General features: G+C 37.1%; 158 protein-coding genes, 3 long non-coding RNA genes, 7 other non-coding genes and 10 pseudogenes across 264 annotated transcripts; 89 read left to right on the forward strand and 89 right to left on the reverse strand.

The window, feature by feature from the left end:
• Positions 1–924: 924 nt before the first annotated feature.
• On the reverse strand, positions 925–6,334 carry LOC120007567 (probable xyloglucan glycosyltransferase 6). The gene is made up of 5 exons (XM_038857877.1): positions 5,486–6,334; positions 4,211–4,519; positions 3,043–3,333; positions 2,847–2,960; positions 925–2,000 (listed from the first exon to the last, which is right to left on the reverse strand). The coding sequence occupies exons 1-5, from the start codon at positions 6,170–6,172 to the stop codon at positions 1,362–1,364; spliced, it is 2,040 nt and encodes a 679-aa protein (XP_038713805.1). The 5' UTR covers positions 6,173–6,334; the 3' UTR covers positions 925–1,361.
• Positions 6,335–15,441: 9,107 nt separating this feature from the next.
• LOC120006902 (transcription factor bHLH62-like) lies at positions 15,442–18,193 on the reverse strand. The gene is made up of 8 exons (XM_038857020.1): positions 17,156–18,193; positions 16,883–17,059; positions 16,724–16,789; positions 16,555–16,623; positions 16,368–16,439; positions 16,058–16,267; positions 15,851–15,950; positions 15,442–15,758 (listed from the first exon to the last, which is right to left on the reverse strand). Exons 1-8 carry the CDS (start codon positions 18,017–18,019, stop codon positions 15,721–15,723), a joined length of 1,596 nt encoding a protein of 531 aa, XP_038712948.1. The 5' UTR covers positions 18,020–18,193; the 3' UTR covers positions 15,442–15,720.
• A 7,956-nt stretch (positions 18,194–26,149) lies between these two features.
• On the forward strand, positions 26,150–27,760 carry LOC120006919. Its single transcript, XM_038857043.1, has one exon. It carries the CDS (start codon positions 26,696–26,698, stop codon positions 27,563–27,565), a length of 870 nt encoding a protein of 289 aa, XP_038712971.1. The 5' UTR covers positions 26,150–26,695; the 3' UTR covers positions 27,566–27,760.
• A 6,665-nt stretch (positions 27,761–34,425) lies between these two features.
• Positions 34,426–37,172, forward strand: LOC120006857 (U-box domain-containing protein 9-like). The gene is made up of 2 exons (XM_038856965.1): positions 34,426–34,942; positions 35,887–37,172. Exons 1-2 carry the CDS (start codon positions 34,661–34,663, stop codon positions 36,958–36,960), a joined length of 1,356 nt encoding a protein of 451 aa, XP_038712893.1. The 5' UTR covers positions 34,426–34,660; the 3' UTR covers positions 36,961–37,172.
• Positions 37,173–39,406: 2,234 nt separating this feature from the next.
• LOC120007061 (E3 ubiquitin-protein ligase CHIP-like) lies at positions 39,407–43,700 on the reverse strand. Its single transcript, XM_038857226.1, has 8 exons — positions 43,324–43,700; positions 43,159–43,226; positions 42,969–43,032; positions 41,880–41,951; positions 40,472–40,605; positions 40,206–40,356; positions 39,961–40,071; positions 39,407–39,876 (listed from the first exon to the last, which is right to left on the reverse strand). Exons 1-8 carry the CDS (start codon positions 43,420–43,422, stop codon positions 39,751–39,753), a joined length of 825 nt encoding a protein of 274 aa, XP_038713154.1. The 5' UTR covers positions 43,423–43,700; the 3' UTR covers positions 39,407–39,750.
• Positions 43,701–50,600: 6,900 nt separating this feature from the next.
• On the forward strand, positions 50,601–52,183 carry LOC120007594 (serine/threonine-protein kinase OXI1-like). The gene is made up of 2 exons (XM_038857925.1): positions 50,601–51,105; positions 51,210–52,183. The coding sequence occupies exons 1-2, from the start codon at positions 50,726–50,728 to the stop codon at positions 52,039–52,041; spliced, it is 1,212 nt and encodes a 403-aa protein (XP_038713853.1). The 5' UTR covers positions 50,601–50,725; the 3' UTR covers positions 52,042–52,183.
• A 5,112-nt stretch (positions 52,184–57,295) lies between these two features.
• On the reverse strand, positions 57,296–59,689 carry LOC120007597 (60S ribosomal protein L32-1-like). Its single transcript, XM_038857928.1, has 4 exons — positions 59,572–59,689; positions 58,684–58,779; positions 57,769–57,950; positions 57,296–57,660 (listed from the first exon to the last, which is right to left on the reverse strand). Exons 2-4 carry the CDS (start codon positions 58,771–58,773, stop codon positions 57,531–57,533), a joined length of 402 nt encoding a protein of 133 aa, XP_038713856.1. The 5' UTR covers positions 58,774–58,779; positions 59,572–59,689; the 3' UTR covers positions 57,296–57,530.
• Positions 59,690–60,614: 925 nt separating this feature from the next.
• LOC120007595 (cysteine-rich repeat secretory protein 55) lies at positions 60,615–61,587 on the forward strand. The gene has a single exon (XM_038857926.1). The coding sequence runs from the start codon at positions 60,654–60,656 to the stop codon at positions 61,419–61,421; it is 768 nt and encodes a 255-aa protein (XP_038713854.1). The 5' UTR covers positions 60,615–60,653; the 3' UTR covers positions 61,422–61,587.
• On the reverse strand, positions 61,234–63,959 carry LOC120008042 (annotated as a pseudogene).
• A 4,220-nt stretch (positions 63,960–68,179) lies between these two features.
• Positions 68,180–70,206, forward strand: LOC120007596 (ylmG homolog protein 1-2, chloroplastic-like). The gene is made up of 2 exons (XM_038857927.1): positions 68,180–68,995; positions 69,828–70,206. Exon 1 carries the CDS (start codon positions 68,251–68,253, stop codon positions 68,968–68,970), a length of 720 nt encoding a protein of 239 aa, XP_038713855.1. The 5' UTR covers positions 68,180–68,250; the 3' UTR covers positions 68,971–68,995; positions 69,828–70,206.
• A 369-nt stretch (positions 70,207–70,575) lies between these two features.
• LOC120007593 (abasic site processing protein HMCES) lies at positions 70,576–75,640 on the reverse strand. 2 transcript variants are annotated; one of them, XM_038857924.1, is made up of 9 exons: positions 75,482–75,640; positions 75,065–75,221; positions 74,092–74,177; positions 73,220–73,332; positions 72,835–72,900; positions 72,451–72,560; positions 72,284–72,349; positions 71,443–71,697; positions 70,576–71,301 (listed from the first exon to the last, which is right to left on the reverse strand). In XM_038857924.1, exons 1-9 carry the CDS (start codon positions 75,574–75,576, stop codon positions 70,900–70,902), a joined length of 1,350 nt encoding a protein of 449 aa, XP_038713852.1. In that variant the 5' UTR covers positions 75,577–75,640; the 3' UTR covers positions 70,576–70,899. The 2 variants fall into 2 exon arrangements, with proteins under 2 accessions (XP_038713852.1, XP_038713850.1); XM_038857922.1 differs by having other exon boundaries at positions 70,576–71,697.
• A 1,157-nt stretch (positions 75,641–76,797) lies between these two features.
• LOC120007527 lies at positions 76,798–79,662 on the forward strand. Its single transcript, XM_038857802.1, has 5 exons — positions 76,798–77,206; positions 77,388–77,548; positions 77,913–77,943; positions 78,466–78,568; positions 79,221–79,662. Exons 1-5 carry the CDS (start codon positions 76,898–76,900, stop codon positions 79,316–79,318), a joined length of 702 nt encoding a protein of 233 aa, XP_038713730.1. The 5' UTR covers positions 76,798–76,897; the 3' UTR covers positions 79,319–79,662.
• A 173-nt stretch (positions 79,663–79,835) lies between these two features.
• On the forward strand, positions 79,836–92,559 carry LOC120007526 (AUGMIN subunit 3-like). Of its 4 annotated transcripts, none has more exons than XM_038857799.1 (19): positions 79,836–80,010; positions 80,279–80,496; positions 80,824–80,860; positions 81,347–81,450; positions 81,925–82,120; positions 82,877–82,943; positions 83,556–83,659; positions 84,132–84,216; positions 84,965–85,022; positions 86,334–86,465; positions 86,666–86,735; positions 88,418–88,475; positions 88,565–88,620; positions 89,379–89,531; positions 89,977–90,088; positions 90,186–90,327; positions 90,823–90,898; positions 91,575–91,670; positions 92,127–92,559. In XM_038857799.1, the coding sequence occupies exons 2-19, from the start codon at positions 80,321–80,323 to the stop codon at positions 92,256–92,258; spliced, it is 1,854 nt and encodes a 617-aa protein (XP_038713727.1). In that variant the 5' UTR covers positions 79,836–80,010; positions 80,279–80,320; the 3' UTR covers positions 92,259–92,559. The 4 variants fall into 4 exon arrangements, with proteins under 4 accessions (XP_038713727.1, XP_038713726.1, XP_038713729.1 ...); XM_038857798.1 differs by having other exon boundaries at positions 79,836–79,977; XM_038857801.1 differs by having other exon boundaries at positions 79,836–79,977; positions 84,968–85,022.
• A 157-nt stretch (positions 92,560–92,716) lies between these two features.
• Positions 92,717–93,244, reverse strand: LOC120007528. Its single transcript, XM_038857803.1, has 2 exons — positions 93,217–93,244; positions 92,717–93,043 (listed from the first exon to the last, which is right to left on the reverse strand). The coding sequence occupies exons 1-2, from the start codon at positions 93,225–93,227 to the stop codon at positions 92,737–92,739; spliced, it is 318 nt and encodes a 105-aa protein (XP_038713731.1). The 5' UTR covers positions 93,228–93,244; the 3' UTR covers positions 92,717–92,736.
• A 1,622-nt stretch (positions 93,245–94,866) lies between these two features.
• On the reverse strand, positions 94,867–97,223 carry LOC120007963. The gene is made up of 4 exons (XM_038858456.1): positions 96,941–97,223; positions 96,642–96,857; positions 95,372–95,530; positions 94,867–95,186 (listed from the first exon to the last, which is right to left on the reverse strand). Exons 1-4 carry the CDS (start codon positions 96,944–96,946, stop codon positions 95,133–95,135), a joined length of 435 nt encoding a protein of 144 aa, XP_038714384.1. The 5' UTR covers positions 96,947–97,223; the 3' UTR covers positions 94,867–95,132.
• Positions 97,224–99,731: 2,508 nt separating this feature from the next.
• LOC120007066 (uncharacterized protein At5g48480-like) lies at positions 99,732–101,023 on the reverse strand. The gene is made up of 2 exons (XM_038857230.1): positions 100,676–101,023; positions 99,732–100,081 (listed from the first exon to the last, which is right to left on the reverse strand). The coding sequence occupies exons 1-2, from the start codon at positions 100,945–100,947 to the stop codon at positions 99,862–99,864; spliced, it is 492 nt and encodes a 163-aa protein (XP_038713158.1). The 5' UTR covers positions 100,948–101,023; the 3' UTR covers positions 99,732–99,861.
• Positions 101,024–102,290: 1,267 nt separating this feature from the next.
• LOC120007097 (protein PEP-RELATED DEVELOPMENT ARRESTED 1, chloroplastic-like) lies at positions 102,291–108,342 on the forward strand. Its single transcript, XM_038857277.1, has 10 exons — positions 102,291–102,737; positions 103,679–103,834; positions 104,849–104,917; positions 105,024–105,194; positions 106,419–106,562; positions 106,704–106,862; positions 106,953–107,018; positions 107,255–107,314; positions 107,637–107,940; positions 108,062–108,342. The coding sequence occupies exons 1-9, from the start codon at positions 102,390–102,392 to the stop codon at positions 107,679–107,681; spliced, it is 1,218 nt and encodes a 405-aa protein (XP_038713205.1). The 5' UTR covers positions 102,291–102,389; the 3' UTR covers positions 107,682–107,940; positions 108,062–108,342.
• A 3,149-nt stretch (positions 108,343–111,491) lies between these two features.
• Positions 111,492–112,521, forward strand: LOC120007098 (transcription factor IBH1-like). Its single transcript, XM_038857280.1, has one exon. It carries the CDS (start codon positions 111,804–111,806, stop codon positions 112,269–112,271), a length of 468 nt encoding a protein of 155 aa, XP_038713208.1. The 5' UTR covers positions 111,492–111,803; the 3' UTR covers positions 112,272–112,521.
• A 2,818-nt stretch (positions 112,522–115,339) lies between these two features.
• Positions 115,340–118,340, reverse strand: LOC120007099 (probable sodium/metabolite cotransporter BASS3, chloroplastic). Its single transcript, XM_038857281.1, has 5 exons — positions 117,793–118,340; positions 117,292–117,387; positions 116,895–117,201; positions 116,547–116,794; positions 115,340–115,850 (listed from the first exon to the last, which is right to left on the reverse strand). The coding sequence occupies exons 1-5, from the start codon at positions 118,182–118,184 to the stop codon at positions 115,613–115,615; spliced, it is 1,281 nt and encodes a 426-aa protein (XP_038713209.1). The 5' UTR covers positions 118,185–118,340; the 3' UTR covers positions 115,340–115,612.
• A 4,271-nt stretch (positions 118,341–122,611) lies between these two features.
• LOC120007100 lies at positions 122,612–124,191 on the reverse strand. Its single transcript, XM_038857282.1, has 2 exons — positions 123,540–124,191; positions 122,612–123,154 (listed from the first exon to the last, which is right to left on the reverse strand). Exons 1-2 carry the CDS (start codon positions 124,020–124,022, stop codon positions 123,092–123,094), a joined length of 546 nt encoding a protein of 181 aa, XP_038713210.1. The 5' UTR covers positions 124,023–124,191; the 3' UTR covers positions 122,612–123,091.
• A 1,980-nt stretch (positions 124,192–126,171) lies between these two features.
• On the forward strand, positions 126,172–129,840 carry LOC120006789 (poly(A)-specific ribonuclease PARN-like). Of its 2 annotated transcripts, XM_038856876.1 has the most exons (8): positions 126,174–126,577; positions 126,820–126,950; positions 127,188–127,376; positions 127,464–127,576; positions 127,714–127,830; positions 127,910–128,024; positions 128,127–128,342; positions 128,622–129,840. In XM_038856876.1, the coding sequence occupies exons 1-8, from the start codon at positions 126,213–126,215 to the stop codon at positions 129,251–129,253; spliced, it is 1,878 nt and encodes a 625-aa protein (XP_038712804.1). In that variant the 5' UTR covers positions 126,174–126,212; the 3' UTR covers positions 129,254–129,840. The 2 variants fall into 2 exon arrangements, with proteins under 2 accessions (XP_038712802.1, XP_038712804.1); XM_038856874.1 differs by having other exon boundaries at positions 126,172–126,577; positions 127,188–127,576.
• Positions 129,841–130,729: 889 nt separating this feature from the next.
• Positions 130,730–140,144, forward strand: LOC120007790. 6 transcript variants are annotated; one of them, XR_005470250.1, is made up of 6 exons: positions 130,730–131,532; positions 131,626–131,706; positions 132,193–132,351; positions 132,469–133,004; positions 135,769–135,935; positions 136,356–136,627. XR_005470250.1 is itself a non-coding variant. In XM_038858245.1 (5 exons), the coding sequence occupies exons 1-5, from the start codon at positions 131,472–131,474 to the stop codon at positions 132,818–132,820; spliced, it is 456 nt and encodes a 151-aa protein (XP_038714173.1). In that variant the 5' UTR covers positions 130,730–131,471; the 3' UTR covers positions 132,821–133,097. The 6 variants fall into 6 exon arrangements, 1 of the variants encoding a protein (XP_038714173.1); XR_005470248.1 differs by lacking the exons at positions 135,769–135,935; positions 136,356–136,627 and adding an exon at positions 139,964–140,144; XR_005470247.1 differs by having other exon boundaries at positions 135,769–136,627.
• Positions 133,344–139,970, reverse strand: LOC120007789 (linoleate 9S-lipoxygenase A-like). Of its 2 annotated transcripts, XM_038858243.1 has the most exons (9): positions 138,985–139,970; positions 138,197–138,477; positions 137,885–138,125; positions 137,395–137,733; positions 137,146–137,231; positions 136,626–136,715; positions 135,303–135,607; positions 134,881–135,144; positions 133,344–134,397 (listed from the first exon to the last, which is right to left on the reverse strand). In XM_038858243.1, exons 1-9 carry the CDS (start codon positions 139,172–139,174, stop codon positions 133,629–133,631), a joined length of 2,565 nt encoding a protein of 854 aa, XP_038714171.1. In that variant the 5' UTR covers positions 139,175–139,970; the 3' UTR covers positions 133,344–133,628. The 2 variants fall into 2 exon arrangements, with proteins under 2 accessions (XP_038714171.1, XP_038714172.1); XM_038858244.1 differs by lacking the exon at positions 136,626–136,715.
• Positions 140,145–141,859: 1,715 nt separating the features above from the next.
• On the forward strand, positions 141,860–142,649 carry LOC120007836. The gene has a single exon (XM_038858299.1). It carries the CDS (start codon positions 141,946–141,948, stop codon positions 142,423–142,425), a length of 480 nt encoding a protein of 159 aa, XP_038714227.1. The 5' UTR covers positions 141,860–141,945; the 3' UTR covers positions 142,426–142,649.
• A 2,036-nt stretch (positions 142,650–144,685) lies between these two features.
• Positions 144,686–145,710, forward strand: LOC120007874 (calmodulin-like protein 3). The gene has a single exon (XM_038858346.1). The coding sequence runs from the start codon at positions 144,970–144,972 to the stop codon at positions 145,423–145,425; it is 456 nt and encodes a 151-aa protein (XP_038714274.1). The 5' UTR covers positions 144,686–144,969; the 3' UTR covers positions 145,426–145,710.
• A 488-nt stretch (positions 145,711–146,198) lies between these two features.
• On the reverse strand, positions 146,199–149,133 carry LOC120006904 (protein FAR1-RELATED SEQUENCE 12-like). Of its 2 annotated transcripts, none has more exons than XM_038857024.1 (3): positions 148,985–149,133; positions 147,559–148,156; positions 146,199–146,976 (listed from the first exon to the last, which is right to left on the reverse strand). In XM_038857024.1, the coding sequence occupies exons 2-3, from the start codon at positions 148,108–148,110 to the stop codon at positions 146,761–146,763; spliced, it is 768 nt and encodes a 255-aa protein (XP_038712952.1). In that variant the 5' UTR covers positions 148,111–148,156; positions 148,985–149,133; the 3' UTR covers positions 146,199–146,760. The 2 variants fall into 2 exon arrangements, with proteins under 2 accessions (XP_038712952.1, XP_038712951.1); XM_038857023.1 differs by having other exon boundaries at positions 147,559–148,208; positions 148,985–149,132.
• A 714-nt stretch (positions 149,134–149,847) lies between these two features.
• Positions 149,848–152,749, reverse strand: LOC120006836 (protein FAR-RED IMPAIRED RESPONSE 1-like). The gene is made up of 3 exons (XM_038856941.1): positions 152,575–152,749; positions 151,538–151,995; positions 149,848–150,287 (listed from the first exon to the last, which is right to left on the reverse strand). The coding sequence occupies exons 1-3, from the start codon at positions 152,576–152,578 to the stop codon at positions 150,084–150,086; spliced, it is 666 nt and encodes a 221-aa protein (XP_038712869.1). The 5' UTR covers positions 152,579–152,749; the 3' UTR covers positions 149,848–150,083.
• Positions 152,750–153,896: 1,147 nt separating this feature from the next.
• On the forward strand, positions 153,897–157,019 carry LOC120008043. Its single transcript, XM_038858547.1, has 8 exons — positions 153,897–154,457; positions 154,535–154,681; positions 154,807–155,016; positions 155,118–155,426; positions 155,601–156,161; positions 156,244–156,339; positions 156,421–156,794; positions 156,878–157,019. The coding sequence occupies exons 1-8, from the start codon at positions 153,897–153,899 to the stop codon at positions 157,017–157,019; spliced, it is 2,400 nt and encodes a 799-aa protein (XP_038714475.1).
• A 280-nt stretch (positions 157,020–157,299) lies between these two features.
• On the reverse strand, positions 157,300–159,186 carry LOC120008044. The gene is made up of 2 exons (XM_038858548.1): positions 157,474–159,186; positions 157,300–157,428 (listed from the first exon to the last, which is right to left on the reverse strand). Exons 1-2 carry the CDS (start codon positions 159,184–159,186, stop codon positions 157,300–157,302), a joined length of 1,842 nt encoding a protein of 613 aa, XP_038714476.1.
• Positions 159,187–160,731: 1,545 nt separating this feature from the next.
• LOC120006837 (protein FAR1-RELATED SEQUENCE 5-like) lies at positions 160,732–163,379 on the forward strand. Its single transcript, XM_038856942.1, has 3 exons — positions 160,732–160,889; positions 161,542–162,002; positions 163,127–163,379. Coding segments are annotated over exons 1-3 (660 nt in total). The 5' UTR covers positions 160,732–160,888; the 3' UTR covers positions 163,325–163,379.
• A 2,221-nt stretch (positions 163,380–165,600) lies between these two features.
• Positions 165,601–166,717, reverse strand: LOC120007056. Its single transcript, XM_038857220.1, has 2 exons — positions 166,534–166,717; positions 165,601–166,410 (listed from the first exon to the last, which is right to left on the reverse strand). The coding sequence occupies exons 1-2, from the start codon at positions 166,539–166,541 to the stop codon at positions 165,831–165,833; spliced, it is 588 nt and encodes a 195-aa protein (XP_038713148.1). The 5' UTR covers positions 166,542–166,717; the 3' UTR covers positions 165,601–165,830.
• A 1,397-nt stretch (positions 166,718–168,114) lies between these two features.
• LOC120007658 (glutamate receptor 1.2-like) lies at positions 168,115–175,646 on the reverse strand. The gene is given in 7 exon segments (XM_038858041.1): positions 168,115–168,593; positions 168,739–169,121; positions 169,246–169,546; positions 169,708–171,044; positions 171,808–173,577; positions 173,656–174,358; positions 175,357–175,646. Coding segments are annotated over 5 exon segments (2,673 nt in total). The 5' UTR covers positions 172,091–173,577; positions 173,656–174,358; positions 175,357–175,646; the 3' UTR covers positions 168,115–168,224.
• Positions 175,647–175,671: 25 nt separating this feature from the next.
• Positions 175,672–176,528, reverse strand: LOC120007659 (ubiquitin-like-conjugating enzyme ATG10). Its single transcript, XM_038858042.1, has 3 exons — positions 176,190–176,528; positions 176,060–176,110; positions 175,672–175,981 (listed from the first exon to the last, which is right to left on the reverse strand). Exons 1-3 carry the CDS (start codon positions 176,340–176,342, stop codon positions 175,832–175,834), a joined length of 354 nt encoding a protein of 117 aa, XP_038713970.1. The 5' UTR covers positions 176,343–176,528; the 3' UTR covers positions 175,672–175,831.
• A 1,455-nt stretch (positions 176,529–177,983) lies between these two features.
• Positions 177,984–184,321, reverse strand: LOC120007187 (FRIGIDA-like protein 3). Of its 3 annotated transcripts, XM_038857380.1 has the most exons (5): positions 184,131–184,286; positions 183,860–183,926; positions 180,846–181,897; positions 179,073–179,245; positions 177,984–178,627 (listed from the first exon to the last, which is right to left on the reverse strand). In XM_038857380.1, the coding sequence occupies exons 3-5, from the start codon at positions 181,885–181,887 to the stop codon at positions 178,211–178,213; spliced, it is 1,632 nt and encodes a 543-aa protein (XP_038713308.1). In that variant the 5' UTR covers positions 181,888–181,897; positions 183,860–183,926; positions 184,131–184,286; the 3' UTR covers positions 177,984–178,210. The 3 variants fall into 3 exon arrangements, with proteins under 3 accessions (XP_038713308.1, XP_038713309.1, XP_038713307.1); XM_038857381.1 differs by lacking the exon at positions 183,860–183,926 and having other exon boundaries at positions 184,131–184,321; XM_038857379.1 differs by lacking the exons at positions 183,860–183,926; positions 184,131–184,286 and adding an exon at positions 182,419–182,459.
• Positions 184,322–186,396: 2,075 nt separating this feature from the next.
• Positions 186,397–189,478, forward strand: LOC120007509 (probably inactive leucine-rich repeat receptor-like protein kinase At5g48380). Of its 2 annotated transcripts, none has more exons than XM_038857776.1 (3): positions 186,397–186,722; positions 187,009–187,971; positions 188,132–189,478. In XM_038857776.1, exons 2-3 carry the CDS (start codon positions 187,132–187,134, stop codon positions 189,173–189,175), a joined length of 1,884 nt encoding a protein of 627 aa, XP_038713704.1. In that variant the 5' UTR covers positions 186,397–186,722; positions 187,009–187,131; the 3' UTR covers positions 189,176–189,478. The 2 variants fall into 2 exon arrangements, with proteins under 2 accessions (XP_038713704.1, XP_038713703.1); XM_038857775.1 differs by lacking the exon at positions 186,397–186,722 and adding an exon at positions 186,754–186,881 and having other exon boundaries at positions 188,132–189,175.
• A 1,792-nt stretch (positions 189,479–191,270) lies between these two features.
• LOC120007016 (UDP-glycosyltransferase 74G1-like) lies at positions 191,271–192,945 on the reverse strand. Of its 2 annotated transcripts, none has more exons than XM_038857163.1 (2): positions 192,173–192,945; positions 191,271–192,063 (listed from the first exon to the last, which is right to left on the reverse strand). In XM_038857163.1, the coding sequence occupies exons 1-2, from the start codon at positions 192,809–192,811 to the stop codon at positions 191,344–191,346; spliced, it is 1,359 nt and encodes a 452-aa protein (XP_038713091.1). In that variant the 5' UTR covers positions 192,812–192,945; the 3' UTR covers positions 191,271–191,343. The 2 variants fall into 2 exon arrangements, with proteins under 2 accessions (XP_038713091.1, XP_038713090.1); XM_038857162.1 differs by having other exon boundaries at positions 191,271–192,066.
• A 61-nt stretch (positions 192,946–193,006) lies between these two features.
• Positions 193,007–195,661, reverse strand: LOC120007015 (L-type lectin-domain containing receptor kinase IX.1-like). Its single transcript, XM_038857161.1, has 2 exons — positions 193,586–195,661; positions 193,007–193,483 (listed from the first exon to the last, which is right to left on the reverse strand). Exons 1-2 carry the CDS (start codon positions 195,257–195,259, stop codon positions 193,142–193,144), a joined length of 2,016 nt encoding a protein of 671 aa, XP_038713089.1. The 5' UTR covers positions 195,260–195,661; the 3' UTR covers positions 193,007–193,141.
• A 1,632-nt stretch (positions 195,662–197,293) lies between these two features.
• LOC120007018 lies at positions 197,294–198,774 on the reverse strand (annotated as a pseudogene).
• A 377-nt stretch (positions 198,775–199,151) lies between these two features.
• LOC120008046 (L-type lectin-domain containing receptor kinase IX.1-like) lies at positions 199,152–201,284 on the reverse strand. Its single transcript, XM_038858550.1, has 2 exons — positions 199,620–201,284; positions 199,152–199,516 (listed from the first exon to the last, which is right to left on the reverse strand). The coding sequence occupies exons 1-2, from the start codon at positions 201,282–201,284 to the stop codon at positions 199,178–199,180; spliced, it is 2,004 nt and encodes a 667-aa protein (XP_038714478.1). The 3' UTR covers positions 199,152–199,177.
• Positions 201,285–203,362: 2,078 nt separating this feature from the next.
• On the reverse strand, positions 203,363–212,145 carry LOC120007017 (L-type lectin-domain containing receptor kinase IX.1-like). Of its 6 annotated transcripts, XR_005470123.1 has the most exons (7): positions 207,411–207,517; positions 206,614–206,776; positions 205,443–206,501; positions 204,799–205,340; positions 204,247–204,334; positions 204,022–204,157; positions 203,363–203,918 (listed from the first exon to the last, which is right to left on the reverse strand). XR_005470123.1 is itself a non-coding variant. In XM_038857165.1 (4 exons), the coding sequence occupies exons 3-4, from the start codon at positions 206,337–206,339 to the stop codon at positions 205,005–205,007; spliced, it is 1,233 nt and encodes a 410-aa protein (XP_038713093.1). In that variant the 5' UTR covers positions 206,340–206,501; positions 206,614–206,776; positions 211,691–212,145; the 3' UTR covers positions 204,611–205,004. The 6 variants fall into 6 exon arrangements, 5 of the variants coding, with proteins under 5 accessions (XP_038713093.1, XP_038713095.1, XP_038713094.1 ...); XM_038857165.1 differs by lacking the exons at positions 203,363–203,918; positions 204,022–204,157; positions 204,247–204,334; positions 207,411–207,517 and adding an exon at positions 211,691–212,145 and having other exon boundaries at positions 204,611–205,340; XM_038857167.1 differs by lacking the exons at positions 203,363–203,918; positions 204,022–204,157; positions 204,247–204,334 and having other exon boundaries at positions 204,611–205,340; positions 205,443–206,425.
• Positions 212,146–212,551: 406 nt separating this feature from the next.
• TRNAK-CUU lies at positions 212,552–212,624 on the forward strand. Its single transcript has one exon. It is a non-coding gene; the product is annotated as a tRNA-Lys (tRNA).
• A 167-nt stretch (positions 212,625–212,791) lies between these two features.
• Positions 212,792–212,864, forward strand: TRNAK-CUU. The gene has a single exon. It is a non-coding gene; the product is annotated as a tRNA-Lys (tRNA).
• A 205-nt stretch (positions 212,865–213,069) lies between these two features.
• LOC120007480 (formin-like protein 1) lies at positions 213,070–217,840 on the reverse strand. The gene is made up of 4 exons (XM_038857730.1): positions 215,827–217,840; positions 215,485–215,681; positions 214,529–214,773; positions 213,070–214,129 (listed from the first exon to the last, which is right to left on the reverse strand). The coding sequence occupies exons 1-4, from the start codon at positions 217,713–217,715 to the stop codon at positions 213,311–213,313; spliced, it is 3,150 nt and encodes a 1,049-aa protein (XP_038713658.1). The 5' UTR covers positions 217,716–217,840; the 3' UTR covers positions 213,070–213,310.
• A 6,978-nt stretch (positions 217,841–224,818) lies between these two features.
• LOC120007852 (mediator of RNA polymerase II transcription subunit 19a-like) lies at positions 224,819–232,125 on the reverse strand. Of its 2 annotated transcripts, XM_038858316.1 has the most exons (7): positions 231,659–232,125; positions 228,666–228,729; positions 227,095–227,384; positions 226,677–226,904; positions 226,351–226,410; positions 226,051–226,190; positions 224,819–225,452 (listed from the first exon to the last, which is right to left on the reverse strand). In XM_038858316.1, the coding sequence occupies exons 2-6, from the start codon at positions 228,694–228,696 to the stop codon at positions 226,140–226,142; spliced, it is 660 nt and encodes a 219-aa protein (XP_038714244.1). In that variant the 5' UTR covers positions 228,697–228,729; positions 231,659–232,125; the 3' UTR covers positions 224,819–225,452; positions 226,051–226,139. The 2 variants fall into 2 exon arrangements, with proteins under 2 accessions (XP_038714244.1, XP_038714245.1); XM_038858317.1 differs by lacking the exon at positions 224,819–225,452 and having other exon boundaries at positions 226,057–226,190; positions 226,356–226,410.
• Positions 232,126–234,929: 2,804 nt separating this feature from the next.
• LOC120007882 (ribonuclease 2-like) lies at positions 234,930–241,538 on the forward strand. The gene is made up of 9 exons (XM_038858355.1): positions 234,930–235,167; positions 236,138–236,166; positions 236,641–236,714; positions 237,649–237,750; positions 237,871–237,874; positions 238,437–238,528; positions 239,158–239,319; positions 239,746–239,845; positions 241,320–241,538. The coding sequence occupies exons 1-9, from the start codon at positions 234,962–234,964 to the stop codon at positions 241,358–241,360; spliced, it is 810 nt and encodes a 269-aa protein (XP_038714283.1). The 5' UTR covers positions 234,930–234,961; the 3' UTR covers positions 241,361–241,538.
• Positions 241,539–242,166: 628 nt separating this feature from the next.
• LOC120007729 (peroxisomal membrane protein 13-like) lies at positions 242,167–245,721 on the reverse strand. The gene is made up of 5 exons (XM_038858129.1): positions 245,564–245,721; positions 244,174–244,404; positions 243,694–244,007; positions 242,899–242,991; positions 242,167–242,751 (listed from the first exon to the last, which is right to left on the reverse strand). Exons 1-5 carry the CDS (start codon positions 245,586–245,588, stop codon positions 242,542–242,544), a joined length of 873 nt encoding a protein of 290 aa, XP_038714057.1. The 5' UTR covers positions 245,589–245,721; the 3' UTR covers positions 242,167–242,541.
• A 946-nt stretch (positions 245,722–246,667) lies between these two features.
• Positions 246,668–251,101, forward strand: LOC120007069. The gene is made up of 7 exons (XM_038857235.1): positions 246,668–246,947; positions 247,576–247,675; positions 247,829–247,894; positions 248,606–248,723; positions 250,088–250,170; positions 250,321–250,382; positions 250,715–251,101. The coding sequence occupies exons 1-7, from the start codon at positions 246,727–246,729 to the stop codon at positions 250,803–250,805; spliced, it is 741 nt and encodes a 246-aa protein (XP_038713163.1). The 5' UTR covers positions 246,668–246,726; the 3' UTR covers positions 250,806–251,101.
• A 689-nt stretch (positions 251,102–251,790) lies between these two features.
• On the reverse strand, positions 251,791–263,408 carry LOC120006853 (probable transcription factor PosF21). Its single transcript, XM_038856959.1, has 6 exons — positions 263,188–263,408; positions 262,100–262,239; positions 261,720–262,017; positions 254,071–254,203; positions 253,817–253,901; positions 251,791–252,436 (listed from the first exon to the last, which is right to left on the reverse strand). The coding sequence occupies exons 2-6, from the start codon at positions 262,227–262,229 to the stop codon at positions 252,081–252,083; spliced, it is 1,002 nt and encodes a 333-aa protein (XP_038712887.1). The 5' UTR covers positions 262,230–262,239; positions 263,188–263,408; the 3' UTR covers positions 251,791–252,080.
• Positions 263,409–264,789: 1,381 nt separating this feature from the next.
• LOC120007772 (cytochrome b561 and DOMON domain-containing protein At3g07570-like) lies at positions 264,790–267,171 on the reverse strand. The gene is made up of 4 exons (XM_038858204.1): positions 266,844–267,171; positions 266,353–266,752; positions 265,251–265,540; positions 264,790–265,126 (listed from the first exon to the last, which is right to left on the reverse strand). The coding sequence occupies exons 1-4, from the start codon at positions 267,018–267,020 to the stop codon at positions 264,896–264,898; spliced, it is 1,098 nt and encodes a 365-aa protein (XP_038714132.1). The 5' UTR covers positions 267,021–267,171; the 3' UTR covers positions 264,790–264,895.
• A 3,938-nt stretch (positions 267,172–271,109) lies between these two features.
• On the forward strand, positions 271,110–280,718 carry LOC120007415 (auxilin-related protein 2-like). 2 transcript variants are annotated; one of them, XM_038857616.1, is made up of 9 exons: positions 271,110–271,287; positions 271,464–272,100; positions 274,095–275,775; positions 275,860–275,995; positions 276,096–276,193; positions 276,347–276,412; positions 278,393–278,482; positions 279,904–280,080; positions 280,198–280,718. In XM_038857616.1, the coding sequence occupies exons 2-9, from the start codon at positions 271,535–271,537 to the stop codon at positions 280,234–280,236; spliced, it is 2,853 nt and encodes a 950-aa protein (XP_038713544.1). In that variant the 5' UTR covers positions 271,110–271,287; positions 271,464–271,534; the 3' UTR covers positions 280,237–280,718. The 2 variants fall into 2 exon arrangements, with proteins under 2 accessions (XP_038713544.1, XP_038713543.1); XM_038857615.1 differs by having other exon boundaries at positions 271,110–272,100.
• Positions 280,719–281,981: 1,263 nt separating this feature from the next.
• LOC120007411 (homeobox-DDT domain protein RLT3-like) lies at positions 281,982–293,768 on the forward strand. The gene is made up of 18 exons (XM_038857607.1): positions 281,982–282,114; positions 282,329–282,459; positions 282,731–283,039; positions 284,437–284,495; positions 284,590–284,799; positions 284,915–284,977; positions 285,062–285,281; positions 285,454–285,554; positions 286,665–286,751; positions 286,883–287,014; positions 287,655–287,795; positions 288,047–288,169; positions 288,277–288,729; positions 289,711–290,127; positions 290,306–290,917; positions 292,175–292,279; positions 292,408–292,633; positions 293,307–293,768. Exons 2-18 carry the CDS (start codon positions 282,402–282,404, stop codon positions 293,327–293,329), a joined length of 3,339 nt encoding a protein of 1,112 aa, XP_038713535.1. The 5' UTR covers positions 281,982–282,114; positions 282,329–282,401; the 3' UTR covers positions 293,330–293,768.
• Positions 293,769–294,447: 679 nt separating this feature from the next.
• On the forward strand, positions 294,448–299,248 carry LOC120007412 (adenine DNA glycosylase). Of its 2 annotated transcripts, XM_038857608.1 has the most exons (8): positions 294,448–294,979; positions 295,110–295,169; positions 296,235–296,354; positions 296,438–296,535; positions 297,156–297,697; positions 297,901–298,007; positions 298,874–299,129; positions 299,214–299,248. In XM_038857608.1, exons 1-7 carry the CDS (start codon positions 294,452–294,454, stop codon positions 298,973–298,975), a joined length of 1,557 nt encoding a protein of 518 aa, XP_038713536.1. In that variant the 5' UTR covers positions 294,448–294,451; the 3' UTR covers positions 298,976–299,129; positions 299,214–299,248. The 2 variants fall into 2 exon arrangements, with proteins under 2 accessions (XP_038713536.1, XP_038713537.1); XM_038857609.1 differs by lacking the exon at positions 299,214–299,248 and having other exon boundaries at positions 298,860–298,984.
• Positions 299,249–299,700: 452 nt separating this feature from the next.
• LOC120007413 lies at positions 299,701–301,043 on the forward strand. 2 transcript variants are annotated; one of them, XM_038857611.1, is made up of 5 exons: positions 299,701–300,059; positions 300,159–300,243; positions 300,334–300,533; positions 300,653–300,725; positions 300,812–301,043. In XM_038857611.1, exons 1-5 carry the CDS (start codon positions 299,943–299,945, stop codon positions 300,964–300,966), a joined length of 630 nt encoding a protein of 209 aa, XP_038713539.1. In that variant the 5' UTR covers positions 299,701–299,942; the 3' UTR covers positions 300,967–301,043. The 2 variants fall into 2 exon arrangements, with proteins under 2 accessions (XP_038713539.1, XP_038713538.1); XM_038857610.1 differs by having other exon boundaries at positions 299,702–300,059; positions 300,156–300,243.
• Positions 301,044–301,075: 32 nt separating this feature from the next.
• Positions 301,076–305,049, reverse strand: LOC120007414. 2 transcript variants are annotated; one of them, XM_038857613.1, is made up of 6 exons: positions 304,912–305,049; positions 304,768–304,799; positions 303,850–303,999; positions 303,074–303,124; positions 301,668–301,732; positions 301,076–301,214 (listed from the first exon to the last, which is right to left on the reverse strand). In XM_038857613.1, the coding sequence occupies exons 1-6, from the start codon at positions 304,983–304,985 to the stop codon at positions 301,212–301,214; spliced, it is 375 nt and encodes a 124-aa protein (XP_038713541.1). In that variant the 5' UTR covers positions 304,986–305,049; the 3' UTR covers positions 301,076–301,211. The 2 variants fall into 2 exon arrangements, with proteins under 2 accessions (XP_038713541.1, XP_038713540.1); XM_038857612.1 differs by lacking the exon at positions 301,076–301,214 and adding an exon at positions 301,290–301,589.
• Positions 305,050–305,604: 555 nt separating this feature from the next.
• On the reverse strand, positions 305,605–308,251 carry LOC120007003 (secretion-regulating guanine nucleotide exchange factor). Its single transcript, XM_038857142.1, has 4 exons — positions 307,872–308,251; positions 307,305–307,521; positions 306,725–307,043; positions 305,605–306,567 (listed from the first exon to the last, which is right to left on the reverse strand). The coding sequence occupies exons 1-4, from the start codon at positions 308,198–308,200 to the stop codon at positions 306,083–306,085; spliced, it is 1,350 nt and encodes a 449-aa protein (XP_038713070.1). The 5' UTR covers positions 308,201–308,251; the 3' UTR covers positions 305,605–306,082.
• A 2,225-nt stretch (positions 308,252–310,476) lies between these two features.
• On the forward strand, positions 310,477–311,892 carry LOC120008085 (annotated as a pseudogene).
• Positions 311,893–312,016: 124 nt separating this feature from the next.
• LOC120007035 (elongation factor Ts, mitochondrial) lies at positions 312,017–316,234 on the reverse strand. Its single transcript, XM_038857189.1, has 9 exons — positions 316,075–316,234; positions 315,645–315,955; positions 315,395–315,567; positions 315,180–315,266; positions 313,894–314,068; positions 313,547–313,731; positions 312,930–313,055; positions 312,631–312,719; positions 312,017–312,383 (listed from the first exon to the last, which is right to left on the reverse strand). The coding sequence occupies exons 2-9, from the start codon at positions 315,913–315,915 to the stop codon at positions 312,338–312,340; spliced, it is 1,152 nt and encodes a 383-aa protein (XP_038713117.1). The 5' UTR covers positions 315,916–315,955; positions 316,075–316,234; the 3' UTR covers positions 312,017–312,337.
• Positions 316,235–317,472: 1,238 nt separating this feature from the next.
• LOC120007429 (transmembrane 9 superfamily member 12) lies at positions 317,473–320,674 on the forward strand. The gene is made up of 2 exons (XM_038857647.1): positions 317,473–317,707; positions 318,245–320,674. The coding sequence occupies exon 2, from the start codon at positions 318,313–318,315 to the stop codon at positions 320,299–320,301; it is 1,989 nt and encodes a 662-aa protein (XP_038713575.1). The 5' UTR covers positions 317,473–317,707; positions 318,245–318,312; the 3' UTR covers positions 320,302–320,674.
• Positions 320,675–321,579: 905 nt separating this feature from the next.
• On the reverse strand, positions 321,580–329,283 carry LOC120007637 (flowering time control protein FPA). The gene is made up of 4 exons (XM_038858002.1): positions 329,073–329,283; positions 328,671–328,985; positions 324,168–325,378; positions 321,580–323,304 (listed from the first exon to the last, which is right to left on the reverse strand). The coding sequence occupies exons 1-4, from the start codon at positions 329,073–329,075 to the stop codon at positions 322,089–322,091; spliced, it is 2,745 nt and encodes a 914-aa protein (XP_038713930.1). The 5' UTR covers positions 329,076–329,283; the 3' UTR covers positions 321,580–322,088.
• Positions 329,284–331,977: 2,694 nt separating this feature from the next.
• LOC120007934 (probable glycosyltransferase At5g03795) lies at positions 331,978–335,109 on the reverse strand. Its single transcript, XM_038858426.1, has 3 exons — positions 334,576–335,109; positions 333,922–334,270; positions 331,978–332,796 (listed from the first exon to the last, which is right to left on the reverse strand). Exons 1-3 carry the CDS (start codon positions 335,091–335,093, stop codon positions 332,110–332,112), a joined length of 1,554 nt encoding a protein of 517 aa, XP_038714354.1. The 5' UTR covers positions 335,094–335,109; the 3' UTR covers positions 331,978–332,109.
• Positions 335,110–343,192: 8,083 nt separating this feature from the next.
• On the forward strand, positions 343,193–353,073 carry LOC120008049 (annotated as a pseudogene).
• Positions 353,074–354,081: 1,008 nt separating this feature from the next.
• LOC120007922 (zinc finger protein CONSTANS-LIKE 9-like) lies at positions 354,082–358,553 on the forward strand. Of its 3 annotated transcripts, none has more exons than XM_038858407.1 (5): positions 354,082–354,230; positions 355,436–356,048; positions 356,963–357,187; positions 357,758–358,059; positions 358,299–358,553. In XM_038858407.1, exons 2-5 carry the CDS (start codon positions 355,464–355,466, stop codon positions 358,390–358,392), a joined length of 1,206 nt encoding a protein of 401 aa, XP_038714335.1. In that variant the 5' UTR covers positions 354,082–354,230; positions 355,436–355,463; the 3' UTR covers positions 358,393–358,553. The 3 variants fall into 3 exon arrangements, with proteins under 3 accessions (XP_038714335.1, XP_038714336.1, XP_038714337.1); XM_038858408.1 differs by having other exon boundaries at positions 354,083–354,230; positions 355,337–356,048; XM_038858409.1 differs by lacking the exon at positions 354,082–354,230 and adding an exon at positions 354,304–354,399.
• A 1,242-nt stretch (positions 358,554–359,795) lies between these two features.
• On the forward strand, positions 359,796–361,520 carry LOC120007039 (probable E3 ubiquitin-protein ligase XERICO). 3 transcript variants are annotated; one of them, XM_038857200.1, is made up of 2 exons: positions 359,796–359,951; positions 360,575–361,520. In XM_038857200.1, exon 2 carries the CDS (start codon positions 360,710–360,712, stop codon positions 361,172–361,174), a length of 465 nt encoding a protein of 154 aa, XP_038713128.1. In that variant the 5' UTR covers positions 359,796–359,951; positions 360,575–360,709; the 3' UTR covers positions 361,175–361,520. The 3 variants fall into 3 exon arrangements, with proteins under 3 accessions (XP_038713128.1, XP_038713129.1, XP_038713130.1); XM_038857201.1 differs by having other exon boundaries at positions 359,803–359,951; positions 360,535–361,520; XM_038857202.1 differs by lacking the exon at positions 359,796–359,951 and adding an exon at positions 359,991–360,021.
• A 1,397-nt stretch (positions 361,521–362,917) lies between these two features.
• On the reverse strand, positions 362,918–365,926 carry LOC120008008 (U-box domain-containing protein 15-like). Its single transcript, XM_038858511.1, has 2 exons — positions 365,497–365,926; positions 362,918–364,212 (listed from the first exon to the last, which is right to left on the reverse strand). Exons 1-2 carry the CDS (start codon positions 365,826–365,828, stop codon positions 363,387–363,389), a joined length of 1,158 nt encoding a protein of 385 aa, XP_038714439.1. The 5' UTR covers positions 365,829–365,926; the 3' UTR covers positions 362,918–363,386.
• A 2,304-nt stretch (positions 365,927–368,230) lies between these two features.
• Positions 368,231–378,321, reverse strand: LOC120007144 (GBF-interacting protein 1-like). Of its 2 annotated transcripts, none has more exons than XM_038857337.1 (10): positions 377,955–378,321; positions 376,217–376,260; positions 375,264–375,369; positions 374,892–374,991; positions 374,206–374,756; positions 372,912–373,299; positions 371,977–372,271; positions 371,563–371,691; positions 370,087–370,581; positions 368,231–369,115 (listed from the first exon to the last, which is right to left on the reverse strand). In XM_038857337.1, the coding sequence occupies exons 1-10, from the start codon at positions 378,115–378,117 to the stop codon at positions 368,819–368,821; spliced, it is 2,568 nt and encodes an 855-aa protein (XP_038713265.1). In that variant the 5' UTR covers positions 378,118–378,321; the 3' UTR covers positions 368,231–368,818. The 2 variants fall into 2 exon arrangements, with proteins under 2 accessions (XP_038713265.1, XP_038713264.1); XM_038857336.1 differs by having other exon boundaries at positions 371,977–372,274.
• A 2,441-nt stretch (positions 378,322–380,762) lies between these two features.
• Positions 380,763–384,475, forward strand: LOC120007145. 3 transcript variants are annotated; one of them, XM_038857338.1, is made up of 4 exons: positions 380,763–380,917; positions 382,267–382,540; positions 383,419–383,607; positions 384,179–384,475. In XM_038857338.1, the coding sequence occupies exons 2-4, from the start codon at positions 382,295–382,297 to the stop codon at positions 384,260–384,262; spliced, it is 519 nt and encodes a 172-aa protein (XP_038713266.1). In that variant the 5' UTR covers positions 380,763–380,917; positions 382,267–382,294; the 3' UTR covers positions 384,263–384,475. The 3 variants fall into 3 exon arrangements, with proteins under 3 accessions (XP_038713266.1, XP_038713268.1, XP_038713267.1); XM_038857340.1 differs by having other exon boundaries at positions 380,767–380,917; positions 382,276–382,540; XM_038857339.1 differs by having other exon boundaries at positions 380,776–380,917; positions 382,190–382,540.
• Positions 384,476–385,345: 870 nt separating this feature from the next.
• LOC120007647 (long chain acyl-CoA synthetase 8-like) lies at positions 385,346–390,851 on the forward strand. The gene is made up of 12 exons (XM_038858022.1): positions 385,346–385,688; positions 386,197–386,790; positions 386,883–386,963; positions 387,087–387,359; positions 387,668–387,799; positions 387,874–388,047; positions 388,188–388,417; positions 388,849–388,966; positions 389,130–389,261; positions 389,368–389,502; positions 389,610–389,816; positions 390,466–390,851. Exons 2-12 carry the CDS (start codon positions 386,248–386,250, stop codon positions 390,628–390,630), a joined length of 2,190 nt encoding a protein of 729 aa, XP_038713950.1. The 5' UTR covers positions 385,346–385,688; positions 386,197–386,247; the 3' UTR covers positions 390,631–390,851.
• A 338-nt stretch (positions 390,852–391,189) lies between these two features.
• LOC120007648 (indole-3-glycerol phosphate synthase, chloroplastic-like) lies at positions 391,190–395,248 on the forward strand. Its single transcript, XM_038858023.1, has 11 exons — positions 391,190–391,349; positions 391,460–391,806; positions 392,142–392,402; positions 392,501–392,677; positions 393,348–393,422; positions 393,540–393,584; positions 393,670–393,834; positions 394,215–394,293; positions 394,454–394,536; positions 394,647–394,715; positions 394,970–395,248. The coding sequence occupies exons 2-11, from the start codon at positions 391,642–391,644 to the stop codon at positions 395,051–395,053; spliced, it is 1,203 nt and encodes a 400-aa protein (XP_038713951.1). The 5' UTR covers positions 391,190–391,349; positions 391,460–391,641; the 3' UTR covers positions 395,054–395,248.
• Positions 395,249–395,848: 600 nt separating this feature from the next.
• On the forward strand, positions 395,849–399,446 carry LOC120008082. The gene is made up of 6 exons (XM_038858591.1): positions 395,849–396,301; positions 396,710–396,964; positions 397,171–397,252; positions 397,636–397,939; positions 398,105–398,183; positions 398,955–399,446. The coding sequence occupies exons 1-6, from the start codon at positions 395,999–396,001 to the stop codon at positions 399,156–399,158; spliced, it is 1,227 nt and encodes a 408-aa protein (XP_038714519.1). The 5' UTR covers positions 395,849–395,998; the 3' UTR covers positions 399,159–399,446.
• Positions 399,447–400,030: 584 nt separating this feature from the next.
• On the forward strand, positions 400,031–401,212 carry LOC120007221 (annotated as a pseudogene).
• Positions 401,213–401,353: 141 nt separating this feature from the next.
• LOC120008083 (protein NOI4-like) lies at positions 401,354–404,478 on the reverse strand. The gene is made up of 3 exons (XM_038858592.1): positions 404,348–404,478; positions 402,377–402,559; positions 401,354–401,686 (listed from the first exon to the last, which is right to left on the reverse strand). Exons 1-3 carry the CDS (start codon positions 404,351–404,353, stop codon positions 401,645–401,647), a joined length of 231 nt encoding a protein of 76 aa, XP_038714520.1. The 5' UTR covers positions 404,354–404,478; the 3' UTR covers positions 401,354–401,644.
• A 996-nt stretch (positions 404,479–405,474) lies between these two features.
• Positions 405,475–411,497, reverse strand: LOC120006968 (acetyl-CoA acetyltransferase, cytosolic 1). The gene is made up of 15 exons (XM_038857093.1): positions 411,356–411,497; positions 410,376–410,438; positions 409,850–409,948; positions 409,569–409,742; positions 409,357–409,462; positions 409,147–409,285; positions 408,785–408,862; positions 408,639–408,704; positions 407,735–407,820; positions 407,257–407,356; positions 407,006–407,116; positions 406,866–406,907; positions 406,590–406,676; positions 406,340–406,444; positions 405,475–405,723 (listed from the first exon to the last, which is right to left on the reverse strand). The coding sequence occupies exons 2-14, from the start codon at positions 410,413–410,415 to the stop codon at positions 406,355–406,357; spliced, it is 1,218 nt and encodes a 405-aa protein (XP_038713021.1). The 5' UTR covers positions 410,416–410,438; positions 411,356–411,497; the 3' UTR covers positions 405,475–405,723; positions 406,340–406,354.
• Positions 411,498–414,219: 2,722 nt separating this feature from the next.
• Positions 414,220–420,461, reverse strand: LOC120006806 (protein ACTIVITY OF BC1 COMPLEX KINASE 7, chloroplastic). The gene is made up of 18 exons (XM_038856896.1): positions 420,151–420,461; positions 419,288–419,915; positions 418,993–419,136; positions 418,681–418,806; positions 418,166–418,253; positions 417,522–417,615; positions 417,124–417,217; positions 416,853–416,907; positions 416,616–416,707; positions 416,292–416,462; positions 416,032–416,088; positions 415,810–415,893; positions 415,624–415,708; positions 415,320–415,381; positions 415,151–415,225; positions 414,892–414,996; positions 414,667–414,808; positions 414,220–414,564 (listed from the first exon to the last, which is right to left on the reverse strand). Exons 2-18 carry the CDS (start codon positions 419,897–419,899, stop codon positions 414,491–414,493), a joined length of 2,160 nt encoding a protein of 719 aa, XP_038712824.1. The 5' UTR covers positions 419,900–419,915; positions 420,151–420,461; the 3' UTR covers positions 414,220–414,490.
• A 2,618-nt stretch (positions 420,462–423,079) lies between these two features.
• On the forward strand, positions 423,080–425,837 carry LOC120007800 (nudix hydrolase 2-like). Its single transcript, XM_038858253.1, has 9 exons — positions 423,080–423,262; positions 423,673–423,896; positions 423,980–424,045; positions 424,236–424,373; positions 424,824–424,901; positions 424,976–425,026; positions 425,143–425,177; positions 425,307–425,415; positions 425,641–425,837. The coding sequence occupies exons 1-9, from the start codon at positions 423,130–423,132 to the stop codon at positions 425,827–425,829; spliced, it is 1,023 nt and encodes a 340-aa protein (XP_038714181.1). The 5' UTR covers positions 423,080–423,129; the 3' UTR covers positions 425,830–425,837.
• Positions 425,838–426,455: 618 nt separating this feature from the next.
• Positions 426,456–427,979, forward strand: LOC120006865 (nitrile-specifier protein 5). The gene is made up of 2 exons (XM_038856980.1): positions 426,456–426,615; positions 426,876–427,979. The coding sequence occupies exons 1-2, from the start codon at positions 426,586–426,588 to the stop codon at positions 427,833–427,835; spliced, it is 990 nt and encodes a 329-aa protein (XP_038712908.1). The 5' UTR covers positions 426,456–426,585; the 3' UTR covers positions 427,836–427,979.
• Positions 427,980–429,782: 1,803 nt separating this feature from the next.
• Positions 429,783–430,922, reverse strand: LOC120007136 (nuclear transcription factor Y subunit B-3-like). The gene has a single exon (XM_038857326.1). It carries the CDS (start codon positions 430,750–430,752, stop codon positions 430,174–430,176), a length of 579 nt encoding a protein of 192 aa, XP_038713254.1. The 5' UTR covers positions 430,753–430,922; the 3' UTR covers positions 429,783–430,173.
• A 1,616-nt stretch (positions 430,923–432,538) lies between these two features.
• LOC120007173 lies at positions 432,539–434,389 on the reverse strand. Its single transcript, XM_038857366.1, has one exon. It carries the CDS (start codon positions 433,509–433,511, stop codon positions 432,720–432,722), a length of 792 nt encoding a protein of 263 aa, XP_038713294.1. The 5' UTR covers positions 433,512–434,389; the 3' UTR covers positions 432,539–432,719.
• A 5,398-nt stretch (positions 434,390–439,787) lies between these two features.
• Positions 439,788–443,463, forward strand: LOC120007954 (SNF1-related protein kinase regulatory subunit beta-2-like). Of its 2 annotated transcripts, XM_038858447.1 has the most exons (5): positions 439,788–439,876; positions 440,082–440,284; positions 441,013–441,194; positions 441,286–441,448; positions 442,960–443,463. In XM_038858447.1, exons 2-5 carry the CDS (start codon positions 440,084–440,086, stop codon positions 443,281–443,283), a joined length of 870 nt encoding a protein of 289 aa, XP_038714375.1. In that variant the 5' UTR covers positions 439,788–439,876; positions 440,082–440,083; the 3' UTR covers positions 443,284–443,463. The 2 variants fall into 2 exon arrangements, with proteins under 2 accessions (XP_038714375.1, XP_038714374.1); XM_038858446.1 differs by lacking the exon at positions 439,788–439,876 and having other exon boundaries at positions 439,997–440,284.
• Positions 443,464–443,863: 400 nt separating this feature from the next.
• On the reverse strand, positions 443,864–444,685 carry LOC120007988. The gene is made up of 3 exons (XM_038858484.1): positions 444,433–444,685; positions 444,017–444,340; positions 443,864–443,961 (listed from the first exon to the last, which is right to left on the reverse strand). The coding sequence occupies exons 1-2, from the start codon at positions 444,581–444,583 to the stop codon at positions 444,120–444,122; spliced, it is 372 nt and encodes a 123-aa protein (XP_038714412.1). The 5' UTR covers positions 444,584–444,685; the 3' UTR covers positions 443,864–443,961; positions 444,017–444,119.
• A 1,762-nt stretch (positions 444,686–446,447) lies between these two features.
• LOC120007639 (alpha-1,6-mannosyl-glycoprotein 2-beta-N-acetylglucosaminyltransferase-like) lies at positions 446,448–450,943 on the forward strand. Of its 6 annotated transcripts, none has more exons than XR_005470205.1 (3): positions 446,448–448,327; positions 449,006–449,087; positions 450,248–450,943. XR_005470205.1 is itself a non-coding variant. In XM_038858005.1 (2 exons), the coding sequence occupies exon 1, from the start codon at positions 446,978–446,980 to the stop codon at positions 448,280–448,282; it is 1,305 nt and encodes a 434-aa protein (XP_038713933.1). In that variant the 5' UTR covers positions 446,448–446,977; the 3' UTR covers positions 448,283–448,327; positions 450,248–450,943. The 6 variants fall into 6 exon arrangements, 4 of the variants coding, with proteins under 4 accessions (XP_038713933.1, XP_038713932.1, XP_038713934.1 ...); XR_005470206.1 differs by lacking the exon at positions 450,248–450,943 and adding an exon at positions 449,174–449,370 and having other exon boundaries at positions 449,006–449,078; XM_038858005.1 differs by lacking the exon at positions 449,006–449,087.
• Positions 450,944–451,954: 1,011 nt separating this feature from the next.
• LOC120006985 (phytochrome C) lies at positions 451,955–458,146 on the forward strand. Of its 2 annotated transcripts, none has more exons than XM_038857113.1 (5): positions 451,955–452,162; positions 452,314–454,674; positions 455,082–455,898; positions 456,638–456,934; positions 457,536–458,146. In XM_038857113.1, exons 2-5 carry the CDS (start codon positions 452,607–452,609, stop codon positions 457,735–457,737), a joined length of 3,384 nt encoding a protein of 1,127 aa, XP_038713041.1. In that variant the 5' UTR covers positions 451,955–452,162; positions 452,314–452,606; the 3' UTR covers positions 457,738–458,146. The 2 variants fall into 2 exon arrangements, with proteins under 2 accessions (XP_038713041.1, XP_038713042.1); XM_038857114.1 differs by having other exon boundaries at positions 452,318–454,674.
• A 447-nt stretch (positions 458,147–458,593) lies between these two features.
• Positions 458,594–462,899, forward strand: LOC120007771 (putative protein FAR1-RELATED SEQUENCE 10). Of its 2 annotated transcripts, XM_038858203.1 has the most exons (6): positions 458,594–458,695; positions 458,847–458,894; positions 460,207–461,292; positions 461,375–461,818; positions 461,899–462,142; positions 462,482–462,899. In XM_038858203.1, exons 3-6 carry the CDS (start codon positions 460,267–460,269, stop codon positions 462,502–462,504), a joined length of 1,737 nt encoding a protein of 578 aa, XP_038714131.1. In that variant the 5' UTR covers positions 458,594–458,695; positions 458,847–458,894; positions 460,207–460,266; the 3' UTR covers positions 462,505–462,899. The 2 variants fall into 2 exon arrangements, with proteins under 2 accessions (XP_038714131.1, XP_038714130.1); XM_038858202.1 differs by having other exon boundaries at positions 461,899–462,899.
• A 1,602-nt stretch (positions 462,900–464,501) lies between these two features.
• Positions 464,502–467,904, reverse strand: LOC120007222 (transcriptional regulator STERILE APETALA). The gene is made up of 2 exons (XM_038857432.1): positions 467,389–467,904; positions 464,502–465,836 (listed from the first exon to the last, which is right to left on the reverse strand). Exons 1-2 carry the CDS (start codon positions 467,590–467,592, stop codon positions 464,697–464,699), a joined length of 1,344 nt encoding a protein of 447 aa, XP_038713360.1. The 5' UTR covers positions 467,593–467,904; the 3' UTR covers positions 464,502–464,696.
• A 6,395-nt stretch (positions 467,905–474,299) lies between these two features.
• On the forward strand, positions 474,300–475,519 carry LOC120007741 (F-box protein SNE-like). The gene has a single exon (XM_038858154.1). It carries the CDS (start codon positions 474,914–474,916, stop codon positions 475,427–475,429), a length of 516 nt encoding a protein of 171 aa, XP_038714082.1. The 5' UTR covers positions 474,300–474,913; the 3' UTR covers positions 475,430–475,519.
• A 588-nt stretch (positions 475,520–476,107) lies between these two features.
• On the reverse strand, positions 476,108–480,923 carry LOC120007925 (zinc finger CCCH domain-containing protein 18-like). Of its 2 annotated transcripts, none has more exons than XM_038858415.1 (8): positions 480,671–480,923; positions 478,539–479,500; positions 478,285–478,452; positions 478,012–478,191; positions 477,214–477,290; positions 476,931–477,101; positions 476,695–476,803; positions 476,108–476,609 (listed from the first exon to the last, which is right to left on the reverse strand). In XM_038858415.1, the coding sequence occupies exons 2-8, from the start codon at positions 479,483–479,485 to the stop codon at positions 476,537–476,539; spliced, it is 1,725 nt and encodes a 574-aa protein (XP_038714343.1). In that variant the 5' UTR covers positions 479,486–479,500; positions 480,671–480,923; the 3' UTR covers positions 476,108–476,536. The 2 variants fall into 2 exon arrangements, with proteins under 2 accessions (XP_038714343.1, XP_038714342.1); XM_038858414.1 differs by having other exon boundaries at positions 476,695–476,812; positions 480,671–480,919.
• Positions 480,924–486,653: 5,730 nt separating this feature from the next.
• LOC120007927 (vacuolar protein-sorting-associated protein 11 homolog) lies at positions 486,654–491,364 on the forward strand. Its single transcript, XM_038858417.1, has 5 exons — positions 486,654–487,026; positions 487,504–487,677; positions 487,810–488,139; positions 488,256–490,028; positions 490,432–491,364. The coding sequence occupies exons 1-5, from the start codon at positions 486,805–486,807 to the stop codon at positions 490,795–490,797; spliced, it is 2,865 nt and encodes a 954-aa protein (XP_038714345.1). The 5' UTR covers positions 486,654–486,804; the 3' UTR covers positions 490,798–491,364.
• A 42-nt stretch (positions 491,365–491,406) lies between these two features.
• On the forward strand, positions 491,407–499,968 carry LOC120007928. 2 transcript variants are annotated; one of them, XM_038858419.1, is made up of 7 exons: positions 491,407–491,550; positions 491,829–491,937; positions 493,830–494,103; positions 494,327–494,405; positions 498,367–498,559; positions 499,522–499,669; positions 499,834–499,968. In XM_038858419.1, exons 4-6 carry the CDS (start codon positions 494,352–494,354, stop codon positions 499,650–499,652), a joined length of 378 nt encoding a protein of 125 aa, XP_038714347.1. In that variant the 5' UTR covers positions 491,407–491,550; positions 491,829–491,937; positions 493,830–494,103; positions 494,327–494,351; the 3' UTR covers positions 499,653–499,669; positions 499,834–499,968. The 2 variants fall into 2 exon arrangements, with proteins under 2 accessions (XP_038714347.1, XP_038714346.1); XM_038858418.1 differs by lacking the exon at positions 499,834–499,968 and having other exon boundaries at positions 499,522–499,817.
• A 1,020-nt stretch (positions 499,969–500,988) lies between these two features.
• LOC120007560 (nuclear pore complex protein NUP133) lies at positions 500,989–509,445 on the forward strand. 2 transcript variants are annotated; one of them, XM_038857869.1, is made up of 8 exons: positions 500,989–501,325; positions 501,806–501,930; positions 502,024–503,841; positions 504,870–505,588; positions 505,669–505,821; positions 507,751–508,087; positions 508,626–508,696; positions 508,794–509,445. In XM_038857869.1, exons 1-8 carry the CDS (start codon positions 501,132–501,134, stop codon positions 509,334–509,336), a joined length of 3,960 nt encoding a protein of 1,319 aa, XP_038713797.1. In that variant the 5' UTR covers positions 500,989–501,131; the 3' UTR covers positions 509,337–509,445. The 2 variants fall into 2 exon arrangements, with proteins under 2 accessions (XP_038713797.1, XP_038713798.1); XM_038857870.1 differs by having other exon boundaries at positions 508,629–508,696.
• A 1,353-nt stretch (positions 509,446–510,798) lies between these two features.
• LOC120006903 (chlorophyll a-b binding protein 5, chloroplastic-like) lies at positions 510,799–511,848 on the forward strand. Its single transcript, XM_038857021.1, has 2 exons — positions 510,799–511,001; positions 511,081–511,848. Exons 1-2 carry the CDS (start codon positions 510,856–510,858, stop codon positions 511,730–511,732), a joined length of 798 nt encoding a protein of 265 aa, XP_038712949.1. The 5' UTR covers positions 510,799–510,855; the 3' UTR covers positions 511,733–511,848.
• Positions 511,849–513,152: 1,304 nt separating this feature from the next.
• LOC120007611 (pentatricopeptide repeat-containing protein At5g65560-like) lies at positions 513,153–519,402 on the forward strand. Of its 7 annotated transcripts, none has more exons than XM_038857953.1 (3): positions 513,153–516,179; positions 516,285–516,394; positions 519,004–519,402. In XM_038857953.1, exon 1 carries the CDS (start codon positions 513,287–513,289, stop codon positions 515,927–515,929), a length of 2,643 nt encoding a protein of 880 aa, XP_038713881.1. In that variant the 5' UTR covers positions 513,153–513,286; the 3' UTR covers positions 515,930–516,179; positions 516,285–516,394; positions 519,004–519,402. The 7 variants fall into 7 exon arrangements, with proteins under 7 accessions (XP_038713881.1, XP_038713882.1, XP_038713878.1 ...); XM_038857954.1 differs by having other exon boundaries at positions 519,028–519,402; XM_038857950.1 differs by having other exon boundaries at positions 513,153–516,158.
• Positions 519,403–522,922: 3,520 nt separating this feature from the next.
• On the forward strand, positions 522,923–527,085 carry LOC120007539 (OBERON-like protein). 3 transcript variants are annotated; one of them, XM_038857834.1, is made up of 3 exons: positions 522,923–523,106; positions 524,163–525,315; positions 526,246–527,085. In XM_038857834.1, the coding sequence occupies exons 2-3, from the start codon at positions 524,187–524,189 to the stop codon at positions 526,866–526,868; spliced, it is 1,752 nt and encodes a 583-aa protein (XP_038713762.1). In that variant the 5' UTR covers positions 522,923–523,106; positions 524,163–524,186; the 3' UTR covers positions 526,869–527,085. The 3 variants fall into 3 exon arrangements, with proteins under 3 accessions (XP_038713762.1, XP_038713763.1, XP_038713760.1); XM_038857835.1 differs by having other exon boundaries at positions 524,322–525,315; XM_038857832.1 differs by lacking the exon at positions 522,923–523,106 and adding an exon at positions 523,625–523,690.
• Positions 527,086–531,788: 4,703 nt separating this feature from the next.
• LOC120007405 (histidine kinase 2-like) lies at positions 531,789–540,389 on the forward strand. Its single transcript, XM_038857595.1, has 13 exons — positions 531,789–532,753; positions 533,492–533,980; positions 534,395–534,670; positions 535,426–535,595; positions 535,726–535,938; positions 536,025–536,211; positions 536,406–536,457; positions 536,543–536,772; positions 536,891–536,989; positions 537,153–537,808; positions 538,296–538,790; positions 539,094–539,526; positions 539,865–540,389. Exons 1-12 carry the CDS (start codon positions 532,475–532,477, stop codon positions 539,338–539,340), a joined length of 3,393 nt encoding a protein of 1,130 aa, XP_038713523.1. The 5' UTR covers positions 531,789–532,474; the 3' UTR covers positions 539,341–539,526; positions 539,865–540,389.
• Positions 540,390–541,122: 733 nt separating this feature from the next.
• LOC120008109 (exopolygalacturonase-like) lies at positions 541,123–542,708 on the reverse strand. The gene is made up of 3 exons (XM_038858627.1): positions 542,283–542,708; positions 541,671–542,186; positions 541,123–541,554 (listed from the first exon to the last, which is right to left on the reverse strand). The coding sequence occupies exons 1-3, from the start codon at positions 542,706–542,708 to the stop codon at positions 541,300–541,302; spliced, it is 1,197 nt and encodes a 398-aa protein (XP_038714555.1). The 3' UTR covers positions 541,123–541,299.
• A 2,405-nt stretch (positions 542,709–545,113) lies between these two features.
• LOC120008027 (cytochrome b561 and DOMON domain-containing protein At5g35735-like) lies at positions 545,114–547,243 on the reverse strand. The gene is made up of 3 exons (XM_038858534.1): positions 546,429–547,243; positions 546,069–546,323; positions 545,114–545,706 (listed from the first exon to the last, which is right to left on the reverse strand). Exons 1-3 carry the CDS (start codon positions 547,050–547,052, stop codon positions 545,395–545,397), a joined length of 1,191 nt encoding a protein of 396 aa, XP_038714462.1. The 5' UTR covers positions 547,053–547,243; the 3' UTR covers positions 545,114–545,394.
• A 2,045-nt stretch (positions 547,244–549,288) lies between these two features.
• Positions 549,289–553,440, reverse strand: LOC120007940. Of its 2 annotated transcripts, XR_005470270.1 has the most exons (4): positions 553,235–553,440; positions 552,845–553,058; positions 550,367–550,481; positions 549,289–549,495 (listed from the first exon to the last, which is right to left on the reverse strand). It is a non-coding gene; the product is annotated as an uncharacterized LOC120007940 (long non-coding RNA). The 2 variants fall into 2 exon arrangements; XR_005470269.1 differs by lacking the exon at positions 549,289–549,495 and having other exon boundaries at positions 549,576–550,481.
• On the forward strand, positions 551,760–552,854 carry LOC120007939 (cytochrome b561 and DOMON domain-containing protein At5g47530-like). Its single transcript, XM_038858430.1, has one exon. It carries the CDS (start codon positions 551,807–551,809, stop codon positions 552,371–552,373), a length of 567 nt encoding a protein of 188 aa, XP_038714358.1. The 5' UTR covers positions 551,760–551,806; the 3' UTR covers positions 552,374–552,854.
• A 1,474-nt stretch (positions 553,441–554,914) lies between the features above and the next one.
• Positions 554,915–560,117, reverse strand: LOC120007646 (heterogeneous nuclear ribonucleoprotein 1-like). The gene is made up of 5 exons (XM_038858021.1): positions 559,849–560,117; positions 559,601–559,725; positions 559,073–559,299; positions 557,523–558,723; positions 554,915–555,451 (listed from the first exon to the last, which is right to left on the reverse strand). The coding sequence occupies exons 3-5, from the start codon at positions 559,295–559,297 to the stop codon at positions 555,438–555,440; spliced, it is 1,440 nt and encodes a 479-aa protein (XP_038713949.1). The 5' UTR covers positions 559,298–559,299; positions 559,601–559,725; positions 559,849–560,117; the 3' UTR covers positions 554,915–555,437.
• A 3,009-nt stretch (positions 560,118–563,126) lies between these two features.
• LOC120007878 (splicing factor ESS-2 homolog) lies at positions 563,127–565,096 on the reverse strand. Its single transcript, XM_038858352.1, has one exon. It carries the CDS (start codon positions 564,894–564,896, stop codon positions 563,379–563,381), a length of 1,518 nt encoding a protein of 505 aa, XP_038714280.1. The 5' UTR covers positions 564,897–565,096; the 3' UTR covers positions 563,127–563,378.
• A 1,311-nt stretch (positions 565,097–566,407) lies between these two features.
• LOC120007806 (WRKY transcription factor 1-like) lies at positions 566,408–570,228 on the forward strand. Its single transcript, XM_038858260.1, has 5 exons — positions 566,408–566,583; positions 567,590–568,317; positions 568,421–568,571; positions 568,659–568,817; positions 569,237–570,228. Exons 2-5 carry the CDS (start codon positions 567,696–567,698, stop codon positions 569,799–569,801), a joined length of 1,497 nt encoding a protein of 498 aa, XP_038714188.1. The 5' UTR covers positions 566,408–566,583; positions 567,590–567,695; the 3' UTR covers positions 569,802–570,228.
• A 577-nt stretch (positions 570,229–570,805) lies between these two features.
• On the reverse strand, positions 570,806–572,134 carry LOC120007223 (F-box protein At3g07870-like). Its single transcript, XM_038857433.1, has one exon. It carries the CDS (start codon positions 571,958–571,960, stop codon positions 570,806–570,808), a length of 1,155 nt encoding a protein of 384 aa, XP_038713361.1. The 5' UTR covers positions 571,961–572,134.
• Positions 572,135–572,377: 243 nt separating this feature from the next.
• On the reverse strand, positions 572,378–576,194 carry LOC120007846 (F-box/kelch-repeat protein At3g23880-like). The gene is made up of 2 exons (XM_038858308.1): positions 576,096–576,194; positions 572,378–574,474 (listed from the first exon to the last, which is right to left on the reverse strand). Exon 2 carries the CDS (start codon positions 573,926–573,928, stop codon positions 572,723–572,725), a length of 1,206 nt encoding a protein of 401 aa, XP_038714236.1. The 5' UTR covers positions 573,929–574,474; positions 576,096–576,194; the 3' UTR covers positions 572,378–572,722.
• Positions 576,195–593,032: 16,838 nt separating this feature from the next.
• LOC120007742 (F-box protein At3g07870-like) lies at positions 593,033–595,709 on the forward strand. The gene is made up of 2 exons (XM_038858155.1): positions 593,033–593,277; positions 593,354–595,709. Exon 2 carries the CDS (start codon positions 593,493–593,495, stop codon positions 594,630–594,632), a length of 1,140 nt encoding a protein of 379 aa, XP_038714083.1. The 5' UTR covers positions 593,033–593,277; positions 593,354–593,492; the 3' UTR covers positions 594,633–595,709.
• A 1,270-nt stretch (positions 595,710–596,979) lies between these two features.
• On the forward strand, positions 596,980–598,990 carry LOC120007691 (F-box protein At3g07870-like). The gene is made up of 2 exons (XM_038858084.1): positions 596,980–598,449; positions 598,525–598,990. The coding sequence occupies exon 1, from the start codon at positions 597,195–597,197 to the stop codon at positions 598,431–598,433; it is 1,239 nt and encodes a 412-aa protein (XP_038714012.1). The 5' UTR covers positions 596,980–597,194; the 3' UTR covers positions 598,434–598,449; positions 598,525–598,990.
• A 613-nt stretch (positions 598,991–599,603) lies between these two features.
• On the reverse strand, positions 599,604–600,853 carry LOC120006812. Its single transcript, XM_038856901.1, has 2 exons — positions 600,539–600,853; positions 599,604–599,778 (listed from the first exon to the last, which is right to left on the reverse strand). The coding sequence occupies exons 1-2, from the start codon at positions 600,828–600,830 to the stop codon at positions 599,726–599,728; spliced, it is 345 nt and encodes a 114-aa protein (XP_038712829.1). The 5' UTR covers positions 600,831–600,853; the 3' UTR covers positions 599,604–599,725.
• A 216-nt stretch (positions 600,854–601,069) lies between these two features.
• LOC120007108 (F-box protein At3g07870-like) lies at positions 601,070–604,251 on the reverse strand. Of its 2 annotated transcripts, XM_038857290.1 has the most exons (3): positions 604,036–604,251; positions 603,511–603,599; positions 601,070–602,770 (listed from the first exon to the last, which is right to left on the reverse strand). In XM_038857290.1, the coding sequence occupies exon 3, from the start codon at positions 602,476–602,478 to the stop codon at positions 601,282–601,284; it is 1,197 nt and encodes a 398-aa protein (XP_038713218.1). In that variant the 5' UTR covers positions 602,479–602,770; positions 603,511–603,599; positions 604,036–604,251; the 3' UTR covers positions 601,070–601,281. The 2 variants fall into 2 exon arrangements, with proteins under 2 accessions (XP_038713218.1, XP_038713217.1); XM_038857289.1 differs by lacking the exon at positions 603,511–603,599.
• Positions 604,252–605,971: 1,720 nt separating this feature from the next.
• On the reverse strand, positions 605,972–606,995 carry LOC120007051 (cytochrome c1-like). The gene is made up of 2 exons (XM_038857216.1): positions 606,835–606,995; positions 605,972–606,665 (listed from the first exon to the last, which is right to left on the reverse strand). Exons 1-2 carry the CDS (start codon positions 606,847–606,849, stop codon positions 606,204–606,206), a joined length of 477 nt encoding a protein of 158 aa, XP_038713144.1. The 5' UTR covers positions 606,850–606,995; the 3' UTR covers positions 605,972–606,203.
• A 4,385-nt stretch (positions 606,996–611,380) lies between these two features.
• On the reverse strand, positions 611,381–616,465 carry LOC120007827. Of its 2 annotated transcripts, none has more exons than XM_038858288.1 (10): positions 616,286–616,465; positions 616,044–616,165; positions 615,040–615,591; positions 613,591–614,955; positions 613,173–613,491; positions 612,829–613,084; positions 612,526–612,742; positions 612,060–612,424; positions 611,825–611,947; positions 611,381–611,608 (listed from the first exon to the last, which is right to left on the reverse strand). In XM_038858288.1, the coding sequence occupies exons 2-10, from the start codon at positions 616,146–616,148 to the stop codon at positions 611,587–611,589; spliced, it is 3,324 nt and encodes a 1,107-aa protein (XP_038714216.1). In that variant the 5' UTR covers positions 616,149–616,165; positions 616,286–616,465; the 3' UTR covers positions 611,381–611,586. The 2 variants fall into 2 exon arrangements, with proteins under 2 accessions (XP_038714216.1, XP_038714217.1); XM_038858289.1 differs by having other exon boundaries at positions 616,311–616,457.
• A 6,878-nt stretch (positions 616,466–623,343) lies between these two features.
• On the forward strand, positions 623,344–625,130 carry LOC120008092 (fasciclin-like arabinogalactan protein 7). Its single transcript, XM_038858606.1, has 2 exons — positions 623,344–623,503; positions 624,175–625,130. The coding sequence occupies exon 2, from the start codon at positions 624,216–624,218 to the stop codon at positions 624,984–624,986; it is 771 nt and encodes a 256-aa protein (XP_038714534.1). The 5' UTR covers positions 623,344–623,503; positions 624,175–624,215; the 3' UTR covers positions 624,987–625,130.
• Positions 625,131–625,736: 606 nt separating this feature from the next.
• Positions 625,737–625,810, forward strand: TRNAI-AAU. Its single transcript has one exon. It is a non-coding gene; the product is annotated as a tRNA-Ile (tRNA).
• A 1,864-nt stretch (positions 625,811–627,674) lies between these two features.
• Positions 627,675–633,373, forward strand: LOC120006825 (fimbrin-5-like). 2 transcript variants are annotated; one of them, XM_038856921.1, is made up of 15 exons: positions 627,675–627,917; positions 628,224–628,322; positions 628,443–628,613; positions 628,870–629,108; positions 629,196–629,367; positions 629,469–629,507; positions 629,636–629,704; positions 629,790–629,906; positions 630,401–630,612; positions 631,054–631,209; positions 631,287–631,486; positions 631,843–632,000; positions 632,097–632,193; positions 632,435–632,526; positions 632,905–633,373. In XM_038856921.1, the coding sequence occupies exons 2-15, from the start codon at positions 628,236–628,238 to the stop codon at positions 633,100–633,102; spliced, it is 2,007 nt and encodes a 668-aa protein (XP_038712849.1). In that variant the 5' UTR covers positions 627,675–627,917; positions 628,224–628,235; the 3' UTR covers positions 633,103–633,373. The 2 variants fall into 2 exon arrangements, with proteins under 2 accessions (XP_038712849.1, XP_038712851.1); XM_038856923.1 differs by having other exon boundaries at positions 627,675–628,322.
• Positions 633,374–634,045: 672 nt separating this feature from the next.
• Positions 634,046–638,777, reverse strand: LOC120007765 (growth hormone-regulated TBC protein 1-like). The gene is made up of 7 exons (XM_038858192.1): positions 637,639–638,777; positions 636,452–636,568; positions 635,491–635,669; positions 635,329–635,422; positions 635,145–635,222; positions 634,938–635,039; positions 634,046–634,558 (listed from the first exon to the last, which is right to left on the reverse strand). The coding sequence occupies exons 1-7, from the start codon at positions 638,128–638,130 to the stop codon at positions 634,412–634,414; spliced, it is 1,209 nt and encodes a 402-aa protein (XP_038714120.1). The 5' UTR covers positions 638,131–638,777; the 3' UTR covers positions 634,046–634,411.
• A 3,385-nt stretch (positions 638,778–642,162) lies between these two features.
• On the reverse strand, positions 642,163–643,047 carry LOC120008090 (glycine-rich cell wall structural protein-like). Its single transcript, XM_038858604.1, has 2 exons — positions 642,892–643,047; positions 642,163–642,474 (listed from the first exon to the last, which is right to left on the reverse strand). Exons 1-2 carry the CDS (start codon positions 643,001–643,003, stop codon positions 642,164–642,166), a joined length of 423 nt encoding a protein of 140 aa, XP_038714532.1. The 5' UTR covers positions 643,004–643,047; the 3' UTR covers position 642,163.
• A 4,765-nt stretch (positions 643,048–647,812) lies between these two features.
• LOC120007220 (protein-tyrosine-phosphatase IBR5-like) lies at positions 647,813–652,561 on the forward strand. Its single transcript, XM_038857431.1, has 5 exons — positions 647,813–648,340; positions 649,892–649,991; positions 650,773–650,830; positions 651,126–651,232; positions 651,995–652,561. Exons 1-5 carry the CDS (start codon positions 648,104–648,106, stop codon positions 652,303–652,305), a joined length of 813 nt encoding a protein of 270 aa, XP_038713359.1. The 5' UTR covers positions 647,813–648,103; the 3' UTR covers positions 652,306–652,561.
• A 197-nt stretch (positions 652,562–652,758) lies between these two features.
• Positions 652,759–657,326, reverse strand: LOC120007219. Of its 3 annotated transcripts, none has more exons than XM_038857428.1 (11): positions 657,175–657,326; positions 656,396–656,644; positions 655,996–656,205; positions 655,207–655,287; positions 655,030–655,116; positions 654,842–654,937; positions 654,681–654,734; positions 653,692–654,608; positions 653,423–653,471; positions 653,298–653,337; positions 652,759–653,038 (listed from the first exon to the last, which is right to left on the reverse strand). In XM_038857428.1, exons 2-11 carry the CDS (start codon positions 656,636–656,638, stop codon positions 652,887–652,889), a joined length of 1,929 nt encoding a protein of 642 aa, XP_038713356.1. In that variant the 5' UTR covers positions 656,639–656,644; positions 657,175–657,326; the 3' UTR covers positions 652,759–652,886. The 3 variants fall into 3 exon arrangements, with proteins under 3 accessions (XP_038713356.1, XP_038713357.1, XP_038713358.1); XM_038857429.1 differs by having other exon boundaries at positions 656,396–656,641; positions 657,192–657,324; XM_038857430.1 differs by having other exon boundaries at positions 652,824–653,038; positions 657,192–657,314.
• Positions 657,327–658,682: 1,356 nt separating this feature from the next.
• Positions 658,683–662,701, reverse strand: LOC120007004 (probable lipid-A-disaccharide synthase, mitochondrial). 2 transcript variants are annotated; one of them, XM_038857144.1, is made up of 8 exons: positions 662,392–662,525; positions 662,152–662,270; positions 661,951–662,056; positions 661,623–661,846; positions 661,208–661,286; positions 660,093–660,331; positions 659,473–659,699; positions 658,683–659,258 (listed from the first exon to the last, which is right to left on the reverse strand). In XM_038857144.1, the coding sequence occupies exons 2-8, from the start codon at positions 662,242–662,244 to the stop codon at positions 659,075–659,077; spliced, it is 1,152 nt and encodes a 383-aa protein (XP_038713072.1). In that variant the 5' UTR covers positions 662,245–662,270; positions 662,392–662,525; the 3' UTR covers positions 658,683–659,074. The 2 variants fall into 2 exon arrangements, with proteins under 2 accessions (XP_038713072.1, XP_038713071.1); XM_038857143.1 differs by having other exon boundaries at positions 658,684–659,258; positions 662,152–662,251; positions 662,392–662,701.
• Positions 662,702–664,077: 1,376 nt separating this feature from the next.
• LOC120007224 (GDSL esterase/lipase At2g04570-like) lies at positions 664,078–667,510 on the forward strand. The gene is made up of 5 exons (XM_038857434.1): positions 664,078–664,174; positions 664,366–664,551; positions 665,050–665,516; positions 665,784–666,273; positions 666,900–667,510. Exons 1-5 carry the CDS (start codon positions 664,078–664,080, stop codon positions 667,094–667,096), a joined length of 1,437 nt encoding a protein of 478 aa, XP_038713362.1. The 3' UTR covers positions 667,097–667,510.
• LOC120006829 (protein disulfide isomerase-like 2-3) lies at positions 667,296–672,307 on the reverse strand. The gene is made up of 9 exons (XM_038856927.1): positions 672,041–672,307; positions 671,000–671,158; positions 670,216–670,329; positions 669,287–669,444; positions 669,015–669,114; positions 668,399–668,575; positions 668,165–668,310; positions 667,773–667,919; positions 667,296–667,690 (listed from the first exon to the last, which is right to left on the reverse strand). Exons 1-9 carry the CDS (start codon positions 672,167–672,169, stop codon positions 667,522–667,524), a joined length of 1,299 nt encoding a protein of 432 aa, XP_038712855.1. The 5' UTR covers positions 672,170–672,307; the 3' UTR covers positions 667,296–667,521.
• A 924-nt stretch (positions 672,308–673,231) lies between these two features.
• On the reverse strand, positions 673,232–675,548 carry LOC120007723 (triacylglycerol lipase 2-like). The gene is made up of 9 exons (XM_038858124.1): positions 675,019–675,548; positions 674,831–674,941; positions 674,612–674,752; positions 674,420–674,530; positions 674,181–674,324; positions 674,051–674,091; positions 673,900–673,979; positions 673,720–673,815; positions 673,232–673,571 (listed from the first exon to the last, which is right to left on the reverse strand). The coding sequence occupies exons 1-9, from the start codon at positions 675,199–675,201 to the stop codon at positions 673,249–673,251; spliced, it is 1,230 nt and encodes a 409-aa protein (XP_038714052.1). The 5' UTR covers positions 675,202–675,548; the 3' UTR covers positions 673,232–673,248.
• LOC120007724 lies at positions 675,545–677,078 on the forward strand. Its single transcript, XR_005470242.1, has 2 exons — positions 675,545–675,932; positions 676,508–677,078. It is a non-coding gene; the product is annotated as an uncharacterized LOC120007724 (long non-coding RNA).
• Positions 676,948–682,086, reverse strand: LOC120007722 (annotated as a pseudogene).
• Positions 682,087–688,740: 6,654 nt separating this feature from the next.
• Positions 688,741–698,286, forward strand: LOC120007654 (E3 ubiquitin-protein ligase COP1-like). Of its 3 annotated transcripts, none has more exons than XR_005470213.1 (13): positions 688,741–689,244; positions 690,476–690,550; positions 690,694–690,849; positions 691,072–691,428; positions 691,850–692,007; positions 692,121–692,186; positions 693,531–693,609; positions 694,281–694,436; positions 694,555–694,653; positions 695,476–695,580; positions 695,912–695,994; positions 696,134–696,174; positions 697,547–697,645. XR_005470213.1 is itself a non-coding variant. In XM_038858034.1 (13 exons), the coding sequence occupies exons 1-13, from the start codon at positions 688,918–688,920 to the stop codon at positions 697,916–697,918; spliced, it is 2,040 nt and encodes a 679-aa protein (XP_038713962.1). In that variant the 5' UTR covers positions 688,744–688,917; the 3' UTR covers positions 697,919–698,286. The 3 variants fall into 3 exon arrangements, 1 of the variants encoding a protein (XP_038713962.1); XR_005470212.1 differs by lacking the exon at positions 695,912–695,994 and adding an exon at positions 697,748–698,066 and having other exon boundaries at positions 688,742–689,244; positions 695,995–696,174; positions 696,391–697,657; XM_038858034.1 differs by lacking the exon at positions 695,912–695,994 and adding an exon at positions 697,748–698,286 and having other exon boundaries at positions 688,744–689,244; positions 695,995–696,174; positions 697,547–697,657.
• Positions 698,287–710,105: 11,819 nt separating this feature from the next.
• LOC120008100 (tyrosine-protein phosphatase DSP1-like) lies at positions 710,106–713,706 on the forward strand. Its single transcript, XM_038858614.1, has 5 exons — positions 710,106–710,651; positions 710,760–710,853; positions 712,705–712,762; positions 712,865–712,908; positions 713,055–713,706. Exons 1-5 carry the CDS (start codon positions 710,332–710,334, stop codon positions 713,235–713,237), a joined length of 699 nt encoding a protein of 232 aa, XP_038714542.1. The 5' UTR covers positions 710,106–710,331; the 3' UTR covers positions 713,238–713,706.
• A 999-nt stretch (positions 713,707–714,705) lies between these two features.
• Positions 714,706–716,469, reverse strand: LOC120008095 (1-aminocyclopropane-1-carboxylate oxidase). The gene is made up of 3 exons (XM_038858609.1): positions 716,263–716,469; positions 715,932–716,158; positions 714,706–715,624 (listed from the first exon to the last, which is right to left on the reverse strand). The coding sequence occupies exons 1-3, from the start codon at positions 716,362–716,364 to the stop codon at positions 714,973–714,975; spliced, it is 981 nt and encodes a 326-aa protein (XP_038714537.1). The 5' UTR covers positions 716,365–716,469; the 3' UTR covers positions 714,706–714,972.
• Positions 716,470–720,950: 4,481 nt separating this feature from the next.
• On the reverse strand, positions 720,951–721,945 carry LOC120007679. Of its 2 annotated transcripts, none has more exons than XM_038858070.1 (2): positions 721,788–721,945; positions 720,951–721,697 (listed from the first exon to the last, which is right to left on the reverse strand). In XM_038858070.1, the coding sequence occupies exon 2, from the start codon at positions 721,665–721,667 to the stop codon at positions 721,122–721,124; it is 546 nt and encodes a 181-aa protein (XP_038713998.1). In that variant the 5' UTR covers positions 721,668–721,697; positions 721,788–721,945; the 3' UTR covers positions 720,951–721,121. The 2 variants fall into 2 exon arrangements, with proteins under 2 accessions (XP_038713998.1, XP_038713997.1); XM_038858069.1 differs by having other exon boundaries at positions 720,951–721,707; positions 721,788–721,938.
• Positions 721,946–722,866: 921 nt separating this feature from the next.
• LOC120007971 lies at positions 722,867–724,726 on the reverse strand. Of its 4 annotated transcripts, none has more exons than XR_005470276.1 (4): positions 724,128–724,726; positions 723,705–723,955; positions 723,511–723,593; positions 722,867–723,192 (listed from the first exon to the last, which is right to left on the reverse strand). XR_005470276.1 is itself a non-coding variant. In XM_038858465.1 (4 exons), the coding sequence occupies exons 2-4, from the start codon at positions 724,254–724,256 to the stop codon at positions 723,563–723,565; spliced, it is 411 nt and encodes a 136-aa protein (XP_038714393.1). In that variant the 5' UTR covers positions 724,257–724,277; positions 724,365–724,726; the 3' UTR covers positions 722,867–723,562. The 4 variants fall into 4 exon arrangements, 2 of the variants coding, with proteins under 2 accessions (XP_038714393.1, XP_038714392.1); XM_038858465.1 differs by having other exon boundaries at positions 722,867–723,593; positions 724,128–724,277; positions 724,365–724,726; XR_005470277.1 differs by having other exon boundaries at positions 722,867–723,593; positions 723,695–723,955.
• Positions 724,727–725,614: 888 nt separating this feature from the next.
• Positions 725,615–731,152, reverse strand: LOC120007613 (RNA-dependent RNA polymerase 6-like). The gene is made up of 3 exons (XM_038857957.1): positions 730,771–731,152; positions 727,509–730,258; positions 725,615–726,621 (listed from the first exon to the last, which is right to left on the reverse strand). The coding sequence occupies exons 2-3, from the start codon at positions 730,233–730,235 to the stop codon at positions 725,746–725,748; spliced, it is 3,603 nt and encodes a 1,200-aa protein (XP_038713885.1). The 5' UTR covers positions 730,236–730,258; positions 730,771–731,152; the 3' UTR covers positions 725,615–725,745.
• A 5,504-nt stretch (positions 731,153–736,656) lies between these two features.
• LOC120008087 (glucan endo-1,3-beta-glucosidase 3-like) lies at positions 736,657–738,626 on the reverse strand. Its single transcript, XM_038858598.1, has 3 exons — positions 738,470–738,626; positions 737,059–738,378; positions 736,657–736,893 (listed from the first exon to the last, which is right to left on the reverse strand). Exons 1-3 carry the CDS (start codon positions 738,525–738,527, stop codon positions 736,859–736,861), a joined length of 1,413 nt encoding a protein of 470 aa, XP_038714526.1. The 5' UTR covers positions 738,528–738,626; the 3' UTR covers positions 736,657–736,858.
• A 1,618-nt stretch (positions 738,627–740,244) lies between these two features.
• Positions 740,245–742,480, forward strand: LOC120006875 (small ubiquitin-related modifier 1-like). The gene is made up of 3 exons (XM_038856992.1): positions 740,245–740,570; positions 741,933–742,082; positions 742,200–742,480. Exons 1-3 carry the CDS (start codon positions 740,484–740,486, stop codon positions 742,284–742,286), a joined length of 324 nt encoding a protein of 107 aa, XP_038712920.1. The 5' UTR covers positions 740,245–740,483; the 3' UTR covers positions 742,287–742,480.
• Positions 742,420–746,625, reverse strand: LOC120006874 (AUGMIN subunit 2-like). The gene is made up of 6 exons (XM_038856991.1): positions 746,312–746,625; positions 745,614–745,733; positions 745,395–745,499; positions 744,451–744,519; positions 743,363–743,476; positions 742,420–742,911 (listed from the first exon to the last, which is right to left on the reverse strand). The coding sequence occupies exons 1-6, from the start codon at positions 746,432–746,434 to the stop codon at positions 742,549–742,551; spliced, it is 894 nt and encodes a 297-aa protein (XP_038712919.1). The 5' UTR covers positions 746,435–746,625; the 3' UTR covers positions 742,420–742,548.
• A 416-nt stretch (positions 746,626–747,041) lies between these two features.
• Positions 747,042–752,968, reverse strand: LOC120007131 (nucleobase-ascorbate transporter 1-like). 2 transcript variants are annotated; one of them, XM_038857321.1, is made up of 14 exons: positions 752,766–752,968; positions 751,255–751,352; positions 750,676–750,852; positions 750,046–750,146; positions 749,883–749,958; positions 749,382–749,441; positions 749,107–749,294; positions 748,924–749,020; positions 748,718–748,804; positions 748,225–748,283; positions 748,043–748,134; positions 747,859–747,936; positions 747,612–747,706; positions 747,042–747,539 (listed from the first exon to the last, which is right to left on the reverse strand). In XM_038857321.1, the coding sequence occupies exons 1-14, from the start codon at positions 752,839–752,841 to the stop codon at positions 747,327–747,329; spliced, it is 1,497 nt and encodes a 498-aa protein (XP_038713249.1). In that variant the 5' UTR covers positions 752,842–752,968; the 3' UTR covers positions 747,042–747,326. The 2 variants fall into 2 exon arrangements, with proteins under 2 accessions (XP_038713249.1, XP_038713248.1); XM_038857320.1 differs by having other exon boundaries at positions 747,612–747,772; positions 752,766–752,841.
• A 1,361-nt stretch (positions 752,969–754,329) lies between these two features.
• On the reverse strand, positions 754,330–760,148 carry LOC120008050. The gene is made up of 10 exons (XM_038858554.1): positions 759,800–760,148; positions 759,281–759,434; positions 758,219–758,393; positions 757,481–757,596; positions 757,325–757,384; positions 756,421–756,571; positions 756,162–756,228; positions 755,591–755,662; positions 755,371–755,436; positions 754,330–754,547 (listed from the first exon to the last, which is right to left on the reverse strand). The coding sequence occupies exons 1-10, from the start codon at positions 759,977–759,979 to the stop codon at positions 754,413–754,415; spliced, it is 1,176 nt and encodes a 391-aa protein (XP_038714482.1). The 5' UTR covers positions 759,980–760,148; the 3' UTR covers positions 754,330–754,412.
• A 151-nt stretch (positions 760,149–760,299) lies between these two features.
• Positions 760,300–761,445, forward strand: LOC120007900 (glycine-rich RNA-binding protein 4, mitochondrial). Its single transcript, XM_038858381.1, has 4 exons — positions 760,300–760,437; positions 760,544–760,612; positions 760,935–761,041; positions 761,156–761,445. The coding sequence occupies exons 1-4, from the start codon at positions 760,344–760,346 to the stop codon at positions 761,267–761,269; spliced, it is 384 nt and encodes a 127-aa protein (XP_038714309.1). The 5' UTR covers positions 760,300–760,343; the 3' UTR covers positions 761,270–761,445.
• A 1,178-nt stretch (positions 761,446–762,623) lies between these two features.
• On the forward strand, positions 762,624–765,742 carry LOC120007797 (plant UBX domain-containing protein 4). The gene is made up of 4 exons (XM_038858250.1): positions 762,624–763,178; positions 764,087–764,372; positions 765,019–765,114; positions 765,200–765,742. Exons 1-4 carry the CDS (start codon positions 762,691–762,693, stop codon positions 765,584–765,586), a joined length of 1,257 nt encoding a protein of 418 aa, XP_038714178.1. The 5' UTR covers positions 762,624–762,690; the 3' UTR covers positions 765,587–765,742.
• Positions 765,743–776,630: 10,888 nt separating this feature from the next.
• Positions 776,631–778,837, forward strand: LOC120008045 (homeobox protein SBH1-like). Its single transcript, XM_038858549.1, has 4 exons — positions 776,631–776,986; positions 777,105–777,363; positions 778,124–778,374; positions 778,530–778,837. The coding sequence occupies exons 1-4, from the start codon at positions 776,747–776,749 to the stop codon at positions 778,716–778,718; spliced, it is 939 nt and encodes a 312-aa protein (XP_038714477.1). The 5' UTR covers positions 776,631–776,746; the 3' UTR covers positions 778,719–778,837.
• Positions 778,838–779,916: 1,079 nt separating this feature from the next.
• On the forward strand, positions 779,917–783,030 carry LOC120007120 (chromatin remodeling protein EBS-like). 2 transcript variants are annotated; one of them, XR_005470147.1, is made up of 5 exons: positions 779,917–780,140; positions 780,293–780,635; positions 780,716–780,784; positions 781,972–782,126; positions 782,710–783,030. XR_005470147.1 is itself a non-coding variant. In XM_038857303.1 (5 exons), the coding sequence occupies exons 1-5, from the start codon at positions 780,068–780,070 to the stop codon at positions 782,743–782,745; spliced, it is 660 nt and encodes a 219-aa protein (XP_038713231.1). In that variant the 5' UTR covers positions 779,917–780,067; the 3' UTR covers positions 782,746–783,030. The 2 variants fall into 2 exon arrangements, 1 of the variants encoding a protein (XP_038713231.1); XM_038857303.1 differs by having other exon boundaries at positions 781,988–782,126.
• A 2,000-nt stretch (positions 783,031–785,030) lies between these two features.
• LOC120007213 (serine/threonine protein phosphatase 2A 59 kDa regulatory subunit B' gamma isoform-like) lies at positions 785,031–789,464 on the forward strand. 2 transcript variants are annotated; one of them, XM_038857421.1, is made up of 3 exons: positions 785,031–785,422; positions 785,508–786,945; positions 788,650–789,464. In XM_038857421.1, exons 2-3 carry the CDS (start codon positions 785,695–785,697, stop codon positions 789,034–789,036), a joined length of 1,638 nt encoding a protein of 545 aa, XP_038713349.1. In that variant the 5' UTR covers positions 785,031–785,422; positions 785,508–785,694; the 3' UTR covers positions 789,037–789,464. The 2 variants fall into 2 exon arrangements, with proteins under 2 accessions (XP_038713349.1, XP_038713348.1); XM_038857420.1 differs by having other exon boundaries at positions 785,031–786,945.
• A 104-nt stretch (positions 789,465–789,568) lies between these two features.
• On the reverse strand, positions 789,569–791,346 carry LOC120007214. 2 transcript variants are annotated; one of them, XM_038857423.1, is made up of 2 exons: positions 791,246–791,346; positions 789,569–790,428 (listed from the first exon to the last, which is right to left on the reverse strand). In XM_038857423.1, exon 2 carries the CDS (start codon positions 790,420–790,422, stop codon positions 789,994–789,996), a length of 429 nt encoding a protein of 142 aa, XP_038713351.1. In that variant the 5' UTR covers positions 790,423–790,428; positions 791,246–791,346; the 3' UTR covers positions 789,569–789,993. The 2 variants fall into 2 exon arrangements, with proteins under 2 accessions (XP_038713351.1, XP_038713350.1); XM_038857422.1 differs by lacking the exon at positions 791,246–791,346 and adding an exon at positions 791,076–791,210.
• A 125-nt stretch (positions 791,347–791,471) lies between these two features.
• On the forward strand, positions 791,472–798,126 carry LOC120007979. Its single transcript, XM_038858475.1, has 18 exons — positions 791,472–791,740; positions 792,007–792,124; positions 792,227–792,414; positions 792,567–792,674; positions 793,026–793,090; positions 793,463–793,568; positions 794,256–794,339; positions 794,763–794,909; positions 795,004–795,132; positions 795,563–795,630; positions 795,838–795,871; positions 795,954–796,038; positions 796,344–796,411; positions 796,488–796,601; positions 796,704–796,739; positions 796,834–796,920; positions 797,578–797,669; positions 797,842–798,126. Exons 1-18 carry the CDS (start codon positions 791,612–791,614, stop codon positions 797,936–797,938), a joined length of 1,755 nt encoding a protein of 584 aa, XP_038714403.1. The 5' UTR covers positions 791,472–791,611; the 3' UTR covers positions 797,939–798,126.
• Positions 797,978–800,569, reverse strand: LOC120007980. The gene is made up of 5 exons (XM_038858476.1): positions 800,117–800,569; positions 799,907–800,031; positions 798,836–798,927; positions 798,393–798,479; positions 797,978–798,304 (listed from the first exon to the last, which is right to left on the reverse strand). Exons 1-5 carry the CDS (start codon positions 800,476–800,478, stop codon positions 798,197–798,199), a joined length of 774 nt encoding a protein of 257 aa, XP_038714404.1. The 5' UTR covers positions 800,479–800,569; the 3' UTR covers positions 797,978–798,196.
• Positions 800,570–815,997: 15,428 nt separating this feature from the next.
• LOC120007109 (ribonuclease 3-like protein 3) lies at positions 815,998–818,820 on the forward strand. Its single transcript, XM_038857291.1, has 3 exons — positions 815,998–816,625; positions 817,136–817,279; positions 818,375–818,820. Exons 1-3 carry the CDS (start codon positions 816,191–816,193, stop codon positions 818,648–818,650), a joined length of 855 nt encoding a protein of 284 aa, XP_038713219.1. The 5' UTR covers positions 815,998–816,190; the 3' UTR covers positions 818,651–818,820.
• A 9,415-nt stretch (positions 818,821–828,235) lies between these two features.
• LOC120007690 lies at positions 828,236–832,100 on the forward strand. Its single transcript, XM_038858083.1, has 3 exons — positions 828,236–828,621; positions 829,343–830,641; positions 831,430–832,100. The coding sequence occupies exons 1-3, from the start codon at positions 828,439–828,441 to the stop codon at positions 831,655–831,657; spliced, it is 1,710 nt and encodes a 569-aa protein (XP_038714011.1). The 5' UTR covers positions 828,236–828,438; the 3' UTR covers positions 831,658–832,100.
• Positions 832,101–833,457: 1,357 nt separating this feature from the next.
• On the forward strand, positions 833,458–841,772 carry LOC120007524 (CSC1-like protein At3g21620). Of its 2 annotated transcripts, XM_038857794.1 has the most exons (12): positions 833,458–833,758; positions 834,518–834,855; positions 835,190–835,336; positions 836,004–836,139; positions 837,089–837,190; positions 837,655–837,774; positions 837,871–837,951; positions 838,486–838,826; positions 839,448–839,693; positions 840,151–840,475; positions 840,833–841,066; positions 841,218–841,772. In XM_038857794.1, exons 2-12 carry the CDS (start codon positions 834,548–834,550, stop codon positions 841,467–841,469), a joined length of 2,292 nt encoding a protein of 763 aa, XP_038713722.1. In that variant the 5' UTR covers positions 833,458–833,758; positions 834,518–834,547; the 3' UTR covers positions 841,470–841,772. The 2 variants fall into 2 exon arrangements, with proteins under 2 accessions (XP_038713722.1, XP_038713723.1); XM_038857795.1 differs by lacking the exons at positions 833,458–833,758; positions 834,518–834,855 and adding an exon at positions 835,768–835,852 and having other exon boundaries at positions 835,269–835,336.
• A 719-nt stretch (positions 841,773–842,491) lies between these two features.
• On the reverse strand, positions 842,492–846,881 carry LOC120007150 (CCR4-NOT transcription complex subunit 9-like). Of its 2 annotated transcripts, none has more exons than XM_038857346.1 (9): positions 846,757–846,881; positions 846,040–846,237; positions 844,783–844,857; positions 844,480–844,569; positions 844,158–844,200; positions 843,654–843,760; positions 843,331–843,432; positions 842,990–843,183; positions 842,492–842,888 (listed from the first exon to the last, which is right to left on the reverse strand). In XM_038857346.1, exons 2-9 carry the CDS (start codon positions 846,217–846,219, stop codon positions 842,798–842,800), a joined length of 882 nt encoding a protein of 293 aa, XP_038713274.1. In that variant the 5' UTR covers positions 846,220–846,237; positions 846,757–846,881; the 3' UTR covers positions 842,492–842,797. The 2 variants fall into 2 exon arrangements, with proteins under 2 accessions (XP_038713274.1, XP_038713273.1); XM_038857345.1 differs by lacking the exon at positions 846,757–846,881 and adding an exon at positions 846,346–846,484.
• Positions 846,882–847,064: 183 nt separating this feature from the next.
• On the reverse strand, positions 847,065–848,518 carry LOC120007226 (annotated as a pseudogene).
• Positions 848,519–849,642: 1,124 nt separating this feature from the next.
• On the forward strand, positions 849,643–853,167 carry LOC120007002 (protein usf-like). The gene is made up of 5 exons (XM_038857141.1): positions 849,643–849,816; positions 849,918–850,060; positions 850,163–850,292; positions 851,438–851,629; positions 852,682–853,167. The coding sequence occupies exons 1-5, from the start codon at positions 849,670–849,672 to the stop codon at positions 852,889–852,891; spliced, it is 822 nt and encodes a 273-aa protein (XP_038713069.1). The 5' UTR covers positions 849,643–849,669; the 3' UTR covers positions 852,892–853,167.
• Positions 853,168–860,348: 7,181 nt separating this feature from the next.
• On the forward strand, positions 860,349–862,920 carry LOC120007746 (probable WRKY transcription factor 31). Its single transcript, XM_038858159.1, has 5 exons — positions 860,349–860,821; positions 860,904–861,005; positions 861,217–861,726; positions 861,809–861,922; positions 862,031–862,920. The coding sequence occupies exons 1-5, from the start codon at positions 860,612–860,614 to the stop codon at positions 862,727–862,729; spliced, it is 1,635 nt and encodes a 544-aa protein (XP_038714087.1). The 5' UTR covers positions 860,349–860,611; the 3' UTR covers positions 862,730–862,920.
• Positions 862,921–865,034: 2,114 nt separating this feature from the next.
• On the forward strand, positions 865,035–870,581 carry LOC120007996 (aspartic proteinase-like). Of its 2 annotated transcripts, none has more exons than XM_038858497.1 (14): positions 865,035–865,190; positions 865,777–866,144; positions 866,272–866,332; positions 866,851–866,945; positions 867,025–867,137; positions 867,242–867,410; positions 867,514–867,553; positions 867,669–867,733; positions 868,580–868,693; positions 868,870–868,934; positions 869,073–869,229; positions 869,329–869,448; positions 869,611–869,699; positions 870,214–870,581. In XM_038858497.1, exons 2-14 carry the CDS (start codon positions 865,785–865,787, stop codon positions 870,296–870,298), a joined length of 1,533 nt encoding a protein of 510 aa, XP_038714425.1. In that variant the 5' UTR covers positions 865,035–865,190; positions 865,777–865,784; the 3' UTR covers positions 870,299–870,581. The 2 variants fall into 2 exon arrangements, with proteins under 2 accessions (XP_038714425.1, XP_038714426.1); XM_038858498.1 differs by lacking the exon at positions 865,035–865,190 and adding an exon at positions 865,246–865,516.
• Positions 870,582–874,465: 3,884 nt separating this feature from the next.
• Positions 874,466–876,565, forward strand: LOC120007826 (mitogen-activated protein kinase kinase kinase 18-like). The gene has a single exon (XM_038858287.1). The coding sequence runs from the start codon at positions 875,204–875,206 to the stop codon at positions 876,428–876,430; it is 1,227 nt and encodes a 408-aa protein (XP_038714215.1). The 5' UTR covers positions 874,466–875,203; the 3' UTR covers positions 876,431–876,565.
• Positions 876,566–881,348: 4,783 nt separating this feature from the next.
• LOC120007825 (dihydrolipoyllysine-residue succinyltransferase component of 2-oxoglutarate dehydrogenase complex 2, mitochondrial-like) lies at positions 881,349–887,621 on the forward strand. Of its 2 annotated transcripts, none has more exons than XM_038858286.1 (15): positions 881,349–881,529; positions 882,137–882,190; positions 882,309–882,383; positions 882,672–882,732; positions 882,820–882,847; positions 883,352–883,422; positions 883,703–883,783; positions 884,346–884,401; positions 884,518–884,562; positions 884,687–884,965; positions 885,125–885,219; positions 885,921–886,011; positions 886,132–886,242; positions 886,838–887,032; positions 887,125–887,621. In XM_038858286.1, exons 2-15 carry the CDS (start codon positions 882,155–882,157, stop codon positions 887,314–887,316), a joined length of 1,416 nt encoding a protein of 471 aa, XP_038714214.1. In that variant the 5' UTR covers positions 881,349–881,529; positions 882,137–882,154; the 3' UTR covers positions 887,317–887,621. The 2 variants fall into 2 exon arrangements, with proteins under 2 accessions (XP_038714214.1, XP_038714213.1); XM_038858285.1 differs by having other exon boundaries at positions 882,141–882,190.
• A 796-nt stretch (positions 887,622–888,417) lies between these two features.
• LOC120007227 (glycine-rich cell wall structural protein 1-like) lies at positions 888,418–889,542 on the reverse strand. The gene is made up of 2 exons (XM_038857435.1): positions 888,879–889,542; positions 888,418–888,740 (listed from the first exon to the last, which is right to left on the reverse strand). Exons 1-2 carry the CDS (start codon positions 889,540–889,542, stop codon positions 888,418–888,420), a joined length of 987 nt encoding a protein of 328 aa, XP_038713363.1.
• A 1,484-nt stretch (positions 889,543–891,026) lies between these two features.
• Positions 891,027–893,245, reverse strand: LOC120007036 (L-ascorbate oxidase homolog). 7 transcript variants are annotated; one of them, XM_038857192.1, is made up of 5 exons: positions 893,139–893,245; positions 892,971–893,056; positions 892,828–892,838; positions 891,695–891,974; positions 891,027–891,481 (listed from the first exon to the last, which is right to left on the reverse strand). In XM_038857192.1, exons 2-5 carry the CDS (start codon positions 892,971–892,973, stop codon positions 891,299–891,301), a joined length of 477 nt encoding a protein of 158 aa, XP_038713120.1. In that variant the 5' UTR covers positions 892,974–893,056; positions 893,139–893,245; the 3' UTR covers positions 891,027–891,298. The 7 variants fall into 7 exon arrangements, with proteins under 7 accessions (XP_038713120.1, XP_038713123.1, XP_038713122.1 ...); XM_038857195.1 differs by lacking the exons at positions 892,828–892,838; positions 892,971–893,056 and adding an exon at positions 892,280–892,423; XM_038857194.1 differs by lacking the exons at positions 892,828–892,838; positions 892,971–893,056 and adding an exon at positions 892,052–892,423.
• Positions 893,246–893,603: 358 nt separating this feature from the next.
• LOC120008041 lies at positions 893,604–894,505 on the forward strand (annotated as a pseudogene).
• A 77-nt stretch (positions 894,506–894,582) lies between these two features.
• LOC120007228 lies at positions 894,583–896,265 on the forward strand (annotated as a pseudogene).
• LOC120007753 lies at positions 896,240–897,695 on the reverse strand. Its single transcript, XM_038858170.1, has 3 exons — positions 897,483–897,695; positions 897,210–897,382; positions 896,240–896,710 (listed from the first exon to the last, which is right to left on the reverse strand). The coding sequence occupies exons 1-3, from the start codon at positions 897,576–897,578 to the stop codon at positions 896,575–896,577; spliced, it is 405 nt and encodes a 134-aa protein (XP_038714098.1). The 5' UTR covers positions 897,579–897,695; the 3' UTR covers positions 896,240–896,574.
• Positions 897,696–898,601: 906 nt separating this feature from the next.
• Positions 898,602–904,722, reverse strand: LOC120007720 (arogenate dehydratase/prephenate dehydratase 1, chloroplastic-like). Of its 3 annotated transcripts, none has more exons than XM_038858120.1 (11): positions 904,239–904,720; positions 903,264–903,313; positions 903,046–903,138; positions 902,572–902,772; positions 901,801–901,881; positions 901,624–901,719; positions 901,271–901,348; positions 901,108–901,197; positions 900,934–901,001; positions 899,716–899,797; positions 898,602–899,114 (listed from the first exon to the last, which is right to left on the reverse strand). In XM_038858120.1, exons 1-11 carry the CDS (start codon positions 904,489–904,491, stop codon positions 899,058–899,060), a joined length of 1,149 nt encoding a protein of 382 aa, XP_038714048.1. In that variant the 5' UTR covers positions 904,492–904,720; the 3' UTR covers positions 898,602–899,057. The 3 variants fall into 3 exon arrangements, with proteins under 3 accessions (XP_038714048.1, XP_038714047.1, XP_038714049.1); XM_038858119.1 differs by having other exon boundaries at positions 903,246–903,313; positions 904,239–904,718; XM_038858121.1 differs by lacking the exons at positions 898,602–899,114; positions 899,716–899,797 and adding an exon at positions 899,804–900,151 and having other exon boundaries at positions 903,246–903,313; positions 904,239–904,722.
• Positions 904,723–910,136: 5,414 nt separating this feature from the next.
• LOC120007167 lies at positions 910,137–911,972 on the forward strand. Of its 2 annotated transcripts, none has more exons than XR_005470156.1 (2): positions 910,137–910,549; positions 911,482–911,972. It is a non-coding gene; the product is annotated as an uncharacterized LOC120007167 (long non-coding RNA). The 2 variants fall into 2 exon arrangements; XR_005470157.1 differs by having other exon boundaries at positions 911,527–911,972.
• Positions 911,973–915,653: 3,681 nt separating this feature from the next.
• Positions 915,654–917,457, forward strand: LOC120006989 (membrane metalloprotease ARASP, chloroplastic-like). Its single transcript, XM_038857120.1, has one exon. The coding sequence runs from the start codon at positions 915,807–915,809 to the stop codon at positions 917,172–917,174; it is 1,368 nt and encodes a 455-aa protein (XP_038713048.1). The 5' UTR covers positions 915,654–915,806; the 3' UTR covers positions 917,175–917,457.
• A 3,609-nt stretch (positions 917,458–921,066) lies between these two features.
• LOC120007229 (transcription factor MYB101-like) lies at positions 921,067–922,876 on the forward strand. Its single transcript, XM_038857437.1, has 3 exons — positions 921,067–921,422; positions 921,543–922,416; positions 922,695–922,876. Exons 1-3 carry the CDS (start codon positions 921,069–921,071, stop codon positions 922,874–922,876), a joined length of 1,410 nt encoding a protein of 469 aa, XP_038713365.1. The 5' UTR covers positions 921,067–921,068.
• Positions 922,877–931,594: 8,718 nt separating this feature from the next.
• On the reverse strand, positions 931,595–933,204 carry LOC120007230 (probable protein S-acyltransferase 7). Its single transcript, XM_038857438.1, has 5 exons — positions 932,908–933,204; positions 932,616–932,790; positions 932,279–932,544; positions 931,965–932,198; positions 931,595–931,889 (listed from the first exon to the last, which is right to left on the reverse strand). The coding sequence occupies exons 1-5, from the start codon at positions 933,202–933,204 to the stop codon at positions 931,734–931,736; spliced, it is 1,128 nt and encodes a 375-aa protein (XP_038713366.1). The 3' UTR covers positions 931,595–931,733.
• Positions 933,205–934,568: 1,364 nt separating this feature from the next.
• Positions 934,569–934,961, reverse strand: LOC120007231. The gene has a single exon (XM_038857439.1). It carries the CDS (start codon positions 934,959–934,961, stop codon positions 934,569–934,571), a length of 393 nt encoding a protein of 130 aa, XP_038713367.1.
• A 19,054-nt stretch (positions 934,962–954,015) lies between these two features.
• LOC120007462 (protein DETOXIFICATION 40-like) lies at positions 954,016–957,912 on the forward strand. Its single transcript, XM_038857702.1, has 7 exons — positions 954,016–954,402; positions 954,675–955,306; positions 955,852–955,908; positions 956,718–956,956; positions 957,243–957,361; positions 957,449–957,535; positions 957,639–957,912. Exons 1-7 carry the CDS (start codon positions 954,082–954,084, stop codon positions 957,699–957,701), a joined length of 1,518 nt encoding a protein of 505 aa, XP_038713630.1. The 5' UTR covers positions 954,016–954,081; the 3' UTR covers positions 957,702–957,912.
• LOC120007464 (50S ribosomal protein L6, chloroplastic-like) lies at positions 957,719–960,994 on the reverse strand. The gene is made up of 3 exons (XM_038857703.1): positions 960,841–960,994; positions 959,450–959,758; positions 957,719–958,246 (listed from the first exon to the last, which is right to left on the reverse strand). Exons 1-3 carry the CDS (start codon positions 960,873–960,875, stop codon positions 957,910–957,912), a joined length of 681 nt encoding a protein of 226 aa, XP_038713631.1. The 5' UTR covers positions 960,876–960,994; the 3' UTR covers positions 957,719–957,909.
• A 4,255-nt stretch (positions 960,995–965,249) lies between these two features.
• Positions 965,250–972,431, forward strand: LOC120007461 (glutamate receptor 3.4-like). Of its 2 annotated transcripts, XM_038857700.1 has the most exons (8): positions 965,250–965,401; positions 965,839–966,205; positions 966,894–968,242; positions 968,349–968,626; positions 969,068–969,099; positions 969,205–969,320; positions 971,075–971,368; positions 971,661–972,431. In XM_038857700.1, exons 2-8 carry the CDS (start codon positions 965,914–965,916, stop codon positions 972,111–972,113), a joined length of 2,814 nt encoding a protein of 937 aa, XP_038713628.1. In that variant the 5' UTR covers positions 965,250–965,401; positions 965,839–965,913; the 3' UTR covers positions 972,114–972,431. The 2 variants fall into 2 exon arrangements, with proteins under 2 accessions (XP_038713628.1, XP_038713629.1); XM_038857701.1 differs by lacking the exons at positions 965,250–965,401; positions 965,839–966,205 and adding an exon at positions 966,629–966,781.
• On the reverse strand, positions 969,442–971,060 carry LOC120007465. Of its 2 annotated transcripts, XM_038857705.1 has the most exons (3): positions 970,575–971,060; positions 970,047–970,446; positions 969,442–969,961 (listed from the first exon to the last, which is right to left on the reverse strand). In XM_038857705.1, exons 2-3 carry the CDS (start codon positions 970,212–970,214, stop codon positions 969,584–969,586), a joined length of 546 nt encoding a protein of 181 aa, XP_038713633.1. In that variant the 5' UTR covers positions 970,215–970,446; positions 970,575–971,060; the 3' UTR covers positions 969,442–969,583. The 2 variants fall into 2 exon arrangements, with proteins under 2 accessions (XP_038713633.1, XP_038713632.1); XM_038857704.1 differs by lacking the exon at positions 970,575–971,060 and having other exon boundaries at positions 970,047–970,536.
• A 1,744-nt stretch (positions 972,432–974,175) lies between the features above and the next one.
• Positions 974,176–977,075, forward strand: LOC120007968 (septum-promoting GTP-binding protein 1-like). Its single transcript, XM_038858461.1, has 6 exons — positions 974,176–974,855; positions 974,985–975,111; positions 975,246–975,342; positions 975,742–975,781; positions 976,208–976,291; positions 976,728–977,075. The coding sequence occupies exons 1-6, from the start codon at positions 974,559–974,561 to the stop codon at positions 976,890–976,892; spliced, it is 810 nt and encodes a 269-aa protein (XP_038714389.1). The 5' UTR covers positions 974,176–974,558; the 3' UTR covers positions 976,893–977,075.
• Positions 977,076–980,966: 3,891 nt separating this feature from the next.
• On the reverse strand, positions 980,967–996,006 carry LOC120007232 (annotated as a pseudogene).
• A 5,866-nt stretch (positions 996,007–1,001,872) lies between these two features.
• LOC120006950 lies at positions 1,001,873–1,004,618 on the forward strand. The gene is made up of 3 exons (XM_038857076.1): positions 1,001,873–1,002,038; positions 1,003,147–1,003,226; positions 1,004,336–1,004,618. The coding sequence occupies exons 1-3, from the start codon at positions 1,001,925–1,001,927 to the stop codon at positions 1,004,403–1,004,405; spliced, it is 264 nt and encodes an 87-aa protein (XP_038713004.1). The 5' UTR covers positions 1,001,873–1,001,924; the 3' UTR covers positions 1,004,406–1,004,618.
• Positions 1,004,619–1,005,830: 1,212 nt separating this feature from the next.
• On the reverse strand, positions 1,005,831–1,010,943 carry LOC120007160 (homeobox-leucine zipper protein HDG2). 3 transcript variants are annotated; one of them, XM_038857355.1, is made up of 13 exons: positions 1,010,729–1,010,943; positions 1,010,249–1,010,642; positions 1,009,671–1,009,910; positions 1,009,472–1,009,589; positions 1,008,991–1,009,179; positions 1,008,447–1,008,890; positions 1,008,234–1,008,335; positions 1,007,786–1,007,986; positions 1,007,528–1,007,702; positions 1,007,141–1,007,412; positions 1,006,838–1,006,933; positions 1,006,354–1,006,747; positions 1,005,831–1,006,250 (listed from the first exon to the last, which is right to left on the reverse strand). In XM_038857355.1, the coding sequence occupies exons 2-12, from the start codon at positions 1,010,296–1,010,298 to the stop codon at positions 1,006,376–1,006,378; spliced, it is 2,259 nt and encodes a 752-aa protein (XP_038713283.1). In that variant the 5' UTR covers positions 1,010,299–1,010,642; positions 1,010,729–1,010,943; the 3' UTR covers positions 1,005,831–1,006,250; positions 1,006,354–1,006,375. The 3 variants fall into 3 exon arrangements, with proteins under 3 accessions (XP_038713283.1, XP_038713282.1, XP_038713284.1); XM_038857354.1 differs by having other exon boundaries at positions 1,009,671–1,009,891; positions 1,010,729–1,010,942; XM_038857356.1 differs by having other exon boundaries at positions 1,009,671–1,009,965; positions 1,010,729–1,010,942.
• A 19,488-nt stretch (positions 1,010,944–1,030,431) lies between these two features.
• On the reverse strand, positions 1,030,432–1,031,592 carry LOC120006861 (MYB-like transcription factor ETC1). Its single transcript, XM_038856970.1, has 3 exons — positions 1,031,451–1,031,592; positions 1,030,970–1,031,054; positions 1,030,432–1,030,858 (listed from the first exon to the last, which is right to left on the reverse strand). Exons 1-3 carry the CDS (start codon positions 1,031,500–1,031,502, stop codon positions 1,030,771–1,030,773), a joined length of 225 nt encoding a protein of 74 aa, XP_038712898.1. The 5' UTR covers positions 1,031,503–1,031,592; the 3' UTR covers positions 1,030,432–1,030,770.
• Positions 1,031,593–1,032,088: 496 nt separating this feature from the next.
• Positions 1,032,089–1,034,838, reverse strand: LOC120006860 (protein translation factor SUI1 homolog). The gene is made up of 5 exons (XM_038856969.1): positions 1,034,681–1,034,838; positions 1,033,175–1,033,287; positions 1,032,852–1,033,057; positions 1,032,491–1,032,544; positions 1,032,089–1,032,403 (listed from the first exon to the last, which is right to left on the reverse strand). Exons 2-5 carry the CDS (start codon positions 1,033,209–1,033,211, stop codon positions 1,032,359–1,032,361), a joined length of 342 nt encoding a protein of 113 aa, XP_038712897.1. The 5' UTR covers positions 1,033,212–1,033,287; positions 1,034,681–1,034,838; the 3' UTR covers positions 1,032,089–1,032,358.
• A 528-nt stretch (positions 1,034,839–1,035,366) lies between these two features.
• On the forward strand, positions 1,035,367–1,035,467 carry LOC120008333. Its single transcript, XR_005470452.1, has one exon. It is a non-coding gene; the product is annotated as a small nucleolar RNA Z157/R69/R10 (small nucleolar RNA).
• Positions 1,035,468–1,035,544: 77 nt separating this feature from the next.
• On the forward strand, positions 1,035,545–1,035,634 carry LOC120008334. Its single transcript, XR_005470453.1, has one exon. It is a non-coding gene; the product is annotated as a small nucleolar RNA R11/Z151 (small nucleolar RNA).
• Positions 1,035,635–1,035,714: 80 nt separating this feature from the next.
• On the forward strand, positions 1,035,715–1,035,822 carry LOC120008335. Its single transcript, XR_005470454.1, has one exon. It is a non-coding gene; the product is annotated as a small nucleolar RNA Z152/R70/R12 (small nucleolar RNA).
• Positions 1,035,823–1,035,871: 49 nt separating this feature from the next.
• On the forward strand, positions 1,035,872–1,036,002 carry LOC120008339. The gene has a single exon (XR_005470458.1). It is a non-coding gene; the product is annotated as a small nucleolar RNA snoR80 (small nucleolar RNA).
• Positions 1,036,003–1,036,906: 904 nt separating this feature from the next.
• LOC120007586 (histone-lysine N-methyltransferase ATXR2) lies at positions 1,036,907–1,043,063 on the reverse strand. Of its 3 annotated transcripts, none has more exons than XM_038857915.1 (15): positions 1,042,692–1,043,062; positions 1,042,533–1,042,608; positions 1,042,155–1,042,240; positions 1,041,689–1,042,056; positions 1,040,798–1,040,910; positions 1,040,666–1,040,697; positions 1,039,781–1,039,929; positions 1,039,379–1,039,466; positions 1,038,992–1,039,031; positions 1,038,811–1,038,865; positions 1,038,568–1,038,637; positions 1,038,417–1,038,486; positions 1,038,196–1,038,272; positions 1,037,408–1,037,464; positions 1,036,907–1,037,272 (listed from the first exon to the last, which is right to left on the reverse strand). In XM_038857915.1, the coding sequence occupies exons 1-15, from the start codon at positions 1,042,776–1,042,778 to the stop codon at positions 1,037,162–1,037,164; spliced, it is 1,479 nt and encodes a 492-aa protein (XP_038713843.1). In that variant the 5' UTR covers positions 1,042,779–1,043,062; the 3' UTR covers positions 1,036,907–1,037,161. The 3 variants fall into 3 exon arrangements, 2 of the variants coding, with proteins under 2 accessions (XP_038713843.1, XP_038713842.1); XM_038857914.1 differs by having other exon boundaries at positions 1,038,992–1,039,040; positions 1,042,692–1,043,061; XR_005470197.1 differs by lacking the exon at positions 1,036,907–1,037,272 and having other exon boundaries at positions 1,037,406–1,037,464; positions 1,038,379–1,038,486; positions 1,038,992–1,039,040; positions 1,042,692–1,043,063.
• Positions 1,043,064–1,043,261: 198 nt separating this feature from the next.
• Positions 1,043,262–1,047,160, reverse strand: LOC120007587 (peroxisome biogenesis protein 22-like). Its single transcript, XM_038857916.1, has 8 exons — positions 1,046,888–1,047,160; positions 1,045,878–1,046,114; positions 1,045,738–1,045,785; positions 1,044,425–1,044,481; positions 1,044,233–1,044,334; positions 1,044,047–1,044,112; positions 1,043,773–1,043,874; positions 1,043,262–1,043,664 (listed from the first exon to the last, which is right to left on the reverse strand). Exons 1-8 carry the CDS (start codon positions 1,046,990–1,046,992, stop codon positions 1,043,560–1,043,562), a joined length of 822 nt encoding a protein of 273 aa, XP_038713844.1. The 5' UTR covers positions 1,046,993–1,047,160; the 3' UTR covers positions 1,043,262–1,043,559.
• A 2,491-nt stretch (positions 1,047,161–1,049,651) lies between these two features.
• LOC120007739 (SPX and EXS domain-containing protein 1-like) lies at positions 1,049,652–1,057,368 on the reverse strand. 7 transcript variants are annotated; one of them, XM_038858146.1, is made up of 14 exons: positions 1,057,167–1,057,368; positions 1,056,103–1,056,239; positions 1,055,863–1,055,993; positions 1,055,497–1,055,535; positions 1,055,310–1,055,402; positions 1,055,100–1,055,216; positions 1,054,098–1,054,193; positions 1,053,384–1,053,497; positions 1,052,643–1,052,696; positions 1,052,221–1,052,268; positions 1,051,901–1,052,051; positions 1,051,074–1,051,239; positions 1,050,735–1,050,804; positions 1,049,652–1,050,377 (listed from the first exon to the last, which is right to left on the reverse strand). In XM_038858146.1, the coding sequence occupies exons 2-14, from the start codon at positions 1,056,182–1,056,184 to the stop codon at positions 1,050,123–1,050,125; spliced, it is 1,416 nt and encodes a 471-aa protein (XP_038714074.1). In that variant the 5' UTR covers positions 1,056,185–1,056,239; positions 1,057,167–1,057,368; the 3' UTR covers positions 1,049,652–1,050,122. The 7 variants fall into 7 exon arrangements, with proteins under 7 accessions (XP_038714074.1, XP_038714077.1, XP_038714075.1 ...); XM_038858149.1 differs by having other exon boundaries at positions 1,056,103–1,056,256; XM_038858147.1 differs by having other exon boundaries at positions 1,057,044–1,057,368.
• Positions 1,057,369–1,058,808: 1,440 nt separating this feature from the next.
• On the forward strand, positions 1,058,809–1,063,678 carry LOC120007011 (zinc finger protein CONSTANS-LIKE 12-like). 3 transcript variants are annotated; one of them, XM_038857152.1, is made up of 5 exons: positions 1,058,809–1,059,519; positions 1,059,652–1,059,879; positions 1,060,485–1,060,834; positions 1,061,193–1,062,573; positions 1,062,665–1,063,678. In XM_038857152.1, exons 1-4 carry the CDS (start codon positions 1,058,929–1,058,931, stop codon positions 1,061,317–1,061,319), a joined length of 1,296 nt encoding a protein of 431 aa, XP_038713080.1. In that variant the 5' UTR covers positions 1,058,809–1,058,928; the 3' UTR covers positions 1,061,320–1,062,573; positions 1,062,665–1,063,678. The 3 variants fall into 3 exon arrangements, with proteins under 3 accessions (XP_038713080.1, XP_038713081.1, XP_038713082.1); XM_038857153.1 differs by having other exon boundaries at positions 1,061,193–1,062,548; XM_038857154.1 differs by having other exon boundaries at positions 1,059,655–1,059,879.
• The last annotated feature ends 9,843 nt before the right edge of the window (positions 1,063,679–1,073,521 follow it).

The raw sequence follows: 1,073,521 nt of genomic DNA on the forward strand, positions 1-1,073,521 counted from the left end.
TTAAAATGATGTTTTAGTGATTGCACTTTTTTACAATTAAGTATAATCTAGTGTACCGGCCTCCAAAAGTCCCTAAAAATTTTGGGTTGCGATTAATAAGGGGTGTCTTTAGTAAAAATCGGGTTGTGCCTAACCCTAACTGATAAGCCTCCCTCTAGCCCACAAACAACCCTATCATGGGCCGAAATAGCAACAATGTCAGGGAAGATGAATTATGAATCAATTAAGCATCGTCGGAAATGGAAACTACAGCCTTATCCTGATGAATGAATGAAGTACCCAACAATTAATATAAAAATCATATTTTATTTTATAAAAGAAAGAAAATGTCGACTACAATTTGTCATGGAAACAAGCTCGAACACCTAATACTACTTAATACATCCGATAATTTAGTTGGTGTTTTCTTTTTTATAAGTAGCTCAAACTCTCGCTCTCCTACCTCACTATTACCTAAAATCCATCCTTTTATATAAACCCTAGTCTCCTACATCACTTTGAAGATTGAAGATTGAAGATTTGAAGATTTGAAGATGGAAGATGGAAGATTGAACATTGAACATTGAAGATTGAAGATGGTGTGCAAGTGCAACAAGAAGGGAAAGGGAAAATGAATTTTTAGTATTTTAATTACTTTGAAAGTTGAATAACTTGAATTTGAGTTATTTATGATGATAGATTAATAGAGATTACTTCTAAATATTAGATATTTTTATTTTGACATAAAAGCTCTGACATTTCATAAGGAATTGAGCGGAGCCTGAGCTCAATTTTTCGAGCTAGACAAAAATATGGCAAGCCAAACCTTAGCATGCCAAAACCAAGCTTGGCTATTTACACCCCCTACATGAGATCATTGGAATTTTTAAAACATGTCCTTATCCCTTCAGAGATTGTTTTTCTGTCAAATTAGTACGCCATGGAGACAGATCGCAAAGTGCGAGGACAAAATTTAAACCAAGTCTTTAGTCTCTTTGAAATAATTTTAAAGAATGAAACTAATAATTTAACAATGCCTAGCCCTTCATCTGTCACAAATATACAGTTAACTAGTATTACAGCAAACAAGCCCTCTCATGGAGGTACTGATATCGTACCTTTGTGTCAAAGGCATAACAATCTCATAAACGCCTCCTCAGACGGCTTTACATTAGCCGAAAAGCACATTGCCTGATCAGTAATTCGGAGATGACAAATATGTGCCCAGGATAAATGAATGAACCACCACCAAGAATCACAATGAGAAAGTATAACTGAAAAGGCTCAAATCTGCAAACCGGGATGAAGACAGAGCAGCGACACTGTTCCCGGCTCCAGCATCCTAGGACTAAAACTCAGGGAGATATATTAGAATCCAACAGTCAGCTCACCTGTTCACCAATCAGATCGAGACCAACAACTAAGAAGCTGATGCCTTGAAATAAGAGGAAGTAGAAGTGAATTCCTTGGGCTGATAACAAGCTTCTCACTGAGGCAGTTAACAAAATAAATGCCAGAGTAAGTTCCTTCCTGTACAAACGATTTCTTTTTGTTTTCCCAGCCTTTTTAGTTATCTCTAGTTTACTCAGCTCATCGAGGATGGGCTCTGAGGAGGACCGGAGCAGATTTGTAGCTTCTGATAATGGTTCAGATTCCTTTTCTGCAAAGGCAACTAGGTCTGCCTCTGAAGATCTTCCCAATTTCTTCGTAACTATCCATTCGTACGAACTACCAAATCGAAACAATCCTGATATCATAGCGTTGAATTTGGTAACTGACATTGTATTTTCAAATAAAAGGAAGGGAACAATAAATGGGAATGACCGTGGAGCTGGAAGGATATTCAAGATTGACATGAAGCCAGGTATGTAACAAACAACCCAAGCCGGTAACTGTGCTTCCGGCAGGAACATGCTCAGAGGGAGGATGATGCAGAAGAGTGTGAAGGAATAGAAAGGCAGGATAAGCTTCCGCAGCAGAAAGAAAAGAAATATCATATTGGCTTTCTTGGCCACACTTACCTGGGAATTTGAGGGAGAGAAGTTAGCAAGAGCATAATCCAAACTTCAAACTGAACTAGAACAATCCTAGCATCCATTGGGGCCAAAAGATGGCAAGATCAACAAAATTGCAGGTAAACATTTAGATGAAATATGATTAAATTTTGTCTCAATGTCAGTGAATTGTTGTCTGTTCTTACGCTTTCCGGTGTCCACAATAAGATTACAGGTTATTCACTGTCTTGCTGCTTTTTTACTAGCAAGGAAACCGCTAAATTCACTATATGATACGTTAAAGTAATACTTTCAAATTCAGAAAATAAACCAATTCATATCCACAAAATTCAAATTTCAGCTTAACTTTCCTCAATAGGAGAAATAAGGGTGAAAGTTGACACTATTTGGTCCACTTAGTAGCTGCAACTCCTTTGCAACCTCTAAAACATAAAAACAACTCCAATCAACAGAATGGGCAAGTGGCAAGTTTATTGAGTTGCTCAAATGCCAAAGAGGCGAATGTATTCTGAAACACTTCTTACTAAACTAAGTCCAACTTTTCAGTCATATTTTACAACTTTAAAAGTCAAGTCTATTCTCCCAAGTTCTGTTTAACCGTTCGATTTCCAGAGTGACATATTCCACACTACTATTGTTGCCAATGATTACTATAAGTTATCAAACATAATATTCTAGTATTAGTAAGTCTCTTGGGGAAAAAAATATTTCAAGTGAGTGAGTGACCACACGTAGGAATTTTTTTCTATTTAGGTACCACTGCACGTTTTCGGTTCTGTTTTTAATTTTCAAATAGAAATTCCAAGATAGGAATCCAATTGACTGCAAACAAATTTATATGAAATTCCTTACCTTCGAACGAAGTACGTCAGTGAAGCACAATCTGAACAATTGCATGGGCCCTGAGTGCCAGCGATGCTGCTGTTTTTTGTATGCCTCATAAGATTCAGGGAGTTCACAAAGACACTGCAACAAGAGTTATTTATCAATTTTAACACCGATTTTCCAGAATGCGATGAAAATTTAAGTAGCGAAATAAGCTACACACCGTGACATCGTTCAGGTATATGAACTTCCATCCACAAAGGTGAGCACGGACAGCAACATCCATGTCCTCAACGGTTGTTCGTTCTAACCAACCACCACATTCCTCAAGAGCTTTAATCCTCCATACACCCGCAGTTCCATTAAAACCAAAGAAGTTGATAAATATTCCATTGACCTGTTGCTCAACCTCAAAGTGGAAGGACAAGTTTATGTTTTGCAATCTTGTAAGCAAATTCTCATCCTTGTTCACAAAGGCCCACCTTGTTTGTACCAATGCTAGATCGTCATTTCCCTTCCATTTGAAATCCAAAGAAAAAGGGGGAGAAAAAAAAGGGATTGGTTTCAAGTTAGAAATGACTAACAGGTAACAAAAAAATGTAGGTTAAGCGTAACAAAAATAAAAAATGAACGCAAACAAAGTAAACTCTTTCCTCTCTAATTCTCACTCCCCCCACTTTTTATGCTACATGCCATCACCACATATTGTATCTTTGAATAAGTCATGTCAAGTTTACATTTTTCAATTAGTAATGTTCTTCAAATAAATGCTACCTTTTCAAGACCAACCAAAACATCAACCATCAACGGTGATTAACCAATATTGCATTAATCACAATTTCTTTCAGGAAAGATAACATTGGTGATGACTGATGACCAACTGCAGGATCATCATCCAGGAATGGTGTTCAACTTAAAATATTTTGAAATTTGCATATATAGAGTTCAATTTTACTTGCACAACTGCAATCTATTCAATGCTGACATAGAATGTAATGATTGATAGAGCTTTTAGCATTAATAATCTGATAAAGCCTACCCAGAAATTTAATTCCAATGATGAGAAAATCTTTACAACCAAATACATTTTTCTGCATGCACCCATGTGCTGAGTCTGCGGACTTGTGCATTCATTTTTAAAAAAAGTGTAGTGGAGAAACCACGATTCTAAACATATATGTTAAATGTTACATAACAAAGATAAATCAAAGAAATAGCAGCAAACCTAGAAATAGACTAACATAATCATGTCTATGCAATGCCTGTCAGCAAACTGTGGCATGTCCTCATGCATATAAATTCACGATACACCAAAATTTTATGAATCTTAGAATATATGTACAGAGGAAAAATATCATAGGCCAATGGTTTAAATAGGATTTGAGAGTCACCTTGAAGTAAGGAATAGTTTTCTTCAAGAAATCTGGTCCCGGCTGAAAATCTGCATCAAATATTGCCACAAACTCATAATCTTTCACATAATCACAGCTCATTGCAGATTTAAGGTTTCCTGCCTTATAGCCTGTGCGTATAAGACGATGTCTGTACAATATGCGGACACCCCTTTGTTGCCATTTCTGCACTTCCGCCTTGATGAGGAGTTGAACATCCAATTCATCGGAGTCATCCAAAACCTGTACAAGCATTCTCTCCTTGGGCCAGTCTTGAATACAAACAGCTGCAATAGATTGGTGGTAGACCTGCAAGATACGTAATTCATACAGATGGTTACTAACCAAGAAAGTGAAAACAGCAATGCAAAAAAAGTTATAAACTGTCCTGGTAGTTCGCAAAGACACATAATCAAAGACATGAAGATAACAAAAGGACAAGTAAATTCCCATGTAACATACAAATGGATAGTTCTCAGTTTTCATTTCCCAAGGAAATCATAACTGAAATGAAATATGGGGAAATTCAAACATTCAGAAACTTTACGGAAACTTCATTCCATTTATCTTGCGACTTCTTTTAGCATTTTCAGGTAGAAATTCTGCCACCTTCAGAATCCATGCAACCTATATCTTTAATCCCACAGAAAGTGACACCATTTTAATTGATATTCTACCTTAGAACTTCATTTGGCATTTTCTGGTATAATTTACTCCAGTTTCAGCACATAAATATCTAGTGTTCATTTATGATCAATTTTAGTGTTCTAACATTCTATTTTAATGAGTTTAACTAACCATAATCGTGTTAGATTAGACAAATCAACTATTAGAGTTAGGATTTCTTTTCACGCACCAAACAAAATTGAAAACAACATGAAGCTAGAATAACAGAATATGGCCACACTAAAACGAACTATATTGCTCCTTGGGTTCTTCTTAAGCTTTCTGACTCAACTAACATGAATTAGTGACTAATTCAAACTAAATATTGACTAAATCAAACTAAATGTTGAATAGCTACCCTGCAAATACTCAGTTATTACAAATCACCAGAAGAAACAGATAGGGTATACCTACACTAAAAACCTACAGATCGAGTGATTCTTGAAACTATTTAATGCATATATATTACTGAATCGTTTGAATTCAAAAAATTAATAATTAGAAACCTACGATTCTACTGTTCATTCTGACTAATTGACGCCTTGGCCGAATAAGTTGGATCTGAATAACTAAATTTAAAAAGGAGATCAGAAACCTACATCTGCTTACCTCCCTCTCATTGCACATAGGGATCTGCACGAGCACCATCGGATACTCATCCACATTGTCCCCCGTGTACTCCACTGTAGCCACCGGCCTCAACCGCCGGAATTTTATCCAGAAACACCCTAAAACCAAGGCGATACGATCCACCGACTGTATCAGGAACAATATGATGCACACATTGGTCAATATCTGCAGCGGCGGCGCCAAGTACCCCGCCCTAATTTCTAGCCACTTGGCATAAATAAGCTCCACCATAGCCTCCGCCGCGTCCGGCGAGGGTGGACTGAAATGCCATCCCTTAAAATACGCAACTAACTCGAAACAAAGTAACAAAATAACTAAAATCAGGAAGAATTTGATCACACGGTATAGCCGCGACGATGACGAATCTGTCGGCGAAGCGGAAATCCTACGATTGGCGGTGCGGAGGAGGTGAACGAACGCGTTAGCAAGCCACGCAAGAGAGCTCGCAAGTTGCTGGCACCTCAATAGGCACACCCAGGACAACTGTCTAGCGCTTCGGGATCGTGAACGCTCCCTCTGGACCGTCGGATCTAGAGTCGGAGTATGGATCTCGACGGTCAAGAAGCCAGTGTTATCCGATTTCTCTAACAAGAGTTCGTGATCGTGATTCTTCTCTCTTTGCTTGTTCCACCATTCTTGAAACTCGTAATTAGGAGCTCGAGACATACAGAAATGTAAATTACAGGTAGAAATACACAGATCACTGTCTCTCCCTCTCTCTCTCTCTCTTGGAATTTTGTGTTCGTTCTGGTCGTCGGGAATGTGGAGCGAGAGAGTTGAGCACTATATTTAAGAAAGAGAGAGAAGAGAGCGGCCAAATATAGCGGAGGGTTTTGTCTGCGTGTGTTGAATTGAATTTACAAAGGGTTTTGTTCGAAAAAGCAGATAGCAGGCCATGTCTGTTCTTCACGCGCTAATCACGGTGGACCCCTTGGCTTTCGTGGATTATAATAGCAACTCTAGTGGTAAAAAATATATCAAGCACTTCAAAATCATTCTCTCTCTTCTACTCTCTCCTACGTGGCATAACTTAATTGGGTGAATGGGTCCCATACTATACACTATTCATCAACACTTCATACTTTTCAACACTTCATACTCATCTTCTTTATTTTCTCTCTCTTACTTTTTATCATCTTTTTCTTACTTTTCATCATCTCTCTTCCTTTTCATCACCTCTCTCTTCCTTTTTATCATCTCTTTTTTCCTTTTCATCATCTCTCTATTCACTATTCATCAACTATATACATACTTCATATTTCAAGTGTCATTTTTAACAACAACCTATATTTCAAGTGTCATTATCAAGAAAGTGTGTTTTCAAGTGTTCATTTTCTTCCATTGTAGAACTCCATCACTCTAAATTTTTCATAAAGTTCACTTTTCAACACTTGAAAATATGTTATCAAGTGTCCATTGGACATGCTCTAAGTTTATAACAAGAGACCCGGGGCGCGTGTTGTGGAACCGTCAGGCAAGGTCGTCGTTTGAACTTTTATTTTATATGCTCACTAGGTGATCGAACTCGTACTTATTGAGATGAAGGAAAAACTTTTAACAGTCGAACAAAATCTGTGTCTGGAAATATTGGCCAATGATATGTGTTTTGATGTTCTGTTGACCAATCAACCCATCATAGACATTATTAATTAGCAAGTAACAAAATGGTAAACAACATAAGATTTACGTGATTCGACAAAAGCCTACGTCCACGAACAGTAGAGATCCAGTATTCACTATTTGAAAAAGATTACAGGAGAGGGACTCACCAATTATAAAAAAATAAGCTCACTCTAAATGTTATCTTACTCTTTCAAGCATTCTCTCTAGAAACAAATATGGAGAAGATTACAAAGAGGAGAGCTCACCCAATACATGACAATCGAAACCCAAGAGTTGCTCTCTCGCCTACCTCTTGGATCCCTTCACTCTCTCTCGGTGTGTTTCTCTCATGTGGCTTCTCTCTCTCCTTCTCCTCTAGGCGGCGCTATAAGGTATTGCAAAAGCAAATACACCAAATTTAGGTATGTTTTCGTCCTAATAAAAAAAGAACTCGTGATTGCTACAGTATATTAATTGATCGGCTAGCTCTCTTGTGATTCTCATGCATGACTTGCTTACAACCCTCTTCGGACGTCTACTATTTACTGTTTGGACGGCTAATTCACTGCCAAAGTGAGTTTTTGAGCAAAACTCAACAAATCTTCACCTTGGCGAAAAAACGAGCCAACATCTAAATGCATTTGAAACAAGTTCCACCTCGGTGAACAACTGGATCAACTCTCACAAATCTTTACCTTGGCGAGAAACGAGCCAACGCCTTAATACGCTCTAAACAAGCGCCACTAAGTGAGAACATGGGACAAGTCAAGTCTATCAAGCCACCAAACAAACAATGCTAATCAAGTTGAGCCAACACAAATCTCCACTTTGACGAAAGTGAATGAGTCAACATATACACTCACTCCAAACAAACTCCACCAAGAGAGAATAATACAAACAAGCCAAACGAGACTCCAACAAGCAAGAATCAACTCCAACCAAACAAGCAAACAAATTCAAATTTATTACCTCCGAAATCCCACAATGATCCCACTCATTTCAAATCCTAGCTACGTCCCTGCTTGTAGCCACGCGTTACCTCAACAAGAAGTGTTGCGTGTAAGAGTTGTTTGGTTGTGCAGAGTAAGTGAAAGTGGAGCCTCCCCTTATGAGTTAGTTGATCTTCCCAGGTTGGACAATTGCAATACCCTACCAGGCATTGAGTGGACGTGTTCCTCCACGTTATCCAAACCTAAAAGGCCCTATTACTGCATTTATAACTTAACCCCCCACAAAGGCCCAAATTACTGCATTTACAACTTAACCCCTCACAAAGGCCCAAAGACTATTGGGCCCAATTTCGCTTCTTTGATGCGGCCCACATGGATATTCTACCCAAGATAGCCTCGCTTGGATAAAGATAAAGTCGTCGTGTTTGTTTTTAATTGTTAAAAAAATTTCAAAGAATCAAGGGCAGTTATTGTTAGGTGAACCTTTAAATTACGAGTTTTTTAAAAAAAAATTACGAGTTTTGAAATGTTTTGGAGGCATCTATGTGAGATATTCCAAACCCATAATAAGAGATTCTTCATGTCCATATCCATATCCATATTATTATTACAATCATAAGAAATTAATGATATTATAACCTACCCCAAGCATGCACATAAAACACATTTCTTATTCAAACCCTCCATCTGGCAGGTTGAAAGTAAATGTGGATGTTGCCTGGTCTCTTTCAAATTCCAAAGCTAGAGTCGGGGCTGTTATTAAGGACTCTTTGGGCAGAATTTTAGCCTCAAGTTATAAGAATATTCCTTCGGCATGAGGGAGCTTTTCTTTTTGCCATAGAACTTGCTATTGCTATGCATCAATCTTCAAGATTTCATTGTAGAACAGGATGTTATGATTATTGTTTTAGATTTGCAAGCCGAAAGGATTGCCTTGGCTCCATATGGAATGTTTGTGGAATCAGATGTTCATCTCATACAGGGTTTTGGGTGTGAGGTGGTTCATGCCCCAAGGATCAATAACCAATTAGCCGATTCTCTAGCTCGTGTATCGTAATGAAATCTAGTGCTACGGTTATGTTTGTAGGACAAGTTCCTAATGTTTGTTTCGACATTACCGTATCTGAATCTTTGGTTTAATATAACTTGTAGTCACAAAAATATTGATTATGTTCCAATTCATAAATCGAATGTTGAAACGTTCCAACTTGGTAACATAAAGTTCAATTTTATTCCATATCGAGTTACGTGACGAGTTGACCGTTAATTTTAGGGTGAAAATAACTTTATTTTTCAATTATAGAAGATTTAAAATGTTTTGCCCTCAAATTTTTTACCCTCATCTCAAACCACATTTAGCTGGCCATCGAATATTTACGGTGTTCTATATATATATTTATGATAAGTTGAGGGTCTCTAGTATTACTTGTATTATATATAGAATCATAGAAAGAAATCAAAAGGGGGAAAAGAGAAGAAAACACAAATGGAGCAGTCTTGGTGTGGTTGGCAGCTGTTAACATTATGAAAAATGATAGGGAGTAACTTCCCACTACAACAGACATGACCTTAATTTGTCCAAATCAACGAGGGTTTTGTCATGCCTAACAGATGGAAGAGTACAACCATTTAATTTGGTAGGTTTTAGTTTACCATTTTTGAATGCCCAATTGAGTCAAAGTGCAACACAATGGTCAATGGTGTATTTTTATTGGCTCAAATTTGTTGGGACCAACATGGGAAAATGAAGTTTATCATACTCTCATGTTTGCTATCTGCGTGGATCTCACCCTAACACACTCTCATTTATATCAAAATCAATATTAAATCTCACATCTATAACGTAAAAAATAAAATCAATAAATTTATATTATTATACTAATACAATTTATTGACTCAATCACATCAATAAAAATAAAACATGTGTTTCAATATATTTTATTGTTTTCAACAAAAAAATTATCATTGTAAATGCTACAAAAGGGGAAAAAAAAAGATTTTGGGTGATTTGGACTTCGCAAAACTAAAAATACCCAATAATTATTTTCCAATTCCGTTGACTTTCGTTTGCTAATAAAATTAGGCTGACCGACTCCATTTGGTGAAATGTCAAAAATAAAGTGTAGGTTCTACTCCATCATAATATCATGAAAAAAAAATTCACTCAACTGATCGCAATCAAATGGTCCAGATCACTTGCTGATAATTCTGGGACCCACGACGTGTCTCACGAGTTGCAAAATCTCAAAAAGCCAAAACCCAAAAAAAAAAAAGGAAAAAAGAAAGCGAAAAGCAGCATATTGTTCCCTTGACTGTGTATATGTCACATTCATTACGCACAGAGCACTATAAAATGGTCAAAAAAGAAAATCACCAACCTTATTGTCAAACTAATAAAAACAAGTATCATGATATATATATATATATATATATATATATATGGATGTGATTTTCTGCACGATCCATGCGTCAACAGTTAGAGTTCAGGCTATGACATAGATGGTGAATCTCCAACTTACAAGAATGAAAATGAGCAGCCTTTGCGGCTCGTAGACACTCCGACGTTCAAGTCAGTATTCTTGAGAGAGAGAATCAAAATAATCAAAGTAGTGAATTCTTAGTTCGTACCTTGGGTTGACCTCAACCTTTTTATAGGGGTCAACAAGTGATGAGATAAGGCATGTCCATGGTTGTTAATATTATCATTTTTGAGGTGTCATTGTAAAATCAAATGTCTTGATCTGATCCCTTGACGTTCTTGAACGTTGGTTCGAGCGTGGTTGAAATATACTCTGAGGGCTAAGAGTAATTTCTCCCAACTATTTATTCCTAACATGGCTTCCAGAAAGCTACAGTACGTAACTTCTTCTTCTTAGTGTCACATATTGTGTTGATTTGGCATGATTCATTTTATTTATCTACAATATATATATATTGTTAAGTAAATTGATGGAAACAGCCTTTGAAATGTAGGAAAATGAAAACACTGTTACAGTTGGAGAGCATGACAATACTGCAAGTCTGGTGAAGCAAATGATGGGTTTTTTCTCCTCCTCCTCCCCCTACAAGGCTACAAAGCAAAATCACCGACATATACATTGTGTGTGTGTGTGTATATAGGTTAAAACTAACCAAACTTAAAAAGACTCCCCAAAAAAAAAAGCTCTCTGAAGTTGTAAAAGAGGACCTAATTGAAGTGGGCGTGACAGAACAACAGTGCCAGTTTATACTTTATAGGGCTCCTACCCTAATCATCATTATATATTACCCTACAAAACAAAAACAACCTTGTGGTTCTTGCAAGTCATTGTTTCTTCTTTGTTTGTTGGGTAGGGCCTCATTTCTTGTCGTTTTGATGGAAAATAAAAGAAAAACTTGAAGTTGATCACTATGGACTTACCTAAAACCCTTTTCTCCTTTTATTAAGGACAGACTCTTGGATTTCAGGATCTGATTATGACCATTCACCAATAAATTCCGCTACCAACGGCAACTTGTAATACAGTAGTGTTAGGAAGATCATATGGTGGTAACTCATGGAAGCACAAGTCTCTTAAATGAAATTTTAAAACGTTTTAACTCTCAAAATACATGTTAGATTTTAAAAAAAAATTAAAAACTCTTTCTAACAAGAGCCATTGTCGATGAGTTTTATTGAGTAAATCTTAATTCCATTGTTTTTTCAATGGAATTTCTTAATTCCATTGTTTTTTTCAATGGAATTTCAAAAACAAATGAATTCAGAACTAAAACAATGAATTTTAGACTGTGCTTTAAAAAACAATAGAATCTATATTAAAACAATAAATGACACCAGATTATAGCAGGATTGTTCAATTGATTGTGGCAAGATTACAAACCCCACTACAACGAACAAGAGTTCCAATTGTGGCGAGGTTAAAAACCCCACTATGGAGAATGATAATGGTCAATTCACCACCCTGGTTGCCACACCAAGGATACAGACTCAATTCCTTAGGAGAAGTTGTCCAAGGAAGAGAAAAGAAGACAAAGTTAAACTTTGTATGGTAAGTAAACTAATATTTCTGAATCTCATAACAATTACACGAGAGGCCTATTTAAAGGCATGGAAGAATTCTAAACTAACTAGGAATAGAACTAAGCAATTTAACTAGGAATAGAACTAACCAAATAACTTCTAAATAAAATAAAAGTTAAACTAAAATAGTAATCCAAATCATCCTAGAATTTTAGGACAAGTTTTTCGTGTCGATAAATTTTGGACAATGAATTATGAGATAAAAGAGTGGAAATAAAACTATTTCATTGATTTAATCAATGGAATAAACCTATTGGGCTCCCATGAACTACCAAACTGATGAGCTACACAAGCACAGAGTCTATATATATATATATATCATTAATATCATTGTTTTCTCCAGGAAAAATTAATAGTAACATTAGTGAAAAAGAACATCATATTAGACTCTCAATTCTCTTAAATTTTACCTGATAAGACGAGTGCAGAAATTTTTGACCGTTAGAACTTTTCCGATACTAAAAGAGCATTCAACTACTAATTCAACCCAATAGGTTGACGGATATGGGGTTCTAGAATTCGAAGAAAATTCTAGAGTATGAAATTCTTTCATATGCAGCTGCGTCAATTAATCTATGAGAAATTTCACATAAGAATAAAAATTAAAAATTGTATTCTAACAACAAAGACAACTCAAAAAAATTAAGACAAAAAAAAGACAAAATCTATAAATTTACCAAAATGTCCCTATATATATTAAAAACACTTTGCTTCTACTTCGTGCTCGTGCTCATTCTCTTTCTCTTCTTCTTCTTTGATGCTGCCGAACAAAAGTTGGTCATCCGACCATCGTTTTCGATGAACAAACCACCGAACGAAGCTTTAGATAAACCCAACCAAAGCCAGTCATCACTGACAGGCGATTATCACTTGTGTCGCATAAAATGTTTCGTGAAATCGCGGCCACCGTTATGAAAAGAGCTTGATTCGGTCAATACAACCAACACATGCGATCATCAACACCGCCAATCAACTTCACGAAAAATGCGCATCACATTTGATGTTTTATCACTTCTTGTACTCTCTATTTTTACCTCCTGAATTTGGATCTGAATCTAAAATATTATATCTTTTGCAGTATATGTTATCTGTTTTGCTTCTGCTGATATTATATCTTATTTGTTTTCCCACAATGTTATATGTTTCATCGTATCTATTTGCCAGAAATATATGATGTATATTAGAAACTTATAACAAATGGTCCATAAGATATATTTTTGGCTAATGTGTAAGAACATGTAACCATAGCATTGAATCAATGGTCCATGTTGAAGAATTCCAAACTCTAGAGTTTTCTACGAATTCTAGAGTCCATAATCCTAAGGTTAACTTGTTAGGCGATAACAATATATCATGTCGGTGTATAGAATTCAATTCCGAATCAAATCTCGATCTATAAAGTTGAGAAGAATATAGCATAGCTAAATAGGTGAACTTCACCTTCAAGCATTAAATTAAAATTGTTTCTTATACGACAAGAAAGACTGATTTATTTGAAAGGAGGTGATTTTAGAATTTGAAAAAGACTGCATTTGGATACCAGCGAAGCCTAGACTGACTTATGTTGTCTTCTTTTGGCCAATAACGAGGGGTGAAAAAAAAATTGGTCACGGGGTGATGACAACATCATGTATTTACGAAATATTTAAATATTCGGATCTTGACTCATATTGGATTTCGAATGTACTTAATTAACCAAACCCGGATTGATTTAAATTCACACAAGCAAATCGGATAATAACCTAATCCAAGTTAGAGTCTAGACAAGTAAATCGAGGCAAGATTTATGTATTTGGATCAAGACTCAATTTTAAACTGGACAAAAAATTTATGTCACATGAACAGTCTATTATTATTATCAATAATTAATCCAATCTAACAATTTACACCACATTCAAAGCATCTTCTTTAATTTAATTTATTTTTTTCTAATTAATCTGTAGACCAATTATAGACCCTTCAATAAAATAACATTAAAGCCTGACAGTGCTGGAAATCTTTTGTTAAACCCTAGAAACTGGATTTTACTAACCACCTCTCATGAAGGAAAATATTAGTCTATTTATTTAATTATATTATAAGCCATAGGGTATCTTTTCCATACCTGAATTCCACTACATTATTAACTCTCCTTTTTTTAATATTGAAAGTTGGTGAGTGGTGATATTTATAAAAAAATTCTTTTGATTCATTGGTTGTGGTCAGAATCTTCAACATGGGATTCTTTAATTTCATCCTTTTTATTAATTAATTAATTAATTAGAGGAGTGGTTCCAACTTCCAATCTTTGCTTAATTGACTGATTTTGTTCTGCTTGCACAGTTAAAAAAGGGTACAGAAGCTTCTGTCCATGGGATTGTTATCGGACGAGAGGGCCTTAGAGTAGAAGTAACTGCAGTGGTCATCATAGACATTTCGTCTACTTATTAAAATTATGTGGACCCTACATTGATAAATAGATTTGACGTCAGTGATTAAAAATGCAACGACTTCTACTGCAATGACCCTTAACCCAAATTCGAACGAGGGTTCCTGCATTATAAGTCACTACAATGATCATCATAGATATCCAGTTTGTTTATCAAATTCAAAAAAATATGTAAACTCTCCAGTGTAAACAAACTGGACGTCTGTACTAAAACTGTTATTGGAGTAAATAAGGTTGTTAGGTTGCTGCCACTGAAGTTGCTATTATTTACAAGTTTTATCAGCGAGTAGAAATCATTTTAGTGGGCTTGAAAATGGTTGGGCTAAATTGGTGACGTTTTGACAAACATTATCCGAATTCGATGAAATTTGACTGTCTGAAACAAACTCCGTTATGATATTTTTGTAATTTCACATTTTACGTTTTAGCTCTTATTATGGTTGTAGCTAACTCTAGTGGTCATTATCTTTTCATTTATCAAAAATATCAAAATCCTATAAAGTTTTCTCTCAATTTTTTAACGGATTTCAATGTGTTTGTTTTTTATCAGACGTAGGTTCGATTCTTTCATTGTTTTGTCTGCGTCAAAAATTTCCGAAAAAGTATAGTAACTTCCAATGCGCGCCCATAATCCGGATTGTTAATGCCACAAATTGTGGTGTTTGACTCCAGCTAACCACTTCAGACAATCCAATGTCTTAATCACTCCAATTAGACTTTTTAAAGAGACATTTACAGCTGGTTACAACAAAACTTACCAATCAAATCCACCAGATTATGCGATCTTCCAATTAATTGATGTGACCCCAAAAATAAGTAATCAAGAAAAGGATTTGTTGAAATGATTCAGTGATAGAAAATTTAAATTAAACTACCCAAACCAGGGAAAATGAGATGTGAAGAAAAACTCTTCATTGATTAATTAATTAATTAGCACTAATATCTTACATATGTGGGTGCTAAATTACTTTTGCACCCAAAATACAGAATTGGCACTACAATTTTACAGTGAATAAGAGAAGGATTAGTAGGCAAAATCATGGAGAAAATAATAATAATAATAAAAAGAAAAAGAAAGAGGAAAAAAGTCCTCATCATTTTCCTAATTCAATATATATACAGCAGCTTTTCCTCTCCTTCTGGACCTTCAATTCAGACTGTAAAAACTGTGAATTTAGAACTCAGTTTTCATGTTGGATGCTTGGTTTGAATCTGCAATATCACAAACCCTTCTGATTATAAACAACACAATTGATGATAAAATGTGTTCTTAACCAAGACAGTGTTCAATCCTTAGTCCATACCAAGGAAGCTTTGTGAGAGCAATGTAGATTCCTTATTAGGGTTCTGGCCAAAACCCATTTGCACAATTGTTTGCAAGTCATCCTCACTGAATGTTGAAAACTGAAGATCATAAAAAACAGAGTGATTGTTTTATACATATATGGTAAGATTGGAAACAAAATTATATGATTCATTGTGAAGCACCGTTGATTTAAGATGATGATTACCTGCGCTCCGCTATCATTAAATCCATCAAGTGATGTTAATTGCATGTTAATATTTCTGCATAATGCAGAATCAAGTGGGGACATTGTCCCATTAGAGATGTTGGTGTTATGCAGAGCTGCTACTGTTGGATTCTGTTGGTCGAAAAAGGCCGATGCCGAGGAATCTAATGGGAATATAGGGTTTAGCAAACAAGTGTTTGATTTGAATACCTGAAATTAAAAATTTAAAAAAATAAAAAAATCCATATGGATACAAACTTGCAGGATAAAAAATAGTAAGGACATTTTCTAAAGATCTATACAGACTTACATCCATTGACAATATGCTATCCATATTAACATCCACCCTGGTATCGACAGACGCTAACTTCATCGAAAGGAACTGCCAAATTTAAAAACAACAAAAGCATAATATGATTAGGAAGATAAATTAAAGAAACAAAAGAGTTTTAAAAATCTCCATCATTAGTCATGATCATAGATATTAATTTTTTTACCTCAACTTTTCTTTGCAGTGATTGGACATAGTTTATAATCTCATCAAGCATAAGAGCTTTCCCAGTGACCTATAATGGAACACACATATATAGTCATATAAGCAAATTGAGTCCATGATGAAGGAAATACGAGTCCAGAATTTTCTCCAATTCAAGAAATTTGACTAACCTTGTTGCAACCTGGAACAAGATCTTGAAGAAGCTTCATTCTTTCACTAATTTTCTCTCTGCGAACCTAATCGAGAAACACAATTATGCAAATGTTGATTAAAAAAAAGCTAAATTTGGCCTAAATTGAATGATCACTGAATTGGGTTGTGATTCTTACTCTTTCTGCAAGACTATGACTATCAGTGGCTTGACCTCTTCTTGCTCTAACATGAATATAGTCCTTAGGAGGCTCTGCAGACTTTGTCTGCTTATCCTCCTCCTCTGCTTTAGCATTACCATTGCCTTCATTGGTCTTGATTCGCTTTGAATTGGACTCATTATTGGCTTCAGTCACCTGAATTGAGTTTTTTTACCAGTTTAACAGATATTCTGTACAGAATCAAAAAGGGAAATTGGGTTTTCTTGAACAAATAGTTTTGACAAACTTTACCTTTGAAGCATTGTTTGATGGGGATTGCGAAGGTTCCTTCGCTTTTCCTTTTGGAGCTGCTTTTCTTTTCCTGGAATTGGAATCATTGGTGGCCTTAAGCCCACTTTCCCCAATCGGAGCCTGCTCGGAGACTGTCGAGGCTTCAGGGGAGGAAGTATTTCTCGACTCAATTCCATCGTGTGGTGACGAATTCTTGTTTCCCAATTGAGATCCGACTGCGTTGAGTGAAGGACTGCTCAAAACCCGCGGTAGTTTAATGTTCACTGCAATTGGATTGGGAATAGATCTAGAGGCTAATTCGGTTTTGTTTAGCCCTAATTGGGTTGTTCTGCCATTGAAGCTTCTGCTACCAAAGCAAGAGAACTTGGCAGCTCTCTCAGCGAACCCAGGGTCAGCTGTGAAACCTGCAATTGTAGAATTCAACACCATGGGTTTTGCCAAACTGGGTATGTTCTCAGTTGGCAAATTGAGCTTTGGAGGGGAATTCAATGGCGTACTGTAACATGAAGTGTTGGTACTGTTATTACCCATATATGCCAAAGGGGGCTGTGAATGTGGTGAGATCTCACTAGAATTCCCTCCAATGTTACCCAATTTCCCAATCAATTCCCTGATCACAAAGCTCTCATTGGAGAGATTATTGGAATTGGACGCAGCTGGTGATGACACCATTGAACTCAAAGCAGACTCAAAATGGAGAAAGTAATCAGGAACCGCCTCTGTTGAGCAATTCAGCTCTGTAGCTTGCATTTCCATGGCAGATGACAATGACTGCCAATTGGGCATTTGGGTTGCTGAAGATGCCCCAAACTGCAATGGCACTGATGGTGGGATTCCTGCATTTATAAAGTACTCATTCTCCATAACTACACACTAATAGCAATTGGAGATTGCTTCAAATTGATTGTATTCCAAATGAAAAAAGAGAGAGAGAGGGAGAGAGTGGGTATATGAAGGAAACTTTGTTTGGTAAATAAAAGCTAAATAAAAAGTTAAAAGAGACCTGAGAGAGAAAGTGAGGCAGGGGGAAGGGTATAGGTTGGGTTGTGCACTGGTTTTATAGATGAATAAACAAGAAAGTTCACATTTTTTTTCAATTTTTTTTTATACAAATAGAGAGCCACAAAGGCACAAAACCACCTCCATCTTTCTCCGCAAAAGACGGGGATAGGTTGTTGCCGGGCCTCGAACGTCAAAGCACCTAAGAACTCTGCATTTTCTGGTTCCTCTTTTGAAACCCGGGAAAAATTAGGGTTTACTTACTGAAAGATACATGATATTTCCAATTTACTCACCCAAAGATTTTCATTTTCAACCACAATGCGAGCAAATCACTTGGGTGATAGTCTAATTGATAAATCTCTCCAATGTCAAAATGCATGCATTCGATTCCCATTAGAAACAATTTTTTTGTAACGATGCGTTGGGTTTTGACCTAACTTATATTTTTGTTATGTAAAAAACTTATGCGAGAGATATCGGATGTTCAGATGATAAGTTTTTATGTTGTTAGTATTGTAATCAGTTACCAAAGAAATTATATGTTTTAACGGTCAAATTGACGGAGTGATCATATTCTAGGGTTTTTCAAGTTTTAGATGATCAAATTGCAAATGAAAACCTAATTTTTGTGTGCCATGAAAACCTAATTATTATTATTTTCTTTTACAAATGTTGGATTTGCTTTACACATTGAAAGGAATTGAACAAATCCCACCATGTGAGCACCAAAAACAATCACAAAACATACCCAATAATGGTTAGTGGGTTTGTGTTGATTAGTCATATTAACACTAACTACTACTATGCTTTGTTGTTTTACATTAATATTCTATATGTGTAGCTTTCAATCATACCAATCAAACAAACAAACACGAGTAGTACAAAAGCATGAGAAATAATAAAATTGTATCATCTATAATTTGAATCCAATGATTTGAGAAATGTGTCACATCACACTACTTTTTTAGATTTTTTTAAAAAAAAAAACTTGAGTAATTTGATTTGAATTGTCGACTCTAAGGAATTGAGAAACCCTATATCCGACTTGGGATATGTCCATTTTGTACCAATTTTGAATTTACTTCTACCAAGACAATATTATGTATGGCTCCTTAAATTATCAACCATATGATTTTTTTTATTAATTGAGTAGTATATAAGGGAAAAAAAAAAAGGAGTTTTTTATATGACAATGATTGGAGTCAACTTGATGGTTTGTTTGGGTTAAAAGTCAAAGTAAATTAAAAACTCGTAAGTTCATTGGCCAGTTAATTTTCTACCTAATATTTTTTCACCATTAAATTATTTAAGAATTGTCAGAATTATAAAATAAAATTAATGTCAGAAGGGTTTATTGGGTTTTGCTTAAAAAATAAATAAATTATGTAACGTGTTTGAGCGCCAGTCAATGATTGCATTAAATTCCCAACTTAAACCGGCTTTGGTCGGGTTCACAACTTCTCATGCCAGACCGACTAACTCTCAATTACTCTTCTCTCCTTATAAAGTAATTTATTTGACCAGAAAATTATTTTTTTTATTTATAGATATTTTAATTTTTTTTACTGGTTTCGAGGAAAGGAAGAACAAGTTTCCTGCTACAATGTTATAATTTTATTTTCTGATTAGTGGGATTTGGTTTTGTTTATTAATAGAAATTAATTAATGGCATTTGGTCCATATCAATTCCAAATACTTAGATCGCCCTATTTGATCTAACCAAGTACCTAATCAGTCGTAGAGTGTTGATATAGAGAGTTGAACTTGAATCGTCCAGTTAGAAGAAATTATTCATCCCCAACCAACTTGGCCAACCTGCATAGCTCTTTGTTTATAATTTATTGGGTTAAATATTAGGTTAGGGAAATCTCACATAATTTCATTGTCATCTCCTTATAATTTATTGGGCATCGGTTCTTCACTTTCCACCTAGATTCGGAAAAAATATATATGTTTTTAAGTAAAGAAAGCAAGAAAATTGATCAATGTCAAATTATGAACATATATTGAATGATTGATTATGTAAATTTCAAGTGGTAAATATAAGGTGGTTACAGTTAATTATGATTATAAAGATGATTAATTAATCTAGTGCAATCATTTCATCCCCCACCCAACACCCAAATATAAAAGAAAAAATAAAAGAAAAAAAATTGAATTCTAAACATAATGTGTATAGTTTTTTTAAAGGGTGTATTTAATTAAATAAAATATAGTTATTTATATTATGCAATTAATATTTCACACCCTTTAATCTTCTTGATATATGGTGAAACTGTTTTCAAAAATTAAACCTATAAACTCTAAGTTGCATCACCAGCAATCTTGGTCATAATCAGCCATCACACCGATTACTTAATTACATAATAAAAGCCAACCAAATGATCAGTGAAAAATCTAAATTTGAAAATAATGAAATAAAATCATAAGAGTTCCATCGTTGAAATTTAGACTAAGCAATAATTCGAACCATAATCCAATTAAACAAATGCACATTTGAAATTTAGATTAAGGAATAATTTAAACCATATCCAATCAAACAAATGCACATTACTTTCAGTGGTTGGATCTTTGAAGATGTTTTAGACGAGGGTCCACACAATTATTTATTTGAATTTGATAAACAAACTGGACATATGTGATGGCCACTACCGTGATTTCTGTTACAAGACCCTCGTCCGATATTGAAGCTTGGTGGGTATGCCAGCCGCAATTTCTTGATTCACAATAAGATCAAAAGAGCAGGTAATTTATGCAACATCTTCATTGCAAGACCATACATGGCATATATAGATAGACAGTAATAGACCACAAACCACCATAGTGTGCATGCATTGTGCCATTTTGGACTGTTTTTATAATTTAGGTAGACAAAAGAGAGAGGTAGATACAACTGAACCAAAGTTTTTGTGTCATGTTTCTTTCAATTTATGCAAAATTCGATCATTTGTGGACTTTGATTTTCAAACAAAACTGCTTGCCTGATGGGGCATTGCTTTGCTTGATTTCAAGTCACTTTCTCATGGAAAATTCTTGCAGGTTCTTGATATAGAAGATGAGCAATGATGATCAGCTTCATTCGCTGACCATTATCAGCAGCCTTGCCCATTTATATATTTCATACTATACCCAAATCAATTCTATATATGCACTACTGGCACTGATCAGATTCATCAAAATGGTCCAAACTTTGAACCGTCATTAAATCTATTACAGGGGGGAATTCAATGAAAATGAGCAGAGAAGGAAGAAATGTTCACATCACGAGAATTCCATGGTTGCAAGCTTATTAAATATACATACATACATACATACATACATACATATATATATATATATACACATGTATATGTATGTATGCACACACACACACGGGACTAGGTTGAATGCTTGATGATTGTGTAGTGGTGGTTGAGGGAATTGTTAGCCTTGACTCTCTCTCTCTCTGACTTCCTGGTCAAAATTCAACAATTCTAGGCCAATCTATTAATTACTTGCACTCCATGGCATGCTAATGTGGATAGGATGACCCCTACAGTTTTGGAGAAACATGATCCGGGTGAAAAAAAGGATGCAACGATCATCAAGGCAATTGTTGACGGTGTCGGATTGAACTGAAAATTGTACCAATTGACTTGATACTCACCCGTTGATTTTTGGCCAAATTTCATCGTTTTGGTATTCGTATCATCAATTTTATGTTATTTTCAGTATTTGTTGGAAGCCGCCATTTTTTTCCAAACTCTTGGTATTCATTGATTCAACAAGGTGTTGGCAACTCAATCTTAGCATTCATGGTTTGACTCATCAGGTTCAAGTAGAGCATTTATTTGTGACATTGCCATGCATGAGATGCCCTGTTGGACGATTTCCACTCCCTTTCTCTGTTTTACTATTTGGTCTACTATGTGTCTGTCCATTTGTTTTTTGTTATGCAAAAGACAATAATTAGGTGGGGAATCATCATATTAATTACATGAAAATTAAGTGTATTACTTCTTTTAAATTTTAATGCTCATGGATGTTCGAAGCACACGCATATCCACAATTTGTGGAACTTCTAGCTACCGTTTTTCATTGTCCTATTTAACCTACATAAGTTCCATAATATATATATATATATATATATATATATATATATATATATATATATATATATCAATTTGAGGACTATCATGATCCAAAAACAAATATAATGAAATCATGGGCTTCAATGTAAGCAAATTAACTAAAGCCAACGACGGACATGGGGGCTCCAATTAAGAGCACGACCAATTGGGATCAAAAGTAGTTATTGTTCGTTTCAATTTTTACAGATGAACATACGTTTGACTCAATTGTAGAATTGCAGAAAGATGTTCCTGATCGATCACAACTCATTACAAGAATGTTGTGTACGAGAGTTGTTTACTTTGACATTATTTTTAAAAAAAATGTTACATCATTGTTTAAATTTCGCATAAATCTTGTCCCTAATAAGACCAATGCTTCTATCACGTTCGTACATATATGCAAACACGGTTTTGCTTGCATGTTGTGTAGTTTTCTGTTTTGTTGGTCTGTTTCTTGTCTTCTACTTGGCACTACATGTCAGTATGTTAATTAATTTTTTATAATAAAAAAGGTACCACTATTATTATAAAAAAAATAAAAATTAAATGTACTCTACGACACCCAATAGAGGGAGAGAGTCTTATTTTAACCTTTTTTTTGGGGCTTAAAGGGAATGCTGGTGGAGTGCTTTTCTGTGACTTTCCACATAAATAATGTTGTTTGATTAATTTATCATGAAAAAAAATTAAAAAATTATTTTGATTTATTTTATTTTTATTCCTTTTATTAGATTAATTTACAAGTAATAATTTTTTAAAAATTTTTTTGGTCGGTGCATTGTCCTAAGCGATAGGTTTGCAAAACTAACGGCTTAAGGATGTTGTGAACCGGTGGGTTACTGACGGTCAGGCTGACTACCTCACAGACCAATCAAATCGAGGATTTATGGAGGGAGAAGGTTTTATGAAGCTTTAGCCGCCCACATGCAATAAAATAGTGAGTCGACCGCTTTGTGTCAATACTCAATAGTCGCTGCCATTTCGGTGAAGTCTGAAACATGTGCAACCACGGTAGTCTATTGGTTTCGTAATGGGCTGGGCTTTAAATATGTCCACAAAATTGAGGTTCTTTAGTAACGGGCTGGGCTTTAAATATGTCCACTTAATTGAGGTTCTTTCGTAATGGATTGGGCCTAGATCTTAGTAAACGGGTTGGGTTTGGAGTCAAACATCCATGAATTGTCTTGCAGAACGGAGTGACGGACCATGGGTGGCAGGTGGCAGGTGGCTAGTGGCTACCCCAGTTTGTATTCAAAGCCCATGATTGGTTTCACTATAGGCTTGAGGCTTGACTGCTTGAGCTTCAAAATTTTGTAGTAATATGTTTGGGCCATTAACTTTGTTTCAACTTGAACTCTTTTAGTCTCTAAGATCTGGGCCTGAATTTTAACATGGGCGCAGGCTTTGGTAAAAGCCCATCGTCGTAAAATCCCAAGTAGCCATGCCTCGCCCCAATTTGCCATACGTTCTCGGGAAATAAAATAGATATATTTTAGAGGTGTTAGGAAGCGAAAATAATAATAGAGCAATATTTTAAGATGAAACCATTAAAATTTTAAAAGGAAGCACTACATATCCATAATTTTTATGTTCATAATATAGGTGGCATGAGGAGAAGTATGGGGGATTATTTTGTATTAGATGTCTCCACACTTATCCTCATGCCACCTAGATTATAGACACTTATAAACACCAAAATTATGGATACATATCGTTTTGGAATTTTAAAAACACCAACAATGCTAATTTTTGGTGAATGGTGATGTTTTTGGAACTCCAATTTTTTTAATTATATTTATATCGGAGGAATTTCAAGCCAGAATCATTTACATCCACCTCAGCAAAGTAAACTCGGACTTGTGCACTACACCTTCAAAGTTTTTGTCAATCCGAAAATCTACCATCAATGAAATGTTGATCGAGGCCTTCAACAATCCCTCAAGATCACACTAAAGATAGATTATGAAGCTTGGACACCAGTGTGGTGTCGATAATGGAAGTTCGAATGGTCAAGTTAGTTGATTGTAGGGAGAATTGTAGAGAGAGAAGTGAAAGATTTTTAGAGATAGAGGGAGAGCATGATACCTCAAGCAGTTGAGAGAATTAATGAGGTTAGGACCTCATGTATTTATAGTGATCTTTATCACATGCGAAAGTTGTGAGTTCTGACTTGATGCCTCTTGGACTTTGATCGAGCCATGGGCCTATGAAGGAGCTTCATGGCAACGTGGGCTTTGGGCCTTGTAGAGTGGACATTCTCTTTTTGTAGATGTCGTTAGATATGACTCTCATGGGCCTTATTATAGATCGTCTAAGCTCTCATGGGCCTGTTGGACATGGCTTAAGAATCTCATGAGTCTTTGTTGAGCTTGACTAAGACTCATGTGGGTTTAGTTATCAATTTGTTCAGGCCTTGGGCCTGTTGAGCTCGACTAAGACTCTCTTAAGTCTAGCATTGTCGATTGAGTCTCTCGTGGGTTTTGTAGTGTAGATTTGTATGTAGACGTTTTTTGACCCATATATATTTTTTTCCTACACGAGATCATGATATCTCGCTGACATTTTACCAGGGGTGTGTGGCCAAAGGGTTGGCGAAATGTTTTGAACCTAGCCACCTAGGGTCAATATGTTTCATGGAATGCCAGAAACCAACTCGGTCAACAATCCAGAGAAAAAAAAAAAGAATCAAAATTTTAAATAATAATATAATAGATCTTTCTCGTGCTCATCACACCAAGCAATTAAAAAAAAGGATTGCCAAGACTCGAAACTTACTTATCTGCCATTAATTCAGAACAACTTGCTTATCAACAACAAGGCTAGCTCATAAAGTCTTTCCGCACTAATTGTGGAAAGCCAACTAGTATGAAATATGAATAATGAATCAGTCCATTAACAGATTACCCAAAACTTGTAAAAATTAGCAAACCAGAACTCGAGAGTTAATTAAATCACATAACGCAATGTTGTACTTGATGCTATATCCAGACATCATACAACTAATAAAGATGCATGGGTAATTTTTGAGTCTTTCTCGAGCGAATACATCTAATATTGTCTATATAGCACCGTTCTATATATATCTACACTATGATCTAATGTCTAAATGAGGCACAATAACTGATTTTTTTGAACGACGCAGCAAAGACATCCCACTAAACCCAAACTTGGAATGGGCTAGACACACACAAACCCGCTCGACATGTTAGTTGGGCGAGGCCCATTGCAAAACCACTTGGAAATAGTTACGCCATCTTAGAATCGAACTACGAACCTCGAACGAGCTTCTTTATAGCCTAAGCTCATAAATAACCATCTAGACCTCAAACAACTATACTTTACACCTACATTTGTATTCAATCAATATTTGTTATCTACTTGCATTTATATAGTAAAAAGAAAAAGTAGTGCTAGGTAAGTCATATATAGTAATAGCCCATAAAGCTATTGCATAAAGTTTTTTCTAACAAGATTCATTGTCGATGAGTTTTATCGGGTAAATCTTAATTCTATTATTTTTTTCAATGAAATTTCAAAAACAAATGAATTCAGAACTAAAATAATGTATTCTAAATTATGCTTTAAAAAACAATAGAATTTATATTAAAACAATAAATTTTGAACAATGAATTCTGAGATAAAAAAATGAAAATAAAACTATTCTATTGATAACCTGTTGGGTTTTCATGAACTACCAAATAAATGCGTTACATGTCATTTTCGGAAAAAAAAATAATACTGATTTGATAGGAACTTCTTGCTAATTATGATTAGATAGAGTAGTAGTTCGAGTTTTATAAGATTCTGTGAAATTACAAAATCTTATCCAATCTGATTTTTATTTAATATCATAATCAAACTTTTGTCAAATCAGTCTCCAATTGCATGTCGAAACTCCACAATATTCATCCTTCCCATTCACGAAGAGGCAACCCTAAAGCAGGAGTAGGACCCTTTCATATCTCCCAATGAACACATGACACATTATCACCAGAAACAACCAGGTGCCTGTCCAGGAAACAACCCGACCCCACTAACCTTATTACACTTGGCAAATCATATCCGTTCACGTCACCTAACGGGCCACCGAATAAACCCTCAGGTGCCGTCGGATATGCTGCCACGTGTGAAAGCCCAGTCGGATACTTAATACTATCCGGGTATATCCTCTTCCACGGGTTTCAGCTTAAACTTCTCGGATATCTAAAACCACAATTACTTCCAGCGAATATTCCAAATTAAATTCCCCTAAAAAAATAAATATTATTATTTTTCGACTCCATTAAAGCTGCTTCTAAGATATTCCTTTGTTCTTCCATATCTTTAAATACAATCATAACCAGAAAGCATATATATATATATATGTCCACAGCTTCTTGAAGAAGCAAGCATCATATAGAGTTTAGTTACACATACCAGTGAATTAATGGCGGGTTTCAGGAGAGCCAAGCGAGTCACAGATCCGCTGGACGACAACGCAAGAGCTCGGATCTTCGGCGGCCAAGGCCAACTCAGTTCGGTGAGCAGCGGAAGTGAACACTCCGGGGACGACGATACTCCATGCCTGTCTGAACTCGTTCACGGTTTTCTTGAAGAAGATGCAGATTCTGAAAAACCGGGCTACGATTCGAGCTCGGACCGAGTTGACTCTGTAACCGACTGTGTGGAATCGGTGCTGGACATTCTAAAATCGACTACTAACAGCGATGTGGATTCTTACAAGAATTTGCTTTCCAATCATGTCATGAAAGCGATGGAAGTGTTTTCGTGTTTGCGATCAGAGAAACCGATGCTAAGGCGTAACGTGATGAGTTTTCTTCGAGAACTCGGCCACAATGCCGCGATCTGCAAGTCTAAATGGGACTCTTCAGGCGGAATTACTGCAGGGAGCTACGAGTATCTCGACGTGGTAGTCCAATCTAAGACTAGCTCGAAGAAGCAAAATCGGTACACCATAGACCTCGATTTTGCTTCCGAGTTTGAGATCGCGAGGCCTACGAGTCAGTACTCGAGGCTGATGCAGTCACTGCCAGTGGTGTTTGTAGGGAGGAGCGAGGATTTGAAGAGGATCGTGAGGGCTATGTGTGATGCGACGAGGAGATCACTGAAGAGCAGAGATCTGTCTGTGCCTCCATGGAGAAAGAATCGCTACATGCAGAACAAGTGGTTCAGCCCTTACCGGAGGACAACTAACCTTGTACCGGCGAATACATTCACGCCGGCCAACGTCGTCAAATGTCGATTTGTAGGGTTTGACGACGCCGTTAGCGGCCGTTTGTTTGTTCGTACCAGATGATGAGAATGACCTGACGTGGATTTATGACGAAAAATTACAATATCCTTTGAAAGAATAGTAGTTATTATTATCCTGAATAGTTTGTGTTTTATTGTTCAAAAATGATAAAAAAAATCCCGGTTGTTAGTATCCAATCAGAGGTCTTGCTACTCGTGCAATTAATTCCAGTTATTAACGTGTATAAGCTATTCGTCACAGTGATCCCAATTGCCGAGGTCCTAATTATTTTAATTATTGAGGTGTACGAGTTAATTGTTTCAATGATCTCAATTGTTGAGGTGTATGAATCAAATTTAAAGTACATGTGGAGCCCATCACATACTCTTTAAATTTGGTCTATACACCTCAATAATTGAGATTATTGATACGTATATCATATTCAATCTAGTTATTTCAGCTAATGAATAGTTACTCTTTTATTATTCAAAAACGATAAAAACATCCGTTGTTGGACGTATATCATTTTCAATCTAGTTATTTCAGCTAATGAATAGTTACTCTTTTATTATTCAAAAATGATAAAAACATCCGTTGTTAGTAACCAATTTATTCTGGCTAATGAGTTAGATGTATATAATTCAAATGAGTTCGTAGATTCTAGATATTCTACATGATGTCAATAAATATTATGCGTACAACTCAATAATGGAGAAAATTCGGATAACTACAATTCTGTAGCCAGGATAAACACTGGGATACTATCGTTATTGTTTATTGTTTGTTTCCTTAATTTGTCAATAATTATTCAAACAAAATGGAAATCCGTGAACTGATGTACGCGGAAAATGCACATCGTGAGTTTTGCAGCGTCTAGCGGTTGCGTTTCTCGTGGAACAGAAACGTTAAAAGCGTGACATGGCAATTTTTGGACTATGTTGGTCGACCTTTTTGACTAATATGCATCGTTGATTAATAATTATTAGTTTGTATATTAATCTGGTCCGCACAAACATTTTGCCGTTTAGCGAAACGTATTGATGGCTTGTAATGAGTTTGGAGACGACGTGGCGGTGTAAACGTGGGGTACAGTCGTTGGCGTGTAGGTACAGCGTGGGTGCAGCAGATATCTGCAGGAATACACACAGTGATGAGGAGGAGCAGAAGATACGGAGCCAGTATTGGATGTGGATAAGGTTCTTTGAATATTTTGTTCTTGAAAAAGACAAGTGGATAAGGGAGAGGGAGGAAGGAAGCTTTGGCGTTGAGTCATAGTCCTACACTTGAGGGCAGTTTTGCTTTGTCCTTTGGAGGGTTTTTTTGATGTGGCCCAATGCTAAGTGGATAGGGCAGAAACTACTTTGGACTTGTAAAGGACACATGCATACCTAAAGCGTCTTTTCGTGGCAGGGTCATCCCTTTCCCTCATGGACCTGAATCTTAATATTGTACATGTTCCTATGCAACAGTGGCGTGTATGAGTTTTCGAGCATCTTGAACTAACTTTAAAAAATGAACACTCTTAAAAAAATAGTGTTTGTCGTATGTTATTAAATGAGTTTGGATTATTAAACACTGATATTTCTTCAAAAATGTGGGGCTTTGGAGATTCGGAGACCCGGAACGGTGGCCCATGTCGCTCCACTCCAAAATATCTCTATTATGTAATCATAGAAAAATAAAAGTATGTTTTATTATACATCCATACACATATCTCATATGTGGTGTTAAATTTATGTTATGAGTTAAGTCCCACCTCGATTGGACAATGCCCAACCAATGGATTAATGAAGCCAAAGCCCATCCTTAATATGTAACAATGCATTTTTCTTAGTCAAAGTGAGTTGGGCTTTGTCCCATGAGCTTCTACTCTTAGTAGTTGGGTTAAGGAAAAACAAAGTCGTGTGAATTTGATGTATCATCAAGAATCGGATAATTCAAAGTGGATACTATTATTGACATGTAGGGGGAGGGAGGAGAATAATGACACTGATTAAAAGTTAAAACATGCATAGGATCACGTGATGAACGAAAGGACAAGTTTTTAAATGGGCCAGCACAATTTAATATATGCACTATTTGGGTAGATAGTAGATACTAGAGATGCCTAGACAAGGCCCTTAAGAATCGGGCCGTTGAGTAATTGTTAGGCCCCGAACTTCACCAAAGTATAGATATAAATGCTGGGCCTTTGGCTGCTTGGGCCTCCAGTTTTTTTCTTCATATAGCAACAAACCAACAAGGGGGAAAAAAAGCCGCTAACGAGGGCCGAGCCCTAAGTAAGTGATGATGGGGAGGAACGTGGCGTTGATCCATGCAAATATCCTAGAGCGATAAGATCCATGCAAAATTTGCATGTGCTGTCAATTAGGATTCCAGGTCACGTGACACAATTATTTGCCATTATTCCAAGGATAATACATCGCAGACACGTTAGAAGTAGCAGGGCTGGGCTGGCTGGACACGTGAGACAAGTCCCCACTAGTATGGACAGAAATCCTAGTTGTCACTGAAGCTTATGTGTCGCAATGGACGGGACCCACATCCACCTCATACGAGTGAAGCAACGAGAGCAACCGATCCTCCTCATTAACCACCAAAAAAGGCAATTATATAAAAAAAATTGTGCCATAAATATATATATATATATATATAATAATTATAAAAAGACGGGATGAAAATTGCATCAACCCCTTTTGGGATAATTGTATTTAATTTTTTTTACCGAAAAAAAATATAATAATCTTGCGCCCTTTTTCTTTATTTATTATTACTTGGTTGAAGTTATCGATAAGTCATGCCAGTTACAATTGAATTGAACGATGATTAGATCTTGGTCGAAATTATGATGCCCATGTGAAATATTAGTTATTCTAAAAACTTAAATTATAAGACAAATTAATAAATTGCAAGGGTAAAAATGCCATAAAAAATTAGAGAACATTTTTAGTTGACACTAATCAAATTAAGGCTCCTATATAATTGGAAGTTATAATTGGAAGAAATTAGAGAGAAGTAGAAGAAGGATGTAAGAGAAATGTTTTGGACCAAACAACACTTTAGATATCGTCCCCACTTTGGGCTCAAGGGTTCGTGTAATTTTGTTCTTCTAAAAGGTTCTTCAAGTGTTATTATGTTGAACAATGTTTATAAACCACATTGCTTGTCTTTCAACAAATGATGTTGGACTTTTGTCTTCACATTTTCTCGCACTTGTTGGGTCTTGTGGGTTCGGTTATGCGAGACCCAACAAATGCATTATATAAAAACATGTGGAGGTGGATCGAGTATACCAAATTATAATTTGACCAAATTCAATTCACTTGAGATATTGTTCACTTTGAATCTAAGACCCGCACATTTTTGTTTTTCATGAAAAGAGGCCTCAAATGTTATGAATGTGCCGTCCTTAAAAGTTATAAACCACATGTGGTTTGGCTTTATGAAACCAATGTGGGATATGTACAAAAAATTAAAACCAAAGTTGTTGGAAAGCGTTGATCACTAATGACTAAACCAATGAGGCAAATGGTTTTAGGAAAAAGTAATTATAGTTGGAGGGTCTCAATCACTAATGGAAAACATGGGAATCTTCTTTTAAAATACACTATAAAGTCTAAAAGCATACGTTGAATGGTTACTTTTAGTTAGGATAGTTATTAACTTAGTGCCTAACTTCATAATTAAGTTGATCAATTTTGGCGTCCATGACTTGATGACTATATATATATATATAATTCCAAAAAGTACTGGTAAATAGTTTTCGCATGGTGATGTTTCTATGGAGATCACTTGTCTTAAAACTCTTGAAGATGATTGTTGGTGGTTCCCAGCAATGCATTCATTAATTGCATTTGACGTTTCGCACAATTTTGTGGAAAACTAGCCAAGGACTGCACCATAAACAACCTTAGAAAAAAACCTAGATTGGGCTTCCATTGGGGGTGTAAGCCGATTGATCGGTCGGCTGGTTATTTTGATTATTTTGATCGGTTATAAGTAATTCTCAAAATAATTAATAAATCGATCGGTTTGATAGTCAATTCAATTTTGATGATTTTTTAACACCCTTAGTTTTTCATGCGTGAACGCACCAATTTTATTGACCAAATACATAGAATCATGGGTTTGTTTAATTAAGAAATACTATACAAATTTGTTATTTTGAACATTTAATACAATATTAAATTCATATTGTCAGCTCTGTAAACACAGAAATTCTTCACCCAAATTGTTTGGTGAAAGCAAGTGCCCACAAGAGTAACAAGATTAATATAAGTTGAATTTCATACATGCGGCAACACATAATATGCATGGTAGTATAGGACAGGAGAGAATATCATACGTAGCACTAAAAGCCTAAAGCTCTAGTAAGAAAATAGAAACAATAATATATTTATCTCACATAATTTCCAACCATAAAAAAGAAAATATTTTTTATATCGAAAATGACATATAATTCAAGGTTTGGGTAATACAAGGGAGTCCAAGTCTAGGTGACATGTCCAATCAACAATCCTATGTAGATAAATTTTGAATTTTGAAAATTAAACACAAATAGTCAAATACTCACTCTCTCCCCTTCTATTCACCTTCACTCTCTCTCTTTCCCTCGTATTTTTTCCTCTCACTGCCAGAACCAAGGCTGACCATTCTGTCACTGACCTACCGATTTAAAGCGTCGGAGTTTTATGACTCATCCCCAACCTTTGTTTGTTGTCGACAACCACCTATTTCGTCAGAATCTCGTCTTGAAGTCATTATCAACTAAACTTTTGGAGCCTGATCCGGCAACCATAGGTCATCCATCCACTAACCACCACCACCGTTGAACTTGCCTTGACGAGCTCTACTTGTTTCAAGCCTTGGATGATTCAGACTCTATTGATTTTGATGTCATTCCATTGTTTTTAATGTGAGACAGATGATTATTCTCTTATTTTTTATGGTTATTCCATTGGTTTTAATCTCAGGCAAATTGTTATTCCATTGTTTTTAATATCAAACAGATTGTTGTTCCATTGATTTTGATGTCATTCCACTCTTTTTCCATTGATTTGAAACAATGATTTAGTTATTTTTTGTTTTTAATTTAATTTCATTGATTTTGAGTGTTGATAAATGATTTTTTATGGATTTTAGTTACTATATAGTAATTAATAATAAAGACATTAAATTGGGGAATGAATGAGGTCATTGATTGTTTGAATAACAACTACATTTAGGTGGTTGAACAAATAAACAATGTAATGCAAATAAATTTCAATGAATTTCAAGTAAAAAAATAATGATTAAGTTGTTCCAGTATTTCAATTCAATAAAATAAACATTGGGCTTAAACAAAATTAATGGAATTAGTTATTCCACTGTTTTAATACAATGAAATAACCATTGGTTTTAGACGAATTTGAAAGGAATTAGTTATTCCACTATTTTAATTCAATGGAATAATCATAGATCTGAGATGAAATTCAATGGAACTTAGTTATTTTACTGTTTTAATTCATGGAATAAACATACGTTTGAGTCGAAATTCATTGTTTTTTGAAAACACAATCTAGAATTCATTATTTTTTAAAAGTACAATTCAAATCCATTATTTTTTGAAAACACAGTGTAGTTTTTACTTCAAAATCTATTTTTTAAAAAACACAACCATAAATCTATTATTTTTAGTCTAGAATCTATTATTTTTAATTTTATTATTTTAAAAAACAATAAAATTAAGATCCACTCGATAAAACTTATCAATAATGAATCTTGTTAGAAATAACTATATGCGTTGATTCCAAATATGTAATTTTTGTTTTGGTATTTTGAGAATTAAAACGTTTTAAAATTTCGTATAAGAAAGAGAAAAATTAAAAAACTGTGATATTATCATGAATTTTGAACATGTAAATGGAGATATTTTTATCCCAAAAAATCATATTTCAAAATTGTCAAGTCAGATGACGAGTCAACATTCCCACATAAAACCAAGGAGATATGACTCGGTTGGCAATCGATTGGGTTGGACATATATATGCCACCTTCTATTCTAATGAAAAATAATTTCTCAGCTGTATTTTTTTTAAAAAAAATCCCACTTATACTACTGTTTTTTTATATTTCTAGTCGGAGACGTGTACTGGAGTGGAGTGGAGTGAAGTGAAGAAAGCTACCCACGCGGCATGCCAGCTGTTCAGCCCATGGATTTCTATGATTCTCTACATCTTGGACCACGTGGGCCCTTACTCTCCACCGCACACTTAATTTGATTTTGTTAGCATCTTATATGATATCACCATCATATTAGAATTTTGCATCCCAACATTTTTGGACAATATTCACTTCCTATAAACCAAATATGGCCGACGCTTTCAATTTATAACCCTCATTTTATCCACAATTCTTCGGGGGTGTTCGATGAAGGTGCTAAGATTCTACATTGAGAAGAATGAGGGAGAAGCGATAATAAATAAGGAGAACCTCACGGCCTAACCCATTAAAACTAATTTTTCGAGCCTAGGCGAGGACGTTGAGCTTGTAGGGGAAAAAAATCCATGTGGACCTTAGCCCAAAACATATAATATCTTAATCTGTTTGGACTTGTGAGCACTTCAAGTTTATATAGAATCCAATCCAACTCTTATGAAAAGCGAAAGGTCTTCATTGGGAGACCGAAACTTTCTATTTATAGCCCTCATTTTTTCCAATTCATGTAGACTGTTGATGTTAAGTAAACTTTATATATGTATTTATAATCAATAATTATTACACATACAGCATATAATTAAGAATATAGTGAGAGTCATAAATTCAGGCTCTCTAGAATTACTAGAGCATAAATCAAAGTATGAAACAATGTATTTAATTTATTTAGTGGAGATTAATCATGAATTATTTATTGGGGTAAATATTAGTTGGTTCCTTTCCGTCCCCTTCCATTAAGGGAAAAAAAACACTGAACCAGAGTAGATGGTATAAGAAGACTGGAAGAGTATGAGAGAAGGGAGAGAATACTAAATTCACTGGAGAGAGAGAATAGTATTTCCTGCTTAATCCTTACAGAATTACTCCCAAGAAATTGCGAAATAGAGAGAATGAATCACAGCCTTCTCATTCTCCTTCGTTTCTAGATGTCATCCCCAACCGACATTCTTGATTCACCGATTCATGGCTAAAACCGGCGTCTTCAATTCGGATTCGACGGCCATGGAAAAGGTTACGGAATTGATCAAGACGGAATTGATGAAACTGGTGAATTCAATCGTTCAAGATGAGAATTGCAGTGTCGAAACCATCGATCAAGCACAAGATAAGCTTTATGCTCTCAAGGAACTACAGTTGTGTAAGAAATCGCTTTCTTCTTTAAAGTTGAAAGAATGTCCGCAGGAGTTCCGCTGCCCGATTTCCAAAGATTTGATGAAAGATCCCTGTGTTGTCGCTACTGGACAGGTTAGTTACTGAATTACTGATTCGTTGGAATGGTATTCTACTTTGTTTATATTTCAGAGAAAACGAAAGAAATGTGAAAGAAAGGAAACGTAATATGAGTATTCGAGTGTTGTGCTTCTACGTTCTGTACAGCATTTTTATTCCTAACATTTTGTTAAATGGTACTTGTACCAGCTGTAATTTTGGTTGCGATTAACTATGGTCTTCGTGGTATTTGCTCATTTTTTGGTGTTTTACTGCGGGACTTATCTTCTTATCCGTATATATGTTTGGAGTTTGTGTATTCTTTGTGCCGTCTTTGGTACTGAGAGAATGGCGAGGAGAAAGTACAAAATAGGGTGTATCTTCCCTATAACGCTCATCTCTTCAGGTTATCCTATTTTAGGAATTCTTATGTCTTTTTTCAACTCATTTTGTATACAGAATTCTTGAGAATCTTTATCTAGTGAGAAGGAGCCCAAGGTATTTTAATACCTTGCGAGGTGTTTGGATATCTGGGATTGGTGGAACAAAGTTATGAAAAATTTTATGCAGTTTGTAAAAAGTAGCAGTTTTTTGGCAGGGTGAATCTGGACATTTCTAGTTGATGTTCTTTTTTTTTTGGGTTATCATCTCACCTTACGTTTTTTTCTTGGAACTGAAAATGAGTCTCTTTCGGATGATATAGTTTGAATGACACTAATCATCGGAATAAGCAATCATGCTAGCATCACAATAAGAAAGAGCTTTTGGTAAATTTGTTGTGCTGTCAAGGCGACGCTACTCTTCGCGTAGAGTATGTAGTAATATTAAGTTTTTTCTTAAACATTGTTCTCTGGTTGGTTAGTAAACGTTACTTCAAGATTGGTAATAATTTAAACTCATTGAAAATGCTGCATTTATCAATGTTTCTACTTTCTTGTAATGAGTTTCTCAATCTTGATCTTTTTGTGTCTGTTGTGCAGACTTATGACAGACCCTTTATCCAGAATTGGCTGAAAGCAGGCAATCGAACATGCCCGCGAACTGAAGAAGTGTTGTCACACATAATACTTACTCCTAATCATGTAATGAGGGAACTGATAACAAAATGGTGTAAGAGCCAAGGAATAGAATTGCCTGACCCTGCTCAATATATTAATGAACTACCAGTGACGGAACATGGTCATGAACGATTTCTTTCTCTGCTTAAGAGTTTGTCCTCAACTATTTCTGAACAAAAAGAAGCTGCAAAGGAGCTCCGCTTATTGACAAAGAGGATGCCATCATTTCGGGCACTTTTTGGTGAGTCTGTTGAATTCATTCATCAATTGCTTGGCCCACTCAATCAGATAGAGTTTCATCCTGATCTCCAAGAAGACGTGATCAGTACACTATTAAATGTTTCTATCCATGAGGACAATAAGAAACTTGTTGCTGAAATCCCAGAGGTTATTACACTACTTATGGAATCTTTAAAATCAGGAACAATTGAGACAAGGAGTAATGCAGCTGCAGCTCTTTTCACATTATCTGCTGTTGACTCTAATAAGGTTCTTATTGGTAAATCGGGTGCTTTAGGACCTCTCATTGATCTTCTAGAAGAGGGATATCCATTGGCAATGAAAGATGTTGCTTCTGCAATTTTTAGCCTGTGTCTTTTACATGAGAACAAGGCAAGAGCTGTGCGTGATGGTGCAGTGAGGGTCATAGTGAAGAAGATAATGAATGGTGAGTATGTTGATGAGTTACTGGCTATTCTCGCAATGCTTTCTAGTCATAGAAGGGCTGTTGAAGAAATGGGAGAGCTCGGAGCGGTGCCTGTCTTGCTTAGCATCATTAGGGAGAGCACTTGTGGAATGAATAAGGAGAACTCCATTGCAATCCTCCACAGTATCTGCTTCAACGATCGAACCAAGTGGAAGGAAGTTAGGGAAGAGGAGAAAGAAAATGCAACAATCTCTAAACTTGCTCAAGATGGAACTTCAAGGGCCAAAAGGAAAGCTAGTGGTATTCTCGAGAGACTTAACAGGGCTGTCAATTTTACACACACAGCTTAATGAAACGGTTTCTGCAGAAAGTATGAATTTCAACCATGTGTACATTCTATCTCTGTATTCAGGCATTTTGATCATCAAGTCAACTCAGGCATGTTACATCCTCATCTCCCTTTGCAAATTCTCTTCACAATACTTTTCAATTTCAGGTCACTGTGAATAAACATATTACAGTCAGCATTACTAATAAGATTTTGTCTTGAGCTTTTGTACAATAATTCCTTCCAACACATGTTCTGGTTTTTAGATGAGTGGATTTGAATAGCTTGCTTGAATGTCTGCTAATAATGATTCTTTGGTCCCACTAGAATTTCACATGTTTTTTGATTCATGAGTTGTGCTGCAACTCCTTTTTTTTTAATATTTCTTGTGCTGCTTCTGCTTCTCATTGTTTTTATTGTTATTATTGTGCTGATGGCTTTTCGACTGAGTTGTCCTGGCTGGGAATATTCACATGACAATGAATGAATGATATGGTTGTATGGATGAGTGAGTATTTTAGGGGAACTGTTGATTTCTGGCTTTATGCTCCAAGATGCTCCCTTCCCTTCCCTTCCCTTTTGTGAAAGTCTTCAATTGAACAGTTGATGCCTAACTTTATCCTGTCAACAATAATAAGATATTGATACACTTTTTCATGAATTCAGAGACTAATAAATGGTTTCTTGTCTCATTGTTGAATAATGTAACACTTGCATTTTACTGTTTACAGGCCTAAACATTTCCTGCAATTTGCCATTTAAGATCACAATCATATAGAACAAGTAAGGAGTAAGGTGAATCATTGAGTTATCAATTATGGGTCTACCATTTGGCACTGGCACTAACCATATAAGCAAAAGTACAGGGTCTAGTCTTATCCAGTTCTATGTATTTCCAACAAATGCCAGGGGTGGGGTGGGATGGGGTGGGGATGTGATCTCTCCACTACTAAGTGTAATAACAGCAGCTTCTTCTTTACTACAAATATATATGAGTGTCTTATATTCTGCATCAGGAAAATAAATAGTGATATTTAGTGGTGTACATGAATGATTATGGGTTTGATGTGAAATCATCATATCATATACATATAGCTCCCAATAATTGGTGTGTGCTGGACATTTTTGGTGGAGCTCAAATGTGACACAACACCATTTCTTAACCATGGAATTGCAGCAGCACAAATGCATGCATGTGGACTGGCATTTGAAGTGGGGCCCAATAAGGACCCCAACCCAATGGCCCAACACATCAAAACCTTAGTAAGGTTTGTTCATCACTACATAAGCTAAGTAGCTAACAGGCCGATCAAGTATCTCCACTAATAGGTCCTCAACAAATATAAAATACTCTACTCCTTATGTTTGTAGCCTGTATTTGTAGGGCAGTAATCTTTTATTTTTTAAACGGAGGAGGGGATTCGAACGAACCCTAATTAATAGGGTGATACAAATCATCATTATCACTCCAACTAATAGCTACTAATGGTTGGAGATTTTAAAACTTATTACCACATCTATGATGTGAAGGAGTGAATACATGTCGCAATTGGGACCTCAAGAGGACACACTTATCACATATATTAGCATAATCCAACTTTTAATATATGTATTGTGGTATTAATGCTAATTATTTTAAAATTGTAGTTGGTTTACACGTTTCATAAGAATTAGTAAGAAAGTAAAAAAGCCATTTATTCATCCAAGGTATACATGAACAATCTCTATGAATTGTAGGAGTTTAATTTTAATGTGTAGAATCAAATAAAAGTAATTGAAGTTCCAAGCGATTATAAATATTCATATCATTGAAATTAGGTTTCTTGTGAGCACAACTCAATAACTAACAAATTTAAAACAAAAGATGGATTTATATAAATACCAAGAGTTGAAGACGCAGGCTCTGTTTTGAAAATCAAAAAAGTTGGTTATGGGCTCAAAATAACCCACTTAGTCAATAGCCTCATTGCTAACTTTAGAAAGATTCAATGTTTTAAAATGCCGGATTTTGAATCGTACCAATTAAGCCACCAACAACCAGTTAACTTTTTAGTTTCGAGTTTTTTTCAAACCGAACAACCGGTTTTCATATCAGCATACAATTAAACCGATATTTCATTAATATTTTATTAAATCAGACCAGTAACCCCTCATACTCTCAGCAAGTGCATACCATCAGAACTAAAAAAAAAAAGGACTACTCCACTCTCCTTCTCATCACTGGACATGTCTATTCCAACTAGTCAAGGTCCTTTTAGGCCCCCTCCTATTCTAGTACTGAAAATTTTCTATCATCACTTCATCAGTCTTCTTCCCAAAGAGTTTGAGGTCAGCAACATGGATCGAATAAGAGAAAATCGGTTTGAATAAATTCTCTGAAGATACATTAAAATATAATTATCAACGGTGCAGTAAAAAAGACCTATCATCAAACTAATCAAGAACAAATAACATTTGGGGCAGCCTAATGATCTTGGAAAACAAGATAAGAAACCAAACATTAATTACTGTAAGCAGTTGTTCATAGCAATCAATCTCTTACTAAATAAATCCTTCAATTGACACTTTGAAGGCAATAATATGTACAAGCTTTAAGTGAAAAAAAAGAGTTACATAAGATACCTGTACAATTCAAAACATAATGCCGCCTTTCTCTTATTGAATGCTTGCATCACGACGCATCAAAGCCTACACAAACAAATGCAAAAAGAGGCTGACCAGTCCCTTACAAAATGCAGAACAAGGCGTTAGTCTAAACGAACAGTGCACTGCCCATTTTCGTCCATCAAATATTGTCTGCAAGTTTCGGCTTTCAGTCCATCTTGTAAGCCCAAGCATGTTTGTCTAGAAATGCCTCCACTGCTTCCTTTATTGCCAAATTTGGTACTAGCTGGGATAGTTCAAGTGGTTCACGTGTGGTTGGATCGAAATTACCCACCTACAATGTGGTTGATGATCAATGAACTACATTAACGAAAAACAAGAGACCTAAATTTCAATGTGCCAACTCACAACATGTCACCTTCTCAAGATGATCCATGATCACTGCTCTTTCATACGTAATCCCACTGGGAGCTATGACAGGATCGCGGAAAATATCGAGACTGATTTTACAACACAGGTAATCCGGCACCTAAAATTCCAATGAGTATCTCCACAGTATGATTGAATGCAGAATGATAATTAATGGAAAGAAAAAAGGAAGAGAAAATAAACAGAATCATATAAGTTACTAAAAATCAGCATAAAAAATACACAGATACTAACATCAGATGGAGTGTCATCTTCGGCAGCCTTCTGGAATACTTGTTCCAGAGCTTCAAACTGCTTCAAATGTTCAGCAGCAACTTCATCCCCAAACTCCTCTGCCAGATTATCTAAGAAATTTCTTTCTGTAAGAGCTGACTCACAAGCTTCTCTGAGATAGGAAAAACTGAATTAATTAGCCGAATAAGCAAGCAAATTGTTAGCAAACTTTTAAAGCAGAACACCTCATCCAAAAATAAGATTTAAAACTCACTAGGAGCACCTACTTCAAGATTTTTAATTCCCATGACCGCTTAGTAGATGAAAGCTCCCATTCCATGTATTTTGCTTTTGCAAGCTCCTGCCAAATCTCCTCTACCATGTAACCCTTTGGGTTTGGACCCCTCCCAAGATCCAAAGCCTGTAAGTGAAAAACATAATTCACATGTCATAAAGCATAATGACTATGATCACAAACTCAAAATCATCAAGATCTTCCATCCATGTAACAGCAAGTAACTGCAGATCATTCGCACAGGAAGAACATGATGTATCATGCTGAAAAAACTGCAATGCACCAGTTAACTCTGCTTCTTAGACAAAAGCAAGATGCAGAGCTGCAGTAAAAATTTAGAGCAAAGCAATACAATTTCTGACTGATCATTAAGAAATTGTACACAGAACTAGAAGAGTAATGGAGAAATATTGTGAAATATAGTGAATAGATTTCCTTTTTTATGTAAAATATTAACACCTTCAATAGGCTTCTCCATTATTGGGGTATCTTCTAAGAAAATCATGTCACCATGACGACATTTGTGTCTGCTTCAGGGAGAAAGAAATTATTCGATAATTTCAAAATTAAAAAGACCTCGTGCCACTGATTACTGGATTGACCTCTAGACCTTATTCAATTATTTCGGTATTAACTTTGTCTATTCTTAGAAAAAATTCAAGAGTTGATCAGAAGAATTGTTGGCAACTCCACCAGATAAGTAATTTGTCTGAAAATCTCATTGACGAACCTTGTGAGATGCATGCGTTTGAATGCAAAAATCCCATGCAGAGAACATCTCGCTAAGAAAAGACTGGAACAAAATGATTCCCCCCCCCCCTCCAATTTTTTTTTTTAAAGTTGACTACATAGAAAAAGGTGAGTTGAAAAGGACGTCACTTACACTGTAAAACATAAATTGATAACAAATAGATTGATTATATAAAGCATAAATTCAGGATAAAAATAACCAAGCATTAGTGTATGACCAATGTTTATCAATAGGTTCATAGTAAAAGGTACCATCACAAGTCCTGAATAAACAAACACATTAAGCATTTTACCCTCTAAATCTAATTAAGCGAAATAGATGCTTTATTCATGGAATCAGAAATTCATCATTTATTCCTTCTAGTTGGAAACTAAAAACGAACATGAAAACATGTTTGACAAGCAAAAGCGAAAATTGTTATTTAGAAAATGTGTCTCAAAGTGAGGGAATCAGAAACTTCCCAAAAGTACTTTTCAAACCTGAAACTAAATGGAGCAGAATAAATTGTGAAACGCATTTCAATTGCGCTGGCCGCAGAAAAAGCCACATATGCATCACAGACACACAAACATTTGAGCGAGTACACACAGGTACAGGGGGGAGAGAGAGAGATGACCAATGTCCATCCAAGATACATATCATCCCATACCTCTTTCAATTGCTGGACTCCTTCAGCATATTTTTCCATCTGTAATAAGGCAAGTCCCAACATATAATGGGCCTGTAAAACAGGCGAACAAGTGAGATTATATTTGAAATAAAAGACATAGACCATGGCAGAAGCTTCAAATCATAGAACAAAGCACATTATTTCTGTTAATAAGAAACAAGACAGATATAGAGCATCATATCCAGAGTATAAAAATAGTCAAAAGAGCTGTCTGCCCTGACAAAGCAAGTGGCAGATTTTGAAAACTTCCGAAGTACTGAGAGATCATACAGAATGCACGCAAAATCATTAAATAAATTTGACTACTTTATCCAAGGTTTAACAATGAAGGATAAAACAATGACAAGATAACTGACACTGCTTTTTATTCTCCACTGATGGGGGCAAAAATACAACGCAGTTATGTGAACTCACCACCAAGATCTAACAACAAGATTCCGACACACTACTATCACAGTATCATGTATGTTTCTCCGGCAAAAATGTGGACACTTTTGCGATTGACGTCAACCATGTCCAGCCTACCAACGATGAAAAGTTCAAGCCTTCTACGGTTCTACCTCCAAAATCTCATACTGAGTAACAAACACTAACCATTCACCACCAGAACAGGAAAGCTAACTGGGGCCTAAAGTAAAATCCTCCTCAAATACACCTCGGAAAAGAGGAAGTTCTACTCCTCTTAGAATCACAATCACAGCCTCAAGGTTTTTCAATTTCACTCCAACGTTTAACTCTCTACAACTCGTTCCAACACTCAGTACCTCATAGGTCATGTTCAGAGAGGAATCTAGACTAGATATGTAGCCTGATGGTCCATCAAGTCTTTAACTAGTCAATTATTGATCCCTATGAGTCTTTCGCAATAGTAAACATTGGGTGTCATTGGAGATTTTATTTATTTTTCCCTTATCGGCACTCGGAACTTGGAAAGATATCAAACTTACCTCTAAACAGATCAATTGGGAAAAGAAAATTAGTATCCACACTGATCAAGTTTCATCATCAATAAGCAAAATGCACCATCGAGTTCAGAGAAAGAAACTGAAGAATAGAAACCATCGTTACCTTGACAGAATTGTGGTCCAGATGAATGGCTTTGCGACAATCTGCTTCAACTTTTTCCCAATCACTATAACAGCAAAACCAAATGAAAGCGAGAACCCCATACTTCAATCCACCAAATATATAAGGATATAACCAAAAAGAAACAAATAAAGAAACAAAGGGAGACAGTACGGTTAGTTCAGGTACATACTTCCGTTTCCGATGACAGAGAGCACGATTGGTCCAATAAGGCGCGACATTTGGACACAGCGTGATTGCCTACAAATCAAACAACGGAGGTGACAAAAAACATTAACCCTAATTTCCCCATGAAAAACCCAATTTTCCTTGTAAGAGACTGAATGTAAGTACGCACCTCAGTGTAGGCATCGATTGCTGCACCAAATCGACCTTTTGAGAAGTAAAGATTCCCATCTTGCCTTAGTAGCTCCGCTTGTTTCGAACCCGGTCCCATTCTCTCTATTTCTGCGTCAACGGATCCTTCAACTCTCTCCCCTGCCTTGATTCCTAGGACTCTTTCTCTCAATAATCTCAATCTGTCTTTATCTTTATTCTCCCTCTATTCTAATACAAAAACTGTTCGTATACTTATAAGGCGTGAATCGTAAGTATACGACAGTGAATTCACGGCCGCGCCTGTGGATTGTTCGCGAGAATACAAAAGTCGATGGCGACCCGAATGCGGAAGCAAAATCGCAGGGAAAACGAGAGGGAGGACGGAATATATAACGACTGAACGACGACCCCTGTGAAGTTTTTGTCGTTTTGTCTTTTTCTTATTGATTCGCGATTGGCCAGTCGTCCAATTATTAACGTACGGATTGTAGAATGAGCAACCCCCTTGGGAAGTTATCTCGTTTTGTCTTTTTCTTGTTTGATTTTAATGAGTCGTGATTGGCCAGTCAGCCCTTTATATGCGGAAAATGTCATTTTAATACACACTTGACAAATGTTGCACACATAAGTCAAACAAAAATTATTTTTTCTATACAAATAACTTTTTTTCCACATAAATACCTCTTTTAAAAATTAAAAATTACATAATCCTACATTTACCTTTTTCTCTAATAGACATGAATTTTTTTTTTAAAAAAAACCAATATCTAAGACACTTAGAGCATCCACAATGGTGCTATATTTAACATTGTTAACAATACTTTTTGGATAAATATAGTGTTATACCATCACAATGGGTATAATGGTGTGTATTTCAAGTACTTGAAATGTTACTTTTTTGATAAATATAGCGCTACATGCACACAATGGGTGAAAAATGACACTTGAAAATTTAGTTGTGGAAAAAGGATACTTGAGAGTTGGAGTATATATATAGTTGATGAATAGTGAAAAGAGATGATGAAAATGAAGAGAGAAGTGATGAAAATGAAGAAAGAGAAGATTAAAAGAAAGAGAGAGTTGATGAAAAAAAAAAGAGACAAGATGAAAAGAAAGGGAGAGATGATGAAAAGGAATAGAGAGAAAATAGAGAAAATGAATATAGAGTGTTGAAATTTATGGAGTGTTGATGAATAGTATTTATTATGGGACCCACTCATCCAATTAAATTGTGCCACATAGGAAAGAGGAGAAGAGAGAGAATGATTTTGAAGTACTGTATTATATTACTACTATTGTGGATGCTCTTACTCTCCATCTCCACCATTGTCATTTTTGTCTCCATCTCTACCACTGTCACTGTCCGCCTCTATCTCCACCGCCGCCGCAGCAACCACAACCACCACCATCACCGTCGCTCCTCCACCACCATCGCATATCCATAATCATCTTCTTCGTTTTTTTATTATCCTTCCTATATTTATTAGTTTTCGTCTTTATCTTGTTAGATCTAAGATTGCAATATGAGTTCAGATCTGAGACCATAAAAATCTGAGATCGTATGTTACTGTTTGAAATAATAACATTACACGAAAAAAATGTACAAGCTTCGGGTCTTCCTTTTCAGTGCCCATTTTGGACAAAATTTGACTGGGCATTGTGTATATCAGTAAGGAAAGTCTAACGACCATTGTGATGTAGTGAACCGTCTACGAAATCTTCTGAATTTGAGACTTTCTTTCATGTTTCTGTTTCAAACAATAACATCATGTTATTGTTGTAAAAAATAATATTATATTAATATTTACCTATATTATCATGTTAATATATTGATGTTGCAATGTAGAACCATGTACTATAGAGTGAGTATTTTTTAAGGTCATTTGCTCCAGTAAGAAATATGACAAGAGTTTTGTTTATTATGAAATAGTAACATGAACATATCTGAATGATTTTACGGAACTTGACAGATTAATTATTTCAAATCTAGCACTTATAAACTCAATGAAATCCTTAACGAAAATTATGTACCCAATATCTACACCTAAATAAAAGTAAGGAAGAATAAAAATAATATATCTAAAGTTTTTCAAGCTTTAAATTGTGAAAAAAAATAAAAAAAAAATATATATAGAGAGAGAGAGGGAGAGGAGGGTGGACAAGAATAAGAATAAAAAGAAGAAAGAGAAAGAGAGAGACGAAGAAAAAAAAAGAGACGAAGAAGAACAAGAGAGAGAAGAGAGAGAAAAATAAGAAATAGAGATGGAGAAAAAAGAAAGAAAATAAAGACTAAAGAGGTTAGGGTATAAAGTTAAATGATCATCATATGAGTACTTTATGTCCATGTGTCTTTTTGTTTTACGTAAATATTCAAAAGTATGCTAATAGGCAAATGAGCCATTGGTTGAGTGGCAATGACTTTGCATGTCCCTGACTGAGGTCATGGGTTCTAGTCTCACCTCCTCCGAATATTTACAAGGAAGTGTGTGGGCTTCGTCTGCCCCTATGTGGGCTTGATAGTCTGCCCCTGCGTGGGCTTGATTTGTGCCTCCTCCGTTGGGCCTGTTGACACCTGTACTTTCAGAGGCTTGATCTGGTGGTGTGTCGTATATTGTGTTTGTACTTGTACTCAAAAAAAAAAAAAAAAAAAAAAAAAAAAAAGTATGCTAATAGATACCGGCTTAACATTGTCCCAATTATATGTAAAACGGGCCCAGGCCCATTGGTTAGGTTGGCCCGTTGACCCAGGTCTTGGTGCTATGCGAGGCCCGTCCCAGCACCTCCTAATGGGTTGCGCTGGGTTTCAGGACCTAAACGCAATAGCGTGGTTGATTCCCATCGCCAGAACTCAGTTGATCGTCCAAAGCAGAACAGCAATTCGAGATTGATGCTGGGGTCTGGCGGGAAACCGAACCCGAAGCTATAGGGCAGCGATGGGAGCAGACAGCAGAGAAGCTATAAGGCCGGGTTAATTCTTGGGCCTCCTGGAAAAGGCTCGTGTTATACTGGGCCTTGAGAATTTACTACACTTTGATCTCTTTAATACAAACGAGTTCGGCCCACCATTAAGCATTTTTGCCATCGTCATTTGATACCATTTGAGATTTTGAGACTACGTGGTAGGTGGAACCATGAAGTTCTCTACGTCAATGTCTTGCCTAGTCCAAAACTTTGTCTTTTTTAATTTAATAAAGGTGTCCTAAGATTAGTTGACAAAGATGCTAGGAATATTATCAATTCATACTATTTATTATTCCAATTTTTTTTTTGATAAGCTTATTATATTTCAATTTCAATTACTTTCTATAACGTCTATCACATTTTTAATAAAAAAACAATTCTTTCATTTTTGGTCAAATGTCATTTTTGACCCAGTCTCTTGCCCACCTTGATAAGTCATTTTTTTTGGTCAAATATAATTGTAGCATAGCATCTATAAAAGGCCTTTGACCCATCCCAACCCAGGTGTAATTGTAGTCCAATGACTTCGGTCTCTTCTGTTCTTCCTGTCGTCTCTCTCTTTGTCAGTCCCAAGAAATCAAACATGGGTTACGACTTGCTGGTTCATCGGAAGAATGGCTTGCCATGCGAGTGCCGGGGCTCTGTTGTAATAAAATTACAACAGGCCCCGTTGTAATACCTATTTTATGGTAAATTTTTTTTATTTTATTTTAAAAAAATTATAGATGTGTGGTTTATGATCTAATGAATCTAACGATATATTTTTTGTTCAAAACAAAAATCATATGTTACATGAAAAATGCTTAACAATTTTAGACCGTTTGATATAAACTTAAAACATTCGGTGTCTGGATCGCGATGAATTTGATTTTTGTTTTGAACAAAAAATATATCGTTGAATTCGTTAAATCATAAACTACACATCTATAATTTTTTCAAAATAAAATAAAAAATTATTGTGATTCAAATCACCAACAGCGGGGTCTGCTGTAGTAAAAACTACATAAGACCCTTGGCACCCCTTGCTATGCGCGTATTATATATGAAATTTAAAGTTTGCTCTCTCTTACCTCTATCTCTCTTGTGATGCTAAGTCAAACGAAAGGTGTCTATCTACTGATTTCGGCCCCTTTGTCCCTCTCATTTCTTTGTCTATCTGGTTGTACTTTTTTTAAATACATGAGAAGGAGTGTGGGGAAACTCGAACTCGAGACTTTTATGAGATGTCATACATATAATTGTCATCGGAACTTAGTTCATTATAAATATAATCCAACATTTTGGTATTTTTTACTCTATAAATTGTCACACTCTCATAACTTATTGATAGTCCTCTCCGAAAAAAATTAATTACCAACCATTTGCTGGCGTGGCTACATATATAAGGTGGCATATTGCATACAAAACGTTAATATTGCTGGCTAAGCAGTCGCCTTCCAGATTATAAAAATGGCCTCCCCAATTATATTATGCCGCTGACATTATTATTTATTTATTTTTCTTAGGGGGATGGGTTAACATTTTATCTTAACCTCACCTAGTGCTGGTCCTGTTCTGATTAAACCCGATTCTTTGACGGATAATCCGAATATGCTGTTCTTCCTAAAAATAACACATAGTACAAGCATTCACAATGGTTTCTGTTAGAGAAGTGAAAGGATATGTTAGAGAAGTAAAAGATCTGTATTTCACTATATGTTGATTGTGTACAACATGCCTTTATATAGGCGTTAGAAAGGAAAAGTAAGAAAAATAATGTCAATAAAGTAAATCAAAGATGTTTATTGATATCTTTGACAAATTCAAAGATTTTGTTGATTTGTCAAAGATATCATTGATATTTTGTAGATATCTTTGACAAATTCAAAGATTTTGTTCATTTGTCAAAGATATCAAAGATTTTGTTGATATCTTTGACATCCCCACTCAAACTCAAGTTGGTGCAGTAGAAGTAAGCTTGAGTTTGGAAACTAAGTCTCTGAAACGACCTGGCAGGAGTGGCTTGGTGAAGAGATCAGCAAGTTGGTCAAGAGTGGATATTGTCAAAGATAAATTTCAAAGATATCAAAGATTTTGTTGATATCTTTGACAGAATTGAATAGAAAGAAACCAACAAACCGAGAAGCCAAAAAAGGAGCAGTCCAGCGACACGCACCAAAACCCAAACACAAAAGGATGGGGATCCAGCTCTGAGAATCGAGGCTACCAAAAAGCAAGAAAAAATCCACATGGGAACCCAAGAGAGCAGACAAAGGAACACCAAGACTGCACGCAGAAATCCGGAATGGGACCAAAGAGGGCAAATAGTAAGATTAACAGCAGCAAAACTCCGAGAAGGGACCCATCTCTAGAGAAACCTTAAAAACGCAGTAAAAGGACTCCAAGAGAGGACCGAGATCTTAGCACCAAGAGCGATGGTAGAAACAGCAGGGAAAAGCAGCCAGAAACATGGACACCACCATACGGCAGCAGGAGGCCAAAGGAATGAACTGCGAGGAACCATGCTCAAACTGATGAAAAGGCAGAAGAAGCAATCGGGTCTAGCTAGGGGTCCGAGCAAAGGAGTACACCTGGAAGAGCACGACTAACGGCGGAAGGAGCACCGCCACGGAGGACACCAAAACTCAAGAAAAGAGAAGAACATCTCAAAGGAGACCGCAACCGACTTGGGACGGACCCAAAACCAAGATCCCACCTAAGGAGTGTTGGACCAAGGCTGTAATAATATGTGTTGTATCAATGATAGTACGTACACTACTCTGGAGTGCCTCAACAGGAGTGGCTCCGATACCATGTTAGAGAAGTGAAATGATATGTTAGATAAGTAAAAGATCTGTATTTCACTATATGTTGATTGTGTACAACATGCCTTTATATAGGCGTTAGAAAGGAAAAGTAAGAAAAATAATGTCAATAAAGTAAATCAAAGATGTTTGTTGATATCTTTGACAAATTCAAAGATTTTGTTGATTTGTCAAAGATATCATTGATATTTTGTAGATATCTTTGACAAATTCAAAGATTTTGTTCATTTGTCAAAGATATCAAAGATTTTGTTGATATCTTTGACAGTTTCTATACAATATGTTGAGGATGTAAAATGGAGCTTGAAAATTACATATTTGAAGAAAGGACAATGTTGGAGACCCCCAAAAATCCCCCAAATCTATGTGGCATTAAAATAGACATTGATTAAAAACACACATGTAGGGCTCACTTCACATCCAACACCCCATATTAAATGGGAGTTTTTTAGGGGTCACCTGTTGAAAGTCTCAAGCATTATCCTTGAAAAAATTACCTCTTGCATATAAGTATATGAGCTGAGTCTGTATAATTCGGACCAGCTTAACTCATGCGCTACTTCCTTCGCACAATATGTCGATCTATAAAACATTCACTCCGTCTCGACTTCTCGCTCTCCTACGCATGCGTATATACACATATGTAGTGTGATATAATTTATTGCGAGCAATTCAAGTCAGATAACTCAATCGCGACACAATGGACAATATTGTCATAAGCCAAAACATTAGGCCCCGTTTGGTGCAGCGTATCTCATAGCAGGGATGCTATTATTGCGATTTGTGTCATAAGTTTCGAAATGAAGTTTATGGGATAGCGTTTCTTTTTTTTTTTGGTTTTAAATAATAAGTTTAAACTTTTACAGATAATGTTATATAATATCATAAAAAAAATTAAATAATGATTTCAAACTTAAAATTAATAATAAATGGTCATTTATACTTATAGTAAATGTAATTTATACTTATGATAAATTATACTTATAAATATATCAATATAATTATATATATATATATTTAAAAGAAATTAAAAATTATAAACAAAATAGACTTTCTACCTCTTATAATTTAGAATGAACTATAAATTTTACCAAATACCTGACAATTTATAATTTACATCTTATAAATTAGCATTGAAAATGACAAAATAAATTCAACCAAACGGAATCATTAAATTCTGCTGCCAATTTGACCTCCAACACCGAAATCGCGAATTAGATCTGTCGTCCTAGGATTCGTATTCCCAGCACAATCGACAATTCGCCAAGAACAACCACTGGCCATTAATTTGAAGGAATCAACGCCCGCGCGCTCTTAAAGACACGGAATTCCTTAATTTCTTAATGCTCACGGCTTCTAGAACCGCCTGACCTCTACAGTATAAGTCAGTAATAAACATTTCCAGTATTGGCTCCATTAAAACGCGCCAGATCACGCCACCTAATCCCGAAATCCTCACAAGACACGTGAGGATTTGGCTCAACTTCTGATTGGTCGCAATTGACCTTTTGAATCGTCCTCTCCAAGAAAGCAAGCAGAGACCACCATCTCACCACCTACCAGTATAAAAGTTGGATCCAAGCAAGTGTTTTCCGGGAATCAAGGATCCATCTGTAAGTAATCGTTTGCTTCCATTTTTTTCCGGTAACCTCTACCATGAACGACGATGAAGAACAAAAATTAGACATTCAGGAGCTGAAGCTTGAGCGCGTGAAGGTGATATCGGTGCTAGGGCGTGGAGCCAAAGGCGTGGTGTTTCTAGTCAGGGATAATGAGACGGGGGAGTTATGGGCTATGAAGGCGATATCGAGACACTTCGTGGAGGAGAAGATTCATGACGGAAGGAGCGAGTATCGAAGAGTTTGTTTTGAACAGAGAGTTTTGAGCAGTTTTGATCATCTGCTTCTGCCGAGACTACACAGAGTTTTGGTTACAGATAAGATTGTTGGTTACGCCATTGATTATTGTCCAGGGCGTGATCTCAATTACTTGAGGAAGAAACAGAGCGAGAAAATGTTTGCCGACGACCTTATAAGGTAATTTAACTTTTGCGTTGTTTGGTTACTGAGAAAGTTCAAGAAAATAAAATTAATTAAGGCGGAATGTTTTATCCATAGACTTGTTTCTCTTCTCTGTGCAGATTTTACGCGGCTGAAATGGTTCTTGCGTTGGAGTATCTGCACAATCAAGGGATCGTTTACAGAGACTTGAAGCCGGAGAATATTATGATTCAAGAGAACGGACATATAATGCTTGTTGATTTCGATCTATCCACCAAACTTTCTTCCAAATCAGGACAAAGCTCTCCGAATCACAGCTCCGTCAATACTACACCTGACTCACCGAGACAAAAACATTTATCCGTCCACTGCAACTCGGTCATCTCGCCCGGTGACTCAACCTCTTGCTCCGGACGCAGTTCCAATTACTCAGCGAGGGCAGACTGGGACCTGGCGGAGAAATCAAACTCATTCGTCGGAACAGAAGAGTACGTAGCTCCGGAGATCATATTAGGCAACGGTCACGATTTCGCCGTCGATTGGTGGTCGCTAGGAGTCGTATTATACGAAATGCTGTACGGAACGACACCGTTCAGGGGTTCCAATAGGAACGACACGTTCTCAAGGATCTTGAAGAAACAGCCGGACCTAGTCGGTGAAGCGACGCCGTTGAGAGACTTGATACGGAAGTTACTGGAAAAAGACCCGAAGCAGAGAATAGGACTGGATAGAATCAAGGGTCACGATTTCTTCAGAAGAGTTGATTGGGATAGGGTGGTGGAGATCTCCAGACCACCTTACATTCCTCTGGACGACGAAGTAGAAGAACAGGGTGGGGATACAGACGGAATTCACCAAATAGATGTGGAGTTATTTGTCCAAGGCTTGTTCGCGGGTGACGTGGTTGAAAATATCAAGGTTAATGACAAAATTACTGATAATCACGAAACAGAGACATTTTTGGTTTTCTAACTTAACTTATTCATTTTTTTCTTCTATGTATAATTTGGTAAAATATGTTGGATTAGGCAAAACTTGTCTGGGAATAGGGTTGATATGTTGAATATTATTACCAAGATTACAATAGAAAAATCTTTGATTTAATTTGTTCTTTGATCAAAAAGTTAAATTATTTATTGTCCTGCATAATGAATTGTTTACCATGCGACAGATCATGGGTAGTCAATACGCGGATTTGTGACTCCACAATTCTCCTTTAATTATTGAATTTGAAATTATCATTGAATGACTTATAAAATTTCAATCTTTGAGATCCAACCGTTGTTGTTGTAAATCTGCAAATAAAAAAAATACTATAAATGTATGAAATATCCCTTGTGAAGCAGATTTGCTAAAAACAAGCGTTACATACTTAGGTACTGACCGCTAGATGAAATTTGAGAGGCCTTGGATCCGCCAATTGATTTAATGTTACGTTCTACTTATTAGGTCTCATCTATTAGAAGACAATGAACATGGGGTAGTTGCAAATTGATGAGAATCTCACATCCGAAGATAGTAGATTTGGAGTCAGTTTATAAGGAAGACAAACCTCCTATTATCAACCTCAGTTTTCAATAGAGAGTTAGGCCCAAACTTATGATGCTAGACTTAGTCCCCCATTCCTTGTGACGGGTATTCATCATTGGTGCTTTCGTTGAGAGTGCGCATGCCTACATACAGGCCTGTGGGCTGACATTATCGTAAGCGGGTCTACCCCAGAGCTCATCCATTGTGAAGTTGGGTTAGCAGACAATGGGACAAAGTCTTGATCCACTGGATTGGCAAGGCTATGTAATCCTGACTCGTAAGGCTTAGGGCGGTAAATGAGCCGATGGTCGAAATGGTCCAGCCTTAGTCATGCACGAGGACGTGCATACTACTAGGGGGAGGATTGATGAGAATCCCACATCGGAAAATAATGGATTTTGAGTCTAGCTTATAAGGGAGGACAAACCTCCTATTGTTAACCTGAGTTTTCCATAGAGAGTTAGACCCAAACTTATGATGATAGACTTGGGTCTCCATCTCGTGTGGCGGGTATTCATCACAAATTAATAACTCGGAAGGGAAGAGACTTCTCTAAAACATGTTGAAATCAATCACCCAATATAGATATTATAATAGTCCATATCTTATTGTGGAAGAAATGGATATTTTAATGGACTTGGAGTTCCAAATTTTGAATCTTAAACCACCTAATCACCTGTCAACTTCCTAATAACTCAACATTGCCACCACGACACAACAATAACACATATCTAGAGGTTCTCACATACGAACATTCGTAAGAACTCCTGTTTACCATTTAATCTCAACTATTAGATCTGATCAACGATTGAGATAAGAATTTGTTTTCTACATTTCCCTTTTTCCTTTTTCTAATCTCTGGTCGCACATTATTATCACCTTTTTTTAAAGCAAAACCAAAGTGACTATGTCTTCATCTCGATTGGACTTATGATTTTACAATTCAAGATCAGTAAATATTTGAATAATCTCGTACTTAAAAAAGTTTTTAACTCATTTCAACTTCAATGATATTTTTATAACTCACATCTTCTAATTCTCCTCATCTCTCGTTAACTCCATATTTTCCCAAAACAAGTTTACTATCATCTCATTAACTCTCCCCACATAACTCTACTTCACAAACTCTAACTTCACTCGACTCACCCCCTTTTTTTTTTTTTTCCTTCAATCCAACCATGGCCTCAAGTATATTTGAGTTTTTATTATTTATGGTACTAAAATTGACCCAAGATTGCGTATGGATTTTGCAAAAATTGATAGAGATGGATCACTTGGGCAAGCGGCCTATGACCACAAACACCATCATTTTCAGTAGTTGGCCCTGCCATATGTGCCCATCATCATCATTCGGCCTTCTATATAACAACACCCAAGACTTTCTGCTGCCCACAGCTGTATTTTTCTATGATCCTCAAATTTCCATCTTTCTCAGTCAACACAATGATACAAGGGTCACATAACACTTAACGACTAAAGCAACCTCATCACTAATTAGAGCAACTCCATTGGTAAAAACTATATCAAGCACTTCAAAATCATTCTCTCTCTTCTACTATCTCCTACGTGACATAACTTAATTGGGTGAGTGGATCCCACAATATATACTATTCATCAACACTTCATACTCATATTCTTTATTTTCTCTCTCTTACTTTTTATAATCTCTTTCTTACTTTTCATCATCTCTCTTCCTTTTCATCAACTCTCTCTTCTTGTTTATCATCGCTGTTCCTTTTCATCATCTCTCTTCAATATTCATCAACTATATACATACTTCATATTTCAAGTGTCATTTTTAACAACAACCTATATTTCAAGTGTCATTATCAAGAAAGTGTGTTTTCAAGTGTTCATTTTCTTCCATTGTAGAACTCCAGCACTCTAAATTTTCCATAAAGTTCACTTTCCAACACTTGAAAATGTGTTATCAAGTGTCCATTGGACATGCTCTTAACTAATCTAAAATTGACATCATGGACTCTTATGGGCCTTCAAGAGATTCTTCTTGCTATAAAGCCAATGACGAATAGACAATAATTATGATAGGGATCCCAGCAATTGATATCTTAATTATCCCAGTTGTTGAGTTGTAGAGCTCACGAATTCATTTGGATTCCGTGCATCCGACTTAACAGATGGGATAACTGAAATCCCAATTGGTGGGATGTTTATCATTTTCAAATAGACAAACCCATTTTAACATTTATTGAACAGGACAAGTTTATAGTTTTGTGCCAGTTGGTTCATCAAATGTGGGGGGCAAAAATGAGAGCTTGTGCTGGAAAATGAGAGAGGAGAGAATTAGTTCATGAGGTTGAGCTTTATGAGTTGATTGAGACCATGTGATAATGGCAAGAAAAGGTGGAGGGGTGGTTGAATCATGAACCATAGTAGGTGATATTTATTATGTCACAGTTGAGAAAGTCACCAAATTAGTAATTAAGAGTCTTCATCATCTAGAAATAAAAACAAAATTGCTTTTTCATGTAGTGATGTCAACAACGATTGTGTTCCCAATTTTTTTTCCTACCACTCCATTTCAGTACAGATCGCTCTCCAGCTAACCTAATCTTACAACGTTGGCATCTTCACCACCCAAGAAACAGCAGGATAGTAAAAACCACAGATTTGGACCCAAATTGAATGCGACGCCACCTAATTAGCCAAAACTCAAAATTGTCCCTTCTTCCCTAACTGAATGTATACCATTACATTTACATGTCAAAAAGATTGCTCAACTGCAATAAAATATAACCAATATTCATTGGTTTTGTGCCTTGTGTCGCGGTTTGAAATTTCGCCTATGGCCATGTTTGGATACGCTAGGAGGAGATGCTAGCATAACCAAACTGGGATACGCTAACAGGAGACACTGCACCAAATGGGGGGAGGTGAGGTGACAAGACTAGCATAACCGAACTGGGATACACTAACGGGAGAAACTGCACCAAACAAGGGGGTGGGAGACACCTCACCAAATGGGGGAGGTCACACTAGCATAACCAAACTGGGAAAAGCTAAGGGAAGAAACTGCACCCAACAAGGAGGTGACGCAAGCTAATCGAATAGGGATACGCTTAGGGCTGTTACTGGTATGATAAATTATCTATTGGTATACCATTACAGACGAATTAGTTACCGAAAATAGCAAAAGATTGGTATACCGTTATCAATTGTTCGGTACGGTAAATTTACCGATGATTTCGGTAACGGTAACGGTAAGCAAAGTTCAAAACCGGTAAATTTCCCGATTACTGACATATATATTAAATATATATTAATATTATTTTTAGTTTTAGTTTTATTTAATTATGACCATTAGATTGATCTAATTTAATCTAGACCATTGATTATTTTTAGGGTTATCATTTATATATCACTCGTAGCAATTTCATTAACTTTAAAGCAGTGTTTGTTACATAACAAAATGTTTTGTTGATATTGATTACATGTTTTTCTTCTCCCTTTCCATTATGGTCTTTTATCTTTATTTATCTTGTTTCTTTTAGCTTTCCTACTATGGAGTTTAAAACACTTCGGATACTAAAAATATTAGAAATTAATGGAATAAAAGATTTTCCGTTATAAATTGTTAGAATAATATTATGTGAATTCTCCTTTCTTTTTTTCTCCGATTGATAGGTATTTTCTCTTATTTACATGTAACACAATGATCCTTCTCATTACTCTATCATTTCTATTATTGGTATTGTAGGCAAGATGAAAGTGTTGCAGTCTCATACAATGATTATTAAGCACGATGCTACTTCATGCATTTTTTTTCTTCTCTTTTTTAAAATAGGTTTTAAGAATTGATAAATTTACCAATTACCGACTTACCATTATCGATCGATCAGTATACCGACCATCGATATACCGACTCTTCCGGTAATGGTAACATTTTTTGAGTTACCGAAAGAATTAGTATGGTAACGACATTTCGTGTTTGGTAACGGTAACCGTATCAATAACAGCCCTACGCTAACAGGAGAAATTGCACCAAACTAGGAGGTGACGCTAGCATAACCACAATGTATAAGCTAGCATACCATGCAACAAGTACGGAATGGTCAACATATCTCAATAAATGATGCCCTAGATTTGCCGAACTCTACAGCCAAGCACGGGGAACTGAAACCGTATCCAACAACTAAAAGACATCTTATGACAACACCAACATGCCCAATGCATAAACCTTCAACATGGGTGTGGTGCTTATCACTTTGTAGACAATAATCTTAAATGATTCACCAGTAGTAAGAATTTATTCCCTTTAGAAAAGGTCTCTTCTGCGTAACAAAACTTACAAAATGATAATCAAAATAAGGAGAAAAACACATTATATCATTAATATGGGAATCTACACAAAAGACAGAAGACCAATTGTTTCACAACCTAAAAAGTAGATCTAAGCAAGGGAAGAAGACGGTGAAGGCCATCAATGCTGAGTGAAAGACTACTTATTGTACACCACATGGAAAATAGAAAATCAAAGCCCAAAACATCCTTCATGTTACAAGAAAACCAACACCAGTACCAAAAATTATCAGAATAGCTGCTTCCTATTTCCCATTAGGTCCCAAAAGTCTTCTCCTTGTCTATATCCCGAGGTTCTTTAAAAAAAATTAAACTGAGAAAACTAGCATCATCCATCAATATCATCAGCAAAACGACATCAGCAATTACAACATAATTGAAAGAGAAGAAGCTAAGCAAAGCTACATAAAAAATAAATGGGAAATAAGGGGGGAACCTTTGTGGTTTCAAACAAGTCTGAAGTAGCGATTCGTCTAGAGTTGAAAGTGAAGCCATAAAACAAGATAGAACAAGAATCTTGAACATAACCAAAGTTAACAACATAATTAGCACAACTCCCTTAAGAACAGAGAGAAAGCAAAAGTAACACAACATAATCTAGCACTTCATGTTTACTCATCCTCCTGGCTGCGCAACCTGGCCAATTTGTTGGTGACAACAATGTCCAACTGTGACGCACGCTCAACAATCTCCTTCCTCTTCCGGGTGGAAATATCATGAGCAATCTCAGCACAGTAAGTCCTGAGACAAATTAGTAAGCAGCAGTCAAAGACGTACACTAACAAATATCCAAAATAGACTAATTATTACATGGAACAAAAATAATGAACGTAATGAAGGATACTGCACCTGTTGTGCATCATCAAAAGCTCCAATTCTTTGACATTGTGCACAACAAATTTCTTAAATCCATTGGGGAGATAGTGTCTCGTCTTCTTGTCTGAACCATAACCGATATTGGGCATGAGAGTGACTCCCTTAAACTTCCTCCTGACACGCGAGTCAATACCCTTTGGCCTTCGCCAGTTTGTCTGCCAACAAATAGTTCGTGCACTCAAAATTAGATAAAAATAAAAAGCCATAGAACATCATTATATATAGAACTAGCACCCAAATGCCATCTTTAAACCAAATCTAAATATCAGAACAAACATTATATCAATCACGGCTACATAAATTATTAATAGTCCACTAAGATGGACCAAATTCCAAAAACAACGCTTCAGTACCCCAGCATAATTCCAAACAAGTATATATTTCATTCAAAGCCTTGCCTACATCTCTGACTCTCCTTTTTTTTTTATGATCACACCAACTTTCATAACGACAACAAGTATTACCATTGACAGATTCAAACTACAACAATAAAAAGTCACAACTAATCACATTTCTAGTATCGAAGATCTCCACAAGGCAATTAAAACCAGGTCAAATGGACATGAAGGAATTCAAATAAGGGTTCATCTACAGATTCTTAAGTCTTAACCCAGCTGGAAAAGATGAAAAAGAGCACATACACTCCACATCCTGAGATGCCATGGAGAGAACTCAACCAAGTGAAAATCTCAAACAAAAATTCTCATTGAAACAGCAGAAAACACTCAAAGGTAGATCTATTACCAAAGCAATGGTACCACTAACCAAAAATTGATGCAAAGTTAGTAAGTTACACTCAAAATTGACACCAAAAAAAGGATAGAGATGATTATGAATCAAAGATTGAAAAAAAAAGAAGCTAAACAGAATAAATGCAGAGATATGTACCTTAACAGATATCTTGCGGTCACTTTGAGGCCTCTTGAACTTCTTGACACGCTTTTTCACTATTTTCTTGTCAAGCAAAGGAGCAGCCATTTTTCTCTATGATACAAAAACAAGACAAAGCCCAAGGGCAGCATTGGATAGGTTTGTGTGTACTATATAAATCCAAACTAAATGTAAATACATTTGAGAGAGATAAATTAATGGACCACACGAGAAAAACTAGAGAAACAATTCAAGCAACCAAGCAGCTCTACTTCTGTGAATACAGCAGACACAATAACATAAGTTCACAAGAATTAATTACCATACCATAATCATTTCCACCATTTGCATAAAACGATCCACATAAAATCAAAACTAGGAGCTGTAATTTTTTTCTAGCATAACTGATGTCTCAAAAACAATACAATGAGCATGCCAAAGTAGATAACAAATTGAAATGTTAGAAAGTTCGAGCTTCCTGAATTCCGTGAAAAATTCTCCGCACTATCCTTAACGATTGTCGCATGAAATTGCAAGCCATGACAATGCTATACTAACGAAAATCACTGAAAACACATTTCATCCAGATAAACAAACACGCATCTATTAAATCCTCAAATTTTCCACCACTTTAAGTAAATGTGAGATGTTCCCCATCATTACATCATTGCAATAACATACTGGACAAATCCTAAATCTACAAACTTAAGAAATCCCCAAGATATATCAACTGGAAGACTAAGAGAACATGATTATGCAGGACATCAACAAAATCCGTAACCCTAAACCTTACGGTCACAGATCGCAAGCCAAATGACACAAAATCAAGCGTACAAACAACGACGTAAGTATATATCGTACAAAAAAATGCTCCTAAATCTAAAGAGGGAGTAGTGTGTCACGGACCTTCCTTGGATCTTCACGCGGTGAGGAGGCTGTAAACCCTGACAAAGGGAAGAGGATAGAAAGCAACTTTAGGGTTTTAAGCGACTATATATATGGTGTAGTTCTAATCCGGTGTTTCGGTACCAGCTTAAAAGAAAAGGCCCCTCTTTGGGCCGATAGATCCATCAGCCTCAAAACTATTGATCTTGAGGCCCAACTGGATTGATAACAAAAGGCCCAAGTTATAAAAACTATTAGGGTAGCTTTAGTCATACCCCGATTTTTTCTAAAGACACCCCGTCAATTGATTTTTACAAGAGATTGTCAACTTAGATTGGGGTATCTTTAAAAAAAACCGGAGTATGACTAAAGCTACCCAAACTATTATTTGTTTCAAGTTCAACTCAGTGATTCACTGATCCATCAGTCAATTAGCATTCAAATTCAATTGACTAGGCTGGGCTTGATACGGGCCGGACTCGCAGTAGGATAGGCTTGATCGTCCAGCCCAACCATACACTTAGTCAACATTGGCCCAAACTTTTTTTTTTTTTCCAAATTGGGCAATTTGGCAAAACGAGCCCGTCCAAAAGTATACACGACAGTATTCAATACTCTCTCGGCGTTTAGTCAACTTTCATGGCGGTACCCAAGATTAGGCCAAAAAGAATTCGTCACTCAAGAAATTAAAGCAAAGAAAGCCCCAAGTCAAGCATCACACAAAGCTTCATGTGACACTGTTTTCTCAGACCGAGAGTGACTGGAGACGGAAAATTCTTGAGACCCCCAATTTTCCCTGCATATTAAATGAGTCTTATATGTGTATTTGAACCTAAGAAATCACACACGTCACATAAGATTAACCCTAAAATAGGAGGGTCATAAATTGAGTCCCTATAGTATTGTAGTATGCAAGAATGAATCTAAAGTGGGAAGACTTTCTAGAAAATCAGTGCTCCATTTTCTCCACTGACTTAGTTGGAATGTTCCACCAAGTCAATAATGTCTGCTCTGCTATCCCCACAACCCACTAACTAAACCTCCACTTCATTTTAAGAGCAACCTCTAGCAAGCATCAATAATCAATTACAAACAAAACCCATATGGCTTTCTCATACTACATTTTGCTCTTACTATTCTTGTGCACTTGCAGTTGCAGAGCAGATCGTTTGGGAGAGTTTTGTAATAAAGACACTAACATAAGTGGCAATACCCATATATCAGCAAATATTGATGCCTTGTTGGCTAAATTAGTTTCTGGGACTGCTTCATCTGGCTATATTGCTACTTCCTATGGAAAAGATCAAGATAAAGTCTATGGACTGTCACAATGCAGGGGAGATGTGAGCAGCAAAGACTGCTCCAATTGTATCCAAGATGCGTCGAAGCAAATCCGGCAACTCTGTCCAGACCAGGCTGATGCCAGGATTTGGTTTGATTACTGCTTTCTACGCTACAACGACAAGAATTTCATCGGTAATATTGATACATCCTTTGCTATATTCTATTTTAATGTTGAGAACGTGACGGATCCTGAAGAATTTAATAAACAACTTGGAGCACTGATAGACCAAATTAGAGCACAAGCTGTAGAGCCTAAGAATCAAGGGCTAGGAAAAGGAGAGACAAAGTTATCACCACTAGTGACACTATATGCATTGGTGCAGTGCACAAGGGATTTACCTCAGATAGATTGTGCTCAGTGCCTGGCTATTGCAGTTGGAAACTTCCCAAACTTCTGTGACAACCGGAAGGGTTGTCGAGCTCTGTATAGCAGTTGTTATGTTCGCTATGAGCTCTATCCATTTTTCTTTCCAATTGACTCGAACAAAAGGATGGCTGAAACTTCAATGGTAGTGGTTCACCAATAATTCCTGGGACAACTTTATTTCAATGTATGATTTCCCTTCTATATGCAATCAATGTATGCATGAGATAAAAATATATACCTGTTATGCAACAAGCATGACTGCTATATACCGGCCAACCTCTCTTCAGGGGTGAGGTCGTGTGCCTGTCATGCAACTGTCTTCTTCATTTTCTTTCTTATTCTTCAGTTCATCCTAAAGCTCCATCTTCTGGAGTGTAGTTTGTGCCAGAGCTTGTTTAGTAGTTGGCTTTGCCAAAACTTCGACGAGAGGGAATAACATCCCTGACATCAATGAGACCAGTGATGAAGCGAACCATAAGGTCAAACCCAGAACTGAATCCGGAGTGCCTGACAGTCCCATGCCTGCTAAGATCTAAATGTCATTCATACTATCGAAAGCCTGATTCATACGGATATTAGCCTGGTTTTTATTCCAATTTTATAGGAAAGCATGGATAGCTTACAACTATAGGATAACGTCACGAAGAAAACAAACATCATATCAAACAAAGAAGACATTAAACACTATTAGCAACTTCAAGGGGAGTTTCAAGATGTATTCCTAAACAAAGAAGCGATTAAACACTAGGAAAGACACCACTAATCCAATCAGATCCACTTAGCCAAAAGTTCCACCACTAGGAAGTCGAGAGAAGTACAAGGGAAAAAAGTGTAGCAGGTGTTTTCTGCCATGAAAGTATAACATGAAACTCCCACAGTAGTTTATAACTTTCCAAGTTTCGCAGCTAAGTAGCCTACTCCTTAAGACTTGAGCCAGGAGGCCCAGGATGGGGTTTGAGTCCCTTCTTACGCAAATAATATAAAACGAAAATATGACCAAAAAAAAAAAAGTTAGGCGGTTGAGTGTTTTAACCTGTTGATGTGGTTAAATTAATGAATTTAAAACCTCAAAGTTTCAAAGTGGGACCAAATCAGTGTAGAGAGCTTTCAAAGCCAGAATTTGGCCTTGCATAAGAGTATGCCGCTTCAATGCTTACAGGATAAGGGATTCCAAGTGCCGCTAAGTAGATAGGGGTCAAGTGGAAAAGGCAAGTTTGTGGTTTATACAGAAATATTCCAATATATGTGGAGGTCAACATTTGATTTATTGATCTGATTCTTTATCTTTTTAGTACCTTCTAGAAACACGATAGATTGGAGCACAGCAAGGAGCGCATTACCTTGTCTCTAGAGACTAGCACATTGATGCATTCAGCGTTCCTCATTCTGGCTACCTGTTACCAATGTTTCCACCTGTAAATATACACCATGCGACACAAAGAATGTAAATTAAGCTTGGATTGGAAGGTTAGAAACCTTTTCAAATTATAATTTGTTTAAAGAGGCAATTCACCTCCAAATATAGTTAGAGCTCACTCACCTTTGTCACAATCATATCAAATGCCGCTACTGTTTTACCATCAGCATTGATGCATACGTAAAATGGCTTTGTTCTTTTTGTATAATTGTATATAATTCAACGCCTCTTATAGATCTCATCCTCCAAATAGCTGTCACTGAATGAATAGAAACAAGCAATGACATTAAAAGGCATCATTTATTCATCTCCTCTCATCATGAACATTGGCGTATCCAGTGCAATAAACACCACAATGTTCATACCTTAGATGTTCTGGTGTCAGCACGACACCACCCGAGTTATGTCTCTAATATCTTACCTGTAATCTGATTGGAAAAATAAAAAACATGAAGGACACAAAGTACAAGAGACAAATACGCCTGCCACAATAATATGTTGAAGGGACATGTAGTGTTGATTTACCTTTTTCAAAGCATCCACTGCTTCCATGTAAGAGATTTTCTCAAACAAACTCGATATCATTGATTCAAGATGATCAATGCTCATTTTGTCAATATGTTTTCATACAAAATTCATATCTTCTGCACAATTTTCTAACACCCATTTGCAGATGAACTTGAGATAGTCTTCTTCACAGTTTATGGCATCCTGAAAAGTCCACCAAGGTTATTAGTGCATTCAAAAGGCTCCGGAAAATGGTAGTAAACTAATAACCTTACATATAAAAATCAATGTTGATGATCATACATGAAAAAACCCAAGTCGTACCTGCAATTGTGAAAATGCCATTTCAATCCCAACCATCCGCGTTTCTTTTGTAGAAACTGTTCTATCTGCACGAAATCTGGGTCCGACCAAAAGAATAAACATTTCCAAGTTCATATGCATAGCTCTCCAGATGAAGGCGACAAGAGACAGTTAGATAAGTCTGGCTAGAGAAGAAATCCTCAGGGAATTTGACAGGATCAGTCTTCAATGAAGTTCGTTTTCTTGACTTTTCTCTGGCTTCTAACTATGATGCTAATTCATTTGCTTTCCTTAAAACCTGAACTGCAGCAATCAGTGCTTCCTTATTGCGGTCACTTCTTTTTTTAGTTCTTCAACTAGACTACTTTTTTCCTTCAAGACTGACAACTTCGGTATCCTTGGCTTTTGGCTCTTCCAGTTTACCCGCTTTTCCCAAAAGAGTTGTAACCTGAAACTTTTCGCTGATCCATCGCAATCAGTGCTTGTAATAATAGGTACTTGCACAAAAAGAAATTCATTGTTTTGGAAGAATGTATAACTTGCAGAAGTCAGAGCACTACAGATTTGCATAACAGATGCCACCAGCATGGTAAAAACGTCTCAACGATAAGAAAAAGAAAAAGAAAAATTCAATTTGAAGCAATATTTGCCTGATTAAGAGACTAAAGTCCGATATGAAGGGTTCTAAATAAAGATCCATAGATGTGAAGATAATTTTTTCTAAAATTCGTGAACGTCAATTCAGAAATGTAGAACCACTAGCAATATATGTTAAGACTACCACAAGTTATAATTGCTGGGTCCAGAAGTTATAATGTGGCTGGAACTTTTCGACCATCACTATGATCCTTAAATGCTCAAGTGCATGAAACAGGATTAATGATGTTATTTAATGGTACTGAATTGTAACAAAAGCAATAATTTGTTGATTCTAAATTGACATTAGCTAATACCAACAAGTTTGGAAATTCTACATCACAATTCCAGGTATCCAGTATTAAAGATAAGATGGGTGGGACAAAAAAAAGAGATGACAGAACAGGAATAGGCGTAGAAACTACCGTAGTAAAAAAAGGGAACAGTCTCTTAGGGATTCCAATGGTATTCGTTTCTTTGATAGCGGATACTTATCTTGATCAACTGTCCCTATATGAAGAACTTTCTCTGGTTTAAGTTATATAGCATGTTTTCCCGGCGCAGTTGGCTGCCTAATTACACCTTCCACTAAAATACACGTTCCAGTAGGCATGATCTGGCTTGGGGAAGCCAAAGATGAGTCCACCACAACCTGAAAAACATGAGCACAAGTCAGCAAGAGCAGCAATGAACTCGTACTTGAAGGCCCAAACATCATAAATTACATAACATCCATCTTAATAACCATTGTTTCAATGGTGACAAAAACATTAAAATTAAGGAAGCATATCATCAAACAGTTAAAGTGCACTGCATTCTCATAGCCAAGCATGAAAATAAAATTTAGTGAACTGCACCTGCCATCACTAACAACCAACAGACAATTGAAGGAGGAGGTGCTTTAGAAGTCTTCAGCCTCACAGCCTCCAACTTCTTCCGAATTGGATAATGAGCAGAACCACCTAAAAGCTTCATTATTTATAGACCAGATAAACGGAATCCGAGACTGAAGAATCTTCACACAGATCACATATTTAGGTGATGCCGGATCAGCTCTCTCATTACTCACTCAGCTTGACTATCCTTTCTTTGGACCATCATTAGAGTACTTGAACCGAGCCACCGGTATGGCGGTGCCAACTGACAACAGGTTCTTTAGATTTCTCTCCGGCAGAAAAACAAGAGGCCTTGCTTTCATGGGTCTAGACTCTTTAACTTTCGGCCCGATATTTGGCCCAACAATGGTCAGTTGGGCCTAAAGTAACAGATCTGATAAGAAGTAAGAACTATAGAGTAAAGCCCGTACTATAGCCTCCTCAAAGTGGGCCTAATTAAGTTTATGGCCCAAAAATATGGTGATTCAAATTCAAAGTTGTAAGATGCAAGATGAGACATGGAGAGAAGACATGTCTCTTCTTGCTTGTTCATGTTTTTCACCATTGGATGGGGAAACTTTAGAGTTCTCCCTAAAATAGGTCTAGTGAAGAAAACAAATATATATAGTGTAATGTGACATACGTCTCAAATTATTAGATCATAAAAAATGTACGAGAATTCTATACTCTTGGAATTGCAGAACCCCATATCCCATTAAATAATTAAAAAAAATTGAAAAACCTTTTTAACCCATGAAAATAACAGGGGCAATCTAATGAATTAGACATGTGGATATGGGCATATTTGTAATCAGGCAAGTCGATTGAGTTGCTAAATTGGTTTGATATTAGTCTTTAGCAGACAAATATTCTGTCACTTTGCAGATAAATATTGGGACAGGCTATCTCTTATGGTCATCAATTGACCCTCTCTTCTCTATTCATTTCTAGTCTCTCCTCTCCTCTTTTATCCTTCAAACATCAAATACATTTCTTATCAAGAAATGGCTAACATCAGACTATGCAACTTAATATTCTTCTAACTTCCTGTGCTCGAAATTGCTCCTGTTACATTCTTATCCTTACAAGTATTACTTCCCAACTCTCGAAGTTCCTCTCAAGCAGAACAAGATTCACATTTTCAGGTAATTGTTGAGTATAGTGTGTAGACGGATTTACAATTCATGATGTGTCGATAGGGGCTACCAGCAACCTGTAAAGAGTAGAGAGATAAGACAATTGTGACTGCACTTTAGACTGGAATAGTGTCGCGCGGTGAGTTAACTTTCGACGGTTAAGTTAGCAAAGAGTTGTTAAAAGATAAACAAAGAACAAATGAAAGTGGTGGAGTAAGTTGGTAGAGTTCACTGTGATCGTTGTAGTGAGCGTGGTGGGAAGTGCTCTAATGAGTGCTTCCGTGATGGTTGATGGCAGTCATGCAATGGACATAAACTGAGAGGGAAAATTTGTGGAGCGATAGAGAGAGTAAATGCTTATCAAAGTGAGTGTCCTCCCATGCCTATTTATAGATGCTTGAGAGATCTATTGGACGGATACTAGGATGACCTCAGCCCTCCTCGAATCTCGGATGCTGCAGACCGTTGTTAGAGGCAAATTGAGTGAGCGGCTAGAGGTCGACTATTGCACGCCGTGTCAAAGGCAAGTTAGGTGAGCGGCTTGAGATATGTTTGAGATAGTGGGCTTGGCGCTGGGCCAAACCTTTGATCCTGCAGAACCCAATAAAGTTTGTGAGCTTGTTAACACCTGGGCTTAGAGTGTGTTCGGATTGAGCACAATAATCCGTTTGTCTGAATTGGTTTCAGTCGCAAAACTCTAACGACACCTTTATTTTTTGGGACTTTTGGAGGCCGGTACACTAGATTATACTTAATTGTAAAAAAGTGCAATCACTAAAACATCTTTTTAAAAAAGTACACTGGGATAATCTTTTACCAAAATAACCTCAAATTTGATTTTCTCTCTCCACGAATTGTGATACAATAGTGATACTTTTAAATAGAAGATCCAATTTAATGTTCAATTTATATCTTTTGCTCATAAAATGATGATATAAATGTTAGAATGTAAATTTGATTGCATTACATGTCTTTCTAGTTTAATTATGTCATTTTAGTGGATTTTTGGTGTTGGTGATACTATAGTGATACATCTCTGCAGCTGTAAATGTTTTTCCAAAACGAGCAAGAGATGTACAAACTAAGAAAAGAAAACCAAGAAAGGAAAAGTAATTAGGAAGAAGAAGTATGCATACAGGTTCAATTATATCATTTTAATGAATTTTTGGTGTTCGTGATACTATAGTGATACATCTCTGCACTTGTAAATGTTTTTCCAAAACGAACAAGAGAGGTAACCAAGAAAAGAAAATCAAGAAAGGAAAAGTAATTAGGAAGATGAAGTATGCATACTGGTTTAATTGTATCATTTTAGTGGTTTTTTGGTGCTGATGATACTATAGTGATACTATATTGATACTATATTGATACTATAGTGATACATCTCTGCAAAAAACGAATCAGAGTCCAGATCTGCAAAAAAATGAAGCACAACTCATATTGAACAACGAAGCATAGTCCAGATCTGTCAAAAACGAAGCAGAGCAACTCGACGCAGTCCAGATTGAGCAACGACGAAGAAGGCGATGAAGAGAGGAGAAACTCGGCCAAAAACGGAGAAGAATGCAACGAAGAACAAATTCAAATTGAGAACCAGAAGAAGAAGAAGAAGAAGAAGAAGAAGAAGGAGGAGGAGAGAAAGAAGGAGATAACTTTTAGTAGAGAAGAATGAGAGAAAGAGATGACACACTAGAGTTAGATAGTTGGAGGGAGAAGAAGAAGAAGAAGAAGAAGAAGAAGAAGGGTATTGTAGGAATAAATTAAAAAATATCTTAAGTCAGTTGACCACATTACCCTTAAATTGTACTTTTTTACAATTTTAAAAATGTTCATGACCTTTTTACAATTAAGTTGTCCAAAGTGCTCTTACTCCCAATTGTCCCTTATTTTTTTGAGATATTCATACTGGGCCTAAATGGCCCAACAAGAGGCTTGGCGGGCTCATGTGCTGGGCTTAAGGAACCTAAGCGACCACACTCATGGGCCTTAGCCCTTAGCGGATAACCCAACAACATACTTATCCAAGAAGTCGACAGTCGACAGTCGCCATTCGCACTTTCCGGAAAAACCACACCTGTAGACGCTTCTCCGACAGTCACAGAATAACAAAGAAAGATGGCTTCCACGGTGTCCATGACCGCCCCCGCCGTTGCCCCGTTGTCTCGTGCCAGCTATCCAAGCCTCCTCCGGACACCCTTTGTCGCACTTCCGAAATCCCTCGCCGGCAGAAACTCTCCTATCCAGCCCAAACCCATCTCTCTCATTCCTTTCTCCTCCAAATCATCTAGGGTCAGGGTTTCTGCTTCCTCGTTTACCCCTCAAATTTCATCTCGGTCCCCTTCCTCCACACTAATAGCGGAGTCAACTCGGACCGTCTCGACCATCTTAGCGCTCGGGTTCTCCCTGTCTCGCTTATTACCTCATTTGATTCAAAAAGTGGCACTCTCAATCAGTGGAATCGTGGACCTTGCGGCGATTCAGTCTTTCCAGCAGAACAGCAATCTGGTGCACACTGTTGGCCCCGCCTTTTTCGCAGCGATGCGGCCAAGCGGGTACTTGAACACGCCGCTAACGGTGGTGGCGGCGGGTCTCGCGAAGTGGCTAGATATTTACAGTGGAGTTTTGATGGTTAGGGTTTTGTTGAGTTGGTTCCCCAACATACCATGGGAACGGCAGCCTCTATCAGCAATCAGGGACCTCTGCGATCCCTATCTTAATCTGTTCAGGAATATAATCCCTCCTATCTTCGATACTTTGGATGTTAGTCCGTTGCTTGCTTTCGCAGTTTTAGGGACGCTTGGGTCGATTCTCAACAACAGCAGGGGAGCGTATTGAAGATGATAAAAGATTTGGTCTTTTGGTAAGGGATTGTTTATTTTTAGGTATTTTGAGCTTTATGTTTTAAATGTTTTTAGGTGGACATGTGTGTCTGGTTAAGGTACTGAATTGCATTACTGGTTCACACCTTCACAGTTTCTTAGTGGGTTTAAATAAGGGGTTGTAGGTAAGTGATTGGAGAGGATACATTGATTTTTCTATGTAACTCATTTTTTTTTTTGAATTTCATGGCTTCAGAGGATTATTTGACATTCTAAATCTTGCAAGTATTAGGGCCGGGGTATGTTCTTCACATTCTTGTGCCTACATTGATATGTAAGGAGTTAGTGAACTCATTTCAAAAAAAATATAGAAGAAAAGAATTAAGTGAACATTAGTGCGCTTGATAAACTAAGTCAGATCGTCATGGTAGCCAAATGCAGAAACAAGAGAACCCCAGGCCTACCATAAAAGTCCTCTGACTTGGGTTTGGATATTTGCTGTATCTTGGTTGAACTTATACTGGTGGTTTTAGAGAGGTTCCATTTAAAAAACATGTCATTGTTATCAAAACTAGAGCTGAACCTCGCCAGTTGGCCACATTACTGTATTTGTTGATCTAATCTGGTAACTTGTACCAATCATGCAGGTTATCCAGTTGGTATTATGTCCGTATAAGAATCTCATATAGCAGAATGATAAATATCTAGATTACCGATTGCACATTTATTCATAAGTTACATTATTCCCTAGATAATAAACTCTCTTTGGAGAGAAGTTTATATATGGGATGTAGCATACATTTTTTGTTTCTACTTTTCTGAGTCCAGCAAATTTCTTTTGGTATAATTGGATCAGTATTTTTGGTTTTTCAGATAAATCTCAGTGCTTTTATGACGGAAAACAGCCCTGGACAGTCAATCCTTTGAGTTCAGCTAGGTGGAGCTATGCGCCTATGTCATCCTCAATTTTTTTTTTTCTAGGAGAGACAATGTCTTTTGGAAATTATAAAATTATTTGATGAGGTTCAAGCCTGAAAGTATGAAATGTCTTAGATGTATAATGGTTGTTATAGATGACACAAATTTGTCGTCCATGGCATTGATGCTTTGAGGTTATCAGTGACATCAATATCATGATGCCAACTCATATAATCTTGTGCAGCTTTTATATGATATCATTCTATATCTATAGTATTGTTCTTGAAGTCCCATGGACGTTGTTTTCAGATAATCTTATCATTGATGTGCCTTACGTGCATGCTCCTTGGTAAAGAGAGAGTATAATATTTTTGAATCTGTTTGATTCATTGAATGTTTCAGTTGGTGGTTATGATTGATGAGAACCTCATAGTTTGCTATGACCATTCTGAGTTTGATTTTCGAACAGAGATAATACCGATGTAGTCTTTCAAACTTTCCTTGGTGAAGAACCTTTTTTCTACTGCTTGTTGCTTCTGTTCCAGTGAAGATGTTCTTGTGCTGATACTGATGAGACAACTTTGCAAAGATTGTTTGATATAACTGTTTGCTTTTATCGTGGTCTACGCTGGTAATTGCTGATTCGTAAGGGTTCTAACGTTTGCATGGTTCTATCCTTGTGCAATGAATCTGCTGGAGTAAATTCCAATATAAAACCTGCCATTGTGTTTCAATGTAAGCACCGATCCATTCTAATGGAAGCTTAGTTTACACACCTGTTAACGTGGATAGAGTGCCTCAAATAGCAAAAAGCACCATATCGACATATTGTATACAAATATGCCTAAAAGCCTAACTTACAGAAAAATTGTCGATTAAGTATGCTAGAACCGTGAACTGTGCACTAATATGCACACTGACAAAATCCGTCAAGATTTCAGAAGAAAACTTGCAAGCTACAAGTTCCATATTAACCCGTGTACTACAAAAACCACCATCAAGACGTAGCAGAACTGAGAATGAACTATTACTCTGAAGTGTTCGCCTTCTTGAAGAATGAATGCAGCGTTGACTGTTTATCACCAGCATTCTTAATGCTTGCCTTCTTCCTTGCTGGGCTTGTGCTTGGCTTACTAATGTCAACTTTCACGAGCTTCGAATCAGTTGAAAGCTCCTCATAGTTCCGCTTAGTTAGGCACTTCGACCCTTCGTGAGCACTAGTATTCGAGTCGGGATCTTCTTTTGCAGTGAAGGCTAGTTTTTCCTCATCCACTTCAGTTTTGGGTTCCTCTTTCATACTTTTGTCCAAAAGCTCCTCATCGTTCCGCTTAGTTAGGCACTTCGACCCTTCGTGAGCACTAGTATTCGAGTCGGGATCTTCTTTTGCAGTGAAGGCTAGTTTTTCCTCATCCACTTCAGTTTTGGGTTCCTCTTTCATACTTTTGTCCAAAAGCTCCTCATAGTTCCGCTTAGTTAGGCACTTCGACCCTTCGTGAGCGCTAGTATTCGAGTCGGGATCTTCTTTTGCAGTGAAGGCTAGTTTTTCCTCATCCACTTCAGTTTTGGGTTCCTCTTTCATACTTTTGTCCAGCTTCGTCTCGACAGATCCACATCCATCACAAGAATAATTTCCCTTCGGGCTCGATTCTTGCTCTTTCTTGCATTCCTCCATTGATCCGTCCTCCATGTTAAAGCTAAACTCTTGCTCTCTTTTAATTTCCTTTATTGGGCTTCTTTCCACTATTTTTGCTTCTTGCTCTTTCTTAATTTCCTTTGTTGAGAAAAAATTTGATATTGTGGTCTTATTCTCCACCTTAAGTGGTATCTGCAACCATAGTGGAAATTGGTTTTTATGCAACAATATATATTCCAGGAAACAAAAAATATATATATAAAAGGCATCGTAGAGATGGCCTTAAGAGACACCACATACATAGAAAAACAGCAAAAGGGATAAAAACTACCAGCCTTGAGCACATGAAGAGCAAGGCCAAAAAGACATATTAAGAGTGATTGGAAGAAATGAACTAGGAGTGGCATGGTTGATAAACAATCCATTCACACCCAATTTCCAGAATACCATTGTGGAAATTGTTGATGGCTGATTCTTGTGAAAGATTAAATTTTGGAGCAAAGATGACTATCCCTATAGCTACGATTTGCTTAATCATATTGCAACTCTCAAGCCTTCACTCAACATCGCTTCAACAGATACACCACCATGTCATCATTTTCCTTCTATGTACAGCCTCTTTCACTTCAGTCAACTAAAACTATGGTATGGCAATGAACAATGTCTCGAGTCAATCATCTTAAAAAAGAATCAAGCTAAAATTAGCAGCTCCGTTCAAACTATGACAATGTTTTATTCATATTAAGGCACTTGATAATGGAAAGCCAATTTGTCTCACCTCTTTAATGCAGTCTGGTCCATCAAAAGATGTCTTACCCATTGCAGGAGTCACTGGATACCAGGCCTGAACATTAAAAAAAATCAGCACTCAAAAAAACCAATCTAGAATGTCTCACATTTTACTAAAATATGCCATGCATCTTGTTGTATTTTAAAGATGCTTACCAAATCTGAATCTGTATATGGTTTAAGGACCATATCAAGTTTGGAAGTTGACGGCCCGTTTAGCCATAGATCAGTTGATTCCTTGTCACCCAGAATAACAGGCATCCTGTCTATAATAATAGATCAATTAGTGCTGGTTCAAAGTTATCTCCAACTTATGTGTCCCAAATTGTCAATATTTTTTTTGTGGATACCCAATGGAATGAAACTCAGACACATTAATATCTAGTGATTCCAAGTTAAACTAGTTGAGATCAAAAACATCAAGTACAAAGTGGTCCAACAACTTATGATCACAAAATTTGCCTTTTTGCCCATTAAATAATCAAGCAATATGTTTTTTCTTCATCAGCAATATAAATGCATATAAAAAAGTACACTAACCGTGTAGCCACTCCAAAGTTGGTGATGAGGAAGTTGTTATTATGGTAAAGGTGTAAAGTTTTTCTCCTGGAAGAATGAATTCAATTGCATTATTGACTGAAGCAACTACAAAATGAGTAAAGCCTTTAATCTAAGAAGAAAAGAATAAGTGATATCAATTAACCATCAACATTCACAACTAATCCCTGACAATTAGTAACACAACAATGAATGCAGGACATGGATAAGGACCACTATTCTTATTTTTTTTCACCGACCAGTTTTATCAAATCAGTTTCTATAGTTAAAGTACTTGAACACAGATCAACCCAAAAATTAAAAATTTATCGATTAGTGGATATTGTGGGATAAAAAATTATACTATACTTATAAAGAAAATACCCACCTTCAGAGTTCTCCCAAGAATCATACAGAGCAGCAAAAACGAGAGGCCTACCATCCCTAAAATGAACATAGTAGGGCTGCTTTTTAGATCCATCCTTTTTCCACTCATAGAATCTGTGAAATGGTGAAGTCATGTGACATTAGAGCATTATTCAGAAATATTATATATAATTGAAAAAAATGCTAAAGATACGCAAAAGTTGAAATCAGGAAAACCTCACCGAAATATTGGGAGCTTGCTCTCATAAAGGGTTGGTTACGACTCCATGAATGTGAAGAATGTATAAATGTATAATTATAGTTTCATATCATACTCACAAGTAGTGGAAATGGACCATATCTTATTCTAAAACTTTAGGCTCACTATGAGACCAACGCCCAATATAATAGAAATAACGGAAGAGCTCTGACCCCCATGATTGCCGTTGGAATAAACATCGTTTGGGTATCCTCTTGAGCAAACAGAGAAAATCCAAGGAAAACAAAGGTGAAACTTTTTAAGTGCATCAACCCTTCTAACTTCTAAGTGAGATCTGAAGCATAAGATAAAACATTTTTGCTATAATTTTCCAGATGAGATATCTTTACATTGATTAAGATACACATATTTCTGTAATATCATATTCATATCTACCGCACAACAAACATCTAATTGTGGTGTTATACAAAAATGTCCAAAAGAAAATATTTGAATCATAATTGCAGATTATCTACCAAAATTGTATTATCGCAAAGCATCTAAAATACTTCCAGAAAATGGCAAACATTTAACTAATGTAATTCTAGAAGAAATGAAAATAAATTCGTATAGTCAAATGTAAGTATTGCCTGACAAGAAATAACCCCATAACCAAACAAAGGTATCACACATACCCTTCTACGGCTACAAGGCATCGATTTTTAGGAACAAGACGACGAAAGGAAGCCTTTTCCCGCATTGACTCTGATCTAGCATTAAACTGCAATTATTGCAATGCGTATCAAAAAGTGAAATTAGTAATTACACAAAGTTGCTGAATAGGAAAGTCTAATTTGACAGTATGTTTGTACAACTTGACACCACCAATGCTTTAGGGTTACATACACCAGGCATCAAAGAACTAAAATGTTAAATTTGCAATCCTATAAGTTAGTTCTACAAATTTTTAAAAAAATTATTGCAAACCACAAAATATTTAGCAAAACAAGAAGCAGAAACTAGCCTGTGAAAGCAAACCCCTAGGTACTTCTAAAAGCTTATAATAAGTAATACGTAGAAGTGGCCTTTCACAAACTCCATCCAAAAGTTTTACCGAACCCCATTTCCCATGAGAACATGGACAATCACTAGGTGCTTCTTTAAGCAGTTTCCATAAGCACAATCAGCGCCAAACTAAGTCACTATATTATCTTGTCAAAGGCAATCGGTTCTATATTTAATTCCCACATCATTTAAATTTCTTAGGAGCCACCCCCATGGACCAAAGTCTTGTAATTGCCGGGTGCGTGTGGGTCTGTGGGACAGGAGACTTACTTGCCCGGGGTTTACCATGTATGGTGGGGTCGAACGTGGATTACCCAGTAATTCTAGAATAAAGACTGTGTAAACAGGTGCAACCAAGTAATCAGTACGATAATAGCACTAACGGAACAATTCAAGGCTAAAGCCCCCGAAACATAACGGTATGTTCATACATTCATGCCTAAGAAGTAGTAGTCACATAATAACAGATAAATCAACAGTAAAAAGCTTTGAACCCTAGGTGCGGTTACGGTCAAATAAATACTAACCAAAAAAAAAATGAAAATCAACTAATTGACGTGAAAGTATTATGAAGACCAAGAAATTTCGGAAATCAGGAATTACCATCTTGAAGAAATCAGGCTTTTCAGTTTTCTTAGTAAAACTAGGAACCAAACCCCATTTCATGCACTGGAGAACCACAGCTTCGTCACTGGAACCATCGTCTCTACGAACAACCGGTAAATCCCTTCCCGGTGAAACATTATATGCTGGGCGATACCTATATTTACTCACAACCTTTCAATTAGCAAAGGATCGTCACTCAATAAAGTCAAAACCATTATTCATTAAAATAAGCTCTTCAAACTCAAATAAAAACTAATAGCAATCCACGCCTTTAAGATTCTTCTTTAAGCCAACACCGATAAATCAAAAACTGATGCTAAACTGTCAACAGATATGGAGTTATTCACAACATCCGAGCCTGTCTGTGTTCGGCATATGATTATCCGCAAGTGTAGAGATGGAAAAACAGCCTACCGGTCCATGTCAACAGTACGGACGGAGGAACCGCCTCGATGGCAAGCCCTAGCGGCGTCGTCGGATCTTAGAGTACAACGAGCTCTCCCGCACATCTTTCTCTGCCTTCGTCGTCTTCGATTCTCTTCGTTTCCCTGACCCAAATAACGGCGGGAAGCCGGTGCGGTTTACTTTATCTAGTGCAACTTCACCTGTTTTGGAAATCACGTGAAAACCGTCGGATTTCGTGTTGCCTTGAGATTAGAGCTCCAGAATGTCCTGGATTTTGACACGTATCCAAAATAATAAATCATGCGTAATTTTTTTTTTATCAAGAGGGAAATTTTATTTACACACCATTAAACTACTATCTCTACACTACTCTTTACACATGATAAATTTACACCATAAATTTATAAATCTACACACAAATTTATAGTGAACAAATCAAATTACCCTTATTTTATACCATATTAGAAATATTAGTATTAAGTTTACACACATTCAAACTTCAAGTCTCTTATCGATTTTCCCATGTTGGGACTTCAGTTGCCACTGATTTCTCACGCCTAAATCAATATCCAAAACTGTGCAAGTAGACGATCAAAAATTTATCATTATCAACATAAAAAAACTTTAAAGGAGAGGTGAGGTATTGTGAATTATCCCTTAAATATTTATATATCTAATGAAATCTCTCAAATTGAACATGTGGGTTTGTCGATTTCTGTATATAGCATGAGTGAGTGTGTAGTTGTTAAACGTTGGGCAATTTCTAGTCAGAATATGGCTGAATAAAAATCGGCACACCATGTCTGTTGCTAGGGTTATAAAACAGTATCATCATGTTGTTTATCTGTTAAAAAAATGACACCATCCGTCGTTTTTCTTCTAAAAAAAGACAGCATCTGTTGATTTGTAATCTCTCTAGAAATCGATAGGGTCGTGTTATTTTTCTATCAGAAAAACGACAACACGGCCTGTCATTTTTCTAGAAGAAAAACAATACGCTCCTACAATATCCTATTGTTTTTTTTTTTCCCTTCGAAAAATTCGAATGCAAACTTAGTAATCTCTAATTAAATATATAAAAATTATTTATTTTAAAATTTTAATTCAAGGGTTAGTATGTCATTGTATATAAAGATATTTAAGTAAACTATAAAAATTTAAAAAGTGATGTAAAGATATTAAGATAGTAGATTAGTGATATGTAGCTAAAATTTCCCAAAATCATGTCCTAGGTATTTTTACTGGACCAAAACGGGCCCATATGTTCAGTCACGGGGTTATGGGAAAAGCCCAGTTCTCATTTCGAGTCGAAGTCATAACTCATGACCGAGTGGCTGGTACTGAGCTGGGTTTTATCACCGTCGCCGGATTCCCTTCTCCATTCTAAAAGATTCAAGGCATCTTCGTCTCTCTCTCTCTAAATCTATGCTTTCACGGGCAACAAAGCGACTACAGACCATAAGCCCATGCCTTTGGTCGGCGACGCACCAGCTGCGGTTCGTTCGAACCGAAGCTGGTCAGGGAAGGCGGCGTTCTAAGCCTCTGGCGTTCAACAAAAAGAAGACAGATGAAAGTTCAGAGTGGTGGGTAGTCGATGGAGAGATGCATGAGATCGGTGATAACGTGCCGCTGCGTGAGCGCTTCGTAATCCCAAGAGACAACATCCCCAACAGGCGTCGGAAGCAGCTTCGGGAACAGTTTATGCGCCGCACTCGCCTTGTGCTCAAGGAATCGGTTGAAACTCCGCTCTAGCTTTTCGTTTTTTTGGTCTACAATTAATTTGAATTCTGTTTGATCCTGTTAGTTTATTTGTTTCGGGACAATGTGCTTGTTGAGCTAATTGAATTGGGAAGGGCTTGAATTGAATGTATTGCACATATAACTGATCTGGTTTGTCCATTTGTGCTCACTGAAGGAGCACGAGCCTTGGAGCAAAAGGTATATGGAACTCTATAATGAGCTTAGAGAAAACTGGGAGAGGCTGTACTGGGATGAGGGCTACTCTAAGAAACTTGCGCAAGATCATGCTAACTATGAATCTGCTGAGGAAGATGATCAAGATTTTAACCCATACAGGTTTGCCCAACCTAGTTTCTCTCCTTCATGCTGTATTAGTTCTCTCCTATGCATATTAAGTGTTTCACCAATTTCTAGATTGCTTTATTGATTTTACTAAGCTAAATTCTTCTCTTTTTTCTTTGTTTTCTTTCTCCACTTTCTTTACATCTGTGGGTTGGAGGGGAGGTGTTTGGTTGTGGGTGACTTGGTCATCTACCACTCTCAGTGTGTTGTTGGAATTTTTTTAACGTATTCATTATGTTATTTTATCTTCATTGTTTTCTTCATTGATGATTAATTTGGGCTTAAAGGCTTTACAATTACATTATGGGATTTTTGACTTGTTGATGACTAATTATAGTGTATTATGAATCTGCCACAGGAGTAGGCGATCCGCCAGTGAACCCATGAAGGTACGGATTTAGTAAACATTATAGATACATATGATAACTTTATTTTTTTACTGGCGAAAGACAAGAATCACTCATTATATAAATCAAGGAAGCTTATGGGAACACAGAAGTGCAATGTCAATCTATCATTCTTGTTCATAGTTCTATAATTGCTTACTTCACCAGTCAACATTTGGCAACTATACATTGTTTTGTTACTATCGTGAATGTAACGTTTTAATGCATCAGCTATCAAGATTATACTTTGGCCTATACTGAATCTCTTGCAGGAAGTCTTATGTTAGTAATAGCTTTGAGTGTTTGGTGAATGGTTAATGGTTACTTTCCTGCTTCATGCATCTTTCCTGGGAGCAATATTGCGACTTCCGCAAGTTTTATCAGATAATGAAACTAAAAGCAATCTTTGTCATCGGCAACACAGTGGATCATGCCTAGTCGTACTTTAATACCTTCTGGTGTGTTTTTATTCTGGACATGTTTTACATGTGATCTCACAACATGTATGACTGAATTTGAATGCAGGACCAGAGCTATGGTAGAAACAGACAAGGTGATATGTGGGAAAAAGTCAGCCACATTCGTGACAAATTTGAATCTGACAGAGAGAAAAGAATGAAAGAAAAAGGTTAGTTGAATCTATTATGAAAATCACTTGCATGATGCATTTGCACAATGTTGTCATCAACTTAGGATTTGATTTTAAAGGGTGCTAAGTATAACATTTAATAGCATGGGTAACCTTTACAAAAATACCAGTATACCACATATGTATTAGGGATTCTCTGTTCTTCAAAAACTTGGAATCTGTCCTGCTTGTTGTTTTTACAAAAACTAGACACAATAGTCAATTTTTTCAGTGAGGTAGTGCGAGCTCATTGTTTACTCATGAGCTGATCTCCGTGGTAATTAGGATATTGACCCTAAATTGTTTTCATGCCAAATATATTTTGTTACTGTGCATCGACGACTGATCAAGTTATATGCTATTGACTGACTCATCTGCTATAGCATGTTGCGTAGCCAACTCTAGAACATTTGTGTATTGTATTTTCACATTTGAAGCTAATAAATCAAGGTACCTGATCAAACCTAAGATCCCCACAAACTAGTTCATGACCGAAATTGCTGCTTTCTTTTGAGCTTTGCAATGATCTTGCTATTGAATGAGCTCTATACAAATGGGCTCTGGTTTTTGTTGTTATCTTTTTATTGATAATCAATTATCAATGATCTTCACTTTCACACAGTTCTCATGTAATGTGTGAATTTCAATGTAGCATTTGCGCCAATGAATGGTGGTGGGGAATCAATGGACTTGCAAGATTCAAGGTTCCAGAACCGGGGTTTTGATCCCAAGAGATACTTTTCAGACTGAAAGGTACTTAATGAAGAGAATCCGGAGACTGGCTTCGATCATTGTCTCACTATGAAGTTTCTGAGTTGTGCGGGACTAGCATGATACGCTCTTGTTCTCAGTATTATATCCGACGAGGTTCTTGACAGGATTCACCTATTTGGATTGGCAGACGATATTACAAGTTCAGTGTGGGTTCAGCTTATGCTATCTTGGTTGAGGAAAGGTTACAAAGTTTGTTAGAAGAAAGAGTTATTTATAGTCAGATAAGAATTGTGCCTTTGGTTTTGCAAATGAGAACGGTTTACAGTCTTCTTTTTTTTTAAAGTAACAAAGCAAACGGTTGCTAAGAGGCAATTTTTCGCCGTTTGCTTTTATTGGGCCTGGCCCATTATAAACTCTGTTGCCAGGAAAAAGAAAAGGAAACGGTTTAAAATTTAAAGTTCAAACGGGAAGAAATAGTTTCCTAATACCGTTCGTAGACCTCAAATTTGAAATCGAGTTTATTTAACGAAAAACAACGCCTTCCCATCCACCTGATCACCAATCAAAAATTCAAAATCGTTCAAACGGCCGGCTCAGTCCCGTTCAATTCACTGTTATCAGACTTCAGTACTCTTCGATCACTCATCGTTGATTCAATACCTATCGTTTAACCGAATCCACGACGGTTATTCACGGTGAGGATTATGTTTTCAAATTGCATATGGTAGGTAATTCTCGATTTCTTGTTTTGGAGTTTTTTTTTTTTTTTTTTTTTCTGATTTTTTGTTGTGTTTTCTGGAATTTTGTTCATAATAATTGTTGACTGAAATATATGGGAAATTCTTTGGCAAATTAATCCGGTCTCACTTGTCTCAGGAAAACCTAATGAGCTGGTGGTGGTGGGATTTACGAGTATTATGCAATCGATTTGTTCATAGTAATTGTTAAGCCGGCTTTAGGTTTTCTGACTTATCAGTTATCACCCTGTGTTTTTAGATGAATCATCCTTGAATTGAGAAATCAAAGAAGGAGAGGAAGATGAGCGGGGCTCGATTGTGTGCATTATTGGGTGAATTGGGGTATCAAGGGGCTGAGGCATTGGATCCGGACAGTTTTGAGTGGCCTTTCCAGTACGACGACGCGCGCCCCATTCTCGAGTGGATCTGCTCCAGCCTTCGTCCCTCAAATATACTCTCTCTCTCCGAGCTCTCCCAGTTAAATCTCTCTGTCTCTCTCACTCTCTGGATTTGGATTTTGGTTTATGTTTGGCTCACGAGAAAGTAAACTAGATGGGAGGGAAACTTGAATTTCTGAATGGGTCATCGTGAAGCTACAGTTATGCTTCTGTTCTTGTCGCTGGAAACTGAACTTACTACTTTAAACTAAAACAACTTACTGTTTAATAGGATTGTTGTACTCTATATGAACTACATGGCTATGTTTTTCTTACAATGGCAATCCACTTTCCTTTTTCTTTGACATTATCTTAATGTGAATGGATTAGTTTTTAACAAGGGAATGATTCTTTTGTTGGTGTCCAGGTGCGAGCAATTTCTTCAGGAAGGGAAGTTATTGGAGGTATGATTCTTGTGCACGTTCTTTTCATATATCTCTTTGTTAACTTTGATGTACCAGTTCTTTGAAACGGTAGTCTCCTGTTGATAAGAAACATACTAAGCGACATGGCAACGAGATCTGAAATTTCTGAACAATATTAAAGCTTCACAACAAGTCTTGTGAATCTAGAGGACAAGAATATTAATTTGAACTAAATTGATTGGCCTGATGGTTGATGGAGATTGAGATGGGGCAAAAAGCTTTTACAGCTGGTAAAGATGGGAATTCGACTGATGAAAGAAGGAAGATAAGGGATGGAACAGGAAGACAGCTTCTGTTGCCCAAAAAGTGAAATATCTTCCCATATGAGAAAACACAAGATTACAGCCGGTTACCTAGTTGTGATTAGATAATCCTTGATGCTTTATTAATCATCTATGGCTGCGATTTTGCAGTATATTCAAAACAAGTAATCTGTATAAATAACCTGAATTTATCTCTCAACAGGGAGAAGATCTGGACTTTGCTTATGATAGCATTTCAGCCTTCTCTACCAGGAGAGACAATCAAGAGGCAGTTTTTGGAGCTGAAGAAGGTATAAAAGATATAAGGTAAGGTATACATTTAGCAAAATGGGGGTTTTATCCATCAGTTTCTAAACTATCAATAGCAAAACATTGCATTTATGAGGTATGTTTGATGATTTCACATATGCTTGTACATATGAAGTTGCTATTGAGATCATTTGAGTTGATCTTAGCACATCTGCTTTTGATGCAAGTGGTAGGAGGGTGTTGTGAGGCCAAGAACTGGGTTGGATGCAGTGTCCTATTCTGCTTTTATGGGAGATATTCTCAGTGGATTCTAGGGTTTTCTAGATCGAGCTTTGTTTGAAGTTCATCATCAAGTAGAACAATTAATTTATTACCTCTAGGCCGCAGTGTCAGATTAGTAGTAGTCAGTGCCTGTAAAAATGGTTTGCTGCTTGGTTGCATGTGTCCCTGTGAGGATAAGATTCCTTTGGGCTAGTAATGGTGCTTCTTGCATACTACCTACACTATCTTAATGATTTATATATGTTTTAGAGATGCTACGCTGGCATATAAAGCTGAAGCTTTAGAGCTGCAGAGACAGCTCGGGCATTTGCAGTCAAAATTTGACATGCTCACAGACCAGGCTTCAGCTTTAATACAAGGGAGAAGGGCTCGAGTTGCCGCAACATCCACAGTCAATGGACACCTCACAACTATTGATGATAGCATTTCAGCAAGAAATCTGCAGGTACACAAGTTAATGTAATGGCAAAATATCTTTTGATGGCTATTATCCTTGAGTTTTATTCTTTTTAAACGGGCCATATGTATTAATCCTAAATGTTCGTGAATATAAGTATTGTCTTTTGTACAAATGTGAGCATATCAATACTCATATCCATATATTAAGACATGGAGGCAAATTTAAAGCACATGATATGCTAGTAAGGTTAGCATGTTCAGTTCTTATGTTATTTTCCTTCCATATCTTTTCCATTTTTTCGCCTTTATCTTTCTATAAATAATTTGTTTTGTGGACAAACCTGACCTTGTCTTTCAATTGAAGGAAGATAATATTTTCGAATAGGAGATGGAGAAAAAAGGAGGAACGAGACTGTGGGATATGTATGGAATCTTACATAGATACATAGCAGTATGCATTGAAGTTGTGAAAGTTTGTGTAACCTCACAGAAATATGTATGCAACTTGTTCGGAGGAAAATAGGCTTCTTCCTTTTCATCTCTTTCATTGTGACATTACCGTAGCTCTGCATACCTCTTTTGTGTTCTTAGTCCATTAAGTTGCAATATCGGCGATATTTATGCACTGTTTATACTTGTTTAGATGCCATGGTGTCAATGTTTCTATTCTGACTTTCTTTTATGGGGTTGAAAGTGAGTTTCATAGTGCTTTCTCAATTCTAAGGCATGCATCTTTTCCTAGGAAACTTTTTACAGCAGCTTGATTGGTTCTTGACTGATTGAATTTTTTATTCCAACTTAGATGAATGAAGTTCTTGGAAGGATTGGTTCTACAGCACAGGCATTGGCCTATTATCATTCTGGTGATGGTATGGGTCTCTTTTTGATTTGTGTTTCTATTGTTGGCTATTTAAAACAAAAATTTTAAGAACACTTGATGTCAAGGCTTATCTTATTGTTTTTCTTGAAAACTAAGAAGAAGATTTCCTTTCCCAACAATAATAGTTCTAGCTTAAACGACTAGTTCTGAATGATTATTATTTATTACTCATTACTTAATAATTGGGGCATATGGATTTGTGTTACACTTTTGATGCTGATCAAGCTGAATTTAATCTTGTTGCTACTTTCACGTATTTTTTGTAGATTTAACTTTAAATTATATTAGTCCTAAACAAATGGAACTTAAAATTAAAATCAAAGTTGGCCATGTATAATGATCAGTGTTTGGCACTTCAAGTTGAAGTAGTTTTTTTTTTCTCCCTCCTTTTTTTGTAGAGAAAACCTTTAAATTCTCTTTTACAAATTAGATGCTTCTTTTACAGTTATATATGTTATTCTGATGACACTAAACATGGCGAATAAATGATGTTGATCCATCTTGACCCCGCAAAAAAATATCAACAGTAACTGGTTAGTTGTTCTTAGTATTTTATGCTGCTTATGTCCTTCTGATGGATTATTCACATATGTATATGCAGAGGAGGGCATCCACTTGGCTTACTCTGACTTCCATTCGTACTTACTTGGGGATTCATCTTGTATAACAGAACTTAACCAGTGGTTTACTAAGCAATTGGACACGGTATGTAGTAGAAGAACTGATAATGTTCATTTACAAGGTTGGTAGGACCTTCAAAACAACTATATGTATCAAGGCACTGACAGGACCTGAATTTGCAGAACTTGAGAGTGCGAGAACACTCATTTTTGTACCTCCAATGTAACATGCTTTTGTGGATAGATATAATTTCTTTTGGATGTGCATCATTTTAAAGGAGTCCAAGTGGTGGCGATATGTACAAATATGATAATATTATGGCATTTTTCAGTGCAGATAATGCATGTTTAAGCAAAATAGGATCTGCCATATAATGATAGATATTCCATGGCATAGCTCTTCTTCCTAGCCTATTAGTTATGAGAAAACCTTATTTGGTCGACTATTTTGTTTTTGATGAATAATTCATGAGCAGCTCGATTGTTGTTAGGTACATTTGAATATGTTGGATATTATTGTACGACTTTTAATAGTTTACATATGTTATTTTAAATAGGGTCCTTTCCGCTTAGTTGCTGAGGAGGGCAAGTCTAAATGTTCATGGGTGAGTCTTGATGACACTTCAAATATTATTGTACAAGGTATCCTTCGCAATTGCTTCTAGATGTTGACTCCATACTCTTTTTCTTGCCATATGTTAAAGTTTTTTCAACATGAATACGTGATTATCTGTTTGTCTTGTCTTGTTTTCCATGTTTGCACTCAAGTTTAAATAAAGTTTTGCATGTGTTTTGGGTATGCTGCCATACTTTCTAGTTTCCATTTGAGAGGATAAATAGAAGCATATTAAGTGCTGCAAATAAGCCGAAATCCTTGGACTGAGCCTGGAGTAGATCTTGATTTGGTTTGTTTACATATGTTGACAAGCCATATCCATGTTGTGGTCGAGCATGGTATAATAAATAATCATTGTTAGAATATACTCAGTCTTGGTTTGTTTGGCTTGCTAGATGGTTCATCCCGTTCATAGAAATTCGTAGTAAAGTAGCAGCACTGGGGGAAATTTTATGAGGTTCAAACTTGTGCCAATTTTTTGCCGAACGCGATTCAGTCTTTTTAGGCCACTTCACTGTCTTTCAATTTTACCTGTTTAGGGTTCGATTAAATATATTTGTGATGTAATCGACTATCTTTGATATTGAAAAATTTGCCCCCGTTCCCATGGATGTAAATTCCCGTGTCTGTTTCTCTTGTTTGCTCTTTATGTTCATTCGCTTATCTATGTTTCACCACTTTGCCTAATATGTATTGGCATTTTCGGACTGTGACATCATGTGTTTCTCAAGATTGACGAAATTTGACTTGGATTTCTTGTCTTCCCTTTTGTAGCAGATTTAGAGACGTCTCATCAGCAACGTGTATCAGAGTTGCAACGGTTACGCTCTATGTATGTATTTGTCCTGTATTTTTGCAACCTCTTCCTTTTGTTTTGGTTTCTTTACATGTTTTCATCCTAAAATTTTTCATAGTTTTCTTTTTTCGTCAAGTTTCTAAGTCTACCAATGACCAGATTGATAAAGGTTTTAAGTTTTCATGGAGCAGCTCAATTTGTCAAGGAAAGAATCAGATATTTATGTCGACATATATAAATATTAGGCGATGTATGTTAACATGACAACAGAGATAGAGAGGTCATTTTGATTATTATTGTGATTCATTTCAATTACAAAGCTTCTCTTTTGGTTGCCTATGAAAAGATGCTGGTACCAGTGGGACAAGTTTCAAAGGATGTTTGTTTGCATCTCGCATTTGTATTTGAATAATGATACGTTAATCAGAAAGGGTAGGCTTCTGTGCTACAAGTTTTATCTTATGATCTGTTCTCGCTTCCACTTCCTTCTCTTTCCCCACCATTGCCACTTATGCCAACATGCACAAGCCACTATGAGTCTGGTGTCTGATTCCATTTTTCCCCAGTCCCCTTCCACTCACCCTCCCTGTCAAAGAAATTCTGGCATGAATGCCCACCTACAAACCAGGCATGATGTGATTCTTATAATTGGAAATTACATTTTAGATTTTGTCTTTTATTAGACTTAATTTCTGCTGCAAAAATTCTTTTTATTCGAATTTGTGAACTGTTCCTAGAATATTCCTCCTTTTTGGGTAAGGAGAAGTTGGAGGTTACTTTGGGTTTTTTTGGTGGCATATTTTTCTACTTTTTCTTGGACACAACATACGAATGCATGGTCTAGTGGTACAATTGCAGTGGTACAACCTAGAGGTCATATGTTCAATTCCTGGAAATAGCCTCTCCACATATTATATGGGGGTATGGTCTGCGTACGTCTTGCATGTCCCCAATCCCACTCACCGTGGAAGCCTTGTGCACAAGAGTTGTTTACCTTTTTATTTTTTTGGAGGCATTAATAGAGTTGTATGGGTACAACCTAGAGGTCACAAGTTCAATTCCTGGAAACAACCTCTCCACATATTATGTGGGAGTAAGATCTGCCTACACCCTGTGTGTCCCCGATCCTGCCCACTGCAGGAGCTTTGTGCATGAGAGTTGTTTATCCTCTTTATCCTGGATGTTGTTTGATCTAGTTTGAAGCTTCTCTTTGCATATGCAAGGGACAGCATCTTGAAGCAGGCTACCTGTTTGTGTGTGTGAATTTTGGTCAATATGTTTTTGCTTCCAAGAGGTTCTTTTGTGAAAGTGAATTTTCTTATGTTAGGTTTTTAACTGATTTGACAGATTTGGGACAAGTGAAAGGCAGTGGGTTGAAGCCCAGGTTGAGAATGCTAAGCAGCAAGCTATTCTCATGGCCCTTAAATCGCAGATAACATCAGATGAGGCACACATTCATCTTGATCTTCATTCCCTTAGGTACGAGATTTGCATTCTACTAGTCAATTCATCCTTTTCCATTGTTTTCTAGCTCTTTATTTGTAGGATCCTCATCAATATACGTGGCAGTTGTTTTAGTTTGTGCTCAAGTAGTGTACAAATGAATTTTGGAATCTCATATAATGTGTTTGCTTCGACTATTGCACCGTATAAGATTAATTTGTCTCATTCATGAATAGGAGAAAGCATTCAGAATTGGTTGGAGAGCTTGCAAATCTTTATCACAAAGAGGAGAAGTTGTTATCTGAGGTTTGTATTCATATATATTCCTTTTTTTTTCGTAAGCTTCTCAATGTCAAGAGTTACTTTACGACCGTGGAAAGGGGTTGCCATATTAGCAAAAGAAGTTTCTCGCAGTAGCTCAGGGCTGTGCATAACAGGGTGCCCTTGACAAGTATTGTGGAAGTTAAGGTTTTTTATTTATTTATTGTTGAATGATATTAGAATAAATTATAGGGATGAAGAATCTAGAATTAGATGAGTGTTTTAAGATATAATAGTCTTGAGTTGCTCGCGCTAGAAGTTTGCTAATCTTGGAAAGATAACTTCTACTATTTTTCTTTCTTTTCATTATGGAGGATTCCTTCTATGCCTATGTAGAAAAGTAACAGGTCTCAATCCCAAAAGAAATTAGATTTCCTAATTTCTAAACAATTCTTAGACCAAAACTTCATGGGAATATAATTTTGCGAGAAAACTAAATAATAATGCAAATACATGAGAATAAAATTCATCTCGCTTGCTACTACACTGTAAACTAAATAGATAGGACTCCAGATCTGGAAATTACAAAGTAACCTTAGCTACTGAATTATATGATTATCGAGACCAATAAAAATATCCCTGATTAATTAGTGAAAAAAAAATAGTGAAGTTGTTTGAATTTGGTTCTTACATCAATATGTTGTGCATAGTTGCTCAGTGCGAACATAGGTGCTTATATTTTGATCTGGTTTTGGCTGATTCATTAGAAGGGATTGCACTCTCAGTTAGATGTTGATAATGATTCTTGTCTGCTGCTTTCTAAGTTCAAAGAATTTGAGGATTTATCTTGTTGGGATATCAGTGTTCATGCATCTTCTATTCCCATGATGAGCTTAACTGATACTTAGGGACTGTTGCTGTTGGTTATCTATTTGCGTGTTAAATATGGAAAATGAATGAATGATGCCTAGGCATCATGCAAACTAGTACTGACATATCAATTTGGATCTATCAACTCATGATGCTTGATCAAACAGCATTGACATAGTTTAACATCTGACAGTTTTTTACTATTTTTTACTAGGCTGAAAGAGACTTTTAAAGTCTAATAAGCTTTAAGCCTACTAGCTAATGCAAAGGTCAAGTCTTGGAAATTCACACGGGAATCCTAGGTTTGTTAAATTGAGAGAGGAAGGGACATAGAGTTAGATGAATCAGTGTTGGGATTGTTTGGCATAAGTGCCTAACAACTGTTGTCATATTGCCTCTTAGCTTACCAGGGAATATGGAGCCAAGGTAAGCAAGCATTCATAAAGGTGGGTGGCAGTCGAGCTTTTGTTAAGTTCAAGATGGTCTAGTGATTTGGTTGCTATTTGTTGAGTGACAGTGACAGCTATAAAGTCTATCATTTCAAGGAGACAATCTTAGGGGATGTTTGGTTGCACTGGTTCTGGTGATGATGGTGATTAGTTGGTGATATATATTGTGGGATAGTGGCATTGTTGGTTGTTTGGTAGTTTAAATTTAGTGTGTAGCCTACACATTGGGTTCTTGGTGGAAGCAAAATGGTGCTGTACTGCGTTTTGAAGATAGGGTTTGAGTGGTGGTCACAAGAAGTGGGATAGTATCTATAGGTATAAAGTAACTTAAACTTAGGTGCATCATATGTGTTGAAGTTTCTTGTCATGGTACCTATCTATCCTCTAATACATTTTCTGTCTTTGCAGACCATTCCAGATCTTTGTTGGGAGTTGGCTCAACTTCAAGACACATATATTTTGCAAGGTGCTTGAGAAGTAGCTATTCAAAGAACAGTTGTGGAAGTAAAGACTTTACCATTTTATGGTTCTGATTGTTTTTGTGTGAATTTGTAGGTGATTATGATCTAAAGGTCATGCGTCAGGAACAGTATGTAAATCGACAAAAAGCGGTATGTTACATTTTTGGAGATTCTTTTAAGATGTTAATGAAACCATAAGGTGTTACACTGATAAAGATAGGGAATATGAAAAGTTTTTCAGGTGATCAGTATTATAATTCAACACTTCATTTTAGAGTGTTGATACTCAATTGCAGCCCAGAATGCTATATTTAAGAAATAAAAAAGTGACAAAAGCATTCAAACTCCTTACTGCTGTAAAATATGGAAATGAGAATCTTTTTTCGTTTTTATTATTTAGTAAGCTTTGGACTTGTTGACTCCCTCGAGGTCACTCGATATTTTTTATTGTTAATATTTGAAACAGTGACAATTTGTGCAGGCAGTCTGGCACCTATTGTATTGGTCCCATCATTAACAATTCTTTAAAATTAGACTAGCCAATGAATCTGTTTGCTACAACTTTTTAATATTCAACCGGATCAATTCCCAGTAGATCAGTTCATGTAATATGAAACTAAATTATTGAAAATGGCTTTGTTCATAATGGTTCTTACCAATTTGGATTTTTAATCTGTGTACACTTTTGAAGCAATGGCTAATCTTTGATTAAACATTATACTGTCTGATGCTTTAATGGTTCTTACTGATTTGGATTTTTGATCTGTGTACACTTTTGAAGCAATGGCTAATCTTTGATCAAACATTATACTGACTGTTAGCATCAGTGAAAGGCGCAATTTGGCCCACTACTTCTATAGTTCTATTAGTGCTTTGGTTTTCACAATTCTTGTTTCTTTTTTCTGCAGTTCATAAACCATCTAATCACTCATCTTGTAAGGCATCAGCTCTTAAAAATAGCTTGTCAGCTGGAAAAGAAGAACATGCTTGGAGCATATTCATTGCTTAAAGTTATTGAGTCAGAGCTTCAAGGGTACCTGACAGCAACCCGAGGCCGAGTGGTATAGGCGCTTTGTTTTCTGTTTGACCTTTTCCTTTTGGTGATTTGCACGTAATCCTTGTTTCATTCCTATCATGCATAAGAACATTACTGAAAATACCATCCCAAAGCCAACCACTTATGAAGGTGCATTTTGAAGTTCATGGACTCGATAAAAAACTAGCACATGCAATTTTCATCTAGGTTGATAGTAAATATCTTTCTGCATGCTTTGGAGTTAAACTGAACGCAGTGATATTTATTTTGGACTCTTGTGGTGTTTCTTCAACCATGCAGACTTCTGTAGTCTGTCTCTTGGTCAATCAGATCTAGATTTGATTCTTCTAGTGCACTCTTCAATCATTGACCAAGTGTTTTTCCCCCTCCACCCCTCATTAACCTGATTTGCATAAGCAACCTTCTTTCAATTGCTTACCACCCTTCTGATTTTTTTTGTGATCATCTAGGGGCGTTGTTTGGCACTGATTCAAGCTGCATCAGATGTCCAAGAACAAGGAGCAGTCGATGACCGGGATACATTTCTACATGGTGTTAGAGACCTTTTGAGTATCCATTCAAGTAAGAAGCCAACATCTTTTTTTGGTGTGTGTACAATAAGATTTGTCATTTAATTGATGAGTATATGTTGATTTTCCCTATTGAACTTTGGTGTTAGATTCTCAAGCTGGGTTATCGACATATGTATCTGCTCCTGGCATTGTTCAGCAGATTTCTGCTCTTCATTCAGATTTGGTGACTCTTCAGTCTGATCTTGAAAATTCGCTTCCAGAGGACAGGAATAGATGCATCAATGAGTTGTAAGTATTAAAATCACCAATTGTTAACTGTTAATATGGATTTCCGTACATGATATGATGTGTACGGCTGTGCACCTTGTTAACTAGCCACAACTATATTTCTCTAGAACAGTGTTCTGATGGTGCAAGATGAGTATCTAGTTATTCTTTCATTCAATTGCAAAACTACTTTGAATTTTGCAAATACAGTTTAATGGGGAATAAGAACTAGGATGCGAGGTGCATATATGATTGATGATGAGCAAATCAGCTTCTTGGATTCTTGATTCAACTTTAGCCTAGATGGCCAAACTCTAAAATTAATGCCGTACAAGTGTAAAAATATGAGACTAAGAACCAGCATTTGAACCATGACATGAGTAATTTGCTTGAAGTTCTTGGTGTCTTTCGACTTTATATAAGTGACATTATCGTTTGGGAGGACGGATAGTAGTGGTTAAGTTGATTGTTGAGTGAAACAATGTATCTTACGTTAATTTTGTTTGCTTGTGTTAGATGCACTCTCATTCAAAGTTTACAGCAGTTGCTGTTTGCATCATCAACAACTGCACAACCCATACTGACACCACGGGTACAATCTTTGTCACTGCTCTGATAATTTTTTTTGTTGTTTTTCTCTTCAGTTGTTTGGCCTTTTTTCCCCCTAGAAGAGATATTTATTTAGCACTTCATACAATGCTTGATGCAGTGTGGAGAACAGTAGGACCTACAGTATATTCACCCAATATTTTCTTGAAAGAAACTATAGAGTGGAACTGTTACCAGTGCTTATTTGCTTAAATAAATGGTTATGCATGCAATGCCACGGAATTTGATGTGATATTTAAATTGAGAATTGAGATTAGCCACTTTGGATCCATAACTGTTTATGCAGCTGTCTTTTAGTTAGACCATTTCACAAGTGACCATTGCCGTGCTTCGTGCTCAATGCAACTAATGCACTTGTCTTGGAGAGGTAGGTTTGGTAGGGTATGATGTCTGGCACCTGCATCTGTTGTCGGAATTTTTTTCTAAAGTTAGCAAACAACAACAGCTTTTACAGATAAAGATGTTCTGTTAATTTATCAACCCCTTACCGCTTTAAAATGGTGCCAGAGCATCCATGATGACATTTGAACCCCCCCCCCCCCCCCTCCTTCTCCTATTATCTCCAGTCAACTTGGTGGCTATCATTGACGATAGGTTTAGGCTATTCTTTTGTTTACATTTGACGTATCTGCTTTTGGTGATTTTGATTCCTGCTTCAGCCATTAATGAAAGAACTCGATGAAATCGAGAAGATTAATGCAAAACTCTCTGCTGCGGTTGAAGAGGTGACACTTGAGCACTGCAAGAAGAATGAGGTGATCCCAGTTTCATACTCTATTATTAGCTCTATAATTTTATCTTGGATAATTGTTTATGTTCTTGTTTATCTTTTTCTGTGGTGTGTCTGTTAAACCCTTATGGTATGCAACAATTTATGTGCTTTTCTTTGTAACATATTTGGAAGGACTTGTTGGTCCCCTTTGAAACCCTTTCCATGATCCCACCACATGTTAACCCCTCACTTTAGAAGTACACCAAATCCCAATTCCTCCATGCTTGCCTTACGGGACATACCCTGTTAAGATTGCCATCATAGAACCATATTTCCACACAACCATGAATTTTGATTTCAATGGTAACTACACATTTGAGAAGATATAATATGGCAGGTATCAATAGAATATGCAATACTATATAATGCATTACGTATCATGGAAGCTATAGTCACAACCTTGTTTGATCCATTCAAAAAACATATTTGCATCATGCAGATTGTGAAGCATCATTCACAAGAGGTTGCTCTTCAAAGGCGTGTTTTTGTCGACTTTTTTTGCAATCCTGAGCGTTTGCGAAGCCAAGTTAGAGAACTGACTGCACGAGTGAGAGCACTGCAGGTTTCTTAACCTACGTATACATATAGTTGATGTATCAGCATCACATTATTTTCTATATGGTGAAGCAGTTACTGTCAGAGTATCCCAATTCCAAAATGGCATTCTGCTTCTTATGGATGTCAGGCTCTGTGGACACATTGTTTTACTGTATTCCCAACTTGTAGAGTCTTTGGCATGTGTGTGCATATTTATGCACTGAACACCAAATGGAGAAGTCATATTGTTTTGTGCTCTCTCTCTATGAAACCTAGTGTTTTTCAGATTTTGAGAAAGGATTTCGATTATTGAGAAAATAAACAATCTTTCTTCCTGATTATGGTAGATCAGAGATAATTTTGTCATGTCGGTGAATAGGATTTACATTGGAATTTAGTCTCCATTGACAATGAGTGAAATGTTCATTAACAAAAAATTCAAATGACCATGTCAACTTCTGCTATTTTTACAATTTAGAACAGAGAATCCCAACTCAAAAATAAGAAGGGGGTCACTCTACAGCTAGTGCCTGGCTCTTATGGGGGCTTCGAGCAGAGACAGCCCTACCAAACCTGGAAAGCCCAGGCTTACCATCATCAAGCATGGAGCTTTTGTTGTCCTGTACAGCCCATAAAGGTTTTTGGGTTGTTCGATGGAGGTGACATCTAAAGGAGCCAGCGTGGTTGGTTGGAGCACAAATGCAAGCCTTTCTGGGTGGTGGGTTCTTGGCCATGTTCGCCTCTGCAATCTTCTTCTTTTGCATTGCCTTCTTGGCTAGCTCCTCTACTTGACTCAATGGCCTGTTTACTTTGGAAAGCCTGATAATAAGCACTAAAGAGTGAAACAGACAATGAAACTGAGTAATATTCTTAATTAACATTAAAAAAATGGCACAAGAATAAACTTTCCCAAGGAATTCAATTTCCCCAACCAAGAAAAACTAAAGCAGCAGCAGAAGAGGAAAGAAGATGAGTGATTGATTAAGGAATACCGGGCAGCCATGGCTCCTCCATTATTGCACCCAGAAAAATATCTCAGAAAATGGAGTATGAAAGCAAGGTTAGGTCAGGTATAGGGTGATAAGATTGGCGCAAGAATCGCTCAATTAGTTAAACCTCCCATGACCCATCCCAACTAACACTAGAATACTCGCATCTGAGTTTCTTATATCCAAAACTAAATTTGATACTATCAACGATTCACCGTGCAGAGATAGGATTGAAATGAAAAGATAATTCAACATAAATGTCATATTATCATGCCATCTAATAGTTTTTTTCTTCTTCTTTTTTGACAATGGAACCAACCAAAAGTATAACCCATCGAATTCCACCTCAACGGGTAAATCCACGGGCCACATGTAAATACTCGTAAACTACATAGATCAAGTAAGTTCTGGGCCGAAATCCAATGCAAAAATAACACCAAATCATGCCAGAGTGAATATTAAAACATACAATCTCCCATGCACATTCAGTAAGAGGTTAAAACAGCTAGCTTAATCATATGAACTAACGATTTTTTTTGTTCCATCTAATAGATCCATAATACGTTAACGCATAAACACTCAACACATAAGTCAAACTTTTGGGCACTCAAAAATTGTATACGTGGCATCGAATACAGTCAAAGTTTCAATTTACCATTTAATTTTGTAGGAAATTCAGGCCCATAAACTTTTAAAGGTATTGTCCGCTCTAAACCATATGTTCGAACAGATTTATTGTTCATGGATTATCGTCATTGGTTTTTAGGTGATTGGCCAAGAAAATGCGTATTTGTGAGAGGCGCAAAGCCTGTACTATACTTATCGGTTGGGTTATGTCATTTTAATATGAAATATTAGTCTTGACAAATTTAGCGATACTTCTTTCAAAATGTGTGTGAAAGAATTAATTAAGCGCATATGAATTCCACGCTTGTTTCAAAAATTATAACCGTAATTTTGAATTCAAATATCAAATTATTTTTTTTTTTATCAATCAAATCAAGTGATCAACTAAATCAACCAAATTGTTGCTTAACTAATAAATCTGTTTTAAATGGTATAGAAATTGAATTAGGTTTTGATGTAGGATTTAATTTTAAGCTTTCCAATAACCACCTTTATACAAAAAAATTTACCTCAATAATCCTTTGGCACCATTAAAGAAAGAAAAATGATAATGAGTACTATCATGGCACTAGATAAAAATGAAAAAGATGTATTGAAATATAAAAAAGATATGTAGTTTACATTCAAAAAATTAGATGAGAAAGTATTATCACACAAGGGATATTATGTTATGCTATAGTCAAATCTTAACAAGTGCTCTTAGGACACCCGTTATCAATACCTTGAAATATCAGTCAAAGATTTGTTAGGGAGAATCACCAAGCATACAAAAGCATTGCCATGTACTTTGCTTGTGGATTCAGGCTTAGGTCCATTATTCTACTTTGCAAAAAGAAAAACAAGAAAAAGATGTCCCAAGCCAAGAGGGAGGACAAAGCTTTCTTTCCAAAAGGGAAAAAATTGGAAAGATGGGAGTCCTGGCTTACTAAAGAGGAACACATCAACACAATGTATTTAGTGCTTCTCCTTTAATTTGGTTTCAAAATGTAAAAAGAGAATATGCATTAATACATTAACCCATGATGATGGACCAACCCTTCTTTATCTTCTCCTTTCACAAGCATCTTTTGTTCCCATGCATCTCTGTGGGAACCATAACAGCCTAAACAAAGACCTCTCAAGCCATAATTAATCACCAAATTAATTAACATAATGGATTTTTTTAGGGCAAATTAACAATATTCCATCATTTCTATATATATATATATATATATAGAGAGAGAGAGAGAGAGAGAGAGAGAGAGAGAGGTGAACGACATAATAGGTTTTTTATTAAAAGATTCCCAAAAGCTTCAAGTAGCACAAGTTGGCATCAAGCAGCTTGAAAGGAAACCCAATCCTCTCTTCTGCAAAAAAAAATTAATGAAAGAAAGAAAGAGAGACATTTAACACTTTTGTGGAAGTCAAAAAGAGAGGAGCTATTGCTTAGTTTACATCACCAATAAAACATAAAGTAAGGCTTAATCAAAATGCGCACACACACACACACACACACATATTGTGTGTGTGTGTGGAGCTAGGCAGTGTGTACCTCTCTGGACTTCATGTCTGGTGATGTAGTGTACAAATCTTCATCAACAGGTTTAGGTGTTGGCCTGTTCATGATAATGGCAGTGGGGCTTGGTGGTGCCTCCCCCTCTTTCACAACCCAGTTACTTGCCTTTTCTTCTTTCACATGACGTACTTTTGCCTGAAACACATCAAATTAAATTCTCACTCCCCAGTACCTGTCAATACTAGTGTCATATAAGGAAATACACAACACAGACATGTTTTCTAGGCTTAAAAACCAACAATAATAGTTGAAGAACAAATTTATGCTGCCTTGTGAGCCTAAAACGAACAATATCTGTTAATGTGTTTGGATTCAAAATTTCTAACATAATATCAGAGCAAAGAATCTGTCCAGTTGAACGTGACTTATACATGTCCATTTGTTGAGTCCGAGATAACCCAACTCATAAGGGTGGAAGAGTGTCAACACTAGTATCCCACATTAGATATGATTGGTATAACTTTCTGGTTCCAAGAACCAATAACGACTGTTGAAGAAAAACAAATCCGTACAAGTCATGGATCCGTAATATTTGTTGATGTGTTTGAAGTTGTAATTAATTTCTAGCCCTAGCAACCATTTTTGTCGTCATCAGATCGTTAGATGCGTCATAATATATATGTCATGTAGTCATGTATCCTAGCTAGCTAGGTGTGTACCCATGCCATGCCTACCCCCCTACATCATGCATGATGCATCATCACCTATGAAAGGCACACGTATGACTATGAAAGGCCATTGGAGAAGAAGAATCAACTTTTGTTTTCTTTTATTTTTTATAAATTGAAAAAGCTTGTGAAAGCTAAATTGCTCTATCTTTTTACAAATTGTGTATGCAATGGAATTTATTTTCTCCTTTTATTGTTGAACTACTACTGCTTTTTTTTTATGAGAGCTGTTTCTTTTTTACATCTTTTCGTGACAATTTTATGTAAATCATCAAAAGATTGGAGTATGTACATCGTAAAGACTTCGTCCCAAATCAAATTAACATAACTTAACTGAGTGACATATAAGCCTCCCGCTCCTCTGACCAATGTGTTTCATTTTCTAACCGTAAACCCTAAACAAAGTCGAGCTATCTTTTGGCCCGAAGTGAATTATATGAATTTATAGTGTTTGAGCTAAATTTTCTTACAAAGTGCCCACCCTACATTTTTTTTGAGTTTAATTGAAGTACAAAAAAACTAAAGAGAAATCAAATCAGGAAAAACAGAAGATTAAAGAAAAAAACGGTGTCGCTTACGCTTCGGCGAGGAACAACAATGACGGCAGATTCAACGACGTCGTTCTGGTACAAATCACCGGCGACGTAGAGATCACGGTCTTCAGAGTAACCGAACTGAGCCTGAGCCTGAGCCTGAGGCTGCCTAGCTGACTCGAAACACTGAGTGAAAGGAAGATCATTGTTCCAATCCCAGCTACCAAATGCCGGCACATAACTCCTCTTGTAATAATAATCCTACACAAAACCCAAGTTAATCCCACATCAAAAAAAATTTCATAACCAAAGAATCCCAGATAGTAAAACTGCAAAAAACTTACTTCCATCCTTGTTTACGAGTTCGAAGTGTCCACAACTCAAAATGGGCTTAGCTTTTGAGAAAAAACAAAGTGGAAGAAGACTGACTATATAAAAGCTAAACCAGAGTGGGAGAAGACTGACTATATAGGCACAAATAGGCTACAGATACACACAGAGAGACACACAGGTAAGACAAAGTGATGGGGTTAGGCTACTTTGACTCTTTTCCAGGCAAAGAATACTACTATTGGAGTCTTTACTTCCCCACACGCGTAGCAGACTGTGCTCTGTGCTCTGTGCCATTACAGGACATCAAAGTAAGAGAAGAAGAGAGAAAAATAATTAATTGGCTGATTGATGACGAGGTCAACAGTCTCTCAATACACATGGAATTGCACATAAAGTCATGGTCTTTTGCTTTCAAAATTAGTGATTAGTGTCGCGTGCGTGTGTGTGTTGTTTTGGAATTCACTCAAGTCGTTCTGTTGGAGCTTGAAAAATAGAGCAAATGTAGAACAACTAATAAGATAGGGCCCACAAGGTACCCTCCATTTGTTTTTGTTTTGATACTCCACAACAACGATATCATACAAATTTATCATTTAAACATTTAATATACGCGTCGGAATAATTTTTAAAAAAATGATACGGCTACCAAATTTATTTTTTAAAAAATGATATGGCTACCAAATTTTCATTTTTCTATATTCAGCACCATGACATTCTAATTCTACATAATAATAGTAAAATGGATCGAATGTGAAATCTAGTGGGCTTGTAAGGAGGACTTTTGAATGGGTTGTACTTAATAAACTAAGCCCATATCCATACAATAGTATTTGTGAGGAGGGACGAGCCTTCACCAGCCCAATGGCCCCAAACACAAAATTGTAAGAGACTCAAGGTTCCAAAAATTTGACAGGCCAGTTGACCGTGGACCGACATTATATTCGGTCTGGACTACGACATATAAATAGAAATAAAAATTATAAATATTCGAACAGTTAATATTCGAGTTATTCATCCACTGTGGTCAGGTTGATCAAGTTGTCTGTCCAAGACTTTGAGGTTCAAGGTTCCATTCTCATCAGGAGATTGAGATTTGAGTAGTTTTTATCAATTGTGGTCTTCATGCCCGTCAGACATGACTTAGCGTGTGTGTGGCATACGAGTCTTTCAAAAAAAATATCTGAGTTATCCAGCTATAGAGTTGAACGCAAAAACTGGACTGGCCGATTGACTGTGGATTCACATTATATTTGGTTTGGACTATGACATATAAATCGAAATGAAAATTATAAATATTCGAGCAGTTAATATCCGAGTTATCCAGCCGTAGAGTTAAATGCAAAAAGATTCACGCGGATTCGTAAATTCTACATATCTCACATGATTCACATAAAATTCTGTGTGTACAACTCAACAGTTGGGATAATTGTTAGGATCCCTATCATGACTGAAATCTGAAAGTGAAAGAAAGAACCAGTCTCTTTTGAGAATCGTCAGCCATCCATTGCAAGCCATGAATGTTTTATAATCCACGTGGCATCATCTTAATGAAGCGAATATAAACACCCAAAATAAAAACCAATGGCCAACGCAACATCCAAACGTGGGCCAACCTTGCTTGCCCGTGACTCTGCATCATGACAATTCTCCTTCACGGACTACAATTTTGTGGCTCCTATCAACTTATATGATCTCAATAATACACTATATATAAAGCCCAAACCAGAGTGAGTTCAGTGTCCAGACTGAACTGATCAAACCAGTATAACCAGCAAGTGTGTGTGTTATCCATATCCATGGCAAGAAAGTTAGCTCTGTTAGTGGCAATGTTGGTGGTGATGGTTGCAGGATTCGACAGTTCAAGGGCACTGACCTTGTGCAACATAAGCGAAGATGGACTAATGACTTGCAAGCCATCAGTGACCAAACCCAACCCAGTGGACCCATCGAAGGAATGTTGCCAGGCTCTTTCAGTGGCTGACTTGAATTGTTTATGTTCTTATAGGAATTCACTTTTCTTGCCTTCTCTTGGGATTGATCCTGATCTTGCACTTGCACTGCCTGTCAAATGCAACCTCACTACTCCTGCCAATTGTTGAGGTCTTCTATGCCTTAAAACTTTTAACATTATTTCATTATTTGTGGTTGTTTCTGACAAATGTATTGATTCGTGTTACTTCCTTCTTTCAGGTTTCAGAGGTTATATGAAGAGGCTCTGCGCATGTCTTCTACTGTTTTTAGTTGGATATGTATGTACCTTTGAGTTTTTAATTTGTGTGAAACAAAACTATATTCCCATTACCAGACTTCTGTAATTTGGGATACCATGCCCCAGGAAATTTGGATTCTGTGACCTTATCCATCACAGCAAACCATATAATGGGCTTGGTTTAAATTTCTGATTTGGCTTCTAAATGTTTGACGGAGCAGTGCATTACGGTATTTCGAAGTTATAGGAAACTGATCAAAACCTAGTTGATCGTATCTTCAACATCAAAACACAACATATTCCCAAAAGGACCTTGGACCCATTTTGAAGTTTCAAGAAACTACTCAAAACCCAATTGACCATATCATCGACATCAAAACACAACATATTCCCAAAAGGACCCTAGACCCGTAAAAAGAGATTCAAGTTTTTACCAAAATCAACTAACCAACATGAACAATATTTAATACGAGGTCCTATACCCTATTGATTATCTATTCCTAACAACTAGAGAGTTTTTACCAATGAGTGATGACTCGATTGACAATCAATTGAGTTAGGCATATATGTATCAAATGTTCGATTTGAGGAGCAAATTTCTTAAAAAAAAAAAAAAAAAAACACAGCTAGAGAACTTTCTTTTCTTGCCAGATGACTCACCATTAAGGCACTAACCCATTCAAAATATATATCAGGGGTCAGGATTGATCAATCAAACGATACCTATGCTTCTACAGTAGCACACTTCTTGGTAGACGAGCAAATGAGCCAAACGAAGCCATAAGGATCCTTCACCTTTCCCACGCGTCCACCACAGCACGCGTCTTGACCGTCCGCAATACCCCCCTCTGCAACAGCTCCGGCGGCAACGGCCTTGGCGATGGCAGCTTCCACATCTTCAGTCTCCAGGCATAGCACACATCCAGATCCCCCAGTCTTCAGCCTGATCAAAACATATAGATCAGATATATGACATTCGCCTCTCCAAAAGAGAGCAGAAACCTAAACCGGGCAAAAAGAGAAGAATACTCCAAGGCTAAAGCTAGTGACCAGTAGTAATTACGAATCACTGACTAAGGCCAAGTTTGCAAGTCCACAAGTAAAACCAGAGATACACCAAATTATAATATAAGAGTTAAAATAAGAAATAGGAAAGATCTAACAGAAGGAAAATTAAAAAAAAATGAAGAACAAATAAAATCCTGGTCAGACAAATATTAAAATAATACTGACAGAGGCATAAACACGATTAAGATGGAAAAATACTTGAGAGAAAGCATGACATATAATGCATTATAAAAATCGTTTCAAAAGAAAATTGATCCAAACTCCAAAGCCATTAGTAACATTAACGGGAGAAAATCGGAAACAATATATATATATATACGCGTAAATAGAAACATTATGAAGATAAAACATGCAGAAAATCACTTGCACTGCTAGATCTGAAAGTACAGAAGCCACATAAACTATGAAAACATAAGTGGAAGTATGTGTATGAACTATCGTGACTAAGCGAGAAATAGAAGGGGCATACGTAGCATCAGAGTCCGCATCAACGTCAGAGACGACGAAGGTGGAGCCGGCGAGCTGGAGCTGGGCCGACAGGATGAGAGGGAGCTCCTGCTCAGCCTTGCGCTTCGACTGGGAAGTGCGGTCCAGCTCCACCACACCAAAAGCAGCTTTGTAGAACAGAACAGCGTCGTTCGCCTTGGGTGCTTCCACCAGCAACTGCGGCTTCAACGTAGTGAATGCCACAGCCGCTGCTGCCTTCTCAGAGCCTCCGTTCTTAACCTCCTCTTGCGCCATTGATGAATCTTCGAGAGAAAAGTAAAAGAAAATTTCAGGAAGCGGAAAAGACTCAAACCCTGAGTAACGAAAATGAAAATGGCATGCGCTTGGGGGGCAATTTATAGAAGCGGGGAAGCGGAAACGTTGTCACGTTGCAAGGACAAAACGGGTACTAAGAACATTTGTTAGGTTAAACATTACCCTTCATTTTGGACATTATTTACGAGTTATAGCCCATGAAATGCCAAAAAGACAAAAAGTCCCCTAGTCCATTCTATCACCAAAAGTTTCTTGCCCTAACCCATACGCAAAGTCGTCCCTCACAATAGGGGTGGGAAATTTATTTGACCGTATTAAATCAAGTTTGTCGAATTTATTTGACTTGAAAAGTTTAGATATAAATTATAGGTTCAAAATCTGGATTTAAATATAATATAGGAGATGATTTTGAGTTGTTTTGAAGTTGATTTGGGTTAATTTGGAGCTGATTTGAGGAAAATAAAAAGTTAGAGTTAATTACTATTTGTATCAGTTAGTAGAAATCATTTTGAGAGTGTGGTTGCAGAATTGGAAAATTTGCAAACGTTGTACGTTTTTTATGAAATTTAACCGGCTGAAGCGAAACGGCGTTTTGAACCGAACCAAGTGCCTTTGGCTCTTGGCCCCACCCTAGTTTTGTAAAATTCCATTGTTTATGGCCTCAAATTAAGTAATTTCTGCTTTACGGGTGTTTTTACAACTTTTCATATTTTATGTTTTACTTCATATTAGGTATGTAGCCGGCCCTAGAGGTCATTATCTCTTATTCTATCAAATATATGAAAACCCTAGAGAGTTTTTTTCAAATTCTGGTGGATTCCAGTGTGTTTTTACGTCAAACGTTGGCATGCCACCTAATTACGGACATGTTATGGATGCACATTTTATGGACTTATTGTGCTTCCGTTAAAACTAAATATAAGTTTCAACACTTAAATCTTGTGTGAACCGTAACTCAGATTATGTTATTGTTCAAATTACTAGTTCGGATTTAAACCAATCTATATTTTGTCAATTAAATACGTTCGAAATACAATGACAATCCAAGTGTTTAAACATATAAATATTTCATAAACATGTGCTCTTGTTTGACCATGAATCGATTTGTTGTCATCCCTACTAGCATTGGCAGTAACCGACCAGTTCGCTTTTTATAGGTGATTATTTTTGTTAAAAACAATGTTAGAGACCTCAAAATATGATCAAAAGTCTCTCAAATCTATGTAACATTAAAATAATTATTAATTAAAAACAGAAATATAGAGTCCATTTCATCTCCAATAGTAGACATCGTTTTTGGGCTTAGCGACACATTCTAGATCGGAACACATCGAACAACTCCCGGGACTCAAGTCTCATTCGTCGCCGGCAATGCATTAGCCAAAACCCAAAGCCACAGTGGACGATTCCGTCAACAAAAAATGTTGCAGAGCACCTTCAATTTCTTGCCCTCAAATCTGACCAGTACATCTGCTCCTGATCTTCTCTCGCTCCCTCCACTCTCCTTCACATCAAAACCCTCCTCTTGCTGCCAGCATTACCAGTGTCGGCTAAAACAACCCCAGAAAAGGGGGCGGTTGTTGGCACTATGTTCCAGTTATGCGGTTGGTGGTGGATTCCCAGATGAGGAATTGGATATGCGAGACAGAGCAAATGGCAGCAGTAGAACCCCAGAACAAAAGGGCCAGAAAATAGACCCTACCCAGTATGAAGCTATTCTTAAAGGAGGTGAACAGGTCACTTCTGTTCTTGAAGAGATGATCACCCTTGTAAGTTCTTCACTCCTCTTCCTGTTAATTATTTGTTCTTCTTTTGTCCGTATGTTATCAACCTGATTTTTTGAAGAATGCGGAATAAATGTGGTTTGGACTTTCTGGGAATCTTTCTTGGTCCCTTTTGAGTGTCCCAAGTTGTATATTATTGACATTGTTGGCGTGAGATAGTGATTTTAGTTTTCTGTGTGTCGGCAGCAATCCTGATATTTATGCAATATGTTGATTCTGAGTCCTGCTATGCGGTCATGACGGATATGAATTCTGTACTGTAATTGGGAAATGCCCTAAAAATCTCATTCCGGATTATAACTTGTCCTTTGATATGAATATTGGTACATGTTTCTGTGAAAATTTATTCATCAGTGTTTCATGTGTTCTCCATATATACTCGTTGTATCCTTTTCAATTTCATCAATGTCAGACCTTATCCTTCGCCTAATAGTCTTCAAGTCGCAAAGTTTATGAGACTAATTGTGGTCTTTTGTTTCTAACGGATCCGTCTGTTTTGCCGGGGATCTATGAGATGTGAGGAATTAGCATTCTTCTTTCAACCTTTAGTTTGCAAAATACCTTCTTTCTCCTACAATTATTTCCATGTTTTTTGGTGATAATCTCTAATACGTTTATTTGACATATAGGTTAAGCTTTGTTTTCCTTAGAATCACGAAACAAGTGGTGCCTCCTGGTTTGATGCGTACTGCATCTTAGAATTCGCCTTTTTATTTTGGCAATTCCAATTTCGTTTTGTTTTTCAGGTGTTGCATTTCACTTTATGTGGCTTTTCTATTAGTAGTCTGCAGCTCTGTGGTTCTGCTTTTCTCACTTTATTTGGCTTCATTGCTTGGGCTTTTGATTGAAAAATCAAATCTATTCAGGGGTCAAATAGCCCCTTTGTGCTTCTAACATGCTTATCAAATCTATATCTGTGGCTGCAGTTGGAAGAAACAAACACGGATGAAGCGTCTGAGGAGGTGGCAGTGCAATTGGCTGCACATGGAGTCATTGGGAAAAGAGTGGATGAAATGGAATCAGGGTTTATGATGGCACTAGATTATATGATTCAAATTGCTGAAAGGGATCAGGATGACAAGGTAAAGTTGCCAAAGACTCTTCTTCATCAAGATATTGCTTTAAGTAAATTTCTAGCAGACTTTGTTTCAAGAAGGCATTTATAGAAAGATTTCATAAATGGAAAACTGAAATGAACACTCAATGATATTGGATCCTATAAACAATAATCTGAAACTGCAATTTGACATTTGTCGGCGCAAAAGAAAGATGGAATTTTGTTACGTTGCACTATATTCATGTTCGTTCTTATTGGATGGCAATCATTGACGTAGAGTTTAACTTGGTAATCTGGTGCTTATCTTAACCATAATAACACAAGAAATTTGTTGGAAACATCAAAACTAATATAGAAATTGGGACTTCAAACGGTGTTATTAGTTATTACCTTTGATTGTTTATAGGTAAATTTATTGGATTGCATCAGCCTGCTTGAAGGGCACACAAGTTTATTGGTGCCTTTTACTTCTTATAATATTACTGAGCTTAAACACATGTAGACACTAGCAAGGATATGAATGTTACTCATTCCTTTTTTGAGGAAATCCATTGACGACTTATAGTGATGCATTTCCCACTTATGCTGTTCTGTTGCTTTCTGGCTGTGTAAGGCTATTGTCAAGATCTTCTCATGTTGAGACTGTAATCCTTGGAAACATGTCAGTTCCTATGTAGTGAAGGATTATGATTAACATTATAAAAGATCAATAGAATATGAATTATCATTACCTATCCAGAGAATCGAAGAAAAGAGAAGTTACGAAACTTTGTTCATTGCTGCAGCTTATGCCATACCCATGCATGATTTTAGTTGTGTTTGCTTGCTATTTTTTTTATCTTCGTAGTTTCAAATAATTCCTATAATTGGACATAGCATCCACTATTGTATAAATTTTTCCAATGTAAGAGCTTAATATGTTTCCTCATGAAAATTTCTTAAGATGCAGCTTTCTTTCATGATTTGCTTTCTTTACATGACTAGTTTACCGTGAGATCTGTGAATGGATTTTGAATATTTATATATGGTTTGTTTTCAGCGGAAGTCATTATTGGAAGTGATCAAGGAGACTGTACTATCTCATCTTGCAAAAAAATGCCCCCCACATGTGAGTATTCTTATTTATTCAAACTTTGGTTAAAAAGCTAGAGTTCTAACTTCTAAGTGTAACCATGCATCAAAGCATTAATATATTATCCATTTTTGAGTTTTAGGTTCAAGTGGTTGGTTTGCTCTGTAGAACTCCTGAGAAAGAAAGCAGACAAGAACTACTTCGTCGAGTGGCTGCTGGTGGAGGTGTTTTTGGAAACAAGAATGACACCAAAGTCCATCTTCCTGGAGCAAATCTTAATGACATAGCTAATCAGGCTGATGATTTACTTGAAGTAATTGATCGAAATATCCTTCATGCCTTTCCCTTTCTGATTGTTACTGTTCAGAATGTATAATTATCCACTGTGTTTATGCATGTACATCAGTAAGGGGCAATTTGCTGACTAGCCAGCAAGGTTTGGATAGGGAAGGCCTAAGGGATATGGAAAGGGGGCTAAGAGTTTTAGATCCCCTTAAATACTGAGAGCAGCAGTTCATGGTGATTGTTGAATAGCCAGCCTTAGGCTCAATGTAAATCCATAAATATTCAACCTGTCTCTCGGCAATGGCTTCGGCATTAGGGTTCCTTTAAATGTGGCACTGGATTTAGGTTGATGCCAGTGAATACCTCTCTCTAGCATCGTTATGGCACTTTTATCTTTATCTTCAGATCATCTTTAGCACTAAATCTGACTGGCTCAGCTTGGAAAATCTAGCAACCACTTAGGCTGACAGAATAACTTTCATCTTTTTCTGCAGTAGTCTCCAGAAGAAAGCACTGCTGAGGCAGCAAAGCCAAGATCACCTTATGCATAGCTTCTGAGTAGGGCTAATATTTCTCTGATTTTTCAAGGATAGGTTTCTTATTTATGTGCTATTTTGATTATACAAATGAAAAACGTGATTCTGTTATTGGAGCCAGTCAAAATTCAGTCCGTTTTGTCTCTGCAAACCAGAAAGCTATTACTTACCCACCTTACATTTAAATCTCTTAAGATTACATCTGGTATTATAAACATGGAAAGGAAATCTACAATAGGCTTTGCAGAAGCAGCAAGATCATGATGTTACTTTGTTAACAGGTCTTTCAATCATAAGAACATATTGTGTGGTTTAATAGATTAGACTGACTTGTTTTCGTGATCTCATGTTTCATCTGATAAAAACAAAGATGGATGTTGTTTCTTCTCTCTTGAAATTTCAAGTTTGAACCAACTTTTTATGGTAATCTATAAAAGTCACTCTGTCAAACTAGATGGAGGTTTCTTGTAATAGTCTTCCATAAATTCATTCTAAGCATTTTCCATTGTGCAACCCAATTATAAGCGTTTGACAGGTTTTTTGTACTTTTGGTTAAATCACTGTGAATTAGCTGTTTGATTTTCCTAGACAACACAACTAAGTGGAAAAGTTCACTGAATTTATTTGGGTGAATAGGCCATTTAGACTGCACTTTTGTTTCCTCTTTTACTTTTGTGGGTCATTTAATCATTCAACATTCATCAATACATTTCCAGTCCATGGAAACTCAGCCTGTTGTTCCAGATCGGAGACTGCTGGCAAGGCTTGTTTTGATCAGAGAGGAAGCTCGAAATATGATGGGAGGTGGAATACTGGATGAGAGAAATGATCGCGGCTTCAATACACTTCCTGAATCAGAGGTACGCAACAATTTATGGGATTCAACAATTTAAAGAAGTGTACCAAAATTTTGTTATCACTGTCATCAATTTTTTTTACATCCTCATCATTTTCGGCATCTGCCAATTGAGGGTTGTTCGCTATCCTTTTTGTCTGTGCAGGTGAATTTCTTGACCAAATTGGTAGCTTTGAAACCTGGGAAAACTGTCCAGGAAATGATAAGAAATGTAATGCTGGGGAAGGATGAAGGTGCTGACAATTCTGGCAGTGAGGAGGATAAAACTGTGGGCAAACAGGTTTCTGGTGGAATCGCTGGAAGAGTGAGTTAGTTGAAAGCTCAAATAAATTTGCTTCTTGTGATATCACTATTTATGAATGATATGTTTACAGACTCTTCAAAAAATATGCAGGCAAGTGTTACAGGACGAACGCCACGTCCTGTACGCCCTGGCATGTTTCTTGAGACTGTCTCCAAGGTATAATTTTCTTGTTTTATGCCGTTACTTCTCTGTTGTTCTGAATGGATTGGTACACTTCATATTAAGATGGGCTACACGCGGAAAAATGGGAAGGGAGAGCACTTAACTGACGATTTTGTTCGTGCCCTCTTAGCTTTCATGAATTCACAGTCCTTTGATTTCCTCTTAATGAAATAGCAGTAAACTGCAATGACACTTAAATCAATGCTAATGTTATATTCTTGGATTTGTAGGTCTTAGGTGGTATATACTCTGGAAATGTCTCTGGGATTACAGCACAACATCTGGAATGGGTAAATCTGACTTGCCTGAAAATGTTCTGAGAACCGTCTCTCTCTGTCTCTTCCCCTCTGTGAAAATTTAATGAGCATAAGCAAATTAGTTTCCATACCAGATTGATTATCAAGATTTGGCTAGTATAATTAGAAAACAATAGTTCTCTGCTGCATCATGTTTCCTTCAGCCAAAGATTTAGTGCCTTTGTTGCATTTGGCATTGTGTGTAAGTGGCTTTTGTTAAATTGCATCCCATACTAAAATCTCTTTGCTTTTCAGTTGTATTCCTTGTCATTTTTCCAGTTGCGCACTCATTCTTTTTCACTTGCCATGCATCCAGGTTCATCAAAAGACGCTTCAAGTTCTTCAGGAAATAGCATTTTAGTTTTGCTTGTGGCAGGTGATACATATCCCCCTCAGCACTAGCCCATTTTTTATCAACTGTGTGCCGGTGTTAGGAAATGACTCGTCAGGTTCCCAAAATATCAAATGTCTAGTTCTATATTATTGGCCCCGGTCCTATTTTTGTATACATGTTGAATAGAACAAATTCTGCAGAATGATTTAGATTGCAGCAGTCTTTGCAGCCTGAACTTGAAAGTAATAGATGAAAAGACATGCAGTTGATGCACGTGTTTGAAAAGGTAAAAATGGTGATTTCTGCAGAATCAATACTTTTGTTTAATATATATTATGGTTGCTGGATTAGAATTTAAAGGATTTAAACCAAGTAGGACTAAAACAAAATACGATCACATTTTTCAGGTGAATCAAAAGACGATTCTTACATTGACGGCAAGTATAATCTACTGGTGTCTGAAACATCCTGTTGAAGAGAAACCGTCCGGAATTTCAGATAATGAGAGTGGTAGCCAAGTGAACTCTGCCTCAGAGTCATCAATAGAAGATGGTTAGTGTATAGGTTGTGAATAACAGAGTGTTTTGAAACTCTGATCCTCATTTTTTATTTTTCTGTTTAAAGTTTTGTTCTTCTGTAATCAAATTCTCTTGTTTAGCAGCCAGTAATTGATGATTTTATTCACCGAGGTCCTCTTTACTCCTTTTTTTCCCAACCTAGAAACTTTTCTCCTATGCTTTGACCTTCATGATGATTTTCTTTTCACACAGAAAAGTTTGACCTTCATGTCACCTAATTGGACTTCTCAATTATCTCAAGTATTAGGTATTTTTTCTTGGCTGGCAAGCTAAATCATCTTCAGCATTGAAGAGAAGAAAAGGGGGGAATATGCTTGGTGTATTCCAAGAACCCTATCGAGCGGATCTGGGAGCTCTACGATTCCCGAGGTGTATAATTCCTATACAATTCTCATCTAAGGGTTTGAGAGTTTGTTCCACATCATACCACATTAATCATTGGATGAAAATTGTAGACTATGGGGATTTCAAGGTTTGAGAATTGTGTCATATCATACCATACTTTTGTATTTTTTTCACCAGACTTATTATCCCTCATCCCATTGAACGGATCGGATCTGGGAGTTCTGCAATATCCAAAGTGTATAATTCCTATACAATTCTCATCTAATTGTTTGAGAGGTGTGTCACATCATACCGCACTTTTATTTGTCTCCACTGAAGTTATTTTCCATCATTGAATGAGAACTATAGACTTTGGGAAATTTCAAGAGTTCCCTCATCCCCATTGAACTACAGGGGAGAGCCATCATTTTCTCAGCATAAATGCTAAATGTTGATGACAACATACAAAAAAACAAAAGAGTTTGTCAGCTGGAACCTGCAACATAACTCATTATTCTAAACACAATGGACCCTTCAAGTTACTAAGAAACAGAGAGTTGCAACTAATTATAATAAGCTATACCTAATATGTCACTAACACCCATAGCATCACACTTGTTAATTGGCCCAAAAACAAGGATTGACACTTTGCTTGCTGAGTCAGAAGCACAAATTCATGAGTGGTCCTTTCTATTTTCTAAAGAAGAACAAACATGCATGTGGATCCCTGCTTATCAAATACACTAACCATAATTATGAGGGTTGGTTAAGGAGTCTAATTCTAGAAACCCTTTGTTGTATATCAGTATATGTGTCAATCAAACTATGGGCAAGCATGGCCCACACCCATGTTCTCCTTCCCTTATTGATTCTAATCAATTGCTTAGGAGATGAATTTTGTGGGTTTTGACTTGCTTGTCTTGTTCATTTTTCTTCCCTTTCTAGTTTGCTTATGACCATGGCACTAACAATAATTTACTCAAATTGTAACCATCATTTTCACACTGAAGAAAAAAAACAGAAACATATATATATATATATGTAGTCATATTACTTCACATTTCAAAAGCAACTAATCTTTTTCAGTTCCTAATTATGTTTCCTAGTTTAGTAATTGATATAGATAAAAGTGATAGTCTAGTTGGTTATCTCTTCGTACTTACGGTACCCAAGGTCGGGAGTTCGAATCAACCAATTGTAATATTTTCTTGTGAAATCTTATTGGTTCCGTGGGCTTGTCCCACCTCTGGGCCCCTATCTGCATGGATATTGGCCCAATCTTACTTGTTGTCGGAGTGGTGTGGGTTGTTCTGACAGGCCGAAGGATATGTTGGACCGGGTGGTTATTCGGTTACCCAAAAAAAAGGCTTGATATGGATAAATCCACAACAACCTATATGAAAGGCTACACTTTTAACATGACCGAGCCACCAGTTGAAGTGGTAAAGAATAAAGATGATGTGTACATATCACCCTGTTGATGAGGGTTCGAATCCCCCTCCCCATTTCATAAATGCTACATTTTATTTACCGTAACTAGTATATATAATTGAGTAATTGACTGTGGTCCCTGATTAATTACTTCTTTTGATTCCAAATTAGATGTTTTTTCTTAATTGTCTTAGAGTACAAAGCAAGGTAGCTAGGTTTTCCACCAAATCCAGAAATCCTCACATTTATAAGGCAAAGGAATAGGTTGGTTTAGATTATGATATATATCTATAATAATAGGGTTCCAGGCTGTGGCACTAGAGTCTATAGACATATATGGATGCATTCACTGTTTTGATTTCTTTTATATCTAAACAAACCCTAATTCAACAAACTTTTTTCCAACCTCTCCAACAAATTAGGATAAGCTTAAATGATATTAAATAAAATAAAATGTTACTATCCATTCAAGCTGTCATTAACTACAATTCTTGAGCATGCATGCAAGTTGTCAATTTTTTTTTTGAATTTAATTTTTAAATTTTCAAACACATGGGCACATGATTGTGGTCCTAAAGAAAACCATGAGTCTTGTCTATGTGGAAATATTTTCTTCTTTGATTAATTATATATATAATTGGCATAATGCAGACAACATTGAAAATTGACTCTTAATTAAGTGGAGTGGAGAGAAATTAAAGCTATGGCTCTGGCCGTTTTGGTGTGTAAGTTAGGAATGATCAATGCTAGCTTAAGTTTGTATAATAATATAAGACAAGAGTCACCAGCAAGCCTTAGCATAGCTATATATCATTAGGGTTTAGGAATAAGTAGCGAGCTAGCTAGCTAGCTAGGGAAGTATTGTTGATGGTGATAAGAGGTCAAGACTTCTTACCCCATTTTCATCAAACATATCATGCAATATAACAAAAATGAAGACTAAAGAAACAAAAATACTTATAATATAGCTCTTGTGACACCAAATCACATAGCAAGCTACATATATACACCAAATGTGACATTTACTTACACCCTTCCGTACTAGTAATACTTTGACCGCTTTGGGTTGGCTTATATTAGTCTGCACGACTTTGTCTTCTCAGGCCCAACACCAGCCCATACTAGTTTGAGCCTAGGAAAAATGTTTGTTACTAGTTAGGAATTAAGTTTGACATATTATATAATGTACTTCACATCTTCTCGTGGGCAATGTGAGACAAGATACTTAACTCATTCCTCACTCGGTAATTCGTTCGACACCACTAAGCTTGCACTGTAGAGATTTGTAGCCCCGCCCACTCGAGTCGGGTATTACACCAAATTAATGACCTATCAAAGCTATATATATGAATGGAAATAAAAGCAGAAGGAAGAAATGGGAGGAAAGGAGAGAATAAAGAGGTCCCACAATACAAGTGGGAAAAAAGGAGTAGGAATCATGTGCGATCATATGGTGGTTGGGTTGTTTGCGGTATATGCCTGCCCCCACTCACTCACTCACTCACTCACTCATATATTCCCCCAAACTCCTCTTCTTTCCCTTCCTCTTTACATCTCTCTCTCTCCCTCTCTCTCTGGTTTTTGTAGATTTTGTGTGTCAGAAACTGAATTCTTCTTTTGTCCTTCGCAGATCTCTCTCTGCAGCTCCCCCTTTTTCTGTGTGTCAGAAAAACATAATCTTTCTGTCAGAAACTGTTCTTTCCTTGTCTCTCTTCATCCCAATATCATCCTTCTAATTTCCAAATCCCACACAACCCACTTATTATATATACCCACATCTGGTTCCTCCCAAAGAAAAACCCAGAAAATAGTCTCCATGAATTCATATTCCTCTTCAAGTACATTAAGATCTAGGTTCACTACCAGGTTCCTTCAAGCTCTGGTGAAGATAAATAATGGGCAAGAAAGAGAAGCTAACCCTGCTTCTCCTCGCCAAGTCCATAGGCGATATCGGAGGGTCAGGATTGCAGCTGATAAATCCTTGGCTTTGGCTGTTGGGTCAAGGAGATCATGGAGTAGGACATTGCTTTGCAAGATCAGAACCCAAAAACGACACCGTTGGGCTTTGACAAGAAGGAATACTCAAAGACACCATAAGAATAATATTAATGGAGAGAGTGATTTGGGTTTGAGAGGTCAGTCAAGAGAGTTACAGAAGCTGGTGCCAGGGAGTGAAGGTATGGATTTGTGTAGTTTGTTGGATGAGACTGCTCACTACATCAACTGCCTTGCCACACAAGTACAGGTCATGAGATGTATTGCAAGTTCTTGCAACTCTACCTGAACCCCCATATATATACATAAATACATACATATATGTGTATATATGTGTGTGTGGATATATATATATATAAACTTATATATGTTATGGCATGATGTGTAGTTTGTATTTTGTGTATGGAAATTGTCGTCTATATATTTGGATAAATAGTGCTGTAATTAATCAGATTTATGTAATATTGTAAGTTATTATATATGTATCACATCTATATATATGATTTGAAGCTTCGAATGTAGATTCATTTTCCTTCTTTTTTCCTCTCATAAAAAGTTACTGAAATTTTTTGAAATAACCAGTATAATGCACATTCATGGTGCTCTCTCTAATCTTAGTTTATGAAAAAGTTCTGTTCTTCTTTTTTTTTTTCTTTTTTTTTTGAATATAGGGAAGAGCGATGTGAGGAGACTCGAACTCGAGATTTATATGAGATACCACACACATGAGTGTCATCTGAGCTACTCATGACTCTCTCTTTTTAGCTTTTTGGGTTAGGGTTATTAGGTTTATGTTGGTAGACATATATAATTAAGGGTTCAAAAAATTTAATTGGTAATAGCTAGTTTTGTACCTTTTTGTGTTTACTGTTTATCCATGGAAATTAGCCAAAACCCATCTCCAGTTTCCTCTGATTAATCTTCTTACTTGGGATTGTCATCCATCCAATTAATTGCTTCAAAAGTGTCAATTAACCTATTGATTCCTTTATCATATCTTTGGCTATGAGACTATACAGGAATATATCTTATCCCTTGTTTAGTTGAATTTTGGCCATTAATCCCATGCCCTACTGTACTTGTGTCTAACTAATTATCACAATCAATTATATATATATATATATAATTATATATATATACGCGTTTCTGTACAATGAAGCCAGAAAATGTTCATTTCAAATTTCTTACTGATTTTTATATATATATAAGTGGACGTGATGGAATAGGTGCTACAACAAATAATTAAGTACATATACTTACGGTTATAATCGCGGGAGTACATATAAAAATCGCAGGTGTATTCTATTCCCGCGGTTGGATATCCATTGTTTATGAAAGCGTCGCAAAGCTTTTATCCGTGATTTATATGACCGTTGGTACAAATATTTTGACCGCAATTTTAATAAAATCTTTAGTTGCTGTTTCATAACCAGCAGACATAGTTTCGCAAGTATAAAAGCTCAATTTCTTGTAGTGGGGGGTGAAGGAGCTCAAGAAAAACTTCAAACTCTAGTTCCTCTCAACAGTCAACAGTCTTCTCCTCATCTCTGTGTGTATATATTGTTTCTCAACAGTCTTCTGTGTTGTGTGTGTTGGTGTTGGTTTCTCTCAATGGGTTTGTTTATGTTTCACTCTATGGTATGATGAAAGAGTGAATATACATACATGCATACATACATATATATATATATATATATATATTCTTCAATGGGCATGGGCATCTGCTCCATGAACTTTGTTCCTGGCCAGATATGGCTGCGCGTATGAGGTAGTAGTGTACCTATTCTCATGACTAGTACTTTACAGGTACATGCTTAATTCTCTGTAAACAAGAGTTACAAGATTATCAGAAAAGCAAAAAGGTATAGCTAGCCTACAGCCTACTACAAGTTGAAGAAGATCATGAGTCATAAAACGAGAGCTAGGGTTTATGGAACAATCTATCTATCTTCCAGACTTCCAGTTGTATCAAGATGATCTTTTGCGTGACTGACAATGACTATTTTTTCGGAACTAGGGTTGATTAGATGCCTATTGATTTCTGTCTGTATTTTTTGTTGTGAACTTGAGATGTTTGGTAGATAATTAACAAGTTTTACTGTCAACTTACAAGATCTTTGGTTTTGATTCCCTAAATAGATGATTAAGAAGTATGGTTTTGTTAGGAAATTCATGTCTTTGAAAGTGAATCAAGTGGAATCGACTCACTAGTTGAAGTGGTAAAAATAATATGTATCACTCTGGTGACCCGGTTCAAATTCCTCTCCCTCGTTTAAAAAAAAGAAAAGAATGGAGTCCATTGTCCACAACTCCACATATCTTTTAATGTGGGTCCATGATGGTGACCCGGGTTCGAATTACTCTCTCTTGTTTCAAAAAAAAAAAATGAAGTCCATTGTCCACAACTCCACATATCTTTTAATGTGGCTCCATGATGGAATTAATAGTCTTAGTTATGGGGACAATAGTATCATGTAATTATTTGTTCAAATTGAATGAAAATTGTTTTCAAAATAAGCAGGACTCTATTAGTTAGACAAGCCTACCCAGTCATTCAACTTGGAAGATAAATTCTTGGCTCAAAACTCATTGCGTGACCACAATGTACTCTTTCCTGGATGGAAGTAGCCTTTTGTCGCCCTACCAAACGAAAAAGCTTTTGAACGTGATTCTTGGGTCAACACTCATCACGTGACCATAAGGGGCTCTTTCTAAGATAGAAGTGGCCTTTCGTCGCCCTACCAAATGAAAGAAGTAGTCACTATCAAACAATTCGCCCTACTGAAGTACCAAAGGTTCGCTCCACCCGGTGACTAATTAGAAACAAATGGGAAATGGATTTGCGCTTGAATTGAAGTGATGAAATCCCAAAGAGGGGAGTAGGGCTCCTATTGAAAGGCTTCCCCCTCCAAGGCGACCTACTTTCAATACTGGTTGTTACGTTACGCTGTAATTTTTCCAATATCATTGAATAGCATGGCCAGGGGCTAAGGTAACTCAAAATTCATCACATGACCACAAGGTACAATGAAATATTTATAAGGGTGATGTCACTTTTGAACGTGATTCTTGGGTCAAAGCTTAACACGTGACTACAAAAGCCCTCTTGAAGTTCATGATACCACCACCTTGAGTCAATGAAATCTGAAAACAGTAGACGCAAGTATGCAGCCTTTGGGGAAGAGACATTATGAAGTTGAGAACACTATGGATAGCTTTGTGCATATTAGAATGACTGTTCTTGCTAAAGAAATAGCCTATTTATCTCCAGAAACTAGCTGACCAGACCAGCTACAATACCCGTCCAGACATTGTTTGATAACACTAACAGAGGCTTCACCATGATTGGCAGGGAACTGTCAAAACAAGGAAATGCATAAATCTTTATCCACTATAAGCTTTTAACTTATATACCTTTGCGTATATATACAGCATCAACGTTCCGTTACACATGGTTAAAACTTCGAAGAGCCCTTCTACACTACACAAGTTGCAGCAAACAAATGGTTGCACGGTTGCTGCAATCTATAACTGGCTTGAAGGATCATGTGTAAAGTTTTTGCTGATGATCTATATACCTCTGCTAAAGAAGCTTGATCTAGTCCCAGCGTATGCGCTGGAACGCTGATTTCAAGCCTCAACGGTTGAACCACATTGAGGAAAGATGTGGGAAGGTAGGTCTCTGATTCGAAATCCATTGCCCCAGAAAGAGGCAAGAAACAGACCCATGATAGCCATGGCAACCACTGAGCATGCAGGTGGAACTGCTTGAGTGCTTCCAAGAAACTGCGTTGCAAGAAGCCCAGCCAAGGTAGAACTTTGCATTCCTGTGCATAGTGAAATTGTCCTGCTAACTTCCTCCTCTTGCCTGCAAACACAACATTAATGACACTGAGATTTTGGAAGTACAAATGACTACATAAAGAATCTAATTCAAGCTCTTTCGCAAATTAATAAGTAATCTTTTCCATAACTAATAAGCATGCCAGATTATAGAACAATAGGCTCCCACTCATTGGTTCATGGAAACAAAATTATTTATAGAATAACATGGTAACGAGAGGCACCGAAGGTTAAAAGAGAAAGCATGGGGAGTAGCACTCCAATTCAAAAACAAGAACTCAACAATATGGACCCAACTCCTATATCTTTAAGGTTGCAGTAAAACAACTTTAGCCCAGGGTCTGCCCTCAGAAAGAACAAAATGTCAAAATAAGTTAAATCATTGTCACTAAATTAATTATACTAGTGAAATTTTTTTCACAGGGGAAATATCTGACTCCGCAAATGCAGTTGAAGTGCCGAATCTCTAAAATAGGTCCTTTCATCAACATCTACCAACTTTGACTATATCACCTAACCTAATATTCTAAGAAGATCAGGGTGGTGCGAAGGACTTTCCTTTCAACAGCGACAAAATGACGACTACAAACTGTTGAATGATGAGCATATGAAGGCACAGTTCACCAAACATGCATAGGCGAGAATGAAGGCTCCCATCAAATTATACTTATCAACACTTTTTGTAGCAAAGGATAAAAACGACTTGCAACAGTTGAATTACCTCAAAGCTGGAATCTTGGAGATCCAATATCCCACAGCGAATGCCACTGCATGAAACGTCAATATTGGCAAGATTAATCGGAGACCCTCGCTGGACAGAATTTGACCCCGATTTATCGCAAGAGGGCTACCAATACACATTGAGGTACAAACCATGGCAACAAAGGGCATCACAGGTTGAATAAAAGTCACAACCTGCTTGGCATAAGTATTGAGCACAAGTCCAAGAGTGACTGGAACAAGAACAACCTGACAAATTCGGCCAGGGAAAACAACTGTTAATTTAAAACAAGCTTGAATGAAATAACAGACTCATTTTCAACATGTCGCTAAACATAACATTTATAACCTGCAATATTGACTTCGACATGGCTATGGCATCAACAGGAACAACAGAACCAATGAGTAGGCCTGACAAAATAGGTGTCACAAGCACCGACGCAATGGTGGTAGAGCTGGTAAGGAGAATGCTCAATGCCACATCTCCTTTGCTTAAAAAGCTGGCATAGCTGGAAAGCTGAGCCCCTGCAACACAAGATGTGAGGACAAAACCCGCATAGAACATCCGAGACATTCCAAATGTCCTCGCAACTAGCACTCCAAGAACTGGTTTGAGCACATACTGTGCTATAAACCCAACAGATAGTGGTAAAGGTCTGCAAACAGATGGAAGGTAGCGGAAATCAGACTCTCATAATTAAACTCTAATGACAAGCAGTCGAAAGGAAACAGCTAGCAATTCTAACCTTCTAAATGCAAGTGCGAAGTCATCAATTGAAAGTCTAATTCCAATAGACAACATGATACCGCCAAGAGCCGGGGCATATAAGTCCTTAGATACCCTGCATAAGTACAAAGCTCAAAGCCTTTTATTTTTTCACACAGTAACCTTGTGAGCATGTTCAAGGTAAAAACAAAAGACAGGAAAGCTCTCTTGAGTCATACATCAAACATATAATATACAGTCCAGACTCGGATATCAAACTTCCCTATTAAAACCCTTCAATAAAGAATGCTTAAGAATAATAAATAATCAACTAAAATTTTAAAAAAATCCCGTGATAATAACAAAATCTGTTCTGCAAGAACATGTAAAAAGGGGCTGAAAACGTGAAATACACAAGAGGCACCATTAATCACAAAGGCAGCAAAACAAAATCAGAATGAAAACCAAATTGAAACCCCAAATCTGTACAGATAAACCTAAATTGAGCAAAAACCCCTATCCCGAAAACGAAACAACGCACCAAGTAAAAGTGGATGGTTGAGCCAGAGCAGCAACTGCAGTAGCAGCGACAACGAAAGGGAGCAGTGCGGATAGGACCTGAGAGGAATCTTTCTTTGCAACATCGGTAGCGCCATTAGTGTTTAACCCGAAAGAGAGTAACGAAACGTTCCCTTCTCTTCTCTGCAACCCCACTCTGCCTATAAACGGAGACGTCGAGCACGCGAATGCGGATAAACCACCGTTTTTCCCGCTCTTAGAAATTGAACAACAAGCGAATGAAGGAGAAGATAACGAAATTGAGTTCGTTTTGGGGCTGAAAGAAGTGGAGATTGCAAGCTTCGGTATTGTTGCGACTGTGGAGAAGATTGCAGAGGTAGCGGGTGAGAGAGAGTGGAAGGACACCGAGGCCATTTAGAATTGAAAGTATAGATTCCGCCGCCGGTGAGTAGATGTCACCGGCGGGTGGGGGGAGGATGGGGGAGTGTGTGGAGGGGAGGGATGAGATAAGAGTGGATTTTATTGTTTAGAACGGAGAGCAGAGGAGAGGTTTAGGTGCATCTGGTTGCATCCTCCATGAGGTGATAAACTGACGAGTGGCGTATGTACGGTTAATATTTGCTCTTGCTTTTTAATTTTGCAATGCAACCCTTTAAGTTCTAGTTTTTACATGAAAAGTAGTAGTAACATTAATTTTTTTTTGGTATTGAAAACGATACTATACAAGTTTGTCCTTTAAACATTCGATATGAGCTTAAACTCAGACAATCATGCCCATGCGCGTAGAAATTTTTCACCTAAAGACATGATAAATTGGGTCAAAATCGAGCGCGTGACCACAAATTTGTTGCTCCTAATGGAAATCAAACTTAGAATCATAGTAACATTAAGATAAATTGAGAGAAAATCATTTAAGATAATAAGGATATGTACAATGTATTATATATAGTGGTGCGACAGTAAGAATAATTGAGATAATTTGAATAGGAAAGAGTATAAAGCGAATATGAAAATCTAATAATATGTAACTTGAAGTGGTAAGAAACAATATATATTCAATGAGAGTTGATGAAAATATGATTATAGATAAAAATGATCAACGAAAACAAATACATATAGTGAACTTCCATTCATTTCTCATAAACTCGGGTAACAAATAACAAACATTTAAGATGAAAACTCTGATAATATGAGTGGGTTCAGTGTCACGGATTATGGATGAGCAAATAAATTCATTTGTATTATTTGAGTTTATTATAAGATTTTGAAAATGAAAATAGACATTAAAGTGGAATCATAGTCAGATTAAGCATTGATTGCTTTGAAATATGTAGAGATTTCACTAATCATTGCATATCGTCCAATAAATACCGAGTATTAGATATCATCCGTATACATACACGAACATGTGGTGCCTATTTTTTTAAAATTGAAAGCGACCTGACCCAATATGTCATTCAAACAGTTGAGTAGATTTAAACTTGAACCGTCAAACCAACACACGTTACCTGATAACAGTTAAGAATGAGTCGAAACCCCCACAATCAGGACAAGTCCCACGATGCGGTTAAGCCCCACAATCAGGACAAGCCCACGATACATGTACTACTGAAAAATTACTCCAAGAGGGTTTCGATTCATGCTATTGCAAGTCATTGCCTTCAAGGGCTTTATTAACTCCAAATCTCCAATTCTAGGGGGTTCCAAAGTCAGTCAACTAGGAAAGAAATTTGACGATGAGTAAAAATACAGGGCCAGGAGATAATAGAAGATGAAATACATGGGCTGATCTGTAAATATGACGAAATATGGGGAGGTGGAGGAGGAGTCTGGTGAACTGAAGTGGTTTAAGCGTTAAGATACTTTGGATTTCTCACCGTGCATAACAGATGGTTTGATGATGAACCTCTGCATGTACATGCATTGTAACAACCTCTCCATCCAACAGCCGCGTGTTTCTTCCTTCTTTCCACTTGGAAAAACAAGCTCGTTCACTTTAGTCCTTGTCTCATTACTCTCTCTATCATCTCTCAAACATAAACAACGTATAAGTTTATCTTTTGGACATTTGATACGGAACTAAACTCGAATCCGACCCGTGCACACATAAATTTTTCACTTGATGACATAGTAAGTAAATTGGGTCAAAACTCAACATATGACCACAATGGTATTACTCCTAGTGACTTTTGAACATCCGATATGGATTTAAACTTGAACCGTCAGCCCCGTGCGTACAAAAATTTCTCACATAACATGATAAGTCGGGTAAAAACCGAGTACGTGGCCACAATGATATTGCTCCTAATGCCCTTTGAACATCTAATATGGACCTAAACTTAAACTATCATGCTCGTGCGTATAGAAAATTTCCACCTGACAAGAGAATAAATTAGGTCAAAACCCCCAACATGTGGCCATTATGGTACTGCTTTTAGAATAAATTGAATTTAAGACTTTTCGAGTCAATTTAACTCAAGAGAAATTATTCCACCAATAAGAGATGACTCGATTGACAATCGACTAGGTTTTACATATGTGTGCATAATGTTCGATTTCAATACGAAGCAAAGAGATTATTCCCCAACTGCCTATCACCAAAAAAATAATTCTATGGGTTATTTAGACACCCATCTTCAATCTCCGAAAATATAACCATGTAACAAATTTCAATTTCAAGTTGCATACCATTTCTAAACTCTTCTTCCAGAACGGCCAATCTCTAGTGCCCTCTCAACTGGCCCGAATTCTTCCAGAAGTCGGAGAATTGTATATATATATATATATGTACAAAATTAGTTTGCTGGGTAGATGAACTAGTTGATGTTCAAAAAGAGAATCATAAATTGAAGAACATTCAATTTGTCTGCCAAGAACTTGGAAGCCCAGTTGTAAGTTGTAAGTTGTAAGCTAATGTCTTACAAGCTAGCATATTGACTTCGAATCTGGGCATCTGGTCTGGTCCCCATTAAGAATACTTCAAAGAATCAAAAAAACATCTTAATGCCTTCAATGTCAAGACAGTTAGCAAGTTGATACGCTTACAGATGCTTCAAAGTCTGTAGAAAACATATCTGAACCTCGCTCCGAGGCTCCGGTTGATCATCAATGGCTTCAGTTGACAAAACTGAGGACCAGATATGCACCTATAATATAACTTCACTGCGGTAGTTCCAGCAAAAATAACTTTTTGAATCAACTATCATTTGACCCCTTATCACTTCTAATGCAAAACCAAATGAACAGGTTCACACCACATCACAAATGGTGGCCAAATGCTAGCTTTTTTGTTCTGCACCTATGACAGACAAGATTATAACGCCGTAAGCATGTTTAGCCTAGTATACTTACCCGTCTCAAATGTAACAGTGCCTTCCCAACAAGATGAAACAGCTCCACACGCATACTAATCGACAAACATAGTGCCTACCATTCGATACAAGATGGGGTGTTTGGGGGAAAAAGGAAACTTGCCAACACCAAAAAAAAATTCATGCCAACAAGGTAGGACAATTGGAGTTGCGTGATGGGCATCACTGAAGAAACTGAATTAACATCTCACAGACTACACATGGGAGTTGGGACAAGCCAAAAAGGAAAATTTCCTATTCAACACATTCTGTTCTGCATACTCTATTGAGATAATCTGTAATTCCAGGATGCAAATAATGCACATAAAAGCCAAAAATAGTGTCTAGATAGACAGAGCAACATTTTGGAAACACTCCTCAACAAGTTAAGCGGTCCACAACGACAACCTACACCTATCTGTACTTGATATTTGTTAATTAAAATTATTCCACAAAATTAACTCAAAACAATGAGTTCACTGCCTAAACCTTCCCAACCATCCTGAAGTTAATGATAATTGTATTAAGCATAATTCTCTTCACTCCTTCCATTTACATACATGATACAACTGTTCACTATCTAATGCAAAAGGCCTACATAGCTGTCCAGAAATTCATGTATGCTAGAAATAGAATTGCACGCCTTGGATTCACAACATTCAGACCAAGACAGAGGAAGCACTCATTTACTTACAAAGTAGAAGAGGAGTTGATAATCGTCTGCGGATTTCTAAACTAAAATAATATAGTGAAGTCAACAAAATAAAATGAATAGATGCAGTAAAGCATGCTAAATTTTCCAGTTTTTAACTTCTAAGAACAATCAGCAGACTCCATGCTCCAATGCAATACAGCAGAGTAGAAAAAAATTAGAAATTTAGTACGATTGATAGTGAAACAAATACATAAGCAAGCTTTAGATTCCACAGAAACCTAAATAATTAAGAATCTTTTTTGCTCCCTTCTTTTGAAACATGGAACCTCAGGTAAGTCCACATTGGATCTGTCCATGCAGACTAAACCACTAGTATCAATTAAATCTGCAATTACGAATCATGGTTACTAACAAATGGAAAAATATTGATTGCCAATCCCCTCTTTTACTCCTAACCTACTCTTCCTAAAAAAGTATTTAAAAAAAACCTTGTCTTGGGAAAAGGATCTCTGGTCAAAGAAATCCCAACATAATTCTACAATCATCATCAATATTACTCAATATGCTCCAATCAAATTCTCTGACAGGAGAAACGCAATCCATCGAGTTACACCTGAGCATAACAATGTAATGTAAGTCTCTAAAAAGGTGGTGCATGCCAATCAAATGAAAGATCTATCATAGTCTAGTTCACTTGTTTGCCTTATTCACCCATCACTGGAAATTTATAGCACTCATAGAACTTAAGCAAACTGTGAAAAAAATTAAACCAAAGAAGAATTTAATATAACAAACAAAATAATAGTAAATGGAAATGATGGGGACAATAATAAAACTCACATAAAAGACTGAAGCAAAAGCTCTTATTATTTTTTAATTTTATTATCATGAAGGTATGAGCCTCTCTCATAAATTTAAAACTTACACTTCCAAAAAAAAACAACTCAATAGAGCAGCCATACTTATACACATAATACAATAAATTTTAACATACGAAACAGTCTTTTCACATATTTATCACCTGATATCTCTTGACAGGATACTCATGTCTCACCCTATCCTCGGGTGGGAATGTTGATAATCATATAATGTTGCCTCACGTCGCTCCTTCGAATCCAATACAATGGCTGGCCAATAATTGCCAAGAGCATGGTCAACTAGTCTGCAGCCTCGGCTCTATTTACCAGAAAAGACTCAAAGCAAAAATACTCATTGGAAGGATAAGACCAACTAACGCATTAAAGCAGATGGCATTTACAAGGAGAAATGAAGAACCCGCATTGAGCAATCATAATTCACATCTATTCTTGCATGATCTACAGAACATCTCTCACAGAACTTTCTTGATCGAGTTGAAACCGAAGCTCACCAGATTGACTCTGCCCATAAAAATAGAATTTAGTTATAGTCTTATTGCAGGAACATGTAAAACAACAAATAAAGCATTGCACAAAAATCTGTTAAAGCAACAACAACAGAGAAGAAAAGAAAGGAAAGGAAAGGAATAATAGAAGATCATCCCGCGGAGTGACAGGGATTAAATTCAGGCATTTCATCATACATTAACTCTCATTAATCAACAAAATTTACAGCGAGCTCACTCATCCCTGTAATTCAATTGTTTCACGCCCAATCAACCCAATTATTGTTACCACTTGAACAAGACAAAATCCAACAGAACATGAGACTCTTACATCTCAGTTGTTCAATAGCTTTTCCAGTAATCATAAATCAAGAATACAAAATAATAAACAAAGACTAAACCTTGGCCACTTTCTCCACCAAAAACATGCCATCTCTAATTCCCTTAACATCCACAGCCGGTACTGCCAAACATTCTCTCGGCGATTCAAACAGGGACAGAGAAAACTGCTTAAATACGACACCCACATCAAAGTAAATGAGACCTGAACTGGGTATATCGACCCGAATCCCCTTAACCGGGAACCACAGGAACAACTCCTGCGCTGTTATACCAGATAGCGCCCCGATCTGGCCGTAGCTCAGACTGAACGAAACGTTCCTCTCGTAATGCAACTGGCTTTCAAACTTAGCATTACAAGCCTGATCGAGGTACACCTCGAAACGCCCCTTATCAACGACGTTAAACTCCTTCACTCCCTTCGGTAGCAGGCCCATGGGCAGCCCATGAGCACGTAAAACCTCATATATCGACTCTCCCGACTGCGAATTGGCACTGATCGTAAGAGAAAAAATTAATGAAATCAAAAGAATTACAGGCACCATTCTTTCCTTTTTAATTGGTGTCAAAGCATAGATGATGATGAAATGGATACGATAGAGAGAACTGAATGGTGTTGTGTTATTTACAGGTACGGCTCTAGGGTTTAAGGATCTGCTCGATTCAAGAAAAATGGAGGAGGAGAAGAAGAAGTAAGGAGACAGTGGTGCCAGGTAGAATACAGAGAGGATTAGGAGACTCATCAATTATTGGTGATGATAGTGGGCCGTGTAGGGTCCATCTTAGGCGGCCCAATCCTATCTAACCACAGTCTGTCTCTTTCTCTGCAAAATTACAACCAATAGAAAGGAAGTAGTATTTCACTATTTCGGCTGTGAAGAGGAATGTCTAGCTACGCGCTTGAAGTGAGAGTGGGATAGGAATCCCAATAGTCGATATGTCATTTATCACTAAGTTGTACGCATGAGATTTCATGGTGTTTAATATTGAGCCTACGAATTCACTTGAATCACGTGTGTTTAACTCAATAGATAGAACAATTGAAATACCAACTGCTGGATCTTTATCATTTTCGTTAGAGAAACAATTATGATAGGGATCCTGATAACTGGTATTCCAATTATTCCAGTTTCTAATTTATACGCACAAAATTTCATGTGCATTATGTATAATCCATAAATTTTAAATTCATTTGAATCTTATACGTCCGACTCAACAATTATGACAGCTTAAATACCAACTGCTGTGATAGGGATACAGCTGATATTCTTACTTTATCCCAGTATCTTGACTAGTGTGCATGAGATAAGCGTGATTTAAAGAGGCAGAAAGGGTACGTTTGGCAACCACTTGACTGGCTAAAAACTGGAAAAAGCTGGTAAGTGGTAACTAAAAGGAGCAAACAATGCTTTCACATGAATCCAAACACGGATTCGGCATCCATCCACTGCAACCAAACAGGAAAAATAAATAAAATAAAATAAAAATAGTAACAGTAATTCCCTTAAAAAAGTCAATAAATAATATTCATAAGTCGTAATAATGAAGATTAAAAAAACAATTAAACAAGTGTGAAGTGGCGAGTGGCGACTGGCAAGTGACAGGTGGAGAGAGAAAGAGAGAACATAGCATGTGAAGGATGAGAGGGAGCATGATTATGATTTTGTCTTCACATAAATAAAACACAATTATTTCCAATAATGAATTATAGACTCTTTTTTACCAAGGATGTCTCTTTTTTACCAACCATGCCTCTTTTTTACCAAGCGTGTTGTATCGGTGTATCATAGGTCGAATTTACGTTTGATGATGTGTTGATGGGGCCACCTAAAATTTGAAAAAAACAAAATAGAGAAAAGGTGACGGTCGTGAAAACTCTTGACACTAGAGGATGTCATCTAATGAACCTCTAACAGTTAAGTCAGTGACGTAGATAGGAGGAGAACAAGAGAGACCGTATGATAGAGTGGAAAGAGTTCACCATGACCGTCATAATGAGCGAGAGAGAGGGAGTGCTATGGGGAGTCCGGAGCGCCTCCATAGGAGGCTCAGCATGGAGTGCTCTAGGGAGCCCTCTATAATAGTTGTTTAGCTCATGGGCCTATTAGGCTGATAGTTTGTTGAGGCCGTGGGTTCAATAAACTTGTCATCTCATTAATTAAACTTGTCTTAAGGATTCTCCTTTTTAAGTAATATAGATTTCACAAGGAGTGGTGGGTCCTATTGTAATCTCATCGTAACAAATTCAATGATATATTTTTTGTTCGAAATAAAAAATCAAATTCAACATGAAAAAGACATGACAATTCTAGACCGTCCGATATAAACTCAAAATATATATTCGATCGACGATTTGATCACGACGAATTTGATTTTGTTTCGAATAAAAAATATATCGTTAGGTTCATTATAAAGAATACTATATATTTATGATTTTTAAAAATAAAAATAAATTTTTTTGTTACCCATAAAGAACATTACAACGGGACCTGCTGTAATAAACTCCGGCACCCTTTCACAAGTTGCTTGTTTTATACAGGGAAAAAATAGAACAAAATAAACAAGTTAAAATTAAAATATAAGTAACTAAAAGATTCGACAGATGTCAGATCATTCAAGGTTGAAGCCCATAATACAGGTCCCAGCCCGTATAGTAGCAAGGCCCATATCCATTAAAAAGAAAAGCGGCAGCGCATCTTTTGTTGCAGCTGCAGAAGGATAGTGGTGCAAGAAAAATGGTGTCGCTGCGTCCCCTGCTTCAACGACGCCTTCTCTCCACCACCGCCTCAAAAAACCCTCACAACCACCGAAACTGCAATAACAATCGAATTCGCAGCCAGAAATGGGCCATAAAGCAGGTGACGAAGTCCAATTTCTCGGACTCTGTAGAGGAGTTAAAGAACCACATCTCCAGCTCTGATTTCGTGGCTGTGTCGTTGCGGAAGACTGGGTCCTTTTCTGCCCCGTGGCACCGGGTTTCCCCTTTCGACGCGCCAGAAACCGCCTATTTTAAGGCCAAGTACGCCGCCGAGCGCTTCCAGATTCTTCAGTTCGCTGTGTGCCCGTTTTCCATTAGGGCCGATAAACTCATCGCCCACCCGTGAGTTTCCAAGTCTCTTGTTCATTTCTTTTTGGTTAATAGTGTGTTTGTTAAATGTTTTATATTTATTTTGCGCCCTGTGAGTGAGGCCATGTCTAGCGATGAAGCTAAGTGACCAACTGGCGCTTATGATGCTGTACCTAATGCATTGATAGGCAACAAAGATGTCTTATTTTTCTATTAAGCTATTTTTGAATGTGGCAATGGGTGTATAAATCATCATTCATTTGCATATGGTGCAGATATAATTTCCATTTGTTCCCTAGGGACGAACTGAGGACAGGGATGCCATCTTATAGCTTTTCTTGTCAAACATCTCATTTGATGTCCATGGCTCGAGAAGGTCTTGATTTTAATACCTGCATATATGATGGTGAGTTTTATTTTACTGTAGTGCATTAGAGGATGCTAACTTTTGAGGATACTATTTGCAATTTTGGGGTTTTCGTCTTATGTATTAATGCTCTTTTGAATGAATGAGGAATGTCTCTGTGGATCAATTGAAGTCCATATTATAAACAACTGATGCATGGGGTTCTTCCAACTTCACATCTCATGCCGTGGGAAATCCCCTAAAAATTGAAAATGGGCTGCATTTTCTTTTTGATAGGCATATCATACTTATCTAGAGCTCAGGAGACTGCAGCAAAAGTTAGGACTGGGAATCCTCAACGTGCAAGTCATGTGATAGAATCTACATCAACTCCCTCTGTTGCCGATTCAGTTTTCATTGAAAGGATAAAATCACGTGTTAAGCATTGGAAAAATGCTTGTAAAAACTCTGGTACAAGTGTGGATGGTAAGAATATGCAGGTGTTAATTCTTCAATCACCATGTTTACTCTCATTTTCTGTCCAACTTTTAATTTATTTGCTTTTCATTTTAGATGTCCTCTTGATTTCCATGAGAAAACTCTTGTTGGGAAGCGAAAATTATGGATCAAGGCCATCTATGACTATTGATGTTTGCAGTGAACGTCAAGTGCAACTTGTGTTAGAGGTAGGTAGGTTAATCTAGAAGCTTCGGATTCTTCAATCTGGGTTAATCTGAAAAACAGCATTATCTATGTTATCTCCTATTTAAAGAAATTGGATTTTTGCTATAAATCCCTTTTAACTTGTATTTATTGGCTGTAGATGTTGCAAGGATTTTTTGATGAACTTGTTCCTTTAATAATCCCGGCAAAGGGTGGAGGGACCCAGGCAGTTCGTGTTGTCTTGACGATCTCAAAAGAGGACAAGGACCTTCTGGAGGTAGTGAGTTAACTTCAATCCCTGGGGATTTCCATGCTCAAGCTGCATCTCATTGATCTAAATCGTGTTTTGGTTGCAGAGTGAGCTTCGAGATCTTGAAGAGGAACAAACCAAGAAGGTTCGTGGCTTTCGTGAGGTGATCGATTTGATTTCGGCTTCCCAGAAACCTGTTGTCTCCCACAATTCTCTTAATGGTGTATATCTGTATGAAAAAATTCTCAATGTTTTAGGCTTTGAGAGATTGACTTGTCTTTTCTTTTAATCCATTTTCTTATTATATATTGTTGCTTTTGCAGATTTTACATTTATTCACTCAAAATTCCTTGCTCCCTTGCCTTCCAACATGGATGAGTTCAAGTCTTCCCTGCGCTCAGTTTTCGGCCATGTGCTTGATGTGAACCATCTGATGAGAGAAATTGGAAGTCTAGGAAAAGTGTCAAGTATACCTGCAGCTATATCCTACCTGAGGAATCGATTTTTTTTACCGACTAATGTGGAGGTTCCCCAACAAGGTTAGCTGTCCTCGGTATTTTATGCAAAGCACACAAACACACCCGAACACACCCCTACAACACAGTCACTGAACACTGAACCACACTTTTGTCTTTGTTCTCGTGCATTATATCCAAGATAAAAGGTGGTATTTTATAATAGAGGAATTGCGCTATGTATGAAATCGTATCTGACAAGCTAAAATCTCCCTCTCTTGAACATTTCTGCTTCGCTTGACTGTTGTATTATGAGTCATTTCTGATTGCTGACCTCTGCTTATCTTATATCAAAATTTTCAGTAATGTCAACAGAAGACAAGATTCTTGGGACTCGTGTTGTGTGGCTTTGTCAATTGTTCACAAAGCTATGCTCCATACTAAAAATTGATCTGAATGCTGTTCGATTTGGTAATGATTCACAGCTTGTAAGTTATGCGAACATCTTCAATGCATGTTTCACCAACTCCCAAGAATCAACGGATGGGGATATTAGAGTTTGGAGCAACAGCCGAAAAAAAGTGAGTTCCAAGGATTTGATTTTCTTGTGGGGCTTTAGGAATGGGATTACGGCAGGAATGTTGAAAAGCATGTTGCAAGGATCCCATGAGGTTTTCTCCGAGGAATTCAATGTTCGATTAGTGGATAAGAGCTCTGCCATTGTAGTATTCTGGCAACCTGGTTTATCTGAAACTTTCCTGGATGCCATGAAAAGTTTTGAGCTCAGTGAACCATTAAGGGAGATGGTTTCAGAAGGCCTAAGAGCATCTGGGTACGAGATTTACATGAAAGCATGTAGTCTGCATTTACGGGAGACAAATTTAGCCGATTCTTTGGAAAAAGCCTTGGTATGCCATGACTCAGAGACTGCTCCGGGAATAAAACCGTCGGAGATTCAGTGGAGTGAGATGATGATTGACTTTGATAACCTTTGAGGTTAAATGGCCAATGTCTGGAATATGAACATTATGTTGCTTTAACCTTCAAGCTGGACGGAACATAGAATTGTTCTTCCAGTCTTCCAGATCCTGAAGCAACTTCAAGTAAATTGGAAGCTCACTCTCCCCCTCAGAAAGTCAACTTGTGTGAATTTGTGGATGGGCTTTACCCTGCATGGAACTTGCCAAACCCAACAGCTTGAAAGCTCTGGCTCTAGGAAGTGACGGGCTTGAACTGGATGAAGGCTGGTCATGTTGACTCTGCATAGAATCCATAGATGATACAAAGCTAGACTGGCCAATCATTGGCCCCATTTTGTTTTGTTTTGCTGTTCATTATTTTTTGGCCGGTATGGCTGTACGATTATTTACTTTGGAGCTGCCATGCCAAGCAAATTTAGCCGGAAAAGGGGTAAAGGATTAGAGATCGTGTAAACCTTGATGTGGTTGTGTTTGTGTGGTTATTGTTCTGATGTACTCTGGTTTGTCGTACTCTGAATGGCATGGTCTGGTATATCTTGGTGTATTGATTTCTGTAGTTAGTATTAGTTTTGCCTATGAATATGTCAAAATAGTTTTGTACAATCGAATGAGTTATCAATTTTTGAATGATTGTTTTCTATGTTTTATAGAAATATAGTTGTTTGAAACTACTATAGTAATATTTTTCTAAATATGAAAATTCGAGTAGAACAATTTGTAATAAATTATTATCTAATTTTTTTTTTATTGTTTTGAAATATTATTAATATGTTTTCTTATTTGTAGTCTATATATATTCGTAAATCAATAACATAAATCAGGAGGTGTTAGAGCAAGTCCAGTGGTAAAAACTATATCAAGCACTTCAAAATCATTCTCTCTCTTCTACTCTCTCATACGTGGCATAACTTAATTGGGTGAGTGAATCCCATAATATACACTATTCATCAACACTTCATACTTTTCAACACTTCATACTCATCTTCTTTATTTTCTCTCTCTTACTTTTTATCATATATTTTTTACTTTTTATCATCTCTCTTCCTTTTCATCACCTCTCTATTCTTTTTTATCATCTCTTTCTTCATTTTCATTATCTCTCTTCACTATTCATCAACTATATACATACTTCATATTTCAAGTGTCATTTTTAACAACAACCCATATTTCAAGTGTCATTATCAAGAAAGTGTGTTTTCAAGTGTTCATTTTCTTCCATTGTAGAACTCCAGTACTCTAAATTTTCCATAAATTTCACTTTTCAACACTTGAAAATGTGTTATCAAGTGTCCATTGGACATGCTCTTACCATCCTTTGGATTAATAGCATCATAATACGGAGATAGTAACATGTCATGACCAGTAGGACGAGTCGGAGGGGCTCAATACTAAAAATTTCTTAGGGATGTCACAGGCTAGGCAGTTAGTTTATTGTCTGGGCCTATAAATTGACCAAATGACCTTTTCTAGTTTATTTGTCTGGGCCTATCAACCAGTAGCCATCGTATCAGTCAGCTTCAGTCTCCCGTTATCAGACAGCTCTAGTTACCGAACAGAGTGAAACTCAGACGAACCAGCGAAAATGGCTTCAATCTCTCCATCTTCCGCAATGTTGAAGGCTTGAAGCATACGAAAAAGGCATCGTTTCCCGTCCAAGAAGTCAATTGCGGTCTTGCAGTTTCGCTTTTGAGTCGGGCTTCTTTGGCCCCAAATTTCCCACGGGACCGGACAACTCGTTGAACCCGACCTGAGTTCTGTCGAGTTTTACTGCTCGAGTTCCCTCTCTGCTTCTACTCACACCTTCGACGTTGTGATCATCGGCGCCTGTATCATTGCGTTGACGATCGCCCGTCAATTTATCGGGTCGGATCTTTCTGTTGCGGTGGTCGATAAGGCCGTCCCTTGTTCTGGTGCCACTAATGGAGGTTATCCCTACTTTTGATCGCCAGATTTGGTTTCTATTATTGTAACATAATAAAAAAACGAGATATCCTCATTCAGATGAGCGTAATGGTTGAGTTCAATATTCCTTTCTATACCTATCGAAGAAAGAACCCATTCTATGAAAATCATTGCAAATTTCAAGTGGACTTTGCATACAAACTACTGGCGAGTTAATTGGGAGATTCGAATAAGACTTGTAATTAGCTGTTGAAACAAGAAATGTATTGGTGCGAGCATTAACTGTATTTTCTTTGGTGGTAAATTCCTCAACATTGCACTCTCATCTTTCATGATATTCTGTCAAGTGTCAACCCAATGCATCAATGTCCTGTCCTGCCTTGGAATTTCAGGTATAAATTCAACTCAATGCATTTTATCCTACATAAAATCTGATTGTTCGTATGATATCTTCAATTCCTGTTTGACATTCGAGCTGTTTTTAGGGAAAGGATTGATTGATCATGGGCAGGCTCTTTCTGTTTCAATGACAGCCACAATGGATACTGTGGGAATCCATGTTCTTGGTATTCTACCAAATTCCTTATCTACTTTATTTTGCAAATAATTTTTGTTATCTATATTTGTACATTAATAACTTAAGAGTCTAGTTCAAGGACAATGGGATGATTTGCTTCTTTTTTCTGTTCTTTTTTTTATCAAATGAGTTGTTTCTGCTTTAGTGGAATTGATTCTTTTCTTTTAGCAGTTTGAAGCTATATATTCTCCTCTTTAAATTACGTTGCTTCTGGCCATAGTGGAAGTTATATCATACATTTCAATAGTTAAGGAGCTTGTGAGATTCATGATTTTATGCAATCAAACTTTTAACGAAATTCTTTTTATAAATGAAGAACTTTTAATACTCTTTTTCTAAATTATAAGGCTATGGTTGGGTAAGCTATTCTGAATGGGTATATTTAAAACCAACACATATGCTGGGTCACTTTGGGAGTTTGGTTGCTTGCTTGTTTTCCTCTCTGTATGCTTCCTTGTTTCCTGTCATTTCCAAGGAGTAGTCTCCAATTCGCTGGGTTCAGCACTAAGGTGGATGATTCTATTATTGGATATATATGGAAGTGGGCTGCAGGGTTCTTTCCAGTTTCCTCAATTGAAAGAAGTTTCAGATTTCACTTTGAGAAGAAAAGTGAGAATAGGTTTACACCTTTACGGTAAGTTATCTTGTTTTTCTAGTCATTGAAAATTGAGATTTTTGAATTATATTCTTTGTAGAAATCTGCATATTCATGTGTCATAAGAATAATGACGTAATATTTTACTTTTCTCAGTGCCTGATGGGAAGCCTATGATTGGGCCTCTGTGGTGTGCTTGGTTTGTCAAATATACACATTGCTACTGGACAATGAAGGTTGCGGACTCTCAATGGTACCATTCATTCTCTTTTCTGATAAAGTATAGGTGTTGGTTTCCAAGTATAGGTAGGCATATAGATTGCTATTCTTGTCCATCTTGTCATAATAACTGTGCAACTGAGCCAAGGACATGCTAGAGATTAGTCACAGTTGGTGAGTTTCCATTATTATTCAAGTTATACGTTTGTGCCTTTTTTCTCCACTTTTCAGGCTTTGGGGACCATTGAAACGGTTGCGAACATGGTGTTGGGCAAACTGGAAATGTTGATTATGCACCATTTGTGGTTCAAGGATGATCTTGTTGATACTATATGCACTGGAAACTGTGCAGCATTCATACCATGGCGATCGGGATTTGATAGCCTTTTGTTTATAGAATATTTTTGGTGAATTCTTAAGGTTAAAGAATTGAGGAAGCTTTTCTTGCCTGCAACTGCAGTTTTCACAAAATGGTATGTTATTTTCCTTTAACTTCTGCTGTGATATGTGTTTTATTTGTTTTCTTTTATTGCTGTCTATCTGCCATATGCATTCAATACTTATACTTGCCCATATGTGCCTCAGTACCTCAACTATAATATTGTTAGACTTGAACATATTTTTTTGCGCTTACAGTCTTTATGTATGATATTATGTGGATTATTTCTAATATAATGACATTTGCTGGAACTGGAACATGATTACTCAGGCTGAAAGTGATAAGGGTTTAGATTAAATAAAGCTTTCATGATTGATTGCTATACCATGTGATCTTACAGCAACTGCGTGCTTTTTATCTTGATCGGTCTTCCTTTTTTTGGGTGTCAGTGGCAGCTGCCTGTAACTGTTAGAAAAAGAAAAGTTGACATCCAATTTAAATGGAATATTTGTAAATTGGATATGCACTATGTAATATGCTGAGTATTGGATGTAAGTTGTGCCATTTGATGCAAAGGTTGTAAAACATGTCGGGGATATTGTAGTATGATTAAGTTTCAGTAATGGAGATCATTTGTAAAGAGGAAAAGTTTGTTTAGACATATACTACATCATAGATTTTGTCTTGAATATACAGTCGGCATTACAATGATTTTACGCTAAGTTGATATGCTGTTGGGTATCCCTTGCCCTGTGAGGCCTCCCTTAGATCTAACATCAGATGTATCTGGGTAAAGAAATTTGTATGGAATTTTGGCTGGACCCCACCTGTTCCTAAGTTGTTGACTTCTATTGGTCTCACGGATTTTCTTCTCTATCTCTTGGAGATTTGCGTTGAAGTTCTGGAATTTTTCCTGGACTTCTTTATTGTCTGTCCACTCGGATGATGGCCTCTGGCCAAGATACTCTTCATCAGATGTGTGCCTTGATAGAACCTCTGCTAGTACTATACCAAGGGTCATCTCAAATCTTTGGGGCAACATTTCAAAATAGTACTTTTCTGGATCCCTTAGGAACTCTGCGAATTCTTTTGTCCCTTCCATTGGAATGAATTTTCGACACAGTGAAGGACGATTTGGAGGGTAGCCAGAATGTGCATATTGCCCAAAATTCACAGAGGCATGAAGAGCTGATGCAATCCATATAATGGTTGTTAGAGCCTCTATGAGATTCTCCAGAGTTGTCATTTCACACCACCAGTTCTCATTGCACTTATCTCCATGTCCCTTGTTTCGAATTTCTGACCACCAGGCTTGGATTTCTAGATCATTCCTCACAGAATCTTCGTCTTTGTAAAAAATTGAGCAAAAATCGGTGACCCATGTCTTAATGGCCTGCCATATTTCAATGCCATCTAAACCATATGGGTAGTCTTGGAAGATAATCTGGGCCCCTGTTGGATTGCTTGGATCTTTGAAGGCCATACGCCTGAAATGTTAGTTCCATTAGTATGGAAACATATTTTAGTATAAAATGTTCATGTCATGTGGACCAACTATTATTGGAGTGTCTTTTAAGAGTTATTTTTCTTCCTCTATTCACTTAGCATAAATGCTGCATGCATGCTTTTTTTTTTTGTTTTGTCCATCAATGTGATACACATTCTCTATATTACAAAGCACATCTATGCATTTCCCAAGCATGTCCTGAAAATGCTTAGATTTGTCCAGTAAAACATGAGATCATATAAGATTTTACACGAGATACAGTAGTTTGCTGGAAATATTTCTTTTATTTTAGTTTATTGTTGATCAAAATTATTTTATGGTTTATTCAATGTCTACATCTTCATTTTTATTTAGCATGGATGGTTTATGGGACTGCATTACTTCCATCTCCATTATTTTTTATCCTGAAACGAAATAAAGACATGTCAACTTTCTAAAGTATGGATAAGCGGGAATGAGATACCTTTTCAGAAGATCAGCTGGCAGAGCTTGTTCATCAAATCTCCACTCCTTGTAGAGCTCAGAAGACAACTCCATAGAGATTTCACCAGAAAATAATGTTTTCTCAAAAATTCCTCCAGATTTTATGAGGATAGTACGAGCCAATGCATTTATGTGCATAGTGTCTTTGAAATGAGGATCTAATAGCCGGTGGATTGGGTGCATAGCACTCAATTGCCTTCTGGTGGCAATAATGAATGGCTCGACTACTGCATGAGTATGCAACCTAGAAAATGCAGATATTAGACTTAGGGAATACAAAAGGATTGGCCATTGTTGAATAGAGAGACATATATGTTCCGTGAAAATGTTACAGCCCTAAGAAATTTTACTGTTGCTATGGAAATCTTAGCAAGGAATTGTATGAAAATTGATTTGACTCACCAGTGGCTTATCAGTTGATGGTAAACTGAGTCATTAGCTGCAACATGAGCTTTAGCTAGCTGCCACAATGCTGCTTCAGTGCCCGAACTTGCTGGAAGAAACACCCTAGTACTGATGTTCTCAGTGGTGTTTGGGGAGCCAGGCAAGCTTAATTCTATTGCTAGTGGCTTTAGAGAGGCGTCATTTCTTAGAAAGAAAAATGTCCGTGATGCATAAGCACAAACACCCTTTGAGTTTATTCTGCTAATAAAAGGCATGAGATAGTCATGGTGATCCAAGATGAATAACCTCCATTGGTTCATTACCTGTGATATATTTTCAGTTAAAAGGGAAATAAAAAAAATTACTGTGGAAGTATATAGATTTCAATTATATAATCAGATCTTCGAAAACTAGTGGACAGTTGGTGTAAATATTTGCTAAGTTTTATTTTGATTTCGTGTATGAAATCCAAATTGCAGTGCAGGTGTTGATGGTTCCAACTATAAAAGTAGCCTTGTGTGATGCTGGGAGGGTAGGACTAAAGTTGTGTAGACATCTAAGCTACCTACCAACAGGGGTAGCAGAAGCATTATATATTGCTTTGACCTTATCATCACCATCATCAAAGTCTTAGTTCGAAAGTTTTATAAGGTCAGTTGCATAAATCTGTTAGAGAAATTAGTTTGGAATCCTCTACGTGAATTCTCCTTTGTCATTTGCACCAGTCTAAAACCATGCTCTCATGATCTTACATGTCCTTTTCTATTATTTCTATCCATATCATTTTGGCCTCTCTCTTCGCTTTTTTGTTTCTCCTATTTGAAGTTTCCCAACTTTTCACACCAGAGCACCAAAATGTCTAAGTTTTACTTGCCAGAACGATCTTAGACAATTTTCTATCATCTTAGCTTCAATTGAAGCTACCGATATCCTAGATCAAGAAGCCTTGTTCCTTAACTTGTCCCTCTTTGCTTCCACCATGCAACACAACATTTACATTTATGCCACACTCATCTATTGGACATTTTGTCTCTTAGCAGCCCAATATTTCACACTGTATATCTTTCATAGGCATATAACATACCTAAAGATTTTGCTGTTGGTGTTTCCTTTGGTCGCACAAGCCCACAGATGCGCTTTTCCACTTCAACTAACCAGCAATCTTGTGGGTAATGTCCTCCTTAATCTCATTTTCATTCTAAATTATTGACCTAGATATTTGAAAATCCTTTTTTTTCCTGGTCCCTCTTTCTCCTGCTCAATGCACTTATGATTATACTCACCATGCTTTACACAGTGTGCTATATTTTATGAAACTTAGATGGTCAATGATGTGATTACCTCCTTAAGGGTCATGCCATCAAGGTTGTGCTCTATGTCTGATTGCCTTACTGAACTCATGACTCCATTTTTGCTTTGTGGTGGGAATTTCTGCAAGTGGCAGGATTGCAACATTTAGTTTGTGAAATTGTGTGACTGACTTAAGTTCAACATTACCATGAAGGTAAGTGATTGTACTATAGAATGTTATATGTAGCCAGTAGGAATAAGAAATATAACATCAGTTGAATAAGCTATTCTGTATATGAATACCTATTGAAGCATTTCTGAAATTCTTCTTACTAGCATTCTATTGCCATATAATTCAAAAAACATTCTAATGTCATAGTTCTTTTACTTGAAGTTTTACTTGGTGTGAGTTTCAATCACATGGAAAATGTACGGAGATTTATGGTGTTGTAGCCATACTAGATTATTAGTTTTCTTGTTAAGAAATAGTGTTAACTCTGTACTTTGTTTCTTAGCATGCAAGGATAGCTCATGATTTGGGCAGGTTAGTATCCATGGTGGGAAGAGATACCTCCATGCATCGTATTCTTGTTGGATTGACTCCAGCAAGCAGTTGGTGCCCAAACTCTTCGTCCTCCTTCCATGCAAATTCGTTCTCTGAAGAATTGAGGGGGCAAAAGTGTAATGACACGGAATTAAAACATATCAGTTAGAAGTGCTACGTTATAGAGATAACCCTATTGAGTGTTGTTTTAATTTAACTCGTCTCTCCAAAAAAAGAAAAGAAAAGGAGGTTAAGGCAGATTGTATTCTTCATCACCTGCCAGAATTTGAGGCAATGGGAATTCCATGGGTTTTTTTTCGCTTGCATGCACAATTTCTCTGAAAAGTTCATCTGGTACCAGTTTCTTTAATTTCTCTTTCATCCACCCCTCCACTGTTTGGTTTCTGTTGCTAGAAAATAATCCCAGTATCTCATCAAATGATTCAAAACTGCTAGAATTTTGTTCTAGTGCTTTTGCCTCAGGAATAAGGAAGTGTACAGTCGATTGGATTGAATTTGATATGAACTCTGATAGTTTCTTGGGGCTGAATCTCTCGTCTGGAGGGACATATATATCGAAATTGATGGTTTCTGGCTGGCTCTCTGTTGAAGAATCTGCATGGAAGTGATTGTGAGAAAATGAGTTGGTAGATATTGCTTTGTATTACCACCTTGAAACTTGGATGGACCGTAATAGGAAAGACAATATAGCAAGGATTGAGATTTCATCTTATCTGAAAAATATGAAATGAGAAAACGTAGGTACCTTGTTTGCAAGGAGGGCGACCAGTCCGTCCCCTACGAGGATATGGATGTGATTCAGTTCCACCCAGGACTGGTCTTATGTATCCTATTCCTTTATCAGGATTGCCAAGGTCATTGTAATAGTCATAATCATAGATTCGATCCCATTCCTTTCGCTCTCCAGTTCCATCTCCCCTCAAGCTTTTGAGTTCTTTCTCCCTCAACTCAACCAAGGCACTAGGTGTTTTGCTCGGAAGGTAGCTCTATGGCAGCAAAATTGTGTCTCATTGCATATCAAAGTAAAAATTTAAGGAAAGTATGTTTTGTAACTTACCGTGTTCGAGAAGAAAATACGATCTGCTTTTGTCTGTTTAAATGGGTACACCCAAGACCTGCAGTCAAAATGGATGGTCTGATTGTCAAAAACTTCCAGACTAGCAGATTTTAGGAAGAACTTGTGCTTATGTTGGTTTGTAATGAGAAGGGCTCCTGGAATTCCAAAATCTTGGTCGACATGGAATGCGATCTTGTATTTTGTGATTTTCATGCTGTCATGTTTGCTGCTTTTTCCATGTTTGAGGTATGCCTTTCTGCTCAACTTTCCTATGCCAGTATCTGTAAGATGCAATAGGAAGGAAAAATTTACGTGATATGTTCTACTGTAGTCTCGTCTGATCAAATAGATGACTGGCAATCGAAATAATTATACTCATGAAATTTATAAATATATAAAATGTAAAGCCATTGCTGTCTTGGCTGTGTTACTAGAGGGGAAGTCGAAATAGGAGAGCACTCATCTTGAGGTGAGTTTACTACCTAGATGCTTTTAGACTATTTTTCAGGAATTGAACTTAACCTCTATATTGCACCCCTACAAGTCTACCGCTGAGCACATATTATGGGTTTGGCCTTGTGAAAATCCTAGCCTTATGCCTTGTTGTATAAGGAGATATATTAGTTTCACTAAGGGAGCTGAAGGGGTAGGACTACGCAAACTGGGAAGCCTTTCGTTCCTCATGGGAAAAAAAACACATGATAATTGATAATCTTTTGCTGTTTATCCAATGAAGAGAAGATGTTAGGCATTTGTGTTACCATTTATTTTCTGTCGAAAGTACTTACTTGGTTCAACTTTGGTGCTACTATAAATCTGAACAGATGCTGATTTTCCAGGCCCTGATTCTTTGGGACTTTGGATGATCACTATTTCTCCCTCGAAAATGCCTTTTTCAACCTGCTGTGGATGGGTGATGATGTTTTTCATTTCTCTTAAACATGCTTGCAGGCTGGTACATGGCTGCAGGTGTGCCATATTTGATTTTCTGTTTGTCTGTGGTGTAACTGCAGCTGGTGTTCCTTTGACTTTTTATGGTGTGTGGATGCTTTGGATATAATTACCTTGAGAGTGTAATATACGTTGGAGGGAGGATATGTGCCTATCTTTAGTTATTAGCTATGCATATGATTCGTGGTCGAGGAGTGTTGGCATTTGAATATTTAGTATGCACTAATGAAACATGTTACCCAGTGATAGAGTTGTAGAGGTGCAACTTAGAGATAACATGTTCAATTCTTAGAATCTCCACGTATTTTGTGAGGGTACAATCTGTGTACATTTTGCACGTTCATGACCTTGCCCACTACGAGAATCTTGTGCCCACGTGTGGTTTGCCTTACTAATGGAACACCCAATTTGGGAGGAAAAGGATATGTGCTTATCTTTGATAATAGGCTATGCATCTGATTCATGTCCTACTCGTGAGGCTACTTGTTTAGCTTTTTCTCTTTTCATTTTTTTCCTCCTGATGTGGGTCATGTTGGTATTCTTTTTACCCCATAATCATAGTTTCTACTTGGTATAAAGTATCTATTTCCTCTTCCTTGATGATGTGGGTCATGTTGGCATTCTTTTTACCCCAGAATCATATTTTCTACTTGGTAAAGTATGTAGGGTATTGATGGATTAGCCAAAAGATGCACAAACTTGGTGTTCTCAAAAGTATTCTGATACATTGAATGGTGTTTACATATCTATCTTGATTAGGTCCAATGGAATTTATATATGTTGGTTTTCATGTCACTGCTTCATTTCTGTGGTTAGGCCAACTTCAACTGGCAAGATCTTCAGGACATATAGTGTTGCAGTGTATTTTGCCAGAACTTTTTTTGCCCAGACAAATGTGACAAAGTTTTAGAAGTCTACTTAATGTATTTGATTTCTTTCTGTTCTGACATGAATAACATTATTTGAGTAGGCAATTTAAAGGTGGTATGTTTTCCTACATTCGAGTTAGCATTCAAAGTTTAGGGACCATTCTAGGTCTCATCCCCGTCCCGTCCCACCCTCATTCCACCCCATTTGTAACTGTCGATTTAAACACAGATCATGCAGTGTTAATACAACTAGTTAATTGGTCTATACATTAATATCCAATTTCCAGCTTATGGTACAAGAATGTTCTGAATCATGTTTGAAAACTCACAAATGAATAGATATAGAAGAAAGCATGTACATATATTTATATTAAGGAATAAGGTTTATAAAATAATGAAAGAGCAATGATGGCAAATTGATCGAAAATAATCTGTGTCTCATCCTAAAGAAAATAAAGCAAAGATGAACCAGAGGTGGTTGAGTTGATAATTGATTGTAAATTCTAAAATCTGCAATCACTTTGTTATCGTCGATCGAGGCCTATTACAACTCTGCAAAATCAAAGGAAGATTGATCGTCAAATTTGGACATCGATGTGGTGTTGGCCGAACAAGCTCCGATGGTCAAGTTAGTCAATGGTGGGAGATATTTAAGTGAAAAAAGTGAATGGCTTTTAGAGAGAGATATATAAATGAGGAGGGGTCCTCCTCTATTTATAGTGTTAGAGATCAAGTGGTCAGCACGTGTTATCGTACGGACGAGCTTCTTCGTTGGGTCGTGATTGGGCATATGGCCCAATCTGGGACTCATTTGGCACCTAAAGCCTTGGGCCTTGGATGTCTGGTTTTGCACCAATTCTAACCTTGAACTTGGGCCAGTGATACCTTCGAACGGATTTGGGCCGATCTAACCATGGGCCTCATTGGACCTTTTGACTTATGCTCAAGTATTTCGGGTCAACGGTTTTTGGCCCATACACTGATTATGTTATGTATATGTGTGCTCAAGGTTCGAATACAATGTGGAAGGGGTGGACTCTTTTTTGACTCATTTCAATTAGCTTGTGACTCTTTTGCTCTTAAGGACTTGGGAATGTTGGCTGTAGTATGTTGGAGTCTATGGTTTAATAGGAATAAGGTGTTATGGGAAGATGTTTGTCTTTTGCCTGTCAAGCTTATGCAGTTGGTGTTGTACCATTGAGGACTATGAACGACAGTTCCCACATACTGGACTGTCGGTAGGAGTTCTTCACCATCCCTGGCAGCCACCGGATCCAAGTGTGGTAAAACTCAACTGCGATGCGGCTATGGGAGTGCTTAAGGTGGGATTTGGCATTGTGATAACGGACTCTTTTGGGGATGGTCTTGGCTCGGGGCTATTTGGAAGAAGCGCGGGGTTGGGCACCTTTCATGCTGAGGCTGGTGCCATCCTCTGTGGGCTTGAATTCGCACTCTCTGTTGGATTTTCTGTCTATAGTTGTGGAAGGTGATTCTTTACAGGTAATATCTAAGCTTAATTCTCTAGAGGTTTTGCTCCATCTTTGTGACAATCTCATTGCTGATATTCTGGCCTAGAAGATTTCACTTTTGTTCTTTTAGACATGCGAGAAGGTTGGCTAATATGGTTGCCCATGAGTTAGCTAAACTTGGAAAACTATCTTCTGAGGATGGTCTATCCATTGAGGAATGTCCTTCTATTATGCATTTTGTAACTACAGATAAACCTTCTTATTAATAAAATGTTATTTTCTTCTCAAAAAAAAAAGAAAGAATTATTGTCGAGTACGGATCACTATTTGGACCCGTTACCCATACCCATACCCATTTGATGTCGAACCCTCCACGGATCAAATTCAAATAGAGCCACTTAGGCCGACCGGTGTCACCGGACCATCCATCATTCTCAAAGCAGTAGCGCACACACGCTCCATGGCCATGGCGACCACCCTCCGAAGACTTTCCTCCCAAATGCACCGCCTCCCTAGTCTTTCTCCCTTCACCCATTCCCTAAGCGCTCGATCCTCCGCCTCCAGCTCCTCCTCGGCCAAGGTTGCTGACCGGATTGTGAAGCTCTCCGCAATCGATTGGGAGGGCAAGAAGCGTGAGGTGATCGGACTCTCAGGGTATACCCTTCTCAAGGCTCTTAAGAACACCGGGCTGATTGACCCTGAGTGCCACCGTCTGGATGAGATCGATGCTTGCTCGTCAGAGTGCGAGGTCAGCATTGCCCAGGAGTGGCTCGATAAACTGCCCCCTCGATCCTACCAGGAGGAGAAAATCCTCAGGAGCAATTCCAGGACTAGGAGTTTGAAAAAGGATTCTAGGCTTGGTTGCCAGGTCGTTCTCAATCACGAACTCCAAGGTATGGTCGTCGCAGTCCCTGAACCCAAACCCTGGGATACTGCTTAAGAAAGGATTCTGAACACTGTCTATGCGTTTGGTTCCTTAGCTTCTTTTTTTTTTTCATATTTGGGAATGAAAATTTCAAATAATGTAACTGCAAACTTTGAAAACTGATTGATTTTAGGTGTAATAATCTAAACTGGCTTGTGCCAAGGTTGTACATTGACTTCTGTGATTTAGCCATATTGCACAATATGGCTCCAGTTGATCTTTTCCTATGGTTTAAAGTACTTTCCTCCTTGTTCAAATTCTGTGTTTTTGCTGATTCTTTGCCTCTTGTGTAAATGGCAATGACCCTAGAAAGTAGAAACTTGATTTTCGTAATAAGTGGTATGAGATGGGCCAATAAAATGACATGTCGCATTTGTTCATTGCCAGAATTTGTTGTAGTACTCCTGAGGATTATGACATTTTGTGGAGAAAAATATTAGGATTGGCTTAGATGAGATCCTATGAAATGGAATATGTGTTGGGCAATGGAATGCCTGAGTTTATTGGCGACACATATGAAAAGAGATAAATTAGTATAGACTATGAAACATACTTAGACTGATTCCACTGAAAAATCTTCTTGAGTAATCAATCTTAGGAGGGGAAAGATTTAAGAGTGATCACTGGGAGGAGGAGAATATTAGAGTGGTAAGCTATTAATGGAGACTGGAGAGGTATATTGGGGTGTCTTATTTAAAGTAAGGCTATGGATTTGAAAATGGGAAATGTTCTTTTAAGTTTTCAATGTTGTAGATCACTTAAGAGGAGGGTTTTGAACATTGGGACCTTTAAATGGAAGTCAAGACTCAAGAGTGTCTACTGATGTAGTTATCTAGTCGGGGAAGTTTAGCAGTGAAGAACTTGAACTATCCACATCCACAACCTTAAGAAAAAGGAGAAAATATTTTGTATGAGGTTTTTTTTTTTTTTTTTTTTGTAATCGACAACGACACTATACAAGTTTGTCTTTTGTACATTTGATATGGAGTTGAACTCGGGTTGTCAAGCCCGTGCACACAAAAGAGGTGAGGAGTTGGTAAATCATATTATTATATACTGTAAATGGACAACAAAACTATTTGATGTGACTACATATATATATATATAATTTCTTGTGTTGGAGGCTGGCTGGGTGACTGAAGATGGAGTTAACTGCCGGGGCATTCAATCGAGTAGAAAGGATGCCAAAAGGAACTTTAGCTTTCTCCTCTTGGTCAATGTTAAATAATAATATGGTGAGGAATCCTTGGTAGCAGATGTTAAAGGATGGTGCTTTAACCAATTTTCTCATTGCCATAGTGTGAGCAATTTAATGTAAATGAGTAGTATTATTTCAATGTTTTTAATTGGATTGAACTTCTTTGGTGCCTTACTAAAAATTATTATTATTATTATTATTTTTTATCATTTCTATAGAATGTTCTTGAGTCTTAGATTTCAACGTTGTTTAATTTAATGAGATATATTTGTGTGTGATGTTGCCTTCTTCCAGTAAATCTCGAAATATCATGGAGAGAGGTAATGAAAGGTCAAGTTTTGTTCTGTTGGCCTTTTACTAATTCCCCCAACGATATGGTAGATTTTTTCAAAATATGAATATGATCTATGAGAACAAGTGGCATTACATGAAAGTCAACTAAGTACTGTAAAGTCTGTAATAGGTTTTATATTCTTATCTTATTGAGGTCATAAGCTGCCTGACATACTCTACCATATTTTGGTCACAAGGGTAGACTTTGATTGTTGAAAAATTGTTCAAAGACTTCTCTTTTAATTGCCAATTTGCCAAACTCCAAAGAAGTTGGAGTCTAGAAAGAGTCAAATATTCTGGGTTGGTTTCAACTCCCGACTTTCTCATCATCCATCTTAAACCCAAATATATAATCAATTAAGCTATTGCTCCATGGTTATTTATATCCTAAATATTAAATCATAACTCCTAAACTCTTAATATGTGATTTGTGAAGGGAAAAAAAAAACCCTCATGATTTTGTAAGGAAATTGTACCCAATACTAACTAAAAGAGTTTTGGAACATTCAACTTTGCTATTCATTCTTGAAGTCTTCATTTTCCAAATAAACAAACGTCTCATGGCACCATCCGGCATCCGTACCTTTCTTCTACAACTGTCAACTTCCTCCAACTGAAAATATTCTGGTATAATCCAACGTCCAACGGCCGCAATCCATAATTAGAACCAGACCAATTCAACAGGTCATTACGCGTTTTTGAACGCGCAAACTCTGATAACTCCAATAAGGAGGAGAGCCAAATAAATACTCTCAAACCACGTAAATTTCTCAGTCGTTAATCTCTCCCTCCTTCTATCAACCGTTGTTCTTATGGCTTCTCCTTATTATTAGCAACCTTATAATCCATCTCTCTTCTTCTCTTCCAACTTTTGTACCCAATTCGAGTTCTCTGATCTTCAATTCATTGTGTTTTTTGCTCTTCGAACTCTCCTCCAAGGAAACTTGGGTGTGTGTAGTACTTAATTATCTCACAATCTCTTCACTTTTAGTACTCCTCCACCCTTTTTTCCTTTCCTTTTTGGAGTGATGGATCCGGCAGAGTCGCGCCGGGTTTTCCAAATGTTCGATAAGAACGGAGACGGGAAGATCACAAAGAAGGAACTGAACGATTCGCTAGAGAACTTGGGTATCTACATTCCTGATAAAGACTTGGTTCAAATGATCGAAAAGATAGACGTGAACGGGGACGGGTATGTGGACATCGATGAATTCGGGGCGTTGTATCAGAATATAATGGGGGAGAGGGATGAAGAGGAGGACATGAGGGAAGCATTCAACGTGTTTGATCAAAATGGAGATGGGTTTATCACAGTTGAGGAACTGAGGTCTGTTTTGGCTTCATTGGGGCTGAAACAAGGAAGAACAATAGAGGATTGTAGGAAGATGATAAACAAAGTTGACGTTGATGGAGATGGAATGGTTAACTTCAAGGAGTTTAAAAAGATGATGAAAGGTGGTGGATTTGCTTCCCTGAGTTCTTAATAGCAGAGAGAGAATGAATTAAGTACTTGTTTTTTTGTTTTGTTTTTGGTATAATAGATTGGAGGTGAAACCAGAAAGAAATGATTATTTGGAGTGCCCTTTTGACAGAGGAAACCTCCTGTAAACATTTCATTTGAAAGAGCATCACAAGTGTATTGTCCTCTTTTTTGTTTTATGCTTTGGAAATTCTCTGGTGTTTCTTTGTATTTTCAGCTTATTGTCCATCAAGAGTGTGTCATTTTTGAATATGATGTGAAAGTAACTTTTATTGCAATTGAATCCATCATGTGCTTTTGTAGGCCGAAACACCGCTATAGTTGGTCACTTGGTTACTCACTCTCCCAAAGGGGCCAAACTAAAGAGTTTATGCCTTTATGGGTTCTAATGGGGAGGTGGGGATAATTTCTTAAAATAAAACCGTGAGGGAAAAGAATGCCCGTAGAGATACCGACCTTTGGATGCAAATAACAGAAAATATGGAAATATCAGTGTCTATCACACTAGTTGGATATGGAAGATATGATCCTATGGATTAGTTGGATGCTACAATATCTATTACACATTGGATATAAGCATTATCATTGGCTAACGATACATCAATTTCTTCTTTCTATAATACAGTGATCCTAATCTTAGATGTCTCTGAAGTTCCATGACTTTTGAGTAAGAACAGAATTCATCAACTGGTTTCCCAGAAAAGTAAAAGGAACAAAAACCAGTATACTGTTAAATTAAAAACAGGGAAGTTCAAAGTGAACACCACAAGCTTCATAGATTGCAATCATTTTTCTGATATATAACGCCTTCAATATTCAGAACTAAGGTACTTGACAATCAATTCAAAAGCTCCTGAATCAACAGACGGACCATTAAGATCCTTGTTATTGGACAAATTGACAGAATGACAACTAAATTTGAACTTCTACTACGTGATAAGATGGTTAAAAGCAATTGCATCAGTATCAAGTGGGGTTCATAAGCAGAGAGAAGTCAAAGAAAAATATTTAAGAAAACTGTACAGGCAGTGCTCTATACATTTCATCAATCTGACTTCCCAAGCTGTTCATTTTCGAGCTCCCTTGCATTCATGACAATATCCTGAACTCTTTCTTGAAATGTGTTCAATATGTTTTTCTACATATCACAGTACCATGCGCAACTGTTCCTAGTATGCAGCACAGCAACGTTTGCATCCTTGTTTCTCATTGTTAAGCTCATGGGTCGGCACTCATGTTCTCTGATCCTTTTCATCCTGCAAGCTGGGGGCGCAGGAAGGGGTGATTAAAGACAATAAGAAAACAACGTTAAATTAATGGATACAGAATGTTCTCTAAACTATCCACAATCTCCATCCCTCGGCTGCTCATTTTCAAGTTCCCTTATGTTCTTAACAATATCCTGAACTCTTTCGGACAAGTGATCGGTATGTTCCTCGACGTAATTCAACAACACGTGTAGTTGTTCCTGGTACGCTGCACATCTACGTTTACATTTTTGTCTCTCATTATTAAGCTCCAGGGTCAGTTCCCGTATTCTCTGATCCTTCTCATCCTGAAAGGTGGGAGAGCAGAGAGGGTGATTAAGGACAATGATAAGGAAGGAAACAAAGCTAAATCAGGGAAAGAAATTATACAGTGGTGCCTACGATTATGACCATAGGCCTAATCACCTAGGAGGGCTCAGAAATCACAATTCATAATTACATGTAAAATCTCGAAAAACTTGCATGGTTTTGGCAGAAAAAGATTTTGTTTGATTTCATTTTTTGCCAAACTATTTAGCTAGTCCATGTACTGTAAAAAAGGCTAGCTGGCTAGCTCAAAGGCCCAGAACAGTGATGTGAGACCTAGAGTAGAATTTAACATCAACTAATAGTAGCAGAAAGCATGGATTAAGTTCAAAATCCTAACAATTGCTGATGTATGGTTGGAAGAAACTTGTCCTGAAATGCTCGTCCATTGGAAGTTCAAGTATGTTCAAACCAACCAGTTCAGGATGCCAGTTGGTAACAAATGGCTCACAGCAACCACTCAACTCTACATGCAGTTTGATGCTCATGATATTGACTATGATAGTACATCTTGCACATGTGCCCGTATTCATCCAGTTAAATGAGAAGAGAAGATTACATACCTCACCAATTAAACTTTTTGCAGATCCCCGCCAAGGTACTTTACTAGGGGACAATAACGTGTGGTTATGCTCCTTTACATATTTGGTGACAACCCACTTAGCTCCATCCCTTAAGGCCACCCTAAGCATTGCAGAACAGCCTTCCCGGGTGATTGGTGGTGGAGGAAGAACTCTGTCTTTCCTGTACGTGTATTTCTTTTCACGAAAACCTTCTTTTGAACAAACAAAATCCTGTCCAATAACCAAGTTATTTATGCGTGACCTCCGGTTATGATGTATGCGTACTGTAAATCCTGTCCTCCTGCCATAAGCAACATAAAATTCTCTAGCATCATCTCTGGAATCGAACTCCATGCCAATGTATGGTTCCACAGCATCTTCTGAAGAACCTAAATTTGCAATAGATTGTTCTACAATAGTCTCTTCTCGCTCTGTGCACAAATCAATGTTCTTTGCAAGCTTGTCATCAGACAATTCATCCTCATCATAGCAATCAACATGGTTGGACATTCTTCTTTCATCTGAAGGTATTTGACTTGATTCACTCTCCATTACACTCCTAAGCCAAGTTTAGGAGACCTTTTCATCCCTCAGAAGGCTACAAGAACGAAAGCATCATCTTCATCTTTGCATAAATCATGCACCAAAACCTATGTTGAATATTTTTTTTAAAAAAAGAGAGGAGAAAACAAAAATTAACAAGAACAAAACAAATTGCGTTTGTCAAGCATTGAGAGAATAAAATCGTCCAGTAAAATAGACTCCACAAGATTAGAGAACAGAGAAGGCATAGGGATGTACTCAAAATACCCTTGCTAAATGTGTGAACATTTGGCTTCATCAATCTTACTTCACAAAACTGCCAACAACTTGAGTAATACCAAGACTCCAAGTAAACTTTCTTAACGTCCAAAGACAGTCCATTTGACATTGATATTTATTGCAAAATGTTAGAGCAAGTAAACAATTTGAATTCAACACAGTTGACTTTTCACATGTAAAGGAATTTGGATTAAGCTGAGTTCTGTTGATTACATCAAAATTCTCACATTTCCCACAACCCCAAATTTTTCTGGGGATAAATGAAATGACGCTTTGCACCCATTACTCAAATTGATGGACTCTTTGATTAAATTCTTCAATCTGACCGAAACTCAAAAGATAATCTCTACAAATAAGATATTCAACCACAAATGGAACAAAATTCAGGATAGAAACAGATCTGGGTTTCCATTAAAGTGCGAGAATTCATCGAAAATTTATGAAGCAAAGCAGGATACTATTACAATCATTTTCTATTTCTCTATCCTTGGGCTTTCCAGAGAACCAAACGGAAAGTGACCGACAAAAAATAATTACAAAAACAGTGAAAAGAAAAGTTACTGGGGGAGCTGAAGTAGAAGAGATTAGGCGCTGATGAACGTACCAGAAGCAGTAAAGCTAAATAACCTAGGGTTTGTACATTGGATTTCGGCGTCGGATCGGGAAGATCTCCTCTACGGTCCAGCAATGAAGCCGCAGTTCTCACATGATGGAGGGGAGATGTATGAAATCAGCTCTATGATGTTGGGCTTCGGCCCGCAAAAGCCCACGTAAGCATGATCCAAAAGGATTAAGGACCATAACCAATCAGGTCAACAGTTTTGGGATTGGGCCCACTCACAAATGTCGATCCATAAATAATTGAATTGGGTTTTATCGTCTAATGTAGGCCCAATATCTAATGTACAAAGGGCAAATTAGTATCATAAATAATCGAATTGAATTATCGTTTAATGTAAACCCATATCAAATGTCTAAACGACAAATTTATACGGTGTCATTCTCGGTTTAAAAAGAAAAGAGAAAATAAGGCCAATATGACTTTTTATCGTTTAAAGCATGCTTTCTCAAGAACTAGTTTGTCTGCTTCAAGAAGGAATCTCATTACCCAGGACTATAATAGAATTGACCATTATTTTTTGACAATAATATTGTTTGGATTGAGTGATTTGGGGGAAGGGAAGAAAAGATAAATGGAGTTTTATTTCAATTTCCTTATTTGGATGGTTTAGAAAAAATTGAGGAGGATTTGAAAAAAATTGAGAGGGAAATTTCATTAAATTTTTATCAAAATACTTCATTTACAAAATTATAAGTGAAAAACTTATTTTACCCTTATACAAAATACTTTAAGATAAAAAATAAGGATAAATTAATAAATATTATACCTTCATTTCTCTTCTCTTCCCTTCCCTCCAAATCGCTCAGTCCAAACATGCTTTCAAACACATAACAGAAGAATTCATATACGCGTATAAATCACAACTTCTTGTGTGCATTTAGAAACCCTAAACCTAAATCCTAACACAAGAGAGCTCAAAATCAATACGCATGCAAAAGGTGGTTGCACTGTGGAAAATGATAACCATCCCTTGCACAGAAAATTGACCTGAGGACTGTACACGATTACAAGCTTCTATATAAAAACAAAAAATTATTCACAGAGATGCCTGATACATAAATCCTAACATCGATTGCCAGTCCTATCTATGGTGTGAAAATTTCTGGACCTGAGATTCAACTTTCCTCACATTATCAACAATAACTTGAATTTTTGAAGACAGTTCTTCTGAATGCTCCTCGATGTTGTTCATAAAACTGAATAATCTTTCCCGATAGATGGCACATCGCTGTTCCTGATGCTCCAACTCTCTCGTAAGTTCCTCAATTTTCTTATCCTTGTCACCCTAAAAATGAAATAAAGAAGTTATTGGTTTGCTGATACATAATTGATTCAAATCACTGTTTATAGAAAGATCAAGAAAAAAAATTCATAATCACAAGTCGCAGGTTAAATAAAGGCGACATTGGGAAGGGAGTAATAGATTCCCGTCTTCCCACATGTCTTCCATGTGGGCAGCTGAGTGAGTTTCATGTTTAAAAAAAAAAAAAAGGAGTAATAGATTCCCGACTGCATAACAATAGGCTTGTCATTTTTTCATCTCATACAAAAAAGGTCTTCATCATCAAATAATCCCAATCAAAACTTCATTATTCAAATAACTTTATTTTTTGACATCCAAAGCAGAGCAACCATTTTTTACACTAAAGCACAGAGCACCAGAATATGCATACATAAATCATTACTTAGTCGTATGCTGGAAAACACAATGGCTGCAACCATTAGTGTTTTTGTTTTAAATTGAATTCTTGAAAAGGCATAACTTTTGTCCCTCTATCCATCAGTCCTTTTCCATATAAGATAAAGTTTTACAACAACACAATAATTTCGAATATTCATCGCATTTTATCGTAAGTAGCTTGAATCAGGTTCAAAGAAATACTCAACCAAACCAAACCCGATGTGTTTATTTCAAAAGGCTCGCGGGTACAGTCTGAGTAGATGGTATTCTGCTAAGTCAATATGTAGGTAAATTCATTACACTGCTTGAAACGTAAGACCATGCATCCCCTTTGTGTACCATCTTCGAAAAGTGGCCCCTTAAGTTCTATGGCATAGCTTAATCAAGACAGTGCGAGCCCACTAATCAGAGACCAAAAGCTTATTAGTTATTCTGCAGGCAAACCCTATCATATTCTTTGATTAACAGAGTTGAAATGCACCTTCATATCGATTCTAACTATTGCCACTCGAAATGCTACAATAAGCGTCAACAGTAATTCTATACTACTTGAATGGTATTTAAAAATTGAAAGTTAACAGAGGAAGGGACTTCAATATTAGAATGGAGAACTTAGGGCATTTAGAAAGTTGATAGAGGGATGAATTGACGATTAATGTTTTATAAACCCTATCCAACTTTTTTGAGAAAATCAGAAAAATTCTAGCAAAAGTTTCTCTTCAGAATAGATTCAATGGATAAGAGTATGTTGTCACGGGATAAAATCAATTCTAAAATCCAACGAGTATTTAAATGAGGGTCAGCTGGTCAAGCTATTCATGTTTCAAAACAAAAAAAGAAAAACAAAGACTTACCTCCGTGCTGAACCCATTAGATGTGACAACCAGAGGATGATTATGATCCCTTACGAATCTTGTAACAACCCATTTTCCAGACTTCTCCATTTTGACTAAAATTGTTGCCTTGCAACCCTCTCGTGCACTAGACCGTGGCTTCTTCTCCGGATCAATAAGACCCTTGTGATTAGGAGAAAAACCCTGCTTGTTACATCCAAGTTGACGGGCAAGAGTTCTCCCATCAATCCCAGAAGGACGACGTTGCATGATTCGCACAACAAATCCTAGTTGTCTGGCATATTCCGTATAGTATTTGAGAGCAGAATCTTCCGATTCATATTTCATACCGACACAAGGTTCTAGAATTGCATTTCCTTCTAGACCTGCGTGGGGTTCTATAATTGTATTTACTTCTAACACTTCGGCTTTTTCTTCAATTGAATTCTCTACCGCTGCATCTCCCTTATCCACATCCACTGTCACAATATATCAACGATACAATTTTTTTATTGGTTGGTATGAACAATGAACTTCTTTTCTTCATTTATACAGATTTTGAAACGTTTCATCTCATACCATGAAATTAATAAGAGTGAATTTTGGTGTAGGTTTTGCACTGCAGAATGCACCTATTCAACCCAAAATGCACTGATTGTCTATTTGGAAAACAAAAAATGACTCGCATTTTTCTAATTGAAAAAAAAAATGTCATCCAGACAAACAGTAACACAGAAGGATTTCATTCAAGCAAAACCACCAAATTGGCTCCCTCACCGGAGCACAACGCAGCAATGATAATTCTAGAGTTCTACTTGAATACTTTCTTTTTCTGAAACAGGAAAATAATTTCTAGATTCAAAGAAGAAGATAATCAAGTTCCTAAATTTTCATTTCCCAGAAAACAAATCACAAAGAGCGCACATGAATACTTCAATTTTCTCATCGGAGCCTATAAATACGAACGGAAGTACAAAACGGTATTAAACTGCAAGTCTAATAGAAGATTTAATGCGATAGAATACTAGTTGGAGGGTCAGAAGGATATGGAAACTCACTCATAATGAAATCGAAAGAGCGGTTTGTCCAAACTTAGAGAGCGTCAGCCGTCGGACGGGGATTCAGGGCCTTTTGCTTTGAAACTGCGACAGCCTGAACATAAGGGATCGGTGAGACAAGACGGCAGCTCACCGTTAGCTAGAGAGCGACGGTAAGAACGTCGTCAGACCTTAACGAAAGGGGAATTTTGTAAAAATGACCCTCTCAAAAAGTCAAACCAGAGAAATGACCCACTTTTTTATAAACCGCAAAAATGACCTAGTTTTATATTGCAAAGACCAAATTATCCTTAGAAAACATAACCCACCCTTTGGCTTTTCCCCTTCCCACGAAAACCCACTTCTTTCAAACTCATTTTGCTCGACGGGCTGCTCGACGATTACCGTACAACTTCCGATCATCAGTTTTTGGCAACAGATAAGAGATTTTTCCCCCTCTGAGGTTAGTATCTTACTGGCTCAGTTTTCTGCCTAACATATACTCGATTTTAACTTGGTATTACATGAAAAGGTTTGCATTTTGGTACATACCTATGGTCGGCTTGGGTTTTTGGTGAAACTCTGTTTAATTGGGTGACATTGTGGGTGAAGTCTTGGGTTTTTGGTGGTGCTTGCATGCAGGTGGTCGGACATTATCTGTGTTCCAGTATTCTTAACTTTGTAGTCGAGCATGTATGTTCTGTAGTCGAGCATAATTATTGTGTAGGTCGAGCATTAGTCGAGCAGTTTTATTTCGGTCGGGCATTATGAGTGTTCCAGTTTTCTTAACTTTGTAGTCGAGCATAGCATAACTGTTATAGTCGAGCTTAATTGTTGTGTAGGTCGAGCAGTAGTTGAGCAGTTTTATTTAGGGTCGGGCATTATGTGTGTTCCAGTATTCTTAACTTTGTAGTCGAGCATAGCATAATTGTTGTAGTCGGGCTTAATTGTTGTGTAGGTCGAGCATTAGTCGAGCATAGCAGAATTGTTGTAGTCGAGCATTGTTGTTGTAGTCGAGCATTTAATGTTGTTAATTTTATGTGGTCGAGCATTTTATGAAACTGTGGTCGAGCATATTTATTTTTGTGGTCGAGCAAATGTGTTTTTTTGGTCGAGTATGATGATTGAAGTGAATATTAATTTGGTTATTGTATTTCTTTTCAGATAGACAATTTTTCAAAGAAATGGATTACATGATTGAAATGAAAAATCATTTCCCAGGTAAGGTTAGTGTTTTTTCAAATATATCTGAATCCATAAGCAAAATCAAAAGGAAGCTTAGTGAGGATCAACTGGAGATGTTTAGGAGAACATGCTTTGGCATGTTTCTGGATGTGGGGCACATGAATTTCTCTGGCCAGTTGGTACATCAAGCTCTACTACGACAAGTTGTAAACTCTGCTAAAGAAGAATATGGTGTGATATTATTCAGGTTCAAATTTGCTGGAAAGAGGGCAACATTTTCTATTGCTGAATTTGCTCTTATCACTGGTTTGTTATGTGGTGATGTCCCTCCCCTGTCTAGCTTGATTGACACTTTTGTGCATAGGATTAGGGACTTGTATTTTGGTGGAAATAAGAGCATTGGTAGAAATAAGTTAGATGAAGTTTTCATGAGTTGTGATCCTGAACCTGGAAAGGAAGAAGATGTGTTGAAGCTAGCTCTGGTATATTTTTTGGAATCTGTTTTACTGCCTAGGGAGCGTAGTAGGAACATAGATATTCAGTGGTTGCAATTGGTTGATAATGTTAATGTATTTAATAAGTATCCATGGGGATCTGTGAGCTACGCACGTACTGCAAAGTCTCTTGCATCTGTCATGGTAGGTCGTGCTGAAAAATTTAAAAAAAGATCGACAAAGATGGAAAAGTACAGCATATATGGATTCCCGCTAGTACTTCAGGTAGTACTTAAATTATTTTGAAACAAGTTTATGCTTTGTGTTGTGAATATATCTTTGAAAAATAATGTTGTTTGCAGATATGGCTTTATGAAGCGGTGCCGCGCATCGGTATGTCTTATGCAAATGTGAGGGAAGAAAACCGGTTTCCCCGAATATTGAACTGGAGCAGCACTGCCACTCCAGAATCTAATGCTATTGTCTCCAATATTTTTGATATGAAAAAGGTATATATTGCATGGTATATATTGCATGATATATATATATATATATATATTAATGTTTTCCATGCTTATTTGTTACAGCTAGAAGTGCATGATACGCTTGCCCTACTGATTTAGAGTTAGGGCAGGAATATTTGAGTAGTATTGGGAGCCCCAAGTTAAAGGAGACGACCAATGTTGTGGGGAGCTCCAAGACAAAGAAGAAGAGCTCAAAGAAGAAGAGCAATGTAGCGGATAAGGGCAATGTTGCGGTGGATGCGTTTGAGAATTTGTTTGGAGATGAGGACAATAATCGCCACAACCCTGAGATTGAGCGGGAGGATGATCCAATGGGAAGAGTAAGTTTATTCTTTGTTTTTTATGTTTTTTTTGGTCGGACATTAATTCTTTGTTTTGTTCTTAGATTAATTCATTTGTTCACATTTTTTTCATTGTGCAGGTTATTGAGAAGTTATTTGGGATGGAGAAGTTGTTGATTGAGCAGAAAAAAATAAATAGGTTGTTGAGGAATGAGGTTACAACTTATTTTGATGCATTTTTCCAGTCTGTGGAGGATAATATGAAGACAGTAGTGGAATTTAGAATAGGAACTAACATGGAGGTGGATGATGAGGTTCTAAGTGATGAGATTGAACCTCAAAACAAGGGGTTGGAGAATAAGGAGAATGATACGAAGGAGGAGGAGGATAAGGTGGAGGAAAATGAGGAAAAGGTGGAGAATGAGGAGAAGGAGGATGATGTAGTTCAAGTAAAAGAGAATAAGGAGAAGGAGTCGGAGCCGGAGCCGGAGCCGGAGCAGGAGCAGGAGCAGGAGCAGGAGGAGGTGGAGGAGGAGAAGGTGGAGAAGGAAGAAGTTGGAGTTCAAGTAAAAGAGAATGAGGAGAAGGATGAGAATAAGGAGGAGGAGGAGGAGGATGAGGAGGTGGAGGAGGAGGAGGTGGAGAAGGAAGAAGCTGGAGTTCAAATAAAAGAGAATGAGAAGAAGGAGGAAAAGGATGAGAATGAGGAGGTTATAGTTGGAAGAAATGATGCGGAGTTGCCAAGTATGGAGCTGGAAGCTGTGGATGAACTATTAGAGCTTTCAAAGCATCGGTTTACACCAGAGAAGATAAACAAGGACTCTGAAGGAGTGGAGGAGATTAGAGAGTCTCAGTTTCCCACGGCTACACCAGGTGGCACACGCAAGTATACCAGAAATAAGAATAAGCGTGCGAAGAGGCCTGGACCACAAACAAAAACACCATTTACCTCCCCCAGCTTCAAGAGGAGGAAACTTATGGTGGAAAATGAGACAGTTAATCCATTGACAGACGCTCCAATATTACAGTTGAAGCGAGCGTATCCAAAGGAATGGGCACGCGATTTACTTGCTTTTATGAAAGACAATACACTTGAAAGTAAGTTGATAAGTTGGGAGCCATGTCAAGTAGACAAGAATTGGTTTGTGGATGCCATCAGACCTGAAACCTGGTTATCGGACAAGGTAATTATTATGTACTGAAAATTTTTATTTTGAAAAGATATATGATGAAAATTTCTTTAACATATTCATAATCTTTATGTAGCACCTTGATGTGGCAATGTACCATATTCATAGAAGGATTGCCAATAACCCTGAAGTTTTTAAGAAGAAGTCTGCAGTGCTCGACAGTTTTTTCTTTGTAAGTATATTTCCAACTAGTTAGACCATAACTTTTGTAAAGTATATCAATAGCTACTTTAACCTATTACAAACTGAACAGGTCCGGGTTACGCAGGCTTTCATACTTTTCAATGAAAGCAAGGATTGTTCTTGGGACAATGATAATCTGATTTTGGACTATGTAATAGGAGAAAGTCCAGTGAAATCTGTGTCTTGGTCTAACGTAGACTACGTTTACTTCCCTGCCAACTTCAACAATGCACATTGGGTGGCTGTAGAGATGATCTTGGGGGAAAGACAGATTAACGTGTATGACTCACTTACAAGCTGCACAAAAATTCCAAAATTTAATGAATTAATGCAGCCCTTGAAGTTGATGATGCCATACATATTAAGAGCAGCTGCGATAAATGATGAAAATCTCTCTCCCTGGAAACTTAAAAGGGTACCATCCTGCCCTCAACAAAATAATGGGTAAGTTAAGTTCAAATTCTGTGTGTAATTGTAGTCCATGTTACATGAGTTAGTTAGGACATTAACATATTTTTTTATGACAGAGGAGATTGTGGCATGTTCACCATCAAGTTCATTGAAGTATTAACTGCAAGCATGCCAGTTAGTCTGATAACTCAAGAGGACATGGTATTCTACAGGAAAAAGTTCACTATGGAGGCATGGGGTGGAGAATTTTTAATGTAAATATGCTTTATATTCATGGTCAAGCAACTTTTTTTGTCAGTCGAGCATGTATATTTTGCCAGTTTTTGTGAATAGTATATGAAAAAGTCTGATTTTAATGTAGTCGAGCTTACATTTACTTAGTCGAGCATGTATGTTCTGTAGTCGAGCATGTATTGTCTTAGTCGAGCATTTGTTTTCTTTAGTCGATCATTTGTTTTCTTTAGTTGAGCATTTTTTAAAGTAGTCGAGCTTATATGTTCTATAGTCGAGCATATGATCTTTAGTCGAGCATTTGTTTCTATAGTCGAGCATTTTTATGTAGTCGAGCATTTGTTTTCTTTAGTCGAGCATTGATGTTCTGTAGTCGAGCATCTGTTTTCTTTAGTCGAGCATGTATTTTCTTAGTCAAGCATTTGTTCACACCTGCCTAGTTAACATGCACGAACTTATTCAATAAAAAACACGCACAAACCTGTACAGTGACATTTCTAAATCGGCAAGCAGCCAATGCATGAACGCACGGCAATTGTTGCATTTGAAACTTCCTGCACGTGCATGTTCTGTCATGAAAGTTCACCTCGCCATCTCCGAAGCCATCCCGTACATAGAACTCGATAAGACTTATTGGTTCAACCAACATACGTGAAGCCCTTTCATTCCGCTTTGTCATTTTTTTCTCAACCTTCTTGCACAATTGGGACGTTATGGATGCCGCTTTTGTACGACGCTCATGAAACCACCTTTGAATTAAGGATCTCAATTGCTCAACCAACGTTGTTATTGGAAGACCCCGCACATCACGTAGTGCAGCATTCATACTTTCTGCAATGTTGGTAGTGAGTATACTGTACCTATATCCGGGAAAATGTGCACGAGACCACTTATCGAATCCGGCATCCTCTAGATATTTATATGCCTTGCCACCTTCAAAACCACGGATCTGTGTCATTAGATGTTCAAAATCTGAAATACGGTAAGCCTTTGCTGCCTTGAAATATATGGGAAACACGGCATCATCAATTTTTTTGGCCTTCATGTTCTGTTTGATATGGTGCATGCAATGCCCATGATAAGATTCCGGAAATACAAGTGAAACACCTCTCTCAATACTTTTATGCCTATCCGATATCAATGATAGTTCCGAGAAATCTTCAAGTGCAAGTGCAACTCGCAGTTTCTCGAAAAACCATTCCCAAGATGCATTATTCTCGGAATCTCCAACCCCAAAAGCCACTGGATAAATTTTCTTGTTGCCATCTTGAGCAGCGGCAACAAAGAGCGTGCCCATGTACTTGCCCTTTAGGTGAGTACCATCAACGGCGATGACAGGTCGCATTGCACTCCGAAATCCTCTTAACGAAGCACCGAGAGCCATGAAAAAATATTTAAACCTTTTCTCGTGATCGGACTCTATATAAGTTATCGTACCAGGATTATTCTTCTCTAACTTGGAACAATAGTGTGGCAAGTAAGAAAAGGAATCTTCAGGCGTTCCTCGCACTGATTCCAAGGCAGCTTCCCTAGCCCTCCAAGCTTTATCATAGCTAATATTAACACCAAATTCCTGCCGCACATCCTGTATTATGTCTTTTGGTCGGTAAATATGACCAACACCATTATATTTTGACTTAATGCATTCTCCAATAACCTTTCCTGATGCTTGCATATGACTTCGATTAATAAAGTCCAAAGAGCATTTGTGATTGTCATTAAGCCTCGTCACCTTAAACAACTCCGAATCCTTGACTCTTATAGATCGCATACGCCACTCGCACCCTTTAGCAGCACATTGAATCATAAAAAGAGTTTTGGTCGACTTAATAACGCGAAATTGGAAGTTCTTGCTCATAGCATACATAGCAATATATTTTTGTAACTCTTTTTTGTCTGAATAAATCTGCCCAATCGCAACTTTACCACCCCAATAGCTATTGCTACTATTACTCCCAACAAAGTTCGACGTACCAAGCGAATTTGAGCCAATGTTATTGTTGCTAGGAGGCCCATCCGCTAAGTTACCGCCCGCACATGGAGGCGGGTGTCGATGAAGTACCGAACTTTCAATCCCATTATTATCCACTTGAAAGTCATCAACCTCAATATTTTCTTGATAGTCATCAGCCCCATCATCAATATCTGCATTATCTTTATCGTATCGACTAAAACCACATTCATTAAAACCCATGCATCCGGCTTAAGGACTAATCGGATCGTTGTCAAAATCAGCATGTAAAGGTAATTCACTGCCACACTGTCGCGACTGCTGCGTATTAGGAACAAAGCCCACATCTTGTGAATGAAATTGTTCCCGCTGAGGAGGAATGAAACTTACATCTTGAGAAACAAACTCTCTCTGATGAATTGTTACACAAAGTGGAGTTCCAGGTCTTCGAGGATCATCATTTTGCCTAAGAAAGAATTGCAAGTCACGGTCGTTGCCTAGCACCATCGGTTCCATATCAAAATGTGTATTATAAGCAAATTTCATCAACAATTCACCAGCACTACGATCCACTTCAATCAACTCATATATCAAATCCACAAATTCCGCAAAAGAAATTGTTTCGGACACTATTACACCTTGGCTTTTCCCACCTTTGTATTTGCAAATCCCTCGACAAATTTCCCATTGGCCACCATAGAGGATCACAAAATCAATAGATGTCATTCCTGAAAATAACAAAAAACCATAAAAAAAAGTATAATAAGTTGCTCGACCATAAAAACTTAAATGCTCGACCATAAACAACTTTGCTCGACCATAAAAACACAAATGCTCGACCATAAACAACTTTGCTCGACCAAAAACAACTTTGCTCGACCATAAACAACTTTGATCGACCATAAAAACACAAATGCTCGACCATAATACAACTTTACTCGACCATAAAACACAAATTCTCGACCATAAACAACTTTGCTCGACCATAAAAACACAAATTCTCGACCATAAACAACTTTGCTCGACCATGAAAACATAAATGCTCGACCATAAAAACACAAATGCTCGACTACATATATATTTGTTCGACTACAAACTCAATATGCTTAACTACACAGATGCTATGAGTAGATAATGTGTTCGTTCAGAACTTCACATGCACTTGAGAAACATATGGAACAAAATTACTCAGAATATAGATGTACTCGCTTGTCAAAAGTGATATGAAATGTTAACCAACGAACCTCTCTTCAGACTTGCGATAACGAAGATCACAAATAACTCAGAACCCGAACCTGATCTGGCTTTTTCGAGCTCTATAGAACAAATAAGATGATGAGAAATAGCCGATCGAGTGCAGATAAGATGATGAGAAATAGCTGTTAAGAGGGTTATGTGTATTCTGGTATTGTGAGTGGAAGAAAGGATATTTCAACATTAGGGGTATTTGGGTCCAAAAAATTACAAGGTAGGTCATTTTTGCGGTTTATAAAAAAATGGGTCATTTCTCTGGTTTGACTTTTTGAGAAGGTCATTTTTACAAAATTCCCTAACGAAAGAACAACATTTCTGACTTATTTGGAGACCCGGTGGTGGATCTCGGACTCATCGGTTAGCGATTATTCGGAGCGGGTTGTGAATTACTTTTCCGGAGCTATAGTGAATTCTTTAAGGGGAAAACTGAATTTTCCGGTTAACGGGTAGGTTAAACTGGAACGGGTAAATGGGTGGGCAAGTTTTACTTCTAAGTTCTAACCCATATATTGAAGAAGCATGGCCAACGAACAATACCCATCTTAAACGCCACCGTCTCTGCTCAACGATCACTTCTGACCTCTGACTTCTGGCTGTTGCAGTTCTAAAGCAAGAACCGAAGCCTTGAACCGCCGTTCTCCGGTTCTCTCCAAGTTCGGACAAAACATCTTTCTGGATTGCAATTATTTCGAGTGAGTTTCTTATCCTCTGTCACTCCAATTCCATTAATTCTGCGGCATCGTTGTATTCATGCGCGTCTTTTGTTTTGTGGTTTTGAGCTTCATTATCATGTTCAGGCCCGGTCTCATTGGTTAGAGATCATCTTTATACCGAGAAAATTTTCATTGTTCGTTCTTCTCTATTTTTTTTTTTTGGGTTTCATTTTTGGAATGATATTTGGGAAATGGCGAAATGCATTATGGAACTGAAAATTTAGTAACTGTGTGATCAAATGGTTAACTAAAGGTAGTGGAGATGGTGTTACTGATGATATAGGTGAAAATTTGTTTGAAATCAATGCTTATATGCATCGCACAGTGACTGTAGACTGAAATTATGGCTGCAATGGTTTGTTTTCTCAGATTGGGTTTGGGTTAGCCGCGGTGTCATTTTTCTCAGTGTCGTTGCTGACCGAAATATGTTTTGATTTTATTGATGGAAAATATATCCTCTAAATCTTGGAATCTGGTGCAAGATTTGCAGAAAGCCCTTCTTACCTTATCAATTGAATTCCTTAATAGTATCCATAGATTCATTTTAAATTGTTTTATAACTTATCAAGGTGCTTTCTTTCCTATTGATGCGGTTGATACTAATAGAAGATGCAAAAATGTTCTATTGCAGTGGATGAACATCCTTCTTTGAGCGACGATGGGGACTTGGATAATATGGTAGAAACTTCTAACGGAAAAGAGTTAGCTTCAGACGATGGAAGTTCCGAAATGGAGCCATATGTAGGCATGGAGTTCGAATCTGAAGAGGCGGCCAAGGTATTTTATGATGTCTATGCCACTCATGTGGGATTCATCATTCGTGTAGATGCATTTCGCCGATCAATGCGTGATGCAAAGGTTGTTTGGCGTCGACTTGTTTGTAATAAAGAGGGATTTCGTAAGTTGCGGCCCAAAAGAAGTGAAAATAGGAAACCTCGAGCAGTCACTAGGGAAGGTTGTAAAGCAATGATTGTTGTGAAGAAGGAAAAAACAGGCAAATGGGTTGTAACAGGATTTGTAAAGGAACATAATCATCCTCTGGTAGCCATCCCCATCAACGATCGTCGAAATGTGCTGTTATCTCAAACACCGGTGAGTGCTTACATAGTGAATGTCATGTTCATGTCATTGGATTGCGTTGCATTGGGTTTTGTATTAAGTGCATTCTAATGTGTTTCATATATTTCAATACTTCTTCATGAAAATGTTGAACAATATTTGAAGCTCTCAAAAGTTGGATTTTCAAATTAGTCTACTAGAATTTATACGACACATGGATACTCAACACTGTATGTTGGTTCATTCCCCTTGAACCGTGTTGCAGTACATGTGTAAAATATATAGGAATCTGCTTGTCACTCGACTTATGAAATCAGAGAAATCTAATGTTAAACAAACTACCAATGTGTTCATGCAATAAAACTTGGAAAGGAGTCAACTTTTTGTTTGCCTTTTATACATTATACATATAGAAGTTTGGATAATGAAACTGGCTTGCAATAAAGGATAGAGTAATAATTTTTTTGGTTGGGTTACAAGCTTATATGGTGAGGATTGACTTTGGCAGAATTCGAAATTAGTGAAACGTCAATAGGAGATGAGCATCGGTTTCAACTATACGATGTATGTCAAAAACAGAACATCAGAGGTTGGAGGTAGGTGAATCAGGGACATTGCTACCAGGAACCCGCGTCAGATAGACTATTTGATACACAGGAGCAAGATAGTGTAGTTGCTTTGAAGGGATCAGGTTTTGGTGGATTTTCTGGTAACTCTGATATCCCGACGTATAGTGAATGTGGACTGTGTCTTTAATAGAGCTTACCGTCTCCCTGTTTATTGCTTTTGTTTGTACAATCTCTCTCCTCGCCCGTCCCCCTTCCCTGTACATCCTGTGGAAAACAATTTGATATTTCGATTTTGAAAAGAGAGGTTAATTCTTGCTGTTTTGTGCTAGTTCTCCCTTTTTGTCATCCTAATTGATTAAGATAATCGAAACGGTCTTCCATTAGATGTGGCAGAATGAAGGTTCTATCTTAGGAAAGATTAACAACGGTATGTGCCTCTCTAGTTTTACCCATAGATTAGGCATAATCATTTTTTCTTCATTGCTTGGATTCCTGCAGCTACTGTAGCATATATTTTCTTGTGCTCTTTTAGCATCTTCATTTCGACGTATACAATATTTTCATGAATCATTTTTTGATATTATTCAGGACGAGAAAGATGTGAAGATACGAGAATTGAATGCAAAATTACAGCGAGAACGAAAGCGCTCTGCAGCTCTGCAAGAGCAGCTATCCATGGTTTTGACAGAGATGGAGGAGCATTCCAATCACCTATCAAGAAACATTGAAGATATAGTTCAAAGTGTCAAAGACATTGAATCAAAGAGGTCAGGCACTTGCACATAGCTGATGTTTCTTGGCTTGTATTGTACAAATATCTTTGATGTTGTTTTCTTTTCTAGTCTCGGCTGTGCTAGACATTTCAGCAACTGGGGATCCCAGTGATCCTAGTTGTTTTAGTTGCTAAGGTGTATGGACAACATTTATTTTAATTTTCATCCATACACCTCAACAACTGACTGAGATCACTAGGATCCTAGCTGCTGGGATGTTTATCTTTTTCGTTCTGATCTATAGTCCGAATAGTAGGTTGATTTGGACTTTTAACTGTTCAAATTTAACATATTTGGTATTAGTGAGTGCAACCTAAGCTTACGAAAAATCACACCTTTTTTCCAGTTTAGTGTAAGTAAGAGTCACTATTAGGCAACAGTTTAATTGATGCCAATATGCCATAGATTCTTCTATTTTTGCAGTAAGGCCCGCCCAGCCTCATTTTTACAGGCTTTTAAGCCTATTTTGCCCATGGGCCATATTTGGGCTTGAGCCTCTGATCACCTGCTTGAATGTGGGTTGAGCTTAGGATTGTTTGAGGCTTTAGATCCCAGTCCGGACCGGGCTCTGGCCAACGTGCATCCCTACCTGAGCAGTTCTGCTTATTTTTAAGACCACAACTTGTCAACTACAAACAACAAATGCAACCCCTCTTAAGAGTCCAAGACCCCTGAGAAAAGAAAGAAGAAAAAAACCCTCCTCACAAGGTCTCTTTGCTTGGCCCATGGGCCTGAATTAAGCCAATGTCCAATATGTTTTTTGTTGGAAGGCCCAATATAGTTGAATGAACTCATGACGCATTTCTTGACTACTAACAATCACATCTCATGACCTTGACTGCCAAGATCTTCATTCTGCAAAACATGACTTCCAAGTAAAGTTTCCTAATTTGATTGATCTGAGGGACCTGGGATTCAGGATGAAATTCTCCAAACCCTAACAAAGGGAACATGCTATTGAATTTCATATGCAGCTATGTTAACACATCTTTATCCAACAAAATCATAGAATTGTACTGCAAAAACAATGACCAAGGCAAAAAATCAGTCCTCTCTACACATCGCATTTCTCACAATAAAAACACTTCATCATAGAGAACAAAGTTAGAGAAGAATATCCAGTCAGTAGAAGCCAATGCCTAAGACAAGGAATCATCCCTCTAAAGTTTCAGCTTTTACATCGACAATAGAAGAGTCCGATCGTCTCATTCATCGCGCACAATCTATAAGTCGGGTAGAGCCATAACAAAATATGGAACCAAATCCAAAGCAATCTTTTATCACACTGAAAATATTCTTGAATGAACTCATGATGCACTGCAAGATTGCATATATAAGGACATTGGAGTGCTTGTAACATATAACATTTATATTGACTGGAGAAGAAAGACACAAATTGACTCCCAAAAAGCATATAACAGATCAGTTCATCACTGTTTCAAACCAAAAAATGGAACTAAAATACTCTATTCATGCTCATCTGTGCAATAATTTATCAGACCTTCAATGAACTAAAAATTCATACAAATCAAGATACATAAAATCCTAAACAATGAGGTGTAGTATCTAAAATGAGTGAGTAGTATTGTCACCTCAACAGGCCATATTGTTTATAAGTAGCAGAATATGGTGTGTGTCGAGATCATATACAGCTAGTCATGCATTCAATCAAGTTGAAAAATTGACGAAAAATTGAAACTCAAATGTTACTTCAAAACTAATGCTTTCCCCCAAAATGCTAGGCCAAGTTCAAGTAAGCATTGACATGGGTGATCTCAATGAAGATTTTGTAAGCCTGGTAACTGGAAAGAAGGATAACCAAAATAACAATCTGCATCACACATGACAAGATCGATTCCCCAATGCTCCCAAAACCTTAAGCTTTGAATTATTCCTCTTACTTGTAATTGGTCAGAGTAAACATAATATAAGGCAGGTCCTAACTTAAGTTAGAATACCATTCCTATGAAGTTGAGCAGACATAGTTTATGCTACTCTCTGTATTACTCTCATAGCAAGCCAATAGCCATGGCTGTGTAGTTTAAACTAGTCCTTTCACTACTTAATGCATACAGAATCTCAAGCACATTGAATACGCCTTTGAACAAATAAAGTGAATTGCCCCATAAAACGTCAGCTGAACATCAAGATACAACACATGTTTCTTCATTGCATACCAGACGATCAAGTCATGCCCATGCCTTGAATTCATTTACAGATATACTTCAAACCCACCCCTTCACATTCAACCAAGCCTAAACAGCAAATAGAAAGAGAACTCAATAGTGCACTAAATTCTGCCATTGCTAACAGATCAAGCACTCGCATAACAGAAATTACATACGAATACAGCACCATCTCCATCCAAAGTAATCTAAAACATTCCATCAGACAAAATTTCAACAACAATAAATACCCAAGATTTCAAATCATGCCACCATATCTTCCCTTTTTTTTTTTGCAATCTGATAGTACCATTACACAACAATCATGCAAATTTCCATGACACAGAGAATAATTTAGTGTAGAAAAGCATAAACAGCAGTTGAAATGTAAACCAAGAGTGCAGAGGAAACCAGGATAACCAAAGCCGTTGTGGCATGAACCGCGCTCTTACTTCCACAAGACAACAACCCCAACCGAATCTCGATCACATTCACCATTGAAAGCATCAAGAACAGGCACCCCATCACCGAACCCACAGCAGATCCCAGCATCCCAAAACGCAGCACTTTGAGGTTTATATGTGCCCTGAATGCCTCATCAACATCTTTACTATTAAGCAAGTTGATTGCCAGCTTGAGCCCCTGAGCGACTAGAGAAGAGAAGAGGAAGAAGCTGAAGGAAACAACCTCGAAAACAAGGAGCTTTTTAACGACATCGATTCCGGCATCACAAGCTGTCCGATTCTCGAGGCTGCGTTGTCCTGGCGTGGTTAAAGAAAGACCCACAAAGACGGCGATCGTGAAAAGGGAATTAACGTTAACCAGACCGTCAAGGGCGGTCACGTGAACGCTTGTTGTGGAGGAGGAAGAAGATCCAGAGGAGGTTGAGTTCACCCTCTGTTGGTTGTCGTACTCTTTTGGGTACCGTTCGGATCTGCAAAAATTAGAAAATTAATTAAAAAAGAAACAGAAAATCAATCAAATGCCATCAGAATTCAGAGGGTCGGAATGCATAGAAATAGCAAGAAATCCCAAGAGGGAGAGAGAGAAAACGCACTCGTCCATGTGAAAACCTTGGTAATGAGAGAGGAATTATTGATTGATCATTGAAAGGCAAACCCCTTTTTCTCTGGGGTTGGTAAGTAATTGCTTGAAGGGTTTCGATTGAAAGATATGTTTTCTTGGAAGAAGACGAGAGTGAGAGAGATGCCCTTCTCTTTGCTTTGTGCTGCTTTTTGCTGCTTTTTGCTTTTTTAAGGGGTTTAGTTTGATGTAATGTAACGAGGGACGGGACGAATCAATGTCCGAAAAGGACAGCTGGTAGCCATTCTCTAGTCTTGGCTTCGTGAGTAACGTGTTTTATTTAGTTTATAGCACGGGTTCTAATTTCCGCTCCAAATCCATCAAAAATTATATTAAATCATGAATTTTTTAAAAATGATATATTATAGTTTATGGGTTAGAAATTAGTGTTTATGATTTAGGGTTTAATTTTTAATATTTAGGGTTTAGAATTTAAGATTTAGAAAAAAAATTCTCAAAATTTATTATATTATTAACATTATTAACATCAAACCCTTTTTTTGTGGTCTAAATTTGCGCTTCTTAAATTCTCAAGTTTGCATCATGAAATTCAAATCAATGTCCACAAACTTTTTTTATAATTAATTTTGCATTCTGAATCTGTTTGAATGTGATTGGTTTAGGCTTTGTTGTGAAAGCCACAAAAACCCTAACTCTTAAATGAGTTTAAAGGCTTTTATTTTAAGGCGATACACTTGCATATGAATAATCAATGCTTACATTAATTGAAACATTCTCCAGCACCTGCCCATTCCCAATCATTCAATGGGACCTAGGATTGATTAGTTTAAAGCACCGAAATAGTTGAGATAGCTAGCGTTACCGTCCACATGTTATGTCACTCAAAACGAACTTCAAGTATCAACTCAAGTTAATACCTTTTTTTGGATAACCAAGAAACCATCCAACCCAACATGTTTTTTGGATAGGTGAGTGGATGTAGGTCAAACCCATGCAAGTAAGAGCCCATAAGGGGGACAAACCTACAAAACTAAGATTCTACATAGAAACATCCAGCTGGTTCGTTCGAACTCCCAACCTCGGACGTCATACTCATATTCCCTGACTCCGAAAAGATAACCAATTAAGCTATCACCAAATGGTTAATACCTTCCGACACGCAACACGCACAAAAAGATTATTTTAAAGCACCAAAATAGTTGAGATAGCTAGCACTACCGTTCACATGTTATGTCACTCAAAGCAAACTCCAAGTACAACTCAACCTAACACATTCCGATACTTTTTCTTTTTTTTGATAACCAAAGAACCACCTAGCCCAACATGCTTTTTGGACAGCTAAATGAACGTAAACCTCAAACTATCAAAACAGTTTGCACCATGCTTACAACAAGTAAGACTGTACCAAATCCATGCAGGTAAGAGCCCAAAAGGGGGACAAACCCACGAAACTAGGATATCACAAAGAAATACCCAGCTAGTTGGTTCAAACTCTCAACCTTGAGCGTCATACTCCCTAAGTTTGAAAAGAAAACCAAATAAACTATCTCCAAGTGGTTAACACCTTCTGACACGCAACACGTACAAGAAGATTATTTTATAAATAGAATATTTACACAGTCGTTAATATTAGTAACAACTAAAAACCCTAATGCCAACCAATACTAGTATATTTATAAAAAAACATGTGCATTGAGGAAAAACTTATATAACACCCCTTTCCTGAGCACTTGAACGTATTCTCCCCTTGACGCATGTGTTAACCACCTCATATCCTTTCTGGACAAGGTAATGAAGGTCATAATTTCTCAGAACCTGCCATTGTTTGTGAAGCTTGAAGATGAAAAACAAGAGGACGGCCAAACACGAAGTAGACCCGGTAATAATGAATAAACCACCAAAGTTATCAAGATTAAGAGCATTCAGATTATTAGAGGTGACACTTCCATCATTGAGAAGAGGTGACTGATTAGGAAACCATGCGCTCTCCATTCTCCTAAGCTTCCCTTCTTCTCTTAGTGCCATAATTTGCCTCGAAATCTCGGGAACCAGCGGGGAGCCTTTGGGAAAGACCTAAAACAAATAAAATAGAAAATTTAAAACTTCGCCTTCATACACTCCAATGTAAAAGAGAATGTTTTTAGGAATTAAAACCTTAACACTAAATTGGGGTGAAACAACTTTTTTAACATAATCAATTTTTTTTTTTCAAACTTACAAATCCAAAACCATTTGTACTTGCCACATGCCCAGCAATGGAGTAGCCATCCCCAGCGTATTTTGAAAGGAAGATCTTGAGGTATGGCATCTCATCAATAATAGCAGACACACCACCATTTTTACTCCCTCTTGATAAAGCTTCAGCGTAGCCATCAAGTGTATATGGCCTGAGACGGTAATCTTCAAAATTCAAGTTACTTATAACTCCTGGGATTAAAGACCCATATTGGTATCCTATGTTGATTTCCTTTGATGCCAAATTAATCTGTTGAACTGTCAACATTGAAGCCAACGTCGCAGTATAGCTAGAAGTCAATATGAGAACCGCAAAGAGCCATACGATCAGTATTAACTTTGACAAGTTGCTTAACAACCTCTCCCCTGTAAGTTGAAAAAAGATTTAGTTGCTCTACAATATTTCGCAAAAGAAGAGTGTTTTAGAGGAAACTTCACAAAGATTTTGATTAACTTTACAACCAGGAGGAATAATACAGTGACTGCTTACGTTGAGCAAAGACGAGGGTTGAGAAAGAAAACCATACAACAGTTGCAATTTGCTGAAGGGGTGAACCATGGAAAGCATCGTTAATAGGACGTTCAATTGCCCAAATGATGAAACCCGTGAAAATAAAGAAGGCAGCACTTGTCAACCAAAGATCTACTGTAAGCGGTCTCAAGAAAATCCACATGTTGTTCCCATTTTTTACTATCATCCCCACACCTAAGTCGGTATAAGTAACAGTGAAATCAACATACAATGATCTGTTGGCCATGATTGTCACATCCCCCACCACAGCATCAAAATTCTGGGTAATCCATGCATCCACAATACAACATGCAGCAATTAATTATCAGAATCATAATTCAGTCAATGAGGCAATTAGGAGATAATCCACGCACTATAACCGTTTAAATTCTTATGCTTTTTGAACAGAGTGCAGAACTTGACGTGGAACATAAAGCATACCTTAAGATAAACCTGATAGATCAGGTCGTTGTAAGTCCCAGCACTCTGTCCATTGCTATCGACGAAAGGTATAAACTCATACTGTAAACGGTGCGGTAAAGCCTCAATTGCAGCCCTGAACACATCTACGCAGAAACCAGTGACAGTTGTTTCATTGGTTTGAGGATCGCGTTCAAAGTCAACCAGGTCCTTAAACCCTGTTTTTACAGGAATGCCAACTCTTAGCTTTTTATTACTCATTCGCATCATCCTACCTTCTGGAATGTTTGCAGATCCTCCAGGACAAATGATGTCTTAAAGTTTACTGGTAGAAGATAAAACTCTACCATCATGAGATGATTGTAATTCTCTAGTTAGTTTTTCTTCAGAACTCCAAAATCCAACTGTTCTTTCTCCTCTTCCTATCACATTCACTATTTCAAATGTGTTTGCTGCTAGTTTCCCCTTGATGAATTGAATTTTACCACTTAAGCCCTGAACTCCACTTTCTAATATCTCCTTTAGAAGTAGTGGACCAAGTCTAGCTGTTGTGATGTTGTCTGAGTCCCACAGATTCAAGTTATTTTCTGGATTTCTTCTCACAGGAGCTTTATACCTTACACGCTCAGCTGCATGTGCTAGACTCCAACATACATCATATGCCCATACACCAGATGCACCAGGCGCCATTGCTCCCAGATTGGAGTCATTGGTGTGAATTATTTTCCTCCACCTTGAAGTAAAATTATCAAGCTCCTCTGATGCTGGAATGTGAGACCTGAAACCAATTACTCCTTGCATTGATTGGATAACAGATGAATTCATTAAATGCAAGTTATTCATGCTCTTGGAGGTCATAATCCAAGCATAACCTTCACCCATCATACCCAACCTTTTTGCATTTATGCAAAGAGAAGACGCAAGAAAATATGACAGGTGCACAATAAATACCACAGTTTGTGATGCCATGACCTTATGAAGCTCTTCAAGGATTTCATTGTCTTTTGATGATGCAGAAATCGCAATCTTATACGAGATATGGATATTTTTCTTTTGGAATTTATCAACCAAATATGGTAGAATGCCTCTTCCCTCATCTGTGTCCTCGTGAATAAAGATGATGTATTTCCACTTGAATTTTTCAACAATAGCAGCAATGCCATTAACTTGGGAGCTGTCACTTTCTTTGACTTGAATGAAATAAGGATATGTGGTCGAGGTTGAGTGACGGATTGGTGCAAAGAATGAAATCACTGGGACTTTAGCCTTTTCTCCAAACTCTGCCAAAATGTTTGCTCCTATGGACGTCTGCGCTCCAATAATTGCTTCTACCTTTGTGTTCCCTACAAGATCAAGAGCTGCACTCCAAATCCAATAAGAGATAGTGAAACCATCAGTACTCAGTCATGTAAGAGCTTCATAATCGAGATTACTAGATGCACACGAGCAAGGATTACTAAGTCAATTGTTTTACTTCTGAATCCTAAGCTCCAATGAAAACTAATACTGAACTCACAAGGCATAGTAGCAAACAAGCAACCACCTGCCCTGGGTCAAGAATACCCAAGAACTCTTAAACGGGTAAAAACCTGATTAGTTCAATCATTGAGAAAAAATATTGAGCAGAAGCCAACACATAGTCACCATCTTTGGTCTTGGATTACACATAGTAAATTTTCAAAAGGAAAACAAACCAATCTAATCGCTATTCCTACTTGTGCACTTTACGATTTGTTTCATGCAAGAAATTTATGAGCTCTACAAAATTTTAGGTCAATCTTGGACCTATGATTAGGTATAGTACTTTTCAATAGACAGAGTTGCTCTTGCAGAATTATTTGAAAAACAGAAAGTTCAAAGTCGGTGATCTTCATCACAAATATCTACTCGTGTCCTTGTTGAGCTTAAGTTGTTCAGTTCACTATTCATAAATATCGAAGAGTGCGATGTCCTAAGAGGCACGTATGCACAAAAATTCAACAATAAATAAACATACATATTAAACAGGTTAATACTATGCCGCGAAACATGCTATCTACAAGTTTCTGAGAGAAGAAGTATCATGGAGATTACACTGAAGCAAGCCATGTCAAATGTGCTAGTAATAATTTTAAGGCTTACCAGCATGAAGAGCTCGCAGAGGTTCACCTTTAGTATCTCTAGCATGCAGAACCACTCTTGTTGCATAGTCATTATGTAAGTTGTAGAAATCATAAATTGCCATGGACATGCAGCTGTGCACAATTTCCCACTCCAATGATCCCATGTCAAGGATCACTGCAACATGAAACTCCTCCCCAAGATAACCATCTTGAGCTTTGTTGGCTTCGGCACAAAAATGAAGAAGAATGCTAATAGCAGTTAACAGGGAGTGGAAGGATTGTTTCTTCCTATTAATCTCCATGTGACTGAATGGAATTAGCAATTTAGACAGCAGATGACCTTCGCCATACTGCTAATGTTCTTGCAATAACATATAAATGGCTGAATAGAAGGTTGTTATACCGCTAATAATTAATAAAAGTCTAAGCAAGTAAAGTCAATATTGTAGGGCACTTTCCAAGAACTATCATAGGAATCCAGTTATAGTTGACTATGATAGTTGGTCTAATAAAGAAATGACTTTTAAAAATGATAACTGGTTCTACTACTAGGATTAGGATAGTTCTTAACCACTAAGTTTTAGTCAATATTCTACAGTTATTGATTCTCTTCAACCTGTGGGCTTGACTAGTTTATAAGTCAATTGGACATGGGTATCACAACATGAGAAGCAACTGTCATGCTAATAGGCACTCTAGAATGGCCAAAATTAAGGGACGATGTCACCAAAACTGAGTGCAAAACTATTTTTCTAAGGAACATCAACAAAGTAATCATGATGCAAAAAAAACAGCGACACCATATCCTCAAATTCATTCATGGAAGAACTAGGGAAGCCATTCATATTCTAGAATTTGCATTTCACCGTTGTCAAAGGTTGGTAACGTAGAAAATCTACTTTCCTTCCTTCAAGTTAGAAGTCAATAACTAATCCCAGAAAGATTGTTGTGAACCTCTAAAGCTCCCATCTGTGATATAGAGCATACAACAGTTTCGATGTAATTTTGTTTTCATCTGTCTATACCACATGTAGGGATCACACTAAATTGCTTTTTATTTATTTTCTTATACATCTACAACACGCCAACTCTGTAATCCAAACCTACGTGCACACCCATTTAGGTTGGGGTTGATCTATGTAGTATACCCTATCCATGCAAGATTAAACACGGTAGCTAACTAGCTAACACTCCACGAGGTTGATTCATAGTATACCATCAGAGGAACGTTGGGAACTTAGGTAATTGTCGAAGCAATTGAGTCAGCCCAAATCAAGCTGCTAGCTCAAGATATGGATAATTGCATTCAATTTAATAAGAGACAAGACTAGCCTTATTATTGGCATTGTGTCTTCAAAAAGTTACTCAGACTTGAACCACCCATGGCCTCGCTACTTCTCTGAGAACAAATCTCTGAATTTTTCCTTGAACAACATCACACCACTGTTTTACGCACAATGTATTTGTGCAGCCTTACTCTGAAATACTCCATGATTTTTCGTTCTGCTTCCGAGTCAACCTAGTTTTCAAACTCACAATTCACAAATGCACAGGCGTCTCCCCCAATACTCGTCTGGATGCGCTACAACAGCAGCCTTGTTCACATCTGGGTTCGTGTATAGCTAGGATTCAACCTCAATGCTGCTCAGATTCTCTCCACCGCTGATAATCATGTTCTTTGATCGATCTTTGATCATACACCCACATCTCCCGTGTAGAACCTCCAGTTCACTCTCATACATGTGCCTTCTGGGTTCTTGAAATATCCCAGCACGATACACCAACCTACCTATCGAGTATCGATTACCTCAATTAATTAACGGAATCACAAAAAAAATCAGTTAATAAGGGAAGAAAACCATAGTACCTTGTAAAACTACTTCACCAAGTATTGACCCTTCTTGCTTCACACTCACTCCGAATTCGGCATCCACTACGTCCACCACCTAAACCCAATTTTTCTCACACCTTGCCTTATTTTAAGCCTCACTCTCTCCGTCGCTGGAAACCGATTCCACTGCTGTTTCAAAGCGCACAATAATAGTGTTTCGGTTAAGCCATACAAATGAATCACCGCGAAAACCAATTAATCAGTCCTCAAAAGCACGGCAACCAGTGGCGGAGCCATGGCCGTGAAGATATGGACCCGATTCTTGAGCGGCTTGTCATCCGAAGAATTTGAGAGCATGATGAGCGCCACAGACGCGCCACACATATTGGTGGCAGTGATTTTTCATCACAATAGATAGCCAGCTTTACAATTCCTGTAATTTTTCTTCTCAAAAAGATACAAGATCAAATGTGCATGAGAAGAGTTAGTAAGTGTTTCATGGTAGTTTCTTGATCTAAGTGTATCAATCAACTTATGTGATTATTATCATTCAACATTTTAAACGGGATTCTCAGTCCAACCACCTGCCCAACAAATGAGAGCCAGGACACAAGATAAAGTTCAATTACCGATTCAAGGTTTGTCGGAGAAGCATCCCCAACCAACATCAGCTTCATCCATTCGCAGGTCCCACATGGATTTATAATTTGTACCATGGCCTATGCAAGTAAGGATGTTCCTACAATTACCAATATTGACTTCTTCAGTGCATGTATTCAAAGTATGAAGGTTGTCAAAATCTTTTCACTAGTAACTATCACGCCAATCACATGTAAGCACAACACAACTACGCAAGTAAATATGAGGTCCAACAAAGGGTGCCTGATTGTGTCATAGGAAATCCATGCAAGCTGTAACCTTCCAACAGTCAAGAAGCCTCAACACTGATTTTCCACCCACACAAGCTAAGGGATTCAGAAAAGGCCATGCTACGAATTTACATTTAGGGCTTAAAAACAATGCCCTGAATTCGTAAATAACATATACATCTATCTTTTGCTCGTAATGTACTAGTAATCAATTCCTTTACAGAGTACGTCAGCGGCAATACGCCAGCTTAGCCTACCAAGCGCTTCACATCTGCTTTGCCCCAAAAACTTGGCATGCATTATGTTATGTGCCACCAGAATTTTATCATTGGCATTTACCATTGAGTTTGACACACGATTGGTGCATTCTATGTATTCAAAGTGACTACATTTACATTACATGTCAATTTAAAAAGTGTTCCAACTCATTCTGTTTAATTCTCTCATGGTGCAATGGAGGACTCTCATTTGATTGACACTTCGATGCATATGTTCAGATTTTCATATCAGAACATGTTTACACTCACCAAACATAAGAACGACTGCTAATGTGAGTCCAAATTTCCACAAATTTCTTTAAAAAGTTTTACCTCGGATTAATGACCAAAACCATATTTATTCACCAACAAACAAAAAAAAGTCTTACACTGAAAACTGGACCTTTTCAGAAGCATGTTAAATGATTAAAAGACATTTAAGCTTATGCTGTCTCAAAGTTTTTACCAGAATCATTGACCATAATTTAACAGTGCTAAGCAGACTATGCATCGAGACCATACTTCAATGATTTCTTTAGTGATAATGTTTAATACTAGGAAAAATAAAACAAAGCTAAATCTAAGATAGGAGGACTCCTAAGAAAATGTACCTCCAGAGTTATAAATGTCCATTTTGATTCCAGCAATATCTTAGCAGAGCAGGAAGGAAGGACATTTTCAATTTCATCCAATGCCAAAGGTCAACCATCTACAGAAACCGAAGTCAGCAGACAATACAATCTCCTCAACAAGGCAAATTAAGTTGACCCCAGAAAGATTAGCATCTTTATTGTTCTCCATTATTGAAAATTCTTTACGTGGATGCTAGTTTTCTTTTTTCTGATTCAATTCTCTGACTCGACTTTGGAAGATAACTAATCCTAAAATCGCTTTGCAAAATTCTTTTCAATCCCTATGACCCTATCAAACATAACTTCCATAAGAAAATGGACATACCATTGCCATAAACACGGAAATATAGCACTGGAACCCAGTACAAGGCACTATAGACCACATGAAGATCATAGTAATGTACATCATGACTGCTCTGAACCTAAAAAAAAGAAAAAGAACACGAGTAGTAACCTAAAGTATCAAAACTATACCACGTCCATTATTGAACACTTGAATACCTAACGTAGACAAACCTACCAGCGTGGCATAATCTATAGCATCCTCTTTCCCACAACAAGTGGTCTCTTCTTCCCCACTCTTACTCACTCTGTCCCTATCTTCCTGTAAAAAGAATAGAAGTATAATGACATCAACACTGCCACCAAAAGGGAGAGCAATTCCAGTTCAAAGAAAACAGACCTCACTTGATTCATGAACCCGAATCCTCTCCAGAGTAAAGTGACCCTCCACCTGAAAGAAAAAAGAAAAAAAAAGCAAGATGTATCAAAATTGTACAGACTGCGATTATAAGAGAATTAACGACACTAACATCACGAGAAGGAATCCAAGGTTTTTTCGGACAAGAGACCCAAAACCACGGTGGGTAATCAGGGTTGCTCCTTTTCCATTTTTCTGCAAAAGATCTAACAGAAAGATCGAACTCAGTCTTGGAGAGACTCCCGTCCCAAGAAGAAGTATCCATTACACCTCTGCAACGAGAACTGCAAATTAGGGTTTATAATTTTTTCTAAAAAAAGCTAAATCACAACTGCAACTGACAAAATCCATCAATTTCAACAACAACTGTGGAAAGTAACTAGAAAATTCAGAATCGAACGCAGAATCTGATGAACACTGATAGCAATGGAGGATTAAATTATTCCGATTCGATTAGGTTACCGTTAGAGATCAGAGACCGGCATTACGTCGACGCTCAACTTGGTGTTCTCCTTTTGGCTTTTATACCTTTTGTCCTGTTTGCCAGGTAATAAACTAAATTAAAGCTCTTTAAAAAAAAAACTAAATTAAAGTTATTTCATCACAAGTTGTATCTAATACTGAATTTAAATTTATTCTTATAAAATGTATAATTGCGATTAATAATTTTATAAATGTAACAAATGTTTTATCAGATTGTTATGTACAGGAGAATGGGAGATACCCTGGTTGGTCTGATTATCTGTCCAGGACCTTGAGGTCCAAGGTTCATTCTCACCAGAGCGGTTTGGGATTTGGGTAGTTTTCCATGGTTCTATTCTCACCAGGGCGGTTTGGGATTTGGGTAGTTTTCCATCCACTGTGGCGGGATTTGGATAGTTTTCCATGGTTCTATTCTCACCAGGGCGGTTTGGGATTTGGATAGTTTTCCATCCACTGTGGTAGTCTTCATGCCCAAGGCTTAGCGTGTGTGTGGCCTGTGGGCCTTTAAAAAAAAAAAAATTTGTTATGTACAGGCACCATATATTTATTATGCAAAATCTACTCACCTTAATTTTCCTTACACTAGTTCAATTTTTAACAAAAATTTAGACTACAAAATACATTTTTAAAAAAAAATTAAGAATGACACAATACAAATTTATCTTTTTTTGAACATCAGAAAATTCTCACCTAACAATAGAATAAGTTTGACCAAAACTAAATGTGCAGTCACGACATGATAAATTGAAGCAAAACCGAGGTGTAGCCACAAGAGTATTATTACCAATAAGAATCGAACTTACAATCTCCCGAATTCATACGGTTTGATCCCAAAAACTGTCAAATATCCCAATTCTTATAATTGTTTTTCAAAAAATACCATTCGAAGTTTGGAGTAATGTTGCAAACATACCCCCGAAAGGCCATATACTGCTGAGTGAATGTGTGCGACCTTCCCAAACAGTACTAGCTCTCGCTATATTGATATCCAAGAAGAGTTTCCTCCCTCCGGAATCTGAAATTTTCCGGTATCAGAGTTCTGATAGCAGCTCCGTGGCTCTTTAGTAACAGGTGGAGGCAAAGTCAAATTTTTGGAGATTTAACTAAATGAGGCCTAAACGTCGCTCATTGTAATCTTCTGGGTCCTTGTCCCATGTTGGCTCCGCCAATACAATCTTAACATAAACCAAAATCAAAGAAAATATGCTAAAGAGACACTTTCAAACAAAAGTTTGCATAAAGGAGGGGGAGGACATGGAAATTTTTAGAAAAAACAGCCACAACTCAAGAAAAAACCAGCAACAAATCACCCGAAACCACAGTAACAACAATCCCACCAAAGTCACCACAACTAAAAAGAATGAGAAACATACCAAGATGAGGAAGAATCGATGAAAAAGAGGAAAAAGAACAAAAAGAGATAAGCAACAAAATAAGCAGAGTCATATACACATGAAAACAGAGTAGTTCACATATTAGAGGATCAAAATATCTTCTTGTACATCCAGAATAAAAATTAACAAGACAATTTTTTGAATTTTTTTTTCGGGGGGTGGGGGGAGGTACTAATTCATAAACTGCAACATCAGATCACATAACTGAAGGGTTAAGCTAACGGTTAAACAGAGTCTTGTTGCGATATTTACTAAACTAGTGAAGATATGGGGCCTGATACTGGTAACCATTTCCAAAGTAATTGCCATGATTAGGAGAGAAACCGTAGGTGGCAGAACCCATGAGAGAGGGAACATGGTTGTCAGCAGGTGCGGTGTACATGTATGGTCTGTCATACACGTATTGTGGGTACCTGTCAGCAACTCTAGGGTAGAATGTCATCTCAGCGGCAACATTAGTGACACGAGGCCCACAACCTACACCATTAGCACGAGGTCTTTTGGGTTGAGGCTTAACAACTTCAGTTACCCTTTTGTTGTCTGCCTTAGCCTTCTCCAGCTGAACAACCCGTTTCTGGAGTGGGTCCACAGGATACTGCTCCTCGAGCTTATGCTCCTCAATGCATTTCATCACAGCTTTAAGGGCAGTCAGTTCCCGATCATTGACTTCATTCTGAAACATGATAAAGTATGTTAACAATATCTAACTGCATCTACAAAAGGATTAAATTCTTAGGCAAAGTCAAACAAAGGACACACATTCAAGTTCCCAACATGTTGGATATAGCTACATTCTGTTTCATCATCACTTTTCACTTTCAAAAGATTCCAATACACTACTGGGGCCGGATAAGAGGAAGACGAAAGCAACGAGTAGCGAGAAAAGTAAAATGTAAATACTACCAAAGATTGGACATGGACAAATGCTGGTTAGAGAATGTTCAAAGTTTCAAAAGTAAATTCCCGGTAACTGTTCAAAATGAAGCCACAAGCCCTCTCTTGAGCTCAAGGTTCAGGTGGCATCCAGAATCAATGCCAATTATATGCATTTCCAACCGCAATTTAGAAAAAGGCAAAATATTATTCCTAACACCATGTGATTTAAAGAAGTAATGCACCTGTCCGGAAGGAGACATGTTTCCTGGCTTGCTGGGTGAAGAAGTTTTCCTTGCCTCTTTCAAATAGGATTTCAGCAATGGAACAGGTGAAAACTTCTCTGTAAGCTCAAAAGCAAAAGCCAGGTTAACTGCATCAATTTGCCTTCCATTATTTACCAGCACTTCAATTACACCTGAGAATTTCAGGAAAAAAAAAAAAGGAAAAGTAGTTAACGAGGCAAATAACATATGTTGGACAAAACGTTTGAAGATAATTTCAACTTCTTATATCATCCAGACTAAATCCATTTCCTTCGAATGCAAAAAGACTATTTTATTATAAGGAGCACCAACCATGTCCAACCTAATCATTTTACAAGCAACAAGATAGACAGGCTCGTGCTATCAAATATGCTAAAACTCTTATCCAAGCATAATACCACTGTAACAAATAACAAAGGTGTTGGACATGAAAGATAGAATTTGGTTTCTCAACTTCTTATATCATCTACTTCAAATCCACTTTATCCAAGTACAATGCCACCAAACTATCCCAATTCACAAAGATCGAAAAAAAAAAATTATTGACATTGTTCAGAAAAGTTTCAACTCACGCACACTAAAACCGAAGAGAAACAGAACAGCAGGCTTTCTCCAGGGGTCAACTTTTATTACAGATACAATCATACAAACAACCCAAAAGAGATCATATAATTAACAGAAATTATTCATTTTCTGGGAAGGATTCACACTCAGCTTTTCAAGGGAGCTTTTACATCATCGATCCTTCATAGTTCGGAAGCATCAGGATATGCTCCCTTGCATCCCCCAATTCTACAAGGCCTTAGGTTACCAAGGACAAAATGAATGGTTGCCTTAACCAGAAAAAACAACAAGACTAGTGTCTCTAGTACTTCAGAAATCGTTAAAGGTTAAACAACTCCCACAAATGAGGCGAGTGCAGTGGAAGTGGGGTCGGGGAAGAACAAAATGTATGCAGCCTTACCCCAATATTCAGAGAGGCTGTTTCAAAGGATTTGAACCTAGGGGGCGGTAAAACAATTTTAACATTAGGCTGAAAGTTTCAGGCTGTTTCAAAGGATTTGAAACTGTAACCCTAGGTGGCGAACAATTTTAATTTTTAACATTAGGCTGCAAGCTACAGAAATGCCAGCCAGATAAAAGGCAACGTGGAAACGTCGAAACATTGAAGTACCAGAAGTTTAGTTCAGAAACTGTCATCGTTGTAAATCTAAAACCATGTGCAGGCAACTACACAGAAGAAAATCCCTCAGCAAGTTATTTTGACCATTAGAAGAAAAAAGAAATGTACATTTACAGCCAAATAAAAACAGCAGAATCTTGATAGACAAAGAAACTTGTTTTGCTCATTTTATAGATTGGCTAAATAATGTAAAATTGTGACTAACTGAGTCTTGTAGAAATTCTTTCAACAGCATTAGCCAAACTGTGTTGTACCTATCCTTTGGGCTGCACCCCCATGGTGCTCCTTAACAAATCTCTACTGCACTAGTAAAAGAAAATTTACAGTAGGCACTATTAGTTGAATTTTCCAACCTAGAAGTAATTAGTTGTAATAATGCTTGCAAACTAAAAGAATCAGATACATGTCCAAAGATTATAAAATTGATTTGACTAACTACGCCCACAAAAACATGCAAACTTAGTTTATGGTTTTCACAGAATTATTAGGTCGGTAAAACCCAATATTCTCAACCATAACATTGACACTAAATTTCATCATTGACAGCTCTACCAAAGTGAACAACATACCCGGCATTTTGTCTGACAGTCCAAGATAACGACACAAATCAGCTGTTTGACGACGACGAGAGATCATCGGTATTAGCCTGGATAATTCTTTGTCGTCAAAATGGGAGGCAATGCCAAAACTGGCCATAAGTTGCAAAAATGCATGAGCCTCCAAGGAGTTCCCATTGCTAGCATCCAAATCAAGAGCTTCCAACTTCGGTTTCCATTCTTCAGCAATTCTCTTTGCCTGCTCCTTAACCGCTTCAGATATTAAATCAGATACAGAAACAAGATCCGTATATGTTGACAAAATGCTAAGGCACTCCATTAACATAATACAGGTTCGGCGGAGACCCAATAGGTTTGAATCCTTCTTCCCATCGATAGCTGGTACTTCTGTTGGGTAGAAATCCTTCAAGGAATTCAGCACTAAATAGGCTGGGTTTGCTGCAGCTTTCAATGCAAATGGAATTTCTTCTCTTAGAGCAGCAAGGTTTTTACGGTTGTCTGATATAAATTGGTGGAGCCCTTCTGAGTCCATTTCTTCACATAGTTTGATTAACTGTGGATAACATTTCACCTCCATGCTTCCAATTTCAGAACTTAGGGGGTCTTCTAAACTGTTCTCAGAAGACATGTTATCTTTCTCTTCAGCAGTTGGGGCCTCAAATTGTTCATCACTAGTAACAACAGCAGTCTCCACATATGATGCCTTCCTGTGCTTGTCCAGAGCATTAGTAATAGCAAAGACAGCAGCATCTCTCTTCCCTTGGAGCTTCTCCAGTGAAGATTGTTCCTTGGCCCCCACAGCTGCTTCACGCTTCTTCAAGATTTCCCGGGATCTCCTTGTTTTAGTTTCAAATTCCTTCTCTTGATCTTCCAACTCATGAAAGCGTCTCTTCAAGGACTTCTCGAGCCCACGGAAATGTTCTTCTAGTTCCTTCCATTTCAGATTAAGAGTTACGGCTCGCTGACTTTCCAGTTCAGCAAATGCTTTCTGAAGCTGCTGTATCTTAGAGGTTGTAGAGTCCATGAGCATGGAAACTGATTCATTGTCATCCATGGCAGGAGAGCTGAAGGGAAAAGGGAAAATCAATTATTCCGAGAGGTGTAAACCAGCTCCTTAAAAGATATTCCATAACAAAGAATATGTGTGAAATGCCAAAAAAGTTGTACATGAATGAATTTACAACTTTAGAGAAACAGGAGAGAAAGAAAACCAACTAGGGGGGGGGGGGAAGTGAAAAGCTTAACCAACCTTTGAAAAATGAACAAAACAACTCAACTTTACAGTAAAACAAACAATAATAAACACCACTACAAGCAGCAAGCTTCTTTCTAATAGCTGCAATATTACTACTAATGAAACAACTGTCAGTTGACAACACAAGCAAGCAATTCTACATGTACACACACACAATGCTGGCCAATATATAATTAATTTAATACTCAAACACCCGATTAACTGCTCAATAAAGACCTGAAATAGAAAAATCTAAGCACAGATTGCATGAGGCTGAGGTAGAGTTTCAAAACCCCCATCCTGGCCAACAAAAATCCCACAACTAAAATGTTACTGTTATCTCATGAATACCTAGAAGTGAGACCAAAACAATCCATATCACTGTGCCCATAGGCTAGAAACCCCCCACCAGAAGCACCATTCAACAGCTCCTCCCAAGCTAACTCAAGCCCTGTGCATTCATGGGTTCGCCGTTAAACTTGCACATGGTGTGACAGCATATACAAGCAAGAATCAGTTGTGGGATACACCCTTATAGACAACAAATACATAATTTTTACATCAAAGAACTTTTACCACTTCAACGCCACAGATTGAGTATCAGAAGGGGATGGAAAATGAGTCCCAATTTGTAAACATACTAAATAGCTCCCTCGTGCATTCCAAACGTGCCAACTCACATGGAAGTCAGAGTGTCAGGCCCAGAGTGTCAGGCCCAACTAGTAAATTACTACACCTACAGAATTTTCTTCCTTCACCCTCCTTTTTTCTCTGTCTTTAGCTTTTATCATTTCTTTGGGTTTGTAATTTGTATGCAACCAATGTAAGCGCAAAGGGTGATAGATGATACTTCGTCAAATGAAGAACAGACATTTAGACAAAACAATGAATGGGGGAAAAGAGATTATAAAAATAAATTAATGAAATTTGGAGTCAGTATGGATAAAGGATCTTCCTATGTTATACTATTTAATTCTCGACGATGAATCGATTTCATAGTTCAGATATTGTTATTCATGATATTTCATTTACAGGCGAAAGAGTTATCATCTCTATGGGATTAAATCCCGAGTTATTGTGAAGTAAAGAAAAATCAAATAAATAGTGAGATTATGGAAGTAAATATTCTCGCATTTATTGCTACTGCACTGTTCAAATTGACAAATTCTACAGATAGTGATTCCGTTCTTGTTTTGTTAGGTCAAAATTGCATGGCAATAATAGAACGGACTCTCAAGTCGACCCTCAGGATTAAAGAAACTAGAAAGAGCATGGTAAACCAAAAAAAAATCAACCTCGATTAACCAAAGAGCCAACTGATCACAGTTTATATACGCAGTTACAAATAATCAACCCAAATTAACAGGAATTAGACATAAGACAAGTCCAGATCCAAAAACAAAAAATAATTTTAATTTTGTTCTTTCAACAAAGAAAAAGAAAGGCGATAACTAATTATCTATCCTAGTATCCTTAAATAGAAAGAAAAAAAAAACTGAGCTACTCCACTAAACCCAAACAGCAAGAGAAAGTACGTATTGGTACGAGCATACACATCCTATATTACTATACAATCTGCAAGCACAGTCAACTATCATATTCTCAAAAGGCTCCAAAGATAATCGGAAGCCTAAAAGAACATACACTGATTTGACCAGTTGAATACATATTAAAAAAAAAGAAACGAAAATAGATAATAGCTGAACAAATCACCAAGCACACAAATGCATCCTAACCGTAATCAAAGTCTGCGCTTATATGACTATAGTAAAACAAGAACTTATCAACTTACCACTAATTCACCGAAGAAGATGATGGAGCAAAAGATCGCCAAAACTAAGGTATCGAAAACACAAACCCTAAATAGATGAAACAAAAATATGAAAGATAAAGAACTCCCTAAATAAGCTTCCAGCAAGCTCGCCAAAGCTTTAAGAGCTAAAATCATTAAATTCCACAAGAAATGAAGCTATTTCTCCCCAAAAAATAAAAGCCGATCTGACGATAACTACGAAGTAAACTTGATAAAAAGTACACAAGAGAGTTTGAAAATGAAAGCTTACCAGATTGATACAGAACGAGTGAAATTGGCGAACCTGAAGAAATTCGCCGAGATTATTGATCCATTGTCGGAGTGTGTGCGTGTGTGTGCGAGTGGCTGGCTGGCTGCTCTGCAGTGCAAGCCCTAGAGAAAGAGGAAAGTTCAAGGAGGCAAAAGGGCGGAGAGATATCGCAGACCTGAGCCCCTCTTTCCTTTGCTTTTTAAGGGGCACCCGCGTTTTTGCTACTTCATAAAGTAAAAAATTGTTGTCTGGTATTCTGGGCTGTCATTGTCTGGGACTGGTTCCAGTGAAACTGCTTGGTGTCCCTTAGTCATTTAATCATTTTAACTCATATCACGTGCCCTTAAATTCCGAACTCAGCCCAATGGGCTTTGTCTTCAGCCCACCCAAACTTCACCATATAGTCGGCCCACCTGTCATTTTCGTGTCCATCAGATCAGAATCGAGAGGCTACCGTGTTCTGTTGGAGGGCCGTGATCTCTCCGTCTTGAGAGAAAATATTTCATCCACAACTAAGTTTTGTGTTTAAATTTAAAGTGTGTATTAGTTAATGCCGTTAAAATTTGGTAGCAAAAGGTCTCCTCAATGCTTGAAAAGAGAAGAGTGTGCATACCAACTCCCTCTATTTTCATGCTTAAAGGCACAGAGTTCTATGCTACCAATCTTTATGTGGTTACTTTTGTTGATTAGATAAAAATGTCCACAAATCGTGTTTGGCTTTAGGTTCAAAGGGTACAATAATACATCTATGGTTAGATTTTCTTATATGGAATTGAAGCATGGGTGGGAGGCTCAAAATGAATGATATTGTGCTAATGAGTTGGGCATGCATCAATTGGATATCGGAGCCAAGGCTCGAGTGATGTATGTGGGATCATGTGCATGAGAATGTTTATTTGAGTAGGAGAGGTAATGATGTAAAAAGACCTGACTAGTCCTTCCTATATCTCGTATCGCCTGGATATGAAGTTATGAAATGTTTTATGTTAGTGTTCATCCTTAACTAGTATAACACGTTTTGAAGCCATGTGGGTGGGAAGCCCAAAGAAAATAATGTTGTGTTAGTTGGTTGGATCTACATCAATTTAGTATCAGAGGTGAGGCTTGGGTGTGATGTATGTGGAATCACACGAGGACGTGTGTATTTGAGGATAGGAGGTAGTGATGCAGAAGGTCCTCCATAAGAAAAATGATTGATCATTTGTCTATCTCACATCGCCTGCGTAAAGTATTTTATATGAGCATCCATATTTAATTAGTATGAAGCCTGTCGATAGAAGGCCCAAAACAAACAATATCGTGCTAATGGGTTGGACCTACATCAGTATAGATGGATGCAATATTTAATGGACTATTACGTAAAGACGATTTTGATAACTTAATACACTCTTAAATGTATATTATGTTGCTTAGTGAAAATTTCACTAAATAACAATAATAATAATCACAATTTGTTAGTGAGAGTCGTTGTTAATTGTTATTACCTTTCAGGGTGTATGGGATAAACCCATTAAATTCGTGCATTATTCTATAAATAAATACCACTTAAAATAGCAACAAATCCCAATTAAAAGTTATTTATCCTCCATAAAAAAATTTAAAAACGTAACATATGAATTTCTATTTATATATTAAAATTTAAACATAATTGTCCGTACCTCTAAATGGGAACCAAATGGCAATTTGACCTTAAAAAAAGCAATTTGACTAACAATAAAGAGAAAATATAGAAAAATGTTAGATAAAGACCATAAGTTAAAAAAGTATAGGTTAAAAAGGGAATACGTGTTCATAGTTTTGGGTGGGGTGGGGTGGGGTGTGTTCTCCATTTCTCCTTTCCCACCCAACTAAAAAAGTAGGCCACTCAAAATAAGTCAATAAAATTGCTAGTCACGGTCCGTTGTAGAAAAATTACAACAGGCTTTGCTAACAAATTTTTTTTCTAAAATAAAAATTAATTTGAACATAAAATAATATAAAATATTTTTAATTTATATTTAATGATTCAGAATTTTTATATTAATTTAAATTTTTATTTGAAATAAAAAAAATATCATTAGATTCGTAAACCAGATCAAAACAGAGGATAATTGTGTGAATGAAATATTTAATTTGAGTGTGGAAAGAAAAACGGACGGCAAGTGAAGTACGAAGTCATTATAATTAATTAGCTTTTAATTAATCTTCATGTCTTTCGCACTATTTTATTATTACAGGGAAAAGCCAAGCGAGCAAAGTCAAGCAAGAGCACTCAGAAGTCAGAAAGTCTTTGCCCTCTTGTTCTACACCCCTCCAGTCGTCCTCTGCAGAGCTTGATTGAAAGAAGAAAATGGCCTTAACGTCTTTGACCCGCTGAACTGAGACCCTACCAACTCTTCATTTCACACGGGCATACAGCGTACTTTTAATTTTTTCATCTCGTTTATTTGATACCCTTTTCACGGCTTTGAATATTGAAATCATAGCGGAGACTTACTTTTTTCACACTCGAGGGGTCGTCTTTTCTGTGGAAAGAGAGATGGGTGGTCATTACTTCAAAAGCTCGGAGCTGGGTAGCTCGATCTTCTTGAGGTACAGCTTGCGAAATCTCTGGTAAGAGTTTTTTTTTTTTTTAAATTTTAGTTCTTAGTCTGAGTTTTTGGGATTTTAGGGTTGTGTTGATCAAGATACGAGTCAACTCAACTGGGTCAACGTCGGATTTTTCTATGTCAATTGTCTGTTAGTTCTTGTTGTGCCGATTGAATTTATAAGGTTGTGGTTTCAATTGTTGCCTTTTGCATATCTATCTTGTTTATTTATTTGTTTAATTTTGTTTTTTCTTTTCTTTTCAAGTGCATTTCTGCAAAGGGTGCTAAGTTTGGCTTATTTCCTGTATTAGGTTTTGATGTTTGCGAAAAGCTAGTCTATTGTGAGTTTGCGACTTGAAGCTCTCGTATGCTGCATTAAGTTACAGCTTCTGGAATTTCTCGTGTAAATTTACGTTGGTTATTCCACGAACACGATGTTGAATAACAGGATTGTTGGGATTTTTGCCGGTGTCTCTGTTTGGTTGTTGCTTAGTTTTAGTTTCAGCGATGGTGTTGAGAGTGATATTAACTGCTTGAAGAGTATAAAACATACACTTGAAGACCCTCTTAAAATCTTGGATACTTCGTGGGACTTTAACAACAACACGGAAGGATTCATTTGTAGATTTACCGGGGTTGAGTGTTGGCATCCAGATGAAAGTAAGGTCCTGAATATCCGGCTTTCTGATATGGGACTCAAGGGCCCCTTTCCTCTTGGAATTCAGAACTGCACGAGCTTAACGGGTTTGGATCTTTCAAGCAATGAGATTAATGGAAGTATTCCGTCTAATATCTCCAAAATAATTAATTTTGTGACTACTCTGGATCTTTCATCCAATAATTTCTCAGGAGAGATCCCTTCTGATCTTGCAAATTGTTCATATTTGAATGTCCTTAAACTTGATCGTAATAAGTTCAGTGGTCAGATTCCACTGGAACTAGGCCTGCTTGGTCGTTTGAAGGAATTTAGTGTTGCAAACAATTTGTTGTCTGGGCAAGTTCCGAACTTTATCAATGCTAGCATTACTGCAGACAGTTATGCAAACAACCCAGGACTGTGTGGGAAATTATTGGATCCATGCCCGTCAGTTTCAAAGAGCAGTAACACAGGAATTATCTCTGGGGCAGCTATTGGTGGGGTGACTGTTGCAGCTATAGGTATAGGTATTGGCATGCTGTTCTATTTCCGTAAGGTGTCAATGATGAAGAAGAAGGATGATGATCCTGAAGGAAATAAATGGGCAAGAATTTTGAAGGGAACAAAAGGCATCAAGGCAAGCTAATTTACTGCATCTATTTTAGAATCCAGTAAAATATTTTATTACCTGTTTTAAGGGTTGCAAATTTGCTTGATTTTCAGATATTCTTTTCCCAAAGTACAAGTCTGTCAATTAAATACATTTCTTAATAGTAATAAGGTGTTGTGGTTCTCAGGTTTCCATGTTTGAGAAGTCAATTTCTAAAATGCGATTAAGTGATCTCATGAAGGCTACCAACAACTTCAGCAAAGACAATATCATTGGTTCAGGAAGAACAGGGACCATGTACAAAGCAGTGCTTGAAGATGGCTCTTCTCTTATGGTTAAGAGGTTGCAGGATTCTCAACACTCTGAAAAAGAATTTGTGTCTGAGATGGCTACTATAGGTAGTGTGAAGAACCGCAACTTGGTTTCCCTTTTAGGTTTTTGCCTGGCTGGTAGGGAGAGGCTTTTGGTTTATGAGCACATGCCAAATGGTACCCTGCATGATTGTATACATCTTGTGGATGATGGCAGTGAAACTACAACAGGCAGGGCCAAAATGGAATGGTCCGTGAGGCTCAAAATTGCAATTGGGGCAGCAAGGGGGTTCGCATGGCTTCACCACAGCTGCAATCCCCGTATAATCCACCGCAACATAAGCTCTAAGTGCATTTTACTAGATGCAAATTTTGAGCCCAGAATATCTGATTTTGGTCTTGCAAGGCTAATGAACCCAATTGATACACATCTGAGTACATTTGTGAATGGAGAATTTGGGGATTTGGGTTATGTTGCTCCGGAGTATGCACGAACTCTGGTGGCCACACCTAAAGGTGATGTTTTCAGTTTCGGGACTGTGCTTCTTGAGTTGGTGACGAGTGAGCAACCTACCCATGTGTCTAAAGCTCTTGAAGAGTTTAAGGGAAGTTTAGTTGAATGGATAACACATCTGTCACATAACTCTCAACTCCATGATGCCATTGACAAATTTTTGGTTGGAAAGGGTGTTGATAGTGAGGTTTTCCAATTTCTCAAAGTTGCTTGTAGTTGTGTGTTGCCAGCTCCCAAGGAGAGGCCTACAATGTATGAAATCTACCAGCTCTTAAGAGCTATTGGGGAACGATACCATTTTACCACTGATGATGAGATATTGATGATGCCTTCAGACTCTGCTGATGCCTATGCAACCGATCATATAGAACTTATCGTTGCCCGGGATGTTAAAGAGCAGTACTGAAAAGGTATGAAGGAAGCTTACCATTACATGTTATGTGGTGTTTGTAAATTATGAGAATACATATTCATTTTGATGTTTTAGTTAAAAGACCATTTTGACCTTTAAGTACCGAGGTCGCTCTTATAGCCCTAATGCAAGTCTTCCAGTATATGTTAGGATCGTCTCAAAGACAATATTTTTCGTCATTACTTGTTGTTTGTGATTTAAGTTTTCTACATTATGGTAATATATAGGATCCTTAATTAATGTTTGTGATTTGTGCGATGATTCCACAAGTATTAGTGAAATCCCCGTGCTTTAATACCCGATATTCTTGTTACTGGTGGTTTGTTTATTCTTGTACAATTCTTCAAACAAAGAGATGCACTTCTAGAATTCATAAAAATTTGTCAACTTGGGAATGTACATACATGCTACTTAATTAAACAGAGGCTTAGGTGTGCTTACACACTTTGACAAGGATAGAGTGACCTTTTTTTCAACAAAATGGATGGTTTTACATTTTAAGTTATGAGGGAAAAACTTTGTTAGAGAAAATAGGAAGACCAAAAAAGATATGGATGGAAGTGATTAGAAATGATAAGAGACTCTGCAGGATTAGGTTAGAGTTCTAAAAATTATGGTAGCTCTACCTTTTGAGGATGAATCCCTCAATGGGATCATAGTCAAAGTCTTAATAGGTATTCTACCATGGATCATACGATCATTTTGTTTCTCTCATCTCAAATCATTGTGAGAATTATTTTCTTTTGATAGATAATCAGATAAGTTACTGTATGTATTTAGTCTATATAAGATGTTCCTGAACTCTACTGTTCTTTCTTATGACATTTTGGATCCAAAACTATTACTTTGTCAGAAAAAAAAATACCTGCCTTTTATCTACTTCAAAAGTATGGTATGCATATATATACAAGGTTGGTTGATCCATGAACCGACAACAGAAGACGACTTAAATTCTTAGCGCAACAATGGCTATATGCTATACTCTCTGTTAGATGTGTTTTTTTTCAGACTTGTATGCTACCCGGAAAACGGTTTGGATGCAATTGAGTAATGTACTAATGTCTGCTGCCCGGAAAACGGTTTGGACACAGAATTGACAATCAATTTTGCTTTCTCCCTTTCTATCTACGGGTTGTTTAGTCTTATGAAGTGTGTGTTCAGGTCCGACAGGATGCCATTGCGATTGCAGATTACTGCTTCCATGTAATGTCCAGAGTTAAGTTTGCTTCACAGTGTGCAAATCTGTGCAAAGTTTAGGATTTTGCTTGAAAGTCCAACAGCACAGGTATTGGTATGCACTTTGGCTGAGAGTCCATTAGGTCGTGCAAGAGATTTGGATGGCAGATTGCTTCAACTTATGTTAAACAGAAGTTCATGGGCATGCCCAAGGAAGTGGCAGGGATACATTTCACCCAAATAAAGTTAAATCACTAAACAGAGTTTTATTAAAGAAAGAAAGAAACCGAGCTTACGGGACATTTAGTTGGTATTTAAAAAGTGAAATGAGGGTGGGATGAGGGTAAGAGTATCATTCATTCTCTAGTTCGGGTAGATTTTGGGAGAGTGAAATCTTAAACTTATTCAATCATTTATTCTCACCGTGAAGTTTTAATATGTAAAATACTATTATACCCTTATTACATAGCATTAAAATTTTTACACTTATATTCGTTCTTTATTTCCTACAAATATTTTCACGCTCGCCTCATATCCATTGTCACACGGCCCTCAACTCATACTCATTTCATGCTTACCTTATTTTACACTCATTCAGTTATGAACGAAATGCCTCGTTATTTGATGCGTTTGCTCTGCATTTTCGACTTTAATTACAAGATGCCGGCATACGCCGAGCTAGTCCAAAGACGGAGATTTCAAAGTCTTGTTTGATCATTGATGTGCCGTTCAACAAGAACCATGAATTTGATGCCCTAATGTCCATTAAATAATCCTTTTTCAGGCAATAATTTACTGATTAAAAAACAAAACCAGTCTAGGTCTCTGTCTGATTCTTACATGTGTCGGCAGATTTTGACATGGGAAAGAGAAGAACCAGAGAAAAAGTGACTCCAAAAATCAACAAAAAAACTCCAAAGAAACAAACACTTGAGTTTTATTTCTGATCATTAACAAGAATTGGAAGATTGATATTTGATACAACCCTAAGAGCTGACTAGATAAGCCACAAATTCATCTATGTTTTTCTCAGAGCTTCCACCAGCATCAATGGCTTCTTTGGCCAAATTCTTCCACTTCTTCGCATTTTTCTTCATCTCTTTTCCTGTCTCTCCCTCATGCACTTCCTTTATACACTTCTCCACCTCTTCTCTTTTCACAATCCCATTCCCATCTGCTTCAGTTCTAATCCCAGTTCCCCAAATATCCTCCACATACTTGGCATTTGTAATCTGGTCAGTCCATTGTGGCACTGCCACCACTGCAACACCCAAGCACAAAGCTTCAAGAACAGAGTTGAATCCACAGTGTGTCACAAAGCAACCTATTGACTCATGGACTAAAACTTCCAACTGGGGGCACCATGGCACCACCAAACCCTTATCTGAGGTTTCTTCTATGAAGTTTTTAGGCAACTTGGCTTGCTCTAGTGCCCTAACAACCCATAAGAAGTAACAGTTGCTTCTCTTCAATCCCCAAGCTATTTCTCCCATCTGTTCTTCTCCTAGCTCTGCCATGCTGCCAAAGGAAACATAGACAACTGAACCAGTTGGCTTGTTGTGTAACCAACTCATGCAAGCAGTTTTGTTTGGGTTCAAGAGATTGATGCCATAGTCTTTGTCATCTTCAAGCCTTTTGTCCAAGTACATAGATGGAAGTGTTGGTCCTACTGTCCCTAACCTCCATAGTTTAGCCATCCAATCTACCTCCTAGTCATGAAAAATGAAAAACCCACATAGTCAAAAGCCTTAATAACATGAAATCATAAACAAGATTGAAGAAAAAGTACTGAAAACCAAACAGTTTGTAAACTACCTGTTTTTCCAATTCATAGAAAGTATTGAGAAGAACCCAATCTGCTTCATCAATGTTGGAGAATTGATTGAGGACTATATCAGTCCAAGATGGATATGATCCATAAGAACTAACAAAAGATGGTGTCTCTGAAGCTTTAAGCAGAGGCAAACCAGGGACAGAAACAGTTGGCTCCGATAGGGGTACAGGAAGTTTTCCACTTTTGACATAGAAATATATGCTGTTAACAGCACAAGATTGGGTGAAAAACAGAGCTCCAGGTACCCCAAACTGCTTTGCAGCATCAAGTGCCCATGGCAAGAATCCATCATAAATAAGTGCATTGATGGATACCCCCGAATCCTTCAATTTCTTGATTAATTCTGTCAGAGTTTGTGAGCCTACAGCCTTGAAGCTTCTTAGAAAATCCTCATCGTGGCTCCGCCCATCGTCGAAGCCATCAGATATTGTCTCAACATCAATCAGGCTATTTGGATCTGCTGGCATGAACTTGGAGATGGATATTGTAGTTATCAGAGTGGCTTTGACTCCTTTGGAGACCAAACGTTTTGAGAATTGTAACATGGGGTTGATATGGCCTTGTGCAGGATAAGGGAGGACCAGAACATGAGGTTTGCAGGCTCTCTCATGCTTCTCCATTTCTTTTTCTTGTACAGTCTCTCTTCCTATCTGTTTCACTTGAACAGGGGAATTTATATTACAAAGGTAAGAAAGAAACAAACATTAAAGAACTTTTTGCCAGCATTATTTTTGATTTGATGATGTAACATAGAGATGCGTCATCTGGATCAGGATCAAATCCAGTGGTCCAAATGGAGGAATCTCTTGGATTTTTTTAAGAGACCAATAATAAAGGAGTTTATCAACAGTGGAATTTTTTTTTTTTTAAAAAAAGGAAGATAAAGTTCCAAGCCATTACAATGCAGAAAACATAGAGAAAATAAATCATCATGCCGACAATCATAGGATTCAAGAAGCATAGCGGGCAAGGGAGGCTGAAGAGGCAAACTGGGATGAATCATCACGATGACGACCTGGATTTCTGCTTTGGCTTCCTCCAAATTTTGCAGTAAAATTATGGATCATACCCGAAAGTGCAGACCAGAATAAAGTAGACGAGAAGGGTGGCAGCGATTCAAGTGCTTCTCTTATTGATGGTCGAGAAGCGTAGTCTGGATTTGCACATCTGAGACCCACATCCAACAACCGTCTCATTTGGTCCTCATCAAAATTTCTTCTTAGACGATCATCAGCTGCTTCCAGAAGCCGCCCGTTTTGTTTCAATTCTGAAACCCATTCTCTTATGGGAACCTTAGTGCACAAACAAATGCATGCAAAGAATTAGCACGAAAAATGAGATAAATTTAGTAAATAAAGAAAGCGAGCATATTAAACACTAGCTTTTATATGTACCTGTCTTCCGTCAGTAAGCGGTATGATCGGCCTTTTTCTGCAAGCAATCTCCAAGACCACAACTCCGAAGCTGAAGACATCCGAGCCCTTGGTGGCTGTGCCCGTTTGGAAATATTCAGGAGCCATATATCCTAAGGTGCCAGCAAGTGCCGTATTTCTTGAGCCACTTTCATCTCCATCAAATCTGGCCAAACCAAAGTCTCCCAACTTTGCTTCTAGATCTGCTGTCAACATTATGTTGCTTAGCTTAACATCTCTATGCAACACGCATTGTTCATATTCTTCATGTAAGTAATGTATAGAAGAGGCTATTTCTCTACAGATCTTGTATCTGTTTTCGCATGATAAGATGCTTGGCCTATTGAAAAGATGTGATTCAAGAGTACCATTAGGTATGAACTCATAAGCAAGCAAGTATTCATCATTTTCGTGACACCAGCCAATAAGTTTCACCAAATGTCTATGCCTCAACTGGCTAATTACCTTGGCTTCAGATTCATAATCTATAATTTCCTGCCCTGAATTTCTTTTAAACTTTTTAACCGCAATATCCTCACCATTCAAAGAGCCTCTATATACAACACCAGATACTCCCTCCCCAAGCTTCCTTTCTGCTGCAAAGTTATTGGTGGCATGAGCCAATTCTGAATATGCAATCCTCTGAGCACCGGCAAGCTTTTGAAATTCAGCATCCCTCGAAGAATCAGCAGCTGATCTCTCTTCCCTCTTCAAGTTATTAATCCGTTGGAAGAACCAATTCTTGATATGAAATCTTCTTCCATTTCTATTCTTGCAGATGCAAAGAAACAAAATTAAAACAACCACCAATAGAGCAGCACCACCAATGTAATACCATTTTTTGCAGTTAGCTCTTTCACCGGGACTGATGCTAGGCATGGCAGTTGCTGGAGGTGAAGGAGTGTTGATTTGCAAATTTGAGCTGAAGTGCCAAGAGTGAAGAAGGTGAAGTTCAGAGAACCTCCCTGTTGCAGCAGCGAAGCCAACATTAACCCACTCTGGCAGGTGATCTCTAAGATCAATTTTATAAGAAAGCTCCTGCTGTAAGAACACACCATCTTTATTTCCAGTGAAGACAACACTTAGATTTTTAATAGTAGAATTGTAAGTTATCCAAGCATGCATTAATTTCCCATCCATAGGACTACTATACCATGTCTCGCTGTCCATGGACCTTATAGAGTTGATATTTATACCCACATGATCATTATCTTGATCCCATATATTATGAAAGGTGTCAAATTCCACCGCAACAAATGGATTAGCAGATGAGTTGAATTTCTCGTTCCCGCTCACAAGACCAATGCCAGAACCATCTGCATCCACAGGCATACGGTAATTAAGGGAAGCGATAAAGAAAGCCATTCCATCAGCGTTTGACTCATTGTTCAAGGAATCGATGGTGAAGGAGAAGTTGGTTGTGAAGTCTGCGAGACTTCCGGTGTCCTTGTCCCAGAGATGCATGGGTTCTACAACTCTAGCATGTCCTGTAGTCAAAACTTGGTTTGGTGTGAGTTGGATGGCTGATTCTACAACAGTAGCACCACCTTCGCACCTTATTTCAGGATTACTAGACTCAAGACTTGGATAGTCGAAAGACAGAGCAATGGAATGAGGGACCAGTATTAATAGAAAGAAGTATATGATAACAGACATGACGGAGGAGTAACAAAACCGGTAACTGTTTTAATTGATTCGGGGATCAAATGGAAATACTGGACAAGTACTTGGGATGGCTATGAAGTGGCTAAAATGAACATAGGGAGAGGCAGAGAATATGTGAAAAACAAAAGTATTTAATGGAGATGGAGACCCAGCTACCAGAACCTTAAGAAATAAGAACATCCCCGATCAAATGTTTTTACCAATCTGCCTTCTCTAACGTTACTAGCAAGAAAGTCATATTTTTTAGCCTTCTAGCTGTATCAAGCTATAAAAAAACAAACAATGAAAAGCCAACTTGGTGCTATTCCTGCTGAAACTAACTCAATAAAGAGCAAGATAAACCATCAAACATCTGGCGTGCAGATCCATACAAACGTGAACTTCGGCACAAGACGGACTAGGCGAGATTGGTAAAGCTGAATTCAAAAAAAAGCCAGGCTGCAGCCTGCAAGCAACACTGGTGGATAGACAAAAGCTTTAACCTATTTTCCAAAGTATTGAGAGAACAAATTTACTTAGAATTCATTTGTCCAACTGATCAAAATTTTGGAGTTTATGCTTACAATTTTGTTGCAGAACTCATATCCCCGAAGGTGAGGACAGCAATTACATGACAAGGCCCCAACTGCTGACAAAACACCGCATGGGTTAAACCAACAAGCTGGCGACTAGAGTGCGTTTGACGGAGAGTATGGCAAACCGCGCGTATAGGTTAGAGTATATACTAATTTTTGTTAGAGTATATGCTCTTAAGGTGTTTGACACCTCTATTTGGTACAACGAAAAAATTGATTTTCAATACTAGCAGAAATACTATGAAAAATATATATTGAGCTTAAAGCTGTGAAGTATTTGGTGAACTAAAAACTGACGCTAGCAGAAAAACTGTTGAAATAAAGGATTATAATATTAGTTTGTTATTTTTATATTAAAAGTAATCTAATAAATAATTAAATATAATTCTTATTAAAATTAATTTTCTTACATATATTTAATTTTTAATTCATATTTAATTAATCAAATAAATTTTGTTACGTTTATTGTATTTTTTTAATTTATCATTATGTATTCAAATTAAACACCTATAAAATTAAAAGTCTTAAAAGTATAAATATTTTATTTGTATTTTTAAATTTTAATTATTTTATTTCAATATTAAATTTATTGTTATAATAATTATAAATGCATAAATATAATTCATTTATATTTTTTATTAAAATATAATTATATTTAAATCATTAAACACAATTAGGTGGGTTCCATTAGTAAAATAATAATATTTTTAATTTTTTATATAAAAAGTGTGGGACTCACACATTAAATCTTTTTAAAAAAGCTGTAGTTTTTTGGAGTGGGTCCCACTCCTCTACTAGGGCAAATCACCTGTTTGGCATGGCGGAACCCAAAGCGGCTCCGTGGGCTGCTCCGCTTGTGGAGCCACCCCTGCCAAATAGGCAATGAATCTAAACATAGAGTACATGTTGTCAATTTATCAAAAAAGATATATGAAGTTTTTTTTTTTACCATCCAATTCAATACATGTAAGGTTGTCAAACTAGAGATGACGTGTCATGTCATGGAGAAAATACAAAATACTACTTGGAATGAAAGGCTAGACTACAAATTAAGACGAAGAGGAATATTAAATTTAGTTATTATTTATAATATTTGGCAAAGTAGACGACATCACGTATTATCTTTTAACGATAGCCGTAATGCCAATGTGAGCGATTTTTCAAGAGAAACTGGGATTAGAATCGATTTTTCAACAAAAGCTAGGATTAGAAACATAAGTACATTATTAATAGACCACAACCAATAAACCCATGACTCCATAATGAAATCATTAAGATTAAAATCGGTAAGATTGTAAAATCGATGAGATCAAAGAAGATTGGAAGATCTTATGAATTTTGAGATTTTAAATCAATCCGCATCGTTTTGGTTATATAATATTGTAAGATCGTATTCAAAATTGGGATTTTGACAACTATTAATATATGTAAGAACCATTATGTAGGAGGCTAATAATCAGTTATATTAAATTTTAAATTTTTTTTATCACATACACGGCAGATTTTTTTTTTTTTTTTAATCAGTGCAAGTGGTTACACTGATGGCTAACTCTACATCAAATAGAGGTACAATGCCAGCGGATCCTTTTCCTTTCTTTCCCTCCTGCACTTCCTTTATACACTTCTCCACCCTTTCTCCTCACAATCCCATTCCCATCAGCTTCAGTTATAATCCCAATTCTCCAAATATCCTCCACATACTTGGCATTTGTAATCTGGTCAGTCCATTGTGGCACTGCCACCACTGCAACACCCAAGCACAAAGTTTCAAGAACAGAATTGAATCCAGTGTCACAAAGCAACCTACTGACTCATCGGCTAAAACTTCCAACTGGGGGCACCATGGCATCGCCAAACCCTTCTCTGATGTTTCTTCTATAAAGTTTTTAGGCAATTTGGCTTGCTCTAATGCCCTAACAACCCATAAGAAGTGACAATTGCTTCTCTTCAGTCCCCAAGCTATTTCTCCCATCTGTTCTAATCCCAGTTCTGCCATGCTGCCAAAGGACAGATAGACCACTGAACCAGTAGGCTTGTTGTGTAACCAACTCATGCAAGCAGTTTTGTTTGGGTTCAAGAGATTGATGCCATAGTCTTTGTCATCTTCAAGCCTTTTGTCCAAGTACATAGATGGAAGTGTTGGTCCAACTGTCCCTAACCTCCATAGTTTAGCCATCCAATCGACCTCCTAATCATAAAAAATTTGAACCCACAAAGTCAAAAGCTTTAATAACATAAAATCATGAACAAGATTGAAGAAAAAAGTACTGAAAATAGTTTGTAAACTACCTGTTTTTCCAGTTCACAGAAAGTATTGAGAACTAGAAGTACCCAATCTGCTTCATCAATGTTGGAGAATTGATTGAGGACCATATCAGTCCAAGCTGGATATGAACCATAAGAACGATGGTGTCTCTGAAGCTTTAAGCAGAGGCGACCCAGGAAGAGAAACAGTTGGTTCCAACAGAGGTACAGGAAGTTTTCCTCTTTTGGCATAGTAATATAAGCTGTTAACAGCACAAGATTGGGTGAAAAACACAGCTCCAAGTACCCCAAACTGCTTTGCAGCATCAAGTGCCCATGGCAAGAATCCATCATAAATAATTGCATCGATGGACACCCCTGAATCCTTCAATTTCTTGAATAATTCTGTCAGAGTTTGTGAGCCTACAGCCTTGAAGGTTCTCAGATAAACCTCGTCATTCTCCGCCAGTGCGAAACCACCGTCGTCCTCTGCCTGCTGGCACGGACTTGAAGATGAATATTGTAGTTATCAGCGTGGCTTTGACTCCCTTGGAGACCAAGCGTTTTGAAAACTGTAACATGGGGTTAATATGGCCTTGTGCAGGATAAGGGAGGACCATAACATGAGGTTTGTAGGCTCTCTCATGCTTCTCCATTTCTGTTTCTTGTACAGTTTCTGCAACTCTCTCTTCCTATCTGTTTCACTTGAACAGGGGAAATTTAAAGTGCTAATCTGTACAAAGGTAAGGAAGAAACTAACATTAAAGAACATTCTCTATCCGGCAAATGTTATATAATCTTTGTAAAACTAAGTAAAATATAAATATTAGTGCCAGCTAACAAGAACATTTTGCTAGCAATCCTTTTGATTTGAAGATGTAACCTAGGAATGCGTCATCTGGATCAAGATCAAATACAGTGGTCCAAATGGATCAATCTCTTGTATTTTTTTTCATGGGATCAAGGACAAAAGACTTGGGAGTTTATCAATAATAGAATTTTTTTTTTCAATTTTTTTTAGATAAATGTCCAAGCCACTAAAATGCAGACGACACGCTGAACTATACAGAACATAAAATCTTAATAGGATTCAAGAACCATAGCGGGCAAGGGAGGCTGAAGAAGCAAACTGGGATGAATCATCATGACGACCTGGATTTCTGCTTGGGCTTCCTCCAAATGTTGCAGTAATATAATGGATCATGTCTGAAAGTACAGACCAGAACAAAGTAGATGGCAAGGGTGGCAGCAAATCAAGTGCTTGTCTTATTGATGGTCGAGAAGCGGAGTCTGGATTTGCACATCTGAGACCCACATCCAACAACCGTTTCATTTGGTCCTCATCAAAATTTCTTCTTAGACGATCATCAGCTGCTTCAAGAAGCCGCCCATTTTGTTCAAATTCTGAAACCCATTCTCTTATGGGAACCTTAGTGCACAAACAAATGCATGAAAAGAATTAATACGAAAAATGAGATAAATGTTGGTAAATGAAGAAAGGGAGCATACTAAACACTAGCTTTTATATGTACCTCTCTTCCGTCAGCATGTGATATCATCGGCCTTCGTCTGCAAGCAATCTCCAAGACAACAACTCCAAAGCTGAAGACATCTGACTCCTTGGTGGCTCTGCCTGTTTGAAAATATTCAGGAGCCATATATCCTAAGGTCCCGGCAACTGCCGTATTTCTTGAGCCGCTTTCATGTTCAACAAATCTGGCTAAGCAAAAGTCTTCCAACTTTGCTTCTAGATTTGATTTCAACATGATGTTGCTTAGTTTAACATCTCTATGCAACACGCATTGTTCATATTCTTCATGCAAGTAATGTATAGAAGAGGCTATTTCTCTACAAATCTTGTATCTGTTTTCACATGATAAGATGCTTGGCCGATTGAAAAGATGTGATTCAAGAGTACCATTAGGTATGTACTCATAAGCAAGCAAGTATTCTGCACTTTCGTGGCACCAGCCAATAAGTTTCACCAAATGTCTATGCCTCAACTGGCTAATTACCTTGGCTTCAGATTCATAATCTATAATTTCCTGCCCTGAATTTCCTTTAAACTTTTTAACCGCAATATCCTCACCATTCCAAGAGCCTCTATATACAACACCGGATACTCCCTCCCCAACCTTCCTTTCTGCTGCAAAGTTATCGGTGGCACGAGCCAATTCTGAATATGTAATCCTCATAGCACCGGCGAGATTTTGAAATTCAACATCCCTCGAAGAATCTGCAGCTGGTCTCTTTTCCCTCGTCAAGTTCTTAATCAGTTCCAAGAACCAATTCTTGATATGAAATCTTCCAATTCTATTCTTGCACAAGTATAGAAACATTAAAATTAAAACCACCCCCAATGAAACAGCACCACCAATGTAATACAATTTTTTGTAGTTAGCTCTTTCACCGGGACTGATGCTAGGCATGGCAGGTGAAGGAGTGTTGATTTGCAAATTTGAGCTGAAGTGCCAAGAGTGAAGAAGGTGAATTTCAGAATACATCCCTGTTGCAGAAGCGAAGCCAACATTAACCCACTCTGGCAGGTGATCTCTAAGATCAATTTCATAATAAAGCTCCTGCTTTAAGAACACAGCATCTTTAATTCCAGTGAAGACAACACTTAGAATTTTTGCAGTAGAATTGTAATCTATCCAAGTATTCATTAATTTCTCATCCATAGGACTACTATACCATGTCATGCTTTGTATGGACCTTACAGAGTTGATATTTATACCCACATGATCATTCTCTTGATCCCATATATTATGATAGGTGTCGAATTCCACCGAAACAAATGGATTAGCAGATGAGTTGAACTTGTCGTCCCCGCTCGCAAGACCAATGCCAGCACCATCTGCATCCACTGGCATATGGTAAGTAAGGGGAGCCATAAAGAAAGCTATTCCATCAGCATGTGACGCATTGTTCAAGGAATCGATGGCGAAGGAAAAGTTGGTTTTGAAGTCTGCGAGACTTCCGGTGGCCTTGTCCCAAAGATGCATGGGTTCCACACACCGAGCATGTCCAGTAGTCCAAATTTGATTTGGTGTGAGTTGGATGGCTGATTCTACAAAAGTAGCACCACCTTCGCACCTTATTTCACGATTACTAGGGTCAAAACTTGCATAATCAAATGACAGAGGAGTTGAATGAGAGACCAAGAATAATAGAAAGAAGTATATGATTACAGACATGACAGGAGTAACAAAACCAGTAACTGTTTTAATCGATTTGGGGATCAAATGGAAATATTGGACAAGTACTTGGGATGGCGATGAAGTGGCTTAAATGACTTAAATGAACACAGGGAAGACAAGAGAGTAAGTGAAAATCAAAAGCATTTAATGGAGATGGAGCTACAAGACAGGGCGACCATCTGGGCAAGGGAAAGCGCAGCGCGCCTGGTGCAAATGTATCTATCCATAAATGTTCCTTCTGCCTTCTCTACGGTATTTGCAAGAAAATGATACTCTAGCCTTCTAGCTGTATCTGGATGTGGAGTATTTGATTAAGACATTTCATTTGATAAATAGCAGGCAACAAGAATTAAAACTTGGCCTTTTTTGTTTGTATTTCTCCTTTTTAGCAGGGTGTTGTTAATACCAACACAATGCAGAGCAAAGCTCCACTCCAGTCCAGGTTGGTAGGCGATTTTAGACTTTTAGTTAGGCATAATATCAAAGAAGACAAACTATCAAACAATAAAAAACCCAACAATCAATAACAATGAAAAGCCAACCTGAGCCTTATCCGGCAGAAATTAACTCAATAAAGAGCGAGACAAACTCTCAAACATCTGGTGTGCACTTGATACAAAGTGAACTTCAGCAAAATAACCTTATTTATTCAAACCCAAGGCGGACCAGGCGAGATTGGTAAAGCTGAATTAAAAAAGAAAAGAAAAGGCCGGATGCAACAATGGTGGATAGACAAAAAGCTTTAACATATTTCCCAAAGTACTGAGATTTGAGAGTCGAAAATTACTTACAGCTCGACGTAAATCAACAGAGACCAAAGAGCTTGCTTGATGCCAATAGCGACTTGGTCCATGGAATCTCTTCATTTGTCCCTTCTGCAATAGTAGATGAGATGCTCAAAATTTCGGAGTTATGCTTACAATTCTGTTGCAGAACTCTCGGCCACACCTGCGAACTAGTACAAAGGTGAGTCATACACAGATACACTCAGATATGTACTATGTAATGTGAGCCTGGCCCACAAAGCTGCCAGTGCCTTGATGGGCTGGCCCAGCCCGTCCGTCATTTTTCGTTTATTCGCGGCCGGGCCAGCGGGTCATTTATTCAAAAGTTAAATATTCGTTACTTTTATTATTCCATTATTTCTCCATAATCTCCCATCCTCGTATTATTTTTATTACTCCACCATTTCTCCATAATCTCTAATACTCTGTCTAATCAACATGGGGAAGCAATTTTTTACGGCAAATGTAAAGAATTACGTGTTCTTGAAACTGTGTTCAAGACTTTTCAAGCATAGTCATATCACAAAGAAGTAAGCGGAATAAGTGCAGCTTTGTTTATTATTAACGACGTTATCCAAACACACAAGTGAACCTTTAGGGATTTGAATATGAAAATTGTAACTATACATAATTCGTATTTCAAAAAATCCATCCCAGTTGAGCAGCTTAGCTGCTCTTGTTATTGCACCGTATAATGAATACTAGGATGGATCAAAGTTGTTGAAGTTAGAGAAATTAGAGAGTTTTGAATATTGTTGAGTTTGTGCTAAAAAATCGCGTAGTTGAGTGTATTAGTTATGGAGGTCACGTGGATCATAATACCTTAAAAAAACTAGTTGTTGGGATGAGTCTTTAGGTCTTTTAATTGCTATTTTAATATTCATAATGAAAGTGACCAAATTGCCCTCAATTTTAACCGTTGTATAACTGTTAAAAGAGCAATTGCAACGATGATATTTTGTTTGCCCATGGTGTAGTTTTGATGGGCCTTGAATGAAAAATGGGGCAATTTATTGGCCTTATTATGTTGGCCTGAGTATAGTAGCATGGAGACTAGTTGGCCCTCATGCTAGCTCACTTTGTCAATATGAGACCCACTTCGACATATACACACATTTTTACACAAAAAACAATGTCGGGCCACATCTCTATTACACAAAAATCAATCCAGTAAATTTACACCATTATACAAATACATTTTGTTATCACAGTTACATTAACAAAACATATCCCTAAATTATCGAGGCACAAACAAACGAAATATAAAGTCAATCGCATCGGGAAAAAAAAAGAAAGAAGATCCAAAAACATAACATAACATCATAAATAGTACCACCAACTACAAAACTCACCATAGACTGAGGGGTACGTGAAGATTGTATGGGTTGAATAAAGTCGAGTAAGCAACAATCCAACATATGTGGCAATATCTTTCTTGTCAACATAAGAGTTAGATCCATAAAAACTGAAATAAAAACTTCTTGCGGTGATTCATAAATGGCAGCCCTATTCATGATCAGAACAATATACTTATCCAAGGATGATTGTGGACGAATCATGACGACCTGGATTTATGCATTTGGCTTCCTCCAAATGTTGCAGTAAAATAATGGATCCTGTCTGAAAGTACAGACCAGAGTAAAGTAGACGGCATGGGTGGCAGCGATTCAAGTGCTTCGCTTATTGATGGTCAAGAAGCAGAGTCTGGATTTGCACAGCTGAGACCCACATCCAACAACCGTCTCATTTGTTCCTCATCGAAGTTTCTTCGTAGATGATCATCAGCTGATTCAAGAAGTTTTCACCCGTTTTATTCAAATTCTGAAACCCATTCTCTTATTTCAACCTTAGTGCACAAACAAATGCATGAAAAGAATTAGTATAACAAATGAGATAAATGTTTGTAAACAAAGAAAGCGAGCGTACTAAACATTAGCTTTTATATGTACCTCTCTTCCACAGTAAGTGTTTGCCATCGGCCTTTTTCTGGAAGCAATCTCCAAGGCTACAACTCCGAAGCTGAAGTGAAGACATCTGACTCCTTGGTGGCTCTGCCTGTTTGAAGATATTCAGGAGCCATATATCCTAAAGTACCAGCAGCTGCAGCAAGTCTTGAGCCGCTTTCAAGTTCAACAAATTTGGCTAAACCAGCTATTTCTCTACAGATTTTGTACCTGTTTTCACATGATAAGATGCTTGTAGGCTCTCTCAAGCTTCTCCATTTCTGTTTCTTGTACATTCTCCATAACTCTCCCTTCCTATCTGTTTCACTTGAACAGGGAATTTATATTACAAAGATAAGGAAGAAACCAACATTAAAGAACATTTTCTCTATTCAATAAATGAATTATATAATCTTTGTAAAGGTAAATACAATCTAAATATTAGTGCCAGCTAACAAGAACAGTTTGCTAGAAATCTTTTGATTCGAAGATGCAACCTAGGGATGCGTCATCTGGATCAGGATCAGGATCAAATGCAGTGAAATGGAGGAATCTCTTGTATTTTTTCTTGGGATCAATAATAAAAGACTTGGAGTTTATTCAAAAGTACAAATTTTTTTAAAAAAGAAAGAAAGATACAGTTCCAAGCCATTACAATGCAGACACAACACACTGAACTATACAGAACATAAAATCTTCATGATGACAATCATAGATGGAAAAATCAAAAAACATAGCAGTCAAGGGAAGCTGGGGAAGCAAACTGGGTTGAATTATCACAACCTGGATTTCTGCTTTGGCTCAAACCATGAAGTAAAATAAAGGATCATGTCTGAAAGTACAGACCAGAATAAAGTAGACAGCAAGGGCGGCAGTAATCAAGTGCTTCCTTTATTCATGGTTGAGAAGCGGAGTTTGGATTTACATATATGAGACCCACACCCAACAACTGTCTCCTTTGCTCCTCATCATGCTGACAATCACAGGATTCAAAAACCATAGCGGGCAAGGGAGGCTGAAGAAGCAAACTGGGATGAATCATCACGACCTGGATTTCTGCTTTGGCTTCCTGCAAATGTCGTAGTAAAATTATGGATCATGTCCGAAAGTGCAGACCAGAATAAAGTAGACGACAAGGCTGGCAGCGATTCAAGTGCTTCTCTTATTGATGGTCGAGAATCGGAGTCTGGATTTGCACATCTGAGACCCACATCCAACAACCGTCTCATTTGGTCCTCATCGAAGTTTCTTCGTAGACGATCATCAGCTGCTTCCAGAAGCCGCCCCTTTTGTTTCAATTCTGAAACCCATTCTCTTATGGGAACCTTAGTGCACAAACAAATGCATGAAAAGAATTAGTACGAAAATGAGATAAACGTAAGTAAATAAAGAAAGCGAGCACATTAAACACTAGCTTTTATATGTACCTGTCTTCCGTCAGTAAGCGGTATGATCGGCCTTTTTCTGCAAGCAATCTCCAAGTCCACAACTCCAAAGCTGTAGACATCCGACCCCTTGGTGGCGGTGCCCGTTTGGAAATATTCAGGAGCCATATATCCTAAGGTGCCGGCAAGTGCCGTTATTCTTGAGCCACTTTCATCTCCATCAAATCTGGCCAAACCAAAGTCTCCCAATTTTGCTTCTAGATTTGATGTCAACATTATGTTGCTTAGCTTAACATCTCTATGCAACACGCATTGTTCATATTCTTCATGTAAGTAATGTATAGAAGAGGCTATTTCTCTACAGATCTTGTATCTGTTTTCGCATGATAAGATGTTTGGCCTATTGAAAAGATGTGATTCAAGAGTACCATTAGGTATGAACTCATAAGCAAGCAAGTATTCTTCATTTTCGTGACACCAGCCAATAAGTTTCACCAAATGTCTATGCCTCAACTGGCTAATTACCTTGGCTTCAGATTCATAATCTATAATTTCCTGCCCTGAATTTCTTTTAAACTTTTTAACCGCAATATCCTCACCATTCAAAGAGCCTCTATATACAACACCAGATACTCCCTCCCCAAGCTTCCTTTCTGCTGCAAAGTTATTGGTGGCATGAGCCAATTCTGAATATGCAATCCTCTGAGCACCGGCAAGCTTTTGAAATTCAGCATCCCTCGAAGAATCAGCTGCTGATCTCTCTTCCCTCTTCAAGTTATTAATCCGTTGGAAGAACCAATTCTTGATATGAAATCTTCTTCCATTTCTATTCTTGCAGATGCAAAGAAACAAAATTAAAACAACCACCAATAGAGCAGCACCACCAATGTAATGCCATTTTTTGCAGTTAGCTCTTTCACCGGGACTGATGCTAGGCATGGCAGTTGCTGGAGGTGAAGGAGTGTTGATTTGCAAATTAGAGCTGAAGTGCCAAGAGTGAAGAAGGTGAAATTCAGAGAACCTCCCTGTTGCAGCAGCGAAGCCAACATTAACCCACTCTTACAGGTGATCTCTAAGATCAATTTTATAATAAAGCTCCTGCTGTAAGAACACACCATCTTTAATTCCAGTGAAGAAAACACTCAGATTTTTAATAGTAGAATTGTAAGTTATCCAAGCATGCATTAATTTTCCATCGATAGGACTACTATACCATGTCTTGCTGTCCATGGACCTTACAGAGTTGATATTTATACCCGCATGATCATTATCTTGATCCCATATATTATGATAGGTGTCGAATTCCACGGCAACAAATGGATTGGTAGATGAGTTGTATTTCTCTTTCCCGCTCGCAAGACCAATTGCAGAACCATCTGCATCCACAGGCATATGGTAAGTAAGGGAAGCGAGAAAGAAAGCCATTCCATCAGCGTTTGACTCATTTTTCAAGGAATCGATGGTGAAGGCGAAGTTGGTTGTGAAGTCTGCGAGACTTCCAGTGTCTTTGTCCCAGAGATGCATGGGTTCTACAACTCTAGCATGTCCCGTAGTCAAAACTTGGTTTGGTGTGAGTTGGATGGCTGATTCTACAACAGTAGCAGCACCTTCGCACCTTATTTCAGGATTACTAGACTCAAAGCTTGGATAGTCAAAAGACAGAGCAATAGAATGAGGGACCAGTATTAATAGCAAGAAGTATATGATAACAGACATGACAGAGGAGTAACAAAACCAGTAACTGTTTTAATTGATTTGGGGATCAAATGGAAATATTGGACAAGTACTTGGGATGGCTATGAAGTTCTAAAATGAACATAGGGAGAGGCAGAGGCTATGTGAAAAACAAAAGTATTTAAATGGAGATGGAAGCCCAGCTACCAGAACCTTAAGAAATAAGAACACTGGTGGATGGACAAAATCTTTAACCTATTTTCCAAAGTATTGAGAGGACAAATATACTTAGAATTCATCTGTCCAACTGATCAAAATTTTGGAGTTTATGCTTACAATTTTGTTGCAGAACTCTTATTCCCGAAGGTGAGGACTGCAATTGCATGACATGGCCCCAACTGCTGACAAAACACCGCATAGGGTAAACCAACAAGCTGGCGACTTATGGCAAACCGCAAGTATATGTTAAGAGTATATACTATTGATTTATGTTTTTTTGAAAAAGATGTTATAGATCTGATTGCATTAGGTTACCCAATAAATTGAGTAACTGAGGCCCGTAGACACTCGGGATCACCATAAGGTGGAATATAATCTAAGGATTAAAAAACAAAAACAAAGTAATAAAACACAAACACTACACCAGAAATCGTCAGACATTGTTGGACGACACCGGATTACATCAAACACCGCTGAACCACTGTCCAACGAGTCCGACTCCACCGGTCTAAGTCGGATAACAAAAACTAAATAGAAAAAACAAACACAAACTGCAACTTAGATCTACAACACGGATTTTGACTTCCCCTGTAACAAGAGAGGTCAAACTCACTCAGTTATGAAATCTCGTCACTAAAATTCTGAATAGATGTCGCAGGAGCCCCAGAAACGCCAATGATCAAAGATCCGCGACAGATGGAGGAGATTGAAATCCGGAGAAGAGAATCCCTACAAAATCTTTATTCAAAACATAAAACATCACAAAATGAAACAAATATGGACGGAGAAATGACAGATCTAACCCATGGGAGGAAAAGGTGAAAGAAGAGGGGAGAGGAGAGGGGGTGGGGTGGGGAGAGAAAGAGGCGGCTTCTCCTCTACTATTGATTTATGTTAAGAGTCTCCTCTACTGTTGATTTATGTTAAGAGTATATGCTGTTAAGGTGTTTGATAAAACTAAATCTAAACATAGAGTATATGCTATCAATTTATCAAAAAGGATATATGAAGCCTTTTTTTTTTTACCATCCAATTCAATACATGCAAGGTTGTCAAAATCGGGATCTTATATAATATATGTGGAAAGCCTACAAAATCGAATTGTGAAATAATAAGATTTTATAAAATTTAAAAAATAAATGTAAACTAATATAATTACTTATTTCTAAATAAATAATTAATATGATATAATATACTATAATCTATAGGTAATAAAAAATAAAAAATAGTTAGTTTTTCTTTTGTTAAACTATTAATATATAGGGCTGTTATGGTAATGGTAATTACCGATTTACCACACCAATACATAGAGATGTGTCATCTAGATCAGGATCAAATGCAGTCGTCCAAATGGAGGAATCTCTTGGATTTTTTTATGGGATCAATAATAAAGAAAATTAAAAAAAGAAAGAAAGATGAAGTTCCAAGCCAGTACAATGCACTAATGCAGACAAGACACGGAGCAATAGAGAACATATATCATCATGCAGACAATCATAGGATTCAAGAACCATAGCGGGTAAGGGAGGCTGAAGAAGCAAACTGGGATGAATCATCACGACGACGACCTGGATTTCTGCTTTGGCTTCCTCCAAATGTCGAAGCAAAATAATGGATAATGTCTGAAAGTACAGACCAGAATAAAGTAGACGGCAAGGGTGGCAGCGATTCAAGTGCTTCTCTTATTGATGGTCGAGAAGCGTAGTCTGGATTTGCACATCTGAGACCCACATCCAACAACCGTCTCATTTGGTCCTCATCGAAGTTTCTTCGTAGACGATCATCAGCTGCTTCAAGAAGTCGCCCGTTTTGTTTCAATTCTGAAACCCATTCTCTTATGTGAACCTTAGTGCACAAACAAATGCATGAAAAGAAATAGTACGAAAAATGAGATAAATGTTTGTAAATAAAGAAAGCGAGCATACTAAACACTAGCTTTTATATGTATCTGTCTTCCGTTAAGCGGTCTGATCGGCCTTTTTCTGCAAGCAATCTCCAAGACTACAACTCCGACGCTGAAGACATCTGACTCCTTGGTGGCTATGCCTGTTTGAAGATATTCAGGAGCCATGTATCCTATGGTCCCGGCAACTACCGTAAGCCCGTAATTCTTGAGCCGCTTTCATCTTCAACAAATCTGGCTAAACCAAAGTCTCCCAACTTTGCTTCTAGATTTGACTTCATGATGTTTCTTAGCTTAACATCTCTATGTAACACGCATTGTTCATATTCTTAATGGAAGTAATGTATAGAAAAGGCTATTTCTCTACAGATCTTGTATCTGTTTTCCCATGATAAGATGCTTGGCTGATTGAAAAGATGTGATTCAAGAGTACCATTCGGTATGAACTCATAAGCAAGCCAGTATTCTTCATTTTCGTGACACCAGCCAATAAGTTTCACCAAATGTCTATGCCTCAACTGGCTAATTACCTTGGCTTCAGATTCCTAATCTATAATTTCCTGCCCTGAATATCTTTTAAACTTTTTAACCGCAATATCCTCACCATTCAAAGAGCCTCTATATACAACACCAGATGCTCCCTCCCCAAGCTTCCTTTCTGCTGCAAAGTTATTGGTGGCATGAGCCAATTCTGAATATGCAATCCTCAGAGCTTCGCAAGCTTTTGAAATTCAACATTCCTCGAATAATCTGCAGCTGATCTCTCTTCCCTCTTCAAGTTCTTAATCCGTGGCAAGAACCAATTCTTGACATGAAATCTTCCAATTCTATTCTTGCACAAGCAAAGAAACATTAAGATTAAAGCCACCCCCAATAAAACAGCACCACCAATGTAATACCATTTTTTGTAGTTAGCTCTTTCACCGGGACTGATGCTAGGCATGGCAGGTGAAGGAGTGTTATTTGCAAATTTGACCTGAAGTGCCAAGAGTGAAGAAGGTGAATTTTAGAATACATCCCTGTTGCAGAAGCGAAGCCAACATTAACCCACTCTGGCAGGTGATCTCTAAGATCAATTTCATAATAAAGCTCCTGCTTTAAGAACACAGCATCTTTAATTCCAGTGAAGACAACACTTAGATTTTTTGCAGTAGAATTGTAATCTATCCAAGTATTCATTAATTTCCCATCCATAGGACTACTATACCATGTCATGCTTTGTATGGACCTTACAGAGTTGATATTTATACCCACATGATCATTCTCTTGATCCCATATATTATGATAGGTGTCGAATTCCACCGCAACAAATGGATTAGCAGATGAGTTGAACTTGTCGTCCCCGCTCGCAAGACCAATTCCAGCACCATCTGCATCCACTGGCATATGGTAAGTAAGGGGAGCCATAAAGAAAGCTATTCCATCAGCATCTGACGCATTGTTCAAGGAATCGATGGCGAAGGAAAAGTTGGTTTTGAAGTCTGCGAGACTTCCAGTTGCCTTGTCCCAAAGATGCATGGGTTCTACACATCTAGCATGCCCTGTAGTCCAAACTTGGTTTGGTGTGAGTTGGATGGTTGATTCTACAAAAGTAGCACCACCTTCGCACCTTATTTCATGATTACTAGGGTCAAAACTTGCATAATCAAAAGATAGAGGAGTGGAATGAGAGACCAATATTAATAGAAAGAAGTATATGATAACAGACATGACAGGAGTAACAGAACCTGTTTTAATTGATTTGGGGATCAAATGGAAATATTGGACAAGTACTTGGGATGGCGATGAAATGGCTTAAATGAAAACGGGGAAGACAAGAGAGTAAGTGAAAATCAAAAGTATTTAATGGCGATGGAGCTACAAGACAAGGCGAGATGGAGCTACAAGACAAGGCGAACATCTGGGCAAGGGAAAGCGCAGTGCACCTGGTGCAAATGTATCTATCCATAAATGTTCGTTCTGCCTTCTCTACGGTATTTGCAAGAAAATGATACTCTAGCCTTCTAGCTGTATCTTGGATGTGGAGTATTTGATTAAGACATTTCATTTGATAAATAGCAGGCAACAAGAATTAAAACTTGGCCTTTTTTGTTTATATTTCTCCTTTTTAGCAGGGTGTTGTTAATACCAACACAATGCAGAGCAAAGCTTCACTCCAGTCCAGGTTGGTAGGAGATTTTAGACTCTTAGTTAGGCATAATATCAATGAAGACAAACTATCAAACAATAAAAAACCCAACAATCAATAACAATGAAAAGCCAACCTGACCCTTATCCGGCAGAAATTAACTCAATAAAGAGCAAGACAAACTATCAAACATCTGACGTGCAACTTGATACAAAGTGAACTTCGGCTCAATAACCTTATTTATTCAAACCCAAGACAGATTGGTAAAGCTGAATTCAAAAAAACCAGGCTGCAATACTGGTGGATAGACAAAAGCTTTAACATATTTTCCAAAGTATAGAGATTTGAAAGTACAAAGTTACTTACAAACAGACCATGAGGAGCTCAACGTAAACCAACAGAGACCAAAGGGCTTGCTTGATGCCAACAGTGACTTGGTCCATGGAACTCTTCAGACTCCACTGAATGTCAGACACAAAAATTTTAGACTGCACTCCACTGAAGGGTTAGGCCTTTCTGCGCTGCATATCGGCTTTGGTCTTCGGCTTAATCAACTGGGCTGGTAATTGTCGTGGGTCGATGATTAAACGTAGACTAGATGGGCCACAAATTCATCAATGTTCGTTCCACTCTTCCAGAATCGTTTAGTTTCTTGACCAAATTTGCTAGTCTGCGAGCCTACTGAGTACTGACTTAAGGGTTGTCAAATAGACTTCTGGAGTCCCAGCCTTGACAAAGCCACCATCGTCGAAGCAATCTGATACATAGTGCCGATTTGGTAGCGGTGCCGTTTCACCAAACAGCGCCCATAAGGCAGCGATACTGCTGCAAAATTCAAAGCTTTTGAAGCTTCTTTTGTTAGACCGCTAACCGGTCCAACAAATTTATTTTTATTTTGTTTTATTAAATTATAATTAATTTGAAATTCATTTTATACAAAAATATTTTAAATAATAAATATTAGGGTTGTAAAAAAAATTACCAATCGGTTAACCGATTGAACAATCGATTATTTTCAAAAATATTTAGTGAGAATCGAACGGTTAACCAAAGATCGTTCGGTTAAATTTTATAAAAAAGTCGATCGAAACCGACTATTTACACCTCCAATAAATATAAAATAATTTTGACCATTTATGAACTACCATCATCTAAAAATAAGCTTGTGTTATCCTTTCTTCTTTATCAAGCTAAATTTAAATAGTTTTGTCGAAACAAAACCAGCAAGCCCGTCTAGCTCAGTTGGTAGAGCGCAAGGCTCTTAACCTTGTGGTCGTGGGTTCGAGCCCCACGGTGGGCGTTATTTTTTTAACCTTTTTGCACTAACTTATATAGTGGGCCAGTTCTTTTTACTTGGGCTGATTAAAGGCCCTCTCTATCATGTTTACATAAGCCACCGCAAAAGCCTTATGAGTTATGACCGAATTCCAAATCTATTTTTATTGTCGGCCCGGCTCAGCCCAACAAGCCCGGCTAGCTCAGTTGGTAGAGCACAAAGCTCTTAACCCTGTGGTCGTGGGTTCAAGCCCCACGGTGGGCTTGTGTTTTGTTTTTACCTTTTGCACTCTACTATTTGTGGCCCACTGCCCAGTATTTTTTCCTCGTGCTTACTGTACAGGCCCTTGAAAGCCCATTTCTTTACTCAGGCTAACTACAGGCCCTTGAAGGCCCAATTCTATCTTGCATCTACAATTTGAGTTTTTTAAAGCAAGGGCATGTTCCACCCAATTCAGCAGACTTGCCTCATATTCTTCCATGACCAGATTTCTTCCCGTATATATTATTATCTATACTACAAAATTCCAAATCCTTTTACAATGATTTATACAAAAAAGAAAATTGAAAATATAAATAAATTACATTAATATGCCAGACTAGCCCACACAAACTAGAACTAGCTGTAATCACTTTGGCAGCATCATCAGGCCCCAAATGCAACAAAAAGGACTAACCTGGTGTGACTCACAGAGGCTAAGGAGATGCACCTTAATCATCAGAGGAACTGTATTGCTGCCTGACATGGTATCCGGGAAATGCTTGCGGGATTGTTGGATTTACTGGAAAAACTTGTGGTAGCATGGGATTCACTGGAACTGGAAATTTGTGGGCAGAACTAACAATAGTTCTCTCATTTATCATCCCAACTTCTTTACAGACCCTATCGAGAATCGTCAGAAAGTCTCTTACCACCATAAAGATTCTGAATGGGTGAGCTTCTTCCTTTGCTGAGTTCCCATGGAAGTACTCTGTGATCTCCTTTACTAGAGACATGGCAACACTTTCTTGAGCCTGAATCTTTATAATCTCCTCTTCAGCCACTTTCATGAATCTGCTCATCGACTCCAAAAATTTCTTGTTGCTTTCATCCGACCCTGTAGTTTTGTTTAACTGCACAACCTGGTTGATATTCTCGATGCCTCTAGAAAGTTTGGATACCTCGCTGCTAAGCACGTCAGAATCCATAGCAGCGGCTTTCTTCACATTTGTGAGCTCTGAACTAAGACCAGAAACAACTTGCAAGCCAAGCTTCCGACACTTTGCATCTTCGCTCAATGTGGAGCTCGGAGTTGGATTGGTCCCAGACGGACGAGCACCTTCAGTTCTTATAATTTCCTGAACAACAAAGTGCAATAACGTGGTTTTCCCATCTGCACCCTTAACATCAACAAGCTTATGTAGTGTGTCAAGCTTGAAGGCCTGCGCATCGCCACGGTTAGTCCCCACATTCATGCGATTCCCTGTCTTGAGCACAGCTTCCAGAAGCTTCAAGAACATCCTACTACTTCTCAGTTCTTCACAGGCAGCCTATATGAATTTTAAAAAGGCCATATCAGATCTGCCTTAACTGAATAAACAATCTATCTCACTAGACTACAGAAACATAGAGAGTCGATGCTCAGAGTTTTAAGCTTTAGTACCATGGAAAACAAAGGGGTTGATCCCTTAGCTGACAAGAACTAGTAGAAGAAACTCAACATATGGTTTATCCCAAGTTCAAAGAAAAACATGACAAATTGTCTAAACAGCTTCGATATACATACAAGGTAACAATTACAGTTTGCAAATTGTGAAGTTCTAAGAAAAACAATAGCTAAAAAAATAATATTTTAGAGCAAACACAGATACACCAAGCAACCAACACTCAACATAGAAAGGTAAGTGTGAGGGTGTCAGATAGAGAAAGAAAGGAGTAAATGGATTTACCTCAAGTGTCTCAAAAGACTTTTTGAGGTACTCGATCTCAGATTCAAAATTAGCTATGTAAAGCATTGCATCCACCCTTTTAAACGCAAAAGGTATATCAAGCAGTGCCTTCAAAAATTTCTCAGCTGGGCCAAGTTTGGTCGGAGAATCTTCTTTGTACTCCTTCAACTTGCGTTCCTCTTCTTTGGTTGGAGCCATCTTCAACAGACTTTCAAGAAGTTCACTTCCAAGCATGTCTGCATTACCTGTAGGCAAATATTTATATGTCAAAAATGGATGTCTTTGTTTAAAAGAATCGATTTGAGGCCTGATTTGATATGATAATCATTTAGGATGGACATATCAGTTTATCGAATGTGCCAATTTTCAAACAATTTATACATCTTGTGCAACAAAAACGCTAGAATCCTCAAAAGAATTTAGTACCATTCAAAAAAAAAAAAACAATAAACAATTTAGGGGTCTATTAGTGATAACTTCAGCATTAACAAGCCTTAATGCATGCTTGATTGGAATTACACAACAGCCTGTGTTTTTACTGAAAGACCACTCTAAGTGATTAAACTTAGGCATCAAATCATTATGCAGGCATAAGCTGATGTAAGAGACACATGGGAGTACATTTTCTAAAAGAAATGAACATCCGCCCCAGTTTTGAACATTATCTGCAGCAACTGACGTTAATAACTAATCATCACCCAGCAGCTTTAACACCAGTGATTCCCTGTCAGAATTTACATGAATTTGCAATGTATTTACTGCTACTAAGAAAATAGCAGGAGAGCACCCATAATTGATCCATCTAGAATTTACTTCTAGCATTGAACCCATGGCATGAAATGAACCACAGGAAAATCTATCAACTTAGAAGTGTCAAAGTCACTCAATTACACCAGAAAACTGACAAAATCAAACAGTGCTTGGAATATGTTTGCAGGAAATAAGTAAATAATTACCTTCTAAAAGGGCTTCACAAACTTCTTCAACAGTTACATTGAGAGCTCTTAACAAAATTGCAATGTTCTGGGACTTTTTGGGATCAAGCACTCTGTTCTCTTGGTTCGGCGAGGGAAGGATTGATCGTGGAGTTGTTTGCTTTGGTTTGGGAGTAGGGTTGTTTACAAACAATGTTTCAATCATTTCCTCATTCAACCTGCAAATCAACAGATACTATAAGCTTAATCAAAGCACATGGAACAACCATTACGTAATGTGAGCAATTGTACAAACCAACCATAATATGGATAAAGAAAATGCCTGGAAAAGATAGATTCATGAGTTTGAGTACAGAATTTTACTTGAAGGAGCTTGATCTCAGCTGATCCCACACCATCTCACGATCAGAGCTTGCTCTCACCTTGTCCCAATGTAACGGCTTTAACTTCAGTTTGGAAGTCTCCTCTACATTCTCCATAGCTTTAGAACTTGGCGGTAACTCCACTGGGGAAATCTTAGTTGTGCTCTGCAACACAAAAGGTCTCGAAGGTGGTATAAGAGATGGTGGCTTCGAGATCGGTTGGCCAGTTGGCGTTGGGTCAACTGGAGATTCCCAAGGTCTCTGTGGTGGCGGAGGAGGAGGAGGAGGAGGCGGTGGTGGAGGTGTTACTACTGAATTAGGCAACTCTAAAGCACTCCTAATTTTCACATTCAATGCTGGGCTTTTCTTCAGACCTTGCTCCGGAGAAGACGAGGATGAAGAAGATGAAGTTGAAGGGAGTGAAGTGTTTGATAATCTCGGAGTTGCAACAAGGTTTTTCTCCAAACATCGATCGGGCGAAGTAGATGCTGAAGATAGTGAAGGAGACCGAATATTAGGATTAAAATCATTGGAAATTCTCGGCGATGCAGCCCAACTTCTGTCCGGTGATGTAGAAGCCGAAGACAATGAGAGAGACTGCATATTTCGATTCCTTTCGTTATCAATTCTCGCAGGGGACAGTGAAGGAGACCGCACATTTTGATTTGAAACCTTCGAGAATCTAAGAGATGCCAATGAATCAGACCCTGAATTTTGATCCGATGCATTTGATGGTCTCCTTGATGCATGTGTACTCCCTCCCTGGGCTCTATCTGGCGACGAAGAAACCATGGACAGCGAAGGAGAACCACTCAATGCCACTCCATGATATGACTGAAATGTTGGGGGAGGCGGTGGCGGAGGTGGAGCAGGACTCTGTACCGCCATAGTTTCAGGCGATTTCGGGCGTGGGCTCAAGCTAACTGGAGGTGAAGTACTAATGGATCGCGATGGAGACCCTGTAGACGAAGACGAACACGAGCAAGAGCTCGAATCGCTGCTCATCCTTCCAAAATCCGCTCCGGCTACTTCCGCAAACACTCTCCTTGACTCGGATCCAGCCCCACTCGAGCTATCCCGGCCACCGAGAGAGTCTCTCGGAGAGTAGAACTCCTCCTCATCGTCCCCAGTAGTCGACCCGACCTCTCCATTCCCGCAATTCTGCCTGGAACCTTGCTTATTCAATGGCGGAAGCGGTCGGAGCTCCGGCGAATCCAGTTTCCGAGGATCTGCGGCATCATTGGAGCTGTCGTTGATGCCAATGGAGTCGACTAGAGTACCAAGATAGAGAAACTCGGAGCTTGTTGAATTGGTTCTTAGTTTAGGAGCAGTACTACTTCTGGCCTCCGCATTCTGAGTACTGTGCCTTCGAGTATTATTGTCTGATGATCTATAGGCCTTATCATGATCGGCGTATTTACGGTTCTGAAACCTCCGGCGGCAGTAGCAAAAGACCATAATCCCCACCACAATGACGGCCGAGATTGCAGCAGCGAGGGTGACCGCGAGGAGTTTAGAAGAATTGGAGTGAGGTTTCGTGGAACTTGGAAGAATGAGAGAGGAAATATTAGCCGGAAAAGATGCAAACGCGATTGGAGAGGGAGGAGGGGGAGGGGAGGGGTAGGTCGGAAAAAATGGAGTACCGGGAGGGGCAGAAGAGGAAAAGGGGAATTTAGGAGGTGTGGTGGTGGTGGTAGCGGTGGGTGGGACGGGTGGGGATGGTGAAGGAGGCTGAGATGGAGGGAAAGTATCTAAAGGAACTAATGGCTCATGAAGGATCCGACGGCTGGGGTTGGAAGCGCAGGGTAATGGGAGCGATGCGAAGGAGAGAATCAAGAAACACAAGATGAAGAAAAAAGAAGAGGCGTCGGTGGTGGCGGCGGAGGGCATTGTGGTGGATTCACTTCTCAGCTCCTGAAGGCAGTGGTGGCAGATTACGGTGGGGCAGTGTTGTTAGAGAGAGAGAGAGAGAGAGGAGGAGAGGAAGTGTGAAGTGTGAAGTGTGGGTAGTGGATCCAGCTAAGAATCTGCTGGTGGTTGTGAATGTGAACTGAAGGAGTTGCAGAGAGTGTGATTTGTTTTGAGCGTCATTTTCTATTTTTTTATCTTCTTATTGGTTATTATTTGAAATTGCATGGATTTTCAAATGGACCGGAACGTCTCGGTCCATTTGTACGTAATTTTTATCCGTTGATTTGTTAAGTTTGACATTACTTAGAGCGCATAAGTAAGTGAGGGTATCAAGATTAATATCTCATATCAAATTGACATAACCAAATATAAATAAAATGTCTTACACTTCTCCCACGATGAAATATTTTATGGGTCTAAAAATCAGTAACGACGCCACCCTTAAAGATTAAATTCGTGCAATCCCGTGTCCGAATCCTTAATATATTTGGGTTTGGATTTCCAAAAATTGGATAGCAACGTAAATTGATGTGTTTTGACATACATTCATGTGTGTAAATATTTCACACCGAATTGAACGTATAGTAGTAGCTTTTTGTGGTTTTGAACATATATGCAAGAGATTCATTCAAATCAGGTAGGACCAGAAAATGTGATTTTTGATGGTTTCACTGTCACAGCCTTTACATGAACTGGAAAGCATAAATTACCCTTATTTTAGATATTTTTTGGTCATTAATAGTAAATAATCCAACTGTTTAAGCTTTTGGTTTGGTAGCAGAGAGAATGTTGTTTCGTGGAAAAAAAAAATAGTAAATGTGAATTCTATAGGTTACCGACATTCACGCCGCGGATTGGGGGGTCAACAAAAACGGTCTTTTTTACTTTCTTTTTTTATGCACCACAAAATGGCCCTAACCACGACAACACTACGTATCCTATCAAATTCAATTTAATTATAATATGTAATTAGACAACGTAATAATGAAAGTTAATGTACATTAGACAACGTATAATGAAATTCAATGTGATTAGATAACGTAATACTATTATGACCGGTTATGGAAGAAATTGTTAGGGATATATAGAGTTTTCATTCCATATATTTACCACCACATTTACAACATTTTTTAAGAGCATTATAACTTTATTATTTAATTTACGGGATAAAAACCATCCATGGATAAACCGAAATAATCATCGAAACAGATCGATTGGTCGGTTAAATTCATGTTTAAAAAATTAGAGAAAAAAAAACCGAACACCCCGCCACCATAGATATTAGATAGGGGTGTAAACGATTCAAGGGTTTGTCGAGCTTGGCTCATTAAGAGCGATCAAGCTCGTTTAATGAAACGAGTTCGAACAACTTTTCTAAAACTCGTTTTGTAAACCAACAAGCTCGAACATGGAGATGTTCGGCTCGTTTACGTCCACTAACAAGCTTATTAAGATTTTTACGAGTTAGCTCACCGAAACTCGACTTATAATTGCCCACCTAAGCAAAAAGTTTTTAGGAATTCCACATCGGTTAGATGTAAGAGTTCCATTCACTTAATAAGAGGTGCTTAACCTCCTTAAGATTTGAGAGCTTTTTTAGTGACAAAACCCACGTGGACCTTTGATCCAATGTGAGACATTACCTCGAATGTTTGTTGGATCAATATTTCTTCTCTACTTATTCTTCAAATTATTACAAAAGTGCTATTTAAAATCCAATGAAGAGCGAATTATTTGTTGGAAAACTTTCAAATGCCCAATTTTACAAGATCAATACTATAATAACAAGAATAATGTTGCAGCAAGCAAAGGTGCATGATACGATTTGGTTGTGTAAATAATAATGTGCAAATGCATGATATTTGGCCCATGAGTACGTGCAAGCAATATGGAGCACCGACACTTCTACAATGCAATTTTTTTTAAAAAAAAATCTAGATGGGTACTATTCAAAAATTGTCAATATTTTTTAAAAATAAAAAAACATGTGCCCACTACAACACCACCACCCTCTCAATTCTCATAGATAGTCAAATTTTACCCTTTTTTTTTAACCTGTTTTGGTGGAGCTTAGGAAATTGTGATTATAGAAAACCCAAAAATGAGTCATATCAAATACCAAAAAAAAAATCATTGGAAAAATCACTGTCTTTGGTTGGGATAAGTGAGAGGGAAATTATTATTGGAACGGTTTGATTGTAGTTCCCAAAATTGTTTTTAGTTTTTAAGAATTGAAATGGGTTTGAATATTCGATTGAGTGTGTGTTTTTAGAAATTATTTTGTAAAACTGAAAATTATTTTTGGTTTTCAAAAATTAAAAAACCAAAATTAATATTTGATGTTTTCTAAAATTCTTTCATCTTTCCTCTTTCCTCTATCATCTTTCATCTTTCTCCGTGTAGAATCATCTGTCAAATAAATTTAATGTTTCTTCAAAAGGTTTTTGATCTACCTCGGTCTACATTTGATTTCTGTAGAAGGGAAATGATAATGGGTACTCTTATAACAATAGATAATAATGAAAAATGTGTATTGAAATCTAAAAAGGATTTGTATTTTAAATTTAAAGTGAAAGAGTGTTCATCAATCGTCACATATGGCGTAATGTACTGTAACATGCTATAATGAAATCTTAACTAATACCCTTAAGGCACACGTTATCCATACCCTTTGTACAATTGGCATTAAATTGGTTAAATATCATAAAAACGGGTGAGGGAACTTTGGAATTACTCATGGTCTATAATTCTCCTCCAAGTAGATAATAACTCCGGTGGAGAAACTATAAAAATGTTACATGATGTGTCATATCTCCCGACCCATTTACGAGAATTGTATACTTCTAGAATTACAGAGACCCAATATCAGAAATTCAGAATCCCTTCATAAAAAGTGGCGGTGAATGGGGATCCAATGTAGTAGAATTCATTCGCCTTTTGGACACACATGACATGACCCCCCATATTAAAACAAGAAAGCATGTTTCAACTTTCAATGGTGTAGATTCATAAGTTACCCAACTTTAGTTTTAACTTTTAACCATCAATAAGAGTAAATTTGCATATTAGGCAGAAAAACAGTCCATTGTATTCTCAACTTCTGTCTAGTGAAGATTAAAAATTGCTCTTCACAAACTACACATTCCATATATAGAGAAGTACTGAATCAACACTTCAACTAATGTATATGTGTGTGTATATGCATATATATATAAGTAAAAAACTTAGATGTGGGGAGACTAAAGAGAAGGCAAAAGTTAATCAGAAGTTTTTGTCTAAAGCATTCAACACGTGAGATTCCACTTTCCAAACAGGGTATTAGTGTAGTTAATTAATAAATCAAGATTCTCACTCACTTGGTGTAGGGCAGCAGCACAGCACATTGAATTATAATCAAGCCTTTCTCTTTTTTCAACCATTGATCTTCAGAACTTTATGACTTTCTTCTCAACATTCTTTAGACTTTTTGACAGAAAACAACAAATGCTTTTGAAATCCCATCCCACTATTAACATTTCTACAAGTCTCAAAAGCATCAAGGCCATAAATTTTTTCTTACTTTGTGTTTTTGATTTTCTTTTTTGGATTCATAAAGCCAATTTTTTTTTTCTTATTAACATAAATAATGTGATTTGCAGACCTATTCAGGTAAATTATTGACAATGAAGAAAAAAAGAGTTTAAAGAGTATTTAGAGTTCGGGAGCAATATCTTTGTAGTCATGCATTGAATTTTGACTCAATTTATCATGTTGTCAAGTGAAAAATTTCTTTGTTTGCAGACCTAAATAGCCCGTGTTTAGATCCATTTCAAATATTTAAAGAATAAATCTGTATGACATCGACATATCGTTCACAGTTAAAAAAAATTATTTAACTTCACTTGCTTCTACTGATATTGAGTCATTTTTTAAGAACACAACACCCTAGCACTACCGTTCTTGTTTAATATTTTAAGGAGAACGCATCTAGAACCAACTTTTTTTTGTCAATTGTTGATGATTTTGATCAGGGGTTTGGTACAGCTTAAACAAATTATTTTGAAGTCATACTGCAATATTGTAAGTAACTAACAAACACATATGGGTTCACTGTATTGAGATTTATGACCCTCACATACAATGATGAACCAACAACCAGATTACAAAAAACAAAACAATGTTGTTAGGATGGAAAGGAACTTGATGTGTTGAAGCGTCTTTTCTTTTGTTTTGTACTGAGAATGACAACCAAGCACGAAACAGAAGGGGAATAGATCCACTGGGAATCGAACTACGGAAACCCCATAAGCATACTCCTTTTTCCGACTCTGATAACCAACTGGACTATCCCAGTTTGGTTTGATGTGTTGAAGTTGTGCTTACTGTTAATTAAAACTACTTGGGTTGGATTGGACTATGTTGGTATCTGCACTGTTGTTACTTCTGGTAATAGGGTTCATAGATTCCTCCATCAAAAACTCTTTTTTTTTTTTTTTTGATTTTTTAAAGGAACAAACTTTTTATGATATCAATGAAAAGAAAATCTAAAGGGTGGGTATAAGAAGAGCCAAAAGCAAAGAATAAAAGTTGCTGCTTTGCTTGCTCTATATGCACCATGAGGATGTATGTGAGCTATATATATAGCTTTATTCTTGTCCTTTCATCAAATCAAAAGCAGGAAATGCAAAGGAGGGCATTTCACTTAGTACCTACATTAAGGAAAGCATTGTAGCATGAAGTAGGAACAATTAGATTTGTTGAAGCCAATATGTTTTTATTTTATTTTCTTTTTTGCTTTATTTACAGTACTTTTGAGAGTGGACCAAATCTTTAGTAGCATGGAGAGCCAAAGGGGATCAGCTGTATATTCTGTTTGAAAATAAAGACCAATTATGTAATATCCTGCTCGAGCGAACAGGGTCACAAACCTCTGCAATGTCAAATTTGATGGGTGCTGGGCGAACTACCAAATAGCGAGAGGGTTCAGTGTTCTAAATCTCACATTGCTCCGAGAAAAGAAATGAATTGTAGAATATAATAAGTTCAACTTTTAAACTAGTAACAAAACGTTTTTCCTGAGCTCAAAAATAGACAAAGCCGTGTGGACGAGTATGAGTCAAGGGCGGAGCCACGTTTGGGCTTGGGTGGGCTGCAGCTCGGGTGAATTTTTGGGTAAATATTTAGTACTTAGATATCTTCAATAGCCCAACCCAATACTGAAAACATAATACCCAAGTAACCCAACAAACAGAGAGTCCAAATGGACAAATGGTATGTCCACGATCCACCAACTCAAATTGTTGCAACTTGCAGCGCATCCTCCAGCTCCAATTGTTGTAGGTCCTCTAGCCGTCGACGAGACGACACCAAGAGTGGATCATTTGAAGGTAATTTCTGAACTTTACTTTACTTTTAGGTTTTGAGAATTTCAATTTGAAGGTAATTTCTGAACTTTTAAGTTTTCGGGATTTCAATTCGAATAAGTCACAATGGAAAGTCAAAGAAGCAAGAGAAAAAAAACTTTGTTTTCATTCTTTAAACCAAGAGAAAGTGCATCAACTAGTGAAGGGCATTCTCCATCTAATGTTGATATCTCAAATCACCAACCACCCCTTTCCAAATGTCGAAGAGTTGAAATTGATCTTAGTACTCTTGAACGGTATCCTGGGATTCTGATCCATTGTCACGACAAAACGAGCATTTTCAGCTATGAAACATATTAAAACAGCTATTCGCAATAAAATGGAAGAGGAGTTTTTAGTAGATTCTATGATGATTTACATTAAATGAGAGCTTGTTGAAGATATCGATTCAGCTTCGATAATAGACGAATTCTATTCTATAAAGCATTGAAAGCTGCAGCTTAAATAATGTGTTTTGTTTTCCTTTTTTCTTACATGTTATGTACCTTTGAACCTTATTACTATGTATGATTTTGAATTGATGATTGATCTTGGTGGGATAATTTTTGTGTATATGGTTGGTACTTGGTAGCTCAGGACGGAAAAAATTCCTAACTCCGCCCTTGGTATGAGTTGATCCAAAAATCAATCATTAAGCAGCTGATAAAACTAAACAATTGTGTGTTACTGTTGGTGAATGATTATATGAAAAAAATCATGAATGGGTCACTGCATGATGATCTCTTCGACCGTTGGATCAATAATAATCGCAGTAATCATGGAGTCTCGAGCTCTCTTTCACATGGGTGACAACTAGATAAGATAATGCATATACATATGCACTAATAATATATGTGCGTTTTATTATTCGCATATGATCTCCCTGTGTCGTTTTGTGTATCATTTGAGGTAGATGGTCTTACTCTTGCCTGCCTCAAATGATAGTAAGCAACAACTGCATGCTCTTCCAAGGTCCCGAGAAGCTTCGACTGGAAAGACAACAAAACTTTTTAACCTTAATTACGACTAATTGTCTATTATTTTCTAGTTAGTGAACAAACTTAAGATTGTGGCTGCCCTTCAACCTGGAGACCAACGAGCCGTTTTTTACGTTTTTTTATTTGTATGGGGGAGACCAACGAGCCTGGTAGTACTAGGCGTGTTTGTTGACCATGCCAAATTGCCAATACCGGGTAATTTTCTAAATCCCACCGCAAAAAAATGGGATGGGATCCCACCCTATTTTTTTTTTCCAGTAAAAGATACCGTGGTGTTAGATATTCTATATAATGATAGCTCAAGTCTCTTAAATGAAATTTTAAAACGTTTTGACTCTCAAAACACATGTTAGATTTTTTTTAAAAAATTACATATTCAGAATCAACACATAAAACTCTTTCTAACAAGATCCATTATCAACCAGTTTTATCGGATAAATATTAATTCTATTGTTTTTTTCAATGAAATTTTAAAAACAAATGAATTTAGAACTAAAACAATAAATTCTAAGTGTACTTTAAAAAACAATATAATATATATATTAAAACAATAAATTATCCGTTCAAATCAACTATGAAGGGGATGGGACAAGGGTGGTACTGCAAGGGGGTTGGACCTGGAACGGTCCCCCAATAGAGTGCGTTTACTTAGTAGATGGTTCTCAAATTTTGTACATATTTCCAAAAAAAAAAAAGAGTGGAATAATTCAAAGAAAATAGAATACGCAACAATAATATTAAATCAATAACCCGTTGTAACTTGCCTTATTTACAAAGAATATTTCCTCTCTACAAGTCTGGGATTTATGTAACTCCAGGACCTTTTTTCCCTAACCATAAGCTACAGCCCAAGAAATACCAAAGCAAACGCCCAGAAAACATCCAGAACCACCAATCATCAAGATGGATCAAGACCCACCAAGGATTGGGAGTTTAGGACAGCCCAAAACCCGCAAGCCTAGGCACGGCGGGTCATTACTCATCACTCATTCACTATGATTAGGAAAGAAACGAAACCATATACAGAATTCCCTTTCTTAAACCTATCCTTCTCACAACAAAAGGCTGCATTTTCTAAATGATAATCTGACTAAGCATTGGACTGCTACTGAAAAAAGGATAAAAAAAAAATACAATTGACAGGCTGAAATATCCACTACACCATAAAAATGAGCCAAAAAGGGGAGAAATAATCCAGTCTTACCTAAAACCAGAAATTATACCATGACATTGTTATGTTACAAAAAGTCCTTTCTGCAATTCTTTTACCTTGCATTAATACCCTTCATCCAGTGAATTCATGTTCGTCACATTCTTTAGTCGGTTCATATGTCACTCTGCATAACAACAGTAAACATCAAGTGTCAACAAACAAAAAGGATAAAACCATTACAAAGACGAGGGCTATGTTTCATCCACAACCCAGAGAGGACAAAGCATTGATCCTACTGTGTGCAACAAATACAAAATACAACACTACAAGACCCATAAAATTTCAATAATACTGGAGAGAACCAGTTGCAATCAGCTTATGACATTCAAATTCTCAAGTAACCAAGTACTAGATCCTGTCTTCATATACCACACACTAGAGTTGCACTGATTTTAGGAAGGAGGAACACAAGTCTTTACAAAAGGCTACCAACAACTGGAGCAATATTGTGTTCACAATTCACAACTATGATACACCAGCCCCTTGGGAGCCGAGACAATGAAATCCAAAAACTATACGGAAGTCCATGGGCTATTATTCCAACCTTGTAGCAAATCTCAAATACAATGATTCTACAGTTACTTCTCAATAAGTTCACACAATTGTCAATGACATAGCAAAAGCATCCGAAAGCATATTAGAAATTTAGAATATTAAACATCTTTTGGCAACAATAAAATATTAGTATGCCAGATAGAGGTAAAAAAAAGAAACATATTTACCTCAAGCAATTTGAACATGAGGCGAAAAACCCTTCAAAACTCTCAGCGACAACCATTTCAGACTACAATGAACTATAGTATGCACAATTTCAGCCTACCACCTTTATCGCACCCATATCATCAATTTTGGAACTCCTATGCTGCAACACAAATTGATTATAAACATGGGGCTTGATCATGGACAAAGAAAGTGCTAATAACAGGATAGCAGACACAATCTCATGGCATCCATGCAAGTAAAGAACGCAGAATTGCAGAGTGCACAATAAAATCACACAAGTTTGATCTAATCTTCATTACCTTACTTTTTTTGTGTCTGTGAGCATCATTGAGATCTTCATCTACATTGTGCTTCCTTTTCTGAGAAAATATGAACAAGTAAATTCAGTGAGGGACGCATTGAAATTTCCAATTACATCAGGACCAGCTGCTTTTTAGCAGCCCAATTGATAAATGTGTCATTTAAAGATCAAAAGAATGGAATTAATCCAGTATCAAGGAGAACGAAAATGAACTTGTTGATTAATATAGTCCTAACCGAAATCACAGCCATGCTAATCCAAACTTGATTATAGACATTTTTTAACACCCAGGCAATGTTTGAGAGAGAGCAACAATTTCTCAACCTTTTCATGGTGTTTCTTCGAGTGTTCAGCACCAGGATCAACAAGCCCACTTTTATCTTTCTTCTTGTCCTTGTCTTTATCTTTACTTCGATCCTTATGGCGGTGCTTGTGCTTCTTATGCTCTTTATCCTTCTCTCTATCTTTATCTTTGTGCTTTTTATGCTTCCTTTCCTTGTCCTTGGACTCACTCTTAGATTTCGCAGCAATTGTAGGAGTCCCTTTCTCTGCCTAAACAAATTGTGTGTGCAAAAAGAATTCAGTAACCTCATAGTGCCGAACAGTAGATAAAACATCAATTGGGGAACAAACTTTTTTTAAGGATTTAATTTGTGCAAGTAAAGCTGAATTGAATCAATTATATATTTATATATATAGATAGATAGCTAGATAGATGTGCGTGCGTGTGAAGATCTCTTACAGAAGGCAACTCAATGGGAGTAGTTTCCCTCAGCAAGAAGGCCTCTTTGAGAATATCAAGGTCAAATGGTTGAATGTGGGCATTCGTATCCCTGGAATAAGAGGTATTCTGAATAAGCTGATCTAACTGCATCCCTTCCCCTTTTCTGATTTCTGTGTCTCCCACCACGTTGTGAAGATATTGTGTATCTGAAATTGATACAGGAAGTGTCCGCTTGCAGAAAAAGTCATGGTGGGGTAACAACTTGAAGTGGCTTATAAGATCAACAGCGCCAGTCAGTTCCCTTGGTCCTAAAAATTCAAATAGAACAGTGTTTTCCCTCAATTGCATGCAAATGAAATTTAGAAGAAAAGGGCTAGCCAAATTTATGCAAAATTCTGGAAAAGACGTAGAAACAACAAAACAGCATAGGGTAGCCATTTGAAACCAAAAGATGTAAATATTTTTCAAAAAACTCATACTGGATCAGAATGATATATAGTGAACCAGAAACATATATCCTACTCATTTACAAATAACAGAAGAGATCCTCAGGTAGCATGAATTGATTGCCCAGGAAATATCATTTCCGGCATCAAGTCAACATACCCAATCCATATATTACAACTTACAATCATGCAACTACTTATTAGTATTACATGCAGAATTCCATCGATGCCTGGGTCTTAATATCAGTAACGCTTAGCAAATATGCAATGATATAAATCTGCAATGCACTTAACACACACAATCACAATCTTGACCAAAGTAAAAAATCGTGTCAGCCACCATCTTTTTTACAGGAACTACTTTATTAATTTTTTGAGTTACTAGATTTTTTTATTCTCCTGATATGGTTATGATGCAATTTGTCCTGTATGATGAAATGACCGAGGCTTACAAGTTTCTGAAGAGTTGTAGACTATGATTTTATCAATTATTATTTCAATAAAAACATCAATGCTTCAAAAAGGAAAAATATAAAATTGATTTTTCATTTGGATTTAATGAAAGTGATCGTTGTGACAATTTCTCCTACATGTAGCAATCTTTGATATAAAGCTTGTAGACGTACTAATACTAAGCAATGAAAAATACAACATGAATATTGCCTTTTCTTTAATACATGGGTACTCTGTGCAATCCAGGATTATCCTATTTAGTCTCTCAAATTGCAGAATAAGAGGGGTCCCTCCTTGTCATAAAACGAAGGAAAATTTTTATTGAAAGAAATAGATTAAAAAGAAATGTTAACCACCTCATTGAGGAAAACATTATGAAGGATTATGTGCTCACATATCGTATAGAGGCTGGTTTTTTACATTTAAAATTTATTCTAAAGGCATCACTTTCTTTTATTTCCCCCGCTTCAAATAATTTTCCCGTAGTGAGACAGGTTACCGCTATATGCAAGCCAAGAAATGTTTTGATTTTCAAGATGAACAAGAACTACAAATCAATATAGGAATCCACCTAAAAGGTATTTTATCATATATGATACATAATAGAACTGAAATCGCCTAGTAAAACCCAAATAGTCTGGGGAAAGATATCAAGGGTGGCAGATAGCAAATATTCGGAGTGTATTTTACCTGTTCCAAACTTCTTGCCTTCAGGATCCATGGATCAATGGTTCATGAAAAAGGACATAAACAACTGCAAGTTTATGGACATTCAGGACTTCAGATAAGTTATTCCATTACCTAAAACAAATTCAAGTTTGAAATATGTAACAAAAAGATGTAAAAGTAGCTTCCACTATCTCATACAATATGCTATGACAATGGGGGAGGGGGAAACAAACCCCTGACCTTTATGGTCAGTGGAGATGTAGCAACTAGCATTTCTACTGGGACTGCAATACCTAGCTCATGTCATAAGCTAATTATAGATGAACGCATATAACAGTTTACTAATGTATTAAGTGCACCGAGAAAGCATGTCTACTAAGTTACACCCAAGCTAAGTTACGCCGTATGCTTCTTCTCATGTGTTAGACACGAGAATGGCAGGATTATGTCCAGTGCCGAGTATGCAGTTCCAGTTCAATTTCAGGTTCAGGATTTCACCTCAGTCACCTCTATATTAATTGCTCAACTTCACTGACAGAATATCATTCATACTCAATTACACTACAAGGAAATATAATATGTGCTCCTTGGCCCTCGCTAACCCTGCAACTATGTATAACATTGAAAACCAAAAACTGGAAGGAGTGTTGTATAACCAGAACACAGAACAAGAAGATAATCCACACACCCAAATACAGTACTTCATTAGTTTATTTTATATTTCATGTTTCTTCTTAAATCTGAATGCTGCTTCTGATTTTTTTTAGATCTATCTTTCTTTAACGTTTTATTTCTTCATTAATCATTACACATTTCATTGTTTCTTCTTAATGCTTCCTTAGTTGCTTTCTTTATCTTACATTTCATTTCCCAATTTTACATTTTCCTGTTCTTAATGATGCATTAATCACTAAGATATGTTTCCCACTTCCCCCAAATTCTCTTTCAACTTATCAATTTCTGAAGTCTCTTTTCCTTATATTTTCTAAATTTTTCTTGATATTTTCACCCGTCTAATAATGTGCTACTGCCAAAACTCCACATATATGTCGATTTCTCAAATACTAACTAAATCAGGAAATTGTATGTAAAGCCCCAAAAAAAAGCATTTTTAAAATTTCTTGGAAACAAATTAAAAAACAAGCCAGAAGGAGAAGAAACATTTTATAAAATTTCTAGAGAATTCAGACTGGACAGAACTAAATTCTGCAAGTGCAAAATAGTTGAGCAAGGAGAGTCGTGTTCATCACATACAATAGAGACACGGATCCAATACCTTGTACTTCTTGCCCAGATCACAGACAAATTTTACGGACCGGAAATTTTCTGCTTCTCCTCCTTTATTGACAAGTCCAGTCGTCAAAATTAAGAGCCTTTAACTATACATGTAGCAACCTGGAATCCCAACCCTCTGTGGCTCTCTATACAAATAAATTTTTCATATATTCCTTCGGTTATGATCTTTTTTTTCACATTACAGAGCCAAAACCTAAACTTTCTGATCTGTTTGAGATTTAAGTGCCCAAACTAAGTTCAGAAGCACCAGACCATAAATTTCGGGACTTGATGCAGAATTGGGGAATATTGCAAGTGGATTTGACAGATCAACGAATGTAAGAGCGAAAAAGAGTATGTTATAGTCTTCGATGGAGCGCACTGGCTGGATTAGGGTTTGGAAGTTTGGGGATTTCTTGCGACTGAGGACCAGTACTCCCAGGCCTCAGTCTCTGATTCTATGTGTTTTACATTCTTCGGCTTTTTACACTTGGCATCTATTCTGTAATTCTAGGCTCCTTTAACGTGCTTCAATTTATGTTTTCCACCTATCTTCGCCTAAGCGACTCTATTTTAATAAATAACCCCTTTAATTTGGTATAATATATTACCACATGTAATACAGGGTAAAACCTTGGATAGTAGCAAGTATCAAACAGTCACAAACAAACCTCTTCTTATGTGTTATAAATGGAAATGTACATTTATGTCCAGTGCTTAGTACCGGTTTACATTTATGTCCAGTGCTACGTACCAAAATCCAATTCAATCCCATGATCGCATCACATGCATCTTTCAGCCCATATGATAAATATAACTCAAACCTTATATACTTTACTCCCTTCGTAATCAATATCGCAGAGTTATATTTATGTTAGAACTTAAACCTTATATACGCTATTTAATTTGCAATCAATAATGCCACAAGATGATGGTGTAGACCACTCCACTCTTCCTCATTGTGCACATAATTACAAACTGGAAAACCAAAAAGTGTGAGGAGGAGAGTGATGATGACAAGCATATGAAATAATTACATTTTTCATGCTCCCTTGAACAGCATCCACTAAAACATTTTCATTAGCCTCCTCAGCATGTAACAAATCAAACACAAATCCAAACTGTTTTAGTATGTTGTAGCCTAAAATGCATGGCCACTTAACACCAACGACAATGATCTCAAGTACATTCCAGCTACTTAAAAAGAAAAGCATCAACGTAAATTAATTTGAGAAAATTTAAGCGAAAATGAAAGGTCAGCTTCTTACCTTCCATCTAATATGAGGTCACACGGAAAATTCTGGATGCATGCTATCACTAGTAGCCCACACAGGCTTATGAAATAATTATTATGCATGTTTATTTAGGTTCTCCTAATATGTAACTCAATCAGATTACCTCAGATTTCTTATATCCTACATTTCGTCTTTCTTCTTAATGCTTCATTGGTGTAGATCCTTTTGAGCACTTTCTTTATTTACCTTTTGATTCCCTTTTTTTGTTTTGACTATCCTCTTACAGCTTCATTACTTAATAAAGGTTCTTTCGCCAAAAAAAAGCCTCTTTCAATATTTTGTCTCCTTTCCCGTACTTCCCAAAGTTTTTCTCAATTCATGCCATTGCTTTCAGATACTTTCCGTCAGAAGTACGAATATAACGTAAAGCATATAAGGCAGGTTGAATTTGAAAACAAACACGAGGAGTAAATACAATCTAACAGAGGGATCCCATTGACATACCATTGACATGGATCCCAAATTCTTGCACTTCCTGCTCGGATCACAGAGACAAAGTGTTGAATTCGAGCTTCTCGGCTTCGCCTTCTCTTCTCCCTTGTACACACAAAACCAATCCTCAAACTAAACCTTGACCACCTCTGCTCTCCTGACAGAAACAATATCCAGCGAAAGAATTGATTCACAATAAGCTTAATTCACATTAATATTCCAAAACCCCCCAAAACTCATTGACTTGTTTGAAAAATCAATATCCGAACCAGGTTCGGCAATAACGAATGATGAATTCCAGGAATTAGGGCGGAAGAGGAGAGTGTGGATTCGACAGATCAAACAAGTTCGGAGAGAAGTAACAGTGCGCTTTGTAGTATTTGACGCAGCGAAGTGTCTGGACTAGGGTTTGGCCGTTTGGGGGTTTCACGCGATGACGCGAATGAGGACCAGCGCTCCCAGGTCCTGTGTCTCCCTCCTGACTCCGCGAGCTTTGTTAATTTATGTTCTTCGACTTTTCCGTGCTAGGGGCTAGTATGGTATTTCATGCTCCTCTATTTTGCCCTAAAATTTATGTTTTTGCAGGTTCTCCCATTGATGTTCTAGTTTTTTTTCTCTTTTACCCTTCTTAGCCTCTTAGGTAATAATTAGTATTTTTTTAAAACCTTCGTGAAAGAGTATGACTACTAATATGTACTTATTCAACCAAACCATCTACACGTTGGTCCTCAACTCAGTGGGCTAGTCATTAGCGTATTTATATCTATGCTGCGGTGGTGCGGGGTTCGAATTCTGCAGGGCAACATATTTGTGTACATTTGTGAGTTTGTGTTGTTGCACCTGAATAACAGGTCGCTGATTGAAATTGTGAACTTTACCACGCTAACTCTTAACATAGACGAGGGCTCGTGACTTGAATTCCTATTTGTATTTTTATTATCACAATTTGTAATATGAGTCATTGCTTAGTTTAGCATGTACAAATACCACCCTACGTTATCAGTTAATTAACTCTACGTTACCAGCTAATTATCAAGTGGGTAGTTGACTAAGTTCTACGTTATAAAAAACGTGTTGTTACATGTGTGTTGCATGTTGTGCCATAAAAATAAAATAAAAAACAACCAAACCAGCTTATTTTCTACCTTATTTTATTAGTTAATTTGAATCACAATAATTTTTTTAAAAAAAATTTTGTTCGAACATTCAATTTATAAAACCTTTAAATTAACTTCTTTTTTTTTTTTTGTGAAAGGGATCGAAATGTTATGATTGGATAATATTTAGAGCGAAACTGAAAACATTAAAAGAAAAGTTAATGGATTCATCACATGATTCAAATGATCTTCAAATTATCTTGTATGAGAAATGGAAACACATGATTTTGTTTTGAACCAATTGCGGACACATTTCCTCTATTTAATCATTTGAATATAATTACTTGGGCGATACTCTAATGGTGAATGTCTCCAGATCAAATGCGTGTTCATGGACAGAACCATCATCGACTATTGAGGGATGGAATTTGTTAGCATTAATATAAAAATAAAAATCATATCTATAAATGTCATAAAACATTTACAATAATAATTATGAGTTTTTATATTTTGATAATATTGAATGATAATTTCATTGAATATTATATAAAATACTTACTTCTCAATGTATGTAACTAGACAATTATTGAGTCACGCTTTGAAACGAGGGTGGCACTGTGAGGGGGTTCTACTACATTATTTTATATTACTAAAAAAATATAGATAACAAGCAAGTAGTTATTTTCAAGTATTTTGAAATATTTAAATATCAAAATAATATAGTTTCTTTTTAACTACCAATATAAAAATAATGCGCCACTGGCAATAGCAGGAGTATGAAATGCGCTAATGCCAATAGAGCATTTCATTATTTAATTTTAAAATTAATTTTTTAGATATTATCCATATTTTGAATAAATCATATTGAGAGTGGCTGATAATGCACCACTTTGAATATTATCTACATTATTTTATTATTAATATTATCAACATGTGAATGGTTTTTAACATGATTATTATAATTGTTTAGTTTTAAGCATTCACAAATTGTTATTAACAATTATTTTGATATTTTAGTCTCAATTAATTTTTATATTATTATTAGTTCAATTTCTTTTATATAATTATATAAAACTATTAATTATAAAAATTTACGATAAGATTGATTATTTTACATCATCATCAATATTGATAATTAATTTGGGTTTTTAAGTTTGGCTAATTTTTTTTTTATTTTCTTAACATTTTATTAGAGGATAAATGTTAAAATAATATCATGTTTATGATAAGATAGATTATTTTACTAAATAATAATTGTAATTATAAATATTAAATATCATAAAATATAAAAAGAAATAAGTGATGCGATTGATCAAAATTAAATTAAATTTTTTAATTTTATATAATTGGTAGTTATTTAAAAAATAGTGTTCTAATATAATCTTATCTAATTAAATATTAGATAAAGTCCTAATACTTTAATTATTTATAAAGACTCGGTTGAAATGTCATTCCAGTAAAACATTATGTCATATTGGTAAAAAAAAAACAAAGGTATTTAAATTTTTAACAAAAGTGTTATTACTGAAAAAAAAAAACACTCATTGAACCTACCCGCGGCTTTAACAAGAATAAATGTGTCGTTTAGTTAGCGAAATTCAAGTGTCTAGAAATAAGAGTTTTCCTTTTGTCAATAATTTCTATGATTGGTTGGTAAAATCTTTGATTCCAAGGAAACTTGGATGAAATCCTTTTTTTATTTTAATTAAATACTTATAATGTCATTTTAAAAAACATATAATTTTGACATTATCTCACTATTATGTATTTTAAACATGTTGTTTTCTATATTATTTCATTTCTCATTCATTAGATCGGGATCACATAAAAATGAAAAAAACTATTTTTAATTTAGATATTCAAATTAAAGTGTTATTTTTTAATTTAAATATATCATACAATGTGAAATAATCATAATTTTTATAGTAACCAAATATGAACCAAACAAATAAATGATTAGGAAAAATAGTATAAGATTGTGATCCAAATATTGACAAAGAAACATCCTCTTTCTATTCGATCTTCAAATCCACGAACCAAACGAGCCCTTAACGGGTACTTTGTGAAGAGACGTGCTAATACTCAAAAAGGACAAAAACGGATATTCGAATAAATAAATAAATAACTTATCCTTTTCTGTCTGTAATTGACAATATTACCCTCCGGAGCTGATATATGGACTTGACGCCAATCAGAGACTGGCCAAGACAAGATCTCAATGGCTTCTCTCCCTGCCCAATCGCTTCTCTTCATAAAATTAGCGATTGCGTTCTTCCTAACGTCTTCGTATCAGACCGTTGAGGTCAATGGCAGAGAAAGCGGAGCACAGAGGGAGTTCGATTACTTCAACTTGGCGTTGCAGTGGCCTGGTACTTACTGTCAACGCACCCGCCATTGTTGCTCCCAAAATGCTTGTTGCAGAGGGTAATCTCTTATATATCGATCTCCTTCGCATGGTTTGTGATTTATTCGGCTTTTTAGTTTTTAACTCGCAAACGTCGCTTATAAGAGAATTTGAGAATGTTTTTTTTAACAAATATGTAATTCGTTCGAAGATTAAATTACTGGGAAATCTCAAGCTAGTGGTATAGTTCATGCGTTTTCGTTAGATTGTAATTTTTCGATCTCCTTTGTGTTGGTCGTGATTTATTGGGCTTTAGTTTTTCATTCATAAAAGTCTTGAGAGAATTCGGTAATGTTTGAACAAAAACGAAATCATTCAAAGTTTAACTTGTGAAATCTCAAGCTATTGTAATAAATCATACGTTTTATTTGGATGTGGGGGGTTATCTTAGCTGGAAGAGAAATTAAAACTTCCGATCACTTGATGTTATGGTACCAAATCTGCTACTTCCGTTTTATTTTTAAATCTCCTTTTGATTGTCACTCAAGTGTAAAATTCGTCAAAGCTGCAACTAAAGCACACTCTGCAATTAAAGCCGTTTTGTTTCAATTAGGATTGTGTCTAGCTGCTTGTTAATGTCTTTCGCGGAGAAAAGGAGAATAATATTGTATAAGATTGATGGAAGACTGGGTACTTGCTAGATTCTAGAATCTTAAATATATTTTTTCACTGTTGCTGGGATTGTAGTTGGCTGCCGACAAATTGTTACCAGCTGATTGTATTGCCATATAGCACTTAGCTGTTCATAGTTAAATAATGCATACTTGGCAAATGGTTGGGGATTGAAAGTGAAATAGGCCAAGAAATTGATTATGAAAGAAATATGAAGTTTGTTCCCAGTGTTTCCTTGTACACTTTTCTTTATAATGATGTTTATTCATGGCTGCTTTAATCTTCCTTGTTTTTTCAGGATGTGAAAATTCATTCTGTTAATGTTCTATCTCAAACTTGTCAGTGGAACTCACATTTTTTTTTTAATTTTTTCCCCAGCTCAAATGCGCCAGCTGAATTTACAATCCGTAAGTAAAATTGTGCAATTTTGTTTTTTTTTCCCCGACAAACAGGTTTATAAAAACTCAATATCACTTGACAGCTAGGTTTTCAAGGTTGCTTATGGCTTCCATGGAATCATGGTCAAAACTTGTTTTCTGATTTTGAATCTGCACAAAATAGAATATTCTTTGATATTTTTTCGATAGAACTATTTTTGCTTGACCATCATTTCTGATTTTTTTTTTAATAAAAACTCTCTTTCATTGACTGTTCCAAACTCCCAATAAATATTTAAGTGGAACATGAACTTCTGGGATATGAAGACAGCTCTCTCTCTCACAAACTCTCCACGTAAATAGAATGGGCCCTTATTGTTATATACTTACATATTGCCTAGGCCGGTGTTTGGCTGTTAAGTCAACTTTGTGCTTGTATATCTCTGTACAGTAGCAGACATTGAGAGTACAAAATATCGATTTATTCCCATTATTTTATGACAGATGGACTTTGGCCTGATTACAATGATGGAACTTGGCCTGCCTGTTGCACTCGATCTAATTTTGATGAAAAGGAGGTATACTCTTCATGTTCCTATGTTCTGTCAGAATTTGTGTTTGATTTGTGAATTCAGTTTGGAACTCGGTACGCTCTGAGTTGTGGTATGGGAACGGGGTACGTCACTTGATTAATTTGTGGTACGTTTGGGGGTAGACTTAGTTGGTACGCTAGTTGGGAACGTGGTACGATTTGAAGAGTTATCGGGGTCACTTCTAAATATTGAATGAAATATAAAATTAAATACAACATATTTTACAATCTAAAGTACAAGAAAAAAACAATTTCAATGCTTCTCTATTAATTTTGAAGAAAGGGTAATAAATTTTAATGGGCCTTGTTATTTTTAGGTAAATTTTCTGGGCTTTAATAACCACAAATTTAGGGTTTAGACATTCTTCTTTCTCTGTCCCAACACCGTGAATACTCCTCTCTGGTTTGGGTACTCTTCCATGCCGCGCTTATCTGATTCTGTCCTGAAGTAACTTTTTCTCTCTCATTCATTCTCTCTGGTTTGAGTACTCCTCTCCCATGCCTTCCTCTTCTCTCCAACTCTGTCAGTCTATATGTTATCTTCTACTCCTCTATTCTCACATCTCAATCGATTTTTGGGTCTTTTCATGGCAGAATTTTGGGACACTACTTTGGGCTTCCCAGGTTGCGTTCCTGAGCTTCCCAGGTCGTTATTTTACCCCATTCCGGGATGTTTGTCCCAATTCGGAGTACGAGGGGGGATTGACCGTTCCCGGTAACTATGGTTTTACATGTTCAATGCTGGTGATATTCCTTAGAACTTATTTTACTGGTGTAGGATAAGACCGGTTTAATCATATGTATGCAATTTGAGTATTCTCTATCCCACTTCTAAAGTTGTTGACCCTTAGTATGTAGTAGACCTAGTGTTCATTGAAATTCCTTCATGCCTAATTCTTGATGCTCTGTTTGGCATGTAGATTGCAACATTGCTGGATCCTCTGGAGAAATATTGGCCGTCTTTAAGTTGTGGTTCATCATCAACTTGCCATGGTGGAAAAGGTTCATTTTGGGGACATGAGGTGGTTATTTCTTAAAGAATATATTTGTTACTAACTTTCCTTTCAGTGATGTGCAACTAACAATTGTTCTTCCTTGTTTTTATATGATATGATGGCTGGACGTGAATATGTACTTTGCAGTGGGGTAATTATCTACATCTTTTGCTCTGATATTTGATGATAGCTAGTTTGTCTGCGCTCAATCCCCAACTTAGTCCAAAGGGAACTGCAATATATTATTGAGGATGTAGAAGCCTGCTGTCCATAGTTGCTGCATAATTTGCAGCTTCAGGCAGCACATGCTTTGTTTGCTTATGATGTTCTACGATTGCCACACCACACATTATCTTAGACCAAGGATAGATTCTCTTTAATCCATATTAAAATGCATGAACATGTTTTCCTAATAGAAAATCTGAAATGTTTCAATCCTCTCAGAATAATATTCCTTTTAGCATAAGAGAGAAAGATTGCATGCATTAAACCCTTTTTGTCGGTGGCACACATCCTTTTGCACCATTTCGTCTGGTAATGGGAATATCAACCAGTGATTATATTGAATTTCATTGCATGAGCTGTTGTACACTGAGTAATTAATAGGTAACTCTCAAAAGGCATGTTATCTACTTGCATAGAAGATGGCATATGTTTGGTTTCTTTTCTGTTTTAGTCGTGCTATTACTTAATTCTGGCCGTGATACTCTCAGAGAAGCACGGGACTTGTTCTTCTCCAGTTGTTCGGGACGAATACAGCTACTTCCTTACAACTCTCAATGTCTACTTTAAATATAATGTCACAGTAAGTCTCTGGTCAGTTACAGATTCCACTGAATAGTTGTACTTATGTTTCCAATTATGCCTTCCGTACTCAACCAATATGTATTGTAGCATAGTCATACAGTGATTTCAGCATCCTCATCAAACTCATCTAAGGATGACACTTCGGCGGCATATTGATTTTCTTTTCAAAAAAACCCTCCTTTTGAAGGTAGAGAGAGGAGAATGGGGTTGATTAGGTTCAATCTGTTTCTCTCTCTCCTTTCTCTACTGAATTTTCCCTTTCCCGAGAGACCCATGAGAAAATGAAGAGGACACGTTAATTTTTCGTAGATTTCTTTTGGAAGTGTTTTTAAAAAGAAAATCAATAGGGATGTCAGCACACGTTTCTTTAGTTTTTTTTAAAAAATATATTAAGAAAATAAACTGGACACATGTCGGCCAGCTAGCGAGCCATGTGTTGGCAAGCCAGCTTGCCTCACGCAGTTTATATATATTATTATATACATCCTCCATATAACTTGATTCCATCATCTTGTTTGCTCATATGTTTTGGAATATTCTTGTATTTATGAATTGCTTCGGTCATCTTTGTTTACTTTTATACACATTGAAATCCTTCTCTTGGTACAAATGATCAATTGACTGCAGAAAGTCCTGAGTGAAGCAGGATATGTTCCTTCTAATACTGAAAAATATCCTCTTGGAGGCATAGTGACTGCTATCCAGAATGCTTTTCATACTACTCCATCAATTGTCTGCTCAAGTGGTGCTGTGGAGGAATTGCATTTGTGCTTTTATAAGGATTTCAAGGTTAGTGCTGCTTGATATGATCTTACATGTTTCATAACTAAATTCGAAATGGACGATAGTAGAGGACATTGTCAGACTTTATGTAGAGTGAGGAGTCAGGACATAATATATTCATGGTCTGATGACAGATGGTAACAGTTTGCTGTTCTAAATCATATAATTTCTGATCTTTGCCACTTGCCTGCTCAGTTTATTGTTCTCTCTCCCTCCCTCTCTCTCTCTCTACTTGAGAAAATTTTTATTGTATTTTTCTTACAAACTGAAAGAATGTAATCATGTTGGATGATTGATCTTATTTGGTAAAGCTGTTTGGAGAAAAACTCCTTGATCTAACATCTTTATGTGATTCTTTTCTGTAGAACCACTTTTCCTTTTATGCCTTTTTTTTTTCCATTTAAAAAATTGATGGTTATATTGTTACCGCAGCCTCGGGACTGTGCAACTAGGTTGAGCATTCATGCTGATATGGATTTCTCTAGAAGCTCCTGTCCCAAGTATGTCAGCTTGCCAGCATATGTGTCATTGGGTAAGTTTATTGTCTCCAAGCCATTGATTTCTGTTCTCTATAGACAAAATGCATAGAACTTTGTTTTTCTTTATAGCCCTTGCCTCCTCTACCCTGGAGTAGTGGCTTGGACAATTGTTGAGCACAGCAGTTCTAAACACTCATTGCAGTACCTGTTATGGTGCATGTGAGCCAGGTGTTGGCCATTTATTAAGACATGTTCATAAGAAACTGATATTATCATATAAGTGTCTTTCTAATATGAATATGGTAGTGGGGAACTGGTTGGAGGATATTTCAAAAAGCACTGGGTTGTTGACTGATGAGATAAACTATAGATTCAGGTTCCTGTACGACCAGGAAGTCGTCAGAGGATTTTGTGCCAACTTTTTGATCTTTTCTCATCTTTTCCTTTTCATTTTATGCTTACCTAAATTTCCTTTGCAGCTCCAAAGATCATGGTCAACCTTTTGTCCTTTTCTTTCTGAGATTTCAGGAACAACTCTGCCACATAGTTTCTTGTTAGTTTTCATTGCAATGAATTTGACGATGATGGTTTTTCTTCTTGCATGACTCAAAGCTAGATATCCTTGTTTTTGTCTGGGTGTTGGAGCGCCTGTTTTTAAATCATTCCATCATCTAATTGTGTTTGAAGCTTCAGCTGCCTTATTTTCCTATACAAAATCTCCAAACCACTTGCTAGTTATTTTCAAATTCATCTTCAACTTGTGACTGGAATTGTATTTTTGAGATTGCGACTACATTGTTATCAGATGAACCTTTCATCTGGCAGCTGTGCAATTTCTTTCCTTCTTGGCAATTTTATATTAGAAAAAGAGTCAACAAGTAGGACTAGAATTCGGCTATGCGAAAGAAATGAAGTGAACATTTGCATTTCTTAAGATTTTTAGCCCTTATTTTCTGTGGAGTTGACTACGAGAAAACAAAATGATCAAGGGTATCATTTCTAGTAGCAGGATGAATTACTTGGCGCCCTTTGGTTTATGAAAAAAAAGTTGGATGCCGCTTAGGAGTTGGCCTTTACCAAGTAATTTTTACTCACGAAAATAGAACGAGCTTCTAGCAAATAATCTTTTTGTCATGGATTATATCGACAGTTATCTTAAGAAATTTTCATTTTTGCAAGGATTATGATTTTATTAGGGATTTACCAATAGTATAACTTGTATGGTACATGTGATGGTATCGTTTTCCGGATCCAGTTTTATAAAAAGTGCAGCAAATTGCGAAACGTAATTCTGAATGTGTTCTTATTTCTTAACAAAGTTTGACACTAGTTAAAGATAGACCAGTGATTCTTTCTGTTATCTATTAGACAACTTTGTGCTTGATGTCATATTTGTTGTCTTGTAATCCTGATATTGTGGGATCAAACAACATGGTACCTCCTACTAATCGGTGGAAATCTTTGATTTAGGGTTCATTCTTGAGATTTGTATTGATTTTACATTTTCTTTTATTTTCCATAATGCAGGAGGTGAGAATGCCACAAACTTTGATCTCGCGGATGCCTGATGGAGATGCCCCATAAACTTTGATCCTATGGATGCCTGATGAAGAGGCTTTCGGATGTTTAACTCGTGTAGTTTACCTGTATTATGCAATCGATACACAAAAGTTACTCAATTTATATGTTATGACTGGAATATATTGCAAATCTTTTCCGGAGAAAAAATGATTTATGTGCATATAATCTGTCTTCCTGCAAAATATTTTTTTGTCCTTGAACTATCACGATTTTGTCGTTTTTATCTATAGGGTTTCATTTAAGTACTCTATTATGCCCCGAGTCAAATGTCCGGTGAGAAGTCTCAACTTAGTACTACCCACTAGGCTCGACCCTTTCCTCGATTATACCCTTAAACTTTCGACTCACTCGTTTTTATCTTTAAGGTTTCATTTAAAAGTACCCTATTATGTCCCAGCATAATGGCTAGTTGGTGGTGTTTCCAGAGTAGAGATTCAGATTTCACAAAATCAACACCACAAACTTTTTCGAGTCCCTTGGATGCAGATTTAGCATCAAAAAGACCAAACAACATCTAAATAACCTTCCCCATATCCAAGATGTTATCAGAATTCTCAGTACACGGCCTGATTGTTTTTCTGCTGATATTCTGTCCGTGTTTAACAAACTTGCAGAGCCAAACCTGCAAATATAAAACACTACAGTAAAGGATGCAATTGGCTCATAGATACTCAGATACCCGCTGTTTAAGAGATGGACACATGCTTACATCTAGACAGTCATTGTAAAGGGAGAAAATAATGCCTGCTTCATGTCGTTCCACCACGCAGAACGCACGCATAAACCAGCATCATAAAACCCTTGATAAAAACCATAATTTATTTCTCAACACCGCCACTTGCTTCAATTGCAATGCTCACATATCCATTGCTCAATACACATGAGACAATATATGTGAATAGAAAGAAAAAAAATTTATTCATGAGAACTTAGATTGAAGTCATATTGCACGCAAACCATTCCACACGACGAGATTCGACTATCACATTTTCCTAATAAGCTCATTTCAAGTAAACAACACTTGTACTCCAACTCCTCCAACCCGCAGAGGCACGTATAGAATTTCCCATCTGAATTTAATCCATCAAACGATCTAAATTTCTGGTTGATTTCTCTGAAGCCTGACAAAAACTGGGAAATATTTCAATCTAAGACAGCACTGATATTCTTACTGCTGCCTCCCCCAGACATCATCCCATGGACCATTTGGGGCAGCCTTAGGCCCCTCAATGTAGTTCTTATTTCCACGAGGGTTGTGAGGTACTGGGAGTCCATCAGGTCCCTGTCCAGGAACCATCTTCGGCTTTGTTCTGATTCCCAACAGTCTGAGAACAAACCTAGCCAACTCTCCATACAAAACACCTGAGCGGTCAAAAAGCTGCAACGATAATATCTAGCGTCATTATGTGCCAAATTAAGGCTTAAGATCAACAAACAAACACCAAATCCAACTTCAGCCACTAACTATACATAATTGAACTATGTAACAAGGGAAGATGGACAATAAACTTTGATGAAGCAGTACCTGAAGGAGCGCAGACATAAACATGTGGAATGCCTGGGCATTCTGGTCTATCAGCATTGATATCCGGCCAAAAACGGTCACAACTCCTTGCATCTATCATCATCACAGAAATTTAGTAAAGTAATAATATGATATCAAAAAGACATATCACACTTGAGCCATAGGTAATGATCCACTTCAGCAGTGGTAAACTAATTTCAGATTAGCACAAGTGCAATGTCTTGTACAATTTTAATTAGTGTGTTTCACCCAAGATACAAGGTTATGGTCAAGTTGTTAGGACATAATATGGACATTTTGAAACAAAACATCTACCCATAAAAGAAAAATATCAGAACATTTCATCATGCTCTTCTACACCAATTCCATTCCTACCCATCTTTTGCATAAATTTCTCCCCCTCAGATCTGCAATGACTCAACCTTATCCAGTGAGTTTGAAAACATTTATGGCCATATAATGAAGGAAGCTGAGCTAATACAAAAATCAGGTGAAAGGTGAAGTGCATTCCCTATATATTGAAAATCTGCCCATACATGACATGAGACTACTGCCATTTGAAAACATCAGTCCCTTTGTAATTGAAAGATGCCAACTATCAGAATCAATTCCCTTCCCTAAGACCACACATCAATAAATAAAGTTGAAGTATTAACTCTTATTTTCCATTCCAAAATAATTTTGAAGGATTAACTCGGGAAGTAATACTTGAGCATCCCAAACAAGTAAAGGCTTTCCTCCTTCATTGAGCCCCAAGATGGAAGAAATGAAAAATAAATAAATAAACATCCTCACCATTCTAAGGAACGAAATCCAAAAGCCCGGCGGTGATGGTGGAGCACCAAATGGATTGTTAGGATCCTGCTCACCATATGGACCCATTCCCATTCCTCCCATGCCATAACCACCCATTTGGCCCCCTAAACCACCACCATACATCCCCCCGCCGTACATTCCAGAGCCTCCATACATCCCTCCATAACCTCCTCTATACATGCTATTCCCGTATAGTCCACCACCATAAGTGCTTCCATATCCACCATTACCATATGATGCGCCATACATTCCCGATCCATAACCAGAATTATAATTTAGACCAGAACCATAACCTGCATTGGATGGGCAATCAATATACTACTTATAAGTAAAAATTTAGACAGTTCGAATTGATCAATAGAATCATCGATTTCACCAACCCCATCCAGACAAAGAGTGAAAGATCCGGTTTCTTTTCTCTTTAAACAGTAAAGGGCAGGGAGAGAGATCAACAAATACCTCCATAACTACTACCATAGTTCTGCTGCTGATCCCATGGCCTAGTGGGCACAGGCCTACTAAGAGCATTCATGTTTGCAGCTGTGTTAGTTGGAGGAACAATTTCACCGGGTCTTGCTGTCCCAGATGCCTCAACCACATCACTAGTGCTGCCTGGTGATGGTGGTTTAAAAGGGCCAGAACCAGAAGAGGTGCCTGCCTGTTCCCAAGGTTTTGGTGGTGGGTTACCAGCTGTATTAGAAGTATAAGTCAGTTACAGAATACAAACTGCAAAAAAAAAAAAGTTAGTAACAACACGACATAACATAAACATTGTTAACAGGTAAACAACACCCATGCACAAGGCTCCCGTAGTGGGAAGGTCAATGACAAGTAGAATGTACACAGACCTTACCCCCACATAATATATGAAGAGACTGTTTCAAGAAATGAACTTGTGACCTATAAGTTGCACCCCTGCAACCCTACCACTGGCCACATAGCATAAACATCGCAACGGAAGAAACGATACAAACTGAGAATGATGCAAGGAAACTATTATATGGCTATGAGATTCATAAGAACTCCTCTCCAACTGTCCACGTGTATGTACAACATGTCACAAGCCCAAGCAAAAAAACTAGAGAATATTTCCCTGATGTTTCATTCTTAATTTACAAGTGAAACACTATGTCTGGTTCCTTAGAACAAAATAATCATATAAGAAGCTCTTCGCTAAGGTTGACGCATGTTGGTCATCCATAATACTGCAAATGCGAAGATAAACCCATTGGTGAGCTTTTGGATAGATGCTTTTCTATGAAATCTAGAATGTTGACAAACATAACTGCTTTATCATATGATCGCAAGAAATACTAAAATGCTTTACAACATATTCATCTTGTATGACTCCTAACGCCCAATCTGGTCTTCACCAAACAAATAAATTACCATTCTCCTCTGCCCACCTCTTGAAACAAAATCTCGATCCACTCAAAAAACACAAATATACAATAATTTGTCAATCACAGAAGATAAGATTGATCAATTGAAAGAATTAGAAAGAAGGAAAGCCAGAATAACCTAGATACAAGGTCGAACAATTTAACATATTTCATTCTCCCAAAGTCGGAAAACCCTAAACCAACACAAATCCTGGCAAGCCATCAAAACCATAGAATTTTCTCGTTCTCTCAAATTTTAGCAGAACACATCACCACGCAAAAATTGAATCTTCTCATCATGACAAATCAATCTAGGAACCAACAATCACCAGATGCAGAGAAATCTGATAGGAACTAACTATATGTAACATAAATTAAAATCGAATAAAAGCGATAAATCAACAAATAAATCCTTGAAAAATCGATGGATTTCAAGAAAGAAATTTTTTTTAAAAAAAAGCACAAACCTCCTGATTGGGAATTGGACTCCATGGTCGATGAATTGAGCACTGCGTTATCTCTGCGCCCACCGAAGAGGGAGAGAGGAAGCGAAGGTTACCACCGTCAAGTCGTTAATTATACCTCTTTATCTCTCTTTGTGATCCGTTCGATTGTAGCCATCATCTCTTTTGACGCGTTGACATTGGAGTGACGGGTGCCTGTTGTAATTTTTGTTACAACAGGGCTCGCTGTAATACAATTTTAAAATAACAAAAATTTTACTTTAATTTTAAAAATAATAAATGTGTAGTAGTGATCAGAAGTTTCGAACTAACCTGAACAATAATTTTTTTTCAAAACAAATATTATATATCCATCATGAAAAGTATATTAACAATTTTAGATCACGGATATAAATTAAAAAATTCTTTGACTCGATTGCGATGAATTGTTTTGAACAAAAAATGTAATTAGATTCATTAGACCGAATACTACACATTTATAATTTTTAAAAATAAAATAAAAAAATTTGATGCTCCAAAAAAATAGCTACAACTATAGCAGACTCTTGACATCCTTGACATTGATATTCTTATCTTCAAAGAAGGTCCGCTGGAGTGAGAACTAATTTAAAAAAAAAATGTTTTCCCTATTTTTCTTTTTTTTTCCTAATATTTTATCTTCTTGAATAAAATTCACTTTCGAAGAAGTTCTTTTTTTGGTGTGATCGAAGAACCATCCGGTCCACCCCTCAATATATTACATGTGTAAATGATCGGTTACGGTCCATCGTTCTGTTCGATTATTCGGCTGATTTTCTAACAGCTCTACAATAATTGATTGGGGTGGAGGTAAATATAAATATGTGAATGTATTTTTTTATTTTATATTGGATCATTTACTTTTTGTTGGAAATGCGACCAATTGTATATGATCCATCAGCCTCAACTACTATTGGTGGACTGCACTTTCAAGTCGTGGAATCGTGCACACGGAATTGCCACCACCAGAGAGAATGGTCCCTCAACAGCTCCACTCGTGAAAAGATGGAGATTTGTAACAGTTTTTCATTTCCTTTTATATTTACCATATCCATTTAATTAAATATTTATTATTTTTTTATTATTATTATTGGACTTGAAAGTCGAGAGAGGAGGGGGCGAGCTTTTGCCTTGTTTTGTTTCCGCCCATGGCTGCCAGCGCGAATCCGACAGGGAACAATCAGGACGGTTCGTCTTCTTCTGGCCAGAAGATACCTTCGGCGGGGACGAATGGTGTTCCGGACAACAACAACGTGGGGAATAGCGTTGTGGATAATTCGCAGACGCAGGCGGCGTTGAGGCACAATTCTGGAATCGCATCAGAGTGGACTTCCGATGAACAGTCAGCTCTCGAGGATTTGCTCGCCAAGTATGTGCTACGAATTTACGTTTGTTTACTCTGTCATTTGAGATTCATCCGAACAAGGATCTTTTACTTTGTCAGCTTTAGTTTTGTTACATCATACAAATTCAAGCATCTTTGACGGATTTGCTCGTTTTCAGAGCACCAAATCCTGCTATAAGGATGACTGTTTTCGATCGAAAGCTATTGAAATTTCCGTTTTTGTTTCATTATAAGAAGATTTTCTTACAATTGGAACACCCGAAACAGGGTTTATGCGCGCATACATGCCAATTAGCATCACGGCATCTCTCTCCGTGGCTTTTTTTATCTGTTAATACAAATATCGTCCTTTCTGATTGTTTTTTACTTTCAGAGTTTCAGTGGTACCAGGAGTTATTTACTTGTCAGTGGTAGGTCACGGTGTTGTTAGTGTTCCACCTTGTGCACGACTCTCTGTTGCTTTTGGGTTATTAGATGTTTGACCTTGCTGATAAAGATCTTTGTGGCATTGGAAAATCATTAAGGAGTTAGGGCATACTGCTTCTTTGATTGTTTGGTTTCTGTGTGATTCGGGAGTGCTCCTTTTGTTTGGAGTGGCTGTTTCCTTTTTTTGCATTTTAGTAATTCACAAAGCCTTTTAAATCTCTTCCAGGTATGCTTCCGAATCAAACATTGTTCGATATGCTAAGATTGCAGTGCAGTTGAAGGACAAAACAGTTCGAGATGTGGCACTGCGTTGCAGATGGATGACTGTAAGTTTCCTGTTATTGCTAACTAATTCTTATTGTTTTAAGATGTACGAGAGAGTTGTGATGATAGCTTCAGGATGCATTTATGCATTACCTGGGCAAACTAATATATCAACTGTATGTTATGGTCTCACTATTTCATTTTTACCTTTCCAGAAAAAGGAAAATAGCAAAAGAAGGAAAGAGGACCATAACTCGGCAAGGAAAAGTAAAGATAGAAAGGTATTAATTAATTTTCCATGTGATTTATTATGCACCTGTGCATGCATTTTGATGATAAATAACCTTTTTAGATACTTGTACTACCTAATGTAGTTCTCTCTCTCTCTCGTATACATGCGCACACGCATATGTGAACCTGTGAGCCAGTGCACACATCTAACCCATTTTCTATACACCCTAAACATGTTTAGTTGTAAAAAAACATCTATGAATTCCTGTTTCTGTGAAATATCATATTAATAAGGGAGCTAGCGCGTGGCACTTTAACTTTGACACCTAGATAAAACATTGATTAATGCACTGAGAAGTACTTAATTCTGAGTTCTCTTCTCGTAAGTACTTTCCACAATCATTTTCTAGAACATTAGTTTTTTTGGGGGGAAAGAAAGAATAAAGCTATTGCAGCGTTATTTTTTACTGCATGAGAAGTACTTAATTCTGAGAACTACTGTTTTCTTAGCCAGTATAATTCAGATGTCACATAAAAAGAGTTCTATAATCGTGCACGAGGACAGAACTGACTAGTATTACGACTGATGCAAATTGACAGGCTGACAAATTTTGGGTCTTAGTTTTTAAGTTGCTTTCCTTCTTCTTACACCCTTTAACTTTGAAACTTGATGGTTATTTTTCCAGTCAAGCTTCTTCATATTCTATTTCTATTTTCATGAATGCTCAAAAACTTCAAATACGCTGCACATTTGTGTATAGGAAAGGGCTACAGATTCTTCTGCAAAGTCGTCATCTCATTTGACAGCTCGTCCCAATGGTCCTTCTTATGCTCCACCAATGATTCCTTTGGACAACGATGATGGGATCCCATATGAAGGTGGGTGTACATACTTTCTTATTATCTGAAATAAGCAAGAAATTGGTGAATGGTAAGTTAGTATAGTTTTTTGTATGGACAATTTAATATAATCAATCGATGTGCATTTTCGTCTATTAGATTACCTGAGGCACAGAATTCAGTGGAACTTGCAGGTTTGTTCTTTAAAGGAACCTCATAGATTTAGTTGTGTGGTGTTCTATATCTGTGATAGATCCCACATTGGAAAACTTAAGGGAGGAGCGGCAATAGATAAGGAGAACTCACAATCTAACACATTAAGACCGGTTCTCTGGGCGTAAGCGATGACATTGGACCTGGAGGAACAAACCCGTGAGAGCTTCGGCCCAGAGCGGACAATATCTTAATGTGTTTGGGCTTGTGGGCGTTGCAAGTCTATCCAGAGTCCAACCCAATTTATCTAAAGACCAAAGGTCCAATCTGGCCTGGCACTCTAGTGGACATTGCAGTACACATCTAATGTGCTGCATTGTGGTTGTCATAGGCCAGCTTTCTCACAGAGCCTGTGCTAATAAGTTGTTATGTACTATTGGGGGTATGTTAGCCTAACCGGGCCCAATGCTTGTGCGCATCTTGATAGCAGACACTTTTCTGGAGGTTGCTGATCTTAGTGTTACCTTTGATTAAACATGTTCAATGATAGGGGTTTTTGATAGAGCTGATGCGATGCTCCATTTGGCGACAGTGGGCAATGCCTCACATTTTTTTGGGCTGGTTGTTATGCTGTTCTTCACTTTGGCGAATTTAATGTTCTAAATAATAAGATGGGGGAAAACTATTTAAGACATTGGTTTGGGCATGTACAACGTGGAGATTGTGGTGCAGGGGTGAGAAGAATTGAGAAAATTTTAATTGGGTGAAAGGAAAAATTGAGTGAGACTTAAAAAGAGATGAATAAAAGTAGTATGTATACGGGCTTTAGGATTAGTGGAGAGTGTAACTCTAGATAGGAATGAATAGGGGTGGAAGTTCAGTGGTTCGGTTTTAGCAAAACCGAAAATTTTCGGTCCCATTTTTAAGCAAACCGAACCAGACCATTTAACTAATATAAACCAAACCGATCTGAATATTTCAGTTTCGGTTTAAACCGGAAACCTGCAATTGTTCAATCCAGTTATAAATACCTATTGAAAGTGAACCTGTTTCTGTCAAATGAAATGGCCAAATCAAATGCAAGTTACCAGCCAATCTGCCAATGCATGCAAAGTGTCCAAAACATTGAATTTGGTCGTCACTATTTTAAACTGTTCTGTATCTACCATAAAATTGGCAAGTTTCATTCATACGTAATTTTGTTCCCTCTACTGTTAATTTGACTTACACATGATTGTTGTCATCTGCAGCCATTGGTGGTGTGACTGGAGAGCTTCTTGAGCAAAACTCTCAATTCTTGAATCAAATTTCTGCAAATTTTTCCTCTTTTCAGGTGAAGTATAAAGTTATTGCTGATTCTTACTGGTTATGACACCACAAACTTTGTTCTCTATAATTTCATCCATTTGTGCTCTAAATATTAGTTGCGATGATATTGGCTGATAGTATCAAAATTAAATTGTCTCCAATTTATTTCATGCAGATACATGATAACATCAATCTCTTAAGCAGAACTCGGGAAAACATTCTTGCAATCATGAACGAGTATGTTGTTTTCTCTGTTGGTGATTGATTTTTTTGAATAAGGTGGCATAGTAGTCCTCTAAATAGGAAAATGGTGGAAGACTTGTGTGTATGGGTAAACATGAGGCAGGTTTCATTTGGCAACAGATTCTGTAGCCGGCTCTCTTAGCTCAAAATTTGCTGCCAACTAATTGCGTTGATATTTCATGAAAAGGGAAACTGCAATGTCATGTACTTATGAAGCTTCATTACGAGATTAGAATAATTTTATGGACCTTCTGCACGTGTGACCTCACATTTTAGTTTGTTCTTTATTGCTTGTAACAAAATCTAATTTTTAATGAATTCTGCAGCTTGAATGACATGCCAGAGGTAATGAAGCAGATGCCACCACTTCCAGTGAAGTTAAATGAGGAGCTTGCAAATTCCATCCTTCCCCGTTGATCCCATCAACAAAATTATGAATCAGCCAATCGGGGTTTATGATGATGCTCTTGACCATACCCCTGAAGCTGGGATCTCTGAATTCAAATCCAGATTCAAGTTCTTTCATCTAATTCTAAAGAATTATTTTTTCTCATGTTTAGTGTCTACTTGGTTGTAGGAGAGAAAGGAATTTTTTTTATGTCTCTTTTGGTTTATTCATATAGGAACTAGTTTGTGTATCCTGTAAATATTTACTTATTTAGTTGCTTGTAAAGGAGAGTTCAATGAAAGTCCCATATTTTCTTCTCGCTTCACTCTGATTTGTAAAAAAAAAATTACTCTGATTTACCAATTTGGTTATTAAGGCATTTGCAACTCAATTTTCAAAAAGGCTGCAATGTAACTGTAACCAACACCAAACTATGGAAAGAGTTGAGCAATTTCAAGTCATCAAATGAGATCATTTTATTCCATCAATCTCTAGACCAACCCCCTTTCCTTCATGGTATTTGCAGCAGCAGGTTATTTGGCGAGTTCGCTAAGTTTTGTTTGCAGTTGGGAGGTTCCAGAAGGCCACCTTAACCTATGAAAAGGGGGTTGCATAGTTAGTCAAGATGGTTCTCAGATGAACTCAGATACAGCCCCCAAAATATTCTCACATTATAACCTCCAATCCATTTGCCTTTGACGAATGGGATACCGATTGATTATGAACACAAATATAGAACTCCCTAAATATCCAGCTAGAAAAACCGAGGATAAGAAATTGGAGGACGAAACATTTTCCTCTGGGAGTGGCAACCTTCCAAGCGTATTTATATGGTGACTTTTCCCTTCATAAATGCCAGATCTTTCACCAACAAATAAATTTCCCAACGGCATCTTGCGATGCATATATATGACACCACATAAAATTCAACCAATAAATGACTTTGTTAGAAACCAGATAGCTAAGAGATACTATAACACAAGACAGTCTTCTTAACATAAGAAACATAAATTGTTTCTAGCAATCCATATTTTGTTATCAAATTGAATGAAAAACTTATGATAACACCAAAATAATCCGAAGGAAATGACCCCAGAGCTATAACTGGAAATAAGTCTAATACCGATTCCCTATGTCAATGACCGGTTTATTCTTCAAATTGAATGAAAAACTTATGATCACACCAAAATAATCCGAAGGAAATGACACCAGAGCTATAACTGGAAATAAGTTTAATACCGATTCCCTATGTAAATGACCGGTTTATTCTTCATTTGGCGAGCTCCAGTTTATTCTTCCTATTCTTACTCAATCCTGCTATCATCCTCAGACTTCTGTGGGTCAACACTTGGAGAGTCTGGCAGTTCATTTTTCAGCTGGAAGCCAGATTGTCGGGGGAGAAATTGTTGGAGCAGTGGAGGTTGATTATGTTTTCCCACTTCATAATGACCTTGATGAGGATATCGCCAGAACTGTTCCTGCTGATTTGGAATCTGAGCTGGGAGGAGCGGAAACAGTGGGGTAGCACCTAAGACTGCACCGACTTGAACATTGTTCGCCAAAAATGCACCGATGTTGATTACGGTCCTTCCATTTTGAACAAATTGTGCCGTCACTGCCTTCCAATGCTGAATCTCTTCTCTTATTTGTTCATTAAGTGCTGCCAAGAAAAAACAGAAATGTCAGATGAGTCGGGGTAACATCTGTATGAAACAAGGTAAAAACAAAATTATCATTTTCAGGAATATATGAACTACCCAGGGTACATTTATATTGACAAGACTGATAAGATTCTATATTAATGGATTTCTGAAACAAGGACATCATAAATGATAACAACTAAAAACAGCAGAGCTATCTAAATTCTAAAATATATCAACATGACTTGCCACAAAGAGGAACCAACAGTTCAACAGTTACTGGAGAATTTAGCCCAAATATGCACAAGTTTATGCTTATTTGTCTAGGTCATGACCCAACCAACCATTCCCATCTCTAAACCTAACTTGAGACATGCGAACCTATGGTTGGATTGGGAAGAATCCGAGCAATAAAATTATTATTCCCAATAAAATTAGACAATCCACATCTAACCAGGTCATCCTTAGTGTATCCGTATTATATGGAAATACAGACAATTTAGTCGTCTTACATAAATTTTATGTTTCCATATTGAGTGCTCTTATGTTTCTAAAATTCAACACTATTATGTGTTACCTAAATCAGCTTCTCTTATTTTCTTCCAGTCCGAACTTACGAGCTTTAGTTACGGATTGATGTCCCCACTGAAGATGTCTAAGGAAAATAGGTTCACATGCGTGTTTGATAACATGAAAGAGAAACAGAGACAGTGAAATCGAAAAATGTAAACCCAAGAACCTAGTGTGAATGATTTCAATCGATTTGAACAATAAATATCTGCAAAAGAAGTACACAATGTAAAGATGTATACGTGACTGTTAAGGTATAAATTATTGGCTTGTAAGCCTTGTACATGGTGAAAAATGTCAGTGTCTTGTCTTTAATTGAACTATAAATTGAATTGTCAAAAATCAAATCCAATATGTGGGAGTGTAGGACGATATATATTTTTATATGCATACATAATCAAATTACCATAGCAAATGCACAGAATAGATAATAAATGTCAAAAATTGAAATATCACAATCCAGTATATAAAAGTGGTTGTATATAAATATTTTAATCCATACAATATTTAACAACAGCACAATGCGATAATGCAAATCACTAAGATTACTAAGTTTCAAGCCACCTGCCAAACAAAATTCAATTAATCTAAGTGTGACAAAACAAGCATGGCACATATATAATTAAACAAACTGCTAACCTTATCTTGACTTAATCTAATGGTTCATACTTCATACCCATGCCCACAGGTACAAAAGTAATTCTGTAACATAATCTTTAAATGGCCAGAAAAAATTGAAAACTAAAGAAACCTAACTCCTTATCATCAGAGAGAATAAATATAAAAAAAAGAAATCACAAATGCATGCAAGGAGAAAAAAATCAACTGACATTCTTGTAGTTGGACCCCCGGCAAAATTGTGTTCATACGTTCTTTCAGTTTGGCATTTTCAGCACGCAAGGCTCTCGTCTCTGCCTGCCATACATAGATAACACGATAAACTTATTTTAGCAGGAGTAAATGTAGGAAATGATCATCAAACTCATTTGAGGGTGAGGTAAGAAAAACTTCCAGGAGTTATTCCCTTTGAGTTTAAAGTTCAAATATTAATTGCTTATATACCCAGATCAATCAACTTATATACCTGCAAAAAGGACAATTTGACTGACAATAAACTTGATTGAGACTGCAAGGCTCCTCGCTTCTGTTCAAGCATGCTCGTGTATAGCCTTTTCTTCTCTTTAGCTCTCATAGCTGATAGCCGATTGGTGAGTATTCTATAACAAAAACCAAAATGAATGATGATATTTGTAGAAACAAGGCTGAAATAGACCATAATGCACACACGAAAGCAACAAATCCATGTAAAACAAAAATGTTTTGAAGGCTTGTTTTGAGGGCCAGAACCTCATCCTGCTTTTATTGAGAAAATAATTACAAGAAGAAGAATAAAACTGAACGTTAAAACTTAAAACCTTATCAAGCAAGAAAACTTATGCATATTCAAGTTTAGTAATCAAAGTAGTCGTGCACAGTTGGAGAGAAATTAAGAAAATACTACAGGAAGTTCTGTAGCATAGTTTTAAAAACCGTAATGTGCATCAAACTGTGCAGACGGAAGGTTCAAGGTTTTCGAGGTTCAACGGATACGATGAAGGTTGAACCGTTGATTTATATATACAATAAATTAATATATATTTAGAGATATAGTATATACTAGTAATATATATAACTCAAAAAACAAAAAAATAAATCTTGTATGTGAAATATTTATATGAAATTCGCTAATGCTCTAACATGGGTCCAAATTTTAATTAAACTAATATTCGATTAATTGATTATTGATGGAACTTATTCCTCGTATATTGTGTAGGCCTTAAAAAATTCAATCAAAATAATTGAAAAGAATATAAAAACAAGTGGTTGTGCTTATGCTTGTACATGTGCTTATCCATTAGTCAGTCACACGTGTCCACCTTTGAAACATTCACAAACACATTAGTTGTCTTCATCCTCCTTTCTAAAACCCTCATCACATCTCTCCTTCCCTTTGAAAGATTTTCACAAAAGCATTGTTGGGTCTAAATTAACCTTACTAGCAAGTGTACTAGTCGGCGACTACAGCACAATGATAAGCAAGGGTCGAATCCACAGGGACGGTGTTATGTTTAATCCAAATGTATATTTGTATGTATATATGGACAATGCAAACAAAAGTAAAGTTCAACTCAAGATTGTTTGGGTTGGGTAATTAAACTAAAACAAGCAAATAGTAAAGTATTTTTGGTATTTTCTTTGAATAAGGATGTAACTAATGCAAATGAGATAAACACCAAGGCTTTGGAATCCCCCTTGGGAAATAACTTGCGATGACACAAATTCACACACACATTTGCTAATTCGGGCATAACGAATCCGTACCTAAGTCGGTTTTAGCGCACCTAAGCCAAATCTCCCTAAAATCGATTACTAGCCATCTTATTGGTCTAGGTCGGATATTCCTAAATACATTCTAGCCATCTTATTGGTCTAAACATGCATAGGAATTCATGGAGTTCTATGGAGATTAGGATTCATACAAATTGTCACCTAATTAAAGGGAGACACATTCATAATCAAGTGTTTCAAGAAGCATAATCTACTTGACATATTATTGTCTAAGCAAATTCTCCAAACAATTTCATCCAAAAAACCTAGGTGTTGGCCAAACACCACAAGCATGAAGAAATTGCAATCAAACATAGAAACACAAGATTTATACCCAAATCAACTCATATATATGTAAATCAAGTCATAAACAAAGTCATCAAACCCAAGGCTTCATCCTAGCCTTGGCACAAGTGATTTAGTTACACATAATGAGAGAAAAACACAAGAGAATAGATGAGAAAGGCATGAATAAACCCAATGAGTTGAGTAGATCCAAGTGGAGTTGAAGAATCTCTCCTCCTAGCTCCAAGAATCACCTTCCCCCTCTGTTTTCGCTCTCCAGAAATCAGTTCTCGGTCCAAAAAACTCTCGTAGCTCGGACAAATCGCGACTTAAAACACCTCAGAAAATTGTTTTTCACGCCTAGGCGCGTTGTTTTCACGCCTAGGCGCACCACGCCTAGACACACGCCTAGGCGCACGCCTAGGCGTGATCCTGGGCGTGCACAACTTAAAATTCAAGTCCAACTCTCTGGACTGGGCGTGCAGAAGTGATCCTGGGCGTGCACAATTTTTGCGCCTAGGCGCGCCACGCCTAGGCGCGCGCCTAGGCGCGTTACCCCTAGGCACATTATTCAAATGACCATAACTTCTCCATATGACCTCCGATTTGCATGATTTTAGATTCTACGGAAAGCTTGAGATGTCTACTTTCCAATGCCTTTTGTTGCGCTCAATTCCAATAACGTGACAGAAATTTATGACTATTTGAACACACGAAGGTCGGTGGACATTTTCTTCAATTCAGCCCTTTTTCCGTCGCTTTTCATCCAAACCGCAATCAACCTATCAAAATACAAATCAACACATAAATACACTCATTATTTATCAAAAGAAAGCTTAAGAGGGGATATTTCTACCAAAAACAATAGGTATTATCATACCTATCAAACACCCCACACTTAAACCTTACTTGTCCTCAAGTAAAACTAAACAAAGTACATCTACCAACTAACATCCTAACTCACTAACGCAGGAATCGCGATTGCATTTAGCATATGCAACAAGCCGTTAAACCCCTAGGTGTCCCTAGTGGAGGAGTTTTGTCTCCTGAGGGCTTACAAGAACGACACCCACAAACGTTTCAAGATAACTCAAATCAAACATATGGGAGGGAAATCACTAGAATCGAAACAATATACATCAATGCCATGCAATCAAAAAGATGTGGAGACCCCACACTTCATCCAAACATATACTCAATGAAGATTATCCGTCTACTCAATCACTTCGTCTACATTAAGTGCGTGCAAAGAAGAAATGTATAATTATTTGGCTTCCAAGAGTTCATAGGCGCCAAACATAGTCACATTCCAAGAATTCCAAGAACAGTCAAGTAGTAATACCAAGGCACTTTTATTTATATACATACTTCTCTTCTTTTTCTTCTTCTCTTTTTTTATTTTTTATTTTTTTATTTTCATCTTACTAGGCCCGTGCAATGCTCACTCCTTTAAGCTTTCTAGTCAACCCATGTAACGAGTTCTCAACCAATGACTCCCAACCAGTTGGTTTAGGGCATTATGTGATAAAGCACACCTCGGATCAATCACTCGAGTTGAAAAGGCTTCGAAGTTAAGCTAGCCTAGTATGTTCATCAAGATTGTCTTACCTTTTTACGCGAAACTCGAGTTGGTTAGACAAGAGCCCCGGTTACTCAGCAAGATCACAAGAGCGGAACATGCTTTTAATCATCATCAAATTTATTTATTTATTTATTTATTTATTTTTTAACATGCATGTAATTAACTAGTGCCAAGAATATAACTAACACGGTGTTCTAGATCATCTTAGAGAAAGTCCACATCCAACATCTATTCACCCAAGTCATACCCCACAAGCACACATTCTCGTGCAGGTGAATTACAGTGATTGTGCAATAGAGTAGACGTCAAGCATATAGAAGGATATGATGGGTTCCACAAACCAAGATTAGCTGCATTTCAATATAGCACTCAATTCAACAGAAAATTCCCATAAATATGCAAGATTCAAGCACTGAAATTTTTTTTTTTTTTTTTTTAAATTCAGCTACTACAAAATCATGTGAAATTTTGCACAAGATAATCCATATGCAGTCCACCACCCCACACTTTAAAGACTGCATTGTCCTCAATGCAAAACATAACAATGTAATAATGCACTAAAAAGAGGACAAGTTGAAACAATACAACCTGGGGGTTGGAGTCATGCATCGAGTGGATTGGGGTGCTGGCCTGGCCACAATTCTTCAATGTCTATATGCACCCTCCTCTTGTCTTCAGGTAGACGAGATCTACCACTTTGCAGTGGCTCAATAAATAGGGCACAAACTTCCTTCTTTGATGTGCCCATCAAAAAGATTCTATCTCTAAATTCCTTTGGCCCTCTTGGTTGAAATTGTAGTTTTCCATGCCAATGGAAGAGATATTTTGAGTAGAGGGGAAGCTTCTTCAATGATCTTGCAATGCAACTCTCCATGCTTTGTTGAAGCTTCCATTTTTTCTTTGTTGGCAAAATTTCCTCCAGGATTTGCATTATGGAAGCACTGAGATTTACATTAGGCTCCTCAACTCCAATAAAGTCAATGAATTGTGCTTCAAATGGTGATAGCACCTGATTGTGGAGTGTGTTATCCTCATGCCTCTCTACAAAGTTATCACATTCTTCCTCCACCTTATCATCATACTTGTTCTCCAAATCTTCAGCTTTCAAATTTTTTTCAGAATCGACAAGAGCTTTCTCTTCTATATCTTGCTCAACCCATGTAGGTCCACTACTTTCTTGTTCGATTGAAACTATCTCACATTCTGCAGCTGATGGAGACTTCTCTGATTCTTCTAAATCCATGCCCTCCTTCATTGGTGGATCCATCTCCGAAAGTGAAGTGAGAAGCATTATCTCATACTCCTCTTCATCCACATAATTATACTCAATTTTTCCTCTAGGCTCCAACTCTTTGTCATTGCTTAATGTAACTGCTTGAGTTGTCTCACATATATCTTTCCCCTCACTTGTTTTCATCATAGGTTGGCAAAGCTGATTTTTGTTTGATACCATCCTATGCGTTGCCTCTGCTAAAGTTTGGGTACTCGCATTTAAGGAATCGAGTATGTCATCCAAAGATGACTCATGTCTTTTCTCAAGCGGTGGTGGTGAAGCCCATTGACACATCTCCTCTCTACAAGCTTGAGTGTTTGCTTTCAACTTGTCGGTACTCGTAACCAATGCATTTAGTACATCTTGTAGAGATGAGTCTTGTGCTTGCTCAAGCAATGGTGGTGGTGCTGCTTGTGTGGGAACAAATTGATGCTGGTAGTTGTTCCATAGGAATTGAGGTCGTTCACACCATCCAGAGTTATAAGTGTTGGAGAAGGAGTTGCATGGTGGATATGGGGCATGGTTTGGAGGAGTTGTCCTTGCATTATATCCTTGCAAATATAAGCTCGACCCATAAAAACCTGCTCCCTGATAAGCACATGGTGGAGGATATTCCATCTCGAAGCATATGCCAACAAAAGCAAAATTAGTTAACAAATATTATGTACAAGTATTATGTACAAACAAAGGAAAAGAAAAAAAAAATAAATTATGGACAAATAATAAAAATGGATCAAACGTAAGCTACCATCCCCGGCAACGGCGCCATAAACTTGTTGGGTCTAAATTAACCTTACTAGCAAGTGTACTAGTCGGCGACTACAGCACAATGATAAGCAAGGGTCGAATCCACAGGGACGGTGTTATGTTTAATCCAAATGTATATTTGTATGTATATATGGACAATGCAAACAAAAGTAAAGTTCAACTCAAGATTGTTTGGGTTGGGTAATTAAACTAAAACAAGCAAATAGTAAAGTATTTTTGGTATTTTCTTTGAATAAGGATGTAACTAATGCAAATGAGATAAACACCAAGGCTTTGGAATCCCCCTTGGGAAATAACTTGCGATGACACAAATTCACACACACATTTGCTAATTCGGGCATAACGAATCCGTACCTAAGTCGGTTTTAGCGCACCTAAGCCAAATCTCCCTAAAATCGATTACTAGCCATCTTATTGGTCTAGGTCGGATATTCCTAAATACATTCTAGCCATCTTATTGGTCTAAACATGCATAGGAATTCATGGAGTTCTATGGAGATTAGGATTCATACAAATTGTCACCTAATTAAAGGGAGACACATTCATAATCAAGTGTTTCAAGAAGCATAATCTACTTGACATATTATTGTCTAAGCAAATTCTCCAAACAATTTCATCCAAAAAACCTAGGTGTTGGCCAAACACCACAAGCATGAAGAAATTGCAATCAAACATAGAAACACAAGATTTATACCCAAATCAACTCATATATATGTAAATCAAGTCATAAACAAAGTCATCAAACCCAAGGCTTCATCCTAGCCTTGGCACAAGTGATTTAGTTACACATAATGAGAGAAAAACACAAGAGAATAGATGAGAAAGGCATGAATAAACCCAATGAGTTGAGTAGATCCAAGTGGAGTTGAAGAATCTCTCCTCCTAGCTCCAAGAATCACCTTCCCCCTCTGTTTTCGCTCTCCAGAAATCAGTTCTCGGTCCAAAAAACTCTCGTAGCTCGGACAAATCGCGACTTAAAACACCTCAGAAAATTGTTTTTCACGCCTAGGCGCGTTGTTTTCACGCCTAGGCGCACCACGCCTAGACACACGCCTAGGCGCACGCCTAGGCGTGATCCTGGGCGTGCACAACTTAAAATTCAAGTCCAACTCTCTGGACTGGGCGTGCAGAAGTGATCCTGGGCGTGCACAATTTTTGCGCCTAGGCGCGCCACGCCTAGGCGCGTTACCCCTAGGCACATTATTCAAATGACCATAACTTCTCCATATGACCTCCGATTTGCATGATTTTAGATTCTACGGAAAGCTTGAGATGTCTACTTTCCAATGCCTTTTGTTGCGCTCAATTCCAATAACGTGACAGAAATTTATGACTATTTGAACACACGAAGGTCGGTGGACATTTTCTTCAATTCAGCCCTTTTTCCGTCGCTTTTCATCCAAACCGCAATCAACCTATCAAAATACAAATCAACACATAAATACACTCATTATTTATCAAAAGAAAGCTTAAGAGGGGATATTTCTACCAAAAACAATAGGTATTATCATACCTATCAAGCATCAGAGCTCTTTCAACAGCGGCACCACCTACTTCAACTATCTCCTACCTTGATGGGTCATCTACAAATCCATCCATTACCAGGGCACAAAAATCTTCTCCTTTCCCAATCAAGTAACAACGTGATTTAGGACTGAATTTGACTGAAAAAACGAGATGATTTATCTTTCCACAAATCAGCCGGTATTTTATTATACCGACGATTCGCGGTTCGTTTGCGATTTGAGGGTTTGACCTCTGTTCCGGTGGTTTTAATGCATCTGTGGCATTTTGTAACAAAGTACCAGCGTACCTGCCAGTTCACGGTTTTCAGGGTTGAACCGGCGGTACGATCCGGTATTTAAAACTATCCTTTATAGACAATCCCACTTGACTAATTGACCTAGGCATAAATATGATACATATATAACTAAATGCGTATATATGCCAACAATACATATGTACAATTTAATGTTGTCATGATGTCATCAATATTAAGAAATTTAATGACCGAGAGTTCCGAAACTGCTAATAATTAATAAATCAATCCAGCAGTAACAGTTACGATGAAACTATCCCAAAGGAGGAAAACAACAAGACAAAATGACAATGTATGAATACAGTAGAAGCAAGACACAGAAGAAACTTAAAGTGAGCCAAGATTTTCAGTCATGTGTGCGTAGTATTTTCATCAATGATCAATCACGCATAAAACTTATTAAACCACAGGCAGGGTGAGGGGTTGAGTCGGGATTTGAATAAAAACTAGATTTTGGGGTCAAGGGAATCGGGCCTCAGCTTCGCCCTAAGCGTGCTACGGAACAAGCCTTATCTACGATCTCTATTAGCATAACAGTTCACGACTGAGGGGGAAAAAAGTAATAGAAAGAAAAGGAACTAAATAACTTGCTAATAGTACACAGAAATAAAAGTAACACTAAACATTTATGTTTTATACCTCCTTGCACGCCGTGGATCCTCTCTAGCCATTGCCGCAAGCTCTTCAGTACTTAAGGCTTTACATGGTGGATTTCGTTTAACTCTAGCACGCAGTGCTACTTCTTGGGGCAGTACAACTCCTTCAGGGATAGCTTCTCCTGATGCCTTTCCCTTACCAGTTTCTTCAGCTACATTTGATGTTTCTCCCACTTTAGTCTTCTTGAAATTCAAATACCCCGCATTCATTGCCATGAAGTTCGGATGGCATTCCCCACTGCTCTCTATTTCATCAGAAGAGACAACCTGTACCTGTGCACCTGAACCGGAAAGCAAGTGCAAAAGTTAGCATCACTCAAAATATTTTGATCAACGAATTTGTTCCTGTAAGGATTCAGATACCTGATCTTTCAGATGATGATGGCAACTTGTTAGTTGAGATGGGCATTGATGACAAAGCAAGAGACAGATCATAGCCTAAGAATGATGCGGGAACATCTTTTTCTTCCATTGGTTTCTTGCCTTTGTCCATGAGTGAAAATCTACACAAAAATTCATCACAAAAAAATTTTAAAACCCTAGAAAAATTATATGGAGCCTTGTATTTACCTTAATTGATGCAGGAGGACAAAAACTACATCATAACAGTCCCAAAACCTAACAGAAATCATAAATATATCTTAACCATTCACCTATGTAATCAATCAATAATCACACAATCAATCATGTTCTACAATCAGAACCGCACACCACATAATGAATTACCAATAATCCTAAACTTTTAGATCATCACCAAATAATCAACACACACATAAATATCATAAATTAGAACATAATTTATACCGAATCTTCTGTTCAAACCTAGAAAAATTATATGGAGCCCTGTATTTTACCTTAACAGTCCCAAAACTCAACAGAAACCATAAATATATCTTAACCTTAACCATTCAACTATGTAATCAATCAATAATCACACAATCAATCATGTTCTACAATCAGAACTGCACACCACATAATGAATTACCAATAATCCTAAATTTTTAGGTCATCACCAAATAATCAACACACACATATTTATCATAACTAAGAACATAATTAATACCGAATCTTCTGTTCAAACCTAGAAAAATTATATGGAGACCTGTATTTTACCTTAACAGTCCCAAAACTCAACAGAAACCACAAATATATCTTAACCTTAACCATTCAACTATGTAATCAATCAATAATCACACAATCAATCACGTTCTACAATCAGAACTGCACACCACATATTGAATTACCAATAATCCTAAATTTTTAGATCATCACCAAATAATCAACACACATAAATATCGTAACTTAGAACATAATTTATTAATTTATACCAAATCTTATTCTCTGAACAGAAGAGATGAAGAAATATTTTGTATTTCTGAGAGACAAATCAATATATAGATAGCCAACTGGGTTGAAAACAGATAAGATTCCACGGGAAAAAAAAACCTAACCTATAAGATCCGCCCCGTCACTTGAGGTCTGTAGTTGCGAAACTAATGAAATTCTCCCTTCCATATAAGGGAGACAACTGAGGGACTACATCTCGAAAGAAAGTTACAGCGAATTGGTGACGGCGCTTTACTGTTTGAGAGTATAGCCAGTGAAGCATATCCAGTTTTTCAGTTTTAGCTTGCGTTTCATACTTCCATTTGTGGCAGATGCAGAGGCGTGGGTTTCGTGACGTATGAACAACTACTGTTTTATTTATTAATAAATAACTAAGGAATTTAATAAGTTTGAAATTATAATAATATTGTTGGGTCAAATTAAATGGTAAAATTCTAATTTTACTTCTATTTCCATTGCCAAATAAAGTTATATGTCACTGAATTGAAGGGAAAAGGCAAGTGTAAGCAAAAGGGGATACTAAAATTTTCCCTTTTAAACATCTAATATGTGCTTAATTTTAATTCATTAGTTCATGTACACGTAAATTTTTCACCTAAAAATGAAATAAATTGGGCCAAAGCACACTACATGGCCATAAGATATTACTCTCCACGGAAATCAAACTCAAGATCTCCCGAGTTCATACGATTTAGTACCATAGAAATTCACCAACTAGGTTTAAGAAACCATCTTATCTTATGAGTTTAAAACTAATCAACTATACTTTTATCACGTATAACATCTCTAATGACCAGAAATATGTGGGTCCATGACTCTTTGACAGGTATGATTTTCGTAACTGCATCCTTATCACGCTTCTCGACTACGACCTTTTGAGCTACCTCTATGTCGATCTCCTCATAACCTCAACGTCAGCATCCCTGTTATCTCGACGTCAACTCTTAACCTCTTACCATTTCATCATAAGATCTTACTATCAACTCTTTTAGACTTACTTGACACTCTTATTATCTCCAACATCTTGAAAAGAAAATCTCAATAATTGTGTCAATTAGCTCCTAGCAGCAAAAGTCTTTATCCCAAATATCTCTCCACCAAACACGCTGTGTCAGACTTTACTTCTGACACACGAAACTATCTCTCGTTAGGGCAAAGCGAACAAACCTAATACTAACACACCCTTGCTACAAATCGTTCTCTCGAAGGGTAACAAGGCCTCCTATAGCTAAACGATACATGTCTCCGAAAGACATTATTTAAGCCAAGATCCTTCACTAAAATAGGATCTTTTGCTTTCGAACCAACTTTATCTCTCAACCTTGTAAAAAATCTTAAATCAGTTATAAACCACTTCATATTAAACACTCATAAGCTACTACTATCATCATATTATATGCTTTATGTCATCAATATCAATATTAACTTGGTCGTCGGATACCTTTTGGATAGCATCCGGTGATGTCCAATGTCCTCGATTATCAATATTTGTTCATTTTGTAGATTGTTAATGGCCCCTTTTGAACATTCTTTAATTGTAAATTCGATCACCTACAACATCATAATCATAATCATAATCATAATCATAGCAAGTTCATTTCAATAACGTCTATGTATTATACGTTCATTAAGGACAATAATTAATTTGATTTTTTTTTTAACTCCCTGAAAGTCCTTATTTGTTCCAATAGACAAATAGCCATGCATTGTTGGTAGGCAAAAGATAAAGTATTAATAATAATGAATTACAAAAAAAATAAAATGCAAACAAATACAAAGAGTACATGAACTACAAATTACAAAAGCTTTAATTTATTTTCTCATCCACAACCTTATCTCTAGAACCAGTGCAACCAAGAATAATATCCCAACAACAATTCCATAACCAACATTCCATCCACTTCCCTTTTCACCCAAATCAATCCCATAGAACACATTTGCTACTGCAAATACCAATAGAATCCTTCCCAAACTGTAGTGGTACCAATTCCAGTACACCCTCACTCTCGATAACTTGTCCGGTCGAGCAAAAAATGCCATCACCTATCAAGTGGTAAACACAAGAATTCAATCATTTTTTGATCGGTGTACATTTTGACATTGATCAAGGATAAAATAAAGGTCATAAATTGAGGGTCTCAAACATTTGTCAATTGATATTGTGTACCTGGAGGCAGCCGAGTACAAGAACAAAGATCCCAATACTCTTGTGTGTGGAGACATCAACGCCGGTGAGACGGTTTTCTAGTGCAAATCCACATATTACACCAATTATGCCCAATATGAATCCGGAGACTTGAACACCGGCGTGGACATAGAACCAAATGGGATCCCATTCTCTGAAGTAGCGAGCCACAATGACTCCAATCAACATCGCAATCCCCCACCCAAGCATGTTTAATATTCCATGGCTCCTTCTCAGTCTCGAATGCGGCCTTCCTGTCCTGGTCACTTGACCTGTCACAAATTCAAAGTAATAAAGAGTTTGTGTCTTCAATCATTTCAGTCACATCAGTGGTATTGTACTCTCTAGGCAAATACCGGTATTGTCCGCTCAAGGTAAAGGTCCATGCGGATTTGTTTACCTAAGTCATATCCGAAGTACGTACTCAGGCTCATAAAACACGTCATTTATTCTTTTAGTGTTGTGCGGAAAACAACCCAAGATGTTCACGATCAATGTAAATAATTAATGCGAAAATAGAGAAATCGAAAACAAGATCAATCACATACAATATACAACGATTTTACGTGATTCGGTCAATCTTACTTATGTTCTCGGACGGCAATGATAAATTTTAATACAATGATTCGTACACTCCTATCTTTAAGGTTTTCACACTAATAATATTTAGTGAGTTTATGGTTTCCGCATAATAATTAAAATATCCTTATTAAAGTTAAGGCCAATTATAACATTTAGGCCATCTCAAGAATATTTAGATCTAGAAAACACATCATTTATATGAGAAGAATTGAATTTCTTATCATATACCGCTAAGTTGGGTTACGTGGTACTATGAGCCTTGACAACACTCACTTTCTTTTTTGGCCATCATGATTCATTCTTCCATTCCAATTCACTCATCATCCTTGCACGACCTTCCTTTTAAATTGCTTTTTTAAACAGGTCATGGTCGGCAACAAATCCCGAACCACGCCATGACACAGACATACAACTAGTGTGTTCAAAGTTTAAATCGATAATTATATATCTATTAATTATTAATAAATAATAAAATAATAATTTAATTAATGTTATAAATTACCTGTAGCATAATTGAGGCTGGTGGAGACCTTGTCACCATGCTCGGTCAACATATACGACGGCGCAGCCGGCAACGACCCGGTGGTTCCGACGGCGTAGAGGACTTGCGTCTGCGGCTGATTAGTGTTCAATTGGAAGGCCATGTAAATTCGCGACGACTGCGACACGATTATGGTGGAATTGCTAAGAATGCTCAAGTTGCCTTGATCAGGCTGTACGAGACTCGACGATTGGCCTCCTAGATAGTACTGCTTCATCGCTCCTGCTCCGTTCGATATCCACCCTACGATTGCGCTCGATCCCACCATCTGACCGTTGCTTGAGAACCCGATCGCTACGTACGAGTTTGAATCTGGAGCCGAGAGGACGAAGCTCCATGTGTCCGACGAGGCCTGCCCGTACTGTAACAAAACCAGATAATTAATTAATCAAACAGTAATATTATTGTAAGGGAGAAGGAAAAAAAAAAAACAGAGGTGTGGGATTGATTACTCGGAGAACGAAATTGCGAGGAGTCCAGACGGGGAGGCAGTGGAGGTTGGCGGTGTCAAATGCGACACCGTTTAGGTTCAAATTGGAGGTGCATGAATCGGTTTGAGAGTTTGTGAGGGTTGATAAGCTGCAGAGGGAGGTGAAGAAGAAGAGTATGGACATGGAAGATGGCTTCATCTCTCTCTCTCTCTCTCTCTCTCTAGATTCTTGGGTTGATGAATGGATCAATTGAGTTGGTGCTGCGCATCATCATATATTCATATGTAAGGGGGATTGAGGGAGTAGTTGAGAGTGATTATTTTTATGAAATTTTTATTTTTTTTTGGGTGATGAAATAATTCTTTGATGGGTTTTAGTCAACAGTTTTAATAATAGAAATCTGGGAAGATCAAGTCGAAGCTCTTCTTCTTCTTGTATTGGAGATTTCTTCTGATTTTTACATAGCTTTATATAAAAAAAAAATAAAAAAAAAAGTGGCAGTAGAATTTTTGATGTTCACTGGATATAGTTTTAAAAGACAACTAAATTCCTAATCATCAATCTATCAATCTATATATATATAATTGAGGATCCACAAGGCTTCTCCTTAATTCATGGTGTCACGTGGACGTCTTTACAAAAAAACCTACATAGACAAAATAAAATTTTAAAATATATTAGAAAACTTTAAGACCCACAACCACAAACATAAATATATTACAAAACTTTAATACCCACAACCACATTCATACACTTTAACACCCACAACCACACTCATATAGTTAATAGTATTCAAATAATTTTAAAATTATATTGAATTGTATGGGAATTTAATGTTTCACAGGAATGGTTTAATGTTGTTTTGGTTTCTCAAAGGTCATGTATTGCTAATTATGAGAGTCTTTTGATATTACTCAATTAATGAAATTCAAACCACTCCTAAATGAAAAAAATACACAAAAATTCCCACAAAATGATGGTAATTAATGCCAAAAACACACAAAATGTTTTCAAACTAAATACTACAAATGAATTTCATTAATTGAGTAACTTTTAACCACACCATTTGGCGATAGCCTTATTTGTTTATTGGACGATCTTAGACCATTCAAAGTAGACATTCTTAACAAAAATTTCAAATTTTCAGTTTTTACACACTTTTAATAGATTTTTAATCTTTCAAAAAGCTCATACACATCAAACACTCTAAACCACACTCTAAATCATTTAAATATTAATTTTTACAATCTTTTTTTATTAATTCAAAATTCAAGAAAATCCAATACTTCCCACCATCACCATATGATCAAAACCCAATACACCTCCACCATCACCGTTTGATCACCACCCACAACAACTCCACCATCACCACCCACTACACCTCCACCATCACCACCCAATTCACCTCACGAAATCCAATCATGGCCATCCACTCTCACATGAAGCTCGATCCTTGATTGAATCAAGATCATGATCATCAACAAAAGGGCTCTCTTAAAAGTAAAGTCTTCAAGATCCGATCTCGCGTCGAGGGCCACGATGGCTGCGGCACGACGACGGAGGAGGAGGAGCTTGATGCGAGAGATGACTACAAGTTTTTAATCAAAAAATACTTAAGAGTTTGCTACAGTGTTGCAACCAAATACCGGTCTTAACTGGAGCAACCCATGGATTTGGAGTGTGAGATACCGTTTCTGATGTGGGACAATTTTTCACAAAAGGACAAAACTGTGACTCTAAATTTAGAGTCCAGTTTGTGTTTGCAGTAGCTGCTGCGGATGGCCTTATTTACGGCTCCTTCGTATTTTAAGCTCTTTATTTGGCCCACTACAGAGGCCCGTGACTTGGTCAAAGTTGTGAGGAGCAAGGCAGTGCATGTAAGTTGTAACTCTCTTTCTCGTGGCCCATTATTGTGATGACTCTATTGATGGTCCAATGGATGATGGGTAACTTCAGTCACACCCTAACTTTTACTAAAAACGCCCCGACTTAAGTTGACTTCGCGTTGACCGCCTGTTTTGATAGAGTTTGGCTCAAAACACCCCATAGGCCCATACCATTTCTTCCACTACAGAGTCACGAGCTCCTCTACCTCAATCCCCCATAGGCGAAATCCGTTTTGCTTGTCCAATTTAGAGTGCTTCTCCAACATTCTCTGACCTCCAGCGACGCCATCACAGCTGCAACACAATGGCAAGTTGTTAGTGTGTGTTTTTGTTTATTTTTGTGTTTGGGTGTTTGTCGATTTGCGGTTTATACTTGGTATTCTACCTATGCTTTGATGTTGAGGGCTTGGGTATGCTCGATTTCTTGTTTCAGGTTGGGGTTTCTGTAGAAGATGAGGTTAAGAATGACACATCCCTAGTTTTCACTACTGATTTGGTGTTTAAAAACAAAGAATCGGTGATTGACTGGGCAAGGAGAATTGGGCGTTTCAATGGGATGGTTCGAGAGATAGGATCTACTCCATCTGAACCCAGTTCCACCTTATCTGAACACATTCCACATCTACCCATCGTCAATTTCACCCATTATCAAGGCCTTCACTTTATCTTCTTGTAGTCTCCACAAAGCTCAACATGCTTTTCCATCATATTGAACAACCCAAGTAGTCTTCATTGTAAAAAGATTCATGTTCATGCTTTCCAATACCATGATTCCGGCTTATTCGTGCTGTAATGAGTTGAATCTTGCAAGCGACAAGGACTTGGTTTCTTGGAATGGCTTGGGGTGTATTTGTAAAATGTTTGAGATTTTATGTATTTTGGGTGTCTTTATAAATATTTACAATTTTTTGGGGTACCTTTAACAAGGGGAGTGTTTAAAAAATATAGGGGTGTGACTAAAGTTTACCATGGATGATCTATGAGGGATTTTGGCCTTCCGGGCTTCCCTTTGTTTCTAGTTCACGAAGCCAAGCTCACAAGCGATTAGCTTTCAAGCTTTATTGCTCAATGGACCCTGAGGCCCATTAACACCCCAAGTTACCAACTCAAACTTTCACAATGTACTTGGAAGCATAAATACAAACATTTCTCAAAACAAATATGTAGACAATAATGTAATTGTTACTACCATTTGGATTTGTTTCCCATCAAGTATAATTTGGCACAACAACTAGAATTTCTCATTTCTACATGCTACTCCCTTTTAGTGCCTTCTTTTGCCTATTGTACCATTCATCCTTTTTGCAACTCTCAATATTTGAAAATGTGGTAAATAGATATCCAAGGAAAATGAAGATTTTTTTTTTGAAAAATTAAGTTTAACATGTAACCAAATTATTAAAGTTAGTCATGGAGGCGAAATATGGATCTTCTCATCCATCTGTCGTTGATTTTTCACTATATCGGTTGTTATGGTGTGTTTCAGCGACATATATTTGATCTTCACTATCGAATCCACTTTGATGAGACTCCTAAATCTGGTGGAAATTAGGTCTTTTTTTTTAAATTTTTTTATGAAGCGAAATTCAAGAATCTAGATTCAATCCATGCATGTTGTGTCTATTTTATATTTGTTATTTAGTTTGTCTACGCTCATTCCATAATGGTATTGTCAGATTTTTTTTTTTTTCATTCTCGAGTCCTCATTCATATTTTCTTAGTTTCGGTTTATAATTTTTTAAGTTGTTAGAGCATCCACAATGGGATGATTTTGAAGTGCTTGAGATGATACTTTCTTGATAAATTAAGCGCTAGATGTTCACAATGGGTACTTGAGATGATACTTTCTTGATAAGTTAAGCACTACATGCACACTTGTGATAAAAAATGACACTTGAAAAATTAGTTCATACTTGATCTTTGAAGTGTATGATAATTGATGAATAGTGAAGAGAGAGGTGATGAAAAAGGAAGAGAGATGTGATGAAAAGTAAGAGAGAGATGATGGAAAGAGAGAGAGAAGATAAAAAGGAAGAGAGAGGTGATGAAAAATAAGGGAGAGATGATGAAAAAGAAGAGAGAGAAAATAAAAAAAATGAATATAGAGTGTTGGAATGTATGGAGTGTTGATGAATAGTATAGATTGTGGGACCCAATCACCCAATTAAATTGTGCCACCTAAGAGAAATGAGAAGAGAGAGAATATAATTTAATGAAATTTGGAGTGTGTGCACAAGTAGCACCATTGTGGATGCTCTTACTATGAAGGAAGTATAACTTTGTTATCATGAATTTTATCAAAAAAACTTTGTTATCATGAAATAAATTGTTAGGATTTATAGTTTTTCAAAAAAAAGAAAAAAAAAGAGTAAGTTAGTCTCATTGCACAACACAGAAAGGATGTTCCAGAAAAATACAAATGAGTTAATTGCACAAAAAAAAAAGGGAAGGATTCCGACAGAGAGACGATAAGAGAGAGGAAGACGAAGAAAGGAGAAACAAAAAAACACCAGAATAACACCCCCTTCACCCTTCCCACTCTTCTGTTCGGAAAATCCAAGAGGAAAAAACGAAACCAAGTACAATCATTATCAATAATAGGAGCTTATTTTTTGCTTTTCCTCTTCGACTGTTTGTTACAATCATTCTTTCTTTTCGTTTTACCTCCAATTTTTTTTCCATGATAATGTTTTTGAGAATTGAGATTTTCCTCTTCTTTCCTCAACCATCCATGATTTTTGCCTCTCTGTTGTAGATCTAAGATTCTTCAAAAGGTCGTCGTAGCAGATCCGCCAATCACCGGTTTGAAGATTTCAGATTCCGTCCATGGATGATTTTAGTGGAATCTTGACGGAGGACTTCGGCTTCAAGCGTCAGGGGAAATCTGCTTCGATGGCGTCTTCTAGGAATTCTAGTAGTTATGGACTCGGAACGAAATCATCAGCTCCGATTTTCGATGATCGGGATCGCGATGGCATTCTCTTCAACGACGTCTTCGGTGGGCCTCCCAAGTACAGCAGCGAGTCTCGCGGCAGTTCGTTTGATTATGATTCCGTATTCAAGGACCTGAATATGAATACCAACAATGTGAAGTCCTCAACGATGCCGGTGTTTGATAAACCTGTTTATGATGACGATATATTTGAGGGCTTTCGGGGTCTGAAGAGCGCGTCTGTGAATTCGTCCGCGGTGAAGCACGAAGACGTGTTCGCGTCAATTTCAGCGTCGCCGCCGAAGAGTAGGTCTCATAGCAGCTCTGCTTTTGATGATCTATTGGGTAATTTGGGGAGGGAAGAAACAGAGTTGAAGAAGGAGAGCATGCAAGTGGAGAATGATTCTTCGGCCTTCGATGATTTGCTTCCTGGTTTTGGTGATAGTAGCTCCCCTAACAGGTAGTGTTTATTCAATTGGTTTTTGTAATATCCTTGTTTATGCTTGTGTACGGTTTCTTTTACTAGGTTAACTTGCAATTTTGTGAATGCTCAATTGATTTGTCCGTTCATCTTCATTCTTCAAGTTGTGTAATATGGCTCTCAGGTCTTGTGAATTGGACATTCAAAGAGTATTATCTCTGATATTTTCTTTAGTAGGCAAGTGAGGGGTGGGGGATTCAGAAACATGACTATCAACATGGGTGGTGGGGATCAGAACCACTTCTGCTAGTTGGTGATCTACATTGTTCTTGGCTTTCTAAGTGATGGATCTTTTCCGTTTTGATATTGGTGATATATTTGTTTTTCACATGAAGGTATTCTTACACTTCATACCAAGTAGGGACTTTTTTTGGGATCATAATATTTTCTATAAAAATACAAGTATATGGGTTAATCCCGTAGCAAAGCCATTTTTGCTCAGATAGAGAACTTGGCCAATTGATGAATATGTTTATTGTTCAGTTGTTTGTAATGAAAGTTCTTGGAATGAACTGTGTAGGCATTAGCTGACAAACTGACATATACTGTGAGAATAATATGTGTTGATAGTTATGTTAATCTGGTTGTCTGCTTTCTGTGTTTTTGTTTTTTGAAGCGAAATTTACCATATTGTTTACTATGTTAGACAATACATTACTTTCCCTGTTAAAGTCATATTTATTTTATTTAATACAGTGAATATTTATTGGTTTATAAAAGTTGCTGATTTTTTCGTGATACATTTTTCGAAGCTGTGTTAGTTTGAAACAAGCTAGATGTGCCCAATTCCTTGCTAGAAGTCATAAAGTGAGTAGAAAGTTCTTGTTGATTCGCATTTAGGCATGTGAACCCTTTTGAAAAGCATAGTCCAGTCATGGAAAATTAAAGAAAATAGTTTTCTTAGTTGCTATGATTTCTAGTCTTCGATACAAGAGTGGATGATCTGAAAACGTGTTTTAGGGATCTTTTTGACTCAAATTGCTAGACGGGCGGACAAAATGAAATTACGATTCATTTTCTTCTTACTTGGTATGTGAAGTCGCTCCTGAAGTGAAATCACATTATGACCTTATTCTCTACTCATATACGAAGTGCTGTTATAACTCTGCTCTGAAATTGGCTTAATCTGTTAGTGTGCGAGTCTGCCATCTCATTGCAATCAGTCTTCTCTTGGGAATGGTCACTTAAAGAGAGCAGCGATGATCGAAAGTAAATGTCATCTTCCGCATATTGTTTTTTCATGTTTTTTGAATTGCGAAATGAAGGTTCTTAATAAGTCAATCTTTAAATTTTTTTCGATGTATTTGATTAGGTTGCTTGTTTTTGCTTATTTCTTTTTTGCTTTTAAAGTCTGTCTTTTCGTTTCTTCTATGAGTTCCCCTCCCCCCCCCATCGTAAAATTCTTTCTAATACTCCTCAACCCCCCCTTCAAAGAAATATATTAAAGGAGTCAGGAGCCAGTGAATTGTAAATAGGTTGTGAGAGTTTTGATTACCTAGGTGCTCTGGCCTCGGCCTATCTTGTCTTCCTGTGTCTGGGCAGTTTGGCCTTGTTGGGCATTGGCCTAGCCATGCTTGTTGTATGAAGAAGTTTTGTACTCCAGAAGATCTCAAGGAATCATCAGAATGTTACAACTTGAATGAATGTCAAAGTAGATAATTCTTTTGAATGAATCAAGTTAGTTCATTTTAATAGCATATATAGAGTGACGAATAGGATGAGCGCCATATGGTCATTTTTATACAAGTGGGGAAATAAAATTGTAGCATGAAGCATTGGTAGCTTATGTTGCTCCCTTTACAAAAAATATGGAAACTTTTATGGTAAATTTCATAATTAACCATCTTGCTGATAATGTTGAAGAAGTTACTCAGGCTCATGAAATTTTATCCTTCGTGGTTCCATAATCACTTTAATTTGTAAACATAATTTGGTATGTAAATGCATCTTAGCAACATTCTCATTACACACAGGTCTACTTCAAAGTCTGTTAGGTCCCATAAACCATCTACAAATTCTGCAAAAAGATCCTCAAATGCAATGGAAAACCCATTTGTAATCCTTGAGACAACTGCAACTCCTCCAGTAACAACTGCAGGTTCCCCTGATCCATTAGAAGAAATTAGTAAGATTGGTAGCTCTGGAAGCCGAAAAATGGATAACTCATCTGCAAGTCGGGGAGTGTTTGATGATGTAGATCCTCCTGATGGCCTTGGGAAATCTATTCCCACAGTGTCAACTGAGATTAAGAATGGGGTGAAGGATAGGAGCCCCTTGAGAACTGGATCAAGCAGGAATACTACTTATTTTTCTGTCAATGAAATGATAGAAAAACACCCTATGGAAAATAATGAGGGTCTGTCTTTTAATTCTCGGAAGAAACCTGTTGACAATTTTCAGGAATCACCTCAAACCCCGTTCGACATGCCCACGACCTCAACAGCTTTTCGTAATTCTGCTGGTCGAAGAACTTCACCCCCTGCGTATGTGAACACCAGTCATAATGACCCAAATTTCCACGTAAATGTAGCTGGAGGACCTGAGGAGATTTCAGATCCATTAGATTATGTATGGCTTACTGTATCAGACATACCTCTTTTTACACAACCTACAAGTGCTCCACCACCTTCAAGACCACCTCCCCCAAGACCGTCACGGGTGTCCAGGAGTGAGGATGGTTCTTTCCCATCATCAAATTCGAGAAAAATGGTTAATGATTTTTCTTCCTCTGCAAATTCCCCTCAGTACTCTTATAGCCCTGAGTCTACTCGTGCAGCAAGGAGTTCAGTGACATCTCAAATTGAAGAACTTGAGGATTTTGCCATGGGTAGGACTGGCAATGATATTAATGAGCATGGAGAAAGTCTTTCCGGTGAAGATCTGGATTCTAACTCAGTTGCTGTGGCTTCTGCTGCTGCCATGAAGGATGCTATGGATAGAGCAGAGGCCAAGTTCAGGCATGCTAGGGAAATGAGGGAGAGGGAGTATCTAAAGACTGCTCGGAATAAGGAAAACGTTCAACTGGATAAAGGCGAAAAAAATGTGTTAGATGGTCAGGAGAGAGAAATAAGAGAGAAACAAGAGAGGCAACAGGGGGAGGAAGAAGAGAGAGAACAGAGGAGGCGAGAGAGAGAAAGGGAGAGAGCTCGTGAAATTGAGAGGGAAAAGGAGGAAAGAGAGAAGGAGCAAAGGAGAATGGAGAGAGAGAGGATTGAGAGGGAAAGGGAAGTGGCCAGACATGCAGTAGAAAGAGCTACTAGAGAGGCTCGTGAAAGAGCAGCTGTGGAAGCTCGCCTAAAAGCTGAAAGGGCTGCTGTTGAGAAGGCAAATTCTGATGCTCGAGGACGAGCGGAGAGGGCTGCAGTTCAGAGGGCACAGGCTGAAGCCCGCGAAAGGGCAGCTGCAGCGGCGAGAGAAAGAGCTGAGAGAGCTGCTGCGGAAGCCCGGGAAAGGGCAACTGCAGAAGCAAGGGAAAGGGAAGCACGGGAAAAAGCAGCTGTTGCAAAGGCTGAACGTGCTGCTGCAGAGGCTCGAGAAAGAGCATCTACTGCAGGTAGGGCAAACCAGCAAAAGAATGAAGACAATGATCTTGAATCCTTCTTCAGCATGGGTTCTCGGCCAAGCAGTGCTCCAAGGCCAAGTGCAAACTCTTCAGTGAGAACCTTAGGCTGGACTATTCATGCCACTTTCTGTTTCATTATGACATAAGCGAGTTCATTCTCTGAATATCTATTGCAGGATCCTGCTTTTGATACACAAAACAAGGGGGCAGCTCCTGAAGCTTCTAGGAGGACATCTGTTGGATCCTCATCTAGCATGAGGAAAGCTTCTTCAACAACAAATATTGTTGATGATTGGACTTCAATTTTTGGAGGTAATTACTTTTTGAAATAAGAAGTCTCTTGTGTAGTGTAGTTATTTCTCTGTGCACCTTACTGATTGTCTGACTGGCTGGGGTACTTTTGCTTCCAAAGCTCCCGCATCAACTGGGGAGTTCCAAGAGTTCGAAGGGGAAAGCGAAGAAAGACGAAGAGCTAGGCTGGAACGCCACCAAAGGACACAGGAGCGTGCGGTAGGTGTTCAATTTTTGATGTCTAATCTAATCGGAATTTTCTCATAACCAGCATGCTGTGACAGTGTTACCTGAAGTCAATTTGTGTCAGCCGGCCTTTTCCTGCGTGGACTTCAGCTTCAAAGTTTCTAATTGTTTTGTCTGTATGTTCAGGCAAAAGCACTGGACGAGAAGAATCAACGTGACCTTCAGGCCCAGAGGGAACAGGCAGAGAGACATGTAAGTTGGTTATTTGATATAATGTTTTGCTCCTTTTCTTACAATGGTTCTGCTGTAACTCTTCCCCTCCTCCCCAAGTCCCATTTTACTTCATAAATGGGGGTTTCTGGTTGGGTTCTATATTTCTATCCAGTTCAGATTCTTCTGGTTGGAGCTTGCAAATGCATTTAACTGTGCAATGTGCAAGGTTCCTTCTTTCTGGTTTCATTAGGGATTTTTCCGGGGCTGAATGTATGACACGGGCTTCTCAATTTTGTTTAGACAAGTTTGGATGTATACATGCTGAAAATCTGACAATTTGTGAGATATATGGGTGGTCAGCTGCTTCAAATGGTGTACATGTGTCTTATGATAAATCAGTGAAGTTTTAAAAGGCCCAGTAATGGGTTCCGTTCTGTAATTGCTACAAGTACGCAATCTTCTTCTTCGGCTGCTGTGGATGCATTCATCATAAAAGGTTCACAAAAAAATAAAAGCTGACTCTGATTTGAGATCTTGGCTTGTGTTTGGTCATAGCTTATTTGCGTGTTCCCTCAAATCGAATAGTTATTGCAAGAAAAGGTCAAATAGTTGTTGGTTTTGTTTTATTTTTCTCATTTTAGGTTACCTTAGGTTAAGCAGTTGTTTTAGTCTTTTAGATTTGGGAATTTTCGAGTCCACGATTACTATGATTTTTAAAATATTTTATTTTCATAATATTTAAATACAAAGTTATATTTTGTATCGCTTTCTTTTCGGAGTCAAAAGACTTTAGGAATTAGTTAGATGTGCATGTAACCATATGATATAAGAACAATCAAGTCTGAGAATTTCTAGCTTAAAAAATACTGTTCATATTGTTTGTTGCAATTTATCATTTATGCCTATATTGATGCCAAAAGACCTATCTCTTCCTCCTGTCTGCGAGTCCAACTAAATCTCTTTTTCTTTAAGAACTACTCTTGTCAAATCTGTATTTGGTTCTTATTCAAATATTTTAATCATTTCATAACTAAGTTTCGAGCCTTATTGTTGAAACATCATCAAAACCACCCATGACTTTATTCTTGGGTCATTGTTCACAGACCAAGAAAGTCCCAAAATCTTCAATTATGTCATTGTTAGAATCGTCATGAATCTTTGCCCTAATTATTAATTCAAATGTGAACCCTAAGGATGCATTTGGAGACTAGGATCGCAATTGGATATCATAAGTTTTATACCATTCATAACCTAACAAAGTGTTTTGGATCGATGGAGAGTATAAAATTTGAGGAAAAAAAGTCTAGAGATGTCGTTATATATGTGTTTTGCTATCCATTTTTTAAGAATATACTATCAATTTGCTATGCAATCCAACACTTATCATGGTCCCTAATGGAGCCTATAATTTGTGCATTTGTATTATCCATATTTTTTTACCTTTAAAGAAACCCAAATGATGATGTCCTTAGAGCAACTCCAGTGGTAAACATTATATCAAGCACTTCAAAATCATTCTCTCTCTTCTACTCTCTCCTACGTGGCATAACTTAATTGGATGAGTGAGTCCCACAATATACACTATTCATCAACACTTCATACTTTTCAACACTTCATACTCATCTTCTTTATTTTCTCTTTCTTACTTTTCATCATCTCTCTCTTCTTTTTCATCATCTCTCTCTTCCTTTTTATCATTTTTTTCTTCATTTTCATCATCTCTCTTCACTATTCATCAACTATATACATACTTCATATTTCAAGTGTCATTTTTAACAACAACCTATATTTCAAGTGTCATTATCAAGAAAGTGTGTTTTCAAGTGTTCATTTTCTTCCATTGTAGAACTCTAGCACTCTAAATTTTCCATAAAATTCACTTTTCAACACTTGAAAATGTGTTATCAAGTGTCTATTGGACATGCTCTTAGTCACTTGTTGAATGTGTTGTTGAAGTTGATTTCAGCTCGTGGAGTAATTTAATATTGCCTAGCTGACTCTAATCTGCACTGGTTTCAGAGAATTGCCGAAACATTCGATGCTGAGATCAAACGTTGGGCTGCTGGGAAAGAAGGAAATTTACGTGCTCTGCTATCAACATTACAATATGTGCGTTCTTATTATCCATACTTTGCACTCTTACTTATGTTGTTTTTGTATTGAAACTTCACGATTCTTGCTGTTTTCTTTCTGGCATTGCATTTTGCATAGTGTAATTTTCATCCACCTGGAATATGATGATATGTTCGTGTACTGCTTGTTGCTGCATCTACCCTGTGTCATTTTGACTGATTCAGATATGAATTTTGGTCCATTCTTACAGCACAGCTAATGGTATGAGCTAATAGGGGATTAGAGAGAGAGGGAGAGAGGGAGCTAGGGAGGGAGGGAGGAAATTATGTGTTTAAACCATTAAAATTTAAATCAGCAATGTTCTTTATGAAGTGTGGTCCTCTCTGAACATCTAAGTCATCGACATCTGCAGGTCAATTCTGGTAATTCCTTTTATGGTTGCAGATTATACACTCTGAGCAGCTCTTAATGGGATAAAATTGTTGTTTAGATCGCCCATTTGATTTTCATCTGACTTTATTGGAGATATATTGCGCCAGTGGCTATTTTTTAACCTTATTGATACTGAATGCTTGGAAAGCTAAGAAAACCTAATAAAGTCACAGGTGTGATGTTTGAGATTGAATAGACTTCTCATTATCTTGTACTGTTTGAGGAAGCGAATTTGTACATCTAAGGAACAGGGTTCTAACTTTCTTCTGGGAAAAAAATGTTTATTTACTCCTTGATTCATGATGATGCAATTCTTAGTGATATTGTATTCAAGACACACCCATGGTGTTTAAATATCTTTTTTTCTTTTAAACTGTGTTTACTTTTTGTTGTTCACTCTACTTAGGACAATCCAAAATTAGGTAAGTGTGTCTCCAAGAAGTCTAATTTTCCTCCTTTTCGGGGTCTCATCTTTGGTGGCTGAAAGTATGTGATAATTTTCTTGAAAAATACAATTCTGAACTTTGACTTTCTCACAAACTTCAAGCAAATGGGTCCTCGTGATGATATATAGAGTTAGCACTCTGTGGAGCAAAACCCATCATTCACTATTTGGTTCCCATTTCTGGCTTTGCTCTTACTGAAGGAAGGCATTTTGTTGTTTGCCCTTTACCAACCGCGAATAATCTTCTCTGTTATAATTTATTCGTTAGAGTTAGAATGTTATGCTGTTCTTCAATAAATTTGGAACTACACCCTTTTTGACCATTACATAGTTGTTATGCTCCCATCTTCTACCTTTTTCGGGGTTTTAGTATTACATTTCTCACTTATTCTGCTGTAGAAAGAAATGTAAATAAAAAAAGGTTGAATTGAATCGTTATTTTCCCGCCCTTTATTTATTGTACTCTAATTTCTGATGTTCCGTAATTTTAAAAAGTTTCTCATTAACCTTTTCCGTTTCCATGTAAAATGTAAAAATTTAACTTCTTTGAACAACCACTGATATTTTGCACAATGATCAGGTGCTCTGGCCTGAATGTGGTTGGCTGCCAGTCTCTTTGACGGATTTGATAACTGGTGCTGCGGTTAAAAAAGCCTATAGAAAGGCAACGTTGTGTATCCATCCTGACAAAGTTCAACAAAAAGGCGCTAATCTTCACCAGAAATATATTGCTGAGAAAGTGTTTGACTTGCTGAAGGTAATATGTCTTAGCATTTTATCCCAATGATCTGATTAAATTATGTCCTGGAAGCCTTGTAAAGCTAGGTCAGATACATTTGCTTGTTCTCATTTTTGAGTTTGTTATATAAAATAGGAAGCGTGGAACAAGTTCAATTCTGAAGAGCTGTTTTGAGTACATCCAGTGGCTATATCGCTCAAAACGACTTTCTAGTCACTGACACCAGACCTTTAGAGGTATGTACTGGCCAACACATGTGTTTTCCTATCACCTGCAATTGTCTGCATCAGATGACATATTGATCGGGGGCAGAAGGAAATTGGAAGATTTTTTTTGGGAGGCACTTTTTCAGTTGCTTGAAATGCCGAAGGTCGAAGTGATATTCTTTCATTTAGTTTGCTGTAAGCAGATATATCCTTCAGCGTATGCTCCTGGGAGTGAAAGTCACGTGGTGGTATAATGTTCACATATTTGTCCATTTCATTTTGCTTCCCTATTTGCTCCCTCCCGCCCTTCCCCCTCACCCCCCTTTTGTTTGTGTTAATTCTTTGGTCTCCAAGTGAAAATATTTTATGTTGGAAATATACCAGACGGTACGTGCAGAGCGTATGATTCTTGAGCTTAGTAACTCGGAGTCCGGAGCTGGAAGTTTTTCATACATATATATATATATATATATTTTTTTTTTTTGAATCACATCGTATTTCTAGAAATCAATCTGTTCTGTGTCATGACTTGTGATGGGCTTGAATTATGCCATTATCTGACAGTGCAATCGTGCTCGATGGTTGCGAACCCTGTTGCAACAGTTCTCCCTCAACTACATTTCATCAGAGCAGAGGCCACACGAAGGTAACCGTATTTGTCAAGTTTTTTACCCCCATTTTAAACCTTAGGGACTACATCTGTGTTCATAATCAATCCGTATCTTAAGTGTAATATGGATTGGTGTTTATAATGGGAGACAATGTTTTGGGCTAAACTAAAAAAATGTTAGTAACAATTAAATTTGGGAAAAAATTATAAAATCCAAGAAGTCCACATAAAATCAACATGGAAGTATTCTCTGGGACGCAGAGGAATCGAGTATTAGAAGATGAATATGAGTGCCGATCGTGAACAACTGAACAAGCAGTTAAGATGGTCTTCAGAAGAAGAGAAGCACAACAAAAGTGATACGACAGGGAAAAATGGAAACCAAACCTTGTCTTACCAGAAAGGGTAATTGTTAGAAGGGAACTGAGTTTTGAGAGACGGCCGTGTCGGGGCTGCACTATTATCCTCCATTGATCTGTTTCTAAATTCTCAGAACCAAAATTTCCTAAAACAACCGGAAAGAAGATAAAAAAAGTTCAGAATTTGGAGCGGTTGCTGGATACGTTGGTGCTGCTGTCGGTGGTCTTGAGCTCTGCTATACCCAATAGGCCAATACCCATCACTGGTTCGACTATGATTTTGTTGTGTTGACCATGTCTTGCTATTGTGATGACTGATGCCTTGTTGATGTAACCGCTTTTCCCTAACTGGCCTGACTAGGATTTTGGTGCATTTTTTGGGCCTGGGCCTTCCTATGGCCATAACTGGGCCGACTAGAATTATGATGTGTCAAATGTCGATGCTGTGCTGTCAGTGGCTTTGGGCCTTGCCCTAGCCTTTACTGGTCCGATTAGGATTTTGACGCTGTTGGTGCCTTGGTGGGCTTGGGCCTTTCCCTAGCCGTTACTGGTCGACCATATGATAATTTTTTGATTATTGACATAATTTTTCAAATAATACGAGTTGAGGGTTTTAGTAAAACCCTTAAAACCATCAGTTGACCATAATGCCCCTAGAAAGTCTACAAACTACCGAACAGCGGGAGATGATGACACTATAGTGTCGTAATGACAGAGAGAGCGGGCGAGCCGCAGTAGATATTTTCCTTCTTGAAGTGGGAAAAAGAGCAAAAAATAGAACAAAAACCCTCCCTTGATGATAAAACCCAAAACCTACCACTGCCCTGCAAAAACCTCTGCGACTTTTCTCGGAATTGTCATTCCTGCTGACTCTGAGGTCGATTTTTACTTCTTCGAAATCTTTGTGTTTGTTGTCTGTGCATGGAAACAGAGAAAATCATTGTTTCATTTCTTGTGGTTTTGGAAATTTTGAGTTCCGTATCATTTTCTGTCAGTGTCAGTGAAGTGGAGTGGAATACTGAATTTCGTTTTCGTTTTGATTTTATGTTTTTATGCTGCTCAACGGATTGATTTTTTTTCATGCTCAGCAGAGTGCGAGTTATGGGAAGTTATATAATCGAGAGTAAAATCGGTGGTTAGAGCAATTGAAGAATAGGAGAGGCCATGGCGATTAAGAAGAAAACGGCACTTCAGCTTGAAGCTCTTGAGAAATTCTACGCAAGTATGTCCATCTTTCATTTATAGCTCAATTCTTATTCTGCGGGCTTCGTTTTTGTTGGCTGTTACCGAAGGTTGCCGTATTTTGCTTGTCAAATGCACATTCTGAATTTCTTGGTTTCTGCTTCTTATTAACAATGACTGCGCAATACAGTCTTGACATATTATTTGCAGTTTTATTAGTATGTTTAGTTATTTTATAGAGATGACTGTTTAGTATTGCTGTAGTTCTGTACGCCAATAATTTTCTAAGGAAATGTGGTTCTTTGATCCAGAGCATAAGTATCCTTCCCAAAGTGCAATCAAGGAGATTTCTGCTGTATTGGGATTGTCGTGTAAGCAGATCCGAGGATGGTTTATGGAGAAGAGGAGAAGAGACAAAAGGATCGGTACAATTGTGGTACCACCTCGAGTTACGAACAGAGAAAAATCTACAGCTGCATCATCTTCTAAATTCATAAAACCAATTATTATCCAGGAGTTATTGCCAGCAGACTACATTCTGACAAAGATTTTTTGGAAGGATGGACCTCCTCTTGGTGCGGAATTTGACTCTCCTCCTTCCAGAGCATTTTCATGCTGTGGTGAGTTCAAAATCGGATCAGAAATTGAAATTTGTGAGCATTGAGCAATTATTTAAAATTGCCACGAGTAGGATATTCAATAAAATATTTTACCTTTTCCTGCCATAATGCTCTGAGTCAAACAATTATCTAAAAGCATACGCTGCATACCCCAGGTTGTATTCTCTTGGTCTTTTTGATTTTTGTGAACTGAGCTTGCCAAGTTTTGTTGGCATTTTTCTTTGAACTTGAGAGCTTCAGTTAGGATAAAGGATATCATTAAAGTAATATAGGACCTGGTTATTCTAATCAGAATATGTCTTCTGCATAAAATGATTTAAAAAGACATGGCTTGAAGTAGTAAGAAAATATATGGATTCAATAGTTGAGGTAAGTATGATTCTAGATAGAAATGAATGGCGAAAACGAATACACATAATGGATTCGCATAGATTTTTTCATAGACTCATGTAGCCAATCCCAAACTTTTGGGATAAAGGCTCGGATGGGATAAAGGCTCGGATGATGATGAAGATATGATAATAATTTACTTCTCTGACATATGAGTTCAGAGATTGGGAAGTTTCTTAATGATTTTCACTTGTTTGGAGAATCAGCACTTTCACGTCAGACTAGTTGCAATTTAATTGTGAGACCAACACATGATGTGTGGGGCATTTTTGTCCATATTGCTTCTTTGCGCTACGTGTTTTTGTAATATATTTATATGAAAGGGATGTCTATACAAGTAGACCAAAATTAAAGGGGGTCTGCTTTTTTTACTACTCTAAATATTTACTATCCTATCTTAATAATCTTTTCTAAAATATTCTTGGTGTAGCATTACTTATATTCTGTTTCTCTGGGAATTGTTTGGTTCTTTGGTTTTGTTTATGGTATTGTTTATGAGCTGGGTAAAGCAGCAATAAGCATCTGCCTAAGGGTGTTAATTGTTGGGTTGTTTAGGTCAGCTGTCTCCTCAATGACATGTAAGGCACTAGACTTTGAGAATAATTTTGGCCCTTTTTGCTTGATTTATTTTAGATATCTGAATTGTCTTACATAGGTGGCATTGAAAACTTCAGCAGCATATGGATGGTTCCCCCACCCCAACTGATGTTTTCTATTGAAAGAAAAGAAAATGCAAAATAAAATGAAGTTTTTCTTTGTTGTACAAATTTAATTTCATTTGATAAACAATGAAATGTAAAAAAGCTGGCAGTTTTTGCCTGTTACGTTTTCCTCTTATGCTCATGTGTATTGTGTAGTAGTAATTTTGCTATGGTGACATGAGAGTAAGTGGCTTTTCTTTTTAATTCGTTGCATTTAAGGACTTAGTGGCCAATATTTTTCAGTGCTTCCTCCCAGTCTTGCTTCATATATTTTTTCTTAACCCTGTTTTCTCCCTGCATGTTTAGCTTCTAGAAATTTGCATCTTGCAAGCCAAGAGACACAACGAGCAACAAAAAGGAGAAAGGTAATGGATGCAAGTTTCTAGTTGCCACTATGTTGGCATTAAAATATTCTTTTGACCTTGGGGTTGCTCACATATCATTTCTTTCCTTTCTAAGGTTTCAAAGCATGTTCTCGTGGATCCTGAGGATTTTGACAAGAGTGCTCCGGTGAGGAAACATGGTATTGGGAAAGGTTTGATGACAGCTTGGCGTGTAAGTCAAGCTGATGGAGGATATTTTCCTACTGGTGTAAGTCAAGTCCCAACTCCTGCACCACCAAAACCACCATGCCAGAACAAAAAACTGCGACAATTTGCCTCTATTATGGTTAGTCATCTGATCTTCAATTTATGATTTTTTTTTTGTTGTTTTTGCAAATATCTAAAGTTTTGTTAAGTATGACCTGCTTGGAAACTTGACTGATAGTGAGCTGCCTTTCCAGAAACAGAGAAAGTTGGAAAACAAATTAAAGGATAACAAGAAACGTCCTGTCAAAACAAGAAGGGTAATTGTAGTTTTGTATTTTTTGCTTATGCATAGTTAGCTGATGTTGGAGCCATTCTTGACTTGGCTGTGATGTGATATACAGGTGGAACTTAAAAAGGATATACTACAGAAGCCGATACAGAAAGAAAGATGCAAACTTGCTCTGGAAAGAGTGGCATCTCATTCTCATGAACATCTCAACCAATTTACAATGTTGGCGGACGATGAAGAGCTGGAGTTGAGAGAGTTACAGGCAGGCCCAAATCCACTAACTTGTGAACATTTTGCTGCCAATGGACTACGTGGTTGTTCGCTTTGCAGAGGTCAGTTTTGACATACATATACTTTTTTTTGAACAGAAAATTTTATTAACTGCATCAAAGAGACACACACACACACACACACATGTATTTCTGAGAATTTTAGAATGATTTCTGTGTGCTTTATCTTACAGAAGATACTGAAAATATTTGGTGTAATTTTTATTATTTCCAGATGTTCTGTCTAAATTTCCTCCAACTTCTGTTAAGATGAAGCCACCATTCGCGATGCAACCTTGGGATTCTTCACCAGCGATGGTCAAGAAACTTTTTAAGGTGCATAGAGCACAATTGCTGGTCAATAGTCTTATGATTCTCTTCTGGAATTTGTAAATTCAAGTTACAGCATATATTAAACTTGTTATAAATTTGAGTCCCCTGTATTATGGTAATTGTTGTTAAACTTTCCATCTGAGGATAGGTATGTTTTCTTATTTATTTGTCCATTCATACTTCCTAGACTTTATTCTTAGTCCATAGACTCATAGTACCATATGTTGGTTGCATTTTTATACCATCTATTGAATGAGTTTCAGCTCTTCTCACTAGTTCTGAATGTGGACATTTTTTTCTCTGGAATTAGTGATTCACCCTTTGTTGCTGTACGTGCTAGCCAGTAATCATTTTTTGAGCAACAGGGTAGTTGTTACTCTGATGGTCCTTTTGCTTCATAACCCGGCTTATATACTTGGTGTTTATCATTTGAATTACTTCTCTATGTGCCTTCCCAAATAACTTTCACTAGTCGTTCCTGGTGAGGATATTTGGGGGCTTAATTGTTTTTGCTCTAGGTTTCTTCTTTTCCTGGCTGCATGATGCACAAAAGCTATTTTTGGGGACTTCAGCATTTATGCTATTTTTTACAACGTTGTTTCGCTTTTCTAACTTCCTTCGACAGTGTACATGCGTGTTGGAGGATGTGCATGTAGCATGGGTATTATTGACATGTAAAAGCAGTTGGGTCTTTTGGGACCGAACACCAGTTCCTCCTTGATTTCTTGACATGTAAATGCGGCTGGTTCTGTCATTTTTTGTTGTACCCATGCATTGACTAGGAAGTGGCAGCACATCTATCTGTAACTAGGAAGTGGCAGCACATCTATCTGTAAAATTCGTAAGGTTTGACTAGTTTGGAGTTATTATGCCTTAGTTCTGACTGGTTCGTTAACCTTATATAATTGATTAGTTTACAAAGTTCGTTCATAGCTGGACTAACAGTCATTTATTCTCTATGCATTTTCTTATACTTATGGTTCTACAACAGTCCGATTGTGAAGCACTGTGTCGTTATTTGTGGGATTTAGTGGTTATAATTTTTTAATGAATCTCAGTTGCATTACACAGTTTTTAAGTATCTTACTGAATAGGCTATTATGTTTTGTTCAGGCCTTCCATTTCCTTTATACTTATTCTGTTACAGTTGATATATGTCCCTTCACTCTTGACGAATTTGCGCAAGCGTTTCATGATAAGGTTAAATATCTTCTTTAGCTTTTACTTCATCAAATCTTTTGCTTGGCTTGCAAATAGCTTAAACATGCCACTTTACTTTGTATGACCTTCACATGGTCTAATATTTTTAACATTGTATTTATGACTTTCAGGATTCCTTGTTACTTGCAAAGATTCATGTGGACCTTCTGAAGCTTCTTTTGTCTGATATCGAAACGGAGCTTAACAGTGGTCTTTGGCCCAATCTGAGCATATCGTGCAAATTTCTTGCATTACTTCACTCGGTGAGTACGCACTATCTATTACAAAACCCTTTACATAAGCTATTTACTAAAGATAGTAATGCTGTAGTCTAGCTTTATTCATCTCCAAATGATGGAGTCTGATGTGTGAAACAACATTTTTCACTTGCTGCTATTTTTTTCTTTCCCATTATTGAAAGTAAAAATAAATATTTAATTTGGAGAGGAGATATGCTTCCAAATGGACTTCATTTGTATTATATGTGACAAATGTCTGGAATCTGGGCTCATGCATCCTATTTGTTAATAAATCACTACTCTATGAAGTTTCTAAGTGTAACTCTTGTTGGAGGTCAGTCTAGACCCTTTTGTTCCTATTATTATATGATCTAATTACGAATTAATTTATGAACAAATTATTCGAACATGTTCTGATCTTTCTGAGATTCAACTAATTTAAAGGGCTGAATGGAAACATAAGAATACTAGGATGTAGACATTGTAACCCTTTGAAATTTTTTTGAGGCTGCGCTTCTGTACAATATATATTTGGGCTGCACTTCATAGGATATGCCTCTTTCTGTTCTTGCGGCTTCGTGTCTTTTATTTAGTATTTTTAGTGATTTATTTAAGATGGAACCATTGTGCACTTCTGCACAACTGCATCTCTCTGCTTTTTAAGGTTGAAAATCAATTATATGTTCTGGAGTTCTGGAGGAAATCTCTGAACCCACTTACGTGGATGGAAATACTTCGTCAAGTATTGCTGGCAGCTGGTTTTGGATCAAAGAAAGGCTCCTTAAGGAAGGAACCCCTGAGCAAGGTATTAACTGGTTTGATTATTTAAATGTTGTAATTACTTTCCTGATTTTGGTTGTGTATAATGGATTTGTTTGTCGGAGTTGATGGCAATCGGTTTTAGAATTCTCGTGTCCACACTGCACAAAGAGTTTGTACTTTGTACTTTGCTTTTTTTTGCATAGTATGATCTTGGTTTTTTTATTTAGGGATTTGTTCTTTCATGTTTTAAATATGAAGTTCAAAATTGTTCCTTTTGTTCTTTGTCTTGGTTAGGAAATGATCCTCATGAAGAAGTATGGCCTACGTCCTGGTACTTTGAAAGGTGAATTGTTCAAGCTCCTATTAGATCAAGGAAATAATGGGTTGAGAGTTTCTGAACTTGCCAAGTCTTTGCCTGTAAGTTTCTCTTGTACAATGATTCTTTGCTCAGGAAGAAATGTTGTTGACTTATTGATCGACATCATTCTTTATTCTTTTATAATTCGGATGGTTTTGTTTTGAAGATTACTGAATTGAATCTTGGTTGCACAACTGAGGAGCTCGAACTATTGATGTGTACAACTCTTGCAAGTGATATCACCTTATTCGAGAAGATCTCATCATCTGCATATCGTCTACGCATCAGTTCAGCAAAGGAAGTCAATGATCCTCAATCAGATATTGAGGACTCTGGAAGTGTGCATGATGATTATATTGATTGGGGGTCATCCAGCAGCAGTGATTCTGAGTGCGATTCACAAAATTTCAGTCCCAAAAGACTTGAACATCAGAATTCTCATAAAAGTAGAGGTGACGTGCTTGCTGTGTGCACAGTAATTGACGAGAGCCAACCTGGAGAAGTGTGGATGCTAGGACTTATGGAAGGTGAATATTCTGATTTAAGTATTGATGAAAAGTTGAATGCCTTAGTGGCTCTGCTTGATATTCTTAGTGCTGGGTCCAGTATCAGAGTCGAGGTAATCCTTAAATCATCTCATCTTAATAACATAATGTTTTTAGCCTTCATTCTTCATTTTTTAGATTTTCCCCCTGTAACTCGTTAAAGACAGTTTGGTTGTCATTGTAGAAGATTTCTTTGAAAGTTGTGTTTGGTTCAGCTTATTTTACAGTTTATAAGCCAGCTGCAAATGAGCTTGACGGCCTATCAGAGCAGTTTATTTCAGCTTCTAAGTTGGTGATAATTATGATTTTTCTTTATTCCAGCTTATAAGTTGTACCCCTACGCACATACGAACATACATTTTGCATTATCAAGCACCTAAATAGTATTATCCATCAAGAGAAAAAAAGCTCTAATTCGGTTGTAAGCCAACAACTGTTGAACCAAACAGTGCTTTGGTAGTACTTGGCTTCCCTGACCTGCTTTATTTTGCTGAGATTTTGCCTAAAGTGATTTTTCTTACTACGTAATGTTCTTCGGGCGCCAATTTTAATAGGAAGTTGTAGTTGGGCAATTTTTGGCTTTAGTTAGGCAGAGTTGTTTTATTGTAGATGGATATAAAATTACAGAACAGGTGCTGGACCATGGGGTGGCAGGAACTAGGAAGGTTATACTGCCTACTTTAGTACTTTTTGGTGGGAGTTGGTTTATGAACTTTTGAGGTCTTCTACTCCAAGTGATTAATTATTATTGTATTGTCTTCTAAAAAAAAATTCTTTGATTCTATGCTGTTGATATACCAGGTCCCTCACTCCATTGTTACAATTGCGGGTATTAGAATCCTACAGCCTATATCTATTGAACTGTAGACAATTGCCTGCAGGACTGCAGATCCTGATTTTGGTTGTGTCCAGTTTTCTTTTAGGATTGAGTTTTTTTATCTTTTTTTTTTTTTTCCCCACTCTACCTCTGCTTGTTGTATTGTCCCAAGTATTCATATCGTTAATGAATTTATCCCATTCACCACAATGGGCTAAAAATGACATTTTGTTTTCAGGATCTGCCTAGACCTGCTGTAGAATCCGTTCCCAATATTTGTAATTATGGTTCTGGAGGAAAAATAAAGAGATCATCATCACAGAAACGTGACATGCCCAGACCATCCTGGGTCCATGGACAAATGCTTGATTTAAAAGAAGCACACACATCTTTGGAGTTTGGCCCAGTTGATTCTTCTGTGCCATTCTCAAAGTTCTATAGCAAGGAAGATTCCCCTAGTGCAGGAAGAAAGTCAAAAGAAACAGAAGCTGCAATCGGTTTACACCCAATGCAATCCATATTTTTGGGCTCTGATCGTAGATACAACAGATACTGGCTTTTCTTGGGTCCTTGTGATGAATATGATCCTGGCCATGTTAGGGTCTATTTTGAATCTTCCGAAGATGGTCACTGGGAAGTGATTGATACCGAAGAGGTGACTTGTACCTTTCTTTTTCTGGCCCTTGGCTTTTAAAATCTCCTTTGGTTTCATTGCAAATACTCAACTATGAAAAATTAGAAGTAAATCAATGAATTTTTTTAGCTTTCTATGCTCCCTATTGTCTTGGTTAGAGCATTATCTGAAAATATTTGCTATGTTACATCAATTGCAGGCCCTGAGTGCATTATTATCAGTTTTGGATGACAGAGGTACTCGGGAGGCTCATCTTATTGAATCTATGGAGAAGCGAGGAGCTTCTCTCTGCCAAGCAATGTCAAGTAGGTTGTCAAATGATGCCAGAATCAGGCTGTCACAATCTGACCACTCTAGTTTGGAAATTGTAAGAGAAGAGAGTTCTCCTGTGTCTGATGTAGACAACCTATGCCTGACTGAGGTCTCAAAAGATTATCTACCTCCATGTGGTGCTATAAGTCTTGAAGTTGGGAAGAAGGGGGAAGATCAAAGCCAGAAATGGAGTTGTCTCCAAGAATTTGATTCTTGGATTTGGAATAATTTTTACTTGGAACTTAACACAGTGAAATATAGTAAAAGGTCTTATATTGATTCGCTTACTAAATGTGAGACTTGCCATGATCTGTACTGGAGAGATGAGAAGCATTGCAAGAGTTGCCATACCACATTTGAGCTCGACTTTGACCTAGAAGAACGATGTGCCGTCCATGCAGTCACTTGTAGGGAGCAAGGTTACAATGATATGTTCCTGAAAAATAAAGTCCTATCATCCCAGTTGCAATCGTTGAAAGCTGCAGTTCATGCAATCGAGGTATGCTGTCATGTCTCTATTATTTTTGTAAAGCTCTTAGTGTCTCTTTTACTTGCAATTACTTATTTGTGCTTGCATTCACAGCTTTTTATTTGGCTTTGTATTTATGTGTGTGTAACTGCCTATTTGATTCTCTGTGTATGTATTCTAATGCATGAGAATTGAGAAACAATAGCCAGTCTTTTGTGTCCGATTTCTCTCTCTTTAAAGTTTACATGATATATACAAAGATGGCATTTACAGCATCTATAATACAGTTAATCTTTGAAAGAGTCAAAATGGCCAGTGTATGCGTACATTGTCCCTCCACGCATTAGCCTTCCGAGGACTTGTGAGACTTTTTGTGACTATTTCAAACCAGAGGTGATCTTTTCTGATTAGTGATGATACTAGATGTTGTCTGTGCTGGATACGTTTAGATTAAAAAAGATTCAAGTTCTTCATACAATGCTTTCAGCCTTACTCTTGGATGCGGAGAGACTCTTTCCATGGTTTGAACATTTAACACCAAAGTGTGGACTTTGAAATATACATGGCTAAAGGGAATTATTGATATTAGAATAAAAGATGGATTTCCAAGAATTGAGTACCACTCACTGACTTCAATCACTCTTAATGTGCTGGTAGGAAAAGATTGGCATGTATAGTATTATTGCTGTTTATTTTTTCAATTTTTTTTTGGATATCCATGAATATTGTCGTCTTTTCAATACTTTTTGTTTCTTTTGTCAAAAAGATAATTTATTTGTTGGATTGTGCTTGATATAAGTAGACATACAAAAGTACTCCCCGACTTTTAAAGCATCTTTTCCATTTCTCTTTGGAATTATTATTCCTGAATTCACATTTACGGATGGAGGGCAGTTACCATTGAAGCGTTTATGGTGTTCACACACAATCCGCTGCAGTGACTGACTATAACCACCATGCTCATTAAAGCAGAGTGATTTTTAAGAAGTCTCTAGAAGGAAAAGAAAAATGCTGCTGGTTTAAACTTGCTGAGGCCATTGATAACAGACATAGATGTTTGTTTTGGGGTTAAGGGCCCTAAATATGGTAAAATGGTGAGATGGGCTTGAGTTAGGCTTGAAGAAGGTTTTAATGACTTTAATCCAAAGATTTTGATTTTGCCTTGCTAGAGGGTGTTTTATACCCTCTAGAATGTAAACATGCTCTTTTAAAGTACTACATACACTAGTGATATTGTATACTATTATGTTTTGACTCACTGTTAATAGATCTTCATTTTATCTGCAGTCTGTCATACCAGAAGATGCCATGGTCGGTGCTTGGACAAAGTCTGATCATAGGTTGTGGGTCAAACGCCTTAGGCGCACGTCTTCTTTGGTGGAACTTTTGCAGGTATTTTCTTTTCTATTAGATAGTGCCATTGGTATTTTTAGCAGAATCACTACTAGTTATTATCTTTCTTTGGTAAATGATGGGATGTTGTCATAATCTGAGCAATACATCTTCATTCACTCTTGCAGGTTGTCGCTGATTTTGCTGCTGCAATTAAGGAGGATTGGCTTTATGAATGCCACGTTGCTGAAGGCTCAGATACTGTTATGCAAGAAGTTATTGCGTGTTTTCCAAGTATGCCTCAAACATCATCTGCCTTTGCACTCTGGTTGATGAAATTGGATTCATTAATTGCACCATGTATGGAAAAGGCTCATTCTTTAAAGAATCAGGAAATTCGGTCCAAATGTACAGGTAAATATGACTCTTGAATCTTGATATTATTTCTTCATGCATGGGATTATAAACATCTTTTACGGTAATTTTTTTTTCATGACATGTTTGGGCAATAGATTTTAAAAGATATATTGGTGAAATTCTAGTGATTAGGATTTGGGGCATTGTATGATTAAAACTCGAGGCTGTGTCGGTATAACAAAATTCTTCTCAGTGGAGATGACTATATCGCAGTTTTAGGTCAGAATGGAGCTCTGTTTGGTGGTTGAGTTTCTTAGGTAAAATGGTGGCTACAATGGGAGTTGCCATATTTAGGTTTATGCTATTTGAAATCATATTGTGTGGTTCAGAATTTCAAATAGTAAGCAAAAGATTGATTATAATCGAGCCTAGTGGGGAAGTCAAGAATACCAATAGAACAGAAGAAAGCAGTATTTTGAAAGAGAGTGGTTTAGAAACTTTTATTGCATGCAGAAAGGAGGCAGGATCAATAGTAAATCATGATAATTACATAATTGTTGTTGTGAAATAACTATTTTGAATGCAGCATTCAGTAAGTGGACTCAAAAGATTGAATGGATGAACTTTTTTGTTTATGTGCATAGTGGTCTGTTAGTATTGAATTTTCGTGATCATCTACAATTCTATGATGTCAAGATTTAATGACCGTATACACTCATCTGTGTCTCAGGTACTCGTGCTGCTAAGCAATAGTTTTTTAAACAATCTGGAGCTTATGCAAATGGCAATTCTGGCACAAATATTGTAGGCATTCAGCAGGGTAGGACCACTGTATTCGCTGCCCCTTAATTTTGTTGCCTGCTTTAGAAGCGGTGAAGCAGTTGATTTTGCCAATTTTACTTTTGGATAAAGGCAAGGAGGCAATGCATATATCTTTGTACAAAGCAGAGGTTAGAAGACCATAAAATGTTTTTGGCCGTTGCTGTACTTGGGCAATTTAAATAATTAAATGTTGTACAGCATTAGATGGATATATATATATATATATATATAGAGGTAGGAAATCAAGTTTTTGGTTCAGAACTTTTACATTGTTCCCTGTAATTGCAAAATAACCTTCACTGGTATTTTCCCAGAAAGGATGTCCTCGCAACTCTTATTTCAGTTTTGATGAAAGAAATGTTCAGATGTATCATGACACTCTCCTTGTGGTGATAGAGATGTACACGGTATCTTACCAACAGAATACAAGATATACAAGATATATAGTTACGTCTATCTAAATACCTTTTTCCATTTCCATTGTTTTTTTAAATGGATCAGGATGATATACACTATCCTTATCACACTAACTAGTGGCTCGGCTCCGGTGTAGTACATTTTTCTATTAAATGGTGTGCTGTGTGTGTTCTTGATTTTATGTGTGTTCTTGATTTTATGTTTGTACCATGTTGTTATTAGTGATATGGGACTTGATTTGATTGCATTCGGCTGTCATTTTACCCTCCACTAAACTTGGGAGTCCACAAAGCAGGAAGTTAGACTATGATATGCTTTTGGCTGACACTGATTTGCAGCCAACCACTGTGAACCACGTGTACCCTTAACTACACTATGAGCCTATGGGTTAACCCAATATAGCACAAGGGCTCTCTAGAGTCTAGAGCAGGCTGTGGGCCTGTGGCGCTGTGCTATGAATTATGATGTTCGCCAACTGATTAGCCCAATAGAGCCCAAGTCTCTCTGGCCCATTTAATCCAGGCCGTTCTATTCTAGAGACTACACAACGGGCCTACAACTCAGCCCACATTGTCTACGAGGAGGATAAGGTCGTAAAATGAAAGAAAAGCACAACAAAAAAATCGCCGGCTTCGCATGCTCGGCTCCGTAAAAATTTTAAAATCCTTGTTTATGAGCCCCTCTAATGGTTTCGAATTCTCAACGGTCACTTCAAGAGACGGTACCAGTAGTTCTAGGGTTCAACCAAACCGGAGAAATCGGTATTCGCCATTCTCAGTTACAGCAATGGAGAGCCGTCAACGAACCAAGAAAAGGACTGTTAGACAGCTGAAGAAGACGCAGAACTTGGAGACACAGCAAGACGACGGAAAAGAAGTGGGGGATATCGAAGACATTGCGTTCACGAGTCACGAAACCCTCAAAATTAGGGCATCTATGTTAGACTGGTACCACCGCAACCGGAGGGATCTACCCTGGAGAAGAAGAAACAGCAATAGCTCTAAGAACGAAGAAGATGAAGAAGGAAGGAGAGAGTATGCGTATAGAGTTTGGGTATCTGAGGTAATGCTGCAGCAGACAAGGGTGCAGACTGTTATTGACTACTACAACCGTTGGATGGTCAAATGGCCCACCCTTCACCACCTCGCCCAGGCCTCTCTTGAGGTTCATTATTCGATTATACTAAATAGCTTTGATTCTTGTTAATCGTTTTTATCAATAATTACTTTGCGTTGCATGATATGAAACATGCGAATGAATTTTCAATTTTTCCTTACTACTATGTTTGGTGCAGGAGGTGAATGAGATGTGGGCAGGATTGGGATATTATAGACGGGGACGGTTTCTATTAGAGGTCAGTGCGCTACTTAATTAATTGCTAATATCCATTTTTGCTCAGGGTGCTAATGGATGCTTTGGTCTCTATACTGGGATAAAGTGAAAGCTTTTCTTTTGGATTTTCACTGTCTGTAAAATGTATGTCCATAAAATGATCGAATAATCTCATGAATCAATCCGGTTAGTGTCGAAAGGTAACTTGGATATTGTTGTGTATGTCTTTGACTAGAGTGATTGTGTTAATGGGTCCGATAGAAGCAAGTCTCATAGCTGAGGATGTTGTTCACTTCATCCTTACAAAAAGAGAGAACAAGTTTAGTTGATCAAGGACATAGTTTCTTATACAACCAACAACAGCCTCCAAAACTTTTCATTTGAGAATTATCAGCATTTGAAGTCATGGCTGTTGGGCTTTGCTCAAGCATCATATTTTCCTGCTACAATGATATCCCTAAGTGATCACAAGTGTGCTAAAGGTCGTGATTCCTTTTACTGCATGGCTTAATTCAGGTTGTTGGCATTGTATTTTGCACAAAATCTGTTGTGTGTAGCTGCGGTTACTCTCACCCCTGATTGCTTTTCAAAGTTAAAGCATCCCTTTAGTTTGCTTGGTCACTTGCTTTAAAAAAATCAGTTGCTTTTGTTTATTTCTTCTCTGTTCTCAACTGACAGAAATTTTTGAACCTATTTTCTTTCAGATTGGTCATATATTGTTTGATAACTTCCCCTTAAGGCTTGAATTTTTGTCCCTGTAATTGAAAGTTGAGCACTGCTGTTTAAGGGGCTGCACTGTTCCTTGCGTATTGAGAAGTGATGTTTGTTAAAAAGATTGAAATGATAGCATAAGTTTGTTCAATCATGCTGGAACCTATAAACTTATAAACTAGGAAGATATGAAAAGGGAGGAAGAACAGATAGGGTGTTTCAATTGAAGAAAGTATTGAGACTACAATATCTTGTCCAGCGAATGAAAAGACAAAAGTAGAAAAGAAAAAGAAGGGAGAGTTCATGCATTTGCTTAGATACAATTTCTCTGCAGCAAAGGAACCTAATTTCTTGCTCCATTTTGTCCATGATTTAGGGCGCAAAGATGATCATTGCTGGGGGAGGTGAGTTTCCTGATACTGTTTCTTCCTTACGCAAAGTTCGAGGAATAGGAGATTATACGGCAGGAGCAATTGCCTCCATAGCATTCAAAGAGGTGAGCAGATTCCACATTGGGTATTTTTTATTTTTCACTTCCTTTACTCATACTGAGGGAAGTTCCATCATCTGCTAAGTTAGGTGGTGCCCGTGGTTGATGGGAATGTAATAAGGGTTCTTGCCAGACTTAAGGCTATTTCGGATAATCCAAAAGACCCAGTGACTATGAAGAACTTTTGGTGAGCTTTTCTTTTTCTGAAACATTTTACTCTATAATTATCTGTGTTCAATTTTTTTAAGGAATAAGTAGGTTTGCATTGCACTTTGGTGGTACTAGAGGTAGGCAGTTTAGGTAAACTACATGTTTGTGTCAGGGCTTCCTGCCCAATCTGTGATCTCCTTCCATCCACTCCATAGCAGGGCCCTGACCATCCCTCTTTCTATTTATATATTGTCTTGGTACACCTTCAAAATGTCTCACTTTGTTCTATAGAATTTGGTAAAACAATTTTCTTTGTAGTCGTAAATTGGCATTTATCTAATTAATTAACCTTTTCTATTTTTCTCCATTGGGATCAACTATATGTAAGTAAGATAGTACACTGTGTACAAAGGAGGCATTTTATTATTGTTGATTTGCTGACCTTTTTTTTTTCTTCTCTTTAAACTTTGAACTAAAATAAGTGGGAAGATAATGTAGACCAAGTTCATGAGACATGCACAGGTTACATGGTCACATAAGCTCATCTTTTGTCAAAATCTCAAACTATTATGTTGGCAGTTCTGTATAAAACTCATGTGACAGTTATCATTAATTCCTTTAGCATACTTGGTGCGTAAAATTTTTTCACTGTACCAGGAAACTAGCAGCTCAACTTGTTGATCCTGGCCAGCCTGGGGATTTCAACCAGTCTCTCATGGAATTAGGTGCTACTGTGTGCACTCCCTTGAACCCAACCTGCTCTTCATGTCCTGTTTCAGTCCAATGTCGTGCACTTTCAATCTCCAAACAAGATCGCTCAGTCCTGGTCACGAACTATCCTGCAAAAGTGATAAAGGCCAAACAAAGACATGATTTCTCAGCAGTTTGTGTTGTTAAAATACTGAGAGGTGAAGATAAACCTGATGCAACCCAATCTGATGGTGAGTTTCTACTTGTAAAAAGACCTGATGAAGGCCTGCTTGCTGGTCTATGGGAGTTTCCTTCAGTTATGATGAACAAAGAAGCCAACATAACCACTCGGAGAAAGGCTATAGATCAGTATTTGAAACAATCATTCAAACTTGACCCCAAAAAGACTTGTAGCGTAGTTTTGAGAGAAGATGTTGGAGGATTTGTTCATGTTTTTACTCACATTCGCCTCCAGATTTATGTGGAGTTTTTGTCACTACATCTTAAAGGTTTGAAGCCTCATCTTCATTCTTTTCTCTGTTGTGCTCATTATTGTGAGGAATAGGTGAATGCAAGGCGACCATGTTTGAATGTAGGACATCACATCTACACGTCTTTGAAGTTTATTTGTGCAAGGATTAATTTACTTTGGCTATGGCATTATGTTGCCCCAGCATCTATATGCTTACCTTTTTTTCTTGCTGGCGTGAAGGTGGCATGCATGACTTGATAAAGGAGCAAGACATAGAGACCAGGCCATGGAAACTTGTGGATGATAAGGTCCTATCGAACTTGGGATTGACATCTGCAGTTAGGAAGGTAACATTTTGAAAACTGAGATCTGGCCACTTCAATTCCCCTGGTCAGAAATGATGACCTATTAAAGAGTAGCTTTTGTCATACTTGAAAAGTAATAAATTTGTCAGTATTGAATTGATTTGCCTTCTCTACTGCTGGATTGGATGAAAAAAAAAATGCATTTTTTCTAGCACTCTGCACATTGAAATGGTGATTAGAAACTATCACAACAATTGACAAGCTGGACACGCTCAACAGGAAAAACGGTTGCGAGTCCGTTTTGTCATTTTACTGCAACTTGTGAGACTATTGGTGGTGTTCATAGCTGATGTATATGTTTCAACGTCTAGCACTTGGAGAAAGCCACCCAAAAATTAACATTCTTCCACTGATACCCCAAAATTACCCAAAAAACTTACTTGATTGCTAATTGCTAGCTGAAAGTTTCATCGTTTCCTGGTTTGCCTTAATTCCATAGACCCCTTTCTACAGTCGCGTTAATTTTGGAATTAATGGACCCTTTTCCATAATCACTTTGCTTATTTTTTGGCATCCAAAAATCTTTGTTTGCTTTAATTCCGGAATTGAAAATTTGTGTTTTCACTCAACTTTTGATTTGAGCTGTTGTCCTTTCAAGGGACGACAATTGAACTATTTATGCTTGTCCTTCAAGACCTATCTTCTAGCTTCACAGCAGCAGAAACTTCCATGCTCTCAATCATTTTTCTGGAATGGATTAACAGACGGGAGATTGCAAATTTTAAATCCTTCAATTAAAAAAAAAAAAAAAGGTTTAGTAGTTTTTTGCCATTCTGACCAAAACTGCCTTTTGTAATATCTTTGTATATGAAGTTGTTTTTTAGCTTGCAATAGTCTTCTTGATGCAGGTATACACCATGGTTCAAAAGTTCAGGGAAAACAGGTTGTCTGCTACTAATCCTGTTGCAGCAGGAAAAAGAATCAATCTCAAGAAACATAGATCCTCCTGAATAAGATCTTCTTCTGGTGGTGGAACTGCTTGGTCACGGTTCTGAACAATGGAAATTGTTTTGTCTTTTGTCTCTTCTTTCCCATCCATGGAAGATTATCTATTGGCTGTGCATGGTGCAAATTCAAGTCATTGGTTAACTATTTATTACTGAGGTCAGATTCTAAACCCGCAGTTATGCACGGATTAGTATTTCGACATGCTGTTATACCCAATTCATAGATTTTCTTGTTGTGCAGAGATTATTGTTATCTTTCAATTTTGAATACAAAGCCAGAACAATGATTCAGGCACTGACAAGGACACGGACGTTGTATCCTTTCTGGTAGCATCTGTGTATAAATATTATCAGTCATTTCATTTCCCAGCGAAGTTTTAAATGATGAGTCCTTGAGGTATTGTAAGCCGAAAATGATGGCACCTTGACATTTCATTATCATGGATCACTTACTTTAATTTGCAAAACCCTTCTCCTTCTCCTCTGGAATCTGGAAAAAGTAATGCTGATATTGATGAACAGATTGGCGAAATGGAGAACCATAAGGTAGGATCAAGATTGTCAAAACTGGATTGGTCATCGAATCGGAAAATTTATCAGTTAACGGTTTATGAATCACTGGTTCAACTGGAAAACTTATCGGTTTCGGTTTGTCCTTTTCGTAGGACCACTAGTTTTCAATTTATGAAAAATATCAAATAAGTTCCTACGAAAAGGACAAAGAGGAAAATGCAAATAACCAGTGGCATATATTCAATCTATCGTTTCTTGTGGATCAGAAAATTGCTCCCTCTTCTTCACTGACCTCCCCTTCCACTCCATGCTCAGGGCTTTAATACCCCTCTCTCTCTCTCTCTCTGTGTTTAGATAAAATAACAAGGGAAAAAATGTCTGGCGTTTAAATGACGAAATAATCAGAAAGCAAGAATTAAAATCACAAATTGTTTGTTTTCTTATATCTAATAGTTAGATGGCAACAATGGGAGGTGCAGCACTTGGATTTTCAAGCTTTCGCAAACCGTCTTCATATTTCAGTCCGAATGCAGCAGCTACCTCCTCAACTTCCTTCCCCTTGAAGCTACCTTCGGTATGTTTTCATTCATTAAAATCTTATGCCTAAGAAACACATCATCATCATCATCATCATCATCATCATCATCATCATCATCACATGTTCTTACAGCAGATGCTTGGCAAGTTGGTAGCATCCCGGACAAGAATTACCTGCTCTACGGTGCAAGAATCATCTACTTCTACTTCTACTTCTACTGGTTAGTTTGCTAAGATGCACTAGATTTGTCGTTTTGTTCTGGGTTTTTTTTGTTTTGGTTAAGGAAAGTACCATTGTTTTTTTAAAATAGTTGATGCTGATACTGGTGACAAAAAGGAGGTGAAGGCAGCTGAAAAGAAGGCTCCACCACCAAGGCCTAAACCTGCTGCAAAAGCTCCGACTAAGTCACTGCCAGAGATGATGGAGGAAGATATAATTCCTGCACTAAGAACAATTCTTGAAGCTCAAGATGACATCTCTGAATTAGAGCTATCTTTCCAAGATAACAGGGTCAGTATGCTGCTACTCATTTACTGCATTTTACCTACCATGTTGTAACCCAACCCAATAGTGTTCTAATCTCTTTCTGACTTCACTTCTTGTTTTTCTTTTCCCCTTGAAAATAACAGTTGGACGGTTCCTTTCTAAAGAATGGCAATTGCTATTCATTTTGGGCATTCTTTCCTAGTGGAGGTCTGACAGGTACTGGTTTTGACTTGCTTTCAAACCCTATGTTCTCCTATTGCAACTAATAGAGAGTTGAGCTCTGTTATCTTCTACCTAAGCAGGTCCCAAAGGGTTTTCCCTATCCTCCCATGGTTCAGGAGCAAGCACAGTGGAGCCCTTCCTCATTGATGAGAAGAAAATCACTGCACAACACGTCGTTTTCTGGGTTGAAAAGCGTTTGGCAGCGCAAGGGATCATCCCAGTATGGAAAGATTAAGCAGATCGACTCTGTTGTAATATACTAAACCATTGCATCACATTTTTTTTGACATTATAACTTACTGTTGATCTAAATACTAGTCATTTATTATCTGAGATACAACCATAAGAGGTAATTGCAATAACAATAGAAGTTGACATTAATGGACATAAATACCTTCTTGCCTCCAAACAAGCAGAAGTCGGACCTGTATGTGTCTGCTGGTTGCACCGCAACATGAGATTTCTGATTCTTCTTCCAGGTTACTGCATTTTTTTGAAAAAAGATCGGAAGGCAAAAACGGGAGAGATGAAAAGAACCACCAAGTAACACATCAACCATCAAAATACAAAAGGTCTAGTAGTATTTTAGATTCCAAGAAAGCCCAGTCAAGTTAAAGTACATTGCTGCCTTTGGAGTTTGGACCATGGTTGTACAAAATAAATTACATCTGGCCTTAAAACAAAGCACGAGTTCAAAGAAGTACTTTAATTATGAGGCAAAGCTAGTTGATTTTCTAAAGTTTATGGAAATGTTAGTAGTCAGAACCAGCATTAGCTTTCCATGGCACGACGGAGTTCAGTCAAGAAGTCCATCTGCAAACCAGAAGAAGCTCCGGCACTGCTTGCTTGAGACATAAGCTGAGGACAAAGAATCCAAAATACGGAGAGAGAGAGAGGGAGAGGAGGGAGGGAGGCAAGAAAAAGTATCATGTATACCTGGTGAGGAAGTCTGAAGTGTCCCCATGCTGATGCACTACTTCCAGAGTACATAACTGGTCTCTCTGAACATATAAGCCAATCAGTACTTTTAAATGTATCATAACATAAGTATTTTAGACAAGCAACTGTAAATGCGGGTAGTTATTATAAATTTGAGCTCAAAATTTCATGCAGGACCTCATCCCCTCCAAGATACTCAACTTTCTTCATTTATTTTTTTGTATTCAGATAGAATCACACAATAAGCTCTGGCACACTAAGGCAGAAATAAAAGCTGGAAAGGTCACAAAATGTCGGTCGAAATCAAAGTTAAGGAGGCCATGAATATCAGAGACATCAAGCTCCAAATTCCCAATTTGGTAATGAGCATCTAGAAGAAGTCAGAATGGCCAGGGCCAGTGTGTGACAGACGATAGTTTGGGTACCAATAGCTACAGCTTTGGACAAAGAATCCTTAGGGATTTGCCCTTGAGCCCCGATTCTGTTGGCACTAGCATGCTATGATCCATCAAAACCTATTCCTCCTTCAACATTCAAAATTATACATCCATGACTATTCTTTCAACAATTTTCCTCCAACCCAATGAAGCAACAAGTTATGAGCCTATAACATCCGAACTTAACTAGCGCGGATGGTTTCACATCACCCACTGAGAAAACTTTATATACATGGAAAGAGACTGCCAAGGGATGCCATTCCAAAAGGTCAGTAACCTAATATACAGCTAGCTCAAAGTTTCCAAATGCAAATAGGATACAAAACTATGCATCTCCAAGTTAATCACTGAAAGTAAAAGATTGCAAAGGTACCATAGGTCAACACAGAAGAAGTATATAAAGGTACAAACTGGTTGGTTGGTATGGACTAAGCTGCTCTCAAGAGATATCAGAGCAACACTGAGCGTGAGACCTATCCACAAGAGGATTCAATGCGGCACCATTTAAAACTGACTATTGTCCCTTTTTTAACCATTTTTAAAAGTTTTTCTTCCAAAATTTTGCCATCTATGAGTAGACATTAACATATCCATTCAAATGCATATACCTAATAAGCTCCAAAAGGCTTTTTTTTTTAGTAAGAAGGTGAAACGTAACCTATAGATCATCCTCCTTCCAAGCACTAGATAGTAGATAGCATTCCAATGAATTGGGTCATTGGCGTATCACTGTTTCCAAAGACTCGAGCTCCTTAAATGCAAGGGAGTACAGGCTTTTGAAATTTCTAAGAATGCTACTCCTTTTACAGTCATAGATTTCATAGTGCGGATACAAAAGGGAAACAAATATAGATGATATGAATAAGTAATTACAAAAGCGAAATAGGTATTCCCAAAATTTCAAACACAAACTTCCAGAACAGTTGAACAATCCGCAATAATAAATTTTCTCACTCCACCACTCACCAGATAAATCTATTTTCGTATCATTATAGCAATTCATTGCAGCTGCCCAACCTGATCAAAAAAATGCATAAAAAAACAGTAATTAAATGACAAAAATTGCATGTATATGACCTTAAAATTTTAAAATCATCAGACCATCTCAAACTTTAAATAGCAAAATGGCCCAATTCTCCACCAAAGCACACAGTTAAATTATCTTCCAACAAATGCTTCATTAAGGAAAATGCTATGGCAGTTTTGATGGGTGGTACACAGATTTTCTCCAAGGAGAAACTCGAAAGTATACATCAGTTTCAAAAGATACTACATAATTGTGAAAACAAACGGAGCAAAGGCACAAGAAACACACAAGCCACCTCAATCGAGTCACATCTAACTAAGTTTGGCTATCTAGCTTTGTTGATTCCAATACAATTTTAGCCACAAGTCCATCACTTTCAATATAAAGTAGCGGTGTACAGAAAACACAAACACCTACACATTTCCGAGAAATCCCAACTCTCAATGTCATGGTTTTTTTTTTTCAAGTAGCAGGGACATCCAGATTCCAGTACAATTATTAATAGACTGCATGAAAATACAGCAGAATTTGTTCAGCACACTAAAATACCATAGAAATTCAACTTGTTTCCAGATCATCAATTACTTGATATCTGAGCAGAAATATCCATTTAAGGTCATTGCTATATGATACATTTCAAAAAAATAACTCTAACAACATACAAGTTCATATAATACTTTAATTTGAGCATCCATTCAAAGGTGCAGAAATGTACGTTCATTCAAAAACTGAGAAGCTGCACTGCGGGAACACCCTTCTAAAACTATTAGTGCTGGATAAGTGTTCTCATTCAAAAGACCACCGCTCCTTGTCTCACCATGTTCTGCGACAGTAATATTTCTTGAAATGGCAAACTGATTCTTCTCTGCATCAATCCCACAACGAAAGGGCTTAAAATTTACAATTGTTATCACTTACCAGGCATCTAATCTGCATCACAAGCGCAATGCACTGCACTAGAACTCATTTACATGGTCAATGATTTCCCATAACTTCTTCTGAAAGACAAAAGGATTTACATAAAGAAATACATACTCAAGAAAACAGCCATTAGCAATAACAAGCTATTTTACGATGTCATAAAGCAGCCAGGTTCAGGGGAAAAGTCAATGTGACCCACAAAACTGAATTAGGAAGGTTTTAAGCTAACCCAACAAAATACCGCAACAACACCACACAGAAAACAAACAATTGAAATTTCTGCTAGCACATCACTAGAAACACAAGGGAGGTGAAAAAATTCATATTATTTTTCATTTAGGGCACGTAATTGGAATGTGATCAATTTTACTTTCAGCCCCCACCAGTCTAATGGGATGAAGTTTGGAGGCAGGGAAACGACATGAAGGTAATTCAGCATTTCAGCCACCCCCATTTCCCTTCCCTTCTAATTTTTAGTACCCCAACTCCCAAGCATGGTACTTTCAATCCCATATCTCCCAACTCCTTCCAGTCTCCCCAAAAACCATATCTTTAGATGATTAAAAAACTAATAAACAAAAATATCCAACAATAACTACAATTTAGTGTTTAATGAGCACACAGCAGTTCTAAGGGAAAAAAAAGAAGGTATTAAAAGTAATCAATGATAAAAGTTAATAAGATCATATATGAGGCTCATGAGAACACAAACCTGATGATTTGAGCCTGTTGTGAGACCGAGTTCTGTAATGGTCAACAAAACAAAAAGAAATGAACAACAACTCATGGAACGCGTCAAGAGAGGGTTTTAACAAGTGAATGATAGATCAGAGAGAGAGAGAGATAGCGCGCTCGCCTTTGATTGGAAGGCGCATGGCGCTTGTTAACTGGATCAGCCGCAGCAGCAGATGTCGTTGAATTGTCCAGCATCTCCTCCTCCCTTTCTCTCGCTCCGTCTCTGCGTCTGCTTTCGTCTCTCTCTCCTCCTCGGACTTTCTCTATTAGTTACAGTCCTGCCCTTTCAATAAAATTAATTAATTTCACATTGACCCCTCTGGTTTGAAATGAGTTCATTTGCGTCCCTATATGTGTTCTTCTTTTACAAAATTTGACCTCGTAGTTTTGTTTTTTTTATCGTTTCAAATTCAACATTGCTCCCAAAAGTGACTAGAGATAAATCTTTTGGGAGAGAAAATCCAAATTCAACTCGTTGACACCAGAAATTTCATTAATATTTGGGGGGGGGGGGGGGAGTGAACCAATTAGTCATTTTTTGATCAAATTCGTAATTATGCAAAGTGATCAATAATCCAAGATTGTCATGTAAATGTTGGCTTTGAATGCAAAATTATGAAAAATTTACAATATCATACGTGCTTCTCATACTTGGATTCAATAAAAATGAGAGAAGATCTAATTCTTTATTTCAAAAAAAAAAATAAATTGAATGGACTATTTAAAAAAATTCAGTAGTGTCATCTCAATTTAATTCATTTAATGAAATTGCCATTAGTACTACAGCAATCAATTGTAAATTTGCAATACAAATATACAATCCAATAATATTCCAAAAGCATATAGTTAGCTTACATATAAATCCACAAAGAAAACATCCTTACAATTTTTGGGAGGCTTGTTTATCTGAATTCTATTTATGTTCTATCTTGAATATCATGAGCAAGGTACATGTCCTCTACCCACTTTATCAGTATCAGCTCTTACTTCATGGAAAGAAATAACTTTTTTTCATAGTGGGTTTTTTCTTGAAACAGTGGTGCTACTCGTCCTAACAACTAGGATCCCAATGATCTCAATTGCTGAGGTGTATGAACCAGATTTAAATTACATATGGAGCCCATGAACAAGAGCAAGGTACATGAGCTGATGCTAGAACATCAAAAGAATATGATTATAAGAAGGGATAAGTATCGCAGAAGCCTTAAACTTACCAAAAAGGGTTTATTGAGGGTTGAATTGATCATTTTTTATAAGTTTAAGGGTTTATGTGATACTTATAAGGAGGTACCTCATTTAGCGACAAGCACCAGATTATGATCAAAACCAGTTGCGACTTGTAAGACTTCACAACCTTCTAAACTGTCAAGTAAAATTGGCCCAACTTCATCAATGGAGCTACCTAACCCAAGCCTGCCACTCTTACCGCAGCCCCAAACCCACACCTCTCCTTGAGATGTGAGAGCAATGGAGTGCACTCGCCCACCTGCTGCTGAAATAGGAGTTTCTCCAGCCAATCCATCAACCACCAATGGTAGGTTCTCTGGCCCTGTCCTTCCAAGCTGAGAACTTCCATTCCATCCCCATGAAAGAATGCCTGTGGCAGCTTCATCAACATCTGATGATGTGACCTGGCAAACTGCCAAAGAATGGCCTAGGCCTGATGCAATGGACATGGGACGGAAGCTTATATCTACTGGTAGCAATCCTAAATCATTTTTTGCTCTGCCCAGCTGACCGTATATATTACTTCCACCGCTAAATAGGATTCCATTACCTGTAACATGCAACAAAGATGAAAAAGAAAAAGCATAGGTACATTCTAGCATGTGCATGAATATCTATGGTGATACAAGTTTTTGTCCACAACTCGTTTGGGGCTAAGCCTAGGATGATGATGATGACGATTATAATGATGCATGTTGATTACTTACTGCAAAGAATCAACGAATGATCAAGACCACATGCAACATCCACAACTTCATCTCTACATAGGTCTTCAATCAAACTAGGTTCCCAGATTATTGGCATGTTCTTCTCCTCCTCGATTCCATCCAAAACCTGCTTTTCAGCAACTTCTGCTCTAGTAGAGAAATTCTTTTGGTTATCTTTTGCTCCATCTACTCTCCTATCCAGGGGAGATGTCTCCATGCATTCCCCAATTCTCCCTAACCTACCATCAGCTGAATAACCCCAACCGAACAATTTTCCATCCTCTGTCTGTGCAAGACAATGCCCCCAACCAAATGATACCTGTCAAAGAAAGATGGTGATAAATAAGCCTAGTAATCTTCTACTTTACAAGATAAATCAGTTCAACTAAGCCTGTAAATTTAGAAGTATTTAAAATTAACACCTTTCATGCGCGCATCTACCATCCGTTCCTGTCCCTCTTAGACTAAATAAGAGCAATAAACAGTAGTGAAACCATAGATACACCATGCAGAAATATAACATAATTATCATCCTATATGGACTATGGAGCTTGCCATAATACTTCGTATTTATCTCTACCTTAGCTATCTTCTCTCCCTGAAGTGCTTCAACCCTGGAAGGTACCAGAGCCTCGATGATGTCTTTTCCGAGACCCAGCTGTCCCCTCTTAGACTTTCCCCAAACCCACAAAGAACCATCATCACCAAGGGCTGCAGACACAACTCCTGATGCAAATGCAGCATGGACTTTCACATTATCCAACCCTTCCACTCTCTTTGGTTCACGCCAAGTATCTCTGCTTACAGTCAAAATTTTGCAATCATTAATCTGAGCTTTTCAACTCTAGGTTGTAGGAACCATCAAAAGAACTTGAAAGTCCCAAAAGCATCTCTAGTCAAGAAAACTACCACTAATTTAGCTAAGACAAAAACCAAAATGTTTTCCATTCAAAACCAAAACACAAGATTTTCAGTCGTTGTTCCAGGGCTCTTGTCAGCAAACCATGGAGCCCATGATTGTGCACAGCAGTGAAACAAACACTTGGCAGGCACAGAAAGGAAGCTAGAAATACGCCAAAGATCGATGAGATTGATTGAATGAATTTTTGAATGACGAGATTGATTGAATGATAGAGAGCGCTTTTACCTCGGAGCAAGAAGGCCGCGACCAAGCTGGGCCTCCTTGTTGCGGCCCCAGGCCCAGAGGTGGCCGAGGGAAGTGACGGCAAGAGAGTGGTAGTGGCCGGCAGCGATGGCGGTGATATCAGAGGGAAGTCCAGGGACGACGGTGGGCTCGTAGGCATCGGAAGCCAGGCCCGTGAGCGAGGTGGGCAATCCAAGTGCTCCTTGGCTGTCATCTCCAAAGCTAAACACTGATCCTCCACTGCTGCTGCTCATGCATTTTCTAATTCCAAGATTGAGGAGGAGCCAGTGATCCTTCTCTAATACCGTTCGCATCCGCAGAAATTGCCTCATGCTCTCTCTGTATTCGCATCCGCCGCTGAGAGATTTTGCGGGTCTGTTAGAATCCGAAAACATGGCCCGCTAAGGGTTTGGGTTTAGCCGAAGTAAAAACTAATAAGGGCCCATTGTCAATCTATACTGGACTGAGGCCCAAAGTAGCTTGGGCTTTGAGGGACGCTTTGTGCATTTTTTCAAGGTTCCATACTTCCATTTGTCATTTGGTCGCAGTTCTGTACTGGACTGGACCGAGGCCCACATTTTGGATTACTGAGAGCAAAGGCCCGGAAGGCATATGTGATTAAGATGGATAGATTGACAGTGTGTTTGCACATACCAAATGTATCGTTTTTGGCTTGAATGTATAACGTTCGGATAAAAAATATTTTGACCGAGTGATGTGTTGTGATACCATCGCATCGTGGTGTGTTCGAAATTGAAGCTATCGCCAGTATTGAGGCAACGCGATTAACCATATTTTCGACATTAAAAACACGAAATTTTTGTTCAATTTGTCGTCAATCAATTTTATAGTCAATTTATAAATTCATTAAAACGTATTTGATATCAATGATAAATATCTAATTTTATTCTCATCTCGTTCCAATATATGTAGTGACACGTCAAACATTTTTTTCATCACAACTCACCATAATTTCGGAACTTGCCTCATCTCACCATAGAATGTCGGATAAATTTTCGAAGAAAGAAACCTAGATTTTTTAGGACTTGGGAGGCAATGCCGAAGGGGGTGCCTATGACATGTATTTTTTTTTTCCTTGAGCTTGTGCTGGGCTGTTTGGTTGCTTTCCTTTCGGCTTTTTTGGTCTTTGCCTGTGTGTCTTCTTTCTAGCTCTTTAGGCCCTGCCTGTGGCCTTTGTTTGTGGTGTTTGGCTTTTTTCTTCTCTCTTTTTGGATTCAAAGACATCGTCTTTTAGTCATGCGTTGTGTGTGTTTTCTTCCTTTTCTCTGTGTGTGCGCATGGTGGCCTTCTCTTTGTCTCTGCGCTGGGCTGTTTGGTGGCCTTTGGGGCTCTCTTTTGGCTGTGTAGGCCTTCTTTTTCTTTGAGCCCCTCTTTTGAATTTGTGGTGTTCATCCTAGAATATCTCCTACATAGTTCATGAGCTATCTTATGTGCCTCGAGGAAGGTTTCATGTGGAGTAACTTAGGACTCAGAGAGATGGATTCTACATACTTCTAGATGATAAGGTAGGCAATTCATAGCTTCTTACAAATCGGTTTCTGGAGAAGAAGAGTTTCTCATCACTGGTTGAGATTTATCGAAAGGCCCTTGCAAACATATATCATCCTTTAATCCATTGTTTGCTAATGGGCACACCAATCACTCACTCCGATCAAGGTCTTTGGCTATCTATATAGCAAAGGAGCTTTGTAATGGAGCTGTGCAGGTTGCAATAGGAACAAATTTTGGTTGCATTACTCTACTGCAACAAGTGCATGATCTCCAAGAGCAACACTACATCAGACATCCATATTACAAGTGGATGGATTTTGCTTATTATCTTTCACTCACATTTCTAGTTAAATTTTTGTTCTCTCTTGGTATTTTGTGGGACAGCTTTCATACATGGTTTATTTGTTTTTTCTTTTTTCTCAGGGCATGTTTCAGTATTGCTTTGTATTGATACTACTTTCGGTTATCTCTTGAGATGCCCTCTTATTTCTTTTTTGGTTTTTGTTGAATATATTGTGACTTATTAAAAAAAATAAAAGTACAGTAGGTCCCGTTTTAATGCTATTTTGGGATAACAATAAATTTGTAATATTCATCATAACAAATCAAACGATATATGTTTTGTTCGAAACAAAAATCAAATTCATCGTAATCAAACACAACGAATATTTTGAGTTTAGATCCAATAGTCTTTTTTCCACATTGAATTTGATTTTTGTTTCGGAAAAAAATACATATATCATCTGATTCGTTACGACAAATACTATATATTTATTTATGATTTTTAAAAATTTATTGCCCCAAAATAACATGACAGCGTTACAGCAGATCCCCGCCACTCTATCGAAGGAGTGGTATGGTGGAGAGGCTGCCATTTGGCACAAGAGATCTTGTGTCAGCAACATCAAAGGCAACACAATACGGTATCGTTTATCTAGTCAATCATGCCACGTGTGCACTCCTAGTTGGACAAACAAAAATTACATCCTAATCTCGAACTTGGCCCGCCTCTCAGTCTCCAAGATTTCCAGTTCACAAGTAGTAGTGGCCTGGATTGATTCTGACACTACCTGCATTGTTTATTGTAGCAGGAGCACAAGAAGTTTTTCCATATCACATTTTCGTACCCAAGCAAAGAAGAAGAAGAAACATGGCAGCTCAAGCACTGGTATCATCTTCTCTAACCTCATCAATGGAGGCTGCTAGACAAATATTTGGAGCAAAACCAATTCAGTCCCCGATTGGATCATCAAGGAGAGCTTCTTTTGTTGTCAGGGCTGCTGCTACTCCCCCAGTCAAGGTGCTTAACTCACCAAACTCATTTTCTGGGTTTAAATGCTTTTTTTTTTAATGAGTAACTCATTCGGTACACAGTCAAACCTCCGTCCTACATGAGAAACTTCCTACATGAGAAACTTCGCACATGAAGCCTCCACGCATAAGCTAATTACAGAGCCTTCGGCCCATGGGGTGACTCCAAAGAAATTTGTTGGACTTGGGAGTTGAACCTAAGATCTCTTACCTTTTGTATGAGTTAATGTCGTCAACTTGTCAGAGCCAACTCCCTTTGGAGTTGGGTTTATCTTTACTTAAAATCACATTCAATCACATAACTTACTAATTAAAGACTGGTTATGGTATTTTGCAGGAAGGAGCAGACAGACAACCGTGGTTTGCATCCAAATAAAGTCTTTCTTACCCGGATGGCAGGTAACTCATGCACCCACATCAGTTTTGTCTTGACTGTCAGAACAATTCCAGTCAGCATTTTTTGCTGAAAAAAAGTTGGTTTTTCAGCCTCCCTGGTGACTTTGGATTCGACCCACTAGGACTCTCAGACCCTGAAGGCACTGGAGGGTTCATAGAGCCAAGATGGTTGGCCAATGGTGAAATCATCAATGGAAGATTTGCCATGTTAGGTGCAGTAGGTGCTATTGCTCCTGAGATTTTAGGGAAACTTGGACTCGTTCCTCCAGAAACTGCCCTCCCTTGGTTCCAAACTGGTGTGATTCCTCCTGCTGGAACATACAACTACTGGGCAGACTCATACACACTGTTTGTGCTTGAGATGGTACTGATGGGATTTGCAGAGCACAGAAGATTCCAAGACTGGGCCAAGCCTGGTTCAATGGGTAAGTAGTATTATTGGAGAAGGGTTTGGGAGGGTCTGGTGATCCAGCTTACCCTGGAGGACCATTCTTTAACCCTCTTGGGTTTGGAAAAGATGAGAAGTCTATGAAGGATTTGAAGCTGAAGGAGGTGAAGAATGGAAGACCAGCAATGTTAGCAATCTTGGGTTACTTTATACAAGCTCTTGTTACAGGAGTTGGTCCATTCCAAAACCTTCTGGATCATTTGGCTGATCCTGCAAACAACAATATATTGACTAACCTCAAGTTCCATTAGGACTTACAGGCCAACTTCCACCCCTTCATCTCTTGCTTCATCCCTCCGCATTGTAACCGAACTCTACTGTAATTTCCTGTAAGAAACCATCTGTGAACTAAAGAGATCTGTGTTTAACATATGTGACCGTCTCTGCAACAATTATTCTTTATTTTTCACATCAAGCATCTTGGCCAAGGATATACAACAGAGACTAAATCTAAGTGATGCTGCAAGTAACACAAATATTATTGATGGCAATTAACCTGTCATTATCATATTGCGCCTCTGGTTAAGAGGAGAAGAACAATAGTAATTCTACAAAAAAAAAAAAAAAAAAATCATATTGTATGTTATGATTCCTTAGTAGATATCATATGATAATTCTTGCAATGAACACTAACTTGAGTACGCAGTAAGTCATATTTTAAAAACATACTTTGAGGATTGTAACAAGTGAAAAGCAAAAAAAATCCCAAACCCTTTTAAGTTGATGTCGACTTTGATGAGCTTAGGGTCGATAGGTGAGGAACACAGGCCACATCTCAAATGAAGGGCAGGCATGCCTCTAACTAAGCAGACTGCGCCACTGGCTCATCTGCAGTGGAATCCACAGGCCTGCAAAACCATTAGTAAGAGATGATGTCATGACCCTTGAATTAGGAGAAATACAAATTCTACAGCAAGTGTTTATGATCGATCACATATCAGGGAGCCTAGTATCAAGTCAAGAAATGAATATACCACTAAAATATAACAGCAGTGAAAGCTTATCAGGAGTACAATCAACTAGGGATAAATAAACCATATACTTTAAGCTTCGAGGACATCATGTACAATCAAGTAAGAGGTGTTTAGTCTGTACCTTTGAACTCCTTCTCCAACTTCCATTCTGAAGAAACTCCCAATTTTCAATGGAGAGCCGATTTCCCTGGATAGATTGTCTAACAGTGTCTGTAGAGTATGGATGCAAAACGCTTATTAATAATTGCCTTCCATAAATCATACTTGTGTGGACTACAGTATGTAGGTCATGACCTCAAACGATACCATACAGAACAGAGGATTCTCACATGTCTAAACTCAGGAAGTAAAAATCAATGTACACAACCTTTTTCCAAATTATTCAATGAGCAACCAATAAAAAGTAGAGATGCCACATACCTTGACATTTACGGCATCATTCATTATAAATTTTTGTTCCATCAAAACAACATCTTCATAGTATTTACGCAAACGGCCCTCTACCATTTTCTCTATCGCCACATGAGACTTCCCTGTACTTTCTGCCTGAAATCACATCAGTAAATAGCTTGAATTTTCAAAAGCAGGAAAATAATAATATCAAAAGGCAGTTTATTACTTTGTACAGATTTAACTTAAATTTATCAACATACAAATACAAGAAAATACACACAAAAAAACCGTGTTAGCATCATAGAATATTGCTACACTTCGCAGTTTTCAGCGACACCATGGCCAGGTTGTTTTTGCTTTCTCACCTTTTAAGGTACTAACTATCTATTTGCATCTTCGATTTATATTTTTTAAAACATTCATATGCCAGAGCCTTAACAACTTAACTAACTCAAATTATTAAGAAAAATAACATTACACAATGAGTAATATAGGTGTCCCCCAGATAAGAAGTATTTTAAACAACTGAAAACCTTTTGAAATTTTGAATTGGCCAATATTTGACTAAGACCAGTAAACTAGTTACAAATCTGGAATCTTTGCATTCAAAAAACAAAAGCAAAAAAACTGGAATTACAGTTTACCTGAGACTTGAGAATTTCACGTTCACTCTCTAAAGCATCTGAAGAGACAAGTTCCTTTGTCAAGAATAAAGGCTTTGCAGCCACTATATGCATTGCCAATTCAGATCCAACTCGTTGGAGAACATCAGTTTGAGAATTTCTGTCATCTACTTCAAGAGATAGAAGCCCAGCAATACGACCCAAACCTACATTCAGATTAAACACTTACTGGTGAAGATGTGAATAAAAGATCAGAGTTTGGAGGCACCTTAAGGGAATAAATTTTACAAGTTCGTCAGTGCTTATGCCGTTATGCATATGCAAGTATTGAAAGTCCAGCAATGCAAAGAGAATAAGGTTTCATGTACCTGGTTGAGGGCTTGTATGAAGGTAGGTAGAAACAATGCCATGTGAAGACGTGGACATCACAAAACCCCTTCTAAGTTTTACATTCTCCCCCATAATAGCAGCTACATCTGTAATTGCATTATGAACAGTGGTTTCTCCACTAATTTTGGGATGTTCAAGATTTATCTTCAAATCCTGGAAGAATAGAGATGTTTTAAATGCAACTTACTGGTAATTTTAATATCAACTCTAGTTTCATTGGAGCAGAAGATCACAATGGCACATGCAGAGCAAGTTTGAAAAACATTTAAGTCAAATTTATCAAAAATTTCTATTTTCCGGTAGTTCTGGCCTTCTGGGCAGATTTTAATTTACATAAAAAAACTAAAAAGAAACAGATAGAGATTAGCACTCAAAACACACACACACAAATATTTATGTATATACTTTCGCAATGTTTCCTGGAGTTTTCAATAAAACCTTCTCGTAAAAGTATTTTAATAATTTTCTTGGTGATTTAGAAAACGGTGTTCAAATCATTCCTTTTCTATTCATAGCAGCATTTCGTAGAGAGTTTCTTATGTCAGCAAGAGTGTCCCTATCCATGATAAACTAAAATTATTTGCCTCTCATTTTTACGTTGACATGCTCTTTGGTGTTTTTTTTTTGATATATGTGCCAATTGAGCACGTGGCCCAGGGGTGCAACCTATAGAGCACATCTTCAATTCATGAAATAGTCTCTCCCCACATTATTTGGAGGTAAGATCTACGTACATCTTTCAAGTTCCCAACCCAGTCCATGGCGGGAGCTTTGTGCACAAGAGTTATTGTTGTTTACCATATGCGTCAGACAAACAAAATTAAATAATTAATTTCATCTATTTCACAATCGATTTCCTTCAATTTGTTATATATATAATCAGCTACCAGTGCTCAAATGCTGGAAACTTTATCAAGCAAATACTCCATAACATGCTCCAGCGCACATGGTTGGTTCTTTAAATGCTACCGGACAAATAGATAAAAAAAACTGCAGCTCGTCATCTATATGTACGGCAACTACTAGTTCTTGGATGGCTGCTAATTTGATATGCATGTGGGGAGGTCTAGGCAAACTCAATATTGACAAAGATGCAAGAAATAGAAGAAATTCCAACATGGTTGACCATGTTAATGATGAAAAAACTGAACCTTCAAAATGTTGAAATCAGGAAACTAAAAAAGAAGGAAAGCAATATATCACGAGGTTATTCATTGAGCACAAAAAAGTATAAGGAAACAGCAGTTCCATAAAAAAAAATCACCTCGATATTTTCTGGTCCAACAGGATATCCACCAGAAGCTTGCTGCAAATCATCAACCAACAGAACTCGCTTTGCTAAAGATAATGCCTACAAGAACGCGTAAAATTAAGCAGCTTTTATTAAATTAGTGATGAATAGTTGTTATAAAGTTTCAAACAAACTAATAAAAAGGGATAATATAAGTAATCAAAGTAGTCACAAACATAAACACTAACCAAGTGCTGAAAGATTTCATTTCTAGCAACAAAGTCAGTCTCACAGTTAAGTTCAATCACAGCAGCCTTCCCCTCATTATGTGCCAATGCTAGCAAGCCCTCTGAGGCCGTCCGGGATGACTTCTTGGACGCCAGAACCTTCCCTCTTTTCCTCAGCTCCTTCTGCGCAGCCTCTGCATCACCATTGAAGCCTCAATAAGCACATATAAACCACAAGATCCCAAACGTCAATCAAAACAAAATGTATTACCAATGTCCCAGTTGCAATCAACGAGAGCCAACTTGACGTCCTTTATGGGAGCGCTGGTTCGTTCCCTCAATTGCTTAATCAGATTCATCTGATCCGATGTAGCAGAAACTTGAGAGGTGAATCGACGCGATAACAAAGTAAAAGGAGACACTGATGGGGTTTTGCTCTCCGTAACTTGAGAAATGCAAGTAGCGTAACTGCGAACGGAGCTACTCATTCTGGTGCTGAGTATCATCTGAATAGGACGTCTCACAGCTCGGGAGAGACCCATTTCGATATTCAATGAGTGTGTTTACACGCTAGTGATTGACCTGCCAGTGAGAACCAAACAGCAGCAACAACAACTAGGGTTTAAGGGGTTTACCGCATATGAAGATAAGGAAATTCACGACAATATTGAAAAGTATATTCTGATTTCAAACGTACTCACCTCAAATTTCCAACAAATGGACTTCAGATAGGGCGAGAAAAGGAGCGGCGACTGGAAAGTTGAGGTCCCTGTCTGTTGTAATACCTTCGTCGCGGTTATCTATTCCAGTGAGTCAGTAACGAACCACCGGGTCCACGGAGGTCGCTGCAGTAGCCTGGGCTGGTCTATTACTAGCTCAAAGCCCATTTTTGTTATATGCTTTGGGCTTCCAACTACAACCACCAGATATTGGGCTACTAGCCCTTTTTTTTTAAAAAAAACTATTTTTAGAAGGACAATGTTAGAAACCCAAAATTTAACCCTAAAAAATCCCTCAAATCTTTTTTTTTTTTTTGAAAGTCCCACAAGCCACACACACGCTAAGCCATGCCCGAGGGGCATGAAGGCCACCCAAAAATCCCTCAAATCTTTTTTTAAAGGCCCACAGGCCACACACACGCTAAGCCATGCCCCTTGGGGCATGAAGGCCACCGCTGCTGATGGAAAACTACCCAAACCCCCCTGGTGAGAATAGAACCCTGGACCTCAAGTTCCTGGGCAGACAACCTGACCAACCAGGCTATCTCCTATTCTCAAAAAATCCCTCAAATCTATGTGGCATTAAAATAGCCATTAATTAAAAACACACATATAGGACCCACTTCACATCCAACATTCCATATTAAATGGGGGTCTTTTGGAATCACTTTTTGGGGGTCTCAAACGTTATTCTTTTAGGAATCCTTTGCGAGCAAGTGAGCCATTAATTATACCTACATTTTAGGAGTGTTAGCAATCAGTTTGGATCGATTTTTTGAGGTTATTTTGACATGAAAATAACCAATCAAACTGTTGGTTTTGTCTGTTTTTTTGGTTTTTTGCCGATTCGATTAGGTTTTCAATGGAGAAATGTGCAACTTTGTATTATAAAAAATCAACCAATCATTTCAGTTTCGGTTTTGACGGTTTTTTTAAGTACATTTTATACCATATACGAAACGACCAATAACAAAATTTACATTAATATATTGTTGAAGTATTTTTATATTATTTTGACTATTATGAACTATGAAATTTTTTAATTATTATTTACATTTAATAATTTATTATATTAAATCAATTCGAACCAATTCTATCGCGGTTGAACCATTAAACAATGAACCAATAATTTTTTATTTTTTTTTGATATTTGAACCAATAAATTTGTTAAGGAATAGCAAAACAAACATTTCTATATATAAATTATGAATCTTCTATTTGCTCCTTGCAAAATGAGCGTTAATTCCAGTTTATGTCCGTTTTAAAATAATTATGGAAATACAATTAGAAAATAACCAACAACTATAGGTCAAACTTAACCAGAGATCTAACTAGAGTTAAGTGATTTAGAGGGTAACAAAATCACATACACCAACACCATTCGATCCCGATGTGAATATTTCTCTCGACCTTGCTACAGCGCGCAAGCAGTACAGAGACAGAGAGAGAGAGGGAGGAATACCTGTCGCGTTCTGTTCCTTTGAAAATCATGAACAAATCCCCAGTTGAAGTCATCTGGGCTTCGTTTCTACGCATTTGAGCCGTGTGGGATCCGCCCGAGACGATCTGTGTCGCCGGCCATTGATATTGCATGAATTTAATAGATCTGCCCAAGGTAATTCCTAATCTCGATCTATCAGCTTTATGTTATTTGAATTTCTAATTCGATGCGTTAGAAATTGGCATTTTTGGATCGACAGGTTCGTCTTCTTTAGATCTATTTTGTTGACCGAAGAATGTTCCTGTGAGTTTTTGTACTTCGTTGTCTAATTTGGTTGGGTAATTTGAATTTGACTTTTCTTGTATCTCAATTTTCTTCTCTCTGTTGGTTGCTTTGAGCGGATATCCCCAGAAGTCAAATTTCTGTTGAACTTATTTGATCTGTTTTGCATGTATGTAGAAAGGATCTGATTCGTAGTTTGAGCGGTTGATTCATTGCGTTTTTTTATTTGAATTTATGGCATTTATCTACTTATTTTCGCCATTTCATGACTCAAATCTTCAGGTATGTAAGAAATGGATCCAATGCTTTAGAATTGGATTTGTTGGATAGTTTATTTAGCTATATTTGGTGTACCTTTATTTTTCTAGTTGTTGTGTTCTTGCATGAGTAGATCAAAGAAGCTGACATTGGTGATTCTTTTATCTTTAGGTTTGATGGTTGATGCGTCTCATAGAGTAGTGTAGACTGAGCATTATTTCAGAGATCTGCTTTATTAGATGGCTTTCTTGATGACATCAAAAAGTAGGATGCCCAAAATCTTCTGGGCTCCCCTGTTTTTGGTTCTCTTTGCCCATGCTTGCTTTGGGTTTTATCTGCCAGGAAGCTACATGCACACATATGCACCTGGTCAACCCATACTTGCCAAAGTTAACTCATTGACTTCTATTGAAACTGAGCTTCCATTTAGCTACTACAGTCTGCCTTACTGCAAACCCCCTGGTGGAATCAAGAAGAGTGCCGAGAATCTTGGAGAACTCCTTATGGGAGATCAGATAGATAATTCGCCGTACCGATTTCGGATGAATATCAATGAGACTGTGTATCTCTGCACTACAAATCCGTTGAGTGAACATGAGGTTAAGCTTTTGAAGCAAAGAACGCGTGATCTGTATCAAGTGAACATGATTTTAGATAATCTTCCTGTGATGAGGTATGCAACAGAGAATGGAATTAAAATTCAGTGGACAGGATTCCCAGTTGGGTATACACCTGGCAACAGTAATGATGATTACATTATCAACCACCTCAAGTTCACAGTCTTGGTCCACGAGTACGAAGGAAGTGGTGTGGAGATTATTGGTACTGGAGAAGAAGGTATGGGTGTGATTTCTGAAGCTGATAAGAAGAAGGCTTCCGGTTTTGAGATTGTCGGTTTTGAGGTACAACCTTGTAGTATCAAGTATGATCCTGAAGTGATGACAAAACACCACACCTATGACAACATTTCCTCTGTGAGTTGCGCCTCTGAGCTTGACAAGTCTCAAATAATAAGGGACCAAGAGAGAGTGTCCTTCACATATGAGGTTGAGTTTGTGAAAAGTGATATTAGATGGCCATCTCGATGGGATGCTTATTTGAAAATGGAAGGTGCTCGTGTTCACTGGTTTTCGATCCTTAATTCACTCATGGTGATCTTTTTCCTGGCTGGAATTGTGTTCGTCATATTCTTAAGAACTGTGAGAAGGGATTTGACTAGGTATGAGGAATTGGACAAAGAATCTCAAGCACAGATGAATGAAGAGCTTTCTGGGTGGAAGCTTGTTGTGGGTGATGTATTCAGAGAACCAGAGTGTTCCAAACTTCTTTGTGTGATGGTTGCTGATGGGGTACAGATTATGGGTATGGCAGTTGTCACTATTGTTTTTGCAGCTCTTGGTTTCATGTCACCAGCATCTCGAGGAATGCTGCTGACAGGGATGATAATTCTTTACCTTTTCTTGGGCATTATTGCTGGGTATGTTGGTGTGAGGATGTGGAGAACCATCAAGGGAACTTCAGAGGGGTGGAAGTCAGTTTCATGGTCAGTTGCATGCTTCTTTCCTGGAATCGTGTTTATTATCCTTACAGCATTAAACTTCCTTCTTTGGGGCAGTAATAGTACTGGTGCTATCCCAATTTCCATGTATTTTGTACTGCTGGCTCTCTGGTTCTGCATATCGGTGCCACTCACCCTATTGGGAGGACTTTTTGGCACACGAGCTGAGGCCATCCAGTATCCTGTGCGAACCAACCAGATTCCTCGGGAAATTCCAGCCCGCAAATATCCATCATGGCTATTGGTTCTTGGTGCTGGAACCCTTCCTTTTGGAACTCTCTTCATTGAGCTTTTCTTCATCCTTTCTAGCATCTGGCTTGGGAGGTTCTATTATGTCTTTGGGTTCCTGCTGATAGTTCTTTCCCTGCTGGTTGTTGTTTGTGCTGAAGTATCGGTGGTCTTAACCTATATGCATCTCTGTGTGGAGGACTGGCGGTGGTGGTGGAAATCTTTCTTCGCCTCAGGTTCAGTATCACTATACGTCTTCCTATACTCTATCAATTACTTGGTTTTTGACCTACAGAGTTTGAGCGGTCCTGTGTCAGCCGTGCTCTATCTAGGGTATTCATTGCTCATGGCAGTCGCGATCATGTTGTCTACTGGAGCCATTGGCTTCCTCATGTCCTTCTACTTTGTGCATTACCTCTTCTCATCCGTAAAGATTGATTAGCACAATTGTCGTTCGCAATCTTCATCAACCAGCTATGCGGAGTTTTGCCATCGGGGAAAACAAAGTCCTCTCGGTTCATCTTTTTAGCTTTTTTTTTTTAGCAATTTCACTAAAGTAGTTAAACCCTGTTCCAGTGTATTAAGGATGCTTTCAAAATATGTTGATCACATTTCTTTTTTGTGGTTCTTGAGGTTGGAGCATGCACTTTAGTCATGATTTGCTGTTTCTTTCTGGTAGCGGGGCCACACTACGCGACCAATACTCCCCTTCCACGATTTTTTTTATTCATGTCCAACTTGTCATTTGAACTACCATAACTTTTGCGTTTAAGTTCTAAGAAGTGATATGTGGATGAATTATCTTTTGTGTTTTCCTTCATTTTACTTTGATGAAGTATATTCTATGGACATTTTCGATGAATCAAAAATCTATAGTAGTAGAATAAATTAAAATTTTATCTTCTTATCTTATAAATCAGATTTCTGTATTCACTTGGGAATCATTAGTTACTCGAGAAAAAAAAACTTGAATGAAACATTTTGTAACTTTTAAGTCTGAGACTCAATATGTTTCATGCAAGTTTTTCTCTTGGGACTAATGGCATATATGGTACTGCGCTGGTAGTGGACACACTATTCTGTAGCAATCAGTGGAAGCCTTGTGAAAGTGTTTCTAGGCTGTACATTCATCAGGGAAATCTCTGATTGCATGGAGAACATGTAGACAGTCTCCCAAGATTATTTATCTAAAAGTATATGAAACAACTGCTATTTGAAGTGAATGAAATGACGTGTGATATTTCTTGGCCTTAAATGTTAAATGTACCAAACACTAATACAAGAAGAAAATTTTAATAAACCCTAGTGAAACAAGCTTATATAAAAAAAAATAAAAAGAACCCTAGTGGTTTGAAACTCTCTCTTCAACCTCGCAACATAGTTCAATCTACATGCAAGTCGGCGACGAGTATATCTGCCATGTTTCATCACTATTGAAAACTGGCATGAATATTCTTGAAGTTATCCTCATTTTCTGTGACATCTGAAGATCTGTGTCCAGAATTTTGATCTATATTGGCTTCCTGGAAGTGGAAATTACCATTCATACAACATATCATTATCATTATTATCCAGCATTTATGGTAATACCATATCTACTACTGTCAATATTGTTTGCCAAACTAAGCCATTATATGTTATCTTGCATTTTTGCATACATGTTGATGCGTGGATGGACTAATAAAAGACAACACACAAAAAAAAATACAAGAAAATAAAGTCCATTCAAAGCTGGTTAATCAATTTAGCAGCGGAGCCAATGGTACAGTTGGATGGAGGAGGGGGCTGAGAAATGGTAATGCCAATAGGAAAAACAGTTTTAAGGGGTAAATTCATTTGGACTGTCTCCCATATCCCTATCTGAAGGCAAAATTCATAGCCGACGGAGTTCAGCTTATATAGGCTGCCCATGGAAGGAAATGCCAACAAAATTCTCAACATAAAAAGTGAAAATTGCATAAGACCATGAATTTAGAAACCTGTGCTTACAACCACTGAACTTTAAAAAAGACTGACTCTCAACCCAATAAAATGACTCTGTCAAGTATGTCAGAGAGGGGCAAAAGAGGGACTATGCAAGATCACTAAACAGAGCAAAGCCGAAAACAGCAAAGGAGATTACCAGGAGAACAACATTAATGTGCAAGACATAGTGTTGCTAGCAGAAACATTCCACTGCATTATCGGAAGAGTATGGCCATCCTATGGATCTGGATCATAACTCATCTGCTATGATGAACTTCCTTTTCCCTGTTGGATTTGCTGAAGAAGGGCTGCAGCCAATTGTAATGTTGCTTGGAGGCGTTTCTGTGGATCTTCTTCTGCTTCTTGTGATCCAGTACTCTGCAGCTGTGAATTCCCTTGAACAGTGGGCTGAATTTCTCTTTGAACAGTTGGAGCCATTGCTGCAGGAACATTTGATGCCTGCCAATGTTGCAGCTGCTGCACTTGAGCAAACTGTGATGTTGAAGGATCAGAAGCCCCCTGATCATTCTGCATTCCATATGCCGTGTGTGTCTGCCTGCTATCGTCTCCTGTTGGGACATTGTAATTGCTTCCTAACTGCCTTTGTTGCCCAAGAAGAGATGATGCCAGCTGTGCAATTTGTTCTGGTTGCAGAGCCCCACCAGGCATAGATAAAGGAACCGAAGGGCTGGTTTCCTGATGAGACGACTTGCCATTTCCAAATAGCTGAGTACTTGTTCCTCCTGCTAAATGAGTAGAGCTTGTTTCTTGCGCCAGTCTTGGCATGATTGAGTGATGCTCCTGACCATTTTCTATGTAAGTGTTAGATCCTTGAGATGGCACGTTTCCTGTACTAGAATTTGTGTTCTGCATATGGTGAGGAGACCAGTTGGGTCCTAATGCAGAGCTCCGCTGATGGACTTGATAGTCATGCCTGTTTTCGCCATATGAGTCAGATAGATGTCCAACACCATGGGCTGGACCTGAGAAAGATGCAGGTGGCGTTGATGTATCCATATTCCCCACAAATGATAGGCCGCTTCCCAGTTTACCCGAATCTGGAACAGATGTCATGGATGGGAACAGTCGTGCAGGTGTTGATAAATTTGGAAATGATGTCTCCACATGAAAAGGCAACAAGTTTCTATCCATTTTCTCGTTTGGATGGTGAACGGGGGCCGAACTGGAACCGGGATGCTCTAACCTTAAAACAACACCTGAAATGCTCAGTTTTCCAGGTACTTTCAGTACTTTCTCAGAGAATTCAGATGGAGGTACAAGAAACAATGTGGTCTTGTCATCCAACTTAGCAACTGCTGCTCGTTGCTTCTCGCCCAGATAATGCATGAATTCATTATATAATCCAATATCAGCGTCACTGTGAGGAACAAAGAAAACAACCCAAGCACTAGCTGCTTGATAGTAATGCTTTGCAAGCACATCTAGACCAGTCCTTGCAGTGCAATCCAAGAATTCAGGCCTGCAGCAGAACACCTGTGTAAAACAGTATTTTTCTTTTTTCCTTTCCTAATGCAAGATAACATACGTACGAAGAGGATATGAAATGAATAGCATAGAAAAGGCTCTATAATTTAGGTTACAGAATAAATGTGACTAATTGCATGGATGACCAAACGAATTGTAATGATTATATTCTCTCCATAAAATTAGGACATACACATCAAACTATGTGTATGACATCCATAATATTCCGGTTCAGGTGAGATCCACACAACTGATTGGGGTGGCATCAGATGAGCTAAACTTGGCAAAATGAAAGAAAACAACAAAAAATTCAATATATTATTTTTTCAGTTGGAAAACTTATGTAAGCTGAAAAATATATACAAATCAGGATTCGCTGAATTTGGTAAAACGATTGATGTTCAACTATTCAACTGTTACTAATTCAGTGGCCAGAACACCATTATGCCATTGTTTCAGGAATTCAAATTAATTATACGCATCAATGAATTAATGGAATTGGGCAATTATTTACTATGATAAAAACTAAAAAGTAATGGATGACTCGATTTACACAGAAACGTTAATGAATGTACTGAAATTTGCCACTCATTGAAAATATGATGATTAGAGGAACAATAGATGCATTGGCATACAGAAATAGAAAATAGCAGCTTTGCTTTTGCAGTTAGACAGCAAGCAAAGCAAGGGTATCAACCATTTGATACTAAAGTTGAGAAAATGGGATAGCACTCATTACTGATAGACAAAAGGGCCAAGAGGTGAGTGATGAACTAGCAAAATTTTGAAGCTGGAAAAAAAAGGCAGGATAAAGATTGTTTCACATCCATTACAAATCAGAAAAGGAATACTACTTACAACATGATGTCCATGACTGTTCCCACAGGAAAGCAGCGAGCACGACAGACAGAAGATCCTCCCTTTGCTATAGTCCCCTCCCATTTCCACTCCATCAAAGAAGTTCGGTCTGATTCAGGAATGATTCTTTTCCTGTCAACAGGATTTGACAGCAAAGAACCAGAACCTGCCTGGAAACTCTCATATGGCGCATTCCAGAGATCGTTTCTGTCTCCGTGAGGTAGAGCTGGATGGTCAGGCATCTGCTTGTATCCAAGAGACCTAGCATCAATGTTCTTGTCAAAGGTCTCACGATGGGGGAAATCAGAGAATGCCCTAGGAAAACTATGTTTCTCCTGTTCAGATGAAGGATACTCAGGAAGCTCCCTATCAGGAGGAAAGGTGCCAGTCTTCAACTTCTTGGCTCCATGAAAGTAATCGGTATCTTCTGGTAAGTCAGGTTGATCTTCATAAGAAAAACTATTCTGAGGAAATTTGTGAGGAAAATCATGGAAGGAAGCATCTCTTTCCCTGGTAGGACTACCATGGCGATCATACATATCTTGTGCTAATCCTTGTTCAAACCTAACGTCTCCAGGCCTCCACTGTTCACTATTCCAAGAAGCTTCTTTCCTATTAAAACCATACATGTCAGAATCTACACGATCCAAACTTGAGATAAAATTAGGAGATCCAATGGTGGGATCTCCATGTGAACTCCCATAATTCCGGTCTTGCCGAAAGTTGTCAGAAGATTCTGGGCGACTATCAGACTTCAAATGCGGGGAAAGAGGGACATTCATTGAGCCCCTTCCACTGTTGGATGGGCCGGTTTCACTCCTTGCGAAACAAATAAGTACATGAGGATTTCCAAATAATTTCCCTTGGAGTGTTTCTTTCGCTCTACAAGCTGATATTACATTTCCAAATTGAACAAATGCATAAGTACGACCTGGGAAAACTGTAATCTTCTCAATCTCACCAAAAGGGGAGAAGGCTTTCCTTAAACTCATCTCATCTACTTTTAATAAAGAAGGAAAACCTATCCATAACACCTCACTAGGTTCTCCATTTCTATCTCCTGCCTTCGATTTGTCAGGGTAAAAAGGGCCCGGAGCAGTATAAGATGCTCTAGAATCTCTTTGAGAGAAAGGGGATCCTCTTGAGGCAGAACGTTGCTCATCTCTACGTTGCATGTAATCTTTGCCAGGCACTGGTGTTGATGACTTATCCTGTGATTAAGAATAAGATATGGGAACAACCCTTACTTTAAGCAGTCATATGGTCTTAACTTATCAGATCAAAAACAAACAAGTTAAAGTTAAAGAATCATATCTTAGCATCTAAGTTTCCTTAATCAGATATAGAAGTAGCAGTTGAGGATTTGCACTATGGAGGAAGAATAACATCGGACAATTTGTAAGACACTTTGTAAGATATTTAAGAAAGTGAATAACACACCACTGATGGGTGAATAACTTATGAATTTACCATAAGTCTCATCTGTTCTATTGGAGCATAACTGCATAAGGAATTCAGGAAAACATCAATCCAAAACAAAAGATACATTGGCGCAGTCACTCTAACTAAATCTCTTCCTGCTTATGATAAAACTAGATAGATGATTCCAAAGCATATACCACCCTGTATTTGCAATTCACTAATTATCTCTCACCAAGTGAGTTGATTTCCTAAAAGGACAAGCATGCAGAAAGAAAACCACATATGAAGCCAAGCTTAGAAATCAGAAAAGGATACTAATCAAGGAAAAAGTCAAAAATATTACAGCCGAATTCATCGCACATCGGCTGATACTTAAACTGAAAGGAGTGAGATTTTTATTGAACTTTACTAACTCATAAGCTAACTCAATCGTCTGAAACATATCATAATCTGGAAAGCAAAGATAATGCTGAAGGGCCTAAACCAAGATCTAATATAGCAAGACTTTAACAAGTTAAACTTAAGCAACTATCCTTTTCTTACCGATGTAAAAACTGACCTGTCATGAGTCATGACCATGAATGTAATTGTTTCTCCGCATTCCATAATATGGGATAGAAACAATCAGCATCAAATGTAAACAGCAGACAAATATTTTCAAGCGGGAGGCCTACAATGAAGTTCCCCATGGTAGTATCCACATAGAATCGCAGATACATTTAAGTTCCAATTGGCATATCATGGCATAACTAACCTACCAGCCAGCAGTCAGGTTCCTACATTTGAGTTTTGATTTATGAGGACGTGCGGACTCTGGCCTTTGGCAGTGTAGTAGTGTTAAAAAGTTGCTTCATTCCAACCTAGGCATCATATGTTCAAACAGTGAAACGCCCTCTTCAATGGGGAAAATTATGTGTATATCTAGCTTTCCCAGACCTTGGAAACTTGTTGAATAAGTGTTGTTTCCTTTCGATAAACATGTGAAAAGGTTTGAGAGATTGTTTTGCATGGTTATGGAATACCAAATTCAAAGTCATTATCAATTTCATCTAGATAAATGACATTCAGATTGAAAATGCTAAAGTGAAGCTTGACATGCAAGTAAGAGACTAAGAGTTGAATTGAGAAGCTCTTGGGATTAAAACATTTACAACGAGCTCTCTGTCCATACTGATACCTTTTGGTGAGGAAAAACATTAAAAAATGAACGTGAGTGGCCTTCATCTAATTAAGAAAAATCTTAAGTTTCACAAATAGGGATTATCAAACTGAAGCTTGTGATTTACCAGGGGTTCACCAGTTTTTTTAGTGGAGGCAAAGAAAACTATATACAGTAGATGGTGACATGAAAAGAAAACCGTTGCCCTCCCATCCCCTTAAAATCCTACTCCACAGAATAAAAGTATGAGTCCTGATGATTCCCAAACAATTACCTTTTATACAAATTTCCAACACTCGGCATATATTTGTTATCTATACAGAGGATATAACTTATTTCCCAGAAAAAAAAATCCCATCTTTTTCTTTTTTTAAAAATTATCAATCATATTGATTATTTACTTATTTGCCACCAAGAGTTGACAAATGAACTGGGTTTTTCTTATATGTAAAGGGAAAAAGCATGATATTTGAGGAATTTTTAGCACATATGCAGAGTTGCAGACACATGTACATAAGCGCAAACTTCATTAGTGAAAAGGTTATCTATTGATAATTTGGCAACTAAACAAGAGAATCCGAACAAATTAACTCGAGCCTATGACTTCACAACCAGATGTAAACTGACCATAAAAATATAATCAACATAGCATTCAGCCAAGGTCTGAAGCAGCAGCCTTACTAATTAACTAGTGAAACTTTTCATATGATGTAGCTTCAGCTATATTGGGTGTGTATTATGGAGGGTGCTGAGCTCGCAAGACATATCAACAATTACTCAAATTAAACATTGGTAAATAGTCTGGATATTCACCTTGAACGCCACCTTCTTTCTCCTTCACTCTTAGTATAGGTCGAGCATAGAGAGAAACTTTATTATTGTAATGTTTTGATTCCAGGAAGTGTTTCTATGAGCGTGAAATTATGATTTTCCTTGCTTATGGTATGGATAGGTACTCGTTGTGCATTAGGGTGATCAAGTTGCCATTCAATATATATTTTACATTTTGAAAGTGTGAAAGTCTTGGGTATGAAAATTGGCCAAATGGAGCAAGAGAATATAAAACCTTCTACATGAGCTGCCACTGTAATTGCCCTGTACATAAAATATGCTAACCTTTGACAGTTCAACATGATGGGGGAGAGACGGGGTGCGAAAAGAGACATCAGTTTCCTGTCTGATTGTGTTCAAAAAGACTTCACACAGTCACCCCAATTGGAGAAAAATGAAATCTATTCTTTGTTGTTTATGATCTTAGCATTTGCTTTGGAATCATTGTCTGCTTTGACATGTGAATTGCAAATAGAATTCAATACCTTTTGTTTTGTGTTTTGGCCTGTTATCACTGGTGCAACTGAATTATTGACCATGGAGCACTCAATTCCTTTAACTTTTCAGGTCTTGAGACCATGAATCACTGAATTCTTATATTTTTAGGGTTTTTTCCATTCAACACTACGGAAAATTCAAAGCATGGCTTATGGCAACGAAAGGTTCATAAGATGGAATTCAACTCAATAGAGAATGCAGAGCATGGCTTATTACGATGCTGGATGGCAGCTGAATGATTGGTAAGATGGAATTCAACCCTATCATTCTCTAAAAACACACAGTGAAGCAATTCAGTAACTGTTGGCACGAAATATAACTTGGTACAAGCCATATTTTTCTTCCCCTTGTTTCTTCTCATTATTCTTTGCCATTTTATTTCTTTTTATGATATAATTCTTGCCCTCCTAAAATCATATCAGCCTGCATTATTGCTTTAAGGGATTTTGCATATGTTCATAAATTCTTGAGTCAGCCAATGCATTCAAGAAATGAAATGAATTCAAATGAAACACAAATTTTATACACATAAACAAACTGTAGCAACAAATAAGGTTTCTGTCATCTAAATAGTAAAAGAACACAAGACTAACCGACTTTGCAAACTCAACCCTAAGTGGATTCCCCGCAAGCGGGAATCCATTGAGCGCCCTCATTGCAGCGATGGCTTCCTCCTCTCCCTGAAAATTAATAAAAGCATAGCTCCGACCTGGCAGGAATGCTACACTGTCGAGCTCGCCAAAGCGCAAAAAGCAATGAGCCAAATCGCTCTCCACAATATTCTGAGGGAGATTTCCCACCCACAGGTGCCTCGACGGCGGATTACTGCTGCCGCGAGGCTTCTCCTGCGGCGGCCCTGGGTAGTCCCTTCGGGACCGGTCCCTGCTTCCTCCTCCGGCTCGACTAGTCTACAAACAGAGAAATCGAAACACATCCAATCAATCATACATACGGTGTGCTTTTTAGTGTCAAGTGAAGTGGGGGAGAGAACTCACCATGTCGATTCAGAGAAAGACTGGAATCTGTCTGGTTGATTATGATGGAGAGGATATAGAGAGAAGAGATTGAGGTTAGATAGGAGAGATTAGAAATCCCGATACATTGTGGAGAATTGCGAGATTAGGGTTAGGAGTTTTTTTGTTTTGTTCTGTTTTTGTTTTTTTAGGGTTTAGCCGTTTAGGATATTTGAGCAGCGATTCAGTTACCGGCACAAAAAATTGTTTCCTTCAGTAATTTGACGGGATTGTATTGCCACGTCGACAGCATCTAAAAATTTTCCTTTTCTATTTTCTGTTTTTTTTTTTGAAGTTTTGGGCCTCAAAAGCTCAAATGTTATCGTGCCTGTTTGGTGCAGGCGGTTCCAAACCAATGTAGGGGCGAAAATGGATATTAGACCCAGAATTAGTAGACAGCCCATGGCCCAGACTAAAATTATCAGCCCAAACTGCCCATAGTTTAGGGAAATGCAAGCTTAATAGGCTCACGGCCTAAGCAGATCTGGACAGGCCCACGACCTCGAAACAAAAACATGATCGTCACCTAACAGGCCCATGGCCCCATTGGTAAGCACCCACGGGTTCGTGTTCGGGTTCGGGTTAGGGTTCAGGCCAGCTTGATAATGTGCGAGGTCCGTAGGCGTCCCATCATGTAAAGTACCAGAATGGAAAGATTCCCTGTCATTGCTTTGAAGGTAAAAAACAAAGCTTGCTAGTGACAGTGGCTTGGAAGCCTTGGAGTTCCATGAATACCCCAATTGTGGCGAATTATGTGGCCCATCAAATTTGGGATTTTGTCCGCAAATTCACTCTCAGATAAAGGAAAAATCAAAATTAGGGTTTCACAAGAGTCTCCAATAGAGTGGTGCGCCCAATACGAACTGTTTTTGGATTTTTGTGTGTTAGTTTCTGGTAATTAAAATTAAATTATCCCCCACCAGGACCACTTGACCAATTTTGACCCCGTCCTCCTCTCAATCAACAGGTCAAAAGCCCCGTTTTTTTTTTTTAAAGTCGATATAGTTCACACACACGTTAAGTCATGTCCGAGGGACATGAAGGCCACCACAGCGGATGAAAACTACCCAAATCACAATCCCCAGGGACATGAAGGTCACCACAGCGGATGAAAACTACCCAAATCACAATCCCCTGATGTGAATGGAACCCTAAATCTCAAAGTCTTGACAGATAATCTGACCAATCAGGCTATCTCCAGTTAGAACAATCATTAATCATATTGAATAATGTTATATGTGACGTGCATCCAGTGAGTGAGTCTAATGAGAGCGTCAAAACTATAGGCTCCCAATAAAGACAAATTATTAGGCTGCCTTATATAGCCCCCCTTTGCCGTCTCATTGAAGGTCCCGTCTATCACCTCTGCCTGGATTTCATCTTTTTTTGCCTCTACCCTTTTCTTTAAATAACCACTTCTCTGCTCTGCTACACACTTCTCTATCTCTTATCAGTTGTAACTCAACTTCATTGAGATAAGCTAATGAAAGGTAGAAAGAGCTTCACACATTCATCAGGTCCAGTTACACTTCCTGATTTTTTTCAGCTTTCAATTTCTGCTGTATACTATTTTCCTCTGTTTATGTATGATTACAGTAATGCGTTTGTTTTCTGAAGTGAAAGTGATTTGAGAGGCAGGCAGTGAAGGAGAGGGGGTTTGACGGGATGAGCTGCCTGGCTCCCTGGATGCCATCTATGAAACTAGTCAACCAAGTCTTCCTTCAATTTTGACTCTTTCCTACTTGGCATCAGAGGAGTCATGCAGACAAACTATTCTTACTTCTCTCTCTACATTTTCTCTCTCATCAGTCATGAATTCACAACGATGGTTCGCCTGAATAGGGGAAACAGAGGAAGTGCACAAATTACTAATCACTCTCTTTATTAGGCCTCTATTGCTAAACTGCTCCCCTTGTTGTCAATTTTTTTGGTTTTTGGGCATTCAAAAAATCACGAGTTAATGTCATTTTTGACTACTAATAAATGGGTCATGTTACAATTTAGTTTTCACGTTTCAACTTTCAAACGTTTCACTTTAACTATTTTGATCACTGATATTACTAAGTTGTAACACGGACAAAATTTGTTGAGTTTCAATCAATCAATTTGATGGCATGGCATAAAAAAAGTCAAATAAATCGTTTTTTAACTACCAAATGCACAAGTAGAATTTCTTTTCTTTTTATTTCAATAAAATGCACACGTGGAAACTAACTCAAACGGAAAAATTATAAACACTGTAAGGGCACTTGCAACGGTGGACTTTTAGATAAGTATGAATGGTTTAAATGGATCTCTAATGGGAAATGGAGAGGTGCAAATCATACAACGGTGGGTTTTTTGGCAATCAAAATTATTGGACCAAGGACTTCTGTTGGGGCATCAAATGGCTTGATTGGTGTGGGCCCATTCTCAACACCAACTGCAAAGGAGGTATTCACCTATGAAAGAAAAAAAATTCTATCTCATCTCAGTTTCAACAGCCCCGTCTGCAACATTGGCGTCAACGTTGCGAGAGTGTTCCAACTGGGGGTCCTCACTCGTTGCTCGTCTGCAAAATTGGCGTCAAAATGTTGAGTGTTTAGGATATTTATAGGCAAATGGGGCATGTATACAAGAAAGACAATTACAGATGTAACCATGTTATATTTTCTTCCATCATTTACAATTTGTTTTTTTTTAAAAATATTTTATTTACTTGGTGTAAAATTTTATTAATTAAAATAAGTGTTGATGGTTAATGTAATTTAATAGAAAATCAAGTTCAAGAGTATATATATTGTTGTATGTTATTCAAATATTTATCACCAAAATTAACTAACTCAAGCGAACATCTATTAACACCATTGTACAATGACAAGATACAATACATTTTCCATTTCTATCCACATCAACAAAACACATTTCCCAATACAGATTACTATCCCCATTACACAACAACGTTGCAAGTGCCCTAACAAAAAAGTGATATAGGTTCCATTTGACACACCGTTTTTGTTTACAAAAACAATATACATGACTAACTATTCACAGAAAAGGCTGATTGATTATAAATCTGAATATTCAATCTTCTTAGCCAAATTGAATGCATGGTCATGTGGAACACATCGAATCGTTTGGGATTTCCATTAACCAAAAAATGCCTTTGCACTTGTTTTACTCTTCTCTGCAACCTCAAGTACTGCCTTGTCGATATTCTCCTTAGTAAGCTCTTAATGTTTTCTATATCCTTCACTTGAATCTCCACAGAAAATGCCTTCCAATTCAACACATCGCTAAAAGGAGGAACATAGCCGTCCGAGATCAAAACCGGAATGCAGCCGGTGTAGATTGCTTCAACAACTCTCGGACTTGCTACTTCATATCCACTAGGACATAAGCAGAACCTGCTCTTTCTCAACATTGTGTAGTAGGACACACCTTTTGGAAGTTTTTCATAGACTTGGACGTCTGTGTCTTTGTCTTTCCAATGTTTTAGAAGTAAGTACCTTATGTGTCCGTGCAATCGGCCTGCGAAAAATGCTAGGATTGGTCGACGGGACGGGGATGGACCGCCGACGAGTTTTGTGATCTCACCTGTTAAGAGATTGATTTCTGGTAATGTAGCATCTTTGGTAGGATTGAATCCTTCAGAAGTATTAGCATTGCACAGAACTCTAATTGACCTGTGGAGTAAATTCGGAACAGAAGCAGATGTCCGCGGACCCTGTAAGCAAACAAGTAGTATTTCGATAGTTTTGGTGACAAAAAGTTACATAAACACTTAGAAAACTATGAATTCTCTTTATACTGACATTCGCAAATTACATTAACTTATACACATTTTTTGAGGGTCTAGATGAGTGAAATAACAAGTGGAGACCATTGCCTTGGGTCCCACATTTTTCAAATCAATGGTGAGATTGAGATGCACAAGTTAATATAATTTACGAGAGTCCGTATAAGAGAATTATTGCTTAGAAAACTGTGATCAGATTAAGATTTCCTACAATTTTAACGTATGGACATCAACAACAATTTGTCCCCTTTGAGCCGAAGCCTGGACAACTTTATTTTTCCATCCTCATTACCAACCCATACTAGTTTGAGCCTAGGAAACCGACTGTTACTAATTAGGAGGCTTAGGCTCAATCATATTAAATACTAAGTTCGCGTATCTAAGCGACGATCGTCACGACTTCACTTCACTCCAGACCTCAAGACTTGTCTAGGTAGCGCTTTCCGCTAGGCCTCTTGGCCTATGCCCATACGTAAAAGTGGGGATGCACGCTCACTTGTATATATATGGGTTGAAAATGAGCCCACCACTTCACACTAGCAACAATTTATCTGCTTTAGACCCAAGTTCACAGGACTTTGTCTTCCTAAGTCCAACTCATATTAATTTGGGCCTAAAAAAAAAGTTGTTACGAGACTTAGGCTTAAATTATATTCAACACTAGCAACTCATTTTAGTCACCGCACGCACTGAAAAGAAAAATGAATTTTAAACCCTAATTTCAAAATTCCTCTATACCGTTCTGCAATTGTCTAGGTAGCGCTTTCCGCTAGGTCGCTTGGCCTAGGCCCATACGTAAAAGTGGGGATGCACGCTCACATGCGTATATATGGGTTGCTTAGATACCAAATAAAACGAGCCCACCACTTCACACTAGCAACAATTTATCCGCTTTAGGCCGGAGCCCAACTCATACTAATTTGGGTCGAAAAAAAAAAGTTGTTACGAGATTTAGGCTTAAATTATATTTAGCACTAAGTTCTAACATCTACGTGACATGGGATGATACTACATGACCCAAATTAAACATGACAATTAGGGTTAACTGCTTACCCAGTCATGGCAAGAGAGCATGAAATGGTCAGAGCCAAGGCTTCGATTCCAGAAGGGATGATTATTGGAGATGACATGGATATAGTCTTTAACAACACGTCCTATGGAATTGGTGTCATGGGAATCAAGCTCGTAGAGATACTGAACCATCCAGACCACACTAAATGGAAGGAAATAAACCAGAGCCTCATCAGGGTCTGTGGTTCTATAGAACTTGCCTCTCTCCATTTCATGAATAAACCTTCCCTCTGTGGAGTATATGTTCTTGCATGGACCGTCATGGAACAATGGAAGCTCACCTTCCTTGTACACATATACCTTGAATAGCTTCTCCATCTCCAAATAACTCCTGACATTAAGGTTTAAATCTTCCAATAATTAGAACTAAATTCACAGGATTGGAAATTATAGAATTGTTTAGTTACGGTTAGGAAATAACAATAGACTCTCTAGCCCAATAAACTTGACCATTATTGTAAGACACTGTCCGCTTTCTCAAGCCCCAATCTAAACACAACCCATCAAAGGATTTCGTGGGCCTTTCAGGACCTTCCAAGGTTTACGGCTCAAAAAGGTGTCTTACTAAGTCAAGGAAACCATGAGTTTAACATGTCTTTTAGATCTTTGTTTTAACGATATGGGACTTATAGTTACCTGTGAAAAGCATTGGCATTCCTGTAGAGGGGTCCATAAGGAACATAGTCAGGGTCCTGATGGATTGAACTCATGTTTCGAACTAAAGCAGCCTCTCTTATGGCAGCCCTGGCTTTAACCAGACTTGCTTCAAGCCTCCCTAACTTGCTGTACCTTCTAACTACTCTTGTAGTATTCACAGTGTCTTGATCAATATCAGAAGAACCATTAATGAAGATTGGAGAGGCAGAAGAGCCATTGAAGATGGTGTAATTGGCTGCAACTTCCACCAGGACTACTAAAGAAGCAGAGGAACCATTGTTGAAGGTGGTGGTGTAATTGGATTGAGATTCCAATATAGAAGAAGAAACAAAAAGAGGCCGAAAATCCGAAGTATGAACTCTCCATGCACTGGAATTAGAAGGACTAGAGCCTTGATTACTAAGAACAAGCAAGAAAAATAACAAGGGTGTTGCAAGTCCCAGAGCCAAAAACAATGAAGAAGATGAATAAAACATTGACTTATTTGGTGGTCTCATGGTCTCCCTCTCTGGACTCTGATGATCTACCAACTGAAATTCACTATAATATTACTTCATTGGGTGAATTGAGTATAGGGTGGGATTCATCATTGATTTTTTTTAATGGTGGGATTCATTGCTTGAGTGCTTGACTACTGGTCAGTCAATCCCTTCCTGCACGATATGAATAATATTCCTGCGAGTATTGGTAGGGAGTGGTAATGTGTGGCTGGCCTTCGTCGCGTGCGCTTGCTTTGAGTTTGACTGCTAATCCAAGTTTCCTTTTTTTTTTTTTTTTTTTGTACTTGTTGTTTTTGATAAGCTTATTATATTCAAGTGAGTCATTAGTTGAATAACAATCACATTACATGTAAGAGATCATCCACCCATTAGGTCGTGAGGTCGAATCCTATCCCCTCTCCCAAATCCCTATTTCAAAAAAAAAATAGTCCACAAATTATCTGTGTTGCCGTATTTGATAACCTCTAAATCATGTGTAATTGACTAATTGTATTGACGATTAAACATACTATTAAACAAATATACGAAAACATTGTGTATGTACGGACTAGATAAGAATCGAACTAGAGATGTAAAGTGTGCCGGCCCGGCTCAACTCGAATTGGCCCACTAATGTCCTGGCCTGGCTTGCAAATCTTAAAATCCCTGACCCGGCCCGCAAGATTTGAGCGTAGACCCCTATGATGTGAAACCAAAGTGATGACCACAATAACAATGGTGATTTTTTTTTTTTGGTTTTTTTAGCAAGCTAGGTCAGCTTGAGCCTGACACATTTGAAACTCTTTCGAGAATTGAGTCGACTCGCATGGACTGAGATCCCAGACCCAGTCTGTAAAAATAAATGGGATGAACCTAGCACGACCCATAAGCCCATGCCAGTAAGTCATGCCAGGCTCAAAGCCCTGACCCACTTTACACCTTTAAATCAAATGCAAAAAATAAGGATCGGTTCTTGGGTAAAGCAACCAAAGAAAGGCCTTTGGACACCATGTCGGCTTAGGGCACAAGATTTTTTAAAATTTTTTTGATTACCCAACCCAAAATTTACACTACACTACAATCCCAACAGAAAATAAATCATAACTTCCGTTCTTCCTTCCCCCTCTACTCTTGCTAACTGGAGATCGCATTTTGCTTCCTCCATTAACGCTTAAATCACCTCCATGACGCACTCTACTTCATCTCTCGCCAATTGTTCATAGGTTCTTAAAGTTTACTACCATGTATTGACTCTCCATATTTGGGATTAAAGTGTTAAACTACGTAAGGGCATGATACTTGGGATTAAACTAATTAGTTCTTGTGAATGATTTTAATTTCAGTATTATTTTCAATTTTGTCCAGATATTCGAGTAATCGAATTTGACAATGCGTAAACAAGATTCCGAACACGTTAAAAGAGAGAAAAAAAGAAAAGACAACGTTATATGAACTAACTAAATCTAAAAAATGAGAAATTCATAAGTTAAATAATATGAGTCTTTTAATGTTCAAAATGTTATAGAAAATAGTGGAGATACAATCGTTGAAGAATAAGGTGTGAATGAAAATATTATGAATATTTAAATGAGATTAGCGATGCATTTGTGTCAATACTATCTCATTTTGTGATTTTTTTTTTGGTTTTTTTTGTTTTTGCTATAGGACATCATTTTTCTCGTGCCTAAATGACTACAACCGGCCCTGCAAAAAGTCACAAGAAGAAAGGGAAAAAGTATCCTTTTGATTTATTGAGATAAGAGCTTAATTTCTCAAATATTTTTTGTTTCTAGTACCATCAAAAACTCGTCGTTTTGTGAGTATGTCATATTCTTCTTGGGCCCCTAATGAGAACCCACACCGACCCATAAGGTTCAAGGTAAAATTATAATCTAAAAAACCGACTTATCAAGTGAGGGTGCCTTAGATCTTTATAAACTAGAGTTAGTAGCCTTCTTTTTTCGATGTGGGATACTCATCAAACCATCCCCTTGATAGTCGACGTCCATGACGGCTACCCTCACCTGACGGCTCCGCTCGCCCTTCATATGGCAACCCTTTCTCGGACGGCAGCCCTCTCCGCAAACGTAACTCTCTCAATGAAAGTACCAATAATGAGAACCCACACCTACCCATAAGGCCTAAGGTAGAACTACAATCCAGAAAACCAACTTACTAGGTGAGGCTGCCTTAGATCCTTATAAACTAGAGTTGATAGTCCTATTTTTTCGATGTGTGATACTCATCAGCCCCACATGACATCCTGAACTTGTCGTCCCATCATCATAACTCGTGTGTCGTGTGGCCCTAACCCGCCAATCCAACGTTTGTTGATATTGTGTCTCGTGATGTTGACGAATCAAATCTCCCATTTTTGTTTCTTTGCATTTCATTTATGGGCAGTTCATGTGGTGCACACCATAATCATCTTTTAAGTGGATGGATCGAAGCGTTGTTTGGATTGAAAAATGAAGAATTAAATAAAGAGGGTGTTTGGTGAAACGGTTCTCAAAGTGGTATGGTTGACGATATTGTTTTATGGGACCGTTTCACCAAACCTCTAAAATTTAAAGGTGGTACCGTCCTCAAATCATAAGCTCCATTTTTGGAGCAGGGTGATACATTTTTTTTTATATGTGGGTCTCACATATTTTTAAGTCAGTTTTTTAATAAAAAAAATGGTTGGACCCAATGAATAATAAACATTATTATTCAACACACCTAAAGTATATTTAGACTTAATAAATTAGATTTATAATTATAAATATATATTAATAATTATAATAATATATTTTTTAATTTGATATTTTCTTTCATTTATATATGCAGTATATTTTATATTACAAATTTATTTAAATATTGAACTAAAGTAATTATAATTTTTACTTAATAAAATATATTTATAAATTAATAATCATTATTTATTTATTTAATTTATAATTAATTTTTTATTGAACTAAAAAAATTACAATGAAAAAATACAAACAAAATATATTTTACTCAATTTCACCGCTAACAACAATTAAAAGTTTTATCAAACACTTCACAGCTTATGTCACAACTTTAAGCTTAACTTTTTTTTTCACATCTTAACCGCTAGCATTGAAAATCAACACAACCGCTCTATCAAATGGGCACAAATTTAAGTGAGGGGAGTTATGGGAGGAGAATTATGTTTACTCATCTTTATTTGTATAAAAGGTAGACTTAGTGAGAGATTTTAATTAAGAGATGTGAATTATAAAAATATCTTTATTAAAGTTGGAATGAAAGTAAGATTTTTATGGATGTTTTAAATTTTGTTCTCGCATCTCATAAATCCCCATATTTAAGTGAAGGGAAATTTCCCTCTCTTCACCCCACTTAACTCTCTCTCTCTCTCATCAAAGCAAAGTGAAGTCAATCTCCCTCTTTAATCATCCTCACTTAACTCTGTAAAACACCAATCTAGGCAATTAGAGGTTTCTTGGGACATCCTACAAAAAAAAAAAAAAAAAAGAGGTTACATCAGGGTACTCGATATGAAAAACATCAAATCTCTTGGGAGGATCGTTCACCAAAAAATACATTTGCACCTGCTTCACCCATTTCACCATAAGAACTGAATTTTTGATATCCCTGCTATTCTGAATAATTGAGATTTAGAGTGGCTAACAAATAGAGAATTTAAAGACAAGACAAAATAGACACAAAGATTTAACATGGTTTAGCAATATCGCCTACATTCGCGGGCATAACCGATCAGAAGAATTTTACCATCACAATAGTGTACAAGTGGAGCAAGAACAGTATGCAAAACTCAAACTCAAATTAGTAAATTACACTCAAAATGCTTTTACAAATAAAGAAGATATTTGCACCTCTATAACCACACAACTCTCTGTGCTCGCTTTACTTCGCTTAACTCTCTCTCAATTGCAATGAAGATTGAATGAATGAGTCGTCAAATAAATAGTCATCATCGAAATAGTGTAGCTACCGGATGAATAATGATCAAAGCCAAATTGGATTTGGGTGTAAACATTCACAAGGATCTTGAGTATCATGATTTTCACATTTATTATATGCGTTAGACATCGAAAACGTACCTTGCTCCATTGGCTTTCGATTGATCGCAGCGGAATAAGCGGAATATTGGTTTCTCCTTCTTACACCACAAGAACTTACCTTATGGAAGCCAATAATACAGAAAATTGATGGGTAGTTTTCTGAGCGTAGTTGTGGTGAGAAGGAGGACTAGTTTCCATACGTATATATACAAAAAGAGCACATCACATACTCCTTATTGTCATAATAGAAGGAGCACTTCTCTAATTGATAATTACACAACTATTTCATATATTTATTTAAAGCCTTATCACTTAGGTTAAGAGTCTTAAGAGATAAGAGTTAGTTATTGAAACCAACTTAAAAACTATCTCACTTATCACGTGGGACATATCTCACATTCTCCCACTTGACCCATGTGATAATATCATAATGGCTCAAACAAACTTTAACATTAAGTGCGCATTATAATGAAATATCTACTTCAAATTATCCATCATGAACACCATTGCAAAATAGACTATTAGTGTGGATCATGGCGGTTATATACCATTAAAGCCGACATACTTCCTTCCATGTATCACTACACCAACAATCTATCAAACAAGGTCTATAAGTGAGAAGTATACATGAAGTCCACGATAATGTCTTGTAAAAGACTATTCTTGTTATCTATCATTCAATCATGATAATGTGTACACAGTGATAAAAAACAAGAATTATATATAATCAAAAACATGGAAGTGAGCTAAAAAATGTCAAATAAGCAATCCAACGACATAATATGATCCATAAGTTAATGATTACAACCAAGACCCATTCTTTCCACATGTTCTCTAAATGTCTTTGGTGGTAATCCTTTAGTAAAAGGATCAACAACCATTAGACCAGTGTTAATATGCTCAATAGACACCTTCTGTTTCTGAACTTCTTCTTTGACGACAAGATATTTCAACTCCATGTGTTTAGCACCTTTAGAATACTTGTCATTCTTTGAGAAGAAAACTGCTGCAGAATTATCACAATAAATTTTCAGCGGCTTGGCAATACTGTTAACAATTCCAAGTCCTGAAATAAAGTTTCGCAGCCATATTCCATGAGTTGTGGCCTCAAAACATGCCACAAACTCTGCCTCCATAGTAGATGATGCTATGACAGATTCTTTTGCACTTTTCCATGAAATTGCTCCTCCAGCTAACATGAAAATATAACCAAAAGTAGACTTTCTACTGTCAAGACATCCAGCAAAATCTGAGTCTGAATATCCAATCACCTCTAAGCAATCAGATTTCTTATACGTGAGCATGTAGTCTTTTGTTCCTTGAAGATACCTCAAGACTTTCTTGGCAGAATGGTAGAACCAGAGTCAATCCACCAAGTATTGAGAGGAACTTCAATTAAATTTGATTCGAAACATACAAAAGTCAAAGCCTTACCCTTCTTTTCGAACCATGCCTTACGTTTCAGGCAATCTTTCTGGAAATGCCCAAGTTTCTTACAGAAATGACATCTTTCCTTCTTAAGTTCCTTCTTAGGTGCCAATTTATCATTATTTGGCTCATTTCCTTTCGAGGACAAAAACTTCTTGTCCTTCTTGTTCTTTTTCTTAAATTTCTTTTCAGCTCCTTGAGTAACAAGATTGATGGTATGAATTCCTTGTTGTTTCAATCGTCCCTCCTCTTGGACCAGCATACTGGATAATTCATCCAAGGTCCACTTGTCCTTAATAGTGTTATAATTGATTTGAAAAGGACCATATTCAGAGGGCAACGAAACCAATATGAAATGAACGAGAAAAAATTCATCCATAACAATCCCCAGTGTCCCTAATTGCTTAATCAGATTAGTCATTTCTAGGACATGTTCGTGCATGCTACGAGAACCATCATATTTGGTGGTTAGTAGCTTTCCAATAAGTGTCCCAGCAAGTGACTTGTCTGTAGAACGAAAACGCTCTTCCACATACTTCATGAAATCCTTGGCATTAGGGATTTTAGGAAGAGTAGCCCTTATGTTTTGAGCTATCGTCATTCGCATGAACTTCAAGCTTAGTCTGCTCAATCTTTCCCAAGTTGCATGGTATACCCTTTCCTCTGCACTACTTGTATCATCAAGTGTAGGAGGTTGCTCCTCAACAAGGGCCAAGTCGAGAAATTGTAATCCCAATTGGAATTCGACTTGTTCCTTCCATTCAGAGAAGTTCAGGCCAGTAAAGATCGTAACAGATAAAGCATGTGCATTCATTGTGGAAACATTAGCTGCAGAACATACAATAAAAAAATGCTCACAATTAAAATCATAACGTAATGCAAACTCAGACACGTATGAAACATAATTATGTATCATAGTACGCCTTTGGGCAAATACTACAACATACCATAAACATTAATGCCAAATAAAACATATTTGATAATTGGTTATTATTAATTTTTCTAATTTAGAGAAGTTTGTCATCTTTGGATATCCAAACAAATCCAAATAGAAAACAATAAGTAACCCATAATATTTATTAACAAGAAACTAAATCTCCTTTGGGCAGATTCTTACGCTCTTGCATTTAGAAAAGTTAATATGGTGCAAGTAAAATCCACTAACATACTAGTTTGGTCACTTTGGTGACTAACAAACCGTCATAACGTGAATTTAATAATTTATTCTAAATTACACTTGTCCATTCATGGTAGTATATACATAAATTCTAGCAGATTAACATTTGTAAAATAAAAAATCACATTAATACATAAGATTCACATTTGACAATCAACGAATACATTCATATATACGGGCATGACATACAAAGCATAAAAGTGCTATAACCAGATCAGTGACATTAATCAGCATACGATCCATAACACTCAAAACGTCAGAAGCCACATATGATAGTATATTTATCATCGATGTATTCATATCACTTTCAAGATAAAAACAAACTCATCATATATTTCATAAGTACGAAAAATCATGTATTCTAAACCAAGGCTTCGATACCACATGTAAGCATTCATAAGGATCTTGAGTATCATGATTTTCACATTTATTATATGCGTTAGACATCGAAAACGTACCTTGCTCCATTGGCTTTCGATTGATCGCAGCGGAATAAGCGGAATATTGGTTTCTCCTTCTTACACCACAAGAACTTACCTTATGGAAGCCAATAATACAGAAAATTGATGGGTAGTTTTCTGAGCGTAGTTGTGGTGAGAAGGAGGACCAGTTTCCATATATATATACAAAAAGAGTGTACTCCACATCACGTACTCCTTATTGTCGTAATAGAAGGAATCACTTCTCTAATTGATAATTACACAACTATTTCATATATTTATTTAAAGCCTTATCACTTAGGTTAAGAGTCTTGAGAGATAAGAGTTGGTCATTGAAACCAACTTAAAAACTATCTCACTTATCACGTGGGACATATCTCACATTAGGTACTCCGTATCATTAATTCTCAAGCCACTTTTTCAACGAATCTCCATCTTGGATTAAGAATAAAGAATGAAAATCCAAAACTCCTTACCACCATCAAAGCCCCAGAGGGCATACAACTTACACCTATCAACCTCCAAGCAAAGCTTGAACTTCAATGCCAGAACCGATTTGGTTAACATTTCTGCTGGATTTTCAACCATGAAATCTTCTTAACAATTTCGTCCCCTTGAGAGATAACATCCCGAATAAAATATTTGTAAATGTCAATGTGCTTGGTTTGTTCACGATACATATGATTCTTGGTCAAATTAGAGCACTCTAACTATCATAACTTTTTTTTTTTTGCTGCAAATATGCGGGGTGGGATTCAATCTTAGGTTCCACCAAGTTGATTATATGTCTTAACCACCTTCGGTTATGAATTGTTGGCATATACTACTCTCCCTCTTGTTGTAGTCCAAGATCAAAAACCAAACCTTGCAATCAAATAACCTTCTTGTTGTATAGTCCAAGTCATTATTCTCTACCTTTTCTTTCCAAAACAGGTTGGAGGGAATTGTGGTTTTGATGTTCCATTTTCCAACATTTCGACGTCGTTTTAGGAAACCGTGGTGCATTCAAATTTGGCTAAATAATTTCCCGCACAAAGCAAGGACAACTGAACTCTCTCATTTTAGTAGTCACCGCACTGAAAAGAAAAATGAATTTTAAACCCTAATTTCAAAATTCCTCTATACCGTTCTGCAAGTGCCTGCAAATTCCGGCAGAAAATCTTCTCGCCAGAATGTCCTCGAATGCTCCGGTGGAAGGCCTCAGCATCACCGACACCGATGAGGAGACAGTCGCGCTCCGCAAGAAGCGGATGCGGCGCGTGAGCTTCGCCGACGGCGAGATCACGTCGGTTCATATCCTCAACCGCGACGAGGACGAGGAGTCACCTCCGGACTTCGAGAAGAAGAATGCTACCCCAGAGAACGAAGTCCTAGGGCTTTTCAAAGACCTGGCGGGTAACGATGACTCCAGGGAGCTGTCCCCGGATGGAGAGAGCGAAGGTGATGAGGTTGCAATGGAGAGGAATTCCTTCTTGCGGTCCATCGGGTCCTCATCTCCTGGTGGGAGTAGTATAGTTGGCTCTGCTACTTCTAATGACTGTGAGTGTTGAGGAATTTGTTTATTTAATTATTTGATTCATGGATTTTGATACTTGCTTGATCTTTTGCTGTTTCTTTAAATTTCGGTGGTGTAAATCCACACCCCTATACACACCAACAATATTGTCCGCTTTGGGTTGTCCGGATCCCGTGGATACATCGGGCCCGCACGGCTTTGTTTCTCCTTAGGCCCAAGCAGGTGGGCTAGGCCCAACCCACTCAAGCCTAGGAAAAGGCCTTGATGGTGGTAAGAGGTGGGCTTAGCCTTATAAACAAGGCATGAGTGCCCACATCTTTAGATGTGGGACTTTTTACACTCCCCCGCACTTGTGGGCTGGGTTATGCCAGACCCAACAAGTGGAGTAGAGGTCATGTCCAACAGGAACGAATTGCTCCGATACCATGTTGTAAATCCACACCCCTATACACACCAACAATATTGTCCGCTTTGGGTTGTCCGGATCCCGTGGATACATCGGGCCCGCACGGCTTTGTTTCTCCTTAGGCCCAAGCAGGTGGGCTAGGCCCAACCCACTCAAGCCTAGGAAAAGGCCTTGATGGTGGTAAGAGGTGGGCTTAGCCTTATAAACAAGGCATGAGTGCCCACATCTTTAGATGTGGGACTTTTTACATTCGGTGCATGTACTGTTAGATGTTAAACAATTTCTGGAGGATCAGAATAAAGTTATACTTGGATTGCATTCTCTCACAGTTTGGTTGAATAGTTCCTCATGGTCTAGTTTCAATGCGCAAGTGCATGAGATATGAGCATAGGCAGGATTAGTGTTTGCGAAAGACACTGCTCCTTTAGCTCAAATACAAGGAAACGACTTTAGTTCAATTACACGAAACAAATTGTTTGTGATACTAAAGCAATATCATTACTTTGTGAGATATATTTAAAAGGAAGACAAAAAATGGACACAAATTAAAAGAATCCCCGATAAAGTGCGAGCCATCCATTTCTACTAAGGAGAGGCTCATAGATTGGAGCCATTTGGTACTTTTCCTGCATACTCTATTCCTGTCCACATACATGGACACTTGTGTTTATCACCAGCACCTAGATAAGCCTACATTTCTACCCTTACCGTCGCAATCCCAAAGATCTCTAGACCTTCTACGTAGCTTTTTGATGTCTGCCTCCCATTCAAGCAATGCAATATGGCAGCTGGATAAAAGTGGCAGGCAATGGCATCATTAGTAGCTTGTTAAACCGTGCTATAGAAACATGGAAATTGGTCATGAACTCTTTAACATCCTCAGAACCTTCTCTTTCTTGACTTAATTATTGTGGTTGCATCCTCTATAGCAACTGAGTTTCTTTTAATTTTAACTTCTAAGCCATTGAAGGACTATCTGCATGGAACCAAATGAACTACCATATTTCTATTGATAAAATGGCGAAGTGCACAATATATATGTGCAGAAGCCATTATCTAGTTCATGTCCAAAACCATATTTATTACTGGTATTGTTAAAGGAATCTTTTTCTATTTCTGTTTGCAAAGGAAAACTTCTTTGGCCCTGTATCAGCAGGTTTTATTAAACCAGGACGGTTATCTGATTCAGCTGTCTCTGATGAAAACCATGATATTACGATTCAACTGCATTTTCAATGCATTACCAAAGTCTTGCAAAGTCATATTCGGGAGGAGACGTTAACACTCCAACAGGAGTTCGTCTCTCCTTCGATGATAAAACACCTGCCCAGACTCCCAACCCTTCTGATCCAGGAAGTTCTATGGTGATAACAAAATATAAGAAGCCAGTTGCCCAATCTTCTTCTCCTTTAGATAGAGTTAGTGGTCGCAGTGATTTGTTTGACATGAGTCTTGTTGATGAAAACCCAAATAAATATGATTATGGAAAATTATCTCCTAAACTGCAAGCTATTTTAGCTGAGGGTGGCAAGGATTTGCATGTTTTCTCACTTTCTGATTATAACAAAGTGAAGTCACCTAAGGGGAGTTTGGTTCCTTGTCTTGATGATAATGGGGGTGCCAGCATGGGTCAACAGGATGATGACATTCTTGTTACTCATAATATGTCCGCTGAAGAAGTTTCTGCTGCTTGTCAACTGGGGTAGGCAAATGGCAGTTCTGTAGCCACTACTGTTGGTGAAATCACTCATGATTGCTCGCTTATTACAAATGATGATCTAACTGCTGATGCCACCATTGATCCCCAAATCCAAACTCCAGATCAGCAAAGGAATGTAAGAGCTCCTCCTGCTAATGGGAATATTTTTGAATGTTTGGTTTTGTACATTAATTAAGTAGACCCACTTTGTGGTTGATATATGATCTATTAATTGGATTAGTTTGTTGTGTTTGTTTTTCTGTGTGGGTTTGATTGATGCATTTTTCATTCCTATAGCTTCAACCCTACTATTAACTCTTGAAGTTGAGCTGATTTTTTTTTCCATATTATGCCACATGCTTTGAAACACTTATTGCAAATCTTACAGTTGGTATTGCTTTCTTCTATTTTCCCATCTCTTCTCATATTTATTTTCTATAATCTTGCTCTGTATTAGTATATGCTCACACCTCACATGAACAAGATAGACTTTGCTGACAGAAATGTCTGTAGAGTTATTGCCTTTAACAATTGGCTAGTGTCAGCTGTTTAGGTTATGCTGGTGGTTCACTGTGTGTTCATGCATCTTCACATTTTTATACCTCATGACCTTTTGTTCTAATTTAGCACTGAAAATATCAAATTTGTGGTATTCTTATCATTGTTATGGTTCTTTTTAAGGAATTAATCAGTGGCTTGTTCGCTTGTTTTATTACACTACTGGCAGGTGAACAAGGAAAGTAAAACTGTGGTCAGAACAAGTGTGCTGAATACTGAGTTCCCTGCTATGAATAAAAGCTCCCCGAGAAAGTCAAGTAAAATTTCACAATTACATTTGTCAACGCAGCATGAATCTGAACATCATTCTTCTAATGGTGATGAAATGAAAGAAACTTATTCTAGTAAAGTGCATAATTCTGATCAACAATACGAATCTCCAGAAGCAGGGTCTATATACTCACTATCTGCTAAACGACGTCATATATTCAAGGATCTTGCTAATTCATCTCAATATTCATCATTTGTGACTGCTTCCATGAATCAAATCAGTCCCACTTTAGGTAAGGAAAGGATAAAAAGTGCTGAACAAGTGTTCTCTATTCCTCGAATTTCCAGTGCTATTGAGTCTTCTCCTTCCTCTATTCTGAAATGGAATGAGAAGACTAAAACTCCGATCACCACTGCCTTTTTCTTCAAGAACTTCTCCTGCGAATACTCTTAATAAGGACAATAGTAAGTTTCTCCAGAGTAGAAGTGTCAATGGCCCGGGCACTGACCTAGAGAAGCAGTTCAGTTTTGATCTGAAGAGCAGAGAACAAGAAACTATGGTTTACATGGACAGTGATGGTATTGGGCAACTAAACAATGGCATGAGCCAAAATAAAGAGACCAAAGGTCTTGCAGAAGATGGGGACTCTCTGACTTTTATGACAATGAGAGCTGTGTCTTCATCCTTGTTGCCTGCTTTTTCACAGAAGGAGATGCAGCGTGTCTTCACGTCTCCAAAGCCCATTGAAGGGACATTGGATCGTAGATCCAATTCCTCATCAGTGGAGTTGGCTTTCAGTAATGGAGATGACAAGGATGTGACTAATCTGCCCAAGTTTGCCTCCCCTTTAATTAAAAGGCTGGACCAGAAGTTATCATCATCAATAGAATACCAAAGGAGTATTTCTAGCAATTTTGATCGGCATGATAAATATGTTAGCATTAGCCCAGGACAAGATGGGAATACTGTTAGAAATGTAAGTCCTGGTAGCTCTTCTGCAGTAATAATAACTGACAGGTTAGGTTCATTTGTTGAAGGGAAAGCACAATCCAGCTCACCTCTTCTTGACAGGCAAAGTTCTTTTCCTAGTCTGCAAAATGTACCTAAAATACCTGGGAGCTTCCAAAGTCCTTCAAGAGAGGACACTGCATATTCCAACCAAGGAGAGTGGAAGGACTTCCTGAGAAGGGAATCAAAACTTCTTACTTTGGGTCAACATTTGGGTATGACCCGATGAGAAGTATGAAAGAGCCATTATCTGAGAAGGTTATAGTCTCTTGCTCTCTCTCAATGTGTACATGCATACACACATTTGCATGCACGCATATCATACATGTAGAGACAGTAGCTGGTCCATACCTTGTTGTAAGGAATATTCTGGGCAACTTTTTAATGTTTGTGGTGGTTTCTCAGTGTTCTTTGGATACTTGAAAAGTTTAAGCTTTTAATATCGTTATAGTTATTTATTCAGAGCCCTTCCTGGAAAGAGCTGACCGAAAGTCTCACTAGGAAGGACTTAAATGATTCGACTCAGAGCCTTGGTATGGAGAACCTTCACAGTGCTTCCTGCAATTACAATTTCGAACCCCTTGCTGGAGAAGACATACCATCTCCCGAATCCAATTTTAATCAACATGGTCTTAATGACAGCCAGTTGAAACTTGATTTATCGTGGAGTTTGTTTTCGAAGAAAGACAATGAGAGGTCTTCTGGATGGAATAGAAAAAATGCGAATCCTGTTCATGGGGATGGGGATAACGACGATAACACAAGGGCTATGAAGAATCCAAAGATTTGCAAATCTGGGGGTTCTGATTTGGAGTTTATGATAATACCTTCAGATGAAATTGACAGTAGGACTGAGAAGATTGTAGTTGACAGAACATCGAAGCATTGGACTGATGTATGTATATTTGTCATGTTTTGTATACATGTTACTTGCTGGTAGCTTTTGCTGAAGGGAGGTAGAGTTTTCAACCTTCCAGTTTTTTCATGACTCCAGTTTTTCTACCTTGCAGATTTCATCAGAGTTTTCGGCAGATACTAAAGAGTTGCTTTCTCCGATGACTGATAAACTAAATATAGGAATGGTGTGTACTCCTCTTTGTGTTCTTCTTTTGTTCCAGTTGAACTAACTTTGTAGGAGATTGAAATATCTGAAACCTACTACTTGATTTATCCTCTCCTTGTTGCTCTTGTTTACCTTTGTTTTTTTTGAATACCTATCTGTTGTGTAGATTGACAAGCTGGAAGATATTGTGGTTTACTTGCAGAAGGTCAAGATATGTGAGTTACTTTGCTCAGAAATCTGGTTTCAGGTCTGCTGGATAAACGAATATGTTATATCCATCACTTCATTTACGCTATTCATTACTGCATCACTTCATTCTTCTTGTTCATTTATTTGTTTTAATTCTGCAGTTCTCGTTGTCATTGCTCCTTCCAAAAGTGACAGCAAGTCTAGACTTACTATTACCTTCTAACATTCTTTCTCTACTGCTTTCTACAGAAAGTAAATTATCTGTCTAGTAATGCTTGGCATAAAAGGTGTTAGTCCCTCCATTCTTATGACTACATTACAGATATTTATAATTTTTTTTATCATATTATAGTCTTATAGAAACTGGTGAAGCGTAACAATTCTTGACCCTGGTGAGGTCAAACTGCTGCAGGGTATCTGAAACAAAGGTCATGTTTTATAAAATTGCTTATGAAAAGGCAAAGTTGAAGTTATTATGCGTCAAGTATGAGAAATTTTTGGTATGTCTTTTTTTTTTTTTTAGTTTTGAATTTCATGTGCTTCAAATTCTCAGCTACGCATATTTTTGTTCATCTTTTTCTTTTTCTTTTTCCTTTTTTCCTTTTGTTTTCTTGCAGAAAAGAACGCAACAGTTGGGCTCTGCAGTTCAAGATTCTCAGAGGTTGCGGTCAATTTGCACGCAGCATCGATCTTTGACCGGTGAAAGAAACACTCCAATTGATAATGTTCAAGTTCCAAGCACGGTTGGTTTTAGTTGCAAAGATGTCTATTTTTTACTTTATATCTAATTACCCGTTTTTCCTGTTTACACACATGCACACATGTATGCTCACACATATATTTGTATACATATATCTATATATGATTCTATTTGCTTCTTATGTTTCCCATACTTCTTGTGATGTTAGGATGCGTGCAGGAAATATTAGTGTGATTATGAAGTTTACTAATGAAGCACATGCTTTTTGTCTTACACCAGATCATAATTGACAAGGTGGCCATCATGCGGCATGATGTTGAAGCATTAGATAAGAAAACAAAGAATTTAACAGAATCTTTTCAGACTTACTTCAAGATAAAAGCAGAAGAACCAAGCTGTTCTGAATTTATAGTTTTACTCAATGATCATCTGAAAAAGAAATCTGCATGTAGGCTTATACACCAGGATTTGCAGGTCTTCTACTAGTGCAGTAATTCTTGTCAAACCTCACCATAAAATGTCTTATGTTACTAAGCAGCATGTCTTGAATATATTCCTTCAGTTGTGGGAAGTTGATGATGTGGAGAAGGGGAATGGCCATCACAGCATTGTGCTCAACTACCAAGGTTTCATATGCAAGAGGTAGTCTGTTTTTCTTCTGCTTTCTGATACCTCAGTTAAGAATATGATGGAATATTTTTTAATCAGCGTTGGTTGCTTTATTAACAGTATTGTTATCATTGTCAATCTGCAGATTAACAGTAAATGCCAGTCCAACTTCGATTATATTAATTTCAGACAAATTGAATGATATAAATATTATGAAGGTAATGAATCGAGTGATTTGTGTTTGCAATTTTGAATCTGTACTTGAACCTGAAGTTTGGTGTCATCTTAATTGTTAGAGCTTGCCAAACATGAATGTGCTTGCTGCCTTTTCTTTTGTATTCGATGCTGAGATCACTAAGAAGTATGCTGGATCGAAAATTTTGGCTCGAGAGATACAAGTCTTATTTCTTTGTGGCAATGGCTCCATCATTCCTCAAGCCCCTTTTTTTCTTCTTCTTCTTCTTCCCATTTGTCCAAAGTAGCCTCTGAAGAATAATATTCTTTGCAAACCACCTTCTTTTGATTGCCATAATGCACAATTGAAAAAAATTTGACTGTGGTGGTTTAAGTTTCATCTTTAGGCATTGGGATATTGATTAAGGTGACTGACTTGGGAAAATCTATTTGTATTGTTTGGATTGCTGAGTGATTTGCAAGAGTGGGATAGTTTAGTATCGAACTATAATCCTTCATTATCAACAGCAACTTTTTTGTCCATGTTTTCACTTTGTCTTTTAAAGTTTTGTATTATTTATTCTCCAGACTACCAGTTTGGTGCTGTGTAATCTGCTAGATGTGTTTTGGGAAGTTCAGCTAGCACATATAGAAGTTAGAAATCTCACCAACATAAATTTCTTCTCTCCATCAGGTAATTAATATTCTATTGATACTCCTTTTTTAATGTTGGATTTTGTGGATTTGGAATTGGTGTCTTAGTCATGCTTATTATAGTCTTGAAATATTTTTTGCTGAATTTCAAATTTAATTCTTGTTTATGAAAGCAATTATTTGAGGACTTGATTGTGACATGTAATTGGTAAAACGTTCTCTAAAAGCTATTCACATATGCAATTCACTAAGTGGTTCTTGTTATAGCCAAATCTTTTGTGATTATCAATACCACTACGACCAATTAATTTCCAAAGTGTAATGAATTCAATTGATCTCTTTTCTGGCATGTTCAGTAGTGCACTACAACCAATTAGCATGTGATAGGATTTGATCAGGTTGAACGTTCCAATCCTATCTCATGCTAAAACCAACTAATAATAAAATAAATATTACTCATAAAAAAACACTACAGTTAATTCCAAAAGTGTATTGCATTCAATTTATGTCTTTTCTGGCATATTCACTCATGTCACTCTATACAATTGTCTGCAAAGACAGTGGTAATGTTAAACTAAAATTGAGTTTATCTGCTGCCTGTTCATTTGCAGCTGAGCAGCTTGATTTCGAGCTTTGTTTCACTGATTTTAACTGTGGAAGGAAGGTGTCATTGTCTCTTGACATGACATGTTTGAAACAGTAAGAACAAGAACATTATCTTCTTATGTTCCTGTATAGGTTTGCCAAGTCAATGTTATACATGTTTTGAATTGATCCAGTTTTGCAAAATCTTTTCGGTAAAGTTTGTGAATTTGGATGCAATAATTGTTACACTTTCTTAGATGTTTTAATTTATTCTGGTGATTTTCTTCTTTTGTTAGAAGACTGAGAATGAAAAACTTTTGTTGGTGCATCTGAATTTGGCCAGTTTAAAGCAAACCCTAGCTTCTTGGAGCCCCCTCCAACTTTATGTCCTAAGCAAGGAGAAGAAAGAAAGAAAATGAAACCCAGAAATAAGCTATTTTCTTAGAGATATGGTTAAAAATCAAACTTTCATCTTTCCCATATGTCGAAAGTTTTGAAGATAAATGGTTTTTCAAATGATATTGAAGCTTTTGAGTAGCGTCAGGCATGAGACTGAAACTTGACTTGCCTTCTTAACTACCTTTTTCTTTTTGAACAGTGGAATTCATCCTTCTGGGAGCCTGCCATTTCATTTACAGATTTCCAATGTCGAGACTTTAGAGTCACTGGACCTGCGTTTTGCAGCTGAAATAAGTGCTGCAATCGATCTGCTTAAAGTGGGTTATTCAAGAATTTCACGGCTTTCCAAGTGTGTTTCTGATAAGGACCAGCCGGCCAGCCCCAAGCCACCCAGGCCCAACCCCGGCCCATGCGCGTAACAGTTTCACAGGTAGTGCAATCTTTTAAGTGAAAAGTGTTTCACCTCCCTTGGAGCAGTGTTCCATTTTTTTCTCATCTGGCACCAGCCTGGAATGGGGAGGTAGCCGAGGGGAGTTAAAGTTGCCTGTATACCCAGCAGGTTTCGGGCTTGTTTACGCCGTAAACTTGCTTCAGTTATGCTTCGCATGAGATGGGTTGTGAGTCTTGCTGGTTGCTGTAAATATTTGCATTGAAGCGCCTTCAAGGTTAACCCAGGTTAATCTGTCCAAAGGGCACCCCCTTTGGACATTTTGATCAGTGGTAAAATGTGGTATAGCTGCTAACTTCTTCCTTGATTAGTCTGGCCATTTTGATTGCTTGTTATTAGTATTAAATTTGTTTCAATGAAGTTCACTGTATCAAAGTAACGCAGGGGTTCCAAATTGAAGGATAAGAATGTCAATGGTTGAGATGTAGAAGGGTACTTTGGGAAGCTCGCACTTTTTGAATCTCACGTGTCTATTCTAATATCCTGTCCGGTGGCTCAATAGTGACCAAGCAGTGCTTTATCTGAACAAATAGTATCTACTTTATCTGAACAAATAGTGAGGCTGATTCCCATGAGATGTACGTGTAATAGATTACTCTGCAGTTTCAATCAGTCAGGTTCATGCAGTCTCTTTACGAAAATAAAAAAGCAAATAGAGGGTTCTATAGTGATAAGCACAGTGGACGCCCTTCTCTACGTGCATCACTTGATAAAAAAGAAAGCCTCCCAAGTCCCACCGATTACTTCCACCTGCAATTCCTTTCAGGTTAATTTTTCTTTTACTCTAATTTAAATGGAATCACATCCCTATCCCTTTCAAGTTTTGAAGCATATTTATATATTAGCCCCCTCCAGTTGTCTTGGAAAAATCAGGGTTCCCTTGCCAAAAAGAATTTGTTGAAAAATATCGCTTTCGTTTTTGACAAATCAGGGGGGACAAAGTGGTAGCTATGCTACAAATACCCAAACGGTGTTTTCTATGGATAATGTGAGGGTGTGTTATTGTAGGGCTACAATTCCGTCTACTCAAAAGTTTTATTCAGACCAACTGTAAACATAAGAAAATTTTCTGCAGTCTAGTGATTATATTGTCGGGGTTAGAAAGTGAAAGATTTCTTATGTTGAGTGTTCAAATAGAGATGTAATTCTTTATGATTTTTTGGGTTCCATAGATCAAGGGCTTGTGCCAAGCCGAGAGCCGATAGCACATACCCTTTTTTGAGAGCGGGTTAAGAGCCATATTTTGGACTTTTCCTCAGTCTTGCTGTGTGTACTGGGTAACCATTCCATGCTTAAAACTAACACAAGAATCACAAGATCACCGCTGGGTTGGGCCTTTTGGGTCCAAAAAAAAGCGTAAACCGCAAGACTATTGCAGTTGAGGGTTGCCAAATCATCAATAAAAAGCTAAAAAGTAAAAAAGAGAGAATAAAAAAATAAAAAGGACATGTTTAGACCAATCCAGAAACTACGTACAATGAATTTTTATTTTTTTAGTTCAACAATAAAAAATATATATTCTAAAATAAAAAAAATAGTTTAATAATATAGGAAAAAAAAGGTACTTTTTTACTTTTTAGAGTAGAAAAAGGGTGGCCTAACTTTTCCTTTCACTAATGAAAAGGGCACCCTTCCCCCACCGAGACATATGACTTGTCCTGTTTTTGCACTTTTTATCAGATTTATTTATTTGTATATTACATTACACACCCAATCTCTCTGTCTTCTAATCTTCCACCCTTGATTTCACGAAGCTTGTGGATTCTTGAAGCATCCTCTTCTAGGGTTCTTTCTCTTTTAATTATTACCTTTTAAAGCTCTTTTCCGATCTTGTCCTTCTCGGTAATTCCTCTGACTTTTCTTTTGTAATTTAAATAAATTAATAATAATATTTTTTTTACTGAAGTTTGGTCCTGTTTGCGTGTAGATTGAGGGGAAGGTTCAGGATTGTTGAATTCTGTTTTATTTTGATTTTGATTTTTTCTCGTAAAATTTGTTTGCTGATTAGCTGGTTAGTGAGAAATGGATCCTCTCTCTCTGTCTCTGTTTTTTTTTTTTCTCTCTCTTTTGGTTTTGAGATTTACGAAGTTGATTGCGTGATGTGTTTGATTGTAGCTATGCGTTCTTTGTTCTGTAGTTCATGTGATTCTAATATTGATGTATTTGAGTTTTATAACTGTTTTGTGTAAATTTTGTTCTGTTTCTGAGGTTGATTTCTGTGTTAATCTTGTCATCTGAATCTTTCCTTTTGTTTTACATTTTTGCTGTTTGTAGAGGTTGATTCTCTCTGTGTTTTTTTTTAAAAATTTTCATTATCTATTTTTTATGACGAGGAACCATGGGCAAATTCCATTGTAAATCCCGGATACTGGGATCGACAAGTAACTGATAAGTCACGATGTGGAGACTTGAAGTGGGATTCCCCAGTTGGAAGGATTTATTCTCAGCCAATTTGGTCACCCATGGGTGGTTATCCTCCGTTTGTTAGTTGATGTAGTATTACTGCTTGTTGACGAGTTAACACGCAGATCACCTTTAGTAACTGAAATGGAATTATTCTCTTCCTTGTTGTCTCTTGTTGTGAAGATCCTTCTAAGCCATTTGTTTTGTTTTGGAGCGACAAATTTTGTGGAGTTTGCAAACAGCTGAATATTGATTGTATAGATTTTGCAATATAATATCAAATATATAGGTAAACAACTCTCATGTATAAGACTTCCGCAGTGAAGGGGGTCGGGGACAAGTAAGATGTACACAATCTTCTCTAGCATAATATGCGGAGAGGCTGTTTCCGGGGTTTGAATATGTGACCTCTAAGTTACACCTGTGTTACTTAACCACTGACAAACATATAACACTATTGTGCCATATCTTCGCTTGTATTTTGATATGCCTAATTTTCTCTTGAGATGTGAACGAGATCTGATTTTATAGCATTATTTTTGAAGGTATCAGTCGTATTAAGTGGAATTTTGCCCAGTCCAAGAAGCTATTTTCTGTTGGCTGAGTGCTAGTTGGATACTCTCATAATATTGGATTTGTTTCAGGACTTAGGAGGGAAAGTTCATCTGAAAAATGGGTTATATGTGTGATTTCTGCGGAGATCAAAGGTCGATGGTCTATTGCCGATCTGATGCTGCTTGCTTGTGTTTATCATGTGACCGTAATGTTCACTCTGCTAATGCTCTTTCTAAGCGTCACTCAAGAACACTTGCATGTGAAAGATGCAGTTCACAACCAGCAGTAGTTAAGTGTGCTGAAGAGAGGGTCTCTCTGTGTCAGAACTGTGATTGGATTGGTCATGCCCACTCCACCTCGGCTTCAACCCATAAGAGACAAACAATCAATTGCTACTCTGGCTGTCCATCTGCCGCAGAACTATCTTCAATATGGTCTTTTGTTTTGAACACTTCTTCTGTTGGTGAATCGACCTGCGAGCAGGAGATGGGTTTAAGGAGCATTGCCAGTAGTAGTGCAAGAAATACATTGGGGGCTGCAGAAAATACAATCAGCCAAAACATGCCTAGTACAAAGGTGAATGATGTGTCTGACAATGATAGGTCAGGTGCTTGGGTTGGAAACTCTTCAACACCTCAACTTAGCTCCGCACCATGTGCTCTTGGCCCGCTAGCTGGATCTACAAATCTGCCTTTGCCCAAGGTATATGTTAATTTGGAGTAAATGTTATCTCAAAAGCCTATTTAAATCTATTTCGAAAGCAAATCTCAGGTTTCCAGCGTCTGAATTTAATGAAGGGCATCTAACCTGATATGGAAGTCTTCTAATGGCTATGAATGAAAAGCCCATTGATGATGATAACACCAATTTGGGCCTCTGCAACTGTTTAACTTCTATTTTTTAATATGGGGATTATAGTCTTTTGGTTGAGCAATCCATTTGCTTTCTTGCTATGTTTCATGAGGTTTATAGTTTGGTGGTGTTTCCGCTGATATGAATAATTTAGTGTTTAAACCTCTTCATTTCCATTTCCCATTGTAAAGCTACAAAATTAGACTGTAGTATCAATTAATAACCAAATAGCTTTGTTGTCTTCTGGCATATATGGTCATATGTATTGAGCTTTCATTTGGTAGGCTTGAGTCAGTCAGGATAAGTTTTATCCAATATGATGTCTTTTGCAACCCATAGAATGGCATTCTTGTAATCTCATTTTTAATCCTATGTTATCCCATTGAAATATTTTTTTCTCCTAATTTTTATCCCGTGGTAGAAAGACAAGAAAGTTGATAGTTATGATAAGGAAGATTAAAAAAAAAAAGTCTTATTATCTGATCTGATAAGGTTATTGACCGAAATGTGGGATGGATAGTTCATCTGATCCTCGTTTTGATATTAGTAGTTGTCTTTTGGTTTCCACGATTTTCTCTTACGTGCTACGTTCGTAATGGGGCTTCTATACATTGTTAGAGAATGCTAATTATGATAATAGTCCACAAATCGTAAAAGTAAGCCAAAAGGGAAAGAAAAAAAAACAAAAAAAAATCAGAAGACCTTTTTTGGTTTACTGTCAACTGTCAATGATGATTGTAGAATTTCACATTTCCGAAATGCAGTTATGCTGTCCTGGAAGTAAAGATCCTGCAGTCTGTGAAGATGATATTTATGAAGACTTAAATATGGATGAAGTGGATTTGAACATTGAAAACTATGAAGAACTTTTTGGTGTAGCTCTCAGTCACTCGGAAGAGCTCTTAGAGAATGGGGGGATTGATAGCTTGTTTGGGACAAAGAACATGTCTGGTGCTGATTCAAACTGTCAGGGTGCTGTGGCCGCTGAGGTTCGTACTTCTTTCAAGTCATTTTATCTTGATTGTTATTACATGACCTATGGCATTTTCTTGTGCCTTGTTAGAATTGGATTCAACTTGTTGGATATGTATTTATCCTACATGTTCGTATATTTTTCAGCATGCTAGAAATGTGCAGGAGCTATGCATTGGTTGATTAAACTTGTTCATATACCTTTCTTTCTTTGTACGTCAAACATTCAACCGGAATGTTATGAAGGAAATTATGAACCTCTCGCTTAAACCCTCTCTTCCCACCCACACTATGCCAGTAGATGCAAAGATTTCTTCTTTGTCCTCTACCCCAGTCCATATAGTTTTTCTTCCTTGCCCTCTGGTCCAACTAAATGAGCAGAATATAGTCATCGCAAGCCCCACTCCTCTCTCCCTGTTATTTATGCATATCTTGGTGTTGCGAACATTAGTTGACTAATCGGACATGCTTGATTATCCTTGTATAGGCGACGACCTTTCCCATAATTTTTTATCGTTAACTTTACGCTTTGCCAAATTCAAACTTGGAAAATTTATTTATGGTTAGGTCTCCATGTTTTTCTTCAGGGTTTGTCTGTTGGAGTGGCCAGTGCAATACAGCCAGCTTGCAGCAATGCAGCATCTGCTGATTCCTTGATGATTTCAAAAAGGGAACCAATCCTTTGTTTAACGGGAACGCAAGGTCACACAATATCATTTTCTGGCCTCACTGGAGAGAGTAGTGCTGGAGATTATCAAGATTGTGGGGCATCTTCAATGTTCCTTATGGGAGAGCCTCCATGGTGTCCTCCGGGCCCAGAGAGTTTCTTCCCGTCAGTGAGTCGTAGTAATGCAGTAATGCGCTACAAGGAGAAAAAGAAGTCACGAAAGTAAGTATAACTCAATTTGCTGGTAGGATAGTGGTCAATGATATCATCAGTGATGTTTAAAACAACTGTGTTGAATTTATAGTTGCTCTACCTCTTTATGTTTTCTGGCTATGCTATATGCCCCTACTGCTTTGTGTGTTTGATCCTTTGATTCCCTTTTCACTCTCGTCTCATGTTTTTTTAGTTTATCTTGTTGCTTATCCATTTATGCTTAACTGAGCTCCTATCTGTCTTGATAGGTTTGAGAAAACAGTGAGGTATGCCTCCCGGAAAGCGAGGGCTGATGTGAGAAAGCGTGTACAGGGGCGGTTTGTTAAAACTGGTGATGCTTAGGCAGAATATACGCATATCTTACTCCATATAATATGTGGAGATGTTTGTTTCAGGAATTGAACATGTGAGCTCGAAGTTTAGTCCTGCAACTGTACCGTTGCAACTGTACCATTGGGTCACATGAAGAATTTGATGTTTAGTGGGAAAGAATCGGCGATTATGACCTCAAAACTGGCTGAAATTGGTTCGTCACTTCCCTGCGCAATGACAAAGCTAATATTATTTCATCACAGGGGACCTAGGTTTTATAAAGAGAGAAAGGTAAACGTAAAAAGCTGGTTTCTGATGCTTCACCAATAAAGTGTAGGTGCAGTGATCTGATTCTCAGCCCAGCAGAAAAATAGTGATGGATTGTGATACTTTCGAGCAAGATAGATCCCATTGTCGTCAAGCTATGGAGCTTCATCTGATTTTTGATCGACTGCTTCTGAGAAAGCTCGCCGTGCATCTTCCCGGGTGAATGCTTCTTGTTAGTTATTACTCTATTTCTTTCTGCTCCAGACAGAAGGAAAAACAATGGCATGATGGATTCCCAAACCAAGTTACCGCATGATCCAGAATGCTAACAACCTTCATTGGCAACCTCCTCCCCTCCCCAGCAATTTTTTTTTTTTTGGAGACCTTTGATTTATTACTTGCAGTTGTATTTTTCTTCTTAAATTTTTGTTGGCATGTATAGCGTTTAAAGAATGGCAGATTGGCAGTATCTAGTTGTACAATAGATGGATGTTTGCATTTGTTCTCTTCAACCTTTTCTGTCCTGTCCCTATTTCCTTCACGGACTCAAGCTGCGAATGTCCTCAGCTATGCACTCAATGACCAATTTCCTCAGCTATGCACTACTGCACAGGTCCTATGAAATTTTTAGAAAATTCGGAAAAAATCATAAATGTGTAGTATTTTGTAGAATGATTCATCTATGTATTTTTTATTCCAAACAAAAGTCTAATTCATTGAAATATGGTATGACAATTTTAAGGCACTCGAGTCACCGTATAGATGAATTATAAGAGATCTAAAAATACAAAAATTACAAACGGTGACCATTGTCGGACACTCCCGGATGACATCTATTACACTGGATATCGTCGGACAACCACCAAACAACACCGTACTTTATTGGACTACATCGGGTTACATAGATAGGGAAAAAAAAAATCATTCAAAATTAGGGAAAAAGAGAAAAAGTGCAAAGACTGGTGTAAATCAGATCACTTTTTTCGCTTTTGTTTTGGTAAAGTGTAAAGCTGCTGGCCCCAGGCTTAAGAAGACAAAAGGCCCGAAAAAGAGGAACGATTGATGATATAAAGTAACCATGGTTAGTGTTTGATAGATTCCGGAAAACACGGAAAACTGACCATGGTTAAGTAACCATGGGTAGCTATATGGACCAGATCGACTGAGACTAAGCCCCCACAGCAGCAGCCATCATCGAATCCAAAAGACCACAGAACAATATAGTTAGCGTATTGTGTATGTCTCTGTTGAATGATCCTACTTTTTTCTTGTTGATCTCTTCTTCCTGAGAGTGGAAGCTAAGCAAGGCTAAGCTAACTTGTGTAAGTATCTATCTCTCACACCGTCACAAAGCCTTTGTTTCTGTCGCAGGCAAAAATCTCTGTTTTAATGGTTTGGTCCTCTCCTTATTGGGTTCTCTTATAAAAATGTTCTTCTTCGGTTTGTTCTCTTGTATATGTTAGATCTCATATTCTACTGGGGTTTTTTTTTTCTTGTTCTTCTTTCGTATTTGTGCTGGAAATCTAAGGTTCAGTTAAGTCATATTGGGCATTATCAAGTTCTGAACTTGGTTGGATCTTGATTTTGTAATAGCTTATTGAATGCTTTTCTTTTCTTGCATTGACATATTTCAGAAGAGTTTTATGAATATTATGGATTTCTAGGCTTTGGGTGGTTTGATTTGGCCCAACTGTCCCCATTAGGATACTAGTTAGGTTTTGTTGCCTGTTCTGCTTATCTTGTGCTGCTGATCTCTAGTTTCACATTTCAAATTTTGAATATTTCCACTGCCATCTAAAAGCTTGTTTTGATCAATCAATTATATTGTAATATCTCCATGTTTGTAGTGTCAAGTTTGATCAGTTTGTACTCTTTGTTTGATAATTGTACAGTTTTTGTTTCCAGATTTTGGGTGATCATCTAATTCCCCAGTAATGGATTTCAGGTCACAAATCACTGAAGGGGGTTGCTATCTGGGAGAGCTGCATATGTTTCTTTAATTGGCTCTGTGACTGCTAAAGTATACCCTTCTGCTTGACTACTCTTTACATTGCTAGTTGGACAATTTTGATTCAGAAAAATGGGTCTTTCAAGTCTCCCTGCTCCATCTGAAGGAGTTCTATGTGTATTATTGGTAAACACCGCACTGTCTATCTCAATAGTTAAAGGTTTAGTCCGATCAATCCTTCACGTGGTGGGCATCCATCTCGCCTCATCATCACAACAACCTGCTCCATCAGATTACCCTGAAAGCCTTGTAGAACCAATTGGGTTTTGTATGAGTTCCTCTGATAGTTATGTTGAGGAGTTTCGGAGTATGAACCCAGCTGTTCCTTTTGACTCTGTTTGTAGTTGTAAGTGGCCTGAACACGATTGTTCGGTTTGTCTGAATCAATTTGAGCCCGAATCAGAGATAAACTGTCTGTCGTGTGGCCATCTTTTTCACAAGATTTGCCTGGAGAGGTGGTTGAAGTACTCCAACATTACATGCCCTTTGTGCAGGACTCCTTTGATGCATGAGTTAGAGCCATCTTGCTTTTGGTGAAACATTTGGGAGTTTGGAGTCTTATGAAAAGTTCTCCATGTCAAGCATGTATTGTACAGATGTTTACTTGAATGAATCAGCTATGGGTTATGTTTATGGCCGAGTTTACGGTTGATGTATCAACGGGTGTCCGTGAGAGATCAAGATTGTATTGTACATATTTTTGAGGTCTGTGATACTTATGGATCTGACTTTGATCATGAACATCCAAGTTAATGGAGATAAATTTTGATTTATTTTCTTTAGATTGTCCTATGTGATTGAAGTCAATACTGTGAAGTTACACATCACAATGAAACATAGCTACTGGGGTTTTTCCATTTTATGATACATCAGAAAGTTTGAACATCTCATGTTGTACTGAAATCACATCATATTTTTGAGCTTGTTTTTTACGCCATCTTAGTAGGTTTTGAAATTTTGATCCTGAGAACTGAAGTAGACTTTAGCTGGCATTTCCATGGCTAGAGCAGGTTACAGTCTCAAACAAGTTGTTGGCTAAGATGATGAATTTTACCACGGTGACTCTTAACGTAAACGGGAGGTTGTGAGTTCAAGTCTCACGAGTATTTTCATTATCACAATTTGCAAGATAGATCATTACTCAGCCCAGCGTGTGCGAATGTCGTCATGCATTTTCAGCGGGATGAGTTTCATACCAAACTGAGTTATTGGTTGATAGAGACCATAGAAAATAAACATACTGGGTGGTCCTTGTGGTTTGCTATGGCGAAATGTTTTTTGTTGAATGCATAGCTGGATTGAAAAAACACACTTGTGATGTCCAGACAGCCTACTTAACTGTAGTATTTGTGGTGGTGGCAGTACAAGCTGCCTGCTTTTGTGTCCCATATTGAAGAAAAGAAACCCCTTTTTAGCTAGATCGAGAAAGGCAGTGGCACTTACTTTTTGCAACACCACCTTTAGAAAGAAAAAAGGCCCAAACAAAAGGTCATAAAAGGTTGGACAATCTGATTGTTACAGGCAACTGTTATCTGATATATATGGATTATTACACTGACAGTGGCAAGTAAAAACACCTTTGTACCATTGAAGGGGACCCATGAAAGATGCACCAGCAAGTGGCTTCTCTCTGTCTCTCAACTTTCCTCCCCCTCCACCTTTCCTACAAAACCTGAGTTGAACGATTCCTGGGTTATATATTGACTTGAGGGGGATTTTGCATGTAGAATCACCCTCACGTATCCATCAAATTCAACAGGAACACCATTCTTAAGCTTAGTTGTCTCTGGAATACCACTTACTGCTCTCTCTCATCCCAAAGATCCTTGTACTGAGTTATTTGACCTTTTGGTCACTGAAAGATGGTGCTTGTTCCAACTCAATCCCCCAATTTCAAAACGTTCCAACTCAGTCACCCAAAGTTCATATATGTTTCAACTTCATCACTTGCGCAAGATTTCACCAAATTCCGTCATCAAGAAAATGAGTATTATAAGATTTGGCCGCAGCTCTCTGTTTCTTGCCTTCTCCCCCCTCTCTATGTGAACAGAGTCATAATCTCAATTCAGCCATGCAGCAATTGCAGAGACAACATCCATCAATCATCTAGATTTCCATATCAGATGCCACGGCCTTTGAACAATAGATTCTGTTTCCCCTTCACATACTCTATACATGTATAGAGATCTGAGTCGCACACCAACAGACAGTGGCAAAGATGCAATTAGAAAATGTGTAAGGATACTCCAAAGATGAAGGCCCAGCACAGGAAATCGATCATCAGCCTGCAAAACATGGCTCATAACATCTATAGCCAAGACAATAAAATAAAAATTCCAATGTACAGTATAAAGAAATTCATCTTACAGGAGGCATCAGTGTTTCCTCCACTCTCCAATCATGGCTCACAACGTTGTTTAGGTAATAACAAGGAGCACATCATGGGGTTACGAATTAGTATTTCTTTTCCTACTACTGCTGCCAACTTGTCATTAGACGAAATGTACACAGTAAGATTTCTATACATACATGATTCAAGGTAAGGCAAAGACGTACAAAACAGCCATGATAACACCTCCAAATTGTTGATCAGCAGGAGTGATGTTGATGACTGCTTTTACTCTCAGCCTTTTGAAGGGCGAGCTAGACCAGGTGCAAGAGTTTCAACTGAACAAACAGAATGTATCTCGAGAATAAAACAACCACCCGATATCTTTTTCAATACCATCTAGAGTGAGATAGGGAAACCTCATGAGGATGGAATTTTGGAAGGCGTTGAAGATGCAGCCCTAAGCTGAATGCGGTTCATGCTGAGCTCCATGCTTCTTTTAACCATGTCTTGTAGTAATCTCCTTGCAGTTTCAGCAGCTTTATCTGTTCCATTGACTAGTACAACTTTATCATAAACAATCTTCTCCAAAACTGATGAAGCCACTATCTTCTCCTGTGGCGTATCTCTAAGCAAGTCTAAGAGTGTACGTGCTCTCTCTTGAGCTTCAAAAGTACCCTCTACTTTTAGTCGCAGAAGGCCAGGGATAGCACCTTCTTTGAGAATGAGTTTTTGATACCTGTCCCGGCAGCTCCTGCATAAAGAGAGTAAAGCTCCAACAGCATGTTCCATGCTGATGAGTGATCCATCTTCAACAGTCTCTACGAGAGTTAAAATCCCACCATCCAAGTTCGTAATTGCAATTCGCCCTTCCTCAGAGTAGGAAAGGATTTCAAGTAGTGCTGTAGCTTTTTCAGCGAACTTGGAATATTTCTTGCATTCTTTGAGGAGGTCAATTAGAGGAGGAACTGCTCTAGCATCAAGAATTAAATTTGAATCCTCTGCACCAATAGAGAGATTATGTAGGGCTGTCACAGCATCAACCTTTCCTTGAACACTTCCAGATATGAGAATCTGAACCAGAAGAGGGGCAGCCCCGGAAGCAGCAATCTTTGGTTTATTGGGTGCTGCAGCAGAGAGTGTTAATATTGCTGCAGCTGCTAATTCCCTCAAACTGCTATTTTGGAAATTGAGGAGTTCCACAAGTGGGGGGATGGCACCTGCTGTCACTATGTTGACCTTGTTTCTGATAACCACAGAAAATAAAAAGACATATACATATATATCAACTGCATATCCAAAAACAAAATATAGCAAATATAATTTAAATAATAACACGAAAAGAAGACATTAGCAAGACAAAAAGGGAAAAATCAAACATCAAGAAAATATTATATGATCCATGATGATAATTTGTTATCACATCTTCAAAACAGAATTTTTTTCACTTTCTTTTTATTGTTTAACTGAGACAAGATCCGAACCCTGCTGTAAAGGCAGAGTAATGAGGATGGTTCAACTCAGAAATTTTCACTCAAAAGATGATCCTCAACAAATACAGGGGAACGTTTACAGTTCTTTCATAAAGCAAAGAAAGCATATCCTGTCTTCAAGTGACAAAGAATACTAGGAAACAAGAAATTACTCAATTTTAGATAAATTTGAGGCAATTTGAGCAAAGGGAAAACATAAGATGTGTAGTTGGTGAATTTTCATTCCCACTGAAATATGTGGCATAATTTTTAGCCTGAAAACTGTAAACAAACACTATTGCAATTACCACTATTTCGATTCATTGTGAAAAACTAGAACTAAATCCAATACTAATGCTAATTGGACACTACGAAAGCCCTTGTTATTGACTTATTGAAATTCCATTTCTGTAGCAAGGCCTGTAATTAACCGAACATAGCCATATTACCGCAATAAAGAATTTTTCCTCTTGGATCTAGAACAGATTATCCACATCGAATATCTGACAAAGGGCATTAAATAAGGACCAGCATAAATTTGCAAACCGCAAACAGACAATTAGAATCGAAATGGCAAATCAATGCCCTGAAATGAAATTTTCTGGGCCAACAAAGAGCTTAATCTCACAAAAGAAATTCGTAACCAAAACACGTTTCCATATAGGAAACAATCCATCCATAACCACCAAACCCACACCAGTTGCTGAAGAATTAGAGAAAGGAAAATGCCATGCCTATATTCAAAAAGCTTAAGTTCCACCTCCTTTCTTCCCCAAATATATAACATGTATTCTCAAAATCCAAACTACAAATGGATTCACAGTTTCATTTTTCCCAACAAGAATGAAAGCAAAGCCCTAACAGACAGATTTAACTTATCATCCAAAGTCATGCGTTCCGTCAAATTTCAATTGGAACAAAATCAATGAAAATCCGTCAGGTAAACAAGAATCGCTTTTTAGTAACTGAACTTACAGATGCATAACAAACAAACATCAATAAACAAATATACGAGTATCAATAAGATATAAACATAAAGAAGAAGAAGAGAAAGAGACCGTTCGTTTCTAACGGCAAGATTGAGGAGAGCGAGGAGAGAGGCGTGGCGGGCATCGAGATTGGGCGAAAGTAGCATTAAAACGAGATGCTGAATAACTCCGGCAGCAGCAAACTTAGAGCGAATCTTCACCGAAGATTTTCTGACAAGCTTCCGAATATCTCTGGCTGCATCAATTTGGGTCTGGAGATCTCCATTGATTAGTTTGCTCGATAGCTCCGTTATTCGGGTCTGCTTTCGGTGGTTCCATGTCTCTTCGTCTTCTTCTTCTTCTTCTTCTTCTGCAGTTACATTCATTACTGTGCTTTCATCGTCTTGTTCTTGTCGTCCCATTCTCGGTCTTCCCCTCTCGCGAGGGTTTGGTACTACTCTTCTTCCGTTTTCTTGATTGATTCACCCAGAGAGAGAAAATAGGAATGGAATAGTAAGCGCAGAAGGAAATGCTGTTTGACCTTTTTAACCTTCGCGTACTTTGTTATTAACTACTTTAACCCTGAATGGAGGAGGAAAATTATTTGTGTTGACACGTCGACGGCCTAGGCAGACCATATCATAGACCCACGACCTAAAAGACTTAACAGGGCCCACACTCTAAGTAGAGCTAAATAAAGCTCACTGTCTGAGCCCACGGCCTAAAAGAGGCCCAACACGCCCATGGCCTGGGTGAAGACAATCAAAAAAGCGCCTTTGCAACTCTCACATGGGCCTGAGTCCTCAACAAGCAAGTCCAAGGCCCAGTCCAACCCAACACTCATGCGCCATGTACGAGTCACGTAGATTAGATGTCGATAAATACCAAGGTCCCTACCACTTTGGAGGGAGATCTCATTTGTATTAATTGCTTTTCCCCTTTCTCTAAAGTTACTTCTCTCACCAAACACTCAACAAACTTATTAACTTGATCATCGGAGTACCACCGATCGACGCTACACCGATGTCAAGTTTTCACTCAAGGATTTCTCATTTAGATCCTTGTAAATTGTTAGTAGCCTTGGACGATAATACATGTATTGTAGATTCTCGTGTCTACAAAAATTAGATTAAGAATATGAGAATTAGAGGCAATGGAGACGATTGCAATGACAGAAAACGATTTTGTCCAGTTGTCTCAGACTCTCAATGCCTCTTGGATCTAAGATTAGTGGATTTTGTTCCTGGTTATTCATCTTCATCTCCTTCAATCCAACCTCAAGGCATTAAATTTTACTTTCTTAAAAACAAAATTCAGTTTTTCATTCTTCAAGAACACAAAGCCTTTGCTTAATATTACATGACAAAAAGAATATGCTGCAAGTTAAATTGAATGAAATGGTCAGCCTAGTAAATCAAAAACACAGATTACCCACAGACTCCAAGCACAAGAAGAAGATTTCTACCTACTAAGCATATTATTGGTATGAGGTAGATAGCAAAAAACAAACATCAAATGCCAATCAATCTGCTCCAAAAAGGCATGAATTTATATGATTTAATGTAGATTTAGAGCTTCAATTCATTTCACTGTTCATTGTACGTTCTTCTCACACCATGTATTGGTCTCCTCTTCCTGCCTTGAGCCTCAGCATTATTCAATCTCTGGGTGGATTTGTCTTCCAACTTAGATGGCTTTATATCAATCCCAGCAAACCTCACATGCTTTCTGGTGCATGATGATTTCTTCTTAAAAGCACTAGGAAAGGAACCACTCACCTCGCTTACACAGCTCATTGAAACATCTTCGTTGGGTTTCTTGGTCTTTCGCAGCAGGGTTCTTCACGGTACGACGTGAGACGACTTAGAACTTTTCACCAGGTTGTAGGATCCGATCAGGGCGAACCACCGATTCCCAAGGCCGTCTGAAAACATCTGGATTTGCTAATATGAAATAATGGTATACACTTGTCTAAGATTCTTTTTGCAGGAACTGCCATGTAGTAGCACTCTACCATTCCTCCGGCGTGTATCATCTTCAACGCTGAGGACGACGCCTGCATTGTTTGCGGAGGCTCTGTTAGCGTAGGAGGCTTGGGGAGCGGACGGCGAGAGAAGGAAGGGAGCAATTCATCAATGGAGCAATTCTGACAACATCCATGAGGTATTTGGCTCAGCATGTTCTATTTGATATGGGTAGGAGAAAAACCCGACTCGGTATTCTTAAAAAAAAATTAGAGAATCGTTAGAGACAACAGAAGGGCTGAAGAAAACTACGAAGATGTCGTTTAGTTTTTGTTGGGGAGCTTTTCGGAATATTGAAACTGGAGCACAGGCCTTCCTCCATGTGCAGCCAAAAACTGAATCATTGCATAACCCCATCTTTTGCCTGTCAGTGTGTTCCGACAATCTTGAATTTGCACGTCCAGTATGACGGCAAACAAAATTGACGACAGATAAAACTGACCCAAAACTCATACAGGTAGGGACTCATAAGTAGGGCAAACCCACGGAACCAAAAATCGACAAAAAAATATCTAAGCTACTTGTTCGAACTTCCGACTTCGAGCACTGTACACCCTAAATCAAAAGCAATGTAGATAAAATCAAAGTGGAGATAAGTGAAGAAAGTCGGACAGGGCACACCACATTACCACAACATCAAACACAAAAAATGAGAAATCCCTACTTTGGTTGAGAAACTATGACAATTCTACAGCCATCAATTTGACAAGATGCTCCACAGGTTAGAATAAGATATATCATGGTAGTACAGAATAAAACTACAATCCTGCTACCTGATAGTTATTTACGGAAAAAATCGATAAATGAATCAATTGCAAAGTTAGATTTTGCTCATACCAATTACAACAGTTCAGTACAACCTTTTCTTGCTATCAAAATTCACTTTACAGGTAAGACTAGAGAAAGATAAGAAATAAGGAACTGGGAAATTTCTCCATCAACCTATAATCTTACCTTCCGGAGGCCTATAAAACTTCAAAAATAAAAATGAAAAGGAATGAAAAAGATCCTCCCACTCAGTAAATTATATGAAAGGACCAAAGGGAGAAGGCGTCGTCAAACTATGAAAGAGAGAGATGGTAAAACCATATGGCAGCAGCAAGAAAGAGAGACCTGCAAATTGCTAACCCAACTAACTTAAAATGGTCTATTTCAGTTACAGGAGAATTGCACATTTTATGCTCTAAACTCAAGCACAATTAGAAGATACCAATAGCAAATTCTCCGCGCCTCCTTTCCTAAATTTACACTCAAATCAGGGCAATGCTATCCCTTCTTGATCTTTTCCTCCTTTCAAACTTGTTCAAGTTCCCAAAACTAACCCAAGGTTGGAGTTGAACTTATATTCTTGATTCACAAAAAAAATAAAAATAAAGTCCAACCCTCTATCAGTAGTTACTTGGCCAATTAATCTGTGCATGTTGAGGCTGCTGATAAACGCCGGCAGCGGGTCCCACCATATCAACAGCTCCGGCCATGGTCTGGGACTGCTGTAGGAGTGGGTGAACACCTGCCGCTGTTACTGCTTGTGCAGGGTGATAAATACTGGCAAATGTGCCGTGACCAGCCTGTGATGGGGCAAAAGTCATGTGCTGACCTTGAGTAGGAAGGTTGTAAAAGGAAGTTGTCGGCAAGCTAGGTATGTCTCGACCAGGACCAGCAATCCACACGGCAGAACCTTCACTCTGCAAAAAATTATATCCCAAGGTCATTCAAAGTTCATGTCACGCTAGTGGTAAAAGAGCAGACTTCAGTGTAACCAATAATCATTTATATGACAAGCAAACCCCAAGCTCTAGAACGCTTCGTCGCTTTGTAAACATATAACTGGTTCAGATGAAGAAGTTTAATAAATAAATATTAGGCAGCTACACAAAATAGCATCTAAATATTTTACCACATAGAAACAGAACAATCACGTCATTGGAGTGATGGGAAAGTGCACTCTTATTTCTTTGGGAATGGTTACTTGTGGCTGCAGTTTAGGGTGGCACACCAATTATTAAAATTTTGTACTTTCTTTCATCATGTAGTGGCATCAAACTTAAAACACGTCAAAAGATACAGAGTGCCAAAAAAACAATAAAGCAAGAAACACAGAAAGAAAGATAAAAGACCACTGCCATCGTGAGTTTCTAGAAAATGAAATCAAAATGCATAAGTTTTAGCAAACATTAAGCACAGAACCACTTTGCTCGTCTTTTCACCCTACAACCACACTGCTGCTGTCTCCAAAAATTAGTATCACCACCCACAGCCACTACTAATCATTGTCAGCAGCTTCAGCCTTGCTGCCATGTTGACACCGCCTAATGATCCACTACCACCACTAGCACAATGTAATATGTATCCACTACTACCTCCACTAACAGAACAAGCCACATGGCACCATCCAGAGCACAAAAGATTGCACAACTACTAGTATCAGCTATCACAAAATGCCAAATTCAGCCACAGCCACTCAATGCCAACAACGTCACCACCAGTAAGAATGCTCTAAACTCAACATGGCATACATACACTGCTAACTCATTCTCACTTTAGACACGAAAAACACAAAAATTGCTAGTAAGAAATCCTTTTAAGATGATAACTGAAAGTAAAAAAAATATAATCAAATCATCGTGGAACATATGAACCAAAAAATCAGGCAAACCTGCTGTCCAGTGATGTAGATATTATTCTCCTTGAACTGAGACGTTGCGAGATCCTCGTTAGAAGCAGAGTTCCCAGCTGTTGTAGCAGCACTGGGATTATAACCAGCTGGAGAGGAGCTGTATGGTCCATAACCACTTGGCACACCAATCTGGGTTGAGTTTCCACTGTTCATTGCAGACTTGTATTGTGGGAGAGGATATTTGACCCCAGAGGGAGCTGCTGATGGAGCTGGATATACACCGCCAGCTTGGGGTTGCTGAGGAAATCCACCATTGCTCAGGAATGGGTGGATCCCTGGGGGTGGAACATAGTACGGGGAGAAGTAGTGGCCATATGGAAAGTAACTTGGAGGATAAGGGGATATATGCAACCCAGCTGGTGGGCGGAAGACAGTGACTGGTTGCTGAGTCACAGCTAAAGAACTTTGCATAAGACCGGCAGCTTGGGTCACCAGCGGAGTTGGACCTGCGGCAGACAAAACTAAGTTTCCACCCTGAAACATGTGGTGTGACCAAGTCAAATGGTTGAGCCAGGCATTAGAGTTTACGTAAAAATTATGTCACCAGCAGTCTCCAAAAGATTCAATTAGTGAATGTATTCACTAAACTATATCTAGAGGCAAGGCGAAGGCTTATCACGTTTTGACGATAATCTTTCCTCATAATTTTCTCATCTTTAAAAAAAATCTCAAAATAACGACACATACAGCAGCATCGTTTTCACATATGAAAATGCAAACTCCGTAAACAACATAGACCAATATCACACCCAATCACTTTTCCAAATCAAGTGCACCATTAAAATGAATAGAGCTCACAAACACCTATCCAGACCATCTGAAGTGGGAGTAGCCTAGCCCCACACAAATTACAGATCTAGCAGTTTGATTTTGAGATTTACTTGGCAGGTAACTAGTTACTGAAATCTTACGATAATGAGTGAAATTGTTTTATCGAAGCACAAAACTACTATCAAGTCGACTCCAACACAATTACAACCCCATAATAAGCTCTGCATATCTAATTTGAAATAGATGGTAAGATTTTCATCTAAGCAAGCGAAGGAATACTTAAAAGACATTAGGGGCATGACGATGAATAAATGTGCCTGAAACAAGGCCAGAGTTACCTCTGCCTTCCCTTCTCACCTCCCCTCCACTTTCTCCTTCTCAATCCTGAAAATACATCTCTTCCCACAATTTGAATATTTCGACATGTCTAAACGGGGGAAGTTAATTACATCAGTAATGAAATATTCTCGCTAGCTTCAGCATCAGCAAAAGTTGATGACTGGTGAGCAGATGAGCACAGCATATGCTCATGGAAGATTGTGAAAATATGCCAGTTCTAAGAAGAATTAGCCAACAAATAACATAAACTCTTCAACAACCAATTAGCACACAAGCCAATCAATATAAAGTAGTCACAAAATGTTGTATTGAGATGAATTATGAGCAGAAGTTATCTATGCAAACCTCTTGAGGCGACTGAGAATTTTGTGGTGGCACTCCCGGTGTGGTGAAAGGAGAAACGCGACCATCACTATCAGCACCTGAACGATAAAATTGGGCATAGTAACTTGTCGGATCAAATGGCTGCTGAACCTAGACACAAAAAACATTGTATGACCACCAGTGATAAGTTTCAAACCCGAAAAAAGATTCATAAAAATACTGAACAAAAGTTACCAATAGAAAATTCTTGGCAATAATGTGATTGACTTTTTATAAAATCAGAGTCAATTATCATCATAAAACACAATAAGCATTAATCAACTTCTCAAAGTTTCACTTATTGAACAATGAAGTGTTAATATAATAAAACAATTTAACTATAAATATGATAAATTTACGGAATGGAACATGAAAAAGAAACGTATGAATGCTTACTACAAAGCTCGGGAAGCGAGAAACATCACGTGCTTGAGACTCTGAGTTTTCAAATGTTGAAGCCTGACTACCTATAATTGGAGGCATAAAGCCATAATTGTAGTTAGGAGAAGTATGAACCAAAGAGTATTGATGGCCTCCAGACAACCCAGTCTCCTGCTTGGATTCGTCAAACTCTCGAACCACACTGGAAGAGACATCTCCCTCGCCAGAAAAATTATCATGTATATTTGAAGGTGACTGTAGATGTTCGGGATATACTCCCTCAACCTCTGCAGTATCCAATGCATTTGGACTGCTGAAACCAACAAAATAACTTATAACTTATATACGTGAAAAGGATATGCTCTGAAGGCTAAGCTTATTTTTATTCACAATCTAGTTAATGCACATGATATGACGATACCATTTGTTTTCACCTAGTAATATTGAATATGGTAGTTTATTCCACAGATACATAAAATCTATGGAGAAAAAAATTGTCACTTCAGCTATTAGGTCCAAGATTAATCAAAGCTGTCAAACCAATATAAGTTCCCTTGGACAAATATACTCCGCCAAACTGAGAAAGACAGCCTTTCCAAAAGCACACTGTATTAGCATTGAGATCACATATAGACAAAAGATTAACACATATAAGATGATTAATCAGTCCCAATGAGTTTGGTAAAATATATAATATTACTGTTTCTTCTCTTCTTTTTTTTCCTATCTTCCTTATTTATTTACTTTTTTTGGAAATGGTTTACCATTATGATCACCAGTGAGCTTGCTCTTACTAGAAGGTCAATGATCTTTCTCCTCCCTCTTAAACTTAACCTAACAGCATGGAGAAGGGAGTGGGAGTCCCTTGTTCTAGTAAGTAGTAACACCAGGATATCGGCGACGGCATTACAACACAAACTTTAAGGGACTTGCGAGTTGTGATTACAAACCTTGCAGCCTGTTCCTCCAAAGGTTCCTCAAGACTGTGAGAAATTTCAGATAGAGGCGTTGAACTTTTCTCGCTCTGCTGAGCACTTACAACGCTCAAAGTGATACCAAAGCTAGCATCAAAACTTCCAAAACTTAACTTTGTTCTTTCAGATTCGGGGACATGAATGTGGTTTGGAATTATCACATGTCGACGCTGTGGAATATGTAACTCCTCTAGCTTTTTCTGCAGTTCCGAAGTTGTCTCTTCAGAATCAAGGACATTTACAGCAAGTGACTGAGCACTGGCTTCAATGGAAATACTAGCAACGTCAGAGGAAACACCTGTTCCAGACCCTTGAGCCACACCAGGGGCAGTCGGCTTTGGTTTCCACTCCTTATTAGATCCAACTGCGAGAGACAGAAAATCAGTGACATACTAACCATAAGCAAGTTCTCATTCCCTCTGGAATAACAAAAAAACAAAGGAGACATCAGGCCAAAGAGCATTCACAATTTTCCATCAGGATTTACAATTTTTTGTGAATTCAGCTTCCTCAGAGTGCTCAACATCCTGTTTCCCTAAGAGCCAGTAAGTTTTCCTAGCTGACCAAAATTCAGCAATCTTACAATCTCTTATAACAAGACATTGATTATACTTAGATTTTTAACAATAATTCCTTAAATAATAGTAGTAAATACAAAATATTAACTCTCACCAATGTGTCCCTGACAAACTTGTATCATAAAAATAATCATCTTTAAGAATTCAGACTGAAGATCATATAATTCACTCCTTCATGGCAAAATAAGGAAGCATATAGATATTTTATAATGACAAAAGCAAGTAAAAGCAATGGAACAGCTCAGAAAGGGGATTTGTCAAGCAATTTGCTCACATTTCCTTTGAAATCTATGATTATCATTAGCTACAAACATATATCCATATTAAATGAAGTAAGCCGCAACAAAACACACGACAACATTTTCGATAACTACAGGTCACAAGTCTCAACAAATTCAGCATTGATGGAGAAGAAGAGCACTTCATTTTACAAGCCCATCAGTAACTAGCAACCATTAACAAATAACAAGTACCATAACATTGGCAAATTGAAATTTTTATTTTTTTTTTAATGGAAAACTTTTATTAAATGAAGCATCAAAGGGGTGCAACCCCCAAATCACAAAGAAGAACAGTTTAAAAGATCAAACACACTTCCACGGAGATAATAAGTCCAAAACTTAAGACAATCGAACCAAGTATCAATGAAACAATCTAACATTGGTAAATTGAAAGTTGATCCCAACTTGTACCTTTTTGAGGACCGAATATTGCTTGGGACCGATTACTGTAATTAGAGGAAGGGCGACTGCCAGAAGAGCTACCATGGGTCGAGGAAGATGAAGGTTGAGAAGAATCAAGCATTGGAGTCTTCTCAACTCCCTGGGATCTGCTGCTTGGCATTTTCCCTTGCGTAAAAGATAATTTAGTTTCAGCAGGGACAACTGAATTTTGTTCACTGGAAATTCGATTGTTCCCCACTTCCCATTTGACTGCACCAACAGCACCTGGGAGCCGTGAATCAGTAGTTGGAACCAGAACAGGATCCGAAGATGAGAAGCAAGCCGCTGATGAAGATGATGAAGTCATCGACAAGGAGGAGTTACTCGAATTTGCCACAGGCTCCCCACCCATATCCCCAGTACCAAATGCAATGCTGGGACTTTTATTTGCATCAACAGGTGACAGTGCACTCTCCGACTTATTAATGCCAGTTGTGGATAAAATCTTTCCAGGTTTGTCTACGACACCGGTGCTTCCAGAAGCTACAACAGTAGGACCATTGGCGACAATAGCAGCAGAGCTGAAACAAACATATAAATGTGCATATTATTATTATCGTGCATACTGCACCATCTTTTAGAGAATATTTTTAACGCACGCAACTACAAGAAAATGTGGGATTTATATGGAATGAAATTTGTAAATTCACACTCACCTTGCTGACAGAGTCGCTTCTTTACTTTCTGTCTCCGGTGAAACTGCCAAAGAAGGACCAACACTCTTTTCTGCACCTGAATTCCTGCCACCACCAGCATCTGAAAAGAGGTCACTTGAAAGAATCAGCTTGGCCGTCATCATAGACAATAGTGTGCAACAAATTTGTGCCTTCAACATTAGCGAAAATTTGAACAATATCCTTATACCATGACCCAAAATGTTACAAGCAACAAAAGGTTCTAACAAATTGAAAATATGCAGAATGGTATCCACTGACATGTTACTTAAATGAGTCACACAAACACACCACACAAACTAGATGGTAGCAGAGAAATCTTTAACAACCTATGATTTCAAAGTACTTTATTACCATTTGAAGCGTGACGAGGTGAAAAATTCGCCCGACCACCCCTACTCCCCCGTCCTTGAGAAGTAGCTCTCCATCGAGACTCTGCTGATTCTCGGTTGTTCAGATTCTGCACGGTAAGTGTATGTAAATTCCAAAGCTCAAATGTGAACCACAGGACAAACATAACAGGTAATTCTCATATTTTCAATGTCAATGTGAAAAGGTGTGAGATCATGATAAAATTAGTTAAAAGTCATATCACACCAGGAAATCCCCCCATGGGTCCACCACATAGAACCCTTATTATCTTTTTGTACTTAAATACAACTAAATCAATCTGTTACCGTATCCTTGAGTCCTTAAATCCACCAGAATTAACACAGGCCAGCAAAAGAAGGGAAACAGGAGACATAAAAGATTGCCCCTTCTACTGTGACCTCTCCCAAAACAAATACTAAAATAATGCAGGCAAGATCATCTGAACACATAAACCTGTTTTAAGAGCCCACACATATCTAATATCACATATAAATGAGCTTGATTAAATTTAAGCATTTAACTTATTTGTTAATGATAATCTTGATTAATATCTTTATGAGCAGTTCCACTGCTAACAATTACACAAAATGTTATATTGAATTTTTTAATTTATTTTAGAAAACACAATATTCATTAACATTTGGCCACGAGCAGGAACAACCACTCTCTCCGCTCACATCTTGTAGAAAGGAAAATTTTTGCATGTTATAGCATTATTGTAGCCAGTATGAGGGTAATCTTTTACATCATTTTCTTTAAGGCTTTATGAATGTTCAACAAGGATGAAAGGATTCAAATTCAAACCCCTCAATGACAGGTTGGTAAGGAGTGCAAGTGCTCCTCAGTCTTTTCAATCATGATTAAAAAAAATGGAATCATACATCATTGAAAGTGAAAAGCTAGTAACATAAGTTGCATACAACATAATCTCTTACCTCCTTCCTCTTGTCACGTTTCCTTTTGACCTCATGAAATGGATCTGTAAAACCATAGATGGACTTATTTTCTTGGTTAAGAAAATAATTGAAAGACAACAATGGCAAAAGAAAAAAATAAAAAATGTACAATATACTAACAAATTTCACATCAAATTATTGGGTGCTAAAAAAAAAAAGATGACAATTGCACTAAGCTGTTGTCTGTAACCAATTTCAGGGGAAAGTTGTTGGCACCAAAGACACTTGTAATAACATCCTACTTTCATTGGGGTCTGGGTGTTCTAGGATATCAAAGGGCAATTTATCCCAGACAATATATCAAATTTATTCAAATAAGCAGATTTGCACATGTATTTTGCGCACACGCATATGAAAAAATAATAGATACATGCTCAGAAATGTTTGCATAGCACAAATGTATGTTTACAATACGGTTGTTTGTGTTTCTCAGCACCACCATGTGGTTCTCAAAGCTCCCAAACATCCTGAGAATCAACAATTTGAAATATGAGAGAGAATACACCAAACCCACCCCAAGTTGATGTTTGATCGAAGTCTCTAAATCAACCAATGATAGTGAATTCCTGAAAATTGACATAATGCAGCCTTTCACAGATGCCTGCCCACCACAATATCAAACTGTCTCCAGCATGGGCATGACATACATACTGAACTTGCTAATTTGTTCCAATTCAAAAGATGGATCGGGCTTTCGCCCATTGTCCAAGATTCCCCACTGCTGCCTTGTAAGCCGGGAGAAAGGAATTCTATTTGAAAGTTTGATAGTCACCCAAAGCATTGTATCAAAATAGAACTGCATAGCTTAACTCTGCATACAAAAATCTTCCAGAGCTCGACAGACCTTACGATCAAAATATTGAGAAAATGGGAATATCTGTATTCAAAAATAACAAGCGAATCTTGTGTCCACAGTTTACAAAAAATAACTGCAAAAGTCTAACGTAGAGGGCACAACATCCAAGCATAAACAACAAAAATGTCCAGCAAACATCCCTCGTTGCAGCATGGGTAGCTTTGGGAGGTGACAAACCAAGAATTGTCAGAAACACGAAGGCCAAAAATGCATCCCTTAGCCAGTCTTGCAGTGGACAAACAGTACTAACTACAAGGCATGACTTCCTAAGCAATGGAATTCAACCATCCTCACGGTGTTACAGCAATATCCCACCATGACATCATAGCACCAGGTTTTGTTAAATTAGCATCAAAGTTCTATACAAATTCAGAACAAAAATATATCACAGTTTCAGGGAAGCTAATACACAGAAAAATCCCTAGTTCATGCACATGCAAATTTTGGTCAAACTACAAAATTTTTAAATTAACGCACCCAATTAAAGAAGAGGTTTATGAACGACGGTAAAAGCCATACCACTCCTGGCGCTAACTAGTACTGGGTCAAATCCCCATTCCTAAGTTACGTCGTTAGTTTATCTAAGTCATTCACAAGCAACGACTAGCTCTCGAAATAACATAACGAGGGCTGTTAAGGAAACGAAAGGCAAGAAAACACAGCATCAGTGAAAAGAAACAAAAACCCAACTCAATCCCCCACTTCCCCAAACACCGAACACCAAAATTCAAAGTTAGAATCAAATCGAATCCGCCACTAAGAAAGCCAAAGCCTGTTGACCAAGAGGATCGCAGCAAAAACAAAATCAAGATCAAATGCACAAACCCAAAACATGAGCTAAAAAACCAAAAAAAGCCATACCCTGTAAGAGAAGTCTTTGAGCGGTCTCATTGGGATCCATGGAAGATTCCTTGAGCATTGCATAAATCTCCTCCTCACTGTGATTACCCGTGATCTCCTTTATGTGCTGGATCGTCTTCCTCACACTGTTTGGAATTTGAACCCTATTCCCCCCACCGCTCATCTTCACTCAGCCGAATAACCCTACAACACACACGCGGGTCTCTCTGTGTATCTATATAAATAATATTAAAATATCGAAATGGTAGGAGAGAGCATAGATGAAAGCTCAACAGATTGGGCTATGGAGGGACTGATATTGATAGAGGGAGAGATTCTTTTTTTTTTTTTTTTTTTTGATGGCGTTTTCTTCCAATTGATCTATGCGAATGCGGGGAGGTACTTAATGAAGAAGGAAAAAATAGAGAAAAAGAGAGAGAGATACTGGGAGGGAGCCAAGAATGTACTGTGTTTTTGTTAAGGGTTTCTTTGTTTTTATATTTTATTTTTGGGTGATGACTTCATTCCTTGGTAGTTTGGTACGTGACTTCTTTGTAATTGACTAATTTCTGCATATGCCTTTTCTTGTACACATTTTGTAGAGCAGTCTTACGGATCTCAGTGTTTATCTTCCTAATATTTTTTATGATATCCCAAATACAACGAAGTCATCGGACACAATATGAGAGGAGTCGTCAAGGGCAAACACAAGATTTTTTGTCATGGTGGACAAAGCTAAGTGGGGATCAGGAAGAATGCTCTTTAATTTTTTTTTTCTTTTAGTTATTTATTAATTATATTTTTTAAAATACGAAAAATAACACTAAAAATAAAAAGTTTATAAGATAAAATGAGTAATAATTGTCTCATGTATGTCATTTGAAGTTAACGAGTGAATCAATGAATTATTTTTGGTCAATTAACCTTATTTTTTGTAGACAAATCCAATGGTCAGCTATCGCGTTTGGGGATCCAAAGGTTATGAAGTGGGAAGGGAGAAATTCATATGGGTCTTTTTTTTATAATTTATTAAATACTGAGGGGGATTTCTATAATTTATTATATATCTAGAGTTATTTAAATTTTTTGAGGGGGTCAAGTGGCCCCCCAACAAGAAGAGGTGTTGTAATAAAATTATACATGCATGTAATAATTTGAATTTATATAGTTTGAGATTTGTGGCAAGTAATCAATTACTAGTCACATTTCCTAATAATGTTATACCTTATTGGGATTTAACTTTTGTCTAATCCATATGATTAGGTAAATAGAGCTAGCTTTTGTTTGACCAAATTACATTGATTGATTTATGTCTTGGTCTTGTGTGTACCATACTCAATGATTAAATAAAATATAGCAAATGGAAAAAAGGTGAGGTGACAATCAAAACTTTATAATTTTCAAAACTTTTTATAGGAATATTTCTCTTTGTTTTCCTTATTTTCTGTAAACATTTGATGATTTTCTTGTCTTTCAACTTCCTATTTTTTAAAAACTATTTTCAATAGGGATTAAGAAAAGAGAGGCAATCAACTATAATGGAATCCCCTTTCACTTTCATCTTGCGAGCCAAGGGAATGTCAAAACTAAGAGCAACCACAATCGTGATTTTTTGATGAGACAATCATTGTTCATGCTCACAATTATTTAACTTTCATCTTACCATGCCCACATTCATGCTCCGACAAAAATGGCAAGAAAAAAAGTTATTGTTGTGCCCATTGTTGAGTTCATTGACCATCAAATTTGGAAAATATAGGATCCATGGGCAAGCAAATGTTGGCAATTGCAATTGCTCTAAGAGCAACCACAATGGTTGCTATTGATGGGGTATGAGTTGTGAAATACGGGTCCGACCTCTGTTACACAAAAAAAAAATCAACGAATTTATATCATTGTATCAATATATTTTGTTACCCAGTCACCTCAATAAAACACATATCCCAATATATTTTGTTGTTCCCAGTAAAAAAACCACAATTGTATTAGAGCAACCACAATGGTAAAATTTTGTTGGGGAACAAAAAATGTATTGGGAGATGTGTTTTGATGATGTGGCTACACCAACAAAATATATTGATACAATAATGTAAATTTGTTGACTTGATTTTTGGTGTAATAGAGATGAGACCCTGAGACCCAATATTGATTTTTTTTTTCAGTTGTTGGTGTGATACAAGTGGGTCCCATGTGTTGAAGCCAATAAGGAGGACATCAATATTCTCTTCCCTCACGTTGTTCCCAATAAAATTGGAACAACAAAATTATTCCATTGTGCACATTTTTATATTCATACCCCATTAAAACCCCACCCATACCCCATCAGACTAGCACAATTGCAAGTGTTATAGGTCAATGCAAGTCGGGGTGTAGTTTGATAATAATGAGTAAATGAGGTACAAAATAGAGGTCACCAATTCTTTATAAACTAATAAAAGATTTAGGGTGTACGCATTGCCCTAACTCTTATGTGTCTGTGTTCAGTTTTCAATCTCTAGCTAGGAGAACATGTATCATGTATGGCTAATGGCTGCAACATCTTCTTCTCACTAGGAGTCTAGTAACTGGGCATGGCTGCCAAGTCACGTTCTAGATTCAATAGCAAACAGGTTGGTCCCATTCTCTGATTATGTTCGATTTGGTATATCCGTATATGTAAAGTTGTAAACCGCAGTGGTAAATTAGATCATGCCATAACAGTGTTAGAACTTAGAAATTGATTTTGGGCTTGGGGGAAGTTGTATCGAGATCCAATTTAAGCTTGGCCCAATTAGTAAAGGGTCTGTTTTAGCTGGGCCAAAAGGCCCATCACAACTCACTCTCGCTTTGGAGTTCTAAAGCAGTAAAGCTCCGACTCACAAGAGTGGAGAGCAATCCGTTTCCGTCAAGGGCACAGGGTTTAGCCTGCGGCCTGTCTTCCTCCAAATCATTGGGTGTTTTGCTGGATTCAGCAAAATAGTTTTGAGCTTTCAGTTGGATTTACGGTATCAACTAAATCACTCTCCTGAATTCGTTACTCGTGAATTGTTGGTCTTACTGTTATTGAGCTCGTGATAGTGGGAATTTTTTTTTTCATCTTCTTTGTTTCCCAGTTGGTGTCGACATAGATTTCTGCAATCTCTTTAGGGAAGAATGTGTCCTTCCCGTTTTAATTTTAGTTTTGCAGTTATTTTTCCCTTGCCATTATTGTGGCGAGTATGATGTATGCGAAATGCACATGTTCTGTTTATCGAAATGCTCCAATAGATGTTTTATACGATTGAAGTTGCATCTGGTCCCGATTCAATCTAAATCTCTGTCCTTTGTTGCTGTCCAAGATTATTGTCGCAATGTCTTTCTAACACCCCCCCCCCCCCCACTGTCTCTTCTAATCATCTCCCATCTTTAAAGGGTTATTCGCTTTCTTTGAATTTTTTACATTCATTTATATTTGGGGTTCACTTTAAATAAAACTAAGCTAAGAAATTGTGCGTTTTGGGCTTCATTCATTAGTGCTAAGAACGTTCTGTTGCAGCACCAACCATCCAAACAGCCTACTATGTGACTATTGTATATCCAATAACAAACTAAGAACCAATTAAAAGTCTTCATATTTGTTTGCTTTGAATGTTGATCAATAGCAAGATAGTTTACATTTTAAACCACATGAAGAATTTTTCTTAAGTTCTTATTGTACACTTTGTTTATCCCTACATAATTGATCTCTAAATTCACGTGTTGGAAAATTTATTTGAATAAATTAGATATATTCTCGGATTCTCCTTAGATTCCAATTTGTGTGGTTGTTTGGTGGAATTGTTAAGCTAGCGTAATCGCTCCCCACCAAACAGAGATAAAAAGGAACACTGGACATTTCTTTTGAGTTATGCAGCTGTACTTTTCCGCAATGGAGCCAAATGATGACTCTTAACCTAGTTTGATACTAAATTTAGGATGTAAAACATATTATTTTTAGGCAAATATGGATTCTCTCTATCTTGATACACGTGTTATTGGCTTTGGAGTGGCACATTGCACTTAACTATTTAGATTATTAACTAATCCGTTGGCATTCTCTTTCTTTGGCTACAAGTTAGTTTATTTATTTCTGTCTTAAAAATGATAAATCCTTTTGATTTCTCTTCTGATCTAAAAGTTATTTATATTAGTTGAAAATCTAATATAAATCTCTTGCTATGAGATGAACATGGTTTTTACTTGAAGAAGAATAATTTGGGATCTTATGCCCGAAATGATGGTCAAATATTTCGATGTAGATTCTCTATTTGGCTATATATTTTTTGCACATCTTAAAGAGAAGTCATTACCTGCTAACACTTGAGAGAACTGCTAGAGCGCTCAGGGGCACTCCTTTGATTTCAATGAGTAGAGTTAACCAAGCACTATTCCTACTTGGGAGACAGTTGCATACACTATCACATGATGGCCCAACAGAAAGTCTGAAGAGAAGGATTACTGAATTGGAGAAGAAGAGGAGAAGGAAGTATCCTAAGAAGGATCAAGTATTTGTAGAGGTTCCAGAGCCAAAAACATGGCTTGACACTGCAACCATTCCAATGTATCTCACTGTAGCTGGAATTGCACTCTTTGCCAAGCTTCTCATGATGGTACAATCAATTCAATTAATTATTATCATTATTGTTATTATAACATTGGACATTCGTTGCGACTTGAGATTATTTTTTCCTTCTTTTTGTTTTTTCTTCCTTTCTTGGATGGAGTGGGGCTGGGAACTGGCGTGGAGGTTAGGTTTGAAAAAGAAGAAACTGAAATAACTGTTTATATAACAAGAAGATCCTTCACTGCTCATCCTCCCCCCGGTCCATCTTGTTGCCAGGGTATGATTCTCTGCTGCAAAGCATACTAGTCCAGGGTTTGATAATGATAATAATTGGAACCTTTGTTATATGGTTGGTGCCAGGGTAATCTAATAGATACATGCATGTGATATCACATGATTCACATTGTTACAAGGTGCTGAACGAAGTAGGACTTCAATAAAACCTGCTGTTCTAATTTTCATTGTCCTACTCCTATGCAAAATAACTGTAAATTGTATGTCATAGATGGTTGTAACACTCACTGCGGCCTGATAAACTTAATGTGTACTTGGTCATCGAGTGACTCTCACAGTAATCTCGCTGAATCATGAGATTGACTCATGGTTGATTTGTTGTCTAGATTTTCTGTAGGAATGAATAATTGAATTCTGAAGCCATACACCAATTAGGTTTGTGTTATTACTGGAACTTCCATTCCATATCCTGTAAATTATTTGCCTTCTTTTACGTTGAATTTATCTGGGTGCTTCCTTGTGCAAATGAAGCGTAGAGGAAGCCAATGTTTGAGCGTTAGTAAGTAGATCTTTTGCTGTTTATTTATTTTAATGATTTCTGAGGATGAGAAGACACCCTCTTGCTCTTAGTAATTGCTTTGAATGTACCAATTAAATTCCAAAATCAATCTTAATCTTGTGTACTTGCAGTATGATGAATCAAGATCCCAAGAGTTGATTGAGCGCAAAATAAAAAATGCTCCAGAAGGTCAAGGCTCAGTGAGGATGATTACTCGCGAGGAGTGGGAGGAATTTCGAGAATTACGTCCAAGGACCCCTTTTGAGTCCAAGCTTGCTCGTCCAGATGCAAAAATTAGAACTGGAGAACCATTGCAAATGGTGAGTGCACAAGAATTTTCGTCCCCCACCCCCACCCCCTCTTTCATTTTGATATGTAAGTTGACCAACATGCTGATTGTCAATAACTCACTGATCATTGATGACTCACTTAAGCATTGGCTTATCATTGCAAATGACATTTTGCGATATGCTTCCCTTAGCAATCCGATTAAAAGAAAGAGATATCTATATAATTGAAATCCCATGTCACGTAATCGTTGTATGCTCTCCAGTTACTACATGAGGTTCAGATGTTCCCATATTGACACTTATGGTGGTGGTGGAGTGCGATGTATTTGGTTCCCTAAACGGTAGCCTTGTGCAAGTTCCTTTGACTCGCATGTTAAAAGGGTTCATGTATTTCAACATGATGCCCTGCTTTATTCATCAGAATCACTGAATTGTTTTTCCATAAGGATAGTGAGAGCTTGCTGTGTGGTTGGAGAGCAGTTGTGATTGATTGTCATTCTAGATTTCTTCTGCCATGATACAAAAAAGGAAGTTTTTTTCTTCTAGAAATTTTGTGACTGAAGGATACTATTATGCCTTGTGCATTTGGTTGTATTTGCAGGAGGACGTGAAGAATTGGACAATTGATATTCTAACAGATGCACTCACCCGGGCTGAAGAAACTGCTAAACATGGTTCTCAATAGACAATAGTCAAAGAGATCTCGCTTGTCTCTTCCTTTCATTTTTATCGCCATGCTTACTTTGCAAATTCGGAAACAATAAAATGTATGCTAATATCTGGTTTTGAAAATATTAGGCTACTGGAATCCATGCAACTGACGTTAAGCTGCTTAGAGATGGCATTTTTTTTTTGTTGGTAATCGAGAATGACACTAGACAAGTTTGCACTTTGGACAGATGATGTGGGCTTAAACTTATACCATCAGGTCTGAAGGTACATAAGTTTCTCATAAAGCTGGATTAAAGTTGAGCTCGTGATCACAAGGTTATTGCTCTTAATATAAATTGAATTCAAGACCTCTGAGTTCATACTGTTTGGCTCAAGGAAGATTCACAAATTAGGGCATCTTGTTTGTGTTTCAATCGTTCGAAGTATAGAATGTTCAAGCGAATTTATATCAAATTGAAATTAAAAGAAGGAGTAGTACGAAGACAGAATATTCCAATTTCTCCAGATTACTCAATCGATGACATACTACTAAAGAAAAGAATAAGCTTTATGGGAATAACACGAGATAAACTGCAGAGAGAATTTTGTTATTAAATGGTAGACGTTAATCTCTAAGCTTATACAACCTCTTACTATATACACAATACATTAACAGACTTTCAAGAGATACATCCTTTATGAGATAGCAAGTCTATCACGTTAACAAACAACACAAGAGGATAGAGTCGGTTCAATGTATTGGATGTTCTCATGTGTGTAGGGAGACTTGTTGATATTGCCAGTGTTATCACTTGATTTGCTTGAGAGGTTTGAGTGTGTGTCTGAACCGAAAATAATATTTGATCAAAGTCTTCCTTCTTATCTGAACCACTTTGTTGAGATGAAGCTATCACTTGACATGGGTGAGTCTTGCTTGAGCCAATCCATTAACTAAGTTTGTTTGAGCTGACCATACGTGTGACTTCCTCATCTATTCTATCCACCTTGTAACTCCTTTTATCTTCACACACGTATGTAGCATTGCATAGGTTAACCATGGCTGCTTGGTTATTAACTACTATAGAGGTGCGTTCACGTGTCCTGCTGGCACTGGACTCGAGCTTTTGTTCACACTGTCTTTCTGTGTCACCTGACATAGAAAGGATATATTTTTTATACCGAAAGTACCCTCCTGGTTAATCTGGTGATCGACCATTCCCATTTCCAACGTACATTAAATCAGCATGGTCATTTTGATCATTATAAATGTTAAAGCAGTCCCATTTTTGTCCCATGAAGCAGTATGTATATAAATGTACACAGTTGCGTTCTCCTTTTCCCAATTGCACTTTGCACTGCTTGCCTTTTCTAGCTTAAGGAATAACACACACAGAGAGACAGACACAGGAAGAGAGAAAGAGAGAGAAGGCATCCCTCTGGCGCTGGCTTGGTCTTGGGAGGTAAATGCTAATTAGATTTTTTTTGTTAAGTAGTGTTTCTCATGATGAGATGTATTTTGTATTTTTGCCATAACTAGCTACCTTAATCATGGAAGTGGGTTTGTGACTGATTATGTTGTTTAGGGCTTTTATTGAATCTTGTTTGATTATGCAGTCTGATCATCTTTTGGTGTGCTTTATAGCATCCGGGGTTTGCCTAATTTTATAGTAGTTTCCATTTCTGAGTTCCATTTCTGACTGACTTGACTGGTTATCTGTGAAGTAGTTTGATTCATATTATGTTTTTGTTTTTGAGTTCCATCCATCTTTCAAGGAACTTCGAAGAGTGTTCTTTCGTATGTTTTTGTTTGAATATGTCTTTGCTATAGCAGCTGCTTTTCTCGGGTATACTGAGGCTAATCATATACGACTGTTGTAAACTGATGTTGCTTAATTTGATGACTGGATAAGACATGGGGAATCTTGTCTGCTTCATTCTTTTGTGATGTTTTTCATCTGCTTTTGATAGATTGTGGATAATCAAGTTCGGCTAAACGAGATCATCGTATAAACAGTCACAATGGGAGATTCTGAGGGAACTGTCTTGAACTCACGAATGCTTGAAAGATTAGGCCCTGGAGATGTATTTTATAAGAACTACGGAGAGTTTGGGATGGTGGTTGCTGTTATTATTGCCATACTTGTACCTGTATTGCTTTCTGCCGTGTTAATGGGAAAGAAAAAGGAAAAGCAAAGAGGAGTTCCAGTAGAAGTTGGTGGTGAGACAGGGTATACAATTCGCAATGCTCGGTTTGCTCAGTTGGTTGATGTTCCTTGGAAAGAAGCCACGACCATGGCAGCATTATTTGAACAATCCTGCAAAAAGCATTCTACAGATCGATTTCTTGGTACAAGAAAGCTAATTAGTAGGGATTTTGTCACTGCAAGTGATGGTAGGAAGTTTGAAAAGCTACACTTGGGGGATTATGAGTGGCAAACTTATGGTGAGGTTTTTAATCGTGCTTGCAACTTTGCATCCGGCCTTATCAAAATAGGTCACAATGTTGATACCCGCGCTACAATTTTCTCGGAAACTAGGGCTGAGTGGCTTATTGTTTGTCAGGTATCCATGCTACTTTTTTTTTATACAATGAATTTTGTAGTTTAAGTTGTTACTCACGGACAACAACGACTGCATTGTTCATATACTCCCAGGGATTCTTTCGGCAGAGTATCACTATTGTTACACTTTATGCTTCTCTAGGTGAAGATGCCCTGATTCACTCACTCAACGAGGTGGGGAAATCACTGCTTAAGCCTTCTTTGATATTTTTCACTCTCTAATTAATCATATTTTATTTTAGCCGTTCATAAAAGGATTTTGGACAATCCTTATGTGGAGCCTTAATATTTTGACAGACCCAAGTATCAACTCTGATCTGTGATTCGAAGCAGTTGAAGAAGTTGGCTGCTATAAGCTCAAGTCTGGAAACTATCAAGAACGTCATTTACATAGAGGACGAAGGAACTACAGATGATTCTAGCTTCTCTGGAAGCATGGGTAGCTGGACAGTGTTTTCTTTCTCCCAAGTTGAGAAACTTGGGAAGGAAAATCCTGTTACGGCAAGCCTTCCCTCGAAGAATGGCATTGCGGTTGTCATGTATACAAGTGGTAGTACTGGCCTGCCAAAGGTGCTTTCTTTTTTTCTTGTTCTTTTTCTTTTATTTCTAGTGATGAGGTGCCCTAACAATGATCATAATCGCAAGTACTGTATGTTAATATATCTAGAGAAGTAGATTGAAGTCTTTGAATGCAACTTTTGCATGAGAAATGATGATTTAGTCTGTATTTTTGTACCCAAGTTCTTTGATGAAACCATTGCACAGACATATTTTTCCTTTTCTCTTGTTTTCTATCAGCCCGCAAACTGGGTTGTATATTTATATCGAAATTGCATTTCCTTCATGACTCTAACATGATTTACTGTGTAACTACATAGGGAGTCATGATTACTCATGGCAATATGGTAGCTACTGCTGCATCTGTTAAGACGGTGATTCCAAAACTGGGAAGCAATGATGTATACTTGGCATACTTGCCCCTAGCACATGTTCTTGAACTAGCAGCTGAGGTAGCTTCATTTCTGCTTTCTTCCTCTCTGGTCTAGTTGTCAAGATTCGGTTTCTCATTTTTGTGCTTGTCTAGTCTGTGATGTTGTGTGCAGGATGTGCGATTGGCTATGGCTCCGCATTTACTTTGACTGACACTTCTAACAAGATTAAAAAAGGAACTCAGGGGGATGCCTCTGTGTTAAAGCCTACTCTCATGGCAGCAGTACCAGCTATTATAGATCGAGTTAGAGAAGGAGTGCTGAAAAAGGTGTAAACTGGATTCATGCTTTCTGCTGTATTTCTATATGGTCTCGTAGCATTAGTCATTGCTTAGGATTTAGTTGAGGAATTTATATATATGACTACCTTCCCTGTTCTCTGTATATTATAAATTATAACATAATGTAGGTTGAGGGGAAGGGTGGATTAGCAAAGAGATTGTTCGACATTGGATATAATCGTCGACTGGCAGCTGTAGAAGGTAGCTGGCTTGGCGCTTGGGGAGTAGAGAAATTGTTTTGGGATATCATTGTCTTCAAAAAAATACGTGATGTACTTGGCGGGCATCTCCGGTTTATGCTATGTGGCGGAGCTCCATTATCAGGGGATTCACAGCGATTTATCAACATATGCATGGGGTATAGCCTCTCTCTTCATAGGCAATTCTTTCCATTTTATCTAGACATTTATGTCAAATAGTTGGCTTGCATTGTCCAAATTAGAATTGGAAGTATTGCCAATTTTCTAATGAAAGGTTATATGATCTATTGATCTGAATTGGACTTTCAATAATTAGGTTTTTAGTTTTTTCCTATTTAATCTCTTTTTGTTTTCCTTCTTATCCCCCCCCCCCCCTCATTCTGTTTGTTTGGGGGTGGATGGAGCTTCATGTTTTCGTACTTACGTAATGGTGAAACTAAAGAATTTAATGAGGTTAAGTGTTGTGCTAGATAAGCCGTTCTGTACCTGAGATTGGTCTGCTAGATAAGAATCCTTTTTTTTTTATCTCCTTTTCGGTGTGTAGCAATCACAATTAAGTTACTTTGCCTTAAACACTTCATGTCATCAGGGCTCCTATAGGTCAAGGATATGGCTTGACTGAAACCTGTGCTGGAGCTGCTTTCTCTGAATGGGATGACACGAGCGTGGGTCGAGTTGGACCTCCTTTGCCTTGTTGCTACATTAAGGTATGTCATAGTTTATATGTTTATATGAGAACCATGATTGTTGACTCGCTGTGGTCAGCACATTTTGCTTTGCACTAGCTCCTCTCAAGGTGGTTGGTATAAGGTAGACGTTGTTAAGTCTGTTGAATGGAGCTTAAAGACAACTCTTTACGTTCTCGTGCAGCTTGTTTCTTGGGAAGAAGGTGGATATATGTCATCTGACAAGCCAATGCCTAGAGGAGAGGTTGTAATTGGGGGATTGACTGTGACTGCTGGTTACTTCAACCATCCGGAAAAAACTAACGAAGTGTACAAGGTAAATTTCCGCGTTTGCTTGTGGCTACATATTTGACAAGATCAAGTTATTTTTGTATTCAAAAAGACTTTAAATACCTGTTCTTACGACCTCTTACATGATACAGGTTGATGAGAGGGGCATCCGCTGGTTTTATACCGGTGATATTGGACAATTCCATCCTGATGGTTGCCTTGAAATTATTGATAGGAGGAAGGACATTGTCAAGCTTCAACATGGAGAGTACATTTCCCTTGGAAAGGTATATTTGAGCTTTCGTATGCATAATGTTCCATTGTAGAGCATGTTGGCATTTGCTGCAATTTTTCGCTTAGGCAATGATTTTCTTGGTTCATGCCCTGACTGCAGGTCGAGGCAGCACTAGCATCAAGTAATTATGTGGACAGTATCATGGTTTATGCAGACCCCCTTCAACACTATTGTGTAGCTTTAATTGTTCCAGCACGCGAAGTCCTGGAGAATTGGGCTCGGGAGGCTGACATCAAGTACGAAAAATTTCCCGAGTTGTGTGAGAGAGCTAAAACTGTCTGCGAGGTTCAACAATCACTCTCCAAGGTTGGTTTGATCTAAAGCTTTCTCCTTGTTATAAATACAAATGTTCCACATTTGTTAGCTGGGAGCCAACCATGTGGTTTATAAGTTTGAGCTCAACTAATCTCAAATGTATCGGACAAACCTTTTTAAGGACAAAACCGTGCGGGCTTTAAGGCCCAAAGCGGACAGTATCTCTACAAGTGGATTAGGCCAAACCTTCTCACCTCCTTCTACTTCTCCCTAATTTCTTCAAATTATAACACTCCTTGAATGAGTTGAAAACTAAGATGTATCTCGATCGTTAGGATGAATCCACTTATTGTTGTTAGATGTACACACATGACACAACTAATCTGTGCATGCGCCTTCTTGAAGCGCGAAACTGAACGGAGATCTATCATTCTATTCCACTGGGGATTGAACCACGGTAACCCTGCAGGCATGCGCCTTCTTGAAGTCGATAACCAGCTGGGCTATCCCAGTTTGGTTCTTTATAGTACTGTCATTGTTATTTACAAGAAATTGCCTGATGATTCTTCTATGAATGTTTATTGTTCCCATGCATGATGAGTAAATCTGGGAATTGAGTTTTTTTTTTCTTTTTCTTATTAGTGTTATCAACCTATGATTATTATTTGTAATTACTATTGTTCCTGTGGCTTTCATGCAGGTGGCAAAATCTGCAAAATTGAACAAGTTTGAAATCCCTGCAAAAATAAAGTTGCTGGCAGATCCATGGACACCTGAATCTGGCTTAGTTACTGCCGCTCTCAAGATAAAGAGAGAACAGCTGAAAGCTAAGTTCAAAGATGAACTACAGAAGTTATATCAGTAAAGCATGCAAATGCTGACCACCTTACGAATTTTATCTAAGTTGGCAAGGATCTTTTGAACCAAGACTATTGTACGTTCTTCATGGCTGAGCGCTTTTACTGATAGCCATCAGTCCATGTAAGCATGCATCCAGACACAGTGAGATAAAATATGGATCAGTTCATGAATTTATATTGGCCATGGCAAATTAAATACACCGATCTAATGCTAGTAGTAACATAACGCGTAGATTGTGTAGAATGGATGCAAGTGAAATGGACAGGTATGAGCTGCGAAAGTAAATAATATTTTGCCTGTTCCAACCATACCATCATTGGTAAAGTATAAGATACTTGTTTGGCATCCAGGAAAATTTTTTGCAGCTGAGAGAATTGAACGCTTGTTTAGTTGTTTACCACAGAGATAATTTTCGATGGTATACAAGACAAAATCTACCGTCAAGTCTTCAAACAATTATTCAGGGCTCACAAGGGATAGCAGCATAAGCAATAGTGACAGCATAGGCCCATTAACAGGCGCCCATATGATAGGCCCATGTACCTTCTTCCCGTACGGCGTTCCATTCAAGTGCCCATCCTCCAGCAGATGCTCAGTCCGTCACTCTCGGACTTCCCTTGCATGGCCGTTGCAGAATTCGAGTTTGTTTCTGTACTAGGGTTATTACACTGAGTCGTCATCGCAGGCACTTCACCCAATTCTTCTGTATTTCCATCTATCTAGGTATGTTCATTACCAAGAACTCACCTAACCCTTTGAGACGAATATGCTAAATTCTCTAATAATGGAAACTAATTTAATTTGCTCTGTGATTTTCCTATTCTTCTCGTTAGGTAAGGATATTCAAAATCCAGTTGAGGACAATCTCACCCGTCGCTGCCGCCTGGTCAACCACGAGTTGCTTTGCAATCACTGGACGCTACCAACCTCGCAATCTGCATATAGAGTCATTGGCTTGGATTGCAGCTCCCATAAAGGCATTCTATTGGGTATTATTGAGATTCAATTTACAGAAATGGAGAGGTTGATATCGGCTAGAGTGACCCCTAGGGTTTCATTTCAGGCCGTTCCGTCGCTCAATAACCGACTTTGTCGTCCATTCCAGAGGTCAAGTCCTGCAACTGTAATGGACGTGGGCAGAGGGCGTAACCTCTCTTTTCGCCCGATCAGAGCTCAACAGGTTTTTCTTTCATCTTTTCGTTTCATTTTTTAGGTCATAAAGAAAAGGACGATTTTTGGCATTCTAATGTAATGTAGTTGTTGAATTTGATTGCAATTATAGCACGGGTAATTTATTCTTAATATATGAATTAAGTTTTTTTTCGCCTCTTTTTCGGCTCAATTTGCGCTTGGAGATTGTCTATGAATCTAGTCCCTCTGCCCAATTGTACTCTGATTCTTGAATGTGCTGTTTTAGATGGAGATATGAGTTTTCATTGAGTTCTTGAATTAGATGGAGATAGGAGTTTTCATTGAGAAGCGAAACTAATGGATGGCCTAATTTTATCATCATAGCCTGAGACCAAGGATGGGGCCGCGACCATATCCACCAAGAGGGAAGATCCAGCTGATGTTCTCAAAGTAAAGGAGTGGGAAGTGGGGATGTTACAAGACGAAGTTGCTGCTAGCCAAGGCATAAGAATAAGGAGAAGACCCCCAACAGGACCTCCACTTCACTATGTGGGACCCTTCGAGTTTCGCTTGCAGAATGAGGACAACACCCCTCGTAACATACTTGAGGAGATCATATGGCACAAGGACAAGGAAGTCTCTCAGGTGGCTTTCCTATTTAACTATTAAGGAAAGATATCTGTTGTCCTGTTCCTTTGCATGAAAAATCATATTTCTTTTCGGGGTTTTTTTTTTTTTTTCAGTTCAAAGAACAATGGCCTCTTTATGCGTTGAAGAAAGCTCTTGATGATGCTCCTCCCGCAAGAGATTTCGTTGGAGCTCTCAAGGCAGCCCATCAACGAACTGGATTACCTGGTTTGATTGCTGAAGTGAAGAAGGCCTCTCCTAGTAGAGGGATCCTGAAAGAGAATTTTGATCCAGTAATTTTTCACTCCCCTGAATTTATTTCTCATTAATATAGCATCTAGTACAATTCCTAACTTGATCAGCTGACTTGCCATGGTTCAAGGAATAAAACAGCTTTATTTTTATTGTTCCTTTCTTGCAAACAATTGCATTGATACAGATATTTTAAAGAAAAGAAAAGATTCAATGTGATTATTGTTTGTAATGTTTTTTGGACCTAGACTTGTTTCTTTTCTAGGATGTAATTTTGAGTCCTCAATGATTATGACTTTATCAGTTGTCTTTTGAATCTAGAGTAAGGATGGAAACACCGTTTCTAATTAGTGACGAAAGGTTTGAGACTATTATCTTAATTACGATTACTGGGACTCATTAACTACAATGATGTGTTGTTCTTTTCCCCTCTTTTTTTGTCCACCAAGGTATACTAGTCACCTCCCGGGATTAAGTTGACCCTTAAGCCCACTTTGACACGTGCTATGCTGCTTAAAAACCTGAAGTTTCAAATGACTTATTAATTAGGAAGATAGAGATTTTGAATATTTGACACGGGAGAGAGAATTTCAACTTTGTGGTGGCTGCTGAAAGTCTTGACAAAAGGAATGCATCAACAAAGTCAGGGATTCATAATATTTTTTGCTTTCTCTTGCTTGTTTTCTGTGATTTAAGAGTTTCTCATGACAGGTTGAAATTGCAAAAGGCTATGAAAAAGGTGGAGCAGCATGCCTCAGCGTTTTGACAGACAAAAAGTTCTTTCAGGTAAGCATGCCAAGTTGGTCTTTGAACCTGAAACTATTGTCTTTTATCGCTAGATATTTGGATAGTCAACGATGGTTCATTAATTTCCTGTAACTTGACTTGATATTATTGTCATAGGGAGGCTTTGAGAATTTGGAGGCAATAAAGGGTGCTGGAGTTAAGGTCTGCTTCTAGCAAGTTTAGTTGATTTATTGTTGCTGGGTTACATGTCTATCTGTGGTAATGACAATTTTTGCAATATTTGCAGTGTCCTCTGCTTTGCAAAGAGTTCATAGTAGATGTGTGGCAGATATATTATGCTCGAACTAAAGGTGCAGATGCAGTTCTTTTAATTGCTGCTGTTTTACCTGATCTCGACCTCATATACCTGACTAAGATCTGCAAGATGCTTGGAATGGCTGCACTTGTGGAGGTCTGAACGGTTATTATTCGTCATTGTTAGTTAATATTTTATGCATTGTTTAAGAACATGTTTGAGGTAGCCATTTGCTTCAGTTGGTGATATACATTCCTCTTTTTTGGATTGAGATAGCCTTGACTAAACGTTGAACTTCTTAACTGTCAGACCTCGTTCGTGCGTTATTTAGAACCTGAATGAAGACTAAAAAACTTAGATAAGTTTTCATTTAAACATGAAGGTTTATACTAGTTTTGAAACGACATGTTAACTGGTAGTTCTTCTAATGTGAGGAATTACACAAAACTTTACCACTGAAGTTTTAATGATACGAAACAAGGTAGAAGTTTTTATGTGTGATTTGAAATGTTGTTGCTTCTGTTATTGATTTCTAGGTGCATGATGAGAGGGAAATGGATCGAGTTCTTGGAATAGAGGGTATTGAGCTTATAGGCATCAACAACCGCAGCCTTGGTAACTTTTCAAAATCTTACGGATGAGAATTTTGTGAAATTTATGATCCTCATGCCTTAAGCATGAACGCCATATCCTTTCCAAATTTCATGGGGGTCAATCTACTTAGAAACCTATATTCTCCAACACAATTTTAGTAATAATTTAATGTTTTGCCCAGAAACATTTAAGGTTGATATTGGCAACACGAAGAAGCTACTTGAAGGAGAATGTGGTCAGAGGATTCGTGAAAAGGACATAATTGTAAGTGTCATATTTCAAGTTGTGTCCCTATTCTACCCTTGGTTGATAGGGAGAAATATCTTTGAGTATCTTGGTGATACTTGTTTCCTCTCTTTTATTTTGGAATTTAGGTGGTTGGGGAATCTGGATTATTCACTCCTGATGACATTAATTATGTACAAGAAGCCGGTGTAAAAGCGGTGAGCTCCTTATAACATTCATTGCTTCCAGATGTGATATGAAGTTCGGCTTCTATTTTATAGCACATATACTTTGGCCTACCGGGATTGAGAAAAGTTCTTTTAATGCTCAGTCATGCAGATTTTGGCATATGCGAATTGGAGGATAATAATCATATGCTCTGAACCTTGAACCAAAAACCAATTCACAATGAATTGATTTTTTCTTCTTCTATTGATTGTTCAGATGACCAATTTGAATTGTCTTTCAACAGGTTTTGGTTGGGGAGTCAATTGTGAAACAAGATGATCCTGCAAAGGGTATAACTGGACTCTTTGGTAGAGACATTTCCTTGTGAGCTCAACTTAGGAAATTTCTTGTAATTTACTGCCCCATTTATGGCTCCCTGCTCCACCCCTTTTGTCCCTGTTCTTGTTGCCTTTCCTTTTGAGTAGCATATCTCCAAATATGTAATTGAATAATTGTTCTTTGTGAAACAAGAGTCAATAAATGGAGACTGTGATCCTATAGCAACTAAATTTGGTTCATAAAATGTAATGCGTCTTTTCTGGTATAATTGAAGGGGAAAAAGAAAGGTGTACCAAAGTTGAGAATGCTTCAAATTTATATCAAGCGTAAAGATGGTTGTCAATCTAATTATATATGGTTTGAACCCCCCCCACTCAATGGCGTTGAACCAATGATGGTGTTGGTGTTGGTCTGATCGAATCAATAATGGTTTTGGCCTGGCACGTGTATACATGGATTTTTATGGGTTCGCTCGACTTTTATGGATTTGCTTGATGGTATTGGCCTGGTTGAATTCATGTTAGTTCACACATGAATTTTCTATAAATTTGTCCGTAATTTGTGAAAAAGGGAGTTTTCAACTTTTTTAAGAAATGAAAATTACCAATCTAAGTATTGGGGATGCATTTTTTTTTTAAAATACCGTCAGCTGAAAAATATTATTCTAATCAGTACTTAGACACGTGTATGTCTAATTGAATAACGTATATATCTAATCTAATCGATTCACTGTAAAAAGTAAATACCGGTTTTTTTTTTTTTTTTTTTACTTTTTTTCATGCAAAACGGTTCAATTTTCTGTGTCTCAGAAAAAGCCAATTCGTTCTTACTTCTTAGAAACGAAGAGCATTTCCGTGCAGAGAAGTGGAGCAGAAACAGAGTCCGTGATCACTCGCACTCCTTTTTTTTTTCCTCTCTTTATCGAGAAAGCACCTACATTCTCTCTGGAAGACTCAATCGCCCCCTCGAACTTTGGCTCCGGCGACTCTTTCCGATGGATTACGAAGTGGAATTTCGCTCCTACCTGGACGATGCTTGGTACAACGTGCGGCTTGTACTCGATGGGGAGAAACTAACCGTTAAATACAGCAACTTCCCCGACGATCAGAACAGCGTTTTCGAGCCTGGAAGCTTCAATTCTCTTGAGGAATTGAAGGAGTTCCAAGGACGATTCCGGGCTCTGTCGGCACAGCTGCAGGACAATGAGTGTCAGAAGGTGGTCAAAGGCACGGAGGTTTGCGCTGCCTACACCTTCAACTCCGATGATGTCCGCTTCTACGACGCCGTGGTCGATGACGTAATTATTCATGCTTTGGTATTGACGTTATGTGTGTGATAAATTTGTTTTCTTGTATTGAGTTTTTTAAATTACGTTGATAGTTTGGAGTTCGAGATTTCTTTTCTGGTTTTAGGCTTTGACGGATTTGATTGGAAAAGTTATACTGTAGTTGGTTACAATTAAGTGCGAGTAAAAACATACAAATGTGGTATCAATTCTTGATGCTTGTTGGAGGAGGAAGAATGAAAAAGTGGATTGGAAAGCCGAAATAGAAAATGCTAGGGATTTTGTTTTAAAAATTGGATAAATGAAATGCATATTCATTACAGTTACATGTTATAATACTGATGTTTAAGTGCTTTCCCTATTCATTTATGTCTCTCACGGATATGTATTTTTTTCTCTGCAAACAAATTCTTTTGATAGGTAGTTTCCCAAAAGCATTCTATTGAAAATGGAGAAGAGGAATGCAGGTGCACTTTTATTCTTCTGTGGCAACATGGACTATACGCTGATTGTTTGAGTTCTAACAATATTGAAAGCATGTGCTTGATCCAACACAATGCACAACTCGACCCTATGGTGTCCTCCTTTCTGGCAATAGCGAGGGAGAAAATTAAAGCTATTTCTAGAAGCTCACCTCTCAAGCGCAAGCTAACTTTTGCAGAACGGTGGCAGCAGGCAAGTTAATTTGTGTACCACTTGTTGTAGCTCTTCGGTCTGGCCAGCATACTCTCTTGATAGTTTATTTGAGATATATCTGCTATATCATATTTGCTCAGCTCTTTATTAATTTTTGGCCAGACCTTTTAATGGTTTACTTGAGATATATTTGGGTATATCATATTTGCTCTGCTCTTTATTATTATTTTTTTGCCGATTCATAGGGAAAAAAGTGTGCCAAGACGTCTGCCAGCAGAATTCATCCACCAGGTGCACCCTTAGGTTTTATCCCTGAAGAAACAGAAGGTGATTATCGTTCCAAGAAAAGAAAAGGATTGTTGTTCAAATGAATCAAACCTCGATTTGGTGGATCCCTAAATGTGTTGCTATTTAGCTTGAACTGGTTTCTTTTGCGTTCTTCAGGGGAGGGGGGAGGAGTCTGTCAATATCCTCCTCTAAACCCCTAAATGTTTAAGTTTTCTGTTATTGCTCTCTCTGCCCTTCCTTACGTGTTTCCTGTACCTTGAACAAAATAATTTCGTTGTATTAGAGAATAATGACTGTGTTGACTATTCTTTGTTGCATGACATTCGACTATAATTTACTCTGACTTTGTTACGCATTTGTTATCTACTCTGCTATGACAGATGGTTTACGTACTAATTTCATTTTTCATTCCTCTCTTGAAGATTCTTGGAAGACCAGGAAAATTGGCAATCACTACGAAAGGATTGGACAAGATGCAGATATTGGGGGGACTGGTAGATGTCAGGTCGTTTTGATCAACAATTTAGATAAAGAATTATCCCCACCAACAATTATAGATTTTATACACAAACAAACTACGGTCTCAATCCAAGCACATATTCTGCCAAGTTCATTGTCAGACACATTTACAAGTGCAATAATTGTGTCGAATTGTAAGGAGAATCTTGAGAAGTTGTGTGAATTTTTGGAGAGCCCCAACCATATTATAATGTCTGCAAAGGGAAGGTATGTCAAGGCTTAAGACTTCCACGTGATAATTCAGTTCCTGACTAAGAGCATTGGCAGCTTCATTGCACATTTATAAATTGGTCAGAAGTTGTTCTTTGTTGAAGTATTATACCAGTTGATATTTGTGAATTAAGCAATCATCTCTTGATACAATGTTTGCAGGCCGTGGGTGGTAACAAAAAAATTCTCTTGGCATGCTGCATATCGAACAACTCATGAGAAATTGATACTTAAATCTCAGGCAAGTTTCCTTAACTGCTTTGGTTCTGTATTTGGGAATTTGGGACTGCATTGGTTCTCTATTTGGGAATTTGGGGTTGCCTTGAAGGTGTTTCTTATTGTTGAGTATCCCACATCGGTTGGAAAGAGGGCTGGTGTGTGGTTTAAATGAGGGTTTCCTCCTACCTCCTAATAGGCCTTTTAAGGGGTTGGACAAGGGGCCCAATATGTTAACATGGTATCGGAGCCAGTCCAACGCGATGGGCTTTCACGTGGTGGGCTTCTCGGAGTTGGACCAACCCACACGTGAGGGGGGATGTTGAGTATCCCACATCGGTTGGAAAGAGGGCTGGTGTGTGGTTTAAATGAGGGTTTCCTCCTACCTCCTAATAGGCCTTTTAGGGGGTTGGACAAGGGGCCCAATATGTTAACACTTATCAATCACAAAGGTTGTGGATGCTTGGTCACGAGATTGCTACGTGACAATATTCAAGGCCACATCATTTAATGGCTCAGGGTGCCACCTCGTGAGTTTTATGGCTAGCAATTTTCTACTTCGCTAGATAAATCCTTCTTGACCGGAAAATTCTCGATTTCCTCTACCCCACCCCACCCCACCCCAACATAATAGAGCCTAACACTACTCCAAATCAAAAAAATCAAGATGGAGTCCTTTTTCAAAAGATAGTGTTTAATTATTCTGCCAAACTTAATTTGATGTTAAATTAGCTAACATGAACACTCAACCTATTTTATGTGTTAAAATTCTTATTTTCTCATTTGCTTCATGCAGAACAAACTATCAAATCGAAATGGTGGGATTGGTGATGAACTACAAGTTGTCTATTCTGGAACTGGGAAATACGGGACCGCTAAAGAGCTGAGGGATTTATTCATGGAGTTTTCTAATCATCAACAAAAATTGCACAAGAGGCTAGCGGCTGAGGAGGCAAAGATCTTGCAACGATCAGTGTGGAGTATAGAAGCGAACGACTAGATTAGCTTCTTGTGCTTAAACTGTTTCTTGGGATTGTTTGAAATATATAACTCTTTTGTTACGGTTGTATATTTCTGCAGTCGAAACTTTTGATCAAATTTCATACACAACATTCTCCAAAATCAAAAATCACAAGGGAAAGCATAGAACTTTTTTTTTTACTGTTTACCTACTGGGATTAGGGAGGGATTTTTTCTTTCTATTGACATTTGTATATGAAAATTTCCAATACTCAGATATGCAATGTATATTTTAACCTTTTTTTCGTCCTTCTTGTGGTTGTCTGGGCCTCTGGGGGTATCTTTATGATAACTCTCAACTTCTTTGCATTATTCTTGCGGTCGTCTGTTGCCTGTGGGTATCTAGAGATTTTATGATTTTATCAACTTCACATTGAGTATGTATTTAGTGGCTCCCTTGTTACTATGAGGCTAAACAGGAAAGATTTCTCTCAATCACGAGTGTTCTAGCGGCTGAGATAGCGCACACTTCCTCCAGGTATGAGGTTTGGTTCTAATACTTAAAGTTCACTTGCTGATCCTATTACAAACCTTGGCTAGGAAGGGGAATAATATGTTTCGAGAATAAAGATAGCACATGCACACAGAAATACTGTGTAGTAGCATAACTTTGTTTGCACTTTTGAAAGTGATCCTACTGTTATTATAACTTACATCAAATTTGAAAGAGGTTTTTTCTGTTGTTGAAATAATGAACTTGCCTCTGAGTTTGTATGTAGGGATGGTGGAGTTTCTCATATGTGCTATTCTTGGTTCAAGGAGGTGCGTTCGACCATGATACCATCCATGCTTATTTACTTTTCATACATTTGATGGTGGATATTTTTAGGTTCATGTCTCAAGTGGAAGTTTGTGCTCTACTTGGGAAAATGTTTTGGGTAACTTTGCTATCTGGTGAACAAATACATTATACAGGTAATATATGGGACAAAATGGTGTCATAGGGGATTTTTCTTATATGCAATATAAGATGAAGTGTTTGTGTTTAGGATTGTTTGTAGTGATGAGTGTCCAACCTGTAGTTAGCTATGTGGTAATGGTGGTTACTGTGATTTTTTGGAGGCTGCAAGGATCGGCCGGGTTTACATTTTTGATAGACAGAGAGGAATGCTTTTTCTCATAGTGTACAGTATGAGGGAGACATTGATCATGTGTCTTTTGTTGTGATTTCAGTAGACTCTTCTCTACATATTAGCGATGATGATGGTGTTGATCTTGTCTCCTCTCTTTCAGTTTTGTATTTTTGTTGGACAGTATGTCATCAGCAATTGTTATTGTTATTGTGCTCCTTTCACAGAACCACAGCTAAAGCATTTCTCGTTTTAGTGAGCTTGGATTATCAGATAAAGCGACCATTGGGAGAACAAATTCATGATTTTCCTGACAAGACAAGACAAGCGATAAGTTTGAGTTTAATGCCCAGAAGAAAGGGAATTATGGCTTCTGTTTCACTAACAAGTCTCCCTACCATGAAACCATTGACCTTGATGTTTGTCCGTCACTTCTCAATTCTCATTGCTCTACGACCACGCGAAATAAGGTGAGAGAGGGAGCTAATTTCCTTCTGTTTTCCTGATTAACATGTTTCAAACTCAAGAATGACGATGGATTATTGTTTCTATAGAGCATTTTGCCCCTTTAGTTGAGCACTTAGCAAAGTTGGAGGAAGCTATTTTACACCATTCTCTTTGTACAGCATTGATAAGAGGTTCAAACCAACTGCCAGAAAATAGGTACCCATCCCTGTTTCTTTTCTTTTCTTTTTTTCTAGGTAAAAGTTTTATGTTATGGTTTCATAACCCTGTAATACAACTGTTGCAGTGAACAAAAAAAATGAGCGAGAGAGTGATCCATAAAGCAATCCTTGAATCTGCTGCACTCGTTGGCGCTAGCATCGTTCAGGTATCTATTTCTGGCTCTGTCGTTGCTTGGGATAATCTTACAAACTGGAAAGCTCATATCCAACAATGTTTACTCGAGGGAAATAGTTTAAGGAGAGTAGCTAATATCAATTTCCCAAAGAAAATTTTGTAATGGTTCTGAATGCGGATGAATTTCCAAAGCAGCAAGTATTCAGAACCATTTGATTAGAGTACCATTTGGTAGCAACCACCATGAGTGGCTATATCTCAATAACATAGGAGAGGGGAGTCAGCTAGGTACAACCACCATGCAGATGCAAGAAAATCATGTCCACTCAGATGACAAAACACAAAAAATAATGTCACAATTACAGTGTATACTGGACAAAGTATTGAATCGGGAAAGAACTCATTCACCCCCCCCACCAGTATACATAAAAACATTGTCCTTTCACCGTGTTCTTTACCATGCTCGTAACATCACAAAATAATAAAGTTACAACAAACAGATTCCAGCAGGACCTATCATAGCCACTGAATACAGCTCCAGTCTTCTGGATTACATGTTGGGGTTGGCATTGCCTTCCACTAACCACTGGCTTCATTATTCTGCATGACCTGTTTGAATGCAGCACAGCCATTTTTTCTGCAGATCATGGCATTTGAAATTTTCAAAATAGAGCAAATTCATCATCCTCCTTAAGTCAATGATGTCGTCTCTAAGCTTACTAAATAGTAAATATCATCATCATGGCAAGAATGAATGTTGAGCTTTTGACCAGTACAGTAGCAGGGAAAACACATAAGATTTTAAAGTAAACAGAACATGCAAAAATAAGGCAATGCAAAACTCAAATTCAAAAATGCACTTGAACTAGAAAATTATGTCTCAAAGATTCAATATTTTCATCACCTATAAAAATCCCCATCATTGCTAAAAATTCAGCCAGCAATTCATAAGCCAACAGTTCCCTTCTAATTTGAGAAAATAGAGGTCACGAGAAAACTCAAGAAACACTCAAAATAAAAAATAAAAAACAACAGCATTCATAAGCCAACAATTTATCTCATAACAATTTAAGAATGGTTCTAAGATATATAGCACAGTGAGGCATCTTCATTATTTTCAGACTAAAAATATATACACACATTCAAAAATGACGAACAATCATGGTGCACTCAATCTCTGAAGGTTCGTGCAAGAAAACAAGAATAAATTAATGGAGCAGAATAGTGCAACACACATTATTCCAATAAATACAAAGTATGGAAAAATAATAAGCAAATTCCCTTCGAAAATGTAAACAACGAAAGTTACGAAGAAAGTACAACTTACAGACTGAGGCTTTCCCAGAACAGCCCCATTCTTTAATGGGGGGTCATTTCTTGCTGGAGAGTCAGGATTGCCGCCCGTCTTCTTCTCATTCCTGGCCTTGTTGAAGATGACCGTGAATCCCTCAGCCGATGATGGGTCATTGACATCCCATTCACCAAACTTGGGCAATGGTCGACCCTTGTCCTGTAGATGTTGAAAATTCAGTCATCTCAAGAGAAAACTGCTGCCAATTCAAATACTTGTAGAATTAAGTGCTGAAACCCTGAACTATGATGCTCATTGTTGAACAAAGACACATCCTAGATACAGAATACAGATGATATGAACAGGTCTAGTTTTTATGTCCAAATTTACAACGACTAATAAAATATTCAAGAAAATATTCCTCATGGACAAGAAGATGTAGCATTTAACATCCAACAAAACCCAGATAATATCATTCAATCACTCCAGTTTATCTAACCCAGTCTATATCATACTTAATGCTTCACATCGGGGCAAAAGGTCCACTCATAATTGAAGGGTGAGGGTCCCGTATAAGTTGATAGCCATTTTTGAATTACAACCAAATCCAATTGACATGGAAATAATCTCAAAACCATATCAAGTTCTAATTCATAAATGCTGACCACTTCTGGAGTTTCGACATGAAAGAAGACAACAAAGCAATAAAAAAGATCTAGAAACATTGCTTAAGTAGTTAAGTGAAATAAAATTCAACAAATATTGCATAATAGCTGGATTTGAATATAATAGTTTTCTACAAGAGAAGAGAAAGTGAAGAGAAAATGCTAACAGCTTCCCAGTATTCATATATCTCCAGCATCTCAACTGAACTCAGGTTTGCGACATCCATAAAAGTTAAAAGGTAAAATACATTCAGAAACAAACAAGCAATTGGCCAAGCTTCCCACCACTCACTTATACAATCTGGAAAGGACTGACATAGAAGATGCAAAATAAAATGAATATTGTAAAAAGCCAATTACAGGTTAAAAAAACCCAGTTTCTTTGATAGAATCTGCAAGAAGCATAATTAGGCAACATAAGAAAATCCACAGAAGTTGCAACCACGAATGGACGAACGATAGACTGCCACACCCTCAAAACTAAGAAACAGCTATTGAAACCTAAATAGATAATAATATAATCCACATATATGCAAAAGGATTAAGGCAACATATATCTGCCTCCCTAAACCCTGCAATGGAAAGATCGGGTAAAACTTTCCAAAGAAGGAATAAGTTTACAAGTTGCATCCATTTAGAAAGATCGACACAGAAATCAGATTGTATTAAGTAAGGTTTACAATAGCACATAAATGTCTTCATGGAACTTATGAACAGAGAAACAACACATTAACCGAGAGTTTCAGGAAGAAAAGCAAAGCAGGATTATATCTTCACATGAGGGAGGAGGGTGGCATGTCAATGAAAATTTAAAGAAACCATTAGATTGAAAAAATCCAGGAATTCATTACATATGTTGTCAGGTTTCACATATTTGAGCATTTCATAGGCGCACCATCCATTACTCGGAGAAGGTAGGCAGGTTTACCAGTTTCAAAGGAAAGGAAAACAGATTCCGCCATAGAAACAAGTTCATACGAAACATTGAACAATCATAATCAACATCAATTAGCATTTACACAATATCTACCAAAACAAGATTAATTTTAAAAAAAATAGTGAAAAGATAATCCATTTTTTCGGGAACCCAAACGCATCCACAAAAATCAAACCTCCGTTGAAAGAAGGAAAAAAAAAAGAAGCAATATCAAGTGAAGAACACAAAGAGAACTCGAATTCCAAATGAGCAAAACAAAGGACGAAATCCATCACCAGAAATCAGATGCAGCGCATGATGAAAGCAAAATCAATTCGGAAATCTAAGCGAAAGAAAAACACATAAGAACAACACAATAAGAGAATGAACAAACAACTAGGGGATAAATTATGAAATTGCTCGTACCGCCATGATCGTCAGAGAAAGATTTAGGAGAAACGAAGTCGCCTCCTTTTTCCAGCCGTTGGCGTTGCAGCAATAGATGGAAAATGATTCCTTTTAGAGCAAAAGAAAGGGAGAGAGAGAGAGAGAGAGATGTGACCAATGGGCCAAGACATGCCATGATGTTTGATAAGACTGCGAGAGATGTGGATTGTGAGGGCCCACTTTTGAACAACTTTTTATTAACCATATTGCTATGTGTAAACATCCTTCCAATGCGCTCCGTCCTATGATAGGGATCGTGTATACCTACGAATTATCGTTCATGGCCTAAAGTCAACGGTCAGATGTGTTGATTATCACTTCGTGTTTTTCCATTCAAACAAGTGAATGTCATAGATGAACCAAAATAATGATATAGATCCAATGATGGTATTGGCATGATGGTAAGGTATATGATGGTCATATTTTCTCATCAACGTTCAATGTTCAATTCATTCTAAAGGCATGAGCTCATATATGGATTTTATTTTTTCATGGGCTTATCTTACATAAGGACTTTGTGGACTAATATATAGGTTTCATGAATTTAATCAGTGTAGATGGTGGTTACGAGACCCATCATACACAAAAAAAAAATGATCTAGATAATGCACACTGCTCTTGGAAAACTTCAAAGGTGAATCTGGTTTTTTTTTTTTTAAAGGGAGATAGGGGATTCGAACTTAGTCACTAAGATGATACAGACAATTTTTATCACTCCAACTAATAGCTCGAATGTAGAATAATGATATTAATCATTGTATTTGATATCCACTCCAAACAAAATTATCATAATTGTATATTAATCAATGTTCATCCTTCCATTTATGGTATGTGGGACTCCCTTCACAGAGTTCATTCCAATCAAATTTAGCCCCACAACTTATTCAAATCAAAAAGTAATCCGAGCCTCGCCCACCGCTTGTACTGTACTACTATTTGACATTTGGGCCACCGACAAGGCGGCCCAGGGCAACACGAGAAATCCTACTGTTTTCCACCATTTTGATTTATTTATTTTTTAAACGGAAGAGGGGTGAATCAAACCCTAATCACTATAATGATATGCACCATCTCTATCATTTCAACTAGTGGCTCATGTGTCGCCATTTTAGATTTTACTCGTCATTAAACCGAGCAAAAAAGCCAATGTAAGAAAATATCTTCACTAATCACTACCAAGAGAGTACAACATAAGGAGTTATTTCCTAATGAAACTACGGAAAACTAAACAAATACATTTTTAACTTTATTCGTGGAGAGCACTATTAAAAAGGGGAAGAAAAAAAAAATGGAGGGCAAAAGATGAAATTGGATCACATTCTCCTTTCCTACTGATCCCGATCATCACGCACAGCCTGAAAGGAAGAAGTAATTCCTTGGGTGTTAATATTTGGTGTAACTTTCCCAGTAAATCATGACTTGATTATTTACCAACATGGGCAAAGTTACAAATGCTAGACTGAAATACATGTAACATGATGCATCTCTGCATGTGTGCCAAGTGTAAGGTTCATTTGTATCAAGAAGTTCCAGTTTTGCAGGTATGGAGACCATGCGTGTTTCAATATCTAAAAATTGATCCTTTTCACCATAGAAACAGATTAAGTAGCACTGAAATTATTACCAGCTAAAGCTTATTTCCGCGTTTTTAAAACGCAAGATTATCATGTCTTCATCAATATGGAGTTTGGTGGAGAAGAAGTGTAAGAATTCATTTGAATGAGAAAGCAGACTGAAAATAAGAGTACGAATGCACTTTGAATATGAAGATAGACATGGTGGTCAGTTGATAAACAATTTTGGTTTCAATTTGAGTTCACAATTTGTCCATAAAAAGTGACTAGGAAATTTTTTAACTGAGAAAAGAACTAATACGAGATAATATAATTTTGTTTCAATGACCAGAAAACAGTCAGCAGAGTAATTTATTATGCAAAGCAGCAACTTGTTAGTGCAATATGCATGACTTACCACACATGATAAGGCTTAAACAAGCTCCACAACAAGTGCAGATGCACCACCTCCACCATTGCAGACGCCACCAACACCATATTTTCCATTTTTCTGCTTCAGTACCTACAACACCATTGCATTTCATTTGCAATGTGAAAATTTTGTCCATTTGAATGCACAACGAGGTGGGGAGAAAGCAAATGATAGAGGGTGGAACAAGCTGACATCACAATTATAAATTTAGAGAGATTCCAAAGCAGAAAGATACCCCCAACAGTGTGACCAAGATACGAGCTCCACTACAACCCAAAGGATGTCCCAAAGATACAGCTCCACCATGTACATTAACCTTTTCCTGTAAGAAGAAAAAAGTACATGACTAACAAGAACGAAGTAGAGTAAGACCTACAACCCAAAGGATGTCCCAAAGATACAGCTCCACCTTGCATATGCATGCATATGTACTGGTACTTGAAAGCATGTGTACGAACAGAAAAAAAAGGGATGCGAAAGAAATAAGTGAGATATAATTTCAAGCACTCACAGGATTAAGCCCAAGCAATTTCTGATTTGCAAGAGCAACAACCTGCAGAAAAAACCACAATAAGTTTTGGGGTCTTGGAGATAAATAAGCATATCATATCCAGCTTCAGATCAGAATAACAACTACGGATGAAAACTTACAGCAAATGCTTCATTAATTTCATAGTAATCAACTTGAGAAGCATCCAAACCAGCATTTGAGATAGCTTTTGGTATTGCAAGGGCTGGTGCTGTCGTAAATAACTCCGGTTCCTGCACAATGTTATCACAAGGTATGGGCAAGTTAGTAAGATTGAATCTGGAATAAATAAGATAATAAGGAATTTTTCTAATCACAATAATAGCAGTCACTCTAAAAGTTCTGTTACAAAATAGTCATCTAATGTAATTACATGAGCAGCATCAGCATATCCCGTAATCTTTGCAATAACTTTTAGTCCAAGCTTGAGTGCCGTCTCTCCACTCACAAGCACTAATGCAGCAGCACCATCACTGTTGAAAGGAGCAATATCATCTCAGTAAAATCTCAGATTCATGTCGTTGCATAACTTATAAAACAAGTATAAAAACGACTTCATACACTACTGATACTTCAGAAACTGAACCAGTTGTAATTACCATTATATAGCACTAGGTAAATCCTCAAGAATTAATTGCTAAGAATCTAGCAGCTTTTAAAATATGATATGAAAGGAAAGTAAGCTTCCAACACCAAACTATAAATCATTACTCAAAGGATGATGAATTGAAATTTGAAAAAATAAACCTCGCTGAAGTGATTTCAACAGAGATATAGACAGATGATCTCGATCCAATTAACTACATAAACAGAGAGGAATAAATGCTTAAATACAGAATGGTGTGGGTGACCTTATGCTGGATGCATTTCCTGCCGTGACAGTGCCTCCAGTCTCCTTGAAACTTGGTCGAAGCTTTTTTAATTTTGCAGGATCAAACTGACATCATGAGAGGAAGCAACATATAAACATGCAGCTGCTATAGCAACACCTACTAATATATTCATGAAATTACGAAAAGGAAATTCATCAAATAATATAAGTATTTGTGGCTAAAAGGTGAAGAAACAAAAATACATGATGGATTGATCTAAGCAACAATGGAAATGAATATACTGTTTACTAAATCACATGAAATTTTATCCTAGTATGAACATAGGAATAAAGAGCAAATTGGAATTTGAAACACCCCGAGTATAGGAAAGAGAGAAAAAGTGCTTTCGTTGTTGTGGAGCAGGATGCCCAGCACACACAGTTGGACATTCAGGCTATTCAGAGAGATCCAAGGGCCTATTTACAATATAAGAAAGAAGAACTCCTTCTTTCTTTTTTGATTACCTTCATCGCATATGTATGAGACGAATCCATTCGATTTCTTAAAAAAAGGATCACTAATCCTTAACTTTTCAAGTAATCGTTCATCGGTGGTTGTTTTCAAAAGCAACAGAGATTTAAGTTTATAAATATGACACCGTATTTAGCAGTTTTCCCTAATCCACAATTCAGCATGCAGAATAGAAACAAAGAATTAAACAAGAAATTTCAATCGTGAAAAAAGAAGTTAAAATGAATTTTCACTTGCGCATATAACATCATCAAGAAGCTGATAAAGGTAAAGATAAGCAATTCTTGTGCACAAGACTTCCATGACGAAACAGTTTTACTACTGGGCCAAGGGCAAGATAGAACTGAAGCGGGGAAAACAAATAAAGGTACATAACAGCAATTGGTTTCACAATGACTGAAGTAATATTTACCTTCCCTAATCCTTCGTCCTTATCAACTATTGTCGATGGTCTCCCCCTTCCTCCAGAAACTTCAACCTGGATGTTAGGATTTAGGTACATGATAATATAAAAGAATGCAAAGTAAAAATCAATCCACTCAAAGCAAGAAGTCTAACCGGAACAATTTCCCAAGAAAAGGCACCACTATCTTGGGCAGCAATACCGCGCTCAAAGCTCCTTATTGCATAGTTATCCTACATAATACATAATACACACATGAGGGTGGGGTGATGTATGTATAAAGGTTTTTCTTCTTCTAAGGGAGTGGGGAAGGTTTTTAAGAAAAGGTTAACTCATTAAAGGCAATATTATATTATTCTCTCCACAAAAAATCACTAAAGGCTATGGAACACAGGGCGTACATTCAGAAATAAAGACACACAATCATTATCAAATAAAAGGGAAATATAAATAACTCATACACCATTTTCTGACGATGTAAGTTCTATAAACACAAAAGATGGGAGTGACAAAATACCTGGTCCTCCCTTGTAATCGAGTGATTATCAGCACATATTTCAGCACAACTTCCCATGCCACAATCGTTATATACATCCCACAACCCATCTTTCAGCATTCCATCAACAAGTGAATCATGCCCAAGACGAGATCCCTTCCTGTTAAGAATATCAGAGAACCTTAGTTTTAGTTCCAAAATAAGAGAACAGCATGTGAGGGTGACAGTAACCTTGCTTCTGCCAGATATTTCGGCACATTAGACATGTTCTCCATGCCACCAGCCACAACAACATCATTGATACCCAACTGGATACTCTGTGCTGCGAGCATTGTTGCTGTAATGATGGATGGAAGAATTATGCAAAACAATAAGTGTTATTACCTTCAACAAAAAAAATAAATAAATAAACAATGAAATCACTCTAATGATTGAGAGCATACCTTTCATCCCTGATGCACAAACTTTGTTAACAGTGGTACAGATAACAGAATTAGGAATTCCAGCACCTAATGCAGCTTGCCTTGCAGGAGCCTGCCCCAAATTGGCGCTTAACACATTACCGAAGATAACTTCTTGTACAAGTGATGGGTCAACATTAGCCCTCTTAAGAGCAGCTACAAGTGGGGGGAAACATATAAGAACAAGAGAAAAAGTCAATTGTAAAACAGATATTAGTATATTACAGCATCAGTAGACAGCAGATAACAGGTTGCAATCTTACCTCCAATAGCTATGGATCCAAGCTTGGTGGCAGGGAGAGATGAAAGTGTGCCAAGAAATCCACCCATTGGTGTACGAGCAGCACCAACAATGCACACATCTGTAGGAAATAGACTAACAATTAAAACAATAAAAACAGCTGACGGCTAAACAGCTCAAAAAGAATCATAGCAACCACTACATATCACAAGCAAGCACCACCAGCTGTTGAGTTTTTTTTTTATATGACCACTATATATTAAAGATCCACCGTATAATTTTAACCAACCGAACATAAATTTTCAGATGCATCATAGTAAATCAAATGCAGCACCTCTAGACTAACAATTGAAACAATAAAAACAGCTGACATCTAAACAGCTCGAAAAGAATCATAGCGACCGCTACATGATACAATTCACAAGCAAGCACCACCAACTGTTGAGTTTTTTTTTTTATATGACCACTATATATTAAAGATCCATTGTATCATTTTAACCAACAGAACATAAATTTTCAGATGCATCATAGTAAATCAAATGCAGCACCTCTAGGACTTATTGAATCTGAAGCTGCTGCTGGAGCCATGGACTTTCAATGAGACCGGGAACCTGCACGCGTAGAAACTTCAATTAGTTTCAGATACATGAATCGCATAAACTCTTGACAACTAAAGTTTTTATCTCTGACTTGTTAAGCAGGGGAAATTATGTTAAGCATATGAAATATTATATTTTCGACAGAAGTACTAAGAAAAAAGAGAGTGCCAAAACATAAATTCATAATTAGAAATGATAGATCGAACCTAAACTAACCTTGCCACTCTGATTCAAATATAGCAAGCCAAGACAAAAAAAACATATAGCTAATTACAACAATTACAAGTAACACAGAACAATGATACGCAGGTTTTTGGCAGTGATCATAAGCAAAAATACAGTAGAACTATATATCGTCCAAGAGAATTAAAGGGTTATGACCGTTGACTTTGAATCGCGACATACATTTTATACAAACAGTTAAAGCTCCATCGGACTTCGGATAAATGCTAACCTAATTAACAATATGGTTAGGTTAAGCTACTCCTTTTCATTTTTCCAGAAGAAATCAAATCAACTTAACACTCGAAATTCAAAGCAGCGATCGATTCTGCCTGCACAAACTTTTCTCAGAAACAAAACCGAATTGAACAAAACACGACATGTGGAACACTCGACAATTAATAGAACCAAACTAGATCTAATGAGTATGAGAAATGAATCATTTCCCCAGTTCTAATCGTTTTCGCATACTCTCGGTAAATCATAAATCCATAAGCCAAAGCTTCAATTGAGCGAATCAACATCAAGTATCAAGTATAAAGAGTTGAAATGCGTATGCATGGATTGGACTCCGGTAGATATGCCGAGAAAATCGGCGAGAAAGTGAGGGAAACTGTGATACGATCTAGCGAGGAAATTGAACTGCCCCGTGTGAATAACAGATATTAAATCAAAGAAAAGAGATAGCGAGAGAGAGAGTTTCTCACCTCTCTATATTCAGGGAGAAAGAACTCTTAGAGTTTGAGAGAGATAGAGTCCAAGAATGTGAGCAGAAAAGTTTGCAGTGATGGAGTAATTATATAGACCGAGAGAGAGGGACGACGAATCATAGACAGGCTTTATTATATGTGACATGTCCATTTACTCCCCTGCATAAATTCAAATTAATAATGGTCAGTCAATTTTGGAATTTTGAAGTAGCTGGTAGGTGTGGCAAAAACAATGTTTATGAAATATTAATATTTACATGTTTAAATTCTAATTCGAATTAGATTTTAAACGTATTTAATTGATCAAATTTAGATTAATTTAAATTCAAACAATAACCTAATTTGGATTAGAGTTCAGACAAAATTTTTATATTTGGACTCGAATTCGATTTTGAATCGGGAAAAAAAATATTGTGTTTGTATATAGATTTCAGACGTATTATTTATGTCTAAACTTGGTTTAATCCGGATCGCACAAATTGGAGCATCCGAAAGTGTGTGGCTGGCTGCGTGTGATGAAAGTAGGGGTGTTCGCGATCGGTTCTATCAGTTTTTTGAGATTTTTTTGACATGAAAATAACCTATCAAACAATAGGTTTTGTCGATTTTTTTGGTCATAGGTTTTGTTTGGTTTTTAGTAGAGAAATGTGTAACTTTGTATTATAAAAAACCGATCAATCATTTCGATTTCGGTCGGTTTCAGTTTGGACGGTTTTTTTTTACAACCCTAGATGAAAGGATAGAATAGTAAATTCACGAAGTGTGAGGATGGAGTCAGAAAAAAGCCGCACTACATCATTGTGCACGTCGTGGCCAGGTACCGCTTTCATGTGATGCACGATCTTTGCATTCCCCCAAGCTGGCTCAGAAATATCATAGTCATGATGCACATTTTTTGTGTGTTTTTTTTTTTTAATAAATTTGACACATAAAAGAAAGTGAAACAATAAAAAGTAACAGCCCACCCCATTGGAACCAAGTTAGCTACGGAATGGGGAGGATGGAGTACTAGAAGATTTTGGAACAAAATTTTAAATGTAGTATAACAAACCTAACGATATTTTTTGTACGAAAAAAAAATTCAAATGTGATTGAATATAGACAAGTTTAAACCGTCGAATATAAACTTATTTCGTTAAATATATTATGTTAAATATTATACATTTATTTATTTCTTTTGATAAATCTGCGCATAATGCACAAGTCCCCATCCAGATCCATGAGGTACACATTAGAGGAGCAAAAATCAATAAACAAGTAAAAAGTCAAGCTAAACATGTTTTTTAATACAACCACATCAACAAAACACATCTTCCAATATAGTCACATCAACAAAACATAAATTTCTATACATTTTTACTTTCTACCCAACATGGAGGCCAACAAATTCTCATACGCTCTATGTTGTCCACAATAAAATTACATCAAAACACAATCTTCCAATACAGTCACATCAGCAAAACACATCTTCCAATATACCCACATTAGCAAAACATAAAACTCAATATAACCGCATTAACAAAATACAAAACCCCAAATATATTTGTTGCCCCAGACAAAATAGCACCATTACAAGTGCTAATGTGATGGGTGAAGGCGAATTTAATTATTTAAATCCTTTTTTAATACCTACTTAATTGCTTAACTTCATCGTTTAGGGCAAAACTGTTTGCGTGGCAGCACAAGCATTGACTTTACCGAACATTAGAAGACAGATGGGTTGGTAAATTTATAAATATAATATTTGTTTATGCCTATAATATGGTCTTTTATCGCCTGGAGAATTAAAGATCACGTGACACGTGCACTCCCCAACATTATAGTCAAAAAAAAAATCAAACACTATCAAGTATCAACTTATCGCTGGCTTTTCTTGACTCAAATTCAGTGTGTTGGAGACACAACCTATATGTTTTTTTTTATTCGGCAATAATATTATACAAGTTTTCCTTTGTTACGTTCGACATGTATTTAAATTCAGGTTGTCAACTCCGTGTGTACAAAAAATTTTCACACATGTTATCACAAGAGTTTTACTCTTAGTAGGAATCAAATTTAAAACATCCCGAGCCCATATGATGGATATTGTTTCTAATAAGAATCAAACTCAAAACCTCTCAATTGACCCTAGAGAAACTCACCAACTAAGCTATTACCCAAGTTATTCGCAACCTATTATTAGAATTTTTAGTCCAATACACATCAACAATATTATCCGGTTTGAGTTGTTCGATTTTCGTGAATACATCGAGCCTGCTTGGTTTTACTTTCTTAGGAGATCATTCATCTCAATAGTGCTCTCGCAGAATCACGGGTAACTAAGGAATTATTACATGTTGTTATCCTCCAAAAAAATACATTGTTGATGATTAAGAACTGAAATTATCCATATATCTTAACACCTCTATGTTTCTTCAATACTTTGGTCATATTAACATGGTTGTCCTCGCTCAACTAAATTTGGGTGCCTACCATTACTACTGAGTACTGACTACAAAATAGAAAGCCAGCCACGTTTGACTCCATAAATTAAATGCAGAAATAATTGTTTTTTCACTTTTAGAATCAACTGTAATCATATTTATGGAACTCAATTACATATTTATTTTCCTCTTTTTTTTGCCCTTTCGTCAAAAATTGGATTTGAATTGGAAAAACCAACATTAGAATCAGACCAACGAGAGATGACTCGATCGACAATCGATTGAGTTAGACATACGTGTGTCTAATATTCGATTCCAATAAAATACATATTTGTATTTAAAAAAAAGAAAAGACCAACATTAGAATCAGAATTCACCAACTTCAATTACCGTATTTAACATTTAATTATTTCTTAAAGTGATCTTACATAAACTAAATAAGATACACCAACTTCAATATATCCCTTCATTGAATATCATAGAGATGTTGAATTTTACATGGCAATTGGCTGAGGAAGCCATAATTCATAATTCTATTGAAGCAGCATCTCATCTTTACATACACTGCACAGAACTATATTTGGTTATTCACCTAACCAAAAAAAAAAAAAAAAAAAAACAGACATTCTTTCTGTGGTTTAAAATTATGAAAACAATGAACTGGCTTAAGAATTGAGATCAAACATCTGTCGATGACGAAGGAAAAACTTCAAATCATCTTCTCAAATTTATCGAGATTCTTCACTCGCTGCATTGACCTAAGAAAAAGTGTGAAGAAAACAGCTGCATCCAAAGAACAAAAAAATTGATTCAATTCAAACATATGTAATATATATATAGAGTGATTGATCCAATCGGGATTGAGTAAGTTCAACGAAAAATCACCTGCGCCAATGAATGAACCGTTGGCAATAATTTGATTGCCTTGATTGCTTAAGGTGACCCCGAGGTTTAGCAGAGTACCTCCAAATACTGTATAAATGGTTCCCATTTGTCGTATTGATGCTTTATGAGAGGCTCTTTCAGACTGTTGAATGCAGTTTGGAGATTAAAGCAGATTATGAATGAGATAAAAGATCCCTCGTGCTCAAGGTGTTTGTCAGTGATTACCTCAAGCACCCTGACTCGGAGTTTTAGATCTCCAGATTCTAGTTGTCGCACAAATTCCTCTATCCTTTGCACTCTGTAGGGCATGGATATAGTGTATGTTCTGGCCTGGAGAAACAGGAAAGTGCTTTCAGAACCGATAGTGATGTGGATTCCTACTCTTAAACAAAAATTTATAAGAATTGAAAGTGGGGCATTTTCATTCGAAAACAGATGGGAAATTAAGCAAGGCTAGAAGAGAAACAATGGCAAAATGCAGTACGTCATCAGCTTGTTTCCTTATTTCTCCTAGAAGTTGTGTCCCGGCACGCTGCTGTTGCTTTGTATCTAAGAGCTCCTGAGAGCAGTGTGAAGTTGTTAGTGAATCAAACAAATGGAAAGTCAAAGCATCCAGAAAAGCTGCTACAAACAAAAGAGTTGAAATATAAAACCTGCGCGTATGGTGCAGCAACCTTCGCAAAGGAAAAATCTGGATCAAGTATTTTACCAATACCTGCAAGGAAAGTAAACTACAATAATCAGAAAGATGCAACAATAAAAACATTTTAAGATTCCTACTGAACATACATTGAATATGTTATTGTTTTACTGGTTGATGATTTCAAATAATGTCTTATAGAGGATAAGTGGTGGTTTATCATGGATGAATCTGAGATACGGCAAAGAAATCATTGTGTTTGTGTGTGTGCACATGTATGCATATGTCTAAAAGACATGAGAGAACAGAGAGAGCACCTTCAAGGGTTGAAAATGCTCTCATCACAAAGGTAAAGGTGGATGGGAACCGAAATGGTTGATCCTGAGCTATAGCAAATAAATCCTGTGAAATTAAACAACCAAGCAGAAGATTAGCAAACAGAATCAGTATGTCCTGAGTTTTTTATCAGTGCAAATGACTTCCAAGCATTCACGGGTGTATACCTCTCCAATGGCAGCCAATGTCTGCTGCTGATCTGGTGTCTGGCTAAGTAAGTTGTCCAAAAAGTATTGCACGGATCTCCTCACCTGGTAAGATAAAATACCGTAAATTCATTACAAGATCAATACTATGAAATGCCTCTAAAACCCATTTGAAATAGAATATCACAGTAATATTTCTGGTTTTTTTTTTTCAGATATTGGGAAAGCACACATACTACCTACCGATGACATATCTCCTGTGGGCTGAAGCGCTTCAAGATCTATGAGACTTTGCATGACCTGCATTATAGCTGCTTGTGAGACTAGGCAACACTAATCCTCCCCATAAAACTGGGGAAACCCCATCATCTAAAAATATTCCATCAATTAACAAATATTGTTTTATATTTGGGTTCCATACTTACGTGTCTCACTTTTGCAATAACCAACAACTGGAGTTTTTGCAAATGCAAAATTAACAACACTAAGAGAGAGAATCTAACCTTTTTAGCATCTTTCTCATAAACCGCATAAAAAAGTTCAAGCAACCTCTCCCTTGTAAATGATTTGATCTCCCCCATCATTCCAAAATCATAGTAAATTATAGCTTCATCCGTATCAATAGCAAGATTTCCAGGATGAGGATCCGCGTGAAAGAAACCGGTTTTTAAAATCTGAAAACATTCAGTTAACTAATACTGTTAATGAGAATCTGAAGCATATGGTTCATAACAGAATTCATGTGCGACGTTAGGCAATATCAATCACATTTGCTGCGAAACTCAGTAGGCAAATGTATATATTTAGGCATTGTGGGTGTTATTTACCTGAATCAAGTATGCTTCAATAGCACGTGATGCAATTCGAGAACGATTAAAACCCCTTGAATCTAGCATATCCAACCCATTTATTTTAATGCCTGCCCAACAAAGTTAAAACATATCAAATCACTTATAATCAGACTGAATTAATCTGGACTTGCTACACCTAAATTCTCGAGCCTTATGGAATATAGATTTGACATGATTTTGAAGTAATGAAAGCATCATCGGTTAGTCATTAACCTGGTACATACTCCAAGGTCAACACTTTTATGGCAGTATAATCCCAAAACACCAACTGCAAAATAGATAATAGAGTTTTTATAATAAAGTATCATTGAGACCTTCAACATGTTCAAAAGGAAGAAGAATAGAAGATCCATGTCCAGTATAAAATTCGAAAGTCAATTTATAATGACTTATAACAGGGTTAAGAAGCCAGAATGGAATAAAAATTGAAAAAAAAAAATAGATAGGACTGATAGAAGAAGCATTAGTTCAGAGAGAAACATACAGGTACTCGAACCCACTTTACATTCCGAAAATCTCGGCGGAATTTATCAGCATTTCTCCCTTCATTAATATAATCAATTTCTTGGTATAATATCCTGAAATTAACATAACCACATAATAACTATGCGTGCAAGATAATGAGAGTAAAGGAAGACGTGTTTCACAAATGATTAATATAAGGAACCGCGTAGGGCATTGCACAAATGCATTAGAAAAAGTTATGAAGTTTAACCCAATACAACAGATGCCACTTTGACAAGGGTACAAGGTTGAAGGCATAAATATTACAAGGAGCTAGGTATTTGTCTTCTATTATATACTCTCTTAACTATTTTTCCAAAAGACATTGTGGAAAATTCGCAAAAACTACATTACAACTAATAAAGGCTTACTACTTACGTTGAGCATTCTTCATATATACCAATCCAATCCCTAGTAGGACCACCAAAGGTCTCACTTCTCTGGAAATATTCTGCAATCAGCTTTAAATTCCCTTTGGAATGAAGAAGAAGAAAATTAGACAAAACCGTTAATTTCAACAAAAAAACTAAAAGCTGCAAAAAAAAAAAAGAAAGAAAAGAAAAATGCTGCAGATAGAAACAGAACTTAAATCATACAGATCTATAGTTTTAGCTTTCTTAGAAATCCTCCAATCAGTTAAACAAAATAGATTACAAAACGTTATAAGCACAAGGCATACTAAAATGTCGATAAATGTTGCAAAATTTGGGACCAACAGAATAAGGTTTTGCTTCATCTATTGCATATATCATAAGTTAAACCTTTGAAAATCCTCCAAAGCATTTTTGTTTATGAGCCTTCTAGCATTCTGGACCTATTCCAGTACAATAAAGTCAACATACGTCATCTCTTTCTCAAGTTAAGATATCATAATCATACCAAAAATATCCCCATTAAAATAATAACTAAAACACTGACAAAATGGTGATGGAACAGATAAAGAAGGAATTCATCTTATAACACATAATTACAGAAACCAACATTATCTCTGAGATTAGAAATCCAAGCTGTTCACCACTTACGCAAATCAATTTCAAAAAGCTTCTTGAGACCAGGCCTTTGAACTTTCACGACTACTTTCTCTCCATTATGCAGGATGGCCCGGTGCACCTAAGAATAGGACTTAAAAAATTAATCAGATAAAAGAAAATTGCATCAAAGAATAATTGAGCTACATTGAAACACTATCTAAAAAACTTGGGTAGCTTATATGGTTCAGGTCAATTAATTTAAGAATGATAAAACATTAAAACTTTATAATCCATAAAAGCTATTATCCTTTCTCGACTTGTTATCTTAGTTAGTTAGTTAGTTATTTCTCCAAGAAATAGATGGTTTCCTTCAAAAGTTTCTGGTCCACCTTTACCGATTTCATTCACATAAATTTCCCTAGTTTCTCAATTTTGTAGTCCCATACCACAATTTTCATAGCATCTTGCCAAAGTAGGGTGACGATAAATGAACACTTTCTTATAAACTGTTGAGAATAACATTAGAAAATAATTTCTTAGAGAAAAAAAGAAGATAAATAAATCACCTGACCAAGACTAGCAGCTGCTATTGGGCGGTCCTCAAACTCCTTGAACAATATTTTAACTGGAGCTCCAAGTTCTTTCTCGATGAGGCTTCTAGCCTTTTCTGGTGAGAATGCGGGGACCCTATCCTGAATTATATTAGACGAGAATGACAGAAAATTTACACACATATTCAAAATACATAATACAACATCTTCAGGGAGAAAAGGACCGAATGGAAAAACCAGTTGGTTTTCTAGTTTGTACCTCAAAGCCGGATAATTTCAGAGGATGACACGCACTAAAAACGAATGCAAACTCAAATCAAGAAGTACCTGCAACTTGGCAAGCTCATTGACAAACTCACGGGGAAACAGATCAGACCTTGTTGATGACAGTTGTCCAAGTTTGATAAAAGTTGGGCCAAGCTGCAATACACTCTCACGTAGCCATGAGGCTGTTTGCTGTCTTCTGTTTCTCTGAACGAAGTAAGCATTTCAAAAATTATAAAACAAAGAACAGGTACTCTCTTCAAGAAACTACGTGGAAAAGGATTTACTGTGAGCACAATTAGGATCGGAATGGTTGCATACGATAACTGTATCAAACTAGTTATATTATACATCTCACCTGCTTCTCTTCCGTGAACCCTCCCAAATACGCCCATTTTGCATTGTCCAACAGAACACGACCACGTAAGGAAATCACAAAAGACCAGACGTCAACGGTCCTTTGCCAGGAATTGTAGTTTTCATTAGCCCAACTAAATCCCTCATCCGAGGGAAGGACCTTTAAATCTTCCAGTGGTGGAAGTTCTTTGTAGTCTCTAAAGTTCAAAGTCTTTGAAAGGGCAGGAGTAGGATCTCTCTTAACTATACTTGCTCCATTGACAACCTGCCTTGATCCATGCACCATATTTACTTTATTACTGTTTGGGGATTTTCTATTCATTACCTCACTTGCAGGTACCATTTTAACATCTCGTTTCTTGATACTTACTTTCCCGTTGATACCCAATCTCCCATTGCCACCCAATTTCGATGGCAATTCAGTTTGCCGCATTTCCACATGAAATTTGATTGATTTTGCAGCGCTAATTGGCCTATTACTTGCTTGCCAATCAAACCTCGTGAACTCATCGGAAATTGAGCTTGAAAAACCAAGCGTACCCATTGCTCTTCCTTGATTCATCAAATCCATATTGCAGCAACAATAGCTTTGTGAAGCCAATACTGCCGCCATTTAAACAATACACACCCTACAAACAGACAGTAATCCAAAATTGAGTTTTAAGCCAAGCAAATATCAATTCATGTAAACAAAGTACACAGACCCAGTATAATTAATCAACCCAATTCAAGTTTTCAATAGTTGAATCTCAACATGGATGAACAAAAAGTACTGAAGCTAATCATCAAACACACAACTAATTTTCTCCCAAACCAAACAGACCAAATAGACCCAGATGGAAAATTGGAAATACAAACACTTACAGAGTAATTGGAAGTGGAACAAATGTGTTGCCCTAATTGCTGATGAGCGAGATTAATTGGGTTGTGAATCAGAAATTAAACTGAAGAAAGAAAATAACTCTGAAAAAGACTGACGTGTATGTTGAATGGAGCTCGCAATAAGAGAGATGAAAGCAGGGAGGAACAAAGAACGTGGACTACAAGTCGTAGCGTGTCCTCCCTTCCAATTTCTTGCTTCTAAGGCACCGTTTGGGGCTGTAATGCTCTCGCGTCCATGTGTTGCTGCTGCTGGTTAACGACAAAAAAACCGAAAATTCGAACACACAAACCTTCGTTCAACTACCACCATTCAGTTGTCCTCTTAGATTTTTGCCTTGTTTATTTCTATTTTCCCTCATTGATTTTTATTTTTATTTTTTTTAAAAAAAATATATTTTTAGATGGACATAGTCATGGTTTACAAGGTTAGAGTTCGCATTTTTTTTTATAGGGCAAACAAAGAATTAGAACGGATTAAAATAAATCTCAAAATTATGACCCCGAGCATCCTAACAGTACAATCAAAGAACTCTTGAAGCATATGACTAGGGATGTTGTAAGACAATCGTATAGCAAAGGTCCATTTGGTCGAGAGAATCGGTCCATCCAGATATTCTGTCACATGTGAATATTGATAATGGACCAATTGCAAAGTCCATCAAGATTGCACCGGGTCTCGGAGATCAAGTCCTCAATAGCCCACACTAAGACTAAATTAAATTGTTTAATTGGATTAACCACGACTAGACCGTAACCTTCAAAATTGACCTTCTGAAAAAAAGGTTCTACGCATCAAGCTAGTCCTAAGTTCTTAATAACAAAACCTTCGATTCACCCACCATTGTATTCTGTTCAAGTGTGTGTTTTTTTTCAACATTCACACTCCTGTTGACAAGAGGGTATCAAACAAATATATTTTAGTTTGGTAGAACATTTGTAAAATAACAGATATGTCAGCAGAAATGTTGAACAATTTTAGTAGTAGATATGCCAGCATTGAATGCTGGATAGGTGTTTGGTTGAACTTTTACTGTTAACATTTGTGTTGTGTAGCATATTGGATAAATTATGTGTGGGGATAACATACATTTTAGTTGTATAACTGTATCCAACATACAAATTTTATAAAATAAATAAATGTATTTAAATTAATTGAAGATAATAATAAACTATAAAATCATTAATAAATTATTTATTAATTAAATGAGAAGGATTTTATTAATAACAATATTCACACATACGTGGAAAGATATTATGCATTTTAGTTGTAATATAGACATATAAATGTACTTAAAAATAAAAATTAATTTATAAAATAAAGATAATTAATTTATCTAACATAATTAAATAATAATTTCAATGAATACAATTAATTAATTAATTAATAATTGACAATCGCATGAGTATAATGAGAATAAGTAGATTTAATGGAGGAGAAAATAGACAATTCTCACGCAAATGCTAGGGAAATGCTTCATATAAGTAGCATTGTAGAAGTAGTATAAAATGTTAATGAAAATGTCTCGACATATGTGCACAAACAATGGTGTTTGGATGGTAACTAGCATTTATACGCTAGTAAAAAACCTCTTCCAAACGGGCCCTAGGTCTATATTTCATTGTGTGGGTAAATCATTTTTCTCCAGTGTATAAGTATAGGTTTTCTCTATTTTTATCCAATAGATAACATACGTGACAAGAAATGACCTATCAATTTCGACTCAGTTACAATTGGTCGTCTTTGATTCTTGGCCTCTATCACCATCATCGTCGCATGAGTGTTGTGTTGTTTGTTGATCAATAATTATTTTTCCGTGATTGAATGATCCCCAAACAATTCAACACAAGCTTGCGTTGTTGATCTCTTGCTTTTGGGTTTTGTAATGCTTATTGAATGAAGGAATTGTGGGATTCCCTGTTTCTTATGAGAAGAGGTTGCAACCCACTTGGAAGCACTAAAAAATGTCTGGAACTGGCTCTGTGGTTCATACTATTACCAGTTTTTGAACCTGTTTGTATAATGTTTAATGCCAAAACCACCTAATCGTGATGGAAAATAAAGGATAAACTCTATTTTTTTCTATAAAAAATTGTTGTATAGAGTTATAATTTTTTTAGTTCAATATATAAATATATATTAAAATCTTACTTTTAGAAAAAAGTTTATATGTGATTCTAAATTTAGGGGTGGCAAAAATTCGGTTACAAGTCAGACAAGAACATGTGTTTACGAAATATTTATGTAATTATATGTCCGGACTCTAACCCGGATTGGATTTCGGAAGTACTTAATTGATCAGACCCGGATTGGTTTTAACCGGACAATTAAATCTGATAATAATCTAATTCGGATTAGAGTCCGGACAAGACAAGATTTCTATGTTTGGACCCTAACCCTATTTTAAACAGGACAAAAAATTTTGTATTTGGATCCAAACTTCGGATATATAATTTTTGTCCAAACTTGATTTAATTCGGGTGGGACAAATTCGATCAATTCGGATCGGACAGAGTTTTGTCATCCCTTATTCCAAATAAGGATATATATATATATATATGTAAAAGATAAAAATTTAAAAATAATGTAAATTTAATAGATCCATGGTGTACAAATAAAATTACTGATTATTATTTTGCAGTCAACACGAATTGAAAAGTAGGAATTATTATGTTTTTTCTTCTCCTTTTCTTCTTCCTGTTGCATTGATTGGGAGCTTTCCCATGTATTTCCTCAACTTTTCCAGACGTTGTGTATGAATAGAGAGCATCATATATTCATATCTATATACATAGGATAGGAGAACTTCAATGGGAAAAATTCCCGTCGTCCTCCCTTTCTGAGTCGTCGATCGTCAGCATTGGAATTGGAATTGTCTTCGCTTTTACTTCTTCCGCGTACGAACTCTTCATACTTATAACGGTTACTAATTCAAAATTCTTGTAATTTCTTCTATATATAGCATGCGGAGATTAAGAACCTTTACGTTTACTCGTTCAGAAACACAAGCACGAGCTGTGTCGTATTCCTCTTCAATTTCAAATAGGCCCTGTGTTGCTGCTTCATCGTTTCCTTGTTCTGGTGTCTCTCCAAGAGGTATTACCCATAAACCCTAAATCTCTGTCATTATCGATTTTTTCATTTTTCTGCGTTGTGCATGTATAAAAGCGTGTATATGCCTATTGGGTTGTGAAATGCCTTAGATTTTCAGTTGGAATTTGAAATTCAGGATAGGCGATGATGAATAAATATAATTCATTCATTGGGTCGAAGCTTTTTCTCTGTTGCTAGGATATTACAGTTGGTAAAGGCCCATATTGTAGCAGTACATTTCTTTTGCCTAACAATTTTGGGAAGTGATTAAAGAAAGTTGAATTCTCCTTACAAATTAAGAAAGAATCTTGTGTAAAAGCAATCCAAAGGAGGATATTGATTTTGGGGTTTACTTGCTGGGTTACTTGTGTTGGATTTAAGAATGAAGAGACAACTCATTAACTGGTTTTCAGGTATCAGACACAGAATCCCATTATTGATCAGAAAATTTTCATTTTCGACAAGCTCACTGTCGCTGAAGAATCCGATGGAACCTGAAAATAGAGTTCAACGGTCTGGGTTGCTTAGTGCGGTTGATGATTTATACGGGGGAGTTATGGTGGATATGAAAGAACACATGGATGTTATGGTCTTTGTTCCCTTACTAAGGGCTTCTCTATCATATTGGAGGGAACTGGTACTTCCTTTAATCGCTTTTGTACTTTTATGATGAAGACTTGTGATTCAAATATTTTAACATGCATCAGAACTTTTCTTCAGGGAAAGAAGGGTATTTGGATCAAAGTGCCTATTCAACTTGTGCATCTCATTGAGCCTGCGGTCAAGGTAAAAAATCTCCTGGACATGATGTAAAAACCTAGCTTGGCTCATGGAGATAATTCTAAATGAAGTCGTAGTTTTTGGTTAAATCGGGTTGTGTAAATCTAAATTGGGGCATTTTTTTTTCATTGCATGTTAACTGATCTCTCTAGTCCTTTGATTTTGACACCACGGCTCATTCCTGTTAATTCTGCAGGAGGGCTTTAGATTCCACCATGCAGAACCAGAATACTTAATGCTTGTGTGTTGGATTTCTGAAACTACTGACACCCTGCCTTCAAATGCTTCTCATCGAGTGGGAATCGGTGCTTTTGTCATGAATACGAAGCAAGAGGTATTGTTTTCGAAGTTCACTAATTTTCTGGCTTTCTCTACTCATTACAGTGCACTTTTTACTTTTTCATTATAGATAGAGAACTTATGGGTAACATAGAAATTTGTAATCTTGATCTTCATAATATATATCCAGCTCTATGTGGATGGTACTGCTTACGTTGAACAGTGACTATTTCAAGGAAATTTAAGTGAACTAGAATGGTACTATATTCTGGAATTCATATCTGGTTGAAACGCTTGTTTAGAGAATTCACCATGTGCTTACAGCATCCCATGCTCTTGAATGATTGATCCTAGAACTCTAAATGAAAAAGACATAACAAGATAAGGAAAGACCAATGCTTCCAATACTGACTAGCCTTAGTAGGCAGAGGATGAGTTTGGGGTAGACATAATGCCTTTTGGTTTGTGGTTTTAACTGACAGAAGTGACCTGTTTCCTCTGTTAGGTGCTTGTAGTTCAGGAGAAGGGTGGCAAGTTCAAAGGCACAGGAGTGTGGAAGTTCCCTACAGGGGTTGTGAATGAGGTGAACAAACCGTTTGTACAATGTTGTGTGATGTATCACATTGTGATTTGTGACCCAATATTTCTGATCCACAGGGTGAGGATATATGTGAATCTGCTGTTAGAGAAGTTAAAGAAGAGACTGGGGTAAGTAATGTGGCTACAATATTTAAACTTAAAGAGTAAAATGTTCAACTTTATGTATTTGAACTCCTCTAAGTGCCACTATTCATCTAAATCCTTTTGGCTTTGCGTTGCTTTAGGTTGATACAGAATTTGTGGAAGTCTTAGCATTCAGGTCAGAAGCTTGCTTTGTCATAACTGGCCTATTCTTGATCTATAGTTGTTTGTGGATTAACTGGGTTATATATTTTCTTTGTGAAACTATGTTTTTTCTAACATTTATCACTATAATTTGTTTACACAGGCAGAGCCATCAGTCATTCTTTGGCAAATCGGATTTGTTTTTCGTTTGCATGTTACAGCCTCGTTCCTCTCATATCCAGAAGCAAATGTCAGAACTTGAGGCAGCACAGGTAAATCCTCGTAAATGATGTAGGAGAAGTGTTACTTTTCAAGGGATTGAATCAGTTTCTTGCTGCTTAAAAGTTAAAACAGTTGCATGAGTATAACACAAAATGTAGTTAAAAACCAATTGATCACTTCAAAGTGTTCTACGTTGAACAAAGAAACGCAATAATGCGCTGAGCAGTCCATGACATAAGTCTTATCATTGTTGTTGTGTGTTTCTTTGGTTGCAGTGGATGCCATTTGAGGAGTATGCAGCGCAACCTTTCGTCCGAGACCATAAGCTCTTCAATTACATTGCCAATATATGCTTAGCTAAATCAGAGAAAGGGTATTCTGGTTTTCCAGCAGTGTCTACAACCACATCTTCTGGTAAAACGACAAACTTGTATGTTAACAAGAAGGATTTGAACGAGCTGTGAAAAAAAAATGACATTCTTTCTTGCAAAAGCAATGAAAATATGTATGCCCTATACATGTTGTATTTGTATTACATTTCCAATTTATTTTACTTACATTTGTTTAGTGTAATTGCTCTTCCCAAATAATAAGAAATCATTTTAATTTTAACACTATTTACGTACTCTCTCAACGGAAATGCCAAGGATCCCAATATTTTATGTCGCAGCTATCCTATACGTTGAGATGAATGCACATGATCCATATAAAAAAAAATCGTGTGTCTCACATGATTCATATGAAAATCGTACGCATTCATCTCCGCATCTGAGATGGCTGAGATAAAAAATGCTGGGATCTATGAGACTGCGGCTCTCCCAATGCCTGCCTTCACCAGATATCAACTTGGTTTCGTTGTCAAGAAATCACTTGAGAGTTGGGTCTTAACCAAACTCAGGATGAGTACTGTATTTTATATTATTAAGAGCAGTGGACTACTAGGGTCGGTGAGTCTGGTGTATATATTGTGATTTAATTAATAAATTATTATTAATTTATTATTGTAAATCTTTACCATTGGGGTTTATCCGTTTATGTCAGCGGGGCATGGTCCTTGCCTTTTATTGGAATCTTGGAAAATCTTAACAATTTATTTATAGAATCCTCAAAAAAAAAAAATCAAAATTAATTACGCAATATATACCGGCACACAGAGTAGGAAAACCACTCTGCTTCTTGGAGGAGACGCTCCTTTTGCTGATTTCGGGAGCAATTCGGTGATGGCTCTGGTGCAAGGAAAATGGATCAAGGTTCTCGCTCTCTTCTTCCCTCAAATGGATTTTGTACTTTTCAACTGTTTCATTCCTCTGCATACGATTATATCTCTGTAATTCTTGACTTTCCCTTCCCATGAAAACCCCAAAACAAGGAAATGAGATTTTGATTGGCCAGAATGCTGATGATTGATTTGAATCTATAAATGATACGATTAATGATTTCATCATCTTCCATCACTCATGCACAGAATTATCAGGTTTAGGGTTTTGTTCTAACTTGATTTTCGTACCAGCTGGAGCAGAAGGGAACTGGGCCTGGGGCGAGGAGTTCACACTCCATCGCTATCGTAGGACAGAAAGTCTACGCATTTGGAGGTGAATTTAGTCCACGTCTTCCCGTTGACAACTACATCCATGTCTTCGATCTCGAAACCCTAACTTGGTCCGTCGCTGATGTAACCGGCGACGTCCCTCCGCCACGCGTTGGTGTCACGATGGCTGCTGTGGGTCCCACCATCTACGTGTTTGGTGGTAGGGACGCGACGCATAAGGAGCTCAACGAGCTTTACTCCTTTGACACGTGTGCAAACAAGTGGACTCTCATCTCTACTGGCGATATGGGCCCACCACATCGGAGCTATCATTCCACGACGGTCGATGATCGACACGTGTTCATCTTTGGAGGTTGTGGTGTCGCTGGCCGATTGAATGATTTATGGGCCTTCGATGTGGTTGAGCAAAAATGGGTCGAGTATCCAACGGCTGGGGATGCTTGTAAAGGGAGAGGTGGGCCTGGGCTGGCTGTAGCCCAAGGAAAGATATGGGTTGTGTATGGTTTCGCTGGAAAGGAGGTGGATGATGTGCACTGTTTTGATCCGGCCCAGAATAAATGGGCCCAAGTGGAGACAACTGGCGAAAAGCCCACAGCTCGGAGTGTGTTTTCAACGGCTGGGTTTGGAAAATACATAATCATCTGTGGTGGGGAAGTGGACCCAAGTGACTTGGGCCACTTGGGTGCTGGGAAATTCTCTGCTGAGGCCTTTGTATTGGACACTGAGAATTTGGTCTGGAAACGTTTGGATGATGGGCTGGGCTTGGAGAATCATCCTGGGCCTCGTGGGTGGACTGCTTTTGGGAGTGGTTTCTTGAAGGGCAAGGAAGGGGTTTTGGTGTATGGAGGGAACTCCCCTAGTAATGACAGGCTTGATGACATTTTCTTCTTCACTCCTTCCTTGGACGCAATTGGGAATTAAAATTCCTCATTCTGATCATTGAGGTTTGTGTATGAGTTTATGGAGTTTCTAGTGCTATTAGCATATGTGATTAGTAATAATGTTGAACTTGAAAGGCTGAAACCTTATAATATGTGGTATATTTATGGTTGTTTTTGATGTGTATATTGTTGTTACTGTTTACTTTGTTCAAATTTGAATATTGACAACTAGATTATTGAGCTTTTCATGGGCGTGGACCAGTAACGCTAGATTCAAAATTGGTGGTAGTTTAATTTATTTGGGGTCAACTCGTATCGACTCGGTAGACTTGAGTTTGATTTCCATTGAGAGCAATATCCTTTTGTGGCCACGTGCTGTGTTTTGGCCTAACTTACCAAGTTGTCAGGTGAGAAACTTCTGTGCACACAGACCTGACAATCCTAATTTAAGCTCATATCGGATGTCTAAAGGGTAAACTAATATGTTTATATGATGTCATTATCGATTTCCAACCAAAAAAAAGATTTTTAAGTTTTGAATAATAAAAATAGGCTGTGAAAAAAGATTTCTAAGAGACGGCACCCCAATGAAAAAAGGTTGTAGAATCCATGCCGAGGTGGATTTGCATTATTAACTTGCATTACGCTAGTTGACAACCCTGCCATTGGAAAACAAAGAGTGGCCAGTGCAAGTGTGCAACTATTAACATGGAAAGACACTACTGCCTAAAGAAAGAGTGGAAGAACCACCACCTTACTAGTTATTATTACAAATAAATAAAACAACTAATTAAATTGGTACGTACAAAGTTGTGTTTTAGGAACAATCATATATAATAATGTTTAGGATGTGAATACTAAAAAAAAAAAAACCAAGTAGGTGTACCCTTGAAAACTTAAGGTTGTGTTTGGTATCACTTCCAAAAATTTTGAAAATAAAAATAAAAAACAAAAACATAAAATTAAACTTGTTTGGTTGAACACTTAAAACTGGAAAAAAAACTAAAAGCATAAAATTGAAAAAGAAAAAAAAAATATGTTTATGCTTTTATTTTCATAATAATTGAATATATCCACACCACTATATTTTTTGTAATCCACACCACTATATTTTTTGTAACTACAACCTTTGCAGTGTTTCATCGTTGAAAATATCAGCAAAAAGAAAAAAAGATAAGAAATAAAACAATAACCCAAAGCATATTTGATCATTGTCTTCATATCTCTATGCAATTTGCAATCTGAAATCTTAAAGAAAGTGCAATCTATAATAAGTGTAACTAGTTTTGTTTCCAAAACTTTTAAAATTTTTTTTTTCTTGTTTTCAAAAATTTTGAAAACCTGTTTTTGGTTTTCATAAAAACCAAAACAAAAAACACAAATAAACAATATATGAAAACCAAAACAAAAAACACAAATAAACAATATTTTTTGTTTTATTTTCTATTTTTTAAAAACTAAAACAAAAAACAAGAAATAAAAGTGATACCAAACAGACCCTTCATAACCATGCATGAAGGTTGAAGTTTATTCTTTCTACTATGCTTCAAGACTTACAGTCAGCAATAATGAAAGAGCATCAAAACACAATGTAGTGATGCCCTGAAGGATTTATTGATGCCCAGCCAATCCGCAAATAAAAAGAGAGGAGATTCTCAGAGGCATGATAATATGATGTACACTGTGTGTGAGACTTGGGGAGCAGCAACAATTGACTAAAAATAGACAAACATCAAACATGTACGACGCAGAAATCCACCATACAGCTCAAGTTTAGACATCACACTTTTTTTTTATAACCAAGAACTACCCGACTTAGTGTGGCCTTCTGATGTAGATCCAGGCCTAAGCCCAACCATAAGTGGGTCTAACTAGTCACTAGAAAATCGGTTAACTAATGTTAGAATTACCCAACTTATATACTGCAACTTAGGCCTTGAATCCATCGATGTGGTATTTCACATTCGATGTTTCAAGCTTTGAGACATGAAGAATGCCCTTTTTTTTCCCTGAAAAAAGAACATATGTCCAAAGAAAGAAACTCCTGTTTCGTCATAACTCAAAGCTGTCAATCCAATTGATATCCCTAATCAATTAACCAGTAGATTAATTTCTACAAAAATTTACTAAAATTAGCAGTGAAAGAAAGGTCCTAGATCACCTTCTCATTTATCAATTAAAAACAACAGGGCAAGAAACATGTATCACCAACCCCTCTACATTCCTAAATCCCTTATGATACATATCATATGTTTTTTCTTCACTGTCTCCCTCCTTTCCATTAGAAACACTAGCTACTACTTCCGACCCGACCCTAATTAACAAACGAAGCTTTAAACTACACTTACCTTGACCTTACTGCTCCACGACCACTACCATCACCCGACCCGCTTTTCCCCAGCACTTATCTGACGATGAAACGCACCAGAGCCGTACATGTGTCCCTGATGATGCCCCATCATCGGCAACCCACCGTACATACCCCCACCACTATTAAACCCCCCGTCACTCGAATTGTCTCCACCGCCTGCCCCGCCACCACCAGTGGTTGATCCTCCACCACTGGCGCCGTCATCCTTCTCACCCGGTCGTCCCATATAGGTCTTCTCACCTTCCATCTCTCTGTACTTCTGGAGGTAAATCTTCAAGGGCTCCACATACTCCTCGAAGCCAAGTGTAGTCATCGCGTAGAGCAGATCGTCGCCGTTGACAGTCTTCCGTTTTTCGCGCTGGCACTTATCGGAGGCCTCGCCGGTGATGAAGCTGATGAACTCCGAGACGCACTCCTGGACGGTCTCCTTTGCGTCCTTGGAGATCTTGGCGTTGGCGGGGAGTGCCTTTTTCATGATCCTGCTCACATTTGCTATAGGAAGGAATCTGTCCTGCTCACGCGCCGACAAATCGCCGTGCGCGCCACTGTTCTGGCCTCCTCCGGATTCATTATCCGAATCCGCCATAACAGGAAACCAAAATCTATCCAATCAATTTAGTCAATAGTTTATCTCAATCACAGTCAAGCGAATCAGGAAATTGTCAGAGTGGATTTCGAGATGACGCTGAAATTTGGAGGGCCGTCGCTGCCTGGAAGAACGTAGGGGATTGAAGGGGGTAGGGACACGGAGGAGGAGGAGGGAGGTATTCGGATCCGTTGGATCGAGCGGGTGATATGGCATCTCATAAGACACGTGGGGGAATCTATGCCGTTTGTTTTCCGATAATTGTGGGAAAACATGGGTTTCTTTTGAGCGTTGGATATGGGGAGTTGGACCATGGTCCATGGATTTGGGTGGAACTAAGAGTGTGTTTGGATTGAGGGATTTGGAGGGGAGGGGAGTTTCCTTCCAATTTACTTGTTTGGATAGTTTATAAAAAATTGAGAGGGGGATTTGAGGGGATTTTGGAGGAAGATTTCATTAAATTTTTATCAAAATTCTTTCCGCCCAAAATAGAGTCATTTGGAGGGAATAGATTATTAATTAAGTTACTTATAAGTTTAAAACTTATTTTACCATTGGATATAACACTTAAACATAAAAAATAAGAATAAACTAGTAAATTAAGTTACTTTTCTTTCCTTTCTTTTTTTTTATCTATCCAAACATGAGAGAGGAAAATGTATTTTCCCTTCCATTCGCTTCCCTTCCCTCCCTTCCCTTCCATTCCCTTCCCCCAAATCCCTTAATCCAAACACACTCTAAGGGTGGAAAAAAAAAATTGGTTATGCATTAGACAACAACACATATTTATAAAATATTTACATATTATGACCAAACTCATATTGTATTTAGATCGTATTTTGAATGTACTTAATTGATCAAATCTGGATTGGTTTAAATTTAAACAAGTGACACTAATATAATCTAAGTTAAGGTCCGGACAAAGTAAATTAAACAATATTTATTTGTTTAGATCTGAACCTAATTTTAAACAGGATAATTTTTTTGTATTTAGACCTGAATTCTAAAATATAAATTATGCTCAAACTTGTTTAATGCAGATCAGATAGAGTTGAGTTTTGTCATGACTAAACGGAACGAACATGTTGTGGAGTCTTATTTTTAGAATCTTGATGCCGCGGCTGTATTGACCTGGCGGGCCTGGGCCCAATTTTATGAACTAGGTAGATATTGGGCTGGGTCATCAACATCACATCTTGAGCCATTTTAGATTAACGAAATGTCAGGGCCCAATACTCAGACAATTTACAATGTTGGTTTGGGACCACAAAAGTTTCATAATACTAAGTTATTTGGATTTTGGACCACTTTGTATCTGATCAAAATCTTTAATGGTCGCTACACACTCTGACCCACAAAATGTTTAGGATTGGAAAAGTAAAATGGGCAGCAAAGTAAAAAAGAAAGAAAGAAAGAAAGAAGGAGGGTGAGAAAGGCAATTGAAGAGAAATATTGTTTATGACCATAATTTAAGGATATTTTGATCATTATTCTTAAATCTTCTGTAAAATACTCGTTTGGAAGGGGGCTTCCAAATACATCGTAAAAGAACGTTCTTTTATGTTTATAGACATAATTTTTAAACCCGCTCCATACATCGAACCGTCAAGACTTAAAGGTCAAGAGTTTCATGGTCCGATCGACGGGCCGGTCCGGGTTTAAAAACTATGCTTATAGATATGAAAACCTTAGCCAATGAGAAAAGTATTTGTATTCAATGAGAATTGGTTATAATAATACTTGCCTTTGAAAACTTTTTTAATACTTTAATGTGCATCAAGAGACAAATAGAAGTACATAAGTGCTTTTATTGGGGTATCCTATGTTTGATTGTCAAAAGATGCAAAAGAAGCTTCACATCTCACAACAAGATAATCAACACCAAAAATCTACGAAAGGATTAAAAAACTTAAATAGTGAAAAACCAACTATTCCAGATAGAAGAAGATTACTACTCCTCATGATCTTCAAGCTTCAATCTCAAACCTTGAACACTTGATGGATCCCATGGATATGTCGATTTCGATCAAGTTATCTTCCTCGTTCATGTCATTAAACTCTGCTAAAAGCTCCATTAGACATTGTTGTCTCAACATGGACTCTTCTTCTGCTGTAAAATCAGGCATTTTGTGATCAAACTTGGGAACTTTGTTATTTTCTCCAAGATATTGACCACTTGGAAGAGCAATTTCAATGAGACTATCCTCATCAGATATAGATCCATCATCAGACCAATCCAACTTGTCTTGGAATATCCAGTCCACTTCAGAATCTTCACTTGTTGATGTTCTGTACTGACAATCATTCTCTGATAGAGTAACTGGTGATCTGACTAGGCAGCCATGAATATTTCTACCCACAAATTCTTCTTCTTCCTCTTCCTTTTTCTCTGCATCAGATTCAGACCCACTTTCAGTCTGTTCCTCATTGTCCTGAGCTTCTCCTCCTGTGATAGATTCACTTTCAGTACTCTGTGCCACTGTGTCTAAAGTTTGAGGTAAACTTTGACCATAACCAGACCTTGGGGTCTCTTCCAATTTATCCACAAAGTGTGGTTTTTGCTTTGTGAATCTGAAGATTAAAGATGATACAATCACAACTGCAGATGCAATGAGGACGGACGAAAACCCAAATCCCAAAAAACCAGAGAAAATGAACAATGGAGCAAGAAGGATTAAACATGATGATAGTGGGTATTTGTACAAGAACAAAGCAGAGCTCATAATTGGATTCTCAAACCTAGTGTTTACAAATGTCATGGATGTAGTCAATATATCTTCTTTGGTTGAATCTGTAAACACTTCAATATAAAAGATTGAATGGTTTCTGCCAAAAAAGGAATGAAAAAAAAAGCACAAAATTACAGCCAAAGAAGGAAAGTGTGCCTGTGAAGGATTTGAGCAGAGACTTTTGAGAATTAACAGATAATACCAATACCTGGACTGGTTGCAAAGAGAGAGAGCCAATAGAGGATTGAATCAAAAAGTTTCAATCTTTTTATAGAACTAGACTTTCATTAGGTTCGAATTTTAATGGGTTTTTTTTTTCTCCTTAAATCAAGACTCACACCACAGTTCCCAACTCCCAAGTGCCTTCCTATTGCTCCTTAAAAAAATGTGTAAAACCAATCAGGTTTCTTCCTCTGCAGCTGATTCTCTTGAAATACCCAAAATCCCCCACTAGTTTTGGTCTAGAGTCTCAGAGCTTTGAAATCAGAGAAACCCATGTGCAGAAATCTGAGTTCAACACATGGCACAACAAACATTCACTCCAACTTCAACGATTTTTTTTTTTGGACTATTTTGAGCACAGAACAAGCCAAGAACCCTAATATCAGAACCATACATACCTGAAGCTTCTTCATCCAAGTTAACAAAAAAAAAATTACAACCAACCCATCAAAAGAAATCCCCTCTTTTGAAATGGGTTTCTTCAAGAAGAACCAAAGGAGCAACCTTTCTGCAGAAACAATGATGCTCCACACTGCTCTGCAAAATATATATTCATGGACTGAGAGTGATAATAATATTCAAGATTAATCTCTTACTTCAATGCCAATGAACAGAGTCCAAACATATATGAAAGTGCATTTGACTCAAAAAGACATGTATTTTACATATGCCTACGCAAAAAGCCTATCTATTTCTTAATGATTTGCTTTACTTTAGGTCAAATTCAGTGCACTGGACATGTTTAGGGCTGAATCGGCTAAAGAAAAAATATGAAGAGAAAAAGTAAAGCATTTTAATTTCTAATTAAGGAGTGATAATTAAGTGTAAATCTTTGATCTTTTAATAATTATTTGAGAAATACATTGAAATAGAAACGATTTAAAAATTTTAATCAAAACTAGCATCATTTTTCTTCTTCCTTTTTTTTTTACCAGAAACGATATCATAAAAATATGTCATTTGGACATTCGATATGGGTCTAAACTTTCACCGTCACTTTACGCGTACATAAATTTTCCATTTGATGACAAGGTAAGTTGCTCTCAGTGAAAATCGAACTCGTGACCTATCGAGTTCATACAATTTAACTCCAAAGAGATTTACCAATTACACTGTTATCCATGTGATTCTAGTAAACTTTTCCCCCCCAAAGTACAAATATGATTAGTTATGAGACTTCAAATTTTTCTACCATCAAATGGATGTAACACAAACTAAATTAGTCAATCCTGGCAATGATAACAAATATTATTCTCCTTTTGTCTATAAATTATTTTTTTCCAACAAATGGTGGTTTTGTTTGTAGTTGGTGAACAAGCCTATAATGAAATCTCAGATAGATATTATTATGACTGTATATAATAACTTTAAGTGGGTTGTGCGTGTAATGATATCTTCAAGTATGCTTTAAACATAATGGGCCACATTAGTGTGTCTCCCCACCCTAATTATAACTAAGTAGTGAAATGCAATTAAAGAAGAGAGTTAGCGCCAAATTAAAATGGTGCATGGAATATGCTTTATATATATATATATATATAGTGTACATGTACATACACATTAAATTTTTTTGAAACGGGTGGGGATTCGAACCCTAGTCACCAAAATGATACATACCATTCTTATCATTTCAACTAATGACTCGGGTGTATTAGTTTTTTAATTAACATCCCCTCAAAGATGCATGCATTAAGCACAAAATGTACAACTTTTATCATCCAATTAATTATGTCTTTGATCATCTATCTGCTTTTTGCTTTTTGCTTTTCTAAACCTAGATAATTAGTACTAATTTAAGTTCATACGACTATTCCATCAAAGATTTCTGCTTTACAATGCTTGATTTCACAGCACATGAGCAACTATCAAAAGGAAATATGTAGTAAAACAAATTAACAATATTAGCCGACTACACCCATTGTTTATAATAATATAATATCTACACTATTTTTAATTAGTTATGTAACTACTGTGGGTAATTAATTTTTATTTTCGTTTGCATGAACACTTTTTTTTAATCGATAATGACATTATACAAATTTATTATTTGGACATCCGGTAGGGGTCTAAACTCTAGTGCACAGAAGTTTATCACCTGACTATAGGGTAAGTTGGACCAAAGCCCCGTTACCACAAGATTATTGATCCCAACAATAAATGAACTCAGGACTTTTCGAGTTCATACGATATGTTCTCAGAGATATTCACAACCATATCATCATCCAAATCATCATCCAAATGGTTAATTCACATGACCACAAATAAAACACATATGGAAACAACACCCTTCTAGAAACCAAGCCAATATTTACATTTGCAAGGTAAATAATAAAATAAATAAATAAATAAATATACATATATATATTAATTTGAGCAAGATATGTTGCCACCTGTTGGCCAGTTGTAGGTGATTTACTAGTTGCACAAATAAAGCAGTGCCCCATGAAACCCTAATAAGTATATACCTTTAGCTCTACATTTTGGGTACAAAAATTGATAGTATTTGAGAGATTTGATTAAATTAATAGAGAGAGGCAATTGAATTGCATTGATTGAAGTAAAATCAAATGAATAAAATCAAGAAATCCAACCAAATGGTGTGGAGTAAAATTTAGGGAATGTGTTTAGAGTTGTGAATATGGATCCATGAGCGTGGGAGGGGACCATCTCAAATTGTTAGATCAATGTTTCATAGTAATCCCCAAACCCTAATTTAAATAACATTCTTCTCTTCTACTTGTATTGAATCTAGTACCACCACTTCTTTACCGACTCTTAAGAGTCTTAGTTGCTTTTTTTTTTAAAATTTTATTATTAGATATTAACTTGGGGAACAAATTTTACAAACCGGCCGACCTCTAGGGTTGTTCGGCTGGGATTTCTCTGGATACTCGTTGTCCTAACCTTGAAAATGACAAAAGGTCAACAAGCCTATAATGGTTGTAGGACTATAGGTTGGCTATAGACACTTTGACGCTTAAGTCAGTCTCAAGATCAAGGAGTGCAAATAATTACAAAATAATGCTTAAACTTTTTACCTCGAATTCTTTTCTCTCCTTTATGGTTCAATTTGTTCACGACGAAATCAAGAAACTTGGAATCCACTAAGAATAATTGAGAGAATCTCGAGGATTTTATTAGTAATATGCATAATAATGACTTACAAACGTTTATGAGACTATTTATAGTCTGGAAAATAACAATCAAACCCTAATCGGACTCTTAATTAAAATAGAATTGGAAACACAATTAATGACAACGTGCAGGAATTTAATTAATTCCGTCAGACTACAAACGACGCTTTTCTTGACATCCTTCCAAACCTCAACTAGGGCAAACCCCGAGTTGACTTTTTGGTCTTCAAAATCAGTTTTCGGAAACATATTATAATAAAGAAACATACAAGCGGATCAAAAGTTACGGGCGTCAAAGTTGGAAAACTGAAACTTTGATTCAAATACAACAACTTCAATTCCGATTCCGATTCCGATTCCGATTCCGATTCCGATTTGACTTCACTCAATTCCGATTACGGGCGTCAAATATAGTGACTGATTTAGAGTAATTTAAATATTCGTTCCCCTCAATTTGACTGATTTAGTGGCCGATCACCCTTGGATATCTCAGGTCTTCTGATTTAAGCTTGGTCAACTTGACTTTTCACCTAATGAGAGGTTGACCTATGTCTAATGTGAAATCACTCCTCACATTTTAAAAAAAATAAATTAATGTAGGTTTTTTAAATACAAACAATGTACATTTTCAAATAAGCATGTACATTTAGACATTTAGTAATAAAAACGTGTACAATGTTTTATGAAATATGCATGTACATATTATTTCACAAGAAATTTTCTGTTCAGAAGAAGCATCTGACTCCTCCATGCATATTAGCTGGGCCTTAATTGGGCTTGTAACTATGTGATAAGCCCATGAAAAGATGATCTCAAATCCCCATGAAAGACTTGAACTTGTACTTTATGAGTTGGAGTTGAGACTTCAGAAGAGTCAATATCAACATGCTATATGGAAACTATAATTTTTTTTTTGTGTCATAAAAAAAACGGAAGTGATAGGGATCCCAATAAATGTTACGTCATTCTCTGATTTAATCATCAGATTTTGTGGGCCCTTACATTTACATTAATCAATGGACAAGATCATTTATTGGGATGACTAATATCCTTTATCATTTTTGATAAAAAAAATAGAATTTTTGTTGGTATATTATATTTAATTAGTACTTCAATCAATTAGATCATCATTTATTGGATGACAGATTAACAACTCAAGTTGACTTGATGCGGTGATTCAATGGTCTCTGCATACAAACCTTTTATTCTAAGCTAATCAACTTTGCATATTTAGGTAAGTTTTGACATGTAAATAGGAATTTGGGGACCTTTAAATATTCCATTGAAATTAGTAGAGGAACATTTATAACTTTCATAAATTAATTTCCTAGATGTTGCTTTTCCACCATTTTTCCTCCTCCAATCATTATAAAAGCTCCCTAAAGAAAGTAGAAATCCTAGGTGTCTATAAACAACATTGTCACCATCAATCATATGAGGCTTGAACTTGAATCTTAAAACACAACAAGTATTTTCAACACCCATGATTTCTTTTTGTTTTTGATTTTTTGTTTCTCGTGTTTTCTAAAATGGATAGGAAACTGGGTTTCCGAAGTTATTTTTCTGTTTTTAGAAAATGGATAGGAAAACGAGTTTCCAAAGTTATTTTTTTGTTTTTAGAAAAAAAAAATATATGGAAAACAAACATATCAAACGAATTCACCCTAACATTCTAACAGTTGTTTTACTTCATATGCACACAATGACTAGATGCTTAACATTTTACTAACTTTTTTTATAAGGTAACATTTTATTAACTCTATAATCATTCATACATGTCTATATGCCTATAATATTAGGGAATCAATCCTGCCAGTTAACCCACTGAAAATGGGCCAATGAAGCTGACCAAGGGTAGATTCTTTTCTAGTTAGTGTCACCATCTTCACCTATGTGACATCAACATTTAACTACCAACCTCAAATATAATTGGACATCAATCCTCACTATCTTTCTATCTCTATCACTCTCTCTTTATTTAGCCTCCCTAATTATTATTATTGTGGAGCAAGAAGTAGATTCTCAAACCCATAATTTTCAAAGACCAAGCATGTTAGCCAACTTTGGCTAAAAAAAGAGAGAAGGAAAAGCCCAAGTTTGGTTACACACTCTAACACATTGGATTGGCTACCACTCAACAATTCACACTTTGAGCTTGCAAGCAAACTCTTAGTGGATGAGCAAAAAGAGAGATACCCATCTCTCTAAAGAAAAAGAAGCATTTGTGGGTTTAATCAAAAAACATGCCCATCAATCGCTATAAAATCAAGGACAACTTGCATGGGTAGAGATTGACAGATTTAGGGCTTTTGTAGGATAGTTTCTTGGTAGAGTAAGATTGAAAAAATTGGCTAGGATTGATGATTAGTGGAGTATAAATTCACATAGAAAGGGAAAAAGGGTAATCTAGTAGGGGATGGAACTTCACAAGATCCTCCTCTCACATGGTGGTCTCCATGAGTGATTCTTTATTTTTGAAGCATCATATTCTTGGTAAAGCTACCTCATGACTATATACATGCCGGCGGCTGGTGGTCCATTCAAGCATCATAAGTGATTCTCTATGTTGAGCATCCAATGGTTTTTTTGTCTTTGCTATCTCAAATTTTGAGATGAACACATATTATTCATATGAAATCGTGTGCGTCTATCCGAGAAGAGATGACGTGGGATCCTTCTATTGGTTAAATATATGAAATTGTGGCTTATTGAAACGTAGACCGATCACTCCTGAAGCAGAGTACTTCTTACCCAAACTCTACATTCCTTTTCAAACAAACATACGAGTCCAGCACCAGCAGGGATCTTCCAAACTCATTGGAGAATTTAAAAAATTTCGTTTTTTTGGTTCTTTAAAAAGTTTAGAGAGAGGACAATCCCATTGCGCTTTCCATTAAAAATAAAAAACGTCAATCAATCAATCAACAATAACAACACTATAATTGAAAAGAAGAAAAGAAAAGAAAATTTGTGTTGCTTTCTCATGAATTAACTCGGTCTTCTCGCTCTCTTGTCTCTCCTCAATTTCCTTGCAGTGGGGTATGTATGTCTCTGAACCCCACAAATTATCTATGTTGGTTTTTTCACTTTCTGGGTCTGCTTCGTTTCGTTATTTATTAGGCTTTTTTGTGTGTTACTTTATGGCCAATGATTTTTTTCCTTTGCGTACTTTCAAATAAAGTTTTGATCTTTTGAGGAATAAAACCTAAGATTGTAACTGGGGTTTCTTTGTTTCAACTATCAGTAATGGGGAATGCTAGTGGTAGGAAAAATGAAGAAGGCCCTTCAGAGGTGAAAGATGAAGAGGGCGGTCAGCAGGATATGGAGTTTGTGCGCGACGAAGAGCATACGAGCAATCGTGCGGTGGGTATGTATGCGGAGCCAATCTTTCAATCCTTTCCATATGGTCCCATTGGGTACCAGCTGACATTCAAGGCCACTCCACAGGTCAGTCCAATTTATTCTCTATGTTTTCTGATTTTTTCTATTGAATTTGTTTTAAGCATCAGTTTACCTTTCAGAGAAAAACTAATAAACTCGAGGGAGGGCTTCACTTCTCTGCAAGAATAATCTTGCTTGTTTGTTGATTTGTTCTATTAGACTGTATTATCTTTTTTCTTCTTCCAGTTAGGTTTCTGTGTTCTGTTTATGTATAAGCATGGATTTGTGACAATTTATTAACTGATCAAGTATGGAGAATTCTTGTACATCGGCATTTGGTTAAATTTATTCGAGTTCTTCAACCGCAGATTACTAATGTTTTTTTAGATTATAAATTCAAAGATTTCCTCCTGGGAAATTATTTTTGTAAGGAAAACTATGTCAGCCAGTGAAGGTTTTCTTGGGCATCATTAACTTGTGGCACTTTACCATCTTTTCAAGTCATCTCTGCCTTTTCAAATATAAGAACAGAATTTTCGGACATATGAATGTATGATAAGAAAAATTACCTTTGTGTAGCATATAAGCGTAGATAGCTTTTCTTGTTAATAATCATTATGATGTGTAAAGAAGAAAGTGCTTTTCCCATTGGGTGCATATCTATGTCATTTGGGACTGTGAATGCCTGTGAATGACTGTACTTTCGGCCACCCTTTCTAAAAGATTTGGTGTGCAGTTTATAGGTCCAAACATGTATTTGATGATCGATATTTCTTTTGCATATCAATGTACAGGCCCCTATTGTTGGCATTCCAAGAGTTGGTGAAGTAATGCATTTGTCAAATTATACATCATTGCGATATACATCATATTTTAATGATGCTATCGATGAAAAACCGAGTGCAGTGATGATAACATGGAGTTATGGTGGCAACCAAGTATCTGTCACGGGATCTTGGGACAACTGGGAGAGAAGGTGCTATAACTTTTTCATAAAAGTCTTGTCGAGTTTGATGGCTTCACTAGCAAGAACACCATCTAATGTGGAAAACTTTTCTTGTAATCAGGGAGCTCATGTATAGATCAGGCCAAGATTTCGTTATTCTGAAGAAGCTTCCATCAGGTGTTTACCACTACCGCTTCGTTGTGGATGAACAATTTAGGTATGCTCCAGATTTACCATGGGAATGCGATGATTCGGGTGCTGCTTTCAATATTTTGGATGTGCAGGTAATTTTTTGTTCTTCATTTTTTTTTTCTCCTGAAATATTGTTCCCCCTAGCTGTTTATACCTTATTTGGAAGAATACTTTCTTTAGATTCTATTCACAGTTTTTCCCCATTCGCTTGATGTTAATTGATATGGCAAAAATATTGTCTGCGCGTTATAAGAGCTTCCATCTTTTTGTTATATGGCTTTAAATCAAACTAAATCCTATGATGAACAGGTTTTGCCTGAACTTTAAGAATTTCCATAAAGAATGTTTGTTGTATTGTTATTGGGTTAATTGTTGATTGGCTATGTTGCATCTTCCCTTTGATGAAAATGGGAGTATGTCATATAGTGAAGGTCATGCATCTTGGTCATTATAATACTTAATCTTGACGACAATTGAATGTCAAAACTTTATCATCATCATCCGAGCCTTTATCTTAAAAGTTTGGGGTCGGCTACATGAGTTTGTGACAACATCATAGGAAATCCACCACATGTATTTGTTTTCTCCATTCATTTTTATCATGGATCATACATTCACCAACTCCTATTAAATTCATATAATTACTTATAACTTCAAGCCATGTCTTTTTAGGTCTATCTCGTTGCCTCCTACTCTCTCCTTTAAAATTCTCTCATTCCTCCTCACTGCCGCACCGCTATCTCTACGTTGGACATGTCCATACCATCTTAATCGATTTTCTCGTAACTTATCTTTAATAGGTGCTACTTAGATCTAATAATCTCATTTCTTATCCTATCTTTCCTAGTGTGACCACACATCTAACGAAACATTCGCATTTATGCTACATGCATTTTTTTCGATATGTTGTCTCTTGATAGCCCAACACTTGGAACCATACATCATTGCAGGACGAATAGCTGACCTATAGACAAATACTTGATGTACAGTTAAGTGTTTGAATGTACATGTATAGAACGTCGTTGGCATTGCTGTTGTTTAAAAGTTCTAAGGTAAAAAAGATGGAATAGAACTCGGACAGGGGATTTGTAGAAGAGTTAGTTACCAAGGTCAAAGATGAAACAATTCAAGAGAACTCAACTGCTAATCTATTTCAATTTATATGGCCACTGGTAAGAGTTACATAGAACTAGTTGTCTTCCCCAATCTTAGAAGAGACAGAAAATATACCCTTATCATCATCCAATAGAATTCTGTGAGAGCTTCAAGTGTTCAACTAACTGGATCAAATTTGGAAAGTTTTTTCTTTTTGAAGTACCCTAATTCTGCTGATTGTCTCCCTCTTTTGCACATTGCTGCAGAATTCACATACCAATGCTACTGCCTTTTACTGTCTTTTCATCCAGGAAGAAGAACATTGCTATATATCTATTGTTCTATCCCAGTATGTCAATTGCAACCATTGTGTTTCCATGTTTTAATTTCATGAGGAATCATCCAATACATTTTTGCTAAATTGATCATTTGTTCATCAGATTGAGCCTATCATATAAGTGTGCTATGTGAGTTCACTCAGTTGAACATTTTCATTGTGTTTTTATAGGACACTGTTCCAGATGCTCCAGAGAATCTATCCGAGTTTAAATCTCCCCCTTCTCCAGAATCAAGTTATGACAACGAATCCTTAAATGAGGACTTCAGTAAGGCTCCGCCGGAAATGCCTCCGCAGCTGCTAAAAGCACCAATAATCGAGCCATCGACGACTATGGTCAGTCATCAGTCTCTGCCAAGACCTAACCATGCAGTACTGAATCATCTCTACGTTGGAAACAATCAAGATAATCAGCCTGTAGCTTTCACCTCAACTCATCGCTTCCGCAACAAATATGTGACTGTAGTTCTATACAAACCTCCTCTGTTCAGATGACTAGCTATATTTTCTTTACATTATTTGCTGCAATAGTACTGGTTTTGCTTGCATAGGGAAGTAGATTTCGTATATATAGCCTGAGGCTTGAGCAATATCAATTAACTCTGATAATACCCTGAAGTGTAGATTGATCTGTTGTTGCTATCTTATAATTTCAAAGAGAATCCTTGGATTGATTTGATATCTTGCTTGGACTCTACTTTCTGCGTTTGAGTGAGTAACTCCTTGCAAGTTTCAAAGAGGGCATTATTTTCTGCATGGATTTCAGCTCGGTCTCAACTATCGTCAGCGTGCGGCGTCCTGGATTCAGACCGAGTTTAGAACTGGCCTAGCTGTCCAGTAAACATTTTGGGTTGGAGAATTCTCAGTTAAAAAAAACGAGTCTGCATTGAGGAGGGTTGAGAAGCGTTTCAATATAAATTTAGTTCGTAATAAGGTAGCCTTGTGGCATTGCAAAATTTCATCTATAAAAAGACCCTTGACTTCTTTAGCACCCTTTAACAGTCCACAATTATTGAAGAATTTGGTTGTAATACATCATTCATCAACACATGTGCTGTGGAAGTAGAGCATTGCATGGCCAAAGCAGAGCAAGTTTTATTGATAAAATCTCCGTACATCTCGTCTGTCCCGACCCCGCCTAGGGAATCTTGCGCATGGATGTTGTTTATATATATATATATATATATATATATATATATATATATATATATATATTTTCCTTCTTAATGCTAGTATTAAACAACTCAAATTATGCATATAAAAAAGGAAAACTGGGTCAGTTCAGTTTCCTGGGTACTCTGTTTTGCAATATTACAGAATTAATTAACTAATCATCTGACTGGTACCTTAACCCAACCATTAGCAAAAGCAATGGCTAAGATGACAAAAGGTGTTGACATGCCAAATATGATTATGTAAGGGAGAGGTGTCTTCATTGGATTCTCTCCTTCTCTTTCTCCTGCTGTTTGCCAATACTGTTCTGGTTCTTCTTCTCTAGTTATAAATTTCCTCTTCCCCTTTGTCTTGATCTCTCCATCTCCATCTCCACCTCCTATGGATACACCAAATCAAACACATAACTTCAAAGCCCAAAACACCAAAAATAGAAGGCAGAACCAAGATGGGTTCTGGTGATTTGCTTACCTAAGTTTGCTTGGACTCTGAAATGACAAAGCCTTGTTGTCTTTGGTGAAGTGAGATTGTGTGGCAGAAGAGATGGGGATTTTGGGTTTGAGAGGACTGGAATTTGGTTAGTGAGAGAAGAAGAGAGAGCCTGAGCCACCCTTGATGCCATTTTCACTGAGCCTAAATCCCCTCTCTGCCTTGAGAGTTACATACATATATGGTCAATAGATTTTGGATATTGTTGTGGTTGTGGTTGTGGATGTGGTGGCACTGATATATGCAATGGCTACACCAACCTTATCTAGACAATCTATGTCCACATTGGCAACACATGTTGTAGTGGCACCATTTCTTTATATATTCAAATCTATATGAAAAAAAGAAATAAATATTTTTCTTTATATATCCAAATCTACATACAATATTAGCAAGGTAATGTCTTCATGATCATATCTAGGCAACTCAGCATTATTTTCTTAGCTAAGACAAACTTATCTAACATAATGAAAAATAAGTTTTCCTCTATTTATTTTGTTTGTTATATTGGGAACAATTGTTGGGATTTAGTATAGAACCTGTTTTGTGAGCGGTGATCCACCCGAGAAGATTGTTGCGCATCCTGAGAGTGGATTTTCGGGAGACTTACTTTGCAGAGCGGAGGTGAAGACCGATACTTTTGGGGGTCCGGGGCTGGCCCCTAGTGAATTTTTTTGTTAATGTATTTTTCAACCCAACTGATTAAGTAGGGTTAGGGTATATAATTGTGATTGTAACCCTGCAACCGTTATCTTGTATTTTTTCTCTGAAATAGTAAAAAACTCTCCACAACTCCAAGAACGTAAACACAATTGACCGAACCTCTTAAATTTCGATGTCTTATTTTGATTACTTTAATTTTCGCTGATTCTACGTTGTTAATACCGTTCCCAACAATAATTCCACAAGTAAAAGTAAAAGGGGGCATTGGTGCCATCATAATGAAAAGGCAGTCCTTCCTCTTCATTATTTTTTTTATAGCAATAATTTTTTAAAAATAGTAAATATCAACGATGTTGAATTCAATATTATATTTGTTGTTGAATAAAAAATAGAATTAATTTAAAAAATGCATGAAAATTTTGAGTGATTCTAAGTCGTCGGATGCAAAGTGTATAATGTGTTATATTTTTTAAAGATCTAAATCTAATAATTGAATATATGATGATCAATCAAAACCTTATACACTTTCTATTTATTATTTTTTATAATTTTTTTTACAATAACAGCCTACCCAATCTAAAATCAACCACCCAAGAATTGACGATATAGGGGGAGCTTCAATTCTCTATCAAAATCAAGTTAAATCATTAATTAAAATGTGTGATTGAGTATTTTAGTGTTCATAATGTTATAATATAGTATATTTTAAAAAAATCTAAATACTAAATTCTAACTACAAAATCTAAATCCTAGACTCTAAATACCAAAAATTAAAAATTAAACCCCAAACACTAATTCCTAACTTCTAAACTGTAATATGTTATTTTTTTAAAAAAATAATCATGATTAAGCATGAGTTTTGGGAGGGAATTGAAACCAAAATTGAAGATAGGAATTGAAGCAACTCCCATCCGAATTGAAGGGCTGCCAAAACTTGTTTTCCTACCAAGGCATGAATTGGTCATAGGCTCATAGTATAAGCCCGACTGCTTTAAGTAAACTCTATTCAATTCAAATACATATTACTGCATGACTATCTTTAATGTTGCATTTAATTACAAGTCAGACACCTAACCAACCCCCTCATTAGTCAACAATGATATTTTTGCTAATTAATTAGTAAAAAGGATTTGCTTAATTAATGGCCAACCTAACCTAAGGTCAATAAAGGAAAAAGATATTAAAAATATCTTATTTTTCAAGGATATTAAAAATTTGTTTTTCTTCCATTTCTTGTTGGAGGCGTTGTCGGCTTGTCAAGGTGACGGGCCTTGAAGTTTCCGTTTGTTTGAATTGTTTCCGCAACAGAGAAATTCCAATTACAACCTTGTGCTCATACTTCCCCACATTCTCCGCATAAAAGCAAGTCTTCCCCAGGAAACACCTCTCCAAGTCTTCGTCTCTTCTGCTCTGTTCTATTATTAATCTATTTCTTTCGTCAAAAATCTTCGAACCCTTCAAATTTTCTAGTCTGTCTGCGCGATTACTGTTGTTCTATGTTCGATAATCGCTTTGTACAGCATTTCCAGCATCTGATTCATTCTTGACCCTCGGGTTTTACTGGATTGTACTGTTTTTGGACCCCTTTTTGTCGAAGAGGTTTGGTGTGCAACTTTGTAGAGCTACGGTTCATGTTGGCGGGCTTGGATTTTGGGGAGTTGCTGATGCTCTGATCTTGGATTGGAGATTTTGAGGTTTTTGACACTTATCCTTCTGCTTATTCAATCTATTCTCAAATGGGTTGGTGATGTGTTTGATGCTTGACCTGCATTTGGGCATCAAGTTTTGATTTTGATATCTATGGATGTTGCTGTAACTGCCAACAGACGTGTTTGACGATTTGTAATTGTGTGTTATCTGTTTGATGGCTATCAATTGCAAGAAAACTCGGATCAGAGATGCGGCTACTCGCCGTTTCTTGCCCGCAGTTTTGATTACATTGTTGGCGGTTTCGCTACTGATTGTTCTAATTGGAACAAATTCAGTGACCCATTTCGTGGCACCTTTAGTAGATGAAGTAGATGTGTATTTTGATGGAAGTTACAATTATTCACAGATTAAAGAAAAACTTAACCTCCCCCGGCAGAATAAGTTGTCTATTCGTTTGGAAAAGCTAAACCAGTTGCCCCCTAGAAATAGAGATTTATACCCAAATCTAGCTAGGGATCACATAGTTATTGTACTATATGTACACAATCGGCCCCAGTATCTGAAAATAGTTGTAGAGAGCTTGTCTCAGGTGGTAGGAATTAGTGAGACTTTGCTGATAGTTAGCCATGACGGGTACTTTGAAGAAATGAATATGATCGTGGAAAGTATTAAATTTTGTCAAGTGAAGCAGATATTTGCCACTTATTCGCCCCATGTATTTCCCAATAGTTTTCCTGGTGAATCACCTAATGACTGTAAGGATAAGGATGATGCAAGAAAGAAGCACTGTATTGGGACCCCTGATCAATATGGAAACCATAGGACAGGGAGGATAGTGTCGCTAAAGCACCATTGGTGGTGGATGATGAACACAGTGTGGGATGGATTGAAGGAGACCCGTGGGCGCATTGGTCATATTCTTTTCATAGAGGAGGACCATTTCATTTTTCCCAATGCGTATAGAAACTTACAAAGACTTGTAGCACTGAAACCTCAGAAATGCCCTGATTGCCATGCTGCAAATTTAGCCCCTCTTGATGTGAACTCAAGAGGAGAAGGGAGGGATACCTTAATTGCAGAGAGAATGGGAAATGTGGGCTATTCATTTAATCAAACAGTGTGGAGAAAAATTCATAGGAAGGCAAGAGAGTTTTGCTTCTTTGATGATTATAATTGGGATATAACAATGTGGGCAACAGTTTATCCCTCATTTGGTGCTCCCGTTTATTCATTACGAGGGCCCCGTACTAGTGCAGTTCACTTTGGAAAGTGTGGTTTGCATCAGGGCCATCAGAAGAAAGGTGCTTGCATTGATAACGGTAAGGTTAAAATTCAGGTAGAAGATGCCGACAAGGTTCCCAACATTGTATCAGAATGGGGCGTGCAGGTCGATGAGCATCAGCAAGGGTATCAAGCTGGGTTCAAGGGGTGGGGAGGCTGGGGAGATGAGAGAGACCGCCAATTGTGCTCAAATTTTGCTCTCATGTATCACTCCACAAATATTGGTTCTACTGCCTGAAGACATGAGATTTGGCTCATTCCTATACTCCTTTTGTTGTATCAGGTGAGTTTTGGAAGATTTATTTGTAGCGGTTATATGTTTGTAATATCTTTTTTTTTATAAAACTTTTTTTTTCATAACTGTTTAGAAATGAAATTAGAATTTTCTTTTCATTCTGGTGTATCTGTGCCTTTTTGCTGTTTTGGCGGAAGAGTTCGCCTTTTGGTAACATAGGAATTGCCCAATTTATTGAGCTATTTTCAGTGGACAAAATTTCTCTATTATTAGCGTAGACAACTACAAGCACGTACAAAATTTCTCTATGCATGAGTATGTGAAATGTAAAACAGATCTTTTCTTTGCATTTGCATGTATCCATGTGAACTTATTTGAGAGAAAATGTGTTATGCTCAATAATAGACACCTCATTCAGTTTTAACAATAGAGGTGAAAATATTCAGGTATTCATCTACTTACTTGCCTAACCTGGGGGAAAAAGTAATTAAATTTGTAAATTGTCTACTGTCAACTAATTGTTGAAAATTTAACTCACAGGTTCAACGAACATAGAACTTAGTTTTTAAGAAGCTTCATTTAAGATTGTTTTTTGTACTTAGACATGCTAAGGGGCTATGAACAATACCTTTTAGATTCTTTAACATAAGAAGGAACAAGCGAGTATAACTGTCATAAGTTTATTGGCATCATGAATTCATATTGTAGGGATAAATTCCTGTGTAGGTCTGAAGTTGGAGGGAAATTCCTAGAGTCGCCCTTGATTACCCTTTGCTAGTTCTGCAAGATGAAAACGACGTCAAGTCAGGTACCAAACCTCAAGTATAGTAGATGAGGCGACTAGAGTTTCTAGGAATGCTTACTTTCTTCTTCTTTGGTTTCTTCTTGTATACCCTGGTGCAGGCTTACCGTAGTTCTGCCTTTGGAGGATCGGGTCTTGACCTCCCCATGATCTTGCTCCATGTACCTCGCCTACTCTCATTTGGGCCATAGACATGGCCCTAATGTTTATCCCCCTTCACATATAATCATAAAGTGACATTTCAATGCTGATTTAGCAAGGATTGGGATATAAATGCATATTGGAAGGTGATTCTGTTTCGTTTCAGTAATCATTGCGGTGACTTTTAAACTTATGAACTAAGGGAAATATTGAAACAAAATTGGGAAAAAAAAAGACAAGAAAAGCCCTTATGTTGGATGGTGGAGTGATTGATTGTTTGTCTATTTCATGGAAAATCAAAGGCTTGATGGAAGTTATTTAGCACTCAGGAATGATAAACCATAGAAAGCGAGGACATTACAGGAACTGGAGCTCTTCGAGAATTCGTTTTGTTTGAATGATTATTCTTTCTTTTTTTCGTCAAGTGTTCAAATGATTATTCATCAAACCAGTGGAGAAACTTGTGCACATTCATCAAACCAGTAGAGAAACTTGTGAGCAATTTGTCAGCAGCCAAGCTGATAACATTTTAGAAGCAGCACTATGCAGAAGCTTTTTCATTATTGTTTCTTAGAACCTCTTTCTTTGAGCTTCTCTCTCCAATCATGTCTTGCGTCAAGCCTTTAACTTTTGAGATCTATATTATCTCCAATATAAATTGTTAAACACGAGGGTTAAACCATACATGATGGTTTATTTCCAGTGCCAGTGTTGAAGCTGATGGAGTGGGAAGGCTTCTCTGATTTTTGTCTAGACAAGTTTTTTGTTGTTGAAAAAAAATACCTTCACATCGTTGCATTCTTAGGTATGTGCACACAAAGTGATCATATATTATTGTGTTTCAAAGTGGTTTGCAGAATACAAGCATTTGATGTAGTGTTGATATGGTGTATCATTAACTGTTATGTGAACGAATACTGGTGGCCCTACACTGTCTTTACTTCTTACATGAGTGCAACTCTGCTGATCCAAAATTTTCAGAATTTAGACTTCTTTTGTTGCTGTTGATGTTGTTACGATTGTAGGTGCCCCAAATGATGTTGTAGCGATTCTATTTTTAGCTATGGTGATTGATGATTGCATTCTGCGTTCACATAGAACTATGGCTAGTTGTCCGCAGCATCAATTTGTACTCCCGACTCTGCGTTCACAAAGAGCAATCTGGGGAAGGATGACACTTTTTTTACCTGGGTATGGGCTGTATGTACATTCTAGTGTGCTTTGCTCTGTCACACAATGGCCAGCCACTGATATGAATGAATGGTTCATATTAGCTAGACACACCAGACTAATGGTCACTGGACAAACTCATGCCTCTGCTACCCCAAGAATCAAAGTGCCAGAACAGTCTGATGTGTTGTTTAATCATTCCCTGTTGAGATCTGGGTTCATTTGATAGGATTAATCCGATCTGATATGTAGCCATGAAATGAAGATGGGAGATGATGCTGCTTTCTGCAACCTGTGGGGTCATTTTCTCTTATCTTCCCAATTGAGGCATGAACCTTGTCATTTGAATATGAAGCAGTACAGAATGAGGCAATTGGACTTGTTGGTTGGACTAAAAAGTTAGTCAATATTTTATGTTATGCATGTGCAAAAATTCTCTGCTGAATGCTTTCATCTCCTCATAAAGCAATCCACATACATAATAATGGTATACCTACTCCCACTTTTTCTTCCACAATTCAATGAAAACTACGTTGAAGTTTTTTGTTTAATCTCAAGAGTTGAAGCTATGTAGTAGCTATTGTGATTTTTCAATGTTTAGGATTAAAGATCCTGCCTTGCCTTGTGTGTATGGGTTAATTGGTATGGAAGAAAAGCTTGCAGATCTAAGTAGTCTAGGTTTCGCAATTAATTTAAAATTGTAAAGTCAACAATTTGAATCCAATGATTTGGGAGGTGTGTCATATCATAAAACATTTTTGTTTTTTCATTTTTAAATTTGTGACTTTTTAATCCACCATTAGATACGAATCCTAAACTCCTAACGAATTCCAGAGCTCCTAAGTCCGTCATTGTAAGCCATTGAAGTTGCTTTGTATTGTTGGAATTGAACACAGTACTACTAGGGGTTCGCATGTTGGTTTGTTATGTAACACAAAGGAATACAAAATTTTACCCACTATATTTTATTTGGTAGGTGAATCTTATCTCACATCACCTAAAATCTTCTCTCATCAATTTTGATAACCTTATTTAATGCTAAATTGTACACATTTTTAAATCATTAGAAAATATTTTATTTGGTAGGATTAGGACTTTCCATACCCAAAAAGGGGAAGTGAGAACAAACAATCACGAAAGAAGATCAAACCGGAAAAGTATGGATAGGCCATTCAAAGATATGGTCATTTATAATTGAGTTATCGAAGGAATTTTTTTTTTTAATTACATCATCTAATGTTTTTAATTTTTCTAATTAGGTCATTCTAGTCAATTTTAGTCGAAAATTATTGACATGGCTGATCCACGTCAGCAAAAAATTCTAATATGTGGCTGCGATTAATCATGTCAACAATTTACGGTTGAAATTGATCGAAAATTGACGGAATAACCTAATTGAAAAAATTTCAAACATTGAATGACTTAATTGCAAAAAAAATTCCTTTGATGACCCAATTATAATTATAAACGATCTTATCTTTGACTGACCTCTCCTTATTTTTCCCAAGATTAAACTAACAAACGACCAACATAAAAATGGCCGCCATTTTCAGTCCGGAAAAAGCGAAGATAATTATATTCATCTAAATCACGTCACGTGTTTAGAAAACAAAAGGGGGTTCTGGATTCAATGATTCATGGAAACCCAAAGGAATTGGGTCGGTTTCACGCGTTGGTGATCCATGCCCTGCAAATTTTGATGGTCACTCAGTCTCTCACAGTCACAGAGTCGGACTCAAACCCATCTCTGTATCTCTCTCGTCGTCTTGTGTAAGTAGCTGTAGCGTATTTTTGCGTTTATTTTATTATCTTGTGGAACTCTCTTTGCTGTACTGCCGTGTTGGCATCGCAATTTGTGCTTTGTCTACATACGAGCTTCTGGGCGTTGAACTAAGAGTTCAATTATTTGAATGAATTTTAGGCAGCTTCTGGGTTGTGGGTTTTGAGAGTTTAATCCAGTTCTGATGACCGTTTGTATCCTTCTTGGTTGTTGGATTGAATCATGAAGCTTTTGGGTCTTGAATAGTTAAATTGACGATCTTTTTTGAACTTTCATCGGGATTCCTGGGACTGCGGATTCTTTTTGAAAGATCGGCTAATTTCAAATGGGAAATTACTGTCTGTTCTGTTGGGAGCGGGGGATTCCAGTTGAAGGGTTTGGACCGTTGACCTGAGTTGGGCTTGATTAGAGAAGATATCATTGAAGGAAGAGTGATGCAGAGGAACGAGGGAGGAGAGATGTCATCGAAGTCCACAACTAGGACTAATTGTTCGAGGAGCAGTTCTGCTCGATCGAAGCGAAATGATCGTTTAATTGTACAGACCCCGATTGATGCAAAACTAGATGGAGATTTTGAAGAATCAGAACGTTTGTTTGACTACTCAACTTCAGTTGATGTCAACGCTTCAAGTTCAACCAGCAATGTTCCCTCTTCCGCAGTATCAGCTTACCTCCACAAGATGCAGAGAGGAAGCCTTATTCAACCCTTTGGTTGCTTGATTGCTGTGGATGAGCAAAACTTCAAGGTTCTTGCCTACAGTGAAAATGCCCCAGAATTGTTAGACTTAGCCCCTCATGCTGTTCCAAGTATTGAGCAGCAAGATGCGCTGACGTTTGGAATCGATGCACGGACACTCTTTAGATCCCCAGGTGCTGGTGCTTTGCAGAAAGCTGCCAATTTTGAGGAAGTTAATGTTCTCAACCCAATATTACTTCACTGTAGAACCTCAGGTAAGGCCTTTTATGCAATTTTGCATAGAATTGATGTGGGGTTGGTCATAGATTTGGAACCTGTAAATCCTGCTGATGTACCAATTACGGCTGCTGGGGCACTGAAGTCCTACAAGCTAGCAGCCAAAGCCATATCCAGATTGCAGTCCTTGCCAAGTAGCAATATGTCACTGCTCTGTGATGTTTTAGTTAAAGAAGTTAGTGAGTTGACGGGTTATGATCGTGTAATGGTGTATAAATTTCATGATGATGATCATGGGGAAGTTGTTGCAGAGTATTGTATACCTGACTTGGAACCTTATCTAGGCTTGCATTACCCAGCTACGGATATACCTCAAGCTTCTAGGTTTCTTTTCATGAAAAATAAGGTTAGGATGATTTGTGATTGTTTGGCACCGCCAGTCAAAGTGCTGCAGGACAAGAGATTGGCTCAGCCATTAAGTCTTTGTGGATCCACATTGCGATCACCCCATGGATGTCACGCACTGTATATGGCAAATATGGGCTCGATTGCATCTCTTGTGATGTCTCTGACAATCAATGAGGATGACGATGAGACAAACAGTGACCAACAGAAGGGAAGGAAATTGTGGGGCTTGGTAGTTTGCCATCACACAACCCCAAGGTTTGTTCCATTTCCTTTGAGATACGCCTGTGAGTTCTTGATCCAAGTCTTTGGTGTACAGATCAATAAGGAAGTTGAGTTAGCGACGCAACTGAAGGAAAAGCATATTTTACGAACTCAAACTTTGCTCTGTGACATGCTCCTTAGAGATGCTCCAGTGGGAATTCTTACTCAATCCCCTAATGTGATGGATCTTGTTAAGTGCGACGGAGCAGCGCTTTATTACCGAAACAAATTTTGGTTACTTGGGGTTACTCCTACAGAGATACAGATTAAAGATATTGCTGAGTGGCTTCTTGATTACCACAGTGAAAGTACAGGCTTAAGTACTGACAGCCTTATGGAAGCTGGTTATCCAGATGCTTCAATTCTAGGTGAAGCTGTGTGTGGGATGGCTGCTGTTAAGATTACTTCAAAAGATTTTCTCTTTTGGTTTCGATCCCATACTGCAAAAGAAATGAAGTGGGGTGGTGCTAAACATGATCCTGCTGACAAGGATGATGGAAAAAGGATGCACCCCAGATCATCATTCAAGGCTTTTCTAGAGGTGGTTAAGCAACGGAGCCTACCTTGGGAAGATGTGGAGATGGATGCCATTCATTCCTTGCAGTTGATATTGAGAGGATCCTTGCCAGATGAGGTAGTGGATAATTCAAAGACGGTTGTGAATGTTCCATCAGTTGATGAAAAGATTCAGAAGATCCATGAACTCCGTGTGGTCACAAATGAACTGGTTCGCCTTATTAATACAGCTGCTGTCCCCATCTTGGCTGTAGACGCTGTGGGAATTGTAAATGGGTGGAATGCGAAACTAGCTGAGCTTACTGGTCTGACTGTTGAGCAAGCTATTGGCATGCCTTTAGTCAAACTTGTTGAGGGCGATTCACTTGACTCGGTTAATAACATGATCTCGTTGGCTCTGCAAGGTGATACAATCTTTTGATCTTCAGCATATGAATTATATATAGGTATAACTGCATATCTCCGTGTATTCTACTGATAATCATAGATGTGCTTTTAATGTTTCTGGACCAGTACTTGTGGCCAAAATGTCTTATTTTCTTCATAGACTGGTTTTTATGGGAGTTTGTTCCCAGTGAGGTTATATATCTGGATTAAGGTCAATAGCCAGATAAATGATTATCCTATCTATTTCCATTGTCGACCGAGTTAATTGATTTAGTGTAGATATCTTTTTTCTTCTATTAATTTTTCAATTGACATAGTCTGATGTTTCATTTACTTCAAATTTGGAGTCATTTTTCTTCTCTATCTATTTTGTCATGAATTTTAGTGGCTTACATCTAATTCCATGTTGCTATAACAATGGCAGGCATTGAAGAGCGAAGCATCGAAATCAAACTCAAAACATTTGGTCCTCGAAAAAGCACTGGTCCTATACTTTTGGTGGTTAGTGCATGTTGTACTCGAGGGTTAAATGAAAATGTTGTAGGCATTTGCTTTATTGGACAAGATCTTACAAGCCAAAAGATGATTCTGGACAAATATACATGTATGCAAGGTGATTATGTTGGAATCTTGAGAAACCCTTCTCCACTTATTCCTCCAATTTTTATGGCTGATGAACATGGACGATGTTTTGAGTGGAACGATGCAATGCAAAAATTGTCTGGTTTAACTAAAGAAGAAGCCATGGATAAAATGCTTTTAGGGGAGGTTTTCACAGTCAACAGTTTTGGTTGTCGGGTCAAAGATAATGACACTTTAATTAAACTCAGGATTCTACTGAATAGTGTAATTGCAGGAGAGAACGTGGAAAAATTGTTGTTTGGGCTCTTTGACCGGCATGGTAATTGTGTTGAAGCTTTGCTTTCTGCAAATAAAAGAACTGATGCAGAGGGAAGGATAACCGGGGTTTTGTGCTTTTTGCATGTGACTAGTCCGGAACTGCAATATGCTTTGCATGTACAGAGGATGACAGAGCATGCTGCAGCTCAAAGCCTCAATAAATTGGAATATATTCGACAGGAAATAAAAAAGCCCCTAAACGGGATCAGTTTCCTGCAGAATCTAATGGGGTCTTCTGACCTAAGCAAAGAGCAGTTGCAGCTTCTTAAGAGAAGTGTACTGTGTCAAGAACAGTTAAACAAGATCGTTGATGATACTAATATTGAGAATATTGAGGAATGGTATGAAATTTTTAACTTGCTTATTATGTAAATTTGTTTCTGTTATTTGTGTTTTGGATTTGGTGGGGGATGGGGGTGTTGAATATTATGATTTTGTGAATTACTTTTAAGGTTGCTCTTTATTTTGCATTTGAAACATTGCAGGTTTCATGTCAGGCTTTGTAAAATTCTGTGGAAATTTTTGATGAAGTTCTGATTAATTATACTGATCCAAGTAACATTTTCCTTTAAATGCCAAGGAAAGAGCAACCCAATTTATTTTTTGTGACTAGGACAGTTGCGTGAGTGCATGCCATGCAATACTGTCCTATTGGCAAACGCCAGGGGCGTCAAGTATATGCAGGGGCTTCCAAGATCTATTTATATTGGAGTGGAAATATATCTTGCTGTCTGTGTACTGAAAACGCATTTCTTTTTATTTGGCTTTCCTATTCGACTTTTGTTTTCTATGATCTCTCTTTTTCTTAAAAATGCTTATTATATGATGTTTCCATCTTCCTTTCTATTGTTTCCTTTCAAATTGTTGGTCTGCATGGCTGGTTATGGCAGATTCTCCCAACGATGAATGAGAATTATAAGATAGGTAGTTTTGGTATGTACTTGCCATTTACTTATTTAGTTTATGTGATACTCGATGTGAATATATGATTTACTTCTCTTATCTTTGTGCTCCAGTTGATCTTCCCACAACACCTGAAATTTGTTATGATAATATTGATATTGTGATACCTGTTTGTAGCTATATGGAACTGAACTGTACTGAATTCAACCTGGGAGAAACTCTAGAGGTTACAATGAACCAGATTAGGATTTTGAGCCAAGAGCGGCAGGTTCATATCATCCATGATTTACCCTTGGAAGTGTCATCCATGCACTTGTATGGAGACAATCTGAGGCTTCAGCAAGTTCTTTCAGATCTTTTGACGAATGCTATCACTTTCACCCCTGCATTTGAGGGATCATCAATTACATTCACAGTTATTCCCCGACAAGAACGTATCGGAACTAAGCTACATATTGTCCATCTTGAATTTCGGTAAGTATCTTCTATCGTGCTTCCGCTATGCTGTTCTGTAGAGGATGCACTATGTCGTGTTTCTTTAAGCAAGTTCCCAGTTCAGAATACCATTTGAGGTTTTACAACAAAAAAATGACACTATAAGAATATGACATCAAGCTATGCTCATATTTACTGCAAGTAATGCCAAGTATATGGCAAAATGCTGAGTGGAAACATGTATTCAGTGCTACTAGCCGCTGAAATCCTCAGCATTCGTATGTGGAATTCTGCATCGAGGGCAGCATAATAGGAAAAATAGATGTTATGCGAGGTATACTTCTCGGCATCAGCAATCGCTTTTTTTTTTTTTTTTTTTTTGTGGCTTTATTCATCTCATTCCTGTTTCAAGGCTTCAGTTCTGTTTTGTTTAGTGTCATCTATTTCATGCATTGATCATAATATGCATATGAATAAATAAAGTTCTGTAATTTTCTTGCTCAGTACTGCCACAAATATGACTTTCGAAGTTATCTTGTTCAAATGTGGTGAATTATGCTTTAATATGCTGCTAAATGTAATGAATCCGTGCCATAATAGTCAAATGATGGCGAGTATAATTTATGGGCGTGACATGCAGGATCACCCATACAGCACCCGGGATCCCAGAGGATTTGATTCTCCAGATGTTTAACCACCACGAAGGTGTCTCAAGGGAAGGTCTGGGCCTCTACATCTGCCAGAAGCTTGTAAAGATCATGAATGGCACTGTACAATATCTAAGAGGAGCAGAAAGATCATCTTTCATCGTTCTCGTAGAATTTCCGTTGGCTAGCAATTAAAAGTTGAAACTGAGTCCATATGGAGTCTGATTCTCAGACAATACAGTGCCTGCAGGCCCTTCGCTTAAATCAACTTGGCTGCATATCCCGCGCATGATCTTTGGCAAAATGAATGGTTGTAATACAACGCGGGGTTGGATCAAGGTTTAGATTGAAAACTGGATGGTACTGGAAACTTAGATGGACAGATTGGCAAAGTAGTTGTTTATTCTTCTGTTGTTCAAGAAGCTAGCAATGATTTTATGGCAGATTGTTGAGAGTGTTTAGAAAGTAAAAATGTAAAATAAGTTCTAGCTAGCACTTTTGAACCCCTAACCCTCAATTTCTTGTAACGTGTTCTTCTGCTGCATTGACTTTCAATAGGGATTCTTTTCTTTGGAAAAAGGGATCAGCATTGTTGTACACTAAATGGCCTTAGTCAATACATTTCCAGCTATCAATTTTGGCCTGAATCAAGATCTGTGTCCAGGTTATACTTGGAGAAACCACGGAGCAAGAACTCAGTCGGTTATGTCTTTGGATTTAATTTAGACATGTCTCGGGAGTTCGAACTAGTTGGGAGTATTTTTAGGTCTTGTGGGCTTTCGGCCCACTCCGGAGAGGCGTTAGGAGCCCCATTTTCTTCCTCATGGGTTTCTATCCAGTCTTATCACACGAATACTAGAATTCGGAACCTATTCATGAGGATGAGTGGGTAACCAAAGTTGTTCATGAGACATGAGCCCAATCCAAGGAAACATAGACCAGCCTTTCTCAAGTTCCGAAATTCTTTCTCCGGGCTCAAAAGCCCATGTCAAAGGACCATGCACCCAGGCCCATACGCAAGTTTATGGACCTAAAGCAGCCCATAAGCAAATCAAGCCTACATGGACTTCCGCTCGTATGTCTTTATCACAAACAAAGATAAAGACACAGAGGATGCAAGTTACTGAAGGGTTCATCGCCATATCACTTCCTGGTGCGTGATTATCCATTTAATTAAACTCAATTCGATATCGTTTTCACATATTCACTGTGAAATTGAGAAATTTACGCTACTATTGCTCTCTAGTTTCCTCAATTTCTATTTAGTTTGACTTACACTTGCAGTTGCTGGTGGTTTTCTGCAGTATTACATTGTCAAGGTGATCATATGTGAGGGCTCTGTTGCTTCAATGGTAGGTTCCGTTTCCCCCATTATTTCTTTTTTGCTTTCTTGATGGTATTGTTTGGAATCTCTGAATGGTAATTTAGGGTTTCTGCAGTTTGACTATGTTTAGATTCTCTGTCATGTACTTGGTCTGAATCGTCTGATCGGGTCTGCTTCTGACCCTTTACTTTGTGAGCATCAATATTCAATCTTTTCTGTTAGATTCTTCTTCGTAATAAAATCTGAGCTTAGCTCTACTCTATTTTCTCTATTTGACACCTTTCACTAGGTCAAAGCTTAAAAATGAAATTTTTTTTTGAATTTCGATTATTGTTCTCCTTCGTTATTTCAATCTCGGATTTCAATTGCGTCTTCCTTATTTGCTTATATTTTTGTATTGTTTCTGGTTTCCACTAATTGACTTGCTTTTGCATTCAAAGGGTATTGCGTTTTCTGTTGTATTTTAAATACTATTCATTTGGAAACTGGGAAAATGTGGAAACTAAATGAAATAAGGATCCACTCCTGTTCTGGCTTTCAAAGCATAGAGAAGATGCTCAATGAGGTGGATGTATGAAGACTAGTTGAAGGGGATTTGTTGTTATTTCTAGTGCCATTAACAAGTCATTCTAGGATTCATCTCCTGTTTTTTTCCTCTTATAATTCACGCGATAGGCATCAGTCTTTTCTTATTGTTCTAGTTCTCTTTCATGTTCTTCCAAATACCCGTAGCGAAATAGGTATCTATTTTGTCATTTTAATAGACTAACATGCATAAATAGTGTCCAGTTCTTTTATGAATCATGTATCATGAACTCCTTTTAAGGAAAGTTGCTGGTAGGCAACTGGACAAGTTAGCCCTAAACAAATTTTGGGATAAGAATGGCCAATTTCACTTGTTTTGTTTCATTAGTTGGTGTATATTTGTGGGGTTGTGCTTGTGTACTGAGGTTCAGCCACAATGAACACAAACTATAAAGAAAGTCCTAATACATTGGTGTGTGATGAGAAAATAACAGGACTTGCATTTGAATTAACATCTCAAAAGGTAGACCAGGTTGTAAGGTTGTTTTTCGTGTCTTAAAACTCACTTATTCACCTATCAAGGAGAGATGAATTGGATGAAGTCACAGATAGAATAGGCAAAAATAAAATAAAAAATTAAAAGCAAAATTTTGATTTTCTGCATTTCTGTTACATTTTCCTCAAAAGACAAGGGCCTTGAGCTGAAAAGAGTCCCAAACCATTTCATTTCGTTGGAATTATTTGATTTCCTTGTTCCAGACAATGGATCTGAGTTACTGAATCTCCATGTATTTCCTCTTACTTTGTTTTCTCAGTGGTCAAGTAGAGCAGAGGAGTTTGAAAGCTGAAACTGGTATTTCAAATTCTCTTTCACAATGGCTATGAAGCCATCAAATAATATCTGGATTCGACGCCAGCAGTGCCCATGTGGAGATTGGAAATGTTATATCAAGTATGAAGGTGATGATCAGATGTCCACAAGCTCTCAGCTAGTAAAGAATGAGATAACTTCAACAACATTGACTGAATCAGTCTTTACTCCTTATGTGGGTCAAATATTCAAGAGTGACGATGAAGCTTTTGAATACTACAGTAATTTTGCTCGGAAGAATGGATTTTCAATTAGAAAAGCGCGGTCCACAGAAAGCCAAAACTTAGGTATTTATAGGCGAGATTTTGTTTGTTACCGGTCTGGATTTAATCAACCAAGGAAAAAGGCCAATGTAGAGCATCCTAGGGACCGGAAGTCAGTGCGATGTGGATGTGATGCAAAATTGTATTTGACAAAAGAAATTGCTGATGGTGTCACTCAATGGTACATTTCACAATTTAGTAATATTCACAACCATGAATTGTTGGAAGATGACCAAGTGCGGTTGCTACCTGCATACCGAAAAATACAGGAAGCGGATCAAGAACGGATTTTATTACTCTCTAAAGCTGGGTTTCCAATAAATAGGATAGTGAAGGTGCTGGAGTTAGAAAAGGGGGTTCAACCTGGACAGTTGCCCTTCATAGAGAAGGATGTTAGGAATTTTGTTAGGACTTGTAAGAAGACTGTTCAAGAAAATGATGCTTTGCTCACTGAGAAGAGAGAAAAAGATACCCTAGAACTCCTTGAGGCCTGCAAGGCATTGGCAGATAGGGATGCTAACTTTGTCTATGATTACACCACAGATGAAAATAACAAGGTTGAAAATATTGCATGGTCGTATGGGGAGTCTGTACGTGCTTATGCAGTGTATGGTGATGCAGTTACTTTTGACACCACGTATCGTTCTATCACCTATGGATTACTCCTTGGGGTGTGGTTTGGTATTGATAATCATGGTAAGGCAATTTTCTTTGGGTGTGCATTGCTACAAGAAGAAAATTCTCACGCATTTGCATGGGCTTTACAGGTTCGTGGGCAAAAATTTTTCTGATTGCTCTGCATCTATTATCAGTTTATCACGTCTCTTTTAATTTTGTGCTTTTGAACAGACTTTTCTTCGGTTTATGAGAGGAAGACATCCACAAACAATTCTGACAGATTTAGATCCAGGTCTTACAGATACCATAGCAAGGGAAATGCCTAGTACAAAACATGTTATTTGTATATGGAATATTCTATCAAAATTGTCCTGCTGGTTCTCTCTGCCTCTTGCATCACAGTATGAGGATTTTAAAGCTGAATTCGACATGTTGTGTCATCTTGAAACCATAGAAGATTTTGAACATCAATGGAACCTTTTTGTTGGTCGATTTGGACTTGTTTCAGATAAACATATAGCCTTACTATTTTCATACCGAGCATCCTGGCCATTGTCCTATATCAGAGGTTACTTTCTGGCCCGGGCAATGACAGCCGAGTTTTCACAATCTCTGGACACATTCCTGAAGAGAATTTTGAGCGGACAGACATGTTTGCTAGTATTCTTTGAGCAGGTATGTCGGTGGCATGATTTTTCTTATGCAACTTCTCAATACTTGATCAACTGTTTTTCAAATCTTCAAGGGTGTTGCAGGTTGCAGCTGCTGCCAGCTTTGGGAATCAAACCAGGGAACCAATGCAGTATATTCATATCAAGACATGCATGCCTCTTGAAGAACATGCTCGGAGCATTCTTACGCCTTATGCCTTCAATGTCTTCCAACGTGAAATTGCGCTGTCCATGCATTATGCTGCTTCAGAAATGGAAAATGGATCGTATCTTGTCCGACACTACAAGAAGATGGATGGGGAGTGTCTTGTGATTTGGATATCAGAAGGTGAGCAGATTCACTGTTCCTGTAAAGAATTTGAACATTCAGGAGTATTGTGCAGGCACTCTCTTCGAGTACTTGTCATGAAAAACTACTTTCAGCTCCCAGAAAAATATTTCATGCTTCGCTGGCGACAAGAAAGTTCATTATACCATTTGGATGATATGAGCAATCAAAATATCAGTGATGAGTGTGCGCAAGCCTTTCATTCTCTTGCTGAAACTCTGTTGACAGAATCATTGATCTCCAGAGAACGTTTTAATTATGTTCACGGAGAACTTGCTGGACTCCTTGATCGTGTTAGAGATATGTCATTGACTGATGAGTTTACTTTGAATGTGGCAGTTAACAATGCAAGTGAGACTTAGGTTTGCCGATATAACTGCAGTGGAAGCAAACTGTTTGGCCAAATATTTAGACGTTCGTCGGGAAGATTAAGTACAGAGGTGCTGAAGGTATAAAGATAATAGGCAATGACTGAGATTAATAGTTGTGCAATCTGAGCAATACAATAGAAACAGAGTAGACTACAAATTTGTGATTGATTGTATAGGCTATACAAGATTCTCCTTTGAACTGTTTTCACTTGGGAGGTTTTACCCTGTTAGGTTGAGGCAGAATTCTTGTCACTGGTTCTATATTCCTCAGTGCAATGTATAGCATTTGTACTGAACAAAGGTGTACAATATGTACTTAATAGGCCAATAACAGGTTATCTGTGAAAGTGTCTAGGTACATAACACTTTTCACAAGTCTTCCTAAACTCTTTTAGTTGTTTCAATCATTGGGAAACATAAACAATATTCCGTCAAAAAGGATTCAAATTCACTAGAGAAACCCATCACTCGATCATTGTGCTTGGCAAGCACGTAACAGCTTGATATCGGAGCAGGACATGACTGAGCAGCGACTAAGCCACTTAGAGGGTCAATTTGGAGCCTTAAGCAAGGAGATACAAGAGATGTTCGCAACCATGAACGATCGTTTTGATTAAGTATTGGGTAGTCAACTGCGCGATCAGGGAGAGTTCAAATACTCAACAAGGAGGAAGGACATGGAATACGGGTCGAACTTCACAATCCTCTGTTCATAAATTAGTCAAATTGAACATTCCACGTTTCAAAGGAGGGGAGGACCCTATTAGTTGAATTTGGGGCATATCAGTTCTTGGAACTTGAACATGTGGCTCCAGAAGAATGTGGGGCTTTGGCTGCTTATCATCTAGAAGGGGAGGCCCAACTTTGGTTTCAGCTACTGAAAGAGGAACAACCGCTGATTAACTGGGATATGTTGAAGGAAGGACTCCACACTAGGTACAGCCCAACACAATACAATGATTTCTTTGGTGACTTGACCAAGCTGAAACAAACGAGCTCGGTGCAGGATTTTCAAGGACATTTTGAGCGGTTATTGAGATGCTGTTGAGAAGTTGACACCATCACAGCAAATAGGGTGTTTTGAGTGGACTAAAAGAGGAAATTGGAGTTGGCATAATGACCCGACAACCATATCGGCTGCCAATGGGCTTAGTAGATTGTATGAGATACGATATCAATCTTCTTGGGGGTCTCAGCAAATCGAGGCAACCAAAGATCCACTCTCTAATACGACAATACCAACAATTCCATTCAAAAGGTTTTCTCCTATTAGGCTCAAGGATAGGCGAGACAAATGCCTTTGTTTTAATTGTGAAGAAAAGTACAACCCTGGCCACAAGTGCAAGAAGTAATTCTTGCACGAGGGGTGTTGGGCAGAAGCAGAAGATGAAGTTGATGATTCGGGAGGCGAAGACCTAGAGAGTATGAAGTTGCGTTACCTAGAATTCTCCCTTAGGGACGAGTATTTGCAGTTGGAGGAAATTTTAGGGTCCAGCTTACATGCTTACAAGTCTATACAAGTAGGTCACATGCCACCTCAAGCAAGTGGTGTAGATATTATCTCGATTATGCCGTCTAGTAGTTACATGTTAGTGTAAGTGTGGTGTTGTACGGAAATGATATGTATTCATAAGATTTTTCATACATAATTATGTGACAATTACATTGTTTTAACAATCCCTTATTGCATTCGTCTTAGTCTCTTATTACATTTTTTCTATCCAACACATTGTTTCTGACTAGGAGGCGGAGTGCAAGTATTGCACAGCCTTATGGTTCCTAAAAAGGTGGAGTAGTTATGTATATATTTTAAAAAAAACATATATATGTTCGTGTTTTGAAATAAAGAGATTATCAAGTAAAAATTCAGCTACAAATTTCTTTCTAGGAGGCTCATTACCCTCAAAGTGACCAATAAACTATTTTAATTGTTTCAATCATTGAAAACCATAAACAATATTCCACTAAAAAGGATCCAAATACCCTATATAAGCTTGCCAATCGATCAATGTCGCAAACACATACGTAACACTTTACCTCTAGAATACTCATGAACAGGATAATTATTTTAGAACCAAAAAATGCATTGTTTCTATGCTACGCTTACAACAAGAATAAGATGGGGTACATTTTGAAAAGAAAACCAATCACCCCCCATTCAAGTTGTTTGCACTGCAAGACAGTCACTCCATGTCCTGTGGAGCAAAATCAAACAGATGAATATCATCATTTCCACCTGTAGCTACGTACCTCTCTGTAGCAGCAATGGCATTCAGTTCACCAACTCTATCACCTAAACTATACAAATACTCTCCCCCGTCCTTAACCTTCCAGACCCTGATAACCCCATTAGTGCCCATCAATGCATGCTCCTTATTCAGACAACCAACTGTAATTTCCCTCTGATTATGGTTCCCACCAACCTGGAATCTGTAAATATCCTGCAAATTTGGCACCCGACTCACCCTTCCCAAACCAAACCCTTCAACGGCCACACAAGCTTCTTCATTAGCATCAAAACTACCCACAACAATATCTTGCCTCATTTCGTTAACCAGTTGAAGGGCATCATGCCTCATGTCGAAGACTGCGACCCGTGAATGGGTACAAGCGCAAGCTATTCCTTCACTGTTGACCCGAACCCGGGCCAGGAACTCGGCCCAGTCCGTCACCATGTTGAGGCCTGACGTACCCGCGTAGTGGTCCATGAAATTGCCGCCGAAAAACAGAATCTCTTCAGTCGCCGCGTCCCACACGCAAAATGACCGATTTGGCATTCCGGCGTACATCCCCACCCAGAATCGCTCGTTACCGGCAAAACTAGCACACGATCCGTCTCGTACGTACTCACCCATTCGGATGCGACGAACTGGTGTCTCTTCGTTGATCATCGCCGCGTGTATGTCGCCGTCAAGTGTTGAGAAAACGATTTTGTGGCCGGTGAGGATGATTCCCGATATGGAGGCAGCGAACGCGCCGATGCGGAAATCACGCTCCAGGGGTCGGAACGTGCGGATCTCTTGGCGACTGGCGACATCGAACACACGTACCGCTCCGTCAAGGAAACCACAAGCGAGGTACGTGTCAGTAAGGGCAACGCAGCGGCATGTAGTGCCGTCGAACAGATTCCTGATGTCAGAGTGGTCAAACCGGAGTTCGTAGTGCCTGGCCCGCCCGGTTCGGAAGTTGCGCGCAATACGGTGGTTGTAAATGTATTCCTCCCGCCACGTGGGGCGGACGCGCATGGTCTTCCCCCAAACGACTCGCACCAGCCTTTCCCATAAAAGCTCCGATTGCGACGCCGCTCGCCACGTGGAGCTGACCTGGATGTAAACAAAGCCACGTGGTCGCGTTAGGTTAAAATACATAAGCATGCATGCACGTGAAACTGTGTGGATAATCACGAGACGGTAACGTGTTAAAAAGGGATTAACAGTTGTAAATTAAATACTTGGGAGTCGAGCAGAGCACATATATTGATATATATACATATATATGTATCTATATATGTATACATACATACATAAAAGGGAAGTTCAGATGTCAGAGATGTAAATAAAGAGTAATGTTTCTTTTCTTCCAAGAAGACTATAGACTTGTCTTGTTGCAAAGACTTGTACGATATACATCCTCCTATCAGGGAGACAGTGACATCTCTCTCTGTCTATTAAGCTGAGCTACCAGCAACTACACAACTCAATTCTGCATATAGTCAAAAATATGTATATATATGTAGAGAGAAAAAGAGAGAGAAGGAGAGATGGGGAACAAGAACATAAGGGACAAAAAAGCAACACTTAGGGTGTTGGGTTGGGTCAAGGAGAAGCACTTTGATGGTCTTTGGGACAGTTAATATTTTATAGAAAAAACAAAAACCGTGGATGCAGTCCATACAAAAGTAACACACAGATATATATATATATATATATATATATATGTATGTATAGATATGATTACAGCTTAGAAGCGCGGCTTCCTACACAAGTTGTTTCTCTCTCTTTCATTTCCAAGAAAGGGTGCTCAAAGGGTACCTGCTTTCGTTAAAAGCAGCGAAGAGATGTATATATAGCCAGCCAATTCGATCCCAAATTTGTCTCTTTGCGGGACTCTCTCTCTCTCTCCCTAGGCTCTCTCCTTTCACTTCCTAGCATATGCTAGGAGCCTATGACTTATGTTTCATTGATTACCAAAAATCCTTCGAAGATCTGTGTGTATATATGTACATTTTGCTGTTTGAAAAATGAAGAAAATTGAGTCAAAAAGAAAGTGACTTTTTTGAGAAGCTTAAGAAGAGAAGAGACCACGCCAAGAAAGGTAAGACTAAGAGAGGAAATTCAAAACCAAAAAAACCCTTTTTCCCCCAACGATATGAAAGAGTACACTGGAGGGTCCCAAAAATAGACATTTCTTAAGTAGCTAAAAGGAAAGTAAACTATAACTGCCCATATGAATGAAACTACATTTTCTGAAAGTGACATTGAATATTGGTCATAACTAATGGACCCATCATCAAAAAGGCTCCCCCAAATGCACCCATTTATTGAGTAGTCCCCAACCATTCAAGATCAATTAATTTCTCACACAAAAACCCATTAAATAAATAATAAACAAACGCTGTTTTATTAATGTCCAACAACACCCCCTGTTGACCAGACCTAGAATGTTAAAGAGAAACAAAATGATGATAAAGATTCCAATATTATTATATCAAATTATTCCGATTGTTACGTTAGACACGTAGAATTTAAGTGAATTCGTAAATTTCACAACTTATATGAAAATCATGTGCGTAAAACTCAAAAATCATGAAAACTAAAATATTAGCTGTTGAGATCTCTACCATGACTAGAAAAAAGAAATGGGAATGTGGCATACCATGAAGAGGTTGGCAATTTCCTGAGCCGCTGCAAGACGAGTGCCACGCTCAGCAACAGCGATCGCAATCGACACTATGATTGTCTCCACGAAATCTTCAGGCCAGATTTCGATGTCCCACCCTGGTCTTGGCCTCCTCGCTCCACCATTTCCTCCTCTTGTTGCGGATGAAGAAGAAGAAGCACCGGAACCAGATGTTGACATGAAATTTTGTTTTCGAAAAATAATCCAAGTGGGTCAAAATAATACGGAACAAGGACAAATAAAGTGTAGAAAAAGACACAAACCCACAGATATAGTGGGAGGGAGAGGGAGAGAGGGAGATGGAGAGGGACCCAAAAGGCCAAAACTAGTGTGTGTTTAGGGATTCTTTAGAATGCGACCTTTTGTTTATCCGGACAAAGTGTATACATATGTGTATATATACATACACCGGCAATTTTCGGGCTAGTTTGTTTCTTTTTTTCTCTCCCCAGCCACCAAAGGCGGCGGAGCAGTAGTTTTGAGGATTGGGAGGGTGAAAACTGTTGGAATGAATTTGTGACGGTGTGTTTTCTACTTTTCTTATTCAAATATGATATCAGAATGAATCTCTCCCATCGGGTCCGACCCGAATGTTTGATGTGGATTGTGGACCTACCATGTTGGTTTTTTGGTTAGATATCATCTGAGAATGGGTATCCATTGGATCCGACCCGAATGTTTGATATGGACCTACCATGGTGGGGTTTAGATTTGGGTTTGTGTATAGGTAGATAGATATTCCTGTTGGTCACATCACTGCAAAAACTGCAGTTTTGACCCTCAATTCTTTTCTGCCCATATCAAAACAGTATTGACCCATCCATCACTACCACTCTCATTTCATTAATTAATCATATCCTAATTAAATTACAGCAATTATTTTTTGCCATAATTTTAATTAATTTTTTTCAAGGCCTTTAGTCCATCCAAATCGAAAATGATAAAAATCTCTCCGATTAATATTCCATTTTTTCCTGAGTTGGATGTATAGGACTCAAATAAATTCATGGGCTCCACATGTCTAACGTGATGGACATAAAATCATGTGCGTATAACTAAACAATTAAGATAATTGAAATATCACCTGTTGGGATTCCTATCATTAGGGTTGTCCAAAAATATCGTATCAAACCGAATCGATTATTTAATAAGTTATTATCAAATGTATATTATTGAGGACCGATCAAAAAATTAAAAAAAAACTGATGAAATTGTCAATAATCAATCAATCCGTTAAATTTACCAAAATGATATATATCCATAATTTTGATGTTCGTAAGTGTCCATAATCTAGGTGGCATGAGAAGAAGTGTGGGGGATCATTTTGTATTTAATGGTCCCCCACACTTCTACTCATACCATCTAGATTATGGACATTTATGGACATCAAAATTCTAGACATGTAATATTTCCGTTAAATTTATATTAAACAATTAATAAAAACTGACCGTGAACACCCCTAACTCCATATAAATACTTAGATCATCCTACTTGATAAATTAATGTGAAGAGTTGAATGTGTAAAAAGACCAAAACAACCACGTGATGAAGAAAGGCGTGAGGTGTTGTCGCTCATGTGTTGTGCCCCAGTGAGCAGTGCATATGATGTGTGAATAATCATTGAAAAATGTCGAAAAAAAACTCAATTTCCATAGAATCTGCGTAAAGGGAGGGATTTGGATTTGGATTTGGATTTGGATTTGGATTTGCAGTAATGATTTTACACAGAGACTCTCCCCTCATGGCTGGATGATCCTTGTCTTTGCATTTTCATTACAATTGCTTGTCTTTTTGACTTTATTATATCTATACATACATATATATATAATATATATATATATATATATATTTGAGTCTTGTGTAGGGTAATTAGTTGATTATAGACTTTAGTTTACGGAGACAAAGAAAAGAGAGTGTGGAAGTACATTGACGTATGTGTGTGGGTCTCTGTCTGGTCTGGTGAGTGGGGTCACACGAATGAGACCGTACTTTTTGACTGAGAAGGGAGGGGATGGCAGGCATGCTTATGTCTAATCACTGATCTTCATTTATAATATACATACATATATATATATATATATATATAAAATGTGTTGTTGTCTCGTTCGCTTGCTTTCAATGCTACAGAGAGAGATATAGATATATATATATAATCCCCTAAATGGCAGGCTGTCTCTGGTGTCCTACAACATGGACATCAGGACATACTATATCTACCAAGTCTCGACTAGGGTGTGTTGTGAGATTTCCGTCAAGTCACTGTGACAGGTGAATTATATATATTTGTGATCAGATTGCTTACACGTTCTTCGATTCAAATTACATGTCATCCCCCTCTCCAATAAAGCCCCCTTCATTTTCATCAGGGTGTCAATCACTCTGTTGGGTAAAACTTATTTGGATTAGATTATTTGCATCAATTTCTCTTATGTTAACAGATTTTTTAAAATACAGATAAAATATCACTTTTCAATGGTTTTTGAAAAAATATTAATTTTATATTAATCTAAACATAAAAAATCAATTAAAAATTAATAATTATTCACATATTTCAACTAAAAAATCAATAAAATAAAATTTTTTATTTTAAAATAAATAAAAAAAATACGGGCCATTTTTCTAGAGTTCGCTCGAGACCCCTGTAAACTCAGGTACGGCATTGTCACTTTTCTTTATTTTACAAATTTTTTATCCAAACAACACTATATCATATTATTATCATATTCTCTATCCCATTAAAATAATACTTCTTTCTTTATCTTTTATTATTTTATAAATATAAATTAATTTTATTGAAAAAAACAAAAATAACGTTTTGTTTTCCAAAATCAAGAACATGTACCCAGAACATGCCTCCAAAATTCTAGTGGATGAAATCAAGAACATGGACCCATATTTAAATTCTAATGGATGAAACATACATTCAGCTCCAGATGGTAATTCATAGAATCAGTGTATCTCATCAACCTGGGTAAACATGGCATTTCCGAATTAATTATTACAGGAACAAGTAAACTAGTGATATGGATTCTCACAAATATAAACACAAGTTTCGATTGTGAAAATGTAAATTTAGAGTGCTGGTTCAAGTCCAGACCATTGTTCTCTGCAAATTTAGAAGAGAAAGGACTGTTTACTTTGTGGGTTTTGGAGAATGAAATCAGGTAGAAGCTTGAAATCTGTGAAGCCGAGATGACCGATCCGCAAAGCTGTGAAATCGGTGACCAGCTGCAACAAGATCGACGCCCAACGGTGAACAAGATGACGGTTATCTGAGAGAAAGAGAGGAGAGAGAGCGAGAGATTCAGTCGCAGAGAGAGGAGATGTGTTGAAGAGAGAGGAGAGAGAGAGAGTCAGATAAAGTTAACAAAAAATATTATTTTATTTTTAAAGATGTGAAAAGTAATTTTCTAAATGTACGGAATTAATGTAACAATACAGAACCATGTTTACGTAATATGATGTGTATGTTTTTATACACGAATCATTAGTTGAAACAATAAAAATGATTTATATTAGTATTTAATTTTTCTTCCGCATTTAAAAAAAAACACTTAACTTGCAATCGAAGACTCAAAATAAATTAGTTTATAAATTGATTTTATAAACTGTTAGTGAAATAAATTGTCAAGATGTTTGATAAATTTGATAATTGAGACTAATTTATAAATTGTGAATAATCTATTTAAGTTTAATTTAAGAGAAGAATAAATATTATTAAAAAAAAAAGAATTGTGTAAATCATTATAGTATATTATTTATGAATTTTTATATTAATAAAATTTCTATATGTTGACTAACCGAATTTGCAGATTCTTTGACTGTGAAACTATTCATAAACTTCAACGACGAAATTATTACGTTTGAAACATAAGGGATTCAGTTGTAATAGATCCTATATGTCAGTGATCAAATGTATATATCATTTATCCGATAAAACTTACATGTTGTCAAAAACTCAAAATAAATTGATTTATAAACTGTCAGGTGTTTGGTGAATTTTACGGCTAATATTAGCTTATAAACTATGAAAAATCTATTTAAGTTTAATTTAAAAGATAGAATAAAAATTGCTGAAAAAATAAGAACCGTGTAAATCATTATAGTAAATTACTTAAGACTTTTTATTCTTATAAGATATTTTTATATTAATAAAATTAATATTAATATTTTAAAAAGTTGATAATATTATCTTGATAAAAGAAACGGAAAAAAAAGAAAAAGAAAACAGCAACTACTCTACAATAAACTTCAATTTATAGCTTATTTTTTTGGGACTTTGTAAAGCATACTTCCCCCAACATATAAACTAAGTTATAAGTTTTACTAAACAGGCTAAATGTAGAGAGTTAACTTAAGTCCTCTAGTGAAAGAATTTATCCCAAGCCAACTCGTCCACCTCTTTATTTATGCATGCCCTTTCTTCAACAAAAGTTGTTTCCTTTGTATTCATTCATCTATATGACTCACCTGGGCTTGGTATGAGTTGGCTAGACAAATAAATTCTTCTAATCCTGAATAAAGTTGGATTCTCTAGTATGAGGATCCAGTAGAGAGTTCAATTCTCCACATTAATACTTGGTAATGTAGGAGAGGTGTTTGATTAGAGAGTTCCAACTTAATTAATAGTTTCTAGGCCCATTGGCTTTAATGATAAGCAGACTATTATGGGAGGCCCAAGTGGAGATACTGGGCTCATTAATGATTGGGCCTAAAAATGTGTTCAGGAACTCATTTCAATCCAATTGGTAGCTAAAAGTCCAACATAATGGATCCAGAATCCAAGAGAGACGTGTGTCTGTTTGCTGTTTGGTCAGGACCACCAACAGCGGCGCTTTGCCAAACACTTCATAATTTTTATGACAGTTTTTTTTTTTTTTTTCACAGCTTGTGAGTTAGTGTTGAAAATCACAATCACCACTCAACCAAACGAAGCCCTCGCCTAAGAACACCGCTGACGCTATTTTTCAATGAGTGATACATACTTGTCCTCAATACTTGGTTTGGTGAAAGGGGCGTGAAGTTTGATATTGAAAAGCGTTACCCAAAGCTGATTTCATATCAAGTATTTGAATATTTTCCTTGACTTATATTGGCATGATCTTTGGGGGCGTGCAACGACTGTTTGTATTGTCCACACATGTATGACCAGATATATGAGATTGTATTTGCACTGGATTTGATTCATCCCCATATGCATTAGATTGATATGAGTTTGTAAACTTTTTATTATTACCAGCAAACCATTAATAATCAAACACCACGTACACTTAAAATTAATTAACAATCAAGTAAGAGTGTGAATGTCAAATTTCATGCACGTTTTGGTGTTTTTTTTTTTTTTTTTTAAAACGATGAGCAGAGAAACCATGGGGACTTTGACGAGTTTTGGCAGTTTCTTGAAAGTCACATAGCGAGGTAAATTTAGAAGTCTTCTTTCCAAAAGCAACAAAAAATACAAGGAATGCCCAACAAGGAGGAAAGATACAATCATTTGTAGCTAAAAGTTCTAATTAAAACAATAAGAACTGCTCTTTTAGATTCCATCAACACTCACTTCAAGCTAAGAGAGCAGTTAGCCATGAATATATATACACGTATATGAATATCAACCCATTTTTGCTGTAATTTGGTGGTTTGTTTTTTCTTGGTCTTCTTCTGTTTACCATCCTCTCGCTTGTTTGCTATGCTTTGTTCACATTATTATGAATATCCATGTATATGCAAGTTGACTTGTATGCATGTGGGCATATAGATATACTCTGCAACAAACAAAATACATAAAAATTAATGGTCATTGTTTACAAAATACTTCACGCGTTTCATACTTTTGTAAGCTTGCAATATATCAAGCCTCTGATCAGCGTGAATGAGAACAGTAACAAACAGTACTCCCTCCCCCCCCCCCCCAAATGCGTCCAACAGACAAGTCCAACACAATACAAAACGATGAAATGATCTCAATTATGGGTGGGGTCATGCAACCCTTTGTGAATCTAATGTCAATATCAATCTTTTATCTTAATTCATATTGTGTATAACTATATATATACACCTTTTGTCTCAGAGGACTTGGGCGTTTTCCTTTCTGTGCCAAACTCCAACACCAAAAGAGACAACTATATAGGTTGGAATTGTTGTGCGGGAACAGTAAAAGATGTTCACGTTTGAATTTTCTGAAAGGTAACTATCTGGGTTTCATATCAATGCAAATAACTAATGCGACAAACTAGAGAAATCGAAAACAAGATCAATCACAAACAAGAGAACGATTTTACATGGTTTGGCCAATCTTACATACATCCACGGATGGCGATGATAAATTTTTATTGATAATCTCTTTCACACGAATCCTTGTAATGGACAAGTTATAAATCCAAAGATTTTCTTGGCTTAATAAGACGCGTTCTAAAGTCATGAGCGCTAAAAGACTCTAGAAATACTGTGATGGGTTTGGCTTGGACTTGAACTTGGAAAAGCAAACAATATCTTACAATAATAGTCAAGTTTGTGTTAGAGAGTCCATTGTTGTTTCCTAACAAGTGGTATCGGAAGGAAGTTGTTTAGCTTGAATGTGAGTTGTACATGTATGGCTTCTAGTTTCACTTGGTGGGCTTAACCTTGGCCCACAAGCGAGGGAGAGATTGTTTAAAAAACTCTCACATTCCTAAAATAAACATATATTTGACAGGTTATAAACTCAAAGGTTTCCTTGACTTAGTGAGACGAGTTTTAAAATCTTGACTTAGTAAAACACATTTTAAAATCGTGAGCCATGAAAGGTCTTGTAAGTCCTATGGTGGGTTGGGCTTGGACTTGAACTAGTGAAAGCGGACAATATTTTATAATAATAGTCAAGTTTGGGCCAGGGAGTCAATTGTTGTTTCCCAACAATAATATTATTCAACATAGTTTCTTAATCAAACAGTAAATCATTAGTTTTGTTGATGGTGAGTATTGAGTATGAAACATAGTGGAGGGAATCTTGTGAAATAAAAAACAAGAGCTTCTTATAGTCATGGCCCACCAACACACACAAAGATTTGCAGAATTTGCACATATTCTCTCTAGTCTACAACTGTATATGCAGATGACACTAAACATGCAGAGAGACTCAAAAGACTTGTGATGAATTTCACAACGGCTCTGAACAAAAACCTTGAAGTGTGTACGACAAAGCAAACAACACAAACAACAAATCCTCCCTTGACTCGAAAACAATATACAAAAGTAAAAAAGGGGCAATTAAAGCATCGGTTTCAGCTCTTCTGTCTTGGACCTTTTCACTTGGCCACTTCTTTCCCTACTCGATACCCCCCCTCTCACACGCATTTTCACAAACACCTTCTCTCCAAATAGTCAAGCAAATACGTACACACACACAAACTCTTCCCCTGTCAAGTAAGATTTTCTCTTCCTCTCTCAAGTCAAATCCCCTGAATCTCACGACACCATATATATCAGGAATTGCTTTATCTCAAGTTTCAGTCACTCACTCAACATGGCACAGCAGCAATTCAATAAAATCCACTATAACTACCACCGACAACCTACGAGACCAAGCAAAGGAGGAGATAGAGAGAAGAGACACAAGTTTTACCTGAACGACCACATTGACATCTTAATCGAGATCCTGAAGCGTCTAGACGGGCAATCCCTAAGTGTGGCGGCCTGCGTTTGTAGACTCTGGTGCACCATCGCTCGCAACGACTCGCTGTGGGAGAACCTCTGCTTCCGGGACGTGTCACCTCCGCCATCCGGTGTGCGACCAGTTGTGGTGGCGTTGGGCGGGCATAGACGGCTTTACATGTTGTGTGTGCGGCCGGTGCTGAGTCGGCTTGGCGAGTTGAGAGTGGGTGAGTCGGGGAGGAGGAGTAGAAGGGTTTGGAGGCAGGAGGAGGTGGTGCAGCAGCTTTCACTGTCTTTGTTTTGTGTTGATTACTATGAGAGGCTCGGAGTTGGGGAGAGATTCGGTGACTCGGCGTCTCCATCGTCTCTCATGTTCCTCTGCATCTGATTTCTTCGCTCAATCAAAAATTATCAAATTATTAATTTAATTGACAGATGAATATCATAAATTCTTTTTTTTTTTTGTTAATTATTAGAGTTTCATCCCTGCTATTTGTTACTACATTAATAAATTCATGACAAAACAACAGCAGAATTCATTTATTATTTTTTTATTTTTCGAATCATTATATATTTTTTGTATGATGACTTAGATAACAGTTAACAGATAACACTCATTGACCAAGTGCTTCGACTCATTGTTATTTGACTCGGTCATTTTCTAAAAAAAAGACGAGACATTTCGAATTATTTATTGACATATAAATGATGTATGCTAGGTGCTATGTATATAAACCCGTGTAATATTGTAGCTAACGCCTTAAGTTTCTCTTTTACGAGTACATTCGCATAAGGTAATTCTCGTGACAATCGACGAGGGAATTACCCCATCGAGTCTAACACGCTTGATTAGAATCTCACATTGAAATATGGACGCTTTGTGGTGCTTGGTTCATATTTATAGAAGATTTTTTTTGAATTAATAAAAAAAATACATAGGAATGACGTTAGAGAACAGAAATAAATAAATAAATAAAAAGGAAAAGATATGAAAAAAAAAAATGAAATAGAAGAATTGGAACAAATTCAAAAACTTTAGAAAACGATATTTCTAATTCTCGAAGAATGAGGGGTAAAGGAGAAAGACCTCTAGCTCTTATTATAAAATTTGTACTGAGAGAACATGATCTATACAATGCATTGCAAACCCAGTATAAAGGCAAAGCAGGGAGAGAGTGTATAAATTCGGTTTTATTACCATTTGTTTCTAAAGTATAGCAGAGAGCATTCTACATCTTTCTTTACTCTGAACTCTGCATTTTTTTTCCCTTTCTTTCTGAATAACTAACAAGCTCTGGCTTGCTTTCTGTGATTGTAAAAGAAAAAATAAACCTGTAAGAATATCTGCTTTATGTAACATTCTTCTTTGCAAATCCCTCGACCAAGTAACATGGACAAGTACTCTGTGTCTCCCCTTCAGATTGTATGACCTATCAAGACTTACCAACTGCATAATTAGTTCTCTACCCTCTATTAGTCCTGTCTGTCTGAATCTCTATGTAGCTGTGGATATGCCTCCCCGTATCGGAGATGCAAATGGGCTATCTGGAAGATTGAGTCCTTGGTTGCTGTTGGAAAAGAGTTCAATATAAAAACAAAATTCCTTGTCAGATATGAAACTCCAACGAAAAAGAATGCGCAGGCGATTTTTACCTATCCGGGTCATTGTAACTGGAGCTAAAAGGCCTGACTTTGTCCTCACTGTTGGAACCGGTGTTCAACACATCCAGCAGATAATTAAGACGCTCAGCGGATGGAAAATCTGCTTGTTCTGGACGGGCGACAAATAAGTAAAAAATATGGAACAAGAAACAGAAATTGCAAGAAGGAAAAAAATCCGGAAAAACATATCAAGAACAGCAACGTTAATGGAAGGCGTAATATCAAACCTTCTGATAGTCTCCACTCGTCCATTGAATAACCGAAATAGGACTGATGGTTCAAGGAATTAGGTGCTAATTGCAAATCTGACAGACGCCTTCGCTCAACTTCAAGAACATGCTCATGTTCATCCATCAGCTGCTTCCTAAGTAAGCTTGAATTATCAGGAACTCTTGGCACTGCAGGAAAATGAACGAAGAACGACGTCAGGTTAATTCGTACATCGCAATCATAACACCAGAATAACAAAACATTGAAGGAGAAGAAACTTTTGATTGAAGGTCTACACACTTGAGTAAAACTCAGAATCTCCACCCAAAAAGTGGTGGTTGTAAAACATAGGATGATGCATTTTCTCAGTGTATTTCCTGCACAAGAAACATCGGGACTGTTAACAACTGCTAAATCACAGGATGGCCGATGGCCATACAATACATCAACAAAGTTAGGCAAGATTTTTTGTCCTAAGCTAGCTGCAAAATTAATATAAGGGATCTAACCATTGAATTATAGAAAGTCAAAGCTCATGATTCTGAACTAGTTACAGCACCCCGTAAATCAAAAAAAATAAATTACCATATTTGAGGCCTCAAATTGATATGTCTTAATCCTGCAATACTTCATTTAAGTAATTATAAGCCCACAATAATTGTCATCCATTTTACGCCAAATTCATCGGTGAATGGCTTTCAAAACTGCAAGCATCCCTCATTCACCAGATCACCAGAATCGTTTTTTTCTTTACAAACAAAGCAAAAAAAGTAAACCCCCAAAAGCAGCCATTTATATGGGGTTAACATGCGTAAAGAATCAAGGTGGATGAGATTAAAGTTGACAACGACACAACAACTAAAAGAAAGGCTACGTAATTACAGCTGCAATGATTTATTAAGACATTATTTGGAAATTTTATGTCAGAAAAACACTACCGATGATTATGTCTAACAAAGTTTAAGGATGAGATAATATAAAATGTACAAAAGGAGGAAGAGAAATAGCGAACCAATAAAACCAGAATCTAACCACAATAAGATAACTTATGATAGAGTTGCTTCAACTTTACACTAAAAGAAGATGATTACGGATTACCAATCAACAAGCTTTGACTTCTCTCTGTAAGGTTTCACCAGAACACGAGCCCCACATACGAAATGAGGATTCGCTTTTGAAAAAATTTGCTTTACAGTCTCTGCAAAAAAAAATGTTACAAACCCAAACATCCTCTTCTGTTGACATGGAATCCTCACATCCCGAACAGGCCCGAATTTGCTACAAAACCAAATCCCAAATAAAGAGTACTTTTAAAACTTGAGAAAATAATTCAGACAAGATAAAGATTAATAACAAGCATTATCTCCGTACTTAAAGTAGTTCGAAACATCTTGCTCGGAAAAAGTACTCTCAGCAGGGAAGGTAAGATAGATCTGCCGAGAACTCGCAACAATGCCACCAGGATCATTTCTTTCACTATTGTACTCCAGGTACTTGGGGATATCTTCTACCAATATTACTGCGTGCTGCCCATGAGGCCTGTCTCAAACAATAAAAATTTCAAATTTTAAAACACTAAAAAAATGCATTCAGAATGCCTAACATAGAATTTACGATTGAATTACCTGTCAACAAGACAAATGCTATTCTTCAATCGAGCGAGAAGCTTCGTCAGACTAAAGCCTGTCTTACCGTGTCTCTGGCTCTCTGTAAGGTACCCCTCGGCCTGAAGAGTCTTCCCATACTTCTCATAATACAGCATTGGCAAAGACGCAATGGAGACTGGATACCCTCTTCTTGATTTCAAAAGCTCAGTGATCTCTAGTTCGAGCTTCTCGATAGACAGAGGAGAAAATAAGTGATCTTCATTTTGGGAATCATTGGAGCCTGGGCTGAACACCTGAGAAAAGCTCTCTGGTATAGGATGGCCATGAAAATACCTACAATTGTTTCCATGTTTACAAAATCCCTTGTTGAAGTAATGGCAAACCTTAACGGGGAATTCAGGCAAACTTGGAGACCTTCTATTAGTTCTAGTACCGAATGCAGGTTCGGTGTAAAACCCACTGCCCAAGAAGTCTGAGTTAATAGGACTAACAGAATCTAATTGACCTTCAACCTTTAAGAATGGAATTTGGTTTCGGAGGCGATAATCTTCAGCAACTGAACCAGAACTTCCTGACTGAACAAAATCCAAATTCTGTACATGTTGCTGATCAGTCACTTGGGATTCCCAATAAGAGTTTGTAGGCCAGAAAGAGGCCGGAGATGAAACCGGACATGATGAAGCCCGGGAATATGGAGCAAATTGCAGATAATGATCAGCAACGGGTGGCGAATTCACCTGCAATGGCAAGATTGAAGCGGGAAAAGCCGGTTTGGATAAACCAAGGTCGGTTTTAGCTTTGTTGATCAATGAATGGATCATATTATCATGGCCAAATGCTAGTCGGATCATCTCACGCTCACCATAATCTTGCAACAGAAGGTACCCTATAACCTTGGTAACATTTTCCGGCTCTAGTTTCTGCACTCTATTGTACACAACCTTTGTGGACTCTGAAAAATCCATCTCAGATTCTCAACTCTGCAAGTGCAGCACACAATTAATACAAACAATGGGAAGATTTATAAAAACTCCATCCACAACCCAGAAATTTGTTACTTAATATATTGATTCTTATCCTCTCATGCAGTGAACCAAGTCATTGACAACTGGTGAGGGAGAAACCAAATAAAGAGGAAAGGAAAGATGTTTATTCCTTTAATGACATTGTAAATTCCATTTCCCACCACCAGATGTATTTCCAGATTAAAAGGACAGAGATCCATATGAGTATATATCCAAAAGAGGAAGAAAATAGCGAGTAAATTATAGTCCATTATTGCCAAGAAAACGAGCTCAAAAAACCACTGCTTTACCAACGAGAGTTGACTTGGTTAACAATCGATTAGGTTAGACATATGTGTTCGAGATTCGATTTCAACAGTAAGTATACCACTGCCTTGAAAACAGCAGCATTTACAAAGAAATACAGAAAACAAGTTTCTTGATTTAGCATAAAAGAGAACTATTCCCCTTGAACAGTTTAAAGGAAAAGAAAAATGAAGGGAAGGCTCTACTGGTAAATTTTTAAAAGCCAGATTCTGATACATCAAAATTTGTGCCTTTGTGGAGCAGAATCTGAGAAAATCAAAGGAAAAAATTGGGTTTCATTGTTAGGTATGATATCATGAATCATGTACTCTTAGGATAATATCAGTAAACAAAATCTCAACAGCCCCATTTCTGCTCTAATTTCCTAATTCAAGCAGTCATTCACATGACTGAAGAAAAAATTATTTTCCCAAAAAGAGGGGAAAAAAAACAGTAACATAAAAAAACCTATTAGAAGAAGCACACAACAAGCAAATCAAAGTTTCTTCTCACTTCCAAACCAACACCCCAAAAAACCTTCCCAGCTGTTCTGAAGAAGAAATCAGTGTACCCAAAAGAAAAACAATCAGTCCCTCCTTTAAGAAACAAAACATTGACAAAGTAAGAAGCACCACCAAACAAAAAAGAAACTCAAAAACATGATAATCTGAACTTAGAACAACAGTTTTCACAACTTTTCTGAAACACCCAAAAAAAAAAGAAAAGTCTTGAGCAAAAGACAACAACTTGAGGACCAAAACGACATAAAAAAGCAGAGTTTTTGAAGCCATTCGTGGACCAAAGATCTGACATAAGAAAACATAACAAAAAAATACCCACCAAATCTTATAAGCCTCTCTCTCTGTGGAAGACGAAGGGGGAAACAAAGTCAGACGAACCAATCCAAGGCCTGAAACTCCTCAATGGCCATGATTGATTGATCACTCTGTTCCTCTATGTCTCTCTGACTTTCTGTCTCTATCTCTGTCTCTCTCACCTTCTCTCTGTCTGTCTTCTTTCTCTGGACTAATTTTATCTTTTCCAATATTCCTCCTCAAAAACGACACTAATTCTTAAAAAAAGCTAAATGACAGAAAGGATAACTTCAAAGGGCGCCTTGTTTTTAGTTCAAATCAACGCACACTTAAATATATTTAGTTATGTACACACTAACACATCCCGCATCTCTCGTCTCTCTCTTTGACTAATAAAAACAGAACAAAAAAATCTAACAGAAAAAATATTGAATTTGATTTAATTTTTCTTTTTCGAATTTATTATCACTTACCTTCTTCCTCCCTATCTTTTAATTTAAACTTTCAAACTTTAAAAACAAAAACAAAAAAAAAAAAAAACTTCTCAAAAATCGTACAGCTCATTGTTTTATCATTAGGCCACTTGTAATGGTAAAGTGTTATTGACAATAATACCCTCATTTCAATCTGGTGGGCTATCAGTGGCTATCAAACTGATGAGTTAAGTGTCATTTTTGAACATAATTCAATCACAAACAATGAAAGTCGACCTACATTAGGGTTAAAGATTAAGCGGGATTCTTGGTTTGTAAAAATGGGATCATCGATCACAACAACCCTTTGCATCTCACCCATTTTTCCGAATCATGCCCTTTGCAGTTTTCACTTTTATGGCACCCACTTCATCCATGACATGTCCAACCTGGCAGTCCTTTGGGTCCTGCTCTCTCCATATATGGCATTATTAAGTTTTTCCCTGATTAGTGGTTCAATAATTCTTTCATGTTTATACACACATAAGTCCACAAAGCGCAAAGTTAAAGAGGAAGGGATGTGAAATGGTAATAAAATAAAATAAAAGGGGTACTTTTGGTAAGAGGATGTACAGCTTGATTATTGATCACCGATTCAACCAACTAAAAAGAGGGTTTGCCAGTTTATCGTCAACACACATTCATAATTTACAGCTGCTCTAAAAAAAGGCGTCAACCACTCTAAAATAACATGGTAGTGTGGAGGTTTGATAGTGTGTTTGCATTGCGTTTAGGTGCACTTCACCTCATAACATCACAGTTTTTTATGATACGTCAAACTTTTTTGTCAGCAGAACTCACCTCACAGGACCACAGCTTTTTACCTCACAGCACTCCCAAACACTTACAATATATGTTGAATTGTCCCACGTAATCAAATTAGGTCAATTATTTTATTTTAGATTAATGTACAATGTATACGTTAAGTGATTTTATATTAATATTATTAATCATCTAATATAACCGTAATTTAGATACGTCAAACGCACCGCACTACAGTTTTAAAAGTGATGCGTCAAACAGCTTCGCGTTTGAACTAACCTCACAACACCACAGTTTTAGACCTCACAGCACCGCACAGTACACCCAAACGGACACAATACCTTTTTCTTTTTTGGAACTTGACCTTTTCAAATTGTGTTTTTGTAAACTACTTCATAATAATATTCGTTGTTGTTTAAGTGTTTATGTATGTAGACAAAAGTTCTTGAAGTGATTAAGAAAAATAATTTTAAACATCAAGTTGGTGCTGACCTAGTGACCTATTAACTTATATATGTTTTATTATTTTTAATATCATTTTATTATTGTCAGCACGTAATGACACTTGAAGCCAAAAATATATAAATTTTTTTAGATAAGTATTCAGTTTGAATGTTTAAGTTGGTGTATGGACACTTAACTAAGGATTAAGGGATCAAAAGTATTAAATTAATGGATATTAGATGTGTTCTAATTGACGTGGTTCCCAACTTGATGAATAAGCCCAAAGAACACGGTGGAGAATGGCATAAAGGGCAAATCAGAAAAGCACCTCCACTTTTTTTTTTCCCTTATTTTTTCACTCATAACGATTTTATACAAGTTTACCTTTGGAACATCTGATGTGGACGTAAACTCTGATCGTCAAATCTATATGTACAAAAATTTCTCACTTGACGATATGGTAAATTGGACCAAAGCCTAGAGCATGGCCACAAGGGTATTGCTCATAGTGATAATCAAACTCAAAATCTCCCGAATATTTGGTTCGGTTCCAAAAAAATTCACCAATTAAGCTATCACCCAACTGATTAAAGGACCTCCACCTACTAACTAACAATTAATTTTCTTTAAAAAAAAAGTTATTTTAGAGGGCATAGATGTATCATATATGATGTATGTATAGACTTAGTACAATATTTGTGATTTACTAGACAGCATTGTCATAATAAAACTGCTGTGTGTGTGTGTTTTTTTTTAAATCCAATAATACACATCAAGATAATGTAAAAAATTCGACATAAATTTTATAATGAAAAATTAATATTATAGCTATATATAGGACACAATGGTACTAGACTACTAGTATAAATATTGAGATTCTTCCTTTTGTGCATCTCCAAAGTTTCTCGTGCACCACAAAAATACTATTTGATCATGCAAAGAAATAATGAAAAAAGGTAATACATAGAACGTGAGAATCATGCAAAATACTTTTTTTTAATACAATTACAATATACGACACACCACCAGATCAAGCCTATGAAAGTACAGGTACCAACAGGTCCCACGCAGCCACCAAATCAAGCCTATGAAAGTACATGTGTCAACATGGCCCACCAAATCAAGCCTATGAAAGTACAGGTGTCAACAGACCCCACGCATCAACAGGCCCCACGCAGCCACCAAATCAAGCCTATGAAAGTACAGGTGTCAACATACCCCACCAAATCAAGCCTATGAAAGTACAGGTGTCAACAGGCCCCACGCATCAACATGGCCCACCAAATCAAGCCTATGAAAGTACAGGTGTCAACAGGCCCCACGCATCAACAGGCCCCACGCAGCCACCAAATCAAGCCTATGAAAGTAGGCAGGTGCCAACAGGTCCCACGCAGCCACCAAATCAAGCCTATGAAAGTACAGGTGTCAACAGGCCCCACCAAATCAAGCCTATGAAAGTACAGGTATCAACAGGCCCCACGCAGCCACCAAATCAAGCCTATGAAAGTACAGGTGTCAACATGCCCCACCAAATCAAGCCTATGAAAGTACAGGTGTCAACATGCCCCACCAAATCAAACCTATGAAAGTACAGGTGTCAACAGACCCCACGCAGGAGGCACAAATCAAGCCGTACAGGTGTCAACATGCCCCACCAAATCAAACCTATGAAAGTACAGGTGTCAACAGACCCCACGCAAGAGGCACAAATCAAGCCCGCAGCACAAATCAAGCCCGCAGGGGCAAACTAAGTCCACACCTCCTTATAAATATTCGGAGGAGGTGAGACTAGAACCCATGACCTCTGTCAGGGACATGCAAAGTCATTGCCACTCAACCAATGGCTCATTTGCGCAAAATACTTTATGAGATTTTATATCCACCATTCATTTTTCTTTCTTTTGCTTTCGTTTTATAACTTTAGACGAAAAAATAAAAAAGAAAATGTGCTTTTAATTTAATATGGATAATCAAATGTGGCTTTTTGATGGGCGCTTCACATGAATTCAACCCTAATCATTATACATTTCTCCAAATCGAGAGAACCACCCAGCTCAATAAGTATTTCGGATAGTTGAGTGAGCATAAATCTTAGGTTGTCAAAATAGTTCATACCACGCTAATGATAGATAAGAGTGTGTCGAAGCCCATGCGGATAGGGGCTCGGAAGTGGTATAAACCCATAAAATCAAGATTTCACGATAAAATATCCTAACTAGTTGATTCAAACTCGTGACTCTGGGCATCGTACATCTTAAATATGAAAAGATAACCAAATAGTCTGTCGCCAAGTGGTTTCATAACAGCTGAGTGTGAAACACCAATTGTAAAACCAAGATTTGAACACACAAGCTCTGTCGTTAGACCGAGACACTCCGATTCCTATGAAGAAGCCCAAAATAATAATAAGAGGAGGAATTCTTAATCATTTACCGTACAAATATACCAAGTTTGCTTCATAAATGATGAACATAAGAACTTATGATGTTACTCGGATAGATCGGTGGAGTCCGACGATATCCGGTGTAATATAGTATTGCTGGGAGTATCAGACGATGGACGTTTTTAGTGTTTGTGTTCTTATGTTTTTTTTCTTGTTTTTTGTTTAGTCTCTATCTTGATTCTGACACGAGTGCCTACTAGTCTCAATCACCTAATTTATCAAGTGAATCAATACAATCTGGTTTATCACCTTTAAAAAAAAGAAAAAAAGAAAAGACATTGTGATGTTTACTACTGAAACATAATGGGCCACTTGTATGATTTATGAGCATGTGATTTCTTCTTCTTCTTTTTTAATTAGCATGTGAATTCATTCAATTGAATATATACCATAGTTTTACGATAAAAAGACAGTGAGATGAATACCCCACTATTTGTACGTAGCCAAGAAAATGGGTCCAATCGGATATTGTAATGAGAGATTTTAGATTCTCAAAACTCAAAAGTTTGCCACTTATAAAAACTGAAGCTATTACTGTTTATTTATTTTCTGTCAGCGGTTTGTCATTTATTTAGAAATGGGCCTCAGGCCCGACCTTGAGGGCTTAGCCCTCATTACAAGTATTTTGATCCGGTCCAGTCTGCCAAATGAAGAGGCCCATTCAAATTCATTTTTGAGGCTCTAAAATCCATATTTGCCAAGTCATGGGTTTAGCTACAAAAAGAAAGGCATACATATTTCATATGGGAGTCGCTATATGTACGCGAATTTTATACAGATTTTATATGCACCATTCATTTATTAACAAGGTTATCGGGTGGGTCACCCCTGTCAAAAAAAAAATCGGATTGGATCAAATCTGGTCCGGTGAACATCCCTAACAAATAGTGGCTCCCATTTCATATTTGTTTCTGCGTGAACGTCATGGGCTTCTCGGGCCTTTAAGTTTTAAGTTTCTAACTATTCACCCGCTAACCCATGATTTTAACGGGATAGGGGGGCTGGAATTGGTTTTATTGAAATTATGTGAAATTTATTCAATCTCGGCCATCCATCTCATCTGATGACTGATATCTAACCACAATTTATTAAATGAAAAATCAGATTGTAGGGCTTTCTTTTTCCTTTCCCAATTCTGCATTCCTCCTAACTTGGTTCTCTACTTCTCCAGCAATAATCAAGCTCTTCTGCAATTGTGGGCGACGAGCAATGAAAGACGAACTTTCTGAGGAGAATATATGTTGATTGTTGAGTTTCATCTAGGCAATCATCAAGATCTTCTCCAAGATGAAGATTCCCAGGTTCGCTCTTTTTCACTGGAGATGAGGATGGCGAAGGGCTTAAGGTGGCTGTGAAAGAATTAGGTGCAGGAAGCTTTGGCGTTACAGTTGGTTTTGGTACTCCTAGACAGGACTTGGACATGTTTCTTGCGTTTGAGTGTGCTTCACTGCAATTTTTTTGAACTTTCTGAGGAGAATTGCCATCGTCTTCGTTGGTGAGAGTGGTTGTCTTCTCCATCTCCGGTGAGCCTGGTTGTCGTCTCCGGTGAGACTGGTTGCCATCGCCGTGGAGACTGGTCGGGAGCTTGTATTGTGTCTTTTGCTGGTTGAGGGGAGAGAGGTTTTGCTGGAAGAGGAGTGTTCTCTGGTTTATTTAATGATATCAAATCTCAGCCATCAGATGAGATGAATGGCTGAGATTGAATAAATTTCACACAATTCCAATAAATCCAATTCCAGTCGCCCCTATCCCGATTTTAACTATCTCGATCCTTGCAGAAACACCCACTCCTCGCCAAACACTGCAGTAATATTCTGCACAGATGTCAACGGCGAATCTATACGGCCCACGAGAGAGAAAAGAGATAGAAAAACGACGTCGCATTGCAGTTTTCTTCTTTGTTTCGGCGAGAGAGAGCAAATCATAGCTCTCTATAGCTTTTGCTGAGCAATCCGATCTCAATTGTTCCTACGCAACCGGCTCTCTATGCACCTTCCTTCGTAGTCGCATCCGATACAGGTTATTTACGGTGAGAGAATGTATCAGTGGAGGAAATTCGAGTTCTTCGAGGAGAAATACGGGGGAAAGTGCGTGATTCCTGAGGAGGTTAGTGGGAGGATCGAGTGCTGCTCTAGCGGGAGAGGCAAGGTGGTGATCGGCTGCGATGATGGAACCGTGAGCTTGCTTGATCGAGGTCTCAAGTTTAATTTCGGATTCCAAGCTCACTCCTCTTCTGTTCTCTTCCTCCAGCAGCTCAAGGTTCGGTTTTAGGAAATTTTGTTGACCTTTATCGATTGTGTCAAATGCAAGTTCAGTTGTTTGCGTTTTGCATGTGGAAGAAATCAATCATGAAATACATTTCGTTCTTCGATTTTGTGGACTGCTTGGTTGAGAAAATGTGGAAAAAAAAAATGAAATTGAAAATGTTCATCAGGTGTTATTTGCGGTGAAATTTAATCACAGATTACAAGTATTTTTGTGGAATGGTTGAAGCTAGATGTTGTTGGCAATTGATGTGAGTTTATGAATGAGAAATCATACTCACTGGTCACTGGAGGAAGATGAGCAATTTCAGTTATCCATATATGAAAAGAAAATTTTGAAAGAAGGAGATAAGATAAAAGAAACTGAGAGAAAGGAAAAAGAGCTTAAAAGCAAGTTGAAGCAGAATACTTATTTTTTAAAACTCTTGGAAATGCAATGTATTTGTTATATTTATTTTGTTTGATGAATCAGCAACGCAACTTCATAGTAACAGTGGGAGAAGATGAGCAGATTACTCCACAGCAATCCGCATTGTGCCTAAAGGTTTTTGACCTAGATAAAATGCAGCCTGAGGGCTCAAGCAACACAAGTCCTGATTGTATTGGGATTTTGCGAATATTTACCAATCAGTTCGCTGAAGCAAAGGTAGTACACTTTTTCACTTTGTCAAGATTACTTCAATGCTCCCCCACATCTTCTCACTTTCTTAATTTCAATCTTGCCAAAGTTATGCTGCATAAACTCTTGAAATGTTTGAAAATATATAATGCTCTGCAGATTACATCCTTTTTAGTATTGGAGGAAGCTCCACCAATACTTCTAATAGCCATTGGATTAGATAGTGGTTGCATTTACTGCATCAAAGGGGACATTGCTCGAGAGCGTATCAACCGTTTCAAACTTCAGGTGGATGTGGAGAATTCTTCAGACAAGAGTCAATCTTCTATCACCGGTCTAGGGTTTAAAGTAGATGGCGGAGCCCTTCAACTATTTGCTGTAACGCCACATTCAGTGACCTTGTTCAGCTTGCAGTTTCAGCCCCCTCAGAAGCAAACCCTAGATCACTTCGGATGTGATTTTAATGGTGTTACGATGAGTGATCGCTTGGTATGCTGTCCATAGGGCCCTATATTCTTAACATTCTTGTTTGTCTTATTAAATACAGAATATGCCGTCTTGAGTCTCTGAGAGAGCTAACGGATCCTATACTGTTATTTTTTCAGGAGCTAATAATTGGTCGACATGAGGCTGTGTACTTTTATGAAGTTGATGGACGTGGTCCTTGTTGGGCATTTGAAGGAGAGAAGAAACTAATTGGGTGGTTCCGTGGATACCTGTTGTGCATTATTGCAGATCAAAGAAATGGCAAATATACTTTCAATATATATGATTTGAAAAACCGCTTAATAGCCCACAGTCTGGTGGTGAAGGAGGTTTCTCACATGCTTTGTGAATGGGGTAATATAATTCTCGTAATGGCTGACAAGTCTGCTTTATGTATTGGAGAGAAGGATATGGAGAGCAAGTTAGATATGCTATTCAAGAAAAATCTTTATACTGTAGCTATCAATCTTGTCCAAAGTCAACAAGCTGATGCTGCCGCAACAGCTGAAGTTTTAAGGAAATACGGGGATCATCTGTATAGCAAACAAGACTATGACGAAGCTATGGCCCAGTACATCAACACTATCGGTCACCTTGAACCTTCATATGTCATACAGAAGTTTCTGGATGCACAAAGAATCAACAACCTTACAAATTACTTAGAAAAGTTACATGAAAAAGGGCTTGCTTCTAAAGATCATACAACTCTTTTGTTAAATTGCTACACCAAATTAAAAGATGTTAAGAAGCTGAATATGTTCATCAAAAGTGAGGATGCTGTTGGGGAACATAAATTTGATGTGGAGACTGCGATAAGGGTTTGTCGCGCTGCCAATTACCATGAGCATGCAATGTATGTCGCCAAGAAGGCCGGAAGGCATGAGTGGTACTTGAAGATATTGCTCGAAGACCTTGGCAGTTATGAAGAAGCCCTGCAATATATTTCTTCTCTTGAACCAAGTCAAGCTCGAGTCACTGTAAAAGAGTATGGTAAGATTCTCATAGAGCACAAGCCCTCTGAGACAATTGAGATACTCATAAGGCTTTGCACAGAGGATGGAAAGTTAGTGAGGAGAGGAACTTCAAATGGCACATACTTATCTATGCTGCCATCTCCTGTTGATTTTCTCAGCATTTTCATCCACCACCCACAGTACCTCATGGATTTTCTTGAAAAATATACTGATAAGGTGACAGACTCCCCATCTCAAGTAGAAATCCACAATACACTATTGGAGTTGTATCTATCCAATGATTTGAACTTCGCATCAATATCACAAGCTAACAATGGAGTCGATCTTTCCCTTAGAACCATATCAGGAGCAGCTGCAATGTTTAGAGTGGATTCCAATGGGAAATCAATTGCTACCCACAATGATTCATATAAGGAAAAGGGTCCTCTGGAGAGGCAGGAGAAGGGCCTACGCTTGCTTAAGAGTGCATGGCCTTCTGACCTTGAGCACCCTCTTTATGATGTTGGTCTTGCTATATTTCTTTGTGAGATCAATTCTTTTAAACAAGGGCTTCTGTTTCTTTATGAGAAGATGAAGCTTTATAAAGAGGTAATTGCCTGCTACATGCAAGCCCATGATCATGAAGGATTGATTGCATGCTGCAAAAGGTTGGGGGATTCAGGTAAAGGAGGGGACCCTTCTCTTTGGGCAGATCTGCTGAAGTATTTTGGTGAACTTGGAGAAGATTGCTCTAAAGAAGTGAAGGAAGTTTTGACTTATATTGAGAGGGATGACATCTTGCCTCCTATTATTGTTCTTCAATCCCTGTCCAAAAATCCAAACCTCACACTCTCTGTCATTAAGGATTATATTGCTCGGAAGCTTGAACGGGAATCAAAATTGATTGATGAGGATCGCCTGGCTATTGAGAAGTATCAGGTTCGTTTCATTGCTTATTTTTGCAATTTCTTGGAGCTTGTATTTCCCGTTCGCCATGCCCCAATGACAGGTGCTTAATCATTTGTTCTTGGGAAGGCTTGTCTAGAGGTTTTAGCCGTAATGTTAAGCAATTTTTAAATGGATGCTATGTTATATGGTCACAACTTTCAAGTTTTCTAGATATATCTGAAAATATTCGGAACGAAAAATTACTATATTAGGCAGCCGATGGCTTGTGGCATATTTTGGCGTGAATATTTCTTCTGTTTTTTTGAGTTAGGATACTTTTGCTACCAGATTTTCAATTTTCTTGATAAATTGACGTGCTGATCTATTTACTGTGTTCACAGTTTCTACTTAATAAGAAAAAGAGAATTCTCAGTAAGTAGCTTTCATTGTGCAGGAAGACACATTGGCAATGAGGAAAGAAATTCAGGATCTTAGGATGAATGCTCGAATCTTTCAACTCAGCAAGTGCACTGCCTGCACCTTCACCCTTGATCTTCCAGCCGTCCATTTTATGTGCATGCACTCATTCCATCAACGCTGTCTTGGAGATAATGAAAAAGAATGCCCTGAATGTGCTCCTGAATATAGAGCTGTTCTTGAAACAAAGAGAGGCTTGGAACAGAACTCCAAAGATCAAGACAGGTTTTTTCAGCAAGTGAAGAGTTCAAGGGATGGGTTTTCCGTGATTGCTGAGTATTTTGGGAAGGGGCTCATCAGCAAAACTACTACTAATGGATCCACAGCCACAGGTGCTGTTTGATCAGGCAGCACTTCCACCAATGGCCTTTTGAGTATGTTGGGCTCCAGATTAGACCTTTGTCAACACTTTACTCTGACAAATTTTGTTTGGGAGACGCAGTAGCTTGAGTTGAATATAATATTTTTAGGGTGCTTTGATGGGCTGGCACCAATTTGCAGAGGAGCCTTTAAGTTCATGCAGGTCTCATATGAGACTGTTCTTTCTCCTTTTGGGCTGATAAGCTCTGATTTATACCTTGTTGTGCTTACAGCTATGATCCATGAGAGTAGAAATTGTACAGCATGAGAGTGTCCTGGTGGATGATCCCTACAGGCTTCCCACTGTGTAAATTTCTAGCTTGCTTCCCACTGTGATGAGCATCAAAACATTCATGTGGTTTTATCTGTTTAGATAACGGTGAGATTACATATGGAAGCTTTGGTATGTATAAAATTAGATTCCGTCAATGGATTTTGAATGAGTTTTGGAGAGTATTTTCAAAAAACTTGAGGAAAATATCCTTTGTATATGGTTTTTTGAACACTTGATTGTTTTGAATATGTCATTGTTGGGTCTTTGTAATTGTAACCTAATCCACCAGTCTGGATTCCGCTGACAATAATTGGTATAGCAGGTTTTGTTTTGCTTTTTTTTTTTTTTTTTGTGTGCGCATCAGCTTCTTTGGGTTGGGGGGATTCGAACCCAGCTATGCTAAGTGATATGTGGGTGGCAGGTGGCTTGCTGTTGAGGCAATTCTTACTTCCCGTACAGCAGGTAATCTTTGAAACTGCCTTTTGGTTTGTTTTCATTTATAGTCAAGATTCAGTAATAGATATGTAAAATCTGCGGATAGCATGTACAATGATTTCATTTATTGTCAAGATTCAGTAATGATATGTAAAATCTGCGGATAGCATGTACAATGATTTCATTTATTGTCAAGATTCAGTAATGATATGTAAAATCTGCGGATAGCATGTACAATGATTTGTTACCTTGTTTAACCAAGTAATGATGTGATGGTCCACCGGTTACAGAAATTTTCTTTTCAGGATGTCTCATTCTCTCATAGCTGCTACATTCAGGGGCCAGGGGCCAACAAAGCAAAAAGGTGAATTTTTTTGTGTTCCATCAATTGATTTGAGGGGTCCAGTATACCAGGTTTGTGCTAAAACCAAGCTGATTTATTTCATTTAAGCATTCGAATGTACCTTTGTTAGCTGGAAGCATTTGCTTTGTTTGGATATTTGTGGTCATTGAGAACTCTTTGGAAGGGGAATGAGGAGGACCTACTCCATAATTTTTAAGTTTCCCTTGTCCATAATGAGTCTTAGAATCTAAACTGAAAGAAAAAAACTTCTCTGGGATGAGAATATCTTTAGTAACGCGGCCATAGAAGTTGGTTAAAATGGAAGCTGAGTCAAGTACCCAAAAGGGGATCCAGAATTCAGAGGCTGGAGTCAACAGCTGTGTGTGTTAAATGTGGTCCAGGATAGTGATGATAAGCGCAATTGATGGGAATGTACACGTTCTGCACATGCAGCTGCTTTGTATGGCATTCACTGCTGCTGAACGCTGATGATAGGTACCTTGGTATTCACATCACCACCGTAGGCTTCATGATCATATGGGGGTTCCATTAATTTGTTAAATCAATAATCTTCCTGGCCTTGGACAGGAGTGGCCTGCATGGGACCAACCTGGACAACACACACACATCATGGAGTCATTCATTGTCTTTGCTATAGATTGTATGTATGTGCAATTATTATGATTTGTTAGTTTTTTTTTTAGGATTGGTTTGGTTTGCGGAATACAGCTTTTCAAAAATAAAAGTTTTCTATTATTTCCATGTTTGGTTGGTGAAATTTAGAATTCCAATGAAAGTTGGATTTCTCCCCGAAGGAATTTTCGTTTCATGCCAAAAAGAGAGGAATCCTTCGTAAGGAAACCAATGGTTCCAAAGAAGTAGTATGACATTGTGATCGAAATATTGGCAAAGAATGAGGATGACGGAAAACTATTTTACTAGTTTTTTTTTTTTTTTTTCCCTTCTTCACATCTCCAAGTATGCGAATCAAACGATCCCTTAGTGTCAAAATTTTTTTAATACTTTTTTTTGGTGTCGAGGGAAACAGATTTCTTGTCTTTATTGTGATTTTTGTGTAGTCACCCATTTAAGTAGGTCCTGTTTTAATGACCAAAGTCATGTTCTTCCTATGTTGGGAAAGAATGAAACGCAAGCTCATTAGTTCCTAAACATAAGAAATTAATTCCAACCAAACAAAGCTCAACTTTTGTTGGACATCATTCGAGTAAATATGAACATTTCTAATAGGCCATATAACAAACATATTTATAAGGATTAGTTTTGGTGGAACGATCAATTATTATGATCTGACCATGTTGTGATGTTGTATGATGTTGTGATTTGTATGTATGTGGAATGACATTTTAAAACAGGTTAAATAAAGCGTTTTAAGTTTTTTTTTTTTTCCTCTTATTAAAGCCAGGGGTATATGCAAAACAGAGAAAGGAAAGGAAAAAAAAAAACCAGTTATGTATTTTGTCCAACAAATCTAAACAAAAATCAAATTTATTGTTATCTTTTGAATTTTATATATCTGACTGTTTAGAGTTGTTATATCTTTTCTATGTTTGAATTTAATTTTTGTCTAGAAAAAAAATATGTAGTTGGATTCGATGTATAGTTGGATCAAATACTAGATAGATATGTTTTTTTAAAAAATTATAATTTTTTATACCAAAACCCTAGTAGAGTTATTATAGCCAAGAATGATAGAGATCCAAGTAATAATCATCTTAGAAATATGTCTAGTGTGTGACACTAATTTATTGAGCATGATGTCATCATAGTAATCACCCATTGAAAATCACACCGTACAATGAGTATCACACGTTGTTGTGATGTTTTTCGATGGTTATTATTGTTATATTAATTATTTTTGTATGATGAACATTATTTACACCTAATTTTTTACTAAATACATTTCATTAATCAATTAAAAATGTTCAATCTTTTTGTATTATAGTATGCCCCCAGCCACCCAAGGGCCTGCGCGTATGGCGGAGCGTGCACAGAAGTCGCGTGGTTAAAAATGAAGAAGGTAACGCAAGGAGACAATCCTAAGCTAAAAAGAAGAAACGAAGCCATCAAGTACTAAAGCGAGGGCAGCCGCGAACTTTGTTGTGTGTTTTACAAAATCCCACTCGCTCTCCGTCTCCTTCTCCCTCTCCAATTTTCCGGTCTCAATCCTCTCAAATGCAGAAAATTCGAGTGAATCCTACTTCGCACTTCCTCGCACGGTAAGTATACCTCCAACACGCTCTCTCTTTGTTTTGTTTTGTTTGTTTCCCGAGAAAATGAAAAGGTAATATTCAAAAATTGAAGCAAAAACGGAATGAGATGATATCACAGCTGTCACTCTTTGCTTACTCTGTTCTCTGATCCCTCTATCTTAATCAAACGCGGCCGGTGTATTTCTTTTAAATGACAATCTGATGACCGTATGGTTCTGTTTGTTTTTAGGTGATTTTGAGTATTTGTTTGAGATATGAGCAAAGAACATTCGCCTGAGCCTCTTGATTTCTTCATTTGGACTGTTGAGGTATGCGATTTATCTTTTTCTCGGATCTTTTGTTGTTGTTTATGCAGATCTTGTTTTGTACTCGTATGTTCCTTCCGACTTAATTTGATTGTGAATAATTTGCTCGCTGTAATTTAAGCCTATTGTTATAACTTTCAGTGTTCGAATTGTTTGGGATTCCTAAGATTGCAATTAGTTTGTGTTTTGATCCTGATCCCATGGAACTTATGTGAGTTGGGATGTTTCTTTATTGGTAATAATGGAACTCTACAGCTAATTGAGTTGATAAACAAATTGAAATAGATGTATATTCATTGAATTTGTCCTTAAGTTTTTGAAATCATGAGATTTGGTGCAGTTCTTGCACTGGTCTATTAGAGGAGCTTGTATGTTTGCGTCTTTTTCTCAGGGTAAATATATGTATGGAAAAGAGAATTTGGATTATCTCCCAAATATTGTGTTGGATGTGTGGCGATGCCATTGAAGGAGAGGGTAGCACATGATACTATTCGATCTAGGGTAGGTAAGGATTAGCATTAATGAGAGAAAATTTGGGCCTGGACAACGTGGAGATATTGGAGTGGCGTTGCATAGACTCCGAGAAAAGTTAAAGTTGGAGACACTACAAATAGAAGTGATGAAAAGAAAACACATAAATGGAAGTTATAAGAAGGAACGCTGATTCTATAGAATTGGTTGAAACTAGCCTCAGATAAGACCTAATGACAAAGGGGGATTCGTGAAGTGGATTAATAATTTCTCATACAGATTTATTTAGCTGTCCACTAACTTGTTCACGACTGACGCTTTGACGATGACGGCATTTCTCATTTTTACCATAAGCTGCTTCTTTTCAAAGTTATTCTTCTTGTTTTCCTTTATACACTGTATATTTTGTTGTGCTATACAATCTTCTTAACATGCATTAGAGATGCACATTCTGCTAATATATTAATTTTGTGCTACGGCATATTTGTCATTCATTTGGCAGTGTTGTTACCAGGTGCTTGGGCGCGCGCCTAGGCAAGGCGCGGCCTTCAGCCATGTGTTGCCTAGGTGCGCCCCATACTAGGTGCAAGGCGCCTAGAGCGCGCATCCGAGAGAAAAGAAGGAAAGTTATGAGATATTTTAAGGGTAAAAGTGAAGAATTTAAGGGTAAAACCATAAAAGAAAAGAGGTCAAGTTATCCCTAGATCTCTATTGCCTCCTTTTTCCTTCTCTTTGCCGTCTCTCCTGACTCCTTTACTTCTAATACCAGCATACCACTCTCAAGTCTCAACTAAACTTTCTTTTCACTGGTGGTGGGCGATCGGGTCTTCCAAGCTCACGAAGTTCAGTTGTTTTGGGATTTGGTGCGAAAAATATGTCTTTTTACCTTCTGCTTGCTTGCTTTGTTCTTCTATCCCCCCTTTCTGCTGATGGTAAAAACATATATAGCACTCATTTATACATAGTCCTGAAAACAGGACAACTGCTCACTTGTGTTTGTTCTCTCTCTCAGAAAGACCTTGTATCTTGTGTTCTGTTTAGTCTTGCCCTCAACCATAAACATGTGCTTTCGTCATTCAAAGTTTCAAACAATTGCATTTTAGCTTTCAAATCATGTATTTATCCTTTTTTAAGGAAAACAAACATTTATATAATAAAAGCCTTTATCATATATTTATCTTTTTTTTAAGAAAAATTGTAGCTTTGCTTAGGCGTGCACCTTGCGCCTCGGGTGTTTGAAGGGTCATGTGCCTTTTGCCTTTAACAACACATTTTGGCTACTATTCTCTTGGAGTGTGTCGTGTGGAAAGCTAAGGTATATGATGTCATATTACAGCTTTAAGTAAATGGTGATCTGAGATTTACAGGTTTAAGACCTTTTTGAAGTCGCTTGAAAGTTCTCGTGCATTATTATTTTGGTGGTCAAAGTTTTGCAATGTTTGGTTTGAAGGAATGTGTTAATAACTTTATGGTCCATGATTCGGCAGGCTTGGTCATCCTCTTGTTAAAAACTGAATCCTAAGATAAATGAGAATATTGGAAGGCGCTTAAAAGGATGTCTGCTACGGAAGTTCAGAGTGCCTTCTGATACATGTGAAGGGAGTCGTAAGGATATTAGCTTAGGAGGTAACTGTTGTGAATCGTGATAGACCAAAGACAAAGTGGTCAGCTGGGGTCAGTTAACTGATGATGAAGGATATCAGTTATTGTAGTACAATTTTGTTGGGATTATACAAACTCCAAGTACACCCAAGTGTAACGCTCTCACTCACTTACCATTTTATGTCCTTGCACAATTCACTATGCATGAACTCTCTCTTAGCACTTAAACTTTTGTGGGTGCCATTACCGTCACTCCAATTCAAATCAATAGGACAAGTTTATCTCCTTAGCATTTATTGTGAGTCAAAGTCAACTTGGCTTTCCAAGCTTATCTCATAACCTAAAACCTTTTTTTTTTATTTTTTTCTTCTTTCTCATTCAATATTTACACAAGCCAAATTTGATTTGGCTTTATGGGTGACCCTCACATGGGGTTGTACATTTACCCAACAAATTGTTGGATGGGATTGTTTGTTGGCTGGTGGTACAATCCCATGCGAGACCACACATAAAGCCATATCAAATGTGGCTTCTCTGTTTATTAAATGAAAAGAAAGAAAAAGAAATTGAAATGGCCTGTGTTTGTTCTGTAGCTTTAAAGGTTACAAGATCATGTCAACTGTGATAGTTGGTTAAAGCTTTGGACGGTTGGATAAGCTTCAATGCTTGTGTACAAGTGGTTCAAATTTTGGCCAAAGGATTGCATTTTTGGCAAAGAGCATTAAAAGCGATTGTGTGTGCAAGTGATCCATGAGAAATAATAGTCAAGCATTTAATGCTTGAAATGAAAGAGGTGGTCCAATCTTTGACAAAAGTTATGGAATGCTTTTATTATTTCAGCTGAAAATCTCTATAAATAGAGACGAAACATTTGGTTCAAGTAGTGCACAAGTTCATTGCAGGTGCGGAGGGAGAAAAAAGTGAGAGAGATACTTACACAGAGTTTGTGTAGAAGATAAAAGAGTGAGAGAGAGAGAGAGTTACACTTGGGTGTACTTGTGATTTGGGTAGATTACCAAATTATTTCATTCAGTAGTAATCCCGTAGTGGTAAATTATAATTATTACAGAAGATTGTTGTACCCATTATTTTAAAAGTGGAAGTTTTTCAGTTAGACTACGGTCCCGTCGTTTTCCCCTGTTAAGGGTTTTCCACGTAAAAATTCTGGTGTCTATTATTGTGATTCAAGCAGTACACATATAATAGTTGAACCTGTTGATAGTCTTGGAGCACGAGGAAATCTGGTTTATTATTTAATATCGTCTGATGCATTGACAAGATTGATATAGTCAAATGCTAGTATTGCGATAGAGTAAGGCGTATCTGTGCTTCTCACCCTCAAGTTGATGGATGTTTCTGGAGCATCTGCGTGTGAACATGATTAAAAATATGGCTTCTTATTTGCTATTCTTGATGCACAAGCACCACACAAGCTTTTATGCATGAATGCGTTGTGAAGCTGGGACTACCTGTGAACTTCACCTATAATTGTCACTTTTGGAGGATAGCAGTTACTTGTAGTGTGAAAGACTCAGATACAGGAATCAGTTGCATTGGGTTTTCCTTTTCTTCTACTTGCACTTTTTTTTTGTTTAATTTCTATAAGTGATGCACAGATTGATTTTTTTTAAGGGAACTTACTATAACTCCCTAAAAGGTTCTGGATCGTGCAGTTATGAGATTTATTCCGTAACGACTAACAGGCTATATCAGCTATATTAACCTTTGGACCATAAGTTTCTGAACCTAGGCAGGCGTTTGTTTTATTTGTGAAGACTTTCTAATACAAAGATTACTTCATGTTTTGGGAAGAAAAGAGAGCATTTCATGAGGGGAAAATAGATTTAAGTTTGCTTGGTTTGACAGCCGGCCCGTCGTTTTGTTTTGCAAGGATGTTGGTTTATGGTTGGAAGAAATAAATCTTGGTAGCTACCGTCAAATTTTCAAAGAAAATGGGGTCAATGGAGAATATTTGGAGGGCATGTCCATGTTTACAACGGAACAGATTCTACGATTTATAAGGCGATGCCACATGAAATGGGGAGACTTCATCACTCTCTGTAAGGAGCTCAGGCGAATAAAAGGTTATATTTCCTCTCATTAAATAGTTGCCCCTAAACTGCTGCATCATTAATTATTTGACCTGTATTTACCAGGGAATTACCTGAAATATGTAGGCTAAGAAACTTTGAGATGAAATAAGCCTGTTTTTGTTGGATTTTTTCTTCATTCTTCTTGTTGTTCGTGGGTTGTGTATGGATTGGTTTTGGGCCGAAAGTTTATTATCTAGATCTAATCCAATTAGCACTTTTCACTATGCAAATCTGATATCTGATGTGTGTGTATATATTAAAAAGTGCATCTGATAATGGGGTATTTGTCCCTATTTGCATGTCCAAAATTTGATTGGTTAGATTAGGTTATACTTGTAGGAATTGCACCAAGGAAATTTAGTACAGACATGAGCCCCTAATCAGGATGGCGAAGGCTTGGATTGTCTGTAGCTGCACAAGATGCAGGGTGCAAGTCTCATCTTACCCATCTTTAATAAAGTTAGTACTCTTTCCTAAGAAAAAAGAGAACTAACTTCAAAATACCATAAATAGCCTAATAACAATGTACTTTAACCGAAGACTAAATTTTGGAGTTAACAACATGTCTTAATCAATTATGCACATATATAATTAAATTGTGTCCGGAATTAGCAGTTTGAATTTTGATCAAATTGGTGGCTTCCATTGACAGCTGGAATTGTTAAGGACTGGATTTGTCCTTGTGTGCTCTTAATGCTTTGGTACTGAAAAGTCGAGGATTGATGTGCCCTTTGTTCATTCTCTATATCTATTCCATATATTGTGTGCCAATTTGCAATTATGGTGTTGTATCACTTAGTTGAACTCTATTATCTTTGATTCTGTTGCCTTTTCTAATAATTTCATGCCCTTTTAGTGATCGGCGCCATTTTTTTTTTGTGGCAATGAACTATCCTCTCATCTAGATTCGAAGTTAAATTCAGCTTTACTTACTACGACCTTTGTATTTCCAGTGGCATGCCTAAAAGGGGAGCAAAAATTTCGGCGGCCATGGTGGGCTCCATCGTGCTTATCAGTTGTCTTCGTCAAGTATGCAAAGCGAAACAGACGGTCGCGAGTAGTTTCATTGAAACTGGAACCATGATACTGATCTGCATATGTGTATGTATTTGTGGTTTACCTTTTTGTTTAGGGGATGAGGAATTTAGGAAAGAACTCGACTCTTATTATAAATATGGCAAAGTATTGCTGATACTTCTGCCTTGGAGAACTCTCTTTGATATACAATCCCTTTGATATATTTATTTTGTGGATTGTTGTTGTAGTTCTGTCTAAATCAGTTAAGGAGAATCCAATCTATTTCATATCAAAGTACCAACGTTATTGTGCTCCGGGGAGCATATTTTTCCAAGTTCTCTTACTCCAAAATATAGGATGGATCTGATGCTTTTGTACCTTGCTGTATAAGTGTAAGCCCCTACCCTTGTTGGCTGCTGTTGGATCTCCCGTAGATTATATTATTATATGTTGAGTTATCACAATCACTAACAAACCAATCCTCCTTTGAAAGTGTTCTTCTTGTTATTGGGACATAGGCTTTAATGGTGATGATGATTGTTGAGCAGTAACTTGATAAGGTGTCTTATAGTTTGGGACAAAGAAAATTATACAAAGAATTAGCTAAAAAGAAGAGTGGATGTGTTTTGATGGTGTATTTTTTGTTCTAAGCAAAAATAAAATTGAATGTGAATGAAATTCTAGATGTTTAATATAATCGCAAAGCATTCAATGGTTTTTTAATGTTCAATTTGATTTATTTTTTTTGGTTTGTGACAAAAAAATATCGTTAGATTTGTACACTTATCAAAACACATTTATAATTTTTTGATCCCGTGGACCCAAGAAGAGCTTGTATAAATAAGGACAAAATATTACCTTCACTCGCTTAATCTTATATTTTAAACTTATCACAAAAGTTTTGAGCTCAAAATTTCCAATTTTAAAAAGTTCTCATGCTCAAATTCAATATTACATGAATATATACTATGAAATATGAATGGCTAAATGCATAACCTCCTTGCAAGTGAGTCATTAGTTGAACGGTAATTACATTGCATATAAGGGATCACCCACCCATTAGATCATGAGTTCGAATCTTATTCTATCTCCAAATTTCTATTTCAAAAAAAAATAAAAATGCATAATCTCCTTCCAAAATATATTTAAAAAAAAAAACCTTCCCAGCCCAAAAGCCCAAAGGTCCTACCTATTCCTAAGACAGCCCTAGAAGGCCGGTATCTCTCGGCCCACTTTTCCAAGTTCGATACTTCGATGAGTTCGATCTAGTTTGCAAAACCCGTTTCCTCTCATTCTCCAGTGATCTTGATCTTCTCGCATCAAACGGCATGCGTTCAATTCACTTTCTGGCCCAGCTCTTAAACTGCGCTGGACGGCTGGAAGCCCGTCGGGTCTCATGTCCGTGTCAGCGCACAATTCGTCTCTCTAGTCTCTACTCAGAATCATGAACCAAATTCATTCAATTTTTCCCACTAAAAAGTAAAATACCTTCTCACACCTCTGTAAACCCTAAACCCTTTCGAAACTTTCTCCAAACGGACGAAATATGTTCTCTCCGGGAACGAAGAGGTCCAAATGGAGCTCACACAAACAGCGAAATGTGGAGCAAACGTTGGCCGATTCCCCTATCACACCACTTGCAGATCACCGTAAATCAGTCGCTGATAATTCCATTCCCAATCGCCCCACCACCGGCACTCCTGCTCCTTGGACTCCGGCCCGATCCTCTGTTCTCGCCAGGTATCGCACACTAAACTTGTACCGGCTTGAAGATTTATATCTGATAGGAACCTATGAAAGGGGCTTATCAATATCATTTGAAGTACAATTACAGTCTTCTGTTTGTGATGTTCTAAGCTCTACTTCTGTTCTGGCTTAATTTTTTTAATTTGAACTGCTTCCCGTGAATTGATGGTGATCGTAACCGTGGATTTTTTTTTCTCTAATTGAGTTCTTATCAGATGAACAGAAGCATGAATAGGCAAAAACTAATTCTAGATGGTAAATATGGGGCTATAATTGGAGAAAAATGAAGAAAAAAAAGACCTTTAACAGTTTGTATCATGATACTGGTTAAGACTTGAGAGATGTAAGGATATCTAACTATTTGCTAACTATGCTGACATTTGGAAGAGCTATTAAGTTAATGCCTATCTCTATCTCTTTGGGTTGAAGTTTTGTTTGCTCGCTTACGACCTGTTGTTGTCGTCCTGTGCCTAGATTTTCAGGAGTGAACAACAGTGAAAAAGGCAATGAGGCAGATTCAATTAGGCCCGTATTTGTTGCAGAATTCCCTCAAGTGGTTCGTGATGAACAGACTAGTTTTCTGAGGAAGCATGTTCGTGGTTAGTGACCTTGGCTCGTATTTATAACCTTTGATGCTCCATGAAGTGTCTGATACACATTTGATTGAAATAATTTGAGTTTGTTTCTTGCAGGTGATGCATGCATATCTGGTGGAATGGATAAAGAAACATGTTTTTCTTGGATTGTCTGTGGAAACAGACTATTTATCTGGAGTTACTTGACATATCCAGCTTCAAAAAAATGCATCGTACTTGAGCTTCCTTCAGTTGTTTCAGAAGACGGAGATCTTAGTAGAACTTCCTATGATAATAACAGTTGGATACTTTGTGTTGTCGATTGGGATAGGATCTATAGAGGAGGGAACAAGGTTTTACAACCTTGCAACTCTGCTGGTATTGTATTGTGTAACCGAAAAACTCGGGCCGTTGTATACTGGCCAGACATCTATGGTGAAGGAGGCAGTAATCCAGTTGTTAGTCTTGCATCTTCTGATGAATCAGAGGTGAATTCTCCATCAGTTGATGGTAAGTCCCTTTACACCAGGCAGCAGCAACGGAGTAAGAGGGATAAAAGTCCGAGTTCATTCAACTCTTTCATTGCTTCTGCAGTCCCTGCTACCCAGCATGCTGTTGTGGCCCTTGCTTGTAGTTCCAGTGGTGAGCTTTGGAAGTTCTGCTGCAGGCCGACTGGGATCCAGCGAAATCTAGACCTTAGTCTCTGTCCTGAAGGTAGTGATGGTTGCCATCATGTAGGAGGTGAAGGCTATCCAAGGTCACTGATCTGGCGTTTTTCACCTTATTTTCTGGAAGACACTAAGCAGTTTTTTCTCCTGACAGATCATGAGATACTATGTTTAAATATTACACTTAATACTGATTTAAATGTGTCAAAGCTCTGGTCTCATGAAATTGTAGGCAGTGACGGTGATTTGGGGATTAAGAAGGATCTTGCTGGTCAGAAACGAGTCTGGCCTCTTGATGCGCAGGTGGATGATAATGGCAAAGTGATCACAGTTCTTGTAGCCACCTTTTGTAAGGATCGGATTAGCAGCTCAACCTACACACAGTATTCTCTACTGACCATGCAATATAAATCGGGGGTAAACACATCCTCTGGCGCAAATGATAGGTTTTTGGAGAAAAGGGCCCCTATCCAAGTGATAATTCCAAAAGCAAGAGTAGAAGATGAGGACTTCTTATTCTCCATGAGACTCAGAATTGGGGGGAAGCCTCCAGGTTCAGTAACTATACTATCTGGTGATGGGACGGCAACTGTCTCTCATTATTATAGGAACTCTACTCGGTTATATCAATTTGATTTACCTTATGATGCATGGAAGGTTCTTGATGCATCGATTCTTCCTTCTAGCGATGATGGTGAAGATGGTGCCTGGGTTGTATTAACTGAGAAAGCAGGAATATGGGCAATTCCAGATAAGGCTGTAATACTTGGTGGAGTTGAACCACCTGAGAGAAGCTTGTCACGTAAAGGGAGCTCCAATGAAGAATCTCCACAAGAAGAGAAAAGAATTCCTAGTTTTTCCGGCAATATTGGTCCTAAAAGGGCTACTTCTGAAGGATGGGCTACTAGAGATAGACAAAAGGCTGTTACGACTGGGATTGCTCGTCGTACTGTCCAAGATGAAGAATCGGAAACTTTACTTGGTCAGCTTTTTAATGATTTTCTGCAATCTGGGCAGGTTGACGCTTCACTTGAGAAGCTTAAAAACTCCGGGGCATTTGATAGAGATGGAGAAGCCAATGTTTTTACCCGAGCAAGCAAATCAATTGTTGACACCTTGGCTAAACACTGGACAACAACTCGAGGGGCTGAAATTGTTTCTTTGACTGTTATATCCCGTCAACTTGTTGAGAAGAAACGGAAGCATCAAAAATATCTCCAGTTTCTTGCTTTATCCAAGTGCCACGAGGAGTTGTGTTCTAGCCAGAGTATGATCTATTCCTCTATTCAAGACTACTGAACACTTATAAATATTTATAAACATCATATGCTCTTAACAACAACCATGCAAACTTGGTCAGCATGCTAAACTCGAAAAGTCACCGTTTTACACCCCTTTCTATCTTTTGGCAAACACTGTGCTCAGTAAACACTTGTTACTCCTCCATTGACGTAAATCTTAAACCCTATCTTGTTTACGTCATTTTATAGAAAGTGTGGGGAAAGGTTGACTACACATGGAGCTGCAGCACGTGAGCTTTTTTCTTAGTTTTACCGAATAATATTACGAAATGTCTGCCAATTAGTTGAGTCTGCTATTGTGAATAGAACTTGAGTAGGATTATTGGATCCATTGTGGAACAGTAGGATTCTCTGTAGTAACAGAGAGGAAAAAAAACTTACTCACTTCACCGAACCGCTAATCCACGTAGTGACAAAGGCAAAAGAGGAAAAAGAAGAAGAGTTATTGCATTAAAAACATTAAATTTTGGAAGCTCCAAAAATGTTGTAAATGTTTCAGCAATTATATGGAGCTGACTTCAATCCTGCTTGTGTTAACCTGCTTTATGGATTAAGTAGCATGCCATGTAGTCGTAGTAATACCAATTTGTCTTGGTAGCATCCTATGACCTGAGAATTCGAAGAAGATTTAAATGAAAAAATAGGATTAACATTTTGGGAATTTTAGGATTCTAAGATTTGGACCAGGATTGGGGATTTAATTACTCTAGTTGTTCCCTCATCTATAATTTTAAGCTCTTTTTAAGCAATTGGAGTTGGGTTTAACTTCGTAGTGATGGGAGTACAAATACCCTATTGTAAACTTATAATGCCTACTATACATCAAGAAATGGTTTATTCTTATTATTAGGGTGAGGATACAAATACACCAGGTGTTGGTACAGCCATATTATGGCTTAGGCTTGTTTGTGGCTTCAACTCTCTACCGTCTCGGTAAAAATACAAAGAAACAATATGCATGGGTCTACCTTAACTCATTGTTTTCTGTTAGCAGGACATGCTTTGCAAATTGTCTTGGAACATGGTGAAAAGCTTGCTGGTGTGATTCAAATGAGGGAACTCCAAAACTTGATTCGCCAGGACCGCACAAATGGGGATGGCTTGTATTCTGGTTCAGAAGGTCAAAATTCGGGCGCCCTTTGGGATCTGATTCAATTAGTAGGTGAAAAAGCCCGCCAGAATACTGTTCTTCTTATGGACAGAGATAATGCTGAAGTGTTCTATAGTAAGATCGCCGATCTTGAAGAAGTGTTTTCTTGCTTAGACAGACACTTAGAGTATGCAGTGGGTTTAAGACACCCCTTAGGGGTTCAGATCCATAGAGCTTGTGAACTCTCAAACGCATGTGTTGCTTTAATTCGTACAGCCATGCAATACAGAAATGAGCATCAGATGTGGTATCCACCACCTGAGGGGTTAACACCCTGGTATTGCCAACATGTTGTACGCAATGGGCTTTGGAGCATTGCTTCCTTCATGCTTAAGCTGTTAAACGACACATCTGAGCTTGATGTATCTGCAAAATCAGATTTATGTACTCATCTTGAGTTACTCTCTGAAGTTTTACTTGAGGCATATAGTGGTGCTATTACAGCCAAATTTGAGCGTGGAGAAGAATGCAAAGGCTTATTGGATGAGTACTGGAATAGGAGGGATATTATCCTCGACTCTCTTTATCAGCAAGCCAAAAATTCATCGGAAGTCGCGTTCCAGGTTAATTCTCTTTCTTTTTGTTGTCTATTAGAATTCAACCAGTGGATATAGTAATCTTCTTAGACTATTTATCTTTGTAGGATTTGAATGTAGGAACTGAGGAGCAGAGACAAGAAATTTTTAGAAAGCTTTCTTCTAGTTTGTTGGCCATTGCTAAACGCCATGAAGGCTACAAGACTATGTGGAAAATATGTTGTGACCTCAATGACTCAGAGCTGCTTAGAAATCTTATGGTATGGATTTGGTTCATAAGTTTGGCATGCATTCTGTTTGGAAGCTTCTTTTATTTGTTATTTGGAACATGTTTTCTGATCACACTCGTAGTGCTTTGATTAGTGGTTGCTTTTCTCACCATATAAGTTATGTATGCAATTATTTTGAATTCTAGTTGAAATTTGTCTAATTGCTCAAGTTCCTGTATGGAGTTTGCCTAAAACTGTACTGTCTCAATGTCTTTTGGGAAATTCCCCTTGATTGTGTCTGTCATTTGGCTTTGATGTTCCTAGCCCTAGGGAATGAGATCATCGAGAATTTTTTTCACACGTCACTCAATAAGCCACATTGATGAGCTTAATATATGGTCCATGGCATCAGTGATGAAATTGATAATATGTCTGATTCTGATTCTTCTGGTTCTTTTTTTTTTGTTTTTTTCCTGTTATCTTTTGAGAAGGTTCCCCACCTTGCCTCTTCTCTAACTGAGCTGAAATTGCATATTACTTTTGTGAGAGCATAACATAGTAAGTTGAACCTGACACATGTCATCCTCAATAAGCCACATTGATGAGCTTAATATATGGTCCATGGCATCTGTGATGAAATTGATAATATGTCTGATTCTGATTCTTCTGGTTCTTTTTTTTTTTTTACTTTTGTGAGAGCATAACATAGTAAGTTGAACCTGAATTGAGAGGATCTTCTCTTGTTTCTTTCATCATTTTTTTTGATATGTCATGTTTATTATTATTCTTCTCATTTCTTCTGTGGGAGCATAGCATAGTAAGTCGAACCTGAATTGAGAGGATCTTCTCTCATTTCTTTCCTCATTTTTTTGACAAGTTACGTTTATTATCATTGCCGCCTCCGAATTGAGAGGATCTTCTCATTTCTTTGAGTCCTAAGCAGAGTGGTCAAAGTCACGCTTAAGCGCGACTAGGAGCTGAGGGAACCAGCGCCTCGCCTGGTTCGAGGTGCCATGGCCTTTTCAATGCACTCATTAGGCGCATTTTGCACAAGGCGAGGATGGTATCTTTGCCCCAGTAAGAATGGGTAAATACTTGCATGGGTTGGGCCTCAACCTTAAGCCCTTTAATGTGGGGAAAAAAATGAAACAATAGACGAATGAGCTCTAGACGCTCGCTCGACATGAAGAAGAATGCGCTGGAGATGAAGGAGAGGGACTTGCTGCACTGTACCACAGCCTCGACCAAAAGTGATCAACAGAAGAATTTTGCTTAGTTTTCTGATTTCTCTCTACTTGCTTCTTCATTTTCTTCATCTTCTCTAAACTCTCTTATGTTGCTTTGCTCTGTCTGATTGTCTCAGGACTCTCTCTCTTTTTTTCTTTTTTTTTCCTTTTTTCCCCTTCGAGAACTCTGGTTGGGGTATGGTAGGCCAATTATACATGTCTTTTAGTAGTGGGTGAGTGGCTGGGTGCAATGGGTTTTAGACTGTATGCAATGAAGTTTTGGTATTTTGGGTGAGGCTGTGGAAAAGTGACAATGGCTGCTTTAGACACTGGTTCAAAATGACATATATGTCCTAAGATTGATGAATATATGACCTAAGGACATCTCTTTGATCCTTGATCTGTTGAAAATGAAAAGCAATGAGTAGCTTGCGATACTTCATTATATTTAACTCTTAGTCGTTTTGTGCTTTCTGCTGTGATTTTGGTTGAAGTAGTGAGTTATTAAAAATTACTTTTTCCTGCTAAAAGAGCTTTTTTTTTTCTTTTTTGGTTTGACCTTCGTAACCTCTGCTAATATTTTTAATATCAATGTTGTAAACTTGCTAATTATTTTCATATATTATTTTGATAACCCCCCCTCTATCTATCAATATTATACTTTTGCTTCTGATCACTCTGTTAACTTTGACATTTTTTCCAGCTTGGTGCATCCTTTTAACTTTTTCGTGATGTTTAATTTACTTTCTTGCAGCATGAGAGCGTGGGTCCTAGAGGAGGTTTCAGTAACTTTGTGTTTAAACAACTGTATGAGAAGAAGCAATTCTCAAAGCTTCTAAGGCTAGGGGAAGAGTTTCAGGAGGAGCTATCTATTTTCTTAAGGCATCATCGAGATCTTCGGTGGCTTCATGAACTGTTCCTTCATCAGTTCTCCATAGCTTCTGAGACTCTTCATGTATTAGGTCTTTCTCAAGATGATCACTCTTTCTCAGAAGCTGGAGAGCGGGCAGACCCTGATCTTGCTTATGCAACTCCAACACTGGCAGACAGAAGGCGATTTTTGAATCTGTCAAAGATTGCTGCTGTCGCAGGTATAAGTTTATACATACCATTCTTTTCATACATCTGTTGGTGTTATAAACTGGCATTGTTGATGTTTCTCCATTGCAATCTCTTTTTTCGTTCACTGGAGAATTCTGTATACCATGCAATATTGAGCCAAATATGGCAAACAACTACGGTAGTGAGTCAATAGGTGTCTATAAGCTACTGCCTATGTAGTTGAAGGTTTTGGCTCCTATAATTGCCTGTATTTGTTTGTGGCCTATGCATGATAAAGGTGCACCTTTTCCGTCAGGGCAGTTGTTATGGTTCCTCGGTAGTTCTAGGAACCTTCCTCTGGCTGATCAATTAAGGCAACAGTCTTGCAAAATATTGGAGTGTTCATGAAAGCCGCGGGGGATATTGAAGGCTAAATAACTTATATACAGCGGCTTAAAATCGAGTAATGCGAAATAGTTAATACTGATGGATGAATGCGGCTGTTCTCTTCCGGGAGTACTTTTTTCTTTTTCAATCCTATAATTAAGAAGAAAAAAAATTTATCCATTTTTTTCTCTGTTTAATTAGCAGGTAAGAATGCTGATTGGGAGGCAAAGGTGAAACGCATTGAGGCTGATTTGAAGATCTTGAAATTGCAGGTGCGTTCACCGTGATTGTCAATTTTTTTTTATGTTTGATTGAGTCTGGCTCATGGATAGTATATAAAGTTCTGCTCTTATATTTCATTTATTGCAGGAAGAAATTATAAAATTACTTGCTGCTGATGACGTGGAGCAATATGATGGACGGCGGCTCCTCCATCCAGAGGAAGTCATTGAGCTATGCCTCAAAAGTGAAGAACCAGAGCTTGCATTGCGCGCATTTGACGTCTTTGCATGGACCAGTTCATCATTTCGTAAGAGCCACAAAAGCCTTCTGGAAGAGTGCTGGAAGATTGCTGCTGATCTGGATGATTGGGGAAAACTCCATCAAGCATGCATAGATGAAGGGTGGAGTGATGATGAGATGTTAAAGCATCTGAGGGACACACTGCTTTTCCAGGCCTCAAGCAGGTGCTACGGGCCTCTGGCGGAAGCCATCGAAGGAGGGTTCGATGAAGTGTTCCCGCTAAGCCAAGCGAACCTCGATCAGGATCCGAGGGACTCGGACTTGTCGGTAGAAGCAATACTGATGCAGCATAAGGATTTCCCAGACGCTGGTAAGCTCATGTTGGATGCAATCATGTTGGGATTAGAGCATGATGCTGTAGCGGATGATGGTATCGCACCAATGGAGTGATGTTGATAATGAGCTTGTGATGGCTCTGCCATCTGTTTTCTCTATGGAGTTGTATAAGAAAGTAACACAATTCTTACCCAATTAATTACTACGCATTTTGTTGTTCTTAGCATTTCAGGATCATTAACCAATCCTATCAGGTGACCTAGACTACAAGGGTGTATTTTAGTCCCTGGTATTTTACAACTCATAATTATTGACAAATATTAGATGGCAACACTTATCCAGTTCATCCTAGAAGCATTCGTCTTACCTGCCGGTTCAGTTTTCACAACCTTGCATATGCGTTCTATCTATTTCACTTTTAAAAGATTTCGGTATTTTTTTTCTCAGCTATCTCAACATTATCTCAAATGTTGAGATGGATGCATATGATTGCATGTGGATCATATGGGATCCATCATTTCAAAATGGATCTTGTACATTCATTTCAACATTTGGAATAGCGGAACAAAATATTGATATCCTTAACATTTCCGATCCAAAATATAGCCAACTACATGTACATGTCCTATCCAAAACACATGCTTAACATCTTAACAACATTGATCTTACGGACTGGTCCGGTATATGAATAACCATGCATACAAGTTTTATTTCACAATTCATAATTAACAGTCTTATGGATTCGAGTATTTTTTTGTTACAACTATTCCAAATGTTGAAATGAATGCATACAATTACATTTGGATCATGTGACGTCAATGATTTCACATGAATTCCTTGCATTCATCTCATATAGCGGGGACAAACGTTGGAATCCTTAACATTTTCGACCTGAAATATAGCATACTACATGTGCATCATCAGTGCATGTCATTATGTCACATGCGTTTCGAGTTATTGGGGGTTGTTGTAGTTTTTTTACAACAGCCCCCGCTGTAATTCCATTATAGTTTCGAGTAAATTTTTTTAAAATTTCAAAAAAATTATATTTGTATTTTGATCGTTTATACAAATCCAACAATATATCATTTGTCCGAAACAAAAATCAAATTCAACATAAAAAAGATATAATAATTCTGAACCATTGGATATAAACTTAAAACTTTCTATGTCTTTTTCCTGATGAATTTGATTTTTGTTTCAAACAAAAAAAAATATGATTAGATTCGTTAAACAAAATACTATGCATAAAAAAATTTATTATTATTTTTAAAAATAATATAAATATTCAAAATTACTACAGCGGGACTGTTGTAATTGATGTACAACAGCCCCCAATAACTCGCTGCGGACCCACCGAAAAAGAGATACGTGGTGTATGTTCACTTACACAACATCCCAAAAAAAGGAGAGAATATCTTGAAATCCTACGTGGCACTGCATTAACCTCTATCTCTCTTCAAAAATCTGCATAGAAATCCACATCCAATACAAATAACCAATAAGATTATGCTGACGTGTACAATCTCCTAATCCACAACAGCTCCTCTGTTCCATTATAAACCCCACCTCCTCCAGTACTCAACACCTCCACAATTACAGTCCACCAACAAAAGCAAAATCTTACACTACCATGGCCACCTCTGCAATCCAACAATCGGCGTTCGCAGGCCAAACTGCTCTGAAGCAGCCAAATGAGTTCGTTCGGAGGGTTGGTTCCTTCGGAGGTGGCCGCATTTCGATGCGCCGGACCGTCAAGAGCGCTCCACAGAGCATCTGGTAATTCAACTTTACTTAATTCCTTTTTAATTTTGTATAATTAAGTGCGCTGGTTGATTTAATTAGATCCTAATTATAGGTATGGGCCGGACCGTCCGAAGTATTTGGGCCCATTCTCGGAGCAAACTCCGTCGTACCTCTCCGGAGAATTCCCCGGCGACTACGGCTGGGACACCGCCGGATTATCCGCCGATCCAGAAACATTTGCCAAGAACCGTGAACTCGAGGTGATCCACTCTAGATGGGCCATGCTTGGTGCTCTGGGCTGCGTCTTCCCCGAAATCCTTTCAAAGAACGGAGTCAAGTTTGGCGAAGCAGTTTGGTTCAAGGCCGGGGCCCAGATTTTCTCGGAAGGTGGGTTGGACTACCTTGGCAACCCAAACCTGATTCACGCCCAAAGCATTCTTGCAATATGGGCTTCCCAGGTTGTGCTAATGGGCTTTGTTGAAGGGTACAGAATTGGTGGCGGCCCACTTGGTGAAGGACTTGACCCACTTTACCCAGGTGGAGCATTTGACCCATTGGGCCTGGCTGATGACCCAGAAGCCTTTGCAGAATTGAAGGTCAAGGAGTTGAAGAATGGTCGGCTGGCAATGTTTTCCATGTTTGGATTCTTTGTGCAGGCTATTGTGACTGGCAAGGGACCAATTGAGAATCTCTTTGATCATGTTGCTGATCCAGTGGCCAATAATGCTTGGGCTTATGCCACTAACTTTGTACCCGGAAAATGAAGATAGATGGTGGTAGTTAAGCCTACTATCAACTCTACTTTTCTTGTGAACGTGTTATTGTACAATCCAAGTTTGTGCTTATGTTGAAAATCTACTTACGTTTTTTTCCCCCTTAAGTTTGTGATTTTTGCCATATTATGCTATAACCCAGTAATAACAAAAATGATAAAGATCCAAAGTGATTACTGTTCCCAAAAACATCTGTGGCACACATTTATTGGATGTGTTTTTCAACGGGTCTCTTTATTATGATGTTACCGCACTCAATGGATGTGTGTCACACTGTTGAGATGTTTTTGGGATGATTATCAATGGAATCCCTAGCATTGTTGAATAACTTTTGTTTCTCCTTATCTAATTTAGCTAAATGGTGATCTCGTTAAAAAATATTATAGGGTTGGTTTGGTGAAATATTCGAAGTACCAAAGGCTCATTTTATGTAGCATAAAAGTAGTATTTGAGTATTATTTCATACTTTTAACCCTAAAAAAATTGGAATACTCCACATTTTTTCAGTCATGTTCTAAATATATCTTGTTCAGTCACACTTTTCAATCACATATCTTGATGAAGGGAAAATTCCATAGGTCCTCTATATGATCCATAATGATGTATGGTTTCGAGTGTTGGGCTATTAAGAGACAATATATATAAAAAAAATACATGTAGCATAAATGTGAATGCTTCGTTGGATGAGTGGTCACTAGGAATAATATGATAAGAAATGAGATTATTAGATCCAAGGTAGGAGTAACACCTATTGAAGATAAATTATGAGCATGAAAATCGTTTAAAATGGTATGAACATGTTCAACATAGAGATAATGGTGCGGCGATGAGGAGGAACGAGATAATTTATACAGGGGAGACTAGGAGGCGACGAGGAAAACCTTAAAATACGTGGCTAGAAGTAATAAGAAATTATATGAACTTGATAGGAGTGGATGAATGTATGATCCGTAATAGAAATGAATAGAGAAAATGAATACTCGTGATGAATTTTCGTTGATATTCTCATAAATTCATGTAGCCAATCTCAAACTTTTGAGATAAATACTTTGATGTTGATTCTAAATATATCTTGTTATTCATAATTGTGCTTGAAGATAAAAACATAATAATGTTTCAGGATTCAATAGTCAAAACAATTTTTGAATGCAAAAAGAAAATAGTATGTTTAACTTTTTTAATACGTAATAATTTTAATAATATGCAATAATTTTATTTACTTTTATTTTTTAGTATTGAATATGTCCCAAAATTTTTAAAAATTTAAAATAATTTGATAATTGATTGTTTCTATTTTAGAACAATTGATTGATTCTAAAAATTGTATATTACCTTTTATATAATTTGTGACAGAAAAAATTAAGAACGCCGTCACAGACAGAGAGCATCCGGAACCTATTCACTGTTAGGCCTGCATCAAAGAAGGAACTTACTCTACCCATATACTCCTGTTTACCAGGCTTATCATGAATCCGCCCCCCAAATCTCCACAATCTCCAGATCTCCGAGGTCACAACCACCCATGAATCCACTTCCCCACCAGTCATGCTAAGGCCTCTCCTCACGTCACCGCCATATATCATTCAATCTCTACCCAATCCTTTATTCTTCTCTTCGAAGCCAAACTCTCACTCATTACTGGTCTCCAAAATTTGCCGCATTCTATGCGATTCCAAATGGCGCAAATCTGCTGACCTCATGCGGGTAATCCCGGAGCTCAAGCCTCATCTTGTGTCCCAAATCATCGACACCCACAAGAGCACGGACTCTGTCCTAGAGTTCTTTTTCTGGGTTTCTAAGCGGCCTTTTTACAAACATGACATGGGCTGCTTCACTTCGATGTTAAATCGGCTTGTGCGTGACCGGGCTTTTGCTCCTGCGGATCATGTTAGGATATTGATGGTCAAGGCGTGTAGAAATGAGGGAGAGGTTGAGCGGGTGATTGAGTATTTGAATGGAATTTCTACAAATGGTTTTGGGTTCAGTTTGTATTGCTTCAACTCGATTTTGATTCAATTGGGGAAGTTCGAGATGCTTGGTTTGGCTCGAAATGTTTATACCCAGATGCTGAACAGCGGGGTTAAGCCTAGCTTGCTGACTTTCAATACTATGATTAATATTTTGTGTAAGAAAGGGAAGGTTCAAGAGGCCGAATTCATTTTGAGTAAGATTTTTGAGTACGATATGTACCCTGATGTATTTACCTTTACTTCTTTCATTCTTGGGCACTGTAGGAACCGTAATTTGGAAAAAGCATTTGACGTTTTTGATAGAATGCTGAAGAACGGTATTGATCCTAATTCAGTCACGTACTCCCATCTGATCAATGGGCTGTGTCATGAGGGGAGAATTGACGAAGCCCTTAAGATGCTCGATGAAATGACGAAGAATGGGATCGAACCTACAGTGTACACATATACCACACCTATTTCTTCCTTATGCGAGGTTGATCGTGTGGATGAAGCAGTCAGGTTTGTGATCTGTAACCCAAATGTGCAGACATATACAGCGCTCATTAGCGGATTGTGTCGGGTGGGGAAATTAGAAATGGGGATCGGCTTCTACCATAAAATGCTGAAGCATGGTTTGGTTCCAAGCACAGTCACGTACAACGCGCTTATAAAGGAATTGTGTGAGAGAGGAAGATTAGACGATGGCATGAAAATTTTCAATTGGATGGAGAAGCAAGGGGCGTCAACAAATATACGAACTTTCAACGAGATTATAAAAGGGCTATGTTCTACCGGTGAGCTTGAGAAGGCGATGTTTCTTTTCAGTAAGATGCTTCGTGCTGGTCCATCTCCAACTGTGATAACGTATAACACCCTAATCAGTGGATATTTCAGAACGGGGAATCCGAACAATGCTATGAGATTAGTAGAAATGATGAAGGAGAGCAGATGTGAGCCTGATGAATGGACATATGCGGAAATTCTTTCTGGTATGTGCAAGGCAGGGATGTTGGACTTGGCGTGTACTATTTTCAATGAAATGTTGGAACGAGGTAAACAACCAAATCAGGTAAGTTATACAGCTATGATTGATGGTCACTGTAAGGAAGGCCAATTGGATGTTGCTTTGTCCCTATTTGAGAAGATGGAAAACAATGGTTGTAGTCCTAGTACTGAAACTTACAATGCGACAATAAGTGGTCTATCTAAAAACAATAAATTTTCAGAAGCAGAAAAATTATTTAGTAAGATGGAAAAGAAAGGATTGGTACCAAATGTCATTACCTATACATCTTTGATTGATGGCCTCTGCAGGAATGGTGGAACTGAACTTGCATTCAAGATTTTACATGAAATGGAAGCAAGAAATTGTTTGCCAAATGTGCACACATATTCCTTACTCATTTTTGGTTTATGTCAAGAGGGCAGGGCCGATGATGCAGAGCAGTTACTTGAAGAAATGGAGAAAAAAGGGTTGTCTCCTGATGAGGTCACATTTACCTCGCTTATTGATGGTTTTGTGATTGTTGGTCGGGTAGATCGTGCATTCTTGCTTTTTCAGCAGATGGTAGATGCTGGTTGCAAGCCTAATTACCGAACTTATGGTGTTTTGTTGAAAGGGTTACAAAAGGAATGCCAATTGCTTGCGCAGAAAGTTGTGGCCGAAAATGAAGCAGTTTATTCATGCAGCCCAGATGAGAGAGTTACTCAGTGTGAACTGATCAGCAGTCTGTTGACTAGATTGTCTGAGAATGGTTTTGAGCCTACTGTGGAAACATATAATACTCTAGTTTGTGGATTGTGCAGTGAAGGCAAATCTTTTGAGGCAGATCAGTTGGTGGAAATTATGAAAGAGAAAGGCCTGTCTCCAGACAATGATACCTATAACTCATTAGTAGTTGCTCGTTGTAGAAATGTGGAAGTTGAACCTGCCATTCAAATTTTTAACTTGATGATCATGCGGGGGTTTGAGCCTCGTTTGTCAATTTATAAAATTCTTATATGTGCTCTCTGCAAGGCAAGTCGAGCGGAAGAAGCTCAGTCTTTGTTCATTGACATGCTTGAGAAAGATTTCAGCCATGACGAAATTGTTTGGACAATATTGGTTGATGGGTTATTGAAAGAAGGCGAGCCAGATCTATGCATGAAGCTTCTTCATGTTATGGAATCTAGAAATTGTACTCTTAGTGTAACTTCACATAAGATCATGGCCAGAGAACTGGGTGGGCAATGTTGACAAGCTGGTTGAAACAGATTAAATTGGTCACAGGCTGGGAGTTCTGTGGGATATTGGATGTATTTGGTTTGGTTTATAATCATCCAAAGACAGTAATTTCCCTGAAGAAATACAGGTGTCTACACTCTTGTATTGCACCATGCTCAGACACCAAATATTTTGGCGTTGGTATAAAGATTTTTGACTTGTCGGCAGTTGTTACTTTGCAAATCCATCATACAATCCACTGGTGAGTGGCTTCTTAGATTTCGTACGATCTGTTGCTTCTGCCTTTCTTGCTTTGACCATATTATCATAATTCTTCAATTTTGTATTTCTAATCAGCAGTATGATACATATTTCTTACTTACTACAGAAAATGGATCTCCACCTTTCCTTGTCAGATTTCAAACGTATATGAAAGTGACAGGAAGAAGAAACAGGGGAAGATATGGGGTCGTTCTACAAGATGTTGATTGCTCTCAGGTAAAAATCTATATTGCTAGATAGCTTTCGGAAGATATTCCTTGATGACCTTGCTTGTTTCTAACATGGCTTTTCGTGGGTTAAAAAATTTATTTGTTTGTCAATTTGCGTCCGAGAAATGAGTTAATTCAATCATATTCTGAAATTGTCTATTAGTTTGAAGGTATCGGTGGAGATATTGTGTTGCACCTTTAAGAATTTAATTAGATTGTTTCTACTCTTTATTTTCAAAGCTTTCTAATCTTGCATCGATTGTTTGTACGATGTTTTTGAACCATAACACTTTGGTATGTACCACAAAACTTTGCTGTTGGCATATTTAATACTGATTAAGGTATGATATCTGGCGGGTCAGCTAGAAAATCAGAAGAAAATCATGGAAGAATTGGTGTATAAAAAGTGGTTCTTGAAGGGTAAAATAACATAGGATGGTAATTTATAATTACTGATTCAGTCTGAAGTAAACACTTCATGCTTTAAATGGTTTATTCTTCCTGGCATGTGCGGATATGAAGTTAATGGAGACAAATATGCAATCTCATAAGATCGTCATAATCTGAGGTCAATCTTATATTAGTATTTGCTTATACTTTTGTGAGTAATTTTCTCAAGTTTTAGTTGGATCTTGAGCACAAAACATGACCACTGGAGTTTGATGCCACTGAAATTGATAAGGTGTTTTTCTCAGGCACACACGCATATGCCAATATAAGTGAGAAGTGAGAACGCATGCTTAGTGTCCCCCTTTAATGGGGCCGAACTAGTTTTGATTGTAAAGGTTGTGAGTATTATAGTATTCACTTTAGGTTAGCCTCTCATTGATAAACTACTCCTCGTGTTTCATGGTGATGCTGCTTTTCATTTGGTAGGTTTTTGAATGACTAAAATTTAGCGTCGAAGGGTGACTATTAATGATGCAAAACCAGACTTGTGAGGCTGATTATATTGTGGTACCTTCAACTCAATCAGTACACCAGTCTGGTTGTAACTTTTCATCACTTAAAAGAAAATTTTGGTCAGCAATTGTTTAAAGTGACCAGGTCTTCCACTCACTTGAACTGGTGTGACTCTGAGGAAATATCGAGATTATTTATATTATTCCAGCCAAACCGTTTAGCAATCTAGTGGAACCAAGGATGATGAATGTGATAATGTGATGCCACTGGGAGGGAGATACCATGGCCCTGAGTAGTTGTTAAGTGACAAAAGGAACCATTGAGATTTCTAGGGAAACAATTTATATGTGCAGAGTGCTGTTTAGACTTTAGAGAGGGAGATATGATGATTCATCTACAATTGATGGATGGTGAAGTTCCAGACGAAACTTGAATGAATAGGCTTTTTTTGTTGATATTACTGTCAATGCTAATTGCATATCAAGTTCGAGCCACATGCCTGCTTACCTACCCAAAAAAAAGTTGTTGATGTCGAGACCAAACACACTCAATTATTGTGAAAAACTTTCAAGCTTGTGTTCATCACCAGTTGAACTTTGGGTAGGTCGTTTGAATGTGAAAGACGATAAACCGAAAGGCATCATATTGCAGGCTTTCCGTTCTCTTTCCTGAATTCGATTATTACTCCTTCCAATCCTTGTCCTTTTCAGTTTTTCATAGATTCTCCTCTGGTCGAATGGTGGAAAAATATGATGTTGGGCTTGAAAAATGGGTGCAAAAGATAACTATATCCCTTCTAATGTTCAAACGCACAAGGAAAATACCAACTTATATGAAGCTAACATTTCTTTATAAGACAAGCTGACACAACGATCACCTAACCAAATATTCTCTTCAGAAAACACTTCCAAACACTAATTTCCAACTGCATTTGGCCCCTCTCTTGCACTTATTCTCCTTAAAAAGTCATTTTGGCTCCACATTCACCAACCCAGCCTTCTCTTTCAACTCTTCTTCTTGGACTTTGCTGTGCATTACTGGATTCTGGATCGTGTTACGTCACCTCGGAATCAATTAATTGGCGAACGGGTTTTCCCTATATATACCCATACATATAACCAGTCCTTCCATGTCAAACAAAGGGTATTTATCTCTTCATATGGTTAGGCCGAATGGTGATTCTACCATGGCTAGTTCTTCGATAGCTCTTCTGCAGGAGAGGTTTAGAGAGCTTCAAAGAGTAAAGGAGGACAGAGAAAAGAAAGAACTTCTTAGGCTTTATTCGGGGTCTGATCCTCCATCGATGCATTATAATCAGCCTACCAAATTGGGTTACCACCAACAAGAGATGATGTTCCTTCCAAGTAAACCACCTCTTGGGGATTCCTTCTCCCTTGGGCTGAAACTACAGAACCGTACTGATTTTCCAGTCGTGACTGGCACCAGCTTGACCAAATCAAAACCAAGTGTTGCGAATTCATCAAAACAATTTTGTTTTGACAGTTCTGATGTTGATACAACTCTACACCTCTAAACACTTCTTGTTTTTGGTTCTGAATGTAAACTTTTTTTTGGATGTATGACTCAGAAAAAACAATAAGTTTGTATAGATGGTTGTCCATATGCTGTTATGAATGAGTTCATGTTTCTTATCATCATCACTGTTCTTGAACTGCTTGTAATCTCTCACTATTTTTCTTTTCATAATCCAAGAATTCATCAGAGGATTTTTTACAGTTTTCGATTTTGGGACTCTTGAAAGCTTCTCAGACAGCTGATATTGACACAAGAACAGAACTGCAGCTGTTGTCCAAAGAAAAACTTCAACTTTTTTTAGCAAATAGATTCAAAAATCCCTTGAGATGCTCTTGTTCTACCAGAGACAAAGTTTATTTGAAAATACAGTGCAGCTGGTGTGAAGATGGAGATCTTATCACTGTTGCGAATGTGACTTTTTTGCTCTTCATATGTCATCAGAATGTTAATCTGACAGGTTTTAAGTACACTAAGGATATGTTAATGACATATATCCTTATCTAACTTGTTCTGGTTGTAGCTTTTGCTGTTGCCTAGTGCATGGGGATAGCTCTTAATTGGAAGTTTGTTCTTTTATGTTGCGTGTGCTTGTAGCCAAACATAATTCTATATTATCTACCACCAGAGAGGACGAAAGAAATGGACACCATTAATGATATCTAACACAGTTTCAAACCAGGGTTGGCAAAAAAAACACTACGAAAAGACCAAGATGTAGGCAGACATTGCATTCTCCGCCAAATTTTGCGAAGTTTATTGTTTGAACTGAATGATGTAGACCTGGAATCTATAATCAATGTCTTGTCGTCTAAGATCATCAACAACCTATAAAGATCAAGGAGAAGCGTCAACTAGAAACTTAATGTTGGTGTGGTGCTGATCAAGGAGGTTTCGACGATCAAGTCAACGAAATGACTAAGAAGTGAAGAAAGAAATATTATTTAGGTAGAAAAAGAGCAATCAATAGTCAAATACCTCCCAAAGTGTCCTCACTTTGAAGTGAAGAAAGAAATATTATTTAGGTAGAAAAAGAGCAATCAATAGTCAATACCTCCCAAAGTGTCCTCCTCAAAGTGATGGGACCTTGATATTTATAGGAGTCTGACTCACGTGACCCACCAATGATACGTGGGTGTGAGTTGGAAGGAGCTTCAGGCCCAGGTATATAGCAACTGATTTAACAACCTAAGTCGTGAGCTTGTAAGTCTTTTAGCCCAGGCCGTGGGCCTATTGGGCATCTCATAGATAGCCGGCCTGTGAGTCTTCTAGTGCAGGTCATGAGCCTGTTGGGCGTCTTCTATGGCCTGTCTTCTATTCGTGGGCTTATAAGTCTTCTTTCTAGGCCATGGGCCTATTGGATGTCTTCTACGCCGTGGGCTTGTAAGTCTTCTTGCCTAGTCCATGAGCCTCTTGGACGTCTTCTAGGCCGTGGGCCTGTAAATTCTCTAAGGGCTTGATACGGATTTTGATCCATACAAATGATAAAACTTCTTGACTTCCTGTTAACTATCTGAAAATTGTTGTTTTTACCCAATAATCTTCCAAATAGATGTTTTTATTAAATATCGAACAAACGCAGAAAACAATGCTGTTTAATTGATTCTGTAAAGCAATAATCTCAACAAGTGAAACAAGATGGCAGTTCCTTGTTTAATCTGCCCTTCCATTAACATTTCATCTCACAAAAATGAAAATCAAGGGACTGGGAAGGAAAGTCTGGTGAGGAGCAGGAAGAACAGTGTAGGCTCTTCTGCTCTTTTGAAGCACCACCTCCATCTTTAATTCCCTTCGCTTTCTTTCTTCTCTCCCCGTCCCAATTTAACCTTAAAACTTTCGGAATTCATATACTAATTTCTCACTAGTTGAAAAGGTAAGGAAAAAGAGCCCCTTTATCTAAGAACCGTCCCATGAAGTTTCATCATTAATACATAAGAGACCAATGATCAGCAAAGTCTCCAGAGCTATTTTAATCCATCACATCTCAATTTTCTCACTGGAATCACATCAAAATTTTTAAACTTAGAAAAATCTAAGAACTCATGTAAACCAAATGAAAATGCAGTTCAAAGGTTCAATGTATTCTCAAGCTTACAACAGAAATGAATTAGAGAGGCAACAAAAATACTGACCTGAAACAGGAAATTACTGCAAATCGTCTCACAAGGAGTGCTCCATAAATCAGATATGTTGTTGCCAACACCCCCAAACAATGACTGACCACCCACTAGTTATAATTTTCCAACACACCCAAACAAGAAAAAACATTCAAAACCTTCAATTAACAGAAAATTCCAGTGGTATAAAGACTTGAGATAATAAACGCAAAAGCAGTACCTTGAGAACACTTTGATATGACGCTTGCTCCATCACTGTGCCTAATTGCGAAACTGAGATGGCATTAGCTGCAACAGAAACCCCTAAAACCAAACCCACATACTATGCACACAAGAGATGACTAAACCAATAACAAATCCAAGCTAGAAAAATTGTAGAGAACTAAATTAATGCGGTAAAGAACATAAGATTTACGTGGTTCGGCAAAAGCCTACGTCCATGGGAAGCATAGACTGATTTCACCATGTTGGAGAAGATTACAAGCTCACCAATTACAAGGAGAACAAGGCCACTCTGAATGCTGTCTTGTTCTCTAAGCTCTCTCTCTATTTTGTCCATTTTCGGTGCCTACCAAGTTACAATGCTCAATTACTAAAACCCTACAAGATAGAACCTATTTATAAGATTCGATTATTACCCATAAAAACAACTCCACCATCCATTTTTCAAATGTGAAGAATCAATCCCTGTGATGACACATATGATAGGTGCTCAAAATTCAAGACCCAGTCATCAATGTGGCTAACTCATGCTGAACCAACAAATGCATAAGAATTTTCATCACTGCCATATGCAACATTGGCCTTGGAATCCTTCTTATTCTTATCCTTCAAATCCGGACAATCCTTCTTCCAATGCCCAATCTCTCTGCAATAGGCACATTCATCTTTTGTAGGTCTCTCTTTCCTTGACTTGGATCGAGACTTACCACGCTTCCCAATTTTTGGCATTCGTATAATTGTCAATGCTTCCATGGAAGAGCCACTATGAACTTCCTTGTTTTTCTTCCTGTACTCGTTATTCAATACATTGCAAATTTCTTCAAATTTAATCTCCTTCTCCCCATACAGAAGAGTAGTGACTAAATGATCATATGAGTCAGGCAACGAATTCAAGAGTAACATAACCTTATCTTCATTCTGAATTGTGACATCCAAGTTCTGCAAGTTAGCCAATATCTTGTTGTACTCATTCAAATGATCCGACATCGAATTACCTGGCGAATATTGGAAACAAAACAACTTCTTCTTCAAGTAGAGCATATTCTCAACGCTCTTAGTCATGAAGTCGCCCTCGAGCTTCTGCCACAGGTCTTTAGCCTTCGTCTCCTACATTTTGAATTATGATCAAGACAAAAAAGAAAAGAAAAGAAAACATACATGAAAATGTCTTCTCCCTTTCACTTTAGCAATAATCAATCTTAATTTATATGAATTTTAAAATGATAAGGCCACCATGAGTTTCAACTAATCAAACTTAATTTATAATTTGTGTAATGCTTTGGTTAATTGGTATCTAAATTTATAATTTGTTATGAAGATATAATCAAAGTTTTAATCTAAATATGTAACTTTTATATATATAATGTTTGGATATTTATATAATATATATTAATATTTTTTGGTTTTTCGGTTATAACAGTAACGGTAACCGTAAAAATATCCGAAATTTTACTAAAATCATAACCATAGATGGGAGCGAGAGGGAGGAGATCAAGACAGGAGTATTTTGGGCCCAGCTTATCCGGCCCAATAATATTTGGGCTTTGTCAACAGTCGCTTTGAGGTGGGCCCAGCTCAGAATTGGGCTTTATTTGGTCCAACGTTTTTCTTTATATTCGTCGTTTCCCGTGGTAAAAGACGAAACTACGCAGAGAAGCCATACAGTGAGAAACGACAGGTCAGCAACAAAGACGCGTCAAGCATCCCAGCATTGACAATTGCAACATACAGACAGCCGTATTCCGAGATTTTTGTCCACTATTGCCCCTCTCACGGCTAGACTTTGGGCTCTTGGGCTCCGTACTATCTTGCCCGTTGAAAGGGCAAAATGGTCAAAATATTCTTCTACTTTGTCTTGTGATATTGAACCTGTCGTCGTCCCTGCTGCTTTCCTGCAGTCTCTGCACTCCGATCGCTTGATTCAGCTCCGGTTCTGGGTTTCTGGTGAGTACTCTTTCGTCTCTTTGATATATGTGCAGTACATCTCTTGCTTTCTGTTCTGTTTTCTGTTTGTTGGAGAGAATGACGAGGAATATTGACTTTTTCGTCTTGTTAATTTTCCCCCCTTTTTCTTATGTTAATTTCAAGTCAATTTTGGAGACGCTTGGTGTGTGACCTCAATTGACTATAGTGTTAATTTCTCGGGTTTATAGTGTTCTTTGGAAGTTTTGAGATTCAGAATATTTTGATTGCTCCTTTCCGCATCTTTTGCTTGGTAACTAGACGGAGAATTTATGCGTCAGATATAGCTGCTCTGATCCGTATGCGTTCATGATATACAATCCTCAACTGCTTTTGTCGAGTTATTTTTTGTGTTTGTGATTGATAATTGTGATTTTGTTTCAATTATGAGCTTACTCTAAGAATCTTTCTTAACTTTGTATTTCGTATTAAATACAAAGATTCTTCTATGTTTGAATGAAGGAGCTTAGTCTAACAATTTTGGGGTAAAATATTTGAATAGAGAGAGAGAAATTCCTGGTGTAAAATTTTCCCTTCTGAAATTGTGAACTAACTCACCTGAAATGGTAAAATCATTGATATCGCTTTCTCAGAATATCCGTTGTCATGCATAGTATTTCTAGTAGGTTTTCTGTTCTAAAATTTAGACAAGATGACTCATCATGTTTGATGTCTGAATAAGTTATTCGGGGTTATCAATCTGATCTTGTTGTTCCAACAATTCTTCTAAGTGCCACTAGAATAAGGTGATTAGGTTTTCTGAGTTGATTATTGTGATGTTGCTTGTGTATACATGCCTCGTTCTTGCGAGAAGTGCGAGGCAAAATTTTCCAACCATGAGAAAATATACTATGTTGTAATTGACACGATCAATTACTATTTTTCCCATTTGGATTAATGGAATCACTTGATACCTTAACAGTCACTTTGTTTCTTCGTTCAGTGTGCTTGTATAAATAATTTATCGTGAAAATCAGAACCATAACATGTTAATAAATGATAGTGGTTGTTAATGGCTCAAGATCCGGTTTGTGGCAGCTACTGATTCAGCAAAATTTTGTGATGGGGACATCATCTGGATCTAACATCCACCTGCCCTCAAAAATGTTGCCCCCATGCCAGCAACCGCGAGCTGGAGGGCTGCAAACATCACTGTCCCTGCTCTCTTCTGATCCTCGCTTGTCTCCTGATGGCCAGGAACCTAGATCAAACTCTGATAATATGCGTGAATCTCCTACTGAAAGTGCCAGCTCCCGCGAGACCTGGCCTACTGCTGATGCTGTTGTGGCAAAGAAGTTGGAAAATGGGAAAGCAGAGGTTGAATGTGCCGAACAGTCTGTTATTCGTCGTGTCTCTAGTGCAGATAAGATATCTCTACGAGACATAGCCAGAGAAAGAGTGGATTTAATCTCTGAAAAAATGCATCGAATACCTGATGAGTATCTAGAGGAGCTAAAGGGAGGACTTCGGGCTATCCTTGAAGGGACTGGTGGTTCTCAGCATCGAGAGGAATTTCTAATTTTGCAGAAACTCGTTCAGAATAGATCTGATTTAACAGCTAAGACATTGATTAGAGCTCACCGTGTACAGCTCGAAATCCTTGTTTCCATCAATACTGGAATTCAGGCATTTTTGCATCCAAGTATCAGTCTCTCTCAGACATCCCTTATCGAGGTCTTTGTTTTCAAGATGTGCAGAAATATAGCATGTCAAAACCAGCTTCCTGCTGATGATTGTACTTGTGAAATATGCACAAACAGAAATGGTTTTTGCAATCTTTGCATGTGTGTGATCTGCAACAAGTTCGATTTTGAAGTGAATACATGCCGTTGGGTTGGTTGTGACTTGTGTTCTCACTGGACTCACACTGATTGTGCGATCCGTGAAAGACAAATTTGTATGGGCCCTTCTAAAAGTGGAGCCTGCCCGACTGAAATGCTTTTCCGATGCCGGGCATGCAATCGGACATCTGAATTGTTAGGTTGGGTTAAAGATGTATTTCAACATTGTGCACCAGCCTGGGACCGTGATGCTCTGATGAGGGAACTTGATTTTGTTAGTAGAATCTTCCGTGGAAGCGAAGACCCTCGAGGAAGGAAACTATTTATGAAGTGTGAGGATCTTATGGGAAAGATGAAGGGGGGACTTCCAGAGTCAGGAGCATGCAGAGCAATATTGATGTTTTTCCAAGGTACATACAATGCTTAACACTGAGAAGATAATTTTGTGTGTACTTGTGTATGTGTATGCATGAATTTGTACATTGTTGAAATTGTCTGGATGACTTGGTGAAACGAACCTCAAGAGTGCTCCAGTGTGTTCTTGCATGCACATGTTTTCTCCCAATGTTTTTTGCTATTCGTGGTGGTCTTAGCATATATTTTTTTGATAAAGGTGGTCTTAGCATATAAAATCTGTTTTCAAGTTCAGTTGTGTGGGGCTTAATATAATGCATTAATATGTTATTTCTGTAATAACATGCAGTCTAGTCTTATATTTCCAAATATGAGAAGAGAATTCCTCATGGGCGGAGAATTGTTTGACAAGTGAGATGTTATATGTGGCTGTACTGTTTCATTGTCCTTGTGGCTTGTCATGATGGATATTTTCTACTAATCACAAGGTTTAGATGACTAATTTTCATTTTATTTATTTTACCCATTCTGTTCGTATAACTTGACAAAAATAATATGTACTAACATAGGCAAGGCTGAGAAGTATTAACTAAACCGTTGCCCATATCACTTGTCTATCGGGGTGGTTCATGATTTATCAGGATGTGTGGCAATTCACTATGTGTGGGCTTAGCTGCTAATCATTGGTAGGGTGCTCATCTGCAAACTGTCAAACAGGTGTACATTGTTTATACAAGTTCTATTACGTGATGCATACCTTACCAATTACTTTTATTTCTTGTTCTATATATAAGTCCTAGCTGCAATTCTGCCGCATTCAGAAAATTAAATAACTTAATTAATAGATGTTGAAAGGCCTGCTAGTTACTTGAAACATCTTACTTATCTGAATTATTTGAACTATATCAAATTTGTTAGAGTTTCTGTTACGTTGAGATTGAAACATGATAATCCTTATTCTGATTTTGTGTACCTCCGATACGAAGAGCTCGAGGTTGACTCTCCAAAGAGTGTGGAAAATGGGGAGGGTGGACGGCTGATAGTCCCACAGGAGGCATGCAACCGAATTGCTGAAGTGGTACAAGAGGCTGTAAAGAAGATGGAGATGGTTGCTGATGAGAAGTTGAGAATGTTCAAGAAAGCCCGCATGGCGCTTGAGGCTTGTGACCGAGAGCTTGAGGACAAGGCTAGGGAAGTCGCGGAGATAAAGTTGGAGAGGCAGAAAAAGAAGCTACAGATAGAAGAGCTGGAGAAAATTGTGAGGCTTAAGCAAGCAGAGGCTGATATGTTCCAGCTGAAGGCCAATGAGGCAAAACGGGAGGCTGAGAGGCTGCAGAGGATTGCACTTGCTAAGACCGATAAATCTGAGGAAGAATACGCCAGTAGTTATTTAAAACTTCGTTTGAGTGAGGCCGAGGCTGAAAAACAGTATCTGTTTGAGAAGATTAAGCTGCAGGAAAGTTCACGGGCATCACAAAGCAGTGGTGGAGGTGACCCTTCGCAGGCCTTGATGTATTCCAAAATCCATGATTTGCTACAAGGGTACAATATCAATCCAAACGCAGAATCCCAGCCAAATGAGCGCCATCCCTTCAGAACAAATCCCTGAGCAATGCTTCATCTGGTAGTAACTATTCTTCATTGTGAGTGTTGAATGTTTATGATACTGGGATTAGTTTGAGCAATTTGGATATCTAAATGGTCCTTGCGTTGTATGTTTACGGATTTGTTTATTTTGCTTAAATCAACATTTGTATTGCTTTCTATGCAAAATATTGGATGTACTAAAAAATTTTGAGCGACAAGCCTTGCATTGTTGAAGAACAGACGCGATCTTCCTCCATTTTCTATGCTTAGTATCCTCTTTGGAACACCAGAAGGAACTACTGTTCCATTTGGAAAATGTAGCAGGTGACAGAGTAAAAGTGCTGAAGGAATTGAGTGAGTGAGAATGTAATCCTGAAGGTGGTCCAGACTCGGTGCAACCTTAGATAGTTCCTCGTTGCTCGGCATCAAGAAAGTGATTTCCCTGTCGTGTAGGGAGTTGGAAGAGCCATTTAGGATCTTAAGGAGGATGACAAAACCATAATACGACCAAGGTCCTATATTGTTTGCATGTCAGTTTGGTTGATTGGAACAGGAGGTTGAGATTTTGCAATTGCAACTACTGACAGAATAATTAAAAGCCACAGACCAGCCATTGGAGTGAAGAAATCATATGCCCTTCTGCTTCTTTCTTGGGTATGAGTAGTCAGAGATGTGAATCCAACCTTTGGACATACACAGGACTCTCATAGGAATCACTTGTTTTCCCATGGTTTTAGGGCATTATGGATGGCCATATACTCCTTATTTCCTATGATATTTTATCTCTCAGGAGATTTGTCACAAAAAAGGAAAAACGTTTTCGCCCACCATTCGTATATGCAAACCATTCAGATGTCTCATTATTGGTTAGCTTGACAATTGAAAAGGGTCAAAATTTCTATCAACAATTAAAGGAAAGAAACCAAAACAAGAAACCAACAAAAAGGGAAACAATTAAGGTGAATTTGAGACAAAAGGAAGGGTATTGGATAAAACCATTTAGCTGTTTTAGAACATGCAATCAACTTTACAACAAAAAAAGTAATTTATCATTACCAAAACAATAATTGCAGTCTCAAGCTGGAAGACGCAAACTCTCAAATTTCAAGTTTCCAAACACTAATTATTTGCTTCAGATGGAAAGCTACAGACTCTAAAGGCTTGCCATTTTATCTCCAGCCAATTCTTAAGGAACAGTTGCCTTTTATGGCTTATCATAACACATTTCACTTTAATGTAAAAAAAAAAAACCATAAAGTTTAAAAAGCAACATATATTCCTTCATCAACAAAATGTCATGTTAGTGATATCAAAAAGGAGTCAAAGAGAGGTGGTTCGGTTGACAATCGACTAGGTTAGACATATGTGTGTAGAGAAACAGATTTCTTAGCGGTATTTCAAAAAAAAATTGATATCAAAAAGGAGTCAAGGGATCATGGTTTGGGGAGAGTGAAGAGAATCTTCAACTCTCATCTTAACACCAAGTCACATGCTCCAGCTCCAAAATTTTTATCCAGTTTAAATTTTGGTTTAGGTCCAAAACACTGAAATTTTATCTAACTTATTTGTCCAGACTCTAATTCAGATTGGATCATTATTCAATTTATATTCGGATTTAAACTAATTCTTGATCAATTAAGTACATTCGAAATCTAATCCAAATTAAGATTTAGATATATAAATATTTAATAAATATGTGATATTGATAGATCCGAAGCCGACACACAACCATTTTTTTCCACCCCTACCCCCAACCGGCCAACCCCTGCAGCTACAAAGCCTACACAACCAAATAGAAGCTGGTGGGGGTCCCCCATCTCATCTGTTTTGATGACTTGTCGTCGGCCGGTGGATTCGCGCCTTTGTGTGTTAAAGAAACAGACAGCAAACGTGACTGTCATTATCCAGCCTGTCAATGTGGTCCCGACCTACCCTTTGGTCTTTCACGACTCTCCAGAATCTTTACAAAATCGGATCACCCGATTCTGAATCTTTGCGGGGCACGAATGAATGCTTTAGGAAGTAATGGCTTTGAAGATTATGAAAGAAACTAGCAAGATGTGATGTGTGTATTCAATTTTCATACCAACCCTAAAGAAATTATGATACCGTACGTTTGTTTTGGATAAAAAAGCCATTATAAAGCATTGTTAATGCTGATTAGTTTTCTTTTTTTTCCCAAAAAGTTGATAGAGTTGGGGAAGGAGCGTGGGTCGGAAAGGTCGTTCCTTTTTTTTCTTTTTTTGGGTTTTTTATAAGATCGATCGGTTCGATTATCGGTCGGTTTGATTATTCGGGTAATTTTGAAATAGCCATAAGAAGGCTGGTGAGCTGGGGGCTACAATTATTTTAGTTAGAATCGGTTATAAATTCTTCTAAAATCATGTTAAATCGTGTTTTTATTTTAGTAAATGATGTTATAATTTAAGGTTAGGTCTTTTTTTAAATCTATTATATTATAATATTATGAGCATCCAAAATATTCCATCACATTTTAAACCATGATTAAACATAGTTTTCAGGATAATTATAGCCAATTATAACTAAAAGAATTGTAATCCCATCTTGTAAGAGGCCAATAAAAATAAATAAATAAATAAATACTCTTGGAAATAAGGAACTTTTCAAGATCTTCCATAATTTGGTATAAAGAAAATTAGGTCAAATTTATTTTCAACTTTTTCATTATTTGAGAGAGAAATCGTCCTTGGGGGAGGTATTAGGCATATAGGAAAAGGAAATAATTGTGGTGGTGTTGGTGGTGGTGGGACTAATAAAGTTATCCATATAGAGAGGAATGGGTGAATATTTCTCCAAGTGATTCGTACATGCATTTTCATTTTTCAATATAAGAGCTTGTCATGCATTCACAAATTATCATAATTTGTGGTCCATATTCTGCCTCACAAACCGACTTACAAGGGGAAGAAAATACACATCATACATACAAGTCCAAACTTGTCAACCTAAGTGATGTGGGATAACACTCCCCCGCACCTGTGAGGTGGAAGTGACATTCAACAGCTCAACACGTGGAGGATAATGCTCGCCATCTAGATCTTGAGCCCGCTTCGATACCATGTCATAATTTGTGAGCCCCATATTCTCCCTTACAAGCCGGTTTACAAGTAGAAGGAAACAAATATCATATATGCAAGTTCAAACTTGTCAACCCAAGCGATGTGGAATAACATAAATATCTCTTGAATATTGCGATGGCTCATTTTTATCTAATGATAGTTAGGGTTGTGTGAAGAACTTACATTTTTTACAAATAACCCAAATTGCCATTATGTTTTTGATCTGAATTGACATTTAATGGCATTAATTTTTCTTGCATTACATTGCATTGAAAATAGATGATGTATGGGCCAAAAATCATCTATATCAGAATCCTACATCACAAGGCTCACGAGCGTCCCAATCGACAATACTAGACCCACGAGACTCTTAGTTGATCAGTCCCATGACCCAAAATTTGGTCAACAAATGTTAGACCCACGAGAGTCTTAGCCAAACTCAGCAAACACCTATGAGAGTCTTGAGCCCATGAGAGCTTGGACCGTCTACTAATAAAGTCCAAGAGAGCTTCGATCTACAAGAAGGTCCCTGCTAAATATTACCTTTATCGTCAATTGACTTGACCTCGGAGCTTCCTCGGTCGGCACCATATCGGTGTTCAAGTTTCACGGTCGACTTAGTGTGATCTTGTAGGTTGTTAAAGGTCTCGATCGACTTTACAAATTGATTGCAAACTTTCGGCTCTACAAATGCTAATTAGTTAAAGGCTTTGCATCTGAAATATATTTTTTGTAAATAATAATATTCCTTTTAGTTTCTACTTGCCCCAACCCCACCACACAAAATCACAAACCCTATTTTGCTGGGTAAACCAAAAACTAACAATCACCAAACAAGAAGTGACAAGGGTGGGGCTTTCTCACTTGAATTTACGCTTTCATTCCTGGGACATAAATTAGACTTTGATGTTTGAAGTGAAGCCGTGATATTGTTTTGTTCTAGAGTTGGTATCAAAGCATATGATACAATTTGCATACAAAAATGTCTATTACATGGTCCACCACCACCAACAACCTAACAACACACATATATGTTTTGATCCATAATTGCATTTATTAGCATTCTATATTTCTATACACACATATGGCTTCTCAGTCTAGTCTATACGGATCAACAAGCTATTGATTACAATACATGAAGTTAAAAAGAAAGTCCACAATATCCCCTACAAAGTTACAGAGTTCATGAATTCTCCCTCCCCCACAAAACCCACCTTTTTTTAGGGTATTTTTTTTTATAATTTCTGTCAGAGGAAGGAAGAACACTTGAAAAAGTCCTAAATACTAGTAATTAAAAAATAGATTGTAAGTTGTAATAATGGTCAAAGTAATCATGATGTTGCTTACTGTGATTAGTTTAATGGGGGTTTGCTTTATGTAGAATTGTTGCCTCATCACTTTGTCTTTTCCTGATTATTAGCAATAAGAAACTCTGGTGGGCGAGCTAATTAGCCGACATATATTTTCATGGAAGAACCCACACCATCAATAACAATAAAGATTCTTTCTTTAGCATCAACGCGCATGTTAACCACCACCCAGTTCCTCCATTAATTTAATAGCTACTGTTTTTTATGTTCACCAGGATGTTGTAAATTTTCTCGGGAAAAGAGAGCAATTTTCTCACCTGCAATGGAAACTGAAAAGCGTCCGTTTCATTTACGTCTTTACCCCCCATCGTGTCTCCCCGACTCGGCGGAGAGTGATGTCCCTTTCGGTACTCACAAAAGTAGAAGATACGATCGTTGAACCTAAACAAAAATAAAAGTGAAAAAAATAAAGGAAGAATAAGACATCCAAAATGATGTGCTTATTTATAAAAAAAATATGTATAGATGAGAAATAATGTATTTGATTTGGTGTTGGGGGTTGGTTTAGTTTGCTTTGGCTTAAGCTTCCCCACCAGATCCGGATGATCATGGGATAATCATGTGCCCCAACCTCAATTTCAAATGCTGTACGCCAAACTGAACATAGTAGAGTGGGAGAGAAGTACTGGAAAACAAAGAAAGAAGCGGGGTTTTCACAGAAACCAGCCGAGGTAGTAGTACAAGTTTTCTTTGTGATGGGTTTACTTTGAAAAAGTTCTATTCTTGATGCTTCTTTTGGCTATACGGTGCCTAGGCAAGTTGTAAGACCCAGGTATTGGAAATGGACAATATCTTCCTGATCTCATAATTGTTTCCTTCCTTCACAAACTGGGTTTGGTTTGTGCTTTACTGGCTCCTTTGTGTTTTCTGACCTGGTTTGATTGGATTTTAGCTCCACCGAGGAACTTGAGCCAACAACATTTTCCCCCTGCACTAAGTACTTTTGGAGCTGCCCGGTGTGCGATTTGCGCATTGTGCTTGTGTCTTCCAGGGGGCCTTTCAGTTTTTAGTAAAGCAGTGATTTTGATGGGTTTTGATAATCTGCGTTTTCAGAATCATTCTTCATCTAACAGTGCTATTGGGTATGTAATTCTGAGGAACTCTACTGCTGGAGCTTGGGTTTGTGTCTAGGTCACAGGGCTTTTTGCTTGAAGATACGTTGGTGGGCTTTTGTGAAGATGTCTATGAATTGCAAGCTCTCTGGGATTAATGGCAGATTGCCGGCGAGTCAGAGGCTTATGAAGGCTAAGGAACCCTTGTATGGGCCCAAGTGTGGCAGAAAATGGCGGGGAAAACTGTTTTGGCTTATAGGACTTGTTACCATAGTTGGTATTTGGCTTCTCTTGAGTTTTGATGGGAGTCATGGGACACTGGGAAGGACATGGAAGAATTGGGATTATTATGGAGAAAAAGCTCAAGTGTTGCTAGAAATTTCCTTGTTCTCTGAAGCAGATCAGGTACAATGGCTACTCTTTTACTTATAACTTGATCCATCATCTCTCAACTGTGCTAGTATTTGTGTTTGTAGTTGAAGTAGTAAAATATCGTGTCTTTCTTTTTGCAAACCTTTTCTTTCGACTCAATGAGCAGGGTGAACATAAGAAACCCAGCGTTGGGGTGGTGGGACTTGGCTGCTTTGTTGTTTGCAGATTTTAATTTTTTTGGCCGTAGGATCTCATTTGCCCTGTCATGTCTGGACCAGTGTAGATTGAGCTTTAAGTGATAGTAGTAAGAAAGTAAGGATTTTGAAAATCATGAAGAATTAAAAGAGTTGTACTAATGCTTTGTAATTACTGAGCAATGAGAATGCACGTATGTAAGTCCGCCCAGTTGGGGTTTAGGTGTATCAAAGTGAAACATAGGCTTGTTGATAGTTTGATACATATCAAGTATGTTAAGTTTTTAATAACTGTTGAAAGATGGATCGTTGGACCTCGCCACAACTGCACTTTATGTTCTATAAACTCTTCTCATTCTTCCTTTTTTATTTGCATTCAGAAAAAAAAAACTCTTATCACTCTTTTAGTTGTCAGTTTTGCCGCAAACAATAAAACGGTGGCGTAGAGTGGACTCTGTTAATTGTTACAATCATGCACTTCAAATCTTTCATGCAGGTTTCGGTTGAGTGGTAAAATTTTAGGAGAATACATAATCTAATAGAAATTCTTCGTTTTTGGTTGTTTTGCCTGTAACAGAATATTTTGCAAAGAATGGCATCAAGGAACTTCATAGATGATTTATGCAAGATTCTATCCTTGTGGATAGTGAAAGGATGGTGGTGGCTCCTTTTTGGAATAATAATTCCAATACTGAGCTGCATCATATCTGGATGTCGGCTAAAATTTTTGAATGACCAAAGCCAGAAGATAGATGAGCAGGAGCCAGGGACACAACACTGGCAGAAGCAGCAACAGCAAGCCCAAAGTGCTCCTAAAGGTGCTGGGAAGTGGACTAAGAAGCTCCTTGTGGTATTTGTCTTGCTGGGGATTGTTGTGTCTATTTGGTTATTTTGGTACCTGAATAAAAAAGACATTTTGGGACGAGAAGAGACTCTTTCCAACATGTGTGATGAACGAGCTCGAATGTTGCAGGATCGGTTCAATGTGAGCATGAACCATGTTCATTCATTGGCAATTCTTGTATCCACATTTCACCATGGGAAAAACCCGTCTGCTATTGATCAGGTAACCCTGTGTATTTTATATTCCTTAATGCTTCTTCAGTTTCTGGTGACATTCAGGGGTCTGTAATTTTTGGGTAACTTGTGTAAACCAATGTGATGATTCATCTCATAAGATAGTCATAATAGTTATGCTTTTCCTTGAGATTTCTGTTGATGGATCCAACTGATCTTTAGTGGCATTTGCTCATTTCGTAAAACTTGGGAAATGAACTCATGCCGACTCACATTTCTGCGTAGTGTTTATAGTTACACCTTGTGAATCTTTGCTAAAAGCAAGAAATAATATTTGTAGGTATATAATGTATTATTCCATGATTAAATAGCTTCAGCAAGAAGCATGTCATTACCATTACCTCATGCAACAAGTTTTTGCTGTCGCTATGGTGCTAATCGTGAAGTCTCATTTGTTTGACAGAAAACATTTGGTCTATATTCGGAGAGAACTGCTTTTGAGAGGCCACTAACTAGTGGTGTTGCTTATGCTTTAAAAGTTCTTCACTCAGAGAGGGAGCAATTTGAAAAGCAGCATGGATGGACAATTAAGAAGATGGAAACGGAGGATCAGACTCTAGTTCAAGATTGCATTCCAGAAAAGTTAGATCCTGCACCCATTAAAGATGAATATGCACCTGTGATATTTTCTCAAGAAACTGTCTCCCACATTGTCTCCATTGACATGATGTCTGGAAAGGTCTGGTTTACGCAGCTTAGGTTATTTTGTTGTTTTTCTTAATCGGCTTTCTTATTTGTTTCTTTTGCATTAAAACAACTTTTTTTTTTATTTGTTTTTGTGGTATCATCAAATTGTGTGGAATATGCAATTTATAGTGTGTTTGGATTGAGGGATTTGGAGGGAAGGGAAAGGAATGGATTCCTTCCAATTCTTTTGTTTGGATACTTTATAAAAATTAAGAGGAGGGATTTGGAGGGAATCGGAGGGTAGATTTCGTTAAATTTTTGCCAAATTCTTCCTCTCCAAAATGGAGTTATTTGGAGGGGAGGGAATACTAATTAAGTCATTTATAAGTTAAATACATATTTTACCTTTATACATAATATTTTAACATAAAAATAAGGATAAATTAGTAAATTAAACATGGAGAGGAAAAAATATTCACCATTCCCTTCTCTCCCTCTCCCCTCCCTTCTCTTCCCTTCCTCTTAAATCCCTCAATCCAAACACACTCTTAAGAGGAAAGATCAAAGTTTCTTCTTTTCTTTTTCCAACGCAAAAATGTAAAGATTTATTCTGGTCCTCATCCCACGTTTATTTTATCTGTTTTAGAAAGGTAACTGGAGATGGTAAATTGGTTATGGTGTGCTGTTAACAATCAAAAGATGCTTGCGCCTTATAGACATTGAAAGCACATCAATAAGAGCATCCATAGATTCCCTGCCTCTAAGTTGATTCAATTGATCAAAAATTGTAATCATTTTATTATACAGGAAGACCGTGAGAATATCTTGCGAGCAAGGGCTTCCGGAAAGGGTGTTCTGACATCTCCCTTTAAGCTTTTGAAATCCAATCATCTGGGTGTTGTACTCACTTTTGCAGTCTATGATACTGATCTTCCTGCAGATGCTACACCACAACAACATGTTGATGCTACTGTTGGGTAATACTGTTTTCTTGGAAAATCTTGATGTCTTGTCATGGGGAACCTGTTGTTTGTTGTCGTAAAGTATTCAATGTGTTAGTTTAAGAAGATGGTACTGATATTTATTCTTGGCACAATTCATACTCAGCTATCTAGGCGCATCATATGATATGCCATCTCTGGTAGAGCAGCTTCTACAACAACTTGCCAGCAAGCAAACAATTTCTGTGCATGTCTATGATACAACTAATGCATCAGCTCCAATTAAAATGTATGGTGATGAAGTTACTGATACCGGTCTATTGCACACCAGTAACCTTGACTTTGGAGATCCATCACGAAAGCATGAGATGCATTGCAGGTAGATCTTTATTATATTACAAATATCAGCACCTAGACAAGAGAAGCCTATGCTTTTGCATTAGATTTGTTCTCCGTTGGTTGCAGGTTCAAGCAAAAGCCTCCTTTACCTTGGACAGCAATATGTTCATCGTTGGGGGCTCTAGTCATTACTCTGCTGGTAGGCCATATATTCCATGCAGCCATAAATCGAATTGCACAAATGGAGGAGGACTATAGGAAGATGATGGAGCTCAAAGTTCGTGCAGAAGCCGCTGATGTGGCAAAATCTCAGGTGTTCTATTTTTCATGTAGATGGTTAGTTGTGTTTAGTCATTGTTACGACTTACGAGGAACACATAAACACACTAGAATGAATATACCAAATTGGTGACTTTGTTTAAACTTTTTAGCAGTTATCCTTTTTTCTTTCCCCTCAATTTGGACCTAATTCTTTATCATACCACTGAAATGTCCTTGCTTTTGTAGTTTCTTGCTACTGTATCCCATGAGATCCGGACCCCAATGACTGGCGTTTTAGGTAATTGAGACGTCTCCCAGTTATAATAAGAATAGCACTGAAATGCTAAAAGAAATAAACAGAATACGACTGTCCATTATTTCAGGCATGTTGCAATTGCTGCTGGATAGTGACCTCAAGTCGGTTGAATTGGAGTATGCCCAGAATGCTCATAGTTGTGGGAAATATCTGATCTCACTGATAAATGGGGTTCTCGACCAGGCTAAGATAGAATCTGGCAGGCTAGAACTTGAAGATGTACCTTTTGATCTGCGTGCTATTCTTGATAATGTTCTGTCACTTTGCTCGAGTGAATCGAATAAAAAAGGTCTTGAGGTAAAAAAAACAAAAACTATACAACTATTTGTTGCCTAAATTCACTTCTGGTTATCCTTTCTGACATGAATTTGGTTGTGGGTGTTTCAAATTTGGGTGTTACCTTGGGTGAGAGAAGTTGGCAGCCTACGTATCCGATCAGGTCCCTGAAATTGTTGTTGGTGACCCTGGACGTTTTCAGCAGATAATTACAAATCTTGTTGGAAATTCACTTAAGGTTAGTTATTTTTTGTTTCAAGTGGTTTGAAAATAGTCAGATGTCAAACCCAAGCTAAAAATTGGCAAACCTTTGATTATATCAATAGACATTTTTTGTTTGTTTCCTTAAATGGAAATAGGTTATAATCTGGTTCACTCACTCTCACATGCTTTGCTTTCAGTTCACTCATGAAGGAGGACACGTATTCGTCTCTGTGCATCTAGCTGATGAAGTGTGTGACACAGTTAGGGATCCATTGCTGAGACAAGTCTTGAATTTAGTTAAAGATACGACAAATAGAACATGTAATACATTGAGTGGATTTCCGGTAGTTGACAGATGGAAAAGCTGGGAGAACTTTAAGAAGTTAAACAGAGCAGCAGAGGAACCTGAACGTATTAGATTATTGGTGACAGTGGAGGATACAGGTGTGGGAATTCCACTAGAAGCTCAGAATCGCATCTTTACTCCTTTTATGCAGGCAGACAGTTCCACTTCACGAACATATGGAGGGACTGGAATAGGATTGAGCATTAGCAGATGCCTGGTGGATCTCATGCATGGTGAGATTGGTTTTGTAAGTACACCTGGCATGGGGAGCACCTTTTCATTTACTGCAGCTTTAAGAAAAGGAGAATCAATATCTATAGATACAAAGTGGCAGCAGTATGATCCAGTTTTTGCTGAACTCCGGGGGCGGAGAGCACTAGTAGTTGATAATAGAAGTGTTAGAGCTGAGATCACAAGATATCATCTACAAAAGTTGGATGTATCAGTGGAAATAGAATCCAGTCTAAAGTCAGCCTGCAGTTATTTATCTAGCACTTCCAGTTCAAGGTTGGTTTGACAAAACTTTCTCTCTAATGATTGGTTAACATTTGCACCAAACATATGAAAGATTCTAATTATTAGAGTTTAGTGACTCTAAATTGTAACTAAGGGCTATTTTTGTGCATAACGTTTGCATTGTATTATCTAAAGAACCTGAAATATATTTACATCATTTTTGGAGAATTTTATTCGAGGAATTGTTGCTGGGTTATCCACACTAAATGCTTAAGAATAGGTTTAGTAGTTCTGCTTCTTATTAACATGTGTCGAACTTGAATGAGTTTGAACTTGTGGCTTGTCGAAGGAAATGAATTATTCTATTTATCTTGGTGAACCATCTATAGTAAGTTTGAGTTTTCTTTCTTTTCATTGAAATACCATGTAATCAGAGTTTGAATAAGTATTATGACATCTTGACTATGTAGATATAATAGACTATTGTGCCATTAATTTGTGTTGTGTTGTTAATGAATTATTAATTGTTTTTCCACAGTGCCTCAAGCAATTTGGCCATGGTTTTTATCGACGAAGATGCTTGGGACAAAAATACAGGTATTCTGCTGAAAGGGACCGGACAAAGTGGCGGTTCAGAAGGCCTGAGAAACCTTCCCAAGATTTTTCTAATGGCAACCTCCAATAGCACTAGTGAAAGCAATGAGCTCAAGTCAGCTGGATTGGTAGATCATGTACTGAGGAAGCCTATTCGGCAAAGTGTCTTAGTCGCTTGTATTCAACAAGCCTTTGGAAGTCGTTATATGAGTCAAGAAATTAAGAAGAAACTATCAAATCGTCGGAGTATACTAAGAGAGAAGCGAATACTGGTGGTGGATGACAATGTGGTAAACAGAAGAGTGGCAGAAGGTGCTCTAAAGAAATATGGAGCAATTGTTACCTGTGTAGAGAGTGGCAAGGCTGCTGTAATGATGCTTAAACCACCACACAACTTTGATGCTTGCTTTATGGATCTCCAAATGCCAGAAATGGATGGGTAATCAATATGCATGCTCCATCACATAATATATATATTTGTTTATAAAAGAATGCACAAGAAGAGAGTCTAGCCATGATCAATTTTTGGAACCGAAATGGATAGTTATGTCTGTGTCGATGTCACATGTGGTAATTGTTATACAATGAACTCTATCAAATACTTATAAAGTGCTGGAAGGAAATAAAGTTGATGAAATATGGATGCTTTAACTTATTAGTACTGTATTTGACGGACATCCAGTTTGATGGTTTTTGAATTATATGGGCTAAAGTTTTGGCACTCTTCGCTTCAATTATGCAGCTTTGAAGCTACCCGCCTAATCCGCTGTATGGAAAGTGAAGTGAATGAGAAGATTGCATCTGGGGAAGCATCACCGGAGATGTTTGGAAATGCGACTCATTGGCGTACACCAATATTAGCAATGACGGCTGATTTGATTCAGGCCTCAAATGAAGTATGCATGAAGCATGGGATGGATGATTATGTGTCGAAGCCATTTGAAGACGAGCAGATGTATACAGTAGTGGCACGGTTTTTTCAAGTATAGTCGATGGTGGAATAACTTGTAATATTCCTCCCCAGTCATTCCGGCTAGGTGGTTCATCACTGCTATATTTCTGCTATATTTGGATTGACCCCTGACGACACCTGTTGGCTAACTAGTGACCAGAGTCACCGCCAATTGGTGGCAAATGGAAAGATCCTGGCCATTATCTTCAGCTATGCAGATTTGGTATTTATTTTCTGTACAACTCTATCGTGGAAGTTAGTTTCAAATTGACTGCAATCTTTTTCTGTCCGTGTGGATCCCACCAGAGCACTTTCTACTTCTAATAGGCCATGAACTTGTGTTTCTGTCAGTTCTGCCATAAACTGAATCTAGCTTAAATCACTTTATCACCTCAAATAAGCCATGATTCTTCTTTTCTTGGAAGGACTAATGTGCATAAATATTTTATATGCATCGGAAGTGGTGTGTGATTGTATGTACCTGTTTAGTTTATGGCACGATCTTGTTAACGTTGTAGCTTCTTTGTGATGTATGTATATTGAATGGTTGTTCGTTTTCAGGAATCTAGGTTGGTGACTATGGCTTGTGGGTCTTGACTATGGAGGAGAGTTATGGAATGCTTGCTGCCACCGTCTTCCATCCTTGCAGTGCTGATTTCTTGATGCAGAATAAAGAGAAATGGAGGGATATGCTAGTTCCACCCTTTTATTTTACCTAATTTGTCTAATTGAAGTTGGCAATAGAATGTGATGCTGGATTGCTGGTTCTTTACTCTAAAGTAGGGTATGCAATTCGTATGCCCCCCCGGTTATTCTGATTTCTGCAGGAATCAAGTGTGCAAAATATAGAAGATGGGATGCGGATTGTTATCAATTTCAGTGTCGAGCAAGGGTACGCTGTAATTATGTCATTGATGCTCAAATGTAGACAAGTATGTCTAATTAAGATGAAATCAGATCAAGAATGTGTAACCTAGATTGTGCTTCTTGGTTGAAAGACTGCATTTATCCTGATTGCTTGGCTGAAAGCCTGAAACTGGGTTGCTGAATGTCAGTTTTGGCTTGATGGTCAATTTTATTGCCGTTTTAGCTTAAATGTATTGAACATGTTGAGGGCAGGGATCCTACAAAATTGATGAAGACAATCAAATTGACATGAGATTTACGCATGTTTAGCTATCCCAATGACATGCTGGACTAGGTGGTTGGTTCGTAAGTGGGACAAGCCAAACAAATCAGGATTTCACAAATAAGTATCTTAGTTAGTTGGTTCGAACTTCAGACTTGGGGCGTCATACGCCCTCAATCCGAAGAGATAATCAATTAGGCTATCGCAAAGTGGTTCGTAATTTTCTTCTTGTTACAATATAAAACACACAATTTATAATATTACTCTTACTTAAGGTTCCGACTTACGAAGTTCTCAATATCTTTTGCTTCCTCACGCTCTACTTACGAAGTTCTCAATTTTTTACTTCTTCACATTCTAAGTTGAGTATCGGAGCGTCTTTCCTGAGGAACACATCTGGGGGACCTCCTAACTTACATTTGTTCACCTTGTAGAGAAACAACCTTGCCAAACCAACCTAGTTGAACCGACCTGGTAAATTAAGAAATCGACCTAGATTTGCACGTCATCACTAAATAAATAAGGAATGCTTGAAAGGAATTTAGGGTGAATTTGGCCAGAGCTAGTTTCACAATCTTTTGTTTTTTTTTTCAAGAGAGTGGAACTGGAAAATCAAACAAAATTTGAAAGAATTGACACAAGATATGATCAAAAAGTGAGATAAGATCTCACACAAGCTGAATTCTTTTACCATGTAACCTCTATAATATAATAAGTGTTATTCGACACCGCAAAATCATGCTTAGAAGCATGAAGGCGGTAGAGAAAAATACAAACAAAGTGGGGCATCAGACATGCTCTCCTTATAAATATAGGCTAACAAACTTAATACTTCATGGATGCAAATCTGCAGCATCTCAAAGAAAATTAAGCCGTGGCGGTGGCGGTGGCAGGGGCAGCACAGGCTGGTGGGTTCTGCTTTCCAGTAATCTGAGGCTTAACATTGGAACATTGAGACTCTGCAGCACCTTCAGGTCCACTGTATGTGAGATCAATGTCACTCACCACAACTTGGTCACATTGTAATCCAGGACTGCAAGCCAGCTTTGAAACTACTTTAGTTGAAGAAGTTCCCCTGATGTTCTTGAAGCTAACATTGCTGATCTTCACCTTTGATGGTACCTAAAACACAGAAAATCAAACAACCCCATTAGTCTTTTTTATCATCAATATGGTTAGATATATACACAGTATTATATCTAACAAAGATTTGATCATTTGAGTAATGTAGTTAGTACGTTTGCTGTGCATTGATTGTAAGGACAGTAGCCTTGATCAATGAGAATTGGGTTGCCAACTTCATTCATGGTAATGTCCTCAAAATGCATGTCAGTTGCAGACCCAGGTGGAGAAGCAGGCCATGTCTTGATCCTCACACCGTTCATTGTCTTGGTGATGGTGCAGTTCTTGACTGTGATTCCTTTCACAGGCTCCTCATTGGGGTACCTTCCGAGACTTCCAATGCTGATGCCATGACCTGGTCCACAGGTCACTCCTGTGATGCTGACTTGTTGGCTGCCATCGCCAATTGAGACACAATCATCACCAGTCTGAATGCTGGTATCGATAATGTTGACCCCGACTGATCGTCCAATGTGGATTCCATCAGTGTTGATGCTCGTTTCCGGGGCGGAAACAGTGAAATGTTGGAAAGTAATGTTCTTGCATCCCAAAACATTGACATGGAAGTTCTTGCTATCTTTTGTGGTTACATCTGTAATCATCCCATGTGTGATGAAATTTAACCTGAGATTCTGTAATTTTCAAGAAAAGTAAAGACTTTGTCAATCTGATAAAAATAACCAACGCCAGAGTCAATCTGATATCGTTAATAATATAGATTAGCTTACCATAGGAAGGCCGCTGCATTTGGGGTTCTTGTCACAGTCATTTTTCTTCCAAGCTTCCGCGCCTTGGCCATCGATAACTCCACCACCATTCATCGTAAAGCCTTCAACCTGACTGATGCTAATCCAACCATCAGTATTCTGTAAATTACCCATACTCACTGGGGCCTTCAATGTGCCTTGGAGTTGAATCTCAATAGGTGCCTTACAAGGTCCTTCCAATTTCAATTGCGCTACGTTGAAATCCCCCTTTGGAATCACAAGTTTGCTTGGTGTAGCAGATGCACAGGCCTCTGTCCAAGCTTTTTGAACTGCCTGGGTGGCGTCTCCACCGCCTGCGCCATATTTTGTTATATCGAACACCTGGGCATTTGCATTAAGAATGCAGAATACCAGAAAAGCTGCCACTGCATTGAACTTCAAACCCATCTTTCTTTCTTTTTCTCAAACTTATTTGTTTATTGTGTTTTGTTTTGTATGAATGATGAAATACCTGCCAGTGTTGTGAGCCTTTTATAGTTGAACATCATTGAATTGTTCAAGTAACTACTTGCTATTTTAGTCCCTAGGCTATAGGAGGTTGTAAATCTTATTATTCAAATATTGTGTATTGTGCTATTTTTAGCTTCTTTTACTGAACTTGCTATAGACAAAAGCGGTAGTGGAGAAGAAAATGGATCTGGAGAAAAATAATGTTGTCAAATTTGGGTAGGGGATGATTGATAGAAAACTCAAAACTATATTGGTTTGAGTATAACACCAAAATGTATGCATCTCAAATATAAATGTTTATATGTTTTTCACTTCCATGATCATCTTATACTTTATTATTTTATCAACCCAATAAAATAAGTTGTTGCTTTGAGACATTTCACAATATTTATACTATATTTCAACCCTCCCCGCACATGTGAACTGGATAATCTGACGGCTAACAGACCTCTCTCTAATACCATCAGGTCCATTCAGAGTTGATTGCTTCAGAGTATTTGCAGAAGAAATTAGATCTTATGGATATTTTGCTACCTGGGAAATATTTTTTTCACTGGTCAATGTACCAATTATATAATGTGCGGCGTTGGCATTTGCCTTATACATGATTTGATTGGTAGCTATGAAAACGGTGACATGCATATCATATTATCACTTACTCTAAAAAGTTCAAATTTTCTGGGTCTTTGCATGACTGCCCGAGCCTGCGTTCATCCACAAATGAATGCAGACAGCAAATGGTTAATTCCTGCTTCATATAGCCTTTGGGCTGTCATTATGATTGAAATTATCTATAAAAATATGGTTATTGAACCACTGGTAATGAGTTATGCGTTCAGATAACCTCTTTAAAATCTTTATTTTCTGTACTTCAAATGCTCAACTGTAAAAACCTCAGATTTGAGCAGCCACTTGACCAGTGACCCAATTATTGCTGAAGCAAAATGGTCTATGTTATGTGATACATTCTTTGATATGCATTCATGTTCTTCCAGTAATGATTGGAGAAGTGATGAGGAATAACTAGCGTAAATCAAGTTCATATTCCAAGTCATAGTCTGCTGTTGCTGAATTTCTTTCCATCATACCAATTGCTTTTTAGCTTTGTGAACTATCATTATTTTGTCTTTTTCACTGAATTCTATGTGTCAGGCGAAATCAAAAATTGTTTTGAAGCTTCAATAAACTTTCCAAAGTGAATGCAAAAGAAAAAAGGAAGAACGGGAAATCCATCGCTATAATAACAGTTTATACTTTGTCTCAGTTGCTGGGAAATATGTTCCTTGATCGCTCAAATTCTTCAGTTATGATTCACTATGTCTGCTCTTTAGGGAACATAAGGATCCTGATGAATCTTTTCAGGGTATGTTTCCCTTGTCTTTATTTCTCATTAGACATGAGGATCCTAATGGTCGTTCATGCGCAGATTCAGACAATTGTGAGTGTTACACTGATTGCTGAGTATTCTTTGCTGTTCATCAACTCTTTAACCCTACGGTAGAGCAATATTAAGTATCTGATTTCCGTAATTGAACATTAGCAATAGGAAGTTGTAACAGCTTATACAGTATAGTATATTATATTATGTGTCTAGTCTTAATTCATAGCATGAGTTTGATTTTTTGACATTTATCTTTTTTCTTAACAACTGCATCAACAATATTTTTCAATCTTCTTCATGATAACCTTATTTCTACCCCAATATTTGCTACGAACACCCCACTCTAATAAGCCTCAATGAAAAACATAATAATTATGAGTACACCCTATTTTGTGTTTTTTTCAAGTACACCCCAGCCACTTTACTCCACCACCTCACCTCCTCCACCACCCCTGCTGAATAATCCAGTTTTTCCAAGCCCAGACCAGCCTTTCTTTCAGATCATGTAGGCAAAAGAAGCTTTCCTTCCATTCACACACAGCACTCGAGCAAAAGAAGCCCAGACCGGCCTTTTTCACCTGCCGTGCAGCAAGGTGAGGAGAAGGAGGAGGGAAAGGATTTAGGGAGGAGAAGGAGCAAGGAAACCGGATTTTGTCACCGCCGCCGTCAAGTAAGGGACGAATGAGAAGGAGAGAAGGAGGAGGGAAAGGACTTGGAGAAGAAGGAGAATGATTGAAAGAGGAGGGAAAAGATTTGGGGAATTTAGGACATAAATGGTAAGGTTAAGTAGGGGTGTTGATAGATTACGTTTTTTGCAGATTAATAGGGTGTACTTAGTAAAATAAAGGGTTCAAATAAGGTTCATCCTTCTTCATTTCATGATATTGTGTGTTAATATAGATTGGCTTGGTCAACCAGAGGCTCCACACTCAAGATAGAATAGCATATTGAAATCTGCTAATGGAAAAATGGAATAATGTAGTCTCTCTATATATACTAACATATATAACAGTCTATTCATGTCCAAGAATAAATCTCTGGTCTAAATCTCAAGGACACAACCAAAAACTTTTCTACCACAGCAAAGTAACTAACCTCTACCAACACATATATACCATCCAGAAAACCCTACACTGATGGTGTAATAAAACTGCCAAAAAAGGGGGGGGGGGGGGGTCAGAAAAGAAAGAGTGGAGGGTCATGGGATATAAAACAGACAGATCAGTCTCCCTAAATCATGAACTAAACTTCTGTGCGCTCTGGCCTGGCACCGTATCCATCTTTGCCATGTGGGTGCTTGTCAGAACTCACTCTTTTCCTCTTGAGGACAATGAACCATGTAAATGCTTCCAACACAACAGCAATGCAGCCCAAAACTATGATAACAACTGTATAAGCTGTTCTCCAATTCTTCTGGCCGTCCAAGACTTTGAATCCTTCGAATATGTTAATGATACTCAAAATGATGACAGCATAGCCAATAGTGTGGTGGTAGATGTTCCAGTACAATCTGTATTTGTGATCCTTCTTTGGCCTCAAAAGCAAAGCAAATACCTACAAGAATAGTAATGCAATGGTTAATGGGTGTGAGAGACTGGAAGGTATCGATCCCGCAGAAACTGTATCTTTAAAGGTAATAGAACCCAGAAGGAGAAAACAAAGAAATTCACAAAAAGACACTTCATACAATCTAACAAGTCAGAAGAAAACCAGTAGGAGAAAACAGAGGAATTTAGAAAAGGCCCTTTTAGTCAATCTGATAAAGTAAGTTCAGAGGGAAGAAAAGCTCATAAGAAGAAAAGCAAAGAAATTTCTAAAAACAGAGTATGTTCCTCCATACCTATTACATGGAATCTAATTCATATTCACTAATTGAAACACTGAATCAGATTATTGTTTCATGTTCAAAGACATACCTGAACGGTTCCAAGACAGAAGAGGGTTATGCCAATATTCCTGTGAGTATTATACTGAATACCAGCAGAATCACTGCCAAGCTTCATACCAGTTCCCCAACCAGCAACACCAACAATATAGGCAGAAGTTTGACAAGCAACATGTATGTAAAACCAAGCCGGATCTGCTGACTTGAACACCTTCAAGTACCTAGCAACTATGGCTCCCATTGGAATCAGAGTTCCCCAACTTACCGCGTTTAGCACTCCATGAATCTGAAACTCATAAACAACAAATCAACTATCATATAAACCAAAACAGAGAAGAACATCTAGCAATTTAGTTAATTAATATTGAAAGATCAAAAATCAAAAGCTTACATTCCTTTTCTTTTGTCTGGAGGTGATACTTCCTCCGCCAGCACTTGTTTGTCCAGTCCTAAAATCAATACTCCCAACAGACACCATATTATTACCAGTTGTAGGATGTATAGAAGGAGCACCTCCACTCATTGGACCTTCTTGCCAAACCTGGTTCGTAGACAACAATGAATCAATGAGCTGTAAAGTTGCGAAAATCGTCATCTCTCCATTCTCAAGCATAGCTGATATCCCAGAAACCCCAAAACTCAAATTCCCTTGAGCAAGTGTTGTCCCGCCCGTGCCAGTTATTGGAGAAGTATGAGCTTGGACTAGATTAGTACTAGAGTTCTGGTATGCCACCAGTGCCTGTGAACCAGCCATGATTTGGCCACTTGGGTTTAGAGCCCACGCAACCCATCTTGTGGAGTCGGTTCCGGTGTGCCTGAAGGCGATAGCAACGGTTCCAGCTGATTGATTATAGCTCCAGTGGAGGTAGGAGTTGAGCACAGAAAGGTCTACACATGAAGGGTATACTCTGTTGCTTGAGAAAGAATAAGAGTTGCAGGTTTGGGCAGAAGAATTTGGGAGACAGAGAGAGATGAGGATACAAGAAAACAGCACAGTTACATATGATCTAGACATGGTTTTCTTCGATTCTGGAGATGCCTAGACACTAATAGCCTATTGGGTTTTTCTCCAAAATAACCAGAGTAATCTTCTTTGGTGTTTTTTGAAGTGCAACCTTTGTCGTCTGAAATTTCAAAGCAGAGAAGCTTAGATTTATAGAATTCTAAGAAGAAAGACAGTTTGGGTTTCTTAGATTGTTCCAACTTCCAAGGGTAAGGTTTGGTTGACTAATTCTACCTGTCTCGGCATATTGTATATTACATGTAAAATTCTTTTTTTATTTCAAACTTTTTAAGTTTTCTACATTTCTCTGCTTAGTTTTTTTTTTTTTTTTAAATGACAAGAAATCTTGAATTTTGATTTATATAAATCTCGGATACTTGGATTGCTCCACTCTCCTTAAGAACTTGATAATTTTCACGAGATATTGATGCTAAGAGTTGAACTTAGATCCTCAAGTTGAAATGATTCATCTTCATCTAACTCGACCACCCTTGAGTGGTTCTATTTAGATTGGTATTTCTTGTTTGACGTTCAATTCAATTACTCTTCATGTTCACATATGAATGTGTTTTGATTGGGCTACCGATATTTTTTTTTTATTTTAAACAAAAATCAAATTAAACATGAAAAATACAAGAAAACTCATATTGACCCAAAATATCCTGTCTCTTTTGATGAGTTTAATTTTTATTCGGTACAAAAATATGACCTCATAAACTCGATCAAAACACATTCACAATTATTTTTTTTTGAAAAAAATTTTATTATGGTTGTGGAGCCTCTACTGAGTTGTCTATTATAGTGAGTTTATAACAGAGTCCACACACTTGTTCTAGTAAGAAGCTAACAAAAGAAGCAAACAAAAGAACATTGTAGAGAAAGACGTGGGCGTACGCGCTAAATTTGCTAAAAGGGCAAGAAGCCTAATTGCTTATAAAGTAAGCTTAAAAAATATAGCATCATTACCTAATCCCAAATTATTGAAAATTAATCCACCTAATGGTCCTAAATTACGACAATTTCACTTGTTCTTTACTAGGTGTTATCTTTTTCTAATGAAGGAAGATAATTTTCTAGAACTCCATCAAGTGGGAATATAATTGTATTAACAGTACAATAAAGTGAAAGGAGATTAAGCACCAAAACAATGATCAAAACTTTTTTCTTCCACAAAATAATTTGAAAGAAAACGATTATGAATATTATTTACACCTCATTTTTTACTAAATATACCTCATTAATCCTTTAAAAACACACTAGAGTGAAGTGTACTTAATAAAAAATAAGGTACAAATAATATTCATCAAAACGATAGATATAACGTGTTGACCCCATTTGACCAGAAACACATTGGCTTGGCTTAGATACGACGTTGTGAGCTAATATGAGGTCCCCTAAGCCGTGTGGGTTCTCTACAGTGGACAGTGCAGGCAGTTTCCTATCTCCCCGTCCAAATGAACATTATAGGAGTTTCCACTACAGGGACTCTGAACCAATTCAACCATAGACCTTCTTGTCATAAGCAATAAATACCATAAACAACCTTTGCAGTCTTCCTCCTCCACTTTCTGTCATTCGGTTTCACAAGCTCCTATGACCTATTTTCGTAAATCATGTAACCAATTATTATTAGTGGTTTACCTCGGATCATAGAATTAAGGCTTCAAGTCATGGACAACTCATGTGGTCTATGTCATTTTGAGATGCATTCTCTGTGCTACAAGTTGCCTCGTCAACGTGTTTAACGGAGAATTGTTGGAAGGATTTGACTAGAGAAATACATAAATCCGAGAGGTGGTGTTAAAACATTTTGCAACATATTGTACCTCAAAATCACCTAAATCACAAGGAGTATACATAACTTTTAACTTAAAATTAACCAAGGGACAATTAGTGTATCTCTCATTGTCATCATTTATCTAACCATTTCCATCTATAAATAAATTAATATGTATCTTGCCCTGGGGATGCAGCTCAAAATCAGTGAACCTAATTTGTTATTTCATATTTTAAAACGAGTCAAAAAGCAAAGTCCATAACTTTTCAGAGAGACTAATTTTTCAAAGCGACACAAAAAAGCAAAGTCCCATAATTGAGGCATCAATCTATATAAAAAGATTTTGTCTCTTTTATTTCTGTCTTGAAAGTTGAAACCCCAACGAAATTGCACACATACAAGTAAACGTTTATTCTACGATATTATTATTGTGTTTGTGTAAGCATGAGGTAATCCTTGCGAAACCAGCAGTATGTGATCAGGTAAGTGTCATCCACCACATTAGCATCAGCATTAAACCCCGTTACATAAAATCAGCAGTCATTGGTTGTTTTTTTTAATGACAAAAATGGAGAATTTTTCCAAAAGACTCATTCGGACATGCACCAATAGGATTAGTTAAGAATACTTACAGTAGGATTGTCTACAATATTCTGCAGTTTCACGGTGCCATCAAATCTGTTTAAAAAATAAAAATAAAAAAAAAAGAAAAGAAAAAAAGAAGAAGGAAGATTAGACCCCAAACAAGGATGCTAGACTGACTTTCATCGCAGAGACCCTTAACTCCAATAAGACTAGGAGAGGAACCAATCATGTTACGTATATGTGCAGCAGATATGATATCATTCCCTTTTAGATAGACAAAAAAAAATGATAGCATCGAAGATATTGCAAAAGATTTTATTTCCTTTTCATGTTACGTAACCATGTACCGTCAATCTATTTCGCTCGTGTGGTTCCCACAATCACGACTTATATGTGTGTGTGGAGTCTCCTATGCGGTCCGTCAATTTTCATGTTTTGCTGTAGGGTCCACCCACAACAAAACCAAATCTCAAGAGTCCATCCTAATATAAGATAAATGATTAATTATGCTTTAAGGCATCGAAAGATATGAGTTATTACACTTTAGTCCCTCAAAAAAATTTTGTTACACTTTAGTCACCCACATAAGCAACTGCATAAGAATTTTTTGACCAAACTTTATTGACTTACTACTGCCCAATGCAATGAGAGAAAAATCTGTCTATGTTACACACTTGACCAAATGTAACAAACAACACTACCAGTTCTAAGCAAAAGCTTACACCCAAAGAATTCTACTACTTTCCTACCTGATTGTCTAGGAACACAACATTTTACTTCGCTAAAATCCTAAAACCTTAAACCTGTTCAACATTAATATTTTTATTTTTACTTGCAAAGACCAACTGATTCTCACTAACCCACTTCTTAACACAAGTGAAAGCCTCAACTCAGTGTCACAACAACAACAATTCACAAAAAAACACTCCCTCACCAACCACCCAAATCAAAACTGCAAATCTACCTAATTGTTAACTCTATTAGCAGCCAAACATCAAAATGCCCAAGCTTTTACCAGCAATCAATACGTTATCACTGATTCAATAAGATCAAGCCAACTGTCCCCACAACTGCCACACCTACACAAACAAGTAACATGATCAAAATTAACAGAAAAATAAATAAATCGAGCTCAGAATCAATTTAATAAACATAAGTTCTATCCAAGTCTAGGACCCCAGCTTCAGGTCTAACAAGGGGATTAGCAATCTTTTGTGGACCTTCAATTACTTTCCAGGTCTAAGTGGGATATTTAAAATTTACAAAACCTACCAGGTCTCAGCAATGACTTATTCAACCATGAGAAAGCGTATACTATTCACACCTAATTTTCTTTGGCCTCCATCTCACCTAATCTTCTTTGCCATCATATGTTCTTGGAAGTAAGCTATGCTCATATGGAAATTTAACCAAAAGTAAAAACTAAAAAAGAACTTATAATCCTTCCTTACACACTATAATCACCTACGTTAATTACTTTATCACTAACCAGCTATTCCTTGGCCTGCAGCTACACTTGTCAACATAATTATGTTTGCACAAAAAAAAATCCAAAACACGTTTGAGATGAATCACCAACCAATTTATTGTTGTTTGAAAATTTTAAGGATTACTGTTCAACTTTGATTATATTTTGGCCATTTTTTTATTCTTACAACTTGAATACTGTAGAATAACAGAATGGGGAAGGAAAAAAAAAGTGACAAAAGACTGAAAGTCAACAATTCCACCATTCGTTTTACAAGAGGGTAAGGAAGAGAAGTAATTTCATGTTGGACCTGTAACACTCCTAGACAGTTATGTAGTTGGGTAGCCAGTAAAGTAGGAAATGAGACTGTTAAATAGTAAGAGAGAAGTAGAAAGAAGGGAAGCTCTCCCATAAGTGTAGTACCTTCATTTTTTTAACATATTCTAAGATTGCAGTAAGGCTAGCTAACATATTTAACCAGTCAACCACCTTTGATCTTTAATTTCAATACATCTGCTATAAAAAAAAAGGCATAGTTTTCTTAATTAAGAAACAATCTATACTCCTTCCTATCGATCAAAATTCTAAAAAAATCTTGCTAATTTCCTATTCAAAACTAGGTCTGAATAAGAACTGCAGAAGCAAAACTTTTAAACCAATTCTCTTTCATTGGTACCTACTACCTCCCCAATTTAAAAATGGGATACTGAAAGCTTGAAGCCATGAACATTAGTTTTCGACCTCTCCACAACACCACCAAATTATCCAGAAATCAAATCAGAGATTTCTAGCCCTCTCAGCCTCACAAAAACCTTCGTCAGAAAAACCTTCGTATATCAATTTGCCTTTGCAAATATCCAGATATTACCTTCGCGCACCACCCATTTCTCGAACACCATACCACTGGCTATTATAAACCTTGGGAGGTCCAAATGCATGATGGCCTTAACCTCAAAGTATATATTGCTGACAAGTATTCTTCTTTCTTTAACCCTCATGTCCTCTACCCAAACCTGCTCAAACTACACCTTTTCAAACAAGCAAGTCTTCAGATCTTGCAGTGACCTTCCAGTACTGCAGGGACATCTCCATTGGAACTACATGCCATCTACCAAAAGAATTCAGATTGCTTATAGAGCCACCCAGACTTCAACCGGATGGATTGCATGGGCAATCAATCCAACTGCTACAGCCATGCTAGGATCACAGGCACTTGTTGCTTTTCGTTATCCTAATGGAAGTATGACTGCATATCCAACACCTATAACCAGCTACAATCCTTCAATGCAGCCAGGAACTCTCAGCTTTAAGGTATCAAAAATCTCAGCAACATATGCAAATAATGAGATGATTATATTTGCCGAGATAGGCCCACTAAATAAAAGAACTACCATTAATCATGTATGGCAAGCTGGAAGTTCAGTTTTAAACAATGTCCCTCAGATACATCCAACGTCAGGGGCTAATATTCAGTCCATGGATACGGTGGATTTTCTGACATGATTAAAGAAAAGATCGGAAACTCATGGCCCCTCCTATATTTCATCATTTCAATTTCCAACTATGTATGCGGGATTCAACTTCAGTCTTGAGTAACTTCTCAAGAGAATTATTACTATCAACCCTTAGGTAGCTAAGGAAACTGTCAAACCCACAGTTTATGAACTGGCAAGTAATAAATTAATTCATGTTTCAGACATTGTTGTTATCCAGTCATACCTTTCAACCTCATTCATTTCTCAGTACAACAATTCTTTGTTTTCTTTGTGTCCCACTAACTGGTTCCTTGTATAACATTTGTCAACTATGACATAGAAAGACTCGGCATATTGAAAGGTATACAGCAGTCCTATGTTTCACCATTGTTCATTTCTCCATACAACAAGGCAAAGCAAACAAACAATAACAGAATAATACATTAATTTGGCATATCTGAAGGAAGGCATATAGCAATCTAAAAGGATTGCTACTAACCCTGTGTGTCTGTATCGTTCTGCATTCCTTGATTAGGTATCGTTCTGCATTCTTCGATTAGGTATCGTTCTGCATTCTTCGATTCCTAACTGAAATATAGAACGAAAAAGTTCTAAAATATAAGGCTGTGAATTAAACTAACCTTCTACATGAGGATATCCATGAACGAATTCTATCTCGACCAATTCTCTCTCCAATACAATGAACGTATGCTCTGCATCGAAGTTATCAATCACTCATCAATATAAACCAAATTGGCTTTCGTATCAAGAAGAAAACAGAGAATCAGAACGGAATTTATGATAAACCACGAGGAAAGCAAAGCACGAAAATAATATGCATATGGATATCTTGCCCCGATACGTAGAGAGGAAGAGGAAGAGAGAGTACCGAGAGGATCGCTGCATTCGGTATTCCTCAGTCCTCATCGAGGGAGAGAGACTCCGTCCCTGTTGCTCGGAGGAGATCACCGGTGGTACTTTGGAACGTGAGCCTCCATATACGGTACCAGAATCACCTTCGATCCCTCTGAACCCCCTCCCATCTTTGCCTCCACTCAACTCTTCAGGCCCTCGCTCTTCAGAGCTCCGACTTTACTTTTAGTTATTTTTTTGAAAATTACTGAATTTTTAATTGGGTTTTTGAAATTTAAAAATAAAATTTCAAGACCGCGCGCCTTTGCTCAAAAATGTCAGGGCTGACTCTCTGGCCCAATAGGCTACTCGCATGAGCCCATTACCCACCAGCCCAATCCTTTGGTCGTTGTGAAACTGAAATGTTTGGTTGCTTCTATGGCCCTGTTGTATCTGCCAAACGTCTAAATGATCCCAGCGGTTGAGGTGTATGGACGAAAATTAAAATGCATGAACAATTGTTAGGATGTCTAACACTGTTGTATGAAAGAAAAGGAAAACAAAATCAATCCATCAAATTAATTCTTCTTTTGCATTCCTAATTCCTATCATCTAATTCTTTCGGTTAAAACATAATATGTTAGTTATGTTTGATTATAATTGTTGGGTATCGTATGAACAATCAACCTATTTTGGATACCCATTAATGTAAGACTCACAAGTCCATGGGAACGGGATCTTCGAAAGTAGATGAACGTAGTATATTTACATTACGAAAAATCGATATTGAGTGAATGAGAAATTATTCTCTAAAATACCCACATGAAGTAAAGATGTGTTGGTAAGAGAGACCAAATCCCAAGTTGGGAAAATAAGAAATAAGCATATAAAGATGGTGATAGTATAAAGAAAGGTTTTGAAGGTGAAGAATGTTATATATCATGTGTTTGTTGCTTTGCATTGGGAAAGGCACTGTTGGACAAAAAGCAGAAATAGTGGGAAATCAAACAAAGCGGAAAGTCGGGAAAAAGGAAAAAGAAAATTGCAGTCATGGACAGACAAGGGAGGGGACAGGGTATCACGTTTTGCCTCGAATAGATGAGACTAAGGCAGCTAAGGCTAGGAATACGATGATGCTCTTAAGGATGTAAGTCTATCTCTCTTTGGAAACTTGACATATTTTATAATCCCCATTTATATCTTACCATCACAGACTATTTGGGAGGGGTCAGTCAGCAGCATATATTCACTTTCTGAGGACCTGAAATTCGCTTTTCAAAGGTGTCTTACGATTGCCCACCCCATCAATGATGTCTGCATGTCTTTGGACTGTAAACATCTTGTTTGACGAGTAAACTTTTCGACTCTTAACACTATAATGGAATTACTTACCGAACCAAACATAGGGAATACAATGGTGGGTAATGCCCCACCTAGCCCCACATTGACATGGTGAGTGTATGATTTATGTGGAGCTCCGCGTTACTCCAAACCAATTAGTTTTAAAAGTAATGGTGTGTCATGTCCCTAAGTCTCATTTGCGTCACTTTGACGCAATGCGTCGGCATCTCTTATGTGTGTTTTCCCTGTTAGCGTATATTGTGAAAGAATACCTAAAAATCACTAACATGACAATGCCATTTCGTCGGCCAACGAAGAAAATGTATGTAAGATCAAACATCCATTTCAGAAACTAACAAAGTTGTTGAACAAAGCATTTCTACTGTGAAAGAATAAGAAACTGTGGTAACTTATTGGGGAACCCTAGATGGGTATCCCTTAAAATGTTTTCACACTGCTAAAAATCAACAATAACCTCGTCAGGGGAACATAAAACCCAAGTGTATCTGACAAGAATCCACAGCTTACAGGACCATGAAAAATCTAGGGCAAAAAAAATATAAGTCTATATCTTTATGTATTGCCGCCTCGGCCTCGACCACCGGAGATGCATGATACATTTTCCGACTATATCCGGCAATCTGATTTTACATCTCACTCAATAACAAAAAAAAGAGGAAAAACCAAAACCTAAAATGTAACTCAAAACTCAAGCCTTGACACAAAATCACTTGTAAAGTCTATCCCTAAAATTTTAATTCTTCAAGAGACACTTCAGTTAGCTCTAGATAAACCAACTTCTTAAACAGATATATATTAATGGGGGTATTCAAAATTCACAGTTCACCTGCTTCACCAGATTATATTTGCCTACATTGTCTTGATAACCAAAATGCTTCCTATGCAGCAATTCCTGGATCAAGAGATAAGCAACGGTAACACGTTAGTATTAGAAGCAAGACTCATAACTAATTCAACTTAAAACATGCCGCAAGTGCACCGACATAAAGACAAGGATTTGTATCATCAGCAGAGCTGAAACTATATGCAGGAAAATGGCTTTCCATAAAAAGGATTGGAAAGAAAAAACGGGCGCACGTCATATAGAATGAATGACTTTAAACACCAAACAAAACACATCTACACCACAGCCACTTCCTCGGCCAACTGAAGGTAACTGCTACAAGCCTACAACCATATCTTTTAGCTGGGGAGAACTCAATTACAATTCAAACACTCGGTTGAATTCCTATCTTAATTTTTCAGCATATCTTTATTAATTGTCACCTCGGTGTATTTCTTGTCCCTCTGTTATCAAATCTCTATTTGCAAATAATTTAATACATACCTAATTTTGTCCCTAAGCATCCAATCTATTACATTACCCTGCCACACTGCACTCAGATGTGAACTCAGGAAAGTCCCATCATATTGATGAACAAGCGGACATTTCTTTTGACATTCAGGATAGAAGCAAGCAATTCTCATGAACAAATTCAACCACATCTGAGAGCCACATTCAAGGTAACACTTTTGGTTTGTGTCTAAAATGAAATTAAAGAAAAAAGAACCTTATATAATTTCACTTTTCTAATTTGAGTGTATGTATAAGCTTTTTCCTGATTTGACCATATCAACATTGTACGTTGGTTGTGCATGTGGAAACAAAATCAAAACCACGAAAATTTGCCAGCAAGTTAGAAAATATCAATCTACAAAAGCAGAGCAATGACATAATCTTTTCAATAACGAGTGTCAAACCATTCTGAATAACATCATGCATTGCAAAGCAACAATGAAAAGAATAGTCAAAAGATACAGTTGAATTACTTCTCAAATGAAAGGCCAAAAGTAGAACGTCCATAAACCATTCACTTGTTCAGCGTGCAAGGTAAGGTAGAGAGGGCCCCTTTATAAGTTGCAGACGCTATGGGTCGGTCAGTAATAAAATGAGATGAAATTAGGTCAATATGGTCCAAAATGGAAGACACGTCAATGACAGTCCAACAAAAAAAACGAATTGACAAAGCATTTTATTAGATATCTATATTGATGGTAGCACAGCCAGTTATTTAACCAAGATCTCATTACATTTGGATGTTTATACATTTTCATCCTTCATATTGATCCCATCAAAAACAAACACGCATTTCGAGAGTTAAAATATTGTCTTTCAATACTATATCTATTATATAATCATCCAAAAGTATCGACAATCTGACAAGTCCTAACCACAAACAATTCTTTCAAGAAGATATCATTAAAGAACAAGAAACAGGTTCCGGATATAGAGGTGGAACATCAAAGGCGCGATCCCAGGGCTCCTAACATAATCTCAAAAACAAGATGCAAAACCAAGATATTCACATGCATGTAGTGTTAAGTCTGCAGTGCCACGCTTTCCTTCATCCATTGAACTATTTACTCAACTCCAGTCACCTATTAAGATAAACTTTCTGCTGCTCAACCATGAGGTTTGCATGAATTTCTGCAGCAGTGAACTCTGACATAATATAATCTAATTGGCCACTAATTTGATCAAAAGATTCTTCTATTCCATGATAAATTGAAACACAAACACTGGCGATGCTAAAAAGAACTTAAGATGAAAAGAACAATAAACTACAAAGTAAAATCACTTGAATGATTGAGTGTCGCACATATGGTGATATCCGCACAGAACAAGTACAGTGCATGCTTCACACAAAATACATTATGCTATAACTATGTCTTATTTCAAATTGAGGTAAACACGTTTTCAATTACATGTGTCCACACTCAACTATGGTCTTCTGAGAATGGTTTCACAAGGAATGTGCTTTCCTTGCATAATTATATAGGGCCCATAACAGTAATGCAAGAAAGTTCAGTTGAAATAACACTTTAGCAACCATTTCTTTTCTTATAATTGAATGATTTTGGGAAGAGATCTCAACAAAAATGAGCAAGTGATTACATGAATATCTCGAATAAGAAGCTTTTACCTCTATTTGGCTGTCTCTTATTAACAGTATACCCTCCAACATAACCAGGAGAACTTTTAACTGGAACATCAGAAGTTGCATTACCAAGCTCATAACCAAAGGAACCAGATCCATCTCGATCAGCATTTGATGATCGCCAAGTGGGGTCCCCATAATCTGAACCTCCGCCATAAAGGTCTGCAAAGGCTCCATCGAAACCTCCATTTGAAGCAGCATAGGACGATGTTGGAACTGCACTGTTACCAGTGTTTCTTCCATACCCTCCTGTTCCCAAATCAAAACTGTTATCACCACCTCTGTACCCAAAATTTGCACTGTTGCTAGAAACATTAGCTCCCCCTCCTTCAGCTGAAATGCCAGAAGAACCCCAACTAACTCCACTATTGCCAAAGCCACTTCCTCCGAGGCTCCCACTTCCAGATCCTATATATGCACTGGAACTTGCAGAGTTCGTGCTGTAATTAAGCCCCCCATTCCCCCACAAATTCCTAGTAACTGAGCTGAAAAATGAAGTATTTCCTCCGTTACCTCCATCATATCCAATAGGATTACCATATCTACTTGTGTTGCCAATATAGTAAGGGCTCAAACCCCTTCCATAGCTGAAATTATTACCAAAATTGGCACTTGCTCCATAGGTCGGGCTCAATCCAGGCTCAAAATTCATGCCAATTCCATAACCAGAACCAAATGGAGGAAAGCCACTTCTACCACCAGAAACTGGACTGAATCTACCATCCATTCTAAGCCCATAACCCCCAGCTGTACTTGGATTATATCCCTGAGTGTAACCATTAAATAAGCTATTGACTCTATTCAGACCATAGTTATACACACCCACTGGGCTGCGACTGGGACCTGGCGACAACTCTTTTGGAACTGCGCGCTTAACCTCAACCATCTTACCATTCAGTTCATGAAAGGTCTTCATTAGCACTTTGTCCACTGCCTCCTCTGTGTCATAAGTAATAAAACCGAAGCCTCTAGGCCTCTGAGTGGTGTGATCATACATCACCACAACATCGGTGATCGTTCCAAACTGATCAAAATAATTCTTAAAATCATTCTCTGTGACCGTGGATGCTAAACCTCCTACAAATATCTTTCTTGTGCGACCTGGACCAGGAGAACCATGGATGCTACCACTGCTCCTACTCAGAATGTTCTGATCATCCCTAGGAACAGCCTTTTTCGCCTCAACCTGTTAGGAAACTTACTGGTTAAAAAGTGCTCCAGTAACAGAGGATGAACGAAGTATGAACACTGTGAACTCGATAAAATTGCAAAATAAAACTAGCATCGTCATAAAGACATGAACAGTTAAGAAGCGAAAATGGTGATTACTTGTGGTCTAATTTGAAATTCGTTGACTATAGTACCAGGAATAAATGAATTCCCGCAGTTTAAGACTTTTAAATCTGATCAGGAAATGAACTTCCCTTTAGTTTCTTGTAACATCGAAAACATCCAAAAAAAAAGCATCAACGATAAATCAGCCACAGTTTTAGAATCTAAAAAGTATACTTTAATTGTAGTTCAGAGCAGCATACCATCCTGCCATCAATGTTGTGCTTCTCCTTAATGACTCTCTCTGCAACAGCTGGGTCAGCAAAAACTACAAAACCAAAACCCCGGGCACGCCCTGTGGTCCGATCCTTCATTATCACTGCTTCCATCACCTCCCCAAAAGTACTGAAGTACTCCTTGAGGCGCTCTTCATCGGTGTCCCAAGAAATTCCACCAATGAAAAGCTTGCCATTATCAGATTGCGCCATTTCTACATGCCAAAAATAAATGATTCATAAACTTCATAGGTTGGCAAATGCAGAGCAACACTATTAGTCAATTCAAAACAAACGGCAAAACTGTTCTATTTTTAAAATATCAGACACCGCATCAATGCCATAATGATATTTGGCAGCGGATCCGATCAATAATAATACCCAATTCTATATCAACAGCAGAAGAACATCTATACTGCAGATGACCAATACAAATGTGGACGATGGATCATAAACATCTCCACTGCAGAATAGCATTACACAATTACTAGTTAAGCAGATTACATGAAACAATACCTTCTTAGCTAGTTAAGAGAAACACAAACTCGGTATGTTTGGCACAAAACAAAAAATTCTCGGATTCAATCTAGAAAGTACAGATCTTTGCTCTGATCAATCAAGCAACCGAGAATTAACCGCACCTGAGACCGAAAACAAAATCAAACCCAGAAACAAAAAAAATCAGTCACAAAATTCAGCAAGTTCCAAAATTTAACAGAAACTGCAAAGATCGATAGCCAAATCTAGAATCCCACGAAACGCACCGATTGGAGGAAAAAACCCAGATGCCAAATCTCGCCAAAAAAACTAATAAGATCTGGGAGGAGGCAGAATAATAATAACAACGGAGGGCATGCTCATCCTCCTCTACAGATATGCCCTCCAAAACAATTCCTCTCAACTTTCAATTATGTACTTCAATTTGATTGCCAAACACAAATTTCAGTTTACCAAACAAAGTACGATATTAGTTTTATACGTTTCAGAGAAATAGCTCTTGAGAGAGGGGAGAAAGGAAGGTTTTTGCTTGTGGTGTGAGGAATATATAAATACCATGGAAATGGAAGAAAGTTAATTTCCTTTTTTTTCAAAAGAATTAAAAATTTCCTGCTAGGGTTGATTTTACATTGTAATAAACTAAAATAAAAGATAAAATGTGCGTGGTTTTTTAGTTTTCTCTTGTTTTCATATATTTTTGCATTTTATTATAATGCTGTGAGTGGTGGGTTTGTCAATATCAACCAAAGTAGGAAGATCGAAACTTCAGCTCCTACATCCAACAGTTTGGGCGTTATTTCCCATAAAAACCTCAATCCGCTCTTTTTTGTTGCCAACGTGGAGCTAATTGAATTGGCAATCCGAATTTGGAGTCAATTCAGTTGTCCGATAGGCATGTTGGGTTAGAGAATTCTCAATTATAAAAAAATGTTGCTTGTTTTTTAACATTATACACAACGCACCACCTATTATGAAAGATTTACCAATTATTGTTTGTACGCACCACTTATTATGAAAGATTTACCAATTATTGTTTGTATTTGTTACGCTTTTCGTGACTCTCCCCGTCTCCCATCACCATATATGGTAAACCCTTCGGCTCTCCATGTCTAAATAATAAGTTTGTTTAGCGTCGTTCTCGGTTAAAAAAGAGAGAAAGGCATTGGCTTTGCACAACACTATCAAATTTTCATGCCTGTGCAATATTCAAATAGATCTTCAAAAATTTTAATAAAATTTGGTTTATTAGCAATCAATGTTGAAAACCCAAAAATTAAAAATGAAATGTTATTTCAGGGTAACTTATATGACACTTTCTAGTTTTTAACGTTGCATCTCATGCTTGTAACCCTAATTTGGCTACCTGTGTTGTCCAGTACCATGTCAAAAAGCAAAAAGGTGTCAACTGTCAAAAATGTTGCCACACTTTGCTCAATTGAATCATACACTTCACATGACATAAGGTGTCTGTTTGGCACAGCGGACGGCAAAGCGGGTCCGTTAGCGGTCCCGCTTTGCTGAACCGCTGGCTATACCTCTGAAAATTACAGTTTTGAGAGATAAAACTGTAGTTAATCAAGGTTTAAGAAATGTGATGAAGTCAAGATTGGTAATACTATTATATTTTCTTTGTAGGGAATGCATAATTACTTAGCAAATGCAGCATCTTTTTCTTTATGCACTTGGCGAAAGGTACCTTTGGTCTTTCCACCGGCTAGCTGTCCTGTGAAAGCTCCAGCTATTTTTCTCATTACAGTTGTGAAAATTTCAGTTCTTTTATACCCTTCAGCCATGGAACTAATCTCGTGACAATGTGGTGGTAAGTAAGGTCATTGCGGTCTTTTCAGAGGCCCAAATTCAATCTGAACCCTTGGTTGCTGTATCCGTAATGGACTTGGGCATAGTAGGTTACATGGTCGGCTCCAGCCTGCCACTTGTTTTTTTAATTATGGAATGCATAGACTACAATGTGGAAACAACAACTCCATCCATATATCATGTGGGATAAAGCATGCTTACATCTTGCACCCCAATCCTGTCCATTGCAGTAACATTGTGCACAGATGTGGTTGACCTATCCCGTCCATTGCAGTCTTAGCCAGAGTTTCGCATGAATGGCCATTTTAGAGCTGTGTGATAAAACTTACAATGTGAGAGCAGTCCCAAGTGCCTCCTACCAGGGATACTGGATTGAAATGCAGGTCATGAGTGTCCATGTGAGATGTCCTAGAGTATTGCAATAGATAATAAAACACAGTTGTTGAAAACCAGAATACACGCATTCAAACCTCTAATCTATTGTTTCTGGCTGCGATGGCTTGCTGGTCGGACTGTACAGATCTGCCAGAGCATCGAGATCATCAGGGCCAGGCTTGGGAATCCGAATTAGGCCTGAGATACTAGGCCGAGCTGACAGACAACAAACACGGGCTCCAACCCTTGCTTAAAAGCACAGTTCTAGCCCGACCCAACTTTGGAAAAATCTATGGCTCGAGTTGAAACTGATTATAGCAAAACACTCGAATGAATATGACTGTTTTTGAGGCTTGCAATGTCTGCATTTTGCTAAAATCTTCCCCTCAAAGTACTAGAAAATAAAATCTTCCCCTCAAAGTCGAGTCAAAAGATGATTATACAGAAACCAGCCAAGGATTGTCAAGAAGAGCATGGTAATTGTGTTGTACCTGGGCGGCTGGCTGGGCCATGAAAGAAGACTGCAACATGCACACACCCCTGTAGCTACAAAGATAAAAGATTCTCATTAAGAAATAATGTCAAATATTATGGCAAAAGTCAGTGCATTAACTGGTCTATCTGGGACAATATACAACTTCTTACTGGATCCAAGCATAAAAACATATCCCAACTTCTATGAAAAACAATACACACAATGCAATTAATCATCATACTAAAAGAATATTCATTAACAGAGCACTTAAAAATCTGAGAACAGGTAGAACTGATGACAACATAGACAAACGTTTCCTTATCTTCCATCAAGCTACCAGATCTGAAATTACATTCCACATGTGGCCCAATTTCAGTCCAGTTGAAACCTCACAAAAAATACATCATCATCATGGAAATGCAAGGGTAAATCACTAACATAACAATTTAAGAAGACCCATTTGATAATAAATCTATAAAGTAAAACATGAAGGTGGTCCCAAGCCAAATAAAAATCCACAGAGCAGACAAAATTAAATCCCCAAAGACAAAGACATTTCTATAAATCCAGATCCATAAATCAAATCTGCACTAAAAATTTCTGATCTCGGCCACGAAGAAGAAACAAGAGTTGAGACTTATACCTTTAAGAGGAACGGGACCATGGAGCATGAAAGAGAAAGCAAGGACTCAGGACGCATGGTCTTCACAGCAGTAAGGTCCAGACATATGCAGAAATCCCGATCTCAAAAAATAACAAATAACATAAAGCCATTGGTGATCTCAGAAGATTACAATCTTGAAAGTTAAATGATTACAATCTGTTAGAGCTCATTTATCAAACCTTCCTTCCCACCCACCCCCAACGAAAAGTCAAAAAACAAAAGATCAATTCTTCCAACACTAAATCCAAACAAATACAAAAGAAAAGGCTCTATTAAATGGGCATAGATAATCATCACGAAAATTTTATAAATGGCCCATTACCACTAAACTCATAACAGTAATGACAGTGAAACCAGAAAAATCTATACATGTATTTCGCACAAAAAAAGGTTTCATTGAGTGCCAACATAAGAAATACAAAACTATGGTCTAATTATACAGAGCATATGGCAGAGAATTTATTTTAGCAAGGGTTAGAACCCTCTCTTACAGATGGTGACCTGGAAACCATACTTCCATCCCTTCCAAACCTTGACAAACTCCTCAAACTCTTTGGGGTACTAGAGCCAGGACTTGCACCTCGGTAAGTGGCACGAAGAGTTTCATCAATAGAAGACGATGATTTTGCAATCGCATTCCTCATGAACTTCTGGGCAGCAGGAGAAAAAGTTTGTCTGCTTGGACTAGCACTCCCCCCTCTAAGAGGTGAGGGCAATGGTGGTTTCTGAAACATTTTCGACCTTTCCCTCGACTTTCGTGCAGCATCCCTTGATAAGGAGTGAGCCTTCACATCTCTCGCAGGTGGATACGGAATTTTAAAATGTGGCCCATCAACACTACCACCAATATCAATAGGTGTATCCTCAGTATCCAACCTCAATGGCGTCCCTTCAATTTCTCCCCAAGTGATAAATGGGGATACATCAACACCAGGAGCAGGAGATGGTGTTCTAACAAAACTATACCCATTTTCTGCTTTCTTCCCTGATTCCAAATAAAATTGGTTGGGTGTCTTCCTCAAATCGTCCAAATCATACTTCTTAGCCTTATCCCCATCTCTGTAAACAGGGAAGGGAGTTGCACCAACAACTGGATTATAAAGCACTTCAACTGTGCCATCATCTTTAGGCCCATTGTCCAGAATTTTACCATGAAAGTGCGTGTTTGTTCGATTGATTTCTTTGGTTAAACTTTTCAATCTTACAGCACGTTCCTCCTCAGTCAATGGGGCCTCACCAAGATCAAAAGGATGGCACATCAACAAGTTCTTTGCTGTGTACTTCCACCCTTCCAAAGTACTCGGCGGCTGATATGACGTGCCATAGCCATCAGTAATTCGATCTCTCTTCACATCTTCAAGCAATTTAACATCCTCCTTTTCACCCTCCGTCAGATACTCATATCTCTCCTTCCTCTTCCTATTCACCTTCTCTATAATTTTCGAAAAACTCTCGTTATCTTCACTTGTATATCTTCTAAAGAACTCATCAAGCGACAATGCAGTCTCTATACCATCAGAACCGTCACCAGAATCTACACCACCAGATGTTTCACTATTCGGAACACCCGGGGTTCTTGGGGTTTTACCGAATTCATCAAAAGGGGTGAAATTTCTCATAAAAGTAGAACCGGGGGTATGTGATTGTGTCCGACCCCCAGGGTTAAGATCATTTACCTTCTTGCCACGACGCTCAATGATCTTCAACTGCGCATCCCGAATCTGCATCGGATCACCCGTTTTCACTGCCTCTAACCAGTCGAGCCGGTCCCTGAGCTTCGATATGTCAGGGAAGAAGTCGCGCTCGACAATCTTCTCGATTGCCGCAACGTATGTGTCCTCATCCAGCACCGTCGCCTTCTTTTTATGGTTTGTGGGTGTAACTGAAGAGTAATCATTCGAGAGGGCATTGTTGGGAAAAGAATAAGAAGACGGTGACGGTGATGAGAGGTGGCGGGGTGAATGGCCAGGAGAGAGAAGCATCGCGTAATTAGGGTTAGGGTTACAATAAGAAAGACTAAAGGAGACGAGAAGATTGAATTATTGAAAGGGAATCTAGAATTCCCGTCTCTGAAAGACCAAAGTTGTGAGTAGTATTGAAGCTAGGGTTTGATGTAGGATTTGAGGCCGTGTTGTTGAAAACTTGGAAGGTAAAATCTAGCCTCGATCGGAAGCCAGAGAAGGGAAACTGTTCATCAGATGGGCGGGGCCACATTTATGTGCCTCAAATAATTGAAGCTCGTGGGCTCAAGCCCAAGGGTGGTTGGGTCCAAGTGAGTCAGGCTTTTTTCCTTTCAAAAACAAAAAAGATTCGAAGCCTATGGACCCTAACTTCGGATGAGATTACGAAATATTTACATGTCTATACCTTAATTCAAATTGAATTTTGAATGCACTTAATTGACTAAATTTATATTGGTTTAAATCAGGATAAATAAACCAGTCAATAACTTAATCTAGGTTAGGATCCGGGCAAGTAAACATGACAAGATTTTTGTATTTGGATCCGAATCCTTATTTAAATCTAACAAAAAATTTATGTTTGGACTCGAATTTCGTATAAATTTATGTTCAAAATTGATTTAATCAGTGTTGGACAGATTCGATCATTTAGATCGGACATAGTTTCGTCACTCCTATCTTGAGAGGGATGAGACAGACTAAAATAGAGCATATTTTATAGCGTTTTAGAGTAAAGATTGGCTGGAACAAGATTCCTCGGTGAGTCCGACACCAATTCTATCGAACGGCACACAGCAAAGGAAGACCTTAAACCATGATAACCACAATCTCATTACCAGTTTGATAAGGCATTTTGCCCAACATTTGTAGTAGAAATGTTTGTTGCTTGCCAACGATCATTTTCGGGCAACAAAACCGAGGCAATTTTAGTAGCATATTAAAGCCTTTTGGAAATGCGACCTTTTAGGACAATTTTAATAGCATTTTCGAAATTATATCATTATTTTCCTCAAACTTTTAATGGTGTACCCACAATATCCTTAAAAAATTCTCCCTTTTGTGGACAACTCTCTCAAAGTTTTTTTTTAATAAAAATCAAGATTTTTTATTACTCTTTGATAAAAATCAAGATTTTTCAATTTATTTTTATTCGTTTTCTTGTACAACAATGACAGAGATCGAGTGACATGTGACATGTGTAGTTATTTTAATTATTTATGTTATTTTATAAAGTTTTGTTATTTATTTTACTATTTATTTACATTTGTTTCTACTAAAATGCATAATATTCCTACATGTTATTTATTACATAATATTACATAGCATAAATGCTACAAGCAAAAGTTGAATCAAACATTATCAATCATTCAACTTCAAACAGCATATTTGCTATAACCATTGTCAAACATTTCTGCTACCACAATTTCTACTTAACATACCTGCAATTTTCAATATGTTTTACCAAATTGGGCCTCGGTCCGTGAGACAGTATAGCACACAATACCTTCACTGTACCTCCGCGTAGCCAATCAGAGGCCGACTTCTTCTCGCCTTTCCTCTACTTCGAGTCCAGCTGTGGATTGGTCCCAAGTACTAACCTCGATTCTAAACTCTGACTCGCTTTCATCTCTCTGTGGTTGACTCGCTGGCTCCAATCCCGAGTCGTCTTTTAGAGCAAAAAAGAAGCTAGGGTTTCTCATGGGAACAGGTAAACTCATCATGAGCTGAGTGATCTGTTGGGTTTATGTGTAAATTTTTTTTCACTTGTATTTACTGTAATTTTGTTTTAGTTTTATGTTTAATTTTTACTGTCTGGGTTGTATGTTAGAGTAGGTGTAATTGATTTGAATTTTGTGGAAGATAGGTGGCTAGGAGCTCAAAATTGCGATGTTCCCTGTTTGTTTACCTAGTAATCATAGGAAATTATAGCAAATTGGGGTTTTGAGGATCTGTTTACTTGTCAGGAGTATGTGAAAGCAAAGAATCCTTGGATCCTGAGCTCCCCTGGGCTTAATTCTGCTGTTCCTTTTGCATACCTACTGTACTATGCTTTGTTTCCTTCATTTTCCTGGTAACCAAACAAGAGGGAAATGTTTTTTTTGGAGAATATATTTGTAACTATTTGCCTATTTGGGCTAGAAGTAATTGATAAGTGAGTTGACAATTCTAGCCTCATTATTCAGATATGCCCAATTGTTGAATTAAATGTCCTTTTAATGAAACTTTAGGAAACGCCTTTCTGTACATTGAAGATTGTTGGCTCAGGGTATGACGTGCAAGCAACATATTATGTAAACTTTTGAAGCTTGCATTTTAGATCTGGAGATCACACTTTTGAGTCTAATTTCTCCTTTGAAATCCTTCTGCGCCATTTGCCTGCATTTGTTTACTTAAACAGTCTGAACAGATGCGATTAGTTGAGTGAAACTGGAAAGATTTGTGTTGTTACCTTTGGACCATTGGGTTTGACATCTTGAAACCTGCGTATATTTATGTTAATATGGTGTATTCCTATATCAGAAACAAATTGTTGGTCAAGCATCCATTGGAAAATTTTTGTGGAACAATTAATTGAATTTCATTGTATGGATGCAAGTCTCTTGTTTAGGTTGTGCGAAACGTGTCTCCCATTTTCTCAATTATCTGCTAAATAAGTTATTTCTGGTTAGCAGTTCTTACTGTTGTTGATCTAGGCTTTATGAATGCTTCTTCAGGCTTAAACAACCAGCGTATATGGTATTTGTCCGGAACTATGGTCAATTGCAGTAGTGGCTCCTTGAATTGATCCAGTTCCAATTTTGTAGAAGGGCATATATTCACATGGTTTCTTCAGGAGAAACACATAATGAAGTTGCTTCTAATAATAAGCTGCAAGTAGGGCAGCCTGATGCTTCAGAGCCGATCCTTGATGATGTGGGTAACGTATCTCAACGGATTGCTGAAAGTGGAATTCATGCATCGCAATCTAACCTAGAAGGAAGGACTGCCCCCACTATACCCGAGAAAGCATCACAAGAGCCTGATGCTGGGAGCCATATATTACGAATTGATCAAGAAGGTAGCATTTCTGCCATACCCGAGAAGGTCTCAGAATCCCCTGATGGGGGTTCCATTACTTTGCAATCTAGTCAACACGAAAGTACTCCACCTATTATACGTGAGAAAGTGTCAGAGGATGGATATCAATGGCGAAAATATGGGCAGAAATATGTTAAATGCAGGCAGAAAATTGTCAAAGGGAATGAGCTTATACGGAGCTATTACAAATGCACACATCCAAGGTGCCTAGTGAAAAAGCAATTGGAGATTTCCCTTGATGGACAGATTATAAATACGATCTCCTTTGGTCATCATGATCATCCTAAACCTCGAGACAACCTCCCTGTAGATGTTGGAGTTGTTGAAGAAAAAAGAGATAAATCCTCCTTATCTTGCATGGAAGGTAAGAAAGTAGTCTTATACTTTCTTTCTTGTTTCCTCTTAGGTTGATGGGTTATTTAATCATTTTTGTGCTTTCATATATGGGGAATAATTATGTCATGTAGAGAGGCAGAAACCCCATGAGATTGAGGCAACAAATACTCCTCAACTTTCTTCTACTGTTGCATCAAAGAATGATGTAAAAGTTGTGCTTTCGGATTCAAGCAGGACAAGGTACAAGGTTGATACTGGTGACAGTACAGGTGCAAAACGAACGTATGTTAGTAAACTCTTTCCTTTTGTTTATCTTAAACAGACGATTCTTTTTTTTTTCTTATCCATTTTGCTATTTATATCAAGCAGGAAGAAAAGGAATCGTAAAGGTGATGCAACTCTGATGGATAAACCAACTAGTGAACCACGTACGGTTGTCCAAACTTCAAGTGAAGTAGATATCTTAAATGATGGATACCGATGGCGCAAATATGGGCAGAAATTAGTGAAAGGCAATCCAAATCCAAGGTAAATAAAAAAAAAAGTAAACAACTCACGTGCAGAAGGCTTCTGCAGTGGGCGGGGTCGGAGACATACAAGATGCACATAACCTTGCTCTCACATAATATGTGGAGGGATTGTTTCTAGGAATTGAACCAATGGCCTCTAGGTTGCACCTTTGCAATTCTACCACTAGGCAACATGTTCGTCTGTGATATTGATGTTAATGTCCATATACAAGAGGAGGAGCTAATTTTCCTCGACATTCATAAGAGTATATTTGCCTTTCCGTTGTGAGATATATTTTTCTCATATTTCAGTTTTTTCTCTCATTTACAGCTGGTTGTTGACCATGGCTTAACTACTGCTACTTCCTTAACTTTCTATATTAGCTCTATAGCATTATTCTTAATTCGATTCAGAATTGGGCTTTTCTCATTTTGTAGGAGTTACTATCGATGCTCAACTTATGGCTGCCCTGCAAAGAAACTTGTAGAGAGGGCAGCTCACGACCCAGCACTGGTGATAACCACTTACGAGGGACAGCATGTTCATGATGTGCCTCCTGCAAGGAGAGTTGCCCACAACCCAGCTAGTTCTGATGCCAACCATAGAGATGATTCAGGCACAAAACCTGTGGAAAGTTTCGCCAGTTGTCTTGATATGGTTGTTAGCCATACTGATCGCATTGCTAATGCTGAATCAACGCAACAAGTCAAGAGTAAGAGTAGGAAATTGGAAAGAAGTAGTGTTGCAAACTTTGACACGGTGTCCCATTCTAGCATGGTTCATGAATGCAAATCAAATGGGAAACACAACGTCAAGTCAGCTTCATCTGAAGTGAATAATGCTTCTGATCTTGATATGGCTGCTCATTCAAGTTCAGGTTCAAAGGGTGGGTTAGATGAGCAGTGTAATGGTGAATCGGGAACTAGGTTGAATGAGATTGATGGTACTTGCCCTGATATGGTTGTTCATGCCAATCCAGTTAGCCCAAATGCAGCATGCTGAAAAGATGAATTCTTGTTGCTTGTACCTTTAAAAATTAGCAATTGTCAGGGCATCCATCGAATTGACCTAACTAGTACACAGATGTTCTAATTGTCAATGTAACTCTTACAGCTACTACTAGTCACGGAGAAAATCAATCAGATAAAGATGACGGAGAACTGACGGAAGTTTCTAATGTGGCTGTTGTTTACAGTCGCATTTGTAGGGAGACGAAGAGGAAGACCTAGCGGAGTAGAGAGAAGGAAGGAAATACTTGTCCTTTAGATCCTTGTGCTAAAGAATTGGAATCATTGATTAGTTCTCACGTGAACTTATTGTAGCATTTATCATTTAACTGGGATGAAATTAGTGTGAGTTATGTTTGGTGATATCTACTAATTTTGTGAAATTGGATTTATGCTCCATGACATTCTTTCGTTATGCATTGTGTCAGGAGTAAGAGAGAGAGGAATCATCTTCTGATCATCTAATGTAAAGTATAGAATCCTACTTTTTTCTGAGATGAATTGGAAATTTCATACAAGTTGCATTTGTATCTCTCAATAATCCCTCACTGCTTCAGGACAACTGAAAATGGGCCCCATGGGACTCTGGGATTTTTTTTCTTCTTTTTTTTAGGGAATCGTGGGACCTCGTCAAGACATGACCCTTTGATCCAATATCGATGGAGTAAACCCCAAACCCGTACATGTGCCTGGACTCTTGAGAGTTTCCCTACAAGAGATCATGACTCTGGATAGTTTTCCTACATGGGATCAACCCTTGAAGTGTGACTCCAAAGTGTTGATGAGAGCTTTCGAATATAGGATCCATGAGTTTATACTTTATATGAAATATTAGGAACCAACTCGGCCAATCCGTTGAGGTTTCCTAGATGCATAGTTGGTGTCTTGATTTTCTGAAATACCATTCACACTTTCTTGATCTTAACTAAAAATAAATAAATAAAGCAAGCAAGCAAGCAAGAAGTATGTGAATCTACTAAACAGTAAACAAATTTCCCCCTAGAATGTCAAACAAGGGATTGCATCAAAGCTGGCAACATGAGCAGCAGCTTTGAATTCATGCCCTACCCTGCCTACTGAGACATTGACAAAACTCCCCCTCCTTGGATCATACAAAATCATGTAGTTACAGTCATTTTGTATCAAAATCTCTCCATTCTTGAATCTCATAATCGGTTTCAGAACACAATCCTGCATCTCCTTTGGAAGCGAGGTTTTGGCAATAACAATCTCTCTACTCCATGATGACTCCACTCCATAATTCTTCAGCAACCAGATCTCAAGGTTATAGAAACTCATACTGTCACATATGTAAAGACAACCCTCCAAAACTCCCAATACTATCTCACTATCAACCCTGTCAAATTCGTCAGGGGGCGTTGCGATTGTGCTAATCTTCTTGGTATCAATGTTGAGAGAGCATATAATGTCAGACCCACCATTAGCATCTCTTTCAGCAATCCAATGAAGGGCACCATTCAGTTGAATACTAAAGAATTTATGATGAACAGGGAAGGGTACCTCCCCTATGCTTCTCCAATTATCTGTTCCAAAGGTATAAACTTCGCCTTCTGTGCGCAGATTTACGTTTGGGTGATTATACTTCTTATTGGTTATCCTTAGGACCATGTATTGATTGCTTTCTGGACTGAAACCAAACCCATGAACAGTTGCAACTAATTTACCAACCCTTTTTTGTTTCTTTGAATTAGAAGGGGTATTGACAAACTGGCCAGTAATTGGATTGCAGAGATAATAACTTCTAATCGAGTTCAAAGCAAACAAGCAAAGCAGCCCATTACAAGAACCCAGAAGCTCAACGTGACGGGTAGGGATGTTGTTCTTGGTGTTGAATTTCAGGACTCCATGGATGCCTGATTCAAGCTCAACCATGTAGAAATTGGAAGGACCCTGTTTGGGTTCACTCTGGAGTACTAGCGTGGGGCGTGCCTTTTGTTGAAGCAGAGAAGCAAAGTAAGAGTCTGAGAGTAAGCTCTGCCATGTTTTGCATACGCACCTGGATTGAATTATGGTTTTCAATGGGAGACGGGAGAGAATGTCCATGACAATAACATCTGGAAGCAATGACAGTCCCCCTTCTTCTTCCTTGATGCAGTGCTTATCTCTGTACTTTCTTCCTCTCCTGCTCTTCATGGTGAGTCGGCCACAGGAAGCTTTTTCTCCTCTCTTTTTTCCCCTCTTTAGGTAAAAATTATTTGTGATCTTCTCCTTTTGGACGCCTGTTTCTTTAAGTATTAGGAATCGGATTTTAATTGTTTTAGGTTTAGTATTGTTTAACCGGAAGGTTTTAATTCTACTCCTAACAGAACACGATTGTATTTTTTTATTTCTATTTTTTGGAATTGAAGGGATCTCACTTTTACTCCCCTCAACTCGGGTGCTCGGGGTCTACTGTAACAAAAATTACAGCGGGGCGGGGTTTAGCTCCCAATGCTTCCCGTACTTAGCCGCCATTTCAGTAGGAAAATCTTATACATCAAAAAAATTCTCTTATGCGAAGACCTACAAGTTATATTAAGAAAATTACAACAAAGTTTGGACACCCGCAAGTTAATATATTAAACCCAGTGCAACTATTCATGCCTTAGATGCTAAGAAAATCACATGACAAAGTTTACAAACAGAAAAGATAAATGGCAAGGTATTCTCTAAATACGAAAAACTGACACATTGATGCAGGAAGGGGCTTAGAAGACCTAGAAAAAGTCATTGTGTTCTCAAACAATAGAACCTACTAACATAGATGCTAATCTAATTTTGAAAACAACAATGATGTTCTAAACAACACAAAACATAAAATCTTCCAAAGTTAAAATTTGCAGCGGCCAAAGAACGTTTGGACTTCAAGGAGCTGAAACTGAGCCCTACCCAACAGGCATATCCGAGAATTTAACTTCATCCTCTGGGAGATACTAGGCTCTCGATGTAACGGAAGAGATGAGTGGGATGAAAAACTTGGAGATTCTTAACTTTCTCAAGAATTGGATCATAAGAAACCAGCCAACTGTTTTTAATCAACATGAACTCACCCTCATCCACCAATCCTGCTGGTATCATCGTTTCGGTTCCCACCTTGTACAATTTAGTCCAGGACTCTGGCACACCATAATCCTTCATAACCCATATGCTCCAAGTTCCAGCCATGTTAGAGGGGTCAAATATGCAGATAAGAAGGGATTCCATCAACACCGCAAGTTTTCTATGCCATGACTGACGCTTTCCACCATCATTGGGCAACTCCAAGGTGTATAATGTTTCATTTACCATATCTAAGGCAAGGATAAAGGAATAATTCGCATCATCTGTAGCAACCCAATGTGATGCCTGATTCATAAATACTGCGGAGCGGTAATCATAGATCTGGGTCATCTGGCACTGGATATTTGTTTCCAAACTTCTCCAACAATCTGTGCTCACTGAGTACACCTCTACTTTAGTTTCAAAATTGAAAGCCGTTATTATTCTCACCACTTTGTAGTCGTTAGTAGTGGAAAGATATCCAAATCCAACACCAAGTACAAGCAGCAAATTGTTCCACTGATTTATATAATGTTCTGGAAGAGCTCTGCATTCTCTAGTAGCAGGGTTCCACAGATAAATCCTCAACCCAAAAGCTGGGCAAGTAAGATGTGATTCAATCAGGCAAATCAATCCATTGATGGATCCCACAATTGAGTAATGCCCTGTTTTGCTAAGAATAGGAACTTCTACCTTTGAAATTTCTTGAAAAGTCCCACCATTCCTCAAGGAAAAAACCTCATCAGCTTTCCAATGTTTCTCAGGACACAGCAAACTGCCACAAATTGCTGCTATGTAGTAAGAACCTGCATTTAGAGTGCGCCAGGGGACAAATTGACCCTCTGTGTCAGACAGATGTCTAAGGAGAAGACAACCTCTGTGATTTGCAATACCATGTTTGAACTGCAATTCAGTGAATTTAGGATCACCACATAAAGTACACCATGCCTTGCATACACATGTAAATCTGATAAGAGACTTCACAGGCAACCTTAACAGGATATCAGCGACAATTTCATTTGGTAGATTGCCTGACAATGACCTCTGCATCAATTTTTGCCATCTAGATGCAGCTACTGCCATGGAAAGCGGATTATGCAAACGAATAAAGAAAAAAAGGCCAATAAGGTATGTCGCAAGCTATCTATTCCAAAAGATATGAGATGCAAGGAGTTCAGATAGTTTCTAGAAAGAACAAGGCTGAACAAAAGAAAAAGATGATGATGAAGGGTATTGACGATCCATTAGAAGACCAGGGTTTGAATACGAAGGGACTCATTCTAAGGATATTTATAAACCAGAAAAGGAAACTTTATTCGTCAAGCTATGCACCAGTTAGCGGAAGAGTCCAAATGTCATCAACGTAATCAAATGTGTCATCCTGGTATGTCTTACAACTGCAAAGCCACTCATGCAGCAGTCCAGGTGTTGTGATCTACAGCATATATTGAGCATCCCGGTATGTCTTACAGCTGCAAAGCCACTCATGCAGCAGCCCAAGTGTTGTGATCTACATCATATATTTAGCAGCCCGGAGCTGCTTTACTCATCAAGATATGCGCTTGTGAGCAGAAGAGTGTCCAAATGTCATTTACCTTGTCAAGCGTGTCATCCTGGTATTTCTTACAGCTGCAAAACCATTCACGCAAGTAGGCCAGGTGTTGTGATCTAAAGCATATATAGAGCAGTCCTGTAGTTTCCGAGAGCAATGATTTTAAATATTTGAGCCGGCAAGGGAGCCAAAAAATACTAAAAGACTGAGAGACACCTGTTATGAAGCAACCATGGTGAAATCCCCCATCTTAGTTTCCATCCCTTTCTACCGACCATAATTTGATGCCATCCTGAGCTAAGCAATCGAATATAATTTGATGCTATCTTGAAATGTAGTCTAGGGTCAAATCTCAGTTTTACAACTGATGTGCGTTGTCAACGCTAGTTAATTGTCTGATTTCTGCTTTCCTATATATTACATTCTTATTATGGTAGCTGGATTAACGTCTGAAGCTCGCAAGGTTACCAAAAGTACAAAGTTTTTCTTTGCTTTATGGAAGAAAATACCGTTTGTAGGCCTTATATATATTGGAATAATAAAAGTGCATTAATGATTAAACAGCACCCCCTAGCAGCAGGATTTAGCCTAGAACAATGCGAAGGAAAAAAAAAAAACTGAACCTCCTACTAAATAAACACTCCTTGAATAATAAGCTAGAAAACTGGCAGCAACATGACTACCTAATTTGGCTCTAAGAAACATTAACAAGAAAAGTAAATAGAACCCAAGTTTTTACACAGGCCACATGGCAAATTTGGAAGCATATCTTAGTTCCTGTCACGGTCCATGAGATTAAAATAAAACCTTATCCCGGACTTTAAGCCTGAATAACTTTTTAGCTGCCCCCTTTTGTTTTGAATTTTATTTGGATCGGCTAAGTTTTTCCTCTCTAATAAGGGCCAAGTGTTCAAAAAGGAAGGTCTTCAAGATGAGAATGTTAATTTAGATGTTACACTTCGAAATAAGAGAACAACAGATTGAAGATATAATATTGAATACTCATTTAAGATGGCTTCGACATGTACGACACAAAAATACAAATACAAATACAAATACAAATACACCAGTATGAAAATTTACGAAAGCTAACTAGAGAACAAGAAACACATCACTGGACATAGCATGATGAGCGAGAAAGAAAATCCCAAAGGATTGTTGATTTTATCCCAAATTTGAGTTCCAAATAAGCCAAAGCTAAACAATGTCCCATAAACGTTAACTTGGATTAACTCTTTCTCAAAGTTCAACATTGAGTATACTACGGCAGTAATAAAATTTCACGAATGAAATGTAGTTTAATTATGCTAAATTTCAAGTCTTTTATGAGTCTTTAGTTAATCCTCCTGATACGTTACTACATTAGTACATTCCTAAAGCGATTTCAATCATAATATTGAATTACATTCTATAAAACATTCATGGAACAACACACATTATCAAACAGAAGATACCTAGATATTCATTCCTGACTCAGTCACACACAACAATTCCGATTTCATTCAGCAAGTGAATATGGAACAAAAGATGCGAACAGTGAAATCCAATTCGCCCTCTAATTACAGTAACCAAATAAACTTTCAAGGATCGACATAGAAAGAAATGTAGGGTTTTCATGAATACTAACCACACGACCAAATAGTAACCAATTCAAAGTACATCACGAAAAGATTAAATGACAAAGAAGATGAGACTTACCTAGAAACTTTACCTCCCAAGATTCGAAACTCCTTCCCGACTCCAGCCGGTGTTAGATTCTGCCATTGATTTTCACTTTCACCTGCGCTTCTCATTGTCTGTCTCTTTCGATTAACAGAGACCCCATAACTAGTAAGGCGGTTGCGAAGTTCGGGTTCGGGTGGAGACGGACGCTTAATCGGGTCAAATAGACTTTCGGCCCAAAATATTACATTGTCGCTAACCCTTGGGCCGGGCTTAGTGAATCAGGCCTGTCAATTTAAGATACTTTGGGCTTTTGAAACGTGAATTGCTCTCATGATTCATATGATTAAGAGAGACGATTCAAATCCTGATCATTATAGTGATACACATTATCTTTACCAAGATTAAGATCTATGCCATAACCCTTAGACGGGTAGTTTCCTAAGGTAGCAGTCAAGACTGTGGAATTTTGAAACCTGCGACTTCGTTCTCGAAAGCTAAATAGAGAAGTGCGGATCTGACCGCCCTCAGACGGGTTCTAAAAAAAGAGGCGCGTTCGGGTTCTTTAGTAACCAGTAAGAGTTCTTTTTGAATAAAATAACCTTGTCGGGTCTTTGTAAAATACTCGTTTAGCCGAGGGCTTCTTCCAATACCAATGAATTCCATTGGACCCAAAAATGAGAAATTGGAAGAATCTTTTGGGTCTTCCAATATCAATAGGTTTTAGCCGCTAGTGAAACTACAAGGAATGAGTCCCCCTCCATCATGAACTTCTTAGTGGAGCATATTGTCCGATTCACTCCCTAGGATTGAGGTTGATTGACTTGTTCAAGGCAAGGTACCAAATGAGAAGGAGCACTTCCACTGAAAGTACATTCTAACTAGTGGTTCGGGTACAAGTGGGGTCATTAATTATTATATATAATTACATATTGGATTATTTTGCACATCAAAATAGTCACACTTTATTCCTCTTGTCGTTTTCTGATTTTAACATAAAGTGAAAAGCAAAAAAATAAAATAAAATGGAAAGAAGAATGAAAGGCACTTTCTAATGGTGCTCATTAAGCAAAAGACTATGAGATGAAAGCACCTCCAAGAAAGTTACTTTAGTTATAGTTGCATGTAGTTTTTTCCTAGTTAGTGTTTGAATTAGATCCTTCATTTTCTTGTTTTTTGATTGATGGTTAGAACTTTTGTTGAAATTTTAATAATAAGAAAAATAAAGGTAAATTAAAGAAAAATTAAAAAGAAGCTTATTTAAACCAATTGAAACCGATTAGGGTTAAAGATTGATAGAGATTGTGATTAATTATATAATAAGCCTTAATTTGTCTTGAGTTGGGACTGAAGAGAATATCAAGATCAGTTAAATCATTGATCATCCCACCATATATATTGTATTGTATCAACGAGACAAGACACTTTATTCTTAAGTGCAAGTAACTCTACCTTAACAACGAAAGTGGTATAGCCTCGTTGGTCGATCACTCGATCTCCACACTCAACTGTGCGTGCTCGCGCGTGCATGTGGAGGGAAGGGGTTCGATTCCAACGGGGAACGAAGTGCTAGCATGCTAGTCCACTGGAGTTATATCCCACCTGGGCCTCGGCCTTGACTTAAAGCCCAGACCGTCTAGTGGGGTGGCGGGCTGGGTTAGGGTTTACTCTGGGCCGTCGCGTAGGGCAAAGCCCGCAAGACGTGTCTGTAGGTTCCCTAATCAAAAAAAAAAACTCTACCTTAACCTAAATTAATTGTATGATCTTGTATTGTGTTGTCAGGTGAACAATTTGAAGAGCTATTGATTCTAGAGTTGATTATTCGGACCTTCCAATTCATAGATGTGAAGGGATGTTTAGATTGTAATTCACTCATCTAAGGAACAAGTGACCAAGTTCAATCTATGAGAGAATCTCATTTCTGATATTGCAAATTAAGGTAGGTTTCATGGGATTTGTCAATTATGTGTGTCAAAGTATACATGATTGGTGATTGATAAAGTAGAGGAGGCCTGCGTTTATGGCTTTGTTCGAATTGAAAAATGAAGAGAAGAGTAGAGTTAATGGAAGAGAGTTAAGTGAAATAGAGTTGTGAGATAAGATTACCTTGACTCTCCCTTACTTGAATAGAAGTTAAGAGTTAAGCGACCGCAATGGTGTAGATTTAATGGGGCATGGATATATAAAAAGAGTGTTTTATTGGCCCAACATGGGAATGTATGTATACAATAGTACCATTTTAATGGTTCGATTTTGTTGGCCAACTTGTAAAAAAGGGACATTGTCATGCCCTATATTGACCTTCTTGTTCATTTGTTAGGGCCCATGATCCCTAACATGCAATAGTTCACATTTAATGGAGGAGGAAGGGAATTAAGTGAAAGAGAGTTATGAGAGGGAAACTGTTTTGACTCATCCTTATTTGGATAGATGGTATAGTTAAGCAACCATAATGGTGCACATTTAATGGGAAATGGGTGGACAAAAAGCCTGAGACTTCCATGTCAAGGGGTGATTGATCGTAGAAGTGGGGGTACAAACATGAAGAAGAAAGACTATGATGTAGGACCGGATCATCTTGTGGGCAAAGTTGAAGTAGTGTTTTTATTGTGTTTGTGATTATGTTGTTATTAGTTTTGTTGATGAAGTGGATGATTTGGTCATCAAATTCGATTATGGATGTGTTTATTCTGTTTATTGATGTGTTTATTATGTTTATCCAATTTGGTTTTCCATTAGTTATTTTTCAACTGTCATTACAGGGGCTAGTTCGACCCATTTATTAATAGTACCCGGGTTTAAATAAACTCATTACTTAAAATACAAGGGCTTTGTCGCCTCAAAAATAATAACTTTCAAAACATTCCAAAATCATGTGAGTGAGGTATTCTCAATTGCCTAAAAAATTTGAACACGTGTCCAAATTTCAATGGCCAAAGACACGTGACCGTTGAGTCAGTAAATAGCAAATTATTCAAAAAAATCCAGGTCAATTACTTAACTAGCACATCAACACCGTTATTATAACAGAAGTTAGCATAAGGGGCTAGCAAATTATTCAAAAAATCCAGCTCAATTACTTAACTGTCACATTAGCATCGTTATTATAACAGAAGTTAGTATAGGGGGCACTTTGGCTCATTCTTGTAAATAAAGGGGCTTGGATGAACTCGAAAAAAAGTAAGAGGTATCAATCGAACCATTTTGCAAGGTAGAGGGAATTTGATACTTCTTCCTATGTATATATGTAAAAATTTGGGTAATAGTTGGGGCCAAATCGCATAGACACCCGACCAATTCGAAATAAAAATAAATAGAAACATGGTTCCAATAAAGGGAACCATGAATCATATTCTTCTCCAATATGAATTTTGCTCAAGTCTCGAATGAATTCAAGGACATATTCGAAGACGGCCGGAATGGTTAGTGGATACCAAATGGCTAGCTACAATGATTGAACCTACTAAGATAACAATTACAACCCAAGACGTCTTGAGTTCAATAACTATTGAGAACAATACTCTTGTGACCACGTATTAAATTACATCGTCTTTTAAGGTGGGAAACTTCACACTTCCATGTTTTTATGCTGTCGTACTCGATTAAAAAAAAACATATGTAAGGATTTTCTTTGTCAATGAAAATATCTTTGGATAACATACAGTGTTTATGTATACACACACAAATGCATTGCCAATTGATTGCAATTTACAAAGACATTAGTGGAACAGAGAAACCAATGAAATCAAGCCCCTCATGTATACAGATTCTTCCTATTGATGAACATATATATATATATATATATATATATATACACTATATATATATATATATGTGGATCTTAATCTACTAGAAATATGAAAAGCAAAATTGAAAATCTACATGGCCAGCCATTCATTCTCTATATCTACAAGAACTGATCTCTCTACATCAAGATTGCATAACGCATACTATCACTCACTAAGATATGATTCATTTCTGATATCTGAACATACTCCCCTGTCACCCACACCCTATCAGTATCAGCACCACTCACCTGAGGTTCTGAGAAGCAAGCGAGCATCGAAAGCGGCGCTCGAGCGATCGACGACAACACTGAGAACCTCTCTCTCGTTCTAACATCATTGTTGTTATTCATGTTGGGACGATGGTGAAGATCGAACATGCTCTCATCGGCTATGCGAGGACTCTTCTTGATGTTCCTTATCAGAATCGCCAATGAACTGCGCCACATCTTCGATTCAATCTGATGGATTGTTCTTGTTGAAGGTTCAAAGGGCAAAAAAAAAAGAAGAAGAATTGGGGGGTTTTGCAAGTACTGGTGTTGATGTTCTTTATATTGGCAGAGGCAAGTTGGCAAGTGGTGGTGGTGTTGATGACAGAGGTGTTGGTGCTAGTGTTTATCCCAAAAAAAAAAAGATGCTGGAGCTTTTTTTATGTTTGTGGGCCCATGTCAAGCCCAACATGGCGACAAAGTTGCCTAATTATACTTTTTAAGAAATTTATGAACTTGTGATTAGGATTTAGTGCATGAACGCGTTTTTTTTTTTTTTTTTTTTTATGAATTATTGTTTTTTTTGGGTGATCAAAAATCCGATATGGGTTTATACTTAGATCGATAAGCCCGTGCATACGAAATTTTTTTTTTCTCTCCTTACGATATGGTAAGTTTTTCCCTCTTGACCACATAATAAGTTGGGTCCAAGGGCCAAGCTATGACGTAATATGAGGAGGATTGTCGGGGGTGGACACAGAATTTTATGTCATGGTGGATATACAGGAAATTTTTAGGTATGTATTAATTATACCTTCAAAAGTATAAAAATAATACTAAAAATAAAAAGTTTATAAAATATGATAAATAATAATTGTCACATATCTTCTTGTTTCAATCATTTGAGCATGATTTTTACACTGTGTGGTCTAAATTGAAACTCAGGAAGGTCTTTCTATAATTTACTATTTACATAGGCTTAATTAAAAATTTTTGAGGGGCTCAGTTGACCCCGGAGGAGAAGCCTCACTATAGTGAGGGGGTTAGATGAACCGTCAAAAATTCTTAAATAACCTCAAGTACACAGTAAATTATAGAAAAGACTCCCTAAATGAAAGGACAATACTAGAGACCCTCAAAATTTTACCCATAAAAGTCTCCCAAATATATATAGCGTTAAAATAACCATTGATTAAAAATACATATGTAGAACTCACTTCACATCCAACCCTCCACATTAAATGGGGGTCTCAAGTATTATCCTAAATGAAAAGTGTTTCTTCCGTACTTTCAAAAGCATATTTAATAAATAACCCAAAATTTTTCTCGTGGGCACTACTAATAGATAATCAAAATGAAAATAGCAGCTTCCAGATCCGATATTTCTTAAAATACAATAATATTCCAATTTTCTAATCTTATTCAATTGTGTAGCACACTATAGGAACACACCACAATCATTCGTGCCCCCCTAATTAGTTTCATAAACTCATCTCCATCACACTATCTAAATTAAATTACTTTTATATTCGCTATGGACTATATTAGATTATATCTTTATAAGTAATTGGCATTCAAACTTTACACCATATCCGTACGCACAAAAGTTCCTCATTTAATGATAAGGTAAATTGGTTCAAAGCTCTACGCATGACCATAAGAGAATTACTCCCTGTGAGAATTGAACTCAAGATCTTTTAAGTCCATATGGTTTGACCTTAGAAAAATTCACCAACTAGGCCAGGGGCGGAGTCAGGAATTTTTGTGAGGAGACGATAACATTGACAAGAGTTTGTGGGCAACGTTCTTGGAAGAAAAAAATTAAGCTATTTATTGAAAAATTAATTAATTTTTTATTGATTATATAACAAAATTAAAGCGAAAAAGAAAAACATTACAGAATACATTTAAAAGACGAACCAACTTCATGTGAAGTTGGACATGATTGAGGTTGCGATCCTAAGTCAGAACGCTTCAAAGAACCACTTTTTCCTTGTAAAGAAGATGGTTCACAGTTGGATTTTTTTGGAATTGAAGTATCTTTCCAAAGTCATGACTGTCACAAGAAAAGACAGATCATGATAATTATATAAGAATTTCACCTAATTATGAATTTACTATAATACCCCTAAATAGGCTTACAAAAATTGGATGTAGGCAAGGCATACCCTCCACTATACATGACTCCGCCCCCTTGCTAGTCTATCCACCCATTTGTTAAAATATTGATTGTTCCCACCAACTCAGATGCCATCTCTTCCTCCCCCATTGAAAAATAAGCAAAGAAGATACTCTCTTTAGAAGATTAATTCAAGCAAACAAACTGTAATCAAAATGAAAATATTCAACAGCTTCAAGATCCGATCTTGCTTAAAATTAATACATTAATATTCAAATTTTATAATCTTATCCAATTGTGTAGCACACTATAGGAACACACACCAGAATCAAAATTAGTGCCCCCTAATTAGTCTCACAAAATTATTCTCCATCACACTATCTAAATTAAATTACTTTTATATTCAGTGTGGAGTACTATATTAGATTATATCTTTTATAAGTAATTGACATTCAATTCAACCTTTACACTGGAGGGCCAATCTCTACCCTTAGATTAAGTACTTAATCATATCATTTTGACAGGGATTTTACCAAATTTGGGCATATCTTAGATTTTCTAAATTGGTAATTTGTCTGTCTTTCGGGCTCTGTTGTAGAATTACTATAAAATCAAAATATGAGTGTCTATAAATTTTTCTTTCATTTTTTAAAATTATATTTGTATTTTGATTACTTTATGAATCCAATGATATAGTTTTTGATTCAATATGAAAGATGTATTTAATGTTTTCCATTTATATCTAACAGTTCAAGATTGTCATGCACTTTTTATGTTTAATTTGATTTTTGTTTCAAAAAAAATATCATTGGATTCGTAACATCGATCATAATATCAATATAATTTTTCAGAATTTTTTGAAAAAACTTTGGGCTAGTTTGGTAGAGCATTTGTAAAGTAGCAGATATGCCAGCAGAAATGGTGGTAGCAGAAATGCTGAACAATTTTAGTAGCAGATATGCTGCTTGAATGTTGGATAGGTGTTTTGTTGAACTTTTACTGTTAACATTTGTGTTGTGTAGCATATTGGATAAATTACGTGCAAGGGTAGCATACAAATTAATTCATAAAATTAATATAATGAATTTAAATTAATTAAAGATAATAATAAATTATAAATTAATTAAAGATAATAATCAATTATAAATTAATTAATTAGTTAAAGCTTTAATAACAGTTAATTAATTAATTAGTTAATTATTTAATTTATTAATTTTGTTACAAATTACGTATAGGGGTATAATATGCATTTTAGTTGTAAGTAAACTAAATAACAAACATTGTTTAAAATAAAAATCAATAATTAAAATAAATATAAATAACAAATGAATAAATAAGATGACTTTTAGAGGTAAAATAGAGATTATAATAAAGTAGTGAGGATATGATAGGAAAATGAATCAAAATGCTATCAAAATTGTTTAAAATTGGAGCATTTTCAAAAGAACATAAAAGGCTCCCAAAAATGCCTCGGAATTTGTACCCGAAAATTGTTGTTTGGCTTGCACAAAGCATTTGTGCTAAAAACTAGTATAAATGCTGGCCAAAATGCTTAACCAAACGGGCCCTTTATCTCAATGTTTTGCTGGGTAGATACCCGATTGTCAGGCATCTTCTCTGTTAACCACTCAATGTGATGGGATAATTATGGGTTTAATTAACTTCAAAGGCCAGGGGTGGGTTTATCATGGGATAGGGGCTCCAATTCCTAACTCCAAAATTATGTTAAATCATGAATTAAAATGTGTAATTGAGTATTTTAGTGTTCATAATGTCAGAATATGGTAGAATTTGAAAATACAAATTAAATTCTAAACCACAAACCTTAAATTCTAAATCCTAACCTCTAATTCCTAACTTCTAATCCCTAATATATCATTTTTTTAAAAAAATAATGATTTAACATGATTTTTTGAGAGAATTGAGTTAGGAATTGAAGTCACTCCCATTCCGTTAATGGTGCGCTTTGTGTCATTCTCAGTTGTTGGATGTCCATAGGTTACAAAAAAAAGTTGAGAGCCCGATGGGCTGATTAGAACAATTTGGGCCTTGCATACATTACTTTTGGGCCTCCTTCACGCACTTCACAGTTAATGGGTCCAAACTAAAGTTGCGTGGATCGCGTTATAGTAAAGTCCACTAGTTTGTCGAGTTGCAGATATCTCACGTTGCATGCAACTCGTGGCCCGATTATGTTAAGTCCGACCCGAGAAGCCATATCAATGTACCCTTTTCAAGTATGATGGGTGGGACTGTCTTCATATTATACAACCATTCTAACGTTCTTAAGCAGAATATAAAAAATGTTAGAGATAAAGCTTCTGCTGATAAAGTTTCTACTGATAATGATAAGATTCCCAAAAGATAATGCTTGTTCTTAGTTTGTTCTTAGTTGAGGATTAGTTACACATTTGTTATACGTAACTCATCAATATGTATAAATATGTTTATCTCTTGTACCTAGTCTAACAACTCACCATAAGAAGTGGAGAGTTCGACCGTACCATTATCTATATAATGAGAATACAATGATGAGGCCTGGTAAGCTTGAATACCAGCTCTCTTTAACATTCAGTTTTCAAACTTGGTATCGAAGCTTTCAAAGCCAACGCTTGTCATTTTTTTACCCGATGGAAAATACCAATTCATCCACCGCATCACTTCCACTGATATCACAATTGCTTCCGCCACCACTACCGTTCCCTATCCCAACATCATGCAATTGGTGTCTGTCAAACTTGATGGAACCAATTACTTAGCTTGGGTGGCTCAATTTCTGCCATTACTACGTTCACAAAATCTCATGGGCATTATTGATGGTTCAGACATTTGCCCTGTTTAGTTTGTTGATGATGCTGTGAAGGTCTCAGGAACAGTTAACTCTGCTTATCAAATCTGGCAGAAAAAAGATCAACTCTTGCTAAGTTGGATCAATTCCACCTTGGAACCTTCTCTTGTTTCTACCATGTATGGCCTCAACACAGCCAAGCAAGCTTGGGACTCACTGACTTACAAGTTTGCCTCTCCATCCCGCTCGAGAATTTCACATCTCAAGCGCCAGCTACAAGGCATCCAACAATCTTCTCAGAACTGCACCTCCTACCTTACTCAAGCCAAGCTCTTGGCAGATCAACTTGCAGCTGTCGGTAAGCCAATCTCTAATGAAGATCTCATCCAACACATTACCAATGGTTTGAATGTCTCATTTACAGCCTTTGTTACTTCGCTGTCTTTTTCTATGCGTGACAATGCTATGAGTTTCACTGATTTTCAGGTTGAGTTGTTGAATCATGAGCGCCTTCTTGATCAACAACAAAGTCGCAATATATCACCCGAATCTGGCTCCATTGCTTTTTATAGCAACAGGAATGCACAACGCAGGCCCCGTTCCTCAACTCCAAATCAAATGTTCGGACGCGGCAATTCCTCCTCCATGGGTCGTGGAACTTCCTCCATGCCAAAATTTCCCTCACCATCTCCATTGAATGGACAAGATAACCGTGAGAAATGCCAAATATGCAAACGGTACAATCACAGTGCCTTGGATTGTTTCAAGAGAATGGATTTCTCATTTCAGGGTAGGCGTCCGTCTAGTGAACTTGCTGCCATGGTTGCTGAGACAAATGACAGATTGCTGAACACACAATGGTTTGCAGACAGTGGAGCAAATACCCATATCACTTCTGATGAAACTAACATTGACAATCCGCAACCATTTCATGGTAATGATGGTGTGAATGGAATAGGTACTGGTTCATCTCTTCCCATACTCAGTATTGGCTCTCATCATTTACATACACCACAAAAACCATTGCTTCTTACAGATATTGTTCATTGTCCCCAAGCCTCATCAAACCTGCTTTCTATTAATAAACTACGTCTTGATAATAATGTGTATTTTGTACTCACTGGTTGTGGTTATATTGCGAAGGACATGCAGACGGGGATAGTGCTACTCCAGGGGCAAAGTGAGAATGGTCTATATCCTTTGAATTTCCAGCAGCTTTCTAGGAATAAAATAAGGAGCCTCACTGGCTTTCTAGGTGTTAAAACAAATTCTTCAATCTGGCATTCACGTCTTGGGCATCCATCAACTCAAATTCTCCATTATCTTTTTAAAAGTCGTCAAATTCCTGTCTCTGGTACTGCTAGTCCTCACATGTTGTGTGAACCATGTCAACTTGGGAAGAATAAATGATTCTACAAGTTGTTCATCTAGGCCATTAGAACTCATTTATTCTGATGTATGGACTTCTCCAATTATTTCATTAAGTGGATTCAAGTATTATGTTATTTTTGTTGATTCTTATAGTCGATTTTCTTGGTTATTTCCATTAGCAAATAAATTTGATGTATTCTCAACTTTCACAAAGTTTAAATTGTTAGTGGAAAAACAATTTGATTGTCGCATTAAACAATTTCAAACTGACAATGGTGGAGAATATGTCTCAAATCAATTCAAAAACTTTTGAAGTGCAAATGGTATTCTTCATCGTCTCACATGTCCTTACACATCTCAACAAAATGGTGTTGCTGAAAGAAAACACCGGCATATTGTCGAAACAGGCCTAACCTTACTTGCACAGTCTGGCTTGCCATCTCGATTTTGGGTTGATTCTTTTCTTACCTCAGTTTATCTAATAAATCGAATGCCAACTCCTGTTTTACAACACCAGACTCCATACTAGCTATATGCTTTATCATCGGGAGCCTGATTACAAATTTTTGAAAACCTTTGGGTGCCAATGTTTTCCACTACTCCGTGCTTATATTCCACATAAATTGTCTTTTCGTAGTACTCCTTGCATATTCGTGGGATATAGTTCTCAACAAAAAGGGTAGCGATGCTTCAATCCCTCTTCTCAACGAGTGTTTATTTCACGAAGTGTGGTATTTGATGAGACTAGGTTCCCTGCAAAGGAGTTAGCCATTCTCAGTGTGTCTGGATCAAGCAAACAACCGTCAAGCATAGCTCCTCTCATGGCTCCTCCAGCGTTATTATCAGGTACTACTCTTTCCTCTCAATCTTGTAATTCTTTATCTCCCACTTATATCTCACCTAGTCCCTTGCTATCACCTTTACCTGAAGCCATATCAAGCCCACCCACACCTTTGTCCACCGCTATTATTCAATCTGAAGCCACTGCACAATCACCCATGATGTCTCCTACCCCACAATCACCCGTACCCAACACCACTCACACAAACCATTCTGCCCACTCTTACCCTTCTCCAATAGAATCACCACTCCACACTTCTCCTCCTTCCATTTTGGATGTTCATGTCCCCACTACCATCATTAACCCTCCGTCTCACATGGTCACCAGGTCACAAACTGGAACACTCAAACCTCGACAATTCCATGACTTTCATCTATACTATTGCACCCGCTATCCTATTCGTGCCCTCCATACCACCCAAACCTCGAGTGAACCTAGAACCTATTACCAGGCATCCAAAAATCCTGATTGGTGTGCGGCCATGAAGTCCGAGTTCTCTGCTTTAATTAAGAATGAAACATGGCAGTTATGCCCGAGATCTCCCATTCACAATGTGGTTCGTAATAAGTGGGTATTCAAAATTAAACAACGACCGGATGGCAGTGTTGAGAGGTATAAGGCCCGGTTGGTAGCCAAGGGGTTTGATCAAGAAAGTGGAATTGATTTTCATGAAACATTCAGCCCTGTCATCAAACCAGCTACACTACGTCTTATACTTGCATTATCTGTGAATTTCAACTGGTTTATTAAGCAACTTGATGTGTCAAATGCATTTCTACATGGTATTTTAGAGGAGGAGGTATACATGGAACAACCTCAGGGTTTTATTGATCCTAAACATCCACATTGGGTATGTCGTTTACATAAGTCCATTTATGGCCTGAAGCAAGCACCGCGTGCATGGTTTCTCCGATTATCCGGTGCACTACTTGCCATTGGCTTCGTTAGTTCTCAACTTGATTCATCATTATTTGTCTATCGTGATGTAGATGCTATTGTATTTCTTTTGATCTACGTTGATGACATCATAATCACTGGCAATGTACTCAGCAAAATTTCTCAGGTTATATCAGCACTGCAGCAAGAATTTGCCATGAAAGACTTGGGTGATCTTGGTTATTTTCTTGGAATTGAAGCCTCCCGTGACTCCACTGGTCTGCATCTCCGCCAGTCCAAATATATTGTTGATCTCTTACATCGTGTTCGTATGGGAGGAGTTAAACCCTATCGAGCTCCTTGCATCGCCGGAACAAAGTTATCTTGCCAAGATGGTGATTTACTTGAAGATCCTAGTGAGTACAGACATGTAGTTGGTGCTCTTCAATATGTTACATTGACTCGACCCGACATTGCATACTCTGTTAATCAATTGTGCCAACACCTCCATTCACCAACCACTACTCACTGGACAGCAGCTAAGCGAGTACTACGTTATCTGAAAAACACTATTGATTATGGCCTCTTCTACTCCCCCAGCACTCTTGAGCTTCGAGTCTTCTGTGATTCGGATTGGGCAGGAAACCCAGATGATCGTCGATCAACGTGTGGATATGGAGTCTTTCTTGGACAAAATCTGATTTCTTGGTCGTCTAAAAAGCAAGCCGTGGTCTCCAAATCCAGCACTGAAGCTGAATATAGATCGATGGCTCTAGCCATGGCTGAGTTGTACTGGCTACGAATGCTGATCCGTGAACTACAAATTGGCCTATCTTCTTCGGCAACTTTGTATTGTGACAATCTCAGTGCAATTGCTTTGGCTGCAAATCCAGTTTTTCATGCACGCACGGAACATATCGAAGTTGATTACCATTTTGTTTGGGAAAAAGTAGTCAATCGGGATATTCAGATTAAACACATTTCCACTACTGATCAGGTTGCAGATATCTTTACAAAAGGTCACTCTGCGTCTCGCTTTGTTCAGTTACGTGACAAACTGTTGGTTTGTGTCCTCCCCAACAGTTTGCAGGGGTGTGTTAGAGATAAAGCTTCTGCTGATAAAGTTTCTACTGATAATGACAAGATTCCCAAAAGATAATGCTTGTTCTTAGTTTGTTCTTAGTTGAGGATTAGTTACACATTTGTTATACGTACTTCATCATATGTATAAATATGTTTATCTCTTGTAACTAGTCTAACAACTCACCATAAGAAGTGGAGAGTTCGGCTGTACCATTATCTATATAATGAGAATACAATGATGAGGCCTGGTAAGCTTGAATACCAACTCTTTCACATTCAGTTTTCAAACTAAAAATCCACACCCCCATAATCCCACATACACTAATTATACTATCCATTCTAGAGTTTCGATTTCTATGAATACATTGGATTACTCTCATGAATTTACTCCTTGTGAGGCAACAAATGGCCCAACCGAAATGGTATATTTTGGTCTTATAACACAGTATATTTTAGGTGGTCAAGATTACAATCTTAAACTAGCATATCAATTATCAGAGCTCTAAACAGGTTCTGGGACCATATATAAGCAGGGGTGGAGGCTAGTGCAGCCCCCCAAATTTTTTTATAAAAAAAATATGTTTCATATATGTGTATACGTTTACATATATCTTAAACAAATATAATACTCCATATGTTTAGATATATCTTAAAAAAATATACTACTTCATATACATATATATATATATATACATATTTGTTTATGTGTATTTTTTAGTAAGTATGTATCTAAATAACAATACATAATAATAATTATGTGCTTTAGTTATATATTATTTCATTTGGTTTTTAATTAATTTTCATCAATTTTAATATCTATTTATGTTAATCTTTTGGGTTAATTTATGATATGAAACATTAATAAAACATTAAGATAAATGTTCATCGATAATATCATTTTAATAAATTATATTATTATAAAATAACCTTAAAAAAAAAATTTCAAGAGCAGCAAGCAATCCATCCCACGGTCACTTCCTGGCTCCGACCTGTATATAAGCATCAAAACTGACTATAAAACAAATATATATATATATTAAGCTTGCAGAACTACATATGGACCCTTTTTCATGCTGTCTGCATATTATATTACTCTGTCTGTAAAATAAAATAACTTAGAAATCGTTGTCATTTTGATCTTTTTTCAGATCTTGTGGCTCAAGGTCGGTTTTGCACCATGCACGCCACGTGTGTGTTGATTTAGTTTGTCAGTTTGATGATGGTTGTTTGCCAAAAATTCAACGGTAAAGCACAATCATTGAACGCCACGTGTGTGTTGACAGTTTGCTGGTGGCTGTTTGCCAAATGCAACGGTAAAGCACAATCAAATTAAAAATTAAAACGTGGGTTACAGGAGAGAGAAGACGCACTGGATCTCAATTATGTCTTGACTAAGGAGTATGCATTGTTTGACTGGGTCTCAAATAATGCCAATGACCTTCTTAGAAATAGCATGACAGAGTTGTTCTGAAGAAGAGCTGAAGTGGATTTGAAAGGGAACATTGCAATTATCAGGCCTTTAAGTTGACTAAAAAGAGTTGAATTTACTAGAAATAGATAAAAGAAAACCACAAGAGATAACAACACTTGAGGTTGGTATTTAATGGCTTATGAAGTGTTTTGTTGATCCATTCTAATGGTCTAATGTAAAAAGTAAAAAATAAAAAATAAAAAAAACTACAAGGGATCAAATTAGTTTGCTCATTTTTATTGGATCCCAAGACATACATTCACATTTCTACACAAACAATATGGGATCCCACCTTTATTACGGTCAGTAAATTTATATCATTGTATTAATAAATTTTATTGACACAAACCACGTCAATAAAACACATTCTTAATACAGTCACATCAACAAAACACAAATCCTCATACATTATTCATTCCTCATAAAAAAAAAATCGTTGTGATTGCTTTAAGCTACTTGGCGTGCAGAAGCACAACACCATTACATAGCTACTTGGGGGTGCAGAACACTATTACATGGCTGCTGCATTACTGTATCTGTCATTACATTTACACCATTTCTTTTGAAAATTAAGAATTGGGTTTTCATGGAAAGATGTTTTGACTACGTGGGTTCACTGGGGATTTGCTGTGGAGTGGAAGAATCGACGGCGACAAGATTTGTTTGATCAGAGCGATAAAGATGTGTAATGCGCATTTCAACAATATAAATATCTAGTTGATCACTAAACTTCCACTTGTCAAATTCGGAAAAATCTTTCGGATAATATTCAACTAGTCGAAGTAGTCTTTCCTTATCAAAATGAGAGAATGAATTAGACAGATTCAAGCAAGCCACACATAGGAGCAATTCAGTATTAGAATCATAAAATCGAGCATTCAATTCTCATAGTTGCATGTCCAGAATAGTGTAGAAAGTCTCAACCTGATAATGACGTAGGTTTTTCATTTCTTCTTCATTATGTCTTCTTCACCCTCAAGTTACATACACAACATCCATATCAGAAACATCAACTCCATGTTTTTTTACAAAAACAAGACACATCTTCAAGTAAAGAATTTCACCCACTCTCTCTCAAAACTTAAAACTGATACTTTGATATTTTCACCAAATTCATTGCATTCACAATATCTTGATCTTTTCTTTATAGTGCTTGTGATAACTCATTTGTGATTGCTAATATTTTTCTCATCAAAAAGAGGTTGAAAATAAATTCAAATGATAAAAATCTCTCTACTATATCTTGTGCTTCTGTCCGATAACTTGCATTTAAAGCGTCATTTCCAATGATTTCAAGGACATCAATCACTACACCAAACATATTACACAAACTGAAGCTCCAACGTGTATCACCAGAACGTTTGAGGCTAGTTTATTGATTTAAACCTTGTCCACTTGAAATCTCTCCAATCTTGAGTGCCTTGGTAATTCTCTCAACTTATTTTCCCTAATCACATCTCGTTGTTTACATGATGATCCAACGACATTAAACACCCTAACAATGAAATTAAATAGTGAAGAAATATGATCATACTTCCTTGACACTGCTACTAAAGTTAGTTGCAATTGGTGAGCAAAGCAATGGATATTATTCCATAAAAAATTTCTCTCAAAAAAGACAACCAAGTTATCACTCAACTAAGTTATCACTCATTCGATTACGTAATTTAATCTTGATAATATCATTTCAACAAATTATATTATTATAAAATAACCCTAAAAAAAAATTTGAGAGGCAGCAACAGCCGCCCCCACTGTCACTTCCTGACTCCACCCTCCTGTATATAAGCATCAAAACTGATTATAAAACAAACATATATTTTTAAGCTTGAAATCGTTGTCATTTTGATCTTTATCAGATCTTGTGGAGTTACGCGATGCAGCCCCCCCTATCCCGTGGGTTTTGCACCATGCACGCCACGTGTGTGTTGACAGTTTGATGATGGCTGATGAATACACTTTCTCTTCTTCTCCTATTTATTTTTATTTTTCCCATGAACAGCCTGTTTGCCAAATTCAACGCTAAAGCACAATCAATGAACAAATTAAAAATTAAAAACTACAACGTGGGTTAAAGGAGAGAGAAGACGTACTGAGTCTCATAATATACATTCATATTTTTACATAAAAATTAATATCCAACCCCATCTTTAATGATCCAAAATGATGTATGTTCATAATTTTTTCAATTTACATAATTTAAATGACAACAAATCAGATAGAAATATCATCACATACATTAAAAAAAAACAAATTTTATTAAATAAATCACATAGATATATCACATGTTTATATAAGTTTATGAATAATTATTTTATAAATATGTAGTGCTTCCATGATTGATCCAATCACATCAAAACATATCCCTCATATAATCACATCAATAAAACACAAAGCCTGGTACATTATTCTTTCCACAAGAAAACAACCATTGATTGCTTTAAACTACTTGGCGTACAGAAGCACAACACTATTATATAGCTACTTGTGGTGCAGGACACTATTACATGGCTGCTGCATCACTGTATCTGTCATTACATTTACACCATTTCTTTTGAAAATTAAGAATTGGGTTTTCATGGGAAGGTGTTTTGACTACATGGGTTCACTGAGGATTTGCGGTGGAGCGGAAGAATCGACGGCGACAAGATTTGTTTGATCAGAACAGTAAAGATGTGCGCCTTTTCTCAGTTGTTTCTTTTCTAGTTTTTTGTGACAAGTTATTGACCAAAGATTGATTGTGTTCTCCAGATTCCAGTTCTAAAGCTCAATTGAGGTTCTAATTCAATCGTTTTAGATAATCCCACTTCTCTGTAAGCCCATTGGAATAGGGTTTACAGATTGATTATTTCCGTTCTTTAGATTTTTGTATGGAGAAGCCACAATCATCATGGACGGTCTTCCGCGTGAGCTAGCACTTGACATACTATCAAAACTTCCTATAGCATCGATCCTGCAAGCCAAGCTTGTATGCCGATCATGGAGAAATTTGGTACGACACCCACTTCTTCTTCGTATGCATTTCTCTTGTACGGCAGAAGACAACACCGTTGTCGTCCTTCACTCCGACCATCCTGTCCGGAATCAACTTCTTACAGTAGAATTCTCTGCCGATAATGAGAACACTGAGATTGTAAAGAGAATTGATTTACCCATGATGCCCGAATTTGATGTGGTAGGTTCCATTAATGGGTTTTTGTGCTTTTGTGATTCGTTCTACAAGAATTCACTCTATCTTTACAATCCTCGTGCCAATTCCCACAAAGAGCTACCGGGATCTGAACGGTTTCCAAATCAAGATGTGGTACTAGGGTTTGGTTTCCACCCAAAGACAGAGGAGTTCAAGGTTGTTAAGATAGTCTACTATAGCAGATTTCATCATGGCATCTTCGCTCGCCATAGATTATCCAGACAGCAATCAGAAGTTCAAATTTTGACTTTGGGTTGTAATAAGTCCTGGAGAAGTTTAGGGCAGTTGCCTTATAATCTCATTCAGCCTCCATGTCAGGTCTTGTTTAAGGAAAGGCTACATTGGGTCACTCGGCCTCACCGAGACAGCCATGGTATGAGGATCATATCCTTTGACCTAGCAGAGGAGCAGTTCCAAATTGTACCGACACCAGAATGTGGTAGCCTGGATCGATGTGGTTTCACCTTGGTGGTTCTTGGGGATTATCTTTCTGCGGCTGTTTGGTGCTTAGATGGGAAATTGGAGATTTGGGTGATGAAGGAATATGATGTGAAGGAGTCATGGATGAAGGATTTCAACATTGATGCAACTTATGTGCCAAGAGGATTTGAACAAGATGTGGATATATCTTTCACACTAAAAAAGTTATATACGAATAGTCCACTTGTTAGGGTTTTATGTCTGTTGATGAATGGAGAGATCTTGCTGGCATATAAATGCAGGGCTCTTGTTTCTTATGATCCAATACGTGGAACTTTCAAGGATCTTCCTCATCAAGGCTTGCCAAATTGGTTTCAGACAGTTCTCGTAGGTCGTCTGGACTGGAATGACACTCATTGACTGGTGAAACAAGTTGCAAATGCAAATTGGGTGCTACTGCTACTTCATTCCTGTGAGTTTGTCGCTCGTTGAATTTTCTGTTTGTATGAACTTTATATGTTACTTAATGGCTCTATATCAGCTGCAGTAAACACAGAATTTGTGTATAATTGTGAATTTGCTGCTCAATAGACACTTCATTGTAGCAAATTTGAACCTGTAAGGCCTTGTGTTAAGTTTTGTGATTTGATAATTTGATAGAGTCTGAATTCATCTTCAATTTCTGTATTCTATTCGCCTTCCTCTGATCTTGATCTCCTCCAGAATTGATTAGAGGAAAAGTTCCGAAACATTTGGATTTCCTTATCTCATAAAATTTGCGTTGTAGATTAAATTTTTTTATGAAGTTAAAGAGACATTAGGAAATACAATGCTAAGCCTGTCCCCTGTTTCTTGCATGAATAATCTCAGTTCTTTTCTTCAAATTGTGTGGTGCTTCGCGGGTTCTGACCTAGTCCTAATGTTTTTGAAGGCTCTCTTTCTAAAAGACATCTGCATCTGCATCTTAATCATTGATTCTCAAAGGTATCCCAGCATTAGAATTGTTATATTGCAGGGGACATTGGTGTATCTAGTGTATTTTACCATGCCTTAATCTTTTGTTTTCGACTTAATCCTCCGAGCAAGAACACTATCATATACACCATTTGAGGCACCTCTCTCCTAATACATTTTCTAAAAGATGCTGGGCAATGGGATCTCCCAGAAACCTCAAGTGGGGTGGCTTCCTGAAAATGCACAGCACAATGACAGGCTAATAAGCTTTAAGTTACATAGAAATAGATACCTACCTTACCTGATGTTGCTTCATATGCACACTAAGCTCCAAATACATGTGTGGTCAATAGAAAAGCTCCAGATACATGTGTGGTCAATAGAAAGTACTCGGCTACACAAGAAGTTTGGCATGTATCTCTGATATATCATATACCTTACTTTACTGAATCGCTTTCAAGTTTCTGTGCTTTGAAAGCATGGTGAGCCTAAGTCACCTTTTTATTGTCATTTGTTTTATACAAAATGGACAGTGTATTCAAATGAACTTGCAAATCAATACTCTAGAAGCAACGTGGTAGCTTCTACATCAATTAGGATGATACCGAAAATACCCTCCACTAAGATCTTGATACGTGGCAGTAAATACTAAGAAAACATGTCAACTGAAAAATTTCTTCGGCCGTCGACCAAGGTAGAGCCGAAGACTACAACCTAGTAGAAGGCATCCGAAGGGCCCATGTAAGACGTTACAATTGAGAAGAGAACGTCTTGACAAGCCGCAGATGCCCATCGGTACTGATCGAGCATTATCCTCGGAGATCCTTTGAAATTTAGAGTTTTGAAGAAGGTTAACTCCATTTAGGAAGGGAATCATGGTATGATTCATCTTTCTATGAATCCAGCTGATTTGAATGAGAAGAGATTCATTTTTACCAAAGTTAGGACTCTCAACTCATAAAAAGGAGACCTCCAGGTAAATGATTATGAACCATGCACTTTATTTGTTACCAGAGAGAGAGCACCGAGCACTCCCCAGTTGATAGTTTACTGACTTGAGTTGGAGGGGTTCCCTTTAGCACACCCTTGAACCCTTTTTTAGTTCACGTGTTCAACTACGTATTCCTACTACTGAAGGCAGTTTTGGACGTAATCAAATTCATAATCGTATTAGTGTCACAGTTTATATTAATTTTAATTTTGGTTTGGTTGTCTAATTGACTCTTGACGGTACCCTATTAATTTTTTAAGACAATTTCCCAAATCTCACCCCAAAAAAATTGAATGGGATCCCACTCCTCTTTTTTTTCCTTCAAAGAATATTAATGTATTAACACCTCTATAAGCTGTATTAAAACGAACAGTTATGAAGGGAGTGACATGAGATTGGGGTGAGACTTGAAGCAGTCCCATTTTCTAAGGTCATTCATTTGTTGTTGGTTTTTTTAAGTGTTTGGTCTCCAAACAATGCAAATCTGGGGTCTTGAACCTTCTTTACATTTTTTTTTGGACATTTCTTGGCAATGTTTTTTTTTTTTTCAGCAGAATTATTCCTAGCATCTTGTTATATACTTGTAACACGCATTAGGGCAAGTTGAAAGAACTTTTTTTTTTGGCTGATATGTTAAATTAATTGTCAATTTTGTTGTAATTTATTTTTAGACTAATAATATGTTGCCGGGTCATCATCAATAGTTGTGTACTGAACATCAGTGACATGGACTGGTATTGATTATTTGATTCATAGATCTTGTATTTTCTCTGGCATTAGGTTAGGTCATTGTTCTTAGGGTTGGACGGTGCAGATTGATTTTGGGCGTCTACATTAACTTTCTCTGTATTAAAGAAGAACCCAACTCTATTTTTCAATGGTGGATCCCATACCACGACACAACTTCCTTGTGGTTTCCGTCTTTTTTTCATTAAAAACTGTGTAATCTTATCAAAGTCCACCATTGTTATCTGCAAGAGCTTGTTTCAAGAAATCTCCCAACAACCCACTTCGTTGATTGATCTGGGTGCTCTTCAATGTACTCTGATAGTGAGAGGCCGGGGAAGAAGAGAAGGACCAAGCTTGAAGATGATTCACAAGAATCACAAACGACGGGTATGGAGCGGTTGCCTACTGACATCGTAATTGACATACTTTTAAGATTACCCATCACGTCTTTGGTTCAATTCAAGCTTGTTTGCAGAGGTTGGAGAATCCTAGCAAAAAACCCTCAATTTCCTAATCTCCATCTCTCCTTCACATCCGAGAACGATCCTTGTCTCATCCTTCACTGCGATTTCCCAATCCGGAATCAACTTCACTTTCTGGATTTCTCTGCTGAGGACGACAAGAAAGACAAGGTGAAGAGATTGCATACGCCTTTTCAAGCAAAGATGCCTGAATTTGATGTGGTAGGTTCATGTAATGGCTTGTTGTGCTTATCTGATTCTTTGTTCAATGAAGCACTTTATTTATTCAATCCTTTCACAACCAGTTATGTAGAATTGCCCAAATCTATTCAATACCCTGATCAAGAAGTTGTTTTTGGATTTGGGTTTAGTGAGAGGACCAAGGAATACAAGGTAGTCAAGATAGTTTATTATAGGAATGGTCATAGTAGTAGCTATAAGCTTTCGCGTAGAATGATTTATACACAATCAGAGGTTCAAATTCTAACACTAGGCAGCTCCAGTTGGAGAAGTTTAGGCAAAGTACCACACCAGCTTGTCCGCAGGCACTCGGAGGCTTTGGTTAATGGAAGACTTCATTGGGCTAGTCGTCCGCGCAGATTCAACCCAGCTCGCAGAATCATCTCATTTGACTTAGCCGATGAGAGATTCTTGGAGGTTGAAAAACCAGATTGTGGTGGACTAAGTAGGTGTAATTATCATCTGGCAGTACTAAGAGGGTGCCTTTCTGCTGCTGTTTATTGCAATTATGGAAGATTGGAGATCTGGGTCATGAAAGAGTATAATGTGAAGGAGTCATGGGTTAAAGAATTCAATATTGGGTCTTACATGCCAAAGGGACTGAAACAACATGTGGAGCAGCCTTTCAAGAACTGGAAGAATGGCTCCAATGGAAGAGTAGTGAGAGTTTTGTGTCAATTGAAAAATGGTGAGATTCTGTTGGAGTACAAAAATAGAGTCCTTGCTTGTTATGACCCAAAGCAAGGGAAGTTCAGGGATCTTGTGCTTCAAGGAACACCTAATTGGTTTCAAACAGTCGTTCATGTGGGGAGCCTCAATTGGATTGACACCCCCAGTTACATATAAGCCCCCTCTATTTCATGTGAGTTTACTCAAAACTTCAATGGAGTTCTGTCTGAATTCTGGAGTGTCTTGATCACATTGTAAGATGTTACAGGCATGTTTTTGCATCAAAGGTCACATTGTAAGATGTTTCGCAAGGCTCCTTCTAAGGTGCTGGGACTCGGAGGGCTTGCAATGAATCGACTATACTAAAGGTATGCTTCACTTCAAAGGTCACATCAACTTCACAAGGCTTCCTGCCATGGTGCCGGAACTCTGGAGGGCTTGCAATGAATCAACTATACTACAGGTATGCTTCACATCAAAGGTCACACCCACTTCACAAGGTTCCTGCTATGGTGCCGGAACTCAAGATGTCTGTGTACATCCTACCTGTCCCAACACCACCCACTGAGGAAGTCTTGTTCATGAATGTTGTTTATCTCAACCTTTTTATTGTATCTGAGGTATAATCATTATCTGTTGTATTATATATGTACACAATTGCAATACAAATTCATTGTCTTAACCATTGTGAACTCCAAATGATATAACCATATACAAATTTAGACTTCATTGCACTTGATGATATTCATGAAAACTGCACCTTGTATATTAAATTCCAATGCAGTTTGAGCATCTTTTGCATGCTGTCTTGTTTGAGCATAGAAATTACTGATAATATTCTCTTCTTGATTGTTTTCTGAATGGCATGATGCTTTGTTTTGGTTTCACATTTGAAAGAGTTGAGAATAGCAACAGCCGGCTATTAAGTATTGACAATTTGACATACAAATTGTCATGCTTCTTGGTCATTACTTGTATAGTTATAGCCATTAGCAAAAAGATACTAATATATTGGGATATTATTATGCTTTGAAGTTTGACCAGATAACATGGCCTCCTTTAAAGACTTTGGATTTGGTATAAGCCAACTGATAAAAAGTGATGTCCATAGATCCATAGGTATCACTTTCTGCTACAAAATTCAGGCGGCCACAAAATAAGGTGGTGGGTTCTCCATTTGTTGTCCTGTTTCTCTCACAAAGCTGGCTTTAGGGTTTGCTCTTGTTGATAAACATGACTTGACTATGTAGTTTTGGAATACATTTTGTGTAATCCATGAGTAGCCAGTTTTTTTTTTCCCTTTAGCACGTCCATTTGCACCATTTGCTAAAACAAAATAGTAAACTTTGACAATTCTAATCCAATCAATTGCCCTTATTAGTTTATATAATCAAAAATCAGTACACAATTATTTTGTCAAATAACCTAATGAACTGTTGACATGTTGAGAGACAAATGAATGGATAGGATCAAACAAGAGAGAGTTTGGCAGCTTTTCCCCATCTTAGGGTATGATCTCCACCTAACAACAAAAGAGATTGAAATAATAACCAAAAGAAGAGGCACAAACAAGATTGGAATTAACAAGTCTAATGCGAAAGTATTGGGAATCCACCAACTCAAACAGCACCACCCAAACGAAAGAAAACAAATCATAAAAAAGAAGAAAAGAAAAAACTAAAAGGCCCTGCTTTTCAACTAAACAAACGTTTGGGGTGAGAAAGTTGTGTTAAAGTCAGTCACCAACGATGGCAATATTGGCAAGAGGCCAAAAACCATATCTAAGAATTCTATTCTACTTTCTTTTCTTTGTTACTTTTCTTTTTCTTTTACTTTAAATGATTTTTGATGTCATGCATGAATCATGATGCTTTCATGCTCTTCTATATGCAATTCCTTTTCCAATCAAGCGCCAAGATTTTTTTTGGTAATCGAAAAACTACCAAGCCCAATCCTTCAGATAGCTGAGTGGGAGTAAACATTGAACCGTCAGAACGACTCGGACCCTGTTGGCGATAGATAAAAGTGAGACAAAATCTCATGTGGGTGGGGCTCAGAAGTGGGACAATCCCATGAAATTAGGATTCCACAAGAAAATACCCCAATTGATTGATTTGAACTCTCAACCTTAGACACAATCATAAATTCGAAGAGATAATCAACTAGGCTATCACAAGTGGTTAATCAAGCACCAATAACCTTTTCAGCTTTTGCCAATAACAATGCTTTGCTTACTTTCCTAACATGATATGATTCAACATTTTGAACAAAGGTAAACACAACTTCTCTAGTCCTTGACATATTGTGTTGAGCACATCTTTTCACAACTAGCCGTCCACCATCTCTTGTAGGGCAAAATGTGCGAGCCAGAGCCAGAGGCAGTGCTGTAGTTTGTATGACTGCCTCACCTACTCTCAACACATAGGCTTTGAAGTTTGAAATTTTTGGTTTTGCACATGCATTCTCCGTCTTTCTTTTTTGTTGGGTACTAGTGTGCTTTAGTGCTTTTGTCATGCTCTCTCTCTCTTGTTTTTGGTGCAGTAGCCACAAAGCTGTATTAGAGAAACTGTACATCTTTTCAGTACATCAGAACATGCCTGCCTGCCTTTTCATTCTTCTCATCTTAGAGCATTCACATTAGAGTGTACCATATTCTCAATATGCTTGCTTTTTCGTTCTTCTCATCTTAGACATAAAACTCTCTTTACATAAAAATCTCTTTAACCTGTTCTCTATTTTACGTACTCAAACGCTACTTCTCGACAATTGACAGATTTTCTATTCAACAACTTTATCAGAATCTCTATTCTAAATCTCCCGCTTATTCATACTTGTAGATTGAACAAAAATAGGTCATATGACAACAAGAAGAAGAGAACAATTAGTCTTGTAACACAGTGGATGTTAAATAAATATTTTGGAACAATTACAAGATCAGAAAGGGAACACAAAAGAAACAACAAGTATAAGACTGTAACTCAGGAACTGAAGCATGCATTGCACATTATACTAATCTAGAACAACTTCACACATCAACAGGGTGGTCAATCCAGTTAAGGCTGCCAACATGAACAACTGCTTTGAACCAATTAGGCATTCCTTGATACATAAGATCCTTGAATTCTCCACTTTTTGGGTCATAAGAAACGAGGGCTCTGCATTTGTACAACAACAAAATCTCCTCATTTTTCAAATTGCATAGAACCCGGACCTGATTCTTGCTCAAAAAAAAGCTCGAAGTTCTGACGGATAAATCATCTGCTGATTCCAATGCCTTTGGAATGTAAGCGCCAATGCTGAATTCCTTAATCCATGATTCCTTCACATTGTATTGTCTCATAACCCAAATTTCAATAATATTCCCACCTTTACCCTGCTCACTAGCTGCTGCAAGGCAACCTCTCAGAACTACCAAATGGGAATTATACTTTTCAAAGCTATCACAATCTGGTTTTGGTATCTCATGCAATTGCTCGCTCACTATATCAAATGCGAGAAACTTGCGAGCTGCTCCATGTTGCCAAGTGATCCAATGAAGTCTTCCATTGATTAAGGCAGGCGATGACAATTTAATGAAATTGCAACGTAGATTTTGTACAACTCTCCATGTTGAGCTGCCAATGGTGAGAACTTCAATCTCTGCATTTGTGGGAATGAATCCAACTCGGCACATGTATTGACCTCCATGATTTGCTATCTTGATCACTTTGTACTCTTTCGATTTTGGATTGTAACCAAAACCAAACACTACCTTGTCATCGAACATTGACTTTTCTGAACAGAGTGTTGACCGTGGCAGCTCTATGCAGTCCTTAGTGAAGGGATTGATGACATAGAGAGTACTACGGTGCAATGAATCACACAAGCATAGCAAGCCATTACACGAGGCTACTAAATCAAACGCGGGCAGGGTTGAAGGCACATCAATTTTCTTCACCACCCCGTTATCTTCATCAGAAAAAGAAGAATCTAAACAGTAAATCTGGTTTCGGACCGGACAATCTGAGTGTAAGACAAGGGATGGATCACTATGAATTATGCGGGAATAATGCATGCGAACAAGATCAGGATCTTGAGAAAAAGTTCGCCCGGCTCGGCATAAGAACTTGATTGGGACTAAAGATGCTATGGGCAGTCTTGACAGGATGTCTAGAATGATTTCACGGGGAAGACTAAGGATCATGCTTATTGAGCTCTGCTTCTTATCTTCACCGTTATTCATAGACCCAGTGTTGGACTTCAGACAAGATTCAGAAGATCATAGGAAGAAAGAAGGCTTGTAGAAGAGTTGGATGGAAATGTTGCAGATAAACATAGAGAACCTTAGAATAAGAAAGGAAGATATCTATTGCGAAAGAGACGGAAACAACAACGAAATAGAGTTGTCTTGAAGCCGTCATTAGATACTTATACTGAACATTTATAAGCTTTCTCTACTGATACAAAGAACCTGATGCCATTTGTTTAGATGGACCATGGACGGCATTGTTGACACTGACCCAGCAAAATTATACCTGTAAAACAGAGTTTAATATATTAGATTTCTTTCATATTATCTATCTGATACAAAACAGCTGACCTTGCTTTTGCCTATCAAGATCAGCTCTTTTTTAATCTAGACAAAATTGGCGATCATCATGATGTAATATTTCACAGAGGGTCTCATTAAATTACAACACAACACGGTTGTTAGAGGCGATATTTGCAAAATAGTGAAATACCAATTAGAAAGGAATTACACATGACCTCGTATACAAGATGACATTCAGCTAGGAAATATATGATGGCATATGCTTTTATGATCTGAAAAGCTCCACTCAACCAAATGGGTGTTTTTGACATCTCATGAAATCTTAACCTTCTATGCAAGTAGCTGTTTTTTTATCTAGCAACTACATCCATTGTACTGTCAACGAAAGAGGTTTATGGAAGAGATCTACAGTAGGAAAAAGATTTATCTCATTAGTTTCTAGGTCAAGAAAAGGCATCATTCAGTCAATAATATTTTCGCATAGGGAATTTAGTTGTCAAATATATGATAAATGTAGAAGCACCGATCTTTGACAACTCTCAATGATTTTAGAACTACTGTAGCATAGTGCTTAATTGTCCATATTTCCTGTAACACAGCTTGTTCTGGGTTATATTCTAGAAAGTTAGTGGTAATAACAACTGGTATCTGTTTACTATAGTTAAATAGTTGTTGTCATTCTAGAAGTTTAGTTTTTTAAACAGCAACAGGCCATAATCGTACCAGGTATTGCTTGGCTGGATTAATATAACTGCAAGTGCTGTATATGTGTATTTTCTGGATGTTTTGGCTGAAAATAAAAAACAAATGGCCTGCAAAGAAAAACTAAAATAGTTTAAGATTCTAGTTCTGCATGAGTCCAACAAATCTGACTAAAATTTAAAGCTAATTCTCATCAGAACCCATTAAGTACCTAAAGGACCCATTATCATAAAACAACTGCAAATATATTTAAAAAATTCAATAAAATTGAAAAAAACTTTGCCAGGATTCTACCCCTGGTTCTTGCAATTTAACTTGGGAGTGACCATTCGAGAGCTTTTTATGGTCATTTGCGGTCAGCCATTATGAACAAATTTGTCTCATATTTTCCAAAGTAAACAGTGAATACATTTGCAAGAGAACCCTAGAAGTAGTTCCCAAAAATGACTCTAGGCTCTAGCCATAATTTTACAGATAAGGAATGAAGATAAAAACAGGGCAGAACCCAGAGAGGAGGTGAATAATAAATAATGGAAAGGAGAGAACCTGAGGTTGGGAAGAGGGTTTGACGATAACGATGAAATGCTGCACGTCCCACAGATTGAGAGTAAGCGGCAGACTTGACCAACTGGGTCGATCCCTTTGCAGCTCTTGGTGCATTTCTGCCACATATACTTCATCTCTGCCTTTCGGTACCCTTTGATTTTGTGAATTGAGAAGCCATTTTTGGCTTTGCCCTTGCGAAGTTAACCGTTAGAGTAGTTGATACCAATTCACTGATCATGCGTTAGGACGCTTCAGTAGTTGGGCTTAGTCAAGACGAATTTCTGGCCCAATTATGAATTTGAGTCCTTGTGCTCTGTAATAATTTGTACTAGCAGCCCATTATACCACAGGGCCCATTTAGCTACATTATGGGCTACCTAACTTCTTCTTTTTTCCCCTTGAGGTAGCCTGTTAACTTTGCCCTGCATTTTATCGCCAGCCTATAACTCAAAACCTTTCAAGCCCACCTGATCATCGATTCCATTGGCTAGTCAAGGAAACTAGATTTGGATTTATTATATCTAACAGTTTTATATTTCTCAACATTTTTTTTTCCCAATTATCTCAAATTGATGAGATTTAACATTTTGGGATAAAAAAATTATTCTTTTTTGAAAAATTGTAGATGTGTAATATTCGCCATTCGATATAAGGGATCCAACGATATATTTTTTGTTCGAAACAAAAATCAAATTTAATATGAAAAATGCATATCAATTCTAGACTAGCAGATACAAATTAAAAACTTTTGATGTTTCGATCGAGATGAATTTGATTTTTGTTTCGAACAAAAAAAATATATCATTGGATTCGTTAGATCAAATACTATACATGTATGATTTTTTAAAAAAAAAAAACAATTGCCCCTCAATGTACTACAACGGGGTCTGCTGTAGTTTTTACTAAAGCCGACCCCCACACCCGATTGATGCACAATATTTCACACGAATCATGTGAGACCCATAATTTTACATGTATCATGTGTATCCATCCAAACATTTAAGATAGATGAGACAAAAAAACACTAATATCCTCAGCATTTGAATTTATTATATTATGGACGGTGGCGGATGCATGTTTTATAAAGGGGCTCAACCGCTCAAGCCCCCAATTTTTTTTAAAAAAAATACACTACTTATATATATATATATATATATATATATATATATAATTATCTATATGTTACTATGTGTGTGTGTATATATATATAAGATGGTATGGTTGATATTGAAAACAATTTTTTTTTTTGAAAAGAAGGTCATAGATCTCATTGTATTAAGTTACGCAATAAATTGAGTAATTGAGGCCCGTATGCACTCGGGGACCATCATAAAGGTGGAAAACAACCTAAGGACTAAAAAACAAGAATAAAATAATAAAACACAAACACTAAACCGGACATCGCCAGACATTGCTGGACGACACTAAATTATACCAGACACTGTCGAAACAAAAATAAAACAGATCTAGGTGAAGAAAGGGTAGATCTAACCCATGGGAGGAAAAGAAGAGAGGGAAGAGGGGAGAAAAGAGGCAGAGAAGAGGAAGGGGGAGGAGAGAAATTATACATGTATGGTTGATATAGAAATTATAATTATTAATTGAACATACAAGATAATAAATATTGATTGATAAACACTCGTACAAAGATACAAGATACGATGATAGAAGAATTTTAACTCCGGACAATTTTCAATAAATAGCTCTTTAAAAAAACTTCTTGAACGTTGCCCCCCAAATCCCCACCCACTTTTCACCCGGAAATTACTAACACCTTCACTAACCAAGCCCCCTCAATTTATTTTCTATATCAGTCACTGATTATGGATCAAGACTACTCTTTCAGTTCCTTCTCATCTAGAATTTGATTACTGGTTTATATTATTTTTCTCCACCCAAAGGAGCAAAACATGGAGAGAAACTTGTTTCCTGTAAATTACACAAACTAAGACCATTTATTATTAATCAAAACCAACATAACCCATACATGCATCATAACAAAATTAACAATACTCGAAGACTTGGAACAAATAACCACAATAGTCTAACACACAGCAGAAAGCGTTGAGATTCAAGAAGTTCCAATGCCCACTAAAACCAGTTTTTTTTTTTTTTTTTATTTCAACTCCATAGAAAAACAGTACCACACTTCACTCTGTTGAACTTGATTACTCAGTTTTCTCAACTGGGGCTGCAGCTTCTGCTTCTGCTTCAACTTTCTCTTCCTCCTCCACACTTTCCTCCTTTGGTGGCTCACTGGCAGCTTCTGGCTCCTGTGCGACGGCAGAGCTGGTGATTTTGTTGGTCTCAGTAACAGTTGGCTCTGGTGTTTCCTCCACTGATTTCTCTGTTGTCTCCACTACTGCAGCTGGCTCTTCATGAGTGACAACCTTTTCCTCTGTTGCAACCTCTATTTTCTCTACTTGGGCTGTAATTTCAGAAACTGGGTCCTCAATTTCTTTAGGTACTTCAGCTACCTCCTCTGCTTCTACATTGGGAACTTCGGTTTCGGGCTCGGGTTTTGGTTCTGCTGCTGGTAGATCGACTACTGCTTCTGTGGGAGTCTGATCTTCAGCTTTGAATGATTTTTCAGTTTGCTCCTCTGGGAGTGCAGTCTGTGCAGATACAACCTACACATCCAAATCATTATCAAGTATATAATAAATGTAAACTATTAGAACTTGAATCTAAGTATAAGCCTGCATGACACTATAAGAACTTGAATCTAAGTATATAAATGTAAAGACAAGGCGATGAACAAATGAAGCTCTCAGAAGAACTTGATTAGAATTCAGTTACCTCAGCTGTGGCCATTGGTAATTAAACAAAGAGAGGAATAGGAAGAAGCAGATTGTTTGAAAGCTGGCTAGGAAGAAGAGAAGCTAAGAAATGGTATTGAGCATGGGGGGTGAAGAGGAGAATGAATGAGAGTGGGTTTATATAGAGCAGCAGAGAGGCTAAAAGGGTAGAGAAATGGGGAGTGGGTACTTGAAGAATCTTGGGATATGATACCTATTGTGAAATATTTACAAATGCACAAATCACACAAGTAATAAAGTGTATGAGTAGAGTATCGTTCCCATGAGTATGTATTGACAATTCAAATTAATATCAATTAGAGCTAAGTTATGCTAGATGGAGAATCGAAAATTGGATTTGATTGTAATCTAACACTAAAATCCGTACTTAAAAGCAATTGATAAATAAATCAAGGAGACAAGGTACTAGAGCACCTAATGTCACCACCTCCTATCCCATAGACTTCTCTTATTCGTTAATCCCTAATTTCTTATTCAATCATTGACAATCAGTTTCCCTATCCTCTTCGATGCTCCATGTATGATTACAACAAAGTGCCCTTATCCCTAACCTTTTCAGATTAAAGTGGCAAAGACCCATTAATATTTGTCTAGCGATTGCATAGGTCATGCCTCTATATTCCTATTGTTCATGCAACCTATGTCATCTATAGTGAGAAGCAACCGTAGGTATCTCTTTCCAGTCTCAACCTAGGCAGCAAATCATTCGGATGGTGATCAAGCACTCAAAAGCATTAAAAACAACCACAGACAATCAACTAGAAAGAGGAATATAGAATCACAAAACAAGTTCATTCAATATTCAAGGTGGGGCTCCATTAGAACCCTAGCAAGAGGATTAGTTCCTCAAAGAGTGAAAATACATCATATAATCAAGAATAGCAGTCATTGTTACAAAGATTAGAGAAAGAAATCAATAAACCCCCTAAAATCATCTTCTTCTCCAAGCTCCAAAACTACCTCCTCTTGTTCTCTAAAGCCCTAGCCTCCAAGGATTCTTCCCAAATGGGAGAGAATGTCTCTAAAACCCTAAAATATACCCTTTTATACCTCTCTAAACTCCTATGTCATTTCTCATACAAGTTGGGGTCATTTTGGTTCGGATCACTTGAATTCGGAGTTTTTTCGCGAAATTTGTTGTGCTGTAAATAGTAACTCCGATCGATCGATCAAAAATACAATCTGGATATTGAGCTTTAAATGTCCCAATCGATCAGGCACCAATCCCAATCAATCGGGATTTGGCTCTGTCTCTAAAGGTGACTGACTCTGACTCAATGTTGTTCCGTTTCTTCAATACATGCATCAAACATCTGAAATATACACAAATGAAATACTTAGGCAATATCAATCCTCAACTCACTCAAAATGACAAGAAAATGTATGTAAAGGGATACATAATATATGTAAATTATAGGCACAACAACACTCCATCTCACTGATTTTGAGAGAATTAGCATGTCTGGTAATAACACTAAACGGAGTCTTGGAGATGAGGTTTTACTATATTTTAATCCACCCAACTTGCTTGATTGTAAAAGCCAACCTAAATAATGGAGGCCATGAAGTTTCAACTAAGCCATCATCTTAGCTCTTGGTTGTTTGTGCTGATGTGCTTTGTGCATTGTGCAGTCTCCCTTGTGGGTGACGTACGACTATCATTCACTCATTTTCACTACTACTCTTTCTTAAAAAAAATCATGCAAATTTACCATGTGAATATTTGATATGTGTCTAAATTCGAAACATCATACCAACGCACATAGAAACTTCTCATCTGATGACAGAGTAAGTTAGGTCAAAGCACATAACGTGACCACAAAGTTATTGTTTATAATAAGAATCGAACTCAGGATATCTCGAGTTCATACGGTTTGACCCTAGATGAATTCATTTACTAGACTGTCAACTAAGTGGTTGGTGATTACTTCTCACTAGCTTACTTTTACTATTTCATTTGTACATAGCTTATTTTCACTATTTACACAGCTATTCCAAGTGTGCCACCATCAATTCAACCTTACCTTTTGGGCATTACCAAAAATTAATCTCATTGAAAAAATAAAAATTCTTGAAGAATGAACTGTGTTTGTATACACATGGAGGAACAATGGATCTCTTCATTGTATAATCTTGTTGTCCTTATGGATGACAACTTTGAGAATAAGAAATTCGCATCGGATTTCTTACATTTATTTTGGTTAGTTTCAAGTTTTCAATGACTCTTGTATCCGACATCGATTAGTTGTAAGCCACCAACGTGGTTTATAAGTAAATAAGAATTATCTTACGCAGACTTAAAATGTAGATCTCTGTTTTCACCATTGATTTGGAATATGTGAGATTCAAAATAAGGGTCTCACTAATCCCTCTTATCCAAATCATAAGAGAATTTTTGTATTATCAAAATCATAAGGGATAGAGGACTCCAATCTCAACTCCAATTCTCTCCAAAACTATGTTCAATCATGAACTAAAATATGTTATTGAGTATTTTGGTGTTAATAATGATAAAATATAGTAGATTTTGGGGAAACATTCTAAATACTAAATTCTAAACCCCAAATCCTAAAAATTAAGCCATAAACTCTAAACCCTAAATACTTATTTCTAATTCCTAAACTCTAATATGTCATTTTCACACAAAAAAATCATATGATTTAACATCATTTTTCAGGGATAATTGGAGTCGGAATTAAAGCCAGAAATTGGAACTCGTCCCATTCCAAATTTTGTATTTGTAAATATCTAATCCCTCTTAGTAAATATCTAATCCCTCTAAATCAAAATCATATGGTCATTTTAAGAACCAAACATCTTAATTCTCGGAGCGAATAATATCTCTCCGAGTTGTTTTTCTAACAGTTGCATTAATCATAGCATGCACAGAGGATCAATTAGGATTGAGTTGCAACATATATGGTAAACACAAGTTGATCATGGAAAAGAATAAAGAAAGTTGTGAAAGCAAAGCAGATTAGGCAGCCAAAGTTTCAATTATGAACCCTAAGACCACCAATAGAAATGACTTACTTGGAAGAAACGAATCTTATTCTGACGTGGCACCATTCGTGGTGGTCCATCACCACTTTGTGCCGCCTTCAAGAGACGGCAGACACAGATAGACGTTGAGGTTTTGCTGAGTTGGAAGATCGTCAGGGGCGCGATCATGTGCTCAACATCCTGTTGTGTTATCGTATTATTTAAATTAATCATGCCGTCACAGCAGATTTTGTAAGCACCATCTGATTAATTAAATAGTATTATTCTTACTGTTGACTGAAAAGTTCGTACGTTAGCGGGTAGAGGATTGTGACTCGAGAAGAGTGTCAGCGGCCATGATGACTATACAGGGTGGCAAACATTCGGTTCTGGGTCGGTTTTAGGTTAGACAACATTTGTTTATTAAATATTTACGTATGGATTTCAACCTAGATTGATCACACTAAGATTGGTTTAAATCCAGACAGTTAAATCGAACAATAATTTAATTTGGATTAGGATCCAAATAAGTAAATCGGATAAAATTTATGTATTTGGACTCTAACCCAGTTTTAAATCGGACAAAGATTTTGTTTTTGGAACTGAGTTTTGAACATATAACTTATTTTCAAATTTGGGTTAATCCGGATAGGATAATTTCAGTTATCCGAACAGGATAGAGTTTTACCATCCCTAGAATCATGTACGCGCTGTTTCGTTCCATTCAAAATGCACAAATCACAAAACTCCTTAATCGCGCTGTAAAGTGAAAAAGACGGCCTTTTAGGGTTGGGCGGTGAGATGGCCCACAAAAGTGGGGTCACGTACACATTTTGCGATGGCTGTCGAATTATCATCTTCCACGTGGAGACCATTCCACCGACCTATCAGCTCCACGTTGTCATTGGATTTATTTATTTTGTATTTTGTGTTATGAAGGATGCTTTTGGACTTGAGGGGAGTGGGGTCCTTTGTTTTAGAACCTATGGATCAATTTCTTTTTTATTTCATAATCGACTATTGAATTTCCTTTTCAATTCGAGGAGCAAATAGATCTTTGGCTCCACCAAACAACATACATAATCGAGAATCATGAGTAGTTCATATGGCACTAATGTGCATGGTATTTCATAAAGATCTCGATTCGGAGCGTTTCCATTCCATTCCCTTATATTTAAAAAACACAACATATATAAACCAGTTTACCTTAACGGTTCAACAATCTTATTTTTTTTTTATGTTCAATAATCTTTGCCAAGCTATATTGACTCGGGAAGTCTCGAGTTCAATTCTCATTGAGAGCAATACTCTTGTGGTTACATACTGGACTTTGACCCAATTTATCCTATTGTCAAGTAAAAAACTTTGGTATACATAGATATGATAGCACAAGTTTATGCCCAATCCTCCAATGTGCTTATGAAAATAGAACGTATAATAATCCGAAAGTAGTTTGATCTTATTCTCTTGAACGTCACCATCTTAAATAGGGTATAATTTGAATGTCCTTATTGAAGTGATTCATTCTAATTAACTCAATCATCTTTGAACAGTTTAATTGATCCAATCTCTTCTCAAACTACTAACATGAGATTGTTATACGTAACATAATAATATAGTCAGGCTGCTGCAAATGTTATGGCAAAATATCACATTAATTCACACATGCTACAATATACAAAGCAGTAATAATAAAGAGATTCCAATCTTTGATCCAAGCCAGAAGGAACCGTAAAGGGCCCAAAAGGGTTCAACTCTGCTTACTCTGCCACCTGCATCCAAAGGAAAAAAAAAACTCTCAGAATCTCCATGGGATTTATCTATATACACAAACCATGAAAGAAGATAGCCTTAGAATGACAAAGTTTATGCGAATTCCTAGAGACAATTTGAGCTTTTCCTGCTGGTTAGCTACTAACTACTGAGCAACAAGGAAGCTGAGCTACTTTGCACAGAACATTTTTATTGAGCTACTGTACAGTACTCACCGGGAAAATGATGAAGATGATTTCGGTTTATCCATGAGACTGAGTGAAGAAAATGGCTTTGAAAGAGCATCAACATCACTACAGCCCTCATCCACTTCAAATTTCATGGGAACAACAAGCTTTCTGCAATTGGAAACCAAATGGAAAATTAAACAAGCAATCGTCGCTTCCATGAAACGCTCATTTTATCCGCGCATAAGAAATAAACATATGAGCTATGAGAAAAATGTATTACCCATCTAAACATCTGGATTTGCAGCGATTCATCTTGTCCACAGTAAAATTTCCGAATATGGTATCCATACGCTTCACAAGTTTTGGTATAGAAGATGACGGCAAAACATCCCACACCATCAGGACCTGAACATAGCTTGAATTTTCCTTGACAATGTCTACGCTCCAGATGAGAAAAATATCCGAAATGACCTTGTACTGCTCTAACAGCTGAGAGCTAGTCCCTTCTAGCACAAAGGCAGTCCTTGTCGGATAAGATCGACGCCAACCATTTGAGAGCTTATTGAGCATAGAAAACACTTCCTCACGAACCTTAGAGTTCTTAATTCTTGCAAAGGATTCCCGAAAATCGTCTCTAAAGCAAAGCTATATATGAAAATTGAAGAAAAACTTTTACAAGTCAACGTTAAAACATGTTTGTCATTTCCATTGAGGATGTTGAGAAGATTGATAATTTTTATACATACCTTCCATCTTGCATCTCGAAAGACTAGAGAATCCATCTTCAGTAAAGCATCCTGTTGGCCAAGCTGAATAAGGGATGTTGTAATGGCATGAGCCAAGCTCTTGTCCTCGTTCGCATTATAGAAGCACCCTCGTTCCTTGGCGTCCATTACCACTTTCTTCCAAATGGAGTTGCTATTTGTAAGGGTTGCATCATTTCCCAGTATCCAAAGGCAATACCTGTATACACTCATAAACCAATATATTCTGTATATCAGTTGACAGTTAAACACATAGTTTTGTGATACGTAATGATAGCTAATTACCTTGCACGAGTTAGCGCCACATTTACCCTGTTGAGATTGGAAAGAAATCCAACTGAGCCTTTCCCATTGGATCTTACAGTGGAGATAATTATGATATCCTCCTCACCACCTTGAAATCCATCGACAGAACGAACATTGACTGTGAAATCGCACTTCCCGCTGTAAGTCTTTCCTATTTTCTCTAGAATGGCTTGAACTTGAGCTTTATAAGGTGATATAACTCCAATGCTAACCTTGTTTTTCTTGCTAATACATTCTGTCAGGGAGAAAATGAAAGGCTTATGCAAGTTTTCTTGAAAATGAAGAGAATACACATCTACTCATTTTCATGCAATTTATCATACCTTTAAAAAGGCTTCCCAAGATGTTAGAGATCACGGCAACCTCGACCATATTTTTTTTGCTACGCCAGTTACTTTCTTGTCCTTGAGCGATATTGATGAAGGAATAGGAACTGTACATTTCACCTTTAAGAAAATGTTTCTGATAGCATCCATCTTTCACATTTGCCCCATCCAGGATTTGCCCATTGTAGAATTCTTTCTTTGGAAATAAGCTGATTGATGGGTGCATCCTATATTGGACATTAAGAAGATGTTTCTTGTATCCAAGTAAGACTAGCCTCTCAAACAAGCTCCTCCCAAAATTAGCCTCATCACAAACCTAATAATATTGGTAATCTTAATGACAACACGAAAAATATGGTCCTAAACACAAAAGAAACAAAAGAAAATTCAAGGAAATAACAACTATGTATCTTACCTTGCTTTGAACCATTGCAGGAAGTTGACACTGATCGCCAATAAGAATAGCATGGCGAATATCTGGAAGAGTTAAAGGAATGACCGATTCACATTCTCTGAGTTGGGCTGCTTCATCAATCACCAACAGTTCCACCTTATCCTTTCCTTGACAAGTGTGCAACTTAGCAGAACTTGATGCGGTGCAGAAGAAAAGGCGTGCATTTTCCAAAATGAATATTTTTACATCAGATTCCTCTATAAAAATCGGTACAGGGAACAATGGAGGGAGTGATTTGAGAATATCAACCAGATTTTGTTTTTCATAGCTTATCTTTGAAAGGCTACTGGCCGTACTTCCTTCGTTCGAGAGTTTCTTCAAGCATTCATGACTAGCATTAACATTAAGCAACAAAGATTCTAGAGATTCAATTGAGCCAAGAGCAGTTACCATGTTACTTACCACTTCTAAAGATATTACAGAAGTTGGTAAATGGGTGCAGAAGTTTTCAATACAGAACTTTAGCCTCCCAGATAGTGCATTAAAATTTTTCTTCATAAACTCCGCAAACGTAAGGGGAACAACAGGGATTTTGGCCTCTTCATCATGCTTCTTATGATCGTCTTTCATAGCCATCACATTCCCCTTCCCATTCCCATTCCCCTTCCCCTTCCCCTTCCCCTTCCCCTTACCCTTCCTTTTCTGTTTTTCCTTGTTTTCTTTCACTGCCTGAAAAATAGCCTTCTTAATAGAATTGCGATTCCTCTCAACCTCATTTTTCTTAGTCACCCTACTTATCACATCCTCATCACTGTCAACTTCCTCATCAGGGTTCTCTTCCATGCCTTGCAAGTACCGGGTGTACTGGTCTTCAGGGTCTTCGAGTAAATGTATCATAGACACTAAGCTGTGCGTCCAACCAGTTAGTGGGGCAAAACATTTAAGAAGTACATAAGCACGATAGTCAAGAAAAATGTCAAGCAGGTCATCATGCTCTTCAATCTTCATACGCTTCGGATTCCCAAACAAAATTATGTCTCCAAGTCCATAAAAAATTCCATGTCCAATGGATCCAGTGACTTGACTCAGGAGCCGAGCTGCCACTTGCAGTATTGCAGTGTTAGTGGGAGCACATGCTAGTGTCCTGCATTTCAGTCTATAAAGTGCAGATAACAAGCAGCCAATAGTCTTCGTCTTCCCAGTCCCTGGAGGTCCCCAAATCAATTTAACATTATTCAGATGACGACATACGCTCAAACTCATGCTACTTAAGATTGCTTCTTCTTGTGAATCATTCACATTTGATTTATCTGTTATGTCCTGAATCTCTGATAGAATACAACTGTTTTTCACCTTAGAGAAACAAATAGCACAATCTTCCCCACCCTGCAACAATAAATTTGATATGATTTAGTTACCAAAAAATGAAGAAATTAACTCCCAAAGTTAAATATATTTCAGTTCTCTTACAAGCGAATCAGGTTGAAGAACTCTCTCTATAACTTCCTTGTTCATCCCTTCTGGATCTTGGTGCAGTGCATTCCATATGCGAACGCTTGTGATCATGTTAATTAGATAAACAGCAAAAAGAGTTTCTTGCTTGTTCGTTTGCACATCACTTTGATCAAATATTGGCTTTGTTGTCAATATTATAAAAACATCAGACCTTTCATCCCACCACAGAACATAAGCAATAAGATAGGATCTATTGGGCTTGTTCAGATCTTCAATGCGTTTAGGCATGACATTGGTCAGAGCAATAAGATCTCCTACACCAGGCTCATATTCCCGTCCATGATTATTAGCAGCATTGCCCATTTGCTTAAATAAAACGTTGTAAACCAAATTTCCGGGATCCTTAAAACCTTTGGAAGTTTCTATGGACGAAAACTCACGTACTGGTGCCTGAGAGATTGTTGTCATGCTTGAGAACAACTCAGTATGAGTTTCCAATATAAGTGGAGGTATGAATGACTTCAAGTAATATGGTGTTGACATGAACGTTTCTGGAATCCTCTTCACCTGATTGTCAATCAGCAAAGTTAAAAAAAAAATAAAATTATAAGTAGTTTATGTTAGGAAAACCAATGGACTCTCTTGCTCAAACTTGCTTGCCCGCTTTCCAAAATCCAAGTCCAAACCCATCCGGGGGCTCATAGATTCGAAACATGTCTTACTCGGTCAAGGAAACTCATGAATTTATAATAGTTTAACATTCTAGAAATCATACATTAATGCTTAACTAACGCACAAACAAACCAAATAAAAATGACCCCTTTCAATCAGGTGGAGTCAAATCGTTCAAAAACAGCAATTTGAAAATTCAAGAGAATAAGGAAAACAAACAGAAAGAATCAAAGACAACATGAAGAGAGGGAGAGAGGAGAAGTACGAAGAAAATGCAGAGGGGAAAAAAAAACACTCAGAAGAAGAATCTATATGATGATGTGCAGAGAGATAAAAGTGTATGCTACCTGATGTTTGCAAAGATTTTGATTGAGTACATCCCCAAGAGACCAAGAAAACACCAAGTCAATTAAACTTGGTTTTGGACACTTCTCCTTCTTCGCATTGCTCATCTTCGTCACTTTGATTTCTGTAAAACAGTTTTGCAGAAGAAAAATGATCACCCAAAACCCATGCTTTCAAATTACCCAAAATAATGAAACCCTACGATTCCATGCTAGGAAATAGTAAAAGACAGAGAGAGAGATACCAGTTGAAACAGGTGTTGGGAGTACCTAGTATTCAACCATTGGAGCACTAGTAAATGAAGGAACTGAAAACTGAAGAAAAGAAAAGAAAAGAGCGGTTCCCATCAATAATAAAGTGGTGATTGATGAAATGTGAAAAGAAAAAGAGATTCGACAATTATTAAGGAAACGCAACTCTTGATCTTCCTTGTGAGAGAAGATAGCACGAACCTTGGAAAACCAATTGACTTGCATGCTTGACTCCTAGTTTTCCATATCCGTTAAGGGTGTGAACATATGGGTGGATCACGGGCAGTTTTTTTTCTTTCTTTTCTTTTCTTTTCTTTTCTTTTCAACAATTGATTCGGTTACGATTATTAGGTTATTTTCTTACCGACCTAATATTCGTACAATGCATGATTAATGTTGAAAATCAATTAATATATTGTAAGAAAAATAGTCTATTAGTTGTAATTAGAGTAATGCTACATTCCCTATTTAACCCTCAATTTATACGGCATACCATTTGATTATAAATAAAAATGTAAAACTCCCTAAACATCGAATAATTCAGATGGATGTGGTTAAAATGGGGTTCGAGAACATCCGGTGCACTTTATACAAAACTAGACACCGGTGCACAACTTTGTGCACCATTTATTTTAAAAAAATTTAAAAATGCAAGTGATTTTAATCATTAGATATTAAATTTATCTTAAAATACTTAAAACTTAACTGACAGTTCTTGTTTTTTTTTTTTGAATAATTAAATTATTTTTCAAGAGAAATATACATAATTACATTCACAATGTTAAAATACGTTTATCCATTATTTTTTTCATAATTTTCAAAAATATTTTGGCGCACCGGTCATTAATCCTATGAAAAATGCACCGGACTTATCCGAATTGGTCAAAATGGGGTTGAGAAATTGGGAGTACTAAGAATTTTCCTTCTAATTACATCAGTAAATTCAGTTCGATTGGATGGTAATCTCTGTCGCATATGACATTATTTGGCATAATTTTAGTTAAATTCAGAGGATTTATCAATTTGAGACAATATAAACTTAAGAAATCACACCCTCCAATCTAATCTAACCTAATCTAATCTAATACATAAATGTATTACTCAAACTGAGAGAAAGTTCAGCTGATTTCTATGGCGCCGCATCAGCTTCTATATACAACTAGTCGGGGGCTATGATCATTTATTTTTTCCTATTTTTATTTTTTAAATTTATAGATTTTAAATTTATTTTTTAAAATTTTTCTTAAGTTTTACACGTTGTGATATGTAAAAAGTAATTATTGTGATTGTTGAGAATAGGAGATAGCCTGGTTGGTCAGGTTGTCTGCCCAGGACCTTGAGGTTCAGGGTTCTATTCTCACCAGGGGGTTTGGGATTTGGGTAGTTTTCCATCCGCAGTGGTGGCCTTCATGCCCCTCGGGCATGGCTTAGCGTGTGTGTAGCCTGTGGGCCTTTCAAAAAAAAAAAAAATTATTGTGATTGTTGATTTGATTTTTAATAATTATTTATGGAAAACGGTATCATAGTAATTCAAATCATTCATGGAGAAAATAAGTCATTTATATATGCATAAGGCCCACCTTCCCCTCCCCAATTTTCCAAAGTATGATGTCAACTTAGACACGGTTAAGTACCAAGAAAAGAGTCGAGAGTTAGCGCAAGTCAACAACTGCACTCTTAATTATTCGGAAACGACACGCAGATTTCACATTCCTGCACAATCATGCATATTCATAAGCAACTACCATGAAATTTTCTTCTCAAACACATAAGCATTCATTGCCATGGCAACACCAGACTGACCCTTTTTCATGTCCAACAGCACAAATTTACATTATCACATAATTCATCATACAACAATATTTGACCAAATATAACTTGGCTATTATTTTTTCTAGCCAGCTAAAACAAATAGTCATGACCTAAGCCATAGAAATGATGGGAGGGTAATACTTTGTAGAGGGAAGATAATTTGAACCCCTACGCCAGCAACAATTCTTCGGATCCGAATGATAATTTGAACATCAACTCGTTTCTGTTATGAGCTTCCTATAAATTCAAAATTGAAATTTGACTTAATTTGTTGAAAACTGAAATCAGTGAATCCAAGAAAACACAAAAATTAAATATAGAATTACCCCAAAGGGAAGAATGAACGGAGAGAACATAGAACCTTTCTTGGAGAGACGTCGACCTGTTGAAATCAGCGAATCTAAGAAATCATAGAGCCATCGATTTCAAAAATGGAACCCCCATTTGTATTTCCTTCACTTTATTTAATAGTTCTAAAGATGAGGAATGCATAAATCAAAATATAGAAAAGAGAAGGGACCTTTGAAACACAGAGGAGAAGTGGTAGAATAAGTGTAGGGAGCACAACCTTTGTAAACAAATACGCGGTTCAAATTTCAGATGTCATTAGTGTGTACGTTGCTAGTACTTCCTATGTTGATTTTGTTTCTCCTCAATCAGTGCACCAAATCCAGCAAGCTAAACCCACAACAAAGCCCTGGGAAAAATAAAAGAAAACATTGGTGGTCTGTAAATATGTTTCAGATAATCAATTTCAGCTTAAAATTTACACTAATTTCTCCCCAACAGAAGAGTTTCCACAAAAGGCTTTCTCAGGAGCCAAACTAAGCAAAAAAAATAGACATTATAGTAGGAAAAGTTAATCAAACAACAAAAAAATAAATGACTGAAGGTTGGATGCCATACACTAAAAAATGAACAACGCGATACTAAATTTTGTAATCCTGAGTCACTTTTTATCAAAAAAGAAAACTACCACAATGAATGGAGGCTTTCTTAGGAGCCAAACTAAGAAAAAAAATAGACATTTTAGGAGGAAAAGTTAATGAAATGACAGGAAAATAAAAGACTAAAGGTTGGATGTCATATGCTAGAAATTGAACAACGAGATACTAAATTTTATAATCCCGAGTTACTTTAGAGGAACAAAAAAAAAAGACAACAAACTAAAAAACATGTCTCTCAATTACTTTACGGATCTAAACTTAGCTAGGCTTTGCTGGCATATCCAACTCAGAATTACACTATGTGAGATTCCTTGAATGCAAAGAATAACAATGAGTTGATCAACATTGATATAGTTCTCCTCGATGCAAAGGTAAATGTCAATTAATTTGTTCAAGAATATTAAGCATGTAAAATCTTTAAAATTTTACATGTTTTGATTGAGCAGGACACAATCATGAATGTGGTTATATGGAATCGATAAGAAAAGTATTTCGTAGCGTATTGAAGGAGGAGCTCATTTATCGAATTGAACAATTCAGAGTAGTTGAAAGCAAATCCATGTACAAACAGGTGATTGGGGAATTCTCTATCGTGTTTTTACCTACAACAAAACTGGAGGAAATAAAGCTTCTTGATATTGTTGCCATCGAGAAATACAAGTTTCAATTTCAACCACCTAATGAAATCATCAATGGGCTTAATAACAATATTGTTTTATCAGTTTTATAATTTATGGCTTTTTACCTGTACTGTTTTCTTGAATTAACTAATAATATAATAAATTAATTATGTCTACCTCTTCTAGATGGGGTGGGTTTACTTATAGATGTTGGTGAAGTTGAGAAGAATGGTAAATTAGTACTCAAAATTTACCGCGCGGAGTGCGGGCATTGCACTGGTTTAATCAAAACCCATGATCAAAGGTATAAAATAAAACTATTCCTTAAAGGCACATATAGTTGGGCCTTCGATGGATTAATTAACAAACCCTGGTGAGTGGTGAGTGGTAACTGGTGAGGTTCATACTACTTAGTAATGGTCCATGAGTAGCATGGGCCAAAGAATCTAAAAGCCCAGATTGGCTTAATAATATGGTGATGTTCACTCATAACTCAATACATCTCTCCATATTATTGTTATGGATGATCAATCATTATGCACTGAATAGCCATGAAATTTTTTGGGGTTTGATGACGGGCAAATCTGATTTGTTTTGCTATCACACCAGGTTGATCCAAATCAGGTTATTCCGATTTGTTGGTGATGAAAAATTATTTAGTGAAGGGTCTCTTGAGTGTTTTACTTGGTAAAGAATACTCTGATGCTTAAGTCAGAAAATAGGAAAAATGAATACCAATAACTTTGGAGATCAGAGCTCTTAGGAGTAAAACATAGAAAGTTGTCAATCGAATGTTTTACTTGACGGGAGTACCTTTATATGGTGGTTGTACCAGTTATAATCGGTGATGGAATATGATCTTCTTAGAACTCTGAGCTTAAGAAACTTCTATTTGAGTTAGGAGATGTATGTTTGTTGTTCTTGAGTTGGGTTATGAGTTTTCTTTAAGAATACTATTGTATTTTAGAATATGATTGCCTCTACCTTGAGCTGAGATAGATATCTTGGAGTCGATGTAGGCATTCCGAGATATTACCTTAGTTTTAGTGTACCTATTTGAGTTGGGTGAAATAAGGCTTACCAAAGTATGTTTTCAAATATTTGTTTTGAAAGTGTCACATGTCAGTTTTTGACTGGAGGATTAATTTGGTATTATCAGGATTAATGTAACTTAGTGATAAATTTTTATTTTTAAAAAAATAAAAAAATAAAACATCTATTTATTTATTTTTCGTTTTCTGTTTTCAAATGATTTTAGCTACTTTTCTATTTTTCGTATTTACTAAGGTGAGCAATCATACCTGTTTTTGGTCTTATTTGTTGCGCTACTAAATGGTGTCTAACGGAACGATTATACAGCAAATCCTGCATAACCAACCTTCAAATCCTTGTGGATATCTTTTTTTTAAACATGTAATCACATAATAAAGGCTAAATACAGCTGACGAGCTTTGGTACCTGATTGAATTCTTCGTTGAAACAGTTAAATTGAGCAAAGTTGGACAAGCCACAAATAGTACAATCATAATGCACACCCCCTAAAGAAAAACAATTCTTCAAATTTAAGCAATCAAACATGTTTTTACCCCAAGGTGTTGATGATCAATGACACAAAAAAGATAGTTGTAGCAGATTTAGAAGTCTTGATTAATTAGGACCACCAAATAATAATATGGTTAATATAATCTGTCATCATCGAAAGATTGACCGTCTTTCATTTGCGTCACTGAATGTTCATACGCTCCAAATCAATAATCTAAGTTGTCAAACGTTCCAAAAATCTGTCCTAGTTATCAAAATGGAAGAAATTAGCAGTTTATATTAGTGACTTAGCTGCCATTCACAATTGACAGCAACATTTCACCTTATATTAATTGGAGGCACATACATTTTTGGTAAACTTCACACTTTCTTTGCAAGGACACATTTTGATTATTGAACCCACTTGATTACATTGGCTAAACTTGTTAAGACCCTATATTAAGATACTTAATCGGAACGGAACGGTTGCGTAAAACTAATAACTTGTGTTAATTATTTGTCTTGATACTCAAATCCATTTGTTTAATGACAATGAGTTGGTTAACTTAATGCTAATTCTAGCCAACTAATTGGTGGACTTTAATATTGCCATTGCACCTTGTTCACCCCACACATGAGAAATCTCATTATTGAAGTCAAAGTTAATTAATTATATGATTAATGTATTAATCAAGCCTGATTTGGACCCCAAATTTCAATTAACTACACGTGCCTCGATTAAGTTTATGTCCTGCTGACATTTCATTTGATTTACCGAACAATAAAGCGGTGTCGTTTGACCATAAAAAATGAGCTGGTATGTCTAACGTGAGCCATTGGCGTAATTTGTCTTGAGCTGTTCGCATGTTTTGGCAAATCATTTGAGCAAGGTTGACATCCGACCCGACCAACGATGCTGTTCGGCCCAAATCTCAATAGTAGGCCCCACTATTATTGACCCATCAACTCCAACCCACTCGGCCCACGATATCTCGTGATCAATTTCTAGCCCTTTAGTCATCATCCATTGTGCCTCAGCTGTCATGTGTAGGGTGTCCACAATCGATCCGCAACCGAGAAATCGATCCGTAATCATGGTTATTCAATTTTCGGATATGGTTTTTCAGTTATGGTTTCTGATACTGTTATGATTTTAGTAAATGTTTAGATATTTTTATGGTTATGGTTTGCTCGGTTACGATTATGGTTATAACCGAAAAAATCAAATAGCATTAATATATTATATATATATATATATATATATATATATATATATAAAGGTTACATATTAGGATATTGGACTATGCGAGGTCAAGTAGTATTTGTAAAACTTTAATTATATTTTCATAACAAATTATAAATTTAAATACTAATTAACCTAGTCATTATACAAATTATAAATTAAGATTAATTAGTTGAAACTCATGATGACTTATCATTTTAAAATTTATATAAATTAAGATTGATTATTGTTAAAGCGAAAGTAGAAAGACATATTCATGTATGTTTTCTTTTCTTTTTTTCTTGATCATATTATTTCTTTCGGTCTTGTAAATTTATTTTTCTTAAATTATGATGAGATAATATATTTATTATCATTGTCATGAATTTTTGTCAAACTTTGTTAGATGGAGTTGGAGTCGATCAAAGGCTATTTTCTCACTCTATTTGAGATTTATTCATACTTTTTTCATTTCTTTAAAAATCGAAAACCGATCCGATCCTATCCGAAGAATATGGTTATTTCGGTTTGGTTATCCGAACATATATGGTCGGCTATGGTTTCTAAAATATCATAACCGAATCAATTCGGAGATTTCAATTATCGTTAAAAATCGAACCGAAAACCGAATGGACACCCCTAGTCATGTGTCTAGGTATGGTCAAATTAAGTTTATCTTGAGAAATTGAAGGAGATAATGAGGATGAACAGTGTAAGGTTGGTGTGGGATTTAAAAAAATGATTAGATGAAATGTGATTAAGAAAGCTCAACATACATGGCCCTCTTTCCTTCCAAGTATTACCAACAAAGCATGTAACTTTTTCTTTTCTCCAAGTAAGAACAACAACAACCATCCCCAGTTTGTCTGTCCCAAGTCAAGTCTCAAACCTTTATATGCCTCACACCATCACCAGCTGGTTCTTACCACAACCCACAGGCCACAAGTGTCTTTCTTTTCTTTAATCATATTGTCTGGTTAATTAATCTATTTTATATAGGATCATTCGTTACATTTCAAGCTCAACTCAGCTGTACTACAACTCCCCCATCACCGACTCTCTCCCTCTCTCTCAATTCCCCTTTGCAAGGTCAGTCGCTTCTGTCTTTGCTCTTTTAGTCATTAATTGGTCTTGCTATGTTGTTAATTTTAATGGGTTTTAGTTTTGTAGCTTAAATGCGTTTCTTTTGGATGAGCGAATGTAGATCTGCCTTTTCTGATGGTTTCTGCACATTGTGTGGCTCTGGGTTTTTTTTTTGCTCGCTTCTGTTGTAGACATTGGTATACATTGTCGAGGAGAATTGAATTGGGATGCTGATCTGGGTTATATTTGGTATTCTGACTACTTGTAAGCTGGATGTGGTTTACTACTTGTTAGTGTGTTCTGCATTTAATTTATGTTTTTGGGTCTCTGCTCATCACTGTCATCTGCCATTGCATCTAGTCTGTGTGTGTTAATTTCCCCAATTAGATCGCTGTTGGCCTAATATATTGAGATTTTCTTTTCACTTTTTAAGATTTGTTCAGTCCACTGAACAATATGTGGTTTTCATGAAGTGATTTGGCTGATTCTGCTTCATGTGTTTCTTATTATTTCTCTCTGGAAACCGCTTTTAAGTGTAACTTCTGGTGGGTTTTGATCTGGATTTGAAAATGGGTTTCTGATTGACAAATTATTTCCTGTTTCAATTGTGCATCTTTGTAATGAAATGTTGTTTCTGTTTGATGAGATTAATTAGTGATGAGACCTGGGTGTTGCAGGGAGGAGTTGTCAAACTAGAAGCACGATCTTTGTGAAAGACATGGCATCCTCCATGTTTTTCACAATAAGTTGTGCAGTATTACTCTTGTGCTCTTCTTTGGCATTTGCCCAAAAAGCTAGTCCTCCCGCACCTACCCCAACTCCAGCACCAGCACCTGCACCGGCCTATGTGAATCTCACCGATTTGCTCTCTGTGGCTGGTCCATTTCAAACCTTCCTTGGCTACCTTGAGTCAACCAAGGTCCTTGACACCTTCCAAAACCAAGCAAACAATACTGAGGAAGGCATCACAATCTTTGTACCAAAAGATGGTGCTTTCTCATCACTTAAGAAGCCTTCCCTGTCCAATCTCACTCAAGACCAGCTCAAGTCTCTCATCCTTTTCCATGCCTTGCCACATTACTACTCTCTAGCCGAGTTCAAGAACCTTAGCCAAATAGACCCCATTAGCACATTCGCCGGTGGAAAATACACATTGAATTTCACTGATGTTTCTGGGACAGTGCTCCTTGATTCGGGATGGACCAGAACGAAAGTCAGCAGTAGCGTGCATTCCACCGACCCTGTAGCTGTGTACCAAGTCGACAAGGTACTTCTTCCGGAGGCGATTTTTGGCACTGACATACCTCCCATGCCAGCTCCAGCACCAGCACCTGAAACTAGCCCTCCTGCTGATACTCCATCTTCTGAAGCTGATAAAGGATCATCTTCAGCAACTTCAGCACCCAGTTCTTCTAATAAAATCGTCAACTTGGGTATATGGACTCAGCTGGTTCTGGCAATTTCAGGTGGATTGGTATTGTTGCTGTAAAAGAGATATTTATTGAGTCTTAAATTCATTTTGAAAGGGCATTACCCAGATTGTCAATTTTCTTTGAAGTTAATTAATTGAGCCCATTTTTTAATTGCATATGTATGAGATTCTGTTCTATTTATATGATCCATTTTGCTAGCATATAGAGTTTACTAGCATGTGATTCAATCGTAAAGTTGCAGGGTGCAACTTAAAAGTTACAGGGTGCAACTTAAAAGTTACAGGTTTAATTCTTGGAAATAGTCTCTCCGCATATTATGAGAGGGTAAAATATGTGTACATCTTACAAGCCTCCGATCTCGTCTATTGCAGGAGCCATGTTCACTGGTGTTGTTTACCTTTATAAGTTCATAAGGGATGACTCAATTCTTGTTTCTTTTGTTGCCCTAAATATGAAGGAAATTGTCTGCAAGAAAAAATTTCTCCCAATATGCTTGTGAGAGCCCCTTGTGATCACTTCACCAAGAATCCAAGAAAAAGGCTTCCTAAAGGGTTAGAGTGGCCAATTGGAATCAAAAGCTTAGTAACACAGGATTTTTTTTGATAAGCATTAAAGAACACAGGATGCCAGTCTGTCTAGGCTGTTTGTAATGGTTCCATGAAAAAAAAAAAACAACTAACAATTAAGAGGAGATTGAAATCTACATGTAGTCAGATGAAAACAGTAAAATTAAGGAAGCATGTCGATACATAACCAGGAAAACTTTTGTTTAATATTAATATATTAAAGACGACAACATGTCAACTGGCCTATTAGCTCAGCTGGTTAGAGCGTCGTGCTAATAACGCGAAGGTCGCAGGTTCGAGACCTGCATGGGCCATTTATTTTTTTAATATAACCAGAACCGGCCGAAACTTAATCAACACCGTTGATCAACTCCCTTTAAGTTAAGATGAGCTCTGAAAGACAAACGAATTAGGCTTTTTTCATTGGCCCATTCTAACCCTAACTTATTGGGCGCCTCAACGGGCGGGCTTTTGTATTCTCACAATGCTCGGCCCATGAAAACCTAACATAACAACAGAGGCCCAGCCCATCGGCCATAAAACTGGTGGCCAATCGGTTTCAACAGTTCAACACCTCCAGCTTTTTGCCATGTGGCCCATGTAAGTAAACTGACTAGTGACTACCATGCAGTTTCTCCACTTTGATAGTTTGATATCTTCTTTATTTATTTCCTACTATTTTTTTTCTCTATTTATAAATATTTTTAACGGAGAGTGGCAGGCAATTTGGCAATAAACGTGTAAGGTTCTTTTTTTCCTTTTTTAAATAAGTCATGTAATTATAAATATTAAATTTTGGTCTAAAATACTTGTTTATTCTCGTTGGGTCAAAATATTGGACAACATACAAACCCGATCCAAGCTATATTAATTGTGCACAATTATCTAGCTGCCTGTCTTTTTTTTCTTTTCTTTTTTTTCTCTCTCACAAATAAAAAAATCACAGAAGAAAGGAGAAGAAAAAAGTGCCGAGCTTCTCTTGACTTTCTTCCTCCTCCCCAACAAGGGCGGACCCAAGGCAAGAGGAGTGGGGTCAATTGACTGTCCACATTTTGTTTTTCATATGTTTATTTATAAAAATTAGACTTTGACCCCACTTATTCCATTTTTTTTTTCATATACCTATTTATAAAAATTAGACTTTCACCCCACTTATTTTTTTATTTTGACTCCACTCGTACATCATACTTCATACATCTTAGAGTTAGATTGTTAAATGGGCTATAACCTACAAGAAATTTTAAAGGACCCAATAAATGGGTCTAGTCTTGTAAATTATTAGTATTGTATTTTAAAGACTCATAACTCATCCTTCATTTGATAGTCATGATAGAGTTCCTGTAAAAAGGCATGATAATCCACTTTCAAAATATAAAAAATTATCGACAACATTTGTATATCAATTCTCAATTATTACTCACTTTCTATCCTACAATATTTTGATTCTTAGTGTTGTTTTTCATATTTTTAAAGAAATAATTAATAAATAACCCGAAAAATCCCCACAAATTTTTTTTTTCACTTCCTGCATAAACTCGACCGCATATGCTCGAGAGGCTGGGTCCGTCCATGCTCCCCAATACTAATAGATCTATTATAATATCTTTTTTTTGTGCTGAATAAAGTTTTGATTCAGGTTTTCTGCAGTCAAGATGTATATCTCATCCATATGTAGAGACTTCTTGATCATCAGTTATTTCTGGTGTGTTCCGATGATTAATATTTGGTACACAGTGATGTAGTTCCTAGATTTAGTGGAGATCAGTCTCTCTCGATGAAGGGGAAACCAAGATGCTTGATTCAGAACCATTGTTTTTTATCTCTTTTTTTTTAGTCTACTCATGTATATCTTCCGATGGAGTCCAGTGTTTGTAATTTTCTTGAGTGGTTCGGTGTTTGTAAATTTCTAAGCTGTTTTTTTTTGCGCTAGGGTAGGCGTTGTCTATCATACAAAAAAAAAATTCCAAGTAAAGATAGTGCATTGAGAAGGATAGCTAAATTTGGGTATTTTCAACTTGAAAGTTGAAAGTATTATTTTCTTAATATTAATTTAAGAATTACATTAATAAACACAATTAAGCACAAGATGGAAAAATAAAATACTTACTAAAGACGACAATCGCTATTGACGTTTTTGTCCTTTTCTATTTGGAATTTAAAAGCAAAATCAAATCAAATACAGTGAAGAACGAGGCTTCTGAGTCCCGTGTCCTTCGCTTCCCTGAATGCCCTTCGTGTTCGCGGGTCCTCTCACCCACACACTTTTCTCTCCTTCTCATTGCCATTCAAACAAAACTCCTACCCCATTCAATCTCTCTCTCTCTCGCTCTCGTAAGAACAGCTAATCCGTCGAGACACAGATGAAAAATCCCGGTTTCAATTTCGGCTCAACTATCTGAGTTTCGCTTTCTTTCTGATCCGGTTCGTCCCAGATTACTGTTATTATTCCATCTATTGGTTTTCCAACATGGGTTTGAGTTTTCTGCGTCGGTGCTTATTTATTTTATTTATTGAAGCGTGATTGATCGCTTGAAAGAGAAGAAAGGGTGATGGGCAATGCATGCACGTTTGCTCACTTATGCATACTTTTGATTGTTTGTTCATTTTCATGGATATGGATCTGATTTTTTGGATTTCTTCTTGAGTTTTATACCATATTTTTTTGGGATAATACACGCCTGATATATACACTTATACATGTGCAATGAGCTACCGGATTTTGTGTAGGTGAAGGACAAGATGTCTGGTTTCGTGGGTGTAATTGTTTCTGATCCATGGCTGCAAAGCCAGTTCACCCAGGTGGAGCTACGCACACTTAAATCCAAGGTGACTATATTTTGCTCCACATTGTATTGGTATCAATTTCTTTTAGGATGGGTTGAGACTTTTCTGATTAATTGGTGTTCTTTGGATGGCATGTGGGTTTGGTTGCATCCGAAATCATAGTTTATTACAATAAGGAGTCAATCAGGAAAAGTCACCGTTGGAGATTTGCCTCCTGTGTTTTCACAATTGAAGGCTTTCAGAGAAATGTTTAATGAAGATGAGGTCAAGGATGTGTTGGGGGAGTCATATAGTGACATGGCTGAAGAAATGGATTTCGAGTCCTTTCTGAGAGTGAGTCTTTGAACCGGATGGTTTATTTTTACTCATTCATTTTTCTGACCTTACTTTTTTTTACATTTGGTGTCCAAAGATGAAAATTGAATTCATTGCCTACCTATATCAAATTGGATTAGTCTACTGGACATTCGAGGCTTAATTGTTCTATGTATCCTAGGCATGTTTAATATTTCGTGAATTAATTTCGTTTATGGAGAAATTGACGAGAAAAAATAAATGAAGTTATATGTGGGAATTTGTTGATTGGCAGGCATATTTGAATTTGCAAGCCCGAGCAACAGCCAAATCAGGTGGTTCGAAGAATTCTTCCTCATTTCTTAAGGCAACAACAACCACTGTTCACCATGCTATCAATGAGTCTGAAAAGGCTTCTTATGTTGCTCATATTAATAGCTTCCTAGCTGAAGATCCATTCTTGAAGAAGTATCTACCAATAGATCCATCCACAAATGCTCTATTTGACCTCGTGAAAGATGGAGTTCTTCTTTGGTAGATGCCCCCAAGCCACCCAAGTTCTCTTCAATAGTGTTTGCTGGTTTTTGGTTTGTTGTTGATTCTTTGCTTGCTTTGATGCAGCAAGCTTATCAATGTAGTCGTTCCTGGGACCATTGATGAGCGAGCAATAAACACAAAACAAACACTTAATCCTTGGGAACGAAATGAGAACCACACCCTTTGTCTGAATTCTGCAAAGGCTATTGGATGCACGGTGGTTAATGTTGGCACACAGGACTTGGCTGAAGCAAGAGTATGTTCAAGCTACTACAACCTACCGAGTGGTATTTTCTTGTTTGATGTTTCTCTTTGGCCTGAAATTTTTCTCAAGCATTTTTGTTTTCACATTTGTAGCCCTATCTTGTTCTTGGACTCATTTCTCAAATGATTAAGGTATTATCTCAAAAAACTCCTTCTTTGTGGTTGCATACTGATCCATGTTACATGGAAACCATTGACAACATTCTTCCAACTTGTTATTGTTTTAGTTAGGTAATTGTGCTTAACCTTTTCGTGTGTAGATTCAACTGTTGGCTGATCTCAATTTGAAGAAAACCCCCCAACTAGTAGAGTTGGTGGATGACAGCAAGGTGAAGTTTTTAATTAGTTTTGCCATCATAAAAGCTGCATGATATCATAACAATATATCAGCTGATTCCATTGAAAAAAAATCAGGATGTGGAAGAGCTCTTAGGTTTGGCACCAGAAAAGGTTCTACTGAAATGGATGAATTTTCATCTGAAAAAGGTTGGCTATGAGAAGCAGGTTACAAACTTCTCATCTGATTTGAAGGTAAGGAGGCTCACAACTCACAAGATTATTTATGATGAACATCCCCCATTTTTAGATCAACTACTATGGTGATAGTTTAAGCTGTCATGCTTCGTTATGAACATCTATCATTATGGTCGACCAGATATGCCTGTAATTTCTAGCTGAAGAAGATATTGCTTGTTCGTTTGATCTACAAGATCCATTCTTATTCTGATTTTCCCAGCATTTAAATAAATATTAAGTTTTGAGGATAAGGTTCCATAGGAGGCAAAAGAACTTTAAAAGCGGTTTAGAATTGTGTTTCTAAAGCTATGTTAATGGTCTACTTTCTAGTAAGTAGTTCTCTTTAAAGCACTTTCATGTGATTTTATACTTCATATTTAAGCCACATACTTCAAAATTAGTGCAATTTACTAATTCTAATATTTTTATGCCTAAAATTCATAGTACAACATTTTCCCCTGATGTTTTAGTGTGCTCTAGCTGATGATATTAACCCAATGCATTTTCAGGACGGTGAGGCCTATGCTCACCTGCTTAATGCTCTTGCACCGGAACACAGTAACCCTACCACCTTTGAAGCAAAGGATCCTTCAGAACGAGCAAACATGGTTCTTCAGCAGGCAGAAAAATTGGATTGCAAAAGATTCCTCACTCCGAAGGACATTGTTGAAGGCTCTCCAAATCTTAATCTCGCTTTTGTGGCACAAATATTCCAGCATAGGTGAGAACTTATACTATCATTTGGTTTATGTTTGCAGAAATTGTTGTACATTTTTCCCTCTCGTTAAAAGTCGACAGTCTTGGTACCACCCTTACTGTGAGACTAGCATGCTACTTTATAAGGTTGCACACCAATCTCTTTTCCCCACATGATTAATTTCTATATGTTGTCTCTTAAAGTTACCAATATTTTTGTAGTCTGCCAGTTGCCCAGTACAACTAAATTCTGATATTTTGTCTCTTCTCCATGTTCATCCCTGTTGGTTTCCCTATTTTGAAATTGAATCCTTAATTTGTCAATCTGGGAACTAAATTGTCCTAATTTTTATATTCGTAATGCCTGATTGTCATTTTTCATTAAGATATATTGTGCAAATTCTTGCTTATTCAATAATCGTGGTAGCTGGAATCTCTGTCACCAGTTTGTCAATTTCTCTTGCAGGAACGGATTGTCTGTTGACACCAGCAAGATGTCATTTGCTGAGATGACAACAGATGATGCACAAACTTCTCGGGAAGAGAGATGCTTCCGTCTCTGGATAAACAGTCTTGGTATTGCTACATATGTCAATAATGTTTTTGAGGATGTCAGAAATGGGTGAGTTGTTCTATCTTTTAACCCAACATCGTTGAGGTTATTGGATCTTTACTGGTGGTTATGTTCATGTGTTGCAGATGGGTTCTTCTAGAAGTTCTTGATAAAGTGTCGCCTGGATCAGTAAACTGGAAACAGGCAAGTAAGCCTCCCATAAAGATGCCGTTCAGAAAAGTTGAAAATTGCAACCAAGTTATAAAGATTGGGAAGGAGTTGAACTTCTCACTTGTTAATGTTGCTGGCAACGACATTGTGCAAGGAAATAAGAAACTATTACTGGGTAAAGTTGCTTTTAAGTTGCACCTCAATTGAAATTGCTTTCTTGATGATTAATTTATGTCCATTATGCGGATTTACTATAGTTCATATATGATTATGTTCATAAGATCTCATCGATGGTAGTGCTGATTTTCATCTGAATCCAGTAGTCATTTATGAGGTTTTGGTATAACACTTGTTTTGTCTTTTTCCCATTGCCTCAAACATCTTGTTCTTGATGCTCTATTTTTCCAGCTGATGCATTTTTGTACAATAGTTTTTCTATCCAAATTGTTCTAGTTTCTGTTCAAAATTTCCCTCACTGCATATAGGAAAATGGTCGACTCATCACCTTTTTTTATCTATTTTCTCAAACAGCATTTTTATGGCAACTAATGAGATTTACCATGCTCCAACTCCTGAAAAACTTGAGGTCCCACTCCCAAGGTAAGGAGATAACAGATGCTGACATTCTAAATTGGGCAAACAATAAAGTGAAGGCAGCAGGTAGAACATCTCAAATGGAGAGCTTCAAGGTAACCAAATAATTGTTACAGCATTTACTTTGACCATATTTGTAATTTTGTACAGATGAGCAGTAAATTCACTGTTATCAACTTCTTTACTTTTAGGATAAAAACCTTTCAAGTGGAATGTTCTTCCTTGAGCTTCTTAGTGCTGTGGAACCAAGGGTGGTCAACTGGAGCGTTGTTACAAAGGGGGAAACTGGTAGGTCACAATTTTTAATTTACATCCAATATTATGTCATTGGAATTTGGCAGCAAAGCTTGGAATCATGTAGCAGCTGTCCTATAAAGAAATAAATGATTATTATAACATGGAATGTCGGTATTAAAGAAATAAATGGCAGCATGCTGGGGAGCATAGACTGGAATGGATACACATTGTTAATATGATAGTAAAACTTGGTGGATGATGTATTAGTCTCATTTTCTTCTCGTCATTGCAGATGAGGATAAGAAGTTGAATGCAACATACATTATTAGCGTTGCCCGAAAGCTCGGATGCTCCATTTTCTTGTTACCTGAAGACATTATGGAGGTAGGTTATCATTCTGTAATGGGATGTTCATACTTGCAATCTATTTGATTTTATGGCAGAATTGGTTATTACTTTGTTTATCAGTGTTTGCTGAATATTTGGTTGTTAGTGACAAATCCGCTGCACGAATATGCTCCTCGAAATAGAAAACGGTGGATGCTGAGAATCCATATCTCTTAAACATTTGACTTTAGATAGAGACAAAAATGCCAAAGGTTTATTGAGAGTCATGGAATCTTTGTTTCAAATGATCCTCTGATTTGGGGTTATGATGCCGAGCCTGTGTCATATTTCAATTCTACTCCCACAAACTTCTCATTTTTGTAGTTTGAGCAAAAACGTTGGTTAATTCAATTTCCAATCTCTGTTCTATGGCAGGTAAACCAGAAGATGATCCTCACATTGACTGCAAGCATAATGTACTGGAGCCTTCAGCAACAAGGAGGGGAGTCGGAGTCTACCCAATCTGAAGACAATGACGAGAATGAGAGAGATGTGGCTAATGAGGTCTCTAGTTTGTCCATCAATGATGCTGTTTCAGATGTCGGAGACGAGGAATCCTCTACTGGGGGCTAAAAGATAAGGATCAAAATAATCAATGAAAAAAATTTGCAGAGTTCTTATATTCTTTCTTATAGAACAGGAATGGAATGAAAGGAAATTATTTTGCAGCTATAGCATATACTTGAGTCTTCAGAAATTCTTTTCCTTTTTTTCCTATAGGTAAACCACAGAGGAAGGAATGATCCTGTAAATTTTCTGTGTTATTAGAGATTGCTGTTGGACATATTCTTTGACAAAAAGCTTCATTGATTGAATTTTCATAGCATAAGACTGTCATTTACAAGATCCATCGCTTGGTTTTCTAATCACCAAGATGTGTGCCTTAACTTTTACATGGAATAACATTCAGTTTCTTTTTCAAGTCCCATGGGCCATGGAAGCTTAATAGATAGGGGTGGCAAAACTCTATCTATGGATCATCATCATCATCCGAGCTTTTATGCCAAAAGTTTGTGGTCGACTACACGAGTCTATGAGAACATTATTAGAAATCCACAACCACAACACATGTATTTGTTTTTTCCATTCATTTTTATCATGGATCATATATTTATCTACTTCTATTAAATCCAAACATATAAATTTTTTATTCGATTTAAAACCGGATCCGAGTCCAAACATTGAAATCCGCGTGAGATGACATTAAAGTGGGAAACCAGAGTAACCAAGGGATGAAACAGTCTCATGAGAATCTGAATGAGTTGATGCAGTACCCAAGTACATTAGGCACAAAATTTTAAATTTTGATTGTCATTACTGGTAATTAGAGCTCCCGAATATAACATGTATTGATATGAGACTAAGAAAACAAGCCGATTAGCAAAATTCACACGTAAACACATCTTATAATATGAAATTATAAAAACAAATAAAAAATGTCGCAAACCAAAGAACAATACCGCAAACCAAAGATCGATGCGAGGTTACGCCTCTGGCCTTACAACAATTAATTGTCTGCCTATAAACGTGCTCGCAGTTCTTGCAATTTCGCCTCCCAAAAATACTCGATCTACAAACCCGCGACAGAATCACCAATGAAGTACGGCGAACCAGGAGATGAAGGCGGGGGTGTGAATTGATAAAACAGTTTTGGATAACATCTCACTTGAGGGGGCAAAGAGAATCCATTGCTGCCCTGAATTGACATATAACATAATATGCAGTAAGGGTTCAAAATTTGCATTTACCACCTACAACATCATATAAACCAACACTCTTAGATTGGTCCTTGAAGAGAGAAGGCAGGAACTTGATATATTTCTCCAGAAGGGCAACAGGCCACCTGCTAGGATGTTTGATAATTTACAGTTTGATCAACTTGTTACATTAATGTCATTTTATCATCCATTTTGAGCGAATTTAGTCGTCTCAATCTCTGATCAAGCTCCGCCATGACTGCTGGTTCTTGTTTTTTCCTTTGCTTTGATATCGTGGTAGTAGTCATCGAACCGATCTTATCAAAAGCCACCTGCAAAATTTATGTGGAAAAGCTCTTCATACCTCAGTGACTAAGTTGTTTGACTCTCAAAACCCAGAATCAACTAATTCAGTAGGTTGACATCATTAACCAGGCGAGGCGCCAAGAAGGCGAGCATTCATTCAAGCATCAAACATGTAAAACAACAGGCACCTGCTCCTTAAAGACATACTTGGTTAAACCCATTGAGAGCCATAACTAAGATGGGATATATGCAAAGCTAGGGCCACATCACAAGGGTTCACCCTCGACCGGGGTTCCCTAGATACATACACTACTTTTTATCCATTTTACCACATGAAAGTCAGGGTGAATCCAGAAGATATTAGTGAAATAAAGGTGAAAAGTGATGAGTAAGAAAGTGTCTTACCGTCAACAATTCATCGGGATCAAAGAGGTGATGAGTGGTCCTCTGTATTATGTTAATTACATCACCAACCTGGTGAGTTAGAAGCAACTCTTCTTCCTTCATCTGCAATTGCAAATGGCCATGTAAGAATTTCGCCAAAAAAACTAAATCAACTTGATTCAACACAACCAAAGCACAAGAATCACGAAGTGGCAAAAACAATAGCACCTTAAATATAGCCAAAGCTACGTGGAATAAAACCTTCGCCCCTTCAAAGAAAAGAACATCCCACACCCGCAAAGTTGTCTGGAGAACAAGCCCAACAGAAGGAATGGTTTTTCATCATAAAGCAAACATAAATATACTCAGTTCAGAGATAGACCGAGTAAGAGAGAGTCCACATTGTTCTGACCTCAGAAGGCAAGCTCTTAGAGAAGAGACACAAGAACCACTCAGTGCAAACAAGGGAGACATCAAACTCTAGTTCTTCCAGATGCGCAGCTATCCTGCATTTTTCCTTTTCTGATTTTAATATGTAACCACAACAGAGATAAGTCACCACAGAGAAAATTACCTCGGGCATTTCTTAGCTAGCAAGTCCTTGAAAACCCTTTGTTCAACATGGCATCCTGACAAGTTAGTTGTGTAACAATCATTAACCAAGACATTTTCAAGTAAGACAGATAGCATCCAGAAAGCGTCTTCCTCCGTTTTCATCACAAGCAACAAAAGTGCTGCAACATAATTTAACCCCTGCACCAACAATAGTTTACATTAAAATTCAAGATACAATGATTCACAATAAAATAGATATCTGCGATTGAAAGACAACCCATGAATTGTTTATAATTAGTTGGTGGCTAGTACTCTTAGCACAGAACATGTTATACTACATACAGTTGCTTCAAATTAAATAGGAGATGGAGAGTCGATGTCAAAGCAATGAAGCAGAAACAGGCTGCTTAAGCACATTTTTAAAATAAAATTAACAAAAATGCAATCGAAACAATTTATCAAATGGCAGAAAAGGTTCATGCTTCATACCATGGTCACGTAATATGCGTGCATGCAGCTTGTTGATGGGATAGAGTCTAATGCATATGAATAAAAACTAGAGATAAATTTAATTTTAACCTAAAATTAAAACACAAAAAGAAAAGGTCATAAGAATATATTAGATCTAAAACCATTATTGGAGAAATTGGGAAGGATCACAACATTCCATATTTAGGTGTTACAACTGATGTATTAAAATCTAGAAGAAAAATATTGATTGCACATATAATTACAGACAGGAACCACTAGTTATCAAGAAGAATTCAATTTGCATATTCACAGGCACACAACTGATGCGCACAACACAAAACACAACCCACACAAAAACACATATAAGAAGAAGTAGTAGTAGGGTTAAATGAAAGCCAATAATGACAGTCAGAGTCGGTAATTGATCGTTGGCATGTGTGATGTGTCTCTATTATATCATATATACGCAGAACAAAAGGCTTCCCACATGTAGGAAACCATGAATCCACCTGACAGTAGCCAACATCAGAATCTCGAAAAGAGTAGCCAACAAGAACACGTCGAAGTGTAGCATGACCCTCTGGAGTGTCCAACCATGGATGACCAGGAAATGTTCGTGGCAGGTCCTGTAAGCACGTATATACGGAAGAAGCAGAACTCAGGAAAACATTGTAAAAGTAAATTTAAAAAAAAAAAAAAACACTCTTGTAAAGCAAAGTTTGTTCAGAACAGAAACATAGTAGCACACATGTTGACACATCACGTACAAAACAACTGTAGAATGGCCTACTGATAAAAACTTTTAATTTACAAAAATTCAAAACCCCATCATCACACTTCTTTAATCACAAGGATCACATCACTGGCTGAATGATAACAAGCACTGGATAAGCTGTTTTGGAATCATATCAAGCTTAAAAATTGTAATTCTTAAAAACTTAAGGATTTTAATGGATCTTCTTCAGCACTATTCAATGGCTCAATATCAGCACTATTCAATGGCTCAATAATCAGATGCTTGCTATGCCTAATATGCTTTATGATTAACTGACTAAATCTAGACCTGTCTCTAGACTTGTCCTTAAAACCTGTTGTGTATTTAACTTATATGCTTGACTTTTAATCTGTCCAAATGCTTCCCAGCATAATCTATTACTCCCTCGTATGATTATTTATCATGACTAATGCCTGTTCAAGACATGAAGCTTAAAATAAGCTTACAAGCTGTCCAAATTTCAGGACTTTATGAATACACTATGACAGTAGCTAATGTAGGATTTTGCTAACCTGGCACAAGCTGATTAGTTTCAAGTGACATGTCAAGTAGGAGCCTTGAGTATCCAATCCAATTGTGGTTGAACCACTTTAAACTCGTTTGTAATCAAACATACAAGGGGAATTTCCCAGTATTTGAGCAGAGATTGTAACAAACCCACGCAATCAGACTAGTTTTGGTTCAATGGCACTAAACAAAAATCACCAAACTAAGGCCCAAATCATCACACATTAGCAAAATCCGCGCAAAAGTGTTTCTGGTTGGTGTGCCAACCATCTTCGCAGATTGACCTCCATATGAACCTCGACATTGCACATACTTATTTGTCATAGTAAGCTAATACTCCATAAATCAAATACCAACTCATCCAACAAAAGCCACAACCAACACAAGCAATCCAAAGCAAAGAAAAGCACTCACCTGATCAATTTGCTTTGTAGCCGGCGTTACCTTCCCTTCCACCGCCTTTGTCAAATCGTTATAATAGCTATCCGGCACCGTAGACTTTTTCTTGGCAGCACCTGAAAGCGAGAACCAAACTTTAGGCCTCAATACAGGCGGTATCCCCTTCCTGATCAGCCTCTTCAATGTGATGGCATTTGCCAGAGCTGACAACTTTAAGGATGATTTCAATGCAATTCCTTCAGATATCGAAGAAATCCGCGGCTCAAGGTACCAATTAGCGCCTTTGCTTGCCTCTAGAGCCCACCAAACGCGACCCTGTTCCCTCACCTTCTCTCTTATCTCATTTAACACATTAACATCATCCACATTACCCTCCACAGTAAACCCATAAAGGTCTTGGAATTTGACTGTGATATTGGCCCTCCTCGCATGGATGCTAGGCCTCAAGATTGGGATTTGAGACTGGAATTCCAAGGCAAGGTCTCGCTTGCTTAGAGTGCCATACATTTTTGAGGTAGATCCAACAGAGATAGAGATTGATGGCTTGTTTAAAGGGAAAAAAAGAAAGGCTTTCTTTTGTCAAACGGTGAAAGAATAAAATACAGAGACCATGAAACGGTCAATTTTGAAGCCTTTGGAGCTCAAGATTGAATGATCTTGAAATGGGTATTTTAGGATTTCATAAAGAAAGAAATTATCCCAAAAAACTCACATTGGCAAAGAAATAGAAGCTCCTTTGTGCAACAGAATATAAAGAAATTGAGTTTGAATCTGCAACGCGAGGTCAGGAAGTTGAAAATATTAGAGTAAGAATCGAAAAAACAAAACCCAGAACAGATCTTCCTTTCAATACAAACTCAGAAAAAAGATAGAAGAAACCGTTGATTGAGATGGGTTTTGCTTTCACAAAAAAGATGAGATCTTTCAAAGAGAAGGGTTTTTGTATCCGATTTAAGGGGCTTATGCGAGCTTGGAATTATAGGACGTAGACAACGTATAAATAGGTGTCTGAGGAAGCCATGGATATGGAAGATGAAGATGAAGATGAAGATGGTGATGATATAAAAAGGGTCCTCAACAGGACGATTTTGCAAGATTTTTTTTAGGATTGATTTTTAAAAAAAATATCAAATCAAAGACAATAATTCTTCTCTCTTTTTCTGTTGTCATGAATAATTGATTAAACGATCTAGAGTTGACACAGAGGGCTAAGAAAAAGAGACGTTGCTAATTTTTTAGGGAGAGAGTATTGACAGCGTTTTAGGTTAGGTTAAAAATGCACAAAATCTTAAGAACTCGGAATGACTAAAATGCCCTTTTAAAGATGTTTTTGTTTTTTTTTTTTTTTTTTATGGTATATTTACTCCATAGATATATTTTCTATTGGCGATTTTTTTTTCATGCAATTTATCAAAACAACTTATTTTCTGTTGATTCGAAGAACAATTATTTATTTATTTGGAGACCTGTCAACATATATAGGTAAATCCAATTTTTTACCATCAACAATGCGTATTCTTGAAATAAAACATTTCGTAATATGCAAAGTTATGTGAGCTCGATCTCGCATTATTGAGATGGGTGACCTTTTGAGAAGACAAAGCTGTGCGGGCTTGATGTACGCACGAAAATCAAAAAACTCAAAGCGGACAATATTGTTGATGTGTATTCAACTGAAAATTCTTTTAAGACCCAAATTTTATTCTCTATGCAAAGTGTAAACACTGTATAATTTAAAATTGTATTTAGGGATAGTGGGATGATTCAAATAGGGACGATATATTTTATTTCTTTTTGGAATCAAGAGCCTGAGATTATTTAGGTCATTTTTCAAAAGATTATGACGTGTCCTCGTATGGAAAGAGCGGCCAATGACATATAGGTAAAATGAATATTTTGGATGCTCATAATGTTACAATTAAATAGATTTAGAATAAATTGTCATTTTTTACTTTTAAACAAAATTATATGATATATGAAATCAAATGGGGTATTTCATTTGCGAATAATGACAGAATTCGAGGTTATTATATATAAATATTCAATATTTTTATTTTTATAGTTTTATGTAAAGACAACCTTATTAATTATTAATACAATATATTTAAGATGTTATGTGTGTCTGAAAAACATATTTGTTACTGGTATTTTTTTTTAAAAAAAAATTACGTGCAAGTTTGTCTTAAGACTAAAACGAAGACAAGCAGGCTGACACGTGTGGATCTGCCGGTCGCATCTCAATAAAAAAAAATCTAAACATATGGATGTGGTTCGTTTTGTCTTAGATTATGGGCCGGCCTTACATTGTTACATGAACACAAGAGTGGCCGGTTCACTTGTTAAGTTGTTTTGCTAATTAAGGTTTTGCTTTTGTTTTATTTGGTGTCGTTAATGGAGCAATTGAGATTGGATCATATGTTAATGACTCTTCGGAGGGAAGAACAATAATAATAAAAAAAATAATTAGGGTTGACCAAGCCTTAACACTTCCACTGCATGATAGTAAACCAAATTTAAATTACAATCCGACCGGACAACTCAAAGGAGCTCATTCATTCAAAATGACAAAATTAGCATGATCATTGTTTATGAGTATTGTCCTACTAATCAATGCGCAAGCCACCAATTAAATCTTTAATCAAACTTTGTATGATGATGAAGACCGGCCGAGGGTTCTATTCTACAATAGAAGTCCTTGTAGTTTTAATCACAAATGTCTAATTAATATAGTGAATGCATGTGATTAAAACTGCATGAGAAACTGCTATGACCTCTATTGTAGGTCTTAATTAGGGGTGACAAAACTATATCTGGTTCGGAAAATCAAATTTGTTCGATCCAGATTAAACAAAGTTTTGACAGAAGTTATATGTCCGAAGTTCGGATCGAAACATACAATTTTTGTTTTATATAAAGTCGACTTTGGGTCTAAACACATAAATCTTGTTTGATTTAATTGTCTGTACCTTAACCCGAATCGAGTTAGGGTCCAATTATGTAAATATTTCAAAATACATGATGTTGTCCTACCGAAACCGATTTTTTTTGCCACCGCTGGTTTAAACCCACTGAACAATAACACCAAGGTGAAGAAGTGGGGTCAGAAATTGAGAGAAAAGATAGCTTGGCGTCCAATCAACGATGGGAGTTTGGATTTTTAAAAAGGTTGCTTGGGCTTACCAAGTACTCTACTATTATATGGTTTCACGTGGTGCCACCACCAACTTGTTTGCTTCCTTTTTCTACCAAGACTCGGCCCATATACACGTGCCTCAGTAAGAGCGCTAGCTAGCCACCTGGGCAATCACGCTCACATGAAACTTGTTTTTTGCACCTCTCGTATTGGGGATATATCCAGTATTGTCATAGTGTATTTGGATCGAGTATATGTAAACATTTATGTACACTTGCTTATCAAAAAAAAAAAAAAAAACGATTTATGTATACTTATTCATGGGATGGGCTTATGGATGTTATGTACTTTCTATTTATGGGCCTGTTGGTTGCCGCTACCATTGGCATTGTTATATTAATTCTTCCTAAAAGGCCAAATTCTAGCCCCAACAATAGGCTTTTGGTTGGGTTAATGCTATTCATTGTATACCCGGCTCATAAACTCAATGGCCCCTTTTCGGCCTTTTCCAAAATCTAATGGGCTTATCGTTTCTAGGCACTATATATATATATATTGATATCGACACATATGAGATCGTCAAATGATCAGGAGTTGTTTTATTCAGTTCCATTCCTTCTTGTTGTTGTTGGATATCTTGTTTGTACACATCTTTTCGTTTTTTCTCGAGCCTATAGTGAGTTACAGACAGAGCTCAAAAAAGTTAAATTTTTGATGATTCCGTCATACAGTTTTCCCAATGAGCTTATCGTTTCTAGACACTGGAAAATCGAAATCAAAAGAAAATAACCCTAAATCTCAAAAGAGAAAAAATACAGATACTCCACTTAAAGATGCTAGAGACATCCGACTTATCATTTTTTTAAAAAAATTTTTACAAATGTAAATATAAATATTTTAGTAATTTTCTTTTTTAGATAAATTTAATAAACTATATATTTAAAATTTTAAGCTCCTACAAGACTAATTTAGAAAGAAACTAAACCAACCTAATTTTTCACATCTCTGTATATTTTGAATCGAAAAGAGTGATGAAACAATCAAAATGTCAAAACAATAACTTCATTTTGTGTGGGCAGTCCACCAGAAGGCCCAGAACCCCTCAATTGAATTAGTTAAGACATATACTCGATTTAGTGATAACCAAGCTCCAATCCCCACCTTGATAATGTGGTCTTATCAAGAAATAATTGAGCGAATTTAGAAACGTACGGATCTTGTACTTAATAGCGACATCAAACACGAAAAGCATATGCAAATCTAATACATAATAACATATATATATATATATATATATATATATCCACTGATTTTTATTTATTCATGCTTACGATAGGGCACGCAGTAGTACAAGTACAGGTCGCTCTACACAACACGTAGACATGGTCGATGATTTATTTTGTGTGTTTAGGGAGTGGCCTGAGCTTTCTCGCCAGCATAAGAGCAGCAATAGTCACAGTAACCTCCTCTATGATACCCACCACGAGCACAGCAACCGTAGGGGCACTGTCCTCTTGGATAACCTCCACGCCCGCCTCCTGGGTTTCCTCCGCGTCCTCCACCTGGGTAACCTCCACGCCCGCCTCCTGGGTTTCCTCCTCGTCCTCCACCTGGATATCCTCCCCGTCCTCCACCTGGATATCCTCCCCGTCCTCCACCTCCACGTCCGCCTCCAGGATACCTTCCATATTGGTCTAGCTCGTTTGTCTCGGCATCCACTACACATATGAATTAAATACTCAGTGTGTTACCTAGTCATGTTTAATCAGACTTCCAAGATATTTCTTTTGATGAGCCCATTAGATTCCACCCCAATAGTAAATCCGCAGATCACATGCAATATTGATAAATGACATGGGTCAATAAAATCTTAGGCGGAAGCCTAGTATGGAAATAACATCAAATTACACCATAGTAGGGATGTTAGACGAATATGCGATCTCCCACGCATATGTGTTAATAGTTAACTTAACTATCTAAACAAGCTGATTTTTTGTTTAGACTTCCAAGATACCTTAATTGTCAAAGGCATATTTTAACTAAATATGTACAAATTGTAATAATAAAACATGCATTGTGCGATTAAAATTGTTGAAAATTATTGTAGCCAAAATAAATAAACCAAAGAAGCTTACATTGCTCTTTGTCGGAGGAAGTCTCAGCAAGATCTTTGGCTGCCACCTCTGAAGAGATGAGCAGAAAAACAGCCAATAGAAGACCCAAGAGAAGGAAAGTCTTAGAAGCCATAGTTGCTTATGGTATAAGAAAGAATACTGGAAGGAGAGAAGGAATGAGAAAACCTGTGTGACCATAACCTCTATTTATAGGCAAATAAAAGGGTGTATATGTAACTAAGCTATAGATATATATATCTAGAGATATTGTACACGTACATGTGACCTCGCAATGTAGTTTTTTTTTTTATATATTATTATACGTTCTTATATATGATATGGGAATTCATACTCATTATTCTGTGGGCATGTACTAAGTAGACCCATAACCTGCGCAATAACCTGTATACCAGGTACGCCAGGCAAGCATATAATTTTCTATGTACATGTTGGGTAAGAATCGAACCTACAATCTTATAAAACAAAATGCTCCTTGCTAACCAATTGGGCTTCGAAGTTGAGAAGACTCTGCAACGAAAATGATGAAAATCCCAACAGTTGATATCCCAGTTATTTGAACTAGTGAGTTGGGCTCACAACATCTAAGTGAATTAGAGGAATACACATGTCTCATATGATACACATGAAATTCTAAACATATAACTTAGTAATTGGGATAACTGGAGTATCAATTATTACTGAAATCCCTATCATAATTACTATACCGTCCAAGGTAGTTGGGTGTTGAGAAATGTCAACGGTAGAGTGCTTTCTTTTTCGAGAGGATTTTTGTTGAAGTCTTATCAAAATATTAATCACATTCCCACTTCATCAGTGTGTCGGAATAAGAGATAAATATGCATAGAAATTAAGAAAAATACACAAAATTGTAACTTTTGATCGAGTAGGTAGCTAGTTTTGGTTAAAGTGGCCAAGAGCCATTCATTCTTCATACATTGTAGTGTAAGAAACACAGCTGTTGTGAATTTAATACGGGGGATGGAAGGGGATCCCACTAAAGTTATGGCAAATATCAAGTGAGATATAACTCTTGGGTATGAGTCATGGCCTGACTCATCAGTAAGTACCTAGAAAGAAAAGCTCGTTAGTCGATGCAATAAATGAACTCTAGGACAGAGATGAAAGATGCTCGAACTCGAGATTTTTATAAAATACCATACACATGAGTGTTATTTGAGTTATTCATGATTCTCTTGAATAAGAGAATTAATAGCAACTTCGTTCCATATATGGGCTATAAAGTAACCACTTCGAGTATAATTACATATTATTAAACAAATATATATATGAGCAAGAAATTAAAACCCCCTATAGAAGAGGCCAAACAAGAAAGGGATTGTACGTAAGATGAACATGTGATGTGGGTCGGATCGATGTGATCCACAAGTTGAAAGAAAGAGAGTATTCATTCATGATCTTTGTTTTATTTGTGAGTTATCTTAGATGTGTTGAGATCTTTGTTTTATGATTTTGTGACTGTTTGGCAAACACCTCAAATAAGCTAGCTTATAAGTTAGCCTAAAAACTCTAATAAATTCTAAAAAATAAGCTCCAAATTAAAACTTATTTTAGAGTTTATGTTTGTTTGTTTTTTTTCCTTCTCTTTTTTCCTTTTTTTTTTATTAAGATAACATTATATATGATATATTAATTAATTTTTTGTTATATATTACTTTCTTCCTCATTATCTTTCTACCAAGCAATCTAGTAATCTTGTTTTCTTTTTCAGCCATAAGATTTATGCTAGATATGCTTATATATCTAACTATATATCTACTGAACCAACTATGTTTTAAATGTATATACATGCATGAACTTTGATTTAGTTTATATCTTAGATGTCTACATACTTGGAGTTCTGGTTTCCTTCATAAGGGCATTCCATGCTTATCCAGACAAAAATGGTGACAGGCACACAGTTAATGTTTCTTCATTTCTTGTTGGTCGCCTTCAATGGTTCAAAGGGTACCCATTTTGTCAACTTCACTTCTTCTTGAAAATATGTATAGAAACGATACACTTATTAGTTAGTAGTCAACTCATTAATGTTTTGCTGCTCGTTTAGTTCAGTTTGTTGGTACAAAAATTAATGCTAAAGTGTCAACCACGGATATTCATGACTTAAATTTGAACCAACACATAGATAGTATTAATGTACTACTTGTGCAATATATAATTATATATCTTCAATTCAACTTGGTGGGTCATACGTATTTAACCCCAAAGATTCGTATATATCTTACAACCATTCTCTCTCTTTGGCCTCTTTCACCTATTTTTTTTTCTGCCTATTTGGCAGAGCATTTTCTACAGCATTTCTGCTAAGTGAAATGCTGTCGATTGATGCTTTGTCAAACAACACAGCATAAGTAACAGTGATAGCGGATCCTCTAGCATAAAAAAAACTCCACATTGGAGTTTTTTTGATGTTAACTCTCAACATATTTTTTTTTCAATTTTTTTTATTATGGATCCCACAATCATCATTATATCTTTTTCATTATTTAATACATTTAATGTAAATTATATTTTTTCAGTTAAATTATATATTTTTTTAATAATGTGGGGCCATGCTCAACTCTTATTAATTAATATTTGTTATTAATATAAATATTACAATAATAAAGTCACAATAATATAGAAAAAATATTTTACAATATAATTATGTTAAATTTACAATATAAATATTTTAACAGTTTTAATACTATAAAAATATTTTAACAGTTTCAATACTTAAAATAAAAAATATTAAAATTTTATTAATTAATAATTAAAAATATTTGTTAATTAATACTTAAAATTAATTTTAATAAGAATTAGATTTATTAGTTTTAATTTAATATAAAAATAAAAAACTAATTTATAATACTTTAATTAAACAACATTTCCGCTAACATCAACTTTTAATTCGTCAAACAATTCACAGTATTTCACAGTTTTAAGCTCAACATTTTTTTATAACATTTTCGTTAATATTGAAAATCAATCTTTTCGCTTTATCAAACGGAGCCTTAGAACTACTTTTTTAACAGTTTTAATACTATAAAAATATTTTAACAGTTTTAATACTTAAAATAAAAAATATTAAAATTTTATTAATTAATAATTAAAAATACTTGTTATTAATACTTAAACTTAATTTTAATGAGAATTAGATTTATTAAATTTAATTTAATATAAAAATAAAAAATTAATTTATAATACTTTAATTCAACAATATTTCCACTAACATCAACTTTTAATTCACCAAATAATTTATAGCATATTCTATAATTTTAAACTTTGTATTTTTTTTTATAATATTTTCATTAATATTGAAAATCAATATTTTCACTTTATCAAACGGAGCCTTGGATTATAATGTTAGATTATAAGCTGTATCTCATATCCAAACAAACGTATGAAGAGAGGAGGTATATCGTCGTCACACATGACGCAAAATGGTAGCATTATCATCCAAACTCATTTAGTGATGTGGGGTATACTAACTACAAAAAGTCCATGCATGCAATAATTATTACAAAAGTAAAATCTTACGACTTTTAGTGGTTTTGTTTCTTGTCAACGATCTGAAATATTAAGATGAACGCACATAATTTCATATGAATCATATGTATCTATCTCAATATTTATTATAGTTCAGAAAAAAAAAACATTAAGATACTTAAGATTTTCGGAAAAAATTATTTATTTAAATTTATGAAAACAAAAAAATCTCTGTGTATATTTCTCTGCAACAAAGGACGACTTGCATGTGCAACTTCCATGGCGACCAATACTCTTCTTTTATTAGTTTAGTTCATCCCCTACCACTCTCTCAGCCTGTACATCAGATCATAAAACACCATTACTCCTTCAATCTGCTCTCACGCCCGAGGATGAGGATGTACAATTCAGTGATGGAAAGATGTTTCAGTGATGGGTTTGGGGGCTCCGTAATTTTCTAAAGTCAATAATTCACGTATGTAGAAAAATTCGGATAAATTTTTAAAAATAAAAATATTGTGTGGTGTAACACACCTTCCAAATCAATCGTTAGATTCAAATTCCATCCTCAAAAGGCAAGAGGACTAGAGGAGACGTGTTCTTGAAGCATTCGATGCGTGTTGGCATATGATGATATGAGGTTGACAATTTTATGGGACCTCTCTAGAATGCCTGATCATTTTTGAAGATTCTTGTAAACGGGCCTGGAAGATGTACCATAAAATGGGCCTTACGGAGGGCTTTTAGCCCACTAGAAATCTAAATGTCCGTAGCTACAAGTCTACCAGATGAGGGCGCAATTCGTATGGGCCTAACAAATCTAGTCAAGCCCGGCCCTAACGTCAAAATTATCAACGGAACTGAATATTTCTCCACGAATTCTGACTAAAATATCCAAATTAGAAATTCTTTTAGTTTATTTATAGGTATATCTGGAGTCTAAATCGCTGATAGGTTAAAAATAAATATTTTCTGTTTATTTGATGATCATGATTTTTTTTTGGGGTAAAGTAGCAAGCCGACGTCTGAGATGGTGCCACGTTGGCCGTTTGTACAATCTAGAAGGATCCTAATTAACGTGGCGTGATGACATTATCACTATGGGATGTAAATTAAGTTTCTGTGTGGCAGCCCATACGGGATCGGGAAGTTTGATGAACTGTCCTAATTTAGTATTAGGATTAGGGGCGTTTAGAGAATAGGAGATAACATGATTTAATGTGTGTGACATATGAGTATTTCAAAAAAAAAAGATTAGAAGTGTTTACGATCAATTTTTTTATATATAAATTTAAATGATTAATTGATCAATTATTCATGATTTGATCGGTTTTTTAATTTTCTATCAATAGATCGGTTTGAATCGGCTCAATTTGACACGGTTTTTTTGGAACCTAATTAAGATATGCTCATATGCTATGTTCATAATTAAGAAACAAGAGATTAGAGAAGCAGCATACCCCAAATAATCATTATAAACGAAATCCCTAATCAGAAAAAAAAAAAAAGCAGTATCTTGATCGAAACAGGAAACTTCGGCGCGACTGCGATTCTGCACTCTGGCGGAAGCCCAATTCAAATCCTTGCAAGTTCTCTTAGAATCCTAATATATCGAGGCTCTGTGTTACGTTTCTCGATCTGGTTCGCTGTTATTTTGTGGATTGGAAGGCGTTTGATTATCTTAATATAGGCTGCGATTAAGGCTGTGCCGACAGCGTTTCAGGCCATGAGGAAGAGGGAGAGAGAGAACCCATGTGGGGTTTGTGGGCACTATCACAAGTATGAAGAAGGAGAGGTTTGTGGGATTTGTGGGCACCGAGCTCCGCAATCATCGGAGACACCGTCTTTGCATATAAGCGCCTTTCCAACAGAGATCCTGCCGGACTTCTTATATCTGGGGAGTTACGATAACGCTTCGCGGTCTGAGCTTCTCAAGACTCAGGGAATTTCACGCGTTCTTAATGTGAGTTGCTTTCTTCTGATCATATAATTGTATGTATGATGCTGGGATGGTCGTCGTTTATTTAATTTTTTCATTGCCGAATGTATAATTAGCTGGTTCAATTTGATTTTCTGAGAAATTCGGTATTGAAATATATGTTAATAATGATTCATTTCAAAATCGATTGTTTTCAGCGATCTAGTATACTGTTCGCAATAGTTTATGGCTTTTTTGTTTGTTTGTATTGCTTCATCTTTCTTTATGTGTTCAGTTACATCAAGAGGTTCTTATTTAAAGATTAAAGGAGTGCAAGGGCTTTCTGAGACCTGACTTTAGTATTATGTGTATTTATGAGAATTTCAAGATGAGTTGTAGGAACTCAATGTAGTGAAGGCCCAAAACCAGATGTTTAGTGAGAGAAGTTGACTGGTATGCTTTCAATGAGGACCTAACAATTGGTTGGCTAACACGGCTTGATGAAGGCATGTATGCTTGTGGGTTGACAGAAAGTAGGGCCAAGTAGAAGTGTAGAACTGAATGGCCAATTTGCAAAATTGAGTTCAAAAATTTTTGGTTATAAGAGTTTTGTTGGAGTTTCTAACTGTGAGTATTGGTTGGAGAATCAGTGCTTATACTGGTAGGTGAAATACATACGGAAAGTTTTTATTTCACATAGCATGCGGAATTTGGTGAACAAATATTTTAGGTTTATTAGTGCTTATAATCCAGCAAATTGATTTCTAACACACACAAGCTTCTAGTTGATTTTCGGTATGGGTGCATTTGAAGAGAAGGTTTTGAATAAAATGTATGTAACTCTACAGTGTAAAGGAAGTCGACACATGGTCAAAATTGATGTCACATGTCATTTGCTAAATTGCTAAAAGTTGAGTATTATGCACCATATCTCTCTTGGAAGAATGGAGGGGCTTGCTTTTATAAATTGGCTTGTCACGTTTATGCAGCATATCTTTCCCCTTATTTTATGTTTTTCCTAATTTGCATTTTTGTTTTTTGTGAAGTATAAACTTGAGGCCTTTTAATGTTTTGATTGAGGCCTATTGAATTAGGGAGTAAAATCCTAATGGAGAATACCATGAAATCCTCTATGATTCAAAATAGGCTTTACTCATAATGGAAAAATGTATATATTTTTTCAACAAACCTCACCCTCAATTCGTTTGCTTCAGTTTGGAAATCTACAACTCTTTGCACATACTATCTGTTCTAGCCACTTAGCTTCTGCTGTTTTGCAATTTTTAAATTTAAGCATGGTAAAAAAATATATTTTTTCTTGTGTCAAAAAGGAAATTGGTTCCCATTATACCTTTAACACAGTTGCGCATAGAAAGAAATGTATACCCTTATCAGTTTCTTTTCTCTCTTAGTTGAGGAGCGTCTTTTCTTCCTTTTTAATTATCATGCTATCTTTTACTTCAATATTGGATTTGTGTGCTGGCATAATTTGGCATGCAGTTCTTATTTTCTGATTCATATGAAACAGTGATTTAGTTTGTTTAGATTTATTGGAGTTCTGGTCTTTTGTAGAATACTTAATCTTTTGTTATGCAGACTGTACCTGCATGTCAAAATCTCTACAAGAATTCATTTACCTATCACTGCCTCAAAGACGACCAAGCTTTACCATTTGATGACGCAATTCAGTTTTTAGGTTTGTTTCTCTTTTAGCGAAATATTTTGAATGCATCATTTTCATTTTCCATTTGCCTCAAACACATGGATTCATTTTCTGGTCGCTACATAATTTAGGTCACCCAATTCATGTACTTTAAATCAAATGCTACTTGAGTTGGTGTACAACTGTACATTGTCCATTATATTCTAGTTGTGCTTAAATCACTATAAATGTAGGAGATGTGGCTATTCGTAGATATCTCATGTTGGCAGGAGATTGGGGCTTCCTTTTGTGTTGGAACATGATATCGACATGTAGGCATTGACATCATGTTTTGGGGTGGTTAACTCTTGCTGTTTGATTTGCTTCATTTGTGGTCTTGTTTGTTTTTTTTCTAATATATGCTTTGCCAATAATATGGAGCCAAATGATGAGTGGGAGGAGTTTCTTGAAGTCCAGTAATTTCAATTAGCATCAATTCTAGCCAAATGTCTTCTTGCCATGTTTAACTAGTAGTCAGTTGTCGCCATTCAAAAAAACTGGTAGTCAGTTGTCTTCAATGAATAACATATAACTTCTTGGTTGCACAATGTCTGCTTAATAAGTTTTCTCTTGATAAATGTCCCGTGACTTTCTTTTTAGATAATTGCTAGTTGGGTTGTTGAATTTGATCAATTGTATTGGAGTAGTAGAGATGGCTTTGCGTTGGAGTAGTGGAGGTCTTCTCCATAATTAACATATGATGTTTACATATTTGCAACTTGCGAGCTATTTTATTTTGCTGTAAAGTGTGATTCAAACAGTGATTCTCTTTCAGAGCAATGTGCGAGAGACAAAGCTCGTGTTCTTGTGCACTGCATGTCAGGAAAAAATAGGTTAGCATATTACCACAATAATTTTTTTTTCTTCTTGTTTCCTTTTTCTATTTACTTGGGGGTGGGGTAGAAATGGTTGTTAAAGCGGGCAGACAACATTTGCGCTTGGGATTGCTCATTGACAACAGGGTTCTCGGATTAGACCGCCTAGTATTATGCTTTAAGTTGGAACCAAGTGAGACTTTTGCTCGCTATTTCTTTCGAAGTGTTGCTACTGGGCCTTGGGCAACTATTGACACATTGTATTCTCTATGAATATTGTTGCATGAACAATATAATTCTGTTGTTTCTGTAGGTCGCCAGCTATTGTAATAGCTTATCTGATGAAGTGTAAAGGATGGAAGCTTGCACAAAGTTACCAGTGGGTGAAAGAGCGAAGACCATCAGTTGACATAACTCAGGGTAAGCACATTTTATACACAGATCTGTTGGTGCAAATGTACAAGTGCTTGATCGAACATTTACTTAGTAAACGGAGCATAATGAAAAATGTTGTAGGGAAATTGGCTTGTTTAGGAAAATCCGCTAGTGAGCTTCTACGTTTATATATGATTATTAGAAGCAATGCTGAGTTGCTGACACTGGAAAAAGGTTTGATCAACCCGACCTGCCTGAACGAAATTTTGATACTTGGTTTATGTAGACGTGTTAAATCTCAGAACTTCCACCCAGACACTTAGAATTTCCCTCACCAAATTTTCTTTAAATGTTGGTGCTGTTCTGATCCTTCTATGAGGTGCTGCTAGTTATATGCTTCTTTGTTGGAAGAAAACTAACAAGTTTCACCTGTAACAACTTCAATCTCCATTTTGTGGGGCCAAAATAGGTTAGGAACATGACCATTGAAAACTTGAGGCCGAGCTGTTTTTGCTTTGAAGTAATCATTTTAACTGCCACTTCTGGTTATTTAGTCGTAAAATGTGAGGTTGGGATAATCATCAGATCCTAAAGTGATTATGATGACTGTATGTAACTTTTGGGTGTCAATCTCAGAAATGACAAAATTCAACCAACATGTCTGAGGGGATACCATCGTGGGTCTGACTGTTAGTTTTGGTATTAGGATCATGTTTTTCATCCATGATGATTTATTGTTATGGATGCTCATTTACTTCTTTTGAGCACAAATAATTTATCTTTTATTTTTCTCCTTGTGCATTGTAGCGATCTACCAACAATTACAGGACTATGAGCAGAGGATATTTGGTTCAATTGTTGGTGGCAACTCTTTCCCCCCAGTCTTTACCCCTGCAGGTTTGCCATCCTTCAACTTTGGGTTTCCAAAGGTGAACGATCCTATTCATGTCCCTGCTTTCAGTAGTAGCACTTCCTCCATCTTCTCCCATCCTCCCGTGGATGTTAGTCCGCAGGAGTTTACATTTGGAGCTGGTCAAACTCAAAATAACGTCTCTGGCAGCCCTTTCAATGCAAACCTGAACTCCAATGGTAGTGATATTGCAATGGACAGTTCTTAATCCCCTTGACTCCTTATATCAAACGGCTACCGGGGCTTGAGTTCTATACTTTGGTTGTAAAGTTGGCTGGAAGCGCTTGAAGTCTTATCAGTGTTGGATCTAGAAACTATCTGCCCAACTTAATCATTGATGTTTTTGGCCTTTGCAGTTACCTCCATTAATACAAGTACCTCCCTTTATTTGTGTCTTGTTTTGTGATTTTATGAATATCCCAGACTACTACTACTATCCTTGTAGTCTTGTGCTCTCTTGTCTACCCTTGGAGTCTTGTCTAATTGTTTTTTCATATCAAGTAAAAATAGTGTTGTTATAGGGAAGGTCCTGATTTAAGACCAAAACTATTCTTAAGGTGAAAACATACAAATGAGATATTGTATACTGTTTACAATACTTTATTTTGTACATTTATTAAACTTTTTAAGACAATTACTTACAAGAGATGATAGAAAGAAATGCAGCAACATCAAACCTAGATCCTGTAGGTATTTCATCAAGTTTAAACATAATGCACTTTCTCCTAAAGAGACATCATTTCCTCCAGGAGTTTGTGTTCAACCTTGTTTCTCCTATAAATACAATGACTAACAAGCAATGCAGGCTTCAACCAGAGACTTCGCGAGCCAAAATAACCCAGGGTCGTTCCGCTTTAGCACCAAATATGTTTCTGCCTTCCCAAATTCATCGGATATAACATCTTCACCAAAACCGATCAAAAACATGATTTCCATGGCAGCTATAATCAGGAGTACCAGACAAAGAAACTGTTGTCAGATGATATTCTGAATAAAAGTAGAGCAAACACATACACTAATAGATTCTAAATTAAAAACACAAACATAAAAGACTCATATTTCCTAAACTTTTTAGCTTCATGCATGTTTCCTAAACTCCATAGCAGGCAGCAGGAGATCAAACAAGACCAACCCGAAGATATCCATTAATAATCTTATAATTAACAAGCACATTTCACTAGGAAGGAAAAAAACCCTAACCTTTATGTTTTGCGACATCTCTTTGGATGATTGAATTGGCCTGCATAAAAATTCCATGAGTAATCAAGAATCACACTTTAGACAGGAAAGACTTTAAAAACATCTCAAACGGAGAGAGGGGATACCTTCCGCAGTCTCTTGAATTTCATCTCATCAGGGTGTTCAATCACATTCCTGTTGTCATATGGAAATAATTTCAGCCATTATCAGTGAAGGCATCAAAATCAATAAATGGTTATAAATTGAAAGGTTGCATATAGAAAGTCTTAAATCATTGCTGTACTATGGTGTAATGAAGCAGGATTTTGTCTAATGCATCTTATTGATGTTCTTAAGCATAGGACGGAGGGAAGATTTTTTTCCCCTAAAAATTCAGCAAGTCAGATAAGCCCACCTAATTATCTTGTATAGAGTCTGTAGGGCAGAGGTTGCCTCCATGGGACGAAGTTCAGCTTGCAGCGTCTCAATGGCCTTCTGTAGACGACCACATAAAACAGTAACAGGGTCGAGTATCCTGCTTAATTCTTGATCATCTGGATCTGGCTCATCAATTTGCATACGGGATTTTACTTGCTGGGGCACCAAATGATTATCATCCGGAAAAGACTCTGCCTGCAAAACTCCATTTGCTTGAGATCCAGGACCAATTTCTTTGTAACCATTATTTAACTGGATGTGACCTTCTGCAGTTTCCATCTGAGAATCATTCTTACTAGGTGTTGTGGTGATGCCATGAACCAGGTTTATTTGGTTTGCTTGAAAGGAATACGGCCCGGGTTCATCAATGATTCTACTTGACCGCATTCCGCTTTCTGGAACTTCTATTGTCTGAGCATGATGAGAATCAGATGAAGCCACAACACCATACCTCAAAAGATTGTCAGTTTCCAAGATTTGAGCATCTTGAGAATCATCAGGATCAGGCTCAAACTTGTTTCCAGTTCCAATATGGTCATCAGGATCTGGCTCAAGATCATTTTTCTGTTGAACTTCTATTGAACTCTTGACGTCTAGAACCATGTGATCTGGTTTATCACCCGCGTTGAGTCCAGAATCATCAGGATCAGGTTCTTTATGTATTTCAGATTCTCCGAAACTGTTCCCAGAAGCATTTGCTAAACGACGAAGAGCAGCAACAACAGATGAATCCCTGGCACTTGCCAGCCGTTCTGACGTGCCCCCAAGCTTCTGAACAAAGCTTTTATGGTCTTCAAAATGGAAGTCGTCTTCATAATGTTCTGAAAGCTGCCTTCCACTCAAGGTGTGGCCCCTCGATTTAGTCCAATCTAAGCTGAAAGCTTCTTGATTCAGCTGCACAGAAAATGTCTCAAATCAAAAGAGACAACTCAATTAACAATATTGCGTGTACACAAACCAGCTTACCTGCTTATCTAGAGCATAGAAGTTCGCATCGTGTTCAGAATATACCATGTGAGCCTGCATAACAAGAGATACACAAATTTCCTCAATATATCATTTTCTATAATAAACAAATATCACATAATCATGTGCGAAAATGGCAGAATTTTCAAATTATAGTTTACAAGCTCATGCAGAAGAGTTTTTTTGATGCTCTCATATTTCCTAAAGCCCTTAAGGTCATCCGTTCGAAGACGAAGAGAAATCTCCTCCCCATGATTCTGCAACAGCAAAAAAGAGTTAACAAGTAGGGAAAAAATGATAAAGAATTTGTGATATAACATATATTTTCTTATGCTTGAGCACATATTACCTTGTTAAACCCTAGAATGCATTTTGGGCTAACACCCACATAACCAACTGGGGCCATCTCAGTCATAATTCCAACACGCCAGCGATGCTTTAGAAAAAAAATATCAGGAAGTCATTTATAAGATATGGCGAGCTATCGATATAATACTGTAAATGAAAGGAAATGCATGCTAAATACCTTATTCATGATAGCAACTACTCCAGGATCTGCAGCAAGCATATGCATTCTTTTCAAGGCCTCTGAAGCTGGAGGGTTCAACTGTATAGAGAATTTAACTATGATAATTCATAACGTGTTCAAAAGGACTTGATAATTCACCACTATGTGCAAAATCCAATAATTTTGGTACAGTGCACAAATGTAATCCGATGCATTTTGTCTATGTGTCATCAGGTCAGAGAGATCAGAATCCAATTTTACCAGCCTTCTAACACCCACTAAACTTAGAAATCGAACAAAAGAGCTAATGTAATGAAACAAATACAATAATTGACAGTTCGCATCAGCAAAAATCCAAGTTAATCTTCAACCACTTATCAAATGTATCTCATTCACGGAACCAGCTAACTGTTAAATCAAGCATATCTTTTGATCAATAGTTTTATCAACAGTAGATTCTTCTGTTTCACTAAATATCAAGAAACACAGAACTTGTTATTGAGAAGGATTTGAAGCCGAAAAAATAATATGTACACAACAAAAGCAGATCCATCAATGCTTAGTATAGGACACATTATGTGTCTGATTTCAACTAATAAATCTTCTTATAACTCTATGGGCCCAACAAAATTTCAACTAAAGCAGTAACCAGAAGTTTCTACAGCAAGTTCAATGCACTAATTCCTCGCTGTTTCTTATCTAAGTGCGCCATATTAACATTGATAGGAAATTTTTTATGTAAGTGCACCATATTAATTATTAACATTAGTATGAATTTTTTTACTTTCATAACAACGTCAAAAGTACCTCAACGCCAGGAAGTTCAAGTGTGCGAAAGTCACAAAAAATATAAGATCCTTGGGGTAGTTTCAAGAGACCACTTGGCCTTCCCGAAATTCGCTGTCTCATTCTCTTTTCCTCTTCATCAAATCCAGCTATTCTCAAGTTTGCCTTTGCATCTTCTAGAAGTTTATCAACCTCATTTTCAGACACCCCCATCATTCTGATAGATGTCCCCTGAAATTGAAGTCACAGACAACAAGAGAGACATTAGCATACCAGCTAGTGGCATAAATTTCAGCATGTTTCACAAGTTGGAATACTTCATTATTAACATTCCATCCACATTTCAGGCGATAGAGATAATTTATTATGAAAGAAATTAACAATCAACATCTGTCAACACCATTGAAATTTGAAATGATACCTCGGTGATGGAAGCTTCATGTAGAATTAAAGAAGAGTGTTCCTCAGAGAAAGGATAAAACAATTTTGAGCTTTTTATGGATTTTTGAGGGATAATGAGCCGCAGTGTATCAGTCTTGACAGCAGTCAATCTCTGCAGCTCATCGCCAAGGTCCTTAAGAGAAGCATCGCTGTTAATATCAACAACATACTTGTTTCCCCTCCATAAAACCGAGAAATTGACCATGTCTATTGGGTTCTCCATGTGCTGCTGCACAAGAAGAATCAGAGTATGAGAACAGCATCAAGCATTTCCAGACATTAAAAAGAATCAACAACAGCTTCTAAACTTAAAAATAGCATTTAAAAAAACCAGTGAAATGCCTAAACCCAAATTTCAAACAATATCTTGGATAATTGAGGATAAATTAAAGAAAAAGACAATCCATAAAATGTGTTGAACAATTAAATTCCGAACAGATGGGAAAAAATTGGGATCACAAAAGACAGATTAAGCTCAAATTTCTCTCCCTTGAATGCAAGAAGCCTCTAGGGTAAAGAAATCAATCAAATAGTTAAATCAATGAAACTTCCTCGAGTTATCAAAAGCTTTCAAATTCATAACCTAAACATTAAATTCCAACTCCAAGAGCATTCATCTGTACCTCGAAATTCAAATCAAATCAATAACAAGCAATTCTACTAAATCTCAAAAATCGGAGCATGAAACTCTTTGATTAAAGAAAGAACAAACAATTACGCGACCGTAATCAATCGGAGACGGAATTAAACATCTCACATCCACAAAAAACCTCAACCTTGAAAACTCTGAAATTCAAGAAATTTACTTCAATCTGAAGGTAGACTTTGCCCGATGTGAATGTCGACAAGAAAATGGAAAAATAACGTTTGGTTATATATGGGTGGTAGGCGCATGTAAATTACGTAGGTGATGGCGTAACCATAATTGGCAGATGGAGAAATCTAGAATTTTGAATTCTGTCTTCTTGTTTTTTTTGGTATATTGATAATTTACAAGGAAAAGAAAGAACAAAAACAATAAAATGAATTCAGGAAGAAAAGAGAGAGAGAGAATAAAAGGGCCCCCGTTTTGGGTTAAGCCCAAAATTGTGGTCCGGAGGAACGATTTTGGGTCTCGGCCCATTTGTCCAAAACATAAGCCCAAACATTACTTTGAGTCTGACTCCTGTTTGGCAACACAACCAAATGAATCCTTTTTCTGGTTTACTATTAAGCTAGTAGCTACATTTACGAAAATAGACATATAAGGTATTGTACACTTTGAACCTGGTCCCTATGGATTTATTTCAGGATAGATTCTGTCTCTGCTATGACCTCTTTGAGTCTGGATCATGCCTCTACAATAAAAGGTTTTGACCCAATCACTAGAGGTATTGTCCATACTTTTTGGATTCAAGATCCGTATAGTTTTGTCTTTCTAAAGGACATTCCAAGAGCTATCATGTTCGATCATATTTATAAATTACATTGCTTTGCTTTCACCAAACAATGTGAGATTTAACAGACTTTGATTAGCAAACCTTGTAGAAGCATAAGAACTAATTTATTCTTAATACCAAACCATTCAACAAAAACTAATGATACAAATCCAACAATGGCAGGATTAGAGAAGAAACAAAAGCAAATATGTTGAGAATTAAGAGATGAGGGGGGTATAGTGGGTTCTCTAAGGCTCCATCAGTGTCCCATTACAATCATCTCCGGCTCCAGAATTTCATCATCATCATCATCTCTTGAGGGCTCTGGTGAAGGCACTACAAAGGGTTTTGTACTGAAAGAAATCTTGTTCGCAACTTTATATGTATCATCAACATCATCATCTAAATCTTCCTGCTCCGAACCATGTTCGTCTTCCCTGCAGCGCTGGTGGTCGTCAGGATATGCACCGCCCCCACATTCTGCGTCGCTGGCTTTGATCAACAATGAGAGAACAACTAGTACTGTCATAAGGGAAAAGAGAAGCATTCCTCTTGATGTAGCCATTGTTTGTGGAATTTTGATGGCTCTTCGTTTTGTGTATATGGTAATGTGTTGATAAGGCCCAAGGGAGTTGGCAGGAGATGGGATTTAAAGAGAATGTGATTTACTATTATAAGAAGTTTTGGTGTTTGTGGTGGTTAGTAGGAGTTTGTTTAAGTTGAGCTGGTCTTTAGGGAAGATGAACATTTCTAGGGCATAAAACAATGGGAGTGAAGAATGGGCTTCCAAGCATATCATGCTGCCACGAACACCCTTTTTTTTTTAAACGGATAACGACACTATACAAATTTATTTCCGCGCACAAAAGTTTCACATATGATAACAAGGAATTACTCATGTGACCATCTTAGTGGGAATCAAACTCAGGACCTCCCGAGGTCATACGGGTTAGTCCCAAAGAGATTCATCAATTAAACTATCACAATTAGCATTTCATGCGTAAATCTACAGTCAGATGCAAGAAATTCAACTGCAACATCTTCTGTTCACAACTATTGCTAATTACAAGGCTCTTCCCATCTCAATCGAATGGTTGGGACCTGCTCGAGTTAAGTTAACAAGCTGTTTTGTTGCTACTTGCTAATGTGACTTGAAACACCAGGGTCCAGTACAGATTGCTCTTCCATCTCAATCGAGTGGTTGGGACCTGCTCGAGTTAAGTTAATGCCAGATCAGTCACTCAAGCCTCACGTCTTTGATGAGAAAGTATGGTGGATGCTGCTAGCATGCTCGGGCCGTGATTGCTCTTCCATCTCACATCCTCCAGATCTAAGACTTTCATATTTGAAGGGTATAAATATTTGACAAACTTTTCAGCAGCAATAATCTGCTTTTCTTGAAGCTCGTCGTTGTTTATTAGTTCCCTGTGACAGATGATAATCCTCAAGTCAACCATTTCATGAAGTAAAACATTTCTCTTCTCAACAGATAAGGCAGTTCAGTAAAGAAAAGTTGCAATTATGTCTAAATCATCAACATCTAACTAGCAATCCAGATAAAGTACATATGCCCAATTTTGCAGCAAATAACAGAAATTGTAAACAAAAAACCAAAATCACAAAACAAAACAGAGCTTACGTTAGCAAAGAAGCTAGATTTGAAGGCGTGCATGCTTGAAAGAGGGCTTCAGGAATGATAGCTGAATTCAACAATATATTAGGAAGTGAGATGTACGGTATCTTTGCCTTATAACGAATAAACCATTCAGTTAGGATGTGTGCTCGATAGGCAACAAGACATGGCAACCGTGCCAGCTGCAATTCCACAGCTACCGTCCCTGAAGTACATAATGCAACCCTGCTTGCCTGGAAAGCATTCGGTTCAACTCAGTAATGGACAGTTCAAATTAATAAGCAGGGGAAGCTTTGCCTTAGATAGATCTCATGAACCTAGATAATGCCTATTAGATGTCCATTCTTGGGATATAATCAATCCAAACAGATGAAAGAAATGAATGAAGGAGAAATGACAAATTCCTCTAGGTTCCAATTCATAACTCGCCGAGAACCATAAAGGTCAACTTATCTTTCTTTATTAAGTAATTGGACAGGATGGGACTATGAGGGTGCAAGGACACTCCTCATGGCAGCTATCTAAATCAGCTGGAATAGCATCTTGTTCCATTTATGTCCCTTTCCAGTTGCCACAATGACTAGATCAAATGTTCCTGATATAGAGAGGAAGTTAGTATGTCTTACACTGAATGAGTCGTACTTCAGGGCTGGAGATCCTCCTGGAATCAATATAGTTGGCACAGGCCACTTTTGAACAGCAGCGGCAACATAGTCTGCTACGTGCTGATTAGGTGCCACATGGATGGCTGTTATCAGCTCGGGAAAAGAGTCCTTTAACAGCCGCATAGAATTTGCAAAGATGGGAAGCATCCGAGTGACCTCCTGTAATCTGCTTCCCGGAAGCAAGGAAATTAACGTGGCACCTTCCAAAGATAAAATTCTTGATGCATTTAAAAAGGGTGGTATTTATAAAAATCTTGAGTCTTTGACAATATGATGCAAGTCTTGCAGGTCTTCCAATTTTTAAATAGCACATAGGGTAACAGTTGGACAGCAAACTAAGATTTATGTCGGGTTAAGCAACCAAGAAACTGTATTCTAATACTTGAGAGAAGGGGGAACTTCATCTAGTTTTCATTGGCATAGAAATTGATAGTAAATTTTTTCAAGGGAAAGTAAATTGATGGGATTTAGGAAAGAAAAGGTAGGTCTCACTAATTTTTAATGCTCAAGGATATGCAAGAATGGGCCACATAGTTAGTGCTATTACTAGTGAGAACTCCAAGAAAGAAATTCCCATCATGAGAAGTTTACATCAATGATATGTATTAAGCTCTTTCTAGTATTTAATAGTCATAGCTGATATAATATCTATCTAAGATAGATTATACTGATAGCTCAGAGAGAAAGAAATATCGATATAAATATAAATATATACACACACACACACACCCTAGGATAGATAATAAAGTGCATCTAACATTTTGTGTAAACTAAGGATAACTTTGTGGCTAAAGGATACATTTTATAGTTTTTTCTATTTGTCCCATTGTAGGATAAAGATATTGGGTGTCAAAAGACAACATGCTCAAAAAAAACTGAAGTTAGTAGGAATGAAAACTGTGAGGCGAACATGTGCAAAAAAAAAGTAAAGGTAGGACAATAATTAAAGATACTAAGCTTAAATTGAGTATAAGATAGGAGAAAACCGTATATGAATATATGATAATATAAAAATGTAAAATGTAAATTCCCTGATGTGAAAATTTAAAAAAATCTAAGAAGAAGATTCATGCTACCTGAAGGTACTGCATATTGACCGCGAAAGTTGTCACAATTTCCTTCTATCTTCCATTCATTTAGCATCATTTCCTTCCCCTGCCCGCATGTTAATCACATAATCTTCAATCAAGTACAGTGGGTATCAAATTCAAAGCATAACATTATTTTTTATTTTTTTACTAATTATTTTCTCCACCACGGATTTCCCCCCTCAAAGAATACTCTGGCTTCGCCCCTGTTAATAATTGTGCAGTTTAAACAGCATATACTGGTGGATAAATGCACATGATCTCATCAACAGGGAAGCTGTCCGAAAAAAATATCATAAGCCTAAACTTGATTTGAAACTTCTGTAATTTGAACATTGAATGTTTTAGCTATTTTAAGCAGCTATCCAGGAGATATCCCAGATCAAAGAGAATAGACTCATACCGAATGCAACTGCAAAACATCTTCTAGAATGGGGTGGCCGACGAATGTTGCGACCAGACCATTTGATCTACAAACAGCTTCCTCATTTGGAAGTATGCACAAGATATGATCAACAAAATTGGCCAGGCCTCTGAGTCTTGCTTCACCCCCTTTCCATGCCCAGAATGATGGTGCTACGTAATGGAAGTGCACAGGACCATCTGACCCTTGTTGACTGTACCTAGCTGCAAATAGGATTTTGCCCATACCAGTATCAGCCATTCTCCAAGATATACTTATCACATAATTAGCATGTAAACATCAGTTCAATCTACAAGAGGGTTACTACCTCGCAATTGCTTAAGTAAACGAAAAGAAAACCCCTTCGAATCCACAGTAACAACAACATGAGGCTGAAATAGATGAGCAGCCTCAATAGTTTCACTCAATTTCCTCTGAAAATTCAAATTTCCATTACAGGTAAGAACATGTACGGAATTGAACATGTAGCCCATGGAAGCGAAAAGATGTTACATATATCACTACTCACTCGGAATTTGTACAGATGTGGCAGCAACTCCCAAATCCCCATTACAGCAATATCCTCCATAGGAAACAGAGATTTCAGTCCTTGCTTGGACATCAAGGACCTTATACATAGAGAGCATACCATTTGAACGTCGCATAAAAGTAAAGGAAAATAGGAGTTAACAAATCCCAAAATCGAAATTTATATCTCCATTAGAAGAAATTCCATTTTATGACTAACAGATAACTGAGATTATCTTACCCTCCCACACCAGTGAAACGGATTGGTACAGGAGAAAGCTTGTTCAGAGACGACATAAGACGAGAACCAATGGTGTCCCCTGAAACCTCTCCAGCTACAATGAACACTCTCAGTTCTCCATCCTTAGCAGCCATGTCTACAACAGACCTGCTTGACTGAGATATGCGTCTTCTCAGCAGCCTCGTGAAGTCCATATTCTTCCCGCGTTTCGCATTCCACATACTGGTGAACAACATTGGCAGTATAGGAGAAAATCCAGTTGGAAGAGGAGAACGATCGGAGCGTCCGAGTTCAAATTTGGGGAGCAACTCGTCACCTGGTTGCCTATCGAGTGAGGGATGCTGGGCCTTGAATCATGACTAAATTGCATACAGGCCCATAAGGCTTTTTGCTCTATTCCTTGTTCAATATTGGCTCTAGATCAATTTCTTCTTTTTGGGCCAATTGGGCCATATACAGAACTAAGTAGTAACTAGATTTCTCATTGATGCGAAGACATGAGCCCAAACATTGTCTTCAATATATGCAATTTGCAATGCAATATTTGTGGTGGCAAACTAGTCGTAGTGTAGGGAGGCGCTTGGCAGTATATAAGATGTTAGAGCATAGTGTACAAAATATCGAAATTACAATAAAAAAATCAACCGCACAGACTAAGACACAAGTATCTTGATCTCTTCAAGGAAATTTGATCTCTCTACAGTTCTTCTTTGCTTCAGAATTGGTATACTGGGATTATCATAGATAGAAGAGAGCTGATTTCGAAGTGTGTTGTGTTGTGAATTGTGAGTTTTCTTATCGAGAGAAGATAGCTCAGGTTGTGCTATTCGAAATGTGTTGTATTGTGAGTTGTGGGTAGGAGCATATGGGTTTATATAGGTTGTGCTGGAATTAATGGTTAGAGCAATTACTGTCTGAAACGTTTATGACGGCCCAATAACTCCTCTTACAGTTATAGCCTATTAACGAGCCTTTAAATAGCTCAACGTAAAACTCTGCTCTCCACTCTTTTCTTACTTCGTTGCGCTCATGGGTTGGACCCATATCAAAGCACATCACAATCACTCATTAGTAAGTTATCTCTTATTAAGTAGTGTTTACTTTCTTGGGACTTTATGTTTTCCTTTGAATTTGAGAGGTTACAATTACCAAGTTGAATATGATTTATAATAAATAATATAATTGATTACATTAACAAATGTAGTTTATTCTTTATTATTTAAAATACACCAACAACATAAGATATTTGTGTTTCGAACCTGGTTTGACGAATCTAACGAGTTTTTTTTTTATCCGAAACAAAAATCAAATAAAATGTCTTGAGTTTATATTTAATAATTTAGAATTGTCATGCAATTCTCACTATGTACTTACTCTTTTAAAGCATTGATTAGAAGTTCACAAAAGCAGCTAGCCACCTCCATTTTTGTTGTGAAGCTTTCAATGCTCGTTTGCCTGCCTTGGCTCAACGTCCCGCCACTACTCTCACATTAACTCTCTTGCTTCTCCTCAAGCTGCATATCTTTCCTTTTTTTGACTAGTGATTAATTTTCTTATACTAATTATCATTAAGGGTACATTTACTTAATGATGCCAACTCAGTACACTATTCTCGTAGTTGCGGGACTAAGTGAAAATAGTAGAATTCAATGATGACATTGACACGGCATTCCATTAACCATAAATATGGGAAATGATAATGTCAAGCCACAAGTATTTTTAGACTATCAAAATGAATATGCAAGATATAAAAAACTTTATACCCGAATCACTAGTTGTAGTGGTAAAGATGATGTGTGCCATCTAGACTAGTTAGTTTCTCGTTTTTAAACATGGTAAAGGGGGTTTTTCCGTCTCTATGGGGTCCACACCATCTAAACTAGTTTGTAAATTGAGTACTCACTCTCGTATTATTAAGAGATCATGGGTTCTAACAATGAGGGAGGCGGGATATCCTAAAATAAATCAATGAAGTTGATGTGCTTGTTGGCCGGCCTACCCCATATGGGAATGGACCAATCGGTATCCGTGAGATTGATGTGCTTGTTGGCCGACCTACCTCATATGGGAATGGACTAACCGATGCACAGACGACCAGAGTGGACAATACCTTAGGGGGTAGTGTGGACCCCACAAGGGTGGGAAAAATCCCTCCCCACGGTAAGTAGGGTAAACATCCAACTCGTTACCATAAGTGTATTAGTGTGGACCCTACAGGGGCGGGAAAAATCCCTCCCCCACAATAATTAGGGTAAACATCCAGTCCAGCATGTTACCACAAGTGTATTGCTTTCGATGAAAATTAAACTTTGAACCTCCCAAGTCTGTACAGTTTAACATCAAAGAGATTCACCAACTAGACTACATCCAACTGATTCAAAACAAGATATCATATTTCCTTGGAAAACTACAAACGTATAAATAGAAAGACAAAATGATAAATTAAACTACAAGCAAATAATAGAAATTGAAAAGAAAAACCAAGATGACAAAAGCAAAACAAAACAGAGCTTACTGTAGCAAAGAAGCTTAGACTTTTTGACTCGGGTCACACGGACGAGACGTGTCGAGAAACCCCGACTCGGGTCATAGCGGCAATTAAATACTCTCAACGACCTTACACAACAGAACACTTTGAAAAACAGAGTTCTCATTAATTTTTGCAACCAATATTTATACATGCACGAGTCCCTCGTCAGTTCAATGTATCCCCTGCATTGTCACACACACACACACTGAACAATCATTCAGAAATGGAGTACAATTACATCATCTCCTGCTTCTTGCTGGTAATTCAGTTTCTTGTTCTGGTCACCAAAATTGAGTCAAAAGTACCAGCAATTGTGGTGTTTGGAGACTCCTCTGTCGATGCTGGGAATAACAACTTCATTCCTACCATTGCCAGAAGCAATTTCAAGCCTTATGGTCGTGATTTTGCTGGTGGCCGCGCCACCGGTCGGTTCTCCAACGGTCGAATTGCTACTGATTTTATTTCTCAGGCTATGGGGCTCAAGCCAACTATACCTGCCTACTTGGATCCTGCTTATAATATCTCTGCTTTCGCTATTGGTGTCACTTTTGCTTCTGCTGCTACTGGGTATGACAATGCCACTGCTGATGTTCTGGTAAATACTAAAATTCCAACTATCCATTTGCCAAAATTTTCAGAAAAGTTTGTTTTAAACCATTAATTGCTTATACACATTCATCAGAATTCTCAATCATGTTTTAACGAAAATTATAAAGATCTCAGCAATTGGTATCTCATATATATGCTAGCTATTGAGTTGAGCACATATGATCGAAGTGATTTGTGGACTCCACATGTCCCACATGATACCAACTGTTAGGATCCCTATCATAGTTGATGATTTTCATGTTGTGGTATGCAGTCAGTGATACCACTATGGAAGCAATTGGAGTACTACAAGGAGTACCAGAAGAGGCTAAAAGCATATATGGGAGAATCCAAAGCGAGTCGAACAATAAGCGAGGCCTTGTACATGACGAGCATTGGAACCAATGATTTCCTGGAGAACTACTACACAATGCCAGGACGATCAAGGCAATATACTCCTGGAGAATACGAGAATTTCCTAGTTGGAATTGCCAAGAACTTCGTTAAGGAACTCTATGGTCTCGGGGCTCGAAAGATATCGCTGGGCGGGATTCCTCCGATGGGATGTATGCCATTAGAGAGAACCACAAACATGGCTGGTTCATATGATTGTGTGGAGAAATACAACAAAGTTGCTCTTGAATTCAATAACAAGTTGAAGAATATGATTGTGGAGCTGAACAAGGAACTTCCTGGGATCAAGCTGGTTTTCTCAGATCCTTATTTTGTTCTGCAGAGTATCATAAAAAGGCCTTCTCTCTATGGTAAGTTCATTAATGTTTTTAAGTGTTGGTTCTTGATTATACCCAACTAGATTTCTCAACGTTCACTTAGAAATCCTGAACACATCGTTGCTTTAATTATAGCATTTATAGGGGGTCACATACTCACACATCAGGAATTCAGGATCCAAGGTTGGTGGGGATTTTAATGGGTTTCACATGACTTCACTTTTTCAACGTAATGGTACTAATTGTTATAGTGTTTAAAACTTCAAATTGATACCCGTGAGATTTTTGCATCCAAGGGATTGTCCCATCTGAGTACCTCTACGAGCATTCCTACCCTCCCTGTCTTCCTGCACGGTTTTATTTCAAGAAATAATCTTGCCTCCCCTACTTGACACATAACTTGGGTACCCAAGTAACTAGTTGATAACTTGGGTACTCACTTTTCCAAACTAAACAAGTTATGTGTTCAAGTGGCGAGGTAGGATTATTTCTTGAAATAAAATCGTGCGAGGAGAAATGCATGTAGATGTACCTAGAGCAGACAATTTTGTGGATGCAAAAAATCGCACCCACAATACCCAAAAATATCAATTCGAGAATTTATGCAACGTCAAAAACACAGTTGAAATATACTAAACTCTGTCTGATGGTGTTCTCAGGGTTTCAGGTGACTGGGGCAGGGTGTTGCGCAACAGGGATGTATGAGATGGGTTATGCTTGCGCTCGAACAAGTATGTTCACCTGCACTGATGCAAACAAGTACGTATTTTGGGATGCCTTCCATCCGACAGAGAAAACAAATCACATCATTGCAGCTTACATGGTTAAGCATGTTCTTGCTGAATTTAATGCTTGATATACATACATACATATATATATATATCAATATATGTACCCAAATGTATCTCACTCTATCTTTACAACAACAGAGAGAGTTGCAGTAGATATAGATAAATCGTGTGTGGTGATGAATATTAAGAGACTGTAATGTAATGTTCGAGTTATCTTGTTGGCCATTCTGATTTGTTATGGTATCGTAGAATGATCACAGAAAATGCAAACAAATTGAAATATAGTAATGATCAAGAAACTGAGCACTTACGTAATGTGGGGTAGCACATGATTATAATATCTGAAGTTAGGGGAGAAAGGACCATATCCAACCAAGTATATTGCTTGCTATGGTCAAAAAGCCATCCAAGGACACACAGGGCACGTAAAGTCGAAACTGTTTTCTACCTGAGGTTTTCATAGTTTACTCGATCTTTCTCCCAATTGATATTACTCATCCTTAGCATCATCTCCACCCATGAGTTCTTCAAGAGAGAACTCGTCCTCCTCAATAATCTCTCCATCTTTACCATCCCAAGGTTCAATTTTGCGAATATCGGGAGTCCCAGCTAGAGGTAAATTCCCCTTTCCTCCGCGCCCAGCTTCCTTGACAAACTCTCTGAGAAAAAATAATTTAAATGGATTCATGTTGCTGTTCATTTAGAAGGCAGTCTGGGATATAGCAGAAACTGAGCACTTACGTAATCTGGTCAATTTCAAATGCACTTTTAAGTGGGGCGTATGCTCCTTTCTTCACATTCAAGGCTACAAGTGCTGGATACCCATATCCACCAACGCCTACAAGCTTCTCAAGATCTGGCTGCTTACCTGCAGCAGCCCAATGATAACTGCAAGAGACAAAAGGTAAATGGGTTATACAACTCTCATTAGACTAAATCCTTCTAGCATCACAATGGTTCTTCTAGCATCACAATGGTTGTGAAGGGCATGACGCAGGTAAGAGCGACAGCCAGCCTCGCCATCAAGATGAGTAACATGAGTAGCTATCTTCATAACGTTCTTATGTCAAAGAATTAACATCAAAGGAAAGGACCATCAAAAGTAAAAGAGGGAAAAACCCCTATGTACACACCTGTAAGGACTCCTTTTAAACTTCTCTGCGACTGATAATAACTGCTCGAGGTACCTGTTCCTCCCTTCCGCCTTTGAGTCCAAAATGTCAGGTAAGAAAGCAACAAAGCATATGGCAGCTGAACCACACTTCTCTTCCATCACATCCTGTATGGAAAGATTAGAGGTTTACACACATCCATTGAACAAATCCCACTAAGAGACTCAGCTCTTTGGAAGGAAATAAAAGCTTTACCGGTCCAGTCAACTCAGTAATTTCCAGGGGTGCAACATTTGTTTCTAGCTGCTCCAGGGCAAATGATTCGATTGCTGAGGATGTTCTAGCACCCTCATAAGGAATTGGGGAATCTTTGTCAGCCCCAAATAACAAGATCGTGGGAAATCCTTGGACATTGAATCTGCGCATTAGAGACTGCTAACCCAAACCCATTACAACCACATCAACAAAAATCTAAGTACTCATTCAGAAGAACATTGCTCCACTGTTCCAAAAAACCACAATTTGCATACTGAAAGAACAAAAACACAATACTAAAAAGCGAGAAATGCAGCTCCTTATGCATCATCTAAATTAAAGCTGCATATATGTTCAGTGTACATTCAAGAAATGAGGTTAATATTCTCAATAAATCCGTAGAAACGATGGTACTGATAAATCAAAAATCTATAAAATACAGTAGTTTCACATAGACTGGGAACAAGGCATTCTTCAAAAACATATTATCCTCAGATTAAAACACAATAGTTGTGCCCAGTGATACAAAGTACCAAGTACCAACACAGACTTGCAATCTTTGCATCTGATTAGAATTGTAGAAAATGTTTCCAGAAGATATTGGAATAAACATTACCTGCTCAGCATCACAATCAACATGACCGAGCTTTACTTTTCCCTTCAAATTGTTTGAAGCCTTCTTCCACTCAGGAGCCAGTTTTTTGCAATGTCCACACCTTAGCAGTAATATGGGTAAATTTTAATACCAGATTTACACAAAAATAAATTGGAACAGTTATAAGAAGTCATGTAACTTGTGCTAAAAATAAATCGAAACCATGGAAGAGCTATACATAAGAAAGAAAAAAAAAAAAAAAAAAGAGTCCAATACCATCATGGAACCCTTACCAAGGTGCAAAAAACTCCACAATCCATAGATCTTTACTTTTAACCACCAAGTCATCAAAATTTTTAGAATTCAATTCGACTGATGCAGTAGACTCGGATTTCTGGCTGGATCCTCCATCAGCTTTACCATGTAAACGTTCCTTCAAAAGTGCCTTAATCTGCATGAATATTAAGCAGTCAGAAAAGGCATTAATAATCATATAATGAGCATCACAAACACCAATGAGTACTATGAGCACATAAAACATTGTCCTAATATTTCATAGTTATTACTGATAAAGCAGAGATCATCTAACATTCGGTGGGAATAGAGATCACTATTTGAAATTCAATATTCATACTGAAGCCACTAAATTACATTAATAACATCAATTGGGAGGTATAGACTATCAATTTTGCTGTGGGTAGACAAGTTCACGAGATCTAGAGCAAAGCACATTAGTGCTCCTACCAGCAATATGCATACAAATACATAATAAAGATTTCATTGGAAGTCATAATCATACTTCACTACTATCCATCTTCCAGAAGGAAGTTAGTATATCGGTTGGTAAACATATTCATTCAGAAACTGAATTATCAGACATGCCATTTTGAGATAATCTACTGGAAACATTTATCAGGAAAAATGATGGAGTTGCCTGAATGTTTCATTTAAACCATTTTCTACACCAGAAATTAGTTTACGAAACCAGCTAAACTTATTTTTAGTAGTAACAACATTAGGCCCTGACATCTTTCCACAACCTGATGTGTTTACAACAGATGGATAATAATAACTCAGCCATCTTGAAGATCAATCAAATATAAAATAAAAAAAAACTGCTGCAAATCAAATTCCTCGAAGTGTAACCATATCATAACTACAACAAGCACATAAAGGCCAAATCCAGAGATTCTAAAAAATAAACCAGCGGATGATAACAAACCTGCTTCAGCGCAAATTCTGCAATGGGTTTTACATCCCTAGCTCCTTGATAGTCTACAGGAGGCTTCCCGGGTACAAAGACCTTTATGGTTGGAAATCCTCTAATTCCGTGTTCCTAATCAGCAATCAAACACGTTTATCCACCAAACAAGCAAACACATGTCTCATGTCTAACATTGGTAAGCACATGGACGGTGAGAAAACATCCAAACACCAGTGAACTACATGATCAATCTCGTAGCACAATTCAGTTTCATAAAATGATGGAAAAACTGCTATACGGAAATGAAAAGCTAAAAGTTTATTGCATCTCCGCATATCTATAAAAGAGTAACCACGACAGACTCTGGGAAAGCACAATAAACTTGGGATTATGAAACAAAGACAACTAAATAATTGACATAACTACTCAAGGAAATTTTATTGTGAGTTAAGAAGAATCTAATGGAGAAAGGAAGCACAAAGCACTGAACCTCTATATTTTCCACGCCTTTAGATTTCACCCAACTGCCAAGTTTTATTGATAAATAAATATTATCATACAATGTGGTTTCTGGAAATACATGTGGTCTTCACATGTAAATGCAGCTCCCAACTTGATTGAGACACTGAACTCTGGAACCAACTAGAGGAAAAGTTTGTCATGTGAGACATCTTTTGGCGTCAATTTAAGTTGCATACTACTTAAATGCATTCAGTATCACAGGGAATGTAAGGCAACTCGTTCAGTCATTATTAAGAAAAGAAATAGATAATATGGCAGGGAATTGTTCACTCTATAAAACCTGAGCAAGGGACTTGTGTGCGTCAGCATCAATAGCAGCTACAGTAGCAACCCCTTTCAAGACTGTAGCTGCCTTCTCCCAAATAGGAGTTAGAGCTTGACAGTGACCACACCAAGGTGCAAAGAACTCCACGAGTACAATTCCATTTGAATTTAGAACCTGCCAACAATCCAACAAAAAATCCACTTATTAAATGTAAGAATCTACAAATAAACATTGCTTACCATTTTGAGGCACCCTTTAGTGAATATTTTAAGTGGAGAAGAGACTGAACCATTAGTTCTCCACATCATGCGAACATACAAACCACTATATCTATATTTGGATCACTCAACAAATTATAGAAATTGCATAAAGCAAAGCATTAGAGTGAGTCATCAGAACTCAGAAAAGAACTATCGGCCAGTATGCATATGAAGGTTCCTATAAATGTTAACCAAGGTATTATGTGCCAGTGGATAATCATTTCATTTTCAGAAACTACCAAAAAAACGAATGCACTTCCCATTCTTTTGGATGCAATGGAATCAAAATGAATTTCTAGCTGGCGATGAATCAATAGAGGACTCACATCAGAAATTTCGACTATCAATAATAAAAATTACACAATTTACAGGAAATAAGAAGCTCGAAGGTAATGAAGCTAGCTAACCGCGCATTGTTGAAGAACACAGAATCGACGCCTATACAAAAAGTTTCAATTCAAAGTAACGGATACATAGACTAAGCACTATCTGATAAAATCAACAGAACACAACAGATCTATTTGATCCAACAATCATTCGACGAAATTTCAAAAGAAACTAATAATTCTATTGCGCGCCAAATAAAAAAAAGTTAATGTTTAAAGTCATTCATCTCCACCATCTTATCTGAACTCTCACTAGATTGAACATACAAAGAAGAAAAGAGGAAAATAGAAACTAAAGTGGTATGCAACATAAGAAGAAAGTTACAAATTACAATTTTAGGTCCTGAAACTATTGGCAGCCAAACAGAAGACAAAGTAAAAGTTTCATCTATGGCGGGATTCGCATTTACCTTGGACTGGAAGTTGTTTGGGGTGAGCTGAACCACTGGCGACGATGGTGAGTACAACGCCCGAGAGAGATTGGATATGGACAACAGAACTGATAGATATAGGACAAAAGAGAATACTGCTTTCTGCATTTGGATTTCCCGCACTTTCTTGAGATTTTTCCTTCTGCGTCTACCTTCGTATGAATTGCTTGAATCGGGAAAGAAACCTCTCCAGTCAGAGGACAAAACCCTGTGCTGACTGCTGAGGAGCGGAGTGCGGGCCGACGTGTGCTTACCAATGGGAACCAGCCACGTGTACTCTTATTAATTTTCTCGCAATTTATTCTAGACGTTAACAAGGTACGAATTCACAATTTTCAGTGCTCCCTGAGTCTGTTTATTCTGGGATCCACCCCTAATATCTGTAAATCCCAATACATGTCCCAGGTCAATGATAATATAATCCTAAGCAAGTAATCGAAACTAGATACATGCGTCCCCATTTCTTTTAATCGATAACGACACCATATAAGTTTGTTTTTTAAACATCCGATATGAGCCTAAATTTGAGTCATCCCACCAATGTGTGGCTATAAGACACAAGGGTTAGAATCAAACTCATGACCTCTAGAATTCATTTGGTTTGGTCATCATTCACCAACTAGTCAATCATCCCAAGTGATTGCATCTAACCCACACATTGCCACCCAAGCTACTCCCATGGACAAAAGGAAGTTATGGGCTAAGCGATCCACCAAAGTTGTGGATGTAAAAACGCATCCATAGGGGAGCGTTCCAGAGGAAAGCACCCATGCGAGCAAAGGTGGACAAAGCGGAAGCGAGAATGTCAACTTGAGTAATGCAGACATTGGTGAGAATCTAATGCCCCGAAAATTTAAGGGTTCCTCCGCAAGGTTCTTCCACGAGTCAGGGCAACTGCACGGCGCCTTATATTGCTCAAATCATATTGTTTCAGATACACCAAACAGTTATATAAACTGTGAAGCAAATTACTAAAGTAACAGTCAGTCCAAGCACACACAATACCAGGAACACAAGAGATATAAGGTACTTGTTGCTATATCTCTTTTCTTTTTCTTCTTTTTTCCTTTTCCTTAATGGCTACAAGCAATACAGGTATCAAATTCAAAGGTCATAAGTTATCAAACGGGTGGTACTAAAGACTCCCCCTTTCATTTCTCCTTTTTTTTTACTTGTTTTCAAGCAAATCAACCTTGTTGTTTCAAGTAATCTATTAAAGGATCATACACAACTTCCTCGGCATTTTCCGCCATAACAAAATCTGCGTGTGCATAATCCTCTCTATACTGAACTACCATCTTATCTCTGTCATGATCTTTCAGACTGTCGAGCAAGAGCTGTACGTCTTTTACATCAGCAAGAGCGTCTGCACCACCGTAGCTGAGATATAGAGGAACGTCTTTCCGAATGCTTGTCATGTTGTATACCAGAGGAGTCGCCTGTCCGTAGTGTTTCTCGTTCTCATCTTTATCCTTGTAATCATACGTCGTAATAGTTCCTTGTCTAATCACTGTACAAACCAATAATATAAATTCCCAGTATTAGCTGATGCAGCAGGTTTGAATAAGCATAAGTAGTTAACAATAAGCAATATTAGCGGCCCGAGTTTAGAGCTAGTCTAGTTGTTCGGTGGACATGTTGGGCTGTGAATAACTTACTCTGAGCTAGATGGACCATAGTCTTTGTTGCTGTTGCCTGAGGCTCATTCTCGAGAAAAACATCTACGATCGAAGAGTTCAAGCAGCAATTCTTACCTATAATAATACATTTGGTAAGGGGGATCAATTGTTTCAAGTCCAGAGAAAATCATCACCCAAGTTTGGAAATGTAAACTTAACCTGTGAAAGAGGTTAACAGATTTGTGCAGTCAACACCTGGTGTTTTGCAAATAACCTTGAAAAATTTGATTACAGCTTCCCTATACAGATGACTTCATCTAATGAGTTTGTCAGTGGTATAAGAAAAGAAAAAAAAAAGAAGCATTCTCACCCCCTTGGATCAAATTCATGTTTACCCAACCGGTATAAAGCCTGTAAGGAAAAAAAATTACATACATACCGTCATAACAATATCATCCTGTACTGAGAAATTAAGTTGAATAGAAGAAACTAGTATTCACCTCAGCAATCTCTTTCTCCGCAGCAATTCGTGCAAGTGGAGAAGTCACTTGACCCATATAAGCAACTGGGGAAAGCAATGTAGCTGATCTTACCTTGTCTATAAGCTGATCCTTGGAAAACGCAGCCAGAACAATCAGGGTTCCCTATATGATAATTGGAAACTTAATTAGCAGCCCTGTCCAAAAAAAACTAAAGAGAGGAAGAAAAAAAAAAAACCAGTAGCATCCTCAAGATTCACCAGTGAATGCCCGACGTAGTGCGGTTTCTGTCCTGTTTGATCATGTACATAATCAATTGTTGCTGGAAGATCATTAAGTACCAATTCATCCCAGGACCAATCCCAGTAGGCCTGAAAATTGCATCCAAAAGTTATTGATATGGAGGTACTAAACTGGTTGGCAAATACAAGAAAACATGAAAAGGGAGAAACTTTGTCATCTGGGCTGAGTGATGTATGGCCTCTGCTATACTTGGTTCCTCGAGTGCTGGGAAGCCACACGTCGAATCCATTGTCGGCCAAGAGGAATGCCAAAGCCTTGTCTGGGGCCAATAACAGCCATGTTATTGCATCCTGCAACGAACCATTGCTTGTTATTCTACAACATTGTCAAAGACATAAATCTGCTTTGGAGAATTACTGTTTACTGACCATTAGGAGCCCATGCTGCAGCAGAATTGGTATCCTGTTACCTGAAACCTTGCCTGTCTGCCCCACTGGAATTCTCTGAATGCTGAGAATATAACCATCCTTTGTAGTTACCTGAAAAATGTCATTACACAGAATTTTTCAAGAATGTCAAAATTCTCATGAACTAACTGCAATATTATAGGAAATACCGTATGTTCTTCGCAGACATAGCCCCGGCTCTCAACCATTGACTTGCAGATGCCATCACCATTTGGGAGGGGCAATGCCGCCAGGACATCAGAAAACGTTGTTCTAGTTCCAGCGACTGACCCACAGTATATGATCAATAAAGTTACTGAAATAAAACTCTCACTTGAACCCTTTTTCAACATCCTTTGTTCAAATGTAGAACTACCGGTTTAAACAAGCTGTCTTGGATTAGGGACTGTGTCTTATTATATAGTCATTGAACTGCATAAACTATAGATATTATTGCTGTCAAGACTCCATATTCTGACTATTTTTTTATCTTTATCTGCAGCTCCAATGCATAGAATATACACATCCTCAGCTGTTGACTCTCGTAGAGGGCATCAAGTGCACCCATGGGCATACAGTTGGCTATTATAAATTCTATCCCTGCCAAAATTCCATATTCTAACTCTTTTCTTCATCTTTATCAGTAAAATCTGAAGATTAACTCCAAAAAATGCATAGAATATATAGGTTCTCGACTGTTGACTCTTATAGAGTGCATCAAGTGGACCCACTAGCATACAATTGGCTACAAGAACATCTAAGCATGTCCTGAGTACTCCGCCCATCGAGGATCAAATGAAAAGGTATGAAAAAACAAACCAGGAGAAGAAACTAATAAGCAATTTGTCCTTGCGATAATGGCAGTCCAAACAGACAATTGAAACACACATAAAACGAGAAGTTAAGCCAACAATTCATTCCTTTTCGTCTTTATGTGTACAATCCTAGAACTGCAGCTGTCATCTTCAAGATCTCAGCTAGTCACATTGATGCAAATGTGGGTCAGACAATTAGTCGAACACCTGGGAAGCGTCACAAATACACTTAACAACAAGAGTTGGAAACAAGTAGGAGAAAACCGAAGGTTGTGTTTGGTATCACTTCCAAAAATTTTGAAAACAAAAATCAAAAACAAAAACATAAATCATAAAACATAAAATGAAAACATAAAATTGAAACTTGTTTGGTTTGGTTGAACACTTAAAACTGAAAGCATAAAACTAGAGAAAAAAATGTGTGTTTATGCTTTTATTTTCATAATAATGGAAAATGTCCACACCACTATATTTTTCATAACTGCAGCCTTTGTTGTGTCTATTGCAACGTAATTCACCATTGAAAACATCAGCAGAAAGAAAAAAAGATAAAAAATAAAACAATAACCCAAAGTATATTTGATCATTGTCTTCATATCTCTATGCAATTTGCAATCTTAAATCTTAAAGAAAGTGCAATCTATAATAAGTATAACTAGTTCTGTTTTCTAAACTTTTAAAAACCTTTTTTTCTTGTTTTCAAAAATTTTGAAAACCTATTTTTGGTTTTCATAAAAACCAAAACAGAAAATACAAACAAACAATATTTTTTGTTTTTATTTTTTATTTTTTGAAAACTTAAACAAAAAACAACAAACAAAAGTCATACCAAACAGACCCGAAGTGTTTCTAAACTCCAACATCACCCCTAATGATAGAAATATGCATCTTTGGAGGAGCCGGGACTAACATTGGGCGAGTGGATGTGTAGCCCAATCTTACTCACAAAACCATGAGTTAGATATACACAATTGCTACCATTCTCATGCCTTTTATGGGTTGCAATAAGAGACTTATTCAGCTCATCTCAAGGCTTCATCCCAAGATTTCAGTCGTTCAAGCCAGTGGCTTCAATTGTTTCCTTATTAATGTGTCTTTTCTTGATTCCAAGGTTTTGGCTACATGCCTAATAATTTCCACCAATTGTTTAATTCTTCTGCACTACCAGATATTGAAATGAAAAGCAAGGAAAAAAAGTCTCCCAATACGACTATAATGTGAAAATATGATCGATTCACTAGTTCACGACTAAACCAATTAAAAAATGGTTGCAAGCACAATCACTTCGAACATTTGTATCCACATTGATAAAAATGGACAAATCTGTGTCGAAATATTGTGGCTAGCATCCAAGAAAAATAACTTAAAATCTTACAATTTTTTCACCAGTATTTTATTCATCACCAAAAAAAAAAGAAAAAAGAAAAGAAAAGAAAGAAGCCTTCCATGCCCCAAATTTGTGCTCGTTACAAGGTCTTTAAAAAATCTATTTCCACTGCAGAAACCACAGGTAAAATGTGAGGAAGAAGGTGCATGTCATATCAAAAGGCAAGAGTCAAGTAGAACAAAATTGGCCAACTTCCACAGAGTTAATCATGTGAAGGTTCTGAAGAAGTCTGTGGCAAATGTGGTGGGGAACTACCCTCTTCAGGTTGGGTCATCTGAAACCTTCGTAACTGAATTCTCATGCTTGTTGGCGTTGCTTGCAGCATTTGGACTTCGAACCCAACCAGGTACCTTTGACGATGGAAAAGTTTCTGGCAAATGGGCTGCCTGCATGATTGGATAGCTGGTGAAAGATGGATCAAGTATAGGTAGAGAAGGCAGGCTCAAACCATAAGGATATCCCACAAAGGGATGGTCGAATCTGCAGCTTGACCCATACTTGCAGAGTCCATAAGAACTGTAGGTTGAACATACTGCTCGTCCCTGCATAAGTAAAAACAACAACAACAAAAAAAAAAAAAGAATGATAAGAATCGAATTTTTCGGGGTAATCAACATTATTAACAAACAAAATATTCATGCTCTTATAATTAAGAAAGCCTCAGATTCTCATATTCCATGGTGTTTGGTGAATCATATACAGCATTGTTTTGAATTCTCTGACGAATAATTCAAATTACTTTTAAAGATTATAAATTAATAACTCAAATAAAGCAAATAAAAATGTATTTCACTGAGTATTAAACATCTGGCAAAACTTACAGGTCTTGAAGGAAGCCCGCTATCAATAACTGGTTGTGCAATCCTTTCTTTTGGATGATGGTACTTGCAATCAGATCCATACTTGCATGTACCAGTACTCATAAAATAGCGGCATTCTGGTTGGTCAGGTCTGTCTGGGAAATTATGACTCATTGTTGATACCATCTGCAGCTGCACACTCGAACTCAAGTCACCTTGATTTCTAGAGTTGTAAACAAGATTGGACGCAAGAACACTGGTGGAATATGCAGGACTTGGGTTCCCCTGCTTAAAGAGATAGTATCAAAAGAAAAATAAGATGAACAAAATTAATTTCAACTCTGAAAATCATTCTCAGAACAAAATGCAAGAAAAAAGAACTCCACAGTCAGGAAACCCAAAGACAAGTCAAAAGATGTGATGAGAGGTTTTGTGTTTAGATGTACTTCTCTATGCCCAGTAAAAAAGATGGCACATTATGCATACAACTAAATGCAACAATATCAGCTCACAACTTTCTTCACTTCCTCATACCGCAGATCCAGAATGCAAGACAAGATCAATAATTCCTCACACGTAGCTTGTATTCATTTTGAAAGAGCGCCATCTATGTTCGAACCATACGAAATTCTTAACCATGACGAGAAAACTTTCCCTTGTGTAAGTTGCACATTTTCAGCTAGCAGTTCTCTATCCACTACGAGATCAACAACCTATTTATTCACATAAATGTTTATGCATTCGTGTTCACATTGAACCCTCAAAGGAACATAAAGCGTTTGAACTCTACATGCCTATCACACATTTCCTAGAAAAGTAAACTTCAAGGCTATACAGTGAGCAATTACGGAACCAACAAATAAGTAGCACAGAGAATTCAACTTTGAGCTATACCTAAGCTACATAACAGAAATAAACCTAAATGATTGTCATGATGCTTGCTTGAAATTATTATTACTTCTAAGCTGGCACTCATCCTACAGGGAATATGTTTCAGGTTTAAATCCTACCACTCGATCAGATCACCACTCCCCAAACATCAATGCATACAGAATAACAAGATTCCAAGACACTCAAAGGTCAAACTCCTACCAGAGCAAAATAGCATCTATAGCAGCGCAAAAACAGAACATTTTTTTTGGGTAGGCGCAAAAAAGGAACACACTACTGACCAATGTATAAACAGACCATACAATCAACACACAGATTGTTTGCAAATGTAATCCAATAAATATTATAATATTTGGGTGAAATGTGTACAATATTTTCATACATAGCTTACAAGCAAAATAAACTACACTAACAATCATAATGCACGAATTTATTTCTTTCCCCAAAAAAAAAAAGAAAGATCTCCAACAATCCACACAACAATGAATGGTTAATAGTCATTTACAAAGGTTCTAGCTTTTATTAATAATCCTTCTCAATTCTTGTTTGCCATTTACGTCATCTAAATACTAAAGTTGACAGATCTATACACAAAGGAGGTGGTCATAACAACAGGGTCCTTTGAGAGTTTTTCCATTATGCAGTCAATAAAACCAGAGGAAGCAGAAGATTTACTTATACATATCTATATATTTCGAGGTAAGAGAAAAGGAACCGGCTACTAGAGATTAAAAAAAAAAGTGTATCATCTAGCTTGTAAACAGCCAAAATGCAACAACAAACAATTTCCAAAGCATAATCTTCAATATCAAGATGTCATGTTCAACAAATAATAGTAATTTTGATAAGTGTTCAGCTCAAAAGGACATGTACTCACCACATAAGTATTCCAACCTTGACCAGGTACAATGCTTTGAGAAGGAGAAAAAACAACAGGAACATAGGTCTGAGGGCCTTGTAAACGTGGAACAGACATATATGGAGCTCTTGGAAAAGACCAAGTTGGAGGGCCACCCATGTAATGGGGACCTGCTGAGGGAATGGCTGATGGTCCTGTAGAAACAAAAGCAGTAGGTCCAGCAACTGGATAGCTAGTTCCAAGAGATGCAGGCTGGGGATGGTGGAACTTGCACGCAACTCCAAATTTACATGATCCACTCCGCATGTAATAAGGGCATGACTTCTCATCCTGGCAAAAAAATGGAAAATCATGTATAAGCAAGGACCTTACACATTTTTTTCCCTAAGAAATATGAACACGTGTCAAAAGAAAATTAGAAACTTATTGATCAACCTAGACCAAGTGAAGATATATTCACAGATTAAGCAGGAGGATGTCAAAAGAAGTACGAACCTGCCGCATGGGAAGTCCAAGAATGTTTAACAATACAGGTCCAGCCCCGTTTCTGTCCCTTGGGTGATGATATTTACATGTTGATCCATATTTGCAAGTCCCCGTCTTTAGAAAATACTGCAAGGCATATTTGGAAGCAGATAATTGTACTTACACCAGAAGGCATAATGCAATAACATAACTAGTATTACAGAAGAAGTCATGTTTACCAACATATCAATGAATTATGAGCCTGATATTATTCTCATCACGTCAAGGGATTTTAAACAATCGTACAGGGTACACCACAGTTAGCCAAGTTACTAAGTTTAAAATTCAGACAGTCCTATTCATTCATGAAGCAGAAGGGATAGAAATATTCTAAAATGCAGGGAAAAGGAGATCAAAACCAAATGGCACAACCAACTCTCTTTCCAACAACCTCTTTCAGTATATGGTAGTCAGACAGATTTCAATTGAACTACCTTTCGCATAAAACTTGGCAGAGGATTCTATACAGATTGGACCTTTTTAAGTAAAAGACTTCTTATAACTCAAACAAGTGATTATATAAGCATTGAATAGCTCCTCTGCGCCAAATGAAAAAGGAAAAAGCAAACAAGCAGTTCTATGAAAACAATGGCGGCAGCAGTCCAAAACAGGAATAAACCATACCCCACAGTCAGGTTGCCCAAATCTTTCCGGGAGATCTTCTTTAACCTGTTCACCCTGCATGAACAGTGATGGGATCAGAACCCACCAAAGGCATATGCTACCACACTAAACATTACTAGACAATATAGAACACCATGGATAGATAAGATGAAAACACATGAGAAACTTGCTCATCACACAATTCATGTCATTGATAACTAAACTTCATTACAGACTGGAACACCTAAGTCTCACATAAGGGTCACAATAAAATGTATGAAACTACTAATAATGAAAAACTAAATTATCTGTATGGCATCCCTAAAGGAAAAACTAAGTGTGGTCGCCATAAAAAGGAAGACCTTAATCATAGTGAAAAATTACATTACCTGTGTAGAATAAGAAGGATGATTGAAACGACAATTGCTTCCATAACCACACATCCCAGTCCTTAAATAATGCAAGCAATCCGGTTCACTGGGGCGATCCGGATAGGGGCCTGATTGAACCAGGTCACCAGTCTCTTGATTATCATTTACTTTCAACAGCCTTATCGCTTCTGTGAAGCACAAAAGAAACCCAGATCATCAAACTAGGACCTCTCTAAGGCATACATCCATGATCAAAGCAATCAAAAGCACAAACACATACCAGGAAACTAGAAGAAATAGCCAAACACTTGACTTGATCAATTTCCAATTATTTAACATATTCAAGTAAAAAAGGCATTTGAAAACCCAGATGGAAACTTTCATACTATAAGTACACATATATAGTGACATCTACCAAACATTATCACAAACTATGGAATCTGACACTAAGTATCTATCAGAAATTCCGTAAGATCTCTATGCCTTCGAGTTTCAAAGGGAAAAATTGAACCCCCATTACCTTCTATGCCATCAGCCGATTGATTTGATACAGCATTACTCTTAACCTGCCGATTATCAGGCATTGGTGGCACAGAAATTGTGTAAAATCCTTCAGTCAGTTACAATCAACAATCAAAACCTAAGCACAATACTCGATCCTCCAAACAATCGAAGGCTAGAAACACAATCAAACATATGCAATAAATAAGTGCATCATCGTAAGCAAACTATGAAACGATCGAAGGCTGTGTGTATTGAAGAAGGTAATGTGAGAAAGGGAAAGTTTTTGGAATCACGAATAAGCAACGAAGAACAAGAGAGAAATCTCCAAAAAAAAATATTCCGACTAGATAAATTCCCTCTCTCTCTCTTTTTTTGGGTTTTGTTTCCTTCTCTCCCTTTTTTCCTTCTCTTTCTTTTCTTTTCTTTTTCAGGTTCTGCGTGTGAAAATTTCGGATCTCCTCGCCTGAATGGAAAACCGAACTACTACTGAAGGCTTCACACATATCACAATAAATGGAGGTTGTGTTTGGGAATTCCTACATTGCCCCTACAGCGTGAACAGTAACAGTAACAGTAACGTACGGTTAGAGAACTGTCCTTATAAGAGTGACAAGAGAACATGAGCTTTTCATGTTTAATAACTACTTCCTTAATTGATGCAATCAAATATGTAAATATCGTCACCATAAAAAAAGTTAAGAATATATAAACAAGGTTTTGTATCTCACCATTAGAAAATTTTTCCATAATCATACCTTTTCAAGTGTTTAGATCATAGTTTTTAATACCATATCGTACCGCAGATTCGATCATGAAAGATGTAAATTGATGACTTTATCCGTATTTTGTAACAAAATGTCACAAAATACCACATATGTATAAGACAACACGAATGTTTAACTTTTGAACCCCATCAAACCGCAAAATGACAATGTGATTAAAAAAATTCACTGATATGTGGAAAACAATGTTGGGATGGTTTTGAGCTATATTATCACGAGATTTTTTGTCAACGATGGTGTGGCCTAGTGATAAAAAAGTTTTGTATTTCTTGGCCTGAACTAGGGTTCAAGTCCTACTAAAGACATCAGCCCACGCATGAATTTTTCCATATATTTGTCCTGTTTACGTATTTTTTTCCATATATTTGTTCAATATGTGTGGTTTGTGAGCTATTTCGTGTACCGTAAACAAAATGTCTAGATCTCCTGACTATTGTTTACATTTGGGACTTATGTAGTGGAAATTACATCAAATTATCAACCATATAATTAGTTAATTAGAATAATCATTCATGGTGATGCAACAACCTCATGTCAAGTAGATGCATCATACCAGCTCTTAACATACAAGATGAGCTCCATGTGAGAATGAGATGATAAAGTTTATTTCAATTGGAGCTTAACTTGATGAATTTATTGTATTACATACAAAGAGCCATCTCTACTATTATTGTTAAGGTTTGAATTTATTTTTTTGTTATGTAAAATAAATTCAAAATATATAATTGCATTTGTAAACACTCTTTAAGGAATAAATTTATGGCTGTTTAAAATTAGCGATCATAACCGAATCAATCGTCGAATATTTTTCAAAAAAAATACATATTCTTTAAAGAATCGACTGATCGATCGGTTAAATTTATGCTAAAAACCAAAAAAAAATCAATCGATGACCGACCGTGGACAGCCCTAAATAAATTAGAGTGATTAACGTCTACTAATATCTTCTATAAATTACTAATATCTACCACGGAATGAAAAGTCAGTATTAATTGTAAAGTTAAGGGTATTTACGTCATTATAAATAATGGAACAAGGCGTGAAAACCACGGTAATGTAATTTCATTCCTAAAAGATCCTTAAATAAATAAAATATTTAACGAAATCGTCACCGTCAACGAACCAAAACTTGGGGGCGGTGGCAAGATGTGAACCATTGGTTTTAATTCCAAGTAGGGCCCAATTTAGAAAATCACTGTGGTCCTCCCCAAAGCAAGTTAGGGCCTTTTTGTAATTTCAACAAAAGGTAGGGCGCGAAAGAATCACTGAAGAAATATCTGCACTTTCTTCGTAATTTTGTTTTATTTTATGTTTCCGTAGACGTTTAGGTAGAGATGCGGAAAATCGTCGCCGTTAAAGGGCGATAAAAGGATCTCTGCCGTTGGATTCGAAAGCTTTATTAATTTTGGGCTCTCCCCTATTTCCTCTATCGGGACCCACACGTCCGTGGAAATGAAAAAGAAACGGATTCGCATCAAGAAGAGAGATTGTGACGGCTATTTGGCATCAAATGGGGGGCCCTGCAGTAGAGCTGCATTAGCATTAGGCTCTTTTGAGCCATCAATTTTTTTAAAAAAAAAATACCTAAAAATAATAAATGTAAAGTTTTTATTGGTTAGATCATCATAATATATTTTTTTAAGGAAAAAAATTAAATTGATTGTCAAATGTGAAGCATTTTCTACCGTTAGATTAAACTCCTATTTATCTTGTTATCATTTCTCAATGAATTTAGTTCTTTTACGTTGAAAAAATATATGTTGTTAATTTATGCAATAAATACTTTACATTTAAATTTTTTTAATAATTTATTAAAAATTATTAGAACCCCTAATGACTCTAATGCAGGCCCTGCAATAGATGACCCACTGCAGGGCCCCGGAACTCATTTGACATTTGCTCGTTGAGGTCTACTGTTTACACGAAACGACGTCGTCTGAAATTATCGAAATAGCCTTTGTTAGAATATAAGAATATTTATACATTTAACAAATTTTAAAAAATAACAGTGTCTTATAGACTAATATCATGCGACACTTAGGTTACGTTTGGTTGCCGTATGAAATTGTGATAGTAACGATGGATTACAACGTTTGGTGACCTCTTTGGTTTCATCACAATTTCAAATATATTTCTTAAAAATTTCACAAAATTGTATTTGTATTTTTATTGTTCGAAACAAAAATCAAAAATCAACATGAAAAATACATGATAATTCTAAACTATTAGATATGAATTCATATTGTTTCTATGTCTTTTTCACGATGGATTTATTTATTCTTTCAAACAAAAAATATATCGTCAAATTCATTAGATTGAATGCTACACTTGTGATAATAGGCCCAAAATTGGGCTAGAGCGGCCGGCGGGGCTGACCCTCTGAAGTGTGGTGCGGTATATAATGAGTAAAGACATGTCCATTTTATGGGCCACTAATTTTGGTAGGTCAGATTATTATCATTAATAATGTTTGGTTAAAAGTAATCATCATTTATACCCATTTATGGCACATTCCTGAATCCAACAGCTGTTGCAATTTTCTTTCATACATGCTATATTTTGATGTTAGACAAAAAAAAAGAGAGTAACAATATCATGTGGTTGGAAAATAATCTGTACAAAGTCTCTCTCATTATAGTCCTGCCTCTACTAGTTTAACATATGGTTGTGAATAAATACGCCAAAAAATAAAAAGTGGGCCATCTCAAAAGACAAAAAAACTAAAAAAGGGTCAATTTCGCTATTTGCCTACGCAGCCAGGAGGTCAAGAAATCTTCAATAATTTTAGTGGTCAATAGTTTTTTTTAAGAAAATGATAATGAATACCCTACAAGTTACGACATCACATAAAAATAAAAAAAGTGCATTGAAATTCAAAAAAAAATTTGTATTTTAAATTTGAAAAGTTAGATGAGAGGGAGTTATCACATATGACATATTGTGATATGTTGTAATCAATTTTTAACAAGTACCCTTAGAGCTTTTGCAATGGTATTGTTTTGAGTGGGTATGGATACAAATGTGTATATAATAATATAATTTTGTTGGGAACGACATTGGGAAAGAGAATATGAATGGCCTTCATGTTGACTCCAGCATATATATGAGCCTCACTTGTATTGTAATCATAATTATACAAAAATCAATATTGTGTCTTTATCTCTATTATGTCAAAAATTAAACCAACAAATTTATTATTGTATCAATATAATTTATTAACCCAATCACTTCAATAAAACATATTTCTCAATACCATAACATAAAAAAATACAAATTTGTATATATTATTTATGTCCCAATAAAAAATCATTATTGTGATTGCTCTTCCGACACCCGTTGTATCTGTTTTGTAAATATTTTATGCGTACATGGACACAAGGCAGACAATTTTGTCAAAAGTGTTTCCCTCAACAGACCAAAGTGGGTCCAAGGTGGGCAATTATTCAAAGTGTCAGCAATTAGAGATGATTCACTGGATTTCAAAGAGAGCGAAGGTAATTTACATTCCCCCAATCGTGTCATTGACTTGGTGGAACACTTATTGGAAGCACAGTTATGTGATTGTATGTACAAACCTGATTGCGCTGGCACAACGACTTTGGTGGTCTCACATGCACTTGATTCTTCATATGTGCACGTCAACCTTGGTCTGGTGAGAACGCTCCGAGTCTTTGACCTGACCTCCCATTTTGGTCTGAGGACTTAGATTACCACACGACTCTTCTCAATAGAGCTCGTTTGGTGGAGCGGGCCCGCTTCACCAAACAACACAATTCATTGGACGGTTTCGCCTCGTTTTCCCGTAAATGGAACTTATTTTCGGGTGGATTGTCAAAATGGCGTAGGGCTCGTGCCATGTTATTTTTTTATTTTTTTTATTTTTAGCTGTAGGTCCCAGACCTTTTTGCATGGGACCCACGTCAATACATGCCATTTAAATATATTTATATATTTAATAAATGCATATTTATATTTAAATATATTTATTTTATTATATACTTATTAGACTAATTTTTTTATACAAATTATTATAAATCTAAAATATTATTTTACTCCATAATTTTTCCATTAGCGTTAGTTTTTTTTTCATCAAACACCAAACAACATTTAAGCTCAGCTTTTTTCCTACAACTTTTTCGCTAGCATTGAAAATCAATATAATCGTTTTACCAAATGGGCACTATGTATTTTCCAAGACGAACCATTTTCCGCTCTTACTAGTACCAAATTAGAGAAAGAAGGGCCTCAAATAAAAGAGGTTGTTGGGTAATACAGCTCTGTCCGGTTTGAATGATCGAATTTTTTATATCTGGATTAAACTAAGTTTAGAAATAAGTTATATATGCAAAATCTGGATCTAAACATAATTTTTTTTGTGGTTTAAAATCGGATCTTGTTCCAAATACATAAATCTGTTCGGACCCTAACCCAATTAGATTATTGTTTGGTTTATTTGTCCGAATTTAAACTAATCAGGGTTTGATCAACTAAGTATGTCTGAAATCCAATCTAGATTAGGGTTCAGACATGTAAATATTTTATAAACAAGTTATGTTGTTTGATTCGGAACCGAGTTGGACACCTTTTTTTGCCAGCCCTAGCTGGTGGGGTCGAGGAGCTGACCAACCGAAGTTGAAGATCCTGAGCCGTTATGTCCAGCAGCAGCCCATTTTTCCAAGTTAGTGACCCAATTGTTGCAAGCCTTTTTAACGTGAGTGGATGACTTTTGACTTTTGAGAATTAATTGGGCTTCCTCAATGATGGGCTTCAAAGACTTCTGTTTACTCTGCCGTTTGGTAGGAAAAAAAAAAACCCGCAACTCTTTGGGTTATCCTGTAATTAGAATAAGCAGTAGAAAAAGACATTAGACAACAAATGCGAAGATATTGATGGATGATGACTGAATTCCTAAGAACAACAAATATCTCTAGTCTCTAGATAGTTAATTCGATGTAGATCGGTCCAAGCATTTGTGGTCGCAGCATGACATTTGCAAACCTCCAAATGGTACGTAGTTCACCCGATTACGTTTCCCAACATCGAGGCATGACAGGTACGCGGGTTCAGCGAGTTCAATGCGATGCGATTTAGCAAAACGGTAATACCACTACACATACATAAAAAGAAATCTATCCATCTAAACATACATGATGACATGGCATGTTGGCACAACCAATTTGACATGTGAGTAGAATTGTATTATTTTTATTTTTACAAAAATACTCCTATTTATCCAAGAATCCCTCTTTTCTTGTGGAGGATGTTTCTGCTTCTGTAATGCAATGCAGATCTACCTCTCTGATGTATCCATATTTGGTTGATACAAGTCAAGTTTTTATAAAAAATGGAATCTCTTTAGGTAGGAGCACCTTACTGTTGATTGCAACGCTTCTCACACAGACACTTTTTTCAATGAGAATAGATCCCACTTTATGTGGTAAATCTCGAGTATGTGAGTCCCCAATCTCGCACGCACTAAATAATTATCATCATAGTTAGTTTCAGATAAATTTGTTGGACTTGAGAGTTTACTCATTATTTATACACAATGGTAGAAGTTAAAATTGGCAGTTAATTCAAATACGGAAAAAACGATTTAATAAAGTAATTTTCATTAAAACAACTTAATTGATTATTTAACACCCTCACTCATCTGGTTCTGTTTAAATAATTCCATGCTGGGATTGGGGTAGGCTGCGATTAAAGGATAGATGAAATTAGAACAAAAACAGATAGAGATGGCAACGGGTCGAGTACCATTTCAATTAGTAAATACCAAAACCGTTTTCATTTAAGGTACTCAATACCAAAACCATTTTAATTTCCAAAACCGGAACCGTTCCATAACCGTTTATCATCGGGTACTAATTTACCATTTCATTTTTTTTTTAATTTTTTTATAAATGTATAATTCAATTTTTGAAAACATAATCTGACTTATCATGTTGTTATAGTTTGAATATATAATTTATAATTCTATTATATTATTTTATTTAGTACTCTTTATCATGTTAAAATTTGGCATCCTAATAGTATACCTTTATATAGATGATTTATAATCTTATTACTATAATTAACTCTTTTAATTAAACGGTTCGGATACCTTAAACCTGACATCAAAAACCAAACTCGATCTTTAACCGTAACGGATTTGAAAATCAAAATCAAAACCATTTCCAAACCTTATAAAATCAATTTTCAAATTTTAAATGGATCGAGTATCATATAAATAATATTTGGATCGATTTTTTTTATCATTCCTAAAAATAGAGGCTGCTATTTATTATTTAATAACAGCCTACCCCAATCGGCCAATCCTTCGAGGTTGGTCCATATTTATTGAGAAGCGTAACTGGGGTCGGCGTGAAGCGAGCCACATAAACGTGGTGCGTTTTCGCCCTCACAAATTACATTCGAGGTCCACACATTACTATCCCCTCTCGTCTTTTGCCCCTGCAGCTTCGAACGTTCCACGGAGCGGATTCAGGAGACAGAAGAGAGGTTCGCGGCAGAGAGAGAGATAGGGGAGTGGATGGAGGAGGTCTCAACGGGGGCTATAGTCCCTGCAGTGAAGCCAGAGACTAAGCTTTCATCCGGAACTGACCAACCGGAGCGTGCCACCGCCACGGCTTCTTCTACCGGAGCCACCGCCATCGCGGATGGGGAATTCTTGGAGGTGGACAAGGACTTCCTGTGTCCGATTTGTATGCAGATTATAAAAGACGCATTCCTCACGGCCTGCGGGCATAGCTTCTGCTACATGTGCATAGTTACTCATCTTCGCAACAAGAACGATTGCCCGTGCTGTGGCCATTTCCTCACCACCAATCAGATTTTCCCTAATTTATTGCTCGGAAAGGTTTGTCCCGGATTATCGTTTGATTACTGTATATTGGCTATATATATACATATGGCATGTTAATTGTTTTGCTTGTTTTCCTTCTGTTGAATGTGAATCGCTGAAAATCTGGTTTCTAAATAGATGGAACTTTCGTTCATTAATTTAAGAAATTGAGAATGCTCATCTATTTAGCCTCACCGCTGCAGAATTAGGAGTTGTTTACTTTACTCTGTTTTTCTTCTAACGTCATATCAGAGGTAATAAAGTCAATCTGATTTCCTTAGCATAGGAGAAATGGCGAGATCAGTCTGAATTGTGTTTGCAATGATTTTTTTTTTTAATTTATAATATTTTATAAATATACTGAACTAAAGATAATTTCCAAGGTGGGACTGAAATAACCTTTTTGATCAACTTCTTTTGCTTTACACAGTCTGCTATCGAGTTCACTTCGGCTGTTTTAATTCCATGGCCTAGATTATCAAGAGCATTCATTGGTATTTCTTATTAGAAATTAGTTTCCGTAAAAATGGTTAACTTGTTAATGTACAAACCATTTTAGTTTTATATCTTTATCTGAGGAGAGAAAATTGTTATCATGAGATGCCATCCTCCCCCACTATGTGATCTTTGAATGGATTGGGTTCATCTGGTTGGCAGAATGCTGCATTCACAGATTCAGTATTGTTACAGGGGACAAGAGAAGAAAAAGGAAGAAGAGAAGTAGTTAAGAAATCTTCAAAATTTTGGGATGGGTAGGTTTCCGCAGTTTGTTTCTAGAGTCGTTTTCGAACTATTATTTTCTTTAAGCTTCCTTTAAGTTGTTTTATTAGGATTTTAACTTACTGGGATTCATTGTTTGGGGATTTTGGGAAGGTTCAAAGACCATATGTTGGTGCCTTTGTGTGAAAAGGCATGTGAAGTGTTTGTTTACCTGCTCAGAGGAAAATAAAGAGCGTATTTTTCAAAGGACACTTATCCTTGAGCAAAATTATTGTCCTTGACTCCTTCTTGGCGTATAGCTATAATCTATATGTAATTTTTCATATAGGACTCCTCATGTCTAACCAAATAATAGATTCCACGTTTTCACTTTACTCTTTTAGTACAACCATTTTAATGCAGCAATGCCTCAAGTAAGAATTTGCATGTAAGTTTGAAATTTCGATTTGAACACAATTGTATGTTAAGACAATTTATTCCAGAATGCAGCTTATTGTTATACGGTTTCTGTGTACAACATTTGTAGCTATTGAAGAACTCTGCTTGTCAAATATCAAAAACGGCGTCACCCGTGGATCATTTTCTCCGTGCATTGCAACAGGTTAGTTTTTTACCAAACTTGTTTGCATTGGTGGTGACATGGTTAATTCTAATTTATAAGTGAGCGCACAGTTTTTCTACTTCATTTTGTTGATGTGAATGGTCTAAAAGCAAAATTTATTTTATGCTTTGAATTTTATCTAGGGGTGTGAAGTGCCAATTAAGGAGCTGGATACACTCTTGTCACTTCTTGCGGAGAAGAAGCGAAAAATGGAGCAAGAAGAAGCGGAGAGAAATATGCAAATACTACTGGAATTCTTGCAGTATTTAAAGATGCGAAAAATTGATGAATTAAATGAGGTTTGTTTCCACTATTGTAAGACCCTTTCTGTTTCTGACCATGTGTTTCTTCCCATGGCACGTTTTCAGTTATGCCCATTGCATTCAAGGTCGGAGCCGTTGAATTGACCCCTGCTCCTGTGGTTGTTCTTTTGAGTAATTTGGTTGATCAGCTCTATGCCTATGGTAGTAGCCGTTTGAATTCATAACAAGGTCTGTGGGTTTCTTTTTTCCATGTTGTAGGTGCGAAATGATCTCCAGTTTATAAAAGAGGACATAGATGCTGTAGACAGCCATAGATTGGAGTTGTATCGTACAAGGGACAAGTTCTCTATGAAATTGAGAATGCTTGGAGAAGGTTTAAGTGCAAGAAAACCGTGGACTGCATTGGTTGATAAGAACAGTAGTGGTTCCATCTCCAGTTCTCACAATTTAAGAGGAGGGATGTCTTCAGGGAATATCCCAAACAAGAAATTGGATGTAAAGGCTCAAGTAAGCTCTCATGGTCTTCAGAGAAAGGATGCTTTAAGTGGAGTGGACTCACATTTTGGTAGTCAATCTAGCCTATCGGTGGTAAGAAAGAAGCGGGTCCATGCGCAGGTTTGTGATTGTATTATATTTCCATTAAAAATTATAGTTTATTTGATTTATCAGATGATGTGGCTTTACCTAACTGTCCGTTGCAATGGTTGTGTCAGTGTCAACACTTCTAACTTTTGATTGGAAAGAGAAGGTCCTCAAGCCCGGCAGAATATTCTTTAATCAACTAAATTCTAATCCTGCTTTATTGCATCCACCACATGAACTTTTGACCAATTCGAAAAATTTTAGTTCCTTTTCATAAACTGTTTTTTCGCACGCTATTGCAAATAATTGAACGTCTTCAGGTTGTCCGTATCTTTATGGCGTTGTCTGAAGAGTTAAGAAGCATGTGCATACATGAATTGGGCAGTAGGAAACTAGCTCCAGTTTCCTTTTGTGTCCTAGAGAATCATCCTCATTTTTCAGTCTATGGTTGCAGTTCAATGACCTGCAAGAGTGTTACCTGCAAAAGCGACGTCAGTTGGCAAACCAACCACATAAACAACAGCAAAGGGATAAAACTGTCATAAATAAAGCTGGTTATAGTGCAGGCCTTGCAGAATTTCAATCTGTTCTCAGTACCTTCACTCAATACAGGTTTACATTTTCGCTTTTATTTCTGTCTCAGAGATATTTTGTAAGTTAACAATGTTACCATGTTCTCATTCTAATACTGTTTACGTGCATTTCTTTTTATTTGCCTGAAACAGTCGGCTGAAGGTCATTGCTGAAATCAGGCACGGGGATCTTTTTCACGCCGCCAATATTGTATCAAGGTTAGATATTTGTATCTGTAACATGGTCAACCATTTAGATTGGGGAATTTTGGGGTGAGAACTTTTATTTGTTTCGCTAGAAGACGTCACTTCCCCCAACATAAATATAGTTTTCCTGATGTTGAGCTTTGAACTGATGCAATTGAAAGTTTTTGATTTATAGTAGAAGTGCCTTACTTTCTTGGACTCATTTTATTCATAACCGATATTCCTGAATTATCTTTCCATGAACTTGCATTGGGAATTTGGGTGAATGTTTATGGGGATGACATTTGTGTTCATCCATGACAGGTAATCTAACAACACAAACTAAAAAGGTGTACACAATGTTTGACACCTTGTGGTCACTATGAGGACGGGACTGCGTATAGCTTTGTGCCCGTTGTTTTAGGAATTGACATGTAGTATTGAATCTTGAAACTTGTGTTTTGAGTGTCCTGATCAAGTGAATGTAGTTGAGTGTGAATCATAAAACACCGATGTGCTAACTTCAATATGTTAAAACTTATATGCCTTAAGAGAGTGGGAGATGTAAAAGCTTGAGTAAGTTCACATCTGAAGTGATTAGTCATACCCCTCTCTTTGTCATCTCCTGCATATTTTCTCTATATTTAACACAAACATATGTCATAGCATTGAAATGTCGAATGATGAATTTCAATTTTTAGTTGCTTAGCTTGATATTATTAGCCACATTTGGCATTCTTGCGAGTGGAGAATTATGGTTTATGTTTGGAAGGGCATTATTGATAATTGAGATACATAAACTTCAAGTTTGAAGAACGCTATCTCAGTAAAAATGCCAACGAAAAATTTGTCTGGTCAATCTCAAAATTTTGGTTTGAAGCTTGGTGGAGTATAATTGCACAGTTGGTGTCATGCTCAATACACAGAATATTATGGCGTATGGAGGTTAGAAAAAGTTGATGAATATATGAAAGACATTTTTTTTGTTTAAATTGAGAGTTTGAGACATATTGACATTAATAAAGAAAATACCATCCAAGCCAGCGCAAAATGGCCACGAAGGATTTTTCTGGTTCATTGATCTCAAAAGTCAGGTTGAAGCTTTGTGGAGCTCAATTGTATACTTGGAGGAAATTCATTTATTTTGTACGCGATTGCATGACCTCCTATCTATAGTTTTGATCGAGTGATTTACGTGTTTGAGCCAAAAGAAGTCCTCAAAGTTGTAGTAGGATTTAAATTGCGTTGGATATTAGATATCATTATGAAGACTTTCAGCAAAAATCATTGTGGTTGCTTTTCTTTGTTGGTTCTTCTTCCCTCTTATTTCCTCCTCTTTTTGTACTTTCTTGCTTAATTGACTGTGTTTGATTGCAGCATAGAATTTGATCGCGAAGATGAATTGTTTGCCACTGCTGGAGTTTCTCGACGTATCAAGATTTTTGATTTTTCTACAGTTAAGTTCTTGATTTATATTTTTTATTCTAATAGTAGAAAATAGAAAAGTTTCTAGAAGAATAGGATCTGTGGCTTATGTTTAAGGTCGTACTTTTTTTTATCATCATTAGAGGATTTGCGGACTGTGGTAAATTACAAAGAAGACAGTTGGGACAATAGAGTTATTTGTTTTCTTTGGTCATCTCTTAAATCATCTTGTTCTGTCAATACTAGTTCCAAATTTTTTGACATGGGTAATCAAGGTAGACTATTGCTATGTTACAATATACATACTAACATGTGGCCCACGCAACCTAGAGGTCATAGACTCAATTCCTGAAAATAGCGTCTCCACATGTTATGTTGGGGTAAGATCTACGGACATTTTGAATGTGCCCGACCCCAACCACAATAGGAGCCTTGTACACGGGTTTTGTTTACCTTTATGGAGATGATAAGTAGGACTATTCCTCTGAAATTTTATTACTATTCTTTATAATTTGGTTTTTAATGCTGAACGGCCATAATCTACTTGTCACAATTATGTCTATACGGTGTCCCTGTACAATCAGCTTTGTAGTTGCACCTTATAAGTTTCTGAGAATTCTCACCAAAGGTGACATGAAATGTTTGGCAGTGTCACGTGCAGGTTATTATCTGCTGACAATCGCCTATGTTATTGCTGTTCAGGTTGTCAATGGGCCTGCAGATATACAGTGCCCTGTTGTGGAGATGTCTACTCGTTCTAAACTGAGCTGCCTGAGCTGGAACAAATATGATAAGCATCATATTGCCAGTAGTGATTACGAGGGAATAGTGACAGTTTGGGATGTGACAACTCGGCAGGTAATTATTGAATTGTTTATAGTAATATAACTCAGTCATTGTTTCTCATGCACGCTAGTTGTATGCTTGCTCCCATAATCTGCCTCGCACATTATATACATTTGAACCTCTTTGCCAGAGCGTGATGGAATATGAAGAGCATGAAAAACGAGCATGGAGTGTTGATTTTTCTCTCACAGAACCCTCAATGCTTGTGTCTGGCAGCGATGATTGCAAGGTATTGTAATTGTTTTTCATTTTTCTTAATAATATACGTTTTATGAGTTATGCCTTCAGCCTGTTTAGTGAGGAATCAGTGAGTGGAGTTTGATAGAACTTATGTATTCCTGCAAATATTTGCATATGAAATTCTGTTCAACAAGCTATGCAAGATTAAGAGATCCTTATTTGAGTTGAAATTCTGTGTTTCACCCTGAAACAGTGAAGCAAAGCAAAATATGATTCATATACGGAGGCTTGTTCAGTTATAGACAGATGGAGAGATGGTACCGTAATTATTGATGTAGTTCTTTTTAGGAGGCAAAAGTTAAAACTCGTGATCTAGTATATTGATAGTTCCAATGTTATTGGATATGAAACATACTCAACACATCTCATACTGTAAAAAAGTTTTTGGTTGAAGAAGCCATGCAAGAGTAAAAGATACTAGCTTGAGCAGAACTCTATTTTTCACTCAAAACAGTGGAAAGTAGCGAAAAATGTAGTTCTTACACTGAGAACTTATGGTAATTTGTTTCACATAATTGCTCTTTGGAGACAAAAATCTGTTGTTGATTCCTGATATTGATGCTGATGGAAAAATAAATACATCTTGAGACTGCAGTCAAAAGCTGAAAAAAGAATAGAAAGGCCATATCTAACTAGATAAGAATTCTGTGGGTAAAAGTTCTCTAAAGTTGTATTGGATGTGATTTATAATTGAACAAAGCTTCATTTGGAAAAGGAGGTAGACAAACTTTTTACTTTTAATATTCTCTGAAAGAAGGGGCCCATTTTAAACTTACTGTTTGTTGGTGTCCATTCTCTATGTACAAATCAGGTCAAAGTTTGGTGTACAAATCAGGAGGCAAGTGTGCTGAACATCGACATGAAAGCAAATATATGTTGTGTCAAATATAATCCTGGATCTAGCAATTACATTGCGGTATGCTTCTTTCACTTGCATTTGGATGATGATACATCGTACATACATTCCGGCTTTTGAATTACTATTAATATAATATTAGAAGTTGGAATTGATCTGATACTGTGCTTGGTCACGCTAAGAGTGTGCATTGGACAGCATATTATTATTACTTCTGGACCAGGGCTTTGAGTAGCCAAAAATATTGTGAATCAATTGCTGATTATGGAATTTTTAATCTTGTTGCTGCATTATAAAAAAAACTAGAGGTGCTCAGTGCATCGTTGAAAATTAATTTAATAATTTAAAGAAGCTCCCCTTTTAACATTTCAGATACCGCTTTATGTTTCAGAGAGTGAGATTTGAACAAAGCTGCATGTTTTGCAAAACTCAAGAAGGCCTTGTTAATTGGTGTTGACATGCTTGTCTTTGCAGGTTGGTTCAGCAGATCATCACATCCACTATTTTGATATAAGAAACAGTAGCCAGCCTCTGCATGTGTTCAGTGGGCATAAGAAAACTGTTTCATACGTGAAGTTCTTGTCTAACAATGAGCTTGCTTCTGCATCTACAGATAGCACATTGCGGTTATGGGATGTGAAGGACAATTTACCGGTAACTTCTTCATTGATCAAATAAATTTTGACGTCTTTTAAATTTTTTTTAGTCTTCATTGGTCAGGTATCTGCAGTAATATGTTGTAGCTCTAATGGCAATTATTGAAGTTATGCTTTCATAAATCGGGAAACTTTGATTTTTTCTTATGGTTTGTCTTTTTGTTGGAAGTTTGAGATAGACTAATATAGCTGACCCCAAACTTTTGAGGTAAAGGCTTTGATGATGATGATGTTGGAAGTTTGATATAGACGCGAGGGAGCACCACAGGCTTAATGGTTGGCTTCTGACCATCCTACCCATGGGTCAATCCTATTCCTGTTGAACAATCAAAAGAAAGAAAGAAAGATCTAGAAATAAGATCACAATCAAGTCAGTATAGGAAGAGTCATATGTTGAATGGCTATTTTACAGAGGAAGATTGTTTCTTGCATTTATTATAAATGTTTATTTGGTATGGCTGCTTTGTTGAACCTCCCCACTTGAATGAAAGAAATGGATCTATAATGTCCTGAGCTTTCCACGTGCCATACGAAAACATTGAGTTCAAAGAGCCAAAGTGAGATCCTTGGTTTCGTCTGATGCTATATTGCTTTCCTTTGCTACGTTTACCCCTCTTATATGATATGTTGGTTCTGTCCAGGAATCTATCATAGCTCACCATAACATGGAATGAACAAACTGCATATTCATTCTGAATCATTAGGAGTTTTAGCCTATCTGCCATTTCTTTGACTGCATCTGCCGGTCATGCTAGTAATTAACTAATTATGTGCTATCGTTGGTCAAGCAAGGACCCTGTAGAACGACAATGAGATGGATTTGGGATAGGTTTGCCATTTCTTATCCCCATTTTGTCTGTCAAATTAATCCCCATCCCTGCCCCAAAGTTTGGATGGTGATGGTGATGTAGGCTAGCTGTAGGAATTCATGTTCTGGGGCTTCTTGTGGGTTTAATTCACTGTTTCAAAGGTAAGAGTTTAGGAATTAAGCAGTAGGGATCCTTCCATATATAGGGATTCTCAACCAAATTAAGTTGGCTCAATTCTGAAGTGCTGCTCAAGGGGAAAAAAGAGGAGGTAAATTGCAAAAGATTAGGCAGAAACGAGATGTAATAATGATGGCTCTGTCTGAACGAATCCTTTCATATTTTGGCAAAGCTATTGATGTCAAAGTTGTCTTTCCAACGGTTATGCGGGTTGGCCCGAAGATGCTGCATGGCAGATCATAGAAGAAGTTAGTTGGTAGGATGAGGGAAACAAATTGGTATGGCTAGGGAGAACGCGGGGGGGTACTCAATCTGTCGTCCTTAATTTTGAGTTTGTTTAAAACCACATTTCTATTTGCTTAACAAATACATTAGCATATACAGGTACGTACCTTTAGCGGGCACTCCAATGAGAAAAACTTCGTTGGTCTTACAGTAAACAGTGACTATATTGCATGCGGTAGCGAAACAAATGAAGTATATGTCTACCACAAGGTTAGTAGTATCCATACTATTTTCAATTTTTGCACCTTCTTTTTTGCTGTTGAAGTTTAACCTAGCCAAAAGTTCCGGTTTCTTTTGTAGGAGATCTGTAAACCAGTGACATGGCATAGGTTTGGTTCACCCAATACGGACGATACTGATGAGGATGCAGGATCTTACTTCATCAGTGCTGTCTGCTGGAAGAGTGATAGTCCTACAATGCTGACTGCAAACAGCCAGGGTACGATTAAAGTGTTAGTTCTGGCAACTTGAACATGAAGTTGATAAAAGATAATAGCACAGTAGGAAAAAGGAAGAAATTGGTTGAGACTTGGACACTCAATTGTCAGTAAATGGTGTATTTACACTGTAAATATATAAATATATAGTGGGAATGTAGATGTTGTTAGGTTTTACACCATTTTATCTGTAATTTTATTATCCTTGGTCTTTACCTATTCAATTACTACTAATTTTGTTGGGTTTTGTCTACCCATTGGGTAGGAAAAATGACCACATGATGTGGTGTTGTCAGGGGCGAAGGGAGGGGGTTATATTAGGTTGTATCCCCAATTTTTTTTTAAAAAAATACTACTGTGTATAATTTTTTATATGTATATTTTAGTAAGGTCATATATATATATATATATATGTATGTATGTGTATTGAAAAGTTTCCTTTTATTTATTATCTAGTAGTAATGAAAAGTACATAACAATATTAACCTATACATTCTATTATTGTTAATATTAAACAATAATATATAACAATACTTATATATTCTAATTATATTTTATATATCATTTCATCTTATATGGTCTTTAATTAGTTTTCATGAATTTTGATATATATTTACGTATAACATTTTGAGTTACTTCAACATTAAGTTGAATGTTCATTCGATAATATTGTTCAATAAGTTGTATTGTTGTAAAATAGTTATAAATTTTTTTTTTGGAAGCTTGTCGTCAAACCTCCACTAAATTTTTTCGAACAAATCAAAATGTATTAGCCCTAAATATAATTACTTCCTACTTCTTCCCCTAGCCCTGGGTATTGAATTAGTTTTTCGACTAACACAATTAGGTCTGACATTTCTTTCAAAAAAAAATTACTACTAATTTTGTGAACTGTAGATATCCGATTAAAGATAACGCAGCTGTGTTAATAATCACATTTAAGACTCAATACTATTATGTTACGTAACTCTCTATATATCATGGCAACTTCACATTTCTTGCAAATTTAGTGCATCACAAGGATTAAAAGTAGTCCTAAATCTTCTAAACAGTAGTGCATCAGAAAAGGAGTAATTTCATTGCTAGAATTTCAGTGAATCGTTTTGGACTTGGAGTGGCTGGGGTCTGTTGTAAATTTTTTACAGCAGACCCCATTATAAATGCATCACACACTGATACAATTTTTTATAAATTTCAAAAAAATAACGATTATATTTTGATCGGGATTATGAGTTTAATGGTATTTTTTTTTGTTTCAAACAAAAGTCAAATTGAACATCAAAAAGAAATGAAAATTTTGGACTGTTGTACATAAACCCGAAACATTCAATATTTGTTTTGACATGAATTTGATTTTTGTTTGAAACAAAAAATATACCGTTGAACTCGTAATCTCGATCAAAATACAATTATGATTTTTTTAAAAATTATGAAAAATTATTAAGCAATGAAAATACATTTACAGCGGGGTTCACGGTAAAAACTTTACAGTAGACCCCGGCTTCCCATGAAAGCCTTTAAGGCACCCTTTTTATTGAAGATAGAAGAAATAAGCTGCAAATACATTTACAAGAACCAAATCCATCATATGCATTCTTGGTCCTATTTCAATGGGAACTTGATGAGTCGATCCACCTACATGTCTTGCTTTTACTGCTATATTGGAAGTTACTACACGTATTGCTTGACGTAAAATAGATAGTGGACAACGTAACACAAGGACATTGTTCCAACTTACAAAACACAACTAAAACTAAGTTGAACGACATAGCTCGGGAGGGAGGGAGGGAGAGAAAGAAAGGAAGAACTTCCACAAACCTGTAATGTGTTTCTTATGTTTCAAGTCTCTTGAAATATTTCAAGACTGGAACGACTTGCAAGGTCAAGAAAACTCAAAAGGTCTTTGTGGAGTTCAAAAAACAAAGAAGAAAGTAAGGTAGGAAAAAGCTCAGGAGAGATATCGCCATGGCATCTATAAACACAGCACTATAACTACAACCCGGACCAGAATTGATGATCACCCATGCCGCACCCGGTTCACCAAGAACTTTTGGCATGCTTAGGAAGCAAAGCAAATGGTGGGAAATGAGAAGGGTGTGGCCGCCACACTGGCTCTTCTTGGCGTTGACGTTTGGTTGAACAGTGACATGAAACATGAGCAAGGTGGCATTGTTATTTATACAAAGAAAATAGGGCTTGGTGTATCATTTTGCATAGACTAGACTGGGGATTGAGAATTAAGGGTGAGCTTTATTAGAATTTTCATTCCATACACATCAACAATATTGTCTGCTTTGGATCGTTCTGTTTCCGTGGATGCATCGGACCCGCACGATTTTGCCTTCCCAAGAGGTTATTCATCCCAATAATGCTCTCGAAAAATCATGCTTAACTACGAAGTTACTACGGGATGTTCATCTCTTCCAAAAAAATGTGTTGTTGATGGTAACTGATAAAAAACTGGATTTATATATACATGTTAAGAAGCTTTGACCATTAAACTTCCAACTACATGTATATTCCTTATCAGCCCAAACTTAGGTCTGCAAAACCACATCCCTTCTGACTCTCTCATTTGTTCTCAGTCAGAAAAGAAAGAGAGCTAACATCAACAAAACCCTAGGAAGTTTACCACCAATGGGTCTTCCCCACAGTTTCCACTTTTATTGACTCTTCCTTTTGTCCCACTCTGCTTTTTCCCTGCAATGCCATTGCCAGACTCCCCCAAAACCCTAATTCTCATGTCTTCTGTGATTATTACTCATTGCAGTCTCTGCCTTCTACCTTGTAAGGTCAACTTCACAACTGGCCTCTATCATTTAATACTCAACAATAACCCTATTTATGCCTGGCCTTCCTGCCCCACCAATGAAAATGTGCCATGTGTCACACACTGTACTGATGTGGCATTAGATTTAGAGTTTAAACCCATATTAAGTGGATAAATTATTTGGTGGTCATGCCCGATCACGTCATATGTTTATATGGTGTACTATAATCAATAGGACACTATTAATTCACATGCGGTTGATATATTTTTAAAATTTGAATTACAAATGTAATATTTATCTTCATTCTCAACTACTCATGTATTGTCACCAGTGTTTGTGAATTAACACCATGATTTTGATATATCACATCAACATATGACATAGTGCGAGAAGACCATTGAATAATTTCTGGATTAGGAGAATTTTTGAGAGGCACCAAAGCCATGAAAAAGTTTTCTCCTCTGTTAAAATAATGTGGTCAAATACCTAATTTTTTTTTGACTGGGGTTGGTTAAAATTAATTATATGTAAGTGAATGTTTGCCTTAACATTACTACATTACCAAAATTGACGCTGCAAGTCAGAGAGTTGTGAGGAGTAATATTCATACACCAGAAAGAAACCAACAGACCATTAATATGAAATCATCATTATATATGCCACTGTTTCAGTAATCACTGAATAAGTCCAACTAACTGAGAGAAAAAAAAAAAAAAAAAATTGTGGTCACTCCCTCTTACAACTAGGGATGACAACGGGTCAGGTACCCTTCCAATTAGTGAATACCAGAACCGTTTCCATTTAACGTTACTAATACCAAAACCGTTTAAAAACCCATTTAAATTTTCAAAACCGGAACCGTTCCAAACCGTTTATCATCGGGTACCCGATTACCAATTAACTTTTATTTTTTTTTTATTTTTCTATAAATATATAATTCAATTTCTTAAAAAATAATATGACTTATCATATTGTTATAGTTTGAATATATAATCTATAACTCTATTATAGTATTTTATTTAATATGCTTGTTCATGTTAAAATCAAAAACCAAACCCGACCCTAAACCGTAACGGGTTTGAAAATCGAAACCAAAACCGTTTCCAAACCCTATAGGATCGGTTTTTGAGTTTTAAATGGACCGGATATCCTATGGATAGTGCTCGGATCGGTTTTTTATGTCATCCTTACTTACAACATGAAAAATGTAGTGAATAAGATGGGCTCAATAACTCAACACTTGGACACCTTTAAGGAACAAATTTGTGTGGATCGAACGGACAATACCTCAAGTGACTTAGGCTCATTCTCTTTCTTACCTTCATCTTCTACTTTTTCCTACTTACTTCTTTTCTTCTCCTTCAAATTCTCCAAATTATAACTCCCCCTTTGAGCAGAAGCGAAGCATCACTTACTTGAGGGGATCCTCAAAATTTTTTAAATAGACCTATGTATATAATAAATTACAGAAAGATCCATTGAAAATTTCAATTTAGACCCCCTATTGCAAAAAAATCTTGCTCAAATAATTGAAGCAAGATATGTGACAAGATTGCATACTTTATTTTACAAATTTTTTATTTTTAGCGTAATTTTTTTGTATCTTCAAAGGTATAATTAATAGATAACCAAAAATTTTTTTGAAGATCCCCGCTAAATTTTACCCATCTTACAATCCTAACATAAAATTATGTGTCCACTCGTGATGACCCCTCCTCATATTATGTTTTGGCTTTGAAGATCATCCTCTCGCACTGATGATTCCCAGCCCATTGAAAAAGGTATTTCGGCCGCTGTGCTAAAAATAAAATAAAAAAAGAGAGAGAGAAAACAAGAGGCAGCTTAATCGAAGGTCCAGCCCATTTGAATGGGGTTTCCTGGGCCTTAGTGGGTAATTAGGCTTGAGGGCTTGCTAATGTAAAACTTGGCCCATGCTTCCATTTCGGCAAATCTCCGATTGCACGGCATGGATCTATTCGACGTATTATCGTACGCTCAGTTATTGAGTGCACGTAACTAGTGGCCACTTTTTTTGAGAGTTTCTAGTCATAAAACAACGTATGTACTACAATAACATCTATGATATGCCAATTGGAACGGTTTCGAGCCTGTACGCTACTCCATTACCAAACATAGAAAAAGCTCGACTCTTTCAAAGTCCTACATATTCAAAACCCATATCACATCACATCATAATCACTCGACTAATAATTTAATTGATAATCTTTTTAAAGTCAAATCGTATCGATTTAAAAAGTTATTATGACTACGCGTTTGATCTTTGACCTAACTTAACTTATCTTGTCACGATAAACTTTTGTTAGATTTTGAATGTCCCAAACTCAACCGGACATTAAAAAAAGAAAAGAAAGGACATACTAGTCTTTTAACGTAAGAGTATGTGTCACTCACAAGGAAAGTCAACGCAACATTTATTGGGACAACATTATTATTTGAAATTGTCAATTTGTCACCGACATTAACAAGAAAATTGCTGCTAAAAAAATGACCTTTAGTTTTCGTGCAAGCAACCATGCAATGCAGTACTATTACAGTCTACACGAACGATTGTAGTGTAGACCCAGCAAACTGGTTCATTAATTTCAACGAAACAGTTACGTAGATTAATTACCTTATCCGTTCAAATATTGGGGATTCTGACCATCATTATCTCTTATATAATAATGCATGCTTATTGAAATTGCCATAACTTGAGCCTCAAATATCCGTTTTGGGTCCATAATATATCAAATAGAAGCTTGTTTCTAGCTTGATAGCGTGGGGGCTAACATCAAAGACATCATTTTCAGCCTAAAAATGGATGTTTCGTTGGGTTTCGGTCACTTTTTGTGTGGTTTAATAATTTCAATGTGTTTTTAGGATTTCTCTTATTTTGTTGCTTTATTATGTCATTTTCCTTTTTAATTATGTCGCAGGGTTTACTAATTATTATATAAGGTATTGTAACCTCTTTGGAGATTAGGTAGATTGAAATAAAATAACACACTGTTTTCAGGGTTTTCTCTGCGTCTACTTGTTACCCTAGGTATTGAACAAGATCATACCTTTATCACTTTCCGTCATATGTTAGTTACTCAATTTGACATGAAAAAGATATATGGACTTGCTGCATAAATTGGGACATATATATACATTCCTCAATCTAACCTAACACGCGAACTATTCATTCACTTCACATCTATATATAGAAACGCTCTCTTCTTCGCTAAAAGACATGTTTTAGGTTAGTTTGGCTTGTGAATTAGCCGCTAGATTTTCCGATTATATACATACACACATACTTTATATTGATTGGTCATTAGCATAATAAGAAGTCAGTCCAGTCTTGTTGAAATTAGCATTTGGATAGGCCGTACGTTGACTATATATATATATATATAGAGGAATTCTCACATAAGAGTATAAAATAAAGGTGTAAAATAAGGGTTTATGTTTAATGGTATGGATAAGTGAGACGACAAGTGGGACCTATTGTTTTGAGTTCCACGTATTTCAAATCAATGATGTAAATATAAATCCTTATTTTACACCCTTACATTAGACCTTTATGCGAGAAATTCTCACACACACATATATATAATTGAAGTGGTTATGTTTCATATTAAGTTAATCTAAAACGCAACCTAGCTAGTCAGGCATCATGCATGACATATTGCTATAATGATGATTGAACCCTCTCGGCATCTCATCACCATCATCACCTTCAATTTTTTTAACCCTAAAAGAAAATCAATTTGAATGAGCTGACCATGCACGTAATTGTTACGAATTATGATATACCAAATAGTGCAAAAAATGTAGTCTTAATAAGCCTAATATTCTCTGCAACAAAAAAGTTGTTAAAATGTGCATATATAGCCAAAACACTGGTAGTTGTTGAGATTTGTAGTCGTACGTATGACGACGGATTGATATTCCCTAACTAAGTGATATATAAATAAAAGTGCAACTCTTCCCACACAAATACTGCGTTTTTCAGGGGATATATAAGCGATTATGAACAAGATGAGATCCACATATAGCCCTCGGTGGGTGCCAAAATCAACCCAACAAAATTGATTGGTTAATTATTAGGTGCCGACCTCTGATTATGAACCAATCAACAACATGTGCAATTGTGCACCACCATGAGAGGCCGATGGAATCGGGGACCATCACAAAAGGACAACTGAACTAATTATATATACGTGTGTGTGTATATATATATGTGTGTGTGTGTGTGTGTCGAATAATTTAGATCATCACTTGCTTGTTGACAAGGGAATTCTACATTGCTTGCATGTGTTCTTGCTCTTATATATCTAATGGTCATAGTTGAAGGGGTAATTCTATATGCGCTCAACTTGATTAAACACTCTCATAAGTCACAAGGGAGGTGCCAAATAATGATTACTTAACTCAAGAGATAGTCTACATATAGGAATTATCTTTTGCGAACTTAAAATGCGCGCCTAACATACGGACATTTGTTTTCATTGTCGATTTAAAACATGTCGAGCCAAAGCAGTGGCCCCATTAATCATTTTTCTTTTCAACACTCTCAAAAAGTGATCCACATTTTAAATCTACATAAGAGAATTCATATATAACTATTTATATACACACGTCCATAATGAGACTAATAGTGATCCATTATTGACTCAAAATATATAACTCCAATGGATTTAAATGAATTGAGATGATATTGATATATATATATATATATATATATATATATATATATATATATATATATATATATGCGTATATTTTGGTTGGAAATATTAATAATATGAGGTCACAAATTAAACAAAATAATTATTAAACCTTATCCACATAACAGAATCGGATAGTCTATGCATTTTCCTATCCCACATTTTTCAAGTAATTACCAAATTCATTTTCCTATCACATGTGATGCTACAATTACAAAACTAGGGTAACAACCTTTTGGACATGGGAGCATTATTTTGTGGATTCTCGAGTGGGTTAATGGATAATTAATTGTTCGATGTGCTCAGATAAATCTCTCATTATGCTTCCTCTATTAATGGTCACTTAATTAACTTTAAAAAAGAGCTTATTAATTAGGACCTTCCATAAGGGGGGTCATAATGATCCATTAACTCAAATGTTGTTTTCATTGATTTTAATATTTAAATTAGCTCAATTTAGTTAATTATTCAATGAATTATATGCCATCTTTGGTTCAACCAAAGTTGAAAATACTACAATATGATATGTTCAAAAAAAAAAGTAAAAAAATTCAAGACACAAGAATTTGTTTTTTTAATCAAGGAACCACCCAACCCATTATGTCCATCGAACAATTGAGTAGTGGGCATAAACCTCGAGCAGTCAGAACAGCTCGCATCACATTGTCGACAGGTAAGATTGGATTGAAACCCATGCGAGAATGGACTCCAAGTGCGACAAGTCCACGAAACCAGGATTTCACGAGGAAATATCTCAGATGATTGGTTCAAACTTCCAACCTCGGGTATTGTACATCCTAAGTGGCTCAGCCCGAAGAGAGAACCAATTAAGCTATCGCGGAATGCATGAGACCACGTCTCCAAATTACTATGTGCAAAAATAAAATAAAGAAGGACAAAAACGAACACATCAGCTCGTGTAGGATTCGAGTGAGATTGGTTTTCTTTATTGATTCCACAATTTGTTGGTTTCCATACAGTCTGGCAGTCCCATGTGACTCAAATGAATGAGTAAAGAATATTCGATAGTATCTTCTTTATATTTTCTTCATTAATTATTGTTTCCCTTATACATAATACTGATCAAGAAGGTTCGAACTGGCATTGTCAAAAAAAACCATCTCAAACAGTACCGATCGTCAAATCAACCGTTTGGTATGTTAGTGAAAATCCACAGAAAAATTGATTAAACCGTCAACAACCAACCGAAGAGTCGATTAAATTTATATCAAAAACCGATGGTGAACACCTTTATTTCGAACCATGGCAGTATCATGAGGTTGTGTGCAACCCTAACTAGTCAACACAGCAGCCCCGTACTAGTCCTTTGCGTGGCTCGACCCTGGTTGGATTGAACGAGACGAAGAGCAATGGACCATGAAGAATTAAGCGAACGAAGCCAAAAGCAGAAAACAAGAGTGGTGGGGGTACGGGGGGTGGGGGCATAAGATGAGAGTGAGTGATATAATTAATTACACTACTACAGTTTGTCTTTGTGTGAGATTTGGTCAAACAACGTGACAATGATTAAGGACGCGGCGCATCTTCTCGCCATTCAAACCAAAACTTGCACTCATTGTGTTCACTACAAGACACCCACTACTCTCTAACCGGATATTCCTTCGGATTCACAACCTTATTATTTCTTTAATTATATCTTTATATAATTGTCCATTTCATAATAATTGTTTCATATGGGAGTAGTAGATTGACATATTCGGCTGTTGTGAAGTGGTAACATTGGATGATCACGGAAAGAGCAAAATTGTGTGGTTTAAATCAAAGGCTTAAAACTCGTAATCGCGTGAAGCTTGATCGGTTGACTCAAAAATGTCGATTCGCACTATATCAATGCTTAATTAATAGACCCGTCATTTTTTTTTTCAAATTTTGTTCTTTACACCTTCAAATTAATGTTTTTTTTTGCCTTTTTAAGACATTCTTTTTTTTTTCTGTTTATACCTATGCATTTAGAAGTTTGAATCGTATCTTGTCGATGCTAACTTCACTACAAGAAAAATATTTCTTGCGACTTTTTTTTAAAAAATCATTAAAAATATTATTTTAAGAAAATTAAATTTTAGAAATATATTAGCAATGGAATTTAACATAATTTCTGTCACTAAATATTTTTTAAAATTATTAAATGCAACTATCTAAAAACGTAAATTTAAAAAATCCAATTAAAAAAACTAGCTACAATTCCGCGCTAAACTAGAATGTAATATTATAATTAAATAATAAGTAATTGACAATTATTATTATCGACAAAAATTTTGTCACTAATTTTCCTGACAATTAGCGATTGATGTAGTTTCCAAAACAAAGTGGACAATAATATTTTATTTATTATTTTGCAGCAGAAATTCCATCACAAAATTTTGCCTCAAATCGGTTCCCTCATTAATTTTACATCTCAAATATTCGATCGTAAAATATTTACGACGGAATTTTCGTTGCAGATATGTTCTGTGTTGGAATTTCTTTATTTTGCGACAAAAAATTTTGTTACAAAATACATGTTTTCTTGTAATGTTTGTTTCAAATTATCACTAGTATTGATTTGTGGGTCTAACCCAATTTTGCCATTTTGGATATGCGTCTTTTTTTAGATTTTATCATTTAGATTTTTATAAGATTGTGAGTTGTCAGACGTGACTCCTTTTATTCGAATATAAATATGTATTTTTAGAGTATTTTTTGTGTTTCTTCTTTCTTTTGGGTATTCACGCATTTCATACCCTTCACGGCATGGTTTTTGAGGTTGACATGACCTTAATGAAGAAAACTTTGATATTCCCATGCAATTTTACAACGGAATTATTTTCGTCACATATATGTTCTGCGTTGGAATTTCCTTATTTTACGACGGGAAATTTTGTTACAAAATACATGTTTTCTTGTAATGCTTGTTTCAAATTATCAGTAGTATTGATTTCTGGATCTAACCCAATTTTGCCGTTTTGGATTTTTTTTAGGGTTTTCTCATTTTGGTTATTATAAGATTGTGAGCTGTTGGACGTGACACCTTTTATTCGAATATAAATATGTATTTTTAGAGTTTTTTTGTGTTTTCTTTCTTTTGGGTATTCACGCATTCCATACCCTTCACGGCATGGTTTTTGAGGTTGACATGAACTTAATGAAGAAGACTTTGATATTCCCATGCTATATTAAAAAAAAAAGACTATTAATTCAATTGTGTGATATGTGACAAGTAGACTTTTCTGATTATATTAGTCAACAGCTTTAGTTTTGGTTTTCTACTCCATCCTCCATATATACACAACATTATATGGGATTAGTGGATTAAGCACTACATGTGATTATTTTTATTATTACACGAATAATATATATATAAATATGTGTGTGTGTTCATTCTCTACAGTTTCTTAATTCTTATTTGATTTGTTTTGAGATACTGAGCCCAACCCAATTTTAATCCCACTGAACAGAACCACAGTGGGCTACGACAGATTTCCCATTGAAAGTATAATAATCTGAATGACGTAAATTACTGGCACTGCTTCATAAATTAATACCAAAAAAAAGTGAGGAACGCAACAGCTCACAACTCACAAGTAATTTTTTTTTAATTTTCAGCTACAAGAGTTTGGTCATTACACGATTAACATAAGTGTAATAAAATCCCCATTTTCATTTAGTTAATCTACACCTTTTATAGTGTCTGGTTAGGTACAGTAACTTTCTATAATTAGATTAATATATTATTACTGTATTATTTTATGTTTTTCTCTTTTGCATCTCACCATCTACTCGGGAAGTACTAACGGGGCATTTGATGGGAGTTTTGAGAGGCAAATAAGGGTGAGATTATATATTTTCTTGTTTGGTTGAGTTTTGGAGAATGAAATCTCAAACTCATTCTATTATCTATTTTCCCTTTGTGGAGAATAGTCAAGCTCACCAAAATGGTGAGAATGACTATTCTTCACAAGGAGGAATGAGTTTTGATGTGTAAAAAACTCTTTACCCTTATTATAAAATATTATTTTATTTTCTAAAAAAAAAGGTAATATGAAAATTATACTATTAATATTTTCATACTCATGCTCACGCTTTATTTTATGTGAAAGATAACCATGCTCATCCTATACTCATCTCCCCTCACACCCATCTCCTCCTTATCTCATGTTCATCTCACACAATTATGAACCAAATGTCCCGTACTTTCAATACCCACTAAGAGCAATACCATTGTTGTCACGTGCTGGGTTTTTGCACAACTTATCGTATCATCAGGTGATAAACTTATGCGCACGCTTGCTTGATGCCTGAGTTTAGCCCTATATGGATTAGTGGTGGCAAAACTCTGATGGTTCGGATGACTGAATTTGTCTGATCCGAATTAAAACAAGTTTGGACATAAGTTATACATATGAAGTCTGGATCCAAACACAAGTTTTTTGTCCGATTTAAAACCGAGTCTGAGTCTAAACACATAAATTTTGTCTGATTTACTTATTTGGACCCTAACCCAGATTAGGTTATTGTCTGGATTTAAAGCAATTCTGGTTTGATCAATTAAGTGCATCCGAAATTCAATTTAGGTTAGAATCCAAACATGTAAATATGTTGTTCGACCCAAAACCGATATTTTTTTCCCACTCCTAATATGGATGTCCACATGGAAAAAAAGAGAGGAAAGGAAAAAAAAAAAAAAAAAAAAACCCTTTGGTTGCCCTCTCGCTCTATAAAACTGAGGCCAAGGCCATCACCATTCACACAAGAAGGGGAAGTGCCCTCGCAATCTCGACACAACTACCGGCGCCACCACTATCAAATTGGAATTCTCTCTCTTTCTTTCTCAACCTTTTTCAACCGTCAAAAAAGTGCCAAGTACCAGTACCTAAAACGAACACACACATACCTCGTGAGTCGCGATCCTCATCCCAATCTCTCTCTCTTCCTATAAAAAACAACTCCCGTCGCAAGGAGACATGCAGCAGTGCAGTGGACGGGTGGAGAGGCAAAACTTACCGCCACATAATACTTGGATGCAGAGTCTCTTTCTAGGAATTGAACCGGTCAAAGTAAACAACGCAGCCACCGCCAACGACGAGCAACAAGCACCGATGTGTCGGACCATCGAAGTTGCCGTAGTGGATTACCGCGATCTCTCGCTGCCGGTTGCTGGAGACGAGCTTAGTCTCATTCCGCCACTGAACTTCGCGATGGTCGATAATGGCGTATTCAGGTCCGGGTTTCCGGATTCTGCGAACTTCTCCTTCCTCCAAACATTAGGCCTCCGCTCCATCATGTAAGCATTTCCTGTCTGTATACGTACTTTTTGTGAATCTTCAAGATAGTTTATGGAGATGGGGAATTTTTAGGGTTTTATTGTTTTTTTATCCTAATTGTGATGTAGATGTTTGTGTCCGGAGCCGTATCCACAGGCGAACATGGAGTTTTTGAATGCCAATGGGATTAGGCTTTTTCAGTTTGGAATTGAAGGTTACAAGGTATGGTTAGTTGATATGCTTCAGTAGGCCACTAATGAATTCAATAGCTGGGGTTCAGGTTTATGAATAGCTGTTAGTGATTAAGCGTATTTGCAGGAATAGAATTTGGATTCCTTTGGATATTCGATATTCCAAAGCAACCAACGGCCTATTGCTTTACCTTTATCAATTAGCAGTACTTCAGTAGTATATTTAAAGATTGGATGGACCCCTATTGGTATTTAATAGGACCCCACCCGCCTCAAGCATCATGTGTTCATCAAAAAGATGAGTGGATGCTGGCGCTTTATCTGAAAAGCGTTCAATGCAGCAGCTATTAGGCTGTGGATTTTATGATGCTAAGTATGCCATCTATGTTGATTACCTGGCCGTGGCTAGTAAAATTACTGCAGTCTTTGTTTAAATTTAATTATTTGCAGTTAACATATGATAACTTTTTGATCTAAATGCTCATTAGTTCTCCTAATTGGGAGAATAATTTACAGGTTTCTTAATCACATCTCGATCATAATTTTGTTGTTCTTATTTTGCTTCTACCTTTAACATGACTAATGCCTATTATATCACTTCTTTTTATATGGTTGTCATTTTTATCTCATTCAACCCACTGCTCCATTCAACTATCATTTTATGTGTGTATATGCAGTACAAGTATGTCTATTGAAATATTTAACGGTGCTTTCCGTCCGTCCCAAGGGCATGAACATGTGATTTGTATTGATAATGTGGTTTATAAAATGTGTTTTGTCTGAACCAATATGGTGTCTACCTCAACTACATTGGTGCTTTTATTATTATTATTTTTTTATAGAACACTACCTTGTGCATTGAGAGAGAATTCATATTGGTTTGCAACATTTGTCAGGTCGCTGGTAAAGAGTGGGCTTCTTTTGCTACTATATCATATTCTATCTGCATAAATATATGAAACTGAACCAGCACAGGCGAGCTAATTATATGTTTTAGTGTTTATTAGTCTTTTTCATATGAAATTGATTTTATAAAAACGAAAATTTTGGTGTGTATGATTAAGTATTTGGTAGCCGTAATGGACTAAGACCTCTCTGCCTCTTTCCCTTTCGAGATTAGCTTGCTTTGTTTTGCTTATATGGTCTTGTCATTCTCATTGGTTAATTGGATTAGTAACATGAACTTTGGTGGTTGCTTTTTCCTTGACACTGAAAGATATGTATGTGTAGGTGTTTGCGCTGGTTTAGTTCTGCAGTTCCTGCAAAAGCTACAATGGCTTACCAGTATATTATTTATTTGTTGTAAAAATTAAGGAGGATATTGTGCACCATACTAAATCTTGTTCAGTTTTATTTCCCAGCTAAAGTTAATGTTTATAGAAAAAGGTAAGTTTTAATTAATGTTTAAGTAGAATCTTGGGCCCCTCCAATACTGCATGAGGTATTGAGGTAGCTCCACAAATGTTGGTAGACCGTAGAAGTAAAAAGCAAGAAGCATGTTGAAATATTCGTTCGATTAATGTAACTCGGAATCATGCTGGGGGGTGATTCACAAAAATCTGTTCAAGTGATTGATGTAACTTATGAGGTCTGCTAGTTTAGGTAATACATATAGGATTAACTTTATCCATTAAAGCATGGTGGGGTGCAATTCTAAAAGTAAATTAGGTATATGAGAAAGGATACTGTATAAAGAATTGGAGGTGTCAAGGGAATTTTCTTGCCCTTCATCATAAGTTTTGAGTGGGCCAAGTACTCAAAATAATAACATTATGTTACGGATTGGTTTGTGAAAACGAAGTTGATAGTTCTTTTAGATTCTGCAGTTAAATTAGTTAGCATTTTCAGTGTTACAGGCTTATGTTCTTGCTTGTTCTTGCAGGAGCCTTTTGTAAACATACCAGAGGATACAGTTCGCGAAGCACTAAAAGTTGTCCTTGGTATTATATGTTTTGTACTCCGAGCTCTGTTTCTGGCATATTTATAATCTTTACTAGTTTGGGTTTGCACATATTGATTTTTGCTTGTGATCCTCAATGCAGATGTAAAGAATCACCCTGTTCTGATTCATTGTAAACGAGGGAAGGTATATATTTGCACAGTTATTTTTATTTTATATATATATATATATATATAGAGAGAGAGAGAGAGAGAGAGAGAGAGAGAGAGAGATCTGCAACTGATTTTAACTTGAATCTGGACAAAATTATTCATTGTTACTTTTTTCTCCAGCATCGAACTGGTTGTCTTGTTGGATGCCTAAGGAAATTGCAAAGATGGTGCTTGTCTTCTATTTTTGACGAGTACCAGCGATTTGCAGCTGCTAAAGCTAGAGTTTCAGATCAGAGGTTTATGGAATTGTTTGATATCTCTAGCTTGAAACATCTGCCAATGTCATTTTCATGCTCGAAGTAGTAGACATCTCAATGTATTGAATGGCTTCTTGGTGGAAGTAAATTATAGGACCTCCTTTGGAATAAATAGGAAAAGCTGATGAGTTCCACACTGCATTTCTGCTGCAAAAGGATATTCTTCTTTTTTTCCGTCACAGTCTCTCTGCGTCAGGTTCAATACATGGAACGACGGCAGTCGTCGATCCATTTAGTTTCTTCCTGAAATATAGTTAGTTAAAGGAGAGAGACTTATTTAGTATGATGCCAAATTGTGAACATGAATCAGGTGTAGTCCACCCCAGCTGCTGCTCTTGCTGGCGATTATAGAATGGCTGTGTACCCGTGAATTTGCGAATTTCGATGTGCTAGTTAAACACTATATAAGAAGTAAGCAATCAAATTTGCGTACATAATTACCTTGGCATTTGTATAATGTAATTTGTTGGACGAGAGAGCTTGAACAATCATCTCTCAAGGACGCTTGATGATGATGCTGAATGTGATATTGTATATGATTATTTGGTTGGGCCGGGCCTAAATAATCGTAAGGTGTTGGAAAAGATAGATCAACGGCCCAAAGCCCAACCCAGAAACAAAAAAAAAAAAGATGAAAAAAAAAAGGAGCACATTTCATGGTAGCATCCCCTGCATTGGATAATGAATTTATATTAATTATTTTTATAACATTAAGTCAGTAACATACATTATATTTGAGAATCACGAATACCTCATATAACACTCATGTGTGTGGTATCTCAAATAAGTCTCGAGTTCAAGCCTCCTCATCCCCTTTCCCTATATTAAAAAAAAAACGTTATATTTATATGGTTTAGAGATGCCAAGACAAAGTTGACAATCATGTTGGACATCTGCAATCATACTTGCTTAATTTTGTTTATGTGCATGTTATCGTCGTACATATAGATGAGATCCAGCTGGAAGTGCAGTATTTGGTCCTCATGTTAAGACAACACACATTATTCACTAATATTTATTGCAATCTCGATACAGCCCAAACACGTTAAAGTGATATTGTCCACTCTGGATCAAAGTCTCGTACGAATTTGTACTCTTAAATCACATCCAAAGTACTTAGGCCTAGAAAACAGATCACATGTATGAAAAGAGTTAGATCTTTGTTTCTATACCACTCGGTTAAGTTTTATCAATTCGATACAAGAATAATATAATACGCATTTCCTCCAAGGTTTAGTAGAAAGTTAGGCTCAAGTCTCTCTCATAAGTCCAGTGTGATGACCATGTTTGGCAGGAACCCAAACTCTGCTCTCAAATTTGATTCTTTATTGTTTAATATATGCTTTCTTTTACAACAAATGGTCTTTCTTTCAAAAAGTATCTAATCTAGTGAAATATTGCCTAAAAAGGCTTTGAAACTTCACCAAAAAAGCAACTAATGATCAATTAATTTTGTCACAATCCATTCACCATATTATGTTGGATCAAAATTGAAAAACCAGAACAATTAGAAATTTATTAATAAAATATCTATAAGTAACAAATTTTATTTATATCCTACAAATAACAACATATATTAACACACACGAGTCACTAGTTGGAATGACAATGATGGTGGGTATTATCACCCTGGTGGTCAGGGTTCGAATCCCTCCTACCCGTTTAAAAAAAAAAAAAAATCATATATCAACCAATTTCAAAAGGTCAAAAACAAATGATGTTATCACCAAATCCTTTTCTCTTAGTCTCACACACACACATCTATCCCTTAAAATTTTGATTCAGTAAATTAAAGCTGGAGCAGTAGTGATTGGAGTTTGAACCAGATGAACATTAGTCTCCACAGCTTTCAAGGCCTCAAATCTTGGCTCCTTGGCCTGGAATTTAAGCCCAGCGTAAAGCTTCATGTAGTCCTCAAACACAAATTTAGGGTAAACTTGTTTCTTCTCCTCCTCTGCCTCTTTCTCTACCAAAGCTGGCGCTGGATATATGACTGCATCACTTCCAGGATTGTAGAATGAAGCAATTGACATTCCTGTACCGTCAGTCTGCGCAATCACCCGGTGCTCCACACTCTTGTACTTGCCATTACTGATCACCTCAAGTTGGTCACCAAGGTTGATGACAATGGAGTGCCGCATAGGGGGCACGTCGATCCATTGGCCGTCTTTGAGGAGCTGGAGGCCGCTGACCTTGTCATCCTGGAAGAGCAAAATGATGCCACCAGCATCAGTGTGGGCTCTCAAGCCCTTGATGAGGTCTGGCTTGGGACATGGTGGATAGTTGCTCACTTTTGTACCGAAAGTTGGTCCTTTAGATCCATAGAATACCTTCTTCAGGTATCCCTTCTCAAGTCCAAGATTCTCACATAACAAGTCCAGTAGCTCCTCTGCTAGTTTCTCCAATTTCAATGCAAATTCCTTCATCAAATTCCTGCAATCCACATATATAGATATTTAAAAGAGCTAAAATGGTGACTTTTTGTAAGTAATGATGGACCTAATCACACACTAACCGATAAAGTATAGAGGAAATTAGTCAAAACTGTCAAATAGTTTAATTTCGAAACTGATAAGATCTCAACCGTTAGTATCCCAGTTATCTCAGCTGTTGAGTTGGACTCACAGTTCCAAGTGAATTCATAGGCTCGACATGTCTCACATGAAATCTTGTGCCTACAACTCAACGGTTTGGGATAAATGGGATACTAGAATCTCTATCATAACAGGTTTAATTTTACCTGTAGTGGTGATCAAGATCAGGGATGTCTGCAATGTTGGAGTGGGGGAGATGGCGCAAGTAGAAGGTGCTCTCCCAGTCAATGTCAGTGATCTCTGTTTGTGCAGCCTCTAAGCCCTTGCTGGTCACATATTCTTTGAACCTCTGTTCCATGCATTTCCTGTAGTGTTCTTTTGTCATTCTCTCCACTGTGTCTAGCAGCTCATAAGGTATTCCATGATTCAGAAGCTGAAATTTGTTCAAAACCCAAGAAAGAAACCACATAATTAGAAACAGAGAGTGGTTAAAACAGAGATATAGATGACTGAGAATCTTGATATATAATTTAGTACCTCAAAGAAGCCCCAGTTTTCACAGGCATCTTTGATCTTGTCCATGGTGGATGCTCTCTCTTGGCCATTTAGTTTCTCCATGTTAATCACTGGGAACTCCATCTCTGATGATGATCTGTTTTTGATATTCCCCTCTCTCTCTATATTTATATTGTCTCTCAAAGCACAACTGGGTGGGTGTGTTTTATTGTTGGGTGGATTACTCTGGTGTGGTGTCCTCCTATTTATAGGGGTTTTAAGGTGATGAAAGACAAGCAAGTCACAATTTTAGTACACCCGAGTTACAAATTGGAATGATAAAAATGATGTGTATCATTTTAATGACCAAAGTTCAGATCCATTTTCCCATTTCATAAAAAAGTCACAATTTTAGTATTTTAATTTTTTTTTTCTAAGAGAGAAACAGTTATGAAGTGATCCAATGGGCAATGGGTGGGTTTACCGTTTTACGGATATAAACAATTTGTTTTCAAATCAAAAAAATAAAAGTACAAAATCTGAATAATACTATTGAAGAGTTATTTTGAAGAAATTATTTGCTTCACACAATATTTTATATTTTTGTCAAAAACTTTTCCTCACCATCGTAAAATAATTTTCAATAAATATTTAAAAAAAAAATTAAAATGCATGTAGTGGGGTGGACCCCATGATAATGGTTACTAATTCCTTTATTTGCAAATTATTGACCAAATTGTGGCAGCTATTAATTCATCCACCTCCCACTTTCCTTGCAACATTTATTGGCCTTTCTTTCTTTCTTTCTTTGCTTTGAGTGCTATCTACGAACCCACCTTGTTCCTTCTTACAAGACTTATTGATCTTGGGTTGTCGACCATGTAGGACCCTTTAGATCTATTAAACAGTTAATCTTGACCGTTCATCTCTATTTCCAATAAAAGCAAGAAACTTGTTGGGGTCATCTCCAAAAAATTATTAGATATGTTATCCTTCACTAAATTAAGAGCACTTACATTAGTTCCTGTAAATCATATTTTAGTAAAAGTGGTGTTGTATCAGAATCTGTTAAATATAGACTTTGCCAAGTGGGTGTCTAGAGAAGAGATCCATTATTAAAATTTGTAAACATAAAATATGATATAATAATATTAAGTGTTATTTTTTTATATCAAAAATGAGATAAAGTTCTTTGGGTGATTCTAATGAAATATTGTAAAAATTTACCTTCTGATTTTAAAAGTTTTACTAATTGTAAAATTAATATTTTTATTAATCAATGTTTTATTTATAATTAATATTAATTATTTTTTCTAAAAGTGGTATATAAATTATAATGTATTTCGTAAACAATTCCATTTTACTTCAAATTAAATAATATAAACAAATGATAATAAAATAAGAAAAACTAATATTTTAATAACGTAGAACAACTGAGTCATTGGTTGAGTGGCAATGACTTTTCATGTCGCTGACTTCAGGTAATGAGTTCTAGTCTCACCTCCTCCTGAATATTTATAAGGAGGTGTGTGAGCTTAGTCTGCCGCTGTGTGGGGCTTGGTTTGTGCCTCCAACGTGAGGTATGTTGACACCTATACTTTCCTAGGCTTTATCTGATTTGGTTTATGCCTCCGACGTGGGGTATGTTGACACCTATAATTTCCTAGGCTTGATCTGATGATGTCGTTGTTGTTAAATAGATAATATGTAAATTATCAAAAACTGATGTTTGAATAATTAAAATAAAGAATTTGTTTAGAGACTCTCATCTCATGCGAGTGCTCTAAGCCACGTATGTGATGACCTCGTTTAAGCAAGAGTTGGTTTCAATAATTTAATTATTTAAGTAATTAAAGTATATTTAAATCATTAGTTACAAGAAAAAAAATTGATACTTTTTTTCCCTCTTGATTGGGTACCAAGCCACTTGCATCGTTTACTTTCTTTGATCGGTCCAATATAGAAATTAGAATAAAGGATTTGTTTAAGAGGTTAGCTATTATAATATATATGAATATATTATGGAAATTAGGTTGATCTCAACTCAATTCATTCAAATTTAATTATTGGTATGCCATCAACGATCCAAGCATGGAGATCAGAACAAGTCACCAGTCAAAATGTGTTAGTGAGTATTTAGTATGTTGATAATATTAGAATATAATAGATGTTAAAAAGAAAAAACCTAAATCGTAATTTTTTTTTGGGTAATCGAGAAATCACTTAGTTCAACATGTCATTTTGAACAACTGAGTAGGCGTAAAATTCAGGTCGTTAGAACAGTCCAAACCATGCTATAGTGACATGTAAGACGGTGTCAAAACCTATATGAGCGAGAAAAAGACTTCTAACCCCTCCTCGAAAGTGGGCCTAAAACCTACGAGACCAGAAAAATCCCAAAAAAATACTCACAGCAGTTTTGAACCATCGATCTTGACAACCTAAGCCCATAGATATTACCACTAATTAAACCATTGCTCCATAATTATCTTAACTCTAAATTCTAAACTGTAAATCCTAAACACTACATCCTAACTCTTAAACTCTATTATACCATTTTTGAAAAAAGAAAACCATAATTTAACAGGATTTGGGGAGGAATTGTAACAATTCCAACTAAAAGAATAGTAGTCTCTTCCAACTCCCATCACATGATACTTATCTTTTCTTCATGGGAGTGTGATTATTATATATTATATTGTCAAGTGACATTTTGGTTAATAAATTGGGGTTAGAAACCCCTAGAGAAAATGGAGATAAGTTTGGTCCTCAATGTGGGGGACTACCAATGGACATATTACAAAGTGTGAAGGCCACCACTTTAATAGTAAAAAATTATAGGAAAAGGAATAGACAGCAAAAGCGAAACATTTGAGTCAGTTCCAGCTATTTGTCTCCCACATCTTCAGTACTCCACCTCACACGACCTTTTTTATCATCAATAATATCCTTTGCAATTAAAAAAAAAAACTATTACATAATAACATAATAAGTTCAGATAATTATTGCCGACGTAGATGCTTCTTCAATTAATTAACTTTATAATTAATTGAAACACACACAATGATTTGTTAATTTATATGTAGATTGAGATTGACTTTGGAACTAATTAATTACTTTACTTAATTATAGAATCGCCTAACCAAAAAAATAAAAAAAGACACTACACATTTTGGTCTTCTTACGTCTAGTCCATATCTATCCATGTACACTGAATGGAATAGCATATAGCAAATATCCAACCTCTATCACAAAACTAATGTGTTTTCTGGGTTTAGGAATCAATGACAACGGCTCAAGAAAAACAAAGGTGGGGGCTTTTGATTCAAAGTGGACAGTATTGATTTGTAATGTTTGGATTGAATTTTTTAACATTGTATGAGAGGTAACACTCGATCTCTTAGGACATGACCTCTATTTATCCATTTATTGAGTCTGACATAACCCAACTAACAAGTGTGAGAGAGTGTTAATATTTTATCTCACATCGCATTTGTATAATCCAACGGAGTGTCATATATGTAAATGTTCAATCCCTCTCACATAATCAACGTATTTTTTGAGCCAAAGAATCAATGGCGATAGTCCAAGAAAAATAAAGTCGTACGAATTTTTTTTACCCAAATGAACAATATTAATGTTTAGTGTTTCAACTGAATATTCTAACAATTAATGTTTCTGGATTTTTATAGAAGTCTTGAGTCTTTGGTGTTAACTGAGATCGAAGAGTTGGTGCGGCACGGTCTTCACACTTTACTTGGACCATTCTATTATTGGATTGATGGTCCAGTCCTCCCATTGACCATTGACAATTTGGTCAAGCTTTTTTTATGGACTTTTCTTTTAAAGTAAATATTTACAGTGGAAAGAAAAAGAAAAATGGAATATAAATACTACAAGTCAGTCTAATGACTTTTTCTTCTACAAATATTCGTTACTTTTTACGTCACCAGTAATTCTTGCTGTCGCAAGCAATCTTCATTAACGAGCAGAGCTGGACCTAATGGCCCGGTAGTTTCCTGTTTTGGGCCTACTGGGGGCCTAATTAATCTCCACAGTCAAGGCCCAACGTTCGAAAAAGGCTTACTTGGGCTTCCGAGTTATGTTGCTAGTGACTCTAGTAGCCTCGGTCATTAAAAATAAACATGGGCCTTGCTCAGGCAAGAGTGAAGCCCAAAATCTTCTCTAGTTCCAAGTAGGCTGGTAGCCTTCAACTTGGGTCATTAAAATAAATATGGGCCTCGCTCTCACAAGCGTCAAGCCCAAAATCTTCGCCATTATTCCAGTGTCAACCAAGCCCATTCAGCCGTTGGCCCATGTCTACTTTAATATTGTTGAGCTCCAGTTGATGAGAGGCCGCTTTAAACTGTAGATTCTACAGTTGAACAGTAAACACCCGATCTAGGTGAATTCTAAAACTGTGATTAGATGAATTGAGTTGTGGCGACAGAAATTTTTTTGCGCGTTAATAAAATATTATGGCAAATTAATGGTAAAATTTAATATTTTCCATAGACTTTAATTAATTTTTGATAAATTTATTTTTGTAAAAAAATGTAAATAAAATAATAAAATTGATTGATGACAAAGTAAAAAATTTATATTTTGAAGCCGAAAAAGGGGGTCAACCGCGTTGAATCGAGAGTGGAAATAACTCCTTAGTTTTGAACTCATCGCAATACAATAATACTGTAACGCACTGTTTGATCAAACACTTTTTTTTTTTTTTCCGGGACGTGTTGCGTTTAGCAGTTGCAAACACACCCATTATTTCTTAGTAATGCAAAATTTACAGGCCTTTTCATTAAGAAGGCAAAATAAGAACAAGTAAGCAAACAAAGTCCACCCTCGCTTTCCACTCTCATTTTTCCATGAAATAATCACAGACAATAACATGATGTCTAAAAGATATCAAGGACTTGTATAATCAAACGGTTGCAAATCGGACAAGTCTTTCTCTTGGCCCACAAATCTCTGGAACAAATCCTGCAAAAGGTATGTCCACATGGTATAAACGCCGCGCCTTTATTTCTCTCCATGCACACGCAGCACACCCAATCACTACTCCTTCCACCCTTTCCATTCCCCCAATCCACACCCTCCGTTTCTTCAATCAATCTCATTAACGTCTTCACTGGCCCTGTTATTCTGGGACCCACATTGTCCACCCGTAAATTGCGCTCCACCGCTAATGCCATTGCCAGGTTCATCCCAGACGACGTAGTATTCGTATTCGTAGCACCACTACTACTGCTTCGCTGCACCGGAATCTGGCCAAAATCGGTGGTCACCGGATGATCGTCTTCATCATCGACACTGACTGGGTTCTCGATGATGGTCATGGTGGGAGTTCTGGGACTCCATGAGGCCCCACAACAGCCAATACCGTTAAATCCTAACCACACTTTCAAATTCTTCCACCTTGTGGTTATATCTGATCCGTTCATTTGCTACTTTGTTCTCTCACTCCCGTGACTCTGCGGTCAACTGGCTCAAATTCGAACAAATGCGAATGAACATCAAAAAACAAAAACTGATACAAAGATTCTACGATTAAATGCACTTACTTGGAAATCACTTGACCAAAGCTTCTGATGATCTTTAACCAAATAAGAAAACCCAGAAGAAATTAGCTGTTGAAAGAGAGATCAGTGATAGTAATTTATACAAGCGAAGTAATTTGGGTCAGGATACAAAAGGGAATGCGCGTGCGGGGGTCGTCTCACTGTAATTTAATTTGAGGGTGGGACCCGCATGGTTGGTAGTCGATGGTCACTAATTTGAACTAGAAAACATTTCCATACATGCGCCGGTATATTTACAGTCCCAGAACCGGTCAGCCGGTAAACACAACCTCTTATTGGCTCCGTTTATCATATCTTATTTGTTGTCAAAATAAATTAACTCGCAAGCTCTGAAAAAATACAATAATTTGTAAGTTGTGAAATAAATTATCAAGTATTTGACGAAACTTATAACTATTTAAATTTAATTTAAAAGAAAAAAAATTTATAATATTATCTTAATAAAAAGGAAGAAGAAAAGAAAAGAAAAGAAAAATTAAACCCTAACTCCTAAATTTTAAACCCTAAACATTAATTTTTAAGTCTTAAACTCTAATGCTCTGTTTGAATGAGCGGATAAAACTCCGTATAGTATAAAATTATTCTTTAATGAATTTATCGGACGTTTAAACGATTTTTAAAATACTCGAGATACTATAACTTTATACAAAAATGGTTCTTATACGATGCTGACCGTATAATATTAAAACAACTCTAACTCGTTTTTATTTTATACGAAGCGATTAGTATAAGAAATAACATGTCAAATGACAAAAAATACCCTCACTCCTCACTTTAATTGGGGATACCCAGACATATTATCACAAATCTTATACTAAACAAACCTAATATCGTATTATTTCCAAACGTCTGATAGAATTAAATTATACATCAACTTATATAAAGATTAAATTATACATTGGATAGAAAAGTTATATTATCCTATACGGAGTTCCTAACGTAATCTAATATGTCATTTTCACACAAAGAAATCATGATTTAACATGATTTTTGGAAGAGAATTGGAGCCTCTCCCTTTTCCAAATAGTTATGAGTCATAATCACTTGCTTAAGTTGACCAATAAGAGAATCGATGGTTAAACCAAAAATTGGAATAAAAACGTGGATCTCATGGCGTATGTGAGTAGCAGTAGTAGTCTAATGGGATCTGGAAGCACATACATGATACATGGGGCCTTTCTTTTCATCTACTTCAAAATAAGCCAGAGAGATGAGGTAAAATTTGAGGGGTCTCTTACAAGCTTTGATGCATTCCAATTCATCTTCGCAAATTTAACCCTCCCAACACACCAATAATCTCCCCACCTTTCAACATCAGTGAAAGAAAATTAGTTGGCAGGATGAGCAAATACACGGTTCATAGTTCCATGACTTGCGTTACTTTCCGCTGCAAAAGATATGAACACCAGTCAAAAGCCGTGAAATACGCAAAGTTATGTGAGACCCACCTCAGCTGTTTGCAATTTTTAGAGATTCGTTATCCCTACCAAAAGAAAGAGCAAGGGGACTTGGCACTTTCTGGCAGATGCTAAAACATATTGGCAAAAAAAGAACCCCCATGACAAGCTACAAATACAATGATGAGCAAGGGGACTTGGGATCTTCCAGGGGCCAACCCAGGTGGCTTATTGCTCAACAGTCCCATCAAATCTCCAATGTTGGATCGGGTTGTAAAATATTCCAAAAACAACAACAGGAAACTCACCTTGATATGCACAAAAAAATCGTCTATTGGTCTTCAAATTTAGAACTGAAAACTAAGGGCTCACTGCTCGTATGCCATGCAACCTACACATCAAAAACATAAAATCTAAAGTTAAAGCATTGGCATGCAATGTCGCAATAAAGTGAAGCTGAAAATTTAGCAAGTTCAAAAGTCATTGAAGAACCTAGTCGCACCAGAGGCATTCAACTGATTCAAGAATATTGATCATAAGCTTAACCGGTGATTGTGGTGAAATGGGTAAGCATGATTTCAATGGATAAATCCAAAGCACACAACGACGAATACATATGCCAGAGGAAGCAGTGAGAGAGAGCACTGCTGCAACCCATGGAATGAGAATTCCACATCCCACAAACAAAACCACGAAAAAGAATATGAAGAGCACGGGATCTTTTTCAATTTCGGCTTTCAATTCTGTTAATCCCTGTAAGACAATTAGATCTGTCATCTATAGTTTGAAACACAAGAATTACACTAGGGATTCCTGCTAAATCGCTTAAATCTGTCCGTCTCAAGTTTGAAACAAATTGTTAAGTTATTTAAATTTTCAATTGGAATTGCATCTAAGATAACGTGGCCAGACCACACATACATACCGTATAAGATTGGTTTCGGGCAGCCTTTGCATTCTCTGCTTGGCAAATCAATTCCTCCAGTTTAGCATTTGCTTCGTGGGAATAGTTCATCTTATGCACTTCAGCGATTCCAGCACTAATAATGTCCATTCTACGCTCCCACTCCCATTCCTTATCAATCACATTATTGCAGGAAAAAAACATCAATAGTGTACAAATAAGAAACACTATACATCATGTGGAAGAAGAAGAAGTAACCTTAGGCCTGGACGAGCTTCTCGTGATTTATTTTCAATAGGAGTTCAAAGTTCAAACCACCTGAAATTGAAATGGTCCAGTAGATTATGTGAGACTTGTCAGGATTAGCTTGAAGTATTTATTTAATGTTATCCTTGGCGGGAAAAGAAACAAACACTGGAGGTGAGGATACCCAAGAAGCTTGAAGCTTTACAGGCTTTTTATGCAGCTGCTTTAAAGGAATATCACGGGGAATATGACCAGAAAAGCCATGTTTTGAAAACCAAACCGGCCCTTGAACCAGAAAACTCTCCGGTTCACGGTTTAAAGGGTAAACCGGTGTCAAAACCGGGTCGACCGGCCGGTTCAGTCAAATTTACCGAACCAGATAAGTACCCGGTCACCGGTTAAACCGGTTGACCGGCCAGTCCGGTCCGGTTTTCAAAACCCTGCAGAAAAGTCACATCCTTTTCCTTCACAAGCGTAAGATGCAATGCGATGCTAGGACAAGGGGTGCCTAACAAATAAGCAGCACGGACACGCCAAAATGGGCTCCGCACCCGCACTGAGTGCGGCAGGGACGCGGATGCAGCTGGGACACGCCGGATTCGGCTGCGACTCGCTAAGAGAGAATTTCGAAGCACAATTTTGTTTGCTTCGAGGAGAAAGAGAGTGCAGGTGGGGTTAAATTGTCAAAGAAGAGGGGAAAAAAAACATCATTAAATGATGCATGAAAGACGGATAGACTGAGACAGAGAGGGGCATAATATTATAATATTTAATACCTTTGACTCATGGACAAAACTCTCTCTGTATTAATTGGTTCCAAGTTCCAACCATCTCAATTTTACCTTTTTCTCTACTAGCTCCCCAGATTCATCATCAGTTGGTTTATTTACCATAAAAGAAATGGGTGAGAGGGTTGGAGTTCTGACATATAAATTATAATTATAAAGAACATATTATTTTATTAGCCGAGTCGCCCCGCACCAGCATCCTAGATTCTTTGAGAATTTACAAATCGATGTATCCCCGCACTCGCATCCCGTGTCGCCATATCCGAGTCGGTGCTGCCTGTTAGGAATGAAATACAAGGACAAAAAGAAGAGGCAAGGGTAAGCAATAGCATATGAACTTGTGCAGAAATGGATTATATTCTCTTATTCTTATTATCTACTATGTGAGGTTGCTGTGGTGGTCGATTTGGGAGTTGGGACCTGCGTTAATCCTCCCTATACAAGTTGAAATATCTCATGGGAAAAAACAAGAAGTTCAAAATCCGCAGCAGCAGCAGTACCAAAATACTTGGCACTTTTATCATTCAAAATGGCAGTGGCATTGCAACCAAAGTTTGCAGCAGCAGAAGTGCAAAAGCGGCACTTTTAACAGTTTCAAATTCTGATCATATTTTATCAGCGAGATACTTTACAAGGGAGTTAATTGGCTTATTAGCAGTGTCAACACTTGCCATATCTCGGTGCTTTATCTTGAGGCGAGCAAGGTAATCTACTGCTATCCAGGCAAAGCTTAACATCAGTGCAGTCTCACCATCATCTGGGTCATGCATCTCCATCGTCTTCTTCACCCATTCAGGGTGGTAAGTCACCTGGTACCACGCTGATGCCTTTTGTTCGTAGAGTATGTTCTTTTGTTCATCACTAAGTTGCTCAAAACCCAAGTTTATTTTCTCAAATTCTTGCCTAAATTCCTTCTTCAGGGCAGTATAAGAATGTTTGAGCTTCTCTGTAAGATCCCCTTGCTTCCTGCTGTTATAATTTGGCATGGACCAAATGAATCCAGTCACAACCTCTTCTTCACTCTTCACCTTGTACTGTCCCAGGAGACCATTGAGCTGACCATCATAAGAACACTTCTTCTCCCATGCATCAGAAATGAAATCAGCAGCTTCTGAAACTTCCAGATCTGAATCATAAGGGATGTCTCCAGCGATAGAATTAAGCTTTGAGGATGTTGCATCTTCATCATAAGCATCTATGATGTTGCGATAGAGTCTTCCCAAAATTTTGGTCGACTCATATGATAGAAATTCCTCCTTTCCCATAAAATCAGGATACAGTTTTGGTTTCAGATGGGAAGGCATGGTAACAATCTTTCCAGTCTTAGGAAAATCAACAGCTATGGCTGCTAACTCCGCCAGCTTTAAGCACTTTTCATCTAAAGCCCCGTACTCACTGCGGTCAGCATGAACCACGTGCGCATTGCAAATAGTCCCGAGATTCTCATCCATCATATTTTTTGCAAAAAATTCTATTATGTCCTGCAGAATAAGCAGTAAATGTTATTATTTCCAAAATAAACCAAGAAGAAGAACAAACGGCAAATTGTAGTCATAGATTTTCTCCACTGAGTTATTGGAATATATTGTGAGTTCATTAGACAGATTAATCATAAATTATAACAAAATATGAATCCTTGAAAGCCATTAACCATAATGGGAGCTCCAAGATCCCAATTTTACAGAGAAATGCCATCAGCTATCAATGCAGTAGGGAAGATGACCAGTAGGAAACTTGCATAAAACAAGATCAGGCAACAAACATAGGGTATTGTAATATTCAATATTATGTATTTTCAGAAACATACAACAGAACTTTCATCCTAAACAAAAAAATTGTACCAACAATTGAAACAGCAGCCTCAGCTTATTCATAGTCGTATGAACATACAACATTATTTTGTTAGCATTACTAGGGGTGTAAAAAACCGAACCAAACCAAAAATTTATATTTTGTTCGGTTTCGGTTTTGAGTTTTATGAAATTTCGGTGTTCGGTTTACGGTTCGGTGTGGAAAAACAAAATTCGTTTCCAAACCGAAATGCATTCCATGTTTAATACTTTAGTTTTATTTGTAACAATTCATCAATACATATATAATATATTAGGAATAATTTACTGATTACACATGTCAAACTTACCAAATAAAAAGATTTACACGTTAGGTTTTTTTCTCTTTGAGAAGATACACATGTCAGGTTTTAGTTTTATTACTTTACTACCGAACAATACCAAAAGAATGTTGCCCGAGAAGATATGGCGTAATACTAAGGAAAACACCGAGCATCTGAAAATTCGAATGCTTCATATTTTTAAAGAGTAAAATATACAATGACTTCCGAATTAACAATCACAAGCTAGATAAATACCTGATGACGGACTGGGCGTCCCTCTTGCTTAGGCTTTGCTGAATCATATTGCATTGGTGTCCAGCTCCTCCTACTGGGAGGAACAAGCTTTTCGTCCCATGTGACAAAATAGAGATCCCCATCGAGGTCACTTCCAGAAGCCTCATTTGTGTGAGGTCTGTCGCCTTTCTGAGGAAAAATAAGACAATCATGTAAATGGTGTAGTCCGGGGGCATCAACAGCTTCCAGAATCCTTATATCTCCAGGGTGCAGACAAGGATTCTTAGCTATCACCACAAAACCTTCAACCACTTGCAGATTTGTCTTGGTTTCACTAAATTTCGAACCATGCTTCAAGAAACAGTTCTCAAGTGATGGAGTGGAGACTTGGATGAAGCACTGGCCCTGTTCAAGCACTCCCAGTTCATCCAGGCAACCCATCAACCACCTCCCACGGGGTACAAAGATCCGAGCCTTTTCCCTAAGTCCCCAAAGCTGCGCAGCTCTTATTGAAATTAGCATTTTCTGTAAATGTGGTTCTGTCTGAGGCTTGAACCCTGCACTCAACATTAATGCAGCAGTATTCCCTTGCTCAGCGCAGGACGCAATGAGAACATCAAATGCCACATCAGTGTCATCAAGTATTCTGTTTAGTTTGGAAATCATCTGGTCCTGCATGTTCCAAAATATTTCATCCGGAACATCTAAGGTTGAAAGCAAGGTTACTATCTGCCTGTTTAAGAAACCAGGCTGAAACCTAGTCCATGCACAGATTTCCAGTATGGTATGTTTTGAGTGGAACTTGTTCATACTAGGCCTTAAAGACAATCGTATTCCATCATCTTGTGCTGGCCAACATGCCACGACCCCTTTGCAACCAGCATATCGAATCTGATAAGCACTGGGTGCATCTGTGCTCAATTTCAGTTTGTCTGCAACTTCCTTTGCTAGATCTGGAGTGATCCTACCAATGCCATCAGAGAAAACATAGCCATTCCTCTCAATATCTGGCAGCTCTATATTAACCTCAGTTAATGGGACTTCTACTGTTGCATAAGTAGAGGAAAAGCATTGACCCATCCTGGCAGCACATTTTGCAATATTCCTATTAGTGAAACGCCCCATCCAATTTTTTATGTCCGCCACGCTCAACTTCTCGTCTTCAGCAAAAAACCAAGCAGAACGATCCCTTAATTGATTGGCTGAGAATGCCAAAAAAGAGTATTTTCGACCACATAAGTAAAATCCATCAGTCAGAATACTCCTCACCCTTTTAAAGACTCTAGTTTTCTGAGGAAAAGAATTGGATGTGATGTCTCTTACAATAGAAGCCACGTAATACGTCATAACATTCGCATTAAGTTTCTGCATGCCTTCATCTGTGAAGGTAACCCTCAGAAAACGATCAGAAACATGTTTATATTTTCTTAAAACCCTGTTGGAGACTTCAACTTCTGGCGGGAGGCAATAAGCCTTAGTCGGAGTTATAACCAATCTCCTGATTTCAGCTAGGTCTTCCAACTGCTGACGGGACCTTAAAAGCTTGGGATTTTTCAGGAAAGATTCTTGAATGATCTTCAACCTCTTGTATGCATCAACTACTGGGTGTCTATAATTGTATACATGCTTCAGAGTGGCCACATTAACCTCCCCAGACTGATTTCTTATTAAATCAAAAAAATCATCTGATAACTGGTGTTGGTTGAAGATGCCTTTGTGCATGACAGCATTCACCAAGAACATTATCTCAAAGGATATCCCTTCCTTGTCATGAATACAAAAGAAAGGATCTGACATGGATAGCCCAAAATCAGTTTCGTTCAGGATCTTCAACGGCCGTCTAAGGGATTCCTCCTGCACTCTTCGCTGCCTGAGATAATCCATGGTCCTCTCCAACTCTGCACCATGGCGTGGTGGGATTGAAACTCTGTAACAATTACACCTACCAATTGCCCCACTAGATGTAAAATCTGTGGTTCGGATCCAAGGATCATCATCATCTAACATATCAAATGGAACAGATACTTCAATATCATCATCAGCAGTTCTATACCAAATATGAGGAGGTGAAGCCAGCTGCAACAGAACAACTAGATGTGACATGTCTGAATATTGTTTAGCCACATTGATATCCCTTACCAAGAACTCCACCTTAAAATCACATTTCATCACTGCAATCTCGGAAGAATTCTTGAGAGAGAAAGCAGTATCCCTTGTGAAACAAAATTTGCATATCCCATCAAATGGATCCACCAAAAAATCAACTCCAGAAGATGGTCCTCTCCATCCAACAAAGAACTCGTCGCGGCTGACAACAGTCCCAATTTCCACAATTACATTCGATAACTTAAATGGAATTTTATCTTTCCTTAGCTGGTTCAGCTGGAAAGGGTTTTCAGGACCCAGACTAACCTTCAGTGGCTTGCCCTTCCAGAAAAGCTTACAACTCCCTGCAGCATCCACAGCCTCGGTCACACATCCAGGAGTCGCAAAATGCACAAAGGCATGTGGGGCATGCGGCTCCACCTTCTTGTACTCCTTTGTCCTTTGGATGTCTTCATCGCCAATGACGTCAAAATTTGGATAGGACTCGGGAGGAGTCGAGGAGGTCTTCAATCTACAACGCCAAACACCTCCAATGGCACCCTCCAAGTACTCCATAAGATCTTTAGCTGTTACATCATTACTGAATCCACCGATGCTAATTTGAGTTACCACCGTATCCTTTTCCATTCGTTCTTCGCCCATTCTAGTCCAATGACACGCTATATCTGACCGCATAGAACAAACATCAAAACCACTAACCCAATCCCCAGGACACAGGGAGAAGAGATATTATGCCGACAAATAAACCCTCTTTTGCTACTGAAACATTTTTTTATCAGCTGTGGTGGGGAAGTGAGCTAAAAGAAAAGTGAAGACTAAATAACATCACATAAGATCATTATCGAACTGTAATTCTATAAAATCTTTCAACGATCAAAAGAATGGATAAGAAAAACACCACCTAAATGGGAATAAAGTACTCATATTTAAGTGAATTTTACAGTACTCGAATCAATCAAGAAGAACAAAATCTTATTTACACAAATACAATATTTAAATTTGATTTTTTTTCATCTCTTTTAGTTCCTGCGTTCTCTCGTCGACCAATCAAAATCCTAAACCCTATTTCCCCCCCCCCCCCCCCAGCAAACACGAATACAACCCAAAGCACGAATAATCTCGAACTATTCAAACAATAAAGATCACGAAATTAACGGAATCGAGAATCCGTACTAACCTTGAGAGGTAAGTTCCTGGCGAAACCGAAAGTACCTTCAGAAACTGGTTTTCTGACTGAGACGTAGCGAGAGAGAAACAAATATTGAGCAGAATCAGTCGTTCGTGAAAGAGAGACCAGAAAGCATGATTTATATACGCATGTGCTTTCTGTGACCTTCCAAAAGAAGTTGTTCACTGCCATCTTCGCTAAGCAGCTTCCGTAGATTGATCGTAACCATCTATATATACGTATATGCGTGTGTATTGCTTCTTTTCCCGCTTTAAGAACATCTCCAATGGTGGGTGGTAAAATGGAATTTTAGCCCTTTGAATTTGAAATTTGAATAGTGGAAAGTGAAGGTGGTATAATTTGTTGCTCTCCATGGTGAATGGGAAATGGAGTGGGAAGGTGGTTTTTTAGAGTTTCGATATTTTTTTTCATGTGAAACTGTGTGTCAACTATCACACTTTATTTCTCTCCAAAATTTTCTCATCTCTTCATTTTGGAGTTATATTATTATTTTAACATTTCACGACGAGTTGTATAATACAATCCCTGATGGCAATGTATAATCATCAACTTAGGTGCTATTTTAGAGGTTAGGAGTGATACAATCCCATATATCACTTGGTTGGAGATGCTCTTACCCCATCAGGCGTCAAGTGGGGCAAAATGATGAGATGAATAGGGATGAAAAAATATTTTATGTTTAGACTCAGATTTCGAAAATATAATTTATGTTCAAATTTGGTTTAATCCGAATTGAAAAAATTCGATTATCTAAACTGGATAGAGTTTTATCACCCCTAGAGACGGTTGTGATTGGGTGATCATTTGGGTTGGGCTGAATAATTGGGTTGGGCATTATGCTTATATATTTGCAAATCTATCATTCACATTATCATATAGGGAAATTTTATCTATACACCATCAATATACTAAGTCTACACCACTTTTTCAATTTTTGTAGTTTCCAAAAATACCTAGTATGCAATGACATACATACCCTTAACCTAAATATTTAAAAGAAATTTTTTTATATATTTTATTGGTGATTACTAAGTTTACACCATTCCCAAAGAAAAAACATAGTTTTCACTCTAAGAAACGTTATAGAGGATATCAAAATCATAGAAGATGTAAGTAAAAATCATGGAATCTATTCTAACCGCTGTCATTCTGAACTGAATTTATCAACTTCAAATGTTCTTTTTTTGAGAAGGTCCAAGACCCACATGTATTAGAATACTACCAATACAGAACCACCGCAGGTGGTCAAATTCTCAACTAGAAGGAAACGAAACACACTTACAAACAAGAGACTGCAACTAATCTAAAAAGTAAAAGACATTAAAAGTAAAGAACAAAATGGTGACTATACAGATAAAAACGACCAAAGAGGCTCCTGCAAGCTACCCCTCCAAAAGACCCTTGAAAAACCAGCAAGTTCCTCCGTGTCAAACGATGTATCCCCAATAGGAATGGAGGTATCAATCTCCTTTAGAACTAGCAAGTTACGATCGAAAGACCATGGCCTCCTTGCAAGAATTCGCTTTTTATCTTGGATATTACAGAAAGTTATGATGAACATATTTTGCCCGAACTCCATAAAAGAGGGGATACTCGAAATCTTCCAAATGCTCCCCATTGTAGTTGCCAGAACTTCCTTACTAACAGATCTATCCAGACAGATCTTACCAATGATACTGTAATCTGAGACTAAGCTATTTACCCTCGAATCCAGATCTGGGATGCAAATGGCTTCCCCCTCAACAGCTGTTAGAGAGATTTTACCTCACTTTGCCGTAAGGTCCTCCATCACTATCCTTGGAGGCACCCAACTGAGGGGTCAGAGAACAAGAACCAAGACAAAATCAAGAAGAAACTACCCTCTCGCATGGAGAGACTCCTATACAACTTCAAATGTTCTTAACTGAGATATGAAGAGGGAAAAAAAGTTTGAATGCAATAATTGTGACATGAAAATAACAAATGATAACAGAGATGACTAGACATGGTTGCTATTGTCCACTCAAATATATAATGTGCTTCAATCGATGGAAATCAAACAACAAAACCTACGAGTTCAGGTAGCAACTCTCAACACTATCATTGAAATTGAACCAAATCGTTCTTTGTTAGAACTCAAGCATATCAAAACGCACAATTCAGATCAATCTTTTTACGGTTTTAGTCATTGATTGTCCTCCACACCCAGGACCGCTTGATGTTTTTGAAAACACCCCTAAAAAGCATGTAATTTCGCTTCTCTTCGATGTGTATACACCCAGGAAAATCGCAGATATACAAACAATCATCCCTAAATCATTTGATATGTGTTTGAGTATGATGAAAACGGTAGAAAGAGAGTTTTTTTGTGGGTTAAATGTGTGTAAACTTAACACAAATATTTGTAATATTGTGTATAAAAAAGGTAATTTAGTCTTTTCATTATTAATTTGTCTGTAAACTTATAATTTTTTTGTGTAAACTTATCATATTGAAAAAGTGGTGTAGACTTAGTATATTGATGGTGTGTAGATAAAATTTCCGTATCATATATCCATTTTTCTTCTGAAATGGAGAAAAAATTTAGAGTAAATATGTATTATGATTTATGTTTAACCTTATTTGGAGTGGTTTGATTCTTTTTTAATTGGGAGAAGTATGGATTTGACCCCTCTACTTTGTTCTTTGGATCAAAAAGACCCTTAAACTTTGTTTTGCATCAAAAAGGCCCTTACACTTTGAAGAATGGTATAAATAAACCCTTCCGTCAATCTCCCGTTAAAACACATCAAGATGTGGCAGTTAAGTGTAATTCTTTTTTATTTTTTATTTCCTACGTGGTGTACATACGAACGTAACCTATAAGATGATGACACGTGGTTAATTTTTTAATTTATGATTTATTTTTTATTTCCTACGTGGCGTACAAAGAATTACTAATTAAAAAATCTGAAAATAACTTCATCTTCTCCAGCATAAAAGTTTGATCTCCGGCAAGAGGGTTTACAAAGTCAAACCATGCCATTTTGTTTTAGATTCCAATGACAACAAAGAACAATCAACCCAGTTTAAAAGCTTTCATGTTACCCAAAACCAATCAAATCCAACAAAGGTATCAACTTTTGTATCTGGGTTTCATTTTTTTTTGTTTTCTACAGAGATATGATGCCCTACACAATTAATTCCATTTCAGATCTTGGATGTGGATCCGGATCTTAAACCAAAATGGAAACCCAGATCTTAAATCCTCCACACAGATCTTAACCAAAATCGAAACCCATAACCGAAATCGAAACCCATATCTTAAACCCTCCACACAGATCTTAACCAAAATCGAAACCTAGATCTTAAACCCTCAACACAGCCATTGTATATGGATCCGAAAGTCGCTTCATTTCAAGAATCGTTTGGCGCAACAGAAATTTGCGTCTGTTTTGGGAGCAACATAAACAAGAACAAAAGAAAGAGCAGGATGAGAAGATATTGTTTTTTAATGATAGCCATGTAATTTTTTACACCTAATTTTAATTTTTTACAAATAAATGTCACGTCAGATAATTTGTGCCAAATCAGCATTTTTTAACGGGTGTTTAACAGAAGAGCTAACATGGACCATTCTGTAAGTGCAAGGGTCTTTTTGATCCAAAACAAAGGTTGAAGGGCCTTTTTGTTCCAAAGAGCAAAGTAGAGGGGCCAAATCCATACTTATCCCTTTTTAATTATTCCCTCCAAGTCTGGCTGAAAATGCTCCGAAGCTTCTTCGGAGAAAGTATCCATCTCAGTTAATCTTTGCAAATGCTGATAAGCTCCGGCAGCCATCAGCGTCTTCCGACAACCCTGGCTCCGGCAGCCACCATTACAGGAAACTTCTTGATTACCATCTCGTTATTGGGATCCAACATCTGAACCAATCGCATAACGCTCCTCATCCTTCACCAACTCTTTTCGGTCCGATCTCACAGTCAATAACGAAACTAGAGCACTTGGGGCCGCCTCTTGTAACCTGCCGGCTTCGGCGACTCCCTTAAGTTAATCAATGAACCCATACAACTAGCACTAGAGCGGTTGTTGCCAACGTTTATTGATAGATTAGCCAACAGTGATGCCGGACGCTATTTGCTTCAAAAATATGTGGCCGTGCTTAACGAATTCGCTGAGTTGGATTATGAAGATTGTAGAAGACGATAGAACCCTAGCCACGGAATATGAAACTGAAAGAAATGCTAATCGCTCGCAGAATGTGCTCTATGGTATCCGAACTTGATGATTCCTCAATGAAATGCATTAACCTCGGTAATCCCCTTTCTTGTGTTATTGTAGCTGACTGGCATGCCAGGCCTAGAGCCCATTTAAATGAAAAGCGAGCCCAATACATAATTTTCTTCTCTCGCATGGGGCAAACTCAACACCATTGTCTTTTCGACGAGCATGTTAGCTTAGGACAATGCTAAATCCTTCATTTTGTGATCTCAAAAGACTCTCAAATTTACGTAGTATTAAAATAGTCATTAATTAAAAATATACATGTATGACTCATTTTGCATCCAACACTCTACATTAAATGATGATCTTTTGGGGTGTCAAGCATTATCCACTAGCTTATTGTGTTGAAATTATATTTAAGCTCTCATCTATTGGCTTAGCCTACGAATATGACGAAGCATTATTACATGAGATGTTGCAATGCATAATTTCTTTCCCTATTAGCCTGGATATTTTTATAAGTGTCAAAAGATTGAAATTGATTTTTGTATAGGTTGTACAATTATATGATTTGGGGAAACAATGGTCTAAAATACGAAAAATTACAATGTTGCATTGGCGTAATGTTGTTGCTACAAACCCTTTTGAGGGATAAATATGTGAAATGAGGACCAAATCCAAAAGTTTGAGCAGGGTTTCATTTTCCAAAGAAATTCATCGCCAACCCAAGTCGTGGGCCGTCCCCAATCTAGGCTACAATGCTATTACCAAGTTGATGGCCCGGCCCACTTTACACCTCTAAGTCTAACCAATATTAGAGACCAAAAATCTCACACCGAAGATTGTGGACATACAATTTAACTTCTAAGTATAGATTCACCACCTTCCCGTAAAGAACCCTCTTTTTAATAAAAGGACAAAGTTACGCTAGTTCAATGTATTTTTGGGAACCAAATACATTGTATTTTACTTCTCCACACTCGATTGGGTTGCGCCAAATTATAAGAACCAAAATGGTGCACGTATCCACCCCAATCGATTGTACAGAGCATGTGACAACACAGTGATAAGTGGCAGAGAGAATCTTTTCTGCAACTTGGGAATCCAACATATCAGTTGGAGACAGAAGTAACATGTGGAAGTTTTATGAAGCTCTCAGACACTATTTCTCTCATGTGATCACCATTCTACTAGAAAACTAGAAATGCTTTACAGAATTTTCTTTTTTGGGTTAAGACAAAACCGTCAAGTTTGACAAAGTGAGATAATTCTCTTTTTTATTTTCCATATCCTAGTGGAGTATTTTATGAGTAGTATATCCTCACCCAGTACACAGGATGAGAACTGTTATAGTTAGAAAGGATCCAATATAACTGTTGAGTTACCTTTCACCATGGCCTTTATATATATCTCTTGCCATAAACCCTAAAACCTTGACGGTCCAGGCCACTCAGTCTCTGCTTTCTAACTTTAACATAAGGAATTCCATCTACTTTCCTCGAGAAGACATAATTGACCAATTTCTCCGTAATCATACTAAAAGGGACCACTTCTCATCATAATAATGTTCAATAATTGAACCAAATGTTGGTGGAAACTTGCAACTATGTTTACCCAGATAGGAAAGGGCCATAATTTTCTGAGAGAATCCAAGACAACAAACAAATGTAAATAAACTTGCAGCAAAAATGCGACAAACTAGTCATGGAGAGAGCGAGTAAACATGGAAAAGTGTGAAATATTGAATATATATAACATACCATGTGGAACTTAATTACAACTACTCCACCAGGAAACCAAAAAAAAAAAAAAAAAAAAAGCTAGCTACAATAAGTTAATCCACTCTAATCATTCCCCAAAGCAGTAAACAAACCATCTCATATCTTCACGGTCTTCAATAACCTGTTGGAAATTCGCACTGACCAAACCCTGCAAAACACAAACATATACACACATTCTTTTAGACTTTAGAGAAGAAAATGTTAAAAAAAAACAATGCAAACGTAGTGTCTCCCTTGGCGCATGTTAGCTACACTACCTAAACAAAACTAAAAGTGCGCATCCAACGCATAGAATAGAGGATAGAATACGCACTAGGTGGTTGGCTGACTACGAAAGCCGCGCCACTGAAATCGCAGGTACCCATGGCGCGCTTATTCTTCTGGTAAAAACTGTTGAATGCGTACGTGGCGTGGGCCTCGATCGAGTTGGGCTCGTAACAAGAAGATCCAGGCTGGATCGGATGGCAGTCCGCCTTACCTTCACCGCAGGCGTAGTCTAGAGCGTGCTGTAGCCTCTCCCTCCCCACTTCTGTATTCGCGACGCACCAAGTGTTCGCCGTTGAACTCTTTGAAACTCCTCCACTGCCGATTGGAGTCGATACTTGTGGACCAGATGAAACCGGCGGCCTCTTGTCCTTGTAGTGGCTCAGACCCTCGAGAGTGAACGGAATGTCGTAGACTCTTTTCTGGTCAGGAAAAAAGAGCCCGTAATTTCTCTCCGATGTGGGTCCGGTCTTTTCGTTTTCGTTGAAAAGAGCGAAGAGATAAACGGTCAGATCTGCTTTGGGCCTCAAAGGCGTCCCACCACCAGTAAGAATCTTGCGGATAAGATTTCCGTTGTAAGCTGCGGCGTTTTCTACACTTGCTCCGATTTCGTTCTCATCACCCTTTGAAGGCCAACCGGTTTCAGTCACAACGACCTTGACGTCGTCGTACTTGAGAGCTGATAATGCTGCGAAAACGGCGTCGATTTGGGCATCGAAGAGGTTGAAGTACCGTAACCCGTTACCTGAATCTACCACACCTGGATTTTCTCTGAACAAAGCATAATCTAGAGAAATGACATCTGAGTTTGACTCAAAAGCGAAGAATGGGTACGCATTGACCATGAGATAGGAACCGGTTTGGCGGAGGAAGTCTAACATTGGCTTGAAAACCGTTTCAACTAGTTCGGGTCGGAAAGATCCGGCTGAAGATGGGTAAGAGTTCTGGAGAGCACTGAGTGCTATGGGGGAAGAGACTTTAATGGAGGAATCAAGGTTATATTTGACCAGAGCTTTTTGAATGTTCTTCATTGCGGGTAAAAGAAACTTCGTGGTGTTCTGAGGATCCACGAAGACTTCGTTGCCGACTGCAATGGCTTCGATTTGAGTTTGTGGATGGTATGCTGCGACGTTTTTCTGCACCCATGAGTAGGCAAAGGACTGTTTCCCCGCTACGGAGGAGAGAAGCTCGTTAGGCAAGTCGACGGTGACCTTGATCTTGGACCCGGACAAGGCCTTGAGAACTGACGAATCTGTGTCGAACACCTTGACCCGGTCCAACCCCTGTGACTTGAGTAGCTTCACCACTTTCACTGCTGAAGGCAGATTGTTTGCGATTCTGCCGTAGTTCACCCCAATCGAACCCGCATCTGCAAAAATGAAAATATACACAACATTCGACCTCGTTAGTGCCAGACATCAAAGAATGCAAGTAAAAAAAAAGGGTTTATCAGTCCTTACCTGCAATGGAGAAAACTGAGAGGAGTAAGAGAATGCAAGAGACAAATGCACGCTCCATGCTCTCAGAGAAACCGAGCAAGGAGAGAGGGAGAGATGTGTTGGTGTTTGAGCTTCTGGGCTGGCTAGTGAATGAGTCAATGGGGGAGAGTACTGAGTAGGGAGGCAGTGGTAAGCTGTCAATATAAAAAGACGAGAGACGGAGAGAGAATGCGAATTGAGAAGGTGGAGTAGGACCCACGTTTCAGACCACGACAAGATCAACGGTCAGAGAGAGAGCCGGTGAACGGAGCACGATCTCGAAGAGGACAACTTGGGACGACGAGGAAGAGCTAATGGACGCTAGGTTTTCTACCCACGTGGACCCACTTTCAGTCAGCCCCCACAAAACTCGACCGTTTGGGTACTGCTAAAAACAACTCATATTATATTCGTTAGAATTGTGTACTAATGACACCAGGATTCATCATTTAATTTTCTTCCCAATCTTGACGTCGGACCGTACACGTGTCCTACAAGTATCTGCAAGTCAATGTGGAGTTTGAGATGCATTGGAGATGGTAGTGGTGCAGTGCTGTGTATAAAATATCTTAAAGAATTCAATAATGCAGGTGAGTTACCGAGTCAGGTTGTGATGATGGTCTTTGTTTTTACTTACTTTTGATTTTAAAGCCGTTGCTTTGGGACACGAAATGACTGGTGCTTAACTGGATTGGGAAAAAAAACAAATCACCAAGACGATGCATTGTACGGCAAACGTCTGAAAAGATTAGTTCTGTTTTGAACGGCACAAAATAACGTTTGGGCCATGGATTGGTTTGAATAGAGGTTGAATTGTCTTACCTAATCAAATTAAGTCTATTATTTTAGTTTAGATTAATATATAATATAAATATTAAGTGATTTTATATTAATATTATTAGTCATTTAATATAACCGTAATTTATATACGTCAAACACACCTCACAACACCGCATCACAGTTTTAAAAGTGATGCGTCAAACAGCTTTTTACGTTCCAACTCACCTCACAGTACCACAATTTTATAATTTACAGCACCTCACAGCAGTTGATAATACTCCCAAACAGACCCAATATCTCTTATATATGTTGGGCCATGAAATACTTTTGCAACATTGTGATTGCGATGAAGGAATATGTGATGTTGCAAATGTGAAAGAGTGTCCCCTAATAGAAAATTGATCTGGAATTCCATAATTTGTTTAGAAGAGGAGAGTATGCAATTTTAATTTAGTAATTATTTTTTATTTTTAAAATTTGATTTATTTTTTCTCCGTTATTAAATATACATTGTATACACTATTGAATTGTAGAGCTCCAAATCCGTAGGAAACGTGGGGTTAGTTGGTATTTGTCTGCAATGCATTGTATCAAGTTAAAAATTGTCAATTTTGACCCATGAATCATGATTACTAATAAAAAAAAGAAGAAACAAAAAGTTAATTTCTAAATTTTGTAAACGAAGGGGGACAACAGGAGTACAAAATGACAAATATTTTTTCTTTTTGGGAAGCAAAATGACAAATATTGAACAACAAACCTTTGGGTTATTTTTTGGATTCTGGGCGTTTTGGGCCTCATTCGAACCCCAAGACAAGACCCAACTTTTTTTTTACCGGATAACTTAAGGCCCATATCCAAGAATGTTAGGGGAGCCAAGCCACTATGCAATTGGTTTGGATTGATCAACTTACGGCCCATATTTTGTGGTTCATCAGAAGTCTAGGATAAGAGATAATCTGATCTTTTTAAAGAGAAAACTGACATTTAGCAGAACCAAGCCGGTCATCTTGCGCCACATCTGTAAACTTTATTGGGTTCTGACTAAACCAGTGAAGCAGGGAAGACACCTCAACAGGACACCATTGGCAATTCCATCGCCGCTCTCGGGAACGCATAGTTATAAGTAAAGGCGAAGGACCCGGCAATTCATTCCTTCAACATACAGAGAGAGCTGCAAATTTGCTGAGCGATCGAGAGAAGTTGAAGCTTAAGGATGTCAGGCGTGACAAATCCACCACCAGAGGATGATAAGAAGCCGAACGATCAGTCCGCTCACATCAACCTCAAAGTCAAGGGCCAGGTCTGTTTTTGTACCAAAATCAAATGTTATTTAGGAGATCATGGATTTTTTTTTTTAGTTTTCTTTTGTGTTTGCTTTTATCTACTGTTGTGTTTTAACAGTACATGTGATATTTTCCTCTGTTTTTGTGTTCATTTGTACAAGTCTAAAGCATGCCTTTTGTATTGTTTATGTGTATTTGTTATATTTTTCTTATTTTCAGGTTTAGGGTTTGAAGGCATGTATACGTCCTTTCCAGTTTGTGATCAGGCTATGTTTGGGAGAAACGGGAAGGGTTTTAGGGGTATTTTAAAGTGAGGGATTTGGGGGGTTATTAAAGTAAGATGATCAGGCTTTTGGCATCAGTAAGCAGACAGGGAACGGGAAGTTCCATTTTTATTGGCTAGTTTTTTAGAACCCCCAATTTTCCCGATTTATGACCCCCAATCTATATATGGAGTATGGAGTGTTGGATGTTAAGTGAATGTATATTTATAATCAATGAATATCACACACGCCACATAGAATTGAGGACAAAATGGAGTATTTAGCATTGCTCAGTTTTTTTATGCCTATGATTTAATCCTTATGTGCATCCATTGATTCTTTCAGCTTTACTAAATTTTTTGATCCGTCTTTCCTCATGATGTTGGATTATATTGTTGAAATGTGAAACTCATGATCCTGTTCTTGAATGTTTTAGTAATAGGGTTGAGGGTGTTGAGATGTTATGTGTGAGCATGTACTAAAACACACGCCCAAAAAAAATGAAGAAGGAAAAAAAAAAGAACACCAGCTATAAAATTTTATACAGATTACTATGGTGATTGCTGTTGATACTAGATTGTACTTATGGTGGTGAAAAATTTGGATGCGGGGAAAGGTGAATGAAAGGGAGACGGTATTTTGGCTCCTTTCATTTGTAACAAAACTTCTGTGCTCGTAGTTTAATTCAATACTTACCTTGTAAGACTGGTAGCGTGCTTGACAGACAGCTTTTTTCTTTTTATTTTAATACATTGATGTGATCCCTTGCAAAACTATGGGAAACATAGATCAGGTTTATAGGATATGATATGCAAAGATATGAATCTTACCAACAAATTAGTCGATTTTGGGGTCTGGAAATAATTTTTCCTTGACCTATATTTGGGATTTGTTTGTTGGTGCAGGGGATGGTGGTTTTGGGTCAATAGTCTTTTACTTTTCTAGTAAACATGAATCCAACCTAGGTTCTACAAACTGTAAATTTGTCTTCGGTTATGGTCTTTATGGATTTATGTTAAATGGTGTCTTTCAGTTGGTCCCTTTTTAACTAAGTAATTATTTTTTCTTCAATTACACTGTAGAATTTGTGCAACACTAACCTGAATTTGATTGTAGGATGGGAATGAAGTCTTCTTTAGGATCAAAAGAAGCACTCAAATGAAGAAGCTTATGAATGCATATTGTGAACGACAATCTGTGGACTTCAGCTCAATTGCCTTCTTATTTGATGGCCGCCGCCTGCGAGCAGAGTATTCTCCTGAGGAGGTATCTCTCTCTCTAAAGCACCCCTTCATCCTCCCAACTCACAACACCATACATTCACAGCATAGTTCATGTATATATACAAATAGTAACACAGTTTTTATCCCTTTCCCTTTTCAGCTAGAAATGGAGGATGGAGATGAAATCGATGCTATGTTGCACCAAACCGGTGGATTTTTATCGGACACATGCAGGCTGCGCATTTAGTTTGATGCAGACTATGCCGTTTAGGTTCTTGGAACTGCAGTAGACTATGCTTTTATTAGCTAGTATTGTGTTATATATTTTCAGCTTGTATGACTAGAGCTTAAGACATTAACCGTTTGTGATGCTAATATGATAGTTGCAACAACAGTTGTTAGCTAATATGATAGTTGAAGATATCTCTAATTTTATTACAATAGTGCAGCTAGATGATTGAAAACAAACCAAAAACAGACATTACATGGACAAATGGATGGCACAAAGGCTACATACCACTTTTTTTGACTGATGGAGGCCAAGACAATCTCCTGTGACTGATGCCATCAACCTGATTAGACTCACCAACTTCACTACTTATATCCTCTGCTTCTTGTCCCTCAAGTTCTGATCTTCTCAAGCTTTTGATAGCTAAGTCATCAAAGCTAGATTCATTTCTCCATGGAGGAGGAGTCACACAGTCTGAATCCCCTGAGACTCTTTGGGATGGGTCCTTGGATGGGGTTGCAGGTAAAGATGAATGACCAACTCTCAAATTTTGCAGTGTGGTAAATGATTCTCTCATGGCAGACATGGCTTCAAAAAAACGAGTGCATGATGCCAGAGCAACAGGAATTGGACGGAGCATTTCCTGTCAACAAAATAATGACTATTATATGAGATAAGGTCTGCGTACATATAAGTAATGTTATTCACATGCGTTCCATGCCATGCACATCCTTTGTAAGATAAGAAAGTGTCAATAAGTGGTTATATAGAAGGAAAAAGTGTACAGCAGCGGTACACGCCCTAAAGGAAGACCACTCTGGTTATCCTGAGACATTCTGTGGTCTCCAAGCATCCCGATATTGCCCACGTTTGTCCAAGATTACGACATTTTGCATGGACCAGTCCGTGGATTAAGTATAAATACATAACATTAACTAAATAACAATATAAGCATGAAAAGTAACCAAATGAGGGGTAGAAATGCGGGTAAAACTTAAAACAAGCATAGATATACAACTATACATGCGAGGATGCGTAACAAATAAACTAAATACTGCATTCTGTAATTAATTAAAATTGCGATAGATACTTACCCCCCATACTGAGGGAGATTCCCTGAAGTTTTGACTCCACTGGAAATCTGCAACAGAAGCTGTCAAGGCACTGTAATCACCAGCAGCCTTCATCAGCAATTCTGAAAATTGTTTCTGTGTTGAACCAAAACAAAAAACGTGGATAATCAATTTTTTTTAAGGACTGGAAATCATTAGGAACATAAAAAAGAAAGAAATGAGAGATGAACGCTTGCAAATAGCTAGAGTAAATGAAGTAGCCATTTGCCAGCCAAGTGCATGAACATAAACAGAGCTGCACCCCCCTTCCAAACCATTTGGATTTACCCAACACAGGACTTGAATTTTCATTTCAAATTGTCAGAACAAATGAATATAATTTTCTCACTACCGCTTAAAGCAAATTACAAAATCCAAATCCATCAACCTCCTTTGTCTTTGAGAGATATGTGTTCTAACACTCAACAAGTCCCCTTTGATTGGGCATCTTACAGTTAGTGCAATACTATTTTATTGAGAAACCATTAACATATATGAGTACTTTGATTGACAGACCAAATACTAAAATATCCCCTAGGTAAAATAACACTCGTGCTCGGGGACAAATAAGATGCACACAGACCTTACTCTACATAATATGTCGAGAGACTATTTTCACTAGTCTCTAAGTTGCACCCCTGCAACTCTACTACTAAGTCACATGTAGTCAAATATCAGATTTGTTCCTCAAAATCAAGATAGAGATGCACCTTGAAAACAACCGGCCAATATATTTGGCGGCCATAATAGTAATCTCAGATGGGTGAAACTGAGTGCAGTTTTTACTTTTTCTCCCCTTTTAACTTCTTTACTCCAGTAAATGTCAACTACAAATACAATTAGCATGCACAGTCCAAGTGAATATGTGTTCGCTCTCAGTTGAGGAGCACCATTGATTTAAGTGGTCAAGCTCCTCTTTATTTATTCCTTAAGGGTAAGAGTTTGGAAAAACCACCCCCATCCAACAACCAAAAAAAAAATGAAGCTCTCAGTAAAAAACGAAGTTCTACAATATATGCAACTAAACCTTCAATATGTTCAACTTGCTTAAACCTTCAAGTACAACAAACCTGATATTCTGCTTCAACTGGAATGCAATCTAGTGAATATGGCTGCTGAAGACGAGCTATGATGCGGTCCTGCCAAACATTTTCGGAGTTATACAGGATAGATGAAGCTTTAATCTTAAGAAGAATGAAAAGAAATAAGCAATGCATATTTGGAGAGGGAGAAATCGCTTCAACTGAACACTAAAGCTGCATTATACTCTACGTCACAAGTGCAAGACTACAAATTTAGTTTGCTATGAAATTGGCTTTGATATCACGCAAATGAATTATTCAAAAGAGCAAACTTGATTTTCTTCTACACAGACATTTGAACAGTCCATATTCGCTTGCTTCACATGCAACTCTTGCTACAACAGGTATAACACTATGAGACTTAAACTCAATAATCATTTGTCCTCAGAATCAAATGGAAAGATCAGGAAAATGCACATGCATAGATGCTCTAACAAGCCCAGGAACATTCAAAAGTTAAAATGGTCAAATAAGAGACAGATTTAGGGGGTGAATGAGACATATCGCAGATTATTCTTTTGCATCATTTGGAGAAAGCAATCCATTTTATAGAATAGACCATTAAATCCTCTACCTCCAACCAAATCACCCAAAAAGAAAAGAAAAGAAAAGGTATTATATAGCTATGGAAGAGAATGTATTTAAGAAAACAAAAGTATCACCAAAAGAGATGCAATTGGTAATTGGAAAATCAGTTGAGCTCATTACTTTGAAATTTCACAATCAAACCATATATTTCAAGTAGATTATTTATTTTGAATTCGTAAGGCAAAAAAATTTCCTTTCTATGGTCATCCTTTGTAGATCATAAGATCAAGAAAAGCTTGCAAAAATAACCATGTCCAGGGCAGCAAATGCAATAGTGGGGTGGATAATAGACTAAAAAAAAATCATTATCATGTAAGGACACAGTTCTGGATCAAATAAATTACCTTGTTCTGAATAACATCTTTCAATATGGTGGTAATCCTTGCCAGAGTCTCAATCTTCTTTTCCATTTCACTCACATGTGTCAAATGTGCCACATTCTTATCATCCTAAGATGTTAAAATACAAGTCAGTTGAATGCTTGGCACACTGAAATCACAACGGCATCAGTAACAAAGCTACCCAACTAGCCACAAGCATCACATGTTGATATGTTTCTTTACCTTTCGACCTTGAAGTTCCACTTGTAAATCCGCTATCTTTCTTTGTACAGTAGTTAAATCCCTTAAAACTCTTATTAAGTCATCGCCCTTTTCACCATTTGATAAATTTTGGAGGTCTTCCTACAGAAGAAGAAATTATATAATCATGAGCATCAGAATGGAGTTGACAAATGCATAAAAAACTGCATCTTAATTTAAAATCTTGAATCTTAGACATACTAACTCACCCAAGTAAGGTACCAAATAGCACAATTTCATACAAACGAATAGAATTGCAACTAAAATCCCATTCACAGAGAGAATATACATAATTATGAGAAAATTAGTCAGGCATTTTAGAGGATAATAATCGCATTAGGATAAGATATAACTTAGTCACCACTGCCATAAGAAGATGACCCAATTCAAGTTCAGGAATCAGGATCTTTAATAACACCTCAGAAGAAGAAGAAGAAAAGCATTCTCAAGAAGCTACTCCATTCCATCAGTATATCTGAAACCCCTAGGTCAACACAAGTTCTAGGATAACTTCGAAGCATAACTCCATTCCCCTGGCATTTCCATGGTCCGATTTTTAAAAAATGAACATTGGTTTGAACAAGTCCCCAAATTGGATATCTACATCCAAATTACAACTCATTGCAAGTTCGTAAAAGCGAATCAATCGATATTATAATTGTAAACCCGAGAGGGAGTACCTGGGTAGGTGGAGGAGAGACAGAGAAGCCGAGATCGGCAGCAATGGAGAGAGCATCGGCCATACCCCCGATGCGTCTGAGAGGCTTCTTGCCGACCCACGTCGGGTCACTCCCCATCGACATTTATAGGATTCGAAAAACGCCCAAAGAAGAGCGAGCCTCTCTTTCGCTTTTCTAACAAAAGCAATCGCTTTGTTGTTGACCGACTGTCCCGTCGCTCCGAGGACGGCAATTTGAAAGTTTCAAATTAACTGAACACGCACAGTGAAGAGAGGCAGAGTGGCATGAAAGGAACAGCCGAACAGAGCCACCAGCTCCCCAAGCTTACTTTTAATTCAAGCTTCAAATCAATTCTCAAACCGACGCCGTTTCGAAGCGTTTGATTCTCTTTCTTTAATAGTATTTTTTTATAGGAGATTTCCCAGTAAAGAAAATGAAAATTTTTAAATTTTTCATTAATTTGAAAAAGATTATGAATTCAGTGTAAAAATATTTAATTTGCTACAAGCATGGTAACAAAAAAAGAAAAAGAAAACCAGTAAAACCAACACCAACAAACTAGTGACGTTTGGTGACGCTTTAAACTTTGCCCAACTTATTTGTTAGATGGAAAACTTCTTGCCCGAATTTAGGTTTATATCCGATGTTCAAAAAATGCCATGGTACAATTTGTCAATCATACTAGATTTACCCGAGACAGAATCACAAGGACTGCACAAAGTCATGAAACAATGAATTGGGCTTGCTTTTCTTGTACATTAATTCATCCAAGTAGCAGAGGAAAGAAAACTGATCTCTTATTGCATCTACAAAAAGCATTGGATTGAATGGTTTACAATCCTATCTGGGTACCATTACACAATGGCCCCAACTAAAAAAAAAAATGAGTAGAAGAAATGAAGAAGATTAGCACCTTGTCCTAAGAATTGTGTCACAAGATCCTGCATATACAGCAACTCTAAAGAAGACTGCATGTTAATTGGAATTTAGGGTTTGCTGGTTTTCCTAAACTCGGCTACGTTGGTGGAAAGAATCTGTTCAGATTAAATGGCAAAGTGTAGAACTCTTCATTTCTGTTGTCTCCTCTAAATGTTCTGAACTTCACCCACCATGGCATCCCTCGATCTTTCTTCGACTTCTCCACCTCTATCGTGTTGTCAAGAAACACAGCAACGATCAACCCTACCGTCGCTGGCGACGAGAATATGGTGTTCAAAAATGCATTGAACTGCACAAATAGCAAAAGATGAAGTCTTTATTCTGTTTCTGGTATATAGCTTGTTAAGGCAGTACTACTTACCCATCCAGCATTGGTATTAACAAGACCTCTGTGTGACGGATTCCAATATTCACCAAAAAATTGGGGGATGGATAATCCGAGGAATAGAGAGAGGCCTGTAATGGTTAGGTTCCTCATGGAATTCATATTTGTGAATTGAAGAAACGATAATCCAACTGAAGCTGTGACAAGCAAGGAATTGTCTAAGAAGCAAATAAGGAGAACAACAAAGACGGAAACATTCTCAGTAATAGAACCAATGACATACCCACTAGACCAAAAAGAACACAGTATAGTGCTGCAAATATTGGGAAGGGTATAGAAGCAAACACCGCTCCGAATTTTCCTGGAAAAACCAATAGTGTTAAAGAAACAAGCAAAAACACCCTCTTTTAAATCTCAAGGATTAGATAGTACCCTTGATTGATTTTCTTAACTAGGGTTATACCAACCTAAGACAGAAAAGAATATCATGAACACGGCAGATATCTGAACAACCCTACGACTTCCAACCCGGGTCAATCCAAGGAGCCCCACATTTTCCCTGGTATACCAAAAAAATATCTTAATAAAGGACATACTATGTGAAAATAATGAGACGAGAAGGCTCTGAATCATCAAGTGCATGGCTTACACAGAAACAGAAGAACCAGTGCCTGTTCCAAGAAGACCATCAAGCAAAATGCCAATTCCCTGCAAAAACAATAAGCAGAATTTGTGCCGCTCGCCAAATATACATTGAACAAAAAATTCTATTTACTGTTTACTACAAGCAAACAAAATAATTTGCGCAAATTTAATACTATTTGGACTTGGCTCATTAAACCATCTTAGTAGTTTGAAGGTTTTAATAAGCTCCTTTGGCTCTCAACAAGAAATTGAGTTTAAAAAATGTTTTAGCTCTATGAATTTCATATATAGGTATATCGAATCATAGAATTATTCTGTTAATCACTGACAACCAACAGTTATTATACTGCAGTTTAAATTGTGAATTTTCATCGTATTAAAATCTTAAAATCATATATTTTAAATGCTAAAGGTTATACAATCAATATTGCACACCAAGTAAATACACACACACAAAAAAAAAAAAGCGTTAAAAGAATAGTGTGAAACTAGCCCACCTGCCAGCCAATACCCCTGCTCAAGACATAAGCGGGAGGGGGAGTGGCAATTGCCAATCGAGATGCAGCCTTGTATGCAGCAGTCGACTGCAGATATTATTCGACATCAAGAAAATTTTCGAAACTCGTAAATTTGCTACTAGCTTGCATGTTATATAGTATGTCCGAGATAAAAATGTAGTGGCAGTATGGAACCTGGGAACTACCTCAACCATAGAAACAAGAACTGCAGACATCATAGCAAATGAATGACCTGCCGAGAATGTAGGCGGCCCCCACTGTAGAGGGTATGGGAACATGAACCTGAAATGAAATATTATATGCAGTTTGAACAACAAGAAAGGAAAAGCACAAAATAAGGTGGTTTGGAGTTAAGTCCTTGATTTTACCACGGGGCGGTAGATATAAGATTAGCTCTGTCCGTGCGGCAGCTAATTTGAGTCTTTATCGGCTTATCTCGGTAAGCCCCACTGGCAGTTAAAATAAGGGAATAGATCCAAATAATTGTTACGCATATCAACACAGGAAATCGTTCAAAAACAGGCACATCCCTAAATGTTCTCACATGCTTTAGATACTGCAGTTTCACAAAATCATATCAGGAGTATGAAATAAAAATTTTCATAGGGAAAGGGTGTCACTGAGATAGTACAAGGCTGCTCACTTGAGTCAATCCAATGACCAGTAACAACATTGGAATCCCAATTTCCACACAAGTACCTAACTGGAAAGCAAATATCACATTAATAATCATCTTTAATATAAAAAGTTACAGCAAATAGGATAAAAGTACCAATATGATATCATTAACAGAATGAATAATGATGGCCTATCAGGAAACATGGGGCAAGAAAATCAGTTTGTATCAGGAGATTTTACCTTTTCTCCCTTTTTACTTGACATTGATAATTATAGCTGAAATGTTTCAGAAAGAGTATACAACTTCTAAAAGTTCATATTCGAGTAATGATCAATAGAAGGATTTTCAGAAAACAAATGTCAATGTTCTAAAACATTAGTTCCTTAGAAACTAGAAGATGAGATGTAACATGTATGAATGGTAGGCGGTAGCCACTTAAGTTCATCCACTGTAATATTACTGTAGGCTTTCCATTCATCCCGTACTGAATGGATAGATTACATTCTATTATACAATAAAACCTACCAAAGGAAATCCTCGTTGAAACAATCCAAGGCCAACCAATCCGACTACAGGTGCCATACCAAGAGGACTGAAGAACCTATAAAAGGAATCCCAGAGGATTGAACATTGTATTGAAAAATATAGTTTAATAACTTCATAACATTTTAAGGTGATACTGACATACCACGAGAATAGTCCCCAAACTTGGCTGTAACCCAAAATGATTTGTATGCTTGATGCGACAATCAAAGCTCCTTGGATAGCTCGCATTGTCTGTATAAATCTCTGCAAACAAATCACAGGGGAACATCTTTCAATCACCCTATCAGATGAGAAGGTTAATAAGCAGAATTTCTAAGGGAATACATATGGAAGGGACATTTGTAATGGGACATGAACTGTAACCTCAAGGTTACAGATTTCAAGTTTCAACTCTTGAGGGTTATAGTATCATACTACATTGTTCCGAATCCACCAACACCAATTATTTTTACATAGACTTCTAAAAATGAACCTTAACTGCAGATCCAAGAAACAGCTTTAGTGCAACCTCAATTTGTCTTGACCTTTGTTTTAAAACAAAATGAGGATTCAAGGTCCCTCTACCTTCCATTTTTAGGCCATTATTGTCATGCACGTGGAAATTTTGGCCATCGAGAAAAAATCTTGCTTGCTTTCGCGGCAGATTCAGGCAATCCTAAAATCTTGATGCTAAAGCGTCATGATGGAGATGTGGGCTATTTCTTCCAGAAACCATGGGCTAGTTTAACACTATAAAGTATAAAATGAGAAAGATGGAGAAGTGGCAACCTACTTCGTGATGATTGGTAATCCGCTGCAGCGAGGAATCACTGATAATATAAGCTATGGGAACTACATATGCAAAGGAGCCTCCCACAACTGCTGGCAATCTTGTTCCAAAAAGTGCTTGGAGAAGTGTATTGATGCCTGCTACAAAGAGCAAAGTCTGTATTACACGTGCTTTGTCACCCTGGTCATGTCAGCAATAAGCAAATCGTAAATTAAAAAAGAAAAAAGTGAGAGAATATTAAACAACGAGGAAAGACCAGATAAAACTTGATCTTTAGCAGAACTACCCTAGTTACAAGTTACAACTACCACCAAAGTATATATTCCAACCAAAATTTGACCTTGATATACCATATTATCCAATTCACAGTTGACTTTCAGACAAGAAAAGTAATGATCTTTTCTATTTGGAATGTCCTAGTTGGGACCAAGTAATCAGTTTGCTAAAACTTCCAGCATTTTGACAGTAGTAGATTGGGAAAGAAAATCCAAATTTCGAAACCAAGTACAAAACTATGCTTGCGTGAAAATATGCATGTGAAATTGAAAAAAATAAAGGTAATTTAACAGAAAACCAGCTTACATCACTTCCACCCATTGCAGGGATCAGTAACGTAGGGATCATCACGCTTGTTCCCAGCATCAGGATGTAGTTTTGAAATGCTAATATGATGGTCTCAACTGCAAGAAAAAGCATCGTTCGTAAACAATGATGGAAAAGTACAACAGTCGGAAATATGCCTATTTGCCAATTAGAATACGATGAATATTTGATTAGTTAGAATCTAAGATAAATTCCATTAGATATAGAAATGGACTCCCCATGCTTGAAGTCTGGACTTAACATGTATATAAATTTTTGCTAAAGTTATAGTTTGCATTAACAGGAAAGTTTCTTCTAAGAATAAGTTAAATAATTCCCTCAAGCTGGGACACATAAGGTTTATACAAGTGGATTTGTTAATAATGCAACTTGCATGCGGGTCAGCATTCCCACGTATCAGAGCATGGTCTAACGAGAGAAGTTCACAACGAATAAAAGTCGTTGGGTCAGTCAATTAACAATCTAACAAGCGAGGTCATAAATCACAACGATGAATCATTCTTTCAGCTGCTCAGAAGTCACAATTTAAAATTCAGATGAAAATTTCTTACTCCTATACTACCTTCAACCATACATTGCACCCTGTGGGAGCTACGACTTTTCAAAACCCATTCATTTCTAATTCTTACGATCAATCATTGATCCTCATTTTGGATCCAATTCATGTTGTTTCTTTGAGGTTAAATATGATATCGTTAGCTTTCAGCAATGCAAGGTCAACCTATCAAGGAAATTTTCTTTATTGAGAACAAATGTTCACCTACAATCTAGTGCATGTTCTACTTGGTAAATGGGGGAAAATGGAAATAAAATGTCCTCTAACTCTCTAACATGGGCTTCAAAATAGATTTCACCAGCACGCCATGATTAATCAAACAAATATATTAACATTCTGTTGTGAGAACATTCACTTCACGAACCTAAATGTGCATGATAAACCACATTTCGGACCTGAAACCTAACCAAAGTCATTAAGCTGGGGCTACCTATTTAGTTTCACAAAGAACAACCAATGGAGAAGTTGTAACAGCCAACAAGGCCATATTAGGAGAGTCTTTTGATGACCAAGCTTGGTCACATCACTTTAAACTCCGAAAAATCCCAAGAATTTCAATTTTCAACTTTTATTTTTTTCCCGGGCAATTTTTTGTTGACGAAACAGAGAACTAAAATTGATTAAAAGTTCTGAACTTCATTAAATTATTCTGTCAGTGAATAAATCTATCCTGTTTTCTTCCATGAAGATTTACATCTAATGTTCTCATCAATCCTTAACTACGACATAACACATTTCTTGCATCACCAGCTTCGTACTAGAAGAAGACACTGGTCATGGCAGTCAGTCACTGCTCTCAATAGCAACCATCGCATACCCACAAAGCCCATTTGGTTCTCAATGCTATTCAAAGGTGATTAAAACAGCAATGAATGGAAAAGCAAAACAGAGGAACAAAAACTAAGGCAAAATACAGAGAAGGAGAGGCGCATACCCCAAGGAGGGTTAGAGTCTATGCAGTACTCGAGGTCTTGTAACTGTTCCATGGGTGGGTTAGTAATGTCTGCCATTGATGACACTTCAAACAAACCAAACAGCCTCACAAGGCCACAAACTACAATACACCAAGAAGACGAAGAAGAAGAAGAAGAAGAGGAACTAAGAACAAAGTAAAGTACAGATATAAAGTGAACAATATGCAAAGCAACGAAGCCACAAAGCAAATGCCTCTTACTCACTGAGAATATAAACTGTTTTAATATTACGCACATAATTCCTTAACAGCCCCTCTGTTTTTACGTAATTACTTCATAGCACTCTGGCCCCCAAGTACGGAAACCATCTTGACGTTAAAACGGTACCGTCTGCCCAGGTATATTTGTGAATAAAGTGGGGACCTATGGTACCTTTAGAGCATCCACAATGGTGCTACTTGTGCACACACTCCAAATTTCACTAAATTATATTCTCTCTCTTCTCATTTCTCTTAGGTGGCACAATTTAATTGGGTGATTGGGTCCCACAATCTATACTATTCATCAACACTTCATACATTCCAACACTCTATATTCATTTGCTTTATTTTCTCTCTCTTCTTTTTCATCATCTCTCTCTTTTTTCATCACCTCTCTCTTCCTTTTTATCTTCTCTCTCTTTCCATCATCTCTCTCTTACTTTTCATCACATCTCTCTTCCTTTTTCATCACATCTCTCTTCACTATTCATCAATTATCATACACTTCAAAGATGTATAAACTAATTTTTCAAGTGTCATTTTTTATCACAAGTGTGCATATAGTGCTTAACTTATCAAGAAAGTATCATCTCAAGTACCCATTGTGAACATCTAGCGCTTAATTTATCAAGAAAGTATCATCTCAAGCACTTCAAAATCATTCCATTGTGGATGCTCTGAGTAAGGAATTAAATGACTTAACAGTACCCTGGATACGTGTTTACGGTAGTGAAGTTGATGGGTAACTAAATGACGAGTCAGGGGCATCTGCCGTCATAAATATTTTAACCACCAACACTTATAATTTCTTCATACGAGTGGTAAGATGGTAAATTAGTGGAAAATAGAGGCCAAAATAGCAAGGGGGTCCTTTCGGCTTCGCAACAACATTCCTCGCCCACGATGGCGACATCCCCCAAAATCCGATTCCCCTCCAACTCTGTATTTCAACTGCAGCCAAGATATTCTCAGCCTTTCTTTTTCTTTTTCAAATTTTCTGGTATAAATCTTTTCAGTTTGGATTCAAGAAGTATATTTAGTGATAATAACATGGCACTTGGAATTCGATAAGAACTAAATTGTATTTCTTTTTGACTTTTTCAAAAACAATTCTATTCATTACCACCGCGCTCTCTATTTATTTTCAACAAATCTTGTTTGCCCGATCAATCTAATTCTCAGATTCAAAACAATAAACATCAAGAACTGGAATTTTCATTCGATGGTTTTGTTATAGCAAATGAAACCCTCTAGCCATCTTGCCACTGAAGCCTATCAAAAGTACCACGATCATCTCACAATCACTAGTTACAATTCAACCCTCTAGAGATATAACTGGTAATTTAAAAGATATAATAATCGTTGCAACAAATTTGTGTAAATGGCTGTCAACAAACAGAAAAATCCTCATTCAATATCTTTATCGGGTCCAATGTACATGGTACAACAAACAGAAATCACAATAAGAATACATCCAATTAGCTGACCAAATGTTGGAGCCATACTTGATGAACCAATATGCCACAACTGTGCCAAAGCGGCCTGAAAAATTGAAGTATCCAACAAAATTTTACGGGAAATCATTAACGTAAGCTTACAGCCGTCAAAATGTAAGGCAGTAATCACAACCATATTAATCACTATGAACTAGATATACAGAGGCAATCTGTAACAAACGCAGTCAACTGATACTAAACTGGTAGCAAGATGGTAACATTGCGTGAGATGTGTGATCCCCAAAAATTGGTCCAATATAATTACATGCATCACTTCAGCCACAAGGCAATAGATGTAATGTAATAACTATGTTCCACAATCTAATCACAAGATTTGGTAATTACATTCGGTTTTAGCAGCTATATGACGCTTTGAGCTTGTGCACTTCACAACATGTTCTTGGCTACCCAAGCCCCAGAGGCATAACCAATTTAATAAAATATGCCATTAGTTTAGTATCCTACAACTGCACATTAGTTTTGTGTCCAAACTCCTCAAAGTCCATGGATGACATCCTCTTCAATCACTCCTTCGTATATAATCCATCCAAAATATCAGATGAAGCTATTCCCTGACACTAATGTTACATCTCATCCATTCTTAATGACATTTCATATAATCTTTCTTTGTACTAAGTAACGCAAGCTTATCGACTCCAGAAAGTGTTTCTTCAAGTTCTAATGTACGATTAACTCCAAGTCCGGTCTTAATCAATTCGGAAAATACTATTAGAACATAATTTATTCCCAAAATATCATCAGTAACATAAAAAAACAGCTAAAAATATAAATTTCAATTATGCATCACAATATGTCAGCAATCATATTTCAGTAACATAGAAACACCTAAAATGAGCAGTGCACAATACCTCAATATACAGGACATTCGCAACTTTGCTGGTTTTCTCTAGCTGAAGTCCACGAGCTACAAGAACCTGCAATGAACAAACATTGTGCAAATGGCAACAAAGCAAAATCGGGAGAAACGAAGAGAAAATATAGTAAGTGCTTTGCTGCAGCAAGTATTGCATCATTGTCATATATCAAATAAATTAGCAAGTGGATAGATTATGGTTCAAATAGTAGCACCTCCGCCAAGAAGGCCAGAACACCAAGTACAACCATAAGGAACATAGAATAAATTCCAGGCATGACAAATTCCTGCACAATGGGACACAATTTTAAAACACATTTACCAAGTAACACAAGATGCAGAACATCATGTAAAACAATGAATTCTGGCAGCATGACCACTGAACATTTATGACATAATATTTATCATTTACTATATGCTAACTACACTGATGTAAAAATATGCTGTGCACTAGAATATTATACTACGACTTTATCTATCTATTATATCTTTTCTCTCTGTTTCTTACATATACGACAAATAGTCGATGCACAGTTAAATTCTTCAGGCACACGCTGTGAAAAAATGTTCAATGACATTGACATGTACACAATCCAGGGATACAAACTTATTTGGAGCCCATGGGCTACAGCATAAGATAGTATACCAAAAAATAATTGATGCAAGTTACATGGTGGAAGTACCAAACCTTTTGAATTTATGAAAATTTCAGTATGAAGGATGATGATGACGAACTATTCCAATAGACATTGACACACTGTCGATTACACATTTTGTGAAGCTTACCTCAAAGGCAAAAGAACACAACCCTGCAGCAGGGCTAGCCATTATGCTGAAGGACAAAACAGTGACTCTGAAAGAACAGAAGGATACACCTTTCAACAGTGCATATATAAGAATACATATAGGACAATAATCAGAAAGTGAGGAGCAAGATCCTACAAATTTGCATAAAGATCTGCAGAAAACAAAAGTTAAATTGTTTCCACCTTGCCCAATAGCATAATTTCATGTTTATGTACAGAAGCCAAAGTCGTAATCTTACATTGGTTGATCAGAGGCCTTAGCTCCGGCCTTTATGAGGCAGTAGCTGATGCCACCAGCCATTGCTGAAAAGAGTCCAACCAAGACAGCCAATATATGGTGGCTTCCCTTGACATTTGCATTGGTTGTTGCCCCATTAGTAAATAGCCCTCCTATGACAGAGAAGGAACATTATTACATTAAGCATTGTAAAATGGGTATTTAATTTAATCTTAAGAAGCTGATGTAACATAGGCCAGAAGAGAAATGAAAAGAGGAGTTTCTTTTTTCCCAAATTCCATGTTAACTTGTCCTGGAAACCTTGATCTTATCATTTTCAACGAAAATAACAGGACATCTAATGCACTACTGTAAAAATCAACTAGAAAAATAACACAGATGATAATCTAAGCATCTATCTTTTTCTGAAGGGAAAGGGATTTTATTAAAGCTCCAAGGTGCAAAAGAACCCACAAGCAAACATGTGACCCAATGTTGCAATGTTACAGAGGTGCAATCTAGAGGTCATAGGTTCAATTCCTAAAAACAACATCTCCACATATATTAGATGGGATAAGGTCTGCATGCATCTTGCATGTTCCCTACCCCACCCACTGTGGGAGCCTTGTGCAAGCCCACAGAAAATATGTGTGTGAACTTGCTCTTGGAGAGAATTGAACCCTCATAGGAGGGCATGACTACAATGCCAGCCCCTGGGGCACCAGTATTTTAGGACTCTTAGTTACAATCAATTATGTATGATTATAGTTTTACATGAGACAAAGAAAAAAAATTGAAGCCAAAAAGAACCCCATGATAGGCTCCAAGAATCCATGTTCCAAGTATTTGAAGTTAAGACTTGGTTTTTTCATATGAATAAATTGCAGACTTGCAGCAGAGGATGTTATGCTGACTCACATCTGTACCTTGTGGAGTAAGTATCTGTCGAAATATGAATAGCACGCCAAAGAAACTGCAAGCTAGTCCTGGAAGGTAGATGAAAAATAGCTAAGCTCTTGCTACCCCACAGTTGCCCAAACAAAAAAGTTAAATACAGAATAATAAGAATAATACTGTCATACCACCAATATCTGAAATTTTTAACTTCTCATGCAGCATGATTCTGGCTACAATTGAAGCCATAATTGGAGTTGTGAAGCTTAATACAATAGCCTGAGACAAAGGTAACATTTGAATGCTGGGGAGAGAGGCAAAAAAGAAAGAAAGAGCAAACGTTGGTCAGCAATTTATAGATCGATGAAAAAAAATATTTTGCCAAGCCATCAAAATAGCAATCCAAGTAAAATAGAGAAGGCAGCCAAAGGATAGACAAACATGAAGCATAACAAACCAAAGAAAAGGAATTTGATAAGAGTGAACAAGAGCTTATTTGTAAAATAAATAAGGAAAGAAAGAAAACATGAGAGGACACAGCAACTCGTCTGCAATGGATGTAGGTTTGCAAATGTTAAGCCTTATACAGATCTAAATAACTAAGTACTCAAGGTGTTTTATATTTTAAGGCAAAGCAAGCTTATTTCTACAAGGAGCCATGCCACCATCACCGAATGCAAATTCATAAACTATATTGCGGTTGAACCCAAGTGTTCAATTATCCAGTCAATTGAATATGTCTCTAATGCGAGCATCTTGCTTAGGGGAAATTCTCATAGTGGTAGTAATTAAATTTAAAGGTATTAAACATTGCTTGCCTATGAAGATCAATTTCTAGAAATATTCCAAACAAAGAAAGAGTGGAGAAGATTCATGTATGAAATGAAACCATGGCACATAATAGCAAGTCAGAAAAGGATCCATACCTATACACAAAACTAAACATCGAGAGACATCCAACAAAAGCTCGTGAAAACAAAAGCTTCCTAGCATGTGCTGGCCCAAAAATTGGCTGCCCACTTCTTCTCAACCACAAAATTGATAATATCAATATAATTGTACATCTTGTAAGCGCAATCTCAAATAAAGGTATCGCCTGAGCTGCCATCATGAAATGAAACAAAAAGGCATTAGGTAACGTGTTCCACAAAAGATCCTCTGAGGATGATAACTGCATCTAGAAGATCTACGCTCAGTGCCACCTAGGGTCCTTTGTACTCATGCTAAAAACAAGAGTAAGGGCAAGAAAAATAATATAATTAGTTACCATTGCACACTCAAGCATTCGTCCAGTGTCTATGATATGTTATAATTGGACTCCTAAGAGCAAGAGCACATAAACCCTGATTATCGTGGCCAAGGCACTTAAACTGACTGCTTTTAATTGCTTGCAATATGTGATTTAATAGAAAAACCAATTAAAAGCCTATCAGTTACACTACCTCATAAAAATCAACAGACGACAAAAGAACTCTACGTTAGAGAGGATACCAGCCTTTATTTGCAGGTTACAACATGAAAGCCACTGTTCTCATCTCTCAATTGACAAGTTCTCATATAGAAAAATAAAAAGATAAAGGTTTGGTAGTGAGGATGTATAGAGAAAGAAAATCAGTATCTCATAATTTGTTTTACATAAAGCCTCATATCTAGGATAGGGTTAAGGGTATTGGTTTTGAGCATAAATCACCCATCTATGAGCGTGATTTTCTACACACAAACAGAGTGATAAATGCTAATACCAAAACATTATTAAAAACTTAAAAGATCAGAGCTCCACCATTAATTTTCTGACAAGATTTTCACATTTTCTTTGTCAATCTTGGTCAAGAGATTTTCCAGCTCTGAACGCATGAAATGAAGTACAACAATAGGGAATATTCTCCCCTTTTCTTCAATTTACTTTCCATGAACTAAATTTTTCCACTGTACAAGTTATTTTTATAAAAATACATATTTCATCACAAAAGAGAACGAAGCTTACTAACCAGAACATGCGACAGAAAGAACTTCCATGGAAAAGTATAGGGTAGATGATAAAGCCATGCATAACAGACCAGAGTATCTAGATCCACTCCATACCCACTGGACAAACTGAGTTACTGGAGAAATCTCAGATTCCAATAACTTTGTTACTGGCTCCTGCAAAATATGAAAATAGATTATATGAATTATGATCAAGTAATCAGAACTAGTTTAAGAAAGGTAAAAACAAAATATCATAACTCAACCACAGCTGCTTGACGCTAGTATTACGTCAATCATTCCTTCCGCTAACCTACTACGCATTTTGTTCACAACATATACCAACCAAGTTACTCTATTACATAGTAAATGTCCACAACATCAAAATCTCAGACCCTAGATCAGATATCCAAGAAAATCGCGATACAGATCAACAGTACGCGAACCAAATACTAATGAAATTTATCGCCAAATTTAACCAATATTCAACTATAACAAAAAAAAGTCGAAGGAGAGAGAATCATGGAGTAAGGATTGAGTACTCTAGGTTTTCTCCGAGAGTAAGAAACGGAAAAGATGTTGATCTTGGGTCTCATGGCCTGGGTCAATAGAGGCGTTATCTCCTCAGACACTGAGGTGCCGCCATCCGCCGACGCTGACTCGTCGCATACGATCAGCTCCACCGCGTGATCCTCCCTGTTTGGCTCTGCAGACGCCGCCATTCTCGTATATTGATGAGAAAGAAAACCCCTAATTCTCTCACAGTTGGAACATTGACGAAGACTGAAGTAATCTTCACTTTTCTACAGGCGAAATTGAATTTAAGAGAGCGTTCATCACACAGAGATGGCTCTCTTCTAGGCTGCTTCGAAAGCGATCGCTGAACCGTCGACAACTAGTCAACTAGTGGGTCTGCCTTCCGCGCTGGTGGAATGATTTTGGGCCCTAAATCCTGCCCAATGGGCCAATTGGCAACACGGGCCAGATCATAATGGGATGTTTTTAGTTTCGGCCTTTCCTAGGGCTTTTTTTAAAAAAAAATCTTTTACTGGCCAAAGGAAAAAAGAACGTTGACACGCAGCGAAAATGAGAAAGGCTCTCATGTTGATAGCTAGAAGAGCTTCAACAGTGGCTCAGAACTCGCCATCTCCCGTCACTAATAGCAAACTATTCGTCGCAGGTATCTCTCTGTACACAAAATTTGTGCTTCTAGACACAAGGAAATTCACAGAATGCACAACGTGCTTTTGATTTTCTCTTAATTGAGTGGTATTTGGTGTTTTAAGGGCTATCATGGTCGGTTGACGAGAAGTCCTTAAAAGATGCTTTCTCCTCCTTTGGGGAGGTCTCTGAAGGTAATATGAAATTATGAATCGTAGTTTTGTTGAAGAAGATTGTATGTTGTGGACTTGTAGTGGAAACCTTATGGTGCCGTCTACATGTTTGATGAATTGTGTGAATGAGAGATTGCAAATTTTAGTATATGTGATCTTGATACTGAAGTGGCCATCTTTCAAACTACATTATCGGGACCTCAGAGACTAAGTGATTCTGCCATGTAATATTCGAAACAAAGCTTGAAAAGTTCACAAGATGTTTTTCATTCAATGGCTTAGTTGCGTTTGAGTTTTACCCCTTTTGTTCTACTTCTGAATTGTATGGATCTTGATGTTCCAGTTAAGATAATCTACGACAAAGATTCCGGTAGGTCAAGAGGCTTTGGGTTTGTCCATTACTCCGATGAAGAAGAAGCCAAACGCGCAAAAGATGCTATGGATGGAAAGGTACGTACGTATATAACTTTGAGAATCATGACTGTTGAATTTAAAGTAATCCCTCCAAGTCATGTTTTGTGATAATTGGAAATCACTTCTTACTGAGATGATATTTGATCGCAGGCATTATTGGGCCGACCTTTACGGATAAGCTTTGCTCTTGAAAGGGTTCGTGGTGCACCCGTTGTCGTCCCTCGCCTATCTCACATGGAAGATGCTTTCAATAGCGATTCTTGAACTCGTTTAGTAAATTTTCTTTCATTTATTTTTGGTTGATTGTGGGAAAATTTGAGTGTCATGAAATGTTTTTGGTGTTGACTATTGATGATTGCTTGTTAGAAGCAAATATTTTGTAAAGCTTACATCAGTATAATTACTAATTGGGATTTTAAAAAAAAGGGTCAAAATCGAAACCGTCTGGTCTTTTTTCCTTAAAAAATTTATACATTTCTCTATTAAAAATCAAACTGAAGCAAAAAAAAGGGGCAAAAAATTGACTGATTGATTGGTTTAATTTATGTCAAAAAAATTGATAGGAACCGACAGTAAACATCCCTTAATGTATAAGGATAATAGATGAACCAGTCTGAATGGGCCACTAGCTTTGAAGCCCAAATAGTGTATTGAAGGGGCCTCATGACAATTTCTGCACGCCTACAACACCATAAAGATTGGAAAAAGGACTCCATGAACCTTAAGTCCACGATGCTACTTGAACCAGAAATATGGGATTTTATTCTTATTTTTTTCAAGTCTATCACGACGTCGTTTACTACGAGTAGGCCAAAGAATCCGGACGATATTTACGTTGGGTGGAGCTAATTGCATTCACATATTTTTATTATTAGGTTTTGTTTGATATCACTTTTGTTTCTTGTTTTTTGTTTTAATTTTTAAAAAATAGAAAATAAAAACAAAAAATATTTTTTGTTTGTATTTTCTGTTTTGGTTTTTATGAAAACCAAAAACAGGTTTTCAAAATTTTTGAAAACAAGAAAAAAAAGGTTTTTAAAAGTTGTGGAAACAGAACTAGTTATACTTATTATAGATTGTATTTTCTTTAAGATTTCAGATTGTAAATTGCATAGAGATATGAAGAAATGATCAAATATATTTCGGGTTATTGTTTTATTTCTTATCTTTTTTTCTTTCTGCTGATGTTTTTAATGAAGAAATACTGCAAAGGCTGCAGTTATAAAAAATATAGTGGTGTGAATATATTCCATTATTCTAAAAATAAAAGCATAAACACACTTCTTTTTTTTTCAGATTTATACTTTCAGTTTTTGTTTTTTTTTTTATTTTCAGTTTTAACTATACAACCAAACAAGTTTTAATTTTATATTTTAATTTTAGGTTTTATATTATTATTTTTTATTTTTATTTTCAAAATTTTTAAAAATGATATCAAACACAACCTAATAGTTTTTTTATAGTTTTTTAGATTTTTTGAGACGTCAATCAAAATCTGTGGAGTGCAACTAGACCGTCCTACTTTGACATGACAAATGACGTCCTATTAATAAGAGCATTGGCCAAAGAATTCAAACGCTGTCGTTTCACAGTCCATGCCAAGGAGAAAAGCCTACCTGATTCTCTTCCACTCTTGGTTTTCCTGAACAAGAAGCAACAATACGACTTTGGAATTCCCCGTCTCAATGGAGAACGAAGCTCAAGACGCAAGCAACAACAACACTGCCCTAATCAACTCCTTTTGCGAGATCACATCAGCCTCCAAAGAAGAAGCTATCTTCTTCCTGGAGAGCCACCAATGGGATCTCGACGCCGCTGTTTCAACCTTTCTTGACGACGCCATGGCGAACCCTACTGTCACTGCCCCCGTACCCTCGAATCAGTCCCCCCACCAACCCTCCCTGTCTGCGTCGCCCTCGCCATCCGGATCGCCTGATTACGCCCCGTCGCAGTCGGATTCGCCACCTAGGTCTCGTTCCCCGTCCCCTGCTCCATCTCGTGGTGCTTACATGCTCCGGTCAGCCCGTGGCGCGGAGAAGAAGCCACAGAGGGCTGGTGGTTCCAGGAGCCGTGGAGGCGTGCGCACGCTTGCTGATCTCAATCAGAGCCCACGTGATGGATCCGGGAGTGACTCCGATGAGCCGCAAGAATACTACACTGGTGGCGAGAAGAGGTAACTTTACATTATTAGATTCAATTGTTGGGTAATGTTTGTTGATAAAGAGAGCATCTAGATGAGAATTTGTCCATTAATTCGGGTTTTAGTAGTTTATTACTCTCAAAGTTCCTCTGGTTACTACGTAAGTTTTCACACTATTTCAGTTATGGCTTATTATTGTCAGCTTGTCCTTTACTGTTGCTTTAAGTCGGATTATCTGTATTTGGTGTAAAAAGTGTGATCAAGGGCTTAAATTAGTTTCCATGGTGTTCATGTCTGCATATAGTTTTTCGAAGGTAAACATCTAGGGTGCTTACTACAGCCAATTCCATATCATAACTCATTCCTGCAGTTTTTTCTATATTGGTTTCAAATAAGTGCTTCACTTTTTCATTCATCAAAAGAGGGGGGAAGTACAATTTGATCTTTTGTATAATTGTAAAATTGAAATGATATGGATTTATTTCTTCCTCTTGTATCTTTCATCTGTCTTCATATCATGAAAGGCATTTCCCACTCTTGAAGAGCTGTTGGTGAATTTATTTGATGATTCTTACATTATTATTTATACTAGATATCTGGTTGTTGAAAATTGAACTTTTTGGTTTAAATTAAGTAACTGATGAAATCAGAAGCTCCTGTGGATAGATACACCATGTGAAGGGAAAAAGAGGTGGTCTATTATGAAAGTGGATTGTTATTTTAATAATAGAGAAGGAAGAACAATATTTCATGGCAATGTAGTTCTAATACTGATTGTTTTATGCTTGTTCCACGAAATTAAAGTCATATTTGCTCATTGTCTTTATCTGTGCATTTTCTTCTCCGGACCAGAAGGTCAGGCCTTGCAACAGCGCTATGCAGTAATTTCCTTATTGCATAAGTATATTGCTAAAGTTAACTTTATTTGCATTTGGTTCTAGTGGAATGCTTGTCCAGGATCCTACCAAAGCTAATGATGTGGATGATATATTTAATCAAGCTAGACAGGCAGGAGGAGTGGAAAGACCTGCTGAAAATCTTCAACCTTCTTCAAGCTCAAAAGCCTTCGTCGGAACAGCAAGAAGACTCTCAGGGGAGACAGTGTCTTCTGTTCCTCGGCCCCCTGAGGCTGTAAATCATGTTGTCACTTTCTGGAGGAATGGCTTTACAATAGATGACGGTCCTCTGCGGAGGTTGGATGATCCTCAGAATGCATCCTTCTTGGAGGTAGAATGTAATGCTATGTTTTGCAAAGGTTTTATAGTTTTTTTATTGTCAAAACTTAGATATGTTGTTTTGCATTTTGAATTTGCATTGAGCTTTGTTGTATGCTGGGATTGTGTCCATTGGTTTTAGATTTTTTAAATCTCAAAGCTTGTGGAAATACTGTTTGCTTGAGCTTTGTCGTCCCTTGGGATTGTGGGAATTTTGGAGGCAGGCCTTGGTTCATGTATCAGGATTGTTAGCATCCTGATGAATGTCAAAGCAGGTTATCTGATCCCATACTCTCTAAAACTAAAATTAGTTTGTGAGATGATTGAAGTTTCATTTGATAAATAGAAGCATGGCATGGCTGTATGGTAGTTGTTGGATAGTTTTAGTTTGATATCTCGAATATATTAAATGTTCACTTTCCTTTGCTTCCCTCTTCCCTCCTCCCACCAAGTCCTCCTCTTCCTGCTCACACAAAAAGAACGAAAGAATAAAAGCAGTAGTTTTTGTTGGTTTAATAGAAAATCCTCTATCGGACAAATTGGCCAAGATATTCTCTGGTTCATCTTTCTCTGAAGTTCAATTGGAGATGAACCATAAAATGCTACTTCTGTTAGCATATATATTATTTGCTCATATGATTATTTGATTGTGAGTGCAGAGCATTAAGAACTCTGAGTGTCCGCAAGAGCTGGTACCCGCAGATAGGAGGACCCGCGTGTCTGTTGATCTTGTGCGGCGAAATGAAGACTACTCTGTACGTTGTTTATCCCTGTAACCTGCTTGTTATTTTTCTCCTGGTCATCAAATATTCAGCAATCGCTTTTCTTGTTTCTATGCAGGAACCGAAGAGGGGTAGTATTCCATTCCAGGGTTCTGGAAGAACTTTAGGTAGCAGCACCTCTGCTGATGCTCCTGCTGCTTCTGAACCAAATGCCGGAGCCAATTTAACGACAGCTCCATTGCCATCAGCCGGTCTGATTGTAGATTCATCATCCCCATCAACATCAATTCAAATCAGGTTGGCAGATGGCACACGTATGGTTTCACGCTTCAACTACCATCATACAATCGGAGATATCCGTGCTTTCATTGATGCATCCAGAACTGGTGGAGCCAGAGGTTACCAACTTCAAACAATGGGATTTCCTCCTAAGCAACTGACTGATTGGGATGAGACAATAGAGCAAGCTGGCATCGCTAATTCAGTTGTCATCCAAAAGTTTTAGCTTACTGCTGGTGGTTTAGGACTTCTGATTCATTGAATGTACTAAAAAAATTGCTCTTTCCCATTAAACTGCGCCAGAAAGATTTGAATGATTATGTTGGCATATATTCCAACAATTTGCTTATCTTGATTAGGCTCGTTTATATTTTCGGATTCATGGAAGTGTCATTTCTTATATACCTATTCAATGGGTTAAGGGAGAAGTGACGGCTGTTTTCCTGCAGTTGTAGTCACAAACGTTATTGGACTGGACGTCTGTGATGGCCACCGTTGCACGACCCTCGTCTTGCCTATTCAATACGCATGGACTTGAACATCTCACATAAAACACAACTGCATGGAAAGATCTCATGTTCTCATACCATTCTCCATTAATCAATGAGGGTCGACGTTTTTCCAAGCCCGACCAAGTCGACAAGCAACAGGGAAGGTGTTAACAGTCCTATCAACATTTGAAATACGAGGATGACAAATTATTAACGTTTGCAAACATGTCATTGTCTAGTATTAAATTTGCGGGTTAAATGGGTGCCCCTTCATATGAAAAGCTTTGTTGAGATTGTTCATGGAGTCAAAAGATATTACTAGCATCACATGCAATCTTGTCTAGATATTGGCTGGTGAATGTCTTCTCATAATCTAGTACGTTTTTACATTGTAGATTCAAGTATTCAACCAAGTTATTTAACCTCACTTTCTATGGTTCAGCTAAAAATGGAATTACTTGAAAAGATCTTCACCAACTTTCAACCGCAATTATTTTCTTAAAATGGAAGGTCATCGTTCCCCATAGTCAAATATATATAAAAAAATACTTAGGATATGCATTGAACCTAGGGGTGGCTAAAAAAAATGGTTATGGGTCGGATAACATCACATGTTTATGAAATATTTAGATGTTCGGATCCTAATCCGGATTGAATTTCAGACGTATTTAATTGATCAAACCCATATTGGTTTAAATCTGGACAAGTAAATCGAATAATAAACTAATTCAGGTTAGGGTTTGGACTCGTAAACCGATGTGTTTGGACTCGGCCCCTGTTTTAAACAAGACAAAATTTTTTTTGTTTGAACCTAGATTTCAAACATATAATTTATGTCCAAACTTGATTTAATTCAAGTAGAACAAATTGGGTTATCCAGACCGGACCCACAAAATTTTTTTTGTTTGAACCTAGATTTCAAACATATAATTTATGTCCAAACTTGATTTAATTCAAGTAGAACAAATTGGGTTATCCAGACCGGACCCGGCTTATTCTCTCCAAACACTTTGGTAATAAAACACTAGAACTTCTCAAGAAAAGAAAAGGAACAAAAAGGCAAAAGCTATGGCAAAACTACGGGGTCCAAGAAAGGTGAGTGTAAATTGATAAGGATCCAATTCACATGCACATGCACATGCACATGCACATGCAACAAGAGGTGAAGGGCATGACAATGGATGCAAAAAGAATGAGGTTTGCCAAGACGTAACGTTATGAATGCGGAGAAGAGGAGAGAGAAAGCATAAGGGATTTTCGGGGCATCCTGCCTACTTTTATCATGGTTTTTACCATAATAACACTCTTGACATAAGTATTGAAGCAACCGGCTTGAAAAAACAATGAAGTCGCCACCAATTGATTTTTAGGATGCAATTGGACATCCGTTCTGGTCTACGAGAAAAATGGGCAAGGGGGTCTATTGAGCATGGGGAAGGTGTTAGGCACCCCACAACTCCCGAAAACGGTTACCTTTAAATTTTTCCTATTTGACTCTAAATTGTTTTTGAAAATCCCATTTTGATGGGTCTTACTGGAATGTAAATGAAAAATCCACTTAGAGTGGTTTGGAGAACAAGGTGCACGGGATCATTGGGGCCATGCCCGGCTTGGCCAAAGATTGGAGAAAACACCACTTGGAGTGGGTTTGGATATTTGAAAAAAGGGATTGCACGGGATCATTGGGGCCATTCCCGGCTTGGCCAAAGATTGGATAGAATACCACTTGGAGTGGATTTGGATATTTGGGAAGAAGATTTTTTGAGGACTTGGTTGATGTACCAAAAGGGCCCACAATCAAGAAATATTTAATTTAAGTCTTACTCACAATTATGTTCTTCATGAGAAAAGAAAGAATCCATTTATGGCTCATTGAATGGGTCAAATATCTTTAAACCCACCGTTGAGTCCGTAAATAAATTCTCCTAATCCCTCAAAACACATTTGCTTTCCGGATCCACGAAATCCAAATGTTTCCAATGAATGCCAATGGAACCCCAATATCTTGAAGGCTCTTTGGTATTTAATCAAAACATAAGGATTCCATAATTTAATCTTGATGTGTTTTATTAATGTGAGACGGCTTGGATTAATACAATGACTAACGCGTTGCATTTATTTTCATGACATTCAAATAACCCTAGCATATGTCTAAGCATCATGACATGATGTGAAAAATCAAAATCCTAAGCATGCATTCTAATGCAATCATTATTCACAAAATCATCTCCTAATGTCTATATGCTTCTAGCACCCTAAACATTTATGTATGCGTTTCCACTATTTTCCACTATACTATTACAAAGATTTACATTCTACAAGGATACGTGACAAAAACGAAATTTATACAAATGTACAAAAACCCAATATTGCCCTTGAGACCCATTGCTCCAATCCGGCCCAAATCCTCTAGGTATGCCTCTCGGTCCAAGCGGTCCCAAGCCCGATCCAAGCCCAACAAACACAAACATAAGAATGGAGGGTTAAATGGTGCTCAAATATCATAAAAACTCAAATCAAATTAATCCCATATATATATTATAGACATGCATACACAAACACATATATACAAACATACATGAAATATATATGTACACACCCTGTATATATACACACACACACCACATATATATATATACACCACACATATATATATATACGCACATACAGATATATATATATATATACACAATATATTGCACCCATATATACACACACTATGTATATATAAATCAAGACTCAAATAGCAAGCCAACAAAGCTCATGCTAAGGACCCCATCACCTGATATTAGAATAACAAACAATTCAACCAAGAACATCACAAAACCAGCAACCGAAACCCAGAACATCACATCCATAAACCAAAATCTGGAAGAAATCCCAGAACATGAACCATAAGATTCAAAGATACAAAACCGGAAATCAAACTAGAAACAATATCGAAAAATAACACAGAAATTGTCGATCATTACCTCTCCTTTTCTTATCTCACGAATCTGTCAATGCTCTGATTCCGATCCCGCCCGATTTCTTGTGCAAACCTTCTTTCTCTCTATTTTTCTCTTCCTCTGCCGCAGCCCCAAACCTCTCCTTTTTCTTTTTTCTCTTCTGCGACCCCCCTTTTCTTCTTGTGCGGCGCCTCCCTCTTCTTCACTCTTTATTTTTTTTTTCTTCCTTTTTTCCTTCTCTTTTTCTCCCCACTCTCTTTTGTCTCTCACGCCACCTTATACTTTTTGCTTCTTTATTTGTTTTGTTTTGTTTTTTTTTTGTCCTTTTCTTCTCCCTTTTCTTGTTGTGCGGCTCCTCTCTCCTTCTCCCTTTCTTCATTCTTTTTTTTTTATATTTTTCTCTTCTCCTCTTCTTCCCCTTTTGTTTTTTTTTTTTTTTCTTCTTTTTTTTCTTCTCTTTTCTCTCCATTCTCTTTTGTCTCCCACGCCACCTTATACCCTTTTTTATTCTTTCACTCCACTCTCTTTTGTCTCTCACACCCCCTTATACTTTTTGTGTGTTTTTTTTGTTTTTGTTTTGTTTTGTTTTTTTTGGTTTTTATATTTTTTTATTTTACATTTTTATATTTTTTGTTCGGACGAAAATCGGTTACTACAGCTGCCCCCCTTTGTATGTCTTTTATGAAGTAAAAAACAGACAAAGGTATAGTTAATCGAATTTCGTACGGAAAGGATAAAGAAAGATGCTCGGGATCACTGTAGCCATTCCCGGCTTGGCTGAAAAAGTGCTTGGGATCACCGTAGGTATTCCCAGCTTGGCTGATGCTTGAATGAAATCCCACTTGGAGTGGTTTTTGTAAATTGAAAAAGACAATGTGCACGGGATCATAGGGCCATCCCCGGCTTGGCCAATGTTTGAATGAAGTCCCACTTGGAGTGGTTTTTGTAAATTGAAAAAGACAATGTGCACGGGATCATAGGGCCATCCCCGGCTTGGCCAATGTTTGAATGAAATCCCACTTGGAGTGGTTTTTGTAAATTGAAAAAGACAATGTGCACGGGATCATAGGGCCATCCCCGGCTTGGCCAATGTTTGAATGAAATCCCACTTGGAGTGGTTTTTGTAAATTGAAAAAGACAATGTGCACGGGATCATAGGGCCATCCCCGGCTTGGCCAATGTTTGAATGAAGTCCCACTTGGAGTGGTTTTTGTAAATTGAAAAAGACAATGTGCACGGGATCATAGGGGCCATTCCCGGCTTGGCCAATGCTTGAATGAAATCCCACTTGGAGTGGGTGTTGTAAATTGAAAAAACAGTGTGCTCGGGATCATTGGGGCCATTCCCGGCTTGGCCAATGCTTGAATGAAATCCCACTTGGAGCGGGTGTTGTAAATTGAAAAAACAGTGTGCTCGGGATCATTGGGGCCATTCCCGGCTTGGCCAATGCTTGAATGAAATCCCACTTGGAGTGGGTGTTGTAAATTGAAAAAACAGTGTGCTCGGGATCATTGGGGCCATTCCCGGCTTGGCCAATGCTTGAATGAAATCCCACTTGGAGTGGGTGTTGTAAATTGAAAAAACAGTGTGCTCGGGATCATTGGGGCCATTCCCGGCTTGGCCAATGCTTGAATGAAATCCCACTTGGAGTGGGTTTTGTAAATTGAAAAAACAGTGTGCTCGGGATCATTGTAGCCATTCCCGGCTTGGCTGAAAAAGGATCTTCTATTTTTGTTTTTTTTTTTTTTTTTTTTTTTTTTTGTTTTTTGTTTTTTTTTTTTTGAGAAAAGGTATTTGGGAGTTTTTTGTAATCTCACCTTGACAGAAAGATGTTTCGAGCAGATGATATGCTTTGATTTGAGGAGAATGACTACGTCCAAGCTGTACCTTCTGCATAAACCTGCCATAATACAAAGAGGACAAACCATATGCAAAAATGATGCATGTAATGACCTATTTTGCTCAAATATGAATGTCTCATTAATGAGTGAATGCATGCTCTCTCAAAGCTTTGCCACCCTCAAGCACGTGTACAGTTGCGAATTGATAGAACAAATCTGCTTCTTTGTAGGGTTTGACCTTCCGATTCTGGATTTTCGATGCATCTTCTCTATACTGATTAGCAAAAGCCTTCGCTCATTCCCAAACCCAACTCTTCAGCTATCTTTCTTCCTTTTCTTTGCTTATTTGCACGTGTGCCCACTTTTGAGTTCAATGCTGTCATTTCATCTGGGTTTATTTTTTCATTTGGTTGTGCGTGTCATATGATTATGATCTTCTCTTTCCTGCTAATGCTTACTTCGGCTTCAAGTCTTTTATTCAAATCCTCTCCAGCTTAGGATGCCAAAATCTAATCAAATTCCTGTCAAAAGTAATGTCCTAATGCATTCTTCATATTTTCTGTCAAAACTTTGTCAGTGATAAATTCAATAGTATAGCCATGCATGTCAATTACTGAATGCAAATGATAAACCTTTTGGAATATGGATTGAGAATGGAATTGGGTATGGAAAAAGATGTCACAAGTGACCAGGCTACAGAAATGAGTTTCTTCACCATTTTTATTGAAAAGGATGGGTGCCAATTGACAAAGATATGTACAAGGATGTAGTGAAATCAAAAGAAGATAGGACAAACCATGTAAATGCCAAGATGAAATATGTAATAATTCAAAGATTCCACCAAAACTGCCCCAGTTTTGGTGTGCACCCAATTAACAATGATCAAATCTGACTCGTCTGAGATTGTCTCTGAGTCCTCCATTTCTGCCAACAAACTTCTCAAACCAATGATAGCATAAAGAGCATCCCAAAAACTGCCCCAGTTTTGGGTGCGTGCTCAAATAACTGTCATCTGATCAGGCAACTACGAAGCCGATTTTGTACTCCGCACCAATGTCAATGCAAGACAAGTTAACAACCAACAGACTCATGTCTCAACCTCCTTTCTTCAAACAAACTTCAACCGAAATTTGCAGCCATAATTAAAGTACCCGTAAGGGTTTTCACTTCAATAAAATTTCTTATTGTCCCTAATTTTTGCCTAGAGCGCCCTTTCAGGTTTTCACTCTAGCGGGATTTTTTTTGCCTAGAGCGCCCTTTTCGGGTTTTCACTCTAGCGGTTTTTTTTTTTTTTTTTTTTTGTCCCTAATTTTTGCCTAGAGCGCCTTTTCGGGTTTTCACTCTAGCGGGATTTTTTTTTACGCATAATACCGCCTGAGAACATCGGCATTTACTGGGTGAGGTAGATCATCTCCGTCCATCTTTGTCAAAATTAACGCTCCACCGGAGAATGCTTTCTTCACCACATATGGTCCCTCGTAGGTAGGAGTCCATTTTCCACGGTGATCTCTTTGAGGTGGCTGAATCATCTTTAGTACTAAATCCCCTCCTCTGAAACAACGAGGACGCACTCTCTTGTGATGTGCTCTTATCATTCGTCTTTGATAAAGTTGTCCTCTACAAAGTGCTCCTAATCTTCTTCCCTCAATAAAATTTAGATGTTCGTACCGGGCTCGGACCCACTCCGTCTCCTCCAAGTTGGCCTCCATCACTACTCTTAGCGAAGGGATTTCTACTTCAATGGGAAGGACCGCCTCTGTCCCATATACTAAAGCAAAAGGACTTTCACCAGTGGATGTACGCACCGAAGTTCGGTACCCATATAAAGCGAAAGGAAGCTTTTCATGCCAATCTTTGTAATTCTCTGTCATCTTCTGGATGATTTTCTTGATATTTTTGTTAGCTGCCTCAACAGCCCCGTTCATCTTGGGACGATAAGGAGATGAATTATGATGCTTGATCTTCAACTGCTTGCATAAATCATTCACTATCTTGCTGTTGAAATTCGTGCCATTATCAGTAATAATCCTTTCGGGAACCCCATAGCGACATACAATATCTTTTTTCAAGAATCGAGCGATAACGTTACTTGTCACTTTAGCATAAGAATTTGCTTCCACCCACTTTGTAAAATAATCAATTGCAACCAGGATGAAACGATGTCCGTTGGAAGCTTTGGGCTCGATAGGGCCAATAACATCGATACCCCACATTGAAAAGGGCCAAGGTGCTGCTAATACCCGCAGAGGGTTCACTGGGACATGAGTTCTATCAGCATAAATCTGGCACTTATGGCATCTGATCGCATATCTAATACAATCTCTTTCCATGGTAAGCCAATAGTAACCGGCTCGCAATATCTTCCTTGCCATTGAATATCCACTCGAATGAGTACCACATATTCCTTCATGAATCTCTTCCATAATCTGCTTGGCTTCATCAGTATCCATGCATCGAAGAAGAACAAATCCTGAGCTTCTCTTATACAATACATTTTTATCCAAGAAAAAAGAGCTTGATAGCCTTCGGATGGTGCGTTTGTCATTATCTGAGGCCTCTGGAGGGTATTCTCCTTTCTCCAAATACTGCTTCACATCATAATACCAGGGTTTACCATCAGGTTCTGCTACTACATTCAAACAATGCGCCTGAATTTCACGTTTCTCAATCTTGATAACCTCCACTTCTCCACGAGGGTCCAAATCAAACATGGCTGCCAGAGTGGCCAAAGCATCTGCCATCTGGTTTTCTTCTCTTGGAATATGATCAAATTCCACACAGTCGAAAAACTTTATCAACTCCTTGATATGCTGATAATACGGGACTAATTTGACATCCCTAGTTTCCCATTCGTCACACAATTGCCTGATCACCAATTGAGAGTCACCATAAACCTGAAGCTTTTTAATCCCGACATCATTAGCAGCTTGAATTCCCATGGCACAAGCCTCATACTCGGACACATTGTTGGTACATTCGAAATAAAGCTTAGCAGTAAACGGGGTAACTTTGCCTTCTGGAGAAATAAGCACAGCCCCAATCCCATTTCCGACAACATTAGAAGCACCATCAAACAACATTACCCATCTGTCTATATCTTTCCGACTCTCCATCTCTAAGGACAAGATTTCCCCATCTGGGAACCCTGGATTCATAGGCTGAGAGTCATCAATCGCCTGCTCTGCTAAGTAATCTGCTATTGCACTTCCCTTCACTGCCTTCTGGGCGACATACAAAATATCATATTCTGACAACAACATCTGCCATTTTGCAATCCTCCCTGAAAGAGATGGTTTTTCAAAAATATACTTGATCGGATCCATCCTCGAGATCAACCAAGTAGTGTGATACAACATATATTGCCTGAGCCTATGCGCAGCCCATGCCAATGAACAACAAGTCTTCTCTAACATGGAGTAGTTTGTCTCGCAACTGGTGAATTTCTTGCTCAAGTAGTAGATCGCATGCTCTATCCTCCCCGATGAATCATGTTGCCCTAACATACATCCCATCGAATTGTCTGATACAGTTAAGTAGAGAATAAGCGGGCTCCCAGCAACCGGAGGCATCAAGACCGGTGGATTTTGTAAATACTGCTTGATTCTCTCAAAGGCACTTCGACATTCATCATTCCATTCTGATAGGTTATTCTTCCGAAGTAACTTAAAAATTGGCTCACACGTAGTTGTCAATTGTGAAATGAACCTTGCAATATAATTGAGTCTGCCCAAGAAACCTCTGACTTCTTTCTCGGTGCGAGGGGCCGGCATCTCTATAATCGCCTTCACTTTATCCGGGTCTACTTCAATACCTCTCCTACTGACAACTACGTGTGAGCCAATTTTTAAGTTACTTCGGAAGAATAACCTATCAGAATGGAATGATGAATGTCGAAGTGCCTTTGAGAGAATCAAGCAGTATTTACAAAATCCACCGGTCTTGATGCCTCCGGTCGCTGGGAGCCCGCTTATTCTCTACTTAACTGTATCAGACAATTCGATGGGATGTATGTTAGGGCAACATGATTCATCGGGGAGGATAGAGCATGCGATCTACTACTTGAGCAAGAAATTCACCAGTTGCGAGACAAACTACTCCATGTTAGAGAAGACTTGTTGTTCATTGGCATGGGCTGCGCATAGGCTCAGGCAATATATGTTGTATCACACTACTTGGTTGATCTCGAGGATGGATCCGATCAAGTATATTTTTGAAAAACCATCTCTTTCAGGGAGGATTGCAAAATGGCAGATGTTGTTGTCAGAATATGATATTTTGTATGTCGCCCAGAAGGCAGTGAAGGGAAGTGCAATAGCAGATTACTTAGCAGAGCAGGCGATTGATGACTCTCAGCCTATGAATCCAGGGTTCCCAGATGGGGAAATCTTGTCCTTAGAGATGGAGAGTCGGAAAGATATAGACAGATGGGTAATGTTGTTTGATGGTGCTTCTAATGTTGTCGGAAATGGGATTGGGGCTGTGCTTATTTCTCCAGAAGGCAAAGTTACCCCGTTTACTGCTAAGCTTTATTTCGAATGTACCAACAATGTGTCCGAGTATGAGGCTTGTGCCATGGGAATTCAAGCTGCTAATGATGTCGGGATTAAAAAGCTTCAGGTTTATGGTGACTCTCAATTGGTGATCAGGCAATTGTGTGACGAATGGGAAACTAGGGATGTCAAATTAGTCCCGTATTATCAGCATATCAAGGAGTTGATGAAGTTTTTCGACTGTGTGGAATTTGATCATATTCCAAGAGAAGAAAACCAGATGGCAGATGCTTTGGCCACTCTGGCAGCCATGTTTGATTTGGATAATTACTGGAATAACATTCCACGCCATTGTAATTGGCGCGTGACTAATTCATGTTTTTTACAATCACACCAACAACAATGACATTATTAAATTTTGTCCAATCACGACATTGGTAGTGGTGGTGTGATTAGTGTAAACATAACAATCACGTCACTAAAGTCAAAACTATCAGAAAACTACATAAAGGGTTAAAGAATAGGAAGATCCGAAATCGAATTATGATAAAGAAACAAAAATCAAAGATGTTGGCTTACATTAATTTGATATGAATCACGACGATTTACTTCAAGTTACAGCTCCAAATGCTTCAACATATACAAACAAGCTGCCAAATGCATGTATTTAGTATAACCTTTGTATTTAGAATGTAAAAATTACCCGCTCCTCCCCTAACCTTTCCGACGGCGTCAGCGCTAAGGGGACATTTGTAAAAAAAATTAAAGGGAACGATTTGGAGGGAATATTTCATTAAATTTTTGTCAAAATTATTTCCTCTCCAAAATGAAGTCATTTGGAGGGAATGAGTGACTAATTAAATTATTTATAAGTTAAAAACATATTTTACCCTTCTACATAATATTTTAACATAAAAATAATGATAGATTAGTAAATTAAATTACTTTTCATTTTTTTTTTATTTTTTTATCTATCCAAACATGGAAGAGGGAAAATTATTATTCATTCCATTCTCTTCTCTTCCATTCCCTCCCTCAAATCCCTCAATCCAAACACACTTTAAGTGTACAAGTCATCGAAGGAAGGAAAGCCATTTCAGAAATTTCCGTCCACCTTTTGTTTATAATTCTTTGGTATTCATTAAAATCAATAAAGTCTTGAAGCCTTAACTCTGGTGTTCGTTTGTCAAATCAACATATTTAAGTAGATTTGTTCTTGATATTTGTAGGTCGAATCAACATGTTCATATAACCGTTCATTTCATCACGCTACCCTGCATTAAAAATGGACGGGTGAGATTTGATAATCAATCACAAACTACAAGACCCCCAATTTATCTACAGTAGTGGTAGTAGTTCGTCCTCCTCAAGAACAAAAACACCTTTTTTTTATGACCTCCCATCCATCATGGCTTTCAAATAATCACTTCCCATTAAAATCTCTCTCTCTCTCCTTCTTTCCGTCCAATCTCAGACAACAACATCAACAGTACACACGCACATTCCTCAGAAGATTCAGAAGGAAACCCTTCTCATATTTCTCTGACTGGGATTTTCTGACTCAAACATCAAAGCCTAAAGTCGCTTAGAGAGAGAGTGAGGAAAGAAAGAGATCAATGGAGGCTGGACCAAGTAGGGCTGCTGTGATGGGCTATGGAGAAAACAACAATAGCAACAACATATCTGCTATGATGATGAGCCACAGCAATTGTAGTAGCCAAAGATCAATCTCTGCTTTCACGCCCAAAGAATTCAACCCGACTACTAACACTACTACAGGTTCATCAGATAAGGCTAAAATATTGTCTCATCCTCACTTCCCTCTTCTCTTGGCCGCCTATGTCAACTGCCAGAAGGTCTACACATATATACATGCATAAATATTGATATATATATATATATGTATATATATTTGTTTAATTTTTCTGAATTTATTTCATGTAAGACTAACTGCTGTACGAGATAAATGGTTAGGTTGGGGCACCGGTTGAAGTGGTGGCGAGGTTAGAGGAAGTATGTGCTTCTGCGACGGCTTTTGGTGGGAGTAGTGAACATTATCGGCCATTAGTAGTTGGTGAGGATCCAGCACTTGACCAGTTCATGGAGGCATATTGTGAGATGCTAACTAAGTATGAGGAAGAACTCACCAAATCCTTCAAAGAAGCCATGCTTTTCTTGTCTAAGATGGAGTCCCAGTTCAAAGCCCTAACCCTAGATTCCTCTTCTATTTCTGGTGATCATCACTCACTTCAACATTTTTTTTATACTGTATTACAAAGCATGCATATGGGTTTTTTTTTTTTTTTCCTTTTCATGTAAAGGAATATAAGGAAATAAAGTACTTGAAGACTTGAAGTGACCTAATGTGAGGTATTTCTAGCACTAGCAGGTGTAATTTCTAGATCTTTACTTGTCTTCTCTGTTTGAACTGTTCTACCTAGGGTTGTAATTTCTAGATCCTTCCCACTACATGATGCAGAATGAATGGAATAGAATTCTTTCAATGCTGTAGTCTATGTAGCAGTTATTTTTTTGAGGGGAAATGTTATGTCTTGTTTGGGGATACTGAATGGAATTATAGTGACAAAAGTAATTAAAGGAGTGAAATTATAAAGATTTCTCATTAGATTTGGTGTATGGTTTGATCATGGCTATTAAATAAAACCATACTTCTTGATTGTCAAATGTGAAAAGTTAGATTTGGGTGGTTTATCAAATAAATGTATGTAAGAAAAATAATGTATGCCTTGTACGACAATGCGTGGCTAGCAACTTTTTCTTTATGACGAGGAACCACTGTAGACCCTGAATACTTGGATCATCCCAATCTCCCTAAATACTTGATAAGTCGCAACGTGTTGATGAGAAAAATTGAAATTTGGTTCCTCAGTTGGAAGGATTCATCGCCATCCACCTTGGTCACTCCTGCATGCATTCTTCTTTGAATGCTGTCTGCATTGCAAGTAATTGATAAAATTTCCTGTTGGGATCAGGCTTCAATGGTGACTTAACAAACAGAAATGAATCTGCTGAGGACGCAGTTGATGTGAGTACTGATGATGGCCTAGATCCTGAATCCCAAGACCAGGATATAAAAGGTAAACTTCTGCGCAAGTACAGTGGTTATCTTGGCAGTCTCAGGCAAGAATTCACGAAGAAGAAAAAGAAAGGCAAGCTACCGAAAGAAGCTCGGCAACAGTTGCTTGATTGGTGGACCAGACATTACAAGTGGCCTTATCCATCAGTAATTTATAATCTCTATATCTATCTTTCTCCTCCTTGAACATATATATATATATATGCATTTTGAAATTAAGTTTGAAGCTTGTCTGAGTAAGATCTTGTGTTGGGTAGCTCTGCAGTTTAGTAAGTTTATTGTTCATGCGTATGGATATGCAGGAGTCGCAGAAAATGGCGCTCGCGGAATCGACTGGTCTAGATCAGAAGCAAATCAACAACTGGTTCATCAATCAGAGGAAACGCCATTGGAAGCCATCAGAGGATATGCAGTTTGTTATGACGGATCCTGGTTATACCCACTATTTTGACATGGACAATGTTCTTGGCAATCCTTACCCCATGGACTAGACGCCTAAGCATCTCTGATGGCATTCCCTAGCTAGCTAGACATTATATGCAAATCATTCTAACTATATTTTCAAACTCTCCATCTCTCTCCTAACTATATATTGCATGCTAAATGTTAATCTTATGTATTGTCCACTGGTTTTAAGCATATATGTACTCTCCTAAAGTTGAATGATGCTTTGTTTTGTAGTTGGTGTAGTTCTTAGTCCATGACTTGTGCGCATCGATTCTTAACCTATTTTCGATCTATTGTTATTCCATAACCGATCATAATAGTATTACGTTATCTAATTACATTGAATTTCGTTATTACGTTATCTAATTACATTGACTTTCGTTATTACATTGTCTAATTACATGTTATGAATATTGATTATGGCTGAATTTGTTAGAGATAAATAATGCTGCCGTTTACAATACCTCTTTCATAAATCTTTACAATATTAAATGTATTACTTGTTTATATTAAAAATTACTGTAATGGTGTGCCCACTACTTTTTGGAGATATGAAGAAAGGAAAATATATTTTATATTTAGAGATTGTAATTGTGAATCTATATTTCTAGAGATTCTCTTGACAAAGTCTCTGTTTTTTAAGATCCATGACATATTCTCATGAAGAGCATTATTTTGCAAAATATAATATTTAGGATATCTACTTTAGCTACTTCCATCAGTTTTGAATCTTTTTAAAGATATGTCAAGTACTTTAATTTGGTGTGTTGGTCCATATATGTAAAGCATTTATGCAAATCTCGTGATCATCACCATTTTTTTTTTCTTTTCATAACAATGTGTCATTTCTTAATCATAATTTACCGCCCAACTTATGTAATCAAGACATTATCTTCTGCCAATATTTTTCAAAATTGACATTTATTATAAGTAAAATAAGAATTTTTCTTAAAAAACTATATTTTTATTGGACGTTGAGTATCATTTCTCGAAGTATTAAGTATTAACATAATCTACTTATTATTAATTTCACAATAATATAACCCGATTAATTATGAACAGAATTGATTTGTTAAACTTGTTCAACTAATTGCAAAAATTGATAATATTGACTATCTGAAAATATTAAATGCCATGCATAAATGGATAAAATGGATGACAAGGATGATAGTGAAAGGATGATGACGTGTCATCCACCTTGTTCTACCCAACAAAATCCCTCTGAACAGTACTAGCTCCCTGTCCCATTCTCTGCAACTCTTTTTTTAGGGTTTCATTTCACACCCCCCAAAACCTCACATTTCACACTTAAACTCCGCACATTTGACCCATCTTCGCCTCCATTACTGCAAATCCAAGCTTTCACCATTAATTCCCAATCACTAAGCGGTTCATGGCCAAAACCAAACCAGGGAAAAAAGACCTCGACTCCTACAACATCAAGGGTACCAATAAAGTTGTCCGGCGTAACTCTCTGTCTCTTGTCGTCTTCAGCTTTAAAGTTCCTCTCTTGCTTTTAAAAGAGTCGATTTTACTTTTATTTTGACCATATTTTGTACAATTTGCATAGCTCCTAACTTTAGGGACTTCGTTCTTCTTTTTTGGATGGTTTCTGCAGCGGGTGATTGTGTGTCGATGCGTCCATCGGACTCCAATAAGCCTCCCTACGTGGCTCGTGTGGAGAAGATTGAGGCTGATCACCGCAACAACGTCAAGGTGCGTGTGCGATGGTACTACCGCCCCGAGGAGTCGATTGGAGGGCGCAGGCAGTTTCACGGAGCCAAAGAGCTCTTCCTATCGGACCACTATGATATGCAGAGTGCCCACACCATTGATGGCAAGTGTACTGTGCACTCCTTCAAGAACTACACCAAGCTAGAAAATGTTGGCGCAGAGGATTACTTTTGCAGATTCGAGTACAAAGCAGCCACTGGTGGCTTCACTCCCGACCGTGTAGCAGTGTGAGTTTTGCATTTGAATGGCTTGTGGTTTAATTTCTTGGTTCTGTATTTTTGAGCAATTCTATATTTGGATTTTGAAGGTATTGCAAGTGTGAGATGCCTTACAATCCGGACGACCTGATGGTGCAATGTGAAGGATGCAAGGATTGGTAAATTGTCTGACATCCTCATTTCTCATCATAGGATGGATTTTGGTCCGCATCTATATCCCATTCTTTTGTCATTTGATTATATTTATTCTTGTAGGCAAGGCATTTGAGGTGTTTCTATCATTTACTTTCTGCATTTGATAAGTGTTATGCGCCTTCGTGGGCTCTTTTTTACTCTTACAAATTGTTTAAGGAGCATTTTGTTTTCTGAGTGCTGATTTGAATGGAATTGCTGTACGCCGCTGTAGAGCGATGCTATATTCTGTTAGAGTTGGACTTAAGTGATTAATGAGTACCAAGTGAACACGATTATAGAAAGGTGATAGCCATTCACATATTGTTTACAATTATTAGGCGTATGCCGTAATTTCTATGTTTGAAGTTAGATACTTTCTATGTCTTACATATCCATTTGGAAAAAAGGTATACTTACAAAGTAATACTCTTGCATAAACCAAAGGTTATTAATCTGAAGCTAAAGGCTTTGACAGCAATTATCAATATGCTGAACAAATGTTCTCAATCAAGTTCAGTGCTATTTGTGCCCTTTCAATAAATTGTTTACCAGAAAAGAAGAAAACATACACAGATAGCAACAGTGAACTACGAACATAAATTTTAGTCGACTCTGTGGTAGATTTTGTTGTAGAGGTTGCATAATATTTACCTATGGAACTTTTTTCTTTTATCAGAAACCTTATTACTTTTCGTATATGAATTTCCAAAGTTCAATAAAATGCATTATTGTGGGGATTGGGGTGCTGCATAGAATCAATCCACTGTTAATAGGAACTTGTTTTTCTTTGTGAGGACTTTTTTTTTGACATGCAAAATAGGGGTGCACGTCATTTAGTCATGCATCAATTGAAATGTTATGTTGTTCTTTTCCTTGGTAATGTGTGATACTTGTTGACTCAAAGTCTGCGAAATGGACTCTATACAGAAAAGTTCGAAATACCAGCAGAGAATTTTGTTCATATCATGTGTATGTTGCACCTTGATAACGTCAATATTGTGTACGTTCAGTCCAGAAGTAGACTTCTAAAATATTTGCAGTTGATATGAGCTTTCTAATATTTTGTGGTGCATTTGCTTCTGAGGCATAGCTCTGTTCTAGTCGAGTTATGCAGTTCGCATAATAATAGTTGTCGCGAGTACTATTATTTCAATCATGGTTTTCTGAGCAGCTCACTGATTTTGAAGGTTTCATCCTTCATGCATGGGTAAGACCATTGAAGAAGCAAAAAAATTGGATCGTTTTTGGTGTTCTGACTGTTCATCTGATGATGATACCAAACGAGCCTTAAATTCATTCTCTGTATCACCATCTGTTGAGGCTAAGGTGAGAATGCTTTCGTATTCAGCTTAAATTTTTTTTTGTTCACAAAATAATGGAATGCTGATTGTAAATCACTTTGAAGCATATAACTCTCCAAGGAAATGGGAGCATTATGCATAACGAGCCAGTTTGACTAATTACTGTTAGAGAATGCTAAATAGGATCAAATGTTGTTTACTTTTAGATTCCCTACTTGCCTGTGTCCTATACTTTTGATAGTAGGAATAAACTGAAACTTTCAAGAGCTGATCGAAAATATTTCTTGTGCAAGATGTAACACATATATCATATAATTTCTTCAAGAAATTAAACCTTAAAGATTGTACATTGTACGTCATTTTTTTAATGCTAAATTTATATTGCTATGCAGAGATAGGTTCTTGTTGCATAATTTGGAATTGTCACTAATACTACCATAAAAAAGAAAACCCGTGCATTGTTTGGAATTGAACCTTGTGGCCCCATGAAAAGATAATTTGCTGTCTCAAATATATTTTGAAATGCAAGGATGTTGTTTATTCTCAATATAATTTGTTTTGTTATATCTATTTCTCGAATATAACCTTGCTTCATATCTTTATGCTAGGCGGAGACAAAGCGTCAGAAGAGAGGAGTAAATTAAGGTGACGTCTAATGAGGAGGTACCTATTTTCTTGCAAATTAGCTCCAGTATTGCTGTTGTTGTTGTAGTTGTTGATGTCGTGGAAATATACAGTGTGGAGAAGATATTGTGCTTGCACAAACAAGAGGCTTTTTATAAATTAAACTTTTTCTGTTCTGTGTTGTCTGAATGTGGGGGTCGGCGCTGTCATCAATTACGCCCTTGTGAGTGCAATCTGTGTAAAAAATGTTGTCTTATGTAAGCGGGAACCATGAGAACTCATTAGACTAGGTTTGGTTATCGTTTTTTAGCTTCTTTTTTTTTTCCCTTTTCCCTTTTTCCGCATATTTATTGTCTTGATTGCTCGGTGGGTTTGGAGGTAGATGCAACAAAAAAAGGCAGAAATGTTAGTAAACTGTGTCTTAAACCCAGAGGCATCTCGATTTTACTAAATTGATGGTGTGGTGGTGTTCAAAAAAAGTTGTCTGGTCAGCACTTGGGCCATGTATCAGCAGCTGATTCCAATTGGTCTGACAGGATTCTGTGGATGTGATGCTACTTTTGTCCCATCAATTTCCAGACTTTCTACTTCTGATCCTATCAGTTTTCAAGAGGTCGAACCATCTTCAATATCCATGCCTCTACACCCCCCCCCCCCCCCCTTCATAACAGCTCATGCTCCGCTTTTCTGGACCATAAAATGGCCGAGGGCGGAGCTGGGATGGGCCATGACAGTGTAAAGTAGTAAGTTTCGTCTGATGTATTTAGGCAGTGGCCACATCCAAGCCGCAGGACCAGCAGGAGATCCCTTATTATGGCCTGCTGGGTAAATTGCTTTACTTTGTGTTTGAAATTTAGGTTCTGCCTGCATTACTGGGTTGTCTTGTCTCCTGTCATGAAGTTGCACAATTGAACACAATGGAACGCAATTGAAACTCAAAATGTCAAATAAGATCTCTCACAGTTGCCAGATTCAATCAACAGACAGACCAACTTAAAATATTGATTCAGTGGAGAGTGAGCAATGGCTGCAATACATTGCATTGCACTTTGTGTGATTGCTAGGTAAAAGTGTTCTGGGTGATGGAAACCTTTACACATCGATTGAGTGCCTGTGCCTCAACAACTGATCATTGATTAACAAATCTAAATCTTTATCTAGTCACATGCACGTGTGATGACTTTTCAAATCAATCCAACTTTTTTGGTATTATACAGTAGATTCATTGACCTTTTTCCACATTGTTCCGTACAAGATAAGTACTGCTGTTCTTTGTACGTCTCTCTTCCTCCATTATTCCAACCAACGCAAAACCAAATTCGGAGACTCTTATCCATTCATGAAGACAGATAATTGTTATTGTTTATATCACTAAGATAAGATCAAAACTGACTGTCAAAACAGATGGCTTCAACTTCAAACCATGTTGGACAATTCTCCCAAAAACTGTGAATCAATATTTGTCTGCTTTGGGTCTGAACACTTATGGTTTTATTCTTCTAATAAAACCGTTGTTTATGACACTTAAGTCCAAGAAAGATCTTGATTTGTAAGAGAGTGAGTGAATCTTTGTTTATAAATCACTTGTCTATGTTATGTCAATTCGATGTGTGACTTTTGGTCTTGACAGCAACCGACACTTGTGGGTTGGGTGATGTCAAACCTAATAAGTGGGTAGGTAGAGGTCAAGTCCAACTAGATCGAGACTTTGCTCCGACATCATGTTAGAAAATCGATTCCAAACATTATAAATCAATATTGTCCGCTTTCAAGAAGAGAGTAAATATTTGTTTATAAAATATAAATAATTCGGTTGAGTTATGACAATGGTAAAATTTTTAATCTTCACAAACCATTTGACATGGCCCATCCATAAGACTACTTTATAGCTTATATATTCAAATTGTTTGGAATGAGTCTTGAAATTGCTACCCTTCATCAGACCATGTCAAGCTGCAATCAATAGTTCATTACTCCATGAACTAAATATGCCAAAATTTTCAAAATTGGCAGCAAATTGAATAGAGATCCAAAATAAAATATCTCATGAAGGGGCAAGGGTTGGAGTAGCAAAATTTTGTTCAATCCAAATGTTTGAATTTGTCCTATCCATACTAAATCGAGTCTAAATATTAATTATATGTCTAAAATTCGAGTCCAAACAAAAATTATTTGTTGAATTGAAATCCGGGTTCGGGTTTAGCAATCCACAAGCATTTAGATCAATGGGGACCCCACCACCACTACCTACAACCGTCTATGATAATCACTGGTAAATCCAAAAATTGAATCAGAATCAGGGATACAATGGTAATTGAAATACACCACCCTGGTTTTCAATCTCCTTTGCTGCTTCTGGTATCGCGTTCCATAACTTCAATACAACACCACAGGTAGGCAGACAGAGAGAAACAGCGAGAGAGGGCGAGAGAGAGAGAGGAATTTTCTATATATGTCAGACTATTAGGTTTATACATTTTACCAATTTTTTCCCCCTGTTTATGCTTTATTTATCTTCATTTTATTTCCTTTACACTTTTTTATTTTATTTTTTGGGTTAGTTCCCTCCCTCTCTCTAATCAATTGGGGAAAAACGGTGCTCATTAGGGTTTATCAATCCAAGATCAAAATCGAGCTTTGGTTTCTCGGGTTATATATTCTCTCACTTTCTCAGATCTCTGCGATCGTGTCCTCCATGTAAGTTATTTTCCCTTCGATTTTTCGTTTGTGGCTGATTTCACGTTTATTCCAGTCAAGAATCTTATGTATTATGAAATTGCAGAAGTTGTGGCTTCTATTGATGGGGCATTGCATGTATCGGTTACCTATACTTTAGGGTTTGTTTTAAGCCGATTGGGCTCGAAATTGATGATTTAGGGAAATGCCTACCTTTTTGAGTTGTTTCAAGGTGAAAATTTGTTGAGATAGATTTGGGTTTAGGGTTTGGTTTTAAGGGGTTTTTTGTAGATATGATCAAGCAGATATTGGGTAAGCTACCTCGGAAACCCTCAAAATCATCTAACAATGACTCCAACATTGATACCGGGGTCAATGGTCCATATCTGAACTCATCTCAAGGACCCAATTCCGTAAACAGCTCGAAATCGACTACAGCTTCTTCAAAGTCTGGGAATTCGGCTACAGGTGCGCGTTTGAACAATGGGAGTCTTTCATCCAATTCATTGGGTGCAAACAAATTGAATCAGGGGAAGAAAGCTACTCCTATTGCCACCCAAGCCAGTCCCATGATGGCTTCAGGCGTCTATGAGGCATTGCCGGGCTTTCGGGATGTCCCAAGCTCAGAAAAGCAGAATCTTTTCACCAGAAAGTTGAATATGTGTTGTGTTGTATTTGATTTTAGTGATCCGTCCAAGAATCTTAAAGAGAAAGACATTAAGCGGCAAACTTTGCTTGAGCTGGTTGATTATGTTTCATCTGTGACATCGAAATTCAGTGAGGTGGCAATGCAGGAACTGACAAGGATGGTGGCAGCCAATTTATTTCGAACTTTTCCAGCTCCGAATCATGATAACAAGATTTTGGATATTTATGACCCGGAAGAAGATGAGCCAACTATGGAGCCAGCATGGTCCCATTTACAGGTTGTGTATGAATTGCTGCTTAGGTTTGTGGCTTCACCAGAGACTGATGCCAAGCTTGCTAAAAGATACATTGACCATTCATTTGTATTGAGATTACTTGACTTGTTTGATTCGGAGGACCAAAGAGAAAGGGAGTATTTAAAGACGATTCTCCACCGAATCTATGGAAAGTTTATGGTACATCGACCATTCATAAGGAAGGCCATCAACCACATCTTCTACCGTTTCATTTTCGAAACAGAGAGACATAATGGAATTGCAGAATTACTTGAGATATTGGGCAGCATAATCAATGGGTTTGCTTTGCCATTGAAGGAAGAGCACAAACTGTTCCTTGTCCGTGCCTTAATTCCTCTTCACAAGCCCAAGTGTGTATCAATGTACCATCAGCAACTTTCTTATTGTATCACTCAATTCGTGGAGAAAGATTTCAAGTTGGCTGATACTGTTATACGAGGCCTTTTGAAGTACTGGCCCATAATTAATAGTTCCAAGGAGGTGATGTACCTTGGTGAATTGGAGGAGGTTCTGGAAGCCACGCAAGCAGCAGAGTTTCAACGCTGCATGGTCCCTCTATTCCGTCGAATTGCCTGTTGCCTCAACAGCTCTCATTTTCAGGTACTGAATTTAGGATTGTCGGTGCATTTTTTCTAACTTTGTTTTTTTTTTTTTAATTATTTATCAATTTATCAGGGAAGGGCCAGTATGCATCATCAACGTTGGTCATATCTTTTTCAGTTTATCCATGTTTTATTTCTCCCTTAATTTCATGCAATTATAACTTTAACTATAATTTTTTGCAATTTGTTGTCTCCTTTAGCCAACTGCAGTTCTTGTGGCAATGAGTGTCAAGTCCAAGTATTGCCTATTTGTAACATAGTGTCAATTGTAATTAATCATTTTATTTTAGGATTTGATTTTTTGTAGGTCTTATTTATGTTTTTATTTTATATAAAAACTTTCAAATATCCTGTAATTTTCTTGGGGGCAACCACATGTTCAGCGAAGGAACTGAAAAATGAAGCCTCCACTGCGGGAGCTTATGCAATGCCCCCCTCTGTGGGGGTCTCTTTTCTTTTCCCTTTCTTTTGGGTGAAATTAATCTCTCTGTGTGCATGCACCACCAGATACACTTGCTTAAATGTCAGAATTTCCCATGGGGCTGGCCTCCAGGGGTGGAGTTGAATCTTGGGCCTTGTTTCTATTAATGAAACTTTTTGTCAACTCTTCTTACAGTTGGGACTAATTGTTTAGGCTTTCAGAATATTGTATTTACTGTGCCTGCGGTTAATTTGTGAAATAGTAAGAGGATATAGTAGCGTGCAACTAAGAGCAAGATCTGGATATTCCAGCCTTCAGTCATTTTTAATATTTTATGATCGTTGTTATTTTTCAAATCTACGTTTTTCCTTGAGCAGAAAAAATAATTTATTAAGCAAAGCACCAGTGGGGATTCCTTCCCAATACAATCAAAAACAAGAATCGGAAAATTCAATTACAGGTCTTTAGATCAAACATGGTATATTTCTAATGTACTCGTCTGAATATTTGAATTGGATATGAATCTTCATTGAACATATTTAGTTTCCCCCCCTTAATTTAGAATTTTGTGACTGATTTTGATTGATAGGCCTATGCAAGGTAGACAGAGTGGTACTAACCTTTCTGATGAAAAAAATGTTTTACTATACAAGTCTGGGAACAGCTAGAAACAGTATGGCATTTAGAAATATGCCCTTAGTCTAAATGGAAGATAACAGGAGAGATTGTGACGTACAGATGTTGTTCAAGAACTTGTATTTAATGTTGCACCTGCTGTTATCTTTCCTGTGTTGGTTTGAAAGCCTGATATGTCTTCAACTACATTTCTGTTTTCTGTCATGAGATGCTCTTGGGTGATCTGTCAAAGAAGCCTAATGCCTTCGCTGTCCTTGCCGATGAAGGCATTAGCCGGTGACTGATGTTTTACTAGTCAAGGAGATTGTGTGCCTCAAAAATAAAGAAAGAGAGATTTGTTGGGGGTTTAAATCTATTGTTAAAAGGGAGTAAAATGTGAAGTTTTAATGAACGAAATTGGGAAATATAGCCTATGCTAACAAGCTGTGTTTCCCTTTGGAAGAAATGTTATAAACATGATGAAATTATAGGCAAGGCAAGCTTGGTACTTTGTAACATGACATGCGTCATTCATGATACTGTGTCACCACCTGCCTCATATTTTTATCCTAATAGATTGTGTCCCTCTAGTGTTTAGTGAAGTTGTCTGGAATTCTATTTCACTTTAATTATCCTAATTCAAATTTTGACTGGTTTCTCATGCAGGTAGCAGAACGTGCATTGTTTTTGTGGAACAATGATCACATAAGAAATTTGATAACACAGAATCGCAAAGTTATACTGCCCATAGTATTTCCAGCCCTGGAGAGGAATACGCGGAGTCATTGGAACCAAGCAGTTCAGAGTTTGACCCTCAATGTGAGGAAGATATTCTTGGATGCTGATCAAGCACTGTTTGATGAGTGTTTGGTTAGATACCAAGAGGATGAAGCCCAGGAGAATGGGAGACAGGAGAAGCGGGAATCAATCTGGAAGCGCTTGGAGGATGTCGCAGCTAGAAATGCAGTAAGCAATGAGGCAGTGCTTGTCTCTAGGTTTCCCACTTTTGCCATTGCAACGAGCACAAGTCCAAGAGCTACTGTTGGAAGTTGAGAGCCTTGGCACATGATGATTGTTGTAGTATACCTTCTCAGCTGTTGTTGAAAGAGAGAGGTAGCGATCCTAACGGTGCAAGTGGGGATTGTCTGCCTCTTCTTTGGTCGCTCGTTCATACTTGCACTTGCTTAATGGAAAAAGCTGAAGTTGGAGCTGTTGATATTGGTTTGCTCCCATTTTGGGTTCTGGGTTCTGGATTCATTCATTTTACCCCGCCCTTCTTCGTTGTTATGCTTTGGAAGTGTAGTTGCTTGTATTATAAGGGGTTTGGTTTATATAGCTAATATACTTGGTTGGATTTCCTCCGAACTTTATTTTCTGTTCTGCAAAGAGATCCTTCAATTTTTATTCTTTAGCCTCGAATGATTCTAGTCCTCGAACCGATGCTATTTAATGCATGTATATATGCCTACCATGTTGTGGTCTCTTGCCTCGCCCAGACATTTATAAATCCGTTTTATAGCAATCCAGACATCTACATTTGCCTCATCCCTGCTCATCTTTCAGTATCATGCGTTAAGACAATCTCTAACCTTCACGATCACGAAATGTGGTGTTCTTCCGATCCCACAATTCCAATAGAGTTCAGATAGAATAAACAGTCTGAAGAACAAAGTTATAAAAATGGCAATGTCAACAATAACTCAGACCGAAATAAAAATAACAACATCCGCTTTGCTTTGCTTAAGATGGTTGAATAAATCTAGCATGCAATGGAAGCTCTTGATATTCATATGATTCGATACAAAGGCTGGAGTGGCCTGCAGAAGGAATACCATGCCTTTAACGTTGCAAAGAATGGCAGTGATTGGATTGTGTACTTGATGAATAACACAACTGCTCCATGTTGTCTGCCCTTTCACAATTTATGGATCCTTGGATATATTCGCTACGCGCAAAATACTGAAATAGAAAGTTGTTTTTGTTGATCTAAAAACAGCCATTTTAGGATTGCTAGTCATCACCATATGCTCGGAAACAATATCGCTCTTGGTATGTACCATTGAACCAGAGGTCAGCCTCAAACCACTTGGGATAACGAACAAGGTCTCCTGCCACAAATTGCATATACTTTTCACTCCCTTCTGGCACCACCCTGACTTCTCCTTCCTCAATGTACACTAATTCGTCTACTTGCCAGTCCCATGGCAACTTGCACTTTCCAGTCTTCCACACAGACCATTTTGAAACCCCAAGAATCGCCAGTCGTTCTGCTGCTACATTCCTGTCAACTCTCACATTGTACAATTCCTCCAGAGGTTTTTCTATCTGCATTGCCTTTATACCATGACCTCGTCCAGTAACATTATTCGTCATCCTAAAATTTTTGCTGCTTCTGCTGACAGAGAAGTTGATAGTCGGGGCCATAATTATGCTGGCCATATTCACCTGCTCAAAAGGGCAAAATTCGCATTTAAGGTACTGAGAGAAGTATTTATCAAAAACAAAAGGTGCTGGGAGAAGTTCAGACTATTTTTGTTTCCCTAAGCAAAGTTTAACACATTTCACTACATGCGTCAAGATTCTGATCCAAAAGAATATCACATGATTTCTTACAAGTTAAAACAGACAAGTGGAACTGAATGAATTCCCTATAGATTCCGACTACTGAAACAACATAATCAATCAACATGTTCCTTCCTTCAGGATTCATGCTCATTAGATCAGACAAAGTTTTACACTGTCAACTGCAACAACCTACCCATTCACCCAAGCCAGTTATCTGAACTACCGATTTATGTTTCTTCTATTTGATTCAATACATTTATTTCCTTCCTTCCATTGAAGGGTGAGTTTTACTCTTCTCAAGACCAGTTGTTCAAACAAAGCTATGGTCATATTGCTCTATAACAAAGCAACCAATTCCACAATTCAAATCTTCAGGCAACAAAGAAGGAAACGCATCTAAATAGGTATACATGTACATTTATAGCCCTAATTTCTCTAATTCGCCAAGAAATAGCATACAAAGTAGTAAAAGATGATAAATATTAAATCTCAAATTTTGTATCACAACACCCAAGAAATAAAAAAACCTCCATTCGAACAAGAAGACTAAACCCTCGTTGAGCTAAGCTGCCAAATCTTCTCAAGCTCAAACTTTCCTTCCCTCCCATAATTTTTCTCCCCAATTTCCTAATATCCCAACAAAAGTAAATTGAGAAAATGAGAAGAATAGTTCATACAGAAAGACCTCACAAAGTACCTGTCGATAACTGTAGAGTTGAAGAAGAGGAAGAAGAGCAAGGCAGAGAAACTTCTAAAACCTCCGAGTCCGGAGCCAGAGTTTATCCGACTCGGTGAATTTAATATCACCCCTATTTACCGGCAACTGGGAGTCTCAGTTACCTTTTTCTTTTTTATTTTCAATTTTTCGCCCTGGTGATTTTTGTTTGTTTGTTTAATCCTTTACAGTAAGACGAACCGCATCGACGGTTAACGTGTCGACTGCTCTAGCACATATCTTACATTCCTGATTAGAAAGACTTCCATGACGGCGATAAGGAAAGATGAAACATGAGAGCGAGCTAAAGGAGCTTTAGTATTTGCTTTTGTAGTTTGTACTGAAGTCATGGCGACGATACAGTTTAGACCCATTAATGGGATCTTTCAGTGCCCATCAGTGAGCCCATTGGTTCAGATAACCAGTGTTCATAGGAACGTGACTGCCCAAGCACAAGCCACTGCCTCTAGAACCCAGGTTTGTTTCTATTTCTCTTTTGGAGATTCTGTTGTTTGTTTCCATGAAATCTGTTTCTAGCAGAAAGTTTTAAATTCCGAGAACCCAAACAAGTGTTGAGGCTTGGTTCTGCAGCCTCTGCCCCTGCTTGCCAACTCTCATAAGTCATAATTATTGAAATTTGATTTTTTCCGTACGGAAGAGTGCTTGTTGTTTATAGTGTGCTCAAATTGCTCCATTGGGTGCAATTGAATAACAAGTGGGTGGGTTTTACTTCAATTCTGCAGAGGATAATGGAGAGCATTTCAATTAGTGGGGAAGTTGGTGGTGCTGGGGGAGCATACTCATATAATGCCCTGACGAGGCTTGATGAAATTTGGTCCCGTATCTGTTCTGCTCAAACAGGTACATGTTCACATAATTGTTGTTCCCACTTTGACACATGATATGGTACAATATACTGCAAATATGTAATATAGTTCGTAATCATGGCACCTACTTTTGCAGTTATGCCAGAAACCCAGAAAGTAGTTACAAATATTCCGGATGTGTCCAGCCACTCTGATCTGGCCGAGAAAGCAGTTGATAGATTCGATCTGGTAGTTTGTGGTGGTACTCTGGGAATTTTCATTGCCACCGCCTTAAGCACAAAAGGTCTTAAAGTTGGTGTTGTCGAAAGAAATATACTGAAAGGGGTATGTATGCTCAGTTGTTCAGTGTATTCTTGAAGTAATCTATGAAGTGAAGAATTACTTTCGAATCACTTGTTCTAAGAAATGTCAATTATGTCTTTTTCTTCATTTTTCTGGTGCATGGATGCTGGTGATATCCCAATGACACTGATTAGAGGGAACAAGAATGGAATATCTCAAGGAAAGAACTCTTGGAGCTTGTAGAAGTTGGAGTTCTGTTAGAAGATGACATCAAAGAATCTACAGCTGTGAAGTTCAATCCTGTAAGTTGTTAAACTTCAAAATTTGAGCAGTCTTTCTTTGCTGAGCCTGTTCAAGTTGTTTTTTAGGACCCTGTAGGCCGTGTCAACAATTAATGCATACAACTTATACATTAAAGAGCACTTTAGGTGAATAATTGAATGGGTCCTAAGGCAACGTGTACATTAATCAATTCTTTTCGGTTGAACTTTGTGTAAAGTTTGCATGGACAAGATTCCTAGTGTTTTCGCATCCCACCCTACTATTTTGGGACTTAATGCTGCTGCAAAGCATTCTTGATTTGTGTTACTAAAGAAATTGTTCTTCAATGGTTTATCTTCCTCTCTTTTTTTGACATTGCATAAATTGTACAGAACAGGTGTGGATTTGAAGGTAAGGGAGAGATCTGGGTAGAAGACATTCTAAATCTTGGTGTTTCGTGAGTTTTCTTCATCCTCTGTGTTTTAAATTCTAAACCTTCCATAAGCATGCTTATGAAAGATTTCATTCATTGATTCATAAGCAATATGTACGAAGGCCCTTGTATAGCTTATTTCTCTTTATGAAAGAATATTGTTCGCTAATTTGTAAGCCCATTTTTCACTTCCACCAAGCATCAAAGCAGGAAAAATTGATCAGTTGCAGACCTGAACCTTTGTTTGAGCATATATTAAATGATTCTCTACACCCTGCAGCCCCAGTCCCCCAAAGAGTACCACAAACGCACAGTTATATATATGAATGGTGAAATTATCCTCGTTCCTGCAGCTAATTACATCATATCTTTTTTGCATTTTTCTCTTTTTTTCAGACCTGTAAAGCTTATAGAGATAGTAAAGAAACGTTTTTTATCCCTTGGTGGAGTCATCTTTGAGGGATACAGCTTGTCTAGCATTTGCACATACGAAGATGCAGTGGTGAGTTTACTACAATGTGTAAAATGTGTAGTGATGTCGAATTCAGTTAACATATAGAGGTTGATTTAATTTCCAAACTGTTAAATTTTTCCAAGGACTCAAGGCAGTCATAGCAATGGGACAAGAGAGATGTATGTGTGTAGGAATCATGGGTTGGCCTAGTGGTAGTGCCACCAGCCCAGGACCTTGAAGTCCTGGGTTCTACTCCTATGGGGGTTGGGCATTAGGGATAATTGGGGGGTTTGGGGTATGGGTTAGATTGCCTATGAGGGCCTTATGTATATATATATAAAAAAAGAGATGTATGTGTGTACAAACACAAAGAAAGGAAACGAGAATCATACCGCTGTCTGGCTGGAGTGTATATTATACTCCGGTTAGACTAAAGGGCTTGTTTGTGAATAACGATTAACAAACAACAAACTGTGGTTAAGCAGCAACATGGTAAAATATGACGATGGGACAGTCCGGTTGAATGTATCAAGATTGAAAAAGAAGAATAGAAGTGCCAAAAATTGGGGTAAAGGTAATTTTGGTAAGTAATATGGGTTTAGTTGAAGGTGGATAAAGGCTCCAGTGGTTTGTGTGATGGAACTCTTTGCAGAATAACATAGGTAAAACTGACATAACAAATTGAGTACGAAGAGGCGATGTATTTTTTACAACCAACATGAATACTTCTCACAGGTCTTGCAACTTACGGAGGGGAAAATCTTACGGTCTCGTCTTATCATTGATGCAATGGGGAACTTTTCACCTGTGGTGAAACAGGTTTGGTTTCTATTCTTTGTAATTGATCTTACGGTCTTGTCACATCACAATTGTCTTCCATTATCAGGCACCTGTTGCCCATTATTATTCAAAGATTTTACATACTTATATGTTTCCATTCAACCTTTTAACATTTATGCGTGCATCCATTTCCATTTGTTATGCAATTGGGCTATATAGATCTGAGGACTCTACGAGCATAACCATATGATGGTTAAGAATTGTCTTTGTGGTTGTTTTATGGCTGAAGTAGCATTAAATGGTTGACACTGGAGCTCCTGTTAGTGTTAAGTCCATTGTTTGTCATGCAAATATAAGCTCAGTAATGGTATATGATACATATCCATCTTAAGTATCTAGGGCATGCCCTCAATCCGTCATTCCGTCCTGAAACTGCTCTCAGGATATATTTCTTTTCTACAGATACGATGTGGAAGGAAACCAGATGGTGTTTGCCTTGTTGTTGGATCCTGTGCTCGCGGTTTCAATGACAACTCTAGTAGTGATGTCATATATAGCAGTTCATCAATAAAGAAGGTTGGGGACACAGAAGTGCAATATTTTTGGGAGGTAGGTTCACTTTTTAGTTTATCGTTGACCATAACTGAAGATTTTTCTTTTGTTTTTAATTTGAGAATAAGAAATTTCCGTTATTAATTCACAGGCATTCCCTGCTGGATCTGGCCCCACAGATCGCACTACTTATATGTTCACTTATGTTGAACCACAGCCTGGATCCCCAGCACTGGAAGAACTATTGGAAGACTACTGGGATTTGATGCAAGAATATCAGGTTAGGCATGACTCTTAACTATCAGATTCCCAGGCGTGCAGTATATACTAAGCCTATGTGGCATTAAAATAACCATTGATTAAAAACACACATATTGGGCCCACTTCACATCCAACACTCCACATTAAATGAGGGTCTTTTGGGGGTCACTTTTTGGGGGTCTCAAGCATTATTCTTGATTTTAATATATGCTCCCCTCTTCATTGATTGGTAATCTGAAGAATCTTCAGGTCACATTTCGAACAATACCTTCCTTTTTCATTTCATGCTCTTCTGATCAAGATATGATTGTTGTTGACTTGAAAAGTTCAAAGTTCTATGCTTGATGGTACCACTAGAAATTAATATTATGTGACTTTATGTTGCTCTTTCCATGCCCTTTTTATGTTCTGAAAATTGATGAATAATGTGAATGTACTTTTGTTCCTAGGGAGTCGTTCTTGACGATCTTGAGATACTGAGAGTTATGTTTGGCATATTTCCTACATATCGTGACAGGTATTGATATAAGAATTGCAAGCACTCTAAGGTTTAGTTTGATGCTTTATCGTGCTCAAATGCTGTGGATGCCAGTGATTTTCACTCATGCTATTTACTAAATGTAAATTGCTCTGTAGTTTTATTGAGTTGAATGCCATTTTATTTCTTACATTCAAATCTAACCTTTTCTAAATTCTTAATTGGGGGGATCGATCAACTTCACAGTCCATTGCCAGCAGCTTTTAGTCGCATCATACAGGTGGTTTACAGAATACACCTAAAGCTTCCAATAGGTTTTGGGTGCGCAACAGAGAGAATATGAATGCATTATTGCTTTGCAGTTTGGTGATGCTAGTGGCATTCAATCACCTGTTTCATTTGGTGGCTTCGGGAGCTTGACTAGGCACCTCAGTAGATTATCAACTGGTAAGTTTTTATGTTAGATTAAGCAACGAGTTATGTGGGGTTGACACACAGATTATTTGGTGGCAATTTTGTTTCATTAATGTAACCAATTGCATTTTCAGGTCGTATTCCAAAATTACTTTCTTCTTTTATGCTTTGCACATGGCTAGTATTTACATTAATCGTGTCTTACCAGGATCTGCTCCTCTGGAAGTTGAATATAGAATCATATCATTTTTCCCGGGACTGATTTCAACCATTTGTGATATCTAGAAATGTTTTAGCTAAATAGTTACTCATCTCAATTGTTGTTTGCGTCAAAACAGGAATATATGAAGCAATCACTCATGATTTTCTTGATTCATACAGTTTGTCCCTACTGAATCCATATATGGTTCGTGAAACTTCTCAGATGTGTGGTTTTGCAACGTCTCTATTACATAATCTAAATACAGCTTCATGTGTTGCAGCCCAACTTGAGTGCTTCATGGTTATTTCAAAGAGCAATGTCTGCAAAGCCATATGCTAATGTTCCACCAGATTTTATTAATGAGCTTCTATTTGTTAATTTCCAATGTATGCAGGTGAGTTTATTTTGCTGCAGGACAGCCCACAATCTTTCTGTTTTTTTGTCTCTGTGTTTTTGTCCATCTTTGTAGCCTAAAAGTCTACGTTTCCTTGTGTAGAGGATGGGGGATCCAGTGCTTAGACCATTTCTACAGGTAATTTGATGTCATGATTTCTTCCCCATTTTTTTTTGTAGCTTATAACCAAAACCAAGGAAATATAATTATAATACAATCTTCACTCTTACAGGATGTCATACAGTTTGGACCTCTTGCCAAGACCCTGGGCCTTGTTATGCTTACTAAACCCCAAATTTTACCATCAATATTCAAGCAGGTAAATGCATTTTCTGTTGCTCTCTCTCTACGCTCCAATTGTTTTCAACTGAGGGTAATCTTGTGTGTATTCCTTACTCGTTTTTTCCAAACAAAAGACCTTTATTTCCCTCACAAGGGAGAAGGATTAACACAATCCCACTGAGGCAAAGTAATACTGTGCACAGTGGGAAATTCTCGCTTTTATATCTTATACAACTCAAGACTTCTGCAAAATATCTCAGAAGACAAAGGGTCTCTGTATTTGAAACTTATTTGCTTTTTGAAATTGTTATCCGTTTGTAGTCTACATATGCTAATGGATGGGGATAAGATCTAAGAAAATGATTATGTTGGACATAATCTCAGATACGGATCATCATTAACAAAATACCTTCCCTTTCCCCCGGGATTGGCTGCAAAAAGGCAGATATAAATGATGATCCTCCGTCCATGGGACTGGCATTGTTACTTCTCTGATCACTTTCAGGACTCATTTATGTAAGCTTCTCCAGTGGTTAATATGCAGTTGTAGTCTTGTAGGTGATCACGGAATTACATTAGTCAACTGGTCTATCATTTTCGATGAATCGAACTTTTTGGATGAATAAGTTGCATATTTCTTTGATGAAAGGTACTTATAAGAATTTGTAACACTGCTAACTCATTCCATCTCCAGGTGGGATTTCCCGTTCTTCTCGACTGGTTTGGACACTTCTTCATGTTGGGCTATTACACATTCCTCTCGACCTTCGCTGACCCTGTAATTAGGTAACCATGTTTACCTAGAGTAACTTTTCATGAAAATAATGGCATTCGTGGCATTAAAACAACATATCATTGTCATTCTCTCTGTTGCAATGTGTGTTTTAAATTGGAGAATGAATGCAAGTGTTTTTTGATTTGCCTCGACTATCAACCTCTTCTTTTATCTTTTCCCCAGGCAATTCTTAGATGCATTTCCATCCAAAATGAGGTATGAGTGGAAGCGGCGTATCGAAGCTTGGAAGTATGGAGCTGGTTTAGATTACAAGCTATGATTAATCACTAAAAAATGAATGACATGTGAAACTAGACTGTTCATGAATGACAGAGGAGACTGGATTGTCTGCTCATAAACTAGCTTACTATATAGGCTGTGCCCTTTACAAGACTGCTGCTTATACGACACTGGGCATACATTTATTTCTCTTCAATGAACAGGGGAACAAACCCATTTCAACTTTCATATTTACAGCAATAACCACAGCAAATATATAAATGGATTCCAAAGAGCAGAAGATATTGAAACAGCAATGTCAACTGGAGGTTCTTGGACCCAAAATTTTAGAAAGCCCCTTAATCATAGGCCTCTCTTTGATATCCCCTTCCCTTTCCAGATGCCATTTCTTGGACATTTCTTCTGCCTGAAATTTGAAGCTTCATGTTAGTAAGAACAACCCATTTTGAAAATTATAGCAATCCTGTCTAAAAGTTCATGGTTGTGACATATACCCAAATTTTTAAGGGAAAGACTTGCTCCTTAATTATCTCAAGCTTTGGCTGAACCAGGTCTCTGCCTTTTGTTCGGATATCGTCACTCTGTCCAATAAATGCATATATTATCAAAAATGTTTTCAGCATGAAAAATTCTAAATAGTTAGTTCAAGATCAGTATTAATGATAACTTTCCAAGGAGTGAGAGATAGGGGTTAGCCAAGAAGTCGAAATAAAAATATAGCTTTAGATATATCATCTTAATTTGCAAGAACAAGCATGCAAAACCACAAGATTACACCCTCTGGTGAAGAAAATTGTCCATCTTCAACCAAAGAGAGTAACCAACTTACCATTTAATGTACATATCGTTAATAGAATCAAGAAAAAAAGGAAAACTACCATGTTACACGTTATTAAATTATATGAAGAGGCACAGCATATGAACTATGAAGCCTTACATTGTGCATTTCTAGCTTTGAGACTGCCAGACCAAACAACAAGGATGCCCCACCAAACACAACTACAGTAGCAAATGCAAACGCCTTGGCAACTGCAGATAAAAATTAAGCAGCATGGATTAGGAGGTTTTAGCAGAAACTTGTGCAGCAACAGAAATAAGCAGCAAGAATTAGGATGTTTAGAAGATACTTCGTTAGATATGCGAAGTATAGGAAGTTCAAGTAGCTTTGGTCCTATGATTCAGTGAAGATATAAATAATCATACTAAGAAGTAAGAACTACTTTATTAGGAAAATGCAACACAAGCATACTAACTTAGGAGGCTTCTTCCTCTTTCATTCTAGACCTAGGAACTGCGGCACAAAGGTCGACAGAGACAACATCAGTACATAGGCAGTGTCAGGTAACCACCAGCTTAAATGTCTCAAAGTTTTCTGGTTCTAACAACAAGTATCCCATAATACATCATTTTTTTTTTTTTGAATGAAAAATTTATTAAAGCACCAAGAAAGTGCAACCCAGAAAATTACAGGGAGGATAACTTCATAAGATCAAAAATGTTCCCTGAGAAAGAAAAACACCAAGATTTAAGGCAGTCAAACCAGCATTCTATGAAACTGTATAAATTAGTTTCGATGTTGTTGAAAATCCTATTATTTCTTTCGCTCCATTAAAAGAGCAATATAATCCTCACCAGCAGCCAGCAAGTGTTCTTAGTTTTCTTTGGTTTCCTATGCTAAAGCTTGACTCCTTATGACAGCATCTAACAGTAAAACAGATGATCAATTCGAATTTTGAACGTCGATTACACAATACAATGGATACCCCTCTCCATCTTGAACTCATAAAAAGAGCATAGAACAAGTACGTGCTCAATTAATGTAATAAGAAGTTCTTGATTCCTCTATGTGAACTGATTCACACTTACATGAAGGTTGCCATACACTCATTTACTATATGAACAAAATAAAAATAAAAAAAAAACATTGAAACCAGCTTGATTCCTTAATTATTCAAGTTTTGGACAAAACCCAAAATCAGGATGTTTTCATGTTTTATTGAAAGCTTACCGTTTGCAAGGCCTTCCGCTGCAGCCTTCAACTTCTCAGGATTGATTGGAGCTTCATACTTGTCCTTCCGCAATTCATTGGCAGTCGATGCCAACATCGAGCGCTCCTCTTTTGGCAATTCCCACCTGCATTCAACAAAACAATCTAAAATCAATCACAAGACAATAACATACAGACTAAAATTAGCACTATCAGGAGGGGGAAATTGACCTTTTGGGGCCGAACGTGACCTGGGGGAAAGAGAGGAAGGCCCTGAGAGGGTTCAATTTATCAAGGGAAACGGTGCGGATGGCTTTAGGGTCCGAGTGTAACGCCCATTTGGAGGTTCTGGAGAAGGAGGAAGGATCGGACGGCTGGGAGAAAATCTTGGAGGGCAGAGCGTGTCGTAGGACCTCCGGAAGCACGTCGGCTTGGGAATCGATCTCCGGCGAAGGAGGAGCTGGTGATGGCAGCTTACTTGGGTTGGTGGGTTTGGCGTTAATTTTCTCGGCGAGACGATTAACGGCGTGTTTGGATTCTTGGAGAAAGTAAGATCCTTCTTTTCCTGCTAATCTCCCAGCAAGAAAGCTCATTTTTGTCTCTCTACTGAATGAATTTCTCTGACTAGATTCTCGATTGGTTCAGGTACCTGAAAAGGCGAGTAAAAAAAGGGATTTAGGGAAAAATGACCTCATCCCCTAACAAAAACCTAAAAATAACCCGTTTAATAAAAAAAAATAAAAATGACATTCATTTAGTTTTCAATGCCTAATATACCCTTACCCTTAAACAAATCTGTTATATTCTATATTCTCTTATCCTCCTCTCTTGAAACACAAATAAATCTAACTAACGACAAAACTGCGACCTCAATATTCACTTGAAAACACTAAAACCTTGATCGGAATACCCAGATCGGCAATTTCCATTCTTAATTCACATAAATCCGATTGCAAGTAAGTGCATATATATTTGGTCGAGCAATATGTTTGGTCGAGTATAAAGAAATTATTTGGTCGAGCGATATATGTTTTAGTAGAGTATATGTTTTTGGTCGAGTATTATTTTTTTGGTCAAGCGATACATGTTTTAGTCGAGTATATGTTTTTGGTTGAGCAACAGTTGAATTATCTGGTCAAGTATCATTTGTTTGGTCGCGCAATATGTTTGTTGGGTCGAGCAATACATGTTTTAGTCGACCATTAATACTATTTGGTCGAGCATTTTTGTAAGTGGTCGAGCAAACAGGTGAATTATCTGGTCGATCATTAATTTGCTTGGTCGAGTATAATGATATTATTTGGTCGAGCAATATGTTTTTTTGGTAAGCCATTATAAACCTAAGATAAAAAATAAGTGAAATAAATATAATTAACAATGCTCGACCAGTGAATATGAATGCTCGACCAGTGAATTGAAATGCTCGACCAGTGTATTGAAATGCTCAACCAGTATTTTGAAATGCTTGACCACATAATAGATATGCTTAACCCCCATAACAATAAATCTCGACCAGAAAAACCCTAAACTCGACCACAGACCCTTAAAATGCCCGACGAAAGACTCAAACATTCGACTACGTCGAAAACTTCGTTTTTAACTGTGCGAAATTGTTTAGCAAATGAGCAAATACATGCAGTAATATTCAACCCAGTAAAATGGGCAAGTAAACGCAAACAAATTATCCACAATCATTATGGAGAATCTTACCTTAGAGTATTGAGAACTGTTGATGGAATGCAAACCGTTATAGTTGTTGTGGAGAATCAATGAAAACTGTGTTTGAAGGAGTAAAGGGATTCCGGGAAACGATTTCGAAGGAGGGAGGGAAGGAAAGTTAGAGTTATTTTGGTCCTTATTAATATAAATTAGGTCATTTTACCTTCTTTTTTTTTTACAAATCGGGTCATTTTTACGTTTTTGTTATTGGAGTGGGTCATTTTTGCCAATTTCCCGTAAAAAAAAGTTTTCTGTTGACAAAATGAAATTGTGGATACGATTTCTTGTTTTCTATTCTTAAACAAACAAACTTTGGACCAGTCAAAATTCTTGGGGATCAAGCACTTCAGGCCCGTCATCTCTAGCTAGCTATTGCTTGTATAACAAGCTTTTGATTGGAATGAACCATTTGTATTACAAGCATCAGCATGAACACTATAAGAACAATCACAATGATATAAATTTGTTAGGGTCAACAAAATGTATTGGAAATGTGTTTTGTTGACGTGGTTGGGTCAACAAAATATATTGATACAATGGTATAAATTTACTAGTTTGATTTTTAGTGTAATTGAGGTGGTATCCTGTATTGATTTTTGATGTAGTTGTTAGTGTGAATTAAGTGGGACTCATGTGTTGGAACCAACATGGAGGCCAATCATGTCTCATTCCAGCATTCCTACATCTTTGGCCCAACAAAATAGAGACAACAAATTTGCAGTACCATTGTACACATATATTCCCATGTTGGGCTAACAAAATACTTTTTTGTTCATCCATTGACCAACAAAGTGATATTGTTATGGTTGCTCTAATCCTGACCCTTTTGTGTATGATAAAAAAGAGTCAAAAATTTGGCTGTACTCGAACAAAGTTGGTCTTTTTTCGGATAATTTTGGTAAGAGTTTATGTTAATAAGTCAGATACATAAGAATACAACGATTTCTAAAAAAAAAAATTGGAATTATTCAATTCTATCCATGATCAAATATTCATTTTTTTTGTCAAAAAATAAAAAGATAGGAACGGGTCAACCGGGTCGCAAATAATCCGCATAGGCGCGTGGAGATTTCGGAGCGGGTAATTGTCAGAATTCCACGTTGCTTCGTTGGTGCGTGGGCTGGATTCTTCTCAAAATTTTAAGATGTACCTGGGTGTTTTGTTTCAACAAAATAATAATTAAAAATTTTGCTGAAAATACAGCACCCGCGCACGCAAATAAAGGCCCCCTGTATCTCTGTAACCAATATCCGCACTTTAAAAAGCCGGGGGCCACCTCTATTTAGACGATTATTGCTTCTTTCTTTGCAGTTGTAACCCTATTCAACTTGTATAAAACCTATAAACATCCTTCATTACATTCAAATAGACTGTACACTAAAGCTGTCATGGTGTGGGAGTGCTGGCTGTTGCCAACGTGTGTGTATTTATATTCCAAAAATGTTAGCTTGGGCTAGGTTTTAAAAACAATTAAACAAATTACACAAGGCATTAATATGAATCGATGACATGTCTCTATGATCTTATATCAAACATCAAAGTCTAATTATCTAAAATCCCATACTAGCTTCCAAATATACAAGCCCATTCCAGAATTATTGACTGTGATAGGAAAACCTATCTAGAATAGTACTCTCTCACAAACTATACTTATACAAATGTATCTCAAATTACACAAACATATATGGGTTTGAACCAAAATTCATTTCTATATATGTATCTTCTGTACAACATCTATCTCTGGACGTCTAATGACCTAATAGTAATTATCTAGAGGTGTATACCATGCAGTATTCTACGTACGATACAACCATATAAAACAAAATTAAGAAAGATATATTCTTGGCAATCCTAAGCAACGTATATGCGTCAATATATAAGCAAAAGGAGAAATGAATTATCTGAAAAAATGAGTCTTCATAAGATCCAAATATATATCGGCATGAATCATCGTCTCTTGTTGTGCAAGGGGTTGGATCCAGTCGGAACCCTTCGCTTCGACTCAAACTCTCCCGATGAGGAAGCAGTAGTACGGCTAACTGACGGAGGATGAAAGATTTGTTGCGGATTCGCCGAGGAATGGCTGGGAAAGCTTGTCCGGATCGCTCGAGTGGTACTTGCAGTACTAAAGAAAAGGAGAAGCGCTACAAAGAAGAAGCAAAGATGAAAGCGATCCATATTTCAAGGAATGTCGAGAGAGAGAGAGAGAGAGAGAGAGCAGAATTGAAAGACAAAGTTATATGGCCTAGCTGGTTGGTTATTAATTATATATGGATGTGGACGTAGTAGAGGTGGTTGGTCCATCTCTTAAGTCGTAGTTAAGTAAAAAATGGCGGTGTTGTTAGTCGTCAAAACAAAATTATACATGGTGCACGAAATCGTGCGTCAAACTTGGAGGGAAAGGGAAGCAAGGGGACTAGTTAGTATATTGACTAAAATGCCCATACTTACCAGGCTGAAATTGATACATATAGTAATGTAAAACTGTAATTAAACTGTTCTTTCTCGGATACACTTTTAATTCAAGTAGTCAAAGGATCTAATGCCGACGCACTGAAGTGAGAAGCTCGTAGTATGAACGCGGACTCTTGATCGATATAGCGAGAGAGAGAGAGAGAGACAGATAACACGTGGGAAGCGATGATTGCACTGTTACCAAGAACAGTGAGCCCCAATAGGCCAATATAGAAGAGAAAGTCCAACTATTAATTTATGGGTAATGTTGACGGATATTTTAATGACACTTGTTAATAATGGACTATAACATATCACAGTATATCATGTGTAATGAACATTTTTTCATCTTTTTTTTTAATTTAAAATAAAATACATGTCTTTTGACTCCTTTCCAAGTTTCAATATATTTTTTTTCCTATCATTCTTATCTACTGTCCTAAATGCGCTCGTTAATATTTTCCTTGATGAGCAAGATCAATTGTTTTGACTTATAATGTCATACATCGCTTGGATAACATGATGTGGATGATTTCTACCCATGTCTATATCACTTGGTGAGATTTTTTTTCTTTGGCCCAAATATCATTAAGTGAGAGTGTGAGACTAATCAATTCGTTTCCTTTTAGTTTCCTGTTGTTTTGTTGAATAAGGACTGCGGACGGATCATGGTCTTCTCTACAAAATTCCGTTTGGGAGATGGTATTACTTCAACAACGATGTATAACCAGAGATCTCTTAGCACGTTTTGAGTTCCAAACTCCAAGATCAAGTATGAATAGTCATGATTTCAGTGGAGTTAGATTTAGATTTAAATCTTGATATACTTCCAGATATATTTGGAGGAGTTTTCAAACGATCATATTTGCTTTGTTCATGTTTGTTTTTTTAATCCGGCGAAGTTCAGTGTAATACGGTATCATTCGTTTTCCGACGATATTTGGTGGAATAGGTGTCGTTGGGTGTCCTACGACGATCGATTTTTTGTGTGTTTTTCTGTATTTCTTTTTAGTTCTCTTAGTTGTAATTCCATCTTTAATGGTGGCTTTGAGTGCCTTATTGACGTCCTCTTTTCCATAGTTGGGTTAATGAATCTACTTTCGGTCTCCATAACCTTTTAGCAAAAAAAAAGAAGAAAAAAAAAATCGTGTGAATCTGATATATTCACGAGAACTAATAAATTTAAACTGAACAATATTATTGATGTGAGTAGAGTTGAGATTCTCAATACCAATTATAAAATTAATTTTTTATTAAAAAAATTTATTTATTTAATAGTTGGATTAAGTAAGTCCAGATTATGATGGCAAAGTTGAGGACTTTGTCTAGTCTTTAAATCATGATGTGATGTTGAAATATGGTAACATTAATGTATCAAAAGAGGATCAAAATGTTGATCTTTTTTTAAGTGCGCAGACAACAAAATTGTAATCCCACTTTTGATTAAAGTTAATTTGGGCGACCGTTGTAGATTGTTTAAGAGGGTAGATTCTTTTTCCATTTTCACTTATGCATAAAGTGTAAAGAAGAAGCCATTTTAAAATATTACAGAGTGAGAGGAATTCTCTCATGAGGGCTTAACTTTTAGAGATCAAAACATTTGTTAAAATATTTGAAAAAAATATATTTGTATTTTGGTATTTTGATCGGTCTTACGAATCCAACGACATATTTTTTGTTTGAAACAAAAATCAAATTCAACATGAAAATTACATGATAATTTTGAATCGTTGAACTCACTTTCGAACCTCATTTTAGGAACTCACTTTAGGACCTTAGCACAGCATTCATATATATATATATATATATATATATATGCGCTCGCTGACAAACTAAAACTATTGAAAATCAATGGGAATTGGTTAACAATTCAAAACACAACAGCCAATATATAAGACAACGTGACCTAGATTAGGGATACGAATTCTAATTATATATTTTATCCAATAAGAGGCTTACAAAAAGTCAATATTATCTTATATATGTATATAATTTTCATATAGGATCTTAAAATGTGGACTACTTTTGAAGAGTGTTGATAAATAAAATGGCAAGTGGGGTATACTGTTTTAGATCACGCATGTTTCAAATCAACGGTGAAAACATAAATCTGATTTTGAATCCTTATTTCAAATTCGCATGAGTGAATTTCTCTATATACGTGTAACAAGTTGCACAAGTCAATTTTTTTTAGATTTAAATAGAACATCATGTGTCACGACTTTGAAAGATATATATATTTTCATTCTTCAAATTACATTATTAGTTACCACCGACTCCTTGGAGCATAGTTTATGTACCGGAGTGAAAGGTGTCACATGCATTGGTTATACATATACTAACTTATAATTAATGTGAACATGGACCATTTCTAGTCCAATATATCAACTAAACAACTAGCAATTAATATGGATGTGTGTGTGTGCATCTATATATCAATTTATTTATATATATATAACTGAGGATCCACAAGGCTTCTCCTTAATTCTTGGTGCCACGTGGACGCTTCTACAAAAAAGCTTACACATTCTAATTAAACTTGATAAAAATGAATGATTGATAACTTGAATGATGAGAATTAATTTAAAAAAACAAAAATGTAAAGGACAAAAGAAAAAATTAAAATATATTGAAAAACTTTAAGACCCATAATGGGGATTTAATGTTTCATGGAAGTGGTTTGATGTTGTTTCAGCTTCACTAAGGTCATGTATTATTAATTATGAGAGTCTTTTGATGTTACTCAATTAATGAAATTCCTTGGTAGTATTTAGTTTGAAAACATTTTGTATGTTTTTGGCATTAATTATCATCATTTTGTGGGAATTTTTGTGTGTTTTTATCATTTTATGTGTTTTTGATGTATTTTGTGTGTTTTTGTAGTATTTAATTGATGTATTGTGCATGTTTAGAGTTTGGTCAGGTTTAGTAATATGTTTGGATTGCAATATACACAACATGAGAGGTTTTTCTCACGCTATACTGTTCTAATGTGTAAGTAAATTCAGCCCATTTGGTATTGAAACATGTAAGTGGTGATAGGAAAGCATGATAGAATTCAGTGAGTTGTTGAAGGTCAAAGTGATTATAGGCATAAATCTACCAGTCATACATAACATTTCAAAAATATAAATTCAAAAATCTTATTCTAAAAATATTAAGAATCTTATTCTAAAAATATAATTTCAAAAATAGTACTTATGCTACATTGTATTTCTCGATATTGAATGACACTTTATAGAGAATGTTGTACCAACCATACAATATTGTCTCATAAACATGCTTTGGTGACCTATAACACTTTGTAGATACTAACGACACAAATAAAAATTGATAAACTCTTAACATACTTATTTCTTATGAATCAAATTTCTTACACCCTATTAGAAATTTTTTTTCTTAGCAAACTAAAAAAAAGGTATTGTACATATTTTATCTTCATCTTCATCTCACAAACATCTCTATTTTCTACAATTAAAACTCTACTCTACTGCTCTTCATGTTAACAAAGTATTAAAAAATTCTTACACATCTCTATTTTCCTATCAAAATATGTGCCGCGCGAAGCGCGGACATGCAACTAGTATATATATATATATATATATATATATATATTAAATGATAATGTGTGTTTTTAGAACACTAGATAAGGATGAAAAATATGTATTGGAATCTAAAAAAGATATGTATGTTAAGTTTAAAAAATTAGGTGAGGAAGTGTTATTGTATGCTGTAGTGGATCTTTAACAAGTACCCTTAGGGTACACGTAATCAATACATATATGTGTGTGAAAAAATCTCTTATGAGATCCTAATGATATATTTTTTATTCGGAAAAAAAATTAAATTTAACATGAAAAGTGCATGATAATTCTTGATCATTGAATATAAAATAAAAGACATTTCATACACTTTTGAGGTTGCATTTGATTTTTATTTCGAACAAAAAATATATCGTTGGGTTTATAAAATCAATCAAAATACAAATATGTTTTTTCTAAATTTTAAAAAAATATTTTGAACTCTAAAATTATAATCTCATTTTAGAACATCATAGCAGAATATATATATATATATATATAGAAATTCTCACATAAGGGTCTAATGTAAGGGTGTAAAATAAGGGTCTATGTTTACACCATTGATTTGAAACATGTGAGACCTAAAGCAGTGGACCCCACTTGTCATCTCATTCATCCACACCATTAAAAAGTCACCCTTATTTTACACCCTTATATTAGACTCTTATGTGAGAAATATATATATAGACACACACATAAATTCTTACATAAGATCTATAGAAAGGGTGTAAAATAAGGGTTTATGTGTATCCAAAGTAGTGGGCGGTGGGCCCCACTTTGAAAGTTCTCATTCTACTAATCCACAATATTCACATCATTGAAGATCTATCATAATTAATCTAAATAAAGCCTCTCAATTAGTCGAAAAGAACAATCATATAGTTTAGTATATAAAACAAGAAAGAAACACATTTTGTCGACCTACGTCATGCTTGTTAGATCCATTTAATCAAATCTTATTACTTGCCATTAGGCAGTAGGCGCGACTTAATTATCTTCTGTCACTCTCAGAATAAAATAAACATAAACCCCCATAAATTGGGTCTCCAAGTGCTTCAGTTTCACTCGTGCTCTAGTTGGACAAACCGTACCATTAGTCATGATCATCTGTTGTTGAAATTATCATCCCAAATACATCAATAATATTGTCCCTTTTTAGCATGAGCCTACAAGAGTTTGTTCCTCCGGATCAACTAACTTAACGGTACTTGAGTCTAGAAAACGCATTGTTGAAATGAGAAGGATTGGGCTTTTTCTTATAAGTCACTCGGTTGGATTATGTCAGACTGATGTAAGACTATAGTCTTGACACTCCCCCACACTTGTGAGCTAAGTTATGATAAACCCAACAAATATAATACATGTCACGTCAAACTGGACTGAGACTTTACTCCGAGCCTCCGAGATCATATTAATATTCTCAGCTTAAACACAACCAACAATATTATCTTCTTTGGGTCTGAACCGGCAAAACTTTGTTTCTCTGGATTGTCTTACTCAACGGTACTAGAGCCTAGAAAACATGTTATTCAAGTGATAGTGACTAAACTTTACTTATTTTATCACTCGGTTGGGTTTTGTCAGATCGATGTGAGATTATATTATTGACATGATTGAAATCATAATTGATTAGTATTCCTCATTTTGAAGGACTTTAAAATATTTTTTTCACTTTCTCTCTAAATGATTTTTCCACAAATCATAATACACACCCACACACACACCTCATGTATGGAATTATGGATTAGCTTTTATTACTTTTTCTAATGAATTTAATATCCCAAAAACCCAAAAGGAAAGGTCTTATGCATAATTTGAATTTTGAAATACAAGCGATTAATTATTATATAGTAATAAATGGAAAGAAAAATCTTACTTATTATATAGATAGGAAAGTTGAGGATAATGATTAATTTGGGTCTAACATATCATTCTATACGCGATCAGATTTTTGACATTCTGTAACCCACCATACCAACCATTTCTCTTGCTATTCCAATTCATTTGTCCACTCTTGCCTCTTGGCGATTTTTATTTGATAACGCCACCACATAAAGGTGTCATTTGAATATTCGATATGAGTCATTGTCAGGTCCGCACTCACAAAAAAATTTCACCTGATTACAAAATAAGTTAGGTCAAATTCCAACTAGCGCGTGGCCGCATATTACTCCAAGTAAGAATCAAACTTATAATATTTCGAGTCCATAGATTTGACCCCAGAAAAATTCACTACTAAACTATTACCCAATGATATATTAACGACACCATAAACTCTTGGCCTCTTTATTACTACATGCATCATACACCTTTATTTTTGTTTCAATGTGAAAACTAATTATTGAGAGCATAATTTATTAACCATCTGTGGCAAAATCATTGGTTGTGGCCACAAAAACCCCATGTTAGTCTTTCAAGATATTTTAGTGGGAAAAAAATTTATAGTATAATATCTAATATAAGGGTGTAAAATAAAGGGTACATTTTAATGGTGTAGATGAATAAGATGATACGTGATGGGATTTCCCTATCAAAGTTTGTAACATAAAGGCATGACATTTGAGAAGAAGATTTGAAAGGCATCTTTTACTTTGATTAGCTTTTCTTCTTCTTTTTTTTAATTCGTAGGATTACTTGAATGAAAGTTTGAACAAGTGCCAAACACTTTGTATAAATGAATAAAAGATTGCACTTCTGTTCGCTTTCCTTTTCCCTCTTCCTTTCCATGCATGAGCGAAGCCGGATAGGGACTACAAGGAATTGGTCAAGTCAACCTATCAGCAAGACCAATACTTCTAAAATTCAAGGTTTTTAATGAAGAGGCGGTTAAATACACCATAATTTTTATTAAATATTATACTATAATTTTTTTTTAACTCTTGGACAATAATGTTGTTTTACAAAATGACTAAAAATATATTATTTTCAAAAGAATGTTTGACCTTAAATACAACCCTAAATTCCACTCAAACCTCATATAAAGTCTCGTAGAAATTAATCCTTGGTAGCATGAAGATGAAGCCAGTCTGGAGAGCTTCTTTACACATATTTGTCCTGGTGATGATGTCGTAAATAGGTCTGTCCTATCAGACGAATCAACCAAGTCAGATTGAGTTAGAACTGGTTATTCCCTTTCGAGCTGGTGAGTATCTTCCTCCAGCTATCTTGAATAGAGAACAAACATAAGCTACCGGTAGGGCCTCGAGGGTGTACTTGGGGGACCTCTCGGATTCTCAAGTTAGTATTGAATTAAACTTGGGATGATGACTCGTTTCTTGGAGCATTGCCTTTTGCTCAGTAGGTAATTCGAGTGTTGAAGTTAGATTGTTTACCTGGCATTTGAGATCCCCTTTTTATATGAGCTAAAGTGTTCTAGGAGTCAGACTCTCTCTTATTAGTTCTCTTGAGGATTTATCGAGGGTTATTCCTATCCATATTCTTCTCCAAAGGGGAGTTGGATCCAGTTGGTATCTTATAGTGACACTGATTCCCTGTAGGTGTGCTTACCTCAGTCGGATAGGTTTAACCTACCTCGGTCGGATGGGGGCGAAACCCACCTTAGTTGGGTGGAAGCAATCTACATCGACCAGATAGTAGTTGACCTTCCTCGATTAGAGCCCAGGACGGTTGATCTTAAATACAATCCTAAATTCCACTCAAACCCCACATGAAGTCTCGTAGAAATCCTTGGCAGCATGAAGATCATGGAAACCAGTTTGGAGAGCTTCTTTACACATATGGCCCTGGTAATGTTCTCCGTCCATTTTGATAGAAACGTTAATCAGATTTTCAAATGCCCTATTTAAAAGGTAGACGCAAAACCTGAACACATGGATGATGTCTTTCTTGCACTGTGAATCAATCCCGTTAGTTGCTATTGCCATCGATCTACAAGACACACAAGAAATAGTAACCGCAAATTAAGCGGGATCAACTGTAAAATACAACAAACATATAAAATAAATTAGAGAGTGTAGAATTAATCAATTCAAGATTCATTATTTTATTTTTTTTGAAAGGCCCACAGGCCGCACACACTCTAAGCCATGCCCGAGGGGCATGAAGGCCACTACAACGGATGAAAAATTACTCACACACTCTAAGCCATGCCCGAGGGGCATGAAGGCCATTACAACGGATGAAAAATTACTCAAATCCCAAACCCCCTGGTGAGAATAGAACCCTAGACCTCAAGGTCGTGGGCAGATAACCTGACCAACCAGGCTATCTCCCATTCTCAAGATTCATTAGTTAATGACCTATTCCACACGTATAAGTACATTGGGTAATTTGTTCCTTTTTTTTTTTTTTTTGTCCAGCAATTTGTTCCTTGCTAGTTGGCCTAGAGGTTCAATTCAATACCCCACCACTAAATGACCTATCCCACACGTATCAGTACATTGGGTAATTTGTCCCTTACTGGTTGGTCTAGGAGTTCAATTCCCCATCACCCAAGAAGAAAGGGAAAAAAAATACAAGCAATTAATATTGGACAATTGAGCATGGTTGTGTTACGGACTAGGTGGTGCCACGGGCTAGCAAGCTACACGGTGCAGAGGGAGGACAGGTGGATCTTACATGGGCTGATTGGCTTGGTTGATTTAACTATTTAAGTGTGAATTCTTATTGGGCTTGTTCAAATATTTGGGCCTAATTTCAGCTTCGGACTTCAAAATTTTGGCTTGATTTGTTCTTTGATTTATAATTTGGGTTTTGGTTTTGTTATTATTATGGCCCATAGTTATAAAAAGCCCAAATGGTACTATAGTATGGAGTAGTCCATTGGATCATTTCGATTGGCCCATAACCAATAAGGATTAGACTGCTGACATCACCTGTCAAGCTTAATAGTTCGTTTTGAAGATCACGAAAAGCACTCGTTATCATCGCCATGGAGGACTCCGTTAGCTACATTAGGCATTATAGTTAGAGTTGCTAGGCAATTTTTAAAAAAGTAATAAAATGTCATTGTTAAATTCATGTACTAATGACACTACTCAAAGTAGCGTCAAATGTTATTTTACAAAGATTACGTTTAGTTGTCATAGAAAATGGTAATAATAATTGAAACGAGGACGGTAATAAGAATGAGAATGAGAATGACCACTATAATGTACATTTGGTTGCATAAGTGATCGTGATAGAAATAATGGATTACAATGTTTGGTATGTAAAATATATGTTAGAATGGAATGGAAATAAAGTATTTGTTGGCCGAAATACGTTTATACGTTTGTTTTTTATCTCTTCTTAAACAAATAAAATCGATTAATGTATTATTGAAATATTATATATTTTATTATTCTATTTATTTTTAAGACAATTTGGACCATTATTCTACAATATAAAATCTTAAAAAATATTTATAAAATGGTGCTTGGGCCAATTGGGCCAACAAAAACTTGAGAAACATGTAAAGAGGTGTATGCGTGGAAAGAAAAATATGGTACGCCACAAAAAAAACGCAATTTTGTTGGCCATACTTTTCACATTTTGACACAACAAATATGCACCATTGTGGTTTAGGGATTGTAGGCCCCAACAAACGAACAAAAATGCCAATATAGGGGCATGGCAATGTCCCTTCTTCCCAAGTTGGTCCAACAAAATTGAGCCATTAAAATGGCACCATTGTATACATCCATTCACATGCTACATGCGGAGCCAATAAAACACATTTTTTTGCCCACCCATGCCTCATTAAATGCTTTTGAAATCAACCAAACATTGAATTGGTAAAAAACTGATGTAATGAGTAATGATCATTACCATTCCTTTGTCAAATGACGTACCAAACGGAGAATGAGAGATAGTCTGGTTGGTCAAGTTGTCTGTCCAGAACCTTGAAGTCCAAGGTTCTATTCTCACCAGAGGGTTGAGATTTGAGTAAGTTTCATCCGTTGTAGTGACCTTCATATCCCTTGGGCATGACTTAACGTGTGTATGAACTATGGACCTTTAAAAAAAAATTTAAAAATGGTGCACCAAACATACTCTAAATAATTTATGATCAGCGTTATATTGCTATATATTTGTTCTCAAAATGTCATTTTCAAAAGAACTCAACGAAACACACGGATAGTCTGGTGCAATCAAAAGGCCTCAAGCAAAACATGGACTTTTTATCCCTAAAGAGTAAAGATAAAGGAGACACTTTTTGTCCATTTTTAGGATAAGGAGAGATCTTCCCCGTGCGATACACTACCATATGTGTTGGAACGTGGTGATGTATCCATTAATTATGAACACAAATGTATGGGGTTGGGGCTCCAATTTCGCACTTCAATTCTTTCCCAAAATTATGTTAAATTATGAATGAAAAAATGTATGATTAAGAATTTTAATCTTCATAATTTTATAATATAATAGATTTTGGAGGGGGATTCTAAATTCTAATTAAACCTTAAATCCTAAACTCTATACACTAAAAATTAATCTCTAAACCTTAAATACTAATTTATAACTCTTAAACTCTAATATGTCATTTAGAGTGTGTTTGGATTGAGGGATTTGGGGGGAAGGGAAGGGAAGGGAAGAGAATGGAAGGGAAAATACATTTCCCTCTCTCATGTTTGGATAGATAAAAAAAAAAAAGGAAAGAAAAGTAGTTTAATTTACTAATTTATCCTTATTTTTTATGTTTAAGTGTTATGTCCAAGGGTAAAATAGGTTTTAAACTTATAAGTAACTTAATTAGTAATCTATTCCCACCAAATGACTCCATTTTGGGAGGAAAGAATTTTGACAAAATTTTAATGAAATCTTCCTCTCAAATCCCCTCAAATCCCTTCCCTCAATTTTTTATAAACTATCCAAATAAGGGAATTGGAAGGAAACTCCCTTTCCCTTCTCTTCCCACCCCCTCCAAATCCCTCAATCCAAACACACTCTTAAAGAAAAATCATGATTCAACATGATTTTTGGGGGAGAATTGGAGCATTAAGATGAACATTATTTGTACCATATTTTTTTATTAAGTACACCCCACTCTAGTGTATTTTTAAAGGGTTAATAGGGTATACTTAATAAAAAAAATGGGGTGCAAATAATGTCATCTTTATTAAACACCCAACATGCCACATGATTGGGGGTTAAAATGGGAATAAGAGATTGGGGGATTGAATATTTTTCCTCTCCCAAATTAATGCTATCAACCACGGCATTCGTTGGGAGGAAGTCAAGTTTGAGAGTCCGAACCATTTTCCTGTCCAAAATTAATGTTATCAACTATCCCATTCCCATACTTGGGAAGCAAGTCAAGTTTACAACCAAAGCCAAAACTTAAATGAAAAATGGAGAATGAGAGCGAATCTTTTGATGTCAGGTTCCTGGTAAGGATGGGGTTGACTTGACTGGGTGTGGTACATGCATTACTGACCTGTCATCTAGTAATTTACGATTAAAAAAGAGATTAACAAAGAGAAAACAAAAACGTCAACGTTTAAAGTAGGAGCCCTTTTGAGTTTTGACTTTTGATTCTTCCTCGCGTCTCCCCTTGGTTTCTCCACGAAACCAACGGTTCCTCCGGTTTCTTAGACACCCGCTGAACGCTTTCTTTTTTGGCTTGACCAACTATGGTGTTGTTCGGGAGTATTGTTAACTGTTGTGAAGTATTGTGTGTTGCTATGAGTTATAAAACTGTGGTGCTATAAGGTGAGTTGGAACGCAAAAACTGTTTAACGTATCACTTTTAAAACTGTGGTGCTGTGCTGTGAGATGCGTTTGGTGTATCTAAATTACGTTTATATTAGATGACTAATAATATTAATATAAAATCACTTAACGTTTACATTGTACATTAATGTAAAATAAAATAATTGACCTAATTTGATTACGTGAGACAATTCAACATATATTAAATTGTTTGGGAGTGCTGTAAGATGAGATGAGGTGTTGCGAGGTAAAAAGTTATAGTGTTGTGAGGTGAAAGTGTTTGACGTGTCACAAAAAACTGTGGTGATATAAGATGAGGTGCGGCGCAACTAAACGAAGTGCAAACACATTGCCAAACCCACCATATATTTGGATAAAAAAAAGTGTATATGCGTTAAGGTAGTAATACACTATGATAAGTTTGAAGTTGAAGATATAGAGAGTTGTTTTCACTCCCAACATGATGCGGTTGAAATCATTTTCAATTTCAGTCTTTTTTTCCAATTTTGTTCTCAATCAATTTCATGATTCCATATATATTTTTACAAAAATAAATTTATCAAAAATTAATTGATATTAATGAAAATTATTTAATTTTATTATAATCTCGCAATATTATTTTTATTAACGTGTCAAACACTATTTTGTCATCGTAACTCACCACATCTCAACACGTTTCGGAAAAAACCCATCCTAATCCGTCTCACAAGAAATCCCATAAAAATATTTTAATATCAAATTCTCATCAACATATGGTAATCCGTCTCGCAAGAAATCCCATATAAATAACTTCAATTTCTTCTCCTTCTATATACATATCTGGTTTAACACTCATCGCAAACAACAAAAACTCCTCTCTCGTCAATACCATCGGTATTTCCTTTGCAACTCTGCAACAATGACCGCCATGGAGACTGCACGGCCGGAAGATCAAGAAGGGCTTGTTCTCCAAATGCAAGCTGTTCAATTAGGAGAACAGAGCGCGTCAAGGACTGAGTCAACTTGGGACGGCGACTCGCTGCTGCCGAACCTGGAAGAAGTGGAGGAGATTCTAGACTATCGGTTCCAGAACAAGTCCTTACTGGTGGAGGCTTTCACGGATTCCTCTTGGACTGATAATGACTTCTCTTACGAACGATTGGAGTACGTCGGTGACTGCGTTCTCAATTTGATTTTTACAAAGCAGCAGTTCTTTCAGTACCCGAAACTGATGCCGGGGGCACTGACCCGACTCCGGGCTGCCAACGTGGATACCGAGAAGTTAGCTCGCGTCGCTATCAAACACGGGCTGCACCGGTATTTGCGTCACAAGAAGCCCTTACTTGAGGAACAAGTAAGTCCATCATCATCAATAGTCGTTTTTGAGCTTCTCAATGTCGTTTTGGACACCATTTTTTTTTAAAATGTAATTTGTGCTACTTGCCGACAAAATCTTACATTGGATGATTCGTCTCTTGGGTATGATATTACTGAATTGTTTTCTTGTTATTAATATGATTCTGGTGACATCATATATATATACAAACAAATGTCCGAAAATGTTCGAAATTGGACCATTTGAGAATTGTTGCAAAATGATGTCAAAAGTGTCTTGAAATTCTCACCCGGAAATTGTTGCACCACCACCAGATATGGTGGTGCAAAATTGTGTATCAAACGGTGCCATGATGTCAAAAGTGTCTTGAAATTCTCACCCGAGAATTGTTGCACCACCACCACATATGGTGGTGCAAGATTGTGCATCAAACGGTGCCATGGGATGATTTGTGTCTCTAGTGTATGATATTACTCAATTGTTTTGTTTTTATTAATGTGATTCTGGTGACATGAAATGTATATACAGATTCGTGGGTTTTCAGAGGCAATCTTGGACTATCCTCTACATTCAAATGGGCTTGTTGATGTGCCGAAGTCCTTGGCAGATATAGTTGAATCAAGTATTGGTGCTGTTTTCATTGATAGTGATTCGCTCAGCACTGTTTGGAAGGTACGTATCTTTTGCTCCACCATGAGTAATTAACTAATTACTACTCTACTTCTGTGCTTTAATTTCTAGTTTTCTCTTGAATTAATGAAACCATTTTATGAGATTCTAATATGATTTAAGATAATCAAATAATGTGTACAGAATAATCATCAGTGGCAAACCTTCATCATTGCCTTTTATACTATCATTAGTGCTAAATTTGTTGGATTTTAAAGCAATTTGTCAATTTATAGGGCAATTTATTTTGCTCAAATTAGGAAAATGTGTACTGAATCAGTACTATATGGATATACTTCATCCCATTTGAAAAAAAAAAGAACATTTTTCAACGTGTATTAATTCTATTTGCAGTCTTGATTTTGATTTTTTGTTCTCGGATAAATTAAGATTAACGATACCATTATTAACATACTTAATCTATGGGCTACGTTTGCTTTTAAGGTTAAACAACACCTTTTTATAAACGTATTTCCATTTTCTGAACATATTTTTATTTTCTGTGTTGAGAATTATATTTCGAGATACTCTCAAACAAAATGATGATACCTATTGACATAAAACATTCCATCTAAAGGGTTGGTTTACTTGTTACAATTAATGACCATTTTGAACAGCTATTTGTGTTATTCCTAAATAACGATAAGTTACTATCATTTATGAATGTAATTCTATCTATGGAATGGGTTTTTACTTTTTTTAGTTAACCACCACCATTGATAGACCATATTTTCATTTGATGTCTTGATTGGTATTACAGGATGACGATTAATCGAATGTCATATATAGATATATTAAATTCTATTTTTCGGTGTCGGTTTTAAACACCATGTATATATGAACATATTTTCTATTTGCAGCAGTCTTGATTTTATCTTCAAGTCAGGTTAACGACAAACCACTTGTGAATATATTTTCATTTGCAGTCTTGATTTACTTTTGATCTACACTTTTCATATATGAAAAGCATTTTAGACATATTACCTATTTATAGTTTTGTTGCGATATGAAAAAAATCTTGTAGTAATGATGGAGTACTTAAGTGGGTTTTGTAAGATTATTTCAGTCCTATTTTTGATAGATATTTATTTGATATAGGTGTTTAAGAGTCTATTGGAGCCTATTATTGATATGGAGACACTCAAAATCCATCCAGTGACTGAACTATATGAAGTATGTCAGAAGAAAAAAATGAAGTTAAGATTTGTTGATTTGTGGAAGGAAGACATGAAATTTGATGTTTTCATAGATGATCAGCTTGTTGGGATAGGCGTCTATCAACCCAAGAAGGAAATTGCTCTTAACAGAGCTGCAAGAGATGCTTTGGACAACATTGACAGAATATTGGCCGAGAAAGATGGCTCCATCAGTTGATCTCTATATGTAAAACATCCACGCACAACCACATTTTTTTTTTGTATTCTTTGTCGAATATGAAAAATTCGTCCCCTGTAAAAACTATTGATCATCTATTTGATTTCTTGTTGTGTTTTCTTCCTGTTCATCTGGATATATCTATCATCTTGTTTAACTAGTTTCTTTTACACAGTTTTAATATCAATCAAAATTTTATTAATATTCACTACTAGCAAAATTCACTACTAGCGTTGACATAAGGTGTGTTTGATAAGGCATTTGGTGGGGCGGGCCCTCTTTCCCAGTCCACCCCACCAAACGGCTGAATAAGTTGGCTGGTACCGTCATTTTATCCTTAAAATAAACTCCCAATCAGGTGTGTTTGATGGGGCGTTTGGTGAGGTGAGCCCGCTTTCCCAGCCCGTCCCACCAAACGACTGAATAAGTTGACGGTACCTCCCGCTCCCTTAAAACAAGCTTCCAATGGGAGCTTGTACTTTGAATCAATCCCGTTAGTTATTACTGTGGGATACCATGAATCAATCCCGTTAGTTACTACTATGGAATACCACGAATAAAATAAATTAGAGAGTGTAGAATTAATCAATTCAAGATTCATTACATACCTATACGTGAACAATTTATAATGTTGCAAGATAAAAGGCCAAGAAAAGAGAGAAAAAGTTTAGCAAAAATATTAATGTAAGAAAAATTCATCACTTAAGATGTCATGGTATATTTGACCCGCGGTGTTGTATTTAACAAAAATGACGATATATATGGGTGTGCATGGTATAATAATAAATTTGTGACAACGTATTTATAAAAATATATTTTTTTTAAATTGATAGTGTGATGTGTGTGTATATATATATATATTATTTATTTTTTTTATCAAGCACACTAACACCGATCATACACCACACCATGACGACCAAAAAAATGATCTGGCGGATCATGACCACTATGCAACCAGCATTGGAACTCCGAAAGAAAATGCGTATTGTGATGTCTATAAACGTGGTGTATTTAACAAAAAAATAACAATGTATTTAATCGCCCCCTTAGTCAATGACCCATTCCACACGTATAAGTAGTTAAGTGCATTGGGTAGTTAATTTGTACCCTACTGGTTGGTCTAGGGGTTCAATCTCCCCACCACCCAGAGCCTTATCAACAAGAAGAAAGAAGAAAAATACAAGCAATTAATATTGGACAATTGAGCATGGTTGTGTTATGGACTAGGTGGTGCCACGGGCTCGCAAGCTACACATAGTGCAGAGGGAGGACAGGTGGATCTAACATGGGCTGATTGGCTTGGTGGATTTAAGTGTCTATTCTTATTGGGCTTGTTTAAATATTTGGGCCTAATTTCTGCTTTGGACTTCAAATTGTTGACTAGATTTGTTCTTTGATTTGTAATTTGGGTTGACTAGATTTGTTCTTTGATTTGATTTGTACAATAGTACGGAGAAGTCCATTGGATCAATTCGATTGGCCCATAACCAACACAGTAATGCTAGGTAGCCCATATAATAGTAGTCTAAGTCTCTTAAGCGAAATTTTAAAACGTTTTAATTCTCAAAATACATGTTAGATTTTTAAAAAAAATTACATATTCGGAATTAGCACATAAGACTCTTTCTAACAAGATCTATTATTGATGAGTTTTATCAGGTAAATCTCACTTCCATTGTTTTTTTTAATGGAATATCGAGTAAATTTTAATTTCATTGTTTTTTTTCAATGGAATTTCAAAGCACAATGGATTCAGAACTAAAACAATGAATTTTGAATTGTGCTTTAAAAAACAATGGAATCTATATAAAACAATGAATTTTGGACAATGAATTTTGGAATAAAATAGTGAAATAAAGTTATTCCATTGATTAAATCAATGGAATAAACTCGTTGAGCTCCCATGGGTTACTAAATTGATCGGGTACATGTCATTTTCCTAACCAATAAGTATTAGGCTGCTGACATCACTTGCCAAGCTTAATAGTTCATTTTGAAGATCACGAAAAGCACTCGTTATCATCCTTATGGGGAACTCCGTTGTTGCTTTATCCTGAATGTTGATGCCTTGCATTGTAGAAATGATTTGGGGCTCCGCAATTCCTTAAAATCTATAATCACATTTAATAATGGAGAAAAAATAAATAAATTTTAAAAATATAAAAATAAAAATATGATGTGATGTGATCACCTCCTAAACCATTCAATTCAAATTTTAGACTCTAGAAATTTAAAGAATTATGGAGCCCCCACATTCGTAGGGATTTAAGTGTTGTTTATGAATTGATTTGGCTTGTTGACCAAGTTTTCAATAATGGCGGGGCAGAATCAACATTGGATATTTGGGTGGGGGCCACTTTTTGTACAAAGTCTGCTGTACCCATAAGTTTTTTTGTTCTATATGTTGCAATAGGGATGGCAATAGGGCGGGGGCGGATCATGGTCGCCCCGCCCTCGCCCTGCAGGTCCAGGTGATGCCCCGCACCCCGCCTTGCCCTATCCCGCAGATCCCCACACTGTTGCAATAGGGATGGCAACCCATAAGTTTTTTTGTTCTATATGTTGCAATAGGGATGGCAACGGGGCGGGGGCGGATTTGCACATTCTAGGACTCAAACTTAAGACTTCTAGGTGGGAGAGTAATGAACTAACCAACAAACCAAACCTACTTTCATGTTACACATGCCAACTAATTAAATTATTATCTTTACATACCACCTATTATATTTTTAACACAGTTAAATAATTTTAGTTTTACTTAATGGGTATTGATTTTAAATTTAATATTATACACATATATAGTTTTAAATTGTTTAATTTTATACTTTATTTTATAAAATCTTAGGGTTTTAAGATTTTATGAACTTTTATGAGTAGAGGGTCATATTATGACTTTAGGGTTTAATGCTTAGGTTTAGGGTTTAGGGTTTAAGGCCTTTAGGGTTTAGGGTCTTTAGGGTTTTGGGGTTTAGGGTTTAGGGCCTTTAGGGTTTTGGAGATTAGGATTTAGGAGTATAGGGTCATATTTAACTTAAGATTTAGGGTCTTATATTTTTATCAAGATCAATTCAATTGACTTAGGAATAAAGACTAGAGAGTCATATTTAACTTAGGGTTTAGGGTAAGCTTTTATCAACATTTATTCAATCTAATTAAAAGTATGATAATATTATGTTTAGGGATTTAGGGTTCGGTCCCGCTAGTTGTACATAGAATATATGTACATAAGTATACATAATACATGTGGCATGACACATAAGCATAATGACATGGCAATTGTTTGAATTTCAAAAAATTAAAATCTAAACTAGAAAAGCTGTGCAACCCTTTCTTTCTCTCATTTTCCAACACTTTCTCTCTCTCACTTTCTCCCTCTCCATTTCTCTCACTCTCTCCCTCACTCTCTCTTCCTCACACAGAAAACGAAGAGAGACTCAAACAAGTTGAAGATCCGAGAAGCCCAGAGAAAATGAGAGAAGATGATACCCATTTCATCATATGGAAGGCCATGTGGGTGGCGACGGCAACCAATATTCCATTTCCGGCGATGATTCGACTGGTTTCCGACCATAGATGATATGGAATCCATGGATCTGTGTTTATATAACGATTTTGTAAGTAAAAGTGGTATTTGATGTGAGGTTTGAGATTTGTTCGAATTTAGTGCTTAGTTTGATAGTTACACTTTCTGATGAATCAATGTGTAATTATTTTGAAATTGTTACACTTTCTGAGACACTGATGTGTAATTAGTTTTCTGTCAACATAATTCCTTATGTTGTTGAAGTATGAGTAATTAGTTTACAAAACCATTTATTTTAGCGTTGATATACTATAATTACAGTATCTTTGTGTCTTTATTTGGCAAAAATTAGGCCAACAAAGAAACCATAGCCGAAGAAGTTGTGCAGATGATTAACAAGTAGTGGATTATCTGGTATGATGTGTTTTGTGTTGATAGTGTATGATGATACAATAAAACTGTAGATGTTTACCATTACACTGCTACTTGTTGTAATTACATTAACGTTGGTGCTAATTACACTCATTATAATACTTCTAATAATATGTCTATTACATTATTTCAATTCGTAATTACACTTCATCCAGTCCGGAAGATTACAAAAAACATTGAATAATTACATTATTCCAATGCGTAATTACACTTTGATAATTTCTAATTACATCATGGTGGTCTTGAAAATTTATAAAGGTGAGACTTTTTAAAGCAATGGAAGAGGGCAGCTTTAGCTATTGCTAGAGGTTGCAAGGGAGGCTTTAGCTACTATGCCCACTGTTTAGGGTCTTACATGTTGTGAGTTTGTTTGTTTATGGTCTTCCATGTTGTGTTGTTTTTGCCCTAGAGCTAGTGGGGTGCTCTCCTCTTTCTCTAAACGTTCAAAGCTATATTCGAAGAGAAGATTACATTATTTCAATGAATAATTACACATTGATATTTCTTAATTACCTTATTTCAATGCGTAATTACATTGATAATTTTTAATTATAAAACAAAAGTGAATAATTACATTATTCTAATGCGTAATTACACATTGATAAGTTGTAATTACTTTATTGTGCTATTACATAATTCACAATATATTGTTGTAACGTCATAATTAGAAATTGTATCTCAAAATTATATAACAATCTATTGAATCATAAAAAAGATCGAGTTCAAAACATATAAATATCAATGTGAATCTAATTGGCTTAATGTTTTGATGCTCTTGGCAATATATATGTAATTACATTGTTTGCAGTCCAATTACACTGAAGAAATTTATAACTACACATTATACTGTCTTAAAACTATACATTACGCTGAAAAAATTCATCAACGATGTTCATATTTTCACAGCCAACAATCATAAAAAAATATGTCAAATATAGTGTGATGAAAAATTGAACAATTGCCCAGTATTTTTATTACTTATACATGTTATTAGGTAGTTATCCAGGTTACCATAGTAATCAAACAACCATAATTGAAACTTATGATGTTCTCAAATCATGTCGAGTACCTACCGTAACTAATATATCCAAATTTTTCCACTCAAACACAATATAGCAGACACCAAAGAACTTATTCTTTTTTTCTTGTAAAGCAACTAGTACACTAATTCCAATAATTAGATTGTTTGGAGTCATAAATACACAATTTTAACATACCTTTATTACATTGTTTCAACCTCTTATTACATTGTCTCAACTTCTTGTTACATTGTTTAAGTCTTTATTACACTTTTTAAACCTCTTACTACATTGTGTTTCATCACACACAGACGCCTATTACATTATTTAAGAATCTTGTTACATTATTTTGCCCACCAAAGATAAACACAAATAAAACATGAAAGTCCAACCCAAACCCATGTCAATAACTCTTATAGAAACGGAGCATGATCCATGTCATGATCTCATCTCCCGTCAAAATCCTCCTCAAGACAGTTCAACAACCATTCAAACTCATACATTTATTACACTGTTTCAGTCTCGTATGACATTGTTTCAGACTTCTATTACATTGTTTCTTCCACTAAATACAAACACAAATAGGGGACGAAAACCCAAACCCATACCCATTTTTTATCGTGACGAGAAACACAAATAGAGCATGAACACCAGATTCATATCTACAGGTATCAATCAACTTCTTCTGTCAAACTCCTCCTCAAGATATGTTAGCAATAATCCATCTCTTCTTGGCATAAACCTTCATCATGAACCGCTTCATATCTTCTTCGACGTACCGACCAAATTTTCTAATTGTGGTTCAGACTGACATAAAAGAATGGAGAAAAAACAGGTGGAAGGGGAGAGAGAGAAAGCGACAGAGAGGGGTGGATAGGGTAGAGATAATGAGTGGATGGGTGTATGAGAGATGAGATTTAAAAATGAAATAGAAAAGAAGAAAGAGGAGAGAGAATAGGGAAAACACAATTCTTTACTTTGACTTTTTTAAAACCATGTGGCATGATGTGGCATAGTGAGTTGTCATGCCACATGTGTTATGTATAATTATGTACAAAAATTTTATGTACAAATATCTTTTTCCTTTAGGGTTTAGGTGTTACTTTGATTTTAATAATAATATCAAATCAAAATATGTTTAGACAAATAAATATTTTTCTATATTATGTTATATATATATATATATATATATATATGAATATCTATAGCAGGGCGGGGTGGGGCGGGGCCGGAGGCATACCTGCCCCCGCCCCGCAGCAGGTTGAGATTTTTTGCCCCGTCCCCGCCTCGCACAAGCCTCGGGTCGAGAAAAATCCGCTTGGGGTGGGGCGGGTGGGGTCGGATCTGGGCAGGTCGGAGACAAATTGTCATCCCTATGTTGCATGTTTGAACTTTTATTTTGTAATTTCAATTTTAGATAAACTTTGCATCAAGATTGTCCTTGTTTCCAGTATTATCCTTTTCATTATTTATACCAGTTTCTTTATTGACATAAACATTGAAAATTTAAAATCAATATCATTAAAAAAAATCTTTAAAATTCAAATTTCTAGAATCGTGGAACACTCTCCACAACCAATATCTTAACACTACCTTTAGAAATTTCATTGTTTTCTCTTTCATTTCTCAAAATCATCAAAACCTAAATTTAAAAGTATACGAAAGTAAATAAATTTTGAAAAATCATAAGATGGTAAAATCGGATCGTAAGATTGAACAGGAAGATTGTACGATCTTTATCAAAATATTATTTTTGAAAGATCTGGATCGTTTTGCTTATTTAGGATCGTAAGATCGTACGTTTTAAATCGAAAATTTGACAACCTTGGTTATGGTAGCAATACACCATGGTAAGTTTGAAGTTGAAGATGCAGGAAGTTGTTTGCACTCCCAACACGATGCAGTTGACATCATTTTTGACTTCAAAACATGAGTTTTTTTTCCCAATTTTGCTCTCAATCAGTTTTATTATTCAATTTATATTTTTTCAAAAATAAATTAATCAAAAATTAATTGATATCAAAAGAAAAATATTCAACTTTATCATCATTTCGCCATTTCATTTTTAATGACGCCCAAACATTTTTTGTCACCCTAACTCATCTCAGTCAGTTTTGAAACTTGCCTGAGAGGTGAAATTGTTGGAATTGCAAGCAGAGAGGCAGGACAATTAATCAATTTAAGGTCAGAGCTTTCCCAACCCGTCCCACTAAATGGCTGAATAAGTTGGACAGTCAACCCCTTAAACCAAGCTCCCAATTAGGTGTGTTTGGTTGGGCGGGCCCGCTTTCCCAACCTACCCCACCAAAAGGCTAAATAAGTTGGGCAGTATCACCCGCATAAGTTGGCGGCACTGCCCTCTTGGAGCTTATTTTAAGCATAAGTTGGTGGTACCTCCCCTAAGAGCTTGTTTTAAGGCATTTGGCATATTGTCGTGGGTCTCACGCCAAAAAGTTACAGGTTTTATTTTTTATATTTATATATTTACAATATAAATATTTTTATAATTATAATAATGAATATTTTTTATTAAATATATTTTTCTTTATGTTTTTTTATAAAAAAGGTGGGGCCATTTTTTACTTAACATTTTTTTGGTTAATTTTACTTAAAAAATAATATAAAATTTAGTATAATACTAAATTATATTATTATTGTACTTAAATTTAAAAAATTATATTATTCTTAATAATAGTTTGTTAAATTTAGTAAATTAAATTTATTCATTTATAATAATTAATATTTATATTGAAATAAAATAATTAAAGTAAAAAAAAATATTTTACACAAACTAACTGTTAACATTTGCCTCACAACTTATTTCACAACTTTAACATCATTTTTTTTTTCACAACTTAACAGATAGATAACGTTGAAAATCAATACAACCGCTCAGCCAAACACATATAATTAAAACAGAAACCATCAAAGCGTTGGCTCTAATGGTGCTGTTAAGAAACATTGAAGGCATAACCTTTTAAAAGCACTTTGGACATTGTTATGATGCAGACTTTCCACATGGTACCTACCTTCATGAGGGGCAGATGTCCAGAAAGTAACACATTCATGGCATGGCAAACGGTCATCTAAATTGATGCACTTTCGGACAAGCTGCCATAGATATCTTCATGGCTAAAAGATTTGCCATGTTTCGCATCGTGTGATTAACGCGAACCTCCAATCTAAGCTAAGCAATAGTTGATTTGATTATCTCTAGGTTTAAGACGAATGACGTTAAGGTCATGAGTTCGAATTAGTCAGGAACTCAGGAAGGAGTATTTTTGGATTCCGTGGGTTTGTTCATTTTCAAGGAGGTGTTAATAGCCTCATTTCTCCTGCATAGGCTTCGGCCCCAGACCGATCGCCAGCATGGTGAAGGTTGTTCTGACTACCTGAGGTTTACTCTCACTTAGAGTGTGTTTGAATTGAGGGATTTGGGGGGAAGGGGAGAGAAGGGAGGGGAGGGGAGGGGGAGAGAAGGGAAGGGAGGGGAAGGGGAACTATTTTTCCCTCTCCATGTTTGGATAGATAAAAAAAAGAAGGAAAGAAAATTTGTTTAATTTACTAATTTATCCTTATTTTTATGTTAAAATATTATGTACAAGGGTAAAATATATATTTAACTTACAAATGACTTAATTAGTAATCCCTTCCCTCCAAATGACTCCATTTTGGAGAGAAAGAATTTTAACAAAAATTTAATGAAATCTTCCTCCCAAATCCCCTCAAATCCCTCCCCTTAATTTTTAATAAACTATCCAAATAAGGGAATTGGAAGGAAACTTTATTTCCCTTCCTTTCCCTTCTCCAAATCCTTCAATCCAAACATACTCTTAGAGTGTGTTTGGATTGAGGGATTTGGGGAGAAGGGAAGGGAAGAGAAATGGAAGGAAGAGAAGGGAAGAGAATGGAAGGGAAAATACATTTCCCTCTCTCATGTTTGGATTGATAAAAAAAGAAAGGAAAGAAAAGTAGTTTAATTTACTAGTTTATCCTTATTTTTTATGTTTAAGTGTTATGTCTAAGGGTAAAATAGGTTTTAAACTTATAAGTAACTTAATTAGTAATCCCTTCCCTCCAAATGACTCTGTTTTGGGAGGAAATAATTTTGACAAAAATTTAATGAAATCTTTCTCCTAAATCCCCTCAAATCCCTCCTTTCAATTTTTATAAACTATCCAAACAGGGGAATTGGAAGGAAACACCCTTTCCCTCCCCTCCCCTCCAAATCCCTCAATCCAAACACACTCTTAGTATCCGAAGGGCATGCTTGAGTCTAGACTCGGTGGTTCTTCCGTCACAAATAGATAAATAAATAAATGAACCTCCAATCTATCTGGCCCATTTGGAAGCCCGTGTATTTAACAATATGGGCCTCGGGGCTTATTTAAACGTAAGTTAGTTGGGCTAGTGGGCTCTACCTGCAGTCCTGCACAGCTTAGGCCTACAAGCTTCCTAGGCCCTAGCAGAAGCAGACCAGCGAAGAAAAGCCCTATTGATATGGGCCTTATGAGCCTTTCTAAGAGAGAAGCTAGTTGGGCTAACTGGCTCCACCGGTACAGAGGTTCCTGTGCGATTTGTTCAGAAAAGAAAGGCCCAGATCTTTCTGGAATTGGGAACACCATTGCCAACCAGTTATGGGGTTCTACAAAATTGCGTTTCTTCTTCTGCACGAAGTCGAAGAAGTTTCGAATCGTCATCGATTACGGAGATAAATATTCGACCACCGACCAATTTGAACAGATAAAGCACCTCCGATCACTGGATTATTTATACAGAGAAGAAATACCAGAGAAAGACAGAGAGACAGAGAGATGGATTTTGAGCTGCGAAGGGCGAGAGAGAAGTTAGATAAGGAGCAGAAGGAGAGGAAAGAGAGAGCCAGATTGAAATTGGAAAGAGAGAGAAAATCCAAAGAAGAGGCCAGGAAGCAAAGAGAAGCAATCGAAGCCGTCCAAAGATCTCGAAGGCTCGATGCCATGGAAGCCCAACTCAAGGTCTCACCTACATACCCTTCTCTAATAGCCTTAAGCTTGCTTTAATGATCTGGCTAACTTCAATTTTATTCCTCTATCTCTGTCTGTGTATTATATGATAAAGACTAAGAATTTCTTTGATTTGAGGTTGTTTCATGACGTTCTTTGTGGAATAATGACTAATCAAACACTAAAGAAGAAAACGGTCAATTAATCATGGGTTTCTTTCTCTATAAAAAGAAAAGTTTATTGTATGTTCCTTGGCATGGCACATTGTGTCTGCATTCTAGGAAGTTCCTGTGCAGATCACGAAAATATGTTGTTCCTACGTTAATAACGAGATATCAGTACGTGCATTTCCCATGATGTGATTTATGCTTGATTATTTCGTATATAGATAAATTTAACCGTAAAAGGTGTTAAACCACAATTTAGTTATGAACACTTTAATTTTGGGTCCACGTTCTTTAGCTGAATTTCCGCTCCATCTCCAAACATCCTTCCTTGCCCATGTCAGATTCAAATGCAAAAATCTCAATTGCCTTTTAACTGTAAAAGTTTTTCCTAATTTTCATCTGGGGACAATTATATATCAATTTTTAAATCAGTTCTCTACACTGCCATTTGACTGTTTTACGTGCTTGTCTGGTGCTGCGATGCAAATATAGGTTATTGGAAGAGAGTTTCACATCAGTTTAAGTTGACTCTCTAGTGAGGATTTTTTTTTGCTTTTCCTTCTCAGGCTGAACAGCATATGGAAGAAAATTTACTTGCTGGTGGGGGAATCATGTTCACTCGTATGTTAGAAGCTGTATCTTTTCAGGGAAGTGGAGATAAAATCAAAATGCCGCCTTCTTGCTTTAAGGAATTGTCTGATCAAGGTGCTTTTGATAAAGGGCCAATTTACTTCCGATTGTCAGTGGTTGAACAAGAGGGTAGTTCAAACATTAGTGCCACTGAAATGCTAGAACGAAAAACAACTCATTCAGGTGTGCTTGAATTTACTGCAGAGGAAGGTTATGTTGGGCTTCCACCACACGTATGGAATAACTTGTTTCCCATTGTTGGTGGACAAACTTCCTTGATTGAGGTTTCGTATGTTCGACTGCCAAAAGGGACTTACGCGAAACTTCAACCAGATGTAGTTGGCTTTTCGGATATACCCAACCACAAGGCTGTTCTTGAAACAAGCCTTCGCCAGCATGCCACCCTTTCTCAAGGCGAACTGATCACAGTCAACCATGGTGTCCTGACATACAAGTTACAGGTTCTTGAGTTAAAACCCTCCTCCAGTGTGTCTGTCCTGGAAACAGATATTGAGGTTGATATAGTGGGTTCAGATGCAGCTTCAGAGAGATCAGACCAGCCGGTCCTAAAACCACTTGAATTTGGAAAGTTGGAATCCGGAATGGTTGAGGAAGGAAGTTATACGTATTATAAGTTCTTGATTGACAATGATACTCAGGAAAAAATTGCTACTGGTGATGTTGAAGTTGAAGTCAAGATAGAGGCTGAGACAGGTGGCGGTGATACTGATCTTTATATATCCAGACATCCTCTTATTTTTCCAACCCGACACCAGCACGAATGGTCTTCCCATGACATGGGTTCAAAGACTTTGATTCTTAGCTCTAAGAATAAGAGTGTTGAAGCAGGAAGTTACAGCATTGGTGTCTTCGGCTTCAAGGGGACGACCAAGTACAAGTTGTCAGCAAGTATTCAGGACAATGGTAATCGTAAGGTGGGTCAGCAAGCATCCTCTTTGTCATCTATGGACATTGATACAGCAGAGTGCAGGAACTGTCGACATTTCATACCTAGTAGGAGTATATCTTTACATGAAGCCTACTGCTGCAGACACAATATTGTTTGTCAACATGATGGTTGTCGAATTGTTTTGAGGGTTGAGGAGGCAAAGAACCATGTGCACTGTGACAAATGTGGGAAAGCTTTTCATCAGGGTGAGATGGAGAAGCATGTTAAAGTGTTCCATGAGCCTCTTCATTGTCCATGTGGACTAGTCCTCGAGAAGGAACCAATGGTAAGTGCTGCACACTTTTTTTTTTTGGCTTATAACGAGTTAGTTTCAGGTTGATATTATCCTGCTTTAGGCATTGCATATTTTGTTGTCCTGCTTTGTTCAGTCTACCCATTGTTGACTTGCCCATTCTTATACAGTATGAACATTAGAATTATGCATTTTGTTGTCGGAGTTGCTTCATTCAAGTGCCTGCCAGTTGAACCAATTTTCACTACCAGTTGATACTATGGAACATTGGAACTATGGAAGTATCTGGTGAAAATTGCGTGACAGGAGTCTGAAATGTTTTAAACTGGTTTAATCATATGTTTTATTTCTCTCAGAAATAGATTTCTTAATTTGTTGGCAATGTGCATTGTTTTTCGATGCTGTTGAATTTTTTTTACTGAAATTTACAATCAATGACATAGTTTCATTTTAAACCTTGACTTAGAATGTCTTAGAAATGACTCCATATTTGCCTTCATTATTTTTTATGGTACATGTTATCAGGATTGAACATATTCTCGTATCGTGTAGAAATATTTAAGATTTGGGAGTATAGGTATGATAGCTTTTTCTCCCTCACCTGTGCAATTTGATAAATTTCCCTCAGTTTCAGTCAAGATTTTCATTCTGAGTCAAATCAGAGACTTGCAGTGGTATTTCTTGATGCTGACTAACACCAAACTCTTTCTATGTGAACAAATGAAATCTTCAGAAATGACATTTGTACTGTTTTTCTACTTTTGACATTACTTCTTTTTCTAATGTTGCTTTTGGTTTAATTGTTTTTAAATTTTTGCCAGGTACAACATCAGGCTGCAGATTGCCCCCTACGTCTTATTACATGCCGGTTTTGTGGTGACATGGTTCAAGCTGGGAGCTCGGCTGCAGATGTTCGCGACCGATTAAGAGGACTGTCCGAGCATGAGAGTTTGTGTGGATCTAGAACTGCTCCATGCGATTCCTGTGGACGGTCTGTCATGTTGAAAGAAATGGACATCCATCAAATTGCTGTTCATCAACAGACTTGATGCCCACATCTAATTATTTTTCCCCTTTTCCTTCATGAAGGTAGTCCTGTGTTTATGTTGCGAGATACATTGTCTAGGGACGTTGCTCCTTGCTCGACTTCTTCGTATGATTGGCCAGATCAGATGGCGGTGTAGGAGTTTTCATTGGTTATTGTTGGTGGAACTCACTCCACTCCATCGAAGATATACAGATATTGTATACGGAGATACTGATCCTATTACTTGTAATGTTGCATGTTATGTATGTGAAATGTGATGGGTCTTATATCTGAAACACAATCCCTTCCCCGACGCGTTTGCTTGTTTCTCTTTTCTTTTCTTTTTGAAGTATATTCTTGTTGCAGATGCAGTCTCTGTGGTCTATCTAAACCCTAAACCAATCCTGGCATCCCTCACAATGCTCAGCTGGTGTTTGTGTTTTATGCATTGTTTTTCTAGTAGTAGTAGTCACGGGTACTTTTCCAGTCACTGCATTTTCTATTGCTTGTGTGTTTTTGTACTGATGGTGCTGTTTTCAACCCTTTCATATCTCGGACTAGACGAATATGTTGACGTTGGTGGTAACTAGCGATTGATGGTATCATTTGCGAAGAAGTGTGCAGGGTCAAAAGGACACAACCTATGATAAATCTTTTGACTTCAATTGCTGTATGTGTTTTGTCTTCTCTTGCCGACAGATAGTGTGGCTGTAGAGAAAATTATTAGAAAATATTCTAAACATCATAGTAATTAGTCTCTAATATCATTAACTTCCTAATAAAACAAAAAAAAAAAAGAAAATGAAATCTGCAAGTGATGGACAAATAACTAAGATTAGACAGTTAATCCAAGCAAGAACAATACGAGATAAGAACCAATAAATCAATGTCAAATAATCAGAAAATATCACAATCACAAACACACAAAACCAAAACGGTAAGAACAATACGAGATAAGAACCAACAAATCAATGTCAAATAATCATAAAATAAACCACAATCACTAACAAGCAAAACCAAAACAGCAGTAAAAAAAGAAGATAGATATTTATAGTGGTTTATCCGGTCAATTCGACTTAAGAATCAAGAATACATGTTGTCTCTCACTCTTCTACAAAAATCGACCGTCTCTTTCTCTTTTTATCAAGTGTATCTTATCAAACCCTAAAAAAATATTTTATTTTTCATAACTTAAATATTGTCAAGTGCCAACTCTGTCACAAATGTAAAGTCGAGCCGCTCGGTCATAAGAGTCCGTTTGAATGGCCTACTCTGCTACAAGTACACCGAGATAGAATTTACTCTACACCGCAATAACTAGTACACTTCTAGAGATTGCAGAGCCCCAATCCTTTCGTTTCTGTACTTTATGAAAGAAAGTTGATATACCAGCCACAATGGTTGACAACCAATTACCTAAAAACAGTGAAGGAAGTTAATAACAAGAATCTCTGTTTGTAAACGTTTTTGTAGTACCTGAGGCTCTTTTTTTCATAAAAGTCAACATAAACCAAGACTTCCAATCTCATTCGGATCAAACGGTCTTCAATTGCTAATTTGCAAACGTGTCATGCTAATCATGGTCGGTGATTGTTAGGTTGGGTGCATGTGCGCCTTATACAAGACATTCTCCAGTATACTTTTTAAAAACGAAAAAAGAGCCGTTACAGAGTATCCTAACCGTCCCCACACACGTAGACTTTATGACTAATTTAGGAGCAATAATGCGGTAATTGAAATATTGAATAAAGAAAAAATAAATTCACAATCCAAAACGTCTTAATCCGGCACCGTATCATAAAATTTAGACACCTCACGGCCTCTTTCTTACTCTTTTCCTTTTCTTCCTCCGCTTTTCTCTCTCGTGTCCCGGTCTTGTTGGCTGGCCAATGCAGGTTTAGAAATAGAAAATTCAGTCTCAGGAAGAATCTTTGTTTACTCGATAGAGACGATCTTGTGTTAGTGTATAATTACGAAAGTATTCTCTTGAGCCGAGGAAGCCTGGATTGGACTCTCTTCTCTTCTGATCTGTTACGTTTCGCTTCTCTTAGAAGTCGAACTCGCGGTACTCTTACTTGTTCAATTGGTTTTTGAGGAATCGGAGAGAGTTTTTAGAGATCAAGGTTTGTTTGAATCTTAAGGTTTCTGTTCGCTTTGCTGATGAGAAACTGGAGGAAAAAAAAAAAATAATGGAGTGGTAAAGGTTTTCTTGCAATACCTGTTTGGTAACTGAGAAAATAAAATCCGTGCGTGGAAAGTTAGTCCGAACACTTTTTTTTCTGCCTTTTTTGTAATTTTTGTTTTATTGATTAAAAGAATAATTCGAGTAACTGATGATAGGTTGGTTGGAATGGATATCTTTGAATAAACAGTCTGTTTGGTGATTAGTGGGGCCGATCCCTTTTCGTTCGCCATTGATCTGAGATGGAGCAGAAATGTGTGCCTAATGATAGCTTGAATTTTTTTTTTAATTCTATTGTTGTTTGGTCATTCTGAAAGTAGGGAAGAAGAAAAGACTTTGTTCTATGGTCGTCCATTTGTTTATGTCTAGATGTAGTATCACTCCTTGTATCGTGGATGTAACGTATCATTAAGCACAACCAAAAAAATGTTTTCTACGTGCCACAATTTTTATGAAAATCCTTTCTGCTTTTTGTTTTTTTCGTTTTTAAGATTCTGAATGAGCTGGTGGAACATAACAAATTTTTTACTATGATGGCTCTGATTCAAGACTGATTTCACTCTGCAATTGACGGATATGTTAACTTTGGGGTTGTTGGTCACTTGTTTGGAGCTGTGTTTCAATCCGTGGCTGAAACATTTCCCAAATCCATATTAGTTGTATTATGATTTAAAGGCTTATAATTATGTTATTTTTGCAGGGATTTAATTTTTTTCCTTGAGGAGGACTTATGGCTACGCTTAGTGATATAGGAGTATCAGCAGCTATTAATATATTCACCGCAGTTGCTTTCTTTCTGGCATTTGCTATTCTTCGGATACAACCAGTGAATGACAGAGTCTATTTTCCAAAATGGTATGTGAAGGGTTTAAGGAGCAGTCCCATAACTACAGGTGTGGGGAAGGTCATCAATATAGACTTCAGATCATATGTAAGGTTTCTCAACTGGATGCCTGCAGCATTACAAATGCCAGAACCGGAACTTATTGACCATGCTGGATTGGACTCTGCCATTTACTTGAGGATTTACTTGATAGGGTAAGCTCTGTAAGATCCTATGAGGACTGTCGTTTAATGATATCTCGCTTTGGCTTGTTCTACTATTATTTTCTTTCCCACATATTGAAATTGATTTTGTAAGAGCTACGGATATTCAATTAACTGGACAATGTGAAACTCTGTTAGTAATTGTGAGTACATATTCACCTCATAGTAAACATTTGTTTATTTCTTTAATCCAAATTTTCCAGCCTTAAATTTAAAATATAATGTAGAGTGTAGATTATCAAGGAGTAGACATAGAGGGTGGGGGGGGGGGGGTAAATGCATGGCTAATCTGACTTTAACCATTTTCTTTTTGATCTGTGTGCAGGCTTAAAATATTTGTTCCCGTTGCATTCCTTGCTTTTACAATCATGGTGCCAGTTAATTGGACAAATAATACCTTAGAGCGATCTAATTTGACTTACAGCGATATAGATAAACTCTCTATATCGAATATTCCATTTGGATCAAATAGGTATGCATTTTGTTCAGATATAGAGTTCTTTTGGATTGCCACTTTCCCTTGTTCCTTTTGGTCAAATGCTGACCATGAACTTTGAATTTATAGCTCTGACATGCTTTGAGGACTAATTCTAAGGCATTCTAGATCAATGAAGCTTTGTGATGCTTTCTTTTTGTACTCATATCATCAATATAAAATATTCCCATGCAGTATACATCAGAATTAAGCTGGCAATTTCTAAGTTATTCTAAATCAATTAAATTATTTTGGATAGACTGAGATTAAGAGCAAGAACTTGTAATAAAAGAAAAGAAATTGGGAAACTGGAAGAGATTTGAGGGAGAAAGGGAAAAAACAATTTAAGATATAGAAGACAGATTCTAATTAATAGCTATCGAGCATCGAGTGCATTTTAATAGTGTCAACATTGAGTTTATATACAGGCGAATATGTGACCTAGTGAAAAAGTTGTAGGGGTGCTGCAACCTTGAGGTCACAAGTTCAATTCCACATTATGTGGGGGGTAAGGTATGCGTGCATTTTGTCTGTCCCCGACCCATCCATTGCGGAGTTGTTTATCTTTTTTTATTGAGTATAGAAAATTAAAGTAACTTGTAAAAAAAAATAAATTCTGATTGCTAATTTTATGCCTAAAAAATCATGAGTGTTTTGGTTGCAGATTTTCGACTCACTTGGTTATGGCATATGTGTTTACCTTTTGGACATGCTATGTGTTGAAAAGGGAGTATGAGATAGTGGCATCAATGAGGGTAAATTTTCTTGCATCGGAACGACGACGCCCTGATCAATTTACAGTAAGATACTCTATAAAATCTAAAGTAGCATAAATTAAGAAATACGAAGGATTCAAGGCCAAATGTCATTGTTTGGTGACATTTTTGAATTTTAATGTTCATTCCTTTTCTAGCATGAGCACTTTTGAGCTGGAAACCCTTAGCCCCTTAACCATGAACATATACCTGCTGTAATGGTGTAAATTTTTAATTGTTAAATCATTGCACATTTTTATTCCTTCTTGTAATATGGGAATTGAGGTAATATCTTTCACTGCTTGTTTGTATCATGGTTCTGGTGGTCACATGAGGTTGCAACTTACTCTTTTTTGACTGGCCCCTCTGGGAAGTTAAATCCCTTTGTCTAGAGCATGGCTCCTTACAAAATAGCAAGTAGCTAGATGGAAAGTTAATTAAAGAAGCGAGATGGAAAGTCTTAAACATTCCGAATTTTCTTTTCCCTTTTTTCCTTCTTCCTCTCAGTTAAAAGAGTTTTGAAGTCTGCTCCTTTTAGATCTCAAAGGTCTGGGTTCTGTCTGTAATAAGGTGACATTTAGAGAAAAGGCTCTCCACTGCAGGTCTGTGAAGAGAAAAATGTACACAGACTTACCTCACATGGCAAGGAAGCTGCTTGTGTGGGTTGAACATGTCATGTTTTAAAGACTTGACCTCTTTGAATTGTGTTGTTGAAAAGTCAATCTTTCCTGAATTGCATTTAGACATTTGTTTGTGGTGATGAATTGGGTTGTGACTCATGTTTACAGCCTTGGGTGCATTTGCAATAGTGAAACATATTTACTCACGCACAAAGACTTATTACAGAGACAGGTTATTCCGAGAGTTCTCGTTGTGATTTTCCCCTGGTGTTATTATCATAAGTTGGCACAAAAGTTGTGTTGCATGGTGATACATGATAATGAGCCATACTGACTTAACAATACTCCATTGACTTTATGTCATTTTTGCATAGGTACTAGTAAGAAATGTACCCCCAGATCCTGATGAGTCAGTCACTCAGCTTGTGGAACATTTCTTTCTGGTCAACCATCCAGATCACTACCTCACTCATCAGGTTTTGTCCTCTTAACATGTATCGGCATATTTACTTACACAAATATAAACATTGATGTTCATATCTTTTGACTTTTCTGTTGTCATTCGTATCATTGTAAAGAGGCTGTACTCAGTTTTGCAACTATAGTGATCTGATAATTTGAATTTGTTATTCATATGCAAAATAAGTTTTTGTGTTTCTTCTTGGGTTTCTAATGTTGGCATAGCTTTTGTTAGGACATAACGTTCATGATTCTCTTTTCCGAAAGTTACCTCAACAGCGCCCAAGAAAAGCTTGAAATGTTCAAATTTTGAATGCAGAAATTCTGACTCATAAATGACTGCTTGCTCTTAGTATCTTGAGATTCTATTAGACATTTGTTAGAGATATTGTGACCAAATCAAATCATGTTTATAAAATCTCCAACAACAACTAATTGTGATATTTTATTTTCCTTCTCCTTACTGAATGCTTTATTGCAGGTTGTTTACAATGCCAACAAACTTTCTGAAATAGTCAATGAGAAGAAGAAGATGCAGAACTGGCTCGACTTCTATAAACTCAAATACTCAAGAAATAAATCTAGAAAGCCCACTCTGCAGGTATCTACTTTGTGATTTTTTGCTAAGCTTAGAAATCATGTTATATTTCGTGTCCAAATGGCTAACTTCTGGTTTTCTTGGTCTTTTATCACACAGACTGGTTTTCTTGGTCTTTGGGGAAAGAGGGTTGATGCAATTAATTTTTATACATCTAAGCTTGAGAAAATATCAAAAGAAGTAAGTGGGTCCTTCTGCAGTATTATACCTTTCTTGTGCCTCTACTTTTTAGACTCGAACTTTGTGGATGATCAATGCCTTCTCTAACAGTTCTGAATGCATATTTCACTCTAAATCATTCGTAGTAAGAGTAAAGGAGGCGTTTGTTTGTTCTTTCTCTTCCAATATGATGCACTTGCAGGCTTTAACGGTTTATTTCAGTTATTTAATTATTTGTTTTCATTCAAAATAAGTTATTTTATATTTTATTCAAGACTTCCTTTTTGGCACTGAAGCAGTGTTTCCATAAACCAATTTTTTATCGAATTGTTACTGAGTAGTGATTCCCTCCCAAGTGTTAGATAACATTTTTCCTGTTTGGTTGGTTTCAGATAATTTTTAAGTTCCATGAAGACCAGCTGTTCAGGATTTTAAAATGAGAACTTTATTTTGTAAATTCCATCTTAGAGTGTTCCTTAAAACACATCGACATGATTAAATTCAAGGCATGAGAGATTTGAAGTTCATGCATTTTTTTTAATGGTTAATTGTCAGATATCCTTGGAGAGAGAAAAGATCATGAATGACCCTAAAGCTATAATGCCAGCAGCTTTTGTTTCATTCAGAACTCGATGGGGAGCTGCTGTTTGTGCACAGACTCAACAATCCAGAAATCCAACTGTGTGGCTGACTGAGGTGGCCCCAGAACCCCGTGATGTCTATTGGGACAACTTGGCGATTCCATATGTTTCGCTCGCCATCAGGAGGCTTGTTGTTGCTGTTGCTTTTTTCTTTATTACCTTCTTTTTCATGATTCCCATCGCATTTGTACAGTCACTTGCTAACATTGAGGGTATCGAGAAAGCAGTACCATTCCTAAAACCCATAATTGAAGTGTGAGTTTCCCTTTTTGTAGTATCAATTTAGTTTCTTTAGCCTGATCTTATTATTGTGGAATCTTGTTTGGAAATCCCTTTTTTAAGCCAGTTACATGTATCATATGAACTGCAATTGCTCATTGTTGTGACATTTTCTCTTTTGGCTATATTTACAAATTTATGCTTCATTCTTCAGCTTTTTAATCCTATAGTATGTATAAATTCTTCGTGTCCTCTGCTGTAGTTTTGCGTTGCTCCTAGGACTTTGTTCGGGAACCTCTACTTGATGTCATTGGAGGGGGTTTACAATTCTTTTACGATATAAGAAAATGAGCTCATTATAAATTATAAATGGAGTGTACCTTTCATCAGGCTCATATATGTTCAGCAAAGGAAAATGGTGTAAATGGAGGAAGATTTGAATCTTAAGCAAGATTAGGTGTCAGAAGGGTACACAACGGAAAACATTCTTTTGGTCTGTTTATGTAAATAACCTTTCCTTTAGTTTGATTTGAAGTGGTATGTCTCTTTTAGCATTGTGTGTACAGTTAGACACAAGCAAAAGCACACACACATTTATTTGATTAGTTATTTCATTATAGCCACATATATACTGATAGGGAATTTGAATTTATGCAGGAAATTCATTAAGTCGTTCATTCAAGGTTTCCTTCCCGGAATAGCGTTGAAGATATTTCTTATTTTTCTACCGACAATATTGATGCTAATGTCCAAAATTGAAGGGATCACAAGTGTATCAGCTCTTGAGAGGAGATCTGCGACAAAATATTATATTTTCCTGTTCATTAATGTCTTTCTTGGGAGCATAATCACTGGAACTGCATTTCAACAATTAGATAATTTTATTCACCAATCTGCAAATGAGTATGTGCTTCTCTTCTATAAGCTGTGCATGCATTTCTTTTATAGGTTACAGGTTGATGCAATAAGGATGTTGTTGCTGGACTGTGGTTCTGCAGATTTTACTTTCAAGAGTTGGGGAAAACCTTCTTGTGTTGTTCTGAACTGATAACGATAATTTCATGTGATTTAACAATGTGCTCACCATTTAATCCTCTGTGGGCTTAATTTAACAGAACATGTCCGGCAGATTAACATCATATATTGTCAGGCAATTGTCTTTGTATTAAATGATTATATTTTGTGTACTCTAAACAAAATAAGCTAACTGTAGTAGAACTCTCTAAATATATTAGTTGTATGAGAAATTATTTTGTAACATTAATAATAATATAATAATAATTTCATTTCCTTGCTTTCTCTATGTATGTTTATGGTATTTATATATTAGTGTAGATGACATTGGGAAGTGCTTTTGCAGTATTCCAATAACCATTGGTGTCTCAATTCCAATGAAGGCTACTTTCTTCATAACTTACATAATGGTTGATGGGTGGGCTGGTGTTGCTGGGGAAATTCTAAGGTTGAAACCCTTGATAATCTATCACTTGAAGAATTTCTTCTTGGTGAAGACTGAAAAGGACAGGTCAGAAGCAATGGATCCCGGAACCATCGGCTTCAACACAGGCGAGCCACAGATACAACTTTATTTTCTACTTGGCCTTGTATATGCTGTGGTGGCCCCAATCCTACTTCCTTTCATAATGGTATTCTTTGGGCTGGCATATGTTGTTTATCGTCATCAGGTAATTACTTTCTTAGTTCTCCTTCACATTCACATATTGTATGCCCACGAGCAAGCGTTTGGTGTCCTGAGCATAAAGCATATGCTTAGTACGTGTCATTTGCATATAATGTTCTTGTTAACAACTCCGCTAAAATCCTAATGTCAAGCATTTTCCATTGTGGGGCAGAAGTTGAAATCTTTGCCCCGGTTTATGGGTTTCTGTTATATGTTGTCCATTGATATTCGATTCTTAAAGTAACATATGCTTTTCCTCTACTGTTTACTTACTTTTGACAGCCATCTTGTTACTTATGCCCATTGGAACTACTGCTATGTTAAAAACTCTAATTCTAAAGTCTAATTATGTGAATTTTAGATTATAAACGTCTACAATCAGGAGTATGAGAGTGCTGGTGCTTTCTGGCCTGATGTCCATAGACGCATCATCACAGCATTAGTTGTATCACAACTGCTTTTAATGGGATTGTTAAGCACAAAAGAAGCTGCTCAATCAACACCACTTCTTATTACACTTCCAGTATTGACTATCTGGTTCCATAGATTCTGCAAAGGGCGCTATGAACCTGCTTTTGTCAGACATCCATTACAGGTTGGTTGGAAGTTCTTGTACATTTGTTCTTGTCGGTCTTCATTTTCTTTCCTTTTCTCAATATATACCTTATTATGGCATTCCACAAGTTCAGACTGTCTTATCATCCTTATCAATGGCCTCTTATCTCTAACTTTGGTATGTTTTCTAGGAAGCAATGATGAAAGATACACTGGAACATGCAAGGGAGCCAAACTTTAACCTGAAAGGTTTTCTCCAAAGTGCTTATATCCACCCGGTTTTCAGAGGTGGAGACGATAGTGATAGTGATGAAGCTGTTGAAGAGGTCGAACAAGAACCTGAGCTTGTGGCAACAAAACGCCAGTCTCGAAGATATACCCCATTGGGCAGTAAACGAAGTGGTTCTTCGTCACCCACCCTACCCACAACTCAAGAACATTAGAACTCCTGTGAGAGTTTCTTTTTGACTTAACACATTCTTGTACATCTTGGGCTCTTAGGGGATTTGAGAGCAGTTCCACTTCACTCATAAGGTAAATAAGCCAGGTGATTGGTGCACCGCCTGTCAATCCTATGCTTCCTGGAGGCTTGATGTTACTTACTGTTAACTCTACTACTTGTAGCTTTGGCCTTCTGGTTTCTGTGGGAACAAGACAGACCCATGGCACAAATCTAGTAATTGAATTAGATTGGTTTAGTTGTCGTACAGAGACTGTTAATATAGTCTTTTCTCAGTTAATTCCCATTACTATTCCCCAATGTTACTGCCACAATTTCTTCACCACCCAACTCATTGAAATTCTCATTCCTGTTCGCGTTCTCATTCTCATTTATAGATTCTACACACATTTATTGTTCATCCATTGCACTTGGGCTTTAAATTAATGGCAGGCCTTAAAAATATCATTGTAAAAAGAGGCCAGCGAGTAGCCCAAACATGTCGGTTGCCGAGCTAGCATGGCCCACCCCAAAGAATAAGCCCAACAAAACCATCTACAAATTACAATCCTCTACGCAGTACACATCACCCCATAGGCCATAGCTAAGAAGCCCAACGCCCAAAAGCCTACTTACAAAGCTACAGCCTACAAGCTCGTACGCATTTCCTGCCAAAATTCTCCCCCCATTCTAGTATTCTACAGACCGCTATAAATTCATGGGCCTAGAAGTGCTTTGGACCCCCAGACAATAAGCCCAACTATGCCATATACACATTCGGCCCATTATTACGAAGCCCAACGCCCAAAAGCCTACCTACGTAGGACGTGCCCAAAATTACACTTCCCTCTTCCCAAGACTCCACCTTTTCTCCCCCAATTCTTGAGTTCTTTACCAATCCCTCTCCCTAATTCAACCATCACACCTGATGATTAATCATATTTCTGCCACCTCATCATAGACCCAAAAGGAACATAATCAGGGAAAAAAAGAAGTATAAATAAATACAACTAGACTACCCTTTCACGCGAAACATATTCATATAGCTTAAATATCATCCTCCTCCAGGAAGAGCTAGCACAAGTGCAAACCCCAGAACAAGCCACAAACAACAGAAGCACAAAGGGAAGCATCCCATTTAGTTTGCATACAGAAAAACAGGATAATAAATTATATAAAGCATATGTATATCTATATATGCTCTCTTCTTTCCAGGAGTGCCTCAGCTGACATGGATGGAACTTTCGGTTGAACCCAAATTTTCTAAACAAAAGTTTGGGTTGAACCATAGAGATGCATCCGACAACTTTAGGCATTACAGGATGAGCAAGACTAGATTTTTGAAGAACTTATATTCAGGAGGTGATAAAAGCTACCATCAGCTAGCCTCCTTGGAAAGCAAGCAACTAATCCGTCACGTGCCCTACAATTCACAATAGAGAAGCCAGAGCAATAAGTAGCAAGTAGCTTCAAAAAATTAGTTTAGTCATCAAACAAGGGAAGTTGTATTGATCTTTCGCTTACTTTGGATTTTTCGAGAGGGCAACATAGCAGGAAATGATATGCTTCAGCAGCTTTTTGGAGGAAACGTGAACAGGGAGTTCATCAACCATCCTTGCTAATGTTTTGGCCACCGCAAAAAACCTTTCTGCGACATTGCAGCAATATCTCAGCCCCTCCCTATTCAGTAAGATCCTGTGAATTATATACACCGCAACCTACATTGGGAGTCATATGTATAGTCATTAGTACATACTCGAGATTGTTAGGCTCCGCCATCTAGAACTTCTTATACAACATTCTCCCAAACTAGTTTCATGTTTTATCTTCACAATGAACAGTTCAAGAAAAGTAGAGACACTTACTGTTTTGGACAATTCAGCGCCCACGATCATGCAACGAAGGACATAAGGTAATAATACTTCGCTACCAAGAAGAAATTTTACAGCTTCATCGTTGCTGTCATCCTGCAGATTAATCAGGAACCCTTTATTCAAAGAAAGTGAGTAAAACTAGTCTATCTAAAGCCAAAAAATGCAGACCTTATGAACAACAAAAAACGTAGTGTACAGTTATGGATGTTCTGATTAGCTTGAAAATGAAAAATATAAAATCAAAATTTATCAGCAGTTGAAGTACATGAAAATCTAATGTATTTTCGACTGATACGATTGGAGGAAATACAAACCTTCAACATGGAAGCAATAACGCCCAAACTGGCAAGCCTTACGTATTCATGAGCCCTATCCCCCTCCATGGTGTTGAGGACGGGGTAGAGATATTGCGGTATTTTAGCTGCAACAATGAAATTCAATTAAAAGTATTACAATGTTCCTAAAACTCAGCAAATGAACAGTTAGTCCCAATCGCCTCAAAATGCTAGGGAAAAAAAATGTATGATAAGCAAAAATGAAGTTCATAGAGTGGCCACTCATAACAATCTCTAAAAGATGTCAAATAAAACATTCACAAATATCTGAAAGTATTTGATAATCGTAAAATGATGTCATTTCTAGCTTTTCATAGCATACATATATACATATCAAATATGGTCTCAAAATACGCATGCAGTTCCGATACCAAATGTAAAACTACATCACACAGTCAAACAAATTAATAGGCAATCAAAGTTTCCCCAAATATGACCTAAACTGTTAAGCACTACTACACATGAAAGTAAAGATAAAATTACCCCTCATAAACTGCTGCTTTGTTTCTGGGTGGGAAGCTACCTTCTGCAAAACAAAATGTTATATCAATAAGATCTCCATTTGCAAGCTTATGTTCCATTTGTAAATAAGATCATTTACCGAACAATTTAGATGAAACTACTTAATCAGCACCAGCCATAATGTCATCATCTATATATGGCTGCACTCTTCACTGATCCTATTGAATAATATCCATTACGTAAATGCTTATAATCAACATCAACCTTCTCCATCTAGAATATAAAATGTAAAACAATAAGAAATAGCAAGGATATTGAAAGAAGTTGAAGCCGCAAACTTAACCTGAAGCAAAGAAAGAGCGTTGCAAACTCGGGTAGCTACTTTATCAGTCAGCTGTGGGGTTGACATTATGCGATACGTTGCAATTACTTCCTACAGTTACAGCAAAAAGGACGGCGATTATCAGTCTTGAATGGTAACAGGCACTGATGATTAGCATGACAAATAAAGGGAAACAATCGAACCAGAATTCGAATATCAAAACTAAATGCATGTCTCACAGCATGAAAAGAATAAGTAATATGCAAAGGAAATACAATTATATGCAAAGTTTCGACTAAGTCGATTGGAATACTATATATATACCTCTAAGAGTACATTGATAGTACCAAAAGTCCTCCACAACAATGGTGCCAACTGATCACCACGAGGATCCTTATCCTGTAACAATTGATAGAAGATTAATGATGCATTCTTTATACAATAACTAAGAATGAAAAATGATGTTAAGATGAAAAAAGACACATAGTAGGAAACAAAGATAAGTCAATGAATTCAAGTATTACACTTGATACTGAATAAAATAAACATCTTCTTCATAACACCCTAAAATTGATAACAACGAGGAAAGGAAATCGGAATATCCCTCTCCATCTCTTTAGTATTAAAATATTGATGCACCTTTGTTAATAACGTAGGTAGATCAACAAAGGAAAACAATAACGAATCAAACCAACATTTGATGAAAAGAGTAACACTGGAATGAGAAAACTCTCTAAGGTTTGATATATTTGATAGAATGTTAGATAATGAACATTAGGGCCGGCTACAACCCTAATAAGAGCTAAAGCGTACAATGAAAAATTACAAAAATACCCCTGAAAACAGAAAAAAGGCCCGTTTGAGGCCCAAAACGATGGAATTTGACGAAACGAGGGTGGGACCTGGGGCCAAAGGTGCTAGGTTCGGTTCAGAACGTCGTTTCGCTTCAGCCAGTCCGATTTCGATGAAATCGGACAATGTTGCAAAATTTTCCAGTTGGGCAAAACGGGGACGAACTACGCGCAAAATTGATTTCTACTAGCTGGTAAAAATGGTAATTAACTACAACTTTCTGTTTTGCTCAATTCACCTCATTTCAGCCCTCTATCAGTTAATTACCTAGAAAATAGTTGCCTCTAAAAGGCTAACATTAATCCATTGCTGGCACAGTGGCACATAATAAAATGTGGTATGGTGCTCATAGCTATATAGCAATCAGATGAGGGGCCTGCAGCTGAAGTAGAATCACAAATATTCAGTATGTTTTTGAAATTCAAGAAGTTGTGTGGATCCCACATTGGAATGAGATTAATCTACAACCTTTTTATATAAAAAAAGGACATTAATCAACAGAAACATATCACAATACAAGGATCCATATATGGTAAAGACTTCAATGGGTCATTCAAAAGCAGGAAGAAAATGACTTTCATTTCATCACACCAATGCTATCCTTTTCAAGATCAACACAGCAAAAGCAACATATGAAGGCTTTAAACACAAGATCATCAAGATTTCTCAGCAGCCAAACAAAGAGAACCAAGATCAAATGACAAGAAAATGGCGAAGATATATATATACCGTTGAAAGGAGTTGAAGAGCACGGTCTCGGGTGTCAGGATTCTGGAGTGCCTTAACCATCTCCAACACAGAAAAAGTAGGTTGTTGCGGACCAATTGATTCAACACTGAAGAAGCTCGAGCTCGAATCCTCTGACAAAATTCCATTCAAGAAATCAAAAGAAAATAGTTTAATCGCCATACTCCCTCACTGGATTACCTGAAACAAAAAGAACAAAAAAAAGGAAAAGGAATGTCAGTCTTGATTTATTTTCTCAATCTGGATATCGGACAAACTGAGGGGGGTTGGTGAGTAAGAAGAACGTACAGGGTGTGCGCACGTGCTTGCTCCTTTGTCAAGCTGATGTTGCACTATAAAATGCTCGGAGAGAGTACCTCCTTTTATAGTGAAGGTGGCAATCTCTTTTCTTTTTTTAAAGAAATTGTTTTAATTATGAGAGTTATTTTGGTTGAAGGAGGCACGTAAGTCATTGATTGGAAGATTATACAGTATCATCAGTACCATCTGGACTAAGCATATACAAAACTCACACGTGTTAGGCTCAGATATATGAATTCCTCTTGCATTAATTTTATCTGGCATCAACATTCAACAACAAAGGCTGACTGCAGTCTTTTTGGGGCAAGAATGGGAAGAAAATGAATAAAGTAGTGAAAAAACAAAAAACTATCAACAAGAAACAGAATGTACACATAATATGTTAATCAAGATTAGAACCTTTGGCTTAGTGGTAAGGTTGCTCCACCTCCTCTCCACATTGCGGAATAACCACATACACCTCTCATTGATAGAAGCAAGTCCTCCACCAAAACATAAGTAATTTTCCCTCCTTAAGAATTATGTATCAGAGCCTAAGGCTGGATTACCAACTTAAAAATGAAGAGTGTGTGCACCATCGGAACGGTACATGTTGTATCAGAACTTTGCCATGTTAGTCATCCCCCATCCATCCATAATTCCCAATGTTGTATCATGAGAACTCTGAAAACAAAATTGATGAGTATCAATCAATTACCATCCCACGGAATAGGCTGCAGAGCAGGAGCAAACCCATGTAGTTACAAAGAATTGATTGAACTGTAGGCAGGAATGTTTTTTATTCCAGACTTCAGCATTGCCTGCCTTAAATCTGCAGCATGAACCCATTTCTCCGCTCCAGCATTAATGTGTGATAATGCCACATGCTGCCCACAGTGCAGGTGCTGCAGCTCCAGCACCCTTGTTCCTACTTCATTTCCTAGCACAACGGCTCCATGAATCTTACAAGCACCCAATAGAGCTCCCCAAACTGATTCATCAGGTTCAAAAGGCATTCTACTTATAAACTCGCTTGCCTCCCTCAGTAGCCCTTCCCTGCCCAAAAAGTACACCAGAGTCCCAGACATCGATAGTGCTCCATTACTGGAACAACTGCCAATTCACTGAACATTGATTGAAATGATTCCAAACCTGACTCTATCAATTTAGCACGAGCCCAGGCAGTAAGAACACCAACGAAAGTAATCTCATTTGGGCGTAGCCCATTACTCTTCATTCCCTCAAACATCTCGAAAGCTTGGTTCTCTCTACTGTTGCAACCCAGCGAAAAAATGATTGCACTCGAAGTGCAACCCTCTTTGACAACCATCTGCCCAAAACTTTTGATGGCAGTTTCTAAAAGACGGGATTTACCATATAAATCAATCAATGCCGTCCCCATGAAAACAATCAAAACAACCTCATTCTTGATGATATATCCATGCATTTCCTTCCCAAATAAGAATCTCCTGCATTGTCTAATTTAGTACATGAAGATTGTACACACTAACATATGTAGCTTCATTTGGTGTGACTAAACAACCCTTTACATCCTCATGCGACATCATCTTCTAAAAAATCCGAATTGCCTCACCAAAATGCACATTCCTCGCAAACCCATTTATAATACTAGTCCAAAAAACCACCCCTCTCTCTCATTGTCTCAAAGAGAAAAACAGCAGAACCCACATCCCCGTTCTTCCCAATATCATTGAGCATTACGTTAAATTCGACAACGCACGGGAACGCAATTTCGTCGAACACTTTGCATGCATTGATCATATCACCAATATCGGCATAAAGACAGAGCAATGAAGTTTGTATAAAGGGGTCACATGATACACCCCGTCCGATGATTTGGGAGTGAAGAGATGATCCCATGAGGGAGGCCAAGGAGGGTGAGAATGACGCAGCTCTGAATAAGCAGGGGAAGGTGTGACTGTTGGCGCTGGGCGGGAAATTTTGATGGAGCATGCTAGGGAAGAAGTGAACGGGACTCGTGGGCTTGTCCAAAGCCAAAATGGGCTCTTATCAAAGTGTTGTAAACGTGGGTGCTTTTCCATTTTGGGTTTTGCTGGGCCGCTTGTATTATTGAGGAGGTTAAGAGAGAGCCGGTGATTAGGAGGCAGTGTATTTGCTTGACTTGGTCCAGCCAATTTACCTGTGATGACACTTGCTTCATAATGTCATTAAGTGCAATCAATGATGATATAATGGTTGTGATGGGTGAAATTGACTGGAATCATTCCAGCCCCTCCCATCCCAACTTGGTTTTGGTGTTTGAGGAAAAGTAGGAGAGTATTGTGGCATAAGAACCAAATCATGGGCTTTGAAATTGGTCGTTGCTTCAATTCCTTTCAAGCATTCTATGCAAATGCAATGTTATAAAAACCATGTCCAACATCAACTCGAGCGGAGAACTAGGTCACTGATTTAACTAGTAAATCATTGATAGAACACATATTTAATTAAAAAATATTAATATTATTATTGAAAATAATGTTAAAAATAAATATCATAATAATATAAATGATCATATATACAAAATCTAAGAAATTAAAAAATTAAGTTCACATCACATATCTAATACAAAATAGTTAAATAATACACCCAATACATATATAAATCAACTTTTACATCGTAAATTAACAATAATTCATAAAATATTTTGAAAAACCATTCGATTTTAGCGATTATATTCGGTCTCTTGCATGACTAGCATTTTATCAAAACCGTACCAACTTAGTAACCAATTTGTAGATTTTCTAATCCGACCGACCGACATGGTCCACTTTTAAATTTTAATAACAGTGTGAGTCTCTTCATAAAAATGATTACTAGCTCTTTGTCCTGTCATTCCACGTCAAAAAGGCCAGACAACATCATAGGCTCATAGCTACATCTTGCACCTTGTTTCTCCATAATTTCGCTCTTAAATTAGTTGAGATGACGCCCTTTCAAATGGATTTCTCGTATTTGGTAACATTTTACATTTCTATTTTATAGAAATATAAAATTTATTTTCTATAAGTATAAATTTTTTATTTTCTATAATTTAAACCAGTTGAGACGGTGCCCTTTCAAATAGATTTCTCGTATGTGATAACATTTTACATTTATATTTTATAGAAATATAAAATTTATTTTCTATAAATATAAATCTTCTATTTTCTATAATTTTAACCAGTTGAGACGACGCCTTTTCAAATAGATTTCTCGTATATGGTAACATTTTACATTTCTATTTTATAGAAATATAAAATTTATTTTCTATAAATATAAATTTTCCATTTTCTATCATTTTAACCCGAACTGACTGTTGTTTCAACAGTCATGCTAGCAACTCTCCACAGGCACATTTCATTTCCTCTTGCTCGGAAGCTCTCTCCCTCCGCCTTCGGTTCCCGCTTCTCGGTCCGTTCTATGGCTGACTCCGCCTCCTCTCCTTTCAAGAAAATCCAGATTCAGCGAGAGGATACGGTGACGACTTTATCTTAATTTCTCCGTCTTATTTCTTTTTTTTTAATTACAGTTCGATTAAGATTTCACGATCTCTGTCTATTTGTTTCAAAATTGAACAGACATTCGACGCGTACGTCGTTGGCAAAGACGACGCTCCCGGAATTGTGGTGCTCCAAGAATGGTGGGGCGTGGACTTCGAAATCAAGAACCATGCGGTCAAGATCTCTCAGCTGGAGCCTGGTTTCAAAGCTCTTATTCCGGAGTAAGTATCAATTTCTTTTTCCATTTTGAGTATTTTGAAGAATGTTTGTATTATTTCACTTTATTTACATTATCTTTACTTTTGTGTTCTATTTTCGATCAGTCTTTACCGGGGGAAAGTAGGTTTGGATGTGGCGGAAGCACAACATCTGATGGATGGTCTTGATTGGCAAGGTGCTGTTAAGGATATCAGTGCTTCTGTGAAGTGGCTCAAGGAGAACGGTTCAAAGAAGGTTTTTCATATATCTAAATTGATGTCGATTTCCTATCATGCGACTAAGACTGATTTCTAAGAAGTACTTGATCATAGCATGCTTTCTAAATGTGATTGTTTAGCTTTTAGAGTATTGATTTGATTGTTTAGTTTTTATAGTACTGATTCATTATTCTGGTGCTTTAGATTGATTTAATGGTTGAGATTTTTGTTTAAACGTTAGTTTGGCATTCAAATATGAACAGGATTGGGAGTACATGAACAATAATGCTAATAGCCCTAGGCACATAAACATATTCGTTGGAAGCTGGATGCCACGCATCATGGTTAGCCTAGTAAATTTAGATATTATATCATAATTTAAGAGTGTGTTTGGATTGAGGGATTTGGAGAGAAGGGAAGAGAAGGGAAATAGAGCTTCCTTCCTATTCCCTTGTTTGGATAGTTTAGGAAAAATTGAGGGGAGGGAATTGAAGGGAAGATTTTATTAAATTTTTGTCATAATTCTTCCTCCCCAAAAATGGAGTCATTTGGAGGGGAGGGATGACTTATCAAGTTGTTTATATGTTAAAAACATATTTTACCCTTGTACATAACACTCTAAGTCTCTAACATAAAAAATAAGGATAAATTAGTAAATTAAACTAATTTTCTTTCCTTCCTTTTTTTTATCAATCCAAACATGAGAGCGAGAAAATTATTATTCCTTCTCTCCCCTCCCCTCCCCTCCCCTCCCCTCCTCTCCCCTCCAAATCCCTCAATCCAAACACACTCGAAGTGTACATAGGTTACTGGTTTGTATTCTGAGACAGATATCAGAGAAGTAGGCATAGCATGAAAACTTATTTAAAACATATTTAAATCTGCATAAGACAGAAGCATTGATCCAAGTAAAAATTGCATAGTAACATCCAGATCATCTCGTGTGGTGTCCACTTCATGAGTGCACAATTTTCAACAGTAAATTTTGGTTGCAACTTACAAGCTTTCTCCAATCCAAATCAGTTTGTATGTTTAAATTTTTTATATAATTGATGAAATCCTAGTCTATTGTCAAGTGGTGCCATATTTTTTTTTTTCCCCAAATGTACATCAATGATGTTATAAATAATATAATGAGTCCGTCTTGCATTCTTCTAAAATCTTCATGCTTCATGGCGATAGGTTGGTGTAACTGGATTTTGCATGGGAGGTGCTCTCTCTATTGCTAGTTCTGTTTTGATGCCTGACATTGATGCCATCGTTGCATTTTATGGGGTTCCATCATCAGAGTTGGCAGACCCTGCCAAGGCCAAGGCCCCTGTGCAGGCTCATTTTGGAGAGCTTGATAACTTTGTTGGCTTCTCAGATGTTATGGTACATCGCTTCTTTTAGACTCTTCTTTGGATTCCATTAGTAGTGTCTTCTTCGTTTACTTCTCTGTAATTGCTTTCTCCTTAGTTGACTTGTTCATTTCTGACCTTGAATTTGTATATAGATACTTTATGTTAACATTTGCATGTTTAGATCCAGCAGCTTATTGAGTGTGATTACTTGCATAATGTTGGAACATTAAGTGTTAAGGCTCTGCTTGTTTTTTGGGAAGAAAAAAATTTAATTTAAAGGATAATGCTGTTCGTATGCTCTGGAGTTAGGGGCAACATATGAACATAAGCCAATGAAAAAACAATAATCCTACTCCGCAAAAAAAAAAAAAAAACCGGTAAATGTTATGGGAGTTGATTAAAGAATTGGGATAAATTTAAGTGCTAAAACATTTGCACCCTATTGCAATTGCTGACAAAGCCCTGCCATTAACTGCTAGGGGTTTGTTGAAAGTTGAAAATGTGCTTTACAGAAAGAAAGAAAAAAAAATGGAGCATAAACTGCCTTTTCGTCAATGTGTCTTTCTATTCCATTGAGTGCCAGAAAATGATTGGAAGACAAGGTCTTTTTCCCTAGATTGGGTGTAGGTTTTTATGCTGCAAAAAAGGGAGCATAAAACTATTTTCAATAAAAATAAATTGTGCATCTATGACTACTTCCGATTTAATATTTTAGGCATAAAATTTGAAATTTAGATCATTTTAACAATAAGATTATCTAAACAAGAGGTTTCTGTTTCTCTATCTACACGAGTTCTAGTGTTGTGCTTGAGGCATGTAAAACTTTTGTTAAGGTTGCCTCTTTGAACATACTTACTAGGCGATGGTATAATGACGATCATGTTTTGAAGTGTTAGGGACCTAGAAAATTTGCAAAGGAGGGGTTTGAAGTTTGTAGTGTTGACTAAATGTCTCTATGATCGTCAATTTGCAAAAATTTTGAGGCCTGCTTGTTTATACTAATCGCATATGCTACAGCATAAGTGTTTTATTAGCTGGATGTTTGAGCAAGTAACATCTTCTCATTTTGCTACTGATTTATAGGCTGCTAAAGCTCTAGAAGAGAAGCTGAAAGTATCAGGAATTCCTTATGAGGTGCACATTTATCCGGGCAATGCACATGCTTTCATGAACAGATCTTCAGAAGGTGTGAATAGAAGGAAGGGCATGGGAATGCCTGATGAGGATGAAGCTGCTGTACAGCTAGCATGGTCACGTTTCCAGTCCTGGATGATCAAATATTTGTCTGCTTAAGTTATTTCCTAGTTTGATACACCTTCTTAAGCCCTTCTAGCCACCATGTGTGTTTACCAGTTATTGTCCATGGACATGCCTTTAAGGATGTTATTACGAAGTGTACAAGGATACAACTTTTTAGATTGCAGTTGGTGATATTTCTAATGAGTCTAGTTCTTATGTAATTCCTTGCGTGGTTTGGTTGTCGAATATTATTTGCTTCCTTTGAATATTTGCGTGTTTTTGGACCCCCTGAAATTGGGGTATGTGGATGAATCCTTTTTCCCTATATGGTGATTCCTCAGTTGCTCTTTTGCGAATCCTACTTTCAGTCCATAATATGTATCTGTATTCTGTACACAATTGTAGTCACATAGAAAAAATTTTGACAGTCACAAATGATGAAAATGGAGTGTGCGCGCATCAATGTGGGTCAAACAAATTGTGCTGTTTGATTCCCCAGTAACCACCTAGTAGTCTAGTACTTACCTGAGATAAGTCATTTGTTCTCTTGTAATGCTAACTTGAGAGAGATTTCTTGATTGACGTTTGATGATGAAAGTTTATTGCCCTTGAATTGTCAAATTGCTAGCTTGATGAACACAGCTAATCAGTGACGTTCATGGTAAGATGCTCCTAATTTATGACTTGACATTGTTTAGTGTGGGTATGGCAGGTTTTCTGGTTTTGTTTGTCAATTTAAAACTCCTAGTATTCGTAGCTTCCTCTGTTTTCTTCCGTCTTTGGTCATCCATTTGATTGATAATGTCTCTAAATTCTTTCTGTGTTGAAATATAGGCGATCAAGACTTGGAAAAATGATGTAGCTGAATATGTGGGTGGTCATAAGCTAAAGCTACTATTACTTATCTGTCTGGTCACTGATGTCCTTTTACATTGTGAACCCTCTAGAGAAGATGTCATGGTCAATGCTTAATTGTGGCCAAATTACTTGTAGTCCAAAGCAATCAACTTGCATCTAGAGTCCTACACCCCTCTCTGTCTTCCATATTAACGATAAATATATAGCTTTGGAAGTATTTGGAGTCTAGAAATGAAAGATATATATATATATATATATATATATATATATAGATATATATGCGCATCCAAATCATAGACTTAATGGGGCACAAGCCACGAAGTGTGTCCACAAATTCTTGACCATTAAGTCAATCAACTTTGTTATTTACCCATCTCAGAATGGACAACAGGACCAAGTATTTGGTATACATTTGTGCCCTGACAACGGCTCTCTTTAAGACCACAAAAAATCTGCATTGTTTTCCAACTTCCCAATGAAAGTACCACATGTTTAAGAATTTGAAGTTGAATTGTCTGGAAGACTCCTGCAGTTAATATGCCAAAATTGATTATAAGTTTGAGTCATGATCAGGTTAGGTTTGACGATGTGGGATAAGACATATAGATATTTTCTTTTATAAGCGATCTATTATTCCGTCCAATATGTCTTTTCAGACAGTTGAATAGGCGTACACATAGGGCCGCTAGAATAGAGTACCGACTTTATTTAGTAGTTTTTTTGTTTGTATAATTGGAATCCTAAGGACTTGGTCTCTTGGAGTAGGAAATTAAATTGTAAGACTTCGTCTTCATATTAATATATGAATTTATTTTGATTACTTTTTATTGACGTACAAATAAGTAGATCTAAAAAAGCTTTCGGGGCAATCAACCTTTGGCCCCCCTCCTATAAACTACTAGCTCCGCCACTATCAATCCCCTCTCTCATGTCATTTTCTAGATCCGCCCCTGCAAAGCGCACCACACTAATGACAAATGAGATTAGGTTGAAGTCCATGCGAGTAGGGATTTAGAAGTGGGACAAGCTCACGGAATTAGGATTACATAAAAAAAATCTTAACTAATTGATTCGAACTTTCAACTTCAAATATCGTATACCCTAAATCCGAAAAGATAATCAACTATATTATCATCAAGTGATTACCCATCAATACCACAATTTCAACTAATTCTGTATTTCTGACATAATTTGTGCTTAAATTCATGGCTGCGAAACAAAATCTCTCAAAATTAACCTCATACATATGAAGTTAAATTGCAGTGTTTGGAAGTGATGGGAAGCCAAACAAAAGAAAACAAAATTATATATGGAAGACCCAATATCAATCAAATTGAGATAAAATTATTGCAGAATTATTATGGAGTTAGACTGTATAACTAACACCTTAACACCTTTGACTGCACATTACTTTCACATAATGCATGCTTTGGTCCAGGCTCACACAAGATCAATCCAATTGACCACTGCTTTGAAAAACCTGTTGTTCTTTCTTATCTTATCACTATAATAACCAGATTCGAAGAATAGTTGGCCTTTCTCGAATTATGAGTGAAACTGTGAAAGATAGAGATTTTTTTTAAAAACGAGGGAGGTGGATTGAAATCCTAGTCATTAAGGTTATACACATAATTTTTATCATTTTAATTAGTGGCTCGAGATTCTAGTCACTAGTTAGAGTGATAAGGATGGTGTGTATCACCCTGATGATCAGGCTCGAATCACCCCTTCCTATTTAAAAAAAAAATTAATGGCTCGGGTATAAAGATAGAGATTGTTAAGTAGAAGTAGTGATATTATTTTTTGTACTACTCTTCCTTGTCGGTTGAGATTATTGTGGATTTAACAGTTGAATTTTTTGAAGTGCTATTTTAATATGAAATTGGAAATTGTCATGTCATTAATTAATACTCATAATATTCAGTGATTAATAAATTAATGTTCATCCATCTAACATTCAACCCTCAACAAATCACGTGGTTGAATCCACAAAAAAAAAATTATCTTTTTGGGTAACAATTAATAAATAAATTAATTTATCTTATCGTGATTAATTACACTTAATTTCTTCATCAATTTATTTTTGTTTTTATTTTTGCTCATTATTGCAGTTAGTCTTTGTCAAATAATTCACAAGTATAATGGTAGTGTACTGCATGCCTCTCCTTATAATAATATAATCTATTTCATGCACAAATTTGGAGGTTTCACATGGTTAGGTGCCCCCAAAAAAACATCAATTTGAAGCAAAACATGGAAGAGAAATTTGAGGGAACAAGTTTGCAGTTAGGTTGACAATGAATGATGGGTCTCTCCCTTTCTTCTATATATATAGGGGACAGACTTAACTTCTCTCTTCTTTTAAAAAAAAAATTCTCTCTTTTTTATACTTGATTAATTGGTCACAAAGTTGGTTTGAAGTTTGAAAAAAAGGACAAATCTTACGGATCACCCTTGTGGTTTAGGTCATTTCAAGATATATCAATCTATCATAGTTTAAAATTATGATAGACTCCCCCAATAGTTATATTTATCTCTTGTGGGAGACTCTTTCGTCCATTTCTTAGTAGACTTTTTTGCATTGTCCTAAAAAGATTATTGGAGAGGGAAGTATTATTAGAAATGAAAGTTGAGTTCTTATGGCCATTATGTAAAATGTTTGGACCGTGCATGGCTTCCAAAAGACTGGCAGGTTCATATAAAGCATATCTATAGGGAGGCAAATACTTGCAATTGTTTGTTCGTCAGTTATGTTTTTAGTTTGACCAGAGGGATTCATGTCTTTCACAAGATAACTCATGGTTGTATTCCTTTTCTTTGAACTGATTTTGTAGGGGTTGCTCGCCCACGCTTCTACAATTCAAGTTAGTTTAATTTTTCAATAATAAAAAAAAAGTTAATTTGCATTGGGATGTTTCTTAAACTCCTTGATCTACGGGGATGTATTTAGAAATGATGCAAAACCGCAAAGGGTATTGGTAACATTTATAAAAAAAATTAAAAAGAGTGTTGAAAACGAGGACTAAAATTAAAGAATACACACTACACGTTGGTTCCTCACAGACTTTAAACAAAGATGAAGAAGAAGATCAAATCGGGTGTAGAAAGTATCTTGCTTTTCTCAGGCTGTCCCCAAAACTAAGTCAATTTAATACTTTACTTCTCTAACTTGAAAGTATTCGTTGCTTCAATCTTTAACCCTAAAATATACTATTTCATTACCCTTTAATTAATACTAACATATAGTCAACTTTCTCAGTTTTGCATTTGCTTATATAGTTTTGATATTCATAACGTCATCATAATCTCACTTCATTTAAATTAGCCAATATTAAATTATATAATCTTTAATTTATATATTACAACAAATTAATCCATCATAGAGATATGTGTTGATGATGTGCCGAAAGAGGTACGATCGATGGAGATTAAAAGATATATCACAGCCTGTGAGAGAGATTGATCGGCATGAATATAAAAATATCTTACTTTGATGATGTGTAAAATCGGATTGACTGTTCGATAATCGGCTGCTTAATTAGCTCTGCAGATTTCTCAGTTTGATCATAATAGGGATCATGATGTTAGTGTTTTGTATATGCATATGTAGAAAATGTGAGTTTTGGACTCTCCGAGGTGTATCTCAAGGGGACGTTTCGACGCTCAAGTTATAGACAATAAGGCTATTGAGATTGTTTGGTGTTTGGAGTTCTCTCTTTAACTAGTAGTGAAAAGTGAATGTGACAGATATTTACTGAGGGTTTGAGTCAGTTGGGATTTAGGGTTTAGGCGACGCAATGTGTTATATGATATATACATATATATTAAATAGTCGTCGAGAATTACCAAAGTTTTCAAAGATATAGAATATCTCTCTGTCCCGTTGTATAGGTACAATTATTGTATATGTGGTGATAAATATTTTGAGATGAAAATTCAAGAATAATTAAGCAACTCAATTGAATATTTTGTAAGGTTTTATTTAATTCATTCGAAGCATTCAGTATTAAGGATAGGTTTCGGTCAGCATTTGCATGCACTAATTTTCTAATGTAACTCACAATTACAAAGGCTAATATTATACATGCCTACGAAAAAAAAAGTTATAGTAGATAAGCTTGCCTTTTTTTCTTTTTCTTTTTTTATCGAAAACGACATTATACAAGTTTATTTTTATAGACATCTGATATGAAATTAGTTTTGTACCTGACGACATGGTAAGTAGGTTCAAAAATCTAGCACGTGCTCATAAAGATATTCTTTCCAGAGAAAATCGAACTCATAACCTTTCGTGTTAAATACAAAAACACAAAAATTCACCATGCTAACACCCAGATGATTTTTAGTTAACTAATGCAGGTCTTGATTGCGAGTTTGTATATATGGCCTTTCATTAATGCTCAACCCAACCATATAATGGTGCTAATGAAATATCATGACTAGTGAGACCAAAAGTCGATGTCTTTGAACATGCATGTAGAAAAAGTCACAAAGATGTCTTTAGAAACTAGAGATCATCAAGTAAACTAGCTCATGTCACGTGAATTTTTAAGACCCAAATAGTTGATCAATGTCTTTATACATTAAAAAATGAAGAAAGTGATCATGTGAATGGTGTATTGCCGTCTAGGTCTAGCTCTCCTTCTATTGGACTAGAAGTAACGTGAATAAACAAGTAGCTAGCTAGTAAAGTTAGAAGTGATCATGTTGACCAGCTTTTCAAACAATGCGGCCCACCTAACCAACTCTCCTCATTAATTCATACCTACTACATCACCATTAACCCGATTGGATTAGGGTCAATCCCAAGAGATTTTTGGTGTTGTTTTTGGAACAAGGTGTCTGGACACTTCTCCAAGGTGTCTGGATGGTGCCCAAAATGTGCAAAATTACTCCCAAGACCAATATGTCCGGACGGGATTAATAGGTGTTCAAATAGATCGGGTGTAGTTATAATTTTTAAGTAGTTTCGGGACTTCTTTTTTGATTATTACTTGTATTCTTTGTTTGGGGTTTTCTATTAGGGTTTTTTAGAGATACAAAAACAGAGTGAGAGAAGTGCTTTGAGATATCATTCTTGAGTGTACAATGGTGCAATTTCTTGTGGGTTTTTCAAGGGTGTGATTAACGCTTGGGTGGGGCAAACTTGAAGATTGTTCAAGAGACTCGGATTTGTTCGTCTAGTGGAGTACTCGCACAACCTCGTGGACGTATGCTTGGTATAGTTGAACCACGTAAATTCCGATGTTGTTTCTTTGCTCTCTTGCATATTTACTTCCTTGTGTGATTATTTATTGCTTGTGGTAGTTCGGCTTTTTACTCCTGGTTGAGCTTGCTGATTTAAACGGATTTGAGGTGTTTATATATTATATGTTTTGCTGCACTATACCCCCAATAATAGGAGACATATGTAACCCACAAATTCATTTACATCTTTTGAGTTCAACTCAATAATTGGGATCTCTACTGTTAAGATATTTATCATTTTCGTATCACATTTAACATAACATGTGTGTGTGATATGATGGTTTAATTACTTGGTCAAAATCATGAGTGCTAGACACATTTTATGAGTGAGATGATGTGGTTTGAAACAAAAAAAAAAAAAAAAAAAGATGAGAAAAGAAAGAAACTGAAAAGAGGAAAATAAAATGAGTGAGTCGAGGCAAGGGTCTCTCCCGTGTAGACAAATTGCTCTGAAACCAAACGAAGAGGCGATAGAGTCGTTCCAGATCGATCCACCCCCATTCTACGTGTCAAAATCACGGGAGTGTGGGGCTCACTCAACTGTTCAAGTCTTTCCATATGAAGAAGTGGTGTGGGTCCAGATCCCATCAGGACCGTTGATCGAGGCCACCCTTTTTTCATGCCGGGCCAATCGGGGTGGTGAATTTTTTGAACGCGTCAATCTCACACCCCCCACACTCTTTTGACAGAGAGAAAGCTCGAACGACTTTCACTCACTCTCCTGGCCCCACTTAGTCTCACGTGGACCCCACTTGTCAACTGGTCCCACACATACCTCCAAAGACTCAAAACAAAAGACTTTTTGCATGTAAAATTACCACACGTCAGCATCCCCAAACACACTTGCTTCATAAATATCATCAATGCAAGCTGGCTTGTCTGCTTGAAAATTAAAAGTAGAGAGAAAAAACAAACCAAAGTTGTCTATCTCTTAATATTTACTGGTGATAATATTTTTTTAAATATTTTTGAGAAATATGTTTATAATTGAAACGAATCTTGAATATACATATACCTAACTCAATTGATTACCAATTGAACCACCTCTCATTGATACTGTGGTAATAATTATCCCTCGACAAATCTCCACTTTCACTCCCCGTCCAAATCTTCTTCTATTTTTTTATATGCAAAAACTGGAAAAAAAATAAAACATTTTAGTTGTTGAGTTTGATACACATGATTCAGATAAGGTTCGTGGACTTGACATATTCCATATAATGTACATGAAATTGTGTATGTATAACTCAACAACTAAGATTGAAATAAGATTCGTGGACTCGATATATTCCATATAATGTACATGAAATTGTGTACATATAACTCAACAACTAAGATAAGATAACTAAGATACCAACGATTGAATCCTATGGAAAAAAACATATTTAACACATAGCAATTAGCATCCCAACAATACTAACACTAGTAATCGGTCTTCTCTTGTAAAGTCTCAACCCCCCTCTTTTATTGCCGAGTCCATTGCACTGCACCGCAACTTCTCTCTCTATATCTCTTTGATTTATGATTTATGGCCAAAGGTGGTGGACTCTCCATTGATTCAGATCCAATTCGCTGCTTGTTCCCACTCAACCCAATCTTCCACAACTTCTCCTCGTCTTCCGAATAAAATCACACCACCAACAACATCGAACACCTCGAGTGCAAACTCATGGATGCCGCCGCCGCCGCCGCTGATCGGTCTCTTCCAACCACCATCCAATTCCCACTCAATCTCAACTGCTCTGGTGATAAAAGGGCCGTCATCGACGAGATGGATTTCTTCGCCGAGAAAAAACAGGACGACGATCCTGTTAATACCCACGTTGACGATATGAAAGAGGATTCCAAAAATCTTGCCGGATTAGAGTTGAATGTAAACGTGAGTGACGCTTTAGTTTCAACATATATATAGTTGGTATTCCTGTTTGTTATTGAATTAAACGTTTCTGTTTGTGTTGCAGACTGGATTGAATCTGCTTACTACGAATACAAGTAGCGATCAGTCTGTGGTGCTGGATGATGGAATTTCATCAAACATGGAAGACAAGAGAGCAAAGAGCGAGGTAAGTATTTGTGTATGCGTTTTTTTCCCAAAAACTAAAGAGGTTATGGGTCCTAGCGGTGGGGGAGTCGGGATTATTTCCTGATAAATCCGTGCGTGAAGGATAGGAAAACCCGTAGAGTTACTCCAAAAGTATTGAAACAAAATTGGGTTGATTTCTGTTTGGGAGTTTTTGAATTACTATGTCTTAAAGGACTATTCTTTGGTGTCAGATGGCTGTTCTTCAAGCTGAGCTTCAGCGTATGAACACGGAGAATCAACGTTTGAGGGACGTTTTGAATCAGGTGACGAGTAACTACAAGACTCTGCAGATGCATTTAGTTACAATTATGCAGCAGGACCAAAAACCTGATAACATCAATGGACAATTGAAGCATGCTGTAATTGATGGGAAAGCTGAAGAAAATAAAGTGCCTAGAAAGTTCATGGATCTTGGACTGGCTTCTCGTGCCACGGACACCGAGGAGCCTTCTCTGTCTTCGTCGAGCCAGGACCGGTCAGGATCTTCGAGGGACAACGTAGAAGTGGCGTCGAAAGAGATTGTATTAGGGAAGAATGTGGATAGTGAAGAGAGGAGAATTAGTGGAAGAGAGGATAGTCCAGATCATGGTTGGGGGTCTAACAAGTTTCCGAAATTCAGTTCTTCCAAAAATGATGATCAAACAGAGGCCACCATGAGAAAGGCTCGCGTGTCGGTCAGAGCAAGATCAGAGGCTCCTCTGGTATGCAATTTGATGTTTGATTAGTGTGCATTCTACCATTTGTCTTGGTTTTCAATTGGTGGTCATTTTGTTGGTTTCACAGATCACTGATGGATGCCATTGGAGGAAGTATGGGCAAAAGATGGCAAAAGGAAATCCATGCCCTCGAGCTTATTATCGCTGCACCATGGCCGCTGGTTGTCCAGTTCGAAAACAAGTATGTTTTGAGGCTTCATCTCATCAAGGACTATTAATTATCTTATTGGATTACAATTTGTTTTCAATCTTTCACTCTCTAATGAGAGTTTGACATTTTATCAAACAGGTGCAGAGATGTGCAGAGGATCGGACAATACTAATCACTACATATGAAGGCAATCACAACCATCCTTTACCCCCAGCTGCAATGGCAATGGCATCGACGACTACATCAGCAGCGCGAATGCTGCTATCGGGTTCTATGTCAAGTGCTGATGGACTAATGAACTCCAATTTCTTAAGCAGGACTCTCCTCCCATGCTCTTCTAGCATGGCCACTATATCAGCTTCAGCCCCATTTCCTACTGTTACATTGGACCTAACACAACCACCAAACTCTTTACAGTTCCAAAAGCCACAAAACCATTTCCATCTCCAATTCCCAAATGGATCACCTGCTGCACAACTGCCTCAGATATTTGGTCAAACACTTTATAACCAATCCAAATTCTCTGGCCTACAAATGTCTCAAGATACGGAACACCCCGCGCAATTGCAAGCACCAGCAATGCACCAGACAACAGACGTCCTCGACACAGTGAGCGCGGCCACCGCTGCTATTACAGCCGATCCTAACTTCATGGCCGCTCTGGCTTCAGCGATCACTTCAATAATTGGTGGTGCTCACCCAAACAACATTACTAACAACAACACCAGCCTTGCCACCACCACCACCACCAGCACTGGCAATATTACTACCACTAGCAACAGCAACAACAACAGCAGCAACAAAGTTGGTAATAATTCAAATTTTCCGGGGAATTAAAGATTAGTATTTTTGGTTTCTTCCATTCTTTTCTTCTTTGTTGTTCAAAACAGGATTTACGTACTTAGAGATGAAGTGGGATATTCAATATTTTCTTTTGCCGTCTGAATAATTTCTTCCGAGTCGTACGTGTCAACATAAAGAGACGAAAAAGAGAAAAATAAAGAACAGAATTCACTGTTTTTTGTGTAGTTTTGGAAAGCAGAGCAAGGCAGTTTCATTTTGTATACTACGAGATATAGTCAGTATCTGTCAATGTTTCTTTGTATTTTTCTAAAGATGAAGACAAACCCAGTAAGAAAAAGACAAAGGGAGGAGATAAAGATGAAAATCCTTAAAGATACGTGCATGAAATGGGCAGTCAACGTTAGCAGAAGGGGATTTGTTGGACAGATAAAGAAAAAGAGGACTTTTGCTTGTCGTATTCGATTTGGTGCCTTTTGGGCATTTTAGCCTCTTCATGTGGTTTAGCTAGATTCAGAGATTTTGCTTGCTCTTATGTCCATTTCTTACGTCCCATTTTGGAAAATAAGCAACTTGAATCTTTAATCGTCACGGAAAGTCTGCATTTTCCTTCCCTTTTCTGGGTTTGGACAAGGGTTTGAGCCGCCATTAAAGTGGTAATATGCATACACGTGAAGCAAGAATGGATATCTAACCAAAATTGCCTTCTTTGTAGGGTCCTAGACTCTGTATAGAATAATATAATACACTCTGTATAGAATAATATAATACAATGTTTGGTTTGTTATTAGATAAAATGACTACATAAAATTCGTGATGGTATTTCTTGTATTACCCTTAGCTAAAATAATTATTTAATCATTTTATTCTTATATGTGTTTCTATAGTAATCTAATGATAAAAAATTACTAAATCTCGTACTTACATATCGTCATTACAAATAACCTTATGCATGTAAAACTCATCAATATCCACCAAATACATTTTCTCTCTCAGTATATAAAGTGAGGATGAGGGTTTTATTTATCATTTGACGTGTTACCTGTTATCTTAAACGTTCCGTATAAAATTAAAAGGATAATGTTTGAGACCCTCATTTAATGTAGAGTATTGGATGTGAAGTGAACCCTATATGTGTGCTTTTAATCAATGGCTATTTTAATGTCACATAGATTTTGGGATCAAATTTTAGGAGTCTCTAGCATTATCCAAGTTAAAACGTGTATTGGAGATGTTTTAATATTGCACATTATGCACCATATAGAAGTCTCATTTTGCATAAAAATCTAGTGACGGACCCAGGAATTGAAATCATTGGGGGCACAAAATTGGTACGGGGGTTTGGGGGCAATGCTCCCGAATTTTTTTTTAGATTCTTTGTCATATATTTACAAATAGAGATCGTAAATATAAAAATATATTAATAGTTCAAAAAATAAGAAAATACATTAAAATTTATCACAATTGATTTATAAGAGTTTTTCCTATTTTGAAAACACAATATTAGTAATAGTTCCAAGCAATTATTTTTCCATATAACATACAAAACAATCATTCAAAATTTGATTATTCATTCGGGTGCGCAAATATATCTTGAAATATTCATTCCTAAAAAATATCATTCAACACTTATTGTAGTCAAAACTAATACTAACTTCATAAGTCGATACACCAAAGGATGCAAAAAATACTTTCTTGTTCACACTAATAAGGTAAAGGGCACACAATATAGTTGAGTTAGGGCCTAAGAGTTAGGAGGTTGTGTCAGAATTATTTAGTGGACTGGGTGGGTTTTAGTAGATTGGGGGTCTTATTCTTTTTCACGGGGGGCTAAAGCATCAAATTATCAAGAACATATACTGCACTTAGTGAAAAATTTTGTATGTCAATGGGGGCCGTGCCCCCAGTGCAATAGCAGTATATCCGCCACAGTAAAAATCATATTATCCTAAGTTTTAAAAAAATCACCAAACAGCTAATAATATCATTAAATGATAAATTCATTTTTTATACTATACGAAGGCTTATCTCTACTCGAGACAGAGTATGTCTCGCGGCTAATTTGTCATGCCAGATATTTTGAGACGAGAAAATTCTAATTTTACGCATAAAGTGGTTGGCGAAGATAATTTTTTTGATAAACATCAGATATATTATGAGAACGAGAGAAGAACAACAGGACATGAAAAGGGATGGCGTGAGAGGAACAACGAGAGAGAACAGAACGAAGATGACAGAAAAGGAAAACAACAGATGAACATATGGTGTGAATGCTTGTAGCAGAAACGTCCTGGTAGTTTCCTACAGCTAACGTGTCATCGGCCCATGGGCCACGTAAGGTCCACTTAAAACAATGTAATTCTAAACCGCTGGATCGAACGGTTGAACTAGCATAGCGCGAATTTCAGCCCTCACAGGATATTTTTTGATTAGGTTCCTTAATCAGTACGTTTCTCTTCAGTCTTCACCAATTCTCTTATCCTTCTCACTTTCTCAGGTATGTGAGGTATCTTTTTTTTTTTTTTTTTTACCCCCCTATTATTTGCTAGTAATTGAAGTTATTGCTACCGTCCGATTGTGCTTCTGTGTTTTGATTCATAATTTACTTTCGATTGTAGATAGTTTAGTTTGATCTTGTATACTGTAGTATTGTAGTTTGAAATTGCAGTGAGGATCAAGGGCTCTGTACTTCTATAGTCGTCGTTTTATCTCCGGCGGAAGAAGATAAGGAAGAAAGCCCGTTTTGTTTATTTTTTCCATGACGTTGATCTAGGACATGCGAGCTTATGTAATTTGGGTTTTTGCTTGAAATGATACGACTCCGTTAAGTATACTAATTTTGGTTATTTTATTTGTTGGAGACTCTAATATTATGTATTTTGATGTTAAATTTCCAAGATAGAAACCTTGCTAATTAGGCAAATATTTTAGCTCAACTGGGTTTCCTATTTTGATGAAGATACAGTCCACTACTCTTTATTTTTTTCCGATGCTTTGTTGAATCAAGTGCAGTCTTATTTTGTTTGATCATTGTGATTATCATCACTTTGTTAATGCTGATTTTTCCTTTGTGAATTTCACAGGTGCTTAAATGGGTGCCCTATTTAGATTCTTTTGGTTGGCGCTTCTCCTGGTGTTTCCTGCAGTTCTTTCCGTGCCCAGTGATGGGTTGATCAGAATTGAACTGAAGAAGAAGAAATTGGATCAAATTTACCGACCAACAGGACAGGTTGACTCTAGAAATGGGGAAGTGTTGAGAACTCCTATCAAAAGGTATCATTTTGGGGGGAATCTTGGAGACTCTAATACTGATATTGTTGCACTGAACAATTACTTGGATGCTCAGTATTTTGGTGAGATTGGTATTGGAACCCCTGCTCAGAAGTTTACTGTGATATTTGATACTGGAAGTTCCAATCTTTGGGTTCCATCATCAAAGTGTTACTTCTCGGTAAATTAGCTGGTCTTCTTTCCACACCTTTGTCTTTCTTACAACTCTTTGTTTAAATTTTAATATAATTTTGCTGATATTAGCGATTTACAATCAAACTAGTTTAAATGACAAAATGTTGCTGCAGATTGCTTGCTATTTACACTCGAAGTATAGATCTGGCGAATCAAGTTCCTACAAAAGAAATGGTATTCTTCTTCTTCTGGCTTTGAGCGTAATTGAAATTTTTTCACATTTTGCCCCTTCCACTGCCTCTACACCCCCACCCCCCCCCTCACACACACACACACACACACACACACACACACACACGTGCGCTTATCATCTGATTGTCTATGCATTTTGAGATGTTTTCCAGCCTTTTAGTGTAGGTGAATTAATGGATAGTTTGGTAATAGAAAGCCTATCCATTACTTTGTAAATCTCTGTAAACTCCAAATCGACCTTAAGAAACTAATGCATCCATATCCTAGTCCTACTTTATATGATCAACTCGATCTTGTGCTATATGCTGCATGGTGTAGCTTGATTCATGTAATAAAGGTTGATAATCTGTTTTACTATGTATTTTTTTCCTAGGGCAAACCCTTGGTGTAGTAATGAAGTTTTGTTTGCTGCAACTTAGATGTCGTGGTTCTCACTCTTTGAAACAGCTGTGTATTGATTACAATGTTTTCAGATCAGTTATGTGTAATGTTCATTGCAGGGAAATCTGCTGAAATCCATTATGGAAGTGGGGCAATTTCAGGTTTCTTTAGCAAGGATCATGTCAAAGTTGGTGATCTTGTTGTCAAAGATCAGGTAATTTAAATGCGATCTGCATTTTGGTATCCTTGAGCCTGATATTGTTATTTACATCTTTGAAACTGCTTGCAAGTAGGACTTCATTGAAGCCACTAGAGAGCCTGGAATCGCATTCTTGGCATCTAAGTTTGATGGTATTCTTGGACTTGGATTTCAAGAGATTTCTGTTGGAAATGCTGTTCCTGTCTGGTTAGTCACTGCATTTCATTACTTTCTGAATTCCTTTATAAATCATCTCTACTATGCTTTTCATTTTTGATATGTTTAATGTACCACCATTTATGTTGTCTTAGGTACAACATGGTAAATCAGGGTCTTGTAAAAGATTCAGTGTTTTCCTTTTGGTTAAATCGCGATGTCAAAGGACAAGAAGGAGGAGAGATTGTGTTTGGCGGGGTTGATGAGAAGCATTACAAGGGCGATCATACATATGTTCCCGTAACTCAGAAAGGCTATTGGCAGGTTAGCATTTCAAATTTGTTGCTCTTGTTAGCCCCTATGTTTTATGTTCTAATCTTCATCTCTTTTCTGCATTGATTTGGTTATGTGTTGTTTCATTTTGCAGTTCGATATGGGTGATGTTCTAATTGATGGTGAAACAACTGGTAACTCTATAAAACTTGGTCTAGCATCCTTGCTATATGAGCATGATGTATGTTTTTAGAAGTTTAAGCCCATTTCTCTTACAATGCTTTGATAGACAAACGCACCATATTTCAGGATTTTGTGCGGGTGGGTGTTCTGCAATTGCTGATTCTGGAACCTCTTTGTTGGCGGGTCCAACGGTAGGTGTGTTTGGTAGCTTTTTTTGTTTATAATTCTATTTGCACATTCCAACTAAGACGCTTGGCAGCCCAACTCAATGAAATGTAAATACTTTTTTCCACTGGTGAGGGGTTTCCTTTCTTTTCTTTGGCTGTGTCTCATGATAGTAAATATTTTGGTGTGTCTTACAGATTCGTTTTTGTTTTTCACTTGCTTTGTCTGGAAATAAGTTCCTCAACCTTTTGTGTCAGTCCTTGGTTTTCAAATTGAAAATCTAACAATTTGACAACATGAATGAAATGGTAATTATTTGATAGACCTGAGATTAATGTGCAGATATGTTTTTAATTTTATGTGCATCCCCTGTGCACAATTTTAAAATTGGTGCTACGAGAATTTTGCCTGCAAAATGTATTGGATTCTGATACCAGTACATTGCGTTTATCTCCTTGACGTGGGAAATTATTGTTTTGTTTGAATTTTGAAATTTAGCAATATGAATGATTTGAGGAGCTGTAGCCATCTGCATGGCATAGATGGTTGCTAGGCATTTGCCTTGCAGTTAGTTGGATTGCCCCTTCTTTCTTCTTCATCTTCCTCTTTATTTTTAAAACTTGTTTTGCGGTCAAGTCATTAGCCACTCTCAAGTTGTTTTGGTAATACACGCCTTAAGAGTGCCAGTCTTTTAATGAATCTCCTCTATATGGGAAAAAAATAAATGGGGAAAAAAGGGAAGATCAAGGAATTTAATAATCTATTGGCTGGATTTTTCTGTGCTTCACAATGCGTCTGCTATCATATACATATTATTTCTTCTCATGCTATCATTGTTGGTATGAATGTAATTTTCCAATACTTATTGTCAGACTATCATTACTCAAATTAATCATGCCATTGGAGCCTCTGGTATTGTAAGCCAAGAATGCAAAGCAGTGGTCGCGGAATATGGAAAAACCATACTGGAAATGCTGATAGTTGAGGTAAAATGATACGTTAGCAACTTCTCTCTTTTATTGTGGCATACTTCTGCCCTTCCTGAGGCAGATACTTGCTGTTTAAATTTGCTGCTACTGGTCATTTTCTACTTATCCCCAGACTCAATTGTTGACATCCTAACAATAAGCTTATTTATGTTTTTGCTTTTGGGGTTTAAAAGGCACAACCACAAAAGATTTGCTCTCAGATTGGTTTCTGCGCTTCTGATGGGACTTGGGGTGTTAGGTGAGATTCAACTTCTCTTATTGTTTTTGCAATTATGTAGTACGTAGAACTATTATCAGTGGTGTTGTGGCTTTAAGTTAGGTACTAATCTATGTCTGCTAGCGTAATGAATGAATATCACCTTTGGCTTTCATACAGCATCGGCATTGAGAGCATGGTGGATAAGAACCTAGACAAGTTATCCGATGGGCTGCATGATGGTATGTGCTCTGCTTGTGAAATGGCAGTGGTATGGATACAAAATCAGCTCAAGAGAAATCAAACTGAAGAACAGATCTTGAATTATGTGAATCAGGTATTTTCGCTTTCGTTTCCAAATTTAGCCTTGTGAATCATATGTATATATAGAGGAATGACATTGTGGGGGAACTCTTGCCCTAAAATATATTTGCAGCTCTGTGATCGAATTCCCAGTCCAAATGGAGAGTCAGCAGTTGAATGCTCTAACCTATCTTCCATGCCGAATGTATCCTTCACAATTGGTGGTAAAGTGTTCGACCTTGCGCCGGAGGAGGTATTTTAACATAACCTACCGCAAAGAACGGAATATGATATTTGTTTTTACTTTTACAGTATTTCTCTCAATCTTTTTACTCTCTCTCTCTTTTTTTATGGCTAGAGTATGTTGCATGCCATACTAATGCTTTTTGCTTCATTTCTTTTGGATGAAAATCAGTACGTTCTTCAAGTTGGGGAGGGAGCTGTTGCCCAGTGCATCAGTGGGTTTACTGCTTTTGATATCGCCCCACCTCGTGGTCCTCTCTGGTATTCTTCCTCCTGAGCTTGCTCATTATAATTTGTCTTAATCATAGTAATTATTGATGCACTTGGTCTTCTGTAGTCAAAAAGATTAAGAACCACATTAATTGAATTAGTCTTTGAAGTGATTAGAATTAGTAAAGCTTAAAAAGCATACCTTCAACAGCTTCCTGCAGTAATAGCACAGCATCTTTGGTGTCTGTCACCAAAAGACGGTCTTGAGGAATTAGAGTTAGTATTGCAAAATCAAAATGATCCCTGACAAAGAAGTTAATTAAATGGCATTTTAGTGTTTCTCAGAAAAAACTCGTCAGGTTTGAGTCATTATCTGGACTCATTTGCTTGTCGTCAAAACCAGATGACACAGTACTTGTATTGGTCCTCAATAATCTCATGAAAGATCCGTCTATATCAACACGCTTATTTGTTGTTATCTTGGAAATCGATTCCCTGCAGATTTTGAACATGAAATCATGATTTATGAGTGCTTCAAATTACTGAAGTTATGTGTGCCATGCAGGATTTTGGGTGATGTTTTCATGGGTCGATACCACACGGTGTTTGACTATGGTAACTTGCAAGTTGGCTTTGCGGAAGCAGCTTAATGACTTCCTCTATACACACCCACTTCCATGCCATTGTCATATATATATATATATATATATACACACACACATGTTGTGGAACCACCGCGTAGCCATGGTGAACATGGTAGATAAAACTTGAATTTGTACATATTTATCTCTGTGAAATAACTTATATCTGGCCTTATCAGTGTTGTATCAGATTTGATGTAAATGATGCTTTGTTGTTGTAAAACATTTGTGCTCAAGGGGCCTGCCTTATTCTGATTCAGGTTAGAAAAATCTTGATATCCTTGCTCGACTAGAACAAGGAGCACTTGTCTTATGGCTAGAACAGCATATGTCCGAATCAGAGATATTTGGAACATATATGAACTCATGACCTGTGAAGACTATAATCCTAGCATAACTCAACCGAATGACTTATAAGCAAAATTCATGTACTCTCACATTAATAACGTGTTTTCTGGGTTAAGTATCATTGATGAGGGCTCATGAAGAACAAAACCTTGAGGTAAAACCAATTTATCCACAGTGAATTTAAGCCCAAGGAAGACAATATTATTGATGTATTTGGGTAGAGAATATTGACATACCAAGTAATGATGGATCCTATGTTAGGGGCTTAGCCCTCAAGCTAAGTCTTAATCTCTTTCGGGGACATTTGGTTGGTGTTTTTGAGAGGGGAATGAGTGTAAGATTATATTTTCTTGTTTGTTTGAGTTTTGGAGAGTGGAATTTTAAACTTATTCCACCCTCTATTCTCCCTTGTGGAGAATAGTCAAGTTCACCATTTAAAATGATTATTATCTATGAGGGAAAATGAGTTTTCATGTGTAAAAAGACTTGTTATAAAATATTATTTTATTTTTTAAAAAGAAAAAAAAAAGGTAATATGAAAATTGTACTATTAATATTATCACACTCATTATTTTATACCAACTATGTTCATGCTTACCTCATACTTATCTCGCACTCATCTCTTACTCATCTCATTGCTCACCCAGCGGCGGAACCAGGATTTTGATTTACCCCAGGCTGAACTTAAAAGTGGCTATGTTCAGGGCAGCACTCCGAGAAATTTTTAGAACTTCAGTAAAATCTCAAAAATTGTAAGAATTTATCATGCCTTCCAAGATAACTGGATCTTCTTTTTTGATAAGCTAGCAACGTATTAATATATAACAAATTGAAACTCTAACAGTTGTAGTTTACAAGCAATTCTAACAAAGCCAATCAAGTGTAGGATCACGGAGGCAAACTCAATCAACTAGTAGTGTATAGCAAAATAAAAACCTCATTTGGAGCTTGCCTCTTGTTTGTCTGCTGCCAACACAAGCCAAAACTCAAATACTCTCAAGTTGTACCTTATAACCTCAAGAGAAGAGATGCATGATGAACTTGATAAACTTTAGAACCCAAACAGAACACACAAATGAAGAGAAGAATTAGCAGCAGCTATCACGCAATAGCACAAGACAATCCACAAGACATGAAACCAACCAAGAACCCTCAAATTCATATCATAAAAAGACGCTACACGACTGGAGCTTTGCCCTAGAGAATCACAGACTCCGGAAGGTCCTAGACACAGAGTCGAAGAAATGAAGACAGCCTTCTCTTCGTTTCGATGAGAGTTGAGATGATGACGAATTGACGATGGTGTGGTGAATGGGAACCAAATCAACCAGTCTTGGACCAGACCACCTTAGTGGCATAGTGTCTAGGCTAGTGGGTTTAAGTATATTTACTATTTTTTTTTTAATTTTTTTCACACGGGCTCAAACCCACCATAGCCCAACTGTAGATCCACCCGTGTGCTCACCTCACACAATTATGAACCAAATGCCCCGTTTAGATTACTTGAATATGACATTAGATGTTTCTAAATCCAAGCATACCATATATCTTTTTATCGACTTTCTGAGACAACAAAAATGATTAATTGATTAGGCTGTAGCAATGAAAAATAGGTCACGTTCTAGAAGCACCAGCATTGAGTGGCAATCATGGTTGAGTTATGTTAAGGTATACGTGTATTCCATAGAGTGACAGAGAGTGACTCAATAACCATTTAAACGAAGTTTTGCAGTTCCAACCAACATCTAGCAGTAGCCCACTCGGCAAAGGAAGCTTGAAACTCCAATTCAGTAATGGAACCTCATCAGTCAAAGCAGCCACGTAACTTTTACTCTTTAAAAACGTCGACATGTCGGCTAGCTAACACTCATTTATTTTCACTCATCAAAATTGAATTATTAAAAGACAAATTGACAAGACGAGCCCATGAACACTTACTACTTAATTATTACACACCTGCCTCCAAACACACAGGTGGTCTTGACTCTAACCCTAGCCCTGCATGGCCACCCCATTTATATATGCTTCGCAAAGAAGTCTTCACACCAGTCCAAAACCCTAAACCATTAATTCACCGCCCACCACCAACCACACTCATACCATATTCTGCAAAGCATATTAGAAATCCCAAACCCCATATAACCAATCATATTATCCATTTTGTGTTTGTCGGTTCCGTAAATAGATACATGGGACTCGTACGATTTACCGTCTCATTTAATGATACTTGAGTTTAGAGAAAATGTCTAATTGATAAAATTGGAAAGGGCTTGTACTTGGATTCCTAACAAAGCAATGAGTTCGTTCTAGCATTCACATGATATATAATAAGTTATTAAGTTGCGGACATCCGTACTTGAAAATATATATATATATATATATATATATATATATATATATATATATATATATATAAAATGTCATTTGGGTTTTTATGGAAAAAGAAGAAAACAATTTTACTAAATACGGGGCACGTAAGGATATATACGGGCCTAACTACCTACCAAAATTGTGTGAGGACCACATAATTTTTTTGTGATTAAGTACTTGCACTATTGCGAATGCAAACGTTGCACACGTGGTGCGTGCATAATGTGTTTGGTCAATATATATGTACCCTCTCTATATATATAGACACTCTTTGATTAATACGTAAAGGCTTATATATTTATAAAAAAAATATGACCAAAGTATATTCCACGTGACATGCGTTGAAGTGAAGCCTGGTCATGATAAAAAAAATTTATATATATCTTACAAGCCACGCATAAAATCATGTAATTCATGATCTTGTAATTAGAACAATATATATATATATATATATATATATGCGTTACAATTGGTCCAACTAACTGAACTAATTTGACAACAGATCAGATGGACAGTTATTGTGATTAGAGGGTCGTTGATGTCCTCCCCCTAATAATACTTTCTAACAACTAAACTAAACCCCACCAGCCTGTTTTGTGTGATTTGTTTGCTTTTGTGGGCATTAGTTACAACGTCTATTAATTAAATCTAACCCTTTTGCTTTCTTGCCTTGATGATTCTCTCTAACTTCTCCTTCTAACCAACACTAATTTGGGTGTTTTTTTTTATCGATTACGATTTCATACAAACTTATCATTTGGACATCCGATATTAGCCTAATGACTGACTTACAAAAGTTTTTCATCGACAACAAGATAAGTTACTTGAGCCAAGCCCAAAGTATGGCCACAACGATGACTGGCATTGCTCATGGTGATAATCGAACTTAAAACTGTATAACCTTCTGAGTTCATACGATTTTGGTCTGAGAGAACCAAATAATTATACATAGATATATATTAGTTAACATTATATAATTAATTATGTGTCGGTGGGGTTATTCTTTTCTACCAATTATGATCTCTTTTACTCTTTTGGATTGTTTAATTTACGTAATCATAATACGAAAAATAGAGCACGTCATAGTCTTCTACTTTTGTAGGCTGCCTATACAAGCAATTGGATACTCTATAGACATACATTTGTAGTGGGAACTATGATCATATTGCTTTGCTTGGGAATCTTGATAAAGTGATTGAACTCCCATTTTCCTCCCCCCAAATTGGTAGTGTTGAATTATAAAAAAAAAATTCAATTTGTCCTTAATTCTAAATTTGGCAAGGATAGTATTTCAAGATATTGATGCAATATTACTATTTTGTTACAAGCATACATAGAAAGTGAAATCTAGTATACCTCACACCCCCACCCCATGTTGCAGAAAGACTAGTGTTTTTCTTCTCGTGATTCATGCACAAATATTTTCACAAAAATCAAGTATCTAACAAATACACGAGGTTTTGGGTACTCATTTTCTAACGTCCACGAGGTCATGAATTTTAATGGGGAGGCTGAGAACATCTTCTGAAATGAATATACAGTGCTTTAACATTGGACACTAATCTATACATCGACCGTCGTGACACCCACAAGTCGACCGTATTTCGTCCCAACAAAATTGTATATGTAACAAATCACTATTGATTTAATGCCCCAAGTGCAAACATAACCAAAGTATTTTGACAAAAAAATAAAAAGCCAAAGTATTTTGACTATTGACTTGAACTCACTAGTTTCACATTCAGAGGAAGTAGACTTCAAACTTGACAGAAAACAAACTCCAACCCCTAAAAGCATTGAAATGATACTAAAATTCAACAGTTTTTGGGTGGTTCAACCCACCCGGCCACCCCCCATTCACTTCTATATTTACAAAACAAAGAATCCCAAGTTTGGACATCAAATCTATCCTATCCTCCCCAACCTCTCCAATCCCAACTCTCTCTCTCTCTCTTTCTCTCTCCTCTTCTAACATTCGCACGTGCCAAATAAGCAGCCGAAACAATCAACCCTCACCAATTATTTGACACTTTGCAGCGCTCCCCGTTAAAGGAATTGTCAACCCCCAACCAACCAATAGAACCAACTTACACACCTTCCACAAGGGCAAGCCATATATATATATATATATATAAACACCCACAAAAAAAAAACTACAACTACTCCTACAAAACTACTCTGCTTCAGCTTACCAAAATGGACTGGACTAGATGCCACGCCATCGGCCACGGCTCCACGGCCACCGTCTCCCTCGCCACCTCCAACAATTCTGACGAAGTATTCGCGGTCAAGTCAGTAGAGCTATCCAAATCCGAATTCTTACAAAGAGAGCAGAGAATTCTGTCTTCCATATGCTCTCCTTACATAATTGGCTATAAAGGGTGTGACATTACTGCAGAGCAAAACAGAATTATGTATAATCTGTTCATGGATTACGCTCCCGCCGGCACAATTACCGATCAAATTAAAGCCCACGGAGGCCGCCTCGACGAATCCACGATTGCAGACTACGCGAGGCAGATGTTACTCGGACTGGATTACCTTCATTTGAACGAATTGGTGCATTGTGACATAAAGGGTAGGAACATTTTGGTGACGCAGAGTGGTGTCAAGATTGCGGATTTCGGGTGTGCTAAGCGGGCTAACAACGCAGAGCCTGATTCTGGTCGAATTAGTGGCACGCCAGCGTTTATGGCGCCGGAGGTGGCTCGAGGGGAGGAACAGGGGTTTCCCAGCGATATATGGGCACTTGGGTGCACGATTATAGAAATGGCGACAGGAGGTTCACCGTGGTCCAATGTCGACGACCCGGTATCCGTAATTTACCGAATCGGGTATTCGGATGAATTGCCGGAGTCTCCCTGTTTTCTATCTGAACAAGCAAGGGATTTCTTGGACAAGTGTTTGAGAAGAGATCCGAAAGAGAGATGGACGGCTATTGATCTTCTTAAGCATCCATTTATTGCCGAATCGAAGCAAATTCAAAGATGTAATTCAAATTCAAATTCGCCGACGAGTGTTCTTGACCAAAGCTTCTGGAATTCAAAGGAACCAGAATCAGAGAGTTTGGAAAATCTGGACCGTACAAGCTCAGAACAAGACTGTGCATATGAAAGAATCAGACGGCTATCTCAGATTTCATCTGTGGGACCCATATGGGGTTGTGATGATGGGAGTTGGATGACTATTAGAGGGAATGATAGTGAAGATGCCATTGGAGCCAAGTGTGGCATGATTGGTGATTTTGAATTAGAAGAGCAGGAAAGCAATGTGGGGGGTTATGAGGATTTGTTGGGTTTCTTCGATTACAATGATTGTGATTGTAGGAGAAGCAAGCATGTTTTGGGGTTGCACAAATGTGGTAGAGATAGTGTTGTAATTAGTAATCTCAACGTAAAGAGAGCCACAGAGATACATTGTTGATTCATTCAATGACAACATAGTTGGATTCGTAAATCCGAAAGATCAAATTTTGTTCGAAATTATCTTTTCTTTTTGCCTTCTTGTTGAAGAATTGAGACATCACTCTCAAATTTCACTCAAAACTCTCCCTTCTAGTATAAGCACACAACCCAATCCTAGTACCCTTTCATAGTCAAAGAGAAAGAAATCGTAAGAACAAAAACCAAACTAAAAATAGCTCATTGAAGTATTCCATTCTTATCCAATTTCTACCAAACTTGTAGAACCTTAAAAATACCAAATGTAAAAACCGTGGAGAAAAAATCGGACCATTCGGGTTCTAGAGGGGGTAAAACGGTCTTAATTATGAAATTGATCAACAACATTGCTTTTTGCCTTTTTCAAAGCTTGACCTTGCTTGAAAAAGTTTTGTATTAGATACGCATGGCTTAGGCTTTTGAATTTCTTCTCGATATATTTTATTCCATGTATAAATGTAGTATGACGAAAATAGAAATAAATAAATGTCGGATTGAATTGATCGGGTCATGTAGGAACAAGGTTCAAGTCTATCGATCTATCTATTAGGATGCCTCAGATGCATACATAACTGCACTTTGACTTGACACCTATCGCAATGATAAACGACTCATCTCACCATGACCTTCTCTTGAATTCTCAAAACTTTTGTCGCTCCATCCTCCGCAGGGACAGAGAACCATTTGTTGTCTAGACTTTGCTACCGGAGACTACAGGGAAGTCGAAATAGGAGAATACTCATATAGATGTGCGCTTACTACTTAGATGCTTTAAGCAGTTATCCACTTTGCACTCTTCTCAACTTTTAATTTCTTTTTGAAGTTTTCTAAAGAGGTTACCGATAACGCTTTGGATAAAAAGACGAGTACTAACTAATATTATAGTACATAGAATGGGTTCCAATAATTAAGGCCAAAAGGATGTGCCATTCATGCTCCTCCAAATCTCATCAACAGTGTATATGTTTACAAAGTTTGGTGAGTTGAGATTGAACTAAACGGCACAATAGGCTGTCAATATGGGCAACTCTCTCTCTCCCTAATAATAATATAATGCCGTATTTGTTTGGTATGGCAGGTGAATTTGCGTGCACACACTTGGGGGGTGCCAATCTGGCATTTGTCGGTCATATAATTCTCTGTCCAAGTTTCGTGTTTATCTTTTCTTTCGACTTATTTATGTTAATAGAAAACACTTGTATTATTCGAGTGACGAATCTCTCTAAGATCCAGGCCCGTCTTTAGCATTTTAGAGTCGCTAGACAAGTTAAGAAACTGAGGCCCTCATTTCCTAAAATAATTTTTTTTTTTTTTATAAATATGAAATCTAGCATATCTAATAAATTCAAAATGCAATATAATTAGTTCTTAGATACAAATAAATTATCACCAATATCCAATAAATTAAGAGACTCAAACTTATAAATTTATCATATCAAATGAAACCAAATAACGCTAAACCAAATAACTCATGGGGGAGGGGCCTCACTTGTACGGTTTGGATTTGATTTGTTACCTCAATCAAAGTTATAGGTCAATGAATTACACCTTTTAATTTTTATGTATGTGATGGCGTGTCATTTTGTATTTGGGTTAATGGGTTTGTTTTCTTAAATAGCAATATATTAGGATTTTTTTTTTCAGATTTGGGGGCTTCGCAATTCCTTAGAGTTTACAATTTATATTCAATGGTGAAGAAAAAGACATACAAATTTTAAAAATGAAAAAACAAAAATATAGTGTAATGTGACACATCTCTCAAGCCATTGGATTCCAATTGTAAACTCTACAATTTGAAACTAATTGCGGATCCCCCTAATCCATTTTTTTCTTATATCAATTGACAAGTACACTGTACTGCCTATATACACCTAAAAAGATATATAATTTAATGAAAAGTGAGGCCCCTCCCTCATGAGAGGCCCTAGGCGACTGCCTATCTGGCCTCCCCTTGGAGCCGACTATGCTAAGATCAAATCATATTGTTTTAAATCCACACCCCCATACACATCAATAATATTATTCGCTTTGGATTGTTCGGTTCCCGTAAATACATCGAATCCGCATGACTTTGTTTCCCCTTAGATCCAAATAAGTGGACTAGGTCCAACTTAGTCAAGTTTAGGAAAATATCTTGTTAGTGGTTACGGGTGGGTTTGCTCCTCATAAACAAGGAGTTGCTCCCACATCTTACCGATGTAGGACTTAAGGCCTCACACTTGTGGGCTGGGTTATGCTAAACCCAACAAATGGAGTAGAGGCCATGTTCAACTAGACCGAATTGCTCTGGTATCATGTTGTAAATCCATACCCCCGTACATACCAATAATATTGTCCACTTTGAATTATCCGGTTCTTGTGGATATATCGGGCCCGCACGACTTTGTTTCACACAAACAATATTGTCCAATTCTCGTGGATATATTGGGCCCGCACAACTTTGTTTCACATCAACAATATTATCTGTTTTGGGTTGTCCGATTCCCATGGATATATCGGGTCCGCACGACTTTGTTTTTCCTTAGATCAAAGCAAATGGTCTAGGCCCAACTTACTCAAGCCTAGGAAAATGTCTTGTTAGTGGTTAAGGGTGGGCTTGCTCCATATAAATAAGGAGTTATACATTTGTGGCCATGTGCTAGGTTTTTGCCTAACTTATTCTGTTGTCATATGGACAACTTATGTGCATAAGGGGTTGACGCCGTGAGTTTAAACCCATCTTAGATCTCTAAAAAGTAAGTTTGTATGGTGTCGATTAGGAATACTTAAATACAACAAGCTTAATGAGATAAGCTTCACACGCTTTGTTCTTATTGTAAATTAGACTAAATTTGTGTTTTGATGACCAAAGATACCACGACGACACGACAGGCACAAAAGGTCAAGCTGAGGAATTTGGGAAGAAGAAAAATGGAAGAAATGGTAATATAGCTTGAAATTTCTCCTGAGAGAGGTCCCCCAAATACCTTTTTGCCTAATTTGCAGTCAAATTCTTTATTGCTAACATAATGGTATTTACTTTAAATCATATCGACAGTATGGATGATTTACAGGTAATGGAACTCTTAAATGCGTCCTTCTATGGTGAACGTTTTAATCTTTCTGTCTATAAACATACCCACTTGAAGTATTTATGGTGTTATTCTTTCTGATGACGATGATTAAATTTAGTTAGCAGAATCAAATTTTTAAGGGATAAATGATGTAGGATTGGTCTGAAAGTTGGAGTAAGTACAGGCCAGTATAAATCATTTTTTTTTGCCTTGGTTTGTTGGGCTCGAATTTCTTCAACATTATCATAATTCGATGAAATTTGATTGGTTGATGTGAAACGACGTTTTGAGCAGAACTAGTGGCCAAAACTAACCCCACTATAGTTTTGCGAAATTCCGTTTTTTAGGACTTCTTATTGGTCATTTTCTGTTTTTGGGGTATTTTCATTTTACATTTTATGTCATATTAGGATTGTAGTTAGTCTTAGTGATCATTATTTTCTACTTTATCAAATATATCAAAACTCTAGAGAGGTTTCTCTCAATTTATGATGGATTCCAGTGTTGTTGGTTTTAAATCAAATGTTGGTTTGATTCTTTTGTTGTTCCGCTGCATCAGTAAAACCTTGATTTTGCTGGTCATACCTGTTTTAAATGATGATCATTCTTTGCAGGCCTTGAAAGCTGCTGTCGACCTATATGATTCCCAAGAGGACATTCCCAATCCAAATGACCCCATGATGCCTACTAAGGTGGATGACGACCTTAAACAGCTCTTTCGTGGGGGATTGAATTGCCTGATTGTGTTGGAGAAATTGGGGATAATATTAGTGGAAAATAGATTTAGTAGATATGATGATTCGAGGCATGTTATAATGTTGCTCTTCTTAAGGGTAAATTAACCCCCATCAATTTGGAAGTATATCTGGATACCGGTTAATTTCCTTAACGATACAACAAATATTCCTTTCACTTGCGTTTGTACTATCGAAAGTGAAACCTTAAAAACTTGGAAGAACAAGAATGCGAATCGGAAATTAGATGTTTGTATGGAGCACCAAAATTTCGTGATGCATTTAGAGAGAAGGGTAGAGAAAAAGAGTGAATGCTTGAGATGTCATATTATGAAGGCTTCTCAAGTGCGGGATCTCACACTTTATTTAAAGTGCGGGATCCATCTAACATCATTCACGCGCGGGTCCCATCACATGTGGGGGTCACACTTACAGTAAATGAATGATGTTAGATGGATCCCTCACTTGAGAATTTTTCATCATATTATGTTGTGTCATATGTCTTGGTTGGCAAACCCATGGGTTATATATAGCCAATAATACACCCATTGCATCTCACAACCAGCCGATTGGTCAATTATTTTTATGTCAAAAAAAAATCGACCTTAATGACTGTTTATGACCATGAGTTAGAGTTGATCATGGGCTGGGCTGGGAGGGATTTGAATTTTTTATCCCATGCATCAGACCTGAATCTCTACCCAAGCCCGAGCCGACAAAGAAGTTGGAGCAAATTGGGCTCAAAGCATAGACCCGATTAACCCAAGTTCAGCCCAAAAAAGCGCGGACACAAATTAGCTCTCTGTTAACATGTTGGGCCGGCCCAACCCAGGCCCATTGACACCTCTAGGCTCTTGCTCAACACCTTTACTCGGGCACGCGCTTGTTTGCACTTTTGGGTCATATCTATCCAAAAACTTTCTTATTAGAAGAAGAAAGGTCAATATCAAGCAGATTTGGTGATTTCCTATTAAAAAATCTCAATTTAGTAATTTACCGTTCGCTTAAACATGGAAATAAATCTGGCTCGTCGCCGTTGAATGAGGACAGGGTGGCATCGAACGTTCGAGTTCTTATAATTACTAAACTACCCCCATCCTTCTTAAAGTGGCTTACTGTAAGAGGCCGCCAGCGCCAAACCAGCTCTGAATCCCTAGAAGAGAGAAATAGAAAAGTAAGCGAAAAAGAATACTCAGAATTCGAAACGCAAGTTTATACTTTGCTTCTTGGGCTTCCAATCCTCCATACTCGACTTTCAGAATCAGAGGTCGCCATTAGCTATCTGCTCTGGCTTTGTACGTATACGTTTTCTGATCATCTTATTCTGCCATATTTTTGAAACATTTCTCTCATGTACGTGTATATATTTTGTGATTCTAAGTAGATTGATGTCTACATGTTCATATCGTATCGAAGATGCGGAAATTTCTTTTGTCAGTTCCAGAGATCTTTGAAGCGTTATATAGCATTTAATCTGTTCTTATTATTGTGCTATTTTTATCCTCTGTTTGGTTTCTCAGAAAGTAGAGGAATATTAGATAATAATTCAACGAAAAAAGTTAGAATTCGCATGTGATCGGTGTCGTTGTTGGTTTTGAAAGCACTAGAGTAGTAGATGATTATTGTCGTTCTTTTTCCCCCTAGAAGATTGTCAGTCTGATCAGTGATCACTTATCAGGTAAAGCTACAGAGAAAAACAAGTAATAAGTAATATGATCAAGCGGGGGACATATATTTAGGATTTCCTGGCAGCAAGACTAATCTGTTTAGGTTATTGTGAAGGATCATGTTACCCCAAATTATCCTATCTTCTGAATTATAATATGAATTCCTCTCTTTCTCTCTCTGTCTATCTCCTCCCAAATTGTTCAAATGTCTAACAATATTTCACATATGTATTAGACAGGTCAGCTTAACAAAATGTTTTGGGGAGTCATTCGCCGCAAAGTTGTTCCGGTATTGTATAATAGTATAATCTGGGGTTTTAAACTTTGTATCTATCTAAGCTGTGGCTCAGCCATGTAGTATTCATAGCTTAAATTTTGACCTGTTTTATTTTTATCAATATTCTAAGGTGGTTGGACGGTCAGCGTCAAAGGTTAGGCCTTCAATCAGCGGCCCAGGACGTTACAACACTACACAAAATGAGGTAGTGATGATCCTTTTTTGTTGCTCTTGCATCTTACTAGACATATCAGAGTCCTTTTCTCCATGGCTTTAGGATATCCTCGTAGTTGTGCTCAATTGGCATGTTGTCTAAAAATTTTAGGTTTGCAAGGCAGACTGATTCTAAACCTCATATGTCATTGTGATAAAATATTGTCTAATATTTTAGCCCTCTATCTTTAACCCCCTGGCCATTAGTTGTAGATTACTTCCAATTAAAGAATTGGATTATACAGGAATTTGATTGGGAAACCTATTACGTATTTTGCAGGCTTTGATCTATGGGATCAGCTCTCAACATGTGCAAAGCTTCAATTATGGCAAATTCTTAGGTATTGTTGTAAAGTTCTGATTTATGATTTGCTTTTGTATACTCATTACATTTTTCTTTCTTGATTTTTATAATTTCTTTGATTCAGGAAGTCGTGTTTATTCAAAGCCAGGGAGGTTAGTGAGCTCTTATCTTTATGCTGTATTTGACTATCAAAATTTTCCCCAAAAATACTTGGTCTCATTGTTGTTGATGTTGCTCTATGTTTTCTCCCCTTTTAGAGATCGGGAAATAGGATTTGCTGCTTGCAGTGAGTCTTATGATTTTCTCTCTTTTGTAGAGTTGGGAGGTGCCAATCTCTCCATAATGGAGATTTATCACATTTCTAATGCATGTTTTTCCAATAACTGATGATTGTGGAATGTGGACCTTATACTTTTATTTAACACCGGAAAATAGATAGCTTTCTAGATTTTGCATGTATATGATACTTTACAGTCTACATAGTTTTCTTCTTTAGAGGTTTATGGGAGACCTTTTGTTATCCCCAGGTTTTGAAGTGAATTTGAATATAAAATAGAAACACCAATAGAAAAGGAGGGCGTTTAAAGATGTGAAATTTTGGTACTCAATAGTCAATATCTTATTCTTCTAATTCGTCCTGATCTTTTTGTTTATAGAGACATCAATGTGGTGCTTCAACCAGAGTATTTTATCCGACCAAGTCATAGATCATATTCTTCAGGCAATGGTAAATCACGAGGACTTGCTGATCATATAACTTCATTGTCATTATCCAAGCCTTTATCCTAAAAGTTTGGAGCCAGCTACATGAGTCTATAAGAAAATCAACGGGAATCCACTATGTGTAGTCGTTTCCTCCATTCATTTCTATATGGGATCATACTTTCATCACTCTCATTGAATTTATATCCTATCTTACTACTTCAAGTCAAGTCTTTTTAGGTCTTATCATGTAACTTCACATTATTTTTATCAAATTTAATCTTTATTTTATTGTTTACTGCTAGCTGAAGGAGACTTGGTGGAGGCTGTTGTCCCTTTCATGGGTGAATCTATTACTGATGGCACCATTGCAAAATTCTTGAAAAGTACGTTGTATTTATAGCTGAATTTTCTTTTATTCTTAGTTCTGTTTGAGTGAAAAGGGGTGAGAAAGATTCAGAAGAAAAATGAATATTGTTTCATGGTTTAGCTGGCAAAAAAGTTAAGAGGATGAAAATACCCGCAAAATATCTTCTTATTTTAAAAAAATTTCCCTCCACAACTGGATAGAAAATTCATTGAAATTATAAGATAAAAGGAGGATGTTTTTGTTATCACAAATCATAATCTCAATCGTTTCCTGCAATTTTTTTAAAAAAAATTAGAAAGGTAAGACCTTATGGCCACATTATGTCTTTTTGTATATCCATCTTTCATACTAAACTCATGGGAAACAAGTTTTTTGCCTTTCGATCACTTCCAACACTCCCCAGTTTCATCCCTCATTTCCTCTACTCTTCTATCATTCATACTTAAGTAACTTAATGTACTGATACTTCTTTGAGAGTGTTTCTACATGATATTAGCTTGTTCACAAGTTCAAATGGATATGTATTATCTATTAGGTATGTGGCTCCTGAAACTTGTATATATGGTGCATATTTGTAGATCCTGGTGACAAAGTTGCTGTTGATGAGCCAATTGCGCAGATTGAAACAGACAAGGTATTATTTGTGAGGATAATCACTAAAAATCTGCAATTTCTAATGATTGTAACTTGTTGTGGTGAAAGTGGGCATTCTGAACATTTCTAATGTGCTTCTTCTCTGTCTTCCTCTAGGTGACAATAGACGTGGTTAGTCCTGAAGCTGGCACTATTCAAAAGGTTGGTGCGCAACAACATTAAATTGTCCAGCAATTTGTTACTCTTTTTAATCCTTTATTGTTACAATTTTATTTTAACCTTACTTTTTTCATATCTTTTTCATTTGTCCTGTAACTGGTAGTAGTTTGTAGCCAAGGAAGGTGATAATGTGGAAGCAGGTACCAAGGTTGCTGTAATTTCAAAATCAGGTGAAGGGGCACCACAAGCTGCACCATCGGAAAAATCATCTCCTCCACCTCCTGCAGCAGAGGAGAGTGCAGATAAGAAAATACCTAAAGCAGAATCCTCCCCTGTCAAGAAGGATAGATCACCTTCGGCACCACAGCCTGCAGTTCAAGCCCCTTCACCTCCTAGATCCGCATCGTCAGAACCTCAGCTTCCTCCCAAGGATAGGGAGAGACGAGTAAGTTAGAATGTTGTTTATTCTAGCATATGCAAGGTTCATACTTCATACTTCATAGCCCCTTAATAAGGCTATTTACATCCTTCCTCATTGTAAGGGATAAGGATGTTCTCTTAGGTACAAGTTTGTAATGCTTTTTCTTATTGGAAATGTTTGCAGGTTCCTATGACAAGACTGAGGAAACGAGTGGCAACCCGCTTGAAAGATTCTCAAAATACGTTTGCTCTGCTGACTACATTCAATGAGGTCGATATGTAGGTTCACGTTCACCTTCTCTTCTCTTATTTTGTTGAAGTGTAGCTGGATCAAGTATATCTCAGTGAGGGGTGTTGCGGATTCTTAAAAAAAACAACTTAGACTAACATCTGGCAACTTTTTTGTCACTTGAACTTAGTCCAAATTGGAACTAATCTGGTTAGGATAAGTAGGCATATCTACTAGGTTTGTTTTTAATTAAACAAGAATACAATATTATTCATCATTATTCCCAAACACCCTGTGAAGTCTTGATTCATTTGATGCTGATAGTGTAATGATTCTTTTGGAGGGTATGAGTGATTGTAGTTGACTGAATTAATGTCATATAATGCATTGCCTGAATCGTATCCCCTAGTCATTACCGGTCCAAGCGAAGTCTTGAGTTGAGTGGACGGTTGACGGTCTTTGTCAGTCCCAAATGGAGGAATCTATTGTATTTCGTCCTTTGTTCCCCATAGCAACTGGGGATCAAAAAGCACCAAATTTGATGACTTATTAAAGGAAAGACGAAGTAAGAGCTTGCTGTATTTTAATCCAGAACAAATCTACAAGTTCCTTGAGGAAAAAAAGAAAGTCAAATAAGTAGTGAACAAAATTATAATTGCTTTTAACTTCAACCTCTGTTTCTACGATATTCTTGAAATTACACAGTTGTTTAGCTTGCTTGATTTTATCCTTCACATTACACAAAATGCAGGACCAACCTGATGAAGCTTCGTTCGGATTATAAAGATGCCTTTGTCCAAAAACACGGAGTTAAATTGGGATTTATGTCAGGATTTGTTAAAGTAAGTACTGGTAGTATCTATACAAAGTTCTAGTGCATGTTTATATGATGTGGTGGATTCTTTTAGACTTTCTGAACTTCATGTCACCTTATATTGATGTCATCATTGTTCTTTTATTAGGCTGCTGTAAGTGCACTCCAAAGTCAGCCAGTGGTCAATGCCGTCATTGATGGAGATGATATCATTTATCGAGATTACATTGATATCAGCATTGCTGTTGGCACTGCTAAGGTATGGATATTTGTTCTTTGTTGAACTAATTTAACTATGTCACACTTACGTGGTTTTACATTTATGTAACTCCAGATTTAGTACATTGACAGCATGAATGTTTAAGTTACTTAAGGCACTAATGGATTTAGATATTGTTATCAGTTGCCACAGTACTCAGGTTTTCACGAATGTGATGGTCACTTTTGTCAGTCGTAAGATATGTTAATTAAAAATAAAATGAGAAAAAGGCTTATGAATGAACGCTATTCTTAAGCTGGAGAAAAAGTGGATTAGAAGAATACTACTCTTAAGCAGTGTTTAGAGGATTGAGCTCTCACATGCTCCTGGAACTAACAATTGTACTAATGTATGATTACCTAGTTAGAATTCATGACTACTCAGTTTGAAGGCAAATTTATATGGCTATTGAAGGTCCCAAGTTAACTACTATAGTTTGCATAGGTTATAGCAGTATGCTTCCCCTTCATACAGCCATCTCCTCCATGCAGTGTGGCATTTAGTACAAGGTTTATTTTACATTTTGCCTTAATGCTCCCTGGCAATTTGATGAGTAAATAAAAATTGAAAGTGTTTGACACTGAATCCCTTCCAGGGACTTGTTGTTCCGGTTCTTCGCAATGCCGAAAAAATGAACTTTGCAGAGATAGAGAAGGAGATCAGTACCCTGGGAAAGAAAGCGAATGAAGGTACTATATCCATTGATGATATGGCTGGAGGTACATTCACAATATCCAATGGTGGCGTGTATGGAAGTCTTCTAAGTACGCCAATTATCAACCCCCCACAGGTATTGCTGGCTCTACTCAAACCTCCTCACTTGACTTAGTTGATTGACATGATGTTGAACAATATAAAATTTTATCAAAATTTTATTTGCAGTCAGCTATCCTTGGAATGCACTCTATAGTGACACGTCCAATGGTTGTGGGAGGCGATATAGTCCCCAGGCCAATGATGTACATTGCGCTAACATATGATCATCGGCTGATTGATGGAAGAGAGGCCGTCTTTTTCTTGCGCCGCATCAAAGATGTTGTGGAGGACCCACGAAGGCTTCTTCTTGACGTGTGAAGAAAGCTCTGCTGATAGAATGAATTGCAGCTTTGCATGAGATTCAGGATACTTTTATTGAATAAACTTTTCAGATGTCGAAATTTTGTAGGCATAATGTGTCTTATTAATCTGAAAGCTAAGAAAATTGTTCGAATTTCAAACAAAGAGGCTCTTTTGCATCGCGTCTCGAAGGATTTGGGTTGAGCTGATGCTTGGATTTGTTTTTGGTTGCTGAAATGGTGAACCAGTAAGCCCATGGGCCCTAGAATGGGCTTTTGTTTATTGGTTTTTAACGCTTTTGTTATATAATTTCATTTGGTGAAGTGATATCAAGCAGATTTATTAAGGAAAAAAAATCCTAAATTACGATCGTATAAAGTGGTCGCGGAACCATCTCTAGAAACTAGAAAAATCAGCTAAAATGGGAAACAACAAAAACTTGTATGCGATATTAGCTTGCCCAATAAGAATGAACGCTAAAGAAGATTAATCATACTAAACGATATATGTTATTTGGTGGGTGTTCTTATTGTTAGCGTTTATAAATTCGTAGGCCATTAATGTGTTGCTAGGTATAACTGTTATTCCTTAGAAATATAATATGTTAGCAAAGATGACATCAGATTGACTTATTTTATTGTTTTAATTTATTATTATGGAATGAAATTTTGGGATTTAAAACCTTTATAAAACAAGTAACGAAATGACTTTAGTTTGCATAAATTTGAATTTTCTTGACAAATTAGGAAAATTTATGTGAAAATTAAATTTTGATCTTGCAATTAGAAGAATTCATCCTTAGATTGAATATAAATGACCCAATTAAATGATTTATTGTTGACTATTGAGTATTGAGGTCCTTGTTAACTCGGCCACATGTGATTTAAGTGCTGGTGGACTAGTAACATACTAACATAATTATGCTTATTTTACCTCAAAACAAAATAAAATGAATTAATGATTCACAAAAATCATTTTAAAAAAAGATACAATATTATAAATTATTATCAAAATACAATTTCAGTTAATTATTTTGAATAACCACGAAATCCACACTTGAAGCAGCTAAGGTCACGATTAATGTCACAAAGATTGTGTTTAGCGAAAAAAAATTCACTTTCAATGGCCACCACCTCCGCTGCCAGATCCAGTTCCAGCTCCAACGCCAGTGCCGGACCCGGTACCTACTCCTATGCCAATCCCAATCCCGATCCCGATTCCTCCACCATGACCACCACCTACACCTGCACCACTTCCAAGTCCTCCGCCAGAACCACCTCCTACTCCCCCTCCTGCGCCAAATCCTCCCCCATGACCAGACCCTCCACCAATACCACCCCCTCCGCCTCCTCCAGCTCCTCCTCCACCTCCGATGCCTCCACCAGCTCCACCACCTACACCCCCACCTGCACCAAATCCACCTCCATGACCTGATCCCCCACCTGCACCACCACCACCTCCACCCCCACCCCCTCCCCCACCACCACCAACTCCTCCGGCACCACCACCTACGCCACCACCAGCTCCAAAGCCTCCACCATGGCCTGAACCACCACCACCACCTCCCCCTCCACCTCCACCTCCACCTCCACCTCCACCAGCACCTAAACCTCCACCAGTACCACCACCTACACCTCCACCAGCTCCAAAACCTCCACCGTGACCTGAACCACCACCCACACCCCCTCCACCACCCCCTCCAAGACCTCCTCCACCACCAACTCCTCCTCCAGCTCCTCCTCCAACTCCTCCACCAGCTCCGAATCCGCCTCCGCTTCCTGCACCTCCACCAACCCCACCACCTCCTCCTGCTCCACCACCACCTCCTAATCCCCCTCCTCCACCTGCGCCACCTCCTAATCCCCCTCCTCCACCCGCTCCACCACCAATTCCTCCTCCAGCTCCGCCACCACCTCCTAATCCCCCTCCTCCACCTGCGCCACCACCAATACCTCCTCCAGCTCCGCCACCACCTCCTAATCCCCCTCCTCCACCTGCGCCACCACCAATACCTCCTCCAGCTCCACCACCACCACCGAAACCACCACCACCTCCTAGTCCTCCTCCACGTCCACCAGGCCCTCGACCACCAAACCCACGGCCACGACAGCGTCGTCCCCATTGACAATGGCCGTCATAATCACGGTATCTGGTTTTGTCAATTTTTTCATCACCAAGACTGATTGCACAAAGATGGAGGACAATAAACAGAACAATTGCGAGCCATTTTTGAGAGACACCCATTGTCTATCAGCTTTGTTGCTGTTTGATCTTGTTTGCTTAAGGCTGTCCAGTCCTTATATAATATAATGTGAAACTATGAATTGAACCAGGCAATCATGCATTGCTCTACTAGACAGCCATTAATACGTACAGTTTCATTGCTGCGACTACGCGCTGGAACCGTTGGGGAAGTGGCGGGAAATTTAATGCCAAAAACTAAGTCAACGATGGCTTTAGATCCCATGCCAAGCTGTGTTAGTTATAATCTATCTACGGAGGTATAGCTTAGTTGGTTTTATTTCTGAACTTAAGTCAGATGATTGTTTTGGACCTTTTCGTATGCGGTTAAGGAGAGTTTGAACCAATTAGAAGTATTTTCCTGGATTTTTCTAATCATTTCCTGATAAAGTTAGGAGTTCCATTTCACTTGCATGAGTTTTGACCCCCAATTTTATCTGTCGTCGGTCAAAGTTTACGCCTTCTTAGCTATTCGAAAGTTGGATGGTTCCTTGCTACCAAAAACAAGTGTTTGTTAGGACCACTAAGTATTCTGTTTACCCTACTATTGCTCAAGCATAAAATTTTTTTATTTTGATAATCCCTCAAGCATATACTTTGCCCAGTCCAATTCCATAAAATCATCAACTTAATGTGTAATCAAAATATTCTTGGACCTGATCTGATGGTTCCTACCTATTGATTTATACTTTTTTTGGGAACAAATTGGTTGCCGGAAGGCATGAAAGCCATACCTTCTGTGTAATAACTTGGACAACTATGTCGACACTCCTACCCCAAGCATACTTACTCTGCTCTGCAGTAATTAGTTGCATTCAATATATATAGCTACTGCCTGTGGACTCCTATATATGGTGACTTTATTATCTCTGTAAGTAAAAGTAATTGGCAATAAGCAACACTAAACCATACCCCGAGGCATTGAAGAGCTTGAGCTAAAGATCGAGAGAGAGACAAGAGTAATGATAGATAACTGCTTATTTTTCATTACATAGTGGCAGGGAGAGAGTTGGGTGGACAGTGCATGTTTAGTGATTCACATTTCACAGTAAAGCCTTTTACTAGAGATGGACAAAGAAGCTGGTGTGTTAAAGAGATGGCAAAAGATGAGTTCTTTGTAATGCTGATGTGAATTTGATTGATTGAGGAACACGTTTCATGATAAGAGTAAAGATGTGAGTAAAGATGTGAAGAGCCGGGGATTGACAGGGTAGCCCAGTGGTAAGGCGAGTGTCTGGACATGCTCTAAAGGTTCTGTTGTGAAGCCACTACAAATTTTAAAAAATAAAATAAAAATTATGAATATGTTTTGAATGGTTTTACGCATTCAACAATATATTTTTATTTCAAAAAAAATAAAATTGAATATGAAAAATGCATAAAAATTCTGGACCGTTCAATTAGTCTGCTCTTGCATCAACCTTCATTTTCCATTCCTCTACAATTTTTCAAAAGCCTGCAAGTAATCTCAATAAGGGGCCTAAATATAGCAAGCTGGGAGAAATTGTGTGGGCGGAAGGAACAGTTCTATTACCAAATGCAGTGTTTCTACATTAAACAATAAATTAATGGGAAAGAAAACAAGAAGCGCAATAGAACATCAAAGGAAGGCAAAATTCTTCGATTCAAGTATTGTGTAATCCCCAACACAGAAATGGTACTTAGTTTTCATTTGAGGACCCTGTCACCCGCTCGTGACACCCCCTGCTAAGTCCTAACCATGCCAACTTTGTAGAGGTCAAGCTCGATGCCCGACTGCTCAACCACATAGTAGAGCATTGCTTGGGATCGGATATTCATCCCTCCATGAGTTTGCAGGTGAATATACACGAAGATAGAATTGTTGTCCTAAGTACTGGCGTGCCCAGTTCTCAGACCTCACGTTCCACATTCCTACATCGTCCAGAGGCATATAAACCGCAGTCCATGAATTTGGATACATCTGCATTAATAAAGTACCACAGAACAATCAAAATATGCCTTCCCTGTCACCACCAGAAATCGTAGAAACGAATAGGTGTACATATATCACGCTAAGTATGTCAAAATGTGAGAATTCAGGAAGATGCATGACAAGAACTCTGAAACAATTAACTGAGCATGTTAACATGTACACCTATTCGTTTCTACGATTTCAAAAACAATCTCACGTAACCTCTAAAGTCGGCTGCCATGACAGAAGTTTGGAGGTAAGCACCAGCACCAGTGGGACTGTTGTGATACTATGAAGGCTGACAACTCCTGATATCTTGAAATAGTCAGCAAGCTTAAGAGGATTGTCAGCTGGTATGAAGGACACACTATTGACAGCATATCGGTGCTTGCAATTAATAACTGGAGCAGAATTCTGAAGTCGAATTGTACGAGTTGTGTTGATCATTCCATAATGATAACAACCTTGCAGATTTGGTCTAACAGCCGCATATATCCAACAACTGAGACAGGAACCGTCAACAAGGTCACAATGCATGAGACGAAACATTTTAATATTTGATGAACGAAGAAGAAGCACCTTAGCCAATGCTAAACTTAAATTCCATTTTGTAGTAACTAGAGCATTTATGGGCCTGCCACCTAGTTGACAATGTGCATGTTGCTACAGCATTTTTGGTTGCAAGGAAAGAAAGAACGCGATGGAGAAGACCATCTGACAGTTGACTTTTTCCTCCAACAATCTTCTGTATTATCGTATCAGCCAATGTACAAGTGACATCCATTCACTAAAGGGAGCTGTAGCAACCTCCATATTGTCAACTAGGTGGAGAAGACCATCTGATACTTGGCCGATTCTATCTTCACTCTCAGCCACTCTTTCTCCTTCAACCATCTTCTGTATTTTCATATCAGGCAATGTATAAGTGACATCCATTCACTAAAGGGACCCCTGATAAGTTTGTAGAAAATGATGTTACAAATCCAAGCAGAGAAATGTTTTTAAGTGAAAAATCATAAAGTTAAAAGGAACTAAATCTATTTTATTATCTTTAAACAAACAATCCTTCTTTTATATGCAAAGGATACAAGATAATCACACATATGCTCAACAATCCCACATACACAACAGGTTTAGGCCAGATGACTATCTTCCCATCTTCAAAGTGAATAAAACTCCATGCTTACCAGTAATTTGTCCAATGAGAGCCTTTACATTGGTAAGGCTAAAATGAGAAAGGATCCATGCTTATCGTAACTACTAAAGGAAAAAACCAAAATAATTCATATTTCAATCATCATCAGACATGAAGACTGAGACTGGTTAAAAAACCAAAAATATTTAATGCTACTGACGTTGATTCCACCATAAATTTATTGCAAAATATATGTTTCTCTTGAATAAAAATTACAAGACTCCCCCCCCCCCTCCAATTTGTAGAGCCTTTGGCAACATCAGTCTTTCTGAAGATTTACTTTATAGAATGACTACTTTCCACCATCACGAGAGCTTAGTAAGCAATTTCAACCTAGAGACACTCCTAAATTGAAACTTGCTTGTCCTTCACGATTGATGGGTCTCTCTCTGCCAACAGAGTAACAGACAAAGAAATCACAGAGTAAAGAAAAACCCAAATCACAAAAAAAGCGAAGAAATTTATACTAACCATAATAAGAAAAATCGAATGTCATTCGGAGGAGGTCAATGCGTCCCCAATTGCAATCGCGTTTATCTTTAGGGTTCATAGAAAATTTTGACCTAATTTAACAGGAAATGTTGCCATTTATGAGTGATGCGGAAAAACTTCTTTTCTAGAAGGCCCAAGGTGATCATGGGTTTATGGGCCTGAAGTTCTGAGCCTGTCATGCCTATGGGCTTTTGGGCCCGAAGTACCGAGCCTGTTTAAAAGAATGAGGCTTGTGGTCCGTACCTGAGGTCCAACAATGCATAAGAATCTCTACCCAAATTGCTTCGTTAATGGAGGGCCCGGTGGTGATCATGGATTCATGGGCCTGAAGCCCCCAAGCCAATCAGACCCAAGTTTAGAATAAAATATTTCCACCAATTGACAGAGTAAACTACAACGATTAAAGACAAATGGGGAATATTCATTATGTTGCTTTCGAGATTAGCTAAGATTCCAAAGAGTGCTCTTTTGTTGCTCTTCTATGATGAATTCAATATTGTTTGTTACCAAAAACAAAGACTCAGAAAACAAAAGAAACAGAGGATCCATGGATGCAGTAAAGGGAGCAATAGCAGATGCAGTTTTGACATCCATGTGGGTGCTCAGCTTGCCATTTCTGGGGATCTTCACATAACTCATAGTAACATTTCTGGGTCTTCAATTCCAATCTCTAGCAGGTCTCTTCATAACAACCATTGTTGCATCTCTATTTGTGCTAATTTTCACCCTTGTTGGGACTGCCTTGGGTGGTGCCAGCTTCAATCCCACCACCACAGTCTCATTCTGTGCTGCTGGCCTTAAACCTGACTTGTCTCTTACATCCATGGCCGTCCGGTTTCCTGCTCAGGCAGCCGGTGCAGTCGGTGGTGTCAAGGCGATCATGGAATTGATGCCAACACAATAGAAACACAATCTTGTGGGACCTTCTTTGAAGGTAGACTTGCACACTGGAGTTATAGCTGAGGGGGTGTTGACTTTTTTGTTTTGTCTTGCTCTCCTTATGGTCATGTTAAAGGGTCCTAAAAGCTTTTTCTTGAAGGTGTGGTTGTTGGCTGTAGCTACTGTGGGGTTGTTCAAAGCTGGTTCTGGATACACTGGTCCTTCTATGAACCCTGCCAATGCATTTGGTTGGGCTTATGTGAAAAATTGGCACAACACTTGGGAATTTTTCTATGTTTATTGGATTGGTCCTTTTGTAGGAGCCATTTCTGCAGCATTGGTTTTTCGCCTGCTTGTCCCCGCAGCGATTAAGCAAAAGAAAACCTGAAGAATTGCTGTGAAAATAAGACTCTGATTTCATGTAATAAGAGGTAATGTTAAGGAAAATGTAGTGTATTTTGTATAGTATTCACGGATGTTTCATGTGTGGCAGCAATGCAGCATGTGAAGTAAAATGGATGTCAATAGCACATAAAAGTGAATAATGGAGATTGGTCTTATAATTTGGGCTTTCACTTACACACAACAGTTTGTCCGCACTAGGCCCAATGGACTTACAGGTTTGTTCTCTTTGTGTTAGGCTAGGGAGACCCGGCCCAACCGGCCTCCAAGATTTACTTGGAAAACCGATAACTACCCGATGTGGTAGTTTTTAACACGACCCTCACTTACATGCAACAGTATGTCGACGGATTTGTCCTCCCTGACAACCGGCCTCCTAGATTTACTTGGAAAACCTATTGTCATGTGTCAAGGTTATTGGCCCACCTTATATGTTGGATCATATTCCAACAACTCCCGATGTGGTAGTTTTTAACGGGGCCCCCTCACTTACACACAATAGTTTGTTGACAGATTTGTCCTCTCTAACAACCGGCCTTCAAGATTTACTTGGAAAACCAATTGTTATGTGTTAAGGTGATTGGCCACCTTATATGTTGGATCATATTCCAACAACTACCCGATATGTGGTAGTTTTTAACAATTGGTGAACAAGCTCCTTGAAGTTGAAGACAACCAGTATATATTGTTCTTCAAAGGAATCTGTCTATTTAACTAAGCTGCCACATTAGCAGTTAATGCAAAGCCCCAAGAAAAATGTTTTATATTAACAAAAACGACTACTCTGAATTCAACATCAAGTTGGTTCCTCGACAAGTATAGGAAAAATCACATTCTGGGCGCAGATGAATCAGTACAAATTTCTGTCCTGTATTAAATATATGACTCTGGACAAAAGCACTTGAAACCACCAACTAAGATATTATACATTGCTATCAACAGGCTGTAACTTATTGTCATTTTGGCTTTGTAGTGATAGATACCAACCATACTTGAGAAAACTAGGGAGACCAAAGGAGAGGGTGATATGCAGCAAGGCAGCTGTCGGAGATGCAGATTTGACCTCCCTATGAGTGTTCAGCTTGCCATTTCGGGGCATTTTATCGTCAATCGCGGTGAGATTTCTGTGGGTTCAGATCCTGTCACTGGCTAGTCTTTTCATTAAAACAATTGTAGCCATTTCTTTTGTGTTGACCTTCAATGGTCGGCAATGCAATGGGAGGTGCAAGCTTCAATCCCACCACTACATTGTCATCCTATGCTGCAGGCCTTAAACCAAACTGGTGTCATGTACTCATGTCTATGGCTGTCTGATTTCCTGCTCAGGCAACCGGTGCCGTTGGTGGTGCCAAGTTAATTGTGCAATTCATTCCAACATATGATTAAAGTGTTAGGGAGATATCAACCTCGTCAATGGCCTAAAGATAAGTCACAATGTCCTCGTTGTGCCCACTCTCCCATCGTTTGCACTTTCATTGGTATAACACGACTCCGAGCCACATGCATCTATTACTACTTTTACACGCACACCCGTGAGGGTACGTAGCTAACATAGGCAATAGGTTATGGGCACGTCCATGTATATTAACCATTAACTTTCTTATACTTATCCGATGTGTGAAGTCGCAACGCATTTGGCTGGGCATATGTTCAGTATGGCATTAGCCGCATAACAATTGGGAGTTCTTTTATGTTTACTGGATTGACCCTTTCATTGGAGCAAATATCTGCTGCTTTTGTTGTTTGCTTGTTCTTCCAAGCACCAGTTAAGCAAAAAGCAAAAGAAAGCATGGGGGATCTTCAATGGAAACTAGATTCAGTTTGACTTAATAAAGATAGTTTCTTTTTTTTTATTTCAGTAGTAAACACTCATGAGCATCGCAATTTCACAAAGCACTCTCACTTTCAGAAGAAAGATAAGAAAAATGCATCATGGCATATGGCCAATGATGCGAGAAAACTGAAGTTTCGAAGGGGAACTCTGTATCTTCTCAGCACAAACATAAGATCGTAGAAGTTTCAACCGTAGCTCCCACGCTCTGCCGTCTGTTTGCTGATTCTAGTTCCTTGCAAATGGACATATAGCTGTTCATAGTTTGTAGGAAATTCCTGATAACTGGACATCTTGATTCCACTACACCAGGCTTTGAATCCCATCAGTATTTCCTTCCAATGAAGACTCTATTTGAACAGCAGATATGTTGGTTCTGATGCCTTGAGACTCTTGTTTTCTATTACCAGCAATCCAAGCATACTTGTCTTTGATGTTTCTGAAAGGCCACCAGTAATTCAACATTTGCATATTCTATGGTATCAAGCTGAGTTGTGCTTTCAGAGTTATCAATTTCAAATAATCAGAGAAGAGATTATTTTCTAAGGAAGAAACCAATTTAGTTAAGCTGCAGCCACATACTCTTGACTGTCACTATTAGAAACACCAGGATTCCACAGTAGATCTATTTTCAAGATTGGCAAACATTGGTACTTTTTTCCAGTGACGAGGGAAACGCCCAAGTACATGCGTTAAGTGGTTCAAATAGCTAACTTAATCATCTGAATGAACGATTTTTTTTTTCAAATATTGAAACTTCTTAATGGCTTTAATATTTCTACACCCACCAAGTGAATCACTCCCAGCCTCCCACCATCCCCAACTCAGAAAGTCCAGAGTCCACCAATGTACAGTTCAAAACTAGATTGAAGGCTAAATGTTGAATAAACACAGGCTTAACAGAACCGTTGTATGAATTTGACAAACTTAAAACATACCTAAAGAATACAGTAGCAGGAGCAGCCACCACCGACAAAGAAGAAGCTGTTGAATGGTCCAGCTCTGACTCTGCTTTAATGGGTCTCACAAGCTTATCCAATTCACAGACTCTATCTACTGATGTTGATGGAATAAAATAGCAACAATGGTAGGGAACAGCCAATTCATGGATCTGCAAACATGAAAGAGAAAAATACCTATTGGTCACAATTAAAATTACAAAGAAAAAAAAAACACCAATAGCAAAAGAAGAAGAAAATAATGCAAGGTACCGCTAGAACGACAGAGTGAAACTCTGTGCTGTCAAAGCCATGAATGGAAGTTAATCTGGTCTTGGTTCTTGGGCATGAATGGAAGTTAAATAGCATAGAGAGAGAGAGGAGTTCATGTTCATTTGTGGGTTCATTGAACCTGGTCGCTCTGTATATATGCTTGCTTTGTCACAAAAGATGGAACTATGCATAGACGCATTATGAGAGAGAGAGAGGGAGGAAACGTAAAAGTTGTAGCCGAGCACGGAAAAAGCCAAAAGTGGGAGGACGGAATTTGATGGCCAATGATTACTCATTCGTGAATCACGACTGTATGTATTTTTGTGAGTAGAAAGACTCGTAAGAGTATATTCTTTTGCCTTTCTGAATTATATTATAGGCAAACATACATTAATATATACATGTAGGGACGTAGGGTGTTAAAAAATTGATTCGGGTCAGTTTCAAGTCGAATAACATTACGTGTTTATAGAATATTTACATGTTCGAACCCTAATCCGAATTGAATTTTGAACGTACCTAATTGACCAAGCTCATATTGATTTAAATTTGGACAAGTAAATTGGACAATAAACTAATCCAGGTTAAAACCCAGACAAGTAAACCTGTGTGTTTGAACCCAGACCAAGTTTTAAACATGATAAAAAAAAATTGTTCGGACCAAATTTTAGAGATATAAGTTATATCCAAAAGAAAAATGCTTGAGACCCCTAAAAAGTGACCCCCAAAATACCTCCATTTAATGTGTGTTTTTAATCAATGACTATTTTAATACCACATAAATTTAGGAGACTTTTGGGGATCAAATTTTTGAGGTCTCTAGCATTCTCCTATCCAAAATTGGTTTAATCTAGGCCGACAAAATTTTGCCACCCTTGTATACTTACACTGTATTCATAGTTAGGGGTGTTAATGGGCTTTTCGGCCCATAATTCCTTGTCATAATGATTTCATTTTTTTAAGTTCAGTCCAGATTAGGCAAATACTACAGGGGAATGATCTTGAACCCTTGACCTTGGACTACACAATGCTCATGAGCAATGCTTTCTCATAACAGCACCACCTTAGTCGAAATACAGTTCCAACTTCCAAGCATGAATCCTTCTCACAAAAAACAGAAAAAAAGAAAAGAAAGAAGTTCTCACTATGAAAGTGGGAGTGTACAAACTTGGTCTTTAGGTTGGAAAATGAGAATTCTAGCAGCAAAGATGTCATTCTACATCAGAATTCTGGATAACTGGCAGAAACAATTATGTGGAAATTGCTACTCTGTCTATATACTGCAGGCAAGCTGAGAAAAAAAAGCCCATGTTACTTGAAAGTCAACCTACAGGCAAGCTGGGATCTTCAACCTTCCTTGAGGCTTTTGTGAATAACCAGAAAATTATGTCCTCTCCACCATCTTTGGAAACTTAATAGCTAAAACATGGCACAACGTGGACGCATATTTCAACTTGTATGATGAATGCATGGGGCATTCACAAAGCTTCGTGTCTAAAAGGCCACACGAAATGTTTGGAGAAATGCCCTTACCACCACTGGCCAGAATTGGAAAGTTGTGGGAGAGAAAGACAACTAAAGAGCTGTTTCCATGGGATAGCAGCCAAGAACTCGAAGGAATGTTGCGAATTCCTGCAAACAAGAACATGATATGTCACGTCAAGAACTCTGAAATTTGTGCACCATATGAGAGTTTTTAATACAACATAAGATTCAGATGTAATCCCTTTGAAATAACTACAGCCAGTTAAAAGTAGCGACCTTGTCGTTACATCACCTTTGGCAATACAGGAAGAACGGGATTGATGGAATCAAATTACAATTCATTTTTTTTTAAAAGACCTGAAATTTTTTACTATGCTTAGCTATCCAAGTACATTAAAACGTCTAGCAAGAGTCGTTGATACAAACTTTTGGCTACAATCGAAGAGTCGACAGCATCAATAAAAAAAACAGTAGGATTCTTTCATGGTTCTCTCCTTTATTCATTTAGTTGCACACGGTGACCAAAAATAAAATAATTAGAAGGAAATGCACTCTCTGATACAGTATTCTTAGCCTCAGCAACAACAAAATATGAAGATAATCAGGGACCTAGAGGGAAGTCAAAGGAGAAGGAAAAAAGCAAAAGCATTTATCCAAATCAGAGCCAATAATAGGAGAAACTGGCCAGAACTAATTAAGATACATATTTGACAATAAAGGAAGAAAGACACTATAAGAAACAACAAACCTGAAGATGCCCTAAAGCATTTTGTGCGCGGGGCTCTGCCATGGAAGCCTCAAAATCAATATAGAAAAGGTAGTCAAAGTACCTGAAACCATCAAAGAGCCAGCCAAAACAGCATAGGTTATCATACCTGAGAGTTCAAATATAAGCTCCTTCACTATTGTCTTCTACGAGATAGCTATAACTTCAGAGTTCTGACATTATTATGGAAGGTGATAACTGATAACGCACACATTAACTGGGTGAACATGACATCATAAAATTCGAAAACTACAAACCAAAGACAAAAAGATAAGTGCATCAACAACATATCTAGGTGTATGTTTATGACATTGCTAAGTTTCTGATAATATATTGGCAACTCTGAAAGTTTTTAACTATAATTGAGCTCCCCCACAACTGTTTGGTATCCTCATCCACACAAATGATGACGGTACACCTGCAAAAACAATTTAGATGTCGACTTCACTCCTAGTCAAATTTAATAAGTAGAATGATATTTACCCAGAAAATGGGAGCAAAAAGACACTAAAAGGTTCTCCCAACGGTTTAAAGAAGACCAATGAATCTTAAGGTACATGTTAATGATATCCGCCGTAGACCCATGACTTCAAAACATCCCCCCCCCCCCCGGTATACCAGCTATGTTTTCAGAAATCTTATGATAGTATACCATCTACTCTAACCACAAATTAGCATGCATGCTTACACAAAATAGATTCCTGTGAGTGTACATGAAGCGTAGGAAAGAACGGTCCGCTAGTGCAAGGGTGTTTGATCAATCCAGTATTCTCCATTGGTCAAATTTATTATACGACACTTGCGATTCCGGTGGCACATAAGGGAGAGTGAATATCCCAATTCTATAGAAGCTTTAATGCAGGAAATTTGAATTATGTAGATCTGGTTGCTGCTTTGGCATATCAAGATCAATCTATGTTGGAGATGGGTTTCAAAATACTGAAGATCGTGCTTGGGAATAGAAGTTAAAAATTCAATGACATGCATTGCATTGGTCCTATTTATGTGTAGTGTGTAAAAGTACAAATGTTATTTAGGGCTGTTAACTGTTTATATGTGGTCATAAGCATGTAAGTTTCAATCATATCATTCAGATGCACCGATACAAATTATTTTTGTATACCAGCTATTTCACTCCCAATACGTGGTTGCACTATGGTTTCCCAACGGATACCATCGACTAAAAAAGACAATACTCACTTGGCAGTTCCTGTATTGGAGTCATCAACCACTCTTAGTGGTCTCTTTCTCTGGGGTCGACTTTCAATCTGGCATATACAGATGAAAACGTAAATGATCTTTGACCAAGGCTTTAATTTTATTGTATAGACTACCAGAGTTCTATTAGACAAATTGAATCTGTCTCCACTGTACCTTTCTCAAATTAATATCCCTCAATGCAAACACAGCCAATGCTTTGAATAATACTCCAGGGCCTTCATCCAAGGTAAAAACAACGCTAGTCTAGAACAAGGGGCAATTATATTTAATTCCATGAGCTCTCCGCAAACATATAGCAAATAATATGAGGAATTACCTTGAATGGCTTATCAGACCTTGGAATTATCGGGTCCCTTGCAAGAACCAGAAAACGATTTACACTGTCGGGATCATCCTGTGTCAGCCACAGAAGTTAAGCATATTGTGCATCAATGCTTGAGAAGCGTAGCTACTAGAAACATAGTCAAGGTAAGTAGGTCATGGATATGTGTAATCCTCACATATCAGTGTAAACAACAAATTCAGCTGTTTGGTCTGATATCCCCGTCTATATGTTAGCCCATTGGCCAAAGAAGAAAAACCAAGATCGGAAGTAATTTGTTCATCCAGGCAGAGGGGTTTTGGCAGTGTGTATGTGTTTGGTGGGGGAGGGGGTGGGGGGAACCTCACCTGGATTTGTTCTGCTAGTATGTTTAGCCCATAAATCTCAGCAGCTCGAGCGCTTGCTATAACACCAGCATCCCTCAGGCCCTTTGTGGCTACATACTAAAACCGAAGATAAAAGAATTAATTGAAGGATGATGAGAAAACATAAGCAAGGCACTATAATAGGCATTCATAAGTCACCTGAGCAGCACTAGCAGTGTCATCAACATTTTCTCTACTGACACCTAACTTACTCAGGAAAGTGTCACTTAAAGCCAATGCCTGCAAACAATAACTCGTCAAACGCTACGAATAGTCAAACAACGACCCATTGTCTTGATGAGAAGGTTAGGAGCCAAAACCAATCTAAAAAGCTCTCAATTGTGAAAAATGAGACCGCAATGTTATCAGGGTGTGGACAAGGCCACAATCCTAACAAGCGAAGCACAATTGAATGAACACAAATCACACATCAATCCTCCTAAGTTTATCCATTATATTAACTTCAACTTTTCATGAACTACTTTCACTTCTATATTAAGGATTCTACTGGAGCTCAACCGACCTCACATTCCTATCCAAAATCTTGGATTTCTAACTAAAACATTCAAATGCAATTATTTCCACTTTCGCAGTAAATGACACTAGATGTAGAGCATTGAGTCTAACCCAAAATTAGTATCCATTTATTGGTCTTTTAGAAGATAAAATACAATCTATAATCTCAACTTTATCCCTTATTTCCTTCTCAATGTTTAAATTAGAAAGCACACTTATGCAGGCAGACAACTTCGCATAAGAAACTGCACAGATATCTGCACCAAAAGAAAGGGAACAGAATCTATTCTAGGAATTGGAATGCAACATGATGCATTTCTGACCTTCTCATTGTAGAAACAAGATGGCACACACACATGCAGACAGATGCATGTGTAAACACAGACTCGGAAAGAAAGAGAATGAAGTCCAAACCTGTGGATGGCTTAAAACCCGTCTTAACTGCCCTGTTCTAACGCCGGGCAGAGCTAGGAGACAGAGGTTAACAGGCAACTGAACCTCACCAACAATATGAAGCCTATGACGAAGGAGTAAATCATAGTTGCGATGGATACTTCCACTGGATGAATTCTCAATTGGAAGAAATGCTTTATCAGCTAGCCATAATTCAACTGCCTGGGTAAAGAAAGTACATAAATGAGAAAACAAGAGAATTAAAACAGTGGTTCAATTCTTAAGCATTTTAACTAGACAGAACCAGCTGAAAGAGATGATATTGCAGCCTCTAATTTCAATAACAACGATCAAAGAAATGTCTAATGATCATGACATATGATTTCTTTTGTTCATTAACAGTATAGTTTTTAAAAACTACATAAAAGAATTCGCAATTCCCTGTTGTGCCCTAATAAGTGCCTATAGAGTATAGACATTTCACGAATACTGAACTTTAAATGCATCTTCGAATTCATCACAAGGTATTGTTTCACATTTGGGATAGACATTGAGTGCTGCATCCTCAGTGTAGGAACCCGGAGACCCCTGCACCATGAATTTGAGCAAGCGAAAAATAAAAGGTCAGCCAAGCAAACTTTATTGTGATTGTACCACAGAGCACAAACCTACCAACTACACAATAAACACCGCACCTTAAAGGATATCCGCACCTTTGAACCATTACTAGATTTTGTAGAAATGTCGGATACAGACAATGGTCCTGCAGTTGGTGAAGACATTGAGAATATAAGAAGTTCAAATTTATAATTATAAACAAATTTCATGATCTGTATTTGAGAACTGAACATTACAAACTTCGAAAGAGTTATTTGGTAGAGATGTAAATGTTAGAAAGGTAACCTCATGAGGTTCATAGAAAACCCAAATACATAGCTTCCAGATATGAGAAGAGATAACGAATGAAGTACTTTCAGTTTAATTTTCTTACTGTGCAAGTGGAAGTTTTCAGTACTAGATTATGGATTCACAAATGGAGTCCCACAAATGACATCTGTATGCACTGTCAGCCACATTTTTCTGCACTGTCAGTGGACAATAAGATTTTGAAAAACGATCCACAAATCTCATGTCAGGGTCAATTCCTTGTAAGATGCTAGGAAAAGCCAAAAAAAATGGGGAAGATTATACGTAGTATCCTTCTCATAACCTGTCGGTTGATCTTAGTAGAGACTAAAAAAATGGGGAATGATTCTTATTTTGGAGTGTAAAAATAAGCTTTAACTAAGGCCACAAAGAAGGTAGATTGCTAACTGGACAGTATGGAGAAATTCATATCATCCCAAAAGTTCGCCTTCATTTTGCTAAAATGAAGTGAGATTGTGAAGGAAACACACAGCAATTGTATAATGAAGCTCCAAGAAAATAGATTGCTTGGAACTGATCAATAACACTCGAACAAATTGAAACTCCACCAATAGATAGCTCAACCAGAAATGCTCAAGAAAGTCAATCGAATTAATTTTAAAATAAACTAAATAACTAACGACCCCATCAAATCAGGTAATTTCTATTGCCCGGTGAAATTCGAAAGCAATGCATCATAAGCTATCAAAGATTTGTAGTTCACAAAGAAACTGTAGATTAGAATGAACTGAACTGAACGAAGTGGAAAGAGAATAACGCACTCGGATAAGAGATCAAATCCTTTTGCGATCTCGGCGAAACGTCTTTCTCAGTCTGACTTACAACCCTCCACTGCTTAGCAGTTGGCTTTGCAGTCGTCACGTGTGTAACAGACCGCATCTTCAAATTCACCGGAAGACCCAAAAAGCTGCCCCATTTACCTCTTATGTCCGAATCCCCGACCCGTTCCACCGAATCTCCCCAGCTAAACTGAGAAACACCATAGCCCATCAAAGCAAGAGACTTCTGGGCCATCGGAAGGATAAAAAAAGCGAGACTTTTTCTGCTAATTATTAAGTTGTACGATTCCTGTCAAAGAGAGCGACTGAGGTAAATTTGAAGTAACGACGGGAAACAGAGTTGGTTGAGGAATTTTGTCGAATACATGAATGACAGTTTCAGATTATTAGGTGGAAACGTTGGCAGTTGGTGCTGCTAGTATTGTGTTAAGTACAACACGTTTCTTGGCGAAATGAAGGAGACGTACACATTTGTTTTGATAAGTCTGTCCAGCACACCAAACATGACCGGGCCAAATCCTAATCCAATCAGAAAATGTCACGTTCTTTGCGCCAACCAGACTGCACGATGTCGTTTCACTATTAAAACTTGTATATATATATTGTAAGGGCAAATGCAATGGTGAAGTGGTATTGGGCCAATAAAGATGTTGTCTTTTGCTGATGTGGCTGTATTGTAAAATGTGTTTTGCTTATGTGGCTGTATTGGGATAAGTGTTTTGCTGATGTGGATGTATTGATATTTGATATTTTGGTGTAGTTTTGTTGTGGATAATATGGAGGAATGGAATGTTGTTGGGTTGGGTGGAAAGAGAAAGTGTGTGGGAAGAAAAAGTGTATAGAAATTTGTGTTTTGCTGATGTGGCTGTATTAGAATACGTGTTTGACTTGACTTTTTGTGTAATAGAGGTGGGACCGGGCCAACAAAAATGTTGGCCCAGCAACCTAAATCCCATTGCATTTGCCCTAATAAATTGGGGGTTTCATATTTTCCTTATGTTTTTGAGTGATCGGACTCTTTGGCAAAGTTGGTGTAGATGTGTCTGTAATTTTTCATTGCCATGCTTGATGAATGGGACTATTTTTATTACGTACAACACCATATATTTTTTATAATTTTTTGGACAATTATACCCTTTTACAAAATGATTAAGAAACACATAAGAAGTAGTTTGATGTTAAATACAATCTTAAATTCTACTCAAACCTCACATGAAGTCTCGTCGAAATCCTTAACAGCACGAAGATCATGGAAGCTAGCCTAGAGAGCTTCTTTATACCTGCGGTCATGGTAATGTTCTCTGGCCATTTTGACAGAATTGTTCGTTAATTTGATTTTCAAATGCTCTACTAGAAAAGTAGACGCGGAACCTGAACGCATGGATGATGTCTTTCTTACACTTTGAATCAAAATCAAATCTTACGGAGGAGATGAGCACAGAGAATTATCTAGAACGAATATACTTTTGAAAAAAACAATCTATGATCATGAAGAACCAGGGGCCAATGGAAGAAGAGGCAAGGGTGGGCCTTGAAAAATTTTTTTCGTGTAATTTTTTTTTTTTTGACCTTCAGCCCAACTGTTGCGTATTCTAATTAGTCATTTGACTCGGCCCAGGAGTAATTGTAGCCTTTAGTTGTATATCCTGATAAATATATTTTTGATACTATCACAAATGAGGTGATCATGAAAGTATTTCAAAATATGAAAAATCGTCAAGAATATTTGTAAATTAATTTTCAATCATTATTTATCACTATTTTATAAACATTTAATAAAATTCCTAGGGGTGCTGTCCCCGAACCCCACTTGACTTTGTCCACCCTGACATAGAATCTTGTGTCCGCCTTTGTGAAAAACAATATATGAAGTTGCATGCTTTGTATTAACGAATTGGAGGAAGAAAAAAAAATCTTCTAGTGATTAAGTTGCAGGTTTTTTTATTATAAAAACACATATATATTTATACATTAAGGGTATAATAATAAATTTATGATAGTGTATTTATAAAAACACATATATTTTAAATTGTGGTGTATTTAACACATGGTGTTGTATACGAATAAAGATTAAAAGAAAAGAAAAAAAGTGTTTGTCCGTTTTTTTAAAAGGAATATATATTTGGTTTTTTATAAGTTGAAGATTCTGTTTTTGGTGTTTGTTTACAATAATTATTAATTTTTATCTTTTTTTAATGTGGTATATGTTCAAATGCACCTCTCAATTGGTGAACTTCCTCATAAATTCATAATATTTAACTTTCCTTTTTTTTTTTCTGTGAAAACAAATTACAATTTCCTTATCACATTATATAAAGAAAAACTAAAAGCCTTGAACCAAAATTGAAATTCGAATAACCATGAATTGTTTCCATAACAATATTTCACATAAAAAGAAATATACGTACTACATATTAAGATATTACATCGTACCCGCTTTTGCGGGTATTGTAGGAAGACCATAAGGATAGATATACCCAGAAAACAAGGCCAGATACAAGCAAGGCAGAGAGACCAAATAAGGCTAGAATACCAAGATTCTGAGCAATACTGAAGCAATCCCTCTCTTCGGGCTTGGAGGTTTGGACGATTTCTTGACGTTCAAGCGATGGAAACAGAATTGTTTGAACCGCAGGATCGAAAAAGTCCTTTATTCCATGAACAATGACATGACCATCATCGTAGATATTCCAATCAATGACATTAACAAGGTTCAGTTCAGCCTGGATGCCGGAGTCCGAGTTAATATTAGGTAATTGAGTAGTCATCACAACAGGATGGCCTGGAAGGAGTGTATGGATTGCGGAATGCATTCGAAGACCACCTCTTCTCAACTCAAGATCCTCCCTTTGAAGATAAAACGGGGTTACATGGTATGCGACGAGCGTCGGCGGAGGCTGCACGTACCTCGAAAGTGCATAGGCAACGTCAGTTGCACAAAATATGGTAAAACTAGTGGAATTTTGGCTTCCTATTAGACTACGTAGAGTGGTTTCTAGAGTCCATGCCGCGGCGTTGTAATCCTTCTCTTTAAGGGCGCTAGCGATTTCGGAGACATTAACTTCTCTGCTGCCATCATGTGTGCTAGTCTGGAAGTCTTCTTGGCTTGCTTTCACAGTGAATAGTGTTGAAAGCAAGAAGAAAACAACGAGAAGAAACTTTGTCTTGCTAGCCATGAAAGAAGAGAATCGTGCAGTGTGTGTATGCAATAATCAGATGATGAAACAATTGAATTGAAGAAGATTGTGTGATAGTAAGAATTAAGCCTCTGTGAGTGATATTTATAGAGACAACTTTGTTTGGACTTCTTATAATCCGAATAGTAGTCGGTTTTCCGAATCATGATAGGTTTAGATCTGCCATGCATGCAGGCTAGTCTGAGCTGGGTTTGAAAGAGCCACATGTGTATGAGGCCATACTATGCCTGAACTAGCTAGCCGAACCCAGAGCCCCATGGTTATATAGTTTAGCCCAATGGGCTGTCTCTTCTCCGTGGCCCTTGTTTGGAGAAATGATCATTTGATCACTAATATTTACAATTACAACTGAAAACTACGAAAAAGAATTTAAAATTATTTATCAGTTAATTTTTTTAAAAAAAAATTTTACTTCATTGAATTTCAATGTTTTTTTAACCGAGAACGAAAACATATAAGTTTTTCCTATTTACATAAGATATTGTTAATATATATAGATAATTTCAGTTTTTATTCATCAACAACGCGTATTCCTGGAGGAGATCATCCCATAGTAACTTTGCTTCAGTGAGACACTACAACAATAATGACTTTTAGTGGCGACAAATTTTGTTGCCTTTAATTAAAAAAACTTAGCGGCAACAACATATGTCCCCGCAATATGTATATCTATCCCCGCAAAAAAATTATGTCACCGCAATTTTCAGCCTAAAAATGTCGCAGACGGGAAAAAGTACCGCCAAAAAAAAGAAAATTAATAACTCAAAAAAAACCAAAAATGTATTAGGGTATCCATCGTGAATCTTCCAATTGTTTTCCCCGAGTAATATATTATTTTTCCCCAATTAAAATAGACGTCGTGAATAGTTGATTCGCGATCGGAGTGACGACCCTGACCAGACAGGGAGTAGCTGCAGCCAACTCATTACATTTGTGAAACATTTTTGTTTTTCTGTATGATATTGTAGCTTTGAACAGGTCATTGGCAAAAAATAATATTAAATTCTTTTAAAAGAAAATGGCTTTTGTGACGACATGTTATCGCCACTAAAGGATATAAGCCTTTTGTGGCAACAAGTAAAGTCGCCATGCGACAAAAGAGAAGCCCTTTACCATCTTTTGCGGCAATTCATGTCGCCACAAAAAGGAAAGATTGTTGTAGTGAGAGCACTATTGGAATGGGTGATCTTTTGAGAAGGTAAAGTCGTGCGGGTTCGATGTATCTACGGGAACCGAATAATCCAAAGTGAACAATATTGTTAATGTGTATTGGGCAAAAAATTCTAATATGGTATCGGAGCTAGGACCACCCACAGGTGAGGGGTACTTGTAGGGCTTTTCGAACCACCTACAAGTAACCCTAACCCGTAGTTCACTTGTTGGGTCTGATATAACATGGCCCACAAGTGCGGGGGAGTGTTAACATATATAGATAATTTCATCTCCTAACCATCAACAACGAGTTTTCCTGGAGGCCAGAGAACATCCCTTAATATCTTTGCAGTTAATTATAAAAAAAAAACTTTGTAGTTAGGCTTACTTCTGTGAGAACACTATTGGGATGAGTGACCCTCAGGGAAGGTAAAACCGTGTAAGCTCTTGTATCCACGTGAACCAGATAACCCAAAAAGGACAAATTGTTGATGTGTATTAGGCTGAAAATTCTAGTAGATATGAGTCTAGACTTAGATCGTCAAGCTCGTGTACATATAAGTGATACCATAAAAATTACGTGGAGAGACAATCTTCTTGCACGCACGTTGCTTGATAATACGTACAACTACTCATCAACTAATTCTAGAAATTCTAGAATATTTGAGACGCAATCGTGTAGTGCACGGTGCACCAAGTTGTTGATTGTGGACAACAACAAATTAACAATCTCTTTCATGTTTGTCAATTGTTGATACAGTCTTGTATACTCAAGGTGATTGCACCGCAGATCACCCCAACTACTCTCTTCCTTTTGAGCTTAGGATACCAATATATGGTGGGAAATTAGATCGGGTTGGTGAACCTATATGTCATCATTCAACACATCAAGTGGAGTTTAATTATAATAAATTATTATTATTATTATTATTATTATTTTAGACAAACATTAGTGGATTTGAAGAGATGAGAAGTTTCCTCAAAATCTGTACCTGGACTGCCTGGATAAGTGAATTATCCCAAAAGAAGTCAAGATGTCAAAAGACATGTACTCCCACGTCGCATTGACATAATCAAATTAATTGGTATACAGAAGTGATAGAGATACAATAAATGGGATCTCAATCATCCCAGTAAATAATATGTCACTCTCTGGTTTAATCACAGGTTTTATGAGCCACTACACCTACATCAATCAAGAGACAAGATTATTTACTGGGATCCCTATCTTTTCTGATTGACATATATAAGAAAAGATTCAGATACTCTCATACAAATGACGCGGTTTTTAAACCTAAATATTTCAAAAATGGCTCAGAAAAATAGATGTATGTAAACTTTCTGTTGAAGAGTGGACAATATCACTTTGATGCGTTTACACGGCAGCGGTGGTGCCGTTTGTAATAGATGAAGTAGATAACGAGTCAAAATTGGCTTACGTAGATAAACACAAAAACAGTTTCGATATAGTTAGTTTTATTATCTAGGTTGTTTCCTTTTCAGCAGCAAATGGTCCTCTATATATTAAGGCAGGTCCCCTCAAAGAAAAGTAACCCACCCAAAAGGGATTCTTTATATATATATATTGCTACAATTGTGAGAGATGGAAACACACACAAATGGATATATAATCTTCAACTAAGTGATCACACTTGCTTTTTCCTCTCTCTCTCTCTCTGAGATTTGAGAGCCCCGTATACAAAGCTCGGAAGCTAATTGCAGATGGGTTATGCAGCAGTACTGCTGGTGCTGGTGGAGAGGGCGGTGAAGAAGAACAAATATTGGATCGATATGAAGGTATTGGCGCGCCTCAATCGGAATACATGGTTGGATTGAAGTGAAGTATACTGATCATGTGAATTTTGATTGAGCCGCGTCAATATCTTGTTTTCTTTGCTACTCTCTCTTCCTCTCCTCTCTGTGATCATCTTCAACCCTAATTAGGTATGTAAAATTCCGAACTCTTTCTTCAATTAATTATGATATGAAATTTTTCAGATTCTGCTTTTAATGATTCTGTTGTGTCACCACCATACATGATATGATGATATTATTATTATATGTATCTTGACTAGTCTCATATTAGATAAGGTCTTGGATATGGAGTCGATCAAGGGCCAAAGCCTAGCTAAAGGCATGCCTTGGTTGTTACATTACAAGTTTTGCACACCTCGATCTGATCCCTAAAAGATCTCTGTATCGATGGGTATAATTGTCTTTTCATACCGAAAGATAGAGTATTATCTGGTCTGATTAATCACTTCTTGTATAGCTAGGGTTTCTCAAAATTAATGTGAACTGTATTTATATGATAAAGGGAAGAAATGCGTGGACCACCAATCCATGAACCTGTTAATAACATACATACCACATTAGTTGGTTAAGTCCCAATCTAGTGGAATATATTGGGTAAATTTATCCCTTACATGTTTTCAAGACATTTTCTTGGGTTGGGTTTCAGTATGTAGTAACTGTGTTTGGGCGTATTCAGTGTGTTAGGTTTCTAATTGTAGTAACTAGACTCATTAAGAATAAAGTTGAATGTGTCCGACGTATCCATAGTAAACCGCTTAATCCAAAATGGACAATGTTATTAGAGTGCAGAGAATCCATTGACCAGCACATAAGACAAGTCAATGTCTAATGTCTTCTATAGTTACGTTCTGAAAGAGACTGCTAAACTAGCTTAGAGTAGAAACAGACGCATCAGTTAATGAAGGAATCGTTTGATATGTGTTTGACAATAACTGTAATAAGTGTTATGGGACCGATTCGGGCATCAACCATTGGTTTCATTTGGTCTTATTCGATCCAGCCCCTACCAAAATATCATGTATTTTAGGGTTTGTTTTATATATGTTTTTGTCTCCAACTAGATCTAGACCCGTTGAAGTCATAACCTTGAGTACCTTGCTTTGAAGAGCCAAGAAGCTAAGGAAATGAATCAAAGGACTTTCGATCCATTGTTTCCTTAATCGAGCAGTCACCTCCCACTTGGAGGTCAGAGGGATAAACCCAAACACCTCACGAAGAGGCCAAAAGCATTCCTCAAGAAGAGGCCATAAGGAAAAACCCATGAAATATGCTAGAAAGAGGGTGGAGGAGGAGGAATTGAAAAAGCACCGCCTCCTCATGGCAAAGGCAGATTGGCGCGAGAAGTTTCAAGTTTGTAAAGCTGAGAGGGTTTTTCTCTTTCTTGAAATGAAAGAGAGCCTATTTTTTATATCAATGTGAGGGCCAACAAAAATTTCCACCATTTGTAAAAAAAAAAATTGTTGGCTTTTCATAAACAAGGGGACTCGAATTTGGGTATCACTAGGATGTTGAGTATATGCCTTAATCAAAACTAACGTCAACTTATAAAATACTTCAAAGTGGTCCTAACCCTCAAGTCACGAATTTCTTATAAAAAACTTTGAACATCTATACCCTCACCAACGGCGGAGTCATATGGGGATCGGGGGCCGAACCCCTTAATTTCTTTTAAATGATTGAATTCCGAATCATCTTCTACTTATAGAGATAGTTATCTCAAGAAAGTTTGAAAATAAGTTAATTTAAATGAGTTAAAAAGTGACTCAGATCCCAGACAAAAAATCTCAAGCTATCATCCCAATGATCCAGATAAAGTTTGTCAAGCCATATTGATATACAAAGATACTTTTGTTTTTCCCTTTGATTTTGCTATAATCAACGAGAAATTGGATAATTTTTCATTAAATAACCCTAAATTTTTTTTTTTGCTAAATCAATTTCCTAGATCCGTGCCTGAGTGGTGAGCTGAACTTTTGTTTTTTCTATGATAAATACTAAATTTGAGCCCTAACCGCAATGATTTATTGCTAATGCAATTAATAATGACGTGAGAGAAGCATCACCAACGCGTCATCACTATTCACTTACCTGCCACGTGGAGCCATGTTTTTTTTTTTAACCTATTCCTTGAGATTTGATTGAATTGAATATTACTCTTCCTTGCCACTTAACACTATTGTCTTGACTTCTGACCAAATCAATATCAGGGGACCCACTCCACAGATACGATTGGATTTGCCATAAATAATGCAAATATTAATTAGATATTCATTAGCCATGACCTTTTCCTTCCACTTCAGTAACCCCCACAACGCTTTTCTAAGGTCAAAAAGATGCCATTTTCAAAGTTCAGATACTCTAAAACCTACCATTCAAAAGTTAATTGACTTTCATGCCAGCAACTTATTAATTAATTACTATATGTATTAAAAAGAAGAAGAAGAAAATACTTGCAAGCAACTTTTTAAATTTTAATGGTGCAAGAGACTGGATAGGATACATCATTCATGTATTGTGAATTGAAAAACACATCTAGAATTGGAAAGTTACTTCTAAAGAAGCCCAGAGTTATCAACCAAGCAGGTGGGTAGGGCATTTCGTATTTTTATAGGAATTTATGTACTAGAATAGTGTAGGGGAAAGAAAATTTTTGGTTAATGAAATACCTGATCAGGCTCAATTCAATCACCCATTTTTCAAACGTTTTAATTTGGGTATCCAAATTTCTAAACTGTTCCAAATTAGTCACACGGGCATATTTCGCCCAATTTGGACAGTCAACCCTACCACGTGCCACTTTTACCTAACGATAAAAATTAAAATTATGTAATATTTTCTGACATGCACAAATCTAAACTAGGCGGACAAAAAGTACACAAAAAAATCATTCCAGCAAAATCACATTGCCACTACAAATCTTGTAAACTGATGTTCTCAACATCACACCTTCTCAAGTTCAACAAAGACGCAATATCTGTGCAACGATATGTCATGGAATTACAATTCCAGTGAGTTATTTGGAACAAAGTGATAAGTTCTAGTTTGATAACAACTGTTATTACAAGTGTCAAGCCACATCAACCTAAATTAGTTGATTTTGATTATATTGTGTCACGTGGGATGGTTGACTGCCCTAATTGGGTGAAATATGCTCGTGTGACTAATTTAGAAATTTGGATACTCAGATTGAATCTTTGAAAAATGAGTGACTGAGTTGAACTTGATCAGGGGTCCGTTTGGTAGAGCGCTTGGACTGATTTTCAATGCTAGCGGAAAAGTTGTGGAAAAAAAGCTGAGATTAAAGTTGTAAATTATGCTGTGAGTTGTTTAGTGAATTAAAAATTGACGTTAGCGGAAAAGCTATTGAATTAAAATATTAAAATATTAGATTTTATGATTAGTATATTAGATTTAAATTAATTTTATCAAAATTCATTTTAAGCATAATTATTTTTATTAATAAAACTAATAAAATAATTATTTTTATTAAATATAATGATTTTATACTAATTTTTGTTAGTTTAATCTTACATTTAATTTAATAAATATACTTTATTACTAAAATTAATGTTAAGTAAAAAATTTAATTATTTTAATAATTACTTTCTTATGTAAATTGATTAAAATAATGTGTTAAGTTAAAAATATTTAAAATAAAATAATTACACTAGTGGGCCCTCTCTGTCAGGAGCCCTTAATTGCTCTACACAAGTGGGGCCCTCTCTTTTGTCTTATTATCAAAAGTAACTCCTGTTTATGGGCCCCACACAAAATAAATTTTAAAAAAAAATTCAGAAGCTCCATTTAAGAGCTTCTTCTGAAATGCGGCCGGATCCGCTGTTATCATTGTGTTGTTTGGCACAGCAGTGCCGCAAAACGGGATCATTAGCAGATCCGTTTTGTTTTCTATTGTGCCAAACAGGCGGTAGATATTTTAATGACCAAAAGTTCTACCCCGATTAGTGTACGAGACAAATATATGCATTTCGATTAGGGTCATATTCTATGATTACGATTCTTTTATATATCTATATATATATATATAGATATATCTTCTGTCAAAAATTGATTTGATGGTATAGACGCTTATCAGCTCCCCATCTATGTCATGCGCTAATGATTTCCTTTTTTGACATTACGACCTTTACCACAATATTACTGCCTGTTTGGTAGGGCGGCTCCACAAAGCGGCTCCGTCATGCCAAACAGGCGAAAAGCGCCAGCGGATCAGCTAGAAATTTACAGCAAATCCGCTCGCGTAAAAGAAGCTCCATGGTTTTACCGCTGTAGCTTTTTGGCGTGGGTCCCATGCCAAAAAGCTGCAGCAGTTTTTTAAATTTTTTAATGTGTGGGTCCCACACATTTCAGATAAAAATATTACTATTTTATTAATGGGACCCACTTAATTGTGTTTAATGGTTTAAATATAATTATATTTTAATAAATTAATTATATTTATGCATTTATTATAATTATTATAAGAGTAAATTTAATATTAAAATAAAATTAATTTTATTTAAAAAATACAAATAAAATATTTATATTTAAGACTTTTAATTTTATAGGTGTTTAATTTTAATACATAATGATAAATTTAAAAATACAATAAATGTAAGAAAATTAAGTTGATTAATTAAAAAATACTTCAAATTAATTTTAAATATAAATTATATTTGATTAATTAAATTAACACTTAAAATTAATTTTAATAAAAATTATATTTATTATATTACTTTTAATATAAATATAAAAAACTAATATTATAATAATTTATTTCAACAGTTTTTCTGCTAACATCAGTTTTTATATCACCAAACACCTCATAGCATATTTCACAGCTTTAAGCTCAGTATATTTTTCATAGCATTTCCGCTAGCATTGAAAATCAATTTTTCCGCTGTGCCAAACGGAGCCGTAATGTTGTCCATAAATATAAGCACATCTAAATTGGAAAGTTATTTTTAAAGAAGCCCAAAATTATCAACCAAGCACATATGGAAGTGAAAAAAAAAAAAAAAAAACAAAAAAACGTATCGAAGTCCATTATTAGAAAGCCCATTGAGCCAAAAGTCATAATCATGGGGGCCCATGTAATATCCTATTGATTTTCAACGGTTGACGGGCTTGTGGAAATCTTATTGGGCCTTCAATTAATGGATCAAGAAGCCCAAAAATGGACTTCAAATCAGAGAACACAAACCGCGCACTCACAGTAAACATGTGTGGCACAGTGGGACTCGAACATAACAGGAGAGAAATCTCCTTCAGTCGCCTCCCCTCCACAGCCTAAAAATATGAATTATCCAAAGCCATCTTCGCATCTCCTTCTCTCATTATCCCAAACTTCCCCTTCTTTATCACTCTCCCAAAGAAATCAAGAAAAATCATGCTATTAAACTTCTCAGCTTCTCGTCCATATTCCTCCTCTTCCCTCTCCAGATTAACCAATTCAAAGTCACCCTTTTTGGAACCCTCTTTGAAACTTAAAACCCACCTCTTAAATTCTTTATCCTCTTCTATTGATTGTTCAGTTCCTTCTTCCAGACTCGATTTTCAGTGCAAGAGCCAGTTTTTATTCAACAAGAGTAGGTACCCACTTGGTAGGAGGGTTAATTTCAGGTCAGGTGCTTTTGCTGGATTGGATTATGGAAATTTCGAGAATGCCCAATCGGTGTTGGAGGCGGTTTCGGTGTTGACAGCGATAATTATTGTCCATGAAAGTGGCCATTTCCTTGCTGCGTATCTCCAAGGCATTCATGTAAGTAAATTTGCAGTTGGGTTTGGTCCAATTTTAGCTAAATTCAACGCAAAGAATGTAGAGTACTCAATTAGAGCTTTTCCGCTTGGTGGGTTTGTGGGGTTTCCTGATAATGATCCGGAGAGTAATATTCCTGTTGATGATGAAAATTTGCTTAAGAATAGACCAGTATTAGATAGGTTGATTGTAGTCTCAGCTGGGGTGATTGCCAACATAATCTTTGCATATATAATAATATTTGTTCAAGTAGTGTCAGTTGGTTTGCCTGTGCAAGAGGCCTTTCCTGGGGTACTTGTGCCCGAGGTTCAAGCCTCTTCTGCTGCTATCCGGGATGGGTTGCTTCCAGGCGATGTAATCCTTGCGATCAATGGAATTGAATTGCCAAAAGCAGGATCTACTGCGGTTACTGAGGTTGTTGATATCATCAAGAGAAATCCTAAAAGAAATGTGTTGCTCAAGATTGAGAGGGGAAAGCAGGATTATGAAATTGGGATTACACCAGATGAAAACGTTGATGGAACTGGAAGAATTGGTGTTCAGTTATCACCAAATATAAAGATTGAGAAGGTTGTGGCTAAGAATCTCTTAGAAGCCATTAGTTATGCTGGTAGAGAAATTTGGGGTCTCTCGTATAATGTTCTGGATGGCCTAAAACAAACATTTTTTAACTTCTCTCAATCTGCTAGTAAGGTTGCAGGTCCAGTGGCCATCATTGCTGTAGGTGCCGAAGTCGCAAGATCGAATAGTGATGGTCTTTACCAGTTTGCAGCTTTGCTCAATCTTAACCTTGCTGTAATAAACCTTCTTCCTTTACCTGCTTTAGATGGGGGCTCTCTAGCCTTGATTCTCATAGAGGCTGCTAGAGGTGGGAGAAAACTCCCTCTAGAAGTTGAGCAGTGGATTATGTCTTCGGGGATAACGCTCATTTTATTCCTCGGCTTGTTCCTTATTGTGAAGGACACCCTAAGCCTTGAGTTCATCAAAGAGATGTTGTGATCACTTACAAGTTGATTGAAGATGGAACTTGATCAGGGTTGAAAAGACAAACAGCTAGCTACGCAGCTGGTTACGAATCAATTATCTGGCTGTATGATGTTGCGCGGAGGGGTAAAACCTAGTCCCTCGGATGCTTGAAATGACCTGGTAGCTCCACTAAAGATGTTATACGTGTTCAATTGTTTTATGTAATATGGATCTATTTTACAGCTCTGTAAGTCATACCTTACTTCAAAGATAATGGTAAGTGGTAGCACTTGAAATGCAGCCATGAGTTTGAATGCTTTGTTATCTCTGGTAGACAATATACAACAATTACATTTTTTTTAACCTTTATATGATCCTGAGCTCGGAAGCCTTCTAGGGCTATTTTGACTGGAGCGGTTCATCTCTCTTGGATCAGCTGTTAATTGTTGTCATTGTTATCCATTCTGGTCTTTTCTTTGCTTATTGACATTGGAGACTGGAGAGGTTTATTTTTGCAAATGGGAAGTGACCTTTTCACTCTATTATAGGTTGGGTTTTTTCCCTTGATGCTGAGCTCTGGCATGTTTGCATATTTTCTTATCTGTAGGTAGGTTGAATGGTTTCTTTCTTCTTCTTTTTTATATGAATCTTACTTTCAAGTTTAGACTTTAGAGCATATATTTGGGGAAAATTTATTGAATGGTGAACCAAAGTGCTACTTTTTTTTTTCTTTTACAAGAAATTAAAAATAGACAAAAAGGGTCAGTGAAACGACATATTAGTGTCCAGGCCCTCCCCGGGCCACAATCCACAAGACTTCGTGACCCTATGGCCCATGGGCCTTTGTGCTCGTGCGATGATAAGTTGATAATCATGTTATAATATTAACTTATTAAGGCTCGGCCTTATTAAGCCTGTAATTTAAGATCGCACACTACTACAGCCCGTGGGCCTTTCCCCCGTGACGTCAACGTTTGAGCCTTGAGTCTCAGTTTCACGCATAAAACTTTAGTTACACTCCAATATTTATTAAATACACTCATTCTCAAATGTACCCCTAAAAATTCAAAATCTTTACAAATACATTAAAAGTAGATAAAATATGAAACATGTATAAAATGCACCCCAAGACATCCCAATACATATAATAGAGCAAAAAAACAGGGGTAAAGGATGTGATAGTCCCTGCGAAAAGAGATCAAAATTTCCACAAAAAAATCCATCAAAATCATCAATTGATAATCTTGGAGTTGCGACCAAAGGAACCCAGTGCCAAAAAAAACCAGTTTCATAAAGCTTCGAAGTACTAGTCGTTAAGACTACTAAGTAAGGAAGTCCTCTTGACTTGGCCAGCGTGCATTACATCTATCCCTTGCTAACTTTATTTCAATCTCACCAAATAAATGAAAGCATAAATCTTTGTTGGTTGTCCTCTTACTCTTTCAGACTAGCATGCCTTGTGGGGTCTCTCGGGTAAGACTTTTCTCCAAATGTCTTCCGATCCATGAAATGGTGGGAGAGGCGGTGTTTCTCCTTCCAAAATCAGCTCCGGCCACATCCACAAACACTCTCCTTGACCCGGATCCCGTCCCACTCAAGCTATCCCGGCCACCAAGAGAGTCTCTCAGTAAGTAGAACTCGATGAGGAGTTCCTTTGCACTCTATTCTTTCAAGAGGTTGGGGGTGGGGTGTTATGAGCTGAGACTTAAAAAAACATAAAGTCAATGTAAGTCGGAGTGTATTTAGAAGACATTGGGGAGTGACTAAAGTTTTTCATGTCACACGATTTCACTAATTGTGGCTACAAACACAGCCCCTGGGCCAATATTTAAATCTGGGTCACAATAAGCCCGTAATTTTAAGATCACCTATCGTGATAGCGGAGTCGTCATCTCATAATATATGTGGAGTGTTGGAAGTTAAGTGAACTCTACATATGTATTTTTAATTAATGAATACCACACATATCACATAAGATTTGAGACAAAATAGAGGTCATAAATAGGGGATATATAGCATTGCTTGACAAATAATCTAAAAAACTAGCAAATTCATTGACCTCCCCCAAAGGACTAAAAGGTATTCAGAGCAATAGGCACATATTATGCACACGTGCTTGTATGGCTATTTAATTATTTCTTTTGCAAAATACATAAATATATTCCACTGTTTAGATGCATATGTCCATAACTTTAACTTATAAAATTTCACCGTTTGAACAGTTTTGAAAAGTGAAATAACAAGTGACATTCATTAGTTTCGGCATTATTTTTAAAAAAACAGCGGACAATCGGACACGACCGCATCTGAGTAATACTATATATACATATATAATTAGACTTTTTTAACTTTAGGTATATTGCAAAGATACACTTCAAAGTTTCAATATTTGCAAAGACTCCTCCTGTGATTTCAAAATCAATAAAAACACTATTTGGGCTTTCAAAATTTATAAATATACCCACTATAACTTAACTTAGTTGCGAATACACCCATCTCAAGCTATAAAACCGATGAGGTCAAAATTTATAACTATTGAAGCAAAGACATTAAATTTGTTTAGAATAGGAATTTATTTTTAATATTCATAGAGTTGACTAAAAATTAATATCGATAAACGACAAAATTTCTTTATAAAAAGAAAAACATTCAACGAATGAAAAATCCGTTACTGAAATTGCCAATCTGACAGCGTAAAAATCTATGAGTGCAAACGTGACTAGAATGAACTTTATAGATATACCGACAAACGAAATTAAATTCGAAGATATCGTCATTCTGGCATGAAAATACCGTTTCGAGGCGCAAAAATTGAATGTCCTTTAGGGTTTCGTTACATGTAATTTGCTCAACTTAGCTACAATAACCTTCTATTAATTGAAAGTATGATCAATACAAAAATCTTCTCTTTGTGAGTGTGATATTTGCAATATTTTCAAAATTCAATGAAAAACATTATACTTTTTTTTCTTCACAACCATCTATATATCAATCTAAATTTATGTTTCAAGAAGTTAACAATAATATCTACTATTTTGTTGTGGATAATTGTATACCCTAAGCAATGTACACTTTGGTCAAACAAGTATTTTTCGGATTATTAGGTTTAAATAAATATGATAAAAGTAAAAAATTTTGAGTTTTTAATTACTATGGCTACAATATTTGGACTAGATTGAGAAAATTAACAAATCAGACCCTGAAATTCTTTGAAATTCAAATGCTCCGACTTGGATATTACCATTTTTTACCAAAAATACCATAATCCTTTTAATCTACGAAGAGAGAAATTAATGTGTATATCATTGGGTGGGGGGTTGAAAACGCGTCCTAGAAATTGAAGGACGTACCACAAACCATGCAAACCGGACCGCAATGGAAGCTCACACCTCTAATTGAAATCTCTCTCTTATCGACCTCACCAAGGTCTCTCTGATCTTCTTCCTTTTTCTCAATTTCTCCTCTTTCTCTCTCTAAAACTCAAAATCTTCAATCTCTCTCTCTCCACATTTTTCATTCATCTGTTTCTCTCTCTATATCTATACACTCTCAACATATGCACATTTTACATTAATTAACCCAAATTTGAAGAACCAAAATTACCCAGAGAGGACAGATTAAAGCTTGATTGTCTCTCTCTCTCTCTCCTCACCTCTCCTTCGTTCTTCTCGCCTGGGGAGAGGAGAGAAAAAAATTGAAAAAACTCATTCAGAAACAAACAACAAAACCCCCCACCACCATAGTCAGAAGGTACGGACAAAATCTCAATTAAAGAAATTGAACTTTACAGTGACAACAAGGTACCCCTTACGTAACCCAAACTCCACGCCTAGATTCCATTAAAACCCACCCCCCACAAAGCAAAGAGAGATAGATCTTCACGGCTGGTGCTGGCTGTGGTGGTGGAGATTTCAAGAAAATTAAGAGATGCCCAACGGTGGTGGTGGCCGTGGAGGAGGAGGAGTGAAGAGAGATGGGCCGAAGAAAGGGCTCATTATTAATGAGGGTGGAGGAGAGCAAGGGAATGGGCTGAAGAAGGGTCCGTGGACGGAGTCGGAGGATGCGATCTTGAGAGAGTACGTGATGAGGAATGGAGAAGGGAACTGGAATGGTGTACGGAGGAAGACAGGGCTGATGAGGTGTGGTAAGAGCTGTAGGCTTCGATGGGCTAACCATTTAAAGCCTGATCTCAAGAAGGTTCCTTTTTCTCCTGAAGAAGAATACATCATTATGGATCTTCACTCCAAACTTGGCAACAAATGGGCTCGCATGGCTAGCGAGGTATACACACACACACACACATATATATATATATATATGCATCTACATACATTTCATTGTGTTCTTTTCTGGGGTCTTTTTATAAAAAATTTGCTTTTAATTTTCTATACGTATATGCAGTTACCTGGAAGAACTGATAATGAAATCAAGAACTTTTGGAACACAAGAATGAAGAGACGTAACAGAGCTGGTTTTCCTAAAAACAATAATGATGGAACAAGCCAAGATGGATTTGCATTAGCACCGAGACAAATTAAACCTCTGAAAATTTCATCTTTTGGGTCACTCGTCCTTTCATCGTCAGACCCTCGCACACAGAATTTCAATCCAATTCCAGTCAATCTCTCAACGCCAACAAACTCAGTGTTCCAAATTCAACAAATAAATCCTCCTCACTTTTATACCAATCAGATTCAGAATCAGAGTCACCAACTCAAGTTTTTACACCCGGTTTCTTTCTTCGGAGCTACAAATCCAACTTGGTTTGATCCGAACCTTTCATTCGAAGCAGCACCGTCATTGATTCAATATGGACAGAATGATATGAGTTACACTTCAATGATGATGGGAGCTATTGCTGAGCCTGAAGGGCTCCCTTCAATCCAAATAGCTTCTGATCACCCTACAAATACTCTTCCTTCTCCTCCTATGTCATCTAAGGCCAACGGTGTGGATTGCGGCTCAGACAGTTTTAGCTACAACATCAATGGCTACGAAATTGAGACTACTAGTGGTTTGTTGGACGCCCTGGTGCAAGAGTCACAGACTAAGTACTCACGCAAGACAGAAAGTTCATCCGCGGGATTGGGGGAGGGTGATAAGCCAGTGGTAGTCATTGATGATGAGAATGAGGATGATGACAGGGAAGCTCCCAATAAGCGTTTTAAATTGGCATCAACTGGTGATGCTGTTCAGGTTTCCTCTGGCAATGATAATGGCCTGTTGCAGCAATGGAATAACATGAGCGCTTCACAATCACAATCAACAATTGGTGGTGAGTGTTAATATGTAGTACTCTATACTCAATTCGAAAATTATAAAGATCTTAACTGTTAACTGTTGGTATCTCAATTATCCTAGTTGTTAAGTAAGTTAGACGCACGGGATCCAAGTGAATTATGGGCTCCATATGTCCCACATGATACACATGAAATCATGTGCGTACAAGTCAACAGTTGGGATAACTAGGATACCAATTACTAAGATCTCTATCATGACTGTATCAACAGTTGTACATGCTGCATATTTTTTTTTATTTGGATGTGGATGTAGGGATGGAAAGGAGTGAGGAAATGATGGAGGAGATGAACTCCATGGCTGAAGATTTGATGAGCTTGCTCAGTGACATCCCCACGCCAATGCCACTACCTGAGTGGTATCGCACAAGCAGCCAAGAACACAACCATATGGAAGGACATGTGGAGGAGGACATGACATGCAACAAAGGACTATGAACTCAAATGGCCTTTTTGTTCCTTCTACTGAAACAACATGTCTAGCTGGCTGGCTAGCTCTACCATGTGTTAAGATCAATTGCTTTTCGAGTGTGGTGTCCGTGTGTGAGAAAGAAACAAGAGAGTGTACGTTTATATGTGGTCACTTTTTCTTTAGCTATCTTAGGTTTTTTTCGGACTTGTGCTTGTAGCTTTGTATAACTTGTGTTTATTTCTAGTTCAGAGTTCAGACTGTGTGTGCAGCTAGCATGCATATAGCCTATCATATGTTATATATATATATATATATATATATATAAATACATGCATGCTCAGCTTACTTTTTGCATAAATCTTTGAGTATTTGAATTGTCCCAACTTCCAAATATTTAGGTAAATCAAGTAATAAAATAAATTAGAAGAATTTGTTACCAATAAACCCTAAACTTGGGTCTCTAATTGGGTTTTTGTCATTTTTCATGATCTTTTGATATTGGTGGCTATTTGGAGTGTGAAGTTGTAATATAAAAGTTGTGAAGCTTTGTTGGTTTCAGTTACTGGCCAAATATGCGAGAAAAGGTAAAAAGAAAAAGAGGTCATGCATTACATCTTTTGCCCCCAATCATCGCCCAATTCCCTCTACAGCAGTTAAATATATATATGAAATCTTAACTTTTAGGGTTCAAAACATTTTTGTAAAAATTTGGAAAAAATGTATTTGTACGTATTTTGATCAGTCTTACGAATCCAACGATATATCTTTTGTTCGAAACAAAAATCAAATTCAATATGAAAAGTGTATGATAATTTTGTATTGTTGGATATAAAACAAAAAATATTTCCTATATATTTCAGGTTGCATTTGATTTTTCTTTCGAACAAAATATATATCATTGGGTTCATAAAACCGATTAAAAATACAAATATATTTTTTCTAAATTTTTAAAAAATATTTTGAACCCTAAAAATGAATTATAAAAGTTAGGAACTCATTTTAAGACCTCATTTTTGGACCTCATAAGAGAATTTATATATATATATATATATATATATATAACATTAATAATTTACATAAGAGGAAGCATAAAAGCTGATAATCATGGAAACATGATTCTCGCTTTCTCTTTTGTTAGTTGTGTATATTAGACTAGTTATTCGTATAGGCTGTATAGCTTACAGAAATATGTGGTTGAATATAGTCATTGATATGGATTTAATTGCAAGCGCACAAATCGCATAAATAATAAAGAGATGAATAAATTATCGTTACCAACGAGCATATATTGGCAATTAAGATCAATGTCAAACTAGTAACAATTACGCAAATTGGGGAAAGGTTTTGTGGTTTGTTTTTATTTTTAACTAAACTAATTAAAAAGAACAAAGACAAATCAAACACAAGTATGAAATCAAGGATGGAAAGCACTAGAGTACTTAACGTCACCTCACCTATCCAATTTAATTCCCTTGGTCCCTTAATCCATAATTCCTCTCTCTATAATGACAATCGATTTCCCAACTTATTCAATGTTTTATTCCTAGATATATTTTCAATATAAATTCCTGTTATTCCTAAGAATCGGATTAATATATCAAAAACCCATTAAAAACTATGAAAATCATTTAAAGATTGCATAAGTCACAAACCTATATTCCTATGGTTCATGCACCCTATGTCATCTATGGCTTGAGGCAAACCCTAGATATCTCCTTCCGGTCTCAATCTAGGCAACAAATCAATTGAATGATGGTCAAACATTCAACAGCATTAATCACACCCATAGACAATCAAGAGAGAGAGAGAAATCAAGAAATAAGGAAACAAAGTTTATTGAATCTTCAAGGGTTGGTTACATTAAGACCCTAGTAAGAAATCTAGCCATTCATGGAAGCAAAATACATCATTAAACAAAGGAAATCAACCATAGAAACTAGGATAGAAAATGAGAGAGAAAACCCCTTTGTAGACCTTCTTCTTCTCCAAGCTCCAAGCTCCAATGGTGGCTTCAAACTCTCCAATCGTGGTAGAATGAAACCCAGCTCCCAAAACTCCCCCAAAACCCTATTTTCATGCCCTTTTATACTTCCCCAAACTCTTATGTCGTTTCCAAAACAAGTTGGGGTCGTTTTGGCTTAAAAACACGTAAATTCAGAACTTTTTCGAGAAACTGCGCGTGCTGTGAATAGTACCTTCGATCGATCGGAAATACAATCTACCTCCACGAGTTTTTGGGTATTTTGGCAGGTCCGATCGATCGGAAATCAATTCTGGACTCCAAATCTTCATTTTGCACTCTTTTCCTCCCTTTCTTGCCTTAGCACTTACAATGTGCAAATATAGCTTTCTTAGGCAATATCAACTCCTAATCAACTCAAAATGGGATGAACTTATGTGTAAATGATGCACAAATGTATGTATATATTTGGCATATCAGTCATCACAGTTTGCATTAATCAACACCTCTTTTTTTTTTTTGTTTACTTTTCTTTATAAAAATGTGTTTATGATTCGTGATGTTTGCTCGTACATAAATGTTGGCAAAGAGAGTGCACCAGAAACAAGAAAGACTTAAAGAGTGCGTTAAATAGTTGTTTTTTTTAAGACAATAAATTTTATTGTTAAAAGCAAAATTACAATATAAGAAAAGAACCATCAAAACAAAAAATTTTAAATATAAATTGGAGTTTAAAATCTAACACAAACGAAAAATAAAAACAAATTGAGAATGCATCCGCAAGGACTCTGACCCTTTATCCTCTTAAGAGACCACACTTTCGGGCTTGAAGATGTTAGTTGGATATAATCTAACCAATTGAGAACCAATACAAATGGACTTGGGTCAAATTGAAAACAATACTTCACATAGGGGCGATCAAATACGTATCGAGATGTACCCGTACAGACGAAACAATATCAAAACATCTAGTTAGCAACACCAACAATAGCAACAAATCTCAATAAGGAAAGACATTTCATGGAGAAAACCTTCAAAACAACATATCTGAAAAAGAAAGAAAATCCAAATCGAAAGAATTCCGACAAATAGCTCGTCCATCAACCAAAATAGCATATCGCTAACCGAGATCCAATATATCCAATAGAAATCTCCACAAAATGGTTGTCAATTGATCAAGTTCTATGCAAATTAGTAATAGTGACAATATATTATTTAAAGAAAAGTACTTACAACAAGAAAAATATCGGAATTAACTTAACTAGATTAGAGGGGAGGAAGGAGGAAGATTTGTCTCTCCTTCCCTCAAACAAAATAGATCTGGAAGTATTTGACGAGAGAGAGGATGGAAAACCCTAACAGAAAAAGATTGGAAGAAAATAGGGGCCCAATGTGTTAAATAGTTTAAATGTGTTAGAATTAGATAACAATTAACTACTTAGGTGATAATTTAGTGGTGAATTTCTCTGAAGCCGAACTGTGTGGACTCTAGTTTGATTCCTACTAGGAGAAATATTCTTGTGGATATTTGTTGAGCTTTGCCCCAACTGATCCTATTGTCAAGTAGAAAATTTTTGTGCGCGAGCCTAGGTGTAGACCCATATCGGATGTCCAAAGGGTAAATTTGTATGGTGTTATTCTCAGTTACCAAACAAAAAATAAGATAACAATTAAACTTAAATTATGTTTTATCATCACTTGATTAATAATGAATGTAGGTCTCATTAACCGAACCACTTTCTCTCTCCGTCTATATTTTTATTTTATCGTATTTTTCTATTACAGTATGAGAGAGACAAACTTGAAGCCGTAAGATAGGTATATGGCGTGAGCTATTTACACTCTACGTTTTGGGGTGTGAATGGGAAAACGTAGAGTGTACGTTCTCCGGTGAATATGTTGTCTTGCAAGCAGAGAATGTACAGTCTATTGAGCTTGAGTAGCGATGGTGGAATGTCGTCGGAGAGACTGTTTGCGGCCAAGACTATGACTTTCAGGCTGTGGATCATTTCCGTTCATGCATTCCTTCACGTCGTTCCAATTGCAGAAATCATTTTCTCTTCGCCATTGCAGTGAATTGAAAGGATCTATTGAGGATTTTAGGCTTAATCGAACCTCTGCATCACCTTATCTAACCAGAGTCGATTGAAGAGAAACTACAGCAAAAGACAAGAACAAGAGAAGAAGATTGTACCTTGAAACCAATGCATACGAGAGACGAAATAGAGAGGGAGAGGGAAGAAAAGAGGAGAATGAGAGAATGAGTTACAATTTGGCCCGTTCAGGTATTTTACAGCTTAGGGTTTTTTTTTGTATTTTTTGGGGTGTGAATAGAAAAACGTGAAGTGCAAATAGCCTTCACCTAAATATATTGTTCACGTTTCCACTTTCTTGTTCAACGGGTCTTTTCAAATCTAGATCTATTGGTGACAAGAGTAAAAATTTGAGGTCCTAACAACAGGTTAAGTAAGTCTAAAACTCAGTAATGGTCGATTACAAAACTAAAAACTATGAACCAAACACTTTCGAGCTATCTTCATGGATGAGACAAACAAAAAAAGATGATGTAATTGTTTGGTGCATGTTAGATGGGAAGAGTCGTGTTTGGAATTTCATCACATAAGACGATATTCAATGGAATCATGTGATGAATGAATTTCTCGTCAAAAAAAAAAAAAAAAAAAACCTGATCAGCTTCATTACTTGTCATGTGATGTACTGTTGTGGGTTGTCGGAAGTGCAATATTCCATCAATATTCTTCATTTGACAATGCGTTTTTATAGTCGGAATTGAATAAAGACAGGGATGACTATAAAGTACGTGGAGGGCAGTTGGCATGGCCTTAGTATACATATTTTATTTGAGTGCCGACTTTTTCACGTGGTTGTTTTTCTCCTTAATAAATAGAACCTACGAAAATAATATTAAATGTACAAAACACTGAGAGCATTAGTCGTTTAAAATTATCGAGTCTAAAATTTGATTTCAATGATTTGGGAGATGTGTTTTATCACATCACATTTTTGTTTTTTTATTTTAAAACTTGTTTGGCTTTTTCACTGCCATTATATTTGTGAAGCCCCAAAATCCAAAGATGATATGTATCACCCTGGTAACAAGGGTTCGAATCCCCCTTCCCGTTTAAATATATAAAGGGGATTCAAACCCTTGTTATCAGGGTGATACATACCACCCTTGGATTTTAGACTCCACAATTCCTATATATATATAACACTTGCCATGTAAAAACGGTCATGCAGTGGCTAGGGCTGACGCATTTCTCACACTGCTCCCATTTGTTGCCACCGATTCCTCTCTCCCCCATCTATTAACCTCGTGTGCCTTTTGCCTTTGTCCTTTATCGTCTCATGTTTCTATCTATCAACTATTTATTCATTTCCTCCTCACTCTCAAATCTCAACACTCATTTCATTAGGCTCTCATTTGCAGTTATGGGCTGGGCTGCGGCTTGGCATGAGATACCGATCTGGGCCGAAGGTTTCAGGAGTTTCTATTGCTAATTTGATACAGCCAAATCTGTTAAAATGGGCCCAAAACCAAATGCAGAACAAAGTCCATTATGGTTCAAATACATATATAATTATTAATTATTACAACAATCTAAATCTCCAATACATTGGGACCTATGAATGGCATACACGAGTTGGTGGCCCATATTAAATTGGTGATGATATGGACTAGTAAGAAATGCTGTTGATGACGTATGAGCCAAAACATGATTTTCAGTTATGTACGTTTAGTTATTAATAATTTAATAGTGTTTAGATTGTTTTAGATATTGCGGGAGGTTGTCTCAACTTTAAATTGGAAAATAGGGTTTAAAAAGTACTGCGCCTTTGAGCTCAGAGTGAGCCGGGTCTATTAATAAGTGGGGCTGAGAACGTAGAGCCCAGTCTTTCAACACCAAAAAAAGGCCCAATAATATAGATTGACTTGACTGAGGACCCCTGCAACTTACTTGGGAATGGGGGGTGATTCAAGTGCCTGGAGTTTTCCTTGTCATAAAAAAGATTATTTTATTCTTTGCATAGCACTTATTATGACTATGCTCCATGTCATAATAATAATAATAATTAATAAAAAATGTTCGAGACTCACAATTTATGACTTCATTTTATCCTCAATTCATATGGATTATTGGATGTTGAGTAAGTCAACCCTACATGTGTATTTATAATCAAATGACTAATCACATATGCCAATATGAGATTTCAAATAAAATGGGGTGTGATGTTTTGGCTCGGTTTCTGCATTTATGGTTGTTGATATCTGCATGTCTGTTGTTACTGTCCAGACATGTCCAGGTGTCGTCTAGACAACTTGATCAGTCTAGACAGCTCAAGGTGTTGTTCGGACTATTTCGACTACTTTGAGACATGGGCACATTTGTTCGGACAACTCTCCAAGCTATCTAGACACCTATCCCAAATTTGTGCAACCCAATTGTTTAAAATAGACTGTTGAAAGGGTTTTCACGCAGCCGCCCTTTGAAAGAGAATACACCTTTGTGAGTGACTGAGAGTTATCAAGGGCTTGATCTTATTGTATTTGGTGGATTCTCCACTTTATTTTCCTTCTCCAACATAGTCAATCTCTCCCCTACCACCCGTCGACATTAGACTTTACGACGAAGCACGTAAATCTCGTGCCTCTTTACTATTTTTTTTTAATTTTCTGCATATTTGGTGTGTGAGCTTTGAAATAAGTAAATTTGTGTAAAGCAATCTGAGACAGAGACTGTTAGAGATTTTTCAAAATTATTTTGATTTTTGTTTTGAAAAGACATGACTTTTTAACATACACTTTCATTTTAAAAGACATGTTTTTATTTGGTTTGGAGGCAACTCTTCATATTGTAAAGATATGTCCTTTTATGGTGTCCTAAAAGAAGAGTCACCATTGTAAAGACATGATCATTCGTTGTAAGAACATGATCATTCATGTAAGGACATGATCATTCATTGTAAAGACATGTCCTATGTGAAGAGTTACCACAAACTCTATAAATAGAGTTATTCTCCAACCATTTGCGTATCCAATTTTTCGATCAACTTTCTCCCATTCTCTCTTCATAAAGTTTTCTATTGTTTTTCTATTGCTGCAGAAATAGAAAGACAAGTATCTTTCTTTCTCTTGATTATTCTCAAAGTACTCTGACCTTCTACTGCCATTGCACCAAGAAGAAGGTGGTCCATAGACCAAGCTTCATTGTATCCTGGAGGCGGATTTGCTGTAACCTAGTGCAACCATTTGGTGGGGGGCAAATACTGTCTTAAGGAAAGCGACTACGTGCCTTGAAGCACCAGTTTTGTGCAAGTTTTGTTGCAATCACCACCAATCCTATCATATTTCTCCAACAGAGACAACACATTTGAAAGTTGGAAAGCAAGAAGACCATGGCATATGGGTGATAGAATTATTATACCGCTGAACCTACGAACTACGAAGTACCTCAACCGACTTGACTTAGACCAAAGTCTCCTCTTACGGTTTCCAAGCCATAAATGCTGATTGAACAGAGCCAACATCCCTCCATCATCTCTATAAATGCTCCACATTGAAATCTCCAGATTTGTCTCCCTGAGCTTTTTCACGATTCCTCTGTACCTGACTACTACCTGCTTCCTGGACATTAAATGTTTCAACCTCCTCCTTCGTTGGGGTTGGGTAGTTGGAGTTTCAATGCTGCTTCTTTAATGCTCTCTCTCTCTCTCTCTCTCTCTCTCTGAATGCTGCAGTGCAGAGATTCCCTTCTTAAAATACAAATAATGGGACTCTCTGATACGCTTGATCTTCATTCCTCATACCCACTTCCTCTACCCATTCTTTTTCTTCCATTGAAGGTCTCTGTCAAGAAAGTTAATCATGATGTTCTTGGCCCCCGAAAATGATCGTTCGATTTATGTATACTTTTTTTGTTTCGTGCAATTATTTCTTTTTTAATTTTCTTGATTTTTTTTACAGCATGAGAATAGATCAGTTTAACGGTATATTGGTGCGGTTCAATAAGAAAACAGAGCTCAAAATGGCGTGAGCTCTGTTTTTTGATTGAGCCGTGCCAATATCACGTTGCTACTGCTCTCAAAACATTCATCCGTCCCTCAAGAAAATAAGGTAATTCTGAGTTTACTTTGTTTAGGTACGTGCTTTTTTTGCACTTTCTGTTGATCTATATAAACGATGACTGATGAATATATGAAAGTCCCCATCCACACACAACGTTCCTTTTCTGTCCTTGTACACTCAGATGATGCGGAACTAGTGTTTCAAGTTAATTACAAACAAAATGACTAAGAGGATGGAAAAGTCATGAGCTAAGAATTACGAGAAAGACTCGATTCAATTTGGTTGTCAAGACTAGTCACCACTAGCTCCTCCTTGTTTTTGTCAAATTCCTTTGTCTAGGGTTTAGTATTTTTGTACATTTTCATAATTTCGTGTTTGGTGTTTTTTTTTCTTTCTTTCATTCAGGATGATCTTTTGCTTTTGTGAAAAAATTAACCATAACTTTTAAAGTGTTTTCTCTCTTTCTAATGAATTTTAGTATTGATGTTCTTGGTTAAACGTTCGTGTAGCCTTAATCGTAAGTTTTCGACTGCGTCATCAGAATATGAGGACCCCAAGGAGCAGCGAGGATGAGAAACCCTTTTTGCTGCTCGCTAGTCTTTCAATTGCAGAGGATTTACATGTTTGCTATGTGAATTCTGATAGCAGAAGTAAAACAAATACTAATTTTTCTTGTAAGTTCCATTGTAGGCAATGTGTTGTAAATGCTTAACTGCACTGCATATGTTCTAGAATTTGCAAAAATTACTCAAAACTCTAATAGCAAACGCAAATAACACATTTGACCAACCTGAATTATCACTAATTGTCTACTTCACCACCAGAGCTCATACTTTCAATTATGCTGGGAGCCTGGTCTTACTTCAGCCTGAAAATCAACTCTAGAGCGCGGTAGCAGAGCAAACAATACCTCTTTAATATTGCTCAACACTCCTCTATCAAATGGATTTCTAGAACTGATATAGAATTGCCTGAAATTCTCGTAAGCCGTCTGCATTCAAACCGAAGCAAGTGAGAACCAGAACAATTTGATTCAAGTATATGGTACATTTGAATGCTAAACAACCTGATTTATCACAATCAGATAGGTATGATAGATTGCAAGGCCGCCAAGGAACCAAATAGCAGCAAAATTAAAGCACACAAGTGCCAGTGTTTCGGGGCATTCCTTCAGCATTCCGAGCAATCCAGTCCTAGTTTTGAGCATTCTTTGGTGGATTCTCCAGCAAGAGAAGGCAAATGTGTAGATAAAGTAAACAAGGCTCGACATTACAAACGCCAGATAAAATCTATAGTTTCTCTGCACTTGCAGCAAACGACAACATCAGCATTTATATAGTATGTAAACAATGGACAGTACCAGATAGGAGAACTTCATACCAGGGCTATACATTGGCCGCAATGATGATCGAATCTCTCGACGCAATTGTCACAAACAGCACAGTGACAGCTCCTAGGCGGCCTAAAAATCTTACAAATTCGACAAAATCTTAGTTTAAGTTCTACTCCATTGACAATAACCCTCTTCCTTCTGGTTGCGTTACTTGTACCAACTTCGTCAGCAAATGCAGGATCGTTTCTAGGAATAATTCCCGGATCAGTTGTACTAACTAGAATCATGTTGATGAGGACCTGCATCGAATTAAAAAACCTCGTCGCCATAATTAGTTTCAAGTTATAGAGCATTATTAAGCCAAACAAAGATTGAATTGAAGATGACTAACAATAATTGTCAAAACGAAGGAGAAGGTGACTATGAGAGTGGATTTATTAGCCAGATCATCTACACTGTAAACAGCAAAAATCCAACTTGAGAGTATTATAGAAACAGTTGTGATTATTAACCCTCTAGGATCCGGACCACAGACTAGTCGTCCATGGAAGAAAAACACCTGCCATTCAACAAATTAGAAGTAATTAGCAGTTACACAATGAACTAACAAATTCAAAAGAAATCTTATTTTGCTAATGAAAACTTTGAAACTGCTGATTGTTCTTCAGAGCCGTACATTATTCCCAGGCCAAACATGGTAAGCTCTTGTTGTTCCCGTATCGCTATAACGACCACAGTACTTCATCCATAAATCTTGAAAACATGCTTTGATTGCAGACATACTCTCTTTCAGAGAATCCAACATAAGGTCACACCTTCTTGCTGCTTTGTTTCCAACTTGACATTTCCCTCCCGTTTCATCCTTGGCCAGGTTATCGGAAAATTCCTGCTCCGGTGAGGCCGAACATGGAATAGAATGTACTGACTGAAATTCATTATCACTGAAATCTGACTCTGAGTTGATGGAATCCATTTGACTTGGTTTGAATTAGGGATCTTGCTATGTACGGTTTGAGGAGAGCAACATTGTGAACCGACTTTTTCAAAAACAGAGGAGCGGTTAGGTTAAAGCAGAACATGAGGCCCGGCCCAATCAGCGGAATACTGGACAAACTAGCGCAACAAGTTTTCTGTGGGTTTTTAGTCCACACCCCCCCCCCCCCCCCAACTCCTACCAAATAAGTGTTGTTCCAATCCATGAACCGAAAATCTTCCCAACACCACTGTGAACCTCTTCCAACTCCCCATCGAAGCATAGCTTTACCGGGGGAAAAACTCAACTTATATAGATTGTGGAAGAAAGGCTAGGTCGGTGGATGGAGAAGTGTAGGGTTTGTCGATGGCTAAAAGTGTCATCCATAATGCAGAGAGTAGGAATTGACCTTCCCAACTGATGGCAAATAGTATAAAGACAAGACAAACACAAGATTTAACGTAGTTCACCCAATGTAGACTATGTCCACTAGAGTTGCTGCCATTTTCACTATTATCAACAAGAAGATGCAATAAGTTTTCAGGTATTTCAAAGTAATAGTCCTTGGGATAACATGGACATGTCACAACAGTCTTTTGGAAACCAGAAATTTCATACAATCTGGGCCCGATGCCTGCCGGCCTCCTACACCCCCTTACCCATAATCAGGCTCCACATAAGCTATCACAAAGGATCTCTCAACACTTGCTCAATCGCTTCACATCCTCCCTTCCATGCTCAATAGGCTGAATTAAGAATCGATATCATGAATCAGATTTATAAGACCCTGCCTGGTTGGAGAATTCACTAGGGTTCGGTAGGGTACTGTTGGGAGGAATTGGGATATGAGATGCTTAATTCACATAGTATAAGCAGAGATGCTTAATTAATGGTTGTAATTGAAATAACAGAGGGGGAAGGGTTTGGTACAGCAATCAAATTGAGATGCAAACAGACAAGAAATCTGAATTAATTGAGATTGACCAAGTAACAATAGTAATTAAGAATTCACAATATGTAATCAATGACAAGATATATTATGCCCTTGGTTACCATCAGAAGAACACATACAATTGATTCATCATCAAAACATCAAACAGTTACCAATTTGGCAATCATGTCGCATTAATCATCAAATTGTTAGGGTCACTAAATAAGATTTTCAATAAAGAAGACCCAAAACCAGAAATTCAGATCTCAAACGGAAATTTTGATTGGTTTATTACCAATGTATTCAGTTCTCAATATGTTTTTTCAATGAACATTAAGATTCCATCCACTACCACTACAAACAGACCAAATCTACGACACTAAACAGCGGGAAAGAGAGAGACAGAGTAAATTCACAGATAGAACTACTACATTCAATGAGCGGTAAGGATGTTATCACTGCTCATAGAATCTATAATCGGGTCGGGAGAGCCAGAAACCAGACCGGACGTGCTAGCGTTCGAGAACAGCACTGCTTTAGCGGCCACGAGCTTCTTTCGTTGCGGACACCGCGGGACATAAATCCTCGGAGAAAAGCAAGGGAAGACGTCGATCAAGTTGACTTCTGGTCGACCGCCATTAGACGGATTAGATGATGGTGGAGAGGCACTGTGGGCCCAGATCTGGGGTAGCAAGTCGATTCGGCGCGATCTGGCACTAAATCGCGAGTCCCTAATTTGGGCAAGCGCGCCTGGTTTCAGGTATCGGAGATAGGGCTCCGCCCTGTTATGCGACTGCAAGTGACTGGATCGAATCCTCCTGTTCATGGCCTTAGAGAGGGATTGAAATTGTATGTGGGTTTGCTAGTGAGAGAGTAGAGAAAATGGGGGTGAGATAGGCTTAGGAAAAGCAGGACTCGTTTTAGGGTTTTTAAGGAAGAAGGCGAGAAGCGGGAAAGGGCGCGAGGGACGGAGGGAATAGAGGGATTGCGTCCTTTGAACGAGTAAGCGAGCGCGGTTGTGAATAGTGAATACGGTAGGTTCCCCCCTTCAGTTTTTTCAAAAGGTGGGCAACTGTCGTTTATTAACACTTTAAGAAAGCCCAATCACAGAGTTGTCAGCTTTTTATGGGCCCTACAACAAGGTTTAAAAACGCAGATATTTGTCCTTTGTTGGGCCAGCCCTAAATTTATGGCCCATCTTCTCCCTCCATTTTAATTTTAATTTTAATGTTCAAATGGCAAACCGCAAACAGGGAGTTAGTTAAAGCTATGATTGCCCCAAAAGTTTTGAGAGAATCCTGCACTGTCTGCTTTAATACCGATCGAGGTACATGGTTCTGTAGCAGCGAATCATCAAAAACTGTTCAACAAAATTCACCCACTGACCTTATGAAACATGCAGATGGTATGGCCTGAATAATAACCTTTCTATAATTCTATGCCGGTAAGGATCGTAGGTTTTAGGAGAACAACAATGGAGTCAATCAGTTGGTTTCTGATATGACACGAGTAGTTCTTATAATTTGACTGCTTAGTGACACGAGTTGGCAGAACAAGAATGGTGGGTTTTCCCTGCACCAACGTTGGACTAATTAATGTCAAATCACAGCTGTATAATATCAAGCAAGAAGTCAACAATATCAAGCAAGAAGATCACAGCTGTATAATATCAAGCAAGAAGTCAATAATATCAAACAAGAAGATCATAGCTGTATAATATCAAACAAGAAGTCAATTCAAAGATTCAGCAAGATTATAGGAGTCTAATTGTAGAAAAAAGTCAATGATTAGTTCCTAAAATCACTCTGTAAAATATTTCATTATTCTCTGTATATAATTAGTCTATCACGACATATTGAAATGATAAGAAGATTATTCCACTCTTCCAACTTTGAGATGGTATCAGAGGAGTCGATACTGGCCGTCTCTTAATCAAACCCTACTCATTCATTCATCACCAAACACAGTCTGTTGAAACTCATTATCTTCTCATTCTTGAGTCATCATCATGACAAGTGAAGATGTCTCTCCCAAATCAAATTCAATCCCTCATATTGTCACCATACAAGGAGACAATTCCAACTTCTCAACTGGCATAAAGTTAGATGAAAATAACTATTCTCTATGGCACCAAGTCATGGAGATGAAAATTGCTGGACGAGAAAAACATGGTCACCTAACCGGTGATACTATCCAACCTGCAGCTACAGATCCAGCATACAACAAGTGGCGTGCATCAGATTGTCAAATTAAGAGTTGGCTAGTTGATGCCATGCACCCCAGTCAGATGAAACGATTCATTCGTTATGATACAGCCAAGCAAGTATGGGATGCCATCAAGAAAACATACTCTGATGGTTCTGATGAGGCAAAGATTTATGATCTACATCGACAATCATTTATGATGAAACAGAATGGTAGATCAGTTGCAACATACTATAGTGATCTCACAGAGATATTTCAGGAACTTGATCAGTTAAGCCCCAGCAACATGCAACACCCAGAAGATATGGAAATAAGACGCAAGGAGATTGACCGTCTTCGAGTTTATATTTTTCTTGCAGGTTTGGACAATAATTTTGATCAAATCCGAGGAGAAATTTTAAGGATGGAGCCTAAACCTGAACTCGGGGCAGTATATGCACATATTAAAAGAGAGAGTAATCGTCAAGGCACTATGTCTGAAGCAGATTCCACATCTGAAACCGTAGCCTTGGCTACCACAAGGTATAAGCAATCTCGCTCTCAGAATTCAGGTGCTACTAGTAACAGAACTCCAATGAAGTGTGCAAAATGTGGTCTTGAAAATCACACAATTAAAGGATGTTACGAGATTATTGGTTATCCAGAAGGATGGGTTCATAAAGGCCGAAAGAAGGAACCAAGTCGGGCTTCATTCGTCTCTGCTGGACCATCCCAGGAGAAAGACTCTGAACTTCCATCAGGTACATCTGAATCCAAGGCTTTGGCGACCTCAGGTACTTCTTCACTTACTTATAATAGATCATGGATTATTGACACTGGTGCTACTGACCATATGACATCTAGCTCAATTGGATTACACTCCACAAAATCATCATCTCAAACTCATGTTACTAGTGCAAATGGAACCACTTCCCAAGTTTTGGAAGAAGGGTCCCTCTCTCTTACGCCTTCATTAAACCTAGATCACATCTTGGTTGTCCCTTCCCTAGACTATAATTTGTTATCTGTTCCTCAGATTATTGATTCCCTTAATTGCACTGTGTGTTTTTGGCCATCTTATTGTCTTTTTCAGGATCTACTCACCAGGGCCGTGATTGGATGTGGTACTAGGAAGGGAAAGTTGTATTATTTGGACCTATCAGATGATTGCAGTAGCAGATTGAGTCGTGTGCATCATGTAAGAGGTATAGAGTCAGATAGAATAAAGCAGATTTGGTTATGGCACAAGCGACTAGGACATGCTTCCTTTGGTTACCTAAAACTTTTATTTCCAGATTTATTTTCTCAATTTGATTTATCAGACTTTCATTGTGAAACTTGCATTTTCGCCAAAAGTCATCGTGTTTCTTACCCATTGAGATTAAATAAAAGTTCTATACCTTTCATGGTTGTCCATTCGGATGTTTGGGGACCATCAAGAGTTCTCACTATTAGTGGCTTTAAGTGGTTTGTGACTTTTATAGATGACTGCACCAGGATGACATGGGTATTTCCCATGAAACAGAAAAGTGAAGTTACTGCAAAATTCAAACAATTTCATCAGTATGTTGCTACACAGTTTGACAGGAAGATCATAACACTACGGTCAGATAATGGCAGAGAGTATGTCAACAATGATCTTTCTTTGTTTTTTAACCAACAAGGGATTGTTCACCAAACCACATGTGCTTATACGCCACAGCAGAATGGTGTAGCAGAACGAAAGAACCGCCATCTCCTAGAAGTTACTCGTGCATCTTTATTCGAGGCTTATATGCCCCACAAATTTTGGGGGGAGGCTCTTTGTTCTGCAGCTTACCTTATCAATCGGACACCATCCAGTACTCTCCAATATCAAACTCCATTTCAAACATTGACCAACCTTCTCACAGTGCCACCTACACCAAACCTTGAACCACGGATTTTCGGGTGTGTTGCTTACATTCAGTTACATACTCACCAACGTAGCAAACTGGACCCATGTGCATTACGTTGTGTCTTTGTAGGCTATGCTACCACTCAAAAAGGCTACAAGTGTTTCCATCCACCTACACAAACCTTATATGTTACATCTGATGTTACTTTCAATGAAAGTGAATTTTATTACTCAAGGAACACTTCTGAGCATCCTCTGCAGGGGGAGAACTCTATCTTTGCAGAAGATACTCAAAACCAAGTTGTCCATGTTTCCCAGTGTCCCGATGGTAATATTGATGGGTCAACTAATCCTGTGGAAGAACAACTTCAAGTAGGTCAAACCATGAGGGACGAAGAGCAAGGACCAGAAAATCAAATTCAAGAGGAGATTGACCCAGACCATGCCAATCCTACAACAATGCCAGAACAACCAGCTACGAATCCAGATAGTGTCCTAAATACAACTTCTCCTATAGTACCATTGCCAGTCAATCAGTCCAGTCCTGAAAACCCTACACAGGTACTTGAACAATCTAACTCTGATTCCCTACCTGAGTCAAGTCATTCAAGTTATAAATTGCCTCCTCGTTCAAACCGAGGAATTCCTAAACAGCAATATGAACCTGATCCAACTTCAAGTGTTAAATACCCTATTGCTAATCATGTGTCTCTTCATAGGTTATCCCCGTCATATGCATCATTTGTGTGTCAATTATCCACTGTATCTATTCCAAGTAATGTGCAGGAAGCTCTTAAGGATCCCAAGTGGACTCAAGCCATGAATGACGAAATGGAGTCTCTCCAAAAGAATTCTACTTGGGAGATGACTCATTTGCCAGAAGGGAAGCAAACAGTAGGCTGCAGATGGATCTATACAATCAAATTTAGAGCAGATGGAGCAATTGAACGATACAAAGCAAGACTGGTGGCGAAGGGGTATACTCAGACATATGGAATTGACTATTGGGAGACGTTTGCACCTGTAGCTAAAATCAACACAATTCGGGTACTTATCTCATTGGCAGCCAACCTAGATTGGCCTTTACATCAATTTGATGTAAAAAATGCTTTTTTACATGGAGACCTAGAAGAAGAAGTCTATATGGACCCTCCTCCCGGATGCAAGATGAAGCCAAGTCAGAGCAACATGGTATGCAAACTCAAAAAGTCTCTTTATGGATTGAAGCAATCACCCCGAGCATGGTTTGGAAGGTTCAGCAAATCAATGAAGAATTTTGGCTACAAACAATGCAATTCTGACCACACTCTCTTCTTGAAACATAAGAAAGGTAAGATAACTGCACTCATTGTGTATGTTGATGACATGGTAGTTACAGGGAATGACCCAGAAGAGAAGGAAGCGTTGCAACATTATTTAGCAGCTGAGTTTGAGATGAAAGATCTCGGCGAACTAAAGTATTTCTTGGGCATTGAAGTGGCACGTTCAAAGCAAGGAATATTTCTATCACAACGAAAATATGTCCTTGACCTTCTAACCGAAACTGGAATGTTAGCCTGCCAACCAATAGAGACTCCAATGGAGGTGAATCTTAAACTTCATGAAGATGCTGAACAAGTACCTACCAATAAAGAACGATATCAACGTCTTGTTGGTAAGTTGATTTACTTATCACATACAAGACCTGACATAGCATATCCTGTTAGCGTCGTAAGTCAATTTATGCATGCACCGAGAGAGGCTCACATGGATGTTGTGATTCGAATTCTGAGATATCTTAAATCTGCCCCGGGGAAAGGATTGATGTTCTCAAAACATGTTCATCTTGATGTGAAAGGGTATACAGATGCAGATTGGGCCGGTTCAGTTACTGATAGAAGATCAACATCTGGTTACTTTACTTTCGTGGGAGGCAATTTAGTCTCATGGCGTAGTAAGAAACAGAACGTGGTGGCTAGGTCAAGTGCTGAAGCAGAATATAGGAGTATGGCACATGGAATATGTGAACTACTCTGGATAAGAAATTTGATGAGAGAATTGGGGTTCAAACAAAAAGGAGCAATGCAATTGTATTGTGATAACAAGGCTGCAATAGACATCTCACATAATCCAGTGCAACATGATAGGACCAAGCATGTTGAGATTGACAGACATTTCATTAAGGAGAAACTCGAGGCCAAGATCATTGAGGTACCATTTGTCAAATCTGAAGATCAACTTGCAGATATTCTCACCAAAGCAGTTACAGGCAGAATCTTTCATAGCTCACTTAGCAAGTTGGGCATTAAAGACATATATGCACCAACTTGAGGGGGAGTGTCAAATCACAGCTGTATAATATCAAGCAAGAAGTCAACAATATCAAGCAAGAAGATCACAGCTGTATAATATCAAGCAAGAAGTCAATAATATCAAGCAAGAAGATCATAGCTGTATAATATCAAGCAAGAAGTCAATTCAAAGATTCAGCAAGATTATAGGAGTCTAATTGTAGAAAAAAGTCAATGATTAGTTCCTAAAATCACTCTGTAAAATATTTCGTTATTCTCTGTATATAATTAGTCTATCACGACATATTGAAATGATAAGAAGATTATTCCACTCTTCCAACTTTGAGAATTAAGTCTATAATTTATCTGCTTTTCAGCATAGATAATCAGTTTGAAGGAATTAAACAAAAGAAGTACAATAGTCCATGGAAAATACAGAATGCAGAAACCATTTATAAGCACCAGTTAATTAGTCTTTCAAGTTTAATCACCTCCATATTACACCACTTATAAAGTGTGAGAATTGTCTCAAACATAAATTGGGCAAAATCGTAATTGACGCGAATTCTAGTATTTTATAAATAGAAGTTTTAAGGGTTTTTTGAATCCACAACTATATTGCTTTGAACGTAGGTTATTGCCGAACCACGCAACGCTTGTGTTTTTTACTGATTTGCTTCGATTCTTTAACTCTGATTTGCTTGAATCTTGTTACTGGTTTAGTCCATCCTTGCATGTTTTGTATGCGGGTTAATTTGTAGTACAACAAGAAGTATAACAGGAAATGACCTGAAACAATAGCATTTGATGGAATAACTTCACCAAATACAATTTACAATGGGATCGATCTAGCAACAGAGAAAGTGAGAGTGTTAGTGACAAATTACAAAAACAATGGTTCCTAATTAAAGATCCTCTGGAATGCTCTCCAAAGAAGGCCTCCAATTGCCGTTGAGGCCTCCATCAGTACTTGTTCTTGCTTCAAGAAGATTTATTCTCCTTCTCAACTTCATTACATTTACGATTTGCTCCAAAGAAGGGTGCTTGAAATCCTTCTTGCAACTCAGAATCTGCTTCAACTCTTCTTTTGTCAGCACAAGTCTAATCCTCACCGCACCATCTTTAGACTCGCCATGGCATTCTTCATCAACAGGAGTACTGATCTGTTGTTCTTGTAATTTGAATCTGACCACCTTCTTCTTGATCTTGGGAGCTTCAACATTCTTCTTGTCTTGTGATCTGGACACTGCAAGCATTTGTGGTTCAAACGTCTCTTCTTGTATAATTTTCTTGCTTGTAAAACAACTTCCCATATTGAAGACGAAATGAGAAGAATTTAGTGGAGAAAGGAAGAGTAGTAACGAAGTAAGGTACAAGAATGTAGAGAGGAGACTGGAGAGAGCACATGAAATAAGCGGTATTTATGCTTTTGTTTGATACCCTTTGACGGGAGTTTCAGATAGATTACAAATTATGGCTAGAGACTTCAAGTATTTGTTATTTAAAATAATGAATAGAAAAATTAGAGCAATGACATACCTTAGTCTTCGAGGGCTCCGACCGAATTTTAAAAAATGGGCCCCTCAAATCACTTTCAATAGACAATATATATAGCTGACTCATTTAACATTTCTTATGACTACTATAGTATTAATAATCTAGTGTTTTTTTCAAAAATATGGGACCCTAGGGATTTGGAAGCCCTGGGCGACCGTCCGTCTCGCCCGGTCTCGGGGACGCCCTTGAATTAGAGCAATGCTACATCCCAAAATGTTATCTCAAAATACCTCTAAATGTATGTGGCATTAGATAGTTATTGATTATAAATATACATGTGGGGTTCACTTAACATCCAACACTCGACCTTAATTGAGAGTGTTTGGGGATCACACTTTGGGGGTCTCAAACGTTTTCCGAACATTTAAGCATCAAGAGTGCCTATGACATGGGCCATCAAATTTAATAACAACTTAATTAATTATTTAATTAGATTACCTTTATCTCATACGAGTACTTCTAATTGCTTGCCGACAAAAATGGGATTAGCTAAGTTAAAGACTTTAGAGCCCTTTAATTGTGCTCAATTAACGTGGAACCTCACTTTTCTGATATATTTGATGATAATTTTTTTACATACTAAGATTTAATATATAGGCACCTATCATATATATGCAAATGGTATCGAATTTGTAGCAATCCTAGCTGCAATAGTCATGAAATTAAATATTGACTTTGAATGAACCAAACAATTATGAAAATATAGAGAATCACGAGTAGCTCAGATGACATTCATGTGTGTGATATTATATATAGGTCTCGAGTTCGAGCCTCCCTTCCCTCGTCCCTTATGTTCAAAAAAATAAAATTTATGAAGATTAATAACCACGGATTTCCTTGATCAAGTACAAAAATAAATACGTACTATAGTTAGAATTAATGAAGTTAAGTAATTAATGCTCCTTATGACACCAAAAAAAAAAAGTAAGTACAGGGATTCACCTTGAGATGGAATGAGAATGTTTTGAAATTGCATGCCAAAATCCAGTGCATGCGTGTGGGGATTAGTGTTGAATATGTTTGGAAACCCAAGCTTGAACAAATTAAGGATATTGTTCGTTCTAAGTCATTGACCTGCACAAATTTATTATTCATGGATCATCGTTATTGATTATTAAACTCAAAAAAATCTTAATTTTTCTTTAATAAAAAAAAAACCTAATTTGAGAGGTAGAAGACATTCATTTATATACTGCTTGATTAGATTACGTAAATAGTTAATCTTGACAGAATATCACGGAGAAGGTGATGGTGGTGGTGGTGCCGCCCTTCAATTATAGGGCACCAATCTAAAACTCGTACATAATTTATTGTCATGTCAGGGTAGTGGTTGCAATTTGGAGGGCTTTCACATGGGTTTGGTCTATTTACTATTCAGGTTTCTTACGAAATACTACAATATTTTTCTTTCTTTTTTTTGGCGGAAAAAAAAATGAAAATATTTGACCAGCTCGACATAGACGTGCATATATTATATTGTGGATAGGCACGTTTGAATGCAAAAAAGAACATGGAACGACGTGGGGGTGGGGAGAGAAATCCAAGCTTTAATCATTTTGGGCCTTATTATAATGGGCTAGCCTGGCTTGAGTATAATTTTGACGTAATAGCTTCTCTATTGGGCCCGGGATTCAATCTGGGCATCGCCAAGACAAGTACGTGGGCCCTGATTGTTTATGGGCAAGCCTGACCCATGTATAATGCATTCTGTTTTTATGGGTTACAAATGAGTTTTCACTTTTTGATGCTTATTCCAACCCTCCAAGGACTGAAACATATAGATCTCGTCAAGGCAAGTTCAAAGATGGTAGTTGTTAGCGGAGGATGTCCTATGGTGACGGAATCGGACTCCAAAAGTTTCGATTGACCGCGACTTCTAGGCAAGATTCTAGCGAAATAAAGGGTTGTTGACAATAAACAAAGGTTAGGGATGAGTCATGACACTCCAACACTTTAGTTTAGTCGGTCGGTTACCCTGATCAATGGCTGGATGGTCGGCCTTGATTCTAACAATAAGCAAAAGAGAGAGTAATATGAGAGAGAGAGAAAGCATGAGGGTGAAAGGGGTAGGAGAGATAGTGAGTATTTGACAATTTGTATGAAATTTTTAAAATTCAAAATTTGTCCACATGAAATTATTGACATGGACATACATAGACTTGAGCTACGAGAGCTTTGGCCTCTTTGTCTTTGATAAGCATTACCTTAACAAATATTTGATAACCGGATCCTTCTCTACTTCTATCTCCCAAAGTTCCAATATAGTTATTGAACAATCCATCGCAAGATTAACAGAGTTGGTTGGGCCTAAACAATTGCTCGTTCAGCAGCCATCTTATCTAATCATTCATGTGTTTGCTTGACATGATTAATATTTCAATAGAAGAACACAATTAAAGTGCTTTGTTAACAAAGCAAAAGTAATTATCGCAGGCTGCAAAAGTTGAATTCAGTCTCTTCAATCACTATATATCTGCTTGTAGTAATATCAAGTTGGAGCAGGACGTCCAAAAGCTGCAGCATTTTTAATGATAAATAGTGCTTCTTTTTAATTTTTTTTTATCGCTGTCTTGTCTGCATCCGATTAGGTGCACTTCTAGATTTCTACTTTAAATTTGGAGCCAATGTAGGATTCATATATGACATTGACATCCAATTATTAAACAGTGTTGGTCTATCTATTTCCAAAAATGTCAGTGAATTGTGGAGAGATGATGCACACTCATAACCACAAAATATGTCAACATACTCATTACAAAATATTCTTCGCTTGTCAATCAAGTCTTGTTGAACATTAACCCATGTATTATTATCAAACCCAATAACCCAACAATATCCCTAAATTCACGATTTTCATATGCTTTTACATCTGTCACAAAAATATAAGACTACATTATTAGCGAGAACTGACTAAATGTATCCATCAATATGCATTGATGTGATGTAAAATGTTTACTTTAATTAATTGATAGAGGTCTGAAAATCAATCAACGGGGTGAGAAAATTAATTTTTAGAATAAAAATCAAATGTCAAATCACACACAAATCGAAAGAATCAAATATTAAATCATATGTAAATTAATATTAAAAAATAAAATTCAATTATTAGGATGTGAGATTACTAATTTAAGGTGTGAATATCATTCATCTTTGTATAATAGGGTAGGAAATTATTTGTCCGAAATGTTTTTGTAAGTAATTGCTTGTGGTTGGATTTGGAAGTGTATATGTATATATATATCTAGGGAATATGGTGAGGGATGTTCAGTGGCTCATTAATTATATAAGACTAATTAGTAAACATTTTGTAATTAGTGAGCTAAAGCAAAAATATAAGGTCCAAGTTAAAGTGGAGGTCGTGCACATTAGCTTGAAGCAAATGCTGAAGGATCCAAGAAAACAGATTAAAAAGCTAACTCTAGAATCTAGATTGATTGGGATCTATATCTAACAATATTTTATGCGGAATTACTTGAAAATTTTGGTCACCTTTCTTTAATATTTTGGTAAGTCAAATTTGGGCACATGCTATGCTATTAAAAAATTAACTCACATATATCATGATATATGTGCACCCACCTACACATATTTTTCATGTATTATATATATAGATCCATGCATCATTGGTTCAATATAATATAGATAGAATTTACAACTTTTTAACTTTCATAAATAATGATCGTAATTACAACTGTTAAACATGCACCTGCATGGCTGCAGCCGGCATGTGTCGGGTATTATGTAATTAATTCATGGAAGTTGGGAATCTCGAGGTTGGTTTATTTGGCATCATTAGTAGTATAAACATGCATTAATGAAATTGATTACGTCGCTACTTGGCTATATCATCTATAATTGCGACCATAGAGAATCAATAACATGAATTGAATATTGGCCAAGATGGTGTGACAAATTATATAAAAACAAAAGCAATCAATTGTTTTAAATTGTTCAATACTGAATAATTTCACATTTGAAGAGACGTGTCCAATAATTAAAAAAAAACAGTTAATTTATTAGATATTAAAACGAACTAGAGAAACTATATTATGAGTATGCATTCGAATAAAATTATGAAGTGTCATGTATGCAATCATAATATCCAAAAATAGCTGATCCAATGGACGTTGAAGGTGTATGAACACGTGGCATCGAACCAAATCCATAATAGAGCTACGCAATATTTATCTTGTTTCATTTGACTGCTCCTCAAAAAGGTTTAACCCTAACAGAGCGAGAAGAATAAGAACAGCGAAGAGTGATTATAAGGGAAGGTGTTTTTGCAATATGATTAAAAATATGATTATTTCAGATATTTAGTGCCAGTTTGGTAAGGCATTTTACCCAGCATTTCTACTACTTTATAGTATAAATGTTTGTTGCTTGCCAAAAGATCATTTTCGGACAACAAAATCGAGGGTCTTTTGGGAGCATTTTATGCGCTTTTGAAAATGCTACCTTTTGGGATAATTTTAGTAGCATTTTTGAAATTATGTCATTGTTGTCCTCAAACTTTTAATGTTATACCCACAATATGCTTATAAATTTCTCCCTTTATGGACAACTTTTTCAACCTGGGCCCACAGTCAAGATCATCCAGTGCACCTCACCAACATCCTGCTGATGCTCTCTTAAGGATATTTTTAAAATAAAAATCAAGATTTTTCTATTTCTTTTTATTTGTTTTCTTGTACATTAATGACAGAGATAGCGTGACATGTGTAGTTATTTTAATCATTTATGTTTATTTTACAAATTTTTGTTATTTATTTTACTATTTATTTGCATTTGTTTTAATTAAAATGCATAATATCCATGCACGTAATTTATCACATAATATTACAATCATAAGCTACCAACAAAAGTTGAATCAAACACTATCAACCATTCAGGCAGCATATCTACTACTAAAATTGTCTAGCATATTTGCTACCACCATTTCTACTAGCATGTCTGTTATTTTCAATATGCTTTACCAAACTGGGCCTTATGGATAAAAAATCTCAAATGTGTGCATTTTCAGCAATCAAACGACAAAATGGAGTAGCATTTATAAAACCATAAAAAAAAAACCATTTCAGTAGCATTTGAAATTTTTGACCCTTAACATATATGCTATTTCAAATGATTTACAAACAGATTTTGATTGGTTTGATTGTCCATCTTTTTGATAGGTTAGATAGTAGACATCCTCCTGATAATTCAAATCGAACCAATTGGATGGTCAACTCGAGCTTATATGATATAACCGATCAATAGAAATACTCCACCTTCAATTAAATTTTTAAAAGATTAAAATTAATAATCCTTCAACCAGAGGACCCATTTGCATGTGTAGCTAACATATTGTCTCCGACCTAAGAAGGCCCCAAAAGCAAATCCAAGTCGACGGTTGGCGACGTAGTAGCCTTTTGGGGCATTACATTTTTTGAAAAACATTATAAATATGGAGTATTCAATCTAATGGATACTGTAGAAAATCCCACGATGGTACAACCCAGAGCCAGCCTCCCCACCATCTCGGCCCTTTGGGCTGTGGCAGTTCCCAACCCATCCACATGGAAAAAGGCTGGACAATGAGTTGAAGACTTGGGCAAGCTTATAAGCTAGACACCAAGCCCCTCAACAACCGATGTGGGATTTTATCCCTTTAACACTCCCCCGCACTCGTGGACTGGGTATCAAAGCCCAAGGCCCAACGAGTGGACTTTTTATCGGGGATGAGCACACCTGCTCCGATACCATGTATATAATTCTGGGCCCCTTGGGCCTCCCCCTTAAAAGGCCTATTAAGGGGGAGGCCCAAGGGGCTCAGAATTATTTACATGGTATCAGAGGGTTGAGATGGTGGGGAGGCTGGCTCTGGGTTGTGCCATCGTGGGATTTTCTACATGGTATCGGAGCAGGTGTGCTCGTCCCCGATAAAAGTCCACTCGTTGGGCCTTGGGCTTTGATACCCAGTCCACGAGTGCGGAGGAGTGTTAAAGGGATAAAATCCCACATCGGTTGTTGAGGGGCTTGGTGTCTAGCTTATAAGCTTGCTCAAGTCTTCAACTCATTGTCCAGCCTTTTTCCATGTGGATGGGCTGGGAACTGCCACAGCCCAAAGGGCTGAGATGGTGGGGAGACTGGCTCTGGGTTGTACCATCGTGGGATTTTCTATAGATACAAAGACGTATTTTTTTGTCCGAAACAAAAATTAAATTCGATATAAAAAAAAATTCATGACATTTTCGAATTTTTAAATATAAACCAAAAACATTCTATATATATATATATATATTTTTCTTACAGAGGAAGGGGATAGAGATGCTCGAACTTGAGACCTTTATAAGATACAACACACATAAATGTCATCTGAACTACTCGTGGTTCTCATACATTTTTATTGTTGAATTGAATTTTTATTTGAAATAAAAATATATGGTCGAATTGCTAAAATTTATCAAAATATAGTATAATTTTTCAAAAAATTTAGAGATTTTTTGAGCCCCATTGAACGTATAGGGAACCCTACTATAGTTTTGAATGTCTACACGATGCGAATCCTCCACGTGATACATATATTGTAGCCTTGGAGGACAGTAGGACGCTGACGTTTTGACTTAAATGTTTTTCATGTACTACATACATTTATATATACATATATACGGTTGGACCCGGTAGTTAAAAAACACGTACATAACCTGTCTTCTGTCGCCTAAGAAAATAGACTCGTTAGCGACGTTCATACATATAAACAAAAAAACATTTATTGAATATGAAATTGAACAAGATTGACATTTCTTTGAGAACCGAAATTAACCGAGTCGAGGTATTCACCTCTGACTTTAAAGTGATTTATTGTTTGCCTTTATCATGCTCACAACTTGTGCAATATCACCTCTTAGGCCTCCTCGGAACACACTAACAATAACACAATTGCTAGTGTAACAGCGAACCATGAATTGAGTGGAACTCTCTCTCAAGACACGAAATGCAAAGGAAGCAAAAGAAGAAGATAAACTTGAAGTGTGTTTTGCAAAAGGGAATTAGAGCTCTAGCTCTATATATAGGAAAAGTAGGTGAGAAAGTCGTGGCAGTGATATCAAGAAATCACACGAGTTAAAGAGATATTCTAGCCACTATATCCTACCCCTATGATGTCACAAGACTAGGTCAATCACAAAATTTGTGATTTAACCAAAGACTAGGTTAGTGGGAGACAGTCAAACTTATTAATCAACTCTCTACAATTTCTATTCAATAAAATCTCTAACATATACATCATCATCGTCTGACTGTTTATCTTACAATTTTAAAGTTTGTTAGATAAATATAAAAAAAAAATTAAGAATTCATTATATGTATTCATTTTCGTAGATATGAGAATTCCACAATTCATTTAAAATTTTCGAGGTTATCGTTTAAAATTTCAGAGTATACAATTTTAATCCAATGATTTGGGAGGTGTGTTACATCATATTTTTGTTTTTTCACTTTTAAATTTTATCCGACTTTTTCTCAACCACTAAACACAGAATATAGACTCTAGAGAATTATGGAGCCCTAGCCGTAATTTTATATATAAAAAAAAAACTGACTACCGAAATTTGGGGATATAGGGGATGTGCTTTAGTATTCTACAACTTTTTAACTTTCATGACTGATCGTAATTACACTGTCAAACATGCACCTGCATGGCAGCAGCCTGCATGTGTCGCAGTGTCGGATATTATGTAATTCATGAACGTTGGGAATCTCGAGGTTGGCGTATTTGGCATCATTAGTATAAACATGCGTTAATGAAATTGATTACGTACATACTTGGCTATATGACTATATATAATTGCGACCAAAGAGAATCAATAACATGAATTGAATATTGGCCAAGCCAAGATGGTGTGACAAATTATATAATTCATGCTAAAACAAAAGCAATCAATTATTTTAAATTGTTCAATATTGAATAATTTCACATTTGAACAGACGTGTCCAATAATAAAAAAACAGTTAAATTATTAGATATTAAAAAGAAGTAGACAAACTATATTCTTCTTGTACTAAATATTTTGGCTATTGAATCTCGTAACCTTCATAGTCATGTTTGTATCTTCAAACATAATATCTTTTCGTCTTCATTTTTCTCATTTTGAACATATCCATCTCTGGAATCCACGGGATTTAAACCACATTCATCAAAATCAATGTCATTTTGAGTATGCATTCGAACAAAATTGTGAGAAGCGTCATGTATGCAATCATAATATCCTAAAATAGCTGATCCCAGAGACGTTGAAGGTGCAAGAACACATAGCATCGAACCAAATCCATAGTAGAGCCGCGCAATACTGATCTTGTTTCATTTGATTGTTCCTCAAAAAGGTTTAACCCTAACAGAGCGAGAAGAATAAGAACAATGAAGAGCGAATACAAGGGAAGGTGTTTTTGCAATATGATTAAAAAATATGATTATTTTAGGTATTTATTCATTTTCGCAGATATGAGAATTCCACAATTCGTTTAAAATTTTCGAGGTTATCATTTAAAATTTTAGAATATACATTTTCAATCCAATGATTTGGGATGTGTATCACATCACATCACATTTTTGTTTTTTTATTTTTAAATTTTGTCCGACTTTTTCTCAATCATTAAATACAGAATGTAGACTATAGAGAATTACGGGACCCTAAACGTTGCTTTATATAGAAAAAAAAAATCTGATCACCGAAATTTGGGGATCTAGGGGATGTGCTTTAGTATTCTACATGGGAATGCTTGTGTTAATCCCTCTCGTATTCTCTAGTCCATTAAAGTATTTTGGTAAAGATTAACACTATCTTATTTTGTTTTTTAAAATGTGGCTAGATCATAAAAGTGGTCACGATGAGAATGATATTCTTAATTTAATACAATATTAATCGATGTTGAGCTGTGAACTACCTGATATCTATAAACTATTATTTCTTACAAAAGATTGACAAATCGATCTCTTTCTTCTATTTTTTTGCTTTTTTTTTTGGGAGACAGATAGCTTCCACGACTAGATCTTTTAGTATCTTACATGCATTAATAAGTGTCACATGTAGTTATTATTATGCATAAACATAACTTTATATAATTGATTATTTTAATTAATTGATTGATTTATTTACATGTATGTTTGTACATACGAGTGAAAACAATTAAACAAACCAATTTTACCTTTTCACGACGCATACTTTTATACGTAACACTTTCATTTGCAATTTTTAACTTCCGCTCCTGTCTTTCAATGGACGTTCCCTAAGGAATAGCTCACAGCTTCACCTCCTTTATGATTGAAGAGTGAAGACAAAAGTTAGAGACCTTTAGACAGAACAAAAGGAGAAAAATAGGAAAAGGAAAAAGAAAAGACTATTGAGCAAAAGTAGCGTCTTTCTTAGATTGTTGACGCCGATACATGCACCTACGATCCATCATGGCTGCCCCCAACAGTGGAAAAGCTATTACACTTTACAGTCTTTGTATCTGTATATGTACGAGGGTGAAAAACGAGGCCATGTCTCATAAAAATGTAGTAATACATGAAGGGGTGGGTGAAGCCAAGCCATAATGGAAGGGGTGGTTTAGGATGGACACATGAATTTTTTGAGGATAGAAGATAATATTAAAAATCAAAAGTTTATAAAATAAGATAAATAATAATTGTGACATGTCTTTTTGTTTGAGTCATTTGAGTATGATCTTTCTTTTGCAACAAAGGGTTTAAATTGAAATTTTCGGTGGGCGGGCGGGCGGGGGGGTCGTACATGGCTGCCCTCAACAGTGTCGTGAAATCTTCCCTCCAATTCCCTCCAAATCCCACCTCTTAAAATTTTATAAACTATCCAAACAAGGGAATTGGAAAAAAACTTTCTTTCCCTTCTCTTTCCTTCCCCCAAATCCCTCAATCCAAATAAACTCTAAGAAGAGTGTATTTGGAATTAAGAAAAGGGAAAGGGAAGGAAGAGAAGAGAAGAGAATGGAACGGAGAATACATTTTTCTCTCTCTCATGTTTGGATAGATAAAAAAAGAAAGAAAAGAAAAGTCATTTAATTTTTACTAGTTTATCCTTATCATTTGTTTTAAGTAATAAGTATTATGTACAAGGGTAAAATAAGTTTTTAACTTATAGATAGCTTAATTAGTGATCATTCTCCTCCAAATGATTCCATTTTAGCGAGAAAAAATTTTGACAAAAATATAATGAAATATTCCCTCCAATTCCCTTCAAATCCCTCATATTAATTGTTTACAAACTACCTAAACAAGGGAATTGGAAGGACACTATTTTTCTTTTCTCTTCCCTTCCCCCAAATCCCATAATCCAAACACATTCTTGGAGTTTTAAGTTCTTTAATTCTCGTTCTAATTGTTTGTAAACAATCTGATTGTTCTTATAATTTCAGACAAGTTAAAGCACTACATAATATGCTTAGGGAAAAAAAGCTAGTACATATATTTCATTTTCCCTATATATTAAAGTGTATATATATAAAAAAATGAATTTCTAACATTTAATTTTGAAGTGCTCTTGAATTATGATCAAATGTAGTAATCTATGACTAGTCAGTAGTGCTAGGTAGTACATGGGAGACCAAGTCTCTTAAATGAAATTTTAAAACGTTGTAACTCTTAAAATACATGTTAGATTTAAAAAAAAAATTACATATTCAGAATCAACACATAAACTCTTTCTAACATGATTCATTGTCGATGAGTTTTATCAGGTAAATCTTAATTTCATTGTGTTTTTCAATGAAATTTCAAAAACAAATGGATTCAGAACTAAACAAATGAATTCAGAACTAAAACAATGAATTATAGATTGTGATTTAAAAAATAATAGAATCTATATTAAAACAATAAATTTGATTTAAAAAATAATAGAATCTATATTAAAACAATAAATTTTGAACAATGAATTATGAGATAAAATAGTGAAAATAAAACTATTCCATTGATTAAATCAATAAAATAAATTTGCTGGAGTTTCATGGTGGTTACATGTCATTTTCGATACAAATATCTAGGGCATTTTTCATGGCCGCGCCTTTTTTCACAAACTGATGGTTAAAAACGGCGTCGTTTGAGTCTTTTGAAAGTCGTGAATCACGTTGTTGGACAACTCAGCTCAGGTAGGTAAGCCTGGGGACTAGCGTTTGTCTACGCGGATAACGCAATACTCGCTTAATATTCATTCCCATTTTGTTTTTGACTTAGCTATAGTAAGTAAAGCAAACAATTACTAATTCATGTAATTTTGTGATGCGTGTGGAACCGGACACTCATTCAATCAGTCTGTTTAAAATGAAGTACAATATGTTAGCAAATCCACACCAAAAATTAACAAAAAAAATTATTCGTTTTGGGCTTGAATCTGTACAACTTTATTCTCTTGAATTGTCATCTATGATACTTAAGTCGAAAAAAAGTCTTAGTTGTGTGAGATAGAGTGTACCTTTATTTATAAATTACTCGGTTGAGTTATATCAATTTGATGTGGGAGTTTGCGTCTAAGTATTGTCTGCTTTGGAGCACTCTGCAGATTTTCCTATCCTTTCCATCACAGTTTTTTCAAGAAATAATATCGTTTTCCCTGTTGTTAAAACTCATAATCTCATTAGTTTGGGGGAGTGAGTCCCCAACTCCTCATCTAGTATAGTTAGTAACTTTGATACTCCCTCTCCCAAACTAAACAAAAGAAATTATGGGTTGTCTCAACAGGAGATTGCGAGATTATTTTCTTAACAGGAGATTGAGGGATGGTTATTTTTTTGTAAAAAAAAAACCCATTAATGACGTAACAGCCGCACACCACGTTTATAGTTCCTCTCCACAATATTTTTTGGTGAGTAACATGGCCCACGTTGTCCCCTCCTCGACTGCGATCTGCGACCATCAACATATTCTCACTAGCTGTCTCCCAATCCCAGTAGCCAAACACTCTTAAACTCGCACAACCCCCTATATAATCCCCCTCCCGAACTATTCATTTCCATCACCCAACAAACAGGGAGTGCCTCCTCTTTGTACATAACAAAGAGAGTTTAAGATGGCATCTCTGGACCAACCTTTGCTTCAATCCGAGTCTCAAAAACTTCCCAAATTATCCACCGGCGGACATGAAGTGAGTAGCGAGCTTGAAACTGTGTTATCGAACACGCAAGTGCCGCTCGTGCAGCGCCTACGCCGAGCCACCTGGATTGAATCCAAGCTTCTCTTTCACCTCGCAGCGCCTGCGGTCATTGTTTATATGATCAACTATTGTATGTCCATGTCCACCCAGATCTTCGCAGGCCACCTCGGTAATCTTGAGCTCGCCGCCTCGTCTCTCGGCAACAATGGCATCCAGATTTTCGCTTATGGCCTCATGGTACGGCTGAATAGATATGCTTCTTTTTTCTTCTTCTTTTTTTTCCAGAAGATCCCAATGTTTTCTGTCACAGCTAATCCCAAATGCTGAGATATTCGTACACAATTTCACATGAATCATGTGCGTTCATCTTAGCATGAAATAGCTAGAGGTAAAACAATACATCCTCTGCATTTTCGATTTTTCAATATTCACATAATTTAAGCTTTTGGGGATGATAATTAATGGTATTTGTTGTGAGATTCATAACTTTTTTTTACGTTATGAAACAGTTGGGAATGGGGAGTGCAGTGGAAACACTATGTGGACAAGCCTATGGAGCAAACAAATACGAAATGCTAGGCGTATATCTTCAAAGGTCAACGATCCTCCTCGGGTTGACTGGAGTTGTACTAACAATCCTCTACATCTTTTCAAAACCAATCCTCCTATTCCTCGGTCAATCCGAGGAAATAGCGTCGGCCGCAGCCGTTTTCGTCTACGGTCTCATCCCACAAATCTTCGCATACGCTGCCGTTTTTCCTCAACAGAAATTCTTACAGGCACAAAGCATAGTTGCGCCGAGTGCATACATCTCGGTCGTAACATTAGGCATTCATTTCTTGCTAAGTTGGGTGGCAGTTTATAAGCTTGGATGGGGATTGATTGGTTCTTCGTTGGTTCTGAGCTTGTCGTGGTGGATCATTGTGGTGGCACAGTATTTATACATAGTCAAGAGTCCTAGGTGTAGGTACACTTGGGATGGGTTTAGTATGCAAGCTTTTTCGGGGTTGTCGGAGTTCTTCAAATTGTCGGCTGCATCGGCTGTGATGTTGTGCTTGGAGGCTTGGTATAATGATTTTCTTGTTCTATTGGCTGGATTGCTGCCTAACCCAGAAGTAGCTTTGGACTCTCTCTCTATTTGGTAAGTTTAATTAAACATTGTCTAATGGATACCAGTATTTTTTGTCCCAGTTTTCGAATGCTGAGATAGACGTACACGATTTCATATGATTCATATGAGACCCATGATTTTACATGAATCATGTACGTTCATCTCAGCATTTTAAAAAATTGAGACAAAAAAACACAAGAATCCTTAGCATTGTCTGTGCCATCTAATATTCTATGCATGATTTATATGAATAATTAAGATATATTAACTAAATTTAGTGTCCAAGTTGATTATTATTAGGCTAATTATTGTACAAAAGTCAAAAAGAAAATATTGAATTTGGCTTTTCAAAAGCGACTAGGGTAATGTTTGTGTTGTGTTTGGACACACTCACATTTTTGGACCCACAATGTGTCGCATTCCTACCAATTTGAATTATTGTTTGTAGGATATGAGAGTTGGTGATCAATTTGGATTAACCATCTTAATAGTGATTTGAAATTAATTCTAATTAATACCAGCTGTGAGGTTGTCGTTTAATCAATTATTGATATTTTCGTCGTTACTTGTTTCAGCATGACAATATCTGGATGGGTCTTCATGGTAGCAGTCGGGTTCAATGCAGCTGCAAGGTCAGTTTAATTTAATGTTAAGATTATATTTTATTTACACAACAATTATCTATTTTAAATCTCCGTCGAGTAGCCCGGGTGACAGCCGGATATGTCCTCGTGGAACAATCATCTACACTTTCAATGAAGTATTCGCATTTATATTATATGCCTACACTAAAAATAATATATCATAGTAGATCATATAACTGACCTATATAATTTTTCATTCGACCTCAAATGAATCATTTGATCGTATAAAACATCGGGGTGTGGCCCATGAGAGGGCTCCAATAGAAATTCGCTTGACATGATTTATTTACATTTATATTTGTTGTTAGTCGCTATGGGAATTAATGACAGAAACTACTAGCTAGCTAGATTTGTCACGTGCCGCACTAGACGTTTTCTGATCGTGCTAGAAATTTTGTGCCATCACGTGCATAAAAATTTAGGAGGAATCACGTGTCGGCGTGGACGCACGAAGTTATCATATAAAGGCTAGGCCAACTTCCACAACAAATCTGATTATTGCTCAAATCCGAATCAAAATCTGTAGCCAACGTTATATAATATGTATCCACTATCTACCTTAATTTGCAAGATTTGGTTATATATATATAAAGTTTGTTTTTTATGCGCACTTAAGCGTGTACTTAAAATGTGAATTATTTTTTGAGGGTATGGATAAGTGAAATGATCAGTGAGACTCACTGATTTGAGTCCCACATGTTCCAAATCAATGATGAAAACATAAATCCACATTTTAAATGTGCATAAGAGAATTATATATATTAATTAGCAATTTTTGTTGTTTTGATGGTTAACAGTGTAAGAGTAAGCAACGAGCTTGGAGCTGGAAACCCAAAATCTGCATCATTTTCAGTGGTGATAGTGACCTCGGCGTCCTTCATTCTGTCGGTGGTGGCAGCAATATTAGTGCTGGCGCTGCGTAATGTCATCAGCTATGCATTCACTGAAGGCGAAGTTGTTGCAGCCGCAGTCTCAGACCTTTCTCCACTTCTAGCGATCACAGTTATCCTTAACGGAGTGCAGCCCGTTTTGTCTGGTAAATCTCTGATTAAATTGATACTGAACATATTTTTAATGTCGAACAAGGTCTCAATTTCCTCACTGAGTGCAATACCTTGTGGCCACGTGTTGGGTTTTTCGTCCCAACTTATTATGTTGTTAGGTAAAAAAAAATTGTGTGCACGAGCCTAACAACATGAGTTTAAACTTATAGCGGATGCTCAAATAATGAACTTATATGGTGTCGTTCTCGGGAGGAAAAAAAATCTTGATTCCAATTATACACTAGTATTAACATTTTATTATTTTTCTCATTGGCAAAGGTGTTGCTGTTGGTTGTGGATGGCAAGCTTTCGTTGCATATGTCAATGTGGGGTGTTACTATTTTGTTGGCATTCCCTTGGGTGGATTGCTTGGCTTGTACTTCAATCTTGGTGCCAAGGTAAATTAGAAAAAAAAAACGAAGAAGATTTATTCATATGGGTTAATTGGTAAATTAGTAATATAATCTGACTATCATCTGATGTAGGGAATCTGGTCAGGGATGATTGGTGGCACAGTATTGCAAACCATTATTTTGCTATGGGTCACATTCAGAACAGACTGGAACAAAGAGGTAAAAGCTCCCTTCCTCATTACTTAGGCGGCCCAGAAACAATAATGGGCCTGATCCCTCTAGGCCCAGGCAATGAACATTTGATTCCAATCCATTTTTGCAGGTTGAAGAAGCATCAAAAAGATTAGTCAAGTGGGAAGACAAGAAGCAGCCAATTTTGAACTAAGTGACCGAATATCTCAAGAATAAATTTTGTCTCTTCATTTTATTTTCCGAGTATTAGGCCCCATATTTACAGGCCCATTTGAAAACTGGGCTCGTATGGGACTTATTGGGCTGCTTTTTCCCTCCAGTTCAGATGCTTAAATCAAATGGGCCGTGGGTTTAGACATGAATTGGAACAATATGCTGCAAGTAATTGTCGGAAAATTTGATTACTTCTTCTTACCAGCTTTCCCCTCCTTTCTCCTTACAACTTCATCAGTATATTTCACTCCTTTACCCTTGTATGGTTCAGGGGGTCTCCATTTCCTAATAGAAGCAGCAAACTGACCAATGGCACTCTTATCGTATCCACTAACGGTGATTCTAGTATTCTCTTCAACTTTTACTTGAAGACCATCAGGGATTTCCATCCTAACTGGATGCGAGAACCCGAGACTTAATACCAAGTCTCTTCCTTCCAACATTGCGCGATATCCAACGCCAACCAATTGAAGTTTCTTCTCGAACCCTTTAGATACTCCTACCTTCATGTTGTTGGTTAGTGTCCTGCAAGCATGATACCAAACCCTTTACTGTATAGAACAAATTTTGATTCAGCTAACATCCTTTTAAATTAAATCACTTAGTTCCTGCTGATAAATGATTATGCAAAATCTGAAATAGCACTTGAAAAATAAAAGATGGAAAAGGCAAAGAGGGGAAGAGGGGGAACTTTTAAAGATGTATAAATGCTAAAACTCATGCCTTTCAGTAATCTTTGTAAAAGTTAAGTCTCATATCCTTACATTTTTCCTATGGCTTTTGGGGAGTCTTCTCAGCCCATTTTCACTTCTTTTTGGTAGTATATATTTTTCTGGAATTCCTGGTCTTTTGGCCCAAATATCCGCATAAAGAAATAAAATATTTACAAGGGGCACTTCCCTTTGATGCTCTCCATTATCATCTCCTTATCTACAGGAAAGGTCCTTACTCATTACTTCAGGAACACCAAAGAACAGCCAGAATTTCATTGGTCAATAGGCAAATTCTATCACCTATTAGATTTTCCAGTATCCAAAATGCAGGTTTATATCTAGGTATCCATTTCCCAAGACTAACGTCTAAGTACCTATTGTGAATTTTACCTTTATACTCCAGAGCAGAATGGCGTGTCATGTATGGAAAAGCATTCAACATAGACACTCCATATGTTTCTGATGAGTATATAAATACTTTCAATTCCCTATCTGCTTGCATGCCCTCAGACAAATGTCTCCGGTTGTGTGAATATCATCTCATCCAACAACCATGTAATACTAAACTTGACAAACCCACCTCACTTATTATAGCAACCATCTGGCAAAGACAACAAACACCAAAGGAATACATACCAATATAGCCCTGTGTCTGAGAAATACTTAGTAGTGCATAAACCCAACAAAGATGTCCAAGAAAAGATATGATAAAGGCTATATCAGTAACTTTCAGGATAGTTAACAACACAGTTCCATTGATAAAGTAGGTCTTGTTTCAAACTGAAGCTGGTCCCAATTGATTGATTGTGCATGCGACTTTTGTAAATGATTATAGAAAACTCTAAAGTTTTTAAAACAAGGTTTTGCTGGAAGATTGCATATCAATAGCAGATTCATAAGAAGCGTAAATTCAAAAGTCTAAGTTATTTGTGGAGTTAGAAGAAACCAAGTCAATAAGAACAGAGTAATACAATTATATAAGGCGTTGGACATATAAAAAAATTCATGGTTTTACCTGAAAAGCCCATGCATTTGGTTGGCCCTTCTAGTTTCTACAGCCTTTCTGACCCTTAGATTTCCAGAATCCTCCCTTTCAAGCTTCACCTCTGATGGATAAGTAATGGAAAGTTCCCCCAAAGGGCCCTTCACTTTCAAATCCCGACCTTCCATTGCTATCGCGACATTTGATGGCACTTCAATGGGCTGTTTCCCTATCCTTGATTCCTTACACTCAATAGTCGTCCTCATGAAACTAACACGAGTAACAGGACTACTGGATACGCAGATTCCATTTCTCTCGCCAAAAAAAAGAGACGCAAAATTGCTGAAAAACCAAAGGGAAAAACAAACAGTCTCAAGAAAACCGAAAATCTCAAGAGAATTTTCACTAGGCCAATCTGTTATGGTTATGTCAAATGGTATTCATTGCACTCAAAACCCTTCTCCTTTATCATTGATAAGTCGAACTGAAGTTCTGACCCTGTCCAGTAATGAAAATATGCAGGAATAAAAGAAATCCAAATCTTCAAATAACTGATGATGTTGCGTGACATCCATTTAAACCACATTTTCCATCTAATATATCCTACAGTCGTGATTGCTTTCATCCTTTTCTTCTGTACTCTCAGCCAACAAAAAAGGAGAGAACATTTACATATAATATTGATAAATATTGAATCGGACAAAAAAACTATCATATGGTGTGAATGAAAAACAAATAATTAACAATCTTCAAAAGGCAAACAATTAATAAGTAAAAGAAGCACAAACTGGAATACATAAGCAGAGACTACACAACATCCAGAATACTTGCAAGGGTCTAATCTCCACATAAACTAAAATTTTGAACATGCATTTACAGCAGACCGTACACATATTCACGTATTTTTGCATCTACAATCATCAACCAGCCCATACTGGAATACATAAGCGGAGACTACACAACATCCAGAACACTTGCAAGTGTTTAATCTCCTCATAACTCATAAGGCAAAATTTTGAATTACAGTGAACTGTACACATATTCACGTAGTTTTGCATCTACAATCATCAACCAGTAGGTCCAGTACCTATCAACATGGAATTCAACTAGCCCACAGAGGTACCATAAACATAGCTTCTACTTATTCAGAGAAAAAAATTCTGCTTCAGCATTAGGTTAGAAAACCACTATTACACTGAAAAAAATATGGATCAAGTATCCAATCCAGAAAACCCGTCATACGCACCTAAACTTTAGTGAATCAAAGTATAGAGGCCAGACTCAAAAAAAAAAAATCTTCCATAAACTAAGCAGGAATTGATGCCGCTATTGGATTGGCCAGAAACCAAGGCCAATAACAAATCTATAATGCGAAATGCGAATGATCGAATAAAAAAACAACCTTTCGAATTTAGGGTTTCTACCTGGTTTGAAGAGGATAGGTGACTGAAGTGACCATCGTTTAATAGCTTTCAGAGCATCAGCCTCACGGCTGCATTCACTATCTATCCGAAACGACTGTTGGCTGCTGCGATGTGCCGATGAAGGAAAGAGGGAAAGACATTTACCTGAAATTATTGAAATGCCCCTATTTTATCTGGACATTTATACCCTTGACTCTTTCGACGCAAAAATGAATCAATGAACGCTCGAAGGCCCATGCCCACAATTAAACTCGTAAAGCAAGAATTCATTACCCAAAATAAGAGCTTCTTCTAGTCCAGCCCAGTTGTGGGAAGCGTGACAAGTCACGTAGAAGTATTCGAAAGCGAAACACTTTGCATCGTCCAAAACATGCAGTCGCATGAAAATTGTGCGCGGTCGTATGAAATTGTGTAGGGCCATATATGCGACCACAACAATAATTTGTGTTTTATAAAGGATATGATGGCATCCTTGATAAGATAACCCATTTTTTTTCCAATGCGCTAAAAGAATGCTCAATCACAATGCATAAAGAGGAATGAGTATAGTTGAAAGCTTCTCATGGTCTCGAAATCATGGGGCCACTGTGGAAGACTTCCAAGTGACATATTTATGAACAACATGTCGAAATCACAAATAATCATTACATTTTGAGTAGTAATTCTTTTTCCACTTGTAGAACCTAATTTTGGTAAGTTTGAGTAGTGGCCCTACGAGTAAGAAGCCTTACTCGGAAAGGTACCCGCTTGAAAGAATCAAGGTTGTGATTTGTTCTACTATGAATAATGTCTACACGAATGCAATCCAGTATGAGTAGAGTCCCACCCCAATGGTCAAATCAAGTCAAGTCAGAAGGTCGGCAGTGCATAATCAGATCAGTCACATAGAGTCAAGACAAAGGTGACTTCAAAATAGTAATTTTATTAATTTTTGAATAAGATTACAATTATAATTACAATGTTCTTCTGCAAATCTGATCAAAAATAAGTTCACGGTCCACGAGACTTCTTCTGAAAAACTAATTGTAAAAAAGTCATCGGTTGATTGTTTTCCTTCCGACTTAGATGATGTCTCATCTAACATTAACCCAACCCGATTGGACTTCCGTAGCATAGTTATGCCCCATCCGACTGGTCCAGAACCAAAAGTAATTATGCTCTGGTTCGAAATGGGGAATAGCTACGGCCACCCCTGATTCTACGACCAATGCCTTTACCCGATGTTGGTTGGGCTTGGTGGTGTAGTCGTGGATTTGCATAGAGCTCCCTAGAGCCAATCGCGAACCATTGTTCAAGGGGGGATACAAGATCTTCAATGGCACCGCATGGTCGAAGCTTGTTTCTTCAACAATATCTGTTGAGAAAGGACATTAACCTTTCAGAGGAGTTAGAATGTGTTTCATCTCTTTCCACTTCATCTCTAACAAAACCCTTTGTAGAGGATAGACATCCTCAACATTCTCTTAAACCACCTCATGTTTTTTTGGACTCTCTGAGTTTTAAACAAGCCAATGTCTCTTCTTTTTATAGATCGTCCAACAGTAATTACGTATCTAGAGAACGAATGGTCGTTATTAATACTCGAAAGCCTAGGAACCAAGAAAAAGCCTCTTCATCTCAATCATACTTTTGGTTAATGAAATTTGGAAAGTTAAGGAGGAGTCATCATTGACCTATTCTTACTAAGCCAGTCACAAGGCCCATTTTCCCATGTTAAGTACCACATCGAAAGATGTGGGAGTTGATTCCTTATTTATAAGGACAAACTCACTTCCTTATTACCAACAAAACATTTTCCTAGGCTTAAGTGGGTTGGGCATAGCCCACTTGCTTTGGCCATAAGAGAAATAAAATCATGCGTACCCGATGTATTCACTAAAACTGGACAATCCAAAACGGACAATATTATTGATATATACGGGGGTGTGGATTTACAACATCCCGATCCACATGTTCGGCCCACTGCTTGCCAAAGCCCAATCATGACCCAACAGGAAATCAGGCCAAAGTGTCTCCCTTTCCTTCAGAGCAAAGTAAAATTTTCCCGTCAAGCCTTGAGAGAAAACTTGATCACTGATCAACCAGGTTAGACTGAAAATAAAACAGTGACCCAAGACAGGCGGTTGCCTGACAAAAGCATGGCAACAAAGAACAAATTAAACGAAGTATTTAAGGAATGCTCTGCTGAGTCCGCTCTGCTTCTTGAACCGTCAACAAGCAATGCAACGTAATTTGCTAATCCGCTATCACATTCTATTAAGCCAAAGTAGGCTTTAGTTTACATCCACGTACATGGTCGATTTATGTCATTGGAATTTTCTCCTTTTTGGAGTCAATTGGAATTTGGATTCGAGAATGTTGTACTTCTGCTAGAGAAACCCCAAAGGACAAAAATTAAGAAACTGCTGATAATTTCCTCCCAATCTTAAACCTAAAAAAAATATCCATATAAGAAGACAAATATTGCAGCAAAGCACAGACCATGTTCATGTCAGATGGCTCTTGCCTTTTCTCATTCTTTCTTGGCCACGTTGTCTATTGTAGTATTCTCTGTGTTCTAAGCCAGTCCTCCATTCTCCGTTACAACTACATACATGATCGTTGGGCCCTATCTAACAGCTTAAAATCATGAAAGAAGAGAAATGTTTAAAGCCTTAAGCAAATCCTAAAGTGCATATGCTACGCACAATCTCTTTCTGACAGATTGTCGGTGCTATGAATTTGAAGGTAGCAATGTATGCCTGCTTTTAGAGAACCAACCAACTTTTGTAAAGTAAGGGAGCCTGCTATCAAGTCACTTACTGCATCCATTATCTCAAAACATTGCCAACGTATTATTCTATGTGCTCAATAAGCTAATCAAGTTGCGGTTATCACGTGGAAATTTCTATGCTTGCGAACCTAATAATCCGAGTTTAGGCTTGTGTGATGTCATTATCTGCAAAAAATAAAAAAAAATAAAAAAATTGACGTCACTCTAACCTATTTAAAAAACTATTTAAAAAACCATGAGCTCGTCATTGACTAGAACTAGAAGCGAAAAGGCAGAGCCTTCTGTGTAAACACAACTTGGGATACCTGTAGTGGAAAACCCCCTGCAATTTCTATCATTATCGTTTGGTATGTTTAAGATTGTGGGACTCATACTGTTTTTTAAATTTTAAAAACAAACTAAATGGTGTGGTGGAACATTATCCGTAATGGAGACTGTAGGTACCCGGACTTTGTCTAAACACAGCATGGCAATTCAATGTGGAGTCATGTTAAATAAAAACAAAGTCAGTAGGGTATATTTAATATTTGGGTCCCATTACTCTGTTAAATAAAAACAAAGTCAGTAGGGTATATTTAATATTTGGGTCCCATTACTCTGAATTTTTTTATTTCTTTTTTTTAATGGCCATTATTCTGCATTTACATTCTGGTTGTTGTGTAGATTCTCTTGCCAACAGGAGTTGCAACCTGCAAGTTTGTGGACTTGATTGCACCAAAAATCTCTCTGATGTCATCAGGGCTAACTGGGAAAGACCATAATGGACTCCATAAACAAAGTCTGTGTGATGTCAATATCAATAGAAAATATCATTTCTTGTAGTATTCAAAAGGGACACTGGGGAGAAGATTGAGTTTTTTTTTTTCTTTTTGTTTTTTTTTTTTCATGTAGTGACACTTTGAGATAATTAAATACATAATAACATATATATATATATATATTTTATTATCAAAATGACATAATGTGTGGAAAAGCACATTTCAACGAAAATATTATAAACAATTAAATATTATAATATCCTTATATTGGGATTCTATCTTTTTTTTATTGATGTCCTTCAATTAGGTTTAGTTAGACAAGATCCATTTAGATGACTATTTTTAAATTTTATATTTAAAAATAACTACCAATTAGATAATATTCAAAATTTCAATTTGATTTTACTCAATTAAATCTCTTATTTCTTTTAAAAGAGATTCAATTTCTTTAATTTTATCTCAATCTTTAACAAACATTATCAAATTCCTCATAAGGATTTAATTGGTGTTTTTTTTGAAATTTTTTGAAGTTAACTCAAATTAAGACAAAAATATAGCTTTAAAAATTTTTTTAATATTAAAAAAGAATTTAAGACGGGATTGAATAAAATAATAGAATTTTTTTTGATTTAATGATTTAAATTAAATCAAAAAATTTGAATCTTATCTAATTTACAGACCAATTAACCGTAGACTTTTATGTTGACCAAAGATATTAACACTAATATTTTTTAATTATAATATTCAATTGTTTATAAATTTAATTGAAATTATGATTTATAATATTAATTCTTTTCAAAGTGTTATTTTATTGAAAAAGACTCGAAGAGACTATGGACGGTACTGTCAATATCTTTGTGTAGACAAAAGAGGAGGAGCGTGGGAATCATTTCTTACTTAAGCTTTGCAAGAATGTTCTAAGCTTTGAGGCTGGCTCGCCCTTTTATTTGGCATATAAAACCTGAACTGGGTTCTATCATGTGTTTTTGTCTGTGCTCAAGATTTATTTTTTGTTCCCTTTTTCATGAAGGTAAGCTTCGTTCGAAGTAGAAACTTCCTAGTAAATATCTCTCCCTGTAAATTATTGTTTTGCCTCAATATACTGTTTTTCCATGTGGGTTTCCATTATGCAAATATTTTTGGTGTCTGTGGACTATAGGATCCCACAATAATATTTCTTTTTCTGGTTGTGGGTTTTTGCCGCCTTTTCACATGGGGGGTATTTCTAGCTTGTGGTTTAGCTTGTTTGATGAATTTTTCACATGGGGGATATTATTATCTTGTTAAAACCTCGATTTTGGATCCATGACAAAGGAATTTTGTTTTTAACTTGTAATTTAGTTGGTTTTTTCAGATGGTTGCATTGTCTTCATATGAAATCTATGGAGGTTTTCCGCACTTTCTTCCCTTGACTTTACATTGCAGCTAGATTTCTGGTGTTGCTGTTAATGCTGACATTGTTGGCAGGTGGCTGATATCTGGAAACAATTCCGGTTTGAGCTAGCTGAGGAATCAATTAATTAATTGAAACCAGTCCAGGTCATGGATGTTTCATTGATAAGCAGGCTAGCTTCCTTCAGAAGGCTACGGCTATTTGTTTTTACTGTGTTGGTGGCTGTGGATGCTGGTGATACCAGTGTTTCAGTCCCGAGACCAGGAACTGTGAATATAGGAGTTCTGTTTACAATGGATTCTGTGATTGGAAGAGCAGCAAAGCCAGCACTTCAAGCTGCAACTGATGATGTTAATTCTGATTCAAGCATTCTTAAAGGAGTGAAATTGAACCTAATTTTACATGATACAAATTGCAGCGGATTTTTGGGAACCGTTGAAGGTATTTTCTGCAAGCCATCACTAGTTTTAGAATTAGGTCTTTTTTTTTTGTGAGATTGTGATGTATTTATATGTGGGTTTGGTTAGAATCCAAAAAAAAAGGGGAAGTGTTTGTTTGCTAACAGGAATTTAGTGTTTATGCTGCATTTGACTTGTTGGTCATAGATTGCCTTGTTTTCTAGTCTACTTAAAGAAATGTGGTTTTAGTATTACATGGATACCTTAAATCTAATTTTATGGTTGCCATTGGTGAAGGAAAAATCATATGAAGTCCCTTAATTTTGCCATGTAAATGCCATAAGTTATTAATTCCTAACAGCTTTTAAGTTTATTTATTTGTTCTCTGCTTCTTTTGTTGTCAATTAGCCTCTCTAATTGGGAACTATATATGGGGATACCGGTTACAAATCTGCAGCATTTGTTATCCTTAGTAGCAAAATTGCATCGGTGGTTCTGATCTCATTGTCAATAATGTTTTAGTAAATGGCAAATTCAAGATGGATGCATTTCATTGCATTATATTGAGTTCGCTTTCTCCATGCATCTTGTACTGATGCCTAAGTCACATCCCAGCAAGGTTAGCATGTATTTGTGATTGAATAGATTAACTGGGACTATACTTAGTGACGACTCTGCTAATTTGCCATACAAAGAGAGAAATTCTGACTGAGTTGTCCTTGTCGATGTAGCTTTGCAGCTGATGGAAAATGATGTGGTTGCTGTAATTGGGCCTCAATCATCTGGGATAGCTCATGTCATCTCCCATGTTGTTAATGAACTTCATGTGCCACTTCTGTCATTTGCAGCAACAGACCCCGCACTTTCTTCACTGCAGTACACCTATTTCCTCCGCACCACACCGAGCGATTATTTCCAGATGTATGCGATCGCTGATATGGTTGACTACTACGGATGGAGAGAGGTAATAGCTATCTATGTAGATGATGATTATGGCAGAAATGGAATTTCTGTGTTGGGTGATGCATTGGCAAAGAAGCGTGCAAAGATTTCTTACAACGCTCCTTTCACTCCTGGAGCCACCAGAAGTGACATAAATGATCTGTTAGTTGGAGTAAGCCAGATGGAATCGCGTGTTTATGTTGTGCATGTTAATCCTGACTCTGGTTTGACAGTCTTTTCGGTTGCTGAAGTCCTCGGAATGATGACCAGTAGCTATGTCTGGATTGCTACAGATTGGCTTCCTTCTCTTATTGATTCAATGGAACCAGTTGATACTGACACTATGAACCTCATACAAGGGGTGATTGCTCTTCGCCATCACACCCCAGATTCAACTGGAAAAAGGAATTTCATGGCTAGGTGGAATACTTTAAAGTATAAAGCGAGATTTGGGCATTCTGGCTTCAATTCTTATGCACTTTATGCTTATGATTCTGTTTGGTTAGCTGCCCATGCTCTTGAAGTTTTTTTCAATGAAGGTGGAATTGTCTCCTTTTCTAGTGATCTGAGGTTGCATGACACAAATGGAAGCACACTGCACTTGGCATCACTTCGTGTTTTTGATGGAGGCGCCCAGTTTCTCCAGACTCTTAATCGGATAAACTTTGTAGGACTAAGTGGTCAGATCCAATTTGATCCAGATAGAAATTTAGTTCATCCTGCATTTGATGTGGTTAATTTTGTTGGAACAGGGGTCCGCACGGTTGGTTTTTGGTCAAATTATTCTCATCTTTCTGTTGTTGCCCCAGAGATATTATATACGAAGCCTCCCAATACTTCTACCAGCAATCAAAAACTCCACGATGTAATATGGCCTGGTGAAATCACAAAAAGACCACGAGGTTGGGTTTTCCCCAACAATGGAAAAACACTGCAAATTGCTGTCCCTAACCGTGTAAGCTACAAAGCATTTGTGGCTGAAGACAAAAGTCCTCCAGGGGTGAAAGGTTACTGCATAGATGTCTTTGAAGCTGCAGTTAATCTACTATCTTATCCCGTCCCACGCTCATATGTATTATTTGGAGATGGCAAAAGAAATCCCGTCTACAATGATCTGGTGAATCAGGTTGCCCAGAATGTAAGTATCTAACTTTTATTTCTGTCTTAGACTAGATTAACCCAGTTATAAATAGGGTCGAAATGAGATTTCTAAGGCTTTTAATTGGGCATTTTCCTTCTTTTAGAACTATGATGCAGCAGTTGGAGATGTAACAATTATTACAAATAGAACAAGGATTGTGGATTTCACACAGCCTTACATGGAGTCGGGACTTGTTGTGGTTGTACCTGTCAAGGAGGAAAAGTCTAGTCCTTGGGCTTTCCTCCAGCCATTTACTTGGCAAATGTGGGGTGTTACTGGTGCCTTCTTTCTTTTCGTGGGAGCTGTTGTTTGGATTCTTGAGCATCGGCTCAACCATGAATTCCGTGGTACTCCAAGGCAGCAACTTATGACAATATGTTGGTTAGTATGTCTCTTCCTCCCTCTTCCTCTGCCCCCCCACCATTGTCCCACTAGCAAATGATCGCCCGAACCATCAAACAAAAAACCTGGATGTTGGCCAGTGTCTTGCTATCTTATTGGCCATAAAATCGTATAGTATATGCATGTTGTATTAATGGAGGCTATGCCAGAAATGAATACCAGCTTACACACAGTACTAGACAGTAATGAACTAGACTTCTCAATATACTCAAACTCTAATTGGTTATATGGATGATATTTTTAATTAGTTGGATGAATGGTTAGTTGGGGAACCTCGAGAAGATTTTGCAATCTTTTCTACAGGTTCCTAACCATGCTCCTACATACCCATGCGCATGCCCTTTCTTTGTGCTCTGGCTTACAGATATGAGCGTTATGAGTACTTCTAAGGTCTACCTGACATATTTTCTCATCTTGCAGGTTCAGTTTCTCAACAATGTTTTTTTCTCACAGTACGTCAATTAGTCAGCATCATTTATTCAATTTTTCTACACTCCGTTTCATCATCTTTGAACCAGAATTATATCGTGGCTTTTGATGCTTGGAACTTGATGCAGGAGAGAACACTGTCAGCACCCTGGGAAGGATGGTGCTGATCATATGGTTGTTTGTAGTTTTGATTATCAATTCGAGCTATACAGCTAGTTTGACATCGATCCTCACAGTGCAGCAGTTGTATTAAGTGAAAACGTAAGATCGGATCGGAATCGGAGAAGGGGTGTAAAATCGGAATCGTAAAATCGTAAGATTTTACATACAATGTAAAAATAAGCATATTTTGCAATCCTAAGACATGTAACAAGAATAACATAATGCAATAATAATTAGATAATGCCATACATGTTCAAAGTTCTAACAATCAAACATACTAAAAATTAAACACATGCTACATAAATTCAATCTCATGTTCCAACAACAAACATACAAACTAATAAATTAACACAAATCATCAAGATCATCATCTTCACCACTCCCACCACCATCACTCCCATTATATTCATCTCCCTCTCCCTCCTCCATATTCACATTTTCTTCTATATCTTCATCCTCAATTGGGTTGCTATCAAGTTCAATTGTCATATCATGAATCCCATCATTTCCAACCGGTTCAACAATTTGAGCATTGACATCCTCATTAGGAGAAGGAACATCCACACCTCCCTCCGTGATCCATTCATTATCTGAACCAATATCTTCAAAGGTTGGCAACTCCATACTTCTAAATTTCTTATTCTTCAATTTGGAATTGTACATCACAAACACCAAGTCATTCATCTTCTTTTGGTGAAGACGATTCCTTTTCTTGGTATGAACCTAAAACCACACAATGAGTTAATTGAGAAGTATTGAAGTTCCTAACATTTAACAAACAAACTTAAAAAATAAACTCGAATCTTACCATCTCAAATGCACTCCAGTTACGCTCGCATCCAGAAGAGCTACAAGTTAAACTAAGCACTCGAATAGCAAATCTTTGAAGTTCGGGAACATCATCTCCATAAGTGTTCCACCAATCAGCAGGATGCTTTTTCTCTAATAAATCCCTAGCATCAATCCTAGAAAACATACATTGACCATGATGGAATATATCAAGCTGTGAGATTATTGTATTTCTTTCATTTCGTTCCTTCACCAACGTATCCAAGCTATCAAACAACCCATTTTTAACCTCCTTATCATTAGGATTGAAGCTTGGACGATAATGAATTCGGGGGTTTAGATAGTGGGCTGCAGCATGTAATGGCCTATGAAGTTGCTTAGTCCACCTCTCATCAATAATCTTCCAAATAGGCGTATAACTACAACCAAAAAATAAAATAATTAGTATTTGAAAAATTACAATGCATATGGTATGGAAAAATTACTAAATTTACTAACTTTCTTGCCACATTATTGAAATTAGCTTGAAAATCAAAGAACTGCATACCAGAATGGTCGAGGTGTAGAATAGTCACAGAGTCAAGAGAAACTTCAGTATCAGATCACTATTGCATCATCTCCAGGACCACTTGTCGGCGTCTTCTCAGTTCTCAGTCGATGAAGTATTCTAGGTTAGAAATTTCACGAACTGTAATAAGGAGTTGGCTTGGCTGTATAAGAACTTGGGCTAAGGTTGAATTGGGCCATAATAACATAAGAACTTGGGCTAAGGTTGAATTGGGCCAGAATAATATAAGAACTCAGAATAATAAAAATTGGCCCAAAAAATAAGGCCCAGTCTAACACATAGGCTTATAAGGACAGTTCTCAAGATCGTTAAAATCGTGTATAAAATCGCGATTTTAACGATTTTAACGAGTTTAAGCGCGATCTGCGTCGATCTTGATGTGGCAACGAGTTTACCACTATTCTACTCGAAATCTTAGGTAAGATCGTAAGATCGAGCGATTTTACGAGCATAAGCGCGATTTTGACTACCTTGAGCAGTTCACATCGCGGATTCAAGGAATTGACAGTTTGATCTCAAGTTCTGAACCAATTGGAGTTCAGGATGGATCATTTGCCTGGAACTATTTGGTTAATGAGCTCAACATCGCTCAATCTAGGCTTGTTAATTTGAAAAGCCAGGAAGAATATGCTACTGCATTTCGTCTAGGACCGAATGGTGGTGGGGTGGCTGCTATTGTCGATGAGCTGCCTTACATTGAACTTTTCTTGGCCAACGCCAATTGTGGATATAGGACTGTAGGGCGGGAGTTTACAAAAAGCGGATGGGGATTTGTAAGTATGAATACCATACATATTTTTTTTGATGACTGGACGAGTTTTCCTTTCATGAGTTATCTCTTAGAACATCTGCAAAGTTAAAAATAATTCGCGTCTTTCTAACACTTTCGATTACTTTTCATTTCACCAATTTGTCTAGGCAACTCTTAAAAACGTATGCTTGCTATTTCATCAATGCAGGATATGCTTTTACATTTTTTTGTACTTAGCAATGTGGTTGATTTGATGAGAATATTAGTTGACTGAACCATCTACTAATTGGTCGCTTTTGATATTCATTTCTCAGGCATTTCAAAGGGATTCTCCTCTTGCAGTTGACTTGTCAACTGCCATCCTTCAACTCTCAGAGAGCGGTGAACTCCAAAAAATCCATGATAAGTGGTTATCACATGGTGATTGTTCTATAACGGACCAAATTGATGCAAACCGCCTCTCGCTAAAGAGTTTCTGGGGATTGTTCCTCATATGTGGTATTGCATGCTTGCTTGCTCTTATTATGTTCTTCTATAGGGTATTTTGTCAGTTCCGCAGATTTTCTCCTGACGTTGAGACGACACAAGGGGAGGAGATTGAGCAGGGTAGGATTAGGCGTCCAATCGGCTCAACTAGCTTCAAGAACCTGATGAATTTTGTAGATAGGAAAGAAGCAGAGATTAAGGAGATACTTAAACGGAAGAGTAGCGATAGCAAACGACATGCCAGCCCAAGCACAGACGGGCAACCCCATTTGCCATCTTGAATAAAGTTTGCCTCTTGATCTGGTGAAGTTTCAAATTATGCTCCATTTGATTAGTATATAAAACGAATACAAATTCATACATACTAGCATACACAATTCCCTTCCCTGCATAACACAAGTAGGCTGATTGATATTAGAGTTAGATAGCTATGGTGTACCGTTTTCTTCTCGAAAACAGTGAGGTTTTTAAGATGTGCATAGAGGATCTTCTATTTTAATCTTCTTCAAAACTTGACGGATTTTTGTATAACTAGCTGTTTAGTACTATTCTATTTCAACCTTTCTCAAGTGCATGCCTAGCATGATGGATTTAGCAAATGTGCTTGATGTGTGTCTGTACATTCTCTGTGTCCGTCGTATTGGATCCTGTTTTCATGAAAGTTTATTCATTCTTTGTTTTTGAAATCTCATGTAATGTGTCCAGCATCATACTAGAGTCGCTAGATCTTGCCGAGGGTGGCTCGAGCGACTGAGTTTCTGTCCATAATCAGTCCATTTTCATCAACAAATCATAGACCTGTATGTTTGATGACAGGAACTATAAAGTATAAAGCAGTGTCTGTTTCTAGTTTCTACTTTCTAGCGGGTGCCACTGTATTCAGCGACCTTTATTACATTAAGGCTAATTAATTTGGGCCTAAGCCCATTACTAAGGCCTAGTTTCATTATTGGAAAACTTTTGTCACACCCTAGTTTTCATTAAAGACACCCCAATTTGAGTTGATAATTCCTTGTAAAAATCAGTTGACGGGGTGTCTTTAGTAAAAACTGTGGTGTGACTAAAGTTTGCATTCATTCTTGAGTTGATCATCTAAAAATCAATTGACAGAGTGTCTTTAGTAAAAATTGGGATGTGATTTTCATTCTTTTCTATTTAGGAGAACGACAAGTGGTCCATTAAAAAGGTTAAGCCCAAAATTGTGAGTTGGCGGGTCATGCCCAATTCGTTAATTCCTTAACCAATTTTTATGGACACGTCATCAAAAGGCAGTCGAGATTGTCGTCTTTTTTTTTTTGTTTTTTTTTTTTTTACAATTCCACAACAATCATTGGATGTCTTTACACATCATCAAACATCCATTTCATCAAACTATCAAACGACAGTCAAGATTGTCGTATTTGTTTTTCCAATTCCACAATCATTGGACGTCTTTTTCTTTTGTTTTTTTGATAAGCATCATTGGACGTCTTACAGTAGGATGGAATTAATAAAAATCTTATAGTAGTATATATTTTATTATGTTTCTCTTTCTTCTAAGTGTTATTATGTTTTCTTAATTACTGAGGATGCCAACCAAGAAGCATTTGAGTGATAACCTAGTTAATGATTTTTTTTTGGGTCAAACCGTATGATTTGGGAGATCTTGAGTTCAATTCCCACTTAAAGTAATATTTTTGTGGTCACGCGTTGAGTTTTGACCAAATAATAAACTTGTATGCTATCGTTTTCAGTTAGAGAGAGAATGCCAACCAAGATTCCATATTTTGAAATAAAAATGGTAACTGATTAATTATTGATTATTCACAATTTGACATTCTATACTATATTAAAATTGGAAATGCAACAATTTATTATGTTTCCTTAATACGTAATTGATTAATTATTCACAGTTAATAAATTAATAACCTCAAGAATTGGGTAGAAATCAAATTAATATTATTTTTTTCCACAAATAACACCAACCAAGATTTACCTATCAAGTGTTGATGGCTATCCCATAACCTAATGGGCATGACTGGATGGCCAGATTCTAATTAATGATATACTATCCTCATATATCTATTTTGGTCTAATTTTTTAATTAGAATCTTTAGGTAGCATTACATAGTTTTGGTATTAAGAAAGATAATTAAGACCGCTATCATTACCGTTTTACCGGTATTTTGAATTTTAAACTCAATGTAACAGTCTTTTTTTATCCTTGAAGGTGCTAACGGTAACCTATTCCCTCACAAATGATCGATCCATCACAACTTGCAAGATAATTAACTAAACACAATGTTTGAAGCAACTAATTCGCTCTCACACTTAATCTAATAGAGATTATTTAAATCATCTTGTTGGATAAATTGAATGAAGCATAATACAGTATAATCTTTGGGTTGATTGGCACGAGAGAAAATTTGGTTTTTCTTTTAGGGGAGGCTTGATCTCGAGATTTGTATGAGAGACCATACATATAAGTGTCATTTAAACTACTTGTGATTATTCCAAAATACCCTGGTGTGAAAACGAGTCACAACGACAAGAGTCGGCAATCTAGACTTTTTGCCCCGCTAAAATCGTGAAACTAATTTGGTAAGGGTAGAAAAATTATAATATGATATTCCTAAAATACCCTCTCAACATACCATTTGAACACAAAATCAAGCTCGCATTCATTTCTCATGGCCAAATAGCTTCTTGAGGCCATCCCTTCCTTCCATTCAAAATCTCGCCAAAAAATGACTCATTTCAACCTTTCACGCTCGATCAGGTGCCGCGTTGTCTTCCTCCGGCGATTCCTCCATCGCTTCTGGAACCATGTTCTCATGTGTTCCATAGGAAAGCCGGTTCAATATCGGATGCTACCTCCATCACCGACGAATCCGTCTCCTTCACCATCTCCGGTGGAAACTGAGATCGGAGTGCCACCAGTGAGCGTGGCGCCATTGTCTGATAATGTTGACAATGACTCAGATTTGGTTTCTTTGAAGATCACCCTCTTGGGCGACACCCAGATTGGAAAGACTAGTTTCTTGGTTCGTAATCAATCTCAGATTTGCCTTCTTCTTCCAAGCTTATACATGAAATGCTTTCAATATTTGGGAACCAAACAGGACCTTATAAACGCGACAATCCGGCTTGTATTTGGTATTGGATAATTGCAGGAGAAGTACGTAGGGGATTCCAAACAACAAAAACCCGTTGGCTCGGAGACGAAGGGATTAACGTCCATGGACAAGACATTGTTTGTCAAAGGTGTTCGTATTTCTTACAGTATCTGGGAAGTTGAAGGTACGTACGTATACATGTTTCTTGTATTAATTAATTTCCACGAAAAACTGCAAAACTTACCCCAAATTTATTTTTATACGATCTGGTACGTGTGTGAGGAGATTGTTTATTTTTCTGTGTTATTGTGGATGAAGATGACAGTAGGTCTGTGGAACGAATGCCTATTGCTTGTCAGGATTCTGTGGCGATTTTGTTCATGTTTGATCTATCAAGTCGGCGTACATTGAACAGGTGCTAAAATTTTCGTACTTTCTATCAGTATTTTTTACTTAAAAGAATTACCATATGAGCAGAAGATTTTCTCCTAAAATTACGAGGTAAATTATTATTTCTCTTGTAATTATCTCCTAAAATTACGTGATTAAACTGGTAATACGCTAATTTTATTCTCTCATTATCTCCACAAATCTTGCACAAACTATGGAAATGTATTATGTTTATCTAAAATGGAAAGTTATCCTAGTTGGACATTCGGACAAAATGGACAACAAAATGAAACCTTACCTCATACTCTCATAGGGCATTTATAATATAATTTTAGTTTTAAGGTAATTAATTGAATGCATATATTTTTAGGTTTATACTATTTTAATTTCTAATTAAGTTATAATTTTATTTAACTGCATGCAGTGTGATAACCTGGTACCAAAAAGCTAGGAAATGGAATCAGGTACCCTACCAATCCACTTCCTATGTCGTTTAAGGATAAATATCATAGATTTTAATTTTGATTTTTAGTAATTGATTTGTTTTGTGGTATCATTAATTATCTGTTAAGACTTGTATCCCACATATGTACAATCTATGTGGTTTATAAGTAAATATCTAATCTTTCCCAACCAAGAGTGTCATCTTAAGAACAAAATCATGCGGCCGTCTAGAGAGAATAATAACTACTCCAATTGTTTGGGTTGAATTGAATTTATGTGATACTCTCACCCGTATTTGATTTATAACATTATCATCATTCAATTCCTTTATATGGCCTTTCCATATATGTTTATTTTTCAATAATTAGTGGATATTCATATATATATATATATATATATATATATTTACTTTTTTCTTTTTTTTGGCTGTCTTGATTCTTCTGTAGAGGGCAATTCCCATTCTAATAGGCACTAAGTTTGACGAATTCATCCAGCTCCCTATTGATTTGCAATGGACAATTGCCAGCCAGGTAGCCTTTTCAATCCCCTCAACAACAACTTAGTATTAAAATCTTCAATTTATTTAAGAACGATTTCTTCTTGTAAGAATTTTGGAGGACCAATAATTATGTCTTCCTTCCTAGCACAAACATGGGAAAGAATCATTTTTTTCCCCTACTTCCCTTTCGCATTTTTGAACACAAATGATGACTATCTTTGACACTTGAACAGTACTCTTCTGGATCCCAATCTTACGGATCTCAATATTTTTTTTCTCTCCCATTTATATATTCCAAATGCTGAGATAAACGTATATAATTTCATATGGATGATGCGGGGCTCATGATTTCTCATGGATCATGTTTGTTATCTCAGTATTTGAAAAGGTTGGGACAAAAAAAATTTTGAGATCCTTAACATTTTTGCTGACAATTATAAGCTGATCAGTTTGTTAAATTGTGACAGGCTAGAGCATATGCAAAGGGTATGAATGCTACTCTCTTCTTTTCTAGTGCTACCTACAACATTAACGTGAACAAGATCTTCAAGTTCATTACTGCCAAGCTCTTTGACCTCCCATGGACTGTGGAGCGCAACCTCACCATTGGAGAACCCATTATCGATTTCTAGTTTCCTTTCTTATGCAGCTTAGAAATGGCTGTTAAACTCAGGTCAACCGATCACTGGACTAGATAGCTAGGAAAATTTTATTCTAGTGATTATTCGAGTTGTTTAGTCAGATTATGGTGGAATAAAGCAGAGAGAGACAACCTGGATTTGATTTTCAACTTGACTTTTTAATGGTGCATAGTAATTTTCTGCTTAATGTTGGGATAATGCAACTTTTGGTTATTGAAAGAGTTGCCAATTTTCCAACTCAGTTACCGAATGTTCACAAGTTCCTACTTGGAAACATCAAATTGAAAATTGTTCTAATTTATGCACACACGGGCATATTCCTTATATTGGAATAATTTTAAACTTTGAGATCTCAAATTGGATCGTTTGAAAACAAGTTAATTATAGAGCAAAATAACAAGGCAATCCTTACTAACACAATACACAACTATGGTCTTTCGCAGAATAACAATAAAATCCAAATGACAACCAAACTAATTAACATTCATCAACACCTATTTTTGCATAAGATTATATTCTCTTGCGATTTTTGTGAGTCGCTATAGTCATCATAAGCAAATATGACCGACAGGTGCTCGAGGGAATGTCACAATGCGAAGCCCAAGAACCACAAGGCAGAAGTCCAAAGACAAAAGCATTTCAAAATCAGACATACAAAAGGTAAGAATAACCATCCAAATATGACAAGGGTATCATTACTAATGTTACTATTTTGAAAAAAATAATATTAGTATTATGCTCATATGTAACGACACAATTATAATGTTATTGTTTTGAAACAGTAACATTAAACTAATGTTACTGTTTTGACAAAGGTAACACTAGACTATATTCACTTATATTATAATATTAATGTTCTAAAAAATAAAAAAAAGAGTATTATACCCACATGCAATGACACAATTATAGCGTTATTGTTTTTAAACAGTGAGTCAATGACATTAGACTAACATTTCTATAGATTAACTAGGCATTCACTAATAAATTCTGAAATGTGTATAATGATATATTTATTGCAATATACGAATAATTACATAAGGCATATATTAATGAAAGTGTACATGATCAAAAAGTAAAAACACCAAATAAGATTATTGAAAGGAAAAAGAATTTATAGATGATCAAAAGAAAATATTATTGTTAATATATCAATTATTCACGTTTAACTAAATTGGTTGTCTTTCTCTTTTGAAATACCACTGAAAAATATATTTCACATTGAAATCGAACATTGGACACACATTTGTTTAACCCAATCAATTGTCAATCGAACCACCTCTCGTTGGTAACTAAATTGGTTGTCAAAATGCCATATTTAACTACATTGGTTGCAACGTTTGCAACTCTTTTTCTTTTTTTTTTAAAAAGGCTTCCGTCTATGAGAGGGTAGCAGCGGTCCAGTGACAAAATGCGGTCACAAAGACTCAGTCGGGCTTATATGTGGGGATAAACCTGTAATTGACTATTTATGGGAACTTAAATGTTCAACAAATTTTTTTTCACCTAAATGTCTAAAAATTACGAAGTACCGGTACGAAATTTTCCCTATCAACTATTTAGTGCCTCTGTGCACTTGCATAGTGCGTACACCTCTAAATGGGCCTAGTAGGATGATGTAGTTTGTGGAAAAACTTTAGTCACACCTTAATGTTTACTAAACACACCCCGACTTCCATTGACTTTACTTTGACTAAACAATGACGGCAAAACATTGTTCCACAACGACTACACATGAAACAATGGTAAATATAATTTTCTTAACTTGCATATCCTCTGACGACGCATCCGGGCTCACGGTGCAAGGGTGCGTGCTCATATGAAGTTGTCACCAATTGATATTTATAAATGCAATTGGATGTCTTACAGTTAAGGCATGGTCCACATGTATACCAGGGATTTATGAGGATCCGAGAGTCTGATTATGTGTGAGGAAGGTGTTAAGCACCCCATAACATCCGTCCAAAATGGACGATTACCATCCAAGATCTAGGGAGTTTTGTGTATTGCCGTAGTTTCAAGAAATAATATGTATATATGCATGTACTATAGTATGCACAAAGGGAAGAGAGTTGAGATCGGACCAATGTTCCACTCGCAACCTGTACGACTCTATGGACACGGTGCATGTGGCTTCCAAGTGATGGCACAAGGCCTTTGCTATCGGAGGATTTGCGGTATCTGATGACATGAAGATTTATGCATGATATGGCAATGACAGGAGATGAATGAGGTGTGGGGATGATAGAAGAATCGTGAAAGAATGCTAGTCTCGTAAAACACTATCAATACCCTAATGGATGAATAGGGGAAGCAAACGCAGGCTATGCTTGTCAGGTGTCGTCTACCATAATGCTGACATGTGTATTGTATGAATGGGTAATGAATGCAAGAAAGCCAGAGGAATCGTAAGAAAACACTAGACTTGTGAGACACTGCCTATTTTCAAGTGGATGAATAGAGGGCACGTGTGTTCACAATGCTCCTAAGATAACGCCTATCGTGATGTAGATGTGAGTGTGAAATATGAATATATTATGAACGTATCGTGCAAAGGCATGAATGATAGAGAATACACAAAATAATACCGGACGTGAGACATTGCGTGTTTCTAAATGGTAAATAGTGGACATGGGCATATGCAGTTCATGTATAACATCGTCTATCATAATGTAAGTGAATAGGGATGGTGGATGCTTATGAGATTCGTGAATGATAGATGCCGCCCGATTTCCACCGTCATGATGAATCCGGTGGTCCTCGGGGTATCCCTTTTTTATGCAAACCCTAGATCTACATGGATGTGGTTTAGAATATACTTACCTGGGAGCTGGCTGGCCGTAGATTTCGGTCTTTGCCACTTTTACCTCTTATTCAAATACCCCATCTAAATATAATCGCACCGGGGATAAAAGATAAAAGTGTCGCACATCATGCCTACACCTTTCTTGACAATTGGCCAGAAAGGTTCCCACAATATACAAAACCCGAGAATTTTTACATAACAGGAGAGCTACGCCGATCGTTATATGCCTCAGCTTGCGTACATATGCCTCGAGCTATACAAGCTGATATAATGGATATTTCATTTGATCCTGGATCAATTATGGGACTCTTGTTATGCAGACTTTAAGAAATACAAATTAAAATCGATTTCCCACCAAAGAGAAGGGGCAGAGGGGAGGGACCACAGTAGGATGTGAACTTTTCTTGCCACAGGCTCAATAGCCCAATGGCATTGGCGCCTCAGGTCCAAAGTCGAGACTGAAGCATCTCAAAAGTCATGGAGATGACTAGCTAAATGATTTTGCAAATATTGCAGCAAAGAGTAGTATTTCCCTTGTTTTCACTTTGACAATGAGTAAGTGATTCAAAGAGGAGTATCCAGATGCACCAAGTAGATCCATCCTATTGTTCACTAAATACTGATGTTCCAAAATTGGCTATGTATTCTAGCAGAACATTCACCCGTTCCCTATCTAACTTTGATAAGGGGGAACATCAATTCTGCCTTCACTTTGGCATCCACAAAGTGACTTCTTTGAAACACCGAATCAAGAAGTTGTATCAGAATGCTTTTAATATTGAATTATAAACCTCCCATCCTCTTCCTTAGGGATACAGAATGAAAATGCAAATTTTTGGTCAATTATAAAAGCCAAGGTATCTCAAAAATATCAAAGTATCCTTTATTCCTTTGACCACCATGACTCTAAAAGCAAAAACTACAAGCAATCATTAAATAGTAATGTTCACTAAATGCTGACTTTCACAATAACTAAACATCTTTCTTTTTGGACAGCTTTGGAACCTATCCATGGTTTAGCCACATTGGACCCATACTTATAAACTCTGGATTGTAGCAGTCACCCACAAAAAATTGTTTCAATGTAAACATGCATGTTAAGGGACCTATCAAGAGATAAACATCACTTCTCTAAAAAAAATTACTAATTCGACACACACTGATATCAATTTGTTGTCCAATAGTGGGCTACCAATAACTATAAATACCATACACCATCTATAACCCATAAAACTTTAAGCCACATGGGTTGGGACATGAACAATAAAAAAAAATAGTAAACAATTTCTGTGCACGGGATGTGTTTGACCTTACCCAAATAATATGTGGAGAAGCTGTTTATAGACCTGAATAGTATAGACCTAAAACCAATGCAGGATGATACTTCCAAGTTCCAACCAAGCATTTGACTAAAACACCACATGTTTAGAAGAGGACTAGCATTACAAGCTCCAGGCAAACCAACTGTCAAACATTGTAAAATACGACATAAAGTAACATACCTCCTACCAGGGACAGCACCATCACTTACTGTCAGAACAACAACTCTCAATTCAGCAGCTTGCAATTAATTTGCAGCAACATTCTCAAATTTACTTTCTGGCTGAGCAGAAGCTAAATGCAATGCTATGGCACCATTATTTATAGCAGCACAAATCAGAGAGTAGAGTGGCTGAGACGCAGGTATTTCACTACCCATAATTCCAACAAGGCATTAGCTGACTTCATAGTTAAAAGCTGACTGACCAGTACTCTCAGCAACAAATCTGAAACATAAATACAACTGGATGTCATTAGAATGGATCAACTGAGCAATAAATCAATCCCAGAAGGAAGAAATTCAACTCCTAATAATAATCACTCAGAATCCCATGACCCCAAAGACAAAATGCCGGAACATCTCACCCAAAACTACTTGACCTATCATGAAATTTTGTACGATTTCGATCTGTCTTAATAGATGGCAAAGATCACCAATGACTTTGTTTTCAAAATGAATTTCCTTGCAGAGATGGTCCTTTTGGCAATAACTTTGTATTCACAACATCAGAATATTTTTTCTCGCTTCTACTGGACAACCCTTCTCAGTTCTCAGTTGTCGATCTATTTGCAATGGATCAACGATTTTAAAGAGTAATACCTTTCCTTAGTAACTGATGGAGTACGTAGTGGAACTTGAATAGGTCAAAAGAGTAGAGTCTAGGTTTCCAAACTACCAACCAAAACAGACACTAACAATGACCTCATCAAATAATATATGATTCAGGCATGCAAATACAAATGTAATCGAAACCACAAATATTAATTTGCCGAAGTCATACCTGGTTTGTTTTGCACCTAGTGGCTTGGAACTTGAGGCACGACCTTAACCTAATAAGGAAGCTTTAAGCATTCGGAGATTACACAGCCACATTAATAAACCCGGACAGATATTTCAGTAGCGTGACGCAACCAAGAAGATATCACTGGAACATGGGTATTCTCTTTTAGCGTTAAATTTTTTCAACTTTCAAAAACTGAATTTCAAGAGTAAATCGCAGTCTGATTTCCACGTTATCCATGGCATAAGGCGCATGCATTCTGACGATTCTTATATGGTTTAGGGACTTGTTAAATATTTTGCCCTTTCGCTTTTATAGGCTCCTCTTGTCACAATGTAACCAATAAATTGGTTTCAACTTCCAAGGGCAAAATATTATATTTTAACTTACAATGCATTTTTGCTTTCAATGCATGCATCATGACAATATCTTATATGATATAGTGGACTCGTTAAATATTTTGTCTTTTCGCTTTTATAGGCTCCTCTTATCACAATAGAACCAACAAGGCCTATGGGCCAACATAAAGAAAACATAAACATTAAGCCTGAATAGCAAGAGACCTAAAGGCCAACATAGCAAATAGCATAGAAAAAGAGGCCCTATACTGAGTCTTATTTGAATATTGCGGAGGTTCAAATGGCACTCCATACAAATAACATAACATGAAGTGTCTGCAGGTACTCACAAGTCAGTTTAAGTAGCAAGCATCTCCTGGTTTTGTGATATAATCCTACGAATATTTAGGTCACCACTGCACTCCTTCAAGAGATGAACCAACGACCCCCATACTCTAATTGCCTACTCAAGGACCAAATTTACATGTCTTACACCCAGTCCACCAAAAAAATATTTATAGGTAAACATGCATGGCGAAGAATGAAAAAGAAAATGGGTTTCGCTTTTAGGGTTTACCTTGAGTGAAGCCGGGTAAGGAGGCAAAAGGTCAAGCTCAAAAAAATCCTCCGCCAAAATCATGTCGAGAGCATCGTGGAAGGACACCGTAACAGGCGGCAAACGCTGGTGGTACAATATCATGAGCCTCTTCAGGCAAGATCATCGTCGGCATGGTGTTACCAGGGTAGGTGATCACACTTGGAACCATATGAAACACCAACTGTATGGATTATGGTGAGACACTGAGGAGAGCTATGTTTATACATCGCTGTTTGGAAGTAGGCACAAACAAATCCTGGGTTACCTAAAACCAGGACTCAGACTGAATAGACTAATAGAGTGAGTGAGCTTTGGGAGTATAATTTCATTGCGTATTTTTGTTTTTCAAAAACCAAAAAAAATAAAAATGCGCAATATTTGGATGAGTAAAAAATGTGGGCCACCACTTGGGTTTTCCAAGTATCGGGCCTAGCTTTTACAAGAAGAGAGATTATTGTGGGCCATTTACACAAATCCAGAAAGTACAGCCGAAGCCCATCAATGACGACACATGTCGGGAATTCATTTGACCAGAACTACAAACACGTTTACACGTGGCATATTCTCATTCGAGGATATCATCTTCTCCTCTCGGGTTCACATTCCCTCTTTTTCCCGCCATTCTCACCCAAGTAAATAATCTATTTGCTTTTTTTCACAAATCAGAGAACAAAATTTCCCAAAGTCTGAGGAAATTTTTTTCTTTGCAATTTTAATTTTCTACCTGGGTCTCAATCGTTTGATTCACATTTGTTATTTCCAAGGTTAAAAACCTTTGAAATTGTTGTTTTCAAATCCATTTTCAGGTGGGTATTGATGCGTAGTCATGGCTTCACAAAGATGGTATTGACTAACTTTTTCTAGATATGAATTCAATTTTTTTCTTAGTGTGTGGAACTGATCAACTGAATTGGAGAGGGAACTTCGTATGGTATACTATGATCACATATGTGCACATCATCATCTTTTGTAAGATGTATCTAAAGTCATGATAAAATTTCTAAATGATCTGAAATATCTTGTCAAGTTTGATTGAATCTATCAATCAGATTATCTAATCTATCTACTCTATGACGAATGAGAATATAAGTAGCGGGAGTGCTTAATCTGAGCAGAAGTTGGGCTTCAGTAAATCTAATGTTAGCAAGATCCAATTGTCTTTCCATTTCTCTTAGTTGTTTACGCAATTGGATTACATACATAAGCATAATAATAATAAAACATAAATATTATGAACAATACAAATGATGAATATGCACAAATATTTCTGATGTTCCAGATCAAACTAAGTTCCAGGAACATAGCATACTTAGAAGATGAAATGCAAAGAATAATACCAAAAGTGTTGAATAAACTTTTCGAAGAGCTTCTATTAACTCCTGAAAGCTTTACAGAATGAAATTTATCTTCTCAAATTACAAGGTGTCTTTACAATGAAATCTTAATCCTATTTATAGACTCTTCTAAGGGCACACAAGTAAAAGCGGGTGCTCATTGGGCCCCATCGACCAATTACATTTGTCGGCCACAAGAAGAAAACAACAAAATTAAAAAGATACTTCTATAAAGTTACTTTAATAAAGTTGGATATATCCAGACGAGACTGAGTAGATACAGAGTCATAACTCCATCGATAGATCCATAGTTATTGTCTTCTTCAGATAAAATAATATTAGTCCAAGTCCAAAGTGGGAGTTGAGTCATAACCGGTTGGTAGATTCCATCTTCAACCCTTTTTTTCCATCAAAATTTCTGTCAATTTGTGAGTAGGATGGCTGAGTGAATCCGGTATCTTCCTTTTGATAAGGCTCATAAATCTCGTTAGAAGTGTCTTTTTTGGATGAATCAATCAGTGTGACGTCGTCACTAGAGAGATCCTTTTGTTTTTTTTTTTCTGAAAGGCAAGCTTCTTAGCCTGGATTATTAGTTCTGCTTGAGAAGCATTTGACTGATTTTCCTTTAATTGAAGGAGAATTTCCAACAGATCCTTTTCTTCATATTTTTCTTCGAGTATTCCCTGAAGATACTTTGATTCTACTGTTAGACCAAGAGTTTTTAAAACATTTTGTTTGATAATGGACTCATAATTATAAGAGGCCCACGAACGAAAACTGAGTATTCGGACAAGAGTGGAAAAATTAATGATATCTTCCAAAGCATATTGCCATGCCCAAATCCAGGGTACATTGAAATCAATAAGAAAATATAAAAGTTTTTCGCGTTTAACAAAGCTATAGTTTTTAAAAGTTTTCTATTGTGATAACCACCAGCAATAATATAAGAAGACTTGAAATAAGCCTTCGGGTAAAAATGTTTTTTCTGGACCAAACTGATCCCACCAAAGTAAAAACCATTTAGGACAATGTGCTTCAAATTTTTCATCAATTTGAAAAAACCAGGAATGTGTTTTCAGTCCATTTTGGTAAATAAATGTTTTAATCCAAGACTCAATATAGTCCCAGTAATTGTACAGCCTATAAGACATCTTCTCTATAAGAGAACGATTTCGATTAGGATCTCTCCCAAATTCATCGAAGGACATAACCTTCTTGATTATAACTTTGGAATAAGCTATTTGTGGACCATTACCCCTAGGGGTGTGATAAAATGTCATAGACCCAGTTTCTTCAAGGATCTTTTCATAATGAAGTGCCCAGAGATTAACACAATTTTTAAATTGCTCATATTCCAGTTGTTCAAAGCACATGACGGGAATTGCAAATGGTTTTCGAATATATTCGGTCTTAATAGTGTGTTTCGTTTCGGGTTTTTAGCCCTTGTTAAAAGACATTTGTCCTCTTCCCCTGTTGCTAGAACTTGCCATAACCCTGTAAGTATTCACGGTTAAGAAAATCAGGAAGATTGTTAGAATCGCCTTTAATAAATTCAATATTGAAATCAAAGATTGCCAATAAGGCTTGCCAGCGAGCAAAAATTTGTTTAAAAGCAAGATTTTTAACATCTTTTTCTAAACCATCTTTAGCTGCTTTGCAATCAATGCGTAGAAGAAATTGTTGATTTAATAAATCATCTTGGAATTTAGTTATGCAAAGAACAATAGATAAAAGTTATTTTTCTATAGTTGAGTATTTTTGCTGAGCAGGTTTCCATAAACCTTAAGTAAATCTTACCAGCTATTCCTTACCTACTGGCCCCTTTTGTTTCAGGATACCTCCATATCCCAGTTCGGATGCATCAGTTTCAACAATTTTATAAAAATTGGGATTGGAAATGACAAGAAACGATAAATACCGTATCTTTCTTTTTACAGTCTGGACAACCTTAGTGTGGTCGTCAATCCAGGGTGCAAGTTTATTTTTTAACCTTGCAAATAAAGGTTTACAATCTTGTGCAAGATCTTTATAAAAATCAGCAAAATAATTCAAATTTCCCAAAAACCTTTGCAATTGGTTTTTATCTTTCAACTAATTAGGAAATTTTTCTCCAAAGCAAAGGGCCCGATCAATAGGAGTAATTGATCCTTGAGTAATGTTGGACCCAAAAATCGAACATTTGTTTGAAAAAGCTTTATCTTATTCAGAGATAAGACGACCATTTTTCTTGATAGTATTAAAGAAAGTGTGAAGATGTTTCTAATGTTGAGAAATATCAAAAGAATATATCAAAACATCATCAATATAAACGATGGTGAATTCCATAAAAGCACTGAAAATGTCATTCATAATATTTTCAAATTCAGAAGGGGCATTTTTTAAACCGAATGGCATAACATTCCATTCATAATGTCCAAATGGGAGAGTAAAAGCGGTTTTATATCTATCTTCTTCGGCAATTTGAATTTGCCAAAAACCACTTTTCAAATCAAAATTTGAAAATATTATGGCTTCACAAAGCCTGTTCAGTAAATCTCTTTTATTAGGGATTGGATACCTAATCCATTGCAAGACCTTGTTTAAAGGTTTATAATTAATTACCAACATAGGGGCTCCTCTTTCAATCTCAACAACGTCATAAACATAAAAGGCTGAGCAGCTCCAAAGGGAATAGCTTTTCCTGATTAGACCCTTTTCTAAGAGTTGGTCTATTTCTTTCTTGCAATATCCTACCAATTCTTTTGACATTTGAATAGGCCTGGCTTTAGTAGGAATGTTTCTTTTATTAAAGTCATGTTCATATGGTAATTTGACCATATGCTTCTTTCTTTCCCAAAAAGCGGTAGGAATTTCACTACACACTTCTTTTTCTAGTTTTAACATAAAGGCCTTTACCTTTTCTTGGGTAGCAGGATGCTCCACCTGTTTGGTAATGGAAATCATATTAATTTCCTGTTTTAGGAAAGCAATTTGCTTTTCCTTGTGAGAAACAGAATGGTGAAGGTTGTTTATAAAAGCTACCTTCTTAGGGAAAATAAATTCGAATGTTACCCTTTTCCCTTTTAGAACAGAATGAATTCCATTGTTATCAACCGTATAAGGTTCTATCAAAATGAGGAATGGATTTCCTAAAATAATATCAGTGTTTAGGTTTTTAACCAACACGAAGACTAATTTTATAGACCTATTCATGACAGACATAAGTGTTTAACTTGACAATTTATAGTTTACCTTTAAATCTGTATTATCAGCCGTGGTTAAGGTTTGAGATGTTTTCTCAAAATATTTTGTGGGTATTAACCCTTCTCTAACACAATATCTATCGGCACCTGAATCGACTAAAGCTAGAGTAGAGATTGTTAATTCATTGTGAATAACAATTGAGACCTTAATACAGTATAATCTACTCATTATTTCATGTACTACAGTCAAATATTCTCTTTCAGGTGATTCTTCTTCTTCAGAAACTACTCCTTTGTCTTCAGTGATTATTTCCTTTCTACTTTTATCTCTTTCTTCAGAAGAAGGTTCGTTATTACTATTCCCTTATTTTTCATTCTTGAGGGTGGCTCAAAAACTTTCTTTGGTTCTGTCATTAAATTTCCTTTTCCTTTGTCTATCCTGATTTCAGATGGTCCTGCTATGTCAGAGAGATCAGGAAAGGAAAACGAAGATGAAGGGAGAGTCACTGAGTAATTAGCTTCAGCTTGTAACTCAAGAATCTCAATTCTCCGCCTAAGAGATTTCGTTTCAGATTTTAGGTTATTAACCTCTTGTTTTAAATCTTGTAAAGGGACAGGTTTGGGTGGAGAGGCTCTCTCTAAGACCTCTCTTAAAGTATAGACAGGGGATGCAGCAATCTCCTTGGGATCTGTTTTAAAATCCCTAGGGGTTTTATCCTTTTGAAGACTTAAAAGTCTCTCTATTGCCTCTTGTTTAGCCTGTGGATCAGTAATTGTATCAATTAAGTCTAGCATAAAGCTTTCATTTTGAGTAAGCGTGTTGATGCTCAAACCATTCATTTTTATAATGGCTTTATTCATTTTTATAATGGCTTTATAATAATCACACTCATAGATGGTCCATCGACATTCCATTCATAGATGGTTCTACAACCATATTCAGCAGCAGTGTTGATGTAGTTTTCCTCAAAGAGAATATCTTGAGGAGTTGGTCTTGGGTAATATTGCCTAGTAGGTGCTGAAGGTGGATAAGTCACGCGGCTTCCTCTAATGTTAACTGGCATGATCCTACTAGTTTGTTTTTCCATTAATTGACTCCTAAAATTTTCTAATTCTTCAGAGTCTAAATCAGATTCTTCTATCTCAGAATTATGAGATAGTACAGAAATGTTTCCTTTTTGTTTATCTGAGATTTTAACTCCTTTTAACCTATCAACCAGTCTTTTAACGAATTCTTTAGAGGGCTCATCTCCTAGGTTGAACTCCTAAGAAATTTATGGTCCTGACCTTATTTAATTTCAGATTTTGACTTTAAGGTTTGAGTTTGGTTACTCGAACATACCGAAGGAATAGACTATACCGAAGATTTGATCTCGGTAACTTTTAATTGACTTTCTATTCTATCCATTTGTTCCATCATTGTTTTTAAACATAGATTAGTGTAGTTTCCCTATTTTTGAATTTTCCCTAAATTCTTGTCAGATTCGGAGGGTACTACATAGGGGTTGGCCTCTATTCCTTCAAACTTTACGGAACTTCCTGGAGGATGAATTTACTCAACTGTTTCTCCTGAAGCTAGAGTCCATTTGATCATAGGTGTTTTTGTTATGACTGAGACAGACTCTCTTTCCTGGTATAAGACAAATCATTGTTTAAATGGCATATTGTATCCTATTAAATTCATCTTTAAAGAAAGATAATTCTTCTTTATTAAAAGCTTTAAAGTACCATTCTCTAAAAGATTTATTTACTTTATTCATAAATTCCTTACTTATGAGCTTCATATCTGGAACAAAGGTTTCTTGGATTACGTTAACCCTTTCATTTGTCTGATAATTCCCAGGTTCAAAACTGAGTTCCAATGGTGTGGCTTCAGGTTGTACTGTAGACTCATTAGAATTTACTTCAGAAGTTTCGGGATTAGAAGCTGCTTTATAAGCGGCATGCGAGATATCATTTTCAGATACCATGACACCCTTTACGGGAGGAGGATTGGTTCTTTTAGACATGGAGGAAGTGCTGTATCTAGCTGGTTCAGATTTATTAGATCTTTTGTCTAGGCTAGATAAGGACAACAAGCCCTTCCTACTTGGTGAGAAGTAAACTTCAACATCCCCACGAGAGTGTTCAATTATTTGTTCTACTCTCCTTGGCTCTATTGGTTTTGAGATAGAGGTTGAGGCATTTTCTAAGAGCCAATCAGAGGGGAGAGTGACATCAGTCCATCTTATGCATTTGGGAACGACCAAATTTGCATTGGTCGTATCTACCTGAAATAAGGTAGTCGATCCCTTTTTTGATGTACCTAAAACATTAGGTGCTATCGTGTTCATTGCTTTGAAACATATGCGATAAATAACAACTATGTTTCTGGATCCAGACATCATATTGTAGCCTAATGTCTGTAAGTTTATCTGCAAAGCATGTTGCAGATTTGGGTCGTCCATAGAAAGTGTCAGGTTGGGGTAACAGACAAAATAGACTAGTCCCTTACAAAGACTAGTTTCTACCATTCCTAAAAAGGAATCCGTAAAGTTATAGTGTCTGGCGTCTCTTAAGCACACTAGGACAGAAGTGTTCAATCCTTCACGAGTTCATGGTTTTAGGGCAATTTGTACTAACCCTATGTCCAGATAATTATATTTAGTGAGGATTTCCTTAGCTATAAGCTTGGGAGGAAAAAGAGGTATTACCTCTTGAGTTTCAAGAACAGATTTTGCCTGTTCTACTGTTTTGACAACATAAGATGATCTTAGCATAAAAGATCCTTTCTTGTAAACTTGAAAAGGTTCTATTTTAGGAATGATCCACCTATTTAACACACTTTCTACATCAGTGAAAATTAATTCTTCTATATTTTAACTTGATTTGGATATTGCAGAGCTAGAAAGTTCACAAGATTTCTTAGACATACTGCTAATAAAAGAAGCCATTTAGGTTTTAAGTAGTCTACCGTATGACTACCTAGAGGGGTTTCAGTCATGGCGGATTATAGCGAGCAACACAGCCTAACGCAATCCCCGCTTAACGACCTAAAAGCTCAAGCTAACCTGGACTCCATCAAACCCAATAATTTTCCCTCTTGTCCTAATACTCAGTTTTCGTTGTGGACCTTTTATAATTATGAGTCCATTACCAAACAAAATGTTTTAAAAACTCTTGGTCCAACAGTAGATCAAAGTATCCTCAGGGAATACTCGAAGAAAAATATGAAGAAAATGATCTATTGGAAATTCTACTTCAATTAAACGAAAATCAGCCAAATGCTTCGTAAGTCGAACTAATAATCCAGGATAAGAAGCTTGCCTTTCAGAAAAAACAAAAGGATCTCTTTATTGACGACATCACACTGATTGATTCATCCGAAGAAGACACTTCTAACAAGACTTATGAGCCTTATCAAAATGAAGATGCCGGAGTCACTCATCCATCCTACTCACAAATCGACAGAAATTTTGATGAAAAAAGGGTTCAGATGGAATCTACCAACCGGGTGATGACTCAACCCCTACTTTGAACTTGGACTCATTTTACTTTATCTGAAGAATACAATAACTATGGATCTACCGATGAAGTTATGACTCAGCATCTACTCAACCTCATCTGGATATATCCGACTTTATTAAAGTAACTTTATAAAAGTATCTTTTTACTTTTGTTGTTTTCATCTTGTGACCGACAAATGTAATTAATCGATGGGGCCCAATGAACACCCGCTTTTACTTGTGTGCCCTTAGAAGAGTCTATAAATAGGATTAAGATTTCATTCTGTAAAGCTTTCAAGAGTTAATAGAAGCTCTCCGAAGTTTATTCAACACTTTGGTACTATTTCACTTTTCTTTGCATTTCATCTTCTAAGTATGCTCTGTTCCAGCAACTCAGTTTGATCTGGAACATCAAAAATATTTGTGCATATTCATCATTTGTATTGTTCATAATATTTATTTTTATTATTATGCTTATGTCTGTAATCCAATTACGTAAACAACTAAGAAAAATAGAAAGACAATTGGATCTTGTTAATATTAGATTTATTGAAGCCCAGCTTCTGCTCTGATTAAACACTCCCGCTACTTATATCTCCCTTCACCATAGAGTAGATAGATTAAATAATCTAATTGATAGATTAAATCAAACTTGGCAGGATATTTCAAATCAGTTAGAAATCTTATCACAACCTTAGATACATCTCTGGTATCGAAGCCCGAGGTTGAAGAGAGGTTTAATTGAGTCCAGATTAGCTTGAACTTTTAGGTCGTTAAACAAGGTGTGCGTTAGGCCGTTTTGCTCGCTATAATCCGCCCTGACTGAAACCCCTCTAAACAGCCATATGGTAGACAATCATACGGTAGACTTCATCTGTCACACATTTTTCAACACTGTTGGCACGAGCCTTTGCTGAGCCTTTAAACAAGAAAACCAACACATGCATATGTTAAAAGGACGTATAGTCTAATAATCAGATAGCTTTGTCAAAGGACTATACCTGGGATAAGAGGATCTAGATGATGTTCATTTTGGTATGGACACTGAACTAGAGCCTGCCCTTCAGTCATTATGTGCATACACCTTGCTTGTCCACTGCCTAGAAAGGTTCCGACAATACATAACTCGAGATTTTTACATAACGAGAGAGAGCTACTTTGGTCATCATGTACCTCGGATCAAAGTCGACTTTGACAACGAGTAAAACAACAAACAACTTTACCCTTTTGCTTTGGCATCAATTAAGTGACCTCTCAAAAACATTGATTCAAAGAGGAGTATCCAGGCGCACCTGGTTGGGATATAGAAATCTCTCCCATCATAGAGGTAGATAATACCAGCATAAGATCATTCACTGAGGATTTTTTTTTCATCTGATAGTTCATTAAATACTGACGTCCCACATAATTGGCTATATATTCTAACATAACATTCACCCATTACGTATCTAACTTTGATAAGACAACAAAAACCGTGGCAAACCGAACCGACTGATTAGTTATTGTTAAACATATGTTAGTGAATAACCGAGAAAACCACCAATAACTAAAAACCGTCAATAACCCAAAAACCGCCAATAACCAAAAACCGCCAATAACCAAAAACCACCGACAACCGAAAAAAACCGCCAATAACCAATCGAGATAAATTTATGACAAAAAAATAGAAAAAAACCAACCGAAACCGACCGTGAACACCCCTTCATAAAGGGGAACATCCATTCTACTATCACTTTGGCATCCACAAAGTGACCTCTTTGAATCACCAAATCAAGAAGTTGTGTCAGAATGCCTTTTAATAATAATGATCCATCCTCTTCCTTAGGGATACACAATGAAAATGCCGATTTTTGGTCAAATATGAAAAGCCAAGGTACCTCAAAAATATCAAAGTATTATTCATTCCTTTGAGCACCATGACTCAAAGCTAAACTACAACTACAAGCATTGATTAAATAGAAACGTTCAAATAAGCTAATTTTCACATATGTTTTTATTGGACGCACACCTGTAGAGTAAACTCTGGATTCTAGCAGTCACCCACAGCCCACTAGAATCACTTTAAATCAAAGGTGCTCCAGGAGAGATTCGAAAAATGGTTCTCCAAGTTTACCGATGGTACTAAGTCCTCATTTTCAAACAACAGACTGTAATTTTTTCCTCAAAAGAGGCGCGATTTATAGAGACTAGATTGTGGCCAGAACATTTTATAGGGTAACTTCCGCAGAAAATTTCCTTCTAACATCAGAGAAAGTTCATTAATTTGGGCCAACCAAGACAACACTACACTCGTTTTGTCTTACCCTAGAACTCATTTAGGTGCATCACTGCACTCCTTCAAGAGACCAACCAACAACCCCCACACCTCTAATTGCCTGCTCAGGGACCAAATTTACATATCTTACACCCAGTCCACCAAGGGGAATTATCAAGAGATATTCATCACTTTTCTCCAAAATTACTAATTCCACACAATCTGATATCAATTTGTTGACCAACAGAGGCTGCCAACAATATCGTGTAAGTCATATGGTTCCGGACATTAATAGTAAAAAGGGTAAACAACTTATTTGCCACAATATCGTCTGCCGATTTTATGGCCACCTCCACAAATGTTTTTTCTCACTTACTTCTAGTACCAACTAAAACAGACACAATGACCTCATCGAATAAATCAAAATTAAGGCATGCAATTAGGAATGTAACTGAAACAGTAAATATTAATTTGCAGAAGTCATACCTGGTTTGTTTTTGAACCTCGTAGGCTTGGAACTTGAGGCACGACCTAAACCTAATAAGGAAGCCAAACCTGGTTTGTTGCAGAAGTCACATATTATACCAGCATCGCTTTCGGTTCTGTCCTCGTACCGGCTTCTCAAACCTGTTCAATACAGACTAACTTTGTTATTGAGTCTAGTTTGTTGGGCTGCTTGAAAACAGCTAACCACCTTTGCACTTACCTGATGGTGGATCCCTTGGACCCCTTTTTGTTTGCACCCTACCCGATGGTGGTTGTGATTCGTCAAGCAGAAGACCATAACAACGAGCTACGGCTTGATCTGATACTTCTGGATGAATAGAAAATGCTAGAAGCAAAAAACAGACAATACAAAAATAATCAGAAAACTATGGTAGTAGCTCAATCTTTGTAAAGTAAAGAGACAAAACTTGTAATCAGGAAGATGTACGCTTACAAAATCTTTTCTGCCACCTAGAATATCTTTATGGAAACAAGAACAACTACATTCTATGCCACTAGCAGCTGCCAACATATAACTGCTCTTCCATGTATCTGTAGGTGCCGCCACTGCATGAGGAATGTGACGAGGATGTTTCTCTCTTGTCTCCTTTTATATGCTTAAGAGCATGCATCAAAGCCTCCATGCATTCAGCAACCGCATTAGGATTTCCAGGCAAGTTTATAGTCTGATAAAAAGAAGATCAGGAAATGAGAAAGACCATTAACTATGGAAACGCGATACTCAAAAGCACCATATGAAAGAACTGAGCCGATGTGAGTCATGAAACAATAAAACATGGGGTTACTTTACCAATAAACAGATTTTAAAACATTTAAAGCTGCATTCTACAGGGAGTACTTGAAGAAAGGTGATGGCTTTCAGTATGCATGAATTTCCATGGGTATGCAGGTGCCTAAATTTGTAGCAGTCTCAGTGTAGGCATGCATGCATGCAATTGGCATGTACAAACAAGAATGTTCTAATTTCAACGAATCATTTAACTAATAGGTTTTCTTATAAAATCCAAATGCAAACACAATCGTTACCCTGGACTTACCAAAGTTGAACCTCTTATTTCCTACTGCAGAGCGCGATAACATAGCAAATGGAGTTACCTGTTTCAACGGACATACAGAGTTCCAGTACCATTAATTTAAAAGCAGTGCAGTCATCAATGGCCTTTTTCCTATATAGAGCCGAAAAGCGGGTGAAAAGAAGGTAAAAGATCAAGGAAATCGCCAAATAAATTAATCAAAACTCAAGTGTCGTGGAAACTCAAATTGTGTTACACATAAGAGCATCAAATTCATAAAGTCCTATATTCTTTCCCGAATGTAATAGAGAGGACATTCAATCGAAAATTTCCTAATATAAAGTGCAAAAGAAATCAGACTCTGTTTTTCCAAGTTACATGGGAGCAATACAAAGTACAGACAAATATTTTAAAACTATATGAACACATCAGTAAATTTCAATTTTTCCTGTTGTGAATGACCTAGAAACGTCAGAGATGGCAAAATAAGTTATGTAAATATCTTTGATGGTAGCCAAGGTAATAGCATTGTCAATGTTAGGAAGGATTAGGGAGTGCAATTAAGATGACCAAAAGAGTTCATGAGGAATTGGCTATTTCTATGCTTTGTTCTTAGGAACAGTAGCAATCTTATTTTGAAGATTTTATGCCATTGAATGTTATAATTCATCATCTTCTTCCAGTTCGTGATGGGATGCATCCACTTTCTTTCATCAAAGAAAGAAAAATGTCAAAAGATTGTATGGAAAAATAGTAGTTTCTCCAACATACCTTTACGCTCTCGCGCATCATGACGAACAAAATACCAGGGTTTTCTCTTTGCATTAACTCATTTGTTGCTTCAGGAGTCGCATCTCATGGAGTGAAGCCAGTGACACCTTGATCACAAACATAATTTAGAAGGGGAATAATAAGAAAGAGGAGGAATAAAAGACAATATATGGGGAAAGATGGAGAAAGCAACGTCCTCACCTAGGGTAAAAATGAGATATATCTTATCAATCTCACTCCATTTGATGCAGCACATCCTCGATTTTGCTCTTATCATATGGGACGACTGTTGTTGTAACTACCTTGCTCCCCCAAACTTCTCCGATGTGGAAGTTATTACAGAAACTGTCTGAGGACCACTGCAGTTAAAAATCAATTAACTTACAGGCATAGATGCACATATCTGAAGGAAAATAAATGTGGAAGAATTTTTGAAGAAAAATCCGGAGACTTGTTTACCTGATATTGGCAATTCCAACAAGGCATTAGCTGACCTCATAATTAAAAGTCGACCGCTCATCTGATGACAAGTACTCTCAGCAACAAATATGAAACATAAATACAGCTAGACGTTGTTAAAATGGACCAACTGAGCAATAAATCAAGCCCAGAAGGAACAAATTCAACTTCTAATAATAGTCACTTAGAATCCCATGACCCGAAATATAGAATGCCTAAACAGCTCAACCAGAACTGCTTGATCCATCGTTGACCTTGCATCTAATGATAGCACCATGAAATTCTGTACGATGTGGATCTGTCTTAAAAGATTGGAAAAGGCGACCCTGTATAATATAGGAAGAAAGAATGACCACCAACAACAAATCTATAATTTTACATTAAAAAAAAGCAATTGAAGCAGGGGAGAGAGGGAGAGAAAGATGAATGATTTTTCTAGCAACCTTGAGGGATGAGGGTTAGCTCATCCAGAAAGACGGATAGCAGGGTCTACAAAGAGATGGGAACCAACTATACAACTGACAGGATTTTCAGGTAGTCCAAATGCAAGAACCTTCTTTGCCACAATATTTTTTGCCGATTTTATGGTAACCTCCACAAATTTCAAAGGTCTCCCTGGTTTCATTCAAACCAGGTAGTCCAAATGCAAGAATCTTCTTTGCCACAATATTGTTTGCCGATATTATGGTAACCTCATGAATTTCAAAGGTTTCCCTGGTTTCATTCAAATCGATTTCAGCAGCACCATCTCTTTCTCCAGATTTTAGCAGTATAGCGTCTTTCTCAATGTCACATCCCTGGCAAACATAAACCTTAATGAGAATCTAAGCCACAGCAATGAAATACATATTAATGAGCAGCCAACAGGTGTTTGAATCGATTGAAATTTCCAGAGCCCGAGAATTAAAAGCATAAAAAAATTAAGAAAGCGCATTCTTAATTTTATTCATTACAAGTTCTCAGGTTATTTTCAATCTTATAGAAAAAGGCATGGTAACAGGAAGATCTTGCCAGCAGAGTCTTCAAAAATTTTGTTTTATAACCCCAGGCTACAACAAGGCTGCTTCAGTAAAGTGCTCATAATATGTTGCAAAAGGCAGCCAATAAATTGTAGAAGCTTCATAGAGTAGAATAGTAATTGCCTGAATCTATCAACTGTACAGGCGCCTGTAGTCGGTCATAAAGACAATCATGTCAGATAGATCTTCCTTGTTAGAAGTGCAAAAAAGACTTTTGGTCCAAGTATTATTTGAGGAATGACCATCATATGCACAATTAGACTTGCTCTGCCTCTATTGAATTGGAAAAAGACCTGGACAAGCTTTCACTTCATCCCCATCAAAAAATAATAGAGGGCCAAAAATTTGTTAACTCCATGCAGTAGCAATTATTCTCAAGTTATGAGATGAGTATTCATTAAATTCGCCCAGAAATGCAGTGAATGTTTCACTCCTGTTTGCCTCATTGTAGCCCGTTCCAGGAAAAAAATTAGTTCAATCATCAATGATCCCTCAGGCTTGAAAAAGACAGCCTTTAAAAACTAACCATCCCAAGTGGAACTACGAGACAGCATGTAAAGATAATAATTTTCATACCTCGGCCTTGAGAAAGAGAAATCCTCCTATCTCTTGGTTCATTCACTTAGACTTGAGCCTTATAAGTTAGAAGATCTAAAAGTTATTACCCCACACATTTGTTTACCCGTTCTACATATTTGAACACCAAAATAAGATTCTTCAAATGTCCACCAAAAGGGCAAGTAGATCTGATAAGGCTAAAAGAATTTGTCCCTGTCACGCCATTCGATGGGTGTAACTCCCAAAGGCATTGGCATATCAGCCCCAACTGTAACCCCATGCCAAAAGTACACAAGTATGACCAGTCACCACAAAATAGAACAAAAAGGGATAAGACCAGAAAAGATGTTAACATCTACCACTTGCCATATATCAAGGCCTTCCAAACCAGTACCAATATTTGCACTCACTTTGATTCAGCAAAAGCATCTTTAACTAGTTTGATGTCCTCAACTTGAACAACAGCATCAGCACCATCAGGTATTGGTCGTGATGTTTTTTAAAAGAAAATTCCAAAATGAGAGCAAAACGAGGTCAAAGAAAGTCGATAATAGCAGTAAACAGAACCCCACAAAATATCCCCTGAAACATTAGACTCAACATAACAATTGATACTATTTTGTAGTGCAGTTAAGCAAGGAAATAAACTAGATGTAATTTGCAATTTTGAATTATATTTGCCTTAACTCATTTTTAGTAGAACTCTGCCAACTAAAACAAAAACTTGAAACTTTTATAGAAAAGGTGGAATGCATCAGATGGAATAATTCTTGGACCTTGCACTGCTTCCCCAATCACTAGGTTATGTTTTTACAGAGTCATGAACTCTTGATGCTCAAAATCATTTTCATGTGCTAATGCTTCCTCGACTTCGGATAATTGCAAACACGATCTCTCGTATGGCTTAGTGGACTCATAAAAGATTTTTCCTTTTCGCTTTTATAGGCACCCATTGTCACAATATAACCAATAAATTGGTTTCAAGATCAAAAATTGTTTAGGGTAACTACAACTTCCAATACATTGTTGCATTCAATGCATGCATTCTCACAATCTCTTATATGATTTAATGGACTCGTTAAATATTTTGCCCTTATGCTTTTATAGGCCCCTCTTATCACAATATAACCAATAAATTGGTTTCAACTTCCAAGGGCAAAATAATTAACTTCCAATGCATTGCCGCTTTCAATGCATGCATTCTGACAATATTTTATATGGTTTAGTGGACTTGTTAAATATTTTGCCCTTCCGCTTTCATAGGCTCCTCTTGTCACGATATAACAAATAAATTGGTTTCAACTTCCAAGGACAAAATAATTAATTTCCAATGCATTGCCGCATTCAATGCATGCATTATGACAATATCTTATATGATTTATTGGACTCGTGAAATATTTTACCCTTTTGCTTTTATAGGCTCCTCTTGTCACAATATAACCAATAAATTGGTTGCAACTTCCAAGGGCAAAATATTTAACTTCCAATGCATGCATTATGACAATATCTTATATGGTTTAGTGGACTCGTTAAATATTTTGCCCTTTGGCTTTCATAGGCTCCACTTGTCACAATATAACCAATAAATTGGTTTCAACTTCCAAGGGCAAAATAATTAACTTTCGATGCACTGCCACTTTCGATGCATGCATTCTGACAATCTATTATACTGTTTAGTGGACTGGTTAAATATTTTACCCTTTTGCTTTTATAGGCTCATCTTATCACAATATAACCACTAAATTGGTTTCAACTTCCAAGAGCAAAATATTTAACTTCCAATGCATTGTTGCTATCGATGCATGCATTTTGACAATCTATTATATTGTTTAGTGAACTCGTTAAATATTTTACCCTTTTGCTTTTATAGGCTCCTCTTGTCACAATATAACCAATAAAAATTGGTTTCAACTTTCCAAGGGCTAAATATTTAACTTCCCATGCATCGCTACTTTCGATGCATGCATTCCGACAATCTATTATATGGTTTAGTGAACTCGTTAAATATTTTTACCCTTTTGCTTTTATAGGCTGCTCTTGTCACAATATAACCAATAAAGTGGTTTCAACTTCCAAGGGTAAAATATTTAACTTTCAATGCATTGTTGCCTTCGATGCATGCATTCCGACAATCTATTATATGGTTTAGTCGACTCATTAAATATTTTACCCTTTTGCTTTTATAGGCTTCTCTTGTCACAATATAACCAATAAATTAGTTTCAACTCCCAAGAGCAAAATATTTAACTTCCAATGCATTGTTGCTTTCAAATTCAATGCATGCATTTCGACAATCTATTATATGGTTTAGTGGACTCGTTAAATATTTTACCCTTTTGCTTTTATAGGCTCCTCTCGTCACAATATAACCAATAAATTGGTTTCAAGGGCAAAATAATTTAACTTCCAACGCATTTCTGATTTCAATGCATGCATTCTAACAATATCTTATATGGTTTAGTAGACTCATTAAATATTTTGCACTTTTCCTTTTATAGGCTCCTCTTGTCACAACATAACCAATAAATTGGTTTCAACTTCCAAGGGCAAAATATTTATCTTCTAGTGCATTGCCACTAACAATGCATGCATTCTGACAATCTCTTCTCTTATGTGATTTAGTGAACCCGTTAAATAGTTTGTCATTTTACTTTTATAGGCTCCTCTTGCCACAATATATTCAAGGGCAAAAACTGTTTAGTGTAACTACAACTTCCAATGCATTGCTTCCAATGCATGCATTATGATGCCAAAGCCTTACTAAATAAACAACCTGTCAAGAATGATTGGAGATAAGTGGACCCAAACTGAAATAGTTTTCACTCTGTTTTGTGATGAAGGGTAACTACAACTTCTATTTGCAATTTGCCTATTTCACATTCAGACTCTAATAATAAATTAATCATGGATTCACTTAACCAGTTAACCTTTCATGAAATATTGATGAAATAGATTGTAAAACCATGTGTACATCAATAGCACGATACCTGAACATTTTGCATACAAGCAAATTACCAGTTTGGCTCACATCCGGTGGTTACTTATGCAACAGTCCCATGAATGATAGTGACAGTGACACCTAATTCATCGTTTCCAAGTCTTGATTCAGTAATCACAAGATATTCCTCGGGCCCATCGGAAGTAACAACCACAAAACCATACAGCATCACGCAGATTTTTATTCTACCCATTGATCGCCACTCCAACAGTAAGAAAAATCTCCAAGAAAAGGAAAATAATACACAAAGGCCAAAGCATGGCCAAGAATGAAAAAGAAAACCGGTTCTTTTAGGGTTTACCTTGAAAGGAGGCAAAGGTCAGGCGCCGGCAAAACCATGCCGAGGGCATTGTGGAGGGTCACCGTAACAAGCGGTGAGGTTAATCTCGAGAGCCGCTTCAAGCGACATCATTGTCAGCCCGACGGTATTAGGGTCAGGGTGATCGCACTGAATCATATGAGACACCAACTATATGGATTATGGAGAGACCACTGAGTATAGGTAACTTTTTATGTTTATATACCGGTCTTCGGACGCACAAAAATCTAGGGTTACCTAAAACTATGAAAGCTTAGACAAAAAAAATTAAAAAGAAAAATATGAAAGCGTTGTTTGGACGCGGACGCGGACCCACAAATATAGCAATTCAAACACTTTGATTAGATCTGTGAGACTCAGAATTAACAGACAGCAGGGGAGCCAAATTAGGAAACCATTAATTACCATTGATGTAAAAAGAGAAGCGTGAGAGGCCACTGGAAGATCAGCTCGAACCAGACGAGCCAGATTAAGAAATTGGGTTTCTCAACGAAGAGATGGTCGCCAAATTCGCCATTGCTTGAGATTGATCAGATTGTCCGGGAAGAGATCGCAAGGAAGACATGCCTGCGCGTCTGTTAAAGGCGCGGATAACGCGATTGTCAAAAGGATGGGGAAGAGAACGACGTCCAGTAGCTTCCCTTAAGGCGACGAACATTTCTTGATGGAGCGTCTCTCTGTTCTCTCTTTTTCTTTTTTGTCATTTTTTGATGGACCCAATACTGTTTGAACTTTGAACGAGGAAAGTCGGTGTAGGAAACAGCAAACAAAAAATGGGCTTTATTTTGGGCTTTTCTTTGGGTTTAAGAGCATACCTTTTACTTACGGGCTCAGTAGACTGGGTTTTAGAAAGTTGTGTCTTAATTGGACCGTCTTACTTTTCAGTCTGAAAGGAAACATCGTTAATGTCGCAGCCCCGTGCCCCAGGCTTTGGAATGTTGGGCCTGAATTGGGCTGAGACCGATAATGCCGTCTGGCTTTGTTGTAGCGTCCTCATCGTAAATAAGAACCGCTCGTAATGGAAAACAAGGGCAGGTACCGCTGGAGAAGAAGAGAGAAGGAGAATGAGCGAGACACGACCTGTGCCGAGGAGAGAGAGTCCATGGGGAACGCCAGAGGAAGAGTACCGTCAACCTAAAGCACATCGTTGTAACGATCGATTGGAGGACATTATTCACGTATGTTACAAGAATCTCTCGTCTGCCCTTCGATTTCATTAACATTTCTATATTAGTTTAATTATCACCTTGAATTGTCATATGTCTAATTCTAATTGACTATTTATAATTGTGATTGTGAAGTGGGAAGATGATAAATAGGCTTGCGTTCATTCTAATTGGATTTTGATTTCTTTTATGGTTTGTTAAGTTGTGTGGAGGAAACAGAAACAGTTAATCTGTTATATAAACCCCTTTAGTCTATTACTCATTCTTGAGCGGTTACTGCAAAGTTGTTTCAAAAGAGATTTTTGTTTTTGAGTTTCTGTTTTGATCTATTGAAAATTTGTCTCACAGTTTCGTGCAAGCACAAATTAGGCTAGCTCTACCTATATAGCAAGGCTTCCCATCCATGGTGTACATGATATTGTATGAACCGAGATAGCAAGTTATACTTTTAAGTCTTTCAAAGAGTCATTAGAGTGGATTATGCTTTACAGATTCTGCAGTGGGGGAGTCATGTGATTGATCAGTACACCTGATATTGTATTAAGCATGAATTGGAAACTATGTCTGGTAAACTGACTTGTGTTTGAAAACCTTTAGTTAGTTTAGCTTGTGTAATAAGAATAATAAAGTAAGTCGAATAGTAGAACTTTTCTACAGAAACTGACTTTTCAATATGTTAGCTACCTGATATCTTAGGGTAAAATTGATTTTTCTGTTGAGAAAAAAATAGTGAATGTTTATAACTGCAACCTAATAGACATCCGAAAAGAATCGGTAAACATCAGTGCGGAATTATTTTATTGTTAAGCAGCTTTTGAGTCCAGTTTGACCGTGCTCTTATATAGTGTTGAGGGTGCTTCGTGCGACCTTGATGCCATGGATAAAAAAACTTAAAATTGAAACAAACTCTCCACAGTGGACTTATGGTTGTCTACATTTTTTCTCCTCGAGGGGCCTTGTGCAACGTGATGTATTGTTCCCTCTCTTCCTTCCTGCGGGTGCAGTAATTTTATTTCCGTCAACAATGGTGTTGGCAGTATTTATATTGACCGATATTACCTTTTCTTCCTTTCTCTGTTTTGTTGCTGTTCTGGAGTAACTCTCTTTGTTTGTTTTTTAGGCTTGTTTCGAGGGGAACCCATTTAAGACTGTTCCAGGACCCTTCAAACTATTCTGGCAATGCATGCGATCTAAGCCTGGGTATGTTCCAGTTCTTTATGGTTTGAATTAGTTTATTTTTTCCAATAAGTCATGGGAATTTTCTTTACATTAAATGACTTGCATATGAAAAGCTGCCTTTTGTTTAATAGTTTTGGAAACATTAAAAATATCATTGTGTTTGAATAACATTATTAAATGTATCTTGAATTATTGCTGATAATCTAGGCAAGATAAAAGTATCCAATGAGGATACAAAAATTTAAACTTCAGATGTGCCAAGTTGCTATAAGAAACATTTCAGTGTCATAATACAGTACTTTGCTATGTTTTTCTTTTTTTGAACCCTTTTCTTGCACCTTCTTGGTAGGGTATGAATCCTTTCATTGCAATTAAAATTGGCATGGTCTGTTGGACGTCCAAACTGATCCTCTTCATGCTTTCTTGCCCCTGCTATTACCACGAATTGTATAAAACAAGCTCTCATCATCAGTAGCTCATAATTCATCTCCCCTTTAAATTGTTTAGCATACCAACACTAGTTATTCCTTGACATTAGTTAATCTATTTCTAAACATTAGCTCATTTTTCTCGTAATTGTATGATCTTTCCATACATGTCTCATTTGAGAAACTTTAGAACAAATAGGTTTGTATTGTGTTGCATTATATGGACTGAGGGGATGCATAGTTCCATGTGGTACCTGGTAAAGGATCATTGCTAAGATTCTTTATACTTAGAAAAGGATCTGAAATTAGCAAGCTCCAGTAGAAAACTCTTATCCAACACCAGTAACAATCAATTGGTATTTTTGAACTTGGAAATCTAGTGACCCAGTTACCGGACATTCATGCAATTTTTCTATCTGCATTGATTCGTGCTCTACAATTTCTTCAAACTATGAATTACTTCTACTGTCTCAAAATCATCTCAATAGGCATCATAGACTAGTGGAGTATTATGATATACTGAACCATCTTCTTCAAGTTGTTTTATCACCAGGATTGCCTTCTGGTATTGTCCGGAAGTTCTCGAGTTTTTTTCTTTCTAAAAGGCACATAAGAACATTTTGGTTTTCTATGAATGCATCGCTTGTACATTAGGTATTTATAGCTGCTAATTGTTTGCAAACTGTATATCTGGCTGTGCAGGGAGGAGCCAACAGAACCCTTCTTCTATTTGCAGTTCGATCCTCCAAAGAGAGAGGTGAAACTTGAATGAATCGATTTATTCGATGTTTTAAGGATTTCTCTCCTCCTTTTCTGGATTTTTATGATCTTTAATAGTTTTTGTTTAATGCCGTTATGACTATCCACGGTTTTGTACACCGCTTTTGTTCTGCCCTTTATTTGTTGCAATAAAGTAAATCAAGCAAAACCAAAAGCTTGTTAGCCCGAATATTCACAATTTTATGAATGAGCACAATTTTATGAATGCGCATTTCGCAGAAATTATTGTGCAATATTAAAGTGAGTTTCCTGGTAGTGAGTAGTAGATCGCTTGCATGCTACTATGCTAGAACGGTTCCCCTAGTCAGCACGTTCAACCTTAGTCCTTCCGATCCTATGATGGCCTGATGATGGCAACTTTTATTTTTTTCTCAAAACTGTTAATGACTTAACTGCTAATTTCGATTCTTCTGACAGGTTAGGCACTTGTTACTTCTTCCTAAACTAGCCATGTCCAGGCAATCTCCTAGCATTGAGATGGATGATGTGCTTGAACGTTTTTATACTAGTTTTTCTGTGCAATGTCTCTTCTGGCCTGGCAAAATTGCAGACTATCTTCCTCCATATTTGTTTCCTTTTGGAAGTTTTGACTTCTGAGTTTATTTTGCCACAGATTCTGTCAATCCATAGACAATATATACTAAAATTAAACGACCATTGATGCTAAAATATCAAACTTGTAGCCTTGAATCATCAAAAAAAAATGGCTGAACTACAAGTGGTTGGTTCATTTGATCAATGTGGGTTTTGAACCATCGGTAATTAATCAACCAACGCGAGCATGTTACCATTTATCAACAAGTATTGACCATTAAAATCACAAGCAAAGAAACCCGAATTGCATCCCAAACACAAAAGAATGGACAGAAGGATCTGTGCAAAAATTATAAATGTGTAGTATTTAGCATAATGAATCCAACAACATTTTTTTTGTTTGCAATAAAAATCAAATTCATCGCGATCGAAACATTGAATGTTTTAAGTTTATATTCGAAGGTCTAGAGTTGTCATGTTTTTTTATGTTGAATTTGATTTTTGTTTCAAACAAAAAATTTTATTATTGAATTCATTAGGCTAAATACTACACATTACACATTTAATTGGATGAATAAATGTCTGTAGAAGTACCCCAGAATGGACAATCCCTTGGATGCACATTGATTTTATTTGGATGAATGAGATTCATTTTTACTGTAAAAAAAATACTACACATTTATAATTTATTAAAAAGTGTTAACACATTTTGGGGCACCAATTTAAAAGACATGTACATATTTCACAGGTTCTCCCCCAATCCTCTCGCCCAAGAAACTTATAGAATATCATAAATATATCAGTAATCACCCAACACATTAATGTATAATATTCTCAATAACTAAGGATTGAAAGATGCATTAAATAATTATAAACAAATTAACCCAAAGATGACCAGCCCTAATAAAAGCAATCCACTTCAAAAGTACCCAAATTGGGCAAAAAAAGGAAGCAAATGTCTGCTAGCAAATGTAAGCCTTTCCACCAACTGGTTCTTCAAAAACACACAAAACAACAACTTAAGGAGGAAGAAAAGGGCTGGACTCCCACAATATATGTAGTAATAAAACTCCCACTTGGACAAAAACTCCTAACTACAAAGTTAACAACTTCCGTTAATTCTCTGCTTTCAGTTTGAAGTCAATTCCCGAACCTCTAATCCCTTCCACACTTGATGATCTCTGCTCCCAAAACACATATAAACCATGAATCAATGATAAGGATCATGTAAGGTGCGCTCTTGACTTCTACCCTTCTCAAAACCCCTCTTCTTTCCTCTCTTTTCATTCTTCAGCCTATCTTTCTGCACCAAAAAATAAAAGAAATCTTATATATATAGATATACACACACACATGAGCATATAAACATTTCAAAGTAAACATCAAAAGTAATAATGTCAGCTTACATATAATTAGGATTGAAAAGTTTCATGCATTCTCGCATGATAAAGCGGCCTTAATCCTCTCCACAGTGCAAGCAATCAAGTTGTTGACAGTAGCAACAGAGCCAAGAGAGAGTTTTGCTGTTGGAACTGAATCCACCAATATCTGAAACGCGACAGTTAGCAGAGATCCACCAGAACCAGCTTCAGCACCTATGGTTCCTCCATTGATAGCAGTAGGTGCGTCGGGGAAAATTGCGAAACCAGAAGGCAGAAGGGCCACGTAGTCTGGGTCTCCACCGTTGAGTACCACGTTCATTGCAACTATATCAACCGGAGCATAGATAACAAATGAAGCTGTCTGATCAGTGCAACTCTCTTGCAAAATTAGCATGTTGCTCTGGCTTGAATTTGCGCTCTGTAAATTCAAGGGATGAAATTGATTAGATCATAAGAGAACACTAAATTGGTAACTAAAAACACACTTATTCCATTCTAACATACGTACATTTACTCGAAGTAAAGACACGCAGTTGCCAGTATCCCGGCCATTGGCAATGTGTGCCATTTCTTGAACCACTCCACCATTTGATAAAATATCCCACTACATCAGCAATCAATATGAAATCATTAGATTTTTCTCACAACATAAGAATATCAATGAACATAAGCTATCCTATCGTCGGATAAAGCTCGCTTTCATAGCATATCAAGGCATTGATCAGCTATGCAAAACTTGAGAAAAAGCATTGCATAGTTGCACAATTAAAGCTTGTTTCAAATTCAGATTGCTTAAATGGAAAGGTTATACCTCACTACGGGAATTCTCATCACGAAGGAAATCAAAGACGCTCTTTGGTGGAACAGGAAGCCAGAAGGAAGTTGCAGCACTAAGAACAATCCCAGGAGGCCTTCCTGGATCATCTACGCTCTTTCGGGTCATGACCCTTACATCATCAGCACCAGTGCCAGATAAAGTTGTCCATGTGTGAGCAGTGGAGGCACTGACTCCTGCACAAAAGCTAATAACCATCCTCTCTGCCAGCTTCAACATACTCTTCCTCCCGTCTTGATTTGTGATCACTGATGCATCAATAAAATTAAGGAAAAATGTGTCAAATTACAAAGTTGATGAAGCTAGCTAGCTTCCAAATTATTTGTTGTCGTTAATGAAGAACAAACTAATCAAAGGCATTACCTCCAACATCGCCGGTGGGAATATTTGTGGCCATCACACTTGCAAGCCTCTCACATTGGCGATCCAGTGTAGCCACCAAACGTTTTGCACCAAAGGCGTTCCCTGAGCTAACCAGTTGCTTGTATAAATTGTGGACACCTTTATCTTCCACTTCTACATGTTCAACCCATATAACCTAGACCATAGAGTTCCATTGGGGTAATTGGATTTAGCATATAGGGCTTCATTTGATAGTTCATTAATCGAAAAATTAGTTACCTTTGAGTATCCATTCGGCATTTCTTGAATCAAGCATCCAGATGGCCTTCTTCGACACCTTGAAATCGGACTGGGGCGTATATTGTCCAAGGATACATCAACAACGGCCCAAGTTCCATCTTGATGTTGCTTACAATACCTCACAAAGTAACTCTCACGAGTTGGAACAAGAGGTGTAGGAAGTTGAAATTCTGCTGTCATCTGAAAAATCAACATATTGATGTTAATGTTCATAGAAAGAAGGATTTTAAATAATTCTCAAAGTAATTAGATTCATCAGTTGAACCAATTCTTCAAGTGTTCGATCATGATTTGGCGCTGCCCTTCGATTTTGTGATCAATAGATGAATTACATTGACCATATTAATGCTATTCCTAGCATTCATATGTTAAACTAATAATAATAAACACAAAAATGTAATTAATCCATTATTCTCTAGATAATTACCACTTGCAAGGCTCCATTGTAATTCCCTGCCACTCCTGTTGACAGCACCTCCAAAGTCATGGCTCTTGAGACAATGCCAGAAAACACAGTTGACCACTGACTCTAAAATTATCAAAAAAAAAATGAGAAGAAAAGATTAGGCCTCTTTTATGCATATTCAACATTCAGCCAACTAGAAACCCTAAATGTTAAACAGACTAAATGAAACCTTACCACATCCATTAGAATCTCAACAAGGCTAATGTGGTTCATTATAACAACAGCAGTTTCCCTTGATGCCTCAGATCTGAAACCACTAGGTTTCAGGCCGATCCCGCGAGGAAATGTCCTAAGGTATTCATCTTCATTAAGCATTGTGGTTGAACCATCAATGCTAGTCATCCACAAGGGTTCATTCATTTGAGCCATCCTCATTAATTCCTCCATGGCTGCAACTGCAAGCTCAATTATCATGGGCTTATCATGCTCATTAGGTGCAGTGAGTGATCTAAGTAAGTCTCCAGCTCCTCCAAACATCTCCCCTCCATAACCTTGTTGTCCCCCATAACTTCCAACTCCAAGTTCAAGCGGACGAGGAGGCACCGATGAAGACATAAGTGGGTAGCTTGCCACTGGTTTCCCCACATACTTTGCAGCAATAGCTGAAATCCTATCAATCTGAAAACAAATCACAATTTCAAAAGACCATTTACTCTAAAATCTTAAATTCAAAGGGAATGTGAGATTCAAGTACTTGATTATTAGTGTAAACACGTACCTCTTCTCTTAATCGGGCATTTTCGAGCCTGAGATGATGTTCATCAAAGGACATTTCACCAATGGCAGTAGGGCCACCACAATTAGGACATGAAGCATTGCTAAGGGCTTCTCGGTACCGCATGTTGTCGGATCGAAGCTTTTCATTCTCAGCTCGAAGTTGAGAGTTCTCATGGCGCTCATGCTGAGTCTGTAAGAGAATATAGAGAAACTCAATTTAGCTATCTCCATTTATTAAGATGCTAAGTCTAAACCCTAGCTGGAAAAAATAACTTCACTAGAGAAAGAGAAGACAAAGATATTGTAAGGACATAGGACTCGTAGCGGCCAGCGGGTGATAAAGTGAGATTCTTCAATATTGTGTATACATATTGTAGGATACAGAATTTATCATGGTTCAGTATTCTTGGACTTGAACCAATTCGCCACACATATATTGCAAATCAGAGGGCTAAATATATGCACAACCGTTATACACTCACCTTCATTTGGGTGCGCTTGTTTTGGAACCAAAATTTGATTTGTAATGGCTCTAACCCTAATTCCCTGCTCAGCTCCTTCCTTTGCTTATCGTCTGGATGTGGACACTCCTTGAAAAATCTATACAAAATTAAACAATTAAACACACAAACATCTCAATAAAAAAACCAAGGAAAGAAGTTTAAATAGTTTGGCAGTTACGCTTCCATTTCTTGGATCTGATGCTGAGTATGGCGGTGGTAGCGCTTCTTCTTTCGTCGTTGCTGTTCTTGGTCGTCACCGGAGGCGCCGCCTTCTTGGTTATCGCTGCCAGATTTGGTGGTGCTGTCGAAGTCCTCGTCTCGGAGTCGAGCAAGTTCGCTTTCCGATGTGTTTTGGGTCATCTCTAGTGGGTGAAGCTGACCAGGCTCCATCATGTTTGGCTGGAAGTACATTTCAATTCTACAGATCTTTCAGATTCCAACACCAGCTAAGCTTTTTTTCATTGTTTTTCAATCTAACAAACAGAATTAATGTAAATGTAAAGAAGATAACAACCCTATTTGATTCATGTCATGAAAAAAGTGGAAAACTTCTCTCTTCTCTTCTTCTGTGCAAAAGAAGAAATTAAAAAAAGTCTTAATTGGTTTTGCAAATATCGAGGAGGATTTTTCTTTTAGTAGAAAAATTAGTCCCAAACATAATACTCCTCTTTTTTATCCTTAAGAACTGAATCGTTAGACCTATTAGAATTTTTCAGGTCAAATGAAAAACAAGCATCAGATCAGGAAGAGACTGACCTGACCAAGAGACAACCTTGAAGCTGATCCAAATTCACCGATACTCCCATTACTCCCCATCATCGACGCCATGTTTCTCACCGGAATCATTAATCCGGCTGGCATATTTCACAACAAACACCTCTTGATCTTTATGACTTCTCACTCTCTCTAACTTGCTATAGGGAAAAAAAAAAAGAGAAGGGTTTTGATGGGTTTGTCTGAAAGGTCGTATCCAGTATACTCCTTACGTGCCAAATGTAAAACGAGAAATAGGGTTGGCCAAAAGAACCCGAAAATATTTGTGAACAGCCAACGAAGATCTCGGAGAATCCAGGTTTGCCTTGTCTGTCTTGCTACTAGTGCTCTACTCAACACCAACAACTCCAACATTCCGTCCACTCTTTTGCTCCATCTGTTCAAAAGATATCATGCAAGATGTGTAAGAAAAAACACTATAAAGAAACACTTGAAAGGAGTGAGAGAGAGAGGGGAGCGTACCATAATCAGATTCTTGTGGAGTTGGAGAGATCTGGGATTTGGGTTGTTGATGGAATGACAATATTTTGAAGCTTTAATAAATTAATTATTTCTCTGGCGGTTTTGGTAAGTAAAGACTCATATGGTAAGGAAAAAGGAGTGGGTTTTTTGAGGCGGAGAAAGAGAGAAGACAAGCAAAAATGGAGAAAAGAGAAGGAGAGAATTGAAAGAGAAAGAAGAAAGGCTATGGCAGAGAGAGAGAGAGAGAGAGAGAGAGAGGAGTTATTGCAGAGCTCATTGAGAGGGTGCCATTGCATTTATGGTGGGAGAGGGCATAAATGCTACAGCAAGACATGAGAGAGAAAGATTGTATTTGTGTATGTATGTATGTATGTATTGGGTATTTGGTGTTGTTCAATTCTACCCTACGAGGGATTTGTATGTATGTATGTATGTATGTATGGTGGAACAAAAGACGGCTACCAAACACATTCTATACTTTCCACAACTGCGTGAATTACACACAATACATACAATACAAATACAACTAGATGAAACGTTTTTTGCACACTAATATTTTAAATATCTTGAAAGCATGTATGACTTGTCACACTTATAAAATTTAATTGTATGTCTTTAGTCTTTTTCATAACCAACGAGAAATGTGAGTATTTGATTTTTAATTCGAAAATGACATGTAGTCCAACAATTTGATAACCCAACAAATTTATTTCATTGATTTAATTAATAGAATAACTTTATTCCACTCTTTTATCCCAGAATTTATGGTTCAAAATTTATTGTTTTAATATAGATTCCATTATTTTTAAAACACAGTCTAGAATTCATTATTTTAGTTATGAATCCATTGTTTTTGAAATTCCATTGTTTTTTTCAATGGAATTTCAAAAACAATGGAATTAAGATTCACCTGATAAAACTCATCGATAATGGATCTTGTTAAAAAGAGTATGAGCTAATTCCGAATATGTAATTTTTTTTAAAAAAAAATCTAACATGTATTTTGAGAGTTGAAACATTTTAAAATTTCATTTAAGAGACTTGAGCTCCCATGGGTTACCACTATATTGGCTACCTAGCATTACTGTTTTTAATTTTCTACTTTGATGATGGTTCAAAATGAAATGCTTGTTTTATGAAACTAATTAACCATTATGAAAAAATAATTTTACATACTTAATCTTCATTAGTAATAAATTTATGTCGTTGTAAGTGAGTCATTAGTTGATGGCAATTACGTTGCATATAAGGAATCACTCACCCATTAGATTGTGGGTTCAAATCTACCCCTCCCCAAACCCTTGTTTCAAAAAAATTAAAAATAAATAAATTTATGTCGTATATAAATTATGAATAATTAAATTACTATATGTAGTAATAAAAAATTTACTATATGTAACAAGATAAGATATATATCTGAATAATAACATAAAGATTCAAGATCATCTAAAACTTAGAAAATAACATACGACCAATTCATGCTTATCTAGGACACGTCAACGAATAAGATAATGACCAACAATTTGTATCTTAACATGATCGTAATTTTTTAGTTTTTATAATTCCCTTTTATGTTCCCTCTAACGTACCGAGATATAATGATAATCGGATAAAGATTTGCGATGATCTAAAAATCACGTACACTAGAAAGGATGCACCTCTGGTGTATCAATTGTCGTGCCCATGGCAAATGTTGACCCGTCAAGTGCGGAGCGGATAATTGCAAAGAGAAATTTTACCATTCGACTATATTTACATTTTTCTCTCTCTTTTTTGTGCGCACTACGAAAAAATAAATTCACGACCCGCAAAGCTTATTTAAGAAAAGCCAATGAGCAAGATAATAATTGATCGATCTCTTGGTGTACGCCTTATTATAAGAGATTTATTACTAATATAGTTTTGGTGCACATACACAAGAAGTCAGGATTAAAACACAAATTATCCAGTGTACATGAAAATCGTGTAGTTTTTTACTCTTTTTTCTTCATTTGAAATGATATGGGTAAGGAGAATTAATGCTTTCCTTTAATCATACTTCATTTAATTTCCTCTGAAGGAAATATTATTGTATAAGTTTTTTTTTGTTTTCCAAATAAATTGATTCAATTAATATTCAGGAATTATATGCTTTAGTTCTAGCTATTAGGAGTGTTATGGTCGATTTTTGTTCTGGCTTTGACATAAATTTAATCGACTAATCAATCGGTTATTGATGGTTTGACGGTTAATTCGATTTGACACGATTTTTTTGGACAATCCTAACAGGTTTACATGTTATTTTTGGTTTCCCTTTTATATATGTTACCCTTTCTTCATTCCTTATAAATGAATCGTACTAACTAATAAAAAAAAAGAATATATTATTCTCTCCTTATTTGGTACATTATTTCAGCCCACTAGAATGGTATAAAACCCCCTTTTTTCAATGAGGAATATCTACATGTATTTTATATACTTATATAGCCTTTTGTTGGATTTTTTTTTTGTCTAGATTTTGTTGGATAATTAAACGTATGGAACATAAAAGAAAAACCCAAAACAAGCATTTTTTTAACGAATGAAAAGAAGACAGTATAGCATGGCATAACCAAGCATGTTTTACAATATAGCTCCGTGGCATATATGTGTCTTTATGACATTGAATGGCATAACAAGAAGGACGAAGTTTTCCATTTCCATATAGCATGGCATAACCAAGCATGTCCTATGAACAAAGTCACAAACAACTGTTATGCTGATTTCCCATGATGAGGATTGAGGAAGTAATTACTTTAATTGTCGAAATGAAAAAAAGAAATAAAGAAAAACATGAGACTATTTATTATCTATTCTAGATAATTTGTTTCCTCTATTTAATTTTTCAATGTGGCAATGCATAATTATTTTTTGAATGAAATGGGGCGGTATCTTTGAATATTCATTGATAACCCTCATTTATGATGGAGGAAAATCGAGGTTACACACCAAAATAGTTTTAATAATCAGATAAAAGAATAAACGGAAACAACAAAATAAAATATACAGGCCTGTTTGATAAACAATTTTTAACAACCAAACGCTCATTTGGAAGTAACATTCAAACCATCGTTATAGTAGCATTTGGTATGACAAATTGTTCATTTTAGTAGCATTTGAATAGTATTTGGGTATTTTGGCCACTAAGTTCCTTAACTATCCTCACTTTATTACTAATATTCGAACTATGCCCACCTTAACATGGGTTTCTTCTTTTTCTTTTTTTTAACCATGTTTAATAAACCCTACATAAAAATATAAAAATATTATAATATATAAATTATATATATAAGTTCAATACTCCCTCCATCCCAATTTGTCCGTCATCCTTTGAAAATCCAACATTTTAAGAAGACATGATTTAATGCAATTCAACTACACAAAATATCCATGTTATTCCAAATTTTCTCTTATTTATGACAATACATTTTTTCATGAAACAACGATAATTAAAGTTACAATGCTAATTTCGAAATGCAACAATAAAATTATTAATTAATGAAGAAAAGTGACACTAGTTTTGGGACAATTCAAACTAAAAGAAAAGACAACCAAAAGGGAACGAAGGAAGTAATATATAAAAATTTATTATAAAAATATTATAAGATGTAAATAATACATATGTTTAATAATATGTAAAAATTTATTATTTTAATTTTCTAGTGTTGCATAAGTCCCCTTGATTGAATACGTGGCTAATTCGCATGAAAAGTGCAACAATTTGATAATTAATTTTTTATATTTTATAATGAATTGCATAATACCCACATATATAATTTGACATAGTATTTGAAACAACATTTTCTAATCAGAATATATGCTACTTCCCAAATTGTTTCCTAATTACAAGAAGAAACATGCAACAAAAATAAGACCACTCCACCTCACCACAGCACTCAAGAGAAATAGAGACAACCGCCAATAATACATACATATACCTGAAGGCCTCAACTGCTAGGGGAAAAAAAATTGCAGAACATTAGAGCATAAGAGCAAAGAGGCTAAAGGATAATGTTATCGTAACATCATTGTTTTGTAGCATGTAACGCATTTATTATTGTCCAGAAGGTGAAAGGATACAAATAGCAACATCGTTAACAATCTTAATTAAGCTTTCAATGTTGGAATCTTGAGTGATTTGGGATACATTTAGAGGCTCTAACAAAACTTCACGTATATATTATTCACAACTGACAACGTTAATTTTGCAGCATAAAGGATATACACGAAATCCTTTATTGACACTAATTAATTTCTCTATCAACACGTACATCATTCCACCGAATGTTGGAAGTATTTAAAATGTACGTTGGGAGGCATGAGAAAAGAATGAACTGCAATTACTGAAAGATTGGTGGTTTATTTGACGTCCACGTCATCAATTAAAATCCATTTGTTCCTAGGGGCTCCAATTCCGCATTCCAATTTTGACTCCAATTCTTCCTTAAAATTATGAATTAAAATATGTGATTGAGTGTTTTTGCTGTTTATAATGTTTGAATATAATAGAGGTAACGGAGGGTTTTCAAATTTGGTTGGAGGATTTCCCTTCATTTCTTAACTCCCTCATTACTAAGGAGGTTGTATCCCCTAATGTGGTTTATTGTTAATGGAATGTTGTTGTTCTTATGAAAAATATATATATATATATACAATAGATTTTGGAGAAAAAAACGTAAATCCTAAATACTAAAAATTAAGCCCTAAACACTAATTTCTAACTTCTAAACTCTAATATGTCTCTTTTTTTAAAAGAAAAAATCTTCATTTACCATGATTTTTGGGGAAGAATTGGAGCTCCTCCCATTCCCTAAAAAAGAAGAAGGAATTCTCTAATCAAATCCTTTCACGCAATGTCTCGAATTTGCATTTAAATGGAAAGTCTACAGTCAGGGAAGGATATAATACATGAAAAATGACTAAAATAAGGAATCATGAATTGTAAATTTCTTTGTCTAATTCTTCTTACTTAGAAAACATACTAATTATACTCCATTTTACAAACAATGTACAACAAACACAAACTAGCTAGTTGGTCATCTGGTTACGTACGAAATGGTATTCATCAGGGAGTAGGGTTTTTCGGGCACCACATTTGAAGACGATGTTATCTTTGTGGGTGGGCCTGAGTACTGGCTCTCTGGAATCTAGATTACACACCCCCACCACCTATGGCTATGCATCTTGAGAGAGTTTAATGACTCTGACCCACGCAACGCAGGCTCTGCATGGCAAAAACTCATTTACTATGTTCATGCCTTCCTCGCATACCCCTTTGTTTGTCCATATATGTAATTTACCATTATCTTTATTAAACTTAAAATTTAAAACAAACAAAAAAGAGAGCCTCAACGCGCCTCTTGTATTTTCAAGCAGAGAAAATATTCAACATAATGATTATGGTATCCCATATCATGCGCTGATGTGATGTACGATAACAAATAGGATCACGATATTTTATGAGTTGTCGTATCAAATCATGGGTGATCGTGATGAAAATAATTAGTTTACAATTTAAATTTTAAATAACTAACAACCACTCACGATTTTTTTTTGATAAATATTAGGTTCTTTATTGATGATGAAGAATTAAGAGTTAAAGACAGGAACAAAGGGGTCAGATTAACCCAAAAGACCAACTTCGTCTAGCTAAATACAATCTCAAAACAAAGAGGGATGGACCCCTCAATTACATCTCTAACAACCACACATGAATTGATACTAACTCATACGAAATGTTACAACACTATTGATCTTGGTACTCCATGTCAGCGTATGATATGGCGTACCAGGACTATTGAATATTTTCTCCTTGAAGCAAGTCAATTAGCGTTAAATGACTTGTGGGTATTGTCTTGCCAAATCATGAGTAGTTGGGGATGAAAATAATTCATTTATAGTTTAAATTTTAAATAATTAACAACCACCCATGAATTAATAATAACACATATAAAATGTCACAATACTATTGGTCCTAGAACACCACATCAATGTATGATATGGTGTGCTAGATCCACTGAATATTCTCTCCTTAAAGCCAAGTCAATTAGCGTTAAATAACTTGTGGGTCCCCGTCTTGCGCCTCACTTTCACGCTCTTTTAGTGAAAGGATGAGAAAAAAAATGTGTGGCTTGTAGTGTTGAAAAGTTAAGCCTAAACACATCAAGGATATTGTTCGTTCTGGGTCACAGACCCGCATAAATGTATTCTTAATAGGTCATCGCCATTAGTTCTTACGCTCAAAAAATGCGTCCATGTGTGAATGATGCAATACCCTTCACTTATATACCACTCAGTTGGGTTATGCTAATTCGATGTGGGATATTAGTACTCTTGACACTCCCTCGTACTTGTGAACTGGGTCATGTCAGACCTAACAAGTGGAGAGGTGCAGGCCACGTCCAAAATGGACTGAGACTTTGCCCTGATACTATGTTAAAAATTCAAGCTCAAACACATTAAGGATATTGTTCGCTCTAGGCCACGGACCGATACAAATTTGTTTTTCATGGGTCATCGCCATTGATTCTTAGGCCCAAAAAATACATCACTTGTGTGAGAGATATTAGTACTTACTTATATTCCACTCGGTTAGTTTATACCAATCCGATGTGATTGGAGCAGACCCACTAAGACCCTTAATTTATTGTTTAATTTTTTTTGACATTTAGCCAACCTTTTACCCATCCGGTAGCCCAACTCTTAGCCTTACCCAGGTGTAATTGTTGGCTTGTAGTCATTTAGCCTAGCTTTTATCCACCCTATAGCCCTACCATTCTGATCAACCTCTCGTTTTTCTCTCCTAAGTATCTCAAGGAATCAAACGCGAGGCGTAATTTGATAATTTATCGAATAAATGACTTGTAAATTTTGGTTGTTATTTTTCATACTTTCAAATATATAATTAATAAATAAATAAATAAAAAATTTCGTTTGATTTTGCCCACTTTAACATAAAATTCTATGTCCGCCATTGGGATCTATTCTTGACATGTGCGCGTGGGACTAGCATGGCTTTCGCTTGTGTCTTACTCCCTAAGCCAAACGTAGCGTCTGCTTTTATAAAAACTCGTCGAGGAATTTACGTGGGCCCCAACTTCGAAGACTCTATAAAGGTCAAGGGTGACTTTTGGTTGTTTTTGAGTTTTTTTTTTTTTTTTTTATCCGGCGTTGTTTTTGAGTTAATACGTTAATATTCTGTAACGTTGACTTGGCTCTCTCTCCTTTCTTTATTTACTACTTATTCAGAGTTAAAGAATACTCCGATATACGGACCTTTTCAAAGAACGAGAGCTATCTCGAACGACGACTATTTTGACATACTCACGGCATCGTGGGGTTTTTTTTTTTTTTTTTCTAAATATCATGATAAATTTACTTTTCATTGAAATTGAGCATTAGCCACACATATGTCTAACCAAATTGATTGTCAATCAAGCCATTGTTCGTTGGTGCATCGTGGGTTCTTTGTCATGTAATCCTGACATCTTATTATTATCATTATAAGTTGGTTGATGAAGTTAGGCAACCGCAGTGTACAAATTATTGCACACGCTCATGAATGTGATTTGGAGTAAACTAATTAACCTTCATCGGACCCTATTACTTTCTGGAATTTATAAGGTACATTTATTATACAATATTCCACTTCTGTAAAAAACAGGGACAAACACACGATTTTTGATGTTATACTTTCTCTTCGTCTATGTGCTGGTACATATACAAGTAAGGTCATGATGGCCATGATGACCCACACATGTAGACATTTTCTAGTCTAAAATGACGGCCTACACATGTGGACATTTTCTAGTCTAAAATGACGGCTTAATGTGGACATTTCACATGTAGACATTTTCTAGTCTAAAATGACGGCCATGATGGCCTACACATGTGGACATTTTCTAGTCTAAAATGACGGCTTAATGTGGACATTTCCTAGTCTAAAATGACGGCTCAACGTCATGACAAACATATCTTCAGTCAACTTTGTGTGTCCCGATTATTCTCCTTGACATCCTGAATATCTGCTCTAACATCCCTGACATCTGTTTTAACAACTTCTTCATTAATCTTCATTAAAGTATATATTCTTGGTGGAATTAAATGAAACTCGTAACGGCAAGACCATGTCACCTATGCAGCATGTACCTGTCGCCCCAAACATGAACATTCACCTTTAACATTAATAATTATCCACGAATTGTTATGATTTTATGGAGAAATTCCATCGCATTGAATTTAATACCAATTTTTGTATAAGTATAAATTAGAGATTTGAAGGTATATAGTGCACACTTCAGGTATCTTAAGACCATGATAAAATATGGTAATTAATACGAGGACAAGAAGGAGTCAGAAATTGTGATTGGATGAACTATGAAGGATCATAGGTCTTGCTGTTGTCATGGATATGATTACAAAGACAAGTTGGTGCATGTTAGTCCTGCGCTTCTATCAGGGTTCAATTTTTTTCCGAAAGACACATATTTTTTATGGACTTTTCTGTCGTGCATAATGTGTGGGATTTTAGTCCATTTTGCCCAACCAGAATCTCAATTATTGCCCACCCTAATATGCTTTGACCCAAATCTCAACCCAGCTTTCTTCCTTTTCTGTCTGAAGATTGTCAAGAATCGACTTCGGAATTGAATGGACTATCAATGGTTAAATGATAATTTAGTTATGCGCATTGTAAAAGATATTTTTGATACTATTCCAAATCAGATCGTCATGAAACGATATCAAAATATGAAAAAATCATCTACTACATTTCTAAATTAACTTTTAATTATTAATTTTATTTTTCATCTTTTCAAAGACATAATTAATAAATAACCGAAAAATTATCGGGATCATTGCCCTCAGACCCCACTTAATTTTGTCTATTCTAACATAAATTATTGTGTTCGCCCCGTTTAGCCTGCACGCACCCAAAAAGCAATAGTTGTGGGTCATATACAAAAAAGGGACAAGTTGGTTATCAGGAGTTATTATTGTCTTGGAAAACAAGGTGGAACTCTTTTTTCTTTTTTTTTTGTGGTGGAACCTTTCCTAGAGAGAGAAAGAGTCGCCTTATGAATTATGATGATGAAAAGGTCAAAATAAAGAAAAACAAAATGGCAAGAAGCCACAACAATGTCATTTAAGTCGAGTGCTCCATCTGTAGAGACCAGTGGAATTGACTGACTAGTTCTGTTTTCTTTACTTTTGGCATACAGTCCCTTCAGTTGCCATTTATTTAGCTGCTGACTGGTGTGAGCTGATTAAATTAGTCAAACGTAATCCCTTTTTCCATAATAATCAACGAAAAAACAAAAGCAAAAGAAAGCTGTGTTGGATACTTGGATGTAACCCTCTCTTTCTATATGGAAGTTTTGATCCCATGATGAAGTTCTGCAGAAGCCCAATGGGCCTCTCCTCTTTCATCTTAAGAGTCCAAAGCCTGTTAACCCATATGGGCTGTATCCAAATTTACAAATGTATAATATTTAGCATGACGAATCTAACTGTATTTTTTTTTTCGAAATAAAAATCAAATTCATCGTAATCAGAAATCAAATATTTTGAATTTATATCCAATGGTATAAAATTATCATGTCTTTTTTCATGATTAATTTAAATTTTGTTTTGAATAAAAAAAATATACCGTTCAATTCGTCAGTCGAAATACTACATATTTATTATTTTTTAAAATAAATTTGGTGCACCGTTTGGGTCCAATGTTTCAACGCTGAGTCTCCCTCGTATCCGCAGTCCAATGGGATCTTAAGCCATTTTAATAGTGTGTTTGGATTGAGGGATTTGGGGAAAGGGAAGGGAAGAGAATCTTCCCCCTAATTCTCTCCAAATTCCTCCCTTTAATAAAATCTTTATCCCAATCATCTTCAAAACACTTTTCATAATTTTTTTATAAACTATTCAAATAAGGAATTAGAAGAAAACTCAATTTCCCTTCCATTCCCCTCCCCTCCCCTCAAATCCCTCAATCCAAACACAATATAAAAATTGAAAGCGGGTTAAACCCAAATGGGCCTTGGGACCCATGTAGCAAAAGTGGACCTGTTCCTTCATAGTTCGTTTGAGGCTGAGTCCAAGTCTGCGGTTAGCTATTCAAGTTGTGCTCCCTTTGTCTGTTCGAAGAATGTAAAGCACACATCTTTGACTGCTTCATCATGTAGTTTTGAATAGAAGCACGAAAAGACTCGTGCATGTGTCTCGTTTGAGGCTGAGTCCAAGTCTGGTGTGTTGATCAAATAATGATTTCAAAATAATAATTGAGCTCAACTGTTTGAAGTGGGTCTTGGTTTCTATATATGGTTGATCTGATCTCATATTATCATCGTGTGTACCGCTTCTCCTATTCCCATTGTTGACTCAATTACAGGCATTGTGATTGATCAATTACTGCCTACTAATCAAGAAAAGGCTCAAGTGGTCACATAATCATGGTATAATATTTTGTAAATGTATTTGCTTTGGTCAAATTGGGATTCTTATGAATTTATTATTTGTAGACGTGGGAATCCATACTCGACATCTTATTGTTTGAGGCCACCAACAACCTACAAGGATCAAGGGAGCGTCGAATGAAAGATTGACGCATGTGTGGCGTTGGTCGGGGGCAAGCTTCGACAATCAAGTCAGTGAAGTGGTTGAGGACTTTTTAGTGAGAGAAAACATAATTCTAGAGGGAGATAACAATTAATACCTCCAACAACGGAATCCCTTTCAAGGTCGCGGGACCTCAGTATTTATACTTATATAGGCGTTTGACTCACTTAATCCACCAATAACACGTGGATGCTGAGCTAGATTGGGCTTTGGACCTATAACTACCTGTTGAGGACATGGGCACGGTGGAGGGCTTAAGGAATCTATGGCCTATAAGAGAGACTTCTTAGGCTATGTCCTGAGTCATAGATTGCCCTGGTTGTGGACCTGTTGGGTACTTGAGGTCGTGGGCCTATAAAATGTCTGTTAAGATCATGGGTCTGTTGGCGTCTTCTACGCCGTGGGTCTGTAAAGTCTTCTGCCTTGATCATAATATGTTGGACGTCTTCTAAGCCATGGGTTTTTGCCAGGCCATGGGTTTCTGTCATATTTTTTGGAGCCAGCGCAGATTTTGACCCATACATTAACATGTTGCTTACCGCCTTAATATGTCCGATTTCGATGTCTAGTGAATTAGTAATACTTTTGTGCTAAACCTTACAATTTCTCTTATGTTTTTCACGAATATCAACTATGATACTCGAAATATTATATGATCCTCGCATAATTGTTTATTTTCTCCGAGTCATCACTTTTTTATACTAAGAACTGAAAATGGCAACTCGATCTAATCGCTATCTTTGGCATGCAAAAAACAAACAATTGAGGGTGGAAGATGTACAAATCAAAGAAGTACGTACATACGAAAAAGTGAACCTTCATTAATGAGTATTCAAGGACAACATGTGCCTTCACTAAAGAAGTGAATCTTGCATGGAATAGACTGCCAAGAAAGATTGATGGTACTAGCCATTACTCAAGTCAAACATTTCAGCTGTTGTCCATCCTTCACTAATGTTACCTATATGTATTATTTCTGTGATTTTCTGTATCAAAACGTTTGAATCTAATAAGTAGAGAATTAATAATGTCTGAGGAAAAAAAATTTATGAATGTATTTTGATTTGATTTACGATTAGACGATATATTTTTTGTCAAAAACAAAAATCAAATTCATCATAAGAGAGACATATAATGTTTCGTATTTATATCTAATATTCTCAAATTTTCATATTTTTCTCATGTTAAATTTAATTTTTGCTTGACATAAAAATTATATTGATGGACTCGTAAACCGATCAAAACACATTTATGATTTTTTTTATAATTTTTAATTGTTGCTTCGTTTAACTATTTCCATCGTCTTGGCACAATAAATTTTTTTTATTGCCGTTAAGTTTAAATACCTCATTTGACTTTTTCTATTACCAAAATAACATTATGTGTACTATTTCAAGCCATCATGTTTAATTTTTATGTTTATCCTCGTATTTCCTTTTTCTTTTGTGTAAATACACAATAATCTTAGAATTAATAAACATCAAATAAAAAAGTAAAATATTGAATAGAAGCTCAATTAGAATGCTACCAAAAATATTACTTTAGATATAATAAAATAATTTTTTAATCATCATGTTTATTCTAATTTATGTTTATCCTTATCTCTTCATTTTATAAGTATGAAGTCATATGAGAATTAACAAACAGTAAATAATAAAAGAAATAATAAAAAATATTGAATAAATTTGAATTCTATCAATTTAAACATAAAATAAATTATTACTTTAAATATAATAAATATATACTAAATAACACTTAAAAAATAATAGTAATGACGTTGTTCACAACAGGGTGTCATTAATTATTTTTTTCTAACGCTGTTAACAATAACGTTATTAGACCATTTTTATTTTCAAATTAATGATATGCAACATGCGTCATTAATAGTTTTCTTTTACAATGACGATGTTGCAAAGAGCGTCAAATGTTATTTTAGTAATAAAAAAAATCAAATGCTATTTTAAATATGGTTAGAGTGTCATTTTTGACGGGAAAAAAACTCTTATATATGGGTCCAAACTCTAAATTACTCCAAATGCAATGCATCAGTTATATAATTAATTGAAAGAATACATTGGAAATTATCAACACATCACTCAAAAAGTTTGACTTAAGGACAATGAAATAAAAGGTTATCAATGAATTTTGGAGAATTAAATCAACCGCTTTAGCTTCCATATAATAGATATATACATCAACTATATATGAACATAGACCACATCTTGCACTTATTGATAATCTATACTCATATAATAAACATAAATAGAGATACGGCCATACGGGTTTCGATCATGAGATCTTATGCTCTTATAGTTATAGAGAATGAGTATTCTCTATAAATATTTACCAAAAACCTCTTGTTTAATTAGCCGGTTGTTGGTGGCCGCCCTATACCAAAATAGTTGTATATATATATACCAAAATTTACTTGCAAGATACTATTCGCTTTTTCAAGTTCAAGTCTAACCTATCACATAACCCCTATGAGTCCAGGCGAAATTTGACTATTATTATAAGATATTATTCGCTTTTCCAAACGCAAGTCCAAATCCAACCCATCACAGGACTTCCAGGGCTTTCCAAAACCTTCCAAGGTCTCTCAGTCTCATGGCAACGCGTTTTACTGAGTCAATGAAATTCATTAGCTTATAAACGATCTATTATATTTCTATTTTAGCGATGTGTGATTTTTCTCATCATATATATATATATATATATATATGAAGTTTTTTTTTTTTTAAAAAAATCAATCTATATCACAAAATATGTGTAAAAACGGAGTGCATGATTGTAGGCTCAATCAAAACAGGACTCGCACATGGAAATATATGTAAACCTGTCTTTGTGGGCCAAGGTTTTAAAACCCTATTTTCATCAATTTTGTTTGGTCTCCGTGGATCACGCAGAACTAGCTTTCATATAGGGTTTGGCCGAGTCACACCCCAACTATATACTTCAATTCACAACACAACATTTTTCTCTTTCAATTCGTGGTTGCCAGCCAGCTTATTAATGGGACTGCGTCAGTGTTCCTCAGTTTTCTGTTACATACGGTTTTATTAAACTACCCGCATCAACTCTTCTTAATCAACTCTCTACATTCACGATAAAAGTTCACGATTTATATATCTACAATTTGTCTAACACACATAAGATACTCTAAATCACCTTCTATATCATCTAATTATTCATTTCTATTCATATGAACTATAGATATGTAGATCGACATGATGGCTATTTCAACTGATCCACGAAGTTGCAATGTCTAGTACCACATCTTCCACGCCACACACAAACAAGTAAAACTCGTACACTTTTTAGAAGGGAAAACATTAGAGCATCCACAGTGATGCTTGAAATATCAAGCACTTCAAAATTATTCTCTCTCTCCTCCTTTATCCTACGTGGCACAATTTAATTGGATGATTAAATCTCACAATATACACTATTCATCAACACTTCATACATTTCAACACTCCATACTCACTTTCTCTATTTTCTCTCTCTTCCTTTTTATCATCTATTTCTTCCTTTTCATATCTCTCTCTTCCTTTTCATCTTCTCTTTCTTCCTTTTTATCATCTCTCTCTTCCTTTTCATCACCTCTTTCTTCCTTTTTATCATCTCTCTCTTCACTATTCATCAACTATATACATACTCCAACTCTCAAGTATCATTTTTCCACAACTAAATTTTCAAGCGTCATTTTTCATCCATTGTGTGCATGTAACGCTATACTTATCAAAAAAGTAACATTTCAAGTACTTAAAATACACTCCATTATATCCATTGTGAACATCTAGCACTTAACTTATCAAGAAAGTATCATATCAAGTACTTCAAAATCATCCCATTGTGGATGCTCTTATGGCTATGACATTACCCCCCGTTCACTTTGTATATCTATAATCTACAATCTATATGTGTGGCTACTTATAGACTGGCATTAAATATTTTAAAAAGTAAAGTCAAACATATGCAAATAGTACAATTACAGTCACAGTCAGGGTCCATTTGATGTGGAAATTAAAAGGCTTTAATGAATGTTAATTGCCTTCCAAGTCCTTTTAACTCAAGAAGACATTATAAGTTATGTCAAAACCCAACGCGTAATCACGATGGTATTGTTCTTAGTTGGAATCGAACTCATGACTTTTCGAATCCGTACGATTTGACCCAACGAGTGATTGCCTATAACGAGAATATTTATATTTTAGATATTGATAAATTATAAATAATTGCAAAAGTGCATCTTCAAATAGCTGAATCAAACAATGTAATAATGCAAGTATGGAACCACAAATCATTAAAAATAAAATAAAATCATATAATAGAAAATTGATTCATTTTATAGCACAGTTGGCTTATCTAGGGAAGTGGGTGATTAAGGTGATTAGATTACTAATGGACTAATGGTATGAAATAGACCTTAATGACTATGATAGATATGGCACATTATCTACCACCACACACACACACACAGACAGAGACACACACATATATATTGCTAATATTGTTGAAATCACATCATTAGTGGTCGTTAACTATGTGATTGGTTACCTAACTTGAGTCACTAATTAATTGATTAATTTATAAGGCAATTGTGTTCACACAATTTGGTTATTGAGATTAGACAACAAGCTAGGGTTGTCCAAGTGAAACAAGTTTGTATTATTGGCCTAATCCTACTGTCTTAATAATGATAACTCTTGATGAGTTGAAAATCATGTTATTGTCATGTAATTAAGATGATGAGTTGAAAATTGTACACACAGATCGAGTACTATAGCATCCACTTTTTTTTTGTTTGATAACCAAGAGACGAGAACGATATCATACAAACTTATTTTTTAGAAATTTGATATGGGTGTAAACTCAAGTCGTCATGCCCATGCGCACAAAAATTTCCCACATGAAGACAGGGTAAGTTGGGCTAAAACTCAGCGCATGACCTCAATAATATTATTCCCAGTGATGATCGAATTTGCAATCTCCCGAACTATATGCATCCACACAGTCTAATCATGCTTGAGTCTTAGCAAATTAGTTAGGTTCAATGTGTTCATCACTTTATAAATATTGTTCTAAAACTTATAATTATTTATGTAGTAAAATTATTGGATTTGTAAACAGAAAAAAGTCGTTATCATTTTAGCTAGTCACTTTTTTCAAATGTTTAATCAAAACAACACCCAAACAGACAGTTTTGTTCCAAAGTTGACACAATCCATCAATTATGCCTTACGATATGAAGACAATGGCAGCCTCAGGGATAGATAATTGAAACATAAATTAATTTATTATAGATAATTAGTCGGAAAAGTCATTGCACATTTATTAGTGAATAATTTAGTTAAAACCGGCCAATGCCAATAGTAGGCAAAAAGAGCATAACAATTAACAACACCACCATGTTTTGTTTATGAACAAATATAAATATTAATTATTAATTATTTTTAAGTCGAAGCTACAACTTATTTGAGAGCTCTTTTTTTAACAACACCACAATCTTAGTCTAATTAAATTAAATAATATATATATATATATATTAAAGGAGATTATATAGTTTAGTTGAAATTATCACCAGTTCCCCACCAGATTGATAAATGTATATCATAAGTGATTTCAACTGTTTGATATTAAATTTATCTTAAAAATAAAAAAATGTTATTTAAATTTCATCTGGTGGTTCTTAACTTCATATTTGATACTAACTTTTTTTGTATGAATTTAATTGTTTTTAAGAAAAAATAAACAATTATATTCACAATATTAAAATATATCTATTTATGATTTTTTAAAAAATATTTTAATGCACCAAAACGGTTGGGAACCGGTGCTTAGTGCACCGTACCTACCCCAATCTATTTCCATGGCAGTTATTTCTGAATAATTTAAACGAATGGTCAATGGCCTGCAAGAGGTGGAAAAGAAAAATAATTTAAACACATCAATCTACCCACACCTTATTTTTCTCTCTTATCATTGCTATATTTTAAATTGTCTATTCTTAAGGGTTCGAGGAAACTTACATCCTTTAGGATTCTATTGCGATTCTCATAGCCACTTAAAATATTCAATCAAACTATTTTATTTTAATGCAATATAGATTAACAAATTAATTAGTGAATAAATTAATTGCATATTTGTTGTGGGCCAATGAATGAAATGTAAAAAAAAAAAGAAAAAGAAAAAAGAAAGAGCTAGATGTGCATTGTTTGATCAGTGAAGTTATATTTTCCCTTAACCCATAATGTCTTTGTCAAGTACAATTAGCAACTCATAGTTTTGTGTTTTAATATACATTTTGTTAGCAAAAAGTAAATATATTGTACTTTAATTTCCAAGTGAAAAAGACATTTCACATGCTAGGTTAACAATTTCTCTTACTTTATTATGGTGACCAAACTTACAAGATAGAAGATAAGGTTTACTATTGAAGTAGACTTAAGAGTGTAAATAATCTCATTCGAAGTCGAGAGTTCGGTTTTAAGATAACGTAGTTATTCTGAGTGGTTTATGCTGGACCCTTGATCCAACGAATTTGTCGAGCTAATTTGCGTATGCCTAATTTGAAATTGAACTTGGTGTACCCTCTAAAAAAGACGTACTTACTGAGTTATTCTCCGTTAAAAAAAGAGAGAATATGTCCTCATCATTGATCAACAAAAACTTTCATTGCACATGATATAGTTTGACAATCGTTGCTACATATATATGCATAGATCATCATTATCACATGAGAGTACACATATACGTATATATATAGATTATGACACTCAATATATATATATAATAAAAGTAAAACGAGGTTCAACCAAGATAGTTAACTAAAAATGACATTGGAACCAAACACAGGTATAGCCATCATTCTCCCCTTGAATACTCGTTTTACATATTGTCTCATCCCGTGGACCTGAATATTGCTCTGAACCGCCTCTCTTCTCCTACAAACCCATAAAGCTCTGTTTGGTCAACCATTCAAAACCAATTCTAAATATTAAAGACAATGAAATACTAAGAAAATAATCCAGCTACTTCTTACCATAGAACTGCACGTATTTTGGTCATCTGCCTTTCTGGGATTCATATAATCAGATTCAGCTGGTCTAAGATCACTAACCTGAGAGAAAAAAGAAAAGAAAAGAAAGAATAAGTGGCAGAATTATTAGAGTAAGAGGAAAACTGAGGAACAAAAAATATTACTAACCTTAGGACTATTAACAGGAGAGCTAGCAGTGTCTTCCAAATCAACATGAGAAATCTGTGTAGCTCTTGATTTTTTCTCGAAATTTAGCTTCTTGGGCATGGAAGAACATGGAACATTAACATTGTTATGTTCCTTGCATGATTTCAAGAGTAGAGGATAAGAAGTAGCATCAGAGACCATTGAAGAACTAGTACAGGAAGAATTACTGTGCTGATCTGATAAGTCTTCAAAGTAAGCTGTCCAACCACTCTCTTCACAAGAGTTGGGTGTGATTCTCCTAGAAGAGAAAACATCTTTGCTTATAGATGGATTCATAGATGACTTCTCCTCCATCTTTTTGTTGTGGGGTTGCAGGGGTTGAAAGGGCTAACTAGGTAGGTTTTTCTAATGAAGGAGAGATTTATATATAACAGAAGAACACATGAAGGGAGTGATGACTTAGTAATAATTCAAGAAAAAATGGCACCCATAATGTGTTAGAATCTTGGTTTTGGGGTATGTGTGGGCCATGGAGAGTTGTGGAAGTGGAACAGTGGAAGTTAAAAAAAAAAGAAAAAAAGAGAGGCAAGTTTCAACCGAACGTGCAAGAAGAAAAATAAGATTGATAAGAAAGGAAGGGAGTTGACCTTTGCGGTTCAGATTGGGGAAGAGAGAGAGAGGTGATTTCACCATTTTCTTTGTAAAGGACGTATTAGTTTTTACTCCCCAACCAAATTCAATTAATGAGTCAATTGAAAATTTTGACTGAATTCTTGAATACTTGAGCAACACTAAGCATTGCTCAGATTGAAATCCTTCTCGCATATCGTGATTGACGTTTTCAGTAACATGCCGCTCTGGAAAAGCTAGAATTGTAACATTGTATCAGGACTTACAAGTCAAGGGACAGTCTTAGGTAAAGAATTTTTATTGGGTGTATGCCTCCCAAAAGGTAATGAAGGTGAGCAAAGGTTTTCATGGGCCGGACGGAGATTGACCCTCTAATGTAAAGGTAGAAGGGAGCTTGACTGCAAAACCTACACATTAAACAGGAATAAAAATCCGCCTTAGTGATCCAACAGTGCCGAGTGGAAGGGTTGCTAACGGATAAAAGTTACTCTAAACAAATGTATCAATATGGGCCAAATGATCGGATTGGGCTTGCCATTAACTAAAACCTTTTGGTGGGCCAATGATAAAGACTATAAGAGACCAAATGGCTCCCCATCGTCAATTCGTCTTCGTCGGACTCGGACCAGTGATTGGGCTTATTGATCCAGGCCTAATTTTCTGCTCCTCGGGCTCGCAAAGGGGGGCTTATTCGTTGAATGGGCCGGAGTTGTTGGCTGTGGGCGTTAGCAGTTCGTGGGTCACTGACTCACTGGTTTTGGTGAAGAGAGAAATTGGGGAGACTGGGTTTGTTGGGTTGAAGATCAACGAGTGATCCCTTATTAGAGATGGTAAAAAATCGGTTTCAGGTTGGATAGTATCACGTGTTTACAAAATATTTATATGTCTGGATTCTAATTCGGATTGGATTTCGGACGTACTTAATTGACCAAACTTGGATTTGTTTAAATCCAGATAATAACTTAACTTGAGTTAGGGTCCAAACAATATTTTTGTGCATGGACTCGAATCCATACCCCCTTTAGAGCGGACAAAAAAAAATTGTATGGACCCATGTCCAAACTTGATTAATTTTGGTATGATCATTCGAACTGGATATAGTTTTGTCACCCTTAGTCCTGACTTCTGAAGGGGTGAAGCTTGGAAAAATGTCTCGAATAAGGAATTTAGCACTTGGAAGAGACAAGAGTAAAACAACCTTCTTAATTCCCAATCTGAATCTCCCATCATCTTCGTTGTTGTTTATACATATATATTTTCTTGTAGGTTTGAAATATCAACTATACATATTTGCATCAAATTGGCAGTTTCATACATATCTGTTTTGAGATCTTTCACATAACTGCTATTCCCATTTACAATAACAGGGCAGAAACTAAAAAGCTAAACTGGACAAAAAGAAAACAGAGCAAGAAACCAGGAGGCAAATTGGGGCCAAGCTTCAATGTCAATTTAACATAGATTGACCACACTTTGATTTGGTTAGGCAAAACAAAACAACAAAAAGCAGAGCCCCATATGACCAAACTTTAATTTGGCCAAAACCCAGTCTCACAAAACTGTAATTACAGCATACAAGTATCATTCTCAGGCTCTATTGGGTTGTAGAGTATCTTGAAGTCCAATACTTTTCGATTTCTTCGGCCGTTCTTCCAGGAATCCTCCCAGCAATGAGAGACCACCTGAAGTATCAGAATTTCCTCATCACATAATTTTGATAAGTTGAAAAAGGATTACAAGAAATACAGAGTATAAGAAACCAAATCATAGATGATAAAAGGCAAGCAACCCACCTTTCACCAACTAAATTGAACATTCTAATAACAAGGGTCTCCTCTTCCTCTGAGAACTCAAGTCTAGAGTCTTCACTGGATTCCTCTGTAATCAATGAACAGAGTTCCATTAGTTTCATATGGATTTTTGGTACATCGCTCTAAGAAGCACTTACTAGAAAATGGGGGAAAAAAAAACTCCATCAGTAATAATTTTATCAATTTAGGGAGAACCCCGAAAGGGCACAACTTATTCTGACAGATATCTTCTAAACGGTATTTGAAATCCAAACTCAAACACTTCAAGAATGTTGTCGGTTATGGGTTACATATCCGCATGTCTTTGTTTTCATGGACCGTCGTCATTAGTTCTTAGACCCCAAAAAGCATCACTTGTGTGAGAGATGTTAGGATTTTACTTATATTTCATTCGGTTGAGTTATGCCAATTTAATGTGGGATGTAGTCTTGACAGTTAGGCTCATATAGAAATAAGAGAATTCCTGATTTGGAGTCCACAGAGGCATCTTCAGAAGAGCTATCCAAGGCAGCCATTTGCAGTATATATGTTGAAAATAAGAATGAAAACTGATCAAAGAGAGAATATTGGGTGTGTGAAGTTGAAGTTAAGGGACTTGATAACTAATAATAGTTTATATAGAAGAAGAAAAGATACAGAAGAGACTTGAAAGAAGAATGGTAGATGGTTTAGTCCAACTTTGATAGTTAGTTGGATGACTTGTAACTACAGGTTTGGTGCCAGGTAAGTGGTGTTGTATCAATTTTCCACAGGTGGGTGAATCTGGACAATCAGTCCACGTAATTATTGTCCAAACTTTTGTGGAAAATGCTGTGACCTTCCTTTGATACTGTTTTTTTACTACTAGGTTCTCAATTCTTGTCCTTTATTTTTGTATGGGCTGTAATTAAGAGCCAACATAAAAGATTTACAGAGTACAAGCATACAGCCGCCAAGTATGTGACCCAATCTTCATAATCTTGAGAGTCAGGCTCATATAGAAATAAGAGTATCCATGTAAATGCGACAAGAGCTGGTTGCTATGTCAACAAAACAGAATTGACGTGGTTATTGCACACCAATCACTTTAATCTTAATAAAAAAAGAACAAAGAAGAGAGAATTACAAAACCAAGAAGGTATCGCAAATGATCAAATTCTGGGAACACATTCATATAGATAACGCAACAAAGTATTATTCCGTATAATGGTGTTGGAATAACCCATAATCCTTCAACATATGCGAGAAACCGGTAGAAATGCATCCAACTGTTTTGAACTACATGCAACAGCAACATTATGCTGCAAGGCGACATGTCACTGTATTGCGAAACAAAGTACTACTTATATATGCTATTAGGTAAAGTATCAATAGCAAATGATCTGCTGCTATTTAGAAACCATGAATCTTGATATCTTCCTTCTTCACAATACCAGCCTGCAAATAGAGAAAGCTTAGATATAACTCCCAATATTAAAAAAAATCTGACAAAGTGTATCAGGGCAAAGTTGATGTATCATTTACCTGCACCAGGAAGGTGGAAACATTCTTCCTTTGATCACCCTGAAGTTGTATGACCTGTAAACAAGACAAAACAGAGAGCTCAGGCACAATTTTATCTTGAGGAAACATAATCAAAAATATATGAGGAACACCACTGTTAAAAGACCAACCAAAAGAAAAACTCAAAATTGGGCAAATGTATTTGTTTTATTTATTTATTTTGAATAAAATGTTGTTTTTACTAATGGGGAACGATAGAATGCAATAAACAGTATGCTGTGCATGTACATGCTCTTCACATTTCAATGATGTGAACTACCATATAAGCCAAAAAAGTTCAGGGATGCATTCAGAAGAAACACAGTGAAGGGGTGAAGAATACCTGGCCTAGCTCTGGATCCTGGACAACAGTACCATTACAACAGAACTCTTTCTTAAGATCCTTAAGAATCTTGTTGTAGCTGTATTCCTTCTTTAAACCTTGGACAGTAGTCAGGCTTTTCCTCCCATTACGTTGCTGTACACGCACATGGACATAATCTTTTGACCCAGCACCTGAGTCCTCAGCATTTGCCTCAGCAAAAGGATCTACACCACCATGCAGGAAACCAAAAATGCACCACATCAACTCAGAACATTAATATTTCTATGGGTCAAATTCATCAAGCTAATAAAAAAGTATTGGGACGAGCAAATAAAACATACCAAAAGCAGTTGGAATATGCGCGTCGAGTTCAGACATGAAACTTGGCTGTAGGTTGTAGAATATGAAGTAACCAGCTATCAAACACTTTGTCCTTTAATTAAACTGATGAGGGCTGTAACAAAGAAAAATATCCAATGAATTTAAAATTCCAAAAGCAGAAGGAACCAATGTCAACATGATACAAGTATGGAGATGTTTGAGACATGTTTTCAAGACATTCAACTACTCACAAGGAAAAACAGAAAAACCATACGACACAGCAATCAAAAAAATACCATTGCTATCACAGCAATTAAAGAAGCACATCATTTAATGAATATAAGGAAACTGGCCTTTTAGCAAATCATCTAGTGACAACTAACAAGAAAGCACACCATACCTATTGGCATCCACATTTTATTTATTGTTATTATAATTATCAGGTGAGGCCTACTTGGGCATAGGGGAGAATGCGGACTTGAACAACTGGCTGGTGTGAGTCCATGGTCAATGTGAATCCGTGCTGATAATAATGGTTCCAGATCTCATTTAAACTGATCAATACGTATTCAAATTCTCTCAAGTTTCATCACCGCTATCGCTACGTTGTACATGCCTAATTTATGGTCCCATCAATGATAAATAATCTAAATTATACTAGTGAAAGAAAACAAATCACGGTGAAAATTTGAATAAGAGTTTCTTTCTAGATTTCTTTAGACACAAAAGAATTTGATGAAAAATCTTCCAAAGCAGTTAGAAGCCATTTTGATATGACTTACTTTTCCTTTTCCAACAACGATAAAGGGACAGAAGTACAAGCACACAGATAATATATTCAACAAAAACAAGTCTCATAAAAGAGAGAGAAAAAGGAGGAGTAGCTTGACCATAGAAAAAATACAAAGAAGATTCTACCATTAAACCAAGGAGAGCTGTAATACTCAACCAGCCAAACCCTCCTGCAAAACCTCATTCTCTGCTAAGCATAACTCAAAAAGAAAATCACCGGAAAAAAACTGAAAACTGAAATGATATCAATGACAATATTAACCTATCCACCTAAATTAGGTATCAAATTCTACAGAAATGTTACACCCAGAATTAACCTCATCAATTCCTTACCAATTATGTTCTGAAAGAACCGGACAACAAGCAACGGAAAATAAAAGAACAACATAAATTTAAGATCAGAAAATCCCATGATCATGAATTTCCATAGATATACCTATAGAATTGAAAACAACAATCATGTCTCGGTAAATATTATGAATAGCTTATTCTCAACGATCCAACAACATTCACAGCTAATTACCCAGCTAATAATGATAAACAACGAAGATACCAAAACAAACCAAATCACATAGCTATTAAGATATCAGCTCAAACTAGAAAAAAAAAATCACAAAATCCCCAAAAAAACCTAATAAAGAAATCTGTGTAAATATATATCTATAAGCGCTCATCTACGCATACATAAGCAATTGAAGAATCATAGAACGAATAGAACAGAAAAATCAAATTACCTGATACGCAAATGATATCGAGAGGCAAGAAGGAGGGCCGATTTAAGATGGTGATAGAAAATTTCTCTTCACCACACAAACTCGATTTACATATAAAACGGACGGCTTTCGTTCAATACCGTACGTCTATGTAGGTCGGTTCTTGACTTCTTGTTTCGGGCTTTGCTTCACTGGACGGCTGTGATCTTCTGTAGCTCACGTGCTATTCGATTTTCGGTGAAAAGCGTCACGCGAGCGATAGGCACACTGCGTTGTGTGTACGCAGTACGCGTTCACTATTCTTTCCTGGGTCCCACAGAATACAACCGAAACTATTGGTTGGGCTTATTATTAAAAGGCCCAATCTAAAAACAGTCTTGCTCAGGCCCAATGACTAGAAACTATTGGTTGGGTTTATTATTAGACGGCCCAATCGAAACACAGTCGTCCTTACTACTTAGGCCTAATCGCCGGTTTAACCAGGCCCAAGAAAAGCCGAGAACTCTCCGAAACCCTAATCCCCATCGACCAAGCCGAACACGGCGACTCTATCTATATATACGAGCCCCCTCATCATCTGTGAGTGCCTCTCCTCTCCCTCGCCCTGTATTTTATACAGATCTAATTTCAATTGTAACAGATTTTGCTGTCGTTCTTCGTGGTAATTTGTAGTCGCTTTTCTTTGTTTCTATTATATGGATTTATGAGAAGATTCCAGTGATGAAGCAATTTTTTGTGGACTAGAGTTTCTGATCAGGGACGTAGTTCCTATGGTTGAAGACTAACCCTTGGCTGTCTGAGAATCGTTCTCGATATCCTCTTGCATCTCATCTTCAATTTTCTGTGATTTCTTTGTTGATAATTTTGGGTGTGTATTTTTTAGTTGGGCTTATGATGATAATTATAATTATCTTAGCGGATTTCAGTGAGACTCTCTATGTGTCAGTGATCTGATTGTTACACACACTGAAGCCCCTTAACTGATCTGGTTTTTCTTTGTTTTGTATTTGTTCATTGTTTTGAAACTCTGTGAATTGTTGAAGTGTGTGTGGATGGATGCTATGATGAGATAAGGCACCAATGGTGTTTTTGGGCAGTGGACGGGAACTTCGGGTTTTCGCCGTGACCCCTTATATTAACGACTTCTCCTTCCACTGAGCTCCATTACTCTTTTGCTTGTTATTGATTTGTTATGTTAAAAATGCGTCCATTACCAATTCTGGGGGTAAATACAATACCTCCTGGTATAATGGCTTGGAACGCTATATATATTTTTTGTGGCTATTATCCTGATTGATGGCTTTTCTCAGTGCCATTAGATCGTGGAAACACCACATACATACATGCTTCATGCTTGTTTTTGAATATGCGAGCCTCAATTTTTAAATAATCCGTTGAACAACACACTATCTGGACGGCAGTCGTATCAAGGATCGGATAATAAAAAATGTTCCCAAAATTGTTGCGGTTTGTTCGTGTACCTGGATCAAAATTTGGGACTGATTGTATCTGGTACTTAAATTGCGAACCAAATTGAGCTGATTATTCCTGGAAATTAGTAATTGTGCCCCAAAATCGAGACCGGCTATCTTCTGGATAATATATTAACATGGCAACGTAATTGTTGATGGATGATTGGTCGAATATTTGACCTTAAGTGCTGATGGTACGATAAAATGGAGTTACATATCTTAATAGCCAGTATCGAATCCTGGTAAGTGAAATCACATATCTTAATAGCAAATGTCAAATCCTTGCAAGTGAATCTTATAATATTTACAACGGTAGATGAATCATGGGCCCCATACCAAAAAAGAAGATGAATCATGGCCCCTATCATGAATTACGAGACAGAAACAGATTGAATACTATTGAGTGCAAATGAGCCGATCATGGGCTGGGCCGTCTGATAGGCTAGGTTTCCATGTCTCTGTACTGGCTTGGGAAACATTTTGTTCATGGGCCGAGCCTGGGTTAAAATTTTGTCTCAATTTATTTGTGGGCTGTGTTTGAATTCATCATAAGTTCTGAACTGGCACGGCCTGACGGCCTAGTATGGCTGATATTTTGAACTATTTTGAATGTATTTACATTTGGACCGGGTTTCGTTGGCTATTATGGCCCATGATTTGAATCAGCCCAGCCCCGCCTGAGCCCATAGGATCGAAGTTCTAAACCTGGCCCAAAAATGCTCCCGCCCAATGCATATCCTATTTAACAAGATAGACAAAGGCGAGACGGGAGTAAGCCAATTACTAACCTTCCGTCACACAAGGGGACCCCTATTTTTGCGGATTATAAACCCTAAAGTTTCACAATGTCAAATACAACAAATCAAGCGCGCAAGCACTAAGAGTTGAGATGAAAATTCAAGTTACCACTCCCACTGGAGAAAAAAATGCGGAAAGTGGTAAAATAATCACCTCATGTTGGGGAGGAAACAAAAAACCCCTAGTAACTCTTTGAAATAACACCAATAATTCTCGCAGGAAGGGGGCATGGTTACAATTCTTCCTTCAAACACCTGGAGCATCTGCATTTGAAACCGTAATCTGCCAAGGATGCCTGCCTCTCTTCATACGAAAGGTCCTCATCTATGTACGAAATAGTGACCTGAAAATTTCAAATGCGTTAATAGTTTGGCTCAAACTTCTGTTCATAGAACAGGACTTGTATGATCTTGTGATAACAATTCTTGACTGGAAAATGTGAGGAAAATAAATGGTACAAGCCGTGCAAATAGATCACCTCTTCTCCTTTGGTAATGGGTCTATGTGCAATGATTGTTGCACGTCCATCTCTATCCTACAATCGAGAACAAAATGTTAATGAAAGTGTACATATTTACGAAAGAAACTAGACTCATTTGTCCTTTGTCAATTGAAATATTTTCAAAGAGAAATGGAGGCCAAAAAGGACGTGGATGAAAGTGATAAGACAAAACATAGGCTTCAAGAAAAAGACTTGGATAAGAACAAACGAGAAGAATTCATATAGTGGATTCTCATGTGAATTCAGGTAGCCAAACCCGAGCATTGTTTGAGATAAAGGCTTGACTATGATGATAATGATTTAAGGTAAAATTTTAGTTTCGCAAATTATTGTCTCAACTGATGAAAAATTATAAAAGAATAATTATCTTATCATTGAGATGGTAATATCATTCAGTGAATTCAGATACAAAATAGCAACTTCTTGTGAGATAATATTTAAGCTCTTGAAATCAATGATTCCGACAAGTGAAATTCTCAACAAGAACAATCCCTAAGAAAATGAAGGCGGTAATTCATTATTAGCAAAACAATTGAAGTCTAAATGTTATTGGTTCTTATTTTTATCCTGCATATACACATTGGCTGAATAATGCATAAAAAGTTTGATCAAGGTGGTCAGAACTTTTAACTTCAATAAAACGTATCAGATTGCCAACTACAGGCATGGGAAAGACAAATGAGTTGCAACTTAGAACGGAGTACAAAGTAAATAAACGCATATCTTCTAAAGCATTGGAAAGACAAACTTAGATTTCAGCATACCTCCTCTCTTTTGAATGCCTTTGCGTTAGGATGACAGGAATGGTTCATACAACTCTGCAAAGGAAAGAATGCAGTGCCTGTCGCAAAATAAAGAGCAAACAAAATCAGAATGTTGAGTCAAAAATAAAGGTGATAGTAAAATCATATAAAAAAGGCAGATGAAAATACTGAATAATAATATACTCAGATTTCTAGCATAAACCAAAGAGAATCTGTCACACCTTGACAAAATACTGAATAGTCATTGCCAAGAGCATTTAGAATAGGCTGTGTAATTTCTTCAGCTTCTTTCTGCCATAAACCACACAAATGGCACCTTTAACTTTTTATTCCAGAAATTTGTTAGGTAATTATAAGGGAGAGCATCCTCACCTTTTCAGCATGTGGAAGATCATCAATGTATAAAAAATAATCCTCCACTGGTGATGCTACAACCAAGTCACTGTTATATATGAACTGTATCAGATCATTTATTTTCACTGAAACATGAGTTTCTCATAAACTACAAGGGTTGTTTCACTTCAAGTAGTAAGACATGACAGAGTGGACATTTTTTGACCTTTCAAATATTTAGAATAGCAAAGGAAGAAGTGATAACCAAATCATATTACTTACAGATTATTCAGCTCAAACATGCCAATAATGTGCCCATAGATTTCAAGAGAAAATACTTGTATGGTCAAGGAGTTTAATATAAATGTCAACAATTACACTTTATTTTCTTTTAAGTGGAATAAATGACGATAATGATAAGGAACAATACGTAACAAGTACATAATACTCTAGGAAAGGATACATGGCTCACATTCCTTGTCCAAGATTGCTGCCTTAAGGAACTGCAATGACTGGTCAAAGTTCAGAGTCATTAGGAACAGTTATTAATTTGAGTATTACAAACTTGATTTTGAATCAGCAGAAAGCAAGAAACAGGTATTAATTTAGCCAAAGACAATAGTTGGTATAAGGCTTTATTGGGTTGATTTGTGTTCATGCCGGTGATCGATGGGGATTTTTTTTTTCCAAAGGTCAAGCTCGAAGTAAGAAGTAGATTTATGTCTAGCATAAGAAAAAGATGGACCATTGACAAAGAATACCAGTGAAGAAGCTCTTGATACTATAGCAAGAATGATTATTATAAGGGTTCTATTTTTGGCTTCTCCTTGGGCAAACAAGGAATTCTTACAGCGAAGGCGAGCTCTTTTATTTGCATCCTAAATGCTGCTTCGTCAGAGCAATCAACATCATCTGGCAATGCCATGCAGTCCCACCACCTAAAGAAAAGTAAATTCAGGTGAATTCCTGTCATAAATCATTATTGAGTGTTACCCTTTCAACAAAAGAAGTAATAAATTCCATGCCATAAGGAATATGATACTGAAAGATCTGCAAATACAAACTATATTGGTTCCATGATATATCAATCTCTACGCATGCTGTGTTTAACCGATTTAAGGTAATACACCGTCATAGTCTAGATTTAAATTCTTACTTAGCTAATGGAAGTATGCACAAAGAAAAAATTTACAACACAAAATGGGAGAAAATTTTCTCTGGTAAGGATATAGATAAGTAAAATTGATAATACCTTCTCTTATATCCAACTGATATTGGCTTCCATGCCTCCAAAAGTAAAGAAAAATTGAAAATCCCCCCATCACTTGGCGCAGTACAATTTTCTTCTTTCTGATATGTTGATTTCAGCTTCCTATATCTCAAAATAGTGAGAGATATAGCCTGAAAAAATGAGATGAAGATTTTGGTTATCAAGATCCATAGTACACCCATTGTCGAAACTCTAGTTAATAGTTAGACAGCTTTACTATTTGATGAATCACTCCCACGCATTAATGTTTTCATTGCATTTTAATTAATAAATCATGTAAAATTTTGATCAACAATTAAATCTTAATGCATTGATTATATATTCATAGACATAAACTAAATAAGAAAACCCTATCCTCATTGGCTTTTGCTTATTACATAATAATTAAATTCTAAAAATTCATGTCAATAACCTGACTGACAACCTTCTTTTTGGTTTACTAATCTCTTTTGACTAGTTATCAAGAAGGAACCTTAGCCCCGCATAGCAAAGAGACTATTTGCAGGAATTGAGCACATGACCTCTATGTTGTGGTGAAGCAACTTTTACCACTCGGCCAAGAGCTCGCTTTTTTGACCAGTCATTAAGTGATTAACTAAAAGTTTACCCCTTCATAAGAATCCCTAAGTGCAACATATCGTAGTAGAATGGTCAAGGGGGTGCAAGACTTGAGGACGTTGGGACTTGAGACAGCGTCAATATATTGATAATTTATGTAAGTCGGGTCTCATTGATATGCTATTCTATGGCCGCCGATATTACTTACACACCATATATATTACTGACTATTGTGCTGGGTTGCTAGTGCGAATGTCAAGAAAATCAAGTAAATCAAGACAAAAGAAGAGTATTGAATGTTAAAGATACCTTGGCAGCAAGGAGAAAAATGTCATTTGTTTCTGTATAATTTAAATCAAAAAACAGAGAAAACATGAGAACAGAGTATAACACATATATAGGCTCACAATCAGCAGCAATAACACTTTGCTACAGCTTTACCATTAGCATGTTCATTGAATTTCATGAGGGCAGCCCTAGAGTGTGATTGTGACCTTTCCCCAGTGCAAAGTAAAGAATGAACCATCTCCCAATCAGCTTCAGCACATGATTTGCTACACAATACTCAAGATGTTATTAACAGTGATTAGAAAAGTTTCAGTGCAAATTCAAGAATATTTAGAGCAGCCGAAACTCTACAAATTCCAGTACACAGATAAACTACACTCAAGACACACGTCATCTCTGGACTCTGATGCCTGAAAAGGACACGCCCATTTATATTTTACATAACTTGAAAAGCATATTGGATATGCCAACCCTCGTGTAAAGCTACAGTCAATACCCCTTTCTTCCATTTCTTAATAAGTATCTCAAAGGTATTCAGAATTTAGAACGAAAAGGCCTGTAAAATCTAGTAGGAGTAAACTAATAAACTCTCTATACATTGGTGGCATAGAGAAATGTTTAAAGATCAATAAATCAAAAGGCCACTTTATTTCTGCATCACACCTTTATTCATTGCCATCAAATCCATTAGATGCAATCATGCAACAACCATCAGTTTGTAGCGTTTCTGGGATTCTGGAACTGGTTCCAGGGATAGAGCTGTAGAAATCCACCAACATATTTAATTAATGGCGCCAGATTCCAGTAGAGGGAGACAGTGGCAAAGGTATAGTTATAATGCTTTCAGGGAGACACTAAAACGAGATTCCTATTCAAGGATCCTTCTCTTTTTAACTTACGACTGCTTATGTTTCCATTTGTACATGTTGAAGTGGAAAAAAAATAAATGAGTGGAGTGTGTATCAGCTACAAAAAAGACTAGAAAAGACAACAGGTCGAGAAGAAGAATCTGTCAGCAGGTGTGAGAGGTCTAAATCGCCTTACCTACAATAGTAAGCTTCTCCACATCCCCCAGGGCAAGCAACAGGTGAAGGCAAAGAAAACCTGTTGGTGTAAGGCAGAAGCATTTCACCGTTCATCAGAGATTCAACCACCCCTCTAGGCAACACATGATTCTCCTTGGAACTGCTGGAACCACCTATTTCGAAATTTTCATGGTCTTTTGTGTAAGAACCATTGTCACCATCAGAAGAATCCGTATCACAGCAGTCTTTTGAAATGTGTGATAAGGTGTCCGCGTCACATTTATCATTTCCAGAAACAATTACGTTTTGCAGAAAGAGTCTTCTCCCAATTTGAAGTTCTATGGAACCAATAAATTTGAAACAAAAGCTACATACTAAACAATCAATCTGGAACAAGAAAGTAAAAAAGGAAGAAAAGGATACTTAGGCGATAATATAACATTAATTGACACACGGATGTATATGAAGGTTTTACGTTAAAAGACCTTGTTTAAAGGATGCTGGGCGCCGACAAGCATTTGATCTTTCAAAACAAGCTCCCCTTCTCCAAAGTCCGTTTCAGCATAGACACCTGCAGTTCAGCAATTGCAGTAACACAAGTTCTACCATAAGAATTATTATATGAAACCTCCTATTCTATCATGCTATTGCTCGTCTTCCAATCATCTAAGAACGAGGAAGAGGAGTGGGAATAGGATCGGCAATTAGCTCTATTATACATACACACTACCAGCCACAATCACTCATAAATCGAGTTTCTCATTCTTTACTATTCCAGTTCAAAATTGAATACTAAAGCATCATACACATGTTGAACAAAATTAAGGTCGGAATTCCAGGTTCAAAGAGCAGCACAAACCTACCTTTTCCGAACTCTCCACTTTGTTTCACTTTGATGCCACGGCATTGCCGTTCTGATAAAAGCTTCTCAAAGTATTCCTGAACACAGCAACTAAAGACGAATAAATAACGGTTTCAATTCAAAGATATACGAGTGCCACAGAGAGAGGCCGAGAGAGTGCCTGGACTTCGGATGTCGAAGGTGGTTGAAGAAGAGCAGAGATTTCTTTAGCGCACATAACGTCGACGGGGCAAATAGTTTCCATCATTCGCTGTATCTCCCCAAACTGATTCCTAGTTGAACTTTCTACAAGCTATTATCGGTGACGGTGTCATAAAATCAGGTATTGCGCTTGACCATGGTGGTCAATAAACCCTAGTCCTTCTTTTTGTTATTTCGGCTCTCGAAGACTTTGACTTTTGGAAAGCCCAAAAGGCCCAGATCAGCTAATGAAGTAACCCCAGAATTGAAAAATGGCCTGTAGCCGTTCAATATATAGATAAAGTCTGTTATTTTGTGATTTTATTGTTAGGGTGGTCAGCCCTTTCTACATGATATATAATATATAGATAAAGTCTGTGCATATCTTGCATGTCTCCAACACTATCATCACTACGGGAGGTTGTGCACGTATATCAACCATCAAGAACGAAAATCTTCAAACCATTTCATTTGGAAAGTTCTTTCATGAAAATCCTTACATAAGCAGTCAGCATCACACAGGGCGAACCATAGCAAATATGCATCCCCAGAACCCTCATAAGCCAAGTGGCAGATCGGTTACTCTATTGCAAAAATTATTGTCCACGATTATGTATCCTTCTGACTAGGCTAGACTACAAACAGACTCGTTTACTGAAACTCCAGTTCACATATAGTTAAATAGTGACAACGCTATTGCACAAATTTCAAATTCAAACAAATGAGGCTTCCATTAGAATCAAAGGAGAAACATACAACAACTACCACTGGTGGAGGATGCCAGATGAATGTTACAGAAGAAGCCAACAAGTTTAAATTATATTTGCATCTTCGACTTGGTTTTAGAGTCAAAGGGATCCAAAGAACTGTTCCAAGGATGTAGAGCTGAACACATTAGACGCAGTTCTTTGTGGTCTGGTTGGAGAGATGTGAAGCTGATATTTGATGAACCTCTGCGATCATTGCAAAAATAAACAATGAAAGAAGTATAATGAGTTTGACGGTATAAACAATGTGGATGTCATCAAAGAAAGACATAAATTATGGGAGTGAAACCATACAGCTAACTGCGTAACGATTTCAGGATTTGTGTCAATATGCCAATCTGGTTCCAATTGGCGAACAAAAGAAGTGCGTCCAATCTCTGTACTACAAAAAAGAACCTACAAGTACATTTCATATAAGTATAACACAATAGCCCACAGAGTTGGATAACAATTATTAAAGTGCCGGGTTAAAAAACGTGAGGTGTACTGAATTTCTACAATTAGAAGACGAAAAGAAATGATGTTTGCAACTAATACAATCAAAATCCATAGCTAAAAAATTTATTACCTTGTCTTTGACCAAACCGCCTGATGTGAATACTCCTGCATTTTCCAAAGCAAGAAGAACATTTCTCTGCAGACACAAGATCAGATTGTCAAAGACAATGAAAACTGCTTACTCCAGCTACAAGACTATTAAATTTTGAAATGATAAGAACGGTTTTAAAAGTGAATGCACAAGCTTTACACTCACTTCACTGTCATCATCAAGAACTCTTTCCATAAGATAAAGATCACAAAACTTCGTGATTTCCAACAGAACTTCCAACACTGAGGACTTCACAGTTGCTTGTTTCTGTCCCGGAGAAAAAAGTCACGTCATTGCTTTCTGACTACAGTTGTCCAAGCACAAAGTTCACACTTCACAATAAAAGATTTTTCTCACCTGAAGCTCTTCTGGATTACTTTCCTCAAGAATTACTCCAACCAAGCGACAAGTTACCTATAAAAAAAAGTTACTGAAGCATGAATTCTTTTTTCCAGAGGGGGCCACATGAGTCTCCATAACAACTCAAGCATGAAGTACATCAATCAAGTTCATGATTAGCCTTCATTAGCTACAAATACTTGTACTCCTACAGTTAACCCACGCTTGGATGAAGTTCGTATCAGGAATCATGAGCTGTAAGATTGCTTATTAATCATATTCAGCCAGGTTTGAGGTCAGGTTGACAGCTTAATAAAGTTAACCAACTTTTATATCGTGTGAAATTCCTCAGGCCAAAGTAGAACACCTTCTACAGATTCAATATGTAATGTCAATTATGCCCCCCTTGGTCAAATAAAGTGCCCAACGAACATTATAAATAAGACAACCAGGCTAACCATATGTGTGATTGACACTACGCAAAACTAAAACAGTCCAGAGAGAAGTTGTACCAAGTGATTACCAGAGAGCCTTTTCCATTACCGTATCATTAGCCAGTGTTATAAATTAATAAACAATCCCTTTGATGGAAATTTGGGCAAGCCTTATTAAAAAATACAAAGGGTAAACGTTGGCGCAGTCATAAATTTGCTTCATTGCAATATGAGTGTCTAAACTCTAAAGTTCACATTCACAAACAACAGGCATCTAAAACTAGGGGGCAAGGGTGCACAAATGTGCTCTTCCAAACGCCAACAACAATGTGGGAGCCCTGTACACTGGCTTTGGTTTTTATACATTTCAAGTATATTGCCCTGTTTTGTTAAATTCTCAACTAAAATTCTTGCACTCCCATTATATACTCGTTCAGAGTTGCTTCGAATTATGAGCAATTGAGATAATGTACGCATAACGAATAGGGAGTTGGAACCACTAGAGTACGAATCATCAATATCTATGTTTCAGCCGGGGTTAAAGTTCACACAAGCAAAACTCTTAGATAGCAGGCATTAGATGCTAGTCATAAACAATATGAATGTATTCTGTGACTTAATTTAAAAAAGACATCAGAAACCAAGCTGTCCACACGAGTGCATTTGACTGGTATGTAAACTAAATTTCTTCAAAATAAAAACCAAGAATTAATACAATGAACCATAATCATGTTAAGATAGATAGTTGAAACACTCCGCTTTTAGTTTTATTACTATCAGCCAAAAGAGAATAATAGCTGCCTGAGTAAATAGTACTTCCAAGTTCTGACAAATAAGAATCACACATTAGGCAGATTCAACTATCATATTGAGAAACATAACCTTGTATATATTTACCTTTCTTCCTTCGCTCAATCTCTGCCTAACAATTTGCCCCAACGTTGGCTGAAAAACACAAAAGAATAAACAAATTACAACCTCTAAATTAGTACCACAAATATATCATTGAGATTTCAAAATAGATTACCGATTCTTACATTTACAGGCTGGAATAATTCATCAACAACATTTTGTGCTCTATGATCCTCTGATTGTGGTGAAACTTCATAAGGTCCTGATGTTGCACTTGATTGAACACCTGCAACAGAACTACTAGAAGAGGGTGCTTGGCGTTTTGGTTGCCTTCTCTGAGGCTCACTAGGTGATCTCAAGAGCCTCCACGTGAACACTATTGCGAGAGCAAGCCCCGTGACAGCCCCAACAGATCGTGGGTCCTATAACAGTTTGAAAGGCGAGAGAATTTCAAAATCTCACACGATAAAAGTTTTGCTCGCACATATATTACATTTATTATGCAATGCCAGTGCCAGGAAATAGTTAAGTTAGTTGGTATGACCTTACACAGGAGACCCTCTAGAATTTTTTTTCATTATCATTGCTATCTTCAACTGGTTAGCGTCACTGCTCTTGGCAGAAAAAACAATTTACGAGGTAGATTGTGGAACTCCCACATTTATGGGAAATTATGTGTCAATTCATTGCTATGATTTAAATTCTTTATATATAGTCCAATAGCTTTTGATCTAATTACCAGTACTCGCCAATTTGTGAAGACAGCAATGGGGAAATTAACTGAACACTGTATTTTGAAATTTTATTTTCTTTTGCTTCATTAAAGCAACCTAATACTAGGTTCAAGTCAAGTATAGACTAGCGAACGAAGACAGAATGCACAATTTTTTAATGGAAAAAGTGGTTTAATAGAACAAATGTTCACCCCCAGATATCAATAAAACTTCTACAATGTGATGCATAACCGTATGTTTTGTATAAAATTTAATAGAGCTACAACTGCAGTCACCGAATCGCGCGGCTTGTGTAAAGAATAGAACAAGAATCATATTCTAAATCGAAACTCTGAATCAATCCCTAATTCAACCAATCCGAAGAAGAAGGAACTGAATTCAAATCTTTCCAGATCCGCGACATAATCCACGAAAGTAACAAAATTGGTATCAAGAGAAGAGAAGGTAAGAAAGACAATCACCATGTTCTGGAGAGAGATCGGGAAGAAATTGGACATTCTCACAGAGATATAAGCCCCGAACCGTTTGATCAGCTGGAACAGGTCTTCCTTCGACGATTCTGCCATGGTCGTACCAAGATGAGGTTAAAAACTTCGCGTCGTGCAAAAGGAACCAAAAGGAGGTGGATTCAGATTCTTTGTTCATCCATGTAGGAAAACTCCAGTCTCTTCCGAGATAAATCTCGTGCCAATGCGTCAACGGAGACACAGAGAACCTTTGTTTGATAACTGTTGTTTTGTCTACCTTCGATGCTTTTCTTTCCCTTTACACAATTACTGAATTACCCCCATTACCTGGTCTGTTTGGATGAGGGTTTTTAGGTGAATTAACTTTCTTATTTAAAGCAAACAACGACAGAAGTCAGGGGCGAAGCTACCCTTAGGGCAAATGCAATAAGAAACTATTTACTGGGCTAACATTTTTGTTGGTCCGGTCCCATCTTTATTACACAAAAAGTCAAGTCAAACACGTATTCTAATACAGACACATCAGCAAAACACAAATTTCTATACACTTTTTCTTCCCACACACTTTCTATTTCCACCCAACCCAACAACATTCCATTCCTCCATATTATCCACAACAAAACTACACCAAAACATTAAATATCAATACATCCACATCAGCAAAACACTTATCCCAATACAGCCACATAAGCAAAACACATTTTACAATACAACCACATCAGCAAAAGACAACATCTTTGTTGGCCCAATACCACTTCACCATTGCATTTGCCCTACCCAAGGGGGCAGCTTACCTCCTTCAAATTTTTTTAATACCCCTAATTATATATTAACTTACGTAAAATACTCCTCTGAGTTTTCAATTTAGACCCCCTAATTATAAAAAATCATTATCATGATAGAAACAAAAGGACATGTGACAATTATTATGCATCATATATATATATATATATATATATTTTTTTTTTAGTGTTATTTTTATATTTTCGAATGTATAATTAATAGATAATCTAAAAAAATCTAGAAGCACTATCCCTAAACCCCTATTTAACTTTACCTATCCCAATATAAAATCATTTATCCGTCAATGCGACCCCCTCACGAAGCTCACGAAGCGTGGCTTTGCCTCTGACAGAAGTTGTTAAAGGTATATCACATTTGTCACTTGTCAGTCTCCTGCTACAAAGTAAATAAACTTGTCAAACGTATATCCACATCTGCTGTGTTTGACAAGCTATTTTGTTGCCCAACATTTATGCTAGTCATTGACATATATGTTAAGTGACAACCAAACAATCATTTTCCAAACAACATTTTACTGCCAAATGGGGAATGCTAGGAATCTAAAGACTAGTTTGGTAAAGCATTTGTAAAGTAGTAGATCTGTCAACAGAAATGGTGATAACAGAAATGCTTGATAATTTTAGTAGCAGATATGCTACTTGAATGTTGTGTGGTGTTTGGTTGAACTTTTGCTGGTAACATTTTTGTTGTGTAGCATATTATGATAAATTACGTGTAGGGGTATTTTTCATATTAGTTGTAATTGACAAATATACATGTATTCAATTGTAAAAATTAATATATATAAAACTTAAATTAAATTTATTTTTAAGTACTTTATTAAATGATAAATATTTTATAATATGTGGAACTACTTCACTTTGAAGATTTTTGTTGTCTTACAATTACACAAAAATATATCCATATAAGTTTAACACAAATGAGGATAAAATTGGAATAAACATATTATGATGGGGATAAAATGGAGAAAAGCTGGTCAAATGTGGTAAAATTGTATCAAGTAGTAGCATTTCCAAAAGTAGTATAAATGCTCTCTAAAAATCTCTGGGAGTATGTGTCCATATTATGGTGTTTGGATGACCACCAACATTTATACTAATAAGTAGTATAAATGCTGATAGAAATTGTTATCCAAATGGGGCCTAAAACTTTTGCGACCATTTTGCTTTTCATTCTGAAAATATCTTTGTATTATTATTGTTATCCCCTAATACCCCTTAATTATTTAATTATTCCCAACAATTATTGCTTTTAATTAAATTATTATTATTATTGCTTTTTCATTAGCATTTTGCTTTTCAAACCCAACAATTAATTATTTAATTATTCTTTAAATTAAAACTTTAAATTAGTTAACAATTTAATTATTTAAATATGTATAATTATTTTGATTAGTTATGTTTATTTTATAAATTATTTGACTATTTTTTTTACATATGTTACAACTAAAATACATACTACTCCATCACGTAATTTACCACAACAATTACAAATCATATATGTAACTAGTAAAAATTGAATCAAACACTACCAACATTTTAGACGATGACATATCTATTACCATTATTATCCAACATATCAACCACTACCATATATGTAAACATTTACGCTATGAACATTAAATTTAGTAGTTCTCTCAGCATTTCTAAATTCTAATAAATATCAAATTTTCTTTGTCAAGATAAAAGACGAGATGGACTGGAGAGACCGAGAGAGATTGAGATTTGAGATATCAATCCACCATTTACTGTGGTGAAGAAGTTTGGGTATCATCTCTTGATTCTCTGGTTACTGCCCACCACCAACAATCTCCTTTTCCAAGTGCAGGCAGCAGCTTTCAAATACCCGAGAAGTGACCATAATTCCGAAGTCTAAAAGAAAGCCTTTGCAGAATCAATTCTGCATCACTCACCCCGCCTACTCTAGCATAGAATGCGTCCATCAGCAAAATTTCGAAAAAGAAAATGACATTTAACATGACGAAATAGAAAATTACATGACTTTACCAAAGGCCATAAGAAAGCTGGCCGATACAAGCCCTTCAGATAAATGAATGTTACATGAAGGCATTCACCGTGGCCTAGCCATGCCATTAAGGCAGCAGTACAACAAAACTGATATCTAATATAGGTGGAAACTGGAAAGTGCTTTGCTTACGACGGATAATTTCGCAAGAAAAACATTCTCATATTGCCCTATATTTCAACTTTTAATCATGAACCCTCCTACAATGAGGTTTTAACATAATGAATTTATACGTATGTCTTAGCTTGAGTAATCATAGAGTTACCTGAATTTCTATTGAAAAAATGAAAGAAATTTTAATATGGTTATATAAAATGAAAAATGAACCTTTCTCGCCAAAATGTGGAGGATACTGCTCATAACCCCTGATGCTGGTGCTCCTAACATGCTGTCGTTTCATCTATACATTGTGATCATTGGAAAGTAATTTGGCTTCCTCACTCGAAGTCTCAATAGAAGACAGCTGGATATTGGACTTTGAGTTCATTTTATTCCATTCGTTTTCAACACGAAAGAAAACCCATTGGAAACGTCGAAGAATCTCCAAGGCAGCAATTGTAAAAACAGTTAGGTAATTATGGCGGAGATGGGCAGATAGCTTGTATGTCCATGTGCAACGGAGGATTAAATTGCTACCTATGACCCAAAAGTAGACCTGCAATTGGCACAGAAATTATATAAAGGATGCTGAGAGCCAATATAAACTAGGCTGGTCATAAAGACAGTTACGAAGTGTCTAAGTCTGAGAAAATGTAGCTTATACGACTCATTAAGAACTGGTAAAGTCATTAATATTGAACTGCATTGTCAAATTATATCAAGGATGCTGAGAGCCAATATAAACTAGGCTGGTCATAAAGACAGCTACGAAGTGTCTAAGTCTGAGAAAATGTAGCTTATACGACTCATTAAGAACTGGTAAAGTCATTAATATTGAACTGCATTGTCAAATTGTTCTCTAGTTCTTACTGGTATGGTTTCCACAGTAGCTACGAAGAGGGGCAATTCTTACCCATTTTCGTCCGTATAGAAGGTATGAGCAAAGGTGAGGCTTGTTGAATTTGAAAATCCGAGAGAAGCCACTGGCAGAAAGAAGAGGGAAAATATGTAAGTTGACATGCATGTTCTTTATAATCTTGAAGTAACAATTTCCAGGAGAATTATGCACTTGTGGGTTTACTTAACTCCATATAAGAAACCAGCAGAGAAAATATTCGGTATCAGTTGTGTGAGTGATAGAATGTAGTTTAAGCAATTTAACACCCTAAAATAACTAACTAGACCAAGGAAGCCTAAACAATTCCTACAACATATGTAATATTTTGTAAAGGTTAAAAGGAGCTCAACATACCTCAAGTCCCAATCTCGTGTCACATCCCAGTAGAATGAATATAGTGAGTTCAGAACACTAGAAAGAAGCCATAGAGGCCGATAAAAGTTTGTCCATTTTTCAGGAAGGACGTGGTATTTAAGGGCTGAAAGAAAAATCACTGGGACTGCTGTTGAATATTTCAAGGCTGAAACCATAAGCAGACAAAGTTGCTTTAATATCTGGGCAATAAAATCTTTAACACAGAATTCCAAATTAAAACTACAGAGAATATATAATTATACACGAATACAAACAAATGATTTTTAAACTATCCCAAAACATGTGGAAGAACTTACACTTTCTGAAACAAGACGAGATCGCAGAACTTGGAAAAAATGAGAATGCATAAATATTATAACAAGATTAAGGTTAAAATGTTAATCTTTAATCAAAGCAGGATTTAACTATTAAAAGCAAAAGGTTATCATCTTGAAACAAAGCAGGATTTAACTATTAAAAGCAAAAGGTTATCTTGAAACAAAGCAGGATTTAACTATTATAGTCAGAACCACTTTTTGTCTTGGGCAAGCTCAATGCATGTTAAATCAGTAAAAAAGTTAAACAACTATCGTGCACAAGACTCCGCAGCAGGTGGGGTCATGGACAAAAAGGATGTATGCAAACCTTACTCACACATAATATGATAAATCAATATGTACCACAAACTAGCTGACAAATAACTAGAAACTATAAATTCTTTTTGGTTAAATTAGCAACTTCCACTTTCGTCCAAGGGCAGAAAATTAAAATATTGCTAATAATAATTGAATAGAGAGATGTCACACAAAATTTTCAAGAGAGCATACCATTGAAAAGGGATGTTTTATCCTTCATATCCTTGTATTGACGGAGGCATTGGAACAAGCGAAAAAGGTAGGGTAAAACAAGAACTATAGGGATGGCAACTGAATGACTTCCACAAACTGAATCAGCTTCAAACCATGCAATGGTAGCAACCTGCATGTTTTATAAACCTCTTTAAAAGGTAGAGCGAATTTCCATGATTTGTTTTCTTTAATTGGAAGGTCTTTATCATTTGCAGACACCCACATTCATGCAATTAGACATGAGTATTGGTCTTTTTTCAAATTTTTGCAGGAAGCTTGTCTCAAACAAAACCACTAACCTGCCGATGCACCATTCTGCACACTGATCGCTCCAAATCTGAAAACACCTGCACAAGAACCAAAAATTACAACAACCCTGAAAAAGTTAGTCGAAATTTAATATCTAACAAAGCAAACATACTATTTCTTGGTTTTTCACTTGCAGGGTGGAATCATCAAAGACAGTTTAAAGTTCATCTCCCCTTTTGTAGGAAAAATACAAGAGGGAACTTCAGAAAACATCAAGAAGTTGCTAAATGAATTTCATGATCCTAAATGCCAATTACAACAGTAAACACCGTCCTGCCTAAAAATAATATTATATTAAACAAAGCAATGACAAAATACAACGTTATGGAGTATGTTGATGGACAACACATGGTAGTACACATTAATAGACATGATACATGAGTATGAAATAAGTTGACAATAAGATTCATACCTTCACCATGGATGTTAGAATATCGGCCACAAAGAAGTCAGAAAATGTAATTGCCTGTAGTCCACAGATATACATTGCATTAAAACATAATGTACATGAACTAAGCCAAATTAAATGCAAGGTCTGCCTATGTGTTTCATAGGTTCAGCCCATCCACTTTATCAATGAAACTTTAAAGCGATATTTACTAATGCCTAGTAGACCACATAGTTTTGCTACAAGATTACAAGGGAAAGTGGGATCAGACCTGCCAAGCTTTGTCACTTTAGATATATCTACATATATGATGTTCATTGCCAAGATCTTTATTTTCATACAACAAAAGCCAATGACAAAAGCACTACTATTATATTTATAAAGCCTACTTGAATCCGGTGCCTGTAATAGGGTTTTGGCTTTTAGCTCATAAAAGAAAACAACAACAAAAGTTGCCTTTATTCCATACTCTATAAATATTATGGATACTACTAAAGCCAAATAGAAGCAACCTTATTTTTCTCATTATCACCAAATAAGCTTTTTAGGTCCAATTGTAAGTTAGAGTTTATAACGGACTGTTTTAAGGAAGTATGGCAGGAACAATGAGTACTCGGAAGAAAAACAAAAACAAAAAAAATCAATTGTTTGTTCCTGATGGACCAGAGCACGGACACTGAATGTACTTAAGCCAAAGTTCAGATCTCTTGCAGGATAACAAGGGGGGAAATTAAGAGAAATCTTCCTAAAACATAATGAACTCACCTGTAGTGGGAGAACTATCCGCCAAAGAGTCCTTAAGAAGTAGTAGCGGGATGACAAATAAAAAATATCAAAAGGGAATATCAAAATCATCGCAACAGCACAGTATAAAAGCACCTGTGGCAAGAGAGCATCTTAAATTATTATATGTCCAACAAAACAGGTCATCAAGAAATAAGGGATTTTACTTTGGTCAATGCCATATTTAATAAAAAATTATTGCATGTTTTTTCCATGTAACTCACCTGCACTATCTTAAACTTAAATAATGAATGAAAAGATTATCAAAAGAAAAACACTCTGTGTACAGTAAAAAAATTCCTAAATGTGAGAAAATTCCTTACGTGTCAAAACTGCCTTAGATAATTGTTACACATGTTACTTCAAATTAAAGCTACCTCTGTCTCTGATCAAATAGATTCATTCTGTATCATTTCTTTCCTCATGCAGACATTAATCCCAGTCAACAATTCCATTTCCAATTCTCCAAACTTTTCACAAGAGAATGTTCAAAAAGGTTAATCTATGAAAAGACATTAAATAATATAAACTCATTTTCAAGCAATCGAATGAAACCTTAATTAATGTAGATAAGAACCTAATTCATAAGGGTTAATTTTCCATGGAGGAGAGACCAGCAGTCCACATATAAACCCGCCATATTAAGGCCAGTCAAAAAATATTGCCACTAGCTACAAGAGGATGCATCTATTACACTGGTTGAGATGCAGCCAATGGTACTTCTCCATGAGAATAAAGATAAAGATAAGCTGTCATGCTTGTTGGAACAACAATAGTCATCCAGGTAGCACACTGCAAATATCAAGATTGGGAAAAGAAATTAGTCCAGGAAAAATAAGCTTAAATACAAAAACAGGCAATAGAAAATGACAGGAGGTTTCTGATAGAGGGGGATACAGAATCACACTTCTCAAAAGCCATACTGGAGCTTTGACATTCAACACCTTTCAACCAAACTTGTGAACCATATCCATTAAGCAATATAAATACAATATAAAATGAACCTCCAGCAGGTTCCTCGTGCATTCTTTCCTAATTCCTCTTCTAAATAAGGTGCTTTGTGACTTATAAATAAACTTTTGGTGCTGTAACTTCAACAGGTTAAAAATAGCCCTCAACCATCACGTTACTTCCGTCTAAATTTTCAACTAATTATCCACATCACAAAATGTTTGGAATGGTAGCTATAACATGAAACTTAGCAGAAAGTGAGACAAACTAGATTTTGTATCCCCTTGGAATGAATTGAGCATCTTTGCCTGCTAGGCAATAGATATAGCAAGTTAAATTATCTGTCTTGATAGGAGATACATTTACTTTATTTCTATTTCTATGAAATCAAAAGTAATTAATAAAAATAATGGAGGTGGCATGGTATTACTGGAGGTACTCCCTCTCAACCAACTTGCTTGGTCTAACATAATCTAATTTCCATCAAATGGAGTGGGAAAAAGGGTCAAAACAAGTTTGAGAGCAAAATCTTCACAACAAGAATACAATTATTTGCAAATATGCAAGACTCAAGGATATCATCAATCCTATAAAAAGCCAACAAAAAGTGTTATTTAACAGGTAGAGCATAAAAGTACGGTACCAGTCACCGACATCCACATCATAGAGAGAACATAAAGTGAATAGAAGTAGCTCGCATCTGCTTACTTTTCTTTGAGTGTGAAATTATGCTTACTTATTTTATACCTTCCATATTTCTCTATGAGTTAGATGATTTTGATCAAGGTCAAAGATCTTCGAATAGTTAACAGTTGACTGGGAAAAAACCCATAAATTGATTCCCCAAAGCCAAACCATCATCGTCTGTATACAACAAAAAAGTAATAATAATAAATAAATTGAAGATGTAATACAAGATTAAAACAGACTTAACTAGAGAATAAAATAATTACTGACCACAAGAAGAAGAGGATTATAATACAAAAATGCCTCATATAGGAAACGATCTCGCAATTCTACACTCATTCTCATAACAGAATCCCACCCAATCTGCATCACCCAAAAAATTATACACATGCGAAACAGAACTCCCAAAAAAATCAGGAATAAGTACAACAGGAAATGTTAAATAACTAAAACTGACCTTGCAGCAAATGAATCCCCAGATAAAGAACAAGAGTACCTGCCCATTGATCTATATTAGTTCTTGCATAAAAAAAAACATAAAGAAAAAAAAGCATGTCAATATATTAGCATGCAAAAATTTTGGACAGAAGCGAGATTGGTATCATCATAAACTTGACATTATCCACTTGTAGTGTACCATGTACAGGCAGTGGGTATCATTTTGATCTGACTTGCTAACAAATTCCATCTAGTTTGATTCTTCATTTTCCTTATTTATCTTCCAAAGGAATATAAATAATGTAGATATAAACTAAAATATAGCACTTCACTCTTCTCCAGAAAATTCAAATAATATGGTAAATTAAATCATTAACACAAGAACCTTAAATCTCCATAAGAATGTAGGAGATGGCATGATTGCAGCAGTACTAATTGTTGTGCTTGCATTCCAAAGATCTTTCATCTCTACAGAATGTGAGATACCCTCATCTACACCATTACCCAGCTCATCACCTGACAGATGTTGTGCCAGTGTTAGGAGTATATACAAAATAAAAACCAACCAACATATTAAGCAAACGTGAACAAATAGTTTAATCCAAAAGCTAACAACTTCTTATACCAAGGTCAGAGACTACCAGTCTGCTTCCAGACTTCCTCAAATGCGGACTATTGATAGGAACTGTCACAGTACTTCCAAACATAGATGTAAACTGGAAAAAGTAGGAATACTAATAGCCCTTATCTAATTTTCAGAACCTGCAACAAGTGCGACTCTGGTGAAAAATCGATAAAATAAAGTAATCATGACATGATTTAAATGCATGATGGAAATTTTATTTTAAACCAATGTGTGCCAGCTGATATCTAACAAGCTCATAAAAGAGGTCATATAAGCATAAGTTTGCTGGGGTTTTTAATTGAGCTGCTATAAATCAGAATCATAGTAAACTCCAGCCTCTATATTTCAGGACAAGCATCTATCCCTAATCCCAGAGATGATATGGAAATTATGAGTCCATAGTATATATAGTTGGGGCCAGAGTTCATCTCCTCCATTTAAATATCGAAACTTACAGGCCTTACACATAGAAATAGTACAACATTTTGGGAGGCATACCCCATATGTCATGGAACCTTGGCTCCTATTTTTCCACCATGTAGCTTATAGGACCTTAAACTGATGCAAAATAATATAGTTACTCCCAAATCCCAATAACAAACACATGAAGCAAATATCTACACATACCCCAAACATGATTTAAGGAATACTAGAAGTCCTTATTTTCAACTACAAATTTAAACGTGGCTTCATTATTGCAAAAGGAGAACATATTTAAACAAATACGTGTGATCTGGAATCGAATAAGATTTTATTTTGATATCAAAAATCTCTAAAACTATCCTAACTAGTTAGATATCTTCACACCGCTCAAGCCTGCCAATTCTATCGTCAAACGTCATAAAAGAAAGAACAAAATCATCACTTGATTAACAATTCCACCAAAATAGTGAGTATATACAAAAATCATTGCACACACGCATAGAGATCAAAATCAACACCGTTCGATAATGTAGTCGCAAGTGCCTCCGTGAAAAAGTTCCTCGGAGAAAATTCTCTTCAATTTGCTTCTCCAATTCTTAAGATTGGAATGGAAGGAAATCAGATCCAGAGGCGGTACTTACAGCGAAGAAGAGATCTAAAAATGGCTTCAAATAATGTGTTTGATTGAATAATTTGATCTGGTCTCGAGATGCGAACCGGTTTGTCTGGCTAGATCTCGCCGGCCTGCAATCTTTCTCGCGTATCCCAAACTAAGAAAAGTATTGATGGAGGGATTTTGAATTTTTTAGTGACAACTAAGGAAGAAGAACGGAGTCGCACGCAATATGTCACTTGTTTCCGGACTAATTTGGAATATAAAGGGAATTTTGGGGTCGTTTTGATAATTAGATGTCAAATAAATGGCGTGTTCGGTATGTCATCAGTAATGTATTTTTTCTCAACGTTTTAGAATTGATGAGCATTATATACATTGCAAATTTTATTAAGTACACCCCTTTTACTTTTTTCCTAGGAACATAATCTGCCCCGACTCCCAAACCCTAAATTTGTAACACCACCATCACCATAATCTACACACTATTAACGTTATCCTCCTCTTCTTCATCCACCTCCAAATCCTCACCATTAGTCCCAAATCTTAAATCCCCAAAACATTCATTGCCTTGAACGAAGAGCTTGGTGACGATGGTGACGTCATGTCGGAAGACGAGAGAGAGGGCTATGTTTAGAAGCCCTAGAAAGAAGTTACGATTACAAGGTGCGATGGCTATCGGAGGTTAGCGTCAGAAGTTAGTGAAGAAGAATAAAGAGAGAAGGAGTTAAGGTTGAAGCTGAGAAGCGATAGGGATAACGAGGTGTTTAAAGATTGAGCGACATTTTGACGAAATTTTGGGGTGTACTTAGTAATTCGTGGGATGTATATAACACTCATCTTAGAATTTAGAGAGCTATTCCGAATTGACATATGGGCTCTAGTGACCTGTTTGGGTCAAACTTTCGGGCCCATATCAGCCCATCGTCGTTATGTATGGGCTATATGCACTTACAGTCCCCACTCTTCGCACCTAATTAATATATGGGCCCAGCCCGGCTCTCTTCCAAGTTCCAACAAACAGAACCGTGTGCAAGTTTGACGGCGAGTAAAAAGTATTGGTTGGCAAAACTGTTAATAATTATCCAGAAAAAAATTACTCTAAGCCTGAAATCTCAAGATATGGAGTCAGCTACATACTCGTTGGCTGAATTGGCAATAAAACAGGGACTGTTTCCCTTCACAAAACCCATCTCAATCATCTCCTTACTTACACCTCTGCCATTCCCCAAACTGGAACCCGAGTAAAAATGCCGAATCTTCTAAAGCCGATACCATCCACGTCATCATAGTATTCAATTCTCCAAGTCCAGGTTTTGCCAAGTGTCACAAACCCAGTACGTTCAGGAGAAACCTGAATAAATGGGGGAATGAATTCAGTTTCGTGTCACAAACTGAATTCGAAGAGCAATGTCTGCTAGTTTTTCCGATCAATGTTGTTTAATTGTTGTTGTCATTGACGCCACTGATATTGGTTGATTCTGTTTTGCTTTGGTTTGTGGCCGACGTTCGGCATTTTCCTACTGGTCTGTAAGTGGCTAAGTGCAATCCCCATTTTCAAAATCTTTCTTCACTTTGTTCTTGTTCAGCTGTATCAGCATTTGATTTAATTAATCAAATAGGCTTATGTTGATTTTGTTGTTTCTTTTGTTTTTGAAAAGGTGAAGGTTTGGGGAGTTTTTGATCTGAGGAAGTAGAGCAAATAATACCGAATTCCTGTTGCAAGCTGCAGTTTAGGAAGTTTAGTTAGGAGGAATAAATTGATTGGTAGAGTTATATTGAAGGAAAGCATGGAACCTGTTTGTGAATTTTGCGGGGTGGTGAGAGCAGTAGTATATTGTAAATCAGATTCAGCTCGGCTTTGCCTGCATTGTGATGGATGTGTCCATTCTGCGAATCCTCTGTCAAACAGGCATTCTCGTTCTCTTTTATGCGATAAGTGCAATTCACAGCCTGCAATGGTCCGTTGTATGGATGAGGAATTGTCCCTTTGTCAAGGCTGTGATTGGAATGGCAATGGTTGCTCGACAATGGGCCATCGACGCCAGGCCTTGACTTGTTACAAAGGATGCCCTTCTTTGGCAGAGTTTTCGAGGATTTGGGCTTCAGTTCTTGAGACACCTTCTTCTGGTGGCTATGATGTTGGATGGGGGCCGCTTAGCTCTATGTCCGTGACTGAGAATTCCATAGTGAACTGCATTGAGCCTTCAGAAAATGAGGGGCCATTCGGATTGGTTACTAGCAAATTGAGTCTACTGGAACCTTGTCCCAAGTTTGAACCTTTGATGGAACTACCTCCTTTAATTCCATCAAATCCAAATTGCATGCTGTACTACAAAAATCAAACACCTGCATTGCCAGAGGAGTCAAACATGCCAAAGGTAATATTTCTGGTTAGTTGGTTAGATTGATTTAATATTAATATCAATTGATCTGATTCTTCCAACTTACATGATTTATTTGTTTATTTTGGTTATTTAATTCTACTTCCTTTATGTTTTACTTTTCTCCAGCAGGAGTGCTCTGGCATTAAGGATGTTGGACTTCATGGTGGAGACAATCTTTGTGAATGTCTTAGCATTGACGATCTCCCTTTAGACTTTGAAAATGCTGATGACATATTTGGGTGTTCACAAGGTCATAGCAGATACCAATTTGAGGATGGTGGTACGAACTGCATCTTAATGGACAAAACCTTATCTGTCACCAAATCCAATGGATCCATTGAGAATGCTTTTGAGGTTTCCTCCCACTTTACTTTTCATATAACAAGTTCCTCTATCAAGTTACTTTCGGTATAATTTGCTCATCCTATTTTTCATATTCCATCTCAGGCATTTGTTAAAATTCTTGACTGTGTGTGAGCAAGCATTTGTGATCACGATTTTGTGTTTACGATAACTAGAATTATGAATCTAACTGGTCAAATCTCATGTCTAAGTGTATCTTTTGGCTGATGTTTTGATTCATCTCTCTATTGATTCTGTTCATGAGTCGAGATGTCAACTTTAGAAGGCTGCTTTCTGATCATTACCAAGATCTTATGCACGTTGTGCTTTGAGAAATTGCTTGTTCACTCCTACGGACATCTTTAATCATACCCAAATCCAATGATGACCCAAGGAATTCTGATGCAGGAAACAAGGTTTTTACTTGCTTTGGCATCTCAAAAATTATGAAATAGCAGCAAACAATGATTTTGGATTTCTGCAACCATGCATCTAAGTTAGGACATACATTTTGAATTTGTAATCTAGTTTTCATTCTGAACCTGGTTCCTTAATTGACCCGATGAGAGTTTGCTTGCAGCATTCATAGCTGACAATACAGTTGCGTATTTCTTTAGGCATCATCATCAGGACAACATGATTGTGTGGCTTTCCAATCTTCTGGTGCCGGGGGTTCAGCCAGTATGATGCAGATCATGAATGGTACCACTGCTTGTATGTTTGTCAATCCCAGTTGCAACAGAAACATCAATAATATTGGCTTTCCTACTGGGCAAGTTCATTCAAGCATGTCACTTGCAATCTCCAGCATCACTTGCGAAAGTAGTGTTGCTGATTACCAAGATTGTGGATTATCGCCAATATATTTGACTGGTACGTCTCCATGGGAACCAAATCTGGAGGCTAGTTGCCCACAAGCAAGGGACAAAGCCAAGATGAGATACAAAGACAAAAAGAAAATGCGGATGTACGTGTTTTTGTTTCAATTAAGTAGAGTATTATTCTTGCGCTTTGAGGATATTTAAATTGATGTTATTTTCTCAAAATAAATTTATTTCTTGTAACCTCAAAAATAAATTGATGTTTATTTTATGCTTTTGTTTTGTTTTGTTTTGTTTTGTTTTTTAAAAAAAAGTTTCCTGAATCTAATAATTAACATCAACTTTTTTTCTCTTTTATCTTTTTAAACCTTAAGGACATGACACTATAACCTCAAATTAGCTTTCACTACATAGATTCATAATATAAGCATATGCTTATAATACTGTCTTTTATATCATAATATAAGCATATTCTCATGTATTTGTCTACTACAATATGTGCAGGTTCGGCAAACAAATAAGATACGCCTCTCGAAAGGCCAGAGCTGATACGAGAAAGCGAGTGAAAGGAAGATTTGTGAAAGCTGGAGAGGCATATGATTATGACCCTCTAGGGACAAGTAACTTCTAAGCCAGACTACTTAATCTTTGCACCTGAGATTGTAAGTAAAGGGTGCATTTACGAGGTATAAACTGTCCACCAGCTGAATATAAAGCATTGTTTTCCCTCTGGTGATTTCATGAGGATATAATGCTTGCAGGTAGTAAAAGATCTTGCATCTGGCTAAGAGTTATTTGTATTCACTCTAAGCGCAATTAAGTTCGATGGATGCCTTAAATTCCAATTCTGTTGTGATATGCTCTCTGAAATTCCTGGTTTTATCTTCATCCGTGGCTGCTAATAGGCATACACGGTTCTCTGATATTTGATAACCGTGGCTGCTAATAGGCATACACAGCTCTCTGATAACTGATGGGCATAATCTAATAGGTTATGTATAGGTTAAATTTGTCTACGAGTTTTGAGTGTTAAATCAGCTAGAGCTGCCAAGAAAGTGGGAAAAAAAGGTGCATTTGAGACATCAGGTCCTGGCTCAAAGTCAAGCTAGCGGTTTGATTTAGATTGTTTAACCTAACAAGTGGAGAGAAAAAAGTGAGTTGGGTAATTCGACTTCAAACCTCTAACTTGTGATGGATCTGGATAGCTTGGAAAACTATTGATTGATTGGTATCAGTGACGTAAATCCTCTGTTCTAGCACTAGAAATTGAGGCTTTTAAATATGGCAGCCTTTATCTATATTGATCTTTTAACATGCCAGTTCATCACTCTTGTTCATTTGGTGGACAATTCATGCCAATGATAAGAACTGAAAGCCATGTTTGAAGACATGCTGCTTGAGTTTATTTTTTATTCTCTGGAAGATAAAATCTTCCTGACTTTATAAATAGATATTATTCTTCATTCATCCTCTTTGTATGGCATAGCCGATCCTTTAGCCTTATGCACCTGTAAATTTTCCTATATTTTCAGAACATAATGTTGTATTCTTGGTTTTAAAGTGTTATTCTGATTGATAACTCAACCTTCATTTTTCTCACCGGTACTCTCTTTTTTCTTGCAGTTTCCCCCTATACTATACTACTTTGTTCTGGAAATCCGCATAGAAAATATGCAGGCACATTTTATGTTCACCATTGCAGATCTTTGGTACCGGTGGCTGCATCGGGATTGTTTGAGCTGCAAGAAACTGAAGCAATTGATAACATCTATGACAACCTGTTAACTGCCTCTACCATCATTTTGTTCAATAATGTTCCATACATTCTTTGGTCAATGATTATTTGACCCCAATTATTTCGTAAGTACTAATTAAAAGCCACTTGGTAGGTTTTTTTTTTTTCCCCCTTTGAATCAAATAAGATTATTCATATCCCAATTCACTTATCGGTAGCTTGTTCTCTTGTTCTACTCCAGTTACTTTAGAGTTTAGAAGCTATTCAGTTGGAAGAAACAAGCGGCGACAATACCACAACGACCACCTTTTGTTCAAGCTCGTTCTGTCCATTTTGGTTTTGCTTCCACCAGCTCAACCATTCCTGCTGTAAGGAAATGTGGATATTGCAGATCAAATTCTTACATTGTAAGTGCAGTACTTAGCCGTATCTGTTCCGCGTAGTAAACTGTTCTTGAACCATATTCATCAAATTGAAATAAGTAGAAATGCTCATTTTCCTTGCACATTTGGATTGATATGATACATTTTGGATTGATAGCTCAAAGCATCTCTTTATTTTCCACGGCTATAAGGCCTCTGTTCTGCATGATTATCAGGTCAAAACGTGTGATACATGCCTGACAAAATTCTTATTTCATTATTTTTAGAAAAGTAAACAACTGTACAAGATCTCCTTCACTAGTTCTTACCTAAGAAGTTGAGCTCCTGAGGAAGAAAAAAACCTATTACAAAAACATGCTCAGAACTCAGAAAGAATTCTCTCAAAAACACTCATCTTCTGGTTATATCTATATCTACCCATTAACATTCCAACGCTTCCTGCTCTTGTTGGACTGGACATCAAATCATTCATCCAGAATAAATGAAAGTGTTAAACCATACAAGCTTCACACAAAGGAAATTTCAAGTACTATATTGTAAAACAGAAAGAACCAAAAAGACTTGAATGAGTCAACTTCACATGAAGCGCTAAGGATCACATAGAGACGCAATATCCTAACTCCAAGGGGTTGGCCGAGTTACTTTCTGGCACCCTGAGTCCTAAGTTCGAAACCTCTCGCCAACATTTTGGGACCACACCTCTGATAAAATGCTAGCAAGGTACATGATCTCGTGTAGGGAAACCTGGCTTGGAGAAACGCAACATCCTTGTCTACATACTCATTCATTCCCTTTCTTCTTTTTCCTTCAATATATTAACTAACAATAAAGAATCCGGTGGAGAAACCCAAAAGGAAAAAAAGACAGTTATTAAAGAAACAGAAAAGGTGTTTTAAGCATTCTTGGTGACGTGTTTTCTTCATGGTCTGAAATGCAATGCCTTCTCTCTTTCAAACTGACTATGGTTGGAAGCACAACCTCCGCCGAAGCTCCGATGAGATATCGGTGAGTGAGGTTCTGGCATTTGTTGCAGAGCAAGCACCTTATGTGCCTGCCGGCTAAGAAATTAGCTCCATGAACCCATTTGTCACATTTTCTGCAGAGAAATGCATCATCAGCTTGGCAATATAATGAAGCCTGTGAACCACATAATTCACAATTCACCGAACCAGATGTTTCATGGGGTGTTGAATCAGAATTACCCTCTTTGCAGCTGAACCTACTTGTTTGGTTTCCTTGACACATCTTAAGAAAGCTCAATATCTTAAAACTCCTAAGAAGTTTTGCCAAAGAGAGCCATATATATACTAGAATGTTCCCTTGTATGTATATGCTCATTTCACCACATGAATTTTTTTCTATAATTTCCACATTATGACAATGATTGCCACTACAAGACAGAATTCTCACTGTTTTCTTGCATTCTATTAAACTGTGTCCTCATCTTTTTTTTTTGTCTAAAAGAGAAATATGTGGTTGATTGTGTAAGCTGAGAAATGTGACTCCACTAATTTATTACAAAACAGAGAAGGCGCTAGACAAGATTGACATAGAAGCTAATGTGAGGTGCTTGAAGGATTGTTATTAGCCATGATTTTTTTTCTTCTTTCTTGTTGGGTGGTTACCAAGTCAATTTTGTTTACTAAAGAAAAAAACTTGGGTGTATGGACAAGAATTAAAGCCGACTTGTAGTGGTTCCCACCATCTCAATTCTTCTCACACAAGAGTTCTTGGCTAGTTGGGCAATTTGGGTGAGAAATGATTTTGACTCATTTTGGAATCCAATTCTTTAAGAAACCCACAATTCATAGAACCAACGTGGAAGTTGAGGAGTGGAATACAAGTCCTTGTCCGTTGAATTATTAAAACACTTGTATGGTTGAGATTTGAAAGGGTTCAAGCAGTGTTGGTTGCCGTCCAATGTGAGCTTGTGACTATTAGATTTTGGAAAATAAAATAAGTAGTGGACAAAATATTGTTTCGGTTTGTGTACGACTAATATCATAGGTAGAATTGACATAACTTAACTGGGTGGTATATAAATAAAGTCCTAACACATCTCACACAAAGATGTGTTTTCTAGACCTAAGAACCAATGGTGATGGCTCATGAATAATAAATCTGTGCTACCTTGTTACCCATAACAAACAATACCCTTGATTTGCTTGAGTTTGGATTTCTAACGGTTTAGTTTAGTGAAGCAATAATGTTAGGAATCTCACATTGGAAAAATGTGGGAGTTCCATTCAACTTATAAGTAGTGCCCAACCCTCAAACACTTGATGGTCATTTTAAGGACAAAACTCACATGTGCCTTTGACCCAATGTGGAACAATACCTCAAGTGTTGATTGGGCATAACCTTTCTCTTTTACCGATTCTTCAAATTATAATATGGTATCGGAGCAGTTCCTCGATCCTTAGGACCTCCACCCGATGTATATATGGTGTCCAACCCTCAAACACTTGAGGTCTCTTTTAAGGACAAAGCCCACATTCTTGACCCAATGTAGAACAATACCTCAAGTGTTGGTTGAGTCCAACCTTTCTCTTCTACCCAACTTTCAAATTACAACATGGTATCGGAGCAATTGCTCGATCCTTAGGACCTCCATCCAATGTATGTATAGCTGGTGCCTAACCCTCAAACACTTGACGCCCTTTTAAGGACAAAACCCACATGGGTCTTTGACCCAATATGAGACAATACCTCAAGTGTTGGTTGGGCCCAACCTTTCTCTTCTACTCATTCTTCAAATTATAACAAATAATAATCCATGAAATCAATTTGGATGAGTGAAACTTACACAAGGGAGGTCAAGTGGAATTCAATATATGGACACCTTTGACTGTGCACACTGCACAGAGTAATGGCAGTTTCCATGAAAGGGAGAAAATTTTCAGTGGTATCAACGCACCACGTCATTATGCTGACGTGGTATGCATGACCCACTGAATATGTGACATATGGAAGCCAATAATCTAGTCAACACGTTTTCTATAGCATTTTATTTCTCTGTTATTTTATTTTGTTTCTAAAGCAACGAAGATGTCAGATGTGAGTTTTTGTGTGACTTTCGTCAGCGGTTGTGATCATCTCCTATTCCAAATCTATGTCGCCATTGATTTACCCGTAGCTCCTTTTTATATCGATTGCGCCATTGATTTTCCGCAATTCATTGTGAGACCAGCAAGGCGGTGGAAGGCGCTGAGGATTCGTTGATAGAGTCGTCGAAGACGATAACGATACATATATACAACACAAACTGCAATTCCAATGTTTCCAATTCACCCCAATTTTGACGAAGTCTTAGTGAGATAATGAAAACACAAGAAGCCAAACCAAGGAATTCTCAATTGAAAGCAAACATGTAGGTTTAGGCAACTCCATAGGGCATTTTAGTCATGGAGGCCCAAAATCACCAGTAGCTTAGAAATTTCAGCATCACAAAACTCAATAAACAAGAGAGTGAAAGAGGGAGGGAATGAGACTAGAGACGACTGCGGCAAAGCCAGAAGCAGTTGCTCGTTCATCGACAGAGAAGACGTCTCTTGCTATGTCGGTGTCGGCCATGGGTGCAGGATAAGGATGGTAGATGACGTTAGCAAAAAGCACTAAGAATTACAGAATAAAATGAGACAAAACATGGGGTATTTATTGATTGGTTTAATTGTTTATATGTGTCATATATTAGTGGATCATGCACACCACATCAGCATAATGATGTGGTGTGCTGATACCACTAAATATTTTCTCAACGAGAGGGGGAACGATTTTGGAAGTCTCTGTTTAGAGGCAAATATGCAATAACCTTGGGCTTGGGGTCTCAGCCCTTGAAGCCTAGTAATATCAAATTTGAAATTTCATATTAAACAGACTTGACCCAAATATAGTAGCGTTGCCGTCTCGTAATTGGACAGGCAAGTCCGAAGCCCATTAAATACAGTGGTGCAAGCGGTTCTGCTGCATCAAACTGATGCTTGATACTAGCGGATTCACTAACATATCTCGTGTTTTATTTGTTTTTAAAAAATAAAACATGGGGTCACAATATTGTTATTATAACAATATAATATTTTGTTGTGGGCCTCATTGTTTGTAATATTTAGGAGTAGATATAAGACCCCACATTATTAAAAATATTTATAGTACAATAATTAAAAGAAAAAATATTTAAAATAAGTAATACCCACTGTCTTTCACTATAATATAATAAAAAATTATGGTAAAATAAAATTTTATTATAGAAATCATAAAATAATAATAATAATAATAATATTTATAATAAAATAAGCAAAATAAAAAATATTAATATTAATATTAAAATAATCATTTAGTTTTGATATACAAATATTTATAATTTATACTTAAAATTAATTATACTAATAAATTAAATTTATTAATGTTAATTTAAGATTAAATTTAATAACAAACTTTATTATATAGTTTAACATAATATTTTAATTTAACAGTTTTTCCGTTAGAGTCAATTGTTGGTTCGTCAAACACCTCACATCATATTACACGTCTCAACTTTTTCTTTTTCTTTTTTCACAGTTTTTCAGCTCGCATTAAAATTTAATCCAATCTCTCTACCAAATGCACCCAGATTGTTTAAGCAATCTAGTCAACGACGACATCTTGACCCGGTTTGACAGTGCGTATTAACACTGCGTTTGTGTCACGGTTACACCCGTTGGGCCAAATAAGTGTTTGGTTGTGCAGCCCATTGTGTTTCAGCCAACAGAGTTCATAACCACGTTCCAACCCACGTTCTAGCCCACAACGCCGATCTCGTTCACTCGTGAATCTCCATTCTCGTGACTCGACGAAGACGATCTCCCCTCGCGACCTCCACGGCATCCGCTGCTACGACTGCGCAACACTACGGGATTCGCGACCAACTCAACTAAAATCAGGTATGGCTTACTCTCCGTCACCCTCTGTTCCTCACTCTCCTCACATATCCGGGTTACGGTCCGCTCCTTCTTCAGTCTCCGCCATTAGGCTGGAATAGGAGAAGTAACTTCTCTTTCCCTTTGTGCTCTTATAGTTATACTCATTTATTGTAATTGATAGGAGATCTAGTCACTCTTAGGTTTTAATTCGATCTATGCCTTTTTTATGCAAGTGTCTGAGTTATGATTTCCTTGGTATTGTTCAGTGGTGGATATTTGAATTCAGTATACAAGTGTTTGATTAGCTTGATTATTGCAAGTATTTAAGTGATCATTGCCATAATTAAATTTAGTGAATAATCCAGCATGCTTGCAGCTGAGATTCACTTGAATTTTCACTATGAACTCTATATTGTCATCTTAGTTTGTGAAATTAAGTGGATCCATTGAGCTTTTTTTTTTCTTTATTGTACGTAGGCAACTTTCCAGAGTGATGCAGTTAAAGACCTTGACTTGTTTGGCAAAAAGTAGATGTTTCCACCTTCTGTGAAATATCCCTTTCGTGGTTGCCTGTGCAGTTTTACATAATTTCATACGATTGCGCGTATTGGATGACCCGGAATTCACTGCATATAGTGAGGATGACGACATTGTTCATGTATCAGGCATGGAAGCCAGTACCAGCGGAGTTGGAGCGAGTACTTCGGAGTACCAACAATTTATCAGTGAGGACATACAGATGTCAGCTATCCACGATATGATTGCGGCTGAAGTTTTTGCATCGTATTAGATTACATTTTTTCCTTAATTGTCCAACGTCATCAAATTATGTAAATTACTTTGTGTTAAACTACTATGCAATGTAAACATTTGTTAATTTATATCAATATTATTAATTATCTAGTGAAACATTTATATTAATATTATTAATACCATTAATTATCTACTGAAACATTTAGATTAATATTATTAATTAATAATAATATTAATATTATTAATTATCTCATATTATTAATTTATATTAATATTATTAATGAATTATATACACAAAACGTGAAACTGCGGTTGACAGCACCTCACCACAGTTTTGAAAGTGATGCGCCAAACAACTTTTGCTTTTCAACTCACCACACAACACCATAATTTTATAACTCACAGCACCGCACCACATCTCACCGCACCTCACAACACTCCCAAACAGCACCCTTGTCCTCCACCTCCATCGCGGTGCTTAAAATGGTAGTTATTTAGGCATTTTTGATAAATAAAACTTCACATATTTTTCAGAGAATAAATGCTACGGCGAAAAATTAAAATAAATAAAGAAGAAATACTATTGGCTGAGCTCTTTTTGAGTTGTTGGGCTTATCATTTGTTAACGTTCGCCGAGTATTGGAGTAACACCAATAAGACCATAGTTGAGCCCAAGATGCGGCTATGCAGCAGGCCTCAGAAGGAAGATTCGGCCCACAAAAGCATATGCTTACTAGCCCAGTCCAATCAACTACGCCAAAGCCACGAGATATGCTCCAGCTAGCCAGGCCCCCCTTGCATCACAAAGTCTGCGCCTCTAGTCCACCACCGTCTTTCTCAATTTTCAATTGTCAGCTTGGACTTCCACCATAAAGTTGAAGTGCAATACGAGCTTTGCCCATTAGAATGTGGTTGGAATGGACGTGTAGAGGGGTTGCAATATGAACCCCCTCCCAATCCTACTTAACACATGAGACGGAAAAATTATGAATGTTCCATTCCAATGAGAAACATATTTCTCAGAAGTATTTCAAAAAGGACAATGCTCTAAACCTTCAAAATATGACCCCCAAAAGTTCTCAAATTTATATGATATTAAAATAACCATTGATTAAAAACACATATATAGAGCTCACTTCACATTAAATGAGAGTCTTGTAGAGTCACGTTTTGATGTCTTAAACATTATTCTTTCAAAAAAAAAAAAAAGAGTTCATTAGGAATAATATTAGTACAAGTACGAACTAACCCCTTACAAGTTTGACTCTCACCAAAACAAGTGAGGATATAATTATAATTTTATACAACTTAAAAGAATTAAAATCCTTTCCAACCCACTTCCACCAAAACAAGAGTCCTAACTAAAAATCAAACTCTCTCGAATCCTCCCAACCTAGCTAACTAACTCTCCCCAACCCCTCCCAACCTAACTCTACCCAACCTCTCCACACCCTACCCTTCCCCAACGGCAGTACACCCTCCTTCCATGTATAGACTAAGGAATATCATAAACACCCGCGGCTTTTGAAAATTTCTTCTGTCACCTTCTCAAACCCTTCAAACTATAAATTTCCCCAAGTCAACGTTGAAATATAACCACATCTATATATAGGATACTTAAGAACTCAAACGTTTAGGGCACTTGTAATGGTAGACAATTATTGAGCCAACAAAGATGTTGTCTTTTGCTGATGTGGCTGTATTGTAAAACGTGTTTTGCTTATGTGGCTGCATTGGGAGAAGTGTTTTGCTGATGTGGATGTATTGGTATTTGGTGTTTTGATGTAGTTTTGTTGTGGATAATATGGAGGAATGAAATGTTGTTGGGTTAGGTGGAAAGAGAAAATGTGTGGGAAGAGAAAGTGTATAGAAATTTGTGTTTTGCTGATGTGGCTGTATTAGAATACGTGTCTGACTTGACTTTTTGTGTAATAGAGGTGGGACCCAAAATTAATTTTGTTGGGGACATTTCCCCCTAAACCATTGTATGTGCCCTTAGAATTTATATGTCCCATTACATTACGGTAGCCAATAAGAAAAAATGATACTAAAAAATTTTAAAAAAAATTGTGATTGGTAATTATATATATATATATATATATATATAATTATATATATATATATAATATATGATAATAAATTTTACAGTAAAAACGTTCTTATTTTATTTTATAAAACTTACGGATGTTTGTTTTAACAGTTGGATCTAATCAAATTAATTTAGGGTTTAGTGGTTAGAGTTTACGATTTAGGAAACCACTTGAGTGATAGCCTAGTGATGAATCTCTGTAGGGCTAAATCATAAGAACTCGAAAGGTATTTAGTTCGATTTCTACCTAGAGCAATATCCTTGTGGTCATACATTGAATTTTGACTCAACTTACATTGTCGACAGTTGGGAAGCTTCTGTGTTTGCAGGCCCGAGTTTAAAAACAAAAGTCCATAGGTTTTACAAAATAAGAACATCCTTTCTAGAAAAGGACTCTATACATGATAATAATAATTTGATTATAATTATATTACTATATACAGATGTACTGTAAAAATAATTTTATATATAATATTTGTTCAACCTTAAGATTCGTATTTTTGTTTGCGATTTCCGCAGTGACAAAGCGGAAGTACCAACTGAATTGTGCTATGACGAATTCAAGAAAGAATGTGGAAATCTCCACAAGTTGAGAACGAATCTCGTTTTCTTTGATATTAGAAATAATCAAGTGTCCCTCCCATTACAACTTCAAGAAGTATTTATACTAGAAAAGAAACCCTAAAACCATTAGAAAAGGAAAATCAAACTAAATAAGAAAATAACGTAAATTATGCATAATAATATAAAAGTGTCCCGTAGACCCCTTAAACATACGAATTTGGGCCAGAACCCTGTCGAAACAAAGGACAAGGTCATTGTAATTTGTCTAGGGCAGATAATTCCCTTTTCAAAAATATATTATGGGCCCCATAACTCCTTCTAGATTGAAAATTATTGGCCTTCAAAACTCTACCGTTAAACATGACCTCTACATCATGCAGATTGCAGTGCACAAGCTCCCGATCATAAGTTCAATTCCCCTTTCCTTTCTCACAAAAGTAAATTAAGTAATAATATGATCCTCTGAATGTTGGATTAATTAGGACCAAAACAATGGGCTCATCCGCCCACGATTAGACTAGGACTTATAACTTATTTGGTAAAATATATAGTCAAAGATTGACCACGATTAATATACTCTTCATCTATGTTCTGATATTGATTTGGAAGCATAAAGAAAGAGCTAGCTTCAGCTTTAAAAGATTGAGAGAGAAAATGCTCCGTCAACCCATGATCACTAGTGTCACCACCACTAACTTCTGGCTCGTGAATTTTATTGACTTTTCCACCTCGATCGTAGAAATTAAGGAAGATAGTTGAATGGAACAAAACCCTTTTCATGTTTCAACCACCATGCATGCACGATCTAGAAGCTCATTATCAATATAATCAAATATATTTCAAAGTGAATATCTATGGAGGAGAGCCTAATTAAGATATTTATTTATGTAATTTTGTCCACTCTTAACCGTATTGATAGTCTATGGTGAATTTCTCTGGAAGTAAATTGTATAGATTCGGAAGGTTTTGAGTTTGTTTTCCACTGAGAGTAATATCCTTACGACCATGCGCTCGTCAAGTGAGAAACTTTTTGAATAAACTTATATGTTGTAGTTCTATGTTATCTAAATTTTTTTTAAAAAAATCTTGTCTACACTTTATTTGAACACTTATAAAATTAATAGAAATCAAATATATCTATAGTCTAGCCGGCTCATAGACTCTCTAATCAACGTTATTAGGGTCTAACCACTGCAACTGTTGGACTGGATATATAGATCTAGAGGGATTGAAATATGCTGCTTCTTTTTTTTTTTTGTTCTTATTTTTGGAACCTTTACTTCCTCTTTGTGGGGGATAAAATAATGGTGGGTCAACTCTAATTCTACTACAAACAATAGTAAGGGATTAGAATTGAATTGGAGCATAAATTAACCACAGTGCTTGATCATTTGTTAGGTTTAAAATCGTGAGCGCCATTATCTTTTTAATTGTAGGGTAATTATCCACTAACGTACCTGCTAGGGATTAACATCAAGCGCAACCAAATATAAAACCCAACGAAAATTGTGACTTAAGGCTCCGTTTGAAACTCTTTATAGATAGTATAAAGTTATACTATCCCGAGTATTTTAAAAATCATCCAAACATCCAATAAATTTATTAAAGGATAATTTTATATTATTCGGAGTTTTATCCGCTCATCCAAACAGAGTCTAGGTGTATTGTACGTATGTTTGAAATGACCAGAAATATTCAATGTCCTAGAAGGCTAGAACCAACCTATAATCATTGAAATTACTTCTTCCAATCAAATTCACGTAATGGTATGCCCAATATCCTCATCAGTTTTCCTGCCAATAAAGTAGTTGACTTCCGGGGCGCCCGGAGCCACCAATTTATGAGAGGGGTGCCAAAGTTTGACTGGTCAGAATTTTTTTAGGATTATTTATTAAAAATTTGAGGAGTAATAAATAAATATTTATATAGTCATTAAATTAAATAAATATCTTATGTTAAATTATACATCATATGCTAAAAATAAAATTTTCAAGATAACAAAAAATTAATCATATAAATTGTGGTAGGCGATTTTTCATTGAGTAACAATCATCGGTCATCTATCGTCATGTATCAGCGTGTATCAATCGATATTTGACTATTTTTTCTCTTGTGTTAATGTGTATCAATCACTAATTATAATTTATATATTAACCATAGTTATTATATAGTTATTAGAAAAATATAATAATTTTTGGTAAAATATACATTATATAAATGTATATAAAAATTTTCAAAAATTTAAGGGACTAGTGAGGATAAAGACGTGTATTTTTAGAAAGATGCATAGTTTACATTATATTATAATATTATATATGTGTAATAAAGAAATTTTTAAAAATTTAGGAGAGGTAAATACACATATTTTTAGAAAGATGTATTTTCATCCTTATCAAAGAATTTATCCGAAC

This window comes from Tripterygium wilfordii, chromosome 10, assembly GCF_013401445.1.
Source record: "Tripterygium wilfordii isolate XIE 37 chromosome 10, ASM1340144v1, whole genome shotgun sequence".
Lineage (NCBI taxonomy): Eukaryota > Viridiplantae > Streptophyta > Magnoliopsida > Celastrales > Celastraceae > Tripterygium > Tripterygium wilfordii.

Bases quoted from the DNA above. Each gene is read 5' to 3' on its own strand.
- LOC120007108 (XM_038857289.1), bottom strand. From the start codon at position 602,478: ATGAATAACGGTGAAGATAAGAAGCAGAGCTCAATAAGCATGATCCTT.
- LOC120007229 (XM_038857437.1), top strand. From the start codon at position 921,069: ATGCCCAACGGTGGTGGTGGCCGTGGAGGAGGAGGAGTGAAGAGAGAT. The intron at 921,423-921,542 runs GTATACACACAC...ACGTATATGCAG, and splicing joins GGGCTCGCATGGCTAGCGAG to TTACCTGGAAGAACTGATAA. The intron at 922,417-922,694 runs GTGAGTGTTAAT...ATGTGGATGTAG, and splicing joins ATCACAATCAACAATTGGTG to GGATGGAAAGGAGTGAGGAA.
- LOC120007593 (XM_038857922.1), bottom strand. From the start codon at position 75,576: ATGTGCGGGAGAGCTCGTTGTACTCTAAGATCCGACGACGCCGCTAGG. The intron at 74,178-75,064 runs GTAATTCCTGAT...CAATAATTGCAG, and splicing joins AGCCTGATTTCTTCAAGATG to TTTAATGCTAGATCAGAGTC. The intron at 72,561-72,834 runs GTTAGTGTACTT...CTATTATTATAG, and splicing joins AACTTTGGAGTGGCTACACG to ACAGGATGCCTGTTATTCTG.
- LOC120006836 (XM_038856941.1), bottom strand. The intron at 150,288-151,537 runs GTAAGTCTTTGT...TTTCATTTTTAG, and splicing joins CTAATGGGTTCAGCACGGAG to GGTGACAAGGATAAGAAAAT.
- LOC120007827 (XM_038858288.1), bottom strand. From the start codon at position 616,148: ATGAGCAATGCGAAGAAGGAGAAGTGTCCAAAACCAAGTTTAATTGAC. The intron at 612,743-612,828 runs GTAATTAGCTAT...GAGTGTATACAG, and splicing joins GTGGCGCTAACTCGTGCAAG to GTATTGCCTTTGGATACTGG. The intron at 611,609-611,824 runs GTGAGTACTGTA...CTTTGGATGCAG, and splicing joins TCATCTTCATCATTTTCCCG to GTGGCAGAGTAAGCAGAGTT.
- LOC120007971 (XM_038858464.1), bottom strand. From the start codon at position 724,310: ATGTTTTTTTCCTGCAATAATGTGATTGATAAGGAATGGGAGTGGGAG. The intron at 723,956-724,127 runs GTATGTATGTGT...ATTGTCTTACAG, and splicing joins CCCGAAACCAATCTTATACG to GGATTAACAGAATTGAAAGC. The intron at 723,594-723,704 runs GTGCGACTAGGT...TTTGATGTGTAG, and splicing joins GAATCAGTTGAATGCCTCTG to GTTGCATGGCATACGAGCAG.
- LOC120007098 (XM_038857280.1), top strand. From the start codon at position 111,804: ATGAATTCATATTCCTCTTCAAGTACATTAAGATCTAGGTTCACTACC.
- LOC120007524 (XM_038857794.1), top strand. From the start codon at position 834,548: ATGGCTACGCTTAGTGATATAGGAGTATCAGCAGCTATTAATATATTC. The intron at 837,775-837,870 runs GTATCTACTTTG...TTTATCACACAG, and splicing joins CTAGAAAGCCCACTCTGCAG to ACTGGTTTTCTTGGTCTTTG. The intron at 841,067-841,217 runs GTTGGTTGGAAG...TATGTTTTCTAG, and splicing joins TTGTCAGACATCCATTACAG to GAAGCAATGATGAAAGATAC.
- LOC120006985 (XM_038857113.1), top strand. From the start codon at position 452,607: ATGCAGAGGAACGAGGGAGGAGAGATGTCATCGAAGTCCACAACTAGG. The intron at 455,899-456,637 runs GTATGAAATTTT...ACCTGTTTGTAG, and splicing joins ATTGAGAATATTGAGGAATG to CTATATGGAACTGAACTGTA. The intron at 456,935-457,535 runs GTAAGTATCTTC...CGTGACATGCAG, and splicing joins ATTGTCCATCTTGAATTTCG to GATCACCCATACAGCACCCG.
- LOC120008043 (XM_038858547.1), top strand. From the start codon at position 153,897: ATGAATTTCTCTGGCCAGTTGGTACATCAAGCTCTACTACGACAAGTT. The intron at 156,162-156,243 runs GTAATTATTATG...ATCTTTATGTAG, and splicing joins AAACCTGGTTATCGGACAAG to CACCTTGATGTGGCAATGTA. The intron at 156,795-156,877 runs GTAAGTTAAGTT...TTTTTATGACAG, and splicing joins TGCCCTCAACAAAATAATGG to AGGAGATTGTGGCATGTTCA.
- LOC120007654 (XM_038858034.1), top strand. From the start codon at position 688,918: ATGGAGGAGGTCTCAACGGGGGCTATAGTCCCTGCAGTGAAGCCAGAG. The intron at 696,175-697,546 runs GTAACTTCTTCA...TAGCATATACAG, and splicing joins ATGTGAAGGACAATTTACCG to GTACGTACCTTTAGCGGGCA. The intron at 697,658-697,747 runs GTTAGTAGTATC...TTTCTTTTGTAG, and splicing joins AAGTATATGTCTACCACAAG to GAGATCTGTAAACCAGTGAC.
- LOC120008090 (XM_038858604.1), bottom strand. From the start codon at position 643,003: ATGGCTTCTAAGACTTTCCTTCTCTTGGGTCTTCTATTGGCTGTTTTT. The intron at 642,475-642,891 runs GTAAGCTTCTTT...TCATATGTGTAG, and splicing joins TTCCTCCGACAAAGAGCAAT to TGGATGCCGAGACAAACGAG.
- LOC120007800 (XM_038858253.1), top strand. From the start codon at position 423,130: ATGCGGAGATTAAGAACCTTTACGTTTACTCGTTCAGAAACACAAGCA. The intron at 425,178-425,306 runs GTCAGAAGCTTG...TTGTTTACACAG, and splicing joins GTGGAAGTCTTAGCATTCAG to GCAGAGCCATCAGTCATTCT. The intron at 425,416-425,640 runs GTAAATCCTCGT...CTTTGGTTGCAG, and splicing joins CAGAACTTGAGGCAGCACAG to TGGATGCCATTTGAGGAGTA.
- LOC120007739 (XM_038858146.1), bottom strand. From the start codon at position 1,056,184: ATGTTTGGAAGTACTGTGACAGTTCCTATCAATAGTCCGCATTTGAGG. The intron at 1,055,403-1,055,496 runs GTCAGTTTTAGT...TGGGTGATGCAG, and splicing joins GGGGATTCATTTGCTGCAAG to ATTGGGTGGGATTCTGTTAT. The intron at 1,053,498-1,054,097 runs GTGTAATAGATG...CTCTTGCCACAG, and splicing joins CATTGGCTGCATCTCAACCA to GTGCTTTTATACTGTGCTGT.
- LOC120008045 (XM_038858549.1), top strand. From the start codon at position 776,747: ATGGAGGCTGGACCAAGTAGGGCTGCTGTGATGGGCTATGGAGAAAAC. The intron at 777,364-778,123 runs GTGATCATCACT...TGTTGGGATCAG, and splicing joins AGATTCCTCTTCTATTTCTG to GCTTCAATGGTGACTTAACA. The intron at 778,375-778,529 runs GTAATTTATAAT...ATGGATATGCAG, and splicing joins ACAAGTGGCCTTATCCATCA to GAGTCGCAGAAAATGGCGCT.
- LOC120007004 (XM_038857143.1), bottom strand. From the start codon at position 662,627: ATGTTGTTCACCAGTATGTGGAATGCGAAACGCGGGAAGAATATGGAC. The intron at 661,847-661,950 runs GTAGTAACCCTC...TCCTATTTGCAG, and splicing joins TTTACTTAAGCAATTGCGAG to CTAGGTACAGTCAACAAGGG. The intron at 661,287-661,622 runs GTATGAGTCTAT...ACATGCGGGCAG, and splicing joins ATGTTTTGCAGTTGCATTCG to GGGAAGGAAATGATGCTAAA.
- LOC120007539 (XM_038857832.1), top strand. The intron at 525,316-526,245 runs GTACATACAATG...TCCGATACGAAG, and splicing joins AATATTGATGTTTTTCCAAG to AGCTCGAGGTTGACTCTCCA.
- LOC120007061 (XM_038857226.1), bottom strand. From the start codon at position 43,422: ATGGGACCGGGTTCGAAACAAGCGGAGCTACTAAGGCAAGATGGGAAT. The intron at 43,227-43,323 runs GTGCGTACTTAC...TTTGATTTGTAG, and splicing joins CAATCGATGCCTACACTGAG to GCAATCACGCTGTGTCCAAA. The intron at 39,877-39,960 runs GTGACATGTTGT...ACCACATTGTAG, and splicing joins TCATGGATCATCTTGAGAAG to GTGGGTAATTTCGATCCAAC.
- LOC120007011 (XM_038857152.1), top strand. From the start codon at position 1,058,929: ATGGAACCTGTTTGTGAATTTTGCGGGGTGGTGAGAGCAGTAGTATAT. The intron at 1,059,520-1,059,651 runs GTAATATTTCTG...ACTTTTCTCCAG, and splicing joins AGGAGTCAAACATGCCAAAG to CAGGAGTGCTCTGGCATTAA. The intron at 1,059,880-1,060,484 runs GTTTCCTCCCAC...GTATTTCTTTAG, and splicing joins CCATTGAGAATGCTTTTGAG to GCATCATCATCAGGACAACA.
- LOC120008100 (XM_038858614.1), top strand. From the start codon at position 710,332: ATGCAGCAGTGCAGTGGACGGGTGGAGAGGCAAAACTTACCGCCACAT. The intron at 712,763-712,864 runs GTATTATATGTT...TCCTCAATGCAG, and splicing joins AGCACTAAAAGTTGTCCTTG to ATGTAAAGAATCACCCTGTT. The intron at 712,909-713,054 runs GTATATATTTGC...TTTTTTCTCCAG, and splicing joins TTCATTGTAAACGAGGGAAG to CATCGAACTGGTTGTCTTGT.
- LOC120007741 (XM_038858154.1), top strand. From the start codon at position 474,914: ATGGCACAGCAGCAATTCAATAAAATCCACTATAACTACCACCGACAA.
- LOC120007429 (XM_038857647.1), top strand. From the start codon at position 318,313: ATGGCTTTCTTGATGACATCAAAAAGTAGGATGCCCAAAATCTTCTGG.
- LOC120006825 (XM_038856923.1), top strand. From the start codon at position 628,236: ATGTCTGGTTTCGTGGGTGTAATTGTTTCTGATCCATGGCTGCAAAGC. The intron at 631,210-631,286 runs GTGAGTTGTTCT...CATGTGTTGCAG, and splicing joins TTTGAGGATGTCAGAAATGG to ATGGGTTCTTCTAGAAGTTC. The intron at 632,527-632,904 runs GTAGGTTATCAT...GTTCTATGGCAG, and splicing joins TACCTGAAGACATTATGGAG to GTAAACCAGAAGATGATCCT.
- LOC120007611 (XM_038857953.1), top strand. From the start codon at position 513,287: ATGCTAAGGCCTCTCCTCACGTCACCGCCATATATCATTCAATCTCTA.
- LOC120007647 (XM_038858022.1), top strand. From the start codon at position 386,248: ATGGGAGATTCTGAGGGAACTGTCTTGAACTCACGAATGCTTGAAAGA. The intron at 386,964-387,086 runs GTGGGGAAATCA...ATATTTTGACAG, and splicing joins TGATTCACTCACTCAACGAG to ACCCAAGTATCAACTCTGAT. The intron at 389,503-389,609 runs GTATATTTGAGC...CCCTGACTGCAG, and splicing joins AGTACATTTCCCTTGGAAAG to GTCGAGGCAGCACTAGCATC.
- LOC120007144 (XM_038857336.1), bottom strand. From the start codon at position 378,117: ATGAGCGGTGGGGGGAATAGGGTTCAAATTCCAAACAGTGTGAGGAAG. The intron at 376,261-377,954 runs GTATGGCTTTTT...ATGGTTTTACAG, and splicing joins TCAAAGACTTCTCTTACAGG to ATCCATTTCATGAGGTCAAA. The intron at 369,116-370,086 runs GTTTGCCTGATT...AATTTTTTGCAG, and splicing joins TCTACATCACTGGACAGCAG to AGTGAAGGTTCTGCCGTGTG.
- LOC120007637 (XM_038858002.1), bottom strand. The intron at 325,379-328,670 runs GTTAGTCTTGTG...TCTTAATCACAG, and splicing joins GGGTTGAGTTTGCAAAGTCG to GATAAGTCATCAACACCAGT. The intron at 323,305-324,167 runs GTAAGTAGTATT...GTTCTGCTGCAG, and splicing joins ACAGTCATGGACATCATGTT to GCCTGAATTCTTGGATTGCA.
- LOC120007100 (XM_038857282.1), bottom strand. From the start codon at position 124,022: ATGGTGCCTGTAATTCTTTTGATTTCATTAATTTTTTCTCTTACGATC. The intron at 123,155-123,539 runs GTTTAGTCTTTG...TTTTATGGGCAG, and splicing joins TGGTGGAGAAAGTGGCCAAG to AGTCAATCTGGTGAGCTTCG.
- LOC120006861 (XM_038856970.1), bottom strand. From the start codon at position 1,031,502: ATGGCTGCCTTGGATAGCTCTTCTGAAGATGCCTCTGTGGACTCCAAA. The intron at 1,031,055-1,031,450 runs GAATTCTCTTAT...CATTGATTACAG, and splicing joins CTCTGTGGACTCCAAATCAG to AGGAATCCAGTGAAGACTCT. The intron at 1,030,859-1,030,969 runs GTGGGTTGCTTG...CTGATACTTCAG, and splicing joins TTCAATTTAGTTGGTGAAAG to GTGGTCTCTCATTGCTGGGA.
- LOC120007405 (XM_038857595.1), top strand. From the start codon at position 532,475: ATGTCTATGAATTGCAAGCTCTCTGGGATTAATGGCAGATTGCCGGCG. The intron at 536,212-536,405 runs GTGTTCTATTTT...TTGCTTTTGTAG, and splicing joins CTGATGTGGCAAAATCTCAG to TTTCTTGCTACTGTATCCCA. The intron at 536,773-536,890 runs GTAAAAAAAACA...GGGTGAGAGAAG, and splicing joins CGAATAAAAAAGGTCTTGAG to TTGGCAGCCTACGTATCCGA.
- LOC120007771 (XM_038858202.1), top strand. From the start codon at position 460,267: ATGGCTATGAAGCCATCAAATAATATCTGGATTCGACGCCAGCAGTGC. The intron at 461,293-461,374 runs GTTCGTGGGCAA...GCTTTTGAACAG, and splicing joins CATTTGCATGGGCTTTACAG to ACTTTTCTTCGGTTTATGAG. The intron at 461,819-461,898 runs GTATGTCGGTGG...AGGGTGTTGCAG, and splicing joins TGCTAGTATTCTTTGAGCAG to GTTGCAGCTGCTGCCAGCTT.
- LOC120007594 (XM_038857925.1), top strand. From the start codon at position 50,726: ATGAACGACGATGAAGAACAAAAATTAGACATTCAGGAGCTGAAGCTT. The intron at 51,106-51,209 runs GTAATTTAACTT...TTCTCTGTGCAG, and splicing joins TTTGCCGACGACCTTATAAG to ATTTTACGCGGCTGAAATGG.
- LOC120008050 (XM_038858554.1), bottom strand. From the start codon at position 759,979: ATGGCGGCGTCTGCAGAGCCAAACAGGGAGGATCACGCGGTGGAGCTG. The intron at 757,597-758,218 runs GTATGGATCCTT...CTCTCTCCCCAG, and splicing joins ATGTTTAGTTTTGTGTATAG to CATTCAAATGTTACCTTTGT. The intron at 755,663-756,161 runs GTAAGCTTCACA...CCCATTGTGCAG, and splicing joins TGTGTTCTTTTGCCTTTGAG to GAATTTGTCATGCCTGGAAT.
- LOC120007230 (XM_038857438.1), bottom strand. From the start codon at position 933,204: ATGGATTCCATCAACTCAGAGTCAGATTTCAGTGATAATGAATTTCAG. The intron at 932,545-932,615 runs ATCTTCAATTCA...CGACGAGGTTTT, and splicing joins TTTGACAATTATTGTTAGTC to TTAATTCGATGCAGGTCCTC. The intron at 931,890-931,964 runs GTTGTTTAGCAT...GTTTGAATGCAG, and splicing joins ATCTGATTGTGATAAATCAG to ACGGCTTACGAGAATTTCAG.
- LOC120007720 (XM_038858119.1), bottom strand. From the start codon at position 904,491: ATGGCCCAGAAGTCTCTTGCTTTGATGGGCTATGGTGTTTCTCAGTTT. The intron at 901,882-902,571 runs GTTTGGACTTCA...TATTGTTTGCAG, and splicing joins GGGTTTTAAGCCATCCACAG to GCATTGGCTTTAAGTGACAC. The intron at 901,349-901,623 runs GTGAGGTTCCCC...TGGCTGACACAG, and splicing joins TACTAGCAGAACAAATCCAG to GATGATCCCGACAGTGTAAA.
- LOC120007231 (XM_038857439.1), bottom strand. From the start codon at position 934,961: ATGAACAGGAGGATTCGATCCAGTCACTTGCAGTCGCATAACAGGGCG.
- LOC120007567 (XM_038857877.1), bottom strand. From the start codon at position 6,172: ATGTCTCGAGCTCCTAATTACGAGTTTCAAGAATGGTGGAACAAGCAA. The intron at 2,961-3,042 runs GTGTGTAGCTTA...CTCTTGTTGCAG, and splicing joins TATACCTGAACGATGTCACG to TGTCTTTGTGAACTCCCTGA. The intron at 2,001-2,846 runs GTAAGGAATTTC...TCAAATTCCCAG, and splicing joins CTGACGTACTTCGTTCGAAG to GTAAGTGTGGCCAAGAAAGC.
- LOC120008046 (XM_038858550.1), bottom strand. From the start codon at position 201,284: ATGTCTGTAATCATATACTTCTTTCTATTATTCTTGGTCTCTCATTCA. The intron at 199,517-199,619 runs GTACATATAAAA...TTGTGCACTAAG, and splicing joins CACATGCTGACGGAAGAGAG to GTTCCCATAAGAGAATGGGT.
- LOC120007227 (XM_038857435.1), bottom strand. From the start codon at position 889,542: ATGGGTGTCTCTCAAAAATGGCTCGCAATTGTTCTGTTTATTGTCCTC. The intron at 888,741-888,878 runs GTGGAGGTGGAG...GTGGTGGTGCAG, and splicing joins TGGTGGAGGTGGAGGTGGAG to GTGGGGGATCAGGTCATGGA.
- LOC120007222 (XM_038857432.1), bottom strand. From the start codon at position 467,592: ATGTCAACATCTGGTTCCGGTGCTTCTTCTTCTTCATCCGCAACAAGA. The intron at 465,837-467,388 runs GTATGCCACATT...GTTTACATCCAG, and splicing joins AAATTGCCAACCTCTTCATG to GTCAGCTCCACGTGGCGAGC.
- LOC120007648 (XM_038858023.1), top strand. From the start codon at position 391,642: ATGGAGAGGTTGATATCGGCTAGAGTGACCCCTAGGGTTTCATTTCAG. The intron at 392,678-393,347 runs GTAATTTTTCAC...TTCTCATGACAG, and splicing joins TGAAAGAGAATTTTGATCCA to GTTGAAATTGCAAAAGGCTA. The intron at 393,585-393,669 runs GTCTGCTTCTAG...CAATATTTGCAG, and splicing joins TAAAGGGTGCTGGAGTTAAG to TGTCCTCTGCTTTGCAAAGA.
- LOC120006829 (XM_038856927.1), bottom strand. From the start codon at position 672,169: ATGCAGAAAGCAGTATTCTCTTTTGTCCTATATCTATCAGTTCTGTTG. The intron at 669,115-669,286 runs GTAAGGGTTCCA...ATTACTGCTAAG, and splicing joins GTGGAGTTTTTTGCACCTTG to GTGTGGACATTGCAAAAAAC. The intron at 668,576-669,014 runs GTAATGTTTATT...TTGGGTTAGCAG, and splicing joins TTGATTGTGATGCTGAGCAG to TCTCTAATGCGCAGATTCAA.
- LOC120007413 (XM_038857610.1), top strand. From the start codon at position 299,943: ATGGCAACAATGGGAGGTGCAGCACTTGGATTTTCAAGCTTTCGCAAA. The intron at 300,060-300,155 runs GTATGTTTTCAT...ATGTTCTTACAG, and splicing joins TCCCCTTGAAGCTACCTTCG to CAGATGCTTGGCAAGTTGGT. The intron at 300,534-300,652 runs GTCAGTATGCTG...TGAAAATAACAG, and splicing joins TATCTTTCCAAGATAACAGG to TTGGACGGTTCCTTTCTAAA.
- LOC120007742 (XM_038858155.1), top strand. From the start codon at position 593,493: ATGGACGGTCTTCCGCGTGAGCTAGCACTTGACATACTATCAAAACTT.
- LOC120007173 (XM_038857366.1), bottom strand. From the start codon at position 433,511: ATGACATTTGTAAACACTAGGTTTGAGAATCCAATTATGAGCTCTGCT.
- LOC120007097 (XM_038857277.1), top strand. From the start codon at position 102,390: ATGTTGCAGAGCACCTTCAATTTCTTGCCCTCAAATCTGACCAGTACA. The intron at 102,738-103,678 runs GTAAGTTCTTCA...CTGTGGCTGCAG, and splicing joins TTGAAGAGATGATCACCCTT to TTGGAAGAAACAAACACGGA. The intron at 104,918-105,023 runs GTGAGTATTCTT...TTTGAGTTTTAG, and splicing joins CAAAAAAATGCCCCCCACAT to GTTCAAGTGGTTGGTTTGCT.
- LOC120007586 (XM_038857914.1), bottom strand. From the start codon at position 1,042,778: ATGATGGAAACTATTTGCCCCGTCGACGTTATGTGCGCTAAAGAAATC. The intron at 1,042,241-1,042,532 runs GTAGGTTTGTGC...GCTGAACTGCAG, and splicing joins AAGTGGAGAGTTCGGAAAAG to GTGTCTATGCTGAAACGGAC. The intron at 1,039,930-1,040,665 runs GTATCTTTAACA...TCATTTTTTCAG, and splicing joins TTTTTCTCCTTGCTGCCAAG to GCTATATCTCTCACTATTTT.
- LOC120007219 (XM_038857428.1), bottom strand. From the start codon at position 656,638: ATGGAGAACCCAATAGACATGGTCAATTTCTCGGTTTTATGGAGGGGA. The intron at 654,938-655,029 runs GTAATATGTGCT...TTGCTGTTGCAG, and splicing joins GCATTCTAGGGTTTAACAAG to AATCATGGGGAGGAGATTTC. The intron at 653,039-653,297 runs GTTAGGGTTTTT...TCCTGATTATAG, and splicing joins AGATGTCGCAAAACATAAAG to CTGCCATGGAAATCATGTTT.
- LOC120007613 (XM_038857957.1), bottom strand. From the start codon at position 730,235: ATGGGCGAAGAACGAATGGAAAAGGATACGGTGGTAACTCAAATTAGC. The intron at 726,622-727,508 runs GTATTTATCTAG...CTTATTCTGCAG, and splicing joins GACGCCCAGTCCGTCATCAG to GACATAATAGAATTTTTTGC.
- LOC120007691 (XM_038858084.1), top strand. From the start codon at position 597,195: ATGTACTCTGATAGTGAGAGGCCGGGGAAGAAGAGAAGGACCAAGCTT.
- LOC120007136 (XM_038857326.1), bottom strand. From the start codon at position 430,752: ATGGCGGATTCGGATAATGAATCCGGAGGAGGCCAGAACAGTGGCGCG.
- LOC120007003 (XM_038857142.1), bottom strand. From the start codon at position 308,200: ATGAGGCAATTTCTGCGGATGCGAACGGTATTAGAGAAGGATCACTGG. The intron at 307,522-307,871 runs GTAAAAGCGCTC...GACTGTAAGCAG, and splicing joins CGCGGCCTTCTTGCTCCGAG to AGATACTTGGCGTGAACCAA. The intron at 306,568-306,724 runs GTAAGTAATCAA...TGCATGTTACAG, and splicing joins TCATTCGTTGATTCTTTGCA to GTAATGGAATCCTATTTAGC.
- LOC120007939 (XM_038858430.1), top strand. From the start codon at position 551,807: ATGATGGCCTTAACCTCAAAGTATATATTGCTGACAAGTATTCTTCTT.
- LOC120007587 (XM_038857916.1), bottom strand. From the start codon at position 1,046,992: ATGGCAGAATCGTCGAAGGAAGACCTGTTCCAGCTGATCAAACGGTTC. The intron at 1,045,786-1,045,877 runs GTAAGAATCGGT...TGTGTTTTTCAG, and splicing joins AATTATTCCAGCCTGTAAAT to CCAACGTTGGGGCAAATTGT. The intron at 1,043,875-1,044,046 runs GTAATAAATTTT...ATGTACTTGTAG, and splicing joins GCGGTTTGGTCAAAGACAAG to GTTCTTTTTTGTAGTACAGA.
- LOC120007131 (XM_038857320.1), bottom strand. From the start codon at position 752,841: ATGGCAGACATTACTAACCCACCCATGGAACAGTTACAAGACCTCGAG. The intron at 749,021-749,106 runs GTAAAATCAAGG...ATTTCATTTCAG, and splicing joins CTTATATCTACCGCCCCGTG to GTTCATGTTCCCATACCCTC. The intron at 748,135-748,224 runs GTAAGCCATGCA...TTGGTATACCAG, and splicing joins ACTGGTTCTTCTGTTTCTGT to GGAAAATGTGGGGCTCCTTG.
- LOC120006950 (XM_038857076.1), top strand. From the start codon at position 1,001,925: ATGAGCGAGACACGACCTGTGCCGAGGAGAGAGAGTCCATGGGGAACG. The intron at 1,002,039-1,003,146 runs GTATGTTACAAG...TTTGTTTTTTAG, and splicing joins GATTGGAGGACATTATTCAC to GCTTGTTTCGAGGGGAACCC. The intron at 1,003,227-1,004,335 runs GTATGTTCCAGT...CTGGCTGTGCAG, and splicing joins TGCATGCGATCTAAGCCTGG to GGAGGAGCCAACAGAACCCT.
- LOC120007679 (XM_038858070.1), bottom strand. From the start codon at position 721,667: ATGAACGGATCAGATATAACCACAAGGTGGAAGAATTTGAAAGTGTGG.
- LOC120006875 (XM_038856992.1), top strand. From the start codon at position 740,484: ATGTCAGGCGTGACAAATCCACCACCAGAGGATGATAAGAAGCCGAAC. The intron at 740,571-741,932 runs GTCTGTTTTTGT...ATTTGATTGTAG, and splicing joins ACCTCAAAGTCAAGGGCCAG to GATGGGAATGAAGTCTTCTT. The intron at 742,083-742,199 runs GTATCTCTCTCT...TTCCCTTTTCAG, and splicing joins CAGAGTATTCTCCTGAGGAG to CTAGAAATGGAGGATGGAGA.
- LOC120006902 (XM_038857020.1), bottom strand. From the start codon at position 18,019: ATGGAGAATGAGTACTTTATAAATGCAGGAATCCCACCATCAGTGCCA. The intron at 17,060-17,155 runs GTAAAGTTTGTC...AACTCAATTCAG, and splicing joins CATCAAACAATGCTTCAAAG to GTGACTGAAGCCAATAATGA. The intron at 15,759-15,850 runs GTATGGACTAAG...GTGATATTGCAG, and splicing joins GCTCTCACAAAGCTTCCTTG to ATTCAAACCAAGCATCCAAC.
- LOC120007690 (XM_038858083.1), top strand. From the start codon at position 828,439: ATGGATTTTGAGCTGCGAAGGGCGAGAGAGAAGTTAGATAAGGAGCAG. The intron at 828,622-829,342 runs GTCTCACCTACA...TTTCCTTCTCAG, and splicing joins CCATGGAAGCCCAACTCAAG to GCTGAACAGCATATGGAAGA. The intron at 830,642-831,429 runs GTAAGTGCTGCA...AATTTTTGCCAG, and splicing joins TCCTCGAGAAGGAACCAATG to GTACAACATCAGGCTGCAGA.
- LOC120008087 (XM_038858598.1), bottom strand. From the start codon at position 738,527: ATGGAGCGTGCATTTGTCTCTTGCATTCTCTTACTCCTCTCAGTTTTC. The intron at 738,379-738,469 runs GTAAGGACTGAT...TCATTTTTGCAG, and splicing joins CTCAGTTTTCTCCATTGCAG to ATGCGGGTTCGATTGGGGTG. The intron at 736,894-737,058 runs GTGCGTATTCTA...TGTGTTTTGCAG, and splicing joins CGTAGTCAGCCAACCACCTA to GGTTTGGTCAGTGCGAATTT.
- LOC120007659 (XM_038858042.1), bottom strand. From the start codon at position 176,342: ATGGATACTTCTTCTTGGGACGGGAGTCTCTCCAAGACTGAGTTCGAT. The intron at 176,111-176,189 runs GTTAGTGTCGTT...TTTTTCTTTCAG, and splicing joins CTTGGATTCCTTCTCGTGAT to GTGGAGGGTCACTTTACTCT. The intron at 175,982-176,059 runs GTCTGTTTTCTT...TTCTTTTTACAG, and splicing joins GGGTTCATGAATCAAGTGAG to GAAGATAGGGACAGAGTGAG.
- LOC120007214 (XM_038857422.1), bottom strand. From the start codon at position 791,156: ATGGGAGGGAAGGAAAGTTTGAGCTTGAGAAGATTTGGCAGCTTAGCT. The intron at 790,429-791,075 runs GTTTTTTTATTT...CCTTTTGAGCAG, and splicing joins GTCTTCTTGTTCGAATGGAG to GTGAATATGGCCAGCATAAT.
- LOC120006806 (XM_038856896.1), bottom strand. From the start codon at position 419,899: ATGGCGGCAGTATTGGCTTCACAAAGCTATTGTTGCTGCAATATGGAT. The intron at 414,809-414,891 runs GTAATCACTGAC...TGCATTCAACAG, and splicing joins TCCGAGTCAGGGTGCTTGAG to TCTGAAAGAGCCTCTCATAA. The intron at 414,565-414,666 runs GTGATTTTTCGT...CTTTGGATGCAG, and splicing joins CGGTTCATTCATTGGCGCAG to CTGTTTTCTTCACACTTTTT.
- LOC120007882 (XM_038858355.1), top strand. From the start codon at position 234,962: ATGGCTTCTCTCCCTGCCCAATCGCTTCTCTTCATAAAATTAGCGATT. The intron at 239,320-239,745 runs GTTAGTGCTGCT...TTGTTACCGCAG, and splicing joins GCTTTTATAAGGATTTCAAG to CCTCGGGACTGTGCAACTAG. The intron at 239,846-241,319 runs GTAAGTTTATTG...TCCATAATGCAG, and splicing joins GCCAGCATATGTGTCATTGG to GAGGTGAGAATGCCACAAAC.
- LOC120006968 (XM_038857093.1), bottom strand. From the start codon at position 410,415: ATGGCTCCAGCAGCAGCTTCAGATTCAATAAGTCCTAGAG. The intron at 409,743-409,849 runs GTAAGATTGCAA...CCCCACTTGTAG, and splicing joins TGGATCCATAGCTATTGGAG to CTGCTCTTAAGAGGGCTAAT. The intron at 407,357-407,734 runs GTCACCCACACC...TCCTTTCAACAG, and splicing joins GGAAATGCATCCAGCATAAG to TGATGGTGCTGCTGCATTAG.
- LOC120007927 (XM_038858417.1), top strand. From the start codon at position 486,805: ATGTATCAGTGGAGGAAATTCGAGTTCTTCGAGGAGAAATACGGGGGA. The intron at 487,678-487,809 runs GTAGTACACTTT...AATGCTCTGCAG, and splicing joins ATCAGTTCGCTGAAGCAAAG to ATTACATCCTTTTTAGTATT. The intron at 488,140-488,255 runs GTATGCTGTCCA...TTATTTTTTCAG, and splicing joins TTACGATGAGTGATCGCTTG to GAGCTAATAATTGGTCGACA.
- LOC120007224 (XM_038857434.1), top strand. From the start codon at position 664,078: ATGGGAAATGATAATGTCAAGCCACAAGTATTTTTAGACTATCAAAAT. The intron at 664,175-664,365 runs GTAAAGATGATG...AAATCAATGAAG, and splicing joins CCGAATCACTAGTTGTAGTG to TTGATGTGCTTGTTGGCCGG. The intron at 666,274-666,899 runs GTAAGTTCATTA...TGGTGTTCTCAG, and splicing joins AAAAAGGCCTTCTCTCTATG to GGTTTCAGGTGACTGGGGCA.
- LOC120007963 (XM_038858456.1), bottom strand. The intron at 95,531-96,641 runs GTAAGCGACACC...GATGTGTTTCAG, and splicing joins TTGTTGTTCCTCGCCGAAGC to GCAAAAGTACGTCATGTGAA. The intron at 95,187-95,371 runs GTACACACTGCC...TTTTTTTTGCAG, and splicing joins CAGACATGAAGTCCAGAGAG to AAGAGAGGATTGGGTTTCCT.
- LOC120007826 (XM_038858287.1), top strand. From the start codon at position 875,204: ATGGACTGGACTAGATGCCACGCCATCGGCCACGGCTCCACGGCCACC.
- LOC120008008 (XM_038858511.1), bottom strand. From the start codon at position 365,828: ATGGGACGACAAGAACAAGACGATGAAAGCACAGTAATGAATGTAACT. The intron at 364,213-365,496 runs GTCTCTTTCTCT...TGTGGTTATCAG, and splicing joins CTTGCCGTTAGAAACGAACG to AAACAAGGTCAACATAGTGA.
- LOC120007922 (XM_038858407.1), top strand. From the start codon at position 355,464: ATGGGTTATATGTGTGATTTCTGCGGAGATCAAAGGTCGATGGTCTAT. The intron at 357,188-357,757 runs GTTCGTACTTCT...GTTTTTCTTCAG, and splicing joins AGGGTGCTGTGGCCGCTGAG to GGTTTGTCTGTTGGAGTGGC. The intron at 358,060-358,298 runs GTAAGTATAACT...CTGTCTTGATAG, and splicing joins GAGAAAAAGAAGTCACGAAA to GTTTGAGAAAACAGTGAGGT.
- LOC120007928 (XM_038858419.1), top strand. From the start codon at position 494,352: ATGAGCAAAGAACATTCGCCTGAGCCTCTTGATTTCTTCATTTGGACT. The intron at 494,406-498,366 runs GTATGCGATTTA...TTGTTTTGCAAG, and splicing joins TCTTCATTTGGACTGTTGAG to GATGTTGGTTTATGGTTGGA. The intron at 498,560-499,521 runs GTTATATTTCCT...TTGTATTTCCAG, and splicing joins GGAGCTCAGGCGAATAAAAG to TGGCATGCCTAAAAGGGGAG.
- LOC120007988 (XM_038858484.1), bottom strand. From the start codon at position 444,583: ATGGCATCAAGGGTGGCTCAGGCTCTCTCTTCTTCTCTCACTAACCAA. The intron at 444,341-444,432 runs GTAAGCAAATCA...GTGTATCCATAG, and splicing joins CAGAGTCCAAGCAAACTTAG to GAGGTGGAGATGGAGATGGA.
- LOC120007465 (XM_038857705.1), bottom strand. From the start codon at position 970,214: ATGTTTTCTAGGATTGATGCTAGGGATTTATTAGAGAAAAAGCATCCT. The intron at 969,962-970,046 runs GTAAGATTCGAG...GTGTGGTTTTAG, and splicing joins ACTGGAGTGCATTTGAGATG to GTTCATACCAAGAAAAGGAA.
- LOC120007797 (XM_038858250.1), top strand. From the start codon at position 762,691: ATGGAGAACGAAGCTCAAGACGCAAGCAACAACAACACTGCCCTAATC. The intron at 764,373-765,018 runs GTAGAATGTAAT...TTGTGAGTGCAG, and splicing joins AGAATGCATCCTTCTTGGAG to AGCATTAAGAACTCTGAGTG. The intron at 765,115-765,199 runs GTACGTTGTTTA...GTTTCTATGCAG, and splicing joins GGCGAAATGAAGACTACTCT to GAACCGAAGAGGGGTAGTAT.
- LOC120007415 (XM_038857615.1), top strand. From the start codon at position 271,535: ATGGATGATTTTAGTGGAATCTTGACGGAGGACTTCGGCTTCAAGCGT. The intron at 275,776-275,859 runs GTGAGAACCTTA...TATCTATTGCAG, and splicing joins GGCCAAGTGCAAACTCTTCA to GATCCTGCTTTTGATACACA. The intron at 276,194-276,346 runs GTAGGTGTTCAA...CTGTATGTTCAG, and splicing joins AAAGGACACAGGAGCGTGCG to GCAAAAGCACTGGACGAGAA.
- LOC120007996 (XM_038858497.1), top strand. From the start codon at position 865,785: ATGGGTGCCCTATTTAGATTCTTTTGGTTGGCGCTTCTCCTGGTGTTT. The intron at 867,734-868,579 runs GTAGGTGTGTTT...ACTTATTGTCAG, and splicing joins CTTTGTTGGCGGGTCCAACG to ACTATCATTACTCAAATTAA. The intron at 868,935-869,072 runs GTGAGATTCAAC...GCTTTCATACAG, and splicing joins GATGGGACTTGGGGTGTTAG to CATCGGCATTGAGAGCATGG.
- LOC120006837 (XM_038856942.1), top strand. The intron at 162,003-163,126 runs GTGAGTGCTTAC...GATATTATTCAG, and splicing joins TGCTGTTATCTCAAACACCG to GACGAGAAAGATGTGAAGAT.
- LOC120006903 (XM_038857021.1), top strand. From the start codon at position 510,856: ATGGCCACCTCTGCAATCCAACAATCGGCGTTCGCAGGCCAAACTGCT. The intron at 511,002-511,080 runs GTAATTCAACTT...TCCTAATTATAG, and splicing joins AGCGCTCCACAGAGCATCTG to GTATGGGCCGGACCGTCCGA.
- LOC120008092 (XM_038858606.1), top strand. From the start codon at position 624,216: ATGGCATCCTCCATGTTTTTCACAATAAGTTGTGCAGTATTACTCTTG.
- LOC120007509 (XM_038857776.1), top strand. From the start codon at position 187,132: ATGTTGAATAACAGGATTGTTGGGATTTTTGCCGGTGTCTCTGTTTGG. The intron at 187,972-188,131 runs GCAAGCTAATTT...TGTGGTTCTCAG, and splicing joins AGGGAACAAAAGGCATCAAG to GTTTCCATGTTTGAGAAGTC.
- LOC120007527 (XM_038857802.1), top strand. From the start codon at position 76,898: ATGCTTTCACGGGCAACAAAGCGACTACAGACCATAAGCCCATGCCTT. The intron at 77,944-78,465 runs GTACGGATTTAG...ATTTGAATGCAG, and splicing joins CCGCCAGTGAACCCATGAAG to GACCAGAGCTATGGTAGAAA. The intron at 78,569-79,220 runs GTTAGTTGAATC...ATTTCAATGTAG, and splicing joins GAAAAGAATGAAAGAAAAAG to CATTTGCGCCAATGAATGGT.
- LOC120007099 (XM_038857281.1), bottom strand. From the start codon at position 118,184: ATGGCCTCGGTGTCCTTCCACTCTCTCTCACCCGCTACCTCTGCAATC. The intron at 117,388-117,792 runs GTGCGTTGTTTC...GTACTTATGCAG, and splicing joins CAACCATCCACTTTTACTTG to GGTATCTAAGGACTTATATG. The intron at 117,202-117,291 runs GTTAGAATTGCT...ATCTGTTTGCAG, and splicing joins TTCGCACTTGCATTTAGAAG to ACCTTTACCACTATCTGTTG.
- LOC120007002 (XM_038857141.1), top strand. From the start codon at position 849,670: ATGCTAGCAACTCTCCACAGGCACATTTCATTTCCTCTTGCTCGGAAG. The intron at 850,293-851,437 runs GTTTTTCATATA...TCATGGCGATAG, and splicing joins AGGAGAACGGTTCAAAGAAG to GTTGGTGTAACTGGATTTTG. The intron at 851,630-852,681 runs GTACATCGCTTC...ACTGATTTATAG, and splicing joins TTGGCTTCTCAGATGTTATG to GCTGCTAAAGCTCTAGAAGA.
- LOC120007979 (XM_038858475.1), top strand. From the start codon at position 791,612: ATGGCGACGATACAGTTTAGACCCATTAATGGGATCTTTCAGTGCCCA. The intron at 791,741-792,006 runs GTTTGTTTCTAT...TCAATTCTGCAG, and splicing joins CCACTGCCTCTAGAACCCAG to AGGATAATGGAGAGCATTTC. The intron at 793,091-793,462 runs GTGAGTTTTCTT...TCTTTTTTTCAG, and splicing joins ATTCTAAATCTTGGTGTTTC to ACCTGTAAAGCTTATAGAGA.
- LOC120007595 (XM_038857926.1), top strand. From the start codon at position 60,654: ATGGCTTTCTCATACTACATTTTGCTCTTACTATTCTTGTGCACTTGC.
- LOC120007790 (XM_038858245.1), top strand. From the start codon at position 131,472: ATGATATTCTGTCAAGTGTCAACCCAATGCATCAATGTCCTGTCCTGC. The intron at 131,707-132,192 runs GTATTCTACCAA...GTCATTTCCAAG, and splicing joins TGTGGGAATCCATGTTCTTG to GAGTAGTCTCCAATTCGCTG. The intron at 132,352-132,468 runs GTAAGTTATCTT...TACTTTTCTCAG, and splicing joins AATAGGTTTACACCTTTACG to TGCCTGATGGGAAGCCTATG.
- LOC120007934 (XM_038858426.1), bottom strand. From the start codon at position 335,093: ATGAGACCACCAAATAAGTCAATGTTTTATTCATCTTCTTCATTGTTT. The intron at 334,271-334,575 runs GTAACTATAAGT...CCTTAATGTCAG, and splicing joins AATGCCAATGCTTTTCACAG to GAGTTATTTGGAGATGGAGA. The intron at 332,797-333,921 runs GTAAGCAGTTAA...GTTTGCTTACAG, and splicing joins TGCTCTCTTGCCATGACTGG to GGTCCGCGGACATCTGCTTC.
- LOC120007150 (XM_038857346.1), bottom strand. From the start codon at position 846,219: ATGGCGATTAAACTATTTTCTTTTGATTTCTTGAATGGAATTTTGTCA. The intron at 844,570-844,782 runs GTATATATATAG...CTGTAACTGTAG, and splicing joins CTATCAATGTACTCTTAGAG to GAAGTAATTGCAACGTATCG. The intron at 844,201-844,479 runs GTTAAGTTTGCG...TTTGTTTTGCAG, and splicing joins ACGCTCTTTCTTTGCTTCAG to AAGGTAGCTTCCCACCCAGA.
- LOC120008027 (XM_038858534.1), bottom strand. From the start codon at position 547,052: ATGTCTAGATCATATGTAACTGTGCTGTTTTCTTGTATCCTCATCTCT. The intron at 546,324-546,428 runs GTAAGCTTTTGA...TATGAGTTTCAG, and splicing joins CCAGACAAAAGAAAAGGAAT to ATTCATGGAGTGCTAAACGC. The intron at 545,707-546,068 runs GTATGTCTTTGA...CTATTCTTGTAG, and splicing joins TCTGTCTTGGAACCGTTCAG to GTATTTGCTTTGCTTTTGAG.
- LOC120007187 (XM_038857379.1), bottom strand. From the start codon at position 182,444: ATGGATTGTTTTGGTCTCACTTCTAG. The intron at 179,246-180,845 runs GTATGTTGTTCA...TGAAATTCTCAG, and splicing joins ACTGTCAGACAAAATGCCGG to GTGTAATTGAAGTGCTGGTA. The intron at 178,628-179,072 runs GTGCATTACTTC...ATCATGTTTCAG, and splicing joins ACATGTCTCCTTCCGGACAG to AATGAAGTCAATGATCGGGA.
- LOC120007213 (XM_038857420.1), top strand. From the start codon at position 785,695: ATGATCAAGCAGATATTGGGTAAGCTACCTCGGAAACCCTCAAAATCA. The intron at 786,946-788,649 runs GTACTGAATTTA...TTTCTCATGCAG, and splicing joins TCAACAGCTCTCATTTTCAG to GTAGCAGAACGTGCATTGTT.
- LOC120007461 (XM_038857700.1), top strand. From the start codon at position 965,914: ATGGATGTTTCATTGATAAGCAGGCTAGCTTCCTTCAGAAGGCTACGG. The intron at 966,206-966,893 runs GTATTTTCTGCA...TTGTCGATGTAG, and splicing joins ATTTTTGGGAACCGTTGAAG to CTTTGCAGCTGATGGAAAAT. The intron at 971,369-971,660 runs GTAAGTATGAAT...TTCATTTCTCAG, and splicing joins CAAAAAGCGGATGGGGATTT to GCATTTCAAAGGGATTCTCC.
- LOC120007220 (XM_038857431.1), top strand. From the start codon at position 648,104: ATGAGGAAGAGGGAGAGAGAGAACCCATGTGGGGTTTGTGGGCACTAT. The intron at 648,341-649,891 runs GTGAGTTGCTTT...TTTGTTATGCAG, and splicing joins GAATTTCACGCGTTCTTAAT to ACTGTACCTGCATGTCAAAA. The intron at 650,831-651,125 runs GTTAGCATATTA...TTGTTTCTGTAG, and splicing joins TGCATGTCAGGAAAAAATAG to GTCGCCAGCTATTGTAATAG.
- LOC120007874 (XM_038858346.1), top strand. From the start codon at position 144,970: ATGGATCCGGCAGAGTCGCGCCGGGTTTTCCAAATGTTCGATAAGAAC.
- LOC120007016 (XM_038857162.1), bottom strand. From the start codon at position 192,811: ATGGAGAAGCATGAGAGAGCCTGCAAACCTCATGTTCTGGTCCTCCCT. The intron at 192,067-192,172 runs GTAGTTTACAAA...TTTCATGACTAG, and splicing joins TCTATGAATTGGAAAAACAG to GAGGTAGATTGGATGGCTAA.
- LOC120006874 (XM_038856991.1), bottom strand. From the start codon at position 746,434: ATGTCGATGGGGAGTGACCCGACGTGGGTCGGCAAGAAGCCTCTCAGA. The intron at 745,734-746,311 runs GTACTCCCTCTC...CTTCTTCTGTAG, and splicing joins TCTCTCCTCCACCTACCCAG to GAAGACCTCCAAAATTTATC. The intron at 744,520-745,394 runs GTAATTTATTTG...AATGTTTGGCAG, and splicing joins AAGATGTTATTCAGAACAAG to GACCGCATCATAGCTCGTCT.
- LOC120007526 (XM_038857799.1), top strand. From the start codon at position 80,321: ATGAGCGGGGCTCGATTGTGTGCATTATTGGGTGAATTGGGGTATCAA. The intron at 82,121-82,876 runs GTACACAAGTTA...ATTCCAACTTAG, and splicing joins TTTCAGCAAGAAATCTGCAG to ATGAATGAAGTTCTTGGAAG. The intron at 85,023-86,333 runs GTATGTATTTGT...CTGATTTGACAG, and splicing joins TTGCAACGGTTACGCTCTAT to ATTTGGGACAAGTGAAAGGC.
- LOC120007411 (XM_038857607.1), top strand. From the start codon at position 282,402: ATGGCGATTAAGAAGAAAACGGCACTTCAGCTTGAAGCTCTTGAGAAA. The intron at 284,800-284,914 runs GTTAGTCATCTG...CTGCCTTTCCAG, and splicing joins GACAATTTGCCTCTATTATG to AAACAGAGAAAGTTGGAAAA. The intron at 285,555-286,664 runs GTGCATAGAGCA...TGTTTTGTTCAG, and splicing joins TGGTCAAGAAACTTTTTAAG to GCCTTCCATTTCCTTTATAC.
- LOC120007015 (XM_038857161.1), bottom strand. From the start codon at position 195,259: ATGTCTGTTATCATATACTTCTTTCTATTAATACTGGTCCCTCATTCC. The intron at 193,484-193,585 runs GTACATATAAAA...TTGTGCACTAAG, and splicing joins CGCTTACTGACGGAAGACAG to GTTCCCATAAGAGAATGGGT.
- LOC120007480 (XM_038857730.1), bottom strand. From the start codon at position 217,715: ATGCCCTCCGCCGCCACCACCGACGCCTCTTCTTTTTTCTTCATCTTG. The intron at 215,682-215,826 runs GTAAAATTCTGT...GTTGATTTGCAG, and splicing joins CTGAGATCAAGCTCCTTCAA to GTTGAATGAGGAAATGATTG. The intron at 214,774-215,484 runs GTAATTATTTAC...ATTTGCCTACAG, and splicing joins TTGTGAAGCCCTTTTAGAAG to GTAATGCAGACATGCTTGGA.
- LOC120007036 (XM_038857190.1), bottom strand. From the start codon at position 892,021: ATGTTTCGTCTCATGCATTGTGACCTTGTTGACGGTTCCTGTCTCAGT. The intron at 891,482-891,694 runs GTTACGTGAGAT...TTATTAATGCAG, and splicing joins CATGGCAGCCGACTTTAGAG to ATGTATCCAAATTCATGGAC.
- LOC120007017 (XM_038857168.1), bottom strand. From the start codon at position 206,339: ATGCCTAGCATCAGTCCCGGTGAAAGAGCTAACTGCAAAAAATGGCAT. The intron at 205,341-205,442 runs GTACATATAAAA...TTGTGCACTAAG, and splicing joins CGCTTACTGACGGAAGACAG to GTTCCCATAAGAGAATGGGT.
- LOC120007639 (XM_038858005.1), top strand. From the start codon at position 446,978: ATGGCTATCAATTGCAAGAAAACTCGGATCAGAGATGCGGCTACTCGC.
- LOC120007846 (XM_038858308.1), bottom strand. From the start codon at position 573,928: ATGGCAGTAGCTGCATCTAGATGGCAAAAATTGATGCAGAGGTCATTG.
- LOC120007464 (XM_038857703.1), bottom strand. From the start codon at position 960,875: ATGGTCACTTCAGTCACCTATCCTCTTCAAACCAG. The intron at 959,759-960,840 runs GTAGAAACCCTA...TTGGTTTTTCAG, and splicing joins ACCTATCCTCTTCAAACCAG to CAATTTTGCGTCTCTTTTTT. The intron at 958,247-959,449 runs GTAAAACCATGA...TCATGCTTGCAG, and splicing joins CAAATGCATGGGCTTTTCAG to GACACTAACCAACAACATGA.
- LOC120008109 (XM_038858627.1), bottom strand. From the start codon at position 542,708: ATGGGTTTGAAGTTCAATGCAGTGGCAGCTTTTCTGGTATTCTGCATT. The intron at 542,187-542,282 runs GTAAGCTAATCT...TGAAAATTACAG, and splicing joins AATGCAGCGGCCTTCCTATG to AATCTCAGGTTAAATTTCAT. The intron at 541,555-541,670 runs GTACTAACTACA...TCTGTGTTTTAG, and splicing joins ACAATCAATGCACAGCAAAC to GTACCATCAAAGGTGAAGAT.
- LOC120006857 (XM_038856965.1), top strand. From the start codon at position 34,661: ATGGCTAAAACCGGCGTCTTCAATTCGGATTCGACGGCCATGGAAAAG. The intron at 34,943-35,886 runs GTTAGTTACTGA...TCTGTTGTGCAG, and splicing joins GTGTTGTCGCTACTGGACAG to ACTTATGACAGACCCTTTAT.
- LOC120007789 (XM_038858243.1), bottom strand. From the start codon at position 139,174: ATGGCACACCTGCAGCCATGTACCAGCCTGCAAGCATGTTTAAGAGAA. The intron at 135,145-135,302 runs GTGAGTCAAATC...TGCATTTTCTAG, and splicing joins CATCAACTGATAAGCCACTG to GTTGCATACTCATGCAGTAG. The intron at 134,398-134,880 runs GTATCTCATTCC...CTAACATTTCAG, and splicing joins CCAGCTGATCTTCTGAAAAG to GCGTATGGCCTTCAAAGATC.
- LOC120007729 (XM_038858129.1), bottom strand. From the start codon at position 245,588: ATGGAGTCCAATTCCCAATCAGGAG. The intron at 244,405-245,563 runs GTTTGTGCTTTT...CTTCTAATACAG, and splicing joins GTCCAATTCCCAATCAGGAG to CTGGTAACCCACCACCAAAA. The intron at 242,752-242,898 runs GTACTGCTTCAT...TTATCGTTGCAG, and splicing joins TTATGTCTGCGCTCCTTCAG to CTTTTTGACCGCTCAGGTGT.
- LOC120007980 (XM_038858476.1), bottom strand. From the start codon at position 800,478: ATGAGCTTTCTTGCTGGGAGATTAGCAGGAAAAGAAGGATCTTACTTT. The intron at 800,032-800,116 runs GTCAATTTCCCC...TGTTGAATGCAG, and splicing joins GTCACGTTCGGCCCCAAAAG to GTGGGAATTGCCAAAAGAGG. The intron at 798,928-799,906 runs GTAAGCTTTCAA...TTTTATCTGCAG, and splicing joins AGCGGAAGGCCTTGCAAACG to TTGCCAAGGCGTTTGCATTT.
- LOC120008083 (XM_038858592.1), bottom strand. The intron at 401,687-402,376 runs GTAAGTTGTACT...CATGATCTGCAG, and splicing joins TTCTGGGAAAGCCTCAGTCT to AAAAAATGGCTGTGCTGCAT.
- LOC120006919 (XM_038857043.1), top strand. From the start codon at position 26,696: ATGGCGGGTTTCAGGAGAGCCAAGCGAGTCACAGATCCGCTGGACGAC.
- LOC120007954 (XM_038858447.1), top strand. From the start codon at position 440,084: ATGGGGAATGCTAGTGGTAGGAAAAATGAAGAAGGCCCTTCAGAGGTG. The intron at 441,195-441,285 runs GTGCTATAACTT...TCTTGTAATCAG, and splicing joins TGGGACAACTGGGAGAGAAG to GGAGCTCATGTATAGATCAG. The intron at 441,449-442,959 runs GTAATTTTTTGT...GTGTTTTTATAG, and splicing joins TCAATATTTTGGATGTGCAG to GACACTGTTCCAGATGCTCC.
- LOC120007825 (XM_038858286.1), top strand. From the start codon at position 882,155: ATGTTTTGGGGAGTCATTCGCCGCAAAGTTGTTCCG. The intron at 882,191-882,308 runs GTATTGTATAAT...CAATATTCTAAG, and splicing joins TTCGCCGCAAAGTTGTTCCG to GTGGTTGGACGGTCAGCGTC. The intron at 884,966-885,124 runs GTAAGTTAGAAT...AAATGTTTGCAG, and splicing joins CCAAGGATAGGGAGAGACGA to GTTCCTATGACAAGACTGAG.
- LOC120007109 (XM_038857291.1), top strand. From the start codon at position 816,191: ATGACCGCCATGGAGACTGCACGGCCGGAAGATCAAGAAGGGCTTGTT. The intron at 816,626-817,135 runs GTAAGTCCATCA...ATGTATATACAG, and splicing joins AGCCCTTACTTGAGGAACAA to ATTCGTGGGTTTTCAGAGGC. The intron at 817,280-818,374 runs GTACGTATCTTT...TATTTGATATAG, and splicing joins CGCTCAGCACTGTTTGGAAG to GTGTTTAAGAGTCTATTGGA.
- LOC120008082 (XM_038858591.1), top strand. From the start codon at position 395,999: ATGGATTACGAAGTGGAATTTCGCTCCTACCTGGACGATGCTTGGTAC. The intron at 397,253-397,635 runs GTGATTATCGTT...CCTCTCTTGAAG, and splicing joins TATCCCTGAAGAAACAGAAG to ATTCTTGGAAGACCAGGAAA. The intron at 398,184-398,954 runs GCAAGTTTCCTT...TGCTTCATGCAG, and splicing joins AATTGATACTTAAATCTCAG to AACAAACTATCAAATCGAAA.
- LOC120006812 (XM_038856901.1), bottom strand. From the start codon at position 600,830: ATGTACAGTTTCTCTAATACAGCTTTGTGGCTACTGCACCAAAAACAA. The intron at 599,779-600,538 runs TTGTGTTTACCT...TTTTGTTGTTAG, and splicing joins TATGTCAAGGACTAGAGAAG to GTGGAGATCATACCCTAAGA.
- LOC120006789 (XM_038856874.1), top strand. From the start codon at position 126,213: ATGGTGTCGCTGCGTCCCCTGCTTCAACGACGCCTTCTCTCCACCACC. The intron at 126,578-126,819 runs GTGAGTTTCCAA...CATATGGTGCAG, and splicing joins GATAAACTCATCGCCCACCC to ATATAATTTCCATTTGTTCC. The intron at 128,025-128,126 runs GTGTATATCTGT...TTGCTTTTGCAG, and splicing joins CTCCCACAATTCTCTTAATG to ATTTTACATTTATTCACTCA.
- LOC120007765 (XM_038858192.1), bottom strand. From the start codon at position 638,130: ATGTATGGCACTCTAAGCAAGCGAGACCTTGCCTTGGAATTCCAGTCT. The intron at 635,670-636,451 runs GTGGATTCATGG...TTGTTGGTGCAG, and splicing joins CTGATGTTGGCTACTGTCAG to GGGTTAAATTATGTTGCAGC. The intron at 635,223-635,328 runs GTCAGAACAATG...CTTGTTCTCCAG, and splicing joins CTAAGAGCTTGCCTTCTGAG to ACAACTTTGCGGGTGTGGGA.
- LOC120007753 (XM_038858170.1), bottom strand. From the start codon at position 897,578: ATGCTATTTAACTTCCATTCATGCCCAAGAACCAAGACCAGATTAACT. The intron at 897,383-897,482 runs GTACCTTGCATT...TCATGTTTGCAG, and splicing joins TTCACTCTGTCGTTCTAGCG to ATCCATGAATTGGCTGTTCC. The intron at 896,711-897,209 runs GTATGTTTTAAG...GTGGCCTTTCAG, and splicing joins CCTGCTACTGTATTCTTTAG to AAACATCAAAGACAAGTATG.
- LOC120007414 (XM_038857612.1), bottom strand. From the start codon at position 304,985: ATGCTGGACAATTCAACGACATCTGCTGCTGCGGCTGATCCAGTTAAC. The intron at 304,000-304,767 runs GTTTGTGTTCTC...GGATTGATGCAG, and splicing joins CAACAGGCTCAAATCATCAG to AGAAGAATCAGTTTGCCATT. The intron at 303,125-303,849 runs GTACATTTCTGC...TTTTTTGATCAG, and splicing joins TTCTCAGTTTTTGAATGAAC to GTTGGGCAGCTGCAATGAAT.
- LOC120007145 (XM_038857338.1), top strand. From the start codon at position 382,295: ATGAGTAGAGTTAACCAAGCACTATTCCTACTTGGGAGACAGTTGCAT. The intron at 382,541-383,418 runs GTACAATCAATT...GTGTACTTGCAG, and splicing joins TTGCCAAGCTTCTCATGATG to TATGATGAATCAAGATCCCA. The intron at 383,608-384,178 runs GTGAGTGCACAA...TTGTATTTGCAG, and splicing joins CTGGAGAACCATTGCAAATG to GAGGACGTGAAGAATTGGAC.
- LOC120007462 (XM_038857702.1), top strand. From the start codon at position 954,082: ATGGCATCTCTGGACCAACCTTTGCTTCAATCCGAGTCTCAAAAACTT. The intron at 954,403-954,674 runs GTACGGCTGAAT...GTTATGAAACAG, and splicing joins TTTTCGCTTATGGCCTCATG to TTGGGAATGGGGAGTGCAGT. The intron at 955,307-955,851 runs GTAAGTTTAATT...TACTTGTTTCAG, and splicing joins TTGGACTCTCTCTCTATTTG to CATGACAATATCTGGATGGG.
- LOC120006989 (XM_038857120.1), top strand. From the start codon at position 915,807: ATGCTATTAAACTTCTCAGCTTCTCGTCCATATTCCTCCTCTTCCCTC.
- LOC120008095 (XM_038858609.1), bottom strand. From the start codon at position 716,364: ATGGAGTTCCCAGTGATTAACATGGAGAAACTAAATGGCCAAGAGAGA. The intron at 716,159-716,262 runs GTACTAAATTAT...AACAAATTTCAG, and splicing joins AAAACTGGGGCTTCTTTGAG to CTTCTGAATCATGGAATACC. The intron at 715,625-715,931 runs GTAAAATTAAAC...TGTGGATTGCAG, and splicing joins GATCTTGATCACCACTACAG to GAATTTGATGAAGGAATTTG.
- LOC120007120 (XM_038857303.1), top strand. From the start codon at position 780,068: ATGGCCAAAACCAAACCAGGGAAAAAAGACCTCGACTCCTACAACATC. The intron at 780,636-780,715 runs GTGAGTTTTGCA...TGGATTTTGAAG, and splicing joins ACTCCCGACCGTGTAGCAGT to GTATTGCAAGTGTGAGATGC. The intron at 780,785-781,987 runs GTAAATTGTCTG...CTGATTTTGAAG, and splicing joins TGTGAAGGATGCAAGGATTG to GTTTCATCCTTCATGCATGG.
- LOC120007806 (XM_038858260.1), top strand. From the start codon at position 567,696: ATGGTTTCTTCAGGAGAAACACATAATGAAGTTGCTTCTAATAATAAG. The intron at 568,572-568,658 runs GTATGTTAGTAA...TATATCAAGCAG, and splicing joins AGTACAGGTGCAAAACGAAC to GAAGAAAAGGAATCGTAAAG. The intron at 568,818-569,236 runs GTAAATAAAAAA...CTCATTTTGTAG, and splicing joins AAAGGCAATCCAAATCCAAG to GAGTTACTATCGATGCTCAA.
- LOC120007772 (XM_038858204.1), bottom strand. From the start codon at position 267,020: ATGAAGCCATCTTCCATGTCCATACTCTTCTTCTTCACCTCCCTCTGC. The intron at 266,753-266,843 runs GTAATCAATCCC...GTTTTGTTACAG, and splicing joins CTCGCAATTTCGTTCTCCGA to TACGGGCAGGCCTCGTCGGA. The intron at 265,127-265,250 runs GTACACAATATC...ACCACTTGATAG, and splicing joins TTGTACTCGGCTGCCTCCAG to GTGATGGCATTTTTTGCTCG.
- LOC120006865 (XM_038856980.1), top strand. From the start codon at position 426,586: ATGGCTCTGGTGCAAGGAAAATGGATCAAG. The intron at 426,616-426,875 runs GTTCTCGCTCTC...TTTTCGTACCAG, and splicing joins TGCAAGGAAAATGGATCAAG to CTGGAGCAGAAGGGAACTGG.
- LOC120007560 (XM_038857869.1), top strand. From the start codon at position 501,132: ATGTTCTCTCCGGGAACGAAGAGGTCCAAATGGAGCTCACACAAACAG. The intron at 501,326-501,805 runs GTATCGCACACT...TCCTGTGCCTAG, and splicing joins CGATCCTCTGTTCTCGCCAG to ATTTTCAGGAGTGAACAACA. The intron at 501,931-502,023 runs GTTAGTGACCTT...TGTTTCTTGCAG, and splicing joins TCTGAGGAAGCATGTTCGTG to GTGATGCATGCATATCTGGT.
- LOC120007836 (XM_038858299.1), top strand. From the start codon at position 141,946: ATGGCCATGGCGACCACCCTCCGAAGACTTTCCTCCCAAATGCACCGC.
- LOC120007597 (XM_038857928.1), bottom strand. From the start codon at position 58,773: ATGGCTGCTCCTTTGCTTGACAAGAAAATAGTGAAAAAGCGTGTCAAG. The intron at 57,951-58,683 runs GTACATATCTCT...ATTTGTTGGCAG, and splicing joins ACCGCAAGATATCTGTTAAG to ACAAACTGGCGAAGGCCAAA. The intron at 57,661-57,768 runs GTGCAGTATCCT...AATTTGTCTCAG, and splicing joins CTTTTGATGATGCACAACAG to GACTTACTGTGCTGAGATTG.
- LOC120007852 (XM_038858316.1), bottom strand. From the start codon at position 228,696: ATGGATCCTGAAGGCAAGAAGTTTGGAACAG. The intron at 227,385-228,665 runs GTAAAATACACT...TTGAATTTTTAG, and splicing joins AGGCAAGAAGTTTGGAACAG to GACCAAGGGAACTGACTGGC. The intron at 226,411-226,676 runs GTTGAGAAATTG...ATATTTTCTCAG, and splicing joins CGAAGAAACACCATGAAAAG to AAAAGGAAGCACAATGTAGA.
- LOC120007596 (XM_038857927.1), top strand. From the start codon at position 68,251: ATGGCTTCCACGGTGTCCATGACCGCCCCCGCCGTTGCCCCGTTGTCT.
- LOC120007069 (XM_038857235.1), top strand. From the start codon at position 246,727: ATGGCTGCCAGCGCGAATCCGACAGGGAACAATCAGGACGGTTCGTCT. The intron at 246,948-247,575 runs GTATGTGCTACG...AATCTCTTCCAG, and splicing joins CTCGAGGATTTGCTCGCCAA to GTATGCTTCCGAATCAAACA. The intron at 250,171-250,320 runs GTGAAGTATAAA...TATTTCATGCAG, and splicing joins CAAATTTTTCCTCTTTTCAG to ATACATGATAACATCAATCT.
- LOC120007900 (XM_038858381.1), top strand. From the start codon at position 760,344: ATGAGAAAGGCTCTCATGTTGATAGCTAGAAGAGCTTCAACAGTGGCT. The intron at 760,438-760,543 runs GTATCTCTCTGT...TGGTGTTTTAAG, and splicing joins TAGCAAACTATTCGTCGCAG to GGCTATCATGGTCGGTTGAC. The intron at 761,042-761,155 runs GTACGTACGTAT...ATTTGATCGCAG, and splicing joins AAGATGCTATGGATGGAAAG to GCATTATTGGGCCGACCTTT.
- LOC120006853 (XM_038856959.1), bottom strand. From the start codon at position 262,229: ATGGACAAAGGCAAGAAACCAATGGAAGAAAAAGATGTTCCCGCATCA. The intron at 253,902-254,070 runs GTATATAAGTTG...TATGTATGGCAG, and splicing joins TCAAATTGTCCTTTTTGCAG to GCAGAGACGAGAGCCTTGCG. The intron at 252,437-253,816 runs GTCAGTTGATTT...TTTTCTTGGCAG, and splicing joins GGGGGTCCAACTACAAGAAT to CACTTAATGAACAAATAAGA.
- LOC120006904 (XM_038857024.1), bottom strand. From the start codon at position 148,110: ATGGAGAGTGAATCAAGTCAAATACCTTCAGATGAAAGAAGAATGTCC. The intron at 146,977-147,558 runs GTATGTAATCTT...CCCACCTTTCAG, and splicing joins CAAAAAGTTTAATTGGTGAG to GATGAGAAGGATCAGAGAAT.
- LOC120007925 (XM_038858414.1), bottom strand. From the start codon at position 479,485: ATGGATTTTTCAGAGTCCACAAAGGTTGTGTACAATAGAGTGCAGAAA. The intron at 477,291-478,011 runs GTAATCCGTAAT...TTTCTTGTGCAG, and splicing joins AAGTCAAAGCTTGTTGATTG to GAAATACACTGAGAAAATGC. The intron at 477,102-477,213 runs GTGTGTAGACCT...ATTTTCCTGCAG, and splicing joins AGATTCTGAGTTTTACTCAA to TGCCAAGAGTTCCTGATAAT.
- LOC120007878 (XM_038858352.1), bottom strand. From the start codon at position 564,896: ATGCTTCTCTCTCCTGGCCATTCACCCCGCCACCTCTCATCACCGTCA.
- LOC120007968 (XM_038858461.1), top strand. From the start codon at position 974,559: ATGACTCATTTCAACCTTTCACGCTCGATCAGGTGCCGCGTTGTCTTC. The intron at 974,856-974,984 runs GTTCGTAATCAA...GGATAATTGCAG, and splicing joins TTGGAAAGACTAGTTTCTTG to GAGAAGTACGTAGGGGATTC. The intron at 976,292-976,727 runs GTAGCCTTTTCA...AAATTGTGACAG, and splicing joins AATGGACAATTGCCAGCCAG to GCTAGAGCATATGCAAAGGG.
- LOC120007723 (XM_038858124.1), bottom strand. From the start codon at position 675,201: ATGTTGAAAAAGGGTTCAAGTGAGAGTTTTATTTCAGTAACTTTATTG. The intron at 673,816-673,899 runs GTTAAGTTTACA...GTATTATTATAG, and splicing joins TCTGTTAACCTCTTTCACAG to GTAAGAATTGCTGCTTGAAC. The intron at 673,572-673,719 runs GTAAGTTATTCA...TGGTTTGTACAG, and splicing joins TATGGTCCATCTAGCTCAGA to TGATTAGACAAGGAACTATT.
- LOC120007039 (XM_038857200.1), top strand. From the start codon at position 360,710: ATGGGTCTTTCAAGTCTCCCTGCTCCATCTGAAGGAGTTCTATGTGTA.
- LOC120007412 (XM_038857608.1), top strand. From the start codon at position 294,452: ATGCTCGGCTCCGTAAAAATTTTAAAATCCTTGTTTATGAGCCCCTCT. The intron at 294,980-295,109 runs GTTCATTATTCG...TGTTTGGTGCAG, and splicing joins TCGCCCAGGCCTCTCTTGAG to GAGGTGAATGAGATGTGGGC. The intron at 296,355-296,437 runs GTGAGCAGATTC...CTGCTAAGTTAG, and splicing joins CCTCCATAGCATTCAAAGAG to GTGGTGCCCGTGGTTGATGG.
- LOC120007223 (XM_038857433.1), bottom strand. From the start codon at position 571,960: ATGAAGAGCAGGAGAGGAAGAAAGTACAGAGATAAGCACTGCATCAAG.
- LOC120007646 (XM_038858021.1), bottom strand. From the start codon at position 559,297: ATGGCGCAATCTGATAATGGCAAGCTTTTCATTGGTGGAATTTCTTGG. The intron at 558,724-559,072 runs GTATGCTGCTCT...GTTTCCTAACAG, and splicing joins ACAACATTGATGGCAGGATG to GTTGAGGCGAAAAAGGCTGT.
- LOC120007746 (XM_038858159.1), top strand. From the start codon at position 860,612: ATGGATGCCGCCGCCGCCGCCGCTGATCGGTCTCTTCCAACCACCATC. The intron at 861,727-861,808 runs GTATGCAATTTG...TTGGTTTCACAG, and splicing joins CAAGATCAGAGGCTCCTCTG to ATCACTGATGGATGCCATTG. The intron at 861,923-862,030 runs GTATGTTTTGAG...TTTATCAAACAG, and splicing joins GTTGTCCAGTTCGAAAACAA to GTGCAGAGATGTGCAGAGGA.
- LOC120007066 (XM_038857230.1), bottom strand. From the start codon at position 100,947: ATGGCGCAAGAGGAGGTTAAGAACGGAGGCTCTGAGAAGGCAGCAGCG. The intron at 100,082-100,675 runs GTATGCCCCTTC...TGTTTTGATCAG, and splicing joins GATGCGGACTCTGATGCTAC to GCTGAAGACTGGGGGATCTG.
- LOC120008044 (XM_038858548.1), bottom strand. From the start codon at position 159,186: ATGGGTTTTAATGAATGTGGTTTTAGTCGATACGATAAAGATAATGCA. The intron at 157,429-157,473 runs GTTTGTGCGTGT...CATGTTAACTAG, and splicing joins TTAGAAATGTCACTGTACAG to GCAGGTGTGAACAAATGCTT.
- LOC120007160 (XM_038857354.1), bottom strand. From the start codon at position 1,010,353: ATGCCAGCCGGATTAATGATTCCGGTGAGAAACATGGCGTCGATGATG. The intron at 1,006,934-1,007,140 runs GTATAACCTTTC...TTGCTGATGTAG, and splicing joins ATGAGAATTCCCGTAGTGAG to TGGGATATTTTATCAAATGG. The intron at 1,006,748-1,006,837 runs GTACGTATGTTA...TTGAATTTACAG, and splicing joins TGTCTTTACTTCGAGTAAAT to AGCGCAAATTCAAGCCAGAG.
- LOC120006860 (XM_038856969.1), bottom strand. From the start codon at position 1,033,211: ATGTCTGAACTCGACGCGCATATTCCAACTGCTTTTG. The intron at 1,033,058-1,033,174 runs GTATGTTTTATT...ATGGTGGTGTAG, and splicing joins GCATATTCCAACTGCTTTTG to ATCCTTTTGCTGAGGCAAAT. The intron at 1,032,545-1,032,851 runs GTATTCTTCACC...TCTTGTTTACAG, and splicing joins AGGATCCAGAGCTAGGCCAG to GTCATACAACTTCAGGGTGA.
- LOC120007035 (XM_038857189.1), bottom strand. From the start codon at position 315,915: ATGGGTCTCTCCCGAGCTGTGAGACGTCCTATTCAGATGATACTCAGC. The intron at 315,568-315,644 runs GTAATACATTTT...ATGGTGATGCAG, and splicing joins TGATTGCAACTGGGACATTG to AGGCTGCGCAGAAGGAGCTG. The intron at 312,720-312,929 runs GTATGTGGCATC...CATACTCTACAG, and splicing joins ATGATGCCGTAAATGTCAAG to ACACTGTTAGACAATCTATC.